Source organism: Mixophyes fleayi, chromosome 4 (assembly GCF_038048845.1).
Source record: "Mixophyes fleayi isolate aMixFle1 chromosome 4, aMixFle1.hap1, whole genome shotgun sequence".
Lineage (NCBI taxonomy): Eukaryota > Metazoa > Chordata > Amphibia > Anura > Limnodynastidae > Mixophyes > Mixophyes fleayi.
In genome coordinates this window covers 161,777,959-162,924,388 of record NC_134405.1, presented here as the reverse complement: position 1 = coordinate 162,924,388, position 1,146,430 = coordinate 161,777,959, and the positions used below count along the sequence as shown (strand labels likewise).

The following is a 1,146,430-nucleotide window of genomic DNA, read 5'->3' as shown; positions in this document are numbered from 1 at the left end:
TGAGGGAAGTACAATAACTGCTGCATGCAAAATAAAATGCTAATTACTGAATGAATATCTAATATATAAAAGCCTAGCGGCGTGTGTTAGTTTTTTCCACACACACACACACACACACACACTATCAGGTGACAGTGCTCAAGCTGCAGCGCCACCTGCTGGGCGGAGTTATATACTACACTGACCTACTAAATTCTTGACATTATCTAATATATAAAAGCCTTAACACCTTAAGTAGCTTGATTTGACTAGAATGCATGAGTATCATGCAGGGGTTAACTTGTGTGTGTGTGTGTGTGTGTGTGTGTGTATATATATATATATATATATATATATATATATATATATATATATATAAAGTGCAGACTAACCCCTCCCATTTATACATTAGTAAGTCGTAAGGAATTATAGTAAACAAATGGTAAATGGCCAAAGCACTCTTCAGGTTATATTTAAAAACAATTTGGTTTTCTATTAAAACTTGTACATGAAAATGAACAGAACTCTATACTAGTGTTCTAATATTCATGGACCTCTAACTCAAGTATTGTTCAGCAGCACCACTTGACCATCTCCAAAGATTCCATTAGAGAGGGGTAGAGAAGTTTTTGTTTTTTTATTATTCATTTTAGATTCTGCATAATTTAGATCTGGTGGATGTTCATTTCAGTTTGCGAAGCACTTTAACACAGTAGAAAATCTCTAACCCTAAGTAATGAGTATTTGCCTTATACAAAAATAGTTGGTTTAAAAACAAAACACCCACAAATTTCACTTTCACTTTGGTCCTGGACCTCAAGCAGCATCTGTGAGCAGTACAATTTTGTCAGGAGCATTGGTTGACCAATAACTATTTATCGCAACAACCACCCATCTGACATTGTAGTCTATTTCAAGTCTGGCTCCTGTCTGCTGCCCTTTCACACTGTCCTGTGTTGCCATGACATAATAGGAACCAGATTGCATTTAGGCATAAAACCACATTAACCAATCTGCTTTTATTTGTGTAGTGCAAATTATACAACATAAATAGGTGTTTGGTTGCTATGGCCTAGTACAAATTTAGCACTTAAATACAATGTTTGTAAATAAGGCTTATTGATATGTTGGAGCAGGAAGAAAAGGGGGGTGCTCCAAACTGAGCTGCAGAATTTAGTGTCTAATGGCAAATTAAGAAAATGACTTGAAGGTTTAAAAAAAAAAAAAAAAAAGCTGAACGCCAGCCACATTGGATTCATTATGTACCTGTTTCTTACAGCATAGTCCTCTTGGGTGAGTGAGCATATGCTAACATGAGCCTAGATGTCCCTGACATACATACTTGTGTTTATTGCTTGCAAATATACCGATCAAACATTAAAACCATCTGTATTATTATGTAGGTCCCCTTGTGCCACCAAAATAGCTCTGACCTGTTTAGGCATGGTCTCCACAAGACCTCTGAAAGTGTCCTGTGGTATCTGGCATCAAGAGCAGATGCTTTCAGTTCTGTAAGTGCAAGATGGGGCCTCCATAGCTCTGACTTGTTTTTCCAGCATATCACACAGATGCTTGATCTGATTGAGATCTTGGGAATTTGGTGGCCAAGTCCATACTACGAAACGGTCATGTCACTGTACAATTAATGTAGTGTGGCAGGGCACATTATCCTGCTGAAAGAGGCCACTGCTATCGGGGAATATTGTTGACATGAAGGGGTATACTCGGTCACAACAATGTTTAGGTAGGTGACACGTGTCAAAGCAACATCCACATCAATGTCAGGACACACAATTTCCCAGCAGAACATTGCCTAGAGCAGGCCTGTCCAACCTGCGGCCCTCCAGGTGTTGTGAAACTACAAGTCCCAGCATGCTTTGCCAGTAGACAACCAGTTGATAGCTGGAAGGGCATGCTGGGACTGGTAGTTTCACAACATCTAGAGGGCCGCAGGTTGGACAGGCCTGGCCTAGAGCATCACACTTCCTCTACCGGCTTGCCTACTTCCCATAGTGCATTTTGGTGCCATCTCTTTACCAGGTAAATGATCCACCCAGCCCTCATGATTTTAAAAGAAAATGTGATCAAGACTACATGCAGCGCTCACCTGCCCATTGTAGGTGCTTTTGGTGGTGGACAGGAGTCAGCATGGCCCCTCTGTTCTGGTCTGCAAATACGCAGCAAAATGCGAAGCACTGTGTGTTCACCTATTTTTTATAGCCAGCATTAACTTTTTCAGCGGTTTGTTTCCCATGCACATCAATGACTATGTTGCCGGTTCAGCGGTTGTCCTTTCTTGGACCACTTTTGGTAGATACTAACCACTGCACCACCCCACAAGACCTGCCGTTTTGGAGATTCTCTGACAGTCATCTATCACAATCTAGCCCTTGTAGGAGTCACTCGCATCCTTACGCTTGTTCATTTTTCCTGCATCCAACACATCAACTTCAAGAACTGACTGTTCACTTGCTGTCTACTATATCCTACCCATTGACAGGTGCCATTGTAAAAAGATAATTAATGTTACTCACTTGCAAGTGGTTATAATGTTGTGGCTGATCGCTGTACTTGTTTTTGTAATTAAAAACCTAAACAAGGTGTGGCTCACTTAATAAAATAAAAATAATTTCATAAGTGTTAAAATAACTCTTAAAGCACAAATGTATATCGTTATAAGTGTTAGAAGCCATAAAATAAAGTTGGGGGGTTTTGCATTTTTCCTGTGTTTATTCCATTTTTACTTTCAAATGACCACCTCAAGTTAGTCCATTCTGATAGTCATTGGTGGTCTTTTGGGCAGATATTCAAACTAAATGAAAACTGCCCGTGTAATTACAAGAGACCACATACATATTACAACTATGTGCTTGGTGGCGAAAAAGTGAATTGTCATAAAATAGGATATATGGAGGATGTCAGGGATTGTGTAGGCTACAAACAAGCCTCGGAGAACTTCTTGAATACCAATTGGACAGCCCTAACCTAAATAGCTAGCAGCCTCCGTTATGGGGATCACTTGATACATTTAGTAATGTAATAACAATTGTAGCTGGTGCTGAGAAAACGGCAAGTGGCTATTGCAAGGCAGAGTTGGTGAAATGCTTATGAGAAGAGGAATATCCTTTTGTTTTCAGGCACCATTTGTACATTTTGAAGATTAAGGAGAGTTTGGGTGGTGAAAAGTAATATAACTGGAGCTGTGCAGTAGTAGTCTTGCAGGGCTTTCTAGGATGAAGGTATTATGTCTCTAGAGCAGCTGACAGTGCAAAAGAGAGCATGTTTATGGGTAAGGTCAGATATAGGCAAGTCTGGTGTTATGGAGAGATTTGTAGACAAAGCTTCAGCATTTTGAATGTTCTGAAATTAGTGGGAAGAATTTGATATTGAAGCAGCAGCTGAGGACTGGCTGCAAGTGTTGTCTCAACAGCATTCATTATTTGTTGCATGGGAGATAGTCTTGTAATTGGCAATAGGTAAGATGGAAATTGTACAGATAGATACTAGGAGATTGGTATCTTATGCAAAGGAAAGACATATTGTGGAATTGGAATGCCTTGTAGATTGGTGTCAAGGGTGATATCAAGAGCTTGAACATGTGGATATTAGAATCATTCTCATTCACTGTTAAACACAAAATATTGATATTCCAAACAAAAAAATGTTTGAGAGCTACTGTATGTTTGTTATTAATGGCACAATTTCATATTTTTACACCTTACTAACCCCAATTTCCAGTATATGTTGCTGCAGACATATATGAGTACACTGCTACTTGTGTTTAATCTTCATGGCTCATACCTGCCAATAAGGTTCTTTTTCAGTGTAAGTTTGGTTTTGTTTTTTTATTTTCTACAACCTGGACTAAACTTGTTAATTAATGCAAATTTTATCCCAGGTTATTGCAGCTGGGAAACAGGCTGCTTGAGCTTTCTCCATTTATCACCCTTTCAGAGGATGGCCATGTAGGTGGATATTTTTTCTTTAAAGATTCTATACGTTAAATAGGAAACTGCAGTTACTGAAATCAATAGTTCTATTACACCTTTTTATACAGAGCACTTACCTTCCCATTATAACAAATACAAGTGTATAATAGTATTTGTTTAATTACTAAGTAATATAACATAGCTGTTTTGTAAAGACAACATTTGCTTAAAAGGTTTATTTGTTATGGCTTTATTGTTAAAATAAATATATGTGGTAGAGCTGGAAGACTTATCTCGAAAGCTCATGTTATTCTCAATCTCTCACATTACAGCATTGGAAACCAGTGTATTTTGTTACCACTACTTTGATAATAGCCTTGTCATGAGCAGGAGACACCTCATTGGTACTGAAGGGGAGTTGAGAACAATTAATACAAACATTTTGTCTACATTGATTCCAGGGCAATGAAAACTGAGAAACCAAACCTAGTTAAGGTTCTTGGCACTATAAGTATAATCATTATTATTAATAAGATATTATAGCATATAACTTGCAGTAATATGCAGTGTGAAATTAATTTTTCCCTAGTACTTTTCCTTGTTCAACCCCTCCCATGTCTACTCTTATAATTGCAGAGAACCTTGTACATATTCATAAATACATGCACATCTGCAAGAAAGTCTGCCTTGGTGCCAGCACAATAGATTTCAGAAGTTTTGCACCTTGCTTAGAAAATCTAAGTAAAACAGTGCTGATCAGACGTCATTCAATTAAGCAGGATCTCTTTAAATGAGTTTATCACAAAGCCCTATACTATCGTAATCTATATGGGACAAAGGTAAACTAAACCTGCATGGAAAAATCATAAGTGAGGTTTTGGTTTTTCAAAAGCTAAATGGGTATATAATTTAAAAAAATAAATAGTATACTTTTTCTCCCTGCCAGACTCTGTTGTAGATTTGGTGGTGAAAGAAATTTTATATATTCCAAGTCACGTCCCTAGTTACCAATTTGATTGCCTTGGTTTGTAAAGACCTACCTTTCCATACCACTAGACAGTTGAAGTTCCTCCAAAATCTTTAGGTCCGAGTCCTACTGGTTGCTAGTGCAAAAGATGGCATTTGAGCTACTGTGACATCACTGCCCGGTGAATGAATCAATCTTTCCAAAGTGTATTTATGCTAAACAAGTCTACCAGTCACTGTTTATTTAGAGAAGCATCTCATTGAGCATCACAACTTTCTGCACAGGAGTGATATAGAGCATGGTGGACATTAATTTAATTACGCAACTTATTGAATGTATTTCTTTCAGCTCTAACAGTACACCAAAGACTTTGCAATCTAAACAAAAAACACTGCAAATATCTAAATGCAGAGAATATGCATTAAAAACTTATGCAAAAATACACATTTGTACATATTTAATTGACCAACCATGTTCCATTTCCTCTTTATCAAAATAAATGATCTGTGATCTACCCCTTAGATTATGTAACTTTTTTCCTGTACCACTTACCAGGATCATAATTAACCCTTATTTTGAACGAGCTGTTTACAAGAATATTTTAAATTAAAAACGTCAAGAATGGTAACAGGTTGCATACAAATTACATTACTAAGTCATAAGAAAACATTGAGCATTCAGTCTTTGTAATTTTATTTACATATAGTACAACTTGAGAAAATGCATATTTCCTATAAACAAGTCATTCCAAGCCATAGCGATGGATACTTATAATCTGCTTGCACTATAGGTAGATTGGCTTGCTTTATTTAAACTATGAAATCAAAGATGATATTCAATAGGTGAATTTTAACATTTAGGTGGCAAGCTTTGGAAACCCCCAGCATCAAGCTCAGCTGCTTGTGACAGGGCCAGTTAGTATCATATCACATAAAATACATTAAAACCAAGTTCAGTCAGTCCTCCGATTAGTAGTATCCATAGTGGAATAAATACAAAGCATAAATACATACTGGTGAACTGTTCCAACAATGCACATAAGATGAGACAAAATGCCAATTTCAGGAGCATGGCAGCAAGATACCAAGACTTTTTCTTCATATTCTGTGCTCCATTCCTAGGATCATACCCAGATTTACATCGTCCTGCCATTTTTACAATCAACATAACAAGTAGTATGGTGTCAAATATCCAGATAGGAATGAAGATGATGAACCAGTTCCAAGGGGCCTTCTCATCCAGCTTCAACACCAACATGATCAGGAAGAGCAAACTGAAGAGCCAAGTGAGCAGCACTCTCTGTGCCAAGGACATTCTCATTTAAACTGATTGGATGGGGTTTCAGAGCCAAGATGAAGAATTGTGCCCCTGTATTGAAGGGAGAACATGTTCAGTGTTTATACATGGATGTATAATACGGTCATTAGATAGTAGTTCCAAACGTCTTAACCACTTGATAACTGCAGTTTCACAAGAACAAGTTTTGCTTGTTGAGATACTTAATTTTAAATAGGATTAACTTTTTCCCCCGTTAATTAGTCTATCCAAATTAGTTTTCCATCACTGTGCCCCTACTTACAGTACATATGTATACACTGTACAGCTACCAATTTGACATGAAATTTTCCTCCCACTCCACTTATTCTTGATCAATTATTATTTTCTGTCCAATCATCATACCTTAAGATTCTATACTTGTAAACAGTCATATATAATAATATTTTTATTCGGTCAGCAAAAATCCTGTACTGCTAAGATGTACCACATGAGGCTCTTTTTTGTGATCACTTTCCCTACTAATAAACATATTAACGCCCAGATACACGAACACTAATCTATTAATAATCAATGAATGCCAGCTATTAACATTAATCTATTGCTGTTGAGAGGCAAAAGAGACAGATTGTGGAAGTCCTGGTGAGGCCATTGTAAAGTCAACTGGATTCCATGGAAACTCCAGTGTTGAAGCAGTACTTTATGTGACTGGGAATTGGTTTAAATATGCTGCACAGCTGCCATTTTGGCAGGATGTTTATACAAGTTGTGCCAGAAGAATGGGCTACCTGTTAAAAAGTTGTTAAGCAGATCAGTTTGTAAGGTATTACCGTGTACAGTGCTCACTCTAATGCAAAAGCAGAACACATTTGTTGAAATAATACTCAGTAGATGACTATGGCAAATGCAGTTGCTATAGCCACACCAGTTTTAATAAATGCTGAAAAGGATAATGGATACCACAAGGCAAAACATTAAATAACACAGGGTGAGGTTGAGATGGATGAAAACTACATACAATACATCATGCACTAGGAAAGGAAACAAATTGTTTTATATGTTTTTTTGATCCATCAAAATCTTATCTATGTGAATGAATTCAAGCAGAACTGGACAAATGTGAAGCGGGGCCAAGTCCCATAAAAATGGTCTGCATCCTATATTAAAAGATTCTGTAGGCTCTTGGATTTGACCGATTGGCTCATCATTTCTACATTTTTTTTTTTCCTATCCCTGATCTAGTGCATTGCTCTTTACAAACAGTTTTGTACAAATTAAATAATATCCAATATAAACTGCCATTTTGGGATACTCGCTCTTCCTACCATATTTAAGACGTGCAACCACTGCAAATCTAAAGAAAGTATAATCTGTGTACACAATATTTACTGACTTCACTGCAAATCAAAAACAAAATTAGATACATAAATAAAAACCTTCCAAATTAAAAAAGGTATTCACGTGTTTCTATTACCATCATCAACATTTATTTATATGGTGCCAGCAGATTCCTTAGAGCTTTACAATTGGGAACAAACAGCAATAAAACAATACTCGGAAATACATACAGAGAGGTAAAAGGGCCCTGCTCGCAAGCTTACAATCTACGGGACAATAGGAATTTGATACACAAGGGTAAGTGCTATATCATATTGTGTACAGTACCAGCATTTCCATGCAGATACAGAATTAAAAATATGCATCAAGGGATATAGGCAAATGTAAGCGAGCTGCCAAATGTTGAATTGCCATAAACCATTGCAATACTATAGCACTCAGTAACTTCGAGTACAGTTGCAGTCAGCACTTGGAGGAGCGCTTTGGTCATTGCCTGCCTGAGGCACCTATTGAAGATCACCAGCTACCACTTGGTGCATAGAGTCCTCCCATACAAACCCGCAACTACCTGCTGCCGATATCAAGTTGTGGTTAGTTTCCATTTTTATAAAACCAAAGAAAAGCTCTTGGCCTTGATAAAATATATACGCCTGCCATCCCATATTCAGGTAATATAAAAATATACCTGGCGCACTCTAAGATAAAGAAAGGAGAGACCTTATCAACACAATGCACAATTACAAGATCATATATAGGTGGGGGTATCTTTAAATATTCCATTGAAGCCATCAACAGCCATCTCTCTCACTGAGCTTGGAAAACGCAAGACTCCATCCCCTTGATGGAACTTGGCATGAGCCCTGTAGCCATTACAAGCAGTTCATAGAACGGGGACTCCTGTATAATTGCAGGACATGCAACTCCAAAGACAACACACCGTGATGTCTGGTCTCTTTTCCCCCTCTTTTACAGTACTTGTCATGACCCGATAGTGGGGCATGACCCACTAGCATAAAGGTTTGGTAGTGTAGCCTACTTACATGACTGACCTTTTTTCTCTCAGTACATGGGACTACCTATCTACAACAGAGATTATTTATTATCATAGATATCACTAGTTATAAGAAATTTCAAGTTATTACTGTCATTTACTATGACACCCAGCAATGTGTATATTTATGCTAGGCTACTTCTATAGTTTGTTTCAACTTAACACCATGTTTTTACTTGCACTTTATTAAGTTCAGATGGTCCTGTTACAAAACGCTCAGGACGAATAAGGTTGCATCTGTAGATCTGTATTTATAGGTTCCACCCTCCAGCCCACCCGAACCCCGCTACACATTCCAGACGCACAGGATGTGCCCTCTAAATCACTTGGGAATAGGAGCTTGTGGAATACACCCCCTTTAACCCCCTGTATTAATAAATTCCTTCCCTTATTAACTGTTCTCCCCTGTACTCCTTCCCTAGCACATGCCTTTGCCCTGGGGATTAGCTCAGTACACTCCAAAACAGTGATATGCCCAAAAAAGTATCCACCCTGAGCATCAAGGTCCTCTCACTGAACAGAAATGCACAATGGCTCTTAAATTTTTAAAGTGTCAGTTCCTAAATTGTGCACCTTCATGAGACTCACTTCCCACACTCCTATCCTGGACTTGTAAAGCATACCCGCACGTATATTATGCCACTACTGTAGACCCTCAAGGAAGATTCTTTATTCTGACAGGACTGTTGAACCTGAGTCTCATTACCATATCTTCAATATATGCACCAAATATGGGAGAGGGGTCTTTATTTAACCAGCTCTTTCAGAAACTCTCACAAGTATCTAAAGATTAAGAAATAATAGGAGGGGATTTGGTCCAAAAATGGACAGATCAGACTTGCATAAACTCTTGCAGGATCACATAAAGGAATCACACAAATGTATTGAACTTCTTTGACTCATGGAGGGTGCTTTATAATTTGCCAAGATTATGGCAAGTAGAGTGCTCTCAATCATTATCACTCTTATACACCAGGATCACATGTTAAATGATCAACATGATCTATGCGGTCAATAAGCCAGCGACCCCTACAGTAGGGTAGTGCGACAGGATGGACCGCCTATGCCACCCTGTCTGTTGTTGCTGGGAACCAGCTGGGCTTACTTTGCCACCGCCCCCTTTTATTATTCCGAATATGCCTATCCTGCCGCAGTGGGAGGGGCCTGCTGCCACCACTGAGATCCTTCTATGGCACTCAGAACCACGTTCCTTCTGGGTCACTGACGCTGCTAGCGTATCTCATGGCTGGTGTACCTAGGCTGGTAACGCCAGACCTCCTACTATGAATCCGGGTTGCTGTGAATGGATCCCCTCCTGGCCTATCACATTGACCAGGGCTGCTGGGTAGCAGGCAGAGCAGCGGAACTGGAAACGCTTGGGTCCAAACCTCAGGAGACAGCCAGAGAACGGATTAGATTTAGGGTCTAATCTGTAGATCACAGGAATACAGCAATATTGAAGATGTTTCCGAACAGGTCTTTGAAGCAAGATGGCTAATTTGCTAACACACACTGGTGGAAGATACCAATGTGATCAAGTCAGATGTTGAAATCAGAAGAAGACTTAAATGCTCACAATCTTGGCAGCTCGTGGACAAGCTAGGGGTACACACACACCCCTGACAATGTTAAATGTGTGAAACTCCTCCAGGTTGATTCATGTGCAAGCTGCATGAATCTGCCTGGATTAGTTCAAGAGAAACGAGGCTGCAGACTACATTCCATCTGATCACCATAACCTCTAACTGGTCCTTGTAAGGACCCTTTAAGGGCAATATATATCTTTCTGCTTCAAGATCCTGCATGTTGCCTATTACCTGCTGTAACCTACAGATAAGAGCTAAACTCTTTATCAGTTCCCCGAATGTCCTGTGTTGAACTCAGAGCCAATGCTCTGCCTGTTACCTGCAGTCCTGATTCAAAGTAAGCAGAGGATAAATCAGTCAGTTGCTTTTTGCAACTCGACAATATTCGGCAAATTTAACAGCTACATTTAAAACGGTAAAGTGTTTAAAGGCAAATCTTGCCTTTCAACACCTTGAAATTTTTGTCATGTTCCTCAAACCATTCCTGAGCAATTCTTGCAGTGTGGCAGTCCGCATTATCCTGCTGAAAGAGACCACTGCCATCAGAGAATACCGTGAAGGGGTGTACTTGGTCTGCAACAATGTTTAAGTAGATAGTACGTGTCAAGTAACATCCACATGAATGCCAGGACCCAAGGTTTCCCAGCAGAACATTACCCAGAGCATCACGTGTGCCTCCGTCGGCTTGCCCTTCCCATAGTGGATCCTGGTGCAATCTCTTCTCCAGGTAAACGACGCACACGCACCCGGCCATCCACATGATGTAAAAGAAAACGTGATTTATCAGACAGCCCACCTTATTCCATTGCTCCATGGTCCAGCTGTGGCGCTCACATGTCCATTGTAGATGCTTTCGGCAGTGAACAGGGGTGAGCATGGACACTCTAACAGGTATGCAGATGAACAGCAAGCTACGATGCACTGTGTGTTCTGACACCTATTACAGCCAGCATTAACTTTTTCAGCAATTTGTACTACTGTAGCTCTTCTATGGGATTGGACCAGACAGGCTAGCCTTCACTCCTCACGCGAATCAATGACCCTTGGGTGCCTGTGACCCTGTTGACGGTTTCCCAGTTTTCCTTGCTTGGACCACTTTTGGTAGGTACTAACCACGACATACAAGGAACACCCTACAAGACCTGTCGTGTTGGAGATGCTCTGACCTAGTCATCACGATTTGGCCCTTGGCAAAGTCACTCAGATCCTTACGCTTGCCCATTTTTCTTGCCTCCAACACATCAACTTCAAAAACTGACTGTACACTTGTTGCCTGATATATGCCACCCCTTGACTGATGCTATTGCAACAAGATAATCAATGGTATTCACTTAATGTTGTGGATTTTGAGGTATCCCTCTTCCGGAAGACTTCAAAGGTCAAAATTGGCAGATTTTAGCACACAATTTACAGGAAAAATACTTTGATTGAAGCCTAGGTTTGAGTATACAGATAATTATTTTTTTTCCCTAGAAAAAAAAGTATGTGAAGTCTTATAGCCATTGGTGAATGGCAGACAGGTTGACATTTAAAAGCTGACTAGGATGATCACTTGACTGACCTACCGTATTTCCCCATGTATAAGACGCACCTTTTTCCCAATAATTTTGGGTCTAAAAAGTGGGTGCGTCTTATACTGTGCCAGCGCTTTTTACCTCCCTCCAGAATGAAGAAGACCCCTGTTGGACTGGCACCACTTACCACCCCCACCCACAGTGGAATAACGGGGCAATGATCACACCACTCTCCGCCTGTGTTGACGCGGATCCGGTACCGAAGAGTACCCAATACACCCTATAAATACTAATCAATCTAACCGTTTCCTCTCCCTGCACCTTTTCGGGTCTCCGCGGTGTGTCGATCGCGGGCCTGAGTGTTGATTGCGGTCTGAGGAGAGAGTCCACTGCCCCGCCATTGCCACCTCACAGGAAGCGAAGGTCCTACACTGCCAGGGTCCTACACAGTGGTGTCCGCTCTGCTGCCTGCAATTCATCCAAGACAAGTATGAGTGTTCACCACCCACTCCGGTACTTGTACCCGCAGAACCGATCAGCTCTGTTAACAAACTCCTTTTTTGTTTCCTAGTTTTGGTATTCTAAAAGAACAAAGGTCCCGCTGGCGCCTCCAGCTCGGTGTGTTCAGCGAGGGAGAGCTTTGCACTGCCTACACAAGATGCTAATGAGTTTGGGAAGGTGAGCTTACAAAACACAGCAAATCTCGGGAATAGCTTCAGTTCAATAACCTTGTGTAATACATCTTTTTTAAAATTTTGGGCCCCAAAATTAAGGTGCGTCTTATACAGGGGTGCGCCTTATACATGGGGAAATACGGTACATCATAAACAGCCTTTGTGAGGTCACTGAGCTTAGTTAAGAAAGAACCTGCTTGCATAGAACACATAATTATCAGTGCAAGCTGCTTATTGTACACTTAAATACATACACACACTTATTGCTGTGACCGTGTCTGCTGATATGTCAACTCAGTCTAAGGTAAGCTTATTTCACCCAAATGTTTTATGAAAATAATGTAAACAATCATTGACCACACATTTGCGTTATGGATGAAAATATAGTTTAACACCTTCAATCTTAAGGGGAAACTCCCATATTATTAGTCTTAAGCAGTTCTATTACATATTGTGAAGTATCTAGCACCAAAGAGTAACAATGGCATGGCTATCATAGGCTGCATTTCTCTGGCAAGGAGAGTATATACACAGTACGCAGTAGAGAGTGCAAAGATTTAATATGACACAACTATATAGTGGTATTTCTCAACCCTACAGGTTGTTACAAAACCTCAGTGCCTCACAACTCTGGAAAGTAAACTAGCTGCACATCATAGGGATCAACATACTAACAGTTTGTGCCAAGAGCCAGTGTCTTCATACCACTCATTCCCCCCTAGCCCTTTGAGTGCATAGTTTCCCCATCACCATCAATAAGGCTCATGAGCAGTCCTTCAACGTGGTCTGGATCAATTTGAATTATTATCATCATTACTCTGTATAGTGTAGAGTGCACAGCGCCTACCAGTGAGGAAAACCAGTGTGCAAAGACATATATATATATATATATATATATATATATATATATATATATATATATATACACACACACACACACACACACACACCTAAAATCCCTGCATTGGTTAACCAGGGAAAATAAAGTTAGTTAATGCAAGTGCAATACCATGTCTAACTTTATATCTGATTATAAAAGATGTTGGGTATAAAGCAATGGAGACAGTCTCACCGAGAAGCCGTGAGGTATCGCATTCATTATTCCACAAGCCAGGACATCAACATGTTATTCAAGGTCACTTCAAAACCACAGAGCCGTCTAGCGAAGGGGAGCCTGAGGGAGTATATTATCCGTTACCCGCATACAGCGACCATCGCTATCATACAATCGCTTCCTGTTCTAATCTCTTACGCTGATTGGCTGTCATCGTGTAAAGCTCATCCAATTACATGGGGTAGAGACCATTGCTCACAAACACTATTAACCAGAGTTCGCGACGCATTTGTGCGTAATGCACACAACAGACATCTTTAGTCATGGAAGATATATATATATATATATATATATATATATATATATATATAAATGAAATATGCCGATAATGATCGGTACATATCAGAACAAAAGATGTCAATACAGTTGAAACTGTTGCCAGCTTACCTGAAATAGCAAGTTATAGTTTCGCAGGCAGGTGAGTTAGATTCAGACTCCACATCATCATAACACTGTCTCTCTTGTAATATCACATACACTTCAGTTTGTGCTCTTTCCCAAAACCAAGATGGACGCCAGAGTCATTTTCAAAATTTCCAAATAGGTTTCTACATGTAGTCGCCATATTTGTTTTGGTGGTTAAAAAAAAAAAGACATCGGCTGGGGGAGTCTTTGTCTGACTGCCTCCAATACAATCTCGGTAGCTACCCTGAGCCCGCCTCGGAAAAACCAGGTGATCTGGCAACTTCCTGATTGGTCAGCTCTCTATGACGCAACAGACGTTGCCAGGGGGAGACTCTTGCAAGTGCCTGTGGCTCGCTCCCTGGGTAGTGGAGAGTGCGCGCACGGGAGCGCTGACCCAGGGCTCATGCTTAGGTGAAATCCTGTCCGGTCCCCGAGGCGGGAGGAGGAGACGGAGGCGGCTCCGGGACAGCAGGTAACCGGGCAGACACATTGTAGACTGTAGTAGTTGAGTGACCTGTATTGATGTCTCCGTTGTGTGTGATAACAGTGACCCAGTGTACCAGCTTCTCATCAACAGGCTCCTGTCTCCCTCTCCATCCCTGTTATATCCCCCTCTCACCAAACTGCAGGCACACAGTTGTCCTTTTACATATGTGTGGATGCATCATACGCTGTTTTATTGCACATGTATAATAAGGCCGATGTCATGTTGCACAGTTTAGTTTGTGCACAGATGTGAGATTTGTGGTGTTGTATCTTCACGCACATCATTGGGTGCCTTGTCCTATCCGTATAAATGTAATCCTATTCCTGCTTGTCATTCAAAACTGTCCTCTGCATTACTTATAGAGGACGCTATGTGACGTGAAACAGTATAATTTATACATCTACCGTATTAAAGCGCTACATTTTCGTTGAATGGTTCTATATTGTGTGCCTTCATTTGTTTTGTCTTTTACTTGGGCAAAATAGAAATGTTTATATTTAAATTGGGTGTGTGTGTATATTTTACACACACACACACACCTTTGTGAAATATTTTTTTTTTGTTTCAATAACAGCCTTCACATAACCTTTCTTAAATGTTTTAAATGAAGGTGGCTTAGGTTATGTACCCTCTGTTTGAATTAGAAAAACGAAGCATATAAACAACATATTTGACATTCAATTAATGTGCATTTTTTTTTAAACCTACTTCAGTGACAGAATACGAAGTTATCTTGTTAAAGCCAAACACACATGTAGAAATGGTTCCTAACACATTGTGTTTGCATTGTGCTTCCATTGAGATGAGTGTAAGTTTTCAACTGTTGTTGCTTGACACATATTTAAATGTAACAAAAAAAAACACTCAAAATAATCCAACACAAGTTAAACTGCATTAAAACTACATGTTAAATGCATGATGTTAATACCAATAGCTATGTAACCTTACAATGATTGCGTGGAATACATATTGGTTTGTAAATGTTTAGGCAAAGTTAAATAGCTCATATGTGAATTAGTAAAATGCACTGTAAGTAGCTGACTATATAAAGAAAAATACAATGCACAATAGTACACATTGTTTGGTTGCTATATCAATTACATTATAGCTACAAGTTGTACTGTCCATGTTCCTTTTTGTCTTTGCTGTAAACTGCTCCATTGTCTACAGATGTCTGTCATTTAAAAAAAATATAGTGTTCAAGCTTATAGGTCAGAATAGATCTGAGGAAAAAGGTCTACATATATTACATTTCAGGTTTTAAAGTAACACGGTAGGCTTTTGCATTTGTAGTATTTTTTCTTTAATAGCATTTCTTATTGGTGGTTGATTAGCACAAAGGCCAAACACATGGATCTCTGATCTAGTCTAATTTGGTAAACACAACAACTGATTTCAAAAGGTACTCGACTTGAAAAGCTCAAGATCAGCTGTTTTTCTTCACTTGAATTTAAATTTGTTGATTATGCCTTCTTCCTTTGTAATGCTGCATACTGCCATCAAAGAGTAAAAAAATATATAGCTGGAAGCACTCCCTCCCAATATTTGCTCTGGTCATCAAACCCCTGTCCAACATAATTGGATATAACCCTGACATATCAGAATAAATATAAACATAGCACATAATAAAATTGCCTTATTCGAAGATGATTGTGACAGGATGGACTGCCTATACCGCCCCGTCTGTTGTTGCTGGGAACCGGCTGGACTTTGCCACCGTTCCCTTTAGTTATCCCAAATATACGGAGGGGCTTACAAGTGCTGTCACCACTGGACTCCTTACCGGCATCCAGTACAGGGTTTCTTCTTGGTAACTGACGCTGCGAGTGTACCCCGTTACTGGTGTACCTTGGCTGGTACTCCTGTCCTCTTACTATGAATCGGGGAAGCTGTGGATGGATCCTCCCTTGCCTATCACACTGACTAGGGCTGCATGGGTAGCAGGCAGAGCGGTGGTACTGGAAAACTTGGGTTCGAGCCTCAGAACAGCCAGGAGCGGATTAGATTTTGGGTCTAATCTGCAGGTCACAGGAATACAGCAATATTGAAGATGTTTCCAAGCAGGTCTTGAAGCAAGATGTTTGCCTTCACACTGGTTAAAGGTACGAGGTGATCACTCAAGTCAGATGAAATCAGAAGAACAATACAAGCTAGTGCCTTTTATACATTTCAGACACAGGCTATTTTTAGCATCAGGATATAACCTGTTTACACAAACATGTATTTGCATGCATTGCAAAGCCAATAATATTTACACTTGGCTATGAAATTCTTAAAATTGATGTAATATCCTAACGGGCATAAATACTTCAGACAGTCGCCGAATACACACTCCCAAAGAAAAAGTACAAACCTCAAAACAAGCCATTTTCTCACATCACAGTGCCCAAAAGGCTTCATAAACAAAGATTCATTGTATCAGAAAAGACATTTGCTTTAGAAAGGTTAAACAGAAAAAACATATTTTCTACCCTGGTCTCAGAAATTAAAGATTTTCTTAGCAAGATATACACAATATTAAAAATAAGTGCCCTGCGCCATTTACTTTAAATAAATTCATACTACAAGTTATTTACGAGTGATCCAGTCACAATGATGTTCTCTAAACTGACTACGTCATTACCAATCCTATCTAAAGAACTATCTGACTTTGGATATCTATATGGTTACAATATAATCATAATTCAGAAGCCCTATTGTTCTATCTACCTGAACTTTAACGTTTAAAAAAAAAATAAACCACTAAAAATAAATTTTGATGTTCAATGAAAGATTTTCTCTAGTGTTAGCATCACCAGGTCTTATGATCGGCTCTATAAAGCTAGTTACCCAACTCTGCACAATTAAATTGGACAGGATCTATAACATTGGTCAAACTTGTTCGCCCCAATTTCCTACTATGCACACCTATAGCTCATATTGACAAGCATACCAACAAACTTAGTATGCATATTATTGCATAGCCAAACTTTCAAATAGTATGCAACTGGAAAAAAATGCCCCCCCCCCCCTCACTATAAGAAGTAATTAACCATATATGGTTTATGTCAACTTGGGGGAACCTCACTTGCCTACAGAATAGCACAATAAAAAAATTCATAAAAGATATAACCCATGGAACAGCAGATCAGTATTTCTTTGACAACCTACTGTAACACATTACACAAAGTAATCCACAAGAACTACACGAAAAATACTTTGATTAATTTGAATTGCCTCATTAGTGTGGACCATCTTTAAATTGTTACAATTGCAGCCTCAAGTGTTGACAATTTTCTGATTCTTGTACCCTTTAAAAGATTAAATAAGGAGATAAAAAAATAAACAAATCTGTAGATATAGCTGGTAAAAGTAGATTATTTTTTTTGGGTCGCATGGTTTCAAAAATCGTTTTTTTTCCCCAGTAATTGCCTGAGCTCAAGATGTTGAGTCCAAAGGGAGACTGTGCACCTAGTCTTCTCATGTGGTTTTAGTGTTTTTTTTTAATGTTTTTTTAATTGATTGGCACTGGGTGTTTATCTCGTCTTTCTCTTGTTCTTTACACTGTCAACTCATCACTGCACCAACTGGAAGTTGCTGGGCAGTGCAAACTATCATGTAAGTGATTTTCACCACAAAACTTCATTAGAATTAAAGGTACAACCATTACTGTCTGCAGGAGGATAGAGCTTTGGATTCCTCTCTATTCTTTCTGATAATAACTTTTTATTGTTAACAAAGAGTTGGTGCAGCATTACAATGGACCACTTCTGCCACCTTCAGGGGCTTCCTCGTATTAAAGGTTGCTACACAGTAGCCTTTGGTCAAAACCATTTTTTATATCCCTAAAAAAAACATTTATTTTTTTTGTTGTGTTTTAAAAGATTGTGATTTCTGTTGGTAGTATATAGTGAATAAATAACTGGGGAAATACAGTTTCTATGACTGCTTACAGTTATTTTCATGGAACTGGTGCAGCCCCAGAAACTTAGCCAATAATCAGCAGGGATTCTTGTGCATCTAATATATATATATATATATATATATATATATATATATATATATATATATATATATATTTACTTGCACATTATACACACTATATGGACAAAAGTACTTGGACGCTTGACCATTACGCCAACAGGGACTGCAATGACATCGTATTCAAATACATATAATATGGAGTTGGTCCCTCTTTTGCAGTGATCACAGCTTCCACTCTTCTTGGAAGGCTTTCCACAAGTTATTGGAGTGTTTCTGACCCTTGGCATTGGTCTTGGTGATGTGAGGCTTGCATGCAGCTGCTCAGCCATGGAAACCCATTCCATTAAGCTTCAGCTATGGCATCAGCAGAGCGTTGGCAACTATTACACACCATGCACCTTTGTATTCGTGAGTTACTGTTGTTCCTAAATGCTTCCACTTTCTAATAATATCACTTACAGTTGACCATGGATTACCCAGCAGGGATGAAATTTCACGAACTGTCTTATTGCAAAGGTGGCATCCTATCACAGTACCATGCTTGAAGTCACTGAGCTCCTCAGAACAACCTTTGCCACCGTTCCCTTTCATTATCCCAAATGCGCCCTCTTGCTGCAGTAGGAGGAGCTTATAAATGCTGCCACCACTGGACTCCTATACCGACATCCAGAACCGGGTTTCTTCTGGGTAGTTGACGCTGCTAGCGTATCTCGTTGCTTGTCTACCTGGGTTGGTACTCCTGACCTCTTGGAACAGGGATACTTTGGATGGATCCCCCCCCTGGCCTATCGCACTGGCCAGAACTGCAGGGTAGCAGGCAGAGCGGTGGTACCGGAAAAGCTGGGTTCAACCTCAGAAACAGCCGGAGAACTATTTAGATTAAGGGTCTAAATTTATACCAGAAGTTATCTATCAGTGACCCAGTCACACTTGCCTTCTATGGGAACAACTGCAACCAAGGCATGGCAGGAAAAATGTGCCCACAACATTACAGAACCACTAGAATCCTTCACTCTTTGGAACATGCACTTTGATTCTTTTTGTGGATTGTGGCCGTACTCCCCACAGACACACACACTCCACCAGAAAAAGGCTTTTGCACTGATGTCGAAGGGGTTAATTTGCGCCAAGTTTAAAAATTGTGTAAAAGTGCAGTAGAGCCCCATGTAAAGTGTATACCATCTTTGACTTCTATCTGTATCTACAGTGCCACATAGTGTTGTTTAACAATCCTTTTAAGGACTACATTTGAGCAGTAAATACTGCTCTTCCTATTGCAACCAGCACAAAACCTATTTGCTGTAACCCTGTGACCAACAGATAAAGCGAACACACTAAGGCTAGGTACAGACTACAGAAATTTTCTCCCAATATGTGTGGCCGGGTCCTCGAGTACGGCGGTTGGCCATCTTGAAATGCAATCCGGCGCCAGGAGGGTTAATACCCGGAGCCGGAGGGGTTAAATCACTGGTGCTTGGCGCCGCTTGAAAAGTGTTTTAAATAAAAATTTAAAAATAAATACAAAATGTATTTTAAATGTGCACTGCAGCGCTGGGTGCTACTCTGAATCGGCACTCAGCGCTGCATGGGTTAACCCCCGGCGCTAGATTGCGACAGTGTAACTATGTATAGTTTAAATGTAATAATGTGGGTTAATGTGAATATATATATATAATTTTAGACATTATTAAAAAGTATATGTATAATAAATAAAAAGTACTTACCCTGTGCTGGGGCAGCCTTGGATCCCCTTCATCCTCCGGCAGCCAACTTCAGTGGCTGCCGGAGGGACTTCACAACCAGCCTCTTCGAATTAATTGGGTCCAGGAGGTACAGCGCCTCCTGGTGGTCCCAGAAAGCTAAGTCCCTAGTTGGAGCTCCAATAGCTTCAACTAGTGACAGGGCAGGGACTGCTGCCCCGGGGTCTGGATGCTCTCCCCTGGTACTATTTTCGGCCAGGCAGCAGGGTCCCTGGAAGTCAGTTTGGGCGGGAGATTTAAAAGATAAATCTCTTGCCCCAGACAGAGAGGCACCAGGGGAGGAGAGTGGGCGGAGCCTCCCTCACCCTGGCAGCTTGTGGCTATGGGTGGGGGGGTATACTCCTCCCTGCCATTAGCAGCAATGTTAAAGGTGTTAAACCTCTCTGGGTTGATTCACGTGCAGGCTGCATTAATCAACCCAGATTGGTTAGAGACAGGAGGAAGGATTACTTCCTGCTAAGACTAGTCTCCAAATGTGTATAAAAAGGCTCTGTTTTGTATTAAAAGTTGTTCTTCTGATTCCATCTGACCTGAGCACTGATACCTTCAATTTGTGTGACTGCAAATATACATCACTTGCTGTGATCTACAGATTAGACCCAAAATCTAATCCGTTCCCGGCTGTTTCTCAGGTATCGACCCAGCAACTCTGGCCAGTTTGATAGGTCAGGGAGGATCCATCCACAGCAACCCTGATCCATATGAAGTGGTCAGGGGTGCCAGCCCAGGTACACCAGTAATGGGGTACACTAGCAGCGTCAGTTACCCTGAAGAAACACTGTTCTGGATGCCAGTAAGGAGTCCAGTGGTGGCAGCTCTTGTAAGCCCCTTCTACTGCGGCAAGAGGGCGCACTTGGGATAACATAAGGGAACAATGGCAAAGTAAGCCCATCCGGTTCCCAGCAGCAGACAGGGTGGCATAGCCGGTCCATCCTGTCACAATATGTTATTTATAACTATTTTACCAACTGCTGATTAAAAAAAAATAAATAAAATCCTGATCAGCATGCCAATTCATGTGTGCACACTATAAACGTTTTACAAGATTTACCCGCAGATCTGTGCTCTTCATCTGTTTATATCATTGGCTTAAAGGACCATGACTCTATGGAGGTCCTGGTCGTGAGTGCGTACACCCTGCAGAATTGAAACGACTTTATTCCATTGCTGAACAAGAATTTCAGTTTAGTTTGAAAATCTTGGTTCAACGACTTCATGTGTTTTGGAACGATAATCGTTCATCATTCCAAGATATACACTCCTGTGATTATCGGGCCAAATGGACAAAAAACAACTGATTTGGCCCGATAACCGGCTGAAAACACAATAGTGTTTACCCAGCCTTTTCTGTTTCCCGATTGTCCTGTGGTAAACCCAGCACCTTGAATCAATGCTCTGCCTGAAACTGCAGTTGGTGTCTCATATGCACTTATTTGTTTGTCAAGAACATGGAGAAGGATTATTCATCTGACCTTAGAACTTTTCTCCCCTGCTCAACAGTCCATTGCTTGTACTCTCTCGTTACACCACTCAACTCACAAATGTGCATTGCAAGATGGGTTGCAGTGTATAAACAGTTCACAGATAAGGATCTCCTAGACTTGGAGTTCTCGTGAGACCATTTTTCATGTAACTGGCAGCTCGCTCCACAGACCGACATCTGCCATCAGTTAATCTGCAGTCACACGCCCTGTTTTGCCTTGCAGTTTGAATTAATGCACGCATATCTCATTCCTGTGGTATGCCCCTCTGCCCATTGTTGCTTTTTGCTGATGGTTTTTCCTTAGGAGTTAAACTCAACTTAGAACAGTGACAAGAGTCATTGCAATGGGACTTGCAATCGGGTTATTTGTTTTTCACCTTCCCTCTCATTGCACAAACCATGTAAAAGATTTTTATTTTTATAAAAAACAAAAAAAATCAAACCAGAAAAAAACCCCAATGCAAGTCATAGCTATTCTTCCATTGTCACCTTATTGTGCATGGTTTGCAATGGCTTGGGGAATGCTTCTGGAGCAATATTTGCCTCTACCAAGCCAACCAGAACTTCTACACCAGTAACCTGTTCTTCACCCAATTCCAGGTTTCCTCTGTTTGATTGCGTGTAGATTGAGTGGTCACTGTTCAGCCACAAGGTTGCCTCTGATAAAGTAATTGAAATACTACTTCAGGCGAGAAAAAACTATTTTTCCATTTTTACAAAATCTGGGAAAAGTTTATTCTATTGGGGCAAACTAAACTGCATGTTCCGATTTCTGCCAGTGTTCCAGTGATCTAGGATTTTATTAAGGATTGTTTTGGCAATGTACTTGCTCTCTCTTCCCTGAAATTCACTCAATATTTTTCCTGACTCAAAACTAGCGTCCAAAAACCTTATTTCTCAAGTTTTGATTTTTATTTGTTTTCTTTTTCAAGTAGTAAATAGCATATGTCCTTCAAACTTTTTCACCTTGGCATTTCAATATGGTTTTGGAAATCCTATTCTCTGATCCCGCTTGAGATATTTTGCTAAAATGGCTCACACTTGAAGTAATGTTTCTTTTAGCAATTACACCTGCTTGTCAAGTTGGAAACTACATGTTTTTATCGTGTAAAGAACCATTTCTAAACATTTATAAAAAGTGGTATTAAGAACTAACACTGCCTTTTAAGTAGTTTCCATTATCCTTATCAGTCGAGATCATGCTGCCATCTCTGTCTACAACCAACTTATGAAAAGGAAGAAAGATTCCATATTCTAGATCGTAAAAGGAATAGTGATTATATTGCTATTTGTGTTATGAACATAAACAACCTATTGGTAAATAACTGAATTCTTATAGTATATGAACAAAGTCCTCAGGATCTTCTTCAGTGAACACTGATGGTGATCCAATAAATGATCAGTAACTAATGTATACTGTGTATAGAAAAGTTGAAGTGTGGAACGGTTGAAATGCGTAGGATGAGAAGGCCTGGAGACTTCAGAAGGCATAAAGCAATACTACCACCAAGGTTGATGTACTATCTGGAGGATGCAACTTTGTAAATCTCCTGGCAACCACAAAGTTACGTGATCATATGTATTTTCCCTGATTGTCATTTGCTGTATGGGTCTGGCTAGACCACGTTTTCCTGTTGTGTACCATTAAACACATTATACATTCCACTGTTCTAGCGCCGAGGTACTTTCTACAATAACAAAGTTATGTCATGCTTAACATCTTTTCAATTATGCCCAAGAAAGTGTGTTTTGGGTTTTTTTTTACTATTTTTATGCTTGGTTTTATCTTTGGCATATTAAAACATATTTAAACGATATCACACTAGATAGTTGTGACAGGATGGACCGACTATGCCAACCTGTCTGTTGTTGCTGGGATCCGGTTGGGCTTACTTTGCCACTGTTCCTTTTCATTATTCCAAATGCGCCCTCTAACCGCAGTAGGAGGGGCTTACAAATGCTGCCACCACTGGACTCCTTATCGGCATACAGTACTGGGTTTCTTCTGGGTAACTGCCCCTGCTAGTGTACCCCGTTACTCGTGTACCCGGGCTGGTACCCCTGACTTCTTCCTACGTATCAGGGTTGCTGTGGATAGACCCCCCCTGGCCTATCACACTGGCCAGAGCTGCTGGGTAGTGGGCAGACCGGTGGTACTGGAAAGCTGGGTCGAAATCTCAGACAGCCGGGAACAGATTAGAGTTGGACCTAATCTGTAGATCACAGGGATAGAGAAGTTTCCAAGCAGGTCTTTTGAAGAAAGTGATGTTTATTTGCCCACACTGGTTGAAGATACCAGGTCTGATGAAACAAGAAGAACAATTTTCAATAAAAAAACAGTGCTTTATATACAGTTTGGAAACACCCTCACAGGGTATACCAGCCCCCTGAGGTCTGAGCTATATTTGGATCAGGATGCAATGTGTTTTCCCAAGCATGGATTTACATGCAATGCAAAGCTAACAATATTTACATTTATCTGTGATATCCTAAAACTTGCTGTGATTTCCTGTATCTTTTTTTAGAAACCGAAAATCGAACAGCAAGTCTAAAGCTTCCTGTGCCCTTCAGGTGCTGGACCCTCACACATCAAAAGGACTAATTAACATCGGTGCTTTCTTCAGACAGCTGCAGAATACACATTCCCAAAGAAAAGTTACAAAACCCCAAACAAGTCATTTCCCTACCAAAATACACAAAAGACTTCCTTAGCAAAGACTTATTATATCAGGTATATACCTCAGAAATAATGCGTTTCCTCTAGCAAAGTTAAAACAACAAACAAATTTCATCCCCTGATCTCGGATATAAAGATATTTCCATTATCAAAATACATACAATATAAAAAATAAGTACATTTGCAATTATATAAAGAGCCCTGCGCTATTTCCTTTGAATAAATGTATACCATAAGTCAGTGGTTCCCAAACTTTTGCAGTTCGCGGTACCCTTAGAGTCTCCAAATTTTTTCAAGGCACCCCTCCAAAATAATTACTGAGCAGTCCTGTTTTAGAAGTAGTTGGGTCAAAAAATTGTAATAAGTATTTAGCTCATGACAGAAATACTTATTTAGTTGTATGCAAAAATGCCCCTCTGCATCCAGGCACACTGCCCCCCTCTGCATCCAGGCACACTGCCCCCCTCTGCATCCAGGCACACTGCTCCCTGTCATGCTGTCCCCCTCCTCTGCCATCTGTCCCCCTCCTCTGCCCCCCTCTGCATCCAGGCACACTGCCCCCTGTCACGCTGTCCCCCTCCTCTGCCATCTGTCCCCCTCCTCTGCCCTCTCTCACTCTGTCCCCCTCCTCTGCCATCTGTCCCCCTCCTCTGCCCTCTCTCACTCTGTCCCCTCCTCTGCCACCTGTCCCCCCTCCTCTGCCACCTGTCCCCCCTCCTCTGCCACCTGTCCCCCCTCCTCTGCCACCTGTCCCCCCTCCTCTGCCACCTGTCCCCCCTCCTCTGCCACCTGTCCCCCCTCCTCTGCCACCTGTCCCCCTCCTCTGCCCCCCTCTGCATCCAGGCACACTGCCCCCTGTCACGCTGTCCCCCTCCTCTGCCATCTGTCCCCCTCCTCTGCCCCCTCTCACGCTGTCCCCCTCCTCTGCCCGCTGTCCCCCTCCTCTGCTCTCCTCCTCTGCTACAAACCCTCTCACTCTGCCCCGCGCCAGGCGCCAGCCATAGAAAAAAGAAAGAAAACAGAAACTTACCAATCTGCGCGGCACCGGGACTCAGCAGCCGCCTCTCTCCCGCAGCTGCCAGTTTCACGTCTCAACCAGTATGAATAGATCAGCATATTAATAAGGAAGGAACTGCTAAAGAATTTGCATACAACGCTTTTATTCTTTAAACGTTTGTAAGTACAGCTTGAATGGGTGAGAGTTGGTGAAGGAAGAAGATCACAGCAGTACTAAATTACATCCTATATATTTATTTATGCACCTATAACATTTGTGTTTAGGAAGTGTAATCCCTATAGGGGGGATAATTGAAGAAATAATTTCACTGGAAAAATGGAATTTATGTTTTACAATATGTAGAAAATGTATAAATATTTAGAAAGCATTTATACAGAATCTTGCTGTGTTTTGTCTTTTTTCTATACACGGTATATATTGGTTACTCAGCACTTATTGGATCACCACCAGTGTTGATTGAAAAAGATGCTGAGGACTTCATTCACTTTATATAAGTTTTCAGTTCACTATTTAATGGGTTGTTTATATTCACAACACAAATAGTGCTATAAAGTCTATAATTCTTTTGATACTCTAGATCTTGTTAAAGCTAGCTCTGCTTACATTTCCAGAACAGATCAATTCAGGAAGAGGTAACAGCTATTCGTCCTTCCACAAGGTAAAGGGCATACTCCATCCAAACTTACTCTTGCCGGATGGATTAGAGATGTCCTTGCACAGGCTTATAATGGGAGCTGTTGTGAAGTGCCTGAGATTCTAACACATTCTATAAAGACAAAGCAGCTTTAACCAGATGATATGTTCTGGATGTCACATCCTTAGCTGATGGAAGGAAAGTCCTTGAAGTTGTTCAATAAAAGGTCAAATATGCACTTCCAATGTTCTAGTTCTCAATCTCACCCTATTTTGTTTATTTTATTTTTTTAAACTACTTGGGTGTATCCTGTTGTAATAGCTGTCATGGTACATGAAAAGGAAATAAGAGAATTATAATTAGTGTTAATTTAATTTCCTTGAGATTCTTCATGGCAGCCTATTATTCCCACCAATATGGTATGGCTATTGTAGGACACCTTGTAAAGTTTCTCAGACACCAGGTGGAAAGAGGAGAGCTACTTTATATACCTTCCATGCGTGTTTGTTTTCCAGTCTCTACTCACAAATTAAGGAGTTAACATATTGTAATGGCAGCCATGGAATATTTCAAAGAAATTTAACGGTAAGCATTTTTTTTATTTTATGACCACTGACTGTATTTGGTATCGTTCTACTTGGAAGACCTAGCTGAATATATTTTTAGCGAAATGTATAAGCTTATACTAACCCTTAATATGGTTTATTTTTTTGGGATTTTTTTTGTTTAATCTTTTTTAATTTATTTTTATTCACATGGCCCCCCCCCCCCCTCCCCTCTGTGGCTGGATCACATAGAAATCATTTATTGTAGAAATTTATTTCAATTAATGTTGCAGGCTCCAATTTATGTCATTGCAAGTATACTGATTTTTATTTTTTATTTTTTTTAATATGCTTGTATTTCTGTATTAGAAATGTACTGATTTTCAGATACAATAGCAAACTGTTGGAAGAAATTTGTTTTGTAGTTTCTGAGACAGTATGTCATGATTTTGGTTTCGGCGAATTAGACTTTTTTAATCTGTGAGTGACCAACACTTGAATTCACAGCAGGGGGTAGTTACTTATATCCTGTCTTGTTAAAAAGATAGATGAGCTACATGAGTAATGTAAACCGCAGTGCTTTGGGAACTCACATATTGATGTAAACTTAGTTAAAATATAAAACTCCAAGGTTAGAGAACATTTTGCATGCTGATGTTAATTACCGTATTTATCGGCGTATAACACGCACTTTTTTCCCCCTGAAAATAGGGGGCAAATGATGTATGCGTGTTATACGCCGATATAATGTTAAGAAGCCATGTTTTTATAGCGTGTGGAGTGTGAGGCAATCAGTAGGCAACGGCAAGCCGCGCCTTCCTCACGTCTAATTCTCGCGGCCATCGGAGCGTAACCACGGCAACGCTCTGCACTGTGAGAGTTCGCTGTCTGAGGTAGGAGAACTTGTACCCGTCAGGTACAAGTAAAGTAGTGAAGTAAAGTGGGGTTTTGTGTACGGCGCAACAACGAACTAACAATTAAACAGATAAAATACGGTATATAGTCATTTTAAAATAATTATATAAAGTGCTAACATGCTAATTCCCATATGTGAAAAACTGGTGATACAATAGTGCCAGCATGCTGGATCCAATATGTGCAAGTAATAAATATTACTGTATGTGCTGAAAATATTCTAAAATTATTTCTATAATATATATATATATATATATTTAACAAAGTGCTAGTGTATTACATAGATGTTGTGCAGCAGTGTGCACAGATTTAAAGGAGACCAGAATGGCAAAATAAATCTTCCTGAAATTTCCCTCTTAAAATGAAGATGCGTGTTATACGCCTGTGCGTGTTATATGCCGATAAATACGGTATCTAATATAATATCTCTGATGTTGCTGAGATAAGGGGGCTGGGTTACCCCCTGCCACCATGGCTGTCATAATCTATAACGAGCTATTTTACCATGTAATGTATTATTCCATCTGTAACTTTTGGATGATCACCACTACCTCTAACTATGTAGAATTCCTTGTCGGGACTCTTGAGCAATAAAACATCACTGAATGAAGATTTTGCCAGAGACTATTACTTACTGTATCCTGTGACCAAAAGATAAGAGCTTACATCCTAATCTGTTCCCTGGCTATCCTGTGTTGAACCCAGTGTCTTTGTGTCAACACTCTGCCCAATTCCCAGCAGTCCTGATCCATAGTAAGTGGTTAGGAGATACTGGCCAGCCCGCAGCAGCTATACCAACTTCCCCAGAAGTAAGTGGTTCTGGGTGCCGCAAAGGAGTCTAGTGGTGGCATCCGAATTCTCCTACAACTATTGTGCAGGTGGCATTCACAGTTGAGTGTCTGGTGGCAAGGTGAGACCTGCAAAGATTGACTCTTTGCATAAACTTAATGTAATTATCAATAAAAGTCTTTGACACTTATCAAATGCTTGTAATTTTACTTCAGTATACCATAGCAACATCTGACAAAAAAAGGTCTAAAAGCAATGAAGCAGCAAACTTTGTGAAAAACAATACTTGTGTCATTCTTACATTTCAATATAAATCACCACAGCCCTAAATTGTTACAAAATTGTTGGCTCCTGACACTTGAGGATATTTGCCTAAGTAAGACGACTCCAGTAATCTTTTTAAAACTGCATATAAAATGGCAAGTGAAAGTCTTTGTTGCATCAAAGACACCCCAGTCTCCCCTTACAGATATCAATTTACTTCCCCCTATGCCCATATGTAACTTATCCCTCCCCCCGTATTTTAAGGACCCATGCCACATTGATAGGTTCCTAGCCATAATCCACGTAATTCGTTTAGGTCAAAATAATCCCTCACCCAAGATATATATACTGCCCTCCAAAATCGTTTATTCCACTTAAGCCTATCCAGACTCTTATAAGACATAAAATCAACGGCAATTTAGCTGTTTCTAGCCTCTTTAGCCTTACAATGTTAGTACCCACCCCCAAGCCCAGCCACCAAATAATATCCAGCCCTAATCCATATTGCCACTCAATCCCTCTATCCCCCGCCTCCCAATCATTCCCTCCTGAAATCCCATTGGACAACACACGCAGAAAACAGGATAAGAACAGACTACTCACAGAACAGCCATATCCCTGACGAAGTCCATGGGCGAAATGCGTTGGATAACAGCCTACTACACCCCGAAAACAACTCCTTAATAAGAGTAAGCGAGCTCCGAGATTTATTACTGGATTCCGTTAATACCGCCCGCACAAATTCCATATCCAAACAGAAGAAAAGGCACACAGAAGCACCGCTGCGCAGTGGAACGCATAGGCGCTTTACGTTCCTCCCGTACCGGAAGTCCTGCATTTGGAACGCATATGCGTTCCAAGCGCCGATAGAGGAAGCCACCCGGTCATAACAACTGTTACTGCTTGGTACACGCTTCAATCAACACTCCGTTAGCAGCCTCCACCCAGCCACCAACAAAGAGACTGCCCTCTACCTCCAAAAGGAGGTAACCCCGTTATTAACTGCTCTTATAAGAGCATTTTGAGCATAGGCAGCATATTCCACATACACCACACAACACATTATCATCTATATACACACCTACACACATAGAGGACACATAGCCTTTATACCACCATCCACATGTGAGCTACACAACTCATATATCCACACCATCCCACTCCTCACCTCCACCACCCACCAAAATATATAGCATTATACAGAGAGCTATAAAAGGCAGACAAACTATCACTGCCCTATACCGCGAGCTATAAACATTGGACTAACATAGGGCTATAAACATCCCGTCCCGCCACAAACACAGAACTATAAACCAGAGCTTTAAACCACTGTCCACATATCGGATATTGTCTGTACCGCATTCTGTGTTCTCTACCCTCCCGCATCCCTTTCTTTCTCCACCCCAGGTTGTGCCACGGCAGAAACAACGAAACATAATGTTATCTCAACAATTCAGAAATATCAGGGCCATAACCCTTGTAAAATCACAGGAGAATTATGCTCTTTTTATAGTAAGCTCTATAATTTGCCTCACGCAGGCTGGTGTTATCAAACTCGTTTTGTCACAGAAGGCATCAAATCAACAAATGAAACACATTAGTATCCTGCATATGAAAAACATTAACAATGTTTGTGACAGGATGCACCGCCTATGCCATTCTGTCTGTTGTTGCTGGGAACTGGCAGGCCTTACCTTGCCAACGTTCTCTTTCGGTATCCCATATGCGCCCTCTAACTGCAGTAGAAGGGGCTTACAAATACTGCCACCACTGGACTCCTTACTGTCTCCAGAACTGTCTTCTGGGTAACTAATGCTGTTAGTGTACCCAGTTACTTGTGCACCTGGGCTGGTATCCCTGTTCTCTTCCTATAGATCAGGGTTGCTGTGGATGGATCACCCCTGGCCTATCATGCTGGCCAGAGCTGCTGGGGAGCGGGCAGAGCAGTGGTACCGGATGCTGAGTCCAAACCTCAGTACAGTCGGGAATGGATTAGAGTTGGGTCTACTCTCTAGGTCATAGGAAATTCAGCATGGAAGAAGTTGTCAAGCAGGTCTTTAAAGCAAGTGATGTTTATTTGCTCTTACACTAGTTGAAGGTATTAGTGATTAGGTCAGATGAAACAAGAACAACAACTTTTACTACAAAACCAAGCTTTTTTTTATTCACATTTGGAGACTAGTCTTAGCAGGAGGTAAACCGTCCTCCTGTCCCTTTAACCAATCTGGGTTGATTCATGCAGCCTGCACGTTTTAACATTGCTGCCAGTGGCAGGGGGGAGTATACATTTCCCCCACCTCCCTCTCTGTCCACGAGCTGCCAGGGAGTTGGGGACTCAGCCCACTCTCCTCCCCTGGTGCCTATCTGTCTGGGGCGAGAGACTTATCTTTTAAATCTCCCATCCACAGTTACTTCCGGAGACCCTGCTCAGGGGTCTGGCTCTGCTCCCTGGCCGAAAATAGTACCAGGGGAGAGCAGCCAGATACTAGGGCAGCAGTCCCTGCCCTGTTGCTAGTTGAAGCTCTTTGCACCAGCTAGGGACTTCCATGGACCTCCAGCAGGCGCTGCACCTTCTGCACCCATTGGATTCCAGGAGGCTGGTTTGAAAGTACCTCTGAAGCTGGCTGCCGGGGGGTGAAGGGTCCAGGGCTGCTTCTGCAGCCGCAGCACAGGGTAACTATTTTTCCTTTATTATACACATGTACATTGCACTTTACATTTAAAACCCATATATTTACATTTAGTACACGTAGTTACACTTAATATTCATAGTCACACCCCCAACGCCTAGCATCGGGAGTTAACCCATCTGGTGCTGCACTCTGGTTAACTACCGGCGCTGCAGCACCGACACACTAAAGATTTACATTTATTTTTATTTAAAATACACTTTTAGACGCCCTGGCTTAACCCTTTCCCTGCTGCAGTGCACATTTAAAATTTTATTTAATTTTAAAACATATTTTTCACTTATTCCCACGGCTCCTAATGCGGGGCAATAGCCCCATCGGCGCCAGGTATTAACCCTCCCGGTGCCGGAGTCCATTTCAAGATGGCCATCACACTAGTGCGGTGGCCAGTACTCAGGACCCCGCCACAATGTTAAATGATTTGTTCATTTGTCGTCCATGAAACTAGTAAGCGATCTTTGTTATATTGTGCTAGGATGGGCTTACTCTACCACCATGTTTCTGTCATATGAGGGACCTGCCAAATCATACTGTAGTTTTGGTTGTGAGTCCAGGATATAATTAATATCATACATAATCCCTAAATATATCTTCTGCTACTTCCCACCCCAGTTGTTCTCAAACACTTAAACAAAACTGTTAAATTTATCAGACATGTCTTCAGTGCTGCACCAAGGAAGAAACAGATTCTTTCAACTATTCTAACCTTGAGAAAATGAATGTAGGGGGCTAATAACTGCTTTATTTGCCCTGCTCAAGACCCCCTTTTTTTACCCCCTAAAATGATGGAACTCTACGTCTCCTCTTGATTTAAAGGCAAAAAAAGAATTAAATACAATTTAGTAATGTTAATCATTTTGCTCTGTGTAGGAAACTAATTGTGGTTTCATTGTTGATGTTTGATGCTTTCAATAAACAGTTAACATTTAGACTTAATTTTTCTTTCTTTTTTTTAATATGAAAGGGAGTGATTTCACAGCCTTCATCAATCCTTTCAGTGACAAAGTACCTAAGAAGAGACCAAAAAGGTCTTGCAGGGCAAGTTTTAGAAGTTTAGCACCTCCCCTTGTATCCAGGTTTATACGATTAAATATTAAACATTATTTTAATCAGGAAAGCCTGATATATACAAAGCAGTAAAGCTTTTAAAATTAAATTAATAAATATTATGTGCAAGAACTTGGATTACAGAGGTAACCTCCTCTCTGCTTCCTTTATGAGTTTGAGTATCTCAAGGCACAGTCCTAGGTCCTCTGCTGTTCTTTGTCTATACCACTTATCTTGGAAAACTAATAAGCTCCTTTGGATTTCAGTATCTCTATGCGGATGATACATTTTTGTATTTGTCCTCTCCTGATCTCTCGCCATCTGTGTTGACCCGCATTACTGACCATCTTTCTGCCGTTTCATCTTGGATGTCCTCTCGCCAACTTAAACTCCAATGTTTCAAAAACGGTGTTGATATTTGTGACAGGATGGACCCCCTATGCCACCCTGTCTGTTGTTGCTGGAAACCGGTTGGGCTTACTTTTCCACCGTTCTTTCATTATCCCAAATGCGCCCTCTTGCCGCAGTAGGAGGTGCTTATAAAGTCTGCCACCACTGGACTCGTATACCGGCATCCAGAACCGGGTTTCTTCTGGGTAGTTGACGCTGCTAGCGTACCTCGTTGCTGGTGTACCTGGGCTGGGGTACCCCTGAGCTCTCACGATAGATCAGGGTTGCTGTGGATGGATCTCCCCTTGGCCTATCGCACTGACCAGGGCTGCTGGGTAGCGGACAGAACGGTGGTACTGGAAAAGTTTGGGTCCAAACCTCAGGCAGCCAGCGAACGGATTAGATTTAGGGTCTAACCTGTAGATCACAGGAATACAGTAATATTGAAGATGTTTCCAAGCAGGTCTTTGAAGCAAGATGTGTATTTGCTCTCACACTGGTGGAAGGTACCAGTGTGATCAAGTCAGATGAAAATCAGAAGAACAAGTTTCAAATACAAGCTAGTGCCTTTTATACATTTCAGACACAGGCTAGCCTTAGCATCAGGATGTGCCCTATTTACACAAACATGTATTTACTTGCATTGCAAAGCTAACAAAATTTTGCGCTTATCTATGAAATTCACTCTGGACAAAAGGCCACACAGTAACGACCCCCTGCTGGGATTTTGGCCAGAGCAGGCATGACACTTCATCACAAAACTTTGTTAGCACTTCCTGCTATCAGACTCCCTTGCACATATGCCTAATTGGAGGTTTCCACTAGCAACCTTCAAATCCCAAACAATGACCTTTCCATACAAAATACATGTCAATACACCTAAGACCTCCATCCACAAAGGCCTATTGTATCAGATATATGCATCAGAAATAAGGCATATCCTTTAATAAGGTGAAAACAGGAAAAAAACGTTTCTACCCTGGTCTCAGAAATAGCGATTTCCTATCTCAGAATATATACAATATAAAAAATAAGTGCGTATGCAGTTATATAAATAAGCGCCCTGTGCTATTTCCCCTAAATAAATTCATACCAGGAGTTATTTATCAGCGATCCAGTCACAATATTGCCACCAACAGAAGCATACCTGCCATTTCTATTGCTGTTGACAACATGACCATAAATCCCACCCTGCAAGCTCGCTGTCTAGGTATGATTCTTGCTTCACAACTATCCTTTGCAATAGTCAATGTGGGAGATGATGAGTTTGTAGGCAACAATTTCCTCCTTACTGGTCTTCACCTAAGCAGCCTGAAACCCCTACAATCTATTTTTTGCATGCAGCGGCCAGACTGATTTCCCTTGCAAATCATTCTTGCTATGCTGACCCGCTCTCAGTCTCTACATTGGTTACCTGTTTACAGAATCCAACATACATTTCCTCACTTGTCTCAAAATATCTCCCAACTCGACAACTCCGTTCTGCACAAGATCTGCATCTCTCATTTACTCTCATTACTTCCTCCCATTCCTGTTCGCAGGACTTTTTTTGAGCCACACTCAGTCTATGGAATTCCTTCCCTCGCATATTAAGACTTTCCTCTTTTCTACAAGCTTTCAAGCGTTCTGTGAAGACTCGCCTCTTCAGGCAAGTGTATAATAAATCTTATCCACCCTCTTAACCTCACTAGGTTACCCTATTACCATCCTTTACACAATTCACACAAGACGACAACCCTCTGACCCAACTCCAACATTGCTGTGTGACTGGATCACATAGCATATGAATCACTTTTTACCTGACTGGACCAATATGTAAATATAACCTCATGTATCTAACTCCCATTGACCTGTAGATTGTAAGCTTGCGAGCATGGCCCTATTACCTCTTTGTTTTACCCAGTATTGTTTATTACAGTGTTTGTCCCCAATTTTAAAGCGCTACGGAAGTTGCTGGAACTATAGAAATAAATGATGATGGGTAAAAAGTACCCCACATACAGAAAGACACTGAATGTAACGGGTACATTGCCAACATTAATTTCATGTATGTAACTGACCAATCAAGTATTCCTGTACAGTGATTTGGATCTATTAAGAAATTCTGCACTGCTCTGTACTTTTTTCTTTCTTTTCTTTTTTCCATGTGCACACATTTGCAAAAGTTCACACATCTAATGAAACAATTGAATCTCACATGCAGAATTGCATGTTTCTTTGCTATAGATCGTGGCAAAATATATATTATGGTTAATATATGGTTGTTAGGCACTTTATATTGGAGTAAATTGATGACTTAATATTGAGTGGCTATTTATTGAATGGTTTTGGTTTATAGTAGTATTGGAGATTATTTTAGCAGCATGTGCCCCAAGTGTATTGCACTATTCTGGTGCCAGTCATGCAGAAAGGGATATTATGCTGAATTACTGTAGACTGCATGAATGATGAAGCCTCCAAAATTAGCAGAACCCATGTTGTACATCTGCTGTGTTTACACTCTGAGCAGGGAAATAATGCCTACACGAAGACTGATCATCTTCGGCTGCTACTGTTATTTTATTAAGCTTAAGTTTTACACAGGAGTGCATAGTATGGTACATGCAAAAACAAGTTAATACAAATGGTCATGTTCCTTAGGAGGATTGTAGATCTGCGATGATGCTCTACTTATCGCCCATATAAACAAAGAAAAGTATTTGCTTTAGTGTAGTGTATATAATTTTTTAATGACAAGATGTTTGCTTCATGTAGGACTGTTCCTGACTTTCTGCCCATGAGTTCATACCATTTATAAACCTGGCTAAGAGAGAACCAAAAAATAGACTTACCTGGGACAGCCATAGCTGGGGGAAAAACAAACGCCTATGCTGGAACAACAAGGAAAGACGTAAAAAATATATATATATTTATTCATGGTACACGCACCTGAGTTTTTATCATTTACTTGTTTTATTCTTAACTAGCAGGGTCACCCGGCGTTGCATGGCTCTGACACGTAATGTGTAGTAGTTTTTATATATTGCCAAATTATTTGGTAAATACACCAAAAATGCTATTGCCTCGCTATGTCGTGTTGTGGTGAGGTTTCCTTCCAGCAATCAAACAACTGTTTACAACCAAAAAATTATGTTCTCAATATTTGTCGCTCTTTTGCATTGTTGCTATGTGGTCTAATGGGTTACTTTTTTAGATGCTAAATAATTATGTAAGGTTTGGCAGCTTTGCCTTGAAAGCTGTGGAAGATATTCACCAACAAACGAATATATAGAGATTATATATTATAAAATAAATGAAAGAGATACACATATACACACGTTTCTGTCCTTTTTAGTAGTCCATCTGAGATAATTTACATATGGTATTCCCTTAGTTGAGTTTAGCTTTTTCTCATTGGCCTTTTACCTTATTTGTAAGTAATGTGTTAGCAGTAATCCTTGAATCTTGATTTTATGATGGTGGACAGTGATAAACCACATGGTAGTGAGCGAAGTCAGACAGAAAGCTGGCTTACATTACTTATGACCTTACATTCCCTATGACTTTTATTTGACCCTTGGTAAAGACACTGCATCCTCTAAGTAAATCTGTTGTCCGAGAAGTGTATACATTTTTACTGAAATGCTACTTGTCCGTTTTGGTAATATGTCTGAATGAGGTGGCTTCCATCCAGCCTGTGTTGATTTATCAGAGTTGTAAATATAAAGAGGTCTACATTATTACAGACATTGATCAAATGCAATGTGGACTGTCTATGAATGTTTCTAGATCGGCTTTACATGTACCAAATTTTTCAGTACTGTAAAGCTGGGTGCGCAAGCCCCCATATGTAACCACATTAGAACCACTCCTCTAATGTCTGCTCACCATCTCAAGCATGCTGATATTGAGAATTTAAATACTGTAACTTAGTAATATAGAACTAGAGTACTTAAATGCAAAGACATATTGCTTGCACATATTTTTAAAACCTTCGGCATATAATACCAATATGGTTATCTAAAGGTAAGGTAGTATTGCAATGTGCGCCTGTACAGTCATGGCCAAAAGTTTTGAAAATGGCAAAAATATTATTTTTCACAAAGTCTGCTGCCTCAGTTTTTGTGATGGCAATTTACATATACTCCAGAATGTCATGAACAGTGATCAGATTAATTGCAATTAATTTCAAAGTCCCTCTTTGCCATGACAATGAGCTATATTCCAAAAACATTTCCACTGCATGCCAGCTGGTCCTTTTGTGGCAGGGTTGAAATCAGGTCAGTGATTCGCTCATTAACACAGGTGAGAGTGTTGACGAGGACAAGGCTGGACATCACTGTCATGCTGATTTTAAGTTAGAATAACAGACTGGAAGCTTTAAAAGGAGGGTGGTGCATGAAATCATTGTTCTTCCTCTGTTAACCATGGTTACCTGCAAGGAAACACACGCAGTCATCATTGCTTTGCACAAAAAAGGCTTCACAGGCAAATATATTGCTGCTAGTAAGATTGCACCTAAATCAACCATTTATTGGATCATCAAGAACTTCAAGGAGAGAGCTTCACTAGTTGTGTGAGAGGCTTCATGGTGCCCAAGAACGTCCAGCAAGCAATAGGACTCCTAAAGTTGATTCATCTGCGGGATCAAGGCACCACCAGTGCAGAGCTTGCTCAGGAATGGCAGCAGTCAGCTGTGCATGCACCTGCATGCCCAGTGAGGCAAAGACTTTTGAAGGATGACCTGGTGTCAGGAAGCCCAGCAAAAAAACACTTCTCTCCAGGAAAGACATCAAGGACAGACTGATATTCTGCGAAAGGGACTGGACTGCTGAGGACTGGGGTAAAGTCATTTTTTTTCTGATGAATCCCCTTGTTTGGGGCATCTGGAAAAACACTTGTTCGGAAAGGTGAGCACTACATTCAGTCCTGTGTCATGCCAACAGTAAAGCATCCTGAGACAATTCATGTATGGGGTTGCCAAGGGAGTGGGCTCACTCACAATTTTGCCTAAGAACACAGTCATGAATAAAGAATGGTACCAAAACCTCCTCCAAGAGCAACTTCTCCCAAACCATCCAAGAACAGTTTGGTGACGAATAATGCATTTTCCAGTATGATTGAGCACCTTGCCATAAGGCAAAAGTGATAACTAAGTGGCTTGAGGTTCAAAACATTGAATTTTTGGGTCCTTGGCCAGGAAGCTCCCCAGACCCATTGAGAACTTGTGGACAATCCTTAAGAGGTGGGTGGACAAAAATCCACAAACTCCAAGCATTGATTAGGCAAGAATGGGCAGCCATCAGACAGTATATGGCCCAGAAGTTGATTGACAGCATGCCAGGGCGAATTGCAGAGGTCTTCAAAAAGAAGGGTCAACACTGCAAATATTGACTCTCTGCATAAACTTAATGGAATTGTCAATAAAAGCCTTTCACACTTATGAAATGCTTGTAATTTAGCTTCATCATACCATAGCAAAATCTAACAAAAACGTCTAAAAACACTGAAGCAGCAATCTTTGGGAAAACCAATACTTGCGTCTTACTCAAAGCTTTTCGCCTTGACTTTACATGCATCACTGTTGCCTTGCATAACTTCTGATCAGTATTGCGCATAGTTGCACACATGAAACTGATCACCTGCTTCATGTTAATAAAAGTAATAATCACAAACTGTTTAATACTAGATCAACCTGTAGCCAGTTTGAGTTTTACAATGTTAACAGCAACAAATAACATAATATGTCAACTCCAAGTGTAGACAAGTTTGAACTGGGAGAGACTTGGCCCAGCCTGGCCAACTTGTGGATCTCCAGATGTTGTGAAACTACAAGCCCCAGCATGCCTTGCCTTCTATCGCCTGTCTATCCACTGGCAAAAAGTATGCTGGGGCTTGTAGTTTCAGAGCACTTGGTTAGCCACAGGTTGGCCAGGCCTGGACTAGGCAAGTGTAGTCAATCCAAACATCTAAACCTTAACAGCAGAGTGATGAATTGAGGCTCCTTTCCAACTTCTCTGAAAAGATTACGGCGTAATACACCCAACTTGTGTATGCATGTGTTTTGTTGTTTTTTTTGGGGGGGGGGGGGCGAGTTGCTAGGTCCACGAGTATCGGCCGCCACACGAGTGCTATCTTGAAATGGACTCCGGCGCTAGGAGGGTTTATACTCTGCGTCGGAGGGGTTAAATCACCGGTGCTAGGCGCCGTGTGAACTGTATATGTATTAAAATGTTTTTTAATGTAAATAAAAATGCTTGCAATGCGGTGCTGCAGCGCTGGCTGGGTAGCGCCCAGCGCTGGGGCATGTTGGGGGTTAAACACCGGCGCTAGGCACCAGGAAGTGTATAAATGTATATTAAAGTTATAAGCGGGGAAGTGTGTGTGTAAGCACTGCACTGCCGGTAAAGAACCGGGTGCCATATGACATTTCCACCAGGTGTTAGATATTCCTGGGCACATTTTAGTTGGAAGTCTGAGACACAAGTGCCACCTCATTAGGACTTTACTCTGTCTCAGTTACAGTTATGCTTACGAAACTAGCCTGTGTTGTTTGGAAGATGTTGGGCCTTTTTTGTTCTGTTACTACATTTCCTGGGTCCTGTTTCCAGTCTTTAGTGAATTGTGGCATCAAGCTGAACATATTTTTGAGTAGAAGTTTGTAAATAGCCGAGAGGGTATGTTTGGGGTCCTGGGAGGTTGTGCAGTGTTTTGAACAAAGTTCCCATCCTGTCAAACTTTCACCACCTTTATATGCTGACCACCATCCTTGGTATAAAACAATGTGAAATATAGGGATTATATGACCACTAGTCGGCAAGAGAGAAAATGATACAGTAAATAAGTCATGTTTCCACCAGTTTCTTCAGTTTAGCCAAGAATGTTTGGCAAACACATGGGCTTGTGGAGGAAAAAGGCAAAGCAGGTGTGGCATACAGTATGTGTAAAACAGTGCAGTTGAGAACATGTTACATTTAACCACAACTCTGCGTTACTACAGTTTTTGGAAAGAGATACTATGACACCATCAGACGAGTTTGGTGCAGTGCAAAGGGCGTACTAGATTGTGTAATGAGTTATAGACAAAAGGCCCTTTTATATGAAGCATACATACGTAAAATCTGTATTAAAAACTCAACTCTTCAACTTGCTTTACATCTTAGACATAGCTAGTTATTCTGGACTACTCTTACACACTTAGGGGTATATTTACTGTGACTGGATCACGTATAAACAACTTATGGTATAAATTTATTTAAAGAAAATAGCACAGGGCGCTTATTTATTTAATTGCAAATGTACTTATTTTTGATATTGTGTGCATTTTGGTAAAGGAAATATCTTTTATTTCTGAGTCAAGGGGGTGAAATTTGTTTTTTGTTTTAACTTTGCTAGAGGAAATGCATTATTTCTGAGGTATATACTTTGCAATAAGTCTTTGTTGAGGAAGTCTCTTGTGTATTTTGGTAGGGAAATGACTTGTTTGGGGCTTTCCAACTTTTCTTTGGGAATGTGTATTCTGCAACTGTCTGAAGAAAGGACCCATGTTAATCTCATGTTAATTATTCCTTTTGATGTGTCAGGGTCCAGCACCTGAAGGCACAGGAAGGTTTAATTAGACTTGCTGTTAGATTTCCTGTGTCTAAAACAAGATGCAGGAAATTACAGCAAGTTTTAGGATATCACACAAGTGTAAATATTGTTATCTTTGCATTGCAAGTAAATCCAAGTTTGGGTAAACAAATTGCATCCTGATTCTAAAAATAGCTCAGACCTCAGGGGGCTGGCTTACCCTGTGAGGTTGTGTCCAAAAACTGTATAAAAAGCACTGTTTTGTATTGAAAATTGTTCTTCTTGTTTCATCTGACCTGCTCCTTTCAACCTGAGTGGGCAAATAAACTTGCTTCAGAGACCTGCTTTGAAACTTCTGTGACCTACAGATTAGACCCAACTCTAATCCGTTCCCGGCTGTTTCTGAGATTTGGACGCAGCTTTCTGGTATGACCGCTCTGCCCGCTAACCTGCAGCTCTGGCCAGTGTGATAGGCCAGGGGGGGATCCATCCACAGCAACCATGATCCATAGGAAGAGGTCAGGGGTACCAGCCCAGGTACACCAGTAATGGGGAGTACGCTATTGGCGTCAGTTACCTAGAAGAAACCCGGTTCTGGATGCCGGTAAGGAGTCTAGTGGTGGCAACATTTGTAAGCTCCTCCTACTGCGGTTAGATTGTGCATTTGGGATATCGAAAGAGATTGGTTGCAAAGTAAACCCAGCAACAACAGAGAGGGTGGCATAGGTGGTTCATCTTGTCACATTTACTACATAGTCTTTTTTTTTTTTTTAAACTGCACTTTTATTAAAGACAAAGCCCTTCAAGATTTGTGCTTCATAATATTGCCGTTTGAAGAAAATGACTTCAAAGCTCCCTGAATCTACGGTTTTACGGAACTGCCACATAAGTTTGCCCCTTTGTGTCACATGTAACTGAAATAAAATGGTATTTACTTAGTTTTGTGTGTATATGCATTATTGTGCAATACCTTTGCACTTGTGAAAGCAGAAGACGCTCATGTATTCAATACTAAATGTAAGCAGTTAATATTTATAGGTGGAGTAAAGACAGGATGATAAAAATAGGCTTCAGCTATCATGTTTTAGGTATGTATGACAAGTGACTCTGGAAGTGCCCAAGGAACCTCTCTGTATTTGGGAGTTAGTGTGAATGACTCATGTTTTGTAATGACCTTTATTTTTGAAGCACTTGACTTATTATATGAGCTTGGGTGTGGATATAGGTGTTTTACAGCTTTAAGAACGAGGCAGTTTCACATAATTGTTGTGTGTTACCCATGGAATAACCTGTATGCTAGTTTGCAAAAGTTGGTTTTAGGAGATGTGATAGAGATTTCAGTACTTGCAGAATGTTGTGCACTGTGCCTGCAGTACTGCCCCTGAATCTTCACCCTCGCATCTCAACCCCCTTCACTAAAAGGGAACATGTGAACTATGACAGGAGGAGAACCTGCACAAGTATGCAAACATCCCTACCACGCGTCCAAAATACCGGAAACACGTATCGCGTTGATCGTGATTGTCCCCATACAAGTGGCTCCCGTATAATACAGTACTTAGCTTTTCTTTTGGCAGCATGTGAAAATAAATAATTGTTTTACTACATTGATGTATATAAAAGCATAAAAAAAAAAAAGTTTGCCATGGTCCAATAATGAAAATGTCACTGGCAGCTTATAAAAGGGAAGAAGAGCATTCACAGAAAGTCTGGCAAGTGAGCAATTTTGGAAGAATAAATTAGGTCTTCAGAATGCTAAAGAACAAGTCAGAAAGCAGCCTAAATGTTTGAGAACATGAAAGTTTTTGTTTATGTTCCTTTTTTAATAGTAATGTAGTCTTTCATCTAGCCACAGATACAGAAATGTAAGAGACTTGCTGACCATGCAACAAACAATTTTTCTTAAGTATGCCTCAAAGTGCTTATTTGTCAACTTATTTTGTTTCTTTATTGCTGTTTACCTACAACTTGAGACTGTTATATAATAAAGTTTAATTTAGCAGAAATAGATGGCAATTATTTTATATATGCATCCATGTCTATAGTTTTTACTGTTTTATCTCTGGCAAAACAAGAATTAGAATTTTACTGCCATTGCGTTTAGAAATTCTGTTATTTCACAATCATTGCAAATAAGAGATTGTAGCTCAGTTGCAAAGACATAAAGTGGGGCTTTAATTCTGTGGTGGACAAAATAATGTACATCTGCCATTTAGCAGGGTCTTTTTAAGTAACCTGGATAGGTATAAAATTACATCAACAGAAATGACTCCTGAAATTAGGAACCTGTAGTCAATATTTTCTTTGTCTTATAATTATTATATTTTTGAATGATATGGCTGTTGAGATTGTTTCAGTAGTTATGACCAGAACATACAACTTTTAGGATCTGTCACTGTAGTTTGTAATACTGCACACATTGTACTGTTGCTGCACCTATTGAATAAGAACAGTGATCGGCAACCTGAAACACTTTAGGGACCACATGAGCAGCCCTCTAACCTTCAAAAAGCCCCCCCCCCCCCCCCCCTCACATTGTTATATCCCTTCCTCCATCCCCCCCCCCACACACACACACACACACTCCCTTTCAGATTCATACGGGCATATTCAAGTGTCGCGGGTTTCCGCGGCGTAAAAACTACTACCGTTATTACAGTAGTAGTTAGCTGGATTTCAGCTTGCGGCTCAGCGAGAAAATTACTGCAATAACGGTTTTTCCGCACACTATTACCGTAATAACGGTAATAGTCCACAGACCGCTGGATTTTCTGCGTTTCCGCCGACAATTGAATATGCCACATAGTCTTTTCCCCCGTCACTGTAGTGTTATTTATTTTTATCAACTGTATCAACCTCTCCTGTCTCGCCAACCCATCCCATACACCATTTTCTACTCGCATCTATTTTATTGCACCTTCTGTTATTTTACTTTGGTCTATGCTGTACAGTCCTATCAACCTTTATCATCATCATCATCAAGATTTATATAGTGCCAGCAAATTCCGTAGTGCTTTACAATTGGGAACAAACACAGCAATACAGATAGAGATATGACAATGCATGTGGTTATTAGCACTTTATTTGTTTACAATCTCAATAAAAAATCATTGTAACACATAAAGATACCTAATAAATTAATGTTTGTTATTGGGGATGTGCACTATGGTAGAATTATTTCAGAACTACCCTCACTCCTGGCTAGTCGAATGTCAGCAATCCCTCCAGACGGAGTGCTTAACTTTTCTGAGAGTTGTGGATAAGAGAATTGTAATAGTATCCCTCGCAATAATGGCATCTACTGAGATGCTACAGACATAGTAACCCAGTGTTCTCCCCAGAAAATTTTGCCAGCTGGGTGGCATTAGGAGGTTGCTGGGTGGGGTCAGTTGTGATACTTTGCTTTAATAATGAAAAATGTTGGAGGTTGTTGCCCACACCTGCCAGGGCTGGTCATACTGGTGGTCAGTGGTCTAACACACACTGCTGGCTGTAGTGCTCACATAGTGCCTGTTATTCTATTATAATAGGACTCTGTTGGGCTTCAGGAGCCGGGTGGCAAGTAAAAGCAGCCAGGTTTGCTTTTCATCTACTGCGCTGGTTTAATAAATGTTCAGTCAGGTGTTGCGGTCACAATCCTCCACCTTTTAAAATTTCTTCAGTCATCTGTAATAGGTGGATATCTGTTACATATGGAAAATACATATAAATTACCTGTTTTATGCTTTGTGCAAAGAACTGTGGCAGGAGTCATCTTTCAAGTAACACAGTTAAAAGCAGATTCAAAATAAAAATACATTACAACGTTGTTACAGATAATATTTCATCCAAGTTCATTAACTGTTCTACAAGGAAAATATTTGTTTAATTTCTCATTTGAATTTTATGGCTATGACTGTTTTGAATGTCATGCTATCTTTTCGTGCTAGTCATAGAAACAGATGTTCTCAACCCCACTCCAGTAAACGTATGTTTCATCTCTGTAATATGTAGTGTGTGTGCTTTTCTGTTTCTTTAAATCATGTTTTGACTGCTTCTTAATTTCAAAGTTGGTGAGTCACATATTTCAAGTTTGAACAGGAATCAACAAAATTTGTAGACTGGAATAATATATTGGTCATAGTATTTATATTCAACAGTCTTGTTTTTATACTGAAACCCACTAAATATGTGTTTCTGTTCATGTCTAACAAGTAATGACAGTATTTTTGTAACAATATTTTAGACTTTTTGGCCACATTTTGGGATGAAAGAAACGCACATGTAGGCACTAAAGGGGTCCTTTAACCTTTTTCAGCCAGGAGCCAAATTACACCTGTGACTCATTGTTCAGTTTTTTGTTAATAATGCTCTTTTAATTATGACATAGTGGGCTATCTTGAGCTGGGTCATTGAGAAACTTCTATTTTAAATGTTTTTGTGTGTTTGTTTTGTTTTTTTCTAAATCATTAACAACCCCCATCCCTTCAAGAAACACAACTGGGATCACTCCCCTTTTAGACTCTCTGATTGAGGCTAATTACACGCCATTGCTGGTACAACTAAACGCTTTAGTAAAATCATGGCAATATCATGAGGTCTCCTGGTTGGGCAGGATAGCCGCGTTTAAAATGTCCCTCTTACCCAAAATGATGTATCTATTTAGGACTTTGCCTTTTAAGCTGCCCAAAAGCTATATGGATAAACTACGTAGTCTACTTGCCTCCTATGTGTGGAAGGGTGTGGAACTAGTCTGGCTTTTCTCCATTTGACCTCTCATTAACTAGAGATTTTTGGCCACAGAACTGCCACTCACTGAATGTTTTTTTTGTTTTGGGAACAGGTGTGCTTATGAAAGTGGCCATTGACGCCTAGTGTAAAAGGGTATTTTAAATAAAATAAATGTAAAATGTTTATTGTGTTGGTGCTGCAGCACCGGTAGTTAACCGGTGTGCTGCAACAGAGGGTGCTAGGCGCCGGGAGTGTAACTATATGTATATTAAATGTAAATGTGTATTTAAATGCAGAATGTATGTGTAGAGATGTGTGTAAGAAAAAAAAAAAGAAAGTACTTACCCTTTACAGGGGCTGCAGAGGCAGCCCTGGATCTCCTTCTCCCTCCGGCAGCCAGCTTCAGTGGCTATCGGAGGGATTTAACAACCAGCCTCCTGGAACCAAATAGTTTCAGGAGGTGCAGCGCCTCCTGGGGGTCCCAGGAAGCTAAGTCCCTAGTTGGAGCTCCAATAGCTTCAACTAACAGGGCAGAGACTGCTGCCCCGGGGTCTGGCTGATCTCCCCTAGTACTATTTTCGGCCAGGGAGCAGAGCCAGAGCTCCCGCCCAAACTAACTTCCAGGGTCCCTGGAAGTCAATTTGGGTCGGGAGATTTAAAAGATAAATTTCTCGCCCCAGACAGAGGGGCACCAGGGGAGGAGAGTGGGCTGAGCCCCCTTCTCCCTGGCAGTTCATGGATAGGGGGGGGGGGAGAAGTATACTCCCCCTTGTCATTAACAGCAATGTTAAAGGTGTTAAATCTCTTTGGGGTGATTCACATGCAGGCTGCATTAATCAACCCAGATTGGTTAAAGGGAAAGGAGGACGGATTACTTCCTGCTAAGACTAGTCTCCAAATGTGTATAAAAAGGCTCTGTTTTGTATTAAAAGTTGTTCTTCTGCTTCCATCTGACCTGAGCACTGATACCTTCAATCCGTGTGACTGCAAAAAAACATCACTTGCTTCAAAGACCTGCTTGAGAACATCTTCCGTGCTGAAATCCTGTGATCTACAGATTAGACCCAAAATCTACTCTGTTCCCGGCTATTTCTGAGGTTTGGACCCAGCATCCAGTACCACCGCTCTGTCCGTTACCCAGCATCTCTGGCCAGTGTGATAGGCCAGGGGGGGATCCATCCACAGCAAGTCTGATTCATAGGAAGAGGTCAGGAGTACCGGCCCAGGTACACCAGTAATGGGGTACACTAGCAGCGTCAGTTACCCAGAAGAAACCCGGTTCTGGATGCCGTTAAGGAGTCCAGTGGTTGCAGCACTTTTAAGCCCCTCCTACTGCGGTGAGAGGGCACGTTTGGGATAACAAAAGGAAATGGTGGCAAAGTAAGCCCAGCCAGTTCCCAGCAACAGCAGACAGGATGACCTATGCGGTCCATCCTGTCACACTTGCATAGCACCCAAACCTGGCCCTGGCTGAACTGAAGGCATTCTCTTAAAATTGAGTCACATCTTAGTTTAAGAGCAACAGTTCTATGTAACTATGGTATGCCTTTTTGTTTTGTATATACAACGACTGTGTGTGTATGTAATTAGGAGATTGTCATGTAATTATAATTTTTTTACTGCAGCTGTGTGAAGTCTTGCTAAACATAGTTATTTAGTGCTGCATTACCACTGCATACTGTTCCTAATCTACTCCTACTCTTTCCCAGAGCCCTGGGGCTGCACCATGCAGTAGATTACCGAGTGTTTCATGGTTTCTCTCAGCCCTGGATGAAAACTGGGGCTGTGTTAAGCTGTGAGGGAAAAGTGGACAACTTAAGTTAGTAACGCAGACTTAAATTATTTTACTTATAGTGAACTAGCATTCATATCTGTCAGGAAAATATTATGCTAACATTTTGGATCAAGTCCTTATAATGTAATATTTCACTGTGACTGTATGGACTGCCTATGCCACCCTGTCTGTTGTTGCTGGGAATCGGCTGGGCTTACTTTGCCACCGTTCCCTTTCGTTATCCCAAATGCGCCCTCTTGCTGCAGTAGGAGGGGCTTACACAAGCTGTCACCACTGGGCTCCTTACCAGCATCCAGAACCGGGTTTCTCGTTGCTGGTGTACCTGGTACTCCTAACCTCTTACTACGGATCAAGGAAGCTGTGGATGGCCTATCACACTGACCGGGGCTGCATGGGTAGCAGGCAGAGCGGTGGTACTGGAGAGCTTGGGTCCAAACCTCAGAAACAGCTGGAGAACGGATTAGAGTTTGGGTCTAATCTGTAGATCGCAGGAATACAGCAATACTGAAGATGTTGTCAAGCAGGTCTTGAAGCAAGGTGTTTATTTGCTCTCACACTGGTGGAAGGTACCAGTGTGATCAGGTCAGATGAAAATCAGAAGAACAAGTTTCAAATACAAGCTAGTGCCTTTTATACAGTTCAGACAGAGGCTATTTTTAGCATCAGGATGTACCCTATTTACACAAACATGGATTTACATGCATCGCAAAGCTAACAAAATTTGCGCTCATCTATAAAATTCACTTTAGACAAAAGGCCACGCACTAACGACCCTAGGCATGGCACTTCCTCACAAAACTTCGTTAGCAATTCCTGCTATCGGACTCCCTTGCACATATGCCTAATTGGAGGTTTCCACTATCAACCTTACAAATCCCACACAATGACATTTCATACAAAGCACATCCCAATACACACAAGACCTCCATCCAAAAAGGCCTATTGTATCAGATATATACATCAGAAACAAGACCTATCCTTTAGTAAGGTTAAAACAGGAAAGATGCGTTATATACAATATAAAAAATAAGTGCATATGCAATTATATAAATAAGCGCGCTGCACTATTTCCCCAAATAAATTCATACCAGAAGTTATTTGTAATCCAGTCACACAGGTGTTTGAAGCAAGTGATGTTTGTTTGCTCACCCTGGTTGAAGGTACCAGGGAGCAGGTCAGATGAGTCAGGAAGAACAATTTGCAATACATAACAGTGATTTTTATACAGTTTTTGGACACAGCCTCACAGGGTAAGCCAGCCCCCTGAGCTATTTTTTGGATTAGGATGCAGTGTGTTTTCCAAAGCATGGATTTACATGCAATGCAAAGCTAACAATATTTACACTTATCTGTGATATCCTAAAACTTGCTGTGATTTCCTGCATTTTTTTTAGACACAGAAAATCGAACAGCAAGTCTAAAACTTCCTGTGCCTTCAGGTGCTGGACCCTCTCACATCAAAAGGACTAATTAACATGAGATTAACATGGGTGCTTTCTTCATACAGCTGCAGAATACACATTCCCAAAGGAAAGTTACAAAACCCCTAACAAGTCATTTCCCTACCAAAATACACAAGAGACTTCCTTAACAAATACTTATTTCATCAGGTATATACCCCTGAAATAATGCGTTTCCTCTAGCAAAGTTAAAACAAAAAAAAAAACAAAGTTCATCCCCTGATTTCAGTTATAAAGATATTTCCTTTACCAACATACACACAATATAAAAAATAAGTACATATAAATAAGCTCCCTGCGATATTTCCTTTAAATAAGGTAAAAGTTTTAGTAAATTTTATTTACAAGTGATCCAGTCACTAAGCTTTAGTTTAGAACAATGTTGGACAACCTGATACACTTCAATTCTAAACTTCAATAGTACCACATTTTTGTCTTAATCTAAGTAATAAGTTAAAACAATACATTTAATAAGAAATACCTAATAACATAGCAGGTATTTATACAGAAGTGGAAGCTGCTCAATCAATTTATAGGCTTCAGTAGGTGCTTGAAAGGGTGGGGTTATCCTAAAAGGAACAACACACAAAATGTTCCCTAGCACACTGCTATAGCCAGCAAAAGACCTCCCATTTCTACTGTAGATAAAAATGCAAAAGTCTTCGTTGCACACATTTGCAAATGTATGTTAAAGCCACCCGTCACTCCAAGGCGCTTTTGCTAATAGGGTGGTCCTAACTCTAAACAGTGAGAGTCCTATATATTTGGGCCATACATATGTGTTTTTATAAATTGAGAGCTAACTTGCCAAAGAGGTACCCCAGAAGCCTCCAAACAGCAATTCAGCGCTGTGACAGGATGGACCACCTATGCCACCCTGTCTGTCGTTGCTGGGAACCGGCTGGGCCTACTTTGCCACTGTCCCCTTTCGTTATTACAAATACGCCCCTCCTGCCGAGTGGGAGGGGCCTGCTGCCACCACTGAGCTCCTTCTATGGCACTTAGAACCACGTTCCTTCTGGGTCACTGACGCTGCTAGTGTATCTTGTTGCTGTTGTACCTGGGCTGGTAACTCCGGACTTCTTACTATGGATCCGGGTTGCTGTGAATGGATCCCCCCCTGGCCAATCACATTGACCAGGGCTGCTGGGTAGAGGCAGAGCAGCGGTACTGGAAACGCTTGGGTCCAAAACCTCAGAGACAGCCAGAGAACGGATTAGATTTAGGGTCTAATCTGTAGATAACAGGAATACAATGATATTGAAGATGTTTCCAAGAAGGTCTTTGAAGAAAGATGGTTTATTTGCTAACACACACTGGTGGAAGATACCAATGTGATCAAGTCAGATGTTGAAATCAGAAGAACACTTACATGCTCACACAGCTCATCTTTTATATAGTTCAGAAATAGTCTATTTTTAGAATCAGGAAGTACCCTGCTTCCCAAAACATAGATTTACATGCACTTCAAGGCTAACAATATTTACGCTTATCTATGAAATTCTAGAAACGCTGTGATGTCCTACACCTGGGGGTAAATGTATCAAGCTGAAAGTTTTCCGGCTGGTTTGAAAAGTGGAGATATTGCCTATAGCAACCAATCAGATTCTAGCTATCATTTTGTAGAATGTACTAAATAAATGATAGCTACAATCTGATTGGTTTTTCAAACCCGCCGGAAAACTCTCGGCTTGATACATGTACCCCCTGGTTTTCAAGTGCAGAGAAACCAGGAGCCAGTCTTAATTAAAAGTTCCTGCCTCCAATGTTGGACCTTCATACGTCAAAAGATCTAATTAACATGTGACCTTTCATCAGACCGATCAGAATACATATTCACACAGAACAACAAAAAAAAAAAACAAGCTAGTTTCCCACATCACAATACACAAGAGGCTTGGTAAACACAGGCTCATTGTATCAGATATATGCATCAGAAATAGGCATATCCTATAGCAAGGTTAAACAGAAAAAACACCTTTTCTACCCTGGTCTCGGAGATAACAATTTCCTATCTCACAATATACCCACACAATATCAAAATAAGTGCACGCGCAATTACATAAATAAGTGCCCTGCGCTATTTGCTTTAAATAAATTTTTACCAAAAGTTATTTAATAGTGATCCAGTCACAAGCGCCAGTACCCCCTCTCAGCTACTGATACAAACATGCCTCTCAGACAAATACAGAAGTGGAAGCTGCTTAATCAATTTTTAGGCTATAGCAGGTATTTAAATGTAAGATGATCAAATGTTGCAAACTATGACATACAAATCTGACAGTTTAACATGACTGCTGGATGACCAGATAATTCAGTAGCTTAGGTATAATATGCTGGAACAGACAGAACACAATTCCATCAGTCCGCCTTTTGTGCATAATGGGCCTGCCTAAAAATTCCTTGCCTTGTTTTAATGAAGTAATCAGGAATAAAGTAGCTCTTTCTCATGGAGGGAGGACTGCATGTCCTTTACTCCTTTCATCCCCGATGCATTGCTTGCACTCTGAGACCTCTGTCTCTACACTGGTTGCCTGTTTTCTACTGAATCCAATATAAAATACTTTTACTAACCTACAAGGCGATCAACAGAGCTGCACCAACATACATCTCCTCTCGTCTCAAAATATCTCCCAACTCGGCAACTCCGTTCTGCACAAGATCTGTGTCTCTCATCTACCCTCATTACATCCTCCCATTCCCGGTTACAGGACTTTTTTGGACTGCACCCACTCTATGGAATTCTCTCCCTCGCACAATAAGACTCTCCTCTGCTCTACAAACTTTCAAGCGTTCTCTGAAAACCTACCTCTTCAGACAAGCTTATAATATTCCTCAACCACCCTCTTAACCTCACTACATCACCCTATTACCACCTGTTACACAATTTCACACAAGACAACTACCCCCTGACCAACATTGTTGTGTGACAGGATCATTTAGCTTATGAGTCACTTTTACCTTTGCAGCCTGGCTGGGCCGAAATCCAAAATGTAGACTTAGCCTTAGCCTCATGTGTCAAACTCCCATTGTCCCATAGATTGTAAGCTTGCGAGCAGGGCCTTCTCACCTCTTTGTCTGTTTTACCCAGTTTGTTTATTAGTTTACTATGTTTGTCCCCAATTGTAAAGTGCTACGGAATATGGTGGCGCTATATAAATAAATGATGATGATGACCTCCCTGTAATGTGTCGAAGAGATCGTGATGTGGAAGATGGCTGCTCTAGGCATATAAATAGATCGAGTTCAGTTGCCTTCAATCTTTTATGACCTGTGTCTCCGCCATGTGAAGTGTTTAAACTGGCAAGGAAAATGTTGTATGTTTTCAATGTTTCAAAATTCATTGCACATAGAATATCTTGATAGAATTCTGAAATTGATACATCTCTCTTTAAACACATTACAATTAATCAAGGTGTCAGACAAACTAAATAAGAAGATTCTACATTCCTATTTTGGATGTTTCAGGCTTGTTATTTTGACGTTGCTTTATACTATATGATTCATCATCATCATCAACATTTATATAGAGCGAGCAGGTTCCGTAGCGATTTTCAATTGGGAACAAACAGCAATAAAACAATACTAGATAATACATACATTCGTAGAGGTAAGAAGGCCCTGCTCGCAAGCTTACAATCTATTGGACAAGGGTAAGTACTACTTCATATTCCAATGTCTGTCTTCTGTTGCTGACTACCATTGTCAGGCTTGTGCAATTAGCGCATGTTCGCATGTTGTATCCTCTCGTGCTGTTCCGGAACTTATGTTCTTAAGTCAGTTGAACTCTGGCATGTGTCCACAATGTACAACAATGATGCTGCTAATCCTGTTTTTCTACAAAATGAGCTGTGTGCATGCCCCAAGTGTCTTAGGTGACACTCTCATTAACCAATTTTTTTCTGTCTGATTTGGTCTATGTATTTTTTGGGGAGTAGGTCTGTTCTGGAACATATGGGGAGCGTTGGTGTGTGTGTCTGGTTTTGTTATTGTGTTTTGTACTTGCCTACAAAACAATTGTCATGGTGGAGAAATGTGCAAGTGCAGACATACCTCATAGAATACAAGTGCTACTAAGCCTAAAATACAACTTCCTTTATGTTACTGAGTGATTCATGACATTCACAGAGATTAATAAAAATCCTGATTTTTCTGTTACTCTGGATATCAACAATTTTGGGTTGAAGATTGGTGTCTGCAGTGTTCTTCAAAAGGATTACTGATCTGATGTCTGCAGTGTGTAGGAAAATCTTTCTTCGCTATCAGGTCTGTATTTCAAAGATCTGCACTTGGCATATTCTGTTATTAATATTTTTTTTATGTTGGAGAACTTGTAGGTTTATTTTTTATTTTCTTTATTTTAAGATGTTTTCCAGCTTCTAGCCCTTCCCTATATTACTTGTATAACTTCCAGCTTGCATAGCTCCAGCTATCAGGTCACAGTAGTCTAAAGCCATGTTTTCTGGCTTTACGATTGCTACAAACATACCAGCCGATATGGTTGACTGACCGAATAGGGCAGGTAAAAACAGAGCTTAACTAGAAACTTGTGGACACTATAGAAATAATTTGAGGGGCAGGCACCACTCTGCACTTCCTACTCAGAGTAAGGGAACATCATGGTTCAAATTAATTATCATTAAGCTGCTTGCTGACCAGACATGTGGTTGATGATGGAAGCGGGGAGCAGAGCCCGCAGTAGCACGGGTGGCAGCAAAGGAATTAAAAGGCTACTGCCCGGCCCTGGGCCATGGTCCTTTTTGCCCACTACAGGCCACACAGCAAATATAGATATGCAGTCTACAGGCAGATGGTCAATTAATGTTATGCCCTCCTCTTATCTTGGGCACTGAAACGGTACCCTGGAAGATATGGCAATAGACAACCTCATTAGTGTTGTCTGGTCAGGATCATTCAGACAAAATTTTGATCTAGAAAATGGAAAATTCTTTTAGTTCATGATCATATTAAATTTTGTCTGCAGGCATAGGATGACTGGAAACACTGGGTGATATTTATAATACCTTGTTTAGGGTAAATTAGCAGTGATATGGTACAAACTGTGTTGCATGTTTCTTTTGGCCAAAATGTTTTCTTGAAAAATGACTGTCTGGTCTAAATTCGAGATGAGCAGGAGAGCGTTCATGTTGAGTTAGATATATGTCCACTGCTGTGACCCTTTTCATCCTGTGTCCAGCCTTTATTTATGTGGCCAAATTAGATTGCAGCATTTGTTGTCAGCATTCTAATATATATGTTCTACCATGTATGAAAAAATGGTTACATTTTAGTTTTAAATTTTACATAGGGGATTAACTAGATGAGATTTTAAAAAAAAAAAAAAAAAAACTTTGTATAACCAGTAATTATCTTTGTATGACATGGTTTGTTTCCTGTTTTTACTAATCGGGAGATGGTTTGTTGCATAGCTTTAAATGGCTAAAAAAACTAAAATCTTTCAATCTCTTGTCTGAAAAGCAATGTTCTAAAATTTATAACTATATATTTTAAAAGTTTTCATACATTGCCTGCCTGAACTTGAGATGCTTGTCTTTGTGTCTACATATGCTATTTTTCCAGTGGCGGATTAAAGTACAACTGACGCTAATGCGATATCAAACCTAAGAGCTGTTGAGTGTGTGTGCCCAGTTTAGCAGTGGCCCCTCAGCAGTGCCACCACTCTGATAGGGGTAGGTCAGTGATGGCACGAATCGTGTCACCGCTCCACCCACTCTTTCCACATGGAGTTTAAGTTTAGAAAAACAATAGTCGGCAAGTATGTGTTGTGTCCTGAAACACCTTCTTTCATTGCATTTTCATTACAACATGCAACAGGCCCTTTACCCCCAAGTGTGATGAAAATATGGCATAGTATTTGCTGTGTGTGACTGAACCACTGAGGGGTTAGTATGCTAAATGTTGTTTTAGAACCTGGTTACATGTATTTGTATGTATGTGTATTGGTTATATATATTGTATATTAGTAAGAAATATGCTTTATATTTTAATAAACAGCAAGAACATCTCGCCTTCATTGGGCTATATATAGCCACAAACTTTTCACCATGATGACTGCTTTATCTAAAATATTTTCAGTTCTGATATAAGTTTAAGTGGTTGTTACTGCTATATAAAAGGTAATTTGTGTTTTTAGATGTAGTTGGTTATTAAAGAATTATCCCAAAAGTAGTTTGACTTGTGCCAGTCTGAGCATCAACACTAACATTCTGAAGCACTGTATTGCCCAGCTATTACCCAATTATGTTCTTTTGCTAGGTATTGGGACTTTGCTTAAAAAGGCAAATTTGTATTTCAGTTACATGTTCTATTCTGTCACTTAAAGTTGCTACAGCGTGTTTGTGCTCTCTGCTTCTGTTTCTTTTTTAATTGCATATCATTTTCACATTTTTTTAAATGTATCTTTTATATTCGTTGTTTGACCTGTTATGTAATATAACATATTTTTGGGGGTATACCTTTTTAAGAAAAATCAACTGTGCTTTCCAAATATGTATGTATGTAGTGTCTGAATCTTTTTAAGACCTTTATATAATTAGCATGTTGCAACAAGCTTGGAAACACATTTGTAAAATAGTAATGAGGAAGGGTGTAATATAAGTACCTGCACACGCCCATTGGTGTGCGGCTTACTGAACTATTTATACATACATCACCAGAGCAGTTGATCAGAATAGAGTGGATGTAAGTGTTTTTCTTTCTCGTTGCAGCCTAAAATGTCAAATGTGTAGAATAAATGGCGTCCAAAGTGACAGATGCAATAGTTTGGTACCAGAAAAAGGTAAGGTTTTTATTTTTATGTTTCCATTTTTGTGTAGTTTTGTTTGTATACGTAAATACATTTTATACACAGACTTTACATTGGTGCCTAAGCAGTGATGTATAGTAACTGAAGTCTCCAATTTTGTGTTCTTGCTGCATGGGACTAGCAACTGGGTCATAATTCACCTTTTCATTTTCCATGTTAAGCTGTTATTATGTGAGCTATAAAATAATGCATTGTTTTACATGCGTCTGTGTACTGTAATCAGAGACTCACCTGTTAGCACAGTATGTACTGAATATGTGTAGCTTTCAGTGAGGAGGATGAGCACATACTTTCCATGGTGAAAATATTTGCTCTATATAGCTCATTCACGCACAAAGCAGTGTGGCATGTAAAGAAATTATTGGTGGTGTTGCTTTTTTTTTTAAAACGCATAACCATAGTTTATGGAGTAGTGTACATTTATGTAGCGGTACAACAACAAATACTTTTCATAATTTTAAAGTGCTTTTCGTGGGTTGGATGTCTGTAGGATATTCAATTATTGAACAAAATATTTCCAATTGGATTTGCATATTGATCTAATTTCTGATTACGTATATATCTTGTATTAAGAGAATCAGAAGCAGCGTAGCACCTGTGGAGTTTCCATTGAGCAAGATTTGTGTAAAGTTTGCCAAATGGTTATTGTCAGTTCTTTATGCTCATACAAGTGATAAATTGTGAAATAGCGATGCCAAATCACATTAGTCAGTTTTTTTGTTTTTTTTTGTTTTATAGATGAGCTTTTTTTCAGATGACTGGTCACTAAATTGTGCAAAATAAAGGTTGCCACCTTAGTTGGCCTGATTGTTGAAAAACTAGAGCTCTATGCAAACTAGCCTCACTCGTGGGAGGCAAGTTTGGAAGGATCTAACCATTTGTAAGTCAAGCTGAGCAGCTGTATCCTATGGGTCTTCAAAAGTGCGGTCACCAGCAACTGCATTTTCGTCAGGGAACGAAGGGGATCTGGATGGATTATAATATAATATATAATATATTTAGTAGCTTATCCACGTGCCAATTTATTTTGAATACACCGAATAAGTCCTAAAAATTGCCACTTGTGTAAACCCTAAACTTTGGTGTCAGCTGTAATAGAATGAAATTGACACTTTTTTTTTTTTAAATCCAGTATTTTTATTGAAATTTTTTAAGATATAAACATACTAAACAACAAAAAGAAAAGAAAAACAATCGCATACATATCAGAATTAAATGATGGAATTTACAAGATTACATTAAAGCATAATAGTAATAAATGTGCTATATTCATTCAGGATCATACATCGTAAATGCTTATACATAAGTATGTTACACATGCAGGGTTTATTACATGGACTCAGATACTTATTATAAGAACTGCGGTAGCCATACATTTAAGTAGATAGAGCATCTGTACTAGATGACATAGGATAGAATGGAGACTCTAACCATCTGTACCAGATATTCTCAAATTCCTTCAGGGCCTGTCTGCTAGTATAAACAAATCTCTCGTGCCTTATGGTGGTATTGACCAGTGCTTTCCAATTTTTAACCGTGGGACTCGTCGGGGCCAACCACAGCCTCGCTATACAGAATGTCATACATAAGACATAATGTCAAAAAATTGACACTTTTTACCCATGTGAAAAGTGTAGTGCCTCTATATATGTCTAATTGAAAATAGAAGAAAAAAAATGGTCTGTATACATGACATGATGCAAATGTAGACCAGATTTACATATTTTCCTTTGTCCTTGTTACAAATGAGTAGTGTATGCACATTCAGAGACTACAACCTTTGGATAGCAAGTGGTAATCTCACCCATGGAAGATAGCTAGCAGGGAACTAGGAAACCATGGTAGCAATGCAAGTTGCATATAAAAAAGAGGGCTGAAGTGTCACTAGACCCACTGGCTATGCTATTATGCTCCCCTGTCAAATCCCTCACTAACCATAGTGATAAGTTGGTGCAACATATCTGTGCTGCGACACGTCTGCATATAGCTAGGGATTGGAGGTCTCCCCGCCGCCCCGGGTCTTCAGCCCGTGGTCTCTCGGGTCTGGTATATTGCCTCAATGCAGTATATCGCTAGTTTTCTCCATGACAAAATCCCACACTTCCACAAAGTTTGGGACCCTTGGTATTCTTTCCATGAGGCCCCATTGCCTGCTACTCAGTAAATCGCAACATTTGCTAATATTTTAAGTGTTTATACATTTTTCTTGCTCCTTTTTAATGGTATTTGTGTAATTGAGAGGTCCTGCGGAGTTGGATGTCAGACATCTGAGGATATATCTGTGGGCTCTGTGTGTCTTCAAGGGGCTGTTGTGCTGGTCTCATCTCCCTCTGTGGTCATATCGGGTCCTCCCTTCTACTTTTTACCCCTGTAACCTCCTCCTCCTTTTTCCTCTCCTTTCTTCCCTAAACCTTCTCTTTCTCCCTTACTCTTTCTCTCCCCTTTTCCTTTTATAAGATATATAATAGATAATAATATAAGAAAACTCCCAACAACATGTTTCTAGATAGTAAAAAATTGGTCCATTCTAGATAGTCCCTCAGTATCCCTTCAGGTTTACTGACGAGGTCCTTATTTTTGAATATTATAAAAGGAACATATTTTGTTTGCGGTACTAAATTTAAGCTATTGTTTTTTTTCCATTTACTGTGATTCATTATATTACCCTTGTTCAGCAGTGAACTCCTGTTGAAAATAAAGAGTTTATAAAAAAAAAAAAAAAAGAGGGTTGCAAGGTTGTATTGAATACAGTGAATGATCGCTAATGTCTAAAATATCCCTTATTTTAATGCTGAGTGTTGCAATGTCAACTCGGCACAAGGTAGCATGGTTTATTTTATCTTCATTAACTGTTTATTGATATTGGATGATTGTTTTAATACATTTTTGATCATAATCATTTTTGATTACAATTATTTCAGTGGACAAATCATTTCTTGTGATGCCTTTCTTTATCAGGACTAGCATAATCAGTCAAGAACACTTGCATAAAGATAAGTAATTACTAGTGCATAATCATAATTCCATTAAATTACATACAAACAAAAAAATAAGTGATAGATTGCTTATCTGTTTATTATTCCATTGGAGTCCAGGGGGTAAATGTATCAAGCTGAGAGTTTTCCAGCGGGTTTGAAAAACCAATCAGATTCTAGCTATCTATAATATAAAAGCCTAGCGGCGTGTGTTAGTCTGTGTGTGGGGAAAAAAACAAAACAAGCTGCAGCGCCACCTGCTGGGTGGAGTTATACACTGACCTACTAAATTCTTAGCATTATCTAATATATAAAAGTAAAAGCCTAGCGGCGTGTGTTAGAGTGTGTGTGTGTGTGTGTGTGGAAAAAACTATTTTCTCAGAAAGGGCTCATCCAATTGACCTGAAATTTGGTATACTGACATTATTTGACAAAAAAATTAGAATAGTGAAGTCAGTTAACTTCCATCATCCCCCCTTCCCCCCGTGGGAGGGGTAGTAAAGGCTAAATTTACGAGTTGAGGGGTCAAACTCATTTTCGTGAGGTAATTTTACCTCATGAACACACATTAAAAAGGGCGCTTGCGTCGGGAAGTAACGCTCTTCCCCTGAGGAGGCCTGGGCTAGGCCCAAATGCATGATGAGAACCCTTTTAAGACCTTAAGTAGCTTGATTTGACTAGAATGCATGAGTATCATGCACGGGTTAACTTGTCATTTATGTAGTACATTCTAAAAAATGACAGCTAGAATCTGATTGGTTGCTATAGGCAACGTCTCCATTTTTCAAATCCTCTGAAAAACTCTCAGCTAGGTACATTTACCCCCAGATCTTCTCTCTGTGCAAATTCCACACTTGGACTCAAAGGGAAATAGCAACAGGATAGTGTAGTGCGTCCAAGACAAGTGCATCTCTTTTATAAAAGATCATCAGATTTAATAAAGTGATAACATGGCCAATTCCAATAAGACAATAAAATGCCCGTACATTGAATAAAATATATGCTGGCTTATCTGTGATACAAGATTTCCAAATGTCCCTGCCGAGACCACTTTGGCCACAAGTAGGAAGAAGTTCCCTCTCCACCGCCGGCTTGGAATCACGGAAAGCGCTTACCTTACCTTTAAAAAGTGGGTGGCACATATAGAAACTGTTGTAATTCCTACACCGTTCACCTTATTTGGATGTAAATACCCTCAAATTAAAGCTTAAAGTCTGCAGTTAAAGCACATCTTGTTTGTTTCATTTCATATCCATTGTGGTGGTGTATAGAGCCCAAAATATGAGAATTGTCGATGTCCCAATATTTATGGACCTGACTATATATTTCCATATACATTCCCTATAAACCCAGTCTATGGCTGGGTTTAATTCATGCAGCTCAACTGTTCCTAATGTAGGGTAACAACATAATAAAACTGTTAAAATGTGTAAGCTTCTCATACTGCTTCTTCCCACCTATCAAAGCCTAACCTGTTATGTACTAGTAAGGGAGAAAGATTTGGAACCCTCACCATTAGACATCTGCGCTTAGAAATGCCGAGGAATGTCCAGGTTTTGGAAGGAAGTAAAGTCTCTTAATACAAGACTACACTTTGACTCCCTTGTCTCTCTGCTTCACAAACCCATCTGAAGAGTCAACAAATTTGTTTTTGTTAATTTCCACAAAGATTCAGACAAGCTTGATGCTGCTTCCTGTGGAGATAGATGGAATACCCTAGGTATGGAGCCAACACACATATTGGATCGCAGTGACTCTCTGGTTGATTCCCCCTCCCTTGTTTAGGAAAAATCTTTATTTTGGAGGCATAACTGCCTTTTATTTTTGTTTTTTTGTGTGTAATGGTAATTAAGATATTGCTATCGCTTATGCATTGTAAGGAATAATTTAACCCTCTGGTTTAGTGTGTAAGGGTATTTGATGAAGTCACTTTGAAGTTCTGTGCACTATATAAAATAATTGGCCCAAACTGTAGTCCTTTTATTTAATTGAATATCTCCACTTAAGCAGAAGACTCCCTCTTTATGTTTTTGTAGGTAGTGACTTGTAAGCATGTTTGTATTTATTACTGCTATAAGCTCTAATACTGTATTTCCTCAAATTACATGGTCCAATTTAGGAATAGACATAATGATGTAACATTCCAATGGAGCTCAGTATCTACGATCAACTGGGCTCCTAAATCATCTGGAATACCAGGCCCTGCTCAGCTATCCACCCAACTCCGCTGACTAGCCGCTCTGCCTATCTTTAGGCAAGTTTTCTGCTCCTGATCCCGTTCCAGTTTGCCACTGCAGACTTAGGCCGCGGCTTTGGCCTAGTCCTCCTGCCCTACCTTCCTGACCATCCACCTTTACTCTGCTGACACAATAGGATGTGGATCTATCAACTCCTTTCGGGTGTGCTGCTATCTGGCTTCTTAATTTGGCCCTTGAACACGATCAAACACCGGATACAAATGTAGAGCCTACTCCCGTTCCGACCTCAATATACCATTGCCTAGTTCCCAGTGCTTCCGCTGCTGAGAGGCTACCTCCCTTTTTTTTTCTACTGGAAGAGGTGAGATAATTCCCAGGCCTACCTGTAGCCTCTACCCTTCACCTCCACTGCAAGGACACCACACACAAATGCCTCCAACTCATAGTTTGCGGCTTCCCATAACTAACGGGTATTGCCTCTTCACAGACTACTAACTCCACTGTCTGAACAGAGTGCAAGTTGGAGCCCAAACACCAGACCAATCTTCCCAGCCCATGCCGCACCAAGATCCTAATTTACAAGATCTGAAATTATTGTACTCATTAAAAAAAATGAATACAAATGTATTTTAAGATGTGCTCTGCAGCGCTGGCTAAGTAGCGGGTCTGCAGCAGCGAAGGGGTTAAATCCTGGCGCTAGGCACGGGGAGTATGTATTTATGTATAATAAATAAAAAGTACTTACTCTGTGCTGGGGCTGCAAAAGGCAGCCCTGGATCTTCTTCACCCTCCGGCAGCCACTGACTTATCAACCAGCCTCCTGGAATTAAATGGGTCCAGGAGGTGCAGCGCCTCCTAAGTCCCTAGTTGGAGCTCCAATAGCTTCAACTAGCGACAGGGCATTGACTGCTGCCCCGGAGTACTATTTTTGGCCAGGAAGCAGAGCCAGACCACAGAGAAGGGTCCTTTTGGGGGGGGGGAGAGAGAGTATACTCCCCTTGCCACTAGCAATGTTAAAGGTGTTAAACCTCTCTGGGCTGATGCACCTGCATGAATCAGCCCAGATTGGTTTAAACGGACAGGAGGACGGATAACCTCCTGCTAAGACAAGTCTCCAAATGTGTATAAAAAAAGGCTCTAATTTGTATTAAAAGTTGTTGTTCTTCTTTCATCCGACCTGATCACTGGTACCTTTTTAACCAGTGTAAGAGCAAATAAACATCACTTGCTTCAAAGACCTGCTTGGAAACTTCTCTGTCCTGTGACCTACAGATTAGACCCAATTTTAATCTGTTCCCAGCTGTTCTGAGGTTTGGACCCAGTACCACTGCTCTGCCTGCTACCCAGCAGCTCTGGCCAGTGTGATAGGCCAGGGGGGATCCATCTACAGCAACCCTGATCTATAGGATGAGGTCAGGGGTACCAGTCCAGGTACACCAGTAACGGTGCACTAGCAGTGTCAGTCACCCCCAAAGAAACCCAGTTCTGGATGCCAGTAAGGAGTACAGTGGTGGCAGCACGTGTAAGCCCCTCCTACTGCGGCAAGAGGACACATTTGGGATAACAAAAAGGAACGGTGGCAAAGTAAGCCCAACCGGTTCCCAGCAACAGCAGACAGGAAGAATAGGTGGTACATCTTGTCACAGCGCCATCTGCTGCTCCTCAAACCTGCCACTACATACTTCATTCACAATCTAATGATTGTTGCTATTCCACAATGATATGGGCACCATGACTGTCCCTGACTTTACCATCTATAGCTTGAACATTACAACTTGATCTGTCCCATTTACAGCTACTTCCCCCCCCCCCCCCCTTGCTTTAAACTGTAAGCTGTCACGGACAGGGTCCTCTCTAATTTTTCTCTCCTGTAGATCTGCCATCATTCTACCTTGTATGTCCCTTGTCATATCTGATGGTGTCCTTTTGTGATGTCTGGATTTTTCTGAATATCTTTATGGTTCTTTCTGTTAACTGTATATATGCATTTTTATTGTTCTGCTCAATTGCACCCACATACCTGGTTTTTATACTGCTTTCATATGTCATTTATGTTAATTACGTCAGCCGCTGGGGCACCATACATATAAGCAATCACGATGATTATGTATGCTCACACAGCATTGGCTTTAAATTGTGCTAACCTTCAAATAAACTATTACATCTGCAGTGTTTCAGTGCAATATGTCACTCTGCTCCTTTTTCTTGCTCTTGTGTTGTCACATACTTATTTCATGAAGTTTATTTACTGTTTTCTGTATCCACACAGTGTAAGTCAGTTATAATCTGGACAGATGGGTGGCTTATTTCAAGGAAGTAATTGCTCACGTGGAATTTGTTGTAATCTGCTGTGACTGATGTACAAGAACAATGTGCATTTGTAATTGAGTCACATGTCCAAAGCTATAATAGTTGTCCAACTAGTTAATATACTATTATGCAAGTCATATGTTCATTAATTTTATGTGTGTGGCTCTACTTCTAATCCGTGACACATACAATCAAATTTATAGTACACTGCAGCTATAGAGAGGCAAATTGGCTGCAATTCGGATGGTGGCGGGTTATGAACATAAGTAATAACTTAGAATCCATTGAATGTTTCCCTTTACTGCATAAAACTATACTATAATAATAATTCTAATTCTTTATATAGTGCCTTTATCTAATGAGACTCAAACCACTTTACATTGTTGCAGATTTACAATCGTTGCCAATTAACCTATCCTTTATGGTTTTGAACAGTTGTAGAAAAGCTGAATACCCAGAGGAAACTCATGCATACATGTGGAGAGCATACAAACTCAACACTTATCAGTTTGTCTACCACCATGGCCCTATTGCCCAAGCGCTGTCAGACAGCAATGCTATCCACTGCGCAACTGTGCTGTTCTTTAAGACAAAACAAATGCCGCATGAAAATATTGATCTTTTCAACTGGTGTTGCCAAGATTGGGGGCTTCATTGACATGTGGACTTTATTATCTTACTCTTCTTGTTTGCTTTCTAATAGATATATATGTGTTAGTTTACCATTTTTTAAAGCCTAATAAAGAGAAAATTGTTTTATGATCTAGTTGTAAGTATTCTTACTACAATTTGACATTCTAATCGGTGTTTCACATCAAATGCATTCAGCAAGTGTGCATGTTTTCTATTGCTACCATTTACTTATTTTACAGGGAATTGACAGTTTTTAGTTTCAATTTATTCTTCATTTTCATATTTGTGTTTGTGATAAAATTGCAAAATTTCACATTTAATAAACACAATTTGTAATACGTTAATGGGTCTCCTATCATGATCTTAAACTACATGGGTACAATGAAGATGGCAGAACTTGTAAGCCCTTCCTACTGTGGCAAGAGGGCGCACTTGGGATAACTAACGGGAACGTTGGCAAAGTAAGCCCAGACAGTTCCCAGCAGCAACACAGGGTGCCATAGGCATATAGTGAAACGTTGGAATAGATTAAATACCCCCTTTTGATACAAACTACAATATGTCTCAAATCCTTGAGTGCCACCTCACCTGGAATCTATTTAATGTGTTATCCATACAAGTGAAGTTCCGAGGAAGGCAACAGGGTAATGTACACATTTTATTTATGAGTGCTTGGTACACACTCTCTCATGTGTTTTTTGTGAACACACACATTTTATTAGGTACAACTGTCTGGCACCCTTTGCCACCAGAACAGCCTACATTCTTTGTGGCATAGATTCAACAATGTGCATGAAACATTCCTTAGAGATTAAGGTAAATATTGATAGGATAACATCATGCAGTTGCTCCTGTTCCACCACATCCACACGTGCTCTATCTCTATCTATTAGACTTGGTGACTGTGGAGGCTAATAAATTACACTGGACTCATTGAGGGGAATTCAGTCCCCTGTTGAGTGCCACCAGCACCGGTGTAAAGGCACTTTGCAGCGATTTAACTTATTAAGTTACTGTCTTCCCATCAGCTTGAACCTGTCTGGCATTTTTCCTCTGACCTCTCTCATTATGTAATTTTTCGTCCACAGAACTGTTCTTGATTTTTGTTTTGTGCACTATTCTGTGTATCCTCTAGAGACTGTTGAGAAAATCCCAGGAGATCAGCAGTTTACCAGATAGTCAAAAGACCCGTCTTGCACCAACAATCATTCCACAGTCAACATAACTTAAATTGCATTACTTCCCCATTGTTGTGTTTGGACAGCTGAACTGTTTCACAAACTAGTAAACATAGACTACTGTGATGGGAACATAATGTCACAGATGTATACAACTAGATATTGTTGATATTAATATAATCATACAAAGGTCAATTAATTTTCTTAATACATATGCATATTCATCTATGCACAGATGCTTTGGGTCTAAGCATCTACTTTCCCTCTTCCCCTAGACACGAGAAAGTGTGAAAAGTCTACAACAGGCCTGTTCAACCTGCGGCCCTCCAGATTTTGTGAAACTACAAGTCCCAGCATGCCCTTCCAGCTATCAACAGGTTGTCTACTGGCAAAGCATGCTGGGGCTTGTAGTTTCACAACACCTGGAGGGCCGCAGGTTGGACAGGCCTGGTCTACAAGGATAAAGGTTTTATGTTGGGGGTTAAGGTCGTGGGAAAGTCAATAGAGCAGCAAGTTGGTTAAATACTGTCAGGTATGGGTGTAGATATCAGGGCTTTAACTAAGTTATCTTGTAAGTTTGTGATATACTTTATGCTGGAGAAGCTGTGAAGGAGCATCTAGTTTCTTCCAATTACGCACAATTTGGAATTTGACAGCACGACATATGTACACTTTTTTTTTTCTGTGAATTCTTTCAAACCCAACAGACGCTCCTAGAAGCAGAATTAAAAGGATTTAAACTTACTCCTATTCCTGTGACTCCAGGGGCCGGAACTAAATTTTGGTGCAGATCCAACAAACATGAAAAATTGCCAATGTTGCCCATTATCACCAACATTGATTGGTGGTATCTTGAATGAGTACATTACTATTAAGTTGTTTGGGAACAAAGGACACTGATGGAACTTTTTGCTAATCTAGTTCAGACCTTGTGCCATGTTCCAGTATTGAACATATTTAGTTGCAAATAAGTTCCATATTTCTAAAAGCTGATATTTTTATATACCCCAACTTGTAATGTGCCATTTGTAATTTGTCATAAAAAAGATGCATAAATCATCCACATTTTCATTACCCACTGAGTAGAAGTTCCTTGGGCATTTTATCTGCCTATTAATTAGTGATGTAATCTGCCTCACCCCATGACTTTATTTGAACAGTGCACAGTTTCACATTATTACACAGAAACAAACACAAGATGGGAAAAATAATTAGAATTCAGGAGCCTGTCTGTGAAACCCAGAAGCCAGGGAAAATGTGAAATGTGCATTTATTGACCTCCATAGAAGTTACAGGAAGTAGATGTCAGTAGTGATTTCTTGGCACATTGGCCACTATACCTCTTGCGTGCGTACACACACACACACACACACTTTCCAGGGCCAATCCCAGATTTAAAGATGTATTTCCATAAGTCTCCTTATTTTAAATATTGGCCTGCTATCAGTGTTTTTATGTTTTTTAATATGTAGGATGTCATTCTTATTGTTTCTACTCTATACGCTTTATAAGCTTCTGTTTATTAAATATGAGCATTTAATATACAACCATTTCTAAACCTGTTCTGTGAGCATAAGGTTTTAGTGCACAAAGGGCAATCTAGACACTGTTTGTAACCAGCTTTGATACACCCACCTAGTAGTAATGTCCTAGAAAAGCCTATTGTGCTTTCCTACAAATTTAACCAGGAAAAGAGTGAAATCAGTCTGGTCAGGGAAATCTCAGCATCTGTTCTTCATGGGCTGTGAACAACTATTACCAGATAATCATGTAATTGAGCTATTTGCCAATGTCAGCAGTTTAAACCTGTAATTCTCATCCACTGATTTGAATACAATAAAGCATCACCATATCACTTTAATTTGAATACTCTTCAGCTTTCAGGGGATTGTAAGCAGTATGTTACATACACGTTGGCTCTAAGCCCCTATTAGATTTAAAATTACTGGCGCAAATAAAGCTGCAGTAGAAAGTAAAAGTAGCCTCTCGCACTGAGCACAAGAGATATTAGATACTTTCTGCTAGTGAGCATCAAAGAAAAGAAAACAGGAACTGCAAAAAGAACCCTTTTTATATACATCATCATTATAAATATCAAATGATTGTAGCTCATCTAGTTAGGGGACAGCTATAGGTTCAGGGGGATAAGCCTGGTTTTTGTTTTGGGGGTTTTGTTTGTGTGTTTGTTCACTGGAAATGTGAATATAGTAAGCTCCTCTAGTTGTAATGACCACTTCTACAGTTAGAGATTACAATCTCCATTGGTGCCCTTTACGACACCAATGTAGGCTTCAGCATTTCAGATAATCTCAAGGGGAAAGTTAATAACCATGGGGAAAGTGTTGCAGATCCTGCACACTTCATATACAGTGCGGCATACCTTTTATCATATACTGAGTCCCAGTCATGGTGAAAGTCTCTACATGCGAAACTGCCTCACCACTTATCTGTGTCCGCTTCAAATGCCGTCAGGGTAAAACATTGTCTCAAATGGCTGTTATATAAATATCTGTCAGTGGTAGTCCTTGGCAATTTTCGCCCAGAGTATATACTAAACCCGCCGTAACCTTTTCTTATGGTTTTAGTGAGCTTGTCCTCATAGCACATCACATGATGAATAGAAAATCCTATTCGGCACTGATGAACTCCAAGAAGGGGGAAACAGCCTGTCCATAAGCACGTCTCAACACTGGCCTACATTTATTATTAATACCTATTGTGTAAAGCCTATTAGATTTGTCGGGTAACAAGGTGGTTAGACTGTGATTATTTTTTCTGACTGTTGTTTTAAGAGGACATATTTGAACTTCTTTTATGTAGATATAAAACTTGATCTAGAATTCACTTGTTGGCAGTGCATGCAACCCTCCCACTCTCTTTAAGCCAATGTGATCCCAGAAATCTAGTCATCGGTGAAAGTTTTTTGGGGTTTGTTTTTTTTCTTATTAACTCCACCCCTTACAAAAAATGTATACCTTTCTAAGTAGACTTTCACATCTATTTTAGTTTGCAATGCAGGATAGATGCTTCAAATGTTTTTTAGCAAGATCTTGAAAACAAGCTGCTGGTGCCTATGTGGTTGGAACAAAAAAAAAGTCTGGCTTCTAGTATGTTCAGTGTAAGATGCATCCTTCCCTATTCTATTTATAATATGTTCATATTTAAGCCTTAAGAATTGTGATATATAAATCTAAATGTATAATCGATCACAGAATGTTATTTTAGAAATGTTGCTTGCACTGTTTTGAAAAACCTATTTAAAGTTATTTAACTTCATTAAACTTTATTTCATATGTGATTTTGCTTTTAGATTGGAGCATATGACCAGCAAATATGGGAGAAATCTGTGGAACAAAGGGAAATAAAGGTAAACTTCCTCTGTGCTTTCAATTTGCTTGTACAGTAATAGTTAGGATTGTGCACAAAATGGTTTTTTTGCTGATTTTAGGTAAAAAAAAGTCTAACATTCCAGTTTCTCCTGAATGGAATGTCCTATGTAAAGGGCTGGTACACTGTGCAACTGTATTATATTTACACATGTATAGAGAAAACATTTATTCCCCTTTATCACAACATGTTAATTTCACACTTGTGGTAATTTTCCCATCTTGTGTGCAGTGCAGGAATCACACAAGTGGTGGTGTGCAACTAGTGCACTATTTCTGTTAGTGTTCCTGTTTCTCCAGATATATAGAGATAGAGATATAATGTTCCCTTTCTTTCAGGAGGTGTATGAAATGCAAAAAAGGGTTACACAAGCTTTATATTGGGAGAGACAATTGAAATGATTGACTTAGTGATGGCCAAGCTTAGTGGTGACTTTCGCCGTGTAAAAGCCATTTTCTAAAATTGCAGTGATCATGTGCACTGGTAGTGTGAGGTAGCTCTTCTAAAAGTAGGTGCTGTTGCCCTTTATGTGCCAGTTTGACATTTCTGAAGTCCTGCCTAAATCTGAACTTTTCTCTAAATCTGACGTTTCTTGACCTAAGCGACTGTTTTTTGTCATTCATTTTATTGGCTGTTGATTAACAAATATATTTTATCCTAATCGAAGTTATGCCGTGTTTGAGATATTATTTCTTGGCAATGAAAGAAGCTGTACAGTTATATCAGTATTGTTACGTTTGATTACAGAAAATGAATGCCAAGTTTTAATATTGTGACGGACCTTTCCGTCAGCAATGTAGTCATTACTACTGATTGTATGGCACAGATAGTTGGATCTTTTTATTTCCCGCCCCAGTAGGACGGTTCTTCACTAAAGTGAGGTGTTCAGTGTTTTTTGTTTCGCTGTTTTTCTATAGAATGTCCATTAGAGTGAACCCATTCATTCTTTTCTAATGCTCTACAACAGTCCCCAACAGAATAGAATATTTATAGAATATTTATAATCCTATGTAATGAGTAGCTGGAAAATTCAGCAAATGTCAAACTGCAGAGGAGTCTCCTTTTTCCATGGTTCCCTTTGATAATCTTGTTTAAACTTGTATAGTGGGTGCAGGATTTTCAATTGTTAATTTAAGCCCCCATAATTCATAATTCATTTTTTTATGGTGTTCTTTTATGGTTGTATGCAGTTCATTAAATTGGTAAGTAGCACAGATCTGCATAGCGTGTATTTTGTGGTGTCTAACTGGGAATGATTTGATATTTCATGTTGCTTCATTTTAAAGTACTGTTCGGATACATTGATAACTGCAAAACTGATTTAGCTTTTTGCACTTGTGTATTTCTAACACTTTGACCTTTCTGCAGTATTCAATTAATTTGTGTGAATATCTTTTAATCATATTACCTCATCAAATTCTCATAGCGTTTTCTTAATTGCATGATGGGCTACAGCAACATTTGTGTTAATTCATCAGTATAATGCACTTCTTTATTAAATTAATTGGATAAATAGATGAAAGTCTGTGACATAATGTAGGTCCTATAATTGCATTGCTGTTGTTTACTTAACTGTAGTTACCACGATCATTCCTACACCCAGGTTTTGACATAATTGAACTTAGTACATAGAAGGTTGGATACATGTTGTATGCAGCATGGCCTTTTTCTGCTCACCAGTGCATGAATTGGTTATAAAGAACTTCTCTGTTTCTGCTCTGTATTGTATGTGAGCACGGTAAAGTATGGTTACCTGTATTTTGTAAACGCTAGAACATATTTCTTAAATACATAGTGTTAATTTGCCTTAATAAAAAAATAAATGTATTCATCATTTTAAATAAGGTCAACAACTCGGCTACAAGACTACATCAGATATTTATTTTAGGTTATTCAAAGCCCTTAAACAATGTAGATAAAATACAACAACAAGAATTGCAAGGGTCACCCTACTACCTGAACGTACTTGTGCACTACAAAGGGGTATGTATAACCTATAAAAATGTATTACACAAATCCACATGGATAATATGTACAAATGCAAAAGATCAAATATTATAAAAATTCCACATTATTGTAATATGATTACCGCAAAAAATATATATTCATAAACATAGTAGGTGCACCTAGAAATATGCTACAAGCAACCGCTTTGTGATCCATTATTTGAGTCATCTGACACAGAAATCAGAACTATCTCAGTATCAATACCATTGGAATACACGGGATTTAGCAAAATATGTTGTATTCTATATCACCAGCATTATAAACCCAGTAGGGTGAACTGCGATTTATTGGTTGGTTGGATTTATCCGCATTTTCATCTGTCATATTTGTAGGTGCACCTACTATGTTTATGAATATATATTTTTGCGGTAATCACATAAAAATACCACATTAATGTAATATTATGGATCTTTTGCATTTGTACACATTATCCATGTGCATTTGTGTAATTTTTTTTTTTGTAGGTTATACATACCCCTTTGTAGTGCACAAGTACGTTCAGGTAATAGGGTGACCCTTGCAATTCGTGTTGTGATATATAGATATATAGATATAATTTATTCCTCTTCCTCGTTTTTTTTTTTTTTTTTTTATATATTCAGATGAATTACAAAACAAATATGAATCTAAAGGCAGCTACAAAATATAAAATAAAATTGTATTTGTGGTGGTAATTTTTCAATCAGTAATGGCTTCATCAACAACTTTACCCAGAGCCACTCCCAGTGGCAAAATGCAGCTCAACTAAAGGTTAATCGTTCCACATTTAAAATCAGTGGGGGAAAAAACAGGAATTGTTCAAACTCTTAGCTGGCAAACTTCAGTTTATTTTTCAAGTTATGAAATGGAAAAAATGGGTCTTGGATATACCAACTCTGCCTCTTCCCACTTTGTTTAATCTCATAAATGACATGTGTACAGCAGTGAATAAGATTATTTTGCTCCACTGGTAAATAGCATCTATAGATGGCGTTTAGAGAACTTTAATACTCTGTTAATCTTCCAACCGGAGTCCCTAATAGCAGGCCGGTTCCTTATACCAAGCAGTGGTATGGCTGACTTAACTATATGTTGACATTCTATATCTTTACCCCCCTGAATGTATTCCATGTGATGTATGATATGGCAATTGAAAGTAAATGTATATGATTGTTACCCCCCCCCCCTTCTCTTATTATGTTACAAAAGTTTAATATGTAAAAAGAAAACAACAAAAAACTGCTTTTACTCGTAATTCATGTTATTTTGTAGCAAGTTCCATTTTTTTTTTCATGTGTTCTCACTAGCTATGATTTAGAAATAACTGGACTTGTCCTTTTCATTTCAGTGATGGTATGCAGCTTTTGTGCTACATGTAGTAACCCCATTATGATGAATGGGAACAGCTGGAAATTGTGCAGCATGTCCCACTCTCCCATCTCCCTAGTGGCACCACACTAAGAGGGTCAAGTCACCCCACCATTATGAAAATCGGCCACATTCACCTCAGTAGTCCCAATATAATAGACAGAGGTCTGCTCGCTAACTTTGCCACTAGCCAATCACAAGCGAAAACCACTTGCCATGTGATTGTTGGTTATCACAATTTCTGCAAGTCAACCTTTAGTAGATCTCAAACATAGAAATAGGTTCAGAACATGCAATGTGTTTCATTTTTTTAAAAATGCGCTTTGCAGGGCACTGACTTTTTGACCTATTGTCCCAAAATATTCTTGAACCCACTGTATAAAATGCTACCCAGAATATAAATAAGAGTTGTAGGCAAACAAATACTAATAACTAAATGTATATGTGTACAAAAAAAACTAAAATACACACTTACCAAAGTTATAATGAAAGCACTTGCATAGCTTGACTAAATTAAAACAATAATATATATATTTTGCAGGGTTCTTTTGGGGGTACATGGTTTTGGAGAATACGTACATTATTTTTCCTACTTTTCATTGCAGGGTTTAAAGAACAAACCAAAGAAAACTGGACACGTAAAACCAGACCTAATTGATGTGGATCTTGTTCGAGGTATAGTATGACGCAATATATTTCATATTCCCTATAGAATGTTTGTGTTATAATTCTACAAATGGTTAGGTTACACAGATGTCTCAATGGGGTGAAAGAAAGGCAAACAAGTTCAATTGACATTGGATTCTTCCAGGGGCTGGCTGGGCATGTTCTGTATTGGGCTGTCATGGAGTATAGCCTGCTCTGTTTTACTTTATTATTGAATTGTTGAAAGATGGTAACATTAATAACCTATCTCGATTTCGTCATGACTAAGCACATCCCGATTGACACCTTAGCCTAAATCAGAGTCTCTCTATCTTGTTAAATGTGATCTATATGTATTTCTGCCTATAATGTAATTCTATAGACTGCATTATAGGTTATTTAATATGTTGTAGATTGTAGGCTGAGTTATGCTGTTTTAGCTTAAATGTAATTCTCTAAGTTTATTTTAGTAAGAAACCAGTTGCTTGGTGGACTGCCCTTTTTCAGTAGAAATAGGTGGCAGGTCGCAAAGTGGTTAGCATTGCTGCTTCACAGCACTTGGGGTCATGGATTTGATCTGGAACAGGACCTTATCTGTGTGGACTTTATTTTTTCTCCCCGGGTGCACTGAATTCCTTCCAGTCCAAATACATACTGGTCGGTTAAATTGTCTTCTGACAAAATGGACCTGTAATATGAGTGTGAGGAATTTTAGACTGTTGGCTCCAATGTGGCAGCGACTGGTGTGAATGATTACTTATTCTCTACAGTGCCATGTAATATGATCGGCACCATCTAACTAGATGGTAATTAAATTAGTAAGTCCATCCCACATGACTGGTTAGTAAGTAAACTTACAGTAATGTATGTGACAGCAGACCTTTTTACCATATCACACCAAGAAATAAATGTATGGAAGAGAGGTAGCACTAAAGAAAATGCCACTCACTAGATTTCAGAGCTTCAAGGGTAGTGGGGGTTAAGGGGTTGGGGATCTCATATCTGCAATGCCTTTTCAGGCTGATATATTGCTCTCATTAATACAGAGACTTTTTTGATTAAAGGATCAGCATTTGCAAAAGCGAAACCAGAAAGTCCATGGACATCACTTACAAGGAAAGGAATAGTTCGAGTTGTATTTTTTCCCTTTTTCTATAGATGGTGGCTTCAAGTTACTTCAAAGGTCATCTTCTCCTGGCTGCTGCTTCTATATCTTCTTCAAGGTAGGTAGAATACCAGTTGAACGTGTGTGTGTGTGCGCGCTCCACTTTCAAAGATGTTGTTTGGCATCTGTCTTTTTATAGACAAACCACTTTTCGGTAATTTCATTGCTTCAAACTACGGTAATTCATCCAATTTTGTTGAAATATTGTAGGTAAGGTTTTCTCATTAAGGCTAATTAAAGCTTTAAAAATAAGATGTGATGCGCAATTTGCTTTCTTTTTGAATATATGTACACGCTGTAAGCATTGCCTCATTGGAATGAGTGACACCATCACACAGGTGTTAAGCTCAGTGGACATGATTTTACTTGTACTCAATATATTATGTAAGGTAAGATTTTTAAAAAAAAAATCTGTTTGTGAAAATGTGTGCATTGCCTAGTAATAAAACAATGTGTGAGTAATGTTGGCGAGAGCCATAGTTTTGTGTGTGGAAGAGGAACATCTAAAATGTATGGATTTGTATTCAGAAAATAATCCATTAGACAGGTAATGGCAGCACTGTTTTTGGGTGGAAATTTCAATATGATATGAAGACGTGTTAACAAATGCCGTAGCAGAATTCTTTCTCTCTCGCTCTTTGTAAATACATTTTTCCCTGTTACATAGTAAATTGAAATGCGTCTCATTCAGCCTCTTTTTTTGAATGCCATTTAAAAAATGGGAGCATGCAAATTAGACATATTAATCTAGATCGGTAGTAGTCACTTCAGCGAATACATACAATCCGACAGCAGTTTCCCCGATAGGAGAAGTCAGATTTTTCAGCTTTCCTACCTGGAAGTGAGAACTACTGCTTGGAATCACTCCTGCAAACAATCTCGGCCAGTGGACATGCCGGCGTGTCCAAATCACGTCATCTCATTTAAGGAAGCGCTGCTTCTACAATGTTTACTCTACATTGTAGAAGCGGCGCTTCAGGGAGTCTACACTAATGTTCTCTAATATTCTAGCTTCATTTTTATTGAAGCCTTATTGAGATCATTATCTTGTTTGTACCCTGTCTTTATTTTTTTATTTTTTTTTACTATTTAGGATTATTCTCTCCACTCTTCCTCATCATGTAAATACACCATGCGATCCATACCATTTTTCTACACGTGGAATTTTAGATCTCTTATCCATCCTACATCCCACAATAATAGGAATATGATTGATATTTAAAAAAAATAAAAAAAAGTCTCCTGATTCTGAAACCATTTCTGGGTTTGCAGAAGAATGGTAATCTGACAAATGGAGTTACAGCGTAAAGAATAAATAGGTTGCTATCTTAGTCGTCATGCTGCTTTTTAACAGAGACTTAGCTTTAAATTCAGCTGCCAAGCATTTTCATTTAAAATAAACTAATCAGTTGGCTCAGCAGACTGATTTTAAGACCCCTGGTGGCTTATGATGCATTAATTTAAAGCGCATGAAATAATTTATGGTGCAATTGAGCAACTAGCATGTCTGACCTTTTGCGAGAGCCTAGCTTTTATTTGCATTACCTTGTCTTGTTTCTGTTTCCATGGTAACCTATTTTTAGCCTGCACATACAGTATGCTTTAGACTTACTGAGGTTACAATTAAAACCGCAGTCTTAAAATCTCTGTGTCTAGATTAAGAAGAAAGAACAGGACTTTGTTCTGCTTATAAAATCGTTTTTATTAATTTACGTCTATAATACCACTTTCATACTGCCACCCTGGCAATATCCCGGGTTGTAAACCCGGGATATTGCCGGGGCACAGGGCAGTATAGATAAGAAGATTCCCGGGTTGGGCGGGTTCATACTGCACCTGCACCGGGTTTTAGAAAAAAAAAACTGAAAAAAAAAGATTTTAATTACTAAAAAATACAAAACAAATGTTTACTTAACTTATTTTCAGCCAGCGGTGTCTCCGGTGCGTTGCCGGCTGTCAGGGGGGACCTCTGGGTACTAAAATGACGTAATTTCTAGTCCATTAGAAATGACGTCATTTTAGTACCCAGAGGTGGGAACAGATGTCAAAAGAGCAGCATTGTATATGGGTAGACTTTAGAATATTGGTTACTGACACTGTTAATATAGTTCCAAGATAGAACAAGCAGTAGAGTAAATTCTCGTTGAAGTTATGTGATTATATTGTTTGAAGCTAAACACCATTTATGGTAGGAATTGAAGTCATGTAGGTTAAGTAGTTCCATCCTATGCTTTTTGCTACATTGCATCTTTGTTTCTCAAATGAAAAGTCTGCCAAGTTTGAAAATACTCTTGGCTTGTTAAGTGTTTTAGGCATCCACAAGGAAGGGCAGGTGTGGGGACAATAGTTTGAGGGGTTCTTCAAGCATTGGTATGGTTTTTACATTTCCTCATTGCAGGTATGATTTTTTTTGTAAGAAGCACAATGGAAAGCTTTGTCTAATGGAAACATTGAGATAAATATGATATTAATCAACATTTTTCTTGTGTTGTAACCTTTTGCAAATTACTAGACTGGCTTCCGGTTTCCTCCTATATTCGTTTAAAATCTAACAAAGTCCATCTCGATATTCAAGATCTCACAAATAGTAATTGTTAATAATGTATGAAGGTCTTACCTTTCATCATTTATACTGGCTTCTCGTTCCCTTCTGTGGGATATTGTTCCCTGTTACCTCTGTACTATGGAAAGTTTAGAACCTGCCCTGAAGAACTGGGTCTTCAGAGCAGATTGACAAAACTTTCCACATGCATGTGCGCAATGATGGAAACTGGTGAGGCAAAACTAAAACACTTCCCACTCTGGCCCAGTATTGCCAGGGTATGTGAGTAATGCTAAACTGCCTCTGCAATATATTAACTTTTTTTTTTTTTTTTTTTATAAATATGGTCAAAAGGTGATTTATTTAGTATTACCAAAATAAGCCGAGATGAAAAGAAATGACCTTTTCTCCCTATGATAGCTAGGCCCCATATTTTTCTGTGTTCAGACAAACCAGCTAGCTGTCTTTTCTATATAGTTTTACTGAACACTTCACAATTTACACCTATGTAGGCACTTGTGGCTGGTTCATTAAAAATCATGTATTGTGGCATCCATGGGATCCTGTTAGATTTTAAGTGAACAGGAGCTTCTCATGTTTTGTATCTGTTTGTGTTCTTGTACTATTTTGATTGTATAGTTGCTTTATTTTCCTGCAGAATTTGTCAGCACTTTCTAATTATATATATTTTTCTGGTTATGTTTTATAGTTGCCTCTGTAGTATTGTTCTTCATTTCACCCGGGCCTCACTGTGTACCTGTCACTGAAGTCATTGGACCAATATGGTTGATGCTTCTACTTGGAACAGTACATTGCCAGATAGTCTCAACGCGAACTGTTAAATCGCCTCCAGTCATTGGTGGAAAAAGAAGAAGGTACATTAAATAAATACGTAAAATGATGCTTTTCTCATGCATGTCTTTTCAAAACTAATGAACTCTGGTGTGTGAATTCTCCTTTTTAACCCTTTGGGTGCTAGACTCACCAGTGTATCATATCTTGCAATAATTTCTTGTAAGGTGGATACAATATCCCAATTTTCCCCTATAACTGAAATGGTTTAATTATGAGCTGATCTCATGAACAATCAACTTGTCAGTGTCATCATGGGACATTCAAAGGGTTGTATTACTTATTCTTTGTTGCTTTGCCAATACAGAAGTTTGTGTGTGTGTGTGTGTGTGTGTATTTGCATTCTAAGCTAACCAATTAGAAATGTAATATATGACTGTAAATATGAATACTATGCCAAATGTTATGTGTAATTTTACATCTACCATTAATTTAAATATTTTCAAATGTACAATGTGGCTGGGTTTGTTAAGAAAGAATAGAATATTTGTATTTATTTTACACATTTGTTATCCCCTCCATATGTGTAAAAAAAAAAAAAAAAACTATGCTCATATTTGTATTGAACAATAAACCTTGCCTTTATCCACACACAATGCACAATGAGAGCAGCCAGCTGTAGTAGCCTGTACATCAATACATTGACTGATGGTTGGACTACCACAATGAAAACCACCAGCTGTAGTTTGCAACTGCTCCAATGTAGATACTTGCACCAAAGGAAGGAGTTATCGATCACCTGTACATTAATATATTGACTGACAGTCGGTCTGCCCTAATCTACACTCATTTTAAAAGGGTGTGTTAGATGTATCCAAGAAAATATTAGGTGGAGGTGTGCTGGCTGATCCTGAGTGTTAGATGTTAAATATGTCAAATATACCTATTTCTAACTGGGACCCCTGTTTCAAAGCAATGCTTGCCTTGTCACTTGTATTTAACAACATGGAGTGGGTCCACACATGACAACTGTCAGGGTATCCGTTTGTGTGCTGAAGCTGAACAGAAAAAAAGAAAGACTGCAAAGAACTCATAGGATCAATAAATATATTAATATTAAAAAGATGACAGAAATGACTGATTGTTGGATCAATCTTTTACACCACTGATTTTTGCAGTGTTTGTTCGGTCATTATGTATTGTTTATTTATGATTAGATCTTGGATTAAGATAATACCACCTATTAGCTCACATTAATGCAGAATTACACAGAAATCTACAAGGTTCACAAACATTTTCATTTCTGCACACAGTAAAGTATTGTTAGTTTGCAACTCTGATTTTTAGTACTTGCTCAGAACTGATACTGTCACATATATATATATATATATATATATATATATATATATATATATATATATATATATATATATATATATATATATATTTATATATATATATATATATTTATTTTCAAGATTTGTTATATTCAGTAATGGACAGAGTAGACTCTGTGTGTCAACGTTTCATTCTTTATCTAAAACAACAAATGAATGCAAGAATACATATATTAGTATTTTATAACCACTCTACCTGCGTTACTAGTGTACAGAAAATGACTACAACTGAAAGTGTTTAAAGACTGCCAATAGTGGGTATTCTAAAGGACTATTTATCTTGGATGTTTGGTACTGTTGAGACACGCAGGCTTAATGGAAATCTGTTTAATGCAGATTGTACTTCTGTTTGGCATCATTTCAAGGTGACTGGTGTGCTTGAATCTGCATCATAAATTATTACTGGAATTTGTATTCAATGAGGTGGTTTAAGTATCCAGGTGGTAGCAAGACACTGTTCTGGGGTGCAATCAATGGTATCTTGGCATACTTTAACATGCTTTCACATTTATTACATCAGTGAATCTAGTCCATATATATATATATATGCCATTTTTTCATTACCACAATGCAAGGCAATGACGAAGGTCCAACAACTTTTTGATCTCTTCTGCTGAAGGAAATTAAGAAAAGCAGCACATTTGGAAGTACATAGGGAAGGCGATGGCTCTAGTACCACAGATAATACACAAGAAGGGACTTTGCAGACCTACGGTACAAGCACTTCTAACAGTATTGGCGCGGTCTTCAGAGATATCTGGCATGCTGCTTTCTTTTTATCAGGGTTTGTATTTATTCCAGGCTTTGTATACTTGGAGAGATGCAGTATCCCTTCTCTGGAAGTTAATGACCACACGGTTCACATCCAATATATATATACTGTGAGCTGTGCACAGTCAGTTTAATGAGAGAAGCTCTCACCGAAGAGTGCACTGTAGTAGAATAGGTCAGATGCAATGATCAATTAAAAAAAGGTTCATTAAATAATACTGAATAACTTATTGTGTCAGCATAAGATGTGAATTTTAGTCTGACCCAATCTGATATTTAAATGACTTTTACATATTATTTTAAAATTAAACTTTTAGAAAATAAACCTATATGCATGTAAAAACAAAATTGCACTAATTTTGTTTAAAATAAAAACATTGAAGTCTGAACTTCACATCAGTTGGATTGTATAGGCATTTGATCTCGAAATTGTACCTGTTTAAATATTTACATGTCTGTGAAACAGAAATACATTTGGCACAGCACCTCATACATAGTTTATGGTTGATGGGTTTAGATCTAATTTCTGTATATTGGAAAATGCAGAAAAGTCTGCTTGCCAGAAGAAGGGATATTGTGTACCTCTTTAAATGTTTTTCCTGTCAGTCTTCGTTTCATATAAGGCTGATTATTTGTGTGTTGTCGTCAAAATGCTCTAAAAAATCTGATCAAGTTTCTCCTAATATATCCAATTTTAGATACATAGCTACACCATGTGGTAGTCATGTTTGTAATAGATGGTCATATGGAAACACACTATTGTGACACAAATTCCCCATATCTGCAGTAGGAGAAAAATGAGTTAAGCTGGGTACACACTACAAAAATTTCGACCAACTTTTTATGCCGAGCGATTATACACTGCATACACACTAGCCTTGTTTAGAACGATAATTGGAATCCCTTTAGCGACTTTTTACAGCCATGTTGTCGTGAGCAATGACTGTAATTTTGTACTCACTGTTGTGGATCGGTCGGAAGTTTATACACACTACACAACGGAAACGAGATTGGAACGAAAATATTAAACGGTACGACCAACCAAATGAGGCGATAATCGTCCATTTGGGCAGACTTTTGACCATCGTGTCATTGCACACACTGACCCGACTTTTGAACGAGCGGTCGTATGTCGGCTGTTTGAGCCGATTATTGGACGAAAACAGTGTAGTGTGTACCCAGCTTTACGAATTTATGCTCAATAGTTAATGGGCCATGCATTTCTTATGGTTTTTTTGCTGACTTTGAAGGTTTGCTAAGACAAATTCTTGACTTGGGAGTACTGTGCGGCCATACAGACCTAGCTACCAGTTATTTAGAAGGAAAGGCATGACATAATTACATTTTTCATTAGTGTCCACATTTGATTAAACCTATGCATTTTATTGTTATGATACATCACTATCATATAAATCCCTGGGGCCCAGCTGCTAGTCAACGGGCACTTCCATCTTTCCAGTATCACTCGTGCAGGTCATGGCCCCAGGCCCTTTTAAATATGGGGGTTTGGGAGTGGTTGTAAAAGAACGTCAGGTCAGACAGTGCTAAAGATGTCGGTGACTACTGTTGTAATGTGGGCCAGTGCTAGGAATTTGTTTTTATTCCACTGCTGTGAGTATGAGTACTGTCGTATAGTGAACACTTAATCTTTTTAAAAGCTTAAACAAATAAGACAAATCTCCTATTCCCTTACCAGTTTCAGACAACTGACCAGCACTGCGGAGCACTGTGACATTTTGCAAATAACAATCATTGGACCATTCTTAAAGGGTCACCTGTTTTTGAAGTCGTCTTTACTGATTTAAAAATAACTACTAATATTGTTTTAGATTCTGTCCCGTCCCCTGCAAGTAGACAATTTGGCACCATATTCGGTATAGCTTCTCCTCTGTTTCTTGGCTAGCTCCAGATAACTTGTCATAGTGCACGTAACTGTTAAGAGCAAAGGTGGCTCGTTGTTTACATGTGGGCCGTGTCTAAGCCATTACTATGACGACTGGGATGTGACTTCCTCCTCGTCACGACCGGGGCGCTCTGTGTAGCATCGCCACGTCCTGACATTAGGGGATAGCCAGGAGCGTGCGCAAGTACAAATTAGTAATTATTCATTAGCCTCCTGAGGCTACTTACACTCTTTGCCCCTGATTGTTTCTTTCAAGTATTTGAGGTCTTGGCCTCCCTGCCGGTTATAGCATCCGTGTGCTGCACATTTGTTTACCAGCTCTGTCCGGCTTTGTCCACTGGATACTCTGCTTTTGACATGATTCCCGTTGTGAGCTTTGGCTTGGCTTTGACCCTGCTTGAACGCTGATTGCCCCTGACCTCTGCCTGTCTATATTAGTTTACCCGTGTTTGGAACCTGCCCTGATCTCTGCACTGTCTCCAGGTTGCCCTGCTCGCTTCTGAAATTAAGTTTGGACTACATTCTAGTTCCTGTCTCCTGTATTCCGGTCGCCCTCCAGCCTGTGCTGTGGTTGCTCTTGATAAACTTACTATTTTACAGTGAAGTCCTGGGGGCATCTGAGTGCCTTTGAACATAGTCCGTTCTACAGGAAAGGCGGCTGCTATAGGTGAAGACCTCTACCAGAGCTGTTCTAAAGGTTTATCTAGGTAGCCGTTAGCCCTAACAATAACAAGCAAAATTGACTCCTTTTATACACTCCTCACTGTGTATTGCTTTAAACTTTATCAGAATTTTTGAGCAAACGTCTTGCGTTTTATGTTTGTATGTAGTAATGGAACATTGAACTGTGACTATCACTGTAATTTATAATCTTTGCATTGACCAATGCTCACTCTGTAGCCAGTGTTGATAATATATGGATTTTTTTTAATACTAAATCACTGATGAATCTAAAAGCAATAACGTTAGTATATTTTACCTGGTGAGCCTCCCTGCCTCCCTTTTATTGAAATAATAAAGTATAATTATTGATAGTAAATGTTATTTTTGGAGACTCCCACAGTACAATTCCAATAATTGTCAAAGATCACAAAACAGATAAGTCATGGTAGGCTCTACGAACAACACCCCACACTAGAATACATGCAGATATACCATAGGTGTCTTCTTTCAGGGCACAAAACAGTAAAATCTGTATCCTGTAAATCTAGATATAGATAGAAGTGTGTATCTATATTATATTTCTTTATGTTCAATAAGCATGTAGAACATTAGATACTTTGACATTTACTGAATTTCTTTCTCACTCATTTAGTAGTATTTTCTTCACTGAAAGAACTACAAATTCTCAGAATGCTTTTTTATATTATGCACTTTTTTTACTTCAGTTCAAAGAAAGTCAAAAACTCCATGGATAAATCTACAGAAACTGACAATGGTTACGTGTCCTTAGAGGGGAGATTGACAGGTAAAAGCAGTGAAGATGGGGTTCAAGTGCATGAGCCTCACAGTGAAACAATCCATTCAGAAGAGGCTACATGGGCAGCAAGAACAAACAGGAGCCATCACACTCAAACTAAGACAATGTACAACAAAACCAAAATGGTAATTAAAAATCTGGCCTCTCTCTCTCTCTCTTTTTAAAGCTGCACTTCCTCGTAGTACTTTTAACAGCTGTTTTTTTCCTGTTTAACATCAAATTAAATTGGATATCATTATTTTTATTTTTTTTAAGCATTTTCTCCTGTAACCCAGTCTTCCCTTTCTAAAATATTTATTTGAGTGAGAGTTTTATAACTGAATATGCTGAGAAGATGGGTGTTCCAAAGCCTCTCTGCTCACTACATCATATATTTGAACTTGAACAATCTGGCGCAGTTGGACCCATATAATGGAAAGTAAAATATTACCTTCAGCATGGTGTTATCTGTTCATTTATGGAGCAAAGTTCCCAGAAATTTCGATTTATAAGCTTATAATGTAGATGAGAGATGTAGAAGAGGTTAGGTGGAGGTTCGGTAATCTTTAATGAAATGGTGGGTTTTAAGATCATGTTTGAAGCTTTTCAAGCAGGAGGAGAGTCTGACCGTATGAGTGTGTGCGCCAGAGGTGGGGTGCTGCATTTAGAAGTATTGGTTGCGGGAACAGGTTAACAGAGGGGAAGGGTGGCCATGTTCATTGGATGATTGGAGAGGCCAGAAGGGAATATCTAGGAAGATGAGTTTGGAAATGTAGGTAGGCTAGAAGTAGATGAAAGGGGGTTTGTACATGAGGGTTTGGCATTTGAATTGGATTCTGTAGGGGAGCGGGTGCCACTGTAAGGTTTAACAGAGTGGGGAGACAGAAGTGGAGTGGTGAGAGAGCAAGATCAATCTTGTTGCAGCATTGATGGTAGATTGAAGAAAAGAGAGGAGGTGGGAGAGGAGGTGGGAGGAGTGGATGACAGTTTTTCTGGCAATGAGGAAGGGTTTGGGTCAGTGATTAGTTATGGGGAGCAAAGGAGAGGACAAGGATAATGCCCAGGCAGCAGGCATGGGGGACCGAGGAGATGGTGGTATTGTCAACAGTCAGGGGGGAGGGTGGAAAACCTCGAGGTTGGGAAGACAATGGGTTTGGTTTTGGACTTGTCGAGTTTGAGATGGCAGCTGGGCAACTAAGACAGGAGGGGGAAAAGTTGGATAAGGACAAGCAGATTTGGGTGTCATTAGCGTAGAGCTGATACTGGAGATTGAAGGGTGTTACAGGATGGACCGCCTATGCCACCCTGTCGCTGGGAAACTGCTGGGCTTACTTTGCCACCGTCCCCTTTCGTTATTCCGAGTATGCCCCTCCTGCCGCAATAGGAGGAGCCTGCTGCCACCGCTGAGCTCCTTTATGGCGCTCAGAATCCCATTCCTTCTGGATAACCGTCGCTGCTAGTGTACTCCTGTGCTGGTACACTTGGGCTGGTACCCCTGACTGCTTGCTATGGATCTCCCTGGCCTATCACACTGGCCAGCTGGTGGTACTGGAGAGCTGGGTCCAACCTCAGAAACAGCCGGAGAACGGATTAGCTTTAGGGTCTAATCTGCAGGTCACAGGATTACAGCAATATTGAAATTGTCAAGCAGGGTCTTGAAGCAAAGAGTGATGTTTTATTTCGCTCAAGGACAGTTCCACTGATTTAAAGGTATCAGTGGTCAGGTCAGATGGAACCTACAGGAAGGGGCTGAGATAGACTGAGAAGCAGCAGTTGTAGTTTGGCAGAGAGGTCATCATTTTTGACTTTGACTGTTGTGGTTTCTGTGGAGGGGCAGTAGCCAGATTTGAGAGGGTCATGTAGGGAGTAATTGGAGAAGTAGCTGTTGGGACAGTTGTACTAGCTGCTTGAGTACTTGGGAAGCAAAGAGGAAGATAGAGGACAGTAGTTAGGAGAGGGATGCAAGATCAAGATTGTTTGTTTATTTTGTTTTTTGTTTTTTATTTTTCTTTGAGAATGTGAGAGACAAGCTCATGTTTGAATTGAGAGGAATAGGCTGAAGAGGTGGGTGGTAGAGGAGCAGATGAGAGGGGACAGGTATCAAGGGGGAGAGGATAGTAGAAGAGCACAGACTTAATCTCTGAGGAAGAAGGGGCACATGGTTGTGTGGCTGGAGTGTAAGGTAGCAAGAGCAGATTTCGTGTCTGGTATCAAGTTTGGAGGGGAATTCACGAACTGTGAGGGAGGAGGTGGTAAGGGCATAGGTGGGAGTTGAAGTTTACGAAAGGGGCAACGGAGTTAGAATATTGTGAGGAGATGAAACTGGAAAGATTGTTTTTCAAGTGAGAGGGCGGAGCTGTAGGAGAAGAGGATGGAGAGGCGTTCAGACAGGTCCTTTAAAAATGCTCTCACACAGATGAAGTGCCAATGTTGGGGTTTTGAGTGCCAGAGACTGACCAGGTTGGTGGGTGCTGTAAAAGTCTAGGGCAGAAATGAGGTTGTAAACGGAGGCCTCCTGGTTGGGTTGTCTACTGGGGAAATTGCAGTGCCAAGGGTATCAAGACTGCGATTAGTGAGGGAGGCTTTGGACTAGGGATGAAGGATGAAGTCAGAATCTCTTTATTTTGGGTTTACCTGCACCTGATCACTTAAGATTCACATTCATCCAGATGCTTAATTTGAAAGCTTCCATTTCATCCTGGCAGCAGTTTATGAACTCTTCTGTTAGACCAAATTTTCACATGATCTCGCCTCGCTGTTAATGTTGCTCTCAGCATTCGGTGCTTATCTTGTCTTTTTTTCTCTTTACTTCATGCGTGTTTAAATACTGTTGGTGCAAGTACCATATCTCCCACATCAGTAGTACTTGCAACATGAATGGTAATGTGACACATCAGGTGCTCGCCATAGTTCACTACGAATATCCAAAGCGTTCACAGGGTTTATTTCCATGAGCAGTGACTGCCTCATTCATACTGATCATTTTCCTCAGTCATTTGCGCAAAAGGGAAAAAGAAAAAGCTGATATCACACTGTGGATTGCATGGAGAGGCTGGCCATGTACTAAAACATGAACATGCGCCAATGTAAACTTTTTATTCTTTTTTTTTTTCATGCCTTGCGAAACGTTTATGTTCAGGATGCGCAAAGACCCCTAGCTAATGTGTCTGATGAGGTTTCCAGTGAAGATGATCCAAGCACAGGATACACAGCCAGACGTAACATGAACCGTCTTCATGGTGACAGCACACTCAGGAACAGAAAGTCTCATCATTACAAAAAACACTATACAGCGGAGGTATGCTATCATAATGAATTCTGTTACAATTGGTGTAGACCACAGCAACAGTAGGCTGTCAGAATAGAACTACAGGCAGCTAGAGAGCATGTTAGACCTTACTGTATTGCCCATTATGTTTTGGGGGCGTGGTTAAAACGAACAGAATTTTAAAGATATTTTCTATTTGTATAGTGAAAAGAAATGTTGGTTCTACAAGTCACATCAGCATGTTTGTGAGGGTACCCTCTTGCCTATTAAGCTGCATTATACTAGGAAATTTCTCTGATCTTCTTAGATCTAATATAAATTGTGAGATATCTGAAATTAACGGTTTAATGCAAGTAGCCTCCTTTTTATGGTATTGCAAATGTTTTGTAAATAATTTTTACACAAAGATCTGACCTTGTCAGAGAGGCAGTAACATACCAGGTTAGATATCTTCTTTGTTTCATTTACTTAGGTCCATACTGTAAATTTCAGTCACCGGAGAGGTATGGCATCATGTTTACTGTTTGGCATTAATTGCTGAAGAAAAATAATTTCAGATTTAATTAGTCATAATTAATGCAAAAAAATACTAATGTTTCATTAATTTTTAATTTATTGCTGTTGGTGGAATGTATAGTCATGAATCTGTATGCATTAATAAACGTTTAATGGTTTTGAGGCTGATGAAAACCCTTTTGTTATGTCACTGTACTAGGCACCTCGAACCAGACGAGGGCATGGTTTTAGTCATATCTATTATAGAAGTATGGAGTGATGATTTTATTTTTTCTGCTGCATTATTTTTACATTTTTTACATTAATTTTATCCATTGAATCTTATTTATTAATGTCTCTCAAAGATACAAAACTACACTAAAACCCCAGCGACCAATTGGTAATTAGTTATTATTGGTCAAATGCAGGTTAGACATTGAAAGCAAATGCCAGACTGGTTGCTATGGGTTCCAGGCAAACTTTACACCTTGTAAATGTTTGTAAATAACCCTTCTAGACCGTTAAACTGAAGGGCACACAACTGGTACTTTTAAAACGTCTGCAAGCTAGTTGCAGATCTACAGATTTTCTTTTTATAGACAAGCCTGGCAGTGAATTTGCTGCACATGTAAACAAAAACATTGGTACTTTGTGAGCTGCTCTTGTACTCTTCCTGTGTGGTCCATATTGTCTCTGTTTTAAACATGTTTTTCAAGTTTACTTCTCTCTTAAATATTTGACCATACTGTCGTAGTAATTAATAAAAAGCTAATGCCCATCTGTGGTTTATCATTCAAATAAAGCCACCTTCCTTTTGTAGGACAGATACAGTGGCGGATCCAGGGGGGTGGCGATCGGGGCGATCGCCCCCCCTAGCAGGGGCTTGCTGCCGGCGGCTGCACACTATGTGCAGATCCGTTCAGCAGAGAGAGTTAGGGAGAGAGTCCTGCCCAACTGCTCTGATTGACACAATCAGAGCTGCCGGGCAGGACTCTCTCCTTAACTCTCTCTGCTGAACGGACCTGCACATAGTGTGCAGCCGTCAGCAGCCTTAGGTGTCAAAAAGGGGGCGGGGCTAAATCACCCCCCCCCCCCCTAAATCGCCCCCGGTACAATTTACTTCTGGATCCGCCCCTGGACAGAGACATGTGGAATACAAATTGCCTTAGAGAAAAGGCAAATCTAAGTTGTTTTTTTTTTAAGCACAAATTTCCGACATTTGTCGGAACGGACGCTGGGTTCAACACAGGACAGCTGGGGAATGGATTAGAGTGTAAGCTCTTATATTTTGACAACAGGATACAGTAAGTAATAGTCTCTGACAGAATCTCCAAGCAGTGATGGTTTATTGCTCAAGAGTTCTGACAATGACTCTTGCATACCAGTTTGTGGTACTGGTGATCATCCAGAAGTTCAGATAGAAAACGCAATTTAACTTACAGAATTCACATATCTGTGAGTTCCTAAAACTTGCTGTTGGCACTATTTATGTAGTCCGTCTATCTTGCATTTAACACAATTTAACTTTCACATCAACTTGTGACTTCCTCAGATTTTCTGTCTACATTGTTTGGAGGTAACTCTAACAAGACATGACCACAAGTAAAGTAACCCCCTGCTGGGCCTTCAGGCTACAGCAGGTTTTTGTCGCCTCTGAGATAAAGACTTAGTATTTCCTGCTTTCAACAAAACGGACTTCCTCTATCCTGGCATAATACATTAGAAATCAGTAAGTTTCCTATACCAAAATAGACACAATATAAAAAAATATCAGTACATTGCAATGATGTACAGCGGTGCACTGCACCTTTAATTAAAATATATATCTACAATAAGTTATTCCTATGTGATCCAGCCATAAACCCATTCTAGTACTAAAGAGCTCAGCGACTTTCAACGTGGCACTGTCATAGTGTCACCTTGCCAACGAATCAGTCACTAGAGTTGCCCCAGTCAGCTGTAAGTGCAGTTATTCTGAAGGAGCAACAGCTGCTCATCCACGAAGTGGTAGGCCACTCAAGTTTATAAGACGCCACCATTGGATTCTGAAGCTGTGGAAACACATTCTCTTGAGTGAGGATTCACACTTCACTATCTGGCAGTCTGTCGGACTAATCTGGATTTGGTGGATGCCAGGAAACCGCTTCCTACTCAAATGCATATTGCCAACTGTAAAGTATAGTGTATGAGGAATAATGGTCTGGGCTTGTTTTGGCCTGGGCCTCTTCTGGTGAAGGGAAATCTTAAAACTACAGCATAGAATTTGGGGGCTCCCTTTCTTGTTTCAGCATGACACTGCCCATCTGCACACAGCGAGCTCCAACAAAAAATGGTTTCTTGATTTTGGTGTGGAAGAACTTGGAACATCTTTTGGGATGATATATAAAATAAAGGAATGAGCCCTCCTGATTTGTGCTTTTACTGTGCAGCTCCACTTTTCAAGGGATGATATGTTAATGGTTAGGAAGTGCAACTAAATAGAAGGAAATGTGTAGTATTTGCACTATTTGGTAATTCTAATGTAAATGGGTTTCATGCACAACCATAAGGATTAACAGCAGCTATATGCAATGCAAGTGAATAAAATGAAAATAAACAAAATGAAAGCAAGTAAATGTTTATAGCTCTTGTATTAGAGATGATAGTAGTAATGTAGTGGTGGTGGACAGGACCAGAAGTTATTTATAGGAACGTTTATGAGAACTTACCATACTATTAGCCCTACCACGTCTCGTTCCAGAGATCGGAAAAGTCCTCTTCACGTCCCAGAGGAAAAACAAGCCCCCGCTCGGTATGTCCCATATTATATATGGTACCAGCTGCGTGGCAATATGCACGTCCCACCCTTTTGGGAAAATTGGCACCAAACTGTGTTCCAGGCCATATTGCCCAACATCAGTGCCAGACTTTACTAATGCTCTTGTGGCTGAATGTGAATCCATGCAACCATTTTCCAAAATCTAATGGAACATTGTCCCAGAAGAGAGAAGGCTGTTATAGCAGCAAAGGGGTACCAACTGGATATTTAATGCTCATGGTTTTGGTATGAGACATTCAACAAGCGCATATAGATAGGTTGTTTGGGTGTCCACATTCTTTTGGCCAGGTACACCTGTCTTTAAATCTATAAGGACACACATGGTTCCTGCAATCTCAAGTTGTATCCTATATAATTGTGAATGTTATTTGTAGCTCTTTTATTTAAAGCTCTTTATATTTTATGTTTAGTGTCCTTTTAGGTTTGACCTTTTCAGATGTTTTGACTGTGGAGGAGGAGTTATCATATTTTTAAACTGGGAACTGACAAGATAAGAGTTACAGGAATATGGTTGTCATTATATAAATATGTGCTGATAAAAGAGGAGAATAAATATAGCTGACCTTGGCATCGGGTTGTTATTAGGGCTGCATTTATCATTTGTGCTGCCCTAGACACCTATGAATAAAAATACCCTAAATTAGGAATTGTGTGCACTATAAGTGTAATTTTGATTAACACACTGTGTTCAAGGTTTCACTGGAAAAACGTGCTGTTTGCATCGACAAACAATATAAATCACATGCTTTGTTAGGCAAGTGTCTCTCTTTTGGCATTTGATGTTTTAGTAACAATATATTACTATTGTTGACGTGTGTGTAGCCTTTTTATGGAAAGCAGTGTAGTAGAAATTTAAAATATGGAAAGGAAGGACATATGTATTGGAGAAGTGAAGGGCAGGTGTGTAAAATAATGAACTTTTTTTTTTCTTTTCCACATTTAAATATATTTGCTCTAAAATCCTGTTTGTTGCCTTCTCAAGTTATGTAAATGTTGGGATAATGTAAATATTCTTTTAGGACATCCAAAAATCAGGAACCAGTTGTAGCTCTCGCTGCTCAAGCTCACGGCAAGATTCGGAAAGCACCAGACCGGAGTCTGAAACAGAAGATGTTCTCTGGGAAGACCTACTACACTGTGCAGAGTGTCGCTCTTCCTGCAGCAGTGAGACAGACGCGGACACTAATCATGGCAACCTGTGCCTGAAAAGGGAATTTAGAGATGACCCTTTCCACCAGGTACACTTGCTTACCCTTTGTACATATTTGCCCCTGTATTGCTATATTTTTAGCATGACAGTCACTTTAAGGGAGTAGCAGAAGACAATAAGAAAAAAAGATGCTTTCAATGGCACAGTAACACCTTCTATATGACATATATTCTGATGCCAGTCAAATATTATTTTGCCCCTGGAGCATCATTTATATTTGCTTGGCTTTCTTGATATTTACTTCCAAAACAAACCTTTCTATTAATGTAGTAAAAAGTTTTTCCATACATGCCATCTAATGTTATGTTCAGTGTCATATTTATATTGTGTCATTTGCTCATTATAACACCCAAACAAGAGGGTGAACATATTTACATTGTTTGTTCAGAGTTATTTTGCATTAAACTTTCTGGAAATGATACGATTCTGACCCTGACCCCGACCACAAAATGATCAGAACACTGTTCAGTTTTGGCCATTTGAGGTTTTCTATCAGATCATTTACCCTCTACACTGGGGTCTATAATGTGATCGGAAGATGGCTGCATACACCGGCCCATGCCATATAATGATTAGATTTGTTTGTCTGGCAAATTGATCACGGGTCAGGGCACTCGGGCTGCATCTTCTTGTGTATGGTGGGACCTTTTCAGAGAAGTTGAGTTTAAGGTAGAGGAAGGACAATATGGAAAGACAGTCTGTCTATGGTTTTGAGGATAAAATGTCATAAGGAAATGTTAAGGTTAGTGGAGCAAGTGAAATTGATTTAAGAGATGGCAGGTTAGGCAGTTGCAAGCACTAAAGAAAATAGTATGTAAAAGGAGATTGAAGACAGGGTTGTACTCACTTACTGGAGAGGAAGGATTAGTGTTTTGTTTTTTTGTTTTTTGTATACTTGAATGTTTAATGCACACTTGTAAGAAGGAGAAAATATCAGATAAGGAGGAGTTATTCAAAACCCCAGTAAGGTGAGGAATAAGTACTTGATATGTTTGAGTGGGGGAGATACCCTCAGGCTGTAAGCATTCAACATAACTATTCCTTTCTTCCACATAACATATCACAAATAATATATAATGGTGATTATATTAATTTACAATGGCAGTTATAATGCACATTGCTACCATGTTACTCTAAACAGTCTTACAAACTTTAATTACAAGAACAATCTAATCACTTTCTAAGTCCATTAATATTCTTTAACAAACAGTCTATGCAAAACTTTTCACTGCTTATGTTATCCTTACCCAGGTACTACCCAAACCATTTCTCCATGTTTACTTGCACTGCAGCTTCTATATACAGTATATTCCATAAATACTTGCTTATCCATGGAGTCTCCGAAACAGATGTCTTTCTCTGTGTCCAGCAAGTGAAGTGAGGAGAAAAGCATGTGTTTACCCACATTTGGGGGTGAACTCAGAGAAAGTCTCAGTACAGGAGTCCTTGGACTTAAGACATGTTAATTAAGCAATGAACAAGTAGCTCCTGTTTCAACAACAGAGTAAGAAGGGGGATGAGTTCATCTTTGCTGGCCCCCTGTAGAGCTGTGATATCTTGCACCCAGTTGCGCGCTATTGCTGTACCAGTAATAGTGCGCAGATAGCCTGTGTCTGAAAACGCAGCAGCCATCATGTAATTAGCTACCATGCACGTGCCAATCGTCGAATGTGCAGTCTGCGTTTTAAAGAAATGCAAATTCACGCCGCTCCGTGATGTCATCATGGGTGGCGCATGTCCAACTCAGTGTGAAAGAGTGATCGCTCTTGGTTTTGGTTCTACTTTCTTAGATACAACTTGATATTTAAATAGATACCTACTTGGTATGTGTAAACCAGGCCAGAGATCAGTTGAGCAATCAATTAGATTGTAATTTATCATACATTTTGTGATATGGAACCACGGTTGAAGCAAATGAAGGTATTCTTACCAGGTCTATATATATTTCGGCATCATGTGCAGACCGAACTTGTGATGGAAGGACCAATAATGTTAAATGTCCATAAAGATAACTTGTATGTAAATTTTTTGTGATGACCAGGGTTTAGTCCATTATGGACCCTGGCTCTTCAAATTAGGGAGTTTAGAAATGACTACACGTAGATCTATCAAGGAGAATGCTGCCTCTAATGCTTTGGGTGATTTGGCAGTATGTCTAGAATGATCAAGCTTCTGCCAACAATTTTTGTCCTGCTTTGCTGCATACCTCCAGGAAGGTTGTATAAAGACTATGAACTGTGGAGATCGAGACCCAAGAGAATCAGGAGATATAGGTGAATCCAGAGCGAACATGCCAGAGAATGGCAGTCTCGAGGTTGGATTGTGAATTAGGTGTGCTGGGTGGAGTCGTCTGGTGGAGAGAAGACGGTCATGTAAAAACGTGATTCTTTAAACTTCAGCCAACTAGACCATGTGGACATAAATACAGAGTACTGTAATGACCGCTCTAGCTGTGTTGCTCAAGTGCTTCAATAACTTTTTCTGTATTTGGGAACGCTAGGATAGCAACCAAAAGCCTAGGTCTACAGGGACCTTGTGCCCAACTATTTAACCAACTGGTGTAAAAGGAACCTTTTCACATGTGGCTTTCAATAACCTGAGGTAACCCACCCCCCAAATATGACTTTTGTGTACAGTGGCTATTAAAGTCTACACACTTATTGAAATTACAGGTGTTTTGTGATATAAAGCCTGAAATAAGATAAATCATAATGATCAAAATCATAATTGAATCTTTTTTAATGTAAATGTCAAAAATAGACATTTTTAGGAAAAAGGTGAAATAAAAAAAAACTAGACTGCCCTGGATGCATAAGTATTCACACCCTCTCATAATGGGGCTGTTTTTGTTGGATTTCCTTGCACTGGGTTGCATCCTGCTGGGATAACCATTGGACACAAGAAGCTTTCAAAACATCTAATAGTTTTCATTGTTTGAAGGTACCAATCAAGAGACGGATATAAAAGCATTTCAAAGGCTTACGTGTACCGTGGAACACTGGGAAGACTAAATGGAGAAAATGTGGCACAACAAGGACATTGCCAAATTCAGGACTTGCCTCCAAAGTGGATAACTGTACAGTGAGAACTCATTAGACAGGCTACGAAAGTGTATAGCAACATTAAATGAACTGCAGGCATTAGTCACTCCCTGCATGTGACAATGATGTCCCGTGTTCCCGCACATGTTTGGACTATGGGGTAGGGTGACCTGGTTGAAAGCTGTTTCTCACATAAAAAAACACTGAAGCATTGCTAAGTGTTGCGAAGCCAACAGCTTATCACCCAAAGATCACCATGCCAACTGTGAAGCTTGCTGGTGAACACATCATCATGCTCAGGGGCTGTTTCTCTTCAACTGGGACAAGGGCTTTAGTCGGGATAGAGGGCATAATGAATAGCTCAAGATATTTTGACACACAGCCTCTCCGAAAGTTGGAGGTGAAGATAATTTTAACCAACATAATGGTCCAAAGCACACATTCAAGTCAACAAATTAATGTTTTCAGAAAAGGAAGATCAAAGTCTTGTAATGGTTCGGTCAGAGCCCAGACCTCGCTTCCATTTTAAACCTGTGGAATGACCTAAAGAGGGCTGTGCCCTCAAGATAGACCTTGAACTCTTTTTGCATGGAAGACTGGGGTACAATTGCAAAGTCCAGGTGTGCAAAATTGATAAAGACTTATATAGTGCCACGAATTCTGCAACACTGTACAGAGAATATTTTGTCATTCACTTCAGTCCCTGCGCCATTGGAGCTTACAGTCTAATTTCCCTACCACACAGATTCTGGGATGATTTTTTTTCAGCAGCCAACTAACTTGTATGTTTTTGAAGTGTGGGAAGAAACCATAGCAGCCAGAGGAAACACACGCAAACACAGGGAGAACATACAAACTCCAAACAGATAAAGCCCTGTGTAGGAATCAAACTCATGACCCCAGCGCTGAGAGGCCGAAGACTCTTGCTATAATAAAAAAAAAAAGGTGCTTCCACTAAGCATTAAATAAAGGATTTGTGCACTGGTGCAACCAGGATATAGTAGTTTTGTTGTTGTGTGTTTTTTTGTTTGTTTTTGTTATTTTTCTACTTTATTTTCTTAAAAATGGACTATTTGTTTTTAACTTGAATTTTGTTGGTTTCAAGGTCACATTAAAGGTGGAAAATGGCTGGTGTTTTATCTTCATTTTAGGCTTTATATCACAAACACCTGCAATTCCAATAAGTGTGTAGACTTTTTATGTCCATTGTACCTGCAGCACTGTAGAGGGGTAAGTGTCAGCCATCACTATTACCAAGAAAAAAAATTATCCATGACTTCCCAGATAACTACAAAATATATAAGTAGATTTAGTTAACTTTCATAAAACTAGCTGTGATAATAAAATAACATATTATTGATTTTTCCTGAGCAAGAAGAATCCGTATTAACTTGTTATATTGTACATAGTATGACTAGCACATTGAAGGGATTGTTGATGTAGTAACTCCATCTCTATGTAAGAAATATTCAAGTGTGGTACAAAGAAAACTTTTTATAGGAAACCATATAAAAATTCCTGACTTGCTGTTCATTAGTGTAAGCATGTCATATAAACATAGTTTTCAAAGAAGAGCAAGAGAACATTTTATAGGACCCAAATACAGAAATAATCCAAATTCCTCATATACGGCCAACATCTGCTTAAATTCTCTCCAATTGCTGATGGGGTAATGCTCACTTTTCAACATCTACATACAGACTGTGAAATATATTTTGGTGAGGCTCAAATGCTGCAGAAAGACTTGGGGCTCTTAAGAGTCACATTTTGATCATTGTTACATGCAAGCAGAATAGAAATCCTCATCTGTATCTCATACTATGCTGGAAGGGGCAAACGCAGGATTCGATGAGGGGGGTTTTCATGCCACGATACCAGTGGGCGTGACCAGCATGTGTAGGGGCGTGGCTACAAACACACATCGGGTCAAACACACAAACATGTAAATTGTCCCATACACAGACAAGCACAGACTCACATATACATAAACACGTAGACATGTAAACTGCCACATGCACAGATAAACACACACAGGATCAAACACAGATATGTAAGCTGCCATATACACAGATAAGCACATACACAAACACACACAGGATCAAACACACATACATGTAAGCTGTCATATACACAGACACATACACACATTCTTACCTTATGCTGCTGTTTCCTGCATTACACCCATGCTGGCTGTGTGGGAGGAAGGGGCGGAGCCAAACTGCCGACAGAGAGCTGTGCTCACACAGCAGGGGACTGACTGGGAGACGATCCTCCCAAGCTACAAGCAGTAGTGGCTGATCCCGGGAGAGGGGCCAGCCACTGTAATCATACAGCGTCCCAGGTAGGACAGGGATATCTGGGGACTAGGAAACCCCCCCCCCCCCGAGTGCGACCCTGGCTGGCAAACCATATCTGTTAGCAGATAGAATTCCACCTATGTTGCAGCCAGGGCCGCCATCAGGGGGGTACGGGGGGTACTGTTGTACCGGGCACGGGCTCACCAGGGGGCCCGGTACAACAGCTCAACACAGACTTACCTGGGGCCCGCCGCTGGTCTCCGCTATTCTGTCTTCAGCCTGGCTGTCACCGTGACAGCCAGGCACCAGGATCCGATCGCAGGGGTGGAGGATTCATTCCCCCTGCGATCATTTGCTCTGCCTGTGACAGATCACATGATCGCAGGGGGAATGATTCCTCCACCCCTGCGATCGGATCATGGTGCCTGGCTGTCACGGTGACAGCCAGGCTGAAGACAGAATAGCGGAGACCAGCGGCGTTCCCCAGGTAAGTATGAAAGTATGTGTTGCTCATGGGGGGGGGGGGCCGTACTGGGCCCGATTTTTTTCTGAAGGCGACCCTGGTTGCAGCATGTACTGTATGTGAACAGAGTTTGATCATTTTGGGATGTGTATCTATCATGAGTGGTTTAGAAACTCTAGCCTTTTTGTAAGTTGATATCTTTGGGCTGTAGTCATCTCTGTAGTTTGCATTGTCATTCTATTGTTCAAGAGCAGCAATTCGCATTGCTATCTCCCAGTGCTGGGGTCATGTATTTGATTTTGACCAGGTCAGTTTGTGTAAAGTTTTTGTGTTCACCCCGTGTTTACGTGGCTTCCTCCCACACTCCACTTTCACTTTATTTATTTTTTGTATGGCTTTGTTGAATGACTCCCCCTAAGTGAAATCCAGACTTATTTTCACATTCTGAAGTTCTGGTGCATTCATTTATTAGATGCGCTTTAATATTTTATTTTCACTTTTTCTTTTGCATTAAAATCACTACAATTTATGTCCTCAAGCACTGTATATTTTCCTCCGTGACATTTTGTATATTAAGCAGGTACTGCATATAATGTTTTCTTTCTTCACAGAGTCATTTACCTTGGCTGCATAGCTCTAATCCGGGGCTTGAAAAAGTCAGTGCTATAGTGTGGGAGGGAAATGACTGTAAGAAAGCAGATATGTCTGTTTTAGAGATCAGTGGCATGATCATGAACAGAGTAAGTAACTTGTTGGTTTGTTAAAATGTGAATTTTCCCTAAAATATTTGCTTAAATAACATTCTAGTAAAATTAGAATCTAAATATTAGGTTGTATCCAATAACTGATCTTCAACAAATAATTCAGGATATATGCTTTAAGAATATGAGGAATGCAAATGAAATTATACCCTAATTTTATCAAATTTAATGGAAGATGCACTGCAGGAAAAATCTGAGAATTATGCAGTATGAATATTTTTATGTAAATCAATGTTTCATATTAAACTGAGGCTCTTTACACACATTTTGATCAGTTTAGAACGGGCAATTAACCAGGACCTTAACTATATTGTTGTATAGACTAAAGGTAAGACTGGGAGGGAACTGATTTAGATGCTGTACAAACTTAAAACACTCATCATAAAGCAGAAGTTCATCTTCATAGAACTCTATTCTCCAGCAGACTTGTTTTGGTGGTTTTGTTTGTTTTTTGTTTTTTTGTATTTTGTTTTTTTTTGTTCTTTGGTACGACAACAAGCTTCATGTTTGTGCAGTTAATTTAATTGTATCCAGGGCTGTCAAAAGAAGTTTCAAGCTTCAGTATAGCAACATCTTGGGGCCCCTTCCATAGCTGCCAAAGGGGGCAGGGCAACAACAGGTTAGTGCCTCCTTCCTCTACATAGTAGGCAGGCCAGTGCCTAGTTTGGTTACTTTTTAGTAACCTGATTGCTGTTGCAAGCAAAAAAATACCAATCCGTGTATATTGATATAAAGACTTTGTTATTGGCCAGCTGCATTGTATTGGTATGGAGACTGTCCATTGGAAGCTGTAGAGTCAATTTTGCATCCCTTGATACAGAAAGTCTCCTGAGTTTAACAATTCTTTCAGGCTATTGTCGCTTGGTTACTTGTTTCAAGGATCCACAGTGCTGTTATTTAAGGTAACTGTAGGGATCCCACTTAACCTTTATGTTGGGGTGTGGTGGCGTTAATTAAAGTAGTGTTCCTACTGGTTGCCCTATGTTCAAGCTCCAAATACAACATGTATCTGGATTCCTTTAACTCCTTTGGTGTTTCCAATAACATAACACAGATTGTAACCTATATGTAAAAAGTATACCCTTATAAAATTTTTGATTGCATTCATATAATCTGTATATAATTTATTTAAATTGCAATTAACAGTAAAATTACAATTTTAGGTGAACAGTTACAACCCAGGAATTGGATATCAGATATTTGGAAACTTTATCTCTCTCATCCTTGGTTTGACACCATTTGCCTTCAGACTGTCTGAATCCAGAGACTTGGAGCAGCTGGCAACACTCTCTGCCTCTGAAATCTATAGTGTGGCGTTTGGTTCCAGCACTGATATCATGGTTATTTCCATGGTGGTTATTAGTTTTGTCGTTCGCGTTTCCCTTGTCTGGATTTTCTTTTTCTTGTTATGTGTAGCAGAAAGGACATACAAGCAGGTTAGTGTAACATAACTTTTTTTAAATCTGCTATGACATTTTGTGCAACTGTTGTACAAGGAGCATGTAAATGCAAAGTTTTTAGTTTATTGTGGGGTGGTTCTCTTAATATAATGTATTTTAGTTTGAAAAATTATCTTGAACTTACATATGATCCTACCTAGAAGTATTCTAATTCTGCAAATCTTAAGCATTTGAAGAGGACCTGCACTCTTGACTAAAGTGTTAAATTAGGCACTAAATCCACCCAATTACGGCTTTTTTTTTTTTTTTATAGCAATCACTTGCCTTGAAAAATACATTCTTACAAGTGCTTTCTTATATGTGATCAATGTAGTGAAATGTGCCATTTGGTATAGGCACTGGTCAAACTAAATTGGCCAGCGCTGGAAGTCATAGGGACTATTGCTTGGCCTCTGTACTTAATTACAATGTGTGCACTTTATAGGAGCAGCCCCAATCACTATGTAACAACCCTCTGTGACAAATTGGTGACAGAGGGCTGTAGTAACCTAGTTGATGAGGTTGAAAAAAAAAGACACCAATACATCAAGGTCAGCCTATTCTGGATCTCCTGCGATACCTCTCTATATTTGAAATTAATCCAGTTGAAGCAACCACCAATCTGTTTTAATCAGGTAAAATCCCTCCTGATCCAATATTGCAGTCCTGTTTCTGCCTAGATCCTCTACCTTCATTTTAATCAACGATAGTAACCCTGGATACCCTTTTCCGCTAAACATTTGTCTAACCCTTTCTTAAACATATCTATTGAATCTGCCATCACAACCTTCTCTGGCAGTGAATTATATGAAATATCTTGACTGCCCTTACTATAAAGAACCCCTTTCTTTGCTGGTTATGAAGCTTGCTCTTCTCTAACCTTAACAGGACACGTGGGTATATGTTCTCTGTATTGACCCTTTAATGTATTTGTACATAGTAATCATATCCCTTTTTACACGCCTCTTTTTTTTAAAGTAAACTTGCCTGAACTAGCTAACCTTTTCTCATAAGTTAATGACTCCATGCCCTATCAATTTTGTTGCCCTTCTCTGAAACCTTTCTAGTTCAAAAAGATCTTTTTTTTTTTTATAGATTGGTGCCCAGAACCGTATTCTGTATGAGGTCTTACCAACAATTTATAGAATGGCACAATTACACAGTCTTCCCTTGCATCTATGCCCCTTTTTATGCATGCCAATACTTTATTGGCCCTTGCAGCTGCTGCTTGACATTGAGCACTATTGCAAAGTCTACCTTCCTCAAGCACTCCCAAATCCTTTTCCATTATAGTTTACCCTAAATTTATCCCATTTAATTTATAGATTCCGTTCTTGTTTTTGATCGTTATGTGTATAACCTTACATTTATCTATGTTAAACGTCTTCCATTTGGCCGCTCAATCCTCCAGTTTATTTAAATCCCTCTGCAGGGAAACTACATCTAGCTCTGATTTTATTATCTTGCAAAGTTTGGGGTCATTTGCAAAAATAGAAACCCTGCACTTTACACCATCACCAAGGTCAATAATAAGTATATTTAAAAAGGAGTGGTCCCAGCACGGAACCTTGAGGTACACCACTTAAAACTTTTGACCAATTAGAAAATTTTCCATTTATCACAACTCTGTTCCCTATTCTCTGACCAGTTTTCAACCCAAGTACAAATGTTGTTCCTAGATTCAGTTCCCTTCGTTTGTAAACCAACCTCTTGTGTGGCACTTTACAAAGGGCTTTGCAAAATCCTTGCTGATTCCCACTAATAATCTTGTTGTGCACCAAGTAATCCTGAATACTATCCCTTAATATACCTTCCACTATTGATGTCAGGCTTACAGATCTATAATTCCCTGGTTGTGATCTCATTCCCTTTTTAAATTAGGGCACCACATTTGCTAATTCGCCAGTCCCTCTGTGCTGATCCAGATGAAATTAAAATTAAGAATAGCGGTTAGCTATTTCTGAGTTTAGCTCCATAAAAGCCATCTTGTATGCCATCTGGACCTGGAGCTTTAGTTCTCTTAATTTTGGACTTCTTCTTTTGTCAGTTAAGTATTAATAGTACGTTTGCATTTCCATTTTTATGTATTATTCCTACCACTTGTTTTTCTCTAGTAAATGCTGAAGAAAAGAAAGTGTTTAACACATCTGGTTTTTTTTCTTATCATTAATCATTTTAATCCTTTTGCCATTTATATACTTAAACTTTTTAGGGGTTGTCTTACTTTCTTTTGCAACTTGCTTTTCATTTTCTAATTCTAACGTAGCCAATCTATTTTCCTCTTTTCATGATATTTTGCATTCCTTGTAGATACGGAAGGACTCCTCAGTCCCTACAAACTTAAACAATTTAAATGTACACTTCTTCCTTTCCATTTCTTCCTTTACCTTTTTTATTTAGCCACATTGGCATTTAGAATTTTATTTTTGGGAATTGCATATGTGCCGGTCATCCCTATTATGAGATCACATTAGTTAGGAATAGGCTGGGAAATTCTCCAGAGCAGGAGATCAAGTAATATTTAAAGAGTGCTCATCAAAATGACCAACTTTATTAGGTTTCTTTACTCTACCAGTATTATAAAATTGAGATGTAAACTGACTTATTTATGGATTATATTCCATTATATATCCCTGTCTTCATTATTATGTCTATAATTTCAGAGAAAATCGAGAGCACTTTTTGCTTGACAGTCAGAATCCACTGGCTTCTGCAAAGTGAAATCACTATTCGCAGAAGCCAGTGATCTTGGAACCAAAAGCAAATCACCAGATCATTGTAGATGTTACCCTTGTGAGACTGTTCACTTAGGCGGGGGTTATATCTGCTGAGCTCATCTATGTCAGAGCTAGAAGAGTGATTTTCCTTCCTTCACTACAGCTACTACAATCACTTCTACCCCCCCCCCCCAGCAATTGCATGCCCCTACCCTGGCTTTTAAGACCTTGTGAGGCTCAATTACAGAGATCAGGCCACAAGGGTAGTGATACTTAATACATAATAATGTCGCTGTTCCCTCCATCCACCTTCTTGAGTTACCTAATGTAGCCCTTGGTGCCATATTCTGCTCCGACAGGTTACATTACAAACTAAAAACAAATGCTGCGCAGCAAGAGCTATTGGCATCAAGGAACAGGAAGCAAAATATACTAAACATTAGGAAAAAAAACAATGCTCTTTAACATACTTATGACACTGCACTAATAAGGAACTCAAACAATGCTTTAGATCCAATTCTTGTCTGAGAATGGAAGTCCCATTAGTTGTGAGCAATTGTCCTATTTGTTAATATGTTTGTTCCTGGTCAACTTTTTGCTAGATATATTACCTTCCTTGATCTGGAGGGAAAATTAACTATACATCATTTTCTTACAGAGATTATTGTTTGCAAAATTATTTGGCCATTTGACATCTGCCCGAAGAGCTAGAAAGTCTGAAGTTCCACATTTCCGTCTAAAGAAAGTTCAGAATATAAAAATGTGGCTCTCTCTCCGATCATACCTAAAGGTATTTGAATATTTACCCACTTTTACATTTTACTACATATCCAAAAGGCAGAAGCGTACCGGTTAATTTTAAGGTATTACTTATTTAGTCATTTAGGCTGGCGTCTCACTTGCACTTCTGAAAGCTGTGATTTTTACAGCCAATAATTTCAGTAGCCAGTTTAATCACACATGATATTCGGGACCTCAATTACAGCTAGGTGCAAAGCAAAAAAAAAAAAAAAACTGTGCAAATTTGCACTTTGTCAAAATCATGTTGTGCTGCGTGGTGGGAAGGGGGTAAATTTAAAATGTGAAAAAAAAAGATTTGTAGAAATATTTATTGTTTTGCTTTGTTCCGAAGTCTAAACGAGTCCCTTAATAGGAAATGTTGATTACCTGCCTTACTAGAGTATTGCAGCTGTGACAGCACAGCGGAAGCACTCTAGTGCAGCAGTAAATTCACCTTTTCCTCTTAGATCGTTAAGTGAGCTTCAGATTGCTATGTTTTTGTTATATATATGAACAGGGTAAAATCGAAAGGAACTAAAAACAAAATGAGTTTTTAAACTCCTTGCATGAGTTAACTATTCATTCCTGTAAAAATTGATTAAATGGTTATTTCATAATTAAATCTCAGCCTCATTTGAACTGAGCTGTGTTGATGGTGCCTCTCAAAGTGAACTACTCCTTTATATACTGGAAATAATTACAATTATCTCATGATGAAATTGCTTTTTGTAAAAATGTAGCATGTCATTATGGAAACAGAAGTAAAGCAAGTTTCATATAATGGTGTGTTTGACACCACAACTTTCCTTGCATCATTTTTGGAGAAACTTCACATCACTACTACTATGCTGATAGGGGAAAGGGGCCTGTGTTCCTTTCACTATTCGCCCACTCTAACTCTTTCAGTGGCTTCCCGCACACCTCCATTCCCTTTCCCACACGTCACAACACTGTCACATGCAGCCCTCTTCTCACTATAGTACCCAATCATGCTGCCTCCCATGTTCGTCTCCTGCTGCTGATATAATTGGCTACATGTTCTATCCACGCCCCCTTCAGATCAGAGGACTGTCCAGAAAAGTAGGAGATGATGACTGAATATAATAATTGTGCGAAGACTTGAGTCAAATGCATCTTAAAAACTAAAGGTTCCTGTTGACAGGGCTGCTTTTTGGGTTTTTTCTTCACTGTGTTCGTCCTTCAGTTACTAATATGCAACACGCAAGGAAAAACTTCTAATTATTTATCTAATTCTTGTACGAAGAGACAAACCATTATTATTATTATTATTATTATTATTATTATTATTATTATTGTTTCTAAGCCACCTCAAAAGGTCAGCAGTGCCGTACATAGTGAATACAGTGGTAACGTTAACACGGTAAAGGACATTACAGCAAAGGTAAAAACAATGCACTGCAAAATGGTAGAATATACAGTAAAGGAAGCCAAAGCCACCAATTGGCAGACTGTCCTGCTCTCTCCTACCTGTTCTTGCTGCTGCTGGTGTCCTAAGCTCAGTTGCTACTTGTCTGGATCCCGGAATGTTGGGTCCCTGTTTGGGAAAAGGATAGGAATATAAGAGCTAGAAAGCCCAGCAATGAGTGAATACAGTAGGCCTCCCTCCCCCAAAGCAGCCTGATATTAAGTCAAAAGCAGCCACAGTTAATAATTTAGGGCTCCCAGCCACCAACCTGGACAGTAAATTAATGGCATTTGCCTTTAATAAAAAGACCATTTCCCCCAAAAGAACCCAACATTAAATCAATAGTATTTACATTTAATAAACCTATTTCCTCCCAAACATAAAATAATTAGCTTTCACTTTTAAGAAATAGCTCTCCTTCTCCCCAAACTCAGCCACACATTCAATTAATAGCACCCAATTCACCCTAGCATTAAATGAATAGTTACCCATCATCCCAGCCTAAATGAATAGGTACACCATAACCCCACTATTAAAATAAATAGTCCCCACCATAAAATATCCTCCACCAATGAATTAAAAGCTTCCACCCATAATTAAATTATTGGCCCCCACTCTCGCCCTACTATAAACATAATACCTCACTCCCCACCCAGATCACGTCAAAATACTTCCTCTTACACTTGCATTGAAATCCTTTTCCCCCTTCCCCCACACTTATATTAAAAGCCCCTCCAAGCTGTGCTCCATTTTTTTTAACTCAAAATTTTATTGTATAATAAAGTATGAATGACATAGACTTTAGATAACAAGCATATTGATTGGAATAGTCATAAAGCATAGTGGATATCCAGCAATGTCACTCATAAAACAGTAAAGTATATTGCACTATAACAGAATGGTAATGGGTGAGGGGCGGGAGGGAGAGGGAATGGGTATTGGAGGAGGAGGAGGAGGTGTAGGGTGGGTAAGGGGGGGGGGGGGGGAGATGGTCGAATCATGGGATATACTTGAGAGGAGCATGTTCACCTTCAGAAGGGGGTGCTGTCATATCTGCATGGGAGTGTTTTTTAAAGGAGTAAAGGGGTCAATGTTCTCTGGAGTTGTGGAGGGAGAGACTATTTGGAGGAAGATAAAGCTACGGGGATCTTAGGCATAAAGCCAGGGGGCCCAGATTTGATGAAATTTGTCTTCTTTGTCTCGCAGCAGCGACGTGATTTTTTCCACGTTGGCAATAAACCATATATAAGATTTAAGAGAAGAGATGCGGGGGGGGTTCGCCTGCTTCCAGAGCTTAGCAATCAAACATCTGGCGGCTGCCAGAACATGCGAGGCAAGTTTTGCGGAATGGGTGTCTAGGTCTTGTATAGGGTAACAGAGGAGGAAGGACCATGGATCCTTTCTGATAGGGCATTGGAGGAGGGAGGAAAGAAGTCTCGAAACCCTGTCCCAGAAGGAGGAGATAACCGGGCATGACCACCAAATATGCACGAAGGTGCCTCGATGGCCACAATTCCTCCAGCAATCGGGAGAGGCTGACTGGTACATTTTTGCGAGCTTGTCAGGTGTGAGATACCACCTGTAGTAGACTTTGTACGCATTTTCCTTAATTAATGTGGAGATGGAACTAGAAGCCACGTTTAGCCTGATGGTCTCCCAGCAGTCCTCCTCCGGGGGAGGGCCCAGATCCCTCTCCCACTCCCTCTCATGTGCGTTCCCGGAGGGAATCAGTTTTCCTAGTAGTAGACTATACAAGGACGAGATCATACCCCTTCGCAGAGGGGAAGAGAGGCAGAGAGATTCAAATTGGGAGGGGGAGTGAGGTGAGTTGTCCGACAGGAGTGACAGGAGGAAGTGCCGAACCTGCAGGTATTGGTAGAACGGCGGGTGAAAGTTAGGGACCCTGGAGCAGAGGGCGTCATAGGATATGGGCCTTCCTCGCTCAAGAAGGCTCCCGGCAAAACGGAATCCTGCCCTAGTCCATAGCCGAGAGAAAGATCGGGACTTTCCCGGAGGGAAGGTGGGGTTATGCCACAGGGGTATGATGTGCAGAGGGTTAGGAAAGATAGAGAGATGACCCTTGCAGGTCTCCCAGATCCGAGCCGCAAATTCCAGAGTTGGAAAACGTTTGGTTAGGACCTTCCGAATATCAGAAGGGACTCCCCAAAGGCCTGACAAGTCGGGTACGGAGAGGTAGGCAGCCTCCAGGTCTGCCCATGCATGAGATGCCGGTGGAGCAAATGAGGAGGCTATTGAGCTTAGCTGAGCTGCCCAGTAGTAGGCCTTGAGGTCGGGGAAGCCCCTGCCTCCGCAGCCCTTAGGTTTTTTAAGTAGTGCCAATCGGAGCCTGGGAGACCTGCCTCGCCAAACAAATTTAGAAAGGTGTTGTTGCATAGAGTAAATTTCAGTTAGGGGTATTCTCACAGGCAGTGTCTGGAAAAGGTAAAGAAGTTGAGGGAGAACAGTCATTTTTACCGCAATGATCCTGCCCAGCCACGAGATGATTAGGGTTCGCCAGGAGAAGATGTCTGACTTGAGTTTGTGGAAGAGGGCTGGATAGTTCTCCTGGTATAGGGTTTCATATGAGGTGGTTATATATACTCCCAGGTATTTTAATTTTTTCTTCTGCCATCTAAAGTGAAAATGGGAGGTGAGATCATAGCAGTCCTGTGAGGGCACATTAAGAAATAGGGCTTCGGATTTTGTTATGTTGATTTTATACCCGGATAGGTCACCATATCTCGAGAGGAGGCAGAACAGGTTGGGCAGAGATATTCTTGGTTGCTGGAGCGTGAGGAGTATATCGTCAGCAAAGAGTGAGAGCTTACTCTCCAGGGACCCTGTCTCCACTCCTCTGATATCTGGGGAGGCTCGGATAGTGGCTGCCAGAGGCTCAATGACCAAGGCAAAAATTAAAGGGGAGAGTGGGCATCCTTGGCGGGTGCCATTACTTATTGGGACGGGATCAGAAGGAGAACCATTGACCATAACCTTAGCAGAGGGGTGAGAATACAGGGCCTGGACCCCCGACAAGAAATCCCCAGACAGACCGAAATGCTTGAGGGTATGAGTCATGAACTGCCAGGAGATCCTGTCGAAGGCCTTTTCGGCATCCAAGGATAAAATGATGGATGGAGTTTTCCTAGTGTTAATTATATGAATGAGATCGATAGTTCTCCTTGTGTTATCCCTGGCCTGCCTACCAGGGACAAACCCCACCTGATCATAGTGAACTAGCCCGGGGAGTACAGTGTTTAGGCGATTGGCCAGGATCTTAGTGTAAAGTTTCAAGTCATTATTAAGGAGGGATATTGGGCAATAACTAGCACAATTATGGACTTCTTTGCCTTCCTTGTGGATCAGGGTTATCCGAGCCTCCAGAGATTCTTTAGGCCAGGGTTTGCCCTTTAGGATAGAGTTAAAAAGAGTGGAGAGTTGGGGGGCCAGAAGAGCAGCGAATTTCTTATAGTAGGCTGCTGAAAACCCATCAGGACCAGGTGCCTTTCCTGTTTTCTGAGCCTTAATAACCTGCACTACCTCCTCCAAGGAGATGGGTTCACTAAGGCGGTCTGCAGCCTGGGGAGTAAGCTTCGGAAGGCGAGCGTCCTCCAGGAACTTATCTATACGCTCTGACTGTTCCCTGTGGGCCGAAGTGTTGGGGGGTTGAGGGAGGTTGTACAATTTTAAATAGTAATTTTGGAATTCTGAGCGGATTAATTTTGGGTCATAGACCAGAGTCCCGGAGGGATCCCTAATAGCCATAAGATTACGGGCCGAGACTTTGGTCCGCAGCCGAGTGGCCAAGAGCTTGTCCGCCTTATCACCTTTTTCGTAAAAGCGCTGGTTCAGCCATTTCAGCTTGTTGGCCACTCGGTGGGAGAGAAGTAGGTTAAGTTCACCTCTCACGGAGGCCATTTGTTCAAATAAAGCAGGGTCAGGGTTAGATTTATGTTGTTCTTCCAACTGGTGGAGGGTCGTGGAGAGACGCATGGTCTCGGCCACCCTAATCCTCTTAGCATTTGCTGCCGAAGCCATTAGATGGCCTCTAATGACCGCCTTATGAGCATTCCAGAGAGTAGAGGGGGAAATATCAGGAGATTCATTTGTTTCAAAATATTCGGATATTAGGGATTTAATATGAGCTACTGTGTTTTTGTCGTGGAGAAGGGACTCGTTGAGTCTCCAGGAGAATGTGGAGGAGCGAGATACTAGGGAGGAGAGGTCCGCCGAAATTGGGGCATGGTCAGACCATGTAATTGAATGGATAGTGGAATTAGTGAGTTTGAGGGTCAGGTCGTGGCTGAGCAGGATCATGTCGATTCGGGAATAAGTGTTATGGACTGAGGAGTAGAAAGAATAATCCCGGGCCAAGGGGTCAGAGATTCTCCAAGTATCATACAGATTGTGCAGTTTCATGAAATCCTGCAGGGCTCTAGAGTTCCTCCTGTCCCTCCCGTCGGAAGGAGCAGTTGAAGGGGCAGACCTATCCAAATGGGGGGTGAGGACCGCGTTAAAGTCTCCTCCCACTATCAATTCTCCCTTGCGAACCTGAGAGAGTGTAGCTCCCAGGCGCCTAAAGAATTTGTGCTGGTCTTGGTTTGGGGCATAGATGTTCACTAGTGTGCACGGGAGGTTGTTCAATTTACCTACTAGGATAATGTATCTACCTTCTTTATCCCTGTGTGAGTCTGCGAGATCAAAGACAAGATTACGTGAGAAGAGGATTGCCACCCCGCATCTCTTCTTGGCAGAGTCACAAGCATGATAAGAAAGGGGGAATCTCTTGGATTTAAGTTCCGGGTGCAAGTGTTTGATAAAGTGGGTCTCCTGTAGGAATACTAGGTCGCCTTTAAGGGCCTGTAAAGAAGCGTAGAGTTTGCCTCTTTTTTGGGGAGAGTTAAGACCTTTAACATTGAAAGAAATCAGACGGAGTGTCATGAGAAAGTCAAAGTGGGAGAGTCAGGAGGTGAAAATATATGTAGTGAATTGTAGTTTTGTCTTGCTGAAGGGATAGATGCCAGAGACGACCATGGTTGGGGAGACATTGTAGGTGTGGTGGGAGAGTGGGGAAAGGAGGACGGGAGTGGTGCAGGGAACCCGTCCAGGATGCTGGTGGGGCAGAAGGAACGGTACTTTAGGTACCCGGGGACCAGCTGAGAGCAGTCAAGCTCTATGGGGGAGGTGGCTAGGGCTTACCAATCGGGAAGGCGAAAGGTAGATGGCTGACAGGGGTGGGGGGGGGGGGAGGCGGGTATCTGCTACCCAGTGGGCCCGTGGGTGTGGGGGAAGAGGGGATGACAGAGAGGGCTGTATCAGTAAGGTGGGGCCACATCATGTAAACATATAAACATATGGATTAACTATGTAACATTGTCGAACCAGAGGGTACAGAGATAACAAACAAATGTTTACAAATGCCAATTTGAACCACTGTGAGCGTATAGAGAATTTCAACAGTTAAACAAAAAGCAATTACATAACGGGACCAAATGGACCCCAAAAAAACAGATAAACATGCCTGCCGATGGTCATGGGGGAGATGCCGCTTTTCCGAGGGAGGTCCATAGCGGCATTCCGCTGTAACTCCTAGAAGGCCATGGGTATGGAAATCCACCTGTATACGAAGCAAAACAAACAACAAGCAAAAAACAAGGCAGGGCAAACAGGAACCCCAGACCTCAGGCGTGTGAACAATATATTGAGAAGTTAGGTAACATATGGACATTTCGGAGGGCACGTCTCCGGGTAAGTATAGTTCCTCAAATGTCCTTCGGTAGAATTGGCCATTAGGCGGTCAGGAACGGTTTACAATAGCCCTGGATCGGATCGGATTGACCTTTCCTGGGTGGGGAGTTTCTGATCCCTAAAAGACAGTCAGGGATATAAATTACTAGGTCTTGCGAGGAGTGGAGGACTTTTGTACTGTAGACCATTCGCCTCGCGGAGCTCTTTGGGGCCGCGGGTTTAGATCCTGGTTGCTCGAGGTAGATGAATGAGAGGCGCCCGTGGGGGGCTCAGGAGCAAGACCTAAGCGGTGTAGGAGGGCCTGGGCCTCCGGTAGTGTGCGGGCGGAAATCTGTCTCTCCTGGTGCCAGAGGAACAGGCGGAAGGGGAAGCCCCAGCGATAACGGACATTATGATCTCGTAGAACTTGCGTTACCGGGGCAAGCTCCCGACGTCTGGCCAGGGTGGTTGGTGACAAGTCCTGGAAGATCTGTATGTTGTGACCCTCGAATGTTAAGGTATGTAATTTTCTGGCTCCGCGCAAGACCATCTCTTTGGTAGTATAAAAGTGAAGTCGTAAGATGACATCTCTAGGCTGGTTCTGGTCGGTAGATCTGGGCTTTAGGGCCCTATGGGCTCTGTCCAGCAATAAGTGGTCCTCCGGGACCTCAGGGGCCAATTGGGAGAAAAGCTTCTTCAAGTATTGGTCCAGATGCGCAGGTTCGACCGTTTCTGGAATGCCTTTTAGGCGCAGATTGTTCCGCCTCGCCCGATTGTCCATATCCTCTTGATGTTCCTGGACAGATGTCAAGTCACTTCGTAGGCGTACAATGTCTTCCTCCATGCCTGTCTGAGAGGACACCACCGTCTCTAATCTTTGTTCAACTTGGTCAGTGCGGGTTCCTATTGAAGTCACCTCTGTCCGCAGTGAGTGGAGGGCAGCTTGTACTTCTGAGTGCACGGAAGATTTCAGTTCTTTCATTTCTTTAATTAACGTTAGGAAGTCCCGTCTGGTTATCGGGGACGTATCATCTTCCTCTGAGTCAGATTCAGCAGAAGTGTGGGGGGAGCCCGTCCTCGACCGATGCGGGGTTGAGGTTGATTGCTTCGAGAAATATTGAGGGAGGCTTTTGGGGTGGGATTTCTTACTGCCTTTAGGCATTGTGAAGGATCCTCAAAGGCAGGGCTGTCAGGCAGTAAGAGGGGCTGTGTGAGCAAACCGGATAGTAGAATAAATTACAATGGGAGGGCCCACATAGGGAAGAGAATTCACATGGGTCTGAGTGTAAATAGCATGGAAAAGACTTCCCGCCCCTGTCAGCACTTTAGGGGGTTACAGGGTCATTGCGCACCCCTGGAGCTCTGGGATCGGCTCCAATAATAGGTAAAATACAATATGGGTTAGGACTATAGTGATTCAGGAGGTGTGAAGCCTGAAGTCTTAGAAGAATCTCAGAATACTTGAAGGAGGCAGGCAGAATGGGCAGCGGTAGTGTAATTGCCCCGTGTGTAGCAGGTTTTTGTTTTGTTTTTTTGTTTTTTTTTTTGGTTTTTTCACACTGACCTGGCTCCTGTGGTTGGGCGCTGGCAGTGGGTGGTTTCTCCAGTCTCCTCGCCAGTCCGGGTGCTTTTTCAGCTGCAGGCTTGGCCCGTGTCCTCTGGTCCAGCGCTGCTGGGGGATATATCTGCGCCACTAATTGTCAGGCCGAGAGTGCGCCTGGTGGTTAGCTGCTGGCGGACCCCTAATGGTGGGAACCTCCGAGCCCAGTCATGAGCTCTAAGCTGAGCTGAAGGCCCAGCGCAGGAAGCCCTGGGACGAATTGCCCGACCGGAAGTCCCCGCGGTAAAACCGGAAGTGGAGATGTCCGCCGGGTAGGTCTGAAATTGAGCCCCAGGCCTTCTCCGGAAGTAGGCCTCCGGGTCCCGCTCACCTATTCCTGTCAGATGGCGGCGTCTGTGGCTCCGAGCGCCGTGGGGGCTCTATAGGAAGCGGAGCTCCGCTTGAAGAAGCCCCAGGGAGTTGTATGGGCGGTCAGGAGCTGAGAGCTGAGAGGCCCAGCGTGGCGGGGACCAGTTGCGGTGCCGTCGGGAGGGGGAGGTGAGTGACCAGCTGCAGCTGGGGTATCCAGGGCAGTGCCCCAATCCTCTGGTGCCAGATTCAGGGAGAATGGGCCACGAGTTTGCAGGTAATTCCCCAAGTACCTGATTTGAGTGCAGGAGCTGATGTGAAAAGCGACCACCTGAAATGGCTGCCTAGCCACGCCCCCCTGTGCTCCATTTTTAATACAGGTTCAGCACAATAACTCTAGTTATAACTTTTAATTGGAATGTACATATACAAGTATAAATATTATATTATACTTGTACATTAAATTCCTCCATTTACATTAAAAGTTCCTTTCCCTCATTGTGACACACTTACATGAGAAACCACTCATCACACTCATCACACTCGCCTCCTTCATCCAGTGCTGTATCTTGTGTCCTGCTGCTGCACACATGCTGGCACTGGGGAGAAAGGGACAGGGACTCACAGCAGGGGAAAGTGTAGGATGGATCATAAATGATCCGCAACCATAAGCTGTAAAGTGCATGGTCCGGGGAGAGGGTCCAGTCACCTCAAGCATGCAGGGCCACTAAGGAATTGTGGGCCCCAGTACAGCAACTTCATGGGGCCCCCCTATAGTCGAAGAGCATGCAAAGTTTTATGTGTCACAGTTGTGTGCCTAGCAGGTGACAAGCGTAAGGCAAGGAACAATTTAATATCCTTGGAGGATACAGTAATTTGGTGCTACAGGGCTCCCATAGTTTAGAGAAGGAGCCCTGTTGCACTGTCATTAAAGAAATGCCCACTTAAATGGTTCACATGGTACGAATTCTTTTCAAAGTATAGACCTGTGTCTGCCACCTAAATCTCCCATGCTGTATACCCCTCTAGAGGGTAGATGTCCCGTTTTCAAAATGTGCCTTTATGGTTGATTGGGGTCAATACGGCCAGTCTCCGACTCCTGCCCCCCTGTCTGTCTCCCTCCTCCTCCCTCTTGAAGTCTTTGTCTTATGTGTACTTGAATGTTTCCTGTGTTATTGTTTTTTGTTACCTTTTTGATGGTTTATGTGCAGTTCTGTTTGATTTATTGGATCTACATTATGCACTGTGCTCTGTGGTAACTGCTATGTTTGTTGCATATTCTTTTACTAAAAACTTAATAAAAACCTTTTGAGAAAGAAATGCCCACATGCTTTACTCACACATACCCCCTTTGCCCAGCAGCTTTGATCACACTTGTCCCCCCTAGCCACAAGGTCTACCTTCAGAGAGGAGGATGAGATGCAGACCGTCCTGCCGGTCCGTGCATAGGCTGCCACATCGCATATTACTCACTGCGGCAGCATAATCTATTCATAGAATATTGTACTATAAGCTGTAGTACAAAAAATTTGGGAATGAATGATGCGACCGCATTTAGTAGTATGCGACCTGGCAGCCTATGCACGGACTGCATAGGGTTGCTTGCCAGAAACCCCCACCTCCTAGCCAGAGATGCCAGTGGGGTGTCTGGCAAGCAACCCTATGCAGTCCGTTTCAGGTACCAGGAAATCCCTCCACCCCGGGTGCACCACTGCGGTAGTGGTGGGTTAGGAGAACTGGCAGGCTTAGGAGACCAAGTATGAAGCCTCTGAGGGAGGTGGTAAGCAATACAGTTTATGCCACATATATAACCTCTCAAAATATTTTTTTTGTCACACTCAAAGGCAGGTGTCGATACTTCTAGAAGATTATCACTTGGTATTGTGGAGGCGTCTTTGAAATTAATTTGAGATGTTTGCTTTTTTTTATCTTTGCCAATGAATATTCTAATAAGGAAGGCAAATCATGATATTCTACTGATTATATTAAATATTATATTTGTTATAGTTTAACATAAAGCATAACATGTTTTTGTTTTTTCTCCTTCCAGCGAAGAGGACCCCAACGTTCAGTTGACGTAATAGTTTCATCTGCCTTCTTACTGACCATTTCAGCAGTATTTATTTGCTGTGCACAGGTGAGATTGTGTTTTTGGTTTTGTTTTTGTTTTTTAAATCTTGACCCTAACTGATCATTACTTTTCTCCAAATTTTTGAAGCTTGTATGTCTACTTTTAAAGACATAGAAGCTCAGCAGAACGTGAAACTTTGGGGGTGCCATGTTGGGGACCACCACCATTCCTGACAAAATTCATTGGTCAGTTCTCCAGGGCTTATCATACTCGCAACATTTGCAATGCTCAGCTGGCATACTATGGGAAAACTGTGGTTTTACCAGGGTAATCTACTTTATTTAAAAAATAAATAAATTGATTTTTAATTGTAAAAACAGTGGGACACATGGGATTTCTATGAATCCCAATGGAATATTTAAATGCTACAAGGTATTTGAAATGCTGTATGAATATCTGGCTCATTAAGGAAAACATGTAAATAAGTACAATATTGCGTAGATGTATTCTTAAAATAAGATCTCCATCTCTGCAACTCTTTTTAGTCTGTCACAAAAGACACGTCTGTTTTCACTGTCCTGGAAAACTGAGTTTTCAATAAAACCAGACTGCTTAGAATTCTTCTGTATGTATCTATATAAATAAATTTAAAATGCACTAATCCAAAAATGACAGTTTTAAACCATGAATATCAAATGCAGTGCTTCGTCCTGTGTCAACATTACAATACAGATCTGTTAAAAAGCAAAGTGGCATTGAGCATTTCCTCCACTCATTACGAACTACTAGTATACAGTCCTAAGTGGATCTGACACAAGTGAGGAAACAGCAATTGCAGAGCATGTCAATTACTGTGTGTAAATTGCCTGGCCCTGCCACTATGAACCCACAAATCTGCAGTCTGCATAGATCCGTTTTGCTGCCTTGGCATATTACTGCCAGTCTGACAAACCCTGGCTTTTTTTACTGGTGCAAAATAAGTAAGCACTGCCCTCCTTCAAGATTGTCTGTCTGTTTTCTCCAAATAATAGAACAGACACCATGTTGAATAGGTTAATTTAAGTGTAAAGTCAGACATTTCAGATTAGACTTAATTACACTGTTAGATTAGAACGAAAAAAAAAAAAGACAGCATTGAGTCTATAGATTTGAAACATTTGTATACGCTAGCAGTATAACTGAAATGAGACAACAGCTTGTGTTCTAAAATCTTTCTACATCTCAATGTGTTTTTACTTGTGGAAAATGTAGATCTACTTGATATCATACATGAATGAAAGGCATATCTACAATACTTTACAATATGCACTATATTTACTGGAGATGGTTTGTTTCTTATAAATTATTTTTGTTGATGAAGAAACTTGGAACTATGATGGAAAGAAAAACCTGAACCCTCTGCTTTTGACCTTATATGTGGTTTTATCTCTTATCACTGTCTTGGAACAATCTATGTATTTTAGTATATGCTTTGCTTGCAGTTCTGTATTTGCAGTGGTTTCGTGAAATATTAGCCTATAAAACTTTGTTCAGTATGTGTCTATCTTTTCTGAATCTACTGTTGCCTTCATTGATGGGTAATCATCTTGACCATATGAGTTTGAAATCCCTATATTGAGAAACTGTTACGTTCATTAAGAAACTTTCTAATATATAATTTGTGTATACACCAAATGAATGGAAACATTGATAGAATCCTTCAAGTATTCTTTTGAATCAGGCTGTAAATAGTCTGACTTTTCTGTAGTTGTATAGTATCCGTATTTAACATCTTCTGCATTTTCATATCCCTTCTTTATACGTCTTCATTTTGAACTTGAATGTAAGAAATGTACTTGGAGACTACTATACAATTTAGTTGATTTATCTGAAGATCTTGAATATGCATATGTGTATATATTAGTTAATTCTTGAAACACTGTTAAATTGTTCTCGGGAAAGAGTTTTAGATTATACCAAAGCATCGGCCTGCCATCTAGTGAGTAACATGGGTATTTGTATACAGTTACCGTATTTGTATGTCATATTTTCCAGAAATTTGTTTACAAGTGTCCAAAGAAAAGCTTTTGACTAGTGATCAGTGTATGCTTTTAAAAGCGCTGTTTGTATTATAGTGAAGTACAAGATCTACTATAGAATCTGTTGATATATTCACATTCGCTGTGTACTCTTAACATTTTGTAGATACTAGCAAGCCTAACTCCACCACTTGAGGATTTGGGGTGTAGATTTCTCGGAGCATCCTGCAGCCTTGATCATCCTGCAGCCTTGATCATTCTGTAGGTTAAAACTAAAGATTTTCTTAAATGTCCTGTTTCGAAACAAATAGGGAATAGTTGGACACGTGTTCATAGACTCAAAAGTGTCTTGTGGAGAGGCTTACTTTTCCTAGTCACTGTAAATGGGCTGCACTGTAGCACACTTGCATAACTGTGTTAAGACACAGTGGAACAATGCATGTTGGCTTAATAAATATTTGAGTCTACAAAATGGCATATATAATTATGACTAATATCGTGTTGGTGTTTTTTGTTTAACATGTAATTTGTTTTTTTAACAGCTTCTTCATATTCATGAAACTTTTCTGGAGTGTCACTACAATTGGGAACTAGTCATCTGGTCGATTTCTTTAACACTTTTTTTATTGAGATTTGTTACACTTGGTTCAGAAACCAGCAAAAAATATAGCAATACCTCAATATTGTTGACTGAGCAGGTGAGCACAAAAGCTTTTGGTCAGTATGTTCTTAAATAATCTTTTATGTGCCTAGAAAATTGTACTCCTAAATCATTTACTGCAGAACAGTCTTCCCAGGGTTGCCTATTGTGACATTTAATCTCTTACTAGACGTGCTACTAGGAGAAAATTATAAATATATTAATTCCCCACCACCATATGTAGATTCAATAAATGCAAACAGTGCAAAAATGTTTTTGCAAACATAATTAGAAAGGCTTTATTACAACAGCCAAATGACTTGCAGATCAGAGCGCATTGCAGAGTTAGCCATGGTTTGTATACACGCCATCTTCATGTGTTGATTTGTATAGTCTTTAGCGTTTACAAATGAAATTCTTCCAGATTAGACAAATACAAGTAACCATTATTGTACTGTCAGTTGGCCTTACAAATTAACTGTAAGCACGAGTTATCCTGGGATAAGATTTGCATACTTGCCAACTCCTGAAATTCGGGTCGGTCTCACAGACTCCCGGGAGAGCTGATATATCCCCCGCATCCTGCTACTGCATACCAAAATGCAGCGTTTTGCCGTGAATCGCGTCATTTTGCCCCCTTCCCCCTGCAAAAAACGGCAATTCCGTCGCAGGGGGCGGGGCCAAAATGACGCGTTTGGCCGCGCCCCACCCATGCCACCCTCCAGTCACGCCCCTTCTCCCGGAAACAAGTTTCCGAAAGTAGGCAAGTATGCATAAGAAATAATTTTACTATAGGAATGCCTATAGAAAATCTTCACGTCATTCAAGTCCATGGTCTTGTATATGCATAGCAGATTGTTTTATGATATGTTGGTGAACACTTTTTTTTTTTTTTTTTTTTTTTTTTATGATCTCTTCTTAAATGTTCTCCTTAGAGGGAAGAGAACAGTCTGTGTAGTAGAAAAATATTTATATGTAGTTAGTTTTTTTTTAATGCTATGTGGACAGGAAAGGTGATTGGACAGTGGGATGCATGTTTATACTGTGGTTGCAGCATGAAAATATTGAGCGTCAATGAGAGAACCTTGTTTTCTGAGCAATACATGACTAATTCTTACTGTCAGTCAGTTTTACAATATTATGTCTTTCAAAGTTGGTTGCATTAAGCTGGGTACACACTACACTGTTTTCGTCCAATAATCGGCTCAAACAGCCGACATACGACCGCTCTTTCAAAAGTCGGGTCAGTGTGTACAGTTACACGATGGTCGAAAGTCTGCCCAAATGGACGATTATCGCCTCATTTGGTTGGTCGTACCGTTTAATATTTTCGTTCCAATCTCGTTTCTGCTGTGTAGTGTGTATAAACTTCCGACAGATCCACGACAATCCTCCGTTACTTCCTCGACCTGGGGGTGTGTGTATGTAAATTTTTATGTCAATCACAGTCCCACATGGTGTGAAATCCGCACATCACTGTGTTTTGTATAGATGTGTATTGCACCTATCTGGCTGTAGACTGTTACACGTGTATAAAGCACGTGGGTTATTACCCTTTGGATGTATGTTGGCCTTGTCACCGTTAATTCTTGCTTCTGACAAAACAATAATCATACGTTTGAAGGACTTTATGTATTTCATTCTACTGTTACATGAACCAATGCAAACAGGTACATTACACGACTACACATGCTACTCACTTTTTTTTAATGTTTTTACTGATTCGCTCCAGTCTCCTAGCTTCTTTATTTTTAAGGTCCGACCAACTCTTCAGGACTTAGAATTTATTTATTTTCTTTCCAAGTTTACGTGTACAAATGGGAATGAATGAAGGGACAGTGTAGCCTTCTGTTTTTAAGCTATTTTGGGAGTTAACTATAGTGCAGGGTCCGCCCCTTTATGCTAATGTCTTCGGTATCTCGTACATTTCCCCGCAAATGTCGCTGCAGTGTGTACGGAATTTAAATAATTGTTCACGACAACATGGCTGTAAAAAGTCGCTAAAGGGACGTCCGCTCTTCCCTTTCTCATCCTAAACAAGGCTAGTGTGTATGCAGTCCATGGACCGAGCGATCGGACCATCGGTCGCATGTAAAATCGCTCGGCATAAAAAGTTGATCGAAATTTCTGTAGTGTGTACCCAGCTTTAGTTCGTATGTGCCAAGAGTGAATAAAATTCCATTACAAAGGAACTGTATGGAAATATATAAACTAATGCAAACAAGATTCTCTGCTGCAAGAAGATAATTTTAAAGTGTTAATTGTTTTATTCTGCTTTAACATGAAAATCAATACATGTAACCACAGAAGAGATTTGTTGCACAGAGTTTTTTCTTTATCCACAATCTGTCCATGGCTCACAAATTGCCTCTCCCTGCTCACAAATGTGTACATACTACACTGTGTGTGTGTGTGTGTGTGTGTGTGTGTGTGTGTGAATATTGCAGTTTGTCATTTAAAAACAGTGTCTTACAGTAGTGCCCATATGTGTTTTTGATTGAGTGCAGAAAAAAAAGTGTAAACTTATGTACTGCAATTGACCAAATGTGTAGTGTAACCTGACACCATGTAACTTATTTCCTGTGTCAAATAGATTAATTTGTACTTGAAAATGGAGAAGAAACCAAACAAGAAGGAAGAGCTGACACTTGTCAACAATGTCTTAAAATTAGCTACTAAGCTGTTGAAAGTAAGTTACTGGTTTAAAATATGCACAAGTCCTTCATACTAGAGAGCAAGCTCACTTGATCAGGCCCTCCATACCTTTTGTTTTCATGCCTGTATAATAATAATAATAATAATACGGTTTACTGGAATCATGCTGTATTATTTCTCTGTATATATGCATGCCAATGCAAACATTGAAGCCGGTTACTAATATTCTGTTACTGGCATGTGTTTGTTTTATTATTTTTTTTCCCATCATTTGGAAGGAACATGTTATATAGATATAAAAATAGATTGAAATACATTTATTTATCTAATATGTATGTATGTATGTGTGTGTGTGTGTGTGTGTGTCAATCTGTCCTGAAAGCTTGGACTGTAAAATGAACTTGTCTTGCTTTGTTTTCAGAATTTGAAACGGAGAACAAGGTTTATTATGGCAGTGCGCAGACAGCCAATGAGTTTTGAGGAAATAAATTTAAATATGCTACAAAATGTATTGGCAGTCAGTGCACTACCTTAATAAACACTGTTCTCTGCTTCCAAGTCACTAATAGTTTAGCAGCAGCACCTCCCTATAAAACTTAAGATACTGGTATAATTAACTTATGAAAATGAGTTTATAGCCATACTAACAAAATCTGGTTCTCGTATTTTGTTTTGTTTCAGGATTGGCTGCTTGGAGAGAATGGTTTTACTAGCATTCTATAGCATGTCTGTTCATGTTGATTGCTTTTTATATGATGAATATTGTTCAATAGACTGTCCATTAATATACCATTTGAAATTATAATTGGGCTAACCTATGTTGTGCTTTCAAATACTGTTTCATAAACTAATATTCATTTGTGTTTTCTCTCTAAGGAACTTGACAGCCCCTTTAGGTTATATGGTCTTACAATGAATCCGCTGCTTTACAATATCACCCAGGTAGTCATCCTGTCTGCTGTGTCTGGTGTTATTAGTGATCTGCTAGGATTCAATCTCAAGGTGAGAATTTTGCTTGTTATGGTAGGACAATGTTGTTAAAACAAAATTCACTGCAAACCATAAACACAAGATGGTTTTTATACTTGATGTAAACCTTGTAGACCTCATCCTGTCATTTGTAGATTGATTTATTTTTTTTATTCTTTTTCTAAATACTGTTTATTGGAGACATCGCAAGAGAAAGAACAAGAAAGACAAACCAGAAATGCTAATAAATAAAGGATATCTAGCCTTGTGTAGTACAATGTACAAAATCCACGATAGCATTATACTCCTATGAATATACCTACAGAAAATTATTCTAGATAATGTTGACAGCATTGCACATTTTAACATTAATTGGGGAAGAAAGGGGGAAGGGTGGCTAAAAGGGAGATGTCAGGAGGGGCATGGAGTAGATTGAGGAGGACATAGAAGAGACAGGAGAAGAGAAGTTAACACAGAAAAATAGCAATAAGAGGCCAGAGCAACAAGGGGTAATTCCCATCCTACAGAATCTGGTCTAATGGAGATGTTAGTGGCTGATTATTGTAAGAAGCCCAGGGAACCAAAACTTTATGGAAGGAGAAACAGAGGATCCCCTCAGGATGCTAGTGACATGTTGTATTTGGTAAATGTGCCACACCCGGTTGCAGATAGAAAGGTGTGCCAGCGAAAAGGAGTTCTTTCAAGAACATGCAATCTGGCAGGTTGCTAACCTGTGGATAAATACTATGTAGCCTAGAAGGGAGCAATTTCCACATATTCTCTTTTGATGTAAACATTTAATAGAGCATCTTGCAGTTCATTCAGAGACATCAGACCATTCTTCCTGATCCAAAGATCCTCCTAGGTCCACCTCCCATTTTAATTGGAAACACTTTTCTATCGGTCGTGAGAGTAGTGTGTTCTATAGTGTAGAGATAAGACCTTTTGAGGAGGGACCAGAAAGGAATAGATACACAAACATTATGGTCGGCCTAGCTAAAATATGTGGTTTAACAGAGTGAAAGAAGTGCCTGACCTGTAAATACTGGTGAAACTGTCCCATTGAAAAACTAGGAAGATCAGAAAACTGAGGAAAATAAGCTATTCTGGAGATGTTGAGGAGGAGAACTCTAGGCACGGCCCAGCCAGAGAACATTTGAAGGGAGAGGCCTGACTCAAAAGCAGGGTTGGACCACAGGGGGACCATAACAAAGCAAGATGGGGAAAGGGTGGTCATCCTATTACATTGTGACCATATGGATAGAGAAAGGGTGAGCACAGGATGTTTGCGAACAATGGCAGAGCGCTGCAGTGGAGCATATTGAGGAGCCTCCCGGCAGAGACTATTCTATGTCTACCCAAACTCTGCTCACAGGGGAAGTGTACCACTGAACATACTGAGTCAATTGGGCTGAGTAATAATTTTTAAGATTAAGGATGCCAAGGCCACATGTCATGGGGGGGGCACTGGAGGAGACGGGCCCATCACATTAAAGATTTTTGCAGCATGTATAGAATTAGAGGAGGGATCTGGGAAGAACATTAAAGAGGTGCATAAGTTTGGGGAGCACATTCATCTTGACTTAGGTTACCCGATCATAAGTTTATCTCAAGGGGTAAGATCATTATTGGTACAATTAATCAGAGGGGGATAGTTGGCCTGATGGGTATTGCCCTCACCAGTAAGGTAGAGTACCCTTAAGTATTTAATGTGGGAGAAGTGCCAATGGAAGGGGTAATTAAGTTTGTCATTATAGATTTTATAGTGATCAGACCAGTGGTCGAAGTGGGTTAGTATGCGGTGGTATGTTGTACAGTCAGTTCTCCTACTGCCTTCATTGTAGCACTATAAAATTCCATTCACTTACATTTTCCATACTGTCACTAAATTTCCACTTCAACCACTGGTTCATATATGATTGTCATAACAATTGTTTAATATATGCAGCACCTTCTAAACAGCATTATAGGCCCCTGGGCAAAGCAGTGCACTGTGGCCCTACCTACACAACCACTCACTGGAATAAAAATTTGAAGCCACTGTCGTGTCATAGCCTTCAAACTTCATTGCCCTCCATTTAATTTCTTTCATTATTTACGTTTAGTAGGTAGCAGGGGGAGGCAACTGACCTGGACTGTTAACCAACATGCATCATTTTTTTAAGCCGTAAAGTTCTTCTAATATGTTTTTGTCTTGCTTACGTACAATTAATATGTGTATGTCATCGTCAAGGTCAGGATATTCGCAATAGCAAGGCGATATGTACAGATAACAGCTGATACTGAGGTGACTAGTGCACCTAAATGTTTTAATAAAGAGCGTTTGAAGGTTCTGAATAAATCTGCTGGAGTAATATATTGAAAATTTGCCAAGCCTATGGGGCCGCCATGATCGTGGGGCCCCTGAGCAACTGCCCAGCGAGCACATGAGTTAAGATGGCTCTGAATATATGCAAGTCAGAAGATAGTTTGTGTAAAGCGTTATGATTTCACATGGAGAATTTCTAAGACATTTTGTCATATGTAAAAGTGAAGTTTGTTTTTTGTTTATTTTGTGGCAAAACTGCAGGATTTGTACTATTATTGATGCTCCTATTGCTTTCCATTCCTTAAATACATATATGCGCACATAACATATAGTATATTATAGTATTTCTGTAAAGCATTTGTAAAAAAAAAAAAAAAAATCTTTCTGCTTCAATTTGTGGTTTTATTACATATTTGTAATATTTTTTGCCTTTTCATTCTAGTTATGGAAGATCAAATCATAATGCTGAACAGAGGGCTTTTTCTACAATTTGGAGCAAGATTACTGTTTTTCTGACAAAATATAAGCTGCCTCACAGCGATGACTCTGCTTGTGTTCAGAAGCTGAGGCCTGTGGCAAGACATGGTTTTCAAAACTGAAGTGTTTACGTGTGACTGACTTGTGCAATTTCTTTATTTATTTTACCTTGTCAGTGTTTATTTTTATTCTTTCTATTTTAGTTTTCACCTGCCTAAGGTGTCTGAGCATATGCCTTAGTACATCAGGGGAAGGCAATATGGGCCTCTCTGAGCATGCTCCACCAACCAGTGGATAGGCATCATTTTGCCTGATTTATGATACATGTGTTTTTTTTGGGGTTATTTTTAAATCATTTTGAGAGGTTATTTTTTTCTCTCTTGATGGCACTTGTTAATATAAATTGGCAGGGATGGATTAGAAAAAAGTAGGGAGAAGAAAGAAATTGGACAGTTATTTAGAAGTCTTTACTGACTGAGGAATAAAGCCTCCAAACTCCAGTGTTTTCTTAAAATGATTTTGTCAACTGGTTGTAAAGTTGCAAATTGCTTATTTTACTTTCAATATATTTAAAGATGAGACACATTATGAAGAACTTATTAAGCAACAATGGAATCTGCGTTATTGAATTTTAAAAAAATGGATGTCATCAAAAGTAATATTTAATTTACAGTTATTATTCAGTAACAGAATAATCAAAGCAGTTTTTTTTGTTTTTTTTTTAAAGGACATTTGGGTTTGTTTTGGATTAGTCCGTGTAATGATTTGGTTACAGAACCAAAATGAGGTGGTTCAAGGGAGCAATCACCATTATTTATTTTTAAAATTCATTTACATGCTGTTGGGTCAAAGTAGTCTCCAGTGTCCTAAAAGAGGGTAACCTGGGGAAAAAAACAGTAATGTTAAATTGTTCCATTAATTCATCCTGATAATCTCCAGTTAGTCCTGATTACTCATGGGATTTCTCTTTGTTCAAGTTGTAATTGTGGTAAACAGATAGTAAATAAGAGACAGAGTGCGTAAATAGGTCTAAAGGTGCCCATACACAGAATCGTCAGGTGGCATTTTTGTTTCTTTGTCAAATTTGGCCATACACATGTATGGCTTAATCTTAAACTTCTGACAGGACACCATTAGTGTGGTCCGACTGCCTCTGCCACCCTTCCCATGCTCATCTTATTGTTCCCATCAGATGTAGATCAGAATCAACAGCCATATTTGGCACATACATGCAGAGATTTGTGACCTATTAGGTTTAAAATTGCCTCATTGACTGTCCATATCACAGCATCTATGGGAACCTTTAATTGCCAAGCAATTATTTTTAATATAATTATTTTAGCTTCAGAAGAGCTTAAAAATTGTTTATTTTCGATTCTCTATGTTTTAAGCCAGCCACACAGGAGGCTTGCCCTTCTGCTTGGCTCAAGTGCTGAAGGACAAAATCCATGTTCAGTCCCAGAACACAAAGATGATCAAATTTGAGCGACTAGTTGTCAGCATACTGCACAGACAGACGGCCTTCATCTGCTGAATATCGCCGGTCGATATCACTGCGTGTATGGTATGACCAGCATTAGTAATTGGAGATTTTGATCTATACCAAATATCTTGTACAAATGCAGTTAATTTCACATTATTTTAGTTTATATGAAATCTTTGTAGGGTTTTGTTTTGTTTTTTTTAACTGCCCATAAAAAAAAATAGTTAATGTGTGATAATCCCCCTTAAACCACCTTAAACTGAGATTATAATGTGTAAACGTTTAAATGTGTGCCTCAAAGAAACTGCTAGTGAAGCAATAATTGTACAAGGCTACTATTATGTAGGATTCTATGTTCTAAAATGTGCTTATGGCACATTAAACACTTTTTTTCCTGTTTGCAGTACTGTGGAGTTGCAGATGAGCACCTTTTTTAATGTTACATTTATATGTATTCTTTTTATTTTAATTCAGTTTCATTATGTTGAACAGTTTTGTTTTACGGTAACAAGGTAATTCTGTCCAATGCCATTTCACAAGTTTGTGTTGTACCATATATGCTAAATGGCGTCTTGCTATACCAATGCCATTCCAAAAATATGCAAGTAAGCATTCTAACATACATTTCTGTATTTAGGCCTAGAGATTTTTAATTCAAATAGTAACCTTTATTTGGGTAAATGCAGAATCTGTATTACTTTAAATTTGCCCCATTATAGGGTCCTGTTTTGTTTTATTCCAGACATTTTAAGAGCGAAAAATGTGGGTGCCAAAAAGTAGTAGTAGTTTGATATTGTACAGTGTTTCATCCTAAATGTCCCCATTTGTAAAAGTGAATTTAAGTTTCAGTAAAAGTGTTACATTTTCTGTTCTGCAGTATTCTCTTTAAATGACTTTGAATATGGGGTCATTAATTTCTGTATGATGCTATAATTGTGCCAGCATTCAAAAAGCAATACCAAGCTAGACATATAAATGTAGTTAGGAGTATAGAACTGATGAATGATTTTAAAACAAACCACAAAAGTTGATATTTTAACAAGAACTGATCATTGTCATGTATTTAAATTGTTGTACAAAATACACATGTGCTGATATAAGGGTGATATCTGTAGATGCTGGGCTATAGAAAGATTTCATATGATCTCAATTTGTGGCAATCCTTGTCTCTATCATTGTAACTTTAATTTGCGTGATGATTTCGGTCTTCTTGTACATTCTGAGCAATGTGATGAAGGATAACGAATAATCCTTTGCTATATACAATCTCTAGGAGAATATAGATGGCTCTTACTTATCCTGCCCTCTTCTGGATAACTGTAGTGGGTCTTCTGTTTCTGCCTACCTTTCTCTGCTACATCAAAAACGTCCTTGAGTTTGAATTGAGCAGCATAAATAACGTTCACACTACTCTTCAAATATGATACAAGACGATGCAGCAGAGGGCATAAGTTTCAGGACAGGCAAGTTCCTGCATGCTCTCTTTTTGCCCACTGAACCCCTAAAATAAAACTCCACAAAAATGGAGATGGCCTTTTAATGAAAGGGTGCTGCTCTAGGCAATAATATAAACAAACTGCTAAGGGAACATGTATTTAGCTCTACATTGCAAACAATCTTGTAATGTAAAGAATTTACAATTTTTACTAATATTTTATACTGACACTTTCAAGGAAATGTGTGCTTTGGTGAACAATTTTTTTTTTTTTTTTAATATCTTTTATTCTATTTACTCTTAATTGAACCAAACAAACTAAACAAGATAGGACTGGGTGCAGTTTACAAAATTAACCTTTTTGGATTGTGTAGTTGGATTAGAAAAGCAAAAAGTCCACAAATAGACATTTCCTTTAAGATGCAATCAACTAATGGACCTATATGATTATTGATAATGATGAGAGCAGATATTTGCAATGATTGCATTCTGAATTATTTTGTTCCATGTTTCTCATGCACTTCAACCTCGGTAAAATATTTTGCCAAGGTGCCCCTCCCCCTAACTGGAGCTCTCGGGACTTCTACTTTTCCCAGGACTCACCAATTAGTGCAGAAGCTATAAATCAATTAACCATCCTTAAATTGCAGTATAGGGGGGCGTGTGAGCTAGGAGGACCAATCACATGCAGCAATCACCTCCGCTTTCATCCGGGATGTTAAATGGAATGTAGGGGCAAACAGGAAGAACTGCATCGAGCAGACCCCGGGGCTCTGATAGGGGCCCTTTAGTAAAATCTTTTACTAAGTAGTAGTGCAGTGTTACTCAATTTTTACGTATAAATTGAAAGTTGTAGCAATAACACAATAGCAGGGCTGTGAAAGAGCATTTGAGACTATGTATTGCTTCCAGTAGTTTACAGTTTGTGTATGAAGGTCTTGTACTGTTGCCAACCAGTTTAAATGTTCGAGAAATTCTAAATCAAACTTTGGGAAGCTGTTTTTGGCAAATGTTTCTGAAAGCAAAGTTGGTAATCCTATGTACTTTATAGGCTGACTATCCACTGACGTTTTTTTAAACACCAGTGATACTGCACTCGGTGGTTAGCAAGCACTTTACAGTTGGGGGTGTGGGTGTCTGTGAAGGGCATTCCATTGGCCCTGTGTGATAACTTGTGTCAACCCATGTAATCGGAGCAGGACGCTTTGGAAAAAGTGCAATGCAAATGCTCCTGACAGCAAGTACAAATGCTAGAGGGTAGCATTACCTGCTTACATGCCTTTACTAGTTGTACTAGTTTTATGCCAGTAAAAGCATATATTCTGACACCAGTGGGTAAGGGCCCTGATAATTCTGAATACAGATGTATATCTGTGCACAATATATTAAATAAACACTGCAACATACATTTTTCTATTGTAACTTGTTAATGACCAAAGTACATTGTGATTACTGGAAAGAAAAGTTTGGCGACATGCTGATTTTTTGATGTGCTGCATTTCTTTTACGTGTCTGTAGTATTATGATTCTTCAGAATAAACCATTTTATAAAGACATTTTTCAAAATATGGTACTCCACAGAACTACATTTTGCACAAAATATATATTTTGAAAAACAAATGTGTGAATAAACCACAAGTTAAGGAATATGCTGTCAGGTTTTAATGAAATAAAAATATGAACAAATCCACTTTCATTATGTCATTGTTGTTTGTTTATGGAAAAAACTTTTTTTTTTTTTTCCAGAGGTCATGAAATTTTTAAATGTCATTTTCTAAATGGTAACCTAGTCTAGAGTAACACCCATTTTTATTTAGCACATATTAACACATTGTTCACTAAAGCTTTCACAAACGTTTGCCTAGCATGTTACTTGTATGTATATGTATGTATGTATGCGTGTGTTTTTTTTATTTTTCCTCTTCACATATTTGCACTAGTTATTTCGGCTTCTATACTTTTAAGATTTTAATGGATTCTCCATCTAAAGAGAAAATTTAAGTACAGTGCCATGAAAAAAAAATAATAAAAAAAATGTGTGTGTGTGTATATATATATATATAGATAGATAGATAGATATATAGATATATATGGGCTAAAATTTGAAAAACTTAAATAAAATGTATTGAGTTTTAACCTTGCACAAACAGTAACATAACTAAATTAAACTACTACTAATACAAGCATCTACTTTGCTTTTAGATGGAGAATATTATATATACACACACACCTCATTTGATACTGATTTCTGTATGCTTCAATGCATTGAGTTGCCACATGATTGGCTGGCTGGATATTTGCATTAACAAGCAGGTGTATCAAATAAAGTGGCCAATAAGTGTGTGTGTGTGTGTATATGTATGTGTGTCAATGGGTGGGATGTATTGGGCAGCACATGACCAGTCCGTATGTGACATTAATGTATTGGAAGCAGAGAAAATGGGCAAGTGTAAGAATCTGAGCGACTCTGACAAGGGCCAAATTGTGATGGCTAAACAACTGGATCAGAGCATCTCGAAAACAGCAGGTTTTGTGAGGTGTTCCCCATATGCAGTGGTTAGTACCTACCAAAAGGTCCAAGGAAGGACAACCAGTGACAGGGTCATGGGTGCCCAAGGCTCATTGATGTGCGTGGGGAGTGAAGGATGGTCTGAACCCAGAGAGAAACTACTATAGCACAAATTGCTGAACAAGTGAATGCTGACTATGATAGAAAGGTGTCAGAACACACATTGCATCGCAGCTTGCTGCGTAGCTGCAGACTAGTGCCCACGCTGACCACTGTCCAAAGCGCCTACAATGGGCACATGAGAGCCAGAACTGGACCATAGAGCAATAGAAGAATGTGGCCTTGCCTGATGAATCACTTTTTCTTTTACATCATGTGGACAGCCGGGTGCGTGTGTGTTTACTTAGTGCAACCAGATGCCATCTCTTCCCTATGAGAGGAAAGCAAGCCAATGAAGATGGTGTGATGCTCTGGGCAATGTTCTCTTGGGAAACCTTGGATTCTGACATTTAAGTGGATGTTACTTTGACACGTACCACCTACTTAAACATTGTTGCAGACGAAGTACACCCATTTGTGGCAATGATATTCTCTGATGGCAGTTGCCTGTTTCAGCAGGATAATGTGCCGTGTCACGCTGCAAAAATTGTTCAGGAACAGTTTGAGGAACATTGCAAAGAGTTGAAGGGGTGGACTTGGCCTCCAAATTCCCCTGGCCTCAATCCGATTGAGCATCTGTGGGATGTGCTGGAAAAACAAGTCCAAGCCATGGAGGCCCCACCTTGCACCCTACAGGACTTGAAGGATCTGTTGCTAATGTCTTAGTGCCAGATACCACAGGACACTTTCAGAGGTCTTGTGGAGTCCATGCCTCGATGGGTCAGAGCTGTTTTTGGCAGCACATATTTTGAGATGTAATGTTAACTGACTAACCAGCTCTCAGAAAAGCACTAAAGTTTTTCTTTCCCTAAAGCGATGACAGGGTATGTTGTGTTTTTACAGAAACCTCATTTTGTAGGTAAACTTCACCCAGACTTGCAAGCTAGTTCACTGTAGTTTTCCATGGATTTGAAACCAGGCAGCAGAAGAGGAGTTGTCATATTATTTACTTGCTATATACTTTGAAATAGAGATTAATTACAGTAGGGAGGCTTTTAATTCTTGTACGCTCTTTTAATAATCATGCTAAATGTAAATCCCCTCTTGTAGGGTGCTAAACTAAAACACATGAGGGTAGGGTTAACCTTCTGGGAGTCAGGAGGAGTTCCCACCCATACTCATAGGGGAGGTATTTAGGCTTATTTAAGGGTTCAGATTCAGTCTAGTCTTGGCTGGTGTTTGGGGAGGGTGGACATCTCCTTTGAAGGAACCATTGTACCCCGAGCTTGGTACTTAGCAACACATATGAAGAGCAAACTAGATCTGTGTCCTGTGGTCTTCATAATAAATCTGCTGTTTGACCCCCTACTCAAGACTTTTATTTGAAGCTTGTATAGTTTGAACATCAAGTCACCAGCCAAAGTTTGTCTCCTTCCTCTTCTCTTTTTGGATCAAAAACTGAACAATTGGGTTGCTAGGCGACTCTACCATCAGACTTACAGTATTTCTCAGAAGTTCCCGAAACAGCAAATTAAAAATTTCTTATTCCTGCAGTACTGGAGAGCAAAGCCTACACAGCAATTGAAGCCAGGAACTTAAGTTGGCAGACCCACTATTTCGCTTCTGCATCACTATTGTGAATTATAGAAAAAAAACCTTCTTTAGATCTATTTCTTATTTTATTCCATCACTTTCTCAACCAGTTCTATGGAGACTCCATGCAGTTCATATGGAAAGGTAGGTGGCCAATGCTAGCAAAAGACAAATTGGCAAGTTCTAAGTTAAGACACTTGCCTCTCCTAAACAAAACTTTTACCAACTTGCATGGTTTTTGTACCAAATTAAAAACAGACTAGCTACTGACTCGACCCAAACCATGGGTCAGTATAGAAAAACACTCTTCCCAGTCTTCCTCTTTAGCATATCTGTTGACTAAATACCAAAAACAGGCCCTTGGAGACTTTCTCAACTATAAATAGTTGATGATGGTGAAATAGCATACGTGACTGCCATAAGGCATGGGATAAACTTATTCATCTGACACTAGAATTTACCCTCCCATCAACTTTATCGATCATAGGATTGGCTAAGCTAATTCCCAACTTGCACCTATTCCACTGGCAGGCTCATGGGATCATTAACTTGCATCACCGATTTGAGAACTGTACTCTCCTCCCCTTTTCTCACTTACACGACCTCTTTCATATCCCTACCTGTGACTTCTATAAATATTTACATATTTGACATCGGATACAGTCTCAGACTTATCCATCCTCTACTCTGCTGCAACCCCCTTCTCCCTTAACACTTTGTCTCAACACCAGTATGGTAGTAAATGTCTCATGGACCCCCTTCCCAGAGGTGAACCTCCTATACTTTTATCCCAAGCAGCTTCCTAATTATAAGTGATAGAGTGAGCCACATTCCTTATTTGATTGAAAATTATCTTTATTTGTAGAAAGGTACAAGAAACATGCTACATTACATTGAAGTGCACACAGTGAAACATAATCATTAATACTTTTAGCACAATACAAGACCTAATTTACCAGATGACATACAACACTTTACATCAAGTACTGCACTAACTATACAAAGTTAAGACAACAGATTTAAATAAGCAATGGATGTGAGTGGTAGGTGAGAGGGGTAGGGGGCAGGGGATGTCACAAGTCTGCAGCTTTATTGAGAGACAAATGCAGATATAGGGAAAGGTGCATAAATTAAGGCAAGACATTTAACAAAATGTCAAACAGTCATGGAAGAATGGTTAGAGGGGTGAGACACAAGCCAAAGTTTTATTGAATAAACAGACACATGGGAGAAGAAAAGGGAGACAAAAAAAAAATCATTATAATACCATGGACAGTCCTGAAGAAGAAGACAGTCTCTTGGCAGGGTGTGGATCAGCCTGAAACAGTCCTGGACTGGATGGCCCTTTTCAAGATGAGGCAATTACTGGCAAGCCATATAGCATCCTTTAAAACAGTTCATAATGCACCAGCCCTCCTGGATTGCCCCAAAAGTGTGGGTCCCAGGAAATAATCCATAAAATACTGAATGGTGTAAAAGGCAAGTCCTGGGTAGCACTTCAGTAAGGGACCTCTCTCTTTCATAATCTTTGCTGGAATTATGTTCTTCATAACTGCTTCTAGGCTCTTAGATGCATAGTCTAATGGAGGGAAGCCATATATTTTTCAGCTGACTTTCTGTACAGACATGCTGTACCTGAGACCACCACTAGAGGGCCCTGTCAGCTTTATACTCATGTCGGTGGCTCAGTCTTTGAGTTGAACACCTGACCCTTGACACTGCTGATCTCTAGTGGCCATTAGTGTATATCCCCTCCCCCCAAAAAAAACTTTCTTCCTGAAACACTATTTGTATCCTGTGCCATATTTTTACCTTAAGCAAGGAGCTACTTATGTCAGTGACCTCTCCTCCTTATTAGGACAAAAGAAAGCCACCTTCCACCTAGAACAATCTTGTTTTGTATCCATGTGTCAACCATTGGTGGCTGGGAAATTACCCTACCTCTCATGTTGTTTTAGCTGTAAAAGGCTCCGCCAATTTCTAAACAGTGCTTTAGGTCTCTTGCTGTCTGGTTTAGGAAGCTTCTCATCTACACAAACTCAAGATTACTTAAGGTAGACACCCCTCGCACACACGTATTACATAAAAATAATATGGATATCCTCATTTAAGTTCTCGTGATGGTAGTGTGAAAACTTTCAATTCATATATGTTGTCAGACGATGAAAAATCAGTTTTGAACGGCCTAAATTTGTTCTGATGAATGCCTTTAATACTTTTGGGATTTTTGTGGGGACACAAAAGTTTTATAAGGAAGTTATCAATCAGAAAATTCTATCTCCAGGTATTTGAATATTAATAATGTAGAGGAGGAGAAAGTGAAGAATGTAAATGTTAGACCTAGATCTAATTTTATATAGTCAATGTTTAACTCCATACATGATACAGATGATTCTGGATGAAAATGATTACAAAATCACTTCCCAAAAAATGTAAAGGAATACTTAATATGACTAAAAAGAAAAGAAGTCCTTAAAATCCTGCAATCTTATTTGCAATCTTATAATCAAACCTGCTAAGGAGGGTAGGGTTGTTTTAAGGGATATAGAAAAGTACATATGAGGAATTATTAGGCAATTAAACAATGATGGTACATATATAGATGATCCCACTGTAAGCTTTAAAAGAAGTTTAATCTTTTTATTCACAAATATAAATAAAGGGTATAGCAGTGAAGATGAAGCTGCAATAGAAATGGTTCTATAGCCAGTTATCCTATCATCTATATACTACTTCAAGTCCATAAGGATGCTGTGATAAGTCCATAATCCACCAGGGAAATCTATTATGGCAGAGATTATGTCTGTGGTGAAACAAGGTATTAATATCACCCTAACCAGGCTGTCCCTAGTTTCTCACAAAATGTGGATTATAGCATGTACTTTTTATAGCCCTTGCTTTTGTTCCCCAGCTCAACAGAATACCACTGCAGTGTCTTATTACATGTGGTTAAGGGGACATTGTAGCTCATTGTAAAGATGTATCTTGTTTATATTGCATGGAAGCTGTTAGTCATTGTCCTTAAAGTGAAGCCAGGTGGGTTATGGGTAAGGATCAGACTGCATGATACAGGTGAGGGAGAAGGCCATTTAGTATCCATTCTTCTCAACATGACTAGTTTAGACATTTTGTCTAGAGCCCAGCAGGGGACCTTCTGTGGAAGTACAACTCATCTCCACTCCCTCTCCAATCCCCTGATACAGCACCCACCAGTGGTTAAGAAGGATAAAACCAGGGGTTTGCCCAGGGAGCAGGGAAAACACTGTGGAAATTAGACCATCGATATAAGGAGCCACTCCAGAGAGGGAGGAGATAATCATTCTGGGACTGGAAGCTGCAGTGTGGCTGGTTTTAGAGTTGCTCTTCTCTACCAGTGAAATACATCAGCAGGTCCACGGGTCGTCAAGTCCAGACAGCTAAATGACTAATTCCTTAAGCTAGTGGGATAAGGGACAGATAATGTGGTAAACCTGCCTGGCATTTATTTGCTGTGTGCACATAATATTCTAGTGTTGTTTTTATTACAATAAATGTACTGTTGTAATTTTCTAACTGCATTTGCCTGAGTGACTTAGAACCTTAGAAGGTACTGTGTAGGTTTCCCTGGCTTAGAAAAGCACTCGTGGGTGGCCAGCCAGAATAAAGTGGGTAGCATTGGGCCAGAAAACCCGATATCTTCACAACGTCCCTTACTACAAATGAATCGGCTCTTACAGATTTACATCTTCAACCTATAGTGACTAAAACAATTCCTACCTTAAGGACACAGGTGATGATGTCTTAGAGAAATTGAGAGCAGTAGAATGGCACAATGGGGTTTTTTGGGTCATTGTTGATGTTAGATCCTTGTATACCATAATTGGAAATTAAAGGATTGGAGGCTTAGGTATTTTTTGGAGGGTAATGATATTCAAAAGGATCTCGGAGTTAATCCTGGATGGGATAGAATTTGATTAACAACTATTTTAATTTAATTTGAATGCCCAATACTACCTAAAGGAGATGCGGACTGTAATGTGCACTAGGTTTGCCTCAATTTATGCCAATTTTTTTTTGGCCTACTGGTAGGAACATTGAGAATGTGGTGAACATTCCTTTGGGGGCAAACCTAGTGCCCTGGCAGAGATTTATTGGTGATCTCCTTTTTATTAGGAAGGATAATAAAGAGTCAGTCTGGATGCCTCTTGTGCATCGTTGAACTATAATCAAATGAATGTGCATCTCAATGATGAGATTAGTAATATTTTTGTGAATTTTTTGGATTTCGCATTTTATATTAGAGGGTAATAAATGTACAAAAAGTCCACATGTTCCAACTTGTATAGCATGGCCAGTAGTGAGCATTGTTATAAATGGATTGAGAATATTCCCTCGGCCAATTTAAAATACTCAAAAGGGACTGCACAAAGGAATCCGTTTGATATCCAATTGAAAAAGATGAGAGCTGAGTTTGTGGAAAAAGGGGTGGGGGGACTCTAAAATACATTCTCAACACAATAAAATGAACAGTCTTTAATTGTGAAAACTGCACAAGAAAGCTCTTATTTTGAATGCAGCATTAACTTAGAAACCTAGAGTTATGTATAGATGATCACCCAACCTTAGGGCTAAGTTCGTTAGAAGCGTATTGGTTAATGCTGTTAAAAACAAAAAAAAAAGGGTTTTGTTAATGATATGTGGTTCTTGTTAGGCCTATAAAGATAGTTTTGTTAATCAGAGTAACTAACTTACATTTTCGAGATCAAACATTTATTTACATGTAATAGCCATAATGTGGTGTATTTATTGTAACACAAATGTGGTTTGTTTTATGTTGGATGGACATTTCGTCCTTTTAAAAGTCTTTTGGTGGATCATATTTGCAATATTGAGAAAGCATTTGAAAACCATTCAGTTTAATCCCATTTAAAAAAAACAAAAAAAAACAAAAACCCATACCTGCTTTATAAATTCCCTTAAGAATTTTTGGGTGATAGAAAAGGTTGAGGGTGGTTGGAGATGGTATAACCTTAAGTAATATTCACATTAGAAATGCAATAAGCAAAGGCAGATTGGTAATAGACCTTACCGGGAGTTTTCCCGGTAGGCCAATGGCTTGCTGAGGCTGCCTGGAGGCAGTAAGATAGTGATCGACTGTGTGCACATCATGAGCTGTAGCAGACCTGCATGTCTTGTAGGCAATTGCCTTTATTGCGTGTGTGACTGACAAAGGCTGTTTGTTAGATTTGTTTCTCTGAGTTTGACAAACAATGCCTGGCCAACCCCTGCTGAGTGATATGCAAGCAGAGAGATGAGAAAGAGACAGGTTGAGAGGTAAAAGACAGGCTGAAACAAATTGTGGGCTTAGACAGAGACAACTGTGAGAGAGAGGTTGAGAGGAATGCTGAGAACTTAGAGATAGCTGTGAGAAACAGACTGATTGAGACAATTATTAGACAGGCTGAGAGATAAAAAGAAACAGCTATGAGAGCTACAGGCTGAGATGTAAAAGGCAGGATGAGAGATACCAGTTGAGAGGCAGCTACGAGAGAGCAGGCCAACGCCTGTACAAGGTCCATTACTAAACCATGTACCTTGTACAGGCGTTGTCTCCTTAAATTATTACCTAAACAACTGTGATGACATGACATTGAAAATATTCAATTTGATCAATCACTGCCGGCTTCTTCAAGTGCCGCAATTGAGGAAAGTCTACGTTGGAAGGTGTCAGTGTTTGCAGTCAGTCGGGCATGTGCCGTTCGGTTGCATCCTGCAGGGGTAAGTAGTGTCGGATTTTAAACATTTGTTATATAGTACCCAACCCCTTCAGGTTGGCACTACACGTGCGATTGTCTTTTTGTTTAGAATATGGAGAAGGATAACTTATCCAAACGTATTATCTTCTTCCACTGCTTGGTATTCCATCACCTGTGAACTTAAATAATAGTTTGTCATGGTTTAGGTCATTATGTCCTGCTCTGTGGTGTTCTTATCAGACCATTTTTGACTAAACTGGCCGCCCGCGTCAGTTTGTAATCATTAGATCTGCAGTAGTTCCCCTGTTTTGCCTTGGATGGGCTTCCACCCACTGTTGCCCTTTGCTTATCTTTCTCTTTGGAGGTCTATGCTGACATCATCATTGATATAGTTGCTCATGAAACATTATCAACTTGAGCTGCTGCCAAACAATCTTTCATGGCACAGTCCAGCACTTGCATACCCTTATCATGCTGGTAAGCTTCGTTTTCAGGGTCAATCTAGCATCAGAGAAATCAAGTTTAGAATTAGAACAGGGATGTTAAACCAAGCAAGAACAAAGCACTTGTCCACAGCAAGGCTCACTAAATATAAAGTAGCATTATTAGGTTTTGCACATATAACAATCAAAAGGTGCACGGTTTTGAATCCTGCTACACTGTTTCCAATAGAAGCAGATTCAACAGAGGGTATGAAGGTGGGAATCCAACTCCCCTTGATGAATCGGGAGAAGAGGAACACACCAGTACCAGTCTTTCTGACTCTCATGATTGCGTTGAGTTAACGAGATTAGAAATTAAAGAATTAGACAATGTAACTGACGTTCCTATACCAAATGCAGACTGGAATTTGTTTGTTGATGGTTCCAGATATTATCATGAGGGGTCACCGCGCACAGGATATGCTGTGACCATTCTGGAGGAAGTATTAATACAACAACCACTCTCACCCTCCTGTTCAGCACAGGAGGCAGAGTTGCAGGCGCTCACTGAGGCATGCATAATGGCAGAAAATCAGACTGCTAATATATATACAGACTCCAGGTACGCATATGGAGTGGCCCGCAACTACGGACCTATATGGAAGAGTAAGGATTTCATACGATCAGCAGGAAAGCCCATAAGGCACGCTGAAAGAATAAGGACATTGTTCAGAGCATTACAGCTGCCAAGTAACCATATTAAAGGTTCAGGCCCATACTAGAGAAAAGATAATTGAGGCCAGAGGAAATGCGAGGGCAGATGGAGAGGCAAAAGCAACAGTTCTCTGCAGTCCAGGTCTGTCATATGACACAGGCCGATGGCCCTGCAGAGCCTGTGACTTTAGAAATATTGAGCAAATTCCAGGCACAGGAATCTATAGGAACAAAAAACGCCTGGGAAAAGGAAGGTGCTGCCTGTCAGGATGGCCTCTGGAAAACAAGTGACAGATGCTGTCTACCCAGAAGCCTTTACCCCATGATGACCCAATTGGTACATGAACATGTGGACAGCTCAAAGGAGGCCACGACAAATAGTGTTCTAAAACACTGGGTGGCTCCAGGGTTTAATTCAGCGGCCACAGCCTATTCAGCTGCATGTCTTCTATGTGGGAGATATAAACCAGGACAGACAGTTAAGACTCCTTAAATGCGTACATTATACCCATTTCAGAGAATGCAGTTATGAATATGTATTTGTGTGCACTGACCTCAAATTGCTCTGCTCCCGAGCTGCCCCCCTACACGGGAATCCCTCGCTCCATCCGTCTCGCTCCTAATCTGTGCTCCTTCAAACAGGCACTCAAAACTCACCTGTTCCTGAAAGCCTTCCAACCATTCACTTAATCCCTCATCTACTCTGCTTGTTCTCCCCTCTCTCCCCTGGTCCTTTTTCTCCCTCGCATCTCTGCCTCCCTTTCGTGCCTGTTTTGTCCACCTCCCCTTAGGATGTAAGCTCGCATGAGCAGGGCCCCTCTCCCCTCCTGTCTCCATACCTACTCTTCTGCTCCGCCCTCACGCCATATGTTTGCCTGGAGTTTCTGAAGCATTGGTACTTTGTGTTTATTGTTCTTGTTAGGAACCCCCACAGCCAGCAACACAAAACCCGGAGTCTGCTCAGAAGTCTGGTTTTCACTGGAGCCCCTAGTGCTGGGGACAGACTTGGCCACAGACAGCTGAGGGTCGTGAATTGTGCGCGGACTGGGGAGAACCCAGCGATAGCAGATGGGAGAAATAGCAGAGTGAGGTCAGGCAAGGGTCAAGGCCGGCAGCAAACAGAATATCCAGGACACGAACCGGAGTCAGAGGGCACAGGCAAATCAGCAGTATAGAAATCCAGGCAAAGAGGTCAAAAGGGCACAGGCAATCAAACGGAGTCAGGAATCAGGCAGAAGGTCAACAACGAAGAATCAATCCAACAAAGGTACAGCAACCAGGAACACGAGCAGGCTAGTCAGCAGAAGCAGGAACTATAACCGGCAGTAAGGGCTTGTCCCTTGCTGCCTAATAAACGAGCCAGAGCCAATGAACGGTGCCCTGCACAGCAGGGAATACTTAGCCCAGCTGGCTATGATTAATGAGGAATGCGCACGCGCCCGGCTGCGGCGCAGGAGATAGAGAGCGTCCCGACCGTTGCCTAGGCGACGGCCGGGTTCTGGAGGAAATGACGTCCCGGTCATAACGAGAAACAATTTCAATAGTCTTGGCAATACCGGGATGTCCAGAGCCTTATTGTCATGACACTGGGAAAGGACCGATTTTCTGAGGTGTACCGGCACGAACAGTTTGCCCACTGGAGTTTCAGAAGGTGCCTGTGGTTGACATTGCTGAAGGGTTTTACCCAGTTCCTGCATGAAAGCAACTAAGATAGAAGAAGCAGAATAATAGAACAGGGCTCAGCAACTGGACTTTGAGAAGAAATGAAGTTACGGGATAGGGCATCCGCTCTTAAGTTTTTAGAACCCGGCCGAAAGGTAATGATGAACTGGAAACGGGAGAAGAAGAGGGACCACCGTGCTTGCCTGGAGTTCAATCTTTTAGCAGACTCAATGTAGGATAGGTTTTTGTGGTCCGTATAGATTGTGATAGTATGTCTTGCTCCTTCAAGCCAGTGGCGCCATTCTTCCAACGCCCATTTGACGGCCAGTAATTCACGATTGCCCACGTCGTAATGTTCTTCAGCGGAAGAGAATTTTCGAGAAAGATAAGCACAAGGATGAAGGCGATGGTCTTTGCAATCTTTCTGAGACAACACGGCTCCAACTCCAACATCCGAAGCATCGACTTCAACAATGAATGGGAGATCTGGATTAGGATGTCTTAGTACTGGGGCAGACATGAAAGCACGTTTCAAGGCTTCAAAGGCGGAAACTGCAGTAGGCGACCAGACCTTTGGATCAGCACCCTTACGGGTCAGAGCAGTGATGGGGGCGATGAGGATGGAAAATGAACTGATAAACTTCCTATAGTAGTTGGCGAATCCTAGGAATCTTTGGATGACCTTTAAATTAGAGGGTTGTACCCAATCCAGAATGGCCTGTACCTTTGTGGGATCCATGGCAAAACCTTCAGGAGAAATAACACACCCCAGAAAAGTGAGCCTGGAAACTTCGAAGTCACATTTTTCTAGTTTAGCATATAGATGATGATGACAGAGCTTCAGGAGTACTTGCCGAACATGTTTCCGGTGTTGTTCTAATGAGCGGCAATAAATCAGGATGTCATCCAAATAAACCACTACGAAGGAACCCAAGAATTCACGAAGGACATCGTTGATTAAGTCTTGGAAAACAGCTGGAGCATTGCTGAGGCCGAAGGGCATGACAAGGTACTCATAATGGCCCGTTTGAGTATTAAAGGCGGTCTTCCACTCGTCGCCACTTCGGATACGTATCAAATTGTAGGCTCCTCGTAGGTCAATCTTGGAATAAATCTTAGCTCCTTTTAATTGATCGAAAATGGCTGAGATAAGTGGCAGAGGGTAAGTATTTTTAATGGTTATTTTATTTAGCCCTCTATAATCAATACAAGGCCTCAGCCCACCATCTTTTTTAGCCACAAAGAAGAAGCCTGCTCCGGCAGGAGACTTGGAAGGCCGTATGAAGCCTTTTTGCAGGTTCTCCTTTACATATGATTCCATGGACAGGGTCTCTGGAATAGATAAGGCGTATAATCTTCCCTTGGGCAACCTTGCACCAGGGACAAGGTCAATAGCACAATCGTACTCCCGATGTGGAGGAAGAACATCCGCTTCTTTTTTAGAGAAGACGTCAGAAGACTCGTGGTAATGAAAAGGGAACCGTTCCGGACAGATCCGAGTAATTCTGAGTGGAAGAGACAAACATGAGGAAGAACATCGAGGACCCCACTTGATGATCTCCCCCTTGATCCAATCAATACAGGGATTGTGAAGAACTAGCCAAAGATGACCCAGTATTAAAGGAACTGAAGGACAATTAATTAGATACAGAAAGATGGTCTCGGAGTGAAGGGCACCCAATTTTAACTGCAAAGGAGGTGAACGATGATGTATCTCACCCTTATCTAGACGATTTCCATCTAATCCGAAAACCGTGATGACGGATTCCAATGGAACGGATGCGAAACCCAAGGACCGGGCGAGGGCCAAGTCCAAAAAGTTTCCGGCAGCTCCACTGTCCAGAAAGGCTGGAATGGACAATTCTTGTCCGTCAAAGGTGAGCTGAGCAGGGACAAGTAAAGAATTTTTGGGAGAGATTACTTGCAGGCCTAAGTGGACACCCTCCATATTCACTTGGCCCGGTCTTTTCCCGGTTTGACGGGGCAGGAACGGAGCAGATGACCCTTTACTCCACAATACAGGCAGATACCTAAGGTACGCCTCCGGGTTCGTTCCTCCGATGACAGTTGATATGCCCCCAGGTGCATAGGCTCGACTTGGTCAAAAGGAGCAGCTTGCGGAAGCATAGAAGAAAAGGTAGAAGAGCTTTCCTTTTCGGTCTTCCTTTCTCTGCATCTCCTGTCGATCCGGATAGCTAGCTGCATAATTTCTTCAAGAGATTCTGCAATAGGATATTGGACCAGGGAGTCCTTTATTTGCTCAGAGAGACCCAGACGGAACTGACAACGGAGAGCTGGGTCATTCCATGCACAGTCTGAAGACCAACGCCTGAAACTGGGTCATTCCATGCACAGTCTGAAGACCAACGCCTGAAACTGGAACAATATTCCTCCTCGGATCGTTGCCCTTATGACAAGGATCGCAGCTGTGCTTCGGTAGAAGCCACTCGGTCCGAGTCATCATAAATCAACGCCAGTGCTTCAAAGAAGGCGTCCACAGACTGTAACTTAGGGCTGTTGGAGTCTAAGCTGAAGGCCCAGGATTGCGGATCCCCTTGTAGGAGAGAGATAATTATCCCCACCTTTTGCTGTGGAGATCCAGACGATAGTGGTCTCAATTTGAAATAGAGTTTGCAGCTGTCACGGAAGTTACGGAAGAGCCTGCGATCTCCCGAAAAGCGGTCAGGTAAATGCATCTTGGGTTCCACCACCGCAGACTGGGCGGCTTGTGAAGCTCTAGACGCTTGTTCTTGGGCAGCCTGCCGCTGGGACAGCTCCTGGACCATCTGGGACAGAGTCTGGATTTGTCCTGCCAGCACCTGTGCTGGGCTTGGTTCCATAGGGCCGGATAATACAACTCACTCAGTATAACCCTTTATTTTCAGGCCGGTTATAATGTTAGGAACCCCCACAGCCAGCAACACAAAACCCGGCGTCTGCTCAGAAGTCTGGTTTTCACTGGAGCCCCTAGTGGTGGGGACAGACTTGGCCGCAGACAGCTGAGGGTCGTGAATTGTGCGCGGACTGGGGAGAACCCAGCGATGATAGATGGGAGAAATAGCAGAGTGAGGTCAGGCAAGGGTCAAGGCCGGCAGCAAACAGAATATCCAGGACACGAACCGGAGTCAGAGGGCACAGGCAAATCAGCAGTATAGAAATCCAGGCAAAGAGGTCAAAAGGGCACAGGCAATCAAACGGAGTCAGGAATCGGGCAGAAGGTCAACAACGAAGAATCAATCCAACAAAGGTACAGCAACCAGGAACACGAGCAGGCTAGTCAGCAGAAGCAGGAACTATAACCGGCAGTAAGGGCTTGTCCCTTGCTGCCTAATAAACGAACCAGAGCCAATTAACGGTGCCCTGCACAGCAGGGAACGCTTAGCCCAGCTGGCTATGATTAATGAGGAATGCGCACGCGCCCGGCTGCCCTAGATGCCGGGACGCGGCGCAGGAGATAGAGAGCGTCCCGACCGTTGCCTAGGCGACGGCCGGGTTCTGGAGGAAATGACGTCCCGGTCGTCATAACGACCGCCGGGATGCCTAGCCATACCCGGAAGTGAGTTGCGGCGGTGTCCAGAGCCGCCGCGGCTTGTAACAGTTCTGTAATGTTTCATCCTGTATGGTCTACTGTTTGTACTATGTAAGGCGCTGCGGAAACCTTGTGGCGCCTAACAAATAAATGATGATAATAATAATAATAAATTGGACTTGGCCAGTATCAAAAGCTACAGCTAAAAATACAGCTAAGAAAGTAATAAGTAAATTTGTTTGCAGATATGGGGTACCTAAAGTAATAGAATCAAACAGAGGCCTCCATTTCACAGGAGAAATAATGCAAAACATAATGAAGGATATAGGGATAAAACAAGCATTTTATACACCTTACAGGTCACAAGCAAGTGGTAAAGTAGAGAGACTGAATCAAACATTAAAACTGAAAATCCAGAAAATGTGTGCACAGACAGGAAAATCTTGGGTAGATTGTTTACCATTAGCACTGTAGTCGGTTAGGACTACACAAGTTGTCTCCCTATGAGATATTTTTTGGCAGTCTACCCAGGACAGGATGTTATTTTCCACAGCAGTTGCAGCATAACCATGCTGACCTAACTGATTATATGATACAACTGTCCAGGGTTTTAACTAATGTGCTCTCAAGTTTTGTCCTCTATTCCAGACCCAGATAATATCTCTGCAGTACACTCTTTCCAACCGGGTGATTGGGTATTTCTGAAACGTCATGTGAGAAACACGTTGGAACCCAGATTCGATGGTCCTTTATCAAGTCCTATTGACAATACCTATGTCAGTCAAACTCGGATGCAGAAAACCTGGGTCCACGCGTCACACTGCAAGAAATTGACTGTCAAGATTGATCTACCATCATCATGAATCCTTTTTCAGTGATCACAGGCATAGTATTGTTAAAATTAATAGTTCACACTGACAGGAATTAAGATTAAGAAAGAAACAAGAAATTTCTGTATACATGTCACGAGCCGTGGCGGTACTCACAGCCGCGGCGGCTCGCTTCTGGCTCCCCCTGGCGTCCCGGCCGTCACCTTCACGACCGGGACGTCATTTCCTCCTAAACCCCGGCTGTTGCCAAGGCAACGGCCGGACTCTGTACAAAGCAGCGCCGCGTCCCAGCAACAAGGGGGCAGCTGGGCGCGTGCGCACAGATCTGCAGTAACCTGATGTCTATTAGGTCTGCAGTATTTAGTTAACAGGCATTAGCCTGCAGCTGTCCTCTTCATGGTCCTGATTGGCCTGTTGATCTGGCAGACAATTAGTCTGCAGCTGTGTACCTCCCAGGGGCAAACCCTGATTGGCTGTTGTCTGTATTTAAGGCAATGAGGTCTGCTGCCTCATTGCCGGTTATAGCTTCTGTGCTCCAGTCTGCTGACCTGCTTGTTCCAGTTCCTGTATCCTGATATCTACATTTGACTTCCCGTGTTTGACCCTTGGCTTTGTATTGGACTTCGCTCGTGTTTCCTGTGACCCTGATCCTTGGCTTGTTTACCCGTTCCGCTACCTTGCCTGTGACCTCTGACCTCAGCTTGTTCATCGATACTGATACCTGCTGCCGGCCTTTGACCTCTGCGTGGACCTGACTCTTCTTGCCTGGGTTCTCCCCAGCCGGTACACACTTCACGACCCTCTGTCAGTCTGCAGCCCAGTCTGTCCCCACCATCAGGGGCTCCAGTGAACACCTGACTGGCAGAGTAGACCCCGGGTTGTGTTGTGCCGGCTGGAGGGGTTCCTAACAATACACGTGAATTAGTGCTGATGACACTCAGACTATGTACCTATGTGACTATGATTAGTGACATCTGTTAGGAGGGGTGGATTTTTAGGTATATAATCTGTGTATATTGAATGTAAAGGCAGTTTTCTTCTACCCTATAAATAAGACTCATGCATTGCATTACGGAAGAATAAAAGAACTTTGCTTTTTCAACACTTACTGCTTTCTGAGTGCTACAGCAATTTGGAGGTCCCACCGAGATGATCTGTAAGTAGCGATCAGCAAACACATCTAGAGATGGGAGATGAACTATATATTCAACTTTGGCCGCAAAGGTAAATTTTATCTTTTCTGACTATATACTTCTGTCTCCTACTTTCTGGGTTTGCTGAAAAGGTATTTATAGTTGTCTCTAAGTGTGAAATTGCAAATGTATTTTTGAACTGTTTATATGTTTGAATAGATATATATGTATAGATTTGGTACCAATTAGAACACAGGAAAAGCCTAAATGGTTGGACATTTCCCCTGGAGTCCGGCCGCAATTATGTTCCATAAATATGAAAAAAAAGTCTGTTCAATATGTGCATAAATGGATAACAAGGTGTCCTGAATTTACAGCGAAAGGAAATTTTGATTTAAATGTTTTAGAGGAAATAGGAAAGGGTGTTTCTAAAAGTAAATAAGTACAATTATGGTTAAATGAGGCTACAATCCCGCCTCCGTATATTGATCAATATACAATATATGGCAGTTAAAACTCCTAATGCAAAAGGAGAGAGCAAAACTACCCAATATCTGATTTATTACCTATTGTAATGGTAGCACAGAGAAGGCTGTATCCACAGGTACCTCTCCCAGTGGATTACCAAATAGATATATCATTGGGAGATGGAATTGTGGAAGAAACAATAAGGGAGGATGAAACTCCTGTATGGTCTGATAAGCCCCAAATATCTGATGAGGACAGTGAGGAAGAGGAGAAGTAGGGGGTTTTGTTACAGAAATTTTAAAAAAAACCTTTTATGGGTAAAGATTATGCAAATATATCTACAAGTAACATTACCAATACTCCAAGACGGTCTGGGAAATCCCCTGATGTTCATGTGCTTCCCTTAAGAACTATAACTACAGACCAAGGCACACAGTGGGTAGCTCATGTCCCTTGGACAAGAATTGAATTTAATTGTCACTGAATGTAAAGATTATAGAACTAAACCTGCAGAGGTAATAATTAAATTGTAAAGATTATACAAAACACATAGTCCCACATTTTCAGATATATTGCAATTGTTCCATGCCCTATTAACCTCAGATGAACTTACTACTTTAAATATTCAGAGTGAGTACAATGAGATGAATTTTAAAGCCCCTAGAAATGATGCAACAGCTGATATTGATACACAGTGGGAACTTAAAATGGCAAAATTTAAAGAAATGGTTCCCCTGAAGGTGGATTGGTCCAAAGTTTTTTTGTTGTTGTTTTTTAACTATTTATTTTGATAAATAGCAATCATGTACAGATAAGAGTCAACAATTTGTACATTTGCAGGATTAGAAACAAAAACAGAGAACCGTACATATCGTAGGCATATGTCAGTGAAGCTGAAAATATTTGAATAGCAAATATCCAAGATAGCCAGAGGTTGTCAATAAAGACAGGTAAGTATACAATTGTTATCCAGAATACTCAATACAACATTTTATAACTATATAATGGGGGGGGGGCCACGCCACGCCACGCCACGCCACTGGTCACCTCCGAGAATGAAAGAAAAAAAAAAAAAACACACTTCCCTTTATCCACAGAATTCCTTACCCTTAGCTTTCCCTTTTTAAGAAGAGAAACAAATAAATAGAAGAGGGGCAATAAAAGTTTCAAAGGAGATTATTACTTTATATTCTCTGGAAAGGGAAACAGCATAGAGAGTCAAGAGTCAGGCCACCTATGAGCATAGGGAGTCTTTTTAGGAGGAAGGAGATGGTACAGGAGGTATGGGGTTATAAGTAAAGCCAAGGAGCCCAAACCTGGTGAAATTTATCATCCTTATCATGCAGGTGGTATGTAATCTGTTCCATTCGGGCAATAAACCAGATATAGGATCGCAGGGCCGCCATAGTAGGGGGTTCAACTTGTTTCCAGGACTTAGCTACTAGACATCGCGCAGCAGCCAGGACATGGGAGGCCAATTTCGCAGACTGTCTATCATCATCAATCAGTGGGTAACAGAGAAGAAAAGACCATGGGTCTTTCCGGACAGGGCATGGAAGGAGTGAGGAGAGGAGGGTTCTAACTCGAGCCCAAAAGGAGGATATTTTAGGGCAGGACCACCAAATATGCAAAAAGGAGCCCATCTGGCCACAACCCAGCCAACATAATGGAGAACTAGAGGGTAACATTTTAGTGAGTTTGTCAGGTGTATAGTACCACCTATAGTAAACTTTATATGTGTTCTCCTTCACCAAAATGGAAATAGAGCTAGTGGCAACTTGATCCCTTATGATTTCCCAATAATCCTCCTCTGGAGAGATCCCTCTCCCACTCCCTCTCATGCCTACCGCCCGGAGGTAAAAGTACATTGAGAATTAAGCTGTAGATAGAGGAGATTATGCCCCTACCCAAGGGTGAGGAGAGACATAGAGATTCAAAGGGAGACCTAAGAGGGGGGAGAGGAGCCCCCCCCCCCGAGGAGAGAGCGCACAAAGTGTCGTAATTGGAAATACTCGTAGAATTTAGGATGGAGACTTGGATATTTAGAGCGTAGGTCATCCCAGGAGATAAAGGCCCCCTGAAATAATAGGTCTCCGACAAATCGAACTCCCGCAGTGAACCAGGGACTATAGAAGGCAGAGGAGAGCCCAGGAGAAAAGGCAGGGTTACCCCAAAGAGGTAGGACAGTAAGAGAGGACTCCGGTATCTTGAGATGGGGTCGGCAGGTCTCCCATATTGCAGCTGAGAATAGAAGGGTAGGGCATTGGGAGGTGAGGGGAGATCTAGCTTGTTTTGAGAGACCCCATATACAGGACAAAATTGGAAAATTAAGATAAGCTGATTCGATGTCAACCCACGACAGTGCCGCGGGGGAGGGGGGGGGGCAAAAGAGGCTACAATCTGGCTCAAATGAGCTGCCCAATAGTAGATTTTAAAATCCGGGAAACCCCTACCACCACCTCTGGTGGGTCTCTTTAAGAGAGCCAGCTTAATCCTGGGAGACCGGCCGTTCCAGATAAATCTATAGAGACATTTTTGGATAGATGTCAGATCCGAAAGGGGGACTCGGACCGGAAGGGTCTGGAAATAATAGAGGAGCTTAGGAAGGAGGTTCATCTTGACAGAGATGACCCTGCCCAGCCACGAAATGATCAATGAGCGCCAGGAGAACAATTCAGACCTGATCTTAGCAAAGAGGCCTGGGTAGTTCTCCCGGTAGAGGGAGTCATAGGAGTCGGTAATGAAGATACCTAAGTATTTAATTTTCTTTTTCTGCCACCGAAAGTTAAAGCGGGAGGTGAGTACTAGTCCTTCTGGGGAGGGAATATTAAGTAGGAGAGCTTCCGATTTCGTAATATTGATCTTGTAACCCGAGAGGTGCCCATAGTGGTGTAATATGCTAAAGAGTTCAGGGAGAGACTTCTCAGGCTGCAGGAGAGTCAAAAGGACATCGTCCGCAAAGAGAGAGAGCTTGCTTTCCAGATTCCCCATTCGCACACCCCGTATGTTCGGGCAGGCCTGGATAGAGGTCGCAAGAGGCTCTATAACCAGGGCAAAGATGAGAGGAGACAGAGGGCATTCCTGGCGTGTACCGTTGGATATGGTGATAAGGTCAGAGGGAGAACTGTTGATCATGACTCTTGCGGAGGGTCGGGAGTATAAGGCTTGGATACCCGTGAGGAGGTTACCCGAAATCCCAAACGCCGACAAGGCTCGGGACATAAAGTTCCAGGAGATCCTGTCAAAAGCCTTCTCGGCGTCAAGGGAGAGAACAATGGCCGGGGCCTTCCTGGTATTAATGATATGAATCAGATCAACGACTCTCCTGGTGTTATCTCTGGCCTGACGACCCGGCACAAAGCCAACCTGATCATAATGTATAAGGGAGGGAAGGACCGAATTTAGTCTATTATCCAAAATTTTAGCATATAATTTGACATCTGTATTAAGCAGGGAGATGGGGCGATAACTGGTGCAGTCATGAACATCCTTACCCTCTTTATGAATGATGGAGATCCGAGCCTCCAAAGAGTCCCTAGACCAGGAACCCCCAGTCAGGATTGAGTTGAATAGGGTGTGCAAATGAGGGACCAGGAGCCCAGCAAACTTCTTATAGTACACAGCCGTAAAGCCGTCCGGCCCCGGAGCCTTTCCTGTTTTCTGAGACTTTATGGTTTGTTCAATTTCATCACTAGTAATCTCATCCCCCAGAAGAGTGCTGGCCCGTGAAGAGAGTTTCGGAAGCTTAGCAGAAGAAAGAAAAGATTCAATCAACTGCGAGTGTTGGTGGGAGACTGAAGGATCAGACGGTTGGGGAAGATTATAAAGTTTAGTGTAATAGGATTGGAAGGCAGCACGTATCCGCTGAGGGTTATAGTGTAAAACTCCATCGGAGTCCCTGATAGCCAGGAGATTCCGGGCCGCTATCTTAGCTCTAAGTTTGGTGGCCAGCAATCTATCGGCCTTGTCGCCCTTTTCATAATAGCGCTGATTGAGCCACTTCAGTTTATTAGCAACCTGGTGGGACAGCAAGAGATTTAATTCACCACGGACAGAAGCAATTTCCTGGAGGACCAAGGGATCAGGGTTCAATTTGTGGCGTTGCTCTAAAGCTCTCAGTGAGTCCGTCAGTTGAATAGTTTTAGCCAAACGGACTTGCTTAGTCCGAGACGCCAAGGCAATAAGATGACCCCGTATTACCGCCATATGGGCGTCCCAAAGAGTCATAGGAGAGATATCAGGGGTGTCGTTCGTCTCAAAATATTCAGAGAGAAGAGAACGTAGGTGAGCAGTGGTATCTTTATCATGTAGGAGTGATTTGTTGATTCTCCAGGTTGCTCTAGGAGGGCGGTGAGCAAGGGAGGTGAGTACAGCAGAAACAGGGGCATGGTCGGACCAGGTAACAGGAAAGATTTGGGAGGAGTTAAGTTTAAAAGTGAGGTCGTGGCTGAGCAGGATCATATCAATCTGGGAATAGGTATTATGGGGAGAAGAAAAGAAGGTATAGTCCCTAGCCAGGGGGTCCAATACTCTCCATGAGTCGTATAAGTTATGGAGTTTCAGGAAAGCCTGTAAGACGGTTGTGGTGTGGGCATCTCTCCTCGAGGGAGAAGAGGAGGGGCCCGAAGAACGATCTATGGTCGGGGCTAAAACAGCGTTGAAGTCACCAGCAACCATAAGTTCACCTTGACGAACAAGCGAAGAACCCAGTTTTTTGAAGAACCTATGCTGGCCGGTGTTGGGTGCATAGAGGTTCATTAGAGTACAGGGGAGATTATTCAGAGTGCCTATGAGAATCAGGAATCTACCTTCTTTATCTTTATGAGAATCATGGAGTTCGAAAATTAAATGACGCGCAAACAGAATTGCTACACCACGCTTTTTCTGCCTATGGTCACATGCATGAAATGTCAATGGAAATTTTCTGGGTGGAGATGGTGGACAAAATGAGTTTCTTGTAGGAATATCAAGTCCCCTTTAAGGTATTTTAGAGAAGAATGGAGTTTAGCCCGTTTCTGAGGGGAGTTGAGGCCTTTCACATTATAGGAGATAAGGTTAAGGGTCATAGGAAAATCAATGCGAGGAGCGCTAGAGACCAGAAGAGGGAAGAAATGTCAGGGGAGAGGAGAAAAAAGGAAGAGTGCACAGGGAATGACATGGAAGGTGGCGACCAGTGAGGAGAAGGAGGGGGGAACCAAAGGTTAAGGGAACAAGGGGATTGACATAGTGGACCACTCGTCGTCAATGCTGGTAGAGGATAGGACATGATGGACAGGCCATCAGGGGGACCAGCGTAGAGCCCTAGGCTCTAAGGGGGGGGGGGTGGTAGACTAAGAGCAACCACAGAAGAAAGTGGAGGGCCCGGGGACCCAGAAGGGGAATTCGAGAGACCATTTTGGTGTGTATGACCTATTGGGAGGGAGGGAATAGGGAGATTACTAACACCTACGGTAGATGAGGAGAGGGGGAAGTACAAGAAGAGAGAAGACAAAGGTCATAATTATCGGCAATAAACATAATATATGAGGTAGGAAATAACTCAATAACACTAGGCATATTGTAGTAGACACTTGTGAAGCCACCAAGTGTGGCCCAATAAAAGAGCTTTAGAAAGAGAAACAAATAAACATCATAACAACCGTGAATACAACATGGAGACAATTAGAACAAAGCATCACAGCTACTTATCGGTGGCGAAAGCAGGAGCTGTAGTATGCGCCTCGTCAGTGTCTCGTCTCACCTTAAAGATATAAAGAACAACAACCCACCTTCTCAGGGGGCAGGCAGCAACAAGGTAACAGATAGTAAAAGGCATTACAGTGTCCAGCACCAACATTATAGTTTTAGTGTAGTAGGAAATGAAGGGCGGGGACATCTGACTTGAGCCTTGAATTCTGTGTCCAATTATAGGACTGTCAGGAAGTAACAAGGACCACATCGAGACCCATAGAGGGAAGTGCGGCCTCACTTTGAGGAAGGAGCAAGGACGGGAACTTGCCGGTCAGGGATCCGCAGATTGCGGTTTAGAGTGTCGAGGGACAGTTGACCAGTCTCTACGAGGAAGCCGTTGTGCTCTCGGTGTGGTGGGGCCCGCCACGTTAGCAAGGGCTTGAGGAGCATCTGAAGAGACTTGTTGATTCAATCCAATCTTTCGCAGGAGGTCCCGTGCTTCGCCTAAGCTTTTAGCTGACAGTTGTTGGTTCTGGTGCCAAAGGTAGAGACGAAAGGGGAACCAGCAGCGATATCTGATGTTGTTCTCTCTGAGGATTGAGGTGACAGGCTGGAGTTCCCGCCATCGAGACAAGGTGGTGGGAGAGAGGTCCTGGAAAATTTGGAGGGTACATCCTTCATAGGATAAAGCAGGGAGCTTTCTAGCTGCTTGTAAGACAGCCTCTTTGCTCGTGAAATAATGAAGGCGGAGGATAACGTCTCTAGGTGTAGATTGATCTGATGGACGGGGTTTAAGAGCTCTGTGGGCTCTATCCAGCAAGAATTGATCTTCCGGGACTTCTGGAGCAAGCTGGGAGAAAAGTTTCCGGAGATAGGGGTCCAGGTGCACAGATTCAACAGACTCTGGGATCCCTTTAATTCGGAGGTTATTTCTCCGGGCTCTATTGTCCATATCTGCTTGGCTTTCATGGATATTATTGAGTTCCTGGCTGATTTGAGTTAGGTTATCGGTCGTTGCGTCTTGACCTGAGACAAAATCATCCATCTTTCTCTCAATATGATCCGTGCGAGAACCCAACGAGGACACCTCTGATCTCAGACTATGAAGAGCGTGCTGAAGTTCAGTGTGGACTGAAGATCGAAGCTCCTTCATTTCTTTGATCAAGGAAAGAGTCTTTTTTGGTAACTGGAGCAGACACATCTTCGTCGGAGTCTGAGTCCTCATGAGAGCGGGGGGAACCTGCTTGTTCTGTAGAGAACTTATTAGGGTAATATTGAGGGATACCCTTCGAATGGAGTTTTTTGTTTTTCGGCATAGCTCAGTAGAGTCGGGTCAAGGATGAAGGAGGTGTTGGAGAAGGTAGGTCAAATACAGCAAACTTCCGAACAGAAGATTCGATCAGAAAAAGCCTCTCAGGATTGTGGTAACCGTTACATCACAGCTGCATACCAAACAGGGACCCCGGCCATCTTCAGTGAGCCAGAAGCAAAGTTAGAACCTATGTACAAACTCGTGGCACCGCACCAGGAATGAGAGCTGCCACTGATGGACGAACCCTGAAGAATAACAGGGGACACAGTACCCACTCACTGACCTACTGATCCTGTCCAGCAGCGACCACATTAGGCCGCAGGGGACCACCTCCGGGATTACAGCGTCCAGCAATAGGTCGATGTTTAGGGATGGCTGATGTGGTGTTTAAGGTCAATCAAATTCTTCGCAGGCCGGTTGATTAGGCTGCAACCATGAAATTCTCGGGGCAGAGGAGGCCTCCAGAGAGCTCTTAGAATGGTAAGGGCGTCTCTGACAATCCTGTGTGCCCTGACAGGACTATGGAGGTAGGCGGTGCAGTACCAGCGAAGACCACTAGGTGGCGTCAGATGTGTAATTCTGCACAGAATATCGAAGTATTAATCAGAAGATGTCTTTACTCCAGAGTGTGGCACCAGGATGGGAGGGAAGCAGAACCGCAGGCACCCCGATGTGGGGAAGAGGCAACAGGCACCACAAGGCAGTAGACACAACACAGCTGGGGATGGTTTATTGCAGTATACAGTGGAACTCACTGTGCGGTCCAATAGCAGAGGTCATCAACCCAGCGCAGTCTGCTTGGAGAGGGAGGGGGACGGAGGAGATGAAACTCAGCCGGCGGTCCGCGGCCACAGGAAAAATGGGCTCAAAGTGCACCACCACCTCTTGCTCGGCGCTGGAAGCCTGGGCGCCAGCCACCGGAAGTGCGGAGCCCCAGTAACTTCCGGTTTCGCCGTTGGGGATGAAGAAACCTCAGCTGAAAGTACCTGCTTGTCCTGCCGCACAGTGGTTCCAATCACGTCTGGAGACAGATGAGTACAGTAAGGTGCTCACACAAAAGATCCGGCGGCTTTGTAGTGGGAGGCGGTTCAAGGCGACCTGCGGGTTGGAGGTGCCTCAGTAGTCAACTGTTGGGCACAGGGATAAAGCTGGTCGTTGATGGCCTCTGATGGCCCGTCTGTAGGTCCAAAAACCCGAGCGTGGTACCCGGCACTAGTCCGCGTGTGGCTGCTTTTATGTGCCCAAGTAGGCCCCAGACAGAGCGCCGAATTATAGTCTCCCCAGACTCCGTGCAAATCTGCCGAGACGGGGGGGGGGGGGTAGGGGCAATCCTTAATAGCTTCTGAGCCCGCAAGATGATCAGGGGGCTCCCTGCACCCGATTTCACTGGGTTTTAAAGGTTACGGTGACGGAGCTCACATAAGACACTTCTAGCCAGCATGGAGTCCAAACCGCGCTACCTGGTCCAAAGTTTTTATGATTAAACAGGGTGCAACTGAAGGGGTTAGATAATATAAAGCTAGATTCAGAAGAGGAGTTGTAAATTATTCAGGCGTTTCTGATGTGTTTGCAAAAGCTGATTTTAAAAGTATTTTAACTAGTGCTTTTGTTGAGGGGTTAAAGCAAAATTTAAAAACTAGAATGCAAATTCGACCCCCTGTGGGCTTTAAAAGACATTGATGTATTGGCCACAGTTGCAGAAGCGCTTGGTCCAAAGCTCCAACTCCTACTTCATGGATGTGAAATGTCCAGGTTGTGATAAGGTGGTTCTGTGCGTTGGTTGCTTTTCAGTCCTCTGCCAGCCCACCAGTGGTAAAGTGCGGCTCACAGAGGAATGCCCCTTCCGGCGGAAGCAGCACTAAACGTTCTTGACCCGAAGATGCCACGATGGACGTAAGTTGTGCGCAGGGAAGCTTGACTGCACAATGAAGGCACAGTGCATGGGCCGGTTCTGTTCATCACTCGGGACCCTGTAGCCTTTTACCCCTGTCTGTCATTACACTTTGGATATAATATTTTGTTCTGTACCTGAGTATTTCAAGGAATTTCCAGTGTCGGGAGGCTATGCCCCCATTCATTCCAGCGAAAACGGAGACAGGCGTGTATATGGAGTATCAGCACCCTGTCCTACCATGCCTCCTTATACAAATTAAATTTAATTCAACTGATATTACAAAAAGTTGTTTTGAACAGCTTCAACATGCCCCTGCATTGGATATACCAAATTATGAGTTAGCATTCACTTTGTTTTGTCATGAACATTCAGGTCATGCTGCTGGTGTTTTAACACAGCACCATGGAACTACCCCTATACCTGTTGCATATTACAGTAAACAACTTGATCCAGTGGCTAGAGGGCTCCCAAATTGTTTAAAATCTGTCACAGCCACTGCCTTGTTAGTAGACAAATGTGCTGACGTACTCTTAGTGGATTTCCCAAAATTATAAGCCCCACATGCAGTAAATGCACTTTTAAATTGTCATATGACTAGACATGTTACAAGTGCCAGACTAACAAAATGGGAATTGATTCTTTTTATGGCTCCAAATATTACACTTGTCAGATGCAATATTTTAAACAACTGCTACTCTGTTGCCTATTGCTTCTGATATTGAATATTGTAAGATTGAGAGAGGGAGGTATATTTGGATACAGATGATAACGATTTGGCATTAAGTGAATCAGATGAGGAGCATACACGTCAGAATTTTACACATTTTGCTCATGAGCCACATGATTGTGGTGTGCACATGCAGCAAACTACTGCATCACGACCGGATTTAAAAGAAATACCATTGCAGAATCCTGATTTGATTTTCTATGTAGATGAAAGTCATAGGAAAAATTATACAAGGTCATTACAGTCAGGATTTGCAATAGTAGGTGATAATGACTGTATATTCTGAAAGTTTATCATCTCCACATTCTGCTCAGATCGCCGCATTAATTAAATCTTGTCAATTAGCAGAGGGTAAAACAGTAAATATTTACGCAGATAGTAAATATGGGTTCGGTGTTGTTCATGATTATGCTAAAACATGGCGACAAAGAAATTTCATCACAGCTAATGGTACAACTGTTGCTCATGAAATTGTAAACGAATTACTGCATGCTATTCAGTTACCAAAATAGGTAGCAGTTATTAAATGCCAAGTGCATATGACAGGACATGATGAGGTAACAAAAGGAAATCATAGAGCTGACTTAGCTGCTAAGAACGCGGCACAAACAGACATTGCACAGGTTGTTGAAAGTACTGAAATATTAAATGTTGTAATACCTGATCAAACTGAACTAATTGAGATGAAAAAAGGTTGTGCTTCACAGGAAAAGGCCCAATGGGAAATGGCAGGATGTCAAATTGATAAAGATGGACTGTGGCGTGGGAAGGGAGTTAAGCCTGTAGCTCCCAAAGCACTCTTGCCAGCATTGGCACAAATGAGTCATGACCCATGCAGGTAAGACTGCTATGCAGAATATAGTCCAAATGTATTGGTATGCACCTGGATTTTCAGCCATAGCTGCCAGGTACTATGCTTCATGTATTATCTGTCTGCAGAGTAATGCAAGGAAGGCAGTAAAAACAATACCTAATCACCTGCCACCAACTGACGGCCCATTTCAAATAATTCAAATTAATTTTATCCAACTTCCTAAGTGTAGGATGTTAGAATATGTATTAGTATGTGTTGATCACTTCTCCGGATGGGTTGAGGGTTATGCAGTTGCAAAAGCCACCACTAATGTTACAGCTAAAAAGATAGTACAAGAATTTGTATGTGGCATACCACAGGTAGTTTCTTCTGATCGAGGTCCTCATTTTACTGGACTTGTTTTTAAGCAAATGTGTGAATTGCTAGTTATAAAACAACAGCTTCATGTACCATATCACCCACAAAGTAGTGGGAAAGTTGAAAGATACAAAGGAATTATTAAAAATAAACTGTCTAAGATATTCAAGGAAACAGGAATGCAGTGGCCTGAAGCATTACCAATAGTTTTACATGCTATCAGATTAGCCCCTCGAGAGCCTCTCAAATTATCACCATATGAAATTCTGTTTGGAAATAATCCTAATTTGACTCTGAATTGCAATACCAGTCAAAGCCAAGTTAATGATGTGACTGTTAACTACATTCTGTCGTTTACTAAACAGTTTAGGCAGATTCAAGCTACTGTGATAGGCACACACCAATTCTGATTGATAGAGCCTGTTATAATCTGCATCCTGGAGATTAGGTGACAAGAAGTTTCTTGAGAACTGGTTCGTTGAGTGATCGGTGGGAAGGTCCATATCTCGTGTTATTGACAACACCAACCTCAATAAAGTTTAAAGAGAAAAGCACTTGGATACATGCTTCCAATTGTAAAAAGGAAACCCATCCTGATCAAGTAAGAAGATAATTATCACCTTTATTCTACAAGTAAGGGATATTTCTGAGACCATAATAATGTATCAGCCCTTACAAAGGCAAGACACTCTCCTCTTGATGAAGTCAGAGGATGAGAGTCTCGTGAAGAGGAAAAGACAAGAAACGGAAATAAACTGGTATTCAGAGTTGATAGCAATGATCATAATTTCAAATTTGGTTCAGGACCTATTTGTTTTAACACTGACATTTGCAATTGGTATGTTTCTTGAACTGTATGTTTACAGCCCTGTAAATGGACAACAGAACAATAATGTAACAGCCTTGGAAAAGAGAGGTAAAAGGGAGACTACATCACATGAGCATTGGAAAGATTTATCTCCAATTCAAGCATGTATTTGTAAATATTGTGATCATCATTCAGAAAGACAATGTGTACAATGGTGTTTAGACGATCCGAATTGTTTTAGTGATAAACATCCTATAGACGTGTTTCATCAATTAATAGAAAAGAAGCTTTAATACCAGTGAGTGTTGGGTTTGTACTCAAGTACCTCGTAGACACCATAGTGTTGGTTTTATACCGTTTCCCATAAATGATAGTAAATTAGGTGAGAAGAAATGTGGTAACAAAACTAAGGGAGAGCATAGTACTACCATGCCACCACATATAAAGTTGATAAAATATTATAATGAGATACATGAAAACATGTTATAAAAAAACTGCTAATCCTACAATTCATAAAAAGGAGTGAATTATAATGTACCGAAAATATATTTAGGAGCAATAAAAGAATGTTTGAAGATTGTACAGTTTAACAACTTAAATTTAATCGAAGAACTGATCAATGTAACAGTGAGTGGAAATGTAACTAGGTGGACGATACATTCTGTTAATCGGACCACTTGTGAATTGGACTATGAGGCAACTCATAGTTTAATGTCTGATATACCATATACACTTCCTGAGAATTTGTATTTCATGTGTGGAAGGCGATCATATAAATGGCTACCTCCAAATTCTGAAGGTATATGTTATTTTGGAGAATTAATTCCTAGTACAATTGTCATGGAATATAGGGATCTAATTGACTTGATCACTCAGACTATAAACCATAGAACAAAGAGATCTATAAAAACTATAAGTGCTAAATATAAACCTCTTTTTAAAATAGAACATTCAGTTAAGGTAAAGGTAGGTTTTGAAAATGATTTCACTCATGGACATATTGGATATTTAAACAATATTGAGGCAACTGAACAATTAGCTGATTTGTTGGATAACATTACATAGATCTATGATGACACTTTTAGATATGTTTCCAAAGAACTTCAAGCTTATAACACTGACTTAATTCAACATAGATTAATATTAGATTATTTAACTGCACAAAGTAGTGGATATTGTCGCACATTAGAAACTGTTCATGGAGTTCATTGCTGCACCTATGTGACCAATGTAACTGACAATCCAGAGGAAGAGAGAGATACATTTATGTTAAATATAGCATAAATAAAGGATAAATTTAGAATAAACCATCATGCTCAAGATTCTGAAAATGACTGGTGGGAAAGTTCCTGGTGGAATCCTTCTACTTGGTTTACATGTATATTTTCAGGAGTATCAGGATGGAGGAAAGGTTTATTCTGGACCTTAGGAAAATGTTATTATTTTTTTAATATGTACATTAATTTATCTACTTTTAAAATGTGTTCCAGGTATGTTAGGAAAGTTGTGCAAGGTTGGAACAAAGGCTTTACAGATTAATGTTGTCTCAGAATCACAAGGGAAAGTCTCAATTGCATTGAAAAATATCAAGGAAAATAGGTTATTTGCACCACAACTTACATGAACAATTCCCTCTTGATAGTTAGGTTTTAATATATAGGGGATGTTACTGTCCTTTTTACTTTGCTTTAGAATTATTTTGTATTTGAAATGGTTTTCTAGCTAAAGGTAATAGAGTGTGAATTGCATTCACAAAGGGAGGGATGTAGTAGAATACATTATGGTACAAATATATAAGTTGGATGAAATATTATTAATGTATTTGTATACAGTATTTGATGCGTACATTTTAACAAGGTTAAGCATTAAAATAGAAGTGATCATGTGAATTTATTCAATAATATTTCTTCAAGGTACACTAAGACTGACCTCTTTCTAATAGAGGCTAGTTTTACCTATTTCATTTGGAACTGCTGAGAGAAAATATAGGGTGATTATATCAGGATGAGATTTCCCTGAACAAAATTGTCAGCTCTTACTAATAATAATTAATATTACTAGCATATCTGGTTTGATCTGAAATATATATAATGGGGAGCACAGAGGATTAAGACATTAAGCATCATTTATTTATATAGCGCCAACATATTTCGTAGCGCTTTACAATTGGGGACAAATACAGTAGGACACAAACTGGGTAAAACAGACAAAGAGGTGAGAAGACCCTGCTCGCAAGCTTACAATCTATGGGACAATGGAGTTTGATACATGAGGTTAAGTCTACATTTTGCATTTCGGTCCAGCCAGACTGCAAAGGTAAAAGTGATTTATAGGCTAAATGATCCCATCTCACAACAATGTTGGTCAGGGGGTAGTTGTCTTGTGTGAAATTGTGTAATGGGTGGTAATAGAGTAATCTAGTGAGGTTAAGAGGGTGGTTGAGGAATATTATAAGCTTGTCTGAGCAGGTGGGTTTTCAGAGAACACTTGAAAGTTTGTAGACTAGAGGAGAGTCTTATTGTGCGAGGGAGTGAATTCCATAGAGTGGGTGAAGCCCGAAAAAGTCCTGTAACTGGTGTCGAAGTCAGCAAATTGGATAAAGTCATTTCAATTAAAATCGAGCAAACTTGGTTGTCTTTGTCTGAAAAGATGCGTACGGTACGCTACGGCGTGCAAGGGCATGCTACGGCGTGAAAGGGCGTACGCAGCCACTACACGAGGCAGCAACAGTATTTGGTCTTTTACCATACATTCGCACAAACACGCATACTTATAAAATAGTACACATTAATGGTAGTTGCAACACATATTCAGTTATGTCGAAATATAGTAGTATTTATGTGTTATATTAAAGTTACATGCATATTAGTGAAATATACGGAACAGGTTGAAGGAATCATATCTTGAGTGGTATCATAATAAACCTCTTAACATTTCCTACTGTTTGGTTTACTCTGCAGGAATCGCAGAGTGCATACGCAAGTTATGAATGATAGGGAATTATGAACTACTTAAGACTAAGGAATCTTGGCGGGAAGAGCCGAGCATACCCCCTGGAGAGATGACCCCCTCCTTTGGATTCCTTAGAATGAACTAGCCAATGATTGACAACCCCTTGGACCTTCCTGAGACCTGGACCAATAGATGCAAGCTATACCATCTTCATTGTATTACTGTATTTCTGTGTGCATATAAGCAGCAGCTTCACATCTAGTGTTCAGACATCTTGTCCCCAGACTTCAGGATTGAATGACTGCACACTGGATCCAGAGCGCCTGCGATAAGTAACGGCTGTATTTATTATCACTTCGCTTGAACATATTATACTACTTTTTGCGAATAAATCTTTGTGCGTTGGAAACACAAATCGAGGTTCGACAATCGTTATTGGTTAGCGACAAAATGCACTTAACACTGGCAATGTGAGGATGTAATGAGGGTGGATGAGAGACGCAGATCTTGTGCAGAACGCAGTTGGGAGATATTTTGAGATAAGAGAGGAGATGTATGTTGGTGCAGCTTTGTTGATGGCCTTGTAAGTTAGTAAAAGTATTTTTATATTTGATTCGGTAGAAAACAGGCTACTAGTATAGAGATATGCAGAGTGATTCAGCAGAGGAATATCGATTTCCATCAATCTTGCCGCTGCATGCAGAATAGATTGTAGGGGTTTGAATCTGTTTAGGGGAAGACCAGTAAGGAGAGAATTGCAATAGTCAATGCGAGAGATAAGTGCATGAATTAAGGTTTTTGCAGTGTCTTGTGTAAGATATGTGCGTATTCTGCAAATGTTTTTTAGATGTACATAACATCATTTAGATATAGAGTGGCTGTGAGAAACAAAGGATAGTTCTGAGTCAAAGATCACACCTAGGCAGCGAGCTTTAGAAGTGGGGTTTATGGTCATGTTATCAACAGAGGTAGAAATGTCAGGTATGCTTTTGTTGGTGGGTGGGAATGTTATTAACTCTGTTTTAGAAAGATTGAGCTTGAGTTGGTGAGAGGACATCCAATATGAAATGGCAGAAAGACAGTCAGTTACACGGGACAACACAGATGTCGAGAGATCAGGACAGGATGGATAAATTTGGGTATCATCGGCATAGAGATAATAATGAAATCCAAAGGAGCTTATTAGATTTCCAAGAGAAGGTATAGATAGAGAACAGCAGAGGACCCAGCACTGAGCCTTGCGGTACTCCAACTGATAAAGTAAGTGGAGCAGAGTTGGCTTCAGAGAAATTAACAGTGAAGGAGCGATTAGAAAGGTAGGCTGAGGACCAGGATAGGACAGTGCCTTGAAGAGCTAGGGATTGCAGTGTTTGTATGAGAAGAGAGTGATCAACGGTGTCAAATGCAGCAGAGATATCCAAGAGAATTAGCAGAGCATAATGGCGTTTAGTTTTAGCAGTGATCAGATCATAGACAACCTTAGTCAATGCATTCTCTGTGGAGTGTTAAGAAGAAAGCCAGACTGAAGAGGATCCAACAGGTTGTTTGCGGAAAGAAAGCGTGTGAGGCGAGTGTAGGCAAGTCTCTCTAGAAGCTTGGAGGGGCATGGGAGCTGAGAGATGGGACGGTAATTTGAGAGAGTTTGGGTCAGAATCTTGTTCTTGTGTGCTTGTATAGTGATGGGAAGATACCAGTAGAGAGCGAGAGATTACAGATTTTAGTTAGAGGTGAAATGAGCACAGGAGACAGGGATCTACCATTTTGCGAGGGAATAGGATCAAGAGGACAGGAGGTAGAGTAGGAATATAAGAGAGTAGAAATTTCCTCTTCATTTGTGGGGTCAAATGAAGAGAGGGTGTCAGAGGGTGGTGGGAAGGAATTGAGCTGATTGCTTGTCAAGGTGAAGGACACCATTTCTATTCTGATCTTATCAATCTTGTCCTTGAAGTAGGAAGCAAGATTCTGGGCACTGATACTACTATCAGTAGGGTTTGGAGTGGGAGGATTGAAAAGAGATTTAAATGTGTTAAAAAAGCGGTTTGGGGTTAGAAGCCTGTGCATAGATGATAGATTGTAAATATGTTTGTTTTGCAGTGTCCAGAGCATTTCGATAGGTGCGGTAGTTAGAAGTATATGTGAAGAAGTCATTAGAGGTACAAGATTTACGCCAGTGGCTTTCTGCTTTATGGGAAAGGCTTTGAAGATTTCACGTTGCTGCAGTGTGCCACGACTGACATTGAAGTCGACGTGTAGTCTGAAGAGTTGCTGGAGCCACTTGATCAAGGACTGTTGCTAAGGTTTGGTGAAAATGAGGTACTGCCATCTCAGTGGAGGAAAATGTAGAGATAGGGGAGAGAAGGTGTTGGAGAGAGGTGGAAAATTGTTAAATATTAATAGAGTTAAAATTTCTGCGGATATGAGGAGTCTTGGCAGAGTTAGACAGAAGAGAGGTTAGAGCAGTGGGGGTGAGCGTGTGGCGGATAAAAGTGATGATCCGAGAGGGGGAAGGGTGTGTTAAGGAAATTAGAAACTGAGTATAGTCTACAGAAAACAAGATCAAAGCAATGGCCATCCTGATGAGTAGATGATTTAATCCATTGGGAGAGATCAAATGAAGAGGTTAGAGAGAGTAGTTTGGAAGCAGCTGTGGAAGGAGGGTTATCAATGAAGATGTTGAAATCACCCAAGATGAGGTTGAGGATGTCTGAAGATAAGAGGTGAGGGAGCCAAGCATAGAAATCCTCAATAAATTGTTGGTGTGCTCCAGTGGGGGGGGGGGGGGGCAATTGATCACCGCAACACGTGGAGATAATGGATTAAAAATGCAAATAGCATGTACTTCAAAAGATGTGAACACGAGTGAAGGGACATTTGATAGAACTGTGAATGTGCACTGTGGGGAGAGAAGTAGTCCAACCCCACCTCCTTGTCTTCCTTCAGGTCTGGAGGTGTGGGTGAGATGGAGGTCAGCATGTGAAAGGGCTGCGGGTAAGGCAGTGTCTGATTGCGTGAGCCATGTTTCTGTTATTGCCAGAAGGTAGCATATGCAATAATGTGAATATGGGAGATTAGTTGGATATGAGTTTGGGGGCTAAATGGGCACAACAGTGCCACTGCTAATGACAACAACCAATGTTATATGTAAGAACTGATATCCCTCATGTTAAACCCCTTCTGGATGAAATAAGTGAATTCAATGTGAATGCCAATGAATGAAGGGTTGCTTTCAATAAAATTGTGTATTTTTGAATAATAAAGACACAAAAAAATCTTCTTTAAAATTAAATTTATTGGGATTAAGTTAAATCATAATTTCAATACAGGATTAAGAGGTTGTTGATGAAAAAATGGCATACAAATGTGAGTTTGACTCATAGGGACCCGAACCTACAATAATTTATAGCCGTCCCCGCTTAAGGGTTTGATTTGAATCATTTTTAACAGAGCACTTAATTTCTTTCTGTTTTCACTCTCTAAATCTTTATTGTAATTTTTTGCCGTTATGGATCTGGCGAATGTAGAAATAAGATATTTTAAAAAAAATTGTTACCAATAAAAGTATAATAGTTTTAAAGATATAACATTAACTAGGAAACCTTTGGGCTGGAGTGCCTTTTTTCTCAACTCGGGTCTTTTTAATATTATGACCCACAGTCTGTAAGATTTTAATGATTTGCTTTATATATCAACTATGTCAGAACAATTTTGAAATGCTATTAATTCCCTGCAATACATTTTACAAAGATTATTCAATCTGCAAGTATTTTTAGTTTCAAGATATAATTAAAAAAAAAATTATTTGCTCTGCATCATTAGAGTATATTTCGTGGGCTTGAGTGTACATAACAAGAGAATTGTTATAACATCTGCAATACATGTCACAAAGACACAAGAGGAACATTCTAAAAGTATTCTGCCCTATTAAGCATATGGTCTAGTTATTTGTAGAGTACCTGCAGCACAGGGAGCTAATGGTATGTTCCTGCTGAGTGTGTACCAGTCAGGACTCCAGGCTGTCCATGTCCTGGAGTTTCTGTAGTGTTCACATTGTACTCGCCACCGGGCTTTATTAGGTCGTAGACAATTTAATGATTCAGTTAAAAACGCCTTTAATTAAAAAGTTACATTGAACGGTAACCATTCCCAATGACTGAAAATCTCCTGCAAATTTTTATTAGGAAGACACCTCTATCACGGCCACTATGTCTGCGTTTGCGTCATGTCATTGTGTGAATGTAATAGTTTTACTGATGAACTAATTAATCCAAATTAATGCTCGAGGCACCTTGATTTCATGTAAACTAATCTACATGTAGTACTATCCTAGAGACTACACTAAAGAACAAGCACCAGACAAAATCTTTAATTGTATTGATGTGTCCCAAAGCAACCTGATAACAAGAAACCCTTCCTGACAGGGCGAGACATAAACTGTTTGAAAAGCAATCCATTTACTTTTAATGCCGCACAGTCAGTATGAAACTTTAAATTATTCCTTTATCCCTAAACATCACCACAAACTTGAGTTTATTTTTATTGTTACAAAATAACCGGGTTTCTACTTCTGCAACGAAGACATTTGAATTTCAAATGGTTTGCATTTAAAAATAATCAGTATTGCTCGTACAAATGAATTGATGGATAGCTATACAAATATAACTGTTTAACAGGCAACCTATTTAAATAACTATTTACATAGCATGGCAAAACATAGGATAAGTAATGGAATTTGCGTTTCTTGGGGAAACGTTTTCCCACTGCTATCACTTGTTAAACATGGTGTTTTTATGCTTTACTTTCTATAGCGTTATATAGGTTAGGTTCAACTTAATGACAAAGGCCTATGACAGAGCCTGAGAGATGGCTATTTCCCTGTCCACTGCACATGTTGAGATGTTTTTCTTTTTTATCAAAAAGGAGAATAATCCGTGGGAGTGAGAAAAAACTGTTAATGTGGCTTAAACTTTGTCATTAACTGACATAAGTAAGTTTAAATTCATTGGTGACTGTTGTGTAGTGCTCAGGATGCAGATAGGATTACCAGCAGTAACATACAACACAGGTTTTATTCAGCATAAAGATCTCCGTAACACACAAGCAGGCTAAAAGTAACTTTCTATATATGAGTGCTCAATGTAATTTATCTTAACACCACCTAGGGGTAAATGTATGAAGCTCCGGGTTCTTCAACACCCGCGAGTTCGGCGTTTTCAGCGCTTAAATTTAAAGCGGCGCTGCCTTGTAAAGGGAAACTTCCCTTTAAATTTAAGCGCTGAAGACGCCGAACTCGTGGGTGTTGAAGAACCCGGAGCTTCATACATTTACCCCCTAGTGTCACTGATAATTCACCACAGTGATATAAACTGAGGATTGGGCAGGAGGGGGGGGAATGCATATGTAATCATCACCATCATCTATTTATATAGCACCACTAATTCCGAAGTGCTGTACAGAGAATTCACTCACATCAGTCCCTGCCCCATTGGAGGCAGGGACATACACAGACCGACAGACAGAATGGTCAATTTTATAGCAGTCAATTAACCTACTCAGATGTTTTTGGAGTGTGGGAGGAAACCCACGCAAACAAATTCCACACAGATAAGACTATGGTCAGGGATCGAACTCATGATCCCAGTGCTGTGAGGCAGAAGTGCTAACCACTATGCCCATGTAATGCTGCTATATTTTACTCTGTGACAGAACCAATTAGAGTAATGTAGTGTGGAAAAGTAATATTGATGGGGAGAGGCTTGAGATGCTAAATGTGTGTCTACAGGCTACAGTGAGGTACAACCAGCCATGGGCACTTCTATAGCTGCATGTTGACTAACATTCTGTTACATATATATTTCTTCTAAACACATGCTACATATTATATCTTTTCAGCAAGGACTATGTCACTGCTTGTATGTTTGTACCAGAGATGATAAACCTTGGAGAGCTTATATGATGTAGAGATGATGCAATCTATATGACCTTGTAATGGTAGGAGCATATGTGCAGACTTTATCTCCTGTCTCGATGATAGTGTACGTGTCATTTACACTAGCCAGGCTTTCTGTTTAGTATAGACATTAAAACTCTATAAAAATACAACCAAAGAAAATGAAATATATGAATATAGTAAATTTATGTGAGATTAACACCTTATGAGCTGCTAAATTAGTTATAGTTATCTTTATATGGAATGCAAAAAGCATGAATACAGGTTTTCCTGGATACACTGAGCTTTCCTAGGCTAGCTACCAAAGAAATGCAGATTAGTTTAGTTCACCCTATTCCAGAGACGATGTAAGTTCATTGATACATTTTCTCGCAATATTGAAGCTGTTGTATACAGTATTTTTACACAGCATCGATATAATTAACTGGTTTAGAAGAGCTCAATCAGGAAGAATTTATTACTTATTGTCAGCATATTGTATGTGTGTGTGTGTGTGTGTGTCAGCATATTGTATGTGTGTTTCAGCATATTGTATGTGTGTGTGTGTGTGTCAGCATATTGTATGTGTGTGTGTGTGTGTCAGCATATTGTATGTGTGTGTCAGCATATTGTATGTGTGTGTCAGCATATTGTATGTGTGTGTGTCACGGTCTGGAGACAGGATAGGAGCCCAGTGGCAAGGAGGAAGGCTGGCTAACAGGAGGTAAGAAAGGTCAAACAAGCCGGGTTCGGTACACAGAGAGGCGGAGAGGTCCAAAGGTTGAGGCAGAGGCGAAGTGGAGGGCAAGCCGAGGTCGGTACACGAGTAGTAGATGCTGGTAATCAGGAACAGCAGCAGGAGCTAGATCACAGGCACAGAGCACAATAATCAGGCACTGGAGACAGAAACTGGCCAGGCTTTTATAGGAAGTCAAGGGGTGGAGCTAAGGCATGCTGGAAGATCAGGAGATCACTGGAACTGATCTAGAACACTGAATACAGGCAAGGAACTGTCCAGCAGCCGGAATAGCTCAGTCAGTAGAGCAGCAGTCCGCAGAAGCCCTGGTTCAAATCCTGACAGTGTGTGTATCAGAATATTGTATGTGTGTGTGTATCAGAATATTGTATGTATGTGTGTGTGTATATCAGAATATTGTATGTGTATATCAGAATATTGTATGTGTGTATCAGCATATTGTATGTGTGTGTGTATCAGCATATTGTATGTGTGTGTGTATCAGCATATTGTATGTGTGTGTGTATCAGCATATTGTATGTGTGTATTAGCATATTGTGTGTGTGTATCAGAATATTGTGTGTGTGTGTGTGTATATCAGAATATTGTATGTGTATCAGAATATTGTGTGTGTGTGTATCAGAATATTGTATGTGTGTGTGTGTATCAGAATATTGTATGTGTGTGTGTATCAGCATATTGTATGTGTGTATTAGCATATTGTGTGTGTGTATCAGAATATTGATTGTGTGTGTGTATATCAGAATATTGTATGTGTGTGTGTGTATATCAGAATATTGTATGTGTGTGTGTATCAGAATATTGTATGTATGTGTGTGTATCAGAATATTGTATGTGTGTGTATCAGAATATTGTGTGTGTATATCAAAATATTGTATGTGTGTGTGTGTATCAGAATATTGTATGTGTGTGTGTGTGTGTATCAGAATATTGTATGTATGTGTGTGTGTATCAGAATATTGTGTGTGTGTGTGTGTGTGTGTGTGTGTGTGTATCAGCATATTGTATGTGTGTATGTGTATCAGCATATTGTATGTGTGTATTAGCATATTGTGTGTGTCAGAATATTGTGTGTGTGTGTCAGAATATTGTGTGTATCAGCATATTGTATGTGTGTGTGTATCAGAATATTGTATGTGTGTGTGTGTGTATCAGAATATTGTGTGTGTGTATCAGCATATTGTATGTGTGTGTGTATCAGCATATTGTATGTGTGTGTGTATCAGCATATTGTGTGTGTGTATCAGCATATTGTATGTGTGTGTGTATTAGCATATTGTGTGTGTGTATCAGAATATTGTGTGTGTGTGTGTGTATCAGAATATTGTGTGTGTGTGTATCAGAATATTGTGTGTGTGTGTGTGTATCAGAATATTGTGTGTGTGTGTGTGTGTATCAGAATATTGTATGTGTGTGTGTATATCAGAATATTGTATGTGTGTGTGTATATCAGAATATTGTATGTGTATCAGAATATTGTGTGTGTGTGTGTGTGTGTATCAGAATATTGTGTGTGTGTGTGTATATCAGAATATTGTATGTGTGTGTATCAGAATATTGTATGTGTGCGTATCAGAATATTGTATGTGTGCGTATCAGAATATTGTATGTGTGTGTATCAGAATATTGTATGTGTGTGTGTATCAGAATATTGTATGTGTGTGTGTGTGTATCAGAATATTGTATGTGTGTGTATCAGAATATTGTATGTGTGTGTATCAGAATATTGTATGTGTGTGTATCAGAATATTGTGTGTGTGTGTGTATCAGCATATTGTATGTGTGTGTGTGTATCAGCATATTGTATGTGTGTATTAGCATATTGTGTGTGTTTGTGTGTGTGTCAGAATATTGTGTGTGTGTCAGAATATTGTGTGTGTGTCAGAATATTGTGTGTGTGTGTGTGTGTATATCAGAATATTGTATGTGTGTGTGTATCAGAATATTGTATGTGTGTGTGTGTATCAGAATATTGTATGTGTGTGTGTATCAGAATATTGTGTGTGTGTATCAGCATATTGTGTGTGTGTATCAGCATATTGTGTGTGTGTATCAGCATATTGTATGTGTGTGTGTATCAGCATATTGTATGTGTGTGTGTATCAGCATATTGTATGTGTGTGTGTGTATCAGCATATTGTGTGTGTGTATCAGCATATTGTATGTGTGTATTAGCGTATTGTGTGTGTGTATCAGAATATTGTGTGTGTGTGTATCAGAATATTGTGTGTGTGTGTATATCAGAATATTGTATGTGTGTGTGTGTATATCAGAATATTGTATGTGTGTGTGTGTATATCAGAATATTGTATGTGTGTATATCAGAATATTGTATGTGTGTGTATCAGAATATTGTATGTGTGTGTATCAGAATATTGTATGTGTGTGTATCAGAATATTGTATGGGTGTGTATCATAATATTGTATGTGTGTGTATCAGAATATTGTGTGTGTGTATATCAGAATATTGTATGTGTGTGTGTGTATCAGAATATTGTGTGTGTGTGTATCAGAATATTGTGTGTGTGTGTATCAGCATATTGTATGTGTGTGTGTGTATCAGCATATTGTATGTGTGTATTAGCATATTGTGTGTGTGTGTGTATCAGAATATTGTGTGTGTGTGTGTGTATATCAGAATATTGTGTGTGTCAGAATATTGTGTGTGTGTGTATCAGAATATTGTGTGTGTGTGTGTGTATCAGCATATTGTGTGTGTGTCAGAATATTGTATGTGTGTGTGTCAGAATATTGTATGTGTGTGTATCAGAATATTGTATGTGTGTGTATCAGCATATTGTATGTGTGTGTATCAGCATATTGTATGTGTGTGTATCAGCATATTGTGTGTGTGTGTGTGTGTGTGTATCAGAATATTGTGTGTGTGTATCAGCTTATTGTATGTGTGTGTGTGTATCAGAATATTGTATGTGTGTGTATCAGAATATTGTGTGTGTGTGTATCAGAATATTGTGTGTGTGTGTATCAGAATATTGTGTGTGTGTGTGTGTATCAGCATATTGTGTGTGTGTGTGTGTGTATCAGCATATTGTATGTGTGTGTGTGTGTGTATCAGCATATTGTATGTGTGTGTGTGCGTGTGTATGTGTATCAGCATATTGTATGTGTGTGTATCATGCTTGCCAACTCTCCCGGAATGTCCGGGAGACTCACGAAATTCGGTTCAGGCTCCCAGGCTCGTTGGCATTTCTCCCGCATCCTGGATTTCACCGAGAATCGCGTCATTTGACGCGATTCTCGGTGATTGACGCCATTTTTGAGGGCGGGAGCGGGACGAGGCCAATCGCGTCATTTTGGCCCCGCCCCCCGCGACGTAAATTACGTTGTCACGCCCCCTCTCCCGGAAACTTGTTTCCGAGAGTTGGCAAGTATGGTGTGTATCAGAATATTGTATGTGTGTGTATCAGCATATTGTATGTGTGTGTATCAGCATATTGTATGTGTGTGTATCAGCATATTGTATGTGTATCAGCATATTGTATGTGTGTGTGTGTGTGTGTGTGTGTGTGTGTGTGTGTATCAGCATATTGTGTGTGTGTGTGTGTATCAGCATATTGTGTGTGTGTGTATCAGCATATTGTGTGTGTGTGTGTATCAGCATATTGTGTGTGTGTGTGTATCAGCATATTGTATGTGTGTGTGTGTATCAGCATATTGTGTGTGTGTGTATCAGCATATTGTGTGTGTGTGTGTGTATCAGCATATTGTGTGTGTGTGTGTGTATCAGCATATTGTGTGTGTGTATCAGCATATTGTGTGTGTGTGTATCAGCATATTGTGTGTGTGTGTGTGTATCAGAATATTGTGTGTGTGTGTATCAGAATATTGTGTGTGTATCAGAATATTGTGTGTGTGTATCAGAATATTGTGTGTGCATCAGCATATTGTATGTATGTGTGTGTGTGTATCAGCATATTGTGTGTGTGTGTGTGTATCAGCATATTGTGTGTGTGTGTGTGTATCAGCATATTGTGTGTGTGTGTGTGTGTGTGTATCAGAATATTGTGTGTGTGTGTGTGTGTGTATCAGCATATTGTGTGTGTGTGTGTCAGCATCAGAATATTGTGTGTGTATCAGCATATTGTGTGTGTGTGTGTATCAGCATTTTGTGTGTGTGACTGAAGGGCCAGTAAATGAATGTAGTGTGGGAGGGAGGGGGATGTCTTAATATAATGTGGGAGGTAGGCTATTAATTAAATTTAATTGTGGAGTGCAGGTGGGGGCTAATTATTGGGTGCTATTTTATTTGTGCGGTGATGGTGGGGCAATTTCATTTAATAGTGGGGCCTATGAATTTATAATGGGGTAATTAGACCTTTAAGTTAATGCTGGGGTGGTTTGGGAGCTATTTATTGATTGTGTGCTGGTTGTGGAAAATGAGGTCTATTTATTAAATGTGATTATGTATTTTTAATGCCTGTGATTGTTGTGGGAAATGGTAATATTTGTTAAATGTAAATGCTATTTAAATTATATTTGGGGCTGTTTGGAGGGAGGGAAATAGGTTTATATATTAAATGTGTTTGCTATGTAATGTCAGGGTTGTTTGGAGAGAGAGAGAGATCATTTTCAATCTCTGCATGTCGTGATTGAGGCTCAGTCAATGCTCTTGAGGAGAAGGCTATAGGCTTGTTATTTTGGAGGCAAACAGCATGCAGTCCGTTTTGTGAGACATCTGCAGAGATCACCACTGATAAATGCATATTGAATTACTGAAGTACTGGAGGACTTATTAAAGTGCGTTTTACGTTTGTAACTGCAACCTGCTGTAGCTCCTTCCAGCACCATTCTGTATCTTGTTGTAGGAGCTGTCTTAGTGGTGCAGTTGTTTCACTATAGTTTGGAAGAAATTAGGACAGGTGGTATGTGATTCCCAGGGATTGCTGAAGGTTGAGTTTGTCCTCAGGGAACGGCATTTGCTGAATGGCCGCCAGTTTTTCAGGGTCTGGCTCTGCCCCCTTGTCAGTGAGGAGGTGACCCACATATGGAAGTTCTGACACCCGGAACCAGCATTTGTCTGGGTTGAGCTTTAAGTTTATGGCACGGATCCTTTCCAATACCTGACGGAGGCGCTTGTGTTCTTACATGTTGTGAACCCAGATGAGGATGTCATCGACAATGATTTCACATGGCTATCCTGCAAACAGCTGTTCCATAAATTGTTGCCAAACTTCACGGCCGGTGGTCAGGCCATGAGGCAAAAAAAGCATATCGTCCAGCAGGTGTTATGAACGTGGTAAGCCTGGACGAATCTTTGTCCAGAGGTATCTGTCCGAGTCCACATTTAGTGTTCAGGGTGATCAAGATTTTTGCCTCAGGCATGTCTATGCATAGTCTTACTGACCTGTCTTTTTTTTTTACTGCAACTACCATGGCTGAGACCCACTGTGTTGCTTTCTCTATTGGGGTAATTATACCGAGCCTTGTCATTCAGTCTAGTTCATCATAGCACTTTGTCCTTCATGGTAACGGTAATGCATCGAAGTGCACAGAGTGTGGGGACAATTGACTCATCCAGTTGCATGTGGTAAATGACAGGAAGTTTACCAATGGTATCACAGTCAAACAGATCTTTGAATTCCTTAAGTTCTGGAGCTTCTGGCTGTACCAAATGGACTTTGGCTCCCCGGTGTATCAAGCCCAGTTTAACACTATCAGGCAGTCCTAGTATGGTCTGATGTCACGATCAACAATATAAAACTGTAATGGCACACACGTGAACTCTAGTGAGACTGGGCCCAAAGTTTTAATGATTTGAACTCCATACGCCACAAGGTTTATTGAATCTGTCTGGCCTATTAGAGCCTGTGGGTTTATTTTTTGCAGGAGAGTCTTTGACATGATGTTGCACTTGGCACCAGTGATAATTTTTATTTTCATTATGTGTGGTTGGATCACTTATAAATAACTTATGGTATAAATTTACTGAAAGGAAATAGTGCAAGGCGCTTATTTATATAATTGCAAATGTACTTATTTTTGATATTGCATGTATTTTGGTATAGGAAATGTCTTGTTTGGGGTTTTTATAACTTTGCTAGAGGAAATCTCCATGCTATCTAAGTCTTTTGATGTGAAGTGTCAAATGCCTGCTCTGGCTGAAGGCCCAGCATGGGATCGTTACCTCTGTGCATGTCTTGTTAGACAGACAGGAAACCTAGCATTGTAAACAGCACATGATGTAGGATATCGCAGATAAGTGTAAATTTTGCTAAGTATAAATTGCATTTAAATCCATGTTTGGGGAAACCTATTGCATCCTGATAATAAAAATAACTCCGACTTCAGGGGTTGGTTTACCCCGTGAGGCTGTGTTCAAAACTGTATAAAACAGCACTGATTTGTACTGAAATGTATCATTCTTGTTTCTTCTGACCTCTTGATCACTGGTACCTTAAACCATTGTGAAAGCAAATAAGCATCACTTGCTTCAAAGACCTGCTGACAATTTCTTCCACGCTGAATTTCCTGTGATCAACAGATTAGACCTAAATCTAATCCGTTCCTGGCTGTACTGAGGTTTGGACCCAGCTTTCTGGTACCACCGCACTACCCAGCAGCTCTGGTCAGTGTGATAGGCCAGAGGGGATCCATCCACAGCAACCCTGATCTCTAGGAAGAGGTCAGGGGTACCAGCGCAGACACCAGCAAGGGGGGTCCACTAGCAGCGACAGTTACCCAGAAAGAACGCGGTTCTGGATGCCGTTGAGGGAGTCCAGTGGTGGCAGCATTTGTAAGCCCCTCCTACTACAGATAGAGGGCGTATTTTGGATAATGAAAGGGAACAGTGGCAAAGTAAGCCCAGCTGGTTTCCAGCAACAACAGACAGGGTGGCGTAGGCGGTCCATCCTGTCACAGTATGTTTCCGTTGTGTTTGACACAAAGGCTATTCAAGATTTATCCCTTTTCAGTGACCAGATCTACACTTTCACAATATATCGCATTGGTGAGTTCTGATACAGACTCTGTCTCCACGTTATTGACTCTATAGGACTGCTTTTTCTTCAGTGTTTCATGTGACATGCTAGTTGCCATCATGTATTTTAATCTGCAGGATTTTGCGAAGTGGTTCCATTTATTATAGTAGTTACAGCGTTTATTAAAGGCAGGGCTTTTTAGCTGCTCAGGTGAGTGGTGCCTACCACAGTTATTGCATTGCATGTATTGTGGTAGTATATGCTGTCTACAACATACTTCTGCCTCCATCCTTAATTCCCTTATACTCCTCTCAGACTGCCATTCACATCTACATGCTTACTGAACAGTTTCCAAAGTAAATTTTGTTTTCTCTTAACAGATGTGTGCGTACAGTAAAATTATGAATACCAAACAATTCTGTCTTTAGTTGGTTGGTGATGGAGCCAAAATAAAAAAATGTTGCTACTAGTTGACACATATGATTGCACCTTTTCATCACTCTTTTGGTTTGTGGTATTGAATATGTCTGTCCATTATTACATTCTTTATTGGTAAACATATTTCTTCAAACTTTTTTAGAAGCACTTAAGAGTCCTCATTATCATCCCCTTCCTTATAGACAAATGCGTCTGCTTTATCTTCTGCCTCTGCTCCTGCCAGATTTAGTAAAGTATATGCTTGTACATTTTTTGACTTCTTAGATAGCTCAGTGATGCAGTATACTTTCCATTCCTTCCTGAACCGGAGCCAGTTGTCGGCGATGTTTTCATCAAATATGAGAGGATTAATGCGGTGGAGACCTTGAGCCATGTCTGCCAGCTTCTGACAGCATGTAGATATGAGTGTTGAAAACTGGAGTGCAACTCGCAGGAGTGAAACATAACGGAGGAAGGAAAGGAAGCCAGATTTTAAATTAAGGGCAAGTTTATATTTTGAACTACTGTGTATTAGGGTGGCATGGAAGGCAAAGAGGCGCTACGAGTGTATTAGCCTAGGGTGGCCTGATCCCTTAAGCCCTGTGGGACATACTGATTAAGGCTGAGACTACGTACTTTCTTTCATGTGGGTAGGTACTTCTCATAGACAGTGCTACTGAATCCATCATCAAATTTACCTTTCTAATTCAATTTTAAGTGTTAATGTTACCTCTGTGGGCTATATACTATGTTTTTGGCAAGTATCCTATCTGAACATAGCTTGAGCAGGCTCATATGATTGAAACATCTTCTTGCTGTATGAGTAAGCAATAAGGTAGTAATAATATATTGGTAAATAGTTCATGTTTAATTGTAATATTGTGAGAGATCTGCCACTATAGCGCAACAGTTAACTTTGTTTTTAAACACAAAATGAATCATTACTATGCATTTCTTTCCATAAAGAAAATGTAAAGTCACTTTCACATTAACATATATGAAAGCATATTAATAAGTGAGCTAAATCGCATAACTAAGTAGTGTTTGGGGTTAACTAATTCTATACTAATGCTGTCTGTTCTCTCCTTCAGGGAATAGGTAATCTCCAATTTACAGTCGTGTAAAGCTAGAAGTTATGTGATTGACTAGCAAGTCCAAGGTCATAGAAAAGTTCTGCACAGGCTACAGATAAATGGATTCATACACAGGGGTAGGTCAGTGATGTCACCGCAATCAAAACTGACATGGTATGCTTTGCAAATGTTTGAGTATTTGGGTTCATTGTAATGAGAGGGAGTAGAAACTGCTCCAACCTACTGAACTTTAAAAACAAAAAACAAAACTGCAGTGGCAAGACCTCACAGTGCATTTCACGCTCATGTTTAATATGGAAACATATTGGTGGAAAGAACTTAATTTAAGTAATGATTATATGTGGATTACAATAATTCAACTGTGAATCACTGCTGAATATTTTAGAAGACCTTTTTTTTTAGCACTATTTCTTAATTTGAGACTGCTATTTATTTAGTTTGTTAAATTTTACTTTTTTTGTGTTATAGTGACAGCATTATATTTATGTAATCCGATAAGACTCTGGGGGAGATTTACTTACCTGTTGTTTGAACCTATTATATAGCTTATTCTATCTGATAGGCTATCTGTGATTGACTGAGTAGTTTAAGACCATACCTGATTGGCTGCCTGGCTAATAAGTAACTGGGCTCACCAGAGCTTAACTCATTGTGTGCCAGGTGCTCCTTAAAAGCGGTCCATGCATTCAATGGGTTTTTTTCTTCTCTAGAATTCCAAGATTCCAATTGGATTACAACAGATTAAAAGAATATTTTAGGTAATTTTTAATTATGGAGGCACCTTTTTTTGGGCGTCAACATATCTAAAACATGTTAAGAAAAGCAAAATTATTTAGTAATATTATTAAGCACCTGCTGTGAACCTATAAATTTACTGAGCAGCTTCCATTTCTGTACCATCATCACCACCATTTATTTATATAGTGCCACTGATTTCATTGTAGAATCCAAATGTTCTCCCAGAGATCCCAAGAAATCCACGTGTTGGTGCATATTTTTCAGGGATATCTCCCCTTTAGGTGATACTAGATGGATTCTTGTATATGAGCCTTATTCAATGTATTTTAAGTGGATTCACCTCCAGTTATTCCTCTACTTCCCAATCACTTCTCCCATTGATATATGTAAATAAAAATAGAAATAATGGCAGATCTTGTGCATTACCTCTACTAAATGTTCAATTTTTAAAAGATAAAAAACACACACACACATGGTAAAAAATGTTTTAAAACACGTAATCATCCAGTATGCAAATATAAATGCAAAGTCTTTCTCACTTGAGAAGAACTCTCAAACAGTCTCTCATAAAGATGGTAAATTCCTACGGTTGTAATAGTCACCGGCTATCTTTTCCCACAGATGGAAATCAGGAAAAAAGAAAGTTCTACATTTCCTCTACTGGGGGAATATTTAACTGTCAATATTAACTGTCTATTGTTGATTTGATTTACCTACCAGGACTCAGCCTCTTCTATAGTGTAAGAAACCTGAAGAATCATTTGTGCTTATATTTAATATGATATTAGATATTTCCTCTTCTTCCTCCATGGCACCACATGCAAATTGGGTAATCCCTCCTCAGGAAAAAGAACACACACCTGCAAGGCATGGAAGGATGCTCCTCCTCTCTTCCTGTGTCTTCTTTTCCTGTTCTTTTGAGAGAATCAGGGCAGAGATAGGTAGTGGTAGGCTTACCAATGTGCAGAGGTTACCAGTGGCAATGGCCAGAGGTTATCACTGGTGGGCCAGTGGCCAAATTTGAGTATTATGCATTTAAGAACATATTGCATGCTGGGAAGCCAGATTATGTCGCACGCTCCAGACTTGTTATGAGAAAGCAAGGAAGCGCAATTTTCAATAAGCACTTGAAATCCTTTGCTGCTGGAACAAGAAAAACAAACTGTTTCTGCTTACACGTTGGGGCACAGGGAAAGCCAGCCAGGGCAGTGTGCTTCTACACCAGTATTTTTCTGCAATAGAACCATGAAGGAAAGACGGACTTAGTCTAAGAAGGCAAAGTAAGCCCACAGTTTATTTAGTTGTTTTCTCTTAGCATCTAAAAAGCTTGGTTCTAGTTAGTATAAGGCTGCTGTAGACATGGAAAGATCTGTGAAAAAATGTAAAATAATTAACTGTCTGTTATAAGGGTCTCTCTGAAGTATATAATGTGAAAATCTGTGTCTTGTGTATTGAAAATGAGCAGTAACATCTCCCTCAGCATATAATAGAGATGCAGAAATGGATGAAAGTTGGGCTCACAGATACATTGCAACTAAATAGGATTTAAAACAGCTGAGGCTAAAAAGAACTAGGTTTGTGGTCAGTGAGGCGTCTAAAGAGATCTTACCCAGGAGGAAGATACAGGATGTTTATTCAGAAATCAAATAAATGGATATGAAAACAGCTTTGTTGTCAGAAGAGTGCAATTTTTAAATTCATTTGGTGGATAGGCTGCTTAAATCTATCCATAAGTTTATGGACACTGAAGAAAGGCGGCAATCATAAAGACAAAGGGCATGTGTTTTTCACACAATAGAATAATTAGAGGTACGATTACAAAGGAATGGAATCACTCAGATAGATGCATGTTTAACACTAATAAAGTGGGCCTTGTGCATCTCTTTGTGGTAAAGGGTACAAGGCATTGGCATGAATCCCCTAAAATTAGTGCATTAGTGGCCAGGATATCAAAAAAGACTACTATTCTGCTAGAAGATGTGAATACTTTTAGAGATCCTATGGACAGGAAGATTTGAGTTAGAAGTAGAGATGGTCACTGACCCCCGTGTTTTGGTTTTGGATTCAGTTTTGGATCTGGATTACCGTTGTGTTTTGGTTTTGCAAAACCGCCATTGCGTATTTTGGTTTTGTTTTTGTTTTGCTATTTTGTTGAAAAATCAATGTTTTTGGGCCTAAAATAACTCATTTTAGTGCTCCAACTGTTTCATAAATAAGTAATCTAATTGTAGAGGTAATAAATCATCCAAAAAACAGTTTAATTCCTGGTAGGTAGGCCTTCATTTATTCTACACACAAAACAGATTGTTTTCCTCTCCATCTATGCATATTGGCAATGCAGCCATCGTCTTTGGATGTATATTACACCCTACACTTATAGTTAAATATGTAAAGAAATGGAAAAAGGCAGTTTGGTTTCTGCCTCTATAGGCCCCCCTCCACTTGTCGAAAATACAAAAAAATTCAGCCGTTATAGACTGTACAATATTAAGAGAAATGGACAAAGCCAGTTTGGGGTCACTCTGTCTGACACCCTACCCTTAAGGAAAAATTGCCCAAACAGCAGCCTTTCAAAATGGTACGTGATATGGAAATGCCACAAGTCCCTTTCCTCTTTGGGGGTAGATTGCATCCTACACTTACATAGAAAGTTTTAAAAAGATGTTATCGTCATCATCTTCAGCTTCATCTTCACCCTCATCAGTGTGTACGTCATCATCACAGACTATCAATTCATCGCCGCTTGAATCCGACATTAGAGAACAGTCAGTGCTTGGATGGTGAAGGCCTTCCTCGTGGAAGATGTAGTTAATTTTTATAAACATCATTTTCTCCACATTGTTGGGAAGTAACCTTCTACGGCGATCACTGACTAAGTTCCCTGCTGTGCTGAACACTCGTTCAGAGTACACACTGGAGGGTGGGCAGCTTAAGTATTGCAAAGCAAGTTTGTACATGGGTTTCCAAATGGCCTGCTTTTCTTCCCAGTAAGGAAAGGGACTGTCTGACATTTCCATATCAACTACCTCTTGAAAGTAATCCTCCACGATCCTTTGCATGTTTATACTCGTATTGGATGGAGTTATGGGCAAAGTGACAAATTTTTTTGAAAATTCCTTCAAACCAGCCCAGATGTTAAATTGTTCTGGTCTGCCCCCTGCGTCTTCCCTGCTTCTATTTGGGAAATTTAATTTTTTGCGAGCAGCAGCAGCTTGAGAAAGTGAAGGAGGACACGTCGTCAAGCCGAGGCCCAGTTCAGCGGCCAATTTGCTGAGCAATAGCTCCTTGCAAAAGTTCACATCTCGCTCATTTACAAGTAAAGACTCAATGTAGGTTTTAAACCTTGGATCAAGCACAGTGGCCAAAACGTACTCATCCGAGTTCAAGATCTTAATAACTCGAGGATCATTGTGAAGCAAATTAAGTACTTGATCGACAAGGCCAACATACTTTGCTGAATTGCTTGCTTTCAGCTCCTCCTTCATTTTCTCAAGCTGCTTTTCCAATAGTCTAATTAAAGGAATGACTTGGCTCAAACTAGCAGAGTCTGCTGCACTCACCTCACACATCACAACTTCAAATGGTTTCAGTACCTTACAGAGCACTGAAAGGATTCCCCACTGTGCAAGAGTGAAATACATCCCCCCTTCTTTCCCAATGTCATGGCTTGTGCAATATGCTTGGATGGCTTTGTGCTGTTCCTCCATCCTCTGAAGCATGTGCAGGGTGGAACTCCACCTAGTTACCAATTCTTGCTTAAGTTGGTGGCAGGGCAAGTTAAACTGCTCTAGGAGCTGCTGTAATCTCCTACATGCTGTCGCTGAATGCCTGAAATGGCCTGAAATTTTACGGGCCACCGAAAAGCATCTCCTGCACCTCACGGTTATTTCGTAGGAAGCTCTGCACCACCAATTGATGGTGTGTGTGAGCAAAACAGGGAATGTGTTGGAAATCACCCAGCTGTAATGCTCGCACTATATTGTTGGCGTTATCAGAAATGACATACTCTGGGGAGAGTCCAAGTGGTATAAGCCATGCATCAATCACATCTCTCAGTTTGCGTAACAAATTGTCAGCTGTATGCCTGTTAGTGAAGCCGGTGATACAAAGAGTGGCCTGCCTGTGACAAATGTTACGTAGTGGTGTACATGCTGCTGCTGGTGAAGGTGAATGACCAACCCAGTGGGCTGTCACAGTCATATAGTCTTTGTTTTGGCCACTTCCACTTGTCCACATATCTGTGGTTAAGTGGACAGTGGGCAGAATGGCATTTTTCAGCGCAATCTCTACATTTTTACACACTTTTTGGTATAGTTGTGGAATTGCTTTACGGGAGAAATGGTGTTGCGATGGAATTCTGTAACGCGGACACAAAACCTCAATTAACTGTGAAAAACCAGCTGCGTTTATTGTGGAGATTGGACGCAGATCTAACACTAACATTGCAGCCATGGCATCTGTGATTCGCTGGGTGACTGCTGTCATATTTGCTTCCCGTCGCAAATGATTGTTTCACAGTTAATTGCTGAAATGTAGGACTGCTCATTTTCTTGAATCAATAATAGTGCAGGAGTCATCCAGCCTTAAGTGGGATGCCGGGCTAACTCCGAGCGCTACTGAGGATATTGATGAGGATGGTGTGGTGGGTGTATTTTGTAGCTGTCGGGATGTTGGTGAGCAGAGGAGGGTCTTAGCCGATGATGGAGTGCTTGTAATTTTTTGGGAAGAACTTTCAGCTTTTCCCAACACTTTGCCATGAACTCTCGTTAAATGCCGTAACATAGGCGAGGTTCCAAGATGGTTAAGGTCCCTCCCTCGACTGACTGTGGCTTGACATACACTACAAATGGCTATACAATTGTTGTCTGGATTTGGGTAGAAATAATTCCACACATAAGAAGTGGATTTTTTTGTTTTATGCCCAGGCATGACAATGGCCTTTTTCTTGTCACGTGCCAGAACTGCTGCCACTGGTGCAGGACTTACACAAACAACCTCATCCTCATCAATATCCTCATTAGCGCCCTCGTCGCCTACACAAATCTCCCCCTCATCCTCTTCTAATTCTAAAGTGGCATCCTCAATTTGGGTATCACCGGCTACACTCGGGCTATTAAGGCACACATCAGCAGAATGCTCACGATTAGACATCCCACTGTTGGATGGACTCTCCACAGGGATTGGTGTCATTTGTGAATCAGAGCAAACATTATCCTCTAATGCCTTACTGTTATCTTGCAGCTCGGCTTTGACGCATAACAGTAGTTGTGCACCAATTGTAGGCTCGGTAACTTTTGGTATCTGCCACTAATAGGCAAAGGTGAAGGCCTCATTCTCTCTTTGCGTGTGTAGAATGGCATGTTGGCAATTTTTTTTTTATCGGCACACTTTTGCTCAGTAACACTCCTTTTTTTTCGCTTCAACACAGTAAATTTTTTGGGGGGTTTTGTTTTTTGGACTGATTTCGAAACACTGTGTAGTTTGACATCGTCTTGCGCAGATGACGTACTGGGAACACTAACATCAGAACTGGTGACAGAACCTGGTTGCTCATTCTGATCATATGTGGACTGCTTTGAATCCATTCTGAGCGCAAAGCACTTGTAGTGGTAAAAATTATTTGGTAAGATACTGCTGACAAATATGACTTTTGACAGCCAGAAATATTTATGCACAATTATGGCGGACACCCCAAAAGCACTGGGGAGTGCTAAAAATTATTTGGTAGATACTGCTGACAAATATGACTTTTGACAGCCAGAAATATTTATGCACAATTATGGGGGACACCCCAAAAGCACTGGGGAGTGCTAAATATTAAAAAAATAAAATAAACCTCTATCCTTCTCTCTTCTCTAGCGATTTTTGTTACAGGAATTGGAATAAGAATATTGTATTCTCTGTCCCTGCTCTAATCAGCCTGTGACTACACCCTGCTCTCTCCCTCTGTCAAATGGCGATGGATTGCTGTGGAGGCGTGTATTTATAATCTTCAAGTATTGCGAGAACCGAGCCACGAGATCCGACGACGTCACGATGACGTTCGGCCTCGATTTGGATTCGGAGAGGGCGGGAGAGTACCGAGCTACTCAGCTCGGTACTCGGATACCCAAAGTTCGGGTGGGTTCGGTTCTCAGGGAACTGGACCCGCCCATCTCTAGTTAGAAGTAAAAATGGTGCACATGACAGCAGAAGCAGCAGTGTCCAATGCAGTATCTTCAAGAGCAGTAAGAGTCTGGGGTAATGATTTGGAGAGATGTACCCAAGACGGAGTAAAAAGAAGTGAATCATTGAAGTTCGTACAAGATGCGCTTGTTACATGTGAATTCTAATGTGAGGCGTTTATGAACACGATAAGATTTACAGCAAGAAGTATAGCACCTAAGGTGACAGTGAGAACAGCACTATAGCTAATACATGGGATGACACATGTACAATCGAAAAGCAAGTTAACATCATTGTTATTTGAGGGTGAATATTTGTTTTGGCAAAAGCTTGATGCCATGACCCAGAAACTATCTTGGGGAAAGTCTAGTTATTTGCCACAAACTAGGAGACCATATAACACAAGGTCAGTGAGAGGGAGCTCAAAAGCAGAATTTAGAGAGGCCAGATTTTCATAGGCATGCATTATGGAAGGAGATACCAATAAGGAGCTCACAATTCAAGATGGGATAAATTCTGAGGGCAATGGAGATAGATCAGTAGATTTAAAAGACATCTACCTTCATGTACCAATATACAAAAAGCCTCAAAAGTTTCTTCAGTGTGTCCAACAGACCTTTTCCAGTTCACTTGCATACCGTTTGGATTGTCCATGTCCCCAAGGACTTTCACAAAGGTCCTGGTGGTGATCATAGCCAGGCTCAGAGAGGAAGGTATTTATTTTCCGCTGGCCATATCTGGACGACATTCTAATATCAGAAAGTTCAGAGATGGACGTAAGGAAGGTCCATTGCAAGTGTTAAAGCATCTTGATTGGTTAATAAATATAAAAAAAATGTCAACTGATTCCAACACAAAAAAAAATAAAAATCTGGACATGAAATTGGACACAGCTGTGGGAAAAGCGTTCCTTGCCGAAGACAGGAAAGAAACGATAAAACAAGAAGTTTTGTGCGTAAGAGGAAACCATGGTTTACAGCAGATGACTGTATGAGAGTCCAAGATTCATGGCAGCAGCAATAGAAGTTGTCCTTTGGGTGATGTTTCCTGGCAGTGTGGACAGAAGGGACAAAGACCAGGTTATAAAGTTGTCAAACCAAGCAAGGTGTTTTGCCGCATCAACATCAATAGTCATTACTACAGATGCCAGCCAACAAGCTTTGGACACAGTGTGCAGGCACAATACAGCACAATGAAGACAAAAAAAAGTAATGCAGTCATCAAATGTAAGAGAGATGAGGCCTGTCTATATTTCAATGAGCAAGATGCTGGACACCAGCTAGTAATACAATCAGACAATCGGGCAATGGTGTCATATGTCAATCGCCAGGGGCGCAGGTGAAGCACAAGATAAGGTCATTATTGACATGAGCAAAGTGCAGTTTGGAAGGGCTCAGCAGTACAGCAGGTGTCAACAATGTAGTTGCAGATTTCCTCAGCAGACACAGAGTACACTCAGGAGAATGGCCATTAAACAGTCAAATATTCAAAAGCATAACCAAAAGATGGGGGGAAGCCTTAGATAGATGACAACACAGAAAAATGCAAAAGTAAATAGGTTCTTCTGCAGACATGCAGAACCCAATAGCTTTTATGGTAACAATATGGCATTTCAGTCTGGCAATACATATATTCACCAGTTACCATGATTCCTCAATTGTTGAGAAAAAAATAAAGAACATCAAGGCCTTGGGGATAGCGGTTCTGTCTTTATGGTCTTGCAGGGCCTGGTTTATTCAAGTGTTTCATCTGGCAGTAGACAGGCCATTTAGCACAATTACTAGATCTGCTAAGGCAGGGCCGAGTGTGTCATACAAGTCCACAAATTTTGAACGTCATGGCATGTCGTCTGAGTGGGAATTGTTAAACCCCAAGGTCTCTCTGAGAAGGCGATTGATATGCTCCTCTAGGCTGGGAAGCAATCAATATCAATTACAGAACATGGATTTCTTTTAAGGGATTGTGTGCTAAGAAAGGAATATAAGCACATAGCAGTTCCATAGCTGCTACATTGGACTTCGTTAAGGATGACTTAGAAAAAGGTTCGGCAGTTAGTGCTCTCAAAGTACAGATAGCAGCATTATGAGCTTTAATGAACAAGAGCTTAGCTTCTAAAATATACACCCTGTATTCTCTCAACAACTGGCACAGTGGATCTAAATATTGTTCTAGAGACTGTAACAAAATCACTATTTGAACATTTGGGAAAAAAATATTTGAAATTTTTCACAAGGAAAGTGGCATTCATCAGCGAGAAGGGTGGCAGAACTTCAGGCACTAAGGTCAGAGGAGCAATTTTTAAACATATTTGAGAGCAAAGTAGTCCTTAGAACTAGCCCAGTTTTTGTGTCACAGATGGCATCAAGTTTTCATGTGAATCAACAGATAGTATTCCCTTCACTATGCCCTAAGTCAAAAGGGGAAAAGGAATGGAAATATCATATTAAGATTTAGTAATGGCCATTCTCAGATAGAAGAGCAGAGTTGAGCCAAGTAAAACAGTTGTTTGTTTTGATAAAGGGAAAATCAAAAGGACAAGTAGCTTTTCTAAAGCTTCCATTGTGAGGTGGATCAGATCCTGTATACAGTCATGGCCAAAAGTTATGAGAATGACACAAGTATTGGCTTTCACAAAACCCCACAAATTCTGATAAAACTCCAAACATTGACTAGGCTAGAATAGACTGCCATCAGTCAGTATGTGGCCCAGAAGTTAATTGACAGCATGCCAAGGCGAATTGCAGAGGTCTTCAAAAAGAAGGGTCAACACTGCAAATATTTACTCTTTGCATGAATTTAATGTGATTGTCAATAAAAGCCTTTGACACTTATGAAATGCTTGTAATTATACTTCAGTATACCATAGCAACATCTGACAAAAAGGTCTGAAAACACTGAAGCAGGGAACTTTGTGAAAACCAATACTTGTGTCATTCTCAAAACTTTTGTCCATGACTGTACAGAAAGCATATAAAATTAAGAAACATTGTGCCAGAAGAAATTGAAGAATTGAGGCACATTCAATGAAGGCCAGGGTAAAATCTGGGACAGAGAGGGAATCCACCTCAATTGAAGAGCTCTGCAAGGCAGCAGTATGGGCATCTGTACACACCTTTACAAAAACACTATTACATTAATGAGCAAGCTTCTGCAAATCCAACATTTAAAGAAGATCTCAGTGCTGTTATTCAAAAAAACTAAAACAAAGTGAAGGAAGAAAAAGATTTTCTGATATTAATTGGGGGGACGGACGTTTTTAGGTGACCCACCCTAGGGATGTAACGGCTTGGATAGCTAGCATCCATTGTGTGATGCCACAGATGAGGAAAAAGAAATTGACTATATACCTGATCATAGGGTTTCCTCTACTCCTCCATGGCAGCACACTACCCAGCCCTAAGTTGTTGTGCTAATAAGTTGTGTTAATTTATGTTACAGCTGTTTCAAAACAAGAAGACAGAGGATCAGGGGAGGAGCACCATTATATACCTTCCAAATCTGTTGTCTTTGGTTAGTTTCTCCCTCTCGTAGGACAGGCAACTTTTGTGTGTTGCCATGGAGGAGCCGAGGACACCCTATTATCAGGTACATAATACTTGGTTTTATACAGTAAAATGTATGTATCAATCAAACTGCTGTATCCATAACTGCATTCTAGTATCATGCAGTGTGTGTTATGTCCCTATTAATGGTGACAAGCTAGGAAGAGTTAAACTAACATAGTGTTTGAAATGGACTGTATAGTCTACTTTATCCTGTTATGTGAAAAAACAAAACCTCACATAGGTAATTTGTGACTAGGGATGAGGTCTATTTCCCTATACTATTTTTTTGTTATTCTCTCTGATGCAGTTGCGATGGAAATAAATATTTTATTACTATGTGATACATTAGCTCACAACCTGCACAGCATAGAAATGAATCTGTTGTTTTTGTCTTCTTGAGTTCTATTTTCCTTGTTTACAGAATGCATAAAGGTTTGACACAGTGCATTGTTCTGAAACATATCACGTACATTTTTGCTCCGAACATCTTCACTGCCTGTCTTACACTAATAATTGAAGAACAGCTCAGGTTATAAGCTGCTCTTGTGAGAGGTTGGCTTTAGGATAGAGGCACCACTGGGAGAAATCAAACAGAACAAACAAAACAAATCTGGAAAGACAATTGTTAGTGAAGCACATAATATAATTTATCTAAGCAGCAATATCGGCCATCTGCAGAGATCACAATCCAATGCATATCTAATCACTAGGTTTTTAATATCACTGATCACAACGAAGTGACAGACACAAAAAGGTAACCTTAGCTTGGGTTCAAAACACTGCAGGGAAATCATTGTAAGAGCTCAGCTTATTACTAATTGCCAAAATGCGTATTTCTATTATTAGACATAAGGTTTAGCATGAAGTTAATTTAGGGGTAACTGACGCATAATGGAAGATTACAGTTAGCAAATTCTGTGGGCAAGTGAATTTGCTTTATTAAGGTTCATTTCAGAAGACAAAAGTACTGGGCAGAATAATTCCCTGCAGTAATTTTATGTCATGGATCATTTTGTTTTCCACTAGATTAGAAATGGATGCACAACAATTTGTTTTCTTTTCCATTTTTTCCTATCTAGTCTTTGTCTTATTTGAAGGCTGCAAACGCATTTATTCTGGTTTCAAAGATTTAAGGCAGTGTAAACATGATGCATGAAGGTCATTCTGTAAGGTTGCATTACTTACATGCACGTTCTGTGCCTTTCAAGACATAGAAAAACTGATGACACATACAGAAGGGAAGCTAATGACCTTAAACATAAATGTGTGCCTTTCTTAATACTAAAAGGTTACTGAAGAGGACATTGCTCTGTTATGTTATTCTGATGTTACTTTAAGGATGTCCTAAGGCAAAGGCATGGACCTGCTGGCATTCAGCCATTCATTTAACCCTGATATTACTACATTTACAGCATGTTGGATGCATTTAACAGTCCCTGCTGTACCATCAGGTACTTTAGCGCACCTGGAGGTGAAAGCAGGGCCATCTTTTCCACTGGGCACGATGGGCAGGTGCCTGGGGGCCCAACATGCAAGGGGGCCCCATAGGCAGAGCTCTCAATTAGAATAAATAATCCTGCAAAAAAAACTACAAGGGTCACTGAGCGAGTACATTTAAAAAAAAAAATATATATATATATATATATATATATATATGGGCCCCGGTGCACTGCTTTGCCCAGGGGCCCATAATGTTGTTTAAGATGGCCCTGGGTGAAAGAGGAGTTAAATTGCACCCTTCATTTGTGAGTAATGTAAAATAAGTTTAATATTTGATAAGGTTATAGATCAATCTAACCATGGAATGAGAAGACAAATAATGACAATGTCACAAACCATGACAGTAGTAACTTCTGCTGGTGCCAAGCGGCTTAGAGCTGTTTACTGTGGGAAAAGCATTCTATTATAAACTGGCAAAATGTTACAATGTACACGCATTCACTGTACTGGTATCTTGAGATGGGCAGAGAAGGAACAGGTCAGATAGGAGGTAGTGATTTATGACTCCTCTGATTTGAACTGCGTGAATACACAGAGGTGATTTCCTGATGGGCAGTGATGTCATTACAGGTGCCCGGTGCATAACTGTGGCTATAAAGAACTGGTAATGCAAGAGTGCAGTTGTCATATTATTGAGTTGTTCCTGGCCAGTATCCAGCATTAATTCTGTTTGTTATCATCCGTGAACCAGACTTTGGTTTATTAATGTAACTACTGTGCTGTCCATCACCTGCACCTTTTACCTTGGCTATTTCTTTAATTCAGGTTGTGACCACTGCCTCCTTTCTCTGACCCTGGCTATACCTGTGACCTCTGTTTGATAAGTACTATGAGACTTTTCCTGTGTACCAGACAACAGTTATTCCTCTGACTATCGCTAGACTCATCTACCAGCAAAACTCCTGGAGAATGAGGTATTTTTTTTTACACCTTGAACACCGCAATCCATTGCTCATTACTCTTTAAGCTCTGGGTTCCTGCTGGGGACTTCAATAATTATTTTCACTACCAATATATATCAGGGATTCTTACTGTTATCCACTGCTGCTGGAGCACTGGATTCCCTCAGAAGATTATTTTTATCGCAACTTGAATTATCTACCATATTCAGGTGGGAACATTTGTTACTCAATGCTGGGTTCTTGTTGAGGAGTTTAACTACTGCCTGTGCAGCTTGGCATTTTGACTATTTATTTCTACAGTCTGTCTATTAAGTTTGTCTATGAATTATCTGAACTCTGTATAACTGACACCTTATGTAGGCATTCCTGCACAACAAGCCTAAGCGAACTATTCATGTTGCAGACCATTTGGTGGTGAAGCTGAGCAACATTCCACTCCATGGCCAGGTGTGCCTTTGTATTTACTTTGTATTACCCATACACAGTAAACCATATACAGAGACTTGATACCGGGTGTCAGCTGCCGCCAGGCACTGGGGCTATTTCACATGCAAGATACTAGATTGTGACCAGGGCCGGACTGGCCATCTGGCACTTCTGGCATTTGCCAGAAGGGCCGATTGCTGTATGGGCCGGTCCGGTCCCTGCGCTTCAAGTGCCGCAGCTTTCTTCTTCTTTTATTTTTAACTTACGCGTGGCTGTGCGATGTGACGTCATGACGTCACGCAGCCGCCTAGGAGCCGCCGAACTGTTGAGGGCGCGGGGTTGTTGAGGTGAGTTGGTGTGTCCGGGGGATAATGACAGGTACTGCAAGGGAAGGGAATGAGTAAAAATACACTGGAGAAGTGATTGAAAATGTCTGCAGGGGGAAGGGGGGGGGGGGTGTGTGTGACAATGACTGCAGGGGAAACCGGGGGGTGTGACAGTGGCTGCAGGGGGAAGGGGGGTGTGACAATGGCTGCAGGGGTAAGGGGGGGGTGTGACAATGGCTGCAGGGGGAAGCGGGGTGTGTGACAATGGCTGCAGGGGGAAGGGGGGTGTGTGACAATGGCTGCAGAGGGAAGGGGAGTGTGTGACAATGTCTGCAGGGGGAGCAATGGCTGTAGGAGGGGGAAAATAAAAAATGGCCAATCTGTGTGAGGGACAGTATATGCCTGTAATGTGTGTGGGGGGACAGTATATGCCTGTAATGTGTGTGTGTGGGACAGTATATGACTATAATGTGTGTGGGGGACAGTATATGACTATGTGTGTGGGGGACAGTATATGACTATGTGTGCTATTAAATGAATGTGGGGCTGTTTGGGGGAAATTAGGTATATTTATTAAATGAAATTATGAATTATTTAATGCCTGAGATGGTTGTGGGAAATGGTTATTTTTATTAAATATAAATGCTATTTAATTTCTTGCTGGGGTTGTTTGGAGGGAGGGAAAGCGGTTTATTAAATGGGAATACTATTAATTTAATGTTGGGGCTGGTTGTAGGGAAATAGGTCTATTTATTAAATGTATATACTATTTAATGTCAGGGCTAGTTGAAGGGAAATATATGTATTTATCAAATGTGAATACTATCATTTTAATGTTGGGGCTGGAGTAAGGCCTAATTTTAAAACGTGGGTGTTCTATTGATTTAACACCGCTGCTGGTTGCAGTTTTCTAAATTTCATGTAACCATTTTGTTTTCCCAAATAGGGCCCCCAACATTCCAGGATCCAGACAAGCAGCAACTGATCTAAAGACACCAGCAGCCACAAGTGGAGACAATGACAAGACAGGTAAGAGAGACCAGGACATTCTATCAACTGTCCTGAATTTGGTGGGTGACTGTCCCACTTAGTCAGGATTTGATCTGACTACAAGGACAGTTGGGAGGTATGTACTGCTTTACATTGTATTGCTTGTGAAGGCAGAACTGTGTGCACCTAATAGTAGTGCTCACAGTATTGCCCATGTATTTGTTGAAAATGTGTCTAATAACCATATTACACCATAGGAGTCCCCCTGTCTTAAGTGCCTAGGGCCCCCCGAGCCTTAATCCAGCTCTGGTTAGCAGGAGGGAGTGGATAGCTACTCCCAGTTCCTGGATAGGACACAGCCTGCAGAGCAAGCCAAGGAGCTCTAAGTCTCATGAGATTTATTAATCTTGTGAGACTAAGTGCTTCCCTGCTCATTCTACAGGAAGTTCCCACCCTGATGGATGTCAGCAGCATCAGAAGCATAGATAAGTGCAGTGGGCTGGGGGTGTTGTAATGTGTTTCTGGGGTGGGGTTTGGTATCATTGGGAGGGCCTGATAAATGTAATGTTTTATTATAATGTATGTATCAATGCCCCATGTTGACCACGCCCCCAACATAATGTGGGCACGCCCCTGGCGGCGCTGGTGATGCATAGCGGCACACAGTTTTGTCCTGCTCATCAACAGAGATGGGCCTGTATGCTTGAAATGCCAGGGCTGATTTTAAGTTCCAGTCCGGCCCTGATTGTGACACAATAAAGACAATTAGTGAGAACATATGAGCAAACTTAATGAAAAAACATTAGCGAATTGGTTGGATCAGGTTTAGTCACAGGCTAGATGTTGGCCTTCAAGAGGGAGAGTCTCTTAATCAAAAATATGGACCCCATACTGAAATGGAGACTGTATTATATAGGCAACACGGACGAAATGGAAACACTAGCACCTGATAAATATAATCTCTGAGTTGTAAAAGATGAGGTAACAGCAGTGCCAGATTAGGATACTGTAGGCCACTGGGCTAGGGGTACTGTGAGGCCCCCATTTTTCAAGTGACGTATGCCCAATCTGATACTGTAATATCGGAATGGGCCTACGTTGTTTGACAAATGTTTATTTTAATTAGAGATGGTCACTAACCCTCGTGTTTTGGTTTTGGATTCGGTTTTGGATCTGGATTACCGTCGTGTTTTGGTTTTGCAAAACCGCCCTTGCGTGTTTTGGTTTTGTTTTGCAATTTGTTAAAAATTACATTTATTGGTGCTAAAATAACATAATTTAGGTATTATTTTGTAGCTATATTATTATTAACCTCAGTAACACTAATTTCCAGTCATTTTGTATTCATTTTTGACCACCTCCTATGTCACAATATGATTTTCATACTCTTGAAAAGAAAAATTGCTGCAGTTCTTGCCAGTGATAACAAAAAGGCCATTGTCATGCCTGGGCATAAGACCAAAAATCCACCTCTTAAGTGTGGAATTATTTTTACACAAATCCTGGCAAGAGTTGTCTATCCATTTGTAGCGTTTTTAAAGCCACACTCAGTAGAGGTAGGGACCTTAACCATCTGGGATCCTCATCCATGTTTCGTCATTTTTCAGAGAGTTCTTGGAAAACTGTTGGGAAAATCAGAAACTTCGGTTAAAAAAAAATAACAACAAGCATTCCAGCATAATCTACCTCCCTTCTCTCATCTACATCCCAGCACCTACAATCTTCCCACCCAACACCTTCATAATCAATATCCCCATAACCAACAATTGGCAGTTAAACAATCCTCTGCAAGAGGAAGCAAAAATGAAACCTGTCACCCAGTCGCAAAGCGGATCACAGACGCCCTGGGTACTATGCTAGTGTTAGATCTATGTCCAATGTCCACTATTAATACAGTTGGTTTAAGACATTTAATTGAGGTGTTCTGTCCCTGTTAGCAAATGTCATCACTATACCATTTTACTAGAAAAGCTAATTCTCTCCTATACCGGAAAGTTCCTAAAAATTTAATTATTGGGCGACAAAATGGCATTCTACCCACTGTACACTTAACCACAGATATGTGTACAAGCGGAACTGGGCAAACTAAAGATTATATAACTGTGAAAGCCCACTGGGTTGGTCATTCGCCTTCCCCAGCATGGACAGCAGCAGCATGTACCCAGGTACGTCACATTTTTGAGAATTAGGCTACTCTGTGTATCAGCGGCTGCAGTAAGAGGCATACAGCTGACAAACTGTTCCAAAAACTAAGGGATGTCATTGAAAGATGTCTAATCCTGCTTGGACTCTCCTGAGGATATGTCATTTCTGATTACGACCCCAATATTGGTCAAGCATTACAGCGGGGTTGATTTCCTGTTTTGCACACACTAGCAACTTGGTGTTACAGAACTTTTTAAAAATGACATGCAGGAGATGCTGTTTGTGTCCAGAAATATTTAGGGTCAATTTCTGGTTTCTGCAACAACATGTAGGAGAATGCAGCAGTTGCAAGAAGACTAGCATTTGAGGGGAATATATTTTAGTCCAGCGAAGTAGTTACCTGTGAAGAAAGTGCAGACACGGTTAGCTTGAGTCAAGTGATTGCCTTAATAATAAATTTTGAAAAGGTGCTACAGAAAATTATAGTGTGCAATAAAACAAAGTAAATGTGCTAACTATATTTTAATAGTAGATTAAATACTTAATTTTCTTTGCAAGGATCCCAGACTCCCAGCCTGCTTGTCTTCCTCTTCATCAATGACTCTTAGCAATTGAGCACTCGTCTTTGGGTGTATATTACACCCAAACATTATTAGTGAAAATTAGGAAAAATACAGTTTAATCCCTGATAGGCCCTCCACCATCCTTTGCATGTTAATAGTAGGATTGGTTGGAGTTATGGTCAAGGTCAAACATTTTTTTGACAAATCCTTCAAACCAGCCCAGATGTCAAACTGTTGTGGTCTGCCACCTGCGTCATCCCTGCTTGTGTTTGGAAAGTGCATATTGGTGCCAGAACTGCTCCCACTGGTGCCACACTGCTGCAGGACTAACACAATCAACCGCATCCTCATCGTCGGATACCCAAATCTCCCCCACATCCTCTTCTAAAGACAAAGTGTCATCCTCACTTGGTGTATCACCGGCTACACTCGGGCTGTTCAGGCACACATCAGCAGAACTGCTGAAAGGGCCCTTCTTTATGGGTACACTAACAGAATGCTCACGATTAGACATCCCACTGTTGGATGGACTCTCCACAGGGATTGTCATTTCTGATTCAGAGCAAACATTATCTTCTACTGCCTTACTGTTATCTTGCAGCTCGGCTTTGACGCGTAACAGTAGTTGTGCACCAATTGTAGGCTCGGTAACTTTTTGGGATCTGCCACTAATAGGCAAAGGTGAAGGCCTCATTCTCTCTTTGCTACTGCGTGTGTAGAATGGCATGTTGGCAATTTTTTTTTTATCGGCACTTAAGTTTTGCTCAGTAACACTTCTTTTTCGCTTGAGTTTTTGTTTTTTTGGACTGATTTCAAAAACACTGTGCAGTTTGACATCGCCTTGCCCAGATGACGTACTGGGAACACTAACATCAGGACTGGTGACAGAACCTGGTTGCTCATTCTAATCATATGTGGATTGCTTTGAATCCATTCTGAGCACAAAGCACTTGTAGTGGTAAAAATTATTTGGTAAGATACTGCTGACAAATATGACTTTTGACAGCCAGAAATATTTATGCACAATTATGGGGGACACCCCAAAAGCACTGGGGAGTGCCAAATATTAAAAAAATTAAATAAACCTCTATCCTCCTCCTCTTCTCTAGCAATTTTTGTTACAGCAATTGGAATAAGAATATTGTATTCTCTGTCCCTGCTCTAATCAGCCTGTGACTACACCCTGCTCTCTCCCTCTGTCAAATGGCGATGGATTGCTGTGGAGGCATGTATTTATAATCTTGAAGTATCCGACGATGTCACAATGACGTTCGGCCTCGATTTGGATTCGGAGCGGGCGGGAGAGTACCGAGCTACTCAGCTCGGTACTCGGATACCCAAAGTTCGGGTGGGTTCGGTTCTCGGGGAACCGGACCAGCCCATCTCTAATTTTAATATACCTACTCTGTATTTTCAAAAAGCAAAAAAGATATCTATGGATTAATGTACATTATGTATATTCAACAACTTGTAGGAGTTTGAAAACAAATGCTGGTTTATTATGGTTAAAACAATGGCAACTGGTTTTAGCATAGGTAAATAATGGTTGTTAAAATTATAACCAGTTAGCATTGTTTGAACCTTTATAAACCACCATTTGTTTTCAAACTATTGCACTCCTACAAATTGTTGAACATACATAAGGTACATTAATCCATAGATATTGTAGTATAATAGGGAGCGCTGGAATATGTTTTACTTACCTACTTGCTGTCGTCTTCCTCTCCGGCTGATCGGTGCAGGCTCCAGCGGGACCTATGTCTGCTTGTTGTCAGTGAGGGCATGGCGCGCCCTGCACTGCTTAGTGTGGTCAGGTCACAGTCTCACGTGACCTCACTAAGCAGTGCAGGGCGCACCATTCCTGCACTGACAGCGATCGCCGGCAGTATGAAAAATGTATATATGTGTGTGTGTTTGTGTATATATAATGCTGATGGCAGATCTTTCTTTGGAGCCCCCAGCCACCCGAGGCCCCTGGGCTATAGCCCATAAAGTCCTGCTGTAATTCTGGGTAGCAGCATAGTCTTTGCAACAAGTATGATAAGATAATTACAAAGAACAATAATAATGAGTCTCATTATTGAAGACAATAAAGAAAATAACTCACAATTAGAAGACAACAAATATAATGGGAGTTGTATTCTGAATGACAAATATGAGGAAGAAGACTATGATGTGGGTAGTATTTCCAGCATATTTATTACTCAACAAGAAGATAATGTTAGGGATACGGTCCCTTGAACAAGAATAAAAAATAAATATAATAGAATTAGAGGAGGAGGAGTCCCAGCGGTGTGTGACAAACAGGGGCTCAGTACTGGTGCTGTGCAGTATATAGAGGGTTACTATACTTGCCATGAACACTGAACAATTCTGGAAACCTTGTTGTAGTTGAGCAGCTGAATTCTTCCTTCCAGAGTGAGTGGAGGAGAATTCCGTAAATACATCAGAATTAACGCAGTGTGCAGGAAGCCACTATATGTGTTTTATTTTAACAACTTCGTCAGTGGCATCTACAGTGCAGTTCTTCAGACAACGGTCTGCGCACAGGACTACTGTGGTCAGTGTTTTAAACAAGGAAGAATCTTGCTTCTTGGATATGCTACAACATCATAGAGATAAGCCAATTTCACCTTTCTTTTAAATTTAACATTTATTTATAATTAAAAGCCATGCTATGTTATTGCACCACGAGGTGGCATACATGTTATTTTTTTATAGCTTTTTATAATACCTGGTCCAAATCCATTTTGAGAGACCCTGCTGGAGATTTTTAAATTGTGGAAGTAGTTCCAGCTGAAACCTCAGTATACATACTACTCATGTATTATTGAAAGTAAGCATGTATATGTGGAAGAATTTCTTTCTTTTGAAAGTACTGTACCATATTTGCACTCTTCTCTTTTTGTATTTGGTTCCCTCTGTGAGTTTGCAGCTTTCTTTAGTAACCTGTCAGATTTCCCTGATATACTGGCAATATTTTCAGCTTTCTCGGTAAGATTGGCAGCTCTCTCTATTTAACATGCAGCTTTCTCACTGAGACTTTCATCTCTCTCTCTAAGGGTTTGATAACCCTTCTCATCTCCTACAGTTTCTCTATATTGTTACCCTCTACCTTGTTGTGCAACACTTGTCCCACTGTACTCACTCTGACAGTGATTGCTGCTCTCATTTGCAGGCTCAGTGGATGTGGTTGCGCTGCTCTCTGTGTCCCTTGGGCTTCACTTGGTATGCTGACAATACCAACATTGACTGCGCCTCCCTCCTGTATGACCTCATCCTACCATCCTCCTTCTATCTCTGTGGCACCAAGCTCTCCATGTTTGGTGGGCTGTAATAATTTCCTTTGTTCTCGCTTCATGACGTGTTGTTTACAACACCAGAAGCAGTGTTGTATGGCCCCCTCCTGCTGGTGGCCACTCCTCTCCTGTCAATCAGCTCCCAGAACCCAGCCCTCCTAGACAGGTGAGAGCAAGTTTCGGGGTTACAACTAGAAAAATTAGAGGTAATTGTTTAATAAAATAACTGTGCGGCACACACTAACACCATTGAAAACTTCTGATGGACTATGAACTCACCATAGTCGTCTTGAAGTCACCATAAAGCAGTTTACAAATGTTATCTGTGTGTATGTGTATATGTGTGTGTATATATATTTATAATATATATTGCCCAGATTGCCCTGGCTTTTTGGATGACAGGAACTCCCTGTCAGGACAGAGACCGCTCACACCTTTTCTTCCCCTTAATGTACATGACCATATATGTACCCCTTACGCTGCCTTCATACTTTACCTATAGTCACTATTCCTTGTTGGCCCCAAACTCCCTCTGGTTCCAAGTTACAGACACCCAACACAAAAAAAGGAAAGGACAGTGCCATGTATTCAAGTTAAAATGAATTAATTAAGCATTAATAAAAACATGGACAGAAGGGTATTTAGAGGTGATAATAAGATTATGGGATGTAAATGTAATGGTGGTGGTGGAGGGTACTAATTTAATAGTGGGTGGAAAATATTAATTTATTGGTGGGGGCTTTTAATGGGGGTGCATATTAATATAAGGTGGGATGAGGGTACCATTTAATGCTGGGCTTGTTTAGGAAAAAGGAGGGCTATTTATTGAATGTAAATCAGTGTTCGAAGTGGGCTGGTATAGAGTAGTATGCCATTCCCCCTCTTCTCCTACTGCTTTAAATAAAAAACTATCAAATTCCATTTACCTACTTTTTCCATATCGCCACCAGAGCCGGATTAAGAGGGGACACGTGCCCAGACATTTATAGCATTAAAAATGCATGAGGTGAATCTGATTGCACACACTCCTCTGAGCGCTGTGTGAGTGTTCCAAGGAGACATCCAGCAGCCCCACAATATAGTGCTCAGATAGGAAGTGTGTTCACTTCCTGCCTGAGCACTAAGGAGTGGGGAGCTAGATAACAGCGTTGGCGGCAGTTACAACTAAAGGTAAATAATGTGTGAAACCTTATGCCTTTCATCAAGGGTGAGCTGAATAAAAAATAAGTGATAATAATCTCTTTAACTGATGCTACTGGTTGAGCTATAAATTTCAGTATAGACTGATCTAATTAGTGGGTGAGATTCCAATGGTTCTTGTACTGTTTTGCTTTAATAGAGTACGTCTTTCTCTATGAAAACTTTCTTTGTGTATTTTTTCATTTAAATCCATCAATAGAGGGATCAAAATAAGGTATAATTTTCACAGCCGGATTACTCTGATTTATTATTTATTTGCACTTTATGTAAATAAAGGTTATAAACCTGTTCATCACATATCCTGCATCTCCTCTTTTGTGGGACATGGGGCAACGGTGCATAAAGGGATACTCTTGGAGCGCCATATGAAGGGATGATTATATCAAAATTATGTCTTAAATAGCATTGGGTCAATGAATTGAACCAAATTAAATAATTGTGAATTACTCAATGAACTTCAAACATTTTTTTCTTAGTATAATTAACAAAATAATAGGTAGACAATGTACTATGTAGGATAGCATTTACCTGTTGTCACCAATACTTTATTAGCCATTGATGCATATATAGTTATAACGTGTTAGTGTTATGAAAATATTTCAAATTAGTAGCATTACAGTACACTACCTCTCACGCCGCTCCTCCTCTGCCTCCCCTCTCTGCCTTGCCCTACACTGGCTCCCCTTCCCCTACAGAATTCTTTTCAAACTCCTCACCACCACTTACAACGCTCTCTCCCACTCTACTGCCCCTTATATCTCTAACCTCCTCTCCATTCACACTCCCACCCGCTCCCTGCGCTCGGCCAATGACCGCCGCCTCTCCTCCACTCTGATCACCTCTTCCCGTTCCAGAATCCAGGACTTTTCCCGTGCAGCCCCCCTTCACTGGAATGACCTCCCTCGCTCCATCCGCCTCTCTCCTACTCTGTGCTCCTTCAAACGTGCACTCAAAACACCTCTTTCTCAAAGCCTACCAACCATTCACTTAACCCCCATCTCCTCCACTCATTCTCCCCTCTCTCCCATTCCTTCAACTGGCTCCTCTTGTGCCTGGTCTGTTTAACCCTCCCTTAGGATGTAAGCTCGCTTGAGCAGGGCCCTCTTCCCTCCTGTCTCCTTACCCGTTCTTCTGCTCCGTGTCTATTGCATCTGCCTGCCTGGAGTTTCTGAAGTATTGGTACTTTTGTTTATTGTTCTGTACTGTTATACCCTGTATAGTCTACTGTTTGTACTATGTGCGGCGCTGCGGAAACCTTGTGGCGCCTAACAAATAAATGATATTAATAATAATTACAATATATATTTATATGCATAAAACCCATATCAAACTAATTGTTGATTGGGTTCCATTTATCATTGCTAATTTAACACCCAAAGCAAAAAACCTACTGTGAGCCTATGATCCCTAACGTTGGTTACACACAGACAGTAAACAATAGTAAATAAGGCAGACCGTATCCAATTAAAACACATACCAGCTAATGCTCCCAACACCGCAAGTGGGTATGGGGTAATTGTAACCAATGGATTCCATTCCCATACTACCTTACCTGATTTTTAATGCAAGTGGATAAGGAGCCTTGATCAACTATGTATTGTTAATTTTGTAAATACTATCTCTCTCTCTCTCTCTCTATCTATATATATATATATATATATATATTACACATATTTAGAGATGTTCACTGACCCTGTTTTCTGGTTTTGGTTCTGGATTAACTTTGTCTTTTGGCAAAACCGCCCTCCTGTGTTTTTGGTTTTGATCTGTATTTTTTAGAAAAATTGCTAAAATATGCTAAAACCACATAATTTTGCTTTTTTTTTTTGTTCCTACATTATTATTAGACTCATTACTAATTTCAAGTCATTTGCAGTCAATTTTGACCATCTCGCATGTCACAATATTATTTTCATACACTTTCGGACAAATACTGCAGCGACCTGGCTGGATGCTAAGCAACAGAGCAATGACTCGAACACACGGCAGTTCCTAGCACATCTAGGAAACATTGGCACACAGCAGTGGCAGAAAAGAAAAGTGGTGCAAGATGGTATTAACCTTGGATCATGAAATCAGTTATGGTTCATTTGATAGCTCCACCCGTTCCTTGGATAACTGTGGTAATTCTACAGCTAATACATTGACAGAGTGTAGCGTGCAGTCATGTACAAGGAGACCCTCAAAGGTGGGAAAGGGATCCCCACCATGCTGCGCGCCGCCTTTGTCTGGAACTGCATCTGCAGAACTCTTATTGAAAAGAACATTTGCTCTGCTGGGAAGTCCATGTCTCGCTTTTTTCTCATGCCTCTTTGGAGAACCCTTGGTTGAGACAAGTGGGACAGCTCCTTCCCTTACAACTGGACTACACCTTGGTTTTACTTGGCTGTTGAACAATTTGTGAGAGATCACCATCTGGAGAGACTTAAAGCAGACTTGTGGAAGCCAAAAACTGTCCAAAAGCTCATCAGAGCTAAAGACATTATAGAGTCTGTTCCAGGGCTCCCTGCTGTAACAACAAAACACATGTGGGAGAATGTGGACTCTAAGAGGCTTATAGACACAAAACATTGCATAGATGGCTATCCAGGGAGGTCTGCCTCTCAGGACATTCATGCACTCCCAGAACCTGTGCCGATATGTCAACTGACCCTTTTCCAGTGGAGCACATGAACTTAAGGACAGTGTGCCTAGAACTTGCCTTTCATACCATTTGGTATTTTATGGATTATTTCCTGTGACCCACACCATTGGGACAATCCAGGAGGCCTGGCGCCTTATGAACTGCTTTAAGGATGCTATTTGGCTTGCCAGGAATCTCCTCATCTTTAAAAGGGGAAAGATGATCATCCAGGACTGTAGCAGGCTGATCCAGAGCCTGCTATGAGACTATAACACCATTGACAGTCCTGAGGAAGAGGAAGATGATTAATTTTCTGTCTCCCTCTTCTCTCCCTAGGTGTCTGTTTATTCACTAAAACCTTGGGCTTGTGTCTCCCTCTTCCTTAACCCTCTCCAACCCATTTCCCATCACTGTTTGAAGTTTTGTTGAATGTCTTGCCTTAATTTATGCACCCTTCCCTATATTTTTCTGTCTCAATATAGCTTCGGACTGCTGTGAATCCATTTTGATAACAGTACAATGTGACTGCAGATTTACACCAGCCCTAGTATTTGTATTTCAGCAATGACAATTAGAAATGGAGGTCTCCTGAATTTTACTGTAGACTTTGAAGAACATTGCTACCCCCTCCTCTTTCTATTCTACCTCTGACGCTGCCCAACTGCTCTACAGACTGCCAAGAACTGTGCTATCCCTTCTGTGTCCTTCTGTGAAATGGCGCTGGATCGCCATGGAGGCGCGGTACTTATAGAATCCAAAACTTGTGAGATCCAATGACGTAACAATGGCTCGTCTCATCTTGTTTTCAATCCCGAGTTTGGGTGTGTCCAGGGGAACCGAGCCTGAGCATCTCTAATATAAAATAAATATATATATATATATATATATATATATATATATATATATATATATCTAATATATAAATGCTTAGTGGCGTCTGTCTGTCTGTGTGTGAAAAAAAACAACAAGTTGCAGCGCCACCTGCTGGGCAGAGTTATACACTGACCTACTAAATTCTTAGTGTGTGTGGGAAAAAAAATTCAAAAAGGGCTGAAATTTGGTAGGGCTCAAACTCATTTTCGTGAGGTAATTTTACCTCATGAACACACATGTATAGAGGCGTGCGTTAGTGTGTGTGTGTGTGTGTGTGTGGAAAAAACTATTTTCTCAGAAAGGGCTCATCCAATTGACCTGAAATTTGGTATACTGACATTATTTGACAAAAAAATTAGAATAGTCAAGTCAGTTAACTTCCATCATCCCACCTTCTTCCCGTGGGAGGGGTAGTAAAGGCTAAATTTACGAGTTGAGGGGTCAAACTCCTTTTCGTGAGGTAATTTTACCTCATGAACACACATTAAAAAGGCCGCTTGCGTCGGGAAGTAACGCTCTTCCCCTGAGGAGGCCTGGGCTAGGCCCAAATGCATAACAAGAACCTTTTTAAGACCTTAAGTATTTTGATTTGACTAGAATGCATGAGTATCATGCACGGGTTAACTTGTGTGTGTGTGTGTGTGTGTGTGTGTGTGTATGTATGTATATATATGTATGTATATATATGTATGTATATATATGTATGTATATATATGTATGTATATATATGTATGTATATATATGTATGTGTATGTATATATATGTATGTATATGTATGTATATATATATGTATATGTATGTATGTATATATATGTATGTATATATATATGTATATATATATATGTATATATATATGTATATATATGTATGTATATATATATATATCTATCTTAAATTAGACATCACTGAACAATGTTTATTATTGGTGCAGTCAGTGTATGAATATTGAAGTACTGTCCATTTGTTCTGCTGCTGTATGGTAATCCTATTGTAGAAGTCACCATCTTTGTTAAACCTTTTTTACCGTTTGAAAAATCAGTGAGTTTCATGGAACATCTAGTAAAGACATATTTGCAACTCTTCTATGATCAATAGTTTATAACAGGGATTAGAGTGCCAGTAAATGGCCTGTTGAGAGCCCTGTGACATTTCTGTGATTATGGTTGTCTGCAAAGCATTTGCCTCAATTTAATGTGAATTTATTTTCTTTCATCTCTTCTCTATAGGGAATACAGACTGTAGACAGAACCACCTTTTTGATTAATTGGTCATACCTGCTACAGATGCTTGTTGATTGGTATCCGCAGCATCAACATGAATCCCAGGGTCTCCATTATTAGAGTGAAAATGAAACCTGGCATTGCAAGGCATAGAAGCATAGAGAATTTTAAAGAAAGTGAAACCACATATTGCTATCTAATAAATAATAGGAGCTACTTCCCATTTATGATAAATATATGCTTGCCTTTTTTTATTTTACTCAGTTAATGGAAATAACAAGTGTTTCTCACAAATTTCTATACCTCCCAACAGTCTCGAATTTGGTGAAACAGTCCCAATTTTAGAGCTCTGACTCGCTGTCCCATGGGTGGGAATATTGGGAAGAATCTGATGTTCATCACTGCTCTGCATAGCAAAGCAACAGTGAACGGGTGCCACACACCTGCTACTGGTGCTTCCTACAGGGTCTGGAGGGAAATCGTGGTTTCTGAGAGACAGCCTAGTGCTTCACAGCCTCCATTGTGACTTGGCCATTTATCCAGTGTTTGTATGCCCTCACACAGACAGCTGGCCTCAGATCTGAAGGAGAAGCAGCCAATAGCTTCTTGCCTGTGAAGCTCACACTTGGTGCTCTTCTATGTCTGCAATAGGCTGAGAGAGTAGCAATAGACTATGATGTCAGAGTCAAACGCCAAACTCCTACAGAGGGAGCAGAGGAAGCAGCCCTCACCTCCCACCTACTATGGTAAGAAGCAGAGAGGTGAGGGCGCTTAAAAAAACAACCTAAACACCTCTCTATTCGCTTGAATGTATGATAAATACTCCACCATTCCTAAAAAGGCCTCTGTGAAAGAAACAATGAAAAGTGCAGATAGCTACATTTTAGAAAGGTGTATGATTTGTATATTACAGTCATGGCCAAAAGTGTCGTCTTTACTAGCTTTCTTGGCATTTGAAGTTTTTACAAATGACACAAATACCGTATTTCCCCATGTATAAGACGCACCTTAATTTTGGCCCCGAAATTTAAAAAAAATATATTACGGTAGCTGTCAAAAAAGGCAGGGAGAGTGTAATGGCCGGCTGCTCTGATCGTAATCCCCGCTGCCACTCTCTGCCTGTCCCCGCCTGCTGGATCCCCGCTGCCACTCTCTGCCTGTCCTCCTCCTCCTGAATCCCCCCCCGCTGCCACAGTAACGCTGCCCCGCTCCCCCTTGATCCCCCCACTGCCCCTGTAACGCTGCCCTGCTCCCCCTTGATCCCCCCCGCTGCCCCTGTAATGCTGCCATCTCCCCCCTGCATCCCTGCTGCCCCTGTATAAGATGCACCCAGGTTTTAGACCCAAAATTTTGGGGAAAAGGGTGCGTCTTATAGATGGGGAAATACGGTATTATTTTTCACAAAGTCTGTTGCCTACGTTTTTATAATGGCAATTTGTATACACTCCAGAATGTCATGAAGAGTGATCAAATGAATTGCAATTAATTTCAAAGTCCCTCTTTGTCATGACAATGAACTTTATCATAAAAACAAAATTTTCACTACATTTCAGCCCTGCCACAAAAGGACCAGCTGACATCAGGTCAGTGATTCTCTCGATTGCACAGGTGAGAGTGTTGACGAGGACAAGGTTGGAGATCACTCTGTCATGCTGATTGAGTTAGAACAACAGACTGGAAGCTTTAAAAGGATGGTGGTGCTTGAAATCATTGTTCTTCCTCTGTTCACCATGGTTACCTGCAAGGAAACGCATGCAGTCATCATTGCTTTGCACAAAAAGAGCTTCACAAGCAAGGATATTGCCGCTAGTAAGATTACACCCAAATCAAGCATTTATCAGATCATCAAGAACTTCAAGGAGAGATGTTCAATAGAAGTGAAAAAGGCTTCGGGTGCCCAAGAACGTCCAGCCAGGACTGTCTCCTAAAGTTGATTCAGCTGCGGGATTGGGGCACCACCAGTACATTGAAACATAGAATTTTATGGCAGATAAGAACTGCTTAGCCCATCTAGTTTGCCCATTGTTTTATTAACCTATGGTAATCTTAAACCTTATTTGATCCCTTATTCTTTATAAGGATATTCTTATGTCTATCCCAAGCATGTTTAAACTGCTCTACTGTATTAGCCTCTATTACATCTGATGGGAGGCTATTCCACTTATCCACTAACCTTTCGGTGAAGTAATTTTTCTGCAAATTTCCTCTGAACCTACTTCCCTCCAGTTTAAGTGCATGTCCTTGTGTTCTAGTACTTCTCTTCCTTTGAAGAATGTTTCCCTCATGTACCTTGTTCAAACCTTTGATATATTTGAAAGTTTATATCATGTCCCTCTTTTCCCTTCTCTGCTCCAAACTATACATATTAAGTTCTTTTAGTCCTTCCTGGTAAGTTTTGTGCTGTAGGTCTTGCACCATTTTAGTTGCCCTTCTTTGTACAGTTTCTAATATATTTATATCCTTCTGGAGATATAGCCTCCAGAATTGAACACAGTATTCTAGATGAGGCCATACCAATGACCTATACAGTGGAAATTATTACTTCTTTCTTTCTGCTAATGATTACTCTCCCTATGCAACCAAGCATCTGACTTGCCTTCCTCATTGCTTTGTTGCATTGCTCACCTGCCTTTAAGTCACCTGAAATAGTGACTCCTAGATCCCTTTCTTCCTCAGTAGTTTCCATTATAGTGCTATTAATACTATATTTAGACTTGAGACCCAAGTGCATGATTTTTCATTTTTTGGCATTAAACTGTAGTTGCCGCTCTCTTGGCCATTCCTCTAGTCTACCTTGATCATCAATTATTTGTTTTACCCCTTCTGGTGTGTCTACCCTGTTGCATATTTGTGTCATCTGCAAAAAGGCATACTTTCCCTTCAATACCATTTGTTATGTATTCAATAAAGATATTAAAAAGCACTGGTCCAAGTACAGATCCTTGTGGTACTCCGCTGGTAACTTTTCCCTCCTGTGAATGTACTCCATTAACAGAGCTTGCTCAGGAATGGCAGCAAGCAGGTGTGAGTGCATCTGCACGCACAGTGAGGCGAAGACTTTTGGAGGATGGCCTGGTGTCAAGAGAGCCAGTAAAGAAGACACTTATCTCCAGGAAAAACATCAGGGACAGACTGATATTCTGCAAAATGTATAGGGTTTGGATTGCTGAGGATTGGGGTAAAGCCATTTTCTCTGATGAATCCCCTTTGATTGTTTGGGGCATCTAGAAAAACGCTTGCTCGGAGAAGGAAAGGTTAGCGCTACCATCAGTCCTGTGTCATGCCAACAGTAAAGCATCCTGAGGCCATTCATGTGTGGGGTGCTTCTCAGCCAAGGGAGTGTTTTCACTCACAATTTTGCCTAAGAACACAGCCATGAATAAAGAATGGTACCAAAACATCCTCCAAGAGCAACTTCTCTCAACCATCTAAGAACAGTTTGGTAACGGACAATGCCTTTTCCAGCATGATGGAGCACCTTGCCATAATACAGACATGATAAACATCGAAATTTTGGGTCCATGGCCAGGAAACTCCACAGACCTTAATCCCATTGAGAACTTGTGGTCAATTCTTGAGGCGGGTGGACAATCAAAAACCCAGAAATACTGACAAACTCCAAGCATTGATTAGGCAAGAATGGACGGCCATCAGTCAGTATGTGGCTCAGAAGTTGATTGACAGCATGCCAGGACAAATTGCAGAGGTCTTCAAAAAGAAGGGTCAACACTGCAAATATTGACTCTTTTTGCATAAACTTTATGTAATTGTCAGTAAAAGCCTTTGACACTTATGAAATGCTTGTAATTTTACTTTAGTATACCATAGTAACATCTGTCAAAAAGGTCTGAAATCACTGAAGCAGCAAACTTTGTGAAAACAAATACTTGTCATTCTCAAAACTGTTGCCCATGACTGTAGACTTAGAGTAGTACACTATACTTAGCTAGTTAGTTTAGGTAGTTGCACACATATCTAGTCATATAGACTGTTGATAAGACTGATGTGAATGTTTAAAAGGTAATATATGGCATCCACGCTAGCTTTAGAGACAGCCATTATGGGAGGGGGAGCATTACAGCAATTGCATACAGAGGTTTGGATTTAAACAATGTAAAGTCTTCTTTCCCATAGGATTGGCCTTGCATTAAGACCAGATAGACCTGTTGCATACTGACAGCCCATGAGTATTCTTAGAAATTCTAGGATAACTCTTCCTCCTAAAGTTTACCAACCACAATAAAACAATTTATCTATCTCCTCCTCACCACACTATATGGCATCTGCTTATCCACCTTGACCCATGAGTGGACTTACTTCTTCACCATTTAAACCGTTGTGCCTCTACCTCATATTCCGCTCTTGTTGCTACCATAATGTTGAGCAAAACTATAATGAATGCTCAATTGAGGCAACTAAACTTTTTTGGCAAAAGCATTCCAGCTCAACCTCAACCATCTTCACCCAAATAGACATCTCTCAATGTGGAGATAGCTGCAGGGGCACAACAACTTATGACCAACCTAGTGAATGAAATCAGAGCTGCCTTCCATCAAGAATTAGAAAAAGCGGTTGACAACCTCAAGGCTAAAATTGCTTCTCTCAGTAGCAGGAGAGACTCCCTTAAAACATAAAATCAGAAAACTCTGTAAATCTCAAACCACTGTTAATAGAGAAATCACTCATTCGGTCAGAGCTTGAATCCATAAAAGAAAAATAAGATTTTGAAAATAGATCCTACTGTAACAACCTAAGGATTTGCAATATCCCTGAATTTACAGACCCTTCTACACTACCAGATTACCTTCTCAACCTCTTTGAGCGTGCTCTTCCTAATGCCTCAGATTCTGATCTGATGATGGATAGATCCCACAGAGTCCTTAGAGTAAGACCATCCATAGGACAAAGTTTCCATGATGTCATAGTGAGACTCCATTATTATAAAGCTAAACAGCGGATCATATTAACTCTCCAAAATTCTCCTTACGTTGACTTCCAAAATGCCCATATAAATTTTTTCGGACCTTGCTCTTTCTACAAGTAAAAAAAAAGGAGAGTTACAGACCATCACTAAGATTCTCGAAGACCACAACATTAAGTACAAATGATGCTTTCCATTTCAACTACAAGTCTCTTCAGGTTCCACATTTCTCTTCACTAAAACATTCCGCTCCAAGCTTGTCATCCTCCCTGAAGCCATCTCCTCTCCCCATCCCACATCTAGCTCCACACCCATAATGGCAGAGAGCGGAATCCTGCTCTTTAAAAAGCTCTTTTACTACCTGAAGGACCAGATTCCCTCAAATCTGAACCTTTTACTCTCTTTCTAGGCCTCTATGCCTTCGTTGTTCAGAATATGGTGAGAGATTTTACTTTGAGTTATTGCTAATCAAGATCAGTGTTTATTACAACCTTTCACTATTGATGAAAACCTTTCCAGCTGTATTTAATATGAGTATGGTTTAATATTGTTTACTACTCTTTAATATTCAGTTGTATTTTTGCCTCTGTATTGGGAGTTCTGTAGATCCACCAATAAGATTTTCTAGCCAGGATCTTTTATCCTATTCCCTTCTCTTATGCTTATTCTGTGGATTATATGTAAGATCCTTGATAATTGAGCATTTACTGCTCATAAACTAATCGGCTTGTGTATGTTTTTGCGAGATCATAAAATTTCACACTATAAAATCGCTATGTTTTCTAACTATACACTTGCTCAACTATGTTATACAGTTACATGTTATTTTTTGATTAATAAATTCTTATAAATGGCAACACCCTTTTCTGTATAACCACTTTTATTTCCCCCTTCATTACTTTAAGGCACAGCTCATGGTGGACTGGAAATCCACCCCCCCCCCCCCAATCTTTTTCCGCAGTTGTAAAATACATACTGGGTGTCTATCACATGGAACATATGAATGTTATAATTAATAATACGACAAAATCATTTTGCTAGACTTGGGGACCCTAGGTGATTTACAATAATATCCATCTGTCTCTGACACACTAAATAAACTCTGTATCACAGCTACTGTACACTATTTTAAAACCCCCTGGACCCCCCCCCCCCCCCCCTCCCCTTTCCTACCTTTTTCCCATATAAAGTTCATATGAAACCCTGGTTGACAATCCCATAATCAACCTTAATTTGTTTTGCAACTTTTGTGATTCTCTATTTGTTGCTGTGATTATTTTGTATTCATAAGAATTTTTCTTAATTATCAGGTCTGTTTGATGATAACTGTCTGACATTGTATAAAATAAAATCTTTAATAAAAAAAAAAATGCTTCAAGACATCTGCAAATCCTTGTGCATGACCGCTCTGTCTCTCTTACAGCCATGCCCCCAATATCAAAACAGATTTCTCCTGTGAATGTTACAATGCTGATAGAAGAGATGTCATAGGAGACATTGTCTGCTCACCTCATAATTAGATGAAACTGTTTGACTCACTTTCCTGGTTTCACTACCGTTCTGTCTTTTTGTTTCGACTGCTCTGGCTTCACCCCTCCTTTTCCCCAACTACAAAAAGCTCCATGGTGCCAACCTTTTCCATTTATCGTGTGTGTAAAAAAATAAGCGTAAGTAATAAGTTTAGCAGTATATTTAAAATAATATAGTTTAATACTAGCTGGAATAATAGCAAAGTGATAAAATGATAAAACCAAGGGCAGCATGCCGTCCCTGTATTTCTTCTGTACTATCTGGGCCAGGAACCAATAGTTACTGGACTGGAGTTTGCTTTTATGAACACAAGATATACAGAGCATTTATAGTTGCTTGTTGTTGTCATGTATTTCAAGTTTAACTCCTTTTATTTCATTTTTCTTATTATATTAAGTGAGCTGAGATGAATTCTAAATTTCATGTATGTTTATTTATAAATGTGTTCTGTTTTCTACAAATCCTAAAGAATTACATTTTTATTCCCCATTAAATATGGATTATTTGCAAGTTTATGGTCATATAGTTAATAACAAGCATATTGTTTTTTACTTTATGAAATAATATTGCACTTACCTTTATGTTCCCATCTTTTATATAAATTGAGCTATTAGTTTAAGTCAATGTCAATAAATATGGTGCTCAGTTCGAGATTGTATAGATAATAGTTCAAGGTTCATTCATACCAGGTCACCTTCATTCAAAGTGGCAGCATCCCTTCAAACTTCGGGTGGTAAAGTCGATATTCAAATCTACAAAACAGAAGGAAGAGGTGCCTATGGTGTAGTATTTTAGGAAGTATAGTCCCAGAAACCAAGGTGTGTGCATATGTGTACCAAATATATACTTGAAAGTGTGCTCATCAATGCAAGAAGCCTGGGTTACTTTATTGCTATCATGTAGATCCACTCCAGTCATGTATGATCCTATAAAAAGGAGAGAGAACCAAATAGAGCAATATTGTCAAACAAATAAAACCAGTAAGAACCCTGCCACCTGGAACTGTGCGTACCCAATATATGATAAAACGAGCTTATCTGTAAAGTTGTTTATGCAGCTGGAGCTATCCCTTGCTCAATTCACTACATCAACAGGTTCAGGACCGGCAGATAGAAATAAAAGGCTCCATATAGTGTAGTATGTTCAAACACAGTCCAAATTTATTAACAAAGTAAAATACACACTCACAATAGAAATATAAAACAGAGCTTATATGTGTTCCAAGTGCAATCCTTATCTCCACTTCAGTGGGTTCAGGTGTCATAGGATTCTATTTACGGTAAACTGGAAACAGATGCCAAAAAGAGGGTGCCAGTCTGTACTACCTTACCTCGACGCGTTTCGTCTTAGACAGACAGGCTACCCATATCCTCCTGATGGTCTTTTTGTTCATTTATTTATAGAGATGGGTGCCTCCATCTTGCGCACAACTTACTGCGCATGTGCGGCTCCTGTATTGCCGCATATGCTAATTCGGCAGCCTCAAAGTCTCACTAATTCGCCAAATACATTCCACAAGGTAGTGTTAGCAATCGAACAAAATATCAGTTCTTTTCTCCAGTGGCCATCTTTATATAGGACATGAAATATTATGGACATTGGTAGTTGGCCATATTTAAAATGGGAAAAAAATGTTATCAATGTATATTGCTGTACGACAATCCTAGTTAATACCAGGGGCTTTTTCATCTTGTGGCAAAATAAAACATGATCATTAAAATCACAATAATTAAAATCTAAAATACAATAAAAAATTGATAGCGATTACAGAACATGTTCATAGAACCCAATATATGCTAAAACAAATAAGGTCTACTCAGCTTTCCATGGGAAATAAGTAAAAAGAGAGAAGAGAATAATAAATATAAATGTAACCATAAAACATATTATTAGTTATGGACTGAACCCCTAAGCCATCTCTCATTAGTAAGTGTAGCAGCATACATCAAACTAGTTAATATCAGGATATTTCAAGATGAAAAACAAATTGATATTCGTTAAAAAAGGAGATGCAGACACATAAAAAAAAGCTAAAACCATCTCTATAAGGTTGTGACATAGTAAAGCAAAGGATAACAAAATCTCTGTATCACCTAATGAATAAATTACATGGTAAAAGAGGAACATATTAATACCAGTCCAAGAACGCAAATGATATCACACATTTATACCATAAAAATATATCAATGTTTGGATCCTCAGTAAACTAAAAATAAATGCATAATTAGTGTATTTCTTTAAAAGCTTTTCGAAGACCATATATAATATTATAAATAATATCATAAAATATACTGTAATATAGGTACATAATAGTATCAAGTCACAAAAAGGGTGCAATCTCGTAACCTTCATTGAAGCCTGATGGGGCGAGGGTGTTCAACTGGAAAATCCAAAACATCTCCCTCTTGGATAGTTTAGTTTGGAAGTCTCCCCCTCTAGGTCTCAGAGACACATGTTCAATCCCCTTAAAAGGTAGTTTGACTGGGGTCCGCGTTATGTTAGTGCATGAAATGCTTAGAAACAGAGTTTCCACTTTATTCTTAATATTACGAACATAGAATTAGGTCCACAATCACTAAACATTGGGAGATTCTGAAAATGGATCCTATATTAACATTATACCTGATAAACCAGATATTGTATTCAGAAGGAATAAAAATCTCAGACATCCTGGCCCCCAGCAAGTTACCCGAAATATGTAGTGACACCAACAAAACATTTGTTGATTTTAATGGTTTCATCAAGTGTAGTCACTGTAATATCTGTAAATATGCGAGTCCAGATAAAAAGGTATTTTACAATTTTGATAACAGTGTTAAATATAATATCAAATAAATTGTAAGCTTGCGAGCAGGGCCTTCTTTGTCTGTTTTACCCAGTTTGTTTATTAGTTTTTTATGTTTGTCCCCAATTGTAAAGCGCTACGGAATATGTTGGCGCTATATAAATAAATGATGATGATGATGATATCAAACAATGTCAAACATCTTCAGTGATCTATTTACTAGAATGTTCTTGTGGGCTTAAATATGTGGGGAAAAGTAAAAGACCTCTGAAACTGAGAATACAGGAATATTAAGAATAAAGTGGAAACTCTGTTTCTAAGCATTTCATGCACTAACATAACTCGGACCCCAGTCATATTACCTTTTAAGGGGATTGAACATGTGTCTCTGAGACCTAGAGGGGGAGACTTCCAAACTAAACTATCCAAGAGGGAGATGTTTTGGATTTTCCAGTTACTTACCCTCGCCCCATCAGGCTTCAATGAAGGTTACGAGATTGCACCCTTTTTGTGACTTGATACTATTATGTACCTATAATACAGTATATTTTATGATATTATTTGATACTATATATGGTCTTTAAAATGATTTTAAAGAAAGACACTAATTATGCATTTATTTTTAGTTTACTGGGGATCCACACATTGATATATTTTTATGGTATAAATGTGTGATATAATTTGCCGTTCTTGGACTGGTAATAATACGTTCCTTTTTTACCATGTAATTTATTCGCTAGGTGAGATGGAGATTTTGTCATCCTTTGCTTTACTATGTCACAACTCTATAGAGATGGTTATAGGTTTTTATAATGTGTCTACATTTCCTTTAACTAAAATATATCAATTTGTTTTCATCTTGAAATATTTTGATATTAACTGGTTTGATTTATGCTGATACTTTCTAATGAGAAATGGCATAGTGGTTTAGTCCATAACTAATATGTTTTATGATTACATTTATATTTATTATTCTCTTCTCTCTTTTTTTACTTATTTCCCATGGGAAGCTGAGTAGTCCTTATTTATTTGAGCATATATTGGGTTTTATAAATATGTTCTGTAATCGCTATAATTTTTTTTATTGTATTTTATATTAATTATTGTGATTTTAATGATCATGTTTTATTTTGCCACAAGTTGAAAAAGCCCCTGGTATTAACTAGGATTGTCATACAGCAATATACATTGATATAACATTTTTTTTCCCCATTTTAAATATGGCCAACTACCAATGTCCATAATATTTCATGCCCTATATAAAGATGGTCACCGGAGAAAAGAACTAATATTTTGCTCAATTGCAAACACTACCTTGTGGAATGTATTCTCTGCATAAATGAGTATTTGAAGCCACTGAATTAGCATATGCGGCAATACAGGAGTCGCAGTTGCGCAGTAAGTAATTCGTATGCACAAAATGGCGACACCCATCGCTATAAATAAATGAACAGACAGGCTACACATCCTCCTGATGGTTTTTTTAAGGTGAAACGCATCGAGGTAAGGTAGTACAGGTTGGTACCCTCTTTTTGGCAACTGTTTCCAGTTTACCATAATTACAATCCTATGACACCTGAACCCACTGAAGTGGAGATAAGGATTGCACTTGGAACACATATAAGCTCTGTTTTATATTTCTATTGTGAGTGTGTATTTTACTTTGTTAATAAATTTGGACTGTGTTTGAACATACTACACTACATGGAACCTTTTATTTCTGTCTGTTGGTCCTGAACCTACTGATGGAGTGAATTGAGCAAGGGATAGCTCCAGCTGCATAAGAACTTTACAGATGAGCGCTCTTTATCATATATCTGGTACGCACAATTCCAGGTGGCAGGGTTCTTGCTGGTTTTATTTGTTTGACGATATTGCTCTATTTGGTTCTCTCTCCTTTTTATATGAGCATACAAGCCTGGAGTGGATCTACATGATAGCAGTAAAGTAACCCAATCTCCTTGCATTGATGAGCACACTTTCAAGTATATATTTGGTACGCCTATGCACACACCTTGGTTTCTGGGACTATACTTCCTAAAATACTACACCATAGGCACCTCTTCCTTCAGTTTTGTTTTGTAGTAAATTAGTTTACATTCAGAACTTCTGTGTCTTGTTATGCATCAATATTCAGACTAGGCCATTGATAACTTCACTTTAGGAGTCAGTTCAATTTATAAAAATCAAATGAATTGAACAATTGATATGTTGCTTATTAAACTGTGCGAATGCTATCAAGGTTACTATCTGTGTGCGGAGTCTGTGTGCTTACTGTTTCTTCACACGAGTGCCTATAATTTACTTCAATAGTATATGACTAGTCTTGTTTGAGTTTCTCCTTTGTTCAAACTGCACATTTACCAAATTCACTCCACTTAAATGAGAGACAATAAAATGCATTATACATTATGGCAGCATGCACCACTCTTTTCAATTCATGATGTGTCATTCTATTCCTAATAAAGACTATATACATATTAGAGATGCTTGGGCTCGGTTCTCCGACAACTGAGCCCACCCGGACTTCGCCAATCCGAGTACCGAGCTGAGCCGGCTCGGTTCTTTTGCATGCCCTCAGAAGTGAAAATGAGGCAAAACATCATTGTTGCGTTGTCGGATGTCAGGAGTTTTGGATTATATAAGTACCGCCCTCCATGGCGATCCAGTGCCATTTCACAGAGACATACAGAAGGGGTAGCACTTCTCTAGTGCAGTTGGGCAGCGTCATAGCTAAAACATAAAGAGGAGGGGTGGCAGTTTTCGTAAAAGGCTCCAGTGACATTCTACTGAGTTATAGCAGAAACAGGAGATGTCCATTGCTGAAATAAAAATAATAGGGCTGTCAGTGTTCTTCAAAATCTGCAGTTACATTGTACGGTGTTATGGATTCAGAGCCGTACACATGGCCAGGAGCACCAAGCAGTTGCTGGCACCAGTCATGATGATAGTAATCCCTCTACATTATCTGGTAAAGCCTATGTTAAAGTGCATACTGTTTTGTAAGTCAGGGAAACAAAAATGTAAAAAAAACACCTTTTACCTTGGTAAAGAAAAAAGACCTGTAATCCAGGCAAAGTTAACTGCAGAAAAAAATAAAATTGCCAACATGCCATTCTACACACACAGTTGCAAGGAAAGAATCAGGCCTTCACCTTTCTCTAGGAGTGCTAGTTCTGCAACCGTCACTGATTCATCTTCTTGTAAGGTCAGTCATGACCAAGCAAGACATTGTCATTCTGACTCAAAAAGTGGTGCCCAAATACTTTTATGTGTAAAAGCTGAGATGGAAGAAAACAGTAAGGCATTAGAAGAAAATGTATGTTCAGATTCAAAAATGACACAAATCCAAGAGGAGAGTCTATTTACGAGTGCTATGTGTAAGTCTGACCTTTCTGATACTGTACCCATAAAGAAGCCTCCTTTCAGCATTTCTGCAGATGTGTGGATGAGCAGCCCAAGAGTAGCCGATGATACACAAATTGAGGATGCCCCTTTGGAATTGCAACAGGATCAGGGGGATATTTGTGTAGCTGACGACTGTGCTAATGAGGTTGTTGATGAGGCTGATGCTGTTTGTGTAAGTCCTGCACCAGTGGAAGCAGTTCTTGCACGTGATAAGAAGGCCATTGTCATGCCTGGGCATAAGACCAAAGAAATCCAACTATTATGTGTGGAATTATTTTAACCCAAATCCTGACAACAGTTGTCTAGCCATTTGTAAAGCCACAGTCAGTAGAGGTAGGGACCTTAAACATCTAGGAACTTCATCCATGTTACGCAATTTGAAGCGAGTTCATGGCAAGCTTTTGGGAAAATCTGAAACGTATGCTAAAAAATAACAACAAGCAGTCCAGCATCAGCTAGTTCCCTTCTCTCACCCAGATCCTGGCACCTGCAATCTACACCTCAACACCTTCCTCATCAATATCCTCAGTAGCGATCGGAGTTAGTCCTGCATCCAAGTTGCTAAGGCTAGATGACTCCTCCACTATCCTGAATTTCTCAAAAGAATTCTTGAGCGTCAGTCCCACTGCTGCTGCAGGTGGATCTTTATCCCAGAAGAAGACCAAGAAGAAGACTACTAGTAGTTTATAACAATTGACTGTTAATCCTTTGCAAGAGGAAGCAAGTATGAAAGCTGTCGCCCAGTCGTAAAGCGGATCACAGACGCCATGGCGACTATGATAGTGTTAGATCTGCGTCCTATATCCACTATTAATGCAGCTGGTTTTAGACAGTTAATTGAGGTCTTGTGTCCCCGTTACCAAATTCCATCACGACACCATTTCACTAGAAAAGCTATTCCTCACCTCTACCAGAAGTTCATAAAAATGAAATTATTGGGCTACAAAATGCCATTCTACCCACGGTACACTTAACCACAGATATGTGGACAAGCGGAACTGGGCAAACTAAATATTATATGACTGTGACAGCCCACTGGGTTGGTGATTCGCCTTCACCAGCAGGAACAGCAGCAGCATGTACCCAACTACGTCACATTTTTCAGAGGCAGACTACTCTGTGTATCACCGGCTTCACTAAGAGGCATATAGCTGACAATGTTACAAAAACTAAGGGGTGTCATTGCTACATTACTTATTCCACTTGGATTGTACTCAGAATATGTAATTTATGATTACGCCACCAATATTGTGAGAGCATTACAGTGGGGTAAATTCCATCACATTCCCTGTTTTGCTCACACAATAAACTTGGTAGTGCAGAGCTTTATAAAAAAAATGACAGGGACGTGCAGGAGATGCTGTCTGTGGCCTGTAAAATATCTGGACATTTTCGGCATTAGGCAACAGCATGTAGGAGATAGCAGCAGCTGCAAGAGCAATTTAATTTGCCGTGCCACCAACTGAAGCAAGAGGTGGTAACATGGTGGAATTCCACCCTGTATATGCTTCTGAGGAATAGAGGAACAGCAAAAAGCCATCCACACTTACGCCACAAGCTATGACATTGGGAAAGAAGGGGGGATGTATTTTACTCGAGCGCAGTGGAGAATACTTTCCATGTTGTTCAAGGTGCTGAAACCATTTGTAGTAGTCACCTGTGAAGGGAGTTCAGCCACTGCTAGCTTGAGTCAAGTTATTCCCTTAATTAGACTTTTGGAAAAGCAGCTTGAGAAACTGAAGTAGGAGATGAAACAAAGCAATTACCCCAAGTATGTAGGACTTGTAGATCAAGTATTTTATTCGCTTCGCCAGGATCCAAGAGTTATCAAAATCTTGAAATCGGATCACTACATTTTGGTGACTGTGCTTGATCCTAGGTTTAAGAGCTATGTCTTCTCTTTGCTTACAGCTGACCCAGATCTCAAGAGATGCAAGGAGCTCCTGGTGAGCAAGATCACAGCTCAAGTGTTATGTAACAGTACAGCGTCTCCTCCTTCAGTTTCTCAGTCAACTGCTACTCGGAAAAAACTTACTTTTCGCAAGAGATGACTCAGCACAACATTTGGACATCTGGGGGTAAATGTATCAAGGTGCGATTTTGCAAATCAAGCGATTTTCTCGGGAGAGTTGAAACTCGCAGATGTATGAAGCTGAGATTTCATGCAAAATCGCCAGAGTTGTGCTTCTGTCAAAATCGCTATTTGCAAAAAATAGATCGAGATCAAGCTCCCGACTGTTTGCCACTGCAGCTATACAAGTCTCAAATGTATGAAGCTGCGATTACGCAAACTCAGGAGAGTTTGCTTTCAAACACGCCAGATACAACACGCTGCTTGCTAGCAGCGTGTTGTATAAACACATCACTGTTACACTGCCTGTCATACAGCTGGCGGAGCTCCAGCAGCTGTCAAGTGTTAAAAATAGATCAAAGTTAAAAAAAAAAAAAAAAAGCGTGGGGTTCCCCCTCTATTTAGTCTTAACCCTAGTGCTGCCAGCCTACTGCTGGTTCCGTGAAAATCGGGGAAAAATTTTGCGTGGGGTCCCCCCTATTTTCACGGAACCAGCACTAGGCAAACCAGCCGGGGTTGGAGGCAGTATAGCAAGGGTACACGCGTCCGGGGTCCCCCTGCCATAATGACTAACCACCCAAGGCTGTTCAGCGCTGGGCTGGATTCCCTACGGAGTGGGGTCCGCCGAAAAAACGAGCTGGCCCCCCCCTAGGGACACCCAGCCCAGTGCTGTTAGCACTAGGGCTCTTCCTACACCTCTGGACGGTGGGTATAGCGTAATAACGGCGAAAAAAAACAAACGGACAGCATTTTATTTTGTGGAACTACAGGTCCCAGCCAGCCGTGGGTGTCAGAGCATGTTGGCACTTGTGGTTCTCCAAGTTCCAACATGCACTGGCTGCCGTGGGAATGCTGGTGCTTGTAGTTATACAAGTAGCAGCATGCCCACACTATTTAGGGCAACCTGGCTGGGACTTTATAGTTCCACAAAACAAAATGTCGGCCGTTTTTTTTATCACTTATTTTGCCGTTATTACCCTACACCCCCCGCGCAGGGGTGTAGGAAGAGCCTTAGTGCTATCAGCACTGGGCTAGTTGTCCCTAGGGGGGGGCGCTAGTTTTTTTAAGCGGACCCCACTCCCTAGGCAATCCAGCCCAGCGCTGAACAACCTTGGGTTTGGTTAGTCATTATGGCAGGGGGACCCCTGCTGCGTGTCCCCCTGCTATAGTGCCTCCAACACCGGCTGCATTGCCTAGTGCTGGTTCCGTGAAAATAGGATTTTTTTTCCCGATTTTCACGGAACCCACTAGGGTTAAAACTAAATAGAGGGGGGACCCCACATTTTTTTTTTTTTTTTTTTAACTTTAATCTATTTTTAACACTTTTGACAGCTGCCAGAACTCCGGCAGCTGTATGACAGGCAGTGTAACAGTGATGGGTAAATACAACTCGCTGCTACAACACAGGAGAGTTAGCTAACACGGGAGTGTTTTACATCGCAGCAAATCGCCACAGATGACCAGCGATTTTGAAGATCAGGGTCAAAATCGCAGCTTGATACATTTGAGAAAATTTGAACTAAAATTTGCCGCGATTTTAACATGCTGAAAAAATCGGCCCTTGATACATTTACCCCGTGGTCTGGTCTAAAAGAATTGACCAAAAAACATGACACCTGTGCCGTAACTTCTGATCCTACTATTAACATCCTAAGAATGGTGGAGGATTATTTTAACGACAGCATAAAAAGTAAACACATCAGACAGTCCCTTTACATACTGAGAGGGAAAAAAAGGGAACTTGGAGACCCATGTACCAACTCACTTTGCACTACCTAATTTGCCCATCCTCCAGTGTGTATTTAGAGTTTTCAGCACAGCCGGGAACCTTGTCAGCAATTGGCGTAGGAGGTTACTTCAAAATGTGGTAAAGATGATGTTTATCAAAATGAACTACCTTTTCCACGAGGAAGGCCTTTCCCGCGAATTACATCAACATACAGAGACTTTTGTAATGGTGGATTCCAACGGGGATTAATTAATAATGTGTGAGGATGATGTACACACTGATGAGGGTGAGGATGAGGGTAAGGCTGAGGATGATGACAACATCTTGCCACAGTAGAGTTCATTAACAGCACTGTTAGCTTGTTTTGTGGGGGCCCAAACAAACCAAGTACTTCAGCCCCAAAAGTGACATTTCTTGTCGCTGAAATGCTTGATTTGTTAAAGTGTGCATGTCCTTTTTAAGTTCCAACATAAGGGTGGGTGGGAGGGCCCAAGGACAATCCCATATTGCACTACTTTTCCTTTCTGCTACCGCTATGTGCCAATGTTACCTACATGTGCTATATACTGTTGTGCTTTGCAAAACTCAAAAGATACCCATTGATGATGCAGATGACTAAGCACAACATTTTGACATCTGGTCTACTGTAAAAGAATTGACCAAAACTAGTGATACCTCTGCTATAATGCCACCTGATCCTACTATCAACATCCAAAGAATGGTGCAGAATTATTATTAATATTTTTGAACGGTATAAAGACAACAGTTTTATTAACAAAGAACGATGGTTACAAAGGTAATGTAAGCATGGATGTCTAAATAGACGTGTATATGTATTACTGAAACCTTTCACTTTGTGCAATACTGATGAAACAGCAGCAAAGTATTTGTAATCTGCACTTTACATCAAAGGTACCTAGCTATATTTAAATTTTTTGTGAATTGGGGCTGATACGAAGCTCAGTGATGACCTTGCTTTTTGCTGTGAATTTCAATATCTCTTTTTAGTGCATTGTCTGAAACAAGATTCAATATACTCATGTCAGAGTGATCACAGCCAATTTTTTGACACCTGGCGGATTTACCCTTCTGAAGTCTGTTTTCAATCAGCCTTTCAATTGCTTCTCTCTTATACGTGTGAACACATACTTTGTTTATCACTGGGTTCACCATCTCCAACTGTGTTATAGGAGTGCTCTGGGTGACGGCGATCTCCTCGTCTTCATCTACCAAAGCTTACTCTGCAGGGGCTGGTGACACACCCATTTATTTTCTCAGGTCTCTTAGCTGTTCTTTACACTGGACATAATTATCATCCTGCCTCAGGGCCTCCTCTGTATTATTCTTCTGAAGTGCAGTGTATCTCTCATGTACAAGCTCACTTAAATCCAGGATCTTATCTGGTGGGTCACGTTTTAACTTAATATATAGATGCAGATGAGGAAACCATACTTGATTTATATCTCTGTTCAATGAAGCATATTCCAACATGACAGATTCCATTTTGCCCACATGTTCTGTGTTAGTCTGTCTAAAGCAGATCTAATGCCACTCCAGTTGTAATATCCATTCCTGTGTCTACATAGGTCTGGCAGTTCTTCTGGGATGAGAGGGAGGTATCCACAAGGAGAAGGAGATTAAAGATGCAGCATGAGCAGACATGGTTTAATAGTGTAGAGTTCATTGACAGGCTTAAGGCAGCTAAGCTATTGGTAGCTTGTTTTGCTGGGGCCCAAACAAACCAAGCACTTCAGCAACAAGCAGTGCCACTTTTTTGGCTGAAGTGCTTGGTTTGTTAAACTGGACATGTCTTTTTCAATATCTTACATAAGGGTGGGTGGTAGGGCTTAAGGACAATTCCATCTTGCACCATTTTTCTTTTCTGCCACTGCTGTGTTTCCTAGATGTGTTATGAACTGCTGTGTGTTCGTGTGGTTGCTCTGTCGCTTAGCATCCAGCCAGGTCGCTGCAGTCTTTATCTGAAAGTGGATGAAAATAATATTGTGACCTGTGAGGTGGTCAAAATTAACTGCAAATGACTAGAAATTAGTGTTATTGAGGTTAATAATAATGTAGAAACAAAAAAAAAGAGCAAAATGATGTGATTTTAATATATTTTAGCTATTTTTTCTAAAAAATACAGATCCAAAACCAAAACACGTGAGGGCGGTTTTCCCAAAACACTAACTTAATCCAGATTCAAAACCAAAACACGGGGGTCAGTAAACATCTCTAATACATATAGGGGTAAATGTATCATACCCTGGTTTTCAAAACCGGGGTATGATACGTTTACACCATAGTGTCAGTTTTACGCAGAGAGCAGTGGCCTCTATGCTTTGTTAAAAGAATGTGTGACTCACACATTCTTTTAAACATTTCATTGTCAGGTAAGTAGTATTCATATAATTAAGCTCTTAGGCACAAACCGCAAGTCACACAACTTTTCAACACTACACTCTACTCTTGTCAAGTGTTTACTAAAACCATTTTCTGAGCATTCAGTACATAGAACGTGCAGTGCCATCTTGAACTGTACTCATTCAGAAAATACTACTAATCTGTTTCGAATTTTTCGGATATATATTTTATTTGACAGTGTTTTAGAATATCATACAGTAAACAAGATTTATGTAAAAGTTAATTTAACCGTAGTGGTGCGTTTCATAAAAATAGTTGCTCACTTACAGCCTTTCTGTGACTATTAATACATGGAATTATATTTATAGAGATACAGCTGTACAAGGTAAATTCACAGCGAACACTACACAGAATCATAATCTGGAATAGTTTGTAGATGACGTGCTGTTTTCAGACGTTATCAGTTATAGCTGCATAAAACAAGTACTTCATTTGTAATTGCAATATACTCTGCCAAATAGAGTTTATAATGTTGTTTTATGTGGTTTTGCTTCCTTTTATGAGCAGTTTGGTCACATATGGAAAACAAGAAAGAAGAATATTGGGACGTGCACTTACACTACGGAAACATTTTCTAAAACTGGATTAGGCAAGTGACTGGTGACTGCCTAACATGAGAGCAACAGGCAAGAGGTGGCCAATGAACATCAATAAAAATGCTCTGCATTTGTGCTTTAATATTGCGGATGGTGATTTATTAAACTGCAAATTTAATTTCAACCAGCATCTAAATGCTTTCTTTTTTCAGAGACACAGATGGAACAAAAAACATTTGATGCACCGTTTATTAAAACAGGACTAACTTGAAGATGTCAAAGAACAGGGACAGATGGGTAAGTTATATAAAAATTGAAAAGCATAGTTAGTAGTGTGAAATGAATGCACCCTCATGTCTCCTCAGACATCCTGGTAATATAGAATTTCTTAGATATTTACGTATAATATTTTCATGAAAATATGTTTCTCAATAAACTGCTCTTGGTTGCATTAGAAATATAGCAAACCCTTTGAAAGTGCAGATGCGATTTCATAAATCTCCTCCATATGTAGATAATGGAATTCAGACAGTTGTATGGTGGAGTATAAGGCAACAGGGGAAACCTTTTATATTTCTTAACATCAAATAGTTGCAAATGACAACTTGAATTCATGACTTAATTGTTTTCCTTAAATCCACTGTGCGCTGGGCTTATGCGCTCTAAGGAAGGCAATATTGTTACTTTACGTCTAGAGATCCACAGAAAGGGATTCGGTGTGAATGGCATGACGATACAAGGTGCTAGTATTGCTCACAATGCAGGGTCATAAAACTTCAGCCGCAGATTTGCATGCTATAGAATAATTTATGCCTCACCCTATATTTTCCACCAATGAAACAAGGCCATACTTAATAATACACACTAGGAAATTTTGTGAGGATCACACTTTAATTTAGTTTTTGTTCCAATGTCCAAACCTAACGTTTAACTTTCCTCCTTTAATATTTTCTGGGATCACTACTCACATTTGATTGAACTTATAAGAACTACCATGTACTGTTTATACAATACATGTACACATTTAACTCCAGTTTAACTTCCTTTGAAATGTACAGAAATATGGGTTATTCATACAAAAATGGCAATAAAAATGGAGCCACATCAGTCAGTACACTAACTCTCCAAGTTAACAAGCAGCACACATCTACCTACATATGCTGCGTGAATCAGGCGGGTTAATGAAGATACTGAACACGTTATGGTGTGCAGATTCAAAGCTTCAGAGAAATGCTTTAACCCCTGTCTAGATATGCTGATAGCAATATATTTACAATACCATCATCGAATTACAAGGCATAACTCGTTTTTCTCCTTCATCTTACTCAGTGCAGTTTGATTTAAGGCGATGTTCCAGTTTGTGATTGCTCTATATTTATCCATTTGTTATGCTACAGACAAGACTGGAGTTGGATCCCATATCCTTCATACAGTGAAAAAAATCTACTAAAGCTACACTGCACTGTCTGCCTCTGGTGCACTCTCCGCTGTTTTGGTTCTTCCATAGCTGCTAGAGCCCAGAGATAAGACCTGTGAGCTCCAGGTACTGATGTACAGTTTTACTGTATTTGCTTCTTTATACAGGTTAGACATTGTGCACAGCCTTACAGAAATACAAAATATATGCTCCTGGTCCCAGATGCGTTTGTGTAGGTAAATACATGTGAAACTTAAAATAAATAAAAAGAAAATCAAAATTAAATTATTTGAGACAGAAGCTAAGAAAAATGTTCCAAGTCTACGTGAAACAAGTAAAGGGAACAGTCACATATTCAGTTATCTGCTCATGGCTGAAGTGCCAGATTTCAGGGTGCTAGGTAGCTTATCGGAGCCAGGTATTTTCCATGGTCCTGGTGAGACAGTTGCTTTCCGAGGTGCAGTGTTGGCGCGGCGGGTGCTGCTGGCATGGAGATGCCCTTCCTTTTGAAACTCACTGCATTTAGCTTCCGCATCCCTCTCCTCTTGTTCCATGGCATTCACACGAGAGCTGGACATATTGCTACTGTACACTTTTGATACCCCACCTGAATCTGACCTGCTCTGTTCAAGAGTGGTCACTGATTTTTTATCACTGGTTGCATCCTTGTATATGTCTTTTGTACAGAAGTTTCCATCTCTGCTTGCTTCAGTGGACCTGGAGGTCCGGTCTCCGCCATCACTGACTGCAGAGTACCCGCTTTCTCCCACATCACCAACGTTTTTCACTGTCACTTTCCCTGCAGAAATGGTCTTGCCACTATCTGTTTTTTTCTGTTTGCCGTCTTGAAAATCTTTTTTGAAACTCTCCTCACGCCTTGACCTATCTACTTTCTTCGGGCTTGCTGATCTCTCCCTTGACTCTCCCAACCTTTTCTTTTTATGACCATTTGGAGTATGCTCCTTTGGTTTTCCCATATCTTGTTCCCTGTAGATATCCCATGCTGGCTCTGGGTGTATCTGGTGAGTAGGGTCAGAGGGCAAGGCTGAATGTGATGAAGATAATGGTGCAATCATGTCTTCAAGAGAAACGGCTACTTCCGGCCCTGGGGAGGTGGCAGAGGGCGAACTCCAGGAGTTTGGTTCGTCTGTTATGAAATAAAATAAAACAAAAACATATATAAGGAGAGAGTTTCAAAAATCGAGCTGAATGTCTTATAATCAATATAATCATTTTATTCATGAAACATACATAATCGTGTAAACACACCCTATAAATTACCACCTACATTATATCTGCAAGTATTCAAATTGATGGACATTAAACTTGATGCTGTCCAAAAGTGACCATTTCAAAGTCTCTTCATGCAGTAAAACTAAGTTTTAAAATTTCTGAATCTAAAAGTAAAATGAAAAAAATGTAATGTTGGAATTCATATTTATTTAAAATAATCAGCTAATATTTTTTAATATTAAGTAGCTTTCAGGGGTAGTGACTGTAAAATGCACATCGGCAGTCTCACTCCAAAACTTGCAAATACAAAAGCAAATGTGGACACAATGAGCTTGGAGATTAAGGAGAGTTATTTGCGAAGGTCTGTGACAGCACTTCACTACATAGTAATAAGTCATAGTTGCCTACTCTCCCGGGAATGTCCAGGAGACTCCCGAATTTCCTCCCGGGGAAGAGAGGAAACTTCCCGGTTTCTAATCGCCACCTATAGTAAAGTGGCGGGGGGCAGGGCCTAGGACGTGAATCACGCATCATGGCCCCGCCCCCTGCTGTAATTGGCTGGAAACAGCAATTGCTGGTATGGGGCGAGGCCAAATGACATGAGCCGTCGGGTCCCACCCCCAACACGCCCCCCTCCCACTGATCTCCCGGAGGAGTCCTTGCCAATGTAGGAAAGTATGTAATAAGTGCTCCTTGTGGGGCAGCACAGTGCCATAGCTTTTATACTGCCACCTTGCAGCAATAAGGCATTGCCTAGGGTGCTATCAGCATACAGCTTTGCTCTGCATGCTCTGTCTTCTTTCCATGGTCCAAAGACCCCCTGGTAGGTTAATTAGCTTCTACCTATCCTGACCGTGTGTTTATACACCCCGATTGTGATATTACGTTGTAAGCTGCACTGGGACTCGTGGCTGAATAAAAAATAAAATGATCTGATTGTACAATACTATGTAATATCCTGGTGTGATGTGATTACATATATATATATATATATATAAATATATAGATAGATATTATAATCATTATCGTTATTATTTTACCTAAATTGCACACCCATTGTCATTCTAAAAATGAACTCATGCCCACACACACACAGGTCTTTATGGATCACTGTGTTGGAAAGTGGGAAAAACAGAATACACAAGTAATTATTTTTTTTAGGAACTTGAAACTGCGATAAAAATAAAATATATGTAATGTCTAAATAGTAAACCAAAATATAAAGGTAAAGATCAATGCATAGAATAATGTTTACAATAAATACCACATCATTTTTTGTTTATATAGTAACTTGTTTTTATAATTTAACAACTATGTTTTTCGCAGTGTGTGACACTATAGGCACAATAGTACAGTTCTGCGTGGCACGTTGGCACCATATAAATAATGCATAATATAGTATGGCTTCTCGTTCCCTCATTATCTGTTACTCAGCCTTGTGCTGTAGCCCCTGTAACTGAATATACAATGTATACAGCTGTGAACAGTTCTCTAGTTAGCTGTTTACATGCCACATGGAACTAGAAATCTGCATATTTCTGCATATTATTGTAGATATATGCTGATGAAAATAAACCCTAATCCATCAAAATTGTGAGAATGATTTGAGATTTGAATCGTGAGCTAGAAGGCCTAAAATAGGAATATATATATATAATACACCCACAAGCACAGAATAAGTATGCTGTATATACTACACTTTTTATATTGATGTAGACGTGCACTGTTTTTTTTAATCATAGAAACAAATAGCTGCACAGAAATATATAAACTATGAGCCATTGCTATGATATAATCACGACTCAATAGTCATCTCTCATCACTTTTAGGCTTCCCCTAGCCTAAAGCAGGAGCTCCAGTCCTTGCTGCTGCAACCATCCAATCAGTGTTCTGACAGAATAGCTGGGAGGGTTGTTAGTATTTTTTGAATAGTTTGGGTACCAAACATCAGGCTCTGTCTTTCCATAAGTTGGAAATGAATTCATTTTAGGTGCTGTGATGTTATCTAGAACTAGGTTCTACAAGCGGAGCATGCTAATCGGCCATGGGTAACTCTTATGGCAAAAAGTGTTTCAACTCTGTGTCCTGTCAGAAGAGCAGCAAAACCCTTTAGGAATGTTGCCAAGTCATCAAACCAAGTGTTTCAAACCAAGTGGCTCAAGTTTTTGTGTCCTCAATGTTTACCTTTTCTATTTATTCTTTAAAGGACAGGGCTGCAGCCGAGTGCTATAGCTACAGGTTTTATAAAATAGAACAATTATGCATTTCATGTTTAATTGGTGCTGCAAATTAATTACTTGTTTATAGCTGTTCACCTTCTAATGGTATTTTCAGCCATGTTATACTTATTTATTCAAATATTAACTCAATCATATAAATGTAAAATTTAGAACAAAATATGATACAAAGAACTATTCACATTCAATGCATAAATAACACAATGTCATCTGCAGCTCCAAGCAGAAAGGGTTTAAATTATTTGTTGAAACAAGAGTGGTTTATTTAAGTGTGTCCAACTGTTACTAGCCTCGTTGCTTTTTATTAGACATAAAAAAAAATATTCCATGATTTGACATCATTCAGCACTTTGCTCTCTCATGTTTCAGATACATATTAAGTAGATTCTAACTATAGGCTTTGTGCAAATTTTGAAATAACAAACTATTAACTATTTTATGTATCATAGTCTATAAGATTTACCATGTTGAATGCTCTGTACAATTTTCTCTCCCAGGCAAGGCAAATATATATATATATATATATATATATATATATATATATATATATATATATATATATATATCTGGACGCCACCACAATGGATTTGAAATAAAAAAATGGAGAAGCAAATGAAGTGCAGACTTCTAGCTTTAAATCAAGTGGTTGAACAAAAATATTGAATGAAATGTTTAGGAATTACAACCATTTTTATACACAGTGCACTATTTTTAGAGGCTCAAGTGTACTTGGACAAATTTAACGTAATCATAAATAAAATGTTCCTTTTTAATACTTTGTCTCGAATCCTTTGCAGCAATGACTGCCTGAAGTCTGGAACCCATGGACATCACCAAATGCTGAGTTCCTCCTTTGCTATGCTTTGCCAGGCCTTTACTGCAGCAGTCTTTCAGCTCTGGATGTTTTTGTTCGTGGGTTTGGCCTGCCTTTAGTTTTGTCTTGAGCAAGGGAAATCCATGCTCAATCGAGTTGCCATCAGGTGACTGACTTGGCCACTCCAGAATATTCCACTTCTTTGACTTAAAAAAACTCCTGGGTTGCTTTCACAGTATGTTGTGGGTCATTGTCCATCTGTAGTGTCAACCGCCGTCCAATCAACTTTGCTGAATTTGGGTGAATCTGAGCAGAATTGTATCCCTATACACTTCAGAATTCATCTGACTGCTTCTGTCTTCTGTCAGATCATCAATAAACACTAGTGACACAATGCCACTGGAAGCCATGCATCCCTATGCCATGACACTGCCTCCACCGTGGTTTACAGATGTGGTATACTTCGGATCATCAGCCATTCCAAGCACTCTCCATACTTTTTCTTCCCATCATTCTGGTACAGGTTGATCTTTGTTTCATCTGTCCAAAAAATGCTGTTCCAGAACTATGTTGGCTTTTTTAGATGTTAGTTGTCAAATTCTAATCTGGCCTTTCCATTCTTGAGGCTTTTGAGTAGTTTGCACCTTGTGGTGAACCCTCTGTATTTGCTCTGGTGAAGTCTTCTCTTTTTGGTAGACTTAGATGATGATATGTTTACCTCTGTGTTCTTCACTTAGCTGGATGTTGTGAAAGGGATTTCCATTACCATAGAAAGGATCCTGCGATCATCCACCACTGTTGTCTTCCATGTGTCCAGTCCTTTTTGTGTTGCTGAGCTCACCAGTGTATTCTTTTCTTCTCAGAATGTACCAAACTATTGATTTGGCCACTCCTAAGGTTCTCGTTATCTCTTTGACAGATTTATTTTTACAGCCTAAAGATGACCTGTTTCATTTAAATGGAGAGATCCTTTGACCGCATGTTGTGGGTTCACAGCAACAGCTTCCAAATGCAATGCCACACTTGAAATCAACTCCATACCTTTTGCCCTGCTTAACTGACAAAGAAATAACAAAGGAATAGCCCACACTTGAAACAGCTTTTAAGTCAATTGCCCAATTATTTTTGGTCCCTTGAAAAAGAGTGGGCTACATATTAAACAGGTGTAAATCCTAAACCATTCTTCAAGTTTGGCTGTGAATACCCATAAATTAAAGCTGATATTTAAGTTACAGTAAGTAAGTGCAGACTATGTTTTGGTAAACAGCTAAAATAACAAAAATTATTATGACTATAACTATATAAAATTATATATACACAGATGCATATATTTCATATACAGGTATAAGCATGGTTGGCATGTTTATATACATCTATCATATGTGTGTATGAATTTTTTTGCAGATCTATGCATTTTTTCTAAATACTTTTATATATAATATATAACTGTAATAGGAGTTGTTTTAGATTATTTTATTAAATAATGGAACTGAAATAATCTCTGCTTTCAGTCCTATTGTGCATCTCTCCACCTCTCATAATTATCATCATTCTATCCCTCTTTTTATTACCACTTCCGTCTTTAAACCCCTTTATCCTTCCCCTTTAACATTACACCTCTTCATCTGTATTATCATCATTCTTCCCCCTGTATCATTATTCTCACCCTCTACTCATGATTCCACCTCCACATATTCAGAGCGCATCAGATTTTGACATCTTGTTTAGAAGGCACCAATGCAGGATGCATTTATTGCAGAGCTAAATTCTGCCGTGTACTCATAGGGGGACGATGATCCCCTCTAAGCACTTTGAGGTCCAGAATGCTAGTTGCAAGGTATTCTGGGGTGCCAAAATGACATATGATGTCGTCTGTCACAAAGGTGAGTTAATGAGCTCACTGCTGCCTCTGGACATCACAACCCTTCTCTGAGCGCTATCACACAGTGCTACAGAAGAAGTGAGAGGAAATCTGTACTGCACATGTGCAGAACTGTTTTTCTCCTTAAGTAATGCACTGCCGTTACATAAATGATTGTGCACATGCAGCAGAACAGATTTAAAATGAGAGCATGTGTGGATGTTGTAAAGTGCCTTACTTAACACATTCAGTAATGCTTGAACCTTACTTAAGCTTTAAGTAGGAGACATAAAGTAAGGTTATTAGGTAAGTAGCTATGCTGAATGCTAATTATGCTACGTTAAGTTTAAGGTCTCTTACATTAAGGTTTCCCTAAAAGTGTTCATTAAGAAAGTGTAGAATATCTTGGGAAATGACACATACATCTATATAAAAATACAGAACTTTTTGGGGAAGTATAATGTAGACTACCTACACTGCTACTGTATATATTGTGCGAGAATTATATTATTATTATTTTTTATTTATAGGGCGCCACTAGGTGTCCGTAGCGCCGTACAGGGACAAACAAAATTACAATACAAGGTGAGACAGCACAGTACAGTAAACAATAAGCACGGTAACTCAGTGAGCTCAAAGCACAGCTAGAGGGGTGGGGAGAGGGGAAGGTCCTGCATACGGCTGAGCCCAAGAGGGAGGGCCCAGAAGACAGGGAAACCCCCAGAGGGGAGAGGAAGGAGCGAGAGGGGATCGGGGAAGAGGGTCCTCGAGGAGGAGGAGGGCTAGGTAGCTGGAGAGCAGAGTTAAAAGTGGTGAAGACAGGAGGAGAGATGACCCTGCTCAAAGGAGAGTACAATCTATGGGGTGGGGTAGACAGACAGAGAGACACGGGGGAGAGAGGAAGAGATAAGGATAAGGGAAGGGGAATGAAGGGGAAGAGGTAGAAGAAAAGGTAAGAAATTAAGTGGGAGACTGGAAGGCTTTAAGAAAAAGGTGGGTTTTTAGAGCCTGTTTGAAACTGGACAGATTAGGGGAAGTTCTGATAGAGGGAGGGAGCTTGTTCCAGTGGAGGGGGGCAGCACGGGCGAAGTCTTGGATACGCGCAGGGGAGGAGGTGATCAGGGGGAAGAGAGGCGACGGTCATTGGCAGATCGGAGAGGGCGGGATGGAGCATGAATAGAGAGGAGGGTGGCAGGCTACTATGTTTCAGTGAAAGCTTGTACTTCATTCTTGGTAAGAAAAAAAACTGATAAAACCCAAAGCAGATAAGGACTTCAAAATATACCTCATTATAATCTCTAAAAATTGGGAAAAAAACACAAACATACAAGATATGAAAATTAGTGTAGATATATACAGCAAAAAAAAATATCTCTTTTTATACGAGGTCTGCTATATCAATTCCTGTGTATGTGGACCCATTTTATATTTAGCTGTTAATGTTCTTTATGCAACTGGAAAATATGAGATTTCTGTACCTGCTCATAATTAAAGAGTAACAGGGTCATATTCTGAACAGTATTAGTGCTACAAACCACTATTGTGAGTACTTCACAGTTTTGAGTGTACACAAATGGCTGCAATTGCATCATTTGAGCACCATGACATTTGCACTTTGATATGCTAGAACTCAATGTATTAGATTATTTTGTAAAGAATTGTTTTGTTTAACATTATGTAGATTACTGTTGTGCTTTTATTTCATCAGTCGACTCTACATTATATTCAACACCACACATTTAACATCATCCAACAGGAATCATATTAAATATCATTTTATGACAACAATTTTCCCTCTTGAGCAGCATGAAAGATTCACGAAAGGGAATTTATGAAGCAGAAAACTATGCAGGCTTGCGGCACAACAACGATTTTGTGTCGCCATGCACCTAATTGGCGCAAATATGTCCATTTATACAGGCAACCATATGGTTTATTCAGAAATGACGGCATCATCTGTGGGAATGTAACATTTTAACCTTCAGATGGGAGGATCTTGGTGGATATAGCCAAATACATCTTGTATTGCACCCACCATGCACATTTCCATCTGAAAAGAAGTCCCACAAAAGGAGACACCAAGTGATTATAGAGGGGCTCTGTACTCTTTCCCTTGTGGACTGTATGATTTGCTTTGTGGTGTATCTATAGATTCCAGTACAATTGGTCAAGTGTGGCTAGTATTACAAAATACACAAAATACAACAAGAAATATATCAATCCATAAAAGCATGTTTAGCCTGGCCCTCGTTACGAACATAAATTTCCGAATACAGTAGTTCTGGCAAGGGACAGAGGGGAAAATGCCCCATGGGCCGGTCATATTTTTATATATGAGGACCAACTCCCAAAGGTAGGATCCTTTGGTGTCAATGTACCGTAGCACTCCTGGTTTGTGGCTTGCTAAATATTCTGTTGCCTACTGTGGCCTAAAAGTGTCCACTGAATAAGCCAACACCACTCCTTGCAGTGTGCATGTGCCCCGACTACAAGGTGTTTCATATAGACATGCGTAGACACCTTAATCGTATCCATCTATTTTTCTGTTATGCTAAAGGAACATCCATCCATTTAGTCATTGCCTGATGCTGGCCTTATCCTGAACATCATTCTTCCTAAACTGTCTCCATATTCCCAAAAAAATAAGCTCTCCAACTTATTTTCTTTATCAAACATGTATTTTCTGTTTAAAGTCTGTCTGCTGAGTAGGCTGAATTGTGGTACATTATACATAAAATGACAGTAATGTATGATAAAGTCCACTCCATTATGCTCTCTTTCACACCTCAGCAGTAGGTTGCTATGTTTTTGTAGCAGACACAGAGTGACAGACAGTTTGATAAACTTGTACTATGTGTTGGTTGATTTAAACACAGGGACAATGATGTCAAGAGAAGTGCGATGCTTGAATTTTCAGCTTTTTGTCTTATATTAGATCCCATTAGGACACCGTTCTAAAGCTACAGAATTGTCTTCAGCTTTCTGCAATGTTGTGGGGAATTAATATATAGCTGCCAAATATCTTTAATTCAGTTTTTAAAGATTTGTCTCTGGAAATAACTATAATTTTCAATATTGACCAATTACCCAGTAAAATTCTTCTTTCTAACCATCCATTCTTGTACACTAGGCTTTACAAGTTAAAATTGATTAAGAAGTTTTTAAGATGCAAAAAGCATGATATAATGAAATTCAGTAATTTGCCTGATAATGAGTATTTCAGTTTACCTAGCTCCGCTGAGACAGGATCGGGCGCGATGTGCTTAGTTGCAGCAGTTCAGCAGAAAAAGTGTCTTAGGAGCTATTTTGAAATACTGGCACTTATATGAATTCTTTACTGTGTAACAGAATTACAGTGGAATGTGCAGTTGATGCGGAGCAAAGTATTTTACCTTCATGGATTCATTTCTTTAATTTCTGTTTTGGGGTTTAATGGGCTAAAATATCATACATACATCTTTAAACTTCTTAGTCTACCCTGAAAAAGAATATCATTCAAATCCATAATTTTGTTGCCCATGCAATAATACTGAACTGCTTTTATATTATCATTCTGCAGATAGTGTCAAGTGGACCTGTCACAGTCCTTTTTTTGGATTTATTTCATAGAACCTTGTTCATCATATAAAGTTTTAAAAAAGAAACAAAACAAAAAACACAGTTTACCCCCTTGGCCCAGGAGGGAGATTTTAATTGAGCATGGTATTTCTGTGCAGGGCTCTCTCCCAGGTTAGCTTCCTCCAGCTTGCATAGCAGGAGAGCACTGAGGTATAGAGGAAGCTGGCTACTACTGAGCATGAGTGCTTGTCGCTGAAGGGTGTCTTCTGCTATACTTCATACCTCTCCTGCTGTGAAGAGGTAGCATTTGTGTTTTCTTGCTTACTGATATCACTACCCTGACCACATTAAAAGGAGTTTAATGTCTTCGTCGCAGACCTAATATATCGATGATGTATATATTTCCCATGTTTCGTTGTGTGACTATAATGAAAGGTCACCCTGTCTCCCACAACAAAAACACTGGAACCTCAGTGTCAACCCTAACATTATCAGAATTCTGCCGCCTTTCAGCTCTTGCATATTTAATGTGCAGTACAGATGTGTTTGTAAAACACAATTTAATATGCAATTTTGTCCTTGAATAGTTTTTACCATAGCTATGAATCAGTGGGTACATTTGGGATCTCAAATTCAACCTGTCCAATTTTATGATGCAATATCATTTTCATTCAGTATATTAGTCTGTTTTCCACACCAGAAGTTTTAGAAATGAAGCTGGTATTACTAAGAATTATAGTTTATCTGGCAATGTTCGGTGACTGAGTGATTGCTGCCAGAATATGGAGATTCGTAAACACAAAAACTTTCTCTGGTTATTTAGCCAGATTATATGGAAGTTAGGCAAAATAATTTGATTGTTTTATGCTTACATGTGGTAGTTTATAATATGTAACTCTATATAGAGACATGGGATTGTAAATGGTGGCATTGGAACTGTATTTAATTATGGTACTAGTCATAACATTTTTATATAGTAGTCATGGGGACTGTATGTGGTCAACATGAGATGTCTGGACATTTGGGTGAATAGGATGATTAAAGCGTCCACCATTCCTACCTAATGGCATGAGGCTGACACTGATGTAATCCTATATAGTCAGGTTTTGTAGTGTGCTTTGCTTTGCTAGGTTTAATATATAATGCTAGTTGAAAAGTCTGGGAGTTTCTAACTATACAGTAAATTATTTTAAAAACATGTTGTGCTACCATTTTATGTATAATCTTTTGCACTCAGTGGTGGAATTAATGACAAGGCAGGGCACTATGGGCCTGGTGGTGAGGAGGCCCACCCCTCTGCAGAATCTTGTACCCTTCTTAACGCAGGGAGGCTGGAGCAGTGAAGCCCCATACCCCCATAATCCACAGAGGCCCCCCACTTTGCTTTTCTGAAAGAAGCAGAATCGCTGGGCCTCATAGCAACATTTGGGAGGGGGAGGTTCTGCTCCAATCTCCTCCTTTTTTCAGAAGAGCAAAGTGGGGGCCTCTGCATTCCATCCTCCTAGAACTCTCTTCTTTTTGCAGAGCAGTAAGTGATAAAATTTTTACCAAGGCAGGATATATATATATCAAATCTGCAGAGAATACCTAAACAGAAAATGTGAACATTTTGGTGAAAGGCAACTGAGGAGCCCCCTCTGAAAACCTCTTGATTATCACTGTGTTGATATTCACACATTTATCTTAACTTGACTTGTATCTTTGATACCTTACAGATTATATTACTTTATTTCACAAATGCTGGTTCTTATTGTACTGTCAAATTTGTTTAAAGTTTTGATTATTGTAACGCAAGATTTATTTTGATACTAATGTGTGTAAGTTGTTGCAACATTCAATCATGCTGCCCTTTACCTTAAATGTAACCATATCACTAACCAAGTACAGTACCGTCCATAATACCTTCCACCATATCCATCTTTACTTACCACAGGGATACATTTTAATACACACTTTACAGTTGGTGCTAAAAATTTAACGTTTCACTGTGCTTTTAGACATGATCAGTAACATGTATTGTTGCCATTAAGGAACTTCCTGTTGTAGCAGAAAAACACATATGTTAAACTTACCAATTGAACAAATCTTCTGAAAGCTGAGACCAATATAAAAAGCTTGGAAGCCTGCATATGGCAAAGAGGACAATCAATAGTAGAAGCCATTGAAAGAGCGTTGGGTGATATAATGGAGACAGACTTAATAGGCTGATGATTTACAGTCTTTGTCTGAATTACCTCTGAGTCATCTAAAGTTGACAACACCATCTGAGGTGGGAGTACCTTGAGGTATCGGTAACGCCAGCAGTGATGGGGGGGCTAGAATTCCATTGAATTACGTAGGGCGTATACATTAACAATACAACAGGATTCCAATACTCAGATGCTCAGGAGCCTTCTCAGTTTGCTGTTCAAAGTACAAATGATTGACTGATTTATTTTGCTTTTACCACTCTATATACATAGTTTATACAAACTAAATTTAAAATCCACTATCTACAAATTGAATGTTCATTTACTGTAATATAGGTTTTATCAGGATTGTAATAGAAAACACACTGTAAGGGTGAATAAAGAAGCAACATTTCCACCGATTTATGATGTGCTTCCCGCATATTCCTTTAATAATACTTGCATACAACTATGCTAAAATACTGTATTAAAGATAATTGCATCAACTTTGCAATAAATAATCCCCAATGTGTTTTCATTTCTGAAATATAGCAAATGTGCAACTGTGCAGTAATCCATATAAGAATGGATAAGTAATTAGCTTAAATTCATCAAGTGCAGGACCATGACAGCAAATGTCTGATTAGTTGCTATGAGGTTACTGCACAATTGTACTTTGCTAGTAACTAATCCCCACCAGATGTAATATATTGTTATATAAACACTCATATGGTGGGGGTGAAGTTGCTTAGAATTATGAGGCAGTTAGTTAATGTGTGGTGGGGATCTACTGAAGAAATACATGAATTAAGCCAAGAATACAATTAGGGAAAATGTATGAAAAGTGGTTATCCTTTAATTTTAAGTCTGAAGTTGTGAGTTTGTTGGTCTAACCCCACTTACAGTATGAGAAAGGATGATGCTTATAGAAAGTTGGTGTTTGAGCATCTGAGCATGGACTCCCATTAATCACGATGTTGCTCTACGACAAATAATGGTCTCTTAGCATACTGTAATATTTCAGGTCACTTTAGGTATCAGGGACCTACCCACTACATTTTGGAAAACATATTTTTCAGACATTGTGATTAGCTCCCTTGGTAAGAGAATTATGACACAATTAACCTGAATATAATCACAAAATAAACTCTAAAGTCTTTTCCGAAAATATGTGGAAAAGATATAGTCCTAATTAACACAAAGAGGGAATTCAAACTGCCAGTAGCATGGTTGTGTGTTGCCTTGAAGCAATATGGCATGGACAGGGTGCCAGAGTGCATGTGAAGCTACATTGCTGTGCTATGTTATCATGCAAAGTGCAGTGTGCTTCATAGGCCACATGCTAAGGGTCTGCCATAGTCTTAATAATTAACTGGAAAAATCAGCATGCAGTTTTTCCCTGATGCATTGTGTGGACCATCAAAGTACGCTTTGTTTGCCATTGCCTAATTTGTACTTCAAAAATGGACAACAAATATCATAATGTGTATATATATAATAATAAAATTATTGTTTTCAAAACAGTTTCCATGGATGGTCTTAAACTGAAAATTGTATCTCTTAATTGCTTTATGAATCTACTTACACAATGTGACATGTGTGACAAAGATTCACACGCAAATGTTTTGCACAGTATACATAGGCGGACCTGTAGTTAAGGTCTGGTGGTTGGGTGACTGAACATACAATTAAATAAGAGGTCACTGTTTATATATTGGCATACAGGGATATTTACACACATACAGTGTCCTACAGAAAAATGTTGCAAATATATTATGGTAGGTTGACCAACCAGGTTCCATTAACAATTAAGACTTATCATATTGTAATTTAAATCAACATTTTGTTAAAAAGAATTATTTGGGAAAGTTAGGCAAATGTTTCTAAAGTTCATAATATTTTTCTGACATTTTTGTACTAGATTAAGAACTATTTACTACTACAGGACTGTACTTAAAATTAGGTCATAATTTCCCTATTGAGATTAGTACAATTCCTGGGTGTAGTCTAAGGATAATTAGTTAATGTAGCACACTTACTCTTTCCTATTTCATACTGATCGTATGGAGTGCATACAAAAAATGCACAGATGTATTTTTACGTGGCAAGTAGCTAATTTTCATTTCATTTTCTTCTCAGGGACTGAACCAACCTCCCAGTTGCCTGAGGCTGTAACTAAAATTGTATTGTTCCTTATTGTAAGATCAACTCAACACATAGTAACATAGATGCTTTTCCTTCCAGCCAGCTTCAATAACTAAAATGCTCAGATGACATTGTTCTCTTACATCTTAACATTCTCATTTCCAGTTCTTAAGAGTCTACATCTACTAGGTGTGTTTGCCCACTAGAGTGTCCAGGGTTCTACTAGGGGAACTGGACATGCTAGCCAAGCTTGTGATTGTTCTAAGGACTACATCTTTCAGGTTAGCTCTAAAGAGAACGATTGTCTGGTAGAACTATAAATATCAGTGCAGGAGTTATGTTTGGTTAGTCTGGAGATCTAATAAAGCAAACTGTATATTCTGATGAGTGCACTGGATGAGAGTAGGAGGTATATTTTCTACAAAAGCACAGGGATTGCTATGACAGTATGTGACAATGACTTAACCTACTCCTGACTCTGATCTATTTGCTGGTGTGTGGCTCCTGAGAGAAACATCTTTGTGCTAATCTGGAGATCCTATTCATTGCACCTCCCTCCATACAGATTTCTACAGGAAGCATTTGAAAATCCAACAAAGTCAGAGACCCAAGAGAGAGAGACTAGAGCAAGAGACATAGACACTGCGTGCAATACACTGTTCTCTGTTATTAGTCATTTGTAGATCCGTCTGACTCACTGCAGCATCCTTCACTAGAATTAAAGAAGATCTGTCATCTGAAAGTTATTAAAAAGGGTATGAGTGTGAATTAAAAGGTAATTTACTTGTCTTTATTTTTCTATTTGCTTTATATTTTGCCAAGCAACTCCTTGCCACACACACTTTCACCAGAATGAGTGAACCCGCATGCAAGTGATGAGTAATCCAGCAGTGTAAAAAGGGCCGACACTGCTGGCATTTCTAGGAAGCATTGCTGTCTCATGATGACAGCAGCACTACAGCTGAAAGGGAGTATCATTTGCATAAGCATATAATACTCCTGCAGTACCTAGAATCTCATCACAGTGTGCATGCACTAGATTTCTAATGTTACGCGAGTATCTGAATAGGAGCATAAAATACCTGTGCAGAGGTTACATCACGTGCCCACTGAACACTCTAAAGAGAGTAGGAACAAGGAGGCATAAAGAATGATTTCATAAGTGAGAGCAGAAAAATCAAAATTAGTACTCAAAGAGGACATCTCATGTCTACAGTTGTATTTCTAAGAATAGAAAGGCTTTAGTGGATAGGGAATAAGTATTTCCTAAATTGCACCTACATATCTGTGAATTTTATGGATATTGCTTTCCTATAAAGAAACTTACATTTTACGTTTAGAGGTCCTTTTAAGTCTACATAGGATTGTTTTTTTGATATGCAGCACATGGCTTTGTAAAAATGAGAGCACCATTCTGTTTGGGGGAACTGTAAAGAAATGACGAACAATACCCTAGTGACATCACCATTTATTCCTATATGTATTAGTGTCCACAAGTATAATACTCATTAATGTAAATGCTTGCACCAGCTGCCTATTGTTTATTGAATCGGTTCTGTAAAATCAGTACAAAAATTTTAATTTGGAAGCTAAATTAGAAAAAATAATAGGTTCAAGATGGTTTGCATATGTGCGATCCAGCTTGAATGTGTTCAATCCTAAATTGACACTTTTTTAATATATTTTATGGCACATATTAAACGCAAACTTTAAACAGTAGTGTTTGGAGTTCAAACAAAAGATACTATACTTTAGTTTAGAATATATTACCACCACTAATTTTAATGTGAATGGCAAAAAGAAAACCTTGAAAGTGAACATTGAACCTCAACTGCAAAGATAACCAAAAATGATGAATGGAAAACACGCGCTACAAATATCAAACAACAAATTGGGATCATGATCAATTTGTTCATGAACTGGTAAAATTCAATTGAGTTTTGAACCTGTTTGAAATTTTTGATTATCTCTACTCATTAAGAATATAACATGAGTTAATTTGAACTTTGACCTGTTTCAATTTAGGATACCCCTATCACAATAAAATATTTTTTGTATTCTAATGTACAGTTGTGGCCAAAAGTTTTGAGACTGACACAAATATTATTTTTCACAAAGTCTGCTGCCTCAGTTTTTATGATGGCACTTTGCATATACTCCAGAATGTCATGAAGAGTGATCAGATGAATTGCAAGTCCCTCTTTGCCATGACAATGAACTTTATCCCAAAAACAACATTTCCACTGCATTTCAGCCCTGCCACAAAAGGACCAGGATCAGGTAAGTGATTTTCTCGTTAACACAGGTGAGAGTGTTGACGAGGACAAGGCTGGAGATCACTCTGTCATGCTGATTGAGTTAGAATAACAGACTGGAAGCTTTAAAAGGAGGGTGGTGCTTGAAATCATTGTTCTTCTGTTAAACATGGTTATTTGCAAGGAAACACGTGCAATTATCATTGCTTTGAACAAAAAGGGCTTCACAGGTAAGGATATTGTCGCTAGTAAGATTGCACCTAAATCAACCATTTAGTGGATCATCAAAAACTTAAGGAGAGAGGTTCAATAGTTGTGAAGAAGGCTTCAGGTTGCCCTAGAATGTCCAGCAAGCACCAGCACCGTCTCCTAAAGTTAATTCAGCTGCGGGATCGGGGCACCACCAGTGCAGAGCTTGCTCAGGAATGGCAGCAGGCAGGTGTGTGTGCATCTGCACGCACAGTGAGGCAAAGACTTTTGGGGGGTGGCCTTGTGTCAAGAAGATTGATTTGCCCTTTCAGATTGTTTGGGGCATCTGGAAAACTGCTTGTCCGGAGAAGGAAAGGCGAGCGCTACCATCAGTCCTGTGTCATGCCAACAGTAAAGCTGCCTGAGACCATTCATGTGTGGGGTTGCTTCACAGCCAAGGGAGTGGGCTCACTCACAATTTTGCCTAAGAACACAGCCATGAATAAAGAATGATAGTACCAAAACATCCTCCAAGAGCAACTTCTCCCAACCATCAAAGAACAGTTTGGTGACAAACAATGCCTTTTCCAGCATGATGGAGCAACTTGCCATAAGGCAAAGGTGATAAACAAGTGGCTCGGAGAAAACATCGAATTTTGTGTCCATGGCCAGGAAACTCTCCAGACCTTAATCCCATTGAGAACTTGTGGTCAATCCTCAAGAGGCTGGTGGAGAAACAAAAACCCACAAATTCTGACAAACTAAAAGCATTGATTAGGTAAGAATGGGTGGCCATCAGTCAGTATATGGCCCAGAAGTTGATTGACAGCATGAAAGGGCGAATTGAATAGGTCTTCAAAAAGAAGGGTCAACACTGCAAATATTGACTCTTTGCATAAACTTAATGTAATTGTAAATAAGCCTTTGACACTTATGAAATGCTTGTAATTTTATTGCAGTATACCATAGCAACATCTGATAAAAAGATCTAAAAACAATGAAGCAGCAAACTTTGTGAAAACCAATACTTGTGTCATTCTCAAAACTTTTGGCCATGACTGTACAATAAGAATATCATGCTAATTATTTGTCTTGAAATGATTGTTTCAAGTTAGACCAAGTATAGCCTTTGTTGGCATTTAGTGGCTGTCTATGGCAATTTAATGAGGACTGTGGGAGGCATATTTAGGGATAATATTAAAGTATTACAGAGTAGTTATAAAATACCTATGTTCTTAGTAAACTGTCAACTAAACAAACCTCCATATGTTATTTTAAGACACTTAAAGGAAGTAGAATGGAAACTCACAATAACACCTTTTTCTCATTCACATGCTGTGAACAGAATTTCCATGAACAAAGACTATCAATACATCATAATTAAAGGAAATTATACAAAAGGACAGTGGAGGAACTACGGTGGCTGCATGAGTTGTGGCTGCTACAGGTCCCAGAGGAGAGGTCCCTGCACTCCTCCACCACCCGGACCCCTCTCTGCTCTGAACAGAGTGGACTCCACTGTGCAGGCTCTGGAGCGTGCATGCTCAGAAGAGCCCCCCTCTGTGCTCAAGCATGACCCCTACCCAAATTTTACTGCGGTGTCCAGCATTGCACTGTTCCACCCCTGCAATAGGACATTCCCAAAGATGAATTGCATTCCTGTAAAAAGCTGGTGGAAAAGTACTCTTTCATTATTAGTCCATGTATATTCCTGGATAGTCAATAAGCTGTCATGGCACACCCACTAAAAAATGTATAAATCTAATCACACAGAGTACACTTATACATAGAATATCGAACACAATGACATATTAGACCAGTGTGCATTTATATCAGTCCTACAGTATTTACGTAAAGACTTCTGTCAGATAACTGTATTTCTAAGACACGAGCCCAACCACTTGCCAAACTATTCCAATTCCAAGAAAGTGTAACATTTTATAATTTGGCTATTACAATTTATTGTACATACATGATGTTTGACAGCGAGTGGTATCAATATTTTACTCTTGTGAATAGTCTCGGATCATGCACTTAGCACTAATTATCTATTAGCTTTCTTTAGTAATGCAGTCCAATTCTTAAATTATATGCACATTCTTATTTGCAAATATCTTTTCATCTTATAGTTGTACCAACCTTTAGAATAAAAAATGCAACATAGGACTGGTATTTCTTAATGGTTCCGTTACTTGCTGGACCATGAAATACACAATATAAAATTGCTGTAGTGTGAAATGCATTGTCTGATATATCACACAACCAAGGGGGACGCACAGATTATGTATGCTAAGTACTATGAATCTAAATTACCCCTCCGTCTAGCTACATATTCTTATTTCCTGGCAATGTTAGGATTTGGCAAATAAGGATAAAAGGACAGAATATATATTTCAGACACCTGTGCCAATAGTCCTTTAGTGTAATAAGAAGGTTGATGTGTTGGATATGGTTTTGAGAAAGACCAGATCATAGAGGTGGCTTTGACAAGTGTCGGCACCTTATCAACCAGTTACATCTTTTCCCCATGTGTGGAAAATGTTGTAATAATTTATAATATAACTGTAAAAGTAGTGGACATATCCATGAAAACATTTAATAGTTTTGTGTTGTTAGATGTGTTCATAAGGGAAATTTTAATTGGTGATATACATTGGTGCCAGAAAAAAAATCAATTAGAACTACAAATCAAGCATCTTTAATATGCTGAGCTGAGGACATATCGGAGGAAAGCAATCATGAAAATAGTGCAGGTTATTTATGAAAAGTAAAGAAAATATGGTTTAAAAAGTGGAACTGCCTGAGAATTCTACATTTGTGACCATGGAATTCTCATTTCTACCTCTTACTACAGAATTTCTTTACTATATAAGAGGGATATTCATAAAAGAGTACTGCCTGGCAAAGTGGTAAAAGTCCTCTTACCGCGGCCAGCCAGTACTGCCGGTTTCACCAGCGTAAGTTTTAAATAGAAGCAAAACAAGATGTTCTATCGCTGCAATAAGCAGTACCAGAGAATCCATGTTTTCTCTGATGGATCATAAATAGACCCCTTAGTTCTTAAGGTATACTGAATTATTTTCACTGTGCCATTCCTGTACAGTTTATCAGTTAGCAACATTTTAAATTACACTACAAAATTTGAGGCAGAACTCATAACAGAATATTACTACTTTGCTATATGTAAATAAACTTAACTTGAAATTAACTTTAAATTACTGAACTGAAGAAGGTTTCTAACATATACTGGTGACATGATTTCAATACTTGTGTAAATTTGGCACAGACCACTGACAGTAAAATAGTTAATGAACGTTAGAGGCCTACCACTTTCCTCATTTTCTTGTCGTGGTAAATTACTTTGGAAAAAGGTTTTTTTTCATTATTCTTCCATTAGCTACTCTCACAAAAAATAACACAACCCATAAAATATTAGACCTGCATTCTCTTTACTGCAGTAAGCCACTGTATTCACATCTCTAGGGATTCCTGTCTGTCACCAGAGGCCATTGTAATGCATGGGGCACATCAGCCTCTATGAAACTATTATTCCCATGTGACAGGAAATGAGTGGTTGTCAAGAACACCACCCAATCACTTCCAAAATGTGAGCCGCTTGTAGATGGCAGCCTAAGTGTAGGGCAGCCATTGTAATTGGGATTAAAGGGTTAGATAAGAAATGCACTTTGTTTTATTTCTATTGTTTCTGTAGATAACATTGGACAACTGTTTAGTTTTACTTTCACTGGAAGGCTAAAGCTAGTACTGACAGTGTGGATTGTACTATTGCATGAGAAAATGGAGATATGTTGATGTATGACAGTAAATGTTTCTAATGTGAGCTATCCTACCAGCCATGTAAAGCAGCCCAGGGCCAGCTTTAAACACATTATTTAAAATCTGAAAATCATGGGACCTAGTAAAAAAAAAAAAAAATAATAAAGTTGACAGGGACATCTTGGTCATACCTAATTGGTTCATTAGGTATGACCAAGATGATAACTAAACAGGCTATTAGCTGGGACAGATTAATTCTTCAGTCGGAACCACTGTCCGACTAAAGAATTTGAATTAATAAGCATGTTAAATCATTTGTTATCATTGCGATTAACGTGAACAATATGTGACTGGTCATAAATAGACCATTTAGAGAACTGCACATTGCATTTTCTAGCAAATTCTACTCTAACACTATCATTTACAGATCATAAGGCTTATAGGGAATGACTATACCCTTCCTGCTATCCTCTAAAGCAGTGTTTCCCAACCCTAGTCCTCAAGTACCCCTAACAGTACATGTTTTCCATATATCTTAGCTGGAACACAGGTGTAAACATTATTGAACGACACATTTTGAAAGATCCACAGGTGGTATAATTATATCACTGGTCACCTGGAAAACCTGCACTGTTAGGGGTGCTTGAAGACTAGGGTTGGGAAACACTGCTCTAAAGGTAAACATTTTTAATATGCTATGTACTGTCATAAAACATTTACAACAATGGTCTAACAGTGATATTCAGGGTTAACTTATGTTTTTACTGATAATTAATGCTTATGTTATTATCCTACACATTTCTTTCAATTGAGTGGTGTTAACTTATGGGTTAAATTGAATAATTTATTGTTTTGTCCGCATCATGTTTCAACTCAATGCAGTTCCCCCTGAATAACCTTAATTTGGTTTCATCTAGTCGATCTGTCTTTGAGAGATGTTAACATTCCTATTTTCTAAAAAATATTTCTACTACATATAAAAGTTGAGACATGATATTGATATATTTAATAAGAAAACATGATGTGAATAAGGAAATCATCATCATCATTTATTTATATAGCACCACTAATTCCACAGCGATGTACAGAGAACTCGCTCACATCAGTCCCTGCAGCAGTGGAGCTTACAGTCTAAATTACCTAAACACACACAGACTATGGTCAATTTTTTAAAGCCGCCAATTAACCTACTAGAATGTTTTACCCACACAAACACGGGGAGAACATACAATCTCCACACAGATAAGGCCATGGCTGGAAATCAAACTCATTACTCCAATGCTGTGAGACAGAAGTGCTAACCACTAAGCCACCATGCTACCCAAATCATTTACTTAAATCTATACAGTATAAAAGTCAGCAAATATCAATTTATACATGCATACAACCTCAAATATGCAATTCATAATACCAACAAAATACCCATTGCAAGTAATTCAAAAGCTATAAATATATATTGAAGAAATCAACCACCTTTGTCATGTACTGTGTTCAGTACCTGTAATCTAAACTTTAACGTCTTCCAGCTTATTTCTCTTCCTAAAACTTACTGAAACGATAACAACAATGGTGCTCAAAAGCTGTAATCCATTACTCAACACAACCACACAAAAAAAGCCAAAAAACAGTGAAAAATTTAGGAACCTATTTATTAAGCTGGGGTGATCACGTAGATTTTCTATAGCTGTTTAATCCCAGTGATAGAAAGTCTGGTATTACCCCAAATTATCACTAAAAGGTTGCCTGGGCAGCTGGCAGTGATACAGTGAGCCTCTGTACATATGTGAGCCGCCATTGGTGATTCATAGAGGAACTGGAAGCCCGACTTTGGCAAAAGTGAATAAGGCATTTTTTTTGCATACTGGCACTGCTATCGCCATATTGAGACAATAGCATTGTTTCTTGCACTGCTGTGGTCATTGTTGAATAGGCTTCCTTGTGCTATGGGCAATACAGGGAGGTTGTTTGCATCGACGTTAGCCTTTAATAAGTAGGAAGAAACCCTATATTTAGGATTTTCTCTGCTTCCTAAATAGACCCCTCCATACACATGGAGAACACAATTGTGCTAATCAGGAGACAGAATTGTATTGCAAGCAAAATATGAGCACCTACATATGTGCAGAGATAATAATTTTTAATAATTTTTGTCTCGCCTAATCAAAAACAATAGGATAGGAATTTGATGGTAACTAAAATATTGTCATAAAGTAACTCATAGTACAATAGTTGGCCAATCTGGTAAAAAAACAAAACAAATTGACAACCAAAATTATACCCTGTTTGACCTGCTTAAGCATTGATTAGGCCACGATACCCCAGCAGAAGTCTTAGGGGCTATTTGACAGCAAATATTCACTTTTTTTCTAGACAATACTGGTAAAATAATAATCTAACCTGCCTCCTCTCACACTATCAGCATCTAACTTTGCATCAAATCCAACACTGCCTACTGTGTTCACTAGTGTTATCGCTCAGTACAATATAATATGGTCCTGTGGGAGCTCTGTAAGTAAATAGTACACTGTGCTTCAAAGGCTAAGTGGAAAACACACACTCAAAAGTGAGGCCAAATTACAGTTTTGCCTATACATTTAACAGACACTGCTTCAATGGGCCCTTAGACAATTACATACTGAACTACTGCACCAGTGTGTTGTATATTTTATCATATACTTTATCATCATGTCCAGCAGATTAATGTAGGTTGTAGTACCAGGTAGATTTTGTCTTATTTTAATTTCATACACTAGGGTGTGCAATGCACATAATATTACTACAAACGTTGTTACAAAACATGACCCAAATAACACAACTCTGATGTGATCCGCAGGAAATGATCAGATCTTTTCTTTCATTGGTCTAAACTATACTAGACAGATAAAACATACTTGCCAACTCCGGGAGACTCCTGGTATTCGGGTAGGTCTCCTGGACTCCCGCGAGAGCAGGCAAGGATCCTACATACAGCAACTTGCTCTTTAAAATGACACGATTCGCGGTGAATCGGGTCATTTTGGCCCCGCCCCTGTGACAAAACCGGCATTTTGTGGCGGGGCCATAAGGACGCGATTCGCCACGCCCCTCGTAATTAAGTTTCCAAAAGTTGGCAAGTATGAGAGAAAATCAGATATTGCTTTCATTAACCACAGCACATTACAAGCTTTGTACTACCTGGTGTAAAGGGGAATATAAGTTAAGCATTTTTCATCAATAGTTGAAATTGTGTTCCCAATAAACACTTAGAAAATGTAAAATTATGATATACCTAAATCAGTTGATAGGCCAAATAGTAAGAAATGATGCTCTGTTCTTTCAATATATTATACATAAACTATCACATAATATCTCTTTCACGCTGTAATCATAGGCTCCTAGTATATTCAAATGCAAGTTACAAACCTCTTTCTTCTGTTCATCTTGTCTCTGAAACTTAAGATTGTGTAAATCTACTGCAAGTGTCAGGAAAATCCAGCAATATTGCCATCTGGTGAGTGGGAAGCCACCTACATTACAAGCCCTAGCTACTGACTGCGTCAGTGCACATGCCATCCAAATATTCTCAGCAGATCCATGCACAGTTTTGAATACATCATGATAAAACAAGTAGAAAAAGCAAGTTTCTGATTGACAATGCCAACCATTGGATTATTTAATTATTATTATTATTATGTTTATAACCGGGTATAAAAAAATGTATTCTGTATAAAAATGCTCTACCTACAATATTTCTATATTGTGTTATATGTATGCTCTGTTATATGTAAAGACTATAGTAGAAGTTTGTGTACACTGCCTGGTTACATAAACACCACTGTGAAAAGACAAAATTACAGTGCAGCAAAAACATATTTAGAAGAATAAGTAACAATCAAGTGAAACAAGAGTAGATTAGAATATTATAATATACATGCAGAGTTTACAAACCGTGTCTTTAGGGTGGCCCAATAAGTAGAAATATGGGGACCCATGCTTGTCACTTTTCATGCACATGGAGAGACTGGAAGAAGGTACCATTCCTAAAGGAAGGGGAGGAACAGCCTAGGACCAATCATTAGAATTAACAGAACAGAAACACAAAGATATAGAACTGTTGTTAGCAAAGACTTTTTAGTATGATTAGCAAAGTTACAGAAAGATATCTAACAGGAAATAGGTTTTGTATACATAAAGCATGCAAATACAAATATTAGTAAAAGCTAGATTTTTATTGAGGATATTTATGTAACACAATATTGTTAAATGGCATTTTGATATGGTTTTTAAAGTTATGTTAGATACTCTGCATTTGTACCAAGCCAGAGGGTAATCACTAGGCGTTGCTATTTTGGCCCTTTCAAATGTGTTCCTTATGAGGATTATTAAAATTCTGACTAATGTTCGCAGATATTTGAATCGTGAAATATGTAACTATCATTATTTTAGTTATGAAAGATTCAGCAAACATTATTCTAGAGCACAGAGAAGATTCCACACCAGACAGAAATAAATAGGACCTGCAGACATTACAGGAATCTGGAGGTTTTGTGACAGGAAGGAAGGAAATCAAGAGAGCTGCACAATTTTCGTATCTCTCGTAGAAGCAGACATAAATATAAGCCTATTTTACCCAGTAAAAACCATTAGATGAGTTTTGACATTCATTTTAAAAAGACTGATTGAATATGTTTTAGTCTGTTTTATTACCAAGATCTTCCCATATATAATAATTCTTTATATTTTAATAACCGCACAATACACTTCAATGTTAGATAACTCTGCAACAGCAGATGTGTCCCACAATCATTCTACAAGGACTACTTAGGTGCCTGTTAAATTTAATAAAAGATAGTAAAATGCTGAGGTGCCATAAAGTAGTAGCCCTGACTGTTTTCAAAATACTTTTATTTAAAAATTCCAATTAGGAAAACTGCAAAGTGATGCTTTTAATACCCAATTATTCCTTCACTACAATTAAATGTTAAATACTGAGACGTTATATTACCTTATTTATTATGTTAAAAAGGATCATCTGTAAATAAAAATACTTAAGGTATTCCAGTGAACTGTTGCCTGGTAATAGGAAAAAGCTACGTCTAATGCTATATCTATTCTTTAGGTTGAATACAGGGCAGTTCTGGAGTTATTAGACAACACTATAATAATCTATCACACATATATATATATATATATATATATATATATATATATATATATATATATATATATATCATACTATTATTATGGTACAGGAGGGAAGCCAGAATAGCACAGTGGAGACACAGGTTTGTAAACCCATTACCTAGTCTTCACGTAGCCAGGAGCCAGTAGCTGAGCGCTGTGCAGAGCTGATAATCAGCATGGTTATCACAGGCATCCCCCGCAAGGTAAGGCTAGTTAATAAAAACATCATCAGCATTACGGGGTTGTCTGAAAAAGGCTGTGAGCAGTAAAATTATTATGGCAGAAGAGCGATAAGTAAATAGGTAATGGAGGTTAAAAAAAAAACGTCTGTTACAACACAAATTTTACCCTAACAATGCAATTTTTTTTAGATTCCAGTAAACAACTAGTGATGTGAAACGCATAGAATTATTGTAGTTTCCAACTTCTGATCCATTTTCTGAATGACTGGACCTGTTCTGACTTTCAATGAGTGACAGCATAATACAGATCTCCTTGAAAAAAATACTGAATATTTTAGAGTATAGCTCATTTCGCTGAAAATGGCCAATTTGCTCCAGTCGCCAATATCCAACAAAAATACTATTAACGGAATAAAAAAAATGTATGAATTGCTGCAGATCAGACACTTTGGGGTATATTTACTAAACTGTGGATTTGAAAAAGTGGAGATGTTGCCTATAGCAACCAACCAGATTCTAGCTTTCATTTAGTTAGTGCAGCCTACAAAATGACAACTAAAATCTGATTGGTTGCTATAGGCAACATCTCCATTTTTTTCAAACCCGCAGTTTAGTAAATATACCTCCTTGTCTCCTCACTCCTATCCCAGAAAATCTTATACACCCTATCCTTTTAAGGCGATATGTTTACGTTTATGTTTGTATCATAAATAAAAAATAATTAATTTTTGGCTTTTTTGGGCTCTTTTTAGGATTTTTTGGGCTTTTTTTTTTTGCTTGTTTTTCCACTTAGCGGTTGCTTGTTTTTCATTTCAGAGTTGGCAACCCTGTTTGGGAGTAGACTGGAGCTAGAGCAGCCAGAACAACCATTTCTACCATGATCTAGACATCATACAATATACTATTAATGGTATCTTACTCCTGACAAACTTGACAAGATGTATGCTACATCCTAACTGACTTGTTGGAGGAACTATGGCCACAGGGGAACTTTTTATCAAACATGGAGAACATACTGAAGTTGTCCATCTTTGAGATACTGTATATAGACTCAAAGAAAACAGCAGTATTTCAATATTTTTTCATATTGATTTTTATATGATTTTAATCATGTACTGTTCCCATGTATCATCTACCTTATGTACTGGAGAGAGTGGTCCAGGGACAAGATAATGAAATGTTTTATTCAGTTCATGTCTGGTGACAACTATGTCAGAGTCACAATTATGAGGTCTCCGGAGATACTCCTGTAGGTGAAAGACACCAATACTCGCTTCTTTCTAGAAGTAATACATCCAGTAGTAAAATAGAAAATATTGTCATTACGGCTGTCAGGATAAAGCATAGATCTGATATGCTGAAATAGAATATTGGATGTCAGGACCCAAATAAATCTTTGCATGAATACCTAAATTAACCTGATGGTCAATTCAGATAAAGGTGTGACCAAATGAGCCCAAGAACAGGTAATTAAGTTAGGTAAACCCTTTGTGCAGAGACCAGCTTTAGATATGCAGATCACAGACATTCATTGTATTTGATCATGTATTTCCCTAGCTAGTACTTCCCTTCAATAGGTAGTATAAACACAAACTAACCCCTAGGTGTAAATTAGAGAGCTTGCATTTATTTACAAGGGATAATTCATAACTGCAGGGTAAATAGGTTGTATCAAATTAATCCATTGATAAGCTAGTGTAACAGTTAAAGACGCAGCGTTTGATGTAATGGTGTTTGGAGGTTTTTACATCCCAGTGTGAGGAGATAAACCCACCACTTTTAGCAGCTTTCAGGACATAGCACTGTTTGCTTGTGACACTTGAATAGACTTGTAGGTACCGCTCAGCATGTGGCCTGACTCAATGAGGCCAGGGGATAACATAGCCTATAGGTAATACTGTATAGACAGAAAGAATTCAGTTTTAAAATATGCCACTTAAAATCAATAAAAGCAGAGATCAACCACCTATTCCTCAATAGCATGATGAAGGGCAGCTCATATGGTAAATTAAGAATTCTGCCCCACAGAGAAATGAAGAAAGGGAGTGGAAGCTCTGCGAATGCCCTGTACTTAGGCATGTTTGATATGAAAAGATGGACAAAGTCATAGGGGATTTGTTAATGATAAGATTGGATCGATGTAACGCTGTCCAAGACAAATATATCACATTGTAGAATTGGTTAATAAATCAGGCAACAGGTAAATTTGGTTCGAAAAGGTGTCCCGATTAGCATTAACCCTGCCCCTGTGAATGCCGCACCCATTTCAGGTTGCTTAAAAATCTGTGTTCTGAGGTAACAAATTGTCAGACTTTTGGGGATCAATCTAATTGAAGGACTGTCCATTATTTCTGCCTGCCCCAGGCATACAGATTATTATATGTAAGTAATACTCTGTACGTTATCTCTTTTATTTTAAACTGTTTTGCTTGTTATGTCAAATTTATTATTTGTTTATTCATTATTTTTCTTTATATCTGGATGCCCTGTACCTTTTGTATATTAAATCTAAAATTTAATAAGTTGCGTCCCTGATACTCTAAAGAATCCATAGCCTGTGTAGAAGAGAGATTGCTTGTCCAGGTTACCCTGTGTGTGATTGGTTGATACATTTGATTAACAAGCTGTGTGGGCTTGTATGTACATTTGTGTAACAGTCTGGAGGTGTGAAGAGTTAACCCTGTGGGTGCTGGTGTGAGTCTTGCTAGTTTGTGGAACTAGGAGCCTGTGTGCCAGTGTGGGACAGTATATTGGGGTCCTATTGCCCATAACCAATAGGTGGTGGCTGTACCTGAAGTGTCCGGGGGTGTGAGAGCGCTGTGTTGGGGGGCGATTCCGTAGGTCTAAGAACCTGTGTGATAGGTGAGAGAGACTGCGGGCTGAAATCGTGTGTGACCTCATACAGCGAACACCCCAACGTCACGGCAGCTGGGAGCGCGTTCGTGACAACGGCTCCCATGCTCCTCCCACTGCAGACTTTTGATCCACAAATGCTATTTGTTTATGTGTAAGATTAGGAAACATTATGTTACAGGTAAAATAAATCTCTACACTTCTTCACCCCATAGCTGAATCACACTTTGCGTAATATACATGATATCCATATATTGTGCAGAAGTAGCAGAATAAATGTGGAGGTACATTTCTTGATCTGTACTAATTTCATAAAAATACCCATGGGCAAAATTATAGAAAGAGGAATATTTTCCTACACTATTGCCAATATTTCCCTATATGATGCACCTAGAATAAAAATAATAGATTTCCCATGTTTGTCAAAACAAAATGTCTATTTTTTGCAGCAGAGTAAGAAACAGAAATATATCTTACCCATCACAAAATTGTGAAAACTACTGTGGTCATTGTTCAAAAATATTCCCCAATAAGAAGAGGTTATAAGCATTTTATTTATTTTATCTTAATGCATATTAATATAAACACATTTGATCTGGAAGGTGACTCATTAACATTTATTACTTGCACTTTCTGTAAATTAAATATCTGATTAAATCATATTTAACTGTCGCAAATTGAAAAAAATAATTAACGGAGACCGCTGGTAGTTAAGCACACAGAAGCTGCACTGTTAAAATGTTTGAAGTACTCTGTATATGAAGAATTACAATGACCTTGTTATAAGTTATAGCAAGCAGTTGTCATGGCAACGACCACTTCCATAACTTGTAAAATGTACCAGTAGAAAGGGTAAAAGAAATTGAGTACACGGCTAATCACAGCACAACTTACAATGGCATCTTAACATACTGGATTCCGTTTCATACAGGTTCTGCTGTTTGGAATTAGGACTTTAGGAGCAGAATGGTGAAAAAAGGAATTGTATGAACAAAAGACAAACAACCTTAGGTGAACAGTAGGGAAATGTAGTTGTATTAGAACAATTTGTTCCAGCTCATTAACACATGCCTTGCAGTTAGAGTTTATTTTTTTTAAAATAAAACGTTAGCAAGTTAAGTTTTGGTACAAGAAATATATAATTATTGTAGGTTACAATTTTTGGGTACATTGTAAGTAACTGCAATGCAAACATTAGATCAATTTATCCTTTTAAATATAAACAAGATCAGATAAGAATATTTAAAACTGCATTCTTTTTTTCTTCCAAATCTAGAGGTTCTGCTCCACATGCATCATGCAGGCAGAAGAAATTGATATTCATAGTTCCGGCATGAACATATCACCTATCAAGGTGAAAGCAAATAGTCTATGAATATTAACACAAGTAGAAGAAAACTGTGCATTTGCTGGCAGATTGAAGAATTTTACCATTTTATGCAATATTAAGGGAAATGATTATTGACCCGTTTTTGTAAAGAACCACTATACATTTTGTATTATAAGATTTATTTGCAGTGTTTATATCTGCAGCATATAAATGTGCTGTGAGATTACAAAATTATATAATTATGAATGCCCTTATTTGGGGTAATAGTCATTTATATACAAACTGTGCAGTTACATAACCAGTTATCTGCAGAGGCACAAGACCAAGCCTGTGTCTTTTGTATATCAGTAGCTCTGCTACATTACTAGTGAATTCATAGGCATGTGCAAGGGGGACCTGATTCATCAGGGAGTGCAAATTGCGATACGTGCCATATTTTGTGTAAACTCACACTGCGCATGCCCAAAACCAGAGTATACACCAGAGAACGCAGCAACGTGCAAAGGACCCTTATTACAGCCTAGATTTCATGGGCGGAATGGGGAGGGGACTGGGCGTATGCACATAGTCAATGTATAGTAAGGGCATGCCAAGCTGGAGCTCACAAAGTGTTGTCTGATTGAAGCTTTGAGCATCACAAAGGTACATCATTTTCAGTCATATCACTTGTACCAGCTACAGGTCTGATGTAAGTAGCGATTACTAGTGATGATTGTCTCATATGCATGCTAGAACATGTCAGGAACAACTGTAAAAATGTTTTTTTATGTCCAGTGTTAGGAACCCCTCTAGCCGGTACAACACAACCCGGGGTCTGCTCTGCCAGTCTGGTGTTCACTGGAGCCCCTAGTGGTGGGGACAGACTTGGCCGCAGACTAGCAGAGGGTCGTGATGTGCGTACCGGCCGGGGAGAACCCAGGAAAGGGAAGTGAAGTCCAGGCAAGGGTCGAGGGCCGGCAGCAGACAGCGAATCCAATAAACAAGCCGAGGTCAAGGGTCACGAGCAAACAGGAAAGTCATTAAACATGCCAGAGGTCGGGGTCACAAGAAACACAGGCAGGGTCCAAATCTAGGCAAGGGGTCATACACGGGCATTCCAACAGAATATCCAAAAGACAGGAACAAAGAGCAGAGCAGGTCAGCAGAACTGGTAACAGATAGCTATAACCGGCAGTGAGGCTGCAGACCTCGCTGCCTTAAATACATAGGTGGACCAATCAGAGCCTAGCTCTGCAATTACTCCCAGGAGCCGGCTAACAAATTAAAGCTTAATAGCATCCAGGCTATTAAGTCCCTTTGCGCACGTGCCCGCCTGTCCCCTATTGCCGGGATGCGGTGCTACACTGCAGGGCGTCCGACCGGGCGGAAGTGACATCCTGGTCGTCAAGGTGATGGCCGGGACGCCGGGGAGCATAGGAAGCGAGCTGCGGCGGCTGTGAGTACCGCAGCAGCTCGTGACAGTACCCCCCCTTGAGGAGGGGTTAAGGAACCCCGACACCCAGGTTTCTTAGGAAATTTCATGAAAAATTCCATCAGATGTTTTGAAGCATGAAGCCATCTTCGCGGGACTCAGGACCACTCCTCTAAACCGCGATTCCTCCACTGTACTAGGAAGTGCACCTGACCCTGCACTCTTTTAGAGTCGAGAATCTTCTGAATGATGTATTTTTGTGGTTTGTTTGTACTCCGCACAGGCAAACTCAAAGGCTGGGATTGATTTGGGTATAGCACAGGCTTAAGCAGAGCAATGAAACGTGTTGGGGATCTTCAACGAAGCAGGAATTTTCAATCTGAAGGCTACAGAATTAATCTGTTTGATAATGAGAAAGGGACCGATGAATTTAGGCCCCAGTTTCTTGCAAGGCTGCCTGAGCCTAATATTTCGCGTAGAAAGCCACACTTTCTGGCCCAATTTGAAGGAGCAGGTGGTACAGTGGCGATCCAAATTTTTTTCTGCAAAGAATGAGGCCCATTTTAAAGAGGATTGCACCTTTTTCCAGATGACCTTGAGCTCAGCAGCTGTGGAACGAATCTCTGGAATACCAGCGGATCTGAGGGAATACAAGGAATTGGACCTGGGATGAAAACCAAAGTTACAGTAGAATGGAGAGATTTGCGTAGATGAATGACATGAGTTGTTATAGGCGAATTCCACCCAAGGCAATAAGGAGGACCAGTTGTCGTGATATTCGGAAGTGTAACACCGTGAGAACTGCTCTAAGGACTGATTAACCTTTTCAGTTTGCCCATTAGACTGAGGGTGGTATGCAGACGAAAGGCTAATCTTGATTCCAAGCAGGGTACAAAAGGATTTCCAAAATTGTGCTATAAATTGAGAACCACGATCCGACACGATATCGGTAGGAAGTCCATGGAGACGGAATATATGCTGGATGAACAGGATAGCCAAATCTCGAGCACTAGGGAGCCTAGGTAACGGTATGAAGTGTGACATTTTGCTGAAGCGGTCACTTACCACCCATATGGTGTTATATCCCGCAGAGAGTGGTAGATCGACTATAAAGTCCATTGATAAGTGTGTCCAAGGTTTTGCAGGGACGGGCAATGGAACATATTGGCCTACAGGACGACTCCTGGGGACTTTATTTCTGGCACGGTTTTCATAAGAGAGGACATAAGCTTTGACATCAGCGGACAATGACGACCACCAGACAGTTCGGGAGAGAATCTCCAGCGTTTTCTGAATTCCCGGATGTCCAGCAGTCTTACTATTATGTGTCTCTGCAAGAACCGCCTTCCTTAAATAAACGTCCCTCTGGCATAATATCAGGAGCTAGTCTTTGGAACCTTTGAAGTGATGTGCTCAGGTCTTGAGTTAGCCCAGCATGAATTACGGAAGAAGGAATGATAGGATTTGGATTAGTAACTGGAACATGATGTGCCAAGAAGCTCCGAGATAGGGCATCTGCCCGGACATTTTTAGAACCTGGTCGGTAGGTGATCACGAAATTGAAGCGAGTAAAGAACAACGACCAACGGGCCTGTCTGGGGTTCAGGCGTTTGGCTGATTGTATATAATGTAAGTTCTTGTGATCTGTAATAACGGAGATTTGATGTGTAGCACCCTCCAGCCAATGTCGCCACTCCTCAAAGGCCCATTTAATGCCCAGTAGTTCCCTATTGCCCACATCGTAGTTGGCCTCAGCTGAAGAGAACTTACGGGAGAAGTAGGCACATGGGTGCAGACGGTGAGTAAGAGGGTCTTTCTGGGACAATATAGCACCAGCACCGACATCAGAGGCGTCGACCTCAAGAACAAATGGTTTAGTAGGATCCGGGTGTCTAAGGACCTGAGCGGATACAAAGGCTTTCTTCAAACTTTCAAAGGAGGCTACTGCTTGGGGCGACCAATTAGTTGCATCCATTCCTTTGCGGGTAAGGGTGACAATAGGAGCCACAATGTCAGCAAAGCCACAAATGAACCTTCTATAATAATTGGCGAAGCCCAGGAACCTCTGCACCGCCTTGAGATTGTTTGGTTGCACCCAATCCAGGATAGCTTGGACCTTAGTAGGATCCATGGAGAATCCCTCAGAAGAAATTACGTAACCCAAAAAGGATACCTTCTGCACCTCAAACTCACATTTCTCTAGTTTTGCATAAAGATGGTTTTCTCGTAATTCCTGTAGAACTTGTTTGACGTGACCCCGATGTATCGATAATGATTTGGAATATATGAGGGTATCGTCTAAATAGACAACCACAAAAAGGTCAAGGAACTCTCGAAAAACTTCGTTAATCAGATCTGCAGGTGCGTTGCTAAGACCAAACGGCATGACCAGATATTTGTAGTGGCCAGAATGTGTGTTGAACGCCGTCTTCCACTCGTCTCCTCTTTTAATATGGATGAGGTTATAAGCTCCACGAAGATCGATTTTAGTGAAGACAGTAGCACCTCTTAACTGATCGAATAACACGGAGATGAGGGGAAGGGGGTAAGTGTTCTTAACAGTAATGAGATTCAGTCCCGGGTAATCGATACAAGGTCGTAGACCTCCATCTTTTTTGGATACGAAGAAGCATCCAGCTCCCACTGGAGATTTAGATGGCCTGATGAAACCTTTCTCCAAGTTTTCATCAACATACTCCTGCATGGATTTGGTCTCTGGACCAGAGAGAGAGTACAAACGTCCCTTGGGTAACTTGGAACCAGGAATAAGCTTGATGGCACAGTCGAAGTCACGGTGAGGTGGTAAGGTGTCAGCAGCCTTTTTGGAGAACACATCCCAAAATTCATGATATTGTGAGGGAAGTTGCTCCGAAATAGACTGAATGATTAGCAGAGGCATAGTTAAACAGGACTGTGCACAAAAAGAGCTCCACTGCATAATCTCTCCTTTCACCCAATCCACAACAGGGTTATGACGGGAAAGCCACGGATGACCCAGAATCAACGGAACCGATGGACAGTCAATAAGGAGGAAGGTTATGGTCTCTGAATGGAAAGCTTCTATGTTCAATTGTAGCGATGGAGTCTCCCAAACAATTTTGCCTCCAGGCAAAGGACTCCCATCTAGGCCACAAACTGTAACTGCAGAATGGAGCTTCACCATTGGAATTCCAGCAGAACGGGCAAACCTGATGTAGAGGAAGTTGCCTGCAGCTCCACTATCAATGAAGGCCGACAGGGCCACAGAACTGGCACCGAAAGTGACCTGTGCGGGAATCAGGACAGCATTCTTTTGGGAAACAATTTGCAGACCTAAGTGGACCTTTCCCAGACATGCTCTTTTTTCAGGTTTGTAAGGACAAGAGCAGGAGAAGTGGCCTTTATTACCACAATAATGACATAGGCCTTGTGACTGTCTTCTGTCTCTTTCGTCAGGAGAGAGGCGATATGCCCCTGACTGCATAGGCTCCTCCTCCGTGGGAACCGGGATAAATGCAGATGAAAAGGAGGATGCCCCTTTCTCTGTCTTCCTCTCCTTGATTCTCCTGTCAATTTTAATGGTGAGTTTCATAAGGCTTTCCAACGAGGTGAGAGAAGGATACTGCACAAGTGAATCTTTGATCTGCTCTGACAGTCCTAGGTGAAACTGGCTGCGTAACGTTGGATCATCATTCACTGTCAGGTGACCATCTGCGGAATTCAGCGCAGTATTCTTCTGCAGGACGTCGTCCTTGCTTTAGAGCCCGTAGATGAGCCTCAGCGGAGGCAACTCGGACAGGGTCATCGTAGAGCAGACCCAATGCGTTAAAGAAGGCTTCCAAAGATTTCAAGAAAGGACTAGACTGCGGCAGGGTGAAGGCCCAAGACTGGGGGTCACCCTGCAGGAGGGAGATGACAATACCGACTCTCTGCTGTTCTGAACCGGAAGACCGAGGTTTTAGCCGAAAGTAGAGCATGCAGCTTTCTTTAAAGTTCCGGAACAGGGCTCTATTTCCGGAGAACCGGTTCGGCAAATTTAACTTGGGTTCATCGGTGGAACCGGAAATGGCTAGTGTAGTCCGGGAGTCCTCCTTTTGAGCGGACAAATGCTGGGACAATCCCCGGACCATCTGATGCAGGGTCTCAACATGACCCGCCAGGGCTTGGAATGGAGACGATTTGGTTCCGCTTTCATCCATCCCAACTTCGTCTCCAGAACGTCTGTTTTTAGGCCGGTTATAATGTTAGGAACCCCTCTGGCCGGTACAACACAACCCAGAGTCTGCTCTGCCAGTCTGGTATTCACTGGAGCCCCTAGTGGTGGGGACAGACTTTGCCGTAGACCAGCAGAGGGTCGTGAAGGGGAGAACCCAGGAAAGCGAAGTGAAGTCCAGGCAAGGGTGGAGGGCCGGCAGCAGACAGCAATTCCAATAAACAAGCCGAGGTCAAGGGTCACGAGCAAACAGGAAAGTTGGTAAACACGCCAGAGGTCGGGGTCACAAGAAACACAGGCAGGATCCAAATCCATGCAAGGGGTCATACACGGGCAATCCAACAGAATATCCAAAGGACAGGAACAAGGAGCAGAGCAGGTCAGCAGAACTGATAGCAGAGAGTTATAAGCGGCAGTGAGGCTGCAGTCCTCACTGCCTTAAATACATAGGTGGACCAATCAGAGCCTAGCTCTGCAATTACTCCCAGGAGCCGGCTAACTAATAAATTAAAGCTTAATAGCCTCCAGGCTATTAAGTCCCTTTGCGCACGCGCCCGGCTGTCCCCTGTTACCGGGACGCAGCGCTACACTGCAGGGTGTCCGACCATTGCCTCGGCAACGGTCGGGAGTTGGGCGGAAGTGGCATCTCAGTCGTCAAGGTGAAGGCCGGGACGCCGGGGAGCAGAGGAAGCGAGCCGCGGCGGCTGTGAGTACCGCCGCGGCTCGTGACATCCAGAAGATATTAACAACATCCTAATAAATCGTATTTTATGGGGGAAAAAAATAAATAAAAATGTTTTGTTATTAATAACTGTATTATTGACATTAATTGAATATTTTTATTTCCTGTGCATTCTTTTGGGGCTTAATACAATACAGGATACATCCAATACATATGTAGAATATAATTTGCCAGAGCAGAGTGGACCTAGACCTTCAGTCATCAACAGATGTACCTATACATCTGCTTCTTGTTGCATAAGGACGTGCAGATGCCAGATGTACATGTTTCTTAAAATCCACACATTGCGTTTGTTTTGCATTTGTTAATGAATCTGGCCCAGGCACACCCCGATGCACAGCAGGATTCACAGCTTCTCTCAATTTGTCCTGCGGTACTGAAGAGCTCTAGACTTGTGTGCAGATTCCTGAGGGGAGTCGTACTTAAGGAAATAGTGCAGCTGCCAGTCCCTTCATATATTTATATCTTATATATATGTTTAATCATCATGTGTGTATATATGAAATTGGGGGCACTATTGTGTGTCATAATATGAACTGGAGGGGCACTACTGTGTGGTACAATATGAAGTGGGGTGAGAGGTGAGTGGGTTCATGGAGACATGATATGGGGGGTAATGATGATGAGAGGGGTGATTGATGACATGAAAATAGTGCTAGACACACCCCTTGAAGGTGCAAATCCTCCCCAGGCAGTACGCCACAGCACCAAGTTTCTCTCTCTAGATTTCCTAATGAAACACCCTAATGAAATATTCTTTATATGCTCTGTTACTCATTATTATTAACATTTATTTACATAGCACCAGAATATTCCATAGCGCTTTACTATTGGGAACAAACACAGTAATAAAACAAGACTGGGTAATAAGACAGAGAGGTAAAAGGACATAATAGTACAATAGGTGGTTAAGTGCTACATATTGCATATTGGTTCAGCCAGATTGCAAAGGTAGAAAGTGCTTAGTGGGCTATATGATCTAGTGACATTGCAATGTGGGTCAGGGGTCAGAGGGTTGATTGAGTATAGAAAGAACTCCTGCAAGTCTTGTGTGAAGAGGTGGGTTTTCTGAGAACTCTTGTAGGTTTGAAGGCTAGTGAAAAGTCTTGTTGGGCGAAGGAAGGAATTCTACAAAGAGGATGCAGCCCAAAGAAAGTACTGTAACCGACAATGGGAGTAGGTAATGAGTGTGGATGAGAGACGCAGATCTTGTGAAGAACGGAGGTGTCTATGTTGGTGCAGTTTTGTTGACGGCCTTATATGGTAGTAGGGGTGCTTAATATTGGATTCAGTAAAAAAAAAAAACAGGCCACCAATGTAGTGACTGAGTGAATGCACTTACGAGTGACTCAGATATAGGCTTAATAAGACAACAAGACCTTTGTTTAGAATGTTATTGTGTTGTGCAGCACAGACATTCATAGTTGAAAGATCTGCCCACTTGAATTTTTATAAAATTTACATTTGTCCTATTGTATAACATTTGTCCTATTCTATTTTTTACATTTTGAAGTACTTGTGAATAGTTTTGTTAACCTTGTTCTACTAAACATTTTTAGTAATTGGTTGACTCGTTCTTTCCACTTTTCATATCTATTTTGCACTAGCGCGGATTAAAAACCATTCTGTATGTCTGAAGACAGGGTTCTAGGAAACAAGGTGTTTGTGTATGTGGGGTAGGGATTGAGGTGCTTATTATGTTGCTATATGGTTATAACTTGTACAATTTCTAACATAAAAAATGGGGAGTATTCAACAACAATGACTTTCTGTCATCGTTCAGCTGATTTTTTTTTTTTTTAAATTATGTACTATGACCACCCTAAAAGCTATTTGCTGGCATGTGAAGAATCTTAATTCTACGTATACTTGAAACTGGATCTTTCACTTCACCATCCGGGTTTGTTAAAAGCTTCAAGATGCATACTTTACAAGCAGTAACCTACATTCCATGTCAGGAACAGCAAATTCCAATATTAAGAGAACTCTTGATATAAATAGAAATGTTCTATGTATTTTTTCTGCAGTCCGGAAACCAACTTTGTTAGCCATAAATACTACTAATCAACTTGGAAGCAGAACTTCATTTCATATAGAGGATTATTTGACAACACAATATGTTGCTCCTCTGAGCTATTGGAGGACCCTGCTCCTTCTATTATCAATCTGTGGCTTTCTGCTTGCTTCTATTCCTTTCTCACGCTATGGAGAGAGATTTATTAAGGGTCAGTTTTCTATGCGGTTTGCAAACCTCCACATATCAGAAGTAGTTATCAGCTCCACTGGCACTGGCCTCCTCCTGGTATCTCTGGCTGTTGGGTACCAGGGTAATACAGTTAAAATATAGTACAAGCAACCGTGGCTCTACAAGTGCCACATATATGACAGATAGCCATGACTCTGTCAAATTCAGGCCAGTCTAATGTCTTGTTACTAAATCACAAGTAGATAGGTCACTGTCTCCCACAAGAGCATCATATTTATCTTTTGAAATACTCAGTGCTGCTGTGTATATCCTTATTATCTGTTAGGCTACAGGTTGTTTCATTCCTATACACTTCAACATTAGGGACATGCGGACGAGCATGAGGTAAAGGATGATAACCGAATGGTTCATAGACCGTAGTCAAATGTGTCTTTAAAAGATATGGATTCTACGCCATTGTGGAACTATGGTTTGCCTATCAGTGGCAGAAAGTTATGTGACAGAATGGAAGAGGAATGGTCTTGGTCATCAACAGACTGTCCATTTTCACAGCAACTTGGTGGAGGTGGATAGTATTTATTGAACCTGGTGCTTTCAAAGTTATTAAATAGTCCTTAACGTTGGTTAGCCTCACTCTTCCTCATTGCCTACTGCAGGGTTTCCCAAACCCAGTCCTCAGGGCTCCCTAACAGTGCAGGTTTTCTGGATCACATGTGACATAATTAGGACCACCTGTGGATCTGTTACATATTAATATAATATTATATATGTGTCAGTCAGTAATGAATACACCTGTGCTCCAGCAAGGAGATATGGAAAACCTGCACTGTTTATATTCTATTTATTCCACAGAATAAGTGTGAATGAGAGACGCAGATCTATTTGTTAGCAGTACTATGCTTGAATGAGCTCTCGGAGTGGAACAGGGGGCCTTAACTAGAGAGCACTTACTGGTGATAACCAGTAAGAACAGGTGTTTTACAGGTGAGATGGGGCTTTTCTGAGCTTCTTAAAAAGAGCCCTTGTTGGTGTCAGCTGTTTGATGCTGATCAACAATCGTCTAAACCCATGAAATTGTCTTGTACTAAATGATCTGCTGACACTCTAACACTGACTGAAGATGGTTAGAAAGAAGATTCTGGTACATGTTTCTCTGTACAGACATTTAATATCAAGTATTGTCTGGTACAGTTTAGGTATAACCGCAACACCATTTACTCCTAGGTGTCTTAATAGAATTTAAATTATATAAGGTAATGTCCACTGCACTAAGGTTATCCCAGGTTTAAGTATTACGACCACTTGACATGCATGCAGAGGTGAAATTACCGTACGGCAATATAGGAACATGCCTAGGCCAGAACCGTTTAAGAGGCTGCATAGAACTCCATCTATATACCCACTAAAATATTGAATGACAGAGTGTTAAAGAGCGGAACATAAGCTTATGGACATCACAAATACTAGTTTAGGATGTATTTGCTCACAATGCGTAGCACTGTATCAACTCTAAATACATCCCCAGGGTATTTTATCATATTCTGTTATTCTGCACTAGCTGTTGCATAGTGTTACAGTGGAAGGACATAAATCTATGTGGATTAAAAAAGTAAATTCAGAGGCAGAACTAGTGAGCTGTGGGCAGGGAGTGGGCAGTGCAGGGAGGAGGGAACCGGGTCCCCGGACCCTTTGCATCTGCCATGCAGCAAGCATCTCCATGGGCCCCGGTGCACTGCACCTGCTGTGCCAATGGTAGTTCCGTCACTGAGTAAATGAAGATACTGATACTGGCTTGTAAGTTAAAAAGGTTTTAGTAGGTATAACAGAAATATGAGCAGGTCTGGTATATGTGGTTTCATTCCTCACATCCATTGACTTAGATCTGTTTACCATTGGGCAGACTGAAACTATTCTGTTCTGTGAAATAGGGGCAACCTGTACATGTAAAAACAGGCAGGCAGGATTCACATAGAAGCCATACAGCTACAGTGGTTTCATATAGCAAACGCAATTTGTCAATGTAAATGAAGGTCAAATGAATGGCATATTGGGAGAAAATTTTGAATTAATACGGGGTGTAATAAAAGGCGACCCATAAACCGCAGTGACCACACACATCACATTAACCATAAACTTATTCAGTGAGGCCATGCACTTTTCTATGTGCAGAGTTATAAAAGTGGCCATAATTGTACATATACACTGTGCTGTGTAAATTGTGCTCTAGGTAACTGACTCCCAGTGAATGGACTTTCACAGAAATGGGGCATCGACAGCTGATCAATTTATACATTATTTTCAGAGTAATGATTGCACGGTTTACCTTTTCTATACAACATATAAACCATGTAAAAACATGTTTTGTTTGCTTCAGTACCACAGGAAGTATATTTGGCATGTTCTAACGTTAATTTCACTGTGACTACCAGCGTGAACATGAATTTCTATTCATTTAGTTAATGAAAAGTCTTTGTTAACTCAATGTCACTCTCTTATGTATTATATCACGTATTGCTTCATGCATTCAACGCATATTATGAAAGTTTTATCCAAATCATTATGATATCCTCTGGAGCATGGTACAAATTGCAGGGCGCAGTAACTCCCATCACACAATAATGCCAATATTCAGTGAAGGGTGTTTGTACTACACGAACATTATGCTCTTGGGAGGCTTTCATCTGTTATACTGATAAATTATTCACAGTCTAAAAATGTATTTTCAGAAAAAGTAAGAACCAATTTTCAATTTACAGTTTAACTGCAAATAGCATATTAGGAAAGTGAAAACCCACCATACTCCGGGACCTGCCCTGTTCCACGCTTTAGTAGCAGCTTTACTCTCCTTCCTCCGGATTTAATGAGTTCTATTGCTCTAGCATGTGTCATGTCTCTTGTGCTTTCCCCATTGATTTCAATAATTTGATCACCGACCTGTCAGGTAAAGAGAAGATCACATAAACCAAGGAATTTAACAAAATGTGTATTTTCAAAGAATAACATTTTGCTCCACATGTTGCAGAAATGACAGTCAAACATCAAGGAAAATATGTTGTGATGGTTCGGAAACAGATCTCTGGCAAACTATGCGATTCTAGATAATTAATCAGAGCTTATACCAGTCAATTGTCAAAATCAATGTGAGACAACAATGTTTCCAATTTCCACTACAAGACACAGAGCTGGAGATTGATCTTGATGTTACACGTTCTGTAGGAAACTTTAGCAAAAATTAACTACACCACTAATTCTAGTCCATCATTCTTGTTGGGGAACAGTTGTCAAAGCATTCAGGATTTCTCCTTGCTGTAAATGGCAGATGTAAGGTAAAACTCAGAGCAACACCAAAGATAGCGTGCATGTATACAGTAGTGGGTACTTGTTCACAAGCTCTAATTTGGGCAGCCCTAGGATGTTTCTATCATTTGACCACATTTCTTATCTTTTTGTGCATTCAGACTGATCATCATTATTATTTACTTATATAGTGCCAATCAGAACAGTAATAAGAGAGGTTTTACAGCCTGGAGCATGAAGGAAAACCAATGCCCTCAGCAGCAACCAAATTAACCTAAAATATTCATTTCCCTGCACCCTCTTTCAGAATTGCACCTTGAGCGTTTGCCCCTCTTGCACATCCCTAGTTACAGCCCTGGCGCCAATCAAATTGTACGCAGTGCTGTTCAAAGGATATATAGTAATTCATAAATCAGTCCCTGTATCATTGGAGCTTGCAATCTAAATTCTCTAGCACACATAGACTAGGGTCTATTTCTGTCAGAAGCCAATTAACCTACTAGTACAGTTTTGGAGAGTGGGAGGAAACCCACATAAACACTGGGGGGCTCATACAAACTCCACACTGATTGTTTGTTCGCTTTTAAACAATTATTATTTAATTTATATGTACCTATACTTTTTGCTAATTTGCTTATGTAGATAAAAAAAAAGCCCTAAATGTAGGCCTGCTTGTTCATTATATTGCGACATGGAAAAATACCCGCTGCTTACTTAACTATAAAAAGGAGGTTCCTGGCTATCAATGGAAGATGGTAATCATTTCAGAAAAGAGATGCTAGGGTAACTTAAGCACATATGGGAAAAAAATGTTAAAGTTGAAGGGGTTTTTTAAATCGCAATAAAGGGCCATGGAGATGGTAATGTATCTGTTAATAAAGAGTATTAAAAACTGAATGCTGCCACTGGAATCAACTTAAAATGACTGTTTTCCACAAATTCACTTCTACCCTACTTAGTAAGATTATCAATGATATCCTTTTCATTATGTTTGTCATCCAAAAGGAACAAACATATGTCCATTTCTATTTTTAATACATGACCCTGAGCATTCTATCAAGTATTTATTTATTTTTCTTTTAGAAATGTATGAAACCATTAGCCACATCACAACATTTACCATGATGTGGTCAGGTGACTAGATAGCAACAGTTTGAACCAGGCAGGAGAAGAGCTCCACATGATCTGCTGCTGTCTAGTCCTACCACATTAAGACAGGGCCAGCTGCACTCTTCTTTATTAGCTGTCAGAAGGGGCATCTGGCTTTGTTTGCCATGAATGAGTTAATATACACCAATGTTATTTTCATTTGTCTCTTAAGGTATAAAACATGTACACAAGATTTCATTGCCAGACTATAGAACGAGTGAGGAAATTAAGGCAGGGCTCACAACAATCTATGTGATTTGGAATGCAACAGAAAACCCGGAAATGTTGTGAGTACTCATGATAAGGTCGGAAATAATAAGCATATCTCCTGGCCATCCCAATTTAGGTGGGACAGTCCCAATTTGAGGGCTCTGCCCCACCATTCTCTTTGGGACAGCTTTTTCCGCAGGTGGGAAATCTGGAGGTATGTCTGATTCACTGCTGCTATGCATGGCAATGGCAGTGTTTGGAGGGGAGGAGAGGGGAGTACAAGGCAGCCTAGCACTTTAAAAGTGATAGCCACGGCCAGGGGGTGTGGCAGTGCCCTCATCGTGATGTGGTCGTGCCCCCATTGTGACGAGGCTGCAGCCCGATGCTGGATTTCCAAATGTTGGGCGGTATGTTACAACTGCAGCTAAGGCCTAGGTCCAATGTTACTCTGGCCCAGTCTAAAAGCTACAGATGTCTTCGCCTCAATAAAAAAATAACAATCCTGTGAACTATATTAATTTAAATTATCTTTTGAGTGACTGATAAAACAAATTTGATTTTTATAACAAACAGTAAAAATGGTACAAAGATACATTTTTCATTTTGCCTCAAATTTGCATCAGATTTATTTGATTAAATATCCTGCATATGTAGAATAAAGCATTGTGTGCACTGCTGCAACAATCTCTGCCTCATAAATAGACTATGGCTCTAGTGTGGAAGCTAAAGACACTCAGTGAAATAAGAAGAACTGACAAATTGATGCAAGTGTATTGAAACAATATAATATGATTATTTCTTGTTTCTTTCTCAGTACTGAATTATGACAGATCTTCATATCTCATTTGTTTATGTTGTATCTTCAAACAAGAATATTGATACCATTTTATACAAATGTGGCACTGATACAATTTCTAGCATGATGAGAAGTTAATGATGTGACATCTATGCTTCCAGATGTATTAGTCCTTCTTTTGTTTAGTAGATTTACTTCCAACAGTTTATTAAACCTTAAAGCCGCTGAATTTGACCAATTTATTTCTATATTTGCTGCCTAGTAGCTGGAGCAAAGAGAAAAATAAAAATAGCACTTACTGCCACAGCTTGGCAACAAACCTGAATTTAGCAAAATAGAAAAATATATATTTGATAATATACCCCTATTAAAGTTCTAAGTATATTAGAAGTTATCAAAAGTGCCGTGACCATATAAATAACTTGTATACAGATGATAGCAGTACTTCTAATATATGTAATAATTGAAAGTAGGGGGAGGAAAATTATTACTTACAATATAATGAAAATTGCTAATGCACAGACTCACATTAACAGTGTGATGATGAACATCAGGGAAGCACGGTGGCTAAGTGGATAGCACTTCTGCCTCACAGCGCTGGGGTCATGAGTTCAATTCCCGACCATGGCCTTATCTGTGTGGAGTTTGTATGTTCTTCTCGTGTTTGCGTGGGTTTCCTCTGGGTGCTCCGGTTTCCTCCCACACTCCAAAAACATACTGGTAAGTTAATTGGCTGCTATCAAAATTGATCCTAGTCTCTCTCTCTCGATCTCTCTGTCTGTATGTTAGGGAATTTAGACTGTAAGTCCAATGGGGTAGGGACTGATGTGAGTGAGTTCTCTGTACAGCGCTGTGGAATCAGTGGCACTATATAAATAAATGGTGATGATGATGATGACTACGACGTCACCTCGAGTCCTAAGGCCAGCAAGGACAGGTCTTCAGTTGAACACACCTGCTTTTACCCAGCACTAGAACCAACTCAAGCTATCATAGGTTCCATAACATCAACTGGGAACATTACAAGTTACTGTTAGATCTCCCGTACGACGTGTTTACTGGTAGCCAGTTATGGTTGAAGGCAGGAATTAGGACAGAGAGCTATACTCTACCGATGATAGTGCAAGGCAACTAAAGCTCCAGCGTATGCCAGCCTTGATGATTTAGAAGCAGCAGTAGGAGGTATTAGCTCAACATTTTTTATAATGTTCACAAGCTGGGTTCACCTATGTACACCATCGAAATATGACAGCAATATGGCTGTGCAATGTACACTTGCTGTCAAAATGTGCTGTATACCGATGGTCAGATGGTACTGTGTACTGCTCAAGTAGTTTGATGCTATATATTGGTCATTAGATGAGTTTGCATTCAGCACCCTCTATACTGGTGATATGGGGCTCTGTTGTGTTAGAGTATTACAGGCCTTTGAACATGGAAGTTCACACTCTTTTCACTGGCTTTGTTAACATGTGTCCACCATCTAGCCAGGTAGACTATGTGTGTTGCATATATCCCTAACAGAAGTTGCCATCTTTGCATGTTAATGCTAAAAACAACTGGATACTGCTTCATTTCCGGGGATAGACTCGGGTTTTAAAGATTAGTTCCTGGAAATGTCCCAATTTTTAAATCTGTTCAAATGCACAATCTATTTCTTCTTACTGGATGCAAATGTACCATGTATTCCTATCCTCTTGGCTTTGTAACATAATATCCTGTACATTCTAACTTATTATAATGGATGTGCAAGCATACTAATTAGTTATACTGTTGTCTATTGATGAAACCATCTTAAATACAGAAATAATGTACAAATACTTCATTATTATTGTCGTAAGTCTTAGCCCTTGATCAAAGCAATATTCCACTATAGACTATGTGGACATGGAGGGTGATTAGAGGATCATATTATTATTATTATTATTACTGTTGATATGAATGTTAGTATGCTGTCAGCATTAGTTATTTACACAATGCACAGAAAGTATGACTGAACAATGAAACATTAGCTACCTTAATGTATATGCTAAATGCAGAGATAAATGACATTTTCTATACTGCTCTGAGGAATATTTGCCTCTTCCCATTTCAGCGTGGACTTTTGCATGCGTCTCCCATGGAATTTGGCCTTAAATGTGTGCCTCATTATTTTTGTTACCCCTGGACTACCCCAACTACACCACAGAGCAGAATTATTTATCACTATTGTTGCCACAGCTCTATCTGCAAAGTGCAGAATTTACAAATGCAGTGTGGAATGCCAAGAGTCTGTGTACCAGTGCGAAACTGCTCCACCGCGATATCACACTTGTGAGAACTTCTGACATAACTTTGCTCATCTCTAGTTACGACCAATGGTCGAAGTGGAAATGTAGAAGTTGGCGATAAGAAAAATGTAATGGGAATGTAAGTGAATGGAATGTGATAGTCTTACAATGAAGGCAGTAGGAGAAGTGCTAGTATGGCATGCTGTCATATACACCTCCAATTCCACCACTGGTTAAGACCATCTACATACTTTGCCAAAATAATGTTGGGGGAGGAGGGAGGATGGTCTATATTGTATTTTCTTTGTATGTTAGTGTTGGTTTGACACTAGAGCTAATATTCAGCACGTAATGATATGGTAAATACCCTTTTATAATAAACTTGGAAGGGGCATTTGAAGCTGCTAATAGAATAACTGGAATATGCCTGCAAGTAGACTGTGCTGCATATGCTATAGACAGAGATGTTAGTTTAGCGCTCATGGTGAAATGTGATAAAGATACAATGTGACTAGCAGTGGGTCGCTTAGGGTTATTAACAATTGTAAAACAAAAAAGGAAAACAAACGAGAAAGCGATGTTAGAATTAGTTATATGCATCAGCTCACTGTGTTAAGCATAAAATTATACAATGACAGGATCCTTCTGTCATCTAAAATGAGGTTTTGTTTGTCTACACATGTAGGAAATGTGTTTGTAGATTAGGCTTTATTTTCTTAAATGTAGAACCTGGGTGTGAGTATTACATGAATTATATCTGAAGCAGAACACTTCTCACTGCAAACAGTCCCCACTGAGTCCACACTTATTGGTAGATGGGGCAGCTCCATTTATGGGGGAAGATTTTCTCTTGCTTGTCTTGAGGATATTCCTTTATTCTCCATATTCTCTAACATTATACCACCACTTCCCCGCTTCATATGACAATGAATAAAAAGTAGATTTCGTGAATCCGAGCCCACCCGAACGTTTCCGATCCGAGTCGGATCCGAGACAGATCCGGGTATTGGCGCCAAATGAAAACTTGAAACCGAGGCTCGGAGTCATAATCCCGCTGTCGGATCTCGCGATACTCGGATCCTATAAATTCCCCGCTAGTCGCCGCCATCTTCACTCGGGCATTGATCAGGGTAGAGGGAGGGTGTGTTAGGTGGTCCTCTGTCCTGGTAGATCTCGTGCTGTGCTGTTTAGTTCAGTGCTGTGCTGTGTTCTGCAGTATCAGTCCAGTGGTGCTGTGTGCTGTGCTCTGTCAATTTTGAGTTCAGTGGTGCTGCTGGGTCCTGTGCTGTGTCCTGTTCAGTCCAGTGGTGCTGTGTCCTGTGCTCTGTGCTTCTAAGGGCATAGTTATTTCCCCATTATTCCCAAGTGTTTAAAAAATTAAAAAAAAGTTATAAAAAAAAATACCAAAAAATAATTTAAAAAAAAATTAATTACAACAAAATTTGCAAAACCAATCCTGCAGTATAAGCCCATTGGTACTGCAATATTACCAAGTTCACACATTCAGCAGTATAAGTCCAGTGGTACTGATATATTACAAAGTTCACTGATTCAGCAGTATAAGTCCAGTGGTACTGATATATTACAAAGTTCACTGATATATTACAAAGTTCACTGATTCAGCAGTATAAGTCCAGTGGTACTGCTATTACAAAGTTCACTGATTCAGCAGTATAAGTCCAGTGGTACTGATATATTACAAAGTTCACTGATTCAGCAGTATAAGTCCAGTGGTAATGCTATTACAAAGTTCACTGATTCAGCACTATAAGTCCAGTGGTACTCTCCTGTGCCGCATATAATTTTTAAAGGCTTTGCGGAGTGTGTGTGGCTTAGGGGTATGCTCTCTTGTGCTACATATAATGGAAAACCAAAATGTGGAGGATAAAGTAGGGAAAGATCAAGACCCACTTCCTCCTAATGCTGAAGCTGCTGCCACTAGTCATGACAAAGACGATGAAATGCCATCAACGTCGTCTGGCAAGCCCGATGCCCAATTTCCTAGTACAGGGCATGTAAAATCCAAAAAGCCCAAGTTCTCAAAAAATAGCAAAAAGAGAAACTTAAAATCATCTGAGGAGAAACGTAAAGTTGGCAATATGCCATTTACGACACGTAGTGGCAAGGAACGGCTTAGGCCCTGGCCCGTGTTCATGACTAGTGGTTCAGCTTCACCCAAGGATCTAAGCCCTCCTCCTCCCCCCCCTACAAAAAATTTAAGAGAGTTATGCTGTCAGCAACAACAACAAAACAGCAAAGAACTCTGCCTTCTAAACAGATGACATCACAAATCCCCAAGGCGAGTCCAAGGGTGTTGGTGGTTGTGAAGCCTGACCTTCCCATCACTGTACGGGAAGAGGGGGCCCTTTCCACCATTTGCAGCACGCCCTCTGCATATGCTGGAAGGATCACCCACAGTCCAGTTACAGATTTGGCTAATGAAGGTGTGAATGTTGTACACCGGGAGAAGGATATTGATGTAGCTGGCGCTGAGGAGGATGTTGATGATTATGATGCAGACAGATACCAAATTGCCTTTCTCAATTTCTATTTATATTCTAGATTATATAACGGCTGAATAGTTTTCTATTTTACTCCTAGTGGAGAGGGGATCTGATGCAGACAGATACCAAACAGCCTTTGTCCATTTCTTTGTATATTTGAATTTCTAGTTCTACAGTCTATGCAGGCTGCTTTTTTTTATATTCAACTACAAGTGTAGGGCGGGGGGGGGGGGGGGGGGATAGATAGCCACCAAAGTAACATGGTCCATTTAATTTCACTTTCTAGCTCCACAGTCTGTGCAGCCTGCTTTTTTTTATCTTCAAAGTATTTACAAGCCTTGCAATCTAAATTAACTAGAGGTAGTGACGTGCTAGAACTCCACCCTCTATATGCTGCAGAGGATGGAGGAGCATCAAAAGGCCATTCAAGCCTACACAGCCACCTACGACATAGGAAAAGGAGTGGGGATGCGCCTGAGTCAAGCGCACTGGAGAATGATTTCCGTGTTGTGCAAGGTTCTGCAGCCATTTGAACTTGCCACACGAGAAGTCAGTTCCGACACTGCCAGCGTGAGTCAGGTGATTCCCCTGATCAGGCTTTTGCAGAAGCAGCTGGAAAAAGTGAGGTAGGAGCTGGTAAACCATTGCGATTCCACCAAGCATGTAGCTCTTGTGGATGAAGCCCTTCATACGTTTTGCCAGGATACGAGGGTGGTCAGTCTTTTAAAGTCAGAGGAATACATTCTGCCCACCGTTCTCGATCCTCGGTTTAAAGCGTATGTTGTGTCTCTGTTTCCGGCGGACACAAGTCTACAGCGGTGCAAAGACCTGCTGGTCAGGAGATTGTCCTCTGAAGTGACATGCCACTAGCTCCACCTTCATTTTCATCACTGTTTGTGCAGTTCCAAAAAAGAGGAACTGACATTTCTATTGCTACCTTCTTTCTTTCTATATTTAAAAATAAATAAAATAACTGACATTTCTAGTACTACCTTCTTTCTTTCTATATTTAAAACAAAAAAAAACCTGTCATTTCTATTACTACGTTAATTGTTTGTGCAGTCACAAAAAAGAGGAACTGCGCCCTTAACTGCTATGTTGGTTTTAGACGTCCATCCGGTGTCCGCCATCTGTTCCCTGGAATTCTGACCAGTTGAGGGTGTATTTATTATATTGTGGCCCCGGTATCAAATTGGGTACCGGGGCCACCCCACTACGCAGTCCAGATACTTGTTTGGTGGAATTCTGACCAGTTGAGGGTGTATTCATTATATTGTGGCCCCGGTATCAAATTGGGTACCGGGGCCACCCCACTACGCAGTCCAGAATTTTTTTGGGGGGAATTCAGACCCGTGGAGGGTTTTTTATTAATTATATTGTGGTGACCACTCCTCTACGTAGTCCAGGTACATTATTTGGTGCGATTCAGACCAGTTGATGGTTTTCTTATTATATTGTGGTGACCACTCCTCTACGCAGTCCAGGTACATTTTTTGGTGCGAATCATACAAGTTCAGGGTTTTAAAATTATATTGTGGTGACCACTCCTCTACGCAGCCCAGGTACATTTTTTGGTGCGATTCAGACCAGTTGATGGTTTTCTTATTATATTGTAGTGACCACTCCTCTACGCAGTCCAGATACATTTTTTGGTGCGATTAAGACCAGTTCAGGGTTTTTAAATTATATTGTGGTGACCACTCCTCTACGCAGTCCAGGTACATTATTTGGTGCGATTCATACCAGTTCAGGGTTTTTAAATTATATTGTGGTGACCACTCCTCTACGCAGTCCAGGTACATTTTTTGGTGCGATTCATACAAGTTCAGGGTTTTTAAATTATATTGTGGTGACCACTCCTCTACGCAGTCCAGGTTCATTTTTTGGTGCGATTAAGACCAGTTGATGGTTTTCTTATTATATTGTGGGGACCACTCCACTACGCAGTCCAGAAAGATACCTCGTTGCAACGTTTTGGACTAATAACAATATTGTGAGGTGTTCAGAATACACTGTAAATTAGTGGAAATGATTGTTATTGAATGTTATTGAGGTTAATAATAGCGTAGGAGTGAAAATAAGCCCAAAAACTTGATTTTTGAACTTTTTATGCTTTTTTCAAAAAAAATCTGAATCCAAAACCTTAAATCCGAACCAAAACCTTTCGGCAGGTGTTTTGCGAAACAAATCCGAACCCAAAACCTCAAGAAAATCCGAATCCAAAACACAAAACATGAGACACCAAAAGTCGCCGGTGCACATCCCTAATAAAAAGTAGGTGTGGTTTAGGTTACAGGGATCGAAGTGGAAATTAGAAATGGTGGAAAAGAAAATACAAGTGAAAGGAATGTGATAGTTGTACAATGAAGGCAGCAGAAGAAGTGGCAGTAGGGCATTCCACGTATACCAGCCCACTTCCACCATTGTATAACATTACAATGAAGGCAGCAGAAGAAGTGGCATTAGGGCATTTCACCGTATACCAGCCCACTTCCAACACTGTATAACATTACAATGAAGGCAGCAGAAGAAGTGGCAGTAGGGCATTCCACCGTATACCAGCCCACTTCCACCACTGTATAACATTACAGTGAAGGCAGCAGAAGTGGCAGTAGGGCATACCACCGTATACCAGCCCACTTCCACCACTGTATAACATTACAATGAAGGCAGCAGAAGAAGTGGCGGTAGGGCATTCCACGTATACCAGCCCACTTCCACCACTGTATAACATTACAATGAAGGCAACAGAAGAAGTGGCAGTAGGGCATTCCACCGTATACCAGCCCACTTCCACCACTGTATAACATTACAATGAAGGCAGCAGAAGAAGTGGCGGTAGGGCATTCCACGTATACCAGCCCACTTCCACCACTGTATAACATTACAATGAAGGCAGCAGAAGAAGTGGTGGTAGGGCATACCACCGTACATAAGCCCACTTCCACCACTCAACAACATTATAATGAAATGTAACTTTAAAAAATAAATGTTATGGAGTTGTGTTTTATGGAGTTTGTTTTCTGACTGAATTGGAACTCAACCTTTTTTTTTTCTTTTTTTTAAAGTAGATTTGTTATAGTGCTTTCTCATGAAAATAGACATTTTCATAGTTGCATAGTCTATCATAAAAAGTGATATAATCCTGCCTGATAATGTCATAAACAGACATAAATTGTAACATTCTATAACCACTATCTCAATTACATTTAAGAACATTTTCAGACTTCTATCATTAGATGTTTCCATTTACTTTACACCAATTTATACATTCACACTCACACTTATGTTGACAATCAAATTATGGGCATGGACAGGGGAGCAAATGATACTGCCTAACCACGTAAAGTGACCTCCATGTAAATTAGGCCATGGTTTATATAATCTCTCCCAATCAAGGTCTATTTGATTATTCATTCCTGTAAAAGTAAGTACTGCCAGGTGAATATTAACTAGTGCTTTATGCTTGTAAAAGGAACTAACATTATTCTGGCCTTTCCTTTCCCTGCTTTATCTAAATTACGAAGAGCATATATTTATTTTTTTATTTTATTAACTAAATTGAACCATTGAGATATTGAAATGTTTGGAAATATGTCCACTATGAAAGTCCAAAGTAAAGGCAGACATATGGGCTGAACTTAGACTGTAAGCTCCAATGTGAATGAGTTCTCTGTACAGCGCTGCGGAATTATTGGTGCTCTATAAATAACTGATGATGATGATTATGAACATGCCTGTGATGTCACTTATTCCTAATGAATTGATGGGCTAAATATTGGTTAAGCCCACAAAATGTCTCCCTCAGGCACAGGATCATTGAGTTAGAGTTACAATATAATGGTGTTCTGCTGGAAATTGTTAAAACAATATTGTTAAAAAATACTGTTGGCAACAAAGCAAACCTTTTTATTATTGTCACAATATTTTTTTTTTTATTTTTTTTTAGAGAATATAGCATATAGCAGAGAATATTGTACATATTTTTGTTTTTCTGATGTTGCTCTTTTTTACCTTGAAAGAGAGCTCAGTCACATCAATTATTTAGCCAAACAAAACAATAAAAAGGACTGTACATAATAGAATGTCCAGGGGACCAGTTGGTTTAATCCATTCTACTGGCAAGGCACATTGATGTATTACAGCATTATCAACCAGCCTTGGAAACAAGTAATAGTTCAGTAGTTACATGGCAGTTCAAGAATGTTCACTTCTTCTCCCTCAAGCTGTTAATGAACATGTCAGAGCCTTAGTGCAGATTTTGACTGAAATAGTAGGTGAATACAGTTCAAGCATTAAGTGAAAGAAAGCCTACAGTTAATTTTTCACAGTTCTATACCCTCGGAAGGGCAACTTGTAGCAAGTGAAATTGGAATTAACTTAGAATTGCTTTAAGGTAAAGCACAAAAAAATTAGAGAGAGAAAAAATATTTATATATTGAAAAAACTAAATTCCCATATGGAAACAGTGCCCATGAATATTAAAGATAATTGGATTTTATTATACTGAAATAAAACTATCACCACCTTAGGACATAGAAAAAACTTAAAAAAATAAAAACATGACATTATAACCAATCCATGGGTTATTGGAAAGGAATAGTAAAGATGACATATTATTCAAATTAATTTTCTAAAGTTCTGCACAGATTTAGACAGTGAGGATAAAATAGCCTGAAATGTAGCAGATGTACAAATAGGCACGTTTCTGAGACATGATGCAAGTGAATGTCACATGGGCAACCATTTCTGGTGAAGGATTTTGTGCATGTCTTGTGCAGGCAGCTCTTGGAAAAGGACCTATGGAGGCTACAGTTATAGCTGATGATGGACGTTTTCTCTGGGTCCCACGGAAGCTGTACTATGGCTATTTCTAACCATAGTTTAGTGCTAACTATACCTTTGATCACATAAGGTTTTCATGAACATCACAGTTAGTACCTAATTAAGTTAGGAAATCAGGAATTTTCCTGCAGCCTATTTTGTGGGACAAGGGACATGTTAAGGTGGATTGTCCAATCAGCTACATATTTCTCATACTTACATTTAAGCTGTTCCATGACAATATCTTGCAGTTCTTAGCTTCACTATCTTTTTTAATATATTACAATGCGTACTGTCAGCAGGCAGGCAGTTAAAACAGCCAGGCACAGTATTGTAAGGCAGTTTGACAAGGGACATCATTGTTGGAAGTTAGAGACACTCCTTTTAAATACTTTATCCAGGTCCTATTTCAGGAGCTGGCAGGGCTGAGGGTCAGGGGGTTATATGCTCCCCAGGCTGGTCCCATAGTGGGCAACCATGGACTAGGTCACTAAAATGTTCCTGATAGGTTGCTTATCCGAGTCTCGTCCCCTGGGCTGAAGTTTGCCAGCTGACCGCTGCCCTATTTTCGTATTTTAGCACCAAAATCATTATCTTTGATTTCTTTTCAAAAATGTACTCAAGACAATGTCATGCAGTGTTTAAGACAGAGGTGTTTGGGTGTAATTTGAGATTGATCTCTAAAGTTGAGAGGATGCACAGTCTATACTATAAAACATATAGATTTATGGGTTAATAAAATAGATTTGGACATGTAGTGGATCTAGTTGAGAAAGGAGGGGTGTTAACCATGCAGACAGAAGGCTGGTCTTGCCCTTGCAGTGCAATTAATTGAGCAGACCAAACACTGCCATTCAGTATACAACCAAATACAATGCCCAATCTTGGCCAGATAGTAACTATAGGTAATTGAGGAGTCTGTCTGATTATGCACTGCTGCTAATTGAAGAGTCTAGTATTTGCTATTTAATTTACAGTTACGTGACACGTGCCTTGGACATGCAGAACAATTAAGAAAGGGGCACTGGCTCAGCCTTGCTAGGGTGTGCCTATCACTCAGTTTTGCCCTTTCAAATTGCTCTTTAATGGTGTATTTCAATGGCAGCCATTGCAAGATAGTATCTTTCAGCTGGAAGCATTTGGGTATATTCATGAGGAGATTGTAACCTGATCACCTGGTCATAGCCAGTCAGGGGTGACTTTATAGCAAAGGAAGGAAGGAGTAGGGGATTGGGCTAAGAAAAAGGGTGTTCCAAAGCCTCTCTGCTCACTACATCATATGTCATGCAAGGATGGTTGTCAATCACATGGACTATTAGTAAATCATCAATAGCAGCTTCAAAAAGTAAGGAACATAGAACACATCAATGTGTGTTCTCATTGATAACTAATATTAATCTTAAAACACATTTTTTCCATGTGATTGAAGCTTTGACATTACACGATTTGCATAGGAGTTGCATTACAAATATTTGAGAGCTTCTATAAGGAATTGGCGGGACATCATTTCAGTCGCCGCCACAGGGAGCAGAAAAACTAGACACACCGCTCAGCCTTGTAGTGCCCCTAAGTGAGAGAGGCGCCAGTCTTATGTCAGATATCTACCTTTTTGTCTAAGCTTTAATGCATGCGCAGTTTTCAGTCTTATTGATGAAGAATGTTTTCCCTAACAATAATTTTACGATAAAATGGCACTCTATTTAGTCTTAATTTAGGGAATGAAACTTTTTATTTTACGAGCTAAACTGTATATTGTTTATGAATTAAATGGAGTTAAAGAGAGAGAGCTTTGCAATTAGATTTCAATAGGAAAACTAAAGCAAATCAGACAAAATTATTTTGTTTTTTTTACTTATGAATGGATGGAACTGGAAATGATGCCAGAAAACAGTGCTGTGTTAATTGGCAGTGCTTAACCTATTTATTTCCCTGCTTGATTACTACAGCTTTTTACTCAACAGTGTTCTCATTTACCAGTTGTTCCCCATGCTAACATATAAACACACAATCTCACATTAAGACACTATAATATATTCAAACACAAAAGAAATGAGCTATGAAACTGGGCTTTAGATTCTGTGTAAATCTAGAAATTAAATGTATTCAGGTGATGCTGCTCATGTAGTACATTATGAGAATGATCTACCTTCCCCTTTTCCTGCCTGGTCTGTTCTTTGTCCTTGTTTTTTTATGTGCGACTGTTCTATAGTTCAATTCTGTTATGTCGTTAACGAAATAATTCAGAAAAATATTACTGTGAATAAAAAATGCAGGTATGAGGGCGCCAATTGTTTGGAGGTACCTAAAACACTGAACGAGTGACATAATGGAGTGTCCGTACAGGCATGGAGAAGAAAACGGTGGCAGCTTCTTACCTGTGAGGCTGCCAGCAGCTCCTCCACACGTCTTTGATGGACTGGGAGTGTGACGCTTGGCTATGATGTCATAGCCAAGCTCCACGCTCCCACTGAGGAGCAGAGGATGCTGTCCCCACTTCTTGCCTAAGGTAAGAAGCAGCGGGGAGCAAGGGAGAAACACCTGCGGGGCACTGTCATTCATCTTATTGGTAATTGCCAATATAAAATTATACAGAACATTAACCAAAATATAAAATGCAATTATCACTCGACTACTTTATACATATATACATTGTTTTTACAACTTGCTGATCCACAACAAATATATAGTAATTTATATATACAGCATTCAGGTTTACCCCATATTACACAAAGTATATTTAATGACCTTAGTTTAACTCACCCTCATCCTCCCATTTCGTATTGCAGGGCCATCTTCAGCAAGTCTTAGCACATACAAGTCCATCTTGTATTCTCTTCCACCACGTATACTGAATCCAAAACCCTTGGTTCCCTTCTCCATCTCTACCGTGAAATAGTCATAATCCTGAGATAAACAGTCAAATTATTTAATGGGTTAATTTTGCTGTGAATTAAACACGCTGCTAGGCATGCAATCATTATTGATCACTGGTGAATACATGCTCAAAAGTTCTACACATCTTTTACACTCAGAGATATTTTCTTTGAAACGCTCATGAAGGGGATATAAGTAAGTAAACCGTGTTGCTCTATACTTCCTTTCTGAAAGAAACTTAAAGTTAAGTTTGAATAAGCCAAGCCATGCTCAGTATTGGTTATGCTTATTATATGACAAATAAAAAAAGATACTATGCCGGCAAGGATATTATAATAATGAATTGCATTATCTAAATGACTGTCAATGAGAAGGAAATAAGAAATGACTACAAGTTAACATTTTGCCCTTTCTTGTTGCTATTAATTTTCAATGAATAATGAAAGAAAGAAGGAATATTTCATATTTTAATAGCCTTCAAAAATAAGCCCCGAAAATAGTGCAATAAATGACATAGAAACAATATTTGACATAAATCTGATACATATGTCATGCCACTGATAAATTTTACATATATCATAATACTGTATACTCTTTTATATATACGTAAAGGTAATTTAAGTGAAATGCCCACCTGGAATTGTCTATAATCAGGGAGTGGATATTGCCTAGTGTCAGGAGAATGCTGCCGGTACTCTATTAGAGGTGGTTGCCTGTAGTCCATAGGAGGAGGTTGCTGGTAATCAACTACCGGTGGGTGTCGGTAATCTACTGGAGGCTGTCTGTAGTCCGTTGATGGCTGACGGTAATCTGTATATGGTGGTTGCCTAATGTCTGGTTTCACATCCTGTCTGGCTTTTACTTCTGACCTGTAGCTACATAGATAAGCATCATCAGTTTAACCAATTGTAATGAGGTTACAGACTGCAATACCGCAGGCTGTTACTACATGAATTGAAGTTTATAATCCTGTTGGCTTAATTTACTTTTTTTTGCAAAAGCTTTTCTTATATTTATAAACCTAGTAATAACTTAAGTGATAGTGATAAAGGCAATCCTTAAAGTGGGCCTATCGCCTACACATGGTGTAGGCATCCATTTTATGAGCTTAACCAGTACGTAACCTATCAATTTGCAAGGCACTACCTGACCAATAATCATGAGGCCTTACAAATTCACAAGGCACTGGTTTCTAGTGAATTGATAAGCTGAATTCCCTATCATTAAATATTAGTTCAATCCACAAAATGGCTGTTTCCACTGTGTGTCGAACATATCCCAACATATAACATACATATTTAACAACACATATTCAAACACTGCTGAGCTTACTCATATTGACTATAGGTTACCTCTTTGAGAATATTTTTGCTGTTCAGAGTAGGTCTGCAGTTGTGTTTGTTTTGGATAATTCCATCATACCCAAAGTCTAAAACACAATCTGATCATAATGGAACTTTATCCAGTAGGTTGGAAAATCAGATTAGCCTCTGACCCCATCGGAAAATGTGTAAAGCTTACCACCTATATTACAATCTTTACAAACCAAACACAATTTCTGACTGTAAAGTGTATCAATTATCTACTAATTCCCCACACAATACACTGAATTTTTATGAGATCTATCTAAATATTACTCCGCAGCTGCAAAGATTTTCCTGTTTACCTTGGCAACACATGGACAATACAGTGAGGCTTAATAGCAATTAACAAATCATGCCATATACAAGAAAACAAAATAATAAACAGCTTTCACTTGAACCAATACCACAGTATGAATGTACCTGCTTTCATGGCCTTGTAACTGTAGTGGCTGTGGAGGCAACGGATGTGCTAGCGGACTGTGCTGGGCTACTGGACTCTGCTGTGCCATTGGGCTGTGCTGCTGGGCCATGGGACTCTGCTTCTCTGAACTTGGTGCAGATGCTGGACTGTTTAATTCTGCACAAGGTAAAAAGATGACTAAGCAAAGTCCTGGAAAATGTGAATGGCAGATGAATGTGTGACAAGGATGGGCTGACACACCGCTTCATAATGCAGCATGTTAGCTATAAATAAATACAACTATAATGATGAAATTAGGTTAAACTATTACTAAATCAAATCACAGCTCTTTGTTTCTTTCCCATTTTCAATTATAATTCACATGTAATTAATAATGCATGCTTCAATATCTTTTCCTCTCAACTCCTACAGCTAAATTGTTTTGACACCTTCAGCTTCATATTGTAATGTGTAAGTGGTGTGTTAATGTACATAATATACATTTACAGTTATTTTGGCCAAGCATTGATGAGTGCCCTATTTTTAATTAAATTCTTCATGAGTATCCCATCTAGTCTTGTTCCTTCCTTTTGCCTGTTTAGCAATTTAAAATCATTATTATCATTATTATAAATAATCAACAGTATTATTTACTTTGCATTTTTAGCATATAACCTGCGATGACAGATATGCGTTGTGTTTTTTCCTATATGCCTAGGGGAAGCTCATCCATTTAATTCGTTCTTTATCACAAGCCAAAGTTGAATAAAATTCATGTGTATTGAATTATGATAATCTCCACAAGGACCCACACAACTAGGACTACCTTAGGGAGGAGTAAGTCATGTTCATGCAAGACTAAAAAACTATGTTTTAGTCAGGGAACTCTTGTTTGTATATTTATGATTCAATATACTGTCAGTATGATCGGCACCAACCCCAGAGATAATAGGTAAAAGAGAACTATTTCAAAATACATGCAGTTTTGCCACCCAAATTTTTGTCCCAATACTGAACAATCATTAGTGTTGGAGTCTCATAATGTTCTTCTGCGTACAGAAGCTTTAAAAAAGGGATGCTTTTTTTTTAATTGATTCAAAGTCAATGACAACAATCCAGATAAGACATCCACTAAACTATATAAATATTAGCTTCCAATTCAGGAAAAACTAGCTCTACATGTTAATTTAGGACGTTTTTCTTGCAAATGAGTAGGATATAGAATAGGGTTTAGGATCCAAAATAAGGGATTCAATGTCATTCTGGGTGAGCACCCCTCAATCCTATCTTCGCTTATAAACTGGTCGAGCAATACATTTGCAAACTATTACTCATTATTTTATTGCAATCATGTTCAATTGTGTATTCATTATATTTTCTAATAATAATATACATAATTACAAAACATGATTCTTAATGCCCAACAATCATTACTGTTGGGCTCTCACAATGATCTTCTGAATACTCTTCTGCAAAAATGAAAGTTTATTTATTCAACCAAGTCAATGACTTTGGGTGGACTTCCATAAAAAAGCTTTCAGGGAATAACAAAAGAGCACAGTTCATGCAATATTCTGGGGTGTATTACTCTGCCTCAAGCCCTCACTTCCTCCAAGAGAAACAACTGGGCAAACGAGCCCCACCTCCACCAAGTCCATCTCTTCTGTATGCTCCACCTGCGTTTTACCCTCATCTTTCTATTCACTGAACTACCGATTCTCATTAAGTGGGATCTCAATATTCCCATCAACAACCTTACTGACACTGTCGCCTCTAAATTCCTCACACTTACTTCCTGTATTTGTTTCTCCCAGGAAACGTCAGCTTTCATATATTGTGAAGGGCACTTCATCTCCCGCTTCTCCAACCACAATCTCCTTTCCTTCTGCCGCACTTTGCATCCCAGACCCTAATTGCACCCAAATATGTGCGCACACAGCAACATCTATATGTCCTTGTCTCGATCGTCTTCTTAATTTCCCTAGTACCACTCCTCTATCCTACCACTACATTGTCCTGCCCAGACGAGGCAGTCTCTTTCTACAACACTACAATCATATAGGTCTAGATGAGGCAACTCCAATCACCAATTATCTTCTCTGGGATCCAAATTGACCCACTACCTGAAAAAGTGCTCACATACTGCTAAGCTCCAACAGACAAAAACATTGCCCCATTGTTGATTTCTTACACTAAAAATGTATCCTGTGTGTTTCCTACACTGCCGCCTCTATTGCCAAGCATTTCTACACCTCTACAAGTCACTTAAATATTAATATACATCCAATCAATAATTTCTCTCTTCCCCTTTGCTTCCAAACTTCTTGAGAGTTTTGTGTACAAATGCCTAACACACTTTTTCTCCTCTCACTCCCTACTTGAATCTCTTTAAATCAGGCTACCACTCTCTATACCCCCCCCCCCCAACCCCAAACACTGCCCACATTAAAGTGATCAACAATCTAATCAAGTAGTGCATTTTTTTTCTACCACAACTTTTTTTACTACCCCCCTATGATCGTCTTAACCATTGACAACATAACACCCTCCATGCCTACTACATTGCCAGACTATAAACATTTCTCACTTTGGATGCAACACTTATCCATTCTCTGCTTTCACTGTTGCAACCTTCTGCTGCATGGTCCCCCTATCTATCCCTGCTATAATTTATTCTAATTACCACTGCAAAACTAATCTCCCTCTCTTACCATTCAACTCATCAGATCTCTACACTGGCTTTCCCTGAGCTTTAGAGTCCAATTGAAGGTACTCTAGAACTTCTGTAACTCCCTATCCTGCCTAACCACATTTTCCATAACCTTCAATCTTTCTCACAACCCACCTCTCCACTATAGCTTATACTACCCCACCTAATACTACTTCCTCTGGGAACTATCAGCTACTGTTCTAATCACTCTGAGTACTGCTAACTCCTATTGCCTCAGCATTTGCCTGTCCCTCTAGACCAGTGTTTCCCAAACCTGGTCCTCCGGAACCCATAACAGTGTATGTTTTCCATAGCTCTCTGCTGGAGCACAGGTATATTCATTACTGATTGACACATTTTGAAAGGTCCTCAGGTGGTACTAATTTAATTTGTGACCTGGAAAACCTGCACTGTTAGGGGTCCCTGAGGACTGGGTTTGGGAAACACTGTTCTAGACTTTAATCTCTCACAAAGTGGGTGCCCATACCTTCTGTTTCACATCTGCACTCTCAGTCAACCTCGTGTCTAGTTGCTCTGTTTGTATGTATGATTTGTTATACCGACTGATCTAAAACAGCAGAGCTTTGTGGTACCTTATTAATAAACCATGATGGTGATGATGATAATACCCGGTAGAAGTGATGATAAAAAGGCGTATCTGCAAGATACAGTACAATGGACTTTAGTTACTTTTGATACTTACCCTCCTGAGGAATGATGCATAGCGTTACACTTAATCCTGCATCTTTAATCAGTTTAACAATATCTGCATGAGGCATGTTGATGATAGACTGGCTATTCACAGCTAAGATCCGGTCTCCAACTTTTAGCTTTCCACAGCGATCTGCAGGGCTTCCCTCAATAATGCGACCAATTTTATGTGGTACAGCTGTAAGAAAATCATGCAAGTTAGACTGAGGAATGTTCCGGACACCCTTTTACTTTATCTTTGCACATACAGATATGTTACTATGTATAACTAATTTAATTCTTATCAACGGCAAAGTAACAATACCACCATGAGTGGCAGGTCACAAAGTCGGATGTCTGACATCAAGTATGATGCAGTGCTCATATATCATTACAGTATAAAGTATTTAGACTGTTCTAGATACCTATATATGTAGAACCAGAGACATGTATAGTTCATCCTATGTCGTCTCTGAATCAGTGGTACCCTCACAAATACCTCCTCCGTCCTGTCCTACAGCTGACAGTGTAATGTAATTTGTGTAAGTTAAATATGTTTCTGACAACTGAAACAATTTTGTTCTGTGCATATAACTTACATACATCATATTTCTTCAATGTTAAGTGAATACTACAGTTGTGGTCACAAATATTGACACTTTTTTCAAATAACAATAATTGTTTTTTTATTTTGATTTTAATACTGTCATTTGAAATCAGAAAATAAAAAAATGGTATTGACAAAAATATTGACACCCTAGAACTAATATTTGGGAGTACAGGCTTTGTTCGTAGTAACTGCAACCAAACACTTCCTAAAGCCATGAATGAGTTTGGTCAACTTTTCTTGTGCAAATCGCTTCAGTTCTCCCAGATTTGAAAGGAGCCTTCTTCCAACTGCTGTTCTCAGATCTCTTCACAGGTGCTCTTTGGGTTTTAGATCTGGACTCATTGCTTCAAAATAGTCATGTATTAAACCATTTCTGAGTGGTTTTTGAAGTGTGTTTGGAGTCATTGCCCTGCTGGAAAACCTTTGACGGAGACCCAGCTTTCTGACATTGGGTTCAACACTGTGCAAAAAAATTAGCTTCCAATCTCCAGATGATGCCATGCACACATTCTACCACAACAATCCCAAAACATAACTGACCCTTCTCCATGATTGCCTGGGAAGCTGTTCTCTTCTTTGAAAGCTTAATGTTGCTCTCTGTAAACATAGGGGTGATGTACTTTGCCAAAAATCTCTAAGCAGCGGGGCCCTTCTGGGTCTCCAACTATACAACCCCCTTTTTTTATTGAGCTGGCAAAGGATCATGTGAGTTGAAATTGTAGCACTTTGTGATTGAAGGTCAGCTTGAATAATTTGATTGAGGTGCTTTCTCCACCATTTGAACGATCCTGTGCTGCAAACTTTGATCAAATTTCGGCTTGCGGTCATGTCCAGGGAGGTTGGCTACACTACCATGGATCTTAAACGTCCTATATACATTACATACAGTGGAAATGGGAACATCCATGTTTCTGGAGATTGATCTGTAGCCTTGAGATTATCCATGATTGGCTACAATCTTATGTCTGACCTCCTCAGACATGGTCTGTCCTTCTTTCCTCCATGCTCATTGCAGCACACGGTGACAAAAAACAGGAGAATGAGTCCTCTTCCATATTCATGCTCGTTGTTTAAGTGCTTTTTATATTGCAGACACCTGCTACTTACCACAGGTGAACTTAGTGCCATTTAAGGACATAGGTGTGGTATGACTTATTTTTTTAGCATTTTGTGTTTTATTCTACTACAAAACATAGAAATACATATGTGGATTTCATTATTTTTTCCATTTTAACAATTCTCTGGAATATATGGTGCATTATTAGAAAAAACTGCAAGAGTGCCAATATTATTGACTACGACTGTATATAAAGGTCCCAGCTTATCCCAGCATTCATTTGTACACTTTCTAGCATGTGTATATTGTTGGTATAATTTGGAGTTTGACGCATTTAGCGCCCCAAAAGTACCCATAAAAATGGTGTCGCAGAGAATGTGGTCTTGCATGTGTTGTTTCAGTCGCATGTACCTCAAGATATGTCCAACTCCTAACACAGCAGTATTTCTACATCAGGCATATGAGAACATAGAGATGCACCATGATAGTGTTGGTTATAATTGCACAACAGAGCATAGTGTCTTGACAGTGTTAGTAATAAATGCAAAAGATGCATTTTCCATATAAAATGTAATTAAATACCAACACCCTCAGATCTGTTGTTTTCCTCTTTCTAAATCCAAAGGGAATCTTCTTTCCTGCCACAGCCTAACATAATATAATAAATATGAAATCGGAATACTTGACTGCAACTTAGTACTTCATTTGTTAGGGTTGTGGCTATATTAAGACTATTGGTTGGATTGGTCAATATGCAATCAGCCAATGACTAGCAGTCAGGGCCGCCGAGAGGGGGGGGAGTGGGTACTAATTACCCGGGCCCTTGCGCTGCTGATTTTTTATTTTATTTTTTCCAAAACGTTTTTGTTTTATTTTGTTTTGTTTTGTTTTTGCCGGGGGGGCAGGCTAGTTTTTTTTAAAAAAAAAACATACTCACCTGATCGCGGCGCCGACATCCCTCCTCTCTGCTGCTCTGTGCTCCATTCAGACTGTCTGAATGCAGAGTGTGATGTCATCATGTCATTCCCAGCATTCAGTCAGTCTGGAGCAATGGAGCACAGAGCAGCAGAGGAGACCAATAAAGGAGAAAAGGTAAGAGAAGGGAGGAAAACGAGGGGGGGCATAGAGGGGTTAAAAAATGGGGGGGGGGGGAGGGGGCAGCATGACAGTTAAAAAATGAGGGGGTGCACAGAGGGGTTAAAAAACGGGGAGGCAGCATGACAGAGGGGTTAAAAAACGAGGGGGGGCATAGAGGGGTTAAAAACGGGGGGGGGGGCAGCATGACAGAGGGGTTAAAAAATGAGGGGGGCGCAGAGGGATTAAAAATGGGGGGATGGGCAGCATGACAGAGGGGTTACAAAACTGGGGGGGGGGGTCAGAGCATGCCAGAGGGGTTAAAAAATGAGGGGGGCACAGAGGAGTTAAAAAACGGGGGGGGGGGGGGGCAGCATGACAGAGGGGTTAAAAAATGGGGGGGCAGCATGACAGAGGGGTTAAAAAATGAGGGGGCACAAAGGGGTTAAAAACCGGGGAGGCGGCATGACTGATGGGTTAAAAAATTAGGGGGGGCACAGAGGGGTTAAAAAACAGGAGTCAGCATGGCACAGTAGGGTTAAAAAATGGTGGGCAGCATGGCACAGTGGGGTTAAAAAAGGGGGGGAGCAGCATAGTATAGTGTGATGAAGGGGAGCCATATGAAGGGGGCAAAAACAGCATGGAGGGCGCAGTGTGATCATAAGGCATGGCGATGATGAAGGGGCACATTATTGTAATATTGGAGCGGGAGGAAGGCCTAATTATTAATCGTGGATGGTATTGATTTAACGCCAGGGTTGTTTGGAATTATCTAAATGTAGCTATTTTTTTCCAAATAGGGCCCCCCTGCATTCCAGGATCCAGACAAGCCGCAACTAAAGAAACATGCAGCCACAGGTGGTGAAAGTGAGAAGAACAGGTAGGAGAGAGCAGGACAGTATGTGAAATGTTGTGATTCTAGTAGGGACAATGTCAATTTTTGGTGAGTGTTGTGCCCAATGTAAGGTGGAGGCCAAGACTGAACTCTTTGTGTACACACTGCATTTTTTCTATACTACACTTTGGTGCTAGATGTCCTGAAAGTCAGGAGTGCTTGGACATATGTGACGCTTGGGCAAATTGAGAGCCTAGTGATTTTAATGTGTTAGCCACGCCCCAATGGTGCATTTGCCACACCCCCAAATGCATGACCACACCCCTGAAAAATTTTGCGCCGCCGTAAGGCGGAGTAAATTTTTTTACCATACTCAACTATGAGGGGGGCCTCATGAATTTGTTGTGCCGGGCCCCTGAATTCCTCTTGGCTGCCCTGCTAGCAATTGGATATGTGCTGGTGGTGTCATCATAACCAGGTAACTTTTACACCAGGCCTCTTGTACTCTCTAACGATTCATATTCTGAGAAGCAGTCTTTGGATACAGCCAAGTCTCATTAGGTCACATCACTGGGGTACATGCTATAACCATATGCACACACCCTTACTTTTCTTAACTTATACTTGCCAGCCCCAGTTCCGCCTCTCCAGGTATAAGGGGCTACAAATTTAGATGCACTCAAATCTAAACATGGATGCATTTTGGTTCTCTATATGGAAATGCCTATATTTATGCCCTACAAGTGGACTTATGTCCAACTCAATATAATGCAATACAGCAGATGTTGTGAGGCAATGCTACATTTACCTCATAGCCTTGATCATCAAATGCTTTGAATAAAAAATCTCATTTATCAATGCTTTCTTTTTAAGACACAGAAATATTATTCTTGACAAATAACCACTCTCAAGCTGACATTGCACTCGGCATGCTCATTTAAGGATAAACCAAGCAGTAAGTAAAGTCCTTTGTAATCCTGATATATTTGTTGTAGACCTAAAGGATTAGCCTATGACAAAGTGATTGATTTAAATTTGGAAATTGTTCTATAGACAGGACATTTACTGAACAAATGAACTCATATACGAATTGGATTTATTCAAAAAATATTCTGTGCCTTCACAGATTGTATGGTGGAACAGACACCATGCTCCATACTGATTACACAAAACCGAATGCCCAGGGAAAAGTGAAGGAACAAAATCCATTTTATGTGAGAGTTATTGATTACAAAACACCAGGTTTCGGAAGGCAATCCTTTCGTCAGGTAAAGATGCTGAAAAAGGAGAACCTAGGTTCATACGGCTATAATGTATTACACAAAGTAGTGGACAAAAAAAAAAAAGAAAACACTCGAGGAAATGACCCTCAAGCATATTGAAAATAAACATATCCCATCATATTGAAAACAAGATCTTACACACATTAGCTCATTTGCTAATTAAGCAAATAACATCTCAACATGGTCAGGGAAGTGCAGTTAAGGCACCAACCTAAAGACCCATTTGGTCCTGGGCATGATCTAGTCTTTTTGAGTGGAGATATTTAAAATTTATTTAAACCTTGTAACACAAAATACTTTGTAAATATTTGAAAGTATATATATTAGCAATGAATCTCTATCTACCAATATAATTTTTCACTTGTGTCATGTTCACTTTCATTTCCTCCTCAGTCTCTATCTCTGTCCCTCTCTTCCAGTCTGTTTAATTTTTTCTACATGCTGGATCTGTTTCTTTTCACCCTCCTTGCTCTAGTGCATGCAGAAGGTCCAATCTCCTCTCTCCCCAGCCGGTCATATGAGCTGGCTAACTTGTCGCACCAATTCACATAATTCCAGGGAACATAGATTCCATGTTCCCAGAAAGAGATTTTAGAGAACATGACTGGTAAGACAGACTGCCCCTCTCCCACCTGAAATTACCGCAGTGCTCACCTTCCGTTCTTACACCAGAACCGTTTACTTGATTGATGACAGTATTTACTTAATAGCAACATGCTCTGTTCCTATACCCTCTTTATAACTATGAAGCTGCTGTAATGAAGTTCACAGCCTGTGGCCCTTATTGTTGTTTCACCGAAAAGCAGAAAGATACAGATGCCCACATACTGGGCTTTATTCATTAAGGAAAGTTAAGCAAAAGAAAGCAAGCAAGGCAAAACCATGTTGCATTGGAGGGGGGGGGGGGGTAAATTTAAAATGTGATGGCAGATTCAAAGTTGGGGTAGGGCAGGTCCTAGATCACCTTTTAATGTCAGTGTAAATATTAAACTATCAAGTATTTGTGTGCCACATATAAAAAACAGCCAGTATTTAACTTATGTTCAAAATAATAAACTAATTTCCACCCCTTGCATTGCAACATGGTTTTGTCCAGAAAACTTACTAAAATTTTAGTTTAACTTTCCTTAATGAATCAGGCCCAAATTATCAAGGAACTTAGGCAAGATTTTAAGTAAGTTTCTGGACAAAACCATGTTGCAATGCAAGGGGTGTAAACTAGTTTATTATTTTGCACATAAGTTAAATACTGGCTGTTTTTTCATGTAGCAAACAAATACTTGATAGCTTGCTTGTACACTAAAATTTAATGTTGATCTAGTAAAAAAAAAGCCAGTATTTAACTTGTGGGCTAAATAGAAAACTCATTTGTACCCCTTGCATTGCAACATGGTTTTCTCCAGGAGAAACTTAAGTAAACAAGGATAAAAAAAAAAAGAAAAGAAAAAAAAAAGAAGAGTACTTTCCTTAATGAATAAGGCCCCATGTGTGTATATTGTGTGCATAGACAAGGTGTTGTGCTTTCAGGTACATTTGTGGGGTGGGGGGTGCAGACATATTGTAACAATATAAAATGTGCTAAGTACATAACTTTTTTTAAGATACATCTTATTTTGTTAAATCAGATGTTTGTTCAGCATTTCTGCTTTTCTGCTTTGGAGATTGCAAACGCCCCCACACACCCACCTGCCTCCCGGGAAACAACTTGCCAATGTTGGCAAGTATGCTGTATATACCGTGCTCACTGACACACCACATTCATTAGTAAGAGCGGAAATTACTGTAGTCTCGACATACGTCCCACAATTTGGGTAGCTAGCCTGGCTATCTCACAAAGGGACATTACCAGGATATGATGGGAGTGCAGCCTAATGCTTTTGAAGTGCCTCGTACTGACCTCCCTTCCAAACTCCTTCATTGCCTTGCGCACCAGTACACATGGCACCCGTTCAACGCTTGCAGAGCAGCAGTGAACAGACAATTTCCCCACAGATCGGGACAAAATTTGGCTGGCGGGACAGAGCCCTAAAATTGTGACAGTTAGGAGGTATGGTCATGAGGGCCTATGCAGCTCCAGTGGATCCACCACTAAGCCAGAACTATCTTGAATTAGTTTTGACCAATAAACCTGTTCTAAAACGGGGTAGAGACAACAGCATGCTCAGGTCACAGATATATTTAGAGATCAAATTAACATGGAACTCATTGAAAAGCTTCTTGGTTATATGATGTATCTATACACTATTCTCCAACACCGGGCTGTCAGTCTGTCTCCGATTAATTTAGAGTCAGTGTAATAAAGTATAAATCATGCTCAAACAATGTGTAAGTCTGTACGTTTACACATTTGCAGATATAAAAATACACACTCTTGAAACAATTAAAGACTAATTTTCTATTATGCTGCTAACATAATGAGCTCAGATAGACTTCCTTTGCGGGGGCTTATGCAGCAGAAGCTGTGGCCCACTGTCAGTTAAAATACTGTATACAAGAAATATCACCAGCTTTCCTTGTGTTAAGAATAGGGATGAGAAACTTAGTAGTTTGCAGCCAATAAAATGGTTAAACAATAAGCAGATAAACACTACTTGAGCTTTCACCTCCCAGCCTATACACTAGAATCTCACAGTTATACTGTCTACATAATCACTGGTTTCCTTAATGAGCTGCTAATGTAACCCAAAAATACCTTACAAGAATCCCACAGTCCCCAGCTGTAGCAGATACACAGCTAGAGGCAAAAAGTAAAGAGAGCCCATATATCAAAGACCCATATCCAAATTAATAGCTTTCAATATGCTCCATGTATACAAAATAAACAAAACGCAAGGACACAAACCACAGTAGGGAAAACAGGATATACATAATACATGGACATACAAGGTAGACAAAATAAATGCAGACATAAAAACAAAGTGTATAGGTCCCTGCTCATTAGAGGGTTTACATTCTAAGTGGAAGAGAGCCCAACAGAAACAAGAGGAGTGAGTTCGGCTCAGAGTGGAGATTGGGATAGTTGTGAGGGTGCAATAGTCTGAGTTGTATCATAGGGGACAAGGTAAAAAAAGAGATGTCTATAGCAGCAAGGGAAGAAGTCTTGTAGGCGTAATTGAGAGGTGGTTCCCAGAAATGAGACAAGGTGCAGGTCAGTGGTAGATCTAAGAGGGAGGGAGCGTATTTTGATATGAGATGTGAGATGTATGCAGGGGTAGTGTTGTTGAGGGCTTTGTAGTTAAAGGTGAGCAATTTGAATTGGATTCCTGAGGATACAGGGAGCCAGTGTAGGGATTTGCAAAGTGGTACAGCTTTGTAGCAGCATTTAGCATGTACTGAAGTGAGGATACAAGGGTGTCAGGAATACTAGATAGCAGGAGGTTGCAGTAGTCAAGGTGGAAGATGACGAGAGATTGGATAAGAGTTTTGGTATATTCTGCCAATGTTTCAAAGGTGGAGTCAACAGGATTGGGAGATAGTCTGGATGTGAGTTATAATGCAGAAGGTCATATGTCAAGTGTGACACCAAGGCTACAGGCTTGGCAGAATGAGGAGATTGGGGTTATAGGTAGTGAGGGAAGATGGTGACTCTGGGAGTAGGAAAGATAATAAGCTATGGTTGTGATATGTTGAGCTTTAGATAGCATTGGGACGTCCATGTGGAGATAGCAGAAAGACAGTTGATTACATGAGATAGTACAGAAGGGGAGAGGTCAGGGAAAGAGATATAGATTTGGGTGTCATCAGCATAGAGGTGGCACTGGATGCTGATTGAATGACTTAGTTCCCAAAGAGAAGAGATGTACAGTGAAAAAAGTAAAGGGTCAACAACATAGCCTTGTGTTAGGAGTGGGGGAAAGGATGTGCCAGAGGTAGAAACACTAAAAAAGTGGATTGATAGCCAAGAAGTAAAGCAGGAAACAACTGTGTCACAAAGGCCAATGGAGTGAAGGGTGTGATGGAGAAGAGGGTGGTCAACAGTCTCACAAGCAGCAGAGAGCTCCAGAAGAGTGAGTATGGAGAAATGTCCCTTAGACTTGCAGTAAGTAGATCATTGATCACTTTTGTGAGAGCAGTTTAAATGGGATGGTGGGGACTAAAGTCTGATTGCAGAGAGTCGAGAATGGAATGAGAGGAGAGAAAGTGAGACAGTGGGCAAGTCTGACCCTAGTCAGGTAGTGAAGAAGGTACTTTTTAAAAAAAAATTTGAAGGATCATCCCTATTGTTTAATTTTAAATGGACAGTTAACTTTTAAACCTAGCTTGAAACTAATTTCTAGCCCTTGTACCCTAACTGTAGATTATCTGTAATTTCCATTGTTCCTCTCTCAACAACTAAAGAGAATACTTAGCATCTTATTGTGTGAGAGAGAATGACATGATACTTATTTAACATATATTGTATCTATTAAATATTATTTATTGGAATTACTGATGGCCTTATTTTGTAAACACTGTAAGTCATAAGATAATTAAACTGAAAAAACAGAACTACCACTTAGCATTGTACTGCATATCAACTAAGCTCACATAATGTACTATATGTCTTCTATTTGAGTCAATTAATAATGGTTTACAAACTAAAATATAATATGATAATGCATTTGAGATTAAAATCTCAATTGAACAACTGGTGTTGTCTGTGTCACCAATATCAAGCTTATTAAAAACAATAGGGACCTATTTTTAATTAAAAAAGGTAATTGGATACAGCTGACACAACTAATGACCATTACTATACGTTTTATTTATGACTTGCTTTTATTCCAGTGTAATGGGATACTGAACATTCACAGAATTACATTTGTAACCATATACTACTGTTTTGAAAAATTCAGTGTTGTTCCCATAATGTAATGTTAAAATACATATGACATAGGCCAAATTGCAGCATGTAATATTTGTAAGTGTGTTAATGACTGATGAATTAGGAGTACCGTTTACTAAACATAAGAATATCAGCAACCAGACTGCTCATAAAAACACATAATACATTTGCAAAACTGGTATAAATGCAATATGCGTTTTGAAGTATTTTTTTCTTAAAAAAAATGTTGTGGTATACTAAGCTAAAAAACAAATCTAAAACCTCTGCATTTTATTAACTGCATCATTGCCTACAGATGTCAAATTTAAAAAACTGCTCAGAGCTTTTCTATCCCACACCATATGAGGCAAAGCAAATCACAACTGAAGAGACACTGTCCCCCTCAGTATTAAAAATGGGCAGTACAGATTGAAGGGTTACTACACAAAAACTTGCTCCCTCTAACTTGTCTTTTATTGATAGCGGGATGCACCCCCTCCATTCCCCAGGGCAGGGGATGCGCGTCTCTGTTACACTTCACTTTTGAACAAAGTTGCAAGAGATTAAAGGTAAGACTGAGTTTTGATGTTAATGTCTTGTGTTCTCCAAGAACATTCTATTTAAGAGTTATAAGTGATCTTTAAGTTTTCTGGAAAATTGGGGGGATGAAATAATTTTTTAAAATGCTGCTGAATGAAACTAGCAGGAATTTCTATATTTTACTTTAGCTGGACATGTGCAAATGTGGGGTCACATTTTGCTGCAAAACATGTGCTACATACTCACTTTATCTGTCATAGAACTAGCGCAAGGTGTGCTATGTATATGTACAGTTTATATGGAGCATTTTCACAGTGACATCTTTATCTGATTATTTTACACGCTATTGATTGTCCCTGTGAGGCCCTGTATATTTGCTATAGAATGAAAAAAAATATCTTTCTGAAAGATATGAGCACACCCCAAATCACCCTTCTATTATCTGTGCTTATGGGGTCAATCAGATGATAAACGACTGGTTGGTCCGATATCACAATAGTGTGTATCCTGCAACGATAAACGATTATCGTTCCAAAGCCCATTGTATCGCTGAACAAGATTTTTAAACAGGACTAAAACTCTTGTTCATCACTGGAATGACGTTGTTCCAATTCTGCAGTGTGTATGCACTCATGATCAGGATCTCCATCGAGTTTACAGAGTCGTGATCCTTTCAGCCGATGGTTATGACAAATGAAGGGCACAGATTTGAAGGTAAATCATGTAAAATATGTATAGTGTGTACACATGAATCGGCATGTTCATCTTTTTTTTTTTTTTTTTTCAGTTGTTGGTAAAATCGTTACTGATAAGGCATTGGGAGAAATTTCCTGTAGTGTGTACCCAATCTTAGACTCTTTCATTTTGTTTAGAATTCCTGTTAGAAAGAATGTACTTTATAGACAATTGCGTGAATCTATGGTCCTACTTTTTATTCAGTTTTCAGGTTTGGTTGGTGAATGGATGAATGGTGCATTATGGAAGGGCTCTGCGAACTCTCACAACAAAGATTGTTGGAGATTGTATGTGTGTTATTATAGTTTGTTAGGTTTATTTTGTTATGGTTAATCATGCATTTTTATGCTAATTCGTAACACCTTTACAAGACTCACATTCCAATAAATTATTCTACTCTAACTTCTTCCCTTGTTACCACACTCCACTGACTTTTTCGGTGTGAAAAATTGTATGTTCACAAGGGAAGGAGTTGAGGTGGATTAATTCATGCAAAATTCCTATCTCTAATAAGTAATTTAGAATTTTGAATAATTCATTACTTTACATATAGAAGACTCAATATTCTATTGCCTTGCCACATTCTACATAACTATTCAGGAAAGAAAGTGCATCAAACATGGTTTATTCTGTAAGAAACATTTTTTTATTACAGTAAATGAAAATTGCTGTAACTGAGGAGCAGCCTGCAGTATGACACCCTGAGATGTAACTGAGGAGCAGCCTGCAGTATGACACCCTGAGATGTAACTGATGAGCAACCTGCAATATGACAACCTGAAATGTAACTGAGAAGCAGCCTGCAATATGACACCCTGAAATGTAACTGATCAGTAACCTGCAATATGACACCCTGAAATGTAACTGAGGAGCAGCCTGCAGTATGACACCCTGAAATGTAACTGAGGAGCAGTTTGCAATATGACACCTTGAGATGACATACCTATTGTGGCTCCTGATTCTGGGCGGTTCAATGAGCTGATTATTACAAAACCAAATCCCTCATTCTCCTTACGGTGGATGACCACATCGCCGGACTGTGAGTTCTGAGAGGAGAAGCCCTCTGGAGGAGACGCGTTGCATTGTGCAGTGTGGTTGCTGTTTGGATATGCAGAGTCACTTCTTGGGGAGCTGTGATGTGTTGACACAGAACCAGGGCTCCTGCCATTCTCTGGGCAAGCATCACCTAGAAACAATTACACATAAATCACTTGTTTTTAGCACAACATGGCATACCTGCTTTATAGAGAACAGTTGTATAACCAATAGAGTTTGTACACTGTTGTCCATGTATCTATCCATCTAAATCAAAATCTTAAGTCCAAATGCATGTCACCAATTCACTACTGCAAGTTATGAATTTGATGCATAAGAACCTATTCACACCCACATTTTACATAAAAATGTAACAAATTTATAGTTGCAGTATCCAGAAATAAGTTGATGTAAAATACATGATCATTTAATGCAGCATTTGATAATTATTCTTTTCTTCATAAACTGAAATCAGTGTCAGAAAGACAAGTCAGGAAAGCATTTCAGCGCTGAATCGCTGTTTAGTTAGTACATTCCTTTTTGCATTTCAAAACCATGAATATTGGCTCATTATTTGAACTTTCCTAGAACTTGCACATTGATCACTGCAGATCCTCTTGAAAAGTAAATCTGTGGTGTGCCGTTGCTTCAAATAGGGGACACATCTTTTTTTCCCTCTCCCCCAGTCTCTATTGAAGACATAATAATTAAAAACTTTGAATAGAAACAATAGTGAGTCAGACTTGTGTTATACTAAAGCAGGGAATTAATGAATGTGTCAAAATATATGTCATGACATTGACACATGGAATAACAATCACTTTATATAGCTGTGCAATAGTATTAAATAACTATTGTTTAATATACACCTATACAGACTAATCTTCCCTTAAGGAAAAAAAAGATTGTTTTATTAGACATTATTCTACTCCAGGTTATGCTGCTGTAGCAAGAATGCAGTGTACACTAAACATACCTATAGATAGCACCTTTCGTCTCACAGTTAGATTGACTTGTCCATTACGAGCAGCATTATGCATGAGATCAATCACATATCGGTGGGTTTTGCCAGCAACTGGGATTCCATCTACATATAACAATTCGTCACCAGGACGTAGGCGGCCGTCTCTATCCGCTGAACCCATGGCTATCACTGCGCCAATTAAAATCTAGAGGAGAGAAATGTTTGAATCCACATGCAGAACATTAAAAGAAGTCTATCTTGTGATACACAGCAACAATTAAGGTAAGGGGAGATTATTACATTTGCTAACATTGATGTACATCTTAAAAGCTAAAAAAAAAAAAATGGGAAAAAAATTCAGATAATTATCTTGATATCTCAGCACAAATGATCCCACTATAAAATGTCAACAGAGCGACACCACTTAATTGTGGTGGAGAGAATAAGGCAGCTATGCAGTCATCCATCCTGATACCTTTAGAGTTCATGGCTCTCTCCTTTAGCTGGAGAAACATTTTATTTATTCAGTTTAAGATTCCATGAGGACAAAGATGTCACCCTAAAACACCCTACCTTCCCTACCCAGAGCCGTTTCTTGTGGTTTGTAGCTCAGCTCTCACAGTATATCTACCTAAAGGTTATACCTTTTGCCCAGTGGAGATTTAAACTACTGGAGCAGTAAACTGCATCACTGTCATGTTGGGAATGTCATGGACTGTTATTTTCTTTAAAATAATAAGTTCTGTAAAAAACTCTCATGTTGTAATACGTTAGAAGATGAATACTTTGTTTACCCCAAAAAACTGTATTTAGGCCAGTTTAATTTGGGAAGAGAAAAACATTACACAGTTACAATTTTCATCTGGGGTGTCATTGTGATAACAGCATTGGGTGTTTTTTCATAATTTAGGCCACTGTTGCTATTATACCAGGAGTTCCAGCTCTAAGCATTCATACTAGTTTTATATCAAATATTAAGTACAAATATTACATGAGCTCTTCCTTTTAGATTTTTTTTTAGTCACGTGTAGGATAAAACATTCATACTCTTAGACAAGGTTCCAAGCTGAGGTCTTTTAAATGTTTCTGCTCTAAATCTTTAACAATGGAAGTTCAAACATTAAAATGCCCAACAAAGCACCAGTGTTCCACTTTTAGAATCTCTCTTTAAACCTTAAAGCTCTAAAGATAAATTTAAACATTACACAAGCTGTGAAACATTCTCTGTATAAGGAAAATTGTCCTTGTGAATCAGTGTGTTCCCTAGAATGTTTAGCTTGCTTTACAAATAGACTTTATTGAACAATGTGTTTTATCTCAGAAGCAGCAAACTACAATAAAGCATATTCATTATTATTTTAATGTATATTATAGTGGTGGACAGTTCTGTTATCTCAGAATATCATTCAGAAGTTGCTTCCTGCTTTATAGCTTTGAAAGACCATTCCATATGTCAAGTCAATGACTTAGTTCAATAATTATGCTGCCTTTTTATTAGCAGTATATGCTACATCATATTTGCCTCATATATATTTATATATCATTCATTCTACTGTAAACATGGAGAATCAAAGCAGAACCTTTCCATTATTATATAGATTTCACGGATCATAGACTTTTCTTGGCTTACAACACCATGCTGTTCATTTACAGCAGTGTTCCCCAAACCCAGTCCTCGGGGACCCCAACTGTGCATGTTTTCCATATCTCCTTGCTGGAGCACAAGTGTACTCATTACTGACTGACACATTGTAACAGATCCACAGGTGGTATAATGATTTCACTTGTCATCTGGAAAACATGCACTGTTAGGGGTGCCTAAGGACTGGGCTTGGGAAACAATGATTTAGACCCATCATATCATGGCAGCATTCAATGAATAAAGACTGAAAATTTAGAATGAATATATAGGTACTTAAAACACATTTACATACAATATATTTCTTAAATATAGGTTATTTTTTGTTTTAATAGTGGTGGACAGAAGATTCTTAATAGGAACCCTTCCAACAAGTGTGTTGTTGTGTTGTAGTTATGTTACAAAATGCCATCATGCTGGCCTGGACAATAAATTAATATGGAGTCATGAGGAGACATGGGTTGAACAGATCTGTGACTTTTGTAGAACATTTCAAAAAGTACCGCATAATGAACAATGATGCCACATTTCCCCGGTATGACATTTGCATTTCCTGAGAAACGCAATGTAACAAAACTGCTTGTCTGGAGCTCTGTGCTCTGTGACAAGGACAGCTGAATGTGCTTGTGTTCTGCTCGCAGTGTTGTCTAAAGTGATGTCATCATGTAATCATAATGACCATGCATAAATGTCAGCAGGGGCAGGCTGGGCTGGGGGAAGGGGAGTATCTGCCCCCTGTGTTGGTTCCATAGTTGGGTACCTTGGACTGGTCAATGGGCCTGCTACCTTTTTTCCCTTTATAACAGGCTGCTGAGTGGAGTCTTGCCCCACGCACTAATGTTTGCCAGGCCTCTGCTGAATGTCAGTGTAAGGCAAAACAAACCAATGTATGCAGATCATAAATGATGTGAGCGATTAATAAGATTATTCAATAGAAATGGACTGTAATAACTGGTACTGTGGTAATACCGATACTTGGATTTACAGCCTGTAAACAGTACACAAGTATTTAAGGCTAGTGTACATTTTAGTACAGTGTTATTGCATGTTTATCACACTTTTAGCATAAAACAGTTTTGTTATAATGAATAGAAGTCTCTATAACTAATAAGTATTCCACTTTAAGAGCTGCGTGCAGATCATATTACCAATGTACTTTCATTTTAGAGATAAGATTCTAGAATGGGTCTTTTAATCCTTACTCCTCATATTCCTATTTTTGAAGCTTATCCCTTCAAAGGAAAGACTGGCAAGCTGAATATATAAATGCATACATTAGAGAGTGCATAAGAAATAATGATGATTCAAAATTGTATTGAAGGTTTAAGGCAATTCAGAAAAAGTATATGCACACTTGTCATGGTCTTGAAAATGAAACTGCAGGGTTTTCACAATGCCACTTTAATGACTATAGTCTGAGTTAAGATGGCTGCATGCTAAACATGTAACCGTTTAGATGGGATATACACTGATTTATGCATATCTGTCATCCAGTAAAGATTATGAGGACCAGTTACCTAGTACAGAGAAAAGCATAAGTGTTCTGCATACATCACCAATCACCCCATCATCTGCCCACATGTTGTGCTTGAAAACCGATTTAGCATTGTGGAATTCAGACATATCAGGAAGATGACGCGGCACAAACATTAATTGTACATAAAGTACACAAAAGTGACATTTCGTTTAAAGGACACAAACTCACATATACTTCAATTTGCCCACTTAACTCTTTTTATGAGCTCTACACCGTCCAAACTCATACTTGCATTGAACAAGTAATGGATTAAGTGGTTTAAATCCGTTTAATAATAAATGAATGCCTACAGTTTTATCCTTTAATGCACTTTGTTGCTCATGTGAGTAAAGCAGGTTATCTTTGCACTATATTACTGCACAAAAAAAAACAATATTAACATAGCTGATAAGATCTTCATTCTAAGCAGCACCATTCTGCATGTCATAAACACGCACACAAACATAATAACTATGCCGTTTGAAAGCAGAAGCTGACTTGGTTGTGCATTTGAAATATGACTATACATGTTAGTTCAGCGATATCGTTATGAGACCACATCTCTCCAATTCTGTTACCGCAATTGCATTATGATGTGATATTATAAAACATTAAAGTTAGCTATTAATAATGGCCAATTAACCTAAAAATCAATTGTTGAAATAATCATCTTTCAGGAGATATGATTGATTACAATACATCTCATTGTCTACTGTAGAGAACTTACAGGCTGGCCTGGTTCATCTCCCCCAAGTATCCTGAACCCAAATCCCGATTCTTGCCGTCTAAGATGAACATCCAGCTCCTTATAATCAGGGCCTGTTGTAAAATAAATAAAAAATAGTGTTTAGTGATAACAGCACTAGACACACAATATCCAGATATTAAAAGGACTTTGTATTACTGATGAATGGTTCATGGATGTTATTAATTGGACATGGATTACAATATAACAAATGAAAAACAAACATTAAGGGACCATGACAAACTGACATAGATATAATGTTATTTACCATGCTAAATACATTACACGGTACAAAAGAGAGGTTAATTCCAAATTAACTGGCAATTTCACTACTACACATATTTCTATATTGCACCCATTCAGAATAGGCTTTATTCCCATTGACAAAGTTATCAGGGTCACACTGTAACAAAAATGTAGTGCTGACTACATTGTAGTGGGACTTCCAGTGCCAACCTCACACACCGACATATTTTCCACAACCCACCACAATAAATAACCCTCTTGTGGATATACTGTAAGAAACCAAAGCTATCTGCTGTATCTGACTGTGACATGAACAGTGCAGCATGCCCACTGATTTACAGACAGGGAAGTTCAGGACTGAGATTAGATATATGTCTAAATATTATTTTCTTTTGTCTTATAGGCACAAATATGTGATCAATCTCAGACACTATCTGCATGATCACAATAGCAGTTACATAATCTATCTCGCAGATGATAGGCTTTTGCAGCTGACAAGTAGTATACAGTTAAATACGGAATATAATTACATATCTGGCATCATTGAGTGATAAGATGTTATCTTTTGCTTGATTCACTGTCACACTATTTAAGCATGTGTTCCCTGTCACTGACTTGTCTTCATTAGTTTTTGTTTTATTATTTCATGCTTTAATTTGTTTCACGCATTGACTGCCTCAAGAAGAGACATTGTTGCTGTGCTATCTGTCTTTTGAGAAATATGGTAGTTAAAAAGTCTGGATCTAGGCATCCGAAGTAAATATCCAAGACACAATTCATTAGAACATTAAACAAAAGATCACAATAACAATGCAGTACTGACTTTACTAGCACCTAAATGCATATCTGTTTAGAGAAAACGTCTCACACCATAATTATAGATACACAGCAAATAGACTTTGTTAACAGATTATTAGTGACAGGTACATGCAGATTCAATAACTGTTTAATGTGCCACAAAGGAAGTTTAGTCAATATTTTATGTAATGGACTTGCGATATTTGCATTATCTATAATAACATTGAAAGACTACATATAAATAGCTATTGGATTATAATTAATATAGCAGCTTGTACATGTTTTATCTACTAACAATTTGGCTTCCACGTCCCCCCACCCCAAAAATTTAGAAAACATTGATATCAGAGTAATATAATGTGGCAATTTAGGTTTTACTAAGTAATATGTAATATTTTGGTACTAAAAGTTCAAAGAGATTCCCTTTGAAATCTTAGCGGCAGATTCAATTCCCAGCGTTGTTCTTTAGAACTACGAGGGATGCGCATCATTACCGTTACTACGGTAATTTCAACGCTGATATTTGCCCGCAGCTCTGTGAGCTGGGAATTGAATCTACCCCTTAGTGTTCTCAAAACAATTAGATGTAAGAGTATGGAATCGGGTTTTGTTTTTAGTTGTTATACTGGACTAAATAGAATGCAATTTAAATAGCACAGAAACTGGTATTTTTGTTTGTCCGTATTCAAAAAGCAAAAACTATCACGTATTGTGTCCCAGGTCATTTTTAAAATGTATTTTTTATTATCTATAAACTTATTTGATATACTTTAATTATTGTATACTTTTCCAACACTAGTATGGCTATAATAAAGAGAAACTTTCTGTTTCATTAGGATAATTTGTAACTTTATACTGTGTAAATGTGCATGGTAGGAAGAGCAATGAACGTGGCGAGTAGAGATGCTTGAACCGATATATCATTTCTCTAACTGGTTCATCAAATCAGTGCAACAATTAGAAAATTTTAAATTCTGATTAACAAAAAATGTAGGTAAGTTCAAGAAAATCGAATAGGTCTGACCACGTTCAAGCCAGTTCACACATATGCAAAGCGATTTTAACATGTTAAAGCTTAAATTGGTACCTTTTAATAGTTTTGAATGTACATTTTTAAACACAGTAGTGTTTGTAGCTCAAGTTAGGTAAACTGTAAAAAAAAAAAAAAAAAATACTACTAAAAATATTTAAACAGTGTTTAAAAATATTTTAAAACACTATTTTTAAAGCAAACGCAAGTTCCAAATGTTTACCTGCATATTCAAATCAGGGTCAATTGGCCATTGTATTGTAACACTTTTGTTGGTAGTATCATGTCAGAATACACATTTTTATCTTCTAGTCTGCCAACACATCCTACAAGTGAGTATACTAAACTCCCATGGCTATTAAATCTTGCAGTGGCTAACGTAAACAAATAGTGAAAAGACAAAAAAAAATAAAAAATGACACAACAAATATGACGGAATTTTATACAGAGTAATGGATACAGGACACACAGTTACAGCAAGATACAGAATGATGGACATATACGTCACAGGACAATGGGTGCTGTAGAATACTTGCCAGAAGGATCCGATCTGAAACCAGCTCTGGGTGGTACTTGCTCTGAATAGGAAGATGAGGAATGTTCCATAAGAAAGATTTCTTAAAAACTACAAATGCATATCACCTCATTCTGGTTGTGCATCATTTATACATGTACAATGTGTACTCCAAAGAAGGGGATGTGCTACTGTCCTTGCAGGTATACATTCATTGCATTATACATGATTATATACTACTAATATATAACAATAAACATTTGTTTTCACTTGTACTGATGATGGTTACTTTAATTAGCATATATAGCTTAATACCGTACACATAGCATTTTTTAAAAAACAAACAAGTAAACTGATGAAAATGATATAAAACATGTAACATTTTAGATTGTAAGGGGCATATTCAATTAGGGTTCCGGTCCGCGGTATGCGCACTATTGCCGGTAATACAGTACCGCAATAACGCAGATTTTCGTACGCAACCCTATGGGCTGCGAACGAAAATCCAGGTTATTGCGGTACCGTGGATTAAGTTTGTGGCCCATTCCGGTGCGATCCCGCGGACCGGAATCTGAATTGAATATGCCCCTAAGCATTCACAATCAAGGCTCTCTACCCTCGTGTCCGCCTTTCTCCATAATTGTTACTTCCAGCACATACTGGTTTCCCTCCTTTCCTCAATCAGGAATTCTGATCCTGTTTGTTGTGCCCACCTTACTGGTTCAGCTTGTGCCATCTTACACTCTTTTATTAGTCCCTCTACCCATGCCTCATGTTTTAGTTAGAGGTTATCCCCCTCTTAGCTCTCCAGTACAGGTTACGCTATTCCTTGCCAGAATATTGTTCTGTGTGCTGCCTATATTTTAATATATTGCCTATATACTTAGAGTACAGTTTTTGCTGTTATTGTTTTGTCCTCTGTACTGCACAGCGGACCATTTGAGGCGCCTTTTAAATAAAAAATATTATTATTATTATTATTAAATGGTTCTTAAATGTGAGAAAAGGAGAGGTGGAGAAAGTAATGGAGTAAAACAAAGTTTGTCAAATCAATAGATGTCCAATGAAGCATTGGAATGATATACACTACATTTAAATATGTAGTCCATCTTATTAATTATATTTAATATATTTATATAATTTCAGTTTTGTTAGGGATATTTTATTTTTCTCTATATATGAGAATATCATATCCTTTTGAACATATTTTTAACAGCCAAAATCATTCTTTGAAGAGACACTTGTTAATAAGCGTATGCACAGTATATTGCCCAAGGTTGGCAATTCAACTAACATTTTACTCAGCAATAAGGCCTGAAATAATGACATTGCCTAATCCATACTGCTTGCCAAATGTAAGCTAATGTAAGGCTTCTGTTGACTGCAACTGGCACGTCACCCGTATTTCTCCTAGTATTATTACTGGTCTATGATACATTAAACTAAATCGGATGCAGACCCATTGCTACTGTAGCTTACTTTGCTGATCATTTAACCAATTACAATTTAGCTACTTACTAGAATTCTATTTCTATATGTTACACTCATTTCTTTCTTTAAGCCCTTTTACAAGACATTACTGAACTTAGAAGTCCATAGTATGGCTGAATTTACTAAAAGGAGTTTATACTGGTGACTTGTTCTAAATACACTAAAAAAAATAAATCATAGATGTGTTAAATTATTGGGATGTAAATGTGTTAGCATTTCCTTTAATAGTGGAAGGGGGCACATAACTGTGTTTTCATTTCCCTTTTTCTTCCTTTTTATCAGACTGTACTAAGATGGAAATTTAATGAAGATGTGAAAATAGACATTCATTGCAAAAAAAAATATACAATACAAATAACTACCATAATAATAAGCTACTAAAATGTGTTGGTAATAATTATGTTTCACGTGCGCTCAGAGTTCATCTCCAGTTGTTAGGCAAAGCCTTCATGTGTAAAAATTTGGGACCCCAAATCCATTATGATCTAAAAATGTGAAATATGTGGACTATTAATTCTAGGATGTATAGATTTTCTCTGATTATCTTCATTTTCTTTAAAACCTATAGACCTATACATGTTTAACTTACTAAATCCATACTTGTTAAAGGGAGCAGGCAAGAGAGTTGCCAATTTTCACAGCAACATCCAAAATAATATGATACTCTGTGTCTCATTATCATATATATGTTTGGGCTGGTTGTAAAAAATACAATTGTTATATATGTCATGTCTAGTGGGCTATGAGACGAGGTCTTATATTCCGACCCTGAGCCCCATCTGTGTGAGGTCTGTTTGTTCTCTGTGTTTCCCACAGTCCAAAAACATACTGATAATAGAATTAACCTATGACAAAATTGACCTTTGCCTGTCTGTATGAGAGTTATGGAATTTAGACTGTAAGCTCCAATGGGGCAGGACCTGATGTGAATGACTACATATGCACTCTACAGCATTGTGTAATATGACTGGTGGTATATAAATGATAATAATAATAAGAAAACAGCTTAACCATAAGATCACATAAGCATAGCTAATAAGCAAGTGCTATTTTCTACAATTAAACAATACAAAGTTAAACAAGTTATTAAACAGTAAATTAAATTTTGTACATATGTAATATGCAGTATGTTTGTGTCAAATTGATAGATAACATAGTAAACAAACATAATACACACAATACATAAACAGAATAAAATAAGCAGAACTATAAAATGATTATTTTAGAAACTAAGGGTGGACAACAATAGTTTTTGCCAATATGTACCCCTGACAAGTGACCAGGAAGATGTATATGAATATCACAGTGGCCATCATCCTACGCTGTTCTAAACTGTCTTATCACTAATCTTGAAGTTTTTGATTGAGGGTGCAGAATACCACGATAGCTATAGGTGCCTATAGAAACTTTTATGCCACTCACACAAGCACCAGCCTCATCTTTCACTAAATTAAATTATGTCTTATAATTTCTCTAAGGCAACAGAGCTATTACTTCAAATACCAAAGCAACAATAATAGATGCATACAGAAAATACATTCCTTATAATATATAAGAGAACATGAATTTCCTCTTAAACAACATAGCTCACATTCATTTTTGTAAAACATTCGTTATTAAAACCATAATAAGAAGACCACTTAGGAGATTGCATCAACATTTCTGTTTGTACCTGATGCCCAGAGTTTTAGGTCTAAATTTTTAAAAGGTCGCTTCCAGGGGAAAGATGCCACTTATGATTCCAGGGACATCTGTACAAGCTTCTGTACAAAATGCCTGGAAGCATTACACGACAAACTCTGTTACTGAGCTGTCTGCTTAGTAATAGGGCTGTATGGGTCTGCAACCTGGCCAGAAGACACCAGAGGGTAAAGGAGGTTTACTTTTATCTGTTTTATGCTTTTTCCTAATGCACTATGGGAAAATAACTTTTTTTTTTTTATCACACAATTGTATGAAGAATGAAAACTGTGGGCTTAATAAAGTCTCAACGCTGATAATTTCTCCCTTTTAATAAATGAATAATATTTGAGACATCATTAGATACGACTATTAAACTGATCTCTCAGGTTGACGCTATTGCTAGAAAATGACTGTACCTGGATAAATGCTCTCTGTTTATGAATCAATAACTCATGTGGCTTTGTTGTGGTTCTTGTTTACTTTCTATGGCACTGGTAAATAAATAAGCACATTATCATCTGTCAGTGATGTCCGTGTAACTAATATCATTGTAATTAGTATGTATCAAACTACAATCTTTATTTATCACGGCATAATAATTATATTAAGACAGCCTATTTCTGAAGAATTGACTATGTTTACAGTATATTTTTGTATTGTAAGAGACAGTTTAAAATTAGTTAACTTACTTTAATTCTATGTACCCAGGCCCGGCGCTCCCATTAGGCAAGGTTAGGCAGTTGCCTAGGGCGCCGGGCTCTGGAGGGCGCCACAGAATGAAAATTACTTTAAAACTGTGTGGCGACCGCTGACCATACCTTTCACGACCACCGCACAGCTTCAGATAAATCCACGGGGAGGGGGAAGGGGCTATTGATCACCACCGCCGCCTCTCTGTTCCGTCTCCTCCCCTCCACTCACTGACTGTCGGGCGTGACATAATCATCACGGCCCGACAGTGTCAGTGAGTGGAGGGGAGGAGACGGAGCAGAGAGCAGGCAAGCTAAGGTAAGAAAAGACGTGGGGAGGGGGGGGGCGCCGATTTTGTAAGTGTGCCGGGTGGGGGCTGCTGATTTTGACAGTGTGCCGGGTGGGGGCGCCGATTTTGAAAATGTGCCGGGGGGGGGGGGGGGGGTTCGATTTTGAAAGTGTGCCTAGGGCGCCAAGGGCCCTAGCACCGGCCCTGTATGTACCATGCTTTTATCCTTACTTTCATTATATATCAGTATATAAAAGTAAATTGCTCTTTTATGGTCTGTGTCTTCACTTGCAATCTAGGGCACTGATTGGCAGAATTGTTAATGGTCCCTGGGACCTTAACTTTTAAGAGTAAAATGTGTTCTACACCTAGAATCAAGTTATTTGTATAATTTTTCAATACAGAATCTTGCAAACATAAGACATGATCACCATACGTGGGGAGTTAATCCTATTTAATGTCTAGCTCTAAATCAGGAGACATTTGTTACTTCAGGAAAAATCCAAATCTGTAGTTTAGAGGTGGATTTATGTGACTTGCTCGTTTTGTGCATTATGGTTAGTATGCTTTGTACTATCTTTAAATATGCGCAGCCAGTGTGTAGAATGGATTTCTAAAGTTGCGCAAATTGTAACATGGCAACGCTCTCTCCTATGTCTTACAGCTGTTTGTTTGAATATCAATTTCGATGAACAAGTTCTAGACAAACTTGTGTCACAATTCCATGAGTCTGTCTCCTGCAGAAACATCTGTATAACAAATATGGGAGAATTGTCACATGAGATCTATAGCCACAACTGGTGTCTGTCAGGCTGTAGCCTTATTCAAATCACTTGCTTCACTAAATAGCATTAGATAAGTAGTAATGAATTGTGGACACATCTAAAATAAATACATGTATAGGCCTAAAGTAGAATAAACCTTATACTCATAAGATTCTACATATCATAATGACCCCAGTGCCTTACAGCACTGGGGTCATGAGTTCAATTCCCGACCATGGCCTTATCTGTGAGGAGTTTGTATGTTCTGCCCGTGTTTGCGTGGGTTTCTTCCGGGTGCTCCGGTTTCCTCCCACACTCCAAAAACATTCTGGTAGGTTAATTGGCTGCTAACAAATTGACCCTAGTGTGTGTGTGTGTGAGTGTGTGTGTGTGTGTTAGGGATTTTAGACTGTACGCCCCAATGGGGCAGTGAGTGATGTGAATGAGTATAGTGCTGCGGAATTAGTGGCGCTATATAAATAAATGGTGATGATGATGATATCCTGTAGGTTTAAAACTCTTACAGGACTATTTAATTTTCAATGAAAAACGCCCACCTGCCCATAAAGCAGCATTGTGTGGCAGATTGTTGATAATATATGATAGACTTTACTGTTATGGGAACCTTAGATGTCAACTGCAAGGTTCTCTAATGTGTTGTTTACCTTAATCACATAAACAAAAGTAACACATTGTACAGAGAGAAAAATCAATGTTGTTTACTCCATTGAAATGAGCTTGGCAGCCTAGTTGTATTGCAAGGCCTAACGCCTCACCTGAGTGCGCATGATTGATGCCTTACAAGGATTCTGGCAGTAGTGCATTCAACCCAAATTAATGCCAGAGACTGCAGCACTTAAGTCATGCCAGCCTGATTTCATTCAATAATGATTAATAGCCCAGTACGTCAAAGGTTACAAAAACACTGATTATAAAATAAAAGCTATGTAAGAATAAGTGGCTTGGCTTCATTGTAACTGACTATACAAGGTAAAGTTTTGTAACATTGTGAGCGCCAACTTTTTTCAAATCACAATCAATGACAACATTTACTGAACAAACATGATAATAGATGCAATTACTAGGCTTTAGATCTACATGGCAGGTGGTCAGTATTTACTACCTAAATATGTTTACTAGGCCCAGTGGTTGCTGCCTCACAGCGCAGGTGTCATGGATTTGATTTTAAACAGAGCACATATTATAGGTATATATTTTGCATGTATTATTGGCATAATTTTTAATTGATTAACTGTAATGATAATGTTCTTGACATTATATTTGCTTATTTAATGATAGAATCCATTTTATTTATCAATGTAAGACATGACAATCTTTATAGAAAGTATGAAACTGAAATATATAATTCAGCAAGTGTTGTAGATGTGACTTGCGCATAATATATTAAGTTTAACATGTTCCCTCATTTCAGGTCACTGTCACCTGCACCCTTATCTGCAACATCCTACCCTAAAACACAGTGTCAATTTTTTTCCTTCTGTTTCTCTAGATCAGAAACTTGACAGACTACACTTTCTTTACCCAATACTATTTCTCATTTTTCTCTATCACAAAAGTAGTTTATCTTACATTACTTTATCAAAACTCAATTGAGCATATACAGACTTTTTCATCCAGAGAGAATTACAATTTCACATGATTTACAGTATGAGGTATATTATCCTGTATATAAGCTAGTTCTCATATAAGTCCAAAGAAGAAATAATAATTATTATTATATAATTATTGACCTACATGGTCTTTTATGCATTCTTATATAGATAGAAAAAAACATATACCCCATGATAATCTCACAAGTCTTTAAATCTGGTCATTTTTTGAAGCAAATTGTTATTAACCTTTAAATAAAGCAATTTGGGGGATCTGAAAAACATCACAACTGTAATAAAAATGTATCTTAATCGTCATTTTAAATGTGTCAGTGTGACAATTTGATTTTAGCCTGCTTTATGCACATCCTACACTATTTTTTAATTAAATCACTGGACAAACTAGAGGCTTATTGCCCAAAAATATAAATAGAGGTATGAAAGCTTTTATCAGGATATTTGGTATCTAGAGCGTTCCAACCAGAAAAAAAAGGTGAGTCATTGCAGCTTTATACATCATCCACTCAATTAGAATAAACAGATGCCTCTTCCTACAATCACTGAGAAGTGCTGCTACAGAAGGTAATGACCACGAAATGGATTTAGAAGATTATAGTTGTGGTGTTCCAAAATCTAAAAAAACCCAAAAAATCAAGAAGACACTAATGGGTAAATGTAACAAGCTATGAGTTTCCATAGGGTTTGAACAGTGGAGATGTTGCCTACAGCAACCAATCATATTTTAGTTGTCATTTATTTAGTATATTCTACAAAATGATAGCTAGACTCTAATTGGTCGCTATAGGCAACAGCTCCACTTTTCAAACCCACCGGAAACCCGCAGCTTGATAAATTTACCCCTAAGTGTCAAGCATTCGGAGCTAAAGCGTCAACACCAATATATTAATTAATATGAAAATGTCAGCAAACATGAGACTTTTATCCTTCTAGTTAAACCATTTTTTCGTGTATATTAAGAATGCCTCCTGCACACATTTGTACGCTAGATCACCTAATGAGGACTTGAAATTGTTTCATAGGTGCAGCAAATAAAAAATAACTTGAAAAGAACACATGCAATTATATTTCAATGACATGTTTTGTTAAGGTAAATGCACTAATTATAGAGAGTGTATGTTTAAAGTTACCATTATGTTTTATTGCTATGGTTATACACTGAAGTGGCTGTATGCTGTTCTAACATCAAGCACTAATGAACATATTGTGTCAGAATTGCCAGTGACGTAGCTGTTATTAGCATTTATATGTAGCTGCTAGATTTATTCATTTTTTTAGTATTTTACTTACGCCTACTTTCATAAATTGCTCTTGATTTCTCATAGAGTTCATAAGGATCAGGTTTTCTTGGATCAAAGGCATCTGTAGAATCAGGAAATGAGCTTCTATGTAGCGTTGGAGGGTATGGGAGATTTGGTGGTAATGATGGTGCTGATAAACTAGTTTGGGGGCTTCCTTGATTCTCCCACCGTTCCATCATCTATAACAAAAGAATAATGTCCTGCTTGATCAGTTCATTCGTACACCTGTGCTTGTTGGTTATGGCAGTTTATATGTCACGTTAGTCACAAAAATGCACTCAATAGTACATAGTGTTGAAACTATATTGTTAACAAAATAATACTATTCAAATCCGTACAACACAGTATTATATCAAAAAAATTGAGAAATGTACCACAATTTTAGGATGGCGATGGTTTTGCAAACTTAAGAATTAGAATACTTATTGACTTCAAAACACCTCTTTATGACCCACACATCTCCTCTATCATTACCAACTTCTAATATAGATCAGAAGCAGGCGCGGGCTGGGAGGTATCAGCCTGGGGGGCACACAGGAGGCCGCATCACGTGACACGCGATGCGGCCGCCTGTGCACTGATGCGGCCGCATCGGAAGCGGCCATCGGTGACATAAAAAAAATTACTGCATCCACGGCGGGGGACGGGTGGAGGCGGCCGGCCCGAACAGCCGCTAGACTGAACGGCCCGGGTGCCCGCTGCCCTCCTGCTCCCCGGTCCAGCCTGCCCCTGATGAGAAGATATTATGATTTGCTAGATCTATTATGTATCTCAACAAACTTTAAGGTATTACCCTGAAAGCAAATTCTATGTAAATAATTGTATATATTAATTTACAATTTGGGGCAACATTATATTTTCACTGGCCTCATATGTGGTACAACCAGAGAGCCACACGTTATGTGATCAGTGCAAGAAGAATGAAGTGTTCATGCAGCCCAAAGAGTAGGTCAGTCTATGTCTGACTTCTCAATCTGATGATTTAAATGTTGACTACATAAACTTCATAATGTATGTAAATGTCCTGTGTATCACAGACGATCTAAGAGGAGAAAATGTCATGCTCAGGAGGACTACAATTGGAAACTGCTGCTAGTTTTCCATTGCAAGTCTATCTAATTGCTAATTGATCAAACCAGAGAGTAAGAACCAATACACAACCAATGGGCAATTTATTAATTTAATGTAGTTGTGTCTATCGGCTTTACAACATTTATTTTTGTCTGCAAATGTTCACCAACACTAGACACACAGCCTAAAAACTACAGCAGGAAAAAACAATGCTGTCAGCCTAAACACAATGCAGAAGCACAAATCATTATTTAACATTCTCATGAAACAAACTGTAGTCAAAAGTTCTAACACATCTATAATATCAAGTTCAATATAAATAAAAAGGGACTTACAGGCTTGGAACTTTTCCACGGAGAGAAGAAACCTGAAAGCAATGGAAGTGTGACACCATTAGGCCTGAGTGACGATCATGTCACTTTTATGTACTTGTAATAAAGACAGAAGCTACAGGGTGTCAAAAATCTTGTTAAATATCTGGTTTTGAAAAAATAAATTACCATCAAATTATCATTTTTTTTTTACAACATAAGAAATATAATAGCACTTTAAAAAGGGGCCCAGCTAGACATTATTTTTTATTTAAACATTTATATTAAGTGCTATTAAAAAGAAAAGTGTCTTATAAATATTTAAATAATGTAGACCAAAGATTAAAAGTTTCAGTGTGCATTACGGGGAGTTGATTTGCTAGCACAGCTTAACAGGATTCTATTTCAGGCATTGGACTTCTGTAACATAGACAGACAAACATATTTTATCCATTTCAAGCACTAAACAAGAAAAATGATTGCGTTTAATCCTCCATGATTACATAAACAAAAATGCCTATACAGTAGGTGTTAAACTACTCATCCATAAACTGACATTTTCAACACTCAGTTTCCATATAAAAATTAAGCACATTAAGAACGCATAAAATGAATAAACCGGTAGTGCATTAAGTTTTATTTCTCATTAAGAACATATGTTTATGTTAATATTTAATCATAACCAGATAAATATAATCACTACAATCATGCTTATAACAGGTAGTAGTAGTACATTAAAATCACGTGTGTATGAAAAGATTACCAAAGTGTGTTCACCATCTATAGGAAAATATGCTAAGGGTCCCTGGTGTTATGAATGAAGAGAGAGGACGGGCTCCATTCATCAGGCCCATTCCAGGCCTTCTGGGCCTCCAGCTTAAGTGTAGGATCATTTGCACTGCACTGTGTAGGGGTGTTTAAAAAGCAGTCAGGCTGGAGATGCAGTTTCTCACTGCCTGGGGACAGGGGCTGCAGAGTGTTTATTTTGAAGTTTTCTTTTATTTTCCTGCTTAATAAAACTGGTTGAGGCCAGTTGCACCTAAGGCTTGGTCTTGTGTGTCTTATCTGCTACTATACAGTACTGTCTACTGCAGGAGATGGTACCGGCCATCACCCAACCCCCCCATTTGGTCACAACTTGTTTGAAAAAAGGCTTGCGCATATTAAGAGCAGCAGCAGCTTTGTGGAACCTACAGGAAGCAGGTCTGTATGTGCTTGGAAAATTTTGAAGTGACAAACACAGTGGAGAAAGACTTGCATTTGACTTGTTATGTGGATAACAGCAATTGAAAAGTGGGTTGTTTGTGCACAGCAGCAGTAGGTACAGAGAACCACATCGATTTGGGTGACAAATCCTACTATGAAGTTATGTTTAAACAGTGCTTTTGCATCAGTGTAAAATGGATAATTCTGTCTTGGGATAACAGAAGACAGTAAGTGTGTTTGCAAAACCATTGAGCGTCAGCATAAAGAATAAAAAAGCTGGAAAATGTTTTTCATGGACTGAGCAGTGTTAACTGCTGTGAAGCAGAAGTGTTCAGTAAGAGTTCAAAAGAAAGGGTTAAGTAAGAAGATCCAAATGTAATTTGCTGAAGTCCAGAAAGTCTGTGAATTTGCAACACACAAGTTGGGTGTGGCCTGGACTTGTGCAAAGTTAAAGAGCAAGGCTGTTCAATCTTTAAAATAAAAATGTATTGGGACACATGCTGGGTATTGTAGTGCCACATCTCTATCAAGAAAGTTTTCCATCTCTCTGAAAATAAAATTGTCTTCTTTTCAAGCTACCTTGGAGAAGGAAAAAGCAGAAGATTGCATACAAGTGTATCAAAGTCTCAAGGTGGAGCGAGAAGAATTTAAATGGCCAGATACCCATATATTTTGGATTTGGGGAAAAAGACTGTTACAGTACCCTAGCATGGAGGATATGGTCAAGGCATTGCTACAAGCTACTGTGGCCCTGCAGGCAGCCACCAGGCAACAGCAGTTGGATATTGAGGAGTCCTGGAGGAAACACTACAAACACCTGAAGCCCTCTGTATAATCGTGAGCTATTCAAGAGGAAGCACTCAATGTCTTTTTCGGTGAGGAAGAAAAGCCATAGAAATGCTCAGACGAGTAAAAGAAGTTGCTAAAACAAGATTTGAAGTTACACAAGGGGAATATTTAAGATACCAGAAGCAGAGAGAGCACACGGGGAGACAAATAAACGAGCTACAAGATAGTTTGAATGCAAAGCGCAAAAAGTTCAGGTAACCACAAAGACAATGGCCCAACATAAAGAGAATCTGGATCATGATCTGCGCCAACTTCAAGCTAAGATAAGGAATCTTGAAGCAAATTTATTGTCATTGCAAAAATCTAACTCTAAACTCAGTGAGAAAAGTAGGATGCTGCAGGTAGAAGAGAAGTTGCTTGAGGAAGATGTAAAAAGTTGAAGGCCCTGAACACAGCAGCTCACTGAAGAGATTGGAAAGTTGAAAACTGATATTCTAAGGGTAAATGCAGCCCAGAGTACAAGTCAAAGTCAATGTCAGATTGCAAAAGAACAAGAAGCAAAAATGAAGATTGAAAAGGAAACTCTGCAGAAAGAACTTGATGCCAAAGTCACAGATATATAAGAGAAAATTAAGACCATAACCCAGGTTTAAAATATTGGAAAGCGATACAAGGCTCAGTATGAAGAGTTAAAGATTCAGCATGATAAGCTGGGTGCTGAGACCTTTGTCAAAGTCAGATAATTGGATGAAATAAACTATACTGATTAATATTGGTTTACTGTGCGATTGCGATCAGTACGCCACGTGTTCTGATGCAGTCGCACGATAATTAACGCACACATACACTTACACATTCACTTGCATATAGTTTATTTTTATATTAGTTCCAACCCACAGTTGTTTATGAACAGATGTTATTGAATTTATAGTTAAATATCGTAATGTTAGAAGCACTTTATTGAGATCAAAGGTTCAGGTTACAGGAAACATATTATGTTTGGTGTCATTCTAATCCCCTACTTATCCTTAGTGATCCGGTTTCAGCGGCTATGAGATCGCACCTCACGTATGCTAGTTATGGAATATAGGGAATTAATGATGGTATCAGAATGGTGTTGTCTGTGTAATTTAAATACACCAGTTTGAACTAGCTTTCGGCGGGAAGATTAGTATGCTGCTGTTGGAGAGCTGACCCCCACCCTTGGAGGGCGTCGTTTGAACTGACCTATGAACTACACTATACTGTACTGTCCTGGAGCCTGAACCTATGGAAACATGCCAAGTCATCTGTACTGTATTTACTGTAACACCAAATGTATTTATATTGCTCTCTGGAACCAGCCTTCAGTCTCTTTGACCACAGACTTCAGGATTGAATGACTGTAAGCTGGATCCAGCAGAGCACTGCGTATATATCGGCTGTACTTATTTATTTAATTGTTATTCTTTTGCTTTTGCTAATAAATCGCTTTGTGAGTTGGAACCACACAAATCGCAGCAGACAATGATTATTGGTAAACGATAAAAATAACTTTAATACCTTCTCAGCCCATGCAGCAAGGTCAAAAGAGCAAACTTCTCAAAAAGAAGAACAAGTGTTAAGAGATTCTCATGCCCAGGCTGAAACAAAGATATCAGCACTGGAAAGCCAACAAAGGTCTATAGATGAAAAAGAAAATGAAGTTAAATCTTAACAGAAGCAAAGCTCATAAATTCTGTCAAGAGTTGTCCAAAGTCCAAAGAGTTGACCTTCAGTACAAGAATGAAAGTATGTAAGTCAATGTGAAGCAGGTTAAAGAGATTCAAGTCACAAGAATACAGGAAGTTAGTAATGTTCTCCAAAAGGTGGTACAGACCAAGAATAATGCCAGACTGCCTCTGCAGCAGTTGATGGGGCTGAAAAGTCAGGCGCACCAGGAAGCTGACTCCCTGTCCTCGTCTATTGCTCTGCTGAAAGTGGCGCAGACCAAGTATGTGGCTGCAAAGGAACTGATGAGTACTCTCCATCAGCCCCTAGTTCTGCAATGGCGACCTCCAGTGGATTCTGGTAAGACTGATCCAGGGAAAAAGGGTACTTTTCCCCTGGACATACAGAGACTGTAGGCTTAGAACCTGGAGAATGGCCAGTTATCTCATAGGGGATGTAATAGAAATGTGATTACCTGTTTTAATGTGATGGCTTAAGCCATATTGCTGCTAATTGTTCACATACCTTTGAATCTATGCAATATGATAATGCTTACATATATCGCAGAATGTTTTTATTTGCCCATCTAGACTGTATTGCGGACTGACAGACTAAGCCAGACAACATAATGTGTGAAACTACTGTAGAAGGTAACAGGGTAAAGGCTCTGCTAAATTTTTGCAGCATGGTTTCTCTTGTAAAAACAGGTTTGGTGAACCCCTTAAAACATCCAGGGAAAACTGTTGAGGTAATCTGTATATATGGGGATACTTGGCATTATGTTAAGTGGCCATAGAAAGACAGTGTGGTCATGTGGTAGTCACTATGGGTTATTTCCGTGTTTGGGGTTTAATGAGATATTGGGGAGAGATTTTTCTCAATTCTGGAAGTTATGGGAAACCCAGGTGGTTGCAAAAGTAAATAGCCCAGACCTACTCAATAATGTTAACGATACAGTGCTAGTGGGAGTATTCCCTAAGTCTGAATTGTTCCTTTTTTCAAATGTGATTGGTGAACCCGAAAATGTTGAGGGCAACATTATAGCGCAGGGTAGTGTATGTCCTATTGAAATTTGAAATGTTGGTAAACCTGCTAACTGTATATCTGGTGTTAAAGTAAGGAAAGATGTTTTAGCCTCCTAGAAGTTAAAAGACCCCTTCCTAAAAAACGCCAGAGGAAATGTTAAAATTATTAATGAGAAGTCTGTAGATACTGATGATAGGTTGTTGTACCCTTACATGGCAATAAACCAGGGCTGGTTGTGTCAGATATTCAAAAAAGAAAAGTACATTTTGGAACGATTGATAGTTCCTAAACCGTATATAAGAGAGGTGTTAGACCAGGTTCATGGTTTCAGAACTACCAACCATCTAGGGGTAGGAAAAATGTCAGATAGAATTTTACAGCAGTCCTCTGCCAAGTTGTTGGTGAGAAATAAAGGTGTGCTTAGAAATTACAACTGTTCCTACCACAGGTTGAAACAGGGGAGGGAGATATGTGACAGTCACCAGACTAGCTGAATGGCAAAGGAATATGTCCCATACTTTCTGCATGTGTACATTAAAATACCAGGGAGATTGTTTATTGTGTGTGAATAAATCTTTCCAAAGTGTGTTTCCCATCTGTAGGAAAATATGCTAATGGTCCCTGGTGTTATGAATGGAGAGAGAGGGCGGGTTCGATTCATTAGGCCCATTACAGTTCTTCTGGGCCTCCAGCCTAAGTGTAGGCTCATTTGCACTGCACCTGTGTAAGGGGTGTTTATAAAGCAGTCAGGCTGGACATGCAGAGATTCTCACTGCCTAGGGACAGGGGCTGCAGAGTCTCTGTGAGAGTAAGCCTGATATCTGTGAGTAAACCATGCTGACACTTGTTATGGAGCTTGTGATTTCACTGCTTTTTTGATTTCAAGTGCTGTTTTTGTTTAAAGTGTGGAGTTGGTTCCAGTAAGGAGTTGAATCCAGGAAGGGGTTTAATCTGGTAAGTGGCTAGGAAAGGCTAGTACTAAAGTTCACTGTAGGCTATAAGAAGTTAGGTTAGCCATAATAAGATGAGTAGTAGCAGGCTTGATGATCTCACTCAATGCATATCTTGTCATATGTATGCACACTTGGAGCAAGTGTTCCAAGGTTTATACCTCTGTGAGAAATGTGAGCAATTGGTCTCTTTGGAAGCCCAGGTAACTGATCTAAAGCAGACCATTGCAACATTGAGAGACATTGCCAACCTGGAGCAGAGTTTACAGCTCACCGTTGATGCGTTATCTGAGCAGGGTGGAGCAGAGACAGAGGAGGATGCACAGGTAGGCAGCTGGGTAACAGTTACTAGGGGTAGCAGAGGGAGGAAGAGGCAGGCCAGTTCTGAGCTAGGCAATCCCAGCAGATTTGCCAGATTGGATGAAGATACTGTGGAAGGCAGTTCAGAATTGGTAGAGTTGGATGACACTGCTTCCTCTAGCAACCAGGGGAATGGTCTCTCCAGCACAGAGGGGACCAAAGTTACTCAGGGACCCAGGCAGATTGTGGTGGTAGGGGATTCAATTATTAGGAAAGTAGATAGGGCAATCTGTTACCGGGACCGTGCATGCCGAACAGTGTGTTGTCTCCCGGGTGCTCGGGCTCGGCATATTGCGGATCGGGTGGACAGATTGTTGGGAGGGGCTGGGAATGACCCAGCGGTTTTGGTGCATGTTGGCACCAATGACCGAGTTAGAGGAAGAAGGGGTGTCCTAAAGAATGATTTCAGGGACATAGGTCGCAAACTTAAGGCAAGGACATCCAAGGTAGTATTTTCGGAAATACTACCTGTGCCACGCGCTAGTCCAGGGAGGCAGCAGGAGATTAGGGAGGTTAATGCGTGGCTAAAAGATTGGTGTAGGAAGGAGGGTTTTGGATTCTTAGAGCACTGGGCTGATTTCTCGGTCAGTTGCCATCTTTATTGTCGTGATGGATTGCACCTGAATGAGGAGGGGGCTGCAGTGCTAGGGGAGAGGATGGTTAGAAGGTTGGAGGAGATTTTAAACTAGGCTCCGGGGGGGAGGGGCAAGCAAGTATTTATAGGATAGACATTGAGAGTAGTAAGGAGGAATTTAACAAGAGTAAAGGGGGTGGAGAGGGGGGGGGAAGGGAAGCATAGCCGATAAGGAGCGGCCCTCTTTAAAGCAAAAAGAAATACCTAAGGGAGGCAATAGACTTAAGTGTATGCTTGCAAATGCAAGAAGCCTGACAGGTAAAATGGGGGAGTTAGAACTAGTAGCAATGAATGAGCAGTATGATATTATAGGCATTACTGAGACCTGGTGGGATGATACACATGACTGGGCAGTCAACTTGGAAGGCTATTCTCTCTTCAGGAGGGATAGGGTAAATAAAAGGGGAGGAGGAGTATGTCTTTATATTAAGCCAGAATTAAAACCAAGTATTCAGGAAGTTATATACGAGAATATTGGTGATAATATAGAGGCATTGTGGGTGGAAATATCCAGCGGAGGAAAAAGTTCAGAGAAGTTTCTGATAGGGATATGCTATAAACCGCCAGATATTAGTACGATTGAGGAAGCCCAACTTCTACAGCAAATTGAAAAGGCTACACAACTAGGTCAAATTTTAATTATGGGGGATTTTAATTATCCGGACATTGATTGGAGTACTGAGACCTGCGGTACAGCTAGGGGAAATAGAATTCTGAGCACGCTAAAAGACCATTACATGTCCCAATTAGTTGAGGAACCAACTAGGAACTGGACTATACTGGACCTAGTAATAACAAACAATGTAGACGTAATATCAAATATTAAAGTAAAGGAGCACTTGGGAAACAGTGATCATAATATGGTCTCATTTGAAATTAGTTTCCAGAAACAACAGTATAAGGGATCAACTAGGACTTTAAACTTTAAAAAGGCAAATTTTAATATGCTAAAGGAGTCTATAAAGAGCATAGACTGGGACAAAGCCTTTGAAGGAAAAAATACGGAAGAAATGTGGGCTGTCTTTAAAATGTTGTTGGAAACATACACGTATAAGTTCATTCCTATGGGAAATAAATGTAAAAGAATTAAGTCTAAACCAATGTGTCTAAATAAAAAGGTAAGGGAAGAAATGCAAAGGAAGAAGCGTGCATTTAAATTGTTTAAGTCTGAAGGGTCAGAGGAGTCCTTCCATAGGTACAAGGAATGTAATAAAACATGCAAAAAGGAAATTAGATTGGCTAAATTAGAAAATGAAAGGCACGTTGCAAAAGAAAGTAAGACAAACCCCAAAACGTTTTTTAAGTATATAAATGGCAAAAGGATTAAAAAAGATAATATACCCCTAAGAAGTGAGATGGGTGAATTGATAAATGATACTAAGGAAAAAGCAGAGATATTAAACACGTTCTTTTCTTCAGTATTTACCAGAGAGGAACAAATGGCAGGAGTAATACATAAAAATGGAAATGAAACCATGCCATTAATTAATACTTGGTTGTCAGAGGAAGAAGTCCAAAGGCGACTGAAGAATATTAAGATAAATAAAGCTCCAGGTCCAGATGGCATACACCCAAGGGTCCTTATGGAGTTAAACTCGGAAATAGCTAGACCGCTATTCTTAATTTTCAGAGATTCAATCTCATCAGGCTCAGTACCAAGGGATTGGCGAATAGCAGATGTGGTGCCGTTGTTTAAAAAGGGGACGAGATCACAACCAGAGAATTATAGACCTGTAAGCCTGACATCAATAGTGGGGAAACTACTGGAAGGTATTTTAAGGGACAGTATTCAGGATTACTTGGTACGCAATAAAATTATTAGTGGGAATCAACATGGATTTGTGAGGGATAGGTCATGTCAAACTAATCTAATTAGTTTCTACGAGGAAGTTAGTGGGAACTTAGACCAGGGCAGGACAGTAGATGTGGTCTACTTAGATTTTGCAAAGGCCTTTGATACAGTGCCACACAAGAGGTTGGTTTACAAAATAAGGGAACTGGGTCTAGAAATCAAAATTTGTACTTGGATCGAAAACTGGTTAGAGAATAGGGAACAGAGAGTTGTGATAAATGGAACATTTTCTAATTGGTCAAAGGTCTTAAGTGGAGTACCTCAAGGTTCCGTGCTGGGACCACTCCTTTTTAATATATTTATTAATGACCTTGGTGATGGTTTAGAGAGTAAAGTTTCTATTTTTGCAGATGACACTAAACTCTGTAAGGTAATAAAATCAGAGCAAGATGTAGCTTCTCTACAGAGGGACTTAAATAAACTGGAGGATTGGGCGGCTAAATGGAATATGAGGTTTAACACAGATAAATGTAAGGTTATGCATTCAGGGATCAAAAACAAGAACGCAATCTATAAATTAAATGGAATTAATTTGGGAGAATCTATAATGGAAGAGGATTTGGGAGTGCTCGTAGACAGTAGACTTAGCAATAGTGCTCAATGTCAAGCAGCAGCTGCAAGGGCAAACAAAGTATTGGCATGCATAAAAAGGGGCATAGATGCAAGGGAAGACAGTGTAATTTTGCCACTGTATAAATCGTTGGTAAGACCTCATCTTGAATATGCAGTACAGTTCTGGGCACCACTCTATAAAAAAGATAATTTGGAACTAGAAAGGGTTCAGAGAAGGGCGACAAAATTGATAAAGGGTATGGAGTCATTAAGTTATGAGGAAAGGTTAGCCTGTTTAGGCATGTTTACTTTAGAAAAGAGGCGTCTAAGGGGAGATATGATTACTATGTACAAATACATTAGGGGTCAATACAGAGAGCTTTCATGGAAACTTTTTACCCCAAGGACCATACACAGGACACGTGGTCATCCCCTAAGGTTAGAGGAGAGGAAATTTCACAACCAGCAAAGGAAGGGGTTCTTTACAGTAAGGGCAGTCAAGATATGGAATTCATTGCCAGGGAAGGTTGTGATGGCAGATGCAATAGATATGTTTAAGAAAGGGTTAGACAAATTTTTAGCGGAAAGGTGTATCCAGGGATACGACCGTTAATTTAAAATAAAGGATAGTAGTGGATATAGGGTAAAAATTGGATTGCAATATTGAGTCTGGGGGGATTTTCAAAATTGAAACAGATGGGCGGTTGCCTACTCTGGATTAATTTCAAATATAAGTGCAGGATCGCAGGAGATCCAAAATAGGTTGAACTTGATGGACTGGTGTCTTTTTTCAACCTCATCAACTATGTTACTATGTTACTATGTTACTATGTTGTGTTTAGATTTGTCAGTTAGGAGTGACATGTCTATTGAGTGCTGGACAGGTAATGTATTTATTTTAAAAAATGAATTTTATTTGCACCAAACGCTTGGTCTTGTGACTTATCTGCTGCTATACATTACCGTCTACCCCATGAGATGGTACTGCCCCCCCCCCTACCCAGTCACAATACATATTGCAGACACACAAGCTTTCAATTAATATTTAGCATATTAGCCATAATTGGGAATGGTTATACTTGGTAAACCCTGGGTAAAGAACATGAGGTTATGTATGTTTCAACTATGTGTTTACACATACCTTTGGTGGTCAAGAGATTTATAACCACATGTATCCCTGACAAAGATCTGCTGTAAATGTGTTATATATCCTGATACTTGGAATATAGTTGACAACATGTTAAAATTATTCCTAGAAATTTTCAATCCAGGGACTGTCAATGGAAATAAGGATCATTTGACAATTATATTGGTATGGCTAGGAGATTGTCAGGTAGAAGCCAACTCTCTTACACTTATTTATAGTGCTAAAGCAGCCCAATCACTTTGATCACCTTTCCCTACTACTCATGTACAACAATGGTTCTCAATCTTTTTGGCATTGGGAATCACCTGGCAACAGAATGGCATGTGATTCATAATAAAGGATACTACAATTATGATTAAATAGAAGTATATTTAAAATTGAACCATATTACCACTATTTTGTTTCTTTGCAGATGTTCAATTTATTCTTATGAGATTCCCCTGTTATCTGTAAATTCTTGTTGCACATCCAGCCTAGTGTCATGGCTCAAAAATGTGCCCTGCTACAATGGTTGGGAATGACAAGTCTACACTAGTTAATTTACTTTTGTGTGGACATTCACACTGAATCTTAATGGAGGAGACTACCAGCCAGAGTACAGTCCTATCCATGCTTTCTAAGCTGTTCCATAAAAAGATTGGGATCAGTTACTTTTTTACATACTGAATATATAGGACAATATACATGTAACATATACCTTTCTCTGCTTCACCTTTAACAAATATAGGATCATATTAAAATATGGAGATCATGTGACCAACACAAACTAGGGGGTAAATGTATGAAAGTCCGGTTTTTTTCAACTCGCCAGAAATCGGCGAGTTTCCAGCTAAGATTTAAAGCGTAAAGGCAAGTTTGCCTTTACAAGTCAGCGCCGCTTTAAATTTTAGCTGGAAACTCGCCGATTTCCGGCGAGTTGGAAAAAACGGACTTTCATACATTTACCCCAAGATCTTTTGGACCAATATACACAAGCAGTTTCCATGTGCATGTGGTATGCTTGACCTGATCTATGGTAATTGAATCCCGAATAACTAGCATTTAGACTTAAGATCATTGATCCATACGAAGAAAGCACCTATAGTGCACACAACATGCATAGTGGTTGCTAAACAGATCATGGATGCAGCATTTGATATTGTCTTCATTGAGAGTACATCTACCATTTACTGTGAACTGTGTGTACTGAATAAGTGAAGTTCATAGGGATAAATGATCCATATTCAAAACACTGGCTATTCTGCATTCCCCAAGTGGTAAACTCAGCTCTGATGGAACATAGAAAAGTACTAGTGTGCACTAGCCCTTAACATGCATACTTGTCTGCACACACTTGTTTACAGGAAAAAACAGTTGACTTCTATGATGTGAGTAGGAAAAGACTACTTTCTGGTCCATGTTGACACAATCACATCATTATTATCGGCTACGCAATAATATATATATTGTTTTGTTATATATATATATATATATATACACACACAAGTTAACCTGTGCATGATACTCATACATTCTAGTCAAATCAAGCTACTTAAGGTGTTAAAAAGGTTCTTGACATGCATTTGGGGCTAGGCCAGGCCTCCTCAGGGGAAGAGCGTTACTTCCCGACGCAAGCGCCCTTTTTTAACGTGGTTTTGTCCCCATGTCACCACCTCATCATTTTTCTCCAACACCTCATCCTTCATCTATCCAGACACAGGGATCTCTCTCAGCGGTCCTGAGTATCACACTCCTCTCGCTCTGTCACCCCCAGCAACCACCAACCACTCCCCACTGTAACCCCTGGCAACCACCAACCACTCCCAACTGTCACTTCTCCTTCAAGAAATATATATATATTTTTTTACAATCTTTATAAACACTTTTAACAATTAACAAATTAAATTAACAAATTAAAAACATATTAGAATACCAAATTTCAGCCCTTTCTGAGTTTTTTTTTCACACACACTAAGAATTTAGTAGGTCAGTGTACAACTCAGCCCAGCAGGTGGCGCTGCAGCAAATTTCAGCCCTTTCTGAGTTTTTTTCCCCACACACACTAAGAATTTAATAGGTCAGTGTATAACTTCGCCCAGCAGGTGGCGCTGCAGCTTGTTTTTTTTTCCCACACACAGACACACGCCACTAGGCTTTTATATAGTAGATATATATATATATATATATATATATATATATATATATATATTATATATATATATATAAATAAATGTATTTATACATTAATATGCAAGAAAAGGTACACAGATACAATATGGTGCACAACCCAATATTTGGATATTTTTAAAAGTTCATAAATCTTACACTTTTTTGCACTCCCTAGTGTTCAGGTGGCTGCTGCCAACCTTCTTTATACCAGTTGGTAAGTCTGGAAAGAAAATTTACAAAAAAAGAAGACGGAATAGAGCTATTAATAGTGCAGTATTTAGGATATAGATCCTAATATAAAAGGTGATAATGATTGTGCGTACTAAAATATATTGATCAATAAAGCACATCTATGCTATGGTCCTGAGCTTCCAAACTTGTATCTTGATGGGCTCTATAACATATGGCAATAAAATAGAATAGAAATAACCAGAGATAGTGTGATATTGTTTTGATGAATCGATAATTACAGAAACCACTCCTACCGATAGTGCTTAAGCATACCAGATAAAGGAGAAAAATGTGCTTATCTGTATATATTCTAGGTACTGCTATGCATCTTTGTGTTTCTAAGTCCCTCCCTACTAAACTTTAAGTGGGTAATTTAGCCTGTAACTTTTGCTGCAGATCTTATTTTGTCTACTTTCTGTCCATTGGCTTAAAAAAAGGTTGAAATATGTTGGATTGTCCACACACCCATCTGTTTTAATTTAAGGGAGACAGTCCATATGTCAATGGACTGTCTCTGCAGTCAGGATATTGTTTCTACTGTCTGTATATTCACACCCATGCATTGCTGAGGCGCACCCAGACATTCCGACAGTAGAAATATATAATATGTTGACTGCAGAGACAACCCATTAGCAACTGGACTGTCTCCCCTAAATCAGAACAGATGGGAGTGTGGAAAATCCAACATCTTTCAATTTGTTTTAAACCAATGGACAGAAAGATGACAATCTTGCATGTTTAAGCACTATCGGTGGGAGAGGTTTCCGTAATTATCGATTCATCAAAACAACATCACACTATCTCTGGTTATTTCTATTCTAATTTATTGCCATATATTATGGAGCCCATCAAGATACAAGTTTGGAAGCTTGGGACCATAACATAGATGTGCTTTATTGATTAATATATTCGTAACGCACAATCATTATCACCTATTATATTAGGATCTACCCTAAATACTACACTATTAGGCGCCCTATTGCTTCTTTTTTTGCATATATATGTATATACAGACACAAACACACATTCTGCGTTTTAAGTTCAGTAGCCCATTTTCCATTATTGCATTGACATAAATATTTGCAATTTATTTCTCATAACTAAAGGCACAAACATGGCTTTTAGATGCTATGATTCATCAGTGCTTTGAACTGTACATTCCTATACATTTAATGGAATACATTTCGTTATTAGATATAACATTATTGTTGCTGGTTACAAGATACAGCTGGAAATGCTGCTTTCGTCTTCTTAGACGTTTTAGTAAAAATGGAGAATTGAGACATGAGAAATTGAATTCCACTGCTTGTGACTTCTGGGTCAGAGCAATACTCAACCTCTCTGCCTCTCTCTACTGAACTGCTGACAGGGATGAATGCAAGAAATATTGTGAAACCTTTAAAAGGCTTATACTGGTTGTTTTCTTTTTAATGTTAAGGTCACCAGCATTTTTGGTTAACACCACAATATCCATCTTTGCCATTTAGTATTATGTAAAGTTATACCTTGAAGTCACATTTTTTATGAACAGAAATTGCTGCTTATTACATGCCACCGACTTTTCTTCTCATTTGCAGAGACAGGAGCATTGGGGGGGAAAACTAATAAAACGATGCAGGGAGTGTGACATTTGGATGCATACTAGCTTTTTCAAAAGTATAATAATTCTGCCAGATTTGATATATAGCACTGGGTGGTAAAACATTTTCTCATTTTATGTGTTTCTGGAAAGCAAAGATAATCAAACCATAGCAAAGAAAATAAATAAAAAATGTAATTCGATAAAAGAACAAAAAAAAAAAAATGTTTACAGTCATGCCCAAAAATATTGACGCCCTTACACTTTTTTCAAATAACTCAATTTCCTCAAAAAATAAGTTGAAATTAACAGTAATTGGTATGCATGATTCTTTCTCTGTTAATATTACATTACCTTTGTTTTAGTTCTGAATTTATTATTGCATATCCTTTTAAATTAGAAATTGATAAGAAATGGCTTTGACAAAAATATTAACACCCTACCCTTTATAATGGTAGCACAACCTTTGGTTGTACCAACATATTAAAAAAACACAACCAAAAAAATTGGGCTCTTGGCTCCCAGTATACATATATGCAGTTTCTAAAAAGGCTAAAGAACTAAAACTGTCCATATAGTAACATATTCAAGCAAGATCTAATTAGGAGGGAATAAATGGAACTTACTGAATCATCAAACTGAATCATCAAATCTCATTAAACATACCCTGAAGAACTGTATGCATTTAAATAGAAATTCACCATCACACGTTTCTAGGCTCCCAATTTCTCAGGAACTATATTCATTACTCCAGAGGGCAATAGCGTAAGAGACCTGATATTCACATTTGGAAACCATCAATCCTGACATTTGATAGAAATATGAACAGGAATCTTAAAACACAGTATACCAAAATATACAGACAGTTTTTAAATCACACTGAAAAATATATTATAGTACTCTAGTGTATGTGGGCGCTTACTTGTTTTTTAGGGTGAATCCAAATTTGAATGCAGTGCTATGCAAGTTTATAACAGCAGATGTGGACATAATACTGTATCTACAGCTTGTGTATTACAGACAGTACCAATAACACATATATGGACAATGGCTAAAAACAGAAACAAGTTGGCTATTTTTCTAGTCATAATGCACAATTAATTTCAGAACAACTGTTCCTATTGTAGATGGCAGAGACTACGCAATTCCATAATATGTAACAACAATGGTAAGAAAAACATTAAAGGGCTCATTTCTCAGGGTTATGGCACTTTTTGTAGTAAATCACATGGTACTTGCATATTTTAGACACTTGTTTTTAAATTTGTTTTTAAATCTTTAGGCTATGAAAATAACAAAAAAAGAATGATAAATTGTGCATTAGATAATGTCATTATGTAAACCTACCTATTCATTTAAGTTAGTTTTGCTTAAAGAATATAGTTTGAGACATGCCAATGTCATAGAATTAGAAAATTTGATTAGGTATGGGCTGTGTTTTTATCATTTTTATTTTACTTATCTACATATGTACATTTAAGTATGAAATCCCTTCCATACATACATAGTAACAGAGTAAATGTATATATGCCCATCAAATATTAATTAGTGGGCTGTTATTAGTAAAGACTTATTTTGGGATATAATAAATTACAGAATGTCCAGGTAAATCCAGACAACGTCTGAAATAACCAATTCCTGGAGAATAACTTTCACCATATGGAAAATACAGCCTAGGACAGAGGTGCTCATATCCAGTCCTCGAAAGATACCAACAGCTCATGTTCTCAGGATTTCTGCCTGTAGAAACGTGTGGGATAATTACCGACACAGCCAAATAGATCAACTCAGCTGTGCAAGAAATCCTAAAAACATGAACTGTTGGTAGCTCTTGAGTTTGACCACTTCTGGCCTAGGAGATATCCTATTTCTTAGTGGTGTTTGACTTCATCAAGGGCAGATGCACATATCACCTGTCACAGTGGGTGTGGCTTCAACAGGGGGTAATCCAGGTATTATATCTATTACTCTTGCTTCTTCTGATTCTAATTATATGTCTGCCTTTCTAGGGGGAATGTATTAAATGTTTTCATTATCTTTTGTTTCCAGTATATCAATTATATTTCTAACCATTAGCTTTCTGCATTTTTATAACTAGAATTTGCTGCGTGCATCGTTTTGAGCGGGTACCTGTAAGATTATTGGTTTTTGCTTTGAATAATATATATATTCACACACACACACACACACACACACACACACACACACACACACACACACACACAAATAGAGAGGTGCCTAGGTAGAGTGTGGCCTCCCCTTGGGGGCTTGACAGTGGAGATAATGGTGGGAGGAATGGGTTCCCAGCCACGACCCCCTATGAGCTGGATTACGGGCAGGGTAAAGTGACTGTGTGGACCAATGGCTCCCTTACAAGGCGGGGGGCCAACAAAGCAGACATTTAGTACAGATAAACTACACTGCACACACACACTGAACAGAATTAATTATAGTCACAAATCACAAACTAATTCTAATAGAACCAATAAAAACAATAACAAACAGTTTAGCTATAGGAATTTTCACTTTGCTTTTCCAGACGGCCATATTGTGGACAGTGAGATTTGTATGTCTAATCAGGGAGGCACTAATCACTTGCAGAATATCTTCATCAAAAGATCTGTATCAACGCACAGCCTTTTAGTAAAGGTTATGAGAGTGCTGCTTGGTTGTTCTCCAGCTCATTTCATTCCGGTCTCCTTTTCATGATGCTACTAAATCTTATGCTTATTATGCTTCTTACAATTAGGAGTGTCAGAGTGTCTCTGGTTTTAGAAAAAGCCTAAAAATAATGTACTGTACTAATTGCGACTTTAAAATATAAAAGGTAATTTCGCTTTTGAAACATGGTCCAGCTTTGCAGGCATGCAGCCTGGTAGCTGTAAAAATTAATATGCTTCTATTATGTGCATTTTTCTTTTAAATATAAATCGCATTGTAAGCTCCCTGGATACACAAACCAAGGCACTGGTGCATTGCCATTATATTACAATATGAACAGTAATGGTCAGGCTTACCATACAGCAATGACGATCAGCTAACATTGCATTGCATCAATGCAATTAAGACTCTAAAATGTGGTGACCAGTGAACAGGTACAAAGCTAGAACACAGTGTCCAAACTTGCAGACTTGGCCGTCTGTAAATAGTAACACATCTGTTTAGTGTTGGTTTTATTGCTCCAAAGATAGCCAAATCTTCTATTTGAGAACTGTTGAGTAAATAACTTAAACAGCATTTTCCAGAGTCTGAACAATTGATTTCTGTAATGAAAAGGAAATCTCCAATTCTGAGGACATATATATATATATATATATATATATATATATATATATATATATATATATATATATATATATATATATATATATATATATATATAATGTGTGTATTATATATTGGAGAGTTCCTTTTCATTACAGAAATCAACTGTTCAGACTCTCAGCAGAAGTGAACAACAACCATTGATGTGGTGGGACGTAAACAAAAAGTTGCTTACTCAAGGCCTGATTGCGGGTTTAGGTCGCGCTAGGATAATATGCTCACATCGCCCCCTCACTTTCCGTTGCAGGCTAAAGGGAAAAACAAACCCATCCTTAATTTAAATTCCAGCTTCCTTCACCCCCTCCACCAATACAAAGAAATATAGAATTTGATGGCAGATCAGGACCACTTGGCCCATCTAGTCTGCCCTTTTTTAAAACTACGGTAACCTCCAACCCTATTTGATCCTTAGTTCTTTGTAAGGATATTCTTATGTCTATCCTAAGCATGTCTAAATTGCTGTACTGTATTAGCCTCAATCACCTCTGGTGGGAGGCTATTCCACTTATCCACTACCCTTTCTGTGATGTAATTTTCTCTGAACCTACTTCCCTACAGTTTCCTTGCATGTCCTAATACTTCTTTTCCTTTGAAGACTGTTTCCCTCCTGTACTTTGTTATAAAACCCTTGATATATAATGAAAGTTTCTCCTTTCTCTTCTCTGCTCCAAACTATACATATTAAGATCTACTAGTCTTTCTGGTTAAGTTGTGTGCTGTAGGCCATGACCATTTTAGTTACCCTTTTTTGTACAGTCTCTAATGTATTTATAACCTTCTGGAGATATGGCCTCCAGAACTGAACACTGTATTCTAGATCAGTGTTTCTTAAACCTGGTCCTCAGGACCCCTAACGGTGCTTGTTCTCCATATCTCCTTGCTTTAGCACAGATGTATTCATTACTGACTGACACATGTAACAGATTCACAGGTGGTATAATTATTTGCCTTGTCACCTGGAAAACATGTACTGTTAGGGGTCCTGAGGACTGGGTTTGAGAAACACTGTTTTAGATTAGGCCGTACCAATGACCTTTCCAGTGGCATTATTACTTCTTTCTTTCTGCTACTAATTCCTCTCCCTATGCAACCAAGCATCTGACTTGCCTTCCTCATTGCTTTGTTATTACTATTGCTTACTTGTCTTTAAGTCACCTTAAATAGGGACTCCTAGATCCCTGTCCTCCTCGATAGTTTCCATTACAGTGCTGTTAATTCTGTATTTAGCCTTTAGGTTTTTGATACCCAAGTCCATGATTTTGCATTTTTGGCATTAAACTGTAGTTTTCACGCTTTAGACCATCCCTCTAGTCTACCAAGATCAATCATTTGTTTTCCTAAAAATTTACTTTTATTTGACAACCAGTGCTCATAATTGATCAACATATTTTCAATATTGAACTTTTAAGGTATTTTATGTGTCAAAAAAAAATTTCAGAAAATGTGTCTATTATTTATGTTTTGTATTCATTATCCTAGACAATACAATGAAATATCCAATATGTTTAAGCCTTTCCGTTGATGTTACAATAAACTTAATCCTAAAGTTGGAGTGCCCCCTGTTGAAATATGTACAACAGACTATGGGTTTGTTTATATGCATGTAGTTACCATGGAGGGTCAGCGGATGGCGCTGTATTCATACAGAGGTGTATTGTTTGTCTGCTGTATATGCATGTACTTGTTTGTATATTTCCTGTCTCAACTCTCTGTGTTCTAGAAAAGACTCTTTGAGAAAGGAGGTGAGCTGAGCAGCTCATGTTACTGATATGTTATGTTAAGAAGCTATTACTGAAAGCTGTTGTTATACTGATCCTGGTACTTAGTACTATATAAAGATATACATCTCAAGACTCGTTCTGTCTGAATATAAGGTAACTCCTGAGGTGATTCTTTATCTATGAGACATCCTGCTGCACACCTATGGTATCATCCATCGCAGAATGCCAATAGGTTATGGGCCCAGACTGGAGTCTATACAAGATAAAGTTATCAGGAGTGCATCCTAAGCAGCATCCAGATCACAAGCTGCACTGCAAGTCCCAGCAGGCACAGACAGCAGACCGTGTAACGTACACAAGAAACACCCAGGAGAACCTTGGAGAGAAAACTGTGAGTAAAACAAGTTTAATATCACAAAAGAATAGAGAGATTCATACAAGGAAGGGTTATGGCCAATTACACAGATCTCAGACTAGCTGCTAGCAAGCTTTCTAATGAGAACTATCAGACATGGAAGTTTAAAGTAGAAATGCTATTAACCAGAGATGATTTATGGGAAGTCAAAAGTGCAGACAGACCCGAAGGAGAGGATCAGCAGTGGATTAAGAAGGACAAACAGGCAAGAGCCACCATAAGTTTACTGGTGGAAGATGATCAGCTTATACACATAAGACAAGAGAGTACAGCTAAAGACATGTGGATTGCATTACAGAGGGTGCATGAAGGATCAAGTTTGAACAGCAAACTATTCCTATTAAGAAAACTATACCAAATAAGATTTAACAAAGGCAATACAATGCAAGAACACATCAGTGCAGTACTAGAGATAACCATACAGCTCAGGTCAATGGGAGAAGAAATAAAAAGCAACCACATAGTAGCTATCCTCCTGTGCAGCTTACCAGATACATACAGTGCACTAATAAACGCACTAGAAATGAGACCTGAAGCAGAAATCACACTAGACTTTGTGAAGAACAGGCTTATAGAGGAGTATCAACGCAGAAAGGAGCTTGCAGAGTGCAATACTGAGAGTGACATAGAGAAAGCACTTAAAATGGTGGACACTAAGCCACACACCAGGGAAACAAGAGCATGTTTCAGATGCAAGAAAGTGGGTCACCTGAAAAAAGATTGCACCATATGGAAGACAGAGCAGCACAAACCACCAGAAAGATTACACAAAAAAAGAGCCAAAGCCACACTTACAGATACAGGAGCACACAACTGGAATGGAACATTTAAAGCGACAGTAACCCAATTGTCGGAAAAGTGGTATGTAGACTCAGGAGCGACTAGTCATATGACAAACAAAAAGGACTTCTTTACTGAACTTGATTTGAACCATAAAGAAACAAACAATCTACCTGGCAGATGGAACAAATATCATTGCAGAAGGGAAAGGGAATGGTCAATTCCTATGCTCCAAGAGTAATGGCAGCTATGCAGAGATACCCGTAACAGATGTGCTATATGTTCCCAAGCTTGAAGGAGCACTGCTGTCAGTAAAGAATCTAGTAGAAAAAGGACTTACTGTAAAGTTTCAGAATAATAAGTGTTTTATCCAAAATGGAAGAGAAACGCTAGCTACAGCCAGAATAAGAGAACATTTATACTGTCTGGATATCGCAGAACAGCAGGCAAGCTGAGCGCACAGAAACGCACTGACTGTATTCACAAGTGGCATAGAAGATTAGGACATAGTCACCCAGATTGCATAAAGGAAATGCAGAGGAGAGACCTAGCCAGGGATCTCACAGTGTCAGACTGTTCGGCAATGATGAAATGCCAATGCTGCATAAAAGCAAAAGCAACAAGGATGACAATTCCTAAGAAAAGTGAAAACAGAGCTTCCAGACCACTAGACCTGGAACATAGTGATGTATGTGGACCTATGAAAACGCGAACCGTAGGAGACAAAAGGTATATGCTGACATTCATTGACGACTATTCCAGGTTCACAGTCACTTATCTAATACAAAGTAAAGATGAAGTCTTAGAAAAGCTGCAAAACTATGTGACCATGACCGGAAACAGGTTCAAGAGGAATATGCTAACTCTTCGCAGTGACAATGGAGGCAAGTTCACAGGCCAGAAAATAGAACAGTACTTAAGAGGACTCGGTATTGAGCATCAGAAGACAGTACCATATACACCAGAGCAAAATGGTGTATCTGAGAGGAAAAACAGATCACTAACAGAAATGATAAGGTGCATGCTCATAGATTCAGGACTACCTGACAAATATTGGGGTGAAGCAGCAGCGACAGCCACCTATCTTCAAAATAGACTACTTTCCAAGGCAGTAAGGAAAACACCATACAAGCTGTGGCGTGGTAAGAAACCCAGCTTAAAGCACATTAGAGTTTTTGGATGCAGAGCCTTCGCCTACATTCCCGCTGAAAAACGAAGCAAGTTGCAGAACCGAGCAGTAGAGGGCGTTCTAGTTGGCTACAGTGAACATTCAAAAGGCTACAGAATCTTAAATCCAAAAACTGGAAAAGTAATTTTAAGCAACAGTGTGACATTCATAGAAGAAACACGAAATGATGTCATAATTCCAGTAGACTCTACTGAAGAAGAAAGTACAGAATCCAAAGAAACAGATGAAGTAGAGATCACTCAAGAAGTTGAAGTACAACACAAGACAGATACCAGCGACACTCGGGAGAATATATCCGAGGGGGTGAGACGCTCTTCAAGAGAAAATAAGGGAAAACCACCTGCACGTTTATCTTACAAAGCAAAAGCTATTAACATACAAGAACCTACATCATGGGAAGAAATTGCCAATTTTTCAGAAAGAGAAGCACAGAAATGGTTAAGAGCCGCAAAGGAAGAAATGGAATCAATGGAAGACAACCAGACATGGACATTGACCAGACTACCAGTAGACAAAAAGGCCATAGGATGTAAATGGACTTTTAAGGTCAAGTATGATTCTGAAGGAAAAATAGAAAGATACAAGGCAAGACTGGTCGCTAAAGGATATTCACAGAAATTTGGAGAAGATTATGATGAAACGTTTGCTCCAGTTGTGAAGCACACTACCATTAGAACCTTACTCCTAACAGCAGCCATAAAAGGTATGCAAGTGAAACATTTCGATGTAAAGACGGCTTTCCTACATGGTGAACTAAAGAAAGATATATACATGGAACAACCACCAGGCTTTGTGAATTCTCAAAACCCAGATCATGTATGTAAGCTTAACAAGAGTATATATGGTCTTAAACAAGCAGCAAGAGCATGGAATACAAAGATAAATGGAGTTCTGACAGAGAAGGGATTCGTCAGAAGTAAAGCAGACCCATGTCTCTATACAAAGTTGGCAGAGGAAAGATGGTTCTATGTATTGATCTATGTGGACGATTTGCTAGTTTGTTTCGAACAAGAAGGGGACGAAATTGAATTGCTACAAGAAGTAAACCGTCAGTTTGAAACAAAAGACCTCGGCCACATAACACATTACTTGGGAATGCAAATCTCAAGAGAAGATGATGGAACATTCACACTAAATCAGAAATACAAGTATCAGGAAACCATTGAGGAATTTGGTATACAGGAAGCAAAGACAGCAAGCACTCCTATGGAGACAAGTTATGTAAAGGAACCAAATGAGCAGAGCAACCTGTTACAGGATAACCATCTATACAGAAAGGCCATAGTAAAATTGCTATATATTGCAACCGTCACTAGACCAGATATCTCCACAGCAGTCGGGATTTTAAGCGGAAAAGTTTCTAAACCAACCAAGATGGATTGGAATGCAGTTAAGAGGGTAATTCGTTACTTAAAGGGAACGATTAACAAGAAGCTTAAGCTCTCAGCAAGCACAAGTCACAAGTTAACAGGATATGTTGACGCAGATTGGGCTGGAGACACAAGTGACAGAAAATCCACAAGTGGATATCTATTCTCTATCGGAGAAGGATTAATCAGCTGGACAAGCAAGAAGCAGTCTTCCGTGGCACTATCCTCTACAGAGGCTGAATATATCGCGGCAGCTCACGCCAGTCAAGAAGTGGTATGGTTAATGCAACTACTATCAGACCTAGGGATGCCTCAAGAAGAACCTATCAAGATATATGAGGATAATCAAGGATGCCTTGCATTAGCACAAACAGAAAGAGTGAACCCAAGAACCAAGCACATTGATGTCAAGCATCACTTCCTGAGGGATCTACAGGAACAAGGTCTTATAGAGTTGAACTATTGCCCAACAGAAGATATGACAGCTGATATCCTGACTAAGCCTCTTGTCAGAGAGAGACATTGGAGACTTACGTCAAAGATGGGTCTAACTGAAGAAACCCAGTCTGTTGAGAAGGGGTGTTGAAATATGTACAACAGACTATGGGTTTGTTTATATGCATGTAGTTACCATGGAGGGTCAGGAGATGGCATTGTATTTATACAGAAGTGTATTGTTTGTCTGCTGTATATGCATGTACTTGTTTGTATACTTCCTGTCTCAACTCTCTGTGTTCTAGAAAAGACTCTCTGAGAAAGGAGGTGAGCTGAGCAGCTCATGTTACTGATATGTTATGTTAAGAAGCTATTACTGAAAGCTGTTGTTATACTGATCCTGGTACTTAGTACTATATAAAGAAGATATACATCTCAAGACTCGTTCTGTCTGAATATAAGGTTACTCCTGAGGTGATTCTTTATCTATGAATCCTCCTGCTGCACACCTATGGTATCATCCATCGCAGAATGCCAATACCCCCCACTCCAACTTTAGAATTTTGCTTTTTCTCTGTGTTCATTTAACAACCCCTAATTTGAAACAAAGAATATTAGCGGTAACCTCAGCTTTCAATGGCTCCCAGGTGATTACTAACTTCTTGACATTATATAGCAGGGTGTTAATGATCACAGGTACACTTGCTGTCTACCAAATTACCCCATTCTGGAATAAAACTATTTTGGATTTCCAGGTATATAGTATCTTTGCTGAAGCAATTAGCTCACTTTTCCTTCAGAGAATACATTTTCATAATCACTGTGATTACCAGATAAGTCAGTAATACAATGTTACCAATTAGTGGGAAATTACATTTTAATATATTCAACATTACTTTGATCGTTTAATTCTCCATCTAAATCTTCCGACATTTAAAATCATAATAGATGGGTATATTTGTAAATGACTAAAAGCATACTTAATATAATATTGTTTATATTTCTAGATATAAATAGACAATAAATTATCGAGTCCTTAATATAGAGTGCATCCTTATACAGAAAATAAGGCATTTCAAAAAGCTTTGCTGGAGAGGATGAAATCACATCAAACTGCATAGCAGATGTTCTACTTTCACAAATGCTGCAGCCCATATTGAGGAAGATGACCGCTATGAGCCTGTCTATGGATTCATCTTTAGACAGGACTAACAGATCCCAGAGACACCAGCAGTGATTCTGCCACTTGGCTCGGTGCAGAATGGCCAAATTTCATCCAGTCTGCAGGTCTTATGAGTGGCTAAATTGAACAGTGATCCATTTACCAGGGTTGAGCATGTCATCATAGCACATGGAACAAGCATAAGTACCTTATTTTTAGCAATAATCACATCAAAAACTACTGGATATATAAAATAATAAATGTGATGTTACAATAAATATACCGCTATCATGTTATTCGGATACAAATCTGTATTTATGTATCATTCAGAAACATATGCGGTAAGTCAGAATACCTTCCAACATGACCCATTTCACAAGGTCCTTCTCCCATTTACCCCCTTTCACTTTATTATAGCAGGCACTGATTAATGGTAAAGGTGTTCTTTTACAGTTAATTAATTCAGAAAATGTAACTTTGGAGAGCATTGTTGCCGCTACCACATACCCATTCAGTCTAACAAAGACAGCGCACTAGCACTCAGGGCTCATTAGTTCAAAGTATGTGACTAAAGTTATATCAGCAATAGACGCAAAATAATAATTCTGTAGGCAACAATACTTCTATTGCAGTTATACACTGTATAATAAAGATTAGGTCAAGGCTACCTCTGCAGTGTCATATACAGAATGTAAAACACATTATATTAATATTATTTTACTTACCTCCTCTATGAATTACCAAAGAAGTCTCATTTCCCACAGGACATTCTTTTAGTAACTCCACTACTTCTAAATGGTTCAAGCTTTGTACATTCTGCTGGTTGATCTCGACTATAAGGTCCCCTTCGAATAAACCAGGGCATCCCTGAACGTCTAGAATTTGCTTCACTCTCTGTCCTGTTGGACTGTCTGCTATTGTGAAGCCAAAGCCCTGTGCCCCTTTCACAATGGTTAAGGTCATGAGTTCTGCTTGGGTGGCTCCAGAAGAAGCCATTGATACATTATCATCATGTGCAGGTGGAGGTGGTGGAAATGTATTTTCAAGCTGACTATCTGCTGGGATGGAGTGCAAAGAAGGCAATGGTCGTTCTGCTACATCTGGTACAGATTGAGACGTCCTAGAAATGTAGTCCAAATAGGTTTCATAGTTATTTCTTCCATTTACCACCACGGGAGGCCTTTCTATTACTGCCAAAGGAGAAACCAAGCTGCTTGCAGGATCTTCAGGATCATAGGGCAAGGGGTATCCTCGACATAGCACCAAGTTGACACTTTGACCAATAGGAACTGACTGGAAGAGTTTGACCACATCTGCATGTGTGTGCCCAAGGACACATACTTCATTAATATAGACAATGACATCACCTACACAGAGAAGAAAATATAGACAAAATGAGATAACTTAGATTACCATTAGCACACAGGAATTGTATTTCATATAGCAAAAGACAAAATTGTTGTCTATGCTCTCAGTAGGTAACAGAGAAAAATTAAGGTAATGCAAAACAAGATAAGAAAAGAAAAATGTTGACAGACATTTAGAAATAACTTTAAAAGAGAGATCAACCATTATCATTTCAAGAACAGATAAGTTACATTTTGCTCAGTAATCCATTCTCTGATCATGTGATGCTAGTTCTGCCTGATAAAGTATGCAACTTTCTTTAATGAGAGGAAATTAGTGAGTGTTAAAATACGTCTATTAGTTGAAAGGTAGTGAAACATTATAGCCTTATAGTATCATCATCATCTATTTATTTAGTATGGCAGAAAGATCGTATATTAAGTATTTATTGCATAATATCTAACAGCAACTGCTTTTCTCTTTATATATATTCAATTTACTAAGATAAAATACCATATATCTTTGTGACTCTTAGAAGTTGATGATTCTAAATATAAAAAAGGAAGATCTTACCAATATCTGTTAGTTTGATGGATTTCCATGCCCTTGGACTCCATTCCTCTACCCTGTGGACCACTTGATGAAAGTGGTCCTACAACAAACATGACCTTATCCATGAACTAGGCTACAACCTTCCTATCTGTTGGGTCTCCCTCACATTATGTCACACGAAAGTCCCAAAATGTTTACTATTAGAACTGAGACAGTCTAATGTTGTCTTTGTGAAGACACTGTACAATGATGCAGCAGGGGGTTGCGGTGCGAAAAATCACTATTGCTATCTAGGGAGAAGATCAGACTCTTTTTGATGTAGGTCCTAATTTGTCTGGGGACCCCACAGTGCAAAGGAAGAGGAACAGGGATTGGTACATTCCTTTTTAAAATATGTTATAAAAAGTATAAGTCACTTGTTTTATAAGCCAGATATTATATAAAGTGTTTGGGAAACGTTTTTGCCATAGAAGAAAATCTCTCTTCCAATATTGTCATTTTATCCAACACAAACCATAGGATGCAATGACAACTTGAATGGTCAGAGATTTTTGGATGTACATTTTTATTAATTTTAAAAACCTAAAAGCAGATGGAGTTCAATTTGACACCATATTGTACTCAGTCTATACCTTAAATTTTCACCTTCAACTGCCTGCACAAGACGATCTAGTAGTATGCAAAAAAACCACCCATTTACACACAGCAACACGGTAGTCCAGCTGCTACCGCAGATGGAAGAAGAAGAAGAAAGTGAGGAGTTTTAAAAATATTATGCTGAAGGGACTTTAAAGCTGGTAAACACAAATTATTATTGCATAGCAATCAAGGTAAGACATTAACTCACTGTACAACACTGACAGTAATTATTTCTTACTGGAAACTGCATAAATAGAACTGTCAAAGGATTAATCTATTCTATCTGCAAATGTGATCATATTCCTTACAGTCCTTATTACCCAACATTAGAAAAAAATACAATTTCCAGGTGACTGCGGAGATTTTAATTACATAGTAGAAGATTTTACTGCAACACTCAACAGACACAATAAAACATAACATTTTAAATATCTATCTTTTCAATTTAGATCATATACAGAAACTACAAGGGATGTTGTATGGTGTTGGTCAATATAAATTAAAAAGGGCAATATCAAAAATAAACATTTAAGAAGCAGAGCTATCCTTGTAAAATACAAACAGTGGGCAATAATACATCTATCTGTATACAAATCAATAAGTGACAAGCTCTGTGTGTAAAGCCAAAATCAGACCTAGCCTACCTTAAATCTTTTATCAATGTATCAGTTATGCTTCCTATAACTAGAGATATATGAATCTCCCCAATGTGCCCAAATTCAAACTCAGATCACAGTGAAATTTACAGTTTTCACCCCTCTCACTACCTGTCAGGGATTCTACAATCTCTGTGAGAAAAGCAGGTAGCAGAACACATTGTTAAGGCTAAGGTGGGTGCTTATAGGTGCCCCCAGGGAGAAAGATGTGTCCCCTGGGAATTTTGACATAACATGTAATATATCTATAAGGACAGACACTGCCGATGTGACCAAACCACCTGTCAATTAAGAAAAGTCAGAAGAATTTATCAAATATGTGCCTGGTGCTGTGACAGATGAAACTACGGCTTTTACACAGTGCTGGAAAAGAATATAAAATGTGCTATAAATGTATGGTTGGTGCTTGTAAAAGTACGAATGCAAATTCTACGCAAACATTAAGCAACATCGGGAGCTAGTACCAAACTTGAGATGATTGGAGGGCGACTAGCCACTTATACCTCTTCAGTAGCCTGGCCACACCCTCCCCAGCAGTGCCATGAAGGTGGCAGTGCACCTGATTTTACACCATTTTCTTCTACCATTAAAAGTTTCCTGTGGATATCCATGTGGGTTATTGAGAGTTATTATTTAGGGTGGTTTTGTATTTATATTAGGATGAATTATTTTCTGTCATTTTAGGAAGTTAGTAATTTACCAGCAACATTTTGGTAGTTTTTACTCCTAGACCCTGGTGCGGGTTGTTTCTGGTGAGCAATATCGGCTTTCTAGATTTGACAGCTTGACTAACTTTTGAGGAAGAAAGTTTCATAGTAGTGTGACCTCCACGTAAGTCAGGAAGAGTGTGGAGACATCTGCACAACTCTTGTAAGTGATGACGAACCAACTTATATCATGTTTCAAGCTTTATATGTGCTGTATATGGAATATAAGGATGGTGGCTGCAGATTTGGTCCGGCACAAGACAGCCCTGGCAGTTGGGGTGTTCTGACTGATTTAGTGGAAGAACCCCTCTATTCTGCCATTTCCACGGACACAGCATCGCTGGATGTTAGGGATAGCTCCCAGGTATAGCTTGGTTCACACCTATTCAATCTTTCCTCAGATGCAATTTCTGTAACAACTTCATCAACGACAAAGTCCTGATGAGCATTCTGAATCATGCATGTACACAATTTATTGTCAGATCTGTGATCTTCATCTCTCATATTCTGAAAAGATTGTGACTCCGTACACAGTCTACAGAAATCTGTCTACGCTGCTGCAATATGTTGGTGGATGTGTTGGACAGACTGTCGCCAGGGCATACACACTTCCACATTTGCCCCCAACATCGTTCCATCATTGATTGTGATTATGATTTCAATTAATTACTGATTGTGAGTGTGATTTAAGAAGTGTAGAAAACCAAATCAACCAAGGCAATGTGTTTTGGGAAGATAAAACATGATTGTGGGAGTGTACATACTCTTAGCAATATCTGACTAAACGGTTGTGAATTGTGTGATCTGCACGATAATTGCATAGATGTGTATCCTGCTTAAAGAGAGATGCCTCTGTATTGGTCACTGAAGACACTTTACCTCCTTTCCAGATTTACCAAGTGCTGTATTGTCCCAGTGAACACAGATTTTTCTATTGCAATGCCTGCAACATTTGCTTCATTTGTGGGTGGCCCAGAGTCCTTCATACAGTTGTTTCTGGCATGGTAGTATTTCACACTGCTAAGAGGAGCCTTTGAGTACTCTATGATGGTTACTTGCAATCTATGTAGCACCTTTGTTTAGAGGGACCTGGACATGTGTGCAAACTTGCCATGAGAAGTTCCTGCCTGCAGTAGGATGTCTACTGTCCCACCTGACAGTGGTACAAGCAGTAGTGGAGATCCTAGCAAATGTCATTAAGCACAAGAAAAGCACTCGATCTCCATCAGCCCTGGATTGGTGCACAATTCCAGTCCTTGTTAGGAAGGGCAATGACAAGGAATGCTCCCTAAAAGTGCATACTTTATTCCCTTCCATCTCATTGCAAAAATCTTACTCCACAAAATAAAATCTTGTTTACGCACTGTTCAACACCACATGGTGTACTGGTGTGCCTCTTCCATACTTCACTCTGCCCAACTCCTTCTCGCAAACCTATTCACTCTGATTTTAGAAAACTAGATGTATTTGCACACATCATGGTGGGAAATAGCCATTCATAAATTACCTCAAATGTATTATGGTATTGAGAGTGTAAAAAGTATAAGAAAAACGAAGAAGTTAAATCAGGCAGACAATGCTGCAGTATGGTTTACACAACTATAAACTACCACTGCCTCTGTCATACATGTGCGTAGCTTACAGTATGCTTTACTTTCAGGGAAATCAGCTTGACAGTTCCTGGGCAGGCAGCAGATATTGTAAAACTGTAGAACTAGAAGTCAATATGTGATACCATTTATTACTTACTAATGTACAAATATATGCATTTGTGGAGGCATTTTAAAACAGTGCATTGTTTCAACTCCATATTAAAGAGACTAGGAGCAACAAAGAAAACAGGTCACAGAAATAGCATAAAAGGTAACATATATTTTATACAAGTAGGTTTTCAAATGCTTTACCCTTCTATACCCTACTACACTAAAACAAAGAAAATGTTAGTTTACAATTGTGTCGTATAATCAACCAATATGATTAACATGTCATTACATAACCAAAAGCTTATAGTTGTGAAAGAGTTAAATATTTATCTGTAGAAACAAATTATAATCCTTCACCTACAGTTACCGCTTGAGCCACGGAGTTAAAAATGCACATATCTCATATTGGTAAAGCACTGCTAATTGAGCACAATGCAGTGCACACATTTCCACATCAATGAGCACGCTTGTTATCTCAATATGTTCTCACATTGTCAATGTCAAATAAAACCCAGAGAAGAAATTGTCATTACCAGGATCATTCCAGTTATTAATCAACCCAAATAATTCCCTTAATCAAAGTATTAAACACATCTCATACCTCAATAGCCCTAAAGAACCTTCACAAAATAAAAAGGAGAAGAGAAAGACTAATTTCAATATTTCTGCATACACACCCTGAGTGACATGTATTGCATGATATAAAGGAATTGCTGTACAGCAGAATTTCTTACAGTTTAGTGTCCAGAGCCGGAGTCCACTTGTCAAGGCCCCATCTCAGAAAGCCAGAAGTCTGCATTTTATATGCACCAACACGTCGTCAAAGCAACTACAGTCTGATGAGGTAATGCAGCTAACTGTGATTAGTGGCAATGCGAACAGATAGTAGCTTAATGCTTTTAAATAGATTCCACAGCTTCCAATACTGACGGAGCTCATTAAGGTTTTCCTATAGCAACATCATGGAAATGATATGACATTTACCGTGTAAAACCAATTGTCGTTTTTCAAGGTCATAATTTTGAAAATGTTCGTGTAAAAATTATTCTTACATAGAAATTATCTTTGAATACAAAACATCCCTTAAAAATGTTTTTTTTTAAAAGCAGCTTTTGCTACAATTAGGTTTAGATCACGCTGTACTTCGATCTGCAGTGTTATATCTATTATTTGGGTGTGTGTTAAATCCTGAAATGGCCAAAATATGCTCTGGGTATATGTACATTAAGGTGATAAAACAATAAGGATAGCAGGGACAGTATAAAATGAAGCAAACGGATCACTCTTCTGCAACTTCTCCCAGTAAACGGTTCCACTATCAGTGTGAGCCCCTATATGGTCAGTAATCTTGTGAAATTATTCTTCTGTGACCACTAAGGAGTCTGCTTACTGGTCTCCACTGTTACTCTACTGTCTAGTATTTACTGTTCTTCCTGGACACTACTGTGAGAATATTTCATACCTTATTTAATGGTTGTCACAGAAAGTTCTTAAAGATCAGTAAGCACCACAATCCCCAAAATAATTCAGAATCACCGCTCTAGATGTAGGCCTATATGGCCTAGGCTATTACCTTCCAACCATGCATCCAGTCTCAGAGCTACACTTCCAGACATCACAAAATCTGATGTCTGATTATAAGAGGACATAGAGAAATCCAACATTACACATGCATTCAATGTTGAGAATATATGTTCACCGGCCAACTCATTTTCCTGGTATGCTTTACATGTGCATGTGAGAGAATACAGTCATGGCCAAAAGTTTTGAGAATGACACAAGTATTGGTTTTCACAAAGTTTTCTGTTTCAGTGTTTTTAGACCTTTTTGCCAGATGTTTCTATGGTATAATGAAGTAAAATTACAAGCATTTCATAAGTGTCAAAGGCTTTTATTGACAATTATATTAAGTTTATGCAGTGCCGGATTAACCCGAGGTCTAACTGGGCTATAGCCCAGGGGCCTCGGGCATCCAGGGGGCCCTTCAAAGTCCTCAGCAGCATTATTGATCGGTCCGGGGGCAGAGGCGCCCCCAGCCCGATCAATGCTGCTGAGCACTGTCACTGTAGTCCTCCGTCCCCGGCGCTCAGTAATCTGCTTACTGAGGAGATCTCGTGAGTGAACTCTCGCGAGATCTCCTCAGTAAGGAGCTTACAGCGCGCCGGGGACGGACGACTACAGTGACAGGTAAGCACTTGGGGGGGGGCCCTCACGGGGTATGGGGGGGCGGCGGGTGGCTCACATTGGGGGCCTCACGGGGGAATGGAGGCGCCCTTAGCCCAGGGGCCTCCATTCCCTTAGTCCGGCCCTGAGTTTATGCAACAAGTCAATATTTGCAGTGTTGACCCTTCTTTTTGAAGACCTCTACAATTTTCCCTGGCATGCTGTCAATCAACTTCTGGGCCACATACTGACTGATGGCCACCCATTCTTGCCTAATCAATGCTTGGAGTTTGTCAGAATTTTCGGGTTTTGGTTTGTCCACCCGCCTCTTGTGGATTGACCACAAGTTCTCATTGGGATTAAGGTATGGGGAATTTCCTGGCCATGGACCCAAAATTTTGATGTTTTGATCCCCAAGCCACTTAGTTATCATTTTTGCCTTATGGCAAGGTGCTCCATCATGCTGGAAAAGGCATTGCTAATCATCAGACTGTTCTTGAATGGTTGGGAAAAGTTGCTCTTGGAGGACGTTTTGGTACCATTCTTTATTTATTGTGAATGAGCCCACTCCCTTGGCTGAGAAGCAACCCCACAAATGAATGGTCTCAGGATGCTTTACTGTTAGCAGGACACAGGACTGATGGTAGCGCTCACCTTTCCTTCTCCAGACAAGCATTTTTCCAGATGCCCCAAACAATCTGAAAGGGGATTATTCAGAGAAAATTACTTTACCCCAGTCCTCAGCAGTCCAATCCCTTTACCATTTGCAGAATATCAGTCTGTCACTAATGTTTTTCCTGGAGAGAAGTGGCTTCTTTGCTGGCCATCTTGACACTAAGCCATGCTACAAAAGTCTTCGCTTCACTGTGTGCAGATGCACTCACAACTGCCTGCTGCCATTACTGAGCAAGCTCTGCACTGGAGTTGCACTGATCCCACAGCTGAACCAACTTTAGGAGATGGTCCTAGCGCTTGCTGGATGTTCTTGGGTGTCCTGAAATCTTCACAACTATTGAATCTCTCTCCTTGAAGGTCTTGATGATCTGATAAATGGTTGATTTAGGTGCAATCTTACGAACAGCAATATCCTTGCCTAAAGCCCTTTTTGTGCAAAGCAATGATGACTGCACGTGTTTCCTTGCAGATAACTATGGGTAACATAGGAAGAACAATGATTTCAAGCACCACCCGCCTTTTAAAGCTTCCAGTTTGTTATTCTAACTGAATCAGCATGACAGAGTCATCTCCAGCCTTGTCCTCTTCAACGCTCTCACCTGTGTTAACGAGAGAAATCGCTGACCTGATGTCAGCTGGTCCTTTTGTGGCAGGGCTGAAATGCAGTGGAAATGTTGCTTTTGGTATAAAGTTCATTGTCATGGCAAAGATGGACTTTGAAATTAATTGCTATTCATCTGATCACTCTTCATGACATTCTGGAGTATATGCAAATTGCCATCATAAAAACTGTGTCATTCTCAAAACCTTTGGCCATGACTGTATACCAGACAGCTTAAACTATAAATGCCAAGAAATCTTCTCACCAAGTCTGTAAAAGGCAGAGTGTGTACATTATATATATTCACTAATACACATGCAAAACATCTTAATAAGCCTGTAAAATTTATTTTGTGGGTTTTTTGTCCACATTATGGAAAAGAAACCAAAATAACAGAGACATAACTTCTACTTCATCTCTAATGAAATAATATCATGTCTGGCAGCAATCCAGCTGAAAATTTCCCAAGTATAAATGAAGACAGAACTGGAACAATGTTTCTCCCCATGGCTCCTACTTTCCAATGTGCCAGTACTTGGTTTACCAGCATGTGTTATTGGAAGGCAGAGGAAGATAACTTGCATTTCACTATGTGCTCATCTTTTTACTAGTTATACAAAGGAAATTGACAGCTGCCAAGGTCTGAGAAAATGGCTGTGTAAACCTTACAAGTTACTGATGGCTATATGGAATGCACTGTGATATTATCCCTGTGTGTTTTTTACCTACAAGACTAAAAAAATATACCATAGTGTGAAATATACGGTTCATACCGCAATTATATTATCACCAACAATATTTATAGGGTGCCACAGATTCAGTAGTGCTGGACATCGTATTACAGATCTGTCATACACAAATACAGTAAGCATATCAGATACGTGGGTACAATTAAGCATAAAAATAAATAAACAGATGTAATTACATATAAAATAGTAACGTGAGGTAGAAATACAAGAATGAGTTGTGCACAAACCATTATGGGTAGCACAAATTCAGATGCAAATACATTTTCAATAAACTCCATTCCCCAAACTAATAAAACCACAGCATACTCAGAAACCTCTGAAAAGCTGGCAGCACTTACATAAATTCCACATATCGAAAGTGCTGGTTTTCTTATGTCACAAACCAACTCATACTGACAGCATAGAAAGAAGGACTGATGGGATGAATGAACAACAGGCGTTTAGCTCAGTCAAACATCTAATAAAAAGCTACAATAGTATGGTTGTATGAAAAAGAAACCAGACCTACATATTCAGCATTATGAATGCAATCAAAGTAATTCTCTCCCTAGATAAACTAGCCAAGATATCTGAACTTTTATACAGCTTGGAAGCATACAGTGAGTAATGCTAAGGTTAATTTACAAACTGTAAGAAGTGCAGACTACCACCACTGCTTCTTCATGTGCCTACTGTTCTGCCTAGTGCATTTCAAACTACATATTCACTTCATGGTCCTTGGAAATGTCTCTGGTAAATCTGTCATACACCTGAAAATGGGCATGGTGGAAAAATCGAAATGTCATTTCAAAGTCCAACTACTTACACTTTAGGATCATCCCATTTATTCATTTGAAGTTTTTCTTCTGAAGTACTACTAGGCTCAGCATCACTTATGCCTTGAATAAGAGAGTGAAGTTTATTTCAGGACTGTCATTATTACATGTGTCCCTTCTGTGTATTTGAAGAATTCTATCAAGTAGCTTCATGTGTATCTAGAAATGTGCTTTTTCACAGAAGGGCAACTGAAAAGTGCAAAATGTGTCCCATTAACAGGATTGTACAAAATCTGATTTCTAGCTACCCAGATGTGTAGGACAACTAATAAAAAAGGCTGTGTGTGTGGAGGGCTTACCTGTCCGGGGCCGTCGTCGTCCCTCGGGCGGTGGCGGTGCCCTCGGTTCGGCCGGGATGGTAAGCCAATTAGGGCTCACCTCCCGGCCATTTGAAATTACAGGGCGGCGGCGGGTCAATTCGGACCCGCCACGTCATCGGGTAGCGTTGCGTCGACGCTACGTGATGACGTCAGCGTGCCGCCGACAATTTAAGCCGGCGCGCGCGCCGCCATCTTCGGTCCGACGGCGGAGAGTGAAGAGAGAGGACGTGTCTCGGAGAGCTGCGGGATCAAGCACAGAACAAACGAAGAAAGTGGAGAACAGCAGTGACGGCAGAGAGCCCTTGTCAGGGCTAAGAGTGCCTCTGCTGCCTGAAGACCGGCGTGATCAAGAACAGAAGCCGGCGGCAGAGCGTGGAGGCAGCGGCAGAGGGGGAAGGAGTCCAGGAGAAGTTCCCCGAAGTCCACGGAAGCAGGTAAGGCCCTTGTTGGGCACCACCCCTCCTGGGCCCACGCCCGCAGCACACCCTGTAAAGTCGGGCATTAGGCCCGTGGCCACGGTCGGGCACAAGGCCTGTGGGCATCAATTAGGGGCACAAGGCCCAGGGAACCGGGCAATATGCCCTTAACAGTTCGGTAGTGGGCCAGTAGGCCATAAAGTGTTTGTAAGGGCACAAGGCCCTTAGTTAGATAAGTAGGGGCTATGAGCCCAAAGTGTATAAGGGCAAAAGGCCCTTATAGTCAGTTAGAGGCCATAGTGAGCAAGGTCACAAGGCCTAGGTAGGCAGGGGCTAGTGTTCCCTGGGAGAACAGGGCACAAGGCCCTAATTAGAGGCATAAGGCCTTGGTGTATCAGAGGCGTGAGAGCCCTGTGAGTGTAGGTCACGGTCCTGTGTGAGGTGAGTACACTAAAGTTAGGAGGTACAGTAGAGCAGAGGCTCCTGTTGGTGTTGTAGCAACTGGCTCGTTGGCTAGCAGCTGTGTACTCTGGTCTAGTAGCTTGCCATATACTGTATATTGTTTTATTCCGTCTGTGCGGCGAATATTGCGTGTATATTGTATTTTTGGTGTGCTACCCTTTTGTTCCAGGTGCAAGACGTCAGGCCCCCATTAAAGGTAGGCTCTTGTTTCCTGTGTTGTCCGGTACTAACCTGCACTGTGGGGATAAGTGTAGTTACCAGCTTGTAGACATAGCTAGGGGAGAGCACACGTAGTCTTCCCGTCCCTTAGGTCCCTGGGGTCACACTGGTTTTCAGAGGGGGTGACTGAGTGAGTCAGTGGCAGTGCAGCACAGCTTGATTCAGTTCCAGGGGCGGCCCGTGGTTCTGCTCGAGGGTCCCAAGTCCGTGCAGGTTCTCTGGCGGTTCCAGGTGGACGGACACGTGTTCGATATCCAGGTGAAGGCAGTCAGGCGGTTCAGTTTCGATCGGCTGTTCTGTGCAGCAGTTGACTCCCGGGTTAGTGTGCTGTTCCAGTGAGCCTCAGTCGGGCCTGGTGCAGCCGGTCCTTAGGGTCCGTGGGTGACCCCATAGTAAAGAGACAGTCTCCTTGGTACGACCTGGGTGAGGGGGTTAGGAACCGCCCTCCGGATTAGTCCGTGAACACCGGCTGGTGTTCCCCGTAGTGGTTAGTGAGTAGTTAGTGCACCAAACCTAGTTAGTGTTTTAGTTGTTTAACCTAGTTGCGTTGCTGACCATTAGAGCATTGTTAGGGTCGGGTCGCTGTTGTAGTAAGCTTATGTTGTGGGTGCACACCTTAGTCTCACTGATAGCGTAGAGGGAGGCTGTGTGTTCCTTGTCATCCGCAGGTGTCGGGAGGTGCAGAAGAGCAGGACCGGAATCGGGAGTGTCCCCGTGAGTATCACGCCCGATTCCCCCTTTCGGTTTGGCCCTCACCGGGAGGTGTGCGAGGCACTTGAGGCGGGACTGTTCCTGGTCTCAAGTGCTTGTAGTCCCCCGCGCCTTGGCAAGAGCAAAGTGAGGAGGTGGCAAGTGAGCTTTGACTGAGAGTGTTTTTGTTCATTGCCGTGTTCTCAGACAGCCCTTTCCTGATAGGCCCGGGTGAACTCTCTGTTTCTCTTCCTAGGGCGATACCAGCGAGCGTACGGAGAGCTTCCCGATACGGGACAGAGGTAGGGTCCAGTCATCCACGCGAATCGTGGTAAGTTCCTAGGTATCAGGAGTTAGTCGTCCTGTGAGGCACATCTCCTCGCGGGTCCTTACATGTGCACTCTCCATGCCTTTATCTTATTGAAATAATCTTTTCCCACATAAATTACATAATCTCGTTTTTCCATGTTGGTAGAAATGTAGGTAAATGCACTTAACCAATATTCAGCGACAAATGCTCTGATCAACTCAACTGTTCTCACTGGACTTGCAAATCCATTTTTTAGGTGTTATTTACATTTTGACCTTGCGCTAGCACAAGAGGGTTTACAAAATATCTACTAATGTGTAATCACTTATTTTTTCATATCATTTGCACACTCTTATCCTTAAGGTCTGTTGTGCTGGATAGACAATACAGAAATGTTTTCCTGAAGTTCTTTAACAACTTTACCAACGAAAAAGATAAAAATAAAAAAATCCCGATCAGCATGCCGATTCATGTGTACACACTATACATGTTTTATACAATTTATCCTCAGATCTGTGCTCCTCATCTGTCATAACCATTGCTGAAAAAATTGCGACTCTACACACTCCATAGAGATATATGGTCATTGCTGGTCATGAGTGCATACACACTGCAGAATTGGAATGACATCGTTCCATGGTTGAACAACATTTTTAGTCTAGTTTAAAAATCAAATGAAATGATACATTGTACTTCAGAACGACAATCGTTCATTGTTAGAGCGTACACACAGTAATGCGATATTCATTTGATTGACCCGATAATCGGCTGAAAACAGTGTAGTGTGTACTCAGCCTTAAGGTTTAGGTAATAAGGTAGTTTATACTTAAAGTTTAGGTAATGTCAATGAGCTATCCAAACAGAATTTAGAGAGACCTTACTTAAATGTAGTCATAGCCAAATAAAACAAAGGTATTTTATTGGGGGCATGAAAGTATCATGAGGGTTATCCTACAAATATGTTAGGCAATGTTGTCTTATATAGGTTACTTGATTCAATTATCCAAGAAGTATCCAAATATATTCTAGGAGTCATACCTTTATTGGCTAACCAAAAAAAATAATTATATTTGCTAGCTTTCAGAGCACAGAGGTCCCTTCATCAGACAAGTGTACAAATGAATGACTGAGAAAAAGGCACAACATTTAAGAGCTGTTACATCAAGAAATTTATATGGGGGGGGGGGGGTGCATCATTAAGATAAGCTAAAGTAATAAAAAGGCTAAAACTGAAATCATTGTCTTTCCTCCCACCAGGCTCCCCTTCCACCATTACCTCTCTATCGCTGTCAACAACACCTCCATCTCCTCTGTCACCCAACTTCGCTGCCTGGGCGTTACCTTCGACTCCTCTCTCTCCTTTACCCCCCACATTCAATCCCTTGCCCAAGCCTGTCGCTTTCAACTTCGTAACATTGCCCGCATCCGGCCTTTCCTCTCTCAGGATGCCACCAAAACTATCATCCACGCTCTCATTATCTCACGCCTCGACTACTGCAACCTCCTCCTCACTGGCCTCCCTCTCTCCCATCTCGCCCCCCTCCGCTCTATTCTGAATTCGGCTGCCAGACTCATCTTCCTCTCTCGCCGCTCCTCCTCCGCTTCCCCTCTCTGCCTTGCCCTACACTGGCTCCCCATCCCCTACAGAATCATCTTCAAACTCCTGACCACCACATATAAGGCACTCTCCCAGTCTTCTGCCCCCTACATCTCCAACCTCCTCTCCATTCACACTCCTGCCCGCTCCCTGCGCTCGGCCAATGACCATCGCCTCTCCTCCTCTCTGATTACCTCTTCCCACTCCAGAATTCAAGACTTCTTCCGGGCAACCCCCCTTCAATGGAATGACCTCCCTCGCTCCGTCCGTCTCTCCCCCACTCTAAGCTCCTTCAAACGGGCACTAAAAACCCACCTGTTCCTCAAAGCCTACCATCCTTCCACCTAACCCGCTCTCCCCTTCCTCCTCTCGTCCCCTCTTCTCTCCTTTACATCAACTGGCCCCCATTTGTACCTGAGTTTTGTTCACCCTCCCTTAGGATGTAAGCTCATTTGAGCAGGGCCCTCTTCCCTCCTGTGTCCTTACCTGCTCTTCTGCTCCGTCTTTACTGCATTAGCCTGCTTGGAGCTTCTGAAGTGTTGGTATATTTGTTTACTCCTCAGTAATGTTTTACCCTGTACTGTCTATTGTTTGTGCATTGTACGGCGCTGCGGAACTCTTGTGGCGCCTAACAAATAAAGGATAATAATAATAATAATAATAATGGCTTTCATTACACATGGAAGAGTAAAAATTCTACGAGTTCAGAGGTCTGGAGTCACTCTGCTGTGGGGTGTGAAGTGGGTCCATGTAGTGGGTCATAAATCCCGGTTGGGTGAAATTTGTTGAAGTTGTTTGTCACGAACACCCAGCCTGTCCCAGACACAGCAATCTGAACCGCTAGCCGTGACTGGCGTCACCTTAGTCACTTAGCAATGAATACGCATTTTCTGCCACCACAAAGGATTTATTATAGTCTAAGAATCACTGAAAAATACGCTAGATTAAATATGTTTAATCTGAAAAATATTTCCAAGGCTTATTTACAAAAAGATAATAAACAGACACATGATAGGTTTCTTCCATTATTACTCTTCCTTCCCTAATGAAAACCTCCTTATTATTACTTTAGCATATCTTAATGAAGTATCACCCCCTTCCCCCCACCCCCCCCCCCCGGTACAAATTTCTTTATGTTACAGCTCTTAAATGTTGTGCCTTTTTCTCAGTCATTCCCTTGCAAACTTGCCTGATGAAGGGACCTCTGTACTCTGAAAGCTAGCAAACATAATATATTTTTTTGGGTTATCCATAATGGTATAATACTTTTGTCTTTTTTGATTTTTTTGTCACGAAAGTATTTAACATCACATAGGTTTTTCTGGCCGACACGGTACTGCAATAATAAGAAAAAAATATTTTTTGCTACACATTTCAATACAAAACAAACAAAACCATGGGTGGAATATAAAACAATAACATTAAATGCATTTATAAATGCGGAGATAAATTTGACAAGAAAGTGATATCTAGGCTAGTGCTCTAACACTTTTTTTTCCCCAACAGCATGCTCCATTTTTAAGCATCCACACGTCTTGATATGTGTTTAACTTTCTGGTGTTAACTACTGAGCAACCTGCAGTCTTCTAAGATGATCTGAGCTAAATGCACAGCAAGAAACTTGGTTTTCACAGAAAATAAGAAATATATACTGTGAACCATTATTTATACAAGTGGACCAGAGTGAATTGTTAATAACTGCGCAACAGGGTCACAGTGTGTTGACTGGTAGTTAATACAAATCTCTAAAGATTTAGCACTGAAACAGTATAGAATTTTAGAACACCTTAAATCCTTTCAACTTAATAGACCATTAATAAATCTGACCCTGAGAAGATATTTAATGGTTCATCCATATGTATCCACAAGGTTGAATTTTGCTGCAGTGGGATAGCACCGTGCTACTACTTTTAGACAGTTACAATATGGGAAACATCATTTAACTAGATTTCCCTCCAAAAACTATTTTACAGTACATTACAAATCCATTTTACATTGTGTATTAAAAGCCAAAGAGCCATTTGTTATTATGTATTTTTCTAGCTGAAACAATATTTTTACCTAAAAGACACTTGTTAGCATCTTGCTATAAAACCTACACATTGAATAGAACAGATTAACATTTACCCAAACACTACTTAAAATTAAGCTAGACAACAAACAAGCCTGTCTATTTATGGACCAGAGACCAGATGCAGCCCCCAATTCTTTCCAGTGTTTTATTTTACGATTTATGAACCTCCAACTCAATAGGATTCAGTCTTCAAATTTGTAATTATGGCTCCCATTAGAGGTGCACAGGAGGCAGCAAATGAAGATGGCCAGGTATATCTTCCACTGCAGTGTGGAACCAAATGGTTCAACAGACATATGCTGTAACATGTGACCTGCAGCAGTGCTTTAAATGGAGGCACATGCCCTCCACCTGAATCCACCACTGGTGGCCATGTTAGAACAACCTTCATCCATGCAGTGGATTGATAAACATGTCTATATTGTGTTTAAGCATTGCCTACTGCTGCTCTGTTTCAGTCTTTATTTTGTGTATTTTAAGATGTGTAATGCTGATAAAGCACAAGCCTTGAATTTAGGCCCTCCCCAATCATATCACAGATGATTGTTAGCCTATGTGTCATAGGCTAACCCCTTTCCTTTCTCATTAAGAGATCTAATTGTCATTGGTGGGCAGCGGCCTGCGGTAACTAACATTGTGTATGGCAGCATAACCTGGTGATGCATAATCTTGTAACGCTGGTAGTTATCAAATCTTACCTGTCCTCCGTTGCATTTGTGAAAACCCCCCTCCTCTGCTTCAGAGGATGTGGGTTTCGTAGTCCGCCTAAAGCTGCTGTGAAGTGCTGCAGTGATGGTCTGGTCCTTCCTATATTTGCAGTACATGCGCCTGCCCTACAAACAGTTTATTGCTTAAAGCTGTGCCAATGTCATGGACTGACAGTGACTTCTATATCATGAGTGTATCATGCCCCTCCTCCTGCCTGACAGCTCACTGTGGAACTGTGTGGGGATTAATGACCTTTCTAGTGCTGCCCTGTCTACCCTACTCTTCTTGCCTCCTATCTTTATATAACACATACTCTGCTTTCTAGGGCCTGATTATACAACAAGTTAACCCGTATATGATACTCATGCATTCTAGTCAAATCAAGCTACTTAAGGTCTTAAAAAGGTTCTTGTCATGCATTTGGGCCTAGCCCAGGGCTCCTCAGGGGAAGAGCGTTACTTCCCGACACAAGCACCCTTTTTAATGTGTGTTCATGAGGTAAAATTACCTCACGAAAATGAGTTTGACCCCTCAACTCGTAAATTTAGCCTTTACTACCCCTTCCACGGGGGGAAGGGGGGATGATGGAAGTTAACTGACTTCAATATTCTATTTTTTTTGTCAAATAATGTCAGTATACCAAATTTCAGGTCAAATGGATGAGCCCTTTCTGATAAAATAGTTTTTTCCACACACACACAGACACTAACACACGCCGCTAGGCTTATACTTTTATACAAGTTAACCCGTGCATGATACTCATGCATTCTAGTCAAATCAGGCTACTTAAGGTGTTAAAAAGGTTCTTGTCATGCATTTGGGGTTAGCCCAGGCCTCCTCAGGGGAAGAGCGTTACTTCCCGACGCAAGCGCCCTTTTTTAACGTGGTTTTGTCCACATGTCACCACCTCATCATTTTTCTCTATCACCTCATCCTTCATCTTTATCGCCACATCTATCCAGATGTCTATCCAGACACAGGGATCTCTCTCAGCGGTCCTGAGTATCACACTCCTCTCGCTCTGTCACCCCCGGCAACCACCAACCACTCCCCACTGTCACTCCCGGCAACCACCAACCACTCCCAACTGTCACTTCTCCTTCAAGAAATATATATATATTTTTTTAAAATCTTTATAAACACTTTTAACAATTAACAAATTAAATTAATAAATTAAAAACATTTTAGTATACCAAATTTCAGCCCTTTCTGAGTTTTTTCCCCACACACACTAAGAATTTAGTAGGTCAGTGTATAACTCCGCCCAGCAGGTGGCGCTGCAGCTTGGGTTTTTTTTTTTACACACACAGACACACGCCACTAGGCTTTTATAGTAGATAGGCTGATTAGGCTGCAGCATAGGGACAAGTTTTTTTGGGAGAAAGGAGTACAAAATTATGACAGGAATATGCTGTCATAATGGTAGAGGCTGAAGACAAGGAGTCATCTTCGGGTGAGAGCGTAAGGATTATTGCTGTGACCCATTTAAAAAGCCAAATAGAGCTGAGTTTCAAAAACGTGAAATTACAAACATTGATGATGAGTAAAGGAATCAGGATTTAAGCTACGAGCGTATTGCCTAGGGCAGCCTGAACTATTAATCAGGTTCTCAGTTTGTAAAATAGACCCCTAAGAAAGAATATATATAATTAAATAAAAATGACACCATAACATTATTTAATACTATAATGGTAAATAAAGTACTAAAAAGGCTTTATTTCCCTTATCATAAACTACTCATCATGTATTATATAAGGAATAATGCACTCCCTGCTATAATATCTAAGAAGAGCATCTAAGAGTTCAATGGCCTGCGGCCTCATGCTTTTATTAGTATGTTTTCTGCATTTGGTAGACCTAAGGCAAATTATATCAGCCTGTTTGACTTTGTTTGAGATTTGTTAAATACATTTTCAATAAATAACTACCCGTCACACTGATGCATAAAATTACAATCTTCATTTTTACCAAATGTGGAACATATGTTTAACACACACTGTGCCAGTAAGTGGAAGCTACAAAACCATTATAGGTGAAAAAGCTTTAGACATCTGGAAATCATTATTTAAATTAGATGTCTATGCGTTAATGTGAACAAACACTTGGAGTTTTCATTTTTGTTCTTCTAATTGTACTGGTGAATCACACTACGACTAGGTGATTTATGGCAGTGTTATCAGAGTAAATATCTAAATTATTCGCTCCACTGCAAAACAAAAACTCCTACAAGCAAATAAGACATCAGTAGATTCAGCCACAATGGCTTTTTTCATGCACAACTATTTTATGGTTATAGCTTAGTATTAGTTATTATAATATGTATATTGCATTGTATAGTTTGGTATATTTGTGTGATTTCAATATATATTGTGGATATATTTTCCATATTGTATTTGTGATAATTTGCATAGCACTGGCAAATCAAGCACTGCATTATTTCTTCTTTCAGCTGCAAGAGAGCAGATTTGCTAAACCCAATTAAAGCTGGCCATACAACATGCATTCTGATTATTTTGCTCCAAGGCCCAATGGTTGAATCTGAAAGCAATTTGGCCTTTACTTCAAGCATCCCAAATAGCCCAAATTCTGGAGGGACCATTCCAGTTTGCAGACACCAACAAGAATGGGGTTTACTAAAAAGTGGGTGTATACTCAAGCAAATGTCAAGAATGCAACTGTCAGAATGCAGTGCAATAATGTCATCATACAACCCTTCATATGATAGAAGACATGAAAGCTTTGATAAACTATATTTTTTCTTTTTTTACTGAAGCCCGAGGTGCGGTGATCCAATCACGCAGTGCCTTAATAAAAAGTGCTAGGGGCATGGGACCCTTCCCAAAAATGGAAAAGACCCAATCCTCCCCATCCCCTGGAGCCAAAAAGCCCCTTAGGGAGCAAGGGTCTTCAGAACTACCTCTGCTGCAAGGCTCGGGCAGTCCCCTTTACCCCAAGGTCGGCTGAAGCTTTCCCCATGCAACTGAATCTTCACCAACCCCCACAAGGAGGGAGCCTCAGACAACTTGGGGAGAGATCAGCCCACAAGGAACGTGCCCAAACACAAAACGTGCAAACAAAAATCAAACCAACTGAAATCCGTGCATAACGAAGTGCTTCATGTTCAATAAATACAAAATAAAAAAGTGCCCATAGGCCCCAGCCTCATGGCCGGATGATATAAAAAATATTCTGGCCAAGCCAAAAGGCTGGAACCAAGAAATAAAAGTGGTGCAGGGTTCACAAAAATGTATTGTGCTATGTGCCTAACTTTGTGCAATGTGATAGTGGGCTATCACCACCCGTGCATTTTCAGGTCATCTCCAGGCTCTGTCCCCAGGAGGCACAGACACCTCGAGCCACCACCAGCCTTCTGGCGTCCAACCAAGCTTTCCCATGGCCCTTTCAGGTGCACCATAACATACCCCTTACTCAGAGAGGTTCTCACTTGATCTTAGTTAAAGGCAGAGAAGCGATAAACTATCCTTGCCCTACATGCAGAAAACCCTCCACCGCATGGGACTGAGAGGCAATTTCCTCAGAGGAATAAATGCCTTATATCACAGCCTGTCAGCCGTGGTGCTTACAAATGGATTCTCATTTCCTGCTTTTCAGATAAACAATGGAACTAAGCAGGGATGTTCTATTTCTACCTTATGATTCAAAACCAGAATAAGTGGTAACTTGGGTATCTCTGGAATCAAAGTTGCCCCCTGGGAGCATAAGGTAGCATTGTATGCAGATGACGGCTTTGTCACACTATCTCAACTTCTCTTGTCCCTGTGACTTCAAAGTAAAGGCTGATAATACCAATGCTTTAGATTTAATCTTACCCCCTCACACAAAAAACCCAAACAGCAACAAACTTCAACTTTTGCTAACAGTCACACAAACGAATATGTCAGACTAACAAGATAATATGAAAGTGGTTGTATGAAAGCAATTATCTACCTCTAATAGAGACATTAAAAACAGACCTGAAAAACTCAAGGGCCTATTAATTTACAGTCCAGGCCTGTAGGAAAAAGGAATATCGTTCTGAGAATATTATACATGTCCCAGACCTGCCGCCCAACCCATCAAAATCTCATCCAGAATACTTCCGAATCTACAACAACTGACATGTGGTCTGGTGTAAGGTACCTTAAAAAAAATAAAGAAAAATTTGCCCAATTGCAAAATAAATATGATGCACATCCACCCTTCTGAAGGTGGCATCCCATTCTATATTATGTGCCCTACATCCTCTGAGAAAGAAGTGGGAAAAATGATAGGAGAAGAGGCATGGGGAATTCTTTACAATCAGGGATGTAATTTATATTGAAGTCTGGCATACAGAGGTGTACGTTATGGTGCAAGGCTTACTTACATGTGGGTCTGAAAGGGAAAAAATATCCACATCTTTCATGAGATAGCTCATACTTGCCAACTCTCCCGGAATGTCCGGGAGACTCCTGCATTTCGCGAGAGTCTCACGGACTCCTGGGAGAGTTGGCAATCTCCCGTATCTGGCAGAATTCTGCCCACTTCCTAGTAAAGTGGGCAGAACTAGGTCCAAAACGCGCGATTCACCAGAAATCGTGGCGTTTGGCCCCATGACATAATGACGCAAACACGTCACTTGACAGCAGGGGGCAGGGCCAAAATGACGCAAATTTTGGACCCCCCCCCCCTCCCATCCTCGGCAGGCTCCTGGAAGCCAACTTAAGGAAGTTGGCAAGTATGAGATTACTGTACAGGTCTAACCAAGATGAATTTTGAAAATGGTTAAATGCAAGCATTTTATTAAAACCAAACTGCAGGTTAATAACGGGCATTTAAAAATATAAATAAGCAGACTGAGAATCAAAACTACCAAAAATTATTATACATTAATATATTGTACTGCAATATAATGACCAAGTGTGGGGTATATAAAAAAAAATCAATTATGTCACATGTATGTCAATAGACAATTGATGAGATTTTGCAAGTTTTGGAAGAACAAGGTCCCTGATTGTGCTGGAGGAAATGTAATACAATGCTCAGCAGATGGAGGTTTTCTGAAATCTTGAATATTCAGCATGACGTGTTAGAAATGAATAACTGCTATAGGCAAGTGGCAGAACTTGCAAAGCTTCACTGATAAAGTCTTAAATACATTATTCATTGTTGTATTAATGAAAGAAGAAATGTTTTATAATATTAGAAAATATGAACAAATGTACTTTAGCATAGTTGTATTACATAATTATCAGTTATTCAGGACTAAAATGTCTTTTCATCACCAAAAGGGATATAATAAAAAAGTATTTAAAGATTAAATGTGTCTAAGGAAAATAACTTGTTTTAGGGGAGTATTTTTTAAACCCAACAGGATTCACTTCCTATTTCATTAGGACTTTATGATAGTTAAAGGTTTTCAAGTCGCAATTTCAATATAATAAAGGTCTGTACTAGCAGAACATCTCAGAAGGAGATGCAAAACTAAAATCATCTATAGATAAAATAGATCTTGTGAGTCTACACAAAAGAAGGTGTAATGTTACTCAATACATTTTCAAAGAAAGACACAATGAAAGTGAACTTCAAAGTGAAGAAACTGGGTATTTTGTACGGTATTCATATGCATCTAAACTTAATAAGTCATTCAGCCAGAGGAGCACGAACAGAGGAGCACGAACAAAGCCAAAATCAAATATGCTCAGTCTCCACTGGGCAGTAAGGGGAAAGAATAGGCATGAAGCCATAAGGAAAACACTAGGGGGCCTGATTCAGATTGGAAGCAAGTTTAAGCTTAACTTGTGTTTGAAAGAGTTGCATGTAAGTGAAAGTGTATGTACGCCGTATTCAGAGTTGAAGATGCGTTCAGGACTGAATGAGTAGCAGATGCGTCCTCTTGACAACAGACACATGCCACAGACACTTAAGACACCTTGCGAACATGTGCAAACAATTTATAGGTTACAAATAGAATATAGCTGTGAAGCATCATTTAAATTTAAAAAAGCTAGTTAATATAGCAAGAACAACTTCCAGGCCTGCTCCTCAATCCCAATCCATTATGCCTCTGGTCCAGCCAAGTATACTATTTAGCTTATTAGCTTGATAATAATTGCCTATATGAGGAAGCTGGAGACCTCCCTGGTACCTTTGCTATAAAATGCTTCTAGTTTCAAACGAGGTCACCTGCCACACCAGATGAAATCTCTTATCAGAGAACCACTTGGGGGGAATGTGCATCGATAGTGTCGGCAGGAAGTATAAAATTTGAGCCAATTATTAAGTATGTTGATTCTCCCCATCCAATAATATCAGTTATTTATTTTATTTATACTTTGCGTAGTTTAGTCAGCTACAACAACAAGTTGGTGTGGAACAGTTGGGTTAAATCTTTTGTGATATGAAATCCCAAATATTTCAGATGGGACTGATGCCAGACAAAATAAATGCATGTTTCAGACCCTCTATTACTTGAGGTGGTGATGTAAGGTTCAACGGTACAAATTTCAGTAATTTACTTTGAAGTTAGGCAATTTGCCAATTTCGCTGAATAAATTGGAGAATGAGAATTCTGGGTTAGTAAGTGTTGCAAGCAACGAGAGCAAGCTTATATTCTTTGTCTTTCACTGGCTTTTATTTTAGACCTCATTAAATTTGGGTTCATTGACCATGCAAGAGCTTCCATACAGAAGACAAAGATTAACGGACAAAGGGGCATCCCTGCCTTACTACATTCCCGAAGTTAAATGAGGCATAGTGATCCATTTATTTTAATTCTAGCTGATGGTGATTTATAGAATTATAGGATTCTCTGGAAGCAGGTTGGACCCGCCTCCAAGAACCCAACATCCCCAACATAAATCCCCAGTCCACCCTGTCAACAATTTCACAACCGATTGGCACAAGGACAGCAGAAGTGCCGGAACCCAAGATATAATGAATGCGATCTAGCACTTCTGTTGTGTTATCTCGAGCCTGGCCACTGTGCACTAGTGTTGGTAGTAGGAGTCTCAACCAGTTTGCTATTAACTTGGCAAATAATTTCACATAAACATTAAGTAGGGAAATAGGTTGGTATTTGGGGGACAGGGTGGGGTCCTTACCCTCATTAAGAAAGATAGAGATAAGTGCCTCTAACGATTAGTTCCAGAAAACTACCTGTTCTGAGACTGCATTGCATACCTCTATGCTTCCTTCAGCTCCATAAGGGTAAAGGACTACTCTATATGGTCCTTGTCCTCTGCTGAAAGCCCCAGCTACTTGATTCCAGACAAATATTATTACTATTATTATTATTATTATTATTATTATTTTAGATGTATGAGGCACCTCAGTGCTCCACAGCGCCATACAGTAGGAAAACAGGACATACATAAAGATGGGAAATAAAAGATAGACAAAATAAATGCAGACATGAAAAAAAAGTGTATAGAGGGCCCTGCTCATTAGAGAGCTTACATTCTAAATGGTAGAGGCCACAACTGAAACAAGTGTAGCAAGTGTGGTTGAGAGTGGAGATTGGGACAGTTCTGAAGGTGCATTAGTGTGAGCAGTATCAATGGGGATAAGCTCTAATAATGAGATGAGTATACAGAAAGATTCAAAAGATTTGAAGGCCGAGGGGAAAGACTGATTTGGCGTGATAGCAGCACAATTGATGTCTTGTAGGCGGGAGAGAGGGGTTCATCAGAGGCAAGACAACACGCAGGTCAGAGGTAGATCTAAGAGGGATACAACCCCTATGATCAAATGGGAATCTCATACGGTGACTATTTGGGGATTGCTTATCTTTATAAAAAGAAAGCTTTTTCAAAACTTGTCAAAAATCTTGAAACTCAAATTAAAGACTTAACACCCACCAACAGAAGTATCCTAATCTTTTAATGCTCAAAGGACAACTTGATAACTTGCTCGCTACTAAAGCAGCCAAAAAACTCTCCAGTGGTTGCAGCAACAGTTTTAAGGAAGGAGGGACAAGGCTGACTCGATCTTAGCACACAAATTACAGAACAAATGTACGCGCAATAGAATTATTTCTTTAACAGATACAATAAACCAACCCCCTATAAGACCCTCAAAAAAATCATAGAGAGAGAGTCCAAATTTACTACACCTTACTTTACAACTTGCATTCGCCCTCACTGATGACAGAGCAACACAAAAATAAACTATTATATTTTTTATGTACATGATATGCACAGATATCTGCGGAAGAAATCAATCAGACAATACAATCCCTGCTTTTGGGCCCGATGGTCTCACAGTGTCATACTAGAAGTTTACGAAAGTTCTCATGCGTATGCTTTTATCCTTATTAACGCTATATTACAGGGCAAAAAAAAAGTGGTACCACCAGGGCAAACATTATTATTATTCCTAAAGTCGGATGTCACCCCAGTATATGGGCCAATTATAGGTCTATATCCCTTTCTAATGTACACTTGAAACTGTTTGCTAAACTACTGGCGAACAAACTTGCTTCCATTATCCTTGCATCGTCCACCCAGATAAAGTAGGCTTTATCCACAGAGCAGTGAACACAACAAAGAGAGTAATAGACTTAATTTATGCAGCCAATAAGCATCTGATCCCAACTCTGGTGGTGTCTTTAGATGCTGAGAAGACCTTTGACAGAGTTTCCTGACATTGAAAACACCTGAAAGAGCAAAGAGTAAATAAATATGCATTAAACTGGACACCCTACTTAATAAATAAAATGAAGCCCAAATAGAAGACTTGCTGCAGAAGATTAAAATTCTAGAAACCACTTATAAATCCTCTCTCTATAGAGAGACATTTGCGGAATTGGCAACAGAGGGATAATACAATCTCAATAAACTACTAAATGACAGAATACAACGGTCATGCCAAAAGTGTCACAGCTGGTTCTTGTTCCTCTACTGGGGTAACAAGCAGTGCAAAATGCTAGCCAGGGCCCTCAGGGCTCAAAGAGCCATTTCCTACATTCATTTCATTAAGACTAATAAGGGAAAACGCACCATGAAACAGGCAATGTTGCCTTCAGTTTTTATACTTAACATAAAGTCATAACGTTTTATGATTTTTTAGTTCACAAAGTAGTTTTTTCTCTTTGCTGAGGGTAGTTAGGGAACTAAAGAGCTGTGTAAGGGTTGTCATTTCTAATGGTCTACATTGACCATATCAAGCACTGTGTAAAACACTACAATTTATGCTCGCAAATGAAGGGAATGCTTCCAAATTGCAGAGCGAATAAACGGTTCTAAAGCTACCAGTTTTATTTATAATCTTGCATTTCACCACATTCGATAAGGGCGCATACCTAGGCACCAAAATTTCCTCAAATGTCATAGTATGAGTCGTATAGTAACCATATATAATGAGCGGGTGCTCCAGTTTCCTCCTACACTCCAAAAACATACTGGTAGGTTAATTGGCTGCTATCAAAAAATTTACCCTAGTCTGTCTGTGTGTGTGTGTGTGTGTGTGTGTGTGTGTGTGTCTGTGTTAGGGAATTTAGACTGTAAACTCCAATGGGGCAGGGACTGATGTGAATGAGTTCTCTGTACAGCGCTGTGGAATTAGTGGCGCTATATAAATAAATGGTGATGATGATGATGATGATGGTGATATGAGGTGATCCTTATATGTTTTGCACTCACTGATGCAAACATACATGTTGGCAGAACCTTTTGGTGTCTGTAAGATGTCAACAGTGTTGGATAGGAATATTAATCCACACAGCATTAACATTAACCAAATTGTTTGTTAATTTGAGAATATCTCATGCCTTATTTTATAGTTGTTCCAGAGAGTTCCTGAACATCAGTAAGCTCCACAAGCTGAAAATCAGAATCATTGCTCTAGATGTAGACCTATATGGCCAACCATGCATCCAGTCATCAGAGCTGCACTTCCAGACATCACAAAATCTGATTGCGGAGATTACAAGATGACATGGAGAAATCCTACATTACACATGCACACAATGTTGAAATATATGTTCACCAACCAACTCATTGTCCTGGTATGTTTTCCATGTGCATGTGACAGAATATACCAGACAGCTCATACTATAAATGCCAAGAAATCTTCTCACCAAGTCTGTAAAATGCAGAGTATGTACATTATATAGATCCACTAATACACATGCAAAACATCTTAATAGCCCTGTATCATTTATTTTGTGGGTTTTTTGTCCACATTGTGGAAAAAAAATCAAAATAACAGAGACATAAACTCTACTTTTTCATCTCTAATGAAATAATATCATGTCTGGCAGCAATCCAGCTGAAAACTTCCCAAGTAATAATGAAGACAGAACTGGAACAATGTTTCTCCCCATGGCTCCTACTTTCCAATGTGCCAGTACTTGGTTTACCAGCATGTGTTATTGGAAGGCAGAGAAGATAACTTGCATTTCACTATGTGCTCATCTTTTTACTAGTTATACAAAGGAAATTGACAGCTGCCAATGTGAGAGAAAATGGCTGTGTAAATCTTACATGTGACTGATAGTTATATGGAATGCACTGTGTATATTATCCCTGTGTGATTTTTATTGACAGAACCCTTTGGTAAGGTGTCAGCGGGGTTGGATAAGATTTTATTTGAGAACAGCAACAAGAGCAGTGATACAGGTACACCCAGGGTTAGTGGCTGCAGCAGCTGAAGCAGTTATAGACTACAGTTAGGGCATACTTGCCAACTCTCCCGGAATGTGGCAATCTCCCTGATCGGCAAAATTCGGTTTAAACGCCGCGATTCACCTGCTGAAAAAATTACGCGATTTGCGTCATCACGTCAAGGGGTGGGGCCAAATGACGCAATTTTGGTGCCCCGCCCCCTGCACACCCACGTCCCAGCCGGCATCTCCCGGAAGAAAGAAAACAAATGTTGGCAAGTATGAGTTAGGGTCATAGGGTCATACAGCAGCAGGATGTCATTAATCACCTCCCCCTGCACCAGCTGACACTAGAGAACCAACAGAGAGAGTGTGAGAGAGTAGACAGCATACGGAGTGCACTTCTCTCCAACACTCCCCCTCGCTCAGAGCTGTCTCTGATTACATGTATATAAAAACAAACAATCAAAAACATTTCTTAATAAAGTGTTCCTGTAACCAGAAAACACTGGGTTAATAAACAAAACAAGCAAACAGTGATTCTTATCAACATTAATCAAACAAGCATATTCCAGTCCCCATTTTAACAGGAACATATTCCGCAAGTGTTATGTCAGTCCCTTCGTTAATATATCACCAGCATTACCCTCACTTCCTATATAACTCACATTGATAGACTTTCTCTCCACTAACTCACGTATAGAGTGAGGTCTATTGACAATGTGTTTGGAATATTGCTTTGTACTACAAGACAAATCATTTGCACCTTTGTTATCAAAGTTGGGAGGGGAATTCAATTCTCAAAATATCCGCATGAGGTGCCTCCGGAATGGTCATGAGACAAAATGTGCAAAAATGAGGGTTACTATTTACCATAGTAATGGTAAAAAAAAACGTTTACATCGCGGACAATTGAATCCGCCCCTCAATGTTGATGGTCTCTGTGTAGGAACGATGGTCGTCCTCATCTGATCCACAATCGGCATCACAGAAAGTCTTTAAAGTTTAATCTTTAGACTTTGTAAATCCCAACTTTAAAGAACTTGTACCTTTAAGGTAACTTACGATTCTTTGTACTGCGATCCACTGTTGCTTCCCAGGGTTGATTGCAGACTGGCTCATAGCATGTGTGTTGTCAGGTGGAGCCCAACTACTTACATATATTAAGCTCCCAACAACACGTTCTTTCTTCATTTCCTCTATCTCCTCGTCACTTGTTGGTAACACAGCTTGTATCATTTTTATGCTTTTATCACTGGGAATGCTCACTGGCTTTGCATCAAACATTAAATACTAACAGCCCCAGCTTTCAGATTTTTCATGATGCTAATTTAACAAATGATTTGCAGGACCTGGATCTTTTAATCAAAATCAAGTTGGTACAACAATAAATCATGAATTGTAGAAATGGCAATGACTAGCCTTAAGGCGCTGTATCTTGCAACAGGTGAAAAGATCTCCCTGTAGTTGATCCCAGATTTTTGTTTGCATCCCTTAGCTACAAGGCGGGCTTTGTAGAGGGCAATGGGCATTCAACATTCAGCTTTTTGCAATAGACTAGAGATGGTCACTGACCCCCATGTTTTGGTTTTGGATTCGGTTTTGGATCTGGATTACCGTCGTGTTTTGGTTTTAGTTTTGGTTTTGCAAAACCGCCATTGCGTGTTTTGGTTTTGGTTTTGGTTTTGTTTTGCTATTTTGTTGGAAAATACATGTTTTTGTGCCTAAATTAACCCAATTTAGTGCTCCAACTGTTTTAGAGATAAGTAATCTAATTGTTGAGGTAATAAATCATCCAAAAAAACTGTTTAATTCTTCGTTGGTAGGCCTTCATTTATTCTACACACAAAACAGATTGTCTTCCTCTCCATCTATGCATATTGGCAATGCAGCCATCGTCTTTGGATGTATATTACACCCTACACTTATAGTTAAATATGTAAAGAAATGGAAAAAGACAGTTTGCTTTCTGTCTCTCTAGGCCCCCCTCCACTTTTTTCAAAAAAACAAAAAATTCAGCCATTATAGACTACAATATTAATTGACATGGAGAAAGCCAGTTTGGTTTCTGTCTCTCTAGGCCCCCCTCCACTTGTATAAAATACTAATAAATTCAGCCGTTATATACTGTACAATATAAATTGAAATGGACAAAGGCAGTTTGGTATCTGTCTGCATCAGATCCTCTCTCCATTAGGAGTAAAATAGAAAACTATTCAGCCGTTATATAATCTAGAATATAAATAGAAATTGAGAAAGGCAATTTGGTATCTGTCTGCATCATAATCATCAACATCATCATTAGCGCCCTCGTCGCCTACACAAATCTCCCCCTCATCCTCTTCTAATTCCAAAGTGGCATCCTCAAATATTAAGAAAAAATAATAAACCTCTATCCTCCTCTCTGCACTAGCGATTTTGGTTAGAGCAATTGCAAGAACAATATTGTATTCTCTGTCCCTGCTCTAATTAGCCTATGACTACACCCTGCTCTCTCCCTCTGTCAAATGGCGATGGATTGCTGTGGAGGCGTGTATTTATAAAGTTGAAGTATCGCGAGAACCGAGCCCCGAGATCCGACGACGTCACGATGACGTTCGGCCTCAATTTGGATTCGGAACGGGCGGGAGAGTACCAAGCTGCTCAGCTCGGTACTCGGATACCCAAAGTTCGGGTGGGTTCGGTTCTCGGAGAACCGGACCCGCCCATCTCTACAATAGACCCACTTGTTCTTGATCATCTTACGATCACTTGTTAACTACAGTCCATGTATTGTTGTCATCCAGAGCTGTCAGCTATGTGTCTATCGCTGACTTTCACTCTTCCCAGTCGCTGCTTGATTTTGCTTCTTGGATGTTTTGTGGTTCACAGAAGGCTATGCTAGCGAATTGCTTGCAGTATTTCCTGGGGGGGAACTCCTCTATTACTCCTCATGGAACTTTTGCTGTCCAATTGGACGTCCGCATTAACACATTCAGCTTCAGACATGCTTCCCGCTGTCTGTATATTCAGCGGTACAAATTTTTGCTGTGGCTCTTGTTCCACCATCCCACTAGGTGGCACTGTTTTGTGAAACACCCCATTTCTGGATTTTATGAGACATTTATTTGTAATGTCCCAGAGAGCCTGCATCCTTCACTCTCCTGGCAAAATCGAAGCAGGATTCATTCCATCGATATAGGATCTAGTTTCCATCCCCTTTTTTGGGAATATGTGTATACACCTTACAGCTGAAGACACGGAGGTGACTGACACTCGACTTTTGTCGAGCTACTGTGGGCGCACTCTTTGTTTTGTTTGTTTGTTTTTTTTTAAAGGTAAAATGCAGTGGACAATGCATTTGCCCAATTTTTTTTTTCCAGGCCTGCGTCGCTTAACATAGTCTGTGCTCTTTCAACATTTGTTATCGTTCTCACTCACACCATTTTTTCTGACATGTAGCCGCCGCTCGTCGGTTGATGCTGTGTGCCATATTTATTCAGGAACGAAGCTAAAGTCCTGTTGTCACACTCTCCACCATTGCCAGATCTCAAGGCTTTCAATTTTAGACCCTTTTGATTCTCCTCCAGGCTCTTGTATTCCGCCATTCTGTTGTCAACTTCACTTTTGGCTTTGATGAAGTATATGTTTGTCATCCTTGTGGTGTCATCAATGAGTGTGAAATATTTGTAACCACTAACCAATTCCACCTCCATTGGAACACACATCTGTGTGCACTAGAGTTAGCGGTACTTCAGCTCTAGTTGCCGACTTCTGAAAGGGGCCAGGAGTTTGTTAACCCTTAACGTATCTGTCACATGCCAGTCTCTCAGCGATTCCTGTCACCATTTCATCAAGGAGTTTCTAGATGTTATTGTATCCCAGATGACCCAGCCTTTTATGCCACAGGTCCATGGATTGATTTGTATCAGAAGTCGCTATCGCACAACACTCTTTGGTGTCTAGGACAGTTGGGTGCACAGGGTCACTGTTGCAATCCAACTTGTTTTGCAGCACACACTGGCCCTCTGCAAATTAGACTTTGTAACATTTTCTCTCCAAGACTTATGTGATTGTTTCCGACTTCTGTGTCAGTAAGGACCTTGTCTCCAATGCCTTTGAATGATAGTGGTTCTTGTGGTTAGTAAACTGTACCACTCTTAGTTGCAGCTGAGTTCTTGTACCAGCAGTCCTTCTATCCAACATCCAATGCGGACTCATTTGATTGGTCACACTTCTCCATCTTGAGATATACAAAGCACTTGTACTTGGGCTTTTTAGACTTGGGACCTTTAGTGAGCAAAGCAGAACCCTCAGCATTTGTCTCAACGGGAATGTGTTCTTGGAACTGCAGCAGCTTGGCCCTCACGATTTCTGATGTCAGCTTGATATTATTGAACTCCAAAGATACCACAAGGAAATCGAATTCTGGCATAAGATTTTACAGCATTGCCAATGCAATTTTCTCATTGTCGAACTGTGCTCCCACAGATGCCATTTGTGAGGTTATTTACAGCATTTTGTCAGTGTACCCGTGCAGGTCATTGCAGGCACTTAACTTTGTTCTGTACAGTTTGCGCCTTAAGTTTATTCTCCTTATTAGACCTTGGTCCTCATACGCCTTTTGTCGGGTTGTCCACATGTCTTGTGCTTGCACTTTCTTGCTTGATGATGGAATACATATGCTATTCCACAGCCAAGCTAATGGGTCCCATGGCTCCAGGGGCAGGCTGGGCAGGGGGGCATTTGCCCCCCGGGCTGGTCTGATAGTGGGCTACCTTGAGCTGGGTCACTGGGCCACCTACATTTTATTTTCATTTAAAATAGCCTGTTGTATCGAGTTAATGAGGCTTCAGCAGTTGTAAAAGTTATAGAATGCAGTTAGTGTCATAGGGTTATACAGCACAGTCATAGCGTCACACAGCAGCAGATGATGATGTCATTAATCAGCTCCTCCTCCACCAGTTAGCACTAGAGGACCAACAGAGCAAGAAGACAGCATATGGAGCGCACTTGTCTCCAAGAATGCATTCCACAGTGTTACACTTTCAAATCAAAGATGGATGTCAGACAGTATTGGGCAACTTTTCCTTTACTAAGCAGAGTTTTAAAAAGAGAAATTTGTTGTGAGATTTATAAAATAACTAGAATTCATCTTGCCCAAAGTATCTAGGACTTAAACATGACAGATATTCATAATTATTGGAGGTCAAAATTGAAGTGAATATCCTTTAAATAACTGGTGTTAGCTGTGAAAGCAGCATCCTAGACAGATAAATATAAAGGACAATTTGACATTTTTAATAAAGTAAAGTTTAAGATTTTGACAAAAAAAAAAATTAATTTTTCGCTCTTAAGCACTACTGTAATAGTTCTCTGAATCACATAGTGTCTCTTCAAAAACATGGTATCCCTCAGGATAGCCCGATAAATTTGAGCAGAAAATCACTTAATCAGACCGGCTAACTGTGTACACATCATTTGTGATTGACCTTTTCACCTGTCAGACCTTTCAGGTCTTGGAGTTGTCATGGGACCAATTTGTATAGCAAAACAACTGTGTTGCACAATATCTTTGATCATTGGTGTGTTTGTGCAAGAATATTCTTTACTCAAAATCTACTTTAGGGTCAGTTATACAAATTAGATGGAAGTGAAACAACATCATCATCATTATGGGGGTAATTTACAAACCAATAAATTGCAGATGCACACCCCATTTCACTCCTTCATGATTCATTTGAGCAGACAATTGCTTGTTATTATACACATTTTTTAGCCAGTGATGAAAATACACGTCTGGTAATGTATTGCCACTCCCTACATTGATTTGAAATTTACCCTTTTTATTCTTCTCCTAAAATACTTCTGGTTTCTGCCCCATTGATGCCAGCAATGGTGTAACTAAAGTTGTGTTGGTGCAAAGTCTGCTATTTAGCTACAATACTTTCTTTAAGTATTTATGGGTTTATATAATAAAAGGTCCATGTCATCCTACAGGGAAGTGTCTTCTACAATGTATGCATTAAACAGTGTCTTACATTATACTGGCTAGAAGTCACAAGAATAGTAATAAACAAGCAGTGCAGATAGTCCCTGTATGAGACATCATATGATTACTCATGCCGTCTCTCCTATTTGGCATAACAAAAAGCACTGCGATTCGCAGCCACAGTATTCCCCTTTAGCATTACATTCTCCCCAACACAATAATAATAATAATAATAATAATAATAATAATAATAAAAGAAAGATTTCTTTTAGAGCAAACACCTTTTAAAATGACTGCACCTGTTTCCATTTTGCCGTCCTGCGCAGCAGGTCCATCGGGAATGACGCTCTTCACCTGCAGAAATTCATCTGGCTCATCTCCCCCAATAATGGTGAATCCAAAACCCATGTTACTTTTCTTTAGAGTGGTGCTCAGAAAAGTTCCTTTCAGCTGTGATGCATCACGTGTAAAAAGTGGCTTTTCTGTAACAAGACAAACTCAGTATCATGCAAAAAACAAACAATCCAAATTGGTGAAGACATGAAAAGACAGCAGCACAAACTAAACTGCTAATAACAGTGGACCACACTATGCTAAAGCTTCTAGTTCAACAACGGTTTGTGAGCAAATCTAATAACCACATATTTTGCCAGTATCTTCAGATGTAGGTAATAAAACATAAAGGAATGGCTCAGTCTACATTAATAGATTATCAGTTCTTCGGAAACAATCGCATAGTCAGCGTGCACCAACGGGAGGTCCGACCGGGACCTCAACCCCCTAGTATGTGTTCTGGGATCCAATGTTACCAGTCTGTGAAGTTTTTGTCCAAATCCATCCAGAGGAAGGCCCAGAATAGGCTCCCTAGGTCAAAGTTCTGCCCAGGGTACACCAATGTGAGGTCCAACCGGGACCCTAAACTCCTCTAAAACCTGGTCCACATGAGTTTCATCCCAATTGGTGCAGCGGTATCCAAATGCATAACCAGACAAACAAACAGACCAATGAATTTTATATATATATATATATATATATATATATATATATATATATATATATATATATATATATATATAAGATTATGAATAGCTGCACAGGACCACGTCTCCTGCTCTGTGCAGGACTGGATGGAGTTTTTTGTCTACAGTTGTAACAGCAGTAGGGATCCATCCTTGATCTCTGCCTTGGGGTTCTTCTAACCTAAAACCAGCCCCCAATTGCACACATTTGAAATTGCAATGCAACCACACAACATGTATATGTGACCTGGCAAACCTACCTGTCTCAATAAAGTTCTGTAAATAGGCTGGCAGAGGACAGAGCCAGTTTGCAGAACATTTTTACACTTTAATAGACTACAATGGATCAAGAAAAATTATGAAAATCGAGGACTAGGCCATCTATGGTGTGGTTTAAGGCATAACTGGTACTTGGGCTATATCTGATCGATAAGAAGATTTTATTCAGAGACTCAAATTTTTTTTTTTCATACACCAAACATGACTTGGAAGTCTATACATTGCTCAAATAAACATTTTATTAAACATTCAGAATATATTTGTTATGTTTAATTATACTATACTTTAATTAATTGGTCCAGACAGGCTTAATTTTGGCATACAATGCTTTGACAAATAAAATATCTCTCATAGGAGATTTGCTCTCTGTTAAAGAATAAAAGGGAAGTAACAATGGAATCCCAACAATGTGACATATTTAACAACATATTTAATTATTTTGGGAAACATTTTCAGGATTCTACATTTTGTTTCTGGTTGTTTTCAAATGTTTACTTTCCCCCTTAAAATGTATTCATGTATTTAAATATTGTTTTTATTATTTCTAGAGTAAATAGTACATACAGTTTATTTAGAAAACAAAATGTACTCTGTTACAGAAATTAGCATTAAATAATTATGCACATTATGTATTTTCAATGGACTCGTTACTAAACTGAGATTGCAATGTACCTCTAAACACCGGCGCCTGCATTGGCTGGGACCCCAATTCCGTTGAGGGCATGTTGTGCTGTTGAAGCTTCCTCTTTGCTTCTAACACGGGATTCTCAAATTGAGTTCTTCTGTTTATGTGACTATTAACAAAAAAAAAAGTTGCTGTAGTTTTATACATCTATTGAACTGTCACATTGCAAGTATAATGAGTAGGACTCATTATAGTAATAATGATATACATATTATAATAATAATAATATGCAACACATTGAATAAAAAAAACAGGTGTCCCTTAGTCCCAAAGATGATCTGTATAATAAGTAATAAAACCTCAAAAAGGAGGAGGAGGGTACTTATCCTTGAAAGGAGTCTAATTCAACTAGAGCAGCGGGTATAAATTTATCCGCACTCCAAATAAATGTGAGAAAATATTAAATAAGTGTTAGAATGTTAAAAACAAAGGTCTATAACTTATCACACCTATCTCTAATGAAGGTAGGGATACTTTTACGGATATTGTTTTTCATTCCCCATTTTTCCTTCTTCCCTAATTTGTCCAGACATATTTTTGTAACAGCCTTTTTACACATAAAACACATTTTACATAACCAAAGCATAACTTATAGTAGCAAAAGAAGTTTAATTATTAGGTCGTGAAGCAGTTCTTGAACAGTGCTGTCACAAAGGCTGATGTGACCCTTTTGGCCGGTTTAAAAAAAACAAAGAAATATTATATAAGTTGTTGTTGACATGAATGTTGAATTATTTAGTTATATTTGTCCATCTGCATAATTGCTTATAATAAAAATATAATGAACATGTAAAAACATTGACACAAACATCAACTGTTAAGGGTCAGTGCACATAATATAAATAGCATACTAGGTTTTCAAAACAATGTGTTAAATTAAAATGCATTGTGCTGCATTATACAACTGAATATTATCTGTATTGATAGTCTATGCAACAGATGTTTATGTTTTTGTGGGAAGGGCCACATAAATTATAAATGCATTACTGGATCCCAATACAAATAATGTCACATAACATTGAATATGTTTATTTACAGTAAAGCTAGGTCCACAAATAAGTGGTCTATGCTAAAACGGAATTTACATTGCAGATAAATCTAGGTCAAAGAGATAGGATAAAAACGTATGCTCCTTTGTTTAACCTGTGCATGGACTACAATACAGTGTAATTATACCCAATGTATGAATAGCAATGAAATGTTGCAGACAGGCTTCCTAATTAGTCCTTACACTGCTTGTAGCATACACTAGCTTTCTATTTCAGAGTTACACCCTTATATAAACTTAAAAATGAGTCTATATTTCTATAGCAATGGTGCCACTAACTATGATATCTTTAGAACACATACAGTTAAAGAGAAATCAACTTACTCAACATAGTATGTGCCATAGATAGGATCATCAATTTTCTCCCAGCCATAGGGAAGCTCTGAAAAGAAACACATTTTAAGTTAATGGGAATATCATCATCACAGTGTGCAACTATCTGTATGTAACAAAAGCATGTGGCTGGATACTGGACAGCGGAAAAAGAAAACGAAAGAAGACAGGGCTCGTAGAGTACAACATTATCATGCTAATCATGTACTATTGTTTCCACTCGGCTATTAGCTATCAGTTATTGTCAACATCTGTTATTGACCATGTCCACATCTCTTGTAGGAATATGTGCAGCATCATATTTAATTTATGCTGCATTCAGCAGTGGTGAGATAATGTGCAACAAGCATTGGATCCAGCCGTTATCACCAACTAACTCTACTATACAAGTAGCCGTTATTATAAATCCATTCTAGTTTGTACAATCATTAACAACAGAATATTAGCAGCATTTGGCATATCTAATCTGGATGTTTTAATATCTGAACTACTGGGAATTTGTTCCAAAGATCTCTTAGGGGCCGATTCAATTCTGCAGAGAATAACGCAGTATTAGCAGTTTTACCGTTAATATGGTAAAACTGCGCATAATTACCCTTAAAACAGTAATTTCAACGGTGGATTTTTACCTGCGGCTCCCCGAGCTGCAAGATGAAATCCATATTAAAATTACCGTATTAACGATAATACTGTTAACACCGCGCTATTCGTGGCAGAATTGAATCGGCACCATAGTCTTTCAGGAAAAATATTTTACTACATTTTATCTGAGATTTTCACTGCCAGATTGATACAATGCAGACCCTCCCCCACCCCGTCAATCTTACACTCCACTTAATCTGGAAAATACTGGCCTCTAACGTACTGAAACCCTTTATGTACTTAAATATCACTCGCTCTCTGTTTTCCTCTAAACTCTATGAGGCTCCTTGAGTCCTTCGGGATGTTTTCATCATTGGTGTGTTTGTGCAAGAATATTCAAAAGATTTAAAATCTGGAAACTGTTTTACAGCCTTTCTTTGGATATTCTCTATTTTATTACTATACATACCTCTGAAGGTGAAGTCACAACACTAATGGCAACAATTACTGCGTCATTAGAAATTGGTGACCTTATAAACTACGAAAAAGTCAGCCAAATTAGCCTGACATTTGTATTTGAGAAGGTTCCAAATGTCCACCAATTGTTACGAGCCGCGGCTCCCCGAAGGGCCGCCGCGACTCGCATCCGCTAGCGCCAGGCGTCCCGGCCATCTCCATGACCACCGGGACGTCACTTCCGCCTCCTATGTCCCGGTTGCCTGGGCAACAACCGGGACGCCGTAACACCACTGCTGCAGCGCCCCGGCCAGCGATCTGGCACCCGTGCGCATGCAGGCAGGAAAAGTTAATGCTGGCTGCATTATTTGTGGGTATTGACTCTGTGATAGAGTCTTTTAGTAGGGAAGTCTTCTTGGCGCTGTTTGAATAGGATTCTGTTTGTTTTTCTTTTGATTTTGAAGTAGGGAGGGGTCTCTTTAGCACGCATTTCTATTGGCTCTCCTTGCTATTTAAGGCAGTGAGGACAGAGCCTCATTGCCAGTTATAGCTTCCTGTGTAGCTAGGCTCCTGATCCTTGTTTCCCTGCTCCTGTGCTGTATTCTAGTTTGGATTTCCCGTGTATGACCCCTGGCTTGTTTCTGGAACTTGTTGTATTGCCTGTGACCCTTGACCTCGGCTCGTTATCTGGTATTGCTGTCTGCTGCCGGCCCTTGACCTTTGCTTGGATCTCACGCTGCTGTGTACTACCTCACGCTACCCCTGGGTTCTCCCCAGTCAGTGCACATTTCCCTACCCTCCGTTCGTCTGCAGCCAAGTCTGTCCCAACCACTAGGGGCTCCAGCGAACACCAGACTTCGGAGAGGACTTCGGGTTTTGTCGTGCTGACTGGAGGGGTTCCTAACACCAATGAGTGCATTGTCTGGTGACATTTTCTTTGGATTTTTATCTGATAGGGCTAAAGTATCTGGTTGGTCGATAACATGCCTGTGCGATTATTTGATTAGAACTGCAATACTCTGCTTTGGCCACGTTGCAGTCTGACCAGAATTGGTCTTTACCCCCTTTGGCTGCACATCTGGTTGTTTGCCCATTGGATTGGAAGAGCTCATATCTGTATGTGTAGTTAGCATGCCTTCCACTAACAAATAAATTCTCTACGGCTCCATTAATGGTCTATTCTGTTCAGTTCTTCTCCTTTCTGCTGCTAAATCACATTTTCAGTCACTGTCAAACCACCTGTATTTCTAGCTATATAAAAACATTCAATACACACAGATATTGGGTTAATAGTGTAGTTGGTTTCACAAACTTGGACTTTTTCCAGCGGCATTTGCATTACAATTGAGAGTCTCATGAGACATATATGTAGAAAAGCCATGGAACACATTAAATCGCATTATTCTACTGTTTTATAAACAAAGAATATTCAGCCTTGTTTTTTAAAAAAAATCTCAATCCATTTTGTTCATTGTAATTTAGGGAACTTCTAAACGTCTTAAATTAAACCTCTAAAATCTAACTATACTGTATTTCCCTTATAAATAGAGCAATTTAAAATAACTCATTCCAATTTTCCTCTATGGCAAATACAGAAATACATATGTATACCATTGCAGCCATAAAAACAAATTATTATTTATTTATTTTTTTAGAAAAAAAACCCAAACTTTTACCTTTAACCAGTTGGTAAGGGATACAGAAAAGTAAAAAGGGAGGGGCTGGGAAAGTACAGCAGATAATTTACATGTAAAAGGATGCAGCACATTTACAATAAAGGTAAGTGTCTGCAGTAATAAGGTACAGCCATCATCAGGAAGATTAGGACGTAGTATTGTCGCCATAAAGATGGGTTATCTACCTATGATCTGCCTGATGTTGTGCAGCTAGTTCTGTGCTATAGACACGCCACTTGTACCACTTAACTAGGGGGGGGGGGGGGGAAGCAGAGGTTGAATATTTACAATCAATAGTCTCCATTTTTAAATCCATTTTGCACCTTAGCCATAATTTTAGATATGTGGGAAAGATATGGGTCTGTCCAGTGCCGGCCAATTGCTGCAGGAGCAGCTATCAGTATATGTTCTGTTATTACATACCAGGAAGACTGGAGATAAAAGATGGCGTAGCGCTAGTTCATGTGTCAGAAAGAACGATCGTATTACTTGTAGCACCAAATTAGTAAGCTCTGCCCATAATGGTTTAATTACTAGACAGTCCCAAAATATGTGAAGCAAATTACCTTCACCTTGACAAATTTTCCAATAGTATTTAGTCTTGGCAGGCCAAATCTTCTGAAGTTTGGAGGGAGGCAATTAGTCTATCGGTTGGTTAATGTTTCTATGCGGTTCATATATTTAGAAATACTATTTTATTTATTCAGCATGATCAGTGAGGATGGATGGAGGATGGTCAGGCAAGCATGTCTTTATTATTGCCCAGGATAATGTTAATTTACTACTAGTCATACGTTTCCCAATACAAAATGGCATGACATGTTAATCGCTGAAAATTTATTTTAAAAAGCAAGGATATACCTTACTATACCTTGCATCCATATACATTAGCAGATTTTCCAACATAAAAAATAAAAGTCATGATAAAAAAACAGAAATATTGGTTTAATAACAGACTGGGTGGTTATGTTTACTTTAGAATGTAGGCACACATTTTAGGGAGCTTGTGAAGACGTGTAGACACAAAATTTGATACCCTGAACCATGCCTCCTAACTTTTTAAGTTGGGTAATTAGGACAAACGTGTGCACACATGATCACACATCAGTGGGGCGTGTTCAACGCTTCCGAATCACTGGACCGCTCCCAGAGCCTTCCCTTCACAAAAGCACCCCTTCAATGCCACATGCACCAGCCACTGATGAACAGGACATACCTCCCAAATTTCCATCCCATGGGACTGTTGGGATGGAAATTTGGGAATGTGTTTTTGGGTATGTGTTAGACAAAAGAAAAGACAATAGGGAAGGCAAATGATCAATCCCCAATAGTACTCAACATTTTCTTAAATCTTAGACTCTACAAGATGTGTTAACAAAAATGTATTGAATATTTAAAAATCAGTGACCTCAAAAACAGATTCTGGTACAGCACTTCGGATAGTTCTCCACCGTTTGAACAACTCTGCTTTAAACATAGTATAAATAAGCACAGCGTCCCTACATCTCTTCAAGAGATATTAACACTGTTGAAGTTGTAATACAGACGTCAGAGTGTAACAACTACAATCAATTCTGTTTAATGGAAAAGGTCTGGTAGTGATCTCCAATTGCTGCTAATACATGAACCAAATGAACTACAATGCATCAATAAAGACTATTCCAGTTATATTTTATATACTTTGCTTGTCCACAACACAAATGATAAAAAATTACTTTAGTTTTTGTTTTCATCATGAATACTAATTCCCTCACAATAATATGTATATCTAAAGCAAGAAGGAAACATCCGTAAAGCCTTCATTGCTCGATCCCTTTTTCAGTGTAGTCTGAGCACCCTGGCGAAGATAATCCTTCAAGAAATAATTTCTGAACAAAATCATTACAGTTATTTGCATTATATTTTATGAATTACAGTGTTTGGGTTTAATTCATTACAGATCATTAATTGCTAAGCAAGTCAATGTCTGCTAATAGCTCGCATATTTAGTGAACAATTCTGTATATAAACAGCAATTCCAAAGAATTACAGTACTCACCATCAATTTCCTGATGGACATAATTCTGCATCTATGTACTCACACACAGTAAGTTTTCTACTGTATATCATGTGGGAATAGTAATGCAACATGAGTAATCCTTAGTCATTGCCTGGAATGCAGTAAGTTGCTCTTACACCTACTCAACTGAAGGCAATTACGGGTAAGAGTAAGGCAATACATACAATGCATACCACACCATCGGCTTCTATCATGTGCAACAATAATGGTGATGAGCACAGTGTGTATCTACTAATGTGTTTAATTTGTAACAAAACAGAAATTATCAATGTCCTCCATGAAAATAGACATATTGGGGCATATTCAATTGTTGGCGTTACTGCCTAAAGTAACGCGGTGCGCACTATTACCATCATTACGGTAATAGTGCGTGTAAATACCATTATTACGGTACTTTTCTCGCTGAATTTCAGCTCGTGGCTCAGGGAGCTGCGAGCTGAAATCCGGCTTAGTATTACCGTAATAACGGTAATACTTTTCCGCGGAGGAAACCGCCAACAATTGAATATGCTCCATTGCCTTTCAGGTTTTGGTTGAAGTTGCATCATCTTGCAATTTCCGTACTGCTATGGTCTAAATGAGTGTCTCCTTTCTTAAGGTTCCCAGACACCTGATCTAACTGCTCGACCTGATCATCAAAGGAGCTGAATGTATGATCAATACGGCCATAAATGTGTGTAGCCAGGATGGACAGATTCAGCCATTCAGGACAAATGTCCAGATCCTAGTCAGCAAAATTAATAGAGTTGGACAAACGTAATCGGATCTCACACAGACAGAGGACAGTCATCATCCAACATCTCTGATTTGTGGTCATTTTGAGAGCACACAATGATTTGCATGCAATTCAGTCTAAAATGGCCTAACCAGACATCAGAATTGGAGCATACATATGGCATATGGTGCTGCTAATCAACTTATTCTATATTATAATTCCTATTTTGATGAAAGGATCCACAGTACGTCTAATGATCAACCCAGCACATTGCTGTTTTTGCCTGATGTTCTCCAGGTGATGAGCTTAGAGAATCACGGGAGCTGAAGAACTTGCGGGAAGTCAGTATCTCCCAACCAAAGTGAATCTGGGTTTGGGGCCTAAATGGTTCTACTGGAAGATTACAAACACTGAGTACATTTTGCATGATGTTGTCCTTTAAGATAATTAAGGAAAATAATTTGTAGCAATGTTAAGAACCTAACCATTTCCCTGTACATTACTTGATATAAATGGTTTGATCCAAAGACAGTTACATGGGCCCATTGAAGGGATGAAAATAACATTGTATAACATGAACACACTATGTTATGGACTGATAAATCATTGTGTGATATTAAAGGGCAATAAAGTTACTTTCCCTATTATTTTGTACAGGCTATGGTAGTAAGTTTCAGTACACAGTGCATGTCTGGTGCAATCTTACCTTTCGTGTAAGAGAGGTAAGTGACACTCAAGAGGAAAATGTAAGTAAGACTTTTGCATGCAAACTGTCTATGCATGTACACACAGACTTATACTATATGTTACCTTTACCATTTCCTGTTGGTCTCTCAGCCTGTGTAATAGACATGTAGAATCTCAGATAATGAAGCTCAAGTAAAAACCACTTTATGAAACTGAACTCATTAGCCATGGTTAATACTGTACTTAATCCAGGCATATGCTTCAGTTGAATTCAACAGAACATCAGAAGCAACTATTCACCCTTAGTTGCCATGAGAAATGGTTTAATAATTTCTAATTATTTCTTATAAAACTGTTCACTGAAGTGTAATGACAAGTGAAAGTGAACTACATTTTAAAAGGACAATATGAATTATTCCCATAGTACTGGGCTGTAGCAAGAAAGCAAAATCATTTTGCTATCAGGACTTTACCTCCAATATAGCACTAGAAAATAACAGGCCCAGGGCTGCACAGTTCACAGGACAACAAAGAACCGGTTTGCTTTTTTCTTCTTCTGTTTTATTTATTCTGATAATTGGTCTGTGCTAAGATATAATTTGTACAGTCAAAATGATGTACTGGGAGCATGTGCTGTTCACAGTTGGCAGTTTACAACATTGTTACTCACTATTAGAACAGCAGAAACAGCTCTGGTCTCTGTACAGTAAAAAAGATATCCGGTACATGGTATTTCTGATCATTGTCACAGCATTATAGGACAGAAATGAGAAATAGGCTCTCACATTAATTATAGTTAAAGAATACTAGTTTGTTATCCTATGAATTCCACTTGCCAAAAAAATTCCTTTTTGTCCAGCCTGATATATAGATGTGCATTAATAAACTCATCTGTTAGCTCCCCAAATTGTCTGCCTTATCTCTGTATGTATAAAAAAATGCAAATAGCGTATGGCTGTGTTAAAATTTATCATATAAATCCAGAAATGTATTAGAACAAATATTAAAGTCTTCCTCTCTGTCCATTTTAAATTTTGTATATATGACATACTTGCCAACTCTCCCGGAAGGTCCGGGAGACTCCCGAAATTTGGGTTAATCTCCCGGGCTCCTGCGAGAGCTGGCATTTCTCCCACCCCCTAGAATTCACTTGTCAAAATGACGCGATTCACAGAGAATCGCGTCATGTTGGCCCCGCCCCCTGCGACCAAACGTAATTTTACTCGAATTACATCATTTTGGCCCCACCCCCTCCCGCCCATTAGTCATGCCCCTCTCCCGGACGTCGCCTACTGAAAGTATGAGATATGACCAAAATCATACTCAGACCTCAACTCAGCTTGTGGCTCATTCCAGATTGGCTAACCAGCTCCACCAAAATGCAGAGAACAAACTATGCATTTTCTATATTTTCCCTCTCAGAGGTGACTTTATGCACTGTGATTCAGTTAATTGTCATTCAGCTATTGCAGCAAGCAATGGAGCTATATCGCTATCAGCACTGAAAGGCAAAAGCGTGTATTATGTTAGGCTCTGCAGGTTGGGCCGCTAGGCATACCATATTCGTCACGGACGCTGTGCAGACACACAAACATGAACTCACTAACTTAACTAACTAGACCTAATCACATTTTAAGCAGCATGCTGTGTGCATTGTGGGCTATTCTTAAATGAATACATTTTGGTTTGATTTGACCTTAATTCCCCCTTTTCTTTCACTTCACACAACTGTGAATGCATAATGGAAGCAGACGCATAATAAAATAATTGTAGGTTATTTTGTGCTGAGGATACACGCTACTTAGACACAAACTTTCTTACTGGCATCTGCATACTTACCAACTTTGTGCAATTGCCTTCCGGGAGCTGCCGTGGGGGTGGTGGCCGTGCGGGCGGCGGGGCTCTGAAATTGCGTCATTTTGGACCCGCTCCCCGTGACGTAATGACGCAAACGCGTCATTTTACAGTGGGGGCGGGGCCAAATGCCGTGATTCTCGGAGAATCGCAGTATTTTGGCCCTAATTCTGCAGATGTGGGAGATTGCCATATTCTCCCGGGAGTGGTGAGACTCATCCGAAATGCGTGAGTCTCCCGGACATTGCGGGAGAGTTGGCAAGTATGGGCATCTGTGATCCAGGGAGAACCCAATATGTGGCCCATTGTTCAAAAATGAGGGGCAATCCTGCTATAAACATTTCATTATATGAAAAGCAAAATCAAATGACTTAAAACGAAACACAACACTCACTGGCCTCATTTCCTACTGAAGTTTACAAGACAAGCATTGTCCACTTATATATTGTCAACCCTGCAATATCCCAGGTTTTAAAAGCCAGGTTTTTGCTGAGTCACAGAGCCTCCAAGCGCAGAGACCCTGTTCCCTCTGCACCTTGGACCCGAGAATTTCCCGGGTTGACTCCATTCATACTGAACCTGGGTCTGCCCTGGAAATAAGTGTCAGTCATTGCAAGAGGGGCTTTGATTGGCTGAAAAAGGTGAGGCAGAAATCCAAGACTGTGAATGGGGTGAAGAAGTGAAATTACTTCAATTAATTTACCACCTGTTGCTGGCTGCGCTTTATCCCACGCTGTGTTAGTATTTTAGGTATGTTATTGTAAACTGTTGCATCCTTAACAGTGCCTGTGATCTGTTTTTTGATCTCCTCCTCTCCTGTAATGAGCAACAGCTCTTGCACCTCATCATCTAGCCAGTGTGTCATGTTTGTTTCTTTCTCTCTTCTCTGCAGCAGTGAAATAACGTCATCCTCCAGCGTCCCTAATCCCCCAAATCAGCTTCTTTATGTGAGACCCGGGCCAAAGCAGCATGGCAGAGTGTGAATGGGGGCCAAAGCAGCATGGCATAGGGTGATGAAGGGGGGCCAGGAGAAGGGGGGAGCAAAAGCAGCATTAACACAGCATGATGAAGGGGGCCAGGAGAAGGGGGGAGCAAAAGCAGCATGGCACATGTTGATGAAGGGGGGAGCAAAACCAGCATGGCACAAGGTGATGAAGGGGGGCCTGGAGAAGGGGGGAGCAAAAGCAGCATGGCACAAGGTGATGAAGGGGGGCCTGGAGAAGGGGGGAGCAAAAGCAGCATGGCACATGGTGATGAAGGGGGGCCTGGAGAAGGGGGGAGCAAAAGCAGCATGGCACATGGTGATGAAGGGGGGCCTGGAGAAGGGGGGAGCAAAAGCAGCATGGCACATGGTGATGAAGGGGGGCCTGGAGAAGGGGGGAGCAAAAGCAGCATGGCACATGGTGATGAAGGGGGGCAAAAGCAGCATAGAGGGCGCAGAGTGATCATAAGGGGGCACAGCATGGTGATGAAGGGGCACAGTAATGTGTGCGTGATGGCAAAGCGGGCTTGTGGCAATGCAATGTGTGTGGTAGATGGTGGCTATTTTGTTTGTGGGGTGATTGTGGGGCAATTTAATTTTATAGTGGGGACTATTAATTTAAGATGGGGTGGTTTGGGGCTATTAATTGAATGTGGGGCTGAGTTTGAGAAGCATGAGGTCTATTTATTAAATGTGAATATGAATTATTTAATGGCAGTGACGGTTGCGGGAAATAAGTAAATTTATTATACGTAAATGCTATTAATCTATTGCTGGGGCTGTTTTGAGGGAGGAAAATAGGTTTATTTATTAAATGGGAATACTATTACTTTAATGTTGGGGCTGGAGGAAGGCCAAGACTGTGTACTCTTTATATACACACTACATTCTTTATATACTACACTATGGTGCTAGCTGTCCTTCGTGGGCTGACCACTCCCCCTCTAGTGTCTGGTCTCGCCTCTATGATGGCTGGCCACACCCCCTCTGGTGGGCCCCTAGCATTGCAATCCCCCGGTGGGCCCTTCATGCCCCAGTCCGACACTCTGTGCAGCTCAGCACTCCCTGGTTCGTGTGGTCACATGATTCTGGCTTGGAGGCGGCATTGACAATCTGCAGAGTATATAAAGTTCCCTTTGACACTGTAGCTGTGTCAGAGCAACAAGTTACCACTTGGCTTCAGGCTCTCCCTGTGTATCATTGAGCTACATTCTAGAGTTTCCTTCTGTATGACCTATTGGCTTCTTAGACCTCTGCTTCTGGACATCCATTCTGCTGTATGTGCTCCAGTTGTCCGTACCGACCACGCTGCTGTCTGCGCTCCTGTGTATCCGAACTCGAGTATCTTTGATTACCATTTTGGACTCTCCTGTGCGCGGCATCTTTTCAGTGTATCCGCCCCAGTGTTCTACTGATTACGGCCTAGGAGTCTGCTGTGCTGTTTCTTCAGCTAATTAATACTACTTGCCTTGCTGTACATCTCTACCACAACAGAGTCTGCTCTCCTTGATCCAGCACTAGGTCTCCTACCAACCATCCATCACCTATCACGTCAGATGGTTAACCTAAGGGCCGAACCTTCAGCAGCAAATTCCACTCCGCCTTACAGCGGTTCTTGGTGGAGACCAGGGGATTCTAACTCTGACTGATAGAAATTCCCCAATAAAGTAATAGTTAAGAATTACATAGAATGAAACCTTTAAGTAAGAATAACATTTCATTCCAATTATTATGTTTAAAGATCTAAAATTGACTCTATGGCCAAATTCCACACACTTCTCATTTGAACAAGTACAGCTCTAAAGCTCAGGTAGAACATTAAATGAGTATGTAAACTAGCTCTTGCAGTTATCTGATGACAAGAAATATGTATCTGTTCAGGAGGTAGTTTTTGCTTTTATTTGATTTGTTATGCCATCTGCCAAAATTCTTTATCTCATTACATGTCTCGAGTGACAGCACCAGGAAGGGAATGTGCTGAGAAACGCATCTGCTCTTTGCTCAATAAACATATGACATATTTTGTCTGCATTCATGTGGGGATTTTGAAAATGTTCTGCCCAATTTATATGCCAATTTGCTAGTGATAAAAGAGAGGTTTTGGTTGTCAGATGTCTTAAGTTTGACCAGATAAGCTTCAGTTTCTTCCTGTTTTATGACATAAATTCTTGTGGGACAGTTCATTGGTGGTCAGTGGCAGCAACAGGCAGCCAATCATGAGGCTGTGTGTCAGTGTAATGTGGGTGATGGCATGGAGCTTGTGGCAATGTAATGTGTGTGTGATGGCACAAGGGGCTTGTGGCAATGAAGTGTGTGTGTGATGGCACAGGGGGCTGTGAGGTAGGTGGTGTCTAATTAATGGGTGTTATTTTGTTTGTGGGGTTATGGTGCGGCAATTTGATTTAATAGTGGTTTTAATGCAGACTTATTAATGTAGAGTGGGATGATTCATGTAATGTTGGGGTGGTTTGAGCGCTATTAATTATATGTACGGGCAGCATTATATATAACATTATATATACGGGCAGCATGGTGGCTAAGTGGTTGGCACTTTTGACTCACAGCGCTGGGGTCATGAGGTGAATTCCCGACCATGGGCTTATCTGTGTGGAGTTTGTATGTTCTCCATGTGTTTGCGTGGGTTTCCTCCGGGTGCTCCGGTTTCCTCCCACACTCCAAAAACATACTAGTAGGTTAATTGGCTGCTATCAAAATTGACCCTAGTCTGTCTCTCTCTCTGTCTGTGTGTGTGTATGTTAGGGAATTTAGACTGTAAGCTCCAATGGGGCAGGGACTGATGTGAATGAGTTCTCTGTACAGCGCTGAATCAGTGGCGCTATATAAATAAATTATGATGATGATGATGTGTGGCAGAGTTTTGGAAAAAGGATTGCTATTTCTTAAAAGTAAATGCAAGTTATTTAATGTATGGTAGTTAATAGGTTTATTTAATAAATGTGATTACAATTAATGTTGGGGTTTGTTTGGGGGAAATAGGTCTTTTTATTAAAGGTGAATAAAATTATTTTACAGTCAGGCTGGTTACAAGAAAGGGGCACTAATAATAAAACATGAGTTGTTTTGATTCAATGTCGGACTGCATAGAGGCAGGGAGGCCTACTGTGTTCACTCATTGCTGGTATTTCTATATATTATGTACCTATTCTATTTCCAAACAGGGACCCAACATTCCAGGATCCAGACAAGCACAACTGAGTTTAGGACACGAGCAACAGCAACAAGTATTGAAAGCAGGTAGAACAGGTAAGAGAGAGCAGGAAAGTCTGCCAACTGTCCTGATTCTGGTGGGGCAGTCCTGAATTTGGAGACTGACCCACTCAGTCAGGACTTTGTCCCGACTACTGGGACAGTTGGGAGGTATGTGTCACTTCACATTGCCCTGCTCATGAAGGGGAACTGCATGCACCTAACAGTAGTGCACGCAGCATTGCTCATGCATTTACAGGGGGATTGGAAGAGTTGGAAAGCTACCTAGCATTGTCTAAAATTATAGCTATGCCCCACATGCATGCTGACCATACCCACTGGTGGTGTACTGTGGTAACCCCCCTCCTCAAATCCTGCGTTTGCCCCTGCAGTCATAAATGAAATCTATTGCTCATCATCTTTTCAATGTGTATTTTTTTGTAAGCATCCAACATCAACTTGTTTGATTATTTAAACATGGGTCCTATTACATAAACATTATAGTTTTGCTACATTAATGGTGCAAAAACAGTAAGTAACAGTTTGTGTCTGACAATATTTGTGAATATATCATTAAAAAGCCATCAATAGAACTAATTAGCTAAAGAGAAAAAATATCATTTTCATCTTTATTTAAAAAAAAAAGTAAACAAAATGCAGATCATACATTTCTGAAGTAGTTTTTCATGCACTTTATTTCTTGAAGTAAATGGACTACAAGAGCAATGAAATAAAAATAAAACTTTACAAAATACTTGCCTACAATAGCAACATTCATAGCTTAATTGGATCATTCCCTTTATTTTGCTTCTGCCTTTGCAGATACAGATAGAGCTAGCTTATTCTAGGCACTGCCCATAGCTACAGATGGAGCCGACTTGTTCTAGACACCGCCTTAGATTCTGATGGAGCTAGCTTGTCATAGACACCGTCTTAGATACACAGATGGAGCTAGCTTGTCATAGACACCGTCTTAGATACACAGATGGAGCTGGCTTGTCGTAGACACTGCCTTAGATACTCAGATGAGCTGGCTTGTTGTAGACACTGCTTTAGAAACAGATTGCCAGGGTCTGCTTCGCTTTCTCTGCAGCATCGTGTCAGGATGCTGCTTCTTCTCGACAGCTCCTGCCTCTGGGATTGGATTGGACTTTATTATTGTGTTTCACTGAATGTATTATTCGGAAGTATCGCTGATCCACCAGAGGTGCTGCTATTGTGCTTTGCTTCTCTGTCATTAGGAGTTAATTTGTTGCACCAATTATCTCCTGCACCTGGATGATCCCTATTTATACCTGCCTCTCTCTTTTTCCTGTGCTGGTCATTGTTGTTATATGTTGCTGTGCTGTTCCTTGTTGTGCTCCTGGTTCAACTGTTCCCTGGGATTTCGTCAAACTACCTGTTCACCTGCATCAGCAGTGTTCCTGTTATTTTCTTTCTGCATCTCCCTGCAATCCTTCATCATCATTTATTTATATAGCGCCAACATATTCCGTAGCGCTTTACAATTGGGGACAAACATAGTAAATTAATAAACAAACTGGGTAAAACAGACAAAGAGGTGAGAAGGCCCTGCTCGCAAATCCTTGTTCTATATCTAAACCATCTGGTTTGTACCATACTGCATTTTCTGGAAACATATCTGCAATAAATATTTTGTGTGTATACCATAATCCAGGCTCCTTAGCTGTGATTTTCTGCATTGAAACATGACATATATGGAGCTGGATTGTTGTAGACACTGCCTTAGATACAGATGCAGCTGCTCTTGTTGTAGACACTGCCTTAGATATAGATGAGGCAGACTTGTTGTAGACACAGCCTTAGATACAGATGGAGCAGACTTGTTGTAGACACTGCCTTAGATACAGATGGAGCAGACTTGTTGTAGACACTGCCTTAGATATGGATGGAGCAGAATTGTTGTAGACATTGCCTTAGATACAGATAGAGCAGACTTGTTGTAGACACTGTCTTAGATACAGATGGAGCAGACTTGTTGTAGACACTGCCTTAGATATGGATGGAGCAGAATTGTTGTAGACATTGCCTTAGATACAGATGGAGCAGACTTGTTGTAGACACTGTCTTAGATACTGATGGAGCTGGTTTGTTGTAGACACTGCCTTAGATACAAATGGAACTGGTTTGTTGTAGACACTGCCATAGATACTGATGGAGCTGGCTTGTCATAGTCACTATCTTAGATACAGATAGAGTTGACTTGTTGTAGACACTGCTGCACTTGTGCAGCTGCATTAGATCCACCCATTCACATAAATGATCTGTTTGTGTAAAATCACTACAGTTCCATCTGTCCATACTGTATGTAGTCTAGTACCAAATTATTTCTAAAACAGATTTAATGTATTAGCATTATATATAAAATGAGAATACTGCTTTTAGGTGTCTGTGCATCATTTTTCCTTACGGATTAAGATTTCTCTAATCTTCTCTTTAAGTAGTAATTGAGATGAGCAGATTTCCAATATAATATATCTTTTCTTTATTATAAGTTTTAGCTCTTTACTGAGCAAAGAAGAATGCTTAGGGTCTCAAATGCCAATTGACGACGTATCTTTAGTTAGGTCATTCTTTAATAGAAAATGTTACTTATCAATGCCAAACTACCACACTAATTATCCTTCCCAAAACCAAACCCTAACCCAACTTGCGTCCATACTGACATTGAAAACCTTTTAATCATTAATCTTCATTAAGTTGACATGTCATTGGACATTAATTTGGGACCTTATTACGTTATTGTAAAATTAAAAGGTCATGGAACATGTTTTATTTATATATGTTATATTACCTGTTATTGTCTCTGTACTGTGTAATATGTGTTCGTCCTTTCTCTTAAAAGCACAGACACATAAAATGCAAGTTCATTCATATAGGCTTTCTAATTGGTAATATAGATTTTTGTTAATTATTACTTTGACATTACGAATGATAATTCCACCCACAACATAAAACAAACTCAGATGAATAGGAAGCACACAGAGATGAGGGGCCTTGACAATACATCTAGCAGTTTAAAAAAACCACGCCTCAACTGAAGAGAGGGTCTTCCTGCTCAGACCAGTAGAAGCCTCACAGATAGGATAGGTAGAGCAGGTAAGAGCCATTTTCTTGCTTAACATAACTCCCCAAAAAGAATAATTCTCCTTTAATGACTTTGTTTTACTTGTTTGTTGCTTTTTGCCAAGTTATGTAGGGCATATTGTAATATATATCCATTTTATTGTAACTGCATTTTCATAATTTTTCTCTTAGTTACTTTTGCACAATTAATGCAATAACACATTCAAATGATCACCCCAGAAGTTCACTTTAAAATTAATGTACTTTTTCGCAAGGATTATTTATCCATGTAGCTAGTTATTCCTAACAAACAAAATGCCTCAAGATACAATACAAATGAAATTAAGTGGAGGGGGTCTTTTTTCACATTTGACTCAACTACACTTTCTACATGTATCCTCTTTCTATACACTCATGGGTATACTTTATCCAAATTAGGTTCTAAAAACGTGTTCAAGCCAGTGACAGGCATCAAAATTTAACATATGTGAAAATTGCTTTATATCTCTGCGTTAATTTTAGGGAAAATATGTATACTGTAGATGCATGACTCATTGGCTCTTATGGTTTCCTCTTAGCCAACTGAATAGCGAAATTATGAACCTATTCCATGCTTCATTGAGTTCCTATATAGAAATAGTGAATGTGTATGCATTGATATGGGATTGACAATCAACCACAAAAAGATGTCCTTAAAGCAGAAACACCTGGGCATTTCTAAGGTGTACAATTCTAATTTATAATGCAATCAAACTTCAGAGAATGATAATCAGACAGAAATATGATAAGAGACCAATTAAACCTCTTATCTGACAGGTTTTATTGTCAAATAACAAGTTGCTTCAGCAAGCAAAGGTAAAGAGGTGGAATATTCCGTTCAATGTACATTTTATTTTTTACCTTGTATCTAGTCCAAAAACACAGAAATAACTATGTAACAAATTCAGTTCTTAGCAACTTATGGGGACTGCAGCAGTTTAAAATTCATTAGAGAAAGCCCTCAGGCAAAGAGAAAGCAAAATACAATAATCTGGAACCAGTCACATTAATTTGATAGTGCTGCCACTGCTGTACCAGAAAAAATATGTTTCCTAGAGCATCAAAAGTCATTTACTAAACTGTGGGTTTGAAAAAGTGGAGATGTTGCCTACAGTAGCCAGATTCTAGCTGTCGTTTTGTAGAATGTACTAAATAAATAACTAGAATCTTATTGGTTGCTATAGGCAACATCTCCATGTTTCAAACCCACAGTTTAGTAATTATACTGCCTAGAGTTTTCACAGCATCAGGAAATGGCAGAAACAATAGATATTTCATTCAATCTTGGGGCATCCAAATCAATCCAGGCAACAGGATATCAACATCTTAGTTTATTTATAAGGCACCTCAGATTCTACAGTGCCGTACAACAAGCGTACATAAATATAAACAAATAAATACAGTAATAATACATACGTATGTAAGCATAAAACAACACAACAATACACATCGCTAACATAGTAAATGCAGCATAACATATACAGCGTACAATGTAACGGGGACCTTCAGACATGACCAACAAACAGGAGACAAAGGGTAGTGACGACTCTGCCCGTTAGTGTTTACATTCCAGAGAATATCTTTACTCAAGCTGGACATCCACGTTACAATCCTGCTGGTCCACCATAGAATTGGGGGACAGGATCACCAATGTATGTGGCCAGTGGGTGGCCGACCTGGATGAGATCCAACCATTCAGTCTAGGAATCTAGTTGCTGACTCACTTTTGGTGTCACTAGCGCCACATACACAGCCTGAGAGTTTTTTTTACCAACACAACAGGGTCTTTTATTGGACAACACAGTTGTTTTTGGGCCAACACATGGTGAAGTTTGGCCAGCTGCCGGACATTGCCCATGATATCAAAGCATAAGTGGTAAGCAGAGCCGGATTAACAATAGGGCTAAAGGGACTACAGTCCAGGGGCCTCAGGCAGCTGGGGGGCCTGCCGGCGTTCATCGGATCGGGGGCGTACCCGCTCCCAGCTCCGACTGTCATCTGTTCAAGGAGAATGGCAGGCAGCTAACAGCAAATGTTATGCTGTTAGCTGCCTGCTGTCACTGCAGTACTTGGGCGGCGCGCAGTAATCTCTTTACTGAGGAGATCTCGAGAGAGTGAGACTATGAGTCATAGTTTCACTCTCACGAGATCTCCTCAGCAAGGAGATAACAGCGCGCCGTGGAAGCATTATAGGGAGTGGAACAATGGAAGGAGGTAAGCTCACAGGGAGGGGGAGCCTCATGGGGTGAGGCCCTCACAGTACCCTTAGCCCGGGGGCCTCCCTTCCCTTAATCCGGACCTGGTGGTAAGCATTATATAGGAAGTCAGTGTTACCAAGAATGCAGAGAAAGCAGTCTCAAAAGAGTAGGAGCTAATAAAAGGCATTGCAATTTCATGAAATATATCATTTAATAAAATTACATTGTTATCCAGGCTTGCATAGGTTTGTTTTCTGTTTTCCCTGAATAAATCTGAAGGAAAACAGGTTTTTCACAGCCCTGGTGTTTGTGAAAGGAAATACACCTAGATCTTAATTCAGAACACTTTAAAAGTTGGCCACCTGAGAGGAGAATATAGAGGAGTTATGCTGATGCAGTTACAACTTATAGGGGGAGATTCAATTCAACATAATGTGCCTCTAGAACGTCCACAGAGACACATCACACCAATGTTCTGGCTGCAATCTCCGCTCATTTTCCTTGCACCCTAAGGGGGGTATTTAATTGTTGCTTTTAACGCGCTAAAACAAAAAAAACGAGCGCTCGAAAAATATTACAGTTTATATGGTAATATGCGCGTAAATACCGTTAATACGGTAGTTTACTCGCTGAATTTCATGAGCTGCGAGATGAAATTTAGCGAGTAATTACCGTATTAACGCTAATATTTTTAGAGCGCTCGTTTGAGAGCGTTAACGGCAACAATTGAATACCCCCCTAAGGGTGAGTAAAGATTTCCTACCCTAATGGCCGGCAATTTAATCTCGCCCATAGACTGAGCCATACACATTCCCCTAAAAAGAGTTGTGCAATACCTGGTCAGGTTGGCTGTTGAAAGCACTATGAGAAACACTATGCAGTGTTTATATTGGGTCCCAGAAAGAGTTAGGTCTTTTAGTTTTGTTTGTTTGTGTCTGTGAACAAATCCATGCTAAAAGTTCAATGTGTATTTGCTGAATAAAAAGAAACCAGTGTTCCATTCAACCTATGAAATTAACCAATGAACGGCAAGAATGGAAGACAACAATGACAGGAGGATTTTCAGCAAAACCCTATGCAATAGTTGAAGGCCGCAACGCAGCTATTCTTTTCTCTTTAATAAAACCAACTGAGATTCTTATTAAAGGTCTGTGATTTTAGACCCAAGTGTCATTCTTTAACAAACAGCTGGGCTGTAGGAAAAACACTTTTACTTCAGTTTTTTTCTAATGCAAACAAAGCTACAATCTGATGTCTTTCATGGTTAACCACATCCACAATATATCTATATACACACATATACACGTATAATTGTCATTTAAAGACATTATATAATGTTAAAAAATGTATAGTGAATAAATAAATTATCCGTTCATGATTCCCACTTTATAGAATGTCCATTAAAAGTTTAATAGAGTATGGTGGTAGCTTAATTGATAATAACAGAGCTTTACAAAAGGCTTACATAAATGTGTGACATGACATGTCATAGATATATTAATATATATATATATATAAATAGTCTACACAAAATGATAGTGTCCATGTCTTTGTTTATGGCTACACATTTATTAGGATTGCAATCAACTACATGCTCTTCTAAATCCCCTACTCTAGCCATATGGTACTTTTCAGCATATGTAATGTTGTGTTGCTCCGTCTACCATAGCAAAGTAATTAAATTCTATTAGTTACCAATTAATGGAAACAATGTGTATTAGCAGATGGAACTGCATATCATTAGATGAATGCAGGAAAGAACGCACTTCTATCCCTTCACATAGAACCTCATTATCCTCTCATTGATTACTGCAACATTTTGTTGCCTCCTTAACCTAGAGTGCAAACTTGCCTTTACTTTCTCTACTCTGGAAAAAGAAGCAAATACAGTAGAAAGGCAAGCGGAGGGCAGTTGGAGATGGCTGCAATTTAGCTCTCTCCACAAATAAAGTATTTAAAAGTTTGAGAAGGCAAAATTACAAGGTGGTGCAAATAAGTCATCACACCAAAGAAAAGGTAATTTAGATCTACTGAATGTCATCTCCGATCAGCTGTTGGACCCAGTGAGTTTAACAGTTATTGCTGTTGCTATCTCTATTCCTCCTTTGATGAGTTACCCTGTCTTCTTAGTAGAGATGGGCTGGCTTGGTTCCCCGAGATCCGAATTCATCCGAATTTAGCCTATCCGAGTACCGAGCCGAGCACGCTCAGTACTCTCCCGCCCATTCGGATTCGAAATCGAGGCAAAACGTCATCGTGACGTATTCGTATTTCTGAGCTCGGTTCTCGCGAGATTTGAAAAGCATAAATACCATCCTCCACAGCAATCCATCGCCATTTGACAGAGGGAGAAAGCAGGGTTAGGTCACACTGGCTATATCAGCGCAGGGACAGAGCAGTAATTGGACACATTATTGTTTGTATGCAATACCATTGTAATCTTAATACCAGTTGTTACAGCAGTAAGAGGAGGATAGAGGAGGGTTTTTTTGTGCAGTTTCTGGCACTCCAAGTGCTTTTAAGGTGTTCCCCATTCTCTTGCATTAATATTTCTGGCTGTCAAAACTAAAGTCCTATTTGGCAGCAGTGTCCAAAAAATATATTTACCACTCCCAAGTGCTTTTGGGGTGTCCACCATTCATTTGCATTAATATTTGTGGCTGTCAAAAGTCATATTTGTCAGCAGTATCTAAAACAATTTGTAGCACTACAAGTGCTTTGGCCTCATAATGGATTCAAAGCAGTCCACATATTAGCAGTATCAGCAACCGGGTTCTGTCACCAGTCCTGATGGTAGTGTTCCCAGTACGTCATCTGGGAAAGGCGATGTCAAACTACACAGTCTTTTGAAATCAGTCAAAAAAACACACACTAAAATTTATTTTTACCGTGTTGAAGCGAAAAAGAAGTGTAACTGAGGAAAACTTAAGTGCCGAAAAAAAAAAAAAAAAATTGCCAACATGCCATTCTACACACGCAGTGGCAAAGAGAGAATGAGGCCTTCATCTTTGTCTATTAGTGGCAGATCAAAAAATGTTACAGAGCCTACAAGTGGTGCACAACTACTGTTACGCGTCAAAGCCGAGCTGCAGATAACAGTAAGACATTAGAGGATAATGTTTGCTCCGAATCACAAATGACACCAATCCCTGTGGAGAGTTTATCCAACAGTGGGATGTCTAATCGTGAGCATTCTGTTAGTGTACCCATAAAGAGGGACCCTTTCAGCAGTTCTGCTGATGTGTGCCTGAACAGCCCGAGAGTAGCCGGTGATACACAAATTGAGGATGCCACTTTGGAAATAGAAGAGGATGAGGGGGAGATTTGTGTAGGCGATGAGGGCGCTAATAAGGATGTTGATGAGAATGAGGTTGTTTGTGTCAGTCCTGCACCAGTGGCAGCAGTTCTGGCACGTGACAAGAAAAAGGCCATTGTCATGCCAGGCCATAAAACAAAAAAATCCACTTATTATGTGTGGCATTATTTGTACCCCAATCCAGACAACAACTGTATAGCCATTTGTAGTGTATGTCAAGCCACAGTCAGTCGAGGGAGGGACCTTAACCATCTTGGAACCTCATCTATGTTACGCCATTTGACGAGAGCTCATGGCAAAGTGTTGGAAAAAGCTGAAAGTTCTTCCAAAAAAATTACAAGCACTCCATCAGCAGCTAAAACCCTCCGCTCACCGACATCCCGACGGCTACAAAATACACCCACCACACCATCCTCATCAATATCCTCAGTAGCGCTCGGAATTGGTCCTGCATCCCACTTATTAAGGCTGGATGACTCCTGCACTATTATTGATTCCTCTGAAGAAAGCGTTAGTCCCACTGCTGGTGCTGGTGCTGTTGCTGGGGGTGAATCGTCAGCCCAGAGGAAGGCCAAGAAAAAGAGCAGTCCTACATTTCAACAATTAACTGTGAAACAATCATTTGCTAGGGGAAGCAAATATGACAGCAGTCACCCAGTCGCCAAGCGAATCACAGACGCCATGGCTGCCATGTTAGTATTAGATCTGCGTCCAATATCCACAATAAACGCAGCTGGTTTTTCACAGTTAATTGAGGTTTTGTGTCCGCGTTACAGAATTCCATCGCGACACCATCTTTCCCGTAAAGCTATTCCACAACTCTACCAAAAAGTGTGTACAAATGTAGAGATTGCGCTGAAAAATGCCATTCTGCCCACTGTCCACTTGTGATGATACCAGGATGTTAGGGTAGGAACCCAGAAGAAAGTCCTGGTATCAAGGGGTTCAGGATCACACAGGCAAAGAAAAGGTGTGGATACAACGGTATCTTTATTACAGCTAATTGCAAACAATAGCTTATATATATATCAAACCATAATTCAAACAACACCCAGTGTTCACCAAACTTCAACCATCACCCAGTAACACCCCAGTGTTCAATAACCCCAAATTGTTTATAACGAAAATAGGTTTTCTTTACCAGTCCAAGTTATAGGGGAAGGATGATGTCCGTGGTTAATAGAATAAGCCAGGCAGAGCAGACAAGTCTGCAAGTCCAGGAAAAGCTTGTAATCCAATAGCCACAATACTTCCAGGTAAATTCCTCCTCAGCACACGGGCAGCAGTCAAAACTCCAACGCCAGTAGCTTCTAGAAGCAAAAATCCCACACACAGAAATCTCTCCTGCAGGCCTTCTTAAAGGGACAACATTTCCCATGTGTGGAATCCCTCCCTGCAGGGTTATCCACAGGTCACAGATACTGGGATTGGCTGGCAGGTATTAGGGGGGTGGAGATGGGAGTGGAGAGCTGTCCTTCCCTCATGGCTTTCCCTCCTGCTGTTTTGGAGACTAGGAGTCTGAAACAGATCCAGGGGAAACAATAGCTGCTCCAACCAGTTGCTGATTGACTTATTCCTGGTTAAGTAAGAGAGCCTCCCTGTTTTAACCCCTTCCAGTCATTTGTGATGTCAGAGGGGCTCCAGCTAATCTCAGCTTCCTGTCTGTAAGAGGGGGGGGATGCCTTAGTCAGGAAACAGTACATCCACCATGTTGTAATCCGATATAATGTTCAGATGAATACATGTAACCCACCTGGCTTTATTTAAGAATAATATGGTCAACTTAAGTCCATCTCATAGGTTTTTATACACACTTAGATTATGTAACAAATGAGGTTAATAAATTAATGCAACCCAATGTTCACCTAAGCACAAGCAACTTTCATTCTAAGTGTTTAAAATGACAGATGGGGAAAATGATGGCTGTCAGACCCATCGCGTCACATATACCTCCCCCTTCTTAAATCGGGGCAGAGGGACTGGTCTCTTTAGCGGGACCAGGAGGGATGCCTCGGCCAGGTGGGTTTTGGTGTGCCTCTGTCCATTGTCCATTTTGACCAATCTCCTGGGGTGGACATATCCCTGGATCTGGTGGGCGTTTATTTAACAATCCACAATCTCTCAAAGTTCTCGCACTCTCCCATAATTTTAGTTCAGTCTTCCTCCCTGGGTGATGCAATCTCCCACCCACATAGAATAGGCAGAATATTAAAGCATCCAAATAAGTTTGATAATACCACTTGGAGTTTACCGCTTTATTCCCATCCAGCTGCATGTATCCATCTTTTTGCAAAGTTCCCCCCTCCCCCACATCAATCTCCACAGTGGGCACTAACACCTTCGCCTCTGGCGCATCAGGGTAGTGAGTATCTCCCTCCTCCCCCACTTCCATAAGTGAAAGCTGCAAAAGAGTAGGTTCAGTTTGAGGATCCACAATATCCAATGAAGATGTTGGATCTGTAACTGCATCCTTGTTATCCCAGGTACTTCCAGCAAACTCCTGTATTGGGTCACTGGAGTCATTTTCCATGATTGGGTTGCACAGGGGTAATAACCTGGAGTGTCCAGCTAAATTGACTTGTAACAGCTGGGATCCCCACTTCTTTTTCCTGCTTCCTTTCTGTTTACTGGACAAAGGACAGGATAAGCAGGTTTTAACAGAACTTTTCCTGGGTGGCTTTTTGCCACTTTTATTTTTAGCCTGTGACATTCTGATCTCCTGCGAGTCTGTAGTTTGGAGATTAATAGGGCTCAAATGATGTTTCAGAAGTACTAAGCCAAGCATATTACTGTTTTCTCCATTTACCTCTTCAGCCTTCCCTTGTATGTCAGCAGTGTTAATTATCTTTGAAGAAGTACTTACAGTTCTGTTAATGTGCTTTCCTGGAGAAGGAAAATCTCCTGGGTGGTAATCCAGGAGTCCAGTTCCCTGATCATGTTCAGACACCTTTTGCACAGTTCCTGTAAGGACACCCCATTCTGTTCCACTCCGGGTAATTTTCAGAACTGTGAGGTCTTCTAAAGGAGAGGAATGTGACTCTCCAGAATCCTTAACAGGGCCACTTCCAATTATCACTTCTATTTCCTTCCCATTGTCCTTTGTTGTAGGGACTAACTGATTGTCACTCTTTGTGTTCTCCCTTTTGACCCCTGGCATAACAATTCCTTTTTCCTCTCCTTTTAATTCTGTCATATAATCTGTAATAATGATTTCTGCTGAGATCATATGTTGAGCAGGCTTATCTTTCTTTTCTGTCAGACACGGGTACAGCTGCACATCATTTGCATTGGAGAGCACACATGTGCTATCCTGCATTACTTCAATGGGTAACACGTTTTCAGACACAACAGGGGTGAATAACTGGCCTTTTCTGCAATTCTGGGCTGACTCATACACAGTCTCAGGTGCCAGTAGCTCTGGCAGATTATCACAAGATGCTACATGGTACTGGTACTTACATGGTAGTTCTTTTCCATCCAAGTCACCAAATAGGAGGATCTCTCCTAGTCCTTTCTGATTACTCAGAGGTACAACATCCTCACCAAACAGTTCTTCTCCAGCCTCCCCCTGTTGGTTACGGTGGTCAGCGGGAGCAGAAGAGCAGTTGTAGGTTATGATACTCTTCCTTAAACTGGAGGGCAAAAACATTTCTCGATAAGTGCTTGTCCCAAGGGTGCTGTCTTGGGAGTACCATTGATCACGCAGCATAAAATCACTGTCCTCTAAATCAGCAAAAGGAAACAGGTAGCACAAATTCTCGTGTGGCTTTGGACTAATACCCCTCAATGTTTCTGTTCTTTGGTTGGCCTCCCCCTGATTACCAGACTGAGAAACACCTTTTTTAGTATGTGACAAAAGAGATTGTAATTGGCGTTTCTCAGTATTTATTCGATAACACTGATCCTGCCACATTTCAGTGTCAGTGAGTCCTTGTAGCAATACCTGGTCCTCTGCTTCTTCAAAACTCTGTTGCAGACATTGCATTTGTTCCCAAAGGGGTATGTGCGGACCTAAAGTCAGTATCCATTTCCTATAGACACTAAAGGCATTGCTGGGCTTCTCCTGATCCTTTAAAAGACGTTGGAGGATATCCTTATGCGTGCAGTACAGGTACGGTACACCTCTAATCTGACATTCTACAATCAATTCCTCCATGCTCATTGTTTCCAGTGGGTCTGTGTAATCCTCTAATGGGGATGATTCAAGGATTAAATTTGTGGGGGGCTCCTCAAACATCTCTCTAGGTTCCAGCAGCCTATTTTGGTCCTTGCTTCCATCTATCTTGGTTGCCAAGCACATATCATACAGGTACTGCTGATTATGGTTGTAACTAGGTTTTCCCCTGGCCAGATCCTGCATAGTACAAATAACTTCATTTGTAAAATCATCCCATCCTGGTTCATCCCGAAATTTCCAAGCACTTGCTTCCTCTTTCAACATTAGGAACAAATCCAACAGGTTCTCCAATTTCTCCTGTAGACTGGCTCCTTTCCATGTAATAATCTTTGGGCACTCCTCATCCCAATAATCAAAAATGTGCTGCATTGTGGTGGGGTGGTGCAACACATCCATATCCCCATCCTGCAGACACTCCCACAGTCCTTCATCCCAGTACACCTTTCTCCTGGTTGTACTGGACTGTATCATCCCTTCCTTTGGGAACTTTTGCAACAATGGGCTGTGATCTGCTCTCCTCTTTCCAAAGCTCACATCCATTTTACTTCCAGGGGTCACCTCACTGTGATTTCCCCTCCTTGAGACACGGTTCCATCTTCCGTTCTCCACTGGCGGGGTTTGCCTCCCCTTATCAAATTGGCACTTAGGCAGCATCTTCCCTTGCCTCTTGCTTTTGGCACTTGCAACTGTCTTTGGCAATCTGGACATTATAGCAACTGGTTAACTACTGAGTTATAAATTGAAGGTGGTGTTGGTAAGCTATTGCACCTTTACTTTGCAGAGCCTTGGGTGTATCACGATACAACCCCCTGCACTCTACCTGAACATCAGGACTGTGTGATCCCACTGCTTGCCACCATTTGTGATGATACCAGGATGTTAGGGTAGGAACCCAGAAGAAAGTCCTGGTATCAAGGGGTTCAGGATCACACAGGCAAAGAAAAGGTGTGGATACAACGGTATCTTTATTACAGCTAATTGCAAACAATAGCTTATATATATATCAAACCATAATTCAAACAACACCCAGTGTTCACCAAACTTCAACCATCACCCAGTAACACCCCAGTGTTCAATAACCCCAAATTGTTTATAACGAAAATAGGTTTTCTTTACCAGTCCAAGTTATAGGGGAAGGATGATGTCCGTGGTTAATAGAATAAGCCAGGCAGAGCAGACAAGTCTGCAAGTCCAGGAAAAGCTTGTAATCCAATAGCCACAATACTTCCAGGTAAATTCCTCCTCAGCACACGGGCAGCAGTCAAAACTCCAACGCCAGTAGCTTCTAGAAGCAAAAATCCCACACACAGAAATCTCTCCTGCAGGCCTTCTTAAAGGGACAACATTTCCCATGTGTGGAATCCCTCCCTGCAGGGTTATCCACAGGTCACAGATACTGGGATTGGCTGGCAGGTATTAGGGGGGTGGAGATGGGAGTGGAGAGCTGTCCTTCCCTCATGGCTTTCCCTCCTGCTGTTTTGGAGACTAGGAGTCTGAAACAGATCCAGGGGAAACAATAGCTGCTCCAACCAGTTGCTGATTGACTTATTCCTGGTTAAGTAAGAGAGCCTCCCTGTTTTAACCCCTTCCAGTCATTTGTGATGTCAGAGGGGCTCCAGCTAATCTCAGCTTCCTGTCTGTAAGAGGGGGGGGGATGCCTTAGTCAGGAAACAGTACATCCACCATGTTGTAATCCGATATAATGTTCAGATGAATACATGTAACCCACCTGGCTTTATTTAAGAATAATATGGTCAACTTAAGTCCATCTCATAGGTTTTTATACACACTTAGATTATGTAACAAATGAGGTTAATAAATTAATGCAACCCAATGTTCACCTAAGCACAAGCAACTTTCATTCTAAGTGTTTAAAATGACAGATGGGGAAAATGATGGCTGTCAGACCCATCGCGTCACACCACTTAACCACAGATATGTGGACAAGTAGAAGTGGTCAAACCAAAGACTATATGACTGTGACAGCCCACTGGGTTGGTCATTCACCTTCACCAGCAGGAACAGCAGCAGCATGTACACCACTAAGTAACATTTGTCACAGGCAGGCCACTCTTTGTATCACAGGCTTCACTAACAGGCATACAGCTGACAATTTGTTACGCAAACTAAGAGATGTGATTGATACATGGCTTATACCACTTGGACTCTCCCCAGGATATGTAAAAAAAAAAAAAATTGACCCTAGTCTCTCCCTGTCTGTCTGTCTCCCTGTCTGTGTGTGTGTGTGTATATTAGGGAATTTAGACTGTAAGCTCCAATGGGGCAGATACTGATGTGAGTGAGTTCTCTGTACAGCGCTGCGGAATTAGTGGCGCTATATAAATAAATGATGATGATGATGATTTCTGATAACGCCAACAATATAGTGCGAGCATTACAGCTTGGTGATTTCCAGCACATACCCTGTTTTGCTCAGAAAAATATTGATTTTTAAACAAAATAGCAAAACAAAACCAAACAAAACCAAAACACGACGGTAATCCAGATCCAAAACCAAAACCAAAACACAGGGGTCAGTGACCATCTCTACTTCTTAGTGACAGCAGTTGGTGCCGTACATGGTTGCTGCTTACAGTTTTATGATTTCAACATTGACTGGTTCATGTTTTGTGTCTGCCAAATAACAGAGTTGCCTACTCTCCCGGAATGTCCGGGAGACTTCCAAATTTCTTGGAGTCCTCTCAGACTCCCGGAAGAGCAGGGCAACCCCTGAAATCCTGCCTACCTCAGTAGTGAAGTGGGTGGGGCATAGTGACATAATTCATGCATCATCGTGGCCCCGCCCCATTGTAATAAGCTAAATGGTGATGTCCATGGACAACCTGTGGCTCTCCAAATGTTGTAAAACTAAAAGCCCCAGCATGTTTTGGCAGTTGATAGCTGGCCGGGTATGCTGGGACTTGTAGCTTCACAACACATGGGGAGCGACAGGTTATCCAGGGATGGTATATACCATAAGTGCACAGAAGGAAATGGACAACCTGATGTATGCCCAGTTATATCCTATATTGCTGCAGACACCACACTAATTTATTAGGTATTAGAGGCGACTACCAGAAATACTTGACTATCAGGGGCATTTTGACAGTGGGTATTCCAAATTTTCCTTTAACTAAATATTAATTTTCAATATATTTAATGGGTAAAAGTAAGTGGACATCAAAACAGTCCATCCATATGTGCTTGTTGAACATCTCATTCTAAAACCATGGGTATTAATATGCAGAATTCTCTCCACCAGATTTTGCAACATAGGTGTAGGGATTTGCATTCATTCAGCCACAAGAGCACTAGTGAGGTTGGACACTGATGTTGGGCGATTAAGCCTAGCATGTAGTCGGTGTTTTAATTAATTTCAAAGATGTTTGATGGGGTTGAGGTCAAGCTCATCTACGCCAAACATGGGAAACCATTGTTTATGGTGGACCACGCTTGCATATGGGCATTGTCATGCTGAAAAAGGAAAGAGCCTTCACCAAACTGTTGCCAAAAAGTTGGATGCACACAATTAGAATTTAGAATGTCAATTTATGTTGTAACATTAAGTTTCTCTTCACTGGAAGTAAGTGGAAAAAACATGAAAATACAGTCCCAGACCATTATTCCTCCTCCTCCAAATGTTTACAATTTTAAAGCTGCAAGAATAGGTAAGAGACAGAAGGACAGTCTGCCAGATGTCCTGGTGCTTGTGGGGCAGAGAGAGGTGGGAGATATGTCATGCTTCATGCTGCTCTGCTTGTGTAGAGGAAGCTATTTGCACCTACCAGCAGTGGCCTTGGCACTAGCCTATATCTTTGAAGAGAGCTCCATTAAACTAGCGAAGAAAACTTCATTTAGCGACAGGCCCAGTATCTATCTATCTTTCATCTTTATAGCTCATGCTCTACAAACTCCTATTTCCCTATGTCATTCTTTATTTCACAAACATATAAATTATCATGAGAACTTATCTACCATCATCATATGAATGTGCTTATCTAGGTGACGTCACACCAATCATTCCAGCATCACTCATGTGGCTTTTATTTATTTTACTAATCTAATTAAAGTTTTCAAAAAATAACCACAGTTAACCACATTAAGGGTTTATACCTTCCCTTTTCTGTTGTTTTTACAAATGCTAGTTATTAGAAAAGGGACCCTGTCTGGGAGGAACATCCATGTGTAAATGTGTTGCTGGGAAAACTGTGACAACAAGACAAAAGATTTAAGAACTTTGGCTACAGGTAACTGGTACTAGTAGTGGTTGTCTAAAGTAGGGATAAGGGAGGTGGATGTGGTCGCACCAAATGTATGGAGTGAAGAAATACCCTCTAAGATTATGTAAATTAATTAAATTATAGTTTCATAATTGTAATTCCTTATTGAGCGAGGGGTGCATCATAGCCCATGGGCAAGACTTGAGTGATAAGAGGACAGAAAAGAAAGGGTTTGATTGAGATGCACTGTTCACAACCATGTAATGGAATGGGAATTGTGTAAGAATTCCCATTTCATTACATGGTTGTGAACAGTGCATCTCAATCAAACCCTTTCTTTTCTGTCCTCTTATCACTAGTAGTGGTTGGGCAGTTTAAAAAGAAACAAGGGGACAGTTTAATAACAAGATGACCTAGGGCTCATAGCTCAATATGCACCACTTTGGATTTGTGTGCACTCAGAATACCCCTCACTATGCAAAGATAATTATGTAACTGGTGATGTGTTGTAAAAATCTCAAAATTAAATGCCATAAACTAGGTATGAGGAGAGAGAATGAAAATAATAACAACAACTTCTGTGTTATGCTCCATCTTCCTACTTGTGTGGGGTAGGTTCTATGCAGTTTAGGGCCCTGCTAGAATTCTGTATGATGGGTCCTGTTTGAGGTATGCTGCATGCTTTTCTAGCTTTTTCTAATGCCATACCCACTTCTGCCTGTGTCTGCGGTCAGAAGTGGTGGTGGCACGTTAGTGTTATTTCGATGTCACATTCTCCATTTATTTGCGTTGACTGAAGTGGACCTATATATGCGTTCGTTGTACAGTAAAATATTTGCCATTGTGAGTGGAACAAAATCAGTATTTTTCTTAATCCATTAATGAACAGGGATTAGATATGTGTGTAGGAGGTTAGAAAAGAGGCTAAATAGACAGTTGAGAAGGAAGGAGAGAGTGGGTAAGAGATTTACATAGCTGCCAACAGTTTGAAATAATTTCCAGGGACATTTGCTGCTAGGCAGGTTCATCTAAACACTTCATACACGGAACAGACATAGTAAACCTTGGTGCACTTCAAATCCCATTATCATATGTTCACCAAAACAAGATTATAATGCCCTTGTTTGTATTCTGAATTTTCAAATATATGCTGGAGAACAATAGATCATGGAAATTGCACATTATAAACTGAACGAGAAAAAATATATTGCAATTGTCATTACTGAAAATTAGAGACATTTGCAGAGACAAATCCCTAATACCTGGGTCTGCCCTTGAAAATCAGGGACGGTTGCTAGCTAACTACTTTCAGCAAGAAATGTGCAGGTTTCATTTCTTACAAATAGTCCATATTTCTAAATCTGTTTAGTACTGTTTATGTCCCAGTGGAATCTTATATTTTGATATATGTTTTAAATGCACTTCTATTCTCTAATTTACATGTTTTACCAATTCTTGAGCATACATATGGGAATGATCTTACAGCTATTCATTTGCTGCACTTTACAAGCTAATTCAATTGAGTTTTTCCATGTATTATAAGATGAATATAATACCAAGGCTTGACACATGCATAGCTTTGTTACATATAGCAATTAAATTACAATTATACAATATAAAAGTTTAATTAATACATTTATTTTATCTACTATTTACACTAACTAGTTTGATAAACTAATCTTAGAAAATATGTATATTATAGAATCTATAATGTGCTGTGGTTATATACTCTTTCTTATGGGAATACACTTGATAATTAATATTTTGTTAGAAAACTGTTGCTGGACCATATATGAATAAACTTCAGTGCATGCAACTGAATATTGTATGGAGATTGCCAAATAAAACATGTTAACAGGTTTCACATTGCAATTTATTCGATATCTGTGACTGGAAACATATATATGCTTCTGTGTGCATTAACTCATTTATCTACAAGTAGTTCACAGTTAGCTTTGACCCTGTAATTGGTAATAGCAACATATCTTGCACAAAGCATAGAAAAAACACAACAGATATACCCAGAGGATCTTTTTCAAATAAGAAAGTGAGTGTTATTCTTTAAAAAGAAAAGTAAACAAGGACAGATGACAAGGGTGATGTTTGTTTTACAGAAAATAAATAACCTTTCAAAAGTCACTATGGATTTGCTTTTATTTTTGTTACTGTTGAGTCAATACCTTGATAAGTGATTTATCTTCGCTACTGCAATGTAAATCTCTGGTGGTTTTATCAAGAAGCACCATGAATAGCTGTCACTCCTCACCATTTGATGGGTACTCAGACACTTTGGAATACAGGACTGTATCATTGGGAAATTGGAGGGGGGGGGGGGGGCGGGGGAGGGTGTTTGTAGTCATTGTGACAACAGTACCTTTTTCTTAGCCTTTCTTAAACATGTGGTACTCCATTCAGGTCATACACTGCAAAAACTTTCTCTAGCTGTAGTTGTGGACAAACATATTGGCACCCTTGCATTTTTTTCCCAAATAAAACCCACAGTTTCCTTTAAACTTAAGTTGAAATTAACAACAGTATTTGCTCTTCACAATTCTTTCTCTGCTGTAATTAGTTCTGCAATTATTACTATATACCCTTTTAAATCAGAAAAGGAAAAGAAATGGCATTGACAAAACTGACACCCTAAACTTAATTTTTCACAGCACAGCCTTCGGTCAAAATAACTACAATCAGTGGCGCACGCAGGGGGGGTTTTTGAGTCTCCAGAAACCCCCCCCCTGCGCTAACTAAGTGGCCGCTATAGCTGCACTGTCCTATACAGCAGCCGCGGCGCTGTCAAAGAAGCGTCCGCGGAGGTGCTGTAGTGTATACAGCACCGCCGCGGACGCTTCTTAGACAGCGCCGCGGCTGCTGTATAGGACAGCGCTGAAGAAACGGAGCAGCTGCGCATGCGCAGCAGCTCTCGCGGGGCGTGGTTTTTTTTTGGGGTCGGGGGGGAAACCCCCCCCCCCCCCGACAATCCTCCGTTCGCCCCTGACAATCCACCACATCTTTGAAAGCTTCATTTTGCTTTCTGTAAACATAGGGTTCACGTGCTTTACCAAAAAGCTCTAATTTGGACTCATCTGTCCACAGAACATTCTCCCAGAAGGAATTTGACTTGTTCGGGTGTGTTTTGGAAAACTCCAGCATCGCATAATGCAAGTTGAAACTGTCCAATCTTATGTCGGAAGGTCAACTGGAATCTACTTGGCATTTGATCGTGGTGCTTTCTCCATTTCAACAATCCTGCAATGCAATCTTCAATCAATTTTTCTCTTACGTCCACGTCTAGGGGGAAGTTGGCTACAGTACCATGAACTTTAAACTTCCTAATAATATTACGTACGGTGGAATCAAGAATATCAAGGTTTCTGAAGATTGATCTATAACCTTGAGATTTTCCATGCAGACTACAATCTTCTGTCTGACCACCTAGGACAATATTCTGTCTTTCTATCTTTTCTCCATACTCATTGCAGTAAATACACTCACACAAAACAGTAGAATTCGTTCATTTCTATATTAAAGCCCATTTAATGAGCTATTGTTATATCGTAGGCACCTGCTACGCACCAAAGGGTAAATTAAGTTCCACAGTGAAAAAGAATCACCTACTTGAAATCTAATTATTTCTTACTACTTCTAAAAAAGGTGCCAATAAATTTGTCTGGCCCATTTAAGCAAACATTTCACCTCCTTTTTTTCTCGAAGAAATGGTTACTAGAAAAAAACGACAAGGGTGCCAATGTTTTTATCTACGACTGTATCAGAAGCCGCAGCTGTCTTCGTAAAACACGCTCTAGGATCTTTGCACAATGTTTAATTCGGCTGCCCTCAAAATAAATTGTCTGCCCTCAAAAAAAAATAAAAAATAATGCAGTAAATTCAGCCACAACCAGAAATTTGTATGGGGATCCAAATGTTGACATATTTTACTATAAGTAGATTGCTCTGGTTCTCTTAGGGAGTGCAGTCTTATAAGTACCCCTGAATTCAACATGGACCTCTAAGAGGTAATGGGCATTGCCAAAGGATAACTCCACTGGTCAGTTGCTGGATAAGAATAGGACAGACATTACTGGAATCAAGACACATAGCATGGTCAGGGAAGGACTTTAGGTCAGGGCAGGCAGGAAATAATCATAGTACATTAAACAACAACAGACCAGGGAACACTATCAAGCAAGTGCAGCAAGAAAACAGGTAAACAATAAGTAGGCACCATAGTAATTCCTAACACGTACACAGACCTGGACTTATGAGGGCCTGAGCACCTTACATAGCCAGGACAGTTGATGCCAGCAATCTTGTGCCCATTTTGGGAACTCACAAAATGGATCTGGATCAGTGCATCTATAAGTCTATAACAGATACAGGTGCATCCAGAGAAGTTTGCAGATGTACGAGCACTCTGGAAAGATTGCACAGGTGTCTCAGATGACAGGACCAGTATTTGATAAGATTAATGACTAATAAAATTATGATTGCAGCCTCAAATGAGGGTGTAAAAGTCAAACTATATTTAACAAATCCCTTTAAAAGGGGGTGCATTCAATGCAAGAAGCTCTATAAGTGGAAAGCCCTAAGCCTGGCATGTACATGAGACACCGATTCATATAGCGCTATTTCGCTTTTAAATTTAGATTTCAAAATATTGGCAAAAATCCAAACCATAAGGCTTTCTATAGTGATAGTATACCTCATTAGCTCCAATGAAACTGGATCCATGCCGCACAAAGCTACAGACATAAAACTTAGATGTCTTCCATAATTTACATACCGCTGGACATGTATTGATCGTGGCATAGTGGTTTCAATATGTCTGTAAAAGCCTTTTACTCTATTGAGTGGACTAATCGCTGGGAGGTTATTAAATGTAATGGGGCTGGCCAAAAATTGTCTGAGGTTTATACTCCAACTTTCTAAAAAACCCCTGGAAAGTATATAATCGCATTTGTATAACTTCAAAACAAATCGCATATTACAGTCAAAGTAAAAAGTTATTGCCCGAAGTTCCATAGCTGAAATTTTTTTTCATTTTTATTGGACACCTCGATCTATATTGAAGATGTAGGCCCTGGTTGGTGGTTTTTCCAATTGGAGGTCATGGCCATTCTACACAAAAATCCTTGTATTCCATTAGTGTCACACAATTTAAATGTTTGGGGGGGTACTAATTAATACTTTATATCTGTCAATTTAAACTCCTACTCGGAAAGCAAATTCAGTATGGGCTGTTATGCTATTAAATCACAATCTATATTTTCAAAATGTTTACTTCACAAAGTTTCTATACCATTTTATTCAGTAATAATGATCATTAATTCAACAATAATCTGCTAGGATTCCAAAGCATCAGAAAATTAATTCTTTCCAGTCACATTGTTCTTATCACTCTCCAGTCTCAGTGCCATTGATGACAAAGAAACAGAGGTAGTAGTGTTCTTGTCACTCTCCAGTCTCATTGCTTTGTGCCATCGATATGGATTCACATCAGTCCACAAAAGATCAGGAGCACCAAGCAGCTGCTGGCACCAGTCATGATGACAGTAATTCCTCTACGTCATCTGCTAAAGCTTATGTTAAAGTGCATAGTAGTTTTAAGTCAGGGAAACAAAAATGTAAAAAAAAAAAGCTTTTACCTTGGTAAAGAAAAAAACACCTGTAATCAAGGCAAAGTTATGCAGAAAAACATAAAATTGCCAACATGCCATTCTACACATGCAGTGGCAAGGAAAGAATCAGGCCTTTGTATTTCTGTATGAGTGCTAATTCTGCAACTGTTAGTGAGGCATCTTCTTGTAAGGTCAGTCATGATGATGCAAGACTGTGTCATTTAGGCTCAAAAAGTGGTGCACAAATACTATTAAGTGTAAAAGCAGAGCTGGAAAAAAACAGGCAATAAATGTAACATGTATGTACAGATTCATAAATGACACAAATGCCTGAGGAGAGTCTAACCAAGAGTGCTATGTGTAAGCCTGACCTGTCTGATACTGTACTCATAAAAAAGCCTCCTTTCAGCATTTCTGCAGATATGTGGATGAGCAGCCCAAGTGTAGCCGGTGATACACAAATTGAGGATGCCACTTTGAATGTGCAACAGGATGAAGGGGATATTGATGAGGATTATGTTGTTTTGTTGTTTGTGTAAGTTCTGCACTAGTGGAAGCAGTTCTTGCCAGTGATAAGAAGGACATTGTCATGTCTGGGCATAAGACCAAAAAATCCACCTCTTATGTGTGGAATTATTTTTACCCAAATCCTGGCAACAGTTGACTAGCCATTTGTAGTGTTTGTAAAGCCACAGTCCGTAGAGGTAGAGACCTTAACCCTCTAGGAATCTCATCCATGTTACACCATTTGAAGAGTGTTCATAGGAAGCTTTTGGGAAAATCAGAATCTTATGCTAAAAAAATAACAACAAGTAGTTCAACATCAGCTAGTTCCCTTCTCCTGCAATCTACACCCACAACACATTCCTCATCAATATCCTCACAAGTGACCAGAGTTAGTCCTGCATCCAAGTTGCTAAGTCTAGATGACTCCTCTACTATCCAGGATTCCTCATACTCATACTTTACTGTTAGTCCCAATGCTGCTGCTGGAGGTGGCTCTTCATCCCAGAAGCAGACCAAGAAGATGACTAATAGTAGTTTACAACAATTGACTGTTAAACAATCCTTTGCAAGAGGAAGCAAGTACGAAAGCTGTCACCCAGTCGCAAAGCGGATCACAGACACCATGGCGACTATGCTAGTATTAGATCTGCCTCCAATATCCACTATTAATGCAGCTGGTTTTAAACAGTTAATTGATGTCGTGTCCCCGTTACCAAATTCCATCACAACACTATTTTACTAGAAAAGCTATTCCTCACCTCTACCAGGTGGTTAGTAAAAACGTAATTATTGGGCTACAAAATGCCATTCTACCCACTGTACACTTAATCACAGATACGTGGACAAGCGGAACGGGAAAACTAAAAAGATTATATGACTGACAGCCCACTGGGTTGGTGATTAACCTTCACAAGCAGGAACAGCAGCAGCATGTACCAAACTACGTGATGCACAGGCTACACTGTGCATCACTGGCTTCACTAAGAGGCATACAGCTGACAATCTGCTACAAAAACTAAGGGGTGTCTTTGCTACATTGCTTATTCCACTTGGACTCTCCTCTGGATATGTAATTTCTTATAACGCCACCAATATTGTGAGAGCATTACAGCGGGGTGAATTCCATCACATTCCCTGTTTTGCTCACACAATAAACTTGGTGGTGCAGAGCTTTATAAAAAAAAAGACAGGGACGTGCAGGAGATGCTGTCTGTGGCCCGTAAAATATCTGGACATTTCCGGCATTCTGCAACAGCATGAAGAAGATTGCAGCAGCTACAAGAACAATATAATTTGCCCTGCCACCAACTGAAGAAAGAGGTGGTAATAAGGTGGAATTCCACCCTGTATATGCTTCTAAGGATGGAGGAACAGCGAAAAGCCATCCACGCTTACTCCACAAGCCATTACATTGGGAAAGGAGGGGGAATGTATTTTAGTCCAGCGCAGTGGAGAATACTTTCCGCATTGTGCAAGGTGCAGAAGCCATTTGAAGTAGTCACCTGTGAAGTGATTTCAGACACTGCTAGCTTGAGCCAAGTAATTCCCTTAATTAGACTTTTGGAAAAGCAGCTGGAGAAACTGAAGGAGGAGATGAAACAAAGCAATTACGCTAAGTATATCAAACTTGTAGATCAAGTACTTTATTCGCTTTGCCGGGATCCAAGAGTTATCAAAATATTGAAATCGGATCACTATATTTTGGCGACTGTGCTTGATCCTAGGTTTAAGAGCTATGTTTTCCCTTTGATTCCAACTGACCCAGATCTCAAGAGATGCAAGTAGCTCCTGGTGAGCAAGATGACAGCTCAAGTGGTACGTGACAGGACGGCGTCTCCTCCTTCAGTTTCTCACTCAATTGCTGCTAGTAAAAAACTTAGCTTTCCCAAGGGACCCAGGGATGATGCAGATGACTCAGCACAACATTTTGACATCTGGTCTAAAAGAAATGACCAAAAACTGTGACACCTCTGCCGTTAGTCCACCTGATCCTACCATCGACATCCAAAGAATGGTGGAGGATTATTTTAATGACAAATAGACACGCCAGACAGTCCCTATACATACTGGGAGGAAAAAAAGGCAATTTGGAGACCTATGTACAAACTCGCTTTGCAATACCTAAGCTGCCCACCCTCCAGTGTGTACTTGGAAAGAGTTTTCAGCACAGCAGGAAACCTTGTCAGCGATCGTCGTAGGAGGCTACTTCCTAAAAATGTGTATAAGATGATGTTCATCAAAATGAACTACCAATTCCACAAAGAAGGCCTTTGCCGGCAATTACATCAAAGTACAGAGACTTCTGTAATGGTGGATTCTACTGGGGATGATTTAATATTGCGTGAGGATGAAGTACACACTGATGAGGGGGAGAACAATGACAACAACATCTTGCCACTGTTGACAGCACTGTTCAGCTTAAGTCAGCTAAGCTATTGGTAGTTTGTTTTGTGGGGTCCCAAACAAACCAAGCACTTCAGCCACAAAAGTGGCACTCCTTGTCACTGGAGCAGAGCCAGATTTAGACCTCATGGGGCCCTAGGCAAGATACTGGTTTGGGGCCCCCTCCCTGAAAAAATCCATAGCACTATAGTTTTTAGCATAACATATACCCCTATTCAGGGGCTGGCTGGCAGATTTTAGCCCAGGGGGGCAAGCACATAGCACTGTCCCATAAGTAGCGGCCCATTTTTAATGGTTGGTCTCACCGCCGGCCTTGGGAGGACCCTCTGGGGACCGCTGGGCCCTAGGCAATTGCCTAGGTTGCCTAGTGGTAAATCCGGCCCTGCACTGGAGTGTTTGGTTTGTTAAACTGTACATGTTCTTTTTAATATCCAACATAAGGGTGGGTCTTGCACCTCTTTTCATTTCTGCCACTGCTGTGTGACAAAGTTTCCTATATGTGCTGTGAACTGCCGTGTGTTTGTGTCTTTGCTCTGTCACTTAGCATCCAGCCAGCTCACTGCAGTCTTTTGCTGAAAATGGATGAAAATAATATTGTGACCAGTGACGTGTTCAAACTTGACTGGAAATTACTGGAAATTAGTGTTATTGAGGTTAAAAATAATGTAGGAACAAAATAGATCAAAATTATGTTATTTTAGCATATATTAGCAATTTTCCAAAAAGTACAGATCCAAAACAAAAATCAAAACCTGTGAGGGCGGTTTTGCCAAAACCAAAACACAGGGATCAGTGAACATCTCTACTTTCAGCTCAACTGAAACCCCTTACAGTTTAAAAAAACAATAAGGGGGTATAGCTTGGCCAAAATATTTTTTGGTTAATGTATTTGACATTATGGTTTTCACCAAACCCTGAGAAAATTGCTAGCAGCCTTGTAGGAATTTCATAAAAATCTCACTTTGCAAATTACTATTGAGAGTTTATAGGCATACATATCCCCTATTTCATTATGTGACATATGCTCAGTCCAGGCACTTGAAAATAAATACTAAAAATAACTAAAGAGGAGGAAAACAATCAAAATAATATTTGCTACTAAAAACTAAATCTTCATGATGTAAATAAGGTCATTACAGTTAAATAAATAATTAAAATACATATGATGGCTCATTGGTCTCAATATCAGTGTGGACAATGTTTCAGAAAAACCACATTCGCTATAGGGAAGAGAGTGGTGCAAATGTTTTTACTCAACATGGCCAGGTAATGTCAGGATTTCTTGAAAATAAATGGATAGTATTTGCTTTGAAGTTTGATACACACAACCAAATTGAGTGTTGATGTTCAACATGTTGTAACAACTTAATTGTGCTCTGAACCACTCCGTTCTGAATTAACTGATGTTTTGCTTTTGACAATAAAAAAAACAAGGGCATTGTGAATCAAAAGATAACCACGTTTTACCCAAATGAAAATGTGATGACATGCCTTATGTACACAACATGTATTATGTATCTATTACTTTGATATGACAACATGCAAAATGTGATTTTAACCAAGATGCAGCTATATAGATTTGTTGTGGGACAAGACATACCTATTCAAGCCTATTCAACATATTACATGCAGTCTCATTTTAAGTCTTAGTCATGCAGTGATTTTGCATTGCATAGAAATGGCTGTTCAGTTAAATAGTTGGGAGAAGTATAGGATTATTCACAAAAGTAACTGTCTCGGTCTCAGGTTTGGCTATTTTTCATCACCATAAAATATGATCCTCCTTATTAATGTAGGACACCTTAAAGTGCACTTTGACCCTAAATTATGTTACATAAGAGATCACGCTTCCTGCTTTTCAAGCATCCCAGCACCAGGAGAGAGAAGAAAAGAGATATGGAATAAAACAAGAAGAGGCTATGTGCCTCTCTAAGGAAAGAGGTGCCTTTTACTTACAAGAGGATATAAGACTGTATACAGGAGCTATATTTAGAACTGTATTCCTCCATTTTTTTAGGCAGGGCTGTGTCCAAGAGATTTACAGAGACTTAATGTAGAGGTTTGACAAGCTTCAGTAGAACTCTGCTATTCAAGGATTTCCCTATAATAGATTTTTTTATTTGGAAGACGCCCTATCGTTCTTAGTCATACTTCAGATTGAGTGACACATTTATCATCACCATCATCAGTTATTTATATAGCGCCACTAATTCCGCAGCGCTGTACAGAGAACTCATTCACATCAGTCCCTGCCCCATTGGAGCTTACAGTTTAAATTCCCTAACATAGACACAAACAGACGGACAGAGACTAGGGTCAATTTTAATAGCAGCCAATTAACTTACCAGTATGTTTTTGGAGTGTGGGAGAAAACCGGAGGACCCGGAGGAAACCCACGCTAACACGGGGAGAACATACAAACTCCACACAGATAAGGCCATGGTTGGGAATCAAACTCATAACCCCAGTGCTGTGAGGCAGAAGTGCTAACTACTAGGCCACTGTGCTACCCATATTTTATACCCATAATGATGTTGCCCACACCCACCCTGCATCTATGGTGAGCCCAGTGAGACACTATATGTGCATGGTTCAGTGTTTCCCATGGCATGGTCTCTATTCTCATGCCATACCTATTGGCAGGGCCGCCGAGAGGGGGGGGGAGCGGGTACAGTTTACCCGGGCCCGGCCATGCCAGGGGGCCTGGGCCGGGCCCCCGCTGCTAATTAATTTTTTTTTTTTTAATTTTTCTGTCTTGCGCTTTTTTTTTAACTTTTTTTTTTTTTTTCCACGGGGGGGGGGGGGGGGGGGTCTTGGGTTTCTTGGGAGCTGGGAGGAAGAATAAATTTTTTTAAAAAAAAAAATAAATACTCACGTGATCGCGCGGCGCCGTGTCCCTCCTCTCCTCCATTCACACTGACTGCCGGGCGTGACGTCATCAAGTCACGCCTGTCAGTCAGTGAGGAGCGCCGCAGCCAGCAGGAAGAAAGAAGACAGAAGAGGAGACAGAAGAGCAGAAAAGAAAAGAAAGAAGTTGACAAAAGGTAAGTAAAGAAACGGAGAGGCAAGGGGAGGAAAACAGAGACGGACAGTACTATAAAGAAAGGGGACAGAGAAACAGAGGAGGAAAAAAAGGAGAGAGCCACAGAGGAATAAAAAAAAATTGGGGAAAGAGGAACAGAGGAGGGGAAAAAAAGTGGGAGAGAGGAACAGAGGAGGGAAAAAAAGGAGAGAGCCACAGGGGAATAAAAAAAAAAGTGGGAGAGAGGAACAGAGGAGGGAAAAAAAGGAGAGAGCCACAGGGGAATAAAAAAAAAAGTGGGAGAGAGGAACAAAGGAGGAAAAAAAGTGGGAGAGAGGCACAAAGTAAAAAAGAAGGGGGAAAAGCAGCATGGAGGTCGCAGTGTGAGCATAAGGGGGTACAGTGTAGTTGTGATGAAGGGGCACAGTATTGTGTGTGTAATGGCACAGGGGGCTTGTTGCAATGTAGTGTGTGTGAGGTAGGTGGCAGCTAATTAATGGGCGCTATTTTGTTTGTAGGGTGATGGTGAGGCAATTTAATAGTAGGGACTATTAATTTAAGATGGGGTGGTTTGGGGGCTATTGAATCTTGGGGTGAGTTTAGGGAGAATGAGGTCTATTTATTAAATGTGACTATGAATTATTTAATGGCAGTGATGGTTGCGGGAAATAGGTATTGCTGGGGCTGTTTGCAGGAAGGGATATAGGTTTATTTATTAAATGTGAATAGTATTATTTTAATGTTGGGGCTGGAGGAAGGCCTAATTATTAATCGTGGGTGCTATTGATTTAACGCTGGGGCTGGCTGTAATTTTCTAAATGTAGCCATTTTTTTTTCAAAATAGGTCCTTCAACATTCCTGGATCCGGACAAGCCACAACTAAAGAAAGCAGCAGCCACAGGTGGAGAAAGTGAGAAGAACAGGTAGGAGAGAGCAGCACAGTGTGTGAAATGTTGTGATTCTAGTAGGGACAATACCAATTTTTGGTAAATGTTGTGTCCAATGTAAGGTGTAGGCCAAGACTGAACTGTTTGTGTACACACTGCATTGTTTGTATACTACCCTGTGGTGGTAGATGTCCTGAAAGTCAGGAGTGCTTGAACATATGTGACGCTCCGGCGAATTGAGAGCCTAGTGGTTTTTATGTTAGCCACGCCCCAATGGCATGTTTGCCACGCCCCAAATGCATGACCACACCTCCCAAAAATTTTGCACTGCCGTTTGGCTAGCCACGCCCCTGAATATATGACCATATACCTAATTTTTTGGGGCTTACTTCACTATGAGGGGGGCCCCATGAATTTGTTGTACCCGGGCCCTGAATTCTTCTTGGCAGCCCTGCCTATTGGCCCACTCGTGTACAACCAAATGGGGTCCCAGAATCAATTTTTTACGTCTCCTGACAGATATTTAATGCACTATATTGGAACTAACTCTTTTGTGGTATCGTGGCAATCTGACACTTACAGTTGTGTTGAATCATTTTTCACCTGGATTAGCTCACATTTCTGAAATGACTCTTCTTCAAAAATAAGATTCCTACACATTTTCCCTGACGCCAAATAGAATTGGAGAGACATATAAATAACTATAGAAAAATGCAACGGGAGGAATATATTACATTAGCATAACCAGAGTGATTTCACTTTGATCACTGAGCTAAAGTGTGTTTATCAGACGAACATTTAGTTTTGCCAGACATTCAGTAAAAAATTAAGTATGCAATACCTACAGTACAAGCTTCATTGACTGCTTTAGCCTGACCTTTCCTGTCACACACAAGTCACAGAACAGAAAACCCCTTTGTTGTGGCTTTATCTGGACTGGGAACATGCACATCACAAAGAGGCTCTGTATCTCTATATAGCTGTAATGTCATTGTAACTCAGACACCTGCAGATACCCTCAATGCTCTCCGCTGACAAAACCGAATACATTAATGCTTAGGCCATGACATTAAACCAGCCCACAAACTCTATTTATGCTGGACTCCTTTCTGGCTCTTTATTATACGAAGTTAAAAATGTTAAATAATCTCAGTATCTGAAATTCACTTAAAGTTTAAAAAAAATTACATCGATTTAAATATAGTTTAGTGAAACATTTTTACTTAACCATTCATTTGAGGCTGTAATAATTTATTATGTTCTTCTATTGTGGATAGTAATTCTGTTGTTTAACCTGATAAATTCAGAGAACTGAATGTGGATATTTGGCTGGCTCCATGTTTGTTAAATCTGCACTACCACCTAGTAAAAGTGGCTATACAGAGGTTCACCCCAAACTGGAGCCATTTTTACAGGATCTATTCTATTCCTCTTGTAGCCCTAGCGGAAGAGGGTGAGATAAGGTGAGCATAGGAGAACCAATCACAAGCCACAATCAAGAGACTGATTGTGAAAGGCTCTTCTTCTGTCATTGGCCCTCCCAGTCACCCCCTTCCCCGGTAACCGTTTTAAAGTGGCGAGTTGAACCTGTTCTTTAATACACAACAGACAAGATGCATGCAGCAGCCACAAAGCCACTGGCCTTGGGGAGGAAGGGGGGAGAGGAGTATTATAAATGGTAGTTCAGTGTTCGATCTTAAGAGTACTGGAAAATAAGTGGGAATTAGTACACAGTCTTTTTTCATTCTAAAACCTCTCAGTTCATGCAATGCAAGCTCATTAATAACTTGCATGCCTCAGAAAACAGATACAATTAAATACAACCCCCACCCACACGCCTTCCTTTCCAAGGCTTGAATTAAGACATGAAACATAGCATATGTTGTGTTTGACAGCAATTTTAGAATTTTTCTGGTTCAGATGAAAAATAATAGCATAATATCATATATTTTTTATGAATATGCAGATTATTTAATTAAACCTCATTGTCTGTCTGAGATAATTTGGTAATTACAATTTATTTCTAATTAATTATGATACTAGATAAGATGATACAATTTAACTTCACTCAAATATTACATTTATCAACAATGATTTTATTTTACAGCTCAAAATAATATATGCAGAAAAACTGATTATTTTGAACTCAGGGCTAGAACACAGCATTTATGATCTCCAAAGAAAAATGTGAGGGAGGGTCCAACAATGCTAGCTCAACTCTGTTTGAGGCTTTACTGCACGTGAGCCAACCCCATGCATGCTAAATACCTCGGGAGGGAGGACAAGCATTGCCTGTCCCCTTTCATTACCAGGCAACGTAGCAGCCGTACCCGCTGCTTTAGTGGTGGTTCCGTCACTGACCACCATATAACTTAATTATGCTAATAGCTTAATATGTAATCATACATCATAGATACAGCTTGATGTGCCTACATATAGATTCAATGTTCTATATAGCCATTTAATGCTACTATATAGCCAAGACCGGTTTAATATTTGCAGGGGTCCCAGTGCAAGTAAATTACGGGGGCCACTGCCACTAAAACCTCATTGTTAAAATGAGGCCTATGCCTGTCAGGCAAACCCAGCACTGACTGTCTGCAGTTAATGCTGTCTAGCCTTGTCAGAGCACAAGGCACATACGCAAAATACAAAAATAAAACAAGGACAAGAACTCCAATATTTTTTTTGCACTTAGCTGTGGGGGTTTGGTCCCAATTATCGGCTGTAGTAAATCCGACAGTAGTTTGAGCGATAGGAGAAGTGCAATTTTCAGGTGTCTGACCTGGAGGGGACAACAACTGCTTAAAATGACTCTTCTAAACAATTCTGTCGAATGGACATCCCAGCGCCTGCAAATACCGTCAGGTTAAAGTGCGACCTAGACATTCTTGCTATTAAGGTGGTCAGTTAAGGAAGCTCCACCTCTACAATGTAGACTAAACATTGTAGATAGAGAATGTCTAGGTCGCACTTTAACCTGATGTGATTTGCAGGCGCCAGGATGTTCGTTCGGCAGAATTGTTCCTAAGAGTCATTTCAAGCAGCGGTTGTCCCCTCCAGGTCAGACACCTGAAAATCGCACTTCTCCCATCGCTCAAACTGCTGTCGGATTTACTGTAGCCGCAGAAGTGACTACCACCGGCTGTGGGTAGGGCATGTTGGCAAGCAACAAAATTTAAGATCTATTGAATAAAAGTATAAAAAGTATTAACACCTACTCTGACCGTAGTCATCTGGTAGCAGACTGCTCTCTGGATTACTGCCTGCCCTGACCTTTACCTGGATGCTAACTACTCTCTAGATTGACACCTCATCTTTGCCTGGACGCAGACCACACACATGATGGCCACCTATTCTGATCTCACATGTATTGTACCACTTTTCATTTCCATTTATTCAATTTTGTACAGCAAGATTATGTGCGTCCTGTGATTTCTGTTCTAAATGTACGCCACCTTTTCTGTTTTTTCTATTTTGTGTCAATACAGATTCACAAGTAACTAATAGGGAAAAGAATTCATTAACAATATTCCTGAAACTATAACATAGCCATGGGTATATAAAAAAATATTTCTATCAGATACCCCACAAACAGACTGAAAAATCAAGAGGAAGTTGCACTGCCGATGACTCTACTATGTTCTTGTTTAGAAAGGGCATTTTCAAATTTGATACATTATTTTCATGGTCACCACACACTCCTGATTTTGACAGTGTACCTATTAAATGTCTTCAATTTTCAAGGAGGCGTGTGTAAATTCCAGAGAAAGTTATCATTAATAGATCATTCTAAAATATAGAAAGCTTTATTAATGAAGTTGTTAACCAGGATACCAACTACTTTTTCTCGAAACCACCGAGAAGCAACAACTCCAAAGTGGAATGGGGTGCAGTGAAATCTCTGTTCAAAGATAACTGTGGTAGTTTGTGCTGCAGACAAGAAGATATATTGTCTGTCCATTTTAGGCAAATCATTATCAAGAGGAACGAAATGCCCTGCCATATACACTATCCCCAAGATACATAGGACAATGTATATAAGGATTGTGGGACCAAAAACCACTATGCTTGCTTCCTTCTTCTCCCATCAGACCAACCAATATTAATTGACAACAGGGTTTTGGGTTTAAAAGCTTTTACCATTTTGAGTTGCCACTTAAATATGGCACCAGGAAATAAGCCACTCACTTGCCTGTAATTCAAAATATATAGCGAGCAGGCACTAGCATGTTAAGTAATGAAAGCTGCAGTCCACCACTAGTCTCAGCCTTCTATCCGACTGGACCCCACAGCACATGGGCTGCTTTACTTGTAATTACACAATTGAGTCAAACAAATGTTAAGGTGGATTATGCATTTTAATAGGATATATTTTGAGTTTTTAAAATTAATTATAATATAGTAGAGGATGGGGGCATTTATGAAAAATGGAGCTCAGGTAAATTTGGCAAAGAAAAAATGGGGTGAAACTCATAGAAATAGGCTGCTTTCAGTACAGTTTACAAAACCAATGTCTGACTGGTTGCTATGGGCTACAGGAAAATTACCCATGCAATGGATTTCATAAAAATCCCCTTTATATACAGTTCTGGAGCTCCATTCAAAAACTTAAAACCGAGCATGGCAGACCAGGGACACAAAAACCTCTATGATGTACAGTTTGTCATACTTGACTATTCTCCCAGAATGTCCAGGAGACTACAAAAAGTTACAGAAGTTCTCCCGGACTCCTGGGAGAGCAGTACACCCTCCTGCATCCTGCCCATTGCCCTAGTGCAGTGGGTGGTGGGTGGGCTTCATGACAATTCACAGTGCATAAAGTCATCCTGGTCTCAACCCCCATTGATGATGCCACAAATCACGGCAATATGCAAAACATAAATCACTACAACACATAGGGCACAAAAATTAAGCTACGATCATAAAGGCCAAACATAAAAATAGCATATTTATGCCCATGTGCTGAGCCATAGGCATCTTAAGATCCTTGTAAATCAGCATCAGCAGCATATTAACACGACTTAATCTGTGCATACTTCACCAACACTTACATCCTACTTGTGCCAATCCTCATCACTTATTAGATATATATATATATAATTTATTTTTATTCATTTGCTTTATGCGCAACAAATGCATTTGCTATTAAATAAACCTGTCTAAAAAAAAAAACTTACTTATATATAGACCGCAATAAAAAAATAAAATTCTTAAACAAGCACATAAAAGCTTAATATATTTTCATGTCTCAAACAAAACAACAAACAGTGCCAATGGTGCAATAGTAAACAGTCTATTCCAAGCACATCATTATGCCATCAGCAGCAGCTATTTGCTCTTGCCCCATACCACATGCAAATAATCCGGCTTTCTCAGACGTATATGCGTCTTTATCTTGGTCTGCATTCACTTGTAATTGTGTGAATACACCCTTACTGTACTCAGCATACATTAGAATGCCACTGCCCCGACTCTACAGACGCAGGCTGGCGTAAGTGGCAGAATCACAGAAATCTGCATATGCATGTACCCACTTTCTGGACACGTTAATTTCAAGATACTGGCGTAGTACACACTCTGTATCAGCCCCACAATGACTAGCCATCCAGATCACCTTATAAGAACATTTAGACTTTGATAAAAAGTGCTGAAAATCCATTTGGCTGATGACGTGTGAGATCAGCAGCGGATCACAGTAACTGGGTCCCATGTGGGTCACCCTATTGGTCTTTTACTCTGCTCTTTGTTATCAGATCTGACAACAAAAACAAAATATTTTATATTAATTTCTCTTTAATAATTACAAAGTTAAGATTTTTTAAAGGCAATATTTAAAAAGAAAGGTGTCCAGCAGGGCTTTCAACTAAATGGGGTGAAACAAACACGGTTAATGGTCCATCAGTAAAAGCTGAAAACATTTTCCAAAGCAGTGTTTTCCACACAGCTTTCATTTCCCACTAGTGCACATATGTCCAAATCATCACTGACACTTCATGATCAATCTTTACAACACATCAAGCAGATGTTTAGTGAATTGTTCTGCATATGCGATGAGAGGTATTGTGATACAGTGAATGCCAAATTCAAAGCTCTAAAGTTATCAAAATATATAGCTACATAACATGAGAAGGCTCATAAGCATAGTTTATATTCATAATACTTCATAATTATATTTTCCAAGTGTTTGTTATTATTAGTTTCATTAATTGTTGTTGTTGTTTGATGTATTATACTGGATTAGAATTGCTACAAACTGTCTATCAAGTGTCTTTGTTCACTAGACAATCATAGATGTATTCAGTAAGACTCATTTATGAACATGTTGCCAAACTGCAAGTACACAGCAACCAATTGCAACCAATGGCAATTAGCACTAAGCAAGCAATCATTAAAAGTAAATGTCTGGTTGTAGCGCACTCCATTTTCCATGGTCAGTCCGATGTTTTAAGAAACAATTCCATCAAAACCAGATATGTTTAATTTTCAAACAAAATATTTTGGTAGTTAATTATTTTTTTTTTGTTGACAAAGTCACAAGAGACACATCAAACATGACTGCATTTAAATAACCAGTGTAAACTGAAAGCCAGATTCTACTAGATCCTCTTTGCTTGGATCGATTAACGCTACCTAGCAGAAGAGACTTGATCTGCATGTTTTCTGGTTTTCCCTAGCTATCTGTGACTGAAGGGGTGAAATAATGACATCACAGTGTAATGTTCCAGTATTTTCCTTTCTAATGGGGAAGTACTACACACTCCTCATTCGAAAACATACAGTGTTCAGATTGAATATTGTATAACAATTGTGGGATTAGAAACCAAATTTGGAACGCATAAATTAGAAAGATTGAGAATTAGAACACTATAGTATTTTCCCCAAACAAACCTTTTAAACAGTTAAACATTTAGAGATAAGTGGTTCGGATTCAGAAAAATTTGGGGTACATGACTCTGCTTCTCCCAAATTCAGATCTGAAAACTAGGCAAAACATCATATCCGGGAAAATGTTGGATCTAGGCTGTTTTGGAATGAGATCTTCAATATATAGCCCTCCCTCCTCGTCTCAGTTGCCATTTTTAAATTGATGGCATTTGGGGAGGTCCATTGCTGGAATTGTGGGCTGATAAAGTGACTTGTCATCAATTACTAGACTAGCTGTAACTTTACTGCAGATATCTTTACAGTTTATTTACAGATCACAGTCTGCTAAAATTGTGTGTTAAAGTGGGCGTGAGAGAGTGCAGAGTAGACAATCAGTGACAGGTAGTAATACTAGTATATTTGTAAACAAATTACAGATGGACAAAAAAATCCTGAAAGTATTTCATGATATTAAAATATAAATCTTTGTTGGATGTGAAGGCTATTGTGTGAGGGGCAATACCACATCTGTAATAGTAAATAGCCAAAAAACAGGGTGCTGTTTGACTCTGAGAAGCACACCCCAAAATATCCCAAAATATTTATTAATTTAAAATCCAAGTGTTTGTATCTGAAGGCTATTGTGTGAGGGGCAGAATCATAGCTATACTAGCAAGTGGCCAAAAGGCCGGGTGCTGTGTTTTAAAGCACAACCCCCCAAAAAATAAGGCATTTTTTTTTAAAAGAATCAATTACATTAATTTGAATTATATTGTGAAGCAGTGTCTGAATTTCAAGTTAACAGGCCCTCCTCTCACTATCTCATTAGGCATTCACCTGGTGCGGTTTCAGTTTCAAGTAGCTTTACTCCTGTTGTCAATCATGGATCAGTCTATAAATCAGAAGCATTATAGTACTAGTACTGGCAAAAGTAGTACTTTTTCAACCTCTACTAAAAAAAAAAAAAGATCATGACGGGAAAAAGAGTAAGGAAGGGTGCTCCAAAGCCAAGCAAAATTTCTCAAAGAAAAACATCAGCACTTGTAGTATTAGGGGAATAATTTACTGATGAATACTTGTATCCCAACCCAGGCAATATATGTCAAGGCACCTATAGTATTTGTGATGCCACAATAAGTAGGGACATTGACCATCTAGACACCTCCTCCCCATTACATCATTTGCTGCGAATCCATTCAAGTGGTTTATCAAAAGAAGGAATGTACAGTAACAAGCAGTCCAGCATCAGCTACCAGCAGAATGGATAGATACCTCTTGCAATCTTCACTGTCAACACCATCATCAACCTCCTCATTATTAGTACATAGTCCAGCATCTAGATTGCAAATGCAAACTGAATCCCCTAACGCAATCCATGATTTCCAAAATAAATCCTTGCGCACTAGGACTGCTTCTGCTGGGGATAAAACTTCTATACAGAAGGGAATCAAGAGGACTAAGCATAGTTTAAACAATTGTTTCTGAAACAATCGTTTGCAAGAGGAAACAAGTATGACAGCCAGCATCCTGTTACACAGCCAATCACTAAAGCCAAAACAGCTATGTTAGCATTGGATGTGAGTCCAACTTCCACCATCAGTAAATGATGTTTTAGGAGATAACTGATGGTCATGTGTCCACACTACCAAATTCCATCTCAATTCGATTTCTCCCTCAGCTGTAATGGGAGGTTAAACACAAAGTCATTCAGTTCCTAGAAAATTCCATTGTACCAACTATCCACTTAACTATGAATATGTGGATAATCAGTACTGGTCAGAAAAAGACTACATGACCTTTGGGCAGGTGTATCACCTTCAGCAGCAGCAGCGCCTGTAACATAATCATCCTCCGTATTTCAGAATAGCAGAACTAGCACACAATGCCAGGTCATTCACAGTCAAGCTATTCCCTGTATTGCTGGCTTCATTAAGAAACATACCAGGGTTAATGTGTGAATTTCTACACGTACCATGCTTTGAACACACAATAAACTTGGTGATTTCGAATTTCTTAAAGAAAGGAGAGATCAGTGCAAGAGATGCAGGCTGTGGCCTGCAAAATTCTAATCGTTTTCGGCATTCAGCAACCGCATGTAGAACATTGCAGCAGCTGAAAAAAAAAAAAGAAAAAAAAAAAAGGATCTGCCATACAACCAACTGAACCAAGTGAAATTGCACATTGGATATGCTACAGTGACTGGAGGTTCAGCAACAAGCCATTAAGCCTACACCTACACATCAAATCATGAGACAGAAAAAAACCTTCGGTTTTATGCGAGCTACTGAACACATCTGTATTTGTAACAAATAAAGTGAGTTCACTGAAGCTGAAGAAACCTTTCGGTTTTGCTACTGAAACCATTTGAAACTGTAAGAAATTAAGTGAGTTCAGACACTGTCAGCCTGAGTCATATCCCTAATCAAACTGCTGGAAAAGCAGCTAGATAACCTGAAAAAGAGCTAATGAAAGTAGGTGATTTTACTAAGTATGTTGGCCTTGTAGATCAAGTTCTTTATTCACTTTACCAGGACCAAAAGGTTTGCAGCATTTTGATATTGAATCACTACATTTTGGCAACCATGCTTGATCCTCGGTATAATATAGAATGCCTTTCTTTCCAATTGACATACATCTTAAGAAATGCATACAGTTCCTTGTAAACAAGCTGTTGGCTCAAGTCCCACATGACATGTCCTCTGCTACTAAACAAAAAAAACAAAACAAAATAAACTTACAAAAAACTTACCTGTTCCAAGTGTCACACTGATGATAAATCAACACAGCACACCAATGTAATAGATTATAATGAAATCTGGTCAGGCTTAAAAAAATACCTAAATATATTGACATTTCTACCACATCTCAATCTTATAGACTTTGTATTAGTAAAATGGTGGTGACAGCCCCCTTGAATTCTGGGAAGAAAACAAAAACAAAACAGGCAGTTTGGAGTTCTACAAACAAGCTATGGTGTACTTAAGCTGCCCATCCTCCAATGTGTACTCTGAAAGAGTGTTGGGCACAGTCGGGAATATTTTGAGCGATCATCGCAGGAGGCAACTTTCAAACAAAACTGGTGTTCTTCAAAATAAACTTGCAATTGTATCAGATTCTGTTTGTAATTGACATTGTTCCCACCAATTACAAACAAAATCTCTAACGCTGGATTTCAGTGGGGATAAACTAATATTGTGTGATGATGATATTGACATCAGTGATGAGGATGAGGGTGATGACATTGTCAGCAGTGAGGAAGATGACCACTGTTCGCCTAAAAGTTCATTAGTAAATTGTCAAAATCCCTATCTTTTCTACAGTCAACAAGCAACAACCAAAATAAAAAAGTGGCATTACCAGTCAGTGTTAAACTATGCATGTCCATAGGGGTGGGAGGGAGGGTCCAAGGACATTTCCATCTTGCTCTATTTTACATTATGGACTTGGTGTATCATCTTTTCTAAAATTACCTTTTATTATTGCTGCTGATGCTACTCCTCTCCATGTCACATGCATAACATTAAAAATAAAATACCATTTTCTCAAACAATTTTACATGTGTGAAGGGCCTACCTTGGGATATCTTCTTTTCTAAAATGCCCAATACTTGTGGTCTACAATCTAGTGTACAGATGATACATACACAAGATTTGTAACAGGGTTGATACCACAGAAGATGTGAATTAAATGGCCTAGTGATTCAAAGAAAATAGAGGCAAGGGCTAAATTACTGGGTTAAATTTAATATATCAAAATGTAAAATATTGCATTTGGACACAACAATCTCAATGAGGAATACAGAATGAATAGCAATGTAATGTCAACAACAATAGAGGAAAGGAACCTCAGAGTTATATTCTCAGATTACATGAAGGTAAACAAACAGTGTAGCCACTCAATGGGAAAAGCCAGTAAAATATCTGATGAGGTATTAGTAGTAGGAAGGAGAAGGCTATGTAACCACTAAGTCACCAGTAAGATGTCACCTTAAATACTATGTACAGCTCTGGTGGTCATATTGGTCATATCTACAGAGTCATTACTACAATAGAAAAAAAATAAATCAGAGAATGGCTACTAAAATGGTGCAGGGGCTGCATAACACAACTTCTCAAGAAACACTTCAAAAGCTGAACATGTCCAACTTATAGGAGAGAAGGGACATAAGTGATAAAAACATTCAAGTATATCCAAGGAGAGATCAGGAAAGCAGTATTTTTTATAAATAGGAGGATTCCTAGAACAAAGGCTCCTTAAAAACAGAAGGCACTGAGAGGTAATAAAAAGAGGAACATTTACATTTTATTACAGAAGTTTATTGATAAAGTCTGCAGCGCAGTACATAGAGAATACAGTAAACTGTACAAGGCTAAAACAGGACATTACAATAAAGGTAAAAAACAGTGCACTACAAAATACACAAATCAGTAGAATACACAGCCAATGCATAGTCAAAACCGGCAAGAAATGAAGTGCTCAGCGGGTAAATAGCCCCTTATGATGACTAGAGGTGGGAGAGCAAATTAGCAAAATCTGAGCCTGTACCCAGGAGTATAGGTCCAGCAAACAGGATCAGAGCCACTGGTTGAGGATAGAAGGGAAGACACTGGTGAGCTGGTGGTTTAAGTAATGAAAGGAGGAGGACAAAAGAGAACAGGGTCCTGCTCATCAGAGCTTACAATCTAAGGGGGAGTGGCAGACAAACAGGGTGACACAGAAGGAATAAGACAGTGTGAAAAGGGTAGTAGGAGTGCATTAGGAGGACAACAGATACGCTTTAATGAAGAAATGGCTTTTGAGAGCATAGGAGCATAAATGCATGGGGCAGAGGTCTTGCTACTATTGGCCCTCAGATCCATGAAAAGAAGGAAAACAATATATAGTATATATTTGTTTAATCCAATATGATCTCCAAAGGCCTTAAATACTGTATTGCAATATGGAGTATAGGGGCATATTTATCCAACCCTCACAGCCCTATTAAACATGCATCGCTGCAGATATCGGAGATATTTGTGGCTTTCCTTTAACTACCGTTCACCGCAGCAGTCCTTCCTATAGCTATGGCGATTGTGAAATGGCCTTATCTTTTGGGAGCTTGGCCTCTATAGCCAACGTTGCCATCTCAGGATGGCACTAGCTGCAGTGATCTGTGTTAACAGGCTCATTAGAAAGGAAGGAGCATGTGTAGAGGGATAATTATAGTTCCCTGCCCTATAATGATGGATGCTCCTCCTCTACTACAGAGACAATATGTCTAGAACGCACCTTGGCATCTGATTAATTTAAGACCTCCGAGGGGAATTTTGTGAGATTTGAAGTCTCATGGATAACCCTGTGCTTGGACTTTTATCTGGAGATCCTTCTATTGTGGCATCTCTACACTAATATCAGGGATGTCACCAAAGGCTAGTTTTGTAGGCATAGCTAGAACACCCTTGAGGGATGCTGCAATCCTGGAAAGGTTGTGATGTGGGTCTTCAGGATCATCAATTTTTCCACTTTGAATTGAAGTCCCAGCTTGAGCAACGCTCTGTCAGACAGTGCAGTCAGATCAGCAGCACCTCACTGTCCAGCTCTCTCCACCATTAATGAATTCACAGGCAACCAGATAGAGCAGAATATGCTATAGACACAGACCTGTCCCGGCTAGACAAATTTGATTAACAGTGCCAAAGTTACATTTCTTATTATTTACACTCAAATTTTACAAGAATTGAAGAACAGACCCCATGAAGCACTCTTAAATTAAACTTTTCTATAATGTAATATAATACCATGTTACCTTACTATGCCACAATATATAGATGTGTTTTCTGCTATTCTCTTAAACACTCTGGAATCTGTGAAGAATTTTCAGATGGATGATGTAGATTAGATTCGCTGCAGGGGGTTGGAATGCTGGGAGGCAGTGACTGAACCGGCAATGCTGTCAAGGACCCCACTCCAGAACCAACAGAGCTTTTTTGTGATTGTGCCGGGCCCGTGCATCCAGGCGATTGAGTGTTACAACCCTCCTGATTGGAAGGGCACATTTCACATTCTCTTCTAAAGAGAACCAGTTACCTTGATACTAATAGAGGATTAGATTTGTTCTCTTTCAGCTCCATTTCAGAGATGCCGGCTTATACAAATGTGTGTTTTTTAAATTTCAACTCTCCTTGCTCTCAGTAGCAGTGAACAAAATAAGAATGATGGCAAAAGTGTTGGGTACTTCATGAATAGTAGCAGAAATGGTGCCAGAGAAAATAGATTCGTACAGGTAAATTTTTTCAGTTAGATTTCATGGAAAGGTTTGGGGTAAAGTTTGGGACTAGGCATTAAATAAGTTTTTAGGGACACATGGACAAATACATATTTATATCTATCTATCTATCTATCTATATACAAACACACATACATAAATATAAATTATTATATATACATATCTACTATATAAAAGCCTAGTGGCGTGTGTCTGTGAAAAAAAAACCAAGCTGCAGCGCCACCTGCTGGGCGCAGTTATATACTGAGCTACTAAATTCTTAGTGTGTGTGGGGGAAAAAACTTAGAGAGGGCTGAAATTTGGTATACTAAGATGTTTTTAATTTGTTAATTTAATTTGTTAATAGTTAAAAGTGTATATAAAGATTTAAAAAAAAAAAATATATATTTCTTGAAGGAGAAGTGACATTTGGGAGTGGTTGGTGGTTGCCGGGGGTGACAGAGTGAGAGGAGTGTGATACTCAGGACCGCTGAGAGAGATCCCTGTGTCTGGATAGACATCTGGATAGATGTGGCGATGAGGGGATGGAGAAGAATGATGAGGTGGTGACATGTGGACAAAACCACGTTAAAAAAGGGCGCTTACATCGGGAAGTAACGCTCTTCCCTTGAGGAGGCCTGGGCTAGCCCCAAATGCATGACAAGAACCTTTTTAACACCTTAAGTAGCTTGATTTGACTAGAATCCATGAGTATCATGCACGGGTTAACTTGTATATATGTATATATACACACACACACACACACACACATACATATACAAAGTTATTCTTTATAATAAAGTGATCAGAGAAAATAATCAACAATTCTGAGGTAAAATTAAAACATGAGCGGTTCTACTAAAAGAAGAACTTAAGATCTCAATAAAAGTATTTAGCGCATAATATTTGTTCAAGAAAATTAACAAAATATGACAAAAAGGAGTAGACAATTACATTTTCTGGAAACATATCTTTTGACTATATAAAAATGCTCTGAATAACAATATGAGTAAAGAGCTCAGGATTCACTGTAGTGTGTGTAAAATGATCTCTGTGGATTTAATTAGCATTTATTGAACTACGTGCAAATGAGCTTTGAAAAAAATCTTCTTTAAAAGAATTTAGAGTTTGCCTTTCAGTTCATTAATAGTTCAAATACATATTTGGAGCAAAAATACATGTACTTCTTTGGTTTAAAAGTACGATTTAGTTATTATCGCAAAACAAATTAAATCAGTGCGATACATTCTGATGGTGCATGATAAAAGTGAACGCCTTGGAAAAATTGGTGAATGGGAAAGAGCATCTGTCATATGTCAATTTTCGGGGGTCTTATTTACAAGTGTCCTATCCCCACTACATTACTATCAGTACATTCCAAGTTTCCATTACACCAAGGTGACCTAGAATAGGAATGCAAAATTAGTTCAAGGTCTACTATTATACTGGTACACAAGGGGGAATCATAGGAATCATTTGGGTCCACATTACAAAATGCAGACTAAGTTTAGGGATTCTGGCTATGGACTTGCTGGGTATGGGCTTCAGCAGCTGGACAGAAAGTAAGATTTCAGCAAGATGACTTAGTCGTTAGCACCTGCGCTCATTACAGCACACTGCATGTTTTAAAATGCTGCTCAGCTCTTTGCCACTGCGATTTAGTAAACTAATCCCTTGAGTGATGAGGTTTGATAAGCGGTAATTGCAATTTTCTATGCTTTTCAAAAGCAAAACACCTTGTGCAGTAAATACATACCTCTGTTCCTCCCCTTCGCACTTGCAACCCCCACCTCTACTCTTCAGAACATGACTGCACAGAGGAGTCTGCATCACAGTATTTAAGCTCAGAAGGTAAGTGTTGTTGGGTATTAATATATTGTATGTGTACGGCTATTAATATAATGTGAATGGGTGTTTTTATATAATGTGTGGGTATGACAATGTAATGTGTGTGTGGGAGGCAGGGTATTAATATAAATGATGAGGTGGTGGAGGTATTAATGTGAGAGCTATGAATCTAATATAGTGGAGGAAATGAAGATTATATAGTGGGGCTATTAATATAATGCAGGAGATTGTTGGAGTTGTTAATATAAAGTAGTGGTGGTGGTATTAATATAATGAGGCTACGGATGGGGTGTATTGATTTATCATGAGGGCTGTTGAGGATATTTAATATAATGTGAGGGTTATTCATATAATGTATCAGCAGGTGGGGGCTATTCATTTAATATGGGTTTTCTATTAAATTTGGGTGCTATTAATGTAATGTGGGCCTGATGGGGAATGTTCATATATTGAAGGGCCTAATAATGCAAAGAGTTGTGTCTCTGTAATAAATGCAGGGCTAATAAATTAATGATGGGAATAATTGGGGGATGGGGGGCAATTAATTAAAATGTGGGTGTCATTGATTTAATGTTGGAGGAGGATGGCCTTGATTGTTCACTTGTTGCTTGGCTTTCCAGAAGGTGATTTGTACCTATGCCTTTTCCAACCAGGAAGCCAACATTCCAGGATCCAGTCAAGTAGCCATAGAACTTAAAGACACCAGCAGTAGCAGGTAGTGAAAGCTACAAGAACAGATAGGAGACAGCAATTCAGTCTGCCACCAGTCCTGATTCTGGTGGATCAATCCAGATTTGTTACAATTGTCCTGCACAATCAGGACAGTAGGTATGTCCCGTTTCATGTTGCTCTTTCAATTCGCCCCTGCCAGCAGGCTTCTCCCTGATGCGTTGTCTACTGCTGCATCATGATATGGGCTTTCTGTGTATAGTGACTTCATTAGTAGTAGTCACTGGCGCAACATGGAACATCAGAGTCGGGAGCTGCTGTGATGAACCTGACCCTAATCCACTGGATACCACAGCAGGCAGGAATATGTGGAGAGGTTAGGGGCATGGCACAAGCATGAGAGAACGGGGAGGGGGAAATGTGTGACAAGAGCAGAGTGGGGAGTGCTTATAACACAAATGCCCTTTCCATTCTCCCCTATCACATGTTCTCCCATCATCCTCCCCTTGTAGCATCTTAGGTGGGGGTTGGGACCAGCAGTGCACTTGCACACAGGTCCACTAAATTAATAAAATGCCCCTACACATACAGTCAAGTTCATAAATATTGGGACATCAACACAATTCTCATATTTTGGGCTCTATACACCACCACAATGGATTTGAAATGAAACAAAAAGATGTGCTTTAACTGCAGACTTTCAGCTTTTATTTGACGGAATTTACATCCAAATCAGGCGAACAGTGTAGGAATTACAACAGTTTCTATATGTGCCTCCCACTTTTTAAGGGACCAAAAGTAATGGGACAATCGACTCAAAAGCTATTTCATGGACATGTGTGGGCTATTCTCTCGTTATTTCATCATCAATTAAGCAGGTAAAAGGTCTGGGGGTAAATGTATGAATCTCTGGATTTTTCATCTCCGGCGTGTTCAGCCTCTTCAGCGCTTAAATTTAAAGCGGCGCTGCATTGTAAAGGGAAACTTCCCTTTACAATGCAGCGCCGCTTTAAATTTAAGCGCTGAAGAGGCTGAACACGCCGGAGATGAAGAATCTGGAGATTCATACATTTACCCCCTGGAGTTGATTCTAGGTGTGACATTTGCATTTGGAATCTGTTGCTGTCGACTCTCAATATGAGATCCAAAGAGCTGTCACTATCAGTGAAGCAAGCCATCTTTAGGCTGACAAATCAAAACAAACCCATCAGAGAGATAACAAAAACATCTTAAAAAGAAAGAACGCACCGGAGAGCTCAGCAACACCAAAAGACCTGGAAGACCACGGAAAACAACTGTGGTGGATGACAGAAGAATTTTTTCCCTGGGGAAGAAAAAGCCCTTCACAACAGTTGGCCAAATCAAGAACACTCTCCAGGAGGTAGGTGTATATGTGTCAAAGTCAGCAATCAAGAGGAAACTTCACAAGAGTGAATATGGAGGGTTCACCACAAGATGTAAACCATTTGTGATCCACAAAAACAGGAAGACCAGATAAGAGTTTTGCAAACAACATCTAAAAAAGCCATTACAGTTCTGGAACAACATCCTATGGACAGATGAGACAAAGATCAACTTGTACCAGAGCAATGGGAAGAGAAGAGTATGGAGAAGGAAAAGGAACTGTTCATGATCCAAAACATACCACCTCATCAGTGAAGCATGGTGGTGGTAGTGTCATGGCGTGAGCATGTATGGCTGCCAATGGAACTGGTTCCCTTGTATTTATTGATGATGTGACTGCTGACAAAAGCAGCAGGATGAATTCTGAAGTGTTTCGGGCAATATTATCTGCTCATATTCAGTCAAATGCTTCAGAACTCATTGGATGGCGCTTCACAGTGCAGATGGACAATGACCCGAAGCATACTGCAAAAGCAACCAAAGAGTTTTGTAAGGCTAACAAGTGGAATGTTATGCAATGGCCAAGTCAATCACCCGACCTGAATCTGATTGACCATGCATTTCACTTGATGAAGACAAAACTGAAGGGAAAATGCCCCAAGAACAAGCAGGAACTGAAGACATTTGCAGTAGAGGCCTGGCAGAGCATTACCAGGGATGAAACCCAGCGTCTGGTGATGTCTATGCGTTCCAGACTTCAGGCTGTAATTGCCTGCAAAGGATATAAAAAAGTGAAAGTTTGATGTAGGATTGTTTATATTGTCCCATTACTTTTGGTCTTTAAAAAGTGGGAAGCACATTTAGAAACCGTTGTAATTCCTACACTGTTCACCTAATGTGGATGTAAATTCCCTCAAATTAAAGCTGAAAGTCTGCAGTTCAAGCACATTTTGTTTGTTTCATTTCAAATCCATTGTGGTGGTGTATAGAGCCCAAAATATGAGAATTGTGTCGATGTCCCAATATTTATTGACTTCACTGTATGTTTCACCAACTATTACTTGGAAAAGAGAAAGTGGAACCCTACTATTTTGTTCTTACTCTCTTGTTGTGAACAAGCCACTGGGTAAGAGACTGAATTTCTTAGATTGTTTTTGAACAATAATGTTCACTGATGTTGTCTCATAATAACAGTGATTTCTGTAGTTATCTTTTCCATCCTTCTTACATCTGAATCAGTCTGCTTTGTTTGAGGAGAAGAGCTTAACTGTTGAAGTTAAAAAAAAAATTGTCATTCATTTCTTCTGGAACAAAACATGCTGTACGTGAAGATTATCTTAAACAACTTTCAAACATGAAGTTTAGTTTTACAAGGGATCGCTTTGGAACTCTATTACAGACTTTAGAAAAACAGGATCCCTTATATTCTAAAACAACTGGAAAATAGCACAGGTGTGACCTAAAGCCTTATATTCTGCTAGTGTGTGAAAACACTGTCATGTCTCGGACACAAACTAGTAGAATGATGTAATTTTCGTTTGCAAAGCAGTACTAGTTTTATAATGATTATTCATATTTCACTGCACTTTTTCCACAAGCTCTGCAAATGTCACAGCAGATACTCAAAGAGCGTCAGAACCTTGCAGCCCCCAGGACGGGGAGAAAATTCCCCTGTAAAAGGCCCAAAATAGTCAAGTCAGTGTCAGTTAATAGCCATTCCTGAAATTGCCAAACAGGGGTGAAATGAACAATTAAAGGATTTTTTCACTTTTAAACTTCATAAAATAAAATTAGTACTTGAAGTAGGGGTGTATACGCTGCTATGCCATACCGCCACTTCTACTGTCTTCATTCACTAACATTCCCACCACATTTTTCATACGGTCACTCCTAAATTTCCACTTCGACCACTGTATAAAATAATATCAAAAAAAGAAGGAGATACTTTTATAGTGGAATTAACCTTTTTATTGTTACAAAAACTAATTTAAAAGAGTAGCACTTCTCCAGAGCATGTGGAAATTACCCAGTGTTCTGGTTTTGGTTTTGGATTTGGATTTGGCAAAACCTCGTGTGTTTTGGTTTTGGATCTGTATTTTTTAGAAAAATTGCTAAAATATGCTAAAATCTCATAATTTTGCTCTTTTTTTGTTCCTACATTATTAACCTCAATAACACTAATTTCAAGTCATTTGCAGTCAATTTTGACCACCTCACAGGTCACAATATTATTTTCATACACTTTCGGACAAATACTGCAGCGACCTGGCTGGATTCTAAGCGCTGACAGAGCAATGACTCAAACACACGGCAGTACCTGGCACATCTAGGAAACATTGGCACACAGCAGTGGCAGAAATGAAAAGTGGTGCACTATGGAATTGTCCTTGGATCATGAAACCACTCCACCTGTTTCTTGGATAACTGTGGTAATTCTACATCTTATACATGGCAACGAGCACTGCCCCCCCCCAGGATGCGTGCTTTTATCAGACCCTGAGCAATCCAGGGTGCCGGATAATGCACTAAAAAGAGCCATTGTAATTCCCAGCAAAAAGCAAGTTCATCACTGAGCTTCAAATCAGCCCCGACTCCCACAAAATTATAATATAGTTAGGTACCTTTGATGTAAAGTGCAGATTACAAACACTTGATGAAACATCAGTCAAATGTAATACATATACATGTCTATTTAGACATCCATGCTTACATGACGTCTGCAAGCAACGTTTTCCTTTGTTAATAAAACCATTGTCTTTATACAGTTCAAAATAATTAAAAATAATCCTCCACCTTTGAATGTTGATAGTTGATAGTAGAATCAGGTGGAGCTACAGCAGAGGTGTCACTAATGCTGGTCAATTATTTTACAGTAGACAAGACCAGGGGGTAAATGTATCAAGCTGAGAGTTTTCCGGCGGGTTTGAACAACCAATAAGATTCTAGCTATCACTTATTTAGTACATTCTACAAAATGAGAGCTAGAATCTGATTGGTTGCTATAGGCTACATCTCCAGTTTTCAAACCCGCCGGAAAACTCTCAGCTTGATACATTTACCCCCAGATGTCAATATGTTGTACTGAGTCATCTGCATCATCAATGGGTGTCTAAGATTTTTGCTAAGCACACAACAGTATATAGCACATGTAGGTAACATTGGCACACAGTGGTAGCTGAAAGGAAAAGTGGTGCAAGATGGAATTGTCCTTGGGCCCTCCCACCCACCCTTATGTTGGATCTTAAAAATGACATGCACACTTTAACAAGCCAAGCACTTCAGCCACAAAAGTGCCACTCTTTGTGGCTTAAGAGCTTGGTTTGTTTGGGCCCCCACAAACCAAGGGAACAATGGGCTTAAGGCACCTAAGGTACAGTGCTGTTAATGCTCTACTGTGACAAGATGTTGTTGCAATCAGCCTCAGCCTCATCCGTTTGTATATCATCCTCCCACATTATTAATTCATCACCGCTGGAATCCACCATTACAGAAGTCTCAGTATTTTGATGTAATTGGCCGGGAAAGGCCTTCCTCGTGGAACTTGAAGTTCATTTTTATGAACATTATCTTTACCACATTTTGGAGGAAGTAGCCTCCTACGACGATCGCCGACAAGGTTCCCGGCTGTGCTGAAAACTCTTTCCGAGTACACACTGGAGGGTGGGCAGCTTAGGCAGTGCAAAGCGAGTTGGTACATGGGTCTCTAAATTCCCTTTCTTTCCTCCCAGTATGTAAAAGGGACTGTCTGATGTGTCTATTTCTATGCGGTCTTGAAAATAATCCTCCACCATCCTTTGGATGTTGATAGTAGAATCAGGAGGAGTTACGGCAGATGTGTTACGTTTTTTGTCAATTCTTTTAGACCAGACCATATGTCAAAATTTTGTGCCGAGTCATCTGCATCATCCTTGAGTCTCTTGGGAAAGCTAAGATTTTTCCTAGCAGCAGTTGTGTGAGAAACTGGAGGAGACGCCGTCCTGTCATGTAACTCTTGAGCTGTCATCCTGCTCACCAGGAGCTCTTTGCATATCTTCAGCTCTGGGTCAGTTGGAAACAAAGAGAAGACATAGCTCTTAAACTGAGGACCTGTCACGGGCACTAGGAGTTTTACCCAGAATTCACCAGGTGTAGCTACACTTACCAGAGGTACTGACCTCTGGATAGTGTGGTGAATCAGTGGAACCATACAATAGAATAGAGGAAAGGAATGTCAATAGTATAAATGCTGAATCTTGGCACCGTGGAACTGTGATGGTACAGCAGTTTATTAAACAGGATAAAATAAGGAAAGAGTCCAAGTGCCTTAGCACACAGGTAGCATATAGCAGGCCAGTACTTGATAACTGGATACTGTTAGGCAAAGACCAATCAAAAACATAGTAGAAGAGTCAGCGACTTGCAGCTACAATACAGAGGCACTTGTAGACTTTAGTCCAGCTAATAGGTACCATACAGAGTAGTAGCTATATCACAAGGAAACATGAATGGTCTACTGCTGGTAAATCTCACTACGGATATGTAGAGAAGACTTGTCCAGCGCAGGTGTGTAACGGAATAGCGTGAGTGGTCTGCAATTAGCAAGTTGTACCACTGATGTGACGGGAAGACTTGTCCAGGTGCAGGCGTGGAACGGAGTAACGTGGGTGGTCTGCAATAGGCAAGTTGTACCACTGATGTGAAGGGAAGACTTTTCCAGGTGCAGGCATGTAACGGAGCAACGTAAGTGGTCTGCAATAGGCAAGTTGTACCACTGATGTGAAGGGAAGACTTGTCCAGGTGCAGGCGTGGAACAGAGTAACGTGAGTGGTCTGTAATAGGCAAGTTGTACCACTGATGTGAAGGGAAGACTTGTCCAGGTGCAGGCATGTAACGGAGCAACGTGAGTGGTCTGCAATAGGCAAGTTGTACTACTGATTTATAGAGGAGACTTGTCCAGGAGCAGGCAGGTAACGGAGGTAGCGAGAGTAGTCTGCAGTGGGTAAGTTCTACTACTGATGTGGAGAGGAGACTTGTCCAGAAGCAGGCAGGTAATGGAAGTAGCGAGAGTAGTCTGCAGCAGGTAAGTTCTACTACCGCTGTGGAGAGGAGACTTGTCCAGAGCAAACGGATAACACGAGCAGAAACAGCAAACACCTCAGAGTCTCAAGGAATGAGAACCAAGAACACGCAAAGGTAATAGGGCAACAGGTGCCTTAAGTACTGAGAGGTGATTAATTAACCAATGAGACTAGAGGCGAGGTATTAACAGTTCAGGGTTTCTGCACATGCGCAATCTTAGTCAAGATGGCTGACGGCCACGGCTCAGGAGAGGCGCTGGCAGGAGCGAGAGAGACCCATGTCCCAAACTAGAGGCACTAACAGTCCGGTGAGTGACAGGATCAAGCACAGTCGCCAAAATGTAGTAATCCGATTTCAAGATTTTGATAACTCTTGGATCCTGGCAAAGCGAATAAAATACTTTATCTACATGTCCAACATACTTAGGGTAATTGCTTTGTTTCATCTTCTCCTTCAGTTTCTCCAGCTGCTTTTCCAAAATTCTAATTAAGGGAATCACTTGACTCAAGCTAGCAGTGTATGAACTCACTTCACAAGTGACTACTTCGAATGGATTCAGCACCTTGCACAACACGGAAAGTATTCTCCACTGCACTTCACTAAAATACATCCCCGCTCCATTCCCAATGTCATGGCTTGTGGAGTAAGCGTGGATGGCATTTCATTGTTCCTTCATCCGAAGAAGCATATACAGGGTGGAATTCCACCTTGTCACAGCCTCTTGTTTTAGTTGGTGGCAGGGCAAATTTAATTGCTCTTGTAGAATGTCGGAAATGTCCAGATATTTTACGGGCCACAGATAGCATCTCCTGCACGTCCCTGTCATTTTTTAAAAAGCTCTGCACCACCAAGTTTATTGTGTGAGCAAAACAGGGAATGCGTAGGAATTCACCCAGCTGTAATGCTCTCACAATATTGGTTGCGTTATCAGAAATTACATATCCTGAGGATAGTTCAAGCGGGATAAGCCATGTTGCAATGACATCCCTTAGTTTTTGTAACAGATTGTCAGCTGTATGCCTCTTAGTGAAGCTAATGATACACAGAGTAGCCTGCCTCTGGCAAATGTGATGTCCTTGGGTACATGCTGCTGCTGTTCCTGCTGGTGAAGGCGAATCAGAAACCCAGTGGGCTGTCACAGTCATATAATATTTAGTTTGCCCAGTTCCGCTTGTCCACATATCTGTGGTTAAGTGTACAGTGGGTAGAATGGCATTTTGTAGCCCAATAATTACATTTTTATGAACCTTCTGGTAGAGGTGAGGAATTGTTTTTCTAGTGAAATGGTGTCATGATGGAATTTGGTAAAGGGGACACAAGACCTTAAGTAACTGTCTAAAACCAGCTGCATTAATAGTGGATATTGGACGTAGATCTATTACTAGCATAGTTGCCATGATCTGCTTTGAAACTGGATGACAGCTTTCATACTTTCTTTCTCTTGCAAAGGATTAACAGGCAATTGTTGTAAACTACTAGTAGTCTTCTTCCTGGTCTGCTTCTGGGATGAAGATTCACCCCAGCAGCAGCTGCAGCAGCAGTGGGACTAACGCTCAAGAATTCTTCTGAGGAATCCAAGAGAGTGGAGGAGTCATCTAGCCTTAGCAACTTGGATGCAGGACTAACTCTGGTCACTTGTGAGGATATTGATGAGGACTGTGTTGTGGGGGCAAATTGCAGGCGTCAGGATATAGTCGAGAAAAGAACCAAGCTGATGATGGATTGCTTGTTATTTTTTTAGCATAAGTTTCTGATTTTCCCAACAGCTTGCCATGAACTCACTTCAAATGGCGTAATATGGATGAGGTTCCTAGATGATTAAGGTTCCTACCTCTACTGACTGTGGCTTTATAAACATTACAAATGGCTAGACAATTGTTGTCAGGATTTGGGTAAAAATAATTTCAAACATAAGAGGTGGATTTTTTTGTCTTATGTCCAGGCATGACAATGGCCTTCTTCTTATCACGTGCAAGAACTGTTTCCACCGGTGCAGGACTTACACAAAGAACATCATCCTCATCAACATCCTCATTAGCGCCCTCGTCAGCTACACAAATATCCCCCTCATCCTGTTGCAATTCCAAGTGGCATCCTCAATTTGTGCATCATCGGCTACACTTGGGCTGTTCAGGCACACATCTGCAGAAATGCAGAAAGGGGCCTTCTTTATGGGTACACCATTAGAATGGTCAGGATTACACATAGCACTCGTGGATAGACTCTCCTCAGGGATTTGTGTCATTTCTGAATCTGAACATACATTTTCCTCTAATGCCTTACTGTTTTCTTCCAGCTCGGCTTTTACACGTAAAAGTATTTGGACACCACTTTTGGAGTTCGAATGACATGGTCTTGCTTGGTCACGACTGACCTTACAAAAAGATGCCTATGTCACAGTTGCAGAACTAGCACTCAGAGAAAGGTGAAGGCCTTATTCTATCCTTGCCACTCTGTGTGTAGAATGGCATGTTGGCAATTTTTTTTTCTTGCAGATAACTTTGCCTTGATTACAGGTCTTTTTTTCTTGACCAAGGTGAAAGGTGTTTTTACATTTTGGTTTCCCTGACTTACCAACAGTATGCACTTTAACATAGGCTTTACCAGATGACGTAAAGGGATTACCATCATCATGACTGGTGCCAGCAGCTGCTTGGTGCTCCTGCTCTTCTGTGTACTGCTGTGAATCCATTTTGATAACACCATATACTTTGACTGCAATTCAGAAGACCAAGCCTGCCAGCCCTAGTATTTGTATTTCAGCAATGACAATTAGCAATGGAGCTCTTCTGAATGTCACTGTAGACTTTGAATAACACTGCTACCCCATTCTCTTTCTATTCTACCTATGATGCTGCCCAACTGCTCTACCCCTTCTGTGTCCCTCTGTGAAATGGCGCTAGATCACCGTGGAGGGCGATACTTATAGAATCCAAAACTCGTAAGATCCGAGATCTGACGACGTAACAACGTTTTGTCTCGTTTCAAATTCCAAAAGTGCGCGAAAGTACCGAGCTGGCTCAACTCGGTACTCGGATCTGCTAAGTTCGGGTGTGTTCGGTTCTCGGGGAACCGAGCCTGAGCCTCTCTAGTGGAAATTTGTAAACTCACTAAGCCAGACTATCTCAGAGGACTTGCTCCAATACATACAACCAAATATTTAGTTATCACAGGACTTCATCACATCATCTATTTAAATAGCGCCACCAATTCTGCAGCGCTGTACAGAGAATATTTGTCATTCATATCAGTCCCTGCCGCATTGGAGCTTATAGTCTAAATTCCTAACACACACACACTAGTGTTCATTTTGTCAGCAGCCAATTAACCTACTAGTAGGTTTGTGGCGTGTGGGAGGAAACCAGAGCACCCGGAGAAAACCCACACAATCATTGGGAGAACATACAAACTCTACTGAGATAAGGTCATGGACGGGTGCTCACAGCAGAAGGTTATAGGACCAATCACCTCTCTTCATCAATCTCACTAAACTTGGTGTGTACCTTTAAACCAATTGGTTTCTTAGCTTCTCATTCTATTGCTGTAAAGTGGGTGTGAATGTCTACACTAACAAGAACTTGTGAGTCCCATCAGCGCACAGAGTCTCACCGCATATATCAGGAGCTAATTAATATACATGAAGAAAGAACGACAATGAAAATGTCTTAATATAAATGAATAATATTCTCCCATAAACTATTTAACATACAAAAAAAACACTTTTTTTTTTTTTTTTAAAGCATTTACTTGTAATGAAAGCAAGAAAACTTCTACTTAATAGTGTCCCATTCATCATAAACTGATCATATCTCATTATTAAACCATCATTTCACTCAAATTAAACCAGAAAAATAAGTCTAGTAATCAATGAAATATAAAAATACATGATGTTAAATATAGAATCATGTATTTCTTTGTTTTTGGATTTTTTTGACCCATCAAGGTCAAGTTTTGAAGAGGGAAGTCGCAGACAGTTTTGGTCTTGTTGTTACAAACAGAGTTTCAGACTGAGGTCTCATACACTGGGTGTAAACAGACTTATACTTGGAAGCAATGTATGCATAGCAATTCATATTTGTTTCAAATTATTTTTAGAGATGTTCACTGACCCCCGTGTTTTGTTTTTATTTTTGTTTCTGGATCTGGATCAACTTTGTGTTTTGGTTTTGGCAAAACCGTCCTCGCGTGTTTTGGTTCCCTATTTTTTTTTTTTTTCTAAAATCACATAATTTGGCTCTTTTTTTGTTCCTACATTATTATTAACCTCAATAATATTCATTTCCAGACAATTTTCGTCAAATGACAAGAACACTGCTACTCCTGTTTCTGTGTGAGCAATGACGCTGGATTTCCTGGGGAGGGAGGTACTTATGGAATCCAAAACCCGCAAGATCAGACAATGCAACACTGACGTTTTGCTTCGATTCAGATCCGAGGATGCGTGAAAGTACTGAGCCTGCTCGTGAGCCTACTCAGATCCCCTAAGTTCTGATGGGTTCAGTTTTCAGAAAACTGAACCCGAGCATCTCTAATTATTTTATCCACTACTTATGACTTTTTTGGGGGTATATACATAATCTATAAGTTTTATAAAAGCACACCATGGAATATTTTTCAATTTGTTATTTAAATTTTGTAAGGAATTGTAAGTGCTGTATTTGAATTAACTAACGTAGTTTGACTAATAGGTGAATGTATTTTACTACAGAAGTACCATGTTAATTCCTAATACAAAGTCTATTTTAAAGTTTACCCTATTCTGTACAGTTTTCAGGACAAGTGCTAAAATAGTAAACATATTTAAACTACACTGTAACACTATTATACTGCTATTGTCGTCAGGACATAAACACTCCACTAAAATCGCTATTTGTTCAATGAAAAAAAATAAAATTCTATACCTAGCATATCTAACATTCTTCATTCAAAATATGCTGAATGTGTGGTTTGAACATGAGGTACTGCTGAAAATACAGTGCGGTGTCCTTAGATGTCTTTGGGTGTCCTCTAAGCATCACGCTGTAGAGGTCTGTGGCTGCCTATAGCAAATATCTGTCGCTACCAGCTGGGAAATAACAAATTAAAAACAGTCAGTCAGTGTAAGTTGGGAAATGTAATTAACACACATAGTGATAACATGTTTTACCAACAAAATAGATATTAGTTAATGTTTTAAAATGTAAATATACTTTCAGCCTATTGTTAAATTTCATGGTGGCTTAGTGGTTAGCACTTCTGCCTCACAGCGCTGGGGTCATGAGTTCAATTCCCAACCATGGCCTTATCTGTGTGGAGTTTGTATGTTCTCCCCGTGTTTGCGTGGGTTTCCTTCAGGTGCACCGGTTTCCTCCCATATTTCAAAAACATTCTGGTAGGTTAATTGACTGCTATCAAAATTGAATCTAGTCTCTCTCTCTCTTTCTGTGTTAGGGAATGTAGATTGGAAGCTCCAATGGAGCAGGGACTGATATGAATGAGTTCTCTGTACAGCGCTGTGGAATTAGTGGCGCTATATAAATAAATGGTGATGATGTATCCTGTATACCGTAATAAAAATATTCTGCAGAAGTGTCACTTTAGATAAATATAAATTTATTTCTAAAATGAATGTATGGAATTAACTCAATTACCTGATTTTTTTAAACTAGCTTGTGCTCATTTTCGAATTGCAAGTGCTGTTTATGATAAAGGGAAAGGTTGCAAAATTGTTGCAAAATAGAACTTTTGGGTTTTGAGCCTAACAATTCTAAAAAGGTCACAAAAGTGACCCTATTGTTTATTTATGTACTTTATTTAAATAATACAACACTCTTACAGTGACAAAGCATGGTTTACATGAATACAGCAATTAGTGCAGATGTAGCAAAAATGATCATTGAAAGGTCGGCTGATTGATTAGGTTTCCATGCTTGTCCCTGTACCTATTGTGTTTTTCTGATCTATACAGAAGGATAATAATCCCAATTTTTGTCTCTATGTATCTACTTACTATATAATTTGTTGGGTTCCCATAAAGCTGTGTTTAAAATAAGAAATGCTTTAAAGCCCTTCACTCTTTTGCTCATGGTCATACTGCTAACTACCAACCACTGATTAGAAATCAAACAAACATCCTTTTATCACACCTTAAAAACCCTTCCAACACAATAACGACATTCCACTTTAGCCTTTTAGGTTCACCAGGACTCTTTCTCTGGTAAAGGAATAAAAATACAGCCTAAAAGCCCTAAACTCGAAAAGAACATGAATGTCCTGGAGATAAGATCTACACTGCACATGGCAACAGCAGGATTTCTGCTGGATCAATCCCTGAAAGAAACCCATCTGAATGTAACTGTGCAGAATCAAACAAAAACAATGTTAGACATTCCAGCACCAGTGATTTTAAGGATGCATTGTGTAAAGAGTACCTTACATCTCATCAGAGGCTACAGCTGCCGGACCCACCAGCAAAAAAACAGTGTTAAAACATTTTAAAATCTGTTATAAAAGTTACAACTTATACGACAAGCACCACCATAGCCAGACTGTTAATGACAGCCTAGGCTTGCAGGGACCTTTAACACTTTTATTGCCCCACAACCACCACCCACCACCCAGGGGTGTGGAAAGAGCACAAGTGCTTTCAGCATTTTTGTCTCCCAAGGGGATCCAGCCCCTTGCTGACCAGCCCTGGGCTAGTTGTGATTATGGCAAAGGAACCCCACGCAATGGGCTCCCCTGTTATAGTGCCACCAGTCCCGGCTGGCCCAGCCTGATGCTGGTTCTAGTAAAATCGGGGAGACCCCACGCTTTATCAGCACAAGGCCTAGTAGCACTAGGGTTAATCTGATTAGCGCCACAGGGTTTTTTTTTTTAAAGTCTTTGTGTGCTGGGTCCACTGGCTGCCAGCACAAGGTTTTAGGTGTTTAAACTCTTATTATTGTTTTAAATTTTTGATAACACTGTTTTGTGCTGGTGAATCCGGCAGCCCGCAGGCATTGCTAATTTAATAACAGCATTGTCACTGTCGGCAATCACACTGTCAGCATTTTGTCAGTTGGTCAAATGGCAATGTTATCTATCATTTACCCAGTCAGCATGAAAATGCTGGTATTGGCATTTCTTCCGTTGGGATTTCATATTCAACCGGCTGCATGATATTTGAGGACTGGGGGACCCATTTTATGTTGTTTCAATAATCAATTGGACCTCAAATTGATAAGGCAACTCGACACCCACACAGAGTTTTAATATATGTTAAGATTTCTTATATAATTTATAATACCTATAACCATCCCACTTACATATTGAAGGTCACATAATTTTAAACTGATGGAATGCAATAAAGGCTTGCGCTATATAAATAAATTGTGATGATGATGAAGATGATGATGAAAGGCTTAGGATTTCTCAGACAGTCCAGGAGCTGTATAAAAATTAGTTGTGCAGCAGGCAGCATAAAACTATTCTGTTTTTAAAATGATTTACTCCATTAATCCAGGTAAACTATGATTCTGTAGTCTTAAAATATAGCTCTTAATTTATTCAAAAAAATGCAAAAAACAAACCAAGGAGACTTTACAGTTGGCCTATAGTAGGACAGCACTAAGGAGTCTATGTATTAAATTATGCAGTGCCAATCAATATACATTGCTGCAAATCGTAGTTATGCATATTTAAGCACCGCTGAAATGCACCATACCGGTGCTACTCTAGGAACTCTATGCACATAGCATTTCTACAGGTGAGGGATCCAGCGAAGTCGGAGACAGCGTTCCCTTTCTGTGAAAAGCAAAGATTTTCAAAGCTTTATACATTGCAGAACTTTGCAGACCCATATTAACAAACGTTATGACAAGAGAAATCTTTGAGGTCTCCTGTCAAAAAGCCTTCACACATTTTGTGATTGCCGTTTTACAGAGAAAACTTCTGTTGCCTCCATTTTTGATGGCTGATCACACTTTAATACATAGATCCATAACTGAATTACAAGACATCAATGCAATTTTAATTTATTTTTTGTCCATAGTGAAATATCTGCAGCAATTCAGTTCTACAAAGGTCTACACAGATAACAGTTATCATATTTTATTTAATTAATTAGTGAGCAAAATGCTAGGATACTGGGAAAGAGTTAGAAGGTGTGTGTATTTCACTCAGATTACCCCTATTGTTTTTAGAGCTGTAGGACATTATTTTTGGCAGCACTGAAAGGATGTTTGGTTATCACGGTAGCTGGAAAGCAAGTCCTGGCTGTGTGTTAGGTGGGGCAGCCACTCTTTAGGCCATTCCCTGTTTTGCACTTTCACACCAATTAACTGCCTGCAACTGTTAGGCTTTTATAAATGGATGTTTGCTCTGAAACAGGAAGAGGTCATGCTAACCTTAAAGAGCAATCATGACAAAACAGCTGAGTGTAAAAGGTGTATTTGTTTGCCAAGCTGTCTGTTTTTTTGAGATGGGCACAAGGTGTATTTATCCTTGAGAACGGTTTGTTTAGTAAGAGCTGTGCAGGCAAGTATTCCGATTTAGGTTTTGTCTTGCCCATCCCCTATTTGTAATAATTTGTACCTTATATAGAAGGCTCACGACACCAATTGGTAGAGGCTACAACCCTGACTGGAGATGAGCAAATAAAGGCATAAGCAGAAAGGTCAAATCTGTACAAGCTACAGCCTACTACCCTAGGAGCGTGCTGCGCAAGAGGACAAGAGAATAGCTAACTGACTGAAAAGGTGACCTGTGGAAAACAGTGCACAGCAATATCCAATGCTGAAAGTGGAGATCCTAGCTCAGGAGCATGGCTGCCTTGGTGCAACAAGTGTTCACCTGGTTGTTTGGTACAGATATACAGGTGAGGTGACCAAATGGTTCCAGCTAGAGGCTTCAATGCCAACACAGGTTGTGGGAAAAGCAATCCTCAACAGAATTGTGGAAGCCATGAAAACCTGGATACATAGATCTAAAAGATTCATATTGTTCTAAGGACTTCCTTCTGGAGATGTCTCCGAAGCAGGAAATCTCAAGACACAAATCAATAAGATAGTAGTAGAAGCATTCCCACTTTAAAGGTGTTAAGGAAGCCCATAGGGGAGAGATCAGGAATCTCCCGTTCATATGTAACAAAGATGCTTTCAAGGTAAACTCTAGGCAAGATTATATGCTACAATACTTCAACAATACTTTTTTTGCCAATCTCTCATAATGTGCAGATTTGTTAAGTGCCCAGGCTCAGACTTTCCCAGCTCCATTATGCGAGACTGCGACTTTCAGAACTGCCCTTTTCGTATGAATGCTCAGCGTTGGAGAATAGCCTGCTCTAGACAAGTTCACAATTGTGCCATACCTTCTCTATTTCTTTATGCTGAACTTGGCAGTACTCCAATGGGTATTAAAAGTCTTTAAATTGCTCTTATATTTTTTCAATTTGTGCTGAGTGTTCTCTAATCTTCACAATAATGCACTTGTTTGGAAATGCACTAACCAACTGTAAGATCTCTTACAGAGAAATGTATTTAATTTTTAAATAATACTTTATTCATAAACTGATGAAATGCAACCAATTAATTTAGCACCCTCTGAAGACATCAGATTGTATCAGGTTTTATCTTTGTGTCCCTTTGCAGAGGGGCTGATTGTTATTTTATTTTTTTTAGAGTGTTGTTATTTGGCATTACAGTATATTCTGTGCTGACCGGTGGTAAGAATTCCAGAACAAATTAATTTTGATTTGTTGGTTTAATGAAATAAAATGTGAAAAAGCCAAAAGGGAGAATACTTTTTGTAACAACTGCAATTAAGAATTTTTAGTTCTGTGCTCCTACACTTTTCATATGTACAAAGTAGGAAGATATATAGCCACAGTTTAAATCCCAGCTTACCTGTGCAATCAACCCTGCTCTAGTACTAAGAAAAATCTGTAATTACGATTTAGAAAGTAATTATTTGAGTGGCTGTGTAGCAGAAAAACATTTATTTATATCCTGACTAAATTATTTGTCATTTTCCCACTATGCTGAACACAACAACTTGCCCAGAGGTAAAGAAAATAAGCATCCAGCCAAAATGTTGATACTGAACTCCAGCAATTATTGTAGGTGTAACAGCCAACCCAGCACATACATTTTCTGCATTGGATTCATCTCAGAAATATACCATAGGGTATACTATAGGGTATGTACACACACTGGTGTCCTCCTGCTGATGTCCTTCTGCTGCATCTGGCTGTATTCACAGTGTAGTGTAAGCAACTTGAATAAATGTAAACACAGAAAAGATTGCTCTCCATAGTAAATGCGATGCAGCCAGAGGAAACACACATGGTAATCCAGTATCAGCAATAGCCATAGTCAATCGTAAGGAATAAACAATTAATGAATGGTACTATTTGGCTATATATTGTTCCCTGACGCTCAGTGAAACTTACAAATGTACAATAGACCCATACTGTACTATATACATGGAGCACGGTTAGCACTTCTGTCTCACAGCACTGGGGTCATAATTAAAATTCCCGATCAGGGCCTTATTTGTGTGGAGTTTGTATGATCTCCCCGTGTTTGCGTGGATTTCCTTTGGGTGCTCCGGTTTCCTCCCACACTCCAAAAACATACTAGTAGGTTAATTGGCTGCTATCAAAACTGCCAATTTCTCAGTAATGCCCTGAAAGTTCCAAATGTAAATTTACTGCTTTCATTGCACTTTTCAGACACAAAAGCAGCACTAAAAAGTTTTGTATTTTTGTTCACCAAAAAAACTAAAACAAAAACAAAAAGTACTTTTGATTATATGCGCAATATCTACTCAATATAATATTATTTTCTGTACTAATTGATAGGATGTCCTTATCTGTGAGGAGTTTGTATGTTCTCCCTGTGTTTGCGTGGGTTTCCTCCGGGTGCTCTGGTTTCCTCCCATACTCCAAAAACGTACTGGTAGTTTAATTGGCTGCTTACAAATTGACCCTAGTCTGTGTGTCTGTCTCAGTCTGTGTGTGTGTGTGTGTGTGTGTGTGTGTGTGTTAGGGAATTTAGATTGGAAGCCCCAATGGGGCAGGGACTGATGTGAGCGAGTTCTCTGTACAGCGCTGCAGAATTAGTGGTGCTATATAAATAAATGGTGATGATGATGATGTAAGAATGGAAAAAAAAGCTATTTAGTCAGCTAAAGAAGCAATATTACCAAGCTAGCCATAACCACATAAAAAGTGATGCTCATGCTCCATTGTACTTTTAATAGAAAACATGTCAATATGTTAAAACCCCAGTAGTGTAATTATTTACATGCCTAATTCTTACAACCCAAAAACAAATGCAGGCATTACAAATCACATTATAAGAAAATACAATCCCATGCATAAGTCAGTCAACAATCAGTACTCCTACTGTAGATGAATGCTACATGTGTTTGATGGAAGTGACATCACTGCCATCCACTTGCCATTCAGGAATTGCTGGCTCACAGGAAATACCTGGCAGCCATCTTCAGTTCTCTCAAATCGTTCACCAAGGTATGGGACACGTGGCTTTCTTTCTTCCGAGCTCACTTACCCTTCCCTTGACCCCTCTATCTTATCTGTCCTTCATTTCTTTGCTTTTCCTTTTCCACTTCTTGCTTAGCCCTTTTTGGAAGAAGCCACACCACCCTTCTCTCCCCCTCTCTTCTCTTCTTCACTTTCCCCCTCTATGACTTCTTAAAATCTTAGTCATTTACCGCAACTAATTTTTTATAGCCCTGGCATTGGGTGTTATATTGGTAAGCTGGACATTGTTATTGTTAACTACTCATTACTGTATATGAATACTCTTAATGCCAGTTGTAATTTTCCATGACCTTGCAAAAATAAAATTTCCCCAAAAATATATAAGATTTTTTAGCAGTTTGTATAGGTTACAATTTTTTTAAATCAACTAACATTTAGAATGATTGATTATTCATAGTTAAACAATTTCCCTAAATAATAAATTGATGTGATGGTTGGATGGTTATGCACCCTGCAAGAGGTCTTACTATCTTTTCCCCCCCAGATCAAGGAAAATCCTGAAATGCATCATAACCAGCATTTTATATACAGAATATCAAAGAAGACTGAGAAAACACCGCAAATCAGGAGCATGCAGATTTGTACAGATGGACATGAACAATTGTATTAAACGGTTAAAATGAATTTGGTTCAGAAAATGAGTCATAAAGATAGTTGGGGGTTGAACACGTAATTGAGGCTGGGTGACTGAGCTTTTTTTTGCCAACATTACTGGAGTCTCAATTTCAGCTCAGGTTCCCTTCCTTTCATGCCATTATGACTTCTGATAATAACATTAATAGTTGTACAGAAAACAAAATAAGGATCCCTATGTCCATTTATAATAATGTTATTTTTTTATAATTCTATATTTTTGCCAGTGCACTTATGTAGGAAGTTTTTTTTATTATATTTGTAGGATAATTTTGAGAAAAAAAGCAAATGATACCATTTTGATACTTGTATACCTGCAAAATTTCAATCACAGACAGTACAAAATGTTCCAACAATGACAAATGTAGATAGGAGGCTGGTGGCATCAGTTCATTTACCATTTCAATTCATCATTGGTGTATATGACAGAAACTTTGATACAGGTCATTGTTAGTTTAGAAACCTTTAACACAAAATAAATCTAGCTGGATTATAAAATGAATGTAGTTGTAACTGAATGGAGCACAGTGCTATAGTGACAAGTGAAGGAACAATTAATATCTATATCAACATTTGAGTGAGTTTTGTGTGTCTGACTTATTTGACAAAGCTGAATTCTTAAAAGAAAACACACATAAAAATGTTTACGTGTAGAGTCTTAAAATTATGTTATGGATTTGAACACAAAATTAATTGAGATTAATGACAATCACAAAAGGTGATCAAGCTTAGAGTTATAAGTAACAATAGTGATCTGTTGGTGACTGAAGCACATCCAGAAACTTGAACATAAAAACATAGACTTTAACGGCAGATAAGAACCACTTCGCCCATCTAGTCTGCCCACTTTTTGAACCCATGGAAACCTCAAAACCAATTTAATTCTTAGTTCTTTGTAAGGATATCCTTAGGCCTGTCCCAAACATGTTTAAATTGCACTACTGTATTAGCCTCTACCACATCTGATGGGAGGCTATTCCACTTATACACTACCCTTTCTGTGAAGTAATTTTTCCCCAAATTTCATCTGAACATACTTCCCTCCAGTGTCAGTGCATGTCCTTATGTGCTAGTACTTCTCTTCCTTTGAAGAATGTTTCCCTCCTGTACCTTGTTAAACCCGTTGATATATTTGAAAGTTTCTATCATGTCTCCCCTTTCCCTTCTAGTAACTTTTATTCTGTAACCCATGCACCATTTTAGTTGCCCTTCTTTTTACAGTCTCTAATGTATTTTTTATCCTTCTGGGGATATGTCCTCCAGAACTGAACACAGTATTCTAGATGAGGCTGTACCGATGACCTATACAGTGGCATTATCACTTCTTTCTTTCTGCTACTAATTCTTCTCCCGATGCAACCAAGCATCTGACTCATTGCCTTGTTACATTGCTTACTTGTCTTTAAGTCACCTGAAATAGTCACTCCTAGATCCCTTTCGTCCTCATCAGTTTCCATTGTCGTGCCATTAACACTATATTTAGCCTTTGAGCTTTTGAGAGTGTAATCATTTTGCATTAAACTGTAGTTGCCAGTCTCTTGACCATTCATCTAGTCTACCTAGACTAATCATTTTGTTGTACCAGACCTTTTTGTCATCTGCAAAAAGGCATAATTTCCCTTCAATCTCATACAGTACAGATCCTTGGGGTACTCCTCTGGTAACCTTTTCCCTCCTGTGAATGCACTCTAGAAAGCATTCTTCTCATATTTCTATTTGATAAACTTAGATTTACTGTGTTGTTAACCTCAAAACCAATGTGTTGCATGAAATAATTCTGTAGGACAAGCATCAAATAATAAATTATAAGTCACTATTGTAAAGAAATTGAATAGTAAACAGGGAACACATTGTGGGAAACGAGAAAGCCTTTATTGCACATCCACAGTAGGAAGAACATTCCAACATCACTCAGTGAAAGGAAGTCATTTTCAACTATGGTGTGAATAAATTCCTTACTAGAATAAGACATTCAGAAATCCTGCCTGGATTATGTAAGTATGAGTTCTAATGGTTGACGCTCTGCTTACTGTGTAGAGAAACATAGTGAAGTGAATCAAGACCAATATACTACTTGAATACACAAGTGACATTAATGAGAGTATAAATTCTATAGCGAATACAGAATTTATACAGTTTAAATGACTGGGGTATCAGTCAATGATTCTTGAACAGTATTGATACAAACTTGTGTGTCACCACAATAGGCTAAATGTGTCTCAATTTAGTTGCTATAGAAAAATGGTTTTAAAATAAATCATTTTTATTATTGTGCATTGGGAATTAATTGTAAACCATACTATCATGAACATGTAAAAGAATCAAGGTTTGGGGCCAGCATTACATCAGTTAACAAGTTAAAAACCACTACACATGTACTTATATAGGAAGTGTGGTTAGGTAAGGCAGAAGTCTGGGCTGGATACAAAATATCATCAGGGGTACAGCTACAAAAGGTCTGGGTCTGGTGGTGATGATAACTGCGCCATTCATACCCTTGTGTTAGCCAGGGGGAAAGTGCCTGCAGTACAAGGAGCTTGCTATTAGTCTGTATATTCACACCCCTCCTAGCCTGCGCACCAGATGTTTGGGTTGTTCTGGATGTGACTAAAGTTCAGTATGGAAAATCCTGGTCTGCGAAGCACTGAATTCTGATAACACCATACCTGCCTAATCTCCCGAAGGAAGAGTAGGCAAAACTCCCGAAATTTGGCGAAATTAACGGCAGTGAATGGAGGGGGCGGGGCTTAATCACATCATTAAGCTCCGCCCCCTCCATGCAATGCCGTGAGTCACATGACTTCTCCCCCTGATCTCCCAGGGGAGAAATCTTAAAAGTGGGCATGTATGGATAACACTAAACAGCAATGTCATTTAAAATTTTAAGGCATTGTAAGATATTGTACAATGCAAAAATCCTCAATTTGGGTGCAATGTCAGATCTAAAGAGAGTATACCAAACGTATTCACTATACCAATATTGTCCCCATATTTACCAGAAGAACCCCCATTCTGAATACACCTGCATGACAATTATTCCATATTAATGAGTAATACCAACATTAACTCCTCCACACAACGATAAAATCAGTGTGATATTACAGATCGGCCTATTGTATTTTCATTGTTCATGGGATAAGTATGCTGGCCCATGATGTCATCACAATGGTGATCCTGTGTCTCTGAATGCCAGCTCAGCATATTACTGTGGCACACAAACAGCATTACTACTACTACTCACTATTGCTGCTGGTCTCCTTATGTCACTTGTGGTTATCATACAGCCTATGGTGTTCCTTTAGCACACCTTGTAGTGGCAGTTAGAGGGGCAGGAACTGAACTTTTTATGTTCTTTCCCAGGCATGGAAAATGAGGACTGCTCGCAGCTTCTTTACAAAGTGGGAGGGGGAAAAATGGCCGTTTATCTCCATAGGCTCTTTGTAACCGAACACCATGTTTAGGAACATGAAAAGTGAGGCAGTCCTCATTTCCACAATGGTTCCTGCAAGTTTCTAAAGAATAACATTTAGTAGTTTATTTTCATCAAGAAACATTAATTCACGGTGAGAAAAAAAAAAGACTGCTAAAAGCAGCAAGTAAAATTGCAAAACAAAGAAGTAAACATAGACCATGGTTAAAGATAATATGCAATATGTTCTTATTGTACAATATAAGCCATACCTGCCTACTCTTTGGATTTCCCCTCTGGAAAACCTGGTAGGGATCAGGAGGATGGCTTACTTTTCCAGGAGTCCAGGAAGACTCTACAAAATTTGGGAGTCTCCCAAACATTCCAAGATAATATGCAAGAATGAAATAGGCATAAGATCCATACAGATGTCTATGAAAGTCTCAAAAAAAATAAAACTTTCTCGGGATATCTGGGAGACTCCAAAATTTCAGGTAGGTCTCCCTGAATCCTGGGAGAGCAAGCCATTCTCCCGCATTCTGTCCACTTGTCACTTCCTGCTAATCATGTCATTTTGGCCCTGCCCTCTGCAGAAAAATGCTGTGATTACGACGCCCCACCCTATTGCTCAGTTGGACTTACGGGGTAACAGAGAAATCAAAAAAGTATGAAAAATGCCAATTTTAAGGACTAAAATAAAAAAATATGAATGATTACAATTAATATAAATGTATATATTTAGATATCTGAAAATGATCCCAATGAATGCAGGAAAACCATAACTAATATCATAAAAAAGACTAATAACACTGGAACAATTAAAAAGAAATGTACACCTGTGAAAATATAAAACTGAATGACAGGGTTCTGCAATGTGTTGGCCTACAAATGCTTGTTTGTTCATACTACACACATTATTTGTTTTATTTCACTGCAGTGAAATAAGTGAATATAACATTGTATTTCTGAAACTGCATGCTCCCAATATAAATTTGACAGTGTCAAATTAAAGAGAAAAATATTTAAATATGATGGCAAAGAAGCATCTCAAAGGGCATGATAGTAAACACATTAGAAATAACAAATAAAACCTTATATCCTTGTAATACCGATTTCAGACACATAGGGCTAGATTTACTAAGCTGCGGGTTTGAAAAAGTGGGGATGTTGCCTGTAGCAACCAATCAGATTCTAGCTTTCATTTATTTAGTACTTTCTACAAAATGACAGCTAGAATCTGATTGGTTGCTATAGGCAACATCCCCACTTTTTCAAACCCGCAGCTTAGTAAATCTAGCCCATACTGTACCTTCTGCAATAATCAATGCATCACAAAATGTACCAGTACATTTTATTAATGACAATCATTATCACCATGGGCAGCACGGTGGCTTAGTGGTTAGCTTCTACCTTCTACCTCACAGCACTGGGGTCATGAGTTCAATTCCCAACCATGGCCTTATCTCTGTGGAGTTTGTATGTTCTCCCCGTGTTTGCGTGGGTTTCTTCCAATTGAGCCTATGTTTGAATGGCAAAAGTCAGGCTCTTTTTATAGGGCCCTTTTCCACTGTTCCAAACTCTCAGCATGTGAACTTTTTTATTGTGTGTTCACATGTTACAGACATATTTACATTTTTGTTAACTATTCTCGTGATATTTTTGGATACTTTTCTGAACATTTTTTTTGGTGCTTATGTACTTTAATGCTTTCCATTTCAAATTTAATATACTTTTTTGGTTTACCTAAGACCAAGAATAGAGAGAACCTTAAGAGGACGAAGCAAAAAAATGAAAGTTTGTTTCTAAAAATACATAAAAATGTTGCCAACAGTTAATTGAATTAATTAGTGAAAAACAAGAACACCATATAACACCTCAACAGCAAGAAAGCAGTTAAATCATAAGCATGGCATGAGAGGTGGCAATTTTATAGGTCCACTCTGGGATCTGTCTGGAATGTTACAGCGACCATAGGAAGAAAATAGTGGTATGATATTCTTCTCATTGGAGGGTAGAAAACACCCAAAACCATTGTAAAGACAATACAGTGAGGGTGCCTCTTAAAAAAATGTCTACAATGTCGGTGAAGTAGCTATTTCATTTTTCATTAGTCATAAAATAACCCGCCTTTGTGAGAACAAAGTAAAGATGGGGCTGGGGTCAGGACCTCTGTATAGTATACGTTCAATCAGTGAAGGAGTAATTGCCTGGCTTAATGAAAAAAGGCAAGGTGACAGGTCTCAATTACCTAAACTGTTAGCAGAAAAAGGTGCCTCCAGAATACAGAGGCAATCGGCATTGACAACAAATATGAAAAAAAGCACCTTGTCTGAATGCATCCCCTAAATAATTAGGGGACATCAAACTGCCTAGTTTGGGCTTTTGCTACTGGAATATAGTACCAAAGATGGAACACATTGAAGGAATTTTACAGATACATAACATTCTTGAAACCTTAATAGCAGTATGAGCCCAGCCAGCAACCCAGATATTCTCCTCTCAGACCAGCATTATAGCAGTCTTATAAAGAGTGGCGATATTGAGCGCCATGAGCCTTGCTGGAGGACATATATAGGCAAACTGGGATACAGGTAAAGAATCCTAGGGTTCAAGGTCATTTTGTTTGCATAGATACTGACAATCCGAGGCATGGTATATATAGTATATGTTTTATTACTTCAATAGTTTAGGTTCCTATACATTGGAGTGTAATGGACTCCATAATAATAAATATATACCTATCTACACACACATAATATATCAATAATATATATCTATCATATACAGAAAAACATTTTGAGAGTCAGGCTTAGACGCTGTGATATGTAACCCAGCAAAGCCCCACATTGAGAATGCAAACTTAATTAACAATGTAGGAAACAATCAGACCAGAAAGGGTAAGCATAAGATCCCCCACAAACACAGTGCTCAGGAGACTGGTGGTGAGAGCTGACCCAGGAAGGTGAATGCCCAGTAAAACCCTTGGGGGGGTGCATTGCTGGTCCACTAGCTACATGAGCAGTGATGCCTCTTTGGACCAGCATCTCCAGCTCCACCCACCCACCTCAAAAAAGAAAAATTGCAACACGACGTACATACACGAACATACCCCTTGTTACTATACGAGATTCCCTCCTACTGTGGCAGTATGCCTTGTCTTACCTCATTCAATGCTAAGCTATTTGGGTAAAGGGAAGCCTTCTGTGTCTTTCATTTTCAGCCTGTCTCACAATACCTACTTATAAAAAACATTATGTACTTTTCAGTAAGGCGCTGTGTGTATTGTGGTAGCAAATAAATAAAGTTAACAGTAAAAGTATGTTTGCTGGTGTTTTACAATCCTTTCTCAAGCCAGTAAATTAAAAAAGTAATTTTTGTGAAACCGTTGAAAGCGGTTACAGGTATAAATCAATTTGGCTAGCAATTAAATGCAATTATTGCTCCAGCAGATGCAGTGAACTGCAAATGGAATATCAATGCAAATGCCTTGGAAGAGACACAGCCATTATTTCTTAATAAATACCTGCATTAAAGTTATGAATGAGTCCATTTCTTCTTCAATTAATCACTAGGCACAGCTTTATTTGTATGCGGTCTTCCCGTCACACCTTGCTTATGAATGGGCCGCATGTGATGTGAAGTTAGGATGTACATGGCATTAGCACACGTCGCTTTTGTAAAAGTTTTGTACAATAATTTGAATGTAATATCCAGAAACAGCTAAAACAACGTAAAACAGCGTTCTCTGATTACAACATACTCCTTATTCCAGCTTTGCTCGGTCATGTTTATATTTTATTTCCATACTTTAATAGATATAAGACATGGCAGCGTGTTATAGCAGTGATGTGTGTGTGTGCGCATATCTATAATATATATATATATATATATATATATATATATATATATATATATATATATATATATATATATATATATATATATATATATATATATATATATATCCCCCCACACACACACACATATCTTCACACACACATACATACACACAATGCATCTGAAGCTGTACTGTGTACAAAAATTCCAAATGCACATATGCTAAGATTTAAAAGAGAGGAACAAAACACAAAAGCTGATTCTTGTTTGCACAGTAGCAGCATCACAAATGTATTCTTACTGCTGCAGGTTTCAAGGATTGATAAATATGAGCATCAGATGGTCTCCTCTGCATACAAGAAGCACAGTACTGTACTACTAGTATTTCTCTAATCAGCACACAGATTCTTAAACTGTGCTGAGCTGTAGCCGACTGTGAAAAGATCTCCTAAATTGACAATATTTAACTTGGGACGCAGGTAATTTGGTTATTACTGCAGTCACAGCCCTGTGATTATAGCACACAGGTGTATAGTTGCAGATGTTGTGTGTAGATAGCTATGCATTGATACATTCCTTTACAAGATACGAGAGGACATCCCTCTGCATTAAAATGTACACCAATACAGTAATTCACCACAAGCAGAAACTGGTGCATATGTCTTCTGCACAGACCAATGGAAATTGCACATAAAATACAATCACACACAATTCTTCCCAGTACCAATAAACAAATGCTTAACTAATATATTCTAAAACAGATGGATTTTCTATAAAAAAACAAAAAAACAATCAAATTTGCAAAATGTGTCATTTTCAGCCCATGTCGCACCATACATGCTTATTTTAGGTTCCAACCATATCAAGAGCCCAAGAATAAAGAGCCTTTACCTTTAAGGGTACATGAGATTATAATCATAATCCTTTGAAATGGTCCTGTTGGTCCCCCTTGCATCGCATCTTCCTTGAGAGAACTGAGTACCCACTGTTATCGCACATAAAGTCCCTGGCAGAGGCGGATCTGGGAGGGCGAATAGACTAATGCCCGACACAAATAAAACTATATTTGTTGTAAACCTCGAGTGTAAATACAAGGAAAGGGAGGCGCATAAAAAAGCATGTATGAGAATATGACTGCTTCCTCCGTACAACAAGTGGTTCTTCATTCAAAATGTTGTCTGTGAAGCTAATTAACATGTTTAAAGCAATTCTCTTTCATGCAAACCAAGCACCGAAGTGGTTAACGGGACCCTTTCCAGAAGGACTGTCAACTTACCATTCTCCTTGCACTCTTCTGGGGGTTTAGCTTTCTTTGCTAGCCGTGGATCCAGCCATGACGTAGTCTTTGTGTTGTGGCTGAAAAGGAAAAGACACTACTTTGAGAAAGGCATGGTGAAAAGAATTACATTTATTTCTCCAAGAAACAAATAACACAAAAGGGAAAGGAAGGGGGTTATTGCAACAGGAATGCAATCGATACACTTAATTTGCCCACTGGCTCTAATTAGCCCTGAAGGAGTTTTAAGAGTAATCGTGCAAGGCAGCTGTAAATTTGGCACCCTGAACTCACTCTGCTGAAAGCAGCTATTTTTATTAAAATCAACCAGCACGTCTGCCAAGAGTCTCATTGAAAATTCAGAGCTCATCCCGAGCTAAAGGAATGCATTAGATATACACAGTTCTCCGTTCAGTCTAGTATTCTCAATGATCTTCTCTAACCACACTCACAGGTTAGACAAGAATTAGGTGCAGGTTCAACAGCGTTGCATGTGACTTTACCAATTAATAACAGCAATGTTGTCAGAAAATGACAAAAGCAGGCCCTAGGAAGACAAACATCTCCAGTTTGACAGTGATTAGGCAGACGTTCTAAGCTCACAGGCAAACAGTTCACATTAGTTTGCTTTAAGTTAGGCGTTTTCTCAAAACAAATGGAAAAATAAAGTCGCATGGTTACTACTGCTACATTGAGCCAAGGTCAATAGACATGGAAAAAACAACAACTATTCAATTAGCGCAGATTAGGTTAAAAATGACGGGGAGTGAATTGCTAGCTCCGTAACAAAGGTCTAACTCGGGGTTTGGGCAATATAAATTTCTGTAGCTAAAAGGCGAGCTAATAATCTAGCCTAAGCGTTACGGAATATGTTGGCGCTATATAAATAAATGATGATGATGATGTGTATTTCATTTAAATAATGGTCATACACAGCAATAACAAAAGCCTGGATAAAGCCATCACAGCGAAACACGCATCGGGCTATTGCTGTGTATGACCACCATTATGTAAATGGAATATACCTTAGGCAAGATTAGTACCTTGCCTGTTCGCTATAGAAATTTATATTGCCCAAACCCCAAGTTAGACCTTTGTTAGCGAGCTAGCAATTCACTCCCTGTCATTTTAACTAATGGAGCGGACTATAGTTTTGGAAGAAACAAATGGCTACCTAGAATAAGTTTCCAATAATATATTTTAGAAGGCAACGGGATTATCTAATCGCCATAGTTAATATAAGAATTTTGTCACCTAGTCATTACGATAATTTATGACAAGATATGGTGACATCCTGTGATAGATTGCCAATATCGAATCCCCAAATATTCTATTCGTCTAATATCATAGCTTTACTAAACGATCAATGAGGTATTCTAGCACCGAAATTGGGAATATTGATTAAAACTTTCAAACTCTCCTAATTCCGTTATTTTATATAATAATTGATTAGAGAAAAAGTCATACAAAACAATTTTTAAAATAACAAATGATAAAAATATCAGACTACAGTAGTGCACATAAATTGTAATCCACAGGTTAAAGCAAAATTTCAGCTGGACACATGAAGCTTATTGACGTGTAAAGGATGAAATCAGTAATCGACTTGACATATAAGCGACTCCTGAGCTGTGTGTAAGAAACAGGAATTCTGCACAATACACGACTGCCAGTGTCGGAACACAATCTTCACAATCTAATGAAAAAGGCAAACCTCTCCCAGCAACTATACAGTTAATCACTTGCAGTTTTCTGCTCAGCAACCATTTTAGGTAGTTTCACGATGGGGTCAAACTTCTGATAAAACATAGACAAACTCTTGTGACAAATTACTTGCAAATAAACTTTAAATACAGCAGATTTGGTTGGAATAACCTGCTCCTTCAGACAGTACCATAACCTCTCAATAGCAATGTTACAGTCCCAGTCAGAGGTTTTAATAACACAGCTGAATATATATATATATATATATATATATATATATATATATATATATATATATGTATGAGAGCGAGGGGGGAGAGAGAGGAGAGGGGAGAGGGGAGGGGAGAGGGAAGATGGGAGAGGGAAGATGGGAGAGGGGAGATGGAAGAGGGAAGAGGGGAGAGGGGAGATGGGAGAGGGAAGATGGGAGAGGGGAGAGGGGAGAAGGGAGATGGAAGAGGGAAGATGGGAGAGGGAAGATGGGAGAGGGAAGATGGGAGAGGGAAGATGGGAGAGGGGAGATGGGAGAGGGAAGATGGGAGAGGGAAGATGGGAGAGGGGAGAGGGGAGAGGGAAGATGGGAGAGGGGAGAGGGGAGATGGGAGAGGGGAGATGGGAGAGGGGAGATGGGAGAAGGAAGATGGGAGAGGGGAGATGGGAGAGAAGATGCGACAGGGTAATGGGCGCCCAAGACTCATTCATGCGTATGGGAAGCGAAGGCTAGCTCGTCTGGTCCAATCTCATAGAAGAGCCTTCTGTAGCAGAAATTGCTGAAAAAAGTTAATACTAGCTATGAGAGAAATGTGTCAGAACACACACACTGTATCACATCTAGCTGTGTATGGGGCAGCATAGAAACAGACTGATCAAAGTGCCCATGCTGACCCCTGTCCACTGCCAAAAGTGCCTTAATCCAGCTCTGGTCCCCTCTGGTCCACCACTTTGTACACTGACCACCAGGATAAGCCCTGATGTGCATGCCAATCGCCAGGACAGGCCCTGCTGTACACTCCGATCATCGCCAGAACAGGCCCCGCTGTGCATTCCAGTCAGCGCCAGGACAGGCCCCGCTGTGCATTCCAATCAGCGCCAGGACAGGCCCCGCTGTGCATTCCAATCAGCGCCAGGACAGGCCCCGCTGTGCATTCCAATCAGCGCCAGGACAGGCCCTGCTCTGCATTGCAATCAGCACCAGGACAGGCCCTGTTGTGCATTCCAATCATCTCCAGGATAGGCCCTGCTGTGCATGCCAATCGCCAGGACAGGCCCTGCTGTACACTCCGATCATCGCCAGAACAGGCCCCGCTGTGCATTCCGATCATCGCCAGGACAGGCCCCGCTGTGCATTCTGATCATCGCCAGGACAGGCCCCGCTGTGCATTCCGATCATCGCCAGGACAGGCCCCGCTGTGCATTCCGATCATCGCCAGGACAGGCCCCACTGTGCATTCTGATCATCGCCAGGACAGGTCCCGCTGTGCATTCCAGTCAGCGCCAGGACAGGCCCAGCTGTGCATTCCAATCAGCGCCAGGACAGGCCCCGCTGTGCATTCCAATCAGCGCCATGACAGGCCCCGCTGTGCATTCCAATCAGCGCCAGGACAGGCCCTGCTCTGCATTGCAATCAGCACCAGGACAGGCCCTGTTGTGCATTCCAATCATCTCCAGGATAGGCCCTGCTGTGCATTCCAGTCACCAGGACAGGCCCTGCTGTGCATTCCAGTCGCCAAGATAGGCCCTACTGTGCATTCCAGTCGCCAGGATAAAAGCTGCTGTGCAATCCAATCCTTAGGATAGGATCTGCCATGCATCCCAATCGTCAAGGAACTCTGTTATAAATACTGATGAATACAGTTTTAAATAATAGCCACCTGAATGTTGTCTGCTTTGAATACTAATAACCAGAATGGGCATTGCTTTGAATATAGACAGAGAGAATAAGCCTTTTTTTAATACTAGCTACCAGAATGAGGTATGTTTTGGTCCTTTGATTTGGCTCTGCATTCTATAACAGTCAATAGTTGTGTAACATGCTAGGAAGATTATAACATTCTGCGCTCTGATGAGTTCATTATATTATACTCCTTACTGGCCATCAAAGTGAACACTGCTAAGTATAATGTGTTGGGTGCTCTTGGGTGTAATATGCTATGCTACTATGCTGTGCAGTACACATGTATGCATCATTTCAATATTTTTGTGTTAAACAATACAGACTATTTCCCTTTGACATTGCACCATTACATAGCAACTCAGTCCAAAAAATATGCGTGTACATGGAAATTTTTCATAAATGTTGGCAGCAATACTTTATGAACTGGGGGTATTGTTTTACAATGAACTTGCCAGATTATCTTATTTGAAGACGTTATTACTGTTTATTTGATGCACATTAAATATTTTGAAAGTCTAATTTTTGGTGATGTTTCAATACCAGATTTTAAAATTTAGCCAAATTCAAATAAAAAAAAAAAAAAAAAAAAAAAAGATTCTGCTGAATAATGAACTGAATGCTAACTCTTGTAAGCACATTAGGAAAAAATACAGGGAAATCGGGATTCAGATTCCTATTGGCCAAATATAAGTATTTGTCAGAACCTGAATGTTTATAGGAGTACAAAAATAAACCTGGATTCGATGATAAGTTAATTAATTTATTTCAGTAGAACACAGTAAAACTACTACAGGTGTAAAAAAGAAATAATAAACAAACCCCAACTCAGTCCTTTCCTCTGTATCCTGGCACATACTACCATTCCAACAAGTGATGCAGTACACAAAATGCACGCCTGAATGGATGCCAAAGGGGTTATTGTTATAGAGGAGACATTGGGAGGTGTTCAGCAGTACTTGTGTTATAAATCAAAATGTGCAGTTTTAATTATATTTCATTCCACTTTAAGAGCCCTATGAATACACATTTGCAGTATCCCATCAATATGTGAAACAAGTCACTTGACAAAGCATTGAGACCAAGAAGCTTTCATTTTCATCACAGGAACATCTCATTGTTTCAATGACAGTATTATCAATAAGTAACTTGACAAGCGCATAATTAGAATTCTGCACAGTGTTCAAATACTAAATATACATTTAGCTAACAGTAGTGCCTAAAGCACAATTATATAAATCTGTATACTATTCATATCTATACCAGGTGTCAAAATGTTTGTTTGACTGCAAAATCATAAACATATGTTATCTGTTATTTTTAGGTTTGTTTTTTTGGTATTTTACAATGAATAAAAATGTTGTTTCATGTAGGGAGTATAAAAAATGGTGAATGGATATTACTTATTACCAGGAATGTAAAATAGCGTGACCAAGTAAAATGGGGTGTCCTGAAGTAACATTTTGGACCTACAGGTTCCAGTGTTTAAATTTGATCATAATGGTCATTTGTGGCAATTATTTCTTTGCACCAGAGGAGGAAGTGATCCAATGCACTGGCTTAAAATAATAACTTACTTCGAGAGGGCGGCCATCTAATCATTTTAAGCCAGTGCACAGGATTCCATCTGTGTCCTTATCATGGTTAGGGAAGTCTGCTTTCAGTCTACCTTAGCTAGTTTGGCTACGCCATGCTTGCCAACTCTCCCGGAAAGTCCGGGAGACTCCCGACTCAGTCTCCCGGGCTCCGGCGAGAGCTGGCATTTCTCCCGCATCCGTGAATTCCCTGGTTAAAATGACGCGATTCACCGAGAATCGTGCCATTTTGTCCCTGCCCCCCGCGATAAAGCGTCATTTTGCTCGTGGGGGCGGGGCCAAAATGACGCGATTCGAGGCGCCCGCCCCATGCCGCCCATTAGTCATGCCCCTCTCCCGGACGTCGCCTACTAAAAGTAGGCAAGTATGGGCTACGCTCATTATCACAGGACTATTATTTACATTGATTGTTTCAATATTTGGATAGGCCAACAAAATGAGATGTTTATAATAGGCAAGTTTCACTTTAGTCTCCATTACCGCTTTCAAAATAAAAATATTCTGTTTGGTTTTGTTCACAAAGAAGTATTGCAAGAATTGGACTTACACCAGACAATCAAATAATTTAACCACAGCATGCAAGGTCACATGACAATCCTGGCAGTCAGACCTCTTTAAGCTGTGTTAAGGGAATTGTGAGTTTATGGGCTCATGCACATGGTGACACAGGGATTTTACTACAACTACCACTTAATGTTGAAATCTTACAAAACAGTTGTGATTAGTGTTATACAGTTAAATTGTCATGGGAAACAATTGAAAATGTTTGTTGTATTAACTGAGAGTTTACAATTTAATAAATTTAATGGTGTTGAACATAAAACAAGTTAAAGTCACATAAAAATGCTGTATATTTCAGTAAAGGACTTATTGTTGTTACAAATTGACACCATGAAAACTGAACAGGATACAGACAACCAGCAACAAAGGTGGTGAAAAATGCAATATATTTGTAATTCTGTCCACTACTTTCCTTCTGTTCAGTTACTGATGGGCCGCTATAGTTCTCAGAAACCATTTTCTAGGCTATTTTCCTAGGTGTTATTAACATGGCTCAAGATAAAGTTATTGAATATGTGATAACTTATGCTCCCATCTGTATTCTCTCTGCCTTCTACCTCCTCCTCCACCTGATCTGTGCAGTTTTAGCAAATATTTCACTATGGTGCAGTTACAATATCTGTTTTTTCCAGTTATTAGATATGTGAACAGTATTGTAAAAAGCACAAAAGCCAGTCCAACAAACGGTCAGTGATAACACCAACCATACATTATGTGAAAGAGCCCTGCAATGTTTATGCTCAGAAGAGACCCAACCCACCCAAATTTTTTTTATATTTACACCTGTGACAGGATGGACCGCCTATGCCACCCTGTCTGTTGCTGGGAAACGGCTGGGCTTACTTTGCCACCGTTCCTTTACGTTATCCCAAATGCGCCATTTTGTCGCAGTAGGAGGGGCTTACAATGCTGACACCACTGAGCTCCTTTATGGCACTCAGAACCACGTTCCTTCTGGATAACTGTCACTGCTAGTGTACTCCTGTGCTGGTACACTTGGGCTGGTTACTCCGGACCGCTTACTATTGGACAGGATTGAAGTGGATGGATCCAGCTGGCTTATCACACTGACCAGAGCTGCAGGGTAGCGGCAGAGCGGTGGTACTGGAGAGCTGGGTCCAACCTTAGAATCAGCCGGAGAACTGATTAGATTTTAGTGTCTAATCAGCAGGTCACAGGATTACAGCAATATTGAAGAAGCTGTCAAGCAGGGTCTTGAAGCAGAGTGATGTTTATTGCTCAACTGTCCTGACAAGGACAGTTCCACTGATTTAAGGTATCAGTGGTCAAGTCAGATGGAACATCAGAATAATACATTACATGCTCACACAGCTCATCTTTTATACAGTTCTTACACAGACTATTTTTACTCTATTAGCACAAACATGGATTTACATGCATTGGAAAGCTAGCCATATTTACACTTATATGTCAAATTCTAGAAATGCTGTGATGTCCTGCTACTGGTTTTCAGATGCAGGGAATCCAGGAGCCAGTCTTAATTGGAAGTTCCTGCCTTCAATGTTGGACCTTCACACATCAAAAGATCTAATTAGCAGGGGTCTTTCTTCAGACCGTTCGGAATACATATTCACACAGAACAACAAAAGCCAAAAACAAGCCAGTTTTCCACATCACAATAAACAACAGGCTTTGTAAACAAAGGCTCATTGTATCAGATATATACATCAGAAATAAGGTATTTCCTTTAGCAAGGGTAAACAGAAAAAACAACTTTTCTACACTGGTCTCAGTGATAACGATTTCCTATCTCACAATATACACCATATCAAAAATAAGTGCATTGGCAATTTTATAAATAAGCAGCCTGCGCTATTTCCTTTAAATAAATTTATACCAAAAGTTATTTATCAGTGATCCAGTCACAACACCCAATACACATGGATTGCCAATCAATCTGTTCATTTCTTACTGCTGAGAAAAAAAAAAGTGCTGTTGTGCAAAGGGAAAATAAGAAGAAACATATGCTGTCAATCCCATAAACCTAATGTGCCCAATAACAAGTCTGGGCCTGTTGAATAAGTACATAATTCACAGTTGTTTTTTTTTACTTTTGTTGGAAAGACATTTTTGCGATTGACTAAGTTTCTTTGCTCATCGACAGTGTGATGAGGAACATTTATCATAACTAGAACAAAGGTAGGTAGAATATTCAGCATTATTAAATCAATAACATTTGGTTTGCATGGTTAGTGGTGTACCATTAACAACTGATAAATCAGTAAACAAAGTGAAACCGTTTTTTAAACAGATAAAAAAAAAATATATATATATATATTATAAAAATATTGCAAAAAGAAAAAATGCTTTATTCTTCATATAATAAAGCACTTTTTTTCATTCCTTATCTTCTGCTGTCGCCATCCAGCGATGGAGATAACAGAAGAAGAATTGCTGTCGTGATCCTTGTTAAATAATTTTCCCTTTTGCAAAAGAAGCTATCAAGATGAGACTGCCAATAACGGTGATCCCTTGATAGATAAAGAGAAGCCCTATCTTCAGCGAAAACAACTGTTTTCTCCGGAGATGGAGAATTTCTCAGTTTGATAAGTAGAGTCCTAAATAACTCAAAAGGGAACCATTTTGTGTTTAATGGAACCCTTACACCAGACTGTTTGTTTCTTAGAAATATTGTAGTGTTGTGTACATAGTAACACTTGAGAAACTAGCACTTTATCTGGCTGGATTACATAAAAATAACTTACTGATTTTTGACATTGTGTTGTAGTTTTGTATTGGTAATGTAGCAATATGCCATGTTGGAAGAAATTTGTATTTGGTAGGAAGTCCCATGCTAATTGGCCTTTTCATTTGTGAGTGACCAACACATTATTTAGCCTAAATGCACTAGAAGGGGTCGTTTGACTTGCATCCTCTGTCTTAGAGACATAGGAAACCTAACAGCAAGTAATTTAGCAATTCAAAGATTTATGTACATTTTTGTTAAGTTTAAATTGCATTTGAATCTAAGTTTAGGGAACATATTACATCCTGATGATAAACATTGCATTTAATATCTCAGACTTTGTGGTGCCAACTAGCCCCCCTGTCAACATGTGTGTCAGAAACAATAAATAAGAGCTGTATTTTGTATTTTAACTGTATTACTCCATCTGCACTTCTGGACGATCACTAGTACCACTAACTAGTGTGGAAAGGACCTTGTCAGGACTCTTGAGCAAAACAAACATCGCTGCATTGAAAATTGTGCCTAGGGCCTATTACCTGCTGTATCCTGTGATCAACAGATATGAGCTTACACCCCAACCCAGTGGTTCCCAAACTGTGCGCCTAGGCTCCTTGGGGTGCCTTGACGAAATCTCCGGGGTGCCTCAGCCAGGGCCGGTGGTAAGCAAGGCGAGGGACTACTTGGTAATTAATTTGGCTTAAGGGTGCCTTGAAAAAATTATGGAAGCCCTAAGGTGTCTTGAACTGAAAAAGTTTGGGATCCACTTTAATCCATTCCTTGGCTGTCCTGTGTTGAACTCAGCATCACTGTGTCAACGCTCTGCCCGCTACCCAGCGGTCCTGATTCATAGTAACTTACTATTAGTAAGTGGTCAGGAAGTACCAGCCAGCCAACAGCAAAAAGCCGCTGTAGCAGTTATACCAGCCACCCATAAGTAAGCGTTCTAGGCACTGCTGAAATAGCCTATTGCTCAGTTGGCATTCCTAGTCGGCGACTGTATGGTGGCAGGTGACACCGGTAAGAGTGGTCAGTAGTAGTGGGTTACCGACGGTGAGAGAAACCCAGATAAACTGTACAGGAAGAACGTCCGTTCATCCTTCTTCTCCCCCAACAGACCCGGTGGCGAAGTAATTCCATCCGGTCACATGCATGTGTTTATTTCATGCACTAAAAAACAAACTGCAATATTTGTGAAACTATGGAATAATCAAATTGTTCTAGTAAATTATGCCATTTTCTACATTGTTTGTTTCAGAATGTGCAACGTTAAATTGGACATTTTTTCTGCACGAAATTAAAGAATTACCAGTTTACACAAAATAGTTTTCATCTACACAGAATGTGCAGCATAATGACTGCACTCCTTTGTTTAGAGTCAGCACCATCCTTAATTGCACACTGATGCACGTTTCTTATAACAAGTTATTCCCCATGATTAAACTAGTCAGTGTAAAAAAAATAAAAAATTAGCCCAATTATAAAGAACATCCACAGAGTGCCCAGGTTAGACCATAAGGAGATGGCATAATGAAGCAGCAAAGTGACTCTTGCTTACAGTACTTTATTTATATATAGGCTTTCAAACAATTGTAGACAAGCTAAAAAACACTGTTCCTGTGGGACCAAATAATGTACTTCTACAACGCTTTACTGGCAATTAATAGACTTATTTATAGTCCAATGATACCCAGGTTCCAATCTAGTTTCAAAGTAAAATAAAAGCGCTATTGGTTAATTATGAGGGATCATACTGTGGGAGATTATACATTCTATAGAACATTCATCTCTCTACCATTTAGAAGATATAGCATACACACAGAAGTCTGCCATTCCCCTGTGGAAAATTAAAAGAATAACGACCTAAGTGGAAGAAGGGCTTGTTTTCATATAGCGAATAAATAGTGAAACATAAAAATGTAATGTTTTAAACAAGGTTAGCATAGTTGGGTACATTTTAATCACACACACACACACAATAATATATACATATACACACATATATACATATACACACATATATACATCTACACACACACACATACATACATATACACACACATACATACATACATACATACATACATATACACACACACACACACACACACACACACACACACACACACACACACTCAATAACATGTATAGATTTTTAAACCAAAAGACGAATGTAACATATACACAGCTACATTCAAAGACTATCAAATCTCATTGTGGCTTTTTTGCTTTTTTGCTCTTGGATGGTAAAGGTGGGTCAGAGTCACAGAGTGCCTGGAGCATAGTGCATGAAATAAACACATGCACATAATGAGCAGATGTTAGCTACTGCTATGGAAAGATGTACAGTACTTTATAAACAGCAAGCCTGCTAGGAATACCAGATGTGCTGGATTCTGTCGTTTACACAATCACAAACAATGTGCTTAACAAGGTTTCCTTGATTCCTAAATTACAATCTCACTCCTTAGGATTTAGAATGTGTGAACAAATAGAACAGCATGATCCCTATGGAATCACAGACATGGGCATATGCTTACAGCTATGTTCACAACACATTTTGTGAACCCAGTCTGAATTGTTCTCCTTTATTCTACATGGAACTTTGCTCCATTTACAGGGATGTTTGACATCACAAACCTACCACATCCGTTTGACAGGAGCCTCACATCACAATTCTGTGCAATTGGAGCAACCTGCTTGTTTCAGTATATAACGCTCAGTCTGTCTTTTATTGTTTTCTTCCAATTTCTTCTTACATCATGACACTGCTCCTTTCACATGTAGCCATACAGCTGGCTATAGCATGTGCTATCCCCACCCACATCAAAGCGGAGGACTGTGATGCAGAATGGTCTGAGAACTTACAAAATGATTTTAATATGTTGGAATAAAAAACAAAAAACAGATTTGAACATTATTATTTTAATATGAAAATGTCTGGAGGCCCCTGGCGAAGCCTACTGCTGACTATAATCTTCACTGGTTTGGGGGCATTGTACATTGGAAAAAGCCCTAAGTCCTACTCCCATTTTTGCCAGATCCAAGACTTTTCACCCATTGAACAAAAGACTTCTGTTGTCTTCTATATTTTCCTTCCTGGACAGAAAATTACTAGGTAGAGGTAAGTTTTCCCCACTCACTTGACTGTAAGAGATATCCAGTTCCTAGTCTACATGTTCAATAAAATGTGTAAAAGCTCTTTACTTACCATCTATATAAAATAGCAGAGATTGTAAACAATTCCAAGCTGTCCAATTTATCAAAAACTGTCAGAACGTTCCCTTCTCAGACACAGCATGACCTTTCTCTACTGTAGTGTTACAGGACATATTCCTGACAGACACTTTTCTGGTTGCCAACAGCAACCACATAACTCTTGTGCCTGTGATATTTGTTGATGTATGTGGAGAACTATGCACAGATCATACTGACATACAGTACTATCTTCAGTTTTTATCATGTTTCTTAAAATGTTGCTCTGTGATGTCCATTTATTTTAGAAGACTGATTTTACTTGTAGGAATCGTAATAGATTTCATAATGTATATAATAAAATAAAGTAATGCAATCACTGGATTTTATGACAGTTTAAAGCTTCAGAAATACTTTCCTAAGGGGGAACATTTCCACACACAGTCTACTGCCCCCGTGTGCTAAAGTTGTGTAACTTGCATACTGTACAATTTTCCAGTGTTGTGGCCAATGGATAACAGAAGAGAAAAGGACTTTGGAAGAACCTGTACAGCTATTTTAGCCCACTTACAGTACACAGATTTTCACAAATAAGCGTTTCTCTGCTTGACTAGTTGATTTTAACCTTTTATCTGCATCTGCACTTTCCTCAGAAGAACCAACTATGATTTATTTAGTGAGCAAACATTTGTCCTTTCTTTCTGATTTCAAAGAATAAAATGTTCTACTCGCTCAGTTTGACTCTAATGGGAAATCAGCAGATAAAATGATCTATTATCTACAATCTATAATTCTATCATGAAAGAAAAATACTATTGACTTTAACATGAATTATGGTTTAGAGGGCATGCTGTGTCAAACTTTCTACACAATGTGAAATGCATATAATATGCAATTTATGACACATACCAGATGTATATTAAGACATTTTCTAAGACCCCTACGGCACTCACCTGATTTGGAAAGTGATTAAAACATGGAATAAAGAACAGGAATCTGAATACTAAAGCCAATAGGTAAAATACTTACAAGTGTAAGTATATTTAATACTTTCTTATAATATACATTATCCTTTTAACATTTCTGAAAATAAAGCCTCCAAAACCTCTGTCATGTCTTGACTGTCCCACAAATACAGGCAACATTTTAACATTCTGTATACTGAGAAACTCAGACGAAATGGCACAGACCCAGACATACTTGCTTACTCTCCCAGAATGTCTAGGAGACTTCCGAATCTGGGGTAGTTCTCCTGGACTCAAAGGAGAGAAGACCGTCCTAGTGAAGTGACGATTCATGTGGAACCACTTAATATTTCCCCCGCAGCACGATTATGCGATCCTGGCATTGTGCCACTGGGAGTGGGGCCAAACTGACGAGAAACGCACCCCCGCGTCTTTCTCACTTACCCTCCCCGCCATGATGATAGGAGTAAAGTAAAGTATAATTATATATATATATATATATATATATATATATATATATATAATTTTTTTCATGAACTGCACTCTTCAATTTAAGTGTAAAAATAAAAATACGACCTGCTTATTCCAACGTGTCCATCTGTATAGAGAAGCTTTTAACCCCAAAATCTGTTCCTGGAAGTGGTGAGGAGCAATTATAAATCTTTCAGCTTTAGCAATAGAGTGCAGCCGTAAAATGAGGGTGAGCAGAAAGCTGTCCCTTTAAAGGTTTGCTAGGAGACCCACCAATTCCATGTTATTGCCTTGCCTATACTGTAAGAAAAATTAGGAATTGAGCACTTCATCGACAAGTAGGCTTGAATTGTTTTAATGTGCGTCAGTCTAGAAGTGAAAAAACAACGTTGGCAGTATATGTACTTTTGAGCACTAGGAACAAATAAAGCATCAATATTATATACGGTTGTATATGTATACGAATAATACATGCGCAGCCATGGACAGTTCCATTAGTGTTTACTAACACAGCCGATTAAATGTACAGACACTTATTGGTTAAATAGGGATGAAATTAATGGTAGATCATCATCATTATTTATTTATATAGTGTCACTAATTCCGCAGCGCTGTACAGAGAACTCACCACATCAGTCCCTGTCCCACTGGAACTTAGTCTAAATTTCCTAACATACACACACAGAGACAGACCAAGGTCAATTTTGAAGACAGCCAATTAACCTACTAGTGTGTTTTTGGAGTGTGGGAAGAATCCGGAGCACCCGGAGGAAGCCCATGCAAACACAGGGAGAATGTACAAACTACACACAGATAAGACCATGGTCGGGAATTGAACTCATGACCCCAGAGCTGTAAGGTGAAGTGCTAACCACTAAGCCACCGTGCTGCCCAATTTATAATGTATAGTGTTTATTACTTACTTGAGAATGACACAAATATTATTTTATACATCAAGTCTGCTGTCTCAGTTTTTATGATGGCAATTTACATATACGCCAAAATGTCATGGAGTGATCAGATGAATTGCAATTAATTTCAAAGTCCCTCTTTGCCACGACAATGAACTTTATCCCAAAAGCAACATTTACACTGCATTTCAGCCCTGCCACAAAAGTACCAGTTGTCTCTCGTTATCACAGGTGAGAGTGTTGACAAGGACAAGGCTTGAGATGACTGATTGAGTTAGAATAACAGACTGGAAGCTTTAAAAGGAGGGTAGTGTTTTAAATCATTGTTCTTCCTCTGTTAACCATGGTAATCTGCAAGGAAACGCAAGGATATTGATGCTAGTAAGATTGCACCTAAGTCAACCATTTATCAGATCATCAAGAACTTCAAGGAGAGAGGTCCAATTGTTGTGAAGGATTCAGGGCTCCCAAGAATGTCCAGCAAGTGCCACGGCTGTCTCCTAAAGTTGATTGAGATGCGGGATCGAGCACCACCAGTGCAGAGCTTACTCAGGAATGGCAGCAGGCAGGTGTGAGTGCATCTACACAGTGAGGTGAAGACTTTTGGAGGATGGCCTGGTATCAAGCAGGCTAGCAAAGAAGCCACTTCTCTCCAGGACAAACACCAGTAACAGATTGATATTCTGCAAAAGGTACAGGGATTGGACTGCTGAGGACTGGGGTAAAATAATTTTCTCTGATGAATCCACTTTCAGATTGTTTGGGTCATCTGGAAAAATGTTTGTCTGGAGAAGGAAAGGTGAGGGCTACCATCAGTCCTGTGTCATGCCAACAGTAAAGCATTATGAGACCATTCATGTGTGGGGTTGCTTCTCAGTCAAGGAAGTGGGCTCACTCACAAATTTGCCTAAGAACACAGCCATGAATAAAGAATGGTACCAAAACATCCTCCAAGAGCAACTTCTCCAAACCATCCAAGAACATTTTGGTGACGAACAATGCCTTTTCTAGCATGATGGAGCACCTTGGCATAAGGCAAAAGTAATAACTAAGTGGCTCGGGGATCAAAACATTGACATTTTGGGTCCATGGCCAGGAAACTCCACAGACCTTAATCTCATTGAGAACTTGTGGTCAATCCTCAAGAGGCGAGTGGACAAAAAGAAACCCACGAATTCTGAAAAACTCCAAGCATTGATTAGGCAACAATGGGCGGTCATCAGTTAGTATGTGGCCCAGAAGTTGATTGACAGCATGCCAGGGCGAATTGCAGAGGTCTTCAAAAGAAGGGTCAACACAGAAAATATTGACTTGTTGCATAAACTTAATGTAGTTGTCAATAAAAGCCTTTGACACTTTTGAAATGCTCGCAATTTTACTTCAGTATATCATAGTAACATCTGACAAAAAGTTATAAAAGCACTAAAGCAGCAAACTTTGTGAAAACAAATACTTGTGTCATTCTCAAAACTTTTGGCCAATACTGTAGTCATGATCAATGCAGAATGTTAAACTATTTCTTTGACTTTTTATCTTAACCAAAAAAACACATTTCCTTGGGAGAAACTGGTTTACAGCTTTAGTATAAATTCACCCACCTCTTACAAGGAAGTTTAGAAATACATTTCATATAGAACAGGTTAAGCATTGTTAAACGATCATCATTAAGAAATGTCAAATTAGAGCTAGTCATGTCTAATAATAAACTGGCACAACTTTCAATCAGAAACAAGTACATTTGCTGATGCTAAGGCCCTAACATTCCTGGCAAGCAACTGCAGTGTCCTAAATCTTTTATTACTGTCGCACTAAATTAGGTATTTCTCAAAAAGCATGTAATTTCTGTATCCATCTGCTTGATGCATTTAAATGATGTATTTGCATATATTAAAATAATCTTTCCCATTGCAGAAATCCTGAAAATACATTTTAAGCAGTGGCAACAGACAGTATGAGCAACTAATACAGGTTATTTATCATATATGAAAAGACAAAACGCACCATGAAAATAAATTAAGTCACAGAAATCAACTGCCAAAAACTTTTTGTTTTTGTAGAGAGAAAGAAAATGAGCATCAATTTCAAACAATTACCATAATATTAATATAACTAGTGTAAATGTTAAATTTAAGCTAGATTTGTGAAGTCCAGATTTTGGGTTATTAGAAACTGTATGCAGCACTATGAAGAACTATTCAGTACACACATTCTTTTCCCAAAAATGTATTGACTACTTAATCAACATCATCATCGATAATGATTTATTCTCCAACATGTTCCACAGAAATACATTTCAAGTATCCAATACTTTAAGGCGGCGGTTCCCAAAGTGTGCGCCGCGGCTCCCAGGGGTGCCGCGGCGCTGTCACTGGGGTGCCGCGGGGCCAGCCATAAAAAAAAAAAAATAAAGAACAGAAACTTACCAATCCACCGGGCGCCGGCACCCAGCATCCTCCTCTCTCCAGCAGTAGCTTGTTACTGACGTCAATATTCAGTGACAGCTGCGGGAGAGAGGAGTCTGCTGGGTCCCGGCGGATTGGTACGTTTCTGTTCTTTATTTTTTTTTTATGGCTGGCGTGGGGCAGAGTGAGAGGATCGTGGCAGCAGAATGGGACAGAGTGGCAGGGGGCAGCGTGACAGAGGGCTGCAGAGGGGGGCAGCATGACAGAGTGACAGCAGAGGGGACAGAGTGGCAGCAGAGGGGGACAGAGTGGCAGCAGAGGGGCACAGAGTGACAGCAGAGGGGGACAGAGTGGCAGCAGAGGGGGACAGAGTGGCAGCAGAGGGGGACAGAGTGGCAGCAGAGGGGGGCAGCGTAACAGAGGGCTGCAGAGTAATTATTTTGGAGGGGTGCCTTGAAAAAATTTGGAGACGCTAAGGGTGCTGTGAACTGCAAAAGTTTGGGAACCACTGCTTTAAGGCCTATGTTCAGAGGCTACCAAGCTAAACAGTAACCATCAGAATCTACAAGAGCATAATGTAGCAACTTTAAAGAATACAATTATTTCATATCTAGTCAACTACTGTATTAAATGTATTGTTCACTTGTCTTATTTTGCTACTAAAATATATTTCACTCTAATCTCACACATCAACATAGCCCAGACTTCTGTACTAGTTTTGTTCATACTTTATTTTTGTTTAGCGGCAGCAGTGAAGTCTAATTAAAAATGTTGTTATTTTACCTGTTCAATACATAATGCGTAATAAAAAAAACACAACAAAAAAATATATAATTAGAGATCTATATAATTAGAGATCTCATTTTTAAAAAAAAACAAACAAAAATAAATAAATCACTTTACCTAACACTGTCTATGTATCTTTGCTTTGCTTCAACTTCTATTTAATTATACAATATAATAGAGACCTCCCTGTAAAGCATGGGACAGAATAATAAATAAATAAAAAAAATAAAAAAAGTCAAGTAAGCTAGCAGAGAAACATAATACAGGTCTGGCTGGAAAAGGTAACAGCAAAATAATGTAAAGAGGTAGATTGGCAAAAACTGCAATACAAGATGATCAGGGCTTGTCATGTTTATCTTAGAGAAAGCTGGTAGATTTCACATTTATGTAGAAATAATTAAGCCTGAGTGGCTTACCCAAAAGCTGAACCTATATCATGGTCTGAATAGAAAATAAAATACAAAAGGTAAAAATATAGATGACAAATTAAGAGTGTACTATTTTATTATTGGAAATGTCTTCAAGGCGGAAAACAATATACAAATTATATAATTAAAAAAATGAGAATCGCTTATGATCATGTATGGTAATTTGCAATTAAAGACAAAGAAGTTGAAAAAACTAAACAGCCACCATACATGCAAAGCTCTTTATTATAATCCACCACATTAAAATGGTGAGTGTTTAGCAGTATTTTCAGATCGGTTAGCAACTATTTGAATAAACATTTGTGATGTACAGTGGCACTCCATTGCACTCTGATATATTCATTATGACCCTTTATAGGTTTGAAGGTCAGAGCTACACTGCTATTGCCCATCTCAAATATTTGAACAGGCAACACAACATTATCATACCTGGATCAAGAAAAAAATATATATGTACTTACTCAATAAAATAGACTTCTCCTTTTTCTGTGTATGCCATTTCCCAATTATCAGGCAACAGCCCAAGCTCATCATTCTCGTCAGGCTTCAGTTGTTTCTTCAGATCCGAGCTTTCCTTTGACTCATCTGGGTGGCAGTACATTGGAGCAGAGTAAGGCTGGGATGAAATCTCACCTGAGGCATCTGTACTCTTGTCTTCATGCTCACTTGATTCTGCATAGGACATATAAATGTGCCTTTATCACCTCTGTCCTCAGTGTTGTTCTGAGCATTTCTACATATAGAAGTGCTGCTCAAGTCAACCCAAAAGACCAAGGTTAAATACATAAAGAGCAATGCTTTGTGACAGAGCAAAATGAATAAGTACACTGGTTTGCTGCAATTTAAGAGCATAATTGAATTTAAGCAACAATGGACTATTTCAATAATACAAAATGGATTTAATTTGTTTGTGTTCATCCATAAAATGCTCAATTCCTTGAGTAAAAATTTATTTTATGAAAAAGACTAAACTATATTTCCTGCATTTATCTCAAGAACATATGCAGAAAAAAAGATTTTGTCGATTCAATTCATATTATGCATAATTAAACAAATGTAATTGGGGGATTATCTGGTAAGCAAAAGTTTAGCACTATATGACCACTCAACAGTATGTGTAATAGTAAATGGCCTCCCCCGTTCTAAATGCAACACACCAATGGTGACCTCTCTCCCCATTATTTTTGTATTATGCTCTGAAGCACTGACTTTAGCAGTAAAGCAAAACCCCTATGTATCCAGTTTGTTTATAAATAGCCATGACTATAAGCTAGCTCTATTTGCTGATTACTTCCTTGGGTTTATATATAACCCAACCATATCACTATCTAACATGCATGATGCTACACTTTTGAAATCTGCATTTCTAAATCCAGTTTCACAATTCATTATTATTATTATCATCATTTTGTATTTATAAAAGGCACCACAAAAGGTCTACAGAGCTGTAGGTGAAATTTACGGTGAAATAGTATACATAGAGAGCAATGATCCAGAATACATTACATAAGTTAATAAACTAAACATAATAATACAAAGACCATACATCTACTACTTAATTGCACAGATAACTTGATAAACAGATACAGAGATAAAGTTATTTACGGCACAGTAAGTAAAAGTAAAGGTAAAGCCAATGTTAAATAGGCCTGGGCTCAAGAAAATAGGGCTAAGGAAGCAGGCCTAGAAGTAGAGAGGGTGATGCAATAGTAGAAGAGAACATGAGGAACGAGGGCCGCTGCTTGTGACACCTTACATCCTAAAAGGGAAGGGGAACACACAAATAGGGTGGCACCATGTGGGGGAGTGGAAGTGATCATAGATGCAAAGGCGTTAGGAGGAGAGCTGACAGGCTTGAGTAAAGAAATGAGTTTAATGGGCACACTAGGAGTCTTGGAGAGAAGAGACTAATCTGACAGAGGGTAATCTAATAGGGCATGGGAGATTGTTCCACAGGAGTGAAGCAGCATGAGCAGTACAGGGATATGAAATGTGCATGTGCTATATAAATATATGTTGATGAAGTCCTGAAGGCAGGAGGTGGAAGTGGTAATCAGTGTGGAAGTGAAGCTGCAGTCGTTGGCGGAGTGGGCAGGAAGGAGTATGGGTAGAGGGGCAAGGCAGGGTGGGACCTACCAAAAGGTCAGAGAGGAGGAGGTTACAGTAATGAAGGCAAGAGAATATAAGAGAGTGAATAGCAGTTTTGATAGCTTATGGTGAGAGAGGGACGGATCTTGGACATATACTAGAGGTGGAAGCAACATGATTTGAGGGAGTGAATGGAAGGCTTGAATGGGAGGGCGGAGTCAAGGATGATCCCTAGGCAGAGAATTTGAGGGACAGAGTAGAGGGTAGTGTTAACAACAGGAAGAGAGAATGGGGGAAATGAGGGAGCCCTGAAACGCTAGTTGAAGATTGATTTGTGTGTCATCAGCATACAGGTGGTATTGGAGGCCAAAAGGAGCTGAAGAGGTCACCAAGGGAGGAGGTGTAGAGGGAAGAGAGCAGGATCCAAATATGGCACCTTGGGGAACTCTGACAGGTAAAGAAACAGAAAGGGAGGGTTGAGTTGGGTGTGGAGACAGTAAAGGAGCAGTTGCAGAGGTAAGAGGAAAACCAGGAGAGGACAGTATATTGAAGTTTGCAAAAGGAGGTGGTAGTCCATGCTATTGAAGCGAACAGAAAAGTCAAGAAGTATAAGAAAGGAGAAGTGTCTCTTAGATTTGGTGGAGAGAAGGTAATTAGTGACTTTAGTCAGGGCAGTTTCAGTGGAGTGGAGGGAGCAAAATCGATATTGAAGTGAGTCAAGGAGGGAGTGAGAGGAAAGAAAGGAGGTGAAACGGTTGTAAACAACCGATTCGTGAAGAAGGGAGTTAGGGCGGTAAGTAGAAAGAAAGGCGGGGTCATGGGATGAGTGTTTGAGTATGGGAAAGACGAAAGCATGTTTGAAAGAGGAGGTGAATGTACTGGACGAAAGGGATAGGTTGAGGAGGTGAGCAAAGTGGGAGAAGACCTTGTGAGTGAGAGAAGGTGCGTACTTCATTGGTAGATACCAGAGTTAAGGAGGAGAAGAAGGGAGGGCTAGAAATGGGTGGTAGCATTGGTAAGTGGGTGGTGAAAAAACATTCCTAGAGGAGGATGGGAAGGGGGACAAGGTGGGTATAAGTGGGGAGAATGGGGCAAGAAGGGAGTGATGAGAGGAGATGTCGTGACATATATGTCATGAAGCACCCTACGATTTAAGTTACCAGAAACTGTTGTTGACAAGAGCTGCACCTTTAGCAACCCTCTTTCCCATAGAACCAGATAAGTTTGGCAGTCGCTGGGATTTAATCTCAAGTAGTGGTAACTTAACCAAGTTGCAATAAGATATAGTATCAATCTCCACCAGTATAACTGCTTGGCAGCGTTGAGTAGAACATGGGTGTAGTAGCAGCAGTGGCCTGTGTGCAGATGGAACTGGAGAGCAACACAGTGCAAGGTGCCAGAGCAAGATTGAGCTGGAATTCTGGAAGGAAAACCACAGCTGACACAGGTGAGTCTAATGGAGTGGATAGCGGGCAACACGATTCTGCGGCTTGGGGATGATCTCACAGACGAAAAGGCAGAGTCAAATAAGTCAAATAACAGGCAAAGGGTCGAACCAGGCAGCGAAATATGAAGTCAGGGTCATAAGGAAGATATTGTTGTACATTGTCAATGGATTAAAAGGCAAATAAAGGGAATAGAACCATAGCAAACTTAACCACTTCATGCCCAGAGCCGCCCTTCATGACCAATCCATATTTTTAAGTTCGGGGTTTTGTCAGGAATAGTCACAGGGCTGTAAATATAACCTCTCAATTTTTATGGGTTTTATTTTTTTACATTTTTTGTTATTGTTCTTATCTTTAGCTTGGAGAGACTCTAGTTAGTTTGATGGCTCCTATTTTGCCAGATTAAGTGTAGACTGCAGTAGACTGAAGCTAAAACAGATGCATCAAATTAGATCCAGTTTACATGATCCAAGAGTGCTGGGTCTATTGATGACTGTATACTTTGAAGAACATGGACACCTTTTTCTGATAGTAATTTTAAAGCAGCAGAGCACGGGTAAGCAGCCACTGCTCCCCCTATCTCAAGTCTGCATTTAGTTAAAGTTAGTTAGCTAAAAGACACCTATATACAGGTCAATAACTTAGCCCTGTTGACCATACTTTCCTATTCTCCCAAAGTGTCCAGGAAACGCCCAAATTCCTGGGAGTTCTCCCAGACTCCCGGGAAAACAGGTCATCTTTTGAGGGAAGATGTTACCAATTCCAATGCTTACTTGTGGCCTACACTATTTCTGACAGCACCCATAGACTGCTAAAATAAAAACAAAAATGTTATTGTACTTACTGTACTTTTGCTGTATGTGTGCACATACCTCACAGCTATCCTGATTTTGGCTGGACAGTCCCAATTTGTGGACCTCGAATTGGGCGAAGTTTACAAGGAATTGGGTTGAGTTCTGACAAAAAGTGGGCGTTTTGGGCAGACAATAGGCAGAGTTTGGGCAAATGAGAGGGGGCTTATTTTCTCCCGACAAACATATATAAATATTAGAAAGTATGTGTGTTGTACTCGGCATGTAAACACACATTTAAAACAAAAACTACTGGCTAAACTAATTCATGCCCTACACATGTTCCTTTAAAATATATATTCTTATTGTCCATCTTTTGCATCAATCACAAGTGTAGTGAAACGGAATCAGAAAGGACAAGAAAATGTTTTCAGAATCAATCCCTCCACTATTTTGTACACAAGAAAAGGTGCAGGGGATTCCACTCTAGCTGCAAACAGATAATCCATACTGGAGTACAAAACGGGTTAATGACAAATCAAAATTACTTTGACTGAGCCACTTAGACTGAATAAAAATAATACTCCAGCTCTACAAAGCACCTATTACCTGACAGATGTGATCAAATCTGACCTAGAGCTATGTTTATGATTTTACCAAACAAGGTTTATGCATATAAGAATAGATGGCTGTGGCAGAACTATTTAACAGGCAGCATAGTGATCGATTTATTTTATTTATTGTTTTCAATTGCTTTGTTTTTGATCATTAACAGCCGGCAATTATTTCAGGTAAAAGTAACTGGATGGATTAGGTAGCAGGGCAAGGAGTATGTTAGGTGCAAAATTACTGATTTATGTTGTATCTATTTATGATGCCCAGGACAGAATCACTTCTAAATCTATCAGATTAATACTAGGCTACATTTTTTAAAAAACTGGATTCCCTTAGAAATGCAACATATCAAAATGCACTAACCTGGTGTAACTGCTACTCCATTTCCATTTATTACAGGCCTCTCCTCTTCCTCTTCCTCCGGAGGTTCAATTCCGGTCTTCTCCATGTTGCTCACAGATTTATTGCGCTTGCGCTTCCCTTCAATCCTTGGAATGCCTCCAGGAAATATATGGTCTGTTGCATTTAATAAAAGTGGAGCAGGTTCAGCTGGAGGCTTTGGTGTGCCGTAGTAATTTTCTGTAAATAAATGCAACAGTTCCAGTTTATTAGCAAGAAAGTAAAAGAGATTAACTTTTACGAGGCATGTCAAGAACTGCAAAGCATAACAGAGATTGTAAACAAGAGACCTAATAAAATAATACAAATCATAAGTAAGCTCTAGCCTGGAACTAGCAATCTAGCATCTGGCCATATAACTGTTCAGTGATTATCCATTGAAATAAAAAATTATCAGCTGTTTTCAATTTTGCTGTTTTTCCCCCACAAACATTGTGCATGCTTTGCAATATCTGTGGTTATTCATGCCCGTGCTTGGAACGGAGACCTGAATTGGCATTGGAAAACTTAATTCTGGCTACTGCTATGACCAAATATATGTGTTTGGCCTAAGGGGCATCTTTATGAAAGGGAGAAAAACACTACGGTCACAAAAAGCAAGTAGGACTCCTGTCTACTCCTCCGGTTTCCTGTCTTTTCCAAAGCTGTCTCAATCAGCTTTGGAAAATAGGTAGGTGACATGGGTGATTAATGTTATGTGCGTGGGGGAGGGTTTTTTTTTTTAATAATACCAGATGGGTACTATTGTTCAGGGTGGAGTGGTATTTATAATATGTGGAGTAGGAATTAATGTTATGTGGGGTCTGGTGGGGTTATTTTGAAAATTGCCTCTGTAGTAGACCAGGATACTTTCCCTATACAAAGGCAGTCTCTGGGCTGGTGCCAATACTAGTAAAGCCTTCCCCACAGCCAGTGCAATATGAATGCCTCCTAACATTTGGGTAGCCTTTACAGGGAAAAGGGGAGGGCCTAGCACTTTGGAAGTGCCAGGCTGCTCCGTACTTCCCCTCCTTACACCTTCAGTGCCATTTGTATTGGTACCCATTCTGCTGTGCAGAGTGTCAGGAATAAGCCCCTCTAGCTAGTCCCTGATTAGATATCTTATCATATATTCCACCAGTTATACAATATATCACCTCTATTTTGTCAGGAAACCGCTCCTGAACCCCTTTATCGGTCACAAAACACCCTCTGCACACTTGTGACTTGGAAGCTTACTGTAAGGCAACACACAGGATTCCAGCCCAAATCTCACACTCACCTCTTCATCTAAGGCTACAGATTTTGCTGGTCCCTTCCCAACACAGACGCACGCTTCACACCTCTCAGCACCTGCCACCAGCTACGAATAAGGCCCATAGCAAACCTATGATTTAATCACCCAATTGCACACTCTGTGCTCCGGTAGCTAAACAGTTAACCGTTCACACACTGGTTTCTAAGAGTTAATCCAGCCAAGCAATCTGTCTCTTCTAAACAGGCAATTAATTTGTTTTAGAGCAATAAGGACAGAACTTTTAAATTGTTAGATTTAACATACAAAAAGTACAATGCTTACAGAGAATAAAAAAAACAGTTAGATAAAGATTTGACATACAAGTAAAAAATTGCAAACAGTTATAAAAACAAATGGGATGAAAGTACAGAGCATTACTTACTTACCATAATCTGTATGCCTGGGGGTAGGCAGAAAAGATGGACAGTCCTTCAATTAGATTGATCCCAAAGAAACTGACAACTGGTCCCTTCCCAACACAGGTTTTTTAAGCAAAATTAAATGGGACGTTCTTCACAGGGGCGTGTTAACGCTAATAGGGGGGCAGGGATGTCCCCTGGGTGTCACCATAGTTTTCTCACAAATATTCCCAAAGTTTTGACCTTTGGGTAATTCACAGATATATCCCAGATACCTTACTCCCCCTTCAATAAACCGGTCATAATCTCCCGCACATTTAAATACCAAACATGATGGAATTATGACATGACATACCTTTTCCAAAGATATGTGATTATAGCTGTTCCTAGATACCGCCAGTACCTGTCATTCACAACCCTGGTGTGATTTATGCTCCTCAGTATGGAACGCACACAGATTTCCCAAAATATGAACTATGAAGACATTTTCCTTTGAATCCCATGTTACTATATACCTGTGTAGGCATTCAAATGTGGCCTTTGTCTCCAAGATTCTCACCTAGGCATATGGCTCTCTCATTTACATCTAGTGGTTCTTTATGTTTACACTTCCTATTGAAAGGAAGTCAATTAGGAAGTGGAATGATTGATAAAAACAACGGATGTCTGTGATCTGCATATCTTAAATAGGTCTCCTCACAAAAAGGTTTGCTCAACCTAATTACCTCCTACTGGGCTAATTGTTTCCTTTTTGAAAACATTTGGTCAAACATTTATCCGAGTTGAAAATAAGATTCATTTATGTATCAATGCAATATTTTATTTGGGCCTGGCATTTAATATTCTATTTAATCATATCAGACTTAAGCTCTCATCCTGACAGAGCAGCGGCTAATAGACAATACTCCCCAACTTCCCCATTTATGGGACAAAGCTGTCCCGATCGGGCAGGCGGGATTGCTCTGAGGAGAGCGTAGGACAGTCTGACAACTGTCCTGATTCTGTTGGGGAAGTCCCAATTATATGTGACTGTCCCGCATAGTAAGAACTTTGTCCCATCTGTAAAGATAGTTGGGATGTATATCCCGTTTCACACTGTACTGCGCATTAAAGGCAACAGAATCCATACAGTTGGCTACCATTGCCCGTGTATTTGAAGGGGATGGGAAAAGATGGAGAGCAGCCTAACATTGTCTCAAGTGATAGTCACACCCATTTCATACACTCTTTGAATGAAATCCCCCTCTTGAAATCCTGCGTTAACCCCTGTAATGACCACCCAATACAAAGAGCATTCTAGTGACCACTCTAAAAGGCAGAAAGCATTCTAGTGAATGATATACATTACAGAGAGCATATTAGTAACCAATATATAAAACACAATGAATACTAGTGATAGTATACAATGCAGACCCCAAGTATAGAATGCAGACACCCGCCCCCAAACGCATGCTACAAAATACAGAAATCCTTCTCTTTACTATCTCTATGCATTAAACATTAAAGTCTTCAATCTCAATTTATATATTATTTTAGTCCACCTATATCTTATGAACTCTACTTTGCAAATAAGCATCAGTTAAATACACATGTAAGAATGTTTTAGATTGCAGGGATCTTCCACACAAAGACTAATATTCAACTGCAAGTCACAATGAATCAAATACAATATTGGAAAGGTTTGTATTTCAAGGAGATATAAACAAGTATGATATATATAATTTACAGGTAAAGTACGAATCCTTCAATGTTTATTTAGAAAATTTGTGTAAAAATCTTGATTTCAATATTACATTAAAAAAACAGCATAATGTCCTTTTTCTCCATGGGATAAAATCCTTCTTATCAGATTCATAGCCGTTTTCCTGGTGAAAATTTATGGCTCAGGGAGTTTTTGGGGTTTTTTTGTCGAAAATGATCCATTCACAGCATTATAAGCAGATATCATATGTATGTTTTGTATTGACTTGAATATGTTTTCTTGGCAAAAAGACATACAACAAAATCAGTACACAAAAAGCAATTCCTAATTATATTATCAATAAAAAAAAATCTGTCAAAACTAATGATGAGTTTAAAAACGCTGGAACAGCCACTGTAGACCTTTATAAGTATGCTCCATTCTCTAGGGAAACAACTGCTCCAGATTCTACTAAGTCTTTCTGTCAACGACCAGCTTTATTCTCAGACAGGGGTCAGAAGTGGGTGTTATGTGCAGGGTAATTGCTTCTGTCTGGTGAGCAGCATATTACTGATTTTTATACTATTGTTTTAATTTTTTTAATAATTTAGAACATCACTATGAACCCTAATCATGTTATTAGTCATAAAGAGATGGAAATAAGCCAGCTATGGGGTTATTACATTTCCTTTTTAAAGTTCTGCACTATATTTAGCATATTTAAGTGAAGCACAATACTTGGCTGAAGATAACCATAGTGATAGTAACAAAGTGATAAGTATAAAAGATATTTACTTTAACTATCATGTTTTCAGACTCTTCTGGGAAATACCTGTAGAAATCTGTTATGTTAATTATATTGATATAAATTATGAGGCACTGGAGTTATCTTGCGTTTGTGTTTTCTTTGTCACTCACTGATAGCTAGTATCTTGGGATATTTGCTGTAGAAAATTAGCTCTGAGCCGTTTTGAGATTTTTCCTGTTAGAAGCTGATGAAACTACATTTCTGGCTAGAGTGCTTTGAAATATATCCACAGCTTAGACAGATGGCACATCTCGAGCAATTATACTTCACTCATGCTTTGCTAGTTGATCAATGTCTTTCAAGCAAAACTCTGGGAATCAAATTGGTAAGGTCAGAAATTGAGGTATAACTCTTCCTGCTCTCCATCTATTACACAGTCCAAATGTATAGTATCTTCTACACAGATTGACAGAACAGATCAGCAGATATTCAGTCCCGTGTGTGATATGGGAACAGTAATTGAAGGAAATTTACTATCACAAAAGACAGATTTTTTTTATGCGGTATAGTAAGCAAAATTAGATTTCTAAGTAGGGCATAGCAATAGGAGAACATCTTGATTCCACTGTACAGATTTTTTTTATGCCTTTATGTTCAAAAACAAAATCAAAGTAGCAGTAGAAAAAAGCAAAATACTAGAAAAAAACAACAATAATAATTGTTAAAACCAACGCCATTACTCACTCTGCACATTCAGCGGTAGTATTACGTACCTGCACATTCTTCGGTAGTGTTATGTACTTACCTTACTAACACTACTGCTAAATGTGTAAGAAAATGAGAAAAGCAATCATACTAACATAGGTGCTATACTAATTATTAGGCATTCAATCCATGGAAGCCATACCTTGTGAAATCACTTACTTAAGGCGGAAATGCTTTGAAAAGGTATCTTAAATGGAGGTAGAGTCCGCTTAGGGAAAATAAATCTAAAAGCCTAATATTGTTTAGCAAGAAAAGGAGGAAATGGACCAAAACATCTCTCCTCACTGGCAGGTAAAATTTGGTCACTGAACTCGGGATAACTAATCACTGCCTGTGACACCTTGGGCTAGATTTACTAATGGATGGTTTGGTGATCCTGACGATTTTCAGCGATTTTACTAAAGTCCAAACTACCATTAACATGGCCAGAATTGTCATTTTTCAAAACCACCATTTTACAAAATCGCCATCCCGATTTTAACAATGATGAACATACAAACCACCTGAATTACTAAGCTGGGGTTGTAAAACTGCCACAATCCAAATGGCCAAAATAAAAGAGGTGGTTGTGAGTGGCGAGATTGCTCAAACTGCATGAAGTAATATAATGCTATAATATTGTCCCTTTAAAAAAAAAAATCCCCCATAAATTAAGGGGACTACTATAGCATTATATTATGGGGGAAATGTGAATATATATAATATTAACTGATGGTTCACGGTAGATATGATTATTAAATCGCCCCTCCCACATATCCCAGCATTTGTTCCAATACCTGCTCTGTTAATCAAACAGCAGGGACTCGAAATTTGGTGAAATGTTTTATTCGGACTGGAGGGGTTTCCCGCTATGCACGGCACCATCCTGTCAAACTTAATGTGTTCCATTGGCACAGTTGGTATATATCTAATTACAGGCAATAAATTAACTTTAGAACAATAGACTAAATGCAATCTATCATAAATCAAAGCACTCAAAGTTCAGTATTGCCCACCAATTATCAATACATTCTCTTACTGCAAGACTTCTCTCATGCTGCATCTATATCTATAAAGGAATGCTGGTATACATTGTATCATACTATCACCTCCATTGCTCTTCGAAAGTTTTAAGCTCTTCCTATAATCACACCTGTTGTGTGAAGAGTATATATTTTTCCTTAGTCACTAGGGGCCTGATTCATTAAGGATCCTAACTTGAGAAACTTCTTATTTAAGTCTCCTGGACAAAACCATGTTACAATGCAAGGGGTGCAAATTAGTATTCTGTTTTGCACATAAGTTAAATACTGACTGTTTTTTCATGTAGCACACAAATAACAACTTTAAATTTCAGTGTACAAATAAGCTATCAAATATTTGTGTGCTACATGAAAAAACAGTCAGTATTTAATTTATGTGCAAAACAGAATACTATTTTTCACCCCTTGCATTGTAACATGGTATTGTCCAGGAGACTTAAATAAGAAACTTCTTAATTTAAGTTCCTTAATGAATCAGGCCCTATGACTGCTAGATAATCACAGCCTCTCGGTAAAGTGAAATTAACATATTTTGCAGTCTATTTTATTTACAGTGTCAAACTGTGGACACTACTATTATCAATAGGAGAGGTGCACTGCGCAATGAGGTATGAGTGAAGGCTAGAATATTTTAGACTAGAAAAGCGAAGAAGGAGGGGCAGAGAGCTGAACCTGTGCCCAATAGTATGGGCACAGCTAGCAGGATAAGAACCTTTGGTGGAGTTGCAAAGGTAGGGGAGAAGAGAAGTCCAAGGGCAGGTGCCTAGTTGTGAGGCATAAGAATGAGGCTGAGGTGCTGAAGACAGAGGTGACATGAGGAGGACGACATAAGGATAAGAGGGCCCTGCTCCTGAGATCTTGCCATCTAAAAGGGAAGGGGCAGACTAAACAGGAAACACAAATAGGGTAGACAGGGTGAGGGCACTATTTATAGTGGAGAGGATCATGGAGGTGGGTTGAGGAAGGGTAGGCTTTCCTGTACAGGTGGGTTTTGAGAGATTTGAAAATTTGCAGGCGCGCAGAAAGCCTGATAGAACGAGAGAGATCATTCCAGAGAAAGATGACAGCACTGGAGAAATCTTGAATGCAGGGCTAAGATGTGGTTATCAGGTGGGAAGTGAGGTGACGGTCGTTGGCTGACCGAAGTGGGCGAGAGGAAGTATGAATGGAGATGAGGTTGGGAACGTAAGGAGCAGTGGAGTTAGAGAGGGCTTTGTAGGTGAGGGAGAGGAATTTGGAGGGGGGAGCAAGTGGAGTGTTTGACAGAGAGGGGAGGCAGATGAAGTCTGGTGAGAGAGGAAGATTAGTCATGCAGCAGCGTTGTGTATGCACTGGAGAGGATCAAGACGGGAGCAGGGGAGGCCAGTAAGGAGGAGGTTGCAGTAGTCAAGGCGGAAAATAAAGGAATGGATGAGAGTTTTGGTGGCATCAAAAGAGAGGAAAGGCCACAATGTTACCGATATCATACTGGCAGGATGGACAGTCCTCCATCTTCCCAAATGCAAGATCTGTTGAAACTGGTCCCCTGTTGCCTAAGCAAGTGATATGTAATGCTTTTCAGCATTACATCTGACCTAACTGCTCTTTCCTGTGGCACTCTCTCTCTTCTGGACCCCAGACCACATGTCTTTCCATACTGTTCCTGACTTGTGTCTGATGTGTAGATCTATAAGCATAAACTCCTAAATTACAGAGCCCATATTCCCTAAATGTCCCAACTTAGACAGGATAGCCCTGACAGACTGTTTATATATCACAGTTAGTATGGAAAAGAAGATTTCTTTCACAATGTCAGATACTATATTTACTAAACATACAGGTTTTTACAAGCTGACAGAATGCTATACAGCAATCGTCAGCTCCTTGCAAGTACGGAACAAAAAGACTCTTGGGAGTGCTACTCCTTGGATCTCAGGTTTCCTAGTGTAACCTAACGTTTACTGGAAACACTAGCTGATGTGCAAATTGTCACATAGAGAGAACCATGCTAGTTATAGAGAGATTAGTTAAAGTTACAGTAAGTCTTCATCAGATATATTTGCAATGCTTTATATTTGTAAAAAAAAGAATGTGGAAGGCATTGCATAGAGCTGAACAAATGTACAGCTATCTCTAACTAATATCGAAATACAGTAACCTTGGCGCTGAATAATTGTCACATATGGAAAGAGATGAACCCTGCAGCTATCATGGGATGGTGCTGACACCCCTAAAATATATATAAGATACAAAAAATGGAGACAGCGCTGGGATAATCTCAGACCAAGACATACATCACAGGTGCGATGTCAGTCAATACAATAATCTCCAAGTCAAACAGCCAAAAAGGAATCTGGAGATTATAAACCAATAATTTAATCACATATAAAAAAGAGATAAATGCACATCTCTGTTAACTCTACTTACAGTATAAAAATTCCATAATGAAATAACGTAGCAAGAAATAGAAAGTGATAATAAAAAAAGAGGAAAATACAAATAATGGTGTATAATCCTCGGTAGGCCTATGAGCTCAATAATTATAGTTACAATTGTACAAGGTGGATCATCAACACAAAACCAATAATATGGAAAATAAATCATAAATATCTGCAAATAGGAGACTCCATAGATGTTAAGGATGTGTAAAACACCATCTTACTGTTTTGCAAGAAGTCCTCCGGTATTTGTGAATGAAATGGATTGAGTCCAGGTAAATCTTCACTCTGATGTTGAGTCTGGGAACTTGTTGTTTTCACAATCCAAACTTGCCTTAGATGTTAAAAAGGTTGCAGCTTTCTATAAGTGTTGGTCGCGGCATGCCAGCTTAATAGCTCCGCTGTAGAAAGATAAGTAGAAACAGGTGCGCACCTGAAGTTGGTCCGTAGAGATCAGGATAGACGCCGGAGTGTTCTTAATGTGTCCTTAGTTAGCGTACTCGCATGAATAGATAGGACTAGGTCACTCCTCGGCTGTTCGTGAATGTAGATTCAGAACAATTGCCTAACAGCATGTGCTGGTATGGTAACAAATGACTATCAGTCAGTGTAAAACCAAATAGAAGCCAGAGTGTTCCAAGTGCGTCCTTAAGTCAGCGTACTCGCATCAACGGATAGGACTGGGTCACTTCTCGGCTAGTCAGATTGTAAAGAGGCGCAAATAGCTTGCAGCATGTGCTGGTATGATAACAAATGGCAACGCGTTTCGTCCACCGTGCTGTGGACTTTCTCAAGCCTTAAACTAAGAACACTCCTGATCTCTAACTGCGCAGGCTACGTTATTCCTAGAATAACGCGGACAAATTGAATTGGCCACAATATTTCTAACGCTTTATAGGATATTTTAAATGTAATACTGAAGAGTAAGGAAAGTTACAAGCACTGGCAGGGCATGCGGCAAGAAAGGATATGCTGTTGGTAAGGTGAATCAACCCATCAACATAATGGATTGAAAATTCACATATTTGCCTCGTTATTCTACCATCCAGGAGTTGCCATCCATCTTCATGTGTGTAGAAAATAAAGAGAAACCCAATGCACATGATAGATATTGATGTCTAATACGCCCTTAAATAAGTAATTGATATTTCACCTATTGGTGAATCCACATATTACTAACCAAAGTAAAAATGAAAAATAAAACGTATCACATACCCATAAAATATTACATTAAAAGGCAAAATATTAAAACAAGTTGAGCAAAAGGGAGTAATGAATATTGTGACAGACAGTTTATGCCTTATAGCGGGGGTAATTTATATTAGGTGCTCACAAGTCTACATAGTCCATAATTATATAGTAGAATTTAGTGGTATTAAGAGGTTTTTAAACCTGGAAAGTGATGTGTGGACTGTAAATTAAATTATTACACATGCAATTATATTATATTTCGCAAGATTGCTATCAGGAAAGTTTGTCCAAATTCAACATAATAGGAAGAGTATACAGTTTGATATAATCTTTGTACCATGCCTCAAACTATGTAATGTACTCTAGAATAGCTGATCAGAATACCACTGCATGTGCAGAAATGTGGGGTCTTCCAATTATTACCACTAGATGGACTTCAATGCTATGCACAGTAAGGTAGCTCAACTATATATACACATATTGAAGATACATTTGTGGACAATGGCAACATATCTATTATCTTTCAGATTTATCAGGCTTTCTAAATATTGCTGTTTTAGATCACATGGTTTTGCTACTGCTGTCAGATCTAAAGCATAAAGATCTAAAATAAAATCTCAGTCCAATTTTCCTCCTGGTGGTACCAATATTCATTGAAAATATAATAATCAACTGTTCCTGTTAACAATATTTCTCCATTGGTCTAGATATTTCACAATGGCTCTCCACAATCAAAAATGTCTTGTGGTGTATAGTGTGCCACTATAACAGGTGAACTGAACAGGTAACGTTTTTATTGATACAAACCCACCGACATAAAGTAGGTATCAACATTCTGTGCCAGATGTCTCAGGGTTTTAAATCACGGTGGCTGCAGCTGCATCGTTTTCATATAATTATATAAAAAGTTCCACTCAATCACATTGCACTATGTTATCCTATAGTGATCGGACTAGCGGGATTCACCAAATGGTATCCCTACCCGTGTCTTTAGACTGCTAAAGTAAACTATCCAAGTAGGGCTGACAACACCCCAAGGAAAGGGCAGTGCCTTAGTACGATCATTCCCTACCCCCCCACCATGAACTACACCTGTCAGTTATTACAAATTATGATCTAGCAACAGTCACAAATGAGAATCCGGCTCAATTATTATTATCTTTATTTATGACATGACAAAACATGACACAAACAAATTACAGGAAACAAAGCAAAGATGGCGCTGAGAAAATTTACCTACAATCTATGGTGTGGGAAACACATGACAAAGAACGAATCACAATAACAATTAGTGGGGAAAGTGTGACTGCCTTTTGTTAGGCAGCAGCATGATCTGCTTCTGCTAATAAACAATAAAGCTGTCATTGGTGACTGTGCAGCTTCTGGTGGTGTAGTACAACTGGAATGAGGAGAGGACACAGAAGGCAGAGACACAAAACATGAACCAGTCAATTTAGAAATCTTAAAACAACAAACCGTTGGCAACCATAACTGTCCTTCACCATTTATCGTACTGAGCTATTCCAGCAACTAACCATTGATTCTCCCACATCCGAAAAGTAGTGAAGACAAATGACAATGGATTGTATAATTAGTTTATTAATGTACTTACAAGCAAATAGCATTTATCCTAACAATTTAAACTTCATACTTAAAATAGCTGTAGTATGACCAATTATTAGTTTTCATTTGCTTTTTTAAAAAAACAAAAACAAACAATTTAAAGATTTACAGGAAGTTTTACCAAATACAAGCTCCTTAAAAAAGCGGCGAGTAAATTAAAGGTTTGAAGCAGAGATACTGATCTGGGTGCTCAAGCCGACATGACTGAAGTATATCCAGTTGTTTTCAAAACGAAAGCCACATATACCATATACTTGCTATCTATCCGGGAATGTGCGGGAGACTCCCGGATTCCAGGTTGGTCTCCCGCACTCCTGGGAGAGTATGGCAGCCTCCTGCATCTGCCCACTTGCTAGTGAACTGGGCAGAATTAAACCCAAAATGCCGCAATTCCCTGAGAATCGCGGCATTTGCCCCCCCCCCCCCTCCCTGTAAAATGACACGTTTGCGTCATCTTGTCACGGGGCGAGGCCAAAAGGATGCAATTCTCGCCTCCCCCCCCCCCCCCTGCAGCTCCCTGACGCCAACTGCCATAAGTTGGCAAGTATGATGATATACTACATTGCCCAGTATTTAGATTATTGCTTTGCGAGACCAGACCAGAATTTTTTGACTGTAGGCGTGTCAGGATGTTAATGTTTTTGCTATGTTTAATATATGACGCAGTCCGGAATATCTTAAAATCAAATATTATATCCCATTTGAGGATATGCTACCATGAATCCATTTATTTTCCCTCTACAAATATCTTTCGAACAAAGAGCTTAATAAACCATAGATCATACAGAACCCCAAGCCATAATATTACCCAATTAATATCATTATTGTCATATAACTCTAGTACTTTTCCACTTTATAGGCAATTAGTGTAGATAGTGGATTTGTTTGATGATTGGCCTAATGACCTTTAAAGTTCTGAAGAATCGGGGCCATAGTTATTTGAAGAAAAAAAAGAGAGACTTTTATAGTCTACATAAAGTCCTATGGATATTCTGCATTTTTATAATGCTGCTCATACATTATTGAACTCCTTAACCAAAGCAGCCCAAAATATATCTTTCTCTGGATGTATTCAACAGAAGGCTCAAAACACATCTATTCACCAAAGCTTATGATTGCAATTAATGTCATTCCATTATATTGTTGGAAACTAAAATGGAAAGCACTTTCGGTAATAATAGTAATAAATCTAAGTGTTCATAAGGAAAAAAGAGGAAGTGGTATATGCTGGAATGTGGAAGCTTAGCTGGCACATAGCTTTCAAATATTGCCCAATTTTAGGGCAAATGTACCATATATACGGATGGCCAGGGCTGCCATCAGGGGGGTACGGGGGTACTGTTGTACCGGGCCCGGGCTCACCAGGGGGCCCGGTACAACAGCGCAACACATACTTACCTGGGGGCCCGCTGTCTTGCAGTCCGCTGGTCTCCGCTACTCTGTCTTCAGCCTGGCTGTCACCGTGACAGCCAGGCACCAGAATGCGATCGCAGGGGTGGAGGAATCATTCCCCCTGCGATCATGTGCTCTGCCTGTGACAGATCACATGATCGCAGGGGGAATGATTCCTCCACCCCTGCGATCGCATTCTGGTGAAATCAGAGTAGCGGAGACCAGCGGCTTGCAAGACAGCGGGCCCCCAGGTAAGTATGTGTTGCACTGTTGCTCATGGGGGGGCTCATCGGGGGGAAGGGGGGGCCCGTACCGGGCCCCATGATTTCTGAAGGCGGCCCTGTGGATGGCCCTCTCATCCTCACTTCTCCAGAAAGTGTTGGATATATTTTAAACGGTGGATTTAAAAAATAAAACAAAAAAACAGTGGTTCTGAACAACATACTATTCCTGCATCCTATAACTCACAGAGCAAAAACAGCCTGAACATGTTTATACTATGATTGAAGTGCAGCATTCCAACTTCTTTTGTTGTGAAAAGCAATTATTTGTTATAAGCTAAATTCTAGCTGCCACTATGGTCTATCATTAAAGAATGGTCAATGCCAGTCAAGGGGTGAAAAATATAATTTTCTAGGACATTCAAGAAATGTTTCACTTTTAGGGTTTCTGTTTGGGTTTGCGGGGTATGGGAGAGGGTGGGTTTGAGGAAGTATTATTATAAGGATTTGTTAAAAAGAAATAGGGTTTCTTCATGTCTAAGAATGCATGGTCTTGGCAATGTTATCAAACTGAATGTGCACGTGCTAATTTATTGGTATTTGCATTCTGTTTTAAATAAAAAACTTATTTAAATGGACATGTGTTTTTTTTGTTATTAAAATTATTTGAAAAAAAAAAAAAAGAATACATGTTTCATTTAAGTCTACAGAACTGGAATCTTACCCTCTGATGCCATCAGTGATTCCAATGTAATTATGGAATCTTATGACACAGTCCGCTACCCTGTTAATCTCATTGTACTTCCAATGTCTGAGAAACGAGGGTTGCTTACCTTGATTGAAATCAAGGGTACACCAAAGGGGAGTTAGTAGCGAGAGATGTGAAAATATCCCTCAATCCGTTGCATATAATGAGTAGAATGATGTTTTCTTATAAAGTTAGTATAATATTTTCTTTCCAGATAATAATGCCCCACACCTCACAAATCTGAGGGTAAAAACAAACAAAACAAAAACGCACACATACACTAGAATATACTTTTGTTTTCTTTTTAGTATAGAGAGGATATAAAGAAGATAGTATGCCTGGCATGGCAAAAGCAATACTGTGCACATCAGACCCAATTGACCAATATGCTCCAGTATTGCCAATATGACATCAACTTAATATGTTCCATAAGCAATAACCTATCTGCAGAAGCCACCAGATAGGCAATATAATACAGATCACCCATATAGCCTGACATGCCAACATATAGCCAAAGTGTCCTACGTAACCAGTCTGCGAATATAGCCTCATGAACCACAAAATTGTCAATGTGCCAGTATAGTAATATATAGAAGTATGTCGGGGCATATGAGAATATATAGGGGCATTTATGACAGTCTCAAACTGCCATGTTGTCTAACCTCCCATGGCACCCAACCATTCCATTCGTCTTTTTCTATTGACCCCGCCTCTACTTGTTTTAAAACAGATTGCATGAAGACTTAAGAGGGATTCTTGACATAGCGCAGCGGTTCCCAAAGTGTGCGCCACGGCTCCCAGGGGTGCCGTGGCCAGAAAGAGAAAAAAAGAACAAAAACAAGAAAACTTACCAATGCGGCGGCACCTGGGACCAAGCATCCTCCCACCTCGCTTCTCACTGAATGTCGGACCTGACGTCATCACGCCCGACATTCAGTGACAAGCGGCAGGAGAGAGGAAGATGCTGGGTCCCATGCCCCGCCTGATTGGTAACTTTTTTTTTCTCATCCTGGCCCCCGGGGATGCAGAGGGGGCAGAGTGTGCGGATGCAGAGGAGGCAGAGTGTGCAGAGAAGAAGGAGGGCAGAGAGTGTGCGGCGGGAATGCTGAAAATCCCGTGGTCCGCGCACTATTACTGTTATTACGGTAATTGTGCGCGGAAAAACCGTTACTACGGTACTTTTCACGCTGGATTTCAGCTCGCAGCTCCCTGAGCCGCAAGCTGAAATCCAGCTAACTACTACCGTAATAACGGTAGCAGTTTTTACGCGGCGGGGAAACGGCACAATTGAATATGCCCCTAAGGGTGTATGTACATATGCCAGGGCCACCATAACAAAATTGTTAATTGCCTCTCTGAAGCCAAGCTCAGTTCCATCACATGGCTATAAAAACTTTTAGATTCTTTATTAGTTACACAATTTCTTCAGTAGGACCAAGCAAGCAGTAGTATTACTTGCTGTGCAGACTAGACTTGTGCTTCTGACCTATGCAGATGGTGACTACATGTCACATGGGCACATACCAGCATTCTTTTGCCTACGATCCTCTCCTCCCTTTTAAGATATGGACATTAAAAAGATACTGTTAGCCTGTCAATTGTTAAAGACCAACTTCAGTAACTGTCAACTGTAGTTGCAGAGCAGGATCACACTTATTTCTATTGCCACCATAGATCAGTTTTCTGTCCATTTCCAGAATGTTCCTCCTCCTGTTCCACTCTCAGCTTACCCATCTAACCAGTTTTACATATTCCCAGTTTATAGTATTTTGTAAAAACAATAAAAAAACAGCTGTAGATGACATTACAGTCCAAGCAACTGTATCTAGTATGCTACTTTCAGGGATCAAAATTTATTCCACTTTCTTCCTCTCAACCACTGTATATGGCTTCACATTGCAGTATAGGTATAGGACGATGCGTGATAGCTGACATGACGGACATTTCCCAACATTACTGGGACAAAAATGGGACAAAATAGGCGCCACAATATGATACACCCAAGGCACGCCTATATTTGTCAATGACATGCCATTTTCAGATTGGGATCATCGGATCATCGGATGATCACCGGATCATCTGAAAATGGGGCCGTTCCTCAAAAATTGAGACTTGGCAGGTATTATATTGTAGTATGCAGTGGGTGATATAGATCATCACAAGCATATGGCACAAAAGTACAGTGGTACACGTAATTATTAGAGAACATATAGTATAAAATGCAGTACAGTTGGCACACTGGAGTATCAGATCTTATCCTATAGCATCACACTGAAGCGAATATTTAAAACAAGCTGTCCACAGGGCAGATCAGAGGGAGACATCCTCACTAGGACATGAGAAGGCACCCCATATCATGACACAGTATACTAACCAACAGCCAGTAGGTAATGGCATGCTTCACAAAATTTAAAAATGCAAAAACAGGATGACATAAGTCCCAGCAATAACATCACTATTCGCTGTTTATATATGTAATAATATAACCATTACTGTCAATTATAAAGCCTTGTGTTTTTATATGACCATGAAACTCCCAGGTGACTTTTAACATATGTAATACTAGGAGGGTCATCTGACATTACACGGGTCTGATTTGTAATGTGTAGCAGTTTTTATATATTAGCAAATTATTTATTAGCAAATAAGATTTGTTGCTTTGTCGTTATGTAGTGTTCTGGCAAGGTTTCCTTCCAGCAGTCAATTTTTTACAATCCAAAACTCATTGGCAGCTGAAGAATCAATATTGCACTAGCAACAGGTAAAGGCTTCAGAAAGTCCTTTTATACTAACTGTTATTACCCGATTGGAGACTGCGGTCCAGTTGGGCTGAAGTAGCACTCTGACTGGCTGAGATGGATCAGGTGACTAGATCCAAAATGGCAGCACACAGGAACTGGTTTTGGAGGGAACCCTGGAGTGGAGACTGCTATCCACTGATTGGAAGCTGCAGTCAGGTGAGCTGAAGCAGTACTCCGATTGGCTGAGGGACACCAGGTGACTGAATCCAAGATGGCAGTACCCATATACTGGTTTTTAAGTGATTTCTGGAGTGGACATAGACTAGGTAACATCCTGCACAGAGATCTGAGACCAGCAGAGCCTGTGGACCACAGAGACAACTTAGAAAGACAGCAAAGGTGTAGAAAACAGGACCCGAGGGCCTGGTCCGTGATATGGAGGATTAGTTTGTTGGTAGGCTAACTAACAGAAGACAAGGGTTTAAACAATAGCACAGTGAATGGGTTCCCGCGGACATTAGATATTTGTATAATTAGACTAAAACTTTTGTTCCAATAAATAAAAATGAAGGTACAGACCCATCAGATGTTTAAAAAAGTACATCTGTGTGGCCATAGGGGTACAATGCTTCATATTTGGTGGACTTGCACTAAGATCACCTCCTTCTGGGACTCAGTCCATAGTTTCCTAAACACCCTATTTGAAGGCCCCATCCCAAAAGATCCCTGGGTTTTTCTTTTGTGTTACCCTCCCCAAGACTTGGACAAATTCTCCAAGAAGCTAAGTGCCCAAATTCTGACAGCAGCTAAATCACTTATAGCCCTTAACTGGAAAAATACTTCACCTCCGTCCCTTTTGGCCCTTAAAAGGCAGATCTGGCATGTGGCCGCCATGGAGGAGATTACGTACTACCTCCATGATAGAGGCCATGTCTTCAACCAAGTCTGGGCTCCATGGCTAAACGCAGAGCTGGATTAAGGCTTTGGGGGGCCCATGGGCACTTCAGACATGGGGGCCCCTAAGATCTAAAATTAAGGCAGTGGTTCCCAAACTTTTCAAGTTTGCGGCACCCTTAGAGTCTCCCTAATTTTTTCAAGGCACCCCTCCAAAATAATTACCTAGCAGTCCCATTTTATAAGTAGTTGGGTCAAAATAATGTAATAAGTATTTAGGTAAGGACAGAAATACTTAGTAGGTTGTTTGCAAAAATAATACACATAAATCCAAGGGAAAATAATATTTTTATATATTTTTTTCTATTATATTTCTGTCAAAGAATAATTTACAGCTAACTCACTCTGTGCCCCTGCATCATCTCCACATACTGTGCTTCTCTGCATCCACACCCTCTGTGCCCCTCTGCATCCACACCCTCTGTGCCCCTCTGTGTCATCTCCACACACTCTGTGCCCCTCTGCATCATCTCCACACACTCTGTATCCCTCTGCATCATCTCCACACCCTCTGTGCCCCCCTCTGCTTCATCTCCACACCCTCTGTGCCCCTCTGCATCCACACCCTCTGTGCCCCTCTGCATCCACACCCTCTGTGCCCTTCTGCATCCACACCCTCTGTGCCCTTCTGCATCCACACTCTCTGTGCCCATCTGCATCATCTCCATACACTCTGTGCCCCTCTGCATCATCTCCACACCCTCTGTGCCCCTCTGCATCATCTCCATACACTCTGTGCCCCTCTGCAACATTTCCATACACTCTGTGCCCCTCTGCAACATCTCCATACACTCTGTGCTCCTCTGCATCATCTCTACATACTCTGTGCCCATCTGCATCCACACTCTCTGTGCCCCTCTGCATCTTCTCTACACACTCTGTGCCCCTCTGCATCCACACTCTCTGTGCCCCTCTGCATCTACACTCTCTGCATCCACACACTCTGTGCCCCTCTGCATCCACACACTCTGTGCCCCTCTGCATCCTCTCACTGCCCCCTCCTTCATTCTTTTGCCCCTCCGTTGCTGTTTCCTATCACCCTCTGCATCATCTCCATACACTCTGTGCCCCTCTGCATCCACACTCTCTGCATCCACACACTCTGTGCCCCTCTGCATCATCTCCACACACTCTGTGCCCCTCTGCATACACACCCTCTGTGCCCCTCTGCATCCACACACTCTGTGCCCCTCTGCATCCACACCCTCTGTGCCCCTCTGCATCCACACCCTCTGTGCCCCTCTGCCAGGGCCACCTTAACAACTTTATGGTCCCCCAGGCAATGCAGTGTACCGGGCCCCTAAAAAATAAAAAATAAAAAAAAATATATAAATATATATATATATATATATATATATATATATATATATATATATATATATATATATATATATAAATATTGTGTGCGTGTGTGCAAAAAAATATATATGTATGTAAAAGAAAACGTGATTATAGATATAATCACTTTTTATTTTACACATATATATGTATATGTATAGCACGGAAGAGGGGACCAGGGAGGGAGCCGGATCACCGCTGATGTGACCACAAGGAAGAGACCCCCGGGCACCTGCCCATCGTGCCCAATGGAAGAGACGGCCCTGCCCTCTGCATCATCTCCACACACTCTGTGCCCCTCTGCATCATCTCCACACACTCTGTGCCCCTCTGCATCATCTCCACACACTCTGTGCCCCTCTGCATCATTTCCACACACTCTGTGCCCCTCTGTATCCACACCCTCTGTGCCCCTCTGCATCATCTCCATACACCCTGTGCCCCTCTGCATCCACACTCTCTGCATCCACACACTCTGTACCCCTCTGCATCCACACCCTCTGTGCCCCTCTGCATCATCTTCACACCCTCTGTGCCCCTCTGCATCCACACTTTCTGTGCCCCTCTGCATCTACACTCTCTGTGCCCCTCTGCATCTACACTCTCTGCATCCACACACTCTGTACCCCTCTGCATCCACACCCTCTGTGCCCCTCTGCATCATCTTCACACCCTCTGTGCCCCTCTGCATCCACACTCTCTGTGCCCCTCTGCATCTACACTCTCTGTGCCCCTCTGCATCTACACTCTCTGCATCCACACACTCTGTGCCCCCCTGCATCCTCTCACTGCCCCCTACTTCATTCTTTTGCCCCTCCATTGCTGTTTCCTATCACCATTCCCCTCCATTTCATTACTTACCATACTTGCCCTTTTTTCTTCTATTTCTTCTGTCTTTTCTTCTATCTTCCTACCAATTCGGCGGCGCCCGGGACCCAGCAACCTCTCTCCTGCCGCTTGTCACTGAATGTCGGGCAAGATGCCGTCACGCCCAACATTCAATGAGAAGCAAGGAGGGAAAAGGATGCTGGGTACCGCGCGACGCCAGATTGTTAATTTTGTATTATTATTTTTTTCTCTTCCTGGCCATAGCACCCAAGTGCCAGCGCTGCAGCTCACACTTAGGGAACCTAGGAATTAAGTGCATAGTGTCATCATGCAGGAGAACACACACACACACATATATATATATATATATATATATATATATATATATATATATATATATATATATATATATATATATATATATATATACTATAACACAAATACATATGTATACATATGTTAAGACTACTTACAGCTGCCTGCCTCTACTTCGATCCAATAATCTCCTTCTGGAAAGCTGGTTAGGTCCACAAAGATTTGAACGTATGATGGCTGGATGTAATATATATATATATATATTAATATTAGTACAGGTACTTGTAAAATGTACAAGCACCTCTGTATAAAATGCATGTAAAATAACGCCATTGGGTATAAGGCTATAAGCATTGACACACCTACATCACCTACAGCCCACAGTATGACAATTACAGCTCTCCCAGACAGGCTCACCTAGGTTGTCTGCACAAGACAAATCATTACTTACACAAACTAAAATACTGTACATTAAAACAATCATCAAAAGGCCACATTAAAATGGATATTGACACCACACATTAAAACTAGCATTGAAACCGCACATTAAAAATACCGTTGATAACGTACACTAAAACTACCAATTATACCGCAAGCTAAAACTACCAATGATACCGCACGCTAAAGCTAGCACTGATAACGCACTTTAAAAATACAATTTATAATGCACATTAAAAATAGCAATGATACCGCAAATTTAAAAAACCATTGACAACGCACATTAAAACTAGCAATGATACCGCACATTTAAACTAACATAAAAATGTTAACGTAACACCAATTTTGACTATATATGTCTATATATATATAAATATATATCTATCTATATATATATATATATATATATATATATATATATATATATATATGTGTGGTGTGTGTGTAGCTATGTATATATGTGCATATCTATGTGTCTATATATATATATATATATATATATATATATATATATATATATATTTACATATATAAATAAATGTATACATATGTGTAATAATCATGCAAGACCCTCTATTTTATTAATTATTAAAGTTATTATCGAAGCCTGCCACTTATATTAAAGCTTTAATTAGATGACATAAATATGTGTATATATAAAATAGTGAAAAAGACAACGGCGCTCAGTGTAAATTAAAACAACACGTGAACAAACGTGCTCATAGATACATAAAATCACATACAGTAGGCTGCTTCACTTTTGTACATCAGATTGCAGATGTAAACCTATAGAAAAAGGTTTTCTATTTTTTTCTATAGGTTTACATCTGCAATCTGATGTACAAAAGTGAAGCAGCCTACTGTATGTGATTTTATGTATCTATGAGCACGTTTGTTCACGTGTTGTTTTAATTTACACTGAGCGCCGTTGTCTTTTTCACTATTTTATATCTATTCACTATTGCACTTTAAGACTTGGCAGCTGGTGTCTGTATATTTGATCATGTTTAGATCTAATATTGATATAAAACGTACAGAATTTTGTCAAAAATTTTTCAAGGAAAATCAGAATAATATTACTGACCCTGATGCATCAGAAACTATGGATCAATTTTTTTGGGATACTGAGAAAGTACTTTGTAAAGAGATGAGAACCTGGTGGGACATCCCAGGTCTAGAAGAGTACCTTAGAGTAAAACGAATTCCAAGAGGTTTGAGACTTAAGAAAAATCCAACCTTTGGAAATGAGAATTCTCACTTTATTAAAGAGTGGGAGAAAATTCTGACTGATTGTTCTTTTAACTTAATGAAATTGATTATATCTGAGAAACAAAAAAATTTGGAAGCTATTAATGCAGAGGTAAAAGAAAGGGAAAAAATGGCAGAAGAGTTTAAACATAAGGATGAGTTTAAGATAAATGAGACTGTACTCCAGAAAAAAATAGATAAAATGGAGTCTGATGTAATTGAAAGAAAAGAAACCAAATTTTTGAGAGATAAACAAGATTACGATCTGGATATGATTTATGATTGGAGCAAATATACCAGAAAAAAATCAAAAGAATTTCTGGGATAATGATAAGAGGAATTTTAGAAATCACAAGTCCTCTAATGAGGAATGGACTGTAGCTAATTATAACAAAAGAGGTGGTAGGCCTAGAAATTTCCGTCCATATAGACCGCCCCATCTAAAACTCTCTAATAGATATACTCCTCTCCAAAGAGACAAATTCTGGAGTGCAGATGAGGATTTTTTATCCCCAACCCCCACCCCCAAAGAGGATACAATATTCAAAAGATTTGGAATAAGGGAAAATATAAGAACAGCCTCCCCCCTCAAGAGAAGGTATGCAGAAGGAGAGGGAAACGAGCCGGAGTACAGGGAAAGAAAAAGAAGAAATGTCTGAATGCTACTACACAAAATATAATACAGGGTATTTTCAATCTTGCCAACTATCAACTGTCCTCTAACGATATTCAACTTTTGAAAAAAGGTTTTTCGTTTGCCCCCACTAATCAAGTAAATGAATTTCAATTGTTTGTAGATCTTAACAAGTATGTAAGAAAGCTTACACTTAAGCGTCACTTTGAAAAGAAAGAATCTGATAACCAGAAATCACAGATTAATCCAGTAGTTCCAGATTCTAAATCTGGTTTAAAAAAAACATCTAAATTTAATCCTCTCGAGTCTAAAGGAGAAAATATTGAGATTTTTTATAAATTGATTAAAAAGGACCTTATTAACATTGATAGATCTACTAAACTGAGACGAAACCTCTCTATTCCAGAAAGAAAAGCACTTAAGAGTCTGATGGAAAATAATGAGATTGTTATTAAAGAAGCTGACAAAGGGGGGGCATTGTTATCTTTAATAGAACAGATTATATTATGGAGGCTAATAGAATATTGGGGGATTCTAATTCATATCAAACTCTGTCTAAAGATCCTACAGAGATGTTTGTGGATGAGTTACGTATTATACTCAACAAAGCTCTCAGTAAAAATGTTATTAATAGAGAGGAATTTCTATTTCTATCTCAAGAAAATCCTGTTATCCCCATCTTTTATTTTCTCCCAAAAATACATAAGTCCCTAACAAATCCACCAGGGAGACCTATAATATCTGGGATTAACTCTCTAACAGCGGCAGCATCTCAATATGTGGAAATAATTTTAAAAAAAATTGTTGTTACACTACCAGCATATCTTAAAGATACTACCTCTCTATTACAGTTGTTACAATCATTTGAATGGAAAGATGGTTATCGATGGGTAACCATAGATGTACAGGCACTATATACCTGTATTGGTCATGACCAGAGGGTTGAGGCCATAACATACTTTTTGGAGTTAGATAGTAATTTGGACAATTCCCATAGAGAATTTATATGTGTTCTTATAAAATTTATCCTCAAACACAATTATTTTAAATTCATGGATCTGTTCTATATCCAATTGTGCGGTACAGCTATGGGCACAATATTTGCACCCAGTTTTGCCAATTTATTTATGGGCAAATGGGAATCTGAATACATATACTCTAATAATCCATTCAAGTCCAATATAATGTTCTATAGACGTTATATCGACGATATCATCATAATATGGGAGGGTTCTGATGATACCCTTGATGCTTTTTTTAAGTTTATTGGGGATAACAACCTCAATTTAAGCTTTACCTATAAGACTGATATCAATTACATTGATTTTCTGGATTTGAAATTGGAAGCCAAAAATGGCAGAATTGAAACAAGTACATTCATTAAAGAGGTAGATAGTAACAGTTATGTACACTTTGAGAGCTGCCATTTACAAAAGTGGAAGGAAAATATACCTTTCTCTCAATTTAATAGGGTAAAGAGGAACTGTTCTGATGAAGTCATCTGTGCAAGTCAATCTAAGATCTATTTTGAGAGATTTAAAGAACAAGGATACCCTGAAAGCCTGCTAGACAATGCACTTATTAGGACTAGGGAAAGAAAGAGAGAAGAACTTTTGAGTTATAAAATAAAAGACAACAGTAAAAAAATCACAGTTCCTTTTATAACAGAGTATAGTGCTGATGAAAAAAGAATTAGACACTCTCTAAATAAACACTGGAATATCATTAAAATGGATCCTATTTTAGGTCCTATACTGGGGGATAAGCCCGACATAGTGTTTAAAAAAACTAAGAATTTAAAAACTCTATTAGCTCCTAGCCTCTTGAGTAATCTAGGGGATAAAAGTGGGGGAACTTTTCTTTCTAATTTAGGCTCTAATTGTGGCTTTGTAAAATGTTCAAAATGTAATATTTGCAAATTAGCTGATACTTATGGAAGATCTGTTTTTGACTCAACTAATACCAAGGAGTATAAAATTAAAGGAGCTATTACCTGTCAAAGTTCCTCAGTTATCTATATCTTAGAGTGTCCGTGTCATCTTAAATATGTGGGGAAAACTAAAAGAATGCTCAAGATACGTATTCAGGAACACGTGCGGGCAATAAAAAATAAACTTGACACCCATGCAGTTTCCAGACATTTCAGACTTTTTCATGATGGAGACTCAAGTTTACTAAGATTTAAAGCCTTAGAGCTTGTCACGCTAGGTCCAAGGGGGGGAGATCTTGCTAATAGACTATCTTGCAGGGAAATGTATTGGATTTTTCAACTAAATACACTTGTTCCTATGGGCTTAAACGAAGCCTTTGAAATAGCTCCATTCATTTGATGTATGATTTTGTCCTCAATGTTTGTTATACTAATTTGCTCTTTTTCTGCTCCATTTTTCTAGCCTTTGTCTACTCCTTTATATCAAACAGGAAGATATTATCCTGGAGAATCATAGTTGCTTATTTTGTTCAGTCAGTTTTTTGATGTATAGATTTATATACTCTGACTAGTCAGGTTAGCTTATTATGTGTAGCATTCAATAAATGATACAATGTACCACCTATTATATGTGCTAAGTTAGCTATTTGATGTTATCTATATAGTTAGTTTACTGTGTATAGTATCCCTTATAGATCTGTAATATATCGCTAGATCTTTTAATGGTGATTATATTTATATATCCCCTTTGTCATATATAATTAATATTGGCATATTCATGATTTAAATAGCGTTGTATAGCAATACTCTATATTCCGTAATAATACAAAACCGGAAGTGACATGTCGCAAACGGGCGGAAGTGATGTGTAGATTGGATGCCAACGGAAGCCAAAGGAGATCCATTGAGCTCCGTGGGGGAAATAAAACACTCTGGATATCACTGATTGAAAATGGGGACTATATAAGATGGGGAACCGTGTCCCAAGTTATATTGACCCTTTTGATAAAGTCTATTGTGGACGAAACGCGTCAAGGAGGCAGCGTCTTTCTCTGTGTGTTCCAGCTGGCAGCAGGAGAAGGAGTTCCCGGTCCATGCTTGGTTTTACTTGGAACTATATGACACAGATAAGCCTGCTTATATTTTATTCAATGTACGGGCAATTTATTTGTCTTTTTGGAATGTGCCATGTCTATTAAATTTTATTATTTTTTATGAAAATAACGCACTTGTCATGAATATACTACACTATTGTGTTGCTATTTCCTTTTGAGCCCTAGTGTGTGAATCCAATTCGGAGGCCAGTTTTGAATCCCAGTGGAAAATCACAAAGATGTGCAATTTATCATCTGCTATCTGGTATGGGGCTAATTTGGAATAATTATTTCCACATTTAACCAATTGGTGATAATACACTATGTTTGGCGCTTCCTTTTTCTATATGTGTATATATATTTAAATAAATACATAATGTACTACAATTTTATTCACACTTAAATGTAACTATACGGCTTCAGTAAATTACTTTACTAATGATTAATAAAATATAATCTGGCACTCAATTTGCTCTAGCAGCCTAATATTAATGTTTAATGTATATTTATTGAAACACTACTGATAAAATAAATAATCATATTTAAGAAGACCCCTCATAGCATGATTATTACTTGATTGCTTGATTAAATATGTAAAATGTAGCCAGAATATATATATATATATATATATATATATATATATATATATATATATATATATATATATAAATATAATGTACTCTTACTGTTATAGGTGGCTACAGTTTACATATTTACTCTAGAAATACCCATGTTATTTAGGGTTTTCTATATATATTTAGTTTTAGTATAATTTTTTGGTCACTCACCCACTGTCTCTCTCAAGTCTTCATGCAGTGGAGGAGCTGCTGCATCTGCACATGCGCAGCAGCTCCATTTCGGACGTTTTAGGTATTACAGCAGCCGCGGTGCTGCTAAGAAAAGAGTGGGCACATGCGTCAGCTGTCAGATGGCCGTGGTTTCTGTCAGTTGCTGTCAGACAGCAACTGACAGCTGGATCGCTACTGTCTGTATTCTGTAGAGGCAATGCAGGCGGCGGGGCCCCCCCCCGCCGGTGGAGAGAGGGATGCTTGGTGTGGTTTCAGTCAGCTGCTGTCAGACAGCAACTGACAACTGGATAGTTACTGTAGAGGCATTGCGTGCGGCAGGGGCCCCCCGCCGGCGGAGAGAGGGCTGTTTGGTGCGGTTTCTGTCAGTTGCTGTCAAACAGCAACTGATAGCAGAAGAAGTCATATTGGCAGCGGGGGGCCCTCAGAGAGAGGGGGGCCCGGGGCACGTGCCCCCTGTGCCCCCCCTTAATCCGGCTATGGCTAAACGCGGAGAATGCATTCCCCCCCCAACTTGATCTTCCTCTGACCTGACCCTTTTGCGATGACCGCAGTCCGCTCAATGGACGCCTCCCTCTCAGCTCTTGGCTCGTTATACCCCAACTACCCTCTGAAAACTCGTTGTGTTTAACTTTGTGGACCCCCCCCCCCTGCCCTTCCCTAACAATCCCTTTTGTTATGCTATCCTACTTTTAATATCACTCTCTAAAAATATAAAAACTGGTCACTTTCTTTCTTTGTTTATTTTTATTTTGAATATTTTGCCTAATGTTGTCCTCAAATTTGATACTTTGTAATTACTGTTTTGGCTTTACCATGTTCGTTACCTGGTATTACTGTTTTTATGTTTGTATTTTCTTGATTGAGCATCGAAAATAAAAAAAATTATAAAAAAAAAAAAAAGTACATCTGTTCCACAGTTCCTCCAGAGCCTACTGGATGAATGAGGGTAAATACTATGCAATTTGTAAGGAACCATATGCTGTATAATTTATACACGCTTTCTTTTAAAACAATGTTAATGTTGTATTAGCGACAATGCCTCCCTTATCTGCTTATTTACTCGTGTAGGCTTTCAAAGCCTGTTTTCGATATGATGTGAGATTATCTATTTTTTTCATTTCAAACCCCAAAAATACATTTATTTTTTTTACCATCTTTTAGAATACATTTAAAAGGACTCTATTTCGACTCTGAATGGAAATTTCAGAGACAGACTTAACCACAGACTTAAAATTGATTACTCAATATATTTTCTTGACTAAATAATTCTTGTCTTGCTAAACAACTATTTAAAGACAAAAGTCTCATACATTTACTAAGGTCAATAAATGTTTGAAAATAATTTGGTGTTCTAATTTCTTCAAATGTGAGGGTGGTTAGAAAGATTAAAATACCATAAATACTTGGATCACTATATTCTATTGCAAATTTAATATTTTTACATATCAAGGTTTATTAAACAAATTAGCAAATGCTCAGAAACCTATAAATCTACCACAGAGAATAAATATCTTTATACATCCAGGGTTCAAAAGATAGTGCACATTAGCAGTACAGAAAATAACCTTACTGTAAGATAAAAAATAAACAAAAGTTGTAACTCAAAAATTAGAGAAAAGTGTAAACAATGTCAATGTTTATGCTCCTGCTTCAAGTTACTTAATGCAACACATTTCCCCTGTGGTGTGAGCATGTGTGTTAGCTCCCTTGAATGTATGCCATTTACATTGCGAATGGAGGTAGTCATAGGAATGGCTGGCCCTGCAACACAGATAGAACGTATGGTCTGTAGGAGAACAGAACATGTACCCAGGACCCACCTTTGCAAACGCAGTGAGCTGTATGGTCTCCACTGCAGCCCCTCCCATCCCACTAGAGGGAATAGTTATTTCCATAGGAGGTGTGGCTAGCCAGAGAAGCTTGTCTAGTGGCACCCCAAAAGCCAGCCCTGAATATATAAAAGGATGTGGTTAGTGGATGAGGGACAACACAATCTTACCTGAATATGACAACTGCTTAATAGTGGTTGTTTATCATTTTAGCACAAAAAAAGTAATTTTGTGATAAAATGTAGGTAATATGTTTGTAATATATATCAACGAGAGTGTTTGAAAACAAACAGATAAATGATCAGAGGAGGTAGATACCTAAAGACATCCATATCAGCAATTGACTAAGACCTAACAAGGCAAAAGGAAGAGTATTGTCCAGATCGAGTAATAGGACTGGATACAAAGGAAGTGAGGTCATAAAAAGGTGTGTCCAGACAGAGTATGTAAAGCCGGACATGCGAATCACACGGCTTTGCCTTGAAAAAGATAACTCTAGCGAAAAGTACATCGGAGTCCATCATATAGGTTTCCCCTTTCAACTGCCTTACTTTAATACGAACCTGAAATTGTAATCTTACCAGGACAGCACATAAAAGCAGGCTTTAGATTCTGCTCTAGCATGCAGGAGGGATAGACCAGTTTCATAACGTACGTGTGAGAATGGATGGGTGACAGGGAAATCCAGCAATATGAATGAATATCTTATACCCACGCACTAACCTATTGACTTGCAAATGGCTTTATTATCTAAGATCATTTATATAATGAGAAGCCTTAAGGCTAAAAAATCATAAGTTAAGACCATACGATTACTGGACAGAGTCATTAAAAACATATCTTTAAATATATAAAGGAAGCAACAATTCTGAAAAACCATAAGATACATTACATAGAAAAAATAATAAACAAAATTACATTATAATAAAGGAGACATGGAATTTCAGGTTAACTGCATATTTTAAATCAAATAACACTACTTCACAGATTTGTTACACATGTTTTGTTTTTAATATTTTGCTGGTAGTAAACAGGGATCCAGATATATATCAGATAATTTTTCTAATGAAACAACTAAAAAAGAATTGAGGTTTTAATAAATCACTTTACTTATTCTAAATATCCTAGGAGTGTCCCATGAAAAATACACTCTGTTACAACTTTTTTTAAAGCGGAAAGAGGGCCCTGCTCTCAAGCTTACAATCTATAGCAGGGGTGGCCAACCAGTCAGAGACCAAGAGCCAAAAAATATCTATAGGTACTGCAAAGAGCCAACTTTACCTTTTATATGTGTGTGCATATACACATACCCAGAATAAGCATGCGCATACATACCTTACACACATACATTGAAAATGTAAAAATCTACAATATCTTGCTAGGTGGAAAGAAAATATCCAACACATTGCCAAAATATTCAGAATAATCAGCACAGCTCTGCACAGCTCTGACATCGCTGCTGTATCCATCAGAGGAGGGATCAAAGGACTTCTTAAAGTCTTTTAACAGTAGCTCACGCAGCTACTGTATCCACAATCCCCAAGACCCCTTATTATGACCATGTGACCTCTTTACATGCCTATCTGATTTCCCCACATGCACAATAGCCTACCCACATTCCATCAGATCTTACCACATGCCCCCTAAATGCCATCAGACCTGCCTACATGCCATCATATCTACCTAAATTCCCCATACATGCCATCAGACCTCTACACATGCCAACAGACATGCACACATTCCATCTCCCCAAATGCCATCACATCGCCTTACAAGCCCATCAGCCTCTTCACATGCCCCTTACTTACATCTCCCACCCTTAGCTTCTGGAGCCTGCCCAGAGGAAGAACACACTACACTTTCTCCTCCTCCTTCCCTGATTTGATTGTCTGTGATATTGTGACGTCCCTGCATTGTGCTGAAGAGGTCACAAGACATGGCTGCCCCCAGACAGTTGAGCAGCTGAATGTTTTTCAATCTGTCCCTGCCAGCGCTTGGAACACTATACTTTGTTGATGCTCCCGGCCAGGAGCCACATTTCAAAGCACCACATATGGCTCTAGAGCCACGGGTTGGCCACCACTGATCTATAGGGAAATTGAAGTTTGATACATGAGAGTGCACTTATTGGGTATTGGATCAGTCATATAGCAATGAGAAAAAGTGTTTAGTGGAGCTATGTGATCCAGTCAGGGGTCAGAGGGTTTTGACTAAATGCAAGTTTGTGTGAACTGTGTAGTGTGGCGGTTTAAGAAGGTTAGTAACGTGGCTTAGAAATACAGTAAGCTTGCCTAAAGAGATGAGTTTTCAGGGAGAGCTTGAAGGTTTGATGGCAAGGGGAAAGTCTTATTGTGCAGAGGAGGGTATCCCACAAAGTGGTTGCAGCCCAAACAAAGTCATGTATTTGTGAATAGCAGCAGGAAAAGAATGCGGATGAGAGGCAAACATCTTGGGCAGAGTGGAGGGGTTGAGATGGGATATATTTCGAGACAAGGGATGAGATGTATGTTAGTGCAGTTTTGTTAATGTCTTTCCATGTTAGCAGAAGTATTTTGTACGAGATTTGGTACAGGCAAACAATGCAGAGACTGACAGAGCAGAGCAGCAGCAGCAGCAGAAAAGCGGTTTGCAAGGAAAATTCAGCTAGTCTCTGTATTCAAAATAGATTGTAGGTGTGAAAGTCTGTTTAGAGGAACACCAGTAATGAGCGAATTGCAATAGTCAATGTAGGAGACTGAGTGCATGTATTAAAAATTATTATATTTTCAGTGTCTTATGTGAGCTATGTGTATATTCTGGAAATGTTTCTTAGATGTAAGTAACAGGATTTTGATACAGACTGGATTTGGGGAACAAAGGACTGTCCTCAGTCAAGGATGACACCTAGGCAGTGAGCTTGAGAGGTAGAGTTTATTTTTGTGTTGTCCACAGATCTAAAAATATCAGGTAGGTAGCTGGTGGGAAGATTATTAACTCAGTTTCTGAAAGATTGATCTTGAGGTGGTGAAAGGTCATTCAAGATAAAATGGCAGATATGGAGACATTCCATAATCATAGATGGTGAGAGATCATCCACATAGAGATGATACTGAAATCCAAAAGGAGCTTATTAGTTTTCCAAGAGAAGTGGTAGAGATAGCACATAGTAGAGGGTCTAGCACAGAACATTATGGCTGTCAGAATCACTCTGTGGAATTGATGATACCTGCCAGCAGTTGGCACTACTGAGTACTGAGGCGCGGAGTTTAACACGCCCCTGGGTTTCACCAGGAACCCCCGCAAGGAGGTATGGACTTTGCTGCAAGGGACGCGCAGGTCGCGGCCTTCAGTATCAGTCAGCTGGCGAGGTAACAATTGAGGCAGCGGTGACAGCCCACCAGGATGCAGGATGGAAGAGTAGTCAACAAGCCAGGTCAAAACCAGAGGAATGGATATAGCCAAATCAGAAGCAGGAGAATGATATTTGGTATTGACCCGGCTTCCTGACCAGTCTAAGCCAGAATCAGGAACCAAAGGAGAAGTCGGGAACAAGCCGGGGTCAGAATCCAAATAACAGCAACACAGGAACAAACGCTGGAGCAAGGCTGAAGACCAAATACTCTGGTACTAGACATGTGTCAGAGGCTGCTTAATATACCCTAAGGTGCCTCCTGATAGGGTTAGGGAGATTTTGTCGGTAAGACATGCTGGCTGCAGACAGGTGAGCAGAGATAGTATCCAGCTGCTAGGCAACAGGACGTGGTTGCTGAGAAGATGCAGGCGTCCGTCTCCTGCACCAAGTGTCAGTGCGGAGACGGCGCCTGACAGTACTCTCCTCTTTCTTCTATTTCAGGGCTTGCAAGGTCGCCTCTCTCTCCTTCTTGAATTTGGCCAATGTCACGGGCACTAGGAGTCTTTACCCAGGAATCACCAGATGGTAGGCTTACCAGAGCAATGTAGATGGTAATAGGGTACTCTGGTAGCTGGGTGATCACGGAACATGAAATGATGGCCGATGAGATGCTCAGGAAAGTCTATGACTAGCAACACTGGTAATAATGAGGTAATGATACACAAGGAACTGTATGGACAAGGACACGTGAAGGTAGTCAGTGGTCTGCGATAGCAAGTTGTACCACTGCTATAGTGAGGAGGAATGTCCAACAGAAACAAGGAGGTGATGAGAGTCAGCGGTCTGCGGGTAGCAAGTTGTACCGCTGTCTGAGTGAAGGAATGGAATCCAAGTGGAGGTATCCAGGTAGTCAGTGGTCTGCGGTAGCAAGTTGTACCACTGCTATGTGAGAGGATAATGGAACAGGTGATACCGGAAACAGGGATCAGTGGTCTGACATCAGCAAGTTGTACCACTGCATATATATGAGAGGAGGTGCACGGGGGAAGACTGCAACACAGGATATACACAGGCACCTTATACACGATCCACAGTAATATGCACAATATAGGTATATATATATATGTAAATGACTGATCAGGTCTGCAATCTAGAAAGTCTCTTGAAGTAGTCCAGCACAATGATAACACAGTCAATGATGGCAATAGACTCAGCGGATAGCAGACTTCAGAGAGAACCAAACACAGTCCAGCAAGATATGCAATACACAGCACAGTCAATGAGAAGTATGCATACCGTGGTTCAGCAGTAGCAGTCAGATGGGATTGCAGCGGTACCTGAGCGGCTGGAGGCCGACTGGATAGGAAGTCCCTGGATAGGAGAAGCAGCGGTCTAGCAGGTGCAGCGCACAGGTGAGTAGACCGACAGGGACACGAATCCACAGGAGTCAGCAACACGTGGAACTGGACTCATAGGAAACCCAGGAGAATGGAGATGATCCAGCAGAGGGTAGTAGAAGAGATACAAATCCAATGCTGACAGGAGGGTAGAGGCCAGTGGAACACGTGAAGGCGTGGAGAGTGGATCAGCAGGAGATGGACGATAGCGCTGACCACAGCGGCAGGACTCAGCGGCACACGGAGGTAACCAGTAGCAACCACAGGAACCAACAGCGATGGGAAACAGGAGTGCAGCGCAGGGCAGGAGCTGTAGATCACGAAGTGTAGCAGATGGTAATGAAAAGCGGCAGTCTCGAGGAAGTCACAGCAAAGATGAGATGAGAGTGTAGTGCACGGAGGCAGCGGATAGTAATCAGCTGGCAGTCACGATGTTGAACACAGGCGAGTTGCAAGCAGGAGACTGTAGTGCACAGAGGCAGCGGATAGTAGTCAGCTGGCAGTCACGATGTTGAACACAGGCGAGTTGCAAGCAGGAGACTGTAGTGCACAGAGGCAGCGGATAGTAGTCAGCTGGCAGTCACGATGTTGAACACAGGCGAGTTGCAAGCAGGAGACTGTAGTGCACGGAGGCAGCGGATAGAAATCAGCAAACAGACTTGATGAGAAGCAGGTGAGTGAGGTAAAAGCTGGAGTGCACGGAGGCAGCGGATAGCAATGAGTAAACAGTCACATTGATATAAAATAACGTTGAAGTGGTGTAGAAGACTGTAGTGCACGGAGGCAGCGGATAGGAATCAGCAAACAGTCATGATGATACAGTTGATGGTAGAAGTGGTATGGAACCACAGTAATAGAAGTGGTTTGGAAACCACAGGAATCAGCAGCACTGAATACACAAGTAATACAGGCACACCTTCAGAGACTCATGAGGAATGAGACTCCAAGATCAGGCAACGTGGTGGTGACCACAGGTGCTTAATATAGGGAGGTTGCCTGATCTGCCAATTAAGTTAAAGGGGTATACACTGAAGTATAGAAAAGGGCTGCGCATGCGCAGACCCTCAGGATGGTGGACGGCCACGGTTCCTAAATGTCCGGGAAGAGGCACTCACGGTCCGGTGAGTGACAGTACCCCCCCTTTTAAAGGTGGGCACAGAACGCCTGGAACCGGGCTTGTCCGGATTTTTGGAGTAAAACTTCTTCAAAAGGGCAGGAGCATTAAGATCTTCAGCTTTGATCCAAGAGCGCTCCTCAGGACCAAAGCCCTTCCAATGAACGAGGAAGTGGAGGACTCCTCGCGAAATTTTTGCATCTAGTACCTCGGTAATCTCAAAATCCTCCTCCTGATGAACTTGAACTGGCTGCGGAGCTGAGGGAGGAGTTGAAAAACGGTTGATAATAAGAGGTTTGAGCAAGGATACATGGAAGGCATTAGAAATCCGAAGACTCTTAGGAAGAAGGAGTTTCACACATACTGGATTGATAACTTGAATGATCCTATATGGACCAATAAAACGAGGGGCGAATTTCATGGATGGAACCTTCAAACGAATATTTTTGGTGGATAACCAGACACGATCTCCAATTTTTAGTGGTGGAATAGCCCGCCTCTTCTTATCTGCGAAAGATTTATATTTGATAGATGTCTTCTTTAAACAGGTTTTGACCTGAGACCCGATATTTTTAAAGGTCTGACAAGCAGTCTCCACCGCAGGAACTTGGGTGGGCGGGAGGGCAGGAAATTCTGGAAAAGACGGATGGTGACCGTGAACCACCAGCACTTGACTTTTTGAAGATGACTCCTGAGATCCATCTTCAACGTCCGATGACGTCACGAACGCCCGATGAGGAGGAAGGCGTTCAGACTGAACCTTATCACAGAGATCCGTAGATGAAGGATCCTGTGGAGGAGGACCTGGTGGAATAGACGAATGCTGTCTTTTGAATGAACCCACTTGAGAGAGACAACGATGATGACATTCAGCTCCCCAAGATGTAACTTGAGAAGTGCGCCAGTCAATCTGGGGAGAGTGACACTGAAGCCATGGAAGGCCTAAGACAATCGGACTTGTCGTAACAGGAAGAATTAAAAACGAAATCTCTTCATGGTGTAGCCCACCAATCTGAAGCGTTACTGGAGACGTACTCTGGGTGATGAGACCATTGATGAGACGTGATCCATCCATAGCAGTCACAGTAATCGGTGTTTTCAAAGTAATCACTGGTAGGGACCATTGATTCACTAATGATTTGGAAATGAAATTTCCTGCTGCTCCGGAATCAATCAATGCCTGTGACTCAAAGGCTTTGGTAGCACAGGAAATCGTAACATCAAAGGCGCAGACTTTAGATTTCATGGAAGATGGAGAGGACTCCAGGAACCCTAACCTTATCTCCCCAGTATTGGTTAGAGCCCGGCATTTCCTGGGACAAGAATTGAGCATATGCGTAGAATCGGCACAATAGATACAAAGTCTATTCTTTATTCTTCGGTCCCTCTCCTCTAAAGTTAATTTGGAGCGACCTATCTCCATGGGTATCACCGGAGATGAAGCTGGGTGAAATTGAGGATTTGAGAGAAGAGGTGTTTTAACCGAAGTTGTTTTCTCAGTTTCTCTTTCACGAAACCTCAGGTCTACCCGATGGCAAAGAGAGATCAAATCTTCTAAAGAGGAGGGTAGTTCTTGTGAAGTCAGTGCGTTTTTAATTTTATCGGAAAGCCCCTGCCAGAAGGCGGCAAGTAGTGCTTCAGTGTTCCACTGAAGTTCAGAGGCTAAGATCCTAAATCGAATGACGTACTGAGCCACAGTGCGAGATCCTTGGCGAAGACGGAGAATGCTGGATGCAGCGGAAATAACCCGACCTGGTTCATCGAATACACTTCGGAACGTGGAAATAAACTCGGCACTATCCTGTAACAATGGATCGTTTCTCTCCCACAGAGGGGAAGCCCATGCGAGAGCTTGTCCAGAAAACAATGAAATAAGATAGGCCACTCTGGAACGATGGGTAGAAAAATTTTGAGGTTGGAGCTCAAAATGAACTGAGCATTGAGTAAGAAAACCCCTACAAGTTTTGGGGTCTCCATCGTATTTTGACGGAGTAGGCAGGTGAAGCGTGGAAGCTGTAGACACCTGGGATGGCAATGGGGAAACGGAGGAAGGCACAGGAGCATCAACAGTAGTTGTGGCATCTTGCACAGACGGTCTTTGGGAGGCCAACGCCTGGTAACACCGCAGTAAATGCCGTTGGCGAACTTCCTGTTGCTCAATACGGGTAACCAGATGCCGCAGCATCTCTTTGGCAGTAGGTTCCGTATCTGGGTCTGTCATGGCCTGATCTTACTGTCACGGGCACTAGGAGTCTTTACCCAGGAATCACCAGATGGTAGGCTTACCAGAGCAATGTAGATGGTAATAGGGTACTCTGGTAGCTGGGTGATCACGGAACATGAAATGATGGCCGATGAGATGCTCAGGAAAGTCTATGACTAGCAACACTGGTAATAATGAGGTAATGATACACAAGGAACTGTATGGACAAGGACACGTGAAGGTAGTCAGTGGTCTGCGATAGCAAGTTGTACCACTGCTATAGTGAGGAGGAATGTCCAACAGAAACAAGGAGGTGATGAGAGTCAGCGGTCTGCGGGTAGCAAGTTGTACCGCTGTCTGAGTGAAGGAATGGAATCCAAGTGGAGGTATCCAGGTAGTCAGTGGTCTGCGGTAGCAAGTTGTACCACTGCTATGTGAGAGGATAATGGAACAGGTGATACCGGAAACAGGGATCAGTGGTCTGACATCAGCAAGTTGTACCACTGCATATATATGAGAGGAGGTGCACGGGGGAAGACTGCAACACAGGATATACACAGGCACCTTATACACGATCCACAGTAATATGCACAATATAGGTATATATATATATGTAAATGACTGATCAGGTCTGCAATCTAGAAAGTCTCTTGAAGTAGTCCAGCACAATGATAACACAGTCAATGATGGCAATAGACTCAGCGGATAGCAGACTTCAGAGAGAACCAAACACAGTCCAGCAAGATATGCAATACACAGCACAGTCAATGAGAAGTATGCATACCGTGGTTCAGCAGTAGCAGTCAGATGGGATTGCAGCGGTACCTGAGCGGCTGGAGGCCGACTGGATAGGAAGTCCCTGGATAGGAGAAGCAGCGGTCTAGCAGGTGCAGCGCACAGGTGAGTAGACCGACAGGGACACGAATCCACAGGAGTCAGCAACACGTGGAACTGGACTCATAGGAAACCCAGGAGAATGGAGATGATCCAGCAGAGGGTAGTAGAAGAGATACAAATCCAATGCTGACAGGAGGGTAGAGGCCAGTGGAACACGTGAAGGCGTGGAGAGTGGATCAGCAGGAGATGGACGATAGCGCTGACCACAGCGGCAGGACTCAGCGGCACACGGAGGTAACCAGTAGCAACCACAGGAACCAACAGCGATGGGAAACAGGAGTGCAGCGCAGGGCAGGAGCTGTAGATCACGAAGTGTAGCAGATGGTAATGAAAAGCGGCAGTCTCGAGGAAGTCACAGCAAAGATGAGATGAGAGTGTAGTGCACGGAGGCAGCGGATAGTAATCAGCTGGCAGTCACGATGTTGAACACAGGCGAGTTGCAAGCAGGAGACTGTAGTGCACAGAGGCAGCGGATAGTAGTCAGCTGGCAGTCACGATGTTGAACACAGGCGAGTTGCAAGCAGGAGACTGTAGTGCACAGAGGCAGCGGATAGTAGTCAGCTGGCAGTCACGATGTTGAACACAGGCGAGTTGCAAGCAGGAGACTGTAGTGCACGGAGGCAGCGGATAGAAATCAGCAAACAGACTTGATGAGAAGCAGGTGAGTGAGGTAAAAGCTGGAGTGCACGGAGGCAGCGGATAGCAATGAGTAAACAGTCACATTGATATAAAATAACGTTGAAGTGGTGTAGAAGACTGTAGTGCACGGAGGCAGCGGATAGGAATCAGCAAACAGTCATGATGATACAGTTGATGGTAGAAGTGGTATGGAACCACAGTAATAGAAGTGGTTTGGAAACCACAGGAATCAGCAGCACTGAATACACAAGTAATACAGGCACACCTTCAGAGACTCATGAGGAATGAGACTCCAAGATCAGGCAACGTGGTGGTGACCACAGGTGCTTAATATAGGGAGGTTGCCTGATCTGCCAATTAAGTTAAAGGGGTATACACTGAAGTATAGAAAAGGGCTGCGCATGCGCAGACCCTCAGGATGGTGGACGGCCACGGTTCCTAAATGTCCGGGAAGAGGCACTCACGGTCCGGTGAGTGACAGCCAATAAGCGAGGGGCATGTATCTCTTGTACATCCAGTCAACAAGATATTGATGGCGACCCCTGGAGATCCGGAAATCCAGAATCTGATTGATCTCATATTCCTCCCCATGATCAGTCTTTACTGGGACCGGTGGTGGGGTTCTTTTGACAAATCTGTTGAGAACGAGGGGTTTTAGTAGACAAATATGAAACACATTGTGAATCTTGAGTGATGGAGGAAGAAGGAGTTTGAATGTCACGGGATTTATAACTTCATGGTGGGAACTCGTAGTCTTAAATTCCTTGTGGATAACCACACTTTGTTCCCAACTTAAAGTCTAGGGACTGGTGTACGGCGATGATCGGCGCTACCTTTGTAGCGTTGGGAGGATTCCAATAATTTGGACTTCGCCTGAGACCATATTTGAGAAAAGTCCTGAATGAGATTTTGCACGGCCGGAAGCACTGAACCAAGTTGGGAAAGTTCAGGAAGGAGAGTGTGAAACCCATAGGTAAGAAAAAATGGAGACGAACCAGTAGATACATGCACCTGGTTATTATGAGCAAATTCTGCCCAACACAAGAAACGACTCCATTCAGCCTGATTACCCGAAGATTAGGTCCTGAGAAATTGTTCCAAGTCCTGGTTGACCCTCTCCGTTTGGCCGTTGGTTTGAGGGTGGTACCCTGAGGAAAACTTTAGATTGACCCCCAACTCTTTGCAGAATGATCTCCAGAACTTGGACACGAACTGTACTCCTCTATCCGAGATAATATCCTGGGGACAGCCGTGAAGACGGAAAATCTCCTTGATGAAGAGGTTAGCAAGGATAGAAGCCGAAGGAAGTCCCTTGAGAGGTATGAAATGTGCCAACTTGAAAAATCTATCCACTACCACCCAGATAGTATTGAATCCATGGCTAGCTGGTAAATTGGTGACAAAATCCATAGAAATATTAGTCCGTGGTCTCTCTGGAATAGGAAGTGGTACCAAGGGTCCTGCAGGAGACTGCCTAGGTGTCTTGCGTCTGGCACAGATTCCACAAGCGGCAACATAGGCCTTAACGTCCGCCCGGATAGAGGGCCACCAATAATGCCTAGAAATCAACTAGAAGGTCTTCTTGACACCCGCATGCCCGGCAAACAGAGAATCATGGGCCCACTTGAGAGCCTTAGGCCGAAGCCTGGAAGTGACAAAGGAGCGACCAGGAGGAACCTTGGTTGAGGTTCTAGTGAGGGCCACAATGGTAGTAGGGTCCAAGATGGTTCTGAGGGTGGGGGCGGGTTGAAGATCTTTATCATCAAATGACCGGGAGAGAGCATCCGCCCTGATATTCTTAACCCCAGGTCGAAAGGTCAAAATGAGATTAAAACAGGCAAAAAAAACAAGGACCAGAGGGTCTGACATGGGTTCAGACACTGAGCTGTTTGCAAGTACGTTAAGTTCTTGTGGTCCGTGTAGACAGTAACAGGATGCTCAGCCCCCTCAGGCAAATGTATCCACTCCTCTAGGGCTGTTTTGATAGCAAATAATTCTTTATCCCCAATACCGTAGTTTAATTCACTGGGGGAAAATCTTCTGGAGCAGAAACCACAGGGATGAAACTTTCCATCAGAATCCCTCTGTGAAAGAATGGCTCATATGCCAATGGAGGATGCATCAACTTCAACAAAGAAAGGCCGAGACAAGTCAGGTTGTAGCAAAATAGGGGCGGAGGAGAATGCCCTCTTTAATGACTGGAAGGCACTGAGGGCCTCGGTAGACCATGATTTTGCTGCTCCCTTGCGGGTGAGAGCAGTAATGGGAGAAATGAGAGTCGAGAAGTCTTGGATAAAAGTGCCGATAATAATTGGCAAAGCCAATAAAACGTTCTCAAGAAGCTTGGAAGTGCATGGGAGTTGAGAGATGAGATGGTAATCTGCAAGAGAGTTTGGGTCAGAATTTTTTTTATCTCAGAATAGGAATAATTACTGCATGCTTGTGTAATGATGGAAACATACCAGTGGAGAGAGGTTACAGATGTTAATTAAGGTTGGGATGAACACAGAAATCAGCAAACAACTAATTTTTGAGGTGATAGGGTCAAGTGGACAGTTAGTAGAGTGGGAGGAGAAGAAAAATATTAGATACTTCCTTTCCACATGTGGGATCAAATGAAAAGAAAGTGCCACAGGGTGCAGGAGAGAAATTAAGCAGTTTGCTGCACAGGGAAAAGGATATCATTTCATGTTGAATCTTATCTATAAAATAGGAAACAAGATCTTGGGTAGTGATGGTTGTCAGACAGTGGGGTGGGAGGGTTGAGGGGAGAATTGAATGTATTAAAGAATCATAATCTATTAAAGAGACTTATAATTGAACAAAATCATCATCTTTACAGACCTAAACTGAAAATAATTGAAATATAATAAATCATTTTAAAGGTCCTTGATGCAAATGTGCATATACGGTTTTCATATACAACGCTGCTATACGAATTGTTTGTCAAAACTTACTGTTAGGTCATTGTATGGATTGTTTTGCTTGTTTCTTGCGAGAAATGGTTCCCATTGCATAACCAATAAGTTAAGAAGCCATGGACCGGAGATAAACAATCTAGCCTAATATCCTCCCACAACCAAATAGCTGCTAATCTGCATTTTTTTTTTATCACAGAGGTTAATAATAATAATAATATATATATATATATATATATTTAATTTTTTTACTGGCGGTACTCTAGGGTAGTTCGAGCCAGAGTCATTAACCGCTGAGCCTTGTGTGCACCAAAAATCAAGCACATTTTCATCCTTCCCCTCAAGACCGCTGATAAGGGCATGACTTACTGCTCCTTGGTTTTTAAGAAGTGTTTCAGCTACTGATTTGTAAGTACAATACAATTTATTACTACTATATTGAAAGCTCTGTATACACTATGGGGTAAATTTATCAAGATGTGAGTTTCTGACAGGTTTGAAAAGTGGTGATGTTGTCTACGGCGACCAATCAGTTTCTAGCTTAAATTAATTTAGTACACTTTACAAAAATGTAATTGGTTGCTATAAACAACATCTCCGCTTTGCAATATATAAATATACTGCTACATATTACAAATCAGACCTGAGCACCGCCAGGTAACCCTGCTAGTATATATTTAAAAGCATTAAATTATAAATCTAATTCTTATTTTTATCCTAGGGTATTAGTACCAGACAACCAACTGGCTATTTATTTACTAATTATATTGATTAACTGTGCCTTAGGCAATGGTAACTGCTTCTAATGATATATATTTTCACTCCTACTTCATTTATTGTAACACAGAATATTAATAATAGATAAAGACTGATTGGTCCAACTTGTCTACCCATTTTGCTTATCACTGTTTATTCTCAGGCTAGAGCGGTGCTTATTTCAAGCAGGTTTACATTCCTTTACGGGAAATCAATTTTTTATTGTAGATGTATCAATTTTTACAGTGTACATTTATTAGAATATTTGGGATATGTTTGTGACTTCTACGGCACCAATAGATATGTATTTATACTGTACTCATCATATTTCAAAAGAGAAAATAAAAAGTAAATGGTTACATACAGAAGGCAGTCAAATGGCATGGAGTAGTTTATTGACGTGTAAAGCTGAGGGCACATCTATGCAATTATCGTGCAGATCATACAATTCACGACTATTAAGATATTGCATGAGTGTGTACGCTCCCACGATCTTTTTTATTGTACCAAAACACATCACACCTGTTGATGGAATGATGTCAGTCAAATGTGGAAGTATGTACACACTCACGACGAGCAGAATAGGCAGATATCTGTAGACTGTGTACAGAGTCACAACCTTTTCAGCTGATGGTTATGAGAGATGAAAATCACATATCTGAAGGTAAATTGTATAGGTGTGCACGCATGAATCGGCATGCTCATCAGGACTGTCAATCCTTGGTGAAAGCGATACAGAAATGGCATCTGAATATTGGATAGGTGTGTACCCAGCTCCTTACTCTTACAGGTCATTTACCTGACATATGCAACATTTCTATATAGTACATCGTGTAAGTGTGATGAATTTGAATGAAAGGTTCACTGTAGCAGATAACCATGGATAGACAAGGCGATAGCCAGTCTCATAATAACAGGCATTACTCTCAATTATGGTTTCTTTGAACAATGTATCATTATCGCTGCACCAGAATCAAGAATGCCCACAATAAATCATCCTGTACGAGTCCTATGTCACACCATAGACAAATATAATAGAGTACATGAATTAAACATATTACTTACCTCTATTAAAGCAACTACTTTTTTGTGACAGTGCTGTGTGATCAGTATATTGCTCTGTACCTTGGCCATTATATCATCTCCTAAAGTCTGACAGTTGCGAATTACCTATTTTGTGTGCCAGGTAGTGTTATGGATTGTTAATACTTTTTTTTTATCCAGACGCTATTCTATCACAATATAATTCGGCAGGCTCAGCTGATAGTGACACAGATGTCCCACACATCTCTCCACAATGAAATCTGTTTCCCTGGCAACCTTAACCACACAACAGTAACCTGTGCTTCCTGTCATACACATGAACTACTGCAGAGAGATAGGAAAAAAGAAAAGAGCATCGTGTTTATCAGGTCTAAATTCAGTGTTAGTTTCTATTCCTTTCTTGGATTTTGCTTATGGCTGATAAATACATTAGATTAACAAATACACTTTCACATGAGTGTGTCTGCAATTATGGCAGCTCTCTTTTTTCCTTTCTTCTTTATCTATCAATATGTGTGCAGAAAATTACCTGTCCTTGAATTTTATGGAGATTTAAATAGTTTTTGCTTTCCTTTTCTTACTCTCCTGTGGAGGGTTGCCAACCCTTGTAAATAAAGGGATACATGCTGTTGCTGAAACAATGAAGTTGTTAAAAATGGAGGGGACACACTAGAAGACAAGCTGCTCTGACCTGTTAAATGACAGTCCAGATGTTTCCTCAGGAAAAAAAATTGGCATGATTGCAACACGTAGTCAGGCCACACCGCTAAGTAAACCCCAGTGGCAAAATTTAATTCACCAGGATGAATCCGGGAATTCGTACCATCCAGTTAAGCATTGCCTATTAAAATGCACCATTAAATCACAAAAACATAGCAAAGGTTTTGTTCCCAGAAATACATAACAAATTGTAGCACTGATGGGACACCTACAATGGCCTATGTACTTCAGAGCGTTCCAAGTGTGTAAGTGTGTCTCACACATTTCAGTGGAGCCCATTTGCTCCTAGTTATGACTCTGCCTGCAGGTGTGAGGCACAATCTGTAAAAGAAAAATCGTAAACAGTATTTTGTGTTGGTCAGGAGCAAGACTATCTGAAAAAATCCATTCTGATTCCATGATGCAAGACACATGCCAAAATACGTAAGTATCTTCACAACATGTATGGATATTAAGGGGATTAATATATTTACAGAATGTTAATGTTGTATGGTGAGAGGAATCCATGCACTGGCCACAGTACTCAAGGGCACCTTCAAAAGCTTAGATGGGCAGGTCCTAAAAGATTCTTGGGGCCTCACTGTTCAGAGATGTAAAACCCCAATAGACTGGGCAATGGCAAGATGACAGAGAGAAAATATATCCTGAAACAAGGGCCACTAACTTTAAAATACTTCTCTGAAAGTTTCACAGAGTTAAGTTGGCCCTGCATGTTGTTATATGGATGGCCACTAAGACCTTGCTAGGGCTAATTAGCTGCAACATGTTTAGGCACAAAATGGTCACAAGGTCCAATCTACATCCGATAGGTAGTCTTAGGATTTTATATGAGACAGATGGTACATGCAATCATACAATGTCCGCAACTGACCGTGTATGTGGGAAGGAAGATCAGCAAGACATAAATGCTTAGCGACCAGGGGCTAGATTTACTAACAGGTGTGATGCATGGCGCCTTGAAGCCGCCATGCATCGCGGCGGTTTTCCGGCGGGTTTGCATTGCAAACAGCCGGATTTACTAATGGGCGCATTTCAGCTTTAATTTGAAGCCGCCGGCGATGTCACGGCGGGATGTAATGCTCAAAGCCGCCGGCGGCTTTGAATAGAACATGGCGCTTTTGCTTTAAATGACGGCGCTTTCGTGTAAAGGCGGTTTTTTTGAAAATTACACCTGTCTCCTGGCCTGTTACTGTTGGCTATTTTCAAACTCAGGAGATTTGACATCACAAGCCCTATATAAACCACTGGCCTGACACTTTTTTCTCTGATAGGGTTTTGAGGAGTTTTGAGAGAGGAGTTAGTTGGTTTGTGCTTTGTGAGAGTTGGTGAGAGTTGGAGTTTGGTGGATTGGTGGAGCGATATCTGATTGAAGTGTGAGTAGTCCTGTGGTATTTTTCTGTTTTGTACATTTATTTTCTCTTTTATTTTCTGTCTTGTATTTTTTGTATTTGACTTGTCCTTTGTCTGTGTTACTTGTGTGTGCCTGTCTGGAGAGTGTGTCTGTATTTAGTGTAGTTTGTCCTTTGTGTTTGTAAGTCTTTCTGTGTTTTCTGTGTTTGGCATTTATTTGTCATTATGTCCAGAGATAGGAGGGGAGAACAGGCTGAGGAGAGGGAGATGGAGGTTGAGGGGTCAGAGGCGGGAGAGGGAGAGGTTGAGGAGACAGGACAGGGCAGGAAGACCAAGACAGGGAGGAATGTGCGCTTCTCACATGATGAGAATTGTGTGTTGGTGCACAATATCATTCCCTGCTACGAGGTTATCCTAGGCAACCTGGCAGCCCGGACTCCTCTAAGGCGGCGTCACCAATTGTGGGGGCGTGTCTGTGATGCCGTGAACGCGGTGGGCCCACTGAAGCGGACAGTGGCACACTGCCGCAAGCGCTTCTCTGATATTAAGAGGAGGCTTAAAAGAGAAGATGGCCCAGGAAAGGAGGTCTACAAGGCGCACGGGTGGTGGCCCCCACTTCGTATGGAGTACACCACATATGAGGAGGAGCTGCGCCAGATAATGCCGGCTGAAATTGTAGAGGGCATAAATGTGCAGGACACAGATTGAAAGGAACCTGTTGCCAAAAAGTGAACTGCACACAGTAGTTTGTGTAGTCCTGACACTGCATTAGAGCGGCTGATTGTAGGCTCCAAATCAACCTTCACTTGCTCATACAGTGCCATGAGGTTAGTACGATTGAGGCGAAACATTTGTACTACCTCCACATCAGCCAAAGACTCCAGATTTAAACGCACTGAAAATGCACGTGGAGTGCGGGGTCTTCGCAGGCTCTGCGGAACAGATGCCAACTGCTGTGCATCCTCCTCCTCCTGGCGCCTTTCTGCCTCCATCAGGTAAAAAGCTGCAAACATACACTGGCAAGAATGCACCACATTACCTGCAAAAGCCATTCTCCAACAAACCCACACCTGCCAAATAATGAGGGGCCCTTTTTGTAAGTAACTGCTGGGCAATAGACGGTGATTGTCTGTGATTGCTTCAGGCAGAAAAAACATTTTTCACATGTGGATTGCATTAGCATTAAAATAAGGGTTAACTATGTAATGCAACAATTCCCATCCTAATTTCTTTGAGGCAACAGTATTCTAGTGGTTTTTTGGAAAGTACAAAACAACTAGAAAAGGAAAGGTGAAATGAGATTTTACTATGCAATCATACTGGGTGAAAAAATAATGGAAAAAAAAAAGAAAACAGTAGCCTGAAATTTCATGACACTTTGGCCATTTTCTATACACAGTCCTAATGGGTCATTGGACATGAAATAGGCCTTTCTCTTATGGTCTGATTGGCAAAATACCTGAAACAGCACAGTGTTTGAACCATCACGCCGCTCACAAGCAGCGCTTTCATTTTGGTCTTTTGAATGGCGGTTTTCCGGCGGCTTTATAAACCCCCTAATAGTAAATCCGGCTGTTTGTATGTTGAACATTGTTGAAACCGTCATGGCGCTTTATACAGAGGCGGGTTTGAAAACATCTTTTCTGGTCGTTTGGACGGCGGGTTTAGCCTTAGTAAATCCGGCGATGGCTAAACCGCCGCCAAACCCGCCGAAAGTCAGCGGGTTTACAAACACGCCTGATAGTAAATCTAGCCCCAGGTCTTTAAGGCTGTGGACTCAGGTAGATATCTACAATGTAAGGTTCAATAAGCGGTTCTCCCTTCTCAGCACTGTTAGGTGAAACAAGGCTCTCACTAACAGTTTGTAGAAATGTAAAATATGATCATCAACTTCCTAAATCACACAAAATCGGAGAAAATGAAAACACATTTATTAATGCTCTAGAGAGCTAGCCAATTCTGATTTTATAGCCTTGAAAATATGGAGTCCATTTATTGAAGCGCTGGTAAAAGGCACTTTCACCGATTTATCCTATTTGACAAACACTGGAGAAATCATCTCGGGATGACATTAGTTACCTTTTCAATTGGCGTGCAATCTAGCCAGAGATAATCCTCTTTGCTTGTTGCAAGCTCCTCCCCTGATTTGGCCAGAGTTCACTTTACATTGCATGCGAGACGAAACAACGTTAGATGCGCAGTAAGTCAGTAACTCTGTCGTTTCTATGCAGCCTGTGGTTTTCGCCACAAGAGTTTATGTTAAACAAAAAGGGATCTTTAAAGAGGATCTCCATGCACGCAAGTAGTCTTAATTTGCGGTAGTACAACTTTCTATACCGCTGCGATCAGCAGTGATAAAGATCCTTAAACATCACAGCACACTGCCCATTAATGTTAAATATACCCCTATTTTTCTTGTCATTATTTAAGTCTGCATAGAAAATGAGTATTTGAACATATTTTTAATTTTACTTTGATATTTTTGTATTTGCAAATGAAGCATTGATCTAAAAATAAATCATTATCAGGAACTCTTTTTAAGCATTTAAGTATTTGTCGAACCGTGTTTATCGAACTCCATTTGGAAATAGAGAAAAACTAAAGGATCGGTGTAGAGGGTACTGAACTAAAAGTGGTCCGTATAGATCAGGGTACAAGGCACTGTGTGTGTGAGTATTCCAGAAAATTAATTGTCTCATGATTGGTGTGTTCATGCAATACAGCAGGCAAGCACTTCCGACATCTGAGGTACGATACATATCCTAAAGCATTACTAGATTTGGGTTTGTTATGTCCCATTGATTAGACTTCTAGGGGCATATTTAAAAAAGCACGATAGTGCTTTTAACGGGTCATTAAGGTGCCTCCTGTCCTCCGCAAATTTATTAAGGGTGCATCGCAGCAGATATCATGGATATCTACTGCTTTGCATTCCTCTTCGTTTTTTTGAGCAGTCACCATTCAACAGCGCATGTGTGGAGGGATCACATGATCCCTCCCTGTCTCTCAGCGCTCTCTCTCTGCAACTATCGTTGCAGAGACAGAGAGGGGATCTGTGTGCGCATGTCCAGTTCTTGGAACTGGACATGCGCAATTGAAGAATGAAAAGAAGGAGGAGAAGACCTGGAGGCAGCGCTTCCGAAGAGGGGGGTAAGTATGATTTTTTACATCGCAGAAACAGCAGTTTTTCGGAACTGCTGTTTCTGTGCAGGGCTGTACATAAATGTGAGAAATAGTTCAATCCTTATCATTGTAATAAGGATTGAAAACTACTTTTCACTTTATGTGAATATTGATAAATGTGCCCCCTAGTCACCAAAGTAGACAGCTTTCGCAGCAGGTGTCTTTTCGGTTTTGTTTCGTAAATGCAAATCAATAACTAAAAGAAAATGACACATTGTTTTTCAGAAGAAGATAAACATTTCATGATGATGTTCATCAACAAGAGAACTGCTCATCTCCAAACCTTCCATATAATCTTCATATGCAGATAAGAAAAGCATACATATTTTAGGAATATTTTTAACTATGCCCAACTTGCATGCATGTCAGCACATGTCAGCACATGCATGCAAGCTGGGCATAGTTAAAAATATTCCTAAACATAACAGTTAAATTGTAGCTCAATCTGCATTAATATATTTCTATTGGTATTATCAAATAACTGGTTGAATCCCTTGATTTTAAAAAAGGTGGCTTGCACATCATGTCCAGACAAATTTTCATGTGTTTTGCAATGATTTTGTGTCACCAAAATACAATTCAGAGTCGTCCTAAGCCAACAGTTGTGGGACTTTGGGAAGTGCCCCCTCCACGCGGAGTAGGAGGGAGGGGCATAGGCAGGGATGGGTTTACACGTGTTGTCGTGCTCTACCCTCACCACTGTAATTCATTCTTTCCTGACCACATTTTCTCATACATAAGTAGGACTTAGATGTGGGGATATCCTTGTTATTGCACACCATGATGTATAAGCATTACTGATTGGCTGTGAGCATGGCACTCTGATTAAAACATAAAAACCAATCAATGACTTGGAGCAGAAGTATGATGTGTGATACCCAGGACACTCCCTCCTCTGCCCACCACTTGTATATGATTTAAGAAGCAGTGGGGAAAGGAGTAATATAAATTACATCGATGGGAGCGAATTAATTACAAAGAAGGGGAGGAGTAATGTCTTATAGGTGCAAAGGGAGCATGAATTACAGGAAGGTATTCGTATCAACGTCACTATAATGGAGACTGCTGGGGATCTGGGAGTCACTATTTCAGGTGACTTAAAGGCAGGTAAGCAATGTAACAAAGCAATGAGAAGGGCAAACCAGATGCTTGGTTGCGTAGGTAGAGGAATATTGGAGGGTTCTCCCAAACTCAGCAGAGTAGGCCATCCTCCTGGATCCTGTCTATCTTCTTACAAAGCGGGAAGGGCAGCGATTACGCAATTTGTTGTGATTTGAGACATCATGGCCTAGCACCCCACTGCGTGATGACGTGAATTGCAGCATTGCATAGCAAGAGACTGGGCCTTGATGATGTGAATGGCATTGTCATGCCCCTCCACACGTGGTATAAAATGTTGGTTTATGTGCCAACAAGCCCTAAAAAGTATTTTTTTTTAATGCCGGTTTCTCTTTGCAAATGTGTGGGCTGTAATGTGTGGCTTGTGCCCCCTACTGTGCTTAGGTTGGTGGTGAGAGTGTTAAACCTTCTTGAAGCAAATATAAAATATACTGTATTTTGGCCACAAAAGTTTATGGACACATTGATGACATGACTTGGATGATTGTATTGCTGTAAGAATACTGAATTAATCCATATGTACGCATTAGACCAGGTTTTTCCCTTTCATTTCTGACTGCATTTGTGTAACAATGTAGCGACGGTGAGTGGACTTCAGCAATGTTCAGTATTACTAGACTTATTTTATTTAGTCTTTATCCATGTGCAATTCATGTGCCATATATTCTAAAGGCACATTGTTCCAATGCTTCTTTTGCATACTTGCCAACAATCTTGGCATTGCTCAAATAGTACAGAATGTTGATAGGTTTACTTTTCCTTCGTGCCAATTATTGTGCAGCTGTGCAGGAAAAGGGTGTCAAAATGCAAATTCCTATATCCTCTTACTGTCATTACTTATTAAATAAAATATTGCGATGATGAAATACCCAAATAAGACTCAAACTAGCAGCAAAAGTTGAATTAAGAGGGTGGTTAAAAATTGATAGTAGACAGAAGTTGCTGAGGATGCACATGAAGAAAAGGCAAAACGAGAGACCGACCTGTTTGTTGATAGAAGTATTTAGGAAATGCTTATTGCATTACATTGTAAGATAGTCATGTACTCTTCTTTGTATTAGTCACTCTACCACAAATCATTTGCCTTTTGTATGTGAAGACTAACCTCTATGATGTTTTTCTGCAACTTTAGTTTAATTAAAAAAAAAAAAAAACAACCAGTATATACAAGTTACATATCATGTGCAGTGTATACAAAAACTATGCTCGCCGAGAGTATAAAAAGCTCCATAAATAAATCGATTTAAATAAGAGTTCCACCTCAACAGATTCAATTGAATATACATTTTCCAGCTCTCACATAAAACTTAAGCTAACAATAACAAAGCCTAAACCTTTCAAGTATGACTTGTATCCATTCATTCAGATAATGAGGTGTTGAATAAGCAACAGATAATATAACATAGATTATCCTTTTGTTTACTATGAGAATAGAGAAAAAAATACTGATGTCATAGGAAGAAGAAAAGCACCATTTAAATGAAAACCAAACAAACTGATAAACAAACACTACCATGTTTTAGAATTTACGATAATCCTTAATAATAAGTCAGCGCATATTAACTGCTGTTTAAATATGTTTGTAACGCTTTTATTAAATATGCAGTCAATGCTATGTTTATTTGGATATGGAAATTCATTATAATCCTAACCTGTGCTTCATACATTTACATACGATACGCCATATTAAGTTAACTCCCAACCCTGGATATTTGCAGACTATTGGTACACCACAAAGCCTCCACCTTGCGCAAACCTGTGTAGAGACTCCTGGGTGTAAATGTATCAAGCTGAGTGTTTTCTGGCAGGTTTGAAAAACCAATCAGATTCTAGCTATCATTTATTTAGTACATTCTACAAAATGATAGCTAGAATCTGAATGGTTGCTATAGGCAACATCTCCACTTTTCAAACATGCCGGAAAACTCTCAGCTTGATACATTTACCCCATGGAGTACAGAACTGCAGCACCCAGGAAGAGGCCCCTTGGCTTAAGTAACTTACTGACAGAAACAGATTTATCTTGATGAAGGTGCTTCTCCCAGGAGTACAAATGGTGACGGACAATTCTGTTGTTTACAGTGTTGGAAAGGCTAGGATTCTAGGTTACAAGCTGTCATTATTAGGGGAGAACACTATAGAATAGTAGAGGATGTAAACTGTGGCCTTAGGAATGGACACCGTAGAATAGCGGAAGGAAAGCAGGTCAAAACAATACAGATCACTAAACAAGGAAAACAGTAGCCACCTTTAAAACAAGGCTATGAGTGAAGAGTATATTTGGGCTGCAATTGTGTGTTGCTCCTCAGCCTTTATCACTGTTGTCAGCAAAAGGGCAGAAGTGAAGCTCGTGTTTTAGAACACAAGCACTTTCAAAGAACAGCCTCAAATTCTTGTTATCTGTGAGGATGATGATGGGGAATCTGGAACCTTCACGAGGGTGGTTCTATTAGGCAAGATCCATGTGTTGGCCAGAAACTCACTGTTTCCAATTTTGTAGCTGCAGATGGAATTTATTTGGACGAGAAGACACTGGGGTTAACAGGCAACTTGTCATCCATTTGGGTGCCTACATTGACATATTTAGTGTAGGCCTGACTGTGGTCAGAGTAGCATACAATGGGTGCAGAGATGAATAAAGCCATGAGTACATTATAGTGGGGTTGTGGCAATTTAAACATAAATATCTCAGAATTGTGAGGCACATAACAGAGACATCAATACTCCCTAGTAGGAAAGTCACAATTTAGGGAAGACAGATGCCACATGGATGACTCTAGCTGCTGTATTTTGAGTTCAGCCAAATACTGAGGGCAGCTATAGCTCCAAAGATCCTTGGGAGCTCACAAGAAGTCAGCTTGTCATTTATTGCCTAGGAAAGATCCTGCAGAAAGGCCAGAAACAGTGATATTTCCACTGGTCTCCACTGCCAGAGTCTGGAGGTTGATAGCATACTGAGAGATGATTACCTGGACCAGTCGTGCACTGTGGTGACTAGAGATGAGCGCACTCGGATTTATGAAATCCGAGCCCACCCGAACGTTGCCGATCCGAGTCGGATCCGAGACAGATCCGAGTATTGGCGCCAAATTCAAATCTGAAACTGAGGCTCTGACTCATAATCCCGTTGTCGGATCTCGAGATACTCGGATCCTATAAATTCCCTGCTAGTCGCCGCCATCTTCACTCGGGCATTGATCAGGGTAGAGGGAGGGTGTGTTAGGTGGTCCTCTGTCCTGCTATATCTCGTGTTGTTCAGTTAAGTTCTGTGCTGTTCAGTTAAGTTCTGTGCTGTGCTGTGCTGTGCTCAGTCCAGTGGTGCTGTGTCCTGTGCTCTGTGCTTCTAAGGGCATAGTTATTTCCCCAATATCCCCAAGTGTTTAAAAAAATAAAAAAAAGTCATTTAAAAAAAATACAAAAAACTAATTAATTTTTTTTTTAATTACAACAAAATTTGCAAAACCAATCCTGCACTATAAGCCCATTGGTACTGCAATATTACCAAGTTCACACATTCAGCAGTAAAAGTCCAGTGGTACTGCTATTACAAATTTCACTGATTCAGCAGTGTATAAGTCCAGTGGTACTGCTATTACAAAGTTCACTGATTCAGCAGTGTATAAGTCCAGTGGTACTGCTATTACAAAGTTCACTGATTCAGCAGTATAAGTCCAGAGGTACTGCTATTACAAAGTTCACTGATTCAGCAGTGTATAAGTCCAGTGGTACTGCTATTACAAAGTTCACTGATTCAGCAGTGTATAAGTCCAGTGGTACTGCTATTACAAAGTTCACTGATTCAGCAGTATAAGTCCAGTGGTACTGCTATTACAAAGTTCACTGATTCAGCAGTGTATAAGTCCAGTGCTACTGCTATTACAAAGTTCACTGATTCAGCAGTGTATAAGTCCAGTGGTACTGCTATTACAAAGTTCACTGATTCAGCAGTATAAGTCCAGTGGTACTGCTATTACAAAGTTCACTGATTCAGCAGTGTATAAGTCCAGTGCTACTGCTATTACAAAGTTCACTGATTCAGCAGTGTATAAGTCCAGTGGTACTGCTATTACAAAGTTCACTGATTCAGCAGTATAAGTCCAGAGGTACTGCTATTACAAAGTTCACTGATTCAGCAGTGTATAAGTCCAGTGGTACTGCTATTACAAAGTTCACTGATTCAGCAGTGTATAAGTCCAGTGGTACTGCTATTACAAAGTTCACTGATTCAGCAGTATAAGTCCAGTGGTACTGCTATTACAAAGTTCACTGATTCAGCAGTGTATAAGTCCAGTGCTACTGCTATTACAAAGTTCACTGATTCAGCAGTGTATAAGTCCAGTGGTACGGCTATTACAAAGTTCACTGATTCAGCAGTATAAGTCCAGTGGTACTGCTATTACAAAGTTCACTGATTCAGCAGTATAAGTCCAGTGCTACTCTCCTGTGCCGCATATAATTTTTAAAGGCTTTGCCGAGTGTGTGTGGCTTAGGGGTACGCTCTCTTGTGCTACATATAATGGAAAACCAAAATTTGGAGGATAAAGTAGGGAAAGATCAAGACCCACTTCCTCCTAATGCTGAAGCTGCTGCCACTAGTCATGACATAGACGATGAAATGCCATCAACGTCGTCTGGCAAGCCCGATCCCCAATCTCCTAGTACAGGGCATGTAAAATCCAAAAAGCCCAAGTTCTCCAAAAATAGCAAAAAGAGAAACTTAAAATCATCTGAGGAGAAACGTAAAGTTGGCAATATGCCATTTGCGACACGTAGTGGCAAGGAACGGCTTAGGCCCTGGCCCGTGTTCATGACTAGTGGTCCAGCTTCACCCAAGGATCTAAGCCCTCCTCCTCCCCCCCTACAAAAAATTTAAGAGAGTTATGCTGTCAGCAACAACAACAAAACAGCAAAGAACTCTGCCTTCTAAACAGATGACATCACAAATCCCCAAGGCGAGTCCAAGGGTGTTGTTGGTTGTGAACCCTGACCTTCCCATCACTGCACGGGAAGAGGTGACTCCATCCAACATTTGCAGCATGCCCTCTGCATATGCTGGAAGGATCACCCACAGTCCAGTTACAGATTTGGCTAATGAAGGTGTGAATGTTGTACACCGGGAGGAGGATATTGATGTAGCTGGCGCTGAGGAGGATGTTGATGATTATGATGCAGACAGATACCAAATTGCCTTTCTCAATTTCTATTTATATTCTAGATTATATAACGGCTGAAAAGTTTTCTGTTTTACTCCTAGTGGAGAGGGGATCTGATGCAGACAGATACCAAGCTGCCTTTGTCCATTTCTTTGTATATTTGAATTTCTAGTTCTACAGTCTATGCAGGCTGCTTTATTTATATTCAACTATAAGTGTAGGGCGGGGGGGGGGGGGGGCATAGATAGCCACCAAAGTAACGTGGTCCATTTAATTTCACTTTCTAGCTCCACAGTCTGTGCAGCCTGCTTTTTTTATCTTCAAAGTATTTATATTTACAAGCCTTGCAATCTAAATTAACTAGAGGTAGTGACGTGGTAGAACTCCAAAAGGCAGTTTGGAAGTCCCTGTACAAACTGGCTCTATGTTTTAACTGAGTTGTCCCCCCTCCAGTGTGTACTCGGAAAGAGTTTTTAGTGCAGCGGGGAACCTGGTCAGTGAGCGGCGAAGGAGGTTGCTTCCTCACAACGTTGAAAAAATTATGTTTATAAAAATTAATAATCAATTCCTCAATGAAGTACAGCACTGCCCTCCAGACAGTACAGAGGGACCTGTGGTTGTGGAGTCCAGCGGGGACGAATTGATAATGTGTGAGGAGGAGGAAGTACACACTGTAGGGGGAGAGGAATCAGAGGTTGAGGATGAGGACGACATCTTTCCTCAGTAGAGCCTGTTTAGTTTGTACAGGGAGAGATGAATTGTTTTATTGGTGTGGGGGCCCAAACAAACCAATCATTTCAGCCACAGTTGTTTGGTAGGCCCTGTCGCTGAAATGATTGGTTTGTTAAAGTGTGCATGTCCTATTTCAACAACATAAGGGTGGGTGGGAGGGCCCAAGGACAATTCCATCTTGCAACTATTTTTTTGGCATTATGTGACCATTCAACAGTCGTTTGCCATGTTCAAAAAGTAAAAGAAAATGCCAACAAATTCAATAAATTAAATCAAAAGTTAAATGCCCTGTCATTATTTAAAACAAGAGGTTTTGACGTGCTAGAATTAGTGTAGTGTTAAGATGTTATAAACACTACACTTGGAACTTGGAGGAGGTATTGTGGCCCCGGTACCAAATTGGGTACCGGGGCCACTCCACTATGCAGTCCAGATAGAGGTGTATCAGATATTAAACAACGTTGACTGTTGCTGCAAAATTTTTAAATAATATTGTGGGGAACACTACACTACGCAGTCCATAAACTTTTTGGGTGGAATTCAGACCCATGTAGGGTTTTTTAATAATATTGTGGTGACCCACTCCTCTACGCAGTCCAGGTACATTATTGGTGCGAATCATACAAGTTCAGGGTTTTTAATTTATATTGTGGTGACCCACTCCTCTACGCAGTCCAGGTACATTATTCGGTGCGATTCATACACCAGTTGATGGTTTTCTTATTATATATATTGTGGTGACCCACTCCTCTACGCAGTCCAGGTACATTATTGGTGCGAATAATACAAGTTCAGGGTTTTTAATTTATATTGTGGTGACCCACTCCTCTACGCAGTCCAGGTACATGTTTTGGTGCGATTAAGACCAGTTGATGGTTTTCTTATTATATTGTGGGGACCACTCCACTACGCAGTCCAGAAAGATACCTCGTTGCAACGTTTTGGACTAATAACTATATTGTGAGGTGTTCAGAATACACGGTAAATTAGTGGAAATGCTTGTTATTGAATGTTATTGAGGTCAATAATAGCGTAGGAGTGAAAATAATCCCAAAAACTTGATTTTTTAACTTTTTATGCTTTTTTCAAAAAAAATCCGAATCCAAAACCTTAAATCCGAACCAAAACCTTTCGGCAGGTGTTTTGCGAAACAAATCCGAACCCAAAACATCGAGAAAATCCGGATCCAAAACACGAGACCTCAAAAGTCGCCGGTGCACATCCCTAGTGGTAACAGTGCATATCCAGAGATAATCGTAACTGACTTCACCAGAAATGGCAGCTTGCTTGATGGCTAAACCTTCTACTGCATGTGTTACTATCAACTGTTACTGTAGAACAAGCTGCTATGCTACCCCAGGAAGGTCTATTTTTATAGGCAGGAACAAAAGATCACTAATCTGTTCCAATGACGTCAGGCTGGAGACACCTGGTGTATAGATTTTCTGCTCCCAGGAGAAGGCACATAGTAAGGGGTAGCTGACTGCAAAACACTTTGCTTGATCAAGGAGATTATCCCTGGAGTACAAGTGAAGATGGATGATTCTGTGGTTAGACAGAGAATAGGATAATGGGAGGTGTAAGCTGTGGTCATTAGCAGGGGATACTGTAGAATATTAGGGAAGGTAAACCTTGGATGTAGGAATGGAGACTAGAAAAGTTGGAGGAATGCAGAGGTAATAAACAACAATATCAAACTGGAATTCAGTGTTGCCCTGTTTAGTGACCAAACTACGCTTCTGCAAAGCCAGGCTGGGTTCCTTGGGCTACAACCTCCTCACGTTTAATTGCTGTTGTGATTGTAATTAGTGTTTGCTCTTCAGCCAGAAATTGCTTTTGCCAGCAGTTGTTCTGAGATAAAGCTCATGTTTTAGATGTTGTGTGCAGTGTTGTCACTTGTGGATTTAGCCTACAATACTGAATTTTACTTACCGGAGATCTGGCATTGCTCCAGATTTGGCAGGTACACCAATGCCTATAACGGACCAGCAATGCACTCTTCATTCCTACTATGTCTTGTCTGGCCATGGCCTTATCTGTTTGGAGTTTGTATGTTCTCCCTGTGTTTGCGTGGGTTTCCTCCGGGTGCTCCGGTTTCCTCCCACACTCCAAAAAACATACTAGTAGGTTAATTGGTTGCTATCAAAAATTGACCCTAGTCTCTGTCTGTCTGTCTCCCTCTTTGTCTGTCTGTGTCTGTGTGAGTGTGTGTCTATATTAGGGAATTTAGACTGTAAGCTCCAATGGGGCAGGGACTGATGTGAGTGAGTTCTCTGTACAGCGCTACGGAATTAGTGGCGCTATATAAATAAATGATGATGATGATGATGATGATGGAGTGCAGTTGAGGTCTCCTTTCCACGTCCTTACTTAGGAATGTTGTGAGCTTGCGAGCAGGGTTCTCTTACCTCTCTGTCTGTATGTATTGCCCAGTATTGCTTTATTAATGTTTGTTCCCAATTGTAAAGTGCTAAAGAATTTGCTGGCGCTATATAAATAAATGATGATGATGATGATAATGATAAGTGTTGAGAAGAATGCATTCTGGTACACAGGTCACAGGTTTTCAGTTATACTTTTTAGGTTTAGCAGACTTAATAAGTTGCCATGATTGAGATTTTAAACAGATCTAATGAACATGTTTATATCCCTAAGCAGTGAGTAGCTGATGGATATTGATTCACTTCATATGGAACTGAATAAAAATAATACATTAAAATTACATTAAATCATCATTTATACCCTGTAGCAATGTTGTTTATTTGTACTTTCTTCTTTCCTTCACACAACTGTACTGTTTATATTTGTGGATTAAACTATGGCATATTACTGGTATTGATTTAGGTGCAGTAGACAGAAGTAAAAAAAAACCTCAAAAATACACAACAAATATAAAGAGTATGTTATGCTTATATATGAATATGTTAAAAAAAAAATCTTGGTGGCGACAGTAGGATTCTCATATACACTTTCAAGAATCAAACAAAGGATAAGTATAGACTTTGTATTTACATTCATCAGTTATGCAGATTTCATGACTTAAAATGGATAATTGAATTCATAATTTAACTAATGTTACTGGACAAAATCAGCAAAACAGAATCACCTCTACCGACTCAAAATAAATTCAAAACTAATATCTTCTGCAGAAACCATGATGTGATCATTATGTTCAGCAATATTTGACAAATAAGCAATATTCATATTGAGTTCCACTCACTGTACTTTGTTGGGTCTAATATGAAGCATTTACAGATACTAGAAACCACATTAGCCTATTTTCATGGATTATGGATTAAGTAGTACACTCTTGTTTGTTTAAATGTCTCAAATTTAAATGTATGTGTCTAGGAATTAGAGATGTAAAGCAATCAAACATAGGTCCACCGTGGTTTTGTTCCTGTTTATTTATTTCTAAAGGAAAATATACCAAATATAGGGTGTGAAATGTTGGGAGGTATGCATTAAGGATCAAGTTGGATTGTTCGAGAAGTACAATGAATCACTGAATTTCAGGTTTCTCCTTTCAGGGCTAGCCCATGACTTTATTTACAGTGAAGATGACCATAATTTTACCATTCAAATTATGTCTACTTATTTTCTGGACCGTTTAAATCAATGTGGTCACCATTACCTGTACTTGTGTGACCAGTGAATATGGACTATACTTGCCTACTCTCCCGGGAATTTCCATAAGGCTCAGGAATTTCAGGCAGTCCTCCGGGACTCCCGGAAGAGTAGACAAACCTCTTGGAACCTGTAAAATGCTGAAATTCACGGCATTGAATAAAGGGAGGCTGGGTTTAATCACAGCATTAAGCCTGCCCCCACTATTCAATACCTTGAATTTCTGTATTTTATGGTAGGGGCAGGGCTACAGTGACGTAATTACGTCGTCACGCCCCCTCCTACCCTCTGTCACATGATCTGTACTCCGATCTCCCAGAGTAAAGATTTAAACAGTAGGCAAATATGATATGGACCAAAAAAAAAATCTAATAAGTAAAACCCACTAGAGAATCAGGCCAGGCAGTGCAAAGAACCGGCATTTTATAAATTTATTGGGCCTGTGTACAAGAGTAGAGGTTGGGCCCCCAAGTCAGATCTGGGAGGCTTGGCAACACAAAGCAAAGTTTTTGGTATAATATATATTTACCAATATAAACAAGAGGTTATTTTAGAGTTGCTTAATCCAGCGGTACTTTTGTTATTCTAAATGTTAATCTTAAATAATGAAAATAAATAATGCAACAAAAAACAAACCTCCCTTTATATTGCATTTTATTGTATATGCTCCTTCCCTTTTTTACATACATGTCTGGTTATAATGGATTATAATTAGACACCCTGGCCCATCAATACTGTGGTGATTGCACTCAGGGCTCCCATAGTCTAGGGGATGTAGCACTATTAGAGAAGGGCGTTAAGTGGCCATCACATACTGGATTTGGCCGCGTAATCCATTGATAGAATATTGTACTAGAAGCTGTAGTACCAATATTCTATCAATGAATGAAACACCCATATCGATTAGTATGCAATGCTGTCGACTATGCACGGAGTGCATAGGCTGCCTGCACCGAGTTCGCCACTGAACCAATAGGTTCCTTCCCTCCACAACGTACCTTTGTGGAAGTAAATGCTGCCTCTCAGTGGTTACGCATCGCCGGTGTCTTCTGCCTGCTGGTCTTATGCTCCATTGCTGCTTGGCTGGATCCTGGAATGTTAGTTACTGTTTGGAAAAAGATCGTTACTATTCACCTTCTGACAAGTTGAGCAGTGAGTGAAGAATCTAGGTCTCCCTCCTCACATTTAAACATTAAATTAGTAGCTTTTTCTGTTTAATAAACAGGCCTACTTCCACCCAATCAGCTCCAGAATTTGATCAATAACATTTAAGTGTAATGTCTATCTTCCTCCATATAGCCCCAACTTAACTTAACTTAATAGTACCCATGTTTAATAATTAGTCCTGCTTCCCCCTAACCAGTCTAACATTAAATTAAAAGCCTCCTTCTTCCCAACCAATCCCCTACAATAAACATTTAATAACATTCCCAATTAATAAATAAACATAACCCCCACCCAATCAGCCCATACATTAAATTAATAACCTCCACATTTAACAAACAGACAAAATTTACCCCTCACCAGCCCAGACATTAAATTATTAACATTTCCATGAAATATAAATGTCAATTTCCCTACCAGTTGGGTTACAACTTTTCTCACATTTAATAGAGATTATTCTTGAAAATTTAAATTTTACTGATTTATTAATATTACTGGTGGCCAAATGAGTGGATTACTTTGTAATTAATATTACCTGTGTTTTAATAGTATGCATCAAAGTCTAAAAAAAATCCTCCCTTCTCTCCACCCCCCTGACCCCTCTTCTTTCCAGCCTTCCCTTTCCATCAGCTGCCCCCTTATCACCAGCCCCATCTTATCTCTAGCTCCCCTTCTCGTCAGCCCCCCTCGTCTCCAGCCCCCCCCCCCTGTAATTTAATTTAAGTACCTGAGTGCTCTGGGGCTTCTTTCTGTAGCTTCTTCCTGCTTCTTCTTGACTCCTCTGTTCTGGCAGCGTTCTGACGTAATTCTTTTATACCAGAACGCTGCAGTAAGCAGAGAGCCGATGCGCCTGCTCTCTGTCAATAGTGTTGTGGTAACGGGCGGGTGTTGTGCCCCCCGACCCAAAATGTAATGTGGACGAGCGGCCCAGGGGGCACATGCCCCCCAAGTCCAGTCGCCCCTGACTTCAGCATAAAAAGTTGGACAATGCTATGCTTCCACTTTGCAAGTTTGGGGAAGGCCCTTTTCTATTCCAACATGACTGAACACCAGTGCACAAAGCAAGGACTGCAAAGACATGGTTTGAGGAGTTCAGTGTTGAAGAACTTGACTGGCCCAGACGGAGATTGCGAGCCAGGCCTTCTCGTTCAACATTAGTGCCTGACCTCATAAATGGTCTACAGAATGAATGGCCACAAATTTTCACAGAAACACTCCAACATCTTGTGGAAAGCCTTCTAAGAAGAGTGGAAGCCTTCATCGCTGCAAAAGGGGGACAAACTCAATATTAAAGTGTATGTATTTGAATACAATGTCATTACAGTGCCTGTTGGTGTAATGGTCAAGCGTCTGAATAGTGTATATTACCATTTGTCCATATAGTGTATATCACCAACCTTATAATTACAAAAAGAAAACAGAGTGGAAGAAAAGAAATACACATGAAACAGTAGTAATACAAGAAATGCTTACACATCTAAAACTAAGGAATAAATGTTGAACAAACACTGTTTTACATGACAAAATTAGGATGTGGTGAGACTAGGTGCCCGAAATAGTTATAGCGTCCTTGCTTCTATTTGATCAAGCAAGAGGATGTTGACGTGGAGTATTTAAACCCAATGGTTTCCCTCCTGTGGCTCCACTGGATATTGGAGATAATTTTAGAAATAGGTGGGGAACTGGGTTTTCACAGTATTGAGCCAACACTGACCTGGTTGCAATTAAGATATGACAAGTTACATATCTATTGTGCAACTGGAGTTGTGGTGTGTAGTGATGGAGTAGGACCAATTCAGGTGAAAAAGGAAATCTTCTGTCAGTGACCAATAGATTACGTCAAAAACCTCTATCCATAGGTTTTACAATGAGGGGCAGCTCCAGAAAATATGTGTTAAGCTCTCAATCTCACCACAATGTCTCCAACAAAATTTAGATACATTAGGCCAAATTTTGTGGAGCTTATCAGGAGTATAGTGTAGTCCAGTGATGGGCAAACTTTTTCAGGAGCGGGCCAAATAAAAAAGAAAAACGTTAGGCGGTCCAATATATTTTATTAAAAAACTCAAATATTGAAATATATAATACAAATTTTTTGAATGGGACGGGAGGGTGTTATATAGCAGTGTTACCTCTAAGTGCAGCGATCGTACAGACACAGCACTTATTTCAGCAGGTTGTTGCAGATCCGTCTTTTTGGTGAGCCACTAACTGACAACACAGCAGCCAATTGAAATCCGCTTTAGTATATGGCCCAGCCCATCTCTTCTCACATGACTTTCAGCCATTAGGGGGCGGGCAGGTGTTTGAGTGATTGACATACGAAGTGTCCTTTTAGGAAGGAGGATGAAGTGTAATGGAGGAAATAGCTGGGAAGGCATAAAAATGAAGGTTCTGACACACAGGGTCGGCCCCAATAATTTTAATGAAATTTTTTAAAATATTGGCGGGCTGGATAGAACCTCTAAGTGGGCCGGATCTGACCCATGGGCCGTAGTTTGCCCATCACTGGTGTACTCTATGAACAATGTCTATAAGCATCTCAGAATTATTTATGCATTTGACCATCTTGAATATATTCTGAAAGATTTTGTTCCAATCCTCACGTGAGAGAGATACTTGCATATTTGACTCCCATGTAGTTGGAATAGCCAGTGTCTTTTCTTCAGTGGTGACCATGATGGTTTTATGCCACAAGGATATGCCTCCCTTATGATTAAATGAGGAGAGATTCAAGGGATGTGGATTTTTTTTTTGCACTACTGATTAACTAATTTATTCTTTATTTTTTACACATGCTCACCTACCTATTTACTGTATATTAATTAGTCTAATAAACCGTACTCACTTTTTAGTCTTAGTGAACTTGTCTTTTTCTGCACTTAGTTAGCTAATGCTCTGTCCTTTTCAGTACTCTTCTAGAGCTTGGAGAAGGAAGTATGTAGAGTGTAGAATTAATGGAAAGCATATAAAGAGCTAGAACAGCAGAACTCCAGTGGAGACGTGTTGCACCTATTGATCTTCTTAGTAATTTGTCTTTGTTATAACTACTTACTGCATTTGCGGCATACATGATTTGTTGGAAGCAAGATAGATATGATAAGATTAGGTGTCAGGTGTCATGTTATGCTGGAGCAGGAGTGTATCGTCCAATATCCACCCACCCATAAGTGATAGGTATGAATTTATTATATCTGCTTGGTAAAAATTGTATTGAAACATTGATAATGATGAACATGCTCTATGCATACATGTGAAAATGCATTATTTTGCCTATAAATTTGGGGCACAAATGATTTATAGATGACATAATATTTAATGATATATGATAATATAATGAACACGTTTTCAAATGAAGTATCAAGGCTGTCACAATAACATGCTTAGCACAGCAGAATAGATCCATTTGTAATGATGGATGTCTGAAGCACTGTTCTATCCTAGCACTTTGTTCTGAAGCCGATTCCAAAGCTTATGTCATTTCTCTGCTATTGATGTACATATTTCTTAGTAACTACTAACATCTTTCCATCTAGTCTGGTTCCAAACACAATGCATATTATTGATCCCAACTTGAGTTACTTTTATTTCTCCCTACACATATTAACTGTGTCTATTAACTAGGAAATAAAGGATTTTTATTTATTAAAGTCACCTACACCAAAATTATAAAATTCATGTTTGACTACATTTCCCAACCACTGTGGTGCCCACATCATCAGCTTTGTCTTCTCCCACTCATGCCCCATCTCCAAGTTCTATAACTCTGTCTTCTCACTCTCTGATCACCACCTACTGACCTTTAGCATCAACCTAACGTGGAAACCTCCTACACAAAGATCCACACACAAATACACCTACAAGACATTAACTCTCTCCACTTTTCAATGTCACTACAACCAATCCTCTCTCTACTTTTTTTACAAAAGTACTTTCAACTTGGTTGTAGACATAGCAGCTCCACCTATTGAAACCTCAACCGTGGCAAACAGAGCAAAATTGTAATATGTAAAAAATTATCCTGGACTACTGAGATTTCTTCCAATTACAGATTTCCTTCACCATCAATTCATGCTGTTCCCCTACAAAACTGTCCTTTCCCAATAAACTGCAATTATTTCTCAGCTCTACCCAGTTTTCACCTTATGCCCTTTCTCTCTTTCAACTTGTTTGGCCTCTCATCACCTACCCTATCTTCTTCACAGCTGATGACTTTGCCACCTATTTCAAAAGACATGTTTGGCACTATTACATAATATATCTCCTTATGTCAAATCAACGAAAAACACCAGCTAGGCCCTTCTCCACTCCCACACCTATGTTGAATTAATTCTAACCTGTGACTGAAGATGGGGATGCTGCACTGCACATATTCTCAACCCACAACCTATTCACTTGATTTCATGCTTTTAACTTCTCCACTCCCCCCATTTGTTCCGTTCTAAACACCCCTTCAATCTCTCACTATTGGCAGGTTCCCTTTTGCCTTCAAATGTGTACTCATCACCTTTCCAATCTTGAAAGAAACCATTTCTTAACACAACCTCTCTTTGATTACTGCCCAATCTCTGTTCTATCTTTACCTCCAAGCTATTTGAAGAAATAGAGAAGAGAATGGGGGGTGTTATTTGGTTGTAGACTCACTCCCTACTTGCCCCTCTGCAATCTGGATTCAACCCCAGCATTCCACAGAGACTGAGTAAATTGTTGGTCACTTTTGTAAAGCCAATGTCCAAGGGCTTTTCTCCTTACGCCTCCTACTGGAACTCTCTGATGATTTTGATACAAATGATCACCCTCTTAACCCAAACACCCTTCAATTCATTGGCCTTTGTTTTTTTTGTTGTTCACCACTTCGTCAACTAACAGCTCCTTCTTCATCTCCACCTCTGTTACATCTTCCTCTCTGCTCCGACAATACTCAGTTCCTGCCCTTTTTTTCCTTTCGCTATACACATCTTCTCTTGGCAAAGTAATCCACTCATTTGGCCACCAGTATCATTTCTACACGTAAAACACCCAAAATAGCAGCCTTCCTATCTGTTATGTTTCTGCCCTATTAATATCAATGAAAATCACATTTTTACAACTCTGAACGGCAGCCATAACTTAAGTAAAGTATTATATGTCAAAATAAATAGCCTTATAACTAAATTTACATGAGATAAGGCTTTGATATAAGCAGACATATTTTATTCCAATGTAGTCACATCAATATTTCTGACTAGTGAAGGAAGCTGCATAGAACTGTTTGGAGCATAACAAGGCTGATATTAAAATACTATATTTTCCATCAACATAACATACAAGCTTACATCCAGATTAAATTATCGCAACCTCTGCCACGAAATGGATAGGTTTACATACACATTTGTCAATGTTACAAATGTTACAAAATTCCTCCTTGCATTTTATCCTTGTATTTAGTAGTAGACAACTATTTTAATAAATTTTTTAATATATGCTTACCTTGATTCTAATTTATCAAGCTAAATGAAAAACATTATTACCATCAAGGTAAGTAGAGCCCTATTTCAAGCATGGCAAACATTTAACTAAAACTCAAATTTTGTTAAACAGAGATGGAACATGCGTTCAACTTTTCATGGCCATATTAAAATAAGTTGGCTCCTAAGAACAAAGGTTTCTTTACTCACCTTCATAAGTACCGCTCTCTAACAAGGCTCCACTTCTCTCTAATTCCATAAACGCATCCACAGTAATAAAGTTGTAATCCACACCAGGCACCTCCCCTTCTTTAGGCTGCCTTGTAGTGCCTGATAAGAAGTAAAATATGGTTAAAATACCAGCAGATATATTACAAAAACAATAAAAAATCGCAGGTTGAATATAAAAAAATATTTAATAAGAACTCAAAAGTTTACTTGTTTTCCCCCTTAAACTAACCTCATCCCTGTAGAAATATTGTAGGGTTCCCTTACCTAAATTTATGTTGGCAAAAAGAATAGTCTATAGGCACTAAATCACTAAATCTATTTCAAATAATAAAAAAAACAAAAAAAACTAATCATGCCAGCACTATATAATAGAGGTTGACAACCTCTATATTGCGAGTACACTAATACAAATAAAACATTAACTGCATGTATATAGTGAAATAAAAAAAAATTGACAAATATAAAACATATTGGGCCTGATTCATTAAGGAGAGCAAAGCAAAAAATGGAGTACATTTGATCTTGGACAAAACCATGTTACAAAGCAAGGGGTGCAAATTAGTTTATGATTTTGCATATAAGTTAAATATTGGCTGTTTTTTCATGTAGCACACAAATACTTGATAGCTTTATTTTTACACTGAATTTTAAAAGTTGATCTAGGACATACTCTATCCAAACTATAAATTTGTCCCACATTTTAAATTTGCACCCCCTCCAACGCAACATGGTTTTGCCAAGGTGCAAAGTTAATCATTTCTTTTTGCTTTACTTTTCTTAATGAATCAGGCCGATTGTGCAGAAAAAAGAATGCGATTTACAGATTAATATCTAACCAACATATAAAACATAATAAACCATTTCATAATTTAGACCTTTGTGACCTCATAGAATTATAATTTCAGATCTCATATATAAATTCTGATATTGGACAGATCTGGGGCCTGATTCATTAAGGATCTTAACTTGAGAAACTTCTTATTTCAGTCTCCTGGACAAAACCATGTTACAATGCAAGGGGTGCAAATTAGCATTCTGTTGTGCACATAACTTAAATACTGACTGTTTTTTTCATGTAGCACACAAATATCAACTTTAAATTTCAGTGTACAAATAAGCTATCAAGTATTTGTGTGCTACATGAAAAAACAGTCAGTATTTAAGTTATGTGCACAACAGAATGCTAATTTGCACCCCTTGCATTGTAACATGGTTTTGTCCAGGAGACTGAAATAAGAAGTTTCTCAAGTTAAGATCCTTAATGAATCAGGCCCCTGTTGTATAAATCCCATAAAAAACAAATGGTAAAATACAGATGCACACTTTCAATTATCCAACAATGCAAGGAGCAAAAGTTCTACACAGTCATACACACTGTTAATGTAGCCAGTGAATCACCATAGTCACATGGATATGAACAAATAGATATCATCCAACATAAGAGTAATATTTGCAGTTGCAAGGTCCATTATGGTCTCCACCTGTGTGTGACTGACACTCCATCAAGGTACGTTCAGTGCACCCATAAATGTTAGTAAATGGGGATATAGTGGCATTGAAAAGATATCTGCATCCAACTGGGTCTAAGTCCATACAGAGTTCCTGTTCAAGATGTAGCTTGTCGCCAGTGGGGAAGCTTCAGAGGAATGAGATGTGAGTAAAGAGATCTCTGGAGAAGGGGGAGCCAATGGACTTCTAAAACGGGTGGTGGAGGAACTATAAAGGACTAGCTTAGAGTACATACTCCATTAGAGTTGGTTAATGATATTTTAGTAACCGGTTGCAGATCATACCTTGTTTAAAATTGATGATATTGCACACAAAGCAGGAAAAGCGTCAAAATAAATTTTTAGAGTAAGGGATTCTCTTTTTTTCCTTTTTTTTTTTGTACTAACAGTTAGAGATGCTCAGGCTCGGTTCCCCGAAAACCAAACACACCCGAACTTAGCAGATCAGAGTACCGAGCCGGCTCGATACTTTTGTGCGCCCTTGGATTTGAAAATGAGGCAAAACGTCATTGTTACGTCATCGGATCTCGGAAGTTTTAGATTCTATAAGTACCACCCTCCACGGCGATCCAGCGCCATTTCACAGAGGGACACAGAAGGGGTAGCACAGTTCTCGCTAGTCTCTAGTGCAGTTGGGCAGCGTCATAGGTAGAAAACAAACAGGAAAGTAGCAGTGTTCTTCAAAGTCTCCAGTGACATTCAGGAGAGCTCCATTGCTAATTGTCATTGCTGAAATAGAAATAATAGGGCTAGCAGTGGTGTTCTTAATCTGCAGTCACATTGTACTGTGCTATCAAAATGGATTCACAGCAGTACACAGAAGACCAGGAGCACCAGGCAGCTTCTGGCTCCAGTCATGACGATAGTAATCCCTCTACGTCCTCTGCTAAAGCCTATGTTAAAGTGCATAGTGTTTTTAAGTCAGGGAAACAAAAATGAAAAAAAAAACACCTTTTACCTTGGTTAAGAAAAAGAGACCTGTAATCCAGGCAAAATTATCAGCAAACAAAAATAAAAGTGCCAACATGCTACTCTAAACACGCAGTGACAAGGAAAGAATGAGGCCTTTGCCTTTCTCTATGAGTGCTAGTTCTGCAACTGTCAGTGAGGCATCTTCTTGTAATGTCAGTCATGACCAAGCAATACCTTTTCATTTGGACTCCAAAAGTGTTGTCCAAATACTTTTACATGTAAAAGCCGAGCTGGAAGAAAACAGTAAGGCATTAGAGAAAAATGTATGTTCAGATTCAGAAATGACACAAATCCCTGAGGAGAGTCTATCCACAAGTGCTATGTGTATTCCTGACCTGTCTGATAGTGTACCCATAAAGAAGGCCCCTTTCAGCATTTCTGCAGATGTGTGCATTAACAGCCCAAGTGTAGCCGGTGATACACAAATTGAGGATGCCACTTTGGAATTGCAACAGGATGAGGGGGATATTTGTGTAGCTGACGAGGGCATTAATGAGGATGATGTTGTTTGTGTAAGTCCTTCAACAGTGGAAGCAGTTCTTGCATGTGATAAGAAAAAGGCCATTGTCATGCCTGGACATAAGACCAAAAAATCCACCTCTTATGTGTGGAATTATTTTTACCCAAATCCTGACAACAGTTGTCTAGCCATTTGCAGCGTTTGCAAAGCCACAGTCGGTAGAGGTAGGGACCTTAACCATCTATAAACCTAATCCATGTAATGCCATTTGAAGCAAGTTCATGGCAAGCTTTTGGGAAAATCAGAAACTTGTGCTAAAAACACAACAAGCGATCGAAGTTAGTACTGCATCCAAGTTGCTAAGGCTAAATGACTCCACTATCCTAGATTCCTCAGAAGAATTTTTGAGCATTAGTCCCACTGCTGTTGCTGGGGGTGAATCTTCATCCCAGAAGCAGATCAGGAAGAAGACTACTAGTACTTTACAACAATTGACTGTTAATCCTTTGCAAGAGGAAGCAAGTGAATGAAAGCTGTCACCCAGTCGCAAAGCGGATCACAGACATCAGGGTGACTATGCTAGTATTAGATCTGCGTCCAATATCCACTATTAATGCAGCTAGTTTTAGACAATTACTTGAAGTCTTGTGTCCCCGTTACCAGATTATATCATGACACCATTTTACTAGAAAAGCTATTCCTCACCTCTACCAGAAGGTTAGTAAAAATGTAATTATTGGGCTACAAAATGCCATTCTACCCCCTGTACACAAATCACAGATATGTGGACAAGCGGAACTGGGCAAACTAAAGATTATATGACTGACAGCTCACTGGGTTGGTGATTCGCCTTCACCAGCAGGAACAGCAGCAGCATGTACCCAAGTACATCACATTTTTCAGAGGCAGGCTACACTGTGTATCACTGGCTTTACTAAGAGGCATACAGCTGACAATCCGTTACAAAAACTAAGGGATGTCACTGCAACATGGCTTATCCCACTTGGGAAGTTTCCCTTTACAAGGCAGCGCCGCTTTAAATTTAAGCGCTGAAGACGCCGATCTCGCCGGAGTTGAAGAATCCGGACATTGATACATTTACCCCCTGGTCTTGTCTACTGTAAAAGAATTGACCAGAATCAGTGACACCTTTGCTGTAACTCCACCTGATCCTTCTATCAACTATCAACATCCAAAGAATGGTGGAGTATTATTTTTCATTTTTTTGAATGGTATTTAAGGCATATGTTTTATTAACAAAGAACAGCATTGCTTGCAGAAGTAATGTAAGCATGGATGTCTAAATAGACATGTATATGTATTACCTTCCACTTTGCTGCTGTTTCATCAGTATTGCACAAAGTGCTTGTAACCTGCACTTTTCGGCAAAGGTATCTAACTATATTATAATTGTTTGTGAATTGGGGCTCATTCGAAGCTCAGTGATGAACTTGCTTTTTGCTGTGAATTACAATGGCTCTGTTTAGTGCATCGTCTGGCACCCTGGATTGGTCTAGGTCTGATAAAAGCAGGCATTCCAGGGGGGGGGAGGTCAGTGCTCGTCGCCATGTATTAGCTGTAGAATTACCACAGTTATCCAAGGAACAGGTGAAGCGATCACATGAACCATAATTAATTTCATGATCCAAGGACAATTCAATTTTGCACTCCTTGTCTTTTCTGCCACTTCCGTGTGGCAGTGTTACCTAGATGTGCTAGGAACTGCCATGTGTTTGTGTCATTGCTCTGTTGCTTAGCATCCAGACAGGTCGCTGCAGTCTTTGTTTGAAAGTGTATGAAAATAATATTGTGACCTGTTTGACTGCAAATGACTTGAAATTGGTGTTATTGAGGTTAATAATAATGTAGGGAAAGAAAAAAACAAAATTTATTTTTTTTGCTAAAATCACATAAAACAAAAACAAAAAAAAAAACCAAACCAAAAAACACAAAGTTAATCCAGATCCAAAACCAGAACACGGGGGTCAGTGAACATCTCTACTAACAGTAGGCCATTTCATACTTACTTCACCGTCAGTGATCACTCAGTTTTACTAAGGACTGCTTTTCTGTTACTCCGCTACTGTACACCCAATGCCACATACAAAAGTTTCTCTCATGCTCTCAAACTTTCCCTTCTCTAATCACGAGCATTGCTCATTCTACATGTAACCTAAATCACATAAATAAGTAAAACAATTTTATATAAATAATTAATATATCTAGTCTTGTAACGGTTTTAGTTAAGAATATGGCAGCCTGCCGACCAACATCAGCAGCCCTCAAGGGACAAAAATCAGACCCACTTCAGCTCTTGGTGCTGGAGAACTTAATCTCTCCATAGTTCTTCAATGATGCTCTTTCCATGGAGCTTCAAACATTTCTAAAAGCTATAAATGTTTCACTAACTCTGCAAATATGTCATAATGAATTTTATAGGACCCTCATGTCTTATACCTGGTTCTGACTGCGGTTATAATTTGTGCTTTAAAATGGAGCAAAATTGCATTAAAAATAAATGTACACACACAGAGCAGAGATCTTATACAATAGAAATATGTGAAAGACGTTTAGACTTCTCATGGCTTATGGATTGATTACCGAGATGCTATTTGTAGAAAATAAATACAAAAAAAAAAAAATGCCAGCGATGACTTGATCGGAATAAGATTATACAGATATAAAAGCTTTGTTTACTGCTATGTCCTGTCCAATTGTCAAAAGCTGTTGCACTCTGCTTAACTTTATGGCTTGAAGGTGATGTATATTTTACAACGCTTGGCACTTCTCCTTATAAAATGTGGCCAAGTAGCTGTCAATATTAATAAAACATGTTCAGAGCAGAACGAATCTACTTAAGAACTATGCGTGAAACTCCAGTATTATAAAAAAAAAAAAGGGTATATTGCAGCCATCAATCTGAAATGCAAGAGAAAAGCTAAAAATAAATAAATAAATAACAAAAGTTACTGAATAAAACATCCCCTGGCAACAACATCCTCTTGCACAAGAGTAGTAGATTAAAATATGCCTCTGCTTATTACTCATACAAATAAGTCTGCTTTTCATGGCTCTCTCAGTATATAATGGATGTTCTCTCTACAGCTCCAATTGTAGCTGTTGATTATTATCCTATACTGGATTTGTTTCCAGTAGTTATTCCTAAATCTCGCCGACGGCACTACATGCACATTGCAGTAATGTCTAGCGGATACATTGGTTGTTTATTAAATGTTTGCAAATTATTATTACTATTATTTTAACATACAATTATGTCAGGTAGAACAATGTGATACATAAGGTACTATACAAACTAAAAGCTCAAAAAAACAATAATTTAATCCAGTGCTTGTGGTGGGGTGCACAGAGATGGGTTCAATTTGCAGGGTGAGAAATCTTAGCCTGGCATGCTTGCCACCCTGCCCTCTCCTGCCAATGTAATTCCATTTTTCTCCTTCCCCTCCACTTCTTACTTCATATATAAAATAGCAGGTACAGGCGATGTCCTTGCGTATTACACACCACCACGGCCATCAAGGTCCCCAATTGGCTATGAGAAGGAAGCTCTCGTCCCCATCAATGTCATGAAGCAGTAAGAATTAGAGATGGGCGGGTCCGGTTCTCCGAGAACCGAACCCACCCGAACTTTGGGTATCCGAGTACCGAGCTGAGCAGCTCGGTACTCTCCCGCCAATTCCGAATCCAAATCGAGGCCGAACGTCATTGTGACGTCGTCGGATCTCGGGACTCGGTTCTCGCGATACTTCAACTTTATAAATACACGCCTCCACAGCAATCCATCGCCATTTGACAGAGGGAGAGAGCAGGGTGTAGTCATAGGCTAATTAGAGCAGGGACAGAGAAAGAATACAATATTGTTCTTGCAATTGCTCTAACCAAAATCGCTAGTGCAGAGAGGAGGATAGAGGTTTATTATTTTTTCTTCATATTTGGCACTCCCCAGCGCTTTTGGGTTGTCCCCCATAATTGTGCATTAATATTTCTGGCTGTCAAAAGTCATATCTGTCAGCAGTATCTACTCAATAAATGTTAGCACTCCTCAGTGTTTTTGGGGTGTCCTCTCTAATTGTGCATTAATATTTCTGGCTGTCAAAAGTCATATCTGTCAGCAGTATCTACTCAATAATTTTAAGCACTCCTCAGTGTTTTTGGGGTGTCCTCTCTAATTGTGCATTAATATTTCTGGCTGTCAAAAGTCATATCTGTCAGCAGTATCTACTCAATAAATTTTAGCACTCCTCTGTGTTTTTGGGGTGTCCTCCCTAATTGTGCATTAATATTTCTGGCTGTCAAAAGTCATATCTGTCAGCAGTATCTACTCAATAATTTTAAGCACTCCTCAGTGTTTTTGGGGTGTCCTCTCTAATTGTGCATTAATATTTCTGGCTGTCAAAAGTCATATCTGTCAGCAGTATCTACGCAATGGATTCAAAGCAGTCCACATATGATCTAAATGAGCAACCAGGTTCTGTCACCAGTCCTGATGTTAGTGTTCCCAGTACGTCATCTGGCCAAGGCGATGTCAAACAACAGAGTGTTTTCAAATTAGTGCAAAAAACAAAAACCAAAAAAAAATTTACTGTATTGAAGCGAAAACGAAGTGTAACTGAGCAAAAGTTAAGTGACGATAAAAAAAAAATTGCAAGCATGCCATTCTACACACGCAGTGGCAAAGAGAGAATGAGGCCTTCACCTTTGGCTATTAGTGGCAGATCCCAAAAAGTTACCCAGCCTACAATTGGTGCACAACTACTGTTACGCGTCAAAGCTGAGCTGCAAGATACCAGTGAGGCATTACAGGAGAATATTTGCTCTGATTCACAAATGACAACAATCCCTGTGGAGAGTCCATCCAACAGTGGGATGTCTAATCGTGAGCATTCTGCTGATGTGTGCCTTAATAGCCCGAGTGTAGCCGGTGATACCCAAATTGAGGATGCCACTTTGGAATTAGAAGAGGATGAGGGGGAGATTTGTGTAGGCGACGAGGGCGCTAATGATGATGTTGATGATTATGATGCAGACAGATACCAAATTGCCTTTCTCAATTTCTATTTATATTCTAGATTATATAACGGCTGAAAAGTTTTCTATTCTACTCCTAGTGGAGAGAGGATCTGATGCAGACAGATACCAAACTGCCTTTGTCCATTTCAATTTATATTGTACAGTATATAACGGCTGAATTTATTAGTATTTTATACAAGTGGAGGGGGGCCTTGAGAGACAGAAACCAAACTGGCTTTTTCCATTTCTTTACATATTTAACTATAAGTGTAGGGTGTAATATACATTCAAAGACGATGGCTGCATTGCCAATATGCATAGATGGAGAGGAAGACAATCTGTTTTGTGTGTAGAATAGGCCTACCAACGAAGAATTAAACTGTTTTTTTGGATGATTTATTACCTCAACAATTAGATTACTTGTCTCTAAAACAGTTGGAGCACTAAATTGGGTTAATTTAGGCCCAAAAACATGGATTTTCCAAAAAAATAGCAAAACAAAACCAAACAAAACCAAAACCAAAACCAAAACACGCAATGGCAGTTTTGCAAAACCAAAACCAAAACCAAAACACGACGGTAATCCAGATCCAAAACCGAATCCAAAACCAAAACACGGGGGTCAGTGACCATCTCTAGTAAGAATGTTGTTCGAGAGCAGAGACAGCCCCTCCGTTTCCCATTGTTTGCATATCCGATAAGAAGCAAAGTGTGTGTGGAGCGTGGTGGGGAAACTTAATTACAGTATATATCACTGGTGGGTAATCCCTGTTTTAACCCATTCACAGCTTAAGCAAGACAATGATTGATTTAACTACATATATGCATGTCAGCTATCTATAACCTTTCATGAAAGATCAGCAATCCTGTGGCAACTGGAAATGTAATTAATAAATAAAATTCCATTTGATCATGCAGTTCCACCACAAAGGATGATCAACATTATAGACGCGAAAAAGAACTGGTTTGCAAACGTAAAAGTGCAGTGCAAATACAGTCTTGTGGCATCATACACTTAGTTTGGGCCAATGCACACACGCAAATATATATCATACTTGCCAACTCTCTCGTAAGAGTAGTGAAGTGGGCAGCATTAGAGCTGCAAAGACGCGATTCACTGAGAATCACGTCATTTTGGCTCCGCTGTAAAACAGAACAGAGAAAGCTTTTTTTCTTACTGCAAAAGGGCTTCATCTTTTCACAGATTGGCTCTTGCACTGTACTATTAATGGAACACATTTACATACCTCTCAACTGTCCTAATTTAGGCAGAACAGTCCAGATTTGTGGGGATTGTTCCACTGTCCTGCTAGAAGGTATTTCTCTACAGGGGTATTTCTCGAGATTGGGGGAGGGGGGGTTGGGAATGGCCTGGTGCTTCAGCAGTGATAGGTCCACACCCAATTCGATGTAGCCACACTGACAACATACCCCTTTTTTGTGAAGCAGCAGGGAGCACACAGTCTCAATATAAACAGGGACAATGTTGGGAGAAATGAACCTCTCAGTTGCCTTTCTGTGGGAAAATTCTTCCAACACATTTCATACTTGAGTACTAAAGGACTTCTTCAGGGGTAACTGTGTAGCAGCATTTTAAATACCATTGTCATTATTTATATAGCACTAGCAAATTCCGTAGAGCTTTACAATTGGGAACAAACACAGTAATAAAACAATACTGGGTAATACAGACAGACATGGAGGTAAGAGGGCCCTGCCTGCAAACTTACAATCTATAGGACAATGGGAGTTTCATACATGAGGATAAGTGCTACATATTGCATATTGGTCCAGCCATATTGCAAAGGTATAAAGAGCTTAATGCACTATATGATCCAGTAACACAGGAATGTTGATCAAAGGGTTATTGTCTTGTGTGAACTGTATAAAGGGTGGTAATAGGGTGACCTAGTGAGGATAAGATGGGAAGGAATTCCACAAAGTGGGTGCAGCCCAAAAAAAAGCCCTATAACTGGGAATGGGAGCAGGTAATAAGAATGAGAGTGGATGAGAGAAGCAGATCTTGTGCAGACTGGAGGTGAGAAGTGAGTAATGGCTTTTTAGATTCAGCAGTTATCATATTGTTGACAACCTTAGTCAACGTAGTCTCTGTGGAGTATTAAGAATGAAAGCCTGACTGAAGAGGGTCCAATAGATTGTGTGAGGAAAGAAAGTGTGTGAGGCTAGTGTAGACAATTCTGTTGAGAAGCTTGGAGGCACATGGGAGCCGAGATATGGGACATTAATTTGAGAGATTTTTGGTCAGAATTATAGTTCCTTATGGATAAATGTGAAAAAAGAATAACAATTGACACTTCTATTAAAGCTAGATTACACTACAAAAGAATACATTATTTTTCTTTTTTTCAAATTTAGTAATAATATACATATATATAATCTTTTACACTTACAGGACTATTTATACTTGGGCGATAACAGATGTTTTTGCCAAAGTAATGGATTAGAGATTGCTAGTGCCAGTACTGCCCCTGTTGGCGACCAAATTCTGTGGAGGTCCAAGTACTACACGTTTGAAGAAACTGAAACTGGAAACCCAAGTCCATTTATCACTCAGCTGCCCAGGCGAAATCTCTGCAATGGACAGTGATTCAAATTCTATGAAATCGCTACTCTATAGTAAGTAAGTTACATAGCTTTAGCAGTAAACACAGTAAACAGCAGCACTAATACATCACTATAATCATATTTTTTATAAACAGGCCCCTAAAATTGTGTTTACAATTTTCCTGGAGGACCTGCCCTAAGATGAAAAGATTTTGGTGCAGAATTTATGTAATAGCCTATCATTCATCTCCAGCAGCAATAGCACTTTCCTTTCTAGGTCACTTCCAGTCGGATATATCTTTGCGGACACCTTGGATGACATTCTTCTACTATTTGGACAATGTTGTCTCTACCCCCTCTTCTCATTCCCCCTTACTTCCCTTCTTCATTAATGTTAAATGTAATAAATACTTTTTTCACCTGCTCAGACCCAGCATGATCAGTTACATTTGATAAAGGGGGGAGGGGCGCTGTCATTAAAATCAGTACAGCAATTAGTGTAATTGCGAAAAGGGAAATAATGGGGTAATGGGACTTTAAATCACACAAGCCGCTAACTTACCTTTGAACTAAGTACACACTTGTCATTGTAAGCCACTACTGTACAACAGTCTATCCAAAGCTCTTTGAGGACTTGGTCCATCTATATTATCCATTCTTAGAACAATGTAGTCACTATCACCTACCTCTCCTTGTTCCCACTTTTTATTCCCTACTTGTAATGTTTTCTTGTAGGTTGAAAACAAGGTTTTCTTTGGCTGTTAAATAGTGGCTTGTGTGCAGCTAATATAGCACACATTTTACATTGTAATATGATTATAATGGGATAAAAACCACATTATTTACAGGCTAATACTCAAGTCAAGAATCAGACACATATTTGTACAAAGCACATTATGAGCAAACAGACGCCAGCAACTTTAGAACCAGAAGTCTGCCTATAATGAGGTAACCTGAGGACGCCTTCTTCAGCAGAAAGGTGTGGGAGCAGCAAACTCAAGGGAATTTATTTGAAAAAAAATGTCAGTTTTCTTAACACAAACGTTTAAATTAGTGGAATTTACCCTGTCTGACTCACACAATGCTAATAATTACATATGTGTTTTTTTAAAAGGCCATACAAGGCAAATAAACATTTATACTACTTTGTATAAGGGATGATAAGGACATAGTTTCAGTTCCAGAAAGACAAGGCATAGCCCGGTTTAGGACATATAGCACATACTTGCCAACTTATGGCAAGTATGATCCGGGAGCCTGCCGGGGAAGGTGGCCGCATGGGGCGGGGCTCCAAAAATCGCGTCATTTTGGCCTCGCCTCCGTGACGTAATGTTCACGTGGTGAATCGCGGCGTTTTGGACCTAATTCTGCCCACTTCACTAGGAAGTGGGCAGATCCGGGAGATTGCCACATTCTCCCAGGAGTCCTTGAGACTCACGCAAAATGCGGGAGTCTCCCGTTGGCAAGTATGATATAGCATATGAAATGAAATAAGTGCAATTCCCTATTGCCAATTTAAAATAAGCTTTTGATCCCCTATTGCTAATTTAAAATAAGCTTTTGATCTATGGTATGTTACAACACAAAATGAAATTTAAAAAAACATAAAACAAAAACAAAATCCACAACAACAAAACTAAAAATATTTGTTCTGCAATTCTAGGCAAGAGATATGATCTATTGTGATTTACTATTTGAAGTGAAACAAATGAAGTGTGTTAGTTTATTCTAGGACCCTTATTTCCTAAAACAATTAAACTAAATATAAAAACCCAGTTAATAGGTTTCATGTTTTTCACTGCACTCCTGAGAGAATGCTGAACGATTCATAAAAGGCGACAACAATTCCTGGCATTCCGCCTTAATCCTCAAGACAGATGCAAAGACCCTGTGTCTTGCAAGGTTGCGATATGGCTAATTCCTGAGGGTATTTTTTTTTTTTTAAGTATATTGTTTCTAGATTGTTGAGCTGGAAGTGTTGGCAAGAATGGTTCTTATTGCTTATTTAACATGAATATATTTTTCATCTTTCAGCAGTAGAAAACAAATGGATGTTTGTGCTGCAGGCAGCTGTTATCTGACAAAGTAGAATAAATGTTTAAATAGCATCACATAACTATTCATCTTTCCACTTGCTCCTTCCCAGCTGAAGAGTGTGGCGAAAGCTCAAGAGAATAACCTTACAGTGGCACTAGAAAGTTTGTGATCCCTTTAGAATGTTCTGAATTTCTGCATAAATAAATGTGCTCAGATCATCAGTCATAAAAATAGATAGAGAACCCAATACATCAAAACAACACAATATACTTTTGCATTCATTTATTGATCAAAAGATCCAACATTAGAAGTATGTGAACCTCTGGGATTGTCAGTTTAATCAATGGTATAACAATCAGGTGTATGTTTGGATGACCCTTCCCTATTTAAAAAACAAACATGAGTCTTCACTATCAAACACTGGTCTTCACCACACAGATTTATAAACACATTCCATATTTCGATCAAAGGAGATTTTGGAGAAGCTCAGAAAAAGTGTTTGCTATGCTCATTAGCCTGGAAAAGGCTACCTAGTGATTTATAAAGTTTTTTGGCTTCACCAATCCACTGTCAGGAAGACTGTGTATAAATTATGAAAATTCAACACCATTGTTACTCTCCCCAAGAGTTGTCGTCCAGCAAAAATTACTCAAAAGAGCAAAGCTATAATATTCTGGGAGATCACCAAGTATCCCTGGGTACTGTCAAATGATCCGCGGGCCTCTCTTGTACTGGCTAATTGTCACTGTTCATGAGTCCACCATCATGCAAACATTGAATAAGAATAGTGTGCATAGGAGGAGAGCAACTCCACTCCAATAAGAACATTACTAAAGTTAAAGTTTGCTAAAGAGCACCTGGATGAGCATTAATACTACAGATAGAAAATTCTGTGGACAGAGGAGTCTAAAATAGAACTTTTTGGCTTAAATGAGAAATGTTATGTTTGGAGAAAACCCAAGCACTGCAGTGGAAAACATTGGTGGCAGGATCATGGTTTGGGGCCATTTTCTGCCACGGTACCAGGACAGCTTGTCATAATTTAAGAAGCCATAATCAGCAAGTTACATAGGAGAAATGAATGCTAAGGTATCCGCCCATGAACAGAAGCTCAACAGAAGGTGGGTCTTGCAGCAAGACAACAACTGTAAACACACAAGTCAGTCTACAAAAAAAAAAATGGTTGAAGCAGAAGACGTTTTGAAATGGACAAATCAAAGCTCAGACCTTAATCCTATCGAAATGTTGTGGCAGGACCTGAAGCTGGGTGTTCATGCAAAAAAGCCAACATCCAAGAGTTGAAGCAATTCTGTAAGGAGCAATGGACCAAAAATCCTCCAAACAGATGTTTGTGATGATGATGAGCATGAAGAGGATGTTCTATGGGAGAAAATTGTATCCTGTTATGGACTGATCAGTGATGTTCCATAAGAATCCACCATCAGAAACAAACACTGTGGGACAATTTGTGTGGACATATGGACTAAATGGTCGAAAATCAGTTTTAATTTTTTTGTGTTGGCATATAACCACTTTGGTATCTTCTTATTGTTATATTTACACGCATACCTATATGGGAATAACAAAATAATTTCCAAGCAAAGACATTTATATAGTTGTTACATATTCCAGTGATTTCAACATTAGCGCCTATGGGAAGTGCTATTTTGTTTTGAGATGTTTGTGACTGATCAACAATTACCATAAAGGTTTGGTTAAAGTAATTGCTACTCAAGGGAGCCACACCAGTTACTGAAAGCATAGGTTTACATACTTTTCTCAACAAAGCAATGTAAAAGTATATCCTTTGGGGCGCTCTTTGGTTTATTGGGTTCTCTTTATTTTTAAGACTTGGCTGAACATCTTTAAAAAGGTCGAATTGTGTTGAAATTCAGAAAATTCTGAATAGTTCACAAACTTTTAGCACCAGTGTAGGTTTGCAATACTGCAATACGCGTACAGATAAATGTACCCTATAACAACATGTTATATACTAAATATACATTTGAAAGCTATTATTGACACACGATGCCTTGCTCTGTTTTAACGCTGTACTATCATCTACGAAAAATATTTTACAAATGTCGGGGGATGCTTGCAGATCGATCACAAGCTGCAATCAAGAGATATGGCTTGTGATTGTTCCTCCCAATCCCACCTCCCATTCAATGCCATTTTATGTTGGCATATCAAATTGGATTTGCCAGTTGCATATTCGAGAACTGTCAGAGCCCTGGGAAAAACTGCTCCATGTACCAGTTCCCAATGCTCTGGCTAGGGTGAGGGGTACGTTGGTAAAATCATTTCCAGAGGTGGTAGTGCAGCTTTATGACATAGCTTTCCAATCAACGTTTTTTCTTTAGTGTACAGAGATATAATATTGTGCAACATTTACACTGGCTACCATCTATATTGGAAAAATACTGTACTTTAAAAACAAGTCCTAAATATAAAAGGAATATCACCGTAATAGAAAACAGTAACTTTAGTGCAGTGTTTGGATCTAGATTTGCACTTTATTAGTTTAAATGTCTGCAGATATAGCTTTATAATATACCAGGCCATGGACATTCAATAGAATGACAACACTGTTGATTTGAACAGCTTTGTAGTGAAAATGTTTCTAGCTATCTTTCCTTACTATGCACAGTTAGCTTAATGTTCCCATCAGGAAGTATATTGTGAGGGTTTACACAGAGATTGCACATTATGCATAATTACACAGAAACCTATCCTAATGGTGTTTCCTTTCTCTAGTGTAACATATGCAATTTGCATTTACAAAGGAACAGTCACACTGATTGCAGCTCAGGGGCACTTGGTCTAACAAACTTGCCAGAATTTTAGTCTGCAAATATGAAGCTGAAGATCTGATGTACTTTACGTTCTGTCTGAGCCACTTATGTTCACAACAACCAGGTGATCTAAATAGCACAATTATGTATCAAACATTTTAACTTGTAAAGAAACACGTTTTTTTACATTCCACATATATATAAAAAACAAACAAAAAAATAAACAACAAAACACAGACACACACAATTCTGACAGTTTTCTCAGTATTGCAGAACCCAAATCAACAATAAGGTTCATTGCAAACTTGCAATCTCGTAGTGACATCACATACCTACTTTTGCATGGTTTAACCGGCAAAGTTGGCGGTAACTGCAATGGTGTACTTGCATCATACCGTGGAACGAGTTAGGTGGATCTGGGGAGTTCCTTTACATATGTATTAGGCATGAATGCATCTACTTTTGCACCAACATGCCAAAAAGTGTTGGGTTTTTTTTGTGTGGCAAGATTATGCCCATTGATAACCCCTTGATATATTGAGAAGCCCAAATACAACAAAATCACTCATTTTAAGGTGGCAGAAATGAAGAGGTTACTCATTCCCTGCACTACAGATATGTGAAACTTATTTTCTTTCATTAGAGAAGAAAAATCAACTGATATGTTTAAGTTACATCCTAGGTGGGGATAACTTAAACCACACCTCCAAATAGTTTTGATTTTGGCTGGACATCCCCATTTGGGTGCCGCAAAAGGGAACGGGGCTTAATAAAGTGCATGTATTTTACCAAAATGTATCCATTTTTGGATGGAATTTGTGCAGAACATGGGCGAGGCCATTATTTTGTCTCGATTTCATGATTCTAAATGTTTGGAGGTATGTTTAAACTACTAGTACTATACTCTGATATGTAGAGAATACTCAGAATGACTGATATACACACTACAGAGAGAATTCTAGTGACCTATACACACACACACACACACACTACAGAGAGCATTCTAGTGACTTATATACACACACACTACAGAGAGCATTCTAGTGACTTATATACACACACACTACAGAGAGCATTCCAGCGACTTATACACACACACACACACACACACACACACTACAGAGAGCATTTTAGTGACTTATATACACACACTACAGAGAGCATTCTAGTGACCTATATACACACATACTACAGAGAGCATTCTAGTGACCTATACACACACACTACAGAGAGCATTCTAGCGACCTATATATAAACACACACACACACTACATAGAACATTCTAGTGACCTATATACACACACACACACACACTACAGAGAGCATTCTAGTGACCTATACACACACACACACACACTACAGAGAGCATTCTAGTGACTTATATACACACACACACTACAGAGAGCATTTTAGTGACTTATACACACACACACACACACACACACACACACACACACTACAGAGAGCATTCTAGTGACCTATATACACACACACACTACAGAGAGCATTCTAGCGACCTATATACACACAAACTACAGAGAGCATTCTAGCAACCTATATGCACACACACTACAGAGAGCATTCTAGCGACCTATATACACACACACACTACAGAGAGCATTTTAGCGACCTATATACACACACACACTACAGAGAGCATTCTAGTGACCTATATACACACTACAGAGAGCATTCTAGTGACCCATATACACACACTACAGAGAGCATTCTAGTGACCTATATACACACACAGTACAGAGAGCATTCTAGTGGCCTACATACACACACACTACAGAGAGCATTCTAGTGACCTATAAACACACCCTACAGAGAGCATTCTAGTGACCTATATACACACCCTGCAGAGAGCATTCTAGTGACCTATATACACACACACACACTACAGAGAGCATTCTAGTGACCTATATACACACACACTACAGAGAGGATTCTAGTGACCTATATAAAATACAGATATTTTAGTTACTCATATACAATACACGGGGAAGCTATTCCCGCAACTCATGGCTGCACCTGGTGGTTGTGAAGCAGGCAGTGGATGTTTATCAGCTGGTCTGATTGTCTTTAAAATGGCAGCATCTTCTACAGGTCTCTTGGCCACCATACACGATCAGATAGTGTGTGCAGCCACAGTCAGGGCCAAATAGTATGGGCCCAGGGAGAAGATGTTACCCTGCCCTCCGGCAGAGCCTGCCCCTGTATGAATGTATATTCAGTCAATGATTATTATTTGACTAATATATGTTTAACGTGGTTTTCAAAATGATTTATTGAGGTATAGTAAGTGAAGTATAAAGAATAATGTAACATCAGGAAGATCTTTATTTAAAGACTTTGGGCCTGAGTCATTAAGGAGAGCAAAGCATAAAAAAGGAATAACTTTGAACCTGGGCAAAACCATGTTGCATTGGAGAGGTAGGTCAATTTAAAATGTGAGGACAGATTTTTTTGTTAGGGTAGGGCATATCCTAGATCCACTTTAAATTTCAGTGTAAAAATAAAGCCATCAAGTATTTGTGTGCTAAATGAAAAACAGCCACTATTTAACTTATGTGTAAACTAACAAACTAATTTGCACCCCTTGCATTGTTACATGGTCTGTCCCGGAGAACATTTACTCCTTTTTTGCCTTATTTTCCTTAATGACTCAGGCCCTTTGTCTATGTTCCATATACTATACTACCTCACTCTATATTGTTATATGGAAAAAAAAGTGCTGCCCTAGATGCATCACTGATTGAAGTTGCATTAATTTTTATATCATACTGTGTGATTAGGAGAACAAGGAAAAGTAAAGGGATTGTGATAATGTAAAAGAATGATATAGTGATTAGCAAAAGTACTGCATAATACTCAAGAGGTACCTCTGGGATCACTATGGATACTTTTCAATATTTGTAATAATTATATTGTTAGATGGAATATTTGCTGCATTAAACAATGTTGAGTTATTAACACAGAAGAGTATGTTATGACAGACAACATTCTCTTATCAAATATTTAAATATGAAATCTAGAAGATATAGCTAGAGCTACAATTTCTTGTAAGACATTCAACCTTCTACTGGCAGATAATTCCATAGTCTGAGTACAGTGAAAAACACTTTCCTATGCAGAGGGTTAAATTTTCTCTTCTTCAGCAAGAGGAAAAATGGGCATCTGCCTCACTGGGATGTTGTTTTGCAATCTTCTTAGGAATGGACTGCAAACTTATGCATGTGGGGGGCAAACACAAGGAAGTTGCCCAGGCGTTTGTACCAGCACATCACTACCATCAAATACCAGCATCTGACAGCTATACAATAGAGAGCGTGCCTCCTAGTGGCCCCAGTATACACTACAGAGCGCGCGCCTCCTAGTGACCCCAGTATACACTACAGAGCGCGCGCCTCCTAGTGACCCCAGTATACACTACAGAGCGCGTGCCTCCTAGTGACCCCAGTACACTATAGAGCACGCGCCTCCTAGTGACCCCAGTACACTATAGAGCACGCGCCTCCTAGTGACCCCAGTATACACTACAGAGTGCGCGCCTCCTAGTGACCCCAGTATACACTACAGAGCGCGCGCCTCCTAGTGACCCCAGTATACACTACAGAGCGCGTGCCTCCTAGTGACCCCAGTACACTATAGAGCACGCGCCTCCTAGTGACCCCAGTACACTATAGAGCGCGCCTCCTAGTGACCCCGATTATACAATACAAAGAGCCTCTCCTGGTGACCCCGGTTATACAATACAAAGAGCATTCTAGGGATCTCTATACATTACATTAAACATCTTAACAAACAATATACAATTGGATATAACATTCGAGTTACATTAATATAATACATTAAGCATCATACTAACTCATCTACTATACAGAAAGGATCTTGAAAAACAATAATATAATACAATAATACAATATAATACAGAGAACATTCTTGTGACCACTAGTCAAAACATAATGCATACTAGTGACTACTATTCAATGCTAAGCCTGTTCTGGAGGTTACTATAAAATACAGACCCCTACATTACTGGTGGTTTTACAATGCAGGTCACCATTATCTCTCTGCTGATGTTACTGTGTAGACAGCTAAAATCTCTTGTGACTTTATAATACAAACACCAGACCAATGAGGACTTTTCTATAAAGACGCCAGATCTCTTGAGGATTTATAATTCAGAGTTTCTGTTAGTGACAGAATTAGACCCTAGATCTCTGGTTGCGACCTAAGTTAATTACTTACCCCCGTTCAATCGCACACGAGCTCTTGGTGTGCTGAACATGTTTCGCTATTCTGGGATCCCAGCATAACTAGACGACAGCTTCCTATCCTCTGATTTGGAAATCATTTCAGCCTACCAGTGTTGAGAACCATCTACTGGGTATGACAGTATCCTGTGTGGCTTCATAACTCATGGCCCCGGCTAGTGGTGAAAAGCACGCAGAGAATACGGTAGAGGATACTCCCTGGCCATTCCAAAAGCATTCATAATAAAAACACAATGGCAACTATCGGCTGCTAACCGTGGTCATGAACTATGCTGCTATAGGCAGGTTGGCCTAAAATTGTACTAGCCCAGGGGGTAGATTCACGCTTTCCCTCCACCTATTTACTTTGGATCAACCCAACTAGAACATTTCATAGGTGGAACTTGATGGTCTAGTTTTGAAAAAAAAAAGGCAACGATGGTATTATATAATGCCTAAAAAAAAACATAGCAAGTTTTTTGGTAACATGTTAACACATGGCATCATTTTACTAAAAAAAAATTTCAATTCTTGAAACCCTGGAGTTTAATGAATTAAGTTGTCAAACACCTTCTTGCTAACATTGCTTTTTATAATTTGTGGTCAGGGAGCAGTGCATGACAAAACTTCCCAACATTCATGATTTGAAAATTAGGCCAGATAAGAAGATGATCATGATTCACCGAGATCACACCCCATTCGGCTAGTCACGCCCCTATTCTGTCCAATCACACCCCAAATTATTAGGTTCTTGAAAAAAGGGGCTTGACCTTTCGTTAGCACCTGCTGCATCCCTTAAAAAAAGTGACAATACTTTTTAAAGTTTTCTTTACACAGAGAGTGGGTGCTAAATTTTATTTTAAAACAGCATAAAATAACATGCAAGAATGATAAATCTTCCACCCAAGAAATGTTATGTCAAAATGTTATTACAAGAAATGAAATGATTTCAACTCAAATGGATTTTATGCTCCCTACAGATACAATTCCATTATAAACACACATCTAAGCAAACATAAAGCAAAATTAACTTACACTATTTGGTTTCTGCTTAGATGAGCACATATTAAAAAGAAAGGCATAGAAAAATAAAAGTACACAGAATTCCAGGACAACATGATCTGTGATATTTGAAAGTAATCTTGACATTTTTATTGTCGTATTTATGCTTAAAATCAACCTGCTGGATCTACTTCATACTTTAACTTCTTTATATCCATTTCTTTTGCCCCATCTTAACCTTTTTTTTTTGGTCATGGATTTTCTAGCAATCGTTACCTTCCTAGGTGTATTCCACAGTAGTGTTTATGCATTTATAGTCTATCTTCAGCTCTATGGGGTTGAGGTTTTGAACTGCCAAGTGTAACCCTTGAAAGTAACTAGAGCTGCTCAAGGTAAAACACACACTTTTTTATATTACAGATTATAATAATACCGATAATACTGAAAAACATTTCAGTAGTAAAGAGAAAAAAAAACAAAACATTTTTATTTTATTTTATCATCTCAAATAAAACCCTCTACCCCGCAGATCCCCAGCAGGCTTTGTGCTCCTCCCCTTCATCTAATGGCCAATTGTATTCTAAGCATTCGTGGCCTGATGGCAACGCTTATGCCAAGTCAGAACCTGGAAGAAAACGGTACACTACTTGCCGATACTTACTATCGGAGCCGCTGTCCCGGATAAGCAATTTTAATAAACAGGAAAGTTAAATCATTTCTTCTCAGTGTGATGCAGAAAATGTGAAAGGTCATAAGTAGACCCCTTAATACTGTATAAAATTAGTTTACACTGAACTTCTGACTTTAACCACTATACAATATAACCAATATACAATGCTATATATGGATGCTTTAAATTCATGAAAACAATTACTTTTATGAATTGCTCACTGCAATTGCAATGGGCTGTTGCATCTAATGTTTACTTGTCCCCAGGGATGCCATATCTCATTTTCACCTCCTCATGATGAAACATGCTATCTAATTATCGCATACTGTGGAACAATGGCCAAACCTCTACTGAACTGCAATTGGAATAAACGTGAACAGATATGTCACAAGAATCTAGCCTTACAAGCGTAATTAACAAAACCCTAAGTTACATTAACAGGTTTTAAATAGAGAAGAAACAGTTAAGAACATTGGATTGTAAATTAGTTTGTAAAGCCAATTTGCATCATTCATACTGTATATCATACTTGCCAACTTTTCCTCGTTGGCTTCAGGGAGATCCCGGGGTAGGTGGGCGTGCGAGGGCGGGGCTTGACTAATCGCATCATTTTGGCCCTGCCCCCTAAACGATTGTCACAATTTTGGCAAATTACATCAGGGGGTGGGGCTAAGATGATGCAATATTTGCTTCACTAAGCCCCGCCCCCACAACTTATCTATTGCAGGGGTGAGAAAAGGGAGGTTGCCCTGCTCTCCCGGGAGGTCTACCAGAAATGCGGGAGTCTCCCGGACATTCCGGGAGAGTAAGCAACTATGCGTTAAAGAAAAGCAGATAATGAATATCTAGAGACTGAAGTGTCTTTTACATTTCTGCCTCCATTACTGAAGTCATGTTGTCTTACCTGTCAATTTTTGATGAAATATTGGTCTCCATGAAAATGGCCACCTCCATAGGCATCAATACATGGACATAGGACACAATTTCTGAACTGTGTCATCATGCCACAGATGGCAACGCCAACCATGTCTTGTATTAGCTCAGCATCAGGGAGAATGCCAGACTCTTCAGGGAGTGAGGGAGATCACCCCTATTTCAGGGAGTCTCCCTGACATTCAGGGAGAGTTGGCAAGTATGCTGTATATAGAAATCACACAAATAATTAAGACATTTAGAAATTATGGAGGTGCATTTGTGTCAGGGTTAAATTACAACTGGAGCTGTAGCATTAAGTAAACACTCAGAAACTTATGTGGCTTACAGAGAAAGAGGCAGAAGGTGAGGGAGAGAGAAAAGAAAAAGAAAGGCAAACAATGTGAATCGATAGGCACTGCATACATAGGCAAACCGAGGGGGGGTTTACAAGTGTCTGGAAACCCCCCTACAAGCCTGGGGCACGGTATAATTGAGGTGGCTGGATCCTGCTCCTGCTTTACACGGCTCTGCTTGAAAAGGGAGAGCTGTGTGCACCTAACAGTAGTGCACACAGCATTGCCCATGTATATTATGGGGATAGGAAGAGTTGAAGAGCAGCCAAGCACTGTCTAATATTATAACCACACCCCCATGCATGCTGGTCACGCCCACTGGCGGCGTGGTGTGGAAACCCCCCTCTACAAATCCTGCGTTTGCAGCTGGCATACAAAGTCAGATATGTGAGAATATGCTTCATTACACACAAAGTAATAAATTAAAGAGAATTATTGCACAACAAGTACATCATCCTCGGCCTGGCTTCATTGAAACATACAACAGTTTTCTGCAGTCTGAATTTTGTAGCCTTCATCCTCTATCGTATTATACTTTGCCATAGCTTCCATGCTTCAGTGCCCTGCTGGCCAAGCAAGTCTGCCCATAAGAACAGAATATTACTTGATGTGATTGCAAAGTGATGTGACTGAGCACTCCTCACAAACACAGGAGAAGGTCATTTACAAATAAGTACAGAGCTTTTCTATTTGTGCCAATATGTCCAATTGTCTGCCACATTCCTATGCACACCCACATCCTGGTATTTGGAACTGCCCCTAGATAGGGTCTGTGACTACCTTTGCAGAATTGTGGGTCTGAATGGAAATACTCATTGTGGAAACAGTAAAAATGTGCCTTTTAATGAATGATGGGGGGAGGGGTGGTAATAAAGTGGTAGTATGCAGAACTTGTGTGTTCATTTGTCAGAAGTCATGAATGAATGATTTTATTACATTGGTTGAAGTGAGCTAGAATGCGCTAGTCGTAAAAGTATACCTGGAAAGTGCAAAATGTTGATATAAGATGACTTCTAATAGGGCATCACATGTACTTGACAAGAAATCCCCCAGGCTCCCCCTATTAGAACACACAAAATATTGCTTAACCGCAAACATGGGCATCTTGCTCACCAATCCACTGCAATTCTCTGCATGATGTCACAACGTTTGCACTTTCCTAAATTACCCACAAAGCACTTGTAAATATTGCCGCATGATTACAAAGTACTGGAGTGTATACTCTTGATGGATAGGTTTACTCATGATGTAGGGGGAGAAGCATCTTGAGCGATACAGATTATGAGGAGAAATGTAACAAACAGCATGATTAGAACACATATGTGCAAATATGTGACAGCAATGAATTGTCAAATGTAAAAAGTTCCGCTGGAGGTAGGCTCAAGATGAATTACCTGTTATTTACTACCTCTTTAATCATACATTTGTGTATAAGGGTCTATTTTTACATAATGATTCACTTTGTGTGTTCTTAAGAGATATGTTATGAAAAAGAAAAAATACTAATATTAAATTGCACTATTTAATGCTAATATTAACTGCTCAGTCACTAGTCAGAATTCTGGAGGGATATAAAGACAAGAATATACACAAATGGTAGAAATATAATAATATTTGTTGTACCCTATACCATAAGCTGATGAGAATTCCAAAATTATTATATGGGCATAGAGCTGAAGGTATAATTAGCAGTGCATGTGGATGAGACATGCCAATACAGCGTATCAGACAAATCCCCAGTTAAAAAATATTTTTCACTGGTTACTACAACCCCAGTTAATTTAACATTTTTCCACATCAATTAAAGACATTGAAACAGCTTTACGTACATTAGTTAATTTTACCTTCTTTGTTTCTTTAGCCGGGGAGGGGAATAGATGTTCTTACAGGAGCCAACTTTCCCCTCAGTAGTACTGAATCAACTGTGCCTTTTGTGCTGAAGGATCACATTTATTAAGATTATTTATTAATATCTGGCAATAGAGCTACTTGTCTATCACAGAAAATCACCTGTCTTCGTAATTTATTATTAAAATCTCGCTGAGGCAGCCGGCCAAAACTCAGCTGCCTCAGAGATACTGGCCTACAGCTGTATAGGTTAACTTACGGCTTCACCGGGCCAGTCTGAGGGGATTTGCACATACATGACCCATCCAGCCAGTTCACACATGTGCATGAACCACATGCGTGAAATGGATTAAAAAAAAAATATTTGCCATTGAAAAAAAAAAATGCTCATTCTAAGATTAGACAATGTACCCACCAGTGTTTTAAAGATTTTAAAACAGACTTTGAAATTTTATTACAAAAAGCTACAACACAAGCTTTTTCATAGAGGTCATGGACCTCACAATTACTTTAAATATATTTTAAGGGCCTAATTTTGAGTTGGACGCAATTACATTTGGTTAGATATACACATTTACTGGCCATGCGTACCAATATCCATCTGTATCATAGACTTGTGGCCCCTTGCACCTGGTGAGGTATAATGGGGGCGGACAAACATAAGTAGAGTACAATAAGAGTGCTTAGCACACCCCTGGAGGTACAACCTTATTAGACTTGCTTCACTTTTTAGCAGGCGTATCCTTTGCGTGTACAGGTGGCCTGGTGTGAAAATATGCGATGACAACACCCGCAGCACTATCTAGCCGCTTCTGATTAGCTGACGGACGTCTATTTGGATTACTTATTTATCATTTTAGTTGGGACTAGTGCATGAAAGATTCCTATTGGATTTATAAAGCAGTAAATGATGTAAATGATGGATGTGGGGGTGTTTGCATTGCTTAACATTTTAAATATAAAAAGCAACTTTCGCATTTATTATTAACATTGTGAAAACACTATAGTATTGTGTATGTTACACTTCATTACATTATATTATGCACAAATAGGATAATATGACTTTTGCATTTACATTGAACACTCTCAAGCCGCATCCCTGGATGCTAATAGATGCATCTGTATACCTAAGAAAGAAATACAGCTGTCTTCTGAGTAGGACAAGTCTTGAGATACGTCCAATTCCAACTCAACATGCACCGCAATTTTTGTGACAGAAATTTTACGTGTACATGTCACACACCAGGCTCTCAGGTTCTGTCATTTACCTCTTCACTGCCTTTCCAAATTGTCCCTGCAGTCCTCATGCTCTGCTGGTTTCAGAACTTTCTGTAAGATGCTGTCCAGTCTGTCTCCACTCCATAGATCCCTCCAGAATTAGAGTATTGCCGTGGCCATCTTGGATTCGGTCACATGATTCCTCTCAGCCAATTAAGTGATAACAGCCTCCATTTCAGATTCCCTCCACTACCAGTCCATGAGAGCTGCAATCTTGGATATAGTCACCCGATACATCTCAGGAGCTCAGAGTGCTGCTTCTGCCCAGCTGATTGCAGTCTCCAATCATGAATCAACAACAAATATAAAAGGACTTCTTGGAGCCCTTACCTGTTACCAGTGCAACGTTGTATTTCAGACGCCAACCTAGTTCCCAGCAGTTTGCAGTCTTGCTGTCTATCTTGCTTCAGCCTTGCTATGATTCCAGCTCTGGCAATGCAGTCTGCATTCTGGCTCTAGTCTGATTCCAGCACTCTGTTCCATTCCAGCATTCTGGTTACAGCAATCGTCTTCCAGCATTCTGGTTACAGTCCGGTCCAGCAATCCAGTTCCTGTTTGCTCTCCTCTGCTAGTGTAATCACCATCTGCACCAGTCCATTCACTACATGCAGAGGAACATTATCAGGCCACCTAGCTTTATCCACCTAGTCACCAGCCCAACTCCAGAGACACAAGCCAGTCTGGGTACAGACAGATCCTCAGGCGCGACAGTACGCTTGGGGCAGAAAACGCTTCAAACCCTAAATATTCAAGTTATCCATTGTTAAATAAATATGTAACTAATGAATATTAAAGTGAAAACATCATTAAGCTCAGATTAATAGGAGATCGAAATCATCAATGTGTAAATGATGATGTAGCCGGGTTATTATAAAACAGTATTACAATTATTGATGTGTCATGAAAAAATTTCATTAAGAGTTCTATTTCAGTTCATGCTCCAAATGTGATTTAATTGCACACGTCAAATTAAATCGTAAACTATTTGGTGTATTAGCAAAAGTGGACTAATGACCCCAAAAATAAAAATGTATATTGGCCTTTCCTGGCACATTGTAGTTTAATGTTATTTTCATTGCATATTATTTAAGCCTCGTTTGCCATCTTTCATGTTTTCTTTTCCAATGAGAAAATAAAAAATAAAAAGATAGTTCTTATTAATATCTGACCTGCATATATGAGAGAAGTTACTTTTACTTTTATCATTTTCACTGGTCAGATAAATGAGTGCATAATTATGTTTTAATACAATCATTTGGTGCCTGAGGTATTTATATGATGCCAGAACACAAATGTTGCAGATAGTCAGATAAAAAGACATAAAAGCAGTATAGAGCTCAGTTGTGTCTTCTAATTAAATCGACAGAAGTTTTATTCTGTAACCATCTTTGCCCTTTCAGAATGGTTTTAAATGAATGCTAATGGGAAGGAACGGAAATCTCATATTTTGAAAAAATAAAATTCATACCACTGTTTTATTATATGAATTCAGATGACAAAGTATTATATGTACAGAGATTCTATCTTGGCTATCTTGCACAGCACAGCAGACTTAAATTGTTAAGTTCCTTATAACAGTAGCGACACCTTAACATCAATGGGAAATATATTTACATAAAAAAAATGAAACCACATTTGAGAGTGCTTTATCTGTTACAAAACGTTTTTTTTTCTAGCTGGAAAAATACATTATTTTAAACAGTCACTGTGGCCCTACCTGTACATGGTGCAGTGAGATTTGGGAACATGTAAAAGCGCTTCATAGCAAGCAAAATGATGTATTGTGGTAAAAAAACAATGAGGTTTGGCCATTAGTCCAAGCAGCTGACTGGGCAGGGGAGCATCTGTCCCCCAGGCCGGCCCCCATACTGGGCTACCTTGGACTGGGTCACCTGCACCCCACCCCATCCCCCTTTAACAGGTTCCTAATAGGCTGCTAAGCAGAGTCTTGCCCCTCGGGTCAAAATTTGCCAGCCAACTCAGATAGTCGCTTATCACAGCTCAGAGAATATTTTAATATTGGTTTCAGTGCCAGGCATGCCCACATAAAAAGGTCTGAAAAATGAATACAAATTACAAAAAAATAAAACAAAACAAAAATCACAATATATCAGTTATAAAGTTTCCTATTATGATTTGTTATTCTATCCCTTAATTGTAGCTTGTACTTTATACATGTACATATTGTACTTTATACATTAAGATGGCACCTTAGTTATGTTACACATATTTTAACCTAGATTTTTAAAGTTTACATGTTGATAAAAGTTATATTAATTTTTACAATACTGGCATCCACATATTAACCATTTATCATGGTTAGTTTGTGATATTCCTACCTAGTTTGGATGATCAGTAATAGCTGCTAGAGACAGATAAACCCCCCAAATTCACATTGCTGCAGTTAGCAAGACTTCAATGTTTTTGTTCACGTTTTAACTCCGCCTCCGGCTCGACAAGATTCTCATGTTGCTAAAATTATATACAAATTTTGGTATCTATTAAAGCAGTACATAGTGGGAATCCATGAATTTAAATAATAGCCTTCATAAGCCTATCACTGGGTACCTAGGTTGAGAGAAAGCTGGCCAAGTATCACAAAAAAACAAACAAAACCATCCTAAGAATATAATATTTCCTTATACTTTGCGCTAATATAGTGGATGGTTGAACAGGTAATGGTGCATAACCTGCGTTAGAGGACCAGTATAAAATTCCATACTTTGTATATACATTGAAATATCCATGTGGGCAGAATGGTGGCTTAGTGGTTAGCACTTCTGCCTCAAAGCACTGGGGTCATGAGTTCGATTCATGACCATGAGTGGAGTTTGTATGTTCTCTCTGTGTTTATGTGGGTTTCCTCCGGGTGCTCCAGTTTCCTCCCACACTCCAAAAACATACTAGTAAGTTAATTGGCTGCTATTAAATTGACCTTAGTCTCTCTTGGGGTGTGCGCGCGTGTGTGTGTGTGTGTTAGGGAATTTAGACTGTAAGCTCCAATGAGGCAGGGACTGATGTGAGTTCTCTATACAGCAATTAGTGGCGCTATATAAATAGATGATGATGATGTCACAGTACATTTTCCCTCATTAATGTCTAAACACAAGTCCACCATCTGATGCTGCAATGAGGAGCTCCCTGTATTATGTAATTTTGCCAACATGGGATTACTGTATCTGTCAAATATAATTTCAGGAAACTGAGAGGTGGTGACCGTCATCTTGCCTTCAAAGAGAAAGACGTATACTGCATCTGGAGGTTCGGTACCATGGAGCCAGGAGCCATGAACCTAAACTATGAAACATATCACAGGTTCCTTGTATAGGCAATTTTTCCACTTCTGACTTCTGTAACAGAGACAGATTTGAGTTATGGTATTTTATTTTTTATTTGTAATTTATTTATTGTTTGATATAATGTATCAAGAATTGTCTCCTAAGTAGCATTATCTAAGAATTATTATATTTTATAAGGGTTCCCAATTTCTATTCAACTTATTTATCTACTTTTATTTGACTAGCCGAGTTATTGTGGTCCAAGCCTTATTTTTAATGTGTCCAGTCATACGACTAGCACTGTTCATTTCTTGGAGTTTCTGCGCTGCATTTAAAAAGTGAGCGTAATAATTTCTGCAGTGACTATTGATATACACCCGATTAATAAATGGCTAACTCAAATTGTGGAACACTATATAATATTTTTAATTACTTAATTAGAACAGTGAATTATCAAGCAGATGCTGTTGTGGGGCATATCCTTTCAATTGGTTTGTGTCACAATGTTAATAAAAACAAAATATTGTATTGGGTTGCAGTATTGTAATTATTTCATATGCAGGTCTACATATTTACCCTGTGGTTATTCTTTTGAAGTTTGTAGAGAATGCAGATAACTGTAGTCCAAAAAACAGCTGCAGCTCCTACCCTAGTACATATATCTTACTTTAGATCACAGCATGTCAGAAGTTTCATTGGCCTGCACAGCCCAGACACCAAATGTTATAGAAGTAAACAGCCACTAGAGGGTATACCATGTGGAAAGATCAGATATGCTCTCCTATCACCACTACCACTACTACTACTACTACACTAGTGCTCTGACAAATCATCAGAAGCCAAAATATACTACATACTGCCCCACTGCAGCTTTTACTAGACCGCCCTGCGTTGTGGGCCGATGACGCAGATAAACACTAGATCCCAATCAATGGCAGGACAAGTGTTACTAAATAAACACATATTGTCAAAACACTGATGTGAGTGTTGTAGTAAAAATATATAAAATTGTAACATTTTGAACTAGCAAATAGCTAGAAATGTACAACAATTTATAGACATGCTGCTATAGTATTATCTATAGCAGCAAGCTAAAGCAAAGCAGAAAATAAGAGAAGCAGCCAGGTCAAGGTCAACAGCAAAATAAACAAGATAAAGACAGCGGCATGGCTTCAGGATGGGATATGCAGGCTTAGTGTGTGCAATGTCTAATACCCCTTGGTGTTTTGCAATAGAATTTTAGTTCAATAAATTGTCTAAATATGCAAGTCTTGCTATGATTTCAGTGACTTATGACAATGCCAGATCTTTCCTTAACCCCTGAAAGTGATCATCAGATCTACAGCCAGGTCCTTCCTCATAGTTGTGCACGGTGTCTGTTCACCAGTAATTAAAATTTAAATTCTCATTCTACACAAACAAAATGTATACCTTTTATTTTGGGACATGTAAGGGTTTCTTTTGGTGGTATATGAAAATAAATAACTTTATATTGTATGTCCAAGAGCTATGGAATACCAGACCAAAAAACAACATTTTCTATACATTTTCGCACGGTTACTTATATTTTGAACAATCTGAGAAAATTACCCTATGAGTCTAGCTCTCCGAGGACAAGGAAAACAAACATGTGTATGAAGTGGTTTGTTTTTTGGTACTTTTTTTTTTTTTACTCCAATAGATGGTCTCTATTTTTTAATTTGGATCTACAAGTACCTAAAATAACAGTTACTAGGAGATACAGGTCTGCATGGATGTAATAGTATAGGCTTATTTGATTCAGCTATCCCAGGCTTGGCTAACCTGTGGGATACCAGGTGTTGTGAAACTACAAGTCCCAGCATACCCTTCCAGCAATAAGCTGCTATATATATATATATATATTGGCAAAGCGTGCTGGGGCTTGTAGTTTCACAACACCTGGAGTGCCACAGGTTAGCCAAGCCTGAGCTATCCTAAACCTTTCACTCTCTAGGATGTCATAAGTGAATCACATGGTGATGTGGAAGCGCTCTGGTACTATTGTCATACTTGCCAACTCTCCCAGAATGTCCGGGAGACTCCTGCATTTTGCGAGAGTCTCCCGGACTCCCGGGAGAGTGTGGAAATCTCTCGAATTCTGCCCACTTCACTAGGAAGTGCCCCACTTCCTAGTGAAGTGGGCAGAATTAGCTCCCAAATGCAGCGATTCCCGGTGAATCGCTGCGTTTGGCCCCGCCCCCTGCCATCAAATGACGCGTTTTGCGTAATGATGTCACAGGGGCGGGTCCAAAATGACGCGCATTTTGGAGCCCCGCCCACGTCACACCCACCTCCCATGACAGGCTCCCGGAAACCAACTATTCAAAGTTGGTAAGTATGGCTATTGTATTATAGAAACAGTGTAGAGTTTTTATAATACAAAGGTATCATTGCATGGCAGAGAATAAGCTAAAACTAATCAAGCATACTGAAGAATACCAATTCACAATCACAAGTAAGAATTCAGAGCTCCTTTCATGTGAGATTGTGGCAGCAAACAGACCAACTCAGCTTTTCTGTATGGTGGAGAGGCTTTGCAGACTAACACGTCTGCAGCCTGATGCAAGCCTCTCCCAGTCAAGGTGAAATGATTTTGCAATCTTCTTTACGGAAAAAGAACCCTAGATCCGGACTGGAATCCCAACAGTGCAGTCAAATGAAAGTCTACATTTGCAAGTTTGAAATATTGGCAATCTGGCCTCTTGTAATAGTTTTGACCTCCTATGTGTAGAAGACATTGTTGGAATTACCCTAAGGTTGAGTCCCGCCACCATGTAATACATTTATTGTAATAAAAACAACCACTAGATTATTTTGTACACAGTAAAAAAAATGCCAGGCAGGTTTACTACATCATCTGTCCCTAACCCCACTAGCTTGAGGAGTTACAGTCACCTGGCTGTCCAGACTTGACAACCCATGGATCTCTCTCAGCTGCATATGCAACAACTCAAAGCCAGACCTTGCACCTTCCAGCAGTCAAATCACAGAATGAACACTGAACATTGACTTATTGACATGCAAAGCCCTACACACAAGTCCCCCACAGCCCCACAAGTCCTAGGTACTTGAAGCAGCTTCTGATTCCTTATACTCTTATTCCTTAACTTAGATCCACAGATGAAGAACTACTAGCAGTACCTAGAATCTCTCAAACTTCTGTAGCACTGGCGGATGCGAGCGTCCGCGCATGAACAATGGATTCAGGAAACGAGAGAAGATAAAAACTAAAAGTCCCAGTAAGCACTGGGGGAGGAGAAAAAAAAATGCCAAAGGAGAGAGAAGTGAGAAGGCGGGCACAAATAACTGTGGAGAGAGCCATGACAGGGCTATGGCAGTGAGACAGCACTGGCAGGAATATGAATTATGCTAAATTACTCCAGTTGAAGGAGTCAGGGCATAAAATTGGCTACAATGTTTGGTAGAGGTGGAAGCAACATCCCCTGCAGAAGACAGGGTGGCTGAAGTTCAGAAAGGGAGTGATGACAGTTTAACGCCATTTCATGGATTCAGTGTGCTTGTGGAGAACAGAACCAGAATATTTTTGAGGAGAAGAGCATCCTACAGCTGGTGACAGAGCCTGCAAAAAATAAGTAACCTTTATCTCCTATTTATTTTACAGGACAGAGTTTAATGTATATTACTATATTAGTTAGTGAGAGAACAGATGAGGAGACCCGAAGATAGTGAGTAAGCCCTTGTTCTGGACTTTGTTTGTGACGAGGGCTAGAAGTAGGGTTAGGTAGAATTAGGGGAAGAGACTGTGTTAATTAAAGAGCACCCAGTTTACCCTGTATTGCTATCTGGAACCTGTGCCGAGCCATACCTCAGATATGTATCAGCTGTCAGTCAGTATATTTCATGTTAGTAGCATTATAGTATTGGAAAGAACCAAAAAAGTTTATGTAAGGAAAATTGCACCTCGGAGAAAGCAAATAATGAACCACAGCCAAGATGAAAGTATTTCGGCTAGATATTGCTGAATTGAGCAAGGAGAGTATTGCTGTGCCTGATAGTACTCCGCTGCAAACAGCTAATTCGAGTGATGTCATATTGCGCAAACTGAACTTTACTGCTGGATTTACAGTTGAACCAACAGGAAGTTGGTGGGACGCTATAATTAGGTGGAGGGCCCTACATTGTTTAAATTTGCATGACCTAATGTTCATATGTTGAAATGGTTATGCATATATCTGATGTTGAAATGGAAATTGGAGAAGTTTAGCCAAATCCTCTGTATTGATGCTGTTGTAATAGAAGTATTAGGCTAATATATAAGGTAAATACTTCTTAGGGAGGAGAGATAGATTATAAGTATACTGCATTGATGTTTAAATGGTGACGTGTTTATAGTGAAACTTATTTTATGCTAGTCTGTAGTCTGTTAGAGGAAGTTTTAGGAGTAGATTATAGTAGATATTCTTAATATAGCTTTTAATTTTGCAATAAAAGTGGACACAAAACCCAGTTTTGAATGACCGCTCTAAACAATAAATGCTTTCAAAAGCCACCATGTTGAATTACCATTGCTTTTATCATGTGCCTGTGGTATTGAAGTAAGGGGCAGAGGGTTCCTTGGTCTCCCTCTGGTGTCACTGACAAAGGAAATTACCCATTACTAAACTCGACCAAGGGGAAGGCACTGCACTAATAGACATCGAGATGACAGGATAGTCTACGCTGCTAGGCACACACTTAGTGACAGTGAGAGAGAGGGTGCTACACTTCATTTGGGGCTCAAGCTTTTTCAAATCTCTGGAACGCTCATTAAATATTCAAAGAGACACAAAACTCCTCTGTTTACTCAAGAATTTCATTAATGGCCCTATCTTTTATATATTTAATTTGTATCATGTGAATTTTAATCTGCAAATGTAAAGCACTTTGGGGCATATTCAATTGTCAGTGGAAATGCCGCAAATCTCGCGCTCCAGTAAAAGTGCGCGGAAAAAACATTATTAAGGTAGTTTTGTCGCTGGATTTCAGCTCGCAGCTCCCTGAGCCGCGAGCTGAAATCCAGCTAACTACTACCGTAATAACGGTAGTAGGTTTAACGCTGCGGAAACCCGCGACAATTGAATATGTCCCTTTGAGTCATATTAGGAGAAAAGCACTATATAAAATATTATTTTATATATTAATATTACTATTATTTGTGGAACTAGAAACAAAACAAAACAAAAGGCTTGTTTTGTTTTGTCTTGATCCAATTACTGCACCTGACGGGCGTCATTGACAGCTGTGGTTGGGAGATGGAGACATGTAGAAGTACTATCCCTTCATCTCCATTATAACCCAAAGCCTGTGGTATGTCACTGGCAGATGTGATAATGTCATTTACATTAATGGGTTAAACAAATAGCAGCATAATAAATGTTTTACTGCAGTAGAGACCCATTTCTCTGCATTGCATTCCCAATTGGCAGGGTTTCAAGCATAGTCTAATCTCTATCACAAGTTACAATTAAAGCATTATGCAAATAACATACTGTAACAGTGCAAGACTTTATAAATTAGTACAAATTGCAGCAAACAATGTAACAATCCACACAATTTAAAGCCTCATTAAAAGTGAAAGCAGAGAAAAAAGTTTGTTTGTTGCTTTAAACAGCAATTCACAATTCTGAAGACGCGCTGAGATGTGCCAAGTGAGAGCATTGTATTTTGCACCGTATGTGATACCAACGTCATTATCCATGTGATGCATGACTCAGACTTCCTATTAAAAAGTGAGACACCATTTAGACCCTGCACCTGGTGTTGCCAGGTAAAATCTAAATTTAACAATGAATCTTGCAGTATGTCAGACTGCAAAAATGCAAAGATAACACATATTTCAAGTTTTACCATAATTTAGTTCTAAAATTTAGAATATTATGCACAGTGATGGAACAAAGAATCATTCTGATGAGTGGTGTTGATATGTTTATCTAATATTCCTTGGTAGAATGTTCTCTTTATTTAAGAGAGATTTTGGTGTTTTTTTTGCATGAAGAGAACAAGTCACTATTTCCTACTAGACTGAAAAACAAGCATTCTCTCTCTCTCCTACCTATATATCAAAAAAGATCTTTGATAGCAAACAATGTGGACTGCAGTCTGCCACTAGCAATTTCTGCCTTCACTATGGATTCAATATTTGGTTACATTATTTAGCACTACAAAATTTCAGAAGTCTTATTTATCAACATGGAGCCAATAGCTCACATTTGTAAAGAAACAACAACAACTGACACATAGACCAAAATATTTGCAAACGCAGAATATCTGCTGTGACAAAAGTTAAATAGGGTTTTGTTTAAGCAGCAAAAATAACAAACAGCTCATTGTACTTGTCATTACACCAGTGCGCACGGATTAGAGCTGCAAGGTCACAGTTTTTGTAATAAAGACATTTTTGCACAGGATGATTAATCGGGAGAGGCATTGCCATGCACTACTGACTGACTTCTTGTCTAATAGTGCTCAACATTTGGTAACTAATCAATATTTACTTCATCTACTATAGTACAGCAAAAACTAGAGAGTTTTAGACTGCTTATCACTTATTTAGTAGAAGTCTTCTGTATTTTCAATATGGTTAGGCAGAGACTTGGGCAATCAGAGGTAGAGTATGCTGGAATTTGTAGCTCAACAATACTAGAAGAGGCACATCATTAACCTACACCTATCATCAGTTGCATTATACTTAGGTCCCTATTGTTTATTAATCTACATAGATAATGCTTATTTTCTATAACTGCTTTTGCAGCGATAGAAAAATCAGTTATCGCTGCAATTTACTAACAAAATATTGCCTGGACAGTGGAGCGATACCTGTCCAGAGCAGGAAAGCTCATCTTACTGCTTCACCTGGCGAGTCTCCAGGGATATGCACCTGTGTGACCCAGCTATCTGGTCTTTGGTTTAAAATGTTGCAAAGATAGACAATATAATATGTATGTGTGTGTGTGTGTGTATATGTATGTATATACATATACACTATATGGACAAAGTAATTGACCACACCTGTTAATTATTGAATTGAGGTGTTTCAATCAAACCTGTTGCCAGGTGTATAAAATCAAGCACATAGCCATGCGATCTCCATTTGCAAACATTTGCGATACAAAACGGGTCGTCCTGAAGAGTCAGTGACTTCAAGTGTGGTACGGTGATAGGATGCCATCTTTGTAAAAAGATGGTTCGTGAAATTTCATCCCTGCTGGATATTCCATGGTCAACTGTAAGTGATATTATTAGAAAGTGGAAGCGTTTAGGAACATCAGCAACTCAGCCATGAAGCAGAGACCACATAAAATCACAGAGCTGGGTCAACGACTGCTAAGGCGCATGGTGCTTTAAAGTCGTCAACGCTCTGCTGATTCCGTAGCTGAAGAGATCCGAACTTTCACTGGCATTAATGTAAGCACAAAAACTGTGTGGCGGTAGCTTAATGGAATGGATTTCCATGGCCAAGTAGCTGCATGCAAACCTCACAACACCAAGCCCAATGCCAAGTGATGGATGGAGTGGTGTAAAGCACACCAACACTGGACTGTTGAGCAGTGGAAACGTGTTCTGTGGAGTGACCAATTAAGCTTCTCTGTTTGGCAGTCAGATGGGCGAGTCTGGGTTTAGCGGATGCCGGGAGAACGTTACCTGCCTGACAGTATTATGCCAACTGTGACGTTTGGTGGAGGAGGGATAATGGTACGGGGTTGTTTTCCAGGGTTTGGACTAGGCCCCTTATCTCCAGTGAAGGGCAATCTTAATGCTTCAGCATACCAAGTCATTTTGGACAATGCTATGCTTCCAACTTTGTGGCAAAAGTTTTGGAAGGCCCTTTTCTATTCCAACATGACTGTGCCCCAGTACACAAAGCAAGGATTACAAACATGGTTTGAGGAGTTTGTCTCAACCCCACCGAATACCTCCACCAAATACCTCTGGGATGAACTGAAAAGGAGACTGCGAACCAGGGCCTCTCGTTCATCACCAGTGCCTGGCCTCATAAATGCTCTACAGATTGAATGGGCACAGATCTCCACAGAAACGCTCCAACATCTTGTAGAAAGCCTTCCATGCAGAGTAGAAGTGGATATCGCTGCATAACGGGGACCGACTCCATATTAAATAATAAAAAAAATTATATATAAATATATATATATATATATATATATATATATATATATATATATATATATATATATATATATATATATATATATATATACATATACACACACATACACACATTATTTGATTCTTTGTTGCAAAGGGTAAGCTAGCTCAAGCATTATTCCCCCTTACCTTTGAACAGTCAGGGCTAGATTTACTAAGCTGCGGGTTTGAAAAAGTGGGGATGTTGCCTATAGCAACCCATTAGATTCTAGCTTTCATTTACTTAGTACCTTCTACAAAATGATAGCTAGAATCTGATTGGTTGCTATAGGCAACATCCCCACTTTTTCAAACCCGCAGCTTAGTAAATCTAGCCCTTTGTCTTTATTAATGGTTACAGCGCTCACCCATCTGCCTGCTTCCAGCGATCCTTTGTTTCCGTGAACCCAGTGGCGGCAGCAATGCAGGTCTACATAGAACCAGGAAGGCCAGCTTCTGAGATAAGCAACTTTACTCTAATATACTGTATGTACTTTTATTATACCCTGGTGAGAAAATAAAAGTTGACTGCAGTGTTACAGTATTGTTTTCTATCCGTATTTGAATGCAATCATCTGTATGGCTGCTGAGATACTCTGTGAAGGAAACCAGGTGTGTCGGGAAAAATGGCCACTAGGGACGGGCAAGGAGATTTGTAGATTTTCCAGAAAAGACCTTTTGCTTTTATTCCATTAGGAATGTAGCCCATTTCACACATACCTCAGCACTTTATAAACAAAGATTAATAATCAGAGAATGTATTATGTAGTGAGAGAAGTTCATGGCAAGCAAATTTTTAGGTCATTGAATGTAGAGTTGGCCCTGCCCAAATGAGCTTAAAATATTTGTGTGTTTAGGGAGCACTAGATACATAGGTAGCGATGTAACAATTGTAGCCAATAAGAAAAATAGTTCTATTTATGATACTCCATTATTTTACAGCAGCTCTAGTATGTGGTTCTTACTACCAGCACTCAGCAGATAAGCTTCTAATCATCATTTTCACATCCTTAAAAAAAAAACAACAAAAAAAAAACTATTCACATAATCAAGTGGAATTGATTATCCTTTAATAGTCTTATCTCACTTTACCAGGGCTTTTCTTAAAAAAAAATATGTGCAATTAAAGTCCTTCAGTTACAGTTATTATCCTGCAGCATCATAACTTAGTACAATGTTTAAATTGAACCAAATTAATCATTTGTATTAAAACTACAAAATAAATAAATAATAACAATCAACTTTTCAATGTATATGAAAAGCAAGTCCAAAATATATCTAGGTCACATTCTATGTAGTGTAACGACATGGTTTATAAAGCTATTCTACTGCTCACCACTTGAGAAGCTCCATAATATTTACACTAATCAAGACAAAAATGATCAGGTAACTAACCTTTCAATGCACAATTACCCATTCGTTTAATACGTTGTAATATCCAGTCACACCTGATTGCCGATTTGCATAAAACAATTAAGCAAATGTGCAACTACTGCATATGGAAATCATTAGCTGGCAGTGTGAAGAAAAGCTTTTATATAAATATAGCAAGTCTTCAATCATTATGATGGAAACCAACAACTCCTCTTACATAGTGATATTGAAACATAAATCTGCTCTTCAAGCAAGAGAATGAACCCTATAATGACAACTTTCAATACGAGCCATTTTGGGGTGATCCCATAGGAACCTTGTGCCACGTGTTCCTGCACAAAAATACTGCAATTACAGTACAGAAAACATAGCTCATTTTTGCTCGCAACTCTATAAGGAATGAGCAAAGATTCTTAACAGAATGATTCGTGTGAGCTTCTCACAGGACCTCGTCAGGTCAATGTGCAAAGCTTGTTGCAGCACAAACCATCAGGTTATACAGTATAACTACAGGAATATCTACAGTACAATACAGCTACAACAATCACATGGGACAATTTATGCACTATGCATTTCAACAGATCTTTTTGGTAGAGCACACACCTGCCTTTGTAATATATTCTGTGATGCATGGTACAACCTCTACAAAACTTGTACCGTTTGTCATGTAGATTTAATGCTTTTTCAGATTTAATTCAGGGTGATTTATCTAATCTCCTTGGTGCAGATACAGTGAATTCCCATCAAAGTGGCTTCATGCCACAAATAAAATAAATGCATCATACCCAGGCAGTGGTAGAATCGGGGGTGTATACGGCGGTATGCTATACCAGCACTTCTGCCTTCATTGTAAAATTATCAAATTCCATTCACTTACATTCCCCTTACATTTGTCATACTGCCACTTCTAAATTTCCACTTCAACCGTTCTACCCAGGGCAACATTTCAGTGATACCAAAGTCACATTAGGTCACTCATTTAGTGTTTGTTTATTTTTAAAAAAAATTATCCCACACTGAGCCCTGACCAGCTCCTTCATCAATGATTGACAATGGGGATAAGGTGTATTTAATTATTTAGATTTGAATATGTGGTGCGGGCAGCCTAGTCCCCCGTTGACCTGTCGCTTTCTAGCTTGCGCAGTGCAGGGGGATGTCAGTCTGTGCTATAATGCTGCACCTCCATGTCATTGATAGGCTGGTAGTGAGCTGCACCTCCATGTCATTGATAGGCTGGTAGTGAGCTGCACCTCCATGTCATTGATAGGCTGGTAGTGCTGCACTGCTCCATGCTCCCTGTCACTGAAAGTGAGAGCATCACCCAACAGCAATATGTGTGCATCAAGATGGACAAAGGAGTCTTGTGTTTAGAACCAAGCAGGTTGATGAGTTTCTCCCACATTATGAGTAAGGATAATGCAACAGAAGCAGAGCATAGTATAGTATAAAATGTTCATATAAGGAAAGCATGGGAAATGCAACTTCCATGCCTTTTATTAATTGTCGGTTATTAGGTAAATGTATGGTTGAAAATGTATTTTATAATGCACACATTTTATAACGGCTGTTGTAATTCAATTTCCTGGTGGGCCCTGCATATCCAAATCTGATACTGATTTACCTATCTTGCGCAAACACACAAGTAAAACTCTGCAGTGATAGGTCATTACCACAATAGAGTCTAGGCTGCCCGGTGATACTAGCACGGAGCCAGGCGCCAGAGATATGTGCACATGTGACTTAGCGAGCCAGCTCACGCACGCACAGTGGAATGAAAATCCTGGACTTGTGCCTTCAATTAAAATATTTAAATAATAAAGCACTTTTTACATTCATTATCTTCTCAAATGCTATCCTGAGATGGAGACAGTGGTACATATACTGCCACAGTCCTTGTTAAATAGATTTACCCATGCTTTAAATGGTGAAGATTTTTCAGGAGAAAGCTGGCAAATCTTATCGCTGGCAGTGTTAACCCATTGATGTATAGGGACAAGCCTTAGTGCAGCCAAAAAAAAATAATCAGTTTTCTTTGGAGAACAGGCTTTTATCCCTTTGATAAATAGGTGATGGTGCAAGATTCTGTCTCTCCCCTCTTCAGCTGTCACACAGTATGGAGGAGAGATGGAAACGATAGCCACCAGTGTACATAGGCCCCAAGACAGAGAAACTATAAATTAAATAAGACAACATCCTTGTGGCTCCTGTATAATTAACTATTTTAGCCTAGATAACCCAAGAAAAACGGGGTTTATATAAAAAGGTGCAACTCTCAGGGATCTATTTATTATGACCAGCCATATCCCTTGATCTCTACAGTAATTATCATTCTGTGTCGCCGCTTGGTGCAGCGATACAGATTAGTATAACACCGCTATTTACCATGCTGGGTCTGCTCTGGTAGCTCCGGTGTTGAACACCTCTTCACTGATGATTAGTTCACCATTCACCGCCAGCTGCCAGCAAACAGGAGTAAATGCTATGCGCATGTCTGCAAATACACATAGTGCTTTGACCTGATAGCAATTTAGCGAAGCTGGTGAGGTTTCAAGTTTTCTTCAGGGTTTTGATATATCGCAGGGTAATAAATATAGCCCACCATACTGTACAAAATCAGAGTCACAACTACTAACCATACTGACACACACTCACACGCCTGATTGCTTGCAGTGAAACATTACAGCAAGATCAAGAATGGAACATACTGTGAGAGTTACAGCTTTTAATTTTACAGATATGCCCTGTAAGAAATTGCTGCTCTGAAAGGTATATACATCATAACGTTTATAAAATCTATGGGTTGTCAGTACAGATGTTGTTCAATCACTCTGAAGCTCTAGCTGATCCGAAACCGGTCATGTTAAAAAATGGCTATTGAAAGTACAGCCGTTCAATCAAAGCACCAATAAGACATACCATAAATATTATTAAATCCCAGCATATAAGTACTATAATACAGCATTTCTCAGACTGATATTCTTAAATACCTTTTGTTATAAAACTCAAAAGGTGTCAACAACACCAATGTGCACAACTGCAATTTGACTTCATATATAAGATTCTGTTTGAATTGTCAATATTTCACCGTAGCTCAGAAACCGTTTTTCATATTGTATGCAGCATCTTAATAAATATACAATAGACAGAACATTCCAGTGGCATTGATATAATATATATTGGTCTTAATGGCCAATATACCATACAGAGCATCTTAATAAACATTTTAAAGACAGAGCATAATCGTGACCACTAGTCAAAACACAATGCTCAGTGACTACTATTAAAATGTTAATCTTGTTCTGGAGGCCCCGCATCTCTGGTGGCTTCATAATGCAGACCGCCCCCCCCCCCCCCCCCATCCCTATTGATCACAAAACAACCTAAATTACGCACGCTGTATCTCAATGCGCTGGAGAACAAGTTTGTCTGTCCTGGAAAACCCAGTAGACAGCTTCCTGCACTTTGATTGATGGATAGTTTGTACCTTCCACTAATCACTGTGTCTTTTGCAACTGCTGCGGAATATCCACTTCTTGGCTCAAGTTCGCAAGCTGTGGCCATGAACAGTGTGGCGGCAGATAGGCCAGCCCCAAAATGTACCAGCTGGGGAGCCAAAGCCCCCTGGGGAGCCTCCCCTGAAGAGGACTTGCCGTTCATGCTTGTGTGTGACTGTCACTTTACAGCAGTTATGCTTTTACTTTCTATCCAGATAAAATGATATAGATTATTTACACACACACCTAGGCCCTTTGTATCGCTAAGCCTTAAAAAAAACACCAAAAAAAATCTAATAAGTATATACACTTCACTACATTTCTAGATTAGAAATTCTTTGCTAGCCTTGGGAGTGCTACGTGAACGCCACTCTAAAATGGTCTCTAAAAATGGGTGTGAATGGAAGGCTTGTAAATTTGTAACAAATATTGATTGAATACATCAGTGGTGGAAAGCAGACCTCGTTAGGAAGGAGGAGTATTCTGATATTGCATTATTCATGAGCAGTGTAAACATCAGAGTGTGGAAGATTGGCCTTTATACACTGTAAATTATACTTAACTTTTTGTAGTGCCCTTCTGAGAGTTCCCTTAGGGGGTATGAGTGGAGGGGGCGGGGTTGACAATTGCATCACTTTTACCCATTATGTAAACTCATCATTTTACAGCAAGGGGCAGGGCCAAAATTCCCTGAGGATCGCATCATTGCGTCTGCCCACTTTACTAGGAAGTGGGCAGATGCGGGAGGATGCCCTACTCTCCCGAGAGTCCGGGAGACTTACCAGAAATTTGGGAATCTCCCAGATATTCCAAGAGAGTTGGCAATTCTGCTGTAAATTCTGGGCTCTATGCTCAGGGACAGGGCCATTGATGTGACAACATAAATTTTATACTATGTTTAGGCAGTTGCACTTTTTACTCTAGATCACTAAAGGTCACTAAAGAGCAGTGGAATATGTCTTTAGCTTCTTTTATAATGTGGGGGATTTTTTTTAAAATAAAGTTACCTTTGTAATAATAACTGGAGCAAACAAGGCATTTTACATTTATATGTCATATATACAACTAGTTTTGGGGTTTCAGTTTTTCTTTAATATAAAACCTCTTATGTTGCAAAGACAATCATTTTTAAACCAAAACCACAGTATTATATTACATAATATTAATACCAAACAGAAAGCAAAGTATTTGAAAAAATAAGTCTGCATTCACACCCCATTCTGACATCACTGCTGTGAATGGCAGAGCATTATTTTATGATGTAATTCCAATCACAGTTACACTGTGTGCCAATCTGCAATGGACCTTATATAATTATGATCCATATCAAGCATAGTAATTCCCAGAGTGGTTATTGCACTCTCATTAGTTCCACTGCTTTGATTAAACAGATAGTAAGTACTGACACTTATTACTGTATACCATTAAATAGTGCAGCTTTTTTACACATAGCAGCTGAACAAGCTCGTTTGTTCATAATTTACAATATTATACATACTTAGGGTACACACCTACACAACCTCGGCAGCAGAATAGAGTATATACCATAACTGAACATTACCCATGTTTATTTGCCAAGCACTAGTGTCCTTTTAACATAAACCACATTAGTATTCCTCTTCAAAATTTTTGAACAAGAATATTTTAGAGCCACAGACTATACATGTCATGACATTGCCACGTCAAAATATGTCACTTTAAGCAGCAAGCCAAAAGGCAGATACTTGGATAACATGCTTTGGCTGACCTTGAACTCCCATCAAAAAGCGGTCATGCCCCTTCAGAAGCTCTTCTGTTAGACTGAACAATCTTACAGGGTGGCAGGACATTACAATATTTTGGAGGCTGTCATAGCAGCATTTTAAAATACTTGTCAAATCATTTAGAATTCCTACAGCACAAGCTGAACTTTGTCACGAGTATATCAAGCAAAGACAATATAAGCCATCATGTTTATAATGGTAATCTTTTGACATTTGCATCAATAAAAGTTGTGTGCTAGGCCAAGCTCACAAGTCTACAGTACAATGCCCAATTGTTGATTAGTTTACAGCAACTTATTTAATGTAATTAAACTACTGGGTCATTCCAGCACCAGTGTAGCTACAATAAGCAGATTCCATCCTATTTTATTGGTATTATTTTCTACTGTGTGATTGTGCATGGCAGAAGTGATTACAAATAAGGTGAGATTCGTGGGGATGGAACCTGGGTCTTCTGAGACTTTAACATTTTCTTCTACAGCATCCGGACAATTGTTATATATATTGTTTTTAAGTTGGTGTTTACCATTACCGATGTGGCTTTCTTCAAGTATTTGCCGATTGTCCACAGACTGCATATACTTTGGACAGTTTGCGTAGCAAAAAATGAACACAAAGCAACTGCTTCATAGGCCAATTTTTTCACAAGTTCTCTGGTAAATATAGATCCCTTACTATGCTGATGGTTTCTCTAAACTTGGCTATATAAAGCAGGAAGGCTTAAATATATAAAAGCATGTGTGGATAAATGCTGAACAAAAATAAAGCGACTCCAATGATTATACCAGTGACACATTTGGCCTCTCTCATCCCCCCATAGTTGCCTATCCTCCCGAAATGTTCAGCAGACTCCAGATTTTCTAGGGGTTCTCCCGGACTCCCCGGAGAGCAGTGCAACCTCCAGCATTTTTCTGTCCTGCAGGAAAAAAGGATTCTGTGCATATTTTACATCAGTGCTACAGTTGCTACAAAGTACCTGTTTGACCTCATCACTAATAAGTTCAGTGAATGTCTCATGTCAGCAGTGTAACAGTGCATAAGTAACTGCGGTATTTATGAAGACCAAATTCCACATGTGGTTGTATCTTATAAGAATGCAGCGCAGAAACAGTTACATCTAACAGTAACTACTTTTATGTCCTATTTAGTACCACTAGATCCAAAATACAGGTCTAAAAACCTGCAATGAAAAATGAAAGAAAAGGCAAAGGGTGTATTGAGATTATAAAATATGTTTAGCCAAAAGTCTGTTAAAGTTTTCAATTAAAAAAAAAGTTACATAAAAACTATTTTTCTCCCACAAAAGTACCTTATTAAATTTAAGATTTAGGACCACATTTTAGAATGAAGGTCTAATTTAGCGATAATGACAAAGAATAAAAGGGACTATAAAGCATAATAAATAAAATATGCTTCTAATCGGGGTCCCGCCTCTGGTCTCAGATATACCTTGTACCCCCGCTTTCCCTTCACCCCCACAAAACACCCCCAAACGTTTGCATATTTCATTTTGCTATCATTTTATATGTATTTTGTTTTTTGCCTTGGCCAGTTATCTAAATGCACATTCTGTATATCCTCTTACACTGTATACTCGATTTGCACTTATTTGTTGTATCCAACTTGACTAAAATGCAAGACATTTTCTATCACAGCCTCTAGCAATCACATTTTGATCTAGCATCTTGTTTTCTTGAAAATATAAATACATTTCTAAAAATATTTAAACATATAGTCAAATGATTGCTACTTTTGGCATGTCAGCAACACTTATTAAAATTAACCAATAATAAAACAAAAAGAAAAAAACAAACAACCAAAAACACACACAAAAAAACAAAAAACACACAACCCTTATATTTACAGGACATCGGGGGCTTATAAATACTTAAATAGTTTTAGGCTTATTTGACAGAAAGATATTTTTAGGCTTATTTGACAGAAAGTGCATGTTGGCCTCAAAATGACCACAAATTCTGATCAACTTATTGGAATCTTAGAAGTCTAGCGATAATAGCGGATAATCTGAGCATGTATGCGGCCATAGACTTTCTGCACCTCATAGGATCCTATCACTAGTGTTATGGTCAGTCATCAGGATATGCCCTCTTACGGCTAAATTTCCTTATCCGCTTTATAAGCCTCCATGGTCCTTATTAAATGACTTACAGGATGTCTTTCTTCCACTTATCCTCCAGTCTGAACTAATACAATAGTTATTCTCATAGACTAGACATAACCAGGGACAATCTTGAGCTAGATAACGGTAATATAATGCGATCCACTAATAATCATCATTTCCAATGTGATAAACAGGCATGCAAAGATCTGTGATGATAAAAAAACAAGTAACAATTGTAAAGTATTAAATGTTTCTAATAAACAGGGAGAATGTATTCATGTGATGGTTTTATTTCAGACACTTTGGTCTCACGTAAAGTGATAGAAAGACATCTAACTGATTAAAATATGCATCAAATGCAGATCCATAAAATTGGAAAGGTGAACTAGGGCCAGTGGTTAAAAGGTTACATGTGAAAATGAGATTACAGCAGGTCAGTCTCGTAAAGTTCAGGAAAAACACCACACTGAATACCAAGAATAAGGCAATATATTAGTAAACATTTAAGCACTGTTAGAATTGATCAATACCGATGACAGGGGGCATTTCTTAAAGGAAACTGAATTTTCACACCTTATGATCGAATAAAAACCTTGTATTACATTACAATGACATTTAGCTTTTTAGGTTGCAAAATACCATGTTCTGTAAACACAACAACATTTTAGGGGCAAATGATGTTTAAAAGTTGTTGTGTTAATGGGTGTTTCACAAAACAATGGTTTCTAAAAAATGTACTGCCAATGGCGTAGAACAGAGCAAATACTAAATATGGTCTGTTAATAATGCTCATAAAGAAATTGCAATTCTACCTTTTTGCAGCTCAAAGAAACAAATATGAAAACCTGGCAGTGAACTGCAAATGAGAAGTTGGTTGGTTTTCCCTATTTGGTGGGACAGAGCCCCAGTCAGCCCCAATCTCCATCCAAATGTAATGTTGTTATCCAGAGCCTAGTCACTGCACTATTTTTATTTATTTCTGCAAATAGAAGCTCCTGAATACATGTCATAATTGCCAAAACATATACATGATCCCAGAAACAGAAATTGTCCATCATGTGCAACACTTGCCTTGGAATCAAAACAAATAATAATAATAATAATAATAATAATAATAATAATAATAATAATAATAAATAGATTGTATGGATTATTGCTAATTAAGATGCTTTACTACAAACACTCCAAAATGCTAGTCAAGAAGAAACACTTTCATTTTATTTATAAACTATATACCACTTCCAATATCATTATACCGTAAAACACATACAATTGAATTGTGTGTTGTTATATATATAATATACAAGCCAAAGACATCAAACACGGGAGGTATGCAAACATAACAAAAAATCCTGCTGAAATACAAAACCACAACAATATTTTCCCATACGTCAATATAAGTGTAGTTTAAAAACTGCAAGTGTATTCTGTAGCAAAGGTTACCAAAATAGCAAGGATACTTGTATACAGACCACCTATTTAATCAGATTGGTGTTACAGAGATGAAAATGTAACAAAAGGTAGGAAACAATTCTGTAAACCTCAAACAGCTAGAATGCACCAAAGGGAATAGATGCATTGACCTGCACATCACTTATCTAAATGTGTAGAAGACTGGATAAAAAAAAAAACACCCATCATACTATGCTGTCAATGCAAAGATGTGAATAATATATAGAGGTCATAGAGACAATCTTAACGCATCATTCAAAACACATAAAAAGTGAATGAAAAAGCAAGAGAGATATAGACAAGTCTTAATTTAGTGTGTAGACAGCTACATACTGTATCAAACTGAAATGTGCCGTGTTTCTTGACGAATGCTTCAGAAGGCACTGGATTTGTACAGTAATAGAAAAAAAAACCACATTGTTCTGCAATCATGGTTTGTAAATATGAGTTTGCCCTGGGGTAACAATCTTCAGGTACCAGAGAAATGGCTTCAAGTTAAATCCACATAATATCTATTAGTATATGATATCATTATTATTTAATCAGAGCCCACGACAGATAAAAATTGGGGTCGTTGGCCAATGTGGTGTGAACATTCACATAATACTTATTTACAACCTATTTCTTAAGGATGATCAAATAGAACATCCCTATCCATGCAGTGAATCCCGAGCATGCAGCTAGTCGCTGGTCAGTACTAAACTGGAATCTAGGAATTCATTAGTCCCTCAGAGACCTATGCAGAAAATGTAGATAAGAGGAGTCATATTGTGCATCCAATTTTAAATTTAGAATAGCTGGCAACCGCATTCAAGACATATGAAGATTGTTAACAGTAATAAATATATAAATTACATTTGAGGCTTAAAACAAATGATTGAACAATGCTGCAGATTATGGAAAATGTCCCAGGCATATATTCAATCAAACAAAGAAACACCCATCAGTAATAAAATATCAGCAGGCACTATAAACAAGTGGTACAAGCTACAACAAACACATATGACCATGGACAGGAAAGAGCTGGGGGCCACAGATGAAGGCTCGGAGGGCCGTCTGTTGCCCATCACCCACTTGGGGTATTTAATGAACCTGAAACGTATGATTGAATATAAAATACTGCATACTACACGTATCTGTATATGTCCATAGTAGCACAGTTGTATGTTGCAGCAGTTTACATATCTGTACGCTCTTTTCCTATGTCTGGCAGATGGGTTTTTCCCCATTGTGTTTTCTCTTCTGCAGATCTCCTATTTTTTTTCGCTTCCAAGGTGTTTGTGCATTAGTGTCTGACTTCTGCTGTATATATTTCCCTTTGTCATACTGTGCTCCCGTGTTGCTTTGCATGGCTGTCACATTGTATTGGTTTGAAAGAAATTTCATTCTATCTTACTCTAACAATTCTAGGAGGAAAAAATAACCTGGTTGTGCTTACCTTTAGAAGTCAGAATGCGTAAATGGAAACACTTTGATCTTTACCCAGGATTAGGAAATGACAATTATTCTACATTGGTGGGTCTAGTTATTATGCTACCCAAGGCAACAGCTGATATGACACTTTATGCAAACTAAAAAACATGTTTAAAATATATATAATTTTTTTTTTATTAAGCAATAAAATTTGCCACACTGTGCAAAGCATGAATACAAAATAGTATATACTGTATGTTTCTTTGTATAAATAAGAGTGTTATTTCAGTAGCTATACCGGGCAGTAAAGAGGCTAAGCCCGCCCCTAACAAAGTAAAGTAGTAAATGTACTTTTTTGACTATAAAGCAGACCCACAGCGCATGGTACCACCACACATACAGACAGAAACAGAATTATTTGTATACCTCGAGTATTAGAATTTGTATGTTAATTAGCTACACTAGTAATTTTAGTTATTCAAAATGATAGTTACACCTTTTTCTTATGAACGTTAGGTATTTAACATAAGTAGACCCTAAGGGCTAGATTTACTAAGCTACAGGTGAGAAAAAGTGGAGACGTTGTCTAAAGCAACCAATCAGATTCTAGCTGTCATTCAATAGAATGTACTACATAAATGACAGCTAAAACCTGATTGGTTGCTATAGGAAACATCTCCAATTTTTCAATTTGGCAGTTTAGTAAATATACCCCCAAGGGTCATTTTTCCTTCTTGAACCTTCTATCTAGCTGCTTTAATGTAGGTATTGGGATGCGGAAGCACCACTCCATGCCATGTTGCTTTTTATTGCATTTACTAGAAGAACAACATGGACGCACCTCAAAATCATGATCTAGGAGTCACTATTAGGCCCACACTGTGAGAACAGAAATATATAATGAGGGGTTCACTGTAAAGAGAATAGAAAATTAGTGCCATGCACAATATAAATATATTCACTTCATTTTTTATTTTTTTTAAAAATTCTCTCACAGACCTATTTGCACAAGTGTTCAGTTCTCTCATTTAGGGTGACTTACAATGAACTGATGCACATGTGAAGAAATATTTTAAAAGCCTTTGCTTTAACACTGGAATAAAATGTTTTGATAAACAAAATATTAAAATTAATATAAAAAATATTATATCAAATACATTATCTACAATATGCGACGCGTTTTGCAGCAAGTTTCCATACATTGTGAGCCAACGTTAAACGGGTTTAAAAATGAAATAAATAAAAAACATGCCATATAAAAAGACATTTTGACTTAAAACACTGATTACAATTGTGCTTGTTCCTAGATAAACAGAATACTAGCAAAGCCGTTTTTGTTACTTGTTTTTATAAAATACATGATGTCTTAACCATATTCAAAGTTAAACCTTGGGGCAAAATTTAAACTGTTTCCATGACAACTGAAATTTTGCTCTCTGATAAAGCTATGGTCTTTGGATTACGCATATGAAGAGTTTGCCAATATGTAGAAATCTCACAAAGAATTAATCTCATCTTTAACCATGAAGGAAAAGCAGTACTTTAAAAAGCCTTATAAGTGTGATAATATTGAGAACATATTCAATTCATACATACAATAGATGAAAGCATTTCATAGGTGATTGTCAGGTTTTTGGTATTAGAGAAGAAAAAAAAATCTCTTTCTTGGAGGAAGATTTATTGAAATGTGGAATATAGAGAAGAAAGGACACTCGCTACTAAATAGATTAACATTCAGAAAATGAAAAGATTGAAGACAAATGAACAATGAATTACAGCAAACACATCAGAGAATATACTTTAACGTTTTTAGCAAATTTACACACAAACTCTACATGTGCAGTCTTGGACGATTTGGTCTTATATGCCAGTCACTAATGCTAAACACACACACACACACACACACACGTAGTCACTATTGCCACGTGGTCATGTGCCAACTATACTGCCAGTCATATACGACTTGCGTAGCATAGCCTAAGTGCTGTACGGCCAAATCCGTTCAATTAGGCCACTTACTTGCAAGCAACGATAAGCATGTCTGTTTAATTGCAAGTTCCATAACTCCCTGGGATGAAATCTGTGTCAGGCGCCGTCTCCGCACTGACACTTGGGGCAGGAGACGGACGCCTGCACCTTCCAAGCAACCACGTCCTGTTGCCTAGCAGCGGGATACTATCTCTGCTCACCTGTCTGCAGCCAGCATGTCTTACCGCCAAAATCTCCCTTACCCTATCAGGGGGCACCTTAGGGTATATAAGGCAGCCTCTGACACATGTCTAGTGCCAGAGTATTTGGTCTTCAGCCTTGCTCCAGCATTTGTTCCTTTGTTGCTGTTATTTGGATTCTGACCCCGGCTTGTTCCTGACTTCTCCTTGGTACCTGATTCTGGCTTAGACTGATATTTGGTATTGACCCGGCTTCCTGACCATTCTCCTGCTTCTGATTTGACTATATCCGTTCCTCTGGTTTTGACCCGGCTTGCTGACTACTCTTCCATCCTGCATACTGGTGGGCTCATACCGCTGCCTCAATTGTTACCTCGCCAGCTGACTGATACTGAGGGCCGCGATCTGCACGTCCCTTGCAGCGAAGTCCATACCTCCTTGCGGGGGTTCCTGGTGAAAACCAGGGGCGTGTTAGACTCCGCGCCTCAGTACTCAGTAGCGCCAACTGCTGGCAGGTATCATCAATTCCACCTAATGATTCTGACAATCTGTTACTGAGGACAGTAGTAGATAAAAAAAAAACACTTGTTGAAGTATAGGTAATTTGATCTTGCTTCAGGGGAGCCTTTAGATACATTTACTAACGCATTTCAAAACTGCGATGCAGCATGGTGTAAGATGTACTCCACATAAAGCTCTATGGAACACTTGGTTAAGCACTAACAATTGAGCATGCTGCAGGTGATAGAAAGTGAGCGCTGGGCAGACAGTGTGTGTGTACAGGTCCAATCCCTTACATGAAGATCTGAGATCACAGAATTAATACGAATTTGCTGATACATTTGAAACATCTGATCTTAATGTTCAAGAATATAAGCCCTTAGCTTCACTGATAGTTAATGTATTGGCAATGAAAATCCAGTAAATACCAGTATGATCGTAGATTGTTTAAGACACTGCTAAGGGTGATTTTTGTGTATGTTGATGTTTGCCTATGTAATATTTAGCTAGCTTAATTTGACCACAGAATAAAGCTTTCACTTAGTACTTGCGGAGCTATAATTCTCTGCTATCAGCCATTTTAGTCAGTAAGGGGTGATGGAATATCAGCAATGCCCCACGTCAAGGCTGTATTTTTTTAATAGTGAATTTATCGCCCGATAGAAATAAGTACTTTACTTCTCACGTATCAAATATAAATGCCATCTGGCAAAATATGGTCAGGAACTGCACAGGAATCTACAAATGCCAGCAAACAGTATTTTTTTTAAGATCTTGTTTTGGGTGGAAATTACCATATTTGTACTTTAGTCTAAGAATGCTGATTGAGGGTGGAGAGACAGACTGTTTAAGCGACACAATTTATATTAATTTATCATTTAGAATATTTCAGGATTGGACACTATTTAGAATGTTATTAAAGTGGCGTTTTTTTACGCAATACACCATTATTTTATCACAGTGGCAGCTGAGCATGTGTGGAACTGGAAGTTTGGTTTGAGCTTTCAGTTCCACTGCTGCAACAAAAAAACAAAACAAAGTGCCCATGCCAACACCTGTCCACTGCTGAAACCGCCTACAATGGGTACATGAGTGCCAGAACTGGACCTTGGAGCAATGGAAGAAGGTGGCCTTGTCTGATGAATCACATATTCTTTTACATCATGTGGATGGTCAGGTGCATACATCGTTCACCTGGAGAAGAGAGGACACCAGGATGCACTATGGGAAGAAGGCAAGCCAGCGGGGGCAGTGTGATGCTCTGGGCAATGTTCTGCTGAGACACCTTGGGTCCTAGCATTCATGAGGATGTTACTTTGACACGTACCACCTACCTAAACATTGTAGCAAAACAAATACACCCCTTCATAGCAACAGTATTCTCTGATGACATTAGTCTCTTTCAGTAGGATAATGCACCCTGCCATACTGCTAAAATTGTTCAGGAATGGTTTAAAGAACATGATAAAGAGTTCTAAGTGTTGACTTGACCTCCAAGTTCCGCAGATCTCAAACCGACCGAGCATCTTTGGAATGTACTGGGAAACCAAGTCCGAGCTATGGAGGCCCCATCTCATAATTTACAGGACTTTACGGATCTACTGCAAACGTCTTGGTGCCAAATACCACAGAATACTTTCAGAGGTCTTGTAGAATTCATGTTAAGTCAGGTTTGAGGTGTATTGGTGGCACAAGGAGGGCCTACACAATATACAATACAAGTCAGGTCGTTTAAATATTGTGGCTAGTTGGTATTTATTATATACACCAACCATTATATACCAACTAATTTTATATATATATATATATATATATATAATGCAGGAACCAACACACCATGGATGTTTAAGCTCAGATAAGTTCATTTAATTTGTTCTTTGATGCATGTTTAACTTATTTATTTTCTATTTAAAATTTGTTTCAAAACTACCTTGTTTTTCCATACGTTTTCTATGTTGCAAGAAATTGTTGCCAAGTACAAGCCAATGACCTTGGATGACCTCAAGAATTTGCTTAGATATGGTACACATTTAATCACTTTGCACAAAAATATGTGCAATAATAAATACATACATACATACACACACAGACAAACTGTATATATACCCACAAATATACATACAGTAACATATTATTTTTTCAGCTTCTTCTCATTCTGAGATGCATTAACAAGACTAGAATGGGGATGATACCAGTGCTGCCACTATATTTGATATTTTCCCTGGCGAAATTTACCACCAGAAGGGTTACTGCTGGCGATAGCTGTTTTATAACCTGCGGTAACCGCCATTAGGTATTGGGAAATGCAAAAATAAGCCCTACCACTGGCGAAAAACAGGGATTTCGTACTTTAATAAATAGAGCCCTTTTGTTTTGTTCTTTTGTTCGTTTCTTTTATTAACCTTATTTATGTTATCAGAAAGAGAAAACAATACAACAGAGACGCCAGTAGGCACAAATATAACAATTGTATAAGCAGATAAACACAATTAGAAAAATTATTTAGAACTGCTTTTTTTTAATTTAATAATGATGAAGCTATAAAGTACCAGCACATTATCATAGTCTGATTTGCATTTCTTATATTTACTAAGAAATAGGGCATGCTCAGCATGTCTTGCATTAGTTCTCAGCTACAGTGCAAGAACACAAAGTACATTGGTATTTTTTTTAAGTCCACTCTGCAGCCTCATTGTAGGCAACAAAATGTCACTATGGGGCATAATTATCAAGGTGAGAAGACCAACACCTATTTTTTGCAGACAATAGAGCTTGTTATTTGTCCAATATATGAAAAAGTTTACTACCAGTTATAGCAATGTTAGCTATCACTGTCAGTACTGCAGCAATTCTTGCACCGCCACTACATCGGTACTGTTATTGCCATCTCAGCTTCAAAGTATAAAGATTTTTTAATTATTTTTACGTTTTTTTAATTTTTTTATTCAAAAGTGACTACAGCTAGGGTTTCTTTGTGATTCAATTTGTGACCAATGATTGACCTATGTGTTCTATCCATGCAATCATGGGATTTCTATTTCATAAAAATGGCCATGTGATAGAGATATAGAATGAGAAATTGGACTAATTAGGAATATCTGTGCAGTTGAATCTTTAACACATTAGTCTTGCAAATGGTATATAGACTTCATGTGTCCTAAAGTAGCATCTGTTTCCACTTCAGATTCATTGGTACGGGAAAGAAATGTATTCAGCGGCACCATCTCTGGAGCAGATTACAATCTTCATCTGAAATGGCCATGTACATGTAATCTTTTCTCAATTGTCCTCTATGTCCTCTAATTATGCAAATGTTTTTCATACTAAATATGCATGTTAATCAACAGGAGGCTAGTGATGCCGAGAAGCATTTTCTCAATAAAACACAATGAACTGCACTGAGTATTTTATGATCTATGAAAGGATTTATTGCTTGGACACATGTGCATAAGATCAGTTTCAAAAGGTGTCTGTCTGAGGAACACACAGGGGACTGCAATGTGCATAATGTGCACAGTGGTTTCTGCACAGCTCAGTATCGGCCATGATCACACTGCCCAGTACAGTCTGTGCTATTATGATGCCAAAAAAATGGAATCGGAAGCAGTGAGCTACATTCCTTCTCTTTCTACATAATATAGATTTATTTGCAGGATATGAATTATTGCAAATCAAATAAAAAAAAGACGCAACAAAGTAAAAAGTCTACATGTCACTTTCATTCTATAGAAAAGAAATCATGCACATCTCAAACGTTTACATTTAATATTTGGAGCAGACAGCCAAAGTGTGGTCGTTACAATACAATTTGTTTGTAGCATTCTAGGAGTCCCTCTGTGAGCACAGCAGAAACACAAAAGTGATAAATTAATGCACATAAAATATTTCTATATCTCTGTGCTTAATCATTGATCAGTCACAGTTCCCGCTGAAGAACTCGGTTTTACAAATATTGGCTTCCCGAATGTAGCCATCTGATAGGAGCATGGAACTTCAAACACCTGAGAAAAGTATCACAATAGATAGACAAGTAATGTATGAGTAAATCTGCTACAAAAAGACAAACTGGATTGTGCTAAAATTTACATTGGATTAAAAATAGGTCACATTATGTATACAAGGAAAGATACAGAATAGGTACAATAGACAATCAAAACAGTAAAACCACTAACAAATATGCAGAACACCACAGGGGATAATCAAGACCAATGATGGATTGGATTTGATCAGATTTTATATAGAACCTATTACAGAATGGGAAATACAGTTTTTACAACACTTTATAAACATGTCCACATTTTTACAGGTAATTTCTTATCAATAGTGTCTTTCATATCAGGAATTGATAGGATACAGAGAGAGCCAATAAAATACTGTATAGTATCCTCAGATTTTATTTTAGTATTTGCTAATACAGTAAATGGTTATGTTGAATTTAATATAATAGACTAAAAGTTCCTTTTGACTGCCCATAGCAGGGGCGGATTGGCCATAGGCCGTCTCCCGCTAGGCCGATGGCCCCCCATGACATCATGAAGTCGCTTGGGCTGCAGGACTAGTCCGATGCTAAATTATTTGGAACAGAAGCTGGATAGACTCGGCCGTGCGCTGTTCTGCTTGTTCCCTTACAGAGTCAGCATGACCATTTGTAAAAAAAACACAGCCTCCGTGCGCATGAGCATTCTCATCCCCACGTCCACCTCCGTGAGTGGCCTTACACTCTTCACCATTTTCCCCTCTATGTAAGTTTCACCCTCTTTTTGTATTTGTAGCAGTCTGTCCCCCGCCATTCTGTGTCTGCCTTTGTACCCCCTTTCTCTGCCCCCCCCCCGCTGTGCGTGTGCCTTTGTCATTTTGTGTGTGTACCTCTGACAACCCCCTACACTTCTTGCCCCTGGACAAGAGGTGGCTGTCAAAGTGCCCCCACTTTGCACACTTTCTTTAACTGTGATCATCCACTGAACATTAATATTCTTAAAGATTTCCCTTATTGAACACTGCTATTATAACTCTGTTCGCCTCCTCAGTCCCCCTCCCCTACATTTGTGTGCATTCATCTCTGTCACCTTATTGTGTATGCCTGTCCCTCACTTAGTCCATCTTTGTGTGTCGGTCTCTCTGTCTACAATTTTGTACGTATACCAATGTCTCTCCCATGAGTCTCTCCATGCAGTTCTCTGTCAACGCCCCAAATTCTTTCTGTGTCCATCTCCACATTATGTGCGACGGTCCCCATCTTTCTTCCTCTTTGATTGTATGTCTCCCAGTGTCCCCTCATCTTATGCCCCCCCCCATCCCACTGGCCTCATTATGCCTTTCCTTCCTCCTCTTCTGCTGGTCGATGTGGCAAGCAAACCACTGCTGGTGGCTGCCGATCAGAAGTGACGTGGACGAACAGAAGTACAACCGTGTCCAACGCCATAATTGAACATTAGGATAGCAGGTAAGTCCCTGATTTCCGACTTTAATGATTTGTGCCAAGTGTCTGAATAAACTTTTTACATTGTGGGTCTTATTCATCATGTTAAAAACCCCATTATGCATGTGCTAATGGGGTTTTGAGACACTCATAGGTTCCTTAATGAAGATTTTGCATCCACTGAGGGGCTGATTTATTAAAGGATGAAACACCCTTTAATAAATCAGTAGGGCTTTTCTTAGTTCAAAAGGCAATCTCTCCACTGGCAGGAGTTACTGCCAGTAATAGCAGCATAATCGCTGGCAGTAAAAAGATTACCTTTGCACGAGAAAGCATATTTAGCAAGTATTGTGGTGAAACTAGTACCAATGCAATACCTGTTCTGTTATCACCATCTCATTCACTGGCCTGGCTTACCAATGTTGTGTCTAGAGGCATGGTAACCCTGCCTACTTTGTGTGGACCCCACCTACACAAGGCCAATTTAAATTTAATTTCCAGGGCCACTTTAAGTTCCCAATCTGCCCCTGGCACATAGTAAGAGTCTGGTACCAGATACCCAATAAAGAAGAGGACTCGTATAAAAAAATTAATTTCTTCTATATAGGAGCTAAATTCACTGTACTCTAACGGTACATTCTAGATGGATGTTCTGTTAGATTTTCAAATGCAATCAGTGTTTTTATTACCTTGTATCTGGTCTTTTTTTCTAAGGAAATTGCTTATAGACATTTGAGTGATTTGTTTTAGAATCCCTTTCAAGTGTATAGAGAGGCATTTCAGTAGCATGTCTGAATAATCAAATCACTACAAATACATCTGGACCAAGCCTTAATACACAAAATAATGCACTTTACTGTATTGTCTGGATGCCATGCTGCAAGCAACCAATTACCAATTATTTACTTAAAAAAATAAACCCACCATCAGTAATAAAGCAATAAAATAAGACTAAATATTTCCAGACAAAGATGCAAGAGGGCCCTTTGCGCAAGCTTGTAATAGGAGTTCGATACAAGAGGTCAGGTGCTTCATATTTCATATTGGTCCAGCCATATTGGAATGAAAAATGGTGCTTAGTGGGGCTATATGATCCAGCCACATAGCAATGTTTGTTTTGGGGGGTGGTCAGTAGGAGTATAGAAGGAGAATTAATGTAGGTCATGAGTGAATTGTGTAGATGGGTGTAAACAGGTAGAATAGCATAAGAAGGGAATTTGATAAGCTTGTCTACTGCAGAGATGCAAAGGTTTGCAAGCTAGGAGTAAAAGTCTTTTGTATGAGGGAAGAACGCCACAGGGTGCAGCAAGAGAAAAAAAAAGTCTAAACTGGGAATGGAAGGAGTGAGTGTGTGTGGTGCAGATCTTTGGCAGAGCCGAGATATTTCGGCATGAGTGGAGATATATATGTAAGGGTTTCTTAATACCTTGTATTTAAAATAAAAAAAATATTATTCCTTATTTTCATTTTAATCTGAATTCCCTTTCAGGTACCAGGCAGTTGCTCCAGACTTTGCTTAAAGCTCACTGGAAGTCAGGACCCATTGCAGGAAAGTCAGAAAGAAGGCACAGAGGGGGAATGTAGGAGAAGTATATTTTATTTTGTAATAGAGACTCTGAAAATTTAAAAGCAGAGTTCATATTTTATAAAGCGATATTTCTCTAGAGAGTTTAAAAATCCATACAGGGTTCCTTTTGTTCTTTTAAATACATACTCTGGGGGGTATTCAATGGACCACGATGTTCAAGAGAGCAACGTGGCCCACGCACTATTACCATTACTACGTTAATAATGCGCATTATTACCCGTTTGTACAGTAACGGCAATGCTGATGTTTGCTCGCAGCTCTATGAGCCGAGAGCAAAAATCTGCGTTAAAATTACCGTACGAACGGTAATAGTGCATGGGTCAATTGAATTCCCAACTCTGAATCACTGAGTTCTGGAGGGGAGGTAGGTTTCTTCCATCTAATGATTTTGCAAGGAATTTGGACTGGTGCAGGCATCTCCCCTGCTAGTCTAGGCCATGTCTTGTTTGTCTCAATCCATTTACATTTAAATGGCTATGTGTCTGTTTAGCTGCACAATTGGGAGCCATCTCCCTCTGCGTTCTGCTTGGTTTATGTAGAGTTCATCATAGAAAGGGAAAGCACATTGGATTAGGAATTATTTTTGCTTAATAGCAGATCCAAATTAGAGAGAAAAAAAAGGAATGTGTTCCTACTCCAAAAAACTGTATCCACATACAGTAAGATTTGTAATGCAGTTCTTCTCTATTCATTCTGTCTCTGCACATATGCATGAGTCAGGGGTCTACAGCAACTTAGGGCTTTTGTCTGTTTATTTAATAGAGCCTGATCTTCATCCCACCTATTACGGGGTCCCGCTGACAATAGTACTGCAATCGCTGGAGGTAATCCTCCACCGGCGTTAAGCATGGGGAAGTCTATTACGGTGGCACATGTACTGCCACAAGCCTCCTTTTCACCATCTCAGGATGACAATAGCAATAGAAATTCAATTAAAAAATGTAAATAAAAGCATTGTTTCAATTGGCAATTCTTGAAAAATATTTAATGATTTTATTCCCCTGCCCACTTTATTGGAACTGAAAGTCCAAGTCTGTGCTTTCAGTTCCACTCCACACGTGTGACCTGGTTTGACAGATTGCGCATGCACATATCCTCCAAGACGGACCTGTGAAAGTGTAAAAGTAAAGTAAGTAAGTAAAGTACCGCTTCCTCACAGTATTGTTGATAAATGGTTTTCTTTTGCTACGATAAACAGCAATAGAAAACCAGCCCTATCACAATAGTTAAATGGCCCATTAATGTGCTTGTGGCCAAGTAATGTATAAATTAGGTGTGGATATAGGTATTGTAATCACAAGCAGTGGAGCAGGAGTGATGATCAGCAGGGTTGTTTAAGAAGGTTGCATGAAGATTATTAGCAGTCAATCTGAAAACTCATGAGACAAAACACTGAGGAAGGTCCATAAGATCATCCTCAGTAAGTTCACAAGTGAAGCTTGGAGATGATAAACCACAGATTTGCTGGAGAAGTTCACAAGACAACTGCAATACAGCAATTGTACACACTTCTTTGTAAACCTTAAGAAATAACTCATACTATAAGAACATGTAATAACCTGCATTGAGAAGGTCTTATTCTATTACAAACATTAAGCTATATAAAGAAAAATATTTCTCATGGGAAAGAACTCTAGACACAAACCAGCTTTTACAATTGATGAAGCATAATTTGCTAGCATGGTTTAACTATGCATTTTAATAGCCCTAAAATACAACTGAACGCTCCAGTTGCAATTTTATATGTCTGTAAATGGAATGGCTAGAAGTAGTAAGAGAAGAAGATGAATTAATGATTTAGTGTTCTGGAGAATGTAATCTGTTACTTTATAAACCTAGCCATTCGCATAGTTAAATACATTGAAATTGTATTCAGAATACATTACACTAAACAAATTGATACAAAGGATAGATTAGATCTAGAACACCTTTTCATCAGAGATCTTAAACTACAGTATCAGCACAGTGTCAAGTTAAAAAGGTATTAAATCTGTCTTTCTTTCATTTCTTTATCACTTATCAGAAATAAAAAAATGGGAATATTATACCTGAATAGTAGACCTCATAAAGCCAAGTACCCTCTGGTATTTGAACAACAAAACTTTGAACGTAAGTAATGCCACATGTGAAACATGAACACACATGGCATGCAGTGGGTAAGAAATAGAGATGCTCAGGCTCGGTACCCCGAAAACCAAAACACACCCGAACTTAGCAGATCCGGCTCGGTACTTTCACGCGCCCTTGAAATTGAAAACGAGGCAAAACATCACAGTTACGTCGTTGGATCTTGCGAGTTTTGGATTCTATAAGTACTGTCCTCCACGGCGATCCAGCGCCATTTCACAGAGGAACACAGAAGGGATAGCACAGTTCTTGCCAGTCTCTAGTGTAGTTGGGCAGTGTCATAGGTAGAAAAGAAAGAGGAGAGGTAGCAGTGTTCTTCAAAGTCTCCAGTGACATTCAGGAGAGCTCCATTGCTAATTGTCATTGCTGAAATAGAAATAATAGTTCTGGCAGTGTTGTTCTTAATCTGCAGTCACATTGTACTGTGTTATCAAAATGGATTCTCAGCAATACACAGAAGACCAGGAGCACCAAGCAGCTGCTGGCACCAGTCAGGATGATGCTAATCCCTCTACGTCATCTGCTAAAGCCTATGTTAAAGTCCATAGTGTTTTTAAGTCAGGGAAACAAAAAAATAAAAAATAAAAAATAAAAAAAAACACCTTTTACCTTGGTCAAGAAAAAAAAAAAAAGACCTGTAATCCAGGCAAAGTTATCTCCAGAAAAAAATAAAATTGCCAACATGCTCGTCGTTATGTATTAGCTGTAGAATTACCACACAGTTATCCTAGGAACGGGAGGAGCGATCAAATGAACTATAACATATTTCATGATTCAAGGACAATTCCATCTTGCACCATTTTTCTTTTCTGCCACTGCTGTGTGCCAATGTTTCCTAGATGTGCTAGGAACTGCCGTGTGTTTGTGTCATTGTTCTGTTGCTTAGCATCCAGCCAGGTTGCTGCAGTCTGTTTGACAGTGTATGAAAATAATATTGTGACCTGTGAGATAGTCAAAAGTGACTGCAAATGATTTTAAATTAGTGTTATTGAGGGTAATAACATGGGGGGGGGGGGGGGGAAAGCAAGATTACGTGATTTTAGCCAAAAAAAAAGGGATCCAAAACCAAAATCAAAACACACAAGGGTGGTTTTGCCAAAACCAAAACCAGAACACAGGGGTCAGTGAACATCTCTAGTAAGAAATGCTTGTACTTGTAGTTGGAAATGTCAGTGGAAGACACTACATGGACATCAGCATTAGAATTGTGTTGAAGACATAGATCATTTTTAAAAACACTGCCATCCTGAACTCGATTAATACTTTCAATATATTTGAATCTTTATCATATCACCGCTGTCCCTCTTCTTAGCTATACATGTCAAGTTTTTCCAGATAAGGTTGGCGATGCAGTCCGGGCATAATTTTATTAACTGCTATATGAATTTTTTATTTTATTAATGTCTGAGAGGTAGGGTCTCCAGAATTGAAAAATAAATATCTCTGCACTGCTCCAACGTCACTAATACATTTTTAGGACAGACATGAACAATATATTGACTCATTGATTCAACAATTTTACCATGGGCCTCCTATACCAGAGCAGTAGCTCTTGACATGCACTTAACCTCTGTGTCCTTCATGACAAACTCCTAGATCAATAGGATTACAGAATGAGCCTCCATTTTGTTTCTAAATAATCCATTTGTGCTTCATTTTATATTGTAGTCTATGTTTGATTAAGTCAGCAGAATGTCTGTGAGAAGGTCATAGAAAGGTTGTAGATATGTGTGTTTTATAATTGATTTAGAGAAGGAGACACATCAGGAGTTATTTGAGATAGTTAAATAAAGGAAACAAGTAGTCAATTGAATTAAAAAATAAACAGTGCTAGGAAACAATAACATTGTATCAAGATTAAAAAACATGTATAATTGCCTAGTGCTAATATAGTATACCTTTTAAGATATACTAAGTTGACCAAGAGCATACTACAATGATTGATAAAAAAAAATGTAGAGACAGCCACTTATATTAAGTTGGTAAAAACTGCTATGTGGTCTGTTCATTCCATCAACCACCTAGGATTGCTTCATGCTGATTGAATTGCCTTTTATACTGTAAAACTTCATGAAGGATCTTATGCAACTTTGAATACAGGCGCAGTTTTCAACAGTGTCTCTGACAATGCAATCTCCTTTGATGTGCTTCCTAAATTCAATGGGCATCACCGATTTCAGAACTATTAAATTATTGGTAGAACATAACATGCCTCCTCTGCTGGAAACACAACTTAAAATATTACTTTTATGCTCCATGACAACAGAAAATTGTTTTTTTATAGAAAGGGACAACCATTCACAAACTCTTGCAGATACTGCAGTGCTCTTCTTAGGTGTTGTCTTTGGGAGTCATGACAATTTAGGGGTGACAGACAAAGCGTTCTGCCTGTGACCTAATAATCTGCACAAATATGAAAACTGCATACAGAATGAACAATCCTTTATCTCAAGAATGTGACAACATACAAAATGTCAAACAGCAATTGCACCACACTAGTAAAGACATGCTTACAACACTGGATATTGTATTTACAGACCAAAAAACCTCAAAACGTATTCTGCTCCCAAACGACTCGTGCTCACTTCTGGTCTCAAAGCTTTTCCATTTCAGTGGCTTCCTAAAAGACAATAAATACGATATTGTGCTCTACCACAAATATTTAATAATCGTAAATAAATTAAAACTGTGGTACAAGATGGGTGTGGCCACATTGTATCAAACAAAAATACCTTGAACCTCTGCACTAACCAAAAACATTGATCATGCTTATCTAGCTAATTTAAGCTGTACTCTATATTAAAAATAGGGAATGTTCGTTTCACATATTGTAAGTTGACCAAAGTTTCCCCCTTATTTTTGGAGAGTGTATGGCTGCAAAAAGGAATTTTGGGATCCAGTACAGCCAGCCTCGGACTGGCCCGCCGGACAGCCGGTCAATCCACCGGTAGGCCCAGCGGGGTTGAAGCTCCGCCCCCTCCGTTGTTAGGGCGGAGCTTGATGTTGAACTTTGTTTAGATGGCGGCGGCGGTCACATCTCCTGTAACCACACTACCGCGCAGATGCAGAGAGCCCAGGCGCGGTAGTGTGTTTTTCAGCAGTTTGAGCAGGGGAGGAGGACGTCCTGATATCAACATACTGATCCAAGGTCAGTTTGGTCATCATAGGTTCATGCAACACTGGACGCAATAGACCACGCCCCCTCTGACGCTGCAGAGTTTCCCCGGGTTATCTGAAGCCCAGCCAGTTTGATCGTGGCTGGGATACAGAAGCTGGATACTGCCGTTTGATCGAGGAAACATATGGACTGAAAGATACCTTTTTAACATACAAAATGTGAGTGTTTTTAACCCCATGTTTTAACTTAATAAATAGAGAACGTAAAACACCATGAGATCTTTCTCTGTTCTCTCCCTGGTCTCCCATATGTGCACTCTGGTGAGGAGAAGAAACAGGTTTAGAGGGGAGTAAAAGTACATCGTGGTGGTGCTTTTTGAAGCAAGAGGACACATTATTCAAATACTGTATGGAATAGAAAAGGTCACATTGATGTAAGTTTACCATCTGGGACATCGGTATAGGTGGAACTAGAAGACCAACATCCTTTAATGACTTTGGGACCGTTTTCCCCTTGACTTATTCATTGACCCAATCCTTGTGTTTCTTTACCCTTCCCCCATTTGCGCCCGTCCTTTGATATTTATATTCTCTTTCATACAACACTGGCAGCATACCAGCATATATGGAATAAATGTGACAGGCTTTGGATGGGCTGTATTCTGTTCATTTTTTTGTTTTTTAAAATTTCCCTTCTCAACAAGCATTCATTGGTGAAGTACGCAACCGTAGTAGCACTGATGCTGTGTGTATGGTCTTTGACGAGTGGCATATTCTGTAAGAGTCCTTAAAAAATAATTATAACAAAGAGTCATTTTAATAATCAGACTGTGTATACAAGATCTGGCAAATGAAGGGTGCTTTTCATGTAGTCTAGTATTCCAATTGCATCCAGTTGAAAATATAATCATTCAGGGTTGTATAATATGTTGGTCTATATTGTATGTTAGTGTAGAAAGGCACATGCATAGGAGAACATAATTATATTTATATATTTTTCCTTTTGCCTATTGTGCATTCTTTTTGATGGTTGTCCTGTTTAGAATTTAGGGGTGATATAGTGAAAGTATTATAGGCATATATCAACCGTATTTAAAATGAAATTAGATGGATTTCACTGAGATTAGTTGAGAATTACAATCACTTGTTTTTTTATGAATTGACTTTTATTCCAGGACATGTCACAGCAACAACAGGTTGGTAACCATTGTACTAAAAAATTAATTGTGCAGTTTATGTCTTCTAATTGATGATGTTATTATTTGGTTTGTGTAGCCCTTGTAATGGCTTTTAATAAGCTCAATACATGATGGGCAATAACAACATATGAGGCGAGGGTTGGAGGTAACCAAATGATGCACTTATCATAAGTAACTGTCTTGGTGCATTAGGAGACGACAGGAGCTGGTACTGGAGTTTCTTCCAAACCACAAGTGTTTTATTAATGGGTCCCATGTAGTTCCCTACCAGTAGAATGGGCAGGGTCTAATGCAAAAGGTGCACATTTAAAATAGTGCTATAAGTTGTCCTCCATAGCCTGACCACACCCCCTTTACTGGCCACACCCACTCCTAAAGTTGGCCACACCCCAATATAGTGGGCCCCTATCACTGAATTCCCCCGGTGGGCCCTTCATGCCCCAGTCCGACACTGAGTACAGCCATTTCTTAGGTCCCCCTTTCCATAGACCCTTAGGACAGGGTTTGTGCACCATTCTGAGATGGGTATGTACTTTATATGTGAATAACATGCTTGTAACATTGACATGATGCCTGATAAGAGGGCAACCTTTGAAACAACCCCCATCCCAATCACTTATTGCTCTTCAGAGAACCACACATATAAAATTATATCTCTTCTCTTCCCCCCTACCCTAAGAATCCCCAATATAAAACACAGTGTACAATGTGGAAAGGCAATTTTTTTGAACCTGCCCCAGTAATAAGGTTGGAGGTACTGAGTGAATAGTGGGGTCTCCCGAAATGTGCTCATACAACAGATGTTCCTACCCTTTATCACCAATTCCGGTGGTTACAATCCTGGATAATGTACTGTGCAGCGGTATTATTAAGTGCTAATAATGTGGTGTTTGTATAGGTGTTCCAGAAATGACTGTAAATAATTCAAACATTGTATTTCATCCATGTATAGGAGCAGTAGCAGACGATAAAGCTGTACCACTAGCTGTGGGGAAACTAAGTTCCACCATGATCTGATCATTCCCCAGTGTGTAGCTGATCCTTTCTGGCACACTAGCTTCAATTGAGCTACATATCCCATCATGCTTCACCTTCCGATCAGGGCCTCCTCGCAGCTGCCTGCTAAGTGCCAATCTCTGTTCACACACGGCACGTTCTATTCCTGCCATGAGCAGGTGTATGTGGTCCACAGGACTACATCACCACAGGACGGAGTCTAATGATGCTGGTATCTTCTAGCAACAAGACCTAACAGCAGTTGTGATTTCAGGAGAGCACCTGGGAGCTACTGTTGAGAAATACATTGTTACTGCTACCTCCCATAAATCCACTGACCTAGACCATAAGACCCTCCACATAGGTTGGGAACACCTAAATTACAAACACCCTTACCACTGCATTTGATGCAGTTGGAGCCTCGGTACTTTATACTAGATACGTCAGTACCAGCATTTATATAGTCAAATTGCTTTAGTGTAAAATTAGAATATAGGGACCCACTGGTAGGCTTTCCAGTCCATCCCTTTATATATGAGACAGTCAAGTATAAAAGGAAATTGGTAGAGGTGAGTGTCATTATTAGGCCTCATGCTTTTATATGGGGAGTTAAGCTTACCTGAACACCTTGGGCCTGATTCATTAAGGATCTTAACTTGAGAAACTTCTTATTTAAGTCTCCTGGACAAAACCATGTTACAATGCAAGGGGTGCAAATTAGTATTCTGTTTTGCACATAAGTTAAATACTGACTGTTTTTTCATGTATCACAAAAATACTTGATAGCTTATTGTACACTGAAATTTAAAGTTGATATTTGTGCGCTACATGAAAAAAACAGTTAGTATTTAACTTATGCGCAAAACAGAATACTAATTTGCACCACTTGCATTGTAACATGGTTTTGTCCAGGAGACTGAAATAGGAAATTTCTTAAGTTAAGATCCTTTATGAATCAGGCCCCTAGACAGTAAGTGACAATTAGTATGTCTTAATTTCCGAGTGAGATTCATCCGTTCATCACTAATCTTGAGAAAAATTTAATAAAAAATGCAAAGCAACATGGAAGCTGTGCCTTCCCACCACCTTTAACTTCACATGTCCAAAGGCTTTAACCCACCTGCAGCAGCCTAGCCTCTGAAGACTGAGGTGACCCTGTGAAGGGACAGGTAAGCTACAGCCTTTAAATTAAACCATTCCCTACCAGAAAAAAATGCCCAACATACAATAATCCCTACAATCAAAGCATTGCTTTTTTTTTGTACTTTTTGATTTTACTACCACTTTAATTGCTCTTTGTGAAAACCTATGCACCTAGTATACTGTATATGTACTATTTCTACAAAGTATCAGAATAATGAAATCATAACATGATAATGTTTCACATTTAAGTTCTACACAATATTAATTAGAAATAAAGAACTTGCTTCTAGAATATGTGAGCAGTTTGTGTGTTGTTAATATAAGAGTCTTTATTGTTTATATTGTTTTCTGCTCTTTTTTTCCTTAAACTCCACTCACCCTTTTATCCAATTTAAACTCACACCCTGCTTTTGACTTTTGGCACAGGATACCAGGAATTCAATATATCGTGTTCTTAAGCAAAATAGTTGTCTTGACTGTACTCAAGAGCTCTACATTTCCTATAGCATTAACACTAGGGATGTGCACCGGCGACTTTTGAGGTCTCGTGTTTTGTGTTTTGGATCCGGATTTTCGTTATTTTTGAGGTTCGGATTTGTCTCGCAAAACACTTGACGAAAGGTCTCGGTTCGGATTTAAGGTATTGGATTCGGATTTTTTTTGAAAAAAACATAAAAAGTTTAAAAATCAAGTTTTTGTGCTTATTTTCACTCCTAGGCTATTATTAACCTCAATAACATTCAATAACAAGCATTTCCACTAATTTACAGTGTATTCTGAACACCTCACAATATAGTTATTAGTCCAAAACGTTGCAACAAGGTATCTTTCTGGACTGCGTAGAGGAGTGGGTCACCACAATATATATTAAAAACCCTGAACTTTTATGATTCGCACCAATAATTGTACCTGGACTGCGTAGAGGAGTGGGTCACCACAATATCTTAAAAACCCTGAACTTTTATGATTCGCACCAATAATTGTACCTGGACTGCGTAGAGGAGTGGGTCACCACAATATCTTAAAAACCCTGAACTTTTATGATTCGCACCAATAATTGTACCTGGACTGCGTAGAGGAGTGGGTCACCACAATATCTTAAAAACCCTGAACTTTTATGATTCCCACCAATAATTGTACCTGGACTGCGTAGAGGAGTGGGTCACCACAATATCTTAAAAACCCTGAACTTTTATGATTCGCACCAATAAATGTACCTGGACTGCGTAGAGGAGTGGGTCACCACAATATATTAAAAACCCTGAACTTTTATGAATCGCACCAATAAATGTACCTGGACTGCGTAGAGGAGTGGGTCACCACAAGATATATTAAAAACCCTGAACTTTTATGATTCGCACCAATAAATGTACCTGGACTGCGTAGAGGAGTGGGCACTGGGCACCACAATAAAATATATAAAAAACCTTCAACAGATCTGCATTACACTACACATACGGCTGCTCCTCCATCCTCTCCATCATATACATGTTGGAGTTTTAGCGTGTGACAACCTCTTGTTTTTGATAATGTCAGTGCATTTGGAATATTTTTCAATTTGCCCCACACCACTGAATGTACTTTATCTATGATACGCATCTATCTATCTTGACTGCGTAGTGTGGTGGCCCCGGTACACAATTTGGTACCGAGGCCACAATATAATTAAAAAACCCTCCACGTGTCAGAATTCCACCAAACAAGTATCTGGACTGCGTAGTGGGGTGGCCCCGGTACCCAATTTGATACCGGGGCCACAATACCTCCTCCAAACATGCTCCAGACAATTCGTCATTGACAGACCCCAGACAGACAGGGTCGTAGTGTTATTGTTTGACTTTGTAAACCCAAAAAAATGTCCCTGTTGCACTTGCACATAGTCGTGCAATGAAGACTGACTTTTTCATTTAAAGGCACGATCTTTAAAGTGTCAGAAAGAGAGAGAAGACACAGGAGAGGAGAGTTGTAGCTGGGGACCTGGGGTGGAAGCTCCCAGGCTCCCCCAGCATTGCCTGGAAGTCTGAGCGTGGTGACTGAGCCAGGGCAAGGAATGTGTGCCCTGGATGAGGGGGAGAACTCCATGCCACTATAGTGAACCCAAGAGAGAGGGGGACACTGCACATGGAAGAGGCCCTGGAGTGAGGGCTGCTACAAGAGGCATGGTAGCTGTAGTGTCAGATCCTGAGGCTGAGAGTACACAGAGTGACGTGTCAGAGCACAGGAGACATTATCCCCGCAGAGGAGGGATGAGCTGCAGTTGAGAGGTCTGCTGTTGAAATAGGACATGCACACTTTAACACACAAATCATTTCAGCGACAGGGCCTACCAAACAACTTTGACTGAAATGATTGGTTTATTTGGGCCCCCACACCAAAAAAGCTATTCATCTCTCCCTGTACAGACTAAACAGGCTCTACTGAGGCAAGATGTCGTCCTCATCCTCAACCTCTGATTCCTCTCCCCCTACAGTGTGTACTTCCTCCTCATCACACATTATCAATTCGTCCCCGCTGGACTCCACAACCACAGGTCCCTCTGTAGTATCTGGAGGGCAGTGCTGTACTTCATTGAGGAATTGATTATTCATTTTTATAAACATCATTTTTTCAACGTTGTGAGGAAGCAACCTCCTTCGCCGCTCACTGACCAGGTTCCCCGCTGCACTAAAAACTCTTTCCGAGTACACACTGGAGGGGGGACAACTCAGGTAAAATAGAGCCAGTTTGTACAGGGGCTTCCAAACTGCCTTTTTTTCCTGCCAGTAACAATATGGACTGTCTGACATGTCTACTTGGATGGTGTCAGCAAAGTAATCATCCACAATTTTTTCTATTGTGACAGCATCCAATGCAGCGAGAGTAGACATGTCTGCAATGGTTGGCAGGTCCTTCAGTCCGGACCAGATGTTATCAGCATCCCCGCCAGTGCCTCTTTTGGGAAAACTGAGCTTTTTCCTCGCAGCCATAGATGTGGAAGAAAATGAGGGTGGAGCTGTTGGCATGTCACGGTCCTCTTCAGAGGACAATCTCCTGACCAGCAGGTCTTTGCACCGCTGTAGACTTGTGTCCGCCGGAAACAGAGACACAACATACGCTTTAAACCGAGGATCGAGCACGGTGGCCAGAATGTATTCCTCTGACTTTAAAAGAGTGACCACCCTCGGATCCTGGCAAAGCGTACGAAGGGCTACATCCACAAGAGCTACATGCTTGCTGTAATCGCAATGGCTTACCAGCTCCTCCCTCACTTTCTCCAGCTGCTTCTGCAACAGCCTGATCAGGGGAATGACCTGACTCAAGCTGGCAGTGTCGGAACTGACTTCTCGTGTGGCAAGTTCAAATGGCTGCAGAACCTTGCACAACACGGAAATCAGTCTCCACTGCGCTTGACTCAGGCGCATCCCCACTCCTTTGCCTATGTCGTAGGTGGCTGTGTAGGCCTGAATGGCCTTTTGCTGCTCCTCCATCCTCTGCAGCATATAGAGGGTGGAGTTCCAGCGCGTCACAACCTCTTGTTTGAGGTGATGGCAGGGCAGGTTCAAGCTTTTTTGATGTGCCTCTAGTCTGCGGTAGGCACTGGCTGAATGCCGAAAGTGTCCAGCAATTTTGCGGGCCACCGCAAGCATCTCCTGCACACCCCTGTCACTCTTGAGGTAATGCTGCACCACCAAATTAATGGTGTGGGCAAAACATGGGACGTGCTGGAAATTGCCCATATTTAATGCCCGCACAATGTTACTGGCATTGTCTGACACCACAAATCCCCATGAGAGTCTAAGTGGGGTAAGCCACTGGGAGATAATTTCCCTCATTTTCTCTAATATGTTGTCAGCGTTGTGCCTCTTATTAAAGCCTGTAATGCACAATGTTGCCTGCCTTTGCATGAGCAGCCATTTTGTAGATGCTGCTACTGATGCAGCTGTTGCTGTTGCTGCGGAAGGGGATGCATCAACCCAGTGGGCTGTCACAGTCATATAGTCCTTCGTTTGCCCAGAACCACTTGTCCACATGTCCGTGGTTAAGTGGACAGTGGGTACAACCGCATTTTTAAGAGCACTGAGGACACTTGATCGTACTTCTCTGTACATTTTTGGTATCGCCTGCCTAGTGAAGTGGAATCTCGAGGGGATTTGGTACCGGGGACACAATACCTCCATCAACCCTCTAAATCCCACTCCACTGATGGCGGACACCGGGCGCACGTCTAACACCAACATTGCAGTTACAGCCGCAGTTATACGCTTTGCAATAGGGTGACTACTATCGTATTTGGTGGTCATGGCAAACGACTGTTGGACGGTCAATTGTTTGGTGAAAGACTTAGCGGTCTTACGACTTCCCCTCTGGGAAGATGACCGACTAACAGCAGCAACAGCAGCAGTGGCAGTAGTAGGCGTACCGCTGCAGGATTCCTCGGATGAATCCCGTATTGAGGAGGACTCAGTCTGGCTGCTGACTTGGGCTGCAGGACTGAATCTGATGGAGATTGTGGAGGAAGTTGACGAGGAGGGTGTTGCTGGTGTGTATCCAACTGGACCACGGGATTTAGGTGTACCTGTACCGATGAGGGTCCTAGCCCCAGTTCCTGAACTAACCACTGAACTATGAAGGTTATTCAGGTGACGTATAAGGGAGGATGTTCCTAGGTGGGCAAGATCCTGATTCCTTACCCCTGCTTATTTGAGCTTTACATAAGCTACATATTGCCATACATTGGTTGTCTGGATTTGGATAAAAATAACTCCAGACCGAAGAGGTGCATTTTTTGGTCTTCTGACCAGGCATGACGATGGGCTTTTTCATCCCATGGACATCAGCTGTTTCCCCCCCTGGTGCCTCATTTACAATAACCACATCACCATCCTCATCATCAAGTTCCTCCACAGCGCCAGCTACATCATCAATAGCCTCCTCCCGAGCCACCTCTTCCCGTACAGTGATGGGAAGTACAGTGATGGGAAGGTCAGGCTTGACAACCACCAACACGCTTGGACTCGCCTTGGGGATTTGTGATAATTTCTCTTTAGAAGGCAGAGTTGTTTGCTGTTTTGTTGCTGACAGCATAACTCTCTTCAATTTTTTGTAGGGGGGGGGGAGGAGGAGGAGGGCTAAGATCCGTGGGTGAAGCTGAACCACTAGTCATGAACACGGGCCAGGGCCTAAGCCGTTCCTTGCCACTCCGTGTCGTAAATGGCATATTGGCAACTTTACGTTTCTCCTCAGATGATTTTAAGTTTCTCTTTTTGCTACTTTTTCTTAACTTGGGCTTTTTGGATTTTACATGCCCGGTACTACGAGATTGGGCATCGGGCTTGAAAGACGACGTTGATGGCATTTCATCGTCTATGTCATGACTAGTGGCAGCAGCTTCAGCATTAGGAGGAAGTGGGTCTTGATCTTTCCCTACTTTATCCTCCAAATTTTTGGTCTCCATTATATGTAGCACAAGATACTGCAGAATGTGTGAACTTGGTAATATTGCAGTACCAATGGACTTATACTGCTGGATTGGTTTTGAAAATTTGGTTATAATTATTATATATTTTTTTTTTTTTAATTTTTTATTTTTTTTTACTTTTTTCTTATTTTTAAAAAACTTGGGAATAGTGGGGAAATAACTATGCCCTTAGAAGCACAGAGCACAGGACACAGCACCACTGGACTGAACAGGACACGGCACAGGATCCAGCAGCACTACGGAACTCAGCAGGACAGAGCACAGGACACAGCACCACTGGACTGATACTGCAGAATGTGTAAACTTTGTAATATTGCAGTACCACTGGACTTTTACTGCTGAATGTGTGAACTTGGTAATATTGCAGTACCAATGGGCTTATACTGCAGGATTGGTTGTGAAAATTTTGTGGTAATTAAAAAATATTAAAGTAGTTTTTGGTATTTTTTAAAAAAACTTTTTTTTATTTTTTTAAACACAGGGGAATATTGGGGAAATAACTATGCCCTTAGAAGCACAGAGCACAGGACACAGCACCACTGGACTGAACAGGACACGGCACAGGACCCAGCAGCACTACGGAACTCAGCAGGACAGAGCACAGGACACAGCACCACTGGACTGATACTGCAGAATGTGTAAACTTTGTAATATTGCAGTACCACTGGACTTTTACTGCTGAATGTGTGAACTTGGTAATATTGCAGTACCAATGGGCTTATACTGCAGGATTGGTTTGCAAATTTGGTTATAATTATTATATATATTTTTTTTTTTTTAATTTTTTATTTTTTTTTACTTTTTTTTTATTTTTTAAAAACTTGGGAATAATGGGGAAATAACTATGCCCTTAGAAGCACAGAGCACAGGACACAGCACCACTGGACTGAACAGGACACGGCACAGGACCCAGCAGCACTACGGAACTCAGCAGGACAGAGCACAGGACACAGCACCACTGGACTGATACTGCAGAATGTGTAAACTTTGTAATATTGCAGTACCACTGGACTTTTACTGCTGAATGTGTGAACTTGGTAATATTGCAGTACCAATGGGCTTATACTGCAGGATTGGTTGTGCAAATTTTGTGGTAATTAAAAAATATTAAAGTAGTTTTTGGTATTTTTTAAAAAAACTTTTTTTTATTTTTTTAAACACAGGGGAATATTGGGGAAATAACTATGCCCTTAGAAGCACAGAGCACAGGACACAGCACCACTGGACTGAACAGGACACAGCACAGGACCCAGCAGCACCACTGACCTCAGAAGGACAGAGCACAGCACACAGCACCACTGGACTGATACTGCAGAACACAGCACAGCACAGCACAGCACAGCACTAAACAGCACAGCACTAAACAGCACAGCACAGCACAGCACTAAACAGCACAGAACTAAACAGCACAGAACTAAACAGCACAGAACTAAACAGCACAGAGGACCACCTAACACACCCTCCCTCTACCCTGATCAATGCCCGAGTGAAGATGGCGGCGACTAGCGGGGAATTTATAGGATCCGAGTATCGCGAGATCCGACAACGGGATTATGAGTCAGAGCCTCAGTTTCACTTTTGAATTTGGCGCCAATACCCGGATCTGTCTCGGATCCGACTCGGATCCGCAACGTTCGGGTGGGCTCGGATTCAGGAAATCCGAGTGCGCTCATCCCTAATTAACACAATGTCAATCTTGTTAATTAGCTCCAAGATGGTCAAACATAGCTTGCTCACAGAGCTCCCCTCTTTGATTCCACAACCTACCTCCATCTAATCTCACGCCTTACACCCCTTGCGATGCTCCACAGCTATATGGGGTGATCCTGGCTACCCCAGTCCAGATTTGGAGAGGAGCCACGGACAGGTTCGGCGCTCCCATTAGGCAACGTTAGGCAGTTGCTTAGGGCACCGGGCTCTGAAGGGCGCCACAGGATTAAAAAGCAGATATACTTTATACTGTAAAACTGTGCGGCGACCGCGGGCATACCTTCCACGGCCGCCGCACAGCTATGGATCACCATCGCCGCAACGGCCCCCTACAACAGCTGATGGGGTGGGCGCACCTCCGTCTCCTCCACTCCCCCTCCCCTCACTGACTGTCGGGAGTGACATCATCATCAGGGCCTGACAGTGTCAGTGAGGGACGGGACCCTGCAGAGAGGAGCAGCGTTATGGAGTTTAAGGTAAGGAAAGTCCTGGGGGCGGATATTTTGGGGAAGTGGCGGATTTTGGGGGGGGGGGCGGATTTCAAAATTGCGCCTAGGGCGCTGGGGATCCTAGCACTGGCCCTCGCCACGGACATCCCCTACATCCTCAGTCAGGCCCCAACCTGGGCCCCAGCTCAGCCTCAGGCTTCTGATCAGCCTAGAGTAGTGAACTAGACCTGAGCGACAGTGACCTTTATAGGCCGGGAACCACGTGATGCCCGTTTGACCATCTTCCGACAGGGATTTTGCTTTCTAATCCAACAACCAGGGAGTGTTCCATCATGGCTCTGGTCTGGAGTACAGGCCTACCAGAAAGCATAGCAGCCTTGTCCACAGGTAAACTCCTGGCTTATCATCTGCCTTATTTTGGACCTGCACATAAAGAAACTGGCCAGCTATCTGAGGGAAGACTAGCTGGAGAAGTAGCACAAAGGACCCAAAATCTAAGCAGCTGGCTGCCTCATATGCTTGCCCTGTTCCTAATTTACATTGTTACTATATACAGTATGTCTTTCTACCATATGTTCAGTATGCAGCTCTGAGCCCCACCTGGGAGAAAAGCACTGTATAAATAAAATTATTTATTGTTAGTTTCCCAAAATATTGATTTGTTGCTTTACAAATTTAGTTATTTACTTTGCAACAAAAAATGTATTTACTTGTTTGAATTCTGTTGAAATCAAGTTTATTTTTCTCTTGTCTTCATATTATACAATATCAGATATGTTCTACAAAACATTTTGAGGTTCTCCAGAAATATTGGTTTATTTCCCGAACTAAAGAAATTACACAAGTCACCTATTGTAAGTTACCATAGACTGACTTCTAGACTGTTAACCTTGTACACACTAAATACTATGGTAACCCTTATATGAAATACTGTCTGTCAGCTTTTACACCCCTTTTAATTAAAAGTAGTGGACATGAATTATGTATATGTATTTTTATAGTTCTACTGAGACAGCACACTCAAAATAGCCCTGTGCTACTCTAATTGCTTTGAATCAATACATAAAAGTGAAGTACAAATTACTTATTTATGGGTGATTGAGTATAATCACAACTGCTGCTGTTTTTGAGAAGTTCCATTTAAAGAACAAGATAGCTGGCTAAGTTCCATTTAAAAAATAAGATAGTTTGACATGGCAATTCTACGAACCACTCTCAAAAAAAGCATGCTGTATTATACTTGTAACTGGACATCATATTAAATAAGGGTGTACGATGAAGAAATCGAAATTCATTTAATAAAATACAAATACTATTTGGGAAGTATAGACATGGGAATTTTCATATTGGTCCAGATGCTTAATTTTCTACATGTTTTGCACATTAAAATCTTTATACGCTCATACCAACTAAACTTTTAACGATGTTTCAACAGTAGATTTAAATAATGTAATTTAAAATTCTAGCTCAGCCATGAATTTGAAAAAGATAAAATTATCTGGTATTCTACAAAAGCTTTTTTTTCCCCCTGGAGACATTTTTGTTTCCCTGACTTAAAAACACTATGCACTTTAACATAGACTTTATCAGATGACGTAGAGGGATTATCATGACTGGTGTCAGCAGCTGCTTGGTGCTCCTGCTCTTCTGTGTACTACAGTGAATCCATTTTGAGAACACCGTACAATTTGACTGCAAATTCAGAAAACCAAGCCTGCCAGTCCTAGTATTTCTATTTCAGAAATAACAATTTGCAATGGAGCTCTCCTCTTTGTGTGTTACCTATATAACAGTACAATGTGACTGCAGATTTACACTAAGACTACCAGCTCTATTGTTTGTATTTCAGCAATGACAATAACCAATGGATCTCTCCTGAATGTCACTGCTACTCCTCTTCTTTCTTTTCTACCTATGACACTGCCCAACTGCTCTTGAGACTGCCAAGAACTGTGCTACCCTTGCTGTGTCCCTCTGTGAAATGGCACTGGATCGCCGTGGAGGGCGATACTTATAGAATCCATAACTCACGACATCCAAGGACGCAACAATGACATTTTGCCTCATTTTCAATTCCGAGGGAGCACAAAAATACCGAGTGGGCTCAGCTCAGTACTCGGATCTGCTAAGTTTGAGTGTGTTCGGTTCTCGGGAAATCGAGCCTGAGCAACTCTAGTAAATATACCCCTTACAGTTCAAAACATTTAAAAAAAAAAATCAAAAAATCTGTGACTCATACTAATGCACTGCCATTTAACATGTTACGTGGGTTAGATCATTAAGGAGGAAGAAGCTTCTAGTAATCCTCTAGTAAGTGCCTGCATTAATAAACTATAACACTTGTGTGGGAATCAACAAAATGGCCACCATTACGGTTCTTCCTTACATTTTGTCTTTAGTGTGTTGTTACTTATATTTTGGCTCTAATGCACTAGTGTTCTATGGGTATAGGAAAAAAGAAAATGCAGAAAGTAAAATTACCTCTGTAGTTTACTTTATGCTTCTTTTTATTGTACACACATTACTACATTTATATACACTTTACTTTTTCATTTTCCGCTATCAAGCACTCTGGCAATTGCTGTGTGTTTGCCCCCAGGATCTTTATCTGCTGGCCTAGTATCCATGTAGTTCTGAAAGCCAAATAGAAAAAAAAAGTGCTGGTACTAAGTGATCATGTCAAACAGACATTACTACCAAACACATCTTCCGCAGTCACTAATGAACACTGCTACAGCAGGGAATGTGCAGGGCAGTGTGTGATAAAACAAAGGATTCTTTTTTTTAAATCAAAAACACCAAAATGAATGGTGCTCCAGATTCCATAGGAAACACCAAGACCCAATCATTCTGCATAACAGTTCTATATATAAAAGAGATCTAAAAATAGATTGTGCCTGAACGTTACCACGATTGTTAAAGTGACACAAAATCAAGCGGAAGTGCTGCAAATGGCTCCTTCACCACTTCATCCCATTTAACAAAAGCCTAACACAGGAGAAACCAGAGGTTTCTCTGGCCTTAAGCAACCTTCAGCTGTTTAGCACTGTCCCCATACACTTCTATGGGGGCAGTAAACTGAATCTATTCATCAATCTAGCACTAAAAACTTAACGCCATCTCAGGATCACGTTACTTACCTTTTCCAATGGAGTGCAGTGTTGCTGGAGAAGAACTTTTTCGCTGACTGCAAGCTCCTCCCATCCTTAGGCCAGAGTTGACGTCACTGCACAGGCGAAACATTGGCACATGCGCATTAATTCGACTGTCACTTCAATAGAGCCTGTCCATTTCATGATGGAAAGGGAGCTTTGTTGCAGAGATGGTTTTTCACCAAGGATTGCCCAGCAAGAATTCTTAAATAGCAGCAGTACAACTTTCTCTATCGCTGCAATCAGCAGTGATAAAGATCCTTATGTACCACCGCACACTGCCTGCCAATGTTGAATAGAGCCCTAAGTGACTATCACTGATTGACTTTCATTGGCAGATACATAATTCATCTATGTTCATGGAACGACTTTGAAAACCCTTCTGCTTTCATACTATTTTTTTTTTTTTTTAATTAAATTAATAAGTAGTAGAGTCAGTTCACAGACACAAAATACATTGAAAATGAATGAAACCATGTGATGTTGAGTTTCTTGAGCACATCTCCAAACCAAGTTCACAATGTTGGTAGAGAGTTCTGTTAAAGTATTCAGCACTGAGTGGTGGTAGATTAAAACCACCATGGACTCCGGATGATGCTCAAGCGATGTGCCCCATTAAACATTCCTCATACCAGATTACCCACTATAAAATCAGAATTCTGAAACCTAATGAGCACTTGAGTATCAATATTCTTTATACCGCACAGCAGTCCTGTTACCCAAGGGTTTTAAAATATGCAGCAAAGCCGCATTTTCCAAGTATTACTTGACAGCAATATTTTCAAATTAATTAGAATATACTAAAATTCCCTCAATGAAAGCTTAATGTATCTGTTGGTGGGACATCTTTGCAACACTATTAAAAAAAAGGAAAGGACAGGTACTTAATTTTTCAAATAAAACACTTAATTTACAAGAACAGAGAGGGAACCTTCCCTGGTACATCCGCCGTATACACACATATATAAGTTGTGTAGATTCTGAATGGCCATGTATGAAAGGAGTCTGAATGTATGCTTACACCAAGCAGGAGAAATAGTCACTTTGACAAACTCAGACTCACGCAAGTGTGCGTAGCATATAACCGGTGTCCAGAATTCTCAGTTTACTTTGATTCTTGTATTGATCTATCTGCTGTGTTTGAATGGTTTGCTGTGATTAGGCTGGCTCTTTGAAGTCTTGCATTGCAGAATGTATTTAGAGCATACTTGCCAACTCTCCCGGAATGTCCGGGAGACTCCAGCATTTCGGGTGAGTCTCACGGACTCCCGGGAGAGTATGGCACTCTCCCGCATCTGCAGAATTAGGGCCAAAATACTGCGATTGTCCGTGAATCGCGGCATTTGGCCCCGCCCCGCTGTAAAATGACGAGTATGCGTCATTAGGTCACCTCCCCCACATCAGCTCCCGGAAGGCAATCACAAAAAGTTGGCAAGTATGATTTAGAGACTATGTGGCTGCTATGGAGCCTAAGAGGTCTGGTGAGATTTGGGCCCCTATAGCAAACAGCAAATGGACGCTTTACAAGCCCTTATACAGTAACCTAGGATACTTTGTGCTTCTATGCGATGCTTTCTTGCACATAGCAGACAGCACAAGTGCTAAATTTCATAGCCCTCAAGTACTGCCAAACATTCACAGAATTTACCAGTGTTCGTATTTCAGAAACTTTAAGCTTATGCTGCCTGCTATATACAGGGAAACCGCACATAAGTGCAGAGTGCTACATAATGATCAATGATTAACACAACAGGAGTAAGAAATGTAATGAATGACTTCATTTTCATATGAAGTGTATTCCGTGTATAAATTGTAACACATGGATTTTCAACGACATACTTGGTGTAGCTCAGAGCCGTAACTTAAAATGTTAGTGCCTGGGGAAGAAAAGGAAAAACTACTGCCCCCCCAAGTCTACAATTTTAAACAAATGAATCTAAAATATTCATAAATTGCGACCTCCTTCCGCGTTGCACGATAGGCGGTTGCCCCTTTTGCACAGCCCTAGATACAGAACTGGCGTAACAGCAGTTTCAGGACTTGTAGTCCTGATGCCTTATTCAGAGTGGAATGCGAGCATAACTTACAATTGAAAAGTATGCAAATATATGTGTAGGAAGAGTGGACAGGTGTCTAGGTCTAAATGAGTAGAATACGCACCCGGTTGACAACAGACACACCCCCTAGACACTTGCGTTCAACTTGCTAACATGCACAACATTTTTATAGGTTGTGAATACAATTGCTATAAAACGTCATTTAAATTTGAATAATATAGCTTATACAGCAGAAACAACTTCCTGGCATGCATAGAAAAATCCCCTCAATTTTTTCAAACTTTGATAAAACACTTTCAGCAAATCCTAATCTATGGGCGAGCAACTACTAAAGTCTCAGTGACTGAGAATCCTTTGCAAACCTCTAATTACAAACACTCTTTCAGTCGTATCTGTTACTACATTCCTGGCTGAATCCGTATGCAATTGTTCGAACACAATTTCATTGTACATCAGTTATGTTAGAATACCCCACCCCTCCTTCCCCGACACTCCTCTTCAGGCATCATCATCATCACCATTTATTTATATAGCGCCACTAATTCCGCAGCGCTGTACAGAGAACTCATTCACATCAGGCCTAAGTACTCTCAACTGCAAAAAAACAAACAAAACAAAATCACAAACCTGAATAGTCACATTTGCCCAGTTCACCGAGTACAGACAGTGCAACACAAAGCAGATACGTTAAGCAAAAGTAGGTCTGAATCAACCCCCTGATCTCTGTGGATTGAGACTTTTGGTGCAGTACATTACTCTCACCATGTGTGCTGCCGTATTTGGGTTTTCTGCTGCTCCAGCAATGCAGTGGTTAATCCCTCAGGAGCCGATGGACTGCACCTGGGTCTGCCTTTTATATATTGGTTCGCCCAGCATCAGTGAGGGAGTTGAGGGTGTTGCTCTACTACAGTCATGAAGCCATGTATATCTGCTAACCTAATGTTACTTTGTGTGCCTACAAACCTTGTTTCGGAACTGGTTATTCTGTGCACGCAAAGCTGTAACCAATGGACTCTGCAAACCTTGTTTCTGTTCTGATTATCATGTACATACCTAGAGGATAATCAGCTTGCTCTTGAATTGGCTAACCTGAGTATCTGCAACTTTGTAACCAGTGGCCTGCCTTGTGTTATCCATTACCTTGCAATATGTAGGAAGCAAAAACTCTCTGCACAGTGTGCACAGTCCCGCTTCCTGAGCCTTGTTACCAGTGTGCTACTATTAGTTGCTTCTCCAGCAATAAGCATTCATTATCTTTGTGTGTTTGCAATAAAGACTGTCACATCTTAATCGCTATTTGACTGGTAATATTCTTGATACATGACATTCCAGCTTAGTTACAGACAGAAATTCAGTATATAGCTGATGTGTAAGTGGGAAAGATGGTCATTGCGTGGTACAGTTATAAGTTTCCTTCTCAGATTTGTTGACACACCCTGTAGTATTTATTGACAACTTCTGTCAAAATGACTTCTATTGATTCAAGAAATATGACCATTCTATGTATATGCTGAATTTGTTTTTTATTGAGAAGATATGTCCTGTACTTACACCCTTAGGATAGCTGAATTAGCAGTGTGTTGAAGATTCAATAATATTAAAACTGCACAAATAGAAGAAGTTGCCAGTTTCCAGGTCCGTAATTAGGGCTGTACGAGAGGAGTGACTGCCCAGGGAGCAATACTGAAGGGAGGGGGGGGGGGGGGGGGTGCAGTATATGAATATTTTAGGTAATTTGGTTAATATTGAGGGCTGGGGGGGAAGGGGAGGAGCAGCAGTTTTCCTTCTCGCCCCAGGCGCTAAAATTTGAAGTTACAGCTCTGCCAGTTTCAGATAGATGAGAAAGAAATAACAAAACAGGTTTAGATTGGCCTGTAAACCTGTTTTCTGCTCTGTGGTCACTGTGTCAGAGGATATAATGTCTGCAGAAAAGGATGTCTTTGTGCTGTTCAGCATCTATATTGGTAAATTAGATTAATTTTAATAAAATTAGGTACATTTTACATACTAGCGCTGCCACTTGTTTTTTGATTGATAAATAAGATGAATAAGTCCCAGTACTCCAGCACAGACTTACTGAGGAAAGCACCTGCATGCCATTAACCTACTCACCCGCGTCATCTGACCACCTCACTGAGAATAATTTTGTGGGAAGGTAGAGAAGGAATTGGGCCCCTTCAAAATATTGCTTTGTAGTCCACTTTCTCCAAGTTACTGCCCTGGTATGTGTAGATGCAGCCAAATTAGTTGATCATGAATTATTTCCATCTGGGTTTTTACCAATGCCTTGATCTCTCTGTTGCCTGCGTGAACAATTTAATATTTTAAATAATGCCCATGGTTTGAGCCAACACAAGCAGATGTTCCTGGATTTCCTACAGGTGACTAAAATGTATACTTGATCTGCCACAGCGCAGACACCGCAAGTTAGTCTATTCAGACATATCTGCACTGTGGCTTCAACTGTGTAGCGTTACATAGATACTGCAACGAACATCACCAGAGCATCTTGTGCCACCTTTGTTTCCCATTGTTCATAGAATATGCATCTATGAAATCACAGATTTGATTGACATAATAGAGTGGTTTAGCATCACATCTATTTATCCACATTAATTCCCAACAGATTTACTGTTATTATGGTGCACAGGCCATGGTTTTATGCTGTGTGCCCCCTCCCTTGTATTTACACCATGACCAATGTGTATTAAAATAAACATTTCAATACTTAATAAAAAAAAAGCAAACCTCCTACAGGAACACAAGAAAAAATATTGACAAGACATTAAAATAAGGGCCAGCTTGCTGTCCTAGGCTCATGCCCATGTGGCCTTTCAACAAATCCGGGCATGGTGGTACTATCTGCTGAATTTCTCATAAGCACAAAAGTAAATATTGGGCTGCAAGTTTGTGAGTGGAGGTGCTTCCATCAATCTTTTACTATATTTGCACTAATACTTTGGTATAACAGAAAGTGCTGAAACTTAACTTACTGTATATGCCATACATTTTTTCAGTGTGCTATTAAATAGATCAATAATGGTCATATAGTCCTTTCTTTGAACTACAGTACAAATGAGAGATCAAGAGCCTTACAGATATATTTATATAATGTAGTTAAAGATAAACAAGAATGTGTCCTATTACTTAATGATTTCCAGGTATATAATAATATTTCATTTTAGATTATGTAAACTTTTTATTTGTAATGACAGAAATGAAAACCATTAAGGTAATGTAAGGAATGACTGATATTTGCACCACTGGCCACTAGAGGTCTGTTTATTCTTAAAATAGCCCTTAAATTTACCTTTTCTATGATGGCCAGTATGGCATCAAAGAGAAGCTATCTTGGATCCTGTTTCCTGTTTGGGCCTATATTAGGCACTTCCTAGATCAGATATGTGCTTAGGTATACTGCCTGCTCAGTTTCTCCTAATTGCAACACTTCCTTGCATCCGTGATTACCCACTTGTGTAGCAACACGGCAAACGGCCAATTAATTGCTGTACATTTTCTCGGCCATTGGTCTTCAGGTAATACCACCAGTATTGTTACAGGTAATTAACTAGAATGTGAGCATTTGTAGAACACACACTAGTTTTTTAATGCATCACTAAACTATACATTTTATGGTTACCAGTACATACATTTCAAATCTGTGAGAAGCATCCTTCAACTTAGATAATGTATTGCTATGTATTTCAATTTCTAAGACAAATGTAATTCTCCATATAGTATTCTCCATTCATTTTTATGAAATGTCTTTACAAGTAATTTCAGCTGGAACCAAAGATCTTGTGAACTGTTCCTTACAGACCTCCCTACTCAATTTCACAATAAATTACCCCCCAAAAAAACCCAACACAAGGTAAGTGCTCTTTATGTCTCAGTCAGCTGGATGGTATTAAAACACAACACACAGAACCATGGAACCATTACTATAGGAGCCTTCATTCATATTCAGATTAATGTATAGGGAAGTTGAATTAAAACAAAATATCCTTTTCTAATTAAGTTTGGTTCTTAAATAGAGAATTGAATCCAAATTTAATTTATTGTTCTGTTATTTATATTTTCCCCTCAAAATAAGATGTACAAGGCTAATGAAATATGCTGTAGTGTTGGATCAAGGGTACAATGCTGTTTTGGAGACTGAAAGGAATTCCTCAAAGGAATGACGCTTGAATTAGGTTTTTCACTTATTTCAGGAACAACAGGAAAATGTAGAATAGTGAATAGTGTAACCCATCTGGTGCTACGGCATTGTTTCTCAACTGGGCTTACATTCAGACTTTTCTTTTGCACCTGCTATTACCTGCAATATTGTATATATTAGAAATATAGAAAACCATTGGCATATTGTGTGAAAATAGTAGAGCAGTAGAAACCATACTGCTTGTGTTAGCTAAGGTAATTACCATTTGTCTCAAATGTCCATTGATAGGAGATGTGGTTTAGATCTGGCTTGGTCGTAATGTAATAAGAACAATGTCTGAGTTACTACTAGGATAGCTAGCTGGCAGCACAAGTTAATTATCTAGGTCAACAGGTAATCTGAGAGGTAAATTAGGTCAGATGATGGGCAATGCATCTCCACAGTACTATACTGGCTGAAATAGCATTGGGAAATGTATTAATATCTATCAATATAAAGGTTATTGTATAAAAATGTATCTCACACTTAGATCGTGTAATGTTGCTGATACAATGTATCAAATGTCTTAATGTTTAACGCTAGTGTAAAGTGTCATGTTATTCCCTGATGTAATATTGTAACCCTTTGTTAAGTGTATCTAGCCAAATAGTTAATCCAGTCAAGCCTTATTTTGGATATATTCTGGTATGCCTGAGTAAATTTAATCCAATGAAGGGTAACCACCGTCTCAGCTGGGAGTGGTTTCTTCAAAGTCATCTTTCTAAATAGCTGCAGGTGTTTCTATAATAATTGTACCACATTTGCATGGCATATTTGTACTCTTGGCACCCCTCAGTCTACGGCCACTTACAAAAAACAAATATTCACCCAAAATGTGATGACTACATTGTAAAGATTTGAAAAAAAGCAATGTAAAAAAAATAAGAAAGGGAAAGGCAATCCCTTAAGAAACTTGATCATTTACCACATGAAATGAATGATTAGTTACTTTTCTAATCCAAACCTGGGATGCACAATTGTTTCTAGGAGGTGGCATAACAGGAACGTAATACACATTTTTCATTTATCTACCAAATTACAATTGGCAAAAAACAGTTAAAAATGAGAGAATGTTTACCATCCATGAGTACAAATATGTACCCAATACATTTATTTACATAAATGTTTCTTTATCTGGTGCTCATGATAATCAGTCGACAATGATTACAAAGTTATTATGCATTCTGTTACACCCATTTAATTTTCTCTACTGTTCATCTCACATTCAAAGATCATTTGGAATTATGCTCTTAAAAAACAGACTGGGTACTAGACTAGATTGTAGAATATCAAACCAACAAATTTATAATACTAGAGTCTGTGAGCCCAATTCATTAAGAAGCACAAATTGAATGTAATGTGTTATTGTCACGAGCCGCGGCGGTACCAGGGGCGGATCTAGACATGTATCCTACCCCGGGTGATTTTAGGGGGGGCAATTTAGGCCCTGCCCCCTTTCTGATGTCTAAGGCTGCCGGCGACTGCACAGTATGTGCAGGTCCATTCAGCAGTGGCAGTGTGCTGCCCCGCTGCTCTGATTGTGTTTAAAACACAATCAGAGCAGCCGGGCAGCACATTGTCACTGCCGAACGGAGCTGCACAGTGTGCAGCTGTCGGCAGCAAGCCCCTGCTAGGGGGAGCGATCGCCCCCCCTGGATCCGCCACTGGGCGTTACTCACAGCCGCGGCTCGCTTCTGGTGCCCTCTGACGTCCCGGCCGTCACCTTGACGACCGGGACGTCATTTCCGCTTTCTTCTGTAGCGCCGCGTCCCAGCAACTGAGGACAGCCGGGCGCGTGTGCAGCGCTACGTAATGGCCTGCAGGCTATTAGGTTTTAATTTATTTATTACCAGGGACCTGTGGGTATTTTCAGAGCTAGTCTCTGATTGGCTGGCTGCAGTATTTAGGGCAGTGAGGACTGAGCCTCACTGCCGGTTATAGCTTCTGTGTTGCAGACTTGCTGACCTGCTTCTCAGTCCCTGTCCTGTGGATATTCCGTTTGATTCCCTGTGTATGATCCCCTACTTGGATTATTGGACTCTGCCTGTTTTCTTGTGACCCTCACCTTTATTGCCTGTACCTTGGACCTTGCTACCAAGCCTGTGGCCCCGACCTTTGGCGTGTTTACCGACTATACCTGCTTGCAAATGACCCCTGACCTCGGCTTGTTCTCTGGATACACTGTCTGCCATAACTCTCGGTTCCTGGGACAGAAAATGCAAGCAGCAATGCCTCTATGAACAAGAGGATCTCAAGAAATGTTTATACTTTAATACGGGTGTAAGTACGCTCTGCCTATACAGCACTTGCCATATGCAGACAGACAACACACTGCAGGATACACACGATGTACATCTATACATAAAGTCCCATCAACACATAGATGAAAAATAAAATTATTAAATACATTTACAGGCATTAGAAAAAAATCCATGAAAAAACATTAAAAGTTTTAACATGAAATACATTTATCAGGATGTTAATGGCAACATAAAATGCATTTTTACCATTGCTCGATTGCAAACACATGTTTAAGCATGCATACACGAACATCACAATCAATCGGCACTTAAACCTGTCCTGTAGCTGGTGCTAGTGATACTGCTGAAAATCACATTCGAAAGATGCCAAGAACTTGAATCGGATGGATGTGCATGCCCTAAACCTATGGTACATACTTACTGTGCATAGATTGCATGCATACGCCCCTTCCCACCCCTGTTCTGCTCTTGAAATCTTAGGTTGTTGGAGGTGTCATTGGTGTTCAAAGATGCATACACTTGTGTTCATTAGTATATAGTCCATTTCTGAGCATATGCAGAGCAATTATATGCAAAATACTGGACTCGTACCATTTACGTTCCTTAATGGACCAGGCCATGTATGTTTAAAAGGGTTACAATCTTAACCAACACAGAAGCAATCATTTTGCAGGCTGAACTAATTTTTATGGGAATACTGCCTATGAATTCACAAGGTGCTTTGTGGCGTCACTAGATATTGAGTCTCTAGCGAAGAGAGAGGGCGAGATTAATAAGTGTGCGTTATCCAAGCCGCACAAAAAGAGGCTTGGTAAAGGCCATGTGGAGGAGTACCATGTCCCCCAGGGTCGTGCCTAGCACTTATGAAACGCTAGGCTGCCCTCAACCCTTTTCCCCTGAATGTACACTTGAATAGCTGCTTGCACCAGTAGCAGATGAGCACAGCACCCTCTCATGGGGGCATACTTTCTAGTTTTCTAGGGACACCTTGCTTGGACAGATGTATTTAAGTATGTCGCATGCTATATGATCTAGCTGGCTCTCCATATACTACAATCCACATGATGACATGTTTACTGAATATAATAAACATTTATGTATATAGCGCCTCTAGGAAAACCTGATGGAGGTCTAAAGATATGATATGGGGTAGTTCAGCAGCACCAGACACCTATTCAAGTTTTGCTATGGGGTTCAGCAAGGCATGGCAAACTAACGAGCTGTGGGTCCCGGTTCCCTCCTCCCTGCACCAGGGCCCATAGCTTGCTAGTTCCACCTTTGTTTATACCTTATATGCAAATGATTTCAGGGTTCTGGCCAATAAAAGGAACTGTGACATTACCATGCGTCAGCTTGGACCATCTGCAGGGTGCCAAGTACTCTGGAACCAACAAAACAGTTTGTTCATCCTAGCTTTCAATTTTTTTTTATAAAAGGCGGTGCCCTAGGATATGTATATCATTTTTTTTTTCTACTATATTCTTCACAAAAAAAAAACCATATACTTGTTTGACAGCCTTTTTGTCACATGTTATTAAACCTCTAACACGAACCTGCTATTTTCCACTGGGAACAATATTCATACCTTAATCGGGTCCTATTATTGGAGCACATTTTGAGGTTTTATGTAGATTAGATTAAAAAATAAATAGTTTCTCCCAGCAGCATCTAGCCCTAGATAAGATCTATAGTAGCTTTGATTGGTTAATTGTGTCCTAACCCTGGCACCTTTATCATTCAGCCTTAACCCTTTACTGGTTTCAGTCTATGGCTTTGTTTTCTCATCTGTCCTTGTTGCTGTTTTTGCCCTGCTTAGTATTCAATCCTGCCCTTCTTAATAGTTGGCTTATGGTTCCGCTTCTCTGGTTTTGACTATACGCTCTGGCCCTGACTGACAGCTTTTTTTCACTACACACTTCATGTCTCTGATCCTTAGCTTGTTTCAAGATCAGCTGCTGTTAACACCTGGCTTGTATTGTCTGCTGTAGCTCTCTTTTCATTGACCCCTACCCCCCCCAAGAATCATTCACCTATCTCTGCCTCCCAGAAAATCCCTCTTCACCCTCTACTGTCCATCTCTACATAATGCCAACACTCGTATGGCACAGCTCACCAGCCTGGCAAGAGTGAAAACCATGTCTGTCAATGATGAATTATACGTAAATGTGTGAGGTTACAAGGTTAAACTTGGCAACAATATCCAATCTCCTCTGAAAAAATAAACGTCCTTTCAACATATAATGGTGAGCTATCCACTAGGATTACTTTCTTACATCATACGGGCTGCATGAACTGTGGGAATTGGCTTTCCATTCTACTGTGAGTGATCTCTATAAACAATACATCTATTGACTGTGACAAGATATTGAACCAAAGTTTCAGTCATATACATCCAAACAGGATATTAACACAATCTTATTCATTCAGTTGCGAAGAGAAAGATTATAGAAAATGCTGATGATCTAATGTTGTACATATTCTTGATCTGTAGATAGATGTTTAGCTAGATACACATTGTTAAATACAAAAAATATATATATATATGTAGTTTGAAACAGCGTTATTTCATTACTGATCTACACACACCTAAATGTACAGTCATCTGGATAGGAAATAGTAATCTAGTCCCCACTAAGTCCTAAAATCTGAAGTCTAGTGTCACAACAAACAAAATCCATAGTATATTTTATTATGTCATTATTTATTCAATAAAAAATAAGCCAATATGAAGAAACCAATTGTGAACAAGTAAGTACCTTCATAATACTAAAGAAGTTAGGTGCTGTTAATCAAGTACATTTAGTTTGCTGTTCACTAGGAAGTGTTACCACATCTATAAAAGCACCAAGCCTTAAGCAGTTTGGGCTGGAGCATTCAGGATTGTGTTAACACCATGCCAACGTGAAAAGATGCAGTGAGCTCAGAGATGCAAAAGTTGTAGCTCATCAGTCCAGGAAAAGGTTATAAAACTATTTCCAAACATTTTGAAGTTAAACACTCTCAATATTATTTACAAATAGAGAACAATGAACACATTTGTCAATCTTCTTAACAGGAATGGATGTCTCGGCAAATTCAACCAAAGATCAGACAGTATTTTGCTCTGGCAAATCACAAAGAAAGGAAAAGCTGGATTCTGGTATCTAAAGGACTCTGTCAATACTGTAAATGTTAAAGTTCATGACTACAATCAGAAAAAGACAAGGCTTGACTTTCATGGTTGGGAAGCCAGGAAAAAGCCCTGTCTCGCTAGACAAAAATAAAAATACGAAATATAGCTTATGTTTTCAAAGTTGGATCATACAAAAAAAACGAAAACAAAAAAACCCAAAAAAAAAAGACTAAAAGGGGAGGTGTGTGGTCTAATGCACAATGCCCTGTTGTAGAAAACCACAGCACATTACCACTGGAAACTCATAGCAAATCATCAAGCACAGCTATGAAATGGTGATTATTTGGTTAATTCTGCAGCCAAAGGACCTGGGCATCTCAAAATAATTGAGTCCACCTTGAAATCCTCTTAATGAAAACTAATAGACAAGAAAATGTGAGTTCATCTGTTCAACTACCGAAGCCTGGTTGAAATTGGATCATGCAACAAGACAATGTTCTTAGCACACCAGGAAATCTACAAATGAATAGCTGAAAAAGAAGAACAGCAAGATTTTGGAATGACCAGGCTAAATTCGAGAATGCCCTCAAACATCAATAAGCTGAAGCAGTGCTATAAATTAAGTGTACAAAAATTGTATAACTAAGTTGTAAAAGACTAATGACCTCAGACAGAAAAATTTCAGATAGAGTTAAAGCTGATTGTACAAATACTGAATCATATGGTGATCTTACTTTATCACATATAGCTTCTTTTTGGCGGTTTTTGTTTTCTTTTTAGTAAATGAGAAAGTGAAGTCTGCTTTGGGTGGTTTGTCTTATGAGATTTAGCAAATGTTGGGACATTATTAATCATGTGCTGATGTGTAAAAACAACCAGCTAGTCCTCACACAGATTGAAAGAGTTTGTACTTTCGTTTTCACATGACTACCTTAAACTGTAATCACCAGAATCTTAAAATTGTAAAAGTTGCATATTCTCCATAGCAGATTATAACGATGCATCACAGAGTCAGAGGCATATTAAGGTGGTACTACATTATAATACCACAATGAGTAGCACATGCTGCTGACAATATACCCTCCATGTAAAATAATACATGATGGACCACATACAGGCTGTTGGAAGGTGCTGTACTTCGTACTGATCTAGGTGACATGAAGGGCATGGGCGTGCCACGGGGTGTGCCCTGATGCAGTACCAGATTATGGTAGGGGTCCAGGCGGTCCATTTAATAGCCACACTACTGACTACACTACAGTATGGCTGCTTCTCTCTATATTCAAGCGGCCGCAATACACACCAAGGTAGCTGAAACGGTGCTGCTGCATGTGACCAGCTGCAGCAACTCTTCTCCTGGTCCTTTATAGAGCTAAAGAGGTCATACTGGGTGTGCAGATTCCAGAGATCAGTTACTCTTTGGGCAATGGAGACAGCCCACTTATATTTTATTAATATATGTATATTTAATCTGCCACATGTTATTTCTAATGTATGGGGCTCTAATTAAATAACCACTCACAGGAATAAAAATGTAAATTGTCAATACAATTAAGCTTATATTTAATGGTACTTCCAACAAATTCAGTGTTTAACATTAAAAAACATGCAGTAGAAAAGAGATTAATCCACACAAACATTTGGACGATATAACATGAGTCTTAAAGTTGAAAAACAAAAAATTAAATATAAAAATGGTACTTAGTTGGTAAATCATATAGACGGAGATGGCACAGTACGAAATTACTATGAATTATTTATTATTAATCAAGTGTTCAACACAGGTGTAAGGGGGAGGAATCAGAAGGAAAGGAAAAACAGTCAAATAAAACTGAAATAAAGCCTCTGTTGCATCATAGCCTTCAAACTTCAATAAAATTATGTATTTTGATTTTGTCTTGCTTATTTATGTACAATTAGTATGTGTGCATTGTTTTTGTCAAGGTCAAGATATATATTCGCAACAGGAAGTACAGATGACAGCTGATACTGAGGTGATTAGTCCACCTAAACATATTAATAAAGAAGATTTTAAGGTTCTGAATAAATCTCCCGGACTAATATACTGAAAAGTTGGCAAGCCTATGGGGCTTGTGGGGCCCCCGGGCAGGTGCCCCGTGTCCCCATGTGTTAAGACTGCTCTGAATATGTGGTAGAATGGCCTGCTCTGACAGGAGTCCCACCTGAAATCATACTTGCCTACTTTTTAAATCTGTACTCCGGGAGATCAGAGTACAGATCATGTGACAGAGGGTAGGAGAGGGTGTGACGTCATTACGTCACTATAGCCCTGACCCTACCATAATACAGAGATTCAAGGTATTGAATAGCAGGGGAGGGAGTAATGATGTGATTAAGCCCCACCCCTGCTATTCTAAGCCATGAATTTTGGCAACTTACAGGGTACAGGAGGCTTGCCTATTCTTCCGGGAGTCCGGGAGAACTCCCCGAAATTCGTGAGCCTCCCGGAAATTCTGGGAGAGTAGGCTAGTATGCATGAAATTAATAAGTGGGTATAAACGACAACATCAAATATGAAGCCCAAGGCTGTGAGGGGGCAATATGAAAGAGGTGGAGGGCTGCCAGCCTTCAAAGAAGCCACACAGAATATGGTGGGAAAGCAAAGTGTACTCTCTCCTCCTCCTCCAGGTATGCCATGTGACCTCCCTGCATTGTGCAGAGGAGGTCATGTGACGAAGAGGTTGGCTGCCCCTGTTCTGAAAGATCGGGAACAATCAGCTGGGGAGACGGGGGGCCCTCAGGTGAAGGCATGTTGCCCACCATTGGTGTGAGGTTTAATGGTTTTGCAGAGAGCTGCAACAGTGATACAGCAATGCAAAAAAAAATAAAAAAACAATAGTAAGGCAAAGTAGAAGACAGGTCATACGTGAATGAATGCGTAGGAAGGAGGAGAATGCAAATGGCAAAGAGGGGAGGGGTCTTATGGTGTTCCATGTAAAAGGCAGTTCAATCCCAATTAAATATTAATGAGGCAGTTTCACTGAAATAATGATGTGATGGTGTGGCATAATTGGACATTGTCCCTAGGGGGTTAACCAATATTTTTTTTTTTTCAGTGAGGAATCCTCTATAGCAGATCAAATACTGAGGAACAACCTCTATTCTACACTGATGATCTCCAACTTAAATCAGACAGTTGTCTTTAGGTGTGATCCTGTATCGGCACTGGCCTGTGCCCTGCTTGAACTACCCAATGAGCAAAGCACAAAATAATTTAAAAAAAAAAGTTGCCATGAAAATAACATTTCCCTGAAGTCTGTGTTCAGAAATGAAGTAACTTGTTTCCAGCTTTGTTAAAATATGTATCTTACTTTTCAGGGACATTCTTTGGCTCACTGAGATAAATTATTGTAACATTCAGCGATGGTAATGACATTTCTGTCTCAATCAACCAACACTAAATCACAGTTTAGCACTGAAACATGTATAGTACCAGTTTCTGTCAGCACTTGTTATCTACTATACCAACTCAAGACATAGCCCACTATATGCTGGAAACACTATATCAATGTATCATTCCCATACTACATTATTTTCTATGGAAATGTAATCTGGTTAAAGCTCAAATTTTTATACAATTATAAATTTAAGAACATTCAGTTTTCTCTCCACAGAGACTTCCAACATATAGTCAAAACTGTGGTAATGTGGAGTAACTTTTCACGCCAATATATAATGTTTAAATGTTCAATTCACTAATAAAAGAGCAATCCTACAATTTCATCTTATCCAGACCCAAAATTACACTGGTCATTAGACAAGGCAGATATAAGAAAATCTAAAATAAATAAATAAAAATTGCTGTAATTGCATTGACTTCAAATTGCATTGAATCAGTACGCCGAATATGAACAAATATATTTATCAATAAACTCAAAACATGTTTACAGCATACAACATGTAACCTGCTATTAAAATAAATTGCTCAAACCAGTTAGTCATTCCAGGCCTTTTTTTTACTTGTAAGATGTGGATTGGCTAACTTGCAACCCAGTAAAGTTATTTGTAGCCCTTATGTGACACGCCTATCAAAATGGCCACTGAACTCCATTTTGTTGTTCTGTTAGGGTGTTGTCTCAGACACTTACTGCACTGTGCAGGAATGTATTCTTATCAATAGTGTACCAATATAGAGAGTCTGAAAATTATGTTCCTATAAATGTAAGTTGATTCCAGAACCCTTTATCTGGTTATAAAAGCTTGAGTGCTTGAGCTTTTTTTATTAATACACCCTTCCCCCTCTCGGATCATCACCTTATCAGCTACACTCTCACCCCCACTGCTCTAACCTCTCTACTGTCTGACTCAACCAAGCCTCCTCATACTCGTAGAAATCTTAATTCTATTAATCTTCAACAATTTTCCACCTCTCTCCAACACCTTCTCTCCCCTATCTCTACATTCTCATCCCCTGAGATGGCAGTACCTCATTTTCACCTAACCTTAGCAACGGCCCTTGATCAAGTGGCTCCAGCGACACTTCATACTACACGTCGACTTCGATGTCAACCGTGGCACACCAAAGCAACACGAAATCTTCAAAAACTGTCCCGTAAAGCAGAACGTCACTGGCGTAAATCTCGAAGCTCTAATGACTTCTTCACATATACTTCTGTCTACCACTCCTATCGAAATGCTCTGGACACTGCAAAACAAACATACTTTCAATCTCTTATCTATGCTCAGGCTTCTAACCCCAAACGCCTTTTCAATACATTTAATCATCTTCTCAATCCTCCCACCCCGAACCCTCCATCTACTATCAGTGCTCAGGATCTTGCTTCCTACTTCAAGGACAAGATTGACAAGATCAGACTAGAAATGGTATCCTCTTCCTCAACAAGCCATCAGCTCATTTCCTTCCCACTACCCTCTGACACCCTTTCTTCATTTGACCCCACAAATGAAGAGGAAATTTCTACGCTCTTCTTATCTTCCTACTCTACCTCCTGTCCTCTTGATCCTATTCCCTCGCAAATTGGTAGATCCCTGTCTTCTGTGCTCATTTCACCTCTAACTCAAATCTGTAATCTCTCACTCTCTACTGGCATCTTTCCATCACTATACAAGCATGCAGTGATTACTCCTATTCTAAAAAAACAAAACTCCGACCCAAACTCTCTCTCAAATTACCGTCCCATCTCTCAGCTCCCTTGCCCCTCCAAGCTTCTAGAGAGACTTGCCTACACTCGCCTCACACGCTTTCTTTCCGCAAACAACCTGTTGGATCCTCTTCAGTCTGGCTTTCGTTCTCAACACTCCACAGAGACTGCGCTGACCAAGGTTGTTAATGATCTGATCACTGCTAAGACTGAACGCCATTACTCTCTCCTAATTCTCCTTGATCTCTCGGCTGCATTTGACACCGTTGACCACTCTCTTCTCATACAAACACTGCAATCCCTAGGTCTTCAAGACACAGTTCTATCCTGGTTCTCATCTTACCTCTCTAATCGCTCTTTCACTGTTAATTTCTCTGGAGCCACCTCTGCTCCGCTTCCCCTATCAGTTGGAGTACCACAAGGCTCGGTGCTAGGTCCTCTGCTGTTCTCTATCTATACCGCTTCTCTTGGAAATCTAATAAGTTCCTTTGGCTTTCAGTATCATCTCTATGCGGATGATACCCAAATCTATCTATCCTCTCCTGATATCTCGACATCTGTGTTGTCCCGTGTAACTGACTGTCTTTCTGCCATTTCATCTTGGATGGCCTCTCGTCAACTCAAACTTAATCTTTCTAAAACAGAGTTAATAATATTCCCACCCGCCAACAAGAGCATACCTGACATTTCTATCTCTGTTGATAACATGACCATAAATCCCACCCCACAAGCTCGCTGCCTAGGTGTAATCCTTGATTCACGCCTATCCTTTGTTCCCCACATTGACTCTATATCTAAATCATGTTACATACATCTAAAGAACATTTCCAGAATCCGCACATATCTCACACAAGACACTGCTAAAACCTTAATTCATGCACTAATCATCTCCCGCATTGACTATTGCAATTCCCTCCTTACTGGTCTTCCCAAAAACAGACTCAAACCCCTAAAATCTATTTTACATGCTTCGGCAAGACTGATTTTCCTTGCAAATAGCTATTCCTCTGTTGAATCACTCTGTATGTCTCTACACTGGCTGCCTGTCTTCTACCGAATCCAATATAAAATACTTTTACTAACCTACAAGGCCATCAACAAAGCTGCACCAACATACATCTCCTCTCTTGTCTCAAAATATCTCCCAACTCGGCAACTCCGTTCTGCAAAAGATCTGCGTCTCTCATCCACCCTCATTACATCCTCCCATTCCCGGTTACAGGACTTTTTTCGGGCTGCACCCACTCTATGGAACTCTCTCCCTCGCACAATAAGACTCTCCTCTGTTCTACAAACTTTCAAGCGTTCTCTGAAAACCTACCTATTCAGACAAGCTTATAATATTCCTCAACCACCATCTTAACCTCACTACCTTTAGCCTGTTACACAATTTCACACAAGACAACTACCCCCGGAATAACATTGTTGTGTGACAGGATCATTTAGCTTATGAGTCACCCTACCTTTGCAGTCTGGCTGGGCCAAGATGCAAAATGTATACTTAACCTCATGTGTCAATCTCCCATTGTCCCATAGATTGTAAGCTTGCGAGCAGGGCCTTCTCACCTCTTTGTCTGTTTTACCCAGTTTGTTTATTAGTTTATTACGTTTGTCCCCAATTGTAAAGCGCTACGGAATATGTTGGCGCTATATAAATAAATGATGATGATGATGATGATGATGAGTGCTGTCAGACAGCTTCAGCCTCACGACCGGACCTGACTGCAGAAGGTGTTGGAGATTGTTTTTTCCCAGCTTTAGAAAGGAAGGGCCCTGAAAATTGACTGTTGCGTGAACATATTATACATAACGTATTTACATTACTTTTCTCTTTGTTTATATTATAAGCAAATAAATATACGGTATACGTTTTTTTTTTTTTTTTTAAATAAATCTTGCAGTCAGATTGTATTTTAGTGTATTTTAAGGGATATATCAAATATAAGTGTCAGGCACAATTAATTTCATTTTATTTACAAGGCTGACTGTATAGGTATATTTTTTATTATATTATATTGAAATGTTCATTTTTTTCCCCAAGTTTCAATCTGTGATTCCACAGTCACCACCAGTTTGCGACACATCTACTGCACAGGTCTGCAATGTAAATAATGTAGAATAACTTATAATCAAGCATGGTACAGTTACATGGCGTAGCACTGTTACCCTTTGAAATCCTAGCCTCTCCTCATACTTGGGGACAGAAAAGTCTAGTGTGCACTGCCATGAGAATGTGGCACATACTCTACCAGAATATGAAGAGAGAAAGTCCAAACTACTTCATCTACTACTAGTTTTGCTTAAGATACAACACAAAGTCAGAATTCAGAAGTAACTAAGTTCAACATCATTCGTGTCCTACAGTCACAACGGGGGGAGAATGGTATTACCCAGCTTTCAGAATGTGTAAAGCATCTCCCCTTCTATGGATCAGACTAAGAATTCCCTTGAAATCAAAGATTCCCAAATGCTGGCGCAGGAGGACTTCTGGGATCTAATATAATAATTCTCTGCTTTCATGGGCAAGTAGTAGAAACTTTCACTTTGCCTGGCTGCCCAGTCAACACTCTGCACACAGATCAGGACAGGGACATCCCTACTCTTGCTGGAAGACTGTCCACCACAATATCGTCATCCATGGCTTATCACCTTGGCAGGAGTGCCAGTTATGCACTCATGTAATCGTATCCTATCCTCCCACTGGAACAGGCAAGACAGCAGTGATCATTCACTTTAATAGAAACCCCAGACAGCACCATTACCTGTGTAGCACACAGACAAGCCCATGGAACGTTATCACTTTGGTAAGAGGCCCAGACTGCATTTCTCTCTTGGAACTGCTTTTTTATTCAACAGAAGAACAGCGCATCGTTGCTGGACCTCTGCAGGTAAACTGGACCTATACAAATCTTACACTGCTGGAGCTAACTTCAGACTAAGGATTTAATTTGTATTAGATTTCAAATGTTTAGTTTGTTGTTGCAATCAATTAAATTCACCAGTGGTATTGGAGACTCTAAACTAACTGAAACACCTATATTGAAGTATAGAAAACACAATTAGCAAATAGAGCATATGCAAATGCATTATGTGCTCAAAAACAAGAGTATACTGATGTTGACCCAGGAAGCAGAGAGATGTGCTGGGGATTATTTGCTAACAGAGTACAAATGTGAAATCATCTATAGCATCAAGTTGGCAATTAACTTTAATCAATGGCGGAACTACCATGGGTTCTGCCACTACAGGGCTCACAGGTAAAATTCCCCTGTTCAATCCAGACTCCCACAATGTTCCCTGATGTCCACTCTTCCCTGAAAAGAGCAGAGCCAAGTCCTCTTTAAAGCGACATATGCACTGGTCTGCATATGCTCATTAGAGGATCTCTCTCTGCTCTTTTCAGAGCACAATGAGGGGCCTGGGAGGCTACCCACATTTTGCTACCCTCAAAGGGGTCATATCCAGTCTACCAGAGCTGCAAAGAGCACATGTAGCCCAGCATTGAATTAGTCCAAGTAAGACAATTAAAGAATTGGGTTCAATGTGTCCCTGTACATTTGTACTTGACTAGTAAATAATCCTCGCAAAAAGCAATAACATATATATATCTATTGGTGTACAGCAAATAGAATTCTCTGCTGCCATGTTAGCATATGTTAATGATATAAGGTCACATTTACCAGAATTAAATTTAACTACTGTTTTGTGCTAGCCTATATACCTCAAGTTAAAATTGCCTGTCATTCGATTGCACCCAGTTGTAACTTATACTAATACAAAATGTAGAATACGTAAAGAGTTATATGGCACATTCTACTTAAATACATGTCAGTTAAATCAATTCAAGATCATCATTAAAAAGAAAGCAGCCTTTAACTGGCATTGTTATTCTTCTGATGTACGTGAACCGCATTATCTACTTCCCTTCTACATTTCCATGGCACAATTGCATTGATTTCCTCAAACAAAGCAGTTAACACAGCTAAATGATCTGCATCCAACACACCGAACATTTATGGAAGGGTTTCTTTTTTGTCTTTGCATATATCATTATCATTGAACCCATCAAAATAGCACTGTACAGAATGATAGCTGAATGGAAGGATCATCTTTTCATAGAGATCAGTCAAAGGGCACCCTCTAATTGACCAACTACAGGAATTTTAGCCCCTGTTTCTTTCAAAAAAACCTTCATTTTCAGTTTTTGGAGGGGAAATGAAGATGTTGACATTTTTTAAAGACCTCTGAAATTGTAAAATCAATATTTTTAAAAAGTAATTATGGCCTAGAGGTATTTCAAGCTAGCAGCTGTTGCTTGGAATTCAATAGGCTATACAAGCTGTACCTTTCGAGAAAAGAAAAAATATATATATAATATGTGCATAAGCAGCATTGGTCATGTTTTTCATTCCTCTTTGCCAGTGTTAATCCCTTATCACACTCTAGCAAGTTGCTTGTAAGGCTCCATACCTTTTGCTGAATATTCAAGCCAGCCACTGCCTCCTAACCAAGTCCAGTGTCATTTCAATGGTTGCAAAGCAAGAATGCAGACAGCCTTCCCTAGGTTATCACAGGTTCCTGTTTATTCTAGCTGCCAGCACAATGCATACAGCCTCCACTGGCCCAGTCTTTGATAAACTTACATACAGCTAAGTCACATACTGCTGACTTGCTATTTTATGTTGGCAAACTGTCCATCATATAGTAAATCCATAATGAAATTCCAAGCTGCAGCAGTTATACATGATATAGTAAAAGTAAACTGTAATAATTATGGATAGCGGTAGAAGTCAAATTTTAGATACTACAATTAAACAGATATGTATAAATGTCTGTCTCCAACATGTTTCTGTTTTTAGAGAAAACTTCAACGGTCCAGTGGTAGAAGTTGAAAGTACCGTGTCTGCTCGTGTTCATCATTTGCTTTATCGGATATATGAAGAAGCCACAACTGGCAGTAGCAACAACGGCTCTAATACTCTATACTGATATTAACCACGGGACACTCAACTCTTCTATCCAGAACACATTCAGCAAAATAAATACAGAGAAAAATAAAATCAAACCACAGTTATAGGCCACGTTCACCAGTCTATAAAAGTCAATAAGCCATATTGTGTATACACAACAGAATATGTTAGCACACAGTAGCTTGCTCATTGTCACACTGCATCTCATTCTGGCCAACCAAGACCCAGACATTTACCCCATATGCAGAGAGGCAATCTCTGAGACATTCCCTTGGCTACCATGCATTTCTTTCTAGCTTTTCGCACTAATCATTTTTCATTGCTTTTAACCCAACCACTGCCAGAAAAAAAAACAAGGTTGTAGTGTGATAAACAGAAAGGGTAAATACTCCCTTCAACCCCTTGTGTGCTGTTCGATACTGCAGTGGTGTGAGCAGCAGTTTAACGAAGCTTTCTAGATCTGCCTTAAATGCTGTATTATGCATTTTGCTTTTTTTTTTGGAGTATCTATGTGCAGCATGCTTCCCATGCCATTTAAATACCCTGATCTTAGAACAACCGGCATAAATGAACTGCTGTCCCACAACTCAAAGCCTTCTGCACACTACAGACAAGTGCAGCATTTCTTTGTTATTTAAGGCTGATAACCCCTGCTATTAGGCATAGAGAAGAAATGAAAGCAATGCTTAATATCTATTGCAGTCAATCTGTGGGAAATAAATACCTCTATAGAACACACAGACAACCACTGTAGACATATTTTATTCCAAGTACTATTAAAAACATACCATATAGACAAATGCATACACTGCATCTTCTGCAGCCAAGCATCAATTTACAATACAATTTGTAAATTCTATAAACAGACAGCAAGCATCTTCCATAAAGCACAATCACCCTTCACAATATATGGCCAATCTTCTAATTTCACCTAGAACCCATAGGTTTAAAACACAATGGATCTGCCTCATTCTGAATTCCCCTCTGTCTGCTATGGAAGTGGGATTCATGATTTGCTAGCTAGAAATACCCCAGTGTATAACATACAACAATGCATAAATACATTGCAAGGAACAAGACACATATACTCAGTCATCTCCTACCTTATTTTCATCCTCAGTCACTACATCATCCTGAATTATTTAAGTCACCTGTACTGATCCAGCCCATTTTCAATGAGACACAGAAATTATTCTCCCTGATAGAATAGCATCAGCTGTGCTGAGATATATATTTTTCCAGCACCAATGCCTAGAATTTTCTGCACAAGCCAGACACAGCCACAAACTGCAGCTGAGCTCCTTCTCTCCCCTCCCTTTAAAAGATGAAGCTAGTGCTCCCCTCAGTCTCTCCCAGCCTGTTCTTGCTGTCTCTCCTCTCTCTTCCCCTCCCCCTCCAATCTAAACTCAGTGCAACCCAGTCAGGGTCATTTAGATCTCTCGTCATGATGACCTCTCTGCAACGCTGGTAGGGTCTAATGGAATTGAAGGTACAGTGGAATAAGCTATAGATATAGCAAAATGTTATATCTATATATAGATATCAATTTCAATTAAAATGTCACAATAGGTTTCTGAAGAACAAAAGCCAGTAAGTGGTCAGGTGTTGGTAAAGAATATATCCTGCATTGCCTTCAGTTAAATATGGTTTTGTTTCCTATAGGAATACTGTATGTATTTCTTTCAATGAGGGATGAGTCTTTTAAAGCTTTTCTTAAGTCAGGTGGGGGTTGGTAGAATTTTCTTCAGTTGCTGCTGATTAGAAATTTACCTGCTCGTCCTCGTGTATCAGCTGGAGAATAAGGATAATCTGAAAGCATATGACTACTCTGACATCACCAATGTTTCTCTATATTAGTTGAACATCAGTGAAGACACATGTCACCAAGTGTGATATAATGAATCACTGCTTAGTGTATAAATGATCAGCATTCGCATATAAACATGCCAAATACCTTTCCCTATTGTAAAATAACCTGTCTCACATTCTACATCTGTATGTAGAAGTTATAAGTTATTTCCGCCATCCCTGCATATATGCGCTGCTTCTGGTTTGCTGGAAATAACTTTTCATTTAAGTTTGATTGTGAATTTCTGATTGTGTTTTATTTTTGTCACAAGTGATAAGACTTTTATTTGGCATTGTTTTGGATCAAATATGTTTTATTTGCTAGGAATTAGATATTTTGTAGTCTAACACTGATAAATATAGGAATTCCAAAACCAGATTTGTAATTTATTTGCAAGGTAATTTTGTTTTAATTTTTTTTTATAACCGCTAATAAAACACATTTAAATACTATCGAATGGTGATACAATGAGCTAATTTTGGAAATTGACAAGTAAATGACATCCAGTTAATATTAACAAGATTATCTCCCCTCACTCTTAATGGCTCATAGAGTAGATGAGGGAGTTGGCTTTCGTTCTCATTGCCTGTACATTTTTTTATTTATTTTTAAAGGCCCACGAATAAAGCCCAGTTCTGCCTGGCCCACCTACCTATGTACAGTGGGTGGGTATGAATGTATTAGGTCAGGATTCAAGACTGCATGGCAGCAAAAAGGACAGTTACTGACATACAGGTAGTGGACTAAAAATGGAAGCACCTGAGTAAATGAGGGACACCAAGCAATTGCTTCCAAATACGAGGGGGATCGTTCATTAATTAAGCAAATAACATTCCAGCATGGTTAGGGTTGTGTATAAAAATCCTGGACTATGCTGGTTGCTTATAAACCTGCATAATATGGCTGTAAGAGCAGACCTCAGTGACCTTGGAACGGAGGTGGTTGTTGAGAATATGTTTGGTAGGAGCCGAGACAGCCCAACTTGCTAATATTTTATAAGTAATGGTCTCTAAGGCGATGTGAGCATGGAACTCTGAGAAGTGGTCATTGTTATACGTTGGATGTTTTGGTATGGAAAATGTAAGTGAATGGAATTTTATAGTGTTGTAAATCAGAGCCGTAGGGGAAGTGGTGAGATGACTTATCACCATATACACCTTCACTTCGATCACTGGTGGAAAAACACAATAAACAAATGACAACAGTATGCAGAAGTTCCTACTCCAGAATCGCAATCTCTGCATTAACTCATAGTGCAAGCCTATTCGACCTAAGTATTATACTTCGGCTTAAGTGTAACAGGTCTGATGAGAAGCGGCATTGCCGCTTTGAAAATATTGATACAAAGGTCACAATTGATACTACGTAGAAGCTAGGGATCGTGATTTGTTCTCACACTGCCGGGAACTTCTTCTGTCATTGTTAAGGTCAGTCATCATTTCTTCTAAGTCGGAGAAGTCATTTTCGTTTTTTTACCCTTCGTACCCCACCCGTTATCAGAACTAGTCAGATTCATTTATGGGACATTTGCAAATGACAGTTTTCTATCATGGTGGCATTAATATACACATAATATACAGATATCTATTGTATTATTTGTGGAATTCAATTGACCATACACCTGCGTGAAATGTAAAATCCATTTGTTTTACTGTTGCATTACAGACATGTGGAAATATTCCATATAGTAGAAAATACACACATTATAGTACATCATAATTCTCATATATGTAGAGTACATCAAACAATAGTTTGGTATTGATATAATAAACCGGGATATGAGAGGACCATACACTCCATGAAATCCATATCACTGTTATAGTGAAAATGAGAAAAATCATTCGATAATGGTTGTAGCTTTGTAGTATCATACTCATGGAAGCCATACCTAATTAAACAACATAACTGATTTTCAGAGAATGATTGTAATGTATTATATGTGGTAGGTGGTCCAAATCCAATTCATGACTGAAGGCAAGCACTGAAGGGTTGACTTTTCTCCATATAGCACCTAATTGCATGTACAAATGTGATTCATTTATTTCAGTTGTTAGAGGTGGGTTGGGAAGTGGTGAAAGAATATACTCAGAGGAGTTACAAAGATATATATCTCGTAAGGTATGTATAAAGTTGCTGACCCTGGTCCAGAAATGTGAAAATTTAGGACCGCTCTACCAAGTGTGCTCAAAGGTGCCCAGCTGAGGACAGCTCTTCTAGCAAAAAGTTGAGGTAGTCTTAGAGGAAATGGCATGGAGGGGACTATGTATCATTTGTAGCATAGTTCGTAGGTGAACCTTTTTGCCCAAATGCAAATGATCTCTTCTGTATTCAACACTTCATCACATTAGTATTTTGAACAAATATGGTAATGAGACTTTAGCATTTACACTTTCTCTACACTATCGTGTACACACTTGTTACTACTGACATAAACCTGTTGCATATGCTACTGTTGTAGAAGAGGATGCAAAAAAAGGAGGTGTCCACCTGAGCACATGCATGTAAATGTGCTTTTAATGTACACTTCTTTACCCGCTTACATTCAGGGTGTCAATGTGTGCAACTCCACATAAGCCCCTATGATCAAAAATAAGGCATGTAGAGATGTAGTTTATTGGCATAAATTGTGGGAAAGTCGCATCTGTTTGCACAGTCTAATTCACACAAAGTACACCAGGCATCCATTTCAGCAAACAAGTAAATCAATGTATATAAGATTAAGAACACCATAAAAATGGCACTTGAAATAAAGGAAATCCCTATGACTTTCCAGAGTTGAATGATACCTTATTAAGGATAAATTTGCAGTTCACTAGACAAAAATGAAGGGGGGGGGGGGGCCGGATGAATTCATCCACCTCGAATGATGACAAAAAAAATGTGACACTTCAGCATGTTACTGCAATGATTCTTGCTTTGTGGCTTATGTGCTGATACTTATAGCCGGTCATTTCTGTTACTAAAGGTCTTATCACCACTGTCCTGAATCAAGTCAGTTTGGTTGTTACAAAATGTAATATGCAGAACCAGCTGCCTGTAATTGTTTACTTATTACTGAGGACTCCACTGACAAGTAATTGCTTTATCGCAATTCTTTTTTTCCATTAACTTAGTCTTATTGGATGATTTTTTTTAATGAATTACTAAATACTTTAAAACAGAATCAGAATTTTGTTAGATGATTTAAACTAACTTTTATAGATTCAGTAATTGCCTGCAAACAAATGCCATATTGTAGTTAGTACAATGTTTCAAATACAAAGATCTTCTGCAAATTTTAAATGATAGTTTTGGTGATGGGGATAATGCGTGGGTATGTCCACCAAATATCCAGATAAGTGCACCTGTGGCCACAATTCTGCCAACAATCCAGATTGGAGGATGGGAATATTTTGTTCAAGTTATCAGTAGTGTAATAGCAGCGGTAATACAGTTTTATAAGTAGTTTCTTTTATGCTCGTTGAAATGGAGGAAGTAACAATCACAGTAGAGAGATAGAAGGATATAGACTGGACATCTAAAATTATTTGTATTGTATTTTTTTTATTATAGTATTGTACACATCATTTCTGAGGGTGGTCAGTAATGTATCACAGGCAATCTGTATTGTTTACTGGAAATATAGAACCATATATTGTAATCTGGTAACCAGAGAGTAGTCTGCAGCTTAGATCAATCTTTTTAGATGTGGCTTTGCATTGTTTACTGGTTTTCAGAAACTGCTCTTTATTTACCTATTACTGCACTTGTTTTGTCAAACCAACCCATCTCTGTGTACCTAGACCAGATGGATGTTTTAATGAAATGTGCTCATTAGAATTGACTGTTTTAAGAGGTAAATCAGGAATTAAAAATGTTTATCAAAGGGCACTTGGCTTGAGCACTGGCCAGTTGACAGAAGTTTTAGGCAGTTTCAAGCTTTTGATAGCCTATAAAGGGTCAGTCATATCACATGAATGTTAAACAGTTCTGTAGTGATTGAAAGGGTAATCAAATTCCAATGCCCAATAGAAGAAATCCTAAAGAAGAACCCATTCTAAGGTTGGGTTGTTGATGAAGCTGATTGGCCAAGCCACAGCAACTTTCAAATCAGGTCCATCAATGACTTCCTAACAAACTCTATTTACTTTCAGAATTCTGCTGACTGTTAGGAACAATTGCAGATGTCAGCATCTCGGTGGCTTAGAGAAGTGCATTCAGATGGGTTACAGGAATTCAATTAAGAGAAAGCAGCTAGTTGCAGTTGCTTGTAGTTAGCTGATTCCATGAGGAGATTATCACTTAACAATAAAGCATCAACATGTTACACATATACATTAAGGGGATTATGCTATCAACTATATACAATGACATGAACAGAAAGTAAAGGTGATACGATCAAAAGGGCAAAAGGTACAATGTGTAGAGAACACTTCACACATAAGGTGGAGGGGGCTAATGGTAACTTCGGGTAGGGAAAGTGGAAGTAGCTATTCTTATGAGATCGCAAATATACAGGAGGAACTGTTATATTCTGAAGATTTGGAGAAAATGACACGTCAATCTGTATATATCTGCGAGATTTGTCTGGTCTGTGTCAAATGCTAAGTGGCTAATTTAGCACACACATTAGCCTCTATATATACTCGTGTTACTGTAGTTGTCAGGCGCCGTCCCTGCTTCTCCTCTTCTGCACAGGGACGGTCGCCTGTGCTTGTTACATTCGCATAATTTCCGGCCGGAGTTCCGGCTGTACCGTGCATGTGATGTCACCACCACTGGGAATTGGTCCAATTGCTCCCCTATATAAACTGGACTCTGGCACCATTGGGGTGCCAGAGTATTAGGTCAGACTCTTTACTCCAGTATTCTTGTTTGTGGTTCCAGTGCTCCTATTGGTAATTACTTTTGGAATATTGACTTGGCTTTTTCTGACTTCTCTCTTGTATTCCCTCTGGCTCCTGAAAATATTTGGCTTTGACCTGGCTATCTCTGACTACTTCTTGGCTCTCTGATTGGCTCCTGAAGATTATCGACTTCTGACCTCTGGCTACCCTTTTGGAACTCCCTTTTGATACTGCATTCCCACATGGCTAAGACCTCGGAGTGTCGACTATCCTCACACACAATCTACTACTTTGCTGGGAGCTGCCTTGGAGAACCGTGATCTGCGCTTCCCATGCAGCTAAATCCAAATCTCCTTGCGGGCGGTGGTAATCGTTTCTACAATTACCACTATTCCGACATGTTTAAGCCCTACAAATAAAATACGAAAGTATGAAAAAAACAATGTGAAAATAAACAGACTTACCTTCAACCCGACGCTGGACATCTCCGATGAAAGCACCATCCTGACAGCAAGTGATTCCGATTGAACAAGTGTTCGGCAGTGCAGGCTGACGTCATTGCGACGTTTGTCAATAGAAATTTAAAGCGGCAATGTGGGGACCCCTAAGATTAAGGGCCTGAGTCATTAAGGCAAAAAAGGTTTAAATGTTCTCTGGGACAAACCATGTTACAATGCAAGGGGTGTAAATTAGTTTATTATTTTGCACATAAGTTAAATACTGGCTGTTTTTTCATCTAACACACAAATACTTAATAGCTTTATTATTACACTGAAATTTAAAGTTTATCTAGGACATGCCCTACCCCAATTATAAATCTGTCCCCACATTTAAAATTTACCTCCCCTCCAATGCAACACGGTTTTGCCCAGGTGCAAATGTTACTCCTTTTTTATGCTTTGCTCTCCTTAATGACTTAGGCCCTAAGTGTTTAAACACTTAACCCGACATTACTGCTTTAAATTTCTGCAGTGCCGAACACTTGTTCAATCGGAATCACTTGCTGTCAGGATGGTGCTTTCATCGGAAATGCCCAGCGTCGGGTTGAAGGTAAGTCTGTTTATTTTCACATCGCTTTTTCATACTTTTGGATTTTATTTGTAGGGTTTAAACATGTCGGAATAATGGTAATAGTCCAAGAGTACCCAACTCCTTGCGGGGGTTCCTTGTGAAAACCAGGGGCACGTTAGACTCAAGTGCAGCAGTGTCTATCTGAGCAAGTAGGTATCACCTATTCTTCTGCCCGGATACCGTGACGGTAGCGATGTATTTTGTAATCCATTCATCTAGAGAATGTCCTGGTTTGTCTACTCAAATGGTATTACATTTTGTCCAGACAGACCAAAAGAGTACAGTAGAGCAGGCCAGGATGTACATGTCAGACAAACATCCACATAAACAAATGACATGTACAAAATAGACTATGCATAGACAAGTGTGGTAGACAAGACGTGAGGAAAAAAAGTCCTCAGAGGTAAATTCACTTTTAACTTTGAGAATCACCAGGTTAAATACCCAGCTGAAGTTGTCACATCTTTTGTAACATATAATGCATATATTCTCAACAGATGACAATGATAAGTAATGTCACTAGTAAACTACCTGGTGGCAAATCAGAATTATTTTGAACTATGTGAATATCATACAAGCCCAATAATAGCTCTCAAACCTGTTTTAATACCTGGTTGGAGTTCCACAAAATGAGAACTGTTCAAGGGAACCCAAGACATATCTAAGAAAACCAGCTCATCTTGACTTGGATAGTTTCTGGACTAGAACAGTTCCAAGACTAGAAACAATTCAGGTATTATTTATTCTAACCTATAGCTATATCACAGCATGCTTCCATATTCAACATGTTATGTATGTTTAGCCATCTTTGATATGTCATTCACATATATTCAGTCACTTGTGTAGCAACACAAATGATGGCACCCATCACACTTATGCTTGTAGGTGACTGACAGTTGCTGAGCAATGCGAGGAAGAGGCACATGATTCTTAGTGCATTACACAGGCCAGATAATAGACAGCCATTAAATCTCATCACCCACTATAATCCAGGAAAGGTTTGTAGAGCAGACATAAAACTATAAATATAGTAGAGCCTTGACAGCAACGAATTGTATGGCCAATACAAATTTACATTTAAATGCTTGTTAACTTAACCCTTAACACACTAAATTAATTTTCTTCTGAAGTAAAATATAGTTCAAGTACTCACCATCTTGGACTGAGAGGTTTTTCTATACAGCTAGCTCCCTTAAACAGCTGTACTGGACTTTTACATGCTATTAAGGATTCAAGTACATACTTTAATTAAAGGAATTGAAGGCACCAAGAAAATGTATCAACTGTACAACATACTTGTTGTTTTGCAGAGCAGCCTTGTCTAAATGGGTACATGTCCCAATTCCACAATTTCATGGTCTGTATGATTAGATGATTTGCAGATTTGCTGATTTTTGTAAGTTCAGTAGGGGCATATAGGGATCAGATTGCATGTCATACTAACAGTCCCTTCTGTGAGATATAAAATACAATTTATTTTTTGAGTCAAGACTGTCTAATGTGAAGCCCTGAATGACATGGAGAGCAGGGGCAGAGATAAGTTTATAACCAAGAGAACATTGTAATAAAAAAGACTTATTAGTTTACTTTTTATTGTGATCTGTCCTTCAGACCTTGTCTGTGACTCAGAACAGTCTTTAGCAGCAGAACACCCAAATGTTCAGTCATGGGTACCTGTCTTGTCTTATGACTGTTTTTTCATGTGGAGGACCGGGGAGACCGGGAAGGGGAAGTTATGACTAACGATTAAGTTAAGGAAGTGAACGTTTGTGCAGTGTGCCCTTCCTGTTGCAGAGGGCATCACAGATGTTAGTGCCATCGGTAAACACATGTATGTCTAAATGTAACCGGTTTGACAAAATGACTGCTGAAACCCCTTTGTGTTCTTTATACTTTCATGTGCGTATTACTTTAAGGCTTACATAACCAAGTGAATTCGCAATGCTGAAATAATCAAGGCCTTTCTAGAAACTTCTCCACATATTTTGTTAGGGAGGTGTCTTTGAGGCCCACTGCACATGTATGAGATTCTTGTCAGTATTACACCAATAGAATGTCCGAAAATCATGTTTATACCTTATATGCAAATGATTTTAAGGTCTTGGTCTATAAAAGCTAAGTAAATGTGACAACCCTCACCTCAACTTGGATCACTGCAGGGATGGACCTCCGTTGTTTCCAGTTAGTTCATCCTAGCTTTCAAGATAATATGCCGTCAGCGCATAGAGAAAGTCAGGGTCCTAGGATAATCTGTGATTAAACATATTTACTGGGACACTCTATATTAAGCAGATAACACTTTTATTTACTCTTTGTACTAATCTCACTTTCTTTTTATATTCTATTACTCTATTATATACTTTTCAAAATAAACAATAAACTTGTTTGACAATCTAAGTCACATGTTATTAATCCATTTTAACCCAGGACAATAATTTCCCACCGGAAACCCTAAAGGAACACTTCAATTTTATATTTAACTGTGAGGGCATGTATGTTTCCCATTATCCAAAATTCTTGATCTACATATTCCATACTTGCCAACTCTCCCGAAATGTCCGGGAGACTCCCGCATTTTGGGTGAGTCTCCCAGACTCCCGGGAGAGTATGACAATCTTCCGCATCTGCCCACTTCCTAGTGAAGTGGGCAGAATTAGGGCCAAAATGCAGCGATTCTCTGGAAATCGCAGAATTTGGCCACCCCCCCCACCCTTGCTGTAAAATGAAGCGTTTGCATCACGGGGATGGGTCCAAAATGACGCGATTTTGGAGCCCCGCCACCCACACGCCCACCTCCCCCAGGGAGGCTCCCGGACACCAACACCAAAATGTTGGCAAGTATGACATATTCCATCATGCAATGTAGTTCAAATCTATACACCGCTAACAGCAAGGCAAATAACTACTAAATACATCTCAAGTTATGTCCACTCATACTGACTGTTTAGGGCAGATGATAGACTAACAATTAAACCATGCCATCTCCCATCATGCTAATTACTTCATCCTTCCATTGCTATCAATAAAAATTAAAAATATTGAAGTTGTGATGTCACCAGCTTCTCCAGGTGCTTCTGGAAGTTGTACTCAAACTTCAAAATCGGGAAGAAGCGCTAATCATGTGACACACATGTATTCAGTGATCTCCTGGAATGTAAGTCAACAAGCATGTCAAATCTACAGCATTACAAACCTGGTCAAATAAACCTTAGAAAAATGGGTCTGTTGGCTAAAATGGGTAACAACCAATCACAAACGTGTTTACAAGATTGTGACCAAATAAAAGTTTAGGAAAACCTGAAACTTAAAATATGAATTAATCATCGCGCCCCTTAAAAAAAAAGTAATACACTATATTCTGCACAACTCAAACATAATACTACATCTGTCATTAATAACACTATCCGAGAAATAATTCAGTTCAGCCACTTTCTTAGGCAGACACCATTGTTTATAGAACACATCCTTATGTCAAAAGTACAACCTTAATATATTTTGCTAAACAAATTGTACAAATGCAGAAATCAAGTTTTCTTATGATTTCTACAAAACATGACATAATTCATAGTGAGATGCCTCTTTAAAACTTATCAGTTTTTTTTTAAATCAAGATTTACTGGGATATGAAAAGAAAGGCACTTTATACATGTAATATTTAGAATTTTTTGCCAGTTAAAATATGGAGCACAGTACAGAAGTTTATTGGGCACCACATAAACATTTACTCAATTATGTTCAAATCAGTGGTTGAAGTGGGCGTGTACAGTGGTATTCCATACCGTCACTTCTCCTACTACCTTCATTGTAAAACTATCAAATTCCATTCACTTATCACTTTCCACACCACCACTTCTAAATTTCCACTTCAACCACTTGTTCAAATATATCAGAGCATGTAAAATAATTATTTGGCAATAATGCACAATTAAAGTAACAATTGGGAACAATACTTAAATGTACACAATTTGACTCAAAAGGTTACTCCACACAAATTTTCTTTTTGCATATCACTAACTGTTCTCTCTTTGATTAAAACTATTTAAAATATATACTTTTCTGTTTGGGAATTTGATATTTTGACTGTCATTTTTTAATTAATTTTAACAAAATAGCCTTTCACATGCCCTCCCTTCTCTCTACATTCACTAGAACAAAACTTGGTGGGTAGCCGCTAAGCTGGGTACATGCTACACCTTTTTCATTCAATTATCATGCAAATCATACTATAAACGACCGTTTGGTCACATATTGCATTAGTGTATATGCTCCCACGATCATGCTTTACCGCACCAAAGCACATTGTATCATTTCATTTTATAAACTTCCTAAAAATCACGATCAAAGATGGAACGATGTTGGGCACATGTGGTAGTGTGTATGCACTCACAACCAGCAGTGTAGGCAGATCTCTATAGATTTTACAGAGTCACAATTTTTTTAGCAAATGGTTATGACAGATGAAAAGCACAGATCTGAAGGTAAATCGTGTAGGTGTGTGTCACACATTGCACCAGCTAACCTGCATTTTGGTCACCTGGTCTTTTCAAAACTTCCTGCATTCTCTTAATTGGCTAATTGCCTGTCAGCTCTGTCTATTTAAAACACCTACTTCTCTACTAGTTTGCTAGATCTTCAGGTCTCCTTACCTGTTGGGACACTGTTCTCTCTGGCTCCCGTCTGCAAATAGGTATCCTGTGTTACCTGTTCCACGATCAAGACCTGTGGTATTATTGCAAGAACCTCGTGCCTCATAATCAGTCCTGTTCTCAGCTATTTGCTTTCTAAAGACCTCAATGCTTTGATTCACTGCCATTCACCTGACCCACTGCATTTATCGTCCAGCAGTCCTGCTCCACTCTACGGTTTCATCTCACCCTGCTGTAATACCCCTTAGAGGACAGTGACCTGTGGCTAGAGAGCAGCTAAGTCCATATTCTCTTGTGGGGGTCCCTGGTGAATACATCTCTACCGTTAGACTCCGCACCTCTCTGTGGGTAAGTCTATCTAGACTGGGGCTTCAAGGCCTATTCCAAACTCAAGCACCGTGAGAGTGTGTACACATAAATCTGTATTTTCATTGGAACTTTCAGTCGTTCGTAATATAATTACAGAAATTGCATCTGCAGTAATTTTCTGTAGTGTGTACCCAGCTTTACTGTCAGTTTCATAAATTGTTGCAGTTCTCTGCAAAATTAACCGGCAGTACTGAACGGAACATTGAAATAAAAGGGATCAGAAAAATGTTTGCAAGTGATTTTAAAGGAACAATTCTACATAGGTTTATTTTTTTTAATTTAAATACCTAGGGAAGTTGCTTTTAAAGAATGCATCTGAACGTCCTTTTTCTAAACTGTTATCTTAGAAATAATTACTGACCAAGCTCGTTTGTCAGATAGTAATAGCAAACCTCTGAACAACACGACCACTCCCTATGATTCTGTAAGAGTTTTGGTTTCTACCCCTTGTGTCTTTATTTTGGCTTTATGCTATAAGAAAACACCTGAAAAAAGCATAAGTATAGAACAAACAATTGTCAATGGTGCAGATCACACAAGCATTCTATAGTTAATATGGGTTTCTTCAGCAGAAATATTTCTGGTATAAAAGGTATTGGGTCATTTTATAAATAAATAACTATAAAAGCTGATTTTGATCTTTTGAGCATCTGTGTACATTGGTGCTGGTTTGTCAATCTTGCATGATTAAAAAAATCATTCCTGGGAGTAAATGTATCAAGCTGCAGGTTTTAAAAGTGGATATGTTGCCTATAGCAATCGGATTCTAGCTGTCATTTTGTAGAATGTACTAAATAAATCATAACTAGAATTTGGTTGCTATAGGCAACAACTCCACTTTTCAAACCCGCCAGAAACTCGCAGCTTGATACATTTACCCCCTGGACTTATTTCAAATTATTACTACATACATAATAACATAGTTGATGAGGCTGAAAAAAAGACACCATTTCATCAAGTTCAACCTATTTCGGATCTCTTGTGATCCCGCTTATATTTGAAATTAAAATCGATCGGAGATTGCTTCATCTGGATCAATCTGTTAAATTCCCTCCTGACCCAATATTTCAGCCTATTTCTCCTTAGATCTACTACTATCCTTCATTTTAATTAACAGTCTTACCCCTGGATACCCTTTTTTCACCAAAAATTTGTCTAACCCCTTCTTAAACATATCGGTTGAATATACCATCACAATCTTCCCTGGCAATGAATTCCATATATTGACTGCCCTTACTGTAAAGAACCCCTTCTTTGCTAGTTGTGAGATTTCCTATCCTCTAACCTTAGTGGGAGACCACGTGTCCTGTATACAGTCCTTGGGGTAAAAAGTTCTCATGAAAGTTCTCTGTATTGACCCTTAATGTATTTATAATCATATATCCCCTCTTAGACGACCTCTTTTCTAAAGTAAACATGCCTAAACTAGTTAACCTTTTCTCATAACTTAATGACTCCATACCCTTTATCAATTTTGTTGCCCTTCTCTAAACGCTTCCTAGTTCCAAAATGTCTTATAGACATATTCTTATAGAGTGGTGCCCAGAACGGTACTTCGTGTTCAAGGTGAGGTCTTACCAACGATTTATATAGTGACAAAATAACACTGTCTTCCCTTGCATCTATGCCCTTTTTTATGCATGCCAATACTTTATTGGCCCTTGCAGCTGCTGATTGACTGAGCACTATTGCTAAGTCTACTGTCTACGAGCACTCCCAAATCCTTTTCCATTACAGATTCCCCTAAATTTATCCCATTTAATTTATAGATTGCGTGATTGTTTTTGATCCCTAAGTGCATAACCTTACATTTATCTATGTTAAACTTCATCTCCACTTGGCCAATCCATTTTATTCAAATCCATCTGCAAGAATGTACATCTTGCTCTGATTTTATTAATGTGCAACGTTAGATGTCCTCTGCCAAAATAGAAACTTTGCTGTCTAAACCATCACCAAGTTGATTAATAAATATATTAAAAAGCAGTGGCCCCAACACGGAACCTAGAGGTACACCACTTAAAACGTTTGACCAATTTAGAAAATGTTTCATTTATCACAATTCTCTGTTCCCTATTCTCCAACCAGTTTTTGACCAAAGTACAAATGTTATTTCCTAGACCCAGTTCCCTTATTTTGTATACCAACCTCTTGTGTGGCACTGTATCAAAGGCTTTGCAAAATGTAAGTAGACCACATCTACTGTACTGCCATGGTCTAAGTTCCACTAACTTCCTCGCAGAAACTAATTAGATTAGTTTGACATGACCCATCTATCACAAATCCATGCTGATTCCCACTAATGGTCTTTATTGCGCACCAGGTAATCCTGAATACTATCCCTTAATATACCTTCCAGTAGTTTCTCCACTATTGATGTCAGGCTTACAGGTCTAAAATTCCCTGGTTGTGATCTCCTCCTTTGCTTTTTAAGCAATAGCACCACATCTGCTATTCACCAGTCCCTTGGTACTGAGCCAGATGATATTGAATCTATAAAAATTAAGAATTGTGGTCTAGCTATTTCTGAGTTTAGCTCCATAAGAACCCTTGGGTGTATTCCATCTGGACCTGGAGCTTTATTTAACTTAATTTTATTTAGTTGTCTTTGGACTTCTTCCTTTGTCAGCCAAGAATTAAGTAAATTGTAGGGTTGCATTTCCATTTTTATATATTCTACCATTTGTTTCTTTCTAGTAAATACTGAAGAAAAGAAAGGGTTTAATACCTCTGCTTTTTCCTTATTATCATTTATCAATCCTCCCATCTTGCCAAGTAAGAATATTTTTCAAAGTGGGTTATAATACCATGTGATTGCCAAGGGCAGAACATTTATTCAAACTGATGGCTCCAGAACCACTTGACATATAAGGCAAAAAATTCTTTCATTGCTTGTCTGTTAGACACTTAGGGCTAGATTTACTAAGCTGCGGGTTTAAAAAAGTGGGGATGTTGCCTATAGCAACCAATCAGATTCTAGCTATCATTTATTTAGTACCTTCTACAAAATGATAGCTAGAATCTGATTGGTTGCTATAGGCAACATCCCCACTTTTTCAAACTCGCAGCTTAGTAAATATAGCCCTTAGACTGTTTAAGAGTAAGATAAATTCACAAAAAAAAGAAAATACCTTTACATGGCGCACAAATAATATACCCTTATTATTATAGTCAATACTTAGACTTAAATCAATCTGCTGCAACAAGGAGGTAGCAAGAGAAAACCAAAATGAAACAAAAATGCAGCGCTATAAAACTCTCACTGGTGCCCCGAAGATACAATCAAAAAGTATTTTAGAGTGACTGTAAAAGAATACTTCAAGATAAATACACACCTTAAATGTATATGTATTTATATATTTTTGTTTATAATAAACATATATATATATATATATATATATATATATATATATATATATATATATATATATATATATATATATATATAATTTTCTAAACCCAAACTATCAATGTTCAGCAAAGCTTCGGACTCCAGAGTGATGTTATGCATTAATGCATGGAAAGAACTGATCTAGTAGGGGATGGAGATACCCTCAGGAATGCAATCTTAGAATGTATTTAACATTGAATCTTTGTTAAAATTAGCGTCTATTATACACTATATTCTAGGATTCACATTTCTCCCTTTGACTCCTATCATACTCAGTGAGAGAGAGTGTGATGTAGCCTATATCAAAATCTTCCTGGTAAGGAGAGTTTTGTTCAAATCAACTGTGTTACAAAAGACTAATTTATTCAACTGTGTCAATCTTACTGCTCAAACGTCTTCATACTGGATGGAGACCATTAGCTACAGAAAGGTGATGAGATCTTCAACGTGGCAAAGCAAAGCTGAGGTTGATATTTCTCATTAGAACTTGGATGTGACACAAATTTATGTAACTCCTCTCATTCACCAGGGATATGACAGTTACAAGTTTATTTTATTGTTCACTAACACAATCTGATTAAAAATACACTGTCTAGTTTTCACCTAAAGATTTCAGAGGGATAGTCTTGAATGGCAGACCTCGAAAGGTGCAACGCTTACTTGAAAATTGGCAGGGCTTTTCCCAAAGTGGGTGTATCGGGGGTGGGTTGGTGTTTCACTCTGCATTGGGGGCAGGGCTTATTTCCCTCAAATCTGCATATATGAATGTGGGGGGTCTGGAATTTGTGGCTTTCTCTAGGTTGTGGTGACCTCATGAGTGCTTGATCAGTGTATAATGTTACTCATCAGAAATAGTCTCTTTCTGTAGGTGTGTGTATGTATGATAGGCAATTTAGACTGTAAGCTCCAATAGGGCAGGGACTGATGTGAATGAGTTCTCTGTACAGCGCTGTGGAATTAGTGGTTGTGACTGGATCACTTATAAATAACTTGTGGTATAAATTTATTTAAAGGAAATAGCACAGGGTGCTTATTTATATAATTGGAAATGTACTTATTTTTGATATTGTGTGTATTTTGGTAAAGGAAATATCTTTATTTTTGAGACCAGGGGAGGAAATTCGTTTGTTTTAACTTTGCTAGAGGAAATGCATTATTTCTGAGGTATATACCTGATGCATTAAGCCTTTGTTGAAGAAGGCTTTTGTGTATTTTGGTAGGGAAATGACTTGTTTGGGGCTTTGTAACACTTCTTTTGGTACGTGTATTCTGCAACTGTCTGAAGAAAGCACCTATGTTAATCTCATGTTAATTAGTCCTTTTGATGTGTGAGTGTCCAGCACCAACAGACGTACTGTTAGATTCTTTGTGTCTAAAACAAGATGCAGGAAATAACGTCAAGTTTTAGGATATCACAGATAAGTGTAAATATTGTTAGCATTGCATGTAAATCTATGTTTGGGTAAACACATTGCATCCTGATTCTAAAAATAGCACATACTTCAGGGGGCTGGCTTATCCTGTGAGGCTGTGTCCAAAACTGTATAAAAAAAAAGACCTTGTACACTGAAATGTATCATCATTCTTGTTTCATATGACCTGATCACTGGTACCTTCAATCAGTGTGAATACAAATAAACATCACTTGCTTCAAAAACTTACTTGAAATTGTCTTCCATGCTGAAAATCCTGTGACCTACAGATTAGACTCAAAATCTAGTCCATTTCCGGCTGTCTGAGATTTGGACCAGGCTTCCCAGCACCACCGCTCTGCCCGTTATCCAGCAGCTCTGCAAGAGTGATAGGCCAGGGGGGATCCATCCACAGCAACCCTGATCCATAGTAAGCGATCAGGGGAACCAGCCCTGGTGTACCAGCGAGGGGGTACCCTAGCAGTGACAGTTAACCAGAAGGAACCTGGTACTGGATGACGGTAAGGAGTCCAGTGGTGGCAGCATTTGTAAGCCCCTCCTACTGCGGTTAGAATGCGAATTTGGGATAACAAAAGGGAACGGTGGCAAAGTAAGCCCAGCCAGTTCCCAGCAGCAACAGACAGGGTGACATAGGTGGTCCATCCTGTCACAGTGGTGCTATATAAATAGCTGATGATGATGATAGTATTCATATGCAACTGCAACTGAGTCATCAGGGAAAATGATTGCCTTAGTTGTCCCTCAAAATACTGTAAATTACTTATTTTATTATAGACCAAATGGGGCATGTGAAATCTTTATTAGCTTAGACTGAACAATGCTTCTGTATCCAACTCACACTAACATTCCTGGACCTACAACATTTGGGCAACATTTTTATAGGATGACAACAGTAGGCTTCTATTCTTACTAATGACAAGTCTAAACAAAGTACAAATCATGTAAGTATCAGATCATGAACTGAACTTTTTGCTTAATTCTTACAAGATGTAAATATTACAGTATTGTATATCAAATAGGTTATATTCATATAATTTATTATGGCAGGTAACAATTTACTTTCAAACTAATGCATCATTTTGTTAACTGGGTGCATAAATGTGGGGTTACATAAAGTTGGATAACAAAATCCATTTAGCCAAATGATTTCTACGTAATGTCTTTAGTTTACAACATAGCTAAAATATTCAACAAAAACATTTTCTAAAAGAGTCATGTCAATCTAAAAAGCCAAGCAAAAACTTCAGATAATGGACATTTAGAAGGTATAAAGCCAGCTACCTCCTTTTTTTTTTTTTTTTTTTTTTTTTTTTTTTTTTTTAGCTTTCTTTTGGTTCCTGGCAATCTGTCCCTCAACTACTCCTTCAGTCTTTAAGAATTGACACCAATATTGCCATAACTACCTGCTGTATAGTTTACTTTGTAGCAATTAGGAGAAATACATGAACGTAAAGTAAAGCGAAACAGGAGTTCAATAGTGATGGTGTTTGACAATTCTTGATCGGATATATAAATCTATACACAATTAAAGAGACATGAGACATGTACCTAAAATAATTGTGGTGCATGTATGTTCCATATGGTTGTAAAATCCTAGGATTTTACAAGTCAAAAGTGAATAAGTGATATCCTTTATTTAATTTATATCAATAATGAACATACAAAATATATATAATGGATGGCTATGTTACAATTCTTCACAATTATGATATTTTTCTTCAGATTTATGTAGTAAATGCCCAGTATACACTTTAGCAGATCCCCCAATAGTATTCATTTTGGCAGGACTGTCCTAATTTGTTGACCATAAAAGGAGTGTTGCCTATTGAAAAGTGATCGCGGCTTCAACCAAATGTGTGATTGGGTGAGCAAGGATGAATTAGACGTGTGGCTTATTTTGTCTGACTTTTGGTTTCTTAAGTGTTGGGAGATATGTTTCAACAACTTCATGGGCAGTACAGTGGCCTAGTGGTTAGCACTTCTGCCTTCCAGCACTGGGGTCATGAGTTCAATTCCCGACCATGGCCTTATCTGTGAGGAGTTTGTATGTTCTCCCCGTGTTTGCGTGGGTTTCCTCCGGGTGCTCCAGTTTCCTTCCACACTCCAAAAAGTAGGTTAATTGGCTGCTAACAAATTGACCCGTGTGTGTTAGGGAATTTAGACTGTAAGCCCCAATGGGGCAGGGACTGATATGAGTGAGTTCTCTGTACAGCGCTACAGAATCAGTGGTGCTATAAAAATAAATGGTGATGATGATGAACTTCAAGCTGTCGAAAAGCAGCATATGTATATATTTCCTATGTGTTAGGTTTGAAAAGTGAAATACATGTGAATAATAAAAGTGAACAACACATGCATAGCATTGGCCTTTTGTGGTTACTCCCTTGGCTACCTTCACTTCTAGCTCCTTCCCTTCACAATAGACCCATGGCCTCAACAATGTAAAAACAAATGTGGCTATTCCAAGACTGCTTTGATTCTGTTTGAACATTTTTAAATTACAAAATGGTTAGTATCTTGGAACATTGATTTTGTGATACATAGTATAATTCAAAGACACAAAATTGGTCTTAGGGCAAAATATGGATCATTCTAAACATCACAAAATCTCTTTAATAATACACACTCTGTTCTGTAACAAAGACTCTCAAGTTGGTTTTGTTATTCAAAACTAGTTTGAAACACAGAGAGCCTATTTTGTTGCACAAAAACGTTTTATAATAGCAGAAGGGTTGATTGTGTGCGTCCGTAGTATTTTGTGTGTCACAAAATGAATTTATAGCAGAGATTTATTTTGTAATAGAACATACATTTACATGCAGGTCTATGATTTATTGTGCAGACAAAGTAACTGACAAATGGAACTACATAGCTTCTGGGTCCAACGGCCCTTTTGGGCCATAGGACCTGCATAAGGTTTTTTGAGAATTCTTAAGGCCTTGTTGTACTTTTTTCAAGTGTCTGTTTTCAGAACACCGCTTGTCTTGTCTTTAACTAGACAGACCATTTTGTGAAATGTTTTATACAATGATAATAAATGTATTCTAGTTCTTGGAAAAAAAATATCATTAGATTTAGTCGATGGCACGTCGGATTTTTTTCTGAATATATTGCAATGCCAAAGGACAACATGCCTCAGCAATTATCTTTTTTGCAATGCATCAAGCTTCTTAACCGCAAGGTACTATCAAAGGAGTTTCAGGCATTTGAGCACATTAATAATGTAATTTATTCTATGATCCGGCCCAGAGGAAATGTATATCTGTGATACCACAGCTAAATTTCACCTTCTGTCACTTAACATGAAACTACTGGGTACCGAGTACTTCAGGGGTCTATTATTGCATTGGATAATTTATCAATTCCTTTTACTTCCCTTTTGTTTATTGGAGGCAACAAACTACTGCTTAAGGAGGCTCTTTAAGGGAAAAATAATATATAAGCTGTAGAACGTACATTGAAAATATAAACTGAGCAGCAGCTTTTAGTTTCAGTCTAATATAAGTTTCAGTATTGTTCTTGACTATTGTCATTACAGTCAATCTGTGTTGGTTAAAGGTAGAGTGAACAAGGGCAGGCATGTTGTAATATGGCTATTCCAACTTTTAGTGCTTCAGATAAAGGACAGTTTTAGACCAATGATACAACAACCCTACTCCCTCCATTATATATCAATGCTGGCAGGGCAAAGCTAGGCTGAAGGGTAATGTGTTCATTTGAATGGTACTTGATTGTGCCAGTCGGCCAAAATAAAAGTGCTCAATAAGTGTGTAGATTTCTGTAGCATATAACAAGTTACAACATTAACACAAAGTATCCTCATAAACAGCATTTATCCCCTGTATTACATTAATTAATAAATGTGAAGGTAGAAGCATATAGCGGGCATACTTGTTTAAACTGCGTCCTTTGATTGTATATTAATAAAGGCCGAAATGTATCAAGCATGGAATTTGCCTTGTGCACTGAATACAAACAAAATTATTTAAAGCACGGGGGTATTTCTGCTTTGGGGAAACGTCTTATTAAAAACACACCCCCTTCTCTCTGTACATGCATAATGGTTATCACTCTTTGTTCCCATTCAGAGCTGAAGGGTGCCACAATAATAAAAATCAAGCCTCCACCTAGCAGGAGGTGATGTGTGGATTTTCTGTAAATAGCCTTTATGTAAATGGGAGGCTGCCGACATGGGCATTGGATATTATAGTATATTTTTGTACACACCGTGAGTACTTTGTATAATATATATGTGTCCCAGAAACAGAAGTTATTTTAAGTCGATAGAGACCATGTATCCCATGTCTGACCTGATCGAAAATCAGTAAGTGAGGATTATTTTCACAAACAGGGAAAGGACACAGATGAGACATATTCATATCCCTGAATGGTTGTTAAATACGTTCCTCCTTTAGAAAGTGTTTTCTAAAATTGCATGGCGCCTCCCTGTACAGGTATAATGGGGACTGCCCTTTATATTGCACTGCAGTGATCCCCTAAATAAATTGAGCCTCCATAAAGGAACATGTGTGCAATGGTCAGCACCATGCAGTCCTATTATAGCCACCCCCTGCTGCGCAAAGCTGAAGCTTTGTTTTAGAAACATAACATAATTACAGTTGATGAAGACTGTGGATGTGAAATGACTCAATGCAATGGGTGAACGTTTGTAATTTTTCAAAATGTTTTCAAAATTCATCAGTAGTCCTCTATCTAGCACAGAAGAGGGAGGGACCCCTGTGGTGATATGGGGTTTAAGGCTATAGGGCCTATTTACCATTTTGCGACAGTAGAAGTTCTCTATGACTGCAGTTAACCAATAGAAGGTTGCTGGTGCAGCTGAGTCATACTGCGCTCACTGACAATAAAAGAAGTCTTACCGCTTCACCAGCCAGTCTGGTTTCTTCTAGGCATATGTGACCTGGAATTACTCATGGCCCAACCGTCATATTTTACAGCTGTGTCATTTAACTGTCTGTGAAAATAATCATTCTCTTCATTTGCTGAGCTTTGGCCAACTCAGAGGGACAGAGACATGGGATGCAGAGAAAATCTCAATTCCAATCTCAATCATATTTATAAAAATTATTTCTAGAGCAACATTGATATGGAGTAAATAACTCTGTGTAAGACGGCTGCATGCTGTGTTATCCAATAACCATAGCAACAGTTCATCCATGTTAACAAGGAAATACTATTTACAGGAAGGGTTACATACATGAAATAGCCTGACAGAGGAATAAAATAAGAGTTTTTTAACATGTTGGTTTTGATCCAAAAATGGGTCTCCATTAAATTTAAAGTAGTTACCAATTATTCATTTATGGAAAGTAACCAACTAATAAACAATTATGGAAGCACATGACACATCAACCAACCTGTTCACCTCTATCCATGCACCACAGTCACTGATGGAGTGGGTGAAATTATTGCGGTATAATCAGGCATTATCTCTGCAGTTCTGGGGGTGCACCAAATACCCTATGTAATCAGGCTATATGTAGGTCTCTGGATGGAAGTGCATAAATGCATAGTGCCTGTGTACAAAGACTGGCCAGGTAAATTGGTAATTTTCTATGAGGTATGATGGAATTCTGACAGATCACAAGACATAAGTGCTGCCCTGTAGAGAAGGCTCCCCTGGTTCTATGCTTTATTGTGCTTGATATGACAGTGCCAGACAAGACTACCACAGAAGAAAGATTTGACAGGATAATAGCAACATCAACCATTCTCACTCACCCTCTTTCCCAACAATAATGCAAATATTGTAATGCTCTGGTGTCAACCTATAACTCCCAAGTCCTCTATAAGCTTACTAATATGTTTTATAGTGACATTATGCTGTATCAGAGTTCTTAAAACTAAAATGTAGACTCGCAAAGTACACAGCTGTTCCCCCAGAGCTCTGGGGCCCTAGTGCAGATGCTACTGTTGCAATCCCTATTGCTATACTCAGTTGTTATGCAATCTATTAAATTGGTACATGTGAGTAACATCCAATACTATGATAATCTACTTTTTAATTACATAATTACTACATTGTTTTAGTATTAGGAACACTGTTGTATGACATGTCATACACATACTATAGTAGAAACCTTAGACCTAGTGCATTAATATGGCTATAGAACTTTTAGTAGCACCTACTGTTCTTCTAATCTGAAGGAGGACTCTTAACCTACCCAATTTCAGTCTTATGAGTTGATTGCATTTTGATCTTTTCTGGCTATATTCCTGCTTTCAACCATACTTGTTTTATTAAGATTCTTTTGATAGTACTTAGTTATCCCAGAGATGCTGCTGAACATTGCTAGCAATAAATTAAATGTTATGTCTTCAAATTAGAATGAAGCATGGGAATTAAGTAATCTATGACAGATCAGGGGAGACATTTATGCTAATAATACATCAAATAACGGCAGCAAGGACAATGACACACTCGCAATCCTTAAGACTAACTCTCTTTCCAAGGCATTGAGCAAGATTGTAACAATATGGATATTACACAACTAGAAGTGTTACATAAAGTGTAATATGTTCCACTACTTTTTTCATCAACCTAAATTTACATTGCCTTCATATTTAGCAAAAGTGAATATTCGGTAAAACAGTTATGGAGATAAATTTTTGTTATAAAGTGCATAGTGTCTTTACCTCTGAATTTACAATGTGTACACCATAGAAACATTTTGTCTGTATAATTTACAGAAAGTAATGTGATAAAATAAAGGAAATGATTGGCAGGAGCTCAAGCTGTGTCAGAATTAAAGAAAATACTTTTAACACTACACTGGCTCCCCTTCCCCTACAGAGTTCTCTTCAGACTCCTCACCCTCCCCTACAAGGCCCCCTCACACTCCACTGCTCCATACATCTCCAACCACACACTCCCACCCATCCTATGTGTTCAGTCAATGACCGTCGCCTCACCTCCTCTCTGATCACCACATCCCTCATCCCGAACCCAAGATTTCTGCTGGGCTGCCGACCTCCCTCATTTTATCAGACTCTCCCCTAGTCTGAGCAGTTTCAAACGGCTCTAAAAAATCACCTATTCTTAAAAGCCTACCAGCTTTCTGCCTAACCATCTCCCTATGCTCTATTACCTCACCCTCTCTCATCCCCCCTCCCCCCTGCGCTCCTCTTTCTTTGATCCCCTCCGCTGACTCCCTTGTGTCTGCTGTCTGTCTGTCCTCCCTTTTAGCTTGTAAGCTCCTATGAGCAGGGGCCTCTTTCCTTTTGTCTCACTACCTATTACTTCTGCTCCTGCTACTCTGGTACTAGCTATGATTGGGGCTTTTGGAGTTTGTGTTATTTGTTTATTGTTCTGTATTGTTATACCTTGTAAGGCCTATGTTTATAATCTGTAAGGCGCTGCGGACAATTTGTGGCACCTTTATAAATAAAAAAATAACTTCTATAGTTGGTACCTCATCCCCTCCCGGTCACACTGTAACTCAGATACTCTTACATCACACTCCCCTAGACTTCTCCAAGCATACAACTGCTCTAATAGGGCACATCCTCAAAGCAACACAATGCTTAATCAACTTAATCATTGTAAAAACCAAAACTCCATCTATATCTATCTGGTCTGATCGGTGTGGAATGTGTATGTTCTCCCCGTGTTTGCGTGGGTTTTCTCCGGGTGCTCCGGTTTCCTCCCACACTCCAAAAACATACTAGTAGGTTAATTGGCTGCTATGAAATTGACTTTTGTCTTTCTTGGTGTGTGTGTGTGTGTATGTGTGTATATATGTGTATATGTTAGGGAATTTAGATTGTAAGCTCCAACGGAGCAGATACTGATGTGACAGTTCTCTGTACAGCGCTGTGGCATTAGTGGTGCTATATAAATAGCTACTATTGCTGTTTCTCCACAACTGTCCCTTCAAATTCTACAGCATATTTCCCACCTGGCTTAATCCCTATGAGGCCACTGATCAAACCTTTTTAAGCTCTCTGAAACCTAACATCTAACTTATCTTAACTGAAGATTACATGACTGAGGTCCCCTGGGTGAAATCTTTTTGTATCTTTCTCCTAAGGCTTGGTACACACTACAGAAATTTTCTCCTGATGTTTTATCTATAAAGATTTTACCAACAACGGATTAAAAATAAACAGTCACGATTAGCATGCCGATCATGTGTACACACTGTAGACATTTTACAAGATTTACCTTCAGATCTGTTCTCTTCATCTGTCATAACAATTGACTGAAAAGATCATGAGTCTGTAAACTCTATGGAGATCCTGATCATGAGTGTATACACACTGCAGAATTAGAACAACATCATTCCAGTGATGAACAGGATTTTTAGTCCAGTTTAAAAATCTCGTTCAATGATAAGATGGGCTTTGGAACGATAATCGTCCTCGTTTCAGTGTACACACTAATGTGAAATCTGGCCAACCAGTCGTTTATCATCTGATTGACCCGATAATTGTTTGAAAACACTATAGTGTGTACCCAGCCTAACTCATAACTTTTCACAACTTTTTGATGGAGCCCTTTTGAAAGCACCTTTAAAACCATGGTTAAGTCTTTACCTTACCATGCACTACTAGTAGTGTAATCCTCAAGAAACAGCCAGCTTTATACTGAAGAAATTAAAACCACTACAATTGATGTTAGAGAGTGGCCAATTAGCCTGTTATGTGGTATTGAAGGTCTTTGGTTGTACCTGAGCAAGTTTATAATGGTTAATTTAAGGTTATTATCACTTATCCAAACCAGGTATTTTATCAATTAAATTAATAGTTTAAGAGTTTTTGTAAATGTTTTATGTTCACTTTGATGTTGAAGGTTATACTGTGTAAATATAGCTGAAAAATATGTATTATTTAAATCTTCATGGTGTAATGTGACAAAGTAATTATTTTTACAGTTTATGATTTTCCATAGGCACTGTATATATTTTACACTTACAGTGCATTCAGGTCACTAGCTTGAGTTTTGGTTTTCTACTATTTCTCCTCTTTAGTTTGTAACTTTTTGATGTAAACTGCTGTAAATTAAGTCAGAATTCTTTTAAAGGAAGAAACCTGACTGCATATGGATTTACTTTGTCACAGTAGAATGTGAGGTGGCCATGTGTCTGATGTGCTTCCTGTAGGTCTCTCCATCTGCGAATCCTCTGATTCAGTGCCTACATGCAGGTCAGGCTCTTTATCAACCACCTCCTTGGATTTGATGGTGAGGAGCATTCTTCAGCAGTGTTTGCCTTCTGGGAAGTCGTTGAGGTGAAGGTCCTCCTCTCCTATGCAATAAATGTATTTGCTCATAGGCATCAATAATACTTAAAACCCTCTCTAAAGCAGCAGAAACAACTTCGAGTCTTGGGTATAAAAAAATATATTCCTTGACGACGTTCGAGAATGTGGTTGTTCGTTTTTTTTTTATATTGCTATATGTTTGAACTGTGTCCATAACATTGTACATCATCGGACTACGTTACAATCATGGAGTTTTTAATCCCAATAGAAAAGGTGTTCCACGTTGCAGTTGGCAGCATCGTCTACACATATAAGATATAGTATTTGGGGGGAAAAAAACTGTTTGGAAGATTTTGCATGTGAGTGGCTGTCCATTTGGTCTGTGTTTCTATTCATAGAGCACAAATTTTGCTAAATGATTGGTTTGGATTTACCTTGCGAAGATCAGCTTCAAACAAGTACAGATAAGCTATAATTTCTACTAAAAAATGTATGCAGCTGTATTTCAAAATCTTGATCAATAGATTTCTAAATAATACACGATTAGCGCCCCTTTATCTTTTGTGCTTAAACATGGACACAAGTGTCAGTGGTGCAATCACAAACAGCCAATCACAAGTGCTTCGCAAGTGTCTGTGACAGTCATCGTTATCATCCGCTATTTGCACCTGCCCCTGACTGCTTGCAAATATATATATATATATATATATATATATATATATATATATATATATATATATATATATATATATATATATATATAGCCTAGTTGCAAAATAAGGATACAGTAGTTAGCCCTAATATTACACTTTGATAATGTAGATTTTTGAGTGACAAGTATTACTAGTATTTATAAATCTCAATCACATGCAGATATACAGACAATATTCAACAGTATGCAAATATGCTATTAAAAAAAAAAAGAAGCTAAAACCACTTAGAAAATTCTGAATTCCACGGTGATGTAAAATAAACCTGACCTCAAAAGTATGATACCTCTTTAAAATATGTGTTTTTTCAATTGCCCTCTCTTCCCTTGAATAGGACTTTTGTGAAAGTCTCTCCCCTTGCAGACCCATATCTCCTTGTATTTAGCAGGCTGCCAGGGCTAACATAATGCCAGGACTGCTGCTGTTCACCTTCAGCACTGCTTGGGTCCCTCTGTAGTAAAGGGAAACAAACGTAGTAGCTCTAAATGAAAACTTTTGAGAAGAGGAATCCCCGCAAAGTACTAATTGTAGGAATGGAGCATAATAAAAGATATATATTGTACAGTAGAGAACCCCAGTCAATGGAAGTTTAAAAGGGCTGTTTGGTTACATTTCAGTCTCACAGAATGCATATTTTGTGTGTCATGTTTTAAATGGCTTGTCTACAATTATAGTATAAAGTCTACATCTTATTCAGTGATGATTAGAAATTCCAATATCTAGGTAAGTGGAAAATTTTCAATAAAATGTATATCTTTGCCTTCCATTGTATTGAATCAAAAGCCCAAATATTTTGGTGCAGATTTGAGTTTTGTTTTTTTCCATACTGTACATTTTACTGTTATTATTTTAAATCAAAGCCCCTTCAACTAATGCCATAGTGGTGTGGTTTTTTTTTTTTTTTTTTTCTATCATCACTTTTTAGTATGCCGAACAAAAGGCAATTTTGCTATCACTTAGCTGATAGAATAGTTTGCTGCTTAGATGTCTAAAACCAGCTAATTAAGTGCATAAAGTAAAAATCACAAAGTAACACAGTTGCACACAGAGCCTGATTCGGAGTGGAATATAAGCAGGGGCATCGAAACGAAAATTTTCATGGGGGGGGCAAAAGACCAAGGAATACTATAGGACTTGGAGCTCCTTTTTCTTGCATTTGGTATCTCGGTGACTGTAGTTATACAAAGACTTCCAATGCTATGTTAATTTTTGTCAGTGTTTTCAGGGGGTAGCTATTTATACATTATTAAATAATTATTATTATTAATAGTATTAAGATTATTAATATTAAATACCAATTAGTACAATAGCTGCTAGAAAGATAGACACATTCAATGATTCATCTAAAAAAACTTACATTTTTCATAGTGATTAACCTAGTTTTTAGTGAAACTTCGTTGACAGCCTAATCTCCTTTGATTGGGAGTATTTTTTTTATGAACATCAATAGTTTTTATTGAAGCTTATCGAGTATATAGGATACAGAGATAAAAAGGGAAATAAACAATAGGGGGGTGCAGAGGGTGGAAGAGGAGCTCACATCTTCATAGTCAGCAATTTACATGTTATCTAGACACAGTAATGATCATTTAGAGTTCATATGCATGAGGTCGCCCATGGCATCCCCTTGTGAAGACTGAGAGGATTCAATAAGGTTAAAAGCAGAAGCATCAGCATTGTCAGGGTCTGCTGAACTTGGGCACAGAGTTGATACCCGAGCGCCCTCACCTTCAGTTACATATACGTGCCAGTTCATCCATTTTACTAGTGGAGAGGACGGGGCTGTGGTGTAATGCATGCCCAGAGTCTCCATCATAAAGCTCATTTGTTCTTTATCTATAACCTTTTTTAAGGTAGGGGGGAGGATAGTCCTCCACGCTTGAGCTATGTTGGTTCTTTTTGCAATTAGGACATGATTGTATACATATTTCGAGTGGGTCAGGAAAATCAGCGGATAGTGGTGTAAGAGGGCATCTGCCGGTGTCAGAGGGAGATTTTGTTTCATAACTTTATTGGCAAGATCGAAGAGCTGCACCCAAAATGGCTGTAAGAGTGGACAGCTCCAAAGAATATCACCTATTCTAGAGCACAGACTCCAACAAAGCTTTGATTGGGATGGCCACATTTTGTGAAGTCTGGCCGGGGTGAGATATACGTGGTTGACCAATTTTTACAAACATTTCCGTATAGTTTATACATTTTGACATACTGTGGGAGTTTAAAAAGATGGTAACCCACTGTTCTTCAGTTAGAAGCAGCAGAAGGTCAGTTTCCCATTGCAGTTGATTATTTGATTTAAGGCGAGATATGATGGGAGCAGAGGTTTCATGCCGAAAGGTAATGCCGGCTCTATTGTTTGGGACTTTCCTTTACAAGCCATCGCCACTTTAAATTTTCCCTGCAAAGTCTCCAATTTCCGGCAACTTGCAGAAATCTGAACTTGACACATTTACTTTAGAGTTTTTTTTAAATAAACAGATCAATCGATCTGTATTACGTCCATACTAAAGCAACCTATATTAAAGAACATTTGGTAGTTATACAATTTGGTAGTTATACAAAGACAATCTATTATTTTAAAAAAGTTTCACAAGTTTAGAACAGATACCATTATTTCAGAAAGTAGCATGAAAGCTTTTGTGTAGAAGTTCATGGAGGGTAAAACAATCTTTGCCCACCCAACAGAATTCATGGGGGGGCAACTGTCCCCTCTGCCCCCTCCAGTTCCTACACCCCTGAAAGTTTGTGTAAATTGCAATTGAAAAAGTTGCATGCAAGTGTATGCGTTTGTATGTTGTATTAGAGTTGAAGAAGCGTCCAGGTCTGAATAAGTAGCAGATGCCTCTGTCCGCCTGACAACAGACACACCCCTCAGACACTTACACCCAACTTGCGGACATGTACAAAAGACTTATTTTATATCTTACAAACCAATTGCTATGGAGCATCATTTTTTTTTTAATCAATACACTTGGCAAGTTTTAATCTATGGCCGTTCAACCACTAAAGTCTCAATAAGTGTCTGCAAACCTATAATTACAAGCAGTTTGCAGTTCGGGTGTTGTGGGTGGATCACTTTGAAATAAATTTATATAACAAGTTATTTAGATTACTGGCGAAGTGTGCCAATGTATGTCATTGCAAATGTACTGATTTTTAGATTAGCAGTATTGATTTCTGATGCAGTAGACATATGTTGGAGGAAATGTGTTTTTGGAAGAAAGGAAATATCATGTTAATTAGGCCTTTTAATTTGTGAGTGACCAAGATCGCTTTTATCCTGAATGCACAGGAGGAGGTCATTAGACTTTCATCCTGTGTCTTAGACAGCAAACCTAGCAGCAAGTAATTTGGGAAATGACAGATTGATGTAAACTGTTAAGTTTAAATTGCATTTAAATCCAAGTTACAGATTTTGTGGTGCCAGGTAGGAAAAAGGGCTGGTTTACCCCCTGCCAACATGTGTGACAGAGACAGTATATAAAGAGCTTTGTTTGACCTTGTAATGTATTATACCATCTGTACTTCTGGGTGATTTTACCTCCAGCTAGTGTGTAATGGTCCTTGTAAGGACTCCTTTAGCAAATAAACATCACTGCTTGGAGATTCTGCCTGACTGATTGTTTGCTGTATCCTGTGACCAACAGGTAAGAGCTCTAATCCGTTCACTGGCTGTCCTGTGTTAAACCCAGCATCTCTGTCAACAGTCTGTCTGTTACCCAGCAGTCCTGATTCATAGTAAGTGGTTCGGAGGTACCAGCCAACCTACAGAAAAGAGGCACTGTAGCAACTATGCTAGCTTCCCCAGAAGTAAGTGCCGTGAAGGAACATAGTGGTGGAAGTGAGATTCTCCTACAACTATTGCGCAGTTGGCTAGTGTCTGGTGGCAAGGTGACACCAGTAGGAGTAACCAATAACAGTTGGTTACCGACGGTGAGAAAGTGACCCAGATAAACTGTGCAAGAAGAACATCCCTTCATCCTTCTTACCCCAACAGACCGGGTGGCGAAGTAATCCCATCCGGTCACAGGTGTTCATTATCATGATCTGCTACTTGCCCCTGGCCACACACAAATAAAACTGCTTTTTCAGCAGTATCTGTAACTAAACCCAGTCTGAATCTGTAGGTAATTGCTCGAACATGTCCATACTGTACATTACCTATGTTAGAACACCCCTTCCCTCCCCATCACACATATTCAATCATGAGCAGTCTTAAGTGCCAAAAGAGGCAGGTCTAATTAGCCATAGTTGCGTACGATAATTTTACTAGTGTGAACAAGCAATACCTGCAAAAGATACACTACGCAAATCAATTATTTACATAGCGCCAGCTAATTCTGTAGTGCTTTACAATTTGGAACAGACACACTAATAAAGCAATACTGGGTAAGGCAGACAGAAAAGTAAGAGTGTCCTGCTCACAAGCTTACAAATGCTGATATTACTTACTATGAATCAGGGCCACAGTGATTTCACATGAATAGAAAAGAGTAAAATATTTTTTATTTTTACCTTAATGACAGAGTACATTGATCTACTTAATAGTGTGGAGTCAAAAAACAAACCAACAATAAAGGTGTAACAACAACGATTCAATAAAAGTATTGCACATTCTATGCTATTGCAGATAGAAAACAACTTGTAGATATTTGTCCTCTGCTACCCAAATAAGTTCCTAAAACACTTGGGTGTCAGGTTAACTTTAAACTGTATTATTTGGGACCAATGCCATTATCTGATTTTCTTTGGTGTAGATATCCATGACTGATGTGAACAGAAAAGTAATATATAAAAGATCACAGCAATGAACATTCTTGTCACACATTTGCAAATGCATTCTGTTCTGAGGAGTAACAAAAATCCAGGTAGCAGTGTTTGTAGGAAACAAATCGAGTGAAAGAATGAAACGAATGCAAAAAAACTAAAACTAATGTTTCAGCAGATATAGAGATTGACAGATTATATGGACTTTCAAATGCTTTCATTTGCCCGTAAATCCAAACAGAAACACTGGAACATTAAATCCAGAGGAAACAAGAGGTTTGCATTTTTCAATGAAGAGCGCATTAGAAATCCTCTCCAGCTGAGCAGTCCCATTGTTATGTAAGTCTGTGCTCACTGGAGCATACCCTTGTTAGTATACTGAAACTGTAGATTAGGTAAATGTGATTTGAAGAATGCTGCTAATGAAGCAAATCATCAGGAAAGGAAAAAGTAGAGAAATATTGAAGTGCCTACAATGCCATCTGAAAAACAATCTATACGTAGAAACTAATTTCATGTATGGTAATTCAAATGAGTTTTTAATGATTAAGAAGGCAGAAGATTGTTAATGTATATTACTGCTGTAGAGCCCATACTGCTTGCAGGCTGTGGTTTTCTTGTGGGGAATAGACACTTTTAGGCTGCTAGTGTAGCTGCTTAACATTTACATTAACTAAATGTGTTCCACTGAAGTTAAACAATGACCTTATGAAACAGAAAACAACAGCTTAGACTCACAACACGTGTATATGATGTGACATAAATAGGACAGCCAGGGCATGCATCTCAATTCAGGTATTCAGCCTCTCTTATAGTGAATCTTCTTTTTTTATGAAGATTTATTACCGCTATAATCTAGACTGTTTAACCACTTAGTGAAAGTATGGTGAACTCCCCCCCCCCCCCCCCCTCCCCAATAATGACCAAGTAATATATATATATTTGTATCTGATCTATAGGGGAAACACCCTTTTTCCAAAGTGCTGCTTTTTGTAACTTTTACACAATTGGTGGAAGTATACTAATTTAATAAAAAAAAACATGTAATCAGTTAGCTCTCCCCCGGTGGGGGAAGTCCTTATGATATCACTGTGACATCACAGATTTGTTCTTTGGGAGGCTTGACACCTAGTAACAGCACGCAGTTGGTTAGCAGGCTTCTGGAAATTGTGCTGCAGGGCTGAGTAGGAGAAAAATGTAAAGACTTTCTCAACCTGTATTTAATCACTGAGCATGAGATCTTTGCTGGCTAGGCTTTTTCTCCAAGCAATCGTAATGGAAGATGCAGTGCAAATTATGGTGACTGAATTAATGCCTTGGTCCCCCATTTGAGTCAGTAAGAAGGAGAAATATACCATCCACTGGTGGTATTTATTTATTTCACCTAAAAAAACAAGACAATTCTCTTAGGACAGTCCTGAATGTAATATCCATAAAAAGTACCTCTCCACCAGACACTTCTGTATTGTTATTATGTAAAGATAGACCTAAAAGATTCTTTCCATTTTGTGTTTATCCACCAAAAGAATGCATGCAGTTCCTGAGAGTCCAATGGCATGATTAACTGTTCCAGTGGACAGTGATAATGTAAGGATTAACAATAGCATCCCGCACCTTCAAAAGGTTAATTTCATCAGTCAAGTCCAGACCTATTTTATGTTGAATATTACCATCACTCTTACACACTATTTCGTAAATAACTTGAATATAACTTAAATACTGCATTACCAAGTTATCTGTGTGATATCTGTTAATTAGTAAATGTCTGATCTCTGTATAATTATGTTAATAGATTATGGTTTGTTGCTGTTTGACATTTTATTGTGCCTTATAAATTAAAGATAATAATCACATGTCCAGCAACAGGGGATTCTCTGTCTTGTATATCTTGGTGACAGGCTTGTATGTCATCCAGACCTCTACACGCTCCTGGTACAAAGGGACACCACTCTCACACTTTTATCAGACCTGGGGTTTGAGATAAACTATCCAAAACTGGTGCACTCTCCTTCACAATCCATAATCTACCTGGGCTCCAGTTTGACACTATTTACCTATCCGGATTCTCCCACATAAATTGTCTCATTCAAGAGATTATCATTCTTGCTATTTAGTCTTCAGTGTTCACTCTCAAACACCTAATACAAGTAGAAGGGTAGTGGTAATCTGTGGCGTTCATAGTACAAGTCTTATTTGAGCCAAGCTCCATTGGTCTACTCACACTTTCCTGAGAAGTAAGAAACAAATTAATAATTTTATTAGACTATCCCCTGAAATCTACCCTGCCAATGGTCGAAGCATACCATGTTATGAGGATCACCACAAATGCACTTCTTCACAGGTTGGAGAAGAACCATTCCAAAATATGTGGTAAGGGGGCAATCTCAGTTCCACCTCTACTTGCTAGAGCTGAGAGTTGCCAGACTAGCTCTCTAGTTGGTCCCGCTACTTAGCACACACAAACTGGCAATCTATTATTCAACTTGTGGACCACAGGACAGCAGATTTCTAACAATATAAATCAGATGGGAAGGACACAGCCTAGAAACTACTGTATGCCAAGAAATGAGTTAAACTCCGGCAGAAATAAGCCCTGGTAGATTTTCCTCAAAGCATCTTGTGTATCAGAAAATTGAATGAGACGCCAAACTCTATTTCTCCAGAAGATTTCCTTAAGCAGACTCATTCACTGAAGAGTATTTTATTCCAGAGAATAGTCCAACCATTTGTTAACCCAGATGTGAATCTTTTTGTAACTCCCTTCAATGTACCAGCCTCAAGACTTGTGTCCACAGTGTTTTCCCTGAGAGCTTGGTGCCTGGACACAGTTCCTCCTTCCTCCCCCTATTGAGGGTACTTCACATGTTTAAGGGTGTGGCAGATAGATATGATTATGATAGGCCATTCAAACTGTTGTTTTCCTTTTAATCAAGGGTCAGAAATTACAACTGGCTCTTTCCAGTGAATGTTTTCTAGAAACCATGAAACTTCTTCAGACAGTGCAGGAAAGCATGTGGATATAGATATTGCTGGTTTGCCAATTATAACCCCAATATGTGACTAAACTTTGTTCTAAGACATAATTTAGTCTTTAATGACTAAGTCTACATACCCCCACTATTATCAAGGAGTTTCGATCTTGGAAAGTCCATTCAGGATCTGTTCTTTTTTTATCTCAGAACATAGAAAGTGTCTTAAATTTTCTGCCTCAAAATTTTGGCATTGCTTCAAAGCCTCACTATTAAGGCAATACAATACCAGAGTTCTTGCCAATATAAAATTATACCTACACCTGATTAAGACAGAGCCCTCAATGCTTTCATGGAGTGAATTCAGACCTTAATTAATGTGTGAGCTAGCTTTATTGTTATCTAGCCTTTACAGCCAAGGGAGTAGAATTAACTTTGGTTCATATTTCAGATATATAGCTGTCAGTGACAACTTAGGATTCCACAATGTACTTGACGGGTAAAACCAATATCTTCTCTCTGAATCAATTGATCACAGAGTTTGACCTGGTCAAAGACACTCAGGATCCACCTTTATGTCTAGCAGCCTGTCTAAACTCCTATCTGGAGAGAACTCTTCTCCTTCGCCACAGTATATCACAACCATTCATCACTAGCAGAAGGCCTTTCCAAGCAGCAAGAGGCAATACCATTAGGGATTGGATAGTTTGTGATACTTGATAATTCAATGGGCATTCCATCAGTATTAGAAAATGCCTACATCTGCAGTTTGCGTGTCTTCGTCTTTATCATGCAAACAGCACACTGAGCCTCACCTTGAACCTACTTTAAACATTACTAGAAACCATCAAATTTTTAGTAGGACCAATTTATCAGAGCTACCACCAAGTATGAGGAATTCTATTATTTGTTTCTAGGTAAATTACTAGATTAAAACACACAAGTTTGCAGGAATCTATGGTCTGCAAAGTTCATTTTTTCTAGGGAATAAGCATTGCCACCTAGCAACAGCAGAACTTAACTTTTCATATAGTTGTAGGTCTGCTGGCTGAGAATTATTTCTTATACTGGTCTCCTTATTTTCTAGGATTTGCAAAGGATCCCAAGAAAGGACAGGACACATCCTCTAAATTAATTTTCAGGGGAGGTTGCAATGTAACAGACCTCTTTGATTCATGTCTGCTATTTACAATCATTCTACCTACCAGAATTTTTATTAGCCTGTTCAACATTCAAAATATTTGAGTCTGCTTCACTTTTGCCGTTTCTTTGTCAATACTATTTTGATTATTTATTACGTATGTTAATGCAACCAACACTAAATGTTTTAAATCAATCATTCCCTAGCCTGATTTTTGGTTGTTTGGTCATTTTTTTCCATTTTAGGACAGATTTGCTACCTGCAGGCCTCCAATAAATGAAGTCAGCTGAGCTCATATGTATATGTATGCAGGAGCCGTGGTCGGCTGACTGAATGCTGGTTTGCTCATACATTCAGCAATTACACACAGGTTAAGTAAAGAGTCTTTGCATGTTTCTATAACTCAGAAGACGGAAAATGGTGTCCATATTGTGCTATTTGTGTTGACACTATTTTATGCTTGCAGTTTTAAAGTGACTGTGCAAAGATATTGGGACTCTGCACTGACACACAGCCGTCTTAAGTTTGTGTGCTCTCAAAGTAGTTAAATACATAATAATTTTCCAATAAACAAAGAAAAAAAATAGATATAGAGTATTTGTTTTTGCTTATGTTTTTTTCGAACCATAACAACCATAACGCTTATAGGGAGTATTCAATTGTTAGCGAGGTTTTTTTTTGTTTGCTTTGTTTTTTCCCCGCCGCGTTAAAAAAAAAATAAAAAAATCTCCCACGAGTTTTTGACGGCAATAGCGACCGTTTTGAATTAGCGCAGCGGGAAAACTCATGCAATTCAATTGAAAAAGAGGGAACGCTGCCCCCACGTGTTAAAAATTGTGTTTGCGAGATTTTAGGGGACTTTTAACGTGGTCATGTATAACACAAAAAAAAGGTTTTGCATTCATTTCCATACATTAGATTGAATTACACAATGATCTATCTACATTATAGTACTTTCTTTAGTATATTTTTTAATTGAACTATTCTGTACCATACAATCATCTATACCATGTTAAAACTCATTACTACATTCATATTTGTACCAAAAACATACATAAAAATAATTAATTAGTGATTTTAATTTTTATTTTATTTTTTTATTTCATTTTTTCACAAGAAAATCAACTTACACAAGTTAGGCATTAGTAATCAACATAAAAAACTTTTTTTCCCCACATTTTTAGATGATTTCAAATACTTTGCAGAGGTTTTTTTTATTTTTAACACACCCAAAGGAGGTGCGAGAAAACAGCATATTTTCCTGTTTTACCCGCTGCATTAAAAAACAATTGAATAGCTTTTGCCACGGCTGCCTCTTGCACACCCTATACTTTCAACAGACCTTCTACTGGAGCGCGAGAGGACCGTTTCATGGAAAAAAGCATAGCGTTAAAAATAGAATTGAATTGCAGTAAAGTTAACCCGCTCGAAAATGATAAAAAACAGTGTTAAAATGACTTAACACGGTCAAAAAAAATAATTCGCTGACAATTGAATACACCCCATAAAATACAATGTAGAATTTTCATGCTCCTTTTAGTCCAAAACAAATAATTCTTAAGCCTGTTAACATGTCTGTTTTTTTTGCCCCCAGAGTTTGGAGTGTGGAATCACTACAGTCACATGCATTCACCATGCAAAGTAATCCATCTGCATAAAAGATGCACTGAAAAATGTGTTAAGACACTTAACAGTATTAAAAAAACGGCACCAATGCAAAAAGATTTTCTGAAAGAATTTCCAAAGCATACCCCCAGAACATTTTAGGGAACAAATGTTGGACACCCCCTAATCTACATAGGCAGCCCCTAATATGTAATATAGTTTTATCCTACTCCACAGAGATTTTTTTTTGGGGGGGTAAACAAACTGTAAAGAATTACGTTAAAAATTCAAATCGCGAAAAGTATCAATTTTTGATTTCTACCTTGTTGGTATGTGCGATAATGGTTCAAGTGACAGTGTTTGCGATGTGGAGTATTCACTGCTCTAATACAAGTATGTTTATTGATTTTTCAATTAAATGAAAGCTTTACTATTTCATTTGCTGATTCAGGAATTAGATGGAAGGCAAAAGGTAAGCTCTACCATCAGTCCTGTGTCATGCCGACAGTAAAGCGTCCTGAGACCAGTCATGTGTGGGGTTGCTTCTCGGCCAAGGGATTGGGCTCACTCACAATTTTGCTTAAGAACACAGCCATGAATAAAGAAAGGTACCAAAAAATCCTCCAAGAGCAACCTCTCCCAACCATCCAAGAACAGTTTGGTGATGAACAATGCCTTTTCCAGCATGATTTAGCACCTTGCCATAAGGCAAAAGTGATAACTAATACCGCTTTCATACTTTGACTTGTACCATTCATACTGCACCAAGACCCGGGTCGTTTGATCTCGCCCCGGCAAAATCCCGGGATTTTGGTGCAGTATGAATGGGGTATAAGTGGCTCAGGGATCAAAACATCAAAATTTTGGTCCATGGCCAGGAAACTCCCCAGACCTTAATCCCATTGAGAACTTGTGGCCAATCCACAAGAGGCAGGTGGACAAACAAAAACCCACAAATTCTGACAAACTCCAAGCATTGATTAGGCAAGAATGGGCTGCCAACAGTCAGTATGCAGCCCAGAAGTTGATTGACAGCATGCCAGGGCAAATTGCAGAGGTCTTCAAAAAGAAGGGTCAACACTGCAAATATTGACTCTCTGTATAAACTTAAGGTAATTGTCAATAAAAGCCTTTGATAGTTATCAAATGCTTGTAATTTTACTTATGTATACCATAACAACATCTGACAAAAAGGTCTAAAAACACTGAAGCAGCAAACTATGTGAAAACCAATACTTGTGTCATTCTCAAAACTTTTGGCCATGACTTTACTTCATTTGGTATTGTGAAAGGATACTAAAGAGTGGTCTAAATAATAAATCAGTGCTTGCTTATATTCCTCTATTTATTTGAGGCGACCAACATTTTGGAAAACCAGACACTTTCTTTTTCTAAAGAAATATCACCCCTCCCTCAGAAATAAGTAACAACTCCAATTCCCTTCCATAGGCAGCCTCTTATTTTCTCCTCTCAGAATACTGACAAGACCATGGCCATCTTTCACCTACACTTGAGATTAGAGTCTGCTTCTAACTCTAAGTTGGCAATGGTTCAGTTAAAATCTTTAACCCTTCAAACACAATGGGCATCTCAGCAGTGAAATGAACTGGAATTGGAATGAACTTTACTCACACATACATCCATAGTAACAACATAGGAATGCAATATTAAAAACCTCATGAAGTTTAGGGAACTGGAAACACCATGTGGAAGGAAGTGTGGGTGAAGTGGTAGGAGAACATCTCTAATTCATGGTTAGTATAGGGGAAAAGGATGCCTGGCTTTCATTGAATGTCTGTAGGATCCAGGGTCAGCAGGGTGAGTGGAGGAACTTCAGTGGCTTCTTGTGGGAAACCGGGTGAGTGTGTCTGGTCTGGAGCTGTATGTGGTCTCACTGGGAGCAGTAACTTGTCCCCTAGGCCATGCTAGACTTTTGTCTGGATGTGTAAATGATTCAAGACCATTTGGCAACAAATTGTTAGTCAGAAAGAGTGCAATAGAAATAAAAAAATAAATAAAAAAAATCTGAATTTCTGAACAAAAAACACTTAAAAACATGGCATAATTTTTATATATTTGTCACAATTTTCTAAAAGAGAAATGTGTGAGCAAAAAAGTCCCTGTAATATGGCCTGTATCCCTTTACCTTCAAAACCTTCCCAATGTCCTTGCCTCTCCCCCTAATATATCCAGGCTGTTTTGGACGAACCTAAATCAGTCTGATATCCTCCTTAACACTTCGAAAGCCTCTCTTCCTATGGATTATAGTTCCAGGATGGTCACAAAAAGTTACACACTACAGATATAATAAGTGTAATTTAGAGTTGCATTATACTTGAGCATATCTCAATTCTAAATACCTGACATGCAAGTTAGTATTTGCATGGCAAGCATAGAGCTTGCTCATATTTTTGTAGACTCAAGTCAAATGAAACTCTAACCCTAAATACATGAGCAGCCCAGGGCTCATTGTTAATGTGCGACTGCATGCCATTAGTGTACAGTATTTGCATGTGAAAACCCCTGACCTGCATGTCAAAGCGAAAATGACTGCAAGTGTTTGACACACGCAGCTCAAAATATGTAACATTGTAACGTGCAAATGTACCCTCCTCCAACTCTAAATCAAGCCATTTTGTTTGTAACTAAAAGTGAGGAGAGCTTGAGTTCTGTTTTTTTGGTTAATGTAAAAAAACACCTATTACTTTCTCTGGATTTTGTAAACTCAACCACTCTTGGCCCTAATTTCACCACTGTCTCTGGTGCCTTCTTTATACAGAAATGTAGGAGGCATGTGTAATACACCTGTAAATTATCTGATCACCACCTTCTGCATCTGTATTATGAGCTAACCAATGATGAAGTCTCTATTCCCTCACCAGCTTGCTAATTGTAAAGATGAAGGAGGTGGTGAATGAAGATCCATTCATTCACTGACCTGTCAGTGCACACCTCTTGCACCACTGTAAGGAGCTAGTGAAGATACTCAGAGAGACATTAGCGGCACAGTGGATCCATTTCCACATCTTGTGACATCTCCCAAAGTCGGTTAAAAAGTCAATAGGAAATACATTGATTCATTTTAGTACTTGCCCCCAATGTTCAAAGTAGGTGTGGTCTAGACATATTGAGTACTCCTGTGCTTTGAACTGCAGCTGCTTCCTAAACAAAAAGAGGGTGGTGTGGCTTTTAGCTCCAATGTGGGAAAAACTCCAAGTAAATGCTCAGGGGGCAAAATAAAGGTAACAACCCCTTTTGATAGATATAGACAAGCACTTATGTCACTGAGAAAAAAGTTCTGCTATATTTCCCAGCCTATTAAATGATGAATGCGCTATTATTAATTACTTACAGCACCATCTTAAACTTATGTGCAGTATTCCAAGGCCTCAAACTGGTAAGGTCAATTAGCAATAAGCTTAGAAACAATCTTACACCTGTAATCCATTCAATTCTACACACGCAAAGGTCTGATAAATCAATATGCAATCTCTCTAAGCACGTATTTTATTAAATTGTTTTTTACATTCTAAAACATGAAGTAGCTCCAGAGAAAAATCTCTAGGAAATTACAAAAGTCAATTTTGGCCAATGGCAAAATGTGAATGTTATTAAGAAAAACAAACCATGAAAGCTGAAGATAAACCCAAGAAAGAATGTCTGATTTTCGTAACGAAATTACCTGGTGCTTTTCCTATGAATATGGCCAAAGTTTACGTTCTGTACACTTAAGAGAAAATGTAATCACTTACAGACACTTTCAGCTTAAGTTAACAAAATGTACTACAATTGAACATTTATTTAAACATTTATTCATAACTGAAACCTCTTTGACATGCAGCCATTTGCAAGGAACAAAACAATAAGATGTACTGCATTACTCTAAAACACAACTTAATGCAATGCCTGCCATCATGGGGCTTCACCAAAATGGTGCTGCTGGAGTGGCAATACAGTCTACATCTCCCAGCAGCCTGTACTGCTGGCAGGAGAGGAGAAGGGAAAAGGACACTCCTGGAGGTGGGGAGAGGGGGTAAAAAACCAGCCGGAGTAAATTTGGGGAAGCAGAGCTGATAAGAGGTGACAGACACACAAGGAGTGGGACAGAAATGAGAAGGGGAGTTAAGTGCAGGGGCACTGTAAAGAGAGAGCTGTCTAACACTGTGCAGGGCAGGCTCCTCTTGTGTGCAGCTGATACCAGGGACTGAGACCCTGTTGTCAAAATCATAAGTAAATCAATAACACTTTTATCATGTCAACCATTAGACTGTCTATGTCCAAACACAAACAATAACTACAGTTCCATGTAATTTTTACTGACTATGTTTTCTACATCAGTATTTCTATCATACATACTGCCAGGTTCAAGTAACCCAGGTTATCAACCTAGCACACTAATGGTACCCAAAGTTAACACTGCTAATATGCTAAAACTAGCTAGCCTGGGAAAGTGTTCTGGAGTGATAGTAATAGTCAAGCATCCAAATACTTTTGTCCACATGGTGTACTTCAAAGTTTCTTCAGAAGAACTCAACGTGGTTTAAGAAAGAGAACCCTGAAGTCTGCAACACCTGTGAGTGCCCTATACTTACCCACTCTACTGGAATGTCCAGAATTTCAGGAAGTTTTACTGTACTCACAACAGCGTAGGCCACCCTCCCAGATCCTGCCTCCGTGGGAGAGGCCATGATGATAACTCACTTGTCCTGCTGTAGTATACAAGCCAGCTAGAGAACACCCTTCTATCATTGCCTTACTGAGCTTGAAATTAAACTTTAAGTGTACCGACCATCTGTAAGTACAAATTGTGATGCAGAAAAGGTCTACTTTCGCCTTGCCAAAAAATTACTGCAGTCTGATGTGCTTTCTGGTTGAATACAGTAATTGTAGAAAGTTCTTTCCTCTCCTCCAGTGATATATTGGCCATTAGGTATGACTGCCAGCATATTGTACTTTGTTTAAGAAACTGTGATGTAATGTTCCACTTATGCATACTGTTTAGCATGTTGCTTGTGCAAATTAACAAGACACTGCTGATTGGATGAGACGTGGCAATCAGTTGCAGAAACAGTACAAAAATCAGCATTGCTATTTTGCAATAAGATGTTGTATTATCACCAAGACAGCATTAAGGCCAATTTGCATAGCTAATGTTTACTTTTCATAAAGCAGGACTGATATTGGACAAGTATTTGACTTAAATAAGAAACCTGCTAAAATCCAGCAATGTTCTCCAAATGTAAAGTAAGAGAAATATATTTGTGAGACATCAGTCTGCATTATAGCAGTAAAGATAGATTGTGTCTGAACTAGATTTAGGTGCCTAGCCATTGAATTGCTTCAGGCAAGTATTGTGTTTTCTTGGTCTGTTTTGCCGGCAATCCATTAGACTTTAAGGCTAAATCATCACAACATAAACATGACATGTTGGTTTTTATCATCAACTTTCTTTCCCATTTTTGTAAGATATGGAAACATCTCTCTAATAATTTGTACCTGGTATGAAGTTATATGATTTAGTAAGACAGATTTGCTGCCAGATATCCCCAGAAATATGTTTGGTAATGTACAAACAAGAACAGCGATACAAATCATTCAGCACGTAAATATGACAAATGGCAAACACAATGCAATCACTTAAGCTTTGTTTGTTTATCTTGGCTGTTTTCATTAAGGCTGGCATCACTTTAGCATTTCTGAACATATTTTTACAGCCAATGAAACACTGTGTTGAGACACAGCATCCTATTACAGCGTATGTGCCCTCATGTCACATGTATGAGATAAGGACAAAGAAAATTGTATTCACATTCAATCATGTGCCACACTCTTCTGCTTCTAAGGCTTCACAGTTGTAAGACTGTGAAGAGTCTCCTATACAATTGCATTAAATACAGAAATAGGCTCTTTAAGTTATCCACCACCCTACTACCTTGAACTCACACTTCCCTCACTACCATCTCCTCTGAACTCCTTCAACTCCTATCTCTCCTTCTCCCTCATTTTCACCACCTGAACTAACCTCATTCCACTACCACTATCTCCTTAATCTCTGAAAACAAGGGGCACGCTATCTCCATAACAACTCTTCCCATTGAGGACAGTGACAGTTGTAAGACCCTCCCAGGAATCAGGACACATAGAACCAAGTATGTTGTACAAATCCACAGTCCTACTTCTCTTGTTCCATATGCCAAAATAAATTCTCATCATTATTTTATTTAGCTTTTCCTACGTTGATCTATGTATGTACTAATGTATGTACTATTAATCTTTTATGATTAAACTTTCATTTATACAGTGTCTGCATATTCCGCTATTTTTTATTTAATAAATCAGATCAGTCTATGTCCTGTTGAAACTTAGGCAGAGGCCATTTAACCGAACAATTTGTTTTTGGACTGAGAAATAAATGAAGCACATGGAGGAAACCTATGCAAACAAGGGGAGAATATGCAACCTCCACATAGTGTGCGTTGTTTCGAGCCAAACCCATGAACCATACAATCAAAAAAAAATGTAAGGGGAAAAAAAAAAAGAAAAAAGGTGTATTAACACCTTAAATACTTTGGGGTTCATGCCATAATTAGGATTTTTTACAATTTTTAAATTTTGTCATTGCATAGGTTTCACTGGGAATAACACTTTTATTTTTACACTACCCAAACAACAATTTTTTTTTTGGGGGGGGGATTTCTTTTGTTACTATAGGTGAGTAAATACCTTTATAATGTAAACACATTGTACAGAAAAATGGGATGCACAATATGTACTTTATTAGTTGCTTTTGTGTATTGTAGGCCATGATAAAATGTCACTATAAAATAAGCTTACGTGTGTTTCATTTTGCTTCCTGCATGTCACCAGGCCACTGTACAGCATGGTGATTGTCATCTCTAGGATATTATCTCTAAGCACTGATCTAGTGTTCAGCTGAGTGAAGCTCTAAGCTGCTGTAGAATACACTGTGATGGTCTCCTAAATGTTGATCAGGCATTTGTGTAATCCTACAGTGATGGCACTCAATGGGTCTCTTGATGAAAAATACAACATGATGGGGTGAACAAAGGACAATGCTGTTTTGGGCCTGATTCGTATAGGCATGCAAAACGCACATAAATTGGGCATATGCATGTCTCTATTCAACTAGGAGCGGACCTGAAAATATGTCTGTATATACAGCCATCATCACTAGTAATCGGCACTTACACCAGACCTGTAGCTGGTGCAAGTGATGTCACAGAAAAACACGTACATTTGTGATGCCCAAAGCTTGAATTGGACATTGCTGCATGCACTGGAGCTTGGATTACCCCTTACTGCACATTGACTACGTGCATACACCAAGTCCCTTCTCTGTTCCGCCCCTGATAGTCTGTAGTAAGAGTCCTATGCACTTGAAGAATAATTAGATGTTACTACGTTCACTGACATATAGTCCAGGTCAAGGCACACGCAGAGCAATTTTATGCAAAGTATGGTGCGTATTGGCATTTATGGTCCTTAATTAATCAAGCCCATTTAGTCAGCTGTGAATGATCCATGAAAATAATTTTGCTGTATTTTAGACATTGTTCACCAAGGTCTTATGCACAAAAACTGCTCTTTAAAATAAGTTGTCATTGTCATTCGCTAGATGACATGTGTCAGTGTCCTACACATCTCTAGAGATATGTGTGTGAACTGATAAACTGAAAAAGATTAGCACAAGTAGTAAGGAGGTAAGAGTGGCGATGGAATTCTGGATGTTGTTTACAGGTTTTGTTCTGTACATACTTATAGCATAATCCAATGAATGAAATTGAAATGTCTGCTTTCTATGTCATGTTGGTCACTTTGTTTTATACCTGAAGTAAACATCTAGGACAAATGTAAATAATTCATGTGAAACAATAGAATCAAAAGACTAACTGTAGATTTATTCATATCTGTATAATGAACCAAAATATTCAGTGGCCAAAATATTCATGGTATGTATTATTTACATTACAGCAAGAATATCAAATAATCGTTTGGAATTTCTGAGGCTGATTTCATAAACTGACCTAACAACTAATGCTCTAGGATTAAATCCCTGCACCAAGGCATGTGTTTAATCATTCTGCTACCTGAGGCAATAGCTGGAAAAACTCCCCTCTCATCTCTTGCACAATGAAATAAACATTTATAGTAAGTAATATATATTATCATCATCATCATCATCTATTTATATAGCGCCAACATATTCCGTAGCGCTTTATATTATACATACAAATAGTGCTGTTAAGGCACTAATTTAGGTGTAAGCCAATTACCGTTTCCCTTAAAATTCTGTGCATTGTCTTTTTTAACTATAAACTGTAAGAAGTCCCTCACATAGGCTTATGAAGTGTATTCTGCATTTTGTGGGTAGTAGTCAGCACGGGGAAAAATAGACCAGGGAACGGTGATCCTACAGAGAACACTTAAGGCTTAACACAACAATAGAATAAGAAACATCATACTGTCCTGTCAGTTTGTGCACTACACAACAATTTCACAAGCTAAGACCACATAACCAGGTACTGTCTAATATTTAAATTGACATCACTATATACGTGCTAGATTTTTTTTTTTAAACAAACCTCCCAACACAAAAAACTGAGAACTGCAACATGTTTTATTACAAATAATAATTTTTAATTGAAGACATAGTAATTATATTTAGCACCTGTTTTCACTGTTATTTCTGTATGAGAACAGTGTAAACCAGATGGCTGTTGAGTTGGTGGATCTGGCTCGAGAATTGGAGGCTCATCAGGCCAGGCAGCTGTAAGGACCGAGCCAGATTAAGAGGGGGAGGGGGCTCATCAGGGCATAGCAGCAAATCAGAGAGAAAGAGAGCACTCAATGCATATATGTGAAACACACCCACCACTGAGAAGTTCCATCCCAGATGTCTCCTCGGTGTCACAAGCCTCTCCACAGAGGGAATGGTAAGACGACGATTCCTTGAATTCACGCCAGCGAAACCATATTGCCGTATATTTAGTGATTTTCTTCAGTGAGAAAGAGAAACATTTGACTCAGGAGCTTGGAATAGTAATTATGGAATGCTGATGCAAACTATACAATCTATCAGGATCTGTTTCCAAAGCAATTTCTGACTCTAAGTGGGAATTGATCAAAGATTATCTTCAGAAGTGTAATTTCCCCAAAATATCTGGGCCTGCAAGGGAGATGTTGGACCAACCATTCTCCTTAAAGGAATTGGAGGACGCTATCTCCTCTACACCAATTGACAAAAGTCCTGGTCCTGAGGGGTTCACTATAAGTTATAATACATTTCTTGGGCAAGTGTTAAACCCGCTACTTCTTGGGGCTCTGAGCACGATCTCTGAGGGTACAGCTTCTTTCCGAAGTCACTCGAGACACATATCCAAGTCAAACACAGGCGCACACAGAAGCACGCTGGTTTTCTGCCATATCTCTTGCTCCAATTGAGGGGCTATTTTAAGTTCCGAATACTAGTGCTGATGGCTTAGTATGTATGCAAAAACATATGTTAGCAATCAGGAGCAAATGTAAATTTGTATTTTATGTACAGTAGACATTAAGGACAGAATAATAAATGTTTTTTAAAGGGAAAAATATATTAAAAATGTTTTTCAAACTGCCATGTATAATCATAAATAATTATGTTATTGAGAGGTAACATTAATTGATTAATATTTTGTTTTTTGGTGCTTTTATTTGAGATTTTATATTCCACATAGGAATTGTACATATCCTGCAGTGTCTGCTTAGAGTATACCTACACCCGTAGTCAACACTACACGTATATTTAGATCTGTTCCTTGTTGACTTCGGGAGTATCCAGAGCCGATTTATAAGCTGTTTAAAACAAACGCACAATGCGCTCAGTATGCGTGCCTTAATGACTAAGGCCCACAGCGTTTAAACACTTTGGTCAAAATTTAATACAGTAAGAATAGTGCTGAACAAACATATCTGCTTTGATCCCTATAATGCTTTATTAGTTGCCACAATTGCAGTTTGACAACACAAACTTATTAGCCACATTTGCACTTGTGCTCGGAAACACATTGCAAATACAGTCAAAAATGTAATAAACGACTTGATTGGAAAAAAAAACATGTTTACAACATCAAGCTCTTACTACCTTTACCACTTTGAAATAGTTAATTTGAAAATAAGTCCTTATGCATCATTTTTAACTTCCATTTCGATAATACACTTATTAGTCATTTTATTTGTGTTCCGATTGTAATATGTATTTGTAACTTATATTATCAAATCATTAAAATATATATATATATATATATATATACTATATTGTTTGTATCAGTAAGTGTTTGTATTAATGTCTTTTTTAACTTATTTAAAAATATATATATATATATATATATATATATGAGTTTAGGTTAACTATTTTACTCAAATTTCGGTTTTATTGTCCCTTTTTGGGTTTCAAATACAGTTCGGTATGTATAAACCCTTCCATTGTTTCTGCCATTTCTGTTGTGCTCCTAAGCCATTGATAGAACTATCGCATGAGGGGTGGTGGCTTTGGGACTGCTAACGTACCTGCTCTGCTCTTTACTTTCGACATACTCAGAAGAGCAGGTCCCTCTGGAGGTTAGATCGACATCGCCCTTCCCCATTTATGGTGCCCTGCTAAGGAAATTTATGCCCTTGACCTAACCTTAAAATATGACACCCATCAAATAATTACAATGTTTAGCACTTCTGTGTATATTAAGTAGTGTTTTATGATAAAATTATTCTGACACCTGCCAAGGTGCTTGTGACTGTTATGTATAAGAACAAGTGCATGCTTATATAATAAATCTTGAATGGCACTTTTTAATTATTTGAAATGTTATGAGCTGTAATTATATCTTCATTTTAGGTTTTATGGTAAGCATACGAGTGCAGACTAAAGTAGTACATGCAATAGGAGTTTCTAGAAGTCTCTAGTATTCAATGCAGTATAAACAAATGTAAAGTTTAACTTTTTCCATAATATATCCTACAGTTCTTGGTGTTTACTGTATATGAATCATGAAACTTTTATTTTATTATGTCAAATTTATTGCCCCCTTGCTACAATACACATGCCATAATTTGGTTGTCAGGAAATTCAGGTAGATGTATAATAATTTCTTGCCAAATGCTTGAGTGTGCATGGATAGTGCAGGTCCTTCTGAATAATGGAGCATCAGTCATCAGATCATGGGGAGGTACTACAAAGCACCTGGAACTTTTAGTATATTTGGTTTATGTAGCAATAAATCTGGAACAGCAACAGGAATGATGTAGCTAATTTAGTTAGGTGGAAATTTTGCTCAGGTAAACAATTTGTAGCCAAAGTCATGCTGGGGATAAGCACTGCGAGCCTGACTCATTAAGGAGAGCAAAGCATGAAAAGGGAGTAACTTTGCACCTTTGCAGAACCATGTTGCAATGGAGGGGGAGGTAAATTTAAAATGTGGCAACAGATTTATAGTTGGGGTAGGGCATGTCCTAGATCAGATTTAAATTTCAATGTAAAAATAAAGCTAACAAGTATTTGTGTGCTATATGAAAAAGCAGCCACTATTTAACTTGTGTGCAAAATAATAAACTAATTTGTGCCCCTTGAATCAGGTCCTATATGTTCATCTTTGTTACTGAAGATCGTCTGCAATACTCAAAGCTGTCTAACAAAAAAGAAGAGAAGTAGACATTTAGCTGCATGATGCAAAACCTAGGAATAATTTCCCATTGGTTATTCGCATAAACATTAAAGAATTGGATTATGGATTATTCTATAATGTAATTTAGGACATTTTGGGGACATCGTGACTATGTAACAGGTTGTAGAAAGGTCAAGTTTAATAGCACAAGGCCTATACTTTTATCAAAGAAACACTACCATGATATTTGCTTTGTAAGTCATTGGCTATCATCCAGTTTTTAACACTAGCGATATTGCACAAGAAAGCAGTAGCCAAGGTCACTGTTTTATTTTTGTACAATGACAACCTTCCTGAAAGCTGTTTCTTGGTGTCATAAATTCTGTCTCTGGGACCTGAGGGTTTTTGGTTCACAAACATTTTTCCAAATATAGCCACAAAGTACATTAACCCATCATAACTGCGCTGGGACTGAATGACAGTTACAAATTAATTTAGCAAAATGTGTCTAACAGTACTTTACAGCACTGCGGTGGAGACAGTAACATTTCGGAAAGACTAAAATGTTCCTGACCTCAAAATATTGAAACGCTACATTTTTGCTCCAATTCTTCAATCTTTTTATATCCTGCAATGAACACTGATATTTGATGATATTTATGATGTCACAAATGTGTCTCTTTGTGTGGAAAGATCAAGAAAACAGGGACAGCAGGAAATGCATAGTTCCATCACAAAACAGGTTGGCAATAAAGCAACAACTTGCTGTTGTACTTTATAACAGATCAAAAATAATGCTGCACTAAGCCAAATTACTATGTCTTCAACAGGCACCTTTATGAAGTGTAGAGGACAGCAATGCCAATACAAAAAGAATTAACTTGACACCAATGTTTTCTCTAGTATGGCTCTTTGTATTATACCATCTAGTGCAAAATCCATAGAATGGTGGCATAGAATGAGCCAAGGAAGAAATTAATAGATTCAGTCCCCGTCCCCGTCCCCCCATATCCTTTGATCACATGCTCCGTATCATTCAAGTGCCTGAAACAGTTAGAACAAGTGAATAAAACTGTAGGATGTGTTTAATTAAAAACCGCATTGTGTGAGAAGCCTGTGCTTAAAGTGCACTTCTAACGTTTTCAATAAAGTATCAAGTGTATATTATCTGAATGTTTTACAATCAGTACAAAATACATTCTGCATGAATGTAAAGATGCTCTCCGTAAGCTTCTGCGCACCTTCAGTCACAACAAGCTTGGCTTTGCTAATCTATATTCACCACTTCTCCTTGACAATTCATCCATCATCATGGTGTATGCTCAAGAGAGAAAAATGTCTACTGTTATGAAACCAGGGCTCGGTATTTTTATTAAATTGATGGTGCTTATCTTTTCCATCTCAGCTAAAACTTCTTGTTACACGGCTGATTTCTCAACAATACAAAACAGCATTCATCAGGAAAAAGGATGGTGCCTGCAGGTTTAAGCATTGTGCTGAATGCCGCAAATGGCCTCTTTTACTAGTACTGAGCAACATGATGTTTCTGGCAAAAAAACACAACAAGTTTTGCTCACAGAAACCATTGACATCTATATGATTTAGTATTACAAAATGAAGCTATGCACACAATAAATCAGCTAAATATGCATTTCATAAAAAGAACATGCTGGCAAATAAACTGCCATGTACTTTACTTTTGTACTCTGTTAGATGAGAACCATTTACCCAAATTAAAATCTGTAAAATCCTAGTTCGAAATTTCTTTGTGGATTCTCCTACTTCTTAGAAGATGACGTTTGATTATTTCCTTTTTTCTAATGAGATAGTTTTACAAAAAGGTACAAAGTAATGCCATTATCAAATAATAGGGTTTGTGATTTTGAGGCCTGTATGAAAACTTTATCCAGTGTGAGCTATTTTTGTGGGTTTAAGTATTAACAGCTCATATAAAATTCAGAACATTTATAAAATCTTACCCATCATCATCATCATCATCATCATCATCTGTTTATATAGCGCCACTAACTCCGCAGCGCTGTACAGAGAACTCATTCACATCAGTCCCTGCCCCATTGGAGCTTACAGTCTAAATTCCCTCATATAGACAAACACTCACACACAGACAGAGAAGGTGACAGACAGATAGAGACTAGGGTCAATTTTGATAGCATCCAATTAACCTACCAATATGTTTTTGGAGTGTGGGAGGAAACTGGAGCACCCGGAGGAAACCCATGCAACCACAGGGAGAACATATAAACTCCACATAGATAAGGCCATGTTCGGGAATCAAACTCGTGACCCCAGTGCTGTGAGGCAGAAGTGCTAACCACTAGGCCACTGTGCTGCCCAAACTGTGTAATCTCTTTCTTTGAAGCCTCAAAAATGCTGTGCTCAAGGACTTGTACAGGTACAGTGTTAATGCTAAGGTTCAATTTTCCTTCACCGATTTAGATTCGTCATGGGACTTATTTCATTTGAGTGTTGACACAAATGGGCAGAGCTTATTAATTGCAGGTAGATGGACAGGCATATTGATTGGACAAGCTCAATAAATATATATATATATATATATCTATCTGGCCTTTGGCCAAAGACTCCAAAACAAAGTTGGAAAAACCCTGGCTTGATTTTCTGGTTGTAATTTTAATGTTGCTTTTTTTTTTGTAGTATAAAAATGTATGCTTATTTTTTTATAGCAGAAAAATAATTCACAAATGATTAAAAAATGTCAGGTTAAAAAGCAGCAAGTTGATAACTACAAAAAAGAATAATGCTATGATTCTGTATTTTAAGCATGCTTGTATTTTGCAATAAGCTGTCTTTTCACATAACATATATAATAATCAACTATGGGGATATAAAGAAAAAGCTGTCATTGTAAAATTACAAATGATTTTTATAAAATGCTGCTGCTGTAATTTAAATTTTTATTGTAACCATGCTTATCATTAAAAAGTTCATTAGCGGTTTAGCAGTTCAGGAAATCTGAAATTGTATCAACTTGAAAAAGCCCAACAACATTTACATTTTAGAATCAAAGTCTACTCAATAATGCCAAATGTGAATCCAATTAGTTTCCTGGTTTTATACTAGAAGTCTAGGTAGACAATACTTTTGAAAAAGGCATTCTTCCTAGCAGTGTTTAAATATTTATAAATCACATAATGAGAGTCAGAAGGGTGAATAGCCAATGTGATATGCTATGTTAGGGAAATGTAATTTGTTTCTATCTTACATATGCTACAATGACAGTTTTTAATTATAGCATTACATCTGGCACTTATAATGAATTATATCAAATGTGCTTAACTACAATATGTAGTGTGCAGGAAGTACAGTTACACGTTCAATCCCAATAATCTACAATTATGAATTGTAACCACGTAAACTTTTATTTCCAATTTAGGACGACAGTTGTTGCAGAAATATACATCAGGTTACATGTAATAATCATACTCCAGATTAAAGTTATAAAAACACTTTTCATCCTAATATATAGGATTGCATCATGATACTGCAACTTGCACCATACTGACATTATTCTACATTAAGGGGGAATTCAATTTGCTGAATTACTGCCTAAAGTAACGCGGTCTTCGCACTATTACCGTTACTACGTAACGCGTTACTACAGTAACGGGGCCAATAGAATTCCCCCCTTACAGTCTCATTCATGTCTATCTGGGAGTACCGTACATCCAAATGTGGAGCAAATGACTGAACTATAAAATAAAGTGGTTATGTTGAACTCAGACAACTGTAATATTAGTGACTCTACAACGTCAACAATCTTGCATCCAAATGCTTAGACGTCCAGTGTACTCCTATACCTGCTTGCATGTGTTTGTGCACAAGTTCATCAGAGGATGAAAAATGCTTGATTTCAATAGTGACAATATTTGTTTCTTCATATGGTACAATAACTAGCATTTCAATACTCCAAGATAGTATGTCAGTGAAATCATACTTAGACATATATATCACTGGGACTGATATAAAGGTTATAAGGTCAGATGACACAGTAGTTGATTTAGTTAGCAGAATAACAAAGCAGATATTAAACAAGACTAGACAAGGTCATAAACTTTTTGGACCTGATGCTGAGTTGGTCTTATGACAGTTTGTTTAGCGCAAAATATCCAAATTTGTGCTGTGCACTCCCACAAGAAATAGCCCAGAAACGTTTGCAGATTTGTTAGCATCTGACAGCCTCTTTGTGATTGGAGAGGAGGAATGGGGGAGGGGAGAGGCATACCTGTAATTGCGATTGATACTTCTTTTGCTATTGAAATCTTAGGTATCATGAAGTCAAGCCACTCTGATATTTCCCCCCAACCCTGACATTAAATCTACAGTTTCTAAAACATACCTGCAGACTTGTGGACCTATGGTTCCTTAAATATTTTTATCTCTGATTTCCTTACTTGCTGCAAGGCAAAGCACTCTTACAGCAAGTGGGCATATACCAACATTCTACATACTGTATGGAAATTGGTATAAGGTCACAAAGGAATGGGGCATGCTGACCAAACAAGCTTAGCACCCTGGGGGTGCTGTGTGCCGGCATCTGGTCTGCTGGTGACCAACTTTGTTACTGCTAGAGAAATAATTTACTCACTACAGCAAAGTAATTTATTCAGTCTGATTAGAATAAAGAAAACAAAATGAGGTTATGCAAATGAGCTAATCACATATACACATGTGCTCATTAGTGGCATATTAAGTATTTAGAAAGCCTCACAAATCAGATGCTCCCATTTAACAACATAACATGGTTCCTTAACAACGTTTTCAATGGATAAAGGATAACTACATTGTTCCAGCAACACTTATTAACTGTTATTCTTTGTTTAGTTATATACAGTACTGGAAACTGGTAGTCAAAACTCATAGAAAAATATTACTGCTGCCATTTAACTTTTTGTGTAATTTCTATCAATCTTCATGATTGCATTCCTCCATAGAGCCATAGAGCCGTACAAGACCACTATGCTTATAGATTTGATTGTTTTGTTCTTTAAATCTGCAATATTTTGTCCACTCAGGTTTTTACTATATGTATGGTAAAAGCATAATGTAAGGTACAATTACATTCTACAATAATAATTAAAGGTGCCAGACATCTTAGGTTGTCCGTGAATGAAGTGATTTAGATCAATTTGATGGTTTTGGACTAAATTGGCTCAAAATCGATATTCTTGTGAGTTGAAAACAGCAGGCAAAACTGACCGGCACCTGATCAGTTCCTATACACAGTACACACACATGGGTACCAACCGCACTGGTTTCCATACAAATTAGATCATTTCAACTATTTTGACCCCTCCCCTTATATTTTCCCTCAATCAAAAAAATATTGAACTTAAATAGGGAGTGTCACCATAGTAACCACTACATTAATATTCATTGTACACAAAAAGAAACAAAGGTAGTGGATATTCTCTTATGGTGCTCTGGACCAGGGCCACCAAGCGGAACTTTGGGCACCGGTACAGGAACTTCTTGGGGCACATAGCTGCTGAAGGAGGCGTGGCCACCCCAGGTTGTTGGCTTCTCCCACTACACAAGCAGGCCTGGGCCACCAAGCGGAACTTTGGGCACCGGTACAGGAACTTCTTGGGGCACATAGCTGCTGAAGGAGGCGTGGCCACTCCAGGTTGGTGGCTTCTCCCACTACACAGGCAGGCCTGGGCCCCAATCCTTTGCACCTGCTCCCCCCCTCTCAGCACACCTGCTCTCCACTTCAATGTGACCTAAAGAGATTTTTTACTTTTTGTGTAAGCTGATCAGTTATTCTAAGATATTGGCTAATGACTGCCCAATGTAGTGAAGTGTGTGCAGTTATCAACCAACTGCATTAATAGATTGCTGTGTGATCCAGTATTCAATATTGGTAACCCACATGGTTGGCCAATTTGTTTAACCCATGTTTGGACAGATTTAAGGAATCTCTATCATCAGTCTACTCAAATGACCTTTCATATGTATATTTACAGTATAGCATGAAACAGTAAGGCCAGGTGCACACTGAAGAATTTTCTGACTGACGTGTTATCTCAAACGATTGTACCTATGACTGAAAGTTCGATCAGTCTGACGATTCATGCACACACTCTGACACGATTTACCTTCAGATCTGTGCTCTTCATCTGGTCCTCTAGTCTTCAGAGAATGACAACACTATATTCATTCATTCATTATTGTCACATTGTCACACTGATTAAAACCACCTTGTTATAGCTATCCACATGTCCTAACGAATTTCATTAGCGTTTGTGACTCTGGAAGAAACATTCTGTCTCAGAACGAACAAATTAATTATTCCTTCTACAGCACTCTCTACATTTATTCACCGGGACATTCATTGCTAGCATTGGCTGAATAGAACACGACACTGTAAACTCTATGGAAATCGTGAGCATGAGTGGATACACATTACGTGATCGGTCAGTGATTGGTTGGAAAATATTAAACAGTACGACCAACCATGTGAGCCGACAATCGACACTTTGGAACGGCTTTCGACCATCGTGTCACTATACACACTAACCGGACTTCCAACCAAACGGTTGAATGTTGGTTGATTTGCCCGATTATTGGACAAAAATGCTCCAGTGTGTACCTAACCTAAGACAGATCAAGGGATAGATTTACCAAATCTCCAAAAAAGGAAAATTTGAGGTGTTGCCCATAGCAACCAATCAGATTCTAGCTATCTTTTATCTATTACATTCTAGAAAATAATAGATATAATTTGATTGGTTGCTATGGGAAAAACCTCTAATTTTTCGCTTTTATAATTTTTAGTAAGTCTACTCCCAAGTGCTTATCTGATTGTCAGAACTCAGGTAACTATGCAAAAAGTTGCTAAAACCCATAGCAGCTAACAAGATATTTACTTCCATTACCTAATATGTAGTAGACAAACAACAGTTAAACTCTAATTAGTTATAACAGGTTAGATGTATTTTTTTTCGTTACCCTGTCATTCATTCCTCTTTATCAATTGTCCACTATTAAGGCAACAATTATTGCTCAGCAGAAGAACACTACATTCTGTTACCATTTTTAAATATGCCAAACGGGATGAAAGGCCTACATAAATATTACTGTGTTTACATGCTTTGCGATCACAATTATACACAACCGTAGCAGTCATTTTTATGAAGCCGTCTCTGCTTTATTTATAGTACATTTACAGGAACAGCATCTTACCTGCTTGCAACATCTCATTTATGCGTGCTGTTGTTAAGTACTCCACTTCTATGATTTACTGTTAAATTCTAATTTAGATTTGTGCTATTTGAAGTGTTCTAAAAAGCCTTCCCAGTGATTAAATAAGTGGCTCTACAAAGGAAATATGTTATTGAAGTTCCATAACCCCCAATCTCTGCAAATATGCATGTTCCTGGCACAAATCCTACCGACGAATTAATCCCGACCTTGGACTAGTCAGAAACTTAATTTACTATGATGACACATGAGGAGCAGCATTGTTAATTGCTAAATGATTGTGATGAGCATTTAGGCATAACGAAATGATTTACTAGCAAAAGGTAACACAAAGCAACCAATCAGGCATTTGCATTCATCAGCCAAGGTGTGCGATGCTATAACCGGGTCTGCCACAAAAACACTCATGCACAAAGTATACAATTATAAGGTATTTATTAAAACATCTTAAAAACCACAAAAGGTATATACACATTAGACCCACATGTGTGCCAATATCAGTGCCAAATTCCAACTTATAGCAAAGTAGGTGCACCTACATGCTATACAAATGATATATGTAGCAACTGTGCAAAACCGCTCTTCTTCTTTGATATAAAAATTAGGGGATAGAACTCTGAATCATATCGTTCCCTTGTTGTTAAGGGTAGTAGTGTGGAGCTGTGAATGATGTAATTGGGGGGGATAAATTCCGTGTTTACTGATGGAACTCAAATGGAAAAGTGTCAAAGGTAACAAAGTCTCTTACCAGTTCCTGGCGATGTAACATAAGACCAGTACCTTGATAATTCTTCTAAAACCGAAAATGGTTCTCCTCTTATGGATGTGAGATGTTGAACAGAGATCCGTATATCGTTCCTGTCCTCTCCACACAGTCTCCAAACACTAGCGCAGTGGTTCCCAAACTTTTTCAGTTCGCGGCACCCTTAGAGTCTCCAAATTTTTTCAAGGCACCCCTCCAAAATAATTACTGAGCAGTCCTGTTTTAGAAGTAGTTGGGTCAAAAAATTGTAATAAGTATTTAGGTCACGACAGAAATACTTATTTAGTTGTATGCAAAAATGCCCCTCTGCATCCAGACACTCTGCCCACTCTGCATCCAGGCACACTGCCCCCTCTGCATCCGGGCACACTGCCCCCTCTGCATCCAGGCACACTGCCCCCTCTGCATCCAGGCACACTGCCCACTCTGCATCCAGGCACACTGCCCCCTCTGCATCCAGGCACACTGCCCCCCCTGCATCCAGGCACACTGCCCCCTCTGCATCCAGGCACACTGCCCCCTCTGCATCCAGGCACACTACCCTCTCTCACGTTGCCCCCTCTGCCCTCTCTCATGCTGTCCCCCTCCTCTGCCCTCTCTCACGCTGTCCCCCTCCTCTGCCCTCTCTCACGCTGTCCCCCTCCTCTGCCCTCTCTCACGCTGTCCCCTCCTCTGCCCTCTCTCACGCTGTCCCCCTCCTGTGCCCTCTCTCACGCTGTCCCCCTCCTCTGCCCTCTCTCACGCTGTCCCTCTCCTCTCTCACGCTGTCCCCCTCCTCTCTCATGCTGTCCTCCTCCTCTCTCACGCTGTCCCCCTCCTCTGCCCTCTGTCCCCCTCCTCTGCCATCATTCTGTCCCCCTCCTCTGCCATCATTCTGTCCCCCTCCTCTGCCATCATTCTGTCCCCCTCCTCTGCCATCTGTCGCCCTCCTCTGCCATCATTCTGTCTCCCTCCTCTGCCATCTGTCCCCCTCCTCTGTCATCTGTCCCCCTCCTCTGCCCTCTCTCACGCTGTCCCCCTCCTCTGCCCTCTCTCACGCTGTCCCCTCCTCTGCCCTCTCTCACGCTGTCCCCCTCCTGTGCCCTCTCTCACGCTGTCCCCCTCCTCTGCCCTCTCTCACGCTGTCCCCCTCCTCTCTCACGCTGTCCCCCTCCTCTCTCATGCTGTCCCCCTCCTCTCTCACGCTGTCCCCCTCCTCTGCCCTCTGTCCCCCTCCTCTGCCATCATTCTGTCCCCCTCCTCTGCCATCATTCTGTCCCCCTCCTCTGCCATCATTCTGTCCCCCTCCTCTGCCATCATTCTGTCCCCCTCCTCTGCCATCATTCTGTCCCCCTCCTCTGCCATCTGTCCCCCTCCTCTGCCATCATTCTGTCTCCCTCCTCTGCCATCTGTCCCCCTCCTCTGCCATCTGTCCCCCTCCTCTGCCATCATTCTGTCCCCCTCCTCTGCCATCATTCTGTCCCCCTCCTCTGCCACCATCTGCCCCCCTCCTTTGCCACCATCTGTCCCCCTCCTCTGCCATCATTCTGTCTCCCTCCTTTGCCATCTTTCCCCCTCCTCTGCCATCATTCTGTCCCCCTCCTCTGCCATCATTCTGTCCCCCTCCTTTGCCATCATTCTGTCCCCCTCCTCTGCCATCATTCTGTCCCCCTCCTCTGCCATCATTCTGTCCCCCTCCTCTGCCATCATTCTGTGCCCCTCCTTTGCCATCATTCTGTCCCCCTCCTCTGCTACGATCCCTCTCACACTCTTCCCCGTGCCAGGCGCCAGCCACAGAAAGAAGAAAGAAAATAGGAACTTACCAATCTGCCGGGCGCCGGGACCCAGCAGCCTCCTCTCTCCCGCAGCTTTCACTGACGTCGATATTCAGTGACAGCTGCGGGAGATAGGAGGCTGCTGGGTCCCGGCGCCCGGCGGATTGGTAAGTTTCTGTTTTCTTTCTTTTTTCTAGGTCTGGCCCGCGGCACCCCTGGGAGCCGCGGGGCACAGTTTGGGAACCGCCGCACTAGCGCATGGTCCCGCGCACAGCTGACATCATAGAGGTGCGTCCCGTCTCCTACGGGACTCTCCAAACAGTGTATGAAAGCGAGCGGTCACTGTAAATGATGCACTGGCAGTAATAACACTACTATTAAGGCACACAGAGTATTGTGGGAATATTGTAAAAATATTGCTGCTCAGCTGACGCGTTTCATCCCCACACAGGAAATTTCCTCAGAGATAAATTTCACATTGATTTTGGCTGTCTTTTAAGACCACAGCAAATTACAAACAATTAACACCTGGTAAAAATTAACCCTTTGTTGTTCGTGCATGAGTGTTTAGTCCCTATACATAGAGGATGTGATATATCATAGAAAAACATTTCTAACATTTTCAACATTCCCTTATTACATTTCTTCTTAAGAACATACAGATATCCATATCTTAGATCGTTCCTTACTATATATAACTATGCATATATACATGTACACACATATATATATATATATATATATATATATATATATATATATATATATATAAAGAGTTTAATGAATAGCCATTCTAAAAATATGTTACTACCAATCTAACAGGGAAATAGATTGACATTGATAAAAATTCTAATTATTGAGTCCATACTACACTGGCCATTAGACTCAAATCGAAAATTGGTAGGATCTTCATAGAAAACCCCTTCTACAAAATTAAAACAAAAAAAACAGCAGATAAATAAACAAACATCTATTTGTCTAGTTAGATTAATTCATATGATGTCATTAAGTTCAAGAGATTCATTCAGGCCTGCAGGGTGTAATGTGTCTAAAAGATAAATCCAATGTACCTCCTGTTTACATAATCTTTTGTATCTGTCTCCTCCTCTTACTGTAGGTTTAACAAATTCTAAACCAGTGATAGAAAGACCTTCTGGATTGCTCTCATGCTTTTCACAAAAATGTATTGATACACTATGGGATCTTAAACCCTTCAGAATATTTCTCCTATGTTCATTAAAATGTAATTTAAGCTTTCTTGTGGTGCGACCGACATAATATAGGTTACAACTACACCTCAATAAGTAAATTACATAGGATGAATTACAGTTGATAACACCACGTATGTTATACATTCTCTTTGACTCCACATTTTCTACTGAGACTTCCTTGTTCCTAATATATTTACAGGTTATACAACGTGTTCCTCCGCACTTATAGGAACCATCTGGAACCAAAGAAAACCATTCCGATTGAGTTCCTACTGCAGAACTACCAGTGTTTAATTGAGAATTGTCATCTATCTTATTTACCTTTTTTCCTAATGATCGTGTTTTCAAAAAACTTGGTGCTAATATATTTTTTAAATTATTGGCCTTCTTAAAAACCACAATTGATTTTTCCGGTAGAATGGATTTCAAAACCGGATCTTGTTTTAATATGGAGTAATTAGAACCTAATATCTTTCTTATAACTGTAGAGTATTCATTATATTTAGAGATAAAAGCCCATTCTGCATTTTCATTACTTCCAGCTCTTCTCAGATCCCTTTTATCATTGCTTTTAACTCCTACATTCTCTTCCATTCCATTATTGGAGTTCAACAAAGTTCCCCTATTCATTAGTTCTACTTCTTCAAATGCTTGTTTAACAAGTAGAGGAGGATATCCTCTATCCAGAATTTTTTTTTTACATTATCTTGGCTTGTTGTACATAGGTGTCTTTATCTGAACAGTTACGGCGGATGCGCATAAACTGTCCTTTTGGTATGTTCTTTTTCCATTTGTGGTAATGGCCACTTTTGAAATGAAGATAATTATTACAGTCTACCTTTTTAAAGAAAGTGGAAGTAGAGATATTACCATCTTTAACAAGTAAAGATAAATCAAGAAACTCTATGTTTCATGATATTTGTGAGTAAATTTGAGATGGTACTCATTCTGATTCATATAATCAACAAAAGCTCGTGCCCGTGACTCGCCCCCTTTCCAAATAAAAAACAGGTCGTCTATATACCGGCCATAGAGGACGAGGTCCGCCCCGAACTCGCCCGCCCACACACGGGACTCTTCAAAGGCTCCCACATATAGGTTGGCATAGCTCGGGGTGAAGCGCCTCCCCATGGCCATTCCTTTAATCTGCAAATAATGACTCCCATCAAATAAAAAAAAATGATTGTGTGTTAAGATGAAAAATATTGAATCTACCAGAAATTTCTGAAGTTCAACTGACAGTGCACCACTTTGTTTAAGTGTCTCTTCTATCACCTCTAACCCTTTCTTATGGGGAATGTTTGTATAAAGCGATTCGGCATCCATAGTTAGAAATGCAAAATTATCCTCCCACCTAATATCTTGTAATAAACCTAACAAATGTGAAGAATCCCGTATATGTGATCTTAATTTTATCACTAGTGGTTGTAAGTAAAAATCCACATAACTCGACAGATTGGCTGTCAGTGAACCTAGACTCGAAATAATGGGGCGTCCTGGAGGTGACTGTAATTGTTTGTGAATTTTTGGCAAGTGGTAATATATTGGTGTAATAGGGTGAGATACATATAGAAATTCCATTTCACTTTTTGGAATTACACCCTCTTCCACACTTAAATCCAGAAAATCCTTCAATAATAATTTATATTGTTCTCCCGGGTTCTTAGATAATTTCTTATAAAACACCTCATTGCCCAATTGCCTATAAGCTTCTATCTTATAATCTATCAAATCTTGTATAACCACCCCCCCACTTTTATCAGCATTCTTAATAATGATAGAAGGATCCTGTTGTAATAATTTTAGAGCCTCCTGTTCTTGGAATGAAAGATTAGCAAGCCTCTTTCTTTTGTTAATTTTTGTATTTCCTTTCTTATTCCTATTGGGACCATTATATTGAGAACATAAATCCTTAAATTGTTCCATAGTTACTTTATAAAAACAGTCCATTTGTGGGCTTTTCATAAAAAATGGAAAAAAATTCAGATTTTGTTTTGAATTTTGATCTACCATATGTACTCTGTTGATTAATATCAAAAACTGGGCCCAAAGTTCTTCCAAAGCATTCAATGCTTGAACTTCTTGAGGAGTATCTACAACAATAGGTTGACAAGTAGTATCTAGTCCTTAAATCCTTAGTTTTTTATTTTTAAAATATTTTTCCCGACAGAGTAATCTTATATACCTGTTTAGTTCCGTAAATAATTCGAAAAGATTAGGACCTGTTGATGGAGCAAAATTTAATCCCTTACTGAGGAGTTCAATCTCTGCTTCTGTTAACATGTTGCATTCATCACCTAATTTGCACTAGATTGATCAAAGATAATCTCCAATGCCAAAATCAACTCGCACAATGATTCCTCCAAAGTTATCATTGTAAATTATAATGTAGCTAAAGCTAGCATGTCATTTCATGTAACAATTATCTAGTGTTAGGAGAAATACATAATGATAACTTATTATTATTATTATTATTATTATTATTATTATTATTATTACTATTATTATTAATAATTCAAGTAGCCAGCCCCTAGCCAAGTATAAGGATCTGAACACCAAAGGCCTGCTTGAGAGGGTCTTTCTATGGTGTAAAATACGCATTTTGGGACCGCACATGTACATAAGAAACGAGTAATTGCAAGTCTGTATGTAGACTCAGGTGCATCTTATACTTACGACTTCTTACATTCAGAGAGGTGGACAGGAGTGAAAGTGTATCTGTTGCAGCTGCTTGAAACCTGGTGTAATGATGATCATTAGCATGGACCTTGCCATTGTGTAAAAAAATAAAAATAGTAATCATTTATTTTTATTTATTTTTTAAATGAGAAAGTCCCCACTAAAAAGTATTATATCACTGGCGTTAATAGCCTTGGCTGTTATCTGCAAAATGAAGGGGGGGGGGGGGGGGGGGGGAAGGAGGTAAACAACATTGCCGCCCCCCCCCCCCTCTCCAAAAAAAATGAAAAAAAACCCAAAAAATAAAAAAAACACTGCCAGCTCTAGGCTATGACTGGCAGGGATGGTATCATAAGTGACTTCATAATAACAACCGATCCTAACCCTTTCAGCACAGGAGTGGGTTCACTAGAGGGATCAGTCCTGCAACAATGCACTTCATAGGAAAAACCAACCCTGTGCTGAAAGCAGTAGGGCTCTTCCCATGGCAGCCTTATACTGCTTGGATGCCAGGACTTGCTGGCGTTTGTAGTTCTACAGCTACCAGCAGGCCCTGGCATCCAGAACCCACTGGGAGCTGTAGTTCACCACGGGAAAAATGCTGTAAAAAAAACATCATCATGAAATCACTGTATTGCATATAAAAAAACAAACCTTTATGGGACCACTAATAGTTATTTATATGCATTTTCATTTTAATGAATAGGTTTTTTTCTTTTACAGAGTTACATGTGATATGTACGATTGTGAAATATATTAAAATATTACATATATTGTCCAGGTGATTCGTGAGAGACCTCAATATTATTAACATTTCTGTTATTATTTGTAGTACAATTTTGGTTTATAATAGCGCTGCTTTTTTTCTTGTTTTGGTTGATTGATTTACCTGTGGAGGATTGCAACCTCCTGCTTATAGCTGCTTAGCCTTTGTACTGAATGTTGATTATTATATTTATTATTATATATTGAGCGCCATAATTAAGGTGTTCTTCTTTATTCTTGCTCTGATTTTGAAGTTTATGTTGAAATTTGAAGAAATCTGCACCAAAACACCAGAATACCGCGTTGTTCAAGACCTCAAAAACCTACAAGTTTGATTGAATTTCAAACATCACTATTGATTATGACTGCAGCGGGGCTGGTGCTGCCATTAGACGAACCTAGGCGGTCATCTAGTCATAATGTCACTCATCCAGTGTTTTTAATATCCCCATATTGCCCCCACATGGAATGACGGCCACTATCAAGCAGACGGCAGCTTCTTACTTATGAATCTAGTATTTGCTGCTTCTCAGTGTCAGAAGTACTCTATTACAAGAGGACATGTAATAAAACTGGAGAGTAGTAGATATAGGTAAAATATGAAGGTAGTAGGTAGGTGGAATAGCCTTCCAAACAATGTGGTAAAAGCTTATACAGTAGGCAAATTTAAACATGTTTGGCATATACATAAGTGTATGCTAAATCTGAAAGCTAAGGATCAAATAGCATCTGAGGTTTTTAAGGAATTCATATTAGCATTTGTTTGGCTGTAAGTGGTTTATCTGACATTATATTGTCTGTTTCTATTTCCTGTTACAATGCAACTTAAATACATACCAGCAAACAGGAGAAGTGGTATAAATATAGTTGCCCATGAACAAAAAACAAGAGCAAATATGGCAAGCATACCGAGTAGGAGAAATGCTATCTGTAAATTGTCAATATCTAAAAATTTATAACAGGAAAAAGATGATAAGAGCATACAGAATAAGAGTATGTGGTTATCTAATATAATTACACAACAGACACTTGCACTCCATTACCTGCAGCACAAATCAAAACAATCTGGTCCACAACCCAGAAACAGAATGAATAAAAACTTAACAAAAGTGATTATTATGTGCCGCTGGTACCCCAAAATAAAAACCTTTATAATAGTTCCAAATAAAGTTCTTTATACATAGCATACATATGTACATATATACAAATATCTGTCAAAAGAATTAGGATTTTTTTTTTTAAAGGGATGAGCGATCCTACATGTCACAAAATACTAATTTCATTTTCATAAGAAATTAAATATTTTTCTTCATCAAATTCCTTCTTGTGGGGGCGTGGCTTGGACGCCATCTCGTGCAGTCGCATGGTATGTGAGCTCCCGCAAACCGGTGGCCAAATTTATACTCCCCGGGCTTCCCCCTGCTCTAATCACCCTCTTGGTGACTTCTACCTGGTCTCCATACTCCCGGGACACTTCTGTTCCATCCTCTGGCCACGAACATCCGCGAGCAGCAGCTAGCGGCGGAACCGCTAGCCAGCACCACCTTGCCGCAACTCCTGGGGTCCCTGCATCCCCCCCGGATTAGCGCTTACCTTGGCGGCGTCCTCCGGTGCCCGTCTGCCTTGCCGCCGGCTCTCCCGCTGGTCTCCGTGTGTGGAGGAGCTCTGCCTTGAGCCGCGCTGTGTTCCCCTGCAGCTCTGGAGCCGGCCTGCTGTGTACTGGGGTGGGAGCCCAGCTGATCAACCCCTGAGAGATCCCTGGTGGTTGCGCCCTCGTGGGCGACCCCCCCCTCGAGTCCTCCATCAGCAGCGACGGGCCGGAAGTTGAGGCCACCATTATCTCCTTCTCTTCCGACTAGCTTGGAGCAGAGCCTTCTGGGAGGTGAAGGTAAGGAGGACCTTATATATGAAGCTCGTTTTCAGTGAATCTTAGGCGCCATCTTGTGGTGAAAAGTCCAAACTACAAGTGTTATTATTATTATTATTCAGCAAATCCCTGAGATTTCACTTCTAGTTAAACCAGCATCACTGAAGGCAACCTGGTTTCCCATCATTTCAAGCAGTACACCCTGCTGGAAACCCTTAGACCTTTCCTATTTCTGAACCTCCTGATATCCCATCACGTTGAGGTCAGCCAGGAACTTATCTTTCTCTACAAGCTCCCACATGCCAATGTAGCCCTGACTATGGCCGACTAGCGAGCGCCCCCCTGGGGAGGGGACTCGGCTGTCTCCTGATCAGTACCACCCATATGGGTATCCACCTGTACTTGGGGATGTCGATGTATATATAGTCTTTGTATAAATGGGGAGAGACGAAAAAACTCCTGCTCAAAAAGCACCGAAGAAAACTAGAGATTCTACACCTCGTGGTGCTTTCCAACAACTCTTCACTTCCAACGCCTCTTCAACACCCCCACAAACAACACCTCAAACACCCTCACGGAATCCTGCAGATTCTCCTCAATCTACTTCGTCGGTATCTTCTACCATCATGTCAGAGAAAGGAGACTTAGGGGAGATTTTAACCCATCTGAAATCTCTTCCAACTAAAATGGACTTTCAAGCCCTAGAGTCCCGGATACAAGAGGCCCTGCAATCACAAATTGCTTCAATCAAGTCGGATCTTTCTCAGATGGCTGAAAAGATTGTTTCCATAGAGGACCACTCAGAAACGGTTGATACACGAATTGACAACCTCCAGAGTATGGTCACTCAACAATTCGGTGAATTTCGCAGAAGATTAGACGACCTCGACAATAGAGGCCGTCGCAACAATTTGAGAATAAGAGGTGTCCCAGAAGATATCCCCCCTCTTGGGATTACGGATGCTCTCACCAAAATATTTAATGAGCTTTTGGAAGCAGACCCAGACAATCAAATTATCTTTGACAGAGCTCACAGAGCGTTACGCCCTAAGAGTTCTCAGGTTGACAACCCACGTGATATCATCTGCAGGTTGCACTACTTTTCAGTCAAAGAAGCTATCCTCAGGAAAGCAAGAGGTGTGTCTAGTATAGACTTCAACGGTCACGAAATTCAAATATTTCAGGACTTGTCCTGGTATACATTGCAACAAAGACGGGCTTTAAAACCCCTTACTGATGAACTTAAACAACGTTCCATCCGGTTCCGATGGGGATTCCCGTTGAGTATCCAGGTTAACCACGATGGGAAAACGGTGACCCTCCATAGCCACTCGGATGTTGGATCTTTCTGCGAAAACTTGAATCTGCCTAAAATCCAGATTCCTGATTGGGACAATCTAGGGATGGCGCAAATCCCCCTCCATGCCTCCAATGGAGGAGGCTGGCAGAAGATCTCAAGGAATAACAGAAGATCTCACCCAATGGTTCCAGCTGGTTCTCGGAGTGGGACTTGACATCGAAGTTGTGTTTGTCTAAGTTACCTTGTCTATTTACCACTACTACTTGTCCCAGTCTTGGATCATTGATCCTGACTAGGATTGTATAGTTGCATACCTCCCACATAGGTTGTTAGTTGCTTCTCTATTATTAGCAATGTTCAATAATAAGTTTTCTGTTTATCGTTCTCCCCCCATTGATCTTAGTTACAATTATTTACACTAGTACCAATAATACTATTGAAATCTGAATGGTCTGAACCGGGGCTATCCCAGGCGAGCCATTCCACATACATCCCCCTTGAGTTTATTTTGATATCTTGATATTAACCCATAATTACAAATATAGTCTCATTTCTCATTTCTGGTCGGTAGACTCCTGACGTCCCCTGCTAACCCCTGATTTCTCCGTCCTGTTAGATTTGTCCAGGGGTCTTATTGCCCCCTGGTCTATGTGACGGTTGTTTACAATGTCTTCTTCTATGTTTCGATTACTAATGATATGTTTTTTGTATGTATTCTGTTTTCTTTCTCTCTTGCTCTTCTCCCCCTCCCCTTTGTGCTTCCCCTTCCTTCCCCCCTCCGGGAGCTTCTCTAGTGTCTACAAATTTGCTTGGGCGAATCCTTCCTCATGGTGTATACCTGGATTTCCAGATGTCATAGTCGGGATCTCGACTGCAGACCTCCTCTTCAATGGATAAGTTGAAATTGATTTCTACTAATGTTAGAGGTCTGAATATACCCCAGAAACGTTCACGCCTTTTGCACACATTACATATAGATAAAGTAGATGTCGCATTTGTCCAGGAAACCCACTTCAAAAAAAGCCATGCCCCCACACTCGCCAACCACTACTACCCCACAGGTTTTTTTAACAATTATTCGTTATCCAAATCTAGAGGTGTCGCAATTCTTTTCGCGAAACACCTACGTCTCTCCGATATATCCATTACGGAGATAGTAGAAGGTAGAGTCCTGCTTGTTAAAGTAAAGATCTTTGACCAGCTATTTTCTCTAGTAAATATATACGCTCCCAATACTTCCCAGGTTGCGTTCTTTACCAAAATTCTGACAAAGATTGAAGACCATTTAGAAGGTGTGGTGGTCCTAAGCGGGGATCTGAATTGGTCCTTTCTCCCCCAAGTTGACTCCTCGTCTGGTGCTCCCAGGACCTCTCTTCGAGATGCCCGTAAGGTTAGGAGGGAGTTTCACGATCACCAGCTGGCCGACGCGTGGAGAATATTTCACCCTACAGATAGAGACTACACTTTTTTCTCATACCCTCACTCCTCTTACTCTCGCATAGATTACCTATTTATAGACCACAGAAGTCTAGACCTGGTAGTCGACTCCTGGATAGGACAAATAACGGACTCTGACCATGCCCCGATATATTTGTCTATCAAATTGGTTTCTCCTCCCCCCAGACAGTGGTCTTGGAGACTCAACGAGTTGCTGATGCAGGACCCATACTGTAAATCACAATTGAATGATGCTATCGGGGAGTATTTGGATATTAACGATAATGGAGAGACGTCCAAGCTGTCAGTCTGGGAAGCTCACAAATGTGTTCTGAGGGGGAAGTGTATTCAATTAGGTTCATTTCTCAAGAAGCAGAAGGACGAGGTTCGCAAAGCACTCCTGTCAGATATCAGGGATTTAGAAACTAAACACAAAAACACTTTGTCCCCTGAGACCTTAGTTGAACTCCATAATAAGCGGTCAACTTTAAATTCTCTACTAAATGACCGCATGAAAAAGGCCTGGCGGTGCTGTAGAAACAAATATTATCAATGGGGGGATAAGCCGAGCCGCTTTCTTGCTAGAGCCCTTCGAGCCCAACGTAACCGCTCTTACATACATAGCATACAAGACTCTGGAGGCACCACTAAGCACACAGATAAGTCCATCGCTGAAGCCTTCCGCTCCTATTATGCAAAGCTATATCACATTAGATCCCAGGTAACTGATAACGATAATGCCCGGGCTGAGGATGCTATAGGAGAATATCTTCGAGGTATTGATTTTCCAAAAATCTCCCAAGAGGCAAAAGATCTTTTAGACTCTCCCTTTTCTCTTACAGAACTAAGGGGAGCTATAAAATCTTCCCCCCTTGGAAAAAGCCCTGGCCCCGATGGGTTCTCCATATCATATTACAAAACATTTTTGGATAAGCTATGTCCCATTCTGCTAGATGCTTTCAATGAAGTGTCGGACACAAAAGGTTTTTCACCACAGTCGCTGGAAGCGCATATTACAGTCATCCCTAAAGAGGGTAAAGACCCAGCTTTATGCCCTAGCTACCGCCCAATCTCCCTTCTAAACGTAGACATTAAACTTTATGCGAAGATTCTTTCAAACAGGTTAAAGAATCTCCTCCCGGAATTAATTACAAACGACCAAGTAGGATTTGAACCAGGCAGGGAAGCAAAAGAGAATACTACTAAAATTATTAATCTGATACATTACGCCTCCTCTGTTAACCTGCCCACAATTCTCTTGTCAACCGACGCTGAGAAGGCATTCGATAGAGTGGACTGGGGCTTCATGAAGGGGGTACTTCTCCATATGGGACTTGGCCCCTCTTGTTTACATAAAATTTTAGCCCTGTACAAATTCCCTTCTGCTAAAATTAGAGCAAACGGCATCTTATCTGACTCCTTTACCATCTATAACGGCACTCGTCAAGGCTGCCCATTATCCCCTCTGATATTTGTACTCTGTATGGAAGCCCTGGCCAGGGCGATTCGATCTAACCCAAACATCACGGGTCTGCAAATCGGTAAAGAAAACTACCGATTGGCCCTATTTGCAGATGACTTGCTTGCGATCATCACAAACCCCATTACATCATTACCTAACCTGATGTTAGAATTCTCTAAATTTGGTACTCTCTCCAACTTCAAAATAAATTTCTCTAAGTCAAATGCCCTTAACATCTCAGCCCCAGAACAATCAATAAAGGGCCTCAAATCAGCATTCCCATTTAAATGGCAGCCTTCACATTTTAGTTATCTTGGGGTTTCTATCGCAAGGTCCAATGACCAGCTATTCCATCTGAACTTCCCCCCTCTCATAAATAAAATTAAAAAAGACTTGGCAGCCTGGTCGTCCTCCAAATTCTCATGGTTTGGTAAAATGAACATCATAAAAATGAATGTTCTTCCCAAAGTACTCTACCTGATGCAAGCACTTCCGATCATAATCCCTCAAAGATTCCTTGATAGTCTCCAGCGTCTGATACGCGACTTTGTCTGGGGAGGTAGGAGACCCCGATTTAAGCATGCTCTTCTTTATAGGCGAAAACATCAAGGAGGGGCGCAATTACCAATGCTCCAGGGTTATCTTCAAGCAGTTTTCCTTAGCAGGATAGTGGACTGGACCAGAGGGGGTGACCTCAAACAATGGGTGGTTATTGAGAATGAATTTAACATAACCCCGCTAAATGTGGTACCTTGGTTATCTAAGATACCCAGAATCCTTCACCCAACCATCGGCCCAACCTTAAAGGTTTGGAAGAAAATCCGTTTTGGAAAAAGCATCTCAACCTTTCCTTCACCTATCACCCCCTTCGTGTTCAATCCAGACTTTCCACCGGGCCAATCGGGTTCTGACTTCAGAAGGTGGTCTCGGGCGGGAATCAAGGGCCTCGGCCAGCTGGTGACGAATGGTAGACCCCTTTCTTTTGCGGACCTACAGTCAGCTTTCTCGCTTCCCTCCTCTGAACATTGGAAATATGTTCAAATCTTCCATTACATTAATTCTATTAGAGGAACCGGAACTCTTAACAGATCTCCAACTCCATTCGAAAACTTATGCTTATCCAGATCTGCCCCAGTCCATATTATCTCTGAAATTTACAAAATTTTGTTGGAGGACCAGTTCAGTTCCCCGCCTCCTTTTGCCAGATTATGGGAACGGGACCTAGCGCCACATATAACCTCGGCATCCTGGCAAAAATTTTTCACAAATACACACTCCTGTTCACTAAGCATCTCAGTAATAGAAACTCACTATAAGCTCCTAACCAGGTGGTACAGATGCCCTACTCTGTTACATAAATTTAATCCCCAGTTATCTTCTTCTTGCTGGAGATGCTCCAGTTCCCTGGGTTCTTTATTCCACATTTGGTGGGAATGCCCACTCATAACCCCATTCTGGAATGAGGTCATTAGATTATCCAGTGCTATTGTGGGACATGAGGTTCCCAAGGATCCTGGCTTCTGGCTACTCTCATACTCCCCTATTCAATCCTCAAAATACAAAAAATCTCTACTGAAACACCTCAACAACGCGGCCAGGGCAGTTCTACCTACACGCTGGAAATCCCGAACACCCCCCCTGATTATGGACTGGTTCAATAGAATTGACTATTATATGTCCATGGAAGACATTATCCTCTCAGCCAATGACAAATCCACAGAATTCTTAGCCACATGGTTTTCCTGGATTGAATTTAAAAACTCAGAAGATTTCAAGATAGTTTGTTCTCTACCTGTCTGCGCTTGTTAGCTCCCCTCCCCTCTCTCCTCCTTCCATATGTGTCTTCTGCTCCCCCCTCCACTTTATTTCCCCCTTTTCTCTCTTGCTGTCAGTCTTTGTCTCCCCTTCCTTCGGGGAGTGTTCTTTTTTCCTTTTAAGTCTGTGTTCTATTGCCTATTTAAAACTTTTGCGTAGTGAGTTACGCCAATGTTACGAGCTATTGATGGTTCATGTGTTACAAATGTTATGTACTGACAGTATCTCTTCCTAATGGATCATTCTTTGGGTTAAGTTTGTTATAATTCTTGCTCACTCGCAATGAAAATAAAGAATTTAAAAAAAAAAAAAAATTCCTTCTTGTGTCTAGCTCCTCTCTCACACAAGGGGGCTTCCACTCCAACTTGGAGAAAATATAGGCGCAATGAAGTGAGGGAGGGTCAGGGTGAAATGGGGAATTAATGCCTGCTACCTGTGTGGGTAGAAAACATATTCTATCACTGTGAGCGGCCTGAGGCGTGAGTAGTTCTACCTGGGAACAGAGGAGCTACCAGTGGCAGAACTATTGGCACTGCAGTGGGTGCAAGAAGGGCCCAGAGCAGATGGGAGCATGGCAATGCCAGGTCACCCTCCTGAGGATCCCACTCTACTCTTAGAAAGGCATAGTGGTGGCCTTGGGAGCCAAATGAGGCATCACAATATCCTTCCACAAATTTTGCATCTGGGCCTAGCAAAAAGTGTGTTTAATAGGGACCCCAGTACCTTATTCACTGTCCCTTGGAGTGATCAAGGTACTGAGTTCTCTATTAAACACACTTTTTGCTCTTCCCAAACCCGGCCCTGTTTGATACGTACTGAGAACGTCTCTTTGATCAGAGATGCTGATAGCTTTGCAGGGGTCTACGTATACAAGGGGAAGAATAGTTCATACAATGCCAGGACTCTAGCTTACTTTGACAGCTGTCCAGCAAGGGAGCAAAGAGGCCAAGAAATCAGTAGTGTTGCATGTGACAACAGTAGCTCTAGGAAGTATCCCCAGCTCTCTTCTGTAACAGACAAGCAGGTAGTTGAGATAAGGTCGCAGCCACAGTTGTATATACAAGACAGTGGCGCATGCAGGGGGGGTTTCTGAGTCTCCAGAACCCCCCCTGCGCTAACTAAGTGGTCACGATAGCGGCACTGTCCTATACAGCAGCCGCGGCGCTGTCAAAGAAACGGACGCTTCTGTGACAGTGCCGTGGCTGCTGTATAGGACAGCGCTGCCGAAACGGAGCGCGGGCGCATACGCAGCAGCTCTCTCGTGTGATTTTTTTTGTTTTTTTTGGAGGTCAGGTGGGGGGGGGGAAACTTCCCCCTGACAATCCTGCGTGCGCCCCTGCAAGACTTGCCTGTTCCTTTGTGAATGTAGACACATTTGTTCACAAACACTGTGTGTCAAACTACTGCTATATTTAGCAGTATTGATTTGCATGAATGGTTTCTTCTTTTACCTTGTGTATCGCTTTTTAAAACATTACCCAGTAGCTATATCCTGCTCTCACCTCTTCATCTCATGTAAGCAATCCTCTCTGCGAAACTATCAGATACATGAAATAATCTCCTCACCTCTCACTCTGCATTTCTCTGCAGTTATTTATTTATTTATTTTCAAACAGAAGTTAATATGTAAACCATGGGTCTATTTAGCTTGCAATTTCCATATTATTCCATAATAATAAATGTCTGCTAGTTTTGAAATCTAACACTAATATTTCTGTAAGTATACAGATTTATTTGAAAGATAATTCTGGCATTTATCACTACGTGTAATACAGTGACCCATATTCCGTCTCCGAAATTACTGCAGGTATGCAAGAACAAAACCGCTGGATTCCAAGGTACTATCATGTCACACTAATGTGTATCTTGCATTTAACATGTTTTAAATATTAACGTTGAGTTTCAATTATATTCAATGTATATTAAGATAAAAGTTAATGTTAGATTGCACAACAGATCATTTGCCTTTCCAAAACTTCTTTTTTTTCAGTAGAGAAACTAAACTGCTATCTGCTCACTCATAATGAAAATGGGACTAACAATATCACTCAGAGCCTTGTGTTCTACATTAACTGCTTCCCCAGCTCCGCTTAGTAGCTGTCCAAATTGCAGCAGATATCATTAGCTCCATACACTGGGATACTTCTATTCTTAATGTGGATGCCCTTTTACTTGCCAGACTGTGATGTTGCCAGACAATCAACTGTATTCTTCAAATGTGTACATCCAAGCTACAATAAGTTCTTACATTGCCATAGTGTTCTATATTGGCCATGTTTTCCCACAAGTATTTCATTAGTTATTTATATTAATGCCCACAACACAAATACAGCTCAGCCGAAGAGCATTTTAAGAGAAAAATAAAAAAGATGTGATTATTGAAGAGGGTGGCCCTAAATTGCTAACAGACAAGACTTTAATGTAATCACTATTTCCAGATAAATGACCCACTTTGCTAGCTTATCCTACACCAGTGGTGATCACACAGTTGGTACAATATTTGCATATTGTGCACAATAAGAAATTGTTGTAGGTCCAACTTTTAATGTGCCCCAGTATGTGCTAATATCATACAAGTTTAATGGGTATGTGAATTATTGTGTTTTTATATAATGTGCACTAATGAATAATTGCTGATGATGATGAATCTCCGTAATATCTGTAAAAAATATAAAATATATAAAAGCTGCATGGAATCATGGCTTTATGTTGAATATACCTCTTTTTTTTTTGCTAAATATAGTCGATTTCATGTCCCTCTCTACTCTTCGGTCAGTCATTCCTAACCAGTGTGTCCAGACACTTCTGTGAGTTAAAGTGCTGCACTGGATGTTTCATGAAAGTTTTAGTATGTCAGGGGAATACAGAAGATAAACATGGAGTGGAGATGTGTGTGACAGACAGATCATTGGAAATTAAAATGAATTTAGAAGATTCAACATTGTTGCCTTTTTCTTTAGTTCAGTTTTTTGTCACTATTTGAGTCACAAAATAAGATTTATGAATTAGTTAAACGTGTCACAACATGAAAAAGGTTGGGAACCACTGATTTAACTAAACTTGGTCCATCAACATGTATATATAATGCAATTTACAAGTGATAACTCTTTTTTATTTTGTGTACCTTGCATGTCACTGTTTTATGTATGCCTTGTTTTCCCTACTGTATGGCGCTGCAGAGCACTGAGGCGCCATACAAATTTATGATAATAATAATTAATATTATTAATAATAATAATAATAATAATAATAATAATAAAACATGGTAATCAAGATTTTGTTTTCATAAACCAGCCTATATTATTCTTTACACCACATTGAAATATAATAATTCAACATGCTATACCAGGCAATGGAAGCTATTACATGTTGTACATCATCCTTCAGTACCACTATCTGTTAGGGTTTTTTGTCTTTGTGCCTCTGCTAGAAATCACAACTGAATTCAAGTCAGCACAAGAGGTTGATCCTATTACAAGTTCAATTCATCCTGTTGCTCTAATGTAGCAGTATATAAACAAGCAATCATTTCTATTAGATTCATAAAAATGAGATATTAAAGTGAAAAGAAAACATTCATCACGCATGGCTGTTGAAGATAAAAGCTATGAAATGATGAACAAATATTACCTTCTCATAGAAAATGACCTAATGTGCCTGCATTCCCAGCTTGTTTATTAGGTTTAATGTCTAGTGATTTTTAGTCTGCTACTCACACGTTCTAATAATGTCAGATGTGTGGATGTGCAGCCACTCTGAATAATATACAATGCAAATAGTCCTATATTCACACTCACACTTCACTGCACTGCAATTTATCAGCTTTTAGATATATCTAATACTTGGGAAATGGTTCATAGTAATTATTCTATTATATAGCCAAGGGGTGAAATACTCTCTCCTGATTGGGTCATTCCAGAATAGAAGATTTTTGCTCAGCTGTATATCATTTCCTAATTTAGCTTTCAAAGTTTAGTCAACTGCTATATTGTACATGTCAAATTCAATTTTAAAAAAATGATGGGGCTTTATCACTAGTCTAATAATAGTTTTGCTCTGTAATATTTAGCTCAACACTATTCAACTTTAGCAGTATTGGTGGCAGTGTCTTCATTAAGCTCAAAATACTGTGTGTTTGTAGCTTATGACATACTTCTAATCTGTCTGTCTCTTGGAAAAAAATCCATTGTCCCATCTTCGTGCTTTTCTTGCCTTTGGTTTGATATATAAATCTATATGGTGAATCTCCTCCATTGACTGTCAAAAGTGTTTATCTTCAATATCCATCTATGTAGTATATTATTATATTTTACCTGGCTTATTTTTTTTTACAGTTTTTTTGTTTGTTTTTTTTAATTGTTTTTTTAATGTTAATTGATTTTTGCAGTAAGCTGTATTTCATACTCTCCCGCATGAGTGGGCAGGTTGGGGGCCTCCATGACATAAATCGCAGTGAATGGCGTTATTTTGACTCTTTCCACCATGGGGAAATGATGCAATTATGTCATTGTATCACAGGGATGGGGACAAAATGACATAATTTTTTATTCTCTGCCCTCGTCCGCCCACTTTCCCTCCAGGTAATTTGTAATATAAAATTTGCCAACTATGCTGTATTTTAGAATACATTTACATTTGTGTCCAAAATATGCTAAAATCTGTGTGCCATTTAAAGTAATAAAAACCATAATCTTAATAAGTTATCATTTGCAATTTAACTGTTTGCAGATATGGCTTAAGATGTTGTGAATGAACCAATTTATCAGTAGCTATATCATTGCAATATAGAAGGTGTTTCTATTTGATTTGATATGGTTGATTCAGAGTTTTTGATTTGTACAGTAGATCGGTGTTGCGGTTAGTCCTGCCACTTACCGGTAAATCTAACACCCCTTTCTCCATTACTTTTAAATGAGAAAATAGGTAATTGGTAAATACAAAACAGCAATAAAACAAATAAAAGATAAAAGTTAACTAAAAATAAAACACAGTGCTATTTGTATACTGCTCTAGAAATGTGACCACTTGGATTATATGGTAAAGTAATTTAGCAACTAAACCTTTGCACCAGCAGTGTCATTGACCATTACTGAAGCATAATATGATCTAAGCATACAATATACATAGCACAAGCTGGGAATCGATTGCTATTATCTGCTCTCATAAAAATCCTTGGTACAAGGTTCACTGGCGATGAATGGGGTTAAAAGAAGAAATGCAATAATAAATGATCCTATTAAATGTATAAAAAGTGAAAAGGATTATTCTAACAGTCTGAATATGATCAGAATTTCCTGTGAGTTTGTCTCGTATCCTAGGTTAGCAATATGATATTATTAAGAGATTACTTTTTCTTACATTGTGCTCTACTTTTTTGGAGAGTGAATGTACTTTTGTTGAAGAAACTCAGAATCCATAATTTTACAGACTTTTTTCCATTTGAAATGAACAAAGTATTTAGTTTCCACAATTCTTCCTCGGGTAATTTTACAGAACCTTTATTTTTTTTTTATTTTGATGAAACTAAATAGCATTGACAAAATTGACACCCTAGTCTTACTATTTGGTTTTTGGTCAAAATGACTGCAATCAACCGCTTTTGATAGCCATGGATTAGCTTGTGAAAACTGCTCCAGTTCTCCCAGATTTGGAAGGGTCCTTCTCCCAACTGCTTTTCAGATTTCTCCTCGGGTGTTCTACGGGACTTAGACTTGGGGCTAGATTTACTAAGCTGCGGGTTTAAAAAAGTGGGGATGTTGCCTATAGCAACCAATCAGATTCTAGCTATCATTTTGTAGAAGGTACTAAATAAATGAAAGCTAGAATCCGATTGGTTGCTATAGGCAACATCCCCACTTTTTCGAACCCGCAGCTTAGTAAATCTAGCCCTTGGACTTATTGCTGGTCACTTCAGAACAGTCCACTGTCATATCTTGAACCATTCGTGTGTGCTTTTTGAAGTATGTTTGGGATCATTGTCCTGCTGGAAGGCCCATGACCTTCAACGGAGACACAGAATTCTGACACTTGGTTTAACATTGATCTGTAAAACGGGTTGGTAATCTCCAGATTTCATGATGCCACGCACATGATCAAGGTACCTAGTGCCAGATGCAACCTCAAATTATTACTGAAGCTCATTGGTGTTTGACTGTAGGAAATGTGTTAGTATCTTTGCTTTCTGTAAACATAGGGATCTTGTGCTAAAATACTCTAATTTGGTCAATCATGTTTTCTTATGCATGTCCCTTCGCAGTGGGGCCCTATTGGGCCTTCTACCATACAAACCCATTTAGTTTGTGTCGAATGGTGTGATTTGAAACTGTCGTACCTTGTGTCTGAAGGTCAGCTTGAATCTGTTTGGCAGTTGATTGAGGTGCTTTCTCCAACATTCGAACAATCTTTGTGCTTCAATCAAGTTTTCTCTTATGGCCACTTTCAGGCAGCTTAGTTACAGCCAGGTGCGGGCTGGGAGACTGGGAGAGGCGTGGCCGGGGGGCACACAGGCAGCCGCATCTCATGAAAATGATGTGATCTCATGTGATGCGGCCACATCTGATGTCATCAGATGCGGCCACGGTGGAAAGTATTGTATTTTGCATCCGGGGGGCGGCCGGCCAGCCTACCCCCCAGCCCTAATAGCAACCTGACCGAGCGGCCCGGGGGGCCGCTGCCCCCCTGCCCCCCGGGCCAGCCCGCCCCTGGTTACAGCGCCATGGGCCCTTAACTTCCAAGCAACAATAGTAGGATGGAAACGGAAATATCAAGGTCTCTGGAGATTGTTTTCTAGCCTTGAGATTGTACATACTTGGCTACAATCTTCTGTCATCCTCCTCAGACAATTCTTTGGCTTTCTGTCTTTTCTCCATGCTCATTCCTGTACACACAGTGACACAATACAGAAGAATGAGTTCTTTTCACCTGCTGTGAACCTATAAATTGAATGACCTTCCATTTCTGTATTGTTGTTTATGAACCAAGTTTAGTATCTGTAGCTGATGGGAAGTGCTGGTCCTCTGTTGCCATTTGGAGGCTCCTGCCTCCTGCCATATGGTACCTCTTGGTAAGTTGGCTCTCAATTTAAAAACCTATGAATGTATGATCCAATATAGGGAATCTCCTTGTTTAGAGTTAGGACCACCCTATTACAGAATCATGATGGGGCAGGTGGTTTACCATACATTTGAAATGTGTGTAACAGAGTATTATGCATTTTTATGTACAAGTAGAAATAGCAGCTCTTTTGCTGGTTAACAGCGGTGTTCCTGGGGGATTTTTCTCTATATTTTTTCCTTTCTGAATAACCCCACCATTTCAAGCACCAACTGGGAACTATAAATTGATTGGGCAACTTCCATTTCTGTATTTTTTCTCCTGTCTAATGGTTTTTGTATTGCAGGCATCTGCTACTACATATATACATGCGTACTATCACAGTGCTTCTGTCATCTGTAATCTCTCTCTGCAGCAGAGGCTGGTATCTTTCCGTCATTATTCAAGCATTAATTGGATCCACCTCCTCTCTGCTTCCTTTATCAGTTGGAGTACCACAAGGCTCAGTCCTAGGTCCTCTGCTCTTGTCTAACTACACAACTTCATTTGGAAAACTAATAGCCCACGTTACTATCTTTCTGCCATTTCATCTTGGATGTCCTCTCGCCAACTCAAATTCAATCTTTCAAATACAGAGTTAATAATATTCCCACCCACCAACAGAAGCTACTTACCTGACAATTTTATTTTTGTTGATAACATGACAATAAATCATACCCCAAAAGCTTGCTGTCTAATTGTGATCCTTGATTTAGAACTATCATAAGTTCCCCACATCCAATCTATATCTAAATCATATTATATACATCTAAAAACATTTCCATAATACGCTCATCATTCACTCAAAATGTTAATCCATGCACTTATCTCCTGCATTGACTATTGCACTCTCACCACTACAACCTGTTTTACACGCAGCATCTAGATTGATTTTCCTTGCAAATTGGTCTTCCTCCCCTGATCCGTTCTGTCAATCTCTACATTTGTTGCCTGTTTTTATGGAATTCAATATAAATACTTCTACTAACATACAAGGCCATCAACTAAACCAAATTACCTCTCTTCATTTGTCTCAAAATATCTCGAAACTCGACACTTCTGTGCCTCAGAAGATTGCATCCCTCATCTAAACTCATTACATGCTCCCATTCCCAGACACAGGCCTGTTTTCATGCTGCATCCTCCTTGGAAAACAAGACTTTCCACTAGTCTTCAAACTGTCAATGAAGCTCTTCAGGGTTAACTTCTCAAATTTCTCAACCACCCTCTTAACCTTCATAGGGTACCCTGCTGCAACACTCTACACAGGTCACATAAGACTTGACTGTGTTCTTTCTATACTCAATCAATCCACTGATCACTGACCTCCTAATCAACAATGTTGTGTGACTAGATCATATAGCCCAATAAGCACTTTCTACCTGTGCAATCTGGCTGGACCAATATGCAATATGAAGCACTTAACCTTATGTATCAAATCCCTATTGTCCTATAGATCGTAAGCTTGAGAGCAGGACCGTCTTATCTCTCTGTCAGTATTGTTTTATAACTGTGCTGTTCCCAATTGTATAGCGTTACAGAATATGTTGGCACTATATAAATAAATGTTAATAATAATAATAATAATAATAATAATAATAATACATATAATATAATAATGGTACAGGAATAATATACATTATCTCTCTTTAATGATTTCCAAATCTATCATACTGTAAGGTGGGTAACTTAATTCATGCACTTTCCCCTCAACTGTAAAATGATAGCTTACTGCAGTTGCAAAAATAGTTTAAGTTGGAAGTGGTTATAACCTGGGCACCTGAGTCAGACACAAACTGCTTTGATGCTTCCTCTGAGGATTTCCTACTGCTCTCGCAAGTTTTCTTGCCTCTATCTGAGGAGTCATATTCCAGCCTTAGACATATTAGTCATTCATGAAAACAGTTTTCCATTCCTCTATATCTATTTAAGAGAAGTATGGCTATTCAAATCTATGCCGAATTTTTCTAAGACTTGCAGGATTCTAGTGAATAAGACCATACAGCCTTAATACTTCAATCATTGTCTGCACTGAGACAAGTTCATTTGGGTCCAATTTATACATGAGGCCTGCATTATCCGATCGCTATATTTCTCTTCTCCCTAGCAATTCAATGCCAGACAAAGGATATTGGCATGTCTCTTAAGTATAAAGGGACTCCTCATATATTATCTCTTTGCACTCACACTTCTTAGGCTCACTAGTTAGAAATTAGTGTCAATAGCCAATAGTTTCTGTAGTATTTTATATGATTAAATTACACACAACTACACTTGTCGTAGTTACTGCTTTCTTAAGTTGTTCACACAGACTGTCAGACTACATTGTACACTGAAATAAAAAGTAAAATAAATACAAGATAAGTATGTCTATTTTTTAACTTGTTACAGTATATGATATTTTCCTATTTGTGTCAGCATTTTTTTTACACAGGCTATATAATATAAATTACCACTCAATTATGTATTTACATCTTTATTTACAAAACATATCCACTATAACTGACAGACTACAACATTTTGACATAGTTTGGCAAATAGGAAAATATATACACCGATCAGCACAACATTAAGACCACCGACAAGTGAAGTGAATAACAATGATGATCTCGTTACAGTGTCACCTGTCAAGGGGTGGCATATATTAAGCAGCAAGTGAACAGTCCGTTCTTAAACTTGATGTGTTTGAAGTAGGAAAAATGAGCAAGCTTTAGGATCTGAGTGACTTTAATAAGGACCAAATTGCGATGGCTAGACGACTGGGTCAGAGCATCTTCAAAATGGCAGATCTTGTGGGATGTTCCCGATATGCAGCGGTTATCGGTTTAAGGAAGGACAACTGGTGAACCAATGGAACCAATGACAGGGTCATTGATATGCATAGGGAGCAAAGGCTAACCCGTCTGGTTCAATCCAACAGAAGAGCTACTGTAGCACAAATTGCTGAATAAAATAATGCTGTCTATGATAGAAAGGTGTCACTGCAAAATGGCCTGCATAGCCACAGACCTGTCAGAGTGCCCATGCTGACCCATGTCCACAGCCGAAAGCACCTACAATAAATACGTGAGCACCAGAACTGGACCATGGAACAATGGAACAAGTTAGCCTGGTCTAATGAATCATGGTTTCTTTTATATCATGTGTATGGCCGGGTGAGTGTGCATCGTCTACCTGGGGAAGAGATGGCATTAGATTGCACTATGGGAAGAAGGCAAGCTGGCAACGGCAATGTTATGCTCTGGGCAATGTTCTGCTGGAAAACTTTGGGTCCTGGCATTCATGTGGATTTTACTTTAACACATACCACCCACCTAAACATTGTGGCAGGCCAAGTACACCCCTTCATTGCAACAGTATTACCTGATGGCCGTGGCCTCTTTCAGCCAGATAATGCTCCCTGCCACACTTCAAAAATTGTTCAGAAATGGTTTGAGGAACATGTCAAAAAGTTTAAGGTGTTGACTTGGCTTCCAAATTCCCCAGATCTCAAACCAACCAAGGATCTGTGGGATGTGTCGGAAAAACAAGTCGGAAACATGGAGACCCCACCTCAAAACTTACAGGACTTAAAGAATCTGATGCTAACGTCTTGGTGCCAGATACCACAGGACACCTACAGAGGTCTTTTGGAGTACATGTCTCAACAGGTCAAAGCTGTTTTGGCAGCACGAGGGGAACTGTTAGGCAGGTGATTTTAATGTTGTGGCTGACTGGTGTAGATGTATGAATATTTGTATTTATCTATGTATTTGGAGAGCAGTGATGTCACTTATAACATGAAAGAAAAAGCAACAGCGCCAGCAGTACATTAGCATGTGAAGAGTTTAGTTACCTGATTGGCATACACATTGTATGTAAGATAAGTGAGGTGTATGGAGTGCGGTGGACTTTTTCTTGATTTTCAGTAAAGTCACTTTAAGCATCTTGTTTTGTTTCAGTTTAAATTGAAATTAGTATATTCTAAGGAATAACTTGAATTCCATGATTTCATCATCATCACCATTTATTTATATAGCGCCACTGATTCCGCAGCGCTGTACAGAGAACTCATTCACATCAGTCCCTGCCCCATTGGAGCTTACAGTCTAAATTCCCTAACATACACATACACACACACACACACACACACACACACACACACACACACACACACACACACACACACACAGAGACTAGGGTCAATGTTTGATAGCAGTCAATTAACATACCAGTATGTTTTTGGAGAGTGGGAGGAAACAGGAGCACCCGGAGGAAACCCATGCAAACATGGGGAGAACATACAAGCTCCTCACAGATAAGGTTATGGTCGGGAATTGATGCTCTTATTTAGCTGTAGGGGGTTGTGACAGGATGGGCTACCTTTGAAATTCAGTTGGGAGGAGGCTGTACTCTCTGGACTGCTTAAGTTTGGATTAGGACTGCTGGGTAGTGGGCACAGCATGGATTTAGAATGCTGGGATCGACAGGACAGGATGGATGGATTATAGAGTTATCTCTTATCTGTAGATCAGGGGAATACAGTATAAATTTAATTTGCCTCTTAATCAAATTATTGCCACCATAATGTATATGTCAATAGTGCCTCCTCTTAAGTTCTGAACTGCAAGATAGCTCAAACAGCATGTTTGAGCTATCAAGCCAATCAGAAGCAGGTATGGAAAACCTGTCTTTTTCCTGGTGGTTTTGATGGCTGTTTTGGCTAAACCGCCATGGCTTAGTTGTTTTCAATCCGCCACATATCTCCAGTCAATTTATATTGTAGCCTCAAACCGTCCTGTAGTAAACGTGGTGGTTTGGAACACTAAACTAAACTGATGTGTGGCGGTTTAGAACAGCCACCAAACATAATTCTTAGTAAATTTACCCCTAAGAGTTTCAAAATTTGAAGCCTAATAACTTTTATGCTGTTATAATTTTAAGTCCTATTTAGTAATAATCAGGTATTTGAATTATAGACTAAAATAATGTATAATAACAAAAAGTAATGATTTTATAAATATTTTTTTTTTAATTAATAGTCCCTAATGCACCTTACCCTCTAATCAGTTGATATACACTTTCAGCGGAATTTGCTTGCACAACAAATATAAATTCAGGTTTAAAAAAAGTCCTGTTGTTTTGCGAATGCTTAAACATTTTGATGTATACATAGTAAATGCAGAATGATCACTCAGCTCGGGTAATGCACTCCTTCCATTAAGGCAGGCAATCTTTCATAGCGGCTGGCATGTAAATTGCGCAGGAAAGATGCCTTGATTAGGACAGATTTCTTCGATACATTTTAATTACACACTATAATGAAATACCAGATGTTTTTTCACATGCTTCAGAGTTTCAAATAAATTGACAAAAGCCACAAGATCTGAAAGCTTTCTTAGTTTTTATGTCTCCTGTCATCTGGCACTTTTGTTTCCCTGAATCCACTAATTTTAAAAACAAATAAAATAGCATTGCTTTAAAACAAGGAGATAAAAGCTAAAAGTAACAAAAAACAAGACATGTCTCAACCAAGATATTTATGTCTCCCAATTAGTACATTAATAAGAATCCAACATGAATATTCATTCCCTTTAGTTGAAAGCACTGTATAGAGCATTTTACATAGGTACCAATATTATTACATTAACAATTCTAATGTGACAATTTATTAAAGGTGAGGACAATGTTGACATGAGCAATCCACTTTATACACAAATGGATTCTCTAAGACTCTTTCACTTTTTGGCATGAAAAAAGAAGAACCTAAGTACCTGTGTCTCAGCTTGGCTGGTGGTGTGGTCCACACCGAGGTTAAGAAACATAATTAAGGGATCCAACAAATAAGGTACCCAAACAAATGATGTACAAAATCACTTACCCATTTTGCATTTGCTTTGGTGTACGGGGCAAAGTATATATATTGAAGATTTAAAGAGATCCTACCCCTCTGGAGAACTCAATTCCATAGTACCCAACAACCATATAGCAGGCATTGTCTTGCACTGGTGTTGAAGGTGCCAGTGGAGGACCTCTACTTGACTGCTTTATGGGGGCCACTGATTGTGAAGAACGGCTCCTCTATGTAATCTAAGATATATATGCACCAAGGTAGATCCTAGCAGTATTGGTTGAAATGTGTTGGGAGAATGCCTAACATTGGTGGCCAGAGGCAGAGCCAAATCAGTTGGAAGTTGTATCTACAGTCTCTATTTGTCGCTATTTAGCTATCAGAATTGCAATATGTAACATGTGTAGGCACCTTCACAAATTTTCAAAAGTAAATACTGCATTTCTAAAAAGCTACACCATATATCTGTCATCATAAGTCTGTGTGGCCTTTCCTAAATACCATTCTGCATATCCCCAGATGACATAGTCATCAGATGGTTAATAAAACACAAGTTGAAATTTGCAGCAATGCACCAATAAAATATATGTAAAATTATTACATATAAAAGCAGCATAAGTAAACAAGAACTGACAGCATTTGATAAATAAATGTACCTGCACCTGTTTCTCAGTCAAATAAATATAGAAAGTATAAGATGACTGCATTCTCCAAGACAGTTTAAAGATGTGAATTGACAGTTATTAAAATGTCAGTTAGCAGTAAAAACAGAAATATGAGAAATATGTTCAAAGCGAATTGGGAACAGAATTAAGAAACCGACCAATTTCTTAGAATGTGTGTGATATTTCAGAATAAAATAAATGAAATGTTAACCAATGTCCTAGAAAAAGATTTAATTTGTTTTGATCTTGTATCCTTCTTACATTAGATACTGATTTTATTATTCTTATTCTAGCCTGAATGACTACAGTTTAGAAGATCTATAGCTGCTAATAACTCATTTTCTTTTTTCTCGCACAACTTGATGAGCATTTTTATCAATGAGAATGTCTTACCCACAATGCATAAGCATTTCAGCCAGAGGATCTTTTACTGCTTTTTTTTGTTTTTTGTTTTTTTTAAACTAACATGTTTTAAAGTTTTATAAAGTTATATGCTCAATACAGAAAATAAAAATAAAAAATACATAATGGATCTGATTGAAGTCTGGACATATGTGCATTCGCATAGCGTATTTTGTATGAATTCATACATACTCTGAAACTCACGCAATTGTATTGAATTCCTATCCACATGCAACTGACCCATACAACCATTTACAGACTTGAGAGGTGGAACGAGGGAAGGGAAGGGGCGTAGAGCATGTACAGTAAGGGCATGCTCAAGCAGATACCTCAAATTCAAAAGATGAGTTCAACTACTTATGTTTTCAGATGTATCTCTTGCACCTTGTAAATGCGGCCTTCACGCTCCGATTCTGATTGAGTGATTGCAAAAAGTTTTTTTATTTTGTTTACTGCCTTTCACACATGCATCTCAGTAGCTAGCACAGAAAAATATATGCATTAAAGATTTATTTTCAATATTCATTGTATGCATTGAAGAGTTATTTCATTATTTTAAAATAATATATGAAATTTATAACAACAAACTCTTATATGGATTATATTGACTGAATGTTTTTATTTTAAGTTGGTTGATTATTACATTGTTACCAGTTGATTATATAAAAGTTACGTGCATTCATTGTAAATTGCTGTCAAAACTTACTTCCACTTGTATGTGTGTCTATGTTTACCGAAAGTATAACCTCTTTATATGGAACATATTTCTACCCCTATTCACATCATAATGTATCTTAAGAATCATTTGGATTTGAATACAGGCAGAATTACGCAAAAGTTGTCTACTCTTTTTAAAAATGCAAATACGCACATTATATGTTCCAACTTGAAATTAGGCCCAATTTGTTTTCCACATGTGCACAATGACCACTGGCAACGGGGAGTAAAAGACAAAACAGGACAGGTCAAATTATTTGGTAATCTAAGCCGGATAACAGTATCTGCTTATTGTGCACTATGATCCAAATCTGTAAATATTACTGATTTTTGCATGGGTCTGTCTAAACATCTGTCTGTAAATAGGTCTAAACAGGGCCAGACTGGGATTAAAAATCAGCCCTGGCATTTAAAGCACACAGGCCCACCTCTGTTGATGAGTAGGAAATAAACTGTGTCCTAACATGTAGCAGCACCACCGACGTAGGCGTGGCCACATTGTGTTGGGGATGTGGTCAATATGGGCCATTGATACATACCATATAATAAGATATTACATTTATCATGCCCTCCCCAGCCACATCAGGCCACATCCCCTAGGGACATTATGACACCCCCAGCCCATTATACTTCTCTATGCTTCTGGTGCTGCTGACATCCATGAGGGTGGGAACTTCCTGTAGAGTGAGCGGGGAAGCTCTTAGTTTCACGAGGTTATCTCATGAGACTTAAAGCTCCGCGGCTTGCTTTGCAGGCCGTGTCCTGTCCAGGGACTGGGAGCAGCTGTCAGCTCCCTCCTGTTGATCAGAGCTGGATTAAGGCTTGAGGGGCCTTGGACATGTAAGACAGGGGGACCCCTATGATGTATTATGGTTATCATTTTAGTACTGTGTGCACTACTATTAGGTGTACGCAGCTCTGCCTTCACAAGCAAATACAGCGTGACATACATCCCAACTGTCCTTCCTGTCTGACCAAATCCTGACTAAGAGAGACAGTCACCCACATTCAGTACTGCTCCAACAGATTCAGGACAGTTGGCAGACTATCTTGCTCTCTCCTACCTGTTCTTGTCACTTTCACCACCTGTAGCTGCTGGTGTCTTTAGCTCAGTTGCTGTTTGTCTGGATCCTGGAATATTGGAGGCCCTATTTAGAAAAAAAATGGGTACATGAAATTTAGAAAACTCCAACCAGTCCAGACGTTAAAATCAAAAGCACACATGTTTAATAATTAGGCCTCTCTCCAGCACTATTAAAATAATAGTATTCACATATGATAAACAAATCTATTTCCCTCCAACCAGCCTCAATATTAAATTAATAATATTCACATTTAATAAATAAACCTATTTCCCTCGGTCCAAACAGCCACAGCAATAAAATAATAGCATTTATGTTTAATAAATATAACCATTTCCCACAATCATCACCGGCATTAAATAATTCATATTCACAGTTACTAAACACCCCTCCTCCCCAAACTCGGCCCCATATTCAATCAATAGTCTCAAACCACCCCAGCTTTAAATTAAAGGTCCTATCACTCCATCTTAAATTAATATGCCCCTCTATTAAATTAAATTGCCCCACCAATAAATTAAATTGCCCCACCAACACCCCACAAATAAAATAGCACCCATTACATTATTAGCCCCCACCCACACTCCATTAAATGAATAGCCTAAGTCTGACTCCAACTATATTAAGGACCCCCACTCACTTTAATCAAACATTATATTAAGACCTCCCTTTCCCTGGCTTACTATATTAACATACCCCCTCCCTCACACATTAAATTAACATCCCCCCTCATACTTTATAATAACATACCCCCTTCTTATCTCACACTTACCTTGTTCCATCTGTGCTGTGTAGCAGACTCTTCTCTCTGGTGCTACTTTGGCCAAATGGGATGGCACCTGTCATGTGGTGCGCATCCATAGGAGGAGGCCACACATAGGAGGAGTGTGAAGGTGGCTGGTTCCGGAGGAGGTGCAAGCCTCCAGCCACTGCTCTTTCCCCCGTTGAAAGGATCTTGGTCCTGACATAGGGGGTCCAGGGTTTCCCCCTCACACACACCCCCTCGCTTGGTAGTGTGCCCATGCATGCTGCCCGGATGGGGGTAAAAAAATGTGCTGCCAGGAGGTACTGCCATCGGCCCTTCTGGCATTTGCCAGAAGTGCCAGATGGCCAGTCCACCTCTGGTTCTAAAGCATATGTATTTTACAGTATTATAACATCTCCACATTCAATAAATAGTGGGGATTTTTCAAATTACAATCTTTTGTGTAGTTTTCAGACTGTGCAATTTATCAACGCAAAAAAATGCACATCAAGCAGCATTTTATCAAACCAGTAGATAGAAAAACAGCAATGCCAGTTTTGTGACCTAGTTTTCATACAAATAGTACAATGGTTAGTGATGGGTTACAAAACTGCACAAAAAGGAGACACAATATTTTTAAGACGTGGTTTTCTTTGGCGGGATTGGTCAAATGCAGCCAGAAAATGGTCTCAAAGTTACATTTAGAGACAAATTTAATAATTTGTTTATCGTCAAATAGCATACAGATGTATCTAGAGCAGAGATGTGACTGTCATCATCATCAACGTGTAAAATGCACCAGGCCTACAGGACGCACAAAGATATGCCTACTAAAAGCTGTAAAATGTTAGCTATAATTTGACGCATTGCAAAGGGTTAAATCAGGAGCGATGCTATTGCATGACATTCAGTTTGAAAACCAATGGCTTCCTACAGCCTGCATGCAGAGTACGATAAACCACATGCGGTTTGCTTAATTTTAAAACAGTTGCACATGAGATGCGGTTTTAAGTAAGCTGCAGATTAATAGATAATGCAGTTTCTTATGAAAACTGCATTGAATTGATGGAAGTTTTAAAATTGGATAATAATAAACTGCACTTTGGGTACACCCCTACCATAGTGTGACAATAATATACTATTAGATTGTTGAAATGCAAACCTGCAAGCTATTAAGGTAAAACAAATAAACAAAAAATAGAGAAATAACAAAACACAACATAAAAGGGATGTAAAACTTGCAGCCTACTTATTTTCATTATTACTGGTATTATTACTTAATTTGCATTACCTGCAATATATTCTCAGTTTTACAATGGAGATTCACAGGAATTGTATTTGCTGACCTCTAAAATAATTGTGCTTAGGAACATTCATATGGCTCTAAAGTGAGCAAGTTATTGTTCTCTGCATTATTATATAAGATAAAGCTAGTACTTATGGAATGGAAACATGTCAAGCTTTTGTCTATTATGCCAAACTGTCATTTTCACAATAAGTAAAATCTGACATCACTTCGTTGTGTTCAACTCTATAAATACTGCAAAAATCACTACTTCCGCTCACTGTTTTAAAATGACACAGCCGTAGCCTCTTAATTCTGACTTAAAACAGCAGGCAGAAAACAATGTCAGCGTTCCTCAGACACAATCAGGTCTCTTAGATCCAATTTACATTGAATCCTTTAGTGCTGGGGAAGTGGGAGACCATCAAACAGACCAGGGTCTCCCCGAATTAAAACCAACAACAATAAAATATGTTCCAATGTGACTAAAAGTTTTAAAAATATACAGGCTTTCAGCCATATCATACCCTCACGTTTGAAATAAATAAAATATATTTGATATTGCCAAACTTGGGAAAATTATCTGGTTACATGTTTATGTGAATTGAGTTAGGACTAACTAATAATTACAAATGGCAGAATCATGAAACGTGTTTTCCCTAATTTTGACAATTTTCTCCTATATACTGGACTTAAACTAAAACAAAACATATATTCTAATGTGCACCAGGAGAAAGCCTTACAGTATGTCTCCTGAGAAAAACAATATAAAATTCCCATTAGTAAACTAGACAAAAACACATGGTTATTTCCAACAAAACTGACACACTCAACACCTAAACATTGGCTTGGTCCTCTAGGGAACAAACCCTGCAGTCAGAAAATAGTTAAGCAGGTCACATGCTCACCAATATTGGCACTGTTACTACCTCAATAATCATCATGCCCAAGAATGATCCAGACAAACTCAATAAAATCTTTTTCAGGTATCCATAAAAATCACATGACTGCAATATGCTTATGTTTGAAGAAGGGGGCTGACAAATTTTAGCCCAGGAGGCAAGACTCTACTCATCAGCCTATTATGAACGTTTTTAAAGGGAAAACATACAGATAACCCAGACCAAAGTAGCCCACTATGGGACCCGTCCGGGGGGCAGATACCCTCTTGCCCCCCAGTCCACCCTGCCCCTGGTTTGAGGCAATCTACACCTTGTGTTCTGTCCTAATGGACACACAAGCCACTAAATATCTGATGTGTGAAATGTAAAATTTATCCTTACATTGGCAGCAGGAGAAACAACCATTAGAGAGACGCCCTGGTGAATATCTCCTGAAAGGCGGGGTCCCGGGCATCAGATGGGTTAAAATATGTGTTTGGGTTGATATATTTAACATCCAGTGTCTTCAACGCGTGTATTTTTTATTGTTAGATGGTGATATGTTGAGGTTTGCTCTGATTTTAGCTAAACGTTAATTGAAACATTGTACCCTTCGCAGTAAAGGATATTTATTTTAAATAAGGATTTATTTTAAGTATTTTCATAGAATGTTGAATCAACACACTTTATCACAGTGAAACAATGTCTACAATTAACTTGTCACTCAAACAGATGCCTGCAGCTATTACAGTCCTGAGCAGTAGGAAAAAAAATTGCGTTTTGTTCAACTATTTTATTGTCAATGTTTAGTTAAAATAATGTGTATCTAATATAAAACATTTGACAAGTTTGATCTAATATTTAAACATATTTCCTTTATCAGCAGTCATCTCCCCTATTAATTACTATCCATAAGTCCCCCTTCTCCTCTCTTCTACTGTAGCAATGGTCCACTCCATCTTCTTACTACTGGCTCCAGACAAATTTGTAGATCATAGTTTGATCACAAGCATGTGACAACATTTGAATTGAGCACAGTGCGGTAATATACAAATACCTGTGATCCTGTGCAGACAAGTAGGATATGTATCACTGTGGATGGATATGAAATCTGCACTGAATAAATAATATGGTGATTTCTTTTAAAAAAGGTGATACGATTCCTCTTCTACTTGAATATATAATTTTTGTATAGTTATCAATGTAAATGCAGAATTGCATTTTGCCTGTTTTTAAAATAAAAAAAAAGTTTAACATCTTATAGAGGTTAAAATATTTTTAAAGGTTACCTACACTTACAACTTAATCTAATATAAAACAGAATGCCCCCAAAGTGTTCTGGCGATAACTCAAATATTTTTACAAACCCACTTATCACAGCAAACAAAATATAGCTTTGCTGCAATTTATCAGAGCTATCTTTTCAAGACAACACTGGCGAAATTTGCCTGTCCCAGTGAGTTCTTTTGCCTCCAGAAACAACTTTGCCTGGTCTTATTTATGCTGTGAAAGTTATTGTTTCCTGCTTGATAAAAAGTCTACACACTCAATTCCTTGTCTCTTGGCTCCTAAAAATATAAGTGGGCAGACTGAAGAGACTAGGAAAGGAAGATGGGGATAAGAAAGTAGAGGGAAAGGGATAAAGATATGGGTTAGAGCAGACATGGGGGGAAAAGACAGTTAGTATAGATAAATAATAATAAAAATAATATACAACAATAATACAGAATAGTAAAAAGAAATGGTTTTAAAATATGCCTGAAAGGGTCAATTCACTGTAACCATTCTACGTGTTTGACTTCTCTGCTTTGTACATAGTTAAAGAACAAAGGGAAAGAAGTTGAAATGACCCAGCAGAGGAGGAAGCAGGAAGAGGTAAGCTGCCTCTTCACTGATTCCCATTCTCTATTATAGTTAATGTCTTCCAGAGATGGCAGCACGGTGGCTTAGTGGTTAGCTTTTCTGCCTTACAGCGCTGGAGTCATGAGTTCAATTCCCGACCATGGCCTTATCTGTGTGGAGTTTGTATGTTTTCCCGTGTTTGCGTGGGTTTCCCCCGGGTTCTCCGGTTTCCTCCCAAACTCCAAAAACAACCTGGTAGGTTAATTGGCTGCTATCAAAAATTCACCCTAGTCCCTCTCTGTCTGTCTTTGTGTGTGTGTACGTTAGGAAATTTAGACTGTAAGCTTCAATGGGGCAGGGACTGATGTGAATGAGTACAGCGCTGCGGAATCAGTGGCGCTATATAAATAAATGGTGATGATGATGATGATGATGATGGCTTTAACTCTTAAGGACAAAATTGGCTCTTAATAAATTGCTAATTTGTGCCAACACCATAGAGCTCTAGGGTGATGGCAAACACTGTCTAATCACCAGCATTAGAGTCAGGGTAGGGCTGGGAAATTTTAGCCTGAAGGGCAGGACTCAACTCGGCAGCCTATTCTAAAGGGAAAAAATGCAGGTGGCCCAGTGACCCAGCCCAAGGTAGCCAACTATGGGACAGGTGCGGAGGGCAGATGGCCCATGCTCCCCAGCTCAGCCAGCCCCTGATTAGAGCACTATCACCAACGTTAAGCCTTTAGCAGATGAAAGTAACGAAAAAAGTCCCATCTCTGTCAGAAACACATTTTCACTGGGGATAAGGAACTTCTCGATTTGACAAATAGGCCCTTTGGTGTTAATGTGTCTTGAAGTATACTGACTCAGCTGATTACCTCAGTTTTGGAGAAATTCCACAGTCCTTGGCTACTACCTGAAAGTACCAGTGTATCACATTGAGTTAAAAATCGGTTCATAGTCAGTGGGGTCTGGGCATGGTGGTCTAGGGGTATGGACAGGACAGATCGGGGACATGTTCACCTGTAGCAAAGTAAGTTAAAGCCTGACCGGAGGTGTCAGGTGGTCCAAGGGTGTGCTTGGGCAATCAAAGGGCATGGTTATACAGTGTCCAATATGTTTTTTTTTGCCAAGACCAGAATTTATAATGGATGAAGAGGATACCAGGGATGCCTACATGGATCTAGGTGAGCAATAAATAGAGTAAACAAGGGTGTTGAAGGGGTGACTTTATTTCAAATCATTTACTTTTATAGCAGTATGTTTGTTTATTTCCCCTTGGGGACTACAGGTTGATTCCTGTAGTTCACCAAGTACCATAATGTCCTGTCAGCCATGGGCATTCTGTTGCTGGCACTTGTAGTACTACTAGTGCCAACATGCCCAAACACTTAATGGGGCATAGACATGCAGGGACCTGTATTGCACTATGGACAACATGGTAAATTATATCTATTTTTCTGATGATCACACCACACCCACCCTCTAGGACTGGCTATACTTAGGGGGAGGCCATGCATTATATTTTCAGGCCTGATCACCCTAGGGAATCCTGCTTTGTTTTGACTGGCCTAGGGCTGGTTTGGCACAATGGCATGGGTACCCTACACTTTGGGTTTCCCTGCTATAGTGCCACCAGCCTGGGCTGGAAAAGCCTACTGCTGCTATACTCATATTTTTTTCTCCCCGATTTTGCCAGTACCAGCCTAGTATGGCAGCACTAGGGCTGGTTTGTCTTTTTTTTGCTGTGGATACGCTTTTTTCTTTAATTATTACTTATTTATTTATCTTTAATACACAGTAAGATCAATGCTGATTATTATCATTATTATCATCATGGATCATACATCATGGAGAATGAAGCCTCAACACATATGCCTCCTAGAGCTGTATCTGCGGCTACTCCCCCTCAGCATAGTACATAAGAAGCGTTAACGCTCCCTTACTGTACTATACCTAAGCCTGCCCACCCACTCCTTTCCCTGTTCCGTCTCTCTAAGCATAGAGAGGTGCAAGGGGAAGTGTCACACATCAGAGTCCGGTTGTTACTTTTCAAATGCTCCCTCTACACTTCCCTTAGCTACAGGCACAGAACCTTGTGTCATAATAATACTCTCTTCAACACAAGGTGCATGGTCATTTAAGAGCTCTGAACTTGTGATTATGTGTTCTGACCTGTGACCCGACCTATACATAAGCTCACCCATTTAAAACTGCTCAGTGCACTGCCCTGTGCCAGAGTATTAGGCTCCAAACCTTTACTCCAGTGTTCCAGTGTTTCTTGTGGCTAATCCCTGACCCGGACCATTCCTGACTTCTCTTCTGCTTGTCGTTTGGTATTATTATTATTTATTTATTTATTTCTAAGGCGCCACAGATTCTGTAGCGTCGGATACAGAAGCAAGTAACAAATAGATGAGGTAATTCATATCAGTAGCACAGATGAGTGGGGACTCACACAGAAAGCAGCAAAAGACATGACAGGATGTAGGAGAGACAGTATACAGGCGTGGGACAAAAGAGGACCCTGCCCACGAGGGCTTACATTCTAAAGGGAGGGGTGGTGAGAAGACAGTAGGAGGAAAATTTAGATGACAGACAAGGAAGAGGAGTTGATGGATAGAATGGTTAGGAGGTGGTAGGATAGTCAGGCTTGAAAAGGTGAGTTTTGAGTGAGCATTTGAAGGATTGAAGGTTGGGTGGAGTCGAGTGAGACGGGGTAAAGAGTTTCAAAGATTAGGCGCAGCACAGCAGAAGTCTTGAAGACGAGCATGGGAGGAGGTAATAAAAGGTGAATTGAGGCGGAGGTCAGAGGCGGAGCGGAGTAGCCGGGTAGGTATATACCTCGAGCCATGATCAGAGATGTAAGGGGGAGAAGTGTTGGTAAGGGCTTTGTAAGTGAGGGTAAGGACCTTGAACTGAATTCTGAAACGGGTAGGGAGCCAATGAAGGGATTTCGCAGAGGAGAAGCGGAAGAGGTATGGTGGGAGAGGAAGATGAGCCTAGCAACATCATTCTGTATGGCTTGAAGTTCAGAAGTGTGAGAGCGAGGAAGACCAGTGAGAAGGAGGTTGTAAAAGTTGTAACGAGAAATGATGAGTGAATGGACTAGGATTTTGGTCGCGTCCTGAGATAGGAAGGTACGATTTTCGTAGTTTACGGAGGCAGAAGTGGCAGGATTTGGTGAGGGACTGGATATGAGAGGTAAAGCTGAGGGCTGAGTTAAGGGTGACTCCAAGGCAGTAAGCTTGGGTGGCAGGAGAAAGAGTGATGTTGTTAACCAAGAGGGAGATATTGGGAGGGATAGCAACATTGGCAGGAGGAAAGATGGTGAGCTCGGATTTGGAGATGTTTAGTTTTTTAGGAAGCACTGTGACATCCAGGTAGTTACAGCAGAGAGACAGCTAGATACCTGGGTTAGGACAGCAGGATAGAGGTCAGGGTAGGAAAGATAGATTTGTGTGTCATCAGCATAGAGGTGGTATTGGAGACTAAATGATTGAATGAGTTCAATAAAAGAAGTGGTGTAGAGAGACAAGAACAGAGGGCCAAGGACAGAGCCTTGTGGGACTTCAATAGAAATGGGAAAAGGCAGAGAGAATAGACAGAAGCAGACACGCCAAAAGAGCGGCCAGAGAGGTAAGAGGCAGACCAGGTGAGAACTGTTTCGCGAAGACCTAGGGAGTGAAGGGTGGCGAGGAGAAGAGAATCTCATAGTTTAACGGTGTCAAAAGCAGCAGAGAGGTCGAGTAATACGAAAAGGGAGAAGTGACCATTGAACTTAGCTGAGAGTAAGTCATTAGTTACTTTAGTGAGGGCAATTTCAGGTACTGTTTATACTCTTAATTGTTGCTGGCCCGGCTTGTTCTGACACTCTCTCCGTTTGCTGATTTGGCACCATGCAGTCCATTTATGTACCAGTCCTGGCTACATTGACCAGTCTCTTGTTGCTGTTTGTTACCAGCTCGTCACGCCTGGAGGGAGTGCAGAGGGCCGCGACCAGACAACCTACCTGCAGCAAAGCCCAAATCTCTTTGCGGGGTCCCTGGCCAAAACTGGATGTTCGTTAGACTCCACGTCAGTGTTACTGCCAGCGCTAATCCAGTATGACGAAAGTGAATCCACGTTGTCTGCTAGATTCGTGACAGGGAGATTCGTCTCCATCTGAGAGCAGACTGTGTTGTAAATTATTTTACTGTGCATGCACAGCTGTAAAAAGGACTTTTTGTGCTTACGAGTCGGACTCTACATCTACATTATTCAGGACATTTTTTCTATAGAAAAAGAAACCTCATATATGAACAAAATTTCCAAATATTTTTTTAGTTTGATAAACGCCTGTCTTTATTACATACATTTCTAACAATGACTAGCAGCTCTTTTATATGAATAATTCTCATTTATTTTGTATTGGTCTTTTTCTTTATATATAGGCTATATTAATTTAAAAAAAAGTCCCTTTTTATTTTGACAAAATGGCCTTGGAGTTTGGATTTGGACAGCCTGGGTTTACAGTAATCTTCATACATTCAACATTAAAGTTCTCAGTTTCAGTTTTGGATATATATCAGTTCACAGAAAGGCACTGGTTTTAAACCATAAAGCTACTTTGAATAATTTATTCATAGGCTTAATTTACTTTTCATATTATAATCTTCAGACAACAGGTTTCCTGCAGATGTTGTTTTAATATGCCAAACTAAATTCAACAAAAGTATTGGTGAATCTGCAAAACACCAAGTAAACAGCTTAGCCATTAACACTGTGATAGATGTGTGCATAAAAATATATGGATATAACAAACTGCTTAACTTGATGATCATACCTATTAAATGGGTCTATTTAAAAATTATATTTTAAGATAGCAGTGAAATAAATTCAGTGCTTGCTTTCAGAACACGAGTATGAAAGTATAGTATTGTACAACGGTCGGCAACACCCGGCACGTGTGCCAGACGTGGCACGCTGACCACTTCTGTCTGACACGCTAGCGCTGAAGTTTCTTCAGTAAGGCAGCTGATGACGGCCAAACCGGAGCTTCTGCGGAATCTCCATTTCGACCGTCATTGGCTGCTTTACTGAAGCAGCTTCTGGGTTGCTGGAGGAAGACGTGTCTCCAAAGGTAAGTAAGAGCAGCAAATTGAGGGGCCCATCTAATTGGTATACTAGGAATAGGGAGGATAGCTATATGACATACTATGAATTGGGGGGACAGTGGCACACTATGAATTGGGTGGGCAACAGTGGCATACTATGAATAGGGGGGACAACTATGTGGCACACTATGAATAGGGGGGACAATGGTGGCACACTATGAATTAGGGGGGCAACTGTGGTATACTATGAATAGGGGGGGCAACTGTGGCATACTATGAATAGGGGGGGCAACTATGTGGCATACTATGAATTGGGGGACAACGGTGGCATACTATGAATTGGAGGGATAACTATGTGGCATACTTTGAATTGGAGGGATAACTATGTGGCATACTATGAATTGGGGGCACAACTATGTGTCATGATATGATTTGGGGTCACAACTAAGTGTCATGATATGATTTGGGGGCACATCTATGTGTCATGATATGATTTGGGGGCACAACTAAGTGTCACGATATGATTTGGCAGCACAACTATGTGTCATGATATGATTTGGGGGCACAACTATGTGTCATGATATGAATCCAGGGCTCAACCATGTGGCATAATACAAAGTGGGGGCACTACTGTGTGGCATAACATGAATGTTTGTGCCATTATTATTAATATGATATCAGCACACTAAAATAAGACATAATAAACGTGTGTGCGTGTTTATATATATATATATATATATATATATATATATATATATATTCATACACACATATACATACATGTGTATATATATATATATATATGTATATATATATATATTAGCCGGCACACTGATAGCAAGAGGTTGCCAACCCCTGGTATAGTCAGACTAAACCTAAAGTACCACTACCACAAATAGCCATGCAGCTGGGGTTCATCTGGAGTTTAACATTGTACATTTTAATCATAGCCAGTTCAATATATCCATATCTGATTACTTACATGTCATTGAGGAATTAAACTCCATAGAAAATCCTCAGATAACCGCCTGCCTTCTCACAATCACTGATATCGGGAAAAGCATACTAAAGAGAACACACTTGTTTTATGAGCATCCAGGTGTTCATTTCTATTATGACTGTAATAAATATGGACTTATCTCAAACACATATAAAGTACAAAGGATTATTTTGCAGAGTGTAGTTAGTGTAAAGAAGGTAGAAAAACACCACAAAGGGATTTACCAGAATGGATGACTTTTGCCTTTGGTGCAAATCTGGTATAAAATAAGTATTTACATAAAGTCCATTATTAAATGTATTAAACTGTAAACCTTAGCCTATGTCCACAAGAGCCACGAAGGATGATAAAAATGTATCTATAAATTGGTTTTCAAGCCTCTACCAGCTCCGATTCAGTCCTACATGCAGCCAATGCTTCACAGCTCATGCACCGGACCTGCACATGCTCAGATGAGGGAGCCGCATGGCTCTCAAAAGGTTTCATCGCCTGACACTTACCCAAATTGTGCTCTGGGACCATGCAATGCGCTGGAACAGCATGCATGTGGCCAATAACCCTTAAGAAAGACTAATTTGCTTTGATTTGACTCTTGCAAGTTTATACTATTAATAGCGAATGTCTGACTAATTGTCCAGTTACAGTAGCACATTTGTGGTGTTGTGCTTATACTCTACAGAGAACCCTGGTAACCGACCAATCAGATTTGTCAAAATGTTTGCACTGAACGATATATCCATTCTAACTTACCTAATGTGCCAGGACTGGAGAAGTGGCAGTTACAGGCGCTGGGCTGTCAGGGTTGTTTTTTACTTTAACTACAGAAGTCTCAGATATGGGTCCCTGCAGTACTGCCAGTTAAAGGTCATCTATACTATAATTTGTAGCTGGACTTTTACATCTCTGATCTACATTTCATGAAAAATGGAAATATATGATAAATAAAACAAATTTATCCAAAAGAACCATTCCAACTAGTCTTGCATACATTTTTAAAGAGGCTTTTGTGACGTTGACGCAGGTAGATTCTTGCATCAAACACAACTCTATATTAAACAAACTTCATACATCCACCTTGTTTAATAGTTTTTGTATTCTCCATTCATTAACAAATTATCCCAACACAAATGTCAACAGATAAAAATTGTGCACAATGTGCTGGTGAAAACTGCTAGAAACAGCAATTTAATTTTTATTTTAATTCAGCGCACTTATTACCAACTAAGATAAAAAGTCAATTCAAAAAATGAATGCAACAAAATAAAAAAAATAACAACAATTGCTCAGTGGATGAGTGTGCTGACCACATAAAAATTACATTGAAAGACTTAATGAAGACTGTAGTTCCAGCTCCAGTTTTCTTGCAATTTTGGACATGGCACTAATAATAGATTGCAGGAATGACTTTGCAGAGCACAGTGCTGTGTACCGACATGCATAAAAGAGTATGTTCTCTATGAAAAATAAGAAATATCTCCTTCTAATAAGGTTTTATTTTAAGTCTACTTTTCATTAGCTCTTCAATAGGTCAAATGAAAGACTATTTTACACATGTAACCGCAATTCTCTGTATGTGAGTTTATTGCTATGCGTTGGAGAACCCACGCCACTTAAAAAGCTAGGTAAAGGCAAATAACGTATATGCACTCCAATAAATCAGTATCCCTAGTGGCCAAATTATTATAGAAAAAAGTAGACCTTAACCATGTGTGTTTAAAAAAAAAAAAGCAAAACAAAAATATATTTCACCTCTATATATTGGTGTGAATGTACTATTAACTGTATATTACATAAAAAAAATTACAGCAAAAAAGGACCCTTCCATAAACCTAGCACAAACAGATATTTCAGATGGTGTAGTCACCTTATTTCCTGTGAACACTCTGTTTTGCTTGAACTTTACTTAATGAACTTTTATAACGCTAAATTTAGTGCAGGACTCTTTTTCAATAGCCAATAAGAGAGCTTCAGCTGATGTTTTCAGAGCTTTAGAAATGATGACATGGATGTGTAATTTCAGACTTTTGTATGTTGCTTAAACATTTTGCTTAACATTTTGAATTCCTTGACATAAATTGATCAACCTTTCCTGCTTGGAGAAAGTCAGATCACTCAAATAAATTCCGGATATTGTAGGTTAGCATCCTCTTTGATAGTCAAGAGGTTAAAAGTAATTGTGCACTTAAAAATTACAGTATTCCAGCTTGACATGAAAAATGTAAATGTGGATCACTGGTCTTCTAAAGGAAAGCTTCTTCTGGTGCACGGGTTAAACTGCTGCTGTCAGATTGAATATAATTAGCATAGTTGATATGCAAAGAATTGCTTTGTCAGGAGATGTCACTGTCATTGAGAACTGTTCTCAGCCTGCATTCAATTTTGTGTGTGAGAGACTGGAAATTTTAATAGCAGGCCAACTTGCACGTGTGAAATTAAATCCCATTAGACAGAATCTTTTACATTGTTTCCGACCAGTTGTCAAAGAGCAGACAGTGTGCACAGTGCTGTGGTTAGAAATCACAGCAAAAACACAAAGACAATGGGTTTCAAATGAAATGATATGGAACAAAATCTCTATGATTTACAGTACAGTGCAGTTACATTAACCTAAAAATGCAACATGTTTTTCATTTCATTTTCAACTGGCATGACACATACAGTATTAACTAGCATGACACATACAGTATTAACTAGCATGACACATACAGTATTAACTAGCATGACACATACTCTTAATATATAGACACGGCAGCAATAAAATAAGCTGTCCTTAAGGACAATCAAGGTCAAGTTTGTATATCTGCAGGAAGTGGGGAGGGGATTAACAGAACAAAATGTAGATACCTTGAAAGGTGAACCGGTTTAAATAAAACCATAAACACTGAGGTTATTTTAAGAAGAAACATTTCAGTATGTCAAGAACTGTTTGTCTACGTTGGATCTTCATAAAGTTTATGGACCCTTAATACCTCTTGACATTTTTAATTGTATCTCCACCTCTGTTATTGCTGGACAATATAAATTCCACATAACAACCAGTAATAATTGCTTCTAAAACTGACTCAGCAATACTAAATCCATACTCAGAGCTGCAAGGAGAAGATTCAGATAGAGAAGATAGCCAGATGTAACTTAGCACACATTTCATACCTTTTAGTTACAGACCATCAACATTTGCCTAAATTGCCTTATTGACAATTTAGACATCAACATAAATATGTAAACAGTCACCACAGTCTTACTGACTGCAGGAAGGAGAGCAGGTGGCTCCTGTCACTGAGCATCCTACCTCTATCAACTATAGCAGAATGCGGCCGGTGACTAGCATCAATGCAACTCCGTCCTCCGGTGGCACAACGGGGCCAAAGCTCCTCTGACAATCAATTTTCATTCAATTTGCTAGAACACTCTCTAGCATCACAGAACAACTAGGCATCACTGATGAATATGGAAGCTTAAATGAGAGATGATTTACATAATGAAATTGAGCAGTAAACAATACACTCAGATGATCGTGAGATGAGGATACTGCGGGTTCGTTTTCATATGCATGTGGAAGTTTTGCTGGAATTCTGATTAGCATATATACTGAGCACAAGCAATATTCCTGTCTATTTCTGTGGCTGATACTCAGCAGGAAGCAGTGATAGAAGATGCAGGAGATTTTATATGCACATATTGACAACCATACATCCTGTGCATGCTTTCCCTACTATGTCAGTGTTAACCATACAACACATCATCTAAAAAATGCAATATTGTAATTGAGGAAATGTACCTTAAAAGAAGAATAGTCTTAAATAGGACTATTTGATAAATCCACAGCAGCTGATTAATCTTAACTATGTGCAACACGTCACCTTCAGGAATACTCTTCATGGTTGCAGAATCATAAGACACACAAAAGGGTCTTTTTATTTACCCTGTCAAGTAACATCTGCCATCGTAGTGAAGACAGATATCTTAATGGAGCAATTTACCATTAAAGTTATGTGGAGACAGGGCATCCGATAAGAGGCTGTCCCGGCGATGACTCAATTCTAATTACAACTCTGGAGTCTGTACTGTATATGCAGGACCGTGGGTTGTGCATGGAACAGTTCTGCTAATCAACGCAGGGGAGAGCACGACCGCTGCCTGAGAGGGATCTGATGATCCCTCTCCCGCGATGCTGTCCCATAGGATTGAATGGCTAATGCCATCTTCAGATGGCGATAGTCATTGGGTTCAAGCTCCGAAAAGCTAAGCTTTTCTAAGCCTGATAAATTAACCAGACCGTGGTACTTTTCCTAATTCAGGAGATATCTATGATATTTTCTGCAGTAGGCATTTGTTAAATTGCTTAGACACTGAAATATGCCGACTCACGGACTGGCTGCAGTAGTGACATATAGGGGCATATTCAATTCTGATCCCGATTTGCGGTACCGCAATAATGTGGATTTTCTATTGCGATACCGTATTACCGGCAGTACTGCGCATTTTCCGCGGTAACGCGCGTTACCGCGGATCGGATCAGATTGAATATGCCCCATTGAGGTGCCTGCAAATAAGTTTATTTACCAATGATGAGGAACCTCTGCCGATTTTCCATGTCTGTGGTACTATAAGGTTTCCCTAAAAACCTCACATGATAAACTTCCACCTAAAGCAGTGGTCAGGGAACAGGGATAAATTACCCCAAATTGGGTAAAAATTTAATTCCTGGGGGTAATGCTGCCGATTCACATCAGTTGGATTGTAGACCCCTTTAAATGTGAAATTGCTGTTGTACCAGAAGAGCCTCAAGGGTTGGCAGAGGCACTCCTTGAGCTTAGATGCAATAATGAAGCACGTATTGCATTTGAAAACAAAGCAGATCTGTCATATTTCTGGATGTCAACAGCTGCAAAGGCATTCAAAATTGCACATGAGGAGGCAGTCAAAAAGTTGCTGCCTTTTGCAGAAACCTACTTTCGCGAACAAGGATTTTCCACTCTAACGAATATAAAATCAAAGCAGAGAAATCGATTGGACGCTGAAGACTGTGTCCATATTGCTCTGACATCAAAATGCCCCAATATTGATGCTCTTGTATCAAAAGCAACATCATTTCTCCAAAACCAGACGTTTTAAAGTTGAAGCTTTCAAAGAAATTTTGAATAGATTCAATTAAATTTTGAATTCCAATAATTAATATATGACTTTCTTCCTTTCAAATCAAGGGGGTGACGTCAGCGTATCTAAATATATTTTGGGGTAAAATGTAAAAAAGTTCCCTGACCCCTGACCTAAAGGTAAGCTTTTTGCGCTTTGCTTTAAAAAAAAAAAATGTTGTGGTTAGGCCGGTTAAATTATGACTGTTCAGCCATTTCATAGGAAATACATGTTAAAGAAAGACATGTGGCTGCAGTATCCTTTTCGGCTGCATAGTATACAACTGCTTGAGAAGCTAGCAAATAGAAATACTATGTGTTATTAGAGATATACACTAATGTAGTGGCATCAATTATGAAAACACCACGTGAAACATATGAAATATTCATCAGGGCAATTTTGGCGTTGCCTCTTCCATTCATTAAATCTTAACACTACACTGTCATTAAAGTCTAGGAATTTCTTGTGTTATGCTTTGTAACTCCTATAAATCCAGTTCACTGGTCTGTGACTTTTATTCATTTTCTTTAATATACTGATGTGCTATGCAGCATAACTGCCAAACACTTCACTAATTAATGTGAAATTACCAGTCCATTCGGATACTTCCCCACATAAAGAGTTGCTCAGCAGGTACAATCTCAGCTAAACCCCATCTGGATTTGATAGGAAGATATATAACATAAGAGTCTGGATGATGTATCAGCCAGCTCCTTCATTTTTGCATCAAATGACATATGTATATAAATTGGGTCCATTTCAGAAGCAAGGATAAGCTAAGCTGACTCTTCTGATAGCATGTAAGAAAGAGCCGGCCATATTGAGACTCTAAGAAATTAAATAAAAAAAATGTGTGATGTAAAAAGTAGGAACAGGTTTAAGTGCAGCTTTTTGTCACATGTTTATAGCAGTTATTTGTGTATGTAAAAAATACACACAGCTGAGATGTGACATGTTCAAATTAAATGCAATTTATTTGTGACAAATATATTTCTTTTGAGAGTTATGTATACATATCTCACATCACAACCAAGCTTGTATTCACCTTAAATGCCAAATAAGGGATACACTTAGGTTCTCAAGGAACAGCGAAAATGCTTTTACGTTGTTACTAATTTTTTATTTTACTTTTCCGGCTACTTATCAACTGCCTATTTTAATAACAATTGTCAATATCAACTGCTTAATTTTCAAAATAAAAATATTGTGGGGGGAGGGTAAAACTTCTTATTAAGATAAGCCAAACAGTCCAAACCAGCTTTCAATATAAACACATATGTTTCCTTTAATTGAAATCTTTGAAAGATTTTCTAAACGTAAGAATAACTCATTGTCGGTGAAGCATAAACTGTATATTCAGACTATATTTTAGGCAAAGAAGGGCGTATTTTTCATGTTTCTTGTTCTGCTGTTTTGGTCCTGACTAGAGTGCTTGTGATTGAACAAATGTTTTTGTTTTGTTTATACAAGTGACACATTTATACAAAATGTTATGGATGATTGTAATCAGTATTTCTAATATAGGATCACAGAGCTTATCCACATAGCTGTGACCCAAGTGATAAGCCGCCTGAAGTAAATAATCTTATCACCCAAGATAAAGGCAGTATAGAGTTGTTAATATATCCTTGTGCATTATTATTATTATTATTATTATTATCATCCTTTATTTATAGGGTGTCACAAAGGATCTACAGCGCTGTACCGAGAGCATAGAACAAAACAGTACACAGCATTACAGGACACTACAATAAATAGATAGCAGAACAAAACACAACACAGCTATAACTAGGCAGACAGGGCAATAAGGTACAAGGGTATCACAGAACACTATATAAATAGAAAAGGGAAGGAGGAGAGGTGGGGGAATGAACAAGAGCAAGCTGAGCCTGTGTCCAGGAGTGTGGGCACAACTAACAGTATCAGAGCTAGGGATGTGAAGGAGAGGAAGATGTGGATACTAAGCGCCTGAGTCATTAAAGAGAGCAAAGCATAAAGAAGGAGTAACTCTGCACCTGCGCAAACCATGTTGCATTGGAGGGGGAGGTAAATGTAAAATGTGGGGATATTTTTATAGTTGGGGTAGGACATGTCCTAGATCATCTTTAAATGTCAGTGTAAAATGAAAGCTATCAAGTATTTGTGTGCTACATGAAGAAGCAGCCAGTATTTAAGTTATGTGCAAAATAATATATTAATGTGCACCCCTTGCATTGTAACATGGTTTGTCTCAGAGTACATTTACTTCTTTTTGCTGCTTTGCTCTCCTTAATGACTCAGGCCCTAAGGGTATAAAGCCCAGGGAGGATGTGCAAAATAAAGCTGGCATCAGAAGGCAAGGGTAACATTAATCTTTTCCATGAAATATATTGATGATAATGTTAGAATACCTCAATCAGTAGAGAATAAACTGTGACATGCTAAGTCAGCTATTTCCCTGTTAGATTAGACTGCAATTAACAATTCCCCTTTAACATTATAATTAATAAACCAATTGTAACTCATCTGCAAGAAACTTGAAAACATCTCACAAAACTAAGCGAGCAGGCAACGACTGCTGCTGGGAACTCAAGCTCCGGGTCTTGTGGCTACATGGGAAAGTCCAGCAGGATTTGTTACAGGAAGAGCCTGGGGGGGATCGGTGTTTAGTGACCCTGACAGCATCAATTCCTGTTGTGAAGACAGCTAAGGGAGATGCTGTTACATGCGGTTTCTCCTTTTGCCTTGGCCCCACATGGAGAAACAATATGATCAGAAAACAGATCTGTACTGGATTTGCTGCTGGATTGGGCTGCAATCAACTTCTTGGTAGCAGCATCTGCCAGCAGAACTTCTGCGCATATGAGAAACAAGTGTCCTGGTTATGTGTTCAGCAGCAGCCTTAATGCCACATTAAAATACCAGGGCCACAGATACTATGAGCAAACAACCACAGGGGTGTCCATGCGGCACAAGACCGAAAGCCTTTTTTAGACCCAGAAGAGGAAGGAGGTTCATTTTAGAATAATAATAATGGATATCATGGTTTTCAACAGCTGAATGTCTTGATATTGCTACAGTAATTGGTCACCTTTCATGTTTCAACTCTCTACTTTCTTTTCACATTTCAATTGTACCATACCAAGCTGCACAGAAAGGCCGTTGCCAATTGGTACTTTAATATTGGTGGTTGATAACGCTGTATAGTAGCCACACACACATTCTCCAACAGCAGCTACAATGTATAATCTGCTACCTTATGTATCAGTTGTTCCCAACATGTTTGAGATTTTAAGCTTGTCTTTGTATGTTATATTTGGATCATGAACCCCAGGATGCACAGCTCTACATAATATTTTGGCACTTCATAATAATAAAAATATTAATAATATGTACTCTTATTAAAAATGCTCTCTTTGAACGCAGGAAAAATTACATAGTCGCATAATTAGCTACATTTAATAAAACGTTCATCCTGTGAAAACTATTGTTTTCATAAAGAACCCCACATAAAGTTATCAGATTTAAAAAGGCTCATTTCACTTTTAGACTGACTGTCCAATTTCTTCCTTTGAAACAATTACATTATCTATTGACCAATTTTGTGAAGATGGGACAACACCTATACTGCAAAAAAACAACTAAAATTAAAAAGCAGCTAAAAAAAACCTTATCCAAAACAGCAAATTAAATTAGTCTTTATACAACACACATCTAATACTTGTCCTTACATAAAATACGATATGGAGTAAAAACATTTGAAATAGCCAGGCACTTAAGTTTCATGTTCAAAGAAAAATCAAGGTTTAGAAAGCTGTTGCGGAAACTTTGTATATATGTGTTAGCTTATCAAGGACCAAATGCCACTAAAGATGATAATTTGTATTGAAGAATATGTAGAGGTACATGGGGCCAGGTTTTTTGGGAATTTGTGCAGCAAAAACAGCAGTATGGGTTAAACAAACACTGAAATCAGCTCTGATAGATTTGTAGAAGCTAAAAGCGCTCTTGTCAAATCTCCACAGTACATGCATTTTTATGAGCTGTGGTAATGGCTCCCATGTACTCCATCCTCAGTGGAAAGCTTTAACTTAGGCTTATATTCTTTTATACAATTCAAATGCACCCTGATTTAAATTAGTTGTGTAGTTGATTAATACAAATATTTTACTATATACCCACAATGAATTATGGTATGCATTTTATGTTATAGTAGGTTTCAAAGAGTAGTTTAGTTTTCAGTATAGAACAAAATAGTGTAGCATCCTGTTGACTGGTTTGGAGGTATAAGTGTAATTTGCTCCTTCAAACGTGCACTCAAAACTCACCTATTCCTCAAAGCCTACCAACCATCTACTTAACCCCCATCTCCTCCCATTAGCTCGTCCTCCCTTCTCTCCTCTTGCCTCAACTGGCTCCTCTTGTGCCTGGTCTGTTTACCCTCCCTTAGGATGCAAGGATGCAAGCTCGTATGAGCAGGGCCCCCTCCCCTCCTGTCTCCATACCTGTTCTTCCGCTCCGTCTTTACTGCATATGACTGGCCGGAGTTTCTGAAGTATTGGTACTTTTTGTTCATTGTTCTGTATGGTTTTACCCTGTATAGTCTACTGTTAGTACTGTGTGCGGCGCTGCGGATACCTTGTGGCGCCCAACAAATAAATGATAATAATAATAATAATAATAAATTCCCTGGCACCTACCTCAGTACCCAGTACCGAAATATAGCAGTCTTACATATGTATGCAGTGGGGTCTGTCAGCGATCATCCACTTAGTTAGAGAGCCGACTGTCATCAGTAATATCACACAATCCCACAAAGGAAACTGCTTCTTAAATATCAAATAAACTGCAATTGGATATTATTACCGGGAAACTATCATATAGTACAAAGTATTGTCTGGTGATTCTCATTTAATATCAACCATGAAAAAAATGCTGTCAGGTCCTCTTTAATTAGATATTACTGATGACAGTCGGCTCTCTAACTAAGTGGATGATCGCTGACAGACCCCACTGCATACATATGTAAGACTGCTATATTTCGGTCATCTTATCAATCATCAGTTAGCCCGTTTGGGCTCAGCCATATGAATCTAACAGCGTTGTAATGTGACTAGAAAGGGAGACTAACATCTAGAGCTCCCTCTAGCCCCACGTCCTGAGAGGACAGAGTGACAACATTGTTTAATATCATTTTCATCAAGAGTGTTCATTCCAAGTAATTATACAGACTTTTTTGGCGTATATTTATGTTATTAAACTAATTTGCCAAGATTTAGTCTTGAGTAGCAACGTGGTTGGAATTTTTTCCTTTTCTTTTAGTACATTTTAACAGTCAATATTGTACCTTATGGTAATTCATTATATACTCATTTTTTTAATATTTAGCTATTAGATATTTTTTATTGTGGAACTTAATAAAGCTGTATTTAACAGATATTTTTCAGATCATCCAGTTATCTGATCTTTATTCCATTTGAATGCCCCATTTAATCATTTCTTTGCCCCTTGGTGGATTCTGTGTTTGAAATTACTGTGAATGATTGGGAGTACCTCTCTCACAGATATACACTAATCTTATGCAAATTATAGTTGGATATATATCTGTTGAGAGATATTATGGAATGCCTGGTGCGGTGACCCCCTTTTTGTTTGTAGCATTATATAATTAATCTCCAGAGCTGATTGGGACTGCCACTCTGTCCCTCACTCTACTGCCTCTCAGCTACCAGGGTCCTTTACCTACCCAGTTCTCACACCACTCCAGGATATCTCCTGCCATTCTCTACTCTTGCCTCCTACTCAGTACTTTCAGGTGAACAGACTTCGCTTGGACACCTAACATCTGGATATCTATCTTAGCAAATATGAATGCTCATATCACTCGGCTCCCAACAAGTCAGACGACAGCACCTGGCTTGGCTGTACCTCACAGCAGTATCTCTGTCTCCCATCAGCATCACTGGGATATGGAGAATCCTTCTCAGAAAGCAGAATGACTCTGAGACCTAGTATACAGCAGCAGGCATCTCTTGCCCCAACTGCAGTCTAGAGGGAACTGTGACACACATCTCAAAAGGTAGGCTGAAAAGAGTGACATCTCTGAAAGAAGAGCCTTTCCCACAGAAAGAAGGTTTTTTTTCACCGAATATATAAATACTCCAGTCCTACCACAACATTCAGTCACACACTAGAGATGTCCCACTGATCCATGTGCCACTCAGTGCCGACAACCATACACCTTAACTGAAAGTTGTTGGGGCTACTTTCCAAGCGAGTTCCCAACTTTCTTTATATATATATATATATATATATATATATATATATACACACACACTATATATGCTATGTTTAATGCCACAAACCACTGCCAAAGGGAAGTATGGAGTATCAAGTCTTATAAATTGGATTCTTGAGGTTTGCTTAGCTTCCCCCTGCACTTCATTTCTAGACACAGCATTTAGGGGTGGCTATTTGGGGTGGCTTTGGGGTGGCAATGGCTAATCACCATGATCCAAAGAGTACCCTTCAATGTGATCTAGGGAACATCCAACAGCTTCTGCTTGTTTCTTCTTAATCCCCTGTGTGTCACTTATTAAAAAAAGGTTTTAAAGATTTACATCTCCTACAGGAGCTAATGTGATCTTATCATTATACTAAACACATCAGTTAATCAAAGAACAGTGTGCAAGTATGAGCAATCTTTTCTATCCACCACTCCCTCATCCTTGTTAGCTGACTCATGAAACTGGGAAGGCAAGAAGACTAAAAATGTATCTAAATTTGACAAATCTTAGAATAACATTTAATGGATCTGGAAAGAATAGATGGGCAGGTGTGAAACCCTGTGGTGCATGACATTCTTGAAACAGTGATTTTTGGCACATTAGTTTAATATTGACCTTCCAATGATGTGTAAACTACTGAAAAATTGGCATAACAAACACTGAGGCAAATTGCCAGCAGACATTTCATTAACAAGGAAACAGTTTACTACCATCGACATTCAGCTTTGTGAGCTCACATTTGTGAATGGATGCTAAAAATGGCTTGTATCAGTCTAGAAGTAGGGAGTATTTTATTTTAGCAACATGTACTTTCTGTTCCACACAAGACACTGATGGGCAGAAACCTTGTATCAGAACAAGTTTTCTCCTTTAGGTGTGGCATATGTTATACTGTGCCAAACGGGCACTTAAAACTCACCTGTTCCTCAAGGCCTACCAACCATCCATTTAACATCTCATCTCTTCTGCTCATCCTCCCTTGACCCCTCATCTCTCTCCCCTTTGATTCACTGGCTCCCTTTTGTGCCTGACTTTGTTTACCCTCCCTTAGGATGTAAGCTCGAATGAGCAGGGCAATCTTCCCTCCAGTCTCCATACCTGTTCTTCTGCTCCGTCTCTACTGTATCTGCCCTCCCGGAGTTTCTGAAGTACTGGTACTGTGTGTTTATTGTTCTGTACTGTTCTACCCTGTATAGTCTACTGTTTGTACTATGTGCGGCGCTGCGGAAACCTTGTGGCGCCCAACAAATAAACGACAATAATAATAATAATAATATATATATATATATATATATATATTTATATATATATATATATATATATATATATATATATATATATATTTATATGTTTGTTAACTATATGTACAGTATGTATGTGTGTGTATGTATATATATCTGTATGTATATAGAGATATATACATGTATATATATATATATATATATATATATATATACATACACACACACACACACACACACACACACACATACCATATATATAGTTAACAAACATATATGCATGTGGCAACTGGCGTGATCCCTATCTGTCCTATGTGGTGCAAATGAAATTTCCTTTTATTACCTCCAACCAGTTGTGCACGAGAATGCAGCTTCCTATTTTGTGAATAAAACATCCCCTGGCTCCCAAAATATAATAAATCATGCACTCATGCCAATATCAATACCTTTTTATTATTGTTATATACTATATATATATATCATACTTACCTACTTTTGTGAAGTCCTTTCCGTGAGATTGGCGTGACTGTAAGGCGGGAGGGGGCGGGGTGCGACGAATTGCGTCATTTTGCCCCCCCCCTCCCCCACGCAACAAAAATGACGTTTCGGGAGTCTCCCGGACATTCCGGGAGAGTTGGCAAGTATGATATCTATACATATATATATATATATATATATATATATATATATTTATATACATATATATATATATATATATATATATATATATATATATATACATATTGTGACAATGGGAGTGGGTTTCCACAGGCCTCTAATAGTGGAATTAGCTATGGTGCTAACTGTCTGCAGGTAAAAGGCTGCAGACTAAGTTATATACAGGTGTAGCACTGGGCTTAAGTTCAGTAATGTACAGGTCAGAGACATGTTGTAAAGTAAATGAAAAAAGTAATTTACTTGCATGCTTTAACGTGTTTGTATCCACAGAGCTGATAGGGGTGGCTGTGCTGATTAGGCGTTACAGAGCACCTGAGGAGACCTCCTTTAAAGACAAGGTGGGAGTGTCGCCTGTCAGTCATCCAAGCCTGTGGGAGGAGACATCTGTATTTAATCCTGGAGTTGTGCTCTTGTCAGAGGTGACTGACGCTGAACTAGTTGGCCAGTCAGTAGTGAGCTGGGCTATGTCTAGTTAGTGTTTATAGTCACCAGGAGGTGCAAGTAAAGGTATTGCTTGCTGGTGTCATCCTGACAGAAGTGTTATTCATTGTGATGCCAACAATAAATATGTTTGATTTAAAACAAGAAGTTTTGTGTTGCTGATGTCTACTGGGTATTCTTGCAACAGAAGGTGACAAAAGTGCCAAGAGAAGGGTGCGGTTTTGTTAATATATATATGTACATATATATATATACATATACATATATATATATATATATATATATATATATATATATATATATATATATATATATATATTTATATATTTATATATATATATATATATATTTATAAATATATATTATATTTTAAATGCCTACTTAACAGCCTATAGGTAAGCATACTGTATAACTCCATTCTGATAGTCATGTTTGTCCCTTAACACCAAGAACACTGTAAAAAAAATAATATTTCCGGAGACATACCCTGATAGGCATGCAAATGTACAGAAAGACAGAAAGGGTCATACTGCATTTTTAGACAAACAATGTCAATGTGAGACTCACTGCACTGGACAGCATTGTCTAAACTATTCTTAAAATATGTGTTATAAAAAATAAACATTGCAGTAATCAAATTAGTATCCATATAGTTTGTGAATGAAACAGGGATATACCCAACAGTGTATAAATGGCTTACCTATCACACTATTAAATCTATTTTTATTTTATCCTGCACATTATTTCTAACTTTGTTAAGATGAGTGGTTTACGTGTACGTGTCCAAGCAACATCATCAAAGTAACATAAAGTTGAACCTTCTCCCAGAGCCTGGCCTGGGCATTTATTTCTAATGTCATTTAGTAACAGCCAAGGTGTTATGGTCGGGAAGAATTATGATTGTGGCTGTTGGACTGCTCCCTGCACCTCAAGTAATTACTATCCATCAGTTCAATGAAGACATTAGCGAGATGATGATGGACATGCATACAGGTGCCATGATAAACTTATCTTTTATCCTTTCAATGCAAGTGTCCTCGGCCTTCACAGAACCTATTATGTACTATTAAATAAACTGCTTTCCTTACTAAAATAAACTATTTTTTAAACGGCCTGACATCCGCATATCAGGACATAGCATTGGCACTTTGTAACAAAACGCTACATTTAAAAGGTCACATATTGTACAGGAAGATTAACTTGGACACAGTACATTTTTAGAACATGAACAATTTTACCAAGCTTGCTGAATATTTTTACTTTTCTCAGAAGCTGACATATGCAGTTAACAGAATGTGCAAAGTACTGATAAAAGATCTTAACAAACATAGGATAGTCTGGCTGAGTTTGGTAAATGTTCTATCTTTTTTTAAAAGAACAGCGTCTCAAATTATTGATTATAGTTAATGTATGTCTAATGAAAGCATTATTTTCAATATGACTAAAGCTTTCATAATTGTACATTTATAGCCTCCACTACAGTTACATTACAGAGGAACTAATCCTCTGAAATCTGGAGCTGTGTTTTAGTATTGCACTGTCATCCCAGTATTTACCTATCATTGGTGCGGCTGGTGCCGTGCACCGGGGCCCATGGAGATAATGGGGCCCATTGCATGCAGATGCAGAGAGTCAGGGGTTCCAGGTCCTTCCTTCCCGCCTCTCTACACCAGGGCCCATGGAGATAATGGGGCCTGTTGCATGCAGAGGGTCGTGGGGGCCCTAGGTCCCCTTCTCTCCACCTCTACTACACCGGGGCCCATGGAGATAATGGGGCCCGTTGCATGCAGAGAGTCCGGGGCCCTAGGTCCCTCCTCCCCCCTCCCTGCACTGGGGCCCACAGCTCTCTAGTTCCGCCTCTGTTTGAGGATAGTCCCAAACTTACATTAAAAAATTAGGCAAATTTACTAGTGTTAACCTCACAAAATATTGTTTCCAACCTAAAATTGTAGGAAAATATCGTATTAATATCTTATTAATAATATGGTAAGATGTTATAAAGAAAACACAACCAATAAGGGGAATGGAGGTCAGCATAGCCTAGTTCCTCTGCTCAGAGCAAAGGAGACTCACTGCCTTTTATTAGTGCTTTTACGTGCAATTTAAAATGAAATGGTTTAATCCAATAATTAAGCTTCTGGACAGCCTCCTATTTTACAAATAGTTGAGGGCCAGAGAAAGTACATTGATCCTGGGAATAACCACATGTAAACTTAAGTATGTGCTCTTAAGATGATGAAAACACTGAGAAGGTCTTGGAAGTTCTTAAACATGTTCTTCCTAATTATGAAGAATGTCTCACACAGTCATTAAATCTGCCTAGGTTACGTTATCTCCATCATTTCAGTCAATTTTGAACAGGAACAATTTTTTGGCCTTAGCGTAATGACCACCCTGGACCGCCCATAATGTACAATAATAAAAAAAAATTGCAAAAAATAAAGTATGAACAATAATAGAGGGAAATATCTATATATTTGTACATGTAAAATATTTAATCTTTATTCCATCAACAGGGTAAATGAAAATATTACACAGATTAAAAGGGACGTAAAACAGTCATCGCAAGAAGCCAAAATCTAACATATAATGTCATTTCTATGCACTACAATAAATGTCACCTTTTACAATAACCCTCCTATATCTTTGTTTCACTCTTCATAAAACCCTGTCTCTTCCAATCATCCAGAATCAACAGAAAATAAAATGTATGCATGTCAGTTGCCCAGAAGACACATAGAGGTCTGCGGGTCAAGGTACAAACTCTGTGCACTGGGAAAGTGAAGCTGAGAGAAACATATTTGACAATGTCTTTGGATACTTCCATTTATTGTGATGTGTGTACAACATCTTTCAAGTCAAGAAGGGTTTAAGTGTAAACGTTAAAGTGAAAATAAAGTCTAAAAAGCATTGTCATGAAAAAAAAAGGTTCTATGAAGGTAAAATTTCAAATAAATACCATTTTTTACTTCTTTTGTACCCCATTGTATTTTCTTTGCATCCAGTGTCCAACTAAGTGGTGTACATGGATTCTTGTGTAGTATAAATGCACACATTTTCCTCATTTATATAAATAAGTGTTTATTTTTGTGTCATAAGCTGACATGTTTTACATCATAGAATTCAGTGAGGCAGTGGCTCAACACTAAGGGGCATATTCAATTAGGTTTTGGATTCGCGGCAACGCGCCGGAACAGCCGCGAAACGTAATACACGGTACCACAATAACGTGGATTTTCGTTTGCAGCCCATAGCATTGCGAATGAAAATCCGCGTTAATGCGGTACCGTAATACCCGCAAGAACGCACACTTTTCGCGGTAACGCGCGTTACCGCGAATCCAAAAGCTAATTGAATATGCCCCTAAAAGTCATAACATACCTCACAACCATCCCGAATTAGGCGGGACAGTCCCGACTTCAGGGCCCTGTCCGCCACCCCGATCGGAACAGTTTTGCCTCGGTTAGAAAGTTGAGGGGTATTTCTGCCTACTGCTGCTTTACATGGCAATGAAGGGGTCTGAAGGGGAGGGGTGCAGAGAAAGGAGCAGCCTATCACTTCAAAAACACTAGGCACACCCCCGGGGTCTGTGGTCATGCCCGCAATTGGCATGGCCACATCCGTAACATGCCGTGGCCATGCCCCCATCCACCCTGCCGGTGAGACCAACGTTAGGTGATATGGTCATAGCAGTTAACCTGTATGCATTTGTGGTGTCCCCAAATGTCCCTGTACCCTTCACTTCCTTCCTATCCCTCCGGCTGCCACCCATTAAGGCTACTAAGGCCCAGAAAAAGATACAATTCTGAAGGTTTCATCCAATCCAATACATGAGTATGGCGTAAAATATATATTTTTTTTTTACATCAGTTGTTTAAAAACAATCATAACTCAGATAATAGTTTATCTCAGTGTGTAATTTCAATGGTTTTTTAACTGCTTACTGTGGACCATCGTACATCAATCAGGATAGCATACAGATTACATCTGAGGACAAAGGCTTTCATTGACTACACATCGATAAGTATTTTGCAGTCTACCAGCTATAAAAATGTTATTTGTTTAAATGTGCCAAGTATGGGGTATTACATATTATCTAGGTTCATGCTATCCATATCTACAGGCCATGAGCTTTGTTTCTGCCAACTCTGTCACCTTAGTTGTATTTTCAGACTTTGGAGATCAAGGGATTATGGGACATAAAGGGTTATTTACAAACCAAAATGATGCAGAGCAAATGCTCTTTTGTGATATCTTGTTCCAATAGCAAACATTTAAGCGTACAAAAATGAATCAATGTGCAGAAGATGATTTTATTCTCCAAGACATTTAATCAGAACCTTGTTCTTTGCTCTTTTAGATTTAATCAATATTCATATTTTTCAAACTGAAAATAAAAATACTTTAAAAACATGATCAACATAAAAAAGTATTGTAAAAGTTAAAGACACAAAAATGTTATTGATTTTATTTTATTCTAAATGAAAGATATTGTCAATGATTTGCCAAGTAACTGCAGTTTCATTTCTGTACTTGATGGCATGAATACATTATTATTCACTATATTCAGAGTTTACAATGCTATAGGCAAATAGGAATTATGGTGCCCTGCTGCACACCTACCAAGCAAGAATTGCATAAAAAGTTACTTATACAATACACTAACCTATAAGCTATATACATAATATAGTACTGCTCTACTGGACATAAACACGTTTGTACACTACTTTTGTATATATTAAATGCTTTAAAATATGCTGTTAAGACTTGCATGTAATGAAGCATGATTCCAATAGCAGCATCAAACCTCTATGTTAGTATCTCAGGAGCGATATTTTGGATTAAGAAACTGCATAAAACTATTAGAATTCCAAGGAAATTTGATATTCAACATTGACATTGTTTATACTCTTATGATATCACTGGTTGATCACCAGTCAACAATTTCTACTAACAACATGCATAACACTTTAGCGTTCCTCTGAGCAAAAAAATCCATCAGCAGTTTGCCAGGATAATAATTCACTATTTTTAGAGAAATTGTTTGTGATCTATGGTTAAAATAGGAAAAATGAGAATGAATCTATAGAAATGAGTGAGAAGATCAGAAGATGGATATAGGACCAAAATAATATTGGATATAAGGTATAGAACAAAAAAAAAAACTTAAATTGAATAATAACTAAAAGGAATAAAAGATTACTAAAATGTATTTACCACACATATAGTCAGAGAAGAGAAGAACAGAGGTATCACACAAGTTTACATATCCAACCAGCTCTGCAAAATATGATGTGGGTACCCTCAGCAGAAAACACAGTGGTACTCTTGATATACTGTTTAACCTTAATGTCCTATCCTTTAATATATATTTCCACTTTGATCAATTGGGGTATAAATAAATATATATATTCTTTACTGCAGAGATATTTTATTTTTCGGCAGAGACAAACTATATAAATGGATGTGTTGTAAGCATCAGGATTGTCATATACATCATCCACTAATCATGGAACTATGCACATTGGACTCTTCAGACAAGTGGAAGCAGCTGTCTATCTAAAGAAATCTCATAAACTTGATTATAGCCTACACATGGTACATCTGGATGGAAAATTGAGGAGCACATTAGAGTGGGCCCTATATTGTTACTGGACTAAGGGCTGCATTTAAAGTCACACACATCCTGAATGTACATAGAAAACGCTGGCTACATTGCACTCATTACCGGTTTGTTTTTGAGTTGCACGAATTTAAAGATGTGAAATAATGCAGTTGCATCAAGGTACGCTTAAAGCACATGAATATATGCCAGTCATTATCAAAAAGGTGATGTTTTAAATGTAAGAAAAAAAAATTAAATTGAAAACACCCAGAGTGGCCCTTTCCCCCAAAGTGAAACAAGCAACAATGACCTAAGCATGTTGGATACAGTGTGTTTATTTCAAGAGATGCGCTAGCATTCTTTTTTGCAGACCCAATCAATCACCCTATGGAATTCACCCCCTTACTGATATCTCTCAGACTGGTTCCCAGAATTACAGGCAGACTCAGCACTGCAGATCTCTCTGTTATATTGTGTTCCATATAGCCAAGCGCTGGATACGGCTTTAGATGGGGGACCTTACACTTTAGCTTTAACCAGCCCAGGCTATGAACACTCATGTTACTCTCTCACTTTGGGGGGGAGGGCCTTGCTGAGTTTATTAATTTATTTGTTTAATCTTTATTTAAATACTACAAATATCCATGCTGACGATGAGTGTCCTCATGTATCTTTGCACCAGGGGTCGAGTACTCACAACAGATACAGTCAGAACTGGAGATGGCCTTCTTCAGAGGGCGACCCACACTTACTTATTGATATACTTCAGTTGCACTTGCACGCCCGTGGTTTACATCTCCTGGTATATAGGGCCACAAATATAACTTACGTAGCACATTACATGTTGTGTTACTGAGCGTGCACAGTTAAACAAAGTGGAGTTTTATATCTCACAGTTGGACTTATGTGTAATCAATAAGATAACTTTGATGGTCCTATTTAGTTGGAAGGGCCCTTTGCTGCTTAGTAGACTCTATTAGAATAAGTTACACATGCCAAAATATATGGAAACATAAAACAAAGATAGAATCGAGAACTTCTTTCGAAATGTAGTCCTCTAAAAGCTTTTGCAAGATTGCTGACATCCAGTTTAATTAAATTGAGGTCAATTGTGTCTATGTTATAAAAACAATTTATAGCTTGAATCAAAAGCTGCTGTTTTTTGGCTCACAGAGGATGCTGATGCTGACACAAGCAATGTTTGTAAGCAAATAAATAAAACAAGAGGAAGCAACAACTACTTTGTCCACCTTTGATAAATAAGGTGATAAGGTGATCCACCGCAAAGGAGTGTATGCAAGGGCAGGAAAGTCTGCCAAGATAATGTTAATCAACTGAAACCTTAATATTTAGCAAACTTCATACTGCGAGCACGACCAAATAAGCAAACACTTACTGTGATACATTTTGATCATAACTGTGACATTTATGATCAGTAGAATGTAAATAGAAAACTCACAACATCCTTCATTTGTAGTATAGGTTAGCATATATGCATAAGTCAGCATACAAAAATGCCATGCAGGGCCGGCCCCCACGATATTCTCTTTGAAGACATATTGGGGCGGATGTAGAGTTGGCTGTAAAAGGGTGTTATTTACATTTAAATAAACTTGTCATTATTCCTAGCATGAACTCCAGAGAGATGAATATATAAGAGTAAAATGTCTTTATTAGGCAAAGATTCACAGGCAGAGAATGGTTCAGTACATGATAATAGCAACACAGTTCAAGGCAGCAGATATAAAAGTAGGACTGGAAATATAGCTGAATAGCTCAGGAAGTCACAATTGGTAAAACATTTCTTAGAGGCAGTACTGAGTAGCTGGATAGCAGACCTAGTTGAGAGGCTGGAGAATCAGAGAAGACTGAAGACACAGGATGTACCACGGTGTCAGGACACCGTGTAGACTTCAGGAGGCACAAGGCACTGGATGAATCAAAGATAGCAAGATACCTGGTGTACTCAGGAGGCACGTTGTACCGCATGAACCACGTTAGACAAGACTCGAGGTCTTGCCAGGAGGAACTGGATCGATCTATGGGTGTCAGGATAGAGGAGGGTCAAACAAACCAAAGGGTTAAAAGCCAGGAGAGTAACGAAGGTACCAAGGAATGAGCTGGAGCATAGTCAAGAATGGAGCGTAGGTCTGGGTCAGAAGATAAGCAGCATAGGTGTGGGTGCTGATTGGGGAATGAGGTATCTCCTGCTAGGGAGGTAGTATGTGCAATAGTGAGACAGCAGCACCTCTGGTGGTAGAGGGGTACTGCAGGCCAGGTTCACATAATGGCAAAGTCCAACCATCATCATCATCATCATCAGTTATTTATATAGCGCCAACATATTCCGTAGCGCTTTACAATTGGGGACAAACGTAATAAACTAATAAACAAACTGGGTAAAACAGACAAAGAGGTGAGAAGGCCCTGCTCGCAAGCTTACAATCTATGGGACAATGGGAGATTGACACATGAGGTTAAGTATACATTTTGCATCTTGGCCCAGCCAGACTGCAAAGGTAGGGTGATTCATAAGCTAAATGATCCTGTCACACAATAATGTTGGTCCGGGGGTAGTTGTCTTGTGTGAAATTGTGTAACAGGCTAAAGGTAGTGAGGTTAAGATGGTGGTTGAGGAATATTATACGCTTGTCTGAATAGGTAGGTTTTCAGAGAACGCTTGAAAGTTTGTAGAACAGAGGAGAGTCTTATTGTGCGAGGGAGAGAGTTCCATAGAGTGGGTGCAGCCCGAAAAAAGTCCTGTAACCGGGAATGGGAGGATGTAATGAGGGTGGATGAGAGACGCAGATCTTTTGCAGAACGGAGTTGCCGAGTTGGGAGATATTTTGAGACAAGAGAGGAGATGTATGTTGGTGCAGCTTTGTTGATGGCCTTGTAGGTTAGTAAAAGTATTTTATATTGGATTCGGTAGAAGACAGGCAGCCAGTGTAGAGACATACAGAGTGATTCAACAGAGGAATAGCTATTTGCAAGAACAATCAGTCTTGCCGAAGCATGCAAAATAGATTTTAGGGGTTTGAGTCTGTTTTTGGGAAGACCAGTAAGGAGGGAATTGCAATAGTCAATGCGGGAGATGATTAGTGCATGAATTAAGGTTTTAGCAGTGTCTTGTGTGAGATATGTGCGGATTCTGGAAATGTTCTTTAGATGTATGTAACATGATTTAGATATAGAGTCAATGTGGGGAACAAAGGATAGGCGTGAATCAAGGATTACACCTAGGCAGCGAGCTTGTGGGGTGGGATTTATGGTCATGTTATCAACAGAGATAGAAATGTCAGGTATGCTCTTGTTGGCGGGTGGGAATATTATTAACTCTGTTTTAGAAAGATTAAGTTTGAGTTGACGAGAGGACATCCAAGATGAAATGGCAGAAAGACAGTCAGTTACACGGGACAACACAGATGTCGAGATATCAGGAGAGGATAGATAGATTTGGGTATCATCCGCATAGAGATGATACTGAAAGCCAAAGGAACTTATTAGATTTCCAAGAGAAGCGGTATAGATAGAGAACAGCAGAGGACCTAGCACCGAGCCTTGTGGTACTCCAACTGATAGGGGAAGCGGAGCAGATGTGGCTCCAGAGAAATTAACAGTGAAAGAGCGATTAGAGAGGTAAGATGAGAACCAGGATAGAACTGTGTCTTGAAGACCTAGGGATTGCAGCGTTTGTATGAGAAGAGAGTGGTCAACTGTGTCAAATGCAGCCGAGAGATCAAGGAGAATTAGGAGAGAGTAATGGCGTTCAGTCTTAGCAGTGATCAGATCATTAACAACCTTGGTCAGCGCAGTCTCTGTGGAGTGTTGAGAACGAAAGCCTGACTGAAGAGGATCCAACAGGTTGTTTGCGGAAAGAAAGCGTGTGAGGCGAGTGTAGGCAAGTCTCTCTAGAAGCTTGGAGGGGCAAGGGAGCTGAGAGATGGGACGGTAATTTGAGAGAGAGTTTGGGTCGGAGTTTTGTTTTTTAGAATAGGAGTAATCACTGCATGCTTGTATAGTGATGGAAAGATGCCAGTAGAGAGTGAGAGATTACAGATTTGAGTTAGAGGTGAAATGAGCACAGAAGACAGGGATCTACCAATTTGCGAGGGAATAGGATCAAGAGGACAGGAGGTAGAGTAGGAAGATAAGAAGAGCGTAGAAATTTCCTCTTCATTTGTGTAGGAGCTGCAGGAGACAAACAGCATCTCTATGGGAGAAGCTGCAGTGCAGCAGGAGGCAGATTTTGACAAAGCTGGACATAAAACTTAAGTATTTACACCCATATGCTGAGCCTTAGACATCTTAAAAAATGTGCAGCTCGGTTAGCAAATGTGAATAGTTGACAGACACAAGTCACAGACATTTCTTACTTGTTCCCATGTTTTTATCCATTTGTTTTATGTGCAACAAATGCATTTGCTCTTAGACATCAATAAAACTTAAAAGACCTTTCTAGTACAGCAAAAACAACTCCCCTTGCTGTGTAAAAAAAAACAAACCTATTCAGAGTGAAAAAGAAATTACTAATCAACTTCAGAGGTGCAATCGTAGGCAGACAATTACAAGCGATTCACTAGTGCCATCATCATCATCATCATCATCATAATCATCTGCTATTTGCAACTGCGCTTGTAATACTGCTTTCTCAGTCATATATACATCTTTCTTCCTTGTCTGGATCCATTCACAATTGCACATACACGCTCTTACTGTACTAGGCCTATGTTAGAACGCCCCGTCACGCCTCTTCAGGCACAGGTCTGGGGGGCACTTAGGCTGTGTCGGGCGGTTATGCTGTGTCTGGGGGGATTATGCTGTGTCTGGGGGGTCTTATGCTGTATCTTGGGGGACTTAGGCTGTATCTTGAGGGACTTAGGCTGTATCCTGGGGGGACTTAGGCTGTATCTTGGGGGGGGGGGGTTAGACTGTATCTGGGAGGCATTAGGCTGTGTCAGGGGGGACTCAGGCTGTGTCAGGGGGGGGGGTTTATGCTGTGTCAGGGGGGATTTATGCTGTGTCTTGGGGGATTATGCTGTGTCTGGGGGGATTATGCTGTGCCTGAGGGGGTTAGGCTGTGTCTTGGCGGGGGACTTATGCTGTGTCTCGTGGGGCTAAAAATTAAGAGGTGCTCAAAAAAAATATAAATATAAATATATATATGTTTATTGAAGATGGAGATTCCTGCTGTAATTGCCGGCAATGTGCACAGCGCAATGTCCGTGTGCCCCATCATCGGCAAATGAATCTCCCCCATGTTACGTTATGAATAAATTAGTTTGCAGTTTAAAATTTTATGTAATTTTCTCTCATCATTATTGAGTTTATGTTTAAGGGTTTTTGAGCGCCTCTTAATTTTTATTGTGTATACTATCTACTTAGTACTTATAGCACTTATAGTTACTTTTTTGGCAAATCCATTTGTAATCTGTTAGTGCAACCCCCTCCCCAATATCTCCTCCCACCACACATACAAAACAATGTTTGATAAGGTGGAAATGCATAATTTTCTGATCTAGTATGCCATTATATAATCAGATATCACAATATGAATCAAGATAAACACACAGCAGATGGTATAAGACGATCATACTGTAATCATACAAATAAAGTAGAAAAATACTTAAGTTAAATAATATTTTCATATTGATTTATATTGACTACGTAATTACTATTTTCACCAACAAAAATGATCATAACAATCTCAATTAAAGCTTTAAAACAAGATAAATCTTTATAGTGATTAATAAATAATGCCATGTCTCAAACATATTTTTCGAGTAATATATATATATATATATATATATATATACACATATATATATAAAACACATGTTATAAGTAAAATATATACTTGCTTCACTGCAAAGTGCAACATTCAAACCTCCTTTCAGATTAAGAAAGAGAGGCACTGACAACTGGTGGCCCATATGTTTATATTCCAGCAGTGTCAATTATATCTCAACATCAGCACACAAATTCATCTACAAGACAAAACATCAAGTTTGATGATAGTCACAGTGGATACATCATTGAATTTAGAACCACATACATAAATGAGAAATATGGTAAAATTATGTATTTATTCACATTAATGCAATAAAGACAAAAACATCATAATAACAAAAACTGGTCTGTAGAATTTGCATCCATTAATTTGCAAAGAGTGGCACTGCTGAAAAAAATTGTACAGTTTTACTAACATGTTATCATTATTGTTGTGTAAAAAGAGTTGCGTTGGATCTCACTATTGTAAGGTTATTGGCTCACTTGGTGGGTGGTTCCCAGACATCTGGGCCCTAAAAGCATCATTTCTGTTACTAACAACATTCTGTATTACAATGTTACTTCCTTCCCTCTGAGGATTCTAATTTGCATGTCCCAGCTCTTAATCTTTTGGTTGCCTTAGAAACAGCATATACTGATAGCTTCTATATTTTTACCTGTTCAACACAGATTTCCTTGCAAGTGTTCCTGATATTTCAGATACAGTATCATTTGCATGACATTTTACTTTAAGAAATGCTCTAACATTCTATAGTTTCAACATGCCAACAGCCACATTCTGTTAGTAGAACATACAGTTTTGCATCTGCATAATGAAAAACATTAAAAAACACATTGTTCTGATATATGATGGTTTAAATTATAACATGAACAGACTGCAGTATAGATAGATATCATACTGTATAAGTTACAAGCTTTCTATTATACTGAACTTTGCTTCACCTGGTGGTTCCTTGTGATCCATGGAGGAAATCAGATTAAACTTATTAAACTTTTATTCCTGCCTGAACCATTGACATTTTTTGTTCATTAAGCATACCTCAAAACACATTAGATAATGATATAAATGTTTGGTATTCTATGGCATTCTATGGCATTATTTGGATGACTTTTCCAATGTCACAAATTATGCTTTTAGTTTAACAAAGTTAAAATAGTATATTTATAGCATCTGCACTTTTTTATGTACTTAACTTACAATACCTCCACAATACTTTCTCTGCTAATATCACAGATATTAATACTGAATTTACGTTCAGAAAATGAAAAGAAATGGCATTCACAATACTATATTATACACCCTATACTTATTATTTGGTAGCTCAGAGATTGGTCAACATAACTGAAATCAACCACTTCCTAAAGCCATGGATGAGCTTCCGGCATTTCTCTAGATGTAAATGGAGCTTTCTATGAACTTCTGTTTTCAGATCTCTCCACAAGTCTTCTATATGATTTAGAAATGGCCACTTATGAACAGTCCAGCGTCTTGTCTTGTCACCCTTCCTAGTGGCTTTTCTGAAGTGTGTTTTGGGTCATTGTCCTGCTGGAAGACCCATGACTTCAATGTAAACACAGTTTTCTAACACTGGGTTCACCAATGTGCTCCAAAATGGGCAGCTAATCCCCAGATTTCACGTTGCCATGCACGCATTCAAGGCACCCAGGGCCAGATGCAGCACAGCAACCCCAAATCATCACAGACTCTCCTCCATGTGTTACTGTAGGGAGGGTGTCCTTTTTTTTTTTTTTTTTTTACAGCTTTCTGGGAAAGCAGTTTACATGGAAATAAGAACTTTATACTATAATCATCATTTTATAGATTTTACTTTAAGTTAAGTTTGTGAGCAGGATGCTTTATTATAATTTGCTGAAATATGTTAATATATGATTAGCAACAGACTTTACAAGCAACTCAGAAGCCATATATAAAATATCCCCCAGAGTTTAATTTTTAAACGTAAAAGCTACCATATACATTTATTGCATAAACATAAAATTATATGCATGCAAAACACACATTTAACTCTGAATGTTAGTTTTTACATTTTATTTTCTACTTAAGCACTCTAAATGTCATTTAATAACCACAAAAAGTGGATGTGAGATATATTTAGTTTTTTACAAATATACTTATTTGCTGATCTGAAATATACATAGGTAAAAGTACACTTTCCACTTTTACACAACTATTTAGTGGATTTCAGACATAGAAAGCAATGCATATAGTTCAAAAAGTCGTCACTTCAAAGTCCTGGCTACTATTATTTTTGGCTCATTCCCTTAATTAATGTTACATTTACTTTGTTAACATATGTACCGTCTATCACGTCACATTTGAAGGTTTTATGTTTTACTGCATTGGTAGAATTATGCTTATAAACGTGCTTTATTGTTAAAAGTCAACCATTGAAGTAGGTTCATTACCGCTATCTCCAAGAACATGTAAAAATCATACCGTATTGTGGGGTGAAAGAGTAGTCACCCACTACATGCCCCAAATGGACAAAGTCTTCTTGAACCTCATTTTAATAAATCATCTCGCAACACAATTTTTTTTTATATAGAAAGCTCTATGGCCTGAAGTCATCTTATATTATATATGACATTTTTTTGTATTTTATTTTAAGGAAATGGTTATGTTTTAAGCACATTTTCAATATGACCAAACTGTTTCGTAAATACTGTAGTAATATTACTATGACTATTCCCTTAGCTCTAAATATCCCTTAGGTGGTAGAGTTTATCACAGGTAGCCTTGTCCTGAGAACCAAGATGTTCCAGGAAACACATTCTATTTATCTTTCATATACTGGGCCAAGATAACTCTAATCACCTTCCCCTCTGGAACTGAGATGTAATATCACCCCTTCCCATATACTAAGCAATAGGTTGTTTAGTTTTCAACAAACAAACAATGAGGCATCTGAAGATAACACTTTAATAGGACGTGTGCCTCTGAACTCTAGCATAGTATATACTGCTAGCCACACAGAAAAGATGGTTAATTCTGTGATATATTTACATCTCGTAGCATGCTAGAGAAGAGGCACAAAGAACAGGAAATAGAGCTGGACAAACAAACTTTTTATTTTAGAGGTTAAAAGTTCAAGTCCTCTTGCGGTATGAAAATGGCAGCATGCCTCTCCGCACAGAGAGGAATACCTTTAAACATCACTCACTTAACCCCTCTTTCTAACTTCAGGATTCATGTCCTGAAATGATAGTTGGTTTTTATACATTGCAAGGAACAGCCTAACTCAACCCAAGTCTTTTTCTCAGCCTGTGCGAAGTCCTGCTACCTCTGTGCTTCTTAGATGCACGTGTGCAAAACAAGGCACACAGTAGTACCATACTTGCCAACATTTGTCTATCACCGTCCTAGAGATCCCAAAGGGCAGGGCAGCACGATTCGCGTCATTAAGCTGCTCAATGACGAGATTTGTGCCCTAACACAATTCAATAGCTGTGAATTGCATCATTAAACCCTGGTCCACTAGGGAAGTTGGCTGGCCGCAGGAGGTTGTGCTGCACTCCTAGAAATTCGGGAGTCTCCTGGACATTCCGGGAGAGTAAGCAACTATAGTAGTACCAAAGCTGTTCTTTTGCTTTGTAAATAACCTCCACTGTTTTCAAATGTGTCAGATTATATCTGCATAGACATTTATTAATTAAGATGGCAGACACTGCTCATATTTTTTATTTTCCCAGACTAGTGTTATCCCATATGGTATATAAAATATAAAGGTGTATAGTGAGTACACTGAATAACCCTATGTTAGCTACAGACACAATCATTTATGAGAAAATCCAGTTAAAGGGTGGAAGTTTGCACCGGGACAAATCATATTGCAATAATATAAATATGATATAAATTATTATTTATTTTTTTTGCATACACAGAAAATGTTGCCTGATTTTACATGTAGCGCACAAATAGTGTGCAGCTTTAATTTTACACTATAATTTACAGTTGAACGGGGGTAAATTTCCTTTCCAACTCTAAAGTTACACCCATCCCCCTCCCTCACACCATCCTACATGGTTGTGCCAAGGTGCAAAATTACACCTAGCTGGATATACATGTATCACTAAATGAAGACCATAATGAATACAATTTAAAATAGAAATATATTTTTTTCAAAAACAAATGTTCCTAATGATCTGGTAGTGACAACAAGAAGCCATAATTAACCATACAAGATGTTTCAGACTCTTCAGAGTCTTCAATTTGACAACTTTTAACACTAATTGTGTCCAAAGACTTAGCTATATTCATGGAAGCGTTAGAAATATATTACTTACATAATGATATCTATTTGGCAGAATCTTCTAATTCTCATTTACTCAATGATAGAAAAGTTTTATGGAACACCAAATTGCTTTTCTCGTATTTCTCTCAAATTTACTATCATTGTTCATAAATATGGCTAGAGGTTCACGGTTTTTATTATTATTTTTTTAATTTAAACAAAAAGTTGCCCGATTTATGTTGTCTTATAGGTAAAGCTATATTATGTGCCTTATTATGTAAGCTTTTAATGTAAATCATTGAGCAAAATGGAAACTTAATTTTATTGTGTTATAATATGAGCCAAAGATCTTTTTATAAAGTCCTATATATAATATTATACAAAATAGCAAAACATTTTTTTAAAAGGTTGATGGTCATTTAAAACACAATTAAATCTGACCTACTACCATTTATATATATATATATATATATATATATATATATATATATATATATATATATATATATGTATCAGTGACATGCAGTTTTGCAACACCTCAGTCCTCAATTATATCTATCAAGACCTTAAAAAAAAACGTTAGCTTTGATTTGTATGATTACTACCAGCTAGTGACATAAATAAACTTTTAATGATTATTTTTCTGTTTACCCTTATGTCTTTCTTAAGAGCCATCAGAGAGGCACATAAGGAAGACTTTATTCATCTTAATTTCACTTTTGATCAGGCCTCATAAAATAATTTGAAGAACTAGAATGATTCCACCATCATGTTCTTCCATGCCCCATATAATCAGATGCAAGCTGCTCTGATTGGCTGTTTGTGTACTTACCCCTGTCATTCATTTGCATCATGTCTATGCTAGGAGCAAGTACTCGTTGCTCATCCAACATGAAATCAGAAATCATGACATTAGCCCTGATGGACTCGTGCATCGATGAGTAACTGAAAAGGTAGGTGGCTCAAGGTGTGTTAGTAGGAAGGTTGTAAGGTAGGAAGGTGTAGGTAATAAGGTATCAGCAAGTTTTACACACATACTTGCCTTCCTTGTTCCAGGAGACTGAGGAATATCCCAGAGTGCCAGGAGAGTAAGCCACTCTCTCGAATTCCACTACTCTTTCTTATGAAGTGGGCTGCCGGGGCATTGATGATGCAATTTGTGTCATGAATCGGGTCCCGATAATGCAATTCTTATCATCATGCCACCTTCCCTGTTGAGTAATGATGCAACCTCAACATTGCACAGCAGAGGGTGTGGCCATGCTGATGCTAATCATGTCATCACATCCCCCACACTTGCCCTTTAGACTTCCTCTCTGGGATCTCCCGGAGGGAAGTCCAAAAAGTAGGCAAGTAGGGTTCCCACTTGTCTAACCAAGGAAGGGTTAAGAATCAGAAGTACTAATAGTGGCAATATTAGCAGTGTGACTAATGGTGTCTGCCTGATGTGTGAATGGGAAGGAGTTAAGAAACTCAGTTGCCAGACTGCCAACAGTAGGGTGGAGGATGTGAGAAGATGATGATGCATTGGTAGCTTGTAATTCTATATGGAGTTGAGAATGGAAGAGCAGGGAGGAGCTACATGGTGCTTATGGGTGACAGCTGGAGTAAGCCAAAGGAATAAAGCCATAAAAAGAGCCAGGAGAACACAGCTAGATACAGGACAGCTCTGGGTTGCTGCTTCTTTGTTGCTGTTATACAAGATCTGAGAACTGGTGACATTAGTGTGTTTGTGTTGGTCCACATTGTAAACAGGGCCGGATTAACCCGAGGTCTAACTGGGCTATAGCCCAGGGGCCTCGGGCATCCAGGGGGCCCTTCAAAGTCCGCAGCAGTATTATTGATCGGTCCGGGGGCGGGGGGGCCCCCAGCCCGATCAATGCTGCTGAGCACTGTCAGTCCAGTCCTCCGTCCCCAGCGCTCAATACTCTGCTTACTGAGGAGATCTCGCGAGTGAACTCTCGCGAGATCTCCTCAGTGAGGAGCTTACAGCGCGCCGGGGACGGAGGACTGGACTGACAGGTAAGCGCTTGGGGGGGGGGCCCTCACAGGGGATGGGGGCGGTGGGCGGCTCACAATGGGGGCCTCACGGGGGAATGGAGGCGCCCTTAGCCCAGGGGCCTCCATTCCCTTAATCCGGCCCTGATTGTAAATAAAGATAATCAGTATACCTACTAGTAATATATGTATATATATATCCCTATCACAGAATAATTGACATTGTTTCTGTTGAAAAATATGTTTTTTCCTAAACACAACACTCATAGTCACATAAATCAACATACAAACTCATTCAGATACAATTCCTCCACCAACGATCTTTCCATCCTACCAGAATAAGTTGTAAAAAGTTTCTTTCCCAAAATAGCTTTTGCCACCAAAAAAAAATAAAAAAACAACAACAACAACAACAACATAGCTGTGCACATAGCGTTTTGTGAGTTAAGAAGGATCACTTAGGGTTACATAAAAATTATTTTATTTTTCAGTATGTTTGAAATTAGTGAATATCTTTACTTGTATTATTTATTAGATCAGATATAGGGAAAAAAAATTAAAATAAAAACACGTTTAAGACTTAGGTAGGGTTTCCCAAGTTTGCTAGCCATGTAGCTATTATTTTGCTATTTATAAACCGATTGTGTTTTGTTGTAGGATATGGCGCAGTCTGGCGCCCCTCAAGCTGTAGGAGAAGCACTGGATTGCGTTCACTACCCCTGCCTACTCCCTGATATTACCATGGCAGCACAGTCATAAGTGAACAGCGTAAAATGCAACAATACATCTGTACACTAAATCCTATTAAACTAAAATTGGCGGTACATCACAGTATTTTTGGGAACTGTTTTATTTCTAGAGTTGCAGAAATTAAGAAGACAATATAAAAAATGTCTTTGTGTTATTGCATTCTAATGGTATGTTTTATTATTACCAATTGCTTTGTTTTATGTACTGGAAGGCACTATTATTTTATTTGGTGCTATACAAATCAAGTTATACATGCAATAAAAATATTGCTTCAACTTTTGTGGCGTGCTATTGTATAATGGGAATAGAGGATCACAGAGGTCTGCTAAGTCTACATTATACCACAAATAACTTGGTAGACCTCTTATATGACTAAAGGTGTACTAGGTCTCCACACATTAACAGATGACACAAATATGTGTTTTAGATTTAAACCACACATTAAAACCAATGGCATTACATAGAATCAGTCTGTAAAGAGGGGCATATTTATAAAACTTTGGAGCCTGTTACAAGTGTTTAGTCTTCCCCCTTTACCCAGCATCACTCCTCTTCTATTCAGCCTAATTCCAATCTTTCCACCTGCATACATTCTGCATGGTATGAAGAAAGAAGAATGAGTCTAATTATAGAAGTTGTTAGTGTATTCTAGTGAGCTCCAAATATTGTAAATGTTAATTTAAACAAAAGTAAACTTTATTTGTCAATAAACTGCATACAGTAATATAGACTGACACAATCCACCATTAATCACCGCAAGAAAGTAATTAAGAACACTTCTTATTTAATTACCACTTCTGAAGAGCTTTTACTTATCCTTCAATAAGCCTCAGATCATGTAACCAGTTACCAGTGAATTTAAAATTTGTGGCAGCCTTTATGCATTGCTTTTAATTATTGTAAAAGGTTTGCCTGTGACTTCTGCCACAGCACAGCCCCTCTGGGTGATCACTCAATATTTAGTAATTGTTTTCCCATCAGTAGAGAAATATTGATCTGTAACCGACTTCTACATTGCTTTATTGGCAGACTATGCAGTTAAATACTTAGGAGGAAAAAACTAGCAATCTACAGCTACACAAAATGATACAATGACATTTACAAGACACTTTTCTATCCAAATACTGATGGTGCTGTTCGTTCCTTAGCACACTTTTTTAGCCAAATGGTCAGTTATTTTACTATGTTGAAACCAGATCCTAATGAGCTTCAGCTAGCATGCGTTACATTTGTGCAACATTACTGAGTTCATTGTCTAGGCCAGAAATGTCAAATCTAAAACAATCAGGAACAGAATGCAAGCAAAATATATTGGTATTGCCATTTTAAATAAATACTCTTACATAAATATTTAAAATTATTTATTTTTGTTAACGCCACAAATTTATCATTCGTAGCTAAGTAAATTGCCTAAGAGTCAAAATATAATGCAGATTTATAAATGTATTTATATGTACCTCATAGTCCTGGTAGGTAAGGAGTTTATCTCAGGGTCATGTTTGGCAGTTACAAAAGTAAAGATGGGGCTGGAGAGTACACAAACAATCAGGCACTGATGCAGAGTTGGGCATAGGCAGTTTGTCTAGCATAATATCCACTAATTTGTACTGTGCATGCCCACAATAAAAGCCTATGCCTACTTGCATGTGCAGATCTGACATACCTCCGTACTCTTGGAAAGGCGGAATGCATCTGTGCACAGGCAGACAAACACAGTGCTACTGAGGCAGAACTGCCTGGCGGTGCAGATACTTCTGTTAGTAGCCGTATCATTTGCGAGTGCCTGAGGGCTAGTTAAAATACACACTCTTCATGATCACGGTCACAAGCACTAGCTAGCTGCTTCTGATTGAATAGTGCTTTCTTCATTTATTGTACCTATATTATATGATTTTATGGACATATTTTTGAATACATTTTTTGTTACTTTCTTTTGTACACGAGAAGGAATATTACACCTGCATTATAACGTTTTTTTTGCTATTATATAAATCAAACATCGATTGCATTTTTCTCCTCTCAAAACAGATGTTGAAAAACTTTTCGTGTGCTTTTGACCTGGTTTTGTGTAAGTGTATCTGATGCTTACCCGACACATAGGCAAATGATGCAGAGTAAATATGTTATTTTTATATATATATATTTTTTTTATAGTTTTTTTGTGGTTGTTGTTTTGGGTTTTTTTTTTTTTCATGCATATGCTCCAACTCAGCATCTACCCCAAAGTGAGCGATCAATAGGAATGCTGGAGACAACAGAACCTTGCTTATGTACTGAAACCAGTCAAAAGGGAGAACTATACTTTGCAATATGTAACATCACAAACTGTTTTCCAGAGGATTTGGAAATGTATATTAAAATTTTTCAGAAATATCTTGGCAATTAGTTATCCGGTAAAAGATCCAGGCATTTAGTTTTATACAAACAGCTTGAAAAATATACATGCCTCAGGGCTCTCCTTACTAAAACAGGTTCCTACCCAATTGAATTGTTATTTCAAATGAAACAGTTGCTGACACATATACTGTAATATAGTTGCAGTCTTCCCAGCAGGCTGCAATCCCCCATGAGGCATTCATCTCTTATACAGTATTACATTTTAAAGCATATAAGTAAAAACTGGGACATGTGAAAATGTTTCCGAGTTTCTGCTTGTTGCAGTTTGAATTGGGTGGTTATTTCTATGACAACATAGAACTGCTTAGGCGCAGTGTAAAAGTGCACCTCACCTTGCACAGGAGGGCTAGTTGTCTTCCAGAGAACTTGGATTTACAGGCAAGATGGTCACATTTGTGGAGATTCAAAAGTCTGCACTGGCCAATCGGATGAGTTGAAGACCAAGGGCCAGATTCGGGTCCGAACCCAACTTGCACATAATTTGTATGTTTAAAAAGAATATGCAACTTGAGTGTAGTTCCTAACATATTCACATCTATGCGTATCTCAAGATACGTTTCGATTTGAATCTGGGTAGAGGTACGCTCTGGCTAAGCAGTACTTCCCGTACGTAGACACACACAACAGATGCAATGCGTACTGTACATAAAATGCATTTTTATAGTATGTCTTAATTGCATACAGTTGTTCTGTGATAGCTAGTGGCTCGCATAAAGTAGTTTTTAATTCAAAGACTATGCTATGCCAATCAACACTATCAGTCGGCATTTACACCTGCCCTGTAGTGGGTGCACAAGATAGAGCTGAAAACAAGCGCACTAAGGGCAGACACATCTTTGTTGTCCTTACTATACATGGCCTACGTTAGTCTGTACCTTCCCTCCGCTGTTCTGCCTCTCAAGTCGTAAGTGTCAGTTGCATTAATTGTCCATTTCTGCGCATGCACATAGCTATTTCACGCAAGAAAAGCTATGCAAATGGATGTACATCCGCACATGAATCAATCTCCTATAATCCATTCTTGGGAGACACCTGAGAAATGCACCTAGGTGTACAGAGCGACAGAGGCTCAATGTGTAGAAGTGTAAAGGTCACATCCAAAGTCCAACCTCCTACCACTGTAAAACCACCCATCTTATTAAATAAAATATTTCCATTTTTCTCCTAAAATACTACTCAGTAAGCCTCATTTATGGTTTAAAGTAACCATGAGAGATATCGGGAATGCATTTTATTACATTTGTTACTTTTGTGTATTTGAAACATAGTTTTACATAGGGCAAAGTGCCCCTAGAAATGTACTTTAACTGAAAGGTGAAAAATTCATCCTATTAAAAGTATAAGGTGAGACTTGATCTCCATCAGATCACAACTTGTGCAAAATTCTGGAAGAACCATCCTTAATAATGTGCCCTCTCCACCCTTTTATTTTATGTCATCGCAATAATCATGCTCTACAAAAGCTGGTATCATTTTTGCACTTGTCCTCAGCACTAGGCGCAGTTTGGAATGAACAGCCACAATATGTCTAACTCTTCCCATGGAATGATGCAAAATTCTGAACCACATATTAAGCTGCACGGCACCCCCAAAGAGCGTTTTATGCTGATCTTTTCCCATTTTGTACTTCTTAAATGAAGCCAGTGCATTTAATTAATAAAAGTTGTACTGTTTCCCAGTTCCCATTGATGCATGTGTTCTGAGGCAGCACAATGGCACTGTGGTTAGCATTGATTCCTTACAGAGCTGGGGCCTTGGGTTTGATTCGATCAGGGCCCCAATTGTGCGGAGTTTGTATGTCTGCGTGGGTGCAGTGTGTGCCAATGTGGCAGGGACTATAGATAGTAAGCTCCACTGCGGCATGGACTGATCTAAATTATTAAATATCTTCTGTCAAGAGCGACATAATATGTAGGCACTATGTAAAAAACTGCTGAAACATTTGTCAGAATGTTGCAGTGCAATGAATAATTCTTTTTCACACCAGATAACAAAACATCTACTTTAGTTGAGTAACTGAGCAGAGATTTTTGAATACATGTATGGAATGTACTGTGATAAATAATGGATTAAAATATGTTTATTAGGACTGCAATTTTATTTCTACTGTTTGCTTATAGATTTCTTTGTTACTTCTAGCAGTTTATGTACTCATGTTTATTTCTTTCATACATACTGAATAAAACGTTCATAATTAACCTATTAACAAATATATAATAGAGTACTTTGAAATATTCAATAACCAATGTTATACATATTTGTAGAGTAAATGCTATGTTCCGTAATGTAGTAATTCAGAAACACCGTCAGATATAGGGGCTTATTTAGTCATTAAAAAAAAACCCCTATCTCCGGTCAAAACAGGCGTTTTCAACTATCAAACCTCTCCAGCTGGTGATAGCTTTCACCGGGTGTGTCGGCAGAAAGTTTCCCATGTAATTTAACAAAATAATTTAACAAAGTCAGTGGTGGTATATGTACTGCCGTTGTCTTCATATCACAATCTTAAGATGGCGATAGCAGGAGATAATAGAAGAAAAAATACTTTATTTCCATATGTGGAAACCAGCTAGCAGATGCGTGAACCAGGTGCTTAGATCTTCTCATGCTGGCCTGGCGAAGAGGTTAGTTAACTCTTACTGCTGCCAGACAGTACTGCTACTCTGCGAGACTTTATTGATAAATTGAAGAGTTAGAAAGTTTTCTATCGCTGAGATATGCAGCGATAGAAAACTAGTCCTATCACTTATTTCATAGGTCTGCAAAAAAGCATTTTTGGACAGCTGTTTTAGTTTAGTTGACGGATTCTTTTGTTTTTTTGGTGCGCTGAATCCAAAAATGACAGCTGTTTTGTCCTGGGACGTCAGGTTTTCGAACAAATGGGTGGTCATCGTTTAAAAAAATCTCTTAACGCAAGTATTTTATTTACATGAAAAATATTAACTCATTTGCACAGGTGACGACAAAATTAACATCACACTCAAGCAGATTGCTTGTGAAATCGTTTTTTTTTTAAACTCTAAACTTCTTTTTGAGCTTATCCTTTTGTAGGTGGCTTCCGGAACACCCCTGTACAACATCCAGCAGTAGTCAGCCATCATCGTAACACTCCATTTCCCTTGATACTTTCTTTTCATTTCTTTTATATCTTGATGGAAACGTTCTCCCTGTTCTTCACTCACTGCTCCCAAATTTTCAGGAAAATAGTCAAGGTGTGAGTTGAGAAAATGGACTTTTAAGCTCACGGAGCAACCAAGCTTGTGGAACGCTTTCAACATTGTTTCCACCACTTCCATGTAATTTGGGTCCTTTTGGTTTCACAAAAAGTATTTTATGACCACAGTAAAGACAACCCATGCTTCTTTTGAGTTGGAGTCATTGAACTGATGAAGTCTTTGTCGGATATGAGTTTTCTAATATCTGGGCCAACAAAAACCCCCTCTTTCAGTTTTGCCTCCGTTAAACCTGGAAACTTGGATCCCAAGTACTTGAAGCATTCACTATCTTTGGGAAGTGCCTTAACAAATTGCTTCATTAATCCTAATTTTATATGGAGTGGTGGTAATAAAACCTTCGCAGGGGGTACCAATGTATCTCTGAGAACATTCTTTTCACCAACAACTAGACTTCTTGGTGGCCAATTTTTTTGCTTCCAGTGATTTTGTCGGTCTCTGCTGTCCCATAAACATTGTGAAGTAAAACTGTTTTTAAGCTTCTTTTGGAAGAGTCAATGAACTTTCTCAACAAAATCCGTAATATTCAACTGCTGCTTTTTCACCATGAACTCTCCACATATGAAACAGAAACTGTCAGGCGAATTTACACACTTTCTTGGAGGCATTGCACTAATTTTGAACCACACAGACAATAGCAGGATGACGACTGAAATGAAAGACAAGATTGGGGAGGAATCAGAGAACAAGTTAATGCATGAAAGAACATGTCCGCGCAGGCCCTAGCAAGCACACTCAACAATGCAGTGATCACCATCAGGACCAATAAACATGTATTTTCATGTTTTTGGGAGCACTGCCAGTGAAAATAAATTTGTTTTCCATGTTCAGTTTTTTTTCCCCAAGTATGATGAATTTGAAATTTAGCGATTTCCAGCTACCTGTTTGACCAAGGCACATTTTGATTGTGAAAAAACCTGACGTCCCAGGAAAAAACGGCGGTCCTTTTCGAATTCCGCGCACCAAAAAACATAAGAATCAGATAAAATTATGAAAACAGCTTTTTGGTTGCAGACCTGTGTTATTAATAAATAGGTCCTATAAAATGGAGAGAGAAGTTACTTCGAGATGTTGGAGTGACCTGCTAACAATGACATCTGAAGCAAAACTGGCACAAAACTAAAACTGAAGAGTATACCTTATTGATGTAGCAGTGTAACATGTCATTTGTTTTACAAATGTAATAATTGGAGATCTCTTAGTTTCATGAGGTGCTACATTAGATGTGCTCTAAAGATAAAGACAATAAAGTCTATGTCTGATAACATCTGGACCAACTATTAAGATTCCATGCATCAATAAGACATTCATTTTAATAATAAGAAAAAATGTTATGAACACTTCAATAGGTGCTGTTAAATTACTCCAGGATGTTAGACATGGAACCACCACACTGGTGAGAAGGTTAATTCTTAAAATATTGTTTTGGGAAGGTGAACAATGGTAATGGATGGAGAATGAATATGAAGATCTAGATGGATAACTACTACAATATCCCTTATGGGGACTATTAAAACTGCACTCTCAGTAATCCATGGGTGTGAGCAGGAGGACATATGAGAGGTTCCGCTCTTGCAGATTTGCATTGTTCTGTGTGCCCACATTTCCCTCAGCCCTGGCTTTCGGGGAGACCCGTGAGACAAACAAATTAGTCCCAGGAAAAATGCATAGAGCAGTGTCTGTGGCTCCGGTTAAGAAAGAGGTTGGTTAGGTGATTTTTTCCGCCACTACCCAAGAATGCCACTTTATATATAGCTGCAGTGGAAAACCAGGGTGAGACTGCAGAGTTACCTCCATGATTCATGCATGAAATATTCACTTTTTGATTTAATTGGCCCTTAAAAATTATTAAAACTTTTGGCTTATCTGATCAGAATATATGTTCCATAGTCTCACATGCATTCAAAATTACAAATACTATAAGTGCACAGGCAAGCTCATTCAGTATTACAGGACTCTATACCCCAAACATTCGAACCACTCAGCAGAAAATTGAAATGCAAAAAATTTTTCACTTGAAGTATTGAATCGTGATACATGCAGTAACCAGACCTGAATAATGCAGTTTTGTGAGGTCACTTCTGGCAGTGTAAAGACATTACTGTCTTGTTTAATATGCCACTTTTTTCTTTTCTTTACTTTACTCTGCAGTTTATGTTTTTATTGTTAACAGCTATTTTATAATATCTAGAAGGTGTACTTATAGTTTTAGTAGAGGCGGCAGCCAGGACAATGCTACACGTAGAGTGCCCCCTGTTGCACACATAACTACAGGACCAATTGCCATTTCTGAAAAAGCAAATCTTACACTGAAGTACAGTAATCACAGTCAATCCCAGTCCTCAGGTCAGTGATACTTAAAGTGGTCCAAGCTGCAATAAAATCAATGTCGCTGAGAACAAGGCCATCAAGCAGGGATTAGTTACAAACCCCTGTAGTTCTGCCACTTGTTGGGTGGGGATCACACCCTTGATTAGCAGACTAATTTTTTGGACAAATAAAGAAATGTGTAGGAGTAGAGAGTGCTGCAAACATAACAATTCCACATCACTACTACTGAAAAACACACCTTTTATAGAAGTGATTGAATGATGCTACCTTATATAAAACAGTTTTTTTTGTATATCTACTTCACTTTCCCTTCTTCTATTTTGTCCTTAGCATTTTTCTGACCCTTATTTTGTAGCGAGTCTCACGCACTTAACACCACAGGGATCTTCAGAAGCAGCATACCGGTAATTGTATGATTTGCAATAGTTTTCTTCAGCTTGTCTTTATTTTTTGCTAAGTAAATTGGTCAGATCTTTAAGAATAAGCCAAGTAAAGTCTAACAGAAGTGCAAACCCGGAAAGCAAAGACATGACTGGATGGAGATGGAAGAGTACAGCATGCCTGTAGTATGACAAGCTGTGTGGCAGCATCTACTTCCAGAAGGCATCATTGCATCCATATGACTTTGTGTGAGTTTGTTAGAACGAACACAATTCACCATTTAAATGGAGCACAACATAGATATTTTCCTGCTTCTGCAATATATCCTGTCATTGTGTGGTCTAAGCTTTTGTCTCCAAATTGCTGGTAAGACTTGTGTCCAAATCAGAGAAACGTGGTCAGTTGTCTCCAATGTAAAAAGCTTTCAAGCAATTCTAATGCATATAAAGTTATCTACCCTTACCAGCTGGTCCAAGTATAGACTCTGGACTACCTGCACATTTCCCAGGGCTAAACAACCATACTAGCCAAATGTTTGCTATGTTTTGTTACAAAAAATATAATTTTGGTGCTCCCACTTATGCCCTATGACTAATTTTGAAAGTGTTAAAAACATACATTCCGGGAGACTCCCGAAATCCGAGTCCGGGAGAGCAGGCAAGTCTCCCGCATCCGGCAAATACCTGGCCAAAATAATGCGATTTGCGGTGAATCGTGTCATTTTGGCCCCGCCCCCACATCAAACCATCATGTTCGACGCGGGGGGTGAGGCCAAAATGAAGCGACTGACCACGCCCCGCCCTCTCCCACCCTCAAGTTACGCCCCCTGTCCGTGATCTCCCAGACTTCTGTGCCTAAAAGTAGGCAAGTATGGTTAAAAACCTGTAGTAAAAGCATGATTTTAAACACCAGTGGGTAACTGGCCTAATGATCTTGAATAAAGCACTGGTAATATTGCTTTCAATATATGCAGAACTGACTAACTAAAAACAACAATCATTAATATATTTAGCCTGTTGTGTGGTGCATTTCCAACCTAAACATTACTTAGCTGTCATGTAGTCAAGTGACCTGGATTTTAAGCCAACTACACATTACAGTAATTTCATGCAATTATAGTGCAGATCACACGATAAACGACCGTTTGGTCAGATATTGCACTATTGTTTACCTTCCCACAATCAAGTTTTATTGTACCAAATCACATTGTATCATTTGATTTTGTTTTCTAAACTTCCTAAAAATCATGGTCAACAATGGAACGATGTTGTACAAATGTGGAAGTGTTTACGCACTCATGACCAGCAGTGTAGACAGATCTCTATAGAGTGTGTACAGAGTCACAATCTTTTCAGTAGTTGATTATGAGTGATGAAGAGCACAGATCTGAAGGTAAATCCTGTAGGTGTGTACACATAAATCTGCATTATCGTTTGGACTTTTAGGGGGGGAATTCAATTCCCCTGTGTTGTCCTTTAGAACAACGCGTGGTGCGCATGATTACTGTTAATACGGTAATTTCAACACAGATTCCTGCTTGCGGCTCAGGGAGCTGCAAGCAAAAATCAGCATTAAAATTACTGTAAAATTACTGCCGTATTGGTAATAACACGCAGCAATTACCGTACTAACGGTAATGTGATTCTTTAGAACTCAGGGAATTGAATTTCCCCCTTAGTCATTGGTAACATTGTTACAGAAATTGCATCTGCAGTAATTTTCTGTAGTGTGTACCCAGCTTTACAGTAAATTGTTAGAAAGTCTTATTACTCAATCTCACACTCACCTTTCTGCCAGGCTACAGAAATACATAACAGAGATATCTTAGAAGTGCAAAACTGATCCTATCTAAGGTAAGAAATATATCACCATAGAGTTATATAGATATATATTCTCCCTACATCTCCACCCTCCTCTCTATTCATGCTCCTTCCCGCCCTCTCCGATCAGCCAATGACCGTCGCCTCTCTTCTCCCCTGATCACCTCCTCCCATGCGCGTATCCAAGACTTTGCCCGCGCTGCCCCCCTCCACTGGAACAAGCTCCCTCCCTCTATCAGAACCTGCCCTAATCTGTCCAGTTTCAAACGGGCTCTAAAAACCCACCTTTTTCTTAAAGTCTTCCAGTCTCCCACTTAACTCCCTACCAGATCTTCCGCCTCTTCCCCTTCACTCCCCTTCCCTTATCCTCCTTCTCTCCCTCCCTCGTGTCTCTCTGTCTGTCTACCCCACCCCTTAGATTGTACGCTCCTTTGAGCAGGGTCATCTCTCCTCCTGTCTTCACCACTTTTAACTCTGCTCTCCAGCTACCTTGCCCTCCTCCTCCCCGTTCCCTCTTGCTCCCTCCTCTCCACTCTGGGGGTTTCCCTGCCTTCCGTGCCCTCTTGGGCTCCGCCATATGCGGGACCTTCCCCTCTCCCCTCCCCCGCCACTCTAGCTGTGCTTTGAGCTCACGGAGTTACTGTGCGTTTTGTTTACTGTATCGTGCTGTCTCACCTTTGTATTGTAACTTTGTTTGTCCCTGTACGGCGCTACGGATACCTAGTGGCGCCCTATAAATAAAAATTAATAATAATAATATATATAAAAATGTATTTTAATAACAAAAAACACAATTAATTAAAAGTCAACATCACATGATACAAAAAAATATATAAAACAACTCAAATAACACAAATAAATGGAATCACATCTCCAACAGCTTATACTCTGTCATTGCCAACACCAGGGGGATCAGTTTAAAGACGCCCTTCTAATCACAGCAAAGTATTTAAAACACACAAGTATTTAACACAATATGCTTAAGAATGCAAATATTTAACTGAGCTAAATTTTAACTTTGCGGGCCCAGTCCTCCTGGGGGAAGTCAGCTCTGTGCTGAACCAGCTAGGGCCCTAGGGTGCAGGATTCCCTGTCATACACTGATGAGTCATAGCCTAGTGCTGGTGGTGCTTTTTCAGGTGGACACCATGCTGATCACACCTCCAAATTTCTGGCAACCAGCCCTGGCTTCGAGTGCTTGTACTTTTGGATAGTGATGTAGTTTTTGTTAAAAAAATGTATGTATTTATTGATTTAGGGTTTTTTTAAACACATTTTACACTAAACAAACGTGGGTCCATCTCATCATCATCATTAAAACTTGGCACAATATAATGGATTTTTTGGGATGGCTCATTAAGGGACAGGTTTAGAGTTGGAGGCAAGTCGAACTGTGGGTTAAAAAGTCTGCCCTGAAAACTGCCCTGCTGGCTATTGGCTGGCTATTAACTAGCAAAGCATTCTGGGGCTTGTAGTTTCACAACACCCAGAGAGCCACAGGTTGGTCAGGCCTGGCTTAGTGCATTGTACAAGAGTACAAAAATACTCTCTCTCTCTCTCTATGCTCTAATCTCAGCTCAGGCACTATGAAAACTACTAATAAAGTCAAATATGATTATTGTGGACTAATCTCATTTAATTTAGTTTCACAACTTTTAGCAAATTGTGCTCTAATGATTGTGACGCACCCAAATACAATTATTATTTTTGAGCTTATTTTGAGGTTAAATATGAAGTTTTCATCTTTTTTTTAAAAAAATTATGCACCAATTAAAATGGGGACATGTTTAATGTCCATAGTGCCACACAAATATCCACGATTACAATAACGGTTTATGTTTACTTCTGTAGTATTGAAAATCCCATTTGTTAATATTATTGCACACATCCTCAGTCGGGATTGTCACTTTTTGCTAGAGATGCTAAGGCTAGGTTCCCCGAGACCCGAACACACCCGAACTTAGCAGATCCGAGTACTGAGCCGAGCCGGCTCGGTCATTTCTCTCGCCCTCAAAATTTAAAACGAGGCAAAACATCATTATTACGTCGTTGGATCTCGCAAGTTTTGGATTCCATAAGTACAACCCTTCACGGCGATCCAGCGCCATTTCACAGAGGGACATAGAAGGGGTAGCACTGTCTCTAGTGCAGTTGGGCAGTGTCATAGGTAGAAATGAAAGAGGAGGGGTAGCAGTGTTCTTCAAAGTCTCCAGTGACATTCAGGAGAGATCCATTGATCCATTGCTAATTGTCATTGCTGAAATACAAATAATAGGTCTGGCAGGCTGGGTCTTCTAAATCTGCAGTCACATTGTACTGTGATATATAGGTAAAACATAAAGAGGATAGATCCATTGCTAATTGTCATTGCTGAAATAGAAATAATAGGGCTGGCAGGCTTGGTCTTCTAAATCTGCAGTCACATTGTACTGTATTATATAGGTAACACACAAAGAGGAGAGCTCCATTGCTCCATTGCTAATTGTCATTGCTAAAATAAAAATAATAGGGCTGGCAGTCTTGGTCTAAATCTGCAATTACATTTTACTGGACCATAGCTCACTCAGGAGAGGTGGCAGGGTTCAGGGCTGAAACAGAAATTGTAATACTAGGGAATTTGTAGTTAATTTTATCGAAGAGCTGTCACGATTTTTGGGCAATTCTTTTAGACCAGACCAAATGTAAAAATGTTGTGCAGACTCATCTGCATCACCACTGGGTGTCTTGGGAAAGCTAATTTTTTTCCTAGCAGCAATTTCCAGAGAAACTGAAGGAGGAGATGTCATTGTGTCATGTACCACTTGAGCTGTCAGCTTGCTGACCAGGAGCTCATTGCATCTCTGAGATCTGGGTAAGTTGGAAAGAAAGAGAAAATATAGCTCTTAAAAATAGGATCAAGCACAGTTGCCAAAATGTAATGATCTGATTTCAAGATGTTGATAACTCTTGGATCCTGGCAAAGCGAATAAAGTACTTAATCTACAAGTCCAACATAATTAGCGGAATTGCTTTGTTTCATTTCCTCCTTCAATTTCTCTTGCTGCTTTTCAAAAAATCTAATTAGGGGAATTACTTGACTCAAGCTAACAGTGTTTACACTCTCTTCACAGGTGAATACTTCGAATGGTTTCAGCACTTTGCACAACACAGAAAGTATTCTCCACTGCGCTGGACTAAAGTACATTCCCCCTAAATTCTATTCTTCTTGCAGCTGCTGCATTCTCCTACATGCTGTTGCAGAATCCCGAAAATGACCCTATATATTTTGGGTCACAGACAGCATCTCCTGCATGTCATTGTCATTTTTTAAAAAGATTTGTACCACCAAGTTGATTGTGTGAGCAAAACAGAGAATGTGATGTAATTCCCCTCGCTGGATTGCTCTATCAATATTAGTGCGGGGAATTATCAGAAATCACATATCCTTAGGAGAGTCCAAGCAGGATAAGTCATCTTGCAATGACATCCCTTAGGTTTTCAAACAGGTTGTCAGCGGTATTACCTCTGACCTGTGCATTGACTCGTCTCTGATACCCACCTCTCACTCCTGCCTTCAAGACGTCTCCCGTGCTGCTCCCCACTTATGGAATTCCCAACCACGCTCAATTAGACTTTCCCACAGCCTTCAAATCTTTAGATGCTCTTTGAAAACCCATCTCTTTTTTAGAAGTGACCTTATCCTTGATAACACTATTCACACTAATGCACCCTCACAACTATCCCAATCTCCACTCTGAGCCACACTCGCTCCTCTTGATTCAGCGTGCCCTCTTCCCATGGGAAAGTAAGCTCTCTAATGAGCAGGGTCCTCCATACCCTTTGTTTTCATGTCTTCATTCGTTTTGTCTGCCTTGTCTGTTCTTGCTTTACATATGTCTTGTTTTATGTATGCCCTTGTCTTCCCTACTGTACGGCGCTGTGGAGCACTGTGGTGCCTTACAAATCTACGATAATAATAATAATAATATGCCTTTTAATGAAGCAAATGGTATTCAGAGTAGCCTGCCTCTGAAAAATGTGACATTCTTGGGTACATGCTGCTGCTGTTCCTGCTGGTGAAGGTGAATCACCAACCCAGTGGGCTGTCACAATCATATAATCTTTAGTTAGCCCCGTTCCGCTTGTCCACATATCTGTGGTTAAGTATACAGTGGGTAGAATGGCATTTTGTAGCCCAATAATTACATTTTTACGAACCTTTTGGTAGAGGCGAGGAATAGCTTTTCTAGTAAAATGGTGTTGTGATGGAATTTGGTAATGGGGACAGAAGACCTCAAGTAACTGTCTAAAACCAGCTGCATTAATAGTGGATATTGGACACAGATCTCCTACTAGCATAGTCCCCATGGCGTCTGTGATCCGCTTTGCGACAGGGTGACAGCTTTCATACTTGCTTCCACTTGCAAAGGATTGTTTAACAGTCAATAGTCTTGGTCTGCTTCTGGGTTGAAGATCCACCCCCAGCAGCAGGAGCAGCAGCAGTGGACCTAACGCTCAAGGATTCTTCTGAGAAGTCATGGATAGGGGAGGAGTCATCTCTCCTTAGAAACTTGGATACAGGACTAACTCCGATCACTTGTGAGGATATTGATGATGAAGGTGTTGGGCGTGTAGAGTGCAGATCCTGGGATCTAGCTGAGAGAAGGGAGGTTGCTGATGCTGGACTTCTTGTTGTTATTTTTAGCATACGTTTCTGATTTTCACAAAAGCTTTCCATGAACTCGCTTCAAATGGCATAACATGGATGAGGTTCCTAGATGGTTAAGGTCCCTACCTCTACTAACTGTGGCTTTACAATGCTACAAATGGCTAGACAACTGTTGTCAGGATTTTGGTAAAAATAATTCCACACATAAGAGGTAGATTTTTTGGTCTTATGCCCAGGCATGACAATGTCCTTCTTCTTATCATTGGCAAGACCTGCTGCAGTCTTTGTTTGAAAGTGTATGAAAATAATATTGTGACCTGTGAAGTGGTCAAAATTGACTGCAAATGACTTGAAATTAGTGTTACTGAGGTTAATAATAATGTAGGGGGGAAAAAAAGCAAAATTATGTGATTTTACAAAAAAGAAATTGATCCAAAACCAAAAGCAAAACACGCAAGGGCGGTTTTGCCAAAACCAAAACACAAAGTTAATCCAGATCCAAAAACAAAAACAAGAACACGGGGGTCAGTGAACATCTCTACTTTTTACTTGGTTTACTCGGGGGAAAGTCATTGAAGACTAGAATGCCAGCAAGCAAGGAAAATGTAAAGAAAACAAGAATTACCCTTCACAACTTGAATTAGCATAAAAACGATAAAAATTATTATAATGGAATATAAAGACATAATTAAAATTGTTCTAGTAAATGACACATTCATGTGGTCTCTGTGAAAGAATTCTTCCTAAGTAGAGTTATCTTTTTATTAGACATATTAATCACATTTTAATAAGAAACTGAAGCATGACTAAACTCTCAAAGCATTAGGACTGACCTTTGCTTACTAATGTTTATGGAGCAGCATGCGATGTTTACTGCAAAGGAATGCACATTGATTCATTTTTATTGTAAGTGCTGCCATTGATTGCCAAGATCATTTTAGACCAGTATGATAAATTGCTACCATTATACTTTTTGATAATATTTCCAAATGATTTATCATTTATGACCAAGATAAGCTATAAAGGCTTTATTGCACAGCTAAGATTGTATTCATTTGGAAGACATACTGAGCTTTAATATGTCTTGTAGGATTTTACCCAGGACTTGATAAAACTGTCCAAAATATAGGAGTCAACTCCAAAAGTTAGCAGCTAGGTATCGTTAACTGGGCCCTGAATAGTACGTTGCGCTTAAAGCGGTGTGGCGTTATCAAATAGTAGGTGTGTCTCTTCTAGAAAAATGGGTGTGCCTATAAACAGAAATACTGTGCTCTGGTCAAATTGTAAGTTTTACTGAATCTCTGATTAAATTTACACCCTGCAGATGTCGTGTTTGCATCTTTTCACTTAATGTATTTCTACATTTTTTAAGCACAATTACTGAATTTAGCAAAATGATAAAATAAAAATTTAAAACGTGTGTATGGCATTTGCCAAAATCACACTAATGCCAATTATTACAAACCTGTGGCACATTGGTGCACTTACTACAAACCTGTGTCATACTGGAGCCCATTATATCAAAGCTGAGCTGGTGCCGATTACTACACACCTATGGCACACTGGTGCCAATTACTACAAAGCTGAGCCATCAGTTTAGTTTTCTGGAGTCCTGTAAGGTAATTTCTACATGTAGTCAACGCTTCATGCTTCTCCCAGTCTGCATTAAGTTAAGTTATTAATCTATGGATGACTGATTAGCCAAGTTCTCTCTGTGCTCCGACTGCTGGCAGCCAATTAGCAGCGAGAGGATGGACAGAATATACTAAGTATTATAAGCCAATAATAGGGCGACAACTGCTGATGCTCGGCAAGTAGGATAGCTTATACAGGTAGAAAGAGGGTTGGAGAGAGAGAAGGGCTCATCTCGTGGACACCTTATGACCTGGCATGTCCTTGGTTGTTATGGTGATCTGACATCTAGGATTTGTTCACACATGATTTAATCAAATGACAGAAAAGTGATATTTCTTTATCTTTTCTATTTGGTCTAGGGGGTGAATGAAAAAATTCTGTTTGTGTATGTGCAAATATGCATCTGCATATTTGCATTTCTGTCTGTAGTCTGAGTTACTTACATGTTAAGATGTGTACAATCTTAAATCTAGCATAAATATATATGTGCCCTTAGCAAATTTACAGCAATCCATTATTAGCTGGAAATCAGCACCAGTTTTGTGCAAATTTATTAATTGGTAAGGTATATAGGAGATACATAAGCCAAAATAAGGGACATGTGAAAAAACCATCATCAGCGTTTATTTATACAGAGCCACAGTTTCTGCAGCGTCGTATAATTATCTTACAGATATGACATACTGTATATGAACACAATACACATAACAGATACATGAATACAATTAATCATGACACAAGCATGGATAGTCATGAGCTAACAATTACAGATTGCACTGATAGAGATAAGAATTACATGTGTGTCAGTAAACCAACAGCAAAAAAATTCAGCATACAACATGACACCAGGGACATACAAGGAAGACAAACATTAGACATATGGCAGAGAACACCCTGGCTAGGAAAGTTTACATTCTAGAGGATGTATATCTGTATGCCCTTGTTTTACGTCACTTATACTAGAATGCCCCCAATCCACTACTCCAAGAGCAAAGTCGGTGTGACGATTATGTATTATTGATATTTTCCCTTAATATTCAGGTATGACAATGTATATTGTATGAAGCCTTGTAATGTAATCTCAACGTGTGGTTTGCTAGATGACATGAATTTGAACCTATGCAAGTGTCAATAATCTGTTGAAATTAGCCAGACCAAGGAGAGATAGGCATCTCTGAGCAGTTTGAAACCCTAAAGTTGTAAACCATCTAGCCAAGCAGAAAGAGCAGAGGTGAGAACTCAAGGTCCTGTGAACATTCCTGATCTCAGGACATCCCTAGCTCACTTTGAAAGCCCTGTGACATTTGTGAGATCAAGCTGTCCTTATTGACAGCTAAACTCCAAAAGGTGGGGTGTGAGAGCTATGTGGAAAAAGGTTTAAAATCTTCTGCCTTAGACAATAACATGTGAATTTTCATGAGGGGGTCTATCAAGACTGAAATGTTCCATATTTCTCAATTGTGTTTCCTCACACAATAAGTCTTAACTAGTAAGTAGTGTATTCATTGCTAAGTGACTAAGGTGACGCCAGTCACGGCCAGCTGTTCAGATTGTTGTATCTAGGACAGGCTGGGCGTTCATGACAGGCAGTATGGGTCAGATATATGCAACTCAAAATACTAAAGCCAGTTGTTCATTTGGGCAGTGCTATTGCAATTATCCATGAACTGCACAATTCTCCCACGCAAATGCACTTACATGCCACCATAAATCTCCTCCAGTGTGTCTATTTAATGTTTTTTAGTACAAATACTGTGCATGGTTTCATATTATGATTGTCCACTAATGTTTAGCTGTGTTTCAACTGTGCTTACAGGCAATTATAGACACAGTCAATACCTTCAGACATTACTGGTTGGAAAATTGGGATGTTATAGACCACACCACAACCTGCCCATGCTATGCCCAATCTGCCAGAGTCATGCCCCCAAACTCCTACAAGTACAAATATATAAACATTCTTAAATAAATAAATAAAACAATTAATATTAATGGTCGTATAATTTGTGTTGCTGTCTCAGTGGAAATATGAAGGTAATGGGGAATAGGAAAGCAATAAATGGGAGAATTGTGTTCTATACTGTCTTTTGTGTAAAAGTGTAAGTTTCACAATTTTTTTCAACAGAAAATATTAACAAAACGTATGGTATTGTGTATTGCATTTAAATGAAAAAGTATGTTCCAGCGAAACGCCCTGGTTAATACCCGAAATTGCCCTTTACAATGTACTATAGCTTTTGAGAAAAATGTCAAGACCCCTAATAACCTCACATTTTTGTTTTGATCTCAAGCAATGGAATAAATTACTTAGGCTACAAGAATAAATATCTTATTTCATCTATTGGAAAACCAATACAAGCAATGTAATACAAACATAAAAAGTCTACAACAGAACGAACACAAGTTTAATAGCATGTCTCTGTGGGGCAGTATCATAGGCTGAGGTTTCTCAATGCACTGAACATATTTCACATAACCATCAGCATCAATAAGAAATGAGGCGAGATGCCTGTGATGTTCATGTCATCACACAGCACGGATTCCATGCACACTGTGTATGTGTGAACCATTCCAAATATACACATTTCATGCATAATGTGTTGTTCTGTTTACGTTTCCAGTATATGAAAGGTAAGTTGTTAATTTTCGCACAATCCATTATAAGCCATGGCAATTCATTTTAATGAATTTGTGTAACATAGATTCTAAGTCTAATTAAAGTAGTCAGAAATCTGTGTCAGAAAAAGTTTTTATTTTGTAACAAAATAGGAAAACGCTTGTAGTGTATATAGCTCATTATTTTTAATAAACCGCTCAAGCTAGTTTCCGAGCTGACTTCAAATCACATAGTTGCTATACATATTAGTAACAACTATTTACTATCACAACTAAATTAGGCAATGGTAATTTATTTTCCAATAAACTATTTACTCAGATGCAAATACAACAAATATATCTACTGAACACATTACACATGGCATCAATTACCTATGGGAACCTTTCAGTGGGCTTTTCACAGCTATGATAATTATAAATACATTTCTATATCCCACTTACAGGGCTGCTAGCACTGTTTCAACCAATAATAAGCAGGTATCAGCAACAAAAAATGGTGCAAGAGTTTAAATGGGATTTTCAATGATAAATTGAAAAACCCATTTTATCAGATAAAGTTACCAGGGAAATATAAAGCCTTAGAGACAAAGAGGCTGATTTAGAGGTGAATGCATATGTGTCTTTGACGCACATAGGAGAAGACACATGCAAGAACAAGTGTACTTTCTTCATATATAGAGTCAGATGCATCTTGCAATAAAAATAGCTCAAAGAGAGTATTATTTACACCAGGCACTGGCCAGGCTAGTCAGTATATATATATATATATATATATATATATATATATATATATATATATATATATATATATATGTCTGCCTGACGGAAGTGTAGGATACGCAGGTATTTGGCATACATGTTAGTATTCAATCCAGAAGTGTCATTACCCTATTGGTACACAACTGAATAGTGCAATAAAACCACATTTTTGTACAGATACACAAGAGAAAATAATAATAATAATAATAATAATAATAATAATAATAATATCTTAATAAAAGTGAAAGTTGCATTTACTATATAAAAAGAATAAACTACAACACCTCCATATTTGTTGAGTATCTCATTAAAGGTTAAATGGGAATCATCTTTCCTGCAGCAGTCTGTATGGAAATGACAAGTAATGCAAATAGACACCCAATAAGTAACTTAATTAATTGATCTAATATAGCAGTGATGCTAATGAATGAAGTACTAGAGGTCAATCTGCATACAGCCAATCAAATGTGGCTAGATAGTGCTGCTGATTGTTTTCCAGCTGCGTAACATCGCTCGCATCCGGCCCTTCCTCTCCCAAGCTGCCACCAAATGCCTTATCCACTCTCTGATCATCTCCCGCCTGGACTACTGCAACCTCCTCCTCAATGGCCTCCCCTACTCTCATCTCGCTCCCCTTCAATCTGATCTTAACGCTGCCGCTAGGCTTATTTTCCTTTCTCGCCGCTCCTCTTCTGTCTCCCCCCTCTACCTAGCCCTTCACTGGCTCCCATTCCCCTTCAGAATCCTCTTTAAGCTCCTCACCCTCACCTACAAGGCCCTCGCCAACTCCACTGTGCCCTACATCTCCACTCTCCTCTCTATTCATGCTCCATCCCGCCCTCTCCGTTCTGCCTCTGAGCGTCGCCTCTCTTCCCCCCTTATAACCTCCTCCCATGCGCATATCCAAGACTTCACCCGCGCTGCCCCCCTCCACTGGAACAAGCTCCCTCCCTCCATCAGAACTTCCCCTAATCTGTCCAGTTGCAAACGGGCCCTAAAAACTCACCTTTCTCTTAAAGCCTTTCTGTCTCCCACTTAACTTCCTACCTTATCTTCTGCCTCTGTCCCCCTACTCTCCCTCTCTCCCCTGCGTCTCTCTGTCTGTCCACCCCTCCCCTTAGATTGTACACTCCTCTGAGCAGGGCCATCTCTCCTCCTGCTTCCACCACTTCTAACTCTGCTCTCCAGCTACTTAGCCCTCTTCCTCAAGGGTCCTCCACCCCACGTCCACTCTCGCTCTCTCCTCCCCCCTGGGAGTCTCCCTGTCTTCTTGGGCCCCGTTGTTTGCGGATCCTCCCTCCCCCTTCTCCACCCTCTCTAGCTGTGCATTGAGCTTATTGAGTTACTGTGCTTACTGTTTACTGTACTGAGCTGTCTCCCATTGTATTGTAATTTGTTTGTCCCTGTAAGGCGCTACGGACACCTTGTGGCACCTTATAAATAAAAATTAATAATAATCATCTTCATCACATATATATGTGCTAGTGGTTCAGCACCTTGAAAAGACAAACTGCATGACAGGCATATTTACATCTGCATCCAAATTCTGTGAATGCGCCCTTACTGTTCGTTACTTCCCCCTCTTGTACCACCTCTTCAGGCATTAGCGAAATATACACCAAAAACTTTATATGGATCAATGCATAATTTTTTTTGTGCATGTACAGTACAGAATTAATTACCTTGTGTAAAAAGACTCTAATTGAGGCCAAAAGCATAGAACATATTTGTTCACCTTTTAGTACTACCACATAATTCATCAGGAATAGGGTTCAACTTCTCTATTTCCCATGCTAATCCATCCCTCTGCTGCAGTGAAGCAAATATTGCACCGCTTGCTCTACATCTCTATAGGATACATGTATTTGTAGATCTAGATTTATTTAATATGAGTACTCAAACATTATGCCTCAAATCTTAACAAATCCAATCGATATGTTCTGTCCAGAAATGTTTCATCAAAAGTAAGACCGAGAAGAAGGTGTATGTAGAGAGACATGTACTATAAAGAATAAAGTATCAGTCCATATGAAGATGACATTCTTAGAGGATGATCATTGATTGTGATGGATTGAAATTCTAGGACATATACAGCATTAATTTCCATCTTCACTCATTATATAATTGTGAGGGGCAGTTGAGTTATGTCCTTGTTATTTGTAAGACATGACAGTGCTGTCTAACTTCTTAAGGAACAAAATTGTCGAGGGCTGAATAAGATGATGTTTTATGAAGAAGTAGATTGAAATCTTCTATCCAATGAAGTCACAGTTGATTTCAGCCAATAATACCAGTGCGATTTCATAGAGAGAATCTACAGATGTCCTTTATTGGCACTGTGTCAATCTCTATTGTGCAACAGCCATTTTCAATTAATGAGATCTCTTGCCTTAGTGTTCATAACTCTGTCCATGATGGGGGCCTGAAGTTCTTGAACATTGTTTTGGACAGTGCTTCTCAGAGCTTTTTCTCCAGCTGATAGAACAGTGCAGATACTAAGCCTATTCTAGGCTTCAGCATATTTGTAACAGTCTGCTGTACTAGTCTAGGGATATAATGTAATGAAAATTTGCTGAGTGAACTCTATATACATCCCTGTCCAAGAATGGCCCCATTATTCAGTCCATAGGAATAGGTTTATTGATAAGTATAGAAGTGATTCAATTTAATGAAGTACAAACTATAGCTGAAATCCAATCTAAATTGATTAAAAGGGCACGGTAACTTAAGAGGCCTTTAACCTCAAAGTAAATAGATCATAATGTGATTAGAATTCCAGAAATTTTATTCAAGTAACATTTATGAACCATAAAGTGAAATAATAGTTTCACTTTTATGTGCCCTAGCAAATGTCGCCATGTTTAATTAATTTGCAAAACCCATGCATACTTGTCAATGTTTATACAGGGAGAACTGTTGAGATGTTGAATTCTCATACATGAGTTAGATTATCACTCTGCCGTGGACTTTTGCGGTCCTTAATGGTAAGTAAAATTACAAGCGCTTATATTGATCGTCTCAAACTTTATAATTCCTTACAATTGTCCCTCGACGTTCCATCAGTTCACCTCACCTCTGCCATCTGACAGTAGTTTTGTACTATCAAGAATACTATTTCTATTAGTAATGTCTAATATTGTCCAGTGTAGGTCATGCAAAGATAAAATGAACCTCAATCTCTCTGGGTCTCTTGACAAGTTATACATTTTCCGACTAACTATCATGCAGGGAAAGAGGGCAGGGCTTTCTAATAAGATTTAATTTTTCTAAAATTTCTGTTTTAATGGCCCAACTCATTTGATTAAGCAACTTTCCCATAGTTCTGGTGTCACCTATTTTATTATTAGACACGTCAGAGAAGTAAGACAAAATAACAGGTATCACTTATTATTTATACATCTTAATCTTTTTATTACTGTAAAATGATGTTTACACCACCTCCAGGAGTGTGTCTAAATTTTGCTGTCTCATGCAGTAAATATTTGGGGCAGCAAAATGACTGAAATTGATTGTTATAAAGTATATTTTTTGTTTACTATAAGTCTTAAACAGTGGTATTATACAAGTGACAACTTGTATACAAAAGTTTATGGTGGTTTATACAAGCACATGAGAAAGATGCTATTTCAATTGCTGCCTCAGGTATCTTTGTGGTTAGAAACACCACTGAGCAGGCAGAAGACTACTGAGAATCCTCATAAATGCAGAGCACACCTTCAGATTTTCATGGTCCATCCTATCTGCCAATTCCAAGTTACAAATGATGGCACCTGCAAAAAAGGTCATCCCTGGGCAAATGTGGGTGCAATGGTACAAACACGTAAAAGCAGTCCCTCAGTTGTGTTGTAAATGTTACTGTCATGTTCCAGACCCGCTGATGTTCTTACTGGGGTCTGGCATGCTCTTCCAACTTGTTTCAGCGGCTTTGGGGATAATCTTCTCCTCCAGAGCTGCCGTTAGTGTAGAAGAAGCATGTTCTATTTAGTAATATTGGTTATTCTAACCTGTTCCAGTGTGTCCCTGGTTATTCCATCCACGCTAGTATCTACCTGGTTATTCTATCAATGCCAGTATCTCCCTGGTTAGATTCATCTACACCAGAGGGTTTCAGACTACTTGCAATCCTGAATTCATGCCTGATTCAGTCTTCCTACCAGCCACATCTGATACCTGTGAGCTGCAGAAAGATAGCACCTAAGACCATACCTCCTCGTGGGGATACCTGGTAAATACCTATCCTTCGTTAGCATCCGTACCTCAACTATTGGTACAGTCCAATCGGTCTGGCTGTTTGGATTCAAAAGTCTTTGTGCGATTCCTGACAATTCCATAGCCTGACCTGTGTATGTTCTATTAGTACTCTTTGTACCGCAGATATGAAATTATGTATTTATTGGTTTGACTTTATTATTAATGGAAACCTCCCACCTAAACCCAGGTACCCAGTTGGTAAACTAAAAACAAAGTAAATGTTATTAGGTAGATCTGCATAAAAATGTACTGTCTGATGCTTAGAATTCAGTCATTTAAATAAATGACTGAATTCCAAGCATGTTCCACTCATTTATGTCTCTCTACGTGCTGATTTGTGAGAAGATGACATTAAGTCTGATGGCAACTGAAAGAACAAGAACAATCCATTTCTGCTGATTGATTTTATGATAAAACAGAAAAAGCAGCAAGTTTAAGTAAAATACTAGATGGCATCCCTGCTGAAAACATTTTCATATATACAAGGATATCCTCATAAGATAGCACCAACTAATAAATACTGTCTGAAAAAGTCATATGTGCTAAAATCATTTGCTGCCCTCTACAGGTATATAGCTCATAGGTCATTGCCTTCCACAGTTGAATAACTAGGACATAAAGGAACAATACAGGGACCAAGGTCAATATCTATTTTACAAATGATTGTATCAATTTCAGTGTCAACAGCTATATTTCTGGATTATAAAGCATATAGGCACTGCTTGGTATAATGTGTGTGGTCCTAGGTTAGTATAATCTGTGTGGCTACTATTGTAATTATACATGTAATCATTGGTAAACATAATGTAAGTAGTCCCTGCTGGGCATAATGTATAGTGGCAAGCGTTGGTCATACTTTATATAGAAACAACTGGACATAATGAGCCTGATTCATTAAGGGAGAAAAATGAGTAAGTTTTCTCCTGGACAAAACTAGGTTAAAATGCAAGGAGTGCAAATTAGTTTATTATTTTGTACATAGGTTAAGTACTGGCTGTTTTTTCATGTAGCACACAAATACTTGCTAGCTGATTTGCACTCTGAAACTTAAAGTTGATCTAGGACATGCCCTATATTAATCTGTCTCCAAATGTTACATTTATATCTCCCCCCCTCCCCATGCAACATGGTTTTTGCCAAGGTGCAAAGTTAGTAATTACTAATTTCTTTCGCTTTCCTTTCCTTAATGAATCAGACCCAATGTGTTCTATCACTGTTGGGAATAAAGTATATGGTTGGACATAATATATATGGTCATTGTTGGGAAGTTAATGCTGTTATGCTGGGTTGCATTGCTCCATCTTCCTTGGATATCCATTTACCTACTGGCCCCTGTAAGCCATTGGGCACCGCATAATGGCTCCAGGTGCAAAACTAATTGGACAACCCTTAAAAATAACTTCACCAGAACTAAAATAATATTGGAAGACCCTCACAACTAACTAGCAGAACCGTGGGAGCCTTATGTCCTGCCCTGTCATTCACAAGTTATACACCAGATCAACAATCAAGTCCACTTACTCTGGTGATATTTAAGACATAAATGATATGACCACAGCTATACAAAGAAACTCCTGATGCACCACTAAACATGTGGGGTGTTTTGTGCCCTATGAAACTCCCACTGCACATTGAGCATGGGGTCCCCTGCTAGATTGAATACCAGCCCAAGGTTGGTCAGTGCAGGGTTTGTGCTTCTGTGGGGGGACCATTAGCTTGTACTGGTCTAAAAGTTTTTTTTTCTGGTGAGCATTGAATGTGCTCTGTAATTGAGAAATTATACGATAAAAAAAAAAAGAAAGGAAAACATCAATAAACTTTTAGAATAAATAACAATGTGAAAAATATATCTAAAGAAATTACATTGTTTATGTACGGTGGAAATATTAATTAAAACACTGTACTACAATTATTTGTTTGGCTGATTTGCTATGTGTACGCAACGTTGTAATGCATCACAGTATCATTAATTACACAGGCCCTGCTAGCAAATCGAGAATGTCATCCTCAAAGTAAAGAGTGAAATGGCAAGAATGACATTACAAAATTTATGAAAGGTAAATTTGTTTCTACAGTGCAGCCCACATGACTTTCAGTATATATAAGATCCTTGTTGGTGTGATAATTTTATTTTAATACAAAGTGCCATGTAGGAGGCTTGGAGTCCTGGGATAAATAGTTAGATCATATTAAGCGGCTAATATTTCACATATAACTAAAACCCTATAAAACGGAGGGAGACATTTCACTTTTCCTGTCTTCAGAAATGTCTTGAGTATGTTTTAGCCAAAGCAAAGCTATATTGACTTATGGTTGTAGTCCTCATCAGAAAGGCATTACCACACTGATATTTCTATCAACGTTCAATTAGTACTTACGCTGTAAAATTTAGTCATATTCATTATAATTAATAACCACAGAAAATGATACAACTTCCAAATTCTACCATTAAGTTCAATTTAGCCTCTTGCAAATTATCTGGTAATATATTATTCATTTTTTTTCTTAAGTAGTAAAACAACCCTGCTGCATTCCTTGGCATGTAAAACGAAAAATGTTACAGAAATACCATAATATAACTTAAAAGGAATAACTCATTAAACTGAGTGAGTAAAATGTAAAACATTAAACCAATTGAAATACTTTCCCCAAGCCATCAAATGGTTTTTATTCCATTTTCAACATTCATATAATGTTACAGTAAAGTGAAATTTTAATTTAAGAGAAGATCACTTTTAATTTATATAAACAAACCAATTCTCCCTTGTTATTGTATGTGCACTGGTAATGCCATCTCTATGATATTGCTCTGCTCTTGCTGATCACACCATAATTAAGGTAACAAATGTCCTAGTTTGTTACTAGATCAGGAAAGACAGACCCCGAGGACTTGTTCATACCTATCAGCTGTTACTGTGTTCTTGTCACTAACTTATGCCTGAAAAACACATCGAAAATAAGGATGAATGGTTTCTTATGCGCTTGTTCCCTTCATTGTGTTCTAAAATTGTAACACTGCATTTAACATTTTAGAATGTCGCACAACTTATTTCTCATGTGTTAATGTACTACTGGTACAATAGATTGCATCAGTTAAGAGACAATGGGGTATATTTACTAAACTGCGGGTTTGAAAAAGGTGGAGATGTTGCCTATAGCAACCAATCAGATTCTAGTTATCATTTATTTAGCACTTTCTACAAAATGACAGCTAGAATCTGATTGGTTGCTATAGGCAACATCTCCACTTTTTGAATCCCGCAATTAAGTAAATATACCCCAATGTATCAAGAGCACATGGAAAGCATGATAAAAAATACTTCACTAAGATGCATTTGAATTGTGCCTTAGTTTTCATGCTTTTTTTCCACGTTCCCAGAGCACATGTGTGAATGAGCCCTTAGATTTCGAGAGTGCAGTTTAAAGCAGTAGCTTTGCAACAAAGAAACAGACGTTGCAAATACTGTATGTAGCAAATAACAAATGAATATCTTTGTTTAAAATAAAAGCAACAATATATCAAACCTAAAAAGGTGTTTGTTCATTCAAAAGCAATAAAGAATAAACTATTCACTAAACTCATATTTAATGCATAGAATATGCTCAGTGGATGCTGTTTGCTGCTTTTAAAATGCATGCAGCCCTCCAGGTGGTACCGTGTTAATTGACCTGGAAACTACATCAGCAGTTGAGGGAGCATCCATTATACACTATTGCGTCTGTTACCTGACCAGGGAACAAAATAAGTGACACTACTGCTTTGATTTTAAACTGGTTTCTACTGTGACCAGACCCTGCTTATTTGGCACCAGATTGCATGGCTGTCCAGCCCAAATCTATTTTGTCACATTCACTTAATCTAGACAGATTAGTCATCAATATTGGAGCTCTACGGTGTAGAATAAACAGAGCGTGGTCTTTTCTATAAACTGATTGCTTTATATTGTATACAGTTTCAGCCTGTTGTCTTACTTTCTGACAAACTGACAACAGATATACGTTTCAATTACTCTTGGTGGTATTATAACACATGAGATCTATACAATTACAAAAATAGATTTACTTTCAAAAGGACAATTATACCCTAAGGTATTGAGAGTATGCACACAGACAGTTTTAATCTGCCTGTGCTACATTTCGCCTTTCCACTGGTAGGCAGAGGAGAGAAGCAGAGAGTAACTAGGGAACATTGCTTTGTATAAAACACAGTGTCTTCTGTGCACACACAGGCACACATATAAGGCAGAGTGAACCTGGATATGACAGGTCTACTTTGCGTCTACAATCATTCGGTGATGTGTAAAGGCACCTGTGTACAAAGGTGACAGCATTTCACATGGAGACCAATGATTCCTAGTTCACAGTTGAATCTCTTCTCCACACCAGAAGAAACACAGAAAACAGCGCAGGCAGGGCTGCCAAGAGGAATTCAGGGCGCCGGTACAACAACTTAATGGAGCCCCTCTTATAGTTGAGCATGTAAAAAAAAATTGCGCTGCCGCTGGTAGTGGGTGTGTTCATACAAAAGGGGGTGTGGTTATGCATAACCATAGGCGTAGCTAGCAGGTGAAAAGCGATAGGCCACCCTCCTACAGAAAAAAAGCCTGCATTGTTGCGTACACCATTGGCAAGGGTACAGTACCTGCTCGCTGGAGTGTGACATATGTCCCAGCCTTCCTGACTTAGTTCTTACTTCCAACTCTCCCGGAATGTCTGGGAGAATCCAGAATTCCGGGTAGGTCTCCCAGACTCCCGGGAGAGCTGGCAATTCTCCCGCATCTGCCTACTGCCTAGTGAAGTGGGCAGATTTAAAGCCTCCATCAGGTGATTCCAGGAGAATTGCATCATTTTGGTCCGTCCCCCCTCTGTAGTAAAATGATGCGTTTGCATCATTACCTCACACCCACCTCCATACCGAGACTCCTGGAGGCCAATCTTCATAGTTTGGCAACTATGCTTCTAATATATGCTAAAAAGAAACACATTTGCCCAGAATGTGGTAGCTCTGTAGATTATTATATCTTTCCTTGTCATTTTTATCAAACTACAATACTGGATTTTGGGAGTTGTAGTTTGACTAGAGAAAGAAATCATATGTTGCAGTCTTCCAAAAAGCTAATAAAAACATTTTACCTAAAATAACATACAAAAGCTGCTTTTGTATGTGACCATGATTGACCGTGGGGCATTTTAAAGTAGTAAGTAGCTTCAGCTCTCATCCAATCATGTCCCGTCATCCCGCACGTTTCAAGTTTCTCCCAACTGACCGCTGTCTAATACAGACAGCAGCATTAATGCCATAGGGTTGTCCAACGCTTTTAAGAATTACACCAATAAATAAATAATGCCATTGTTAGAGCAATATCATAATAACATGGAAAATACAAAAGTTGTAATGTTACATTTTTTAAGTGCTGTCTCAATCTCAAAATGCAAAATAGAAAAAGATTGCACATCATCAGAGAATGCAACAAGCATATCAAACTACTATTTATAGACTGCAGCTGTCAGTGGCTACAATAATTATGCAGCTCTCATCTCAGAGTAAGTACAATGGCAGTTAAAGTGTCGTGCAGTTGTAGATAAACACAAAGAACACAGGTTGCTTTTAACACAGGGACACAAATCAATACTGATGTGTGAAAGACATGCAGGCACCTGATACAGTCACTTAAATAAAAATTCTCAACTGGCTTCTTGATTTCAGCAGCTAAGCCTTGTGCTATGCATTCAATCTGTGATACTGATGAAAACACTAGTCTACTTATATAAATGTTACATATAAATAAGCACATAATAAATCATTTAGATACTGGCATATTCCTATTTTAATTTTACTATTCAAATGGCATGGATATAGTACTCTGCTTAGCTAATTAAATGTAATATTGCTTTTCAGCACATAAAGCACATACTTAACGGACAATTTCATTATAACTGTACAATTTCTATTTATTTTAACAACTTTACTTTCATTAAACCTATATGTAATTTATTTTCTGTATTTTACAAAAGTCTATAATTTTTATTGCTGAATTGTTGGAATAAATGTACCTAGTTGTTAGAACTGAGCCTTAGAAGCAGTTATTTCTGTAGCCAGGGGCATAACTATTGCTATAGTAGCCTATATTGCTATTACGGGGCAGTGAGGGGAGGCCCGACAATTCATGTCAAGCTCCTGCTCTCCTGAGCATTATTCGGGACTGGTGCATGCGCAGTGCAGACCCGTTTGAGCCTTGGGTTCCTCTGAGGTAATTCTCCACTGCATTTGCGCCACACTTCTGGAATACTCAGAAGAGTAGAGTGGGAGCCACTCTGAGCAGTAAGTAGATACGCATCACTGGGACCTCCCCCAAAGTTTTGTTATGGGACCTGGTGATTGCAAGTTACACCCTTCTTTAGTTTTCGTAAAGGCATTTTCACTAATTAATTCCGTTACACCAAATTTGTCTCAAACACATCATATGATTGAACACACTTAACCAATTTTAATCAGATTTCATTGTGTAGAGTCAAAAATCTGGTCAGATCATTACAACATTGAAATATGTTTGGACATCTGATTACTAGACTGCATGGGCCACCTTGCAATGCAGTCATTGTGCCCGACTATTGAGTGATTGGATCTGTCTCATTTTGCCATGTTTGTAGGCATTTGGCAATCAGGACAAACAACAGGGTCACCGCTTTGGTGGCCGACTTAATGACTTGTCACTTTTAACTGTGCTGGAAACAGGTTGCTCTAATATCGGTAATTAGATGATGTCTAGGTGTTATAAATTTAGAGCAAGAGATAAGCATAACATGAGACTGATGGAAGAAACAATAGGTTTGCAGAAACAGTGTTTCCAAAACATTAAGTGTCTGAGTCATTAAGGCGAGCAAGGCATAAAAGAGGAGTAACTTTGCACCTGAGCAAACCTATGTTGCATTGGAGTGGGAGGTAAATTTAAAATGTGGGGACAGATTTATAGTTGGGGAAGGACATGTCCTAGATCAACATTAAATTTCAGTGTAAAAATAAAGCTATCAAGTATTTGTGTGCTATATGAAAAAACAGCCAGTATTTAAATTATGCGCAAAGTAATAAACTAATTTTCACCCCTGGCATTGTAACATGGTTTGTCCCAGAGAACATTAACTCCTTTTTTTGCCTTACTTTCCTTAATGACTCAGGCCCTAAAAAAGTATAGCATTAGAATTTGCCAACCATGTATTGTTCATCTCAGAGAATAGAAGATTAGCATTTGAATACAGGTTATATCTTAATGTTTTAACCACTTCTATTTGAGGGAGCTGGTAAGGTGAGCATTAGTTTAAGAACTGTTGGTTTACTTTGTTATACTTAGATTATATACACTCTGAGTCTGAAAAAAGACTCAGTGTATTGCAATACATTCAGTAACTTTGTATAGTACTCACATGGCACTGTTCGGAGGTAGAGGTTGTCTCGTATGATTTGCTGAAGTTCATGATCTACTGAACCCTTCTGAAACCGTAAATTGAGGTAGCGACGAAGGTCTTTGTCAACTATGCCTCCTGTAAATTGAGTAGATAGAGTAATCAAAACAAATGTACCAAAAGAAATGACTGCGCTTCAGACAGGTACAAACTTATGTATGAAAATTTCTAGAAAGTAGCCATTTTGACATGGGAAATAAATTACATATCCGTTTACCTTTTACCTTGTGACACACTATATAAAAGCACAAGTAATAGAGATACATTCAAACAAATGCTTTATAGACGCTCAGCTCTACGGTAATAAACCACATGGCTACAGCACCTATAAACATAGTTAAAAATATCTACTAGTAAAGATAATTGATCCCTATGAAAAACAGAATCAATGCACAAAACTTTATGAAAAACAAACAAACAAACAAAAAACACATGATGTACCATGAATGAGCTTATCATTTTTCATTTGGGTTCGTGTTCTTCAAAAAAAATCATGTGTATGTTCTTCATAGAGGCCTAATTTGAGCTGCACTTTATGTCCGCCTAATAACCAAATGCAATTGAATGCACCACACAACACATGTTAAGCACTCATATAAACATAACCTAAAAACATTGTTATAGCTGTATAGGACACTGACTGATGGAGTAGCCTACTACAACATTGTGCTCACTTAGCTAACCAATTAGCTAAATCGATATCACACCAAATCAATATTACACATTTGCATTACTGAACAAATGTTGTAGCTAGTGACATTCTGTGATAAGTGAGCTTCAGAAAGTACAATGAAGTCTGTTGTACATTTATGGCTATTTAGTCAGGACAGTGGCTTAGGATAGTTACTTTCTAGTGAACCGTCTCTGGATGTTGAGTAGGGCGAGTCATAATTTAATTTTAAAGTTTTCTTCTGGATGCTAAATATAATTTCGAGACATCCCTTGGTATTTATCAAATTAAGAAAAAAACAACCTTAATTAGGAACACTCGAAAAAATTTGCAGCAGAGCTGCAGTTGCTTTCTATTGGAAATAAGAGGTCATTATAGGGGACCCTGCTTGTTTTGACCCAAAAACTTATAGTAGTTCAGCAAGTAATGTAGAAATAAGAGAATGCATAAAGGAATATCAGAGGGTAACAGAAAGCACATGGGGAAAACAGCCCATCAAGCTGTTAAAAGAAAGACATTCTAAATGAATCCTAACAAGTGAGACTTGTGGAGTGTGCAAGGAATATAGTAAAATTAAGTGGGACTATCAGAGTGATTTGATAAAAAAAACACCTTTCGCTTGTTGTGGTTTCAAACCAAGTGGGCAAAAGAAAGAGATAATAACATACAAATATTAAAAGACTGTGTAAATTGTGCAAACTGAAAAATAAGCAACCATCAGTAATTTTGAGTTTCGGAGAAAAACTGTAGAAGAGAAGACAGAGGAGTTTGATCAGTTACAGTAAAGAGAAAACTTTTTCTGCCAAATATGCAAAAGAATGTGACAAAGATATCAAAGAACTGTCCTTGCTCCCTGAAGGAAGTGCTGGAGCTTAAACATGAATTAGAGAAAATCAGCAATCAACTGCATGATTAGATGGGGACTTGGACAGCTCAAAGAAATAGGAAGTATGAATACACAAAGCCCAAATCCTGGGTCTTATACAGTAACATGCACAGGTTGTTGCAATCATGTCTGAGCAGATGGAGCAGACAAAAAAGGTGAAGAGAGAACTTAGAGAAGGTCAGCCAGGCCGTGGAGAATGAGTGTAATGACCTAACTAACGAGGAGAAGGCTTTTCTAGAGGACACTATGCCAGCTCCTTTGTGAAAATAAAGTGTCTAATTTGTCTATGAAATAGGTTAGAAATCTGATTAAATCTGGTCTAGGGCATTGTATACAGGTTGCAATTAAACATGTTGAATACAAATTTACAATAAATTTTGAATCACAAAGGTGTAAAGAAATAAAAGAGGATTGTTGAAATGCTAAGAAAGAAGGCATAGTAGTTGCATATTGCAGACTTAAGAAAGACATTACCATGGAAAATGCTCCTGATAAGAAATGTATTCTAAGTGAGAGTTGGAGAAACTGTGTCTGAAAAAATAAGCAGTGGTTAATCATGGAAAATGAAATTTACCTGATCGGTAGCTGAAGGTTAAAGCACCACCAGAGCTTGTGTTTGAAGCCCAAACCATGACATTATACAAGAAGAGAGAAGGCACTAACCAGGCTAAGTTGAATGACTATTATAACAACCATTGGGCTATGTGGATACGTTATAGATGTGCAAGTAAGATCTCAAGTTCCGAGCAGAAAAGAGTCAAAGGATCATGGAAGATGAGACCACCAGATGGAGTAAGAATCAAGTATGGAAAGACTCTGGCCAAGTGATGGGAAAGGGAGTTTGGCATAAATGATCTCATCCCAAAATCACTCACCCCAGAAGTCATGGGCTGGTGAGAGTGATGTGCGATAGTTGCAGGCTAGGTGGCACTAGTTAGCAACCTCTTCATCTTGGGTGATATAGAACTATACTCACAGCATTCCTCTTATACTTCCATTACTAAGCAATGCATTAAAGTTGAAGGAGTCATACATAAATACCAGATGTAAAATAAAGTATTGTTTACAAGAGACATGAAAAAAAAAAAGATTTGGATATTATCCTCATGGTTTCTTTTCACACTATAGGATGGTAATATGTATGAATATATCTGGCCTCAATCTGTTACACAGGTTATTAAATAAAATGTACTCTTTACTGCTCAGCCCCTGTACATACAAGTGGGTGGAAGTACAGGAAAAAAATTCCGTCTGAAAAAGAATTGTACATTTGAAAACACTATTGGATGATTATGATAAGCAAGAATTTATAAATAAATGGGTCCCCAACACATTTCTACTTTAGCAGCTTCTCTATAACAGAACAATATTTCTATTGTTTTCAATATTACTCCTCATTTTATGACTTCCACCCCATTTTAGCGACTTTCCAGTATTTGAGTATCATGAAAGGGCATTGCTAATTGCCCACTGTCTCTAATCTTTAAAGCCCCGGTTATTCCTTAGACATTTGCCCATTGAAATTTATTCCCCTGAAAAATTACCCTATTTTTATATACTTACCAAATACACAGCAGTATTCCTAATATTCTGTATGTTACTTTTTTCAATTTAAAATACAATGTGAAAGATTAGAAGTACCAGCCTAACAGCAGGTCCCTAGAAAGGATAATAAAATGCTTAACCAGCACTTCACTACCACCAGACACTGGAAGGCAAGTAACATGTATTGATGACTTAGTAGGGGAAAGATTAGTTCTGGGTGTTAGCTTGCCATTAATGGGGTTGTCCATTTTTTGGAGAAATCACTGCCCAATAAAACATGACCTCTGTATAGCAAATATGGTGCAGTTCCCTGGGTATCCCTCTGTTACCTGTAGCCAGGTGCTGGGCTGTCCAAAATGGACAACCCATTTAGGCTTGAACCTTCTGAACGTCTCACACAGATACATGTACAGTATAGTCAAACTGAAAAGACTCAGTAACTAGGAGAATTAATAGTAAGACATTCAGGGAAGTATCCTGCTGTTCTAGCATATTTGTTAAGTACTCATCTATAGGGACACTTTGCTGCTGGACAGATGCATCAAAGCACATCATGGGTGTACTATCTTGGTAGACTTTAATTTCATGATGGGGGATTAATGCACTAGTCATAATGCAATTTTTATGCCCTTTACAAGTTAAAGAGTACCTCCACCCAATACTACATTTTAAGTTTTGGGTGGAGTTATTCTTTTACTTGTAAAGCCCAGAGTATATGAAAAGATAGTAGGAATGTAATTGAATATACATAGGATTTATACTGTCCCTTTAATTTATATAGTTAAACAGAGACATTTTTTGGAACACATCTTTAATATCTAGGGCTATCTATATAAATTAGTGCCAGTTACCAACTACATGTCAATGTGCTTTCAGAAAATAAACCTTTGAAGAAGCTTCATGTGGGCACCATTTAATGTTTCACTAGTCAGATAACCTTGAAAGAGCCATTGGGGTATATTTACTAAACTGCAGGTTTGAAAAAGTAGAGATGTTGCCTATAGCAACCAATCGGATTCTAGCTATCATTTATTTAGTACATTCTACAAAATGACAGCTAGAATATGATTGGTTGCTATAGGCAACTTCCACTTTTTCAAACCCGCAGTTTAGTAAATATACCTCCTTCACTTTATGTTGCAGTACTTACAATATCTATTATTGTATAATTATAAATATTCAGCTCCAGTGTATTTGAAACAATTTCACTTTTTTCCAAGCCACTTCAACCATTTTAATGAAAGAAAACAAAGAAGCTGCATGTTTAAAGTCACTTACCTGACTGGAGCATAACATACTATATAATAACCTTAAAGCTGCGCTACCACCAATGAAGATATTTTATTCTAAGATGCCCCCACCTCCTAGCCAGAGCCCCAGGGCTGCAACATGCAGCTGTTTATCCTGGGGTTCTTCTGGTTCCGAATTAATTTTATTAACCACCTATAAATGGTGACAAAGAGGGGTGAGAACAGTAGGACCAATCATAAACTGCAAGTTCATGATTGCAACTTGTGATTGGTCATCCTGCTTCCAGCATGTCAGAGGTCACGCTTGCGCTGGAACAACTGCAATCTTCCTTATGACAGTTTGATAAATTCTATAAATGTATACAGGTACATTACTATGAGTGAGACTGCATCCAGCAACAAAAATGCATAGTCACCCTACAAAAGAAACAATTTTGGGGGTGGCTTCAAAAAACAAAAAAAGTGTAGGGTACAGGGGATTCCAAACTGATTGAGATTAATATACACAAACAAGGCCTGGCTGGGCTGGGGGGCAGCGGGGAATCTGCCCCCTGGGCATTTCCCACAGTGGGCTACCTTGGCTGGGTCACTGGGCTACCTGCATTATTTTCTTTAAAATGTACCTAATAGGTTGCTGAGCCAGGTCTTGCACTCCCCGGCAAAAAATTGCCAGCCAGACCCTATGCACAAATAAGTTTTTTCCCCAATTTCCAAAAAAGAGTGAACTAGACAATAATCTAAAAAAAAACCTGAATTATACTTTCAAATACTAATCTGAATTTATCACTGGAAAAACAAAATCCAGGGGATTGTTCATTTAATTATGGGTCACAAGAGGGAAAAGGAGGAGGGAAGACATGAGAGACTGTTAGTCATAAAGCTCAAGAGAGGAAGACTGGCTTATTTACAAAACAGCTGGTAGGTTTTCAGACTGAATTAAAACAGGCATTCAAGGGAAATTGTAGTCTGATCAGTGGACTCATAATAAGTGAGCCAGGGCGGCCATATATTATGATATTTGATAGGGGTAGTCGTGAATAATACTAGAGATACAAACTGGTGTTTTCATACCTATATCTCTCATACTATCTAACAAATTTTCAAAGAAGTAAATTAAAGATTAGTGCAAACAAATGCACTACTGGTTTTATTTCAAATGGATACACAGACATCAAGGCCCTGCCTAAATGGCGACACATTGTGTATTCTGTGCATAATTACTCTGCATATTCCCATAACTGTAACATAGGCTACAGAACACAAAAACGTCCAATTAAACTTCAAGCACAGCCGACCCTTACTACAACCAATGCTTATGTATATAGTCAGTGTTCAGTAAGGGCGTGCCAAGCTCAAGCGCACACAGCAGTGTCAGATTCAAGATTTGGGCATCTCAAAGGTACGTGATTTTCAGTTGTAACACTTGCACTAGCTACAGGTCTGGTGTAAATGCCGATTACTAGTGATGACTCTGTATGCATGCTAAAACATGTGCTTTAGGAGCAACTGCAAAAAATTATTTTATGTACAGTAGACATGAGAAACATCCTAATAAAAGTATTTTATGAAAAATTAAATAAAGTTTTGTCATGACTATGGGCCTGATTCATTAAAGAAAGTAAGCAAAAAAATGAGGGGAGGTAAATTTAAAATGTGGGGATAGATTTATAGTTGGGATATGGCATGTCCTAGATCATCTTTAAATGTCAGTGTAAAAATAAATCTATCAAGTATTTGTGTGCTACATGAAAAAATAGCCAGTTTTTAACTTATGTGCAAAATAATAAACTAATCTGTACCCCTTGTGACATGGTTTTGTCCAGGAGAAAACATACTCATTTTTTTCTTACTTTCCTTAATGAATCAGGCCCAAAGTCGCCAACAAATTAAAACTGCAATTGTACATGTGATATAAGTTAATATTGTACTGTGAAAAACAATTTGGTAAGATGCTTCATGAATATCTGCAGCCTTAAACAGAAAAGGTTCCTGCAAATATCTTATAGGAAAGCTGTTCTTGCCTAACCATTTTACTGGAAAAGATATTGCTCAATAAGCATGGGAATAATTATGTGGATAGCAGAATCTACGGGCTCCAATATACCTGCCACCTGTGCTGCCTCTGCCACCTCCTCTGAGAATACTTGTGTGCCTATGGGCAGCAGGCAGCCTAATGTGTTATCTGCGGTGTGCCAGGCATGTGATACCCTAGAATTCCAGGACACCACAATGAAATAATGCAGAGTGGCACATAGTGAGAAAATTGGTTTGTAAGTTCCACTGTGGCAGGGGCTGCTGGGTAAACATTCTGTCATTGTAAAGCGCTGGCTATTGTAAATAATGGATACAAATAATAATTGATTCTGTTAAATGTTAAAATGCATGAAAAGGGATTAACTACTGATGATAAATAGGTATCATCCACTGGTGGATAAAATTCATTAGTGGAAATGCTGAAATGCATCTAACCTAGGACCTCAGTGAGCAGTAGCTGCAGTCAATACTTCATTGCACGTAATATAAATTTGTTAATTTGATAGCATGTCTTAGATTATGATTTAAAAGATAAAATACACAATGACAATAGAGTTTATGCTTATGAAATTATTATTCATAAAACATGTATGATTAACAAATACACAGATGCTGCAGCTAAATACCTGTTATTTAAATGGATAATAAACCATCATGTTGACATATAGATGGAGATGCTGATGATACAGGGTTCTGTTAAATACTGTAGTATAGTCCTGTGTCAAATTAATGTTTTCTCTTAAAGAATGTACCTTACAACTCTCCCTGTTGCAGACGTCTCTGACTCTTTTATATTACACCGATTTATGTCTGTTATATAAATCTTTGTGTGAGATCTTTAGTGGTTACCAAAATTGTATGTATGCCTCCATATTTCAACATAACTGTTAATAATAAGTTATGCATTGTGGTGTATATGGGTTTGTAAAAAATGAGCTGTATTTTTATATTTATGCTTCTGAAGTGTTTTTATGTTTTATTATGGGTGTACAGCATGGTCTGTTATGTAATCGGAAGCTTGCATTAATGAGTACACAGCAAAGAGAAGAGAATTCAAAGGAATGGATTTTCAGAACAAAAAGAGAAAAATTAAATACCTGATATAAATGTTAAGTGTCTAAATAACTGGTATATTTAGATGTTTAACAAAATGAAATGTTAATTTAATTACATGGGACCTGATTCATTAACAAGCACAAAACAAACATAATGCACGTTTTCTTTAAAAAAAACTGCACATACTTCAGGTATACACACATCTGTATTCAACAATGTTAGATCTGAAGATATGTCCATTTATGAATATGGGTCTAGGGCCTGATTCATTAATGAAAGTACTCTTTTTTTTTTACTTAAGTTTTCTCCTGGACAAAACCATGTTACAATGCAAGGGGTGCATATTAGTTTATTATTTTGCACATAAGGAAAATAGTGGCATTTTTTTCCGAGATCAACTTTAAATTTCAGTGTACAAATAAGCTATCAAGTATTTGTGTGCTACATGAAAAAACAGACAGTATATATCGTATGTGCAAAATAATAAACTAATTTGCACCCCTTGCATTGCAACATGGCTTTGTCCAGAACACTTGAGTAAGAAAATGTACTAAATTTTTTGCTTAAGTTAATCACTTAACTTTCCTTAATACTCAGGCTCTTTGTTCATAGTAACTACTCCATTACATGTCTACATTGATAATTGTGACATGTAAAAGCAGGACAGACATAATGACTTTACATCCATGCCTGCAAGTAACCTGGGTTACCACCATTTAAATTAAGTGCAGTACCATATATAGGACATAGTGTGTCCGAGTGAATCAGTTATTGCCAATCAATTTCATTGTATTGTATTAATTTATTTATGCCAAACCCTATCCCATTTGTCCAACCCAAATTTTTCTCCTTTACCCATATTAATCAAGCCATCACCAACCCTGTTAATAAAGAGCCACAGTGGTATTTTTGTCTGTGTTAAATCGACTTTGTTAGCTTGTGGTTGCCAAGTCGTCCAATGGTGGTACCACCCCTTCTTTTGTGTCAGAAAAGGGGGTGCTACATATAAATGTATGGTTCAGTATATGGCAAGTAAATAAAAATTTCACTCCTCTCTCTATAACCTTTTTGGACAGGTCAATTTTAATGTTTCTAAGCTGGTTTTGTCTAGTAAGTGCAAAATATAGTTAGCTTAGAAGACTAGGGTACATGAAGTATCAAATACTTCTAAAACTTATCTATATTATTACAAATTGTAGGTCTCCTACAACTGTACTAAGAAACCAGAGTGTGAAGATACCGGGCTTTCTGGCTCACGGTTATCCACTTAATGCTGGCTGGCCACTCACGGATGCCTCACTATGCCAGGGAAGTCTACCCAGTATCTTCAAGGATTCATATAGTCACTCAGGCAAATGCAGTTAGAAAGTAAAACAATACATTTATTGTAACAAAACCAATCACTAGATTATTATGTACACACAGTAAATAAATGACAGGCATGTTTACCACATCATCTGTCCCTTACCCCACTAGCTTAAGAAGTTACAGTCACCTGGATGTCCAGACTTGACCGATGGATCTCTCTCAGCTGCATATGTAGACTCTGGTAGAGAACGACAACTCAAAATCCAGACCTTGCACCTTTCATGAATGAAATCCCAGAATGAACACCACCTGCCCCCCTGGAGTGGCTCCTTATATCTAGGGTCAAATTTCCACAGTGCTTTCCCCTCCCTCAGCAACCCCATGGGTCTCTTTCTCTTTAAACATTGGTAGCTCCTGGATCAGAAGGTTGAAACGGGGAATGGAGATGAGCTGTGCTTCCACAGAAGCCCCCTGCTGGGAGGCAGACTAAACGTTTGGACTAGTCCTATAGAGAACAATGGATACTAATTGGCTTCCCCCAAGGTAGCAGTCAGCCCCTTCTAAAATTAACCCCTTACACTATTTTATAATGTCACATGTCCCAGCTGTTCCATGCTTCCTGTAGAGGAAGGAGGGGGCAGAATGAATGCAGCTCCAGCCCCCTCACCTGTATCCTGGACAGCACCTGATCTTTACCCATAACCCACCCGGCTTCACTTTAAGGACAATGAATAACAACCTCACTGCCACATCATCAATATACAATGCACAATATACCTATTTACACTGAGCTACAATGTCCCCTTATCCACATGTAATTAGACACTGCAGTTGTAGTCTGTTAAGCTGGGAAACAAAAGCAAGGGCTATAAAAAGTACATGCTATAATCCACATTATGTGAGAAATGAGGGACAGACTGATTATGGTGATATTAATACCTCGTTTCACCACACAGAGCTACTCACATTACAGTGGAGATACCTTTGTACCTTAACAAGCTTCTTTCCGGGATATTTTTCCTGTGTTCCACTTATATATTTCTCATATTCTGCATAATAGAGAGCATGCACAATGATGCAGATTCATTGTGTCAGTCTAGGAAAATGCCAGCCACAGAACAACAGATGTGGTCTGCCTACTAGCATAAGCCAGAATTACTTCCCTTATGGAAACGGCATGTGACGTGTGTAATTTTAGTAGTCTATGTAAATTTACAACTATGAAACTCTTTTTTCTTCTTTTACTTAGGTAAGTCACATCCCATTTGTTCTGCCATATGAAATACACTATTGTGCTCTATTGTGCTCTTCCATTTTATTAGATTTAGGTTATTGTGCATTTTAGTTATTATAGAATTCTATATAAACACTAATATCATATAATGCCTGCTCATCCATGTTGGAAATCAATCCATAAAGGTGCGATATAAATATGTATAATTTGTAGTTGTTCTGTTGATTAATGTAAGTCATAACAAATAAATAATTTTTTTACACTACCTTTATATATTGTAGCGGCATCAGCCAATGAAATCCCTGAGATTTCAGTAGCCAATTAAATGGCTAAACACTTTAGACTGTGAGGCTGAATGGGACTCTTTGCGAAACTTTCACAGTCTTTCTGGAGCCTAAAACAATGAATCATCAATCAACAAAACCAAGTTATTACTTAAATTATGGATGGCTATGAATATCCTATATTTGTACTGTATATGGGTATATTGTGGTATGCCATACCACCACTTCTCCTATGGCTTTCATTGTAAAACTATTAAATTTAATTTGTTACATTTTCCATACTGTCACTTATAAATTTCTATACTGCCATTTCTAGATTTCCACTTCAACCACTGGTTATATTTCTATTGTATATGTGATACAAAGGAAGAGAAAATTAAAACGGATACATTCTTTAATAAAAGTGGAAAGGTCTCATATCCCTTCTGTATTGGGTACAGATACAAATATAAATGACCCGCAAGAGTGAGCTTGGTAGGAGAATCTGAGAGAGATCCTGGACAACGAAGACTGGAAGGAAATAAGAAAAAAAACTGTCTCTACTGCTATTTGTGTAAGGGTAAAAGAGAAAACTTCTGTGTCAGTTGTACTTAGTCCTCACTAAGTTGAATAAGAGCTTCCCTGACTCATTCAGCAATTGCTGGAGAAGCTGCTCAATGGAAGGTTCATTTCTCCACATATGGTGGCAATGCCCAAAACGGACACCATTCTGGCAAAAGCTTAGAAATTTTGTCTCCAATTATTATAACTTGATGTCCCCCTCTCCTCCAGGTTCTTTCTTCATTAACTTGGGATCCTGAGAGCTACCGCTCACCAGAATAAGAAGTTTAGACATGTAGTCTCAGCGGCCATGTGCCAGATACCCTCATGCTCCAACAATACAGACAGTCATTAATAGAATAGAATCATTCTTCACAATACTTTTAAATCACTCACTACAGTGTTTCTTAAACCTGATCTTCAGGACCACAAACAGTGCATGTTTTCCATATCTCCTTGCTTTAGCACTGATGTATTCATTACTGACTGACACATTGTAACAGATCCACGGGTGGTATAACTGGGTTTGAGAAACACTGCACTAGAGCATTGAAAACTTGAGCCTTCTACTTCCACATACATCTTCCCTTTTCAGTATAATTCTCCAATCTTCTTGTGCTGGTCCTCCTGTCCCCCTTCCCTCATCCTGTCATTCTCCCTTCCAGGTGGCAAGCCACACCACTAGTTTAATTTTACAAGTGATTGTAAAATCACTTAATAAAAATGCTTGTACAATCTCTGTGGCATATAACTGTTAAATGTTGGATCCACAAACGTGTTTTTTTGCACACTTTAATATGAAGACATGTCCATTAAGCGTCTGGTAATGGTGTAGTAGTCCACCCGCTTAGGTTAAAACAAAGTACTCCTCCAAAAGTATTCAGTACTGGGAAAAAGATTCAATGTATCAGATATACATTATGGTGTTTACGTTACGGCTAACGGTCTTATCATAACCCTGTAGAACCAGATGGAGAGGTCTTCACCTATAGCAGCCGCCTTTCCTGTAGAGCTCGCTATGCTCACAGGTACTCAGATGCCCCCAGGTCTTATACTCAGATTAGCACAGGTGTATAAACATACCATAGCGCATAGTAGCGAGGTGTAGAGTCTAGCGTGGTCAGGAAACAAGCCGAGGTCTAGGTCCGAAGCAGGTAACGTGGTCGGGGTCAGGCAAGATGTCAGGTCTGGCAGCAAACAAGGAAAATCCAGAAACTAAGCAATGTGCACAGGAGCAGGCTAGCACACAGCAACTGAGGACTATAACCGTCAGGGAGGCTAAGCCCTTCCTGCTTTATATACAGAGACTGGCCAATAGTAGCAGAGGAGCCCAGCAGGGAGAAATCAGCCTCAGGGGATGATTAATAATAGATAAATAATATGCGCACGCACCCGGCTGCCCCTAATGCCGGGACGCGGCGCTAGCTACTACAGCGTCCCGTCCATTGCCTAGGTGACGGCTTCGGCAAAAACAGGAAGTGACGTCCCGGTCGTCATGGAGATGGCCGAGACGCAGGTGAGCAGAGAGTCGCGGCGGCTGGGCACCACCGTGGCAAGTGACAGTTTTGCTCAATCTTCTTATTTGGGTCTTCATACAGGTGCTTTGGAGCAGCAGCCAGCTGGAAACTGACAGGCAGGAAAGCTGCACACTCTATGTCACAGCAATTCTGTAAAGTTACGTATCTGCAAGTACTCTTGAAGGGTTACTGATAAGTTCAGTGGACTTTGAATATATCAGATCCTAAATAGATTCTTATAAGCTAAAAAGTGGTCCAAACAGCAAATGACTAACATATTTCATCTGCTTTAATCAGACTTTATCAAAGACAGAGTAAAGAAACGCGTTAGAAATTTGCTGTTGGGACTGCTATACCATTACCAGGCTCTTAATGGACATGTCTTTATTTCAAAGTCTGTCAAAACATGTTTGTGGTCCCAACATTTATTCATTTCACAATTCTATGCCACAGAGATTGTACAATCATTTTTATTAAGTATTTTTTAATGTTGTGTTGGTATTGTATTGTTTTGTTCGATTTAGTTAATAAATACTTTTACATGCAGCTGCTTCTGGTCTGCCCAATCATTAGGTATCCTGCCATAGTATAATTTGATTTTTCTTTACATGCTATCTCTCCATTTACCACATTCCAGCACTATTTTCCAGCTTTGTGTTGATTTCCACAGTGAGTCATTTGCAGTTTTTGTTTATTTGGATGCAAACAGTGGGTTTTAGGAAAAACAAACATAGGCAAATTCAACTCTTTCCCTTCCAATGGTCTGTACCTTTGGAGGCCCTAGCATCATACTCTGGTACTAGGAGCAGTGAATCAAAGATGATCTGTGTTTTACTAGATCATGTCACTTGTATTATCTGAAGAACCCAGAGTGTGCCATTGTAATGCATCAGGTGAGAGTGCTTTCCTATGTGTCTAATAAAGGATCAGTATGGGGGCGAGTGCCATATGACCTAGGATTCATGTCAGTGGCACCCAGAGAAAGGGACAAGTATCAATAAGCATTCTACATTGATGACATTAAAAGTGTTGACTATATTTTTAGCAATTTGGCCCTCATTTTTTGCCACTTGACTTTAAGAGACTTTAAGATAGTATTATATTTAGTTTTATTCCATTGTCAATGAATAAAGAACTTTCCACGAAAGATAGTAAGTTTATTTACACAATTCTGGCAGTGATAAGTAGTCATTGGTGGTTCTCTCCCTCTCTCCTATCCCTCCCATCTTCCTCTTCTCTAAGCAAATATCTGATAAGAAAGTAGACTAATTCTTTTTACAGTAGGAAAAATGTATGGTTGAGGGGAAGGGAAGACAAGGTCATACAGATGATGAAGGTGTAATCATAAAATAAAAACAAGAACACTGGTGGCGCAAGACTTTATACTACATTAGATATGGCTTATATAAGAAATTTTAAAAATGCGGTTAGTGTTCCTTTAACATATTGCATAAAATTCAAGGTTTATCATCAATTTAATCACTACTATTGTGCAATGTATTAAAGTAAGGTTATAAGTGAATGTTTTAATGGATGTATACGATGTTCTTGTTTCTGTAATAAATTTACTTAAGAAAGTACCCAGTGTTAACGTTAAAATGATTAATGTCTAACTAGGATAGCAGTATGCAGTATTTTAAATTGCTCTTAAAAGAATTTATTATTAAAAAGACATCTCCTGGAAAGGCAATTTATTCACAGTAAATGCTCTTTTCCTGCAAACATTTTCAGTCAATGCTCATGTCCATGAAACTTGAAATATTGTTTGGTGGACAATTATAATGTTTATTAAGTTACACTGGAAATGAAAGCATTGGGAAAATTATACAATTGCTCCTTGTTGAGCAAGGAGTGAGACAATTTTACGTTCTAGGGATGACATATTCTCTGGAACCTTTCTCCTGGAATGACCTTGAATAGTGGCTTTGTGGGCATCCGATATGACACCCAGGGCAAAATCAGGGGTAGAATTATTCAGGAAGTATTTGGAAAACATGGTTTTAATGTCTAGAAGAGTTGGCTGATTAAGCAGGAGGGAGTTGTCTAAGCGCCACCTACCAAGATGTGATAGAGGAGGAACACATCCAAATGTTCAGTCCAGGAGCGCAAAGTAATGCCTGCTTGAGTCACACGAGGAGTGAGGGAGATACATGTAACATATTTATGCAAGAGTGTAATTAGTGAGGGCCGGAGAAGTAGGTGTCGTCTCTGGTGTTGGAGTTACAGAGACGCCAGGAGTCGTACAGACTGTGGTGAGTGAGGAAAGTGGATAAGGAGGTAGAGTCTAGGGAGGGCGGAGCTCCCCACTGGGAGGAAGGGAGCTGGATTTGTCCAAGGCAGGATCAAGAACTACATTAAAATCGCCACCAATTATCACGTGACCCTGCGCCAACCGCTCAATGAGCTTAAAGAATCTTGTAAGAAAAGGACTTCTGATTTGGGGCATAAACCAAGACCAGAGTGACAGAAGCAGAACGAAGGGTACCCGCTACAATTAGGAAGTGACCCTCCGTGTCTGCACAAATGTTGGAATGCAGAAAGGGGGATTGTGGATCAAAATAGTCACTCTTGTAGATTGTAGAGGCAAAGAAGGCCAGAGAAAACTGCTTACCCTGGAATTGGGAATGGTCTCCGGTAAAATATGTTTCTTGTAGAAAAACAAAGACTTTTTCTCTCCTACTGGCTCCCAGGCCATGGCACTGAGGAGGAGATGATTCTCAAGAATATGACTAGGGGCTGAGAAAGGAGAAATAAGCAGTTAGTCCATACCTGAGTCAAATGGCAAAAATAAAGAATAAGAGAAGGAAGGAAGCCACAAGAGAGGAGGGAAAGAGTAAAAAGTGAAAAGCCCAATTGGGCGAGAAGCCCGAGTAAAAGAAACCCAAAGGAGGTTCATAGACATAGTGTAGAAACTATGCATGTTAAAGTGAACAATATCAAAGGGTGCGTGGGGGGGGGGGTCCTAAGTCTCTGAACAGTGTGCTGGGTTATAACCAGATTAACACTAAGCATAATTAACTAAATAATTGAGACAAGGTGGGAGGGGAGGGGGAAGAAAAGGGGGAGGAGGGAGGAAGAAGAAGGGAGAAAGATGGAGAGTGGAAGGGGAGGGGAGGGAGGAAGGGAGAGGGGATACATGAGTAAATTGGTCATAATCTCACTTAATAGGTAATCAGGAATGTGTGTTGGAAAACTAAACATGGTTTAGTATCAAACCAATTAGAGCAGTACAAGAAATGAAACAACATGGTATATTTGTACCATGGAGAAATGGAAGAAAACGAAGTCAGGAACTAGGAGCCCCGGGCTCCAGCCACTGTAGGGATTCTACCTGCAGAAACAAAACATTTGGGGAACAAACACCAGGAAACAACAACAGTCATATCAAATTGGAGTAGCATCCCGAGCATGGTGAAGTTAGGTACGGGACCATTCAGGTTGCGAAGGCACTGGGCCTTAGGAGATCCGGACTGTGGAGCAGATGTCAAGTGAAGAATGTCCAATTTGGATAAGGTCCAGGACCTTGATCCAGCGCTTTAACAAAATAGGAGGTGTTGGCAGCAAAGACCTGGAGCCGTATCAGAAAACCCCAGCGATAGTGAATATTGTGATGTCGGAGAATCCTAGTAACAGGCTGCAAGTCTCAATGTTTTTGGATCGTGGAGGGTGCAAGGTCCTGAAACAGCTGAATGTCCATATCCCGGAAGTAAAGAACAGATTGGTCCCTAGTAGCTCTTAGAATTCAGTCTCTAGTGCAAAAATAGTGCACGCGGACAATAATATCCTGTAACCATTGGTGGGATTGGCCCTGAGGGCACTGTGAGCCCGATTCATGAGGCAGGCCACACTGTAAAAGGTAAGGAAGAATGTGGAGGAAAAGGCCTTTAACAAAAGTTTGGAGTTCCGTCAGAGAAACATTTTCAATTACATTTCTAATATGGATATTTTTGCAACGAGAAAAAGTCCTATTGTTTCTCCTTCAGGGCCTCAACTTCATGGTGAAAGTGGGAGAGTTCCTTGTCAAGTACAGTCTAAGAGCGGCATCTGTTTTTGTTTCCAGGGCATGTGTACTATTGCCCAGTGAATTCAATTCAGATTTTAGATCATAACTACTTTAGAAAAGTTCTTAGTGGAACACTGCCTTAACACCTTCAAGGAGGTTAGTCATCACTGCTTGAATCTGGGGATCAAGCTCAACTTAAACGGATAGCGAGGAGCCTGACGCCTCAAGGTGATCCGATTGAGGAAGAGAGGTTTTGGATTTTGATCCGAAACAGTTGGCCGAAAGCCCCTGAAGTGACTTTGTTTAACATAGTGAAATCAATGGAGACAAGCAGTCAGCTTGTAGAGATGAAGAAGGTAATGATGGAAAGGGGAGGGTTGTGAAAGGCCACACACTAACTCGGCTCACATGAGATTGGTCCACCCAGGTCCGGGCAGGATGAAGAAGGTTGCATATTCATTGCAACAATAGTGACCAACGAACAGAAACCAATGCTTGTGGAGGATGTCTCAAGAGTGTGAGTGAGTGTAAGAGTTCTGTATATCTTGTTAGGATTAATACAGTAAATCATTCAATGCAATCTCGAAAACAGCCACAAGATGGCAGTGGAGCAAGAGAAAATATTGTTGTGCACTGTAGTTGCAGGCACCTGATGAGGTTGACCTATGAGATGCAAAAATGAAGTTTCTTGTCAAATAGGCAGGTTCTCTGGGAAAACCACTGGCTGGGTGGTTAGGTATGCCGCACAGGAGAATGGAGGCTGTTAGGAGACAGGTAAGGATTCATGATGGAAATTGTTGCCAGTCGGGGGGCAGTTCTGAGTGTCTGGGAGCGCCGACTTGTAGTTATGGGTCGCAGTTTGAGGCACCCAAGCTGAAAAAGGGGGTCCACTGTAGGCAACAGTAGGCTCACTCAGTCAGGCCTTGACATCTCCTGTGGTGCAGCCGCAGAGAAAATTTGAGCTCCCAGATACGTGGGGAAGGGGTACCCCAATGTTAGTTGAAAGCAGGAGTGATCTGGAGGCCTAGAAGACACCAATGCCATAAGCTTGTTGCACAACTGGTGGAGAACTTGGAAAATCTCAGTCCGCTGAGTATGGCTGTAAAGCCAAGCCCCCAACATTTATAATTCTTACATTTCCTGGTGACCATATATTGAAATCAGTGTGTATACTGCATGTACAGAGAACACTTTAGGGGAATTATAGATGCTTTTTGTCTCTCTACTTCATTTTCAGAACAAAGGAAGTAAAAAAGGATAAATAATGCAAATGGTATTTTGGACACGGATTTTGTTAGATGCAGATGGTAAGACATTGCAATAATTATGTAAATTGCTGCCAATTATTCTGTTTGCTTTATGAAGACCAGAGCAGTGTATTAATTAGAGATGGTCACTGACCCCCGTGTTTTGGTTTTGGATTCGGTTTTGGATCTGGATTACCGTCGTGTTTTGGTTTTGGTTTTGGTTTTGCAAAACCGCCATTGCGTGTTTTGGTTTTGGTTTTGGTTTTGTTTGGTTTTGTTTTGCTATTTTTTGGGAAAATCCATGTTTTTGGGCCTAAATTAACCCAATTTAGTGCTCCAACTGTTTTAGAGACAAGTAATCTAATTGTTGAGGTAATAAATCATCCAAAAAAACAGTTTAATTCTTCGTTGGTAGGCCTATTCTACACACAAAACAGATTGTCTTCCTCTCCATCTATGCATATTGGCAATGCAGCCATCGTCTTTGAATGTATATTACACCCTACACTTATAGTTAAATATGTAAAGAAATGGAAAAAGCCAGTTTGGTTTCTGTCTCTCAAGGCCCCCCTCCACTTGTATAAAATACCAAAATATTCAGCCATTATAGACTGTACAATATTAATTGACATGGAGAAAGCCAGTTTGGTTTCTGTCTCTCTAGGCCCCCCTCCACTTGTATAAAATACTAAAAAATTCAGCCATTATAGACTGTACAATATTAATTGACATGGAGAAAGACAGTTTGGGGTCACTCTGTCTCTCTAGGCCCCCCTCCACTTGTATAAAATACCAAAAAATTCAGCCATTATAGACTGTACAATATTAATTGACATGGAGAAAGCCAGTTTGGTTTCTGTCTCTCTAGGCCCCCCTCCACTTGTATAAAATACTAAAAAATTCAGCCATTATAGACTGTACAATATTAATTGACATGGAGAAAGACAGTTTGGGGTCACTCTGTCTCTCTAGGCCCCCCTCCACTTGTATAAAATACCAAAAAATTCAGCCATTATAGACTGTACAATATTAATTGACATGGAGAAAGCCAGTTTGGTTTCTGTCTCTCTAGGCCCCCCTCCACTTGTATAAAATACTAAAAAATTCAGCCATTATAGACTGTACAATATTATGAAAAATGGACAAAGCCAGTTTAGGGTCACTCTGTCTATGACACCCTACCCTTAAGGATAAATTGCCCTAACAGCAGCCTTTCAAGATGGTATGTGATATGGAAATGCCACAAGTCCCTTTCCTCTTTGGGGGTAGATTGCACCCTACACTTACATAGAAAGTTTTAAAAAGATGTTATCGGCATCATCTTCAGCTTCATCCTCACCCTCATCAGTGTGTACGTCATCATCACAGACTATCAATTCATCGCCGCTTGAATCCGCCATTAGAGAACAGTCAGTGCTTGGATGTCTTGGATGGTGAAGGCCTTCCTCGTGGAAGATGTAGTTCATTTTTATAAACATCATTTTCTCCACATTTTTGGGAAGTAACCTTCTACGGCGATCACTGACTAAGTTCCCTGCTGTGCTGAACACTCGTTCAGAGTACACACTGGAGGGTGGGCAGCTTAGGTATTGCAAAGCAAGTTTGTACATGGGTTTCCAAATGGCCTGCTTTTCTTCCCAGTAAGGAAAGGGACTGTCTGACATTTCCATATCAACTACCTCTTGAAAGTAATCCTCCACCATCCTTTGCATGTTTATACTCATATTGGATGGAGTTATGGGCAAAGTGACACATTTTTTTGAAAAATCCTTCAAACCAGCCCAGATGTTAAATTGTTCTCGTCTGCCCCCTGTGTCTTCCCTGCTTCTTTTTTGGAAATTTAATTTTTTACGAGCAACAGCTTGAGAAAGTGAAGGAGGACACGTCGTCAAGCCGAGGCCCAGTTCAGCGGCCAACTTGCTGAGCAATAGCTCCTTGCAAAAGTTCACATCTCGCTCATTTACAAGTAAAGACTCAATGTAGGTTTTAAACCTTGGATCAAGCACAGTGGCCAAAACGTACTGATCCGAGTTCAAGATCTTAATAACTCGAGGATCATTGTGAAGCGAATTAAGTACTTGATCGACAAGGCCAACATACTTTGCTGAATTGCTTGCTTTCAGCTCCTCCTTCATTTTCTCAAGCTGCTTTTCCAATAGTCTAATTAAAGGAATGACTTGGCTCAAACTAGCAGAGTCTGCACTGACCTCACATGTCACAACTTCAAATGGTTTCAGCACCTTGCACAGCACTGAAAGGATTCCCCACTGTGCAAGAGTGAAATACATCCCCCCTCCTTTCCCAATGTCATGACTTGTGCAATATGCTTGGATGGCTTTGCGCTGTTCCTCCATCCTCTGAAGCATGTACAGGGTGGAATTCCACCGAGTTACCACCTCTTGCTTAAGTTGGTGGCAGGGCAAGTTAAACTGCTCTTGGAGCTGCTGTAATCTCCTACATGCTGTGGCTGAATGCCTGAAATGGCCTGAAATTTTACGGGCCACCGAAAGCATCTCCTGCACCTCACGGTTATTTCGTAGGAAGCTCTGCACCACCAAGTTGATGGTGTGAGCAAAACAGGGAATATGTTGGAAATCACCCAGCTGTAATGCTCGCACTATATTGTTGGCGTTATCTGAAATGACATACCCTGGGGAGAGTCCGAGTGGTATAAGCCATGCATCAATCACATCTCTCAGTTTGCGTAACAAATTGTCAGCCGTATGCCTGTTAGTGAAGCCGGTGATACAAAGAGTGGCCTGCCTGTGACAAATGTTACGTAGTGGTGTACATGCTGCTGCTGTTCCTGCTGGTGAAGGTGAATGACCAACCCAGTGGGCTGTCACAGTCATATAGTCTTTGGTTTGGCCACTTCCACTTGTCCACATATCTGTGGTTAAGTGAACAGTGGGCAGAATGGCATTTTTCAGCGCAATCTCTACATTTTTACACACTTTTTGGTATAGTTGTGGAATAGCTTTACGGGAGAAATGGTGTCGCGATGGAATTCTGTAACGCGGACACAAAACCTCAATTAACTGTGAAAAACCAGCTGCGTTTATTGTGGAGATTGGACGCAGATCTAACACTAACATTGCAGCCATGGCGTCTGTGATTCGCTTGGCGACTGGGTGACTGCTGTCATATTTGCTTCCCCTCGCAAATGATTGTTTCACAGTTAATTGCTGAAATGTAGGACTGCTCATTTTATTCACCTGCCTCTGGGATGACGATTCACCCCCAGCAGCAGCAACAGCAGCAGCAGGACTAACGCTTTCTTCAGAGGAATCAATAATAGTGCCGGAGTCATCCAGCCTTAAGTGGGATGCCGGGCTAACTCCGAGCGCTACTGAGGATATTGATGAGGATGGTGTGGTGGGTGTATTTTGTAGCCGTCGGTATGTCGGTGAGCGGAGGGTCTTAGCTGATGAGGGAGTGCTTGTATTCTTTTGGGAAGAACTTTCAGCTTTTCCCAACACTTTGCCATGAACTCTCGTTAAATGGCGTAACATAGACGAGGTTCCAAGATGGTTAAGGTCCCTCCCTCGACTGACTGTGGCTTCACATACACTACAAATGGCTATACAATTGTTGTCTGGATTTGGGTAGAAATAATTCCACACATAAGAAGTGGATTTTTTTGTTTTATGCCCAGGCATGACAATGGCCTTTTTCTTGTCACGTGCCAGAACTGCTGCCACTGGTGCAGGACTTACACAAACAACCTCATCCTCATCAACATCCTCATTAGCGCCCTCGTCGCCTACACAAATCTCCCCCTCATCCTCTTCTAATTCCAAAGTGGCATCCTCAATTTGGGTATCACCGGCTACACTCGGGCTATTAAGGCACACATCAGCAGAATGCTCACGATTAGACATCCCACTGTTGGATGGACTCTCCACAGGGATTGTTGTCATTTGTGAATCAGAGCAAATATTCTCCTGTAATGCCTCACTGGTATCTTGCAGCTCAGCTTTGACGCGTAACAGTAGTTGTGCACCAATTGTAGCCTGGGTAACTTTTTGGGATCTGCCACTAATAGCCAAAGGTGAAGGCCTCATTCTCTCTTTGCCACTGCGTGTGTAGAATGGCATGCTTGCAATTTTTTTTTTATCGTCACTTAACTTTTGCTCAGTTACACTTCTTTTTCGCTTCAATACAGTAAATTTTTTTTTGGTTTTTGTTTTTTGCACTAATTTGAAAACACTCTGTTGTTTGACATCGCCTTGGCCAGATGACGTACTGGGAACACTAACATCAGGACTGGTGACAGAACCTGGTTGCTCATTTAGATCATATGTGGACTGCTTTGAATCCATTCTGAGCGCAAACCACTGGGGAGTGCTAAAAATTATTGAGTAGATACTGCTGACAGATATGACTTTTGACAGCCAGAAATATTAATGCACAATTAGGGAGGACACCCCAAAAACACTGAGGAGTGCTAAAAATTATTGAGTAGATACTGCTGACAGATATGACTTTTGACAGCCAGAAATATTAATGCACAATTAGGGAGGACACCCCAAAAACACTGAGGAGTGCTAAAAATTATTGAGTAGATACTGCTGACAGATATGACTTTTGACAGCCAGAAATATTAATGCACAATTAGGGAGGACACCCCAAAAACACTGAGGAGTGCTAAAAATTATTGAGTAGATACTGCTGACAGATATGACTTTTGACAGCCAGAAATATTAATGCACAATTAGGGAGGACACCCCAAAAACACTGAGGAGTGCTAAAAATTATTGAGTAGATACTGCTGACAGATATGACTTTTGACAGCCAGAAATATTAATGCACAATTAGGGAGGACACCCCAAAAACACTGAGGAGTGCTTAAAATTATTGAGTAGATACTGCTGACAGATATGACTTTTGACAGCCAGAAATATTAATGCACAATTAGGGAGGACACCCCAAAAACACTGAGGAGTGCTAAAAATTATTGAGTAGATACTGCTGACAGATATGACTTTTGACAGCCAGAAATATTAATGCACAATTAGGGAGGACACCCCAAAAACACTGAGGAGTGCTAAAAATTATTGAGTAGATACTGCTGACAGATATGACTTTTGACAGCCAGAAATATTAATGCACAATTAGGGAGGACACCCCAAAAACACTGAGGAGTGCTAAAAATTATTGAGTAGATACTGCTGACAGATATGACTTTTGACAGCCAGAAATATTAATGCACAATTAGGGAGGACACCCCAAAAACACTGAGGAGTGCTAAAAATTATTGAGTAGATACTGCTGACAGATATGACTTTTGACAGCCAGAAATATTAATGCACAATTAGGGAGGACATCCCAAAAACACTGAGGAGTGCTAAAAATTATTGAGTAGATACTGCTGACAGATATGACTTTTGACAGCCAGAAATATTAATGCACAATTAGGGAGGACACCCCAAAAACACTGAGGAGTGCTAAAAATTATTGAGTAGATACTGCTGACAGATATGACTTTTGACAGCCAGAAATATTAATGCACAATTAGGGAGGACACCCCAAAAACACTGAGGAGTGCTAAAAATTATTGAGTAGATACTGCTGACAGATATGACTTTTGACAGCCAGAAATATTAATGCACAATTAGGGAGGACACCCCAAAAACACTGAGGAGTGCTAAAAATTATTGAGTAGATACTGCTGACAGATATGACTTTTGACAGCCAGAAATATTAATGCACAATTAGGGAGGACACCCCAAAAACACTGAGGAGTGCTAAAAATTATTGAGTAGATACTGCTGACAGATATGACTTTTGACAGCCAGAAATATTAATGCACAATTAGGGAGGACACCCCAAAAACACTGAGGAGTGCTAAAAATTATTGAGTAGATACTGCTGACAGATATGACTTTTGACAGCCAGAAATATTAATGCACAATTAGGGAGGACACCCCAAAAACACTGAGGAGTGCTAAAAATTATTGAGTAGATACTGCTGACAGATATGACTTTTGACAGCCAGAAATATTAATGCACAATTAGGGAGGACACCCCAAAAACACTGAGGAGTGCTAAAAATTATTGAGTAGATACTGCTGACAGATATGACTTTTGACAGCCAGAAATATTAATGCACAATTAGGGAGGACACCCCAAAAACACTGAGGAGTGCTAAAAATTATTGAGTAGATACTGCTGACAGATATGACTTTTGACAGCCAGAAATATTAATGCACAATTAGGGAGGACACCCCAAAAACACTGAGGTGTGCTACAAATTATTTAGTAGATACTGCTGACAGATATGACTTTTGACAGCCAGAAATATTAATGCACAATTATGGGGGACACCCCAAAAGCGCTGGGGAGTGCCAAATATGAAGAAAAAATAATAAACCTCTATCCTCCTCTCTGCACTAGCGATTTTGGTTAGAGCAATTGCAAGAACAATATGGTATTCTCTGTCCCTGCTCTAATTAGCCTATGACTACACCCTGCTCTCTCCCTCTGTCAAATGGCGATGGATTGCTGTGGAGGCGTGTATTTATAAAGTTGAAGTATCGCGAGAACCGAGTCCCGAGATCCGACGACGTCACAATGACGTTCGGCCTCGATTTGGATTCGGAATGGGCGGGAGAGTACCGAGCTGCTCAGCTCGGTACTCGGATACCCAAAGTTCGGGTGGGTTCGGTTCTCGGAGAACCGGACCCGCCCATCTCTAGTATTAATACACAAATGTACAGAGGTTTGTCCAAGGATTGGTACAAAAGTCTACTAATAAAGCCTATAAAGTGATGTGATGTTAACATAGGATGCATGTTAACAACTACAACAAAACTACAAGACAACAGCTTCTCACAAAATTAATTAGAAATGTAATATCTGGTGATGTGATATCTGGTGGCATCATTCAGATAAAGGCCTTCTGAGATTATTGTTGTCAATAGAAATCCAACATTAACCACTAACAATGTAGGCTCTTTACTTCTCCAGGTCCTAGCTATACATGGTTTAGGCTTACTATAGATTATTAGATGGTGTTCCTAGGTTGCAGCTACTCCAAGTCCCCCTGAAATATAGCATGAAGCATTTCCACAAATGGAGAACCCTTATGCCTTTTCTGTAGCCCGCATGAAAAATATGGAAATTACTGAACCAAAGTAATATAAAACATCTCTTATTTCATGATAACCATACTAATAATGTCAATACAAGCATTACTTGTATATTACAAGTGCCCGGAACAGTAAGGGGGTCATTAAGTGGTGAACATAAGTGCATTTAATCCTTATTTTGTGCTTCAGCTAAAATCAACAACTTGCAACAGTATATTTTAAGCTACACATTTCTGACACTTGCAGCCCCCTGCACTCCAGGAGGCTGACTAGGAGTGTTCATGTACAAATAAAATGCTGTAAAGGTGACCAGACACAAGTGAAGCAACCCCCTTTTGAGATGTATCTTATATTGAGCTAAATGTATATCATACTTGCCAACCTTATGTTGGCCGGGTCCGCGAGATCCTGGAAGGCACGAGGGGTGTATGGGCAGAGGGGGCGGGGCTTCGTGAATTGTGTCATTTTGGCCACGCCACCGGTGATGTAATGCCTGTTTTGGGTCTTTTTACAGTGGTAAAAAGACCCAAAACAAGCATTACATCACTGGGGGCAGGCCAAAATTAAGCAAATTGCGAAGCCCCCCCCCCCTCCATCCCTACATTCCGGCTCTAATTTAGTGAAGTGGGCAGATATGGGAGAATCGCCAGATCTCCCGGGATTCCGGGAGACCTACCCGAAATACGGGAGTCTCCTGGACAGTCCGGGAGAGTTGGCATGTATGATGTATATATATGCAATATGTTTCTTACGAAATGTAAATGCTGTGCCTACATAAGAAAGATGCAGTTTTTGAGTTGCGGATGATGATTTAAGATAAACTTAAAGTTACACATATCTAAGATGTGAATAACTCTTAAATACAGATATGGAAACCTATGTGTGCCACCCATATTTGCACATTCTGAAGTGTGAATCTTTTACATTTAACTCTAATATAAAGAGTATAAAAACATTTGCTTTCAGATGTATTTTTCTCAGGATTAAATAAGTAGTTCTGGGAAACTGTCTTGCTTTCCTTTACAAAATCAATGGAACAGATGCTTCAACAGAAAAACACATTTACCCAGCAGCAATTTAACAGAACATTTTGAATCATGTGTGCTGGAAAATAAAATCTAGTGGATATTTATAAAAATTATAAACCCGTTAAGATACTTTTATGAATTGTTATCACCATACATAAATGTGTTATGTCACTGAATTAGTGTTTGCACAGTAAGTAGTGTTCATGGTTACAAGATACTTTTAAAGTGTACCATTATTAAAACATATACCGTTCTTATAAAAATTAGCAATTGAAGTATATTTTATTAATTAGTGTGTGTAGTGAGGCAACTATACATATGTAAGTAACTCCTGTAGCATCCTGCCAAGGTGGGCTGACAGATGCATGGTTACTATGCAAGAGCCCTCATCTGTGGCATGTCCCAGCATTCTGTTCATGGTGGAGACCTTCTATAAACTATGCCTACTCCTTCTTTATCTTTTACTTCCTACTAAAATACCTTGACTTATTTTATTCAGCTCTTGGTGTGGGCTAGTCCGTGGGCTTAAGATCTTAATGTATAAATTTATTTGCATCTGTATTTGTGCTAATGCACCTATTATAAGCAATGTGCATATTCTAAAAAAGGAAATGTCTGCGTAGGTGCAAAATTTTGCAGCTTCTGATCGGAGAAGTTAGTGCGCCAATCCTATAAGGGAGCACACAATTTCAGGTGTACTTCAACCAAGATAATGCAAAAGTTCAAATATATGATAGTGAGATACAATAAAGTCTCCAGGGAGTAAATGTATCAAGCTACGAGTTTCAAGCGGGTTTCAAAAGGGGAGCAATTAACTGCTGTTTAAATATGTTTGTAACGCTTTTATTAAATATGCAGTCAATGCTATGTTTATTTGGATATGGAAATTCATTATGATCTTAACCTGTGCTTCATACATTTACATACAATACGCCATATTAAGTTAACTCCCAACCCTGGACATTTGCAGACTATTGGTACACCACAAAGCCTCCACCTTGCACAAACCTGTCTAGAGACTCCTGGGTGTAAATGTATCAAGCTGAGAGTTTTCCAGCGGGTTTGAAAATCCAATCAGATTCTAGCTATCATTTATTTAGTACATACTACAAAATGATAGCTAGAATATGATTGGTTGCTATAGACAACATCTCCACTTTTCAAACCTGCCGGAAACTGACAGCTTGACGTACCCCAGGTTTCTTAAGTTTAATATAACATCAAACAGTATCTTCAGAGGAAAATGGAAATGCTTAAATGAATGTATTTGGTGGTTCTTAAGTAGTAGTAAGTTGAACTTAGACGAGAGTTTTTTTTCTCTTGCCATTATGCGAACCCCCAAAAGTAAATCCTGCACCTTGAAAAGTTCTTGATGGACAACTTGGTGCACTTATGTAAATAAAAAAGCAGCGGGGACCTGCATTTTTGTGATTCTACAAGAGCCAACATTCAAGACCACTCAAGGCCTGTCAGTGCATGCTGACACTTGTAGTGCTTGAAGTATAACAGAATATTACCATGTTGCCGACCATCCAGGGGCACCAAGAAGGATCCAGTGCTACTCAGCATTGGGACCCTGCTGCCTAGATCTGGGGGCCCAATAATGTTTCGCCTCATCCCCCGGAGGATCAGGTTCATGCTGAGTAGCACTAGACTCTTGTAAAGTGGAAGGAATAAGAAGGAATGTTTTACATCCATTTTTGATTATGTGGTTAAGGAGTTTGTAAACGGTGACACAGATGTTGTTTGGGTTTTCAGCCTCCAAACAGCAGGATAGAAAATCTTGGGGACTGAAAACCGCATCCGATATGTGGTGGATTGGAAACCATATACCAAACCGCTGCTTAGTACATCTCCTGCTTAGAGTTGAGCTATGGTATGCCCCAACTCTAAATCTGGCTGCACATTTTAAATTTGCCCCTTACCCCATATTTCAATATTCTTTTGCAAAGGTGCAAAATTGTTCCTTCTACCTGGATTTACTCCTAACTCTAAATGAGGCCGTAAATGTATTTACACAGACGATCAAAGCATAAATTTAACGTTATTATTGTATTTATAAAATATGTCTTTTTATCTCCAAATAAATAAAATGGTAGTTAAGAGCTTTCATTAACAAAATGATTTTTCCAGTGTGAAAAATGCATTGTAAGTTAATTCTTTCTTTGCTGGTTGATACAACTACTAAATTAAATTTCTTTGCTTTTGGAAATCAAAAGAACATAAATGCATAAAGGATATTCGTCAACGTTAAATAAGGCTGTCATTCTAATTCCCAGTCTGAAAACTTAATTCATCGTCATTCAAAGTCAGCTTTTTTTTTTTTTTTTTTTAAGAACCATAATTATCATATGTCCTTAATAAAACCAGCACAGATGATAATTGACTTGTATTATCAAAATGAAAAATGTATATTATAGATTGTATGGCATATTTTTTAGAAACATACAGGAATAGAAAAGTGAGGGTAACTCATAGGTGAAAATTAAATGATTTCATTAGCCTATTAAACTTAATCACACCAACACATTGTATTTAGATAGTGTTTTACAATGTCAAAGCTGTTAAAATTTACAATGTAATCCAATGGGAGTTATAATAAAGTTGCTTTATCTCACATGACAGAATGTAGTAAGAAAACCATTATGTGTTGGTAGATTTATCAAAGTGAGCAGGTATTTACACTTACATAACACTACAAGCAAATCAAGTACTTAACAGAGGTGAGGTAAGTGAAAACGCTATGTTAGTTGTTTGCCAGTTTCCAAAAGTTTAAGTCCAGATAGGGCCAGTGGAAGACAGGAAGTCCGGTAAGCATGGCAGGTGGGCATCAAGACTTAGAGGCGCTCCCCCTGCCTGCCATCCCTGCTTGTCCGCCGTCCCAGCAATATTTTAAAAAATGTAAATATGGCGTCGGCGCCCTAGTCTCTCCTCCTCTCTGCTCTGTTCGCACTGACTGTTGGGTGTGACGTCACCATGCCCAACATTTTCAGTGAGGCGCGAGCAGAGAGGACCCACGAGCAAGAAAGAAGGCAAAAAAGAAGAAAGCAGAAGAGAAGAAGGCAATAGAAAGGAAGTGTAAGCAGGTGAAGAGGAGCAAAAGCAATATAGAGGGCACAGTGTTATAAAGGAAAAACAGGTGAAGGGGAGCAAAAACAACATGGAGGACACAGTGTTATAAAGGAGAAACAGGTGAAGAGGAGCAAAAACAACATGAAGGGAAAAATGTTATAAAAGGGAAGTAGGTGAAGGGGAGCAAAAGCAATATAGAGGACACAGTGTTATAAAGCAACATGAAGGGCACAGTGTTATAAAGCAATATGAAGGGCACAGTGTTATAAAGCAATATGAAGGGCACAGTGTTACAAAGCAATATGAAGGGCACAGTGTTAAAAAAGGGAAGTAGGTGAATGGAGCAAAAGCAACATGAAGGATACAGTGTTATAAAGGAGAAACAGGTGAGGGGAGCAAAAGCAGCATCGAGGGTGCAGCATGATTTTGAAGGAGAATAAGCTGATCATAAGGGGTGACAGTGTGATGATGAAGGGACACAGTGTGATTTATTAAAGTTTATTATATGATTTGTATTAAAACCAGCAAAGCATGACTGAATACACAAATAATGTAAAAAAGAGGAAGGCGCAAATTTATTTTTTGCAGGGGGGTGCCAGACATGCTAGCCGGCCCTGTGTCCAGGTAATATAGGCCGTTGAGAAGTTGAAACCTGCCTACATAATGTATGATGAACTCTCTTGCTCAGACTCATTGGGGTAAAGTATTTATAATACATAAAAAAGGTCTAATAAAAATCACTTAGTAGATTACAAGAAACACATATTGTATTGCATGGTTTTAAGTAATATTATGTTTACTTTTTAAAGTTAAGGCAGTTTGTAATACAGTGTAGAAATACTATAAAATTGAAAGTTATTGAACGATAGCAAAGGCTTAAAAAACTGAAAATTAATGGATAAATGAAATAATCTATATATAGCATTTATAGTAATATATATAATATATATAGGGTCTGATGAAGGGTTCAGGCCGCCCTAGACTATTACACTCGTAGCACCCCCTCGCCTTCCACGCTAGGCTAATGCACAGTAGGTAAAAACAAACTCATCTTTAATTCAAAATTTGCATTCCACTTGAATTTTTTAAAAGGGTCACAGCAATCTTTGTCACTCATTTTATTTCATTAAAATTAGAACTGTATAGCAACATGCAGGCATGAGTGGTGAAGATGTGAATGGGGAGGGAGTTATCATGCCTGCGCCTGTCAACAGCCTTGTCTCTCCTACTCTCTTATCCTCAAGCGCCCGCCCAAGATAACTCTTCAGCCTTTACCATGGAAATACGTCAATATTAAAAACGTACAAGATTTTTCTTTCATGTTTTCTTTCCACTTTGGAGAACAATGATTCTCTTATATTTTAAAATTAATTTCAGTTTATACCCCAATCGTAAAGCGCTATGGAATTTGCTGGCACTATATAAACAAATGTTGGTGATGATGATACCTCTCCCTGTCAAAAATTGTGTGCACCCCAAAAGCCTTGCTCCCTAGGCTGCAGCCTAATCAGTCCATTGGATAAGCGGGCCCTGTATATATACTTCAGTTTGTGTTTCAATCACTGGCTAGCTTAATTAGCTTTCTTTCACTTACACTGTTGTAACTGTATCCTAGTAGAAGTACATTACAGATCAGTGGACACATGGATCAAAGATACAATCTGACTGTCTATAAGCATGTTTAAGAGCACATCTGCAATCCTAGTAGATTGTAGAGGTGCTTTCTTCATTGCAAATCTGCAATGAAGAAAGCACCTATCAGTGTCAGTGGAGCATTTGCAAACAGCCAACCACAAGCTGTTCGATATTTCTGGCAGCTGTCATCATCATCTTCTATTTGCATCTGCCCTTTTACCCCCTGAAAATCATAAGTCTTGGTCAGATGTATGTGCAGCTGTTTCCTGGTCTGCACATGTCCGCATTTGCCCAAACATGCCCTTACTGTACTCGGCCTACGTTAGAATGCCCCTTCTCTCCCCCATCCCTCCTCTCCAGGTGCATGCAGGTGTAAGTACCAGAATCATAGAGATCTGTGAGCCCACTTTTCTGGGCATGCGCAAACTTATTTCACACAAGATATCCATGCAAACTGACGTAGTACTCACTCTGCATCAGCCCCTTTGTGTGTACGTACTTTGTGTATAAGCTTATAAATATTTCCATTCTGTTGCTGTGCTCCTTGATAAATGTAAGCTGTGCCTCATTGAAACATCAAATCACTCATCCCGAACAGTGGCTTTTAAAGTGTTTCCTGGTCCATACACACAACTGCGGCAATAAGGTTGAATCTCCATCGCCACATATCGCGCGATAGAAAATCACGTATAACCACAATTTATCAATAAAAAATAGTTTTGGGGGATAGCCTGTACAAGCATGGTCTTTCAGTTCGACTAAAATTAAAAAAATAAAGTAAATATGAAAAAAATAGATACAAATATGAAAATAAATATATTTATTCCAAGCCATTCATGATCGAAAATAAGATGCTTTTTTGAACTAAAACACTTTATCATTAATTTAAGAAGAGGGATTGAGGCGGTACTCTTCATAAAACACTTTGGATGAAGAAGCTTTTGCCGGTGAGACCTGGCAAATCTTTTCCCAGACGGTGAGTCCCTCTGACGATCAACTCATCAATCCTCTGGATTTAAGAGGTATTCCTACATGACATGAGTTGAAGTGAAATTAAAGCTGTATGGTTTATCAGAAACTCCAAGCGACATCTACATTAATTTAACTTTACTATGCAATGTAAACATGACAGCTAAGCAATGTCATTTTAAGAAATGCTTTGGTCATCAGAATTGCTTTCAGCTTCCCTGCTCACTGTATGCTTGTCACAAATCGGGATCTTAGCCGCACTTACCTCATCCGCCGCTGTCATATCACGGCTACCTGGGTCCCTTCTGGCCGTCTGCAGCATTCCCATCCTCCACACCTCCGTTTGTAAACAAACACATACTGTTTGTTCTGCTGCATGGGCGTGGCCATCTTGGATGCAGTCAGGTGATCATTCCAGACCAACCAGATTCTGCAGCTGTGATCACATGAACTGATCAGCCAATAGTTGTTTGGGACACCCTATTTAAACCTGCTGCTGTGATCTGTTCATTGCCAGAACAACACACTTCTCTCCAGAGGATAGTTCTTGGCTCCAGTGTTCCTGACTGCATTACAAGTGCAGTGTTCCTGACTACATTTCCGGACTGCTAATTCCCCTACAATCAGCAAGAACATGAGCAAGAAGTTCATCCAGGCTGCTAAGTTCTGTTTCACTCCTGCTCCAGCTAGTCCCAAGGGTCCCGAATCGGATCAAGAAATTCAGACGACCGTGACAATGCTTACATTAGAAAGTCAGATAAATCACTGACCTCTTGGTAAGGAAATTTCTGTTTATTCACATATATGGCATAGTATAGACCACCTTGAGAGAGCTCATCATGGCAACTTTCATTGAGGTTGTAAAACTAATTTAAGTTTGTATCAGGCAATGTATGCACATCAATGCTTTTACCCAACTAGTGTTATTTTACATTCTTACTATTATTTTTTTTATTATGATGCAGCGATATTGCAATGATCAGCCTTGATGCTGGAAAGCACTTATTGTGAATCATTGGCAGAGAGTGTAATGCTGCACTCACTAATATCTGCTACCAATGCCTCTACTTACTCTGAGGGATTGGAGAGTGTAGGATAAAATGATAGAGGGATAACTACATCCGGAACAGGCACCCTTCCCTTCGCTCTCCATTTTAAATGATGGATATTTTACTATTTACCTCTATGTGAATTATATTATTGCCATAAATGATTTCATAATGGTAATACCAGCTAAAATATAATTTAATAACAATTGTATATGTGCATATTTTACAGCCATAGAAATCTGACAATTTACTGTTATTATAATTAAAACATGTTACTAATACAAGTTCTAATTATATCAAGTTCTTGCAAACAAGGATATATTTTAATGTTAGTGATTTTCAATAAAAAGCATTTTATTATTGTGGCTGGGTCGAACGTCCCCCATACAAAAATGGAAATAAATAAAGAATTGTATAAATATATTTCTAGTGCCTTTTGTATATTATAAATGCAAAAATTATATTACGATACTGACATGTTTGAGGTATGATGCCCACAGCATGTTTGTGTAATACTGAGACATAAGATATCACATGTTAATGATGCATCTGGTCTTATCCCAGGTAGAAAAACAAGACTTCACTTTGACAAGCACATTCCTTGATTAAGTGCCCACCAGGGAGTCTTCCTGTGGAACCTGTACCAATGATGAACTACACAGTTATTTGGGAATCACAGATTACTGTAAATTGTGTTTAAATCCCAATTTTATATAACTCATTGCTTTCTATGCCGAAAGCTATTCCCTGACGCTAATCATTAATATGTAATATTGCTGTGTTGCAAGCTCTCCTGCTTGCAAAGGTGAGGTCTGTCCTCATCCATTGGCCCAGACAAATCTAGTTCTGATTGGCTGCCTCAATGTATTCAAATCCCTCATCCAGATGGGCCAACCTACTAAGTTTGATCCAGTATTTAAAATACTTATTTGTATTTATGACATGGTGGAAACTATATAGAGCAGATGTTGCTGTATCCTGTGTGTATGGTGTGATATAGTGTATCCATCTGTTTGTGTATCATTTCTACCTCTCAATGATGTGTGGCAGCTCTTATAAGAGCTACTGTTGAGCAATAAACACTACTCATCTTAAAGATCCTGCTTTATTTTTACAAGATGCTTATATCTGCTGTAGTCCTGTGACATACAATTAAGAATTGTCAGGAGCAATCATAAAGAAACAGTCACAGTCAAAAGCAAAGAGGTGCTGCAGCAGCTACACACATCATCCAGAAGTAAGTTTTTCCTGGCACCGGTGAGGAAACCTGTTGATGGCCCTGACTACTCTCCTGCAACTTACAGTTGGTCAGTATCTGGTGGCTGTGAAACACCATTAGGCGTGGTTAGTAACGGCAGGTAAAAGGAACTGCAAGATGAATTGGTAAAGCTACTTCCTCCATGGTGGCAGAATAATTCCATCCTTATAAAGATAACTTACTTATGTCAACAATGAGCCACCCACATATGGTTGAGTATACATTCTATTTATTCTATTTTGTTTGAAGTTTGTGGATATTATTCACCCCAGTCCACCAATACAGTTAAGAGTGTAACTATAACCATAGAAGACTGCGCAAATGCTATAGTGCCTACAGCATAGGGAGCCCTGGACCCAGACAAATATGTATAATTCAAAAATTCATTAGTATGGGTTATTTAGGGTGCAATGGGTACTGACAACCAGGGCTGCTATCCAGGGGGTACAGAGAGGGCCTGGACTCACCAGGCAGCTTGCCACCCACTGATGATCCTGGAAGCAGCAAGCTTCAGTTACCTTCTTTAGTGGCAGCGAAAGTCTGTCCCTGCAAAGGGAATTATTGGACCTGGGGTGGAAAGACATCTGACTCATACAAGTCACAGTAGCCCCACCCAACAGTAGCCCACACCACAGTGTTAGTTAAGGTAAGTTCTGGTGTGATCTCATGTCACACTTATTCCTGCTGCCGCTGTACACAGACAGGAGAGATCTGGCTAACTGCATTACTGCAACTGCATCTGCTAGTCTCAGTCTGCATTGCAGCTTCTCTCTTCATTCTCACCAGTGACGCTGTTGAGAAGTGTCAAGGAATCTCAATCTGTAAGTCTAGGAGAGCATGTGGAGAAGTCTGAGTGGCTGGCAGATGAAGAGGTCTGAGGGGTATGTAAAGGGCATGTGGGGAGGTATGGGGAGCATATTGTTGCTCTGGGTGTCATGGTTCCACACCAAACCATGCCAAACCTGAGGGAGTGATTTCTGATGGCAGCCCTGCTGGCAATTATTTTACATAGGATAACATCAATGTATATATAGTTTAGGCACCACTGTTAGTTATTGTAGAATTGGGTATTAGAGCAGATCTTTATGAGTGGATGTGACTTTTAAAGCTCAGTGCACACACATTCACACAAATAGTCATTTTCAATGCACTAGTATCTCAATCTGGCAGCAATCATGGGGATAATGCATGCATTTTGCAGGTGTGAACACAAGTATGGACTAGGGAAGTAGTGGTCATATTGCAACACCAATAGAGGCACACATTGTTCTGCTGCTATGCCCTTCAAAATCGACCCCATAATGAGAAAAATATAAAATCACTCCAGATTGTAAAGCCTAGGCTTAAACTATAAATGAATGATTAAAGGCATAATTGTAATCTAGTAGCACTCTTTGTAACAATAGCTTTGGCCTAATGGAATAGCACCTTTCCTAGAGCACAACATGTGGTAGTAATGATTGCAAAGCACACTGTGCACATTCTTATGCAAAGTATATTTAAAACTGTCAATATAATTAGCCTTTAATCAAGACATTTCTCCTGGGAACAGGCAAAGACAACAAGACATTAATCAATATTTTAAACTTCTTCAAGTGCAGTTACTTGACAAGTTTGTGTTTCATAAGCAGTAGTTTATACTGGCTAGTGTTGAAACAACAGAAAAGCCACAGATATGTTGGGGAACCTAATAAAAAATTTACAATAATTTTGAACTGTGAGGGTGCATTGAAATTTCATTTTGTGGGGTAGATTTTTAAACAAGATAAAGGGGTTGAGAGGGTGCATATACAAGGGCATTTCTAGGCTTTATAGATACAACCCTTTCCTCCCTGGAAAAGGACTTCAATTTGCAACCACCACCACTAGTGTTCTGGAGATCGGATTTCCCCACTATGCTAACAACGGCAGAGACAGTTGTGGGAATGGTGATTTCTAGGTGCAGGGGCAGAGTTGGGGTTTTGGGACTATGGGCTCATTCCTCCCCATCCTTAGGGGGATAAGGATCTTCTGATACTATCCACAAGCTCATCAGAGTGAAAGACATTATGGAGTCTGTTCCAGGGCTCCCTGTTGCTACAGCCAAACACATCTGGGAGAAGGTGACCTCTAAGAGGCTGACTAATGGACATAAGGACATTGCATGGATGGCTATCCAGGGATGTCTGCCTCTCAGGACATTCATGCACTCCCGGAACCTGTGCAGATATGTTCTCTGCCCCTTTTGTATCGCCAGAAGGGAAACAGCTCAGCATATTTTTTGGGACTGCCCCACTGCACAGGCACTGTTGGATGCCCTGGAACATGAATTTAAGGACAGTGTGCCCTGGACTTGCCTTGCCATGGATTATTTCCTGGCACCCACACCGTTGGGGCAATCCAAGAGGCCTGGCGCCTTATGAACTGTTTTAAGGATGCTATGTGGCTTGCCAGGAATCGCCTCATCTTGAAGCGGGAGAAGATGACCATCCAGGACTGTCGCAGGCTGATCCACAGCCTGCTAAGAGACTATAACACCCTTGACAGTCCTAAGGAAGAAGAAGACGACGATTGATTGTTATTGATTGTTGTCTCCCTCTTCTCCTTCTCCCCATTGTGTGTTTTCTATCAATAAAATCTTTGGTTTGTGCCTCCCCTCCCCTACCCCCTCCAACCCACTCCCCTATCACAGTTTGAAGTATTACTGTATGTCATGCCTTATTTATGCACCCTTCCTTTTTTGTGTCTGTCCACAATAAAGCTTTGGGCTCCTGACTTCCCCAACCTACCCCTCCCACCTACTGTCCCCTCACATCCACTGTTTTTTATTGCAATGTGATATTGTTTAAGTTTGAATGGTTAGTGCAGTACTTGATGTATAGTGTAGGATGTCATATCTTGTACTTTATACCTTGTATTGTATTAAAATGTATGAATGATTATGATTTATGGTGTACTGTGTACACTTGAATGTAACGTATCGTACTGTATCTATAACACATTGTAGACTTGAGGAAGGAAGACAATTTGGCTCCCTCACAGTTTGCAAGAGTTACCCATTTCAGGTGGCCTCGAGGAAGCTTTTATTGAGATCATTGAGGAGATTCGTTAAGTGAGAGTGGTTTCGTAACATACACGTGCCAACTGAAGTATTTCATTATCGGGGATCAGGGGGCAGTGGAGTAGGGCATCCCCACTGTCTCCATTTCAAAGCTATATTGCACCTTGGCCACTACTTTTTGTATCATGCTGCCCCTTTTTAATCATGTAAAAAAAAAAAATAAGTATGGAAAAGATAATTTCAATTATTTATTTTTTTATGTTACTTTATACGGTGTCGGTCTGTGAAGCCACACACACCACTGAAGTATATGGTGTGGCTAGTCCTGTTATTGCTACTGGGGCAAACCACCATAAGAAATAATTGTAGATTATCACTGGACCCCTACCGCTTTGTAAAAGTGGAATGGGATTGCCTGATTCTCTAGTGGGTGTTCTTTATTTGCCCAATCAGGATCGATTCATGAATTCGCCACCAGCAAATCTCTTACATTTGGCTGAATTTTACAATAAGCTGAAACTATGCACCACTTCATTTGCCCCATCTGCTTTTTAAGTCATGTGCGTACCCTACATCAAATATGCACCATAGTGCACAACAAGTGAATGATGTCAACGAGATGTCATTTTTAACACAAATAACTATGTAAGTATGCAATTATGCAAAAATAAAATCAGCATTTGTACTGCAAGTCTAATTTTGAATCTGTGTAACTAATATTATAGTATTATGTTCTGTTCTACAATATATGGTTTGGGATGATTAATAAAAGACAACTTTCTGACACACTTTCATGAGAGTTTCATTGTACCTAAACATGCAGTTCTGTATAAAAGACAGCCTTGAATGTTTGTTTTTCCCTGTGATCATTGTCTTTTGGTTATAAATTAAGACAAAATTTTCTTGTCATTTGTTGTAGACTTTACTGACAAAAGGAAAGTTCAAATAGCTGACAGCAATACAAGAGCCAGATTATGTGAGACAGCCTTAAATGTTATTCATGTAAAATAAATTGCTTATTTACTTTTAAATCATTTACACTACTTATAAAATCAGGAAAACACATTTCGCCAAGTGTTGACAGGAGGCCTGAGTCTACATCCGAGAGCAATGACAGTGATTAGGTGCTTTCTGAAACCATCAAATACAATCACTCTGTCAAAGGTTAATACTTTCTTTTCAGATGTTGGGCTACATTTGTTCTTTGAATTGTATAATTATTTTTAAATTAAAGAAAGTTACAGAAGGAGGAACCAGGAGATAGACAGTGTTGATGCCAGCTGTTGTTTTATCTGCCCTGCTATGTTTCTCAGGCCTTCCATGATTACATGTTTGGGATATCCTAGTCAGCAGTGCTGCTGTTAAAGAGCTACTGAAGCACTTATACTTTAGGCCCCATAAAGCCACCATTGATGGATTCAGTGTAACCTGGATCTAATAGGAACTGAAATATAAGCCTCTACTAGATTCCTCATGTATGGATTGTACATGTTCTATTAGTGTAGATAGGCCAAATCCCAGGCCTCTGTTTAAACTATAATTGTCAATGTTTTACTGTTTCCCTCTGTGAGATTATGGAAGGGAGGTGAAGTGTAAGGATGGATAATTGCAAAACTACACAATTCACTGCGAATCGCATCACCAGGAGACCTACCCAGAATTCGGGAGTCTTCTGGACATTCCGGGAGAGTGAGCAAGTATGGTTTAACCATGAAAATCCCTATTGTTGGGAATGTGACAATGTTTATTTAAAACAATGCAGAAATGATGGTTTTGCTGTAAGCAGTGAGTATTCACTTTGGTGCTGCTCACTCCCACTTACAGCTATCATATGAAGCACAGATATGTGTGTGTGTGTGTGTGTGTGTGTGTGTGTATATATAGCCCAGAGAATGCTCATTGCTAATATATATGTTGGTATGGAACAGTTTTTTGTTTTTTTTATTTTACTCTTGGGAACACAAGCCAAGCAAGGTACCAGTCTATTATGAATATGTATAACAATCCATACTTTACACCATAAATCATCTTTATTAACAGGTAAATCATACCTCAACCTACTGATACTACTCCTTAGTAGACCATGCAGGCATCTTACAGAAAAGATTTAGTATCTTTATGCTGCACTTCATGTTAATGAGATTATAGTATCCCTTTGTATAGTTATCCATTTGATGGCATACTAGTGAATATGAGGTTTTTTACAATTCATGCAAAATATACATTTTGAACTTAGAATATTTGTTGATGACTAACAGATTCTGGGCTCTGCTGTGAGGATAAAAATAGTTCAGAGGTTGAAGCATTAACTAATCTAATTACATACATCAAATAAACTGCTGTGAAATATTTGCATTGTAAGAAATGTAAATGCTCTATATTTTAATATCTATTTTTCACAAGTGCATGCCTTATGGTTTTAAGGAAGGATTACATATAGTTAGTGCTCATTTACTAAATCCCTGCCTAATACTTTCTTTAATGTAAAAATACAACATGAAAATGTGTATTACTTATTAAAAGGGACTCAAATTCTAGTGTTGTTGTATCCATTATATTAATGAGATTTGTGTTCAATTAGCCAATTAACAAACAGATAACCCATGTAATAAGCAAAACACTTGAGATGGACCTATTACAGACATATATTAACATATTTTTATTATCCACATAGTGCCAACGTATTACGCATCACTTAACAAATCACAATTTTATTCAGTATTTCAGCCTCTGCCCCAGTGGAGCTCACAATTGTAAACATTGTACCACTGTGCACCCATAGGTCAATTTGCAATATAAAGCCATAAATGCCACAAAAAACAGGGTCACTCTGGGCTTCATGCTGGAGTTAAGTCACCAGTTAACAGGCTAAGTGCTCCTAAATATTGGATAAGTCCACAAACTGCTATCTTACTTTATGTAGGTGACTGGTCCACAATAACGCTACACTCTATTGATATACAACAAACTCGATACAAGGGCAAGAGGGGCAGGAAGTTTGAAATGTAGAATTAAGTCTAAGGGCTCCATTTATTAAAGAGTGAAAATGTATTAAAATGCAAATAATCTAGCATTGCTATCGGTGGAGGTAGCCAGTAGCAGTAAAAAGATTTGTTGGGTCTTGCTAGCAAAAGCTTCCCAATACCATACATGGGAAGTCTATTTAACAAGGACTGTGGCAGTACAATTACCAATCCTTCTTCTGATATCCCCATCTCAGGGCTTATGATTCTCATTAAGGCAGTTTTTACCTTATATTTACACAGAAATAATATAATAATTAAATATAATACCTATAATTATTAACTAACCTTTGATACTAATTCCACACCTAATGTAAGCAACTAAAATATTTTTCTTTCAACAGTTGTGCAAGAGTATTTTGCATCATGCTAACAGTATAGTCAATTTATTATAGAATTTAATCATTTAGATTTAAATTAAAGGACAGCTAAAGCAATTAATTTCTAGATCACACTGTGTAATACAATGGATATATAAATAGGAAGTGAAACAGATTGCATTCATCTGAGTTGAAGCACGTGAAAGTTATTTAGAAATATTATGGGCATAACTGTTTGAGTCTTGCAGCATAGGGATCCCTGGTACAGAGAAATGCAAAAAATACAAGAAATGTATACATCATTCAGACATTGTATCACATCTGTACAGATGCAATTAGTGCATTGTAGTGTTCAGCAGTTTTAAGATAAAGCAAATTAGGTAAGGTGGGTGCCACCTATAAAGGGTTCAGGCCACTTTAATATGTTGCTATAGGGCCCATTTTATAAATAATTCCACTTATATTGCATGACTCAGGCCAGAATCCCATCTACTGAAAAATGTGCTATTATTTCAAGTGAAGGAACATTTTATAAATCAGTAAAAAAAAATACCTTGTGAGAGTGATGCAACTTAAGTCACTGAGAGCCCATTTCAAGAGGGTTATAAATCATCATCATCAACTATTTATATAGCGCCACTTATTCCGCAGCGCTGTACAGAGAACTCACTCACATCAGTCCCTGCCCCATTAGAGCTTACAGTCTAAATTCCTTAACATACAAACATAGACCGAGAGACTGCGGTCAATTTTGATAGCAACCAATTAACCTGTTAATATGTTTTTGGAGTGTGGTAGGAAACCGGAGCACCCGGAGGATCCCACGCAAACATGGGGAGAACATAGAAACTCCTCACAGATAAGGTCATGGTAGGGAATTGATCTCATGACCCCAGTGATGTGAGGCAGAAGTGCTAACCACTAAGTCACCGTGCTGCCCACACAATAAATAGGTATGACTGCCAGACCACTTTACAAGAAATTGGTAAAACATAATAACAATTTTAATATTTATGGTTTATAAAATAATATAGTAGTCCAGAAACTGACTTTTATTACTGCTTCTTAATTTATTATTACAATTCACTGCTCTATAATAGTTTAAGGGCCAGTAGTGAAATAATTTAAGAGATTAATTGTAATATTTAAACAAGTTTTATAATGCTGAATGGTAGATGTATCGCTCTTGATAGGTGATACAATGTACTCAATTAGAGATTTTTCTTATAACAGCGGGTAAATTGTCACTTCTATATAAGGGATATTATGATCATGTTCAGTGGTCAGGTCATGTTGGTTAAGTGTAGTGTTCTATGTCGCTAAAAGAGCAAAATGTCCCCAAATGTTGAAAATGATGTAGAATTTGGCTTTTTTTTTTAATTGCAATGTTCACAGAATCTAATACTGCTAGTCCTCGTTACATAAAGCCTTTCTGCCATTTCATCTTGTACATCCTCTTGCCATACAACCTTTCAATGGAGAATGGTTGACTTGAGTCTCCACAAGGTGAGCTCAGGGAGGACAGAAACCTCCTGTGGAGCAGTAAAAATTAAAGCTCATCAAGTGATCTATGCAAATCCACTGGTATTTGCATGGACCCATGTGGATTTCATCTGCACTCTCCACAGCAGGACCGGGTGGTTGTACTGTACTAAACTTACATGTGAATGCCCCGATCTGCCTCTGCAAACGCAATTGGATTGGAAGTATCCGATACGCTCAACTCAAAATACTGGTATAACTTGTGGGCATTCGCAGTGTGTCAAATTTTATACAGGTATTATTTTTATAAGTGGTCTTACTAATTCAGGTCCATAATTAGCAACATAAAAAGGCAATAGAAAAATAAAAATTTATATTAGCACAGAAAAGATTTGAATAGTAGCAAGAGGAAATCAACTCTCCAGGGCCTCTGTAGCTGATAGTAGTTTTGGTTTGTTATTCATAAGTGTCCTTGAACTTCAGGGTACAGCAATTGGTGCTCTGTAATCCAATGCTGCTGCTGTACTCACAGGCATACAAATGCTGCCAAAATATGTCATGTCGTTTAATGTAATCTTTATTATTCTGCTTCAGAAAGTAAAATGCTACATGCCTCATACTCTTCTCTACTATATGATGAGCATTAAAATGCCGAAAACAAATACAAGAGAGCACATGTCTGAAGTGCTATATAAATCATTCTATATTTGCAGTGTTTGTCCTTTTTGATTTATTGGATTTAATTTATCAATTAATACATGCTGTTCTATTGCCATGACATACTTCTTAAATTTGCATTGAAAATACATTGTAGACAATTTGGTAACAGAGTCAAATTTATTTCTGCCTCACTGAAAGCTGTTTTAAGAGAAATGGACAGGATAAGCCGACCACCCTGCCATAGTTAAGTCATACCTGCTATATTGGCCCCCTCTGTAATCTGAACAAGGGGGCTTTGCCAAGCCACCTTTAGAGTACGATTACACCAGCGGAGGCGTTAGGCCATCCCAACCCATCTCCACTAAAAGAACAGATCATTTGCCGCATGCATCAAAGGCACGCTTACCATGGTGAGTCTAAACAAAATGCTATATTTATTATAAGCTCATTCAAAGCATTGACAGCTAATGCAAAGCCCTATACAAGCCATACCAGAACAAGTAAACCAGATGTGTTGATGATGATTCACTGATTAAATCAACTGCTGAGCAAGTGCATGAGCAAGAAATGTACAACTTTTTTTATTAGCAGTACAATGTACGTAATGTCTGTCTGTCTATAACTGTCACTTGTATTATGTGCTGATGTAGCACATTAGAAAGTATACAGTCATCTGGCACATTGTGTCTACAAGCAAACCTAGGTCACTGTCTGGGCATGCAACTGATAAAGAAGGTTACATGACTGTTCTAGGGTTAGTGACTAGTCTTATTGTTTTGTTTGCTGCCTAATTGCATTTTCTGTGAGTGTATTATAGCATACTAGAGCTAATGATGATCTTAAATTATAGTTCTCACCACCATGAATTATTCTTATTAAAAATCTTTACACATTAGGGGGAAGGGTGGTCTACCAAATATTTTAGTGATATACATTGCAACTTACAATTAACCATCTAGTAAAAGCAAATTGGCATGCAAATCACTTTTTCAAACCTCCAAAAAAAAAAAAAAATCAATCAATCAAATCAATTTCTGTATTGCAAAGTTTTGAGCTGGGGGAGACCAAAAATAATCTCACTGGTTTCAGGCACTTGAGATTGCCTGAAAATCAGTGAGATGAGGAAAATTCAAGGAATTTCAATGGAGGGAGAAATATCATTGAAATGCATTAGACATTGAAATGAATGGGAAAGTTCCATTGATTAAATACTGTTGTGCAACTACAGGTCTCATCAAGCCCTGGCTGTCATTAGCTGCTTGAACATGCTGGTATTTGTGGAACTACAAGCGCCAGCATGCCCTGGCACCCAGGACCCACTTGGACAAGTAAGTCCACAAATAGTATCTATGTCTTGAAGTATCCTGGCGAAGAATAAAAAACCCAACGAATGACAAGTAGTGTTCTTTATAGAGCCCCAAAGCGAATAATACTGAATCTCATTTAGAGTCCAGAGAAAAACAGCTTAAGGGTACACTGGATAAACCATGTTGTGATGCAAAGGGAGCAAATTCTTTTTTTGCATGTGGGGAAATTACTGGGCAGCTAGCTAAGCCTGCACCAACTAGAAGAAGGAGTCCGGTAGATCCATTGCTTTCCTTGCTAAGAATGGATTAGACAGCTGAGTACACCTAGTTTTGTACTTTAGTGGGAATACATTATTATTTTTTTAGGATGGGACTATTTCATTGAGCTGACAGGGCTCAGGAAGGTGCATTTAGGGAGGGGTTCCACTTTTTACAAGAGGACATTAAGGGCCTGAGTTATTAAGGAGAGAAAAGCATAAACAGGAGTAACTTTGCACCTGGGCAAACCCATGTTACATTGGAGAGAGAGGTAAATTTAAAATGTGGGGATTTATATTTGGGATATGGCATGTCCAAGATCAACTTTAAATTTTAGTGTAAAAATAAAGCTATCAAGTATTTTTGTGCTACATGAAAAGCAGCCAGTATTTAATTTAATAATAATAATAAACTAATTTGCACCCCTTGCATTGTAAAATGGTATGTCCAGGAGAAAACATACTTCTTTTTTGCCTTACTTTCCTTAATAACTCAGGCCCAAAGTCTCCAGAATTCTCAACAAGTAAATTGTACAGTATGCTACTAGGAAGCTTTGAAAACAAACTTTGAATGATCTGGTAATAGTAAATAAGATTTTGTCTATGCTTTTAACTGGTTTGGTTTTCCAACACCTGTCTGTCTAATAGGACCCTGCCACCACCACCCAACTGCATTGTTTTCCCAGTTACATGTTTCATTTAAGCCACTTCCAAATTTTTCCCTAGTTGTCATAGACAACCAGGAACTCTTGTAAATACCGAGGTGTCAGATCACATCTAATGTCAGGCAGCACAAACTGTCAGCCTGTGTCTCTGCTTGCACTTGCTGTTTGATTTTCCTGATGCCAGTTAAATGACGCTGTGGCTTGAACTAGCCGTGATTCGCACTGGAAGTTCAAATCAAAAGTAACATAGCAGACTTATCGTATTTACCATTTTTTTTAAATAATTTGTAAAAGCAGAGGGAAAACCTAAACAGGATATCTGAAGGGAAATAAGAAGGGAGTCCTGTGCTCCTGTTTTATAAGAAAGGTCAAAACAACAGGGTGTGGCCGTGAGCTGTCTAAAGATGTGTTTTATAAAGATTGGACCTAGATAGCAGGGGCGCACCCAGGGGGGGTTTCCTAGTCCCCAGAAACCCCTGTCCTACCTGGGATGCTGTATGATTACAGTGGCTGGCCCCTCTCCCGGGACCAGCCACTACTGCTTGTAGCTTGGGAGGATCGTCTCCCAGTCAGTCCCCTGCTGTGTGAGCACAGCTCTCTGCCGGCAGATTGGCCCCGCCCCTTCCTCCCACACAGCCAGCATGGGTGTAATGCAGGAGGCAGCAGCAGAAGGTAAGAATGTGTGTATGTGTCTGTGTCTGTGTATATGGCAGTTTACATATCTGTGTTTTTGTGAGTCTGTGTATATGGCAGTTTACATATCTGTGTTTGATCCTGTGTGTGTGTGTGTATGTATGTGTGTCAGTCTGTGTTTGTCTGTGTATATGACAGCTTACAGCTTACATGTCTGTGTTTGATCCTGTCTGTGTTTATCTGTGTATATGGCAGTTTACATGTCTGTGTGTTTGATCCTGTGTTTTTTTGTGTATGCGTGTGTCTGTGCTTATCTGTGTATGTGGCAGTTTACATGTCTACGTATTTGTGTATATGTGAGTCTGTGCTTGTCTGTGTATGGGACAATTTACATGTCTGTGTGTTTGACCCGATGTGTGTTTGTAGCCACGCCCCTACACATGCTGGTCACGCCCACTGGTATCGTGGCGTGGAAACCCCCTCATCGAATCCTGCGTTTGCCCCTGGATAGAATAACCTTTATACCTTATACCTCATTCTTTACAAGTTTACATTTTTGTCTAATGTGGACAAGGTGATATCCTTCATGGACGTGTAGAAATCTGTGGCACCAATTCTTAACCGATGGGGAAGTGGTGGATTTACAATTAATAAGCCGTCTTTGATGCATTGTTGAAGTGGCTTAGGATTGATTCTTTATATGATGAAATCGGAGCCTTAGTTATATTTAGGATACAGAAATCTGGGCCCTCTGTCAGTGCCTCTTCCAGTATCTCTTTAGAAATTTTAATCACCAACAGCCAAAGATATTTGGAGCTTCAACAGCTCCACCTTATATGCCAGGGATCTCCTATTGAGCAATCACAGCACCAGCATTTTTCGGGGAGTCCAGGGAACATCTTACTAGGAACCCTGGGTTGATGCACCTTATTTTAAATGCTTTACACCTTTTAATGTGCAACACTACTATTAATGGCAGAATATGGAATATTAATGTAAGTATACATAATGTAATCGCAATTTGTTTAATATACATGAGTTTCATAGATAATGTAGTATTGTGATTAATGAGAATGCTATACAAGACATATGACACTGCTTAATGGCGCAAAACAGAAAGAGAGTCTTAGATTCCTACAATTACTTTTATCAGAAAGCAATAAAATGATTGTAAACAATGCAGTTTATTACGAATGGTTTTAAACTTAGTTCTCTGCTGCCATCTATAGGTAGCTCATATTAATCCAAAAGTACAAAACATCAGCTAATTACTAAAACGTATAGAAAAGTACTGATCACTTATGTGACCAAATTGTTTCAACATCCTTAAATATTTACAGACCATCCAAAATAACCCCTTCCACTGAATACAAGATGCTCTGTGCCTGACCTTCCCACTTTACACACTGTTATGTTGGAGGATCTGCATTTGAAACATTTCAAAGAATCATATACTTTCCTTAAACACAACAGTGTTTTGTGATCCAATAGGTTTGATATGAAAGAGGGTGCGTAAATCTCATACCTCTAATGATTTCCTCACATATACTTCTATCTACTAGGATAAGATTGATAAGATCCAACTTTGTCTACAAGCAGGGCCGGATTAAGGGAATGGAGGCCCCTGGGCTAAGGGCGCCTCCATTCCCCCATGAGGCCCCCAATGTGAGCCACCCACCGCCCCCCCCATACCCCGTGAGGGCCCCACCCCCCAAGCGCTTACCTGTCACTGTAGTTCTCCGTCCCCGGCGCGCTGTAAGCTCCTTACTGAGGAGATCTCGCAAGAGTTCACTCGCGAGATCTCCTCAGTAAGCAGATTACTGAGCGCCGGAGACGGAGGACTACAGTGACAGTGCTCAGCAGCATTGATCGGGCTGGGGGCACCCCCGCCCCCGGACCGATCAATATTGCTGCTGAGGACTTTGAAGGGCCCCCATGATGCCCGAGCCCCCTGGGCTATAGCCCAGTTAGACCTCGGGTTAAACTGGCCCTGTCTACAAGCAATAAGCTTGATTCCTTCCCAGCACCCTCTGACACCCTCTCTTCATTTAATCCCACAAATGAAGATGCAGCATCTACTCTCTTCTTATCTTTCTACTCTACCTCCTATTTTCTTGATCATATTCCCTCACAAATTGGAAGATCTCTGCCTCCTGTGCTCATTTCACCTCTAACTAAAATCTGTAATCTCTATCTCTGCTGGTAACTTCCCATCATTATACAAGCATGCAGTGATTACTTCTATTCTGAAAAAAACAAAATTCTGACCCAAACTTCTAGAGAGACTTGTCTACACTCGCCTCACATGCTTTCTTTCCGCAAACAACCTATTGGTTCCATCCTCAGTCTAGATTTTGTTCTCAATACTCCACAGCGACTGTGTTGATTAAGGTTGTCAATGATATGATCACTTTGAAAACTAAAGACCATTATTCTCTTATAATTCTTCTGGATCTATCTGCTGCATTTGACACTGCTGACTACTCTCTTCTCATAAAAAAGATATAATCCCAAGGTCTTCAAGACGCTCAGGGCTGCATTAACCTGAGGTCTAACTGGGCTACAGCCCAGGGGCCTCGGGCATCCAGGGGGCCCTTGACAGAGCTCAGCAGCATTACTGATCGGGCCGGGGGCGCCCGATCAATACTGCTGAGCCTGTCACTGTTGTCTTTCCACGGCGCTCAGTAATCTCCATACTGAGGAGATCTCGTGAGAGTGTCTTGTTAATTATTTCAGAATGGGGCTGGCTTTCACTATAGCATGGCAACCCCAGGATTGTGGTTCCCTATAATAGTAGAAACCAGCCCAGGCTGTCTAGCACTAGGGCTGGTTGAGGATTTGGGGAGGTGTTATGCTGTCCATTATTTATTTATTTATTTTACATAATTCATAGGCAATTTTGTTTCATTAAAAGTACAGGGCAAGGCTAGATTTCTTCCAGCTCTGAGCTTTGCGCAGAGGAAATGACCATGCAGTACATGGAACAGCCCTAAAAATGTCCCAGCCTTAACACTTTATCTCATTACTGTAATCTCACTCTGAAAAATGAATTTCAGTTTCTTTGAGGTGCACTGGTGTACCTATGGTGTACTTTGCTCCTTCAGTCCTCCCAGCCCCTCTCTGGCTTTCTTGCTCCATAAACCTCTGATCCCAGCAAATTGAGATGCTCGGTGGCCCAAGCATTTGCGCTGTGTGGCATATAAACAACTTGCAAAACATCAGGAAAATTATCAAGATTATTTTTAAAATTACATTTTAAATAGCACAAAAATAATTGCTTAAGTAATTGCTTGTCATGTCAACTATGAGATAGAAATAAGAGCAAGCAACATCAATGTTATTTTACTTATACAAGTAGTTGAGTTGAATGTGAATATGACAATTATGCTGAAGGCAAGGAATAATATTATTTTTATGTCTCTGGAAATAATTACAGCTACAAATTAAAGACATTGATAAAAACATGAAAGCATTAGAAAACACCTGCAACACAACCCAATTACATTTTATTTTAATTACACAGTTTATGCAGTTTTGCCCTGTAAATCAAAAAAGTCATCATTTTTGTACGTACACTTATGTATGAAGAATAGAAATGTCTGTATCTCAACATATTTTGAAGGTACAAAAACTTTTACATTTCTTAGCCCATAGTTTAATTTAATTTAATATAGCCAGTGTCCCAAGCACTGTGTGAAAACAGTCAAAGCTACTCTAGTTAACTTACAACTAGTGCACCTATTGGCTTGTGCATGACTTAATGCAACCAGTGTCGGACTGGGACATGAAGGGCCCACCGGGGGAAATGCAGCGGTAGGGGCCCACTACAATGGGGTGTGGCCAACTGTAAGAGGGGTTGTGGTCAGTCATTAAAGGGGATGGGGTCAGGCCATGGAGGACAACGTATAGCACCTTAGTATGGTCCATAAAGAAAAAGAGGACATTTGCAGTGAGGAGCCGCGAAGGAAAAGACAGAAGAGAAGAAAGAAGTCAATAGGAAAGTAAGTGAAGGGGAGCAAATGCAGCATGGAGGGCACTGTGTGAAACAGGGGAGACAGGGAAAGGGGAGGGATGAATTGAATACAATCAATCATCATCAGCTATTTGTGTGCTGTCCATTCTTTGTGGTTAGTGTTCTCTCCCCTCATAGTGTACACAGAAAACAAATGCTATACTACAGTACTAGAGATCAACCGTTCATCATATGAAACCCACAATATAAGGGTATAGACTAAAAATTAATATATCCATGAAGCACTATGGAGACCACAAAATTATTAGCATAAAAATATATGCACATTTAAAATATTACATAAATCTAATCACACTCTAGACACTGGCAAATAAAAACAGGACTCTAAAAAATGATCTACCCACAAAATGTACACTCAATAATAATCCAATGCCACTACAAAGGACAAAAGCAAAACATTAATATTAAAGCATATAGCAGATGCAATCCTATAAGGACCTAACTGTCTGAATGTGTTTTATTCTGATTAAGATATGCTTCTATAGGGAATAGAGTCCCACAATTGATTGAAAACAAATAAACATGGAACATGATATAAACAGTGAATTTGGTTACTAGTTTATTAGGAATCCATTCATTGGTCAGCTGCAATAGGATCCTTTTATAGAGGCACTGAAGACGTATATTGCAATGAAGCCATTCTAATTTATCTCCCTCCCTCCGAGGTCACACAGTGGAGAGCTCTAGAGAAGTTTGCACGATTTATTACTTACTGATTACACGGACTCACACTGCAGTTAGGACGGCAACTTTATGACTACAGGACGCCTGCAACTACAGCAGAAGGAGTAATCTGAGATCTGTGTCACTGTGAAGCATTTCTGCCTCTCTCTGTCTCAGGAGCAGGAAGTGTTCTCACGTGCTGGCTGTAGGCAGGGATTAGTTTGACAGTCTCCGTTTCATATGTAGACTGACCGCAACTCGGTAATTCTCTGCTCTGCCTCACCAACAAAGAGGGCGGGGTTATCAGGCAACAGGGCCTCCCGGGGGATACCCCGGCTCCCCGGCAGGCCAGTCCGACACTGAATGCAACTTGCACTAAATGAGTTGCCTCACCTTTCTTTCTTACATTTATGTGTTTCACATATGTATTTATATTACCAGCTACAGTTATTTATGTGTGTTGCCTATTGATGATATGACATAGCACTGACAGCTGTGCTCTCACCATTGTAAGCAATTCTATCCAGAAAGCATCTTTGCGTTGTATCCCAGAGAAACAGGCAAAAGCAAGTCTGTGGGGTGATATAACTTCGTGGCTGAGAAGCAGAAAGGAAGCCAAAATAAAAAACAATGTGTTTATTTGTACAAGCTAATTGCATCAAACAACCTGAAGGCGAAATTCCCTTCATCTTTCATTTCCATAGAGCACAGCTTTAAGGGATCTGTGTGCATAAACTACTTTTAAAATATAAGTGCTACTAGACCAGGGGTGTCCAACCTTTTAGCTTTCCTGGGCCACATTGGAAGGCGACAAGTTGTTTTGGGCCGCACATAAAATACACTAGCACTAATGATAGCTGATCATCCAAAAAAACATAGAAAACATTGCTAATGCTCCTTGTTGTTGCTGAGTGCTTCAATGACATGCTAATGGCTGCTGTCAAACATCAAGTGATATTGTTACAACATTTTATGAAGGGCTTCAATACAGTAGTCATTAAGACAGGAAGATAAGGTCTGTGATGCTCCAGGACCAGGTGAGTTTATGCACTGGTCAGCGTCCCTTGAAATAATAAAAAAAAACAAAAAAAACCCTTAACTTACCTTTTAATCGGCTTGTTCTCTGATCCTCTTCTCTTGTTTTTTTCGTTTCACTGCTGCTGATAGTTCGCGCGGGTGACTCCTATGTGCTGTGCTCCGCAATGGATGTCGGACGTGATGATGTCACGCCCGACATTCACTGCGAGTGCCGCACGGAGGAGGAGACCAGGGAGGGACCGCGTGACCACAAGGTAAAGTATTTTATTATCTTTTTCTTTTTTTTGCAGGATTTTTTTTATTATTAACAGCGCTGCCCCTTGCCACAACCAAAACTCCTGCTGGGCCACATTTACAGTCATGCGGATTGGACAACCCTGTACTAGACTAAGGTGAAGGTGAAGGTGTAGAACAGAATAGTCATAATAGCTAAAAACAATGTACGTTAATTACAGAAACCAAGTCTGCCTAGTTTTTGTAACATATGTGAATCAGCATGTCCACTTTATCTATATTTATTATATATACGTATACTGAGTGTTTTACTGGAATCTATTTGACTTAAAAATACCACAATTACTACTGTTTTCAAATTGAAACACAACCAATGAACACATGCTTTCTTGTATTAATATTTATAACATTGACAAACGGTTCAATACTGGAGATATGACTACAATTTTGAAAAAGGTAGTATTTTAACTCCAGGGGTGTATTTACTAAACTGCGTGTTTGAAAAAGAGGAGATGTTGGCTATAGCAACCAATCAGATTCTAGTTGTCATTTTGTAGAATGTACAAAATAAATGCTAACTAAAATGTGATTGGTTGCTATAGGCAACATCTACACTTTTTCAAACATGCAGTTTAGTAAATATACCACCAGGTATCTTTTATAAATACATTTTTTTAACAAAGCCCCCTTCTCCTGTGTCTCACTTGCTCTTCTCACCAGGCAGTGTCTGTAGAATTGTGGTTCAGGAAGGATCTGCTGTCAGAGAGTGTCGTAGACGCTGACTGGATGGTTGCACAATACAAAGCAGATCAAGGGGTCTATTTATTAAAATTGAGCGATATAGAAGATTTTCTATAACGTATGGAAGCCCAAGTCCCAAGCTACTAGTTCCTGATTCTTAAAAAAAAATAAAAAAATAATAAAGTTGTACATAATAGACTTTAAAAAAAGATCTTTATTTAAAAGAAGGAAAAACATTTTCTTTTCTTATTTATTTATTTATTAATAAATAATTTTTACCTGTGGGGAACCTCTGCTATCACTATCCTGAGATGAACTTGTACCATCGGTGTACCTGGTAAATAGGCTTCCACATACCCCAGTGGGCTTTCGTAAATACTGAAAAGCTCTAAAAAACTGTCTTTTAGGGATGTTGTAAAGACCTGGTATATCACAAACTACCCAGGCATAATACTAGCCAGCTAAACATTTTATACTGTAATTTACATTCTTATATTACTAATGCTGGTGGCATCATATGCATATGAGGAGAAAACAAATATATCAGGCATTCTTTTAACATAAAAATAAACATGGCCTTGGAATAAAGAATGCTTAAAAAATGATAGCTCCTGACAATGTGGCTTTGGGGAGAGAAATGAAAAGGTGATAATAATATATCATGTCTGTTTTATACATAGTGAACTTGAGAAACACTAAATTCATGGTTTAAAACAGCAATGTGGTTAACAGGGATGACAGTCGACTAAAAGTGGACAGATACATTGCGTTAATCAAATAGGTCTGTACCAGATGTTTTAAAAATTTAAGGACAAAATTTAGTGGTAATGTATGCAAGACAATAGAAACATATTCTTGGTTGCAGACAGAGCCAATATATTTCTTGGTATAGTTGTGTGTTACTGCCCATGCATACATCAATTTGGATATCTATATGTGTGAGCACAAAATATGCAACAAACCAGGTTACCATTTCATTAGGGTCATTTGTATGTCGAACAGGAAAAGTCTAAAATGGGTAGGCCAATGACCACAGTCTACCAATGTGTGATGTCATCAGTTGACCACAACAATAGGCCACATGACCAGATTGGAAAAAAGATCTGCTTGCCTGGTGCTCATTGCAGACAGCTTTAGTCTATATGGCACTAATTCATATTGGAACTCATTCTTTAAAATCTGTAATTCCTCTTCATTTGTGTCTGGTGGTAACCACCTTCCAGAGGTCAGACATTCATTGTGACCAGGTGCGGGCTGGGCCGGGGGGCATCGCCCACCCGGGCCGCTCCCCCCAAGCCCTCCCAAGCCTCCCCCCCGTGGATGCAATATTACCGGCAGCCACATCACAAGACACGCGATTGGGCCGCATCATCAATGACGCGGCCGCATCGTACCTGGTAAGTATTCTCCAATTATTGCAACAACTGACATCTGTTACAAGAAGATATACAAATATGTATTCTTTGCCTCTATGTATTTCAATAAAAAAATTGTTATATATTATGTTGTTTGATAAACACAGTAATTTCTCTTATGAAAATGGAAACTTCTACTAAATAGTCTCACATCATCAATAGCCATGAAACCTCCCATTTATTACAAAGGGAAAAAAACCCACAAAATAATACATAACAACAAACCGAAAAAACTATGCTTTAGGATTCTTAATACAGTTGACTGCTGTAAATTCTACATGATTAAAACATGACAATATTATTGACAATATTTGGCAGTGATAAAACACTGAATGGAGTCACAGCACCAATTAACTTTTTCTCCCATTGAAAACTGAATATGTTGTGTACAAGTAACAAACTGTCTGATGAGAATCTACATTTTTAGTAATTCATGGAATAATCGTTGAATAAGCAGAAAATAAGCACTATACAAACCAATACCCACGATTTCTTGTGCTAACTACACAGAGGAAAACCATAACTGACCTTCTCAGCCATGAAATCCTCATTACTGCCTTTCTACTGGGAAGTGAAAGAGCTTACAGTATATTGAGACACACTGAAGTGTGAAACTAAGTGCACATGCGATACCTGCTGAATGAAGATTTTGCTGTACTGAACTATATCAAGACTTGAACCAAATAAAAAGCTCAATTATGACAGAAAACCTGTGTTTAGAAGCTTTTATGAAACGGATCATACTGCTACTAAGCTTTTATACCTCTTCAGAGGCGAACGCAGGATTTAGAAGGGGGGGTTTCTGTCGTCCCCCCCACCGGGGAAAAAAAAATAGAGCGAGTCTGAATTCTATAGCAGCCGCGGCGCTGTCAAGAAGCATCCGCGGCAGTGCTGTATTATACTACAATACAGCACTGCCGCGGACGCTTCTGTGACAGCGCTGCGGCTGCTGTGGGGTACCGTTGGTTCCCGGAGGGGAGGGGTTTCTGCGGAACCAGAAACCCCCCCCCCCCCCCTGCGTGCGCCACTGCTCTTTACCTATATTACTATTTCGCAAATGTAAAAAAATTGCAATATCACTTTGCTGAAAGCTAAGACAGGGGTGGTTTAGTCAATCAGGAGGCATCAAATGATGCATTATATAATATGCATTCATATCCAGCCAGACATATATATTATCAAAAAGATAAACATCATCTAGGAGGCCAGTAAAAGTCAAAAGGCCACATTACGACCTGGATGTTCTCTCTCACAAGCCAGACTGCACTAAAAACTAGAGATGCTCACTGACCCCCGTGAACTGGTTTTGGGTTTGGGTTTGGATCTGGATTAGCTTTGTGTTTTGTTGTTTGTTTAGGTTTTGGCAAAACCACCCTTGTGTGTTTTGGTTTTGGATATTTTAGAAAAAATCCTAAAATATGCTAAAATCACATAATTGTGCTCTTTTTTTGTTCATACAGTATTATTAACCTCAATCACACTAATTTCAAGTCATTTGCAGTCAATTTAGACCACCTCACAGGTCACAATATTATTTTCATACACTTTCGGACAAATACTGCAGCGACCTGGCAGGATGGTAAGCGACAGAGCAATGACACAAACACAAGGCAGTTCCTAGCACATCTAGGACACATTGACACACAGCAGTGGCAGAAAAGAATATGGTGGTCCGCCCTCCCTCCCACCCCTCACTATGTTGGATCTTAAAAAGGAAATCAAAACTCCCGAGATCCGACGACATCACAATGACGTTTTGCCTCGTTTTCAATTCCTAGGGCGCGCGACAGTACCGAGCCGAGCCGGCTCGGCTCGGTACTCGGATCCCCTAAGTTCTGGTGTGTTCAGTTTTATGTGTAGTGTACCGTCATCTCGCTATAAAGATCTCTATGTATCTCTTTTCTTAATGTTTACTTGCTTTTCTTACATTAATATTTATGTATAAATCCTATAATGAGAATTCCCAGTAGACATATGGTTTCTGTATTTGTAAAGTTTTACATTGTGGATATGTAAATTGTCCCAAAATCAAGTTGTCGTCTCTGGGATAAATAACTTTCCAAATGTGCTGTAAATACTGGCAGTCTTTATCGGAAGATCCATCAGCTGGAGGGAGGCAATTATAGCAAAACCCTAGCAATTGGTTAGCTCTGGGAGCAATGTCTATCTTAAAAAATGATTCTCCCATACCTCCCGACTGTCACGATTTAGGGCTATCCACAATCGGAAAACAACAACAGCGGAAAGTGGCAGGCACCAGGAAAGGAACATACACTGGACGGATTGGACTCACTCCAAGGGCTAGATTTACTAAGCTGCGGGTTTGCAAAAGTGGGGCTGTTGCCTATAGCAACCAATCAGGTTCTAGCTTTCATTTATTTAGTACCTTCTACAAAATGACAGCTAGAATCTGATTGGTTGCTATAGGCAACATCCCCACTTTTTCAAACCCGCAGCTTAGTAAATCTAGCCCCAAGTCTCTATAGCCAAGTCTCTATAGTGGAGAAAACGAGCCGGCAACCCGATCGTTCGGACGGGGTAGCTGTTTTATCTACACGCGTGTATCCATCTGAGATGGGGTATGAGTCCAGCCTTACTGGTGTTATTGTTTTCCGATTGTGGATAGCCCGAATTTTCCAGGTTTTCATATGTCTTAGGTTTTTTATATGTTTCATGTTTTTATATGTATTTTGTGCATTAAAAGTTTTTTACAAAAGATAATGCACTGTCAGCAAAATCTTTTTTCTGGGTGCACACTATAAGGAGATTACAAGAAGGAGTAGATGAGGACAACTATATAGCACCTCTGAATTACACTGGTTCAAGATTTACATCTTGTAAGTTTAAACTCAAAAGGGGATAAACATGGTGTTGCTTTTGTATGGTTAATTATACACCGGAATATTTGGGTCTTTTGATTCTAATGAATTTCATGATATATGTTACGCCATGATGTGATTTCTATTTCAGTTCCATTTAAAACACATCTGTGGAGAAAAGTGTCAGAATTTGAAACGAACTTTGGTTACATTGAATCTCCGGAATTGCAGTGATACAAATCAAGTTGGAACCTTTCAATGTACCATCCTATTAGAACTGACTTATTCATTAGTCAGTAAATTCATTTAGTTTCAAGCGCCAGCTCTATTTCCACATTATTGTATGTAGATCTGTTTGAGCACATATTTTGTGGATTGTGTGTTGGCAAATAGAGGGCTGCTTCCACTTTGTCTGCGCAGGTATACCAATCCATTAATGATATCAATTTAATAGCAGCCAATTAACTTAGTAGCATGTTTTTGGAGTGTGGGAGGAAACCCACGCAAACACGTGGAGAACATATAAACTCCACACAGATAGTGGCAATGGTCGGGAATCAAACTCAGGTCCCCACTGCTGAGAGTCAGAAGTGCTAACAACTAGCCACCGTGTTGCCTTCGGAATAATACACTTAAATAACTTAATAACAAGGAACTAACTTTCTCAGTAGTAGTGTCTTGTGTAGGTCTCCCATGTGCTGCTCTGGACTACACAATACTTCTGAAGGTATCTGGCACCAATACATTAGCGACAGATCATGTATGTCCTGTAAGTTGTGAGGTGGGGCCTCCATGGCTTGGACTTGTTTTTCCAGCATATCCCACAGATGCTCGATCGGATTGAGATCTGGGGAGTTTGGAGGCCAAGTCAACACCGTAAACTTGTCAGGTTCCTCAAACCATTTCTGAATAATTTTTGCAGAGTGGCAGGGTGCATTATCCTACTGAAAGAGGCCACTGCATCAGGGAATACATTGCCATGAATGGGTGTATTTGGTCTGCAACAATGTTTAGATAAGTGGTACATGTCAAAGTGGCATCCACATGAATGCCAGGACCCAAGGTTTCCCAGTAGAACATTGCTGAGAGCATCATACTGCCTCCGCCAGCTTGCCTTTTTCCCATAGTGCATCCTGGCGCCATCTCATCTCCATGTAAACAACACACACATACCTGGCCATCCACATGATGTAAAAGAAAACATTATTCATGAGACTTGGCCACCTTTTTCCATTGTTCCATGGTTTAGTTCTGGTGCTCATGTGCCCATTGTAGATACTTTTAGTGGTGGAGGGTCAGCAATTCACTTCTATCAAAGCCAGCATTAACTTTTTCATCAATTTGTCCTATAGTAGGTCTAATGTTGGATTGGACCAGATGAGCTAGCCTTTGTTCCCCATGTTCATCAGTGAGCCTTGGGCAACCATGACCCTGCCACAGGTTTCCTGGTTGTCCTTTCTTGGACCACTTTTCAGGGGCGGGCTGGGTAGGGAGACAGGGGGCACATGCCCTCTGGGCTGGACCAAAAAAAACTATTTTGAGCCAGCCCAATGGCCCAAATTTCACTTACTTGGTGGCTGGCCCCTCCTCCGGGACCAGCCACCTTCTCCTTGCCCTGCAGATCCGACAACTGACCGCCCTCCCTCCCACTAATGGTTTGGCCGTTTACTGTCACATGGGATTGTGTGTGTTGCAGCATATTGTATGTGGTTGTGTGTGTGGCAGCGTATTGTATGTGATTGTGTGTGTGACAGCATATTGTATGTGATTGTGTTTGTGGCAGCATATTGTATATATATGAGTATGGGGTCAGTATATTGTGTGTGTGTGAGGGGCCAATATATTGTGTGTTAGTGAGGTAGCCAATATATTGTGTGTGAGTGAGGGGCCAATATATTATGTGTGAGTGAGGGGCCAATATATTGTGTGTGAGTGAGGGGCCAATATATTGTGTGTGTGTAGGGGCCAGTAAATGAATGCAGTGTGTGTGTGGGCCAGTAAAGGAATGCAGTGTGTGTGTGTGTGTGGGGGGGGACAGTAAATGATTGTAGTGTGTGTGTGTGGGGGCGGGGCAGTAAATGAATGTAGTGTGTGTGTGTGGGGGGGGGGGGCATTAAATGAATGTAATTTGGGATGGAGGGGGGGTCTTAATATAATGTGGGAGGTAGACTATTAATTTAATTGTGGAGTGCAGGTTGGGGCTAATTATTGGGTGCTATATTATTTGTGGGGTGATGGTGGGGCAATTTAATTTAATAGTGGGGTCTTTGATTTTATAATGGGGTAATTAGACCTTTAATTTAATGCTGGAGTGGTTTGGGAGCTATTTATTGATTGTAGGCTTTTTGTGAAAAATGAGGTCTATTTATCAAATGTGATTATGTATTTTTTAATGCCTGTGGTTGTTGTGGGAAATGGTAATATTTGTCGAATGAAAATGATATTTAAATTATTGCTGGGGCTGTTTGGAGGGAGGGAAATAGGTTTATATATTAAATGTGTTTGCTATCTAATGTCAGGGTTGGCTGGAGGGAAAGAGATCTATTTAGCAAATATGAATATTATTTTAATGTTGTGGCTGGAGGGAGGCTTATCAAATGTGGGTGCTATTGATTTCACACTAGGACTGGTTGGAGTTTTCTAAATTTTATGTACCAATTTTTTTTCCAAATAGGGCCTCCAATATTCCAGGATCCAGACAACCAGGAAATGAGCTAAAGTAACCAGCACCACAAGTGGTGACAGTGACAAGAACAGGTAGGAGAGAGCAGGACAGTCTGCCAACTGTCCTGAATCTGGTGGGACAGTCCCGAGTTTGGGTGACTGTTTTGCTTAGGACAGTTGGGAGGTATGTCCCGCTCCACCGTGCACTGCTCGTGAAGACAGAACTGTGTGCACCTAACAGTAGTGCACACGGTATTGCCTGTGTATTTGTATAAAATGATAACCATGCTACATCATAGGGGTTACCCTGTTTAAAGTGCCCAGGCCCCCCAGAGCTTTAATCCAGCTCTCAGCCTGGCATAAAAATATATATATATGTTTTAAGCAACACTAAAATAGCCTCTTTTTATATAGATAAATATATATTGTACCAAAAAACACCCTTTAAGGATGCGCTGCTACTTATGGGCCAGTGCGGTGTGCTTGCCCCCCGGGCTAAAGTCTGACAGCGCTCCCCTGCCACTTCTGGTAGGTACTAACCACTTCGTACCAGGAACACCCTGCAAGTGTTGCTATTCTGGAGATGCTGTGACCCAGTCGACCTTGGGCGGATCCAGTGTGTCCCCAACACACTACCGCCTTCTGAAGGGACGCACTGTCCCTCTCCCTCCTCCCTCTTATGTACCAACCCTGTCAGCAAGGAGCTCTGGAGGAGCAGGTGATAAAAAAAAGAATCTATAATATAAATGTCTAGTGGCGTGTGTTAGTCTGTCTGTGTGTGGAAAAAATAAAACCAAGCTGCAGCGCCACCTGCTGGGCGGAATTATACACTGACCTACTAAATTCTTAGTGTGTGTGTAAAAAAAAATTCAGAAACGGCTGAAATTTGGTATACTAAGATGTTTTTAATTTGTTAATTTAATTTGTAAATTGTTAAAAGTGTTTATAAAGATTTTAAAAAAATATATATATATTTCTTGAAGGAGAAGTGACAGTTGGGAGTGGTTGGTGGTTGCCGGGGGTGACAGTGGGGAGTGGTTGGTGGTTGAGGCCTGGGCTATGGCCCAAATGCATGACAAGAACCTTTTTAACACCTTAAGTAGCTTGATTTGACTAGAATGCATGAGTATCATGCACGGGTTAACTTGTGAATATATATATATATATATATATATATATATCCTACACAGCTGAATAAAATACCACCTGACAAAAAAACCATGAAATGCAGTACCATATATAAATTCTTAAATCACTTTGTGGCAGGGGACAAAATTGCCAAACCTCTTATCTCTCAAAGTAAAAGGCTCTTTGAGTATATACAAGAATAGAAGTAAATCGGTCAAGGTTGCAGGATGCTCTATTGGTAGATACCACTTAGTACACTGAACAATGGGGTTTCTTTTCCCTCAAATACAGCAGTATACACTTCCTTGCACTTCATCCCTTTGTTGAGGAGAATAGAGTTTTCCATTACTTGAGCATCACTTAGTCTACATCTCATCATTTGTAGAAGAACATGTGGTTTACACCTGACCTGTTAGTCACTCCTTATTGTGTGCTTGAAGTCTCCTTCATGTGCTGTCACCTGCTTACTTATATCATTGCCCTTTTTATCCGTCTTCATTCCCTGACTCTTATTGTCATTTTCTGTAATCTTTCCTCTCCATTATATATCAGCCTAGGCATTTCTTTTTAAGCGAAGCTTTGTATCTTTTATCAAAGAATGAAGAAACACGCAAAACCATTTTTAACCTTTTTCCCAAAATAATTGCTGTCAGTGAGAAATTATGATGTTCTTCTTAACCTGCTGTTCACCACATAGACAAATGTTTCTCAACACTAATTACTCTGCAGCGTTCAGGGGTAAGCCGAAAATCAGACAAACTGAGTATGAGGATTTAACAGACAGAAAAAATATAAGGGCTGTATCTTCAGATGCATCCCTATTATCTCGCCTAAAGTAACTGCTAATAAAATTACTACTACAAAATCAGAAACCAACCGCTACTTATTTGATCACTGTGCTACTCGTTTTTTCCTTGTGCAAAATATGGGGGTTCATATTAGCAACATTTTACATTTCATTAAAGCAAGACATGTATGTATTTATTTAACTGCACAGTGTGATCCCCATTTTCAATTTTCCATAAATGTACACTTTCTTTATGTTGTACTTTCCTTAATGCTTTTCAATTTTCCCTGATGTTATGTCATTTTACTCACATTTATTTTCCACCACATAAGTCACCAGGATGCAATTGTGTGTGTTGTCACATTGATGCACCGTGTATTATTGCATATCATAGCTGCCTACTTTGGAGCACCAGAAATCGGGACAGGAGGTGTGGGCATACTGCATTGGGGAGCGGGAACATCTCTTAGGCATACCTAGCATATCTGAAGCCTTTACGACATTCGCCCTCCTTTCCTAACACCCATTCACTGCCACATGCACCCACTATGCAGAGCAGAACTGAACAGGATACATCTACCAACTGTGACCTGTGGGACAAAGCTGTCCCAATCAGGATGAAATGAAAGAGTTCTCAAATCGGGACTGTGTCACCTAAATTAGGACAGTTGGGATATATGGTATAGAAACTCAAGTTATAGTCAAATGTTACAAAAACAATGTACATATTACTTATGAGATGGGTTTGGTTTGCTCGGGTAAGAACAAGTTTGATTCATTTTTCAAGTTGTAATTTTATTTTATTGCACAGATGTGATTTTTCATGCAAAGTTCATTATTTGTAGACACCAATTGGAACAAACTGGTTATCAAAATAATCTTATGCGGTCAATTGTTTTGTCTTTTCCCTTACTTCACTTGTAGACTTTTCCCTGATTGCACACTTGTACCTGAGTTTTACACTAAATGTTTCTCTTCCTTTAGAAAATGTAAAATGGAGTTTTGGCAGTTTATGATAAATTATAGCAATTGTTTGCAACTGGTATATAGCAAGCGATCACTTTTTTTACATTTTGCTTTTAGAAATGAAGGCTTGCTTACAAAAAATAACATATCAATAATTATCCAGCAAATCAGCACACATTTATATCCTTCTATTATACCTTGTGTCATTGTCACGAGCCGCGGCGGTACTCATAGCCGCCGCGGCTTGCTTCCTGTTCCTTCCGACGTCCCGGCCGTCACCATGACGACCGGGACGTGACTTCCTGGATTCAGGCCGACCGTTGCCAGGGCAACGGCCGGACGCCGGAAGATATCTCTATGCGCTCCGGCAGGATGTGTAGCCGGGCGCATGCGCTGAACCTCCCGCAGCCTGTGGGCTGATTACCAGGACATATCATTTCATTAACCTACACCTGAGTGTAGGTCCTGGGGCAAGCTCTGATTCGTTTGGCAGCATAGCAGGCAATTAGCCTGCAAGTGTGTACTCTAGCCCTGATTGGTCTGCCTCAGTATTTAAGGCAGTGAGGTCTGCAGCCTCACTGCCGGTTATAGCTTCTGTTGCCAGTCTGCTGACCTGCTCTGTGCCTTGTTCCTGCCTGTTGAACTATCTGCTGATTACCCGTGTATGACCTTTTGCCTGGATTTGGACTTTGCTTGTGTATCTCGTGACCCTGACCTCTGGCCTGTTTACCGATCTTCCTGTCTGCTCGTGACCCTTGACCTCGGCTTGTTAATTGGAATTGCTATCTGCTGCCGGCCCTTGACCTCTGCATGGACTTCACTCCGTTTGCCTGGGTTCTCCCCAGCCGGTACACACTTTACGACCCTCTGTCAGTCTGCAGCCCAGTCTGTCCCCACCATCAGGGGCTCCAGTGAACACCTGATTGGCAGAGTAGACTCCGGGTTGTGTTGTGCCGGCTGGAGGGGTTCTTAACAGCCATTGATTAGTTCTGTCTCCTATGTTTGGACAATACTAACAAACCAAAAGCCCCCATCTTGATACTCTTTGGTATGCCTATAATAAATAACAATTACTTGTATTTAAAGTAATTATGCTTTACTGATGCAGTTTTTGTAACTATTGACACACTAACATTTTGTTTGTCTATATACTTTTATTTCTATGTTACATTTTTGACCATTTTATTACACTCTGGTTCCAAGTCTAATTCCCAAATTAGGCTTGGAACCTCATTTTCAATTTCCCAATACATTGACTACTGTCATGATTTACATTGAACACCTGTTATCTTTTATATATATTGCACTGTATGTTTTAAATATTAAACAATATGATAAACTCACACTTAGCTGATGTCCAAGTCTCTTTTGAATAAGATATCTTGGTCTGGATGAGATTGGATTTTGGAAATCCTGTTCCACCATATTGGTAAGTGAGTGTTCGAATGCATATCATGGTAATATTTAACTCTACACTTAGTGGTGCTCATTGCTCCTTGTTTCTAGCCTCTCCTGTCATCCACCCATTAATCTTCTGTTGATTGGGAAATAAATTAGCTTTCTGTCTAATTTGGATTGGTCAGCTGGATGGAGACAGAAAAAATTATCCTGTGGCTCTACACCAGTATCGCACCGTTATTTGCAAAAATCAATGTGAGTGGGAAAGTTCTCACAAGGCACTTCTATTACCTACTATGGTACCTTCAACAGGATGTGTTCCCAATATTTTTAAAGGAGGTACTAGTGTATACAGCCCAGACCAACCAGGCAGCCCGCCATCCAACACCAGCACTTTTTTTCAATAATCTGTTGAGGCCCTCACTCGTCCTGAGTGGGGCTCCAGGTTTGAGGAATGGGAGCTGTGTGTCCTAAGGGATAGGATCCGTCATTGTTGTACTTTATAGTAGCTGGCTCCTCCCCCGGAACTAGCCACAAATGAGCTGCCTTCATTTCTAGTCCCACTCCTTCTCTTTTGTCTCTCACCTTTCATCTCTTTCTCGAATCTCAGTAATCCCCTCTCCTCCTCCTCTAGCCTGTCTGCTCTACATCTCCCCACTCTACATGTGGATGTATGACAGGGTGACACCTACTGCTTTGGAAGCTAGGTAAGTGACATGGGGTGATTAATGTTATGTGGGAAAAGGGGGTTATAATATGTATGGTGGGAATTATTGGTAAGAGTGGGGGGTTATTTTTAGGACATGTGGATGGTATTTAGGTGGATATTAATGTTGTTTGGGGTCTGCTGGCCCTAATAATAGTAAAACCTTCCCCATAGTGAGTGAACTATACAAGATAGCTCTCTACATGTGTTCACCAAAAGACTAGGTTCTTTTGCTCTGTGGTAAAGGGCATATGGGGAGGTCTGAGTGGTATGTGAGGAGGTCTGATGGCATGTGGAGAGGTCTTGATGATATGTAAAGGGCATGTGGGAAGGTCCGGGTTTCATAGCTCCACTCTATACCTCTGTGTACACCAGACTGAGGGGTGTGGGGTTGGTCAAGGAGAAGGTGGGGGCTGTCTGTTTAATTTGTATTGGGCTCCACAATATCTGAAGGCATCACTGACTACTAGCATATATTGCTTCCACATACTCTAGAGGCCTGAGTAATTAAGGGATGTATCTCTATTTTTTGTGCGTATCATACATAATTCCCTTCTGTGCATGCCCAGAACGAGGACACTCGGCCGTCAACGAAAGCAAGTCCGCTGTGTATGCGAACGCTAATGACAGTTACAATGGCCTATGATTTTGGGGAGTGAACGGGGCAGGGAAGGGGCCTGTGCCTGTACTCGATGCACAATGTGGGCGTGCCAAACTCAAGTGAATGCAGCCACGTTGGAATGAAGCTCTGCGTGTATGAAAGTTTCTTGTTTTTCTGCCATATCTCTTGCATCAGCTAAGGGAAGTCCTGAGTCAGGATCGCATGCATGCTATAACATGTGTCTGCAGTCAGGAGCAACTGTAAAAATGTATTTTATGTACAGTAGACATTAAGGACAGCCTAATGCTGATGTATGTCAATGAAAAAAAAAAAAAAATAATATAAAAAAATTTTTGTTGGACAATTTCCATTTCTAATCATAAGGACTATATCATTGACATGTAACATTACTTGATTAATATTTTTTTCCATGCGTTCTTTTGAGATTTCATATTCCACATACGTATTGTACGTATGCTGCAGTGTCTGGTCTAGTACAGCAGAGTGAACCTACCTTGAGATTCGCTCCTTCCTGACTCTGGGAGTATGCAGAGCCGATTTACGTGCCATTGAGAAAAACTGCATGATGCTATCAGTATGCCTGCCTTAGTCACTCAGGTCCTAGGATTCTGGCCTATTTTGTTGTTGGTGAAATACAGAGGTCTCAACTTGTACCCCACCTCACAGAAAGGGGTCTATTTATCATTATGCTCCCCCTCTCTGGAGAAAACTATTATTTTTCCTCTGCTTAATTCTTCAGTTTTTACCAAACTGCCTGTCCCTGCAATGTGTTTAACAATCCAGATGACAGGACAGTGTGGGGCAGAGGAGCAGGGGGACATGCCTGTGCAGTTGGCTTAAGTGGTTGCAATAGCAGAGGGGAGGCAAAGATTAAAAGCAGAAATGAGCCAGAGGAGGGTTTGGGGGGAATCTTAATCTAAGAAGAGATTTTAACCACTTACAGAGTTTTCTCTCCTTAACACACTGCATCCTGCAGTGAAAGGGTTATAGGAGCTACCACTGACCACAGGAAGGAGGGAAGAAACAAGCAGGAGCAAGAAACAGGTAAGATGTTTCTCCTCCATCTGTGTTGAGAACTATACTTTTACATTTCTTACGCCAGTTAGTTTTTAAGGGCAAGCAAGAAAAAGTTAACCTTTTTTGTCGCTTGTTAAATTGAGTTGGTTTGCATTTCCATAGAGGCTTATGGAAATGCTTTAAACAGCGTAAATAGTTTAAGGCAGGGGAAATCTCTGATTTATCCTGCATTAACCCAAGGATAAATTAAGTGAAGAGCTGCGATAGCCCTTTTTTTATATTTGTGCTATTGCAATTTCATAGTTAGACCAATGGGGAGCAGTGCCTGTACTTGCTATGCAGGCGGTAGCTTTGCAAAACACAATAACAAATTATATTTGACATAATGTTCCCTCCTGAAAGTAGCTTGGAGGATACAGTTCAAGCCATAGTCAAAGGTGTTATTACTAGAGATGCTCAGGCTCGGTTCCCCGAGAACCGTACATACCCGAACTTAGTAGATCCGAAAGTACCGAGCCACCTTCGCGCTTTTTCGGATTTGAACAGGAGGCAAAATGTCATTGTTACGTCGTCGGATCTCGGATCTCGCAATTTTTGGATTCCTTTTAAGGATCCAACATAACGGTGGGTGGAAGGGAGGGCCCAAGGACAATTCCATCTTGCACCATTTTTATTTTCTGTCACTTAACTGCAAATGACTTGAAATTAGTAAATTAGTGTTATTGAGGTTAATAATAATGTAGGAACAAAAAAAGAGCAAAATTATGTGATTTTAGCATATTTTAGGATTTTTTCTAAAAAATCCAAAACCAAAAACCAAAGCAAAACACACAAGGGTGGTTTTGCCAAAACCAAAACACAAAGCTAATACAGAACCAAAACCAAAACCAGTTCACGGGTGGTTAGTGAGCATCTCTAGTTATTACTTCAGACTACTATATGCTGCTGCTGCATAGCAACCTCAGCCATTGCACAGTGTCAAATAGATATTTACCCCTGTCATGGTGGATGGGGAGGGGCTAGTGAGGAGTTACTTTAGTCTTAACAGCCCATATGTATTATATACAGAAATAAGATATGTTAGGTGGAGAACCTGTTTGAGTATACATTCTTTAGTAATATCAGGCAATATCCTATCACTGTGTTAGCTTCTACTACTTCTATTGAATGTTTTCTCCAAATGTATGACTTTCTGTGACCCCTTTCTGGCTGAAGTGATAACCAGTGCTCTGTAGGGAAACTTATATGTTACATATCTCCTCACCATCAGCACTAATACTACCAGTGTCACGGACCTGTCTGGGGTTAATCCCAGACTACTGCAAGGTAGACTTTATGTAGTGAGCCATAGGCTCATATTTTTTACCGATTTGTACTAGCATGGAACTTGACAGTTGAATCAACAACCAATTACTGTTAATGTGCTGCCTATTTTGTCTCACAACAGCTCTGTCTCGACAATTCCACTGTGCACTCCTGCTACTAGACACTGCTCTGTCTCTGCATTTGGCTACTATGAAGTAATGCAGTGAGCCCTACTATTTTTGTTCCTAGAATTCCAGGTTCAGCACCTTGCTCTAAGTATTATATTAAAAAAAAAAACAATATGAAAAATCAAATGTAACCTTTTCATTCTAGGCCCTATAACTGTCATGCCATACACAAAGTGTACATGATGTCCCTATATTCAGGAGAACTGGCATATTACTTTATTTAACTTTATAAGAATATATTAACTGTGCAAAGTATAGGGAGCATCTAAAAGAAATGTATTTTTTCTATTTCGACTGTTTATGCTCAAATGGGAGGAAAAGAGGTGACTGGAATACAATGACGGAAGCCCATTATTCTGCTTGAGTGTGATAAAGATTAAGAATATACCTTACCACTGATCAAAAGAAAATTTCAAATTAAAATGACCCATAATAGTTATAGTGATGTGACACTTGACATGTCTTAATTAAGGGACTCCTATGAAGCTTGGTGGCAAGGACCAATGCCCTCTTTGCTATGTCATAAAATGTCCCAAATCAGAAATATTCAGTGGGCTGTAAAAATTATGCTCCTGCTATGTAACAATTTTTTTTTACTAAGTTTTCCACCCAATGGAGCAATTTGTCATCAACCTTACAATAAAGTATTAATCCCTTATAACAAGCATAAAAACTAAATCTATAACAGATGCCAACATGTGCAGAGTTTGAGTTACATTCCCAAATGCAGTTTTAAAAATAATAACATGTACTGTAAAGAGTTTGCAGGTCTAGAACTATAAATTATCCACTTAAAATGAAAGCTAAATGGACCCCTTACAGAATATAACTATATTGTATTGTAATTAAAGTAGAAAAATATACATGAGTGAATAAGCTTGCTGAACATAGTGTAGTCACTCAGTAGGTGACTATATACAGTTAAATGCACAGTATAACAAATTTATTTTTTTAACACTGAGTTATCACTTAAGGAATTGAGATGAAAATAAATCATCATGTGTAGATACTGTATTTTATTATCGTTTATTTATTGTGACACGGGCACCCTTATGTGAGTCACCACGGACAACTTCTTGTAGTATAAGCTTTTATTGCTCCATCACAATAAACAGCATACACTTCTGTCAGGATGACACCAGGATACCTAACATTGACTAGACATACTTTTCTCGTCTGATCATTGGCCACTGTTTGGCATCAGTCGCCATACATAGTAGCGCAATACAGGTTTTTATGCTTGAGACTCCTCCCACAGTCTTAGCTTGATAAATAGGTGACATTCACATCTTGCCTCCAAAAGGAAGTTCTCTGCAGGTGTTCTGTAATTGCTCTTCACGCAGACAAACCTTGTCAGCTTTGATGTTAGGTGTAGAAAAGACACTTTCAAACCACACTTTATACTTTTACTATGTCCCATATGTCTTACAGCTGTATACAATTAACCTATGTGCACAGCTATATATATGTGTGTAACCCTGTCTGCAGCCTTTACCTGCAGACTGTCAGCTAAATAGCTAATTCCTCTCTTAGAGGCCTGTGGCAAACCATTCCCATTGTCACATTATATAGCACCACTCACATTATGAATCAATGTACAGAGAATATGTACTAATTCAGTCCTGCCCACAGTCTGATTCCCTACCACACACACACAAACAAGGGTGTATTTTGTCAAAGATCAATTACCCTACCAGTATGTGACTGTGGGATGAATCTGGAACACTGGGAGGAACACATGCTAACATGAGGTGAACTTACAAATTCCACGCAGATAGTACCCTGGTCAGAATCAAACTCATGACCCAAGTATTGGGAGGCTTTGCCATCTCATCTGTCTTAGATCTCTATAACTGGAGAAGTTCATCAATATCTTTCTTTAAAAAATGACAACCAGACCAAAAACATTAATGCCCTCCCCAAATATGAGAAATGTATTATATTATTATTTAATTATGCTAACCTTTCAATATATAAACAGCACTGAGTCCAGCAATTGAGACTTGAATACTTTTGCAGGAAAGAGTCCAAGCTGTTAGATATGCGTTACATTAAATTGGCCCAGCAGGTTCTGTGTAAATTCCTGTTGGGTCCCACTATCTGGAGGCCCCATTACTCACCTTATGTCACAAATACTCCTGACCTCCTCTTCTATTCTGATTAGAATCTATACAGCTGAGCCTAACCAAACAGTAGTGCACAAGGAATACAATGGTAAAATGGTGCAACACAGTGGCTTAGTGGTCAGCATTTCTACCTCTCAGCACTGAGGTCATGAGTTCAATTAACAACCAGGCCCTTGTCTGTGTGGAGTGTGTATGTTCTCTGTGGGGTTCCTCCAGGTGCTCTGGTATCTTCCTACAGTTCAAACACATACTGGTAGATTAATTAATTGGCTGCTGGCAAAATTAACCATAGTATGTTTGTGTGTGTGTTAGAGAATTTAGACTGTAAGATCCAAAGGGGCTAGGACTGATGTAAATAACAATTATTCTCTGTGCAGCGCTGCATATTTGGTGGTGCTATATAAACAAATGATGATGCTAATGGAGGTTGAGGGAGGTAGTCAGAGGACTGTTTATTTAAATGCTAGTTATACCCACCTGCAGCATGCTGTTTTGTTTCCCTGCTATATGCTATCATTTGGGATGAAAGGGGGTTGCATGAGGGATGTTAGGTGCGGTTCTTTAATTTATAATCCAGCCTATTGAAAATAAATCATGTTAGTGGGCTCAATGTTATCTGGGATCCAAAGAATCAGTCTGTCATTGTTCTGGGATACTAGCAATCAGTGAGCATTTGTGCAAGTATTCCAAAAGAGGTTGTTCTTAATAGAATATAACAATCAGGAGATCCAAAAAGCACGTGCTGCTTATACACAGGTTGTGCATCTGTGATCTATAATATGTGAGTTGGAATTTTGCGCATTAGGACATTTTGTACTTGATTAATAAAAAGTGGAAGTAACAGTTTTTTTGTTTATTTTTTTGTAAATAATCACAGACTTAAACTGTCACAATTATAAATATTTCTGTAAAACGATCAGCTATAAATAGCAAATATATAAACGACTGAGGTTGCACCAGGATATTTGTTGTTATCATGTAATAATAGCATAGTTGCCTACTCTCCCGAAATATCCAGGAGACTCCAGGATTTCAGAGCAGGGCAACCTCCCGGATCCCGGCCAGTTCATTAAGTTGAATGTAGGGTGCGGGGCTTATTGAAACAATTCATGCGTCACCGTGGCCCCGTCCCATGCTGGTATAGGCCAAACTCATAATGACAGCTTAGGGGCTGGGTCAAATGACACAAATCTCCGAACCCCGCCCCCACACGCCCTCCTGCCCGCCGGACCTCTGACCTCCCGGAACAAGAATTTACAATGTTGGCAAGTATAAATAATAGGTCAAGTGGCAGTGATCACTGATACTGGCAATTTTGTTTAACAGGAACCTTATTGATTTCCCTTATGAACTACATTCTCTGCTGCTTAATCTCATTAAATGTTCCTAGGATATTAATTATTTACTGGTATATAAAATTACTAATACATTATTTTGCCTTAAGTATTAATACTGCTTTTATTGCCCAGCAAAAGTATACATCTGTCTTATTATGGATGCTATGCTGGTTTGTATTCACTCTATGGTTTCACAAAAAAGAACCTTCGAATGCTCGAACAATGTAGACTTACCATAAATATTCTGAATTAATAGAAAATTATGTCAATACAAAAAAATAACTATATATGTTTGTATAGCATTAGCTGTAAAATTATTATTAGCTCAATGAAGTGATGATATTTCTACAATAGTTGTAATATGCTTAAAACAATCCAACAACAGTTATGGATTTATAAAATGTTACTGATGGTGCTGATAAGGAAGCAGTTAACATACCTTCAAGCAGGAGTGTAACAATAAAATTGTAGGTCTCATAGCAGAATGTTTGATGGGAACCCCAACATTTCTCGACAGGAGGACCAACCTACCTTACCAGAAGCCTCTGCTGCACACTGCACTTACTGTTCATCAGAGTTCCCTTCATGGCATTGCAGTGTACACGATCACATCAGAGAGCTCATTAAGCTCTCTTCTGACTGAGGACACTGTGATATTTTTCTCTGAGTGCAGCACAGAGCCGCCCAGCTGCTACCCAGGGAATTAGGTCCATGCCCCGTAGTGATTCCTGTATGATAATCATGGAATTAGCTCTGATGCACTTGAACTAGTAGGTAGTGATTTGTTGGTTGTGGTCTTCCAATTCTACTGAGTAAGGGCAATATACATATACATCTTTCAGAATTGTAAGACAGCTATATAAAGCACCAAATACTGATGACTTTTTCAGACTTAGGCCCACTGAAACAACCTTCCTTAAACTATATATTTTTTTTATTAATTCACATCCCTCAAGTGATAACGCTGATTAACTTATTGTCACTCCTGATCTGTCTGTACCCAGTCTGGGTTGTGTTTCTGGAGCTGGACTGGTGACTACGTGGACAAAGCTGGGTGGCCTGATAATGTTCCTCTGCGTATCGTGAATGGACTGGTCCAGATGGTGATTAAACTAGCAGGGGAGAGCAAACAGAAACTGGATTGCTGGACCGGACAGGAACCGCAATACTGGACAGACCTGTAAACAGAATGCTGTAACCAGAATGCAGAAAGAGGATTGCTGTAACCAGACTGTAACCGGAATGCTGTAATCAGAATGCTGGAAAAGGATTGCTGTATTCGGAATGGAACCAGAATGCTGGAAGAGGATTGCTGTAACCGGAACGCAACCAGAATGCAGACTGCACTGTCAAAGCTGGAAAAATAGCAAGACTGTAGCGAGATAGATAGCAAACTGCTGGGAACCATGTTGGTGTCTGAAATACAATGTTGTACTGGCAACCGGTAAGGGCTCCAGGAAGTCCTTCTATAGTTGTTATTGATTCCTGATTGGAGACTGCAATCAGCTGAGCAGAAGCAGCAATCTGAGTTTCTGAGATGGATCATGTGACTATATCCAAGATGGCAGCTCCCATGGATTGGTTTGGGAGGGAATCTGAAATGGAGGCTATTATCACCTGATTGGCTGAGAGGAATCATGTGACCGAACCCAAGACCCATACTCTGATTCCAGAGGGATCTCTAGAGTGGAGACATATTGGACAGCATCTTACCGAGAGGTCTGACACCAGCAGAGCCTGAGGACCGCAGGGACAACTTGGAAAGGCAGCGAGAGGTAAGTGACAAAACCTGAAAGCCTGGTGTGTGTGACACTTATTAACTCTGATTATCTGGTTTCCTTTCAGTTGGAGAAAACAGCATATGTTACAGTTGTTTCTAACTAGATATGAACAAAATAGTTCAGAATAACAGCCCCACTCTGAATTTGGCTATGAAATTTCACACAACTGCCAACCCTACCCTAACAACGCTACACAGCAGAATTAATCCCCCCAGCACTGTTCACAGACTATAAATTCAGTTCAAAGGTCTTAAAAACCTCCTTCATGCCTTATTTACTACAACATAACTTGGCAGGCACGCTACTCTACCATAAGTCACTCAATATCCGAGTGAAACAACAAAAAGATTTAGTTTAACAGCAAAACTAGTCACATGCAAAACAATCACGCTATATATATTAACTGTCTTCTACTGAAGCTGACTTCAAGATGTACTGCGCATGTGCAAACCATGTAAACATGCAAAGAACGACCCCTTCTTTTCAATAGCTATGCAGTCAGCTACCTGACTACAGCAGTGGAACCAAGCAGATGTTTGTCATTTAAAAGAGACAATTTCTTCAAATGCTGCTTTCATTTAAAGGAGTTGTTATACTTCATTATTGTTTAGGATCATTTGACAGATTAATACATGATTTGTGCAGTGTCTCAGAAGATCTTGACAGGCTTCCAAGATACTGCACGTATTGATTAAACTGTCTAATGATCCTAACAATAATATGCCAGACTTTTAAGTCTGTAAGACCATATTCAAATGAAATCCTATTAATTATGGATCAATAATTGTATAGCATTATGTAGAGGAAAAACACAATATAAATGTGACCATGATAAAAATAAAAAGGTAAATTATTAATTTTAAGATTCTTTACGTAGGTCATGGCTGCACCAGTATGTAATGTGCTATGCACATTTCCACTCTTTCCTCTAAATTTGCCTTCTTTTGGTTGCCTTTTGCAGTCGTCTGCTGGAGATGTGCCTGGAGAAGTAATTTGGGGCAGAGCATGCAGAGTGCACCCATCCGCCATATACCAATAGCTTCTGCCACCTCTGAGATGATGAAAGTCAGCTCTGCTCTGTTTATGAGCATAGCTGAGTTGTAATAAAAACAGCGCCCTGCAGCTGAATGTCATACTAATCTACTCTCCTGGAATATCCAGGAGCCTGCCGGAATATTGGGATACCTCCTGTACTTCGGGGAGAGCAGCCAAAGATTCCAGATTTATGTGGGGTCTCCTAAGAGCCGGTCAACACATGTCCATATTGACATGTGACATAATGATGTGATGTGATGGGGCAGCACGGTGGCTAAGTGGTTAGCACTTCTCCTTCACAGCATTGTGGTCATGAGTTCAATTTCCAACCATGGCCTTATCTGTGTGGAGTTTGTATGTTCTCCCTGTGTTTGCGTAGGTTTCCTCCGGGTGCTCCGGTTTCCTCCCACACTCCAAAAACATACTAGTAGGTTAATTGGCTGCTATCAAAATTGACCCTAGTCTCTTTCTCTCTATCTGTGTGTGTGTGTGTCTGTGTGTGTCTGTGTGTGTATGTTAGGGAATTTAGACTGTAAGCTCCAATGGGGCAGGGACTGATGATGATATGATGATGGTCATCACGCCCGCCCGACATCCATTGCGGAGCGCAGCACGAAGGAGGAGACCAGGGAGGGAGCCGGATCGCCAGCTGACCGCAAGGTAAGTATTTTCTTCTTCTTTTTTTCCGGATTTTTTTTTTCACTGTCTCTGACGGGCCCCCTGGGCTGCAGGGCCCATATATATAATCATTTTTTTATATATATATATATATATATATATATATATATATATATATATATATATATATATATATATATAGGGGCCCTGGTGCACTGCTTTGCCCGGGGGCCCAAAATATTGTTAAGAGGGCCCTGCTTCTTCCCATAATGTATTCCAGTGCCATCCCTTCCCCCGCTAAATGACACACACACACCTGGCCGGGTGCTAACCGGGAACACCCCACAACACCTGCCATTTTGGAGATGCTCTGACCCAGTCTTCTAACCATCACAATTTAGCCCTTGTCAAAGTCGCTCAGATCCTTATGCTTGCCCATGTTTTCTGAACAGATGCCAATATATCAAGATGATCAATGTTATATACTTCATTTGTCTGTGGTTTTAAAGCTGTGGCTGATCAGATATATAAACACAGTATATGTGTGCTAAATATACATTCCTAAAAGGATATATGTCAACAAATGAGAAACCTAAAAAAAAGGTCTCAAGTTACTAGTTTGTTAATAGTTTTTGTAACAATATAAAAAAAAAATAGGTAACTTTTAGAGCAGCTAACCTATTGCAAAGATGCGTCCAACAGAATAAATAATAAACTTTTGGACAATGTTTCCAATGTATACTGAAACAAGCAGCAAATGCTGGCTTTATTGCTCACATTAATTATACTGGCACCATCTGAGAACATTTCTAAGGGCTGTGTAACACAACATGCATTTCAATATATCAACATGCAGTTCCCTCTTGTGGCTGATCTATGGACTGGAAATGTTAGCAGCACCGAACGTATTCATCTACTGCCTGTACACAAACAAATATAATACATGTAAGATGCAGGTTGATCATGTTTAGTTTTACATTAAAATACACACAGGGTACAAAGTATAGTGGCTATAAATAGTATACACCTCCTTTGGCAGGTTTCATATTTTAACTTTCTTACATTTTTAACTCAAAATGACATTATTGTGGAAGTCTTACTACCGATCAAGCTGTCAAATTAAAAAGACAAGAATAACCCATATCATTTTGTTAATTGCAAACAAAAATAGCCAATAATTGATTACATAAGTATTTACCCCCATTTTCTAATACTCGGTAGAAGCACCTTTAGCTACATTTACAGCTGTAAATCTATTTGCACATCTGGACACTACAATGTTCTCCCATTTCCTCTACAATAATGATAATGTTCCATCAGGTTGGATGGGATTGTCAATGGAATAGAGGTATATAAGCCATTCCAATGTGGATTTTGCTCTATGCTTTGGGTCATTGTCATGCTGGAATATAAACCTTCTCCCAAGTTCAATGTCTCTTTCAGACAGTGACAGGTTTTCCTCCAGAATATTTATCTTTATCTTGCTCCCTCAATTGTGCCCTCTATTTTGACAAGTTTTCCAATTCATTATGCTCCTACCATTATATTTCACTGTAAGGATAGTGTTTTGGGGATTATAGACAGTGTTAGGTTTGCACCAAACTTAGCACCTAGCACCAAGACCAAAAAGTTCAACCTTGATCTCTTCGTCCTCATGTTTTTCTGTCAAACTCTAGGCGAGATTTTACGTGGTTTTCTTTTTTGCCTCCCATAAAATACAGATTAGTGAAGTACCCAGGCTATTCACATTCCTTGGAAGGTTTCTCCCATCTCTATTACGAAAGACTATCTCTATCAAGGTGAAATAGGACTCTTGGTGGAAAAAGTCAAATGCTATGAACACTTTACAGTAAGTTTGATATACAGTGATATATATAGTTCTGTTCAGAAGTGATGTGATTTGATGATGCCATTCACGTCATCAAGTGGACATGGAAATGATGATGGTAATTTCATCATCACGTCTCTGCCTACTCAGTGATCACCAAGGTGGGGTGGGGCTTGATGACGTAATTTGAAACATCAAGGCACATCACCACATTGTAGACAGGTATGTGTCCTTCCAGGAGAAACTGACTGTTCACGCGTGAGTCCTGGAGGTCCCACCTTATTCTGGGATTATCCCAGACCTTCTGGGAGAGTAGGGAACTATGTTTATACCTTCTGGACCTTTTAATGAATAAATAAAAATAATTAAAAAAATTAAGAAGTCAAACATACTTAATACAATACTTGTATGCAATTCTCCTTTTCTGCTGTAGATGGCTGCGGGTTCTTCAATAACTCAGGTGCACTACTCTGGCACTGTCGTGTGCACTGTCCCGGGCGTGTACACTGTTCCCGGCATGTGCATGTGATCTTCAGCTTCTGCAACCGGGTACCAGGAGAATTGCCAGCTCTCCCCAAAGTCTGGGAGGTCTTCCAATAATGCAGAAATCTCCCGGACATTATGGGAGAGTATGAAAATATATATTTCTATAGTAGGTTGTTTATTATGCTTTTTTAATCTTCCAAAATGAAAACAATAAGCTAATTGGAAGCTGGGGTATTAGCCTATTTTCTGTTGTTTATTGGAACCAAATGACCCACAAAATATAGACAATGAACAGGTCAGTAGCTGACTTTCCTTCATTTGCAGATAGACTTTTCCCAGAACCAACTCTCATTCTAAAGAAGTCTGTCCTTATTCCTTCACATGGCTAAATTAGGATCAAAAACAAGTGCTCTTGGCAGGGTTGTTGCTAGGATCTACAGCACCCTGTGGCCACAATTTGTGTTCCTCCCCCATACCCCTGTGCCTATTGCGATACTTGATCTGTTCAGAGCGGGTACATTGATTTTAAGGAGACACGTCCCTGCGCCAAAAAAAACCAAATAACAAAAACGTTTTCCGAGTTTACTGGGCTTACCGTGCTCTGCTGGTACAGGTGGGACGAGCACTATTCTGGGGACACCTCCCATTCAGGAAATGCAGCAGTGTTTGGGGATAATTACCTGCTGGTGTCCCAATAATTTCCCATACGACTCCTTTACATTGCAGGGGAGTCGGCAACTATGGTCTATGCTTGTGTTCCCCAAAAATATAACATCCTCACATCAGTGTTTGTAAATGAAGAAAGCCTTCTAAACCAAAAACTATATCATCACTTATAAGTTAAAAACTATAGAGGTTTAGGAAACTGATATGACAAACTCAATGCTATTAGGCATGTTATATAGTTATAGTTATATTGTAAAGAGCTACGGAATATGTTGGTGCTATATAAATAAATGATGATGATGATGATATAGTCACTTCTGTTATATGGGGAACCTACAATTCTTAACAATTACATTTTTCTTTAGAATAGTATCCTATACATAACATATTACTTTAATGCAATGTCATTAATGTAGTGGAAAGAATAGTTCTAAAAATGTTATATAACTATGCATGAACAATTTTAAAGTTGGTCATAAAAGGATGTGTTCATTGAAATAAAACAGATTGTTTAATTATGCCTAATATTACATAATGTGAATTTCGTATAATTAACAAGCTAAGATTATTATATTTAAGTGTTACCTTAAAACTGTCTTTTAAATCTGATTTGCAATTATCCATACCCATGGTTTCAGGCTTAAATAATTATAGTATCTACTATCAATATTTAAAAGAAGAAAAACGAAATATCTGGTGTATCTGCCTGAAAACCGGTCAAACCTGAAGACCAGAACACATACAGGTCTACAATATAGTTGTGGCTGTACAACAATGATCTGCATTGGATGCAGGTTTGGCAGACAGTTCCTTCCCCTTCTGTACTATGCCCATTCCCTCTCCCTTGCGTAAGCTTTTTTCCTCAGCATGCAGAAGGACTGGCAGCATATTCTGCTCCTGTCACAGTAGGAATGTGGTGCTTGGCAGTGACATCATAGCCCAGTGCAACACTCTCAATATATCACTGATATGGAGGAACAGCAGATTCACAGGTGTCAGATATTTTCTGTAGACTCTTGTATGTACAGAAACCACTAACTGGTATGTTTGTATGCTACTGAGCAAGCAAGGGGTACACAGGTCGCGGTTCTCCAAGACAGTTACCAGTGTAGTGATAGAGGAAAGTCAGGATGGTCCGGATCAAGCCAATTAGAAGGAGACGGTACCGAAGGGAGATCCACAGATAGGTCAGAAAGGCCAAGATCACAAGGATCAGACGAGAATAGCACAATCCAGAATAATATTCAGAAAGCCGAGGTCACAACAGTAGGTAGTAATGGGAACAATCCAGAGAATAATCAAAGGAAGCCGGGTCAAACCAAGAGAGCAAGAACATACAATATAATGCTGGAGACAGGAGACCCGATACTCTGGCACCTTAATGGTGCCAGAGCAGAGTTTAAATAGAGGCAGAAGAGTGTGATAGGAGGAAGGATTGAGCAGTCAGATATGTTTACCGCTAAACACGAAAGCGTCCCGTTGCTTAGCAATGGGGTGATCTGCTGCGTATGCGCTTGGCAGCACGAGGAAGGCCGGGAACGCTGTGTATCTGTTGCTTAGAAAAAAGACTACCAGGCGACTGTCCCTGCTCCATGGAAGGACAGCAGGGATGGCGACTGACAACAGGTAACAAGCTGCTGGCTGCTTCTCCTCCAAAATTGCTGCCGGCAATTAGTGTAAACATACAAAATTAATAATTAATAATAAATAACAAATACATTCCTTGTAGTATGAGTTCTTTGAATGGGAGAGCTTCTGCTTCTAGTATCTAGAAGTGCTTGTTGACGGTTTATTTTAATAGATTTTAGGCAAGGTGCTCGAAATGATGGTAAGAACCTTTAGACAGATAGTCTGCGCATGGACCAAAGTGGCCCAATAGGGGTGGTCCAGTGGTTAGACACAGGTCTTGGGCTTAAAGACTGTAGAGAAGCTTGAGATCATGCTAACATACAAATGGACAATGAGTGCAGGACTTTTGCATACAAATTGCAGTGCTTTATTCCACATGTGCCACACTGTTGCAGATATATGCTATTATTGCTGGGACCCAGTGAAAGTGTAACTGTCACCAGTGGGGTCATGTGGTTTGTTATGATTGGTTGACTAAATTACACTTTATTAGTAATTATTCCCTGTTTTATTTGTACATCTTACCTGTCTGTCTGCAACACCCAGTCTAGTTGTGTTACTGTGTCTCTTCTCAATTGTAAAGCGCTCAGAATATGCTGGTGCTATATGAATAAATAATAATAATAATAATAATAAAACAACAATAAAATGGTTTTCTTTGACCTCAGCACAGGAATAGATTTTCAAGGTAAAATATTCAAGTGGAGCTAGAAGAGTGGTTGCCACTTTATTCCAGTGCGTTGGAGGAAGAAAAATATTTTTAGTACTTGAACGGCAGCCAAACTAATTCACAGGATTCATAAATACATAAGAGTGTTGCAGGAAGCCATTTACCATTTTTTGATCTTTAAGAAAATTTGAAAATGTCTGCATTGGCCTAATTGATTGTAGTTTAAATATATGTTGAAACCATTTCTGCCAAGATGCTTATTCATCTCAGAGTAAAAGTATAATCGTGGTTTTCATTAAATAAAGTACTCCTAAATCTGTTGTCCTAGGCAATCTGGTGAAACATTTGTACCTACAGTGATTAAAAATGAGAAAGTCTGTTTGACATTTACATTTTAGTAGTTTGTAAAATATAATGTTTGCATCAAAGAGAAATTTTGGGGCCACCCTCCCAGATACCATCCAATCTTATTGCAAAGTGGGGTGGCGGGCTGTTCTGATACAATTCACTATCACACTGCGAATCGTGTTCCCATGTTCCCCCCTCTTGCCCCTTGGATATCCCCTCTGGAATCTCCTGGAGTGGAGGTATTAAATGTAGGCGAATGTAGCAGAGGTAAAACTGGAAGATACAAATTGAGCCCCATTAGTAAGGTATAAAACAGTATGGAATAAAAAGGATAAAACAGACCTCTGCCACCTTAAAACCAGTGGAGAAATCAACTCCTCTTGCAGGGAGAAAAACTCGTGCTCTGGTGCAAAGTAGGGAACCCCTCCTCTGAATGCAACCTCTGGGCCCATTGATCTTGGTTAAATAAACTCATTTTGAATAATATACTCTTGTTTAGAATATAGGTGCATAAAAGAGAATTTGTGCTGCATGTTTTCACCTTTGTAAAATATGCCATAAATCCTGGCAGTGTCGGACTGGGACATGAAGGGCCCACCGGGGGAAATGCAGCGGTAGGGGCCCACTACAATGGGGTGTGGCCAACTGTAAGAGGGGTTGTGGTCAGTCATTAAAGGGGATGGGGTCAGGCCATGGAGGACAACGTATAGCACCTTAGTATGGTCCATAAAGAAAAAGAGGACATTTGCAGTGAGGAGCCGCGAAGGAAAAGACAGAAGAGAAGAAAGAAGTCAATAGGAAAGTAAGTGAAGGGGAGCAAATGCAGCATGGAGGGCACTGTGTGAAACAGGGGAGACAGGGAAAGGGGAGGGATGAATTGAATACAATCAATCATCATCAGCTATTTGTGTGCTGTCCATTCTTTGTGGTTAGTGTTCTCTCCCCTCATAGTGTACACAGAAAACAAATGCTATACTACAGTACTAGAGATCAACCGTTCATCATATGAAACCCACAATATAAGGGTATAGACTAAAAATTAATATATCCATGAAGCACTATGGAGACCACAAAATTATTAGCATAAAAATATATGCACATTTAAAATATTACATAAATCTAATCACACTCTAGACACTGGCAAATAAAAACAGGACTCTAAAAAATGATCTACCCACAAAATGTACACTCAATAATAATCCAATGCCACTACAAAGGACAAAAGCAAAACATTAATATTAAAGCATATAGCAGATGCAATCCTATAAGGACCTAACTGTCTGAATGTGTTTTATTCTGATTAAGATATGCTTCTATAGGGAATAGAGTCCCACAATTGATTGAAAACAAATAAACATGGAACATGATATAAACAGTGAATTTGGTTACTAGTTTATTAGGAATCCATTCATTGGTCAGCTGCAATAGGATCCTTTTATAGAGGCACTGAAGACGTATATTGCAATGAAGCCATTCTAATTTATCTCCCTCCCTCCGAGGTCACACAGTGGAGAGCTCTAGAGAAGTTTGCACGATTTATTACTTACTGATTACACGGACTCACACTGCAGTTAGGACGGCAACTTTATGACTACAGGACGCCTGCAACTACAGCAGAAGGAGTAATCTGAGATCTGTGTCACTGTGAAGCATTTCTGCCTCTCTCTGTCTCAGGAGCAGGAAGTGTTCTCACGTGCTGGCTGTAGGCAGGGATTAGTTTGACAGTCTCCGTTTCATATGTAGACTGACCGCAACTCGGTAATTCTCTGCTCTGCCTCACCAACAAAGAGGGCGGGGTTATCAGGCAACAGGGCCTCCCGGGGGATACCCCGGCTCCCCGGCAGGCCAGTCCGACACTGAATCCTGCATTATTCTGCAAATTACAGATACAATTTATAATTGGTCTTTTAATGCCTTGTGTGACAGTACCATATATGATGACATGCAGATTAGGTGAATTAATTGCTGCAACAGAATTGCAGGTTACTGGCAGTGATAGAGATTTGCACTATTTATGAAGGGGCTGCCGCCGATAGCACTGATATCACCAGAGGTAACCTCTCAGGTTTTGCCAGTGATAGCTTCTCCATGGGGATGCATATTTAACAAGGATTGTAGAGGTACAAGTACTGCCGTTATCGCCATCTCAGGATGAGGATAACAGAAAAAAAATGAATGAAAAAATAATGCAATAAAGCATTTTTTCAACTGTTAAGAGTATTAAAATATTTCTTTTTAAAAACTTTTTTTAAAAATAATTTTTATTATCATTAATACTATTATTTCTTATTAGTGGAACTGAAAACCCATGTCTGAGCTTTCAGTTCCACTTAATGTGGGAACAGGAAAGACGCGTCACACATACGCTTATACCCTGAAACTGGCTTGGCCAAGTGGTAAGTTAAGCATACTTGCCAACTCTCCGGGAACGTCCTGGAGACTCACGAAATTCAGGTCAGTCTCCCGGACTCCCGGGAGAGCTGGAATTTCTCCCGCATCCCGCAATTCCTTTGTTAAAATGACGCGATTCACCGAGAATCGCGTTATTCTGGCCCCGCTCCCCCACGACAAAACGTCATTTTACTCTTGGGGACGGGGCCAAAATGACGCAATTCAATGTACCCCCATATATATGTATGTATGTGTATGTGTAGGCATGTATATATATATGTATGTATATATGTGTATGTATGCATATGTATGTATATATATATATATATATATATGTGTGTATATATATGCCACCAACAAGGGAATTTTCAAAATGCCTACTTTTCTGACACACTTGCAACTCAGATAGCTCATTTGACCAAAGGGTGCCTTTGCAACATACATTTTCTGCCACAAGTACAATATGGTATATTGCTCCACTTTAAACTGTCAACTCTCCTCTGAATAGAAAAAAAATAACAAAATAATATGAGATAATTACAGCAGCTTCACAGAGCAAATGCAGCTTTGGATCTATATTGCCCTCTATTTCTACAAGTACACATAGATTTCCACCAGGGTTTGCAGCGCAAGATGGCTGTATTTTAGCAGTGCAAAAAGAGATTTTATTTTGCAAAGTCAGATTATTATAATGGGATAAAGTGGTGGAAAGGGAACATTTGAAATGGGTTCTTGTTCTTGCATGACCATAACCATAACATAATAACATAACATAATGGCCATAACAGCTCCCACCTGCACACTACAACCAACCAAATGAGTAGCCAGAAGTAACCAGAATTCCATTTCATCATCCTGAATAGATGAATCTTTGACTGAATTAAACTTTATTTGAACATTCACTGTACATCTATTTTTTATTTCTTTTGATATGATCGGCAGGAGTCTTAGGTACCCCTGACCCTTATACTGGGACCACTGGTGTGGCAAATTTACCTACTCTTATTAATTACGATGGCCCTGGGGCAGATTGAGGATTTGAAGGGGTGAAGGTATATACAGGACATTGATGATGAATGTTGTGTTTCTGTTAACCACTGAGTATACAAATTGCTTTAGTTTTGTTCTCTGGATCTTTCATCTGAATTAGGCCTGATTTAGAGATTGTTGCAGACTGCTCAAATTTTTAAAATTCATAAGAATTTCAACTTCAAACAAATGGATTCACTTTTCTCTATTCTGCACTAGAGATAACAAACATAAAGTGATGTGACTTTATTTGAAATAAAGTTCATACATTCAACTTCTTTATCAAAGCAGTAGATGCTACTGTTCCACAGTCCTCCAATCGTTTCACATTTCTTTTTAATTCAGTCAAATATATTGTCAGTAATAATTGCAACATTTTAAAAGGTAGCGCTGAAACTAAAGACATGTGCTAGTCCTTTCTTGTCAGTGTAGGAGTAAATCAAAGAAAGTCTTCACACTGGCTAGATAAAAGTCCAGTTCTCATTTAAAGAAGGGTGCTAGAGAATATTAAAACAAAAAAGCATGCCAAATGAATGCATGATGAGAAAGTAAACATTCATTTCAAGGGGAACTACACATAAATATAATCTAGACTTAATTACCTCTCACTACTGTGCAGATGTTCCTGCCACCAATCTTTCAAATGTCCAGTTACTGTCTCCAGACATTTCTCTGCAGTGTCACTGAAATAGCTACAATGGACAGGCTTTACAGCTCAGATAAGGTATATCCTCAACAGTAAATGCTTATTTTAACAGATAAATAGGCGATAAGGGCGCTCTCTAAATGTTTTTTTATTAATAGAAAATTAGGAATGATATACCATACATAGAAATATCACAAACTTTCGGAACCTGTTCACATCAGAAAAATGGTGGATGGAGAAATTATAGTCCACTTTTAAAGGGACAGTATACCAAAACATACTTTTCTTGAAAGAAATTCATTGATGCTGATATTTTTCAAATTATTGCTTGGCAATGTTCTATCATTTTTCTGTGATAATATTTAAAAAAAAACACAGTTACATTGTGTCCATGTATGATATCATTTATATATTTTAGAGAATACATATACCGAAGAATACAATTACATTTAATTTATGGCACAGATTCCATTTTTAAAAAAAAACAAAACAAACAAACGTTTCCTCCGATAACCACCTAGAGTGATATTTTGGCAAGGCAATGGCTACCCAGTCCCCTTGTCGTAATGAGGACTCAAACTTAATACTTAAGCAGCTGGTAGGACAAGGAACTGGCCCTAGCTTAATGCTGGTGATCTTAAATTAGTCCTCTTGTAGCAAAAGACTGTGAATTTCTTTATAGTCAATGTCTGACTGGTCAACAAGGCTACTGGGGAAATCCCTGGGGGACAGTCCCGTCCCCTTCCCTAAGGGGGCAATTATGATTATCATGGGGTAGGGAGTAAAGGGGCAGACACACTGTCTTCCTATGTGAAGTGTTGGTGGGAAAGGGCCCAGACCATGTAATCTAGCGACAATGTTGAGAGAAGTCCAGCTCCCTGCACCCTGAAGCGCTGCGGGTGTCAACTAATTACTGCGATGCTGTCAGTGGAGAGGACCCAGGGGGAGCCAACCAGTGACCAGGAGAGCAGAGAACACAAGCTCATTGGAGCCTAATGTTAGTACTGCAGAGGAAATGTAGGGTCGGGGTGAGCTGCATGTGAAGGGGGGTGTCATGGAGCTTGAGTTTAGAATAGACCTCGAAACCCCGCTGTGCGGAGTCTAACGGTAGAGAGGTATTCACCAGGGATACGCGCGTGCGGTCCTCTAAGGGGGATTAGAGCAGGGTGAGATGGAACCGTGGAGTGGAGCAGAACTGCTGGATGATAAATGCAGAGGTTCAGGTGAACGTCAGTGAACTGAAGCGTTGAGGTCTTTAGAAAGCGAATAGCTGAGGACAGAACTGATTATGAGGCACGAGGTTCCTGCAACAATACCGCAGGTCTTGATCGTGGAACAGGTAACACAGGATACCAACTGAGAAGTGGTGAACTGCAGAGAATTGATGCACTGAGATCCCTGGAAAGCGAATAGCTGAGGACAGAACTGATTATGAGGCACGAGGTTCTTGCAACAATACCACAGGTCTTGATTGTGGAACAGGTAATACAGGATACCAACTGAGAAGTGGTGAACTGCAGAGAACTGATGCACTGAGATCCCTGGAAAGCGAATAGCTTGAGGATGGGACTGATGATAAGGCATGAGGTTCTTGCAATAATACCACAGGTCTTGATCGTGGAACAGGTAACACCGATGTGCAGACAGAAGCCAGCGTTCTAACAGGTAAGGAGACCTGAAGATCTGGCAACTTGATAGAGAAGCAGGTGCTTTAAATAGACAGAGCTGACAGGCAAGAGAATGCAGGAAGTTTTGATAAGATCAGGTGTGCGCATGGTCAGTTCAGACCAGCAAGTGAATGCAGGGAGTGAGAACCAAGGGAAACGGATAAGAACAGTAACCAAAATGCAATGTGTGACAGGGGTTCCATTCCAGTAAAGGGGCGATAGTAGGAGACCCATGAAAAGAAGTATTTGGGCAATCAAATCACTGTTCCATCTAAGCTTAGTAATATGCATAGTATTTAAATAGTTAGAGAAAAGACATTGTGCAGGGTAACATGAACAGCAGATTTTCCAGACAGCTCTTTATAATGGAGTTCTCACAATATTAATGGAGTTATTTTCAGGTCACTGAAACAGTAAGCTTCATCTACAAAAGTGCAAAAGGGTAATTCAAATGCTGTAGCAGAGCAAATGCAATTATTTTTATTGTTTGGATTTGGTACCAAGATGACAATATCTGAAAATTCATAAAGGGTGGTTGTATAGCTGGACTTTGCAGTAACATTTTCATTCATTCCACAATGCACATTATTTTAAAAAATATTTGTACATTTTCAAAAATAGAAAAATGCTATTAAAGATTGAAATAACCCTATAAAATACATTCAGCCAACTGTGGCAGAAGTTAACATATTGAATCTCTTATAACGCATCCACATGGCTTAATTTTAGCACAATGTTTTTACTAAAATAGGCAAGATGGTAATTTGGCAAAGCCTGAATTTTCATTTTGACTCCTGATGAGAGAGAGAGAGTGGATCAGTGGATCTCCATGTTAGTGCAATTTATAGAGTGTAATTAGCACGCGGTTCCAAGGAAACTTACCCAGCAATGGAAATTCTAAAAGGCCTATTTTATCATTGGCCGATAACGCCGTTCTCCATCAAGGGGTGTTTTTGCCGGAGTTAGGACTTCTCCCAATCATACTGGCAGTATACCGGTTCCACTGCGCATGTCTGAATTGGAATGTACCATGTTAACTATTTATAGAAGCAGTAACATTTTATTTAATAGCTGGAAATGTTTTACTTGCAAGTTTTCAGTACTACTTAAGTCTTGTGCTTGTTTTCAAACATACCTGCAGACACACCTCACATGCTAGTGTCACAGTGGTGCGTTTACCAAGGGATTATGTATGTGAGAATCATAGCTGAAATTCTCTCTATATAAACTCCCAGCTCATCAAAGCCTTAAGGTTAGTATTGCAGAGCGAGTGGGGGAATTGAAGAGGTCAATCTGTAGAAAATACATAGACCACTGGTGCTATAGAGATATTTAATCCTCTAGCGCTGACCTTACTCTGAGATAAAAATAGATGTCATTCTATTGAACGTAATGTATCTACAGAAAACAGTTATAACTAAATAAAATAATGCCACTTGTGCATATACTTAGATGAGAGTAAGTTTAATATGTATATATTTTTAAACATCAATATCCTCCAATTATACCTCTATTCAAGAATACTCATGCAGGCAAATGCATATTTAATATGTGATGCCCAATTTCTTACTTTTCAAAGAAACCATCAGTATTCTCTAGGGGTTGGCCACTCCTGTTCAGCAGCCCTATATCAGGGGGCCCTTACCATTGTATTCCCCCAGTGGGCCCTTCTTACCCCAGTCTGACACTGTTTATAGTAACCCTTTGAATGCCACTGCTATGTGTTTTTCCACCCCATGTCACTAGGGAATGGGGTACCTATATATTTTTGCAGGGGTCACTGAGACTCCTTCTAGTATGTATTTGTTAAAATAATTCATGTGATTAAAAAGACCAACAAACACCCCCACACGTTTGCAAAATATTTAAGTGATCCCATAGTTGCCTACTCTCTCGGAATGTCCAGGAGACTCCCAAATTTGTGGGAGTCCTCCTGGACTCCCGAGACAGCAGGGCAATCTCCCGGATCCTGGACAGTTTGGTAAACTAAATGAAGGGGGCAAGGCTTAGTGGTGCGATTCATGAGTCATTGTGGCCCGGCCCCCTGTTGGTATAGGGCAAAATAAGTTAAGCAATACTCTAAGCACCGCACTCACACACCCACCTGTCCCCAGACCTCCCGGAAGACAAATTGACAAAGTAGGCAAGTATGAGTGTTCCATGTTCTATACTGTAAAAGTTTCTACTAATCAACATTCAAAGAAAGATGTATATAGAATACTCTCTTCTGAGAATCTCTCACTGTGTATCAAATAAGCAGAATACATGAAAAGAAGACAAAATATGATGAGCAGGAAGAAGTAAGAGGACATCAAAAAAAGAAGATGGCGAAATTAAGGCAGTTTAAAATGAGGGGTGCGGTAATAGGTTTTTCTTTGATTTTGAAGCCCTGTGTAGAATCACTATACTTTTTTAAGAGTCAGGCTTAGTTGACATTAATAATGATAAGGGGCTATAATGGTTTTTTTATATCACTCTGCTAAAAGCAACCATCCTCAATTTGACCAGTGCAAGATCTGGGTACAATTATTTGGGGAACCCCATGCTCCCCAAAATCATGGTAGTCAAAATGGCTGACTAGCACAGTGGCTGATGCTAAAATCATTAGTTGTTGCCATACTAACCCTTTCTGCAATGCTATAATGACAAAGGGCCTTTCTCACCTTTACCAAGGGGCCCTAGTGCATGGCATACCTGCCAATTCTGTGACCACACATAATTACTCTAGGTACCAAGGTGATGAGGATGATTCTTAATTTTCAGGAGTGGGATTGGTTATGATCAGTAAGGAGAGGCCACGCTTGTTATATACATATCCCATCTATCACTAGGAAATAATCCCATGGCCACCAAGGCTTATGTTACTAGTCACTATGAACTCATGCAGGTCAGCCCAGAAGCCTACTACAGGGACTGGTCAAATATGGTAAGCATAGTTAAGGACTTTCTACCCTTTCAATCTGGCTGGACCAATATGAAATGTGTGGAACTTGGCTTCATGTATCAGAATCCCATTGTCCCATAGACTGTAAGCTTGTGAGCAGGGCCTTCTTACCTCTCTGTCTGTCTGTATTACACAGTATTGTAAATAATATATTATAAATACATATAATAATATAAATAAATGTTCATAATAACAATAATTACTTAGAAAATTTCAAAAATGATTGTATCACTGTTTAGTTACATCACACAACAACCCATTTGACAGCTATCATTACTGACATCACTCATCATGTCCTATGAAATAACAATTATAACAACAATACAATTCATAAAAGAAAAAAAACTATGAAAGTTACCTATTTCTACTCCAATATGGGATGCACATTGCAACTGGACTTATGGAAACATAATTACTGCATAGAAAGGCAACAAATAGATAAACACATATAAACTAAATCAAATGCTAGGATACATAAATATTTTTTATATCAAGTAGTACAATATATTTTATGTTATTACTTGAATTACAGTATTTGAGGTACACCATATCCTGGAAATGGGTAATGATGGGCAAGATGGTAATGGAGGATCAGGGCATGGTTTTATGTGGCTCAGTTTTCCAACAAAAAATGTTCAACTTTTGCTTGTACTTTCTGTTGGGGTTCACCAAAGTTGGACGTAAGTATGATTCATAAGCTCAAAATGCGCTTTTACTTACTGAGCATGTGCAGTAGAAAGATTTATGCTTAGAGGGGCAGAACGGGGAAGTAATGGGCGGGCAGGATATAGGCATAGTACAGTAATGGCGTATTAATGCTCCTTACATACTATGTTGACCAGTGTCGGAACTACCATTCGTGCAGCAGGTGCGGTGCTAGCATACCCATGACTACCAGGGCATGCTGGCACTTGATGAACAACAAGTGCCAGCATGCCCTAGTGCCCAGGGCCCACCGGTAGCTGTAGTTCACCAGGGAAAAATGTAAACACGCAATTAAAACACACATACAACATTTAAAAAATATTTCAATTGAAATAAAAAACCTAGACATTCTGTCACGAACTGCAGCGGTGGACTCACCCGCCGCGACTTTCTGCTCCAGCGGCATCCCGGCTGTCACCATGACGACCGGGACGTCATTCATCTTCTGACCCGACCGTTGCCAAGACACCGGTCGGGATGCTCCCGGCTGACTGCGCCAAGTCCAGGCATGATCCACATCCGGGCGCGTGCACAGGCGAATAAAATTATTTATATGTTGGCACTTTAGGAGAGATAGGAGGGGGCATTTGACTCCAGTTGAAGTTTTGTTATTTATAAAATTGGCCATTTATTATGTTGCATACTTGTTCCAGGGTCATTCCTATGACCAATTTCAGCTTAATAGTTTTAATTAGCAGCCTCCTGGGGCTGATTGTCAGCCCTATGTCTCCTTCTTCCTGATTGGCCCCTAAGTGTTTAAGGCAGGGAGTGCTTAGCCTCCCTGCCAGTTATAGCGTTCAGTTTCTGTTAGCTTGCCTGCTCCTGTCAGTTTGCTGAACCTTGGATTGATTCTCTGTGCATGACCCTTTGCTTGCTTCCTGCACCTTAATTACCTGCTTATTACCCTGACCTTTGCCTTGTTATCTGGACTCCTTGTTGATTGCTGCCAGCCTGGACCATTTGCCTGTACCTGACCACATTTATTGCTTCTGACCCACAACCCTGGCCTGTCCCAGATATCAGCCTCCAGTATTCAGATTACCTCCATCCTGTACCACAGTTATACTGATAAGCCTTTACTACCCTAGAGCCTAAGTCCTGGGGCATCTGAGTACCTCCGAACAATATCCGTTCTACAGGAAAAGCGGTTGCTAAAGCTGAAGACCTCTGATAGCTTGGCTCTAAAGGCTCATCTACTAGCTGTGGTAATAGCACATCCCTCATAAACCTTCTTTATTGCTCACCTATATCCAGGTTGGTACCACTGGTATCTTCTTATTCACGTCATGAATGAGCTCTTATAAATGTGGATTTCCCAAAGATGCGCGTGGCTCTGAATACATAGTAAACTATGGGACATAAGTTATGCTCACATTGTAAGCGTAAATGCAACTCTACATAAGGCCCTGTATTTGTATATTCATTCTCTGAAAAATTTATAGTCTATAAATAAAGGTAATATGACTTTGGTCAATTTATTATAAACTGTGGTGTGGTTTGAATTCCAGATACAACAAAAACAATAGGGAAAAATTTGTGGGGACACTAAAGACCAAATTTCACCAGAGAAACGTGCAAAATTCTGCACCTAATGTGGAATGAAGTGAAAAGTTTTGAAAATTGAACTCATATTTACACATAACCTATATGAGCATTAAGGTGAATTATATAGTCCGGTAAGCACTATTACTGTTAATGCCTTTCTGCTAACACCTGAAATCCGCATTAAAAATATGATGTATGGTTTTTAATGGGTCATTCCCACCATGGTGTTCTAAAACTTTAATGCCACTTTTAACATTTTTGAAAGATGGATGACCTATGTATCATGCGTTAATGCATGCTACCAGTTTGTATTAGTAGAAGCACAACGCATTTAAAGCACGGGGAGAATGTGCTAAAGATGCATCATTAAACCCTGTCTTCAGAGAGCACTATTTGTCATGCGTTTTACCCATTTTCCCAGCAAATATGTTTGAACGAGCCCTCACTGCTGTTCTACGTATGTAAATGCCAATAAATTATGTTGCTGCTTACACAAACATTGTAATTAAAGTTAAATGACCTTAAGTGCACTGTAACAGCTGAATAGTCGAAGGAGGTGAAAAATGGAAAAATACAGATTGTAAATACAAGGCCAATCCTAGGGATGTCTAAAACGTCTTCTGATACATTGCATTCCTCTTCCCTACTTTGGATTCTAGTGTGTGTGTGTGTGTGTGTGTGTGTGTGTGTGTGTGTGTGTGTGTGTGTGTGTGTGTGTGTTTTAATCTTAATTTACATACTTAATGGAAAATTCATAGTACTTTTATTTATCTTTAGCATTTAGCTAGTAATTACCCTTATGTTACCTGAAATATATATTTTAGAAGCACAGTTTGTTTTTTATCTTAGTAAATAAAAGGTGCATAAGTCATTCTGCATATGTATATTTATTAACCTAAGGGAGATCTGCCCAAATATGTTTTTATTGACCAAGAAATGCCCTAGAACATAACAATTAAATCTTGTTACAAAAGTTTAGAACACAAGCTTTCACACGGGTACTTTCAACATCAATGATGCCAGTGGTCAGACACATTGGCTGTGAGAGGGACAGGGTGGTAAAGTCATCACCTGGCTGAGGGACACTGTTACCCCGTGTATACTGGTGAAGACAGATAACCTGCTATAAGGAAATGAGGGCATTTATGTGACAACTGGGCGTATTTATTAAACATGGAAAATTTTGTGTTTACAAAAGACAGGGCTTCTCCAAATCTATCGAAGCCTAACAGTGTGCTATCACCAACTGTAGCCCTCACCCGCAAACAGATGGCAAAGCATGAGGACGCCTATTTATCAAGGATCACAATCTTCCTTTCACTATCAACACCTAAGCATAGCGATAGCAAAAAATAATAAAAGGAAAAATTCCGTATTATTTAAATAAAGCATTTTTTCAAAATGTAAATATTTTAAAATGATTAAAAACATGTATATAAACTCACCTTACAGTTTCCAGAGGAAAAGACCGGCACTGCCAGATTTAGTGGAAAGCAAAATATTATTTTTTTTTTTTTTTTTTAAATAACAGCAATAAATAAAAAACGTTTTACTTCCTATTAAACTGCAGGTGCAGGTCTGTTCCTGTGGGAACTGTTGGTAAGTCCGTTTTATATACATTTTTATGTACCTCTGCACGGTGCCTATCAATAATGGATGATGTTTATGTCCTCTCTTGAGTCTGTGTGTTTATTAATGTATATGTACCGTATATATTTGTATTCATTTTTTATATTTTATATACTAAGCCAGGGTATTTAGTTCCACTGTGCATGTGTGTGAGCCTACTAGCAGGGTCACACATGTACAAGGTTGGCCTGGCGAGAGCCACTCCTGGCCTTCTGAGTGTCAGCTTCTCTGGCAATATTTGAATAAGAAATTGTGGCAATAACTGATTTTCCATAGAAAATCTAAGTTATCACAGCATATTGATAAATATCGGCCAAACTGTGGGAAACAGTTAGAAACTTCCAAAGCCAGATTAATGCCATAGTGTCTACAGCAAGGTTCCAGTGTTGGACCCTCTTCCCCTACCATACTAAATATGTTGTGCCAATATGAAGGGTAGCTTTTGCCAGCTAGTTACTGTATGACTCCAGTTATATGTTATGCATACCTCCCGACTGTCCTGATTTTGGTGGGACATAGTAACATAGTAACATAGTTGATGAGGTTAAAAAAAGACACAAGTCCATCAAGTTCAACCTATTTTGGATCTCCTGCGATCCTGCACTTATATTTGAAATTGATCCAGAGTAAGCAACCGCCGATCTGTTTCAATCGTGAAAATCCCCCCAGACTCAATATTGCAGTCCTATTTTTACCCTATATCCACTACTATCCTACATTTTAATTAACGGTCGTATCCCTGGATACACCTTTCCACTAAAAATTTGTCTAACCCTTTCTTAAACATATCTATTGAATCTGCCATCACAACCTTCCCTGGCAATAAATTCCATATCTTGACTGTACTTACTGTAAAGAACCCCTTTCTTTGCTGGTTGTGAAATTTCCTCTCCTCTAACCTTACGGGGTGACCACGTGTCCTGTGTATAGTCCTTGGGTTAAAAAGTTCTCATGAAAGTTCTCTGTATTGACCCCTAATGTATTTGTACATAGTAATCATATCTCCCCTTAGATGCCTCTTTTGTAAAGTAAACATGCCTAAACTGGCTAACCTTTCCTCATAACTTAATGACTCCATACCCTTTATCAATTTTGTCGCCCTTCTCTGAACCCTTTCTAGTTCCAAATTATCTTTTTTATAGAATGGTGCCCAGAACTGTACTGCATATTCAAGATGAGGTCTCACCAACGATTTATACAGTGACAAAATTACACTGTCTTCCCTTGCATCTATGCCCCTTTTTATGCATGGCAATACTTTGTTTGCCCTTGCAGGTGCTGCTTGACATTGAGCACTATTGCTAAGTCTACTGTCTACGAGCACTCCCAAATCCTTTTCCATTATAAATTCTCCTAAATTAATTCCATTTAATTTATAGATTGCGTTCTTGTTTTTGATCCCTGAATGCATAACCTTACATTTATCTATGTTAAACCTCATATTTCATTTGGCCGCCCAATCCTCCAGTTTATTTAAGTCCCTCTGTAGAGAAGCTACATCTTGCTCTGATTTTATTACCTTACAGAGTTTAGTGTCATCTGCAAAAATAGAAACTTTACTCTCTAAACCATCACCAAGGTCATTAATAAATATATTAAAAAGGAGTGGCCCCAGCACGGAACCTTGAGGTACTCCACTTAAGACTTTTGACCAATTAGAAAATGTTTCATTTATCACAACTCTCTGTTCCCTATTCTCTAACCAGTTTTCGATCCAAGTACAAATGTTGATTCCTAGACCCAGTTCCCTAATTTTGTAAACCAACCTCTTGTGTGGCACTGTATCAAAGGCCTTTGCAAAATCTAAGTAGACCACATCTACTGTGCTGCCCTGGTCTAAGTTTCCACTAACTTCCTCGTAGAAACTAATTAAATTAATAGTAACATAGTTGATGAGGTTGAAAAAAGACACCAGTCCATCAAGTTCAACCCATCTTTATTCGCAGGCAGCAAGAGGAGTGGGGCTTAAACGAATGCGGGTGGAGTTGTAACTTAATTTGTGCATTTGTGAATGGAGTTTGGTGCAAAATAGGGGAGGTTTGTATATGTAAAGTCTAAGTAAGTAATTCAGGTTGCTCCTACTAATACATAATATTAGGTAATATATAACTTGTGAAGCATAAGATCAGTAGTAGGCAATGAGGTTACTACTAGGAGATGAGACATGGGCACCAGCAAACCACAGCTGCAGGCTTTTACATAGGCCATCAGTCATCAGAAACTGAAAGATATCCATATGATCGGAGCACACTTTATACAGCACACAGTAGTCGTGCACCTCTACAATGGTAACTGTTTCAGCTCTGATTGTACCTGCAACCCGGGCGATGCTGCCTTTTTAATAAATAGGAATTTCAAATAACCTTACCTCCTAATTGAAAATTAGTAGTTGACTCCTTCTCTACAACATTGATCACAGCTGGTGCATTTGGTAATGTTAAAGAAGGTGGAAGGAGGCAGAGAGTGATTGTCTGGAGAAATTGCAACTACTCCACTGAGTTCTTTTTGCCCTATTAAAAAGACATGTTGTCTGAATCACTTAGACTGCATGTTTATGAACAGCAATGAACATTACATATCTATGTACTTTACCTAGCATTCTGGGCAAGTCAGTCTTCTTCTCTCTAACCCACTGCCAGTGGCTGCATAAATATAATGATGATGATAATAATAATATTGATATCAAATTGAAATCTGACTTGCAACAGGCTATGGATAGTTGCCCTCAAAATACTCTAACGAAATGAAAAAAACATATTTACTTATGTCTTTTTAATAAAAGCCAGAGAACAGTGCTTTCATGCACTAAAGTGCAAAAAAGGTGTAAAAATCAAAAACATGCACAATAGGTTGTGAATCTGGCCCTCTTCTAAAGAGGAAAGACCCTAGTCTCCGATCCCAGAGACCACAATGTCCCTTGAGGGGCAAGAGTCTTCAGACCCCTTTGACGCAAGGCTAGCGGGGCCCCTTTTAACCCTGGGATCTGCCGGAGCTTTGCCCAAGGCACGACTAATGTGCCCATCCCCCCAGAAGGGAGGGCATCGGTGGTTTCAGAGAGGCCAGAACCTTGAGACCACGCAGCCAGTGTCCCATGGAGATAATGGGACCTGCATCATGGCAGATGCAGAGGGTCAGGGGCCCCGATTCCCTCCTTCCCTCCTCCCTACACTGGGGACCACATTTCGCTAGTTTTGCCCCTGCACACACACGCCTCCGTAGAAAATTATATATAATGACTCTATGGCTTAATTTATTAAGAGAATATTGAAACAGAATATTGAAACAAAACCAATAGCAGTGAAAAGGGTGACTTTTAAGGAGAATCCCTCACTGTGTGGAGGGGTGCACAGCAATTTCCACACCACAATAGGAAGCTGAGCTGGGTGAGATGTCCTATATCTTCCTATTCTTTAAAAAGATTTATTTTGCACCCTCCAGTTGCACTTTGAAAAAAAAAAATTGTAAATCAAGTCAAATGTTTTCATATTTATATAATAATTATTGAGAAAAGCTTATGGTGATATAGAACTAACCTTCCTTGCTCATAGCTTATTCATTAGACCACTGCAGACACTTGTTGACTTGTAGCGAGTTGTAAACTATTTTCGGGCAAAACAAATATACACTGCAATCTTATGTGTTTTGCTTTTAATATACCAGTATTATATGTATATGAAAGTATAAGTGTAATGTGGCATTTTTTTTTGCTTCAGAAATTGTTAAGGTGGGATTCCTTCTAATCCACTCCTGGAAAACCTTATACTTACTCCTATATTTTAACGGATTTAGGACCCAAACTAACACACTTAGGGGTATATTTACTAAACTGCGGGTTTGAAAAAGAGGAGATGTTGCCTATAGCAACCAATCAGATTCCCCACTTTTTCAAACCTGCAGCTTAGTAAATCTAGCCCTTAGTGTTATTTGATTAATTTATAAATATAAACCTGAACATCACACTAAAGGAAAACAATTTTGGCAGAAAATATAAGAATTTAGGTCCAAAAAGGTGATTCTCACTTCAAAAGATGGACAGGTTCAATGAATATCTCATGGTAGTTGCGTTCCATGCAAATTAGAAGGAGGATGTAAATTCAATAGGAGTTCAACAAACACAAGTTATGATTATAGCCTGTTCCAACAGAAAAAGACAGCTTGGGTAATGTTTTCCTGATTTATGGACGTTTGCACGCTTGCCAGCTATACCTTTATTCTGTGCAATTATTTTACACTAATTTTGTCTCAACTTTGAATACTGTAAATTCCTTAGAAAAATATTTTGCTTTAATATGCATATTATTTGTTGTTTATTACAGTTTCATTTTCATGCAAAGGCCAACACATTCAACTTATGTCTTACAGCAAAGTCATGGTAGAACTCCTGGAAATGTTTGATAACGTGTTTGAAGTCTGAGCTGCAGACACACTTCTGAAGGATTGTGTGTAAAAGTGACTTGGAGACCCACAAAAACACAGCAAAGCAGCATGATGAATATGTTTTAGCAGGCCTCCCGAGGGCACGATAATGTATCTAAGAAAATAACCTGTTTTAAACAAGAAAAAGACTCTATCTACTATACATTTACTTTAAGAAAATAAAACCAGTTATGGAATATGAAATGATAAAACTATAAACCGGTCCAGTGATCGGGGGGCTGGGGGGGAGGCAAATGCACTTGTCCCCAAATTTCTTCTTTTTTTAGGGTTCTCTGCAATTGGTTAAAAATAATAATGGTGCTGGAAGAGCAATAGCTCCCAAGTGTAAAAAAATATAAATTTAATATATCACATAAAATACATGTAAAAAATAAAAAACATATCAACACAGATCAAATAGTCATAATGACACAATTCCTCAGTATTATTAGTGCTTATGGAATAAAGAGTACAATATAACCATATACTTTTGGATCCAGATAGTAAAAATGTGGAGACTGTCCAGGGGGACAAAATGCATATCCAAATCCCAATCACGGGGAATAGGGACAATATCCCTGAAGGGTTGAGTATAGGCAGTTCCTATTAGGCAGATAACAGATATAGAGTGAAGCTTGTCCGCCCGGTAGGTATAAGTATTGAAAAGTTCCTCCGGCAGAAATGAATAAATAATACGGCTCCTTACCAGGTCTGTAAGATGTCCTTGAATCCCTCAAGGGGAAGAACGAATAAGTCCACTGGGCGTGAGTATTGCAGAATGTACCGCTGTGTAGAAAGAATGTACTCACTGATCTCCTCCGTGGGAACTTTGTTCTGGCCGTACAACCACGCAGGTGCACCGGCTAACTCCGTCGGGTCGGAACTTAGTGTGAAAAGGAAAGTTTCTACTTTCGGCGTTCCTAGCTTCACTATCGATTAAGGTCCGGAGTTGTATTGCAATTTATAAATCCCTTAATTGGGAAGTTAACATTGAGATAGTTAGATTTCACTTCCTTAGATTTATTAATAAGGTGTTTACATGTGAGACAAATAGATTTGTTACAACGGAAGCTACCCATTGGTTTTCTAGTGAGCCAACAATTCTCCTTTGCGTTTTCTTTCTGTCTAAGCACACTAGGTGCTAAAATTCTCCCTAAATCCAGGTTTTTCTTAAACACTACCAATGGTTTGTCTTCCAGGCAGCTATTCAGGATATTATCCTGTTTTAAAATACCAAAATTAGAAAAGAGTACATTTTTAATTTGTTTGGATTTTGTATTAAAAGTGGACACAAAACAAGGCGTATCCTTATGTTTACACTCCCTTGTTTCTAGTTTCTCAATATTTAAAAGGGTGGTTCTGTTAAGAGAGGAAGCAAATGTTTCTGCTTCTTGAAGGATTTGATTTGGGTATCCCCTATCTCTAAATTTCTCCAACAACCCCCTTGTTTGTCTTTGGCAGTCAATATCATCTGAACAATTGCGTCTTAGTCTGCCTACCTGGCTCTTGGGAATATTCTTTTTCCACGGGTAGTGATGGTTACTTGTAAAGTGTAGAAAATTACACGCATCAACCGGTTTGTTGAAGTTGGTACTCACTATTTTGTCTCCCACTATTGGTGGCTTGTTCAATAGGTGAGGTGTAATTTAGCTGGCAATGTGGTAAGTGCAATGTGACTTGTGTGGTTTGACAATGAGACATACCCAAATTGCACTTAGCTGCTGGTTCAGTATTCACCGTATAGAGGGCACCACTTTGTTTTCTGACCAAGATCCCTTTTCATCTTTATGCACTGTCATTTTCTGGAGCACAACTGGTCAGCTTACCAAATCAGTTTATCACATAGATCAGAGTTTCCCAATTCCAGTGCTCAGTGATCCCTAACATAGCATATTTTAAAGTGTGACAGTCAGTAGTGAATACACCTGTGCTCAAGCAAAGGAGATATAGAGGACTGGACTTGAGAAACACTGACATATGTGACATAGTGGAAGAGCTCAAGTGAGTGACATTTTTTGTTTAATGTTGACTGTGACCATCAATATTTTTGGCCCATACAGACAGGGATCTGTTACCAATTATCTCTAAAGTGGCCTAGATAGCCACAGAAATCCCAGTGTGGGTAGACACCTCAACTGCACAGTATGTCATAACTATGTGATAAACTGATTTCATACCATGTGTGTGTGATGCAGTGGGCTATGTCTACTTTGCTGAGCATATCATAAGCAGTGAACTTGTGTTACAGGAGCACACTTAAACAAGTATGGATGTCAGAAAACTGCAGAGGTTGCTCACACCATCATAACCACATTTTTCAGCGTATCAGTGAATTCTGAGGTCTGTACTTAGAAGAAGGCCAATTAAGGAGTCATTAAGTAGAACAAAGCAAAAAAGAAGTAACTTTGCACCTTGGCAAAACCATGTTGCATTGGAGAGGGAGGGAAATTTAAAATGTGGGGACAGATTTATACTTGGGACAGGGCTTGTCATCATCATCATCATCATCTATATTTTTATATACCGGCACTAATTCTGCAGTGCTGTACAGAGAACTCAGTCACATTAATCCCTGCCCCATTGGAGCTTACAGTCTAAATTCCCTAACATACACACGCACACAGAGACTAAGGTCAATTTTAATAACAGCCAATTAACCTACTAGTATGTTTTTGGAGCACCTGGAGGAAACCCACAAAAACACAGGAAGAACATACAAACTCCACAAAGATAAGACCATGGTTAGGAATCTAACTCATGACCCTACTGCTGAGAGGCAAGAGTGCTGCCCACTGAGCCACCATGCAGCCCCCTGTCCTAGATCACCTTTAAATATCAGTGTAAAAATAAAGTTATCAGGTATTTGTGTGCTGCATGAAAAAGCAGCCAGGATTTTCTTTACATGCAAATAATAAATAATTATGCATGCCGTGCATTGTAATATGATTTGTCCAGGAGAAGAGCATTTACGCCTTTTTTTTTTTTTGCGTTGCTCTCCTTAATGACTCAGGCCCATATACTAAAGAAGTATAATAATATTTAGGAATGGGGGCACTACGTTTCATTTATTTATTTGTTTATTTATTGCCTGTATGACAGGAAGGAGAGCTGAAAGAGTATTTGATTTGAGCTATGTCACCTCTCACAATCACCTCTTTTTTTAAGCTGTATTTCTGGCGGATTTTTCCAGGTTTCGGTAAACCCTAGCGTGATACATTTCACACTCCATATAGTTTACATTAAAAAAGAAAAACACAAAGGAGATGTCTAATGTGGCGTTTTGCAAAACAGTGGGTTTTTTTTCAGCGGTTTGTGTTTTTATCACTGGTAAATCTGTTGGTTTGAAAACAAGTATTGTGCAAAACTGTTATGAAAATTTCCCTCATCTCTGGTCTTAATAATTAAACAGATGTTTGTTATACAGTTCTCATTTCTTATATCACCAGCTTAAAGCACAGACCAAACCTGGCACTGTAAAGATAAATACACTGTAATCAATACAGTTGAATGTATTTTTGTGGTAAGTGAGGATGACATTGCGGGCAGCACAGTGGCCTAGTGGTTAGCACTTCTGCCTCCCAGCACTGTGTTCATGAGTTCAATTCCCGACCACAGCCGTATCTGTGTGGAGTTTGTATGTTCTCCCTGTGTTTGCGTGGGTTTCCTTCAGGTGCTCCAGTTTCCTCCTACACTCCAAAAACATACTGCTAGGTTAATTGGCTGCTATCAAAATTGACCCTAGTCTCTCCCTCTTTGTCTGTCTCCCTGTGTGAGTGTGTGTCTATATTAGGGAATTTAGACTGTAAGCTCCAATGGGGCAGGGACTGATGTGAATGAGTTCTCTGTACAGCGCTGCGGAATTAGTGGCGCTATATAAATAAATCATGATGATGAAGGGATAACTAAAGAACATATTTACATTGACTGTACTACAAGATATAACTATCTAACAGGAGCTGCATTCGTGTTCTATTGAAGTACATTGTAATAAATGTCCAAGTCACAAAGGATGCGTCTTGAAATCTGTCATTTCCTGTAATAAAATAAATGCCCTCCTGCCCCCCAACCACGAGAATACATGCGGCTGCACGATGTAACAAGATTAGGTTGTTTTAAACTTTTGCCAGACATCTGTTTTCTGCTGTAGTGAAAATTTGTTGATCATTTGTGATGGTACACACAGATTTGATGCCATAAGGTTTTCCGTTGATTATTGAATTTCTGTCTGCTGACTAAGCATGACAAAGTGGCATTACAGAGATAGAGAAAATGTTAAATCTAGGTTTGGAATGCATCATTCTGTTTGGCTCTATTGTGAAAACATAAGTCATTGTTTTATTGTGACTCTTTTCTCCCATATTAATTTTCACTATAATGAGCATTTATAATAGGAAAACATCAGTGTTTATTAGCAGATGTTTGCCACACTCAGTGAGGTATGCGTATTGATAAACAAATGCAATGTTGACTTGGTTCAACACACTGCAGCCAGAGGCATGAATGTGAAAGTAATGTGATAAGGTTATCACAGCCACCGATGTCAAAGTTTGTTAGAGGCTCCTCTAGAGACCTAAGCCACAGGCAAAACAGAGAAGTTGGATGTTCTGTCTAAGTGTTAAATCACAATTGTAGTTTAAAATGTGTACAACAGACTACATATGTGTAGGGTCTTCTAAAACTACAGTCAATGCATTTTTTGTTTGACTGTGCAAAAGTATTAATCCATAGTGCTTTTTTTGTGACACGCATCTGATTTTACCTACATCCGCATGAGTAAGTGGTCCAAAATGACAACATCTATAGGAGTGCAAAACTTTGCACTTGCCAATGGAAGGAGTTGGGCTAATCAGTGATAACTTGTTAAGTATGAATTAGGCCTACAAGTGGGAATAGTTTTGCACTGAAGTTTATAAACAAGATTTCCTTTTGTGGGACGTAATTTATTTATTTTATTCAGTAACAGTGTGATAGAAACATTGAGAAGATTATAGATAGTCTATATGTGTGTCCCAAGTTTCTATCTTGTGCTTTTTAAATTCCAGTGAAACTGTGTAGTATGATGGAAAGACAGCTTTCCAAGAGGCTTGGCCCTAGTGAAAGCTAGTTTAAGGGTTCCCTGGAGTGAATTGAGAGAGAGAGGGCAGGCTCCATAGCTGAAACCCATTTCAGATATTATTTTTGCTATCTGCTACACTTTATAATTGACCTTTTTTTCTAAAATCTCATTTGGTCACTGCCATTTGGCGAAAACTTACTTTCCACAGAGGGATCTAAAATAAGCACTTTATTGTAGGTGTAAAGGTACGCACTGGAGCATTATGATTGTACTCCCTTTGTGAGTCTGCTCTATATAGTCTCTCACAATCAGCAATACTGCAGCTGTCCTTTGTTGCATCTAAGAGAATTGCTCAATAACGCTTTTGTGAGGACTCGCTTTTCCCTCCCTTGCTTCTTTAGCCATGTTTACCAATCCCCTAGATGTCTCCCATACAACATGTCAAACAACAATAATCCAGTAGATGGTTGTAGAACTTCCCTTAAGACAATCAATAAATATGTTAGCAGGTAATCACAGTTTATTTGTCATCTCTATCTACAACCTTTTGTTAGAATACTTTTAGGCTTTTGTTAAATCTTTCCATCAAACCATCGGTCTGAGGTCTTTAGGTGAGTGACTGTGAACTACCTGCTTAATTCCTTCAAGATTATCAACATAGAGGAGGTACTCTGATTAGTTAGGATTTATTTTGGTATTCTCACTCTGTTAAATAACATGGATCAGTTCTCTAGCTATTATTTTAGATGAAGTATGGCGTAACAGTTTCACTTCTTGGTTCCGTGTAGTATAGATATAATTAGAATATACCGATAACCTTAGGTAGAATTTATAAGAAGCCCAAATAGTCCATGGCTCTGTAATAGGTAACAGAAACAAAGTCCTAAAATGTGACCTGGGAGCACTGTATTGGCACTTATGGTAGGACACACAATATGCAAACATCTGTAGACCAGAGGATTCCTGTATCCTTAAATGTCCTGCCATAATCATCATCACCATCATCATCCGCTATATATGTATATATATACTATATATAATATATAACGTGACAATGAGCCAGGTCTAACCGTTCTCCTATATGGCTTAGGAATTTGCAGCTGTTCCACAATATCTGCCTCCATATTTGTCACCTAAAACAGAAAGTCATTGTAAATTGCCATATGAGTGTACAAAAGCCTACTATCGGGTTCTAACGGGTTCCCTTTACAACTTTTTACATTTTTTGGGGATTTTACTAGAGTGGGGTCTTTCAAATGTTCTGAGCCAAAAAAGGTCATTAATCACCTCAAGATCAGGCAAGAACATTTTCAACACTTTCAACAAGATCCCCTTCTACAGGAGGAGGTGAATCATTTGTGCTACACTATTGACCTCATCATTCTCTGTCTCCTCAGCTATGCTTGAAAAACGTTGTGTTTCAGGGGTTTCAGAGGACACGCCCACTGTCACTGCATTAACAGTATTGTCAAAGAGATCTGGGGGTAAATGTATCAATATGCGGGTTCTTCAACACCCGCGTGTTCAGCCTCTTCCGCGATTAAATTTCAAGCGGCGCTGCATTGTAAAGGGAAGTTAACCCTTTACAATGCAGCGCCGCTTGAAATTTAATCGCGGAAGAGGCTGAACACGCGGGTGTTGAAGAACCCGCCTATTGATACATTTACCCCCTGGACTACTCTCCTGAAATTATTTGTGTTCCCCACAACTTCCAGAAGAGGGGAAAATCACTCCCTAGAATAGAGCATCTACACATTTGCACTCCATGGTAACTATTCACATTTGATTTTCTGGCTCTGCCTGTTGTACTGCAGTACAGGTGAGTCGAGCAAAGAAAGATAATCTGAGATTTAAGATGGGGACACACTAAAGAGTTTTCACCAGATTATTGGGCCAATCAGACGATATTTGACTGATTGTTCCGATATCACAGTAGTGTGTACCCTGCAACGAGGAACAGTTATCATTCCAAAGCACTTAATATTGTTGAAGAAGTTTGTTAAACTGAAATAAAAATCTCATTCAACGACATTCAATGATGGAACAATGTCATTCCAATTCTGCAGTGTGTATGCACTTTGCAGAATTGGAACGACAATATATCAGCAGGGATGTTTGACATCACCTGTCACTGGAGAAGCTGGTGTCTGGGGGTCTGGAGCTGTCAGACGTCAGACTGCATTGTCTATAATAATTATATCCTGACTGTACACAGAGTATATTCATATCTATATAGGCCAGAGATTTTCTACTATGTTCGATTGAGTCTGAAGATCTTATCCAGGCTGTTTGCAAATTGTTGCAGTTTGGAGTGGATTCTTACAGCCATACAGATATTCCGATCAATTATTGCTTTTGGTGTTAATTAGCTACAAGAAAAACAGTCACCTGTCACACTGATGAAAATATGTCCTTGCCCAACATTTATAATTAATATATAGCGTGTATGTGTTTTTATATGTGGATTTACAAATATTAATGTGTTTATACAACTTGAGCCTATGAATTTAAACTAAATTTCCAAACAAAATATTAATTCTTACATACTGCAGTATCCCACTATAGTTGTCCTTTCCCATTCAACTAATTGTGATAGTCTTCATGTATGTAATAGGTAATAGGTTTTAAGCCATCTGTTGTAATGCACCTGTGCCTGTCTGTATTTTCACAAAAAGCTACAAATGGTTGCTGTTCATCAGCAATGATATATATATTCTAAAACATGATCACATTAGTGACCCCCCCGACAGTCAACTCCCTGTATACTTGCGGGCAGCTCCTACATGCGTGTCTGTAGGAGCTGCCCGTGTAATCTCCCTAACACCCGTCCTGGGGTTCCCCATTACCTCAATATTGTGTCTGAGATGTGTAACTTCTAGCATTGTATATGAGGGAGCAGTCACAGGTTATTGTTATCTCATGGTGCAGGATTAGAACACTGTGCAGCAGAGCTGTGTTTGTATTATTGATCACAGTGAATGCATGTAGCAGTTATTGTCTGGGTCTATGCTTATTTCAGGCATATTGGAGGACACATGGAATTGTGCTGGAGAGGAGAACATCGGCTTTTCATGTATTATCTGGCTTTTTTGATACTCTCCCTGTCTGTTGGTGTCCTGGGAGTGTTACCCACGTGTTCAGTGCAAGCTTCATACAGAGCTGTAGACTGCTGATGTATAGATTTTCTCTTTATTTTGCTACTGAGTACAAATATCCCATTGTTAGAATTTTGCTGTAGTGTGTACTCAGCCTTACATAAGCAGCAACCTACTGCACGGGCTCATTGGCAACTGGACAATTTGCACCAATATGTCCTAGCAAGCTACATCTAAAATAGCTCATCATCCTCTTGACAAGACCTTTACGAGACAGGGACCTTCCTGGCATGACTGGTGAATCTCTAGGTCCTGAGACTACAGTCTGACTGTTTTTATGTTTTCACATTTAGAAAGGGACAATATTGTTAGTTACAGCCAGAGAGGTTAGGTTAGTTAGGTAAGTTACATGATATTTTGGACTTCATAGTTTCCTGTCTGCTGCTAAGTAAAGTACCACTGTCTATTCCTGGAGACAGCATCTGCTGCTTATTCCGTGACTACTGTTATTTACATAGCAGCTACATATTACAAAGTACTTTCAGAATATATTTATTCCATACTTGCCTACCCTCCTGGAATGTACAGCCTCCCAGATCCCGCACCACTTTCTTCGGAATTTGGTGGGGTCTTGATGATTCCATTTGATGTGAAATTATGCAAATTTAGATATTGCGCAATGGGGACAGCTGTGGTGATACACATCATATCATCACACCCTCCAAAGGGGAAATCCAAAAAGTAGGCAACTGTGATTGAATTATTGACATCAGTCCATGCCCCTGTGGAGCTTACAATCTTTATTCCCTACCACACACACTAGCGCTAATTTAATCAGAAGCCAATTAACCTACCAGTTTGTCTTTGGAGTGTAGAAGGAATCCTATGCAAACAAGAGAAGAACATCGCTATTTGGATCATTTTTTAAGAACCCTTAAAAATACAGCAGGAGGTACCCCCAGGTGCAGAAAGATGGAGTATCAGGCACAAAATAGTTATTACTAATGGAAATATAACCCAGAACACATATATTGTGCATGTTTTAAAATAAACAATAAGAATGAATCTGATCTTGTTTATTTCTGTAGGAGTTTTGTTTTTATAATCTACACACACCAAAGAAATAACATTATTATCAACTACATCATTACAAAGACTCTACATTTGGACAATTCCCAGTAGCTCTTTCCTAAACAATCTATGGAGTATTTCTGCCAATACAATAAACTACATGCCTGCCACAGTTTGCTAACTGCAGTATATGCCTCAAAACTAACAGCTGCCTTGCTCCGCTAGTATATCCCTGGTTGATACTGAGAACTGTATGTACTGAGCTATTACCTCTGAATCCAGGTCTGCTAGGCAGAAATATTCCTTATTACAATGTAACTAGAGGTGGAAACTGCCATTAGTTTCACACCTACAAAAGTATCCAAACATCAATTTTGATGTTCTTTACAGGGGTTGCTGTTCATTAAAGTGGATGCTCCCTTTTGGAAAAATCCACCTCTTTGTCTAAATGTTCCCCCTCATGAAGCCCCCTCTGTAACTGAATCTGGGATTTGAACCACACAGCTTTTCTGAAGTCAATAGCTGCAGATTATACAGCTGGAGAAATTGATCCATCCAGTCTGATTCAGTGGATCAGACTGGATTTAGTTGATTTAGAGATAGAGCGCTTCTTTTCTGATATCAGACTGTACAGAGTGAGTGCTCCTATGCTGTGAGCTTAGCTTCAGGTAATGGCAGGGGTCCCGTTTGCTACAGGAGGGGAGCAGGACATGAAGGGGGGATTTCAATTCCCCCCGAATTTCCGTGGCATTAAAACTTTTACCGTTATTACAATAGTTTTAACCCGGCTTTCTGCTCGCAGCTCAGCCAGCGTTGAAACTACCGTAATAACGATAATAAAGCCCATTATTACTGTAATAACGGTAATAATGCGCGGGCCATGTTACTTTTACTCGTAACGCAGCCAAATGAATTCCCCCCTAAGAGGGACTTTAATAATTTTTAGTGGCCCAAAATTGTAGATAAGGAGTAAAGCATCACTTAGCAGGCAAAGATAATGAGCTATGTCTTGAAGACTTAACAGCACATTCTGAGTGATTGCTGCTTACGAGAGCTTAGGAGTCACTGGGTTTTAAGCTTGTCTTACAGGAGTTGCTTAAGAGCCAGAAAAGCATGGCTCCAACAGCCGTGTTTTTCATTCAACTGTCCCATACATCATTAGTGTTTTCTAATTTATTTCCTCTTTTTAGAGTATATTAACCTGCAGGTCAATCTAATTATGTACATTTCTGTTCTTAACAATCAGAAAAAAACATATTTTACTATTTAGATATTGGAGGTAAACAACTTAATTGTAATCAAATCACATTCTGACCCTTGTGAAAGTTACATGAGATTATATCTGTACTATGTAAATTAGGCAGAGGAGTAGTAGCCAAAGACCAGAGAGTTTATTATACTTTGATGGCCTTAATGACTGCACCAGGTTATTGCAATTTTAATGCATTGTTTTGACTGGATATAACTTCAGTTCAATTACTTCAATATGCCCTAAAACTTAGTTACATATAGTTATAATTCATATATAGTTACATAGTTAGCGAAGGTGAGAAAATATGTACACATAATCATCACTGATTATTTGTAAGGTGACACAAAACTCTGCAGCGCAGACAGAAGCACAGATCGTCAGGCATTGGTTGGCAAATTTAAGCAGGGGCCTGGGTGGCGACACTCGGCTCAACAGCCTATTAGGAACATTTTAAAGGAAAAAATGCAGGTAGCTCAGTGACCCACCCCAAGGTAGTCCACTATGGGATCGGCCCGGGGAGCAGATGCCCCCTGCCCCCCAGCTCTGCCAGTCCCTGCAGATCATACAACATACACACGTAAAAAGAGAGCAAGTACAAATGAGGATGACAAAGGAAGTACAAATGTCAGACAAAGGGTAAAGAGGGCCATGTTCATGAGAACATGCTGTTTAGATGGCCATATTCTACTCTTACCCCAATTCTCTTTATTGGGTATTTACGGGCTACTATTGACACTGAATTTAATTTTTCACTAGGATCCTTTGCTCGGTGTATGGGATGTTTGGACTTTAATTATATTTGTGCATTACATTACCATGCTTGTGATTTTTCATGCTGATACTTGCTATTTTACTTTTTTTTTTTTACACTTGTTTATATATATCTATTTACATTACTTCTGCCTTCATACTTACATTTTTGTGCCTTGGGAAACCCTACTTTTGATTACATTCTGTTCTAGGAGCCTATTGGGAATTCGCTCTCCACACTTCTCTAGAGGCAACAACATACATTAATTTAGGGCACAGAGCAGTGCTGATCACTCAACCTACACATATACAACAATATATCTGGTGCATTTTATATGTACTCTTCTGGGAACATTAGACCCATAAGCAAGTAAGGTAATAAATTATTTTGATAGAAGTAATATCTTCTGTAGACTTTTTACACATGAACACCGTACATCCAATTATATCATAACAACAAAAAATGATGATCACCCACTATTCCCTCATTCTATAAATTCTAAAACAAATGGTATTAACACACTCACAAAAACCAATAGTAGTACAATAAATCCAACCTACAGGCAGCTGTTTCAGTTGTACTATTTATTGAAACCTAATTATATAAAAGATTTTCTATTGCCCTTTATCGCAGAAATAGAAAAATGTCTCTTGCTGCAATTTAACAATAAATTTTCGCCACGGCCGCTGATACTCAGCTGCACGGCGATACTGACTGGCTGTGGTTAAGTTTACCGCTTTACCAGGACAGTGTGGGGGTAAATGCGCAGACATGAACTGGCTTGGCAGTTCACGCATGTGCAGCTTAGCTTCCAGTTCTTCTTTCTATAAGAATTAAAGAAAAAAAGTAGGTAAAAGTAGGAAAATAAAATATCCAATGGTAGTCTTCTCCGGGCCAGGGGCGGGTTGGGAAAATAAAGTGGCCCTGGAAAAAAATCTGGAAATGGCCTCATGTGGGCGGGACCAAATCAACTGTAGGCAGAGCAAACACAAAAGGAGGCGGGATTAGTACAAAGCTGACTATGCCATCAGAGGGCTGTAAAGTGCTAGACTGCCCATTACATACCACCCTTCCCCCAACATTCCCACTCATGGGACAGAGCTCTAAATCAGGACTGTCCCACTGAAATTGGGACAATTGGGATGTATGATTATTGGTTCACCCACATAATGGCTGCCTCCTCTGTATATGACTAATGCATAGAAAGTAGAATAAAATGAGCAACTAAATTTAGCAGTAGCAACCCAGTAACAGAAAATGTCATCACAATACACATATTCATGTTTTGCACTTGGTGCAGAGGAACTGCCAATATAGAAAAATACAGTTGGCAGACTGTCCTGCTCTCTCCTACCTGTTCATGTTACTTTCCCGACCTGTGGTTGCTGGTGTCTCTTGATCAGTTGCCGCTTGTCTGGATCCTGGAATGCTGGGGGCCCTATTTTGAAAAAAAATGAGTACATGAAATCTAGAAAACTCCAACAAGCTTGGGTGTTAAATCAATATCCACATTTAATAAATAGGCTTCCCTCCAGCCCAACATTAAAATATTAGTATTCACATTTAATAAATAAACCTATTTGCCTCCCTCCAAACAGCCCCAGCAATAGCATTTATGTTTACTAAATATAGCCATTTCCCCCAACCATGCCAGCATTAGATAATTCATATTCACATTTAATAAATAGCCCTCTTTCCCAAACTCAGCCCCACATTCAATTAATAGCCCCAAACCACCCCACCATTAAAGGTCCCATCACCTCACCTTAAATTAATAGGCCCCACTATTAAATTAAATAGCACCACCATAACCCAACAAATAAATTACTAGCACCCACCATTAAATAATTAGCACCAACGCACAGTCCACCATTAAATTAGTAGCCTACCTCCAACCCGAATTAAAGTAGAGAATGCCCACCACCCCAGCAATAAATAGCATTTACGTTTAATAAATATTCCTATTTCCCATCACTGCCATTAAATAATTCATATCCACATTTAATAAACAGACCTAATTCTTCCAAAACTCACCCCCACATTCAATTAATAGCACCAAACCACCCCATCTTAAAGTAATAGGCCCAGGTATTAAATTAAATTGCCCCACCATAACCCCACAAACAAAATTGCACGCATTAATTAGCCAACACCTACCTTACACCAATATTACATTGCCACAAGCCCCCCTGGGCATCACACACACATTACATTGCCACAAGCCCCCTTTGTCATCACACACACATTATATTGCCACAAGCCCTCTTTCCCAACACACAACATTGCCATAAGCCCCCCCTGCTGCCCACACACAAAATTGCCATCAGGCCCTCCAGCTGCCCTCATACACTCGCATTGCTAACAGCACCTCCCCCGCTGCTCACACACACACACACACTCACACACATATAGCCAACAGCCCCCCCTTGCTGCTCACACACATTTCCAACAGGCCCCCCCATTGTTGCTCACACACATTTCCAACAGGTCCACCCATTGCTGCTCACACACATTTTCAACAGGCCCCCCCACCGCTGCTCACGCACACACACACACACACACACACACACACACATAACCAACAGCCCCCCCACACACACCACTGCTGCATCCACACTTTCAGCAGCTTCCAGCGGCGCTTCTTTGCTCACATGGGACAGCACCTGTCACCTTCCTTGTTTAAAAAAGAAAAACAAATGCAATAAAAAAGAAAAACGTCAGGCGGCCTCATTAGGTCACCGGCCTACAGGGAAATTTCCCAGTAAGGCCTATGACCAATCCGCCCCTGTCTCTGGCCAAGGGGCTTTGGTAAAAAGAGAGAGTGAACTAGTTAGCACTTTGCAACAGTAGCTCTTATGAAGCCAAGTCAAGAAACCATCCCTCTCTTTTTCTGTTCTCTCCACAACCTCTGGGTTTCTTTTGATTCTCCATCCAGGGACTTCATACTTAACTTATTATTACACAGCACAGTCTATGCTAAGTGTATATTTTGTGTATATTTGTTGTTTTTTTATTTATTTGTAATATCAGGAAAGTTGAAAATAAAGATTTTAAAAAAAGTAGATTATGTTGATTTATATTTTCTTCCACTGTTCACAAATGCCAGAAGTCACATCACACAGCGTGGAATATCAGTTATTCTACATTTTGAGCCATATATTTCCCATCTGCTAGAGGGCAGATGCAAATACACACTGATGATGATGACCAGCACCAGCACTAGCTAATCCCTTCTGATTGCTGACTGCGAATTTACCTCTGAAGTTGATAGGTGCTTTCTACATTGATCATGCATTTATTATAGGATTATGTGGGCATATTTAAAAATATTTGTTTTGTCTCTTCATTTGTATACGAGAACATTATATCTCCCGTGTTATATCAAACCTAATAGAGAATGTGTTTTTCGATGTCAATACAAAGGTAAATAAACTTTTTCTTGTGCTTAAGACCTGGTTATATGTATGTATTTGTGGGTAGATGTATGTCTAATGTAAACCTGGCGCATATGCTATGTCACAGGCACTAGGAGTCTTTGCCCAGGATATCACCAGATGATGATCTTACCAGAGTAGTGTGGGTTACACAGTGGTCCTCTGGTAGCAGGGTGACTAGCGGAACATATGACTCAGCAGATGGTGAGAGGATGCAAATAGAAAAGTCAATGACTAGCAGCAATCTGGTTAATGATTAGGTAGATATGAACACGAGGATCTTGATGAACGTGAAGAAGTGCAGGAAGGTAACAGGGAAGTCAGTGGTCTTCGTACAGCAAGTTGTACCACTGCTTAGAGTGAAGAGACTTGTCCAGGTGCAGGTAGGTAGCGGGGAAGTCAGTGGTCTGCGTATAGCAAGTTGTACCACTGCTTATGGTGAGAGGACTTGTCCAGGTGCAGGTAGGTAGCGGGGAAGTCAGTGGTCTGCGTATAGCAAGTTGTACCACTGCTTATGGTGAGAGGACTTGTCCAGGTGCAGGTAGGTAGCGGGGAAGTCAGTGGTCTGCGTATAGCAAGTTGTAAAACTGCTAAATAGGTGAGGAGGTGTACAAGTGTTGATGAGTGGAAACATAGAATGTAGACACTGAGAGCACAAGGAACTTGATCCCAAACAATAGGCACAAGTCTATGTTGGTGTGGCAGGCGCTGCTTGACAGAGACGAATTCACTACTGGAATCCAGGCTAATGGTAGAAGGTCAATTAGCATATGTATCTCATGACTGAACAAAGAGGTAAACTTCCCAGCAGATATGCGGAGTAATAACACAGTCTCAGGGAGATAGAGGATTCCGTGGTAAGTGGAGAACAGTCCAAGCGGATATGCAGTAAACTAATACAGTCAATAGAAAGTAAGCATACCGCGGTTCAGTTGAGCAGGCTGTCCACGAGAGGATACAGAAACAGCTGAGCGGCTGCACGCCAGCACGAGTAAAGAAACCACAGGTGAGTGGTAGCGGTAATCAGGGTCCGGGTCAGCACACAGGCAGAGAACTTGACACGGGTAGAACAACGATGAGCAATGCAGGAATCACTGGAGATAGCGAACACGAGTAGAACACTGGAGGTAATAGCGGACTGGAAGCCGCAGATGATTAGAGCAGGAATCAGCAGGGAACTGAAGACATAGTAGAACACGGGAGACTTGTAGCGGTCTGGAAACCGGCAGGAATCAGCAGGGAACTGAAGACATAGTAGAACACAGGAGACTTGAAGCGGTCTGGAAACCGGCAATGAGTTGAGCAGGAATCAGCAGGAAGCTGAAGACACGGAGAAGTACACAGGAACACCTTCAGAGACTCACAGGGAATGAGACTCCAAGATCAGGCAACGAGGTAATGAACACAGTTGCTTTAAATAGGGAGCGTTGCCTGATCAACCAATTAACTAAAAGCAAAGGTCAGAAGAGTTCTTAGGAACTGCGCATGTGCAGACCATCAGGATGGCGGGCGGCCACGGTTCAGGATAGGTGCAGGCAGGAATACTGGAGAGCCACGCACCAGTGAAGAGGCACTCACGGTCCGGTGAGTGACATGCTACAGGTTCAAAGCTGGAAGCATCTTGTGATACATACGACTCGGCAGTTATACACAATTTTTACAGGCAGCATTTGTTAGCATAAATTACACCCCACGTTCTTCCAACTCAGCATCAGGCCCATATTGCAAGAAATAAATCTACCAATCTGTGTAAACCATCTCTGTCACCTACTACTCTCTGTTGCCAATCCCTCCTGCTCAGGTTTCTGTACTGTAGATGTCCTAAGTGAGTTTAGTTCATATATGCCCACACTTCTGGAATGTCCAGGAGGCTCCCGAATTCTTGGTAGATTTCCTGGATTCCCTGGAGAGTAGTCCATTCTCCCACATCCTGCCCACTTCCTAGTGAAGTGGGTAGGACTGCAGCCTCCATGACGCGATTCGCTGAGATTTTTGTCATTTTGTCCCCACTCCCGCGGAAAAATGGCGCTTTTGCGTAGTGGGTGCGGGGCTAAAATGACACAATTCGCAACGCCGTGCCCTCATTCAGCCCTTACACATCATCTCCGCTCCGGGATCTCCCAGAGGGAAGGCGTACAAGGTTGGTAAGTATGGTTTATATCTCTTTATTCCCTTTGTTTCTAATAATCTAAACTGAGATTGTCCCTGCAGCCTGGGATAGGCCAGATGTCTGTTATTAAGCAGTCTATTGCCTAATAATATGCATTAAGACATTAATTGATAGCCCTTGCATTGTGAAGAAAACTGTAGTAATTTCCCAGGAAGATGGTCCTCGAAGACGGACTGGCACTGGCAAAAGTCTGATGCACAAATGAGATGTTTCTTTCTCGATACTGGTAATGGTACCTTAAATGAATTAAATGCTCCAGAACTGTGACCTTTCAAGAGCAAATCCAAAATTTTAAAAATAAATTAAAATTAATATTTAAATGTCATTTTAACCCAGCATGTATTTAAAATTCTGAGACATAATGTTCTTTACTAACCAAGCTTACCTTTCATATAAGATCACATATTATATCAATAAAGAGTGATATCAGTAAACTGATAAAACGTTGTCTTCCTTATAAATCAGTGCATGTTATACAATATTTAAACTTGTGTACAAAAAAAATGCTGCATGTGGAAGATAAACATCCATGTTTCTGTGCACTTAAGTTATTTCAACTCTAAAATGATATATTACTTCATATTCAAAATGTATAAATGTACCTAATATTCCAACCACAGAACCTATGTGATTGTCCTGAGATATTGTAATCACTCACATATAAATTTTTACTGTTCAATGTTCTGCCTTTGCCTATTTGCATCTTTTTTATTTTTAATTAGAACTACCGGTATTTATTTTACCCCCGTTTCTAGCCGCATTAAAAAATCACCTATTGCTACAATTTATTCATAGCATATCTCTGGGGCAGTTGAATGATAATTAGCTGTATCAGCAATATTAGCTTGGAGGGGTAAGGGTGAACTTATCGCTTCGCCAGGCCAGCCTCAGGGGATATGCGCATGTGTGACCCAGCTAGACGGTTCACATATGCATCAGTGAAACTGAAAACCAGACCTGGGCTTTCAGTTCCACAAGTACTGTGGCATAGATGTACTGCTTGTTAAATCGTCTCCCACATGCTTCGCATGGCATAGCTTATCTCCACCCAGCAGCGAACCGTTGATGTATTGGTTGAAGCCCAATTGCTGGAGACAATACAGCACTTTTGCCCTATGATAAATATGCTCCTTAATTTGATTTAAAAGTTTACATATTTGAGAGATGTTTTCAGTCCTGCTGTAGGCTTGGGGAAATCTCTGATCCATTTACCAACAAAGAGTAAAAGATCATTGCTTCTTTGTGGACATTTTATGCTTGTTATATTATGGCATCGGTTCCTATTATGATTAGTCAGTGATGACTTGATTGACAAGTTTTGGAAAAGAGCAGGAATGTGCAAGTTAATTAACTTTGAAGGATGTTGTCAGCACTCTATTCAGGATGACGCCCTAACAATTTTCATAATTACGGCGCTATGGCACTCTGAGGACGGCATTGAACAGTGGGGTGACAACAAAGTACGTAAGGGAGAGAAGTAAAAAATTTAAACAAGGGGTTGCTTGCTGTTGTAGACAAAAAGGTGACTTAGGTTTGATAACACACTCTTGAAGCAAAATAAAAAAAAAATAAAAAAAACTGCTCACTAAATTATTTAACTTAAATTTGAAACACAAACTTCCTCTTATTGACAAAATCCTAAACCAAATAAATATGTACAGTCTCCAAATTCATTTAAACCTACTGAAGTATGACTCATTAGCTAATTAAGATTTTGTATATATTTGATTGCAAACAAAGAACGTTGAAACATGTCACAACTGATTAGAATTTATGTCAATCAAAGCTGCCATAAGAAAACAGTAAAATACAAGTCCCACTTTTCTGTGTGTAGTTTTTTTTCCATAACCTCTCAGTGTATAGTTAATATCCCTTGCATTGACACGTATATAATACAAGTTAACCCGTGCATACTCATGCATTTTTTTGTCAAATAATGTCAGTATACCAAATTTCAGGTCATTCGGATGAGCCCTTTCTGAGAAAAGTTTTTTCCACAGACACACACACACTAACACACGCCGCTACACATGCAGGGGTGGATCTAGAAAATGTTTGTTCCCCGGGGGGATGTTAGGGCGGGGTGATTTAGGCCCCGCCCCCTTTACGACTTCTGAGGCTGCCGAGGGCTGCACAGTATGTGCAGGTCCGCTCGGCAGTGACAGGCAGGGACAGTGTGCTGCCCGGCTGCTCTGATTGTGTTTAAAACACAACAAAATCAAAATTTATTTAGACAAAAAAATCCTAAATGTCACCAAATATAATATAAATATAACACAGGTTTTTTGAATAGTATCCTATATGATAGTAAAACTATCTATAAATATTCTACATCTATTCTATTTGTTTAAATAATTTTTGGTTTTATTAGATGTAATAAAAAGTTTTTATTTTATTCAAACTTGTGGATTGCGACACATTTGTTCTGGCTTTTTTTTTTAACCTATAGACAATCATTCACTGGCGCACTGTTTTTGTTGCGTTTTTATGCCATTATTGTGTTAGGACAAGCACTCCTATAAAAGGTAGTGACTGGGTTAGGCTTTTTATTGTTTTATTTTAAAAAAAATATTTGTTAGGTCATTATTATTTTATATTGTGCCACTAGCACATAAGAGTTTTGTTTGTGGACACTGCACTCTGGACCACTTAGCTTAGTTTAATGAAACAAACCCCTCACCCAATTGTAATAAAATACATAGCATGCCTCATACTATATAACAATAAAGAACAAGACCATCTCTCCCAATCTATTGCACTATACATAGTCTCCCACTTCAAGCTTTACTTCTTGTCAATGTCATACTTTCGCAACTTCTTTAAATAGGGTGTCGAAGTCAGCTTATCGGATAAAGTCATTTCAATTAAAGTCTAGCAAACTTGGTTGTCTTTGTCTGAAAAGATGCGTACGGTACGCATCGACGTACAAGGGCACGCTACGGCGTGAAAGGGCGTACGCATCCACTACACGTGGCAGCAACAGTAATTGGTCTTTTACCATACATTCGCACAAACACGCATACTTATAAAATAGTACACATTAATGGTAGTTGCAACACATAGTCAGTTATGTCGAAATATAGTAGTATTTATATGTTATATCAGAGTTACATGCATATTAGTGAAATACACGGAACAGTTTGAAGGAATCACATCATGAGTGGTATCATAATGAACCTCGTTACATATCCTACTGTTTGGTTCACTCTGCGAGGGAATCGCAGAGTGAATACGCAAGTTATGAATGATAGGGAATTATGAACTACTTAAGACTAAGGAATCTTGGCGGGAAGAGCCGGGCATACCCCCTGGAGAGGTGACCCCCTCCTTTGGATTCCTTAGGATGAACCAGCCAATGATTGACAACCCCTTGGACATTCCTGAGACCTCTACCAATAGATGCAAGCTATACCATCTTCATTGTATTACTGTATTTGATTGTGTATATAAGCAGCAGCTTGTGATCCAGTGTGCAGACATCTTGTCCTCAGACTTCAGGATTGAATGACTGCACTGGATCCAGAGCGCCTGCGATAAGTAACGGCTGTATTTACTATTACTTCGCTTGAGCATATTATTCCACTTATTGCGAATAAATCTTTGTGCTTTGGAAACACAAATCGAGGTTCGACAATCGTTATTGGTTAGCGACAATACGCACATAACAAGGGTCCAGCACTTAAGTACAAAATGTACAATGTGAACCTCCCTTTTGCAATGCAGTGGATGTGCAGAAAAAAAGGCCTTGGTTTTGCACAGCTGCGAATATATGATCTGTCCAGCACACTCTGCCTCTGCCATCTAGAAGTGCACCCAACCATGTAGAGAGGTAGAAAAGAAGCTCACTGTGCAAAACTCCTACCAATTTACAACTATCACATTCATTACATAAAACGTTTCCATTTTTCTCCTAACTGCTGTTTTATATGGCTAAAGTGAATCACGAGAGTGAAGTGGCACTGGGATTGCCTTAATTACATGCAGTACTTTAGTGTGCATGAAAATGTGTTTTACATTGGGCAAAGGGCACCTAGAAATAAACTTCTCAGCCATAGTACAACTGTAAATCGCAAAATGCGTCCTATTAGAAGTATAGGATGAGCTCCGAGCTGGTGGCACACGTACGTTCATTTGTGAAGTGTTAATGGTTGTGCTCATGAAAAACGCACACTTTAATCAATTTATCTTAATGATTATTCAATAATCTCGCCCTGCAATTGAAATCTATTTTTCCGACTCCACACAAAAACTGGGTGCACTCCTGCTCCTCTGTACTTAGTAAGGAATGCCCTCAACTCCTCCAACTCCTCCTATTGGATGGTTCTTCTGCAAACACCACCATTTTTCTCCAGTATATCAATGTGCTTTGATGGAAATATAGGCATCCTTGAGCACATTTTTTTGTCCTGGAAAAAAATTAAATTCACTCTCCAGTAGTATTGCCTGAGTTATCAAACACTTATTGCTGCTGTCAATTGATGGGCAATTTGACCTAGTAATCTGAGATGTAACATATGCACAGATCAGTGGTTGTGCATATCACAAAGGAAAAGGAAAATGTAAGGACCGTACTGTAGCTAAAACAGCCCATTTTATACATACTGCCAAAAGAGATTTTAAGAGTTATCATACTAAACAAAAACTCTTAACTCCATTACAGACACTTGTGATTAAAGTGAACTCACATACAATTTGATTTGTTCTTTTAACTCCTTCGTAATCACTGTTATTTTATAAGTTTGTCCTCAAACCACATTTCAGTTTTAGTTTTTCTATGTGTTTGCTTAACTGAAAACTAATTTTCAGCTGCTTTTTGTAGCCTACTAAGTTATTTTTTGGACGGTGGCTGATAGAATTTTCCATCAGTAGGAGAGTGAAATAAATATATTGTTATTTTAAGTACACAATACACAGGTTAGAAAAGGTACATTCAGCAAAATAAACAACATTCCATAATTATTTCCATAATTACTTCAACCCAATCAGTGAAAGCCCAGAAAGTTACTCCAAAAAATATCTGGTTCGATCTCCCAAGTATATGTATGTTATGTAAGGTATCAGAGAGATAAAGGGCTCAGAATAAAGGTAATATTATTTTATCATGGTTTTTTATTTGTATTATTGTTTTGGTCTTTTTTCTTTATCCAAGGGAGCCTGTCTCAGGGCATCACTATTGCATGGACCGATCACTGTAAACTGCAACTGAAAGCAGCTGACATATCAGCTAGTTTTAGATCCAGCACACACTGGATCTATCAGTGCTGATATGCAGGGGAGATCTGCTACAGCGTCACAGACATTGGGGGATATCCCTGATGATGTTACTATTGTGATCAATGTGGAAGCCCACAATTCCCACTGAGCTATATCCATATTGAGCAGACTTAAATTTAAATGTACTCAGCCCAAGGTCTCCTTGCTTTGGACATGACTGCACGCAAGAAGGGATTAAAACATCATGTAATGTGCCAAGTTGACTTAAGTAATTACCTGCATTGCACTGGGGCCCTCTACTGTCTCGATTCACTATTTCTTCTTTGGCAATTTGCACACCTGAAGTATAGTAAAATAGATTTTTTTATAATCAATACTGTCAAAGAATGTAAGTTAATAGTGACAGGAATACTTTATAAAAAAAATGAAAGAAAAGTGAAAGAAAGAAAACCAAGTGTATGAGGAATGCAAAAAAAAAGTGCTATGTATTAGCCAAGTTATAGAGTGAGAGGTATTGGAGCACAGCAGCCTGTCAGTAGAAGATATCACTGATCACCTTGCTACTGGAGCTTCTGTATTTTCATGTACATATGAATATATTTTACGGATTATAAACTCTGAGTGCAAAATCAGTTAGGGTACTAGTGACAAAGTATGAGTTGTTAGACTAGAAAATGACATTATTGAGCTTTCATTGCATCAATTGGCATTACTTTAATATTTTAAAGTTCAGAGAATTCCCAGAGGTTTCAGATTGGAGTTTTCACCAGCCATTCTAAAAGATTATGGCATCTATTTATTATCAAGGGGCGATATTGAAGATAAAAAGATAAGATTGCAATAAGCAGAGATCTTCTATTGCCCAATTTACCATTAAAAAATTTGACAACGGTAAGAGGAGTTTACAGTTCACCAGGCTTGTCTGAAGTTAATCTGAGTGTGAGCTGTTTTTTCTATATTAGAACCCTGGAGATCGCCATTCGAAGATGACAATAGGAACCAGGAGTACAGCGTCAGTTCTTGTACACCACTGTACATGGTAAATAGGCTTCTCAAAGTTCATAGGAAGACACTGGCAAAGGATACCACTGGCAATAGGTGTTGATAGTCTTCCCAGGCCTGGGAGCTTTGTTGAATTGGGAGAAGTCCTAAATCTGGCAAAAATTTTAGTTTTCGCTATCTAGGGCTTTTCACCTATTAATAAATAGACCCCTAAGTTATGTTAAATAAGGCAATCTTGAATATGGCTTTAAGTATAGAACTATAGAAGTGTATTTGAAAAACTGAAAGAAAGGAATAACACAACTGGAAGATGAATTAAAAATTAAAAATTCAGATTTGGATTTTCAAATGAACTTCTGTGAACATCAGGAAAACCTCTTAAAACAGAAATAACTGCCAAAAAGCTCTCTATATTCCAAGGAGACTCTTAGGGCAACAAGTTTAATCAAGTATACTGGGTGTATGTTAGAGCTCTAGAAGAAGGAAATGCAGGGACAGAATTGCCTGTAATTTCCAAACAATCTGCTCAGTGGAAGTGCAGACTCCATATTATTGAGCCTAATCCTGGCACAATATTCCATGCCGGAATCCACAAGATCTGTTATCAAAGGACCATTATCCACACAGACTAGATAGAACCAGAGATAAACAACCCTTTCATCAATATTTGCGACAACAAACTTATTGTCAGAGGGTCTGAGTCATCAAGGAGAGCAAAGCAAAATAAAAGAGTAACTTTGCACCTTGGCAAAATGTGCTGCATTGGAGGGGAGGGGGTAAATTTAAAATGTGGGGACAGATTTATATTTGGGGTAGGACATGTCCTAGATCAACTTTAAATTTAAGTGTAAAAATAAAGTTATCAAGTATGTGTGCTAGATGAAAAAGCAGCCAGTATTTTCTTTATGTGCAAAAATAATAAACTAATTTGCACCTCTACATGGTATGTCCAGGATCAAATTTACTCCACTAGAGAGCCAAACTACTCTCCACCTCTTCATTCATTCACTCTGCACTTCTTAAAGAAATCTATAATGCCATGGTCACTGAAGTTTCAGAGTTTTGTCAAACTGGTGCATGTTTTGAAATGCAGATGACATGGACAGACACATGTTTGCATTCTGACTTGCATCCTGTCAAAGCAATGCCATTACCAGCGACAGGTGTATGCAGGACTGGTGCTGGGTTCTCCAACTCTCCCCTGCCCTTTATGGAGAATAAGTCGCTCCACCATATCATTGCGCTTGTTCTGATTCCCATTCTATTTCACGTCACAAAAAAAAATTTGGGCACAGAGAGGCATGGAAAATGTTTTGGGGCACAGTCAACCTGGGAGGGTAAGTGGTAAACACTCCTGTCGCACTTACAGGGCTTACCATGTTTCACAATGTATCCGAAAAAATACATAACATATACAGTGAGTATATGTGGGTAGTTGGCATTGATAGAGACAGGACAATCCCAGGTTTAATGAGGAACATAACATTATAGAATTATATTTTCGAGATACTGTCTCTAACTGGGTCCATAACTCCATAATGGTCTTCTCCTTATGCCGGTGAATACCGTAAAACTGTTTTTACTATTAACATTACATACGGAAGAAAAATGAAAATCAATGTCTCTAGAAATTGATTTGTAGCCTTGAGACTGGCCATACTTCACTACAATCTTCTGTCTGACCTCCGTCTTCTCTCCATGCTCCATGCAGTACACACAGTCGCAAAACAGTAGAATGAGTCCTTTTCTTGCTTTTCAAGCTTGTTTAATGAATGCATTTTAGATTGCAGCCACCTGCTACTCGCCACAGGTGAATTCCGTTCCAAAGTGAAGGAGAATCACCTGCTTGAAATCTAATTATTTCTAACTACTTCTAAATTGCCAATAATTTTGTCTGCCCCATTTAAGGATTCCTGTGTGAAATAAGCTAAGAATTAGCAAATGTTTGTGTTTTATTCCACTGCAAACCAAAGAAATACATATGTGGATACCAAAATATTTTTAGTTTCAACAATTTTCTGGAAGAAATGATGCATTACTATAAAGAACTGCAAGGGTACCAATAATTTTGGCCACAACTCTAATATCAATTCACAGTACTTTTTGAAGCTAATCTTTTATAGATGACAATTTAGTTGTCTTGAATATTCTGATTTTTTTTTTGTTTAACACAATAGTTATCTAGGCACACCGGAGAGTGGAATATACCAGTGAATACACAATGAACTCTCTTGACATCATAGGTCTTTTAAGGATTCATCTTTATACACTCAATTTTTTCAGAAATCACTAAAACACAAAATATTGAGTGCAGATAGTTTCATTTCCCTCCTTGTATGCCAATGTATACAGTTTCACAGAATTTCCAGTCTGCCTATTTACTTGTGAGCAGTGTCAGACTGGGGCATGAAAGGCCCACTGGGGGACTGCAACGCTAGGGGCCCACCAGAGGGGGTGTGGCCAGCCATCATAGAGGCAAACCAGACACTAGAGGGGGAATGGTCAGCCCACGAAGGACAGCTTGCACCATAGTGTAGTATATAAAGAATACAGTGTGTATATAAAGAGTACACAGTCTTGACCTGCCCCTTAGATTGGGCAGAACAGTCACCAAAAATCGGGATTGTCCCACTAGAATCAGAACATTTGACAGACTGTCCTACCTGTTCTTATCATTTTCACCATCTGTGGCTGCTGGTTTCTTTAGTTGTGGCTTGTCTGGATCCTGGAATGTTTGGGGCCCTATTTGGAAAAAAAGATGGGTACATTTAGAATAATCCAACCAGGCTCGGCATTAAATCAATACCACGATTAATACTTAGGCCTTCCTCCAGCCCCAACATTAAAGTAATAGTGTTCCCATTTAATAAATAAACCTATTTCCCTCCCTCCAAACAGTCCCAGCAATAAATCAATTAATTTACGTATAATAAATATACCTATTTCCCGCAACCGTCACTGCTATTAAATATTTAATATTCACATTTAATAAATAGACATCATGCTCCTCAAACACAGCCCCACATTCAATTAATGGCCCCCAAACCACACCATCTTAAATTAATAGTCCCCGCTATAAAATTTAATTGCCCCACCATCACCCCACAAACAAAATAGCACCCATTAATTAGACACCACCTACCACAGATACATTACAAGCCCCCTGTGCCCTCACACACCACACATTACATTGTCACAAGCCCCCTGTGCCATCACACACATTACTGTGCCCCTTCATCATCACCACGCTGCGCCTCCTTATGATCACACAGCACACTCCATGCTGCTTTTCCCCCCTTCACCTGGCCTCCCTTCATCACACTGTGCAATGCTGCCCCCCTTCATCACTCTGTGCCATTCTGCCCCCCTCTTCTTAATCACTGTGCCTTTCTGCCCCCCTGTTCTTCATCACTCTGTGTCTTTCTGCCCCCCTCTTCTTCGTCACTCTATGCCTTCTTTCCCACTCTTCTATGTCACTCTGTGCCTTCCCTCCCCCTCTTCTTCGTCACTCTGTGCCTTCCCTCCCCCTCTTCTTTGTCACTCTGTGCCTCCCCCCTCTTCTTCGTCACTCTGTGCATCCCCCCTTTTTCGTCACTCTGTGCCTCCCCCCTTCTTCATCACTCTGTGCCTCCCCCTTCTTCTTCATCACTCCGTGCCTCCCCTCCCTCTTCTTCATCACTCTGTGGCTTTCTGTCCACCCCCTCTTCTTCATCACCACGCTCCGCCTCCTTATGATTACACTGCACCCTCCATGCTGCTTTTCCCCCTCTTCACCTGACCTCCCTTCATTACTCTGTGTCTTTCTGCCCCCCTCTTATTCATCACTCTGTGCCTTCCCTCCCCCTCTTCTTCATCACTCTGTGGCTTTCTGTCCCCCACCCCTCACCTCATCACTCTGTGGCTTTCTGTTTCCCTCCCATTGTCTCCGTTCCTTTACTTACCTTCCTATTGGCTTGTTTCATCTCTTTTCTTCTCTTGTCTTCTCTCTTCTTTCTTGCGTGCTGGGTCCTCTCTGCTCCGCTCCTTACTCAATGTCGGGCGTGACGTCATCACATCATGCCTGACATTCAATGCGAACAGAGCAGAGAGGATGGAGGAGAGGCGCTGGCGCCGTGACGTGGTAAGTATATATTTTTATTTCTTTTAAGGTACCCGCTCCCCCCATCAATGAAAGGGGGCAGAGTTTACAGGGTTGGGGCCTATCGGGGGATATCCCGGCTTCCCCGCAGGCCAGTCCGACCCTGCTTGTGAGTAAATTTTGCATACAGTGTACGATAGATAGGAAATGTTACAGGTCCATTCACAAAGTAAGACAACAAACTTACAGGGCCAGATGCATAGGTGAATGGGTGCACATTTGCGTAGCATAAATTGCGTGTTTCTGATGTACATATGAACTCAAAAAACCCCACAAGTACCTACCCCTATGCAGAACTGCACTCTTGCGCCTGCTTAAGTCTGAAGAGGCGTGATGGTCTAGGGAAGGGGGTTTTCTAATGTAGGCTGAGTGCAGTAAGGCTGTGTTTATGGAAATGCGAGCCGATGCAGACCTCAACACAGGTGACGATTTGCCTTACCGTATACTATGTGTGTGTATATATATATATATATATATATATATATCTATCTATCTGTAAGGCAATAGTATATATGTATAGTATATATGTATACTACATATATAGTACAAGTTAACCCGTGCATGATACTCATGCATTCTAGTCAAATCAACCTATTTAAGGTGTTAAAAAGGTTCTTGTCATGCATTTGGGCCTAGCCCATGCCTCCTCAGGGGAAGAGCGTTACTTCCCGACGCAAGCGCCCTTTTTTAACGTGGTTTTGTCCACATGTCACCACCTCATCATTTTTCTCCATCACCTCATCCTTCATCTTCATCGCCTCATCCTTCATCAAGCTACTTAAGGTGTTAAAAACTCCCCACTGTCACCCCCGGCAACCACCAACCACTCCCAACTGTCACTTCTCCTTCAATAAATATATAGGTCAGTGTATAACTCTGCCCAGCAGGTGGCGCTGCAGCTGGGGGTTTTTTTTTCCACACACGCCACTGGGCATTTATATAGTAGAAGATTATTTATACTATATACAAGATGCTATTTGCACCAGCCTAGGGGCTGATGATGATCGTCAGAACTAGAGATGCTCACTGACCCCTGGGTTTTGGTTTTGGATCTGGATCTGGATCTGGATTACCGTCGTGTTTTGGTTTTGGTTTTGTTTGGTTTTGTTTTGCTATTTTGTTTAAAAATCAATGTTTTTGGGCATAAAATAACCAAATTTAGTGCTCCACCTGTTTCTTGGATAAGTAAGGTAATTCTAAAGCTAATAAATTAGGAAGAAAACAGTTTAATCCCTGGTAGGCCGTCCTTAATTCTGCACACAAACCTGATTGTCTTCCTCTTCTTCTTAGCCTATTGGCAATGCAGCCATCGCCTTTGGGTGTATATTACACCCTACACTTACAGTTAAATATATAAAGAAATGGACAAAGGCAGTTTGGTTTCTGTCTCTCTAGGCCCCCTCCACTTGTAGAAATACTAAAAAATTCAGCCGTTATAGACTGTACAATATAAATTGAAATGGGCAAAGGCAGTTTGGTTTCTGTCTCTATAGCCCCGCCCCTCCACTTGTAGTTAAATAGAAAAAAAGCAGCCTGCATAGACTGAACAATATAAAAAGTAAATGGACCAAGGTAGTTTGGTGGCTGTCTATGCCCCCCCGCCCACCACTTGTAGTTGAATAGAAAAAAGCAGCCTGCATAGACTGTAGAAAAAGAATATAAAAAGAAAAGGACCAAGGTAGTTTGGTGGCTATCTATGACCCCCCCCGCCCTCAACTTGTTAGTTGAATACAAAAAAAACAGCCTGCATAGACTGTAGAATTAGAATATAAAAAGAAATGGACCAAGGTAGTTTGGTGGCTGTATATGACCCCCCCCCCCTCCCCCGCCCTCCACTTGTAGTTGAATAGAAGAAAAGCAGCCTGCATAGACTGTAGAATTAGATTATAAAAATGAATGGACAAAGGCAGTTTGGTATCTGTCTGCATCAGACCCCCTCTCCACTAGGAGTAAAATAGAAAACTATTCAGCCGTTATAGAGTCTAGAATATAAATAGAAATTGAGAAAGGCAGTTTGGTATCTGTCTGCATCAGACCCACTCTCCACTAGGAGTAAAATAGAAAACTATTCAGCCGTTATAGAGTCTAGAATATATATATAGAAATTGAGAAAGGCAATTTGGTATCTGTCTGCATCATAATCATCAACATCATCATTAGTGCCCTTGTCGCCTACACAAATCTCCCCCTCATCCTCTTCTAATTCCTAAGTGGCATCCTCAATTGGTGTATCACCGGCTACACTTGGGCTGTTAAGGCACACATCAGCAGAACTGCTGAAAGGACTCTTCTTTATGGGTACACTGTCACTAACAGAATGCTCACGATTAGACATACCACTGTTGGATGGACTCTCCACAGGGATTGTTGTCATTTCTGATTCAGAGCATACATTATCCTCTAATGCCTTACTGTTTTCTTGCAGCTCGGCTTTGAAGCGTAACAGTAGTTGTGCACCACTTTTAGACTCCAAATTACTCTGTAACATTTTTGGATCTGCCACTAATAGAGGAAGGCGAAGGCCTCATTCTTTCTTTGCCACTGCGTGTGTAGAATGGCATGTTGGCAATTTTTTTTTTATCGGCACTTAACTTTTCCTCAGTTACACTTCTTTTTTGCTTCAACACGGTAAATTTTTTTTGGGTGTGTGTTTTTTCCCCTGATTTAAATAACTATGTACTTTGACATCGCCTTTCCCAGATGACGTACTGGGAACACTACAATCAGGACTGGTGACATAACCGGGTTGCTGATTCTGCTCATATGTGGACTGCTTTGAATCCATTTTAATGAGGCCAAAGCACTTGTAGTGCCAAAATTCTATTAGATAGATACTGTTGACAAATATGACTTTTGACAGCCAGAAAAATTAGTGTTTCACAATGGGGAATATGGGAGACCCCAAAAGCACTTGTAGTGCTAAATATTGTTTAGATACTGCTGACAAATATGACTTTTGACAGCCAGAAAAATTACAGTAAAACACAGGGGAATATGGGAGACCCCAAAAGCATTTGTGGTGCTAAATATTGTTGAAGATACTGCTAACAAATATCACTTTTGACAGCCAGAAAAATTACAGTAAAACACTGGGGGATATGGGACACCCCAAAAGCATTTGTGGTGCTAAATATTTTTTTTTATACTGCTGACAAATATGACTTTTGACAGCCAGAAAAATTACAGTAAAACACTGGGGGATATGGGACACCCCAAAAGCATTTGTGGTGCTAAATATTTTTTTTTATACTGCTGACAAATATGACTTTTGACAGCCAGAAAAATTACTGTAAAACACTGGGGAATATGGGACACCCCAACAGCACTTTGGAGTGCCAGAAATTGAAAAAAAAAAAACCCCTCCTCTATCCTCCTCTTACTGCTGTAACAATTGGTATTAATATTAGATTTGTCTAGAATAGAAATAATAATGTGTCCAATTATTGCTCTGTCCCTGCGCTGATATAGCCTGTGACATAACCCCGCTTTCTCACTCTGTCAAATGGCGAGGGATTGCTGTGGAGTCTGGTATTTATGCTTTTTTTAAAATCTCGCGAGAACCGAGCTCAGAAATACAAATACGTCACGATGACATTTTGCCTCGATTTTAATTCCGAATGGGCGGGAGAGTACCGAGCCTGTGGCTTGGTACTCGGATGGGCCAAATTCGGATGAATTCGGATCTCGGGGAACCGAGCCCGCCCATCTCTAGTCAGAACTAGCTATCTGCTTCTGATAGAATGATTGAGGTTTCACCTCTGAAGCTGCTGGATGCTTTCTTCATTGATATTGTATATATTATAGGATTTTGTGTGTGTATTAAAGTCTTACTTTCCTTTGTACGCAAGAAGGAAGGTTATATCTGCTATATTATATTAAGTTTAATCGCAAATGCATTTTTTTCCTATGACAACAAATGTTTAAACTGTTTTGTTGCACTTGAGACCTGGTTCTTTGTATGTGTACGTGGGTGTAAGCACACCGTACACCTGCTGTAAGCTTGATTGCTACGCCACATAGGCACATTTTTGAGCCGTAAATTACGCCAAAGTTGTGTTCAACTCTGCATCAGCTACTGTACACATAGTTTATTTATCAATAATGTCAAAACTCCATTTCCCAGTACCTTTAAATCCCAGGGCAAAAACAATAGAAATGCTATCAATAGTACTACTCTAATATTACAACAGGATAGGCAACTTGGTCATGTGTTTAAAGAATATCCTTTAAATCTAATATTATGTAGAAATCCAAGGATGCCTGACAAAAGAGATACATTTCCTAGTTATGAATTGCTGTAATAATTCTAGACAGTGTGATTAAACCTCAGAGTAAAGAATATGATATTATTAATAAAGATGTTTTTGTTTACACGGGAATCTGACCACATTATTTATACTATCAAACACCCTTGTGTCAAGTTTTGTGTGGGTAAAACTATAAGAAGTGCAAGGATCATAAAAGAGCTATTAAAAACTTTGCCCCTGATATTGGACATGACTCATCTGTATTTACATTTTGTAGAAGCTAGACATTCTACAATATTTCTCACTTACACTGACAGATTATTGATGAGGTTAAATCCCCCAACCCAGTGGGAGAAAGAAACAAATTGCTGTTGCGGAAAGAAGCTGCTGAGATTAAGCACCTTAGTAGTGTACAACCATTTGGATTCAATGATACCATTGACATTAGATGTTTGTCTTGATCTATATACAGGTAATAGAAATCTTGAATCCCACTGTTCTTTGAACAATGAGTTATATATATATATATATATATATATATATATATATATATATATATATATATATATATATATATATATATATAAACTTTGTATCAATAATTCATTACTCTAATTTGGTTGTATTTACCATTTTGTTTAGTTAGTTTTTACTAGAGATGTTCACTGACCCCCCGTGTTCTGGTTTAGGTTTTGGTTTTGGATCTGGATTGACTTCGTGTTTTGGTTTTGGCAAAACCACGCTTGTGTGTTTTGGTTTTGGATCCCTATTTTTTTGCTAAAATCACATAATTTTGCTTTTTTTTCCCCTACATTATTATTAACTTCAATTACACTAATTTCAAGTCATTTGCAGTCAATTTTGACCATCTCATAGGTCACAATATTATTTTCATACACTTTCAAACAAAGACTGCAGCGACCTGGCTGGATACTAAGCGACAGAGCAATGACACAAACACACGGCAGTTCATAGCACATCTAGGAAAAATTGCCACACAGCAGTGGCAAAAAAGAAAAGATGGAAGATGGAATTGTTCTTCTTATATATAATATAGCTAGGTACAATTGTCGTAAAGTGCAGATTACAAACACTTTCTGCAATCCTGATGAAACAGCAGCAAAGTAGAAGTGTCACACACCGGCCCTGTGGATGGCTACTGGCTTTGTTACCTCTATCTCTTAAGTGGTGATCACAGTATCCTGAACTCAGTGTTTTGCTTATCAGTATCCATCTGGTTGTTAGTTCTGCGCATGTGTCAGCCACGACTCTCTATTATGACCTCCTACCCGTTCTCATTGGCCCTGACACTTTGGAATGCTATTTAAGCCTCCCAGCTCCTGCTGTCTGATGCCTGTTCCTCAAGTTACTCACTCTCATCAGGATTGGGCTTCCTTTGTGTGACTAACCTTTGGCTGCTGTGCATTGCTCTTCCAAAGTCAGCTGTAGTTTCTCTTCAGTGCCTCCGCTGGAACTTCTACAATACCTGTCCTCTGCAGCCATGTTCTGTATTTCCTGTTTGGCTTTACTGCCCCGACTTCAGTGCTTCACTACTGGAACTCCAGACTCATTAGGAACTCTCCACACTTGCTGCTCTGAGTCACCATCTAATGGGTCAGCTAAGTTCTTCATCATTATTGTTTCTACTGAACTACCGCTGTACCAGTAACCCAACTGCTGTTGCTCTGAGTTACCCTCTAACGGATCAGCTAAAGTCTTCAACATTATTGTTTCTACTGAACTATCGCTGTACCAGTAACCCACCTGCTGTTGCTCTGAGTTACCCTCTAACAGATCCGCTAAAGTCTTCAACATTATTGTTTCTATTGTACTGTCGCTGTACCAGTAATTCACCTGCTGATGCTCTGGGTAACCATCTAACGGATCAGCTAAGTTCTTCATTGTTACTGTTTCTACTGAACTGCCGCTGCACCAGTAGTCACCTGCTGTTGCTCTGAGTTACCATCTGACGGATCAGCTAAGTTCCTATTGTTAACTTACCTATATCTCCTGGAGCAGTCCCTGCTATCATAGCATTCCCGCTACATTAGGCTCAACCTACTGTTCTGCCATCACTCTTTCTAGGAACCGTGACTTGTGGTAATAGGTGCTGCAAAGTCCATACCCTCTCCTAGGGGTCAATGGTGAATACCACCTACCGTTAGACTCTGCTCCCCAGTTCAAGCATCAGTTATAGGCAGATACACAGGACTCTCTAAATTGCACCAGATTTCGTGACAAGAAGGTTTGAGTAATACATATACACGTCTCTTTAGAAATCCATGCTTACAATACTTCTGCAAGCAACGTTGCTCTTTGTTAATAAAACTGTTGTCTTTATACCATTCAAAAACATAAAAATAATCCTCCACCATTCTTTGGATGTTGATAGTTGATAGTAGAATCAGGTGGAGTTACAGCAGAGGTGTCACTAATTTTGGTGAATTCTTTTACAGTAGACAAGACCAGATATCAAAATGTTGTGCTGAATCATCTGCATCATCAATGGGTGTCTAAGATTATTGCAAAGCACACAACAGTATATAGTACATGCAGATAACAGTGGCACACAGCAGTAGCTGAAAGGAAAAGTGGTGCAAGATAGAATTGTCTTTGGGTCCTCCCACCCACCCTTATGTTGGATCTTAAAAAGGACTTGCACACAAAACAAGCTAACAATGGGTTTAAGGCACCTAAGGTAGCAGTGCTGTTAATGAACTCTACTGCGGCAAGATGTTGTTTTAATCATCCTCAGCCTCATTCTCACCCTCATCAGTGTGTACATCATCCTCACACATTATTTATTCATTACTGAATTAATAATGTGCTTAATTAATTCGGTAATGAATATTGATGCTGCCCAACTGCACTAGAGACTGCCAAGAACCGTGCTACCCCTTCTGTGTCCCTCTGTGAAATGGCACTGGATCGCCGTGGAGGGCGGTACTTATTGAATACAAAACTCGCAAGATCCGACGAGGTAATGATGACGTTTTGCCTCATTTTCAATTCTGAGGGCACGTGAAAGTACTCGGATTTGCTAAGTTCGGGTGTGCCCGGTTCTCAGGGATCAGCATCTCTAGTTTTTACTATGCTTAGTTTAGCACTTTACTGTGTAAACTTCATTGCAACTGTCTGGTTGACTTAACAATGCATTTGTTACATTGATGACTTGAGTTTATCTGTAAATATTTCAGTTATTTTGCAACAACATTTTAAATACTGACACACAAAGAAAAATGGAAACATCTTGATAGTTTAAGTGTTTGTGATTACCATGTATAAATTAAGCTACAATTATGTACTGCAAGATGCACTACACAACTAAGTGTAGAGTTTTGTGTATAGCATAATAAAATTCTAAGTCATAAGTCTTCATCTGTTTTGTTTTATTTGTGAATTTGTCTGTAGTGTTGCCTCTTAGTGAAGCTGGTGATACACAGAGTAACCTTGCATCTGTAGCATGGTATGTGTGTTTAACAGTGTTACCTGCTTCTGAATTACACCAATAACAACGAGTAGAAAGGAGTGAATATATAAATATATATTAAATACATGTGTTGTGTATATCTGTTAGGAATAGGCTTGGGATATCCACACTCATTCCCTCCACTAGACCAGTTATTACTGGGTAATTATGTGATCACTTTCACTTTTTGCATCTTTCTTTTCTCATTGGCAATATTGGTAGTAATAATAAGTGGGAGTAGAACGGGTTCCGGCTTAGCGGATGGACAACCATAGCTACCTCCCCCAATTTTTTTATAGGGTCTGCCAATTGTGGGTTAGACTCCATTGCAACATTGTCTTCAAGCCACCATTACACCTCTTTAAAGGCAGTTTATTCATTAGTGCTATGCACTACTTTCTATTGCTAGACTTGTTACACTAATAAGATAATAATAACAATTCATTAATCCAAATGGGATGAATTTTATTAGCTATTTATAATTGATATAATATAAAAACAAGAGTATGAATCTTACTGTAATTTGTGTATATACATTTATTTGTGAGCTATATATATTGTGAGCTATATATTGATTTGTCAAGCAATCTATAATCGATTCTTTGAAATCTAATTATTTTTTTATATTATACAGACTATTTTAGTTTTGGGGAAAGTGTTCAAATTTAAGATTTATACCTAACGAATGGAACTGGTTTGCTCATGCTGTCATTAATGCATTTTAACACGGTTAGAGACAGAAGTGGTGTGCAAAATCACCCACTCCTGTGAGACATTTATATCACTGGGGAGGCTGCTTGGGCCTAAACTTTCAAAGTGTAAGAGTGTTGTGTAGTAAACTCTATGAAAACTACACAGTTGCATTTGCCCTTGATTATAATATAGAGGGTACCATTTTATGTGCCGGAAGAGTTACCTCCCAATCCTTGTCACCAAGAGACTTCTCCTTTACATTGTAGGCCATTAACCTCAAAATACATCAATAATACCCAGAGATCCCACTACTAGAGGGGAGAGTTGTTCTACAATAAATAAGGAACTGGAAAATCCCGACTCAGACATCTGATTATGAAATTGTAACTGAGTAGCACAATGGATCTGAAGGAACCTGAATAGAAAATGATTAGGAACACAGAAGTCTTTTTTCAATTGCTGAAATTTTTTAACACGTCCGTCTCTATAAATCTGTCCAAAGGTACTACTGAGTTATGCCATAGCTACAACTTAATGAGTGAGGTGAACGTAGGAGTAGGGCTACATAATAGAAATGAACACATATAGAGCTCCAGAACTTAATTAAGATGCAATATCATCCCTGCTCCTTAAAACCAAAGTAAAATTGGCTTGTTTGCACGAAAGATACATAGGGCTTACAAACTTACACGGTGTCTCATTTAGTTGGCTCTAACACTAACAGCAGTTAAGCTAGAAGTCTAAGAATAAACGTATTAGTATCTAATCGAAAGCTGAGAATCTGTTGCTTTTACATTTCTAGATCCCCAGTAATGAATAAGAAAGACTAGAGTATTGTATTGGCGCTTTGGTAGATGGCTCAAGCAGTCGGTAAGTGGAGGTTTACCGGAAAACCTATGTTAAGCTGTTTTTTCCAAAGTAACATCCTGCTCTCAGAGCAACATTTTACCTTATTAACATGTGACAGCTTGATATAAAGACTTTGACTATAACAGACAATATAAGTAAGGTTCATAGGATCAAGTCATGTTTTAGTTATTCTACATCCACAATAAATTGACTTTGAACTGTTTTCATATAAGAATGAAATAAGGTCCTTTTTATTTGGCCTGAGTCTGCTGTTCAACTACAAGTTCACCACTCTCACTCTGATCCCAGAGAAACAGAACACATGGTGAGACAAGCATAATATGTTATTAAATTACTCAATTCATTCAATGACATGTTGACAAAAGAAACACAAGTATGAAAACATTCTCTATTTATGTGCTGGCAAAGCAGCATAAAACACAAACATATGGCTATGTAAATATCCAACAAGTAAGTAATATATGTTTTGAAAAAAGATTCCTCCAGCTTTAAAACCTGCCCACCATGTGAATGTTTACAAGCATATCCTATCTTTATCTCCGGCCCAAGGCTTATGTCAAAGTGTGTATGCCCCATGCCCATGTCACATGACTTCTCCCGGGGGAGAAATCTTAAAACTTGGCATGTATGATATGTATATATAATATATATATATATATATATATATATATATATAATATATATATATATATATATATATATATATATATATATATATATATATATATACATATATATGTCTATATATATATATATATATATATATATATATATATACATGTATATGTGTGTGTATATGATATGTAGTACACAGAACTACAAAGACGCATTTTATGTAAAATTGTTTCGACATGCAATTTTATCCCCATTGCAAAGTATCGTGGTGTAAATGTAGGCAGTGTGTTACTTTCACATTTTAGAAGCCTTCACCTGAATTTCTATGTTGTAAGTGTTATATTGGCATTACTTTGTATTCTCATAGAAGTGCTTTTATAGAATATTTTCAAGCACAGCCTAGCATTTTTCATGACATTTACAGATAAGTTCAACCGTTTTAAGCAAAATTAATGATTCAAGTAACTGATTTTAAAATTCTGGTTTAATTAATTTGTTGAACCAAATGGGTGACGGTTGCTCCTATCTAATAAGGAGGGTAAAAGCACTGCTCAAACTAAAAAAGTTGCAGGGTATATTCAAACTGTTCCTATGCAATAAAAAAAAGTAAATAGTAAATAATCAATAATAACTCACAGGCTTATTGTGCATAAATGCACTGCATGTATTAGTTTATTCACACACTGAGCCTGGACCAGTGATGTCACAGATCACCTGACTGCAGTCGCAGCTTTTTGACCTGCAATAGATCCTATTAGGACACTTACAGCGATTTACAAACTTCCAGAACATTTAAATTTTCAAAAATGTTCCTAACTGTCTGCTTAGAGAACAATCACATCGCAGTGTTTGGAACTGACCCCATAAAGCCTACATTCACAAAATTGCAAAAGTCCTACCTGTTACCACTTTAGAACCACTCTCTTCATTAATTTTAAGTACAATCTCTCCTGCTTGAGTGTGTCTGTTCACACTAATATTATCAAGGATCCTCCCCTGTGAAGTTCCAATTGACATCCCTAAGAAGACCCAGAGGAGCAGGAGTGAGGATCTCTTGCCTCTTGCTTGGGACTGTTAGGTACATTGGGTGACCCACTGAATTGGCAGATCAACAGATCACAGGCAAATAACATTTGGAAATCAATTTTATATCCCTTAATGGAGACAGCAGGGTCAGGTGGCTGCTTATTATGGTAATAGGATGACACAATACTTCATCTAGGCATTAAGGGATTTGTAACAGAAAAAAGTCAGAGCTAGAGATGAAAGGAACCACAGATATGATGTGAGCCAGCAGCACCACTACTTTTCATTGTGCTGCTACGGGATCTGCTCAGCAGTGTTTACAAGTGCCGTGAAGTGGTGAATGCTGTGAGAATCTCCACGGACTTCTCAAAATATTGAGGGTCTCCACAAACAGTTCTCCTTCTTTTCATGTGCTTTTTGTCTAAAGGTATATGTAAAGCTGGGTACACACTACAGAAAATTACAAAAAAATTACAGCAAAAGCGATTTCTGTGATGAGATCAATGACTGAAAGTCCCAGTGAGCATACCGATTCATGTGCACACTACCTACACAATGTATTTTCAGATCTGTACTCCTTATCTGTCATAACCAACTGCTGAAAAGATGGTGACTCTGTACACTCTACAGATATCTGCTGGTCGTGAGTGTGTAGACACTTCCACATTTGCATCGTTCCATCATTGATTATGATTTTTAGGAAGTTTGGAAAACCAAATCAAACGATACAATGTGCTTTGCTACGATTAAACATTATAGTGGGAGAGTACACACTAATGCAATATCTTGCCAACCGGTCGTTTATCGTTTGATCCACATGGTAATTGCATTGAATTACTGTGGTGTACCCAGCTTTAGACTACTATTCATAGTTTAATTTAGGACAGTGTTGGCTAACACTCCAGGTGTTGTAAAACTACAAGTCCCAGCATGCTTTGCCAATATATAGCAGCTTATTGCTGGGACTTGTAGTTTCACAACACCTGGAGTGCCAAAGGTTAGCCAACACTAATTTAGGATGTCTCCCCTGACTATCCCCAGATTGACACATCGCATCCAGGAGAATGGAAAATGGAGCAGCCCTCATCTTCCTTCAAAAAATGCATATGAGCATTTATTAGCTTTTATTTTATCCTATACAGATAAATGGAGAACATTTTAGGAGTATACAAGGAGCATATCAAGCACACCAAAACGCGCCCAATATGTTTAAACAAAAGCCCCTCTGGTTGTAGCCCTTATTTTTATTTCTCCTTACTTTCAAAGTAGAAATATGTCTTATTTTCAAATATTGCATAGATTGCTAATTACCGCTGGTCCTAAAAATCCAATTTAAGCATTATGTTTAATTGACTTTTTAAGTTGATTTCATTATAAGTTATAAATTGTTTTCATGAAATATATGTTATGTTCTGATAAACCTACTCTCTAATATTTTGCTCATACTTGCCTACTCTCCTAGAATTTCTGGGAGGCTCCCGAATTTCAGGGAGTCCTTCCGGATTCCCCGGAAGAGTAGGAAAACCTCCTGGATCCTATAAAATGCCGAAATTCACTGCATTGAATAATGGGGGTGGAGCTTAATTGTGTCACGACCCCTCCTACCCTCTGGCACACGAAAGACAAATGGAGTATGAGTCCATACTGTTTCACAAAGTAATGTCCAGTTGTAAGAAAATTAGCAGTGCTAAAACCAACCTGTGGAAAATGAATAAATGAAAATTTCAACAACACAGACATTAACACAGTCAACTAAAACTTTAATAGAAACAGCAGCAGACAATATATGGGAAACATGCTTCCAGGCTTAGTTCATGTGCATATTGACATTTGGGTGACAGAAGACTCATTACACCACTTACTATGTGCAGGCTAATAGAATGTGTATGTACAGAATTCCTACGGCTAAAAAATATGCTGGCCATGTGACACACACCTTAACCAACCACACTGCAGTCTGCAGATCACAGGAAGCTAAGTCAACAGGTGAAAGAGAGCAACTGAGTTCTGGACACCATAGACATCTCACCTGGACCAGGGCTTTGTCACTTTGAAAAACTAACATATGTTTATTGGATGGTAATATGCAATTACATTTTTAAATTAACTAGTTTCACAAAAACAACAACATGTTTTTTATTTTCCATTTTCCAAGGAAGGAGAACAGAGACCAATTAAAGCAGTATACCAGGGGTTGCTTGTGTTGTGTCATCACACAAGTAAACATTAACGTTAAAACGCGTGTTTGTTAAAACCGACTGCCTCGCTTATGTATGGAAAATAATACCCACACTTTATTTAACAATTCAAACTGTGTGAAATAGCCAGAAGCTGTGATTCTTTAGATTAATAAAGAATAACCCACAGGATTTTAAAGCCAAAACACATAGAAAGAAACAGTGCAAGCTTCAGTGGAACATCTCATCAAATGCCTGACAGTGTACCCAGAGAGGCTATTTTATCTTTAAAGTGACACTTTCCGAATGTTCACTGTACCAAACGAACACTATGCTGTATGTAGTTACATTTCTCTCACTATTAAATACTGTACATTGACCTTTAAATTATGTCTTTAAAGTTCATTTATTTTTATGACAAGGGATAGATATGCATTTCACGGTTAATAATTTATGAATAAATGTGAAACTTGCTCAGCTACTTATGTATGTGTATAGTATGTTGGCACTTTATACAAATACTGTGCATGAAAATTATAATGGTATAATATACAAGAATGCCTCTATTTATTGCAGTCTATGACTGTAGCCATGAAAGTGTAGCCATGAAACTAGCAGAGTCAGAGAGCATGCAGGTCTCTTAGCAACAGCTTATGCAGTGGAGGTCAGATTGCAGAACTCTGACATCATCTAGTGCAGCCAACAACTACTGTATCATCTTTTTTGTTTTTACACACATTTCAAAAATATTCCTAGAAAAGGACCGTAAATGATAAATATTACATTTTATAAATTAAACACTTCATTTTGGCGGAGGATATTATTATTATTATTATTATTATTATTATTATTAGTATTATTAATCTTTATTTATAGGGCGACACAAGGTTTCTGTAGCGCTGTACAAAATACAGACAGTGGACCATACAGGGTAAAACATACAGAACAATAAATAAAAAGTACCAGGACTTCAAAGCTCCCATCATAGCTTACACTTTGAAGATGGAGCAGAAGAATAGGTAGAGACAGGAGGGAAGAGGGTCCTGATCGTGAGAGCTTACATACTAAAGGGGAGACAAACAGACAGGAGGCACAATGGGGAGTCAGAGGGGAGCAATCGCAAGAGAAGTGAGAGGCGGGACAGGGGAAGAGATGTGAGGAAAACAGGAATTGAGAGCAGGTTAGGTGGATGGCTGGTAGGCTTCGCGGAAGAAGTGAGTCTTAAGTGACCGCTTAAAGGTGCACAAATTATGGGAGAGCTGGATAGATCATGGGAGGTCATTCCAGTGCAGGGGGGCAGCCCATGAGAAATCTTGGACTCTGCAGTGGGATGAGGTGATCAGAGTGGAGGAGAGGCGATGGTCATTGGCCAATCGCAGATGTAGGGGACAGTGGAATAAGAGAGGGCCTTGTAGGTGAGGGTGAGGAGTTTGAAGAGGAAGCCAGTGAAGGGCAAGGCAGAGAGGGGAGGCAGAGGAAGAACAGCAGGAGAGGAAGATGAGCAGTGTCGGAATGGGGCATGAAGGGCCCACCGGGGGACTGCAACGCTAGGGGCCCACCAGAGGGGGTGTGGCCAGCCATCATAGAGGCAAGACTAGATGCTAGAGGGGGAGTGGTCAGCCCACGAAGGACAGCTAGCATCATAGTGTAGTATATAAAGAATGCAGTGTGTGTATAAAGAGTACACAGTCTGACCAGCCCCTTAGATTGGGCAGAACAGTCACCATAAATCGGGATTGTCCCACTAGACCAGGCTTGGCTAACCTGTGGCACTCCAGGTGTTGTGAAACTACAAGCCCCAGCATGCTTTGCCAATATATAGCCGATTATTGCTGGAAGGGTTTGCTGAGACTTATAGTTTCACAACACCTGGAGTGCCACAGGTTAGCTAAGCATGCACTAGACTCAGAATATTTGACAGACTGTCATACCTGTTGTCACTTTTACCACCTGTAGCTGCAGGTTTCTTTAGTTGCGGCTTGTCTGGATCCTGGAATGTTGAGGGCCCTATTTGGAAAAAATAATGAGTACATTTAGAAGATTCCAACCAGCCCTGTCATTAAATCAATAGGACCAACAATTAATACTTAGGCCTTCCTCCAGCCCCAACATGCTTAGCCCTTCACTCTGCCATCATGCTCCCCCTTGACTCTGCCATCATGCTCCCCCTTCACTCTGCCTTCATGCTCCCCCTTCACTCTGCCTTCATGCTCCCCCTTCACTCTGCCTTCATGTCCCCCTTCACTCTGCCATCATGTCCCCCTTCACTCTGCCTTCATGTCCCCCTTCACTCTGCCTTCATGTCCCCCTTCACTCTGCCATCAAGTCCTCCTTCACTCTGCCATCATGTCCCCCTTCACTCTGCCATCATGTCCCCCTTCACTCTGCCATCATGTCCCCTTTCACTCTGCCTTCATGTCCCCCTTCACTCTGCCATCATGTCCCCCCTTCACTCTGCCATCATGTCCCCCTTCACTCTGCCATCATGTCCCCCTTCACTTTTCCTTCATGTCCCCCTTCACTCTTCCTTCATGTCCCCCTTCACTCTGCCATCATGCCCCCCTTCACTCTGCCATCATGTCCCCCTTCACTCTGCCATCATGTCCCCCTTCACTCTGCCATCATGTCCCCCTTCACTCTGCCTTCATGCTCTCTTCTTTCTTCCATTCCCTCACTTACCTTTTCTATCTGCTACTTTCTTCTCTTCTGTCTTCTGTCTTCTGTCTGCGGCGCTGCTCACTGAATGTCGGGCATGATGATGTCACGCCCGGCATTCAGTGCGTACGGAGCCGGCGCCGCAGTCACGCGAGGTTTGTTAGTTTTTTTGGTTGTTTTTTTTCCTTCAGGAAAGGGGAGCGATCAGGGTCGGGGCCTATCGGTGGATAGACCGGTCCCCCGGCGGGCCAGTCCGACCCTGAAGATGAGTCTCACAGCAGCATTAAGTATAGACCTAAGAGGGGGAGACCGGTGAGAAGGTTGCAGTAGTCAAGGTGGGAAATGATGAGTGCGTGGATAATGGTTTGAATGGCATCCTGAGATAGGAAGGGCCAGATGCAGGCAATATTGCGGAGTTGAAGGTGACAGGATTGGGCGAGAGATTGGATGTGGGGGGCAAAGGAGAGGGAGGAGTCAAGGGTGATGCTTAGGCAGCAGAGTAGGGGAACAAATGAGATGGTGGTATTGATAACAGTGATAGAGAGATCAAGAATAGAGTATTTTCTGTTTTTCCTTTGTGATCGCTTATAGTACAGTACTGTACTATGCTACTCCTGTACTGTACAGAACTGTACAGGAGTAGTATAAATTTGAAAATGAGCCATTCCTTAAACACCTAATTTACTTAACGTCCGTAAAGAAAGAGATGAACTTTGAATCCTGCACAACAATTATTATATTACGGGGTGCTAATAAATAATCATACCAGATCTAAGCTCTTATTTTCTGCTGCTTATTTCAATTTCATATTTCTATTTTGTTGATTTCTCAATAAGTTTGATTTGGTCATAAAAAAAATAGGCAGTAAAAATCAGGCATACTCCTGACTTGAAAGATGAGGAATATTAATGCACAAAAGTTATAACATCGTAAAATTGTGATAGCCTTATTTACAATAATACCCTCTGTTTAGAAGCTGTAAGTATGTCCACCTCTAGTGAAATGTTAGTGTAACATAATAATATGTCAGATACATATGCTGAATGGTAATAGACTTTCATGAAAACAGTCAGTAAACAAAGAAAATACAAGAGCTGACAACATGTTGTGACATCATACTCAATCACAGTGAGAATTGCTTTAAGCACCTCATTATAGAAATACTATTTTATTGATCATGTTTTTTAACTTTTCAAAACTGAAATATGAAAATCTACTGAGGATGAGGAAGTAAAGCTACAAGCATTAAAACTGCCAGTCTAGAATGTAGGGCAATTAATACAAAAATATAATATCACAAATAGAGACTTCATCATTATCACTATTTATTTATATAGCGCCACTGATTCCGCAGCGCTGTAAGAGAACTCAGTCACATCAGTCCCTGCCCCATTGGGGCTTACAGTCTAAATTCCCTAACATACACACACTCACACACAGACAGAGAGAGAGAGAGAGACTAGGGTCAATTTTGATAGCAGCCAATTAACCTACCAGTATGGTTTTTGGAGTGTGGGAGGAAACCGGAGCACCCGGAGGAAACCCACGCAAACACAGGGAGACTTTTATGTAACATGTTATAAAGAGATAGTTAATACATGGGGAATTGAATCTCCCCCTTAATATAGACTGTTGTGAAATCATTTTACCCCAGTTAAATGAATGAAGGCAGTAGTCCTAAAGTCATAGTATGTTGGACTTCAAAATTATTTTTATCACTGTTTCCAACATGTGTATTTTTCAGAGCATCCATCAACCCCCAAAACTAAGCATTGACTTATTAGACAGGGGTACCTCCAAAGCCCAGGTAATGGCCGTGCTCTTTGAAATATGCTTGGCTGACAAATAGGGGAAAAGCACTGCAAGCCTCCACTTTTTGCAATTTTGGAAATAAGTTCCATAATGTAAGGTGTAAAAGGTGAAACTAAACCATGACAAGTACCTTGTGTATAGGTCTTAAAAGGTTTCCAGTTTGTACATATTTCCAGGGCAACAAAACCTGTTACTACAGGATCAAACTGTAATAGGTTTATTTAAAAATTGAAGATATACATTTAATTTAAGGAAAGCAGAATATGTTAGATGTGCAGAATAGGAGAAAATACAACGCTCTGTGATAGGGAATGGTTCTTTGGCTGAAAAATGCTGTTATATTTACTGGTGTGTAAATATATTGCACAATTTCAACATGATGTAATCACACAAAGGCTCTTAAATCCTGTAAACTTTGCAATTTACTAGGTCAGTCAAGTAGAAAAATTGCCTGGAAAAATGACTTGAAAATGTTGAAGATCCCTTTGAATTATCTCCTTAAAATGTTAATGCTGAACAAACGATAATGGAGGTTTGGCACCCAGGACAGAAAATTAAACAAAACAACAAATAAAGTAGAGATGGTCACTGACCCCCGTGTTTTGGTTTTGGATTCGGTTTTGGATCTGGATTACCGTCGTGTTTTGGTTTTGGTTTTGCAAAACCACCATTGCGTGTTTTGGTTTTGGTTTTGGTTTTGTTTGGTTTTGTTTTGCTATTTTGTTGGAAAATACATGTTTTTGTGCCTAAAATAACCCAATTTAGTGCTCCAACTGTTTTAGAGATAAGTAATCTAATTGTTGAGGTAATAAATCATCCAAAAAAACTGTTTAATTCTTCGTTGGTAGGCCTTCATTTATTCTACACACAAAACAGATTGTCTTCCTATCCCTCTATGCATATTGGCAATGCAGCCATCGTCTTTGGATGTATATTACACCCTACACTTATAGTTAAATATGTAAAGAAATGGAAAAAGACAGTTTGCTTTCTGTCTCTATAGCCCCCCTCCACTTTTTTAAAAAAACAAAAAATTCAGCCATTATAGACTGTACAATATTAATTGACATGGAGAAAGCCAGTTTGGTTTCTGTCTCTCTAGGCCCCCCTCCACTTGTATAAAATACCAAAAAATCCAGCCGTTATAGACTGTACAATATTAATTGACATGGAGAAAGCCAGTTTGGTTTCTGTCTCTCTAGGCCCCCCTCCACTTGTATAAAATACTAATAAATTCAGCCGTTATATACTGTACAATATAAATTGAAATGGACAAAGGCAGTTTGGTATCTGTCTGCATCAGATCCTCTCTCCACTAGGAGTAAAATAGAAAACTATTCAGCCGTTATATAATCTAGAATATAAATAGAAATTGAGAAAGGCAATTTGGTATCTGTCTGCATCATAATCATCAACATCATCATTAGCGCCCTCGTCGCCTACACAAATCTCCCCCTCATCCTCTTCTAATTCCAAAGTGGCATCCTCAATTTGGGTATCACCGGCTACACTCGGGCTATTAAGGCACACATCAGCAGAATGCTCACGATTAGACATCCCACTGTTGGATGGACTCTCCACAGGGATTGTTGTCATTTGTGAATCAGAGCAAATATTCTCCTGTAATGCCTCACTGTTATCTTGCAGCTCGGCTTTGACGCGTAACAGTAGTTGTGCACCAATTGTAGGCTGGGTAACTTTTTGGGATCTGCCACTAATAGCCAAAGGTGAAGGCCTCATTCTCTTTTTGCCACTGCGTGTGTAGAATGGCATGCTTGCAATTTTTTTTTTATCGTCACTTAACTTTTGCTCAGTTACACTTCTTTTTTGCTTCAATACAGTAAATTTTTTTTTGGTTTTTGTTTTTTGCACTAATTTGAAAACACTCTGTTGTTTGAAATCGCCTTGGCCAGATGACGTACTGGGACCACTAACATCAGGACTGGTGACAGAACCTGGTTGCTCATTCAGATCATATGTGGACTGCTTTGAATCCATTCTGAGCGCAAACCACTGGGGAGTGTTAAAAATTATTTGGTAGATACTGCTGACAGATATGACTTTTGACAGCCAGAAATATTAATGCACAATTAGGGAGGACACCCCAAAAGCACTGAGGAGTGCTAAAAATGATTTAGTAGATACTGCTGACAGATATGACTTTTGACAGCCAGAAATATTAATGCACAATTAGGGAGGACACCCCAAAAGCACTGAGGAGTGCTAAAAATTATTTAGTAGATACTGCTGACAGAAATGACTTTTGACAGCCAGAAATATTAATGCACAATTAGGGAGGACACCCCAAAAGCACTGAGGAGTGCTAAAAATTATTTAGTAGATACTGCTGACAGATATGACTTTTGACAGCCAGAAATATTAATGCACAATTAGGGAGGACACCCCAAAAGCACTGAGGAGTGCTAAAAATTATTTAGTAGATACTGCTGACAGATATGACTTTTGACAGCCAGAAATATTAATGCACAATTAGGGAGGACACCCTAAAAGCACTGAGGAGTGCTAAAAATTATTTAGTAGATACTGCTGACAGATATGACTTTTGACAGCCAGAAATATTAATGCACAATTAGGGAGGACACCCCAAAAGCACTGAGGAGTGCTAAAAATTATTTAGTAGATACTGCAGACAGATATGACTTTTGACAGCCAGAAATATTTATGCACAATTATGGGGGACACCCCAAAAGCGCTGGGGAGTGCCAAATATGAAGAAAAAATAATAAACCTCTATCCTCCTCTCTGCACTAGCGATTTTGGTTAGAGCAATTGCAAGAACAATATTGTATTCTCTGTCCCTGCTCTAATTAGCCTATGACTACACCCTGCTCTCTCCCTCTGTCAAATGGCGATGGATTGCTGTGGAGGCGTGTATTTATAAAGTTGAAGTATCGCGAGAACCGAGCCCCGAGATCCGACGACGTCACAATGACGTTCGGCCTCGATTTGGATTCGGAATGGGCGGGAGAGTACCGAGCTGCTCAGCTCGGTACTCGGATACCCAAAGTTCGGGAGGGTTCGGTTCTCGGAGAACCGGACCCGCCCATCTCTAAAATAAAGCAAAAAAAAATGCAAAAATGATTTTGCTCAGTTATTCAAGCTCCAATTACATATCCTAATACTTAAGAAGAGGAGGGAATCATCATCTTGCTGCCTCAGACAATTAATCAGCTGATATTGACACAATAGTTTTGGCAAAGCTGAGTTTTCAAATGTTCCTGCCAGCAGCAGCAGCAAGAGGGTTGACCAGCAGCAAGAGGGTGTACCAGCAGCAAGAGGGTGGACCAGCAGCAAGAGGGTGTACCAGCAGCAAGAGGGTGGACCAGCAGCAAGAGGGTGGACCAGCAGCAAGAGGGTTGACCAGCAGCAAGAGGGTTGACCAGCAGCAAGAGGGTGGACCAGCAGCAAGAGGGGTGACCAGCAGCAAGAGGGTTGACCAGCAGCAAGAGGGGTGACCAGCAGCAAGAGGGTTGACCAGCAGCAAGAGGGTGGAGAAGGAGGGATGAATTTCTGATGAGTGGCAGGAAAATCAGACCCCTCCATTCTTTTAGGGACTGGGGTTTCTATGATCAAAGTTTTACTGAAAGTAGAGATCTTCAGTGAGTATTCCTATTGTAAATATATGTTACATCCAACTGTTATATTCCTTACTTTATATTACAAACTTAAGTTGGTTTTATTTAGTATGTAGTATTTTGACATTTTTAGTAAAATCTGTGATTATAGTATATATTCATTTGCCTATGAATACAGTTTACATCTGTGTAAGCATACTTATGCTCCTACATACTGTAGTATAAGGCTAATTCCGTAAGGTCTCAGCATACTACATAAACAGGAGACAGGAGGGTGAGAGTGGGTTTGGTGAAGAGCAAGCGTTATGTCCAACAGACATTTCTTGCATGCAGGATTCTACAGCCACAGTACAGGTGGTACTCAATAGGAAGAACTATTGCTTTGGGGTCTATTTAGCTTCCTGTGTAGGTAAAATCTATTATCACTGCAATTTACCAATTGCTTTTCTCTGGCGCAGCTGAGTGATACACAGTTTCTCAGCGATATTGGCTGGCGACTCTCCTCTGGTCTACAAACTTTCAAGCGTTCTCTGAAAACCCACTTATTCAGACACGCTTATAATATTCCTCAACCACCCTCTTAACCTCACTACCTTTAGCCTGTTACCGCCTGTTACACAATTTCACACAAGACAACTACCCCCTGACCAACCTTGTTGTGTGACAGGATCATTTAGCTTATGAGTCACTTTTACCTTTGCAGTCTGGCTGGGCCAAGATGAAAAATGTATACTTAACCTCATGTGTCAATCTCCCATTGTCCCATAGATTGTAAGCTTGCGAGCAGGGCCTTCTCACCTCTTTGTCTGTTTTACCCAGCTTGTTTATTAGTTTATAATGTTTGTCTACAATTGTAAAGCGCTACGGAATATGTTGGCGTTATATATAAATGATGATGATGATGATGATGATGGCTTCAGCAGCGCATACATGAACTCACATGGCCAGTTTACACATGTGCAGTGGAGTTGGAAGCCCACACTTAGAATTGCAGTTCTACTTTCCATAAAATTAATTAAAAACTATTAAAAAAAGAAATAAATAATTCCCTGGATGCCCGCCAGGGCTACCAACAACAGCAGCCGACTATAACCACTTGATGTATTGGGAAAAGCCTTAAGTCTGCCCAAAACATCCATTTTCGCCAAGAAAAGGGGTTGTCCCTCAAAGATAAATGGGCCCCTATAGCTGTTAATGAATGCAACATTTAAGAGATTTAAGGGATCCCCATTGAGTAGCTTGTGTTCCTATTAGGGTTGTAGAACAGCGACTTTTCTCTAAATGAAAAAAAAATTTTTTTTTTAAATGCTCCAATGACATCACCAAAAAGCTACAGCCTGTACAAAGGTGAGGAGGCAATTAGGTCGGAAGTTGGAAACATCTGCTTGTTGAGAGTTCAACATGAAAACAAGTGGGTGGGATGTGTGATGATTGGGATGAGGAAGGGAAAGGCAGCTAAAAGAGCACATTCCATTGTAAAATATATTACACTGCAATTTAATCTTTTTTACAGGATTTGAAACATGTACTTCAGTTTAATGTACATGTAGTGGACGAAAAAGTGAAAATTCTTGGGTAAGCGAAGATCATCAGACATATTTAAAGTAAGTGCCTCCACACAGGTGTGGATCATGCTTTAATAAAACAAATAACATCCCAGCATGATCAGGGCCATATATAAAAATGCTGGGCTCTCCTGGTGGCTTACCAGTATGGCTAGTATGGCTTCAAGAGGAGACATCAATGAGTGCGATTGCTGGAACACATTTCAGTAACTTCAGTGACCAAGACAGCTCAACTTACTAATTTTTCATAGTGTCAAAGGTGATGTGGCATTGAAACTTTGAGGTAAAAGCATCATCATGAAAGGGCAACAGTGGGCATAAATGCATACTCCAGGATTGTGACATCTGTGCATTAATTCAAAGTAGTGCAAAGCAAAACACATGAACAACTGCAGATCAATTGATTGCAATCTTCCACCTGGGATGTGAGCAGCCAGTTTAATAACAAATGGTCCCATGACTCCACTCAAGACAATATAACAGTGAAACAAGTGCATCTAACATGGAGCAAATGAGAAAAATGATCAAGTAGTTGGTAAACAAACAGCCAAAAAACATCTAGTGCATTATCATGCCAGATTCATAGCTGGGTCATTACGCCTGACAATGCACAAGTCAGTTCAGTGGTGCACTGGGAATAGACTATCAATCAGTAGAGGAAGGTGATATGACAAGATGAATCATCCTTCACCATGTTCTTGATAAACAGACCTGTGTGCGCGTGGCGCCAGCCTAAAGTACTCTTCAGCCCTTAGTGATTATTTCCAACAGTTAAGAGAACTGGTGGTTCTGTAATGTTGCAGGGCACGTTTCCTGACATGGTTTCCATGCAGTTATTCCCGTAGAAGGCAAGGTCAATGTTAATCGCTACTTAATGATTCTTAATGGTTTATTCATTAATTACTTTAGAGGTTACTCCATTACCCTATTTTCCACATATTAGGAAATGTATTTGTCAATTTGCATTCAGGATCTTACATATTTTTACAGTTTAGGCTGCTAATATATGTTCATCATACGTTTAATAATATTAATGTAAAAAGTAGCGCTGTTTATTGTGTGCATACAAATATTTCTCTATTTAAGATGTCTTTTAAATATGTGTTTTTAATTTTATGTAAATAAATATTTCATATATTATTATTTATTTCTTATGCAATGTATTTATATATGAAGGTTTTTATTTTCTTCTAGTATTCCTCTGTTTATGATTTAATAACATCATTGGCAACACTTTATACCCTATGCTCAAAGCAGCAGTTGACATAAACAGAGAGCATGAGGGTGGAGAAGAGAAAGAGAAAGAAAAGAGAGTGATGTCCAACAAGCATTTCCACAACAGTGTTTTCCACTGCAGCCATCTACAAATATAGTACAGACACCAGGTACTCCATGGGAAGGAATATAACATTGTCACTTTCCTAAGAGGTCATGTATCTAGCCTTATTAAACAGGTTTCCCCATGCAATGATCACTTGATATATAGGGTCAAACCCTATCTCTGGCAAACACACCCATTTTCAACAGAGAAATAGAGACTTATGTTACAAAATTACCTGGCATGAGAACCCATCGTAGATCCATAGCTAAATAATAGGAAGCAAACTCTTAACTGTTGTTGGTTACAATGCTTGTATTGCCTTTACCATAGTAAACTCCAGTCATTTGGAGTTCCCCAAAAGAACTATAGCAGTCTCGGTACTGTAACACATCACAACTCCTTTTCTCCCTATCAGTATAAAAGGACTCAGCACCAGAACAGCGTTTCAGAGGGGTCACGGTCCAGGGTGAAGGCTATCCTTCTTGTTATTGAGGATTATTCTGGTTGAGGCCATATGTTGTTCCATGGATACGGAAGGCAGGTAAGGGTGGGTACACACTGCAGCATTTTTGTCCAATAATCGGACAAATCAGCCGACATACCATGGTTGGAAGTCGGATTAGTGTCTATATTGACATGATGGACGAAAGTCGTTCCAAAGTGTCGATTGTCGGCTCATTTGGTTGGTCGTTCTGTTTAATATTTTCCAACCAATCCACCTAACAATCATGTATTGTGTATAATTTTCTGATCGAACCATGAGCTACTGCCGACAGTTCCTCGAGCTGTGACTCCTTTGGGGGGCGTGTGTATGTTAATTTCCGATGTCTGTATGTCACTCATTTGGTAATTAGGTGCTTCTAGCGGTAAAGCAATAGAAGGTGTTTATTGCATTAATGCGTACAGCATATGTCTATCATTTTAATTAGAAACCTTTGTCAGTGTAGTGTTATAAAAAAAAAATAACATTTTATTTATATGTGTATTGCTTATGTCTGCCTCCTTAATTATAGATATTTCTCACTTTATTTTACACTCAATACACATTAATAAAAATGCAAAATATGTGTATTACATTTGTCTGACTGCATAATTATATACATTTTTGTATATAACATGTTTTTGTGTATAGATGTGTATTTTATATATGTCTGGTTGCATATTAGTACACATGTGTAAATGGTAATGCATCTTGAACCTGTGTTCTGTAACCCTTTAAATGTACTTTCAACATGTTTTATAATCGAACCTTTATTTACTTGTTAATGCATATATTTAAAGTCACTGGGGTTGTTGTCCTGTATCTCTTGCAGCAGGGGCATACGAGAAAATGCGTCTCTCCTCTTGAATCACTCTTTGGTCCAACAAGATCTGTTCTTTCTCTTTCTTTCCCTTCAGGTCTGTACTTGCAGTCATCTTGCCACAGCGAGCAGAAAAAGAGCAGTTGCTTGTTGTCCTTCACAGTATCCATATTAGTAAAAAAATTGTTTATGTGCGGTTGCGAACAAATGCACACTGTACACGTGCTAACAAATGCATGAAGGAAACGTGTTACCTTTGCTTTTTAGGAGGTTTGGGGTGGCTACTATTCAACATGCTATGCCCTTTATTTAGATTTCTTGGGGATATCATATCGTTACATGGACCTCATAACTCATTTCAATGTGTACATTTTTTTATTTTTTTTAAAAGTAAATAAAATTACCTTTACTATTGGAGTGAAAGTTCACAGAGGAAGATAATAATTAACAAAACAATATGTCTGAGCTGCCGGGGCCATGCTAGTACAGTCAATATTGAAAACCAGCAATAGCAGCACATTGTTGAAGACCACAACATAGTCGGCAGAGCCACCAGCTGCTGATACAGACCCCAGTATGTATCTGAGAACTACTGCATCACAATGCCGTGGACAAGGAAAATGCTTTGGTTGGACAAGCCTGGACTTCTAATTGATGATTCTTATTTCATTGTTGAACTGATTTAGTATTTTTTTTTTTTTTTTAAAGTTTTATTTTTGAGAAGGTCAATAATGAGCATCAGTCCAAGACAAAATCTGTTACAATCAGGTTATGCATGTTCAGGGACTAATACAATCATTGTATATCATAATAAAAAGAGTTTTGATATTGACCAAGTTTTAACTATAAGAATAGAAGAAAGAAGAAACAGAAAAGAGAGGCTAGTCAGAGAAAAGTGGGCAAGATAGATTAGGAGGCGGTGTGGCAGGCCGCCAAAAGAAGAAAAGAAAAAGAAAGCAAAGCAAGAGGTAGAAGAGAAGTGGGGGGGGGGGAAGGCGGGGGGGGGGGCGGAGGATGGTAGCAGGTTGAGGGGGGATATCAAGTTCAATGTGTACATTTTAATCTTTGCTCACGACAATATGGCTGTGAAAATTCGCTGCCCGTACGATCGGTCTTTCGTTAATCTTCTACAACGTGATTAGTGTGTACACATTAATTGTCCAAGCGATCGGACTTTCGGACGAAGGTAAAGTCATTGTAGATAACTGATAATTTGTCGTTTGGAAAATTCTTCAGTGTGCACCTAGCCTTATTTGTGGACAGTTCCCTGTGTGCTACTTAAATGTTGCCAACCTAGTCCAAGGTAATTGAGCCTATCTACACAACTACTGAAACCAGTTAACTTTAAGTAAACATATTGATAGGACAAGATAAATCATTGGATGCAAAGATGAAATTTGAATGGAATTGGATGTTTGGGGTATGACACCAGATAAATGTTTCTGAAAAAATATAGTTATCTTAGAGACAGCTGTAAAAGCACTGACAGGCTTATGTGGTAACGACACAAATAAATGTCACAACATGAGCTTTTACTACATGATTAGTGAGTGATGTGTTTTTTATAATAAATACAGCAGACAATGCATTAAAGGAGAATTAGATAACAAGATCTTTTACTTGTTATATATTAGATTCCTTCTGTCACAAAAACATACACTTTAAATATATTTATATTTTGGAGAATCAGCTTTAGAATCTGTAAGAATATGCTGTCTATACAGGAGTCTTTCACAACAGGTAGGTCTTAAATGCTGATATCTCTATCTCTATCCTCTAAAAAGACTTCAGCAGAGGCTTTGTGCTATTGATCTATTGACTAGTTACCAGTAGTGATAATACAGGTTTATGTTGTATTGCAGCACAGCAAAAAGTGATAGGCCGCTGACAGTGAGAAAATAATCCTAGTTAAATACCATATGGGGCATTTAGTTCAAGAAGCATTAAATATTCTCCTTTTTTAATATTAAGATGAAGAAGTATGTTAAAGATTATTAACAGCCTTTGTCTTTTGTTCCTTAGGAAAACATGTTCTGATTTCCAGAAGATGCATGGAACCAATGGAGAGACAATGGGAAGTCTAACAGGGACATAACTTTTACAGCTGAACGTAAAATTTATTTATAAAGACTTTTAAATGCTAGTGACATAGTGCCAACCATTTTGCTCATAAGACACACGTTTAAGACCAAAAAATTGGGTCTTAAAAAGTGTAAATATCTTATGGTCCAAGAGAGGAAGCAGTTACTGCTTTTCTACTGTAACGGTGGCCCAATATTTCTCTGTTCACAGTCTGCTTCCCCAGCCTCTTATTTGGGTCCCCTGCTACAGACAGGCATCTGGCCCAATGGAGAGGTAGTGAGAATAGTATTTAGAAAAGGAAGCAGACCACTATGATTGTAACTTCCCCTTCCAATCTGATGCATCTGCATGTACTTTACAGACACAGTGAAGTGACATAACTCATTTGCATCTTCTGAACTCTGATTCTGGTGGTAAATTGTAGATACAAGTTGTTGGTTAAACTTGTTTCTTCCATCCACAGCCAGGATTGGTACTCTGGAGATTCAGGGGAGCAATGCCAATGCCCATATGTCCCAAAGACAGTGGCTGATGTACCAGGAGGGAAGAAAGAAGAGAGTGCACAACCTTTCTGCACTGCATTTGCAAGATAATACCCATAAGCTGCCTCTCTATGTGCAAGATATATGCAATGCTCATGCGCTGTGCATCCATTTTTCACCAAGACGCATCTTTACATCATGCAAATGCCATTACATGCTAGTCTAAATGAAGACTAGCATGGAAAACATGACATTCAAACGCTCCACCGTTACACAATTTTGCAGAGATAACTATTAGAGATTACAGAGATTACCAAAGATCTATTTGGGGACAGAGGTGATAGCTGAAAATTCTGTCACCTGTGTGTGATAATGGTGCTATTCTCTCCAAACCCTATACACAGTTGTGCACAATATGTCAATAACTGCTTGACATGGGCTGTATTTTAGTTTTATGATTTATTTTTATTAAGTAAATTAAGCAACACTGTAGAAAGAACCTTTATGAAAATAGCTTTTCAGCAGCATTTAACAATACTGCTCTGAGTAGCCAAGAGTTACACTGAATCCAGTAACCAGGAAATGCTGGAACTTGTAGTTATTATTATTATTTATTTATAGTATAGTTCTGACAAATCACTGTTTGGCAGAGCCTTACCTACCTAAGAAATCAGTACCTACCTTTATAAATGTAAATTACAATGCCATGCTAATAGTGATGCCAGTGTTTGTGAAAAAAATCCTCCAAGGCCCATTCTCAGGGCTGCAAAACTACATTAGTAGCAAACTGTACTTTGTTTCATCATCTCTCCACATTTGTTTCTTATCTGTTCCTGCCAGCGTAAAAAAAGCAATGATTATTTTATTGAATACATGTGTTTGTTTTTTCGAAAGACTACACATGGTGGAGGTTGTGGCCATTGTGCCTTGTGACAATGGGGAGAAGGGAAGGCAACAAATGTAGCCTAGCAGCCAAGATTCCATTGACTCCATTTATTATGCTCTGTGCTTTTGCTACATGGCAGAATAATACACATATGACACATTGGCTTAAATGACTGATTCATTTCACACATCATTAAAACATTTTAGGCGCTGTAGTAGAATGTAATAATTACATGCATCACTATCTGAATGTAACACCTAGTACATGCCCCTGTAACACAACACATTCCTTGGGGCACTGCTGTTTAATCATACTCTTCCCCAGCAAGTAACTTTTCACAACACAAAGATGCAGAAGTACAAATTATACGCAACTGTTAAAATGGGATTTTTCTTCCATTTGTAATAGATAGCAGAATGCTTTTTTTATGTTCCAGCCTCTGTAAAGCTGCAAATGTCAAATGTAATATGTGCAATGGGATACAGAAACTGGAATAAAATCTCTTAGCACATAAAAAATGTAATCTTTTATAAGTTACTGCAATGTCAGAGGAAATCAGCATTCCAGAAGCATGAGTCCATGTACACTCAGTCAGGCTGCAAAGGGAGTGTCAGACGCCTGCCAATAGGATTCCTGCCATTACACCAAATCACAACATGCAAAACAACTATACTATGCCACCTCTATTTACAGAAAAAAGATACAGTGAAATCACAATTTTACATTTTCCCGTGACCAGGAAACATTTGTGTAAAAACTAGAGAAGTGAAACTTAGGGAATAGACCTGAACACCAAAAAACATGAAGACCAATTAAGAAACGTGCACACAAGGTCATCTGCAAATTGTCCCTGTGTTTCATTGTATAAAACAGCCAGTTTCAGAATTATTATTATCTTTTATTTAAAAGGCGCCACAAGATTTCCGCAGCACTATCCACAATACAAACAGTAGATCATACAGGGAAAACAGTATAGAATAATAAACAAGTAATACCATGACTTCAGAGGCTCCAGGCATAGCAATTATAGTGAAGCAGGAGCAGAAGAGTAGGTAAAGAGACAGGAGGGAAGAGTGCTCTGGTTATAAGAGCTTACATCCTAAAGGGAGCGCAAACAGACGGCTGGCATAAAGGGAGTCAACAGGAGGGGAACAAGCGCAGGATGAGCAAGGTGATGAGAGCGAGCATGGAGAGAGGGTTAAGTGGAAGGTTGGTAGGCTTTGAGGAAGAGATGAGTTTTAAATGCCTGTTTGAAGGAGCACAAATTAGGAGACAATTGGATGGAGAGTGTGAGGTCATTTCAGTGCAGGGGGGCAGCTCGGGAGAAGTTTTGGATTCTGGAATGGGATGAGGTTATCAGAGTGGAGGAAAGGCGACGGTCATTGGCCGATTGCAGGGATCGGGTGGGAGTGTGAAAGGAGAGGAGATTGGAGATATAGAGGCAAGTTGAGACTTTCAGATTAGGGTGAAACCTCCTGGACTACAGGGAGATTAAACAATTTTCTGTGAAAAGCGCTTACCTGCTTGCAAAGTGGGCTGGGACATGCTGCGGTTACACCAATCACATAATCAAACACCTACCTTTGTGAACACCGAGTAACGCCCGCGTCATATATTACCTCCGCAGCTACTGGGAGTAAGGTATTAAATTAAAGAAGTTCTAACCACTAAGCCACCTTGCTGCCTTATCTGAGCATATACACCCAGTTCTGTTTATTAAATGTATAATGTTTTGTACGGTTTTCATTTCAAATAAATAAACTGCTGTATGGAACGTGTGCAGTTATATACAAAAACCTCTGTACAGCAGCATGACAGGGAAAGTAAGAGCCTTGAACAAAGTGCAAATTCTGGAAAGTATAAAATAGGTAATTTTTTTCATACCTAAATCAGTGTATTCTGTATGCTCTCCTTTGTTTGTTTAGTAAAGTTTTATTAACAGTAAAATATTGTGTTCTCACAGCTTAAAGGGCATGTCCAGGCAGAAAGAAATAGTTTTCCAACCGGTTAAAGTTAGCAAAATGCTTTCATTAGATGTTCATCGCCATAATATCTACCTGTGGCTACTTGTCTAAACATGGTTATGGCTGTTGATCTCCAGTTTGACGCTTTATACCATCCTTGTCACACATGTCTGATTGACATTTCATTCAGCACTTGTAAAGATGCTCTTTTATGTTCTGCCAGTTAGGATGGTCAAGTTCAAACCCAATCTTCTGAAGATTGCAAATTACAACAGGTAAAGTATTTAACATGGGCACAAAGTACCTTTGACGGCTTTGGAAAAGGGCCCCAAGATGATGCTGTACTGGGACCTAAAATTCCTCATAGCAGCCTTGGTTACAGAAGGGGATATGTGCTAGTAAACTATGTCTCTGTAAACATTTACTGTGATCACTGTGATTCGATGTCAGAATTAGAGACTAGAGATGCTCAGGCTCGGTTTTCTGAAAACCGAACTTCCCCGAACATCGCCAATCCAAAGACAGAGCCAAGCTGACTCGGTACTTTCCCGCTTCCTCGAATCTGAATCGAGGCAAAACGCCATTGTTACAACGTCGGATCTTGTGGATTTTGGATTCCATACGTTCCACCCTCCCAAGGAGATCCAGCGCCATTGCTCACACAGAAACAGGGGTAGCAGTGTTCTTGTCACTCTCCAGTCTCCAGTGTCATTGCTCAGTGCCATTGCTCACACAGAAACAGGGGTAGTAGTGTTCTTGTCACTCTCCAGTCTCCAGTGCCATTGCTCAGTGCCATTGCTCAGTGCCATTGCTCATACAGAAACAGGAGGGGTGGCAGTGTTGTTGTCACTTGACAAAAAATTACTGGAAATTAATGTTATTGAGGTTAATAATAATGTACGAACAAAACTAGATCCAAATCTAAAACCAAAACCGAATCACGCCGTTAATACAGATCCAAAACCAAAACACGGTGATCAGTGAACATCCCTACTGAGAAGCATACCAGAACCTGTTAATATAATGAAATTAGACTTTATTAATTAATTACTACTACTATTATTATTATTTATATTAATGTAAGGGGTAAAAAAGCAGCTGCTTTCAGTAGACCTATATTTTCCTGCCTCAAAAACCAGTGCTACATTCCAAGTAGGATATTACTGCACTTTTTGCAGGCACGATGATATGTGTATGACATTGATCTATCTTAAACCTAAAAAAGAAAGCGTTAAAGGGTTTAAAATATACTGTTCACTTCAACTCTGCACAATTCTGTTCCCTACAAAGTTCAGTTTCTAACACTATCATTTCTCAAGGGCACATCTTAGAGAGAACAATGGCCAAACCCAGATGTTCTCAACCATCCTTCAGCCTGGGGCACAGATTAAATCTGGGGTCAGCTCTGGAACCTGTTCATTTTTTGACCAGAAATAAATATGATTCCTTTAATAACTGGTTTCAATACTGTTTACTATTATTTAAGTGCTAAATTTATCATTTGGTAAACACAATTTATCATTTCTTTTCTATGTATTATCTCAATTACACCTAACTGCATAAAAACATCATCATCATCATCATCATTTATTTATTTAGTGCCACTAATTCCGCAGCGCTATACAGAGAACTCACTCACATCAGTCCCTGCCCCATTGGGGCTTACAGTCTAAATTCCCCAACACACACAGAGACTAGGGTCAATTTGTTAGTAACCAATTAACCTACCAGTATGTTTTTTGGAGTATGGGGGGAAACCGGAGCACCCGGAGGAAACTCACGCAAACACGGGGAGGACATACAAACTCCACACAGATAAGGCCATGTTTGGGAATTGAACTCATGATCCCAGTGCTGTAAGGCAGAAGTGCTAGCCACTAAGCCACCGTGCTGCCCAAACAAAGACTCAACTACACAAAAACAAAGCTCCCATCTCACAGGCATACAAACCCCATCACACTCACAGTCGTCTGATACCATATAGTACACTTAACTTACACACATACATAACCCCTTAATAATACACAGCATAGTCTAGTCACACACATACAAACAGTGCTTTCACATACACCTTTCCCTCACAGTTATGCACTGTGGAACTGCACACATGCCCATATACAGCCTTCTTATAACACAGACACTTCGTCAAGAGTGTGCACACATAAGGAAACTTCCCTAGTTGTGCACACACATCACCCCTTAGTACACACTTGTACCTCCATTAAGACATTCAGGCTACTCATTCATACACATGCAGCCACCTAATCACAATTAGTTTGGGTGACTTGTAGGTTGAAAAGTCACACAATATGACTAAAGAAAAGGCTGTCTAAAACTGAATGATTGCATTAATGGGAGCAAGCAGCACTGTTATAAACATTTGTGTTGTTGGAGGATATCTAAAACCAAAACTAAACATATTAGGTGCAAGTTCCAGTGTAAGAATCCCCACCTGACCACTGTATGAGGGAAAGAGGGACATATCACTGTAAAGAGTTCTTCAAATATTAATGAGCAATTGAAGGAATACAGAAACAAATGAATGAATTGACACTAAGGGGTATATTTATCAATGAAGCTCTACTGCCTACTCAATACTTTATTATGAATGTCTCCACGTCATCCAACACCTTCTTTTTGTCCTTGCAAACAAGTTCTCCTCTGATAAGTGGCCATCTTGCCCAATAAACACATGTTTGGAAATCTAAGTACACTTGCACAAATTGAGGTGCACAGCAGATCCAAAGATGCTTGTGCACTGTAAAGTGGCAGTTTTGGACTTCATAAATGACTTCCAATGTCTTTAGAAATGGTGCAGTGTATTATAGATTGTCTGAACAATGGTGAAGGTGTAGTCACTCTTTCCCCACAAACACACTAAACACTGATCCTGGAGATGTGGTAAAAATAATGCCATGCAATGCACTGATTAACTATTTACTTTTAATCCTATTCAATAAATTGCACTCCGATTGCGGAGATCCATTTGATACACTACATGAACAAAAGTATTCAAACGCTTGACAATTACGCCAACAGGGTCTGTAATGACATTGTATTCAAATACATATAATATAATATGGATTTGGTCCCCATTTTGCAGTGATAACAGCTTCCACTATTCTTGGCATGCTCTCTACAAGATATTGGAGTTTTTCTGTGGGAATTTGTGCCAATTCATTCTGTAGAGCATTTATGAGGTCAGACACTGACGTTGGACGAGAAGGCCTGGCTCGCAATCTCTGTACCAGTTCATCCCAAAGGTTTTTGATGGGGTTGAGGTCAGGGCCAGTCAAGTTCTTCCACACCAAACTCATCAAATCATGTCTTTGTAGTCCTTGCTTTGTGTACTGGGCACAGTCATGTTGGAATAGAAAAGGGTCTTCCGCAAACTGTTGCCACACAGTTAGAAACATAGCATTGTCCAAAATGACTTGGTATGCTGAAGCATTAAGATTGCCCTTCACTGGCGATAAGGGGCCTAGCCTAAACCCTGAAAAACAGCCCCATACCATTATCCCTCCTCCACCAAACTTCACAGTTGGCATAATGCAGTCAGACAGGTAACGTTCTCCCGGCATCCGCCAAACCCAGACTCGCCCATCTGACTGTCAAACAGAGAAGCATGGTTTGTCACTCGACAGAACACATTTCTACTGCTCCACAGTCCAGTGTCAGTGTGCTTTACACCACTCCATCCATCGCTTGGCATTGGTCTTGGTGATGTGAGGCTTGCCTGCAGATGCTCGGCCATGGAAACCAATTCCATTAAGCTCCCGTCACACAGTTTTTGTGCTTACATTAATGCCAGTGGAAGTTCGGAACTCTTCAGTTATGGAATCAGCAGAGTGTTGGTGACTTTTACGCACCATGCGCCTTAGCAGTCGTTGATCCCACTCTGTGATTTTACGCGGTCTTACACTTTGTGGCTGAGTTGCTGTTGTTCCTAAATGCTTCCACTTTCTAACAATATCTGTTACAGTTGTCTGTGGAATATCCAGCAGGGATACAATTTCATGAACTGTCTTATTGCAAAGGTGGCATCCTATCACAGTACCACGCTTGAAGTTACTGAGCTGTTCAGAATGACCCATTTTGTATCACAAATGTTTGCAAATGGAGACTGCATTGCTAGGAGCTTGATTTGATACACCTCTGGCAACCCGTCTCATTGAAACACCTCAATTCAATAATTAACAGGTGTGGCCAATTACTTTTGTCCATGTAGAGTACTTTGCTTGATTAAGGTGGGTCAAGTCTGCAAATGTGCTCTATTTCTTTAAATCTGTTTTTGGAACCTAAGCATATATTATTCGAGTACAAACCCACATATCCATTGCTTTTATCCGATGTGTGGTCCTTCACTAGAAGTACTACACTATTAAGGCACCCTCAGCTATTTTTACTTAATTCCCACAAGCAAAGTTCTGCTTGTACACTTGACAACTGGTGAATATTTGGAGCGTTAGTTTTCCTTTATAAAGCTGTAAGTAGTGTTTTTTTGTGTTAGCATAGCTAGTCAACTGTAAAATTGCTAATTATACTTCCATTGTTGGAAACTGATCTCTGTGGCTGGGGAGGGTCAAATAACATCCCAGAGTGCTTGAATCATCTCTTTGAAAATATACACATCAAAACTGCTGTCTTTCATGCAGGCTGGCTGAAATCTATTATGTGTCACATGTATCCGTACAAACAGTGGCTACAGGTCTGCAATCCTTATAGAATGTTTGCAGAATGCTGACAATTATTTATGTAAAACACTAGCATCAGTTTTATAATTACTTTAAAGCAAGAACAGTAAAATAAAATAAAATAAAATAGAAGAAACTTGTAAATTGTAAACGTGTAAATTACAATTTGAATCACATAGAAATGCTTGTCAATAAAAAGAATATTTCTAATGTGTTTAATTTTGCCTTCAGTCATAATGTTCTCAGTATTTGTGTTTCTATATTACATGTACATATATTAATATTATTACAAACTGTTGCATGTATGATACATTTTCTAAGCATACCAATATAAAGTACACCTTTAGCTGTGTACATCCCATACATCAAAAACACTAAACAAAATCTTGACAACTTAAGCCACGTCCCGATCCATGCAAACCCTGGCCCGGACCACCATGCCACACCCACATTCCCAGGAAGCTACTCACACTTTTCTATAGGTCATACTCGAGAACAGGAATAGTCCTGCCAACCATTGGGATAATAAGGAGGTATTTATGAGTGAGTGAGGGGTTAATTTTAGTACAATGCTTATAAGTTAAAAAAAATTCAAGATGTAGTGGAGGAAGAAAACAAACAAAGCAGGGAATTATCCTGTAAAATGTGCAGAAGCATATTCCCTACTTGCAGAATCTTATGAATTGTGGTATCAGTACATTCAACTCCTTTAATACTAAATATGGTATGAGCCATGCTTCAATGGTATAAAATTACACTATGGCAATAAAATAGATTTCTTTTCTTTACCTTTCAAAAGTACAAAAGTTAACTGCGGTCAAATAATTCTAAGAAGCTCACATTACAATTTTCCAGAAAAAGCTAGCAAATACAAAACATGGTAACAAAATACAATAGAGTATCAGTTTTCAAATATTAGGCCTGCAAATAAATGAGTGTTTATCCAGTTATAGGATCCACCAAACAAAAACAAACAAACTAACAAATTTGTTGGGTGTTCATAACTGCAAATCTCAAGATATATATATATATATATATATATATATATATATATATATATATATATATATATATACACTGTAATCAGTTGTTACACAGGATTTAGTGTAGCGTAGAGCTGGATAAAAACATGCATTTATCCATGTGTGTTCATTTGTTTTGTGTTTTGTTTTTGTAGGCTTAGCTTGGGCATTTCCACAGTGCTTATCAGAGGAATGTTCTAATTGAATTATTGGGGGAGCAATAGGTGAGGATTCAAGGATGATGAATGTAAAAAGATGTAGTTAGCTGAGTGCTTGGGACATGTGCCACAAAAGCCATCCTAACTACAGGATTTAGCTATGTAAATACAGTTGTGATTGCCATGATGAAAACAATGGAGGTAATTGGCCTTTGTCAAATTTAAAGAGCAAGGTTGGTATTTTCAAGTAACAATCCGTAATTGCCTTTCATTCTATAGATCTATACTTTTACAAAACTGGATGTAGTCATTCACATCTGGTCACTCCTTGCCCAGGATCCCCACCTCCTCCCACTGCCCTCAACTTGGAGTTATGCATCTCTGTACATCTTGTTCCCGGTCATGTCTCTACTGTTGCTGGCAGATGCTGTTTACTGTACATTCATTCTATAAAACAATACTTGATTACAAAAATATGACTGTGCTGTAAAACAATGTGATAACTGGTACGAAAAATAGCAGATGTTATTTCTATACAGTTTTGACTTAATGAGTTTAGGAACTGTTTTAGCTTTGCTATTATTTCTGACAGTAATTATCAGTGTGTAAATTTTCTTTTACAAAGTTATGTAAAAGTTATCACTTTAAAGCCAATTTGCTTGCAATAACAATGTTTAATGAGCATATCTTTCACATTCTATAACGTTCTTTATGTCAGTATAACTTTCACAGGAATATTATCTGGCAGGGACTTTGAAATACTTTTCTTTATTGTATTAAATGATCATAACATCCAAGGAATGATCACAATTTCAGAGGGCACTGCCTTGGAAGCACATGGTTGTACCCTGCATGAAAACAATCCATTCAGTTGGTTTGATAATGTAGCATTTATGCACAGGTTAATATGAGAAACTAACACCTGTATCATATCTGTATATCAATGTTGGCATGAACTGGACACCTCCTAATAGTCCCGAATTTAAAGGCACTCTCCTGATTCTCAGACAATAAGAAAGTAGGCATAGCCTTCTATGAAAGTGGACATAGCTGGATGGATTTGGGAGGGGCTTGACCATATAAGGATATGGTTTATATTAGAGATGCTCACTGACCCCCGTGAACTGGTTTTGGTTTTGGATGTGGAATATCTTTGTGTTTTGGTTTTGGTTTTAGTTTTGGCAAAACCGCCCTTGTGTCTTTTGGTTTTGGTTTTGGTTTTGGATCTGTATTTTTTTTTATTATTTTTTTGAAAAATTGCTAAAATATGCTAAAATCACATAATTTTGCTCTTTTTTTGATCCTACATTATTATTAACCTCAATATCACTAATTCAAGTCATTTTCAGTCATCTTTGACCACCTCACAGGTCACAATATTATTTTCATACACTTTCGGACAAATACTGCAGCGACCTGGCTGGATGCTAAGCGACAGAGCAATGACTCAAACACACGGCAGTTCCTAGCACATCTAGGACACATTGGCACACAGCAGTGGCAGAAAAGAAAAGTTGTGCAAGATGGAATTGTCCTTGGGCCCTCCCACCCACCCTTATGTTGGATCTTAAAAAGGACATGCACACTTTAACAAACCAAGCACTTCAGCCACAAAAGTGCCACTCCTTGTGACTGAAGTGTTTGGTTTGTTTGGCCCCCCACAAAACAAGGTAATAATGGCCTTAAGGCACCTAAGGTAACAGAACTGTTAATGAACTCTACCGTGGCAAGATGTTGCTGTCATCATCATCAGCCTCATCCTCACCTTTATCAGTGTGTACATCATCCTCACACATTGTTAATTCATGACCACTGGAATCCACCATTACAGAAGTCGTATTTTAAAGTGGCATCCTCAATTGGTGTATTACTGGCTACACTTGGGCTGTTCAGGCACACATCTGCAAAAATGCTGAAAGGGGCCATCTTTTTGGGTACACTATCAGAATGGTCACAATTACACATAGCACTCGTGGATAGACTCTCCTTAGGGATTTGTGTCATTACTGAATCTGAACATACATTTTCCTCTAATGCCTTACTGTTTTCTTCCAGCTCGGCTTTTACTCGTAAAAAGTATTTGGTCACCACTTTTGGAGTCCGAATGACACAGTCTTGCTTGGTCATGACTGACCTTACAAGAAGATGCCTCAGTGACAGTTGCCGAACTCAAACTCATAGAGAAAGGTGAAGGCTTCATTCTTTCTTTGCCATTGCGTGTGTAGAATGGCATGTTGGCAATTTTATTTCTTTCTGCAGATAACTTTGCCTGGATTATAGGTCTTTTTTTCTTGACCAAGGTAAAAGGTGATTTTTTACATTTTTGTTTCCCGGACTTAAAAACACTATGCACTTTTGCATAGGCTTTACCAGATGACGTAGAGGGATAACTATTATCATGACTGGTGTCAGCAGCTGCTTGGTGCTCCTGCTCTTCTGTGTACTGCTGTGAATCCATTTTGATAACACTGTACACCTTGATTGCAAATTCTGAAGAAACGCCTGTCAGGCCTAGTATTTGTATTTCAGCAATGACAATTAGCAATGGATCAATGAAGCACTGCTTTTTGTGTGTAACCTATATGACACCGTACAATTTGACTGCCAATTCAGAAAAAAAGCCTGCCAGGTCGACTATTTGTATTTCAGCAATGAGACTTAGCAATGGAACACTCCTCTTTGTGTTTAATCTATACAAGATTGTAAATTTTGACTGCTAATTCAGAAGAAAAACCTGCCAGCCCGAGTATTTGTATTTCAGCAATGACACTTAGCAATGGAGCACTCCTCTTTGTGTGTAACCTATATAACACTGTACACTTTGACTGCAAATTCAGAAGACAAGCCTGCTAGCCCTAGTATTTGTATTTCGGCAATGAGAATCAGCAATTGAGCAATGGAGCTATCCTCTTTGTGTTTTACCTATATAACACAGTAGAATGTGACTGCAGAATTACACCAAGCCTGCCAGCACTAGTATTTGTATTTTTCTGCAATGAGAATTAGCAATGGAGCTCTCCTCTTTGTGTGTTATCTATATAACACAGTAGAATGTGACTGCAGAATTACACCAAGCCTGCCAGCACTAAAATTTGTATTTTTCTGCTATGAGAATTAGCAATGGAGCTCTCCTGTTTGTGTGTTACCTATATAACACGGTATAATGTGACTGCAGAATTACACCAAGCCTGCCAGCACTAGTATTTGTATTTTTCAGCAATGAGAATTAGCAATGGAGCTCTCCTAAATGTCACTGTAGACTTTGTTGAACACTGCTACCCCCTCTTCTTTCAATTCTATCTATGTTGCTGCCCAACTGCTCTACAAACTGTGCTTCCCCTTCTGTGTCCCTCTTTTAAATGGCGGTAGATTACTATGGAGGGCTGTATTTATAGATTTCAAAACTCCCGAGATCCGACGACATAACAATGACGTGTTGCCTCCTTTCTGATTCCGAAAAAACGCAAAAGTACCGAGCTGACTCGGCTCGGTACTAGGATATGCTAAGTTCGGGTGTGTTCGGTTCTCGGGGAACCGAGCCTGAGCATCTCTAGTTTATATGGATCAGGAGCGGGCTTATTTTGCACTGATTTTACTTTTTAAAGTGTTGGGAGGTATGTGTAATGATACTGTACAGTTATAAAAGAACACAAAGAACAGTATGTATCACCATGGATTAAATGCATGCCGCATAATGTTACACATTAGCTTCAGCAACAACTGGTAGACCAAGTCCAGTTAGTAGAATTAGTGTTCAGGATATATTATAATCCATTTATGGCATACAGAAGACTGCAATTTGTACAGGAAAATACTCATTTTAATTGTCTATGGCAAAACAGGTTAGTATCTCAGTTGTTATTAATAAAATGGAAATGTATCATCAATTACATCCAATCATGTAGCTGCTGATTGCCCTAATTTATTTTCCCCGATAGAGAATTCACGTGTTTTTTTTATTTCTATTTGCAAATCTTCATTTGGTTATTTTGCTGGAATACAAATTCTAATATTTATTTTCTGTAACAACATAGTTATAAATTCTCCTTTATCATGATTACAAGAAATATAAAGTGATTCAAACAAGTATGTTATTACCTGCCTCTGGGGGACAGATTTTGGGACTATGAAAGAAGGCAACTTCTTGAACTACAGCTTTCCAATATACTACAAAGCCGGTCTTGGAAATGTTTTCCTATCTGCAGAGAAAGCTTTCAGCATAGCACACTATACTTAATTGCCTCCTATGCTAAGAAATCCTTTACTTCAGATGCTTGTATTTGCTACCTGTCCAAACACATGAAAGTAAATACCTTTGTAGTAGCAGGGTTTTTCACAAAGAAAATCCAATTTTACTATGCAATTATAAGTTTGTAGGTACATATGATATTAATTTTTCAAAATGTATAACCTAGTCATTTTCAATGCTGTCTGGCATAACTGTGCACATTGTTTTCTTGTCAGTGAGTTTCTCCATCTGACTTGCAAGTGTTAACCAATTTTGGTGAACCTGCTTCAAAACTGCCATCTGTTCTAACTACATACTGCTTTCTGAATCATTGCTGCATGCCCTTACATTGTGCTGTAGTACTTCCTACTCTTCAGCTCTTATATGGCTATTCAGTGTCAGACTGGTGTATGAGTTTTCCAGTAAATACGGTTAGAAGTGCTCAGAATACCAATTAATAAAACCAAAAGTTGTTCCCTTGGTGGAAGTTATCTGATGTTGAATTTCGGTATAGAACTGCCATCGCTTAGTTTATTGGGTCTGTGCTTCAATATTACAGCATCTACGAGGGTTGAAGATGTTTGCATCTTCTACTGAGTGGAACTTGGTGGATTGGAACATTCTTAGCTTAATCTCTGCTAGGTGCACTCATGCACCTCAAACTGCACCCATATGCAAACAGAAATGTAATTGGTGGACAAATAGGTACATATTACAAGAAAATATATGTGCAGTGTGCCTACATATTTTGCCATTTACAAATGAGCCATTATGGGCGATTCAATTAGGAGTTAGATGTCTGCTGTTGCCATGCTCATTATTTTTGCAGTACTGATCGCATTATAAAAATAGTTAAATTGCTCAATTTGCTCGCAAAAAATGAGTGGATTGAGCATATTTTATCACGTGATTACTATTGTAATTGACTTCAATTTGTGCAGGCAACTACAGAACTATTGTTTCAAATTGAATTTTCCTTATACTGGATTGTTTACTGCATGCACCTGAATATTGACTATATTAATGACTTTATTTTCATTATATTCTTGACTGTGCTCCCATTTAGAAAAAGGCTAGATATTCAAGCAAAAATAATTTATTTATTTGTTTTGAGAATTTAAGCCAATAAGATGTAATCTGATAAACAGTGCTGTGTTGACATTTAGGGTCTGATGCTGAGTTAGGAGCAAATTTGCACCTTGGTAAAACCATGTTATATTAGATGGGGAGGTAAGTTTAAAATGTGGGGACAGATTTCTAGTTGGGATAGCAGGACATGTCCAGACCTAGATCATCTTAAAATTCAGTGTAAAAATAAAGCTATCAAATGAATCTCCTTATTTTGCTGAGCATCAGGCCCTAATTATACATGCATTCAATTGCTGGATTTGTATATGAATTTATAAATACACTAATATTTTGAATTCTTTTACAACATATTTCAGCCCAATTACTTTGTAAGATGTTGGATCTCTGCTGCATGGGTTTCCTCAGGAATTTTTTTGCTGCAGCTCAACAATAGTCTTAAGTTGAACCAAGAAGCAGCAAACTCTCCTATGTATCGTGTTGCCAGTATCGTATTCCTGATAAAGACTAGAACTATTTTGGTACTGCTATTCGGATTTCTTACTAAATAAGTTAGAAGTAGCTTACTGTTTCACTCTGTGTTTTCTACTCTGAACAGCAACAGTTACCTCTGCAATACACATTCATTTGGAGAGCCTACAGAAGTCATATTTAAGAGGGGTTGATTTTCAGCTGTGACCATCCTTATGATTTAGATATAAAAATACTCTCTGGGGAAAAGGACCTTGGTCCTCCCCTGGATGAAGAGGCTTGGGAGGACATGAGACTGGGGATAGCTAAATGCTCTATATCATCTAAACTCAAGTAAACCTCTTACAAAATTTATTACCATTGGTATTACACTCCCACAAGACTCCATACAATGTTTCCCTCTTCCTCGCCCTGATGTTGGCGGGACTGTGGCCAAAGGGGTATGATGTTTCATATTTGGTGGTCTTGCCCGATTATCACCACCTTCTGGGATTCAGTCCATAGTTTCCTAAATACCCTTTTTGAAGCCCCCATCCCGAAAGATCCCTGGATATTTCTTTTATGTTACCCTCCCCAAGACTGGACAAATTCTCCAAGAAAATAACTGCCCACATCCTGACAGCAGCCAAATCACTCATAGCCCTTATTTGGAAAAAGACCTCGACTCCATCCCTTTTGGCTCTCAAGAGGCAGATTTGGCACGTGACCGCTATGGAGGAGATTACGTACTACTTCCACGATAGAGGCCACGTCTTCAGTCAAGTCTGGGTTCCATGGCTAGCCGTGGAACACACCTTCCCCCCTCAACGCTCCGCGTCCTCCGACCTGACCCATGTGCGATGACCCTAACTCTTCCCGACACATATCTCCCCCTCTGCTATAGGCTCAACACACCCTAGTTATCCTCTAAATACTTACAGTGCTTATCTCTGTGGTCCTACCTCCCTCACCCCTCCCCCACAATCCCTTTTGTTCCTACACCCATTTTATATTACTCTTTAAAAATGTAAAAACCGGTCATTTTTGTCTAAAGGTTTCCTAATATGCGATACACCACAATAACTGTTGTGATTTCACTGTGTATGCTACACAGTGTTATCGTTTTGCTGTCTGTATTTTCTTGATTGACCACTGAAAATAAAAAATTATAAAAAAAAAAAAATACTCTCTGGGCCTTAGTCATTATGGAGTGCAAGGCAAAAAAAAATAAGTAAGTTTGATCCTGGATAAACCATGTTACAATGCAAGGGGTGCATATTAGTTTATTATCTTGCACATAAGGAAAACACTGGCTGCTTTTTTGTCATCTAGCACACAAATACTTGATAACTTTATTTTTACACTGAAATTTGAAGTAGATCTAGGACATACCCTACCCCCGCTATAAATTTCATTTTAAATTTACCTCCCCCTTCAATGCAACATGGTTTTGCAAAGTTACTCCTTTTATTTTGCTTTGCTCTTCTTAATGACTCAGGCCCTCACTCTTTGGAGTCTGTCTGTGATGCAGGGCAGGTAATATAAAGCACCTAGAGCTTTTAGTTTATTTGGTTTATGCAGCAATGAATGTGGAACAGCAAAAGCCTTTATGTGGCTGTTTTAGTTAGGTGTAAATTTTGCTCAGGTGAACAATTCACAGCCACAAAAGTCATGCTGGGGAGCAAATTACCATTTTTGCAGCAGGATAAAAACTACATTCTCTGGCATACTGCGTACAAAAGCAGCATATGGTCAGTTTTATTTTTAGAATGCATTTTCACTTTAGTCTAGGTCTAGGTCATACTTAACCACTCTCCTGGAATGTCTGGGAGACTCTCAAATTCCAGGTAGGTCTCCCGGACTCCTGGGAGAGCAGGTAATTTTCCCGCATCCTGCCCATTTCAGAGTGAAGCGGGCAGGATGGGAGCCTCACTGACGCGATTCACAGTAAATCACGTTATTTTGGCTCTGCCCCTGTGGCAAAATGACACTTTTGCATCCTTGCATCATGGGGGCAGGGCCCAAATGATGCAATTCGTTGCACCCTGCCTGCTTCTGTCCTTACACCCCACCACCCCTCCATGATCTCCCGGAAGGGAGGCTTAAATAGCTGGTAAGTATGGTCTAGGTTGCACCCCCTCACAACACAATCTGGCTATGCATTTTGCAATCCTACCCCCCACCCCCACAGCACAAAATGACTTTCCTAGGTAAACATTTTGCACCCAGTAGATGGATTTGCTCCTAGCTCTGGATCAGCACTTATAACTCCTTCCCTAGGGAATCCTGTACAGGTCTGACCTGGCAGTGCTATCTTCTACATGGGACTGGCAGAGGCTGCTCCCTTAATTCTGCACTAGGGCGTACTGAACTGATCTAAGCAGCTACTGGTTGCACCATTTATAGCCTCGGCCAAGCTCCTCCTCTGGATACTGGCACCAGCTGAATTTGAAGTTAGCATAGAAATTCACCAAGACGTTGCCCTGCATGTTCTAAGTAAAGTAGCTTGCACACGCCTTCTTGCAACTTTTACAAAATATTTTAAATTTTTATTCTGTTTATTTTCATGTTCCTTGGTACAAACAAATCAATTAACACCATCTGAAAAAATGACCTTGTGTCTATGAAATGCGCTAAGAGTAAACAATAAAATAAGCCTAATCAGTCACCTCCTTCCCACCACTACAGTGTAGGGACACAGGGGCACACGCAGGATTGACCCATAAAAAAACCCAAAAAAACAAACACGCAAGAGAGCTGCTGCGCATGCGCCCATGCATGCGCAGCAGCTCCGTTTCGGCAGTGCTGTCCTATACAGCAGCCGCGGCGCTGTCAAAGAAGCGTCCGTGGCGGTGTTGTATACAATACAGCACCGCCGCGGACGCTTCTTTGACAGCGCCACGGCTGCTGTATAGGACAGTGCCACTATAATGGGCACTTAGTTAGCGGAGGGGGGTTTCTGGAGACCCAGAAACCCCCCCTGCGTGCGCCACTGGGACACATCACTCTTTTAAACTCACATCACTGCTCTTTTATTTAAAATCCACCAGGAAAAATGAAATGTAAAAACCCTGCTAAAATGCTGATAATTTGATCCTAGCGGAGCCTCAATGAGAATGATGGAAAGAAAGGGGTTAATACGCAAACAGCGTGGTTTGCATCTGATTGGCTGTAACATGGGAACACTACTCCAATGTTCATGTAATGACCCCTCAAGGTCAATTAAGTTCATTTATTCGCACCACAGCTCCACTTGGAGTAAGAACATGTCTTTTCCAATACTCCACTAGAATCAATGGGTTAGAAATGAGCAAAGTAGCAATGAGATTTTGGGCAACTAGAATTTTGCGATGGAACGGGCTGCTTTGCAGAAGTTCAAGGTTCTAGTGACATGATCTTCACCATCCTACAGAATGACATTCTGCACTGTATTTAGACATTCTGCATTCTGCTGCATGTATAGTCTAGATATAGAGCTGGGGCAACCATGATGTCAATTCATTCCGTCCTGTGGTGTAATAGGAGGGAACAAAAATTGTAGGGGAATTCTGGGCGGAACAAGAATAATAGATGGAATTCAGGACAGAACACTTAAGGTCAAATTGCGCTTTAGTAACTTGCAAAATTTAGCAGCCAAATGCGGAATGAGGTCAATATTCCATAAAAAAAAGTTCAGATATATAGACAGGTGCTAAAATTGGAAATAATAAAATCCCTAAATAGCATATAATATAAGATATCAGGATATTATAAAGATCGAAATAACTATTATATTATACAGCCGCAAATGTCCAACACATTATATAGTCCAAACCCAGCGTCTATAATTACGCAACCCACCTCAAATTCCAAGTAATTATGCCACTAGGAAATATTTACTTTCCCACAATAACTGAAGACTAAAAACACATATCTCTCAACTTTCCTCATTTAAGTGGAACAGTCCGAATCTGATAGGATTTTCTTAACTGCTGGGAATTTTGGGAGGTATGTGCCGTTCAACATATTATTTTCATTGCAGGGGCTTATGAAGGGACAAAGTTACACCTACTTGACGTATCCATGCCTTTTAGTGTGCAAGCTGCCGCTCTGCCCACACATTCTGATTTGTAAAGGGCCAATTTTGGGAGGTATGCTGGACTGGCACTACCATTAAGTCATCTGAGCACTGAGATACACAAAGCACCAACACTGGACATTTAAATTAAACAAACCCCCTTAGTTTGTAGAGGATGCTGCCAGGTGCTGCTCCTCCATGTAAGGGGTAGACTGGGGGTGTTAAGATGCACTGTGATGTAAGAGTGTCACAGGTTGTCAGTAACAAGGAGGAGCAGCTGGCAGCATCACAGGCTGCACTGATATTTCACTACTGTGACTGTAGCCCCTCCCACCACTTGCTCCCCACAAGACAGGCGGAGATGGGAGGGGCAGCGCCTGAGTCAGCATTGTTTCACAGGGCGCCCAGTAGCCTTCCACTTGTCATAGAGTTGTGGTGATAGTACACAACTACTAGACTTCTACAGGTTATAGTGAATGGCTGTTATTAGGAATGGAGTAACTTACTATAGTGAAGAAGCATTTGGGAACATTTACAAATGGATGGGGAAATTCTGTAACCACGTAAAAACTTGTTTTATAGAACAGTTTATAAATGGAAGAGCAAAGGTGTAAAGTTACACAGTCCTCAGCAAAAGTAATAAAATTATAATATTTTGAAAATAGTTCTCATCTTACATCTTTTTAGAATTTCATCATTTTTAAATTTGCCAAATTGAAAATTTAACATCAAAAATTCATATTGAAGAAAACAATATTTTATCAGCCTTCAACACGCTGTCGCTTGGATCTATAAATAGAATGTGGCAACACACCTCACCTATATTTGGATATTGCAAAGCATTTGACACTATTACCACAGAAATCTCTCAAAACATCTCCCAACTCAACCCCTCCACTCTGCTTATGATCTGCACCTCTCATCCACGCTCATTATTTGCTCCCATTTCTTAGATTGTAAGCTCCCATATTCTACCCGATTACCACACCCTGCACAGTTCAAACCAAAACTTAAATGTATTCTTTTACTATACACAATCTCCCCAAATCAACATTGTTGTGTGACTTAATCACATAGCCCTAATTTTCTCCATAGAAATCCAGCTGGACCAGTCTGTGGCACTTAAGAGTCTACTTATAATATAGGGAAAAACCCTAAATTCCGTTTTCACCAGATTTAGGACTTCTCCCTATTTATGAAGCCCTCCCTGTTGGTGATATCTTTCTCAGGTCTGTCTGGCACTATCCAGAAGTTATCACCAGAAAAAAATGTTTTAAAAATAAAAAAAAACATTTTTTCTTTGTTTTTAAGTTATTCATTTTTTCTATTTAATTTTTTTTCACATTTTTTTTTCTGGAATTTGAAACTGGAAACCCAAGTCCGGGCGTCCAGTTCCAGTGCAGATGTGTGAGCCAGCAAGCCAACTCACACATGGGCAGAGGGACACTAAACTGATCTGGCAAACGGTAATATTTCTCTTGCCACTGCCAGCCAGTATCGTGAGGGAGGACAACATCACCCGTGTCCTTTTCTAAATAAATTGGGCAATAGAAGATTTTCTGGTTCTGTGATAAGCAACATTATAAAATCTTCATTATGGACAGAGCTTGATAAATAGGCACCTATTCTTATAGGTTGTAAGCTTGGATGCAGTTCTCTCTTATCTATTTGTGTGTTTGTTAATACCCAGTATTGTTTTATTATTGTGCTTGTTGCCATTTGTAAATGTGAAGTATGCTGGTGCAATAAAAATAAATGTTAATAAAAATAAAAAGCAGATTGGTGAGAGTTCTAGATCTAGAGGGGGATCATGTACATGGGTAGATAACAAGCTAGCCCAAAGTTGAGTGGGCAACAAAAGTAAGTAGAATTGGACCCTGTCCTATGGCACACCTATTGTGGTAGCAAGAGGTGCAGCTGGTATGGGACTGCAGCTGGGCAGGGCTGCTTCCCCCGTCAAAGCCCCCGTGTAGCAGCAGCGAGACTGTTGACAATTTCTCACCTCCTAGAGTTTACTGCAGTTCCCTCTAGTGATCAGAAAGGTTCCTGTCAAATGCAAGTCTGTGATTAGTCAAAAGTCTAGTCTGCTTCATTTTGGTTACTAAAACAGCAGTCACGGACTGCTCAGTAAAGGGAGCATCAGTAAGTTGGATTGGGTGACAACTTATTTGCTTCATGTACAAAATTTTGCTATGGGGCCCAAAAAATTACTAGCTACGCCCCTGACTGTGTGTCCTTATAAAGCTTTTTATTCATGATCTCATGGTTGGACTACAAACAACGATATCCATGTTAGCAGATGATACTAACGTCAAGATATTAACAAAAGGAAGATGACATATTTTTCAATCACTAGTTTGCTTTCTATATGCTACAATGGTCAGCTGTTCTAGATCAAAGAGTCACAGTCTAACGTAGGCACTGACACCAATCATCCCATTCTGTGCTGCAAAGTCACTATAATATTTAACCCCTGAGTGAGTCGGAGGTCTTTTATAATGTTAGAATCAGACCAATTTATTTTGGGACAATGTTTTTTTCTTTCTTTCAGTAATATGTTGGAAAAATTACCATTTTATTTGGATGACATATGAAAAAATAGACAACAATAGAAACAAATTACACCTCCCCTTAATTTTCCTTATTGTTTTAATGTGATTAATGAAAACCCAAAAATGTTATTGCTGACTTAGAAATGCCCTCTAACTTTCCCTCTTTACAGTGCCACTAAACTTAAAAAAAAGGTTCTCTTATAGAAAAAATTCTACTAATACTTGCCAACTCTCCCGGAATTCGGGTCGGTCTCACGGACTCCCGGGAGAGCTGGCAAATCTCCCGCATTCTGCTAGTGTCTTCCCAAAATGACACGATCAGCGGCGAATCGCGTCATTTTGGCCCCCCTCCCCGCGACAAAACGCCATTTCTGTCACGGGGCCGGGGCCAAAATAATGCGATACACCGCGCCCTGCCCCCTCCCACCCTCCAGTCACGCCCATCTCCCGGAAAAGACTTCGCAAAAGTAGGTAAGTATGTAATATCCTAACAAGTACATGTATAAGTTTGTGCAGCTTATTAGAACTGAAGATATTTCCCATAAAGTTGGGATTTTGTATGGAGATATTCTCCTACACACAGCAAACCTCCTGTCCATTCCATTGAAGAATAGTGCAGTCAGCCTCTCCCCACCTGAATTGGATGATAACATATAGCAATAGGCCTGCACTCAGCTACTTCTGCTGTCAAATTCTGTTTCTGTGTAAGGGGGAAACGTTTAAAAATGTTAAACAATATAAATGTTTTCATTAGTAGTCAGAATAAATGTGTTGCCCTTAATTTAATGACCAGGCCTATTTGAGATCCATGTGGCCTGCTAAATATTTAAACTGACACATGATTTATAGAAAACAGAATTCCTGGATTAATCGATAATAACATGAACTATACCATTCGTGGATTAATCATTTGTCAACTGCGGTGGCACTTTCAGCTCCTCTTGTCACAGATATCACCAAAACAAGGGGAGCTAGAATTGAGTTAATTACATGTGCCAAAGCAAATATTTTCCCCTGACAAAATAAATAACAGGGTTGCTTGATAAACAAAAGAATACTGTTAGCAAAACGTACAAATTCTGCTGAGATTGCTGATTTTATGCTGTGGAATTTACTGATGGAGTTTTATCATTTTCACATGGATTCATGACCAGTTTGCAACACTGTAAAGAAGCATTTTCCGATGTACAGTTCACCAGATACTAAGAAATCTGTACTTTAACAGCCTTTTATTTAGCAATGTATAAACTATTTATGAATCATGTTAATAAGCTTGTTAAGGGAGATGTCAGAATATATTTCAGAGTTACACTGCCAGTAGCAGTAATAAAGAGAAAGTTCAGTCATCACATAGCTGTCATAAAGCAATAGTGGGGAAAGTGTAGTTTGCTTTCAGTATACTCCAAAATGATGAGCTAATTATCTTCTAATGTCAATGAATGAGTTAATCACAACCGGAGAATCCTACTGTTTACTGCATCTGCATCCTGAAATAAACAATTAAATGTCAGAAACTTTTTCATTAACCAGAATTAACCGAATGCTGGTATATGTAAATTCCCCATTCTTTCCTCCACAAAACAATTACAAGAAATTTATGGCTGCAAATTGCTTCGCCCTTTCTTGCTACTTGAATGCTTCTGTTCTTGTGTGAGAGGTAACAGTATTACATGTAAAACACGCCCACTGTAAAGTGTATTGGTGGTGGGGGTAATGTCTAGTGAATGTTGCCATATAGGACTTACAATACGACATAAACATCAAGTGAATGGTTTACTAAAGGCATACCATTATGCCAGCTTGAAGGACTTGTGTTCACCTCCATCCTGTTTAGTCAGTTTTTGGATAAGAAACAGCCTTTTTTCTAGCAATCACTAAATCTCTTCAAACAAAGCAATAACGCAGCAGCATAGTAACGATTAAGGCATCATCATCATCATCAACAACATCTATTTATACAGCACAACTAATTCCGTAGCGCTGCACAGAGGACACACTCATATCAGTTCTTGCCCCATTGAAGCTTACAGTCTAGAGAGAGAGGTTAGGGTCAATTTGATAGCAACCAATTAACCTACCAGTATGTTTTAGAAGTGTGGGAGGAAACCGGAGCACCCGGAGGAAACTCACGCAAACACGGGAGAACATCCAAACTCCACACAGATAAGGCCATGCTGGGGAATTGAACTCATGACTTCAGTGCTGGGAGGCAGAAGTGCTAACCACTAAGTGTCCGTGCATCAATTCTTCATCACCCCAAAAAAGAAGACTTTGCTACACTAGCGACTGAATGGCTTATCCTAACCAATCCAGTTGTTATTTCAATCAGCATGTTTTTCAAAATAGCATTTTTTATTATTAATAGTGCACTTCACTGCAAATGACTATATTCTATATGTTAACAAACATTAAGCATTGTGGCAATCTGAGCTGAGAATAGTGGCAAATCACATATTTTTCAACTTACTAGCTTATCTGCATCACTAAAGGGTAACTGGTTTTCAGAGTTTCAACACTGTATTCGCATTGCCTAATTCAGGGTGAGGCACAGATACGCCTAAGACAGGAGGGGGTACAGTAACACCTAACTGGAGGGAATACAGTTACATCTAAGAAAGGAGGCGGTACAGTTACAACTAACACAGGAGTAGGTACAGTTATGCCTAAGACAGGAGGGGGTACAGTAACACCTAACCGGAGGGAATACAGTTACATCTAAGAAAGGAGGAGGTACAGTTACAACTAACACAGGTGTAGGTACAGTTATGCCTAAGAGAGGAGGGGGTGCAGGTTTGTCTAATACAGATGGAGGTACAGTTATGCCTAAAACAGGAGGGGTACAGTGAAGTCTAAGATAGGAGGGGGTACATTTATGACTAAACAAGTTTAAAGCTGGGTACACACTAAAGGTTTTTTAACCAATTATCGTGCCAATCACACGGGTTAGATTGGATATTGCATTAGTTTGTACATTCCCACAATGTTTTATTGTACCAAAGTACATTGTATCATTTGGTTTGATTTTATAAACTGACTAAACGTCACTATCAATGATGGAATGATGTTGGGCAAATTCTGAAGTCTGTATGCACTCATGACCAGCAGTGTAGGCAGATCTCAAAACAGTCCAGATCTTTACAGAAAGTGGTTATGACAGATGAAGAGCACAGACCTGAAGGTAAATTCATGTAGGTGTGTACACATGAATCTGTATACTCATCAGGGCTGTCAGTCATTGGCAAAATTGTTACAGAAATTGCATCTGCAGCAATTTTCTGTGGAATATACCCAGCTTAAGACAGATAAAGAACTGAGCCCTGCCAGAATACACCACACGTGATAAGGAACAAATTTTGGTAACTGGTGGACTACTATTAATTATACTATTATACAGTATATATTGTGGACTCACTTATAACCAGGTCAGTACCAGAAGATTGGTGGAAAGCAGATGTTGTACCAATATTTAAAATGGGAACAAAATCGGAACCAAGAAAATAGTCCTTCAAGTCTCACTTCTGTTCTGGGCAAACTATTTCACAGAGGGCTGTGATTGTGAAATATACTGTAGAACATAACGTAATAACAGTGTAAGCATAATTTCATGAAAGGCTGGTAATGCCTAACAAATATTATTTTTTTATGGGGAACTAAGAGTTTAAGATTTAAACAAGACATTGTTAGAGTAATTGATGTGACAGGTCACATCAATAACAATACATTTCAAATCCAACTATTGATAAAAAAAGATATGAATAAAATGTGTTAATCTCAAACATGTTCAATTTAACAGTATATTTTCAAAGTTTAAATTTTTGCTGGGAATTAAGCTGTACTGTGTATTATAGTGTATACAAATGTTTGCAGCATAAGTGAAAAAAGTAGTACTCGATTTTTCATAGATAACAGAAAAAATTCTGTATGAATAAAAATAAGAATATAAAATCTTATGCTTATGCTATATTAATAAATGGAGCAATATTTTGGTGAAAAGCTCATTCTCACATTTGGATTACAGGTAAAATGATTGCATACTATTTAGCTTCTGGGCTATTGGCTAACTGCTGTAAGTATCAATGTTTATGTCTCCAGTTTCAAATTCATGAATGTTATTATAACATCTTACTAGTGCGATGTTATACTAGGCAAGATATATTGAGCGAAACCTTAACTATAAAATTCTACAACCATTTACTGACTATTAATGTAATAGTAATTCCCAGAAGGATAGTGAAATCATGAAAGATAAGTACGGAGACATTACATGGAACTCAAAAGAATAACTTGTCAAAAAACAGTAACCCTCAGCAATGAGACCACAGTAAGGATCATTCATCCCTTTGTCTGTGCTTACTATATTTTATATAAAATAAATGATGGACATTGATAGCTCCTGCTCTGTATTTGCTTTGTTCTTCATTTGATAAAACTATAGTAGTGTAGACGATCCATACTTCATCATCTATTATATAATGCCACTAATTCCGCAGCGCTGTACAGAGAACTGACTCACATCAGTCCCTGCCCCATTGGAGCTTACAGTCTAATTTCCCTAACATATACACAGAGTGAGAGAGACTAAGGTCAATTTAATATCAGCCAATTAACCTACTAGTATGTTTTTGGAGTGCGGGAGAAAACCGGAGCACCCAGAGGAAACCCACAAAAACACGGGGAGAACAAGCTAACTCCACACAGATAAGGCCATGGTCGGGAATTGAACTCATTGTGCTGTGAGGCAAAAGTGCTAACCACTAAACCACTGTGCTGCTATTCAGGCCCTCTCCATCAAGACACATTTCACTTGGCACAAAGTTGCTCCTGAACCTTCAACTTTTCACTACTGCAGTTATCTGTGCTGAAAAGAATAATGAATGTGGAATGATTTGTTATTCAAAACATAAATTAATTAAGCACAGGTAGGTTCAAAAGTAAGTGGGAAGTTTGGAAGGGAGCACTTTATACCAGATCATCATCATCAGCTATTTATATAGCGCCACTAATTTCACAGCGTTGTACAGAGAACTCACTCACATCAATCCCTGCCCCATTGGAGCTTACAGTCTAAATTCCCCAACATACACACACACACACACACACACACACACACAGAGACTAAGGGCAATTTTTAATAACAGACAATTAACCTACTAGCATGTTTTTTGGAGTGTGGGAGGAAACCCACACAGTCAGGGATTGAACTCATGACCCCAGTGCTGTGAGGCAGAAGTGCTAACCACTAAGCAACTGTACTGCCCATATGAAACGGCTCATGTTAGTTTGACATTTTTACCATTATTTCAGCTACTTTTACCAAGCAGTAAGGGGGCAATGTATCATGAATAAGTGTTCAAAATGATATTTGTATAAGTTCATAGTTTATTTTTCTTTAATCAGCAGCCAATTAACCTACCAGTATGTTTTTGGATTTAGATTTGGCATTTGACTTTTATGGACTGAAGCTTGTGCAAAAGAATCCAACGTTATCTATTTTCAACAAAAATAAATAAATGCTAAGCTGACAGAGGAACATTGTACATTTTCTATTTGCCACTAAAATGTTAGCTTTATATAGGTCCAGTCATTTATAGTTAGGAATGAGTGCAACTATAATGTGCAATTTTGCATCACATGTCCAGTATTTGTGTGCTACATGCAAAAGCAGACAGTATATCCCTGCAGCAATAAAAATGGCACTTGCACCTCTTGCATTGCAACATTTTCTCTAGATGTAAATTAGTACTCTTTAGCTGGATTTGCCAAACTCTCAGAAGAAGATTCAATTGAATGTCATGTACCGCTAGACTGTCACATGTCCGCTGTGCAATTTGACGCCTTTCATGGTAATGAATCTCCTCTCATTTTTTTGCGCACCTCTATGGGGAACAAGGAAAATGAGCAAAGATTTCTTGCCAAACATTTCCATTTTGGCCAATAATAATCCCAGGTCTGTATATTATTTTTAATATTCTTTCTTTTAATTCACATACTCCACATTTTAGATGTCCAACAAGCTCACAGCCAATAACCTCATGCACAACATATTGCAAATTGATTTTCAACTTCAGTAATGTCAGAAGAGTTATACAATGTTGAATAACTTAATAACAACAACCTTGGTACTAATTAAATTGAGACCAATGTTAGTGAACTATACAGATGAAGTACAATTATACAATTTTTAAAGCTGTGCAACCTCACAGGTATGTTCTTAAACTGTGCTGTCAGCAGTGTACCACCAATGTTTCCTTTCACACCAACAAGAAAATGTATTCAGTGTTATTTCCAAAGATGATTTCATGTCAGTGTAGAGGCCTGGTAGAGATGTGAGCTGTGTCATGAGATCATTTCATTGTTACTAAGAGCTTACAGTTCTTGTAAATAACTTGACTGTTCTCATTTCTTTAGAGCTGTCATTAATCTGACACACAGTAACCCTGATTAAATGTAAAGTAAGCCTTATGTACGTTGCAAATACAGATGACCATATGTAAACAAGCCATCTATTGCTTAGAAATAATAATAAATAATCCAGTTTTCAGCACCAGTTGAACATTAAGTGATCATTCAATAAAATATTAATTTAACAAAGCAGCATATATTTAGCAATAAAACATGTCATATTGTTTATTTATCATCTATAATCTTGCTTACAAGTACTACCTCTACTGTTAGTATTCTTCATTCAATGCTTACACTTAGCTAATTCTAAGTTATTTAAAGACTTGTTAGGGGGAAGATGTCACACAGGTGCTATCATCCTTACTGAATGCTTCTGGTACTGTAATTCCTTTACCCTTCTGAATGTGTTCTATCCACTGCATGTGTTACTTAGTTACTAAGCTCTCTTCTATGGCTATATCCCTGGTTATCTCTCTTGTATTCTATCCAAGGTCTTTTCCCCAGGTCATCCACTTGCATTTATTCAACTAAAAGGCTTCTAGAAACATAGACACCAAACAGCTCTATTTCTATTAAATCACAAAAGTCACTTCAACATGCATCAACCACAGCATTCTTTATTCCTGGAGAATATGTGTTATAAAACCATACAATTTAAATGAATTTTATATAAACAAGTGGTTTCTCTCACTGCTTGTATACTGCATATGTAACACACACAACATCAGAAATAGATACATTATAATAGATACAAGCAATCAGTAACTATACAATCAAACGGTGTCTACTTATATACAGTCACTGTAATTAACACTGTGCGGTGTCTCTGCAAGCAGCTTGTATATCTGAACAGTTAGATTTTATCCTGCGACACCACTGCCCATGCCCTGAACTTTCAGCAGATCGCTGTCACTGACGCACACAGTGTCAGCCTCATTGCCAGCACCAAGAAATCCCCAAACTCCAAGAAGTCATTAATACAGCTGCAAAAACAAAGTTACTCCGGCAACAGTTGAAACACCATCCTGGATCTTGATGTGTTTCCTCTTCTACACAGCGCTGCATTGCAGGGCTGGGCTTATTCAGTGTGATCAGCCCCCATGTGAGATGCCGAGGGATGCTATTTCTGCAGGTACCCTAACTCCCTCAATGTTTAGTGTTTCATTGCCAGTGTATAAAGAGGAGTCGCACCAAACACGTTAACTTACAATAAACCACAAACTAATTTCTGTATTCCAGCGTCACCAAAGCACAGCTACAAATCAGTGAACAGAAATATAGAGACAGGGCAATGTGTGTGGCTTTGGTGCCCAGTAGAATATAAATAATACATATAGCTAGGGCATGTGGTTAGGAAACACATTAAATCCTAGCAGCGTGTGTGCGTATAGGGAGCACTCCTACCTTGTTTGACACACTTGATCCTGATGGGGTCCTTGCAATGTTTGATCACAGCCAGTACATCCCTGATGGTGAGCCCAGCCACAGGGGTTTCATTCACCTCCAGGACTAGTTCCTCAGGCACCAATTTGCCACTCTGATAAGACACCTTTCCAGGCTTCACCTCCCCAAGGTGTGGGAATTGGCCATTTTCAGCACCCCCTCTGATCTCAAAGCCCAGCTCCCCTTCCAGGCTCCTGTCAATCACACACTCATGGACTTTGTTAGTCCAGTGGTTTTTCTTTTTCAGGCTCTTGGACATTGCCCCTGCGTCTGTGGAATGTGGTTTAGGGAAGGTAGAGAGATGATGATAAGGGGGCTCCTTGGTGCTTCCCTGAAGAATGGCCAGGCTTTGGAGATGGGAGGTAGCAGCAGCAAAAGGAAGGAGGAGGAGAAGTAGTGTAGCCTCTTGCTCCAACTGAATGTGTGTGTACACACAGTATGAAATGTATTTATACATGCATGTGTGTGTGTGTGTGTGTGTGACTGTCACTAGTGGCTGTTAGCTGATCTCCATGGTGGCTTGTTGTAGCTGGTACAGTGAGTGTGTGAAAGCGTGTGTATGTGTACGTGTGTATACTAGTTGTACAGTAATAACTGGCAGAGGGGTAGAGGGAGGGGAAGGATGGAGAGCAGCAGGGGGAGGAGGAGGAGGGATGGGAGCTGTCTGCTTTCTCCTCTCTCTAACCCGGTAGTGAAGTGTGAGAGAGAGGCTGTCTGTGTTTGCCAGGCAACAACCAGAGAGGAGCAGGCCAGTACAGGAGCACTTCAATATTGCTCTCACATTGTAAGCCTTACAGTCGCAATTACTGCAGTCTTGCTTATTTTATTCAAATCTCTTCAACCACCTAAGTCCTGATTGTGATCATCATCTGCTGTAATGTCATTTACATTAACATATTCTTCAGCTGCGTCTCAACCTAATGCTTTTCTATGGAGATAAGTCTGCGCAGTCACTGATGGAAAGTGAGTGTATAGTGTATCTTTCCTGGCTTTACTACTGCAAACAGGAACTAGTATATTTTACTAATGTTCATTATGCAGGGATGGAATCAGTATGTAACGATTTATTGCTGCTAGCGATGCTTGTCCCAACAATGTTACTGTTTTGTTTTTTTATAAATACAAACCAAGTACACAGTGACCATTACTCTTGTTATGTATGTAAAAACATATTTCTAGGTTGTTGCTTTTCCTTGTATGTTATACATAGTAAATGACAAATTATGAAAGGTACATTTTATATAATAAGAATAATAATAATAATAATAATAATAATAATAATAATAATAATAATACAATAATATTATATATTATTCTTGGCAGATATGCTCTAGGACATGCTTTATCAAACTGTGGCTCATTAGCTGTTGTGGATCAAGAAGCATTCGACTAGCAGCCAACATAACAGATAATATACCACCATAATGCGCTTTATTACTAAGTTAACTTTAATTTTCTAGATAGTACGTTAATACATATCAATAAGATAAATGATAATCACTCTTTTTCTATTCCTTTTTATTTGCTGTACAGATGTAAACTATTTCTAATTTACAGTCATGTGAGTGGTGGTTATAACACTGAAAACATGAAATACATGAAAAATTGCTTAGTTCTGAAATGCTTTTTTTTACTTTTCAAAATGCTTGACAAACGCTACTGAAGCTCTTTATTTCAATTTTCATGGAGTATATAAGAAAAAAAACATTTTTGCATGCGTTACACATGCATTTACTATTCACTCCACTCCAGTTTTAATAGAACACACAAGGCCTGATTCATTAAGGAAAGTAAGACAAAAAAAATGAGTTTTCTCCTGGACAAAGCCATGTTACAATGCAAGAGGTGCAAATTAGTTTATTATTTCGACTTAAGATAAATACTGGCTGTTTTTCATGTAGCACACAAATACATGATAACTTTATTTGTACACTGAAATTTAAAGTTGATCTGGGAAATGCCTTACCCCAACTATAAATCTGCCATCACATTTTAAATTTGCCCCCCCCCCCTCCAATGAAACTTGGTTTTGCAAAGTCAGTATATTTTTTTTAATCTACTTTCCTTAATGAATCAGGCCCACAGTGTTCTAGACTGTTAAACACATCATAGCTTTCACAAAGCTATGGTGTGTACCACACCATTGAAATTAATAGGGCATATTCAATTACGATTCCGGTCCACGTGATTGCGCCGGAAATGGGCCGCAAAGTTATTCCACGGTACCACAATAGCGTGGATTTTTGTTCGCACCCCATAGGGTTGCCTACGAAAACCCGCGTTACTGTGGTATCGTATTACCGGAAATACTGCACACTTTCCGCTGTAACGGAATCGTAATTGAATATGCCCCTATGTGTTTTATTCCAAATGTATTTTTCAGTAGTTGATTAATTCCTGGAAAGCACCTGGAAAGCGTTTCGGTGCCTTTATATGTGGTAAAATACAAAGCCTTTAAAACGTTTAGGGGGGTATTCAATTGTTAGCGAGACGGGTGAAAATCCCGCTCTCGAAAAAATATTACTGTTAATACGGTAATTTGCGCGTAAATACCGTTAATACGGTAATTTACTCGCTGGATGAGCTGCGAGCTGAAATTCAGCGAGTAATTACCGTATTAACGGTAATATTTTTTGAGCGCGGGATTTTCACTCGTCTCGCTAACAATTGAATACCCCCCTAAGAATGAGTTTTTGGAAAATGTTCTTACCAACAAGGCCTGGTCAATTTGCATTATTACCATTATTACGGTAATAATGCGCTTAATTACCGTTATTACGGTAGTTTCAATGCCGGCTTTTTGCTCGCAGCTCCCTGAGTTGCGTGCACAAAGCTGGGTTAAAACTACCATAATAACGGTAATAGTTTTAACGCTAATTCGGGGGGAATTGAATTCCTGTGTGTAAATAAACGTGGTATCATATAATAATCAATAATAATGCAGAAAGTTCTCCTATCTTAAATTCTACATGTCAGTCATCACCACTCTTCCCCTTATGTGCAAGCACTTACACAAAACCCCACTTGTGTTGATTAATAAACATGTACTTTGTCTCGATAACCATCCAACGTATACCTCTCCCACAGGAAACATACTTACAGGATAGTTTCTTGAAACTTTCTTATAGCTTGAGATAAGAAGATTCTTCAATCTTGGTTAAAAACTAGGGACAAATGGATGTATCTTCCCAATGCTCCAATAATATCATGTAAAAATCTAGTGCAATATGTATAAAATTCTGAACAATTTCTCATAAAAATGACTGAGAGATGCAGACACTCCTACAATAGTCATAGGTAATCATGCATGGGATATATAAGCCTGGAATATTTCACTGCTGGTCACCCATGTAGATGTTATATTCCATGGAGGATAGTCCTTCTCTCACAATGTACACCTATCAATGCGTTTCAATCCTTCCAAGGAATCTTTTTCAAGGTCAAGGTCACTGTGGAATTGAAGATAGAAAAACTTTCTGCATTATTATTATATTATACCACGTTTATGTACACACAGAGTTGCACTATTTTGCGTTTAATTTTCTTCCCTATGTAAACATTTGCTTTCAACATGGAAGAGTTGTGAACGACATCTGTCCCACTCATCATTGAATATAAGTATTCTTATGTTTATTCTTATCTTCATTGGAGAGATATACAGCTCTGGTTGGGACCCTATATTATTGTGAGCATACATTGGCATAGGTCTCACTTCTGTTAATATATTACACTTACACCCTAACTGAAAGTATATTTGTTTACAGGACATATTCAGCTTTTTATTAGTTTCTCACTTGAACTGAATTTTACAGCTGTTATTAAACTATCATGACATAATTAAAGATAAAAACAAAAACTTCTTGTCACTTTCTTCAATAATTACAACATATTAAAGTAAGTGGTAAAAACTATGTTTAGATTTACAGTTATGAACTCCCAATGAAATGGGTAAAATGAAAATGACGCAGGAGGGTGTTTACTTGCAAAATTGATTCCATGAACTGGCAAAGATGTCTATGGTAGGATGTTGGTACGAGTCACTTGTGGTGTCCATTGCAAGCAACTAAGACATTTAGAGAATGGTATATTAGGTGAGTGAACAGTATGGGTTGAAGCATGCTACAACAGTGGAGTTTTATCATGGGGAGTAGATGCCTTAGAAATCTCCAAACCTGCTAAAAATAAATAAAATTCACATATTCCTTGTATTTGGGGAGTAGGAGGGTCAAATGGTCCCAACTCTTATTGAAAGTTAGGGCAAAAGGTGAAGTTTGGTGGGTGATAAAACAGAATAGTATTGAACTTGATATTGGCCTGAAGTAAGCATCACATGACCTCCTTTGCACCATGCAGGGAGGTCATACAGTGCCAGCAGTACATCTGAGATCAGAAGAGGAAGGACAATCGTTTGGCACCATATGGTCTGCCCCCTGCCTCTGCAGAAAAAAGCTGAGTAATTCCTGCTTATTTCACTAAAACAAGGTAATGGATGTTTAGTCAGGCCTTTTTATGCAAGAGTGTGCTGTAAATTTGTTTATTTTTGGTTCTACTCACACATATGAACAGACATTTTATATCATGAGTCACATTAAAAGCAACAAGCGTAACAGGTTGATGGATGGAAACCTCTGCAGAGATATGTTTTGCTTCTCCCATCCATAACTTTTGGCAGTTTGCAAACAGCCACACACTGGATATGATGTGTTGGGGTTAGCAAACTCCGTAAACCAGCTAATCTCCGGTGAGTATCTCTCTTATCTGTGACTGAGCGGGGGAAAGAGATCGCTCACCAGAGATTCATTTATTTTGCATCAGCTGTTCCTAGGGACATCCACAGTTTTTCTTTTCATTTCATATATGACTTATTTTCACTTTGTATTACTTTGAACATAAAAGGAAGAAGATTTTATACTAGTATTTAGTAGAGAGGGAACATTTAGTAACAAATTGTGTCTGCCTACAGTAAGGTGGAATATTAACTTATTAATACAATTAAGTTCTATCAATTATGTCATATACAGGGCACTATTATTTAATTATGCTTGGGGCACTAAATTATTTAATTACATAGGGTGGCTCTATACTTTTTTAAATTTATGTTTGGAGGAAACATTTATAGATCGCTTGCACCCATGTGCATGCTAACACTTGTTGTTTACATTAGGTTTGGTAAAGCTCCTCTTAATACATGGGACAGTTTGTATAGCTCCCATAATTTGTATGGCTCCCAATAAAAATTTGGATGATGGTTTTAAACCCTACTTTGGTTTGATGTGTGGTTTGGCCTCTAGTAAATTGATCAGTTTACAAACCACAAATCAAAGAGCTGGAGAAACCCGGGGTTTGAGCAAACTGCAGGTTAGTAAATATTGCCCACACTCTTTATATTTGGTAACTCGACATAAGTTAGGTTTACAAGTAATCACACATTTTTTATTTCATATCACATTATCATGAGCACATGAACAACAGTATGTTGTTAGGTGCTGCACCCGTTCTCCTACTCTGCCGTGGGGACAGAAGCTTTCTAGTTCTGGTAGTGCGCACCCATTGTCTATCTAGCAAGAGGATGCAACTTATGAGTTCTCTGCTCTCCAGTCGGTGCATGCGGGTCCTGTTATTAGGCAGTGGGATTTGGCTTTAATTGTTACAGGTGGTTGGTTTGACATCACTGACTACCGGTATTTTGATTGGCCTGCCTATATAATGCAGCTCCTGGCACTGATCTGATGCCAGAGTATTAGCTGACTTCTCCTGTGAGCTGGTATTGGTTTTTGTGCTTCTCTTTCTCAGCACTCCTGGGTTCTGATCCATTTTAGTTATTCTGGTTCTGGTTTCGGCCTGTTCCTGAGTAATCTTCCAGGCAAATTAGTTTTGTTTTGATCTCTTGGTTCTGACTTTGGCTTGTTCCGGACATCTCTTCTGCCTTGCATATTGGATTTGTTTGGATCTTCTGGGTCTGACCTCGGCAACCCAGACTATTCTTCTGATTTGTCCTCGGTGCATCAATTGTCTGTTCTGGTTCCGACCCGTTTCGTCCACTACTCTCTACTTGTGATTCCAGTGACCTTGATAGCGTTCGGCATTGAGGGCAGCATTCGGCTTGTTTTATGCAGCTATGAGCAAATCTCCTTGCAGGGGTCCCTAGTGAATACTGGATGCATGTTAGATTCAGCGCCTTTTTTGTCTATTTGCATCAACTGCTAGCAGGTATACAGCCATCCTTCCTAGTGATTTGTGACATATATACTGTAGTCTATATTTTTTTATTTTTTTATTTTTACATCATTAGTTTTTATTAGAGGGTTTTGAGTTCAAAGGGAGGGTACAAAAGATAAAAAGGGTAAAGTGAAGGGATACATAGTATTCAAAATACTGAGTGCAGCAACACAGTTAGCACAATATCTTTGACAAACCACTACCATCGCAATATAAAAGGCTAAAGATGATGAGGTGATTTAAACAAGGTAAGGGGTGGGGAGTGCTTAGAATCTACCACATGGAGAAGCATTTCTGTGTCTCGGACCCACTGCAGGCTATGGTGCTGAGCAAAGATATATGCAGCTATAGGAATTGTGTCTATAAGGTCATATGTATAAGTCAAGTTATCTACAAGAGGCTTGAGAGTAAAGTTGAAGTCCTCACAAACCAGTCCGTAATGCAAAAGAAGCAAAGTCCACTGTGACTCCTACCATGGTGGATGCTTTTTTTAAACTGAGGTTATAAACGTTAGTTTTATAATTTATACTATAAAGTTTATTGTAAACTCCCTATCATATAATTACATTTGTAAAAAATAGATTTGCCACTAAGCTCAGTTTTAACACTAATTACTGACCATGGCAGATCCTTGTAAATTACTATTGCAACTCCCTTGGATTTACTCACAGGATTGTTGCTGCACTACCAAGTGCTTATTTTAGTAATATTTATTTTGAAGTTTGCACTACTTTTTATTTTGAATTGTGTTTCCTGGGAGCACACCAAAACCAATCTCTTATTCTATAGAGAGTATCCAATATGTGCTCTCTTCTTTGGTACATTAAGCCACTTTACATTAATAGAGGCTACTGTCAACTCAACTATTTGATGCTGTTTCTGGGGGTGCATGGTTTGTATCAGCATTTCTATCTCAAATGTGTAAGTATGTCCAATTGCAAAGACATGGGGAGCAAAGGAAGAGTGAAAGGTCTGTACGGGCAACAAACAAAGCACTAAATAATACCACTGAGTAATCTAAGTATAAACCTGTGCCCATATGTTAATAGAACATGTGAGTAACTGCCAAATTATAGTCTTTTGGGGGAACTTGAGAGGAACATGGCAGATGGGCACAGCCTAATAAAATTGGTCTCTATTTGGTAACTCATAAAGTTATGGCAAACCATTTATAAATTATAGAACAATAGGAGTGCAAGACACTTTCTCTTCAGTACATATAGATGCAACTCAACAGAATATTAAAAAACTTTATTAAATATCAAAGAATCAATCTTCCTGGGGCAAGGCCCAGCGAAACCCTTGTGGGCTCAATCCCTTTCATTGCAATGGGCCACTAAATTCATACCATACTCGGGGGTTCGGCTCCCGAAGAACATGACCACTCTTTACAACCTTAATATTGAAAAAGCTATTTCTGATATGCAGAAGGAAATAATGGGCTGAGAAACTCAATCTTTCTTATTTGGAAAGGACAAACCTTGAAGATGATATTGTTCCCTCGGTTACTGCACCCTTAGCAAACATCTCCCCTTTTTTTAATGCAAAACGTATCAGTCACCTATTCCATAGATTCATATGGAGGAAGAAGCGTCCCCAGATTAGCCTCATTAAACTTCAGCAGCCCAAAACAAATGGGGGTATAACATTTCCTGATGTAGTCCAATATAGCCATTCGGTCCACCTGCGTTATCTGAAGGATTGGCTAATGGACCAGAGCACCTATACCAATCTAGCAGGGGAGAAACAATTTCTTCCCAATATTCATAATAAGACTTTCTTCCACTTGCATGATTAGGAACTACCCTCCCGTGTACTGGAAAACCCCATTGTCCTCTCTGTCAGGAAACTTTTGCACATATTATTTAATTTAAACCCTTATAAATCCATATATCTACCCTTTGTTAAGAACCCTGATTTCCAAAATGGCAAGGTGGCCCGTCCCTTCGCCATATGGGAGAGGGATAGTCTGCGGACAGTTGGGCAAATAGTAGATAAGACTGGTAAAATACCACACTGCCACATTAGGGCGCTGAATTTATTTCCCTTTTTAGGCTCATGCAGCCTCTCTTTCATACAAGCTCAATACTACACACGTGAGGTGATCTCTCTCTTCACAGCAGCTCGATACCCTATTGTTAGCCATCCCCTCTAAAAAAGGAGCAATTTCTTTTAACTATGCCTTCCAGAGGACTATGCTGGATCACACTAAGGTTAACTTGGGATTGGGAAGGTGGTTGATCTATTTTACAGAGGGCACATATTTTCCTCTTTAAGAGGAAAAAATGTGCCCTCTCTCTGGTCTCTCCGCACCTTGGATAATTGTTGATATAATCATTTTCTAACTTTGTTTTATTTCACTGCCTGACTACAAAGGGCATTCTCTTACTAACATTGAATGTTGCCTAGGAAATCAGGAACAAAACTCAATACTAACATACTCTTCATGTTACACCTGTGATATCATATCAGTATAAGTATGTTAATTGTACTCAAAGTTGGTTATTAATATTTGGTGTATACTTTTGTATTATATGTATCTGAACTTCTTCAATAAAATTGTTGAAAAAAAAATAAAAAAATCAAAGAATCAAAAAATCAAATAAACCATATTAAAAAAACATTATTATGAAATCTGGAATTAAAATATACAGCAGCAGCTTATAAGTTTGTTTTGTGTCTAATGTTTGATATTTTCATTATATTGTCCTTATCAGGTATTATCAAATTCTTATAATATACAGGATCACCGATGGTGCACGGCACAACTTATTACTGCGATATTAAAAATATAGTTTTTCAACAGAAAGCACTCAGAATAAACAGGGACAGTTCAAAGGTCATGGCAGGTTACAAGCAAGGAGAATCCAGTAAATAGGCAGAGGTCAGGGACAATCAGCAAACAGCGGGGTCCAGAACAAGCTGAAGTCACAACAGGTATCAGTCAGATTACAGTCAGAATATCCACAGGGATATGGAGCAGGTCAGCGAGTGTGTAAACAGTAGCTATAACCATCAGCAAGGCTAAGCACTCCCTGCCTTAAATGCACACACTGACCAATGAGGGACCAGTGTTCCAATATCCCTAATTACTTCCACAGGAGGCTACTAATTAATGCCCACAGAATGCGCACACGTCCGACTGTCAGTTGCCGAGGTGCAACAGTGATTATAGAAGCATTCCGGCCGTTGCTCTAGTGACAGTCGGGACAGAGCAGGGGGAAGTGACGTCCCAGTCGTCATATCGACGGTTGGGACGCTGACAGACTATAAGCAATGAGCCCTGGCTGTGCTCCTGACAAAACCCTAATGCAACAATATGCAATGATGATCATGGCTATCCATAACACTATCTAGCTGCTTCTGATTGGCTGATTGCATAGTGACCCCACTAGCTGGTGGTACTTAAATCATTAGCTGCTTTATTATGTGAAGTTGTGACCACCTATTCACATTGCTTTCACATTCAATTTCCATTTGCACTACAACAGGAAAAAAAGATTCCAACTGGATTTTTAAAGGGGGCAAAAAAAATCAGATTATTGTGTTTAATTGAATTTATATTTGTGTTTATATTTAAAGAAAATGCTACTTTCACATTTATTAATTACGCTGTCAAGACAATATTCTCTTTTGTGTATATGACACTGTTATATTATTATATTGTGTGCAAATAGAGAAATGTGACTTTTACTACTAAGCAAGCTTACTGGCAAGCTACATCTCTATGTTATTAGGGGGTGTGAGTATACACACTTATGCCTGATATAAGCCTGGCACAAATGCTACTGTTTTTGAGCTTGACAGATCCTTAGAGGTGTCTGATTCAACCTATGCACAGACATATGCATTTTTTATGTGTGTTCTACATACATTCTGAGTACATATGTGTGCACCTGTCACAGTTTGGTAAACTGGATTCTTACATCTGCCCAACTTGACACTACTCCTAGCAAGGCGCAGAGTCTAGCGAACGGATGGTTTTCACCAGGGACCACCGCAAGGTGGTTTGGACTTAGCTGCATCCATCTGCAGGTCGCGGCCCTTACCAGGAGTGTCAGGCGAGACCCTTTAGGGGAGTAAGTAGAATAAGAAGAACAAGATGCTGCAGGGAAGACGGAGCACAAGGCCTGTAGCCAGCGGGACAGTGGAGTCAGATGAAGAGTAAGCTCTTAAGCCAGCGGCACAATGGAGACAGATAGAGCGAGAGCTCTTTAGCCAGCGGCACAGCGGAGATAGATGAAGCGTAAGCTCTTTAGCAAGCGGCACAGCAGAGACAGGTGAAGCGTGAGCTGTTTAGCCAGCGGTACAGCGGAGACAGGGAGCATGAGCTGTTCAACCAGCGGCACAGCGGAGACAGGTGGAGTGTGAGCCAGCGGCACAGCGGAAACAGGTTAAACATGAGCTGTTTAGCCAGCGGCACAGCGGAGACAGGTGAGCGCTGAAGATCCAGATTAGAACACACAGGGAACAAGACGGTAGATCTAACCAGGCAGGTAACTCGATCAACAGGCACTGACGAGAAGGGGGAAGCGCCTTTTAAAGTTTGGAGCCAGACTGATTAGCCAATAGGGAACATGCAGAGGACATAAAGGATAGAGTCCGCGCATGCGCAGAACCAGAGTCAGGGCGCCAGCAGCTGAAACGTGAATCAGTGAGGAACAGGTGAGCGTGCCAGTCTTTGGTTATGGAAGCCGAACGACCGCCGTGTGACAGCACCTCTAGATAAGACCCGTTGAGTGTAAATCCGTTGTGAGCCAACCCAGTAGGGAAACTTGTAGGAGACTGAGCTTTTCATGTGTGTATAGATTAAAAAATATCATCCCACTTGTGTTTAAGCTTAATCATACATATTCAGTTGTTATAGCATTAGATGGCGAAAAGACAACTGTGATTGGGATTTTTTTGATGAAAAAATAATTTGCTTGCTGTCTGGAAAGCCGAGAGCGTTGGAAAGAGGAAGAGAGAGAGAAGTGGCTGGCTGAATTGGAATATCATTGTAGCTATGTTCACTATGAAATGGGGCAATCCCCAAATAACGAAGTCGAAGCAAAGTAATTGCTACTTTCAAGTGTCTTTATTACATTTGTCTATGCAATATTTCAGGCATATAATCTGACATTTTTCAAGCAAGACATAAAACATAACTGTGCCAAACAGGAATACCTTTAAACACAAAATTGGCTGCATGGATAACACATCATCAAAAAAGTTATGAAAATGAAATGGAATGGTCTTTTCTAAATTTTCAATCCTAGTAGTTGATTTACAGTATGCCTAGAGATACAATTTCTAGTTGACAAAATGTAATATATAAATATATATATATATATATATAACACACACACACACACACATATATATATATATATATATATATATATATATATATATATATATATATAGGATCCATAGTTGTTCATACATTATAATAGCATCTTCCTATTTTTTTCTATTAGATTTTTTATTTTTCTTATTGCTGGTGCTGGTCTGTTCATTTGCTGAAATGTTCCACATTTGGGGGCAGAATGAGCAACATCATACTTTCTATTATTCCTCCCATTAGCCTTCTCTAAGCTGTAACATAAATTATATTTAATTATATATAGCAGATGACAAAAGTATTCTTGAAATTCTGTAACATCAGAAAAATCTTTTTAATGCATTTCCACAAACAATTTGTGCCATAAAGGGATGGTATCTAAAACAAAAGTAATAGGCTTCAGAAGTAAACTTCTTGACATATTGATGATGTATTTAACCATGGTGTGGTGACATTCAATCACTCAGTGAATTTAATGATTTCATTACCTCTGTCTTGCCTTCGTTATGAATTACGATACATATTCTATTAACTTTATTGATGCAAAGGTTATTTAATTACAACTAATCTTTATATTAAATCAACTGACAATGGAGACAAAATTTTCTGCTAGGATACCATAAGAAACTAATTTCCAAGGAAAATGAGGCAATAGCAATTGCATATTTCTTTAATAAATAATTGGAATTATATATTTTTCAACATCTGGCATAAAGCATTTGCATGTGAAGGAGCAACATTCAATCCCATAGTTATCCTCTGGAATCGGCCCTAGTTAGTGTCCTGAAAGAAAAAATGGGCTGGGCTTAATTTGCCACCTTGATAAGGGGTTACAAATTGTTTTGAGGCCTCTCTTGCAGTTCTGCACACATGGACAGCAACTGTCATGTAGTTTGCATCCCATGTGACATCTGTCTCTTATGGGGATTGGAGGAGGCCATACTTAGGGGAATGGAGAGAGATCTGTGCCCAAATGAAGAAAGGTCGCTGGTCCTAGAGGAGGAGCCAGCCACCAGGTACCACACTGTCCTCCCGCTGGCACCTCTTGGGAGTACCTGGTCAGGGGGGCCAGGGGCACATGCCTCCCATCCCCCCCACCTCCATTTCCCTCTCCTAATCTGGCTATGCCAATTACAGATACTTGACCATCCAAGAATAAACGACTGTCAATTGTACACTAACAATGTTGCCATCACCAGGCTCCTTCACAAGCTTTTGGAATTGCTTGATTTTGGTGGTGTGTCACTTTTGCAGCACTTCTTTTCTTTGCTGGTTATTCTAGCTGATTACTCTGACCACTTATTTTGGATCAGGCCTGCTCCTTAGCAGGCTGAACACTGAGGCAGGACACTAATGACAGTTGAGAGACAAATTAGAATCTTAGCTCTTATCTGTATGTCACAGAAACAAAGCAGGTATAAACATCTCACAGGGATATAGCAGGGTTGTCAGGAATAACGGTCTTTGTATGCCAGATACTGATTTGGATTCCAAGGAACTGTCTTAATGAGGAAATGTTTGCTGTAAATTTTAAGCACAGAGGGTTCATCTGGTTACTCAGGTTATAGCAAGTCTAGTGAATAGCCAGGAGTCCAGAGCCAGAGTTATAGTGATCCAAGAGCCGGGGGTTAAGATCCAGAGAGGTAGTCATCAAAAAGCCAGGACTCAAACACAGGAATGTGGAGGACACAGAATGCTGGTTCACAGAGACAAGCTCAAAAAGCTGACAATATGTTGTTCACAGCAAACTGCTTCTAAAGGCCTGAGCCTGTGATATCAAACCTTCTCGCAACTCATTACTAGCAGCAGGTCATTAGAAAATTCTCTGAAGCAGGTCTACACAAATGAAGTGATAATAAAAAGGGTACAGTAGGTTGGCTGTGCCTGTGGCTAACTTTGTAGTGGCTGCACTGTTGTAACCCAAAGTTTAAAATTTGAGTCCCAGCAGTACCAAATTTTTCCTGCCCATTGGTGGTGTGAAAAATTCTGTGTCTGTGGAAGCGGAGCAGCAACGCCATGTGAGAAAAGTGGCCTGATTTTAAATGGTGACCTCTGTATGCTAACAGTGAGTCTTTCAGGGCATATGAGACTTTTAGACATTTTATAGAATACATTACAATGGATGTCTTATAATTACAGATAGTATATGGAAATTGGTTTGCACAAATGTAGATAATGGACATAGGGATCATTCTGGCAAAATTAACCCTGTCATGTGCTGTAGGGAATATAAATTGAGACAGATGTAAAGAATGAAATATTCTCTGTAAAGCATTACAAAATATGTAGGTGCTATATTAAATAAACTTTTTTTAGAACCATATAAGTTCCATAGAACAGTTTAATTATTTTGAAATATGCAAAAAAAACTAATTTTGAATTACCTTAATATTTGAACTAATGACACTTATATACGCTTATCTTATCCCCTCTAAACCTTTGACTTTATTCTGTCTGCTTGGTAGATAGAAACAACATTTTAACTTGTAGGTCGTAAAGTCATCTTTTCTACATGTGAAAAATCCATTTCACATTCTTTAATTATCATGTTAGTTGTGCTTCATAATCGCCGTTATAAGACCAACGACAGCAAATGTGCAGTAAGCAGTTGTACATTTTGACACTTTTGAAATATCTTCATAGGTTTAGCAATATTTTAGCCCAGAAACAGCTGCCAGAAAATAGTAGGTAAGGAAGATGATAAAAATAAATATTTTTCTACAGCATGCTCATCACTATTATCTCTGATATGTATGTTTTTCCAGAGATGAAAATGTGCTAAGAGAGGAAAATGGTTGCAAATTGATTTTGTTTAGTAAATACATTTTGTGTCCTAGATTTGAAATATATGAATTGTAAATGTAGGTACTTTGTCTGATGAATAAGTAAATTTGTTTCTTACATATAGAATCTTGCATATTTCATATACTAAACTTTTAAATACACTGTGCTTATCCAACTACAGTTAGACAAATACTTACTGATTTATTGGGACAGTCCACTCATGCTCAAAAACCAGGAAAGGGCTGAAACAGGGTCAAGCCATAAACGTTACTGGTAAATTCAGAGTTGAACATCACCCATTCTTGATACAAGAAAACATGGTGAAATTGTCTATATTTTGCCTTATATTTGAAAATAATTGCAGAAATGTCTATGGGTTTGTACTATTAATATTGTGCGTACAAGATGCACTTAATACATGTAATAATTTAATAATGTTTAATTATCACTCAGCTGCTGGCTCCTATACCGGTATTCTATAGTATATATACCTAGTGCGGATTGGGAACTTAAAGTAGCCCTGGAAAAAATTCCTAAAGTGTCCTCATGTAAGCAGGACCAATTAAATGACAGGTGGGGCCATAATGAAAGTAGGTGGGTTTAGCACACCATCAGTCCTATCTACATTGGTTTTAGATTAGGCCAATGCAACACACAATGGTAGACAGAGTCACAGCAACAACTGGTGGAGCTTCTCACAGTTGGTGGAGCTAACACACAAGTAGACGGACAGTGTCGGGCTGGGACATGAAGGACCCACTGAGGGAATGCAATGGTAGGGGCCCACTACACTGGGGTGTGGCCAACTGTCAGAGGGGGATTGGTCAGTCATTAAAGTGGATATGAATGCTAAAAAATAAAATATATTTCAAACCAGCACTCAAGCATTGCCACTCAAATATCTCAAAGTGGGTTTATTCGACCGTCCATTTCTCCCGCTGGAGCGGGTTTCTTTTTTGTTAAGAAGAAGGATGGGTCTTTGAGTGTATAGATTATCGAGGTCTTAATGCCATAACCATCAAAAATCGTTACCCCATTCCGTTAATTACTGAACTTTTTGATCGCATTAAGGGAGCTCGGATATTCACTAAACTGGATCTTCGTGGTGCTTATAATTTAATTCGGATCAAGGCCGGAGACGAATGGAAGACAGCTTTTAACACCAGGGACGGACATTATGAATATCTTGTCATGCCCTTTGGGTTGTGTAAAGCCCCAGCTGTCTTCCAGGGGTTTGTGAATGAGGTTTTCCGGGACTTGTTGTATGTTTGTGTCGTTGTCTATCTAGACGACATATTGATTTTTTCTCAAGATCTTTCATCCCATCGATTACATGTGGCAGAGGTCCTTTCTAGACTCAGGGAAAATTCATTATTCTGTAAACTGGAGAAATGTTCCTTTGAATTATCTCAGATTCCCTTCCTGGGATATATTGTGTCTGGAGTAGGTCTGGAGATGGATCCGGAGAAAGTGAATGCAGTGTTACATTGGCCCCAGCCAACTACTCTCAGAGCTATTCAACGCTTTTTAGGATTTGCTAACTATTATCGACTTTTTATTCAAGGTTTCTCCTCCATTGTCTCTGCTATTGTGGCGCTTCCCCGTAAGGGTGCTAATACCAAGCAATGGTCTGCTGAGGCTCTTCAAGCATTTCAGTTCCTCAAGAGGGCGTTTTCAACTGCTCCTATTCTTCGACAACCTGTTGTTACCCTTCCTTTTTTCCTTGAGGTAGATGCCTCTAATGTTGGACTAGGAGCCATTCTATCTCAGAAATCTGAACAAAAGAAATTCCATCCTTGTGCTTTCTACTCACGAAGTTTATTACCTGCTGAGAAAAATTATACTATCGGAGATAAGGAGCTATTAGCCATAAAGGTGGCTTTGGAGGAGTGGAGATACCTACTAGAGGGTGCTCGTCACCCCGTGACTATTTTTACTGACCATAAAAATCTTCTCTATCTACAGTCAGCTCAATGTATGAACCCCCGACAAGCAAGATGGTCACTTTTTTTCTCTCGTTTTGACTTAATTATAACCTTCAAACCGGCTTCTAAGAATAAAAAAGCGGATGCATTGTCTCGAGCGGTGGCCTCTTCCTCTGATATTGAAGATTGATTTGATCGTCCCATACTGGATCCTAAATGTGTCAGTTTAGCTGCTTCTTCCACCAATGTTCTACCGTTTAGGAAAACCTTTGTTCCACCACTTCTTCGTAAAAAGATTTTGTCATGGTATCATTCCTCTCGTTTTGCTGGGCATTCTGGAGAACGAAAAACATTAGAGATTCTCTCTCGAAGTTACTGGTGGCCCTCTATTAGAAAAGATGTAAAGGAGTTTGTGGCTGCTTGTGATGTTTGTTCCCAATTTAAAGTTTCCCGTAGAACACCGGCGGGTCTACTTCAACCACTACCCATTCCTTCTAAACCAGGGGTGTCCAACCTTTTAGCTTCCCTGGGCCACATTGGAAGACGACGAGTTGGTTTGGGCCGCACATAAGATACACTAACAATAACGATAGCTGATCATCCAAAAAACCATAGAAAACATAGTTAACATATATATGAGAAAAAAAGTGGGGGGTCGCCATTGAAAAAAGAAAAAAGGAGAATAAAAAAAAAACATTAGAGGTTAAGAGCGTGGCGGCGGGGGGCCCTCAGGGAGAGGGGGCCCGGGGCACGTGCCCCCTGTGCCCCCCCCCTTAATCCGGCTATGCGTGCAGCCATGCAGGGGAAGTGGGGAAGAGAGGGAGCTGTTAGTAGCTCCCAGTGGCCGGACTGTGTGTGACATCTCACTGCCCGACAGCGTGCAGACAAAGCAAAGGTGTTTCCCTGCTGATGCTGCACGACGTTTCCAATCTGATTGATATCCTCAGCACAAGGATAGCATAGGTAAGTACAGTGGTATGGGGTTTTCATGATGTATCTAGGGAGGGAGTGTCAAAATGTGTAAGGGAAGGGGGTGTCATAATGTGTCGGGGAAGGGGGTGTCATAATGTGGCTGGGGGGTGTTGTAATGTGTCGGGGGGGGGGTGTTGCGATGTGTCTGGGAGTGGAGTGATGTGGCTTGGGGATGGTGTGATGTGGCTGGGGATGGTGTGATGTGGCTGGGGAATGTCATGATGTGGCTTGGGGGTGGCGTGACGTGACTAAGGAGGGCATAATAAATGGAATATTTAATTATAATGTATGTATTATATACTGCGTGATCTGTGTTATGACTGTGTTCACTTGTTGCTCAGTTTTCCATATTTTATGTAACTATACCTTTTCCAAACAGGTCCCAACATTCCAGGATCCATACAAGAATCCAGTACCAGGTCACACTGTCTTAATACATAATGTGTCATGTCTAAAGAGGTGCAGTTACACCCCAGTTTGACCACACCGCCAACACTACATTGCCATGCCCCCTCTGGCGGCACGCACCGCCAAGGGGCTGGCTGGCAGACTATAGCCCAGGGGACAATCACACGACACTGGCCCATAAGTAGTGACCCATCCTTAAAGGGTGGTTTTTGGCACAATATATATTTATCAAAAGGCTATTTTAGTGTTGCTTAACCCAGCTATACTTTATTATTATAAACGAAAAATCTGAAATAATAAAAAAAAATAATTAAAAAAAAAACAAACCTCACTTAATATTGCATTTTATTTTATATGTTCCTTCTGCCTATAGCACTTTTTTCTGTACATACCTGTCTGATTATAATGGGATTTATCAAAATGCAAAAAGACCATTTGCTTTAAAAATCTGATGTTTTTGCCAGCAAAGGGATTGTTTTTGCTTTGCCCTATATACTAATAGAGTTATTATTTGTGTTTCGGATTAATAAAAAACAAATAATATGAGGGATGGTATTGGGAAGAGAACTAGGTGTCAATCTGACACCCTGGCCTAAACCTGGGCACTTTAGACAGGGTCCCAATTATGTAATATGGTTATCATTTTAGATAAATTTTATACAATACACAGGCAATACTGTGTGCACTACTGTTAAGTGCACGCAGTTCTGCCTTCAGGAGCAGTACAAGACATATCTACTAACTGTCCAAATCCTAACTAAGCAAGATACTTCACCCAAATTCGGGACTGTCCCTCCAGATTCAGGACAGCTGGCAGACTGTCCTGCTCCCTCCTACTTGTTCTTGTTACTTTCACCACTTGTGGCTGCTGGTGTTTTTAGATCAGTTGCTGCTTGTCTGGATCAAGGAATGTTGGGGCCCTATTTGGAAAAAAAATGGGTACATGAGATTTAGAAAACTCCAACCAGCCCCAGTGTTAAATCAGCAGCACACAAGTTTTATAATTAGGCTTTCCTCCACCCCAACATTAAAATAATAATATTCTCATTTGATAAATAGATTTATTTCCCTCCAACCAGCCTTGACATTAAATTAATAGTATTCCCATTTAATAAATAAACCTTTCTCCCTCCCTCCCTCCAAACAGCCCCAGCAATAAATTAAATAGCATTAAACTATCACTGTCATTAAATAATTCATATTCACAATCACAATTAATAAATAGCCCTCCTCCCCAAAATCAGTAACATATTCAATTAATAGCCCCAAACCACTTCAGCATTAAATTAAAGGTCCCATCACCTCACCTTAAATTAATAGGCCCCAATACTAAATTAAATAGACCTTCCAATAAATTAAATTGCCTCACCATCACCCCACAAATAAAATAGCACCCATTAAATAATTAGCCCCACCTACACTCCACCGTTAAATAGCATACCTCCCACAATATATTAAGATCCCCCTTCCCTCACATATTACATTAACATACTGCCCCCCATCACACACTATATCTATATACTGCCCACACACACACACACACACACACTATATTTATATGCTGCCGACACACACACTATATCTACATACTGCCCACACACACTTTATTTATATACTGCCTACACACACACTATATTTATATACTGCCCACACACACACACTATATTTATATGCTGCCGACACACACACTATATCTACATACTTCCCACACACACTTTATTTATATACTGCTCACACACACACTATATTTACATACTGCCCACACACTATATTTATATACTGCCTACATACACACTATATTTATATGCTGACCACACACACTCTATATTTATATACTGCCCACACACACACACACTATATTTATATACTGCCCACACACACAGTATATATGCTGCCCACACACAAACTATATTTATATGCTGCCCACACACACACTATATTTATATAATGCCCCCACACACGCTATATTTATATATAATACCCACACACACACTATATGTTGTCCACAAACACAAACATACACACTGTATTTATATGCTGCCCACACACACACTATATTTATATACTGCCCACACACACACACACACACACACACACACACACACACACTCTATAGTTCTATACAGCCCACACACACACACACACACACAGACTCTATAGTTGTATTCTACACACACACACACACACACACACACACACACACACACACACTATAGTTATATACTACACACACACAAAATCAACACCCCCACATACCTTATTCCATCCGCGCATCTGCGGCAGTTCACACATGGGACGGCACCTGTCACATGGTGCACGTCCCATGTGACAAGCCACATGGAGGGAGGGGAGAAGGGGCCCGCCCTTGATATATACAAACTTCATTCCAACACAAATTGTATTTATTTGGCCCTTTTTTAAATAAATTACTTTTTTGAACAACAGGAGTTTCAATAAAGACATAATCCAAACAAAATAAAATCCTGTGTATGAGTTTGTATTATAAGTAACAAACATGATTATTTGACTTTTTCTTCTAATCGTCTGCTGCTCTTAAGGAAGGATAATGTGGAAATGAAATAATTTCTTACATTGCAACACAATAGCTGTCTCTGACATATGCATTCTGCAAATTAATTATATATTTGATCTCTCACAGACTAGATGAGTGTTCTGACCTTTGAAACAAACATTTGAAAGTTCTTTTCATTGTCATATTTATACAGTATTTTTCTTTGAAAGACTGTTTTCCAAAGAGAATACAATGTGATGAAGGGTTTCTGATGCTCTGATACGATATAATGTAAACAAAAACTTAGAATGAAGGTCAAAAAATAAATGCACTGAATACATAATATGACACACTGTCACCATACACGTAATAGCAATTTAGCTTGTCTTCGGCTTATTTTCTAAGTGTGGGTGACTTTTAGATAGATTTCTAATTTTCCAAATGTTGTTTCCCTGGACTAATTTACCTTTTTTTTTTGTTATGTATACTGATAGTAGTTCTCAATATCTGTTATTCATCTGTGTGTTGACACCTGCACAGTACAACTTCAATGAACACAAATACTTACAGATCAAAATATTCAGCAGTACTTTTAATATTAAATTAGCCTGTTGACAATGTTTTTAGTCCAAGTCAATATTTTTCATGTTTACCTTTATTATTATCATTATTACTATTAATATTATTATTATTATTATTATTATTATTATTATTATTATTAATAATAAGAATAACAAAATGTAGTGTAATGCGGTCAAATAGACTGAGCATCCGGTGTAATCACAATATACATGCACTGATTAGATTTTATAATGCTCAGCACCAAGATCTTTTTAAATCTCTTTTTCAGGAACTGGACATAATTCAACTTTCATTTGAAAAGAAGAGTAACTTCATTCCAATCCATATATATCATAAGAGGAAAGAAGAAAAGAATAGGCTTCCTCTATTGTATTATTTAAAACACTATCAAACCTTTTAATGTATCAGCACACAGTATAAAACACACATCACAGTTTAAAACAAAAATACTCTTTGGTATGATGAATCAAATCTCCTTCTAGACTCAAGATGTTAAAGCACGTCTCTCATGAAATAAAGCCAATGTAGATGTTCCAAACTTGGGATTCATTGGTCATACGCAGGAATTGTTGCAGAGAGTCTGTTAGTCTTACTTTCACACCTTCTCTAACCAACGTATTTTGATTAAATAATCTTTCTCAAGGCGATGGGGAATATGATGTGTGATGGATTTATATACCAAACATAACCAATCACATAATATCTCACTAGGGGCAATTGGGAAAAAGAAAAGTACTGATTCACTTTTAAAAAGTAAAAAGTTATTAACAATATCCTAAGAAAGTTAATTTATCTCCCAACATGGTCTCTAATATATCTAAGTTAAAACACAATTAAAAAAAATTAAATATCTGTCTTTTAGAGTCTCCCCGCGATGCAAGACACTTAGGATTTGCGCTTAGTCTGATTATCACCCTCGCAGACCTCTGTTTCCGCTTCCTTCCCTATGTCCGTGCTCATGGGGAATTTCTTTCCTCGATATTGGGTTAGCGATGGGTGAAATTCTCTAATATACTGTTGATTGAATATTTGATTACCATATTGCTTTTTGACCTCTTTATTTCCATATGCCTCCGCTGTCTTCTCACTCTAATATCCTTTACGGATATCCTTTCTCAAGTACCTTCAAATCTATTGTTTCTATCCTGCTGTCCTGCTCCCATGGTTCGCCCCTGGTCCCTTGACCTGTCCTCATTTTCTATTAGTTGCCCAAGCCTCCTCCCCTCATTTCCGGTACTCATGTTGCACCTTTCATTTCGAGCCTGGACTCGTTTCCCCTCCGGGAGACTGGTCTCCCTCTGTTTCCTCCCTCTCCCTATCCACTGTGATGTCACTATTCCCCCCTCGCATTCTGTCCGTTTGGACCCCCCATGACTCTTAGAATCCTATCTTTGAACACCAATGGCTTGAACTCCCCCAACAAATGCACTATGGTCCTCCAACATTTCAAACGCCATCGTGCAGACCTAGTCTTCATACAAGAGACCTACTTTAAGATTCCCCACCTGCAATTGATCTGTAAGATGTAGCCCAACATTTACTATGCTTCCACAGATAGCAAACAAATAGGTACTTTCATCCTTATCCCCCACAACCTTTCTTTCTCTCTTGATTCTCTCTTTGCTGACCCACGAGGAGGATATCTCATTCTTTTAGAGTCCCTAGGACTCACTAAATTCACTCTAGCTTCTCTTTATGCCCCTAATGTGGGACAGGGTGCCTTTCTTATTGGTTTCTTTGATCAATTAGATTCTCTCGCCCAGGGCCACGTTATCATCTGAGGCAACTTCAATGCCACACTGGACCCTGCTGTGGATACATTTACCCCCAGGTGTCCTCAATTTCCAACTCCAATAAAGATTTTAATTATATAAAATCTTCCCCGGAAGCCCATAAGGCCACAATATGTGGCACGCTCAATGATCTATCAGCTGCTAGACGCAAGGCCGAACTGACTCGAATTGCCAAATTGGAGACCCAACTTTCTTTGTTTACAGCCTTATATCAACGGTTTCCAAAATGTAAATCCCAGCTTAAATTAATTTCTCTGCGCGGTCAACTACACCAACTCCTTTGGCCACTAAAACCATTCAATGGCTACACCAAAAATATTCGGAAAAGGGAGATTGAGCAGACAGAATATTAGCCCAAAATTTAAGGGACAAACGTACCAGTAATCATATATCCTCCATTAAGACCCCCTCAGGCGACCTCACATACGACCCCAAAGTCATTGCTGATACTTTCAAGGAATTCTACTCAGAACTCTATAATCTTATTCCCAGTATTACTCTGAAGCCCTTCATTCTAAGTTCTCCAATTTCCTCTCTTCCCTCCATTTATCTAAACTCACCTCGGCTCAATCTGACTCTCTGAATGTCTCCCATCACCACGGAAGAAATTGGCCAAACTATTAAAGAACTGAGAAATACCTTGTCTGCTGGCCCCGACAGCTTTACGGCAATTTACTATAAAACCTTTGCTGCACCTCTCACTTTCATGCTTCTAGAGCACTTTAATTCCATACCCCAAGGCTCCAAATTTAACCCGGCTACTGCACGTGCAGACATTGTGGTGATCCCTAAGCCCGGCCGGGACCCTCATTTTTGTAGTAATTATAGACCCATATCATTTCTAAATGTGGACCTTAAACTGTTCACAAAAAATTCTTGCCAACCGCTTCAACTCAGTAATAACCTCACTGGTCCATCTGGAACAAGTGGGGTTTGTCTCTGGCCACTAGACTTCGCACAATACACGCAGTGCGATTGACCTGACCTACATTTCCAACTTGTGTTGCACCCCCACCCTGCTCCTAGCTTTGGATGCAGAAAAGGCATTTGACATGGTGGGGTGGCCCTATATGCGACAGACCCTAGTGTCTATGGGCATGAGAGGTTCATTTCTGCATGCGGTAGTATCTCTCTATTTTAATACCACCACCTCTGTTTTGACAAATGCCTTTAAATCCTCCTCCTTCGCTATCCAAAACAGCACCCGACAAGAATGCCCACTTTCTCCTCTTTTATGCGCCCTCATGATCGAACCAATTGCCTGCAAAATTTGGCTCAACCCTGACATGTCAGGCATCCGTCTTAACTCCTCCGAATATAAACTATCCTTATATGCGCACAACATTCTTTTGACTGTTACTAATCCCCACATATCCTTCCTTAACCTACTTAATAATATTACCCTTTTTGGGAACATTTCCAACTACAGGATCAACCCCTCTAAATCCAAAATCTTTGACCTTAACATTCCCCCAATGCAATTACAAGGCCTTAAGTCCAGTTTTGTCTTTTGTGTGCAATCTTCTCAACTGAAATACCTCAGTGTGTATTTAACTCGCATTTATGAACAATTATACGATGCAAACTTTCCGCCTCTCTTTGTAGCCATTAAAGTTGACCTTCTCAAACGGGACAAACTTACACTCTCTTGGACGGGTTGCATAAACTCCCTTAAAATGAATGTCCTTCCACGTCTCATGTACTTATTCCAGACCCTCCACTTCAAAGTGCTCACAAGCTTCTTTAAACTTCTCCAACAGCTGGCCACTAAATTTATTTGGTCAGCAATAAAGCCGAGGATACGCATGAACATTCTTCATAAACCCTCACAGTATGGAGGCCTTGGAGTTCCCCATTTTCTTAAATACTACTGAGCCACTCACCTCACCCAGTGGGTACTTCTTCATTCACCTCCCAGCCTATTCTCCAGCCTCACTCCTGTGTTTGAAGCCTTACCACTGCCCCCTCTTTCGCAACTTCCCCCCTCCCTAGCATTCTTGCTCACAAGCTGGTCCCACACTGTGACATCATATGAACTGGCCCCTTATGCCTGGCGCATCACTCAATTCCCATTTTGGACACAATGTGACATCAAATTTCTTAAGGACATAGCTCCCTTTCACTGTTCCCTACATTTGCTGACCTACACACCCAATATCAAATCCTCTCATCTTGCTTCTTTCAATACTTACAGCTTTGGCACTTTTATGATACCATTAGACGTACACTGACTGATATCCCCAACCCTCCCCTCTACTATTTCTTCTCTCCGCTTTTCCGCTAGAAGCCTTATCTCCACCTTCTATCGCCTCATTTTATAACATAAACGCCCCCTTAAGGAGCCACGTGAATTCAAATGGGAGGAAGACATGGGGGAGACACTCGCTCCGGAGGACTGAGACAAAATCCGCCTGAATATAGCTAAAACCTCGATTTGTGTCAAAATGAGCAAAAATGCTCGGAAAATCTATTATCAATGGAACCTGGTCCCCCATAGGCTCCACACTATCTACTCAGGCACCTCCCCATTGTGTTTGTGCCTGTGTGGTCAAGTAGGTACCCTCTCCCATGTTTGGTGGCACTGTCTGAAACTGCTCCCCTTCTGGGCATCCATTTATCACTTCATCTCCAATATTACTCAAGTTTTGCTTCCTGCCTCTCTTTCCTACTCCTTACTACATCTCTCCTTGCCCGATGTCCCTAAACATACTCAAAAGCTTATCACACATATACTCAGCACAGTAAAATGTCGGCTTGCCCTATTTTGGAAAAACCCTGAACCCCCTTCATTTCCCTCCATTGTCAACCACATCTGGCTGGTCTACCACATGGAATTCATCACGAGCATGCTACGCCACACTTCTGTCCCCTTCACTCGGGTCGGGAACACACATTCCTACCAATACACCACATAGTGTGTGGTGACTTCCCCACCTTATTTCCCTCTTTTCCCTCTAGTTCCCTATCTTCTCTTTCCTCCCCTTTTCACTTTCTTCTTTTATAGTATTGATTAAGCACAGCTTTGTTTGCACCACTTGATGCCTTCCATGCATGTATATTTTCTAACTCATGCTTCTTCAAGTGAAATTGCCTGTTGTCATGTATGCCTGCCTTAACTAACCAATTTGTGTCCAGTTATGCTGTATCTGCTTTTGTGAAATTCAATAAAAAAAGTTTGTTCCAAAAAATAAAAATAAAATAATAACTAGGACATTCTCTGTCAATCTGATCATGTGACTGCAATGGCAGTTACATTGCCCCTCAATTAGATTTTATACACCCACTTACATTGTTCCTAATGTGCACATAGCCTGTCTCAAATAAACATGGTTAAAATTAGCAACTTTTTTCCCCCATAAACATGGTACTGTCAGTTATATGGTTGTGAAATAAGAAAAGCCACTATACTGCAAATGTTGAGAATGTAACACTACCTACAAAGCTAGATACAATGCTATATTCAATTGTAAAAACATTCCTAACTTACCTAGTCAAGACTGCTTCCGGGATCAAAACATGTAAGATGATAAAGCCTTTTTAGCAGTACCTACCTGAAGTTTAAATCACCTAGAGAAAATCAATCTAATCATATGCAGAAAACATACCCCAAAAAAGCAGAACTAATAGTCAATGTCTGCATGCAAAATAAAATCCTTATCAGACGCCATCCCCGCATCTCCCCTATGGAGCGAGAATGGATGCCTATAATTTCCAGGTGGAGGCGTCCTGTTGCCAAGAACAGAGACTCATCTCCTCTGGCCAACTGGGCGCTGTCTGGCGCATGCGCAGTAGCGCGCTGTTGCTAGGCAATGGAATGCTATTCTTGGCACCTGCCACTGACCGCCCTCTATCTCCCAGCCTATCAGCTCCTAGCTGCCTCTATTTAAATCAGGCTCTGACAGCATTAGGGTGCCAGAGTATCAGTTCTTACCTTTCTCCAGTGTTATTCTTGCATATCCTGAATCCTACTGCTTCTCTTTGGTATTGACCCAGCTTGTTCCTAGACCATTCTCCTGGATTGCAGCGAAGCCTGAACCTCCTTGTGGGGGACCCTGGTGAAAACCAATGGTGTGTCAGACTCCTCGCCTCCTTATTCAGTTGAGTCAATATCCGTTAGTAGCACCATCCAATACGCAATCCTGACAACCCTACTGTTATTAAGGGTGTAAGTCATTCTTATTATATACTCTATGTATGGCATTTTTAAGTTTTAACTAAATAGTGAATAGGCGAAGTTCGGTTTAGGGCTTTGGGAGGTAGACCATTAACAATGTAGGGCAAACTGTGCTGGATAATGTGGTCATTATTAGGTGTGATGTACTATGTTATGCTGTCCTTTAAAATGATATTTTAACAAATACAGGCACACTGCAAATAAATCCACACCTACATGCTACATAATCATTGCTTCACCCACACGTTATCTTTGCAGCACGAAAAACATTCCGTTCAAACATTAAAAAAATTACAGTGAACATTAATTCACCTAAAATAGATAGTCCCTTCTATTTTAGATTTACATTTTTTTAACATTATTAAAAATAACCAAGTTGGAAGAAAGACCCTAAATTCATAAAGAAGGATATTCTTACCACATTAGTCTTACATCACTATGTTGTGCTTTTGGGGACCCTGCACTTTCCACTGTATAATTCTGTCTATGGATTTTTCTATACCTCCATTCCTCTCCTCACGGTTTGACATTGTTCATGTCACATGCTACCCTGTCTTCACGTCTTCACTGTCTCACTCAAATCATTTGGCAGGTCACTGTTTCCCACTAGATCACCACGTTCATCTTCCTGGATATTCTGTGATGATGTGAATATACCAGTGATTTCAGTAGCTACTTGTTGTTCTACTAACCCCACTTCAAATTGTTGTTCTATTAACCCAACTTGAGACTTTAGCCTAACAGACCTTAATATATAACTAGCTAAATAGATTGATGCATACATTATTAAATAAATAACAATATTCCTGTCCATAAACAAGTATTTAGTCATGTTTAATCAGTAAAACCAGATAATATAATACACATTTACATGATATTATTGGAAAAAGACCATGCCATCGTTCAACTTTTCATAAATACTACATTGATTCAGAGGAAGCCAAAAAAAAACTCTCAATGAGTTAGCTGCCAATTTAACCTAATGGGGTAAAACATATTCTTTCCTTACCACATAAATTGAAAATAATTTACTGCATGAATTACCCCCATAATGTAAGAACAGCATCCAATGCATTTTTAAATTGAATTAATAAAGTTGCCATTACCTCCTCCTGTGATATATAATTCCCAGTTTACCACCCTTACAGTGAAGGACCACTTCATGGGTTCCTGGATATGAAAAGTGCATTAGACAACTCTTTATAGTGATATCAGATATATTTAAACATATCAATTAGGAGACCTCTAAGACATATTTTATTCCAAAGTAATTTCTTGTTTCAAACCTCTATTAATAATTTAACCCTTCCATTTAATATATTAGTCAGGTTGCCGGCCTCTGAATTTTATGTAGTGCTGCTATGTCATTCTTAGTGAACGACTCTGCATCTCAAGATGTGGTCTAAGTAGTGACCTCTACATTGGTAATACTATGCTTCCATCACATGCATTTAGCCAATACTTTTGAGTTTTTATTTGCCCTGATACCACAGCCTAGCACTGTGTGCAGCTACATAGATTTCTGTCTACTAGAATCCTTAGCTCTTTTCCAAAATTGAATCCCATATGATAAAGTTCCAGTTAAAGTTTATACAAGATCATTATAAATACATCAATGCTGCTATACTGTTAAAGTTTTGCCAGATATGTAGAGCTCTCTCATGCAAAAATACATACATTATTCATAGACATAAAAATGAGAAAAACAAACTGTGACATAATTATGATTTTGAAAAGTCCACTGCTTTTAAAATCAAGATAAAAATATGCATGCATTAATACATAATTTAGCACCCTTTAATGTTTTATAAATGTACCAAAATCTGATTGTATTAGAAAAATCCACACATATACAGTATATACATTTAATACTATGTTGCATACGTGGTCAGATATATAACTAATAGAAGCAATCATGACCTGATTGGGAAAAGTATATTATCAATCCACCCATACTATGGTTGTCAGACAATACAGCAGAGCAGAGGCTCACTGCTTTTAGTCCACAGACTGAGTGTCTACTCAATGTTCATTTTCCAATCCTTTTTAAGCAATCATAATCAGTAGAAATTGATATAAATAAATTATTTATTTGCTTAAACCAAGCTATGAATTTGTGATATTTAGTGATTTCCTTTATTTTAAATTTCAGTACAACAGTAATCAACCAATCATACCATTATACCATTAAATGAAAAGTAAAAGACACTACTTGCCTATATATCAAAAACTGGACAGAGACTTTCATAATTAATCATAAGTTATTTGGATAGGTCTCACATAGGAGTGATTTATTCTGTCCACTTCTGCCTATGATGAGCCATTTATATTTATACTATATGAGTTTCTTGTGACCATTTTAAGCAATTTAACTGAATCCCTTATGTGGTCATTTTAATTTTCTTCAAAATCTGACATTCATCTAACTGCACAATGTCGTCAAAAGATATGCTGTGAATAATTTAGGTTAAATGTGAGGAGGTGTCTACAGTGTGATCTACATTTATTGCCTTACAAGGACCATTCTTAATAGTAGTAAGTAATTTTGATTATCCATCTATCTATCGTATGCGGTCGTTTGGTTGACTATCAGAAAGTCGACAACATTAGGTCGATAATTCAAATGTCGACCGTATGGTTAGGTGGATAAGTGAAATGTAGACAGTATAATGAAGAAAATCTATCAGTACATTATTACAATATTTATTATTACTGAATATGGTATATTTTAGACCAAGATTAAACTTTGCTGTAATGTGAAAGTTGTGTATAAAATAAAATTCATTTTCTCGAGATCACATAAATATGAAAGTGTGTTCAGTTGATAATTGGAGCAGCCTGAAATGACATCTTAAACCATCACTGAAATGGCAAATCATACTTTTCCTCAAGTTTTTAACACAGAGCACCCAGGGGAATGTGCATAATGTGCTACATGTTCTTTAGATTTCTTTTAGTTTCATAAATACAAACTTTACTTTCCAGCATCAGAACTCCATTAGGTAAGTCTCTTTTGTGTAAATGAGATAATGTTATGTTAAAGCCCGGGCATGAAACATCAGTAATGTACTTTGAAATAGACAGTTGGTAAAGTAATTTTTTAAGCAGAAAACATTTTTAAGCAAAAACCAGTTCATAAACCCTATACAGATAGCAGATGATTATATAATATAAACAACATATCTACAGCAGTTTTAATGCATTTTCTTTTTATTTGTACCCTACATGTTAAACTGTTTTGGAGCATGTCACGTCTATATAAATATCCCATATTAGTAAGACAAGTTTGGGATCATTTCAGCAATTTTTGTAGGTTCTGTCCTCCTGTGGGTCATTCATTTGAGCTAATTAAAAAAAAACTTTCAATGAAGTCCAGGAAAATGGTTTGGACTGACCTTTGTTGAAGTTTAATAATTGACTGAAAGTGGTAATCAATAATTTCTGTACACTAGTATTGGTTGCGATACTATTAGTACGCAATCAAATAATTATTTTAGCAAATAGCAACATGCAAATAAGTTTAATCTATTTATTTTAGTTAATATAAAATATAATGTGGTGAAAAAGCTAATTAATGTTTCCAACATATTAATTACATTGAGTTTGGTCTTATTCTGTTCGCATACGCATGAGAATGGTTCTGGTATTATTTATGTAGCGTTCACACATTGCGATCGTTAGTTTTAACTAATATTACTTTTCATATAACAAATAGTTATTCTAAAGAAGTTGCAAAATAACCAATTTATACAGGTTTAGAGGCGGGAGTCTGAAGAAGGACACCTGGCTATCTCAAGGAACAATGACCAGAGGAATCAATCATTGGCACGTTGAGTTCTTGGGATGTCATGACACATTGACCTATGAATGTGGACCTTAATACTGTAACTGTGTATCTTCGTGATGTCACAGCTTTTTACAAATGTTCTGTGTTTAAATTGTTCACCTCTGGTTTTGGAAACCAGATTATTCTGATAGAAGCTTTTGTTGGTGCCAACAGGCGCAAGCATATGCATGCCAAATTTTGCCATGTTATACTTTGTGAATAAAACCCTTTGTGCTTTGGAACCACAGTGATCGCATTGGAGAATTTTTATTGCAAATGATAAATACGAACTTAACACCTTTAATATACAATGGAACAGGAATTTTAGGAGGTAGAATAGGGAGAGCACCCATCAGAGTTTTGCCAACTTAGGTCTTTTAAAACTATGTGGTCAAACATGGAGTAATATTAAAAAGCTACTTGTTTAGATATATGCATAGGTCTTCATCATCATCATCAACATTTATTTATATAGTGCCAGCAGATTTCGTAGTGCTTTACAATTAGGAACCTGCTTCTCTTGAGTCATCAGAGATACTTATTGCAGTCTTATTACCAGCATATTGTCATAGTCTAAAGCATCCACATTAATCCTATATATCCACAAAGTTCTAAATTACAGAAATGAAAAAAAAAATTAATTATTTTTACATTTCAATGCTTTTTTTCATATATACATTATGGTCACCAAGTGTTTTTTTCCTATAGTTACTATGAGAAGCTCTCCAAAATAAGAAAAAACGCTTATCCAAGTCCTAAGAATTGTGGATAATAGATCCATTACCAATATTTATAGGGGTTATACACACTACCTTTGTCAAAATTAAGGATCAGAAGCAAACTATTAAAAAATGGACGGCTGTTCAGTGCTGTCCAGGACTATATATGATTGGTTGCAATAGAATCATATGCTCCCCCCAAAGACAACCACTCCCCTTTTTAACATTCTGCTCCCCTATTACATTTTTGATACTGGTATGATCTACATAAAGAATCTTAAAATTAAATTAAGTTGCCATTTTTTTTTAACATGGTCACATTTATATTTTCTTTATTCTCTACATATTGCCAGCCAGTATTGGCTCCATAATTAATATGATTTCATTTAAATATGGTCTTACAGAGTTCAGTCTGAGATATTTTTGTTAGGATTATTTGACAGTTTAATCAATATATGCAGTGTGTCTCAGTAGTCTGTCAAGACCTTCTTAGATACAGTACAAATCATATATTACACTGTCAAGTGATCATAAGCAATAATATATAATATGTCAGACCGTTGAATTATTTAAAATCATTTACAATTAAATCAATATTTCTAGAAAATGTTTCTTTTAAATTACAAACAACTTAGTTCCATTGCAGGACACAGGTAGCATCTTGTACATTAGAGGGGGCAGACTTTAAAAAACATAAACCGCTTACATATAACGCTGTGGAAAAGTAGAAGGAACACTTTGTTCCCTTCCGCGAGGGCCTCACTGCCAGGGCAGGTATGTGTAAGGGTTAAACAGAAATGGGCTTTTTATGTGGCTATAAATCTTCATGTCATGTATACTAAAAGCTATTGTTCCTACTTAAATGATGTAACCATGCTGTGCAAAGTGAATCATATATGTACTTTTGTATTATTACCTTATATGCTCACGGTCAAGGGAGCCATTGATAAGACATCTTTAACATCTAAATAAGATTGGGTTAAACAAAGAAATGCCAGCAGAATTGAATTGAATTGATTGGTGTCTAGAATTCTTCTCTCTAAAGAAATCAGGTGTCCGAAATGAGACAAAGGGGCTCCCTGACTGTGATCAACTGTCTTTAGCTAAGTATATACTATTTCATCACTTATTTGTTATTTTTTTTTATTGCTAGTAAGTTTCTTATAGTCATTTAATAAATAATGGATATTATTTAAACATACGTTTCACTGGGAACATTGTGGTGGGGGGAGAGAACGCCAGGCCCTTGAATCTCTGGCAGCTCGTCTTGTCTGATACAAATAGACAAAGTGCATGACGTCGCTTCCATTACACCTTTTCATCTCAGCTAATGATTTTACTAGGTGCTGCTAAAGAAGGGGGAGGTGCGCAACTTGGAAACTTATGCTGTGATCTACCAGCTAACCGGCCGAGATCTACTAGTAGATTGTGATCTACTGTTTGGCCACCTCTGTTGTACATGGTTTGAACTGGTTTCAATTGAGGACAGCTTTAATCCATCTCTGTGCCATGTAACATATTTCTGGCACCACCTCTTATGTGGCCCAATATATGATTGGTGCAGTAAGGTGACAGCTGACGCTTAGCTTGCATATATTATAGCGACATTCCAGACCTCATAAATGGCTCATAATAACCTTCACAGTGTAGGGACATGGGGAATCTTTTTATTGTAACTGACACTTTTGTGTGTGTGAAGACACAGAATAGGTCCCATTCAGATTTTTTAATGACACCCAATCTCCGCCAGCTCTGCATTAAGGCAAGATTAAAGTCCTTTTGCTGAATGGAAATATCTGTACCACCTTTGCATAGCTAGGAACAATCCTGAATATGCTGATTTTCCACTTATCTCAAATCAGTAATCTCACTCCATTAAATTGAAATCTTGTTTCTTCACTGTGCCACAAAAACAATGTTGTGCTTTCCTATAATTCACCTTTATTTCAATCATATTCACAATGCTTACCGTATGGATTAAATGAATTTATGTTCAGCTATGTTTAAATAGAATACAATTTTTTTTTATCTGGATACTTTTGCCAGTTTTCTCCGGAGGCTTTTCAGTTTAGGTGATATGTGCATTTATTTACATTGATGTGAGGAGGTGTGAGTTAGTGATTCATGGGGATGTCCCCACCAAATGTTTTTTTTTTAAATTGTATATGCATATATATTGTGTACTATATCACTGACGGTAGTCGTGTCTTGCAACTGCAAATAATAAATCTTTTGGCATCATTGTAAAAACCCATGAGTGCATTCAGACTTTGCATATAAACAGGCGCTAATACAGATTTTATTTTACAGTAAGCTGGAACATTACTCTTTATAAGAACACATGAAACATCAGTACTAACATCACAACTCTCCAAATCTATAGATATATTGTTGTGAACAGAAAGAACTTACAGCTATTTATAAGGGTTAACCCATCACATAATTGTGGGGAATAAGGAGAAAATCATAACTGCAGTGTAATTATGTTATATCATAAGAATCCATTGATTAGTTTAGCTACTAAAGTTTAAAGGTTGAAGACAGAAAGTCTCATGTATGTGTATTGGATGGCTTTGCACATTCCAGTGTGAGAAGATAGGAGTGTCACCTGTGGCAGCTTCAAAGGGCCCCTGCTGTGAGCTATATCCTGGCCTGGTATGGAGTTCACACCTGAGTAGAATTTTAAGAACCGCTCAGCATGGTGTCTGGATCACAGAGCCCATCTGCTAACTTGATACTTTATATAGACAAATAGAATTCAGTTTTAAAATATGCCACTTAAAAATCAATAAAAGTAGTGATCATCCACATATTCCTCCATAGCATGATGAAGGGCAACTCATATGTCAAATTTAATATTCTGCCCCACAGAGAAGTTATGGAAATGAGTATAAGCTCTTCGATTACACGGTATCTGGGCATATGAAAAGATGGGGTGGTAGTCAGTTTCACGGCACTGACTGCCTTGACAGATGACAGCACGACACGAGGAGTCCGACTGAAGAGTAGGCCAATCTGCAAAAAGAAGTACTTACCAAAATGCAGATGTGTTCAGATGATGTATTTCCGGCTCCTGAAAATGACGTCATCCTCAAACGCGACTTGCCTTTAAGGCGGAGATGGACGGAGCCGCCTGTCATTTATGACATGTAAGTACTATTTTTGGGGTTAGGGGTGTTAGGGATATTAGGGTTAATCATTAGGGTTAACCCTAATCCTATATATCTGAATTCCCTTTTTTGCATATTAAATCTATAATTTAATATGTTGCGTCCTTGATACTCTAACAAATCCATTAGCCTGTTAAGAAGAAATAGCTCAACTAAGTTAACCCTTTGAATGTCAGTGTGTGATTTGTTGATACATTTGATTAACAAGCAGTGTGTGCTTTCAGTTACATTTGTTTAACAGTCTGGTGGTGTGAAGAGTTAACCCTTTGTTCGCTGGTGTGGGTCTTGCTAGTCTGGGAGCAGTTAGAAGCCTTGTGTGCCAGTGTGGGACAGTATATTGGGGGTCCTATTGCCCGTATTTAATAGGTGGTCGCAAACCTGAAATGTGTGGGGTTGTGATCGCTGTTTGGGGGGCGATTCAGTACATCTATAACCTGTGTGATAAGTAGAGAGAGATGGTGGGCTGGAATTGTGTGTGACCTCATAAAGCAGAAACCCCCAGGGTCATGGCAGCTGGGAGTGTGTTCGTAACATATATTATACAGGATATATACATTTCTAAGATACATGTAGAAATGTATGGTGACTGAAACTCTAATACATGTATTTGTATATTTACAAAAATCCACTTGTTCACCCCAATCTTGTGGATATTTGAATTGTTTTTTGGATTGGAAAAGTGGACTATCCAATGTGAATAAGAAGAGCCATATTTCTAGCCTACTGGAGATTTTTTAATGTCAGATAACAAATCCACTACTTACACTTGCATTTTTATAATCTTTCATCCATTTGCAAAAGAAAGTAATAATAAAACTGAGACGTAGGGGTAAATTTATCAAGCTGCGGGTTTGAAAAAGTGGAAATGTTGCCTACAGCAACCAGATTCTAGTTATCATTTATGTAGTACATTCTACAAAATGACAGCTAGAATCTGATTGGTTGTTATAGGGAACATCTCCACTTTGTCAAACCTGCAGCTTTATAAATTGACCTCCTAGTGTTAATACTGATTGTAGCACTCTCTCTCTCTCTCTCTCTCTCTCTCTCTCTCTCTCTCTCTCTATATATATATATATATATATATATATATATACTTCAGACTAAACAAAAGTCACAAAGAACTGTGATATGGTAATTTATATATAGATTATATTGGATGGACTAATAGGTTTACATGGATTATATGGATTTAATTACTTTTCTAACCCACAGTATTATTCACATAGCAGGATCCACTGAGAACAGAACTGTCCCTTTTGCGAACAAATCTCAGCCAATTATTATCAGTATTTCTCCAGGGCTGGGATAGCTGGAGATCACCAAGGCTTCTGCGGCAGAAATTAATGTTAGTTATAATGATATATTATTTTTGTGAAAGGACTCTCATCTAGACGTGCTTCCTGATGGATTCAATTTGAATATAGATTAAACATGTCTGAAACTGTGGTAGAAATATAAATAAACACTTAAAGATGAATCCCAGTGTGATTCTAGCCTTGACGTTGCCTTAGATGATGTGTAAAATTGTGCTCACCATCACAAGCCTTATACACCATCAGATTACTAATGTGCCAACAGTAGTAGTAATGCAAAATAATATGTCAGCAGTAGTAATTATGTGGCAAGAATAATTAGAATATGCACAGAAGTAGTAATGCCCAGTAATATCCAAATAGTATTGACGTGTCAGTAATATGCCAGCAGTAGTGCCGTTGATATACCTATTGTTATGCCATGAATTGTAGTAACAATGCACAGGAATATGCAGGCAGTAGCAATTATATGCTAGTAATATGCAGAGTAGTAATAATACCATGTAATATGCCACCATAAATGGCCAGGGATACTAGATAGATACTAGTAGTGGGTATCCAGCAAGATGATAGCAATAATGGTCAGCAGGGATTTCCCCCATTTCGCCTATTTTTTTTATTTTGCCCACACTTCTACTATTGTTGCTGGTTTCTCCTGCTCCACTTATATAATGGTATGCTTCACCTGTTTTAGATCGGGGACCGATAAGCAGCAAAGTGGGAGTCAGAGACACTCACAAGGTCATAAGTGGGAGTAGAAGTTGATTGAGAGAGAAGTAGCCCTCAAGGCAGATGACAGACAAGTGGTGCTGAGGGCTCCAACACAGTGAGATTCAACATGTATGGCACTTTGCATATGACATCACTGTCATCTTCTCTCATGGTGCCACCAGAGATGAGCTGCTCAGTTTGCCTGATGACATATGTGCCCTGTCTGTAAGATACTGAATAATAATATAAAACACAGTGAAAGGTGCCCAAGAAAATCGCAAAAATATGAAGTCTGATGTCTGGGGTGACTGTCAAGAGATTTAGTTACATAGATCTCAGCCTGTTGTACACCAACCATTGGTAAGTATCAGTATTTTGAAGAGAATGTATTAAAATCCCATAGATTGTAAGCATGCAAGCAGGCCTTCTTACTCTTTGTCTGTAGACTGTATTACCCAGTATTGTTTACTATTGTGTATGTCCTCAATTGTAAAGCGCTACAGAATTTGCTGGCTCTATATAAATAAATATATATTGATGATGAAGATCATCATCAGCTATTTGTATAGTGCCACTAATTCTGCACCGCTGTACAGAGAACTCACATTAGTCCCTCCCCCACTGGAGCTTAGAGTCTAAACTCCCCAACATAGACAGACACAGACAGAGAGAGAGACACAGAGAGAGAGAGACTAAGGTCAATTTGATAGCAGCCAATTAACCTACCAATATGTTTTTGGAGTGTGGGAGGAAACCGGAGCACCCAGAGGAAACCTACGCAACCATGGGGAGAACATACAAACTCCACACAGCTAAATCTATGGTAGGGAATGAAACTCATGACCCCAGTGCTGTGAACCACTAAGCCACCATGCGGACCACAAATGATGTTGATGAAAGGGTTGTAAGGGAACCTGCACAAAGAAACTAACAGAGGTCACATACAAAGCACAATCTGTCAAAGTACAAACCAACTTTAGACGTGTTGTGTGCCTTGTTTTGCACCTAGAATTATGAAGCAACATGACAATAATTTTGGAGGAGAATACATTTACATAGACAGAGGGGAGGAGTGTGGCAGAGTCAGGGTGTTTCTAGTGGTGTAGGGGCACAAATGCACCTCGCTTTGCAGAGCCACGCAGTTTCAAGATTTTCATTTTCAAAGCAGAGCAGGGGAGGAAAAACACAATGGGGAGTAAAGGGGGAGGCAATTGTAAGGTGCGTACAGTAAGAGCGGGTTAATGTAATTATGACTCAAGTAGAGGGGGACACATCTACTGATATGCTGCCAGGAGACACATCTCTCGGGCTCGACAATTGGTCATCAGCACAGATCTTTGCAGTGTTAAAAATCAAAATCAATAAAAAGTGATCCCTTCCCGGCTGCTGCTAGTGTGTGTCCAGGTTGGTTGCCTAGCATCCGGGATGCTTCTTCCAGCTGCCTGTGTGGTCAGTTGGCTTACTGCAGCTGATCTCTGGAGAGGTGATCATTCTGAGCAGCCCCTAGGATTGGACAATTGTATTATAATTGCAGAGAGGGCTTACCCTCCCTGCCGGTTATAGCGTTTTTTGTTATCTCTTTCTGCTGATTGTCTACCTGTTGCCTGACCACTGATTGTTCCTGGATTTTCCTAGTCTGCTGTCCATCTCAACCCCTTGGCTTTGTTATCGGCTTCTTCATTGCTCACTGCCTACCCTGACCTACTGGCTTGACCTTGATATTCTTGTTCACTGCCCTCAAACATTTGCATCATAATGGTTTTCCTGTGTATACTGCCTGGTGTAGTACTACTCCCAGCCTCCATTATTCATTGCTACATGGTTACTAAGATAAGCTCTTATACTCTGAGTACAGGGCCTGAGGTCATCCGAGTACCTGTGAGAAAAACGATTTGTACGGGAAAGGCGCTTGCACCAGTTTGCATCGAAGTGTTGGTGTCAGTTCCTGATAAGCTGCAGGTATGTCATTGTGTGAGAAGAAGAGAACAGAATTTAAGGCAGATTAACAGTAATTGCTCAGTTGTTATACTGTACATAGCTTTCTAGGAGGGACTTTACTGTAAACACAGGTAAGGAATTACAGATGAGTATGACATGAGAGGCCCTAGAGCCGAACACACATAATCACAATGAGCCTGATTAATCAGGCACACATTCTGAGCGCAACCCACGTTCAGTATTAGGGGGCTTTCACATACTTTCAATGGGAAGCATGGGAAACCATCTAGCTTATAAATAGACCCTGCATCTTTCAATAATACATTCTGCTGTGCATATTCTGCAACAGAGTAACTAAGTTCAAGTCTTTTTTATGGTTTCTTTTGCCAAGTCAGATTCAGTGGAATATTTTGGGTTCTTAAATATACAGTAGAAGATAAGATTTTTTTTACAACTACCTGTGGAATATAATTTTTTTTAAAATGGACAAACTACAGGACCATGGATGTTATTTTTTTTAACAGCTACAGAACCGCGGAATGTTTTGTTTTTTATTATGGACTCAAGCCTTAAGGATTTAAAACTTACAAGACTGGACCCATTACAGCAAAAAACAGATGTTGGTAAGTATATCTGGGGTTTTATTATTTTTTTATTAAATGATGTGGTATAAAAGTGGTGTGTGATTTATTTCCATTTTAGTATTTTTAATTAAAATAATGTGATTTAGAAGAAGTGTGGTTTTATTTAAATTTTAGATTGTGGTACTTTATGGCTCAGCAGGCCCTGGGTGTCAGGGCATGCTGGCACTTGTGGTTCACCAAGTGCCAGCATGACCTGGCTACCATGGGTATGCTGGTACAAGCACCAGCATGCCCAGACTGTTACTGGCAGCCTGGGCTAGCTTGGACCTGTAGTTCCACAAACTAAAATAGCGCTTAATTAATTTTTTTATCTTTTTCTTTACACTTTATTAACCCTCACCCACCACCCAGGCGGATGAGAAGAGCCCTAGTGCTTTAGTGCTTTAAGCATAGAGCTGGGCATCCCTAGAGGTGAGGCCGCACATTTTTTTTTGCTGACCAAACTCCTTAGGGAATCCAGCCCTGTGCTGAACAGCCTGGGGTTGTGTGCCCTGACTTTGCGACTACCATCACTAGGCTGGCAGCACAAGGGTTAATATTGTTACGAAGGGGGGACCCCAAGTTTCTTTCTTTTGATTCTATCTTTTTAAACTGTAATTTAAACTAGCCCCATAGCTGGAGCAAGAGAAACGGCAGAAAATACACAGACGCACAGGGCTGGCCACAGCTGTGTTCAGACGTGGTTCTGTACGCTTGTGTTTGGCACACCACTACTGTACATCCACTACAGTAAAACATCCTTTCCCCTTCCCAGTTCATTTAGCAAGATTGTAGGCTGTAGTAAGTGTCCTTTACATGCAATAGAGCACGGAACAGGGCTGCGTTCTCGGCCGAATCTGCCGGTTCTGGACATGCACAGAGTGACTTTGCACACAATATGCTCAAAATAGTCAGACAGTTGCCTCAATGAATTAGGCCCAATATGTTTGTGTGTGTGTACAATGCACTTACCTTTTAAGGGTTAAAGCTATGTTAAATTTCCTGGCATCAGCCAATAGAATTCATAGGGGAGGTCCTTGTATTTTTCTATAAAGGTTTCCACACTTGGATATTCTGCCTGCACAAAATCCAGAGGACCTGTAAAGGGAGATGCTCAGTATCAGTCAATGCCATTTTCTTAGGGCAATATTAGCTATATACACTGTGCTAGCACAGAGCCCTAGGCTTTAAACATTTTGGCACTATAGTACAGCACAGCAACCCTAGAACACAAGGGCTGCATGATTTACATTACTTCTACCAAACATCTTCTTGCTCCTCTTCCATCTTTTCTCTACTTCCTGATTCTCTCCTCCATACTATACTACTTAGCAGCTTCAAACATTTCCTTTTTTTACCCTCTTCACTCTAAGATTTACACCAAACTTTAAACCTATGCAGCTAATTGCATTCCAGGACTATACTGCATTAAACCTTCCCCAGGGCTTAACACACCCATCTGACTACCCAAAGACCCAAATGGACTACATGTTTTGACTACAGCGAACAGTTCCCAATGATAGTTCAGCGTGCAGGTAACAGCGGAGTGAAGTTTCAGCTGAATTCAGACAGCAATGAACGACACGAAGATCAAACTTATGGAAGCCAAATTCTAGTACTGAGTAAGTAACATGAAGAACAGGCAATGAGCAGAGAACCATGGGAAGTTTAAATAACACTCCAGAACCAATGAGAATCAGGAGGAGGTCCAAAACCAGGTAACAAGGAACACTTGCGTAAAAGTGTCTCAGAACCAGGAGTAAATTCAATCACCGTATACAAGAGGAAAGTCACAGCGCCGGTACCTGTCTATGGGACCAGCGTGTGACATTACCCCCCCTTTTAGAAGTGGCCACCGGACACTTAGCGGTGATTTTCCGTTGAAACTTAATATGAAATTTCCGTAGTAGTGCAGGAGCATTGATGTCAGAGGCATTTACCCAGGAACGCTCTTCGGGGCCGAAACCCTTCCAATCCACTAAATATTTCATCGTTCCTGAAACCATTTTAGAATCCAGGATTTGGGTGATCTCAAAATCTTCTTGTTGAGAAAATTCCGGTACTATCGAAGAAGATGTAGTGGAAGAAAAACGATTAATAATCAATGGTTTTAACAGAGATATGTGGAAGGAGTTTGAGATGCGGAGTGAAGATGGAAGCTTTAACTTGAAGGAAACTGGGTTAATGACTTTCAGAATTTTATATGAACCGATGAATCGAGGAGCAAATTTCATTGAAGGAACTTTAAGATGAATGTTTCGGGTAGATAACCAGACTCTATCACCCACTTTAAGAGCAGGTACGGCCCGGCATCTCTTGTCCGCAGCTGTTTTATAACGGACAAAAGTCTTCTTGAGCTGGGATGTAACTGGGGCCCAGGTAGAAGAGAAGTTCCGAAGAAGTTCTGCTGCAGCAGGAACATTTGAGAACTTTTTTAAAGTAATTCTATCGTTTTCAAATAAGCATTGCCCAAGCGATTGTATTGTGTTTCCAACGCACAAAGTAATTTATTTTAGCAGATGCAAAGTTTAACAGTTCAATACATGATTATAATATAATACAGTACAGTACAGTTAATACCAAAAAATACATACATACCGCTGCGTTCGCATGCGCTCCGCTGCGCTCCGCTGCGCTCCCACGGGTACCAGTAAACAGTAGTTCACTCTAGAATACTGTGGTCAGAGAATGACTGAAGCAAGTGGGAGCACAGCTATGATATATACATTCAGTGTTACAGAGAGAACAATGCAGATGACGTGGCTTGCTTCTATAGGTCCAGGCTTGAGGTGGGTCCAATATAAACAGATCATAGGCTAGTTCAAACAACCCCCTCTAAGGCTGAGGGTCAACATTCCAGATGATTCTCCCGCCCAGAAACCAGTTACAACTAGTCCATTAGCATTTTACAGTTTGGTATCACTCTGACTATTTATTCCCTAATATCAATAACTAGAATATGCAATATGCGATCTCTTCGGCAAATGAACCGGGCAGCTGCTGATGAACAGGGGATTGAAATGATATCAGACATGACATATTTCCTATAACCTGAACCTTAAATACACTGAAGTGTACATATAATAATATTATATAAACTAATAATAAACTAAATACTATCTGCTCATAAATCACTGTATAACGGAACCAATATGAATATGAATTATATAAATAACTAAATGTTGTAATGCGAGTGTGTGCGTGCTTATTTTACCGTGCGATTGCAGTATGCCACGTGTAGCGTGGCATACTGAGTGTAATCGCACACTAAAACAATATTAACCAATATACTTTTGTTCATCCAATTATATGACTTCAACAACTTAGGCAATATAGGGTGTAAACCATATACAATAAAAAATGGCGTAGAGGAAGTAGACTCATGAAATAAATTATTATGAGCAAACTCTGCCCATGGCAGGAGATCCATCCAATTATCCTGTGTAGCAGAGGAGAACATCCGAATAAAGGTCTCAAGATCTTGATTTACTCTCTCCGTCTGCCCATTAGATTGTGGATGATATCCAGATGAAAAGTTAAGCTGAACTCCCAGTGCCTTACATAAAGCTCACCTGAATTTAGAAGTAAATTGTACTCCTCTGTCAGAAACAATCTCTTGAGGGCACCCATGCAGCCGGAAGATTTCCTGAATGGAATGTTGTGCCAGGATTGAGGAAGATGGTACAAAATGAGCCATTTTTGAAAAACGGTCCACCACGACCCAGACTGTATTGTGACCCTTACTGATAGGGAGATCAGTTATGAAGTCCATGCTGATGTGGGTCCATGGCTTGGAAGGTATTGAAAGAGGTAACAAAGGTCCCATAGGGGCCAGGCGAGAAGATTTGTGCTGAGAACATACATCACAGGAAGCAGCAAAGTCCTTAACATCAACACAAAGAGATGGCCACCAATAGGAGCGGGATGTTAATTCGTAGGTCTTCAGGAATCCTGCATGGCCTGAAAATTTAGAAGCATGGTACCAGCGTAATAATTTTTTCCAGAGTGTTTTAGGAACAAAAGATTTGCCAGGAGGAGGAGATTGAGAAGTAGCAGAAGCCAGCAGGCATTTGGGATCCAAGATGAAGCGGCTTGTAGATGGTTCTGAATCTGCAGTACTATCAAAAGCTTGAGAAAGAGCATCCGCTCTTTTATTCAAATGTCCAGGTTTAAAGGTGACATGCAGATTAAAATAAGAGAAAAAGAGGGACCATCTGAGGAAGCAACGTAGAAGAATCCAAAGTTATTGTGACTTTAGAAGAACCGATTGGTTTCACTTTTGTTAAACATCCAGATTGACAATGATGTTCCCAGAACAGGATCTCAGAAGTACTCCAGTCTAGTTATGGAGAGTGGAGCTGAAGCCACGGAAGACCCAGGATGACTGGAGAGGTGGTACAAGGCAATATTAAAAAAGAGATACTTTCTGAATGTAAAGCACCAACACGGAGAAGAAGAGGTTTAGTCCCAGTACGAATTACACCTTGGGGAAGCTGAGATCCATCGATGGCTGTGATAACAACAGGAGATTCCAAAGAAGTAATAGGAATGGACCATCGGGTAATTAAACTCTGTGAAATAAAGTTTCCGGCAGCACCAGAGTCAATTAAAGCTTGGGTAGTGTCCCACTTAATAGAACTGCAGAGACACAGGAATGGTGCAAGCAGTAGAGGAGGAGGTTTTCTTAAGCCCCAATCTGACCTCCCCGGAGCAGATCAGGGTTTGGCGTTTCCCAGCCTCTTCTAACAAGATTCTAAGAAATGGCCAGACTCGCCACAGTAAATGCATAATTTAACATAGTAACATAGTAACATAGTTGATGAGGTTGAAAAAAGACACCAGTCCATCAAGTTCAACCTATTTTGGATCTCCTGCGATCCTGCACTTATCTTTGAAATTAATCCAGAGTAGGCAACCGCCCATCTGTTTCAATTTTGAAAATCCCCCCAGACTCAATATTGCAATGCAATTTTTACCTATATCCACTACTATCCTTTATTTTAAATTAACGGTCGTATCCCTGGATACACCTTTCCGCTAAAAATTTGTCTAGCCCTTTCTTAAACATATCTATTGAATCTGCCATCACAACCTTCCCTGGCAATGAATTCCATATCTTGACTGCCCTTACTGTAAAGATTCCCTTCCTTTGCTGGTTGTAAAATTTCCTCTCCTCTAACCTTAGGGGATGACCACGTGTCCTGTGTATGGTCCTTGGGGTAAAAAGTTCCCATGAAAGCTCTCCGTATTGACCCCTAATGTATTTGTACATAGTAATCATATTTCCCCTTAGACGCCTCTTTTCTAAAGTAAACATGCCTAAACTGGCTAACCTTTCCTCATAACTTAATGACTCCATACCCTTTATCAATTTTGTCGCCCTTCTCTGAACCCTTTCTAGTTCCAAATTATCTTTTTTATAGAGTGGTGCCCAGAACTGTACTGCATATTCAAGATGAGGTCTTACCAACGATTTATACAGTGGCAAAATTACACTGTCTTCCCTTGCATCTATGCCCCTTTTTATGCATGCCAATACTTTGTTTGCCCTTGCAGCTGCTGCTTGACATTGAGCACTATTGCTAAGTCTACTGTCTACGAGCACTCCCAAATCCTTTTCCATTATAGATTCTCCCAAATTAATTCCATTTAATTTATAGATTGCGTTCTTGTTTTTGATCCCTGAATGCATAACCTTACATTTATCTGTGTTAAACCTCATATTCCATTTAGCCGCCCAATCCTCCAGTTTATTTAAGTCCCTCTGTAGAGAAGCTACATCTTGCTCTGATTTTATTACCTTACAGAGTTTAGTGTCATCTGCAAAAATAGAAACTTCACTCTCTAAACCATCACCAATGGTCATTAATAAATATATTAAAAAGCAGTGGTCCCAGCACGGAACCTTGAGGTACTCCACTGAAAACTTTTGACCAATTAGAAAATGTTCCATTTATCACAACTCTCTGTTCCCTATTCTCTAACCAGTTTTCGATCCAAGTACAAATTTTGATTTCTAGACCCAGTTCCCTTATTTTGTAAACCAACCTCTTGTGTGGCACTGTATCAAAGGCCTTTGCAAAATCTAAGTAGACCACACTGTCTCGGCGTCTCCTGTCCTGTTCCTCAGGGGTCAGCCGGGATCTCCCAATTTGCATGGGTTCATCGGTTATAGAAGGATGTAGCACAGGATGTGGAACTGGTCTATGGATTAGACGACAAGATACCTCCTTCTCCACTGTTCTCTCTCTGAAGCGTAAGTCTACTTTATTGCACAATGATATAATGGCATCCAAGGTGGTGGGAAGTTCATGGGATGCTATCGCATCCTTAATGCAATCAGATACCCCATGCCAGAAGAATTCAATAACATATTGGACCACTGAGTGATTCCCTTGGCGTAGACGGAGGATACCCATGGAGGCAGAGGAAACTCGACCAGGTTCATAGAAAATCCGACGGAAAGTCAGCAGAAAGGATGCATAATTAGAAAGAATGGTGGGGAAGCCCAGGCTAAGGCTTGGCCATTCAGTAAGAAGACCACATATGTGACTTTGGACCTATCAGTAAGAAAATTTTAAGGTTGAAGTTCAAACTGAATTGGACACTGATTAAGGAAGCCATGACAAAATTTTGGATCTCCATCAAACTTAGCCGGAGTAGGTAACCTGAGAATTGAGGAAGTTACAAGGGAGGCCTGATGTCCAGAAAGTTGCTCAGGAGGAGAAACTGACACTGTTGTTTGAGTTGCTTGAAGCGTATCCAGACGACCAGCAAGTGTCTGAAGGCATTGCAACAGCTGGCGCGGTGTATTATCCTGCTGTTCAACTCGGCCAACGAGATGCTGTAGCATATCCTTTGCAGAAGGCTCCACCGGGGAATCAGACATTAGGGCCTGTTCTTACTGTCACAACTCTGAATGATTTTGTAGATCCCTTGCCTCTGCCAAGATGGAACTCGCCCAGGAGTGCGGAGTCTAACGGGTAGGAGGTCTTCACCAGGGATTCCCACAAGGGAATATGGTCTCCGCTGCTCCTGTAACGCAGGTCGTGGTCTCCCAGACAAGTACTGGCAGAGGGTAGTGGAGGTTAGGACACAATGGATAAGTGAAAAGATGATATTCACAAGTTAAAAGTTCATGGCTCACAAGCATCCCTGATAATGATAACACTGGGAGATAGTAGCCGTGAGCTGGGATGTGCTGCAAAGTAATATATTGGCTATTGGTATGACTGAGATGAGAAGATATATATATATATACAACGGCAGACACTGAACGCACAGCAGGTTGGTCAGGAAGAAGAGATGAATCACAATATGCTACTTCATAGTTAGTAACCCTTGACAACTGCAGGGGATGAGTAGAACAATAGTTCAACGCTGAGGATGATGAATGGAGAATGCTAGATCCAATAAAGTAACACACGGCAGAGGAATATGAATCACTGGTACAGCCACAGTCCGAACAGAGTAATAATATAGAACTAGCTGATCCAAAAATAAAGATGATTCAACGTAGCAGGTGAGTTACTGGTATAGCAATAATTCTCATAGTAAAAAAGCAAAGGCGTTGAACTCGTAGATTCTACAGATAACAATCCCAAATGACTTAGATGAACACAAGTACGTCAAACAGTTTGCTACCTAGAAGTAGCGGAGGAGCGAAGTACATCTAAGCCATGCGTGGAACTACAGGTGACAGGTAACACAGCAGTAGATCCAATAGTAAAGTCACAGCAGTGTTGAGCCGGCCAGGTATAGATGAGAAACTTGAGCTGTGGAAATAGACACAGGTGCAGCAAACAGTTCCCGATGATAGTTCAGTGTGCAGGCTAGAAGCGGAGTGAAGTTTCAGCTGAGCCAAGCGTGGAACTACAGATGACAGGTAACTCGGCAGTAGATCCAACCGTGAAGTAATAATGATGTTGAGCCAGTCGAGTAAAGATGAGAAACTTGAGCTGTAGTAATAGACACAGGTGCAGCAAACAGTTCCCGATGATAGTTCAGCGTGCAGGTTAGAAGCGGAGTGAAGTTTCAGCTGAGCCAAGCATGGAACTACAGGTGACGTGTAACTCGGCAGTAGATTCAACCGTGAAGTAGTAACGATGTTGAGCCAGTCGAGTAAAGATGAGAAACTTGAGCTGTAGTAATAGACACAGGTGCAGCGAACAGTTCCCAATGATAGTTCAGCGTGCAGGTAACAGCGGAGTGAAGTTTCAGCTGAATTCAGACAGCAATGAACGATTCAAAGATCAAACTTATGGAAGCCAAATCCTAGTACTGAGTAAGTAACACGAAGAACAGGCAATGAGCAGAGAACCTTGGGAAGTTTAAATAATACTCCAGAACCAATGAGAATCGGGAGGAGGTCCAAAACCAGGTAACAAGGAACAACTGAGTAAAAGTGATGTCTCAGAACCAGGAGTAAATTCAATCACCGTATACAAGAGGAAAGTCACAGCGCCGGCACCTGTCTATGGGACCGGCGTGTGACACATAGGACCCGGTGGAAACAGACTCAAACTACAAGGAGAATTGGTACATCCCTACAAGGATAATTGTTACACCCAACATTTACTGCTTTACTCCAATCACAAATAAAAGATAAATGCACAACTTCTTAAACCCGGGAGGTTTGATACATACAGGTAAGCCCTCTCGCCTTCCCTGTTCTTCTCATTTACACAGATTACAATACAATCACCACAACTTTCGACATGGAAACCTCAAGTACATTAAATAGGTGGTTGGATGATGTTGAGATAGATTTAAGATGTGGAAGCAAAGAGAGACAGAGAGAGATATCTATCGGGGCACTCCGGGATGTGAGTAATATTAAAATGTGATTTTTATTGGTATGTATTAAAATATATATTTATATATATTTTAATACATACCAATAAAAATCACATTTTAATAATACTCACATCCCGGAGTGCCCCGATAGATATCTCTCTCTGTCTCTCTTTGTTTCCATATGTGAATTATATTGAGTAATTGGGTGTACCCTCCAGCAATAATCAAAATGATGCTGGACATTAAACTGTATAATCAGAAAATAGGGGTTGTGTAAAAATTATAACCTTCTGATTTCTAAACTTGGTGCGGTTACTTTTTAAGAAATATGAGATAGATTAAAGGAAGATGGGAGTCAGAGGATCAGAGCAAGAAATAGAGAAAATTGGATTGGAATTGATCAGGATGCCATGGCCATTCATGGGCTGTAAAACACAGAGGAAGAGGAGAAGGAGAAAGCTCATACTTTTGTATGTATGGAGAATTGAAAAGTACAATTACTACATTATGGATCAAGTTCTCATACGTATGAGGGAAAAGTGGTGGGTGTGGTTGTGGGCCCAAATACTCCTGCACAGGGGTCCTGTGCACTCTACCAGGAAACATATATTTCTGGGATTGCACAATAACAATGTTTTTGGTGGTTGCATCATTCAGAACAAAGTTCCAGAAACAGATTGTTTTTTTTGTTGAATCCTAATTATGATAACTTTTAAAAGAGTCAATAAATGAATCAGTATTAAGAAAGGGCTGACACCTAACATTTGCTTAATTATGATGGTGTATGATTTCCCCTAGCACATTTTTCTGGTTATAAAATAGAAGGAATTAAGTCCTAAGAGAAATCCATGTTCAATATTCATATTCTTAAGTTTCATGCATGTGTCCACCCTGCCCGACCACCGGCTAAGGGGGAAAATTATTACTTGCCCTAACTTCAGCACTGCATCCACCTGGATGATAATTAGCTAACCAGGTTGGCTGGGCGGGTAAAAGTGATGTCTATAAAGTAGGAGTGCTAAAGTAGATTGTTGATTTAGTAGAGAGAGAATTCATCTATCTCACAAACACTTTCTGTTTAAATCCACCCACAGATGTTTTATGGGTACCTGTGGATACGTTCGTCCACAGGGAATAATGCAGAGAGCATTCTAGTTGCTAGCATACAATAAAAAGAGAATTCTGGTGAACCATAAACATTACAGGTAGAATCTAGTTGATGAATATACAATATAGATAGCATCCTAGTGACTGATATAAAAAGAAAAGACCATTTAGCGACCACTATACAAAACACAATGCATACTTGTGACCAATATACAATACCAAACCTCTTCTAGGGACCACATGCAGATATGTTGCAGAATGTGGCTATATGGTGGCAATGCAATGCAGCTATATACAATGCAGATTTATGGTGACATTACAGTGCAAACCCCAAATTCCTTGTTGGTATATAATACAGACTCCACATTTCTGATAACTTTAAAATGCAACCACAGCCTACTGGTTGGTATACAAAACAATACAACTCTTTACGAGGTAGACCCCAGATGTTTGGTGGTTTTAAGATACAGACCCCTAAGTTTCTGGTGGCTTAATAATGCAGATCCCAAATTTCTGGTGGCTTTACAATACAGAACCTTAAATCTCTTGTGGATTTAAAATGCATTCCCCAGTTCTCTGGTGATTTTGCAATGTACATGAATTGGGTAAAAACAACTCTTTTGGTGACAAATCTGAAATGTCTTGCCTCGTTAAATAAGGAATGCCTTTTGTCATCCTTTTCATTTCTGATTTAAAACAATTATTGCATAAAAAATAAAATCTTATTTTTGCTAACCTATCGTATCCTTAATACCTAGATCAAGGTCCACATATCCTTCCAACAGGATCTGCCCATCAGAAAGCAGAATAAGGTACTTTTGCTAATATATGGATAAAAGCAGTGGTCAAAGTGGAAATTTAGAAGTATTGGTATGGAAATGCAAGTGAATGGAATTTGATAGTTTTACAATAAAGGCAGTAGAACAAGTGGCAGTATGACATACCACCGTATACCAGCCCACTTCGAACACTGGATGTAGGTCTGAGATACTTGTTTTTATATGCTTCTCTAATTACCTTTTAATATATGTTATAACTGTGCATTTCAAATTAAAAAGTGTAAACAGAAATTGCACATTTGCACATACTATGCACATGACCCATAAATGGCTTTGTAAATTACCCTTAATCATTATAACTATGTATAATGTCATTATCCAATATATTGATTTAATTTTGCTCACAATAAAAATATTGCAGATTCTACATAGAGAATAAAAAATGCACATAGCAATGCAAACGAGCTCTATTAGTTTGCCTGGTGTTTATATCAGGTTTGTTAATTAAAGCTAAGTTTCCATAGTAACTTTATTCCTTTGAGTTCTTAACAAAGCTCCATACATTTACATAAACTGCATTGCTAAGCTTAACATAGAAAAATACACAAGCTGCGCATACAGCAGCCTCCTTCTGCTTTAATTATCTGTTACATAAAGTGATACAGTATCAAGTCACCATTTTTACAGTGGCATGTTTTGCTAGTTTGGTTTTAGAAATGTGTTTTCAAAAATGACATTTGCATACTCCTTTCAGTGCAGCAGACTTATCTCAAATGGCATTAGGATCATAGGCATGTGCACAAGGTGTGTTTTATTACACAGCCAGAATATGGTGGGGGCACAGGTAGTCCATTTAACGTCTGCAGTGCTGAGTGAAAAGCGCCAAGGCTGCTTCTCTCAAGCGGGTGCAATACATATTACAGATTGCCACGCAGCTGGTACCACATACAATATGGGATATACCGACCGCGGGCTTATTGTCAAGCAGCTGGTACCATATATAATGTGGGATATACCGAGCACAGGCTTATTTTTCTCTGGTTTTGTTTTAAAATATTGCCTTTTTGTCATAGCAGCTGTCGATAAAGCCTATTTAAGGCACATTTGGGTGTGGCTCACAAGTCAGCCCTTGCTATAAACCCCTATACCTGGGAGGTGAGTGCATCTGATTTTAACTACTTTTTGATGGTGTTTAAAGCATTTAGGTCAGTGTAGGACCTGCATATAAAGAGGTACCCTTGACGTTGGGATGCAGGCTTAAATCTTTTGATCAAAATATGAACTAATACCTCATGTTTTCATTTTGCTAGACACACACAGATATGCAGTTTAAAGGATAACCGCTGACAACTGTCTTTTTCTTTTGTATACATATTACAGAAGACCAAGTTGAGCTTGCCCAGCCTCAGCAGCTTCTCCCATATTCCTTTGCGAAACTGAAGAGTTCTAGACTAGGTGTGCAGACTGTAGAGGTGTGTCGCACATAGAGAAATAGAGCCTATTGCCTACATATGTTTTATTAATATATGTGCTTAATCAGAATCATAATATATATGAAATAGGGGGCACTACAGTGTGGCATCACCTGCGGTACATTTTTGTTTAGGATAATATGAACTGGGTGCACTACTGTCTGGCATAATATGGAGTGGTGCAATTCTATTTGAACTGGGGCATAGTATGAGTTTGGGTACTACTGTGTGGCATAATGTGAACTGGGAGGACACTACTGTGTGGTATGATATGATCTGGGAGGGCACTTCTGTTTGGCATAATATGAAGTGGGGGCACTACTATGTGGCATGATATGAACTGGTTGCACTTCTATTTAATATGTGAATTGGGATTACTACTCTTTCACATAATATGAACTAAGGACACTCCTATTTGAAATTTTCAGGATTGTGAATTGGATGGAGCTACTAACTGGTATTGACGCAACTGTAGAAGGAGGCGCGGAGTCTAGCACACTCCCAGTATTCACCAGGGACCCCCGCAAGGAGGTTTAGACTTCACTGCAAATAGTACACAGGTCGTGGTTCTCCAGGCAGGGGAGGTTGGCAAATTTTAGCCCGGGGGGGCAAGACACGACTCAGCTGCCTATTTTAAAGGAAAAAAATGTAGGTGGCCCAGTGACTTAGCCCAAGGTAGCCCACTTTGGGACTGGCCCAGGGGGCAGATGCCCACATGCCAGCTATCCAGCCTGCCCCTGTCTCCAAGACAGTTACCAGTGTAGTAGTGATGCTGGTGGTCAGGACAATCCGGGTCAAGCCAACCGGACAACACAGTACTGAGTGAGATTCAAAGGAATGGTCAGAGTAGTCGAAGTCAAACCAGTAGATCAAGCAAACCAAATCAGGATCCAGGAGAATGGTCAAACAACAAGCCGAGTCAAACAGGAAGTTAATAGCAGGAGAACAACTCATGGAATGCTGGAGGCAGGAAAAGACCTGATTCTCTGGCACCCTAATGGTGTTAGAGTCAGGTTTAAATAAAGGTGTAAGGTGAGTGATCGGTTGGCGGTCAATGACGTCACAGACCACAGACGGGGAGCCAGAATAGCGTCCTGTTGCCTAGCAATGTGGTGCTACTGCACCTGCTCAGGGAGCGCTCAGATGGCCGGCGGAAACAGTGTCTCTGTTGCCTAGAAACAGAGCTCCCTCAGCTGGAAGTGGCAGACAACCATCCCCATTCCATGGGCGTGATGCGGAGATGGTGCCTGACAGGTATTTTAAGAATTGGTGGTTCAAATGTGTGGCACAATATGACCTGGGGACACTACTGCGTGTCATGATATGGACTGATGCACTTCTATTTAATAAAGTGAACTGGGAGGGCACAACTGTTTGGCATAATATGATCTGGGAGGACACTTCTGTTTGGCATAATATGAACTGGGAGCACTACTGTGTGGCATAATATGAATTAAGGTACTACTTTGTGGTATAATATGAACATGGGGGGGCAATTCTTTTTGGCATAATGTGAACTGTGGACACTTATATTTGGCATAGTAAAAACTGGGGGCACTACTCTATTGCATAATATGAACTGGGGGCCTAATAAAATGTGCTCTGTGCATCAGGAGCATAGAATAGTGAAGTGCTAGTGGAAATACTGCAGGGAGCTTAATAAGCTCCTTGCTATTTGACCGCCAATATTACTAAAATTTTTGAAGCCCCAGTATGCTGCGCATATGAGTCAGCTTTCTAGCTTTCCAAAATTGTATCTGTTGCTCAGAGGGGAAGGGAACTGTAATGATCCCTTCTTCCATGAGAAGGAAGTTGCAGAATGTATGCCGGAGAAGCATGAGCAGGAGAAGAGAACAGAAGCCAGCTGGCCAGGCCATAGATAAATGAGGTGTGGGGTATATGATGATATAGGGAGAGAATGGGTAGGACATGATATAGGGAGATTGGGGGGACATAATGTTGAGAGGGAGAATTGATGACATGAATATATTGCTAGATACACCCTTGTGTGTTGCTAGCCATCTTGTGTGTGCATGTCTATGGTTAGAGTAGTCTTCTTTATGGGAAAAAAGCACTCAAAACATATGTAGAGCATGTTAAAAAAAGTATAACAATAATATTTCCATTTACATATTGATACTCATGTAGAGTCGAACATAAGTTTTATTTTTTGCATAATATACACATTTCCTCACTTCAGGTGGGTACCAAATAATGTATGTTTACGTCTGTATCTAGATTTTTGTGTATTTTCTACTTATGCAATAGTCAGACAAGTAGTTGCAATTGCTCATTTATAGAAGCCTTGAAGATCCAACCAAAACAATGTAAAACCAATGGTGTCCAGTTAAGGGATTCAATAGAATTCAAGCTGACGTAAATTTTTATCTTGATCTCTGAGCCTTGTAATTTTAGAACATCATCAACCAACATTGATCTTAACATGGCTTATGATCTTTGTCAAAACATTTTCTAGCCACTGGTCTATTTAATAGTAGTGGTTGTAGTTAGCTATCCTAATCAGAAAGGACAAATTCAATTAAAAGCGAAGTGCCTCCAAAGCTTTGGTTGATGAGGCTCCGTAGTAATGTCCAAACTCAAATCTTTATTCATTTTGTGGTGTGAGCGAAGATTTGAGTACAGTATTAACCATAAGTATGCGCAGAAGCACATCACATGAGGTTCGCACTGCACTTTGCGGTTCATTGAATCCCTCCATAAAAGTGTAAATCTTCTGGGCTGCATAATAGAGTCCACATGGATATTCAGATGTTTGATTTTGAAATGCTTAGTGGTCTGCTGAGGTAAAAAAAAATATACATACGCTACTAAAAAAGGCATTACATCTAGTACAAGTTGGGCACCTCAAACAGCCCTGCTTGATACTTCTAATTCAGGGTGCCAATTAATGCATCCTCTCTAATATTCTATAATGGGTGGAAGAAACTTAAAGAAGACTGTTATTTCATTGGATAATAAAATGTTTTTATTAATTATTGCTACTTATAAATTCTGGGGATTAAATGTTGTTGCCAATCACAATCCTTTTTTACATTCTTAATTTTTCCCAAGATCATTCTGGTTAAAAATCAACAATTCTGGTGAGTAACATTATGAATTTGTCTCCTCAAGTTGGGCCTGCAAGAGTGTACATCCGAATTGTTGTTGTTAATTCCCAAAAGCTGTGATTTTGGTTAGAATCCCACAATGGAAAGCAGGTAATATTTTTTGCATTGTGTAGGATTGAGCTATGGTCTGTGTGATGATCAAAGCTGGATTAAGGCTCTGATGTAATATGGTTATCATTTTAAGCAAATTTTAGACAAATACACAGGCAATACTCTGTGCACTACTGTTACGTGCACACAGTTCTGCCTTCACAAGCAGTACAGTGTGAAGTGGGACATACCTTCCAACTGTCCTTGTAGTTGGACCAAATCCTGAGAAAGCGAGATAGTCACCCAAATTTGGGACTGCCCTATCAGATTTAGGACAGTTGCCAGATTGTTCTGCTTTCTCCTAACAGTTTTGTCACTTTCACCACCTGTGGCTGCTGTTTTCTTTAGTTGCTGCTTATCTAGATCCTGGAATGTGGGGGCCCTGTTTGGAAAACAAATGGTATACCAGCTCCCTTTCCTTTTTCCTCACAGTTACCTTGTTACTGCTGCTGCACACATAGAATGGCACCTGGAGGCAGCCACACTAGGGGGAGGAGGGAGGGACAGATCAATAGATCGATGTCCACATTAAGCAAGGTGTCTGCCCCGGAGAAGGAACCAGACACCAAGAACTATACTGAGCCCCCGCTGGCACTCTTTTACATGCCCCTGGTGCCACTCCCTTAATTAAGCTCTGGTGATGATACCAGGATTTAATGTTAGGCACCCAGAGGAAAGTCCTGGTATCTAGGGGTTCGGGATCCCATAGGCAAAGAGAGATAGGAATGATACAGCTGAACTTTTATTACAAAAGATGAACATGTAATGCAAACAATAGCCACAAAAAGATCTATACTTTAAATAGTAAGTACTCACTACACTCCAAATCACACCCAAAAATATATCCCAGTGTTGTAAATAGAACAACCATTATAAACAGACTAGTCCTTGGATTCCAGACAGGCCATAAAAAGAGTTGGGGTTATTTTGTGGTCCAGCAGCGGGGTAAATCTCACAACGTAAAGATACAAAATCTCGAACACACTGCAAGGAAAATATCTCCGGGTACTTCAACCAATGCTCCCTGAACCCCAGTCTCCTTGCACCAGCAGGCGCACAAGGCGAACAAACCCACGAGCAACTCTGTATGGAGAAGAGATTCATGTCAACCAGATATGTAGGCTAGTTGTTGGTTAAGCGCAGGATTAAACAAAGGATTCCAGATGGAGCTGGTGAGAGACAAAAATCTACGCCAAGCTCAGGCAATCCGGGAACACCCCCTAGCCCCCACTGCAGGCTCTTTTAAAGTGTCCAATTTTCCAATAGTGGAATCTTACCCTGCAGGTATAGTCTTAAAATTAGTTTGGTTTGGGATTGGCTGTAAAGTAAAGATGGGTTGGTAGTGGGCAGAGATTAGGATGCCTGCCACATGCAGCTCTTCCTTGCTGGGCTGTGCCTGCAAGTCTACTAGAGTCTACTAGAATCCAGGGGAGAACAATGGTGGGCAACACTAGATAATGAGATTTCTAATCCCTGTTGATGAAGAGCAACACCTTGTTTTAACCCCTTAAAGCATTTGTGATGTTGAAGGCACTGAAGGAGCTGCTTACTTCATGTGTATCTTATGAGAGGGGGATTGAAACCAGGAAATAGGGAATTCACCCTTTTGTAATTTGACAGCATTGTGATATAATCAACCTGGCTCCATTTAAGAACTGAGGTGGTACTGGTCCATTTGAATACAATTCTTGAATACCCACAACCCCATACAATAATAAACATTTGAAATCCTCAAGGGAACATAAGCATATCCACGTGACCCGAAGATGATGAGGGAAGTCAGCTGGATGGGAAGATCCCTGTAGTGTGTGCTGTCACACTCTGTTTGATTTCAGAAAAGACAAGTACCAAAACCTGTGTCATTTGTAAATGTCCATAATATCAGGTGGGCATCCACACAAATCTGATTGGACAAATCTGATTGGACTTGGAATGTGTGAGGCACCTTTTCTGCGTCCTCTCTCCAGTGCAGGGCCGGCCACCTTCTTCTGTTTCGGAGTATATTGCTGAAAATCTTAAGGGCGGGTCATATGAAATTCCGCTTCTCCAGCGAGAGTGGAAGTATTCTTTGTTAAGATAAAAGACGCATCCCTGAAGTCCTGCGCTGATTATTGGCAGCTTGATGCAATCATAGCCAAAAAATGCTATCTATTGCCCCTCATCAGAATATGCCAGGGGGATGAGTAGAAGACAGCTTTCAACACGTTTTGGGACTGTGTAATGCCCTGCAGTCTTTCAGGAATTTGTTAACAAAATTTTACTTTACCCCTCAATAGTAGTCTAACTTTATGTCATTCTAATCTTCTCTAAAGATTTGGCCTCCCACTGGTCTCACATGAAAGAGGTACTCAATCACCTCTGCAATAGTCTTCTCTATTACAAACTGGAGAAATGTCTATTCGAACTTCCTGGGTGTCAGGCGCGGTGTCCGCCGGCTCACCAGCTGCCAGGGACGGACGCCTTCTCTCCTTCCCTTGTTGTCCCTATTGCTTAGCAACGGGACGCTACTTCCGGTTCTAATAGGAAGTTCAGACACATGCGCCCGAACATCGCGTCTCTGTTGCTAGGCAACAGAGATGCCAGGCAGCATTTCTTGTCGGCAGTCAGATACGCTAACTGCCGAACCCACGTCCACCAATGAGTAAGGGGCAGCATGTATATAAATCAGACCACTAGGGTGCCAGAGTATCTAGTTTCTAGTTCTTAGGCTCCCGTATTGCTATATCTTGCTCTCCAGTCTACTCGACCCAGCTTTGCCGGACCACCCTTTTGAATTCTCCCTTGGATCCATCCTGATTTTCTGGTTTGATCTCTGGCTTCCTGGCGATTCCTTTGCTTTATCCTTCTGTACCTTATCTAGCCTGCTTGGTTTTGACCTTGGATTGCTTACCCGTAGCTCGCTGGTAGCTACCTAGGAGGGCCACGACCTGCAAGTCTGAGCAGCTAAACCCAAATCTCCTTGCAGGGATCCCTGGTGAAGACCTGAGGTGTTTTTAGATTCCCTGCCTCCCAATGTAGCAGGGCAAATACTGGCAGTTAAGACCATCAGAACAACCCAGCTTGTGACACTAGGGTACCTATCCTAGGGTACATTGTATACGCGATGCATGGTTACAAATCGATTCAGAGACGGTGTATGCTATTCTGAAAAGGCCACAGCCATTGGGCTTGAAGGCAATCCAACGCTTCATTGGATTTGCTAACAACTACCTACAGTTTATTAAGAGCTTTTCTTCTCTCATTGCAATCATCGCTTCCCTCACTTGAAGAGGTACCCATCCTAAGTCTTGGCTTCCAGAGGCAATCAAGCCATTTCAGTCTTTAAAGAGAGCTTTTTTTAAGCCCCTGTTTTAGCACAGCCAGAACAATCTAAGCCCCTTTTTCCTAGAGGTAGACACTTCTTAAGTGGGAAACAGGGCCATACTATCCAAAAAGTATTCCTCTGGTGAATTTCATCCTTTTGGATTTTTCTTCAAACAGTTTATTTCCAGTGAAGAGAATTATGGTATTGGAGAACAAAGAATTACTGGCCATCAAAGCCACCCTGGGAGTATGGCGTCATCTTCTGGAGGGGGACAAACAAGCTGTCACAGTATTCACGTACTATAAGAACCTCATCTATCTCCAATCAACTCAATTCCTCAACCCACGTCAAGCTTGTTGGTCAATATTCTTTTCAAGCTTTAACTTCATTCTGACCTTTCGGCCTGGTACCAAGAACTGAAGGACGGATGCTTTTTACTCATTTGTTTGATAATTTTGACCTCTTAACGACTCTAGAACCGAGTCCTATTCTTGATCCTACCAGCATCATCATTCTATCTGGAAGTTCCCCTAAGAAGCTTTTACTTGAGCCCTCATCTCCGTATCAAGGCTCTTGATTGGGCTCATAACTCCAAATTTGCTGGACATACTGGGATGAAAATAGCTTCCCTCTTTCTAGATGATACTGGTGGCCCACTCTTCACTCAGATGTCCACAATATATTTAGGCCTGTAATGTATGTGCCCAGCATAAAGTCCCTCGACATCTTTTTTTCGGGGTCCTTTAATTTTGCTTCCTACTCCAAACAAACCCTGTGCTAAGGCTCATACAAAGGAAAGAATTGGTAGTTACTGCAAACTGAGTGTCTTTATTTTGAACACAGTTCACAATAGGTAATGCTGGTAAGATGTATTGCAACACCCAGACTCAGTCAGGGAGGGGTTAATACAGATTAGTATGGCACTTGTCAGATTGAGTGAACAGCTCACAGTAGCAGATAGTGAGCAACCAAAATGTATTTGATAGAATCAGATCACGATAAAAAGGCACACTGGATCAAGCATGAACTAAAGACTTGGTAATGCTGGTATTCAGGTACAACGGAGGGAGTGCAGGTACAAAGAGATTGGATTAAATGGTTTAGCTGGGAAGCTGAAGACTGGTTTTCCAAGTTTGACAGTGACTGCAGGTATTAGATGTCTGCATTGCCAGATAAGGCTGAAAAGCTGGTGACTGGGGTTTTCCAAGTTAGACAGTGGACTGCAGATAATGGATGTCTGGAGGCACCAGATGATCCACAGGAGAATCAGGTAAAAGGAGAGTCAGGCAAGCCAGGATCAGAAGGCAGGAGATTCACAAACAATAACAGGTAGTAAACAGGAGCAAAGTCAAATGAAGCTGGGGTCATGGTCTTAGTCAAATGAGCAAAACGGAGGAACTAGCAGAAGTCAAATAATCAGGAGAACAACAGGCAGAATTCACAGGAATACTGACATAGGTCAGAAGCAGAAAACAATTGTTGAACTACAAGGAGCAATGTTTGGGGTCGGTAAATAAAAGGCAGTGGAACAGATGCAGGTGATGTTTAGGGAAGGAGGTTAACCCTTGCAGGTGAGGTGAAAATGTGCGATGGTAAAACAGCTGCACCTCTGGGGTAAATGTATCAAATAGCGTTTTTTGCAAATCAACGATATCCGGCGACTTTACATGGTAAATTTAAAGTGGCAATGGCTTTAAAGGCAAAACTTGCCTTGAAAGCTATTGCCTTTTTAGATTTTCCATGCAAAGTCGCCAGATATCGGCAATTTGCAAAAAGCGATATTTGATACATTTACCCCCTGGAGTCCTCACACCCTGGTCCAGCGTATCTATGGACTTCATAATGGAATTACCAGTCAGTCAAAGGTTGAGTTGTAGTGGACCATTTGTTCTAAAATGGCACAATTCATTCTGCTCAGAGACTACCATCTACCTCTGTCCTCACTGACTTTTTTTTATCAAGAAGATATTTCGCCTTCATGGGTGTCTACGAGAGATCATTTCAGATCAAAGTGTCCAATTTGTTGAAAAATTCTGGAGAGTATTCTGTAGAGATCTAGGAATAGACATTAGATTCTCCTCGGGGTACCATCTCAGACAAATGGAAAAACAGAGAGAATAAACCAGGATCTGGATCTCTTCTTCAGTTCATCAAGTTACTATTCTGAAAAGCAAATTGACTGGAGTGGTCTCCTTACCTGGGTTGAATTCGCCCAAAATAATCATGTGCATCAGTATACTGGTGCCACTCCATTCTTTGTCTTTTATGGATTACATCCTATACTACCTCTCAAGTTCTTCTTTTCCTGCAGTATAGACCTTGGTATGAGACTTTTCTCATATCTAATTACAGACTAAGTCTAAATTGCTGGAGATTTCTCAGCGTTACAAGCTATTCGCTGACCGCCAACATAAACCGGTTCCTCTTCTTCAAGTTGGGGATAGAGTGTGGTTGTCTACACGCAATCTGAGACTCTGTGTTTCCTCCTTGAAGCTTGCTCCTACCTCCTAACTTCGTCTATCTCCCTCTCTCAAGATTCATAACACATTTTCTTGTTGAAACCCTTGATACTTTTATAACAGCAGTCTTTTCCATCCCCCATTAAGAAAGATTCTGAGGAAGAATATGAGGTTAATTGACTACTGGATTTCCAAACCTTTAGTTGACATCTACAGTATTTATTTGACTGTAAAGGTTACTGTCTGAAAGAGAGATCTTAGATTAATGAGGAAGTTATTCATACTCCACATCTCTTTGTTAAATTCAAGAAGAAAATATTTTGAGACAAAGTCCAGACAAGGAGAAAGGAAAAAAGAACTATCAGGCAGTATCTCTGCATCCTATCTCCAGCGCAGTTTTTTCACCACCGGGCATGCAGGCCGCTTGACTAGAAATGGGACACGATTCCCTGGCTTCCTGTTGCTGATTTGCACATGTGTATCCTGTTGCTAAGCATAGGCACGTGATTCTTATTCTCCTGTCAGAGGTCTATGATGTAACAAACCGCTGATTCCAAATGGCATCTGCCTATAGAAGACAGACTCTGACACCCATGGGATGCCAAAGTTGTGTATCTATTTGTGTCCTACTCCAGCATTATAATTCTTGCCTTTTATTCCTTTGAACTTGGATGCTTTTGCTTTTGATCCTGATTCTGGTCTATTGATTTCCTGGTTTGAACCCTACTTTAGTGACTATTCTCGTGGATTCTGAATTGGTTTCATCCTGACTCACCGAACTGATGTTTAACTTGTCCCTGACCTTCCCTTTGGTTCCTGATTTGGCTCCAGTTTATCTTTTTGGTACCGACTGGCTTATCTAACCATTCAGTTCACCAGCTGCCTCACCACTGCCTGACATTGAGGACCGCAACCTGCACATCCCACACCGCTAAGACCAACCCCCCTTGCAGAGGTACATGGTGACATGGTGAACACCTGGGGGGGGGGGGGGGGTGTTAGGCTCCATGCCTCTTTGCCAAGGTAAACAGCTTCTGTGAGGATACCTGATTTTTAGAATTGAAGTTCCCTAAGTTAACCGGCCCCATTTAGGTTCAGAAATCACACAGGTAATGAGGAGAATGAAAGATATAAAACTATCATTAAAAAATTGCACACTTTAGACAATAGGTCAGCAGATCACTAGTGTCAATAGGCGTCCCAGCAAGGTTTTCTACCAACCATAGCCGCGCAAAAGTTCCACAGGCAAAAGAGTCTGTTACGAGAAGGTCCAGGGAGTCTTGGTAACTTGCTGTTCCTGGCCATCTAGCTTGGTCATCTCCCCACCAGTTTGGTGGGACTCTGGGTATCAATCTCCCCACTCCAGTGAGTGCACCAATTTACCCAGAACCTGGCAAGTGTCTCCCGATGGAATGAGGAAATGACAAGTCCCAAGATAAAGGAACCAGTCAGCCACATACCTTCCAGAAATCAATACTTAGAATTGATACTCCCTCCCCCCAGGAGTGGCTACTTATATCTATGGTCAAAATCCCATGGTGTTTTCCCCTTCCCGGGCAAACCCCTGGGTCTCTCCTTCCTAAACTGTGGGGGGGCTGGGTCAGGGGGTTGGAGTGGGAGTGGAGATGAGCTGATCTTCCTCAGCTGTGTCCCTGCCACAATATATGGGCCAGTCCTGTGGAAGACAACTGGTAATACTTATCTTTCCTCACACTCCTGAAATGGACCTCTTCCACACTATTGTTATGTGTCAGGGCTTCCAGCTGCCCCTCACTTTTTGTCAGTTATATATATATATCAGTTATATATCAGTTAATTGCCTCAGAATATCTTCTCTATACTATGTATAGTCAAGTGCAACCCTTGCCTATTTTAGCATAGTACTTGATAGTCAAAGGAGCCAATGATAAAAGTTTCAATGATAATCTCTCAGCTTGTGGTATTGTCTTCTACATATGTTGACTGTAATGTCTTTATGCATCAAATTGGAAAATGTTTCTAAAGTCTGTAATTCATTTGGTAGTACAGCAATGCTTCATTTGTGAAATGGAAGAGCTCCCCGTGGGGAACTTGTCTTTAAATGTCAACATATTTTCCAATTTATATAAATTACTCTTCAATTGAAAAATAGTAACTATATATGGAATTTTGCTAGTTTTACAATTAAGCAAGTAGGAGAAGTGTCGTTATGTCATACCAACATATACCATATATTGCTGCATATTACTACTTAGAATTATAGTACGCATACCATATATTTACTATTCAGGTTTCTAGTACACTTGGTTAGTGGGCTGGTGTGACATAGTAATATTACTACTATTTCCTCTGGTAGTTAATGACTAGATAACTAAAAATCTTTATTAGATTTGTTAAATGCTTTTTATCCTGGAGGTGCAGACAGGTGGATAAAATGCACAAGTCGTAAGCTGTCATAAGCCGTACACATTCCTTTTCTTCCATGCTCTAGCATAATTTGAACTCTCTTCCCATTTCTTTCAATCCATCATGGGAAACAAATGATGGTGTAAAAATTACTATTTAACATATAAACACAAATTAATTATGAAAATATGCTGAACAACAATTTCAACCTCTACTAGGGTAGGTGAACAAAGTCACACAAACTACTATATAAAAAATATATTATACAAAAAATCCAATCACTTTTACAAACAACACATACCAAGGCAATTACCTAATGCATTATCTGAAAAATCTATGTCTCAATAAAAAGTCTTCCCCAGTAGCTATAACTCTTGCGTGTTTACTCAAGAAATCATTTAGTATTCAAAGTTGCCTCTGTGATTGACCCTTAGAGGACTTTGAACTGCACATTGTTTTTTTTTAGCTGGTTGGTTGGTCTTATCAACTTAACAACTCTTATTTTTCCCTATGGCCCACATGTTTTGTACACTCATTTTGGCCATCAACACAAGTGCTGTATATGCTAGTTTGCCTCTATATTTGTAAAAACTTCCCCACTCAGTTTTTCAATTATTTATTTTTACTTGTGGTCATCATTTATTTTTTTGATGGACTCCTGGAAATCTTACTGTTGGATTTGACCTAATCTTAGTCCTCTGGAACCTCTGGCCTTGGCTTATCCTGGACTTTTACTATTTATGTGTAAGCCAACCATGTCTACCTTTCTGCTCAGCATTATCACCTGCATATCCTGTTCTGTGATCTGCACTAGTGTTACTTGTTAATTACCAGCCTGTTTACCTGCATTATCAGCATTACCTGCTACCTTGTTCCAGACTGGCTTACAGCCATTAAGGTCCATTTGCTGTTCCTGTTATGCTAGTGCTCATGTACCAGTGACTGTTGCCATTTTTACCTGTTATATTTCCTGTAATAAAATCTTCCATTTGCATTCAAGCCAGTGCATCACCTCTTCACACTGAAGAGACACCAGGGGGTAAATGTATGAAGCTCCGATTTCTGAAAGTCATTGGAAATCGGTGAATTTGGAGGGGAAATTTAAAGCGGCACTGGCTTGTAAAGGCAAATTTGCCTTAACAAGGCGTCACTGCTTTAAATTTCCCCTGTAAAGTCGCCAACTTCCGTCGACTTACAGAAATTGGAGCTTCATACATTTACCACCAGAAGTCTGTGACACCTACCTGTTGTACTTTGCCAACCGCAAATCCTCGTACGGTTCCAGAGAAGACCTGATGATTGCTAGATTCCTGGAAGCCTAAACAAACAGTTCCAGGTAGTTGCATAATGCAGTCATGACATTAATAAGACTACATCTAATAAGATTATCGAAAAGAGATAAAGGGGTGTAAAGAGTGCATTTTTATATTTTGATGTATAATGGAGTGCAATGTAAATTCCACTCCTCAAAGGGACTAACATTTTGCATCAGCTCTGAGCTGGTGGACATTGGATCTCATACTATACTCTTATTGGGACTTGTTTTATGCTTCCATGTTGCAGTGGAGAAGTACAATTCTAGGCGCACTTCAAGCAATTTGATGAAAAGCTTCAGACACACAAAATTGCCACTTGCAAAAGAAAAACCCAGATGTTTCTCATTCTCATGATTAATATACATTCTAAATAAGACTAAACCAAGCTATATTTTAGTAGAAAAACGTAAATGTTTTATTTTATTTTATGAAATGGGTGGTTATAAAGTGGTACGAGATTGGGCTTTGTATATAACATTTCATCATATTGGCCAAAATAAGTTATGTTTGCATCAGATGCACCCTGGAAAGGTATTGGATGCTGCTGTCACCAGCACTCCATACTTGAGTAGACAGATTGATGTCTCTAATCATGTGTCCAGTTAGTGCATAAATGTATATGAAAAGCTATTTTGCATGCATTGTAATGCATTGCACATCTGCATATCTACACTCTAATAACATCTGAAATCTATGTACAGTAATTTTGCTGATTTATATAATTTTTCATATTATGTGGGGCAAGACTAAAACTATATTAGGAAAAAGTTAAATAATATGAAAAAAATTAACTAAATGTGCCATTTTGTTATGGATAACTGCATAGAACAGAACTATAGGAGTCATGATTACTGTTTGTAAAAGTTTGAATGTTTTATGTAGAGTACTTCAGAATAATTTTTCATTAGATGATTCAAAACTGTAATGCCAAATATAATGCTTATAAAAATAGGTTATTTATGCTTCAGCTGCTGGCATCCTGAAAATGTTCCATCATCAACTCGTCCCGTCCTAAGGAAATCTTTCTTAATCGAACATCTTTCATTTAGATTTCTCCACCTCGAAATATTCCATCAATTAGAATCTAAGCAATTATTTCCTTTTATCTTGAATTAAATTTCATATGTCTTCAATATTTTATTACAATTTTACATTGTGAATTTCTAAAACATCATGGAATTGAAGTATTTTAGCATTTATAAAAGACAAATGCACTTAGCTAAATCCTCCTTCAGAAACTTTCCAGAAGCATTTAAAATGATTAAATGATGGCTAAGGTAAGTATGTGTAATTCAGAAATCACATGACTTTAATTATTATTCTGAAATTTTATGGATCTTAATATTTGATGCCAGCATTCATGATCTGAATATTGGATATGATATTAGTACACTTCTTATTCACATTTGATCAGTGTTAACTTATTGTAAGAGCGCTCTCTTGTATTTCCTCCAGCACCTGTCAGTCGCTATGTAGCGCTCACCTGTAGTCTTTCCAGCACCTGTCAGCTGCTAGCCTGGGTTGCGTTTAGGAACATCATGTGACCCTGTGGCGGGGAATCCGAAATAAAGGGAGGATCTGACATCATACCTGTGTCAGATCAACAGGTTACCCTCCTGACTATTATTGGGTTTCTGGAGCTCTCTTTAGCTGCCCGCTGTGGCATTCTGCTTCGAGTCCTGTATTATTCCTCTGAGAGGTCTCCACATTTGGACCGTGTACTGACTTGACGTGTTAGCCAACTATTCTACTGCTCACTCCAGTGCTCCGCAGACATCTGAACCGTGTACCGACCTGGTTCGTTTAACCAACTACTCTCCTGCTTACTCCACTGCACCACAGACATCTGAACCGTGTACAGACCAGGCTCGTTTAACCAAAGGCTCTCCTGCTTCCTCCGTTACACCGCGGTTATCTGAACTGTGTACCAGCCAGCTTGACTACACAACCGCCCACCTGTCATCCATCTTGCGGACCTCCGGTCCGCATCCAGATCTCTGCCTGCTCCGCTCTGCTGGTCCTTACCTGCTTACCTGTGAATACCACAACCATCTCAAAGGTATCTACTTCTACTCCTTGTATTGTCAGTTTCACCTATCTCACTCGCGTCTAGGGGTCAAACCAAGAACCGTGACCTGCAGTTCCCTAGCAGCTAAATCCATCCCACCTTGCGGTGGTTCTTGGCGAAAACCAGGGGCTGTTAGACTCCGCGCCTTGCTAGGTTCTTGCCAATCTAGACCGAGTGCATCCTGAACATAACAATTATACAGCATACAGCTACTGGTTATTGTAACCAGATTACAGAAGAGGAGAAGTGACACTATGCAGTTGATCACAGGGATGTTGTAAGAGGTAATTTGCCATCTATCAATGTATCTAATAGGGTTGTATAACTGTTAGCATTATATGCAAACACTTTTTTTTTATCATCAATATTTATTGAGAATTTTTTTTACAAACATTAAGGGTACAGAAAATAAAAGGGGGAGACGGCGCAGGGTAACAAATAGCACGAAGTACAAGGGGGACGACAACCCGCAAATACGAGGTATGTCTATTAAATAACGAGACTGTGATTCCAGCTAGTAAACTAAGCAATCAGAATCGGTTATAACTGCATACTTAGTAACCTTGAACCTGTCTGAACCTGCATGACAACTTGCAACACTCTATGACGTTCAGTTGATTGTGAGTTGCCATTTAGTTTGGTTGTGTTTTCTGTAGAGTGCTGCAAAAATGCTAAGTTTAAAAGTTGAACAACGTGTCAATTTGAAATTTTTAGTAAAATTGCACAAAACAACAACAGAATGTTTTCAAATGCTTACTATGGCCTATTGGAATGACTGCCTGTCTCATGCACGTGTGTTTGAGTAGCACAAAAGATTTAGCAAGGGACGCGAGAATGTCAATGCACTGGAAAACACCTTCATCACCAAGAATTAAAAAAGCTTGTCAAAGCAAGTCAAAATTCAAAGCAATGCTCATTGTTTTTTTCGATATCAAGGGTGTAATTTTGGAAGAATGGGTTCCAGAAGGCACAACAGTTAATCAGCATTATCATAAGCAAGTTTTGAAAAAGCTGAGAGAAAGAGTCAGAAAGAAATGGCCGCAACTGTGGAAAAATGGTTTCTTTCTTCACCAGGACAATGCGCCTGCTCACACAGCACTTTCTGTGAAACAGTTTTTGACTGACAAACACATTACTTCACTTGAACATCCTCCATATTCGTCCGATTTAGCACCTTGCGATTTTTAGCTTTTCCCAAAAGTTAAATCAGTGCTTAAAGGGACACATTTTGAGTCAGTTGATGCTGTAAAGAAGAACATGGCAGATATGTTGAAAGTGAAAGAAATTGATTTGCTCCATGCCTTACACCAGTGTAAAACAAGACTACAGCGATGTATTAGTGCAAATGGGGAGTATATTGAAGGGGACAAACATTAAATTTGCAATACCAAAAAATAAAGGTGAGTTATTTAATCAGTCTTGTTATTTAATAGACATACCTCGTATTGTAACAATTGAGCAAGATATATTATAGACAATTCAACCAGGAACAATGTAGATCATATGTGTTATTAAGTTTGTGAGAGCTCATTTGGGCAAAAAAGGTTGGGGGTCAGAAGCAGTAGAAGGGTCAGGAGACATTGAGCCCTCACCATCAGTAATATTTTCATGCCAAGGAGAACTTTTTATAATAGGTGATGAAATGGAAGTCGAGTATGGTATTCAAAACTTTTCCATATGAAAACTAAATTGAATTTTTGATGTTATTTTATGTAAGGTGGGGGGCAAAGGGTTTTTCCAATTTTGAGCTATGGCCGCTTTACTTGCAATTAGGATGTGGCCTGGTAGATATGTAGTATCTTTAGGATTTTTTTCAGAGTAGGTGTGTAGGAGTACGATCTCTAGGGAGAGCTCAACATTAACATTAAGGACTGTACTTACCTGGTTGAAAACAGTCCACCATATGCTTACTCTGACACCAACACAATTTCGATTGGCTAAGCCACATTTTGTGTAGTCTATCAGGGGTAAGCTAAAATCTATTTATAAGTTTGACCTGCATCAAGGAATGGATCAAACATTTGAAAAAGCTATAGATGATTATTTAAATGTGTTACCACTGGCTAGACGTAAATAATATTTGAATATCCTTCCCAACTCAGTTGGGGAGGGGATTTAGAGAGTGTTGGAGAGTGAACTAACTCTCGCTACCAAAAGATAATGCCTCTTTCAGTAAATGTGGAGAGGGATCTTTGAGTTTTAATAGTACCCATGGCCCATATATAGCCAATGGAACATATAAACATGTTTAATACAAAAGGCAAAGGATACATTTTAAAATAGATCATCAAACAGTTACCCAATGTCCACTGCCTCTCCTCTTATATGTAACCAAATATAAATTCAGAAAGTGTAGTGAGCTTAGTGGGATTCCCCGTTTTGAAAGAAGCTGGAGCAACAATTTCATCGTAGAACCATTGGTCAAAGTGGCGGTATGAAAAATGTAATGGGGATGTAAGTGAATGGAATGAGATAGTTTTACAATAATGGCAGTAGGAGAAATAGCGGTATGGTATACCACTGTATACAAGCACACTTTGACTACTGCACACAACTGACAAATATAACAAAACTCAATGCACTAAAGACATTACAATGTAAAATATAATGGAAAGATTAAACAACTTTACAAGAGAAATGTTATTGCATGCTGATATCTAAAAGTAAATATCAATACTGAATAAAGTAAAAAAGTTGGCTTACAAGAACACAAGTTCAGAATAGATCTAAAGTGCAGAAAATGTTGATTAATGCTTGTAATGGCTGTTACAACCCAGGATGTGGATCAGATCCATTCAAGGACTCTACATAAAAAGTGGGACATAAACTTTTATCCATGTTGCATCTGTTCCTCTCTATAAACTAATCCTGCTGGTTACTTTTATCCCAACCATATTATCAGCTACTGTGTGTACCTTCTGGTGATTCAGAATACTAACCATGTAGAGAAGGGTGTATATGGGAAGTGGGGCTTCTACAGGCTGAACAAACTGGAATATCTCCCTAGCACCCTATGGAGGTATTTCACAGATCTTGACCCAGAATAAATGGAGAAAATGGACAATAACTGGATTGCTACTCTATCTCTATTTTCATATTTCTAATCTCAGCTTACACCAAACACTTGTGTTCATTTTAATGTTTTGGAACCTAACCTTTGACCTGTTCCTCTAAGTTTTTTTTACACATAAATGAAAATTCTTACAGTGAGTATCAACCTCAAACTCTCTCTGGCAGTCACACAGTATTATCCAAGCCTAGCTTTTACATGGTCAGGCTGGCTAGAAACTACCTGTCATGCAATGGTCTAATGTTACTATAAATCCAACTATAGTCCTTTTTTCTTTTTCACTCCAGGCCTAAATAACCGAATTGTGGAACTGTAACTATATAGGGACAATTGCTGCCCTGACATTTCAATTTCATTGCAACTTAACATCTTACACAAACTCATGTTGCTCTATGGCTTTTTCCTGCTGTTGAATTGCTCTAGGCTGCTCTGCTTATCCAAAATACCTAACCCTCACTTTACCCATCCTCCTTTTCTAAGACATGACATCTTGCTGCTACCTGCTTTTTTTTCCTTCCTGTTTGTCACTGCTTAGCCTACTATAGAATAACAGGGACAGGGAGCGCAAATGACGGACATACACACAAATGTTTACACTCTTTTCCGCAGTGATAGTTTTAGTTTTAAGATTGCCTCACTTTCCCTGTGTCTTACCCTATTCCTTGGTAATCTCGTGGGTCCGGAGGTGAAGGAACCAGGTGAATCCTCCCGGGATACTGTCCACACACGTCTCCTGCTTGTTCCGGTGAGCGCGGTGAGCGCTGTGTAGACTCCCTCTGACGGAGGCTCCTGTCACTACAGTGAGCTGAATGTGTCAAAAAGCAGACTGATCAACGCGTTTCGTCCGATGTGGACTTTCTCAAGATACTGCTGCACCATACTGCAAGTCTTTTTATCCATGCATTCTTAATCCTTTATTGGTTAAAATCATTAGATGTCACTGATTAAAAGATGGGATTGTTTCACAGGCACACTTGTTATATGTCCTTTTACAATCTTATTTTACCTTTTAGATGTATATACTTTCCTTTTTATACATCTAGGATAAAAAATTATTATAAGGCGCCAAGTTTAAAACTATAAAATTGTTGAAATAAATAATATAATATACTGTGTGCGTATATATATATACACACACGTACACATACATAGATACACATACATATATGTGTGTGCCCGCACACACACACACACATATACTTTACCTAAATGAAATCAATGGTTATAAACTTTACATAAAAAGGCCATATAATTAAAAGGTCACCCTTTTCTATAATAAAGTCTTGTTCCAAGTATTCCAAATACTTGGAACAAGACTTTATTATAGAAAAGGGTGACCTTTTAATTATATGGCCTTTTTATGTAAAGTTTATAACCATTGATTTCATTTAGGTAAAGTATATGTGTGTGTGTGTGCGGGCACACACATATATGTATGTGTATCTATGTATGTGTACGTGTGTGTATATATATATATACGCACACAGTATATTATATTATTTATTTCAACAATTTTATAGTTTTAAACTTGGCGCCTTATAATAATTTTTTATCCTAGATGTATAAAAAGGAAAGTATATACATCTAAAAGGTAAAATAAGATTGTAAAAGGACATATAACAAGTGTGCCTGTGAAACAATCCCATCTTTTAATCAGTGACATCTAATGATTTTAACCAATAAAGGATTAAGAATGCATGGATAAAAAGACTTGCAGTATGGTGCAGCAGTATCTTGAGAAAGTCCACATCGGACGAAACGCGTTGATCAGTCTGCTTTTTGACACATTCAGCTCACTGTAGTGACAGGAGCCTCCGTCAGAGGGAGTCTACACAGCGCTCACCGCGCTCACCGGAACAAGCAGGAGACGTGTGTGGACAGTATCCCGGGAGGATTCACCTGGTTCCTTCACCTCCGGACCCACGAGATTACCAAGGAATAGGGTAAGACACAGGGAAAGTGAGGCAATCTTAAAACTAAAACTATCACTGCGGAAAAGAGTGTAAACATTTGTGTGTATGTCCGTCATTTGCGCTCCCCGTCCCTGTTATTTTACAATTTTTTTTATATAGGAGCTGCAATACCCCACAAAAAGAGAGCGCTAACTTGTAATTTTTAGCCTACTATAGGTTTAAGTTCAAAATAACTATTTCAATGTATTTAAGTGGTAAATTATTTTCTAATTTCTAAATATGTACTGTTCTACCTTTCTTAGCGATAAGCAATTAAGGTGTCTTTTAAAGGCATGAAAAAAAAAAGAGTATGAACCAACATTATGTAATGTGGAGTAATTTGTACTCTGTTTTTATATTATATAATATAATAAACCTACCTGTTGGGTCATTTATTAGTGTATACCTATGCAATTCTGAAATATATCTCTGTAATAACAAAGCTAATAAGCTTACTTATTACTAGAATAATTAGGTACACACAGGCCAGAGAAGGTCCTAGTATCCAGCTCAGTGGTCAGAGCTTATGGCCTATGGGCCCTTCAGCTGCTGGGCCCTAGGGCAACTGCTATCCTTGCTACCATAGTAATTACGCCCTTGGGTAGACACTCCCACCACCTTCAAAGTTTATTGCATGGAATTTAAAAAATGAATAGAGATTACATATCTTATCATAACCACATACAAAATGAAATCTTGACCTAGTGCTAGGATTTATGCATATCACAGACATGTCTCCATATCACAGTGTCACTCACCGGACTGAGAGTGCCATTTCCCGTGTGTTCAGGAACCGTGGCCGTCCGCCATCCTGAGGTTCTGCGCATGTGCAGCCCTTATCAAGCCTTCAGTGCCTGTTGCTTTTAATTGATTGGATGATCAGGCAACCCTCCCTATTTAAACCACCTGTGATCATTACCTGGTTGCCTGATGTTGGAGTCTCATTCCCCATGAGCCTCTGAAGGTGTTCCTGTGTTTCCTCGTGTATTCAGCTCCTGCTGATTCCTGTTTACTGCTATTGTGGTTTCCAGACCACTTCAACTCTCCTGTGTTCATCGTGCCTGCACTCAGCTGATTCCTATCTGCTACTACGACCGGACTCCAGTTCGTCTCAACTCTCCTGTGTTCAGCGTGTCTGCTCACCGCTGCCTCCGTTACTACTACAGAGTTCCAGATCGCCTCAACTCTCCTGTGTTTATCGGGTCAGCTCTCCGCTGCCTCCGTTACTACTACAGAGTTTCTGATCGTCTCAACTCACCTGTGTTTATCGTGTCAGCTCTCCGCTGCCTCCGTTTCTACTACAGGGTTCCAGACCGCCTCTACTCTCCCGTGTTCAGCGTGCCTTCTCTCCGCTGCCTCCATCACTACTACTGGATACCAGACAGCCTCAACTCTCCCGTGTTCATCATGTTTCCAGTTTCACTTACTACTGCTTCCTGAGTATTGCTTCGTTGATTCTGGATTACCTGCCGTGCGCTGCACCAACCTGATTGCTGCTTCCACCCTCCAGTGGTCTCTCCTCCTGCCGGCCTTCAGCCGTTCAGGTATCCCTGCACGTCTCTCTGACAGCCTGCTCTCCTGAACCGCGGTATGCATACTTTCCATTGACTTTGCTTTTGTATTGCATATTCATCTGGACTGAGTTGTGTTCTCCTCCGGAGCCTCCTATCCACTGAAGCTATTGTTACCATTGACTTTGTTTCCTATTGCCTGGATAGCTATTGTGACTTTGTATACTTCAAGCAGTGCTTGTCAGTTATCGTTGTATTGTGGATATCATCGTGGGATCAAGTTCTGTGTGCCCCGTGTATAATCTGCTTTACATTCATCTCCTCGTGCCCCTCCTCACATATATATATCAGTGGTACAACTTGCTGATGCAGACCACTGACTCCTGTTCCCTGTGACACCAGTTTCTAGTATCCTCTCACATAAGCAGTGGTACAACTTGCTATACGCAGACCACTGACTTCCCCGTTACCTACTTTCACCTGGATTCCATTCCTTCACTATAGACAGCGATACAACTTGCTATACGCAGACTGCTGACTCTCACTACCTCCTCGCTACTCCTGGACATTCCTCCTCACTATAGCAGTAGTACAACTTGCTATACGCAGACCACTGACTCTCCTCACGTTTCCTTGTCCATCTGGTTCCTCGTGTACATTCATCTACTCATTACCAGTTGCTGCTAGTCATAGACTTTCCTTGAGCATTCTCTCACCATCTGCTGTTTCTCCTGTTCCGTTGTCACCCTGCTACCAGAGAACCATAGTACCAGCTACATTACTCTGGTAAGTCCATCATCTGGTGATATCCTGGGCAAAGACTCCTAGTGCCCGTGACAGTAAGATCAGGCCATGACAGACCCAGATGCAGAACCAACAGCTAAAGAGATGCTGCAGCATCTGGTTACCCGTATTGAACAACAGGATGTTCGCCAGCGACATTTGCTGCGGTGTTACCGGGCGCTGGCCTCCCAGGGAGCGTCTGTGCAGGATGTCACAGCTACTGTTGATACTCCTGTGCCTTCCTCCGTTTCCCCAGTGCCATCCCAGGTGTCTACTGCTTCCACGCTTCACCTGCCCACTCCGTCAAAATATGATGGAGACCCCAAAACATGCAGGGGTTTTCTAAATCAATGCTCAGTTCATTTTGAGCTTCAACCTCACAATTTCTCTACTCATTGTTCCAGAGTGGCCTATCTCATTTCCTTGTTTTCCGCACAAGCTCTCGCATGGGCTTCCCCTCTGTGGGAAAGAAATGATCCATTATTACAGGATAGTGCCAAATTTATTTCATCGTTTCGAAGTGTATTTGATGAACCTGGTCGTGTTATTTCTGCTGCATCCAGCATCCTCCGTCTACGTCAGGGTTCTCGTACTGTAGGCCAGTACGTCATTCAATTTCGGATATTAGCCTCTGAACTTCAGTGGAACACTGAAGCGTTAATTGCCGCCTTCTGGCAGGGGCTTTCTGATAAAATTAAAGATGCACTGACTACTCAAGAATTACCTACTTCTCTAGAAGATTTGATTTCTCTTTGCCACCGTGTAGACATGAGATTTTGTGAAAGAGAGTCTGAAAAAACAACTTCATTTAAAGCACCTCTTCGCTCAAGCCCTCAAGTTCGCCCAGTTTCATCTCCGGTGATACCCATGGAGATAGGTCGCCCCAAATTAACTTCAGAGGAGAGGGACGGAAGAGTAAAAAATAGACTTTGTATCTATTGTGCTGATTCTACTCATATGCTCAATTCATGCTTTAAAAAAATTGGGAAATGCCAGGCCCTAACCAGTTCTGGAGAGGTGAAGTTAGGGTCCCTGGAGTCCTCTCCATGTTCTACGAAATTAAAAGTTTGTGCTTTTGATGTTACAGTTTCCTTTGCTACCAAATCCTTTAAGCCCCAAGCACTTATTGACTCTGGAGCTGCAGGAAACTTTATTTCTAAATCCCTCGTGAATCAATGGTCCCTACCAGTGATTACTTTGAAAATACCTATTACTGTGACTGCTATCGATGGATCACGCATTATTAATGGTCTCATCACCCAGAGTACGTCTCCAGTAACCCTTTAAATTGGTGTATTACACCAGGAAGAAATTTCATTTTTAATTCTTCCTGTTACTACCAGTCCTATTAGGCCTTCCATGGCTTCAACGTCACTCTCAGATTGACTGGCACACTCCTCAAGTTACGTCTTGGGGGCCTGAATGTCATCATCATTGCCTCTCTCAAGTCGTTCCTCTCAAAATACAGCAATCCTCCATTTCACCTTGTTCACCGGGACTTCCTCCTCAGTATGCTTCTTTTGCCGATGTATTTGATAAAACTCAGTCTGAACGTCTTCCTCCTCATCGTTCGTGGGACTGTCCGATTGATCTTCAACCTGGCAAGACTCCTTCCAGGGGACGTGTGTATCCACTTTCGTTACCTGAAACTCAAGCTACATCTGAATACATCCAAGAAAATCTCCAGCGAGGACTTATTCGACCTTCTACCTCTCCCGCTGGAGCAGGGTTTTTCTTCGTAAAAAAGAAGGATGGGTCATTACACCCCTGCATAGATTTCCGTGGACTTAACGCCATAACTATCAAAAATCGGTATCCCATTCCATTAATTACTGAGTTATTTGATCATATCAAGGGAGCCCGGATCTTTACCAAGTTGGATCTTCGTGGTGCCTACAATTTAATTTGAATCAGGTCCGGTGACGAATGGAAGACAGCTTTTAACACCAGAGACGGGCATTATGAATATTTAGTAATGCCCTTCGGGTTATGTAATGCCCCCGCTGTTTTCCAGGGTTTCATTAATGAGATCTTCCGGGACTTGTTATATGTTTGTGTCGTCGTCTATCTGGACGACATATTGATCTTTTCGCAGGACCTGCCTTCTCATCATCAACATGTGGCAGAGGTCCTTTCCAGACTCTGGGAAAATTCATTATTCTGCAAGTTAGAAAAATGTTCATTCGAGTTGCCCCAGATTCCATTTCTCGGATATATTGTCTCCGGAGTTGGTCTTCAGATGGATCCAGAAAAGGTGAATGCTGTGTTACATTGGCCTCAGCCAACTACTCTTCGTGCAATTCAGCGTTTTTAGGTTTTGCCAATTACTATAGACACTTCATTCAAGATTTTTCCTCGATTGCATCTCCTATTGTGGCCCTAACTCGTAAAGGGGCCAATACTAAACAATGGTCCTCTGAGGCTCTTCAAGCCTTCCAGTTTCTCAAAGAGTCTTTCTCCTCTGCTCCTGTTCTTCGACAGCCCGATGATATGACGCTTCCCTTTTCTTCCTAGAGGTAGATGCCTCTAATGTTGGTTTAGGAGCCATTCTCTCCCAAAGATCGGAGCAACAAAAATTCCATCCTTGTGCCTTTTACTCTCGGGGTCTTCTGCCTGCAGAGAAGAATTATACCATCGGGGACAAGGAGTTGCTGGCTATAAAAGTAGCATTAGAGGAATGGAGATATTTTTTGGAGGGAGCTCGTCATCCTGTGACAATTTTTACTGATCATAAAAATTTGTCATATTTACAGTCTGCTCAATGTTTGAATCCTCGTCAAGCAAGATGGTCTCTTTTCTTTTCTCGGTTTGAACTAATCATAACCTTCAAACCAGCTGCGAAAAATAAAAAAGCAGACGCCCTATCTCGAGCTTTTGTGACGTCCTCAGACGTTGAAGATGGTCCCAACCACTCTATATTAGACCCCAAATGTGTTTCTCTGGCTGCTTCTTCCACTAAGGTGCTACCATTTGGGAGAACCCTCGTGCCTCCTGCTCTTAGGAAGAAAATCCTTTCGTGGTTTCACTCTTCTCGTTTTTCTGGACACTCTGGTGAACGCAAGACCTTTGAAATTCTTTCTCGAAGTTACTGGTGGCCATCTATGAGGAAAGATGTCAAAGATGTGGCTGCGTGTCAATTGTGTTCCCAGTTTAAGACTCTCCGCAGAACTCCAGCGGGTTTGCTTCAACCACTACCCATTCCTTCCAAGCCGTGGACCCATATTAATATCGACTTTGTTACTGATCTTCCTCCTAGTAAAAACTGCAATACTATTTGGGTAGTGGTGGACAGATTTTCGAAGTTGGCACATTTCGTTCCTTTGACCGGTTTACCTTCTTCATCTACTCTGGCTGATTATTTCATCAAAGAAATCTTCCGTATTCATGGATGTCCTTCCGAGATTGTTTCAGATAGAGGAGTACAATTCGTTTCCAGATTCTGGCGGGCCCTCTGTAAGACCTTGGGTATCCGATTATCACTCTCATCCTCCTACCATCCTCAATCAAACGGACAAACCGAAAGGGTCAATCAAGATCTTGAGACTTTTATAAGGATGTTCTCTTCAGCCAACCAAGACAACTGGGTAGATTTGCTTCCATGGGCTGAATTCGCTCATAACAACATGTGTCATCTTCTAAAACTCCATTCTTTGTGGTTTGCGGTCACCATCCGTCTTTTCCGGAATTTCCTGCCCTCCCTCCCACCCAAGTTCCTGCTGTAGAGACTGTTTGTCAGACCTTCAAAAATATTTGGTCTCAGGTCAAAACCTGTTTAAAGAAAGCATCTGCCAGATATAAGTCTTTTGCAGATAAAAAGAGACGGGCTATTCCACCACTGAAAATCGGAGATCGTGTTTGGTTATCAACCAAAAATATTTGTTTGAAGGTCCCATCTATGAAGTTCGCTCCTCTTTTTATTGCTCCGTATAGGATCATTCAAGTGATAAATCCAGTTTGTTTCAAACTTCTACTACCTAAGAACATTCGTATTTCCAATGCCTTCCATGTGTCTTTGCTCAAACCTCTTATCATCAACCGTTTCTCGGTCCCTCATTCAGCACCTCGGCCAGTTCAAATTCATCAAGAGGAGGACTTTGAGATTACTCACATATTGGATGCTAAAATTTCGCGAGGAGTTCTTCGTTTCCTCGTTCATTGGAAGGGCTTTGGTCCTGAAGAGCGGTCATGGATCAAAGCAGAAGATCTCAACGCCCCAGCTCTTCTTAAGAAGTTTTATTCCAAGTTTCCGGACAAACCCGGTTCCAGGTGTTCTGTGCCCACCTTTAAAAGGGGGGGTACTGTCACTCACCGCACTGTGAGTGCCATTTCCCATGTGTTCAGGAACTGTGGCCGTCCGCCATCCTGAGGGTCTGCGCATGTGCAGCCCTTATCAAGCCTTCAGTGCCTGTTGCTTTTAATTGATTGGATGATCAGGCAACCCTCCCTATTTAAACCACCTGTGATCATTACCTGGTTGCCTGATCTTGGAGTCTCATTCCCCATGAGCCTCTGAAGGTGTTCCTGTGTTTCCTCGTGTATTCAGCTCCTGCTGATTCCTGTTTACTGCTATTGTGGTTTCCAGACCACTTCAACTCTCCTGTGTTCATCGTGCCTGCACTCAGCTGATTCCTATCTGCTACTACGACCGGACTCCAGTTCGTCTCAGCTCTCCTGTGTTCAGCGTGTCTGCTCACCGCTGCCTCCGTTACTACTACAGAGTTCCAGATCGCCTCAACTCTCCTGTGTTTATCGGGTCAGCTCTCCGCTGCCTCCGTTACTACTACAGAGTTTCTGATCGTCTCAACTCACCTGTGTTTATCGTGTCAGCTCTCCGCTGCCTCCGTTACTACTACAGGGTTCCAGACCGCCTCTACTCTCCCGTGTTCAGCGTGCCTTCTCTCTGCTGCCTCCATCACTACTACTGGATACCAGACAGCCTCAACTCTCCCGTGTTCATCATGTTTCCAGTTTCACTTACTACTGCTTCCTGAGTATTGCTTCGTTGATTCTGGATTACCTGCCGTGCGCTGCACCAACCTGATTACCGCTTCCACCCTCCAGTGGTCTCTCCTCCTGCCGGCCTTCAGCCGTTCAGGTATCCCTGCACGTCTCTCTGACAGCCTGCTCTCCTGAACCGCGGTATGCATACTTTCCATTGAATTTGCTTTTGTATTGCATATCCATCTGGACTGAGTTGTGTTCTCCTCCGGAGCCTCCTATCCACTGAAGCTTTTGTTACCATTGACTTTGTTTCCTATTGCCTGGATAGCTATTGTGACTTTGTATACTTCAAGCAGTGCTTGTCAGTTATTGTTGTATTGTGGATATCATCGTGGGATCAAGTTCTGTGTGCCCCGTGTATACTCTGCTTTACATTCATCTCCTCGTGCCCCTCCTCACATATATATATCAGTGGTACAACTTGCTGACGCAGACCACTGACTCCTGTTCCCTGTGACACCAGTTTCTAGTATCCTCTCACATAAGCAGTGGTACAACTTGCTATACGCAGACCACTGACTTCCCCGTTACCTACTTTCACCTGGATTCCATTCCTTCACTATAGACAGCGATACAACTTGCTATACGCAGACCGCTGACTCTCACTACCTCCTCGCTACTCCTAGACATTCCTCCTCACTATAGCAGTGGTACAACTTGCTATACGCAGACCACTGACTCTCCTCACGTTTCCTTGTCCATCTGGTTCCTCGTGTACATTCATCTACTCATTACCAGTTGCTGCTAGTCATAGACTTTCCTTGAGCATTCTCTCACCATCTGCTGTTTCTCCTGTTCCGTTGTCACCCTGCTACCAGAGAACCATAGTACCAGCTACATTACTCTGGTAAGTCCATCATCTGGTGATATCCTGGGCAAAGACTCCTAGTGCCCGTGACACACAGACATGCCTCCATATCACAGACATGCCTCCATATCACAGACATGCCTCCATATCACAGACATGTCTCCATATCACAGACATGTCTCCATATCACAGACATGCTTAACAACAGGGAGATATTCCTATATTTATTGTAATCACCCTGCAAAATGAAATCCTGACAAATGATGTGCGGATATAAATTTTTCATACAGGCTACTGCTCTAAGCAATCAACTCACCAACTACTATGTCACAGATACGCCTACTCTTACATAACATAATGTATCAGCTGCCATAACATTATGTGTGAAAAGTAAATAAATAATAACAAATAAATTATGAATTAGTCAGCAATAAAACACGTAAAGAAAATATTAATAAAAGACTCTTTTTAGCAGAAACCTAAAAACTCTCCGTTCAAGATTTATACGTATTTCTGTTACACGTGAGACACTTGTATCACTTTCTTCCTGCTGTGTTCCAGATTCACAGTGGCTCTTTTGAGGGCTGCAGTGTAGTGATGATTGTGTTTTCTTTTCTAAAGATTGTCAATTATTCTTCTCCTCCTGAAATATTGAGGAGTCTTTTTCCACCTCACACTGGGAGTGTGTTCTTTGTTCTCTGAAGCAGAGGGCAATCCCAGAGGGCTATCACATCTGATGTCCTGTTGCTTCCCTGAGTTTGCCAATTGAAGTCAATGATGCTGATTAGAGCTAGTTACATCCAAAAAATGACTGTACAGAGAAGAAACAAAACTTGATAATACATTCTGCACTTGTGATTTGGACAGCATGGTAGAGAACTAAGGTTTCCTGTGTGGTAGAATATATCTGTTCTGATTAATGTACATTATTGGCTAATAAGTGACTAAACAGTAATTACCGCATTTCCATTGATTTCTATGTGGTGATATCTTCTTTTAGATTACTACTCTTGCAATGAGGTTCTGCTGTTACTAGCCTAGAGTAGACAGGTGTTCTTCAGCCATATGTCAAAATGCCCTTTCAATGATGGCAACCTTTTGAGATGGAATATATGTTAAGTGAAGTTAGTGGAGTAAAGTAGAGCGTATATCATTTCCACAGAAAGGCTGGTGAGAGAAAACACAAAAATCAGACATATAATCATCAGATGTTTTCCTCATTTGTGATATGGATAGCATAGCAGATGAATAATCTAATTAGTGCTAGGGAAGTCTGGTCTGGTTAAACCTTTATTAGAAGTAATTACATTATGGCAATGATCTCTTCTGCTGTAATTTTTATGCAGTGACCTCTTATCTTCATATCAGCCTTTAGACTACTGCTCTTGCAGTCCAGCTTCTACCAGTCTAGAGCTGCGTCTGATGCCTTGTGACAGCCCCTCCACTTATAAAGACATGAGGGACACTATTTCACTGTGTCCTTCCTGATGTCAGACTTTTGTGATGTAATGGATGTCAATTAGTGGTAGATTTAAACAATCAAAGGCCACATTATTGTGCATAATTAACCACTGAAACAGTCACAGTCCAATATTAAGCACATTTGGCTTTAACTGTTCATTAGAACATTCTGTATAATCTTCACTGCAACATATGAATCAATCTTCTTAATTCGACAAACAACACTATTATCTCATATTCATAGGAATACAGAGCAATCCCCTCTCCCCTAGCCATATTTAGTGGTAACTTCTTATTTTCCTTATGTTTGAGTCCAAAATTCTGCTCCTTTATTAGACTTCAGTAGTTAACAGATCCTAAAGTTTACTGTGGCTACAACTATGTGTGGAATACAGGAAACCCCACAGGATTACAGAATAATAGACACAAAGAGTTACTGGATTTCCTCTATTTATAGAGCAAATCCTAGTAACGGTAATAACAGAATCCACAGCACTATATCACTCAACAGTTCACACTGCTATCCTTGCTTCCCCCAGAAATTACGCCCTTGGGTAGACACTGGGATCAGTTGCAGATCACCCTTGGTTGCTTTAAAAGATGTGATGCAATGAAAGACTATATAAAAGATAAATTAATATTAAATTGTTTTCAACTAATACATTTTTGTATGGAATGTTTGCCTTTGTTTTAACTATATGATTGCATCAGATGCTGAGGACACATATTTGTTATCATGTAATTTACATGTCTAAGCAACATAAAATTATAATTATTCAAATATGCTACCAAACAAAACATTATGGGCCTGATTGATCAAAGAATGTAAATGCTGATACGTACCGTGCGTAAAATGGCTCTGCGCATGCCCAGAACCAAACCATATGCCAGTGAACACAGCAACGTCCAATTCATCTTCAAGTGCAAAGTACCCTTACTACAGCCTATGATTTTATGCATGTAATATAAAACACCTAGAAAACATTTCCGACAGGCCTCATATAAATTGCAACTACAGAAAACGTTGGCAGTGGGGATTGGCGTCATTTAAAATGGCGATAGATTGGCGGGTTTAAGGGGGCAATGCCAGTACCTGCCGCCTAACCCAAACCCTAACCCTAATCCTAACCCTTAGATTAGATTATACAAGTGGCGGGTCCTGGCATTGCCACCTTAAAACCGGTAATCTGACTCCATTTTAAGTGATGTCTGTATTTCTTTCATGTCGGGCTTATAGAAATCAGAATTTTTGTGTTGCTATACTAACAGTCGGACTTCGCCTGTAACAAACCTATGACTTGAAGAATCTGCCCCAAAAGAAATTGGCTTGGAAGATGGACAGCTTACCAATGTTGATTTATTTCCCAAAAGAATGACAATTTCTTGTCTTTAAAGACACTTTTACACCTGTCCCCTCCTCCAGGTGCTGGTCTCCAGAGGAGTCCTGTGACACATTTTTCAACCACAATCTTCCCTGTTTAATACTCAATTCTAAAATGCAACATATGTCTCCTGGGATGTGTCACACAGACCCAATTTTATCATTAATAAATCAACTACAAATTTACCAATTTTCAGATACCAAACACAGATAGGTACAGTGGATTAGTTAAGCTGATTCTGATTTCCTTTCATTCCCTGCGTGACAGACAGCTTCATTCGACATATGGGTTGCCCTTCATCATACTATTTATGAATATGTGGTTGATCAATAACTATATTGACTGTACGTGGTATTTTGGAAAGTATTTATATTTGCCTATACAAAATATATCAAGCTATCATATGGTCTCCTTATGTAAGACCACATGCTGAGCGATTCCAAAAAGTCTCTCCAAGTGTCAAAAACATTCCTATGCCAAGGTATAGCTCACCCCAGGGGGGCCTTTGAAGCTGACACAGGTGACAATGTTATCTTGTAACACAGGACAGTTTGTTTGGCCTCACATTTTACACATGGAATTAGATCATTAACCCTGTGAGAGTAGGACTCCGCTTTGAAGTTATCTGAATTAAACTTACAGAGAAACACAAATTAGAAATGTATTCATTGATATACAGTATTTGCAATGCAGTCCCATATGATTAATCTTTATTCACCACAGTTATGTTTTTTTATCAATCCTCACAACGGTAATTCCTTCCTGTTCACTACAATATATATATATATATATATATATATATGTATATCTATCTATCTATCTATATATATATATATATATATATATATATATATATATATATATATACAAGTTAACCCGTGCATGATACTCGTGCATTCTAGTCAAATCAAGCTACTTAAGGTGTTAAAAAGGTTCTTGTCATGCATTTGGGCCTAGCCCAGGCCTCCTCAGGGGAAGAGCGTTACTTCCCGATGCAAGCGCCCTTTTTTAACGTGGTTTTGTCCACATGTCACCACCTCATCATTTTTCTCCATCACCTCATCCTTCATCTTCATCGCCACATCCTTCATCAAGCTACCTAAGGTGTTAAAAACTCCCCACTGTCACCCCCGGCAACCACCAACCACTCCCAACTGTCACTTCTCCTTCAAGAAATATATAGGTCAGTGTATAACTCTGCCCAGCAGGTGGCGCTGCAGCTTGGTTTTTTTTTTTTTTCACACACAACTAGGCATTTATATAGTAGATATATATATATATATATATACACATCTACATCTACAATTCTCCTGCTATGTCAGCAAAAAATACATTTTACCAACGTTATATTGATGATATAATACTAATTTGGAAAGGCACTGTAGATGAGATAGAAAAATTTGTGACCCGGTTGAATATGTATTTACTTATAAAGCTGATGCTGTATCGATTAAGTTTCTATATTTAATGTTGGGAATTGACAAACTTGGTAGTATTGAAACTATAACATATTTTAACAAAGTTGTTGTGAATAGTTTTGTTGCTTTAGACAGTTGACAGCTTGACCAGTGGAACAATTATGTTCTATATTCTCAATTTTTGAAAAAATTGTAATGATCCTCAGGTGTTCTCTCAACAATGCCACTTTCTAAAACAACGGTTTGTGGATAGACATTATAGTGAAAAGATAATGGATGGTGCTATAGAAAAAGTTGCGTTGATATAAGAAATAAGTTATTACAATTAAAAGAGGTTGTGAGTACTGCTAAGACTAGTTCAAAGTTTGTCGGTAATCACTTGTTTATTACTAGATATAACAACAATCATAAAAGCATTGAGTGAATACTTAAAGGGCACTATAATATTTTGCTTTGTGATCCTATTTTGGGTCCACATTTACCCCCTAAATCGAAGGCTATTTATAGACGAGCTAGTAATTTAGAATCATTGTTATCACGTTTATTGAGAAAAGAAGCATCTTCTACTGATGCTATTAGTACTTTGACTTGCCAATCTTTGTCATATGGAAAAAATTGATGCTTTCTATGTCAGCGGTGTAATGTTTGTAAATATATGGATAAGAAAATGTGATTTTTTTTATTTTTTCTTTAAAAAAATAGAAGGAATATAAAATAAAAATTTATATCACTTGCAACTCAACTTTTATCAGTTATATGGTTAAGTGCAGTTGCAATTTGATATATATATTTATATATATATTATGTGCGTTATAAAAGAATGCTCATTTACAACTCAACCATTCACCCCTGATGAAGTGCTGTACATGGGGTGGTCTTGTTGCATGTTTTATCATCCTCTACTGCTGCTTGGTCCAGACCTGTGACAGCATATTATGAGATGATCATGACCCCAGCGCTGTGAGGCAGAAGTGCTAACCTCTTAGCCACCGTGCTCCCCATAATATATATATATATATATATATATTATACTATATTATATTATACTAACATATTGTACATAGGTTGTACACTCTCAGCTTTTGATGAGGGTGAGGAGGGTGATCCTTTAGAGTATATACTGTGAACTAAAAAAAATAAAGTAAATGTATATTTGTGGTTGATCATAGAAATTATAATCATATGAAGACATCTAGAGGAAGAAAGGGGTACTAAGTACTTGTAAATTTGGAAACTAGTAATTGTAAATCTGCGGTTCACAAAATAATAATGCTACTGAGGTGTAAATCTATGGTGTAACGCATCAAATTCATAGGTGGTAACATCTCACCAAGAGATTTTGGCAGTGTGCTACTGTTGACAATCAGAGGCAGAAATGATCATCTAAGTCATTAATAGCATTCAGTGTAGGAACAGGTCTTCCCATGACAGGCATTCAAATTAGAATGAATTAGTAAACCTGTGGACAAATAATAATATATCAATGTGCTAGTTGTAATTATGAGTATCCACAGTAAAAGACTCCTTTTGAGGTGCCTTTAGCCCAAAATATCATAAAAGAATTAGAGAGTTATGTTTAATTTTCCTAACAATAGTCATATCATCTACTCCATATTCTATAAACACTACTTCACTTGTAACTACAGTTAATATTATCTTAATATATGTCTTTGGAGCATTTAGTGTGAGGTATGTTCAGATGCATGAAAGATATTGTGACAAAGTGAGGGTTAACTTTACCACATTACAGATGTGCCTAGTTTTGTACAAAAACTGTCTTTTAGTGAAAGTATGTTTCACTCCATTTGTCCCCAAAATTCCCAGGTTACAGGAAAGATGAGTACCAGGCATGATCAATAAAAGTTAAGCCAACCGGGACCCTCCCTCCTTTCGATAACCCCACTCATATTTAACAGTATGTTTCTTTCGTATAATATATGTTTAAACTTAATCTTTATATATGTACTAAGACTATGTCTGTAAAAATGTTGTAGCCAACCTGATGATTCCGCAAATACTGATCTAAGCATAGCTTGCTCCATAGGTGTGCTAAGTGCCGGCTATTGCAACTACTGATAGTGGGACTATGAACACAGAGTAGCGGCTAACACACACAGGAAGTACCATTGAGATTGGAGCTGTGGATCCCACTAAAAACTGGGAATGGTTAGTTCAGGCAGGTTACCAGAGCAAAGTTAATTATTAATGGTTCCCTTGTTAAGAACCATAGTGCATTTGATGTAACTCTTTCATAAAAGTGCTACAGTTCTGTTGGTGATTTGTGTTAAATGAATGTAAGCATTTTTTATTCAGATCTTTGCCTGGGTTTGATAATCTGTTCCTGCACCCATGGTAGTAGCGTCCTGTGGCAGGCTTCAAGGTAGCCTGGTAAAGTGCTGACTTGGTATGGCAATCTTTGCCAGCAAATTCCAGATACACACTGGTCAGTGCGGGAAAAGGGCCTGTGGGTGTCCCAGTATTGTGACACATATATAGAGAATAGGGATCGTTGATTACTATAAAGAAGTATATACACACTGTAGTAAATGCTGGAAGGATCAGAACTGCTCAATAATCCCTGTTCCTCATTATGTGAATGCAGCGTTCAGCGTGTAGCTGAATAAACCATAGATACATAGAGAAACTGTGAGTATGCAGTCCAGAGCTTCAAAGCTATGTGACTTCCTAGGAACTTGAAAGAAAACAATACAAGACTTGTACATGGGATACATTTCTCTTTAAGTTATTGTTCGTCTTTTAAACAGGCAATGGGCTGTTCATGTGGTCTCTAGTGTTTGTTTTTGTCCTTGTACAAAGTGTTACCTCTTATTCATGATGATGTACAAAACGCCATAATTGTGAAAGTCATATTAGGCATCTGAATAGAGAAAATTACTGTTTTTCTGAGTATTCTAATGTGTGTTGTGTCGATACATGCCTTTATATTTCCATACACAATAATTGATAATAATTACAGGTTGCTTAAGGAATTAAAATATAATATTGCAGCTGGAAATACTGCAGATTAATAATTATTTTCTCATTGTTTTTATATGTCACCTTCTTGGAGTTGTTAATGCAGCTTTCACTCTTTTAAATCTCTCTCATGTTTTCTATTAAAGTTACATTACATCATTTATTATGAAACAACCTTTTTTTTATATAAATGTGAATTATGATAGCAATGCTGTGTTTAATATTGGTAAGGGAGAAAAGACTCTGCAGACTGAAGCAATCCGATCATATCCTGTCTTTAGTTCATAACACCATGTGTTTCTTATTAGTTATTTCATCAAATTCTGAAAACAAATGGGATAGAACATTTGACTTGGTAAGTGAAGCATTCTTATATCTGTAATTAGATAGCATATGTCTTTAAAAGAAGAAAAAGGCTGACAAAGCTGTGCATTACTCCCTATACTTAAAAAAAACATACATTTTAATTATACATCAGTTCTATATGTGTGGAGGCTAAACCAATAATAACATTTCAAGTGGGACTTAATTGAACTTTGAAAAAATGTGATATATGTTGTTGATTAACAGTATATGATAATGATGTAAACATAAGGAAATCAAGAGAGAGAGAGTAGATTTAGGGTTTATTCACACAATATATTTTTTCATCAACCACATACAAATAAGACATCAGGAGGCTTCTGGCTAATGACATTTATATGGCCACTGTGTCAGCCATTGTCATTTTAGACTGCAACACAGAACAGCTATCTACAGACAGATTCTTTTAGCCTGCTTTGCCTTGGAAAGTGCAGGATAGGTCATTCTGCTCAATGAAAATGCTGTAAAGACAGTCTCATTAAACATGAAAACTTAACCATTAAAATCTTTGGAAAAATAAAACATATTAACATAAACATAGTAACATAGTTGATGAGGTTGAAAAAAGACACCAGTCCATCAAGTTCAACCTATTTTGGATCTCCTGCAATCCCTCACTAATATTTGAAATTGATCCAGAGTAAGCAACCGTCAATCTGTTTCAATTGTGAAAATCCCCCCAGACTCAATATTGCAGTCCTATTTTTACCCTATATCCACTACTATCCTTCATTTTAATTAACGGTCTGCCATCACAACCTTCCCTGGCAGTGAATTCCATATCTTGACTGCCCTTACTGTAAAGAACCCCTTCCTTTGCTGGTTGTGAAATTTCCTCTCCTCTAACCTTAGGGGGTGACAGCGTGTCCTGTGTATGGTCCTTGGGGTAAAAAGTTCATATGAAAGTTCTCTGTATTGACCCTTAATGTATTTGTACATAGCAATCATACTATATTGATGCCAATGGATTGCACAATGAGTGCACTTTAGGGAGGGATTGAATTAATAGCGAAGTCCTGTCAGAGCCTCATGGGATGTTAGAGCACTAAACCTGATCTCATAGAAATACAAGCAGAAATCAGCAAACGTTAACTTACCATAATACCCGGAACTGTCTGCAAGTACTCATCATCTGACAGAGGCGGAACTAGCGAGCTGTGGGCCCCCAGTGCAGGGAAACGGGTTCTTTCAGACCCTAGAGCGTGACACTGTGATTTACATCTGTCAATTAGCAAGGGCAGTGGCAGCTAATTCCTTATCATCCGAACAGTCTCCAGCCCTATATAAAGCATTTCCTGAGGACATTTCAGATCATTTAGTTTTCCAATAGCATACCAATCTCTGATATTACAAATAATCACATGTCCTGCATGGTCTGCATCTTAGACTTTGTGTAACTTTGGTTTCTGTCTAGCCTTTGTTTTGTCTATTCATGTTAGTGTGTATATCTTTAGTTCTAACTCTGCATTCATCGGCCTTTGGTTTTGTGCTGATCCTGCTCATGTCCTTCACTGAATCTGTCCATATGTGATTTTATCTGCTATCCCTGTTGTCCTATGTCTCTTATTTTGTCTTGATAATTATTCCTGTATCTTCCAGGTTGTCCTTAGTCTGTGTTTTGTCATTTTCATATACCAGTTTTTGTCCTATTACCATCTCTTTCATTGTCAAGAACCTTCAAGTATATCCTTCAAGTATAAAAGCTCCAGGGATATTTTACTACAAAAGAATTCCCCCTAAAGGAAAAGCTGCTGTTTAGAGCCCAAGAATATGATTAAACCAAGCACCTGATTATCCTCTAGCAATTTGGGTGTCAGGCATGTCACACTGTTAAGTTATATAATGTATTGTGTCTTTTCTTTCAGAGCTGTCTACTAATCTATTCAATACCTCTTTCTGCAGAACAGGATCATCCATTAAGTATCTTAGGTTCCTACCTAGGGCCCAGTGGACACTAAGGGGTCCTGATTAACTCTACATGTTTTTATGTGGGTTTTTTTTTTTACAAAAGGAAGAGGCAAAGGGGCCTAAACCAGTATCTTGCCCAAGTCCAACGGGGGTCTTAATCAGTCTCTGTCTCTCCATGTGCTGTTTGTCTGTGTTTGCTTCTCTGGGTCATACTTCTGGGTTCATCGGACCACAAGCTCTCAACCATTGGTTCTTATCTGACTACCACTATTCTCTGCTCTTGTCATCTCTAATCCTTAACAATACTTTTCTTTTTGCAAATGACACTTGGAGACAATTGTGTAACCCTGTGTTTAAAAAAATAAAATATCTAAAATTATCTAACTGAAAGAGATGTTAGAACAGTGTTCTAAATAACTACATTCATTAAGAGAGCCAGTTTGGGTCTTTCAGACTCATATGCTCTCTGGTATCAGAAGACAAGTACAAGTATAATAATGTCACAAAGTATTTCTCAGAAAGAAAGTATACATTTAATGATCATGTGTAAGGGGGATATGGGGCCTGATTTAGAGTTGGACGTAAGTCTAACGGTAGGGCATAAAATCCTGCTTTGTTTTACTGTGCATGTGCAATAAAACAAAGTGGAATTTTAAGTTACATGTAACTGGCACTTATCACCTCTATGACTGCAGAGGTGGATCGGGTTGTGCAAGCGCAAGTTACTTACAGTAAGGGATGCTTCAGATATACGTCTTAGGATGTATAGCATTTGTGGCTCCCGAAGTCCTGGTGTACAGATGATCATAAGCACTGATTTTTACTAGTTAAAAATAAATAATTTATATATACATAATAAATAGTCAAGTAAATTAAAAATAGTGTTAGTAAGCCACAGTCAATTAGAGTTAAGCCATGTTATAGTGTGACCAATCCAGTTTGGCATAGCCTGGTTTTGATTCTGGTTGCCACTGGTCCAGCGGTCTCCAAGCTGGTTGTTCCCCTGTTTTATAGGTAACCAGTCAAAATTAGAATCTATACCACTGGTGTTGGCCAATTATTTTAGGTCGGGGGGAATTGTATTTATTTATTTACCCCTCTTTGTTTAAAAAAAAATGTCTGTAGTCCTCATCAAGTTGATGATGATGGCTACAGTAGCTTTAATCTGGCCACATCAATATATGCTCAGAGTATATGTTGATGTGGCTGCACACTTACACAATATTTTAGGTTGCACGTATATTAAAGCTGCACTACCTCCTAGTGACATATTTATCTAGGTGTCTCCCCCTATCGAGTAGAAAGACCAATCATAAGCCACAATTGGTCCTCCCTTTCTCACCCCTCTCTGCCATCATTCAAAGTTGGTGAACAAAATCAAATTACCATGCCCAATGCTCCAGCTAAAGGAGAGTGGCACCTTAGTAAAATCTTTTACCTAGGTGGTAGTACAGCTTTAAGTTACATGCAGCTTAAAACACACAGTAGGCCTTAATTTTGATTTTACATCCAGCCAGCAAAATTGTGGCCTAATCTAAATGAGGCTCATAATGTTTAAATGGTTCATTCACAGTGCAGTTTGACTCCACAATATATTTTAGTATTATTTATATTGAACATAATTAAGAAAAGGCTGACTACTGTTGCTGTGTACATAAACTATACACATATGGTGATAGTGTTAATAGAAAGCATTTGTAGCCTTGCTTCACTTTATAGAATGTGTCCAAAATTCTCCCGATCTCTTGATTAATCATTAATTGATATCTAATCAGGGATTCACATGAGACCTCTAATACTAATGTCTAATCAAATGTTTGAACACATAAATCCTAATATAATATCAAAACATAAACTATCAATGCTTTGGCCTTATTTCTATGCTTATTCAGTACAAAGATTGCTGATTCCTTTTGCAAATGTCATGAATATAATGAATCTTTAACCTTCTGAAAAACCTAAATGACGCATTTTTAAAGAGTGTATCTTGTCTTAGGGCTAATGATTATATCCATCAATATTTGACTCTCATTATGTAGGAGTATGTATGTTTTAAACAAACAATATACTTTGGTATGTGCATGGTACGAGAGCTGCTTTCACAAGCTTCTTTATTGAATGTATGTAAACACAGGGAAGGTTACATGAAGGGGACAGTTCAAGTCCAGCTCTCAGTATATCTTGTCTGTTAAGAATGTGATGAATGTGCAATCGTTAAAACAGATTTTTAGAGTATTTACTTCAACTTAATTAATAATAATAATTAATCTAATTCAAATTCAACTGAAAATTAGTACATTTCTTTAATTTTATGACATGGTCAGTGTCACTTCATCATGAAATGATTAATCAATGAGTTTCCAGGGGCTCAGCCTTGTTACAGAAGCCAAACAAATCCATGTGGGCAAGTCGGTATAATTACACATGCGACTGGGCTTCCAGTAGTCTCTGAAGCCTCAATCACAGTACTGCAGCTAAGTGCCCCCAAATAATGGTCGTGGAGGGAACCTGCCCTTTTACATCTAGCTGAACTGCCAGTAGTTTTTGGATGCACAACCATTTTAATGCAATCACAATAGCCCCTTGTGAGCATGGAGACCCCGTTATCCCTGTGGCTGGGCCTCTGGCAGTACAGATATAATTGTGGACAATAGCCTGCAACCCAATGTGTGATATACATAGAAGGATATTTATCATATATAAACAATCCTCAGAATAAACACTACGGGGCAAATGTATCAAGCTGAGAGTTTTCCGGATTCTAGTTATTTCCAGATTCTAGTTATCATTTATTTAGTATATTCTACAAAATGACAGCTAGAATTTGATTGGTTGCTATTAGGGATGAGCGGGCTCGGATATCTGAAATCCGAGCCCACCCGAACCTTGCCGATCCGAGCCGGATCCGAGACAGATCCGGGTATTCCCACCAATTGCAAAACTGAAAGCGAGGCTCCGAGTCATAATCCCGTTGTCGGATCTCGCGATACTCGGATTCTATAAATTCCCCGCTGGCCGCCGCCATCTTCACTCAGGCATTGATCAGGGTAGAGGGAGGTTGTGTTAGGTGGTCCTCTGCCCTGCTATATCCTGTGCTGTGCTGTGCTGTGCTGTGCTCAGTCCAGTGGTGCTGTGTCCTGTGCTCTGTCCTTCTGAGTTCAGTGGTGCTGCTGGGTCCTGTGCTGTGTCCTGTTCAGTCCAGTGGTGCTGTGTCCTGTGCTCTGTCCTTCTGAGTTTAGTGGTGCTGCTGGGTCCTGTGCTCTGTCCTGTTCAGTCCAGTGGTGCTGTGTCCTGTACTCTGTCCTTCTAAGGGCATTGTTATTTCCCCATTATTCCCAAGTTATAAAAAATTTTAAAAAAAGTTATAAAAAAAAAAAAATGATTATAAAAAAAAGAAATAAAAAAAAACTATCCAAAAACAATCCTGCATTATAAGTCCATTGGTACTGCAATATTACAAAGTTCACTGATTCTGCAGTATAAGTCCACCAGTGGTACTGCAATATTACAAAGTTCACTGATTCTGCAGTATAAGTCCAGTGGTACTGCAATATTACAAAGTTCACTGATTCTGCAGTATAAGTCCAGTGGTACTCTCCTGTGCCGCATATAATTTTTAAAGGCTTTGCCGAGTGTGTGTGGCTTAGGGGTACGCTCTCTTGTGCTACATATAATGGAAAACAAAAATTTGAAAGATAAAGCTGCGAGGAAAAAGCTCAGTTTTCCTAAAAGACCCGCTGGCGGGGATGCTGATAACATCTGGTCCGGACTGAAGGACCTGCCAATCATTGCAGACATGTCTACTGTTGCTGCATTGGATGCTGTCACAATAGAAAAAATGGTGGAGGATTATTTTGCTGACACCATTCAAATAGACATGTCAGACAGTCCATATTGTTACTGGCAGGAAAAAAAGGCAGTTTGGAAGCCCCTGTACAAACTGGCTTTATTTTACCTGAGTTGTCCCCCCTCCAGTGTGTACTCGGAAAGAGTTTTTAGTGCAGCGGGGAACCTGGTCAGTGAGCGGCAAAGGAGGTTGCTTCCTCACAATGTTGAAAAAATTATGTTTATAAAAATGAATAATCAATTCCTCAATGAAGTACAGCACTGCCCTCCAGATAGTACAGAGGGACCTGTGGTTGTGGAGTCCAGGGGGGACGAATTGATAATGTGTGAGGAGGAGGAAGTACACACTGTAGGGGGAGAGGAATCAGAGGTTGAGGATGAGGACGACATCTTTCCCCAGTAGAGCCTGTTTAGTTTGTACAGGGAGAGATGAATTGTTTTTTTGGTGTGGGGGCCCAAACAAACCAATCATTTCAGCCACAGTTGTTTGGTAGGCCCTGTCGCTGAAATGATTGGTTTGTTAAAGTGTGCATGTCCTATTTCAACAACATAAGGGTGGGTGGGAGGGCCCAAGGACAATTCCATCTTGCAACTCTTTTTTTGGCATTATGTGACCATTCAACAGTCGTTTGCCATGTTCAAAAAGTAAAACAAAAGGTCAACAAATTCAAAAAATTAAACCAAAAGTAAAATGCCCTGTCATAATTTAAAACAAGAGGTATTGACGTGCTAGAACTACTGTAGTGTTTATATGTTATAAACACTACACTTGGAAGTTGGAGGAGGTATTGTGGCCCCGGTACCAAATTTAGTACCGGGGCCACTCCACTATGCAGTCCAGATAGAGGTGTATCAGATATTAAACAACGTTGACTGCTGCTGCAAAATTTTTAAATAATATTGTGGGGAACACTACACTATGCAGTCCATAAACTTTTTTGGTAGAATTCAGACCCGTGGAGGGTTTTTTAATTATATTGTGGCCCCGGTAAAAAGTTGTGTACCGGGGCCACCCCACTACGCAGTCAAGAAACTTTTTTTTTGGAATTCAGACCCGTGGAGGGTTTTTTAATTATATTGTAGGGACCACTCCTCTACGCAGTCCAGGTACAATTTTTGGTGTAATTAAGACCAGTTGATGCCGGTTTTCTTATTATATTGTGGGGACCACTCCTCTACGCAGTCCAGGTACAATTTTTGGTGTAATTAAGACCAGTTGATGGTTTTCTTATTATATTGTGGGGACCACTTCTCTGCGCAGTCCAGGTACAATTTTTGGTGTAGTTAAGACCAGTTGATGGTTTTCTTATTATATTGTGGGGACCACTCCTCTACGCAGTCCAGGTACAATTTTTGGTGTAATTAAGACCAATTGATGGTTTTCTTATTATATTGTGGGGACCACTCCACTACGCAGTCCAGAAAGATACCTCGTTGCAACGTTTTGGACTAATAACAATATTGTTAGGTGTTCAGAATACACTGTAAATTAGTGGAAATGATTGTTATTGAATGTTATTGAGGTTAATAATAGCGTAGGAGTGAAAATAAGCCCAAAAACTTGATTTTTGAACTTTTTATGCTTTTTTAAAAAAAAATCCGAATCCAAAACCTTAAATCCGAACCAAAACCTTTCGGCAGGTGTTTTGCGAGACAAATCCGAACCCAAAACCTCAAGCAAATCCGAATCCAAAACACGAGACACCAAAAGTCGCCGGTGCACATCCCTAGTTGCTATAGGCAACATCTCCACTTTTCAAACCCGCCGGAAAACTCTCAGCTTGATACATTTACCCCTTAGCGTTTTCCTTGTTTTCTAATTCACTTTTTTTTTTTCTGATGCACTATTCTTATGACTTTTCCTTTTATATTTCACTACTTTTGATCATTCATTTGCAGGTGTACTAAAATGTTTAAAGCATTTTATTAACATTGAATACATTTTAATATTTGTTGACAGGTGAGTCTACACCCTATATGAGATACCCACTTTGTCTCTTCTTTGTTTGTTCAACTATAGGGTAAATGGTAGCATCTCCCAATGCCACTATTGTAAATAAAAAATAAGTTATAGATTCCAGTGTGGCTATTTGCTTTTTTAATCATAAAGGCTTGTAAGCAATATTATATATTTTTTATTTTTAATAGTTGCAATTGTAATGTGGCTTATTAAAGATTCTAGCCCTATGGCTGTTAAAGTGGAAAAAGTGATGAAACACGTTCTGTGTACAACAGAATTGAGTGTAGAGGATGCCTAACAAGGAAAATAAAGTGGATGAAATGGCTCTTTTTTGGCTTAAAATGCCTAAGGCCTGTATGGAAATTTTCTAGATATTACCCGTTCAGATTGGAAACAAAGTTTTCTTTCCCTCTGGCCATATACGTCACAGTTCAAACAAATAAACTCATTATTCATAAATAAGTCATAACAAAACACTGTTAAAACATTTTTTGAAACAATTTTCACTGAAATTCTCGATTTTCAGATATATGTGTGCTATCATTTAGGAAAATAATCATTGGTCTTGTCTATCTTTCATTCAATGCAAAATTAACAAGTACCTACACTACATAGGCAAATTGTATTATTCAAAAAAAAAATTCAAAATAGCACTGTATACATTTGAAAAACAAATTGCGTTTCCATCCCTTAATGAGAAAGTAGCTCTATGTAATGTGTGTGACAAATCACAATAGATTTAATTATATTGTAAAATCAATTGCCTAGCCATAGTGTTACGGCAGTATTAACCTTAGTGCACTTGATAATGCTGCAGCCGCTAAGTTATTGAGTTTCATGATGCATAGTTTTGTGGCTTATAAATAATGTATGTCTGTTTGGTCCATTTTCCTTTTTTAGAATAATATATATTAGTAAACCAAACTTATAAATACTAGAAATTTTGTCTTACTAAATTACAGGTATATGGTTTTTGTCACTAAGGCTTGTCATCTTTAATTGTTAATAAATTAAATCCCATTCACCAGGTTGTGCTGAGCCTGAGTCACTTGTCAATCTGACACAGCAATTGTTAACTGACCTCTGGGATACATGATGTGGGATGTTTTAGGAAGAAGGATCTGTGAACTACTAACCCATACTCTCCAACTTTCCCTTTCAGGAACACTGACCAAAATGTGAGAGCCTCCTGGAAATTCCAGGACAATAAGCAAGTATGTATTAACCATACCACTGATGAACCAAGATAAAGCTGAGTTATGACAGCAGTGAGTGAGCAGTATGCAGAGAACCACTAGCAGTGGTGGCCACGATGTCTTGCTCCATACTATATTTGAACTAGTGTTAATACTCGGATTTCTCTCCCTTTCTTTACATCTTTGAGTATAAATCCAAAATTAAGAGCCATCCTCCCACCACTGTGGGGAGAAAATCAACAGACTCTATAAAGGAAAGTCTTCCATCTTTCAGGGATGCATTTTTACCTAGATAAAGCAGCAAGCATTTCTTATATCTGATGAAATACATGCTAGGACTTGAGACTTTCATTCACATGGACAATTCATGCTCATACTTATGTCTATCAAAGATAATATGTCTAAAAATGTAACTGTGTTAGTATATTTTTGCATGCAAAATGGTAGGGCAGCACGGCGACACAGTGGTTAGCATTGCTGTCTCACAGCACTGGGGTTATGAGTTCGATTGCATCCAGGGGCCTATCTGGTTGTTGATTATAACTACACAGGCGCTGTGCCCAACAACTGCTTGGCAATGTATAACAATAACAGTGACAAGAAAGTTGCTTTACGGGAGAAATGGTGTCGCGATGGAATTCTGTAACTCGGACACAAAACCTCAATTAACTGTGAAAAACCAGCTGCGTTTATTGTGGAGATTGGATGCAGATCTAACACTAACATGGCAGCCATGGCGTCTGTGATTCGCTTGGCGACTGGGTGACTGCTGTCATATTTGCTTCCCCTAGCAAATGATTGTTTCACAGTTAATTTCTGAAATGTAGGACTGCCCATTTTCTTGACCTGCCTCTGGGCTGACGATTCACCCCTAGCAGCAGCAGCAGCAGCAGTGGGACTAACGCTTTCTTCAGAGGAATCAATAATAGTGCAGGAGTCATCCAACCTTAATAAGTGGGATGCATAGACGAGATGCCAAGATGGTTAAGGGCCCTCCCTCGACTGACTGTGGCTTGACATACACTACAAATGGCTATACAATTGTTGTCTGGATTTGGGTAGAAATAATTCCACACAGTGGATTTTTTTGTTTTATGCCCAGGCATGACAATGGCCTTTTTCTTGTCACGCGCCAGAACTGCTGCCACTGGTGCAGGACTTACACAAACAACCTCATCCTCATCAACATCCTCATTAGCGCCCTCGACGCCTACACAAATCTCCCCCTCATCCTCTTCTAATTCCAAAGTGGCATCCTCAATTTGTGTATCACCGGCTACACTCGGGCTATAAAGGCACACATCAGCAGAATGCTCACGATTAGACATCCCACTGTTGGATGGACTCTCCACAGGGATTGGTGTCATTTGTGAATCAGAGCAAACATTATCCTCTAATGCCTTACTGTTATCTTGCAGCTCGGCTTTGACGTATAACAGTAGTTGTGCACCAATTGTAGGCTCGGTAACTTTTTGGGATCTGCCACTAATAGCCAAAGGTGAAGGCCTCATTCTCTCTTTGCCACTGCGTGTGTAGAATGGCATGTTGGCAATTTTTTTTTTATCGGCACTTAACTTTTGCTCAGTAACACTTCTTTTTCGCTTCAACACAGTAAAAAAAAAATTTGTTTTTGTTTTTTGGACTGATTTCTAAACACTGTGTAGTTTGACATCGCCTTGCCCAGATGACGTACTGGGAACACTAACATCAGAACTGGTGACAGAACCTGGTTGCTCATTCTGCTCATATGTAGACTGCTTTGAATCCATTCTCAGCCCAAAGCACTGTGGAGTGCTAAAAATTATTTGGTAAGATACTGCTGACAGATAGTAATTTTGAGAGCCAGAAATATTTATGCACAATTATGGGAGACACCTAAAAAGCACTGTGGAGTGCTAAAAATTATTTGGTAAGATACTGCAGACAGATAGTAATTTTGACAGCCAGATGTTAGGAACTCCCAAGTCAGTACAGTGAAACTCGGGAACTACTCAGAAGGCCAGGTGTTCGCTGGAGCCCCTAGTGGTGGGGACAGACTGGGCTGCGGGCCGACCGAGGGTCGAGTAGCGTATACTGACTTAAAGGAGTTTCCCAGGAGTGATTGGTGGACGGTATATAAGAGAAATCCAAGGTCAAAAGGTCACAGGCACAGATGCAATATCCAAGGGCAAGCGAAGGGTCAAACTCACAGGAAAAGAAGCAAAATCCGAATTCCAGGCAAAAGGTCAAGGTCAGAAGAGAAGGTTCACAGGTCCAATAACAAGCAGGGGTCAAACACGGGTGGTCAAATCTAAGGTAGCAGGAACCTAAACGGATAGTACAAGCAGGCAGCAGGACTGAGGACAGAACGCTATAACCGGCAATGAGGCATCAGCCCTCATTGCCTTAAATGCAGCCCAGAGCCAATCACAAACAGAGCTACAGTTGCAGACTAATTGCCAGATACTAAAAGACCAATCAGGGCTTAGCCCTGAATCTCACACCTGCAGGCTAACGACTGCTAATTCAACCACAGGCTGAATCTAACTATTAGCCCCTAATGCGCAGGCGCGCCTGGCTGCAGCGACGCTGCCCGGCCGTTGCCTTGGCAACGGTCGGGAGCTGGAAGGAAGTGACGTCCCGGTTGTCATAGCGACGGCCGGGACGCTGGGACCGACAGGATGCGAGCCGCGGCGGCTGTGAGTACCGCCGCGGCTCGTGACGCCAGAAATATTTATGCACAATTATGGGGGACACCCCAAAAGCACTGTGGAGTGCTAAAAATTATTTGGTAGATACTGCTGACAGATAGTAATATTGACAGCCAGAAATATTTATGCACAATTATGGGGGACACCCCAAAAGCACTGTGGAGTGCTAAAAATTATTTGGTAGATACTGCTGACAGATAGTAATTTTTAGCATTGCTCAGGTGTGATTTTGCCCCGTTCTTCAATGCAAATCGTCTTCAAATCTTGAAGGCTCCGTGGGCTTCTTCTATGAACTCTGATATTTAGTTCTTTCCATAGATTTTCAATTGCATTCAAGTCAGGTAACTGACTTGGGCCATTCTAGCAGCTTTATTTTCTTTCTCTGAAACTAATTGAGAGTGTCCTTGGCTGTGTTTGGGATCATTGTCTTGCTGAAATGTCCATCCTCGTTTCATCTTCTGCATCCTGGTAGATGGCAGCAAACTTTTATCAAGAATGTCTCTGTATATTTTTCCATTCATCCTTCCTTCAATCACATGCAGTATGCCAGTACCGTGTGCAGAAAAAGGAGTCCCACACCATGATATTCTCACCTCCAAACTTCACTGTTGGTATGGTGTTTTTGGGGTGATGTGCAGTGCCATTTCTCCTCCAAACATGGTGTGTAATATTGCATCTAAAGAGTTCAATTTTGCTCTCATCTGACGTCTGACCACGCTGTATTTCACAGGCTTGTCCAAATGTTGTGCCGCAAACTTTAAACGAGCTTCAACATGTTTTTTCTTCAGCAAAGGAGTCTTGCAGGGTGACCGTGCATACAGGTCATGGCGGTTGAGTGCATTACTTAATGTTTTCTTTGAAGCAATTGTACCTGCTAATTCCAGGTCTTTCTGAAGCTCTCCACAAGTGGTCCTTGGTTCTTGGACAACTCTTCTGATAATTGTTTTCATACCTCTGTCAGAAATCTTGCGAGGTGCACCTGGTCGTGTCCGGTTTATGGTGAAATGATGTTCTTTCTACTTCTGGATTATGGCCCCAACAGTGCTCACTGGAACATTCAGCAGTTAAGAGATCCTTTTGTAACCAATGCTATCAGTATGTTTTACAACAATTAGGTAGGTCTTGAGAGAGCTCTTTGCTTTTACCCATCATGAGATGTTTCTTGTGTGACACCTTCGTAATGAGACACCTTTTTATAAGCCATCAGTTGTGGCTAAACCAGCTGGAAGGATTGCTTCCTAATTACTGATAGATATCAGCTGGTGTCTTGGCCTTCCATGCCTTTTTGCAGTGCCGTAACTAGACATTTTAGTGCCCTGGGCGAGACAGGGCACCGGCGCCCCCCATCTAAGTGGGAGTGTCAATAGTCGAGTGGGCGTGGTCAACCTACTGTGGGGGCATGGCTAGCGCTTTACAAGTTCTTAACCGCACTGAAACCTTTCCCTCCCCATTCTTCACGGTCTGGCTTTGTAAGGATCTTTATATAATAAGCCTCCATAGAATCAAAGTACTTTAAATGCAGCTGTCACATGCTAGCTGTATAAAAAATTAATTGTTTTTTTAAATAAAACTCACTGAAACAAATTAAAACATAATTGTAACGGTATCATCTGTATCAAACTGCTACTTCATCCCACTGTGCCCTCCATCACAGTTTCTCCTTTATCACACCGTGCCATGGAGCCATCTTTATCACATTGTGCCCCCTTATCACCATCACACGAAATTATTATTATATATATATATATATATATATATATATACACACACACACACATACAATATAAAGAGCCTCCTAGTGTCCGCCATACAATACAGAGAGCATTCCTGTGACCTCCATACTATACAGAGAGCATTCCTGTGACCACCATACTATATGGAGAGCATTCCTATGACCGCCATACTATACGGAGAGCATTCCTGTGACCTCTATACCATACAGAGACCATTCCTGTGACCTCCATACTATACAGAGAGTATTCCTGTAACCGCCATACTATACAGAGAGCATTCCTGTGACCTCCATACTATACAGAGAGCATTCCTGTGACCTCCATACTATACAGAGAGCATTCCTGTGACCGCCATACCATACAGAGAGCATTCCTGTGACCTCCATACTATACAGAGAGCATTCCTGTGACCGCCATACCATACAGAGAGCATTCCTGTGACCTCCATACTATACAGAGAGCATTCCTGTGACCGCCATACCATAAAGAGAGCATTCCTGTGACCTCTATACTATACAGAGAGCATTCCTGTGACCACCATACTATACAGAGAGCATTCCTATGACCACCATACTATACAGAGAGCATTCCTATGACCACCATACTATACAGAGAGCATTCCTATGACCACCATACTATACAGAGAGCATTCCTATGACCACCATACTATACAGAGAGCATTCCTGTGACCTCCATACCATACAGAGAGCATTTCTGTGACCTCCATACCATACAGAGAGCATTCCTGTGACCTCCATACTATACAGAGAGCATTCCTGTGATGGAGAGGGTGCAGAGGTTACAGCTGTATTTCGGGGGTCCAGGAGTCAGAATTGACAGTTGTCAGGGATCAGAAGGAAGGGAAACATATCTGGATAGAAACAGAGGGAACTGATATGCAGGGCAAGGAAAGGTCAATGATGGGGGCTCTGTACTGTACCAAGAGTTGGGAGGGGCACTGGAGTCATAGTTATCAGGAGCAGAGGTGAGAGTGTTGGTGGAACGCAGGGCTGTCAGGAGGATCTGGGGATGCTGGGAGGGGCAGTCCTGGAAGCAGAGAGCTGCTAACACACAGCATGTGATATAACAGACCAGTGCTTAGGGAGAGAACAACTAATGGAGCTGACAGATCCCCCTCCCCCTCAAAGGTACTCTGTCATCAATTCATATTACCTTCTAGCAAAAGACAAAAATGAGAAGCGCTCCAGAAGTGAGCATAGTGGAGACTGATAGCTAGACTCAAAAGATTGTTTGAAAAAGTGTAGCGCATAAAGAGCAAGCTGTGTTTAAAGAATTGTCTAGGGTTATCCCCTTGTTTTTTTTTGTTAACTACATAGTACACAACACACTATGTAGTAAAGCACTATTAGTAGCTTTATATCAGAGAATACTTACCAACCTTTGACTCTTTCCTTCATGGAGATCCCGGAGGGAAGGGGAGGGGAGTGGAAGTGCAAGGACAGAGGGGTCAGAGTGGGGAGAATCACGTCATTTTGGACTGCACCCATGACAGAATGATGTGAATGCACCATATTGCCGCTGGGGATGGTGCCAAAATGATGAAATTCATCAAAAATTGCATCATGGAGGCTCCCACCCTGCCCACTTCCTAGTGAAGGAGAAAGGCCACTCTGTCTTTATTTCTGAATTAGGCCTGCAGTACCTCTGTGCTCCCAGAGGTGCTGCTGTTATACCTGGACAGTTTCTCCTTGCCTGCAAGGGGTTAAGCCCTCATCATCTGATCTGGATCATGATCACCTGTATCCGGCCTTTTTAAAACTGCCTTTCCTACAGACTGGTGCCAATTTTTCTTTGCTGCAGGTTTCTGTGAAAGTCCTGTTTGTATCTTCACTTTACCCCTGTCATTTGACTCCTGCTTTGTTCTTACATTTGCACCTCTTGCGACCCAGACCCCAGTCTAGTTTGACCTTGCTCCATGGTATATTGTGGATCTTCTGGCTTATGATCCCAGGCTTGCCTGACCCTGCTTTTTCCTGATTTTCCGGTGGCCTCCTGGTTAACCTGGTAATCCAGTCTCCTTGTATCACGCATCTCACCAGTTTAGTTAAATTCTGAGCCTTGTATATATGGGTTTCCCATGGTTTCTCCTATCTGTTGTACTGCCTGGCGTTCCTCTATCCTCAGATGCCATCACATACGCAACCCCGGGAACCTTTTAAAACCTCTGCTCCACTGTGATAGGAGGATCACCATCCAGTTCCCTTTATAAGGGTTCTCCTCCTTTCTATGGGTGTCAGTTCATCAGGTCTCCTACATGATAGGAAGCATCTCCTCTGACTCCCGTTTGTGCTCATACTTATCTTTGTTCCTGTCTTCGTGAGTTAGGCCATTTGTTCATCGGCTGCAGCATAGGTCCTGTTCCAGAGTTATAACACCTGTGTGGATCTCAGTGCTTTTGTTCTCCGCAGTTCTTTGCTTCATAGCATTACCTGTTCAACTTATTCTACAGTCAAGACCTGTGACCTCAGTGCAGGGTATCGTTCATCATCAGTCCTGTTCCAGAGTTATATCACCTGTGTGGATCTCAGTACTTCTGCTCACCACTAGTGCATCGCTTCACAGCTATATTTGTTCAGCTTATTCCGCTGTTTAGACCTGTGAGTGTACTTCCTGCTCAGCCTATCCTATTATCGTGATTTGTGGCTATACTGCTGATCATCGCACAACACCTGCCCTGTTCCGGAATTCTATACACCTGAGGCTACATTCCATTCTGCCTTACAGTTACTTTGTGGTTCTCTGTATTATCTGCTCTGCGCCCCCTAGAGAACCGCGACCTGCGGTTGAGAGCAGCTAAGACCATAATCGCTTGTGGGAATCCCTGGTGAATACCTCTCCTCTGTTAGACTCCGCACCTCTCTGGTGGTAGCTGTCACTCAAGCAGAGATCAAGACCATTCTAACTATCTGGCTTTCATGACACCTTGTTCCTGCACTTCATCTGGTTTACCTGGACACCATGCTTTCCTGCTACATCTTCCCAGCAAATCTGTTTATCCTGTCAAACCTGTGCCTGCGGTTAACTTGTCATGCTGATGTCCAGCATCCCCAGCTTCCAAGCTAATCCTGGTAATACTGCTGTCCTGTGCCTACACTTCACCCATTGTATCCTGGTATCCAGCACCTTTGGCTTTAATGGTAAACCTAGTATCCTAATTTCCTGTTATCTCCTGTGATTGTGCAGAGCTGCACAATATCTGCTTCAAATACTTAGAATAAGATCAAATGCCAACTCAACAAAATTTGGGTTTATGCCCTGGCTCAATTAAATATTTGAATAAAAGTTCTGGTGGGCAGTTTCCTGTTTCTCTTTCTTCTAAATATCATTTTGTTTCCATAACATGTATTTCCAGATGATACAGTTGGCTCCTCTGACTGCCATTTCAGTATTCCTTTCAATTTAAGTGTATATTGAGCATAGATCAAATAGCTATAGTCCAAACAGAGAATAAGGGAAGACAACAGTCTGTAGTAAAATATTTCAAAAACATCTACAACTAGAATTGAGCAAGCTTGGTTTTTCTGTCTAATTACATATCATTTTAGCTTAGATATGGTGTCTTTCACTCCCTCTGGTGGTGTTTGAGTACAGTTACATTGATTTCCTACCACTAGACAATTTGACAGACAGAAAGGCAGATCTTACATGTCGTTTAGACATTCTGTCACAAAAAAAGTGTACTTACGTGTATGAAGAGTCGCATGTATTTCAAGGTATGTTCAAATCCCAAACTGCATTATTTCTGCATCAGATACATGAGCCACACAAATGTGCATACTTACACATAATGAAATCTTAGGGACATAACTTGTAAGTGTTAATAGTAAATGTGCATGACCTTATTTATACACAATATAATAATGTAATGAAGTATCATTTACACAAGAGAGAATATTGACAGTAATATTAATAAATATGAAAGTTACATTTAAAATATAAAATATAATTAAATCTAAGCGCTATGCAAACCAACATCTGTTGTTCATCAGTTTAAAATGCAAATGGGAATTTTTTTTCCTGCATGAGTCCAAATGGAGAGTAATGCAAATAGATATCTAATATTTGATATAATATAGTCATAAAGCTGACAAATTAAGTACTATCAGCTGAAGGGGTCAATATGCAAGCAGCCAATAAGAAGCCACTAGATACTGTTGTTGATAGTCGTCTTCATCATTACATTTCACCAGTCCAGCAAGAGATATGCCTAAAGGGTTATCTGAAGATGCATTCATGTTCATTTATGTCTTATTGCCAGGGGACATGTTACACATGCAAACACGACTTTACTGTACTCATGTAGCTTGCCTTCCCTGTTTCACCTCCCCAGGTGTAAGGGATCGCACAAATCTAGATAAACATTTTGGTGCGAATGCAGACTGTGCATTTTCACATCACAAACATATGCATAACTCTAAATGAGAACCAATATAGTCTTCTATATTATAAAAAAAAATCTTATGGTATATAAACATGTCCCTATATATTTATTGGGGACACATCTACAGCTGCATCTAGATAATCTGGTCCCCATTTAAGGCCAGATTCATGAAGTCCTGAAAAAATTAACGTATTGTGCGTTTTTTTAAAAAGCGCATGTAAGTCGGGCATATGTATGTGCGATTTCAACAAGGCGTGAATGTAAAGATAGGTCTGTTGCTGAATAGGGCTCTAGGTGCGCTCTGCGCTAACAGACAATACACTGCAGGATACGTTCCAAGAGAACGTAAAAGTAAATAAAAACTATTAACGTCACCTGTTAATAATATAGGGCCTGATTCATTAAGGAAAGTTAAGCAAAAAATTGAGTAAGTTTCCTTACTCAAGTTTTCTGGACAAAACCATGTTGTTATGCAAGAGGTACAACTTCCTTTATTATTTTGCACATAAGGAAAATACTGTCTGTTTTTTTATGTAGCACACAAATACTTGATAGCTTATTTATACACTGAAATTTAAAGTTGATTTAGGACAGTGTTGGCTAATCTGTGACACTCCAGGTGTTGTGAAACTACAAGTCCCAGCATACCCTTCCAGCAATAAGCTGCTATATATTGGCAAAGCATGCTGGGACTTGTAGTTTCACAACACCTGGCGTGTCACAGGTTAGCCAACACTGATCTAGGACATGCCCTACCCCCATCTCATTTTAAATTTACCTCCTCCTCCAATGCAACATGGTTTTGCCTTACTTACTTTTGATTAACTTTCCTTAATGAATCAGACCCATAGTCATTAATGTCTAAACATTAAAGAAAATACCCCCCCCACCCCAAATAAATTGATTAGGATGTTATGAATGAACACTGTACATAAAATGCATTTTTACAGCAAACACATGTTATAGCATGCATACCAACCGTAATCACTAGTAATCGGCACATACACCAGACTTCTAGCTGGTATGAGTGATATGAAAGAAAAACACGTACCCGAGATGCCCAATGCTCGAATTGGATGCTGCTGTGTGCGCTTGAGTTTGGCATGCCCTTACTGTAACTTGACAACCTGCATCCACCTAGTTCCCCGTCCTGCCCTTGAAATTGTAGACTGAAGTAAGGGTCCTTTGCACTTGAAGATGAATAGGATACACTTACGTTCTCTGGCATATAATTAATTTTCGGGCATGTGCAGAGCAATTTAACGCAAAATACGGCTTGTATCTGTATTTGCGTTCCTTGATGTATCCAGCCCTTAGTCTTAGTTTTCTCCCTGCATGCAAAAAGGAATTGCATATCTGCCCTTCTCAGCATAACTTTATTTATCCAAGTGCAAATGTGTACCCTTTGGCTGGAGTTGCTCATGTTTTTGTCTGCAGCACACAAATACTGAGCAGCAATTTATAGTCAAGCTAGGATGCACCCCCAACTTCCCCCCCCCACCACCCCCCGCGGCCAATCATGGTTTTGCCTAACCCCTAACTCTAAGTGAGACCCCTGTGTGCGGAAGGAAAGAAAAAATAACACCTTGTAATTTATTGTTTGAAGCTTTTGGGGGGAAGTTTACTAAAGTGCCTTTTCACTAAACGTAGGTTTTTTGGCGTTTTTATGTGCAGCTTGTAAATTCTGCAATTTACTATAGACCAAACGGGCAGATCTATTCTATTCATCTCAATTTTTGCACATGGCAAGAATACAAATTCTGCAATGCATTTAGCTGCAGTTTGCAAATCTGATATGACGCCTGTTAGAAAGTCTGGTAAAACAGAAAACATAACATAAATGTTTTTGGGGGGGTTTTAGTTTTTTTTTTTATACCTCCCTTTCATTTATAAAAAAATTAAAGGCAGGTTCAGTGTAATGAATTTATGGGAGTGAGGGAACATTGCAAGACCTTGTTGGTTTTGTTTAGGTATTAGTGCCTATATATTAAATGTATTATTATTCTTATATACATATTTACTGCTCTATCATGCTTTGTTATGTAACTACATATTATATATCTGCTGTTTGTATTGTATCCTCTTTCCTCTCCTTTAATCCGTGTTTGTGTACCCTGCTTTGTGAGGTCCATGCTTGATTTACAATGACTGTTTAGTTAATTGCAGCTGATTTATAAGTGCCTATATTTGGAGCATCTGTATATGAAGTTTTATATAAAATATATAGATAGAGTCAATACTAGAGTTAAGCTCGATTGGGATAGGCATGAAATTCTGGTCCAACACATGCAGTTATTACACTAAAGTTGCACTAACAAAACTGTTGCCTCACTCAATTACCGATTTCTCCTGAATCTGCCCAGAGTTATTCTATCTAAACCCCATGCATCTACATCTCCCATAGCACAGAACCACCTGCTGCTCCCTAAATGACCTTCTCTATTACTCATACACATTCCCAGCACACTTCTCCAGAATTAGATTTCTCCCTCTCTACAGCAGATTGAAAGCTCTCATTCAATCTCTCCCTATGAGTATTATTGCATGCTGCTGCTTGCAGAGAATTATTGTATTTATTTAAATGTGCTAAAACAAGTGTGCCTGGTAGGTACAAATCGCAAGGCACTCAACATAGGTAAAACCCATAAGCTTGCAGTATGTGGTTTTGCCTAAAACGCATGCAATTTAGGGACTTGCAAACCGCCACACATTAAATACCTTTTGAGTTTTCAAACTAATAAATACTGAGATTTGATACTTAAAACTGCATGTGATGTGTGGCAGTTTGCAATCCACATAAAAACGCACTTTTTAGATTTTACCCTTATACTTTTTGAATGGAAGGCAAAATTCTTTCTTCTTGTGTGTTTCACTGGAAATGTAGCAAAACAAACCTTAAATCCAGTGATATACAGGCCCTTTGGGAGTTATAATTACACAATAATAGTATTGCAAAGGCCAAACAGCTTACAATAAATCTCTGCATGTATAATAACCAATATCAAACTATCTTACCAAATTGTTTGTCATTTCACACCTTTCTTTGTGTGCTTAGCTGGAGAGCAAAATAATATCAAGGTACAGCTGCCATCTGTAGGAATAAGCATACTTACCAACTTTTAAAGACAGCCGGCCGGGAGGGGGTCCGTTGAGGGGGCGTGGCCACGCGGGGATGCGCCGTTTGGCTCCGCCCCCTGTCAATCATGAGACATTCTGGCCAATCGCAGCAGGGGGCGGGACCACGATGCCGCGGTTAGCCCCGCCCCCACCATCTACAACAACGGGGAGACGCTGGATCCGGGATTTTTGCCTGCTCTCTCGGGAGTCCGGGAGAACTGAGAAAAATTCGGGAGTCTCCCGGACATTCCGGGAGAGTAGGCAACTATGGGAATAAGTAGACTTTATTGTTTCCTCTGTAACACTCTCTCTCTCTCTCTCTCTCACCTTTCTAGTATTGGGTTCTTCCCAGAACAACCTAAATTATTTGTGGCATTCGTTAGAGATTCTGGTCTCTGTTAACATAATAGCGACAGCCAGGTCCTGAGTCATTAAGGAGAGCAAAGCATAAAGAAGGAGTAAATATGCACCTTGTCAAAATCATGTTGCATTGGAGGGGGAGGTAAATTTAAAATGTGGGGACAGATTTATAGTTTTATATAGGGAATGTTCTAGATATATACACACAAAACTTATTTATTTGAAGAACATTTATTTTTCTTTTGGCACTGATTACTTGTACATATGTCATTGTAGCTCGCCAACACTGTGCTGCTACTACTTATACTTGACCTTAAGCTGGCAGCGGTGAATATGAAAAAAATGGTTCAAGTGGGAAATAGGCAATAATTGATTCTTAAAAATTCCCCACCCCATTTCCTGCAACTACAACTGAGTTTATTTAGATAATTCTCTACTAGTTTTGTACATTTGCACACTACAATATTTGACATTTCTTTAAAATATTGATAGAGGTCCAACAGGTTGTTTGGGGACCACTTGTAAATCTAATTTTTTTTAAATCATTCCACAAAATCTTGATGGGATTTTGAATGAGCCACTCCAGGATATCAATTTATTTGATTCTATTTAAGACAATCCAATGTGGTCTTTGCAGTATTCTTTGGGTCATTAATTTAATGGAATATACATCTTCTGAAAGGTCCTATGTCTTCATTGCAAGACTGCAGCAAGGTTTCCGCCAAAATGTATTTATATTTCTCCATCCATTAGCCTTCTGTTTTGAGTTTTCAGCCCCTCAATTAGAATAATACCTCCAGAGCATTATGCTTCTGCCAACATGTATGTACATTTATGGTAGGAATAGTGTTCTAGGATAATGCAAAGTGTTAGGCTTGCTCTAATCATAGGGCATAGCAATGAGGCCATAATATTCAATTTCAATCTCATCAAACCATAGAATCTTCTTCCACTTGGTATGTAGATTTTATGTGAGATTTTGCTACCCTCCCATAAAGTGCAGACTTGTAATGTGTCCAAGTTATTGTTGTCATATAAAGTTCCTTATATCCGAAAATAAAGAAAGAAAGGGGGTGTAATTCGATTTGGGCACTCATAGGATTTCAATAAGAATTTTTAATTTTTTTTTACATCTTTGTTCATTTCACTAAAAAAATAGCATATATTAGAATTCATATTCTCTACTATCAGTGAAAATATTAAAAACAAAACAAGTGAAAAAAGTGAAGGTGTATAAAGTTGTGAAACTTGTGAATTAAACTATGCAGTAGTACTGCAAAGCCACGTGTCTCCTTATTATTATTTCAATGTTTTAATCATAGTAATCATACCATCTGTATTTCTAGTTAATTATCTCAAATATTCCTTCTTTTAATCTCAGGTATAATGGTATTATAATTAGGGATGAGCGCACTCGGATTTATGAAATCCGAGCCCACCCGAACGTTGCGGATCCGAGTCGGATCCGAGACAGATCCGGGTATTGGCGCCAAATTCAAATGTGAAACTGAGGCTCTGACTCATAATTCCGTTGTCGGATCTCGCGATACTCGGATCCTATAAATTCCCCGCTAGTCGCCGCCATCTTCACTCGGGCATTGATCAGGGTAGAGGGAGGGTGTGTTAGGTGGTCCTCTGTGCTGTTTAGTTCTGTGCTGTGCTGTGCTGTGCTGTGCTGTGCTGTGTTCTGCAGTATCAGTCCAGTGGTGCTGTGTGCTGTGCTCTGTCCTTCTGAGGTCAGTGGTGCTGCTGGGTCCTGTGCTGTGTCCTGTTCAGTCCAGTGGTGCTGTGTCCTGTCCTCTGTGCTTCTAAGGGCATAGTTATTTCCCCAATATTCCCCTGTGTTTAAAAAAATAAAAAAAAGTTTTTTTAAAAAATACCAAAAACTACTTTAATTTTTTTTAATTACCACAAAATTTTCACAACCAATCCTGCAGTATAAGCCCATTGGTACTGCAATATTACAAAGTTTACACATTCTGCAGTATCAGTCCAGTGGTGCTGTGTCCTGTGCTCTGTCCTGCTGAGTTCCGTAGTGCTGCTGGGTCCTGTGCCGTGTCCTGTTCAGTCCAGTGGTGCTGTGTCCTGTGCTCTGTGCTTCTAAGGGCATAGTTATTTCCCCATTATTCCCAAGTTTTTAAAAAATAAAAAAAAAGTAAAAAAAAATAAAAAATTTAAAAAAAAAAAAAATATATAATAATTATAACCAAATTTGCAAAACCAATCCAGCAGTATAAGTCCATTGGTACTGCAATATTACAAAGTTCACACATTCTGCAGTATCAGTCCAGTGGTGCTGTGTCCTGTGCTCTGTCCTGCTGAGTTCCGTAGTGCTGCTGGGTCCTGTGCCGTGTCCTGTTCAGTCCAGTGGTGCTGTGTCCTGTGCTCTGTGCTTCTAAGGGCATAGTTATTTCCCCACTATTCCCAAGTTTTTTAAAAATAAAAAAAAAGTAAAAAAAAATAAAAAATTTAAAAAAAAAAAAATATATAATAATTATAACCAAATTTGCAAAACCAATCCAGCAGTATAAGTCCATTGGTACTGCAATATTACCAAGTTCACACATTCTGCAGTATCTTGTGCTACATATAATGGAGACCAAAAATTTGGAGGATAAAGTAGGGAAAGATCAAGACCCACTTCCTCCTAATGCTGAAGCTGCTGCCACTAGTCATGACATAGACGATGAAATGCCATCAACGTCGTCTTCCAAGCCCGATGCCCAATCTCGTAGTACCGGGCATGTAAAATCCAAAAAGCCCAAGTTAAGAAAAAGTAGCAAAAAGAGAAACTTAAAATCATCTGAGGAGAAACGTAAAGTTGCCAATATGCCATTTACGACACGGAGTGGCAAGGAACGGCTTAGGCCCTGGCCCGTGTTCATGACTAGTGGTTCAGCTTCACCCACGGATCTTAGCCCTCCTCCTCCTCCCCCCCCCTACAAAAAATTGAAGAGAGTTATGCTGTCAGCAACAAAACAGCAAACAACTCAACTCTGCCTTCTAAAGAGAAATTATCACAAATCCCCAAGGCGAGTCCAAGGATGTTGGTGGTTGTCAAGCCTGACCTTCCCATCACTGTACGGGAAGAGGTGGCTCGGGAGGAGGCTATTGATGATGTAGCTGGCGCTGTGGAGGAACTTGATGATGAGGATGGTGATGTGGTTATTGTAAATGAGGCACCAGTGGGGGAAACAGCTGATGTCCATGGGATGAAAAAGCCCATCGTCATGCCTGGTCAGAAGACCAAAAAATGCACCTCTTCGGTCTGGAGTTATTTTTATCCAAATCCAGACAACCAATGTATGGCCATATGTAGCTTATGTAAAGCTCAAATAAGCAGGGGTAAGGATCTTGCCCACCTAGGAACATCCTCCCTTATACGTCACCTGAATAACCTTCATAGTTCAGTGGTTAGTTCAGGAACTGGGGCTAGGACCCTCATCGGTACAGGGACACCTAAATCCCGTGGTCCAGTTGGATACACACCAGCAACACCCTCCTCGTCAACTTCCTCCACAATCTCCATCAGATTCAGTCCTGCAGCCCAAGTCAGCAGCCAGACTGAGTCCTCCTCAATACGGGATTCATCCGAGGAATCCTGCAGCGGTACGCCTACTACTGCCACTGCTGCTGTTGCTGCTGTTAGTCGGTCATCTTCCCAGAGGGGAAGTCGTAAGACCGCTAAGTCTTTCACAAAACAATTGACCGTCCAACAGTCGTTTGCCATGACTACAAAATACGATAGTAGTCACCCTATTGCAAAGCGTATAACTGCGGCTGTAACTGCAATGTTGGTGTTAGACGTGCGCCCGGTGTCCGCCATCAGTGGAGTGGGATTTAGAGGGTTGATGGAGGTATTGTGTCCCCGGTACCAAATCCCCTCGAGATTCCACTTCACTAGGCAGGCGATACTAAAAATGTACAGAGAAGTACGATCAAGTGTCCTCAGTGCTCTTAAAAATGCGGTTGTACCCACTGTCCACTTAACCACGGACATGTGGACAAGTGGTTCTGGGCAAACGAAGGACTATATGACTGTGACAGCCCACTGGGTAGATGCATCCCCTTCCGCAGCAACAGCAACAGCTGCATCAGTAGCAGCATCTACAAAATGGCTGCTCATGCAAAGGCAGGCAACATTGTGTATTACAGGCTTTAATAAGAGGCACAACGCTGACAACATATTAGAGAAAATGAGGGAAATTATCTCCCAGTGGCTTACCCCACTTAGACTCTCATGGGGATTTGTGGTGTCAGACAATGCCAGTAACATTGTGCGGGCATTAAATATGGGCAATTTCCAGCACGTCCCATGTTTTGCCCACACCATTAATTTGGTGGTGCAGCATTACCTCAAGAGTGACAGGGGTGTGCAGGAGATGCTTGCGGTGGCGCGCAAAATTGCTGGACACTTTCGGCATTCAGCCAGTGCCTACCGCAGACTAGAGGCACATCAAAAAAGCATGAACCTGCCCTGCCATCACCTCAAACAAGAGGTTGTGACGCGCTGGAACTCCACCCTCTATATGCTGCAGAGGATGGAGGAGCAGCAAAAGGCCATTCAGGCCTACACAGCCACCTACGACATAGGCAAAGGAGTGGGGATGCGCCTCAGTCAAGCGCAGTGGAGACTGATTTCCGTGTTGTGCAAGGTTCTGCAGCCATTTGAACTTGCCACACGAGAAGTCAGTTCCGACACTGCCAGCTTGAGTCAGGTCATTCCCCTGATCAGGCTGTTGCAGAAGCAGCTGGAGAAAGTGAGGGAGGAGCTGGTAAGCCATTGCGATTACACCAAGCATGTAGCTCTTGTGGATGTAGCCCTTCGTACGCTTTGCCAGGATCCGAGGGTGGTCACTCTTTTAAAGTCAGAGGAATACATTCTGGCCACCGTGCTCGATCCTCGGTTTAAAGCGTATGTTGTGTCTCTGTTTCCGGCGGACACAAGTCTACAGCGGTGCAAAGACCTGCTGGTCAGGAGATTGTCCTCTGAAGAGGACCGTGACATGCCAACAGCTCCACCCTCATTTTCTTCCACATCTATGGCTGCGAGGAAAAAGCTCAGTTTTCCCAAAAGAGGCACTGGCGGGGATGCTGATAACATCTGGTCCAGACTGAAGGACCTGCCAACCATTTCAGACATGTCTACTCTCGCTGCATTGGATGCTGTCACAATAGAAAAAATTGTGGATGATTACTTTGCTGACACCATCCAAGTAGACATGTCAGACAGTCCATATTGTTACTGGGAGGAAAAAAAGGCAGTTTGGAAGCCCCTGTACAAACTGGCTCTATTTTACCTGAGTTGTCCCCCCTCCAGTGTGTACTCGGAAAGAGTTTTTAGTGCAGCGGGGAACCTGGTCAGTGAGCGGCGAAGGAGGTTGCTTCCTCACAACGTTGAAAAAATGATGTTTATAAAAATGAATAATCAATTCCTCAATGAAGTACAGCACTGCCCTCCAGATACTACAGAGGGACCTGTGGTTGTGGAGTCCAGCGGGGACGAATTGATAATGTGTGATGAGGAGGAAGTACACACTGTAGGGGGAGAGGAATCAGAGGTTGAGGATGAGGACGACATCTTGCCTGTTTAGTCTGTACAGGGAGAGATGAATAGCTTTTTTGGTGTGGGGGCCCAAACAAACCAATCATTTCAGCCAAAGTTGTTTGGTAGGCCCTGTCGCTGAAATGATTGGTTTGTTAAAGTGTGCATGTCCTATTTCAACAACATAAGGGTGGGTGTGAGGGCCCAAGGACAATTCCATCTTGGAACTTTTTTTTTGGCATTATATGACCAATCAACAGTCGTTTGCCATGTTCAAAAAGTAAAACCAAATTTTAAAAAATTCAAGAAATTAAACCAAAAGTAAAATGCCGTGTCATAATTTAAAACAAGAGTTTTTGACGTGCTCTAAAACTACTGTATTGTTGTTTATATTTTATAAACACTACACTTGAAAGCTTGAGTCTTTCAATAAAAAAGTAACTGTCCATTGCACGAATATTTGCAACAGGGACAATTTTAGGGTTAAGAAAGCCAACTGATAACACTTCGACGCTGTCTGTCTTTATAAACACTACACTTGGAAGTTGGAGGAGGTATTGTGGCCCCGGCACCAAATTTACTACCGGGGCCACTCCACTGTGCAGTCCATATTTAGGTGTATCAGATATTAAACAACGGTGACAGTTGATGCCCAATTTTTTAATTATATTGTGGCCTCGGTACCAAATTGTGTACCGGGGCCACCACACTACGCAGTCCAGATACTTGTTTGGTGGAATTCAGACCAGTTGAGGGTTTTATTATTATATTGTGGGGACCACTCTATCTATACCACACTACAACTCTATACCACTCTATTTCATACTTTAATTCTATTTAATACTTTAATTCTATTTCATACTTTAATTCTATTTAATACTTTAATTCTATTTCATACTTTAATTCTATTTAATACTTTAATTCTATTACTAATTACCATAAAGAGGAACAAAATAAACCAATTTTACCAAAAGTATAATATGACTTAGACTTACAAACACTACACTTGAAAGATGGTGCCTTTAAATGAAAAAGTCAGTCTTCATTGCACGACTATGTGCAACAGGGACAGTTTTTTGGTTTACAAAGTCAAGCAATAACACTTGGACCCTGTCTGTCTTTAACATACTTGATGGGATCTCAATGACGAATTGTCTGTACCATGTTTGGAGGAGGTATTGTGGCCCCGGTATCAAATTGGGTACCGGGGCCACCCCACTACGCAGTCCAGATACTTGTTTGGTGGAATTCTGACACGTGGAGGGTTTTTTAATTATATTGTGGCCTCGGTACCAAATTATGTACCGGGGCCACCACACTACGCAGTCAAGATAGATAGATGCGTATCATAGATAAAGTAAATTCAGTGGTGTGGGGCAAATTGAAAAATATTCAAAATGCACTGACATTATCAAAAACAAGAGGTTGTCACACGCTAAAACTCCAACATGTATATGATGGAGAGGATGGAGGAGCAGCCGTATGTGTAGTGTAATGCAGACCTGTTGAAGGTTTTTTATATATTTTATTGTGGTGCCCAGTGCCCACTCCTCTACGCAGTCCAGGTACATTTATTGGTGCGATTCATAAAAGTTCAGGGTTTTTAATATATATTGTGGTGACCCACTCCTCTACGCAGTCCAGGTACATTTATTGGTGCGATTCATAAAAGTTCAGGGTTTTTAATATATATTGTGGTGACCCACTCCTCTACGCAGTCCAGGTACATTTATTGGTGCGAATCAAACAAGTTGATGGTTTTCTTATTATATATATTGTGGTGACCCACTCCTCTACGCAGTCCAGGTACATTTATTGGTGCGATTCATAAAAGTTCAGGGTTTTTAATATATATTGTGGTGACCCACTCCTCTACGCAGTCCAGGTACATTTATTGGTGCGATTCATAAAAGTTCAGGGTTTTTAATATATATTGTGGTGACCCACTCCTCTACGCAGTCCAGGTACATTTATTGGTGCGAATCAAACAAGTTGATGGTTTTCTTATTATATATATTGTGGTGACCCACTCCTCTACGCAGTCCAGGTACATTTATTGGTGCGATTCATAAAAGTTCAGGGTTTTTAATATATATTGTGGTGACCCACTCCTCTACGCAGTCCAGGTACATTTATTGGTGCGATTCATAAAAGTCTAGGGTTTTTAATATATATTGTGGTGACCCACTCCTCTACGCAGTCCAGGTACATTTATTGGTGCGATTCATAAAAGTTCAGGGTTTTTAATATATATTGTGGTGACCCACTCCTCTACGCAGTCCAGGTACATTTATTGGTGCGAATCAAACAAGTTGATGGTTTTCTTATTATATATATTGTGGTGACCCACTCCTCTACGCAGTCCAGGTACATTTATTGGTGCGATTCATAAAAGTTCAGGGTTTTTAATATATATTGTGGTGACCCACTCCTCTACGCAGTCCAGGTACATTTATTGGTGCGATTCATAAAAGTTCAGGGTTTTTAATATATATTGTGGTGACCCACTCCTCTACGCAGTCCAGGTACATTTATTGGTGCGAATCAAACAAGTTGATGGTTTTCTTATTATATATATTGTGGTGACCCACTCCTCTACGCAGTCCAGGTACATTTATTGGTGCGATTCATAAAAGTTCAGGGTTTTTAATATATATTGTGGTGACCCACACCTCTACGCAGTCCAGGTACATTTATTGGTGCGAATCAAACAAGTTGATGGTTTTCTTATTATATATATTGTGGTGACCCACTCCTCTACGCAGTCCAGGTACATTTATTGGTGCGATTCATAAAAGTTCAGGGTTTTTAATATATATTGTGGTGACCCACTCCTCTACGCAGTCCAGGTACATTTATTGGTGCGATTCATAAAAGTTCAGGGTTTTTAATATATACTGTGGTGACCCACTCCTCTACGCAGTCCAGGTACATTTATTGGTGCGAATCAAACAAGTTGATGGTTTTCTTATTATATATATTGTGGTGACCCACTCCTCTACGCAGTCCAGGTACATTTATTGGTGCGATTCATAAAAGTTCAGGGTTTTTAATATATATTGTGGTGACCCACTCCTCTACGCAGTCCAGGTACATTTATTGGTGCGAATCATAAAAGTTCAGGGTTTTTAATATATATTGTGGTGACCCACTCCTCTACGCAGTCCAGAAAGATACCTTGTTGCAACGTTTTGGACTAATAACTATATTGTGAGGTGTTCAGAATACACTGTAAATTAGTGGAAATGCTTGTTATTGAATGTTATTGAGGTTAATTATAGCCTAGGAGTGAAAATAAGCCCAAAAACTTGATTTTTAAACTTTTTATGTTTTTTTCCAAAAAAATCCGAATCCAAAACCTTAAATCCGAACCGAGACCTTTCGTCAAGTGTTTTGCGAGACAAATCCGAACCCCAAAAATAACGAAAATCCTGATCCAAAACACAAAACACGAGACCTCAAAAGTCGCCGGTGCACATCCCTAATTATAATATGCAATAGTAGATTATAATATCACCAATCCATAGAACAACAATTACAGTAAGAAGTAAGGGTGTGCCTGAGGGCCTTCTAATGCAGATTTCAAGTGCTTGGTTTCTCTTATGTAGGCTTGGTTTCAGCTGTATCGTTTGCATCAACTACATGGCAGGTGTAAGTGCCAGCTGATAGTGATGACTGACATGGCATAGTCTCTGTTTTAAAAGCTGCACTATGTGTGCTACTAGCACAGCACATGTGTATGCAAGATTTATGTATTGATTGTTAAAAAAATAAAAAGATATTTCTTTGAAAATCAATATTTGTAGTAATGATTATATTTTTAGTAGCTGGTCATTTATTTTAAAATAGAATATTTTTTGTATGCCTTCTGATGTGACCTTATATTGCACATATGTTTTTGCGTATACTGCAGCCTGTTCTGGTTGTCTATGTAAGGCAAGTACCATTTAGGCAGAACGTACTTAAACCGAGATTCCAATTGAAACACATCTTGAGCTTTGCTTTGATTTAGAAATGGTCGGAACTATGCTAAATGTAAATCAGGCCACTTATGTCCCGTCTAATGCAAGCAGTTCTGAAGTTCTGGAAAGTTCATTCAGTTAGGACATTTGCTTGCCATTCAGACTTTGGCAGCCTAGCGAGCGATTTAATCATATCTTGAAGGCTATGCTTAATAGATTTGTGCAAACGGGGAAGAATTGGGGAAAATGTATTTCTTTCCTCTTGTTTGTAGTTCAGTAAATTCCCCAGGCTTCAACAATTTTAATTTCTATATGACAAGAAGCCTAAGGTCATTTTTGATCTGTTGCAAGAGGCATGAGAGGAACAGCATTTCAAAGATGAAAATGTTTTGCAATGTGCGAATATGCATAATCAATTTAATCGATCAGTTGGTTTAAGATTCTAAGAGCGGTTGTACAATAGGAATTCCCACATCCGTGTATTTGCACCAGGTGGCAAGGTATTATTATTACCCATGCAGGAGAGCAAACTGTTGGTCAAATGGCATTGTCCCATGAAGTTCATGTGCAGAGTTGGGGAAGTAAATTATGAAACTTATCAGCCTGAATCCGGACAGGAAACCAAATATACCTCATTAATCTCTTTAAGGTGTGGAAACAGCAAGAGGCAATATTTGTACACTTAGTAGTGGGTTATAATTTAAGTCTTCATATTATGGGTAGTCAAGTGTTGTAATCACGTTTCTCATGAGCCATCTGTCACAATCAGTAGTGGCAGCGTGTTTTACCCTGATTGGGAAACTTCTAGCTCTTTACAGCCATCGCCCAATGTCCCAGGCAGCGCTCATTCAGAAATCCTGTTTAGCGATCTCCTTTATTCATGCACAGATCTCCAGATTCCATTCCACTGATCACTGACAACATCAAACAGAGCCTTAATACACAATAAGGAGGGTTCCTCATCATTTCAACTGTGCTAGGTAATTGTGTTCTAGTTTTTTGCTCTTTGTACCTTGCTTTAAATTATAATCATTGAAACTGCTTACCTGTGTACTGACCCTGCCTGATTTCTGGAACCTGCTATTTGTATAACCCTTGGAACTTATTATTAATATTAGCAATAAAATGACATCCTGCCATTTGGATGTAAAAGAATGATAGTTTTTCTGTCTCTGAGGAAATCACCTATATGGGGATCAAACGCGTCAGTGAGCAGCAATACTTTACATTACTTTTGTGGGCTATAGTTTCAGTGCCTCTATTGCCAGTGCATCTTTTCTAGTGACCGCTCACTTTTCTACACTATCTGGAGAGTCCCGTAGGAGACGGGGGCGCACCTCTATGACGTCAGCTACAAGCGGGACTATGCGCTAGTGTCTGGAGTCTGTGTGGTGAGAACAGGAGCGATATACGGAGCTCCGTCTAAAATCTTTATATCCATGAGAGGAGGACTACATCTGGTTATAGAATATATATCATGGTACTGTTCTTGCGAAACATCGCCAGGAGTTGGTAAGAGACTTTGTTACCTTTGACATTTCTATTTGGATTTCCATCAGTATTCACGGAGTTGAACCTCCCTCATTACACCGTTTAAAGCTCCACACTACCATCCCTAAAAATAAGGGAGCGATATTCCCCTGAGGTTCATATCTCAATTTATACATCAAAAAAGAGGAGCGGTTTTGCACAGTTGCTGGACTGGTTTATTATACAATCTGTATAGCGTGTAGGTGCACCTACTTCGCTACAAGTTGAATTTGGCACTGATACTAGCACACATGTGGTTCTATTTTGCAATTACCAATTATGGCATTTAATATGTTTTAATAAATACATTTATAATTGTACACTTTGTGCATGAGTGTTTTTGTGGCAGACCCGGTTACACCACCGCATACCCTGTTTGTTACTTTTTATGTGAAAACTACTTAAAAAGAATACTAATTATTTTTCTTAACTCAATGCATTTCTCTTTAAAAAAATAAAACATAAAAAAGTAAAACATTTTTAAAAAAACAATAGCAATAACAAATATTAAGGGGTACGAAAAAGAGGGAGAGAGGGATGAATAACAGTGGAGAGTTTGGGGGGAAAAACAATATAATATTGCGTGACATATTAATCTTGTTGAGGAGACAAAAATGAGCATAGGAATTTGATATTAGGTAATGCTGTAATACTCTTTATATATAGGAGCTAAGCGTGGCCACATGATCGGAGAAGTAGACATTAATTCCACTTAATCAGATGGAAGGATGCAGAAGTTGAATATATAAACCCAATGGTTGGTTTCCATATAATAACGTCTCTGGATTTTGGACATAATTATAGAAAGGGGTGGACGCAGGTCCGGACTGGCCATCTGGCACTTCTGGAAAATGCCAGAAGGGCCGATGGCCAGATGGGCCGGTTGCTAGCTGCCCGGCCCCATCGCTCAGCGCACAGATTGTCATGCCAGAATCCGGCATGACAGTCTGTGCTCTGAGCGATGGGGCCGGCACTACACTTTCTTCCTGGTGTCTGCGCGTCCCCTCCTCCTCCCATCCGCTCCTATGAATGGGTCTGGCGATGAGTGTCACATGGGACGCGCACCATGTGATAGGTGCCGTCCCATGTGTTAGGAGAGACTATACAGCGCGCTGCGGAGCGAACAAGGTAAGGGGGAGAGGGAAGTTTGTGTGATAGTGTATCTATAGTATGTTTTGTGTGTGACAGGGTATCTTTAGTATATTTTGTTTATGACAGGGTATGAATATAGTGTGTATGTGTGCGACAGTGTAACTATAGTATGTGTGTGACAGGGTATGATTATAGTGTGTATGTGTGTGTAACAGGGTATGATTATAGTGTGTATGTGTGTGTGGGCCAGTGTATGACTGTAGTTTGTGTGTGTGGGCCAATATATGACTATAGTGTGTGTGTGTAACAGTGTAACTATAGTATGTTTTGTGTGTGACAGGTTATGACTATAATGTATGTGTGTGGGGGCTGGTGTATGACTATAATGTGTGTGTGTGTGTGGGGGCCGGTGTATGACCATAATGTGTGTGTGTGGGGGCCGGTGTATGACTATAATGTGTGTGTGTGGGGGCCGTGTATGACTATAATGTGTGTGTGTGTGGGGGCCGGTGTATGACCATAATGTGTGTTGTGTGTGTGTGGGGGCCGGTGTATGACTATAATGTGTGTGTGTGTGTGTGTGTGTGTGTGTGTGTGTGGAGGCCGGTGTATGACTATAATGTGTGTGTGGGGGCCGGTGTATGACTATAATGTGTGTGTGTGGGGGCCGGTGTATGACTATAATGTGTGTGTGTGTGGGGGCCGGTGTAGGACTATAATGTGTGTGTTTGTGTGTGTGTGTGTGTGGGGGCCAGTGTATGACTATAATGTGTGAAGGGGGGGTCTTAATATAATGTGGAGGTAGGCTATTAATCTAATGGTGAATTGCAGGCAGGGGCTAATTATTGGGTGCTATTTTATTTGTGGGTAATTTAATAGTGGGGACTAACAATTTAAAATGAGGTGATTGGATTTTTAATTTAATGCTGGGCTGGTTTGGGAGCTATTAATTGAATGTGGGGCTGTTTGGGTAAAATGAGGTCTATTTATTAAGAGTTATTTATGAGTTATTTAATGCCTGGGGGGGTTGTGGGAAATGGATATATTTATTAAACGTAAATGCTATTTAATTTCTTGCTGGAGTTGTTTGGAGAGAGGGAAATAGTTTTATTTATTAAATGGGATTACTATTTAATGTCAGGGCTAGGTGGAGGGAAATAGATGTATTTATCAAATGTGAATACTAGTATTTTAATGTTGGGGCTGAAGTGAGGCCTAATTTTAAAACGTGGATGCTATATTGATTTAACACCGGGGCTAAATTTCATGTACTCATTTTTTTTCCAAATAGGGCTTCCAACATTCCAGGATCCAGACAAGCAGCAACTGATTTAAAGACACCAGCAGCCACAAGTGGTGACCATGACAAGACAGGTAGGAGAGACCAGGACAGTCTGCCAACTGTTCTGAATTTGGTGGGTGACTGTCCTTAGTCAGGATTTGGTCTGACTACAAGAACAGTTGGGAGATATGTCCTGCTTCACACTGTACTGCTTTTTTAAGGCAGAACTGCGTGCACCTAACAGTAGTGCACACAGTATTGCCTGTGTATTTGTCAAAAATGTGTCTAATAGCCAAATTACATCATAGGAGCCCCCCTGACTAAAGTGCCCGTGCCCCCCAAGCCTTAATCCAGTTCTGGTCAGCAGGAGGAATCTGTGCTCCTAGTCCCGGACAGGACACAGCCTGCAGAGCAAGCAGAGGAGCTCTAAGTCTCATGAGACTTATTAATTTTGTGAGACAAAGAGCTTCCCTGCTCACTCTACAGGAATGTCAGCAGCATTAGAAGCATAGATAAGTACTGTGGACTGGGGTGTCATAATGTGTCTGGGGGGGTGGCGTAATGTGGATGGGGAGGGCCTGATAAATGTAATGTTTTATTATAATGTATGTAACAATGCACCATTTTGACCACGCCCCCATTTAGCGGCGCCATAAATGCGCTGCGTCGCACATTTTTTTTTTCCTGCTCATCAACAGAGGTGGGCCCGTGTGCTTTAAATGCCAGGGCTGATTTTTAGTCCCAGTCCGGCCCTGGGTACAGGGGCTGTTTTTTTCCAGAACTGATCTATCGTAGCTCTAGAAGCAATTAGGATATGACCTGTTGCATATCTATTATACCTCTGGAGCTGAGGGAGGTAATGGTAAAGAAGAGAAATTTTGGGAAAAGGTTGGAGTCTCATTTTAGTAACATAATGATTAAATCACCTCTACCCAAAGGCGTATCCCTCCAGCAATACTTACAGACAGTAGGCCAAATTGTATGGAGTTTATCTGTTGTAAGGTATAATCAATGGATAATTTTCACTAACATCTTGGAATGTTAGGCAGTTAGACATTTTATAAACATTTTGAAAAATGTTTCCTCATACCTTGTCAGTCAGGGAAAGTTGCAAATCTAATTCCCATTTAGATTGTGTTAATAATTTGTTTTCTTCAAAAGGAGACAGAAGTGCTTTATACAAAGAGAAAATTTCCCCTTATGACTCAGTGAGGGCAAAAACAATCTGATAAGTATTATAGCAACAATAATTACGAGGCGTATGACCTAAAATGACAATCTTCATCTTATAACACAATAGATCAGCAAGAATCACATGCAGATTTATCAGGTTAAAAATCATATGCAGATGGCTCTGCTATCAACAGGTAGAAATGCACAATACAGAAAGTTCCAATATCAGAGGAGGAGATTAACCCAAATCAGCAGAAATGGTACAGTGGAATATCACGGTGTACTTATCAGTAGCATATAACTATAAAAGTCCAGAGAATCCAAAGTCCTCTGAGACAGACCCAAAGTCCCTCAGAACAGTTGGCAACAATAGCACTTGAAGCAGTACAAAAGTCAATGCAATCTTTTACCACTCCAATTGGATTGAGTGGATCTGCACAACTGATCAGTATTCAGGCCAGAATTGATGGGGAGAAGCTGAATGCCAGAGAGATGTACCACCAGAAACCGGCAAACAGAACGGGTTATATAAATGGTACTGCTGTCGCAGCTTTCTCGGACACCACCAGGGATGGAGTGCTGAGTATTTGGCACCCAGGCAGGAAACAGGAGCACAAATGGTCAGCCAGAGACAGGAATCAGAACCAAAATCATACGCTGTCATAGCAAGTGATCAGAACCATAATTGTGGTTAGATGCAGACGGGATCAGAATCAGAAACATAGTCAGACATAGCCAGGGACAGAACCAAAATTGTAGTCATACGTAGCCAGGGATTAGAATCAGAGGGCAGATTCAGGACAATACAGCACAGGAACAAGGTCCTGATTCATTAAGGATCTTAACTTAAGAAACTTCTTATTTCAGTCTCCTGGACAAAACCATTTTACAATGCAAGGGGTGCAAATTAGTATTCTGTTTTGCACATTACTAAATACTGACTGTTTTTTCATGTAGCACACAAATACTTGATAGCTTATTTGTACACTGAAATTTAAAGTTGATATTTGTGCGCTACATGAAAAAACAGTCAGTATTTAACTTGTGCAAAACAGAATAATCACAAGAAATCACACAAGCTAATTTACGGGTGTAAGTGTTAAGAAGGGAAGAAAAAACAATGCATAACTAACTCATAGCAGGTATGTCCAGGGTTTTTGGGGAAAAATACATTGATATGTTCAAATTGATATTCAAATATATATATTTTTTTTTCCTAAAAATATAAAACAGAAAAACATGGTATGGTCATGGAACACTTCAGTGATATTTAAATATGTGAATATTTTACAGAACATAACCCATTGTCCAAATTATAAAAAAAATAAAAAATTCCAAAAAACATTTCATCCAGAAAACTCGAAGCCAAAAGTATTAGATTCAAAATCTGTATTTTATTCACTGGTTTCTAATATATTAATAGCTGTATGGACAAATGCACACAAGTCATGCTGAATTTGCAAGGTTAAGACGTGAGATATAAAGAACAATTTGCTGTGAACTTTCCTTATTGAACATATCACACACATTTCAGTAATTGTTAATGGATGACAGTATAAATGTGATTGCAAATATCCTACCATATGGAACTGAATGATGGTTGATATATTATGTAATAAATGTTCACACTAACTGTGGCAGTATAAGAATAATGTGTACTGGATGCACACTTGCACCAATGTATCATTTCATTTACTGCTAATAGCAGTGATTTGTTAGATAATAAATCTAAAGTACTGTATGAAAAATGCAACACCGTGTTAAAACTAAAAGAAGTGGCAAAAATATAACATTTCTGGAAGGTCAACAAAGCCAATGGCAAAAGAAAATGCAAATCACTTTTTAAACATGCAGTTCAGCAACAATACAGCATACTTACCAACTCCCAGAAACTTGTTTCCGGGAGAGGGGGCGTGACTGGAGGGGGGGAGGGGGCAGGACGAGGCCAAAACCCCCCACAAAAAGGCAATTTACGTTGTGGGGGGCCGGGCCAAAATGACACAATTGGCCTCGCCCTGCCCCCTCCCGCCCTCCAAAATGGCGTGATTCACCGTGATTCTCTGTGAGATCGGGATGCGGGAGTAATGCCAGCTCGCGCGGGAGACTGACCCGAATTTCGGGAGTCTCCCGGACTTTCCGGGAGAGTTGGCAAGTATGCAATACAGACCACATTAAAATAGTCATTTATTAAAGTGAAATAATGTAAACAAGATGATAAACCATCTCAACCACAGCTGACATGTTTACCGTACATATTGCCTTTACCATAGAGTGAGTAACCAATACAAACAATAAATATTCATAAATAATTGAAATATAGTTAAAAACAACTGAAAAAACCCCTCAAAACAATATTGATGATATATATCTGTCAGTCTACCTGTCTTTCAATTACACACCTAGTAAATTAAATTTTAACTATATGCTAATTTCAAACTCAATTTGTGAATCCAATATCCCTCATCCCTCACCTAAGACTGCATAACATAATTTGTAGAACAGCCATGATTTTAGTGAATGTCCAAACCTATAGAAACCTTTTAGATGTAGCCAGGCATAACTATAAACCAGGGATTTTGAACTTGCTGATTTAACATAACAACCCACTGTTACTACACCAGACGTGGTTTAAGGATTATTCCCTTTGGAGAAACTTTTAGGAGAAACTTTTAGGAGGATTCCTATTGATAATATGAGCATTATAGTATATTTTGTCATACTAGATTACTCCTCTGATTATACTTAATATATGGCTATTGGTGTATCCAGTCGATTTTATTGCACACATTTGTTTTTATAGAGGATATCTTTATATATCTCACTGGTTTTAAAATTTACTAATGAAAGTTAAATTTTACAAAGGTTCCATGCTATTCCTTATTGATTTAAATTGAGAGCTTCAGTGCACCTTATAATCTTCTCCCTTTTTGCTTTCTACACCTAATATCCCAGTGATAGGTTGCACCCATGTGGTAATCAATTTTAGGATCTTACCTACTTAATAGTACAATATTGGGTTGTCGCTCTCAATCACTGGTGCGATAGGACTATTTTTCCTTATTTTCCTTTCTCTTACTACGATATATGGATCATAACTATAAACCAGTTCACAAGTTCCACCATTTTTCCCCAATCTAACTCCCTTTTTTTGGTACTGCAGAAGCTTTGTGGATTCTTATATATAAAAAATAATAATAATAATAATTCCTTCAATGGTTGCAATAAAGTCCATACAACCTAGTCATGTTACAGCTGTGGTGCGTATGGGCATCACCTTTTTTTTTTTGCAGAACCCAGTTATGCCTCATAAAAATACAATAGTGAAATAGTGTATGTGTATTTAATGCAATTATTTGGATTAACAACTATATAATCATTACCAGATATTATTTTGGTATAGACCAAATGTTATGGCTGCTATTGCTTTGGCAGTGGATCAGAAATAGTGCATAGCTTGGAAGTGTTGCTGTGAAGCATATTAGTTCCATTCAGTTGTGTAGTTAGGAATTATTTGAAACATTTGGAAAGTTTAAGAAAATGTATTTGAAATTCAATAAAGTACAATCAGAGCAGCCGGGCAGCACACTGTCAATGCTGAACGGACCTGCACAGTGTGCAGCCATCAGCAGCAAGCTCCTGCTAGGGGGGGCGATCGCCCCGATCGCCCCCCCCCCCCCTGGATCCGCCACTGGTAATGTGCCTGCATGGTATGTGCACAGGGCCGGATTAACCCGAGGTCTAACTGGGCTATAGCCCAGGGGCCTCGGGCATCCAGGGGGCCCTTTAAAGTCCTCAGCAGCATTGTTGATCGGTCCGGGGGCGGGGGTGCCCCCAGCCCGATCAATGCTGCTGAGCACTGTCACTGTAGTCCTCCGTCCCCGGCGCTCAGCAATCTGCTTACTGAGGAGATCTCGCGAGTGAACTCTCGCGAGATCTCCTCAGTAAGGAGCTTACAGAGCGCCGGGGACGGAGGACTACAGTGACAGGTAAGCGCTTGTGGGGGGGCCCTCATGGGGTACGGGGGGCGGCGTCTCACATTGTGGGCCTCACGGGGGAATGGAGGCGCCCTTAGCCCAGGGGCCTCCATTCCCTTAATCCGGTCCTGTATGTGCATAGTTGCCTACTCTCCCTTTAATGTCCGGGAGACTCCTGAATTTTTACGAGCTCTTTCAGACTCCTGGGAGAGCAGGGCAACCTCCCGAACCCTGTCCCCTCCGTTGATGAAGTGGGTGGTTGCGGGGCTAATTGTGCCATGCTGGCCCTGCCCCCTGCTATAATAGGCCAAAATTTATATTGTATAGCCGGGGGCATGGTCTACTGACACGATTAGTGCGGTAACGCCCCCAGGACACGGCCAAATTTGGAGATCTCCACAGTTGGCAAGTATGAATATATGTACTGCACCCCACAACTAAAATGGAGCCCAGCATTAATATTATGATTCCTACCCAAGCACTAGCTTTGTTATGGCAACCTTGTGACTATTGGATAAATTTCAATTCTGTGGAACTACAGATCCCAGCCAGACCTGGAATGGTAATTTTCCTATCAATAGACTATTATGTAACAACACTATTGCTGGCAGATAAAGAGTATTAATCTGTGGAACTATTGTGCTGAAAAAGGAGCAATCAGTTGTTTACAGATACTGCTTCATTTCATCCATTGTTAATGGAATTAACCACTGTTTCTACTTCACCTTAATTTCAAGTAAAAGACTGATATCTTGTGGGGACCCTTATCACACTGTGTGTGAGAGTATTGTACACTGGTGATGCAGGACTATTAATCCCACCAGTAAGATTTATATGTTGCTATTACGCTCGTGGTTTTTTCTTGTTTGATCGCTAGGCTTTTTATTGAAGTGATGGTTTCCCTGTTTTTTAAGTGTCTTTGCTAAATGTATTATCTAACCCATATATATTGAATGTATTATTTTCAAGTTGCATTTTCCACCTTAACCTCTTTGATCCAGAAATAAGGTTAAATGTTCTTGCTGTTGGTTATTGAGTTGTATTCATTCTCATACCAACCAAATCTAAATTGCTAGGAAGGAAGAAGAGCAGCATTGTAGTCACTCCATTCCTCCTGGGTGTTACACAATTACCTACCATTAAAATCACTTAACCAAATCTAGTGAATAATGACTCTGACACTTTTTGAGGTGGCAAAATTAGGTCACAGTGTATTTAAGCAATTGAAATTTGGTGGCGGAGAAGCACACTGCAGGACATCTAACGACTGATTACCGAACCAAATGTGTGGATGGCCAAATGGCCCTGAATCAACTTAACCAAGGATGTAATCCCTTACTTAATGGTCAGTGCTAAATCAAGCATCAGAGTGACTACATCCCCTCTAGGCTCACAATGACCTGCCCTCATAAAGCAGATCAAGGGGTCCTCCGGACTAAAGTACCAAGAGCTACCTTTACCGCGAAAGGGGCAGTGATCTGCGGCTAATCAGCGACAGACTGTATGTATCAGTCACTGGTCCCAGTGCTTTCCTACCAAACTATGGCTGCTCTGTGACAAAGGAAAAAAGGTGTTAACATACTCGACATAGCCTACTAAAAACTCTATTCCGTGTGGGCGGGTGGGTTTTCTGTGAAGGCGAAAGAGGCAGCACTGCAGTCAGAGGGGTATATATATGAAAATCCAGGAACTCCCCTTGTCTGCTATTGGCTGACCTGGGTTCATTAAATATTAACTCTTACAGGTAAGGGTTAGTGTACAGAAAAACACATGTCTGAGTTTAAGTGCGTTTGTCTTCATTGACTCTCTTGTCATTAATTGCTTTGGTGTCTTGAAAACTGAAAAGGAAAACTGTAAAAAAAAGTTGTGAAAAGACAATATAAAAAATCCATTGAAAAATTAACAATGGGGAGGGGACAAGTTAATAAAAATGTAATAAGTGACCAGGAATGCTGCTTTAAGATAGCTCTGTCTCAATAATACTGAGCAATAAGCAGATTATATAATGTCAGTATTTCAAGCAATCATCAGCTTAAATAATGGGACATGTCATTACCTAATTATGCACTGCTACATGATATGTTTAGTAGACATTTTTCCTGTGCAAACAGGGAGGGTCATTAATGTTTCATCTTAACAGAATCTCTCTACATGATGAAGAGTGTAACAGGTTGCGGTGCTGTAAAAGTTACTAAAAGCTTGCTCAAAATGTATTCGCCAATCTTTAATAATAAAACGAGGTTATATTTTCAGAAGAAACATTGGCAATTAATATCCTGGAAATGTAAAATATTATCTTCGATAACACTTAGGGCTAGATTTACTAAGCTGCGGGTTTGAAAAAGTGGGGATGTTGCCTATAGCAACCAATCAGATTCTAGCTGTCATTTATTTATTACCTTCTACAAAATGACAGCTAGAATCTGATTGGTTGCTATAGGCAACATCCCCACTTTTTCAAACCCGCAGCTTAGTAAATCTAGCCCTTAAAAATCATAATATAATTTAGACTGACCATAGGTTTTAAAATGTATACTGTAATTAATTCATAAGTTTAATAAAGCAGCAGCCCACTGATGGTCAAAACACTCCATAGATGAGATTAGTACACAATAGCAGTACAATGAAAATAAAATATTATCACAAATGATAATTTTATTTACTCTAACTTTCGGAAATGAAGCATAAAGACATAAATAAGATGTCAAGATAATGTGTGGAAGGATTGTTAGAGTATTACATGTTCTTTCTAAATTAGTTAACACTGAATGTTGATGTATACGGAACACAAAATGGGATATGCTACTGAAATGTCAGCACAATAGAAAGCAAACAAATTCTTTGCAGACTGATGTGCATTTAAATTAATTTGCTGGGAGACAGACCGAAGGCATCAAACTGTGAACACAAGGAAGAAAGGATTTTGGTAGATGCAAGTTATATGTGCATCCAGCAATGTAACACTGTTAAATAATACATAAAGGGACTATAATATATGACTCATTTATGAACAATACCACTCAATGGAAATGAATTCCTGCTTGAGCTTTCTCACATCAACTATTAACTCTTACCACATTTATCACATCCAGGGGAGGGCTGGCAAATTTTAGACTGGGGGGCAAGATTCAACTCAGCAGCCTATTAGGAACATTTTAAAGGAAAAAATATGCAGGTTGCCCAGTGATCCAACCCAAGGTAGCCCACTATGGGACCAGCCCAGGGGTCAGATGCCCCCCTACTTTCTAGCCTAGCCTGGCCCTCTGCTGAGTCGAGTCTTGTCCCCCGGGCTACAATTTGCCAGCCCTCCCCTGGATACATCTATCTGATACTGAGGAATTGTTTAGCACTTGAGAGTTTATATATTCATCTAGTCTTTTGAAACTATTTTACATCTGTTGTGGTGGCCTGAAACTTTGTCCTTCCTTCCACCCGGTTATCTAGAGTTAACTGAAAATAAGGCCTTGGGCCTCAATGCAAAAGAAATAATAAATTCCTATTTTTTCACACATGCAACTTGCAATTTCAAGCTGTTTGTATGCTGCTTGCAGAGCCTGGTTGTTTTTCTTTTTGATGAAATTCGATAGATAAATACCAGACCCCAGGGTGATTTGAAAAGTTCTATTTTTCGTCAAATCATGATTTTTAGATGAAGAAAATGTTATGCAAGTAACACACTTGTAAGAAAGTACTGTGATATCAAATCCAGCAAATAGAAAAATAAATAAAGACAAAGATTTACCAGAAGTAAATGAAACTCATTGTCTGTACTAAATGAGATGATGGATTGACTGTAAGAAAAGACACAAGTAGTTGACACACCGTAAGGTGTAGGTAAGGCCACTTCATGATGTGCAAAACCATTGTAAAGTTTTTAGGGGGGAAGTCAATTAATCGCAATGTTCCACAGAACATCGCGGCTGCACATTTTTACCATTACTACGTAAATTCTCAGCTCATTTTTCCTTGCACCTCTATGGAGCGTGAGGAAAATCAAATGTAACCCCCTGTCACTGTGTGTAGTGTGGGGTGCAAAGGGTACACAGTGCACCTCCTTCTCAAGCCCTGGCTAGCTGATGGGCATGGGTGTAAATGATCAGGGGGTCCCTGCACATGCAGGTGTTTCTTTGTAGTTAGTGGGACACAGGTAATGTCACTTTGGTGCAGTGTAATAGAAGTCACAATAATTTGGGCGCCAGACCATCTCTATAACAAACTCAACTCTTTATTTACACTCTTCCTCCAGCACGATAATCATAATGGTTGCAGAATATATACATCTCCTTACTCTCTCCAGCACAGTTCTTAATGAGCAATACGAATATGGTTGCAAATATCTTATCACTTCTCCTGCACAGTTCTTAATGTTATCCAGATGTTAAATAACATAATTTACATGTCTCTTGCACTCCATACTCACTGCAGATACCCTTTCTGCAGGGGCACATGCATGGATGCTAATAGGCAGGCAGCCTCTCCTCCATGCAGCTCTGACACACTCTGTGTACCTCTCAACTGCAGCTCATCCCTCCTCTGCGGGGATAATGTCTCCTGTGCTCTGACACGTCACTCTGTGTACTCTCAGCCTCAGGATCTGACACTACAACTACCATGCCTCTTGTAGCAGCCCTCACTCCAGGGCCTCTTCCATGCGAAGTATCCCCCTCTCTCTTGGGTTCTCTATAGTGGCATGGAGTTCTCCCCCTCATCCAGGGCACACATTCCTTGCCCTGGCTCAGTCACCACGCTCAGACTTCCAGGGAATGCTGGGGGAGCCTGGGAGCTTCCACCCCAGGTCCCCAGCTACAACTCTTCTCTTCTGTCTCCTCTCTCCCTCTCTATCTTCCCTTAATGACAGCCCCTCCTTCCTCTAACTTAGTCTCACAGGCTGGGCTGGGTTATCACCATGGTAACCAGTTTATGTAACTTTCCAGAAACTTCTATCTTACCCTCTAGATGACCCCTCCTCTATTCACTGAGGTAAAGGTTTAACTAAAACACCACTAGGGGGGTGTTACACAAAGAAGATTTTTTGTAAAAATTCTGCTGCTAATTGAATTCCCCCCTTAATATATTAGACTAGGTACACGCTACAGTGTTTTTCAGACGATTATTGGGTTAGTCAGATGATAAACGACTGATTGGCCCAATATCACAGTAGTGTGTACCCTGGAAGGATGAACGATTATCGTTCCAAAGCACATGAAATTGTTGATCGAAATTTTCAAACTGACTTAAAATCTTTTTCAGCAATGGAACAATGTTGTTCCAATTTTGTATTGTGTGTGCACTATCAGGATCTCCATAATTTATAAAGTCATGATCTTCTCAGCCGATGGTTATGACAGATGAAGAGCACAGATCTGAAGGTAAATTTTGTAAAACATCTACAGTGTGTGCACATGAATCAGCATGCTGATCGGGACTTTATTTTTCCAGTCGTTGGTAAAATCATTATAGATAATACATTAGGAGAAAATTTCTGTAGTGTGTACCTAGCCTTAATGAGGCAAACATTATATAAGACCGGATCTAAGCCTGTAGAAATGTTAAATTGTACTGCAAAGGAAAAAGCAACATCTCAGCTAATTGTTCTCCTCTCCATTAAGCTCCATGACATAAACATTTCAAGTGGTAATCTGTTAATTTGGAAAAAGGTGGACAATTCCCATATAGCTTTGGTATTATGTCCTAATTACTTTAACTCACTGGTTCTCTTTTTCTTCTCTATTATAAACATCTACTTTACACCAGCACTTTCCAAGTAAAAATACTTCCAAAATACAAAACCTGAGTTTATACATCACATTATTCAGTTATGCTTGACTGCATAGACTCAATAACATCAAGCTGCTCCATAATGGAATAGATGCGTATGTCTCTCATCATTTCCTCCAAACAAGTTAGCGTGATTTGTACATGTACCCAGTAAAATACGTAAAAATATTCTAGTTTGCTTCACATTTTTCAAAATCTTTTCTAATACATATAATGAATCTAATAAAAGTCAGTAGACTAAACATTAAAAGGAATGCCAAATTCAGTAAAGTAACATATTAATATAACTGTTTAGGTTTACCACTGTGTGCTTCCAAACATCAACATACAATCCACTGTCCATATAACTTGGCCAACCCTAATGAAAAGTCTGTGATTGCGTAAACTAGAAGACAAATCAAATAATAAAAAACTGCTGCTAATCCCCTTGTGTTGTGGGGGGTGGAGGAAAAGGCATAAAAAGTATACCTAGCTGCAGCTGGTGTAGTGTGAGACCTGGTATTAATGAAAATAGCCCCTTTATGCCTTAGGGGTATTCGCTAATCAAGTTCTGGGGCCCAAGACATCCTGCCTGGAGGAGATGAGGGTTGGCCTAGAGTAATAGGCCCTTGAGCTTAATGTTGGGGGCCTGCCCAGTGTGAGCTGGGGCAAATTAAAAGGCTGCCTCTCACCCGGAGCCAAAGTGAGACAGGAAACACTAGTGGCCCCCACCAAATGCCTTTGGGGAATGAAGTGGCTGTCTCAAGTATTGGGAAAGTTTGAATATGTCCTGCTAATCTCTGATTGGATGAAGCTTTCAACCAATTAGAGGATATAGGATAGTCTGTAGAAATTCTCTCCCAATTATATATTAAATATGTGCCATACAGGAGCTCAGCGTAGGGACTTTTTCTTTTTTCTCTGGATTATTTAAAAATCTGTCTCTTTGTGTCCTCTCCCAAACCTGATTGGGAGATAAAGAATCCCACCTGGCCAGCCATCAATTGCCATTGATAGCATTTTCTATGCCAGGTTCTCAGTTCTGTTACCTACTTACTTTCCTGTGAGTTCTGGCTTTGGACAACAGTGACTTCTGGCTCTGCCAACTGACTTGGATATCGGTGACTTCAGGCTCTGACTACTGGTTTTAGATTTTGGTGACTTCAGGGTCTGTCTATCGGCTTTTTATATTGATGATTTCTGACTCTGAATACTGTTCCTTCTCTGCTGCATGCTACAGGTAGTCTTACCTTCACTATACTGTGTGCTTATCAGCAGTGTCTGGGCTCACCTGCTTCCCACTGAAGGACTTCAGTCCTGTCTCAGGATTGACTGCTACTTTGCATAGTAATGTGCATACTGAACCGTGCTGTTTGGGCTCAGCCTGTAAAAAATGGACTGTATAATCACTATCTTACTTGCATACCAATTTACTAGGCCAATCATAATCTAGGTCAGTGACTTATCTATACTATGTAATTTATTATTTGCGCCAGTGACTTCCCATGGTTTACTGTCCTCTCTGTAATTAACAGCATTGTCGTCATTGTGCCAGATTATACTATATTTCCTGTTTGCATATCCGCTAAGTTCCTATCCTGTTTTCCTGATATTTGAACTGATTTTCTATACATATTGAACTATTTCAATATATGTACTATTAAGTTCACAATTGCCTCATGTCTCCTGCCTGCCACAACTTTACACTTGGACAATGGAGAAAGATTATTTTTTCAGGGGGGAGGGGGGGGTCAGGACTTACTAGCCCTAAGGTATTGTCGAATGTTTCCATCACCCCAACCCACCAGTTAGGGCTGGAGTTAACTTGGACTTTAGTTGCTTTTTTTTTTTTTTTTAATCCCCAGCCCTACACCGACTTCAAACACTCCAGGGGGATAGATAGGGTTGCTCAGGATTTTATACAGCAGTAAGATTGCAGGTTAGTAAGAAACTCAGATGACATATAAACCTTTTTATTCCCTTTTCTTGTTCATTGTTGAATGCTGTCTTGGTTAACCTTGCCAAACATCACTGCCTTGTCTGCGTATGGTGGGATTCTCTATAGTTAGGCTAGGTACACACTGGAGCGTTTTCGTCCAATAATCAGAGGCAAATCAGCTAACATACGACCGTTCGGTTGGAAGTCGGGTTAGTGTCTATAGTGACATGATGGTCGAAAGTCGTTCCAAAGTGTCGATTGTTGGCTCATTTGGTTGGTCGTACTGTTTAATATTTTCCAACCAATCACCGACCTATCATGTAGTGTGTATGCACTCATGATCTCAATAGAGTTTACAGAGTCTGGCTCTTTTCAGCCAATGCTAGCAATGAATGTCCCAGTGACTAAATGTAGAGAGTGCTGTAGAAGGAATAATTAATTTGTTTGTTCTGAGGCAGAATGTTTTGTTTCAGAGTCACAGAAGCTAACGAAATTCGTTAGGACATGTGGATAGCTTTAACAAGGCGGTTTTAATCAGTGTGACAATGTGACAAGAATGAATGAATAAATATTGTGCTGTCATTCTCCGAAGACTAGAGGACCAGATGAAGAGTACGGATCTGAAGGTAAATCGTGTCAGTGTGTGTTAATCGGATCTTCAGTCGTAGGCAAAATCATTTGAGATAACACGTCAGTCGGAAAATTCTTCATTGTGTACCTAGCCTTAGTTAGATAAGTAGTTAAGAGAAGCAATCAGCAATAGAGGCAATTACTGCTTCTTACTAGGAGGACTGTATAGGATGAAAACCCGTTTCAAAATTCAACTGCAAATAAGGGCAAAATGGTAATATATTTGTTCCATAATACATTGGTAAATCACAGTGTAGTCCTGTCATGATGATAATTGTAAGGTCGTTTAGCAATATTATACTAAACTACTAGAAATATTAAAACAATGCTTTAAATTATAGTATTTCACTAACAAGCATGGCTCATATCTCTAAAATGCAAGTATCCACCCAATGAAGAAGCAATTTTGGTTCAGAAGAAAAGTACAATCAGTTGCTTATATCATTGGACTAAATCTGTCTGAATTGGTATGCATGTCGCACCCAAACATTATAAGATGGAGGGGCCTAATGAAATGTGGCATACATGGTCCTTGAACAAATCATTCATTATAATCAAGACTGTTCAATATATATTATGTTCAGCAAAGAGTGTATGGTCATAACAAACTTTATGCAATTACCAAAATGTGCTACAATGACCTATGTATGTATACTTTAAATATATTTCATCTGCTGAAAGAAATGAAAATGTTAGAGGCCAATGACACAGTTTCTCAATTTGCTAAATTCTCTGTGATGTCTGAACATTCTGAAACGAGCAGCATAGTAATTTGATATTTTCTAAAACACAAAAGGACATTTTCCAAAGGTTACACTTCTAAAAAGTAGTGTGCAGATGAAAGATGATAATGTACCAATAAGTCATTATGATGTTACAATGAGTATGGCATAGGTACTGAAGGGAAATTACTCATTCCAAATCAAATTGAAATGGAGGAACAAAAAGAATAAAAAAATAAAAAAAAATCGATGAACATGCAAAATTCACATACTCAACATTACATTCTAAAACTGTATACCTTGGTAGGATTGCTAACAAATAAAGATTAGAGAAGTTGCAGAAACACTTCACACACATCACATTTTGGAGTCAATACAGCCAATTTTCCAAAGGTTATGACAGTAAATTGATTCTGTTATGTGGTGCTGAAGAAGAGCTGTATAAATTTAAAGCCAAATTCTGTGTGGCAAAATGTGCAACATTTCTCTGCCAATTGCAGAACAAGGCAAAAATGTTGTTAATCTCTATTAATGAGTAAAATAGTGTCTCTAGTTCATTACTTCACTTGTTCACCTCAATAAAAATGCTTTTTGCTCTTATAAGAAAACCGGATAAAAAAGACCAGTGTTCCTTAGTGGGGAAGTTGAAAACTTTAGGCATTTTGTTTGGCTGGAATAGTATTCTAGTTAGAATGGACCAGCAATGTAGCGGTATATTGCATATCCTATATTTTGGAGTAAGTGGTCCCTTAACTCATGTCATATCTTATATATAAAATTCATTGGTCTGTTTGTCTGTCTGATTATGCATTTAAACCCGGGCAATGTTGGGTACTTCAGCTAGTTGTGTAGTATAAAATTCATATGATTAATGATCTTTGGATGTGACATCCCAACACCATTTAAAAGTAACCCTGCACTGCTAGCATCCAATAACAAACTGAAAATCAACATTCAGATAGGAAATAATATTTTTTTGTAATATTATTGCATTTTTTTTATTTCTTTTGGTATTTTTGTATTTATTGTTTTAACTATTTTGATTAATACATGTGCTGGTGCTATTTTTTGAGCACCTGGGAAAAAGAGACAAAAAAAACATTTTACAATTACAATCTTATAATATTTTCAAAATATGTCTTAGCTCTATGAATGTGCTGTGCTCACACAGTTTTCAAGCTCAGCAGAGTTCAGAGGTGATACATTAAGTACATTCTGAACACAATAGTAGCTAGAGGACTGCATTTTGGAGGCACATGCAGATATTTTGGGAGGGGGACGGGGGATTGCTTGGCAACTAACACTTATTAGGCCCATGATGTAAGACACCTGTCGAATGACAAACTTTGCCTAGTTTTAGGGAAAGACACATTTAGTAAAGAAAGGCTCTCCGAGGCCTAAAATGCAAAATTATTATTATTAGACTTGATTATTCAAGATACTTACATTCTTTTGCAGTGGTCAGAGATTGCCCCCCTGCCTCCTCCACTTAGGATATACTTTATCAAGTGCTCAATAATCTTGGACCAGAGATCATGCACATTTCTGTGCTAGAATAAAGGTAAATTACAGAATATGCTTTCAAATTTAAAGGGTAGCTCTTACACAAATGTCAAGCAGCTAGTGAATTCGATAGTATGGGCAAAGCATGGCAGCAGTCAGAGGTGAGAATGAGAAGTAGTTATAAGGGAGAATGATAAGTGTTAGCCAATGTTTTCACTATAATTTTATTTTGGGTTATATTTCTTTCTTCAAACACAGGGAACTGTAACAGGTTGATTATGTGGACAAATGTAGGCAAACCTATATCTGGGTTGCAGGGAACAAGCACTTATTTCAACATTTTGAACTATATACACACTAAACAATTATCTTGTGTATCAAATATATACATTATATTTGAAAGATTTCTAAAGGTTCAGTAGAACTAATACATGAATTTATTAATGTTTTGTATGATAATGCTCTGTAAAATTGACTCTTGAATATAATGCATCTTTTTCTTGGGTCATAAATTATATGTAGGTAAAATGGCAAGATCTCTTTTGACCTCTTACATAGCTACTAACAGCTTAGCCTTAGTAGAAGCATAGAGGATATTGGTAAAAAATCTCACCTTTAAAAAAATAGCAAAATAACTTTATAATTGATATAAAAAGGCCTGAAAGCTATAGATTAAATATGCCTATGTCTGATGATTATTGTACACATTTTCATTATTGTAATTAAAATGCAGAAATATTGATTTTTACAGTGAGTTGGCATGAATGCAGTTTAGATGTGCCTAATTTTACTGGAACAATATTATTAAAATGAGATAAATGTTGTGGTTAGAGCTCATGTTTTGGTACATCAGTCCTCTATACTTCTAATGGGATGCACATTTACACTTCTGCATCATGGGACACAAAATGTGACACACAAAATTGTCACATGTAATAAAGACAGTCCCAATGTCCCTTCACTCATGAATAATTCAAGCTCTGCATGAGAGTAAACCGAAAAGTGTTTTAGAAGACATACGCAAATGTTTACTTTAATGGAATGGGTGGTTCAATAACGGTAGGAGCCTGGATTGTGATGTAACAGATTTTCGCTTCAACTCAAAGTGCATTGAACGGACCAATTAAATGCACCAGTGCAGAACCAATGCATTTTGCAGTATGCATCCAGTACACCTTGTAAATGAAGTTTATTTGTTTGTCATTGGTGCCTCATGTTTGTAATAAATTAAACATTATTATACAAGAACATTGGAGGAAAAAAATTACAAAATGGTCATAAGTCAAACATTTTATGAAAAAGATGACACAGGAAAACGTGGCAGTTTTGTAAAATTGTTTTTTGCATTAAATATATAGGCTCTTAGTAAGGATGATTCTCTTTTGGAAAAAAATAACTGCATCCTAGCTGCAGTATGTCTTCATAAGGTGTTCCAAACACTTTGTCTCATAATAGTAATGTACCAATTTAATTTAGATTACTTAATTCAATTTGGCAATGATTAGCTGTAGGGGAGAATTGGCTTGAATTACCATATCTTTTCTTAACTGCAGGATTGCCTTATCCTCTAATGGAATGCTTTTTCATCACCTTCACTGCAATTATTATTCTCAAACAAGAAGGCATGGTTTGATCAATACTAACTTACTTTACATACCAGTCTGTGTCCCTGGAGAAATCTGTGAATGTATGAGAAGACTTGACTACAGAAAATTGGACCAGTGTTTTTTTTTATTCAGGAAAGGTTCTTATAAAAGTATGCTTTATAAAAAAATCCCTGGCTCTGAAAATGAATATTACTATTTTCATTGTTTTTTTGTGTTCTTTTACTAGATTGTTGGTGAAAAAGCAGGTTCTGAGAAAACTAAATAGAATGTATGGAATCTATTTTTCTAACACCTGTTATCCAGAAAGTTCCAAAACAACAGAAAGGACAAAAAAAAAAATTGTTGCTCAGTGATAATGTCATAGAGAGAAATGTTTATCAAGTTTTTCCTGCTAGAGCCATTGTGAAGGGCACTGAAACACAATTGAATGAAGTGGGCAGCACAGTGGCCTAGTGGTTAGCACTTCTGCCTCACAGCACTGGGGTCATGAGTTCAATTCCCGACCATGGCCTTCTCTGTGTGGAGTTTGTATGTTCTTGCTGTGTTTGCGTGGGTTTCCTCCGGGTGCTCCGGTTTCCTCCCACACTCCAAAAACATACTGGTAGGTTAATTGGCTGCTATCAAAATTGACCCTAGTCTCTATCTCTCTGTCTGTCTGTCTGTGTGTGTGTCTATATTAGGGAATTTAGACTGTGCCCAATGGGGCAGGGACTGATGTGAATGAGTTCTGAGAAATGTGATTTTGCTAAGCTGACGCCATCTTGTTGCCTTATAGCCATTTTGTTCTGTTATAGCTTAAATACAATTAGATGCACCTGTTTTGTAGGAGTAATTCATTATTTGCAAGGCTATGCTTATAACCTTGGACATACCAGCGGCGTAGTTTTCTGTAATACGTGATTTTTGCTATATAGATAGGGACTTGTAACGAATAAAGCAGAGTTTATTTGTACACTCAAACCATGCAGTGTATTTAATTCTCTCCAGCTGATGAGCTCATAACTGATAAACTGACACTTACAGGTGAACAATCTGATTTAGATTCGACAGTTCTCTGTACAGCGCTGCGGAATTTGTGGCGCTATATAAATAAATGATGATGATGATGATGATGAAGTGGGGAATGTGAGGCAGTGTGGAAAACCAGAAAAACAAATTAAAATGTTAAAGTACAATTTTGTGTATTTTAGGCATTGAACTCCATATTGTGCAACAAAAACCTTTATCTGAAAAATCCTTAGTGCTAAACATTCCAAATATAAAATATAGTGGCAAAACTATTGGTAATGAGGCTGGTGCTTGGCATCGGGGCCCATGGAGATAATGGGGCCCACTGCTGATGGCCGCACCACTTTCCAAACTTCCAACCCCACTGCCCTAGGTTCCTACCCTCCACTCTAGAAGAGAGGGGCCCAGACTGCAATGCTGCCTGCCTGTGTCCCTTTAACACTGACTGCGACAGCAATGTGACATCATTAAGTCACGTCCATGACGCTGCCAGTGGAGAGGAACCTGCAGGATGCGGCAGAAGACTACTGAAGCCAGCAGAAGAAGAAGCAGAGAGTAGCCCCAAGGTAAGTTAAGTTAAGGAGGGAGGGGCGTTTGTGGAGAATGGCAGAGTGTAGGTAGTTGGAGGGGGCGGGGTGAGGGTGAATCAAGCAGGCCTCAAGCAGGCCTCGACGGTTTAAAGCTCATTCTCTAACTTTCTGCAGACTTTATGGCCAGTCAAGGGCCCATATCAAGTTTAATACAATTACAGCACATAAATCATCTTTTAAAGATGCAGCTTGCAGCTACAATAGTAATTACAGACAATTGTGTGCATTGTAAATAATTTATCAAACACCATTGCTTACCCAGTCTGACATTTTTATTTTTGCCCTAGACATTGGTCTAGTTGGCCAACATGGTAAGTACAGCTTTTTTGGTAGTGTGTTATTAAATGCTTTTATTTGTAGGGTATGTGGGGGGGGGGGGGGGGGTAGCTGTTGGGTAGCTAAACTGTTTGAAAACTGTAACCCCCTAAAACATTTCATTTAAAAAAAGATGTAAATCTGGGACAGATATTTACCTTAGATACAGATACACTTTGAATGGGGGGCTATGAATCAGTTTACACTTGGATAACTGAATAGAGCTTAGTGGGAACCTTGGTACTGAATACTGAATGTTTAGTCCAATGACAAAAGTGGTTTTGGCAAACCAGGATAGTCACTGATGAAATTTTTTATTCAATTAAGATAATAGAAACAGTTTAAGCAATAACTAAATCCAAACACAAATACAAATAAAGTTATAAGTGCTACAGGGAAGGTTTCTTTGGGTGGGGGTATAGAGGGTGTGAATGGGGAGACAGCTGAATAAGTATAAAATATTTATATGAGAATTACTTTTGGGGTGAATGCATGCCGTTCCTTACTATCATGTAATATATTGAAATGATTTTTATTTATGTTTATGCAACTGAAGCACACCGAGGAGCATATCCTTTGAGAACTAACATAGTTTAGGGTGCTTCTTGTTTCCAACTTTGACTCTACATTTGATTTGCATCATTTTTTACAAATGTAAAGACATTTATATATTTAAATTATTTGTAGGAGATATAGGCATAAGACATTATTGAAATTGAAGAAAGTTTTGTTATGGGGAAGGGGGGTTGTTCATAGATTTTATGTTATCTATATATATATATAAAAGAAGAAGTTTGTTTGTTTATCTGTTTGTTTGTTTATTTGTAGGAGAATATCTTCCACATCCCTGCACCGATTTGGATGAAACCATGCAAGGTGGCCTAGTTAGATCCTGGGCAGATATCAAGGGGTTTAGGGACCTGGTCGGACCTTCCTTGGTGTACACTGGCCAGAAATTTGACCTGCAGAACCTGTTCTGAGCCTTCCACTGGATGTATTTGGATGATAATTTTAAAAGACTTTTAACATTCCCAGAAGACATACTAGGGGGTGTAGGTCTCAGTCGGACCTCCCATTGGTGTACGCTGGCCAGAACTTTGACCAGGGGAGCCTGATTTGGGCCCTTCACTGGATGGATTTATTTGTTTGCATTAGGACACCCCTGCACCAATTGTGATGAAACCAACGTGAGGTGTTCCAGTTGGATCATAGGCAGGTTTTAAGGGGGTTAGGGTCCCGGTCAGACCTCCCGTTGGTGTACACTCGGCAGAACTTTGACCCAGGGAGCCTGTTCTGAGCCTTCCACTGGATGGATTTGGACAAAAACTTCACAGACAGGTAACATTGGATCCCAGAAGACATGTTAGGAGATTTAGGTCCTGGTCGGACCTCCCGTTGGTGTACGCAGGCCAGAACTTTGACCTGGGAAGTCTGTTCTGGTCCTTCCACTAGATGGATTTGGTTTGTTTGTCTGTTTGGTTATACATTCGGACACCACTGCACCAATTCGAATGAAACCAATGCAAGGTGGTCCAGTTGGATCATAGGCAGGTTTTAAGGAGGTTAGGGTACCGAATGTACTTCCCGTTAGTGTATGCTCTGCAAAACTTTGACCTGGGGAGCCTATTCTCAGCTTGCACTGGATGGATTTGGACAAAAACTTCACAGACTGGTAACACTGGATCCCAGAAGACATATTAGGGGGTTAAGATCCCGGTCAAACCTCCCGTTGGTGTACACTGGGCAGAACTTTGACATGGGTAGCCTTTTCTGGGTCTTCTACTGGATGGATTTGAATGAAAAGTTCACAGACTGGTAACATTGGTTCCCCGAAGACATACCAGGGGGTGAAGCTCCCAGTCAGACCTCCCGTTGGTGTATGCTGGCCAGAACTTTGACCCTGGAGCCTGTTCTGGGCGTCCTACGGGATGGATTTGATTTGTTTGTCTGTCCGGATATGTATTCGGACACCGATTGGGATGAAACTAACTCTAGGTGGTCTAGTTGGATCCTGGCCAGGTTTTAAGGGGGTTAGGGTCCCAGTCGTACCTCCCATTGGTGTACACTTGGCAGAACTTTGACTTGGGAAGCCTTTTCTGAGCTTCCACTGAATAGATTTGGACAAAAACTTCACAGACTGGTAACATTTGATCCCAGAAGATATACTAGCGTGCTAAAGTCCTGGTTGGACCTCCCATTGGTGTACATTGGCCAGAGCTTTGACCTGGGGAGCCTGTTCTGGGCCTTCCACTAGATGGATTTGGTTTGTTTGACTGTCCGGTTATGCATTCAGACAACCCTTTTCTGATTGGGATAAAACTAATGCAAGGTGGTCCAGTTGGATCCTGGTCAGGTTTTAGGAGGTTTCGGGTCCAGGTCGGACCACCCATGGGTGTACGCTGGGCAGAACCGGATGGATTTGGATTACATTTAATAGAAAAGCAAAAATGATACTGAGCAGCCACCTACTGGGTGTGTTGGAAAAGCTTCTGAGCTGCTAATTATTTTTAAAATGTTGACATTTACATCAAACTCATTGTTAACTTAATAACTTGAAGTTTCAAATACAGGCAACGTGGGGTACTTCAGCTAGTGTATTAATATTTTTTAAATTTGAAATTTGAAGTAAACACAACAAAAGATACTATGCGTTTTTTGGGTTTTGTGTGTGTGTGTATGTATGTATGTATGTATGTATGTATGTATGTGTGTATTAGTGTAAGAGGGGGCAAAACAAATTTTTGCACCTGGGCCCACAACTCGTTGGTTCCACCTCTGAAAAGGTCCCATAGAAGTATTATGGTTTTTTCAAAAGACTGCAGATCAACGCCAACATGAACTTTGGCATATAAATTTCAAACATAACAACTAAGAGTAAGTTGACCTAATGTAATATAAAAAGGCTTTATGTAACTTTCACAATTATATCATCATCATCATCTATTTATTTATTTATTTATATAGTGCCACTAATTCCACAGCGATGTACAGAGGATATTTGTCACTCACATCAGTCCCTGCAATTGGAGCTTACAATCTAAAATCTCTAATAAACAGACAGAAACACAAACTAGAGTCAATTTGATAGCAGCCACTTAGCCTACTAGTATGTTTTTGGAGTGTGGGAGGAAACCGGAGCACAAGGAGCAAACCCACGCGGGGAGAACATACAAACTCCACACAGATGTGGCTATGGTCGGAAATCGAATTCATGACGCCAGTGCTGAGAGGCAGAAGTGCTAACCAAATGATATATGGAAAAGCTTCAGTAAAAAGAGAACTTGAAATTGAAAAAAAATATTGTTATTTAGTCCTTAGGGTCCTGTGTTTTTTCTGAAGACACGTATACACAAAAGATGGTGGAGTGCTGGAACCAGATAAAGATATATACAAATTCCTTTAATAAAAGTATCAATTTAGAAATTACAAGTTAAAAATTAAAAAGGGCTCACAATAATAGTATAATTATAGTATAATGGGAGCAATTCACAGCAACGGTCTGAAAAAAGATGGGGAGATTACTTATCCTTCATGTGCTGTCAAGTCCTTCGATTCTTTAGGCGAATTTAGAGGAACCTACAGCTACTCACTTCAGGATTTCCTTTTCCCTTTCCAATTCCCACTTAACTCTCCAGTCCTTTTTATCCTGTCTCTTGCTGTGATGCAGGAACCCCTTTAATATCCATCCATGGGCTCAGCCTCTCTCCCACTGCAAAGGCCACAGCATGACACTGATATAACAACTATCCCCTTTTATTATTGTTGCCCCTCTCACCGCTAAAACTAGTAAAGGAACAATCCTTCTGTTTGGTTCCAAGAAGCTTTGGAAGCCTTTCCGACTTTTAAAGAAGTTTTTTGAAAGGAACCAGTGCTTAAACACCCTAACCTGTAATAACCTTTTATTATTGAGGTGGGTGCCTCTGATCTTGAAGCTGGGGGTATCGTTTCATAAGTCAACACACTGGACAAAAAACCCATATGCATTTTTCTCACAAAAGTTTTCCTCTATAAAGATGAATTAAGACGTAGCCAACAGGGAGTTGTTGGCCATCAAATGGGCTTTTGAGGAATGGAGACATTGGCTAGATGGGGCAAGGTACACCACCACAGTGTATACTGATAACAAGAATCTGCAATATATAGAATCTACAAAAAGACTAAATCCCAAGCAAGTCCGGTGGGCTCTGTTCTTTTCCTGGTTTAACTTCACTATTACTTTCCGACCAGGGTCTAAGAATTTAAAAGCTGATACTTTCTCTAGATGTTTTCTTCAGCAACACTCAAAACATAAACCTCCTACTTTCATAATTCAACCTATAAAGATTAAAGCTGTCTTAATTCAGAATCTTTCCATGCAATCAAGTGCATCTCAAAGCCAATCTTATTCTAAGGCATGCTGTGCTCAGAGAGTCTGATCAAAATACAATGGCTGGGCATCTAGGAGTTGACAAAAATATTCACATTCTGTCTCTTTCTGTATGATGGCTTTCCATGAGAAAAAATACTAGAGTTTGTTCAGGCCTACCAGGTTTGTGCCAATTCCTATCCCCAACAAACAATGGTCACCCATTTCCATGGACTTTATATTTGATTTAGCACCTTCTAATGGCTTCACCACCATATGGATGGCAATCGACCACTTCAGTAAAAAGGCCCATTTAGTTTTCTTTCCAGGTCTACATTCAGCCAAAGATTTGGCTTCACTGTTCATCCAAAATATATTTAAGCCCAATAACATACTCTCTGACAGAGGTTCAAAGTTCATAGCAAAATTTTGGAGGCTGTTTTGTTAAGTTTTAGTGTGGAATTAAATTAAATTATTAAATTATTCATCTGCTTATCACCCTCATATCAATGGACAAAATGAGAGGGTCAATCAGGTTCTTATACAATCTCTTAGGTGCTATGTCTCCCACCGTCATAACAGCTGGACTGAGGCATAGCCATGGGCGGAATTTGCCTCTAAAAATACCCTTAATTTATCATCTGGCACATCTCTGTTTTTCTGTATCTATGGTCATAATTCCAAAGAATTTTCTTATCCGACTTTACTCCCATATATAATTGGGATACCAAAATAACCATGAAAAGGCTCAAGAATATTTGGAAGAAAGCACAAATCTCTCTTTCTCTGGTGGCGACACAGTCAAAGTTATTGTTTGGAAAGCAGCGCAGGAAGTGTAATTTCAAAGTTGGAGATATAGTTTGGTTATACACAAAAAATATTCGTTTGAAGCAGTCATCAGATAAATTATTAGAAAAATGAATCCAGGAAGTTTTCACTTGGACCTTCCTCATTAAAGATCCCCAAAACTTTCCATTGTGATCTGTTTAAACCTGTGTTCAAGACTGGAAAATTCAAACCCAGCACCAATGTTCAGCCACCCCCATATTAGTAGATAGAAAAACCGAGTTTGAAGTGGAATGGGCAAAATCAAATTCATTATCTGGTTCACTGGAAAAGTGTTGGACCAGAAGAAAGATCCTGGGTTCCAGCCAGAGATCTTCATGCAAGCAAATTGATGAATGATTTTCACAAAAGAAATGCTCAGAAACCTCTGTATTGATGTCCTTCGACCCCTCTTCAAAGGGGGGTGGGTTAATGTTAAGAAACATGGTGATCACCGGCGCACGCGGCCTAGCCACAGTATCCGCGTCCTCTTGTTCTGATATAGCTGGCGCTACTTCGATTACAGCCTATTGCTATGTAAATAACAACCAGCGTCTTCTTAGCTATCAAAAACTGTAAATATTCAAGAACGAAACAGCAATGAAGTTGGCCAAACTTTAAATAATTCCACACTTCTCAGCTCTCAGATAATCACTGGGCAGTGTCAACTGTCTACATGCTCCTAATCACTTGCTTCACTTGTGCAGCTCATCACCTTGCAAACTCTCATGGGTTCCTTTGGCTCCTCTGGCCCTTTTTGTTGCTCACCAATGCTGACGATAGTTCCTACTTGACCTAGTGTGCCTTTGTATACTGACCTTATTCTATCTCTCAGTGTTACAATCTTCTACTGCGCCAAACCTTATTTGATAAACGGATCTGCATTTGTCTCGACCTGCCCTGATCCCTGGCTTGCTAAATGGAATTGCTATCTTCTCCTACTCCTGACCTGTTTTAGGAATTTGCATTAACCGTTGCTAGTCAGGTTCTTTGTTACTGACTCTTCTGTTACCATCTAGGTCACTACCTCCTTCCATGTTCCATCCACTTTATTTGTAATAGTGTGATCAACAGTTACTACTACTCGAGCATAAGTCCTGGGGCAACTGAGCACTGTGGAACACATCTATTTCCTTGGAAAGGGTGGCTGCTATGCTTGAATACCTCGCACAGCGATTCTGGTAGTTGAGGATCACGTGCATTATTGCCATTAACAAATATATAATTATTCATACTTTCCAATAGTTACACTCTTAAACCTATGCATAGAATCTAAAGATTGACACAACACCAATGTAGTTCAATCCTTCTGTAGCTTAGGTTACCCATGGACTGAGAAGAATAAATAGAGGGGGTGTTGAGCTTGTCATATCTTTTTGCAACAAATCATGAATACAAGACTCCAAAATATGAATTTAATGACAACAGCCTTAAGGGCATCATATATAATTTTATAATCCTGACAAGGAGGAATCCTGGATGAAAACATTTGCTGAAACTGGGGATTTAAATTGAGTGGCCAATAGAGGAGTAACTAACCCACAGACAACAGTTGGGAAAGCACATAGTCCAGGCTGCTATATGTTTTGTACAGGTGAGTAAAAACTACAATGTTTAGAGCCAGTATTGTACACACAATGCAAATTTAGAAAAATTATTAACACAAACATTGTATTTTCAATATAAGTATACAGTTATGGCCAAAAGTTTTGAGAATAGCACAAATATTGGTTTTCACAAAGTTTTCTGCTTCAGTGTTTTTATAACTTTTTTGTCAGATGTTGCTATGGTATACTGAAGTAAAATTGCAAGCATTTTACAAGTGTCAAAGGCTTTTATTGACAAGTACATTAAGTTTATGCAAAGAGTCAATATTTGCAGTGTTGACCCCTCTTTTTGAAGACCTCTGCAATTCACCCTATCATGCTGTCAATCAACTTATGGGCCACATACTGAATGAAGGCCGCCCATTCTTGCCTAATCAATGCTTGGAGTTTGTTAGAATTTCTGGGTTTTTGTTTGTCCACTCTTGAGGATTGACCACAAGTTCTAAATGGGATTAAAGTCTGGGGAGTTTCCTGGCCATGGACCCAAAATGTACATGTTTTGATCTCTGAGCCACTTAGTTATCACTTTTGCCTTATGGCAAGGTGCTCCATCATGCTGGAAAATGCATTGTTCATCACCAAACTGTTCTTGGATGGTTGGGAGAAGTTGCTCTTGGAGGATGGTTTAGTACCATTCTTTATTCATGGCTGTGTTCTTTGGCAAAATTGTGAGTGAGCCCACTCCCTTGGCTGAGAAGAAACCCCACACATGAATGGTCTCAGGATGCTTTACTGTTGGCATGACACAGGACTGATGGTAGCGCTTACCTTTCCTTCTCCGGACAAGCGTTTTTCCAGATGCCCCAAACAATCTGAAAGGGGATTCATCATAGAAAATTAGTTTATCCCAGTACTCAGCAGTCCAATCCCTGTACCTTTTGCAGAATATCAGTCAGTCCCTGATGTTTTTCCTGGAGAGAAGTGGCTTCTTTGCTGACCTTCTTAACACCAGGACATCCTCCAAAATTCTTCGCCTTACTGTGCATGCTGATGCACTTACATTTTTTTTGAGTGAGTTGGATTAGGTGCCCGATAAAAAGTTCTCTCTTTTTTTTTTTTTTTATCTATATTGTGAACTAGCGTTAATACTGTTTTATATGTTTTTAACTGCGTTAAAAACATTTGCATGTAACTAACATTTATGTATTATAGAACAGTATCATCAGACTATGTATTGTGATTAGATAAGACATGTAGCTTTGTGGTTAAATTGAGTTGTATGAAAAAGTGCACAGACTAAATTTTTTTTTTTGTTTCTGTGGTTTCCAATATATTCCTGTTTTATAGACTACTTAATAGATTGAGCTGTGGCTCACTAGTCTAGTGCATACCCCTCTGGGATGGTTGTTCTGGGTTCAAGGCCTGTCTTTGGGTGAGTTGGATTAGGTGCCCCAAGGGGGAAATAAGTCTTTTATTTCTTTCCCGTTTTATAATTATCCTATTATAATATATATAAAACATTTTGTTTAACTAGTATTTAGTATTTATGTATTATAGAATAGTATATTCTCTCATCTGGCTAAATATTGTTTTGAGATAAGATATGTAGTTTTTGGGGTTAAATTGTGGAAGGAGTGTATACACTTACACCTTCTCTCCTCTTTAATCTTTCAAAACTGCTTTAGTTTTTAAGGTGTTATGGTTTAGGAAGACTCAAAGTTCATTTCAGTACTATTATGAATAAAAACTGTTATCTGTGTTGATACTATAGTGGTGCATTGATTGACACTGCAGATGCAAGTGCTATTGAGAATGAACACTGGTATAAGTAGACTGCTAATGAGAAGCTGGAGCACCTTTGAGAAAGTCAGCTGCTGACTGACAGAATACTTTGTTTCCAACATTTGCTACTGCTAACTATACAACTTAGATGAACCAGGACTTACTAGGATTCCTATGGTGCCCACATTTTTTGTCTTTTTTCGGATAGTTTAACAGCATTCACGGTATTTATATGAGGACTCCTACTCCCTGCTTTTAAAACATTACAATCACTGCTGTATTGATAATCGGAAGAGGGGATTTCCTTTCCCTAATAGCTACCACATTAGACAGTGCAACAGGATCTATTAGATTTGTATGAGGAACATTGCACCTTCATTTTTGGAACCACGGCAACTAAGGCTGTATTGAAAAACAGAAGAGGGGATTCCTTCTCCCTAACAGTCAACCTACCACAGTGCAGTATCTAATAGATTGCGCTGTGGCTCAACACTCTGATACACTAGGGTGGTCACTCTGAGTTCAAATCCTGCTCTGGCTACTATGCGAGACAGTGTAATAGGATATATTGGACTTGTATGAGGATCATTACAGCCTTCGTTTTGGAATTATTACAAATGTGGCCTTATTATAAGGAGAAGAGTTGATTTCCTTTCACTAACAGCCTACCTTCTACATTGGTTGAGATTGTCTTTTTGTTTCTCTTATTTTTTCTATTTCTAACAATTCCGTGAATAAAGTTTTTTGTATAGATCCAAGTAGGTTGGAGCACCTATCGATATGGAATAAAGTCAATGTGTTTAAAAAAGGACATGCATGCAGTGGACACCAATTGTTTTCAAGAAAGGAGTGGACTGGCCACCCACCCGTTATGATTATAAACTCTTGAAGGAGCACATTAATAGAGATACAGAGTACTGTTTCGACAACTAAGATATATTTTTCTGTTAAAGGTGCATGCATGAGTATGTTGTAGTTTCTGAATCTATTTGTTGATTTCTGTATATAGTAGCATTTGAATCAAGCTGTTTATTATAAGTTATTATTTAGATATTGATATCTGTTTATATATTTTTTTTAACAATTATTTTATTTGTGAAATAAAAAATGTTTTTAATATATAGAAGCACACAATTTCCTTCATATTTCTGAAGATTTTTTTTTAGCTTTTGGCGCACCTTTCTTATTGTTTCAGATGCACTTCCACCTGCCTGCTGCCATTCCTGAGCAAGCTCTGCACTGGTGGTGCCCCGATCCCACAGCTGAATCAACTTTAGGACACGGTCCTGGCGCTTGCTGGACATTCTTGGGCGCCCTGAAGCCTTCTTCACAACTATTGAATCTCTCTCCTTGAAGTTCTTGATGATCCGATAAATGGTTGATTTAGGTGCAATCTTACTAGCAGCAGTATCCTTGCCCTCCTTTCAAAGCTTCCAGTCTGTTATTCTAACTCAATCAGCATTACAGAGTGATCTCCAGCCTTATTCTAGTCAACACTCTCACCTGTGTTAATGAGAAAATCAGTGACCTGATGTCAGCTGGTCCTTTTGTGGCAGGACTGAAATGCAGTGGAAATGTTGTTTTTGGGATAAAGTTCATTGTCATGGCAAAGAGGAACTTTGAAATTAATTGCAATACATTTGATCACTCTTCATGGTATTCTGGAGTATATGCAAATTGCCATCATAAAAACTGAGGCAGCAGACTTTGTGAAAAATAATGTTTGTGTCATTCTCAAAACGTTTGGCCATGACTATAATATTCAAGTACCATAGTTGATAGAGATTTCTGAAAAACGTTATCAAAAATAACCTTGATAATATAATGTATGTTGCTTCATTAGCATGATTGCCATAATTAGCATTTATATTTGGAAAGACTTGGAGTGAGTGGTCCCCCTAATCATGGTCATCAGATTCTGTGTGGTCCAACATGTGGACAAAGGAAAGTGCATGAAAAGTGTCCCTCTTTACCAAACAGAAACAGCCCTAGTGCTAATGACTGAATTTACTTTTCTTAATTACCTTTATCTGTTGGTGATAATGGTAGTAACCATTCAACTTACTCAGGCTCACTGTCACTGATGAAGGGGTAGAAGGATATTTACCCGTTCCCAAAGTTAGTAAAATGGGGATACATGAAACTCCATCTTATTATAATCTGCTCTCCATGGGCTGGACTAGGAGAGGGGCTAGACTTGCAATACAAATCACTGTAAAATGGCCTTGATGAACAATGAGACGCAAGGGAAATTATGTGAAGATTTTCACACCATTTCAGTTGCACCTACACAGTTTGCAAAAGCTAAAACAGGGCATGTATGGCAAGAACAAGAACAGGGCCTGTGCAAGTTCAAATCATTGCACTGTGTTCTCATCAAAAGATTTTTTCCTTCAAGATAATAGTAAAGGAGTGAAAGAAAACCATGGAACACAATGGTTCAGTGAGTCTTTGAACTTTTTTTTATCAAAATAAATATTCTATTTTGAACAAGGTATTTTGCCTTGATTTTTAATATATTTGTTTTTATTTTGGTGAACTGTACTATGGTTATGGATCTTAGTGACTCCTTCACCAGAATACATTGTAGGATTGGGTACTTGTCAGGCATTAAAATATCTCCTTGACAAGTTCACACTATGATGTTTGTTTGTTTGTTTCATTTACTTGTTTTGATTAGAGATGCTCACTGACTCCCCTGTGAACTGGTTTTGGTTTTGGATCTGGATTAGCTTTGTGTTTTGGTTTTCGTTTTGGCAAAACCACCCTCATGTGTTTTGGTTTTGGTTTTGGATCTGTATTTGTTTAGAAAAATTGATAAAATATGCTAAAATCACATATTTATGCTCTTTTTTGATCCTACATTATAATTAACCTCAATAACACTAATTTCAAGTCATTTGCAGTCAATTTTGACCACCTCACAGGTCACAATATTATTTTCATACACTTTTGGACAAATACTGCAGTGATTTGGCTGGATGGTAAGCGACAGAGCAATGACTCAAACACACGGCAGTTCCTACCGCATCTAGGACACATTGGCACACAGCAGTGGCAGAAAAGAAAAGTGGGGCAAGATGGAATTGTCCTTGGAACATGAAACCAGTTATGGTTCATTTGATCGCTCCACCTGTTTCTTGGATAAGTGAGGTAATTCTACAGCTAATACATGGCAATGAGCGCTGACACAAATATCCCCCTCATCCTGTTCCAATTCCAAAGTGGCATCCTCAATTGGTGTATCACTAGCTACACTCGGGCTGTTCAGGCACACAACAGCAGAAATGCTGAAAGAGGCCTTCTTTATGGGTACACTATCAGAATGATCACGATTACACATAAAACTCGTGGATGGACTCTCCTCAGGGATTGGTGTCATTTCTGAATCTGAGCACATATTTTTCTCTAATGCCTTACTGTTTTCTTCCAGCTCGGCTTTTACACGTAAAAGTATTTGAGCACCACTTTTGGAGTCCGAATTACTTGGTCTTGTTTGGTCACGAGTGACCTTACAAGAAGATGCCTCAGTAACAGTTTTAGATCTCGCACTAAGAGAAAGGTGAAGGCCTCATTTTTTCTTTGCCACTGCGTGTGTATAATGGCATGTTGGCATTTTTTTTTTCCGGCAGATAACTTAATTACAGCTCTTTTTTTCTTGACCATGGTAAAATGTGTTTTTTTTAAATGTTTGTTTCCCTGACTTAAAAAGACTATGTACTCTTACATAAACTTTACCAGATAACATACAGGGATTACTATAATCAGGACTGGTGGCAGCAGCAGCTCCTGCTCTTCTGTGTACTGCTGTGAATCCATTTGGATAACACTGTACACAGGCCCAGAGCTCCCATTAGGCAAGGTTAGGCACTTGCCTAGGGCGCCGGGCTCTGGAGGGCACCTGGAGGGTGCCACAGTATTCTAAAATACTTTAAAACTGTGCAGCGACCGCTGACCATACCTGTCACGGCCCCCGCACAGCATTCAGATGGACGGGAAGGGGGGGAAGAGGCTATTTTGTCACCACCGCCGCCTCTCTGCTCCGTCTCCTCCCCTCCACTTACTAGTGTCAGTGAGTGGAGGGGAGGAGACGGAGCAGAGAGGCGGCGGTGGTGAGACAAGAGGAGGAGGGAGGAGGGCGGCGATTTTTGCAGGGGGGGCGCCGATTTTTGCGGGGGGGGGGGGCGCTGCTTTTTTAAAAATGCCTAGGGCGCCGTGGACCCTAGCACCGGCCCTGACTGTACACTTTTTGGTGCAAAGTCAGAAGAAAAGCCTTGGAGGAATACTATTTGTATTTCATCAATGACAATTAGCAATGGAACTCTTGGCTTTGGGTGTATATAACACCGTACACTTTTTGGTACAAATTCAGAAAAAAGCCTGCAAGGACTAGTATTTGTATTTCAGCAATGACAATTAGCAATGGAGCAATGGAGCTCTTGTCTTTGAGTGTATATAACACCATACACTTTTTGGTGCAAATTTAGAAGAAAAGCCTGCAAGGACTAGTATTTGTATTTCAGCAATGACAATTAGCAACACAGCTCTCCTTTTTGTGTTCCCTATATAACACTGTAGAATTTTACTGCAGAAATTCACCAACCCTATAAGCACTATTATTTGTATTTTTCTGCAATGAGATTTAACACAGGAGCTCTCCTATCTGTGTGTTACCTATATAACACAGTAAAATTGAACTGCAGAATTACACCAACCCTGCCAGCAGCAATAGTATTTGTATTTTTATGTAATGAAATTTAACACTGGACCTATGGAGCTCTCCTGAATGTAACTGATTACTTTCTTTAACACTGCTACCACCCTCCTCTTTCCATTCTCTAACTTTGGCTGCCCAACTGCTCTACACTCTATGCTACCTCTTCTGTATCCCTCTCTCAAATGGCACTAGATTGCCATGGAGGGCGGTATTTATAGATTCCAAAACTTGCAAGAACCGAGATCCGACGACGTCACAATGATGTTTTGCTTCGTTTTGGAATCCGAAAAAGCACGAAAGTACCGAGCCAACACGGCTAGGTACTCGGATCCCCTAAGTTCGGGTGTGTTCGGTTTCCGAGGAATCGAGCCTGAGCATCTCTAGTTTTGATGTGGGTTTACAACCAGGGTAAACTGTGTTTCTTTACACTTGTAATTTTGAGGTAGAGAAGTACTAAAGGGGTCAGATATCTTGGTGAAACATTAACAAGTACGCATTACCCTATCCTTCTTTGACATGGTTGGATCTTGAGGATAGAATTCATCTGTTACGAGCCACGGCGGTGCCCAGCCGCCGCGACTCACTCACCCACGTCCCGGCCGTCGCCATGACGACCGGGACGTCATTTCCGGCCATAACCCGGCCGTTGCCGGGGCAACCAGTAGACGCTTCAGAGCTGCGTCCCGGCAATAGGAGGAGGCCGGGCGCAGCGTTCTACAGCCTGTGGGCTAATTAATATGGGCAGATTATAGGAGGCAATTACAGGCATTAGCCTGCAACTGTGCAGGCCAGGGGCAAGCCCTGATTGGCTCTGTTAGTGACTGCTTTATTAACCTGCAGGAGTGTGTTCAACCTGTGATTGGTTCAGCTGGGTATTTAAGGCAATGAGGTCTGCTGCCTCATTGCCGGTTATAGCTCCTGTGTTCCAGTCTGCTAACCTGCTAGTTCCTGTCCTGTATCCTGATATCGCTATTTGACTCCCCGTGTATGACCCTTGGCTTTGATTTGGACCTTGCTCGTGTTTCCTGTGACCCTGATCTCTGGCCTGTTTACCCGTTCTGCTATTTGCCTGTGACCCCTGACCTCAGCTTGTTCATCAATACTCTTGTCTGCTGCCGGCCCTTGACCTCTGCGTGGACCTGACTCCTCTTGCCTGGGTTCTCCCCAGCTGGTACGCACTTCACGACCCTCTGTCAGTCTGCGGCCCAGTCTGTCCCCACCATCAGGGGCTCCAGTGAACACCTGACTGGCAGAGTAGATTCCGGGTTGTGTTGTGCCGGCTGGAGGGGTTCCTAACATTATAACCGGCCCACTCACGGAGACAAGGTTAGAATGGATACAAGTGGATCCACACCGTCTCCGGCACAAACCCTAGCAGGCCACGTTGAGTCCTTGTATCAGATGATGCAGGGATTGGCTGAGCGTATGTCTGTTCAAGAAGAAGCCACAAAAGCTTCACAACCGACTCCAGGTCCCATCTGTGAACCCAAAATGAACTTACCAGATCGGTTCTCCGGAAATAGAACCCTGTTTCGGAACTTCAGGGAGAGCTGCAAGCTCTATTTTCGGATGAGACCCCGCTCCTCCGGTTCAGAGCAGCAAAGAGTTGGGATTATTATTTCCCTTCTACAGGGTGACCCCCAGTCCTGGGCGTTTTCTTTGCCGCAGACCAGTCCGGCCATGCAGTCCGTAGACTCCTTCTTCGAGGCACTGGGTCTACTGTATGATGACCCGGATCGAGTGGCCTCCGCGGAAGCTCATCTACGGTCCTTGAAACAAGGCCGACGGTCGGCAGAAGAATACTGCGCTGAATTCCGTAGATGGTCACCTGATAGTGGATGGAACGACCCTGCCTTACGAAGTCAGTTCCGTCTCGGCCTATCTGAACAGATTAAAGATTCTTTGGTGCAATACCCGTCTCCTAGTTCTCTGGAGGATCTGATGCACCTCTCCATTAAAATTGACAGGAGATATAAGGAGCGGAAAACTGAAAAGGAAACATCATCACCTCCATCCGCCTTCGTTCCTGTTTCCCAGGATGGTGAGGAGCCTATGCAATTAGGAGCATATCGTCTCTCTTCTGAAGAGAGAGACAGGAGACGTTCGCAAGGTCTATGTCTATACTGTGGCATAAAAGGCCACTTCTCCCGTTCTTGCCCAAATAAGTCGGGAAAAGACCATGCCTAGGGAATGAGGGGAAAGTTCACCTAGGTCTGCAAATTATCTCCCCGAAAAATGCTGTATTAATCCCTGCACAGCTCACCTTCCGGGCTCGCTCTGTGGACCTGTCGGCCTTCATTGATAGCGGAGCTGCAGGCAACTTCCTTGATATTGGGTTTGCCCGCTCTGCCGGAATTCCGATGGTAAAACTCAACTCTGCCATTACTGTCTGTGGCTTAGACGGAGGTCCGTTGCCTGGTGGCAAGATTTCCTGGGAGACCCCGCCACTACAGTTGAAGATCTGAGCTCTCCATTCTGAGTCAATCACCTTCTTCCTGATCGATTGTTCGTCGGTTCCTATGATCTTGGGCCACCCATGGCTTTCCTGTCATAACCCTGTCATAGACTGGGTAAAAGGAGAGATTGTCAAGTGGAGTACTTATTGTACACAGTCTTGTTTGTCACTATCTCTGCGTATGATTCAGCCTATTCCGGAGCGGCTTCCCTCACAGTATCATGAATTCTGGGACGTGTTCTCCAAGAAAGCTGCTGATACCTTACCGCCACATCGTGACTTTGACTGTGCCATCGAACTTATTCCTGGTTCCAAGTTACCTAAGGGGCGTTTGTATTCCCTTTCTGCTCCAGAAACAAAATCCATGCAGGAGTATATCGACGAAAACCTGGAGAGAGGCTTCATCAGGCCATCTAAGTCTCCCGTAGGAGCAGGATGCTTCTTTGTATCAAAAAAAGACGGAGGGTTAAGACCTTGTATTGACTACCGGGGATTGAATCATATCACAGTCAAGAACACCTATCCCCTTCCGCTCATCTCGGTATTGTTTGATCAGCTAAGAGGGTCTACTGTCTTCACTAAAATCGACCTTCGCGGAGCATATAATCTCATCCGTATCAAAGAAGGAGATGAGTGGAAGACGGCGTTCAATACGCACTCTGGCCACTACGAGTATCTGGTCATGCCGTTTGGCCTCAGCAATGCACCTGCAGTGTTCCAGGACTTGATCAACGAGGTCCTCCGAGACTTCCTGGGTGGTTTTGTGGTCGTCTATTTAGATGATATCCTCATCTATTCCAAATCTTTACTCGCACATCAGACTCACGTCAAACAAGTCTTACAAAAATTGCGGGAAAACCATCTCTACGCCAAGCTGGAAAAGTGTGAGTTTGAGGTGCAGAAGGTATCCTTTTTAGGTTACGTAATCTCTTCTGAGGGATTTTCTATGGATTCAACAAAGGTCCAGGCTATTGTGGATTGGGTACAACCCAACAATCTAAAGGCGGTACAGAGGTTTCTGGGCTTCTCCAATTATTATCGAAGGTTCATTCACAACTTCGCTGACATTGTGGCTCCCATTGTGGCTTTGACCCGTAAAGGAATGGACCCAACTAATTGGTCGTCTCAAGCAGTAGCCTCATTCAAAAGTCTGAAAAAGGCCTTTATCTCAGCTGAGGTCCTTAAACATCCAGATCCAGCTAAAGCATTTGTTCTAGAGGTCGATGCCTCGGACGTCGGGGCCGGCGCCATTCTATCACAGAAGGATCCTCATACTAATCGTCTACACCCATGTGCCTATTTCTCCCGTCAGTTCTCTTCAGCAGAAGCCAACTACGACGTCGGTAATAGAGAACTATTGGCAATCAAGTGGGCCTTCGAGGAGTGGCGGCATTGGTTGGAGGGTGCTTCGCATCAGATCTCTGTCATTACCGACCACAAGAACTTGCAATATATACAGTCAGCCAAGCGCTTAAACCCTAGACAGGCCCGCTGGGCATTATTTTTTACCCGGTTCAATTTCCTGATCACCTACAGACCAGGTTCCAAGAATGTCCGGGCAGATGCCCTGTCCAGGAGTTTCATGGCACACCATGTTCCAGTTACTAACCCAGAGTCTATTATTCCTCCTTCCATAATCCATGCTGGGTTAACCCAAGATCTGAATGTCACACTGCAGAGATTCAAGAAATTAGCCCCAGATGCTACTCCGGAGCAACGACTTTTTGTTCCAGTCCACTTAAGAAAGGCGGTTCTTGTGGAAGCACATTGCAGTAGGGCTGCTGGGCACCCTGGAATTTACAAGACGCTAGAAATCCTTTCCCGCACGGTCTGGTGGCCATCCATGTCTGCCGACGTCAAGAGGCATGTCCTCTCATGTGAGATTTGTGCTAGAAACAAAGTGCCTAGGATCCGTCCAGTAGGCCAATTAGTTCCTTTGGCCCCTCCTGCGAAACCATGGACTCATCTGTCTATAGACTTTGTAGTGGATCTACCACCTTCTGCAGGACACAACACGATTTGGGTCGTGGTAGACCGGTTCAGCAAAATGTCACACTTTATTCCGTTAACCAAACTACCTTCTGCTCGGGATTTGGCTCTCTTATTCATTCAACATATTTTCAGGCTCCATGGACTCCCTACTGACATCGTCTCTGATCGGGGTTCTCAGTTTATAGCACAATTCTGGAGGTCCTTCTGTACCCTTCTCGGAATCAAGGTCAGTTTATCATCCGCCTACCACCCTCAGTCAAATGGGCAAACTGAAAGGGTTAACCAGTCCCTAGAAATTTTTTTGCGATGTTACACATCGGAGTTCCACGATAATTGGTCTTCCCTGTTACCCTGGGCGGAATTCGCCTGTAATAATTCCTGTCACTCAGCTACAAAAATCTCTCCGTTCTTCTGCAATTATGGTTTTCACCCCAGATCTAACTCCCTGTATTCACTCCAGTCCGTTGGTATCCAGGAGATCCGCTCCACTGCAAGAGATCTCAGAGTTATCTGGAAGAAAGTTCACTCATCATTGAGACAAGCCTCACTTGTGGCAAAAAAAAAATTCGGACCGACATCGTACCACCTGCTCCCTTAAGGTTGGCCAGAAGGTGTGGCTGTCTACAAAAAATATCAGGCTCAGACAGCCTTGCAAGAAGTTGGGCCCTAAGTTCATCGGGCCGTTTCCTATCATCAAACAGGTGAACCCCGTCGCATTTAGGTTAAAAATTCCGGCCTCATTGAGAATTCCCAACACATTTCATTGTTCTCTGTTGAAACCGGTACTATTTCCTGGTCAAACCGAGTCTTCAAGTGTGCCTGGGAGAGGTTCCAGTGGACCACAAAAATTTGTGATTCAAAAGGTCCTTGATTCTAAAAAAGTTCAAGGACAGGTGCATTTCCTCATACAATGGAGGAATCGCGGATTGGAAGAGAGATCTTGGGTTCCGCGGAGACAACCCCATGCCCCAAAGAAACTGAAGGAGTTCTTCAAAAAATTCCCTAGAAAACCAGGATGTCGGGGTCCCTCGACCCCTCCTCAAGGGGGGGGTACTGTTACGAGCTACGGCGGTGCCCAGCCGCCGCGACTCACTCACCCACGTCCCGGCCGTCGCCATGACGACCGGGACGTCATTTCCGGCCATAACCCGGCCGTTGCCGGGGCAACCAGTAGACGCTTCAGAGCTGCGTCCCGGCAATAGGAGGAGGCCGGGCGCAGCGTTCTACAGCCTGTGGGCTAATTAATATGGGCAGATTATAGGAGGCAATTACAGGCATTAGCCTGCAACTGTGCAGGCCAGGGGCAAGCCCTGATTGGCTCTGTTAGTGACTGCTTTATTAACCTGCAGGAGTGTGTTCAACCTGTGATTGGTTCAGCTGGGTATTTAAGGCAATGAGGTCTGCTGCCTCATTGCCGGTTATAGCTCCTGTGTTCCAGTCTGCTAACCTGCTAGTTCCTGTCCTGTATCCTGATATCGCTATTTGACTCCCCGTGTATGACCCTTGGCTTTGATTTGGACCTTGCTCGTGTTTCCTGTGACCCTGATCTCTGGCCTGTTTACCCGTTCTGCTATTTGCCTGTGACCCCTGACCTCAGCTTGTTCATCAATACTCTTGTCTGCTGCCGGCCCTTGACCTCTGCGTGGACCTGACTCCTCTTGCCTGGGTTCTCCCCAGCTGGTACGCACTTCACGACCCTCTGTCAGTCTGCGGCCCAGTCTGTCCCCACCATCAGGGGCTCCAGTGAACACCTGACTGGCAGAGTAGATTCCGGGTTGTGTTGTGCCGGCTGGAGGGGTTCCTAACATCATCGCTGACAATTACTGTGAATAGTAATTGTCCCAGTATTTACACACTAAGGCACCTAAAGAAGGAAGTATACTCTGGAACACTGGTTATGGATCAGTTAAGGTCCTAAAGATGTTTCGGTTTGCCAACTGGTGCCGCAATTGGAACTAAAGATGGATGAAAGTTTACATCTGCATTTGATGCATCTTTTTTTCATTGTTCACACATTAAATAAGACTCCATTAAGTTGAATAATTTTCTAATGAAAATTTGATAAATACATCAATACCACATTTTCATTTTGATGGTTTAATACATGGTCAGTTCAATATTTGGTAAACAGGGACTTCAGAACCTGAAATATGGTTAAAGAGTAAGTGAAACCACTATCTAATATTTATTCAGATCAAAAGTAGAGGTCTATTCACGTAAGTTCACATGAATTGAATTTTGCAATGGAACAATCTGTTTCACAGAAAGTTCGATATTCCGGTGATAATCTTAATGCTACAATGTTGCTTTGCCTTTCCATATATACAGTGCTTGTAATAGAGTGTTCTTCAGCTGCCTGTAGAAGAAGACCCACTCTGAAACGCATTACAGGGTAGACACTGTTGAAAGGGGTAACACATTACATGCTTATTTTATTCCATTTTGTTTAACTGCATTGGACTTTTTATACTATAAATAAATTTGTTTGCAGCACTTGATCTATTTAAAAGAGAATCATGATGGCTTAAATCTTCAACCAGTCCCCATGCTGGACAGCCTAGGCTATAATAAAACCAACTAACATTCAAAAAACAGCATTGCAACTTCCTATAAGCTTCTTGCTCTGTGCTATGGGGACCAGGGTAAATAGCT

General features: G+C 39.6%; 3 protein-coding genes and 1 pseudogene across 13 annotated transcripts; 2 read left to right on the top strand and 2 right to left on the bottom strand.

Annotated features, from left to right (window-relative positions):
* Positions 1–5,551: 5,551 nt before the first annotated feature.
* TMEM60 (transmembrane protein 60) lies at positions 5,552–14,068 on the bottom strand. 2 transcript variants are annotated; one of them, XM_075208726.1, is made up of 2 exons: positions 13,815–14,068; positions 5,552–6,243 (listed from the first exon to the last, which is right to left on the bottom strand). In XM_075208726.1, the coding sequence occupies exon 2, from the start codon at positions 6,193–6,195 to the stop codon at positions 5,797–5,799; it is 399 nt and encodes a 132-aa protein (XP_075064827.1). In that variant the 5' UTR covers positions 6,196–6,243; positions 13,815–14,068; the 3' UTR covers positions 5,552–5,796. The 2 variants fall into 2 exon arrangements, with proteins under 2 accessions (XP_075064827.1, XP_075064826.1); XM_075208725.1 differs by lacking the exon at positions 13,815–14,068 and adding an exon at positions 13,386–13,590.
* Positions 14,069–14,178: 110 nt separating this feature from the next.
* Positions 14,179–125,645, top strand: PHTF2 (putative homeodomain transcription factor 2). Of its 2 annotated transcripts, XM_075208723.1 has the most exons (18): positions 14,179–14,304; positions 54,739–54,809; positions 67,441–67,497; positions 71,477–71,546; positions 72,581–72,739; positions 75,933–76,098; positions 78,032–78,196; positions 81,475–81,691; positions 84,685–84,843; positions 89,146–89,364; positions 95,749–95,877; positions 97,062–97,334; positions 100,713–100,844; positions 111,944–112,030; positions 114,525–114,680; positions 117,216–117,311; positions 118,154–118,279; positions 120,997–125,645. In XM_075208723.1, exons 2-18 carry the CDS (start codon positions 54,765–54,767, stop codon positions 121,015–121,017), a joined length of 2,277 nt encoding a protein of 758 aa, XP_075064824.1. In that variant the 5' UTR covers positions 14,179–14,304; positions 54,739–54,764; the 3' UTR covers positions 121,018–125,645. The 2 variants fall into 2 exon arrangements, with proteins under 2 accessions (XP_075064824.1, XP_075064825.1); XM_075208724.1 differs by lacking the exon at positions 78,032–78,196.
* Positions 125,646–147,640: 21,995 nt separating this feature from the next.
* LOC142150769 (small ribosomal subunit protein eS27-like pseudogene) lies at positions 147,641–151,638 on the top strand (annotated as a pseudogene).
* A 66,190-nt stretch (positions 151,639–217,828) lies between these two features.
* MAGI2 (membrane associated guanylate kinase, WW and PDZ domain containing 2) lies at positions 217,829–986,260 on the bottom strand. 9 transcript variants are annotated; one of them, XM_075208718.1, is made up of 23 exons: positions 985,612–986,260; positions 923,934–923,996; positions 805,293–805,409; positions 543,542–543,661; positions 478,901–479,116; positions 474,057–474,267; positions 455,980–456,059; positions 371,570–371,627; positions 370,185–370,306; positions 368,496–368,696; positions 334,984–335,625; positions 309,724–309,755; positions 308,307–308,496; positions 297,866–297,957; positions 293,996–294,188; positions 292,928–293,170; positions 281,060–281,245; positions 277,667–277,823; positions 276,517–276,757; positions 275,769–275,912; positions 260,754–260,892; positions 243,807–243,898; positions 220,610–220,789 (listed from the first exon to the last, which is right to left on the bottom strand). In XM_075208718.1, the coding sequence occupies exons 1-23, from the start codon at positions 986,105–986,107 to the stop codon at positions 220,736–220,738; spliced, it is 4,089 nt and encodes a 1,362-aa protein (XP_075064819.1). In that variant the 5' UTR covers positions 986,108–986,260; the 3' UTR covers positions 220,610–220,735. The 9 variants fall into 9 exon arrangements, with proteins under 9 accessions (XP_075064814.1, XP_075064815.1, XP_075064816.1 ...); XM_075208720.1 differs by having other exon boundaries at positions 220,703–220,789; positions 243,807–243,920; XM_075208713.1 differs by lacking the exon at positions 243,807–243,898 and having other exon boundaries at positions 217,829–220,789.
* Positions 986,261–1,146,430: the final 160,170 nt, after the last annotated feature.

Excerpts from the sequence above, each read along its gene's own strand:
- MAGI2 (XM_075208713.1), bottom strand. The coding sequence starts at position 986,107 with ATGTATAAATACATTTCATACTGTGTGTACACACACATTCAGTTGGAG. Across the intron at positions 370,307-371,569 it reads TATGGCACATACTATGTTGA|TCACATAAACAGAAGAACTC; the intron begins GTAAGTTGATTT and ends TTTTGTTAATAG. Across the intron at positions 275,913-276,516 it reads CTGATTATAGACAATTCCAG|GATTATGACTATTTCACGGT; the intron begins GTGGGCATTTCA and ends TGTTTATCTCAG.
- TMEM60 (XM_075208726.1), bottom strand. The coding sequence starts at position 6,195 with ATGAGAATGTCCTTGGCACAGAGAGTGCTGCTCACTTGGCTCTTCAGT.
- PHTF2 (XM_075208723.1), top strand. The coding sequence starts at position 54,765 with ATGGCGTCCAAAGTGACAGATGCAATAGTTTGGTACCAGAAAAAG. Across the intron at positions 78,197-81,474 it reads GCTGCTTTCTTTTTATCAGG|TTCAAAGAAAGTCAAAAACT; the intron begins GTTTGTATTTAT and ends TTTTTACTTCAG. Across the intron at positions 112,031-114,524 it reads TATTTATTTGCTGTGCACAG|CTTCTTCATATTCATGAAAC; the intron begins GTGAGATTGTGT and ends TTTTTTTAACAG.